This window comes from Lissotriton helveticus, chromosome 3_1, assembly GCF_964261635.1.
Source record: "Lissotriton helveticus chromosome 3_1, aLisHel1.1, whole genome shotgun sequence".
Taxonomy (NCBI): Eukaryota; Metazoa; Chordata; class Amphibia; order Caudata; family Salamandridae; genus Lissotriton; species Lissotriton helveticus.
The window spans coordinates 1,150,694,941-1,151,848,373 of NC_136061.1; the positions used below are offsets into that span (position 1 = coordinate 1,150,694,941).

Genomic DNA, 1,153,433 nt, shown 5'->3' on the forward strand with positions numbered 1-1,153,433 from the left:
GTTCGCAGACATAAATCCTTGAAATTTCTTTTTATGTTTTTTTATCATTTTTTGCAGCCAAATTTTGCAAAGGTCTTAATTTTGTCCTGAAACTCTGGAAAGTGTAAAGATGAAAGTTTAACTTCACCATTGCCCCTGTAAAGGTTTTTTTCTGCAAGTTTACATCATGTACACCTTTTTCTGTGTGCAATGGAAAATATTTGAAAACTATTTTCGCAGAAAATGTCACAAAAATCAGGATTTTCATGCAAATGTGCAAACTGTACAACTTTTCATAGTGGATACGTTTTCTACTGAACTTGATAATATTTACTAAAACTTTTGTTCTGGGTACTGGCGTCAATCCTGTTAAGCTGAAAACCCATTGTTGTAATAAAACACAGATTATTCAAGTTCACACATTTAATTACTTGGGAATTCTGTTCGAGGATAGGAATACCTGAGGTTATTTACTCTCTTGAAAAGATTGATGCTGGCACGTTCCTGTGGGATAGTTCTGAAATTTTGTGCCAGGGTAGGCAGGAACCCAATAAAGTCTCTTCTTCTCATTTATAATGCCAAATGTGTGTCTGCCACATGCTATGGTAGTGATATATGGGGGTATCGGGATTGTAGTGTCATTCAGATTGAAGAGGACAGGTTCGCTAGGCGTTTATTGGCTGTTCTGCAAAGTACCTCAACCTATGCTGTTCATGAGGAGCTAGGCCTTAAATACATCACAGATACTATTAAACGTAGACCATTGTTATGGTGGATCCTAATTTGGTACAAGAGTGAACCAACCCTAAATCGACTGATTGTCAGCGATTGTCTTTCTCTGGATAATTTCAGAGCGATCTCTTGGCTGAGCTACACTCAGGGCCGGACTGGAAACCGAAACCAAACCGGCCCTTGCAAACTGCTCGGTAGCCACTGGGTGGTGCGGCCGTTGAGCTGTTTGCTTGCACCGGTTTTGGATGATTTTGTTACAGGGAACCAATATTGCCTGCCACCGGTAACAAAAACAGTCTCCCAGGGGCCCAAAACCAGCCCCCACCCTGGCGGCTCACCGGGCAAACGCCTGGTGCCTGCTACAGCCAATCCAGACCTGGCTACATTAAGACCAAATTCATTGCATTGGGCCATCCAAGTTTTTTTTTCTCAATAGAATTGTTAAAACTGATTACACATGGGTCAGACAGAACTTCTTAACTCATACTATTGTTGTAGGGGAAGGAATTGAATTACAGAAACTTGCAGTCCTTGCCCATTGTCTGATTAAAACCATACCCTCAATTGGGCTGTACTTGACGTGGGTAAATAACGTTTATCATCTCCAGCTTTTAACAAGGTTCAGAATGAACCTTCTCTTGCCACTCATTATTTTTCCTAAGGGCTGGGCTGCCCAGGGTACCCTCGGCCCCTGCGAGTGTGACAAAACTTCAGCCCAGGTCGTTATTCACTTTGTTCTTTTTGCCCTTTTTATACTTTCCCCCCCAAAAATCATATTTTTTTGAAAGGTTTTAAAATGTAATCAAGTCAGGTCTGCTATGGTTTTTCTTTCTATGCTTAGGGACGTTCAAACCTGTGTGCATGTAGGGCATTTTTTAAGCAACATTGTCAAATTACAGGAGGCCTGACCTTAATTCGGCTAGGTCTTTTGGCCCCTAGGCCCTCCGTTTGGGTTGAATATTTGAGGTCTTTATCCGCCAATGACAACTGTTTGTAATTTAGACTGGAAAGATTTGTCTCCCAGGTAGATTAGCTGTGAGACAATACTTATCGGACTGTGGTCAGGCACTTTTTATACGCTTGTATACTTGTACTTTATAACTACTGCTGTAATGTATTGATTGCTATACTTGATTTTATGTATCTTTTATGGTTATATATTTTTTAACCAAATACAGAACTATTTTTTAAAAATGTTTTTTTATTGAATTATTTTGCATACAGTAATAAGGAGTAGAAGTATATTGCATACTGGCGCCGAAAGCACCATACAAGGAATCAACACAGTATTTTCACTAGTATCAGCACATGTCCCTGTACAACTGGGAAAAGGAAGGGGAAAAGAGAAAGGGTAAGCCACTCAGTAAGGATGAGCTTGTCTAACTATCTGAGAAGGTGCCTCTACCTCACACACTGGGTAGTATGTCAGCAGGTACAATCAGATTAACTTTATGAGGCTCCTAGGGAGTCAGAGTCACCAGGGAAGGGACTCCCGGCCAAGCAGTAGCCTCCTGGTCCAAAGTAGTGTCATTCCCTTCCATGGCTCTTGTGCACGCAGGTAGTGTACTAACGAAGACCAAATATCCTGGGCACCAGCTCCCACTAAGCCGTCAGCTGACAGCTGATCCTGGAAGTAAGTCGAATCACGTAGGCATCCAGTCTTGCGTGGCATCAGATGCAGACCCCAATGCATTGCCACCTGGCGCCTCGCCAGCAGCAGAAGCACGGTCATCAATTTGCGCACATCTGAGGGGACTTACTTCACGTATCCCAGTTAGTGGTCGAAGTGGGCGCGATCGGAAGGGCACGGCGTGCCCCTGCTTCTTTTATTAAAAAGATTCAGGGGCATATTATCAAGAAACAGCGTTAAAATTATTGCCACTTTAGTGGCAGAAAACTGACGCTAAAGCGGCGATAATGAGCTTCATAATATGCCTTTGTGAATTCCCATAGAAGCCCATGTTCTCGTGTGAAAATGGGCTTCTATGGGAATTCTCAAGGGCATATTATCAAGCCAATTATCGCCGCTTTAGCAGCATTTTTTTGCCACTGATGCGGCGATAATTTTAATGCCGTGCTTGATAATATGCCCCTCAGTTCCCCTACTTTTCAAAACTGTGTCCCAGGATGGCAGAAATAGCAAAGGCATCCAGATAAGGCTCGGCTTGCTTTCGTGGACGTTCGGGGGCGGGCGGAGAAGGAAAAGGACTTTGTCTCTTCCTTACTGCCCAGAGAAGACACGGACAATGTCCTTTTCTTTTCTGTGCTGGCAGCTGACCCCCTCTTCCAATTATTCCCTCTCTTTCTGTCTTGCTCCTCACTTACTGAAAACCGTGACTTGAAGAAACGGTTCACAACCTCTCTTTCCTTCTTTCATTTAGTTGCTTCCCTGTGAAATGGATCCAAAAAAGAAAAACACTCTTGCAGCAAATGCCCTGTTTCTGACATTTTTCTATTCCAAAGTGCAGCCTCGGGATGGAGAGAAATAAAAAGTTTTTAATTTGAAAAATAAATACATAACTAAATAAAGCAAGACAGAGTGGTTGCAAAGTGGCCAGATTGGTTTTATACACATCCAAACACATCAGCCTCACTTTACAGACTTTGCAGTGAAGCGCTACTTTTGTTTTTTCGTCTTTCTTTGAACAGCATTGTTGTCCCCAGGTGTGGAAGTGCACCATTCCTGGATGTATTGCAAACTTGGTTGATTGGTGGATCTGAAAACAAAATGTGTACCATGGCTCTGTGTTTATTGGATGTGGTCTTTTTAAACCATACTCCTTAACTTTTCAGGTAAAACCACTCGCTGATTTCTGAATAGTGAGTGAGAGATCTTTAAAGTAACCATGTTGTTTCTGCTTATATTTCACATGATTTACTTAATCTTGCATTCCCTATGAGTGTTTGCTTTTACTTTTTTTTTATTTTAGGCAGCATATTACTCTTATCAAGTGCATAATTTGAATTGAGCCACATCCAAGTGTTTATAGCAGGCACAATTAGGTTGTAGCTGAAGGCAGTGAGAGTTTCTCTCAGTGGGGCAGTATGGTGTTCAGTGGGGGAGAGGATGTGGCACTATGGCCAGAGCTGTCGAATTTGGAACTGGGGAACCGGGTTCAGCCTTCATGACCAGTCCACCAGACCACTCTACTGAGGGAGCATATTCCCTTGCTAGACCTTAGAAGGCCCCACTAGACCTTAGAAGGCCTGATGTCTTAGCACAAGCAGGTGTACCCTAGTGGTGCCAATTGTGGGTTAACCTGGAAGGCCGGTCCACCACAATCCATACTGAAGTTCACCTCCAGCCTCGCGGTCAGGCCTACGAAGCAGCACACCCTAGAGCAACAGTGATCCAGTCACTGTGATTCTGTCACTGAGGTCACATGAACCTTGAGCAGGTTAGGGCAGTGCGAACGGTGTGACCTCACTGGGTACCTATTTCGGGTTGGTGCGTAGTGTTTGCAAGTATATTATGGTTAACAAAAAACTTGCTGCCTCCTTCCGTGCCTCCAGCAATTTCCAGCAACAATAAAAATGTCATGATAACTTTGGTGATTAATGTCCTTCCTAGAGAGAGCTCAGAGTTTTGTCTAGCGGAAGGGTTGACTCCTGGAAAGGTAGCACAGAGGGTTAGTGTGCCTGCTGCAAAGAATATGTACCATGCAGATTGCAAAGTGCACATAATGTTAACTAGGTTAGTAGGTTACTGCTTTTGTCAGAGAGATCCTTTTGTTACTTGCAGTTTATAAGTTAAAATTGTAACATAGAACAGTGAGCTATTAAACTATACTGCCTACTAGTATGGTTGCCATGTGGCTTCTACACCTTGTAGTCCTTTGTCTTATGTAACATTTCCTATACAGTTGATTTAAACATGTATAAATGATTGTCTCTGTGTAGTGTGTGTGATGTAAAGTCCTCCGAGACCGTACACTGGTATGAGTGGCGCAGTAAATCAAATTAAATGCATCTGAGACAGAGTGTGGTTATGGAGAATTGAGGGGCACTGTTAAAGGGTGGTAGTGAGGGAGTCCGAGGAGTAGGTGATAATGGGTGTCACCAACAAACATTGTTGCACAGGGAGCCACCAGCACTAAAGCCGGCCCTGCCATCGAGGCCAGTTCGCCTCACCCATTGGTACTTCCACTGGCCTGGTTTCAGCAGTAGTAGCTGCAACTCACCAAGGATCGGCAATGCAGGATGTGAACGCACGCCAAACTATGTTTGCAAACTTCACAGTCTCTCTGCTTCATACACAAGCACTTTTAACATGTGCTATTTGCTCTGCAGCCACTGGAATTATGCAGAAATGGGGGACAAAATGATGCCGCAGGGTTGACTAAATTATGCAACAAAAAAAGGCTGCAGCGTAATGCAATATATTTTCTTATACTTTATTTAGACATTTTTACACATGTTAAGTCTCTGCAAAGATTCTGCCTCATTAGTATCAGTAAAACATACAAATACAGCAGTGAGAAAGGTGATCAGTCAACCTTTGCAAAGGGCCGTCACTTTGCAGCAACTCAAGTCACGTTTTGTAGTAACTTTTTATCCGTTTGAGCTACAAAAATGATTAGGTAAAACTGTAAGATTATGCAGTGGATTATGTATTATGTGGCAAATACGTCAGAGCCATAATTATATAGAAAACATTTGCAAACTAGGATATTTTGCCTTACATGTTTGAACTGGTCTTGTGGAAGAAGGGAGGAGAAGTGCTAATGAGAGTAACTGCATGGCTTGGAAACAAATGGCTTGTGATTCCACTTTTACGCGCATTTGGGACATTGTGTGATTGAAAATATATCCCACTTTGTGAATGTATTTAAATGCCAATAACTCCTATTAAAACTTAAATAATCAAGTGTATCCATTGGTTTAATTAAATAACACAATAAGCTGTAACTGGCCGGTGACATGCCAAACAAATACTAGAAATTGGGATGTTCGGCACATTCTGGCCACACCTCTGACTCCGCCCACTGATCCAATCCTTGGGTTATCCCCGCCCTCGGAGTCTGCGCCCACAGTTCCCCTACTTTTTTTCTCCCACTTCGACCACTGATCCCAGTAGTGTAACTCACCGTGAGCACTCTGTCACGCTTCCTGTAATTCTTACGCATGAAACACCTGAAGCCAAAAGCACTGGACTCTCGGACAAACAGACGGCAAGTGGAGAAAATTGGCTCGGGGAACGGCGCAGCACAAGCAGCACGGTTGAAAATCAACATGTTCAAAACATCATCTCTTGGGCACGGTACAATCTATGCAAATACTCAAAGTGCACCAGACCTGGCGGTAGTTGGGCGATCGGGCCCTAGGTTTTCTGCAGCAGTACTTCCTCGGTGAGGGGGGCTCCCAGGTCTGCCTCCCATGCACTACGAGTGATAGGGACGTGCACCAGAGCAGGCGCCTGCATCCCTGCGTATAGTTTAGTTACCAGCCTGCATGGGAATGGTGACGCAAGGAACACCTCAAGTACCTGAAAAATGGGAGAGGCTACCAGGAAGGAGATGTGAAGCACTTGAACAGCTGCTCAAAGTTGGTAATATGTATATGTGTCCAATAGTGTCACATCAGGGTGCTGTAGAGCCTTTTGTGGTGTGATAAAGGTATCCTCTGGGTAGAGTGCGCCCATGGACGACAACTGCAAGCAACTCAGTCTAGTGGAGGTGCTAGTGTCAAGTGTTATTGGGAGAGAAAGGTGGCCTGGAATCAGCACTGAGGGAGCAAAGAGGGAGTCTAACTATGCGCACCACCTAAGCTTGTTCCATGCCCATACTGTGCAAGCCACAATGTTTGCTTGTGCCCTCAGGTGCCTAAGGGCCAGGTACAACGCCATCTGCAGGGGGCATGGCGAGACATGATCGTGCACCAGGTGCTATATGTGCCATGAAATGCGTGGGAATAGCCAGCAATGTGCAAACTGTCCCTGAGCACTATGATAATATAGATCCATGCCAGGGGCTCCCAGTCCCCCCAGCTCAAAGGGGAGCATCAATATCTTCCACTTTATGCAAGGTTGTCTGCCCGTCCACACGAGCGTCACCATATGCGATCGGAGCAGTCTATGGAAATGAAGTGGCAGGGTCTGGTTTTGAAACTAATAAAGGACCTTGGGGAAGACACCATCTTAGCAATGTCAGTCACCCAGTCAGTGACACCGGGAGTCTCAACCAGCTCTCCATGCACTCTTCCAACCATGTCATTAGACATCCATAGTTGGCACTCCAGAGGTCATCAAGATTTCTGCTGAGCCAAATCCTTACCGGCTCCCTAGCTCAGCAGAGCAGAAACTCTGAGGTAAATTCCTCAGTAATGGCTGTCAGGAGGAACAGAGTTGACTTGGCCCAGTTGATAGAGATGCTCGATATCCCCTTGAGTCTGATCAATTCTCTTATTAGAGGGTCCAAGTTATCCCATGGGTGGCGAACAATTAGGGAGACATCATCAGTGTACATGGACACCAGGATTTGATGAGGTGCAAATGCCAAGCCCCAATGTGAGTGGTACTGTTGGTGACGCCACCGGGGACTCCACAGCGATAGCAAACAATATAGGGGACAGTGGACACCCTTGACAAGTATCCCTAGATACCAGGCAGGGGGAAGTGATCACTCCAAGTGGACAACAGGTTGGGGATACAGTAGGCGAATGAGTCTTATAAACTTGGGGCTCATACCAAGATGCAAAAACACCACAAACAGATAAGGCCAGTCTAGGGAATAAACACTTTGTGGCATCCAGAAATACCACCGCTGCGTGGAGAGCAGGATCAATGGTTTGTACAAGAACGCAAAAAAGTGCACAGATTATGTGCCGTTGTCCTTCCAGGTACAAAGCCCGACTGGTCAGCGCACATGATAATAGGTAGGAGCGGAAGCAGTCAGTTTTGCCTAGATTTTATTGTCCATGTTAAACATACCGTCCGTGCTGTCAAGTTGGCAAGACCTTTACAGGTCCAAGAGGTGGCTGTCTGTCATCAATAAGCTAAGTCTCACTGCTGCGTTTGGATTGGGATCCTGAGAGTTGCTAGAGCAATCAGCTCTGGGATCTAGAACCACATTAAAGTCTCCTCCCCATAAATTCACCCCAGGACCCAGCGTGCCTGTCAGTTTCCATATCTCTGAAAAGAAGCAGGTGTCATCTTCAATCGGTCCATAGACCGAGAGCAGCAGAAGAGGGTGCCCCAATAATGTGCCTGAATCAGCACTTATCCTTGCTGGTCGCAGAGGATGTGGTGAGTGCGCCATGGCAGGCCCTTGCAAATTAGAATGGCAACACCACAGAAATAGTTCGAGTAATGGACTACTTGGCACTCTCAAAACACAGAAATTGGTGCGACACCCTCAACTGCTGCGTGGAACAGTTTTCTTGGCACACCTATATCTAATGTCAGTCTCATCACCTACTGCTACCGAGGTAGGCTTACTCCTCACGTAGAAGAAGCATGTCACCTTGCGTGAGTTTACCTCATCAAATTCTTGGAATTGCCTTGTTTCACCTGGAGGGAGTGGTGAGACTGACATTAGATATAGGTGTGCCAAGAAAACTGTTCCATGCACCACTTGAGTGTGTCACGCCAATTTATCATGGTAGATGCAAAGCTTGGTGGGGAAAATGAGAGAGTATTTGTCATCTGTTTTCTGCATGGAGCATTTGACTGGCCGCCTGCACCACAACAGTGAGATCTAGGAAAATGGATATCTCCTTGCCCTGGTAGTGGAGAGCTCACCGATCTTTCGCAAGCTGCAGGACTGTGTTGTGATCTTTGTAATTTAACAGTCTGGCAAATATCAGTCAGGTCTGTGTGCCAGGAGGAGGTCTCAGTCCTAGCGACCGATGTGCTTGCTCAATGATAAACATAGGGGAAAGTGCTTTCTCAAACAGTGTGCCAAGCATCTTTCTAAGTAATCCTGGGTGACGCCCATTTCCATCATACTCCTAGGATACGCAGGTTATCCCTCCTCCAGATCTTCATTCTTATTACAGATGACCTCCAAGACATTTTCTATCTGGAGCAACTTCTCATTGGCTGATTGGTGTCTGTCCAAGACCTTAGAGGTGCGGCACTCAAGGTGATAGAGTCGATCATCATGCTTGTCAACCTTGTCTTTCAGACAATCAAATCTGTCTGCCAGTAGGTCAGTTTTGGTACTGATCACGGAGAGGCTGTGTTTAAGGTCTATGAACATAATGCAAATGTCTGGCTCCAGGGTAAAGAGCTGGCCATCTTCCTGGCTCGGTTGTGGGTCCTCAGAGGGCAAGTCCTCTGCTCTCATTTATCTGCATTGTTCGAATGAGAGTTTGGACTGCTTAGCATCGGGTTTATCCATGTTGTCCCAAGCAGAGTTCCTTGTGTTTCAGGGTGTAGCCAGAGTGCACACAATGGTCCAGTCTGAGGTTGATCCCCCAGTCCTCTTGGGTTTCGTCCTCACCTCCGGTGTGGAACCGATGGGGTGGAGAGGCACTTGTAGATCCGAATCACCAATCCTCAGCAGGGGGTAGAGTGTCATCCAGTTCAGCTGGCAGAGCTGCAAGTGGACCAGGCAGAGAGGGGCAGTCACAACAACATTCATTCAGGGGGGTCTAGCAGTAGCAGGGCCGGGCCCCGCCTCACCCCGGAGCGAAACCATGGGGGCACGAGCAGGCCCAATCACCCTCAGGTGCTCAGATCACAGTTGTTGTAGGGTGCCCCAAGACTGAGTACTCTCTGGGTGTTTAGTGAGGGGCCCTGGTGTCTAGAAACGAGTTTACCTATGAGAATCTTAAATCCAGTTTTTGTGTTCCTGGCAATCCTCTAAAGTGAATCCCACCCATGTGCTGGTAAATTGCTACACAGCCCAGCGACTTTGGGAAAGTATTACTGTATGTGCTACAATGGATTTAAATGAGAGTATTCGGCTAAATCTTTCCATGATCATTTTAAATGGCACATTCACATTTCCCCTTCCGACATCATGCTAGAGAAATAACTTGTAAAGTTCTTTATGGTAGCAATGTCCTTACACCTCTATAGCTGGAAGGCTTCTTCAACTGCATGGTCTGATGTTTGGTTGATGGAAAGGTCACCTCTCTTTATTTTGGAGAAACTCCACAAATATATTTCAGAATTAGGACTGTTTCTTAAGTCTAATTTACACACGGCAGGTCTCTGGAGGGGCACACTGGGCAACAAATCATGGACTTGAATAGGGTTTTGAAAAGTATCAATGGCTGAGTTTAATTAAAACTGTTTTGTTTTTCTAACTGAAAGGATTCAAAAGTTGGTATGTTTTATTTTTGGTTTGTTCTCCCACAGTGGCTCATATTCAGTAAATAAAATAAATACGGTCAGAAAGTGGGTTATTAATTTGGCAAGAGGAGATCCAACTCAATAAATACACCAAGTTTAGGTCTCACGTGTCAATGAATTCTGCTGAAAACCTGGAAGGTGTGGCACAGGCAGCAGGCAATTCCTCAGCTAAGTACATGATAAGGTCAAGCCATAACAACAATGTTTAATTAAACAAAACAATGTGATAACATTCCAAACAAATTTACAGTAATAGACACAAATTTAATAAGCCTCAACATAATTACAATTATGAAATAGGAATAGAATATATGAGTTTTAACAGTTTAACGCTAAAATCACTTAGGAAAAGTACAGCCCCAAACAGAAGTAACAGTTTAGATACTGTCCAAGGACCTAGGTTCAGTTCCAGGCTGACTGCAATCAGGTGAAGGTCAGATACAAAAGGCATGTTTACCGCTCACAGTTTTAATTTCTAACTCTTTTTTCTGGAAGTCAAAGTCCTCCAGTGGGATAAGGTCCAAGACTGAAACAGGCGAATGTTCCTTGAAGTCAGATCCATTCACTGAAGGTGTCGTTTTTTACTGCAATTCCTCCAAGCAGAACAAAGCAGAATTTCATGACCCCCTAATGTCACTTAGTTGCTTGGATTTATTTGCTGCCTCGCACAGATCCAACGTTTTACATTCAGATTTTGTTTTTTTTTTGATTTTCAAAATTCAAGTGGGCAAGGTATGAATATGTACCCAAGCAGGGCTTCTCTTCAAGGTTCTGCAAGTGGAAAAATGACCAAGTTGTACTTTTCATCAACTGCTGAGAAAGTTCTTTCTGGTCAATCCCCAGCCCACATGCCCTTAGGGCAGACTTCTTGGCATCATCTCTCTCTCTCTCTCTCTCTCTCTTTAAAGCCAAGGCTCCTGCAGGGTCCTTTTAACGTGAAGCCCACCAGTTTCCTTCCAAGTCGCCAGTGCCAAATATATTCAAGATGGCGCTCAGCGCTGATAGCTAAGAAGGGGGTATGGTGATAGGGTTATGAGAGAAGGCATACACGGAACGTTGGTAGTTTGAAGTTATGCAGTTCGTTTCATCTGCTATTTTTATACTAGAAAGAAGACAAGATGGCTGCTACTCTCTGCTCTTACATCAACTTGAAATGTACTTTTTTCATTTAAATGGATTTGAGATACCAAGGCTACAAGGGATGTAATTGAAGTGAAGCTACAGTGAATTAAACAGAAAATGTCTGGGAAGAGGTCCCCAGTGTATCTGTGGAGATAATATTGAGAGCCAGGAACACAGGTGAAGAGTCGAGAACAGGTAAAGGTTTTCTCTCATCAATAGGGAGGAACGCCAAGCAACTTCTCAAACCCTGGAAATGGCTTTTATACACTGCAGGATTTTATGCTTCCTGCAGCAGATCCTCACAAGCCGGGATACTCAAATCCTGTGGTAGATCCTTGAATCCTGCGGACCCTGCTACTTGGATGGGGAGTACAATCACAACTTTTATGGTGCCAAAATGGGGACCCAATTGACCATGTTGGTGAATAAAAGATAACAACTGAGCAGCACGCGTGACAGCCAAAATCTCAGGTAATATGACTGCTGTCATGCAGTGCTGACAACACCCTGAGGAGCAAGGCCCTGCCCGAGTGGTGAAAAGGGCGGCCAAAATAAGCCAGGTCCAGAGGTGAATGGGAGTGAGGATGAGTGGCTTCGACAAGTCATGAGATTGAGGTGCCATTCATACATAATCTGCGCACTAGCCAGTGTTTGGAGAATTTTTCCTATCCTATCCAGTCTTCTTTCTCACCCTATGCCTACCTCCTTTTTCAGCATTTCTTCGCTTTACTGTAAAAATTCCCAGAAGTTGAAAATCAATGTTAACTGAGCCATTCTTTCCCCAAGAGGGTCTATGTCAAGCTTTAAAAACTATTTAGATGAGGTTTCCTCATGACCATCAGGGTCCAAACTGGTTCTTTCTTCTGCTGGGGTTGGTGTCAAAGGGTCAATGAGGGCTGTAGGCATGAATAGGAGCAGCCTCACCTTTGCATCTTGAAGCAGTAGGCGGCCTTGACCCACTACTTTGATCTTCCTCCTATCTTGAAAATAAAGCAGTCTTCATTGTGCATTTAAATTTTAATTCCAAATGTAAAATTCTTGTTTGATGGGCTTTCGTACCACTGAAGCCTGGACTGCAATTGCATTTATTGTGAAGAGAGGGAGCATGGCTTAAATCCCGGCGATCTTTGGTGCTGTGTATTTAAAGTGTGAATGACAGACTGACCAGTCTCTGGACTCAACCAGCCTTACATGTGTACTTCAGGAGTTCTAATCCACTGTGTCTCGAGAGTTGGGTTTGGGGACAGCACATGCACATCTCCTTACTTCGCTGAGGCAGTTGGAGGCTTTGTCTTGCCAGTTCTGACACAGCTCCCATGCTATTTAATATAATAAACTTCGTACGAGCTGTGTCTGCATTGGCTCTTTGCACAAATCAGTGTCCCCAAGTTCGATCAATGTGGAGCCAGGAAGCATGGGAACAGGAAAATCACATTTATAGTTGTGGTTTTATTGTGAAGGACACAGCAATCCTCCACTTTCTCTATTGTCTACCAGGAATTTCTTCCTTAAACTACTGTGTGTGTGCCAGAAAGATACCTGCTGCTAGAAATGGTGTTTCTGATTTGCTAGGGTATGGCTAGGGTATGCACCTAAGCCAGACAGAACCCACCATTCTGGTCAGGGTAAGGGAGTTACACACCCAGGATAACCCCTGCTCACTTCCTAGGTAGCTTGGAATGAGCAGTCGGGATTATTCCAGAGGCAATGTGTAAAGTGTTTGTGCAACACACACACACACACACACACCAGTGACACAATAAATACACCACAAATGAGACTCCACACAGTATTATATAAAAAACAAGTTACACAGAATTCGGACAACTAACAATTTCCGCGGAATGTCCAGTAATACTACAGAAAGCCTGAGCTCCTTCTACAATCAAATGCTACTCGCCCAAGTGGAAAAGATTCTGTATTTGATATTTATTTTTGATATTTATTAAAATTTGTATAGCGCGGCTATCGCTCCGGAAGGAGCATCTTGGCGCTGAGCACACAGAGAACCAGCGTTAGAGAGCAGGATCAGATAGCTGCGAGGACCGATGAGTCAGATTGAGCGAAGATCCAGGTCTTCAGGAGTTTCCTAAAGAGGCTTTCTGAAGGGGCATGCCTAAGGTTGGGGGGAAGACAATTCCATGCCTTGGCAGCCAAAAAAGCAAAAGTTTTCCCACCTTTAGTTTTCAGTTTAATTTTGGGTACAGAAATTAAATTGGCTCCTGAAGACCTCAGACAACGCGTTGGAATATAGCGCGGAAAGCGCTTGATCAGGTAAGATGGGCCGGTGTGCCTGGTGGATTTGAACACAGTGACAAGGAGCTTAAAAAGAATTCTCTTATGGAGGGGCAGCCAGTGGAGAGTGTTAAGAGCTGCAGAGGCCGAGGACCTGCGGGGGAGCTTTAGAACTAGCCTGGCCGCTGCATGTTGCACACTTTGCAATTTCTTAAGGGAAGATTTCTTTATGCCTGCTAGGAGGCCATTGCAATAATCCAGCCGGGAGAGAATGAGGGCCACCGCAACTGATTTCCTGGCTGAGATGGGCAGAAAGTCAAAAAATTTCTTTAGCTGCCTAATCAGGCTAAAGCAGCGCCCAGCAGTAATGCGTACGTGCTCGTCGAAGCTAAGGGACGAGTCAAATTGGACTCCAAGATTGCGGGCTGAGGTGACCGCACACGGGGGTGCTTCGGAGTTCTGAGGCCACCAGTCTTTAGGGGAAAAGAGGATGTCTTTGCCTAGGGGTATTATTTCAGTTTTGGCACTGTTACATTTAAGATGGTTGAGGTTAAGCCAGGAAAAAACTTGGGAGAGGCAATTTTGAAATCCAAGGGCAGCGTCAGGGTTTCCTTTGTCAATGGTGACGACAAGCTGAGTGTCGTCAGCATAGGAAGTCACGAGGATCCCATGGGATTCAATCAACGTAAGAAGGGGAGCCATGTATATATTGAAGAGGAGAGGGCTCAGTATTGATCCCTGGGGCACACCTGAGGTGATGGGTCTTTCGCCAGAAAGAAAGGGGCCTAAGGAGACAGTTTGCGATCGATTGGAAAGGAATGAAATTATCCAGGCCAGAGCGGAGCCCGCGACACCGATCTCACGCATTCTGTTAATGAGAATGGCATGAGAGATGGTGTCGAAGGCCGCGGTTAAGTCGAGCAGGATGAGAGCAGCTTGTCTGCCCCCATCCTGCAAGAACTTAATGGTATCCGACAATTCGATGAGTGCAGTTTCTGTGGAGTGGCCCGGGCGAAAGCCGGATTGCTGTGGATGCAGAATGCGATTGTTTTCCACAAAAATTTTTAGTTCTTCGTGGACTAACTGCTCGGTGATTTTGCCGAGTACTGGGAGGAGGGAGATTGGGCGCATGTTGGATAAATCAGTTGGGGACTTGTTTAGTTTTTTCATAAGGGGCTTAACTGTAGCCTTCTTCCAATCAGCAGGGACAGTGCCGGAATTAAGAGATTCATTGATAATGGCATTGATTGATGGGGTGACAACCTCGATGAGGTGCTGTAAAATAATCGGGGGACAGGAATCTGTGGGGGCTCCTGATCTGCAGGTCATAATGGCTTTTTGTGTTTGTGCCAAGGAGACTGAGGTAAAGTTGTTCAAAGAGGGAGTGGTTGTGCCACAGTCTTGTATGAAAGTAGGTGGAGGGGGGAAATCCTGATGGATGTTCTTAATTTTATCAATGAAGAAATCTGCTATTTGGTCGCAGAGGATTTGGGATGGGGGAATTTCAAGTGCCAGTGCCTTTGGGTGGGTGAAGGACTTTACTATGTCAAAGATGGTTTGTTGCTTCTGTTTGGCTGCGTCTATGGCTGAAGTGAAGAATACTTTTTTTGCTATTTTTATGCAAGAAAGGTAATGTTTCCTCTGAAGGATGTATATAGATCTGGATGAGGGATCATAAGTCTTCCTCCACTCTCTTTCCAGGACCCTACACTTTAGGTGACAATCAGTGAGGGCCTGGGTGTACCAAGGGGCATTAGGCTTCCTTTTGCCTTGAGCTGGTTTTTGGGTGGTGGGGTTGAAGTTGGCGGAAACCACACCATCCATCCACAAATGAAAGTTTATAGAATCCTGTGATGCCTCTCCCTCGATGGGGGGGGGGGGGGGACAGGGGGCTGCGGGTTCAGCTTGATGCGCTCGGCTACTTTCTTCCAATTGGTGGGAAAGGGGGTAGGAAAGTGTTTAGCGCGCGATGACGAAGAGGGTTTGGTCAAAATGGAAAAGGGAATGAAACAGTGGTCTGTCCATATTTGCGGTAATGGGGAAGAGACATCTAGGAAAGCCAGGTTGGAGCAGATGCCGTCAAGTGTATGTCCGGCCTGGTGGGTAGGGAGGGGGACCAATTGGGAAAGGCCGAAGATCTCCAATGAATGTAAGAAGTTGGAGGTGAGAGGGTCTGTGCGGGATTCCAAGTGAAGGTTGAAATCCCCGAGAAGGGTGAAGGTGGGATAGTGGGTCATGAGTGATCCCAGAGTCTCGTCAAGGGAGTCCAAGAATGATGTGGCATTCCCCGGGGGACGATAGACAAGTCCTCCTGATAGGGAGGAGGAGGAGTTGATGTGGATCACAAAGCCAATGCTCTCACAATCCTTGAGGGGGGCTAGATCGAATGTGTGGCACCTGAAGAGTTTCTTAATAATGATAGCCAGCCCACCTCCTCGACCGTTGGGCCTGTCCCGCCTGAGGATGGTAAAATCAAGAGGGAGGGCAGTTGCCAGGTCAGGGTTAGAAGCATCGTGTAGCCAGGATTCAGTGATGAATAGGGCGTCAAGACCGTGAGACAGAATAAGGTCATGGATGTCTTGCCCATGGCAAGCTAAAGATCTGGCATTAATAAGACCGCAGTTGAGGGAGACCGACTTATGACGGGGAGGGGAAGGAGTGGAAGAAGTAGGGCGTGCGGGTGCCAGAGATGCCCATCCGCAAGAGCGACAGGTGAAAGGGCCCCGGGAGAGGTCTGTGGGGGAGTGAACTTTACAGGTCAGGCTTGCTATTTTCGGGCGCATGGAGAGCAGCGCGTTGGAGTCATACCTGGGAACAGGGAGGTTTAGGGCAGCGTGGCCCGCGCCCGGCGCGATCCTGGCGCGGACGGGCGCAGACGGGCTTGGCTTTGGCGCGGCTTCGGCGCGCAACCGGCGCGCCCGCTGCGCCAGCCCGCTGCGCCGTCAGGGGGGATGACACATGTTATAGGAAGGAGGGAGGGTGGGAGGCCGGCCCGACTTGAGCGCTGACCTCGCCTTCCTCACTCAAGATGGCGCCCACCGCCGAGTGATGTAAATTAAAAGCGGTTGGGCTGAAAGAAGAGGAAGTGAAGGTGTGTAGAGTGTCAGAGTGCCTGTCTACTCAATTCCCCTTATTATAACAGCCCCCATAGTAAAAATACGGCGGAATTATAAAACATTAAAAACGCTCCATATTTTTATAGAAAGGCTAAAAACAATGCGCCTGAGATCGTGATTTGTCCTAGCTCTTCAGCAGCTCGCAGCCCCAGTTCCCCTCACTAGGGAGAGCTTCTGTAAGGCAGGGAGCGCTGGGAAGGGCACATCTAAATACAGTGGGAGGGCGGGAGGCCGGCCCGACTTGAGCGCTGACCTCGCCTTCCTCACTCAAGATGGCGGCCACCGCCGAGTGATGTAAATTAAAAGCGGTTGGGCTGAAAGAAGAGGAAGTGAAGGTGTGTAGAGTGTCAGAGTGCCTGTCTACTCAATTCCCCTTATTATAACAGCCCCCATAGTAAAAATACGGCGGAATTATAAAACATTAAAAACGCTCCAAATTTTTATAGAAAGGCTAAAAACAATGCGTCTGAGATCGTGATTTGTCCTAGCTCTTCAGCAGCTCGCAGCCCCAGTTCCCCTCACTAGGGAGAGCTTCTGTAAGGCAGGGAGCGCTGGGAAGGGCACGTCTAAATACAGTGGGAGGGCGGGAGGCCGGCCCGACTTGAGCGCTGACCTCGCCTTCCTCACTCAAGATGGCGCCCACCGCCGAGTGATGTAAATTAAAAGCGGTTGGGCTGAAAGAAGAGGAAGTGAAGGTGTGTAGAGTGTCAGAGTGCCTGTCTACTCAATTCCCCTTATTATAACAGCCCCCATAGTAAAAATACGGCGGAATTATAAAACATTAAAAACGCTCCAAATTTTTATAGAAAGGCTAAAAACAATGCGCCTGAGATCGTGATTTGTCCTAGCTCTTCAGCAGCTCGCAGCCCCAGTTCCCCTCACTAGGGAGAGCTTCTGTAAGGAATTTGGTGTGCCACACACTCTGGCAATCCTCTCTCATCGCCGCCTGAGGACGTTTTACCCTATCTTGTCTCTTGCCAAAGCTAGTCTGGCACATGCATCCATCATAGTGCATTTAGCTGCAATCAAAAGATATAGAAGCTGTTCTGGTCGTTTGTCTTTGTGGTCTAACAGACTATTAGAAGAGTTCATGAAAGGACTTTTCAGGGTCTACCCTCCAGTAAGACCTCCTCCAGTGCTATGGCAATTGAATACTGTCCTGTCGCAGCTTATGAAAGCACCTTTTGAGCCAATTCACAAGCACGACTTGAAGTACCTCTCCTGGAAAGTGGCCTTCCTGTTGGCCATAACTTCTGCTAGTCACATTAGTGAAATTCAGGCTTTCACTACAATGGGTCTTACCTGCATTTCTTTCCAGATAAAGTGAGTCTTCTCTACCAATTCATCTTTTATTCCCAAGATACCATCTGCTTTTCATCTTAATGAACCAGTGGTTTTGCCTTCTTTCTTTTCAGCTCCATCTTTGCCAGCTGGGAGAGCACTCCATTTTCTGGACATTAAGCTCTGTTTAAAGTTCTACAAAGGACTAAGCCTTTCCGAAAATCTACTCAGTTACTAATTGCCTTCTCTGCCCCTAGGAAGGGTCAAGCTTTGACGTGGGCGTCTGTCGCTCGCTGGGTCTCATTGACTATCCTCTTTTGTCATGAAAAACTGGCTGCCCTCTGGTTTCCAAAGTTGCAGTACACTCAACACGCAAGGTAGCAGCTTCCTCTGCCCTATTCGCAGGAGTGTCCTTGCCTAATATCTGCAGGGCGGTGACATGGGCGAATGTCCATACCTGCACAGAGAATTACTGCCTGGATGCCTGGCAGAAGGTGGCTGTAGCAGTTGGTCAAGCTGCTCTGCGACGCCTATTCGCAGTAGCTATGATCCCCTGAGTATATTTTTCTCCTAAGTAAGTGTACTATGATTATGATAGGTAATAAATATATTTTCAAATGCCTTCTATTTACATTTTAGTATATGTATACATTGTTATGAGCTCATGTTATATGCTCTTTATGATTATCATTCGTGTTTTGGTTTCTGGGTCGCCTGATGGGATGGTTCCCTTTTTCCGCCGCCTCTGACACTTTGGTACTGCTTGCTAGTCTGATTCAAGCATGTGAATCTATAAATGATGCAATACTGGAGAAACAACAAGTTACTTACCTGTACACTGTGGTTCTTCAGTGATGATATCTTTTATAGATTCACCTGCGATCCTCCGTCTTCCCCTTTTCAGGTTCACCTTCCATAACTCTCTTATTGCCTTATGGTACTCGCGCTCGAAATCTGAGGTATGGTGGCCCTGCAGGGGAAGGAGACTCTATGGTCTACGCTCTGATTGGCTAGAGTTTGGATGTTTTATAACAATGGTAATAGGTTGCTAAAAGCTAGTGCATTCTCATGGGCCTTTGAATGTTGAAGTTTTAATACTGCTATTTTACTGTTACCATGGGACTCTCACACTGACGAAGGGGAAAATTCAAGCATGTGAACCTATAAAAAATACAATACTGGAGAAAAACACGTTTCTGTATTGCATATAAACATATACCACATAAACCAATAATCACTTTGCCAACTAGTGAATTGTCAAAATATCAAATTTAGTGCAATACGATAAAGTCTTATACGTAGCACACGTCATGAAAACACCCTCACTGCGCATACAAGCACATCTTGAAATATTATTCGTAAACCTGACAATGCAATTTCATGAAACGACACATATCATCACATCGAGGACTGAAATTCAGCAGATAGGTTAGGAAGAGAAACAGATAGATCATAAATGGTGTGCATAAAAGGCAATCCTGCATTAGTGTTCGTTATCTTGACAGTTCAAGCCATAACCACGACATACTTCCTCACATCAGGGCCCAAAAGTGCAAAACATATAGAATTATTCAAGCATCCCCAAGAACACATCAGTACAATGCATATCACCCTAACATTATAGAGGGCAGCTCTCCAAGGCTTCTACTAGACACTATGAGGTAATGTGACACTGACAACAACATGTAGGGCCAAAAGCATCTCGGCTCCTACTATCAGGAATATGGTAATTGTTTGATGGGACCTCCGTGATATAATTAAATCCCAAGCTCCCAGGTATGTCTCCAAACTTTGTTGGGGAGGAACGCACACCCATGGCCTACATCAGCAAGGAGATTGTGCTGGGTCCACATTCAGTCAACGCCAGCTGCATGCGGTACAACTGCTGAAAATACAAGGAAGCTCCTCTCTGCCCACAGCACCAGTCCCCAGTTCTCCTGGATGGGCAGGACCAATCGTTTGCATAATTACTAGCACTAGGCTGAGTGAAAATGTCCCACAGATCTTCTGTGACCCACCCAGGGCAAAGCCAGCCGCTCACGAGTGTCGCGCGAACCAAGCACTCTCCTCCGCCCGACCCTGGTGACTTCTTGGAATGGTGCTGTGGGAGGACGGCTCGGTCCCTGTGCCCCCGTACCTCTGGTAATGGATGCAGCCTGTGAGGAACACTGAGTCCAGCTCAATAATGAAGGCGAGGCTGAGGCATGAACGCCAGGCAGAGCCTCCAGCAGTGCTTGTAAAACCAGTGTACAGCTCCTCAGGCACTCTGCAACAGAGAGGCACTGCTCCTGGGGTGAAAAACGGCAGGGAAGGCTCACGCTGGTATTATAGATTCGAGAGGTGATAAAACAGCACTCTCCACGCGCCGCTTCTGCATGCAGTCAGATGGAGAGGTGAAGCGCTTACCACGTGTTGCCTGCAGAGTGTAGGATGGTTGGACTCGTGAGTCCCATGGCTGGGTGGTGGGCGGTGTCAGGGAAACCTCCTGAATCCTCAAGACAAAATGCCCATGAGAACAGGGGGGGAAGCAAGCCCACAAGCCCCCAGAGAGCACTGGGTGGGGGCACAAAGAGCAGGAAAGCAGGCAGGCAGGCCAGCACAATCAGGGCATATGCAAGGTGGCAGCCCCTCCTGCAGCCCAGCAATCAGCAGGACAGCACAACAAGGCAAATAGTCCGAATGACAGTACCTCCTGGCAGCACAGCAGTCCTCTGGTGCAGTATGTAAAGCCAGTAGCATCTGGATACAAGTTCCATGCAATGTCTAAAAACATGGGGCCAGATCCCCTGTATTTATACTCAAAACGTTTTTGATGTGGAAATAAATTCAAAAGAACTTTTAAAAGTGCACCCCCATTCAATCCCAGCATTGGCTTCAGACATCAGTAGGGGGTAATGAGCTCTTTGTATGAGGGCAGGGTCCAGCCTTTACAAATGTAAGCACGCCCCAGCTCCCTCTCTCCCAGCCCAGGAAGACCATTCAATATGTAGATGAATGCAGATGAAACCATGTTACACCCAACCCTTCCTGTGTGATGGCTGCCTGGAACGTATGCGCAAAGCCCAGCTGTCACTCTACCCTAGACGTGGATTGGAATCAGGCTGAAAATCACAAAGAGCCATAAACATAAGAATGCTCACTTTCTAAAAGTGTAATTTCTACAATAGTAATAAAAAAATCCACTTACACCAAAAAGCAGAATTAATCACCACTATTCCAAACATACCACATATGGCAATACTACTCCTTTCAGATAAGAAATTCTACTAAAAAATATATCAGGGCATTACCAATGCCAACCTATGAGAGGAATAGCCTCACATAAGTGAGAAACCAAATAGGCTGTTTGTCACTACCAGGACACAACATACAATGAAGGTACATTTCCTACCTTTTACCTACACAGCACCCTGCCCATACGGCTACCAAGGGCCTACCTTCAGGGTGACCTATGTGTAGTAAAAGTGGAGTTTCAGGCTTGGCAGGTAGCTTTAAATGCCAAGTCAATGGGCAGTAAACTGCACGCAGGCCCTGTAGTGGCGGAGGCCATAGGCAGGGTTGAAAGACTACTTCCGTGGGTGGCACAAGCAGCACTGCAGGCCCACTAGTAGCATTAAATTTACAAGCCCTGGGTACATGGGATACCACTGTACAAGGGACTTACAGGTAACCTAAATATGTCAAATAGGTGTAGACCAATCATACCAGAGCATGTGCACTTTAGTACTGAATAGTAGCAGTAAAGTGCCCAGAGTCCAAAAGCCAACAAAAACAGGGCAGAATACAAGAGGAAGGCAAAAAGCTTGGAGATAACCCTGCAAAAAGGGTGGGGTCAAACACCTGCTAAGAGGACCGTGAAGACAGCTGATCTGTGTGTGTTACTGAGCACTCGTGCAGGCTTTGGTTTGGTTGCCTCAGATTAATGCTACATTAAAGTGACACTACAGACAAGGAGGCTGCAACCAGAGTACTAAGGAAGCACAAAGTTGGTGTTTTAAATAGCTGACTCGGACTGCCCTAATTACAAAAAAACTGTGCGAAAAACAGACATGTTGAGAAATCACTTTTATATTAACATGTCAACATTTCTTTAAACAATTATTTCATAAACAGAAACATATTGTAGGCTGAAACTAAGCAATAATAATGAGCAACATCAAAAACAATATGTTTATAACTCACAGATTCAGAATGCCTTTATTTAGCTGAGGTATTTCATACCAAGGGTCAGAAAATAATATGCACACTGCTGAAGGAAACAAGATTCTTGTGGAACTCTGCAGCATAGTCAACAGAAAGTGCTAATTTCAGTGGTAAGGGCTTCCTTTTTACATTTCAGTCTGAGGCTGTGTGCATTTTAAATCATGAACATGTCTCAAATGTTTTCTAGTTATAGATGACATTAGTCTATGTGCTTAAGATTTAAAACGCACGGTTTCTTTTCAACATTATTACACCGGCTTTGAATGTATTAGAGATGGACAAGCTGTTCCCACTATACTTGTAATGGGTATTCAATGAATATGCAAGTGGACGGACACTACCCTAGGCATGTAGTAACAGCATGAATTATGATAAAAGTGTAAAGGTTATCCATCATTTACCTATTTAAGCTATTCAATATTGTTGTTCCCAAAACGTCAGTGTTATTTTGTTGGTTAATGGTGATGTAAAGAAAATCACCATAAATTTGCCTGCATAATGAATGTGGAGCCACTGACCTTCAGCCTGAAACCTCCTTGGATCCATTGGTGCCACTTAATTTGCTCCTTCGAATGTGACTTTTACGACCCTCCAAAAAGAGAGAGTTCCCCAGATGGACCAGAAAGGACTGGGTAATAAAAATAATCAACAAAAAAATATTTCCTTTCTGTGTTTCTCAATTGAGCTGTGATAAATCACACCAATATACACTCGACCATCGGAAATTACAGTAATACATTTACATATATCTCAAATATCTCAAACACGTAGGTTCATGTCCTTATCTTGATTTTATTTTAAAACTGATTTCAAATATAGATGAAAATCAATACACTCTACTAAATACAATTAAAAACATCTAAATACACAATAATCCATCCATTACAGAGGTTGTTGTATCAAAGATTTCAGTAAAATGGAACACTGTGAATATCTTCTTTTACACAAAGCAATAAGCAGTGTTCACTCTCAAACCATAATAAACAAATACAATAACCGTATTAAAAAGGTTGGTCCTTTTGTCAGCGCGTTTCGGTGTCTTTTCTTAATGTGCAAACACCTTCCTCAGGACAGAACAATTTAAAAACATCAAATCTTCAACATAAAAATAAATACATACAATTAGTCTCATGTACCCTACGTGTTTTACATTTTTATACTAAAACTGTATGATGCTGCCTTAATTTACATGTATCTATTCCGATGGTCATTAAAAATAATCACTTCTTATTGGCAAATCTGTGCTACGGAGACACCTTCATTCTGTCTCAACTCGCATTTTACTCTCATCTGTTGTCTACATCTCCCCTTATTCAACTATCTTTTGTGGTCCAGGTGTAGCCAAAAAGCTCTACTGTAGTGTAGTTCCTATTATCCCAATTGGCTCTGCGCATTGGAATAATACCTTCAATAGTATAGGCCTAGAACAGACGTTAACTAGGTCTTCTATTGTTGATATTAGACTTAAAGTTTTGGGTTTGCCAGCTAGCTCAGAGTTCACTAGAAACTTTCTCGAATAGGCAAGGAGGAGTTGAACCTCCCTGGATAGACAAGAAGGGATTTAGTTTCTGACAACCATAGAACATGACAACTTTGCTCTCCCCTAATCAAGAGTGTATCTCTAGAGTCGTGTGAAAACAAAAGGCAATTTATTTTACTCAGTCAGTACGTGCATTCTTAGTCTCACCAGATTGTAGCGAAAAGGAAGAGACGGGCGTGTTCAATAAAAGATGGTATTTATTGATCAGTCTCTTTTCTCATACAAGAGAAATGGATCGATATTATCGCAATACTTATGGTTAAGGAAAGTGCATACAATAAAAGCAGAAGTATAAAATAATACTGTAAAAACATTTATATGTTTTCTAAGCCATATGAAGGTTTAAAATGGATAAAATAGATACATACACATATACATTTGACTAATCGTACTCAACTGGTGTTTCTACCTACGCCTACCCCAGTGTACCTGACCTAAGCCTAATACGTGGGCGGGGATGGAAAGTAGCAGTTTAAGTTAAGTTTGTTTTGCCAAGTGACTGACTCAAGAATTCTCTGCAAGGGGTTATTCAGTTCTGTACCTGGAATCTAGGATGAATGAGGGATGGTATCTCTCGTCTCTGGTCTCGATATTCCAGGCTGCCTGCGAGGGCTACCCGGAAGCGCCGGAGCTGGATTTCTCGGCAGGAGAAAGCAGCGTGTGCTGTTCAGCGCGTCAGGAAGGCGGGGCTGCGCCAGCGGGGTCTGCTCTGCTCTGGGCTTCGGCAAGTCTGGCTGCTCCGATCTCGTCACCACCGCGTGTGTTTGCTTAAGGCAATATCGGTAATATTTATACCTTTAAGGTGCCGAGATTGACGTAAGGATGGACATAGATACGTCAATAAGGATGTCATACGAACTGGTTGTTAGCACATTCTTTTGCTGAAGTTCTCGGTGAAATCAAAACAATGGCCGCAGGGTTTTTCCCAGGTTGTCATAGGTTTGATTTGTTTTGAGAACTCCGTATGCCTTATCAGGGGCTGGAGGAATATCGCTTGTCTAATTAGATGGCAAGCGTTATGACCTAATCAGATAACACGTTCCTGTGCCGTGGTATGGCTTGATCAGATAACGGTTTCTGCATCATGGGGGTTTTCCGCATCAAAGGATGGCTGCTAGTTAACTTGTTAACCAGAACAGGGTTAGGAATAGGGGGATCGATACAGAACCTATAGGAATACATCACACCCACTCCACGCTAACTATGGCCATGTTTACCAATCTAGGCATAGTAAAACATACTGTAGAGTATCGTGTATACCTTACCACCCCAAAATACATAAAATGCATTTTGAAATTATCAAATATACGGAAAAAACAGTCACATGTATTATATGCACTCAAGCTGTAGAATAATGCTAAAGTAATCACGCATATGTATACATTATTGCTAATAGGTATATGAGAATTTACACATGAAATGGCTCTTAATACAGAAAAAAGGTTCAAGACCATTTCATCACAGAATAAAAATAATTATGAACATACCAGCGGGCAGCTAATGTCTATAAAGTATCTAAAAATAGAAATTTTAGTTCTCTAAGAATAGTTCTTACTTTAAGCAGAAGATAAGTGTCCCGAAAAAATCGTAAAAATATTTTGGGGCTGCTGAAAAAATTCGCTGTCCGTGAACTGGAGGGGAAATTTTTCATGTCATTTTGCTATTCTAGTTGAAGGCCAAATTCAGGGTGTTGGGAACGCCGTGTGCTAGCTTGCTCAAGAGTCTCTATTTCTGCTCTGGTGAGAACATCATATCATTTAGGCTGTCGAAAAAGCTGTCAACAGCTTCCTGGGAGAGTTCCACTAACTCGGAAAAAGGTGTAACCATGCATTCGTGCGCATGATTGTCTCCATTGACGTTTTGATTAGTATTGCTGACAGAAGGTCGTACCTGATCGATGCTGCTTTCATCCTGGACTTCACTACCCCTTAATCATAGTGGTGAAGTTTCCACGAATGCCGTCGTCAGGATTGGTAGCCGTTGAGGGCAGCACAAAGCATGAGCCTTTATTGGACTCAACAATGTTTCTGCATCCATTGGCGCATCCGATTGTAGCGTCAGACAGGTGTCCAACACGCATTCTTCTCCGCATAGCAAGCACCTTAATACAGGTAAAACACATCGATGCCACATTGGTCGAAATGAAAGAAACCAAGTCATGTTCAGGTCTCTAAGCCGGGATAGTCCCAGGATTTTTGATATCCGGTCCCGGTATCCAATGGCTCGGATTGTTTCTTCCCTTGTCGCAGGTGTTTTGTCTGTGACACGGTTTGCCATAACGAAATGGACTAAGAATAGGATTCCTGCAATTAGTCCCAAAATGAGGGGAAGTCCGCCAAAAATCGAATGGACGAAATCTGGAAAAATACCCAGTATGGCTTTGAATGGTGTTAATGCCATCGAAAATGCTGTCTTAAATACTTGTGAGACCCCACTGGTATCAGAAATATTTAAGATTTCATTCAGGATTTCTGCGAAATGTATGGGGGAATTAGTTGATAATAAGGAGTGTATCTCTGCAGTCGTCCTTGCGACTTGTAGATCATACGTTTCTTTTGATGACGTGAGCCTGGTCGGCGTCTGAAGGAGCACTGTTTTCATTCTGCTTAAAGTATCTACTCGAATAGAAGTAATTTTCAAGTTGGGCCATGCCCTCGCCTCCCTGTCTGGAAAGGAGCTGGGGAACAATAAGCGTCCACAGCACTTGACCTTCGCAGTCGTAGTTACGAGATAAGGAGTCCCGGGCATAAGACTACAACATCTGCGATCCACAATTAGAATGTAACTCCCATTATAGAGTCTTTGAAAGAATGGTTCTATCACTGTTGCAGGTGCGCCTAGCTGGTGACATGAAAGGTTATTTGAGTTCCCTTCACAGGCTCCATGCAAACTAATTCCATTACACAGAAGTGTACCGCTTAGTGACATTGCACAATTATTGCCACTAAGAAACACTTTCTGTCCTTTATTACTGACACATGCATGTGAATAGGGCAGGTTCCATGTACCCTTTTCCCTATTTTTCATACATGCCAGCCTGTATATATTTTTGGCAGTATTGAAACCTGAAGGTTGATATTGGAATATTAATTATCCCATGTATTATCCATTCACTGACAGGTCGTTCTGACATTGTCACTGGTAATCTCTCGAGTTTCTCAATGCTCAGGATTGTATAATCAGCACCCTTCTGTGCCATACTGATTTGTTTATCAGTAAGGTTAAAGATATTGAATAGTGACGTTGTGTTGATTAAACGCCAAGGCACATAGCCTGAACGCAGATTTTGTAACGTCCAGCCAAGCTGTACAATAGAACGCAATTGAGACTGACCGTGTTGTAACAACAGTAAGTCTTGCGATATTATGTTGATTGCTGAAGACACAATGCTGTCCAAAGAAAAAATTCTGGAGGACAGAGTCATTAACCCATTGTCCACTACAGAAAGTGATTTTTCCAAATTAATACGGTCAATTTCCCGTATACTTTCTGCTGTCTCAATTTGAGTTACCTTCCAGGCCTCGTTGTATGCTCGTTGTATGCTGCATATACAGAGGCTGCTATGAAACGTTTTTGACGCTGTTTGCGCGGTCCCATAATGAAATCACGCAAGTCAGCACCATCAGTAAGTAAGGTTAGGTGTTGCTTAATTTCTGTCAGTGTGGAAGTTTGTAGCCATTGAAGGCACAGTTTGCCCACACTGTAGGTGGTTATTATCACTGGGTGTTGTCTTTGGGAATATCTAGGGTCTGGCCTGGTCAATTTGAACACCTGTGTTTTGTTCAGGAATCTGTCTTGACAGTTATTAGTATCTGTGGGCCAGATCAACCACTGTTTCCAATCAGGATGTGTTCTGTTTTGGTTTAATACATAGTTTACGTCTATCTCTTCATCTGTAGAGCTATTGCTGTTCATTGTTGGCTTTGGAATAGACGGTTTATTTAAGTCTTTGATTTTGGCTAGGCCAAGACAGGTAGTCTGTTGAATAGTGTCATTTAAAAATATAATTTGTTCTGGGATCATGCAGGCTCTAAACAATGATTCTATACCTTGTACTTGCCATTCTTTTGTACCCCAAACACTTTTTACTTCAACATTTTTGTCCCAATAATCAAAACCAAAAGTATTCATTTGTTCAAAAAATTAGTCTGAATATATCAATGTTGTGTTCGTTAGCATGGTCTTTGTCCCTGTCTTATTTGACAATTTGAAATAAAATGTTTCAGCATTACTTGTGTTGAACCCTGAAAAGTATGAATATTTGTCATAAAAGGTTCTTGAGCTTCCTTTTGGAGGGGTTGCACAATGTTCCCATTGATTATAATTTAAAACATTTCTAGGTTGTGCCGATTTATGTAGAAAATGGTTACCATAATGGTTGTAACAGTACATACTATCATAATTTGTCGAACCCTGCAAATAATCATGTTTGGTAAATTTAGCAGACATCACTAAGTCAGATATCATATTATTTATACTTTCAAAGTCCCAATCATCAGCAAATGAGCTTGGTTTTACAAAGTCACTCAACGAGATCTTAATTTGGTGTGGATATTTCAGGATTTCAACCGGACCATAAATTTCGTAGTCAGTATTGTCCCATGCTACCCCACCCGGTATAGGATTGGCTGTGAAGTTGACTGAAGAAAGTTCTCTTTTCTCGACGTGTGAAGATGTGTGTGGCTTGAGGATCAAGTTGATTTTCTGACTTGCTGTGTCCATTTTAGCATATTTTTCCTCAATGAAGCGTCCCAAAGTTAGTACCATGATGAGCCAAAGTATGAGGATAAATGCACCAAAGCCCACCCAAAATTCAATCCATGGAGAAATCAGATAGGTTTCTTTCAGTTGTTTCAAAAGTTCTTTAGCTTTATCTTTGAAAGTTTTTGTTGATGGCTGTGTTTTTGATTCACTGAGGTCTTCAGAGGAATCATCGAAGTTTATGAAGTAGCCGGATGCAGTTCTGTCAATTGTTCCAATTGCTTCAGGATTACTGTTTCTTGCTATATTCGTTTGTTACTTCATTGTAGGTTGGTGTGTCTCTACTAAATGTTTTTATTTGGGTTTTCAGAGGTTTAAGTTCCATTGTATTGTTGCATAGTCCTTGTTGTTCTTCTGTAGGCGTTTCGAATGTGATTAGCCTCTTTGTTAGGACCTCTGTATTGGTAGCAAACCTTGGTGTTCTACTACTTATCGGGAGTCCACTTGGCCTACTATTTGTTATCGGCCACATGATTGTGGTTTTACCAGGTCGATGGATACAACTCGGTTCTCCTTTTTACCAGCAAGCGGCGGTAGTACAACTGATCTTGTCCCGTTGATAGACAAGACAGGAACTGCTTTTCTGTAAGAAGGCCCAAATTCCTTCTTTACCGCGATCTTTTCTCTGACTAGATCCCCCACTTTTGGAATCCAGACAGGTCTTGCTGGGACAGGTGGTGGTTCTTCAGTGGTTGTTGGCTGCTGTTTCAACTTTATGTTGCTCAGGTCTTTTCTTGTTTTGTTTAAGTCCTGCAAAATAGCCAAACGATCTTTGATTTCAAAGCTTTTTTACTTCACCACTGAAGTCTGACTGTCGAGATCTAAGACTAACATCCTAGTTCCAAACAATAATTCGTACGGACTGAATCCCTTCAGAGAATTTCTTGGCAGGTTATTTAGACTACGTTGGACACTTATTAGATGTTTGACCCACCCAGCTCCCGAACCTAATATCCTTTCCGTTATAGATTGCTTTCTGCCTTGGTTTTTTCTTTACACCATCCCGTATCCCTCAGGAAGGAAGTGAGAAGAATCCCGCTATGCTATGCTCATTTGGCCATGTTTCCCTACAAGCTCGAGGGCTCAAGTGAAAACATTGGTCAAACGTAGCATGCTCCTAGCGTATATGCCATTTAGACTCGCAAATCTTTGTATAACGGTCCAGACGTCAGCCGAGTGCTGGGGATCTACATTATAAGTGGAAACTAGCCTGTATATGTTAATTGGACGCTTTGTTTTTTACTGTTGATCTTTTCTGGAGTGAAACGCCACGGTAGTATACCGTTTCTCTCGCCACTGCGATCTCTGTTGCAGTCCGGGCATTTTTTTACAAAAATGTGATGCTGCAGGCTCATGCCTGGCCACCAGTACACTGATTGTAATTCTTCCAGAGAATCTTTTAGTTTGAGGTGTCTAAGACCCTCGCCCATATGTGCGTCTGCTATTAACAACGTTCTCCTGTCCATGTTTGGAATTACTCTATCCCCCACTCCAGGGATTCGAGCAAAAGGGACGGAGTTTGCATCGATTATGTATGTATAATTGAGTGGATAGTTGATCGGTAGCGCTGAGCAGTCGCCTTTTGATGACGTTTTCACCGCCAGCACTGTTTCACCGTCAATGTATTTTATTGTACGCTTTTTTCTAGCTACGGAAGCCGATTTAGTTGCTACCGCTGTGGCTGTCTCAGCCAATGAATTCCCTGCAACGTGAATGCCATCACGCTGATGACTCAGTGTATGTATCACGTGAGTCTTTGGTAGTTCTTTCTGTAACAGAACTATTTGTTCCCAGAGCATTTTTTGCTTTATTGTTGCACCTGTGTCATCTTTGTAACCGTTTTGAATCCATGTCTGCAAATCGTTGTTATATGATTTGACGCAGTAATATGAATCGGACACTATAAGTGTCGGGAATTCGCGATCCGCATTATCTAGCACCATTTTCAATGCTAGTATTTCAGTCTGTAGTTCTGAATTAGTTTCTACTGAGTGTGTTTTTGTTAACGGAGGTCTTAGTTTACCTCCGCGCCACACTTCTTTTGTAATCTCACATGTGGGGTTGTATGCTTGTTCTCCCCAAACGGAGGGTTGAGCATGTCCGTCTGTATAGATTACACAAGCATATTGTCGTAAGGGCAGAATGTCGATTGGCAGAGGGAATGTTCTTTCATATTCTAGATTTTTTAATTCCTTTAATTCTGGATCAAAATAGTAGTATACTTTGTCCGTTGTAATTGAATTCACCCATTGTATCCACTTTTGATTCAATGCTGTTGTTGGTAAATTACACGGGGTTGTTAATGCCTCAAAGGCTGATTCTGCTGTTCTGACTGTGATACGTCTACCGCCAGCTTTATCTTTTTCTCTAGCTATTGCGGTTTGAACTGCATGAACAATGTTTTCTTTAATGCTGAACTTCTTTTCAGCTTCTGTGTATAAGTGTGATTTGAATGCAATTGGTACCTTTTCTCCCTCATTAGAGGTCAGGTATGTGAATCCGCATCTTCCTGGGATGACTCGAATCACAAGATTGCGTGGGTTATCACGTGTTTCTAATTTTGTTTTAATTAACATGTCTGTTTGTAAGGATCTCAGAATTTCTGTGTGTATCTGAGTCCAATTGGTTCTTTTAAAATCTGGTTTTATTAGATCATAAAGGGGTTTGACCCTTTCTGCGTAATTTGCAATGTATGTTCTTCCGAAATTTAGGAAGCCTAGAATTGACTGTAGGTTTTTTAGTGTTCTAGGTGCTTGGAGTACGGCACATTTCTCTAGGAAATTGTCAGCCAGGCTTTTGCCTTCACTTGATAATTCATATCCTAAGAACAGGACTGTTAGATGGGCAATTCTAGATTTTTTAAAGTTGAATTTGTAACCTTCTGCTGCAAACCCAAGTATTATGGTGTTCACTCTCTTCAAGTGAGTATCCAAGTCATCATCTGTTAGGTATATGTCGTCTACATAAGATAATGCTTCGTCATCATATGTTTGTAGTAATTCTGTTACTCTCGCTGAGAATACTCCCGGGCTGTTCTTGTACCCCTGGGCTAACCGACAGAATTGTTTTTGAGTGCCATTTATTGAGAACGCGGATAAATATCTGCTCTCTGGTGCTATGTTTTGACAAAAGAATCCATTAGAGATGTTTTTGCGCACTATGTTATTCATTAGTGCAGCACTATGCGAGTTTTGTACTGCAAAAGTTTTGCAACATGAGTTAAGGTGTCTGTAATCCAAAACTAGACGATATGAATTGTCTGGTTTGGAGACCGGAAACAAAGGGTTGTTCATTTGTGAGGTGCAAGTTTCAATCACCCCCTGGTATTCTAGTTGATCTAGGATTTCTTTTACCTGTTTTTTAGCTTCTTGCTTAATTGGGTACTGTCTTTGTGCAGTAGGTTGTGATTTTAACTGGATTTTGTGAGGAGGAGAGTCCTCATCCCATCCTACATGATTTTTATATAAAGCAGGAGCTTGAGCTACTGCCCACTTTCTAGCAAGTGTGTATTTTTTATGAATTGGGATATGATTTGAGAAGGCAGGCATAATTATTTCTTCGCCATGAGGGCAGTCCCTGACAAACTCTGGTGGCCAGTCTTTTTCAGCTAGAAGGATGTCATAGCCCTTGGAGAGATTATCCCAAAATAGTCCCCTTATTTTTCTAGTCTTATCCCCTTCTATACGTAAAGTTATTTCATATATTTTGTGAGGTTTGCTAACTCTGGTGTCTGCAGTTTCCACTTGAAGATATTCATTCGTGTCCACTGTCTCCAGATGATTCATATGGACTTTGCGAGCTATGCTCACTTCTGCTGCGCTGTCTAGCATTGTCTGAGCCCATTCTCCATTTTTCAGTTGTGTCCTCAGTATTCTCGGCATTGTTAACTACTTTAATACTGGCTACCTTCTTTTTTGGAAATTGTAATTTCTTTTTTAGATGAGCAGGTTCCTTGTCTTTGGACTTGACGTGCTCTTCTCTTTGTTCTGATCGTCCTCTTCTTTCCGATTTCTGCGAGGAAGTCTGAAAAGATTGAGAGGGGCGTGTATCAAAATCTTGATATCTATCAGGCTTCTTTATATTATCCCTATTTCTAAGGTTATATCTTTTCCCAGAGGGATCACTTTGGGGTGACCGGTGTCTTTGGTTCGGAGATCTTTCTCTCCGCCGAGGTGACCTTCCTCTGGACTGGAATTTCTTTTCTTTAGGATTGGATTGTTTGTTTCCATCCCAGCTCTTTTTTTGTGATGTTAAATTATTATTAAAAAATACTTTTTCAGGACTTTCAATCAGTTGTGGTTTTACTGGTATTCCACCTAAACTATCTCTACCTAGTTCCTCATAGGATTTTTCTATAATTCTGGCAATTTCAGCTGGTTGTTCTGCTATATCTATTTCTTTTAACCTCTGGCGGATCGCCACGTTTGCTGCTTCTCCCTTTATGTTGGCTAATAATATAGCTGAGACCTGCTTGAAGTCTTTTAGTAATTTCATACCAAGAGTTAAAGCGGGTTCTGGACCGTATTCGTCTTGAATTTGTTTTAGCACATCTGGTATTACCGAAATGGATGGAACACCATGCGTTTTTGTGTAAATGGAAGCAAAGACTGTACCCCAAGTGTCACAGTCCTCCACGTGTGGTGCGATTCCCATTGGAAGACAGATAGTCAGAATCCTGTGTTTTTCTAACGGGGTGGTGTCTGGAAACACCGCCTCTATTTGGGTGATTTTTTGTGCTAACCAGAATGGTATTTGTTCCCGTTTAGCTGGTACTTTACCTAGGCAGGATTGTATGTTCTGTGGTGTAATTTTATTTGTGTTCCCCTGATGAGGGGTCAGCTGTGGAATTTTAATTGCTGGTTGGATTGTTGAAGTCCGCATTACATATTGGACTAATTGTCTATGTACTTTTATTAATTGTTTTAGTTGTACTAAAAGATCTGCTGCAGACATCCCGTCGATGTCTGGATGTGGTGTGTATCCGGCTAGGACCGGCCACGTTGCTCCTGGTCTACCTAAAGGACCGAGCCTGGTGATGTGATTATTGTGTTTTAGGGCGCCATTAAACAAGAGCAGGTGCTCTTGAAATTTAAGTGGTACTTCCACCTCCTCGTAAGGAGTGTACGCATCAGGAGGTTCCTCTGTTTTGTAATAGTGGAAGACCTTTGTTACAGCGTTAGCTGCTGGAAAGTTTATCCATGTGTAGAATACCTCTGTCTGCCGATATTCGTGTGCCTCTATTACGAATATGACTGTGCCACCTCTAGGTGTCAGTCCATTTTCTATAAGTTTTAAAGTTATAGATTTTCTTATGTTGACCGGGATGATTATTATACCCGGGTCTGCATCTTGTATAGCAGTATCAGCTGCTGCGAGTTCAGCTGCTATTCTAACTGCCTCTCTTTCTCCTTCACTGTCTGACATTGTACTGTCCAGAAGGTTATTTAGTTTGTTTGCAGATCAGGTTTCTTATGGAAACAAAGATTAGATGCACAATATTTTGGAACAGTGTATCCTTCAACGTTGACTAAACCAAGAACCATACATAGGAGTTTCCTCCTGCGAGGTCTGGCGGATATGACCTTTCACCCACTCCAGACGTCTTTGGAGTATTATGGGAAAAAAAGGGGTCTGAGTGAAAAAGCACGACTGAGTTACTCTAAATGTCTTGCGTTATTTTTATCGCCTATCCAAACGAGTTGGGCGCCATGTAGTGTAGTTCCTATTATCCCAATAGGCTCTGCGCATTGGAATAATACCTTCAATAGTATAGGCCTAGACCAGACGTTAACTAGGTCTTCTATTGTTGATATTAGACTTAAAGTTTTGGGTTTGCCAGCTAGCTCAGAGTTCACTAGAAACTTTCTCGAATAGGCAAGGAGGAGTTGAACCTCCCTGGATAGACAAGAAGGGATTTAGTTTCTGACAACCATAGAACATGACAACTTTGCTCTCCCCTAATCAAGAGTGTATCTCTAGAGTCGTGTGAAAACAAAAGGCAATTTATTTTACTCAGTCAGTACGTGCATTCTTAGTCTCACCAGATTGTAGAGAAAAGGAAGAGACGGGCGTGTTCAATAAAAGATGGTATTTATTGATCAGTCTCTTTTCTCATACAAGAGAAATGGATCGATATTATCGCAATACTTATGGTTAAGTAAAGTGCATACAATAAAAGCAGAAGTATAAAATAATACTGTAAAAACATTTATATGGTTTCTAAGCCATATGAAGGTTTAAAATGGATAAAATAGATACATACACATATACATTTGACTAATCGTACTCAACTGGTGTTTCTACCTACGCCTACCCCAGTGTACCTGACCTAAGCCTAATACGTGGGCGGGGATGGAAAGTAGCAGTTTAAGTTAAGTTTGTTTTGCCAAGTGACTGACTCAAGAATTCTCTGCAAGGGGTTATTCAGTTCTGTACCTGGAATCTAGGATGAATGAGGGATGGTATCTCTCGTCTCTGGTCTCGATATTCCAGGCTGCCTGCGAGGGCTACCCGGAAGCGCCGGAGCTGGATTTCTCGGCAGGAGAAAGCAGCGTGTGCTGTTCAGCGAGTCAGGAAGGCGGGGCTGCGCCAGCGGGGTCTGCTCTGCTCTGGGCTTCGGCAAGTCTGGCTGCTCCGATCTCGTCACCACCGCGTGTGTTTGCTTAAGGCAATATCGGTAATATTTATACCTTTAAGGTGCCGAGATTGACGTAAGGATGGACATAGATACGTCAATAAGGATGTCGTACGAACTGGTCGTTAGCACATTCTTTTGCTGAAGTTCTCGGTGAAATCAAAACAATGGCCGCAGGGTTTTTCCCAGGTTGTCATAGGTTTGATTTGTTTTGAGAACTCCGTATGCCTTGTCAGGGGCTGGAGGAATATCGCTTGTCTAATTAGATGGCAAGCGTTATGACCTAATCAGATAACACGTTCCTGTGCCGTGGTATGGCTTGATCAGATAACGGTTTCTGCATCATGGGGGTTTTCCGCATCATGGGATGGCTGCTAGTTAACTTGTTAACCAGAACAGGGTTAGGAATAGGGGGATCGATACAGAACCTATAGGAATACATCACACTACTAGCTTATATCTTTCCACATATTCCAAAGCTCTATTAGCTTTTGTATTTCCACATGTTTCCAGATACTTAAATCGATCTCGGTATGTATATACTCATCGCTTACCCTCCTAAATATAGAGGATGTGAATCTAAACTCTGGCACGATCCTTCAGGCTTCCACCGCCGTATAGACGCGGCAATCCCTTTCTGTAGAGGGACAACATTGTTAGTTCTCCTTTCTCACCTCTACTTTAATACTAATCATATTCCCTTAAATATACTTACATGTGGTGCCTGAATTCGGCTGCCCACTGTAAATGTTACTGATCGTCTCAATCCTTCTGATCATCTTCCTAGGAGTTCGTTTTATGATCCCCCCTTCCGTTAGTTCCTGTGATGTTAATAAACAGGGGCTCAATATATATTCACATCCCCAAATGATAAAATAATAGCCCTGCATATTATCATTAGAGCACTTACTCTGTGCGTAAGGGTAACGTTCAATTCTTTTTTCCAATTCGTTGGGTATGAATATTCATGGGGTTTTGATTAATTGACCCCAGTAGACCATCTGCTACCACTTCTTAAATATTTGTGGGGCAATAAGCACCCGTAGAAACGAAAGAACAGTCTAAGGGCGTATTTACATATAAAATGTATAGTCCTTTTATCTAAGAAACTAAATAACCTGATACTCAAATTTAGCTAAAGTATTAATGGTATTATTAAATTCCTCTCATTCATTGCCCGACTATACTTGTGTACTACTGCTCGTCAATAAACCAAAAGGTCGACAGCAAACTTCTGTTTCTTTTACCTTGCATCGTGGCTACTAGCGAGTACACGCTCTAAGCCCCCCGCCCTTCAGTACAGCAGAGTTGTTCCTATTTAAACTGCTAATACTACGGCCGCCCTTACCTTCGCGTGTACTTGCGTCTGCCTTCTCGGGGTCACTTCGATCTCCTGCAACATACGGAGACACGTAGCGTGTGTGGCGTATTTATACTCTAACACTACTAAACTAGAACAAATCCGCCCTACCCATATAGCAAAATGGCCCAAGGTGGGTCCAAGGATGTAAATACACAACATTGAGCTCACCAACAGACAGCGGGCAGGCCACAAGATAGATCCAACTCAAACTTAAAAATATACAAAATCTTTATTTTCTTTTTTAAAGTTTCTTAGCACACAATTTATCAGTGACAATTGATAAAGTAACCCATAGGTTCATAGATTCATTTGGATGACATATAGGTCCATCAATTCATTTTAGATAAAAACCCCATATCAACCTCCCGTCATACATACTCATACTATCATCCTAACACACACAAACATTCAATTCAACATAAGACTATTCATACACATTCCTCAACGCAATCCCCAGGGTGACATATAGGTAGGATCCTGCAGAGTCTTCTCAGCAAGATGCCGGAGAGTCCAGGTAGATCAGGCAGGACCCCCAAGAGTAACGCCAACGCGCGTTTCGGTGCTCGGCCCGATCTACGGCCGCACCTTCATCAGGGCTCTCACGCCGAGGGAGTGGGGAAAACACAACACATATGAGAAACACCCGTGGCCAATCTCTGTCCCGGGTCTATGCGTCAGCCTCAATAGAAGTCTTCTCAAAGCTCGTAGCCAAGGGCCAAATCATGAGAGGGCAATAGCAGGCACCCATCCGGTATGTTCGTGAAGGTTTTCCGATGTATAATTCTTTTTAGACGGGCATCTTTTTCCACTCAAATCCACAGCGGCTTCCTGCAAGGGACCACAACACAGTGCAAGCCTTTTCAGCAGAAAAAGTATTCACAAGGTTCCAGGTGCTCAGTCGGGGACGTCGGCTCAGAGTTCCGCGGGTAGATGCAGATCCTCAGCGTTCTGATGTCGAACTGTAGAGATAGGACTCCCCTCTCGTACCAAATCCTCAAGATAGCCGGTAGGTTCCAACAGTCTGTTTTTCGACGCACCTCTCTCAAAAGTCACCAGCCTCTAATTTCTCCAAGTCAAAAGAGGTAGTCTTAAGGCTGATCTTTGTTCTGTCAGATGTTCCTGTCCACTCCTGGCTCCCTAATCCTCGCTCAGTGGCCAGTTGTTTACAACACCCCAGCCTTTCTGGATCCAGAGACCAGGTAATTAGCTTCTGGGGTCATTAACTACAGCCAGGAAGGCCTATTCAGACACTGGTGGTGTGATAAGTTGCAAAACAGTTTCTAAGCCAGTTTTTTCTTAGGCAGCACAAAGTAAATTTTTATATATTTACTTTTCCACTAATGCTTTCAAAGATCGGAGTTCATTAATAAATTTAATTTTGAAAATATAGTGGAGAGTAATTCTGAATTATTTTTCTAACATTTTCCCAACGTGAGATGTGAAATTAAATCCTGTTCCTTGAGAATACAGAAGAACCCCACCGTGAAAACAGCATATAGGCGTTCAGTCTATAAGCGGACACACTTTTCAAATGCATAGTGTGCCACATTTGTATTGGTTAAGCAATCTGTACTATGGGGTTACACGTGACTCTTTAGGGTGACTTATTAATACATAAAAATAAATACCCTTTCCTACATGCCAACAGGACTTTTTCTCTGCATATGACTGCAGTGATTTCAAACAGCAGTCAATCCAGCGCACAGTGGTCATGTATTTTTGTGTTGTATGTGAGTGATTTAAACAGACACTGCGGCCCACAAAAAACATTTAATCTCCAGGTCATTGGTGAGTTTTCTGCACCATTTCCTAATGCCTTACAAGAAAGCTAAATAGCCAATTATGTGAATGCAATTTTGTCAATACATTTGTTGCACGAGAGCACACTCACTGCAACAATGGACAGCAGATTTGTCCATGTTTGGATGACCACAGCCAAAATGATGACTTTTGGTTCCATGTTTCATTACAGGTTAGGTACAGATGTGTCAATACTATAATCTATGAACAGAGCAAATGCTTCTGCTAGGGCCATCCATCTTGGAATCCTTTGCAGCACTTCATCTGAAATTTGGTGTCAGTGATATAATAAAACAGTCCTTCTGTAAACTTTGCTAAGCTGGTCCTATCAAAACCAGTTTCACAGTTTATATGTAATCCTGCATGAAAAGACAATTTGACTGATCAGATTTTTATGAACCATAATTCTTAAGTCGATTAATTGCACTATACAAAATGGTCAGATGTTTCAATTGAATCAGAAAATGTAAGATTTGTCATTGTGAATTTTCATTAAGAGTTCATTAGTGCTAAATTACAACTCTTTTTCTTTGCACTTTTTATCTCATGTGTGATGATCAATACTATAATGCATCTCCGGCAGACAACAAGTATTTCATACTCTTCTTCAGAACTTTCTCAAGGCTGCAAAAAGCAACTATTTAATATTTAAGCTTTCGACACAGAATGGTTATAACTACATGAACAGTATTGACACGTGTATAAATAGATCATACAAAAGTAATCTTGATCAACAAATGAAGAGAATAAACAATTGGGGAAGTGTTTGCTGCATAATGAATATTTCGATTAGTTTATCCTGCCTCCCAACTGAGAATCTTTGGCAATCAGCAGGATTTCCAAAACCTAGAGAGTTGGTGCTTCACCAACAGGTCAGGCCAGGTCAATAAATTTACATTCCAGTGTCACTTTTCTCGCTCTGGGCATGAAGCTGGTAAGTGTAGATTTGATGTACTGGCAACTTTGGTTAGTGTCAGGGTTACTGCTTTCCAGTAGTCTGCCAACTTGGGATATGCCCATACCATTATGAAAGAATGATGCATTTCCCTCATAAAATATGGTGTAGATGTAAGAAATATTAGGGTTAAAGTGGTGCACTTTTGCAGGGGTCAAATATTTCACGATAGTTAAATTGAATGTATTTGAACATAGCATTAGTTGAAACCAGATTTGGTTAGCTTGGGATCTTATCCTATTCTTTCTCTGGGAAATGTTTGCCCAGATTTTCATCCCATTTGGATTTGGCTCCCGCTTTATTAGTCATGATATGCACGCGAAACACATTTTATAATTGAGTGGCAGCTTTGTGTCCCAAGTCTAATGTATGGAGAAGCAGCAGTGCATTATCCACATGAGGTTTATCCCATTCTGCTCCCCAAGTCATCCGTATTGCATGCAGCCATTTCTTATAGGTTATTAATCGCTCATCTGGTAGGTCGCCATCCCTTCTAAAATCATAGAAAGTCCTGCATTTCCCTTATTCATACAGATCTCCCAGTTTGAAGATGCCCGCTTCAGTCCCTTGGTTTAGCTCAGATGTCCCATTGATCCTACCATCCATAGCTGTAGTTGGGGTGTTTAGGTAGCGTGATTTGTTCTACGTCCTGTGTACTGCTCCCAGTAGCATGGCAGAAAACCCACTAGCTTCACCAGTTTCTCGTATGTTGAGGCCTGGCCCATATTACCTTGGTAAGTGATATAGGGCACATCTGTTTAGAAATTAGTCTTGCCTCTGGTAACCTAGGCTCAGCCATCCACCTTGGCACCCACTGATGTTGTGCTAACAGGCAGTAATATGCCATTTCCGGTAAACCCAACCACCTTACAGCATCAGGAGAATGAGTTTACTCAAGGCCGCACTACTCTTTCCAGGGTGTCAGATTCTATCAATGAGTAGGCCTTTAAATGGGAACTGAGGAAGCAACAGGGGTATACTGACAACTCCTTGATAGTATGTAAGCCTTTAGAAACAACTGAGATATCATCTATTACCCAGATCTTATCAGCTCGCAAACACCCACATCCGCTCTGACAACCATGAATCATTTTTAAAAATGTATTTTATGTTAGTCATATCCTCTTACTTTATACTTAATTTAATGTATGTACTGGAATTTTATCTATGTGACCTACAGGTCCCAGTTCAAACCTTATGCTTACACTCAATTTTTCCATTCTTCACCACCACCCTCCCCCGCTTCTTCTCACCTTGTGCCTTTAACTATTTATGTTCACATAGAATTTTTGCTCAATTGCTTGCATGTGCATTAGCACAGTGACTAACTTTTACATATGGAGGTTTGGCCCTGTAATAATAGCACTTGCATTCCTATTGAAATTTACTATAGGGGAACAAATAGCATATCATATTTTATCTTACAGACATTAAAGTAAGTTGGATAGAGGACAGTGATATTAGAACACAGACAGAAGGACACTAAGGCATGGAACCAGATAACATTATTGGGACAGGATGACACTGAAGCTTACATTGGGGGATGCATGCCAATGAACATGCAATAGCACCTAGGGCCATAGAACCTTACCAAAGCACATGGTCCCCGTTTGTAGAAGGTATCTAAACCTGGATGTACACCTGGAGCATGTGTCACATGACAAAAACAAATTATGCTGACCCTGATGCAGGATCCGGAAACTTTTGCTGAGCAAAACCCCTTGCATGCACTATCAGGTGGCTCCATTCAGCTCTGCGTGACGTCGCCGGCAGCATTGGGTATGACGCCGCGGTTCCCATATCGGCGCCACCCAGACAAGCAGACTTCAATACTTTTCATTATTTCAACGCCAGAATTCCAGAGCCACGAAGTAACTGATGTAGTCGTGTGCAAAACTAGGGCCCTCAAAGGGAGAGTAACCCTAGCCCTACAATATTAGTCCGCAAAGCGGGTAGGCACAGGTGGGGCTGGAAGGAATCTGCAGCTAGATAAAGTCTCTACCAGAGAATGAGTTACCGAAGGTAAGTAACTTGGTAATCTGATAGACTTCTAGCTACAGATTACTTACCTTTGAATTAGATACCCAAGCCATACCACCCCGGCGGTGGGCTGCGGACCAATATCCTATACTAAGAATTCATGCAGGACCGAGCAGGCAAAATGCACACCCCTGCAGACCTGACCATCCAGGCAGTAGTGTTTTCCAAACGTCTGTAAAGATGCCCATGTTGCCACCTGACAGACTGAGACACCCCAAGCCTAGGCCATAGTCACAACCCTTCCTCTGGTGGAATCGACCCTTAACCCCTCAGGGGAGTACTTCTCTGCCAGGGCATAACAGATCTTGATGCAGAGAATTATCCAGTGAGAGATGGTCCTTTTCTGCACTGCCCTTCCTATCTTTGCCCCCTTTTACCCCACAAAGAGTTGGTCGTTCACCCGGAACTCTTCTGTGCGGTCAAGGTGGAAAGACAATGCTCTTCTTGGGTCCAGCCGGTGGAGACGCTCCTCTTCTTTAGAGGGATGCGGAGGAGCAAAGAAGGTGGGCAATGTGACGGATTGACCCAGATGGCCCAGATGGAATGGGAGCACAACTTTTGGCAAAAAGGAAGCCTGGATGCGAAGCACCACTTTGTCTGGAAAGGACATTAGATAAGGAGGCGAGCAAGATACAGCTGCAACTCACTCACCCTCCCGGCGTATGTAATCGCCACTAAGAAGGCTATTTTGATGGTCAACAGCCAAAGGGGACAAGTCTGTAAAGGCTCAAAAGGAGCCCACATCAGGTAGGTGAGTACCACATTAAGGTCCCATTGTGGCATAACAAAGGGTGTGGGTGGAAATAAATAAGCCAGCCATTTTAGAAATCTATGTACAGTAGGAGACCTGAAGAGAGAGGCCTGGTCTGGCAGCTGCAAAAAAGCAGACACAGCAGAAAGGTAACCCTTGATAGTTCCCAAAGCAGAGCCCTGTTGGGCAAGGGTTAGAATGAACAAAGGACAAAGAGAAGCAGAAAGACTGTCAATAGAACTTTCTGTGCAGTATAATATACATGTACGCCAATGACAGGCCTATACCATCTTAGTGGAGGGACACCTGGCCACCAGAATAACATTACAGACTTCAGAAGGAAGGTCAAAAGCAATCAACTGCTGCCGCTCCATCTCCAAGCATGGAGGCGCAGAGTTGATCGGTTTGGGTGGAGGACCCTCCCCTGCTACTGTGACAGACGATCCTCCTGAAGAAGCAGCCTGATCGGAGAATCGATACTCATTCTCAGAAGCTACCAGGCTCTCCTTGCTCAGTCTGGAGCCACAAGGATGACTTTGGCCCGGTTGCTCCTGATCTTCTTCAGAACACTGGGCAGGAGTGGTATGTGCGTAAAGGCGTACAGCAGGCCTGAGCTCCACTCACGACTTAAAGCATCGCCAAGAGATAGCCGCCTTGGAAACTCCAGCGCGCAGTACTGCCGACACTGCATGTTCTCTTCGAAGGGGAACAAATCTAACCAAGGTTCTCCCCACTGCTGAATGAGACCTTGCGCCACTTCCGACTTGAGATGCCATTCATGATCCGCTAGGTATCAACTGCTGAGTTTGTCTGCCCTGGCTTCAGAGAATCTGCCAGGAGTTTAACTACCAGGGTTACGCCCTGCTGTTCCAGCCATGTCCAGAGACGTATGGCCTCCCGGCAAAGGGTCCACAACCCCATCCCGCCCTGCTTGTTGCAGTACCACATGGCAGTGGTGTTGTGCGTGAACACTTGCGCTAGCTTCCCCTTGGCAGAGGGAAGAAATTATTTCAATGCCAATTGAATCACTCGGAGCTCCAACAGGTTTATGTGAAGCCCTGACTCCACTGGAAACCAGTGTACTCTGATCTCCACCTCTCCCAGATGGCCACCCCATCCCAGAAGTGACGCATCTGTCATGGCTGTGTACTCTGCTTGGGGAAGGGAGAGGTGTCTGCAATTGACCCAATCCTGGTTCGTCAACCACCACTGCAGATCTCTCGCAGTTCCTTCTGAGATCTGGACCATGTCGGTGAGATTCCCTCGATGCTGTGCCCATTGGAACTTCAGGTCCCACTGCGGGGCCGGCATACGCCACCTGGCATGCTTTAGCAACAGGATGCAGGAGGCCATGGGGCCCAACATCCTCAGAGTCAGTCTAACCAAAAACCAGGATAGAGGCTGAAACCTCTGAATCATAACCTGAATATCCCGGACTCGCTGCTTGGGAGGATAGGCCTGAAACTGCACTGTGTCCAGAACAGCTCTGATGAAAGAGAGCATCTGAGAGGAGTCAGGTGTGACTTGGACACGTTTATTGAGAACCCCAGCGAATGAAGGAGGTCTGCCATAGTCTGATGGTGAGAGATGACAGCCTGGGGCGAGAACGCCTTCAATAGCCAGTCATCGAGGTAGGGGAAGACTGACATCCCTAACCTGCGCAGATGATCTTGTACCACCCTCATCCCCTTGGTGAACACCAAGGGGGCACTGGTGAGGCCGAAGGGGAGCACTGTAAACTGAAAGCGCTCACAGCCTACCTTGAACCGCAAGTAATTCCAGTGGGCCGGTAGAATGGGGATGTGAAAATATGCATCCTGCAGGTTCAGCGCTACCATCAAGTCTTCTTGGTCTAGGGCAGACCAGACCTGAGCTAGAATGAGCCTTTTGAATTTCTCCTTCTTGAGGAAGATGGTCAGAAGATCTAAGCTGAGCTGCAACCCTTTGTTCTTCTTCAGAATCAGAAAGTAGCGGGAATACCAACCACTGTCTACTTCTGAAACCAGGACCCTTTCTATAGCTCCCTTGGCCAAGAAAGCTGTAACTTCCTTTTGGAGCAATTTCAAATGATCCTCCATCAGTCGTTCCTGATTTGGCAGAATGGAAGGAAGAAAAGAGGAAAGACAGAGAGTAGCCCTCCTGAATGATCTGCAAGACCCACTTGTCCAATGTTATGGATCACCAGTAGGGTAGATGATGACAAATTCTCCCGCCAACTGGGGTAGTGTGGTCTTGCAGACTCAGACTATGAGTGCTTGGAGGCTGTGGCTGCAGGGGGCAGGGTGGCCAACAACTTCTGGCCTCCATTCTTTGATCGGTATGCACCACGTCCACGTCCACGTCCCCGCACAGCTTGGGCAGTGTGTGCAGGATGGTGGCTGGGATAGGGCTGACACGGCTGGAAACCCCTTCCTCTGCCACAAAAGAGGCAAAAGGGAGACTGGCCCCAAGGAGTGGAGGAGAGGCCAATAAAGACAAGTTCCATCAAAGGGCATGTCCATCAGATTGGACTGGACATCGCCCGTGAAGCCAGTTGTCATATGCCAGGCATGGCACCTCAAGGCCACTCCCGTTGAAATCTATCTACCCAGAAAATCTGTCATATCTAGGCCACACCGTGTGGTGAATTTTGCTCCACCTTTCCCATCCTTAACTGCTTGGAAGAGCACAGCCCGGGCCTCCTCCAGGACCTGTGGCATCAATTGAGCAACTGTCTCCCAAAGGGAGTGGGAGAAACAGCCCAAGAAGTCTGCAGTATTCACTGACCGCAATGCCAGGATGGAGGAAGGTAACAACTTCTTCCCAAATGAAGCCAACCTCTTCGATTCCCTATCCGGAGGGGCGGAAGGGAACACACCCAGGGAAGTAGAGGCCTGCACCACCAAACTTTCAGGGGTGGGATGTTGGATGAGAACTTCAGAGCACATGGTGCTGGGCGATGGCGGCGTGCAATTGTCCTATTCATAGGAGCTCCTGTGCTAGGCTTGGACCATGTGCCTGGAAAGATGTCTGTAAGTGCCTCATTAAAGGGCAAAAGGGGTTCGGAAGTGGAAGACCCAGATTGAAGCACTTTGCTCAGGAGATTAGTTCTGACGTGCACTGAGTGCTGTTCCAGTCCAAGGATATTAGCTTCCCTCTTTAGGTATTGCTCTTTACCACCATGGCATAGGATGCCCCTTCCTCCATAGCCACTGTTGGAGGAGAGAGAATCCCAGTATCTGGGGAAGTGTCCAGTCCACTGGCTTCAGCAAGCTCCCCATACCAGTCTGCAGAGTCATCCTGGTGTTCCAGATGGTCCATAGACCCCTTCCATTCCTCTCCTGAGCCCAGCACATCCTCAAAGTGCTCAGTCGACAACATAGATCCCCAGGATTCAATAGGCACTGGAATTGGCATAGAGCAATGCCCTTCCGGCTCCTTGTCACTGGGGATGAAGATGAGGCTGGTGCTGCCGATGGGCACTGGTGGTGCCACAGGCACCAACTTCGGGTCTGACGCCGGAAGAGGTCGCATTCGCATTGGCACGACCAGCATCGACCCAGATCCGGGATCAAATCTATGAGGCTCCACAGGCGCCGTGGCTGGAGCCAACTATGTCGAACCCGATGGGGATCCTTCCGAGGGCTCACCAACGGGGTCGGCCTGCTCAAATACGCAGCGCATGGCCTTGTAAAATTATTTTATTTGAGATGGGGTTACTAAGGCTCCTGGAAAGGGATGGAGGTGCAAAATCGACTTAGGTTCCAGCTCCGGAGAACCATGCCTCAAGCGTCAGTGATCCTTACCTCTCTCGTCCATGGACAACAGCCAGGTGAAGATAAAGTCTGCTTGGACTTCTTTTTCTTCTTATGCCTCTTTCCCCAATTGTCCCGAGGACCTTGAGTGGGAAGAAGAGGACTTGAGGGAGTGGGCGATGAAACTCCTCAAGGCCCAGCAGTTGACACCATCGAGCGAGAGTCCACGGAGGTCCCAGTCCCAATCGAGGAAGAGGAGGTTGCAGGGCCTCTCCTGGAGCCGTAAGTCCTTTTTTTCCCACTCAAGGTCCTCGGGATACTCTGGGACTGAAAAAACTAAGGTCAAAGTGACTTTATGCTTCGGAATTATAATAATATTTTACTTTACATGTTTTTTAAAACGCAGCAATTCACAAACAAAAAAAAAGGTTAAAGGGATATTATATTTAGGTGAAAATTTCAGTTAAAACACACAGTTTTAAACAAACAAAACCACTGAAATTCACAAGTAACTAACTCAAGCCTTAAAGCAACCATAACTCACCCTCGTCATGCACTACTAATTACCTCCTATATTACATCCTCATGACATGTTCTTTGCCATTATTGATTAGATGACTGTACTATCTGAAATTACATCATTGATAAGACTGTGCATGGTGGGAGGCACAGGTTATAGTGATTTAGGGCTCGAGTTACATTTACTTGAGATAACTAGAACTTCAGTGGTTTTGTACATTTTAAACTGTATGTTTTAACAGGCTTTTTCAAATGAACACAAAAATATACCCAGGTCTAATAATTATAATATAAAGATTTGCTGACAATCAATGTTCTAACCCATAGAAAAATAGGAAAAGGCTTCCTTAAGGACGAGAACCCTCCCCCACCCTGAGGTGGCATGCTTCATCATCAGGTTCCTGTGTAGGAAACAACTCCTAGAAAAGGAGGAGCTCTTGGATGTTTTTGACCTACTCTGTGAGAGGCTGGCTTAGTATATGGTGCTCACTTATGTAAGTGTAGCACCCTGCACTAACCCAGAGAACGCTTATGGTGATTTTAGTGATCTTAGACAACCTTAGAAAGCTCTATAAGTGGTAGCTGTGGAGAGCAGCCTTCAGGCTTAGTCCACAAGGAGTGTAAAGCAGCTTTTTTCACCAGTTCTTAATCTTATGGTATAGGTTAAGTGAAAAAAAATCACACAGTGTAGTTATAAAAATAGGTATCTTATTACAATAACACATTGTATTATCTCCTACCCGGAAATACAGACACAATACACACAATACTTATGAAATAGGGCACGTAAGTAGCGCAAATATACAATGGTCTCCTGGGGGAGACTAAACTATATACCAAAATAGTGGAATGTGAACCATGACTGAAGACAAGAGTGGACCCACAAGAGGTAAAAGAGCCTGGGACCCAAGGAACCACCCAAGGTGAGTATCTAGGAACCCCATGGAGGTCGTGTGCAGAGTGGGAACACAACTGCATGCTCAATTTTAGTCAATGGGTAAGTCGCGGTTGCAGTTTTAAAGAAAAAGGACCTTCCCAGTGGACCCGAAAGACATGTCATGGAAGATGGAAGGTTGGAGAGTCACCCCACCCATGGATACCCCAGGAACCAGGATATCTCCACCAAGAAAGCCAGGTGCATGGGTGTCAAATGATGTCAGAAACCGCTAGACCACAATGGAGGACTTCAGGAAAGATGCTGCTGGAGAAGACCAGCAGCATGGGATACCTCTTGGTGACTACGCGCTTTACAAAAATAAATAATAATAATAATAATAATAATAAAGAAGAAGACGAAGGAGTCCGGTGGAACCCAAAGGTGGATTCAAGGTGAGAAGAACCTGCAAGCAGAGGGGACAGAGTCTATGCCACCCAGGAGTGACCAGGAGGAACTGGGTATGAATGCGATGCTGTGGAAGACCAGGAGCCATTTATGAGCTGTCCCATATTGGATGTCGAGAGCCAGGGGGTCAGTGTTTGGCAGGGGCATTAACAAGCCTTGGCAGTGGCAAACAACATGGTCGATGAAAAAGGTGCATCGTCAGGACCAGCAAGGTTCAATTGACTCACCATTAGCAGGTAAGTCAGAGCAAACCCTGAGCAAGGAACGAAGCCCACTGGAACCAAAGAAGACCTTCAAGAGGGCCCATGCTCCAGAGGCACAGAAGTCGCAAGAGGACCTTGAGCAGCTCACCAATGAAGAAGGCCCACAGTGCAGAGGAAGTAGTGAGGGCAAAGATCTTGGCTGCAGGAGTTGCTTGAGATTGGAGCTTCTTGGAGCCCAAAGATCTCTGGAGGAGAGAGTCTACAAGCCTTGGCAATGGCAAGTCAACGCGGTGCACAGGGGTTCGGTTCCAGCTGGTCGGATGAGGGATACTGCCCTTAAACTCAGTATGAAGACAGTGCAGGCCTCGAGGGAGTTGCAGAACCACCACTTGTGTTGCCAAACCTTTGGGAGTCCGTGGGAGCCCAGGATCAGCAGACCGGTCAGCTGCATTGCAATGCCTGCTGATGCAAGGGAGTGACCCCTTCACTCCAAGAGAGATTCCTTCAGGTGTCCAGGATGTCCACAGGCCCAGTGAAGAACCTGAATGGAGCACAGACACAGATATTGCAGAAGACCAGCAGGACGACGAGACCAGGACCAGCAAGAATCTTTTCCAGTGCAGTCTTGGTTCCCAAAGCGAAGTCTAGATTGTCGAAGTTGAAGTGGCATGTGATCTGAATCTTGTGCCACAACGAATCTCAGGACCCACCTTCAGGTAAGCTCTTAAGTACCCTTAGGAAAGGGTTGTGACGATTCAGGGGTCCCTCTCAGAGGAGGGGCTGGACAGTGGGGAGGATACTCCCATGTCCTTTGTCCAGTTTCGCACCAAAACGGGAGCTAATGGCTCCCTGAGCAGGTTTGAACTGGAGCATGCAAGTTTCCACCAAATATGCCCTTCAAGCAGTCTCAGTGGTGCTGACAAGCACCACTTCCCTGCCCAAATACACTAAACCCTGTCTGGGAGGTGGTCACACCTCCCCTTGACAGGATATCGTTTGCTCTGCCTTCCCCTGCTCGAGCTTGGCTCAGCAGCAGGAGGGCAGAAACATGTCTCTGGTCAGGAGCAGCCCAAGCTTGCTGTCCGGTTCTGGAAGACTGGTACTGGGAGCACGGAGGGCCTCCTGGAGGAGCTTTATAGTGCATGGAATCATACCTACCAAACCGTTTACGGTGTGAAGGCATGACTGTAACATGTTAGATACCAAACATGACCGGGTTCGTTACAGCCAGTTTAGAGCTGGTCATCTCATAATGACGCATGGCCACTCTATATGTCATAATGGCTGATGCACTTACAACCCGGGAGAATGGAATCCAAAGGTTACTGGGGTGCCCCGCTCATACAGGGGTACCCTCACACTTAGGACCCAGCAGCCTGCCTTCAGGATTGAAAGGCCTGCCTTAGGGGTGACTTATAGGTTTTAAGGGTAGTGACCACAGATATAGGGGAACCTATATCTTTCATAAGCGGTGCTAGCACCAGCTTACACAGGCTGCAATGGCAGGCCTGGAGTCACAATCTGAGTGTCTCTCATGGGTGGCATAATACATGCTTCAGCCCATGGGAGACCTCTATTGTACCTGTGTCCCTCAGTACCATATACTAGGGACTTACAAGGCTACCCCAGTAGCCAATCTAGAGTGTACCTATGTACTCACCATGTCCAATTTAGGGAAGAAGCACAGAGACTGAGGACCTGATTAGCAGGGTCCCAGTCAGACTAGTCAGAAAAACATAATGACACCAGCAAAAAGTGGGGGCGACCATGAAAGCAGATCCTACGCTCCTACATACCCCATGTGAGTAAAAGTAGTGGGCGAGCTGTGCAAAGTGTTTAGAGAGTGGTGAGGCAAAAACGCTTGCCTGGTCAGACCCCAACTTTTTTTCTTGTCTACTAGGGACAGGATTAAAAACAATAGAGTGAGGCAGGAAAAAAGATCATCTCTGACTATATCTTATGAGTCAACATGTTTCTGCTGTAAAATAACCTGCAACAAGGTGTAGGGGACATTCATCAGGACCTAAATCTGTGAAGTGTAACAGTGTATTAGAATAAAAAGAATAAAAACATTGGTTCAAACAGTGGTCACCGGAGGCTAAAGGGAACCCAGCTCATTGGTACCCGTAAGGAAAAGGGTAGTTCGTCAGAACATCGTCCTGAAAGCAAAATCCAAAGGTGTGCCAAAAGTGTACTTTGACAGTATACACTCGCTGGCAATGCATCCCACAAACACAGTGAGATTACCTTTATCCCGTGTGTATTTCGACCCTTGAATGGTGTCAAACCGTGTGGAACCAAAGTGTAAGTACACACACAATATAAAATCTTACACAATGTGATCAGTTCTTACTGCCTCCTCTCGAGGTTAACCCTGGCAAGTAACTCAGGGCTGTGGCTGAAGAACACATGTTAAACATACCTTTAATATAATCGAATACAAAATTATCTCAAAGAGATCCCTAAATTGTATGATATTGGTAAGTGAGCTATCTAGTTGTCACTCCTCAAATCTTGGAGTCGGTTTAATCCGCCAATCTATAAGTAAGGTCTTAAGTAAGTGTATCGCTCAGGTTGCCAATCATACAATTTTGGTGTCAGCTTTAGGCATCAATGTGTACGGAAGGTCCTAATCAAGCATATAGCTCCTTTTTTGTGATTCAATTATATTTCATGTATTTCTGGTCAGCTCAACAAAAGCATTGTAGGCCAAAAGTCCACATAAAGTGAAAACAGATCACCCATTTAGATCAGGGGCTATTCTTTGATCACACTCACTCTTCTAGAGAAATGTTAGGAAAACAGGCCAGATGGTTAGCAAGACAAAAACTTAATTGTAAAACGTCAACATCTCTATCACTCTCTAGCTATAGCCTGTGTGGCTACCGCTTGCCAGGTCTGAGGATGAGGACTTCCTGCACTCTCTCTCATTTAACGGATAACAAGATGGCACAAACGCATCAGTTGGACAAACCATTAGGTCTAACCCGAGGAAGACAAAAATTGTAGTTTATGAATTCGTGAGCTCAACAAAACGACAAGGTAGGCACAGCAGTCAAATGTCAGTCCGTAAAACAAGCAGAAGTCCATCTTGCTGTAGCGAAGCCTTGCAAAAGTACTCAAGGAGAAAACTTCAGGAGGTTCAACAGGCCTATCACAATACCACTTAACTGACACTTTCACCTATATACAACGTCCCTTTAACACTTTGGTTTTATCAGTGAAAAATCCAGGGTTGCTTTTACTCATTCCAGGTTGGCTTGGATGGTATTTTACCAATCCAAAAATGTAATACTGTGCCTGGAGTGGTGAAAGGCTTTGGACATTTTACCGCATGGCATGGAGAGTATTGCGCTCATCCTATTCTTAAAGACATTGCTGTAGAAATGGAAAAATATTTTGTCCCTTTCTAGCTCGGCGTGGATGGCACTGTGATAATCCTATGCTTAAAAACTTTGCTAGAAAAACAGTAATTTGAGATGAGCAGATAGAGTGTTGCTGGTGTTGTAGGGAGCTTTATTCAGGAGCTGCTCTCGAACCAAACTTGGGAACTACCCAGAATTCTCTGCTTCTTTTTTTCATAATTTATGTGGAACTCTAAGTCTGAAAGAGTAGCGTTTTGACTTATACTGGATGCTCCCTTGTGTCTAAACAAAGCTAAACCTCTCTGAAGAGCTATTATGATAGTGAAACACGTGTCAGGGTTTGCTTTTATTCATTCCAAGTTAGCTTGGATGGTATTTTATCAATCCAAAGCTGTAATACTGTGCCTGAAGTGGTAAAAGGCTTTTGTCATTTTACAAGGCCCTGCACGACCAGGGCCCAGCATACATCAACCACCATCTGAACTACCACCAAACCTCCAGAAATTTGTACACCTCCACCCTCGTCCTCAATCCCTGCATCTGACGCAGCTACAGCGGAGGACACTCCCTCTCTGATCTTGCTGCCAAGTCCTGGAACAACCTTCCCCTCCACCTTCCAATAGCACACTCTATCACAGAATTCAGATAGGGACTCAAGACCTGGCTCTTTGACGGATTGCAGCAGGATCCTAGCACCTGGATACTCTCACTGGCGCTTGGCCACACTCTACAAATTTTGATTGATTGATTTACAGCTTGGCCTGGATGGCACTGTGCTAACCATATGCTTAAATACTTGCTGTAGAAATGGAAAAAGTGATAATTACCGCAAAATAATAACTCTTCATATCGCAGTCTATCGCGGGAAAATAACACTGTGTTAACTAAGTATTCAAAACACGGAGGTACCATGCGACAGGTCCACGACAACGTGACAAATGTCAGCGATAAAATCAACGCGACACCGCAAAAATGCGAAACACGAACGCAAACAAAGTTGCAATGAGGCCAACCGCGAGACAAAAAGCAGCAAAAACCAGAGGCAGGCCTGCAAATCCCATGCGTCATGCGGGGAAAATGCACTAAAAAAGCAACAAAAACAACACACCAAAAACAATTCAGTGTGTAGCACCATGGATGCACCTGGACTGAGTGCAGAGGCGAACGTGAACCCCACAAGCCCCACAGACCACCAGCAAGGAACAACGGGGTCGGAGAATGCCAAGAAGAGGGAGAGGAAGATGGGGTGCAGTCCACAGGTAAACCAGATCAGCGTCACAGAGGTGACCGAACACTACCATCAACAGACCCACAATTAGACTAACATGAATGCAGTCGGAGTGTCAAGGAGGTCAGTGGAGGAGGCCAAGAGGCACTGGCATGATGTAAAAAGCAAAACCAAGCACAAACCCCCTGCCAACAGGAAGGCAGCAATGGCGACAGGAGGTGGGAGTCCATTGCCACAGGAGGAGCTGGAGGAAACGGAGGCCACAGTCATCAGTGTGGAGACGGTGCAAGTAGTTTGGAGTCTGGACACAGCTCGAGAGGACCTGACACAACATCAACAGGGTGAGTAACGACCAGGGACTGGGGGGCCAGGGGGAGATGGGCACAATGGCACACATGCACAATGATGTGTAGCACACTGCACACCCACAATGACCCTGGATCATGTCCCTGATCCCTGTGGCACACTGCAGCGCACCCACATAGCAATAACGGCACATTGACAATGTGGTACAATGTGCAACCCCGACACTGCAGAACAGAGGACACAACTGGCTCCGCTTATGCGCAGAAACAGGCCAACTACATCTAACAGAGCAGGAAACTGTGAGATGGAAATGTAGGCGTGCAACCTCACATCCCTCATGTAGTCCAAAAGTCCACTGTCCCGCATCAGAATGAAGCACCTCCCAAACAGTCACAATTTACAGTGTCACACAGTCTGCATATAAACAAGATCAATGCACCAACATACATGTCAACACAATGTCAACATGCATCTCCCCTTCACATCACAGAGGGACAAACAACACCCCCAGCAGAGCAGAGCAGACAACTCATCATTGATGCTGGAAAGGACCACCACACCTAAATCTAAATCTAAATACGGATTTGTAAAGAAGGAACTACTCACCCTTAGGGTCTCAAGGCGCTGGGGGCCGTCATGGAAATTAAGTGAGCTATTGCCCAGAGTCACATGGTGCTAGGCTCAGCTTCCGCCGGAGCCTGGGATCAAACCATGAACCCTGTGCTCCGAAGTCATCTGCCTTGGCCTCTGCACCACACCTCTCCTCACCTTCAACACCAACGCTCTACAATAGCTCATGGACATCCCAGGCAACCCACCACCAGGACCAGGGCAGCCAAGTGACATAGAGGAGAACCCAGCCCCTGCACAGACCACACAGCAGGAAGCACCCATCAGCACGGCTGGCTCCCAACACTTCCGAGCCACACATGGCATTCCAATGCCCAGTGTCAGAATGCCAAAAGGAGGTGGCCAAACAGGTGCAGGTGGGGTCTGAACCCATGGAAGATGGAGCAGATCACATACGTGGGTGTCTAATTCCCTTCAGGGACCACCTACACCCCACAAAGGAGACCCACACTGTGACAGAGACATTTGCATTTGCACATTTCCAGTACTGAACCACACCCAGAGGAACGAAATTATCATTCACACCCCCACACTTGACCTGCGTACTATGGCTCAGTCCACTCCTCTTATGCATTGAGTGGGTGGCAACAAAGCTACATGACCAAGGTGACATGTTTGCGTCCGCTGTACACAGCACAATGTAATGTTGTAGGGCCCGGGCCCTCATGCATACATCATCACCACACAGACACACACAGATAGTTTGTGGAACTGACTACGGGCACTTGCGCCCGGCCCCTTTATTGTCAGGGTCACATGTACAGTGACGCCTGTGCTGGATGTGTGTGTGGTGAGTGTAAGCCAGCCCTCACGGAGTGGTTGGTGCTGGCAACAACATGAACAGTGAACACCATTAAAATGGACACTGAAAACACCAGCATAACATAGACAACTGCGGAGCATCATGGAGGTAGCCAGAGCAAGTATAGACGTCACCCAATATGCAAACAGAAGTGTCCGTGAATTGCAGTGCACTGAGTTTGGGGCACTAGAGCTGAGCGCGCTCATGTGAAGAAATGGTCTAGGATTGTGTGCCTTCGGAATACACCTGATGCATCTGCAGTGGGGTGTGTTACACCTGCATCATCTTCCACATCATCTTACCAGGTCTCCCACACTGCCTTAGGTGACATTGCTGCGTAACCTCTCCACTGCACAAAACTCAATCAGTAACGATCCATGGGTTGTGGTGCACTGAGTTAGTAGCACCTGGAGTGCTGAGCAGGGTATCAGGCAGATGACGGCATCCACGACAGGTGTGAGCAACTTTGTTAATCTGCCAGTACGACTGTTTGGCGGTGGACCTGGCTGTGGTGGCGTGTGCCTCCTGCGGTGATGCGACGTCCGGGCCGGTCAGGGTTTCTATTTGATGTGTGAGCCCTGGTGGACCGCAGTTGAGGCCGGAGGCAGAGGACAGCGAATGGCCACATACACATGGTGTCGATGACCCCAAGGCCATCGTCTCAGAGGCCGGCCAATATTCTATCAGACAGGGTCCATGACTTGAGCTGCATAGAGTTAGTGGCCCTGGATGCACTGCGGCCGGCACAGGCACACCGCCAACGGACAGTGACTTGCGGTGCACTGAGGAAGGGCCACGCGGACTGAGCGGGTCCTCATCGATGTCCGAGGTGAATGTGGTGGAGGGTTGAGGGGGACAGTGGAAGATATTCTGCAGGGCATGGTGCAGGGGGCAGAAGCCATCCAGAAGTGGCAACTGGAGGAGTGGAATGCTACAGAATCGTTATTACCAGCACGTCTGTATCAGCTACATGAGGATGAAGTCAACCCCCAGTCCATAGACTTAGACACCACCAAAGTTCAACCAGAGCGTGTCCATGAATGTCTGGGAACAGACTTGGTGGCACCGTGGCTGAGAGGTGATGCAGTCTGCGAGGATGCTGATACAATGATATGAACTCGGCCATTGCTAAATCAAGACTCAGTCCCAAATGTGTGACCTACTTGACGGCAGTGTAGGCGGGAGGCAGCGGTAAGAAGTGGCCGACAGCAACGTGTCGTTGGCTCGCGATGCACAGAGTTAGTGACACAAGGGCAGTTGTCGGTAGTGTTCGATCACCTCCGTAACGATTATCCTTTTTTCTCCTTACTGAAATGCATCACCCTCTTACACCTCTCCTTGCGTGCAATGATATGTACTCTGCCATTGAAAAATGAAGACTCAGTTCCAAATGTGTGACCTACTCGAGTGCAGTGTGACCCGAGGGCAGTAGTCCACGTGGGCCCACAGACACGTGTGGTTGGAATGCTATACACAGACTTGGTGGCACCACATCTAAGGTAGTATAGTGATATAAACTCTGCCATAAATAATCTCCGCTGCCATAGTGTAATCAAGACTCAGTTCCAAATGTGTGACCTACTAGTCCGCTGTGTATGCCGGTGGAGTACGTCAACGAGAAGGGAGTACTGCGGGCCTGTGCCGTGTAGGCCGTGATGGTCTGAGGAGGCTGCCAGGGTCGCGGCTCTCCGGCTTGGAGCTTGCACCGGCACCTGGTGGGCCCTCTTCGACACACATCGGTGTCGGCAGGTGAGCATTGAGGCCTGGATGCGCAGGGGCAGGCAAGACTGGTTTGGTTCTAGCGGTCCGGGGTGCAGCAGGTGCACAGGATCGCAGGCAACACCGCTCACGGAGACGGCGTCGGCCTCATGGAGCGGTGAGAGGCGCCGCCCTGGCAGACACGTTGGGCATTCTGGAAGAGAACCACGCCCAGAGTTATGTGCTTTTTATTCACACCCTTATGCTGGCCGGGCGTAGCAGGGCCAGCCCACTCCGCTCACGCTTACGGGGGAGACGCAACAGGCTACATTTCCGCGATCTTCCCCACTGGCTGGGGTGACAAGGTTGCATCCACTGTCCACCACACTCCAAACACCAGCGGTGTATGTCGACATGGATATGTCTGTGATCTGCATACTGCAGTCTGCCATCACATCCACGCCACACTAGGCACTGTGTACATTCTCATTCATGGGTCACTTGCCTCCTTTGCACATGCCACCTCTTCACACAATCTGCTATTGTGTGGCTGAGGTGCCATGCTGTTGATGGCTTATGTACATGGCTGGCCCAGCTTCCCACAGTAAGTTGTGCTGTTGTGTCTGGTGGGTGGGCATGTTTGTTTGGCATGTTGTGTTGAGTTTGTAATGTGTGTATTCCCAGTGTTGTGAGTTGCAGGATTGTGGAGTTGAGGTGTGTGGTGTGTTTATTTAGTACTTGCCAACAAGCAGTGCATTTCTGTAGGCACCATCCTGTTAGCGCTGGTTGATGATGGACTGTCGGAAGATGTAGGAATCATGTACACTGCCTGGGTGGTTGGCATTCACGTTGGTGGGGATTTTCCAGTGGTCCACTATTGCCTGCACGTTGATGGGATTTGTGTGCTTTCTGTTGCGGTTATTGTGTGCAGTGTTGGCAGGGGGCACAAGTAGGACAGTGTGCAGTTAATTGCCCCCAATACGTGCGGGAAGCCAGCTATGGCGTAGGTGCCTTGCTTGGTCTCCAGCTGTTCCTGCGGAGTGTGGGGGTAGTCTAGATAGTGGGTTACCAAGCTGATGATGGCATCCAGGACAAGTTTGAGGGACTTTGATAGAGGTGGCCGTGAGACTCATCCGACTCTGGTGGTTGTTGGTTGGAGGGTGCCAGAGGCCAACAAGTGCAGCACGGCCAGACACCTTTGTCTGAAGTGGGATGTGGGTTGTCCGCTGTGTTGGTACCGTCAGCCTGGGGGCAATGGTGGTCAGGATGCGGAGGATGGTTGTCCTTTTGAGCCTGTAGTGGGCAATGACATTCTCTGGTGTTGGGTCTGTGAGGTTGGTGCGTTTCCTGATGGTTGCTGTCTTTGTCTGCGCTGCCTCAGTGTTGGTCCGGGAAGGGCAGTGGGGGTTCGGAGTGGGTGGGGGATTGGGGGTGGTGGCTGTGGGTGTTTTGGCCCTGTTGGGGCTCTCAGTTGCATGATCAGTGACTCCATGACATCTGTTGCCCTTAAGGTGTGGCTCTGGGCTGAGCGCCCTTTTCTGGTGCAGGTGGTCATCAGAGCAGGTGTTAATTTCCTGCTGCTAACAAGCCTTATCACCTGTTTTGGGTTCTCATCGCTGATCTGGCTGGTCATTGAGAATGTTGCGGAGTGGTGTTGTCACAGCTTTTGGCACAGAAACGCCTACTCTACATCTCATTAGCGATAGTTGTTGGGGTCATCTGTGGCAATGTTTTTCCCAGCTGCTATCGCAGGTAAACAGGTGATATAGGCTGTTATCACCAGCTTGTGAATGGGGAGATCGTTTTATCGTGACTTTGGCTGTGATAAAGTGCGGTTAACTTGGCGATAAGTCCTTGCGAACATGCCCCTTTGTCTCTTTCTAGCTCAAAGTGGATGGCACTGTGCTAAGCCTATGACTAAAATCTAGGCTAGAAAAACAGATATTTGAGGTGAGCAGATTCAGAGAATCGCTGGAGTTGTAAGGTGCTCTATACAGGAGCTACTCTTCACCTAAATATGGGAACTACTCAGAGTGCTCTGCTTTCACGCAATGCAGGACAGCAATCAAAGTTGCTGTGCTGCATGAAAGTGAGAGCAAACAAAAACCAAAACGAGCACCAATATTGCCAACCTAATCGCTACTTTGGTCTGTGTTGACCACTAACCTACTGAGTTCAAACAGTAAGTATTTGAACACATTTTTAGTCCTGAATAAATCAACTTTTTAATGTCATATTTTTTATCACAACATATTTAGAAAAATTTCACATAATTAGAAACACTGCTTAAATTCACTCCACAATTAATCACAAAAATAATTCCTACATTCAAAACAATCAACCATCCATGCACCCTAGACAACACTACATATCAGTTTATATCAGTTATAACAATACACTTATTTACAACCAAAGATTTTCCAACACAGCATCGGCGATATATTCAATTTTTTCAGCAGTTTTTGTTTAAAACACCACTCCTAATGCTGCAAAAACGGTCTACGCGTTTCGAACACCCTCGCCAGCCAGCCAAGCTTGAAAACTCCTGCGTCAGTCAAGCACTCGCGATCTCCATTGTAACCTGTTTGCTCTCTTCCGGGTTGGTTGCGGAAGGCGACATTAATTATTGGAGCGGCTTCTACGTATTCATATATTGTACACTCCACTGCCCACAAGGCAAACGCAGGGTGAACGCGACGATTAGCCCACATCAAAAAAGAGATCGAGCAACTTGAGCTTCGTGGTCCTGAAGAGAATGCCCTTGAGTAAAGGGTATTCGAAACGCGTAGACCGTTTTTGCAGCATTAGGAGTGGTGTTATTATCCCTGGTGTTTAGTGGACTTACTGTAGATTGTGGGGTATGTACCCCTTATCCACACCCCAGGGAAAGCAGAAAGACAGTTATGCCTGGGGGTGGGGTGGAAACATGGCATAAGATGAGGAGGGCTTCTTCCCCCCCCAAATAACATTTTCCTGGTGTCCAATGGGCTTTCTGCCTCGTTCCCCCATGGCACATTTGGGCAAACCCCAAAATTCACCCACAAATAGGCAGGAAGATAGTTTGGCCGGTTTGGAGGTGGGGATTAGCCCTAGGTCGAGATGGTCCACCCCACCCCACACCACCTTTATGTGCTTTATAAAAATCCGTTGGTGTCTAGTGGATTTTTCTGCCCGTTCACCTCTAAAAAAGAAAAGGGAATACCTCTGGTGCGAGCACCAGAAGGATTTCTAGTCTCTAGTGAAAGGAAGTGCTGGACATGTCATTAGCACTTGAGAGGCAGTGCTAAGGACATGCCCAGCACACCCTTTGTTTCAAGAGGCTATACACACTCAAAGCCACACATTACATTATTGTCCCAACACACACATGCACACACAACACAAATGTGGCTCATATCTGCCTCCATGACATCTCACAAAACAAGTAGAAAAGGACAGAACCCACAGTGTTGGTAGTGTGGAGGTAGTAACACTTATGACGATTGTCAGGTATGTATTTATTTTCCTTCAGCAAAATGGTAGGGGTATTAGAAATCAATCATGACATTTATTTTATATCTCAAGACCAAAGGAAATCTCAAGGCTCCTCAGTTGCAACTCATATTGATGCTGTAGTTGGTAAATACTAAAAGGCCAGGAACATTACACTAGTGCTATTTAATATTCTTTATTGGCAATAGTATTCAAAACATATAAATACCTTATACATCATTTAGGTTTGATCCAGAATACCAAATATATTGCAAGATGTTTTGTTTATTGCTGTGCATATACGCAGAATGTGTGCAGCCCTATAAATGAATAACTCTGGCTGCCTCAAAAAGAAAATTATGGTTCTGTGTCTGATTTACTGTTGCATTCCAAATATATTTTTATTTAAAATTACGTAATTATAAACTAGGATTATTAATTATGTGGGATGATATTGCTATTTTGAGATGTTTCACTCCAGTTGCATTGAATGTGGCTCACAATACAACACATCCGAAAGCAATATCATAGCCCTTTTGGATTTGACAATGTTGAGCCCAAGCCCATAAGCAGATGGTGTCTTCAATTGGCAGAAGGTTTCTCCCACATTCAGACACTTTCCCCTTGAATAAGGGTAATGTCTTCTTCAAACTGACAGCCATAAAAACAGTTAAGATTGTAGAAAAACTGAGAGATTTGATGCTCTATAAATTACACAGTGAGAGAAAAGAAGTAACATTGATTGATTAGAGGAAATGATTCAAATCAGTAGAAGTGGTTAATACCCACATGATTTTGAGACTAATTTAATTAAAGTAATAGGCCCAGACAAACAAGTTACTTACCTTTGGTAACACATTATCTGGTAGAGACTATCTAGCTGCAGATTCCTAACCTTTGAATTTCCCAGGTGTCTGGCTGGCTCTGGAAACTTTTTTTTTTTGTTGCAGAGTTTTATATAGCGTGAACTAGACCCGAACCGAATCAGGTATCAGAGCGCTTTACATAGCACCAGTTACGTTACATGAGGACACACTTTCATTTTTTTTTAGGCACGGGGAGATTAAGTGATTTGCCCAGAATCACAGGAGGTTTTTGGCGTCGTTACCGAGACTCGAACCCAGATCCCCAGGTCCGAGGTCGAGCGCCTTAGCCGTTAGGCCAACCCTTTTGATCGAGCAATAATACTTGTGCACGCTGTCGGGTGGCTTCATTCGGCTCTGTGTGATGTCATCGGCAGCGCCGGTTATGACGTTGCGGTCACCTAGATAGGTGCCGCCCAGGCGTGCGGATGTCAGTAGTTTTTGTTTTTTCCATGCCAGAAGTTCTGAGCACGAAGTAACTGACAAAAATGTGTGCAAAACTAGGGCCCTGAAAAGGGGAGTAACCCTAGTCCTAACAAAATCAGCCCACAAAGTGGCGAGGCATGGATGGGCTGATAAGGAAACTGCAGCTAGATAGAGTCTCTACCAGATAATGCATTACCGAAGGTAAGTAACTTGTTCATCTGATAGAGATTTCTAGAAGCAGATTCCTTACCTTTGAATTAGATGAACAAGCCATACCATCCCGGCAGTGGGTTGTGGACCAATACCTCATACTAGGAAGTCCTGCAGGACCGAATGAGCAAAATGCTCATCCCAGGGGACCTGACTGTCCAGGCAGTAGCGCTTGGCAAATGTGTGCAAGGATGCCCACGCTGGTGCCTGACAGATGTCCAGGACTGGGACACCCATAGCCAAGGCCGTAGTCACAGCCTTTTGCCTGGTGGAATGGGCCCTTAATCCCTCAGGGGGATGCTTCTTAGCAGGGCATTGCAGAACCTAATGCATAGAATGACCCAGCGAGAGATGCTCCTAATCAAAGAGTCAGTTGTCCACTTGGAACTCTTTTCTGTGATCTAAGTAGAACGACAACACCTTTTTGGGTCCAGGGAGTGAAGACGCTCCTTTTCCTTAAATGGATATGGAGGAGCAAAGAAGTTGGGCAGCGTGATAGACTGAGAGATGGAATGGGGTCACCATCTTCGGAAAGACTGAAGCACAGGTGCAAAGTACTACTTTGTCTGGAAAAGACATCATGTAGGGCGGTGTACAAGATAGCGCCCGCAACTCACTCACCCTTGGGGCAGATGTTATTGCTACTAAAAAGGCTGTCTTGATGGTAAGCAGCCAGAGGGGACAGTTGTGTAAAGGCTCGAAGGGAGCACACATAAGATAAGTGAAGACCACATTTTGGTCCCACTGTGGCCTAACAAAGTGCGCGGGTGGAAACAAGTGAGCTAGCCCCTTCAAAAACCTATTTATATACGAAGACCTAAAGAGAGGGGGTTTATCTGGCAGCCACAAAAAGCAGATAGAGCAGAAAGATAACCCTTGAGAGATCCCAAAGCAGGGCCTTTAGGGTTAGAATGAATAGAACAGTAGAAAGAGAAGCAGAAAGAGGGTCAATTGTGTACAGTATAATAAAAATGTCTGCCAGCGGCAGGCATATACAGTCTTAGAGGAGGGCCGCCTGGCTGCCAAAATAACGTTACATACTTCGGGATGAAGGTCAAAAGCCATCAACTGCCGCCACTCAATCTCCAAGCATGGAGGCGCAGAGTTGATGGGTTCGGGTGGAGGACCCTCCCCTGCTGCTGCAAAAGGAAGATCCTCCCAAAGGGGCAGCCTGATAGGAGAATGGATGCTAATTTTCAAAGCTCTGGATAGCAGACTCTCCTCGCCCGGAGCCACAAGAATGACTTAGGCCTAGTCGCTCCTGATCTTCTTGGGAACCAGGCCTGAGCTACACTCGCGATGAAAGCCGTTGCTGAGCAATAGCCGCCTTGGAAACTCCAGCACGCCGTATCGCTGACACTGCACGTTCTCTTCGGAGGCAAATAGATCTAACGAAGGATCTCCGCACCGTTGAAAGAGACCTTCTGCCACCTCTGACTGGAGATGCCATTCGTGATCCGCTAGGCATCAACAGCTGAGTTTGTCTGCCAGAGAACTTGCCAGGTGTTGAACCACCAAGGTTATGTCCTGCTGTTCTAGCCATGTCTAGAGATGCAGGCCTCTCAACAAAGGATCCAACACCCCACACCGCCCTGCTTGTTGCAGTACCACATAGGGGTGGTATTGTCTGTGAACACCTGCACTAACTTCCCCCTGACAGAGAGAAGTTATGCCTTCAATGACAACCGAATCGCTAGAAGCTCCAGCAAATTGCAAAGACCAGTGTCCCCTGATCTCCATATCTCCCAAATGGCTGCCCCATCTCAGAAGTGACATCTGTCATGACTGTGAGCTCTGATTGGGGAAGGGAGTCTGCGGTTGACCCAATCGCACTTCGTCACCCACCACTGTAAATCTCTGGCAGTTCCTTCTGAGATCTGGACCACATCATGAGATTTCCTTGATGCTGTGCCCACTGGAACTCCAGGTCCCACTGCAGAGCCCGCATACACCACCTGGCATGCTTTACCAACAGAAAGCAGGAGGCCATGAGGCCCAAAAGTCTCAGAGTCAGTCTCACCATAATCCAGGATAAAGGCTAAAACATCAGAATCATAACCTGAATATCCTGGACTTGCTGCTTAGGAGGATAGGCCCAAAACTGCACTGTGTACAGAACAGCCCCGATGAAACGGAGCATCTGAGAAGGAGTCAGGTGGGACTTCGGCACATTTATAGAGAACCTCGGCGAATGCAGGAGGTCCACCATAGTCTGAAGGTGGGAGACACCAGCCAGGGGTGAGGATGCCTTCAACAAACAATTGTAGAGGAAGGGAATGACTAACACCCCTAACCTGTGCAGATGAGCTTCAACCACCACCATCACCTTGGTGAACACACAAGGGGCATTGGGAAGGCTGAAAGGGAGCAAGGTAAACTGAAAGTGGTTGCGACCTATCTTCAACCGCAGGGCTCGCCTGTGGCCCGGCAGGATGGGGATTTGAAAATACACATTCTGCAGGTCCAACATTACCATCCAGTCTTCTTGGTCTAGGGCAGACAAAACCTGAGCTAGACTGAGCATTTTGAAATTCTCCTTCTTCAGGAAGAGATTGACAGTCTGAAGATCTAAAATGGGCCGCAACCCTTTGTTCTTTTTATATATCACAAATTAGTGGAAAGAACAGCCACTGCCTAATTCTGAATTCGGGACCCTGTCTATAGCTCCCTTGGCCAAGAGAGTTGTAACTTTCTCCTGGAGCAATTTTAAATGATCCTCCACCAGCCGTTCTTGGTTTGGCAGAATGTGAGGAGGAAAAGGAAAGGTAGAGAGTAGCCCTCTTGAATGAACTGCAAGACCCACTTATCCGATTTTATGGACCTCCAGTGGGGGAGATAATGGATTCTCCCACCAATTGGAGTGGTGTGGCCTTGCAGAGTCAGACTAGGAGTGCTTGGAGCCTGAGGCTGCCAAGGGCAGTGTGGCCGATGACTTCTGGCTTCCATCCTTGGTCAGAATGAACCGCATCCATGTCCTCGCACAACTTGGGAAGTCTGCACAGTGGCTGGGATAGGCCTGGGCTGGAACACCCTTCCGCTGCCGCGAAAGCTAGACTGGCCTCGAGGTGCTGAAGAGAGGCCCAAGGATCTGGCCGTAGCTCGAGAGTCCTTGAACCTCACTAGGGCAGAGTCTCCCTTCTCCACAAAAAGACGGTCGCCATCAAATGGCATGTCCATCAAATTTGCCTGGACATCGCCCGAGAAGCCAGATGTCCTTCGCCAGGTGTGGCATCTCAAGGCCACTTTCGAAGAAATAGCTCTGCCAAGTGAATCAATCATGTCAAGGTTACACCTTATGGCGATTTTTGCTGCAACTCTCCCACCCTTAGCTGTTTGAGAGAGCACAGCCCGGGCCTCCTCCAGGACTTGTGGTAGCACTTGCACAACCATCTCCCCAAGGGAGTGGAAGAAATGGCCCAATAAGCATGCTGTATTCATTGACCACAATGCCAGGCTGGAAAAAGAGAACATGTTCTTACCAAGTGAATTTCGCCTCTTGGATTCCCTATCCAGAGGGGTGAAAGGGAACGCACCGTGGAATTTAGAAACCTGCACCACCAAGCTTTCAGGTGGAGGGTGTTGGCTGATGAACTTTGGGTCGCTCGGAGCTGGGCGATGGTGATGTACAATTGTCCTATTCACAGGAGACGGACATTAGTTTGTGCCTCATTGAAGGGCAAAAGGGCTTCAGAGGTGGAAAACTCAGACTGAAGAACTTCGTTAGGGAGATTAGTCCTGACCTGCAGGAAGGCAACTCTATTCTGAGTACCTCGGCTGCCCTCTTCACCACCATGGCATAAGATGCCCCCTCCTCCATAGCCATAGTTGGTGGAGAGAGCATGCCAGTATCTGGAGAAGTGTCAGGTCCACTGGCCTCCCCAGGATCCTCATACCAGTCCATCTGCTCTGCAGAGACATTCCGAAGTCGACAAAACGTCGAGAAAAAGCTGCAAAAAGCAACAGAGGGGTAGCTCTTCACGGATCAGTGCTTAACTGGCGCGTAAGGAAAAGAACGAACGTACGCGCGCCTGGGTGGCGTCTATGTAGAAACTGCAACATCATTACCGATGCTAACGACACCGACAATGTCCTGCGCAGCTGAAAGAGCCACCCGACTGCACGCGCAAGGGGTACTGCTCAGCAAAAGTTTCCAGATCCAGCATGACGCCTTGGAAAGGAATTTGCAGCTAGAAGTCTCTATGAGATATTAACCTCTTTAATCAGATTTTTATCGTATACATTTAACTCTGTACTGGTGTATAAACTATATATTTATTAATATATAATCATCTTTTACTGGACATGTCTGTATTAATGTATTCTGTATTAAAGTATATGAAGCATCCGGCCCTCCCTGGGACTTAGTCAACACTTTATGTAAAAGATCAATTAAATAAGTTCAATGAATCAATTAGAATAGCCTCTGTCCGATGTTCTGGTATTTGGATGAGGTAAAGTCACTCTGAGAAATACCAATACTACACAGTGTGGTTTTACTGCTCCATTTCTGAGTTTTCCTTCTTAGAACGAAGGTAAACTGCAGAATCTGAGTCTGTGTGCATAATTACTAAAGAATTTCCCTCTTTCTATAAGTGTTCCAAGTGCACATTTTGCCAGGATTTTCCTGGTGAAATCTGGATGGGAACAATTCTTCGATGGGTGATCATTTGCACATCTTTTAATGTCAAACCAGGCGCAAACACCCATTTATATAAATGCTTATCAAATACTCTGAACACATACAAACTGCCAGACATTAGTTGCATTGCCAGATTCATTACCATCAACAAAAAATGTAAACATTAAAGTTTAATTCAATTTTATTGTCCACTTCATTGTGTCATTGTCCATCATGCAGTCTGCCAATATATCCACACATCTGAATGGACAGTATTTTAGAATCAAAATTTAGTAGATGTTCCCTAGGGTTTCTTCTAAGGTCCCCTGTTAGGAAGCCAATAGAGTAAGGCATCATTTGATGCAAGTGTAAATAATTTTTCCTATTTCCATCAAAACATTTCTTGCACAATGGAATTGTTGCATTTTCCTAAAAAATGATACTGTACAGATACATGGAACATAGAGAATATGCATCGGTGATACACATCACACACATTGCAAACAACATATACATAACACTACAAAAGGCCTCGTTCCCCTGTACTTCTCCAAGAACTAAATGTAATGTTGAGTGAGAAGCCGCATAAAAGAAAAATATAAGCATTTTTGGGATTGATATTTGTTCATACTTTTGATAAGAGGATGCATATGTCCCAGGACACAGTTCTTGATCATCAATAGAATAAACAATGCGGATGTCATGATACGTTAAAGTTACACTGCCAATGTAATCTAAATAAGGATGACATGCAAACATAGTGTGTGGGGGACCTATGTTCACAAAGTTCTCTTTGCAAAAGTTACAATCATGGTTTACAAAACACTCTCCATATGTTCTCATAACATTTATAACCACTCAGAACTTTAGCTTTTCATTTCCTGGTAAATGTTTATTCTGTATGAATATATCTTGATGTTAGCAATGATATTATTCCTTTCCTGCACTTACCATGATAACTGTGGTCAGTGTTGGTACATCTTATGATATTTTTGTCACATACACTCTAATGCATAAATCATAGAAGTCTTTAATGGTGCAGCATTTTAAACAACAGCCAACGCAGCACATATTTGTAGGAAAATAATGCATTTGAAAGCCACTCAATTATACAGTATTCCAATGCTATGGTTAAATAATATGGTGTATTATATAAGTAATTTCTGACATGGATATTTACACATCTGTTGGTCATGTGTATAAATTTGATTCTTGTAACAATGTTACTTCTGGAAAATTCCACACAGATTCCAATATATTTCTTTAATTCTATCCTTTTCTATGATGACAACTTCTTAGCAGTGAAAGTTAAACAGCCAACATGTGTTTTGCCTACCGGCTGCATGCCTGATGAAGGTTTGGAAAATAATACTTCCAAGGACAGGTGCTCTCTGCAGTAGTTTTGGCTTGCCGCCTGACCGTCATCAGGATTTGACTGACCGCTGCTGAGGTTTAATTCAAGCCAAGAAGGGGACTCCCTGCCTTTCCCCAGTTAACACTCTAAAGTGTAGTAGCAGATACACTTCAAAGTGATTAAGTTGCTTTAAGAAACAGAAGGAAATATATTTCAATGACAGTGGACTACAGGAACTAAAATCAGACTCTAAGAAGCCCCAGGCCAGCGCACTGGTAAAAGGGGCAACGTGCTGGCTCTCTAAATTTTCACTGCTAAGCTGTAGTTATCATGGAAAAAGCTGAAATTAAAAGAAAAAATATATATATGTTTTGCATTTGAAGCCAGTGTGGACATTGTATATGATGACAAGATTATTACAAGAATCACATTTGTACAAATGAATATACATTTGTAGTCCCAAATGTCCCTACCAACAGATTTATGTACTTGTAGGGCTACCCCACTGTGTGTAAATATTCAATTTCACCACTTTATTTCTGTTCTTCATTACAATAGGCATTTTCTGTTACACAGAGCTCTACAGAGCCTTTTGACACACATTGCAATAATTGTACATGCTTGCTCTGCCAATTGTCCCATGTGTACATGTATCTTTTTAGTGGCAGCCATTAAACGTTCAGATTTCAGAAGACAAGCAGGCATTGCGGACTGTTGCATAACGACCACTCCTACTCTCTACAAACTATGTGGCTTCAAACCGGACTCCAGAAGCAATACATTGTATAGCACAACACATATGCTAATACCTTTAAAAGCCTTCAGAGTGTAACTATTAATAGACCTGTCCTTTGACTACAAACCATTGCAGTTAGTTAGGTTGCTTTTTGTACAAAACAAGTAGTCGCCATGTGAAATGTTCATATAAAAGTCATTCAAATTCAGTGAATCATTGTTTAAACACTGTTTTTTGCCTCTATAAACTATAAAATAGTCTTTAAATTTCATTCGTATTGGTAGTTCGGTTGAAAGGCCTACTACTCGAATTGCCAGTACTTAATGTGGGTTCTCTATGCTACCGTGTTTCACCTTTCACAGATTTATGGTTTGTACTGTTTCACATCAACCACTTAATTTGAATCTTTTATGCTTCTGACACTTACATCAAATAACTTTATCAAATAAATATTTCACTAAGAAATGTTCCTCTTAACAACAGCAAGGAAATTATAATGTATTATGCATGTTACATCAAATTGATATCCGCTTTGAGGAATCTTAAATATCAAACGTGTCATGGAGTGTAACCATTCACATAGATTAGTAACACAAATCAGTGTGAATATGTACAAGCAGCAGAAATAATCTTTGAAATGGAAAACAATATTTAAAAATATACATCAGATCTGCAACTTCAAAAAAATGTACCCACAAAAATTATGGATTTAAGAAAATTAGGATGTATTTTTGTTACATAGCCTGATATTTGAGTAGTAACTAATTTGTACATTTCAAATTGTAAAGCCCAGCCATGTGGTCAAACTTTGAAAAGTTAACTTTAAAAATCTTTGTTGTAGGTTGTAACATGCTAGATGAACTGACTGGCTGATCAGCTTCTGGCACAGTCCTAAACTGAGATGTCAAAGTTAGCTTGCCAAAGACACAGGATGTTGTTCCATACCATGACACAGGGGATTACAATTTCCAATTCAATTGTTAGTTGGTGATATGAACATTGTTTAATAAGAGGGTAAATATTGGAAATTTATCTAAACGGGAAAATGACATACTATTTATAACAGTTGCAATAGCAGCTCAAGTGAACATCTGTGCAAGAATTGCTATACTCAGTGAGGTAATTTTTCAGACTGAATTTTGTCTAAAACATTCTTTTCTCCAATTTGGGCTTTTAGATTTTCATCTTCAATTTCTTGCTGATCCTGCAGTTTTTTTGAAATCTTGATTCAATTTATCAATTTAGCCCCACATATACAAACTATATCATTATTGTGTTTTTGTGGCTAGCTGTGCATCTGCACACAGGTGAACATCATAAAAACATGACAGTGTAAGATATACAAAATAAGTTAAATAATAGAAAATAGCAATTTCTGATAAATAACAATGCTCCTCATAAATAGTGCAAAATGAACATTTTAAATACAAGTCAAAAAGATTTGCAAAACATATTCCAGGTAGATTCTACACAAAGGTATAACTTAAATATTTTTATGATCATACAAGTCACATTCCAACACTATTATTGACCAAATTCAGAATAATCAGTAGCAGCAACAAAGTGAGAAGATATCGTTGTGCTGTCTTGGTTCACACCTCTTATAATAGACTTAATATTATGAGAAAGTAATTTAAAAATTCAAATCAAAAACACACTCAAGATGAAACATTACATGAACTGTCCACTACTGCAGTCATTAATAACATTCTGTGTGATTTTGTTTTTATTTTTTCACTGAGAGAACTTGTTCAGTTTGTACTACGGCGCGCTCCAAAAGAGAAAGAAGAGAAGTTGCATTGTTTGTGCATGTCCACACAATTATTCATGAGCAGATATGTTTTGTCTAATGTTTATATGATACAATAATGTTAATTTAGTTTTTCTGTGATATTTCTATTATGATAGTTTAAAGGTAAAAATAGTAATGCCGGTAAATTCCATCACACTAGTTGCCTGTTTTTCCTATGGGTTCCAATAAAGTATTACATATTAACAATTTGAAGAATTCCCAATTGAAAATGGGGGAATGCTGTTACTTCCATTTTTAATAATAGTCAGGTTACTGCCTTGTGTCTTAGGTGTTTAACCTGGAGAGTTGTGGGTAAATGGCAAATTTATCCACAACCAGTAAGAAAGAATACTCAGAAAAAAGTCAATCATTAGATCATAAATTCAATTTTTACTTACACGTTTACTTACACGTGTTCTCATGGAGTTTCAAAATCTGAATATATATTTACGGAGTTTTTTTTCTATCTGCTGATGACAAAATGCCAATCTGTAAGAAACGTCTGTAAAGTTAACTTAAGCAGATCTAAAATACTACTACTGTATTAAAAACAATTCTTTGGGGAATAGTTTAACTTGAAAGTTTAAAAGTTACAATTTAAAGTGTTTAGCAGCACACTCTCTCTCTGTTTGTCCTACAAATATAAAACAATATGTTAATTGTACAATAAATTAACTGTTGTGATGTCGCACCATTCCCATCCAAGGACAGCCCACAGTTGTTAAATATGACACTGGATGTTGGATTTAACAAGAATCAATTTGTTTTGATGTAAGATTGCCCAACGCAAGAAGTCTCCAATGTACTCAGTGCCAAGGATTCTCTGCAACAGATGAGGAGGATCTGGAATGCCCAATCTTCTACTGCTCAATAGGTGTCTATCGTGAATAAAGGATATAGTTTTCTGTAGAGGACCTGATATTTCTTCCACGGAGAGAGAGAGAGAGAAAACTATTGTAAACCAGTTTCACTGTTGATGTCTGTAGTAAGCACATGAGTATAGAATGTAGACGCCGTGGAGAAATTGCAACATGCGAAGTGAATGTCTCTCACCTATCAAAAGAAAAAAGGAAACGACAATAAGCACGCTAAATGATTTGCAAAAATCATACATTAACCATTTCCATCTAAAATGAAGCATGAAGCATATTTTCAGATGAAAACTTGTTTCTTTTTAAATCATTAATTAATTTTTTTGATTGTTTTGAAATGTCCAAAATGCCTATTTGCTGGTATGAAAATCGTCCTTCAAGATTAAAGACTGTCATATGTGTCTCTTGGGTATCCGTAGATCCAGATTGCTTTCCCTAAATGATGACAACGTGAAAAATGTACAAAAAGTCCCTAAATGTTTTTGGTGGTTTTTCCAACGTCTGATGCAAAAAACGTTATACAGGCTTTCCTCTATTCAAGCATAACAAATATGACAGCCAAGGGGTACTAAATAATTCAGTGCACATAACAGAAAGTATTGTAATTTGTTATCTAAATCAGAAACGTTATATTGCTTTTTTGTACCTAATAATCTGATGGAACCTCTTGAAATAATGGGACGTAATCAGCAGCCACACAAAATATTGTTTTACAATTTGTTTCTGGAAACAAGAACACATTTTACATGTTTAACTACTTAAATGAGTAAGAATTGGATTGTGTTTGATGGCAGTATGATCAAATGGATTTCAAAAGTAAACTAGAGCATCTTTAGCTAGTTGCAAAAACAGACAAGCACATTCCAGTCTCTTTGAACAGATGAGGTTGCATGCTTGACTGGCTTTCGGAAAGGTACCACTATCAGTTATAATTTGTTTGCCAATCAGAAATTGGCATGTCTTATTCAGTAAAAAATATTTCATCGCTCATATGGACTCATTAGGAGATGGCTGCAAACAGGCTCAGTATCTTCCTTTCCTACTCCTGAGTTAGCCATACTTGAGGTGTGAGAATCTAGGTGTATTATACGGTATGGCTATGCAACCTCACGCTGTAATAGACTCGCAAAAGCTGTCTTGGGTCCAGTCACACTCGTTAAAACCGTAAAAGTCAACCATTAGTAGCTATAGCTTGAAGCAACAAGACAAACAAAGGAACTACTGTAAAGAATGTAACAGTACCATAAGCCACACAGCACAAAAGACACCCACCACTAATTTATAAAAGTAGATTATATTTTAATTAATTGTTCAAGTCCAAGATGAGCAGAATTGACCAGAGGGTTCTGGAAACACAGATTTTATAAGAAAACTTAAATCTCAGTTTAAGTGCAAACAAGCATTGGTAAACCAAAAGTTTGTAAACTTTTAAAAAGTTTGTAAGAGTTGTGTTTAACTGCTCTGGCCCAGCTTGGGTGACCGAATTTGACAGGGAGAGGTTTTGTGGGGGGCACTAAATGGTATTTGGACAGTTACCTGGCCACCAAAGCATTTTCCAGTTCAGTCCCAAACTTTACAGCAAGACCACCATAGACTTCAACGGAGTTGTCCTTATGCTGCTGATGCAGGAGATAGAGGATGCTCAGGGTGCTGTGTGGTCAATGTGTGTGCCTTTGCGGTTATTCCTCGATTCATGGATCAGGTGGGGTGACTTTGGCCACAGAGGTTGGGGTTCTTCGAAGTTTTCTTTGACCCAGTAGAAGGCCAGCTGCTGCTGGGCTACTGGTCTCCGTCCACGGCGGTCCCAGTGATATCATTTGGTGGAAGCTGGTGCATCCAATCTGGACCAGAGAACACTCTCGGGTCAGGCAGGCTCAGATGCAACCTTTGGACATCGGTCTCTTGGGGTGCCCAGAAGCAGTCAGTGCAGATTCTCTAAAAGTGGCCACTGATTTGCTGAGATGGGCTACTTCAGCTTGATGGTCCTGGTGGTGGTTCCATGGGGTTCGTTGTCTGACCCTTTGAAACATTCCTTTGGTCTGGGAGCAACTTTTCCTCAAGCCAGCAGCCACAAGCACAGTCCTCTCTTTGCGAGCTGGTTAGTGCAATCCAGCAAACGGTGCAGCTTCTCTTTTTCCAGGTCCAGGGGTCTGCAGGGAGTACCTTCTTCTGTGCTTTCTCTAGTTCCAGTGTGAAATGAGGTTCAGGGTGAATAGGGATGACATATTTATGCCCATAGAGTGCCCCAAGTGGGTGAGGCAGTCACTAGCCAAATGGATACCAGATCCCCTCCCACTCTGTCATGACTTTCCAGCAATGTGTGACATCTAGCTATCCCAGAGTGCACTATTTTGCCCACTCTGAAGATCCCTTCTTTGAGTGTCAGGGGCTTGATAGCCCACCATGGAGGTGTGGATACCTGTGCACTACTTGCCCACAGGAAAACTGGTTTAGGCACTGGTCTCCCCTCTCTGTTCCCACCACCAGTCTGTCTACCTGAAAAAAGGGCATCTCCTCAAGAGCGTGATCACCATTTGCCCACCAAAAGGCAGCCTTGGCATTAAAACTCATCTTTTGGGAGAAAATACTGGGTGGCTTCCTGGTAAGGGGAGGTAACGCCTCACCCTGTAGCAGGCTGCTCCTGTCCCTAAGCCTGGGATGCATTCACACTATTACCTAGGAGGGCAGAAAGCTTTCTGGTGGCCAGTGACTGTATGAGGCCACTGGACAAACTAGGTCATAGGGAGGAAACTTTGTAATAGTTGCATGTGTATAATAGTGACAAATTTGATTTGGGAATCAAGTCGAGTTTAATGCCACAATTAATTTGATATCTTACAGTACCCATCTCAGTAGTTCCATTCAGCAGTTAGCTGGGCTGAGTAAATGTAAATGTAAATGTTTTTGAGCTTGTAAAGCGCACTGCTACTTGTCCATAGGTTTCCTGGCGCTGTATAACTCTGGGGAACCCGTCCTGGCTTTCCCTGTGGGATGGTCCCTTGCTGGGAGTCCCCAAGGTGGAGCCAGGCATCCCCGGAATTGGTGGGGCCGTTGTGGAGATTAGGCAAGCTAATGCCCAGAGTTGCCGAGTGGAACCTCTGATTAGAGTAAGCACCGAAGCGAGAATTATCGAGTCCACTGACCAAGGTCCACGACCCTGCCGCGTCGGGAATTGAACCCTGGTCCCGGGCCGACTTCTGCTCTCGGGCCTGCCGCCTCTAACCAGTGAGCCACACTACTCCACTAATCTATCCAACCAATAACTCTGTTAGCCAATGGGGCTACTAACTCTCCCACAGCAAAACAACAATTTGGAAGTGTTGCTGTCCGGACATTTATACAATATACATGTCCCACTTAATAATATACAGCTCCCTGCCTTGAGGCTCTATAGGCCTTCGTTAGGAGAGAATAACATATAGTGTTAAGGGAAGTTGAGGCTTTGTCAGTGGTTTGAATGGGAAAGTCGAACTATCAGTGTTGCCAGTGCCCATCCAGTCTGCAGTGGCAGGCTGGGAGACATTTTGTACTTTCTCACACACAGGGTGACATAATTAGTGAGGCTGACCTGGGTGGACACTCTGCCTTGCATGCCCTGGGTACCATATACTAGGTACTTATAAGTAAATCAGTCTCTGCCAATTAGGAGTAGCCAATTCGACGTACACTTTGTAATGAGTTAGAACACTGGCACTGAGGCCTGGTTAGCAAGCATCAGTGCACTCTCAGAGTTGAAAAACCAGCAGCATCACTCACAAAATGTGGGAGTGAATATGCAAAAAGAGACATTTCCTTACAAGAGGCGTCATTAATTTCAGGGAGGAGGAAGTAACTCTGATTATGAGATGCACCTGGAACTAAAGATCTAAAAGAGGAATAACCAAGGAGACATGGAACACTGCCATCTGATTACCATGAACAATCCCCATTTCTTCCCATAGATTCAGCAGCCAAAGTGTCATTGTGACACACACCTATGGCCTGATGCACACATTTTATACATTCACAAAAACTGGTTGCAAATCGCACACAGACTATTTGCAAATGTAAAGCAATTTTGTGAACTTACCTTTGTACTAATCGGTCAATCCACAAAATGATGCTTCGTAGTGGGTTGTATTTCGAACTTCCTCATTAACATGCATAAGGCAAATTCAGACCCAAAATAATTTGTTAAAGTAGCAGGCATGGTGGCCTGCTGGAGTAAGGAGACCACCATGTTCATGATTGCTTTTAAAATAAAGCAATTTGTTTTCGACCAATATGAGTGTTGTTCCAGGTTATCACCATGAGTAGTTTAATATTGCATTCTGTGAGATTTAATCACGCACAGAAGAAACATCTCTTGTATTATAGACTTTAACAAGATAAAGCGGTCCATCGGACCACAGCCTACTAATAAAAAAAAAAAAAAAGAGTTTAAAGTTGCAGGCAAAGGTCTCCTGTAGCTTGCTTTCTCCCTGTAACTTAAACAGGTTAGGTTTATGTCTCTTGGAGTCAAACACTGTACCCTCAATAAACTCAGAAACAGACGTCTGGCAGAACAAAGTAACCAGACAGTAGACATGCAAATATTGTTTTGACATAATTAGCTCGCCTCTTGAAATGCACCCAAGTGTTACAGATAAAACCCCTGCTGGCTTGGAAAGCAGGATTTGACACCATAACATCAAAAAGGATGCACACAGCCCCACCGTGCATATTCTGTCTAGTTTGGAGGGATTATGTCTGCCCATTGACGTTCCTGTCCTATTGTTTGCTCCTGGGGGGCATTTCACATCTATTAACACCTAATCTAATGCTAATTACTGCCTGGCAGAAGTGGGAGAAAAATGCAAATGGGACTCCAGAGGCATTAGGCAGGGAAAAGATAACATTCCAAAAATATATTTTCTTAAACTTTATCAAAAATCACACTTTACCATTGAATTGGATTTTAATAACTATTAAAATTAGGTATTTAATTATTTTCTAGCTCTTTCCGAACTGGAATTAACATTATTAAAAGCAATATTGTAATTCAGTGTTATACTTTGAAACAGCCAACCTTGCTAAAGCGAAAGATAGGTTTTGGGGATTTTACACTGCAGTGACATGTTTAACATTACATTCTTACATGTCCTACTTTTAAATACCATTCACCCTGCCTTATGGGTAATAAGGCCTGCGTAGGGGTCACTTATAAATATTTAATAGGAAGGTTTTGACCTGTCAAAAGGGTCTATTTTGATAGGTCAATTTTGAAGTTAAAAAACTGCCAGTTACAAATGGTATGCCTGCTTTCATGTTTGTACTGTAACTGCAGTGGGTGGCACAGTGGATATTACAGTCCCTTGTTGACATTTAGCTTAAAGGCCCTGTGTATCCTTTCTATACTATGAACTTATAGGTAAGTTAAATGTGCCGATTAGGTGTATGCAGATTTAACCATGTTGAAAGGGAGAGAACATACACTTTATCACTGGTTAGCAGGGATAAAGTGCACAGAGTTCTATAGCCAACACTAATATAGGGTCCAGCAAGAGGTGAAACATCCAGAGTGACCCTGCAGAAAGGACAAACTTCCTTCAACGGCAAATATGATATAGATGGGTGATCCCAGAGAGTCTTATTTAATGGAATGGTTTGGAAGCTGTGATCTCCACACATGCTGAGGGGAGAACTCAAATGCAAGGAAAATTACACTTCTGACACAGACACCACTCTGCACTGGCAAACCAGCCCCACCTCTAGTGGTGTTCGGTCCCACCTACACCAGACCCAGAGAAACAAGTTGAACATAAAGAAATGAGAATTTCCCCATGCCTGAAGTAAAAGCTTTGCCCATGAGGTCAAAGCGTTCAGAGTCAAAAAAGGGTGGGTGGGGTCCTGTATGAGGGACTGATATGGTAAAGTGTTGACCAAGAAAACCTCTTGTGGGATAGGTGGGGAGGCAAAAGTGGAGGCAGAGGGATTGGTAGAACGGTAACGAATATTGGAGCCCTGCCATACAACTCTTCTGTGGTAGATATTCAGTCTAGCTATAAAACTTGGCACTCACGGATTGGAGGGCAGGTGGGGATCAGCGAAAAAGGCAGTTCTGAATTAGGGTGAGGAGTCCAATGATACTCTCTGCTGGAGAAACTGCAGAACTATCCACAATGTACCTGAATAACGGTAGGGGCTCGGTCATGGTGAGCTTGGGGATGCTCAGATTCTCAACAGTTATGTAGATTCTTAGTTTAATGATTTTAGAGAATATCTGTTAGTGGAGCATCTAGGCAAACACCAATCAACATAAAAGAGATAAGATGGAATGCTGACCAGAAATATCTTGGTAGCAGAGGCATCAGGTGCAGTCACCTGGAATTAGCCTATCAAGTCTGCCAATTTGGACAGGAGCATTTGTTCACTTTTAGTTTTGTAGGGTAGCATCTGTATAGCTCTTACTGCCCCAAAGTAGGGCACTAAAATGCTTCCACAAATGGATAGTTACACGGTGTAGTGGAGGTTGTGGTTTTCGATCGGATCCTATTTGAGAGATTATGATGACCACTCAGTTGCAGTTATCGTGCTATGGAATGTCGCACTTGGAGATGTGATGAATGAGGGTATATGAGAGAAAGATGCGCAAATAATATGGATTGACCAGCTTTGCAACAGTGGCAGTGGGATACTGTGTGCTTGTACATCAAAAAGAATGAGTAAAAAGATTCCAAAAGGCCAAGAATTGTAATTGGTGACATAAGCAGTAGCCATGCATCATTTTATGGAGTGGAAGAGCAATCATGGCTGGTAACCAGAGCAGAAACTATACAAATGGAAAAGGCTCTGATTCCAAATCCTCCTGCTAGGCCAAACAAAGCCAACATTTTGACCTGAGTTTCACTCCCCATGTGTATCTTACGCTCCTAAAGGCAGACAGGCAGCAGTCAGGTAATCCCTATTCGGATTGTGGCTCAGACCTCAGCCAGACTGACACTCTGCACAAGCAAGAGTGGGAGACAAAGCACTTGGGAGGTTGCCAGCTTGACAAGGCAAAAGCAAATTGGGACTGCTTCATGTTCCCCAACTGTCCTTAAGATTTCAGGGTAAAAAATAGTGTGGTGAAAGGGAACTCATCCCACTTCAATTATTTTGTTTAGAACAGCAACATGCACTAATTTGGTAGTTCTTAATTTCTTCTGTCTTCGCCAGCTCATCTCTGACAAGTGAGCCTTGTGAAAAACAATGTTTATGTATATCTCCACAAGTTACCTTCCCTGTCCTCAATTAGCTCTGCTCTCACCTCTAGTCAGAGGCCTTTGCACTAAAGCAATAATAGCCAATAGGTGTCACTTCCTGTCCCTGACATATCCTGAATCTACCCCTCTGAATGCCAACTCGGGCCCGCACACCTCCTTAAAGAACTTGGAAAGGGATGAGACAAGGAAGGGACGGATCTCCAGATTTATCAATCTTGAGTTATGAACAGGTAATGGTAGATGAAGATACCAGAAACAATGGAAAAAAGGATCTAGAGAGATCCTGCAGGAGATAAAAGTGCATTTTTGGAGGACATCCCAAAATGCTTTCGAAGCATCCAACACAGAGAATCAGAGTAATTTCATAACACATTGGTATCTTACTCCAAAAGACTAAAGCAAAATATCTCAAATACCACAGACTTATTCTGATGGTGTTATGGTAGGGGTGCTACATGATCCTTTGTAGGTGGGAATGTGTCCTCATACAGACAAACTGGAAAGAGGTGCCTAGTTATGTAAACCGAGTATTGGGTACACCAACAGCAAGGAATCTTCGAGTGATACTATTATAGGAGAAGTTTATTATGGAGAAGTGTGGCTCAATGGTTAGAGCTATAATTTACAACAAGGGGTGGTGAGGGACAGAGTCTCTGAATTAAGCAGAATACTCTCACCCAGTCAAGAGATCAGGGCTAGATCCAACACCGTTTTTTAGCTCATTGCACCATCCCAGTTTCAGAACCTGGCTGTATGCAAATTAGTCTGTTCCTGTCCCAGTGCATGATGGGAACAGGGCAAACCAAACTACAAAAGCCAATTCTTACACTGGGAAGGAAACAAGCTTCCGGGGACCGGTTTCTGGCATTACAGCCGTCTTCGGCCCGGCTTGCTTGAATCCTGATGGTGCAATGAGCAAGGGACTCATGTCTGAGTATACCCTTCCACGCTTAGGGTGGACAAAATTATTTACAACAAGGGGTGGTGAGGGACAGAGTCTCTGAATTAAGCAGAATACTCTCACCCAGTCAAGAGATCAGGGCTAGATCCAACACCGTTTTTTAGCTCATTGCACCATCCCAGTTTCAGAACCTGGCTGTATGCAAATTAGTCTGTTCCTGTCCCAGTGCATGATGGGAACAGGGCAAACCAAACTACAAAAGCCAATTCTTACACTGGGAAGGAAACAAGCTTCCGGGGACCGGTTTCTGGCATTACAGCCGTCTTCGGCCCGGCTTGCTTGAATCCTGATGGTGCAATGAGCAAGGGACTCATGTCTGAGTATACCCTTCCACGCTTAGGGTGGACAAAATTATTTACAACAAGGGGTGGTGAGGGACAGAGTCTCTGAATTAAGCAGAATACTCTCACCCAGTCAAGAGATCAGGGCTAGATCCAACACCGTTTTTTAGCTCATTGCACCATCCCAGTTTCAGAACCTGGCTGTATGCAAATTAGTCTGTTCCTGTCCCAGTGCATGATGGGAACAGGGCAAACCAAACTACAAAAGCCAATTCTTACACTGGGAAGGAAACAAGCTTCCGGGGACCGGTTTCTGGCATTACAGCCGTCTTCGGCCCGGCTTGCTTGAATCCTGATGGTGCAATGAGCAAGGGACTCATGTCTGAGTATACCCTTCCACGCTTAGGGTGGACAAAATTATTTACAACAAGGGGTGGTGAGGGACAGAGTCTCTGAATTAAGCAGAATACTCTCACCCAGTCAAGAGATCAGGGCTAGATCCAACACCGTTTTTTAGCTCATTGCACCATCCCAGTTTCAGAACCTGGCTGTATGCAAATTAGTCTGTTCCTGTCCCAGTGCATGATGGGAACAGGGCAAACCAAACTACAAAAGCCAATTCTTACACTGGGAAGGAAACAAGCTTCCGGGGACCGGTTTCTGGCATTACAGCCGTCTTCGGCCCGGCTTGCTTGAATCCTGATGGTGCAATGAGCAAGGGACTCATGTCTGAGTATACCCTTCCACGCTTAGGGTGGACAAAATTATTTACAACAAGGGGTGGTGAGGGACGAGGCGAGGTCCCCGGAAGCTTGTTTCCTTCCCAGTGTAAGAATTGGCTTTTGTAGTTTGGTCTGCCCTGTTCCCATGATGCACTGGGCCAGGGACAGACTAATTTGCATACAGCCAGGTTCTGAAACTGGGATGGTGCAATGAGCTAAAAAACGGTGTTGGATCTAGCCCTGATCTCTTGACTGGGTGAGAGTATTCTGCTTAATTCAGAGACTCTGTCCATCACCACCCCTTGTTGTAAATAATTTTGTCCACCCTAAGCGTGGAAGGGTATACTCAGATGTGAGTCCCTTGCTCATTGCACCACTAGGATTCAAGCAAGCCGGGCCGAAGACGGCTGGAATGCCAGAAACCGGTCCCCGGAAGCTTGTTTCCTTCCCAGTGTAAGAATTGGCTTTTGTAGTTTGGTCTGCCCTGTTCCCATGATGCACTGGGCCAGGGACAGACTAATTTGCATACAGCCAGGTTCTGAAACTGGGATGGTGCAATGAGCTAAAAAACGGTGTTGGATCTAGCCCTGATCTCTTGACTGGGTGAGAGTATTCTGCTTAATTCAGAGACTCTGTCCATCACCACCCCTTGTTGTAAATAATTTTGTCCACCCTAAGCGTGGAAGGGTATACTCAGATGTGAGTCCCTTGCTCATTGCACCACTAGGATTCAAGCAAGCCGGGCCGAAGACGGCTGGAATGCCAGAAACCGGTCCCCGGAAGCTTGTTTCCTTCCCAGTGTAAGAATTGGCTTTTGTAGTTTGGTCTGCCCTGTTCCCATGATGCACTGGGCCAGGGACAGACTAATTTGCATACAGCCAGGTTCTGAAACTGGGATGGTGCAATGAGCTAAAAAACGGTGTTGGATCTAGCCCTGATCTCTTGACTGGGTGAGAGTATTCTGCTTAATTCAGAGACTCTGTCCATCACCACCCCTTGTTGTAAATAATTTTGTCCACCCTAAGCGTGGAAGGGTATACTCAGATGTGAGTCCCTTGCTCATTGCACCACTAGGATTCAAGCAAGCCGGGCCGAAGACGGCTGGAATGCCAGAAACCGGTCCCCGGAAGCTTGTTTCCTTCCCAGTGTAAGAATTGGCTTTTGTAGTTTGGTCTGCCCTGTTCCCATGATGCACTGGGCCAGGGACAGACTAATTTGCATACAGCCAGGTTCTGAAACTGGGATGGTGCAATGAGCTAAAAAACGGTGTTGGATCTAGCCCTGATCTCTTGACTGGGTGAGAGTATTCTGCTTAATTCAGAGACTCTGTCCATCACCACCCCTTGTTGTAAATAATCAATGGTTAGAGCGGCAGACCCTGATGCAGAGGTCTAGCCCGGGACCAGGGTTCAATTCCCCGCCTCGGCGGGTCTTGGGCTCAAAATTCCACGGACCTGATAATTCTCGCCTCGGTGCCTATTCCAATCATGGAGTCCCACTCTGCAACTCTGGGCAATAGCTTGCTTGATCTCCACAACGGCCCCCACAACGTGAAGGATGCCTGGCCTCCACCTTGGGGGTGCCCAGGAGTGGACACCTCACAGGGAAAGCCAGGATGGGTTCCACAGCGGTATTCGTACAAGTGCCTTGAGACCCTTGCGGGTGAGTAGTGCGCTATACAAGTATCAATTTTTTATATAACACAGTGGTGGCTTGCGCCTTGGGAATGAAAGTATAGAAACCCTGCTCTACCAACTGCTGGGAATAGCCAAGAAAGTAACTGCTGCACATTGGAAAAAAAGTATGCACCAGTGGTGTCACAGTGGATACACTGACTGTATACTTACAGCAAGCAAGCAAAATCTTTGCTAAACTCGGAGGCCGATCGATCAGCCACCTAACATCATTGGCCCATTTGACAGATTTCCCACTCGGACTAGGAGCATTTCAGCTCTTTAGTTTGAGGGAAGATTAGTTGGACTGAGTGAAGTCAACTCACATACATGTATGTCATTTTCATGTTTTTTTTGTCCTCTTGCTTTTATCGCAGATATCCAGCAATAGAATCGGGTGAAGCCAAGCCATTGCCATTATTGATTTTTCATGCTTTGCATGTCTTGTTTTTATATTTTACAGGAGTTCCTTGCATGAAGGATTACATCCACACCGAGTATCTAGTGTATTACACATCAGTGAGTGTGTGTGCATGGTGTGAATATGAGAATGGTTTGAGTAGGGATCAAGGTCCTGATGGAAGCAATGGGCCTCTTAGAGGGCAGTACAATCAGCTCAAACATGTTGACTAGACCACATTGACATGTCCCTCCAAAAAGCCTAAATAAATTAGGTTAAATGTTTATTGAAAAAAACTTTTACTTTCTGCTTTAGGGTCCCTCATCTCATGATCAAGGGGGATTTAACCAAACAAAACAAAGTGCTTCCTGTACCTGCAGAGAGCACATTCGTCTCCCTATAACAACTGACAGGTGAATTGGATCTTTTTGGGAATCCCATAACACACAGAAAAAACACCGACTTCCCTCACTTAAGTAATTGCTGGGGTATACCCTCTTGCTCAGATAGCTTTGTGTTTTTATGGTTGTCAGTGTTGGGAGGTTGCCATCTCGGGCAGTCCCAGGATCTCGTTCCTTCCTTCTTTTGATATGATTACCTGGATGCACCTGGTTCTCTGTGCTGGAGGGAGGGGTAAGTGAGCCTGTACTATCTGATGCTCATGCACGGAAGGAGGGCAGAGGAATTTGTGAATTGAGAATTTTTTGTGTGATGATCACCTTGAGAAAGTTAAGTGAGATGACAATGTACACCTAGAAAAAGTTTTCAGTCGTAATTGGTGACTATACTCAGTATTGTACCTGCTAATCTGCTTAGTAACTGAAACCTATCGAGATGTGCATTTTTTATTTAAAACAACAAAATGTTTTACACCAAATTTCCAATGGAAAACACTATAGTAAGTGCCAATCCAACTAATGCTCTAACTGACACATTTATGAAAAGGAGCAAGCAGTTTGATCCTTTATTATACAACAACCTTGTTACTAATCTGCCATTGCCTTGACTTAATATGGCCTTCCTGATTTGCACCCTATTGCGCTATGTTGCACAAGATTTTATGTATACTTGATGTACCTGCATTTATTTGTTGTAAAATTAACCTCACTGATTGTAAAGCGCTCTGATATCCGCAAGGATCTTGTTCGCGCTCTATAAAACGTTCTAAATAAATAAATAAAATATACTTTTTATGGTATGAAACAATTTGTTTTCTTTAAATTCCATGCAGAAGCCATAGCAAGCACATCTATCAAAGAGGAAGCTGATAGTAGGACACAGTGGGAGGCTATAGGAACAGAAGCCACTAGCAGGGAGCTGATGGAGGGCTTGCACCAGAAGAACAGCAGAGGCACCTTGCCATGTGGGTAGAGTTTGTGTACAGAAAGAAAATAGTGTCCACACAGGGAGAAGCAAACAAGACTGTCACAGACACTGGTGAAGCGATTTGGGAGGAGGTGTTCCAGTTCTCTTTTGGACATGAATGATGATTCACCACAAAGGCAGGGGTAATGGAAGTGGTTATATGAGCCATTTGAACTGCTGACAACATCAAGAGTGAACCTCTCATCGCAGCCTTCACCTCTCAACTAACTGCCTTTTGCAGCCAATAGGAAAAAGGCAAGGATATCAAACTACAGAGTGTAAACATGTCTCTTACATTGCTGCTTACTTTCTACTCATCCCATTGCTTTCGTAAACCAGAAGATCAAGGGTAGGGAAGAATGTTCAGTGACAGGAGCTCCAAAAGCCAGTGGTTGCTCCCGGTAACTCTACCTACTCTGAATTCCACACTGGTTTTCCTCCACAAATATCACAACATTTAGAATGAAACAGATGAACAGCAAGACACAAGCATTGGCAAATCCAATAAGGCTCACTATTATGAAGAAAAAAAAACATGCCATTCACATTTTTGTTACTTCAGAAGCAGCAATTTTCACATTCATGATGCAGACTTCAGTGTCTTAGAGAGTTATTAGCTTTCTGTACTAGGCTTCAATACCATACACTCTTGCTAGAGATCTCATAGCCCTAACTTGCTTGCTTATCTTATTTTTCACAAAACCTCTACCTCGTGGCAGGTATAAGATCAGAAGTGGGCGAAGGTTAGGTAAGGTAGGCATGAAAGGTTAGGTATGCAGGCCAGATGGGGTATGGTAGGTTAGGTATAGTTGATTACATATGGTAGGTAGGTATCGTAGGCTGGTAGGTGTGGTTGGTAGGAATGGTACATTGGGGACTGTAGGTAGGTAAGTTATGGGGGTAAGGTTTTGCAGCTATTGTTAGTACAGTAGTTACAGTAAGTTGGTATAGTAGGTTATAAAGTATAGTAGTTAAGTAAAAATATTATGTAAATTCACTATGTTAGTTAAGGGAGTCATGGTAAGTAGGTCAGGTATGGTAGACATGCAATTTATGGTCAGCTAGTTATGATAGGCAAGTTAAATTAGATTGAGTATGGTAGGTAAAGTAAGAATTGGTATGTATGGTAGGAAGGTGTAGATCAGGTCTGATATGTAGATAGGTTAGGCATGGTAGGTTAGCTATGGTATCTTATGCATGGTAGTGTGATGTGTCCGAGTTAGGCTTAGAGGGAAACACTGCCATTTTTACATATACATAGCTTTCTTCCTAAAGTTGCCTTCACACCCACACAATGACTTTTGACACATATTTGCAACCGTGACAGTGCGGATTAGTTTCTAGGAAACTATACTTGCTTACAAACCAACTTTGCAAGAACACTATCATGATACCTTAACACTTCATGTACAAGGTTAATACATACAGTATGCAAATGTGATTGTTTGTTTCATACATGTGGAAACAGAGTTATCTATAACACAAACAATGGCTGCCTGACCAAGATCTCGACCCAGGGCAAGGATGCCTTTGGTTATAAATAAACATCTGTTTCCGGGTGTTGGCAGAGGAGTGTTTTGCTGTCGTTGGTGAGTGCTCTACGCGCTGATGCTTCGGCCCAGCAGCTTGCCGATATCTGTACGAGGGGTGTCCAGCTCATGACCATGACAGGGACCTACACTCTTTTCCTTCAGGTAATAGAGGTTGGATCATCCAGTATGGGAATTCTTGGCAGAACACATGCGCACACCTTAGACACTTAGGTTAGGAGACACATAGTAGGAGTAAGCCAGATGTGTATATTGTTTTATATGGTTAATATATATATATATATATATATATATATATATATATATATATATATTCACTGAAAAAACCATAGGTTATAGACCATATATAGTTAGGAATTAGCATTTAAAAAACCTTATTTTACTCACACAAAACCATTGAAATTCCATATATAGTTAGTTGCACTAACTATATATCGCGCACCCGCAATCCACTGCTGATGATGTCACATATTACATCATTCATGACATGGTCAGTGACATCACTGATGACATCACTGATGACATCTCAAATGACATCACTGATGACATCACTGATAACAACATCCAGTGATTTTATGTTTCTGTAAAGTTTAAATATGTCTTACATATTGAAGAATGAGTGGATCTATAAGGGTCTGGACGAAGGATTTAGTAGGTGCATGACTGACTGTATGAGTGAGTGATTAAATGTGTCTCACTGAGTGCATGGGTTAGTGACTAAACTGTCTTAATTTGTGCATCATTATGTCTGTTGTTCTGTAAACTGCTGCATGTGTTGATCAGTAGCTATATGAGTAACTATATGGGTTATTGATTGATTGTCCAAGTATTTGTATGGGAGACTGAGTGTGTGTGTGGCTGGCTGGGAGGTGTGTGACTCTGTGCAGATCAATGTGTACTTATATCAATGATTGTATAACAAGGTAAGTATGTGTTAGTATATGTTTGAAAATGTAAGGTGCTCTATGTTTAACTGTATAGACAAGAAAATGGAAGTGTGATTGATTCTTTACAGGACTGACTAGGTGTGTGAGTAACTCCATGGATGAGTGGCAGAGTGTGAGTGTCTGTATAGGTGTATGAGTGCATATGATAGTGTTGTAAAGATGAGTGATTGTATGTATGAATGATTGTATGGGTGAATGAGTGAATGTGTGTGTAGACGTAGGAATCACTGAGTACATATGTAGTAACTAGTATTGGTGTGTCAATGGTTTCAAAAATTATACTCTGTATTTAACACTGGGTGAAACAGAGGTTATATTAAAATGTGAGGAGATGCATTGTATTGTCACATGAATGATATCATCAGTGATGTGGTCATTGATGTCAAATGAGATGTCATCAGTGATGTCATCAGTGATGTCATTTGAGATGTCATCAGTGATGTCATCAGTGATGTCACTGACCATGTCATGAATGATGTAATATGTGACATCATCAGCAGTGGATTGCGGGTGCGCGATATATAGTTAGTGCAACTAACTATATATGGAATTTCAATGGTTTTGTGTGAGTAAAATAAGGTTTTTTAAATGCTAATTCCTAACTATATATGGTCTATAACCTATGGTTTTTTCAGTGAATTTTCAAGGTTTTGTAAATGCTAATTCCTAACTATATATGGTCTATAACCTAAGGTTTTTTCAGTGAATTTCAATGGTTTTTTAATAGCAAATATCATAAGCTGTCGAATGTCAAGTACGTGGTAAGTGAAAACATTTTCGTGTTTATGCACACTGATCTGCTTTGAATGGTGCCCCTCCCCCCTCATTTCTATTAGGAGTACTCTCTCTTTGCACATAGTGAAGGGTAGTTAACGCAGGCCTTTGCCCCCGTTGTAATACGTCGTGCCTGCTTCTCTCTCCATTTGATTGATTGTTATCCAAGTATTTACTGTTTTAGAATTGGTTCTCTTTGGTTCATTCTCTATTTACAAACAAACACAGAGTCGCAATACTCTGTTTAGTCTTTGCAGATAACGAAAAATCGTGTAAAAAAAAAAAGAAAAGGAATCGAGCAAAATCAGTAGGCCACTAATGGGATCTCTTTTTGACCTCGCTAAAATAGAAACATTAGGAACAACCCCTCATGACAAATACAAAACTAGTGAAATGAACTGAACTCCACACAATGATGGCTGCAAAACAGCTCGGCTCCGCCACCCACCCCGCCCAAAATAACGATAAAGAGCGGCTGCCATGATTGGTTGCGGAATGGCCACGACGGAGCTACGAAATGGTACTGCTCTCATGCTAACCCCAGCTTCAGTCTGAAACATCCAGAAACACTGTAGACTACCAATTCGATCAGTTCCGGTAGCGCCCCAATGTAACCCGGTAGAGAAGAACTAGCCCTCCCCTCTTTGACTGATGGTTCTTGTTGCCTGTCCCTTCTGTTGTCATTTAACAGAACTATTTAGCCTGCTGAAAGGGGTTGTGTTCCGACCGCTGGTTGGTGGAGACATTTTGACTATATTCTGGACCTGCGTTGTCGCGTAATGCGTCATATGACGCGCCGCGTTAGCGCATCCGGAAGTCATCCGGGGCGCGCAGCGCGTAACGTAAGCATAACAAGTCATGTGACTTGTTAATAAAACTTTTCATTGGTTCATTTTACTTTTCTTATTCTAATGATGAAAGGCTTGGTCATATGACCTAAAAATTACGCTTTTTATTACTTCCGAACATTATTTTTTCTTAAATATATGTTATAATGTTCCAGGCTAATGTACTTTCCCGGAAAATTTACAACTGTCCTGCAAGTAAAATATATTATTTTTTCGAGAAAAAGAGCGTTTCTTCGTCCCATGACGGAGCCGTTGAGCAAAAGAGGGTCGACCTGCTGTCTTAGTCGCCGATACGCCTGAATATGAGATTCTTATCGATCACTTTATGTTGCAGGAATAGAAAACACAACAGCCCTTGACCATTTATCTTTACTGCGTTCCTTCGTATTATACCTTTTACCCTTCATGTAATTGATCTGCTTTATTTCACTTGCCTTTTAATGATTCTAAAACAGTGACTATTATTAAAAACTTTACCAATGTATATACTACTACCATGTTTTCTTTTAAAAACCTTTATTGTGAAAATTTCATTATACAAATACGAGCCTATAACCACGTGGGCCGGCCACGGAGCAAACTGTAATCGTATATGATGAGTAGACATTTACACTGTAGAGGAACGTAACGGGCGGGCCATTAGGTTGCAAGAACTAAGGTGTCTAACAGTTACGGAATCGGGGGACGTACATTTTATAATTAAAATACGACAGGGCCAGTTACAATAAAATTATCTAGATATACATTTGCGGGCAAGTACCATGGGTGACGTTAATTCGAACTTTCAATAGTACAGTAATCAATAACACATCAGAACTTAATATCAATAGGGATGTCGAAATATTCAATCAATTCTCGTCCCCGCCCGCCATGTGCTTCAAAACTGCATATGTATCTCGTGATTTCAAGGTTCTGCAACCAGTACACAACAAGGAGTTACGAGTCCCATTTATTCCGGCGCCATTTTGGGCGAGGACGGGCAGGTCCAGGATATAGTCAAAATGTCTACCAACCATCGACTATGATGATGTTCATATGCTGTATTTATTAGAGTAACACTCATCTGTCCACATGAAATTAAATTGCCACAATCTAAACATGTCATTTTAATCTTTCCAAAGTTCTTCTAAATATTTGGGACCGTTTCCCTTGCCTCTGATGCTGTCAGTGCCACTTCTTTGATGAATGTACTAGCAGGTCAGGGGTTCTCCTCCAAATCTCTCTTTTATGCAGCACTATAATTAATTGGTGCCACCTCTCCATATGACGATGCATGGTATAGTTACCATAACTATATTTTTTTTCGGTTCCTCTGGAGAGTTCATCGTGGCAGATGAAGCGTGTAACGTACCGGGCATTTACCTTTTTTTGCATGTACAGGAAAGGAAAAAAAAAATCGAGCGTCCGAGTTCTAAGGTGTCCCAGGGCCATTTTAGTGGACCAGGCCCAAATCCAAAGAACAGGCCGCCATTTTGAGAGTCCTGTTGCAGCCGCCTGTCGCTGTAGCATCAAGAGCAGCCGAAACTCAGCTGAATGGCAACTGAAACGGTAAAGGGGCGCCCCACTACAGCAGACGAGCCTCCACCTAGGAAGGCCCGTTCACGCCGCCTCCCCCCCCCCTTCGGGCACCCCACGCCGTTATTCGGAGCAGTATTGTAGGATGGCCACACCAGTGCGGCAACTTGCTAGACATCACCTCGGTGGTAACCGAATCTCAACGCCTTGTGGTGTCTTCTATTCAGAAAACATTGTTATGCTGCCTTCGACCTATTCGCCGCAAGTGCGCACGCAACTCAGCTGCATAGCTTGCTAGACACCACCTCGGTGCTAACCGAATCTCAGCTCCTTGTGGTCTCTTCTATTCCAAAAAAATTGTTGCGCTGCCTTTGGCCCCATTCGCACATCGGTCCGCTACTGACGCCATCTCACAGGCTAATGGGGCGCCCCACGCCGAGTTTCAGCATTGTAGGATGACCACACCAGTACAGCAACTTGCTAGACATCACCTCGGTGCCATCCGGATCTCGGCGCCCCACTGCAGATGAAGTGCCTCTCAACTATGAAACCACCACGGTGACATCCGGATCTTGGCGCGTTGTGCTGCCTTCGGCCTATTCGCACATCGGTCCGCTACTGACGCCATCTCACAGGCTCAGTGATGTCATTTGAGATGTCATCAGTGATGTCATCAGTGATGTCACTGACCATGTCATGAATGATGTAATATGTGACATCATCAGCAGTGGATTGCGGGTGCGCGATATATAGTTAGTGCAACTAACTATATATGGAATTTCAATGGTTTTGTGTGAGTAAAATAAGGTTTTTTAAATGCTAATTCCTAACTATATATGGTCTATAACCTATGGTTTTTTCAGTGAATTTTCAAGGTTTTGTAAATGCTAATTCCTAACTATATATGGTCTATAACCTATGGTTTTTTCAGTGAATTTCAATGGTTTTTTAATAGCAAATATCATAAGCTGTCGAATGTTAAGTACGTGGTAAGTGAAAACATTTTCGTGTTTATGCACACTGATCTGCTTTGAATGGTGCCCCCCCCCCTCATTTCTATTAGGAGTACTCTCTCTTTGCACATAGTGAAGGGTAGTTAACACAGGCCTTTGCCCCCGTTGTAATACGTCGTGCCTGCTTCTCTCTCCATTTGATTGATTGTTATCCAAGTATTTACTGTTTTAGAATTGGTTCTCTTTGGTTCATTCTCTATTTACAAACAAACACAGAGTCGCAATACTCTGTTTAGTCTTTGCAGATAACGAAAAATCGTGTAAAAAAAAAAGGAAAAGGAATCGAGCAAAATCAGTAGGCCACTAATGGGATCTCTTTTTGACCTCGCTAAAATAGAAACATTAGGAACAACCCCTCATGACAAATACAAAACTAGTGAAATGAACTGAACTCCACACAATGATGGCTGCAAAACAGCTCGGCTCCGCCACCCACCCCGCCCAAAATAACGATAAAGAGCGGCTGCCATGATTGGTTGCGGAATGGCCACGACGGAGCTACGAAATGGTACTGCTCTCATGCTAACCCCAGCTTCAGTCTGAAACATCCAGAAACACTGTAGACTACCAATTCGATCAGTTCCGGTAGCGCCCCAATGTAACCCGGTAGAGAAGAACTAGCCCTCCCCTCTTTGACTGATGGTTCTTGTTGCCTGTCCCTTCTGTTGTCATTTAACAGAACTATTTAGCCTGCTGAAAGGGGTTGTGTTCCGACCGCTGGTTGGTGGAGACATTTTGACTATATTCTGGACCTGCGTTGTCGCGTAATGCGTCATATGACGCGCCGCGTTAGCGCATCCGGAAGTCATCCGGGGCGCGCAGCGCGTAACGTAAGCATAACAAGTCATGTGACTTGTTAATAAAACTTTTCATTGGTTCATTTTACTTTTCTTATTCCAATGATGAAAGGCTTGGTCATATGACCTAAAAATTACGCTTTTTATTACTTCCGAACATTATTTTTTCTTAAATATATGTTATAATGTTCCAGGCTAATGTACTTTCCCGGAAAATTTACAACTGTCCTGCAAGTAAAATATATTATTTTTTCGAGAAAAAGAGCGTTTCTTCGTCCCATGACAGAGCCGTTGAGCAAAAGAGGGTCGACCTGCTGTCTTAGTCGCCGATACGCCTGAATATGAGATTCTTATCGATTACTTTATGTTGCAGGAATAGAAAACACAACAGCCCTTGACCATTTATCTTTACTGCGTTCCTTCGTATTATACCTTTTACCCTTCATGTAATTGATCTGCTTCATTTCACTTGCCTTTTAATGATTCTAAAACAGTGACTATTATTAAAAACTTTACCAATGTATATACTACTACCATGTTTTCTTTTAAAAACCTTTATTGTGAAAATTTCATTATACAAATACGAGCCTATAACCACGTGGGCCGGCCACGGAGCAAACTGTAATCGTATATGATGAGTAGACATTTACACTGTAGAGGAACGTAACGGGCGGGCCATTAGGTTGCAAGAACTAAGGTGTCTAACAGTTACGGAATCGGGGGACGTACATTTTATAATTAAAATACGACAGGGCCAGTTACAATAAAATTATCTAGATATACATTTGCGGGCAAGTACCATGGGTGACGTTAATTCGAACTTTCAATAGTACAGTAATCAATAACACATCAGAACTTAATATCAATAGGGATGTCGAAATATTCAATCAATTCTCATCCCCGCCCGCCATGTGCTTCAAAACTGCATACGTATCTCGTGATTTCAAGGTTCTGCAACCAGTACACAACAAGGAGTTACGAGTCCCATTTATTCCGGCGCCATTTTGGGCGAGGACGGGCAGGTCCAGGATATAGTCAAAATGTCTACCAACCATCGACTATGATGATGTTCATATGCTGTATTTATTAGAGTAACACTCATCTGTCCACATGAAATTAAATTGCCACAATCTAAACATGTCATTTTAATCTTTCCAAAGTTCTTCTAAATATTTGGGACCGTTTCCCTTGCCTCTGATGCTGTCAGTGCCACTTCTTTGATGAATGTACTAGCAGGTCAGGGGTTCTCCTCCAAATCTCTCTTTTATGCAGCACTATAATTAATTGGTGCCACCTCTCCATATGACGATGCATGGTATAGTTACCATAACTATATTTTTTTTCGGTTCCTCTGGAGAGTTCATCGTGGCAGATGAAGCGTGTAACGTACCGGGCATTTACCTTTTTTTGCATGTACAGGAAAGGAAAAAAAAATCGAGCGTCCGAGTTCTAAGGTGTCCCAGGGCCATTTTAGTGGACCAGGCCCAAATCCAAAGAACAGGCCGCCATTTTGAGAGTCCTGTTGCAGCCGCCTGTCGCTGTAGCATCAAGAGCAGCCGAAACTCAGCTGAATGGCAACTGAAACGGTAAAGGGGCGCCCCACTACAGCAGACGAGCCTCCACCTAGGAAGGCCCGTTCACGCCGCCTCCCCCCCCCCCTTCGGGCACCCCACGCCGTTATTCGGAGCAGTATTGTAGGATGGCCACACCAGTGCGGCAACTTGCTAGACATCACCTCGGTGGTAACCGAATCTCAACGCCTTGTGGTGTCTTCTATTCAGAAAACATTGTTATGCTGCCTTCGACCTATTCGCCGCAAGTGCGCACGCAACTCAGCTGCATAGCTTGCTAGACACCACCTCGGTGCTAACCGAATCTCAGCGCCTTGTGGTCTCTTCTATTCCCAAAAAATTGTTGCGCTGCCTTTGGCCCCATTCGCACATCGGTCCGCTACGGACGCCATCTCACAGGCTAATGGGGCGCCCCACGCCGAGTTTCAGCATTGTAGGATGACCACACCAGTACGGCAACTTGCTAGACATCACCTCGGTGCCATCCGGATCTCGGCGCCCCACTGCAGATGAAGTGCCTCTCAACTATGAAACCACCACGGTGACATCCGGATCTTGGCGCGTTGTGCTGCCTTCGGCCTATTCGCACATCGGTCCGCTACTGACGCCATCTCACAGGCTCAGTGATGTCATTTGAGATGTCATCAGTGATGTCATCAGTGATGTCACTGACCATGTCATGAATGATGTAATATGTGACATCATCAGCAGTGGATTGCGGGTGCGCGATATATAGTTAGTGCAACTAACTATATATGGAATTTCAATGGTTTTGTGTGAGTAAAATAAGGTTTTTTAAATGCTAATTCCTAACTATATATGGTCTATAACCTATGGTTTTTTCAGTGAATTTTCAAGGTTTTGTAAATGCTAATTCCTAACTATATATGGTCTATAACCTATGGTTTTTTCAGTGAATTTCAATGGTTTTTTAATAGCAAATATCATAAGCTGTCGAATGTCAAGTACGTGGTAAGTGAAAACATTTTCGTGTTTATGCACACTGATCTGCTTTGAATGGTGCCCCCCCCCCTCATTTCTATTAGGAGTACTCTCTCTTTGCACATAGTGAAGGGTAGTTAACGCAGGCCTTTGCCCCCGTTGTAATACGTCGTGCCTGCTTCTCTCTCCATTTGATTGATTGTTATCCAAGTATTTACTGTTTTAGAATTGGTTCTCTTTGGTTAATTCTCTATTTACAAACAAACACAGAGTCGCAATACTCTGTTTAGTCTTTGCAGATAACGAAAAATCGTGTAAAAAAAAAAAGAAAAGGAATCGAGCAAAATCAGTAGGCCACTAATGGGATCTCTTTTTGACCTCGCTAAAATAGAAACATTAGGAACAACCCCTCATGACAAATACAAAACTAGTGAAATGAACTGAACTCCACACAATGATGGCTGCAAAACAGCTCGGCTCCGCCACCCACCCCGCCCAAAATAACGATAAAGAGCGGCTGCCATGATTGGTTGCGGAATGGCCACGACGGAGCTACGAAATGGTACTGCTCTCATGGTAACCCCAGCTTCAGTCTGAAACATCCAGAAACACTGTAGACTACCAATTCGATCAGTTCCGGTAGCGCCCCAATGTAACCCGGTAGAGAAGAACTAGCCCTCCCCTCTTTGACTGATGGTTCTTGTTGCCTGTCCCTTCTGTTGTCATTTAACAGAACTATTTAGCCTGCTGAAAGGGGTTGTGTTCCGACCGCTGGTTGGTGGAGACATTTTGACTATATTCTGGACCTGCGTTGTCGCGTAATGCGTCATATGACGCGCCGCGTTAGCGCATCCGGAAGTCATCCGGGGCGCGCAGCGCGTAACGTAAGCATAACAAGTCATGTGACTTGTTAATAAAACTTTTCATTGGTTCATTTTACTTTTCTTATTCTAATGATGAAAGGCTTGGTCATATGACCTAAAAATTACGCTTTTTATTACTTCCGAACATTATTTTTTCTTAAATATATGTTATAATGTTCCAGGCTAATGTACTTTCCCGGAAAATTTACAACTGTCCTGCAAGTAAAATATATTATTTTTTCGAGAAAAAGAGCGTTTCTTCGTCCCATGACAGAGCCGTTGAGCAAGACTAATGGGGCGCCCCACGCCGAGTTTCAGCATTGTAGGATGACCACACCAGTGCACCTTACTAGACACCACCTCGGTGCCATCCGGATCTTGGCATCTCAGCGCCTTGTGGTGTCTTCTATTCAGAAAATATTCTTGCGCTACCTTTGCCCCATTCACACATCGGTCCGCTACTGACGCCATCTCACAGGCTAATAGGGCGCCGAGTTTCAGCATTGTAGGATGACCACACCAGTACAGCAACTTGCTAGACATCACCTCGGTGCCATCCGGATCTTGGCGCCCCACTGCAGATGAAGTGCCTCTCAACTATGAAACCACCACGGTGACATCCGGATCTTGGCGCCTTGTGCTGGTTCCGGCCTATTCACACATCGGTCCGCTACTGACGCCATCTCACAGGCTAATGGGGCGCCCCACGCCGAGTTTCAGCATTGTAGGATGACCACACCAGTACAGCAACTTGCTAGACATCACCTCAGTGCCATCCGGATCTTGGCATCTCAACGCCTAGTGGTATCTTCCATACAGAAAATATTGTTGCGCTGCCTTTGGCCCCATTCGCACATCGGTCCGCAACTGACACCATCTCACAGGCCAACAGGGCGCCCCACGCCGACTTTTACCATTGTAGGATGGCCACACCAGTACAGCAACTTGCTAGACATCACCTCGGTGCCATCCGGATCTTGGCATCTCAGCGCCTTGTGGTGTCAGTCAGAAAATATTGTTGCGCTGCCTTTGGCCCCATTCGCACATCAGTCCGCTACTGACACCATCTCACAGGCCAACAGGGCGCCCCACGCCGACTTTTACCATTGTAGGATGGCCACACCAGTGCCACAACTTGCTAGACACCACCTCGGTGCCATCCGGATCTTGGCGCGTTGTGCTGCCTTCGGCCTATTCGCACATCGGTCCGCTACTGACGCAAACTCACAGGCCAACGGGGCGCCCCACGCCGACTTTCAGCATTGTAGGATGGCCACACCAGTGCTGCAACTTGCTGGACACCACCTCGGTGCCATCCGGATCTTGGCGCGTTGTGTTGCCTTCGGCCTATTCGCACATCGGTCCGCTACTGACGCCGCCTCACGTGCCAACGTATTTTCTCCGCATTTTATACCCTATGCCGCATAACAGGTCATGTGACTTGTTTATAAAACTTTTCATTGGTTCATTTTACTTTTGGTTTCCTAATGATGGAAGGCTTGATCATATGACCTAAAAACAACACTTTTCATTGGATGAAAACTTTTTTTTTTCCCCAAACGATGAAAGCCCCACCTTGTTTCTGGATGTTTCAGACTGAAGCTGGCGTCAGCATGAGAGCACCACCATCTCGTAGCTCCGTCGTGGTCATTCCGTGAGCAATCATGGCAGCCGCTCCCCACCAGAAGCCTACAGGAGTCGGGGGCCCCCAAAACTTTTGATGAATCCTCAAGGCGGAGGGGACGCTTTCGAGAATGGGGTCCAAGACCTAGCAGACAAGCGTCCGATTTCCAAGGTGTCCCAGGGCCATTTAGGTGGACCAGGCCCAAAAAGGAAACAGCCTGCCGCCATTTTGAGAGTCCTGTGACAGCCGCCTATCGCTGCACCGCAAGAGTGGGCGCAACTCAGCTGAATTGCGGCTTTTGACACAGTGGACCAAAAACGGACGGAATGGCAACTGAAACGGTAAAGGGGCGCCCCACTACAACAGATGACACTCCACCTGGAGAGGCCCGTTCACGCCGCCTCCCCCGGGGCGCCCCACGCCGTTATTCGGAGCAGCATTGTAGGATACCAAAACCAGTGCGGCAACTTACTGGACATCACCTTGGTGCCATCGTTCTGCTGTCTTGGAACTATTCGCACAACAGTTTGCTACTGATGACCCACCCCCCGCGACGCCCCACGCCGGAAATCTGGACGTTGTGCTGCGTTGGGACTATTCGCACAGCCGACCGCTAAAATGTTTATATGTTATTACTGTTTTTGTTATCTTGTATATATTTATAAGTTATTAAAGTTTTATAATCTTACTACTTTGTCGGAGTGCTATATATTTTTAATGTGACACATAATTGTAAAAACTTTGATGTACAAAGAGTCATCCCTGGAATCTTCCGCTTCAGGCTCGGTCCCCTCCCCAATCACAATACAGGATGGTTTTCAGATAATAGGAACGCGTCTGCTGTGACGGATCTCATCGAGTGTGGGCCTTGATCTACTATAACTCCTTTGAAGAGGGGTGATTCTTTACAGCTGGGGCCATAAACTACATCTGCAGGGCTAGCTGATACCCTAGGACCGGCCTGGACAATCGGACACAGAGGAAAAGGAGTGTCAGAGGGTGCGGTAGTGAATAGGGCGAAAGGGAGGTGTCGGGCGGGCACAGGGTGTGATTCTCAGGGAAGAGCAGCGCAGATGGGGGGAGGTTTATTACCCATGCATAAGACAGAGAGCGGGGGTGACCACTGCCTGGGGGAGATGCTTGCGAGGGTGGGGAGCCATGCTAAGGATCGACAGCGTGCACAGAGTGGGTCTGGTCAAGGCATCTAAAATGGCTGCCGTGCACGACAAAAGTGTGGCATTTGAAAAAAGACAAGATGGCGCAGACAATGTTTTTCAACACTTCCTGATTTCCTTCGAATCGAACGTTAACAGACGTTGGGGCATATTACCAAAGTTAAGCGATATTTATCCCTAACGATGCTTAGCAACGATTTTTTTACCGCTAAGCATCGTCAGAAATTATCGCATATAAACCTTGCTATTATCAAGGTTTATCGCAAATACGATAAAAAACGACCGCAATGCATTAATATCGCTGAAAACTCAGCGATATTCATGCATTACCGAGCTAATGCTCTTAGCCATGTTATCCACCTCCCATTGGATAACATGGCTAAGAACTGCTCAGGGCAGGTGCTAGCTTTTGGAGATATTCGCGCTTATCGCGAATATTTCCAAAAGTTGATAATAGGAGATAGCGATGTTAGCGACTGTTTCCAGTCGCTAACATCTTGGCATGCCCACTTTGCATGTCATTAGTGATAAATATCACTCACATGCAAAGTGGGGCCCAAGATGGTCGCTATCTCCTACTAGCCGTCGCTAACTGGTGTTAGCAACAGCTAGGTAATACAGATATAATTTTATCTCCGCGAAGCGGAGCGCTGTTACAGATATATATCTTGTTTTCGAACGTTAATTTCTCAAAATCCACTGAAGCACATATATTGAGACCTAGCAAAGGCACATCGAGCTACCCGTCCATACAATTTTGCCAAGTTTCGTGCAAATCCATTCAGCCGTTCGATTATTATTATTATTTTTTTTTTTGCCCCGCGGGGCCCTTTTAAAACCTCCACATCAAACCTAAGAGGTCAAGGAGGATCTACTATGCCCCCTTATGGTCATTTGCCCCTTCGCTTTGGCCTCCTCTTGTCTCTCGATCCTACCGAGAGACAAGATGGCGGCCGCTACGGACTGTTTGCAATGTTTACAGACGCCGGAGAACCAATCAGCTTCGCAAACCTCCGTTACGCGAAGCGGAGCGCTGTTACAGATATATATCATTTTTTGAACGTTAATTTCTCAAAATCCACTGGAGCACATATATTGAGACCTAGCAAAGGCACATCGGGCTACCAGTCCCTAATATTTTACCAAGTTTCGTGCAAATCCATTCAGCCGTTCGATTATTATTATTATTATTTTTTTTTGCCCCGCGGGACCCTTTTAAAACCTCCACATCAAACCTAGGGGGTCAAGCGAGGATCTACTATGCCCCCTTATGGTCATTTGCCCCTTCGCTTTGGCCTCCTCTTGTCTCTCGATCCTACCGAGAGACAAGATGGCGGCCGCTACGGACTGTTTGGAATGTTCACAGACGCCGGAGAACCAATCAGCTTCGCTTCACAAAGCTCCGTACCGCGAAAAGTCCGCGAACCGGAGCGCTGCCCGGTCCGCTGTTACAGATATATATCTTTTTTTGAACGTTAATTTCTCAAAATCCACTGGAGCACATATATTGAGACCTAGCAAAGGCACATCGGGCTACCAGTCCCTACAATTTTGCCAAGTTTCGTGCAAATCCATTCAGCCGTTCGGGCTAAAAGTGAGGCCAACCGCCCTATGGAAAACTCAATGTTAAAAACACGTTTTGGGACCCCCCTTTTTTCTCGGCCCCCCCCTTGACGAACCCCCCCCAAATTTTCAAGGGCTGCTCAGAAACAAAATGTGCCATTTCCCTGAAAATTTCAGCCAATTCCGTCCACAAACGCCAAAGTTATTAGACATAGAATTTTCAAAAATCCCATAGAGAAAAAATCCTTACTATATATACCTACTGGCGACCGCCAGTAGGTAATATATATATATATATATATATATATATATATATATATATATATATATATATATATATATATATATATATATATATACTCTCCATGGGGTTGTCCAAGGACAACCCCATGGAGTGTAATATATATATATATATATATATATATATATATATATATATATATATATATATATATATATATATATATATATATATATATATATATATTTTTTTCAGCAAAATTGTGCGACTTTTCATTCTGTTCACTGTCCTAATACTTCTAATAACTTATTTGCTTCTGTCTATTGATCATTGCAGCACATATATTTTAAAAAAGAATCACGTTGGTTCAATAAATATTGAAAACTTCCCACTGTGCATTCCTTGTATATTTCCCTGAGAGAAGGAGAACACGAGTGACTGAGCAAAATGATTCTGAATCTGTTACCAGGATTCCTTGGGGATCAGGGTTGTCATGTTCAGTGGTTGCCAGAACAATTTGCTACCTGTCTAGGTACTTATGGTGGCACTGTGAGCTAGCTGGCCTATAGGACTACATATCCTGAGGGGATGCATGGAATCAGTCTGGCGCTTGCCAACGGTTAAGCAGTCCACAAACGCACAGATCCTACCATAGGGTGGAAACTACACAGCAGTAGGTAGATGTGATATGGCAGGAAGGTATCAGAGGAGGGTAAGTTAGGTATAGTAGATACATTTGAAAAGTATGAATGGTTAGGTACGGTAAGTTAGGTATGGTATGTGAAGTATGGTATTTCGTAGTAACTAATTTGAATTCTATTTATGTTTGAATTATTAAATCATTTTGTTGAATTGCTTATAAATCACAGCATGTTTAATGAAAAGCACAAATGTACTGTTTTTCACGCAGATCACATTTTTGCTTCAAGATGAGTTTATAGCCAAGTAGATATGTTTTCTTGATAATAATCATACTAATCTTAATCAAGACATAATAATCATGATTTAATCACGGGCACTTTATTGAATTAGTTTCATTAGCATAGTTAAACCATACCGTCAAAGAACACCGTTATGGAATCGAGGCAATAGATTGTTGTACGTGGTGAACACACACAGCAAAATGTTGTATAATAGACACTTTTGGCAAATGGCCAACATGTTTGTTGCTATTTAAAGAAGCCTGTTTGAACTAAAAATCTTTAAATCCAACAGGTTATAATGAGAGAAAGCTAAAATGAATGTGCACAGCAATTAGTGAATGGCTTTGTGACTTATGGCGTCCACATCCAAACACCAAGTAGTAATGGCATAAATCAGCAATTAAAATGTAATTGTACCAGCATTGTAAATTCAACAAAGAACACAGACTGGGTAAAGGTACACACCAATTAGCATCTGCAGTTTAATAACAAGCATTGGCAAAGCCAGTGGATTTAGTCCCTGAGACCAACATGCCTCTAGCCCCTGAGACCTACTGGCCCTACCATTGGCTTTAGCCACTCTAAACAGCATCCCTGCATCAGTGTGGCTAATAATCAGGAAAAAAAGCCTCCAAGGTCATGCTGAGTCATTTTTTAGGAACACACACCAAGTATGCGCGCATTCACAAATGGTAGAAGTGTTTGTTTTTTTCTTTTCTGTTTACTGATCTATGTTGGATCGGTTAAAAGAAATGACATAAAACACGAGCCAATGGGTGAATGAATGAAGGTGTAGCAAAATAACGTGCTTGAGGGATGCAACACGGAAGGTGTAATCACAGACAGTGAGGAAGCAACAAGAGGGTGGGAGGAAGCAACAAGAGGGTGGGAGGAAGCAACAAGAGGCTGGGAGGAAGCAACAAGAGGGTGGGAGGACGCAACAAGAGGGTGGGAGGAAGCAACAAGAGGGTGGGAGGAAGCAACAAGAGGGTGGGAGGAAGCAACAAGAGGCTGGGAGGAAGCAACAAGAGGCTGGGAGGAAGCAACAAAAACTGTGGATAAAAACAACACAGGTGTGTGTGAAGTGAAGCAACACAGAGAGTGTGGATAAGGGGAAGCAATCCAGAGGCCACAGGCAGCAGAGCAAATGAAATTGAGCAACATGGGGGGTGGAAGTGAACATGAAGAGAGCGCAATGTGGATTTAACGAACACCGGAGAGAGACTCAAATGGTGAAGCTGTAAAAAGTGAAAGCGTATGTAACAGCGGCTTAAAGGACAAAGCTGTGACACTTTCCTTTTTTGTAATGTTACGAAAAGGAATGTGAGAGATAAGAAGGCAAACATGCGCTCTCATGGATGGTTAAAGTTTATTAAAATAGGATAGTGTTAGTGGTAAGAAATGAAGTGTACACATAGAAATATGACATGGATGGGTGAATCTATATAAACCTGTTAACACACGGAGTGCGACTCAAGGGGAAACAGTGTTGAAGGTAGAACTTTAATAATGTAGTGAGAAAAAATGTTTGGGAAGGAGTGAGAAAATACAGAACGAGTAAAACGGACGCACTCTTTCAAGGAGTAAAATATATATTTTTTTAAAAGTTACCCAAAAGCAAACACTTGTAGAAGGATAAAAGGACAGATCAGAGAGATGGTAAACAGGCTGTGCTCTACGGGAGGAATAAAAACTAGATAAATGTGTAAAATCATTGAATAGAAAGCAAGAAAATAAGAGTGATAGAACAAACAGCCCATGGAAAGGAATGGGCGAAGCTGCTTTCCAAGTCATCTATAGACATGTCTCCTACAGGTCTTTTGCACTCAGACAGCAGGCTTCGATTTAAAAAGGACTACTTCGTGTAACCATTCTCTAAATGCCAAGGCCTAGATGTACAGCTCAAAGAAGCAAGGGCTACCAATAACAACCACATAAAAAAGAAGGAATACCTGAAGACAGTTGATCCAAAATGTACCTTCTCTATAAACGTTTTTAGACTTCTTTTTCATGTTTTTATGTTGATCCGACAGAAAAAAAACTGCAGGGTTACAGAAAGTCAAGAGGGGGAACATCTTGCGCAAATGAGCCGCCAAAAAAGTTACTTTGCTTGTTGAATGAGGTACACTATCTAGGCAGAAAAAGACAGCTTTACATTTAGTTCTATGTGGTTTGGGTAACCGCAGGAGAATTGTGTGCCATTTTTCCCCAACTATGCATGAAATGTCTGTTTTTACACATGGTTAACGAATACAAAAACGAAAACTTTTTCAGCAGACCCTGGCCATGCCTTATTGCATCATAAAATTGAGACAGCACAGGCATGTTAAATCAGAATTGAAAATTTGCCCTTTAGCAACATCAGTTACAGAGGTAAGTAACATGGCACTGAGAAAGATTAAAGTCCAACACCACCACTTGCATATAGATGCCTAAACAGAACAGGAGTAAATGGCCACCAATTCAGACAAAATTAAGGATGGCAAGAGGCTCATGTCTAATAATACAAAAAATGAATTTGTGTATAAAACAAAAATAACATTTAAAAACAATAAACTTAATGTGAACATTCATTTACCCATTAGTAGATAAAAAAAGTTCCATACTTGCCCCACACTGAAAGTAACGTTCGGGCCTATGCTTTATGATTACTAGTGGAAAGTGCAATTCAATCAGGTATCGGTCTGCCCCAATTAAAAAATAACGCAATAAATGTAGACAATTAATTAGAGCCACCTTAAAATACAAAATAGAAGAGAAACAAACTGAGAGGCAGAATTGAAATAAGGTGCAGGAGGTCTGTGTGACAGGGGGCGAAGGACATGAGGCATGGCAAGTACATGTAGGTAGTTTACTTCATCTCAGTAAAGGAAGATATATATATAATCGTGGAAAAAAGGGATTACATTTCAATAGAACTTGTACAGTAGGCAATATCTGTTGTATAGGCTAAGTCCTAATAATGCTTGCTTAACCTATTGCAACAACAAGTGGCCTGATTGAAAAAGATGTTTTGATTTAATATTGGAGTAATCCGGTCTGATTGATGAATTTCTTCATAAGGCAAAGCTAATATGAGTCCTGGTATTTAGTAGTAAACCAAGAGTACTACAGGAGTAGGCACATCTACTTACAGCATACGCCTTGAGAATCAGGCCTCAGATCTGAATTTTAGTCTTGTAGAAGGTCTAGACTTAATCTGATCTGCAAGTGTGCCTTGAAATTAGCCATCAATTTACCAAATCATTGTTTTGGAACCCCCAAACAAATTTGGTGTTTTTAATGCCATTGATAAATCAACTGCGAAATTTAGCAGATGTGATGACTTGCAAGATCCTGTTGCAAATATGCAAAGGTAACAACAAATCTATTGGAAAGAGTAGCATAATCAATTTTAAACACAGGTTGCACGCAAATACTGCCCAGGATGCCAAATGCTGCAAGAGCCTTAAAAGAGGTTTGAACAAACAGCACATAGGCATTACACCCAGTAATGGCATACCAAATCCAGGGCGATTTTATTGTAGTGTCCTGCTTGACACGTTCTAGTGTTCTATCTCTGTTGCACCCCACACTGCACATTCACCTATCACAGGTGCCACCGGTCGGGTGACCCTGTTAATAAAAGGGGCCGGGCGCACGTGCCCTGGGCCAGTTCCAGTATAGTACTACTATGTCTGCATGGTCCTTTACCCAGCATGTGGGCCTAAGGCTCAAGAAACCACAATGGCAATGAGGGAGTTCACCCCCACATGTAACATGGCAGCTGTTATTACTGGTCGCCGTGAGGGGAGTGCAGCCAGCTCCTAAACCCCCCCCCCCCCCCCGAGAGCGCATGAGTGACGGCTAAAGTGACGTCAGTGCATAAGGCAGAGGTGTCGCAGCTAGCACCACGCTGCCGACCCACCTGCATGTGGACTCCCGTTCAAGTAGTGCCGCATAGGAAGCGAGAAGTCAGTAAGAAGGTCAGTGTGAAGAGTGAGAAAGTGGGCACAGCAAACAAAAAGAAGTCCCACAACACACTATAAGACACGCATGCGAAGCCTGCAGTGTCATGAGAGCTACCTTGGCGTCCTATGGCATCCACACGACATAGCCCGTTACCCGCAAGAGAGGGTGGGGAGAGCAGATCGGCTCACGGGGCAGCCATCGGCAAGCACTATCCCCGACATACACTGACCACCGTGCTGGGAAGGCGGCCCTGATCGAATGCGTCTGAAGTAGTGACTTGCCTGTGGTGGATCGAGGCGATTGTGGCAAGAAGAGCACAAGATGCCGCCCCAGCATAGCGCAGCCCCGACACCTGTAGTGTGAGCCTGGTCTGCAGCTACAGTATCCAAGATACACAAGCCAGCATATCTGCAAACCCAGCGCTAGCATGATGCAATCACTGCCTCCAGCACCTGAATGTCTAGTGCTGGGGCAAGTCACATCATCAACGAGCCTGCAACCCAAAACAGAGAGTGGCTATATAGCACCACTGTGCCACTGTCTACCGCACCGCACAGAGGCATGGGAAGATTGCAGTGAGAGCAACGCAGGCTGGCCAAAGCTGCTGCGGCATGGGAGAGAGGCCGGCAGAGCCAGGAAAGCAGAACTTGTGCCATAGCTGCTGCGCTCTGCCCGTAGCATGGGGAGGAGCATGGATCAGCTCAAGGAAGCAGGGAATCTGCTATGACTCCGAGAAAAGTGCTTGCTCTGCACACGGCCCTGTCACAGTGAAGACAAATAAACTAATTATGAAGTCCCCCAGCCGCCCAGTGTGAATCACTAAATAGCCTGCAGTGCCCCCACGTACCTTTTGGAATCCCACAGAAGGGAGAGTGGCTTCCCTTCTCTGCATGAGGGAGCTGAAAGAGCCAGCAGTTTCAGGAAAGACTACCGGGGCCTGCCATAAACACAAATGCTGCACCAGTGGTACACCCCAACAAAGTAAGCACATGAGAGCCCTTGCCGGTTGTCACCCCGGGGAAGAGGCAGCCAGCTTGCAAAAGAATGTATGGATGACTTAAGCAGCCTGTTGCAGCTACAAGCATATCAAAGCAAAGCAGGCCCCCAGTAAAGCACATAAATGCTGCCAAGTGCCCAAGCAGCAAGGAAGTGCATGAAGCAGCACAATACTGCACATAGAATTGGACAAGTAATGAAAAGAGAGCAGGTGCCCACACCCACTGAACAGATCACTACGCAGCCCAACCACAAGGAGAGGAAAGAGTGGAAGTCACTGAGCACTGCTCAAGACACCCCAGTAACAGACTGGTCAAAAGAGTGCCACATGCCCCCATGGACTGCCTGTCGGGTTGACAGGGAGAGACTGCGAAATCCCCAGCAAAGAAACTGGTGTGGCAAGGACAGGCACCTCTGCTGTGAATGTCTTTCTGCCCTAACTCCCAGCACCTGGACAGAGAGAGGGAACTCAGTGCCAATGAAAGGTGCAACTCCCTGTGGCTGACCGATGCCCACGCAATCAAGAGTTTTGCTTCACAAGTCCAGATGAGTGGACGACACAGCAAGCCAGGGAAGTAGGCACGCCAAGCCCCGGAAGAGGGCACCCTGAAGAAGGTAAAAGAGCGCGAAGTGCACGACGCATTCACCCAGATGATTGTCAGCACAGGCAAATGCCCAGGAGAGAGAGATTTTCCCGAGAGGAGATGCAATGTTGAAGACAGCAGAGTGTCCTCTCTCACACTGCCTCAAGACGGAGTTGCCAGTGGCCCAACTCAGGCAAGAGGAGAGTCGCGCACCCCAAGTGGCAAGCCGCCACCGCAACATGTGCTCCGACAACAGGCGACACGTGGCCCGACACCACATTCGCACGCAAGCATGAAGCATGTCACACAAAGTGACTGACCCCACCGAGCATGCCTGCATGGAGGCATGAGCAGGTGCCATGACGGCACGCTCGAGTGAAGAGAATAAGAGCATCGCGGAAATCCCAGAGGAGGGGATGCTGCCTGTGAGAGGTCCTCAAGAGGACGAAGCAAGTCCTACTGACCGGACAGACCTGCAACAGGTCCACAGAAAAGGAAAGACCGTCCTAAGAACCGGACACGACCAGCGAAATGTCCATGTGGCACAAACATGAGACATGTGGCAGGCCGCCACATCCGAGTGATGAATCTGGTCGGAAGAAGGAAAAGAGCGTGCCATGACCCCACTCTGCAAAGGAGGAATGGAGTGTGGCACGAAGCCGCAGGGCAAACAACCACCACAGGTGCGCAGGAGATAAAGGAGAAGAGAGACAGGAGAGGAGAATACCACCACAAGACAAGAGCGCAACCAGAGACACCAGATAGCCACTAAACCGGACCGATGTCCCTGGAGACAGCCCAATGGGAGAACCAAATGTAAGCTGCAGCTAGGGCAAATCACATCTCTCTCCAACGCTTCCCAGTGCGACTGGCCAGTCAGCGGACCGACATCCTTGAAGACAGCCTAATGGGAGAACCAAATGTAAGCCGAAGCTAGCGCAAACTGTATCTCTCTCCAACGCTTCCCAGTGCGACCATCCAGTTCAGAACCTCGGCAGCCTAAGTCAGATGGCATCCCTTCTCCCAAACACATATGCCACAGGTGAAGAACAGCCTCAGCAAGGCGAAGATAGTTCCTCCAGTCCTCAATTCATGAGGTCACTGAAAGCAAGAGATCGCCGCCCGTTTGCCCAACTGAAGGAAATTACCATATTCATCATACAAAGTGCATCATCACCAATAACATCAAAGGAGTATCCTACCACCAGAGTGGATCCAACCACTCGAGCCAGCAGGAATTCAACGAGGCATCCCTGACGTAGTGGGACGTTTGTCACCCAGGAACATTCTGTGTGTCACCATGAACCGGAAGCCTGCCGAAGAAGAGTGTTCCAGACTATTGGACCATCCACCCTTGGGGTTACATGAGGCTTGGCCGTGGCCCTGTTGGGAGTTCCGCAGCGACCCCTCGGTGCGGCCTTCGAAAGGCCCGCACAGCACATGCGGTCACGTGGCAATCCAAGGGCAAGGGAATCAACAGAATTCCTGTGAGAGGGGAATCTGGATCAGGGAGATGCATCGGAGGCAGCTCTAGGACAGGCACAGGGAAGCACGGAGGTCACAGATGAAGACTGGTCACCCAAAGACCACCTGAGGAAGGTTTAGAACTTGAGCCCTGATGGCAAGAACACCCAGACTGAGACACCATTCTCTGCTGCTACATTAGCGGTTTGGCTGTGGTCCTGTTTGCAGTTCCTCAGCGACGCCTTCGCGCGGCCTCCACGAAGCCTGCACAGTCCACACAGTCCCACGGCAGCCCGGCAGGAAGGCCCTCCAGGAAACTCCTGTGAGAGGGGTGTCGAGGCAAGTCTGAAGTTGCTTGGCTGTCAGGAGCTGGAAAGATCATCAAGTACGTCACCTCCATGGAAAGGCCTCATTCACCAAGATCATCATCAATAGCAGTAGGTTTGTCATCCAATGGAACCTGAGCAACTGCAAAGATCTCCAAAGTGGACTCCACTACCGCTCTGGATGCACTACTATTAGAACTATGTAAATAGACTTTCACACCGCGAGACCTGGCCGGTCTGAACTACACCGCCAAGGTGGACTAAAGCATCCTGACCATGCGGTCTAAAGCTCCAGCACTGCCTGGCAGAGGGCCTGAAGAGACTCAGTTGGTACTGTGTATTGTTTATTTGTTTTCCTTATAGGTTGGACTTTTGTTTGTTCCTTGTTTCTTTTCATTAAAGTTTGGGAGAGATGTAGTGTCCTGCTGGACACATTCTAATGTGCTATCTCTGTTGCGCCCCACATTGCACACGACCCATCGCAGGCGTCACCGGTCAGGTGACCCTGTTAATAAAAGGGACCGGGCGCACATGCCATGGGCCAGTTCCAGTAAAGTACTACCGTGTCTGCATGGTCCTTTACCCAGCATGTGGGCCTAGTGCCCAAGACACCACATTGATAAGTCTTGGCCCTTGAGGAGCTGTTTTATTACACACCAGTTTGAATGTACTTTCTGTACTCCATTAGGATGTTAATTGTTTCTAACTGTGTTGTTATGGATTTCCTTGGTGGTTATCTAGAGATCAACCAGATAGCAGCAACCAGGGTGGCCGGGCTGGTTTTCCTCTTCTTACCTCTTTCAGTGATCTCCCCCCAGTCATAATTTTTATCTTCTCTAAAATGTATTCATGAATTACAAATGACTAATGCTAAATATTTCCAAAATCCAACCCTCCTTTTATCATAACCCAGCAAACGAAGGCAAAGCAGTCATTTGTACAAAAACAGTCGTATTGGGGGAAAAAGATGTGTGTTTTGGACACCAACATTTTTGTGCACTGACAAATTAACTAGATTATTGCTGCATGCAAATATTAGTTAAAGGAAAATGCACATCATCTGTCCTTTTCACACCCGGTAACCAATACTAGGGCCATTATCACAATAACTATTGGAGTGCTCTTTTGGTCGGCACCTTGAGAAGAAATATTTAAAAACTCTCGGTTTTGCAGAATTCACCTACAATTCTTCTTAGGTTAGACAGGCTGCCAGTACAGCTGTAGGTTGACTTTAAGCCACTGACAATTGTCCACAACACAGAATATGGTCAGGATCCTAAAACCACATTGAACCCCTTGGCCGCGGCGGTAATTCCGCCGCGGCGCTAGGGGGCAGGGGGGCCGCGCGGCGCCGCCATGCTCGTGACGGAACCACTCCGTCACGAGCCGCGGTGGCGCTGTGCTTGTGACGGAATGGTTCCGTCACGGCCCCGCCCGCTCAATAGAACGCGCCACGTAGGCGCGAAATCAGCGCCGCGGCGGCCGGGCCATGACGGAACCATTCCGTCACCAGCACAGCCCCACCGTGGCTCATGACGGAAGGGTTCCGTCACGAGCACGCAAGGGGTTAAATGCTACAAAGTAGTGTGCAGTGAGTAGTAACTTTCTGCTTACCATTCTATTATCTGAAAGAAATCTATCTGGTCATGAGCTATTCTCTCTTCCTGCTTGTAAAATATGTAACCTATCATTATCAAGGAAAAAACCCAACCTTTTGCAGTTTAGAAAGCTAGTGACAATTTTTGTGTTCGCATTCCTCAAGACTTCTATGAAAGTACCCGTAGGCAACTGGATGCGCAATTTAGGATTATTAAGTGTTGCTGCTGATGAAGATGATCAGACTCATATCACCTGAAGGTGAAGACAGGGTTTCCACATTGGCTGCAAAAGTGAAGAGAATTTAAGGAGCAGATGAAAGCTCAAATAGAGGCACTTATCATTCCCAATGTTTATACAAATGATAAGGTAATGCGATGTCGATGAACACAGAGCATTGCTATATGATTATGTATTTTTCTTTGCACTGGGTTCATTTACAGATTGCTGCTCTTGATTCGAATGTCTTACATCGCAAATGAGAAAAAGGAAAGAGGAGAAAAAGAACCTAAACACAAAAACGCTCTAGGATATGGCCTATGGCTCAATAATAAGCTCGGATCTAAATAAGGCAAGAGCTATTGTTCAGAACAATATTGATTAATGGCTCACTTTACTGCTAACAGAGCTCAGTGACGTGGACTGGACCTCATAAGTTTGAATCCCAACAGGATCTACTGTGCCTTTCACCCATATGAGTTTGACAAACTGAGAGCCATTAAAATGGGTGGTGTTTATAGCGTTTTGTCGTGGCAAGGCTGTAATAGCCAAATCCACACTCAAACTATTGCCTAACAGACAGCACGGCAGCAAGTGACAAACAAATCACCCAGGTCTCCAGGTCTCCCTCTCAGGAGACTCTGGAAAGATCAGCTGTTAAAAGGTTTTGTTTTACTCTCATTTCCAAAAATGATTGTGTCCCACTGTCCTAGTTTGAACTTGAAGTTTCAATCCTCATGTGTAGCCCATACTCCCACTGCTTCATATTCTCAGAACAGATAAGCCCCTAGTGATCCTGTGTAGTCACCTACCTTAAAAAACTGGAAATGGACCTCTACTTTATGTTAGTTTGGTTGTATGTATGCATGCATGTGTTGGTATTTGTATAGCGGGAACCTATCTCCAGAGCAACTGATGAACAGGAGTCTTAACACCCCGGAAGATAGAATTATTCAGGGATGGTCAAAGGTAGACTGTTGGGTCAAAGGTAGTATTTTATGAAGAAATGTGTCTTCAGCTTTTATCTGAAGCGTTACTGCTAATCTGATGTTGATAGGGTTGTTGCTCCAAATCCTGAGATCCTCATCATAGAAGGCTTGCCTTCTGTCTTTTACTTCTTGCAATGTTGGTGCCCAGTCTGGCAATATCCAGACTCCTGGTCTGGTGTTGTCTCCCAGGTGTGGCTAGTTTGTTTGCCAGGTAAGCTGTGGTTTTGTTGGTCAGGGCTTTACTAGTGATCCAGTTCTTCCTGAATATGATCCAGGCTGGAAGGGGAAACAGTTGGTCTTTTGGGTGGGAGTGACTTGAACTCCTTATATAAAGGAATAGTAACTTACAAGGAAGGATGCAATGTGTGCATATTGTGAGAGAAAGGGAGGATCCAGAGAGTCTCTTTTTGTTCTTTAGGTTCTCCCAGAAGAGCTCCAACAAATACGATGAAACAGTCTTTGTCTCTGGGTATCGCGTTAACTATTAAAAGTTGACAAACTTTTTTGCAAGTTGGTAATCGGTGGTAGGAGTGGCTATTCAATGCAACAACATAGAACCCTGACTCAATACAAAAACAGAGGGCGGTGCATTAGTGGTTGTAATTCAATGTATTACATCAAAGGACAGATCAAGTTACAGTGTGATAAGGTTAGTGGCAGTGCCAATCCTCCTGACAACATATGTGAGGACAGCAACAAATGGACCCAGAGCCAAGTTTTATCACTGTGGCTAAACAAAATGGGGAGGGGATCACCTAAGTGGCTGGCCAGTGTGGCACTTACCCCTGCAGTGTGTGGCACACTGGACATGCCATGTAGGGTCTGTTGTAGTGTTTAGCCCTATGCCTAGCATGTGCTTCTGAGGCATGCAGGTAAGACTCAAATACCAGCTGATGCCACATTGAGGGAAAAAGAGATGCGTTCCTGCCTGTTGGCTGTTTGTAATACATATGTGGTTTCAGTGGGTGAACTTGTACATAAACAGGACCAGACTGCTGTTCAGATACATTTCACCGTGCCTTTTCTCATGTTGCTGAATTAGTAAGCACTGTGGGGTTTGACCTCATCAGCCATTGCCAGTGACGGGTCATGCAGAATATTTGTAGGTGTGCCCGTAGTTTAAATAGGCAAGGTATTCTCAGGGAAAACGATGTAAATCAACAGACAAAGCCTCAAAGCCCAAAAGGTTCAGGCGTTTCTACTGATAGGAACTTAGGAAGAATATTCAGGGATATCAGTGGTTTAGACATCACTATATGTGAGCCGAGTGGAATCGTCCTCAGTGGGGGGGAAAAGCACTGCTTAGTCATTTACAGTTTTCACAGCAACGCAGTAGATATGGAAGCCTTGTTCCACTCCACACTTACTCGCTCCCCAGACTTCTCTTTTCTACAGCGCACAGCCTCCTCTCATGCAGGGAAGCATGGCTCTGTCAGATAGCCAGCACACAGCCTCCTCTCCTGCAGGGAAGCATGGCTCTGTCAGACGGCCCAGCACACAGCCTCCTCTCATGCAGGGAAGCATGGCTCTGTCAGGCGGCCCAGCGCACAACCTCCTCTCATGCAGGGAAGCATGGCTCTGTCAGGCGGCCCATCACAGAGCCTCCTCTCATGCAGGGAAGCATGCTCTGTCAGACGGCCCAGCACACAGCCTGCTCTCATGCAGGGAAGCATGGCTCTGTCAGACGGCCCAGCACACAGCCTGCTCTCATCCAGGGAAGCATGACTTTGTCAGACGGCCAGCACACAGCCTGCTCTCATGCAGGGAAGCATGGCTCTGTCAGACGGCCACCACACACCCTCCTCTCATGCAGGGAAGCATGGCTCTGTCGAACAAGTTACTTACCTTCGGTAACGCTTTTTCTGGTAGATACAATATCTGCCTGTGGATTCCTCACCTTGTGAATATCCCCTTGCGTCAGCAACATTCGGAAATTCTTTTCGTAGCCTCGCGCCGACGTGGATTCGGACATCATAGAGACACGACATCGCTCGCGACTCCGCTGACGTCACCGATGCCTATAATAGGCCCACGCCGGCGTGATGACATCAGTTCCGCCCTTTTTTCCGTGCCTTCGAGGCACACGGATGGACCAATGACAGTAGACATATACACAGTATACGCAGTACAAATGTCAAGGTAACACACACAGTGTGAAGCAAATACAATAAAACATTTGAAATAAACAACAACTCCATGACAATAAAATAAATACATTACAGAAACTCTGGTATAGAAGAGTGGACAACGGGGAGGCGGGTGGGTGAGTGAGGAATCCACAGGCAGATATTGTATCTACCAGAAAAAGCGTTACCGAAGGTAAGTAACTTGTTCTTCTGATAGATACATCTGCCGTGTGAATTCCTCACCTTGTGAATAGAGTCCCACAGCAGTCCCCACTCCCGGAGGAGGGCGTCCACTCTTCTAAACCAGAAAATCCTGGAGGACAGAGCGCGCAAAGTGGCCGTCCCTCCTCACTTCGGAATCCAAGCAGTAATGCTTCACGAAAACGTGGAGGGAAGACCAAGTTGCCGCCCTACAAATATCCTCAACAGGAACACCTCTAGCCAGTGCTGAGGTATACCCTCTGGTGGTTCCATACCGGCCAAAGAGTAGCAGATCTTTATACAAAGAACGATCCATCTTGATAAAGTTCTTTTAAGGACCGCTCTTCCTCTTTTGCAGCCAGCAAACCCAATGAAGAACTGGTCATCCAAACGATAGTCTTTAGATCTGTCCAAGTAAAAGGACACCGCCCTCTTGGGGCCCAGACGGTGCAACCTCTCCTCCTCCTTGGAAGGGTGTGGGGGAGGATAAAAGGTAGGGAGGGTAATGGATTGACCAAGGTGGAAAGGAGTAACCACCTTTGGAAGAAAAGCAGCCCTGGTCCTAAGAACCATTCGATCAGCATGAATGGTCAAGAATGGGGGCTTGGAACTAAGAGCTTGAAGCTCACTCACCCTCCTTGCAGAGGTTATTGCAACGAGGAAGACTGTCTTAAGAGTCAAAAGCCTCAAAGGACATTTGTGAAGAGGCTCAAAAGGAGCACCCATCAAAAAGGTCAAGACAAGATTTAAGTCCCACTGAGGCACAATAAAAGGAACAGGAGAGAACATAGTTGTGAGACCCTTTAAAAACCTTAAAACCACAGGAGATTTGAAAAGAGATGGCTGATCAGGCAAACAGAGAAATGCCGACAGCGCAGAAAGATAGCCCTTAACTGTGGCAACAGCAAGCCCTTGCTGTGCCAGAGAAAGGGCAAACTGGAGAACATCAGACAAATGGGCTCTCAAAGGGTCAATAGATTTTCCTCCACACCAAGTGACAAACTTTGACCATCTATAAGAATAGATGGACTTAGTGGAGTCACGCCTGGCTGACAAGCTGACATCGACCACGTCAGGCGGGAGAGAAAAGGATGTTGATGTACCACATCGCGGTCGTGTTGTCCGTCAGGACCTAGACCGAACGACCGCGAAGGGAAGGGAGGAAGGCCTTGAGCGCCAAACGTATCGCCCGCAATTCTAGAAGGTTGATGTGAAGCAACCTTTCCTCTGGAGACCAAAGACCCTTGACCTCCAGATCCCCCAGATGAGCACCCCACCCTAGAGTGGATGCATCTGTTATTACTGTGGCCACCGGAGGAGGCAACTGAAAAGGCTTCCCCTGAGACAGGTTGCCTTCCACGCCCCACCAAGACAGATCCGCCGCAGCTTCTCTGGAGATCCTCACTGACTCCCTGAGATCTCCGTTGTGTTGATACCACTGCGTGCGGAGGCGCCACTGGAGCGCCTTCATGTGCCAGCGTGCATGGTTGACCAACAGAATGCATGAAGCCATCAGACCGAGCAGGCGAAGGACCTTCAGGACTGGAACGACAGCTCCGTTGTAAAATAAAGGAATCATTTCCTGTATGTCGCGAACTCTTTTAGGAGGAGGGAATGCGCGACATACAGTTGTGTCCAGTACAGCACCTATGAACAGGTTGCGTTGGGAGGGCACCAGGTGAGACTTGGGTACATTTATCGAAAAACCCAACCTGTACAACAACTGGGTTGTCTTTCGCAGATGATGGAGCACTCTCGCTGACGACTGCTTTGATCAGCCAGTTGTCCAAATAAGGGAATACTGGAATCCCTGACCTTCTGAGATGCGCCGCCACCACTGCCATCACCTTGGTGAAGACTCGAGGCGCAGTAGTAAGTCCAAACGGAAGGACCACAAACTGATAGTGCTGCGATCCCACCGTAAAACGGAGATACTTCCTGTGCGACTTCAGGATTGGGATGTGAAAATACGCATCCTGCAAGTCGAGTGACATCATCCAGTCTTTTTCTAGCAGCGCTTGAAGAACCTGAGCAAGTGTGAGCATCTTGAATTTCTCCTGTTTCAGATAGAGATTCAAGATCCTGAGATCCAGGATTGGACGAAGTCTGCCATCCTTCTTGGGTATCAGGAAATACCGGGAGTAGCATCCCTGACCCTTTTCCTGCTCTGGAACCACCTCTATCGCACCCTTTCTTAAAAGAGTCTGCACTTCCTCCTGCAGAAGTAACAGATGTTCCTCGGTGCAAAAACCTTGGCAGGGCGGGTAATTGGGAGGGAATTCCCGAAAGGGAAGGGCATACCCATTTTCTACAAGATTGAGAACCCAAAGATCTGATGTAACCGATTCCCAATCTTGTAGAAAATGGGTAAGCCGACCCCCCACTGGACCCACATGATCCTGAATGGCGGATCTAGGACTGCTTTTCTGAGGCAGGGTGGTTGGAGGAAGTGGAGGAGGAAGAGGCCTGACGTCCACGAGGACGCGCTCTTTGCTTTCCCCTGTATGACCTGTACATGGAATTTTGTTGCTGCTGCTGTTGTTGCTGCTGCTGCTGACCTTGTCGGTAATTCCGAAATGAAGAGCGACCAAAACCCCTGAATCTCTTGTTGGTCGAACAGACCTAAAGATTTAGCAGTTGCTCTACTGTCTTTAAATCTCTCAAGGGCTGCATCAGCCTTCTTCCCAAAGAGGCCAGACCCATCAAAAGGAAGATCCAATAAAGTCGCCTGAACATCCGCTGAAAAGTCTGAGGATTTCAGCCAAGCTGATCTTCTAGTGGCGACAGCAGCGCCCATGATACGCGCCACAGAGTCTGCAGTGTCCAGACCACTTTGTATAACTTGGCGAGCCGCTGCCTGTGCATCTGAGATCACCTCCTCAAAATCCTTCCTGTTGGCATCAGGAACCTTAGGAGTTAAAACACGCAAATAATCCATAAGGGCATGCACATATCTCCCCATCAGACAAGTGGCATTAGTCGACTTCAATGCCATGCTTGCAGAGGAGAAGGTCTTTTTAGCAACCTGATCTTGTTTCTTTGCTTCCTTTTCACAAGGAACCTGGGGAAAGGCACTTACATTCTTTTTAGAGCAAGCTGCTTGAATGACTAGGCTCTCTGGTGAATGATGAGAAGTCAAAAAAGCAGGGTCTTCAGGTGCAACCCTGTACCTTCTTGCCACACTCTTGGAAACTGCAGGAGCTGACAGTGGTTTCTTCCACACTTCCAAAATGGGCTCTGTCAAGGCGTCATTAAATGGAAGCAATGGTTCTACTACATAACTAGGAGAATGTAAAACCTCAGTCAGAAGATTGGATTTAAATTCCACTGTAGGTAAAGTTAACTGAAGAAGATCTGCCGCCTTCCTCATAACCATATGGTAAGGTTGGACATCTTTAGAAGGTGTATCAGAGCCTGAAGGCAACTCCCACTCCGGGGAGAAATCCAGGCTACTAGCATCAGCCAGTTCATCAAAACTATCTTCATCCAATTCACCTTCTTCCATATCAGGATGAGATTCTATATACCTTCTTTCTTCTAAAAGGCGTTGAGCCTCCCTTCTGGACCTCTCCTTCACAAGCCTCGCAGCCGGATCCACCAACGGCTCCGACGGAGTCGGGATCGACGTCGGTATCGAATCCGAAGGTTTAGCCGGATGCTCTCGAGGTCGCTCTGGAGCGGGTGACGCCAGAACCAGCGTCGACGGCCTCGGTGGAGCCGGAAATTGCCAAGGCGGCGTCGGAGCTGGCTTATAAGGCATAAATGGAGCAGGAGGATAGGAGTGCGGGACTCCTAGATTGAAAGCCAGTGGACCCATGGGACCCGAAGGTGCGCCAGAGGGGTACCATGCCCTTGAAAAGACACCATACATAGCATTAAGAAACGCTGATGGATCTTGGCCTGGGGTTGGAAATGGTGGTTGGAAACCCTCAGGCTGGTCTTGTGGAGGATTCGGATTCGGCTCTTCGGTAGGCGCGGAATCCACATCCACTTGAACCACTTCCTCATCTCGGGCCGAGGACGGCGCCGGAGACGGATTCGAAGTGGGCGTCGGTGACTGAACACGCGACTCCGAAGGTGAGGCCTCACCTTCCGGTTCAGAGACATCCAGAGTAACCACCTTAGAACGTACCTTCTTCGGTGACCTCGACCTCGAGTCCGACTCCTTACCGGAACGACGTCGGGATTCATGTCTCCTCTTCTTATGTTTCTTCTTCGACTTCGAAGTATTATGATCCGAAGCGGACCTCGAAGATGACTCCTCTCGAGATCTAGACCTCGACTTCGAACTCGACCTTGCCTTTCGAGAACGAGACCTCGATGATTTTCCTTTACCAGCTTTCAATTTTGCCACCAGGAGTTTGGTCTCTCTTTCCCTCAGGGCTTTCGGGTTCATCTTTCGACAAGAGGAACAACCATCGACGTCGTGGTCGGAGCTTAAGCACCAGATGCAGTCATCATGCGGGTCGGTAATAGACATAATTTTCCCGCATACCCTGCAGGGCTTGAAGCCGGTCTTCTTTGTCGACATCGTCGAAGAGACAGGATACAAAGAAGCAAAAAATAGAAACAAAAAGGCAACTAAGTACACCAGTTGGCTACTGAGATTCCAGATAACCGTTAGCGTCGACGACGCGGAAAAAAGGGAACTGATGTCATCACGCCGACGTGGGCCTATTATAGGCGTCGGTGACGTCAGCGGAGTCGCGAGCGATGTTGTGTCTCTATGACGTCCGAATCCACATAGGCGCGAGGCTACGAAAAGAATTTCCGAATGTTGCTGACGCAAGGGGATATTCACAAGGTGAGGAATCCACACGGCAGATGTATCTATCAGAAAGACGGCCAGTACACAGCCTCCTCTCATGCAGGGAAGCATGGCTTTGTCAGACGGCCCAGCACACAGCCTCCTCTCATGCAGGGAAGCATGGCTCTGCTAGATGGCCCAGCACACAGCCTCCTCTCATGCATGGAAGCATGGCTCTGCTTGACGGCCCAGCACACAGCCTCCTCTCATGCATGGAAGCATGGCTCTGCTTGACGGCCCAGAACACAGCCAGCTCTCATGCAGGGAAGCATGGCTCTGTCACATGGCCCAGCACACAGCCTCCTCTCATGCAGGGAAGCATGGCTCTGTCAGATGGCAAGCACACAGCCTCCTCTCGTGCAGCGAAGCATGGCTCTGCTAGACGGCCCAGCGCACAGCCTCCTCTCATCCAGGGAAGCATGGCTCTGTCAGACTGCCCAGCACACAGCCTCCTCTCATGCAGGGAATCATGGTGCTGTCAGTGGCCCAAGCACAGCCTCCTCTCATGAAGGGAAGCATGGCTCTGTCAGACAGCCCAGCGCACAGCCTCCTCTCATGTAGTGAAGCATGGCTCTGTCAGACAGCCCAGCGCACAGCCTCCTCTCATGTAGTGAAGCATGGCTCTGTCAGACGGCCCAGCACACAGCCTGCTCTCATGCAGGGAAGCATGGCTCTGTCAGACGGCCCAGCACACAGCCCCCTCTCATGTAAGGAAGCATGGCTCTGTCAGACGGCCCAGCACATAGCCTCCTCTCATGTAGGGAAGCATGGCTCTGTCATACAGCCCAGCACACAGCCTCCTCCTATGCAGGGAAGCATGGCTCTGCTGCACGGCGCAGCGCACAGCCTCCTCTCATGCCGGGAAGCATGTCTCTGTCAGACGGCCCAGCACACAGCCTCCTCTCATGTAGGGAAGCATGGCTCTGTCAGACGGCCCAGCACACAGCCTCCTCTCATGTAGGGAAGCATGGCTCTGTCAGACGGCCCAGCACATAGCCTCCTCTCATGTAGGGAAGCATGGCTCTGTCAGACGGCCCAGCACACAGCCTCCTCTCATGCAGGGAAGCATGGCTCTGATGCACGGCGCAGCGCACAGCCTCCTCTCATGCCGGGAAGCATGGCTCTGTCAGATGGCCAGCACACAGCCTCCTCTCATGCAGGGAAGCATGGCTCTGTCAGATGGCCAGCACACAGCCTCCTCTCATGCAGGGAAGCATGGCTCTGTCAGATGGCCCAGCACACAGCCTCTTCTCATGCAGGAAAGCATGGCTCTGTCAGATGGCCCAGCACAGAGCCATGCTTCCCTACATGAGAGGAGGCTATGTCAGATGGCCCAGCACACAGCCTCCTCCCATGCAGGGAAGCATGGCTCTGCTGCACGGTGCAGCGCACAGCCTCCTCTCATGCAGGGAAGCATGGCTCTGTCAGATGGCCAGTACACATCCTGCTCTCATGCAGGGATGCATGGCTCTGCTGCACGGCGCAGCACACAGATGCCATCTTCTCTCACTTCTTCCGGGGTCCTTCAGTTGTGTCCCACACCGAATAGGTTAGGTCAGGGCTTCTCTGTTCTGACAAGATCCTCTTAAACCGCAGGGTGATTCCTGATTCCTTAACCATTAAGATGACAACAGCACACTAAGTATTGGATCGGGAAAGCAGTCCGATCTGCAGAAGCCCATGCAATCGTTAGACCATTTAATGGTCTGTTCCAAACAAGGTTCCAGCATGGGACAAAGAAAAAGGGGAGGGCGCAATATCTAGATCCTCAATAGCTCTAGTCATGGCTGCTTTGCCACACCGTTCCCTACGGCATTTAAATTCTTTTCTAAACTTCCTCGCTGATTGTGTAGTTATCTGTGCCCACAGGATGGTGCGCCTAATGACTGAGGCATAGTGCTTCATCTCCAGCACTACAGTGGCTGTGAGGAACCTGTGCTTTTCCGCTCGATTTCATTTAGTGCAGCTCTTCATCCAGAGTTTTTTTTGTTTTTTTAAAGAAATGGTTTCCCTGGAGAGTCCATAAAGTTGACATGCCACTTCCGCTACCCCTCGCATTTTGGTGAATTGACGTTCATGATCTGCCTCTGCAACTAACCTAAACTAAGTCTGGGAAGGGTATGCAGTGGGTTTTGAAGATGCGTTGAAATAGTAAGAGCAATGTATTAAGTAAAAGTTTTCAAACATGACCACGTACCACGTTAATTTAATTATTTAAACTCCAGTGCTGGCAAAGTCTCAGTGCTCACTGCCCACTCCCACGTCAATTACCACACACCAAGGAGCAGGACGGAAGGAAGTAAATTATAATGAAAACAATACTGCCATCTAATGGGCAAAGGGAGAACATCTTTCACATATTTTTTTACTTTAGGTGACCGTTCTTTGCACAACTGTACCAGATGTACTTATCAATGGGAACAGCGATTTCCAATTTTAGAATTTCTCCAAATCACAATGAGGAAATCGCTATTCCTAATGTATGAAACTTTTATATTTAAATTAGAGATTCTTAATGGTTCACAAATCGATCTCATGAATATTAATGAGGCAGCCCATTAGGAATGGTAGCAATCATAGGGATGGTGGCCTGCTGGGGTCCGTAGACCACATTGTCTATGATTGCTTTCAAATAAAGCAATTTTCTTTTTTTAAATGTAAGTGTTAAAGGTTTCAGTGTTTTTTTTTATCTTTTTTTTTTTTTAACAATCCTCATATTGCGAAAAATCTATGTATATGGAAAATTTGGTTTCTACCTCTGGAGCTTTTTTTTTTTTGTACCGTCACTGCCCATTTCTCACTTGCCAAGTGAGTTTCCTTTCCCTTGTTTTTCTCAGAGGAGACCCCTTGCCATTACATATCCACAAGTCTGTAAGCGAGGGAAGAGGGAGCTAGCCACCTTGACTACTCTTATGAGTATCATACTCATATTCCAGACTGTGTATTCGCTTAATCATAGGACAGAATGTTATATCCTTCTTATGGATTTAAGTGTTTTTCCATAATTTCCCAATAATTAAACCTTTTACTGCTATAACCCCTTCTGTCTAGTTTGTTTATTTTTATAACGGAGTTCATCCATTCCCCATGTGAGGGGGGTGTTGGTCCAATCCACTTAATGCATATTTCTCTTCTCGCTATTACCATTAAGACAAAAAGTAACTTAGTTTCCATTACCGTTAGCCCTATTTGATCTGTTATATTACCAATCCCAAAAAGAATAAGAATTTCACTTACTTTTAGATGTTTTCTGAATATCAAATTTAGCGTCTTACCAACTTCTTCCCAAAATGTTCTTATTGTTGGGCAACTCCAGAACATGTGAATGTCATCTGCCCTTTCTTCCCCGCACTTAGGGCATTTCTTAATTCCTGCGTTCTTAAATTTTGAGATTTTTTTCGGGGTCCAATAAGCTCTGTGCAGGGTATACAAGTGGTTTCTTTTCAGTCTCACAGATTTTAATGTTGACCAGCATTTTTCTACTGACTCTTCCCATAAGTTTTCTAATTCGTCCGTTTCCAAATCTTTCCCCCACGTTTGTTCTGCTATTTGGTAGCTTTCCTCTTCTTCTGTTAAAAATGTCCAGTACCATTTTGCTACCTCCTTTTTTATGGGTAAGGTTTTTGTCATTTCTTTTTCCAGGGTCTTGCTATCTTTATCCTGTGATGGTATTGTTCTTGCCCAACTATTTAATTGATAGTATTTAAATTTTGATATTGTTCCATTAGTGATTTTATTTATTTCTTCCCAAGAGATCAATGATGAGCCATTTAGTAATTGACCCCAGTAGTTGATGTTGTTTTGTCTTAAGGGAATTGCCATAACATCTTTCAGACAGTTCGGGGTTCCTGGGGAATTCCATATTGGTGCCAATGCACTGTAGTAGGGAATTTTTAGGGTCAATCTAATTTGTGTCCAGAGTTTTAGTGCTTCTTTAAGGACCTTTAATTTAATTTTTTTAAAGTATTTTTGATGTCCAAATTTGAAAAGATAATGATCCTCTGCTTCTGTAGTTATTTGCAAATATTCTGGATAGTGTTGGTGTATTCCCAGAAGGTTCCTTATGTTTTTAAATTGGAATGCTCTACAGTATTCCATTAGGTCCGGACTTGCAATTCCTCCTTTCTCTTTTTTTCTCCTTAGCTTCCTCCAAGATATTCTGGTTCCCTTAGATGCCCATATGAAACTTGATAATTCTCCCTGTAATTTTCTTAGTTCAACTTTTTTGAATTGCAATGGAATATTGTTATACAAAAAGGTAAATTTTGGGAGGATGTTCATTTTTATGATGTTTGACTTCCCTATGAAACTTAAGGGCAGGTTAGACCATACTTTAAGTAATTTCCTTACGTCTCGGGCTACTCTGTTTAGATTGTTTTGTGCTATTTTATCTATATTTTGATTTATCAAAATGCCCAAGTATCTTATCTCTTTTTTTATGTTAGGACTATGAAAATGGGTATTCCATGTCATTATTTCTGTTTTAGTATGGTTTACTAAATAACCTGAAACTTGACCAAAATTAGAAATGGTTTTTTCTATAGCTGGTTTGGATTTCTCATATTCCTCTGTAAATAGCATGAGATCATCTGCGTATAATGCTAATTTTTTCTCCCAACCATGATATTTAAAGGGGATTATATCTTTACAGTTTCTAAGTTTATTAGCTAGAGGTTCTATATACAAGTTAAAAAGTAAAGGAGAAAGGGGACACCCTTGTCTCGTACCTCTAGCAATTTTTATGTTGTTTGTGAGATTACCATTTACTAAGATTCTGGATCTAGGGTTTTTATATATTTCACCTATTGCATGAAGAAAGGGTTCCCCTAGATTATTTTTGGCCATTATACTATTTAGGAAAGCCCAATTCACTCTATCGAATGCTTTGGCAGCATCGACCGTTAGTATTGTAAGAGGAATGTTTTTTGATATAGCCAGATCTATGGTACTTATGAGTTCATGTGTCAGTTCATGTAATTGTCTTCCCTTTGTAAAGCCTTTCTGATCTGTGTGTATGAGGTGGGGTATGATCTTTCATAATCTTGTTGACATGATTTTAGTAAAAATTTTATAATCTGCATTGAGCAGAGATATCGGCCGGTATGATTCGCATTTTTTGGGGTCTTTTCCTGGCTTTAATATTATTGTTATTATTGCATCATTCCACGTATCTGGCAATGTTTCATTTTGTGTTAGTATTACATTTGTTAGTTCTGTTATTTGTGGGACTAGTGTGTCTATTAACGTCTGATATAATTCATTTGGCAGTGCATCAGGTCCTGCTGCTTTCCCTTTTTTCAGTGATTTTATTATATCTTTAACCTCATTAGGTGTGATTTCTTCATTCAGCTCCCTTTTCTCCTCCTCCGATAATTTCAATATGGGCAAATCTTTTAGGTTTTTTTCTATTTGGTCTTTAGATGGATTTATATCTTCAGTGTATAACTCTGAGAAGAAAGTCTCGAACTCTTTTCTGATTTCATCTTCTTCTGTAGTTTGTCTTGATTGATCTTGTTTACTTATGATGTTTATTTTGTTTCTTACAAAATCAGTCTTTAATTTCCATGCAAGCCATTTCCCGCATCCTTCTCCAAATTCGTGCTTAGCCAACTTGCTTGCTTCCCATTTAACTTTCATTCTTTCCTCAAGGATATCACTTAAACATTCTTTTTGTTTCTGTCTCTCTTTCTGCAGATTTTCCTTCCTTGTTGGATCCCTTTCTGTGTGTATTTGTGTATCCAAGATGTTTATACCTTTTTCGATATCCAGTAGTTCTTGTTTTAATTTCTTAGTTCTGTAAGCTCCCAAACTAAGTAGCTTACCCCTAATTACTGCCTTATACGTGTCCCAAGCTATTTGTTTAGATGTTCCTGTTTTATTATTCTCAAAAAAAAATTCTGTTTCTTCCTTAAGGGCTTGTACTATTTCTTGATCTAAAAACATGGCTCTTTCCACTGTGAATCTTTTCTGTGTGCGTATTATTTTAGTTTTTAGTGTTAATTGTATAGCTGAATGGTCTGATAGGTGGGCTGGAATGTGGGTTAGGTTTGTTACATTTGTTAGTAGATTCCTGTCTACTAGAAAAAAATCTATTCTAGACCTGTGTCCTAGCCTTTTGTTATGAAATGTAAACGGTTGGCCTTTATCCCCTTTTTCTTTCCATATGTCTATTAAATCTAGATCCCTCTTATATATGCTTATCCACTCCCTCATTTTCGGTAAATTAGGTGAGTTAAAAATTTTTCCTGGGGGAGACCTATCGTTTTTGGGATCTGGAATAAGATTAAAGTCCCCTCCTAGGATTACCGGGGTATTGGCTGTTAAAAGTTGTGTATACAAGTTCTGTAAGGGTTCTGGGTCATCGAGATTGGGGCCATAATATCCTACTATTGTATATGCCGTATTTCCTAGTTTTATTTTTGCTACTGCCCATCTTCCCTTCCTATCAACTTCTGAAGATTCTATACTTGCCTTTAAGGATTTTTTCAGAATGATTATTACCCCTTTAATGTTGCAACTTTGATTTGTACATATATAAGCATCTACCCATCCTCTATTTTTCATTGCCTGATCCCACTCTTCTTTCAATAAGTGTGTTTCCTGAAGTATGATAATTTCACTTTCAGATGTTTTGAGATATTCCAAGATTTTATTTCTTCTACTTTTGGTTCTCATACCATTAACATTCCAACATAATATTTTAATGGTTCTACTAGTGTCTCCCATTTTCTTTGGTCTTTTTTCTCCCGGTAAGTTTCGGTAGCATTCTGCTTTTGTTATTACATTTTTGTTTTTCCATTTTCTTTTCCAATATCGAGGATTTATTTTTTAATTTTTTTTCCCTATTTTGCTCCCCACCCTTTTTTTGATTTTTGTTTTTTGTACCTTTCTGTTTTAGTGATTTGTTCTTACCCTCCCCGGGGAAGCCTCCTTTTTCTTCTTTCTTAGGGGCTTTCATTACCCCCTTTCCGCTCCTCTTCTTGGACCTGGGAAATATATTCAGGAATCTAGCGTTTTAGGCGCTTATTTTTTATCTATTTACATTTGTTTTCATTTACAGTCTATTTGCGGACAATTTTCAAATCGTGGAATTTTCCATTTGAGCAGTGTCTTTCATTAGACAGATCAGATTTTTCGCCTCTTCAGGATCTCTGATGTTCCTCATTTTATTTCGCCACATAATTCTTAAAGAGGGAGGAAACTTCATTTGTACCGTGGCCCCTAAAGATTGTAGCTCTGGCATGAGCTTCCCTAGTTCCCATTGTCTGTCTTGAGACGCTTTGGACATATCTGATCTTATTCGAAAAGCCCACGAGTCTTTATTGAAAGTTCCCTTTTTCAGGGCTTCGCCCAAGATTCTCTCCTTTAACGTGTACGTCTTGAAATTTATAAGAATTTTTCTGGGGTTCTTTCTTTCTTTGGGCTTTCCATAAGGGTCTCTATGAACTCTTTGTATGTCTTCATCTAAAGATTCTGCTTCACACCACGGGAAATGTTCCACAAGTAGTTCCACAATAAATTTCTTAATATCACTACCCTCTTTATTTTCTGGAACATTCAAAATTCTTATGTTATTTTTTCTAGCCTGATTTTCAAGAGATTCCATTTTTTCGTTTATGGATTTCCCCTCCTGTCTCAGCGTGTAGATTTCCTTTCTGTTACATTCCACCCTACTGTTCAATTTAGACACTTCTCCTTCTATAGCTGTTACTCTCTCCCCTAGTGCGTTTAGTTTACAATCCAATTTTTCACATACTTCTTGAATTTTGTCTTGTTTCGCCTCGGATATGGCGAATTTGTCCCTCATTTCATTCCATATTTTCTCAAGAATATCATTGGTCTGACTCCTAGGACTTTTAGGACTCGTTGGTCCTTCCTTCTCGATTACTTGTTGCTCTACTACCTCATTGCTACTAAATAGAGTTTCTTCTAAATCTCCATTTTCTTGTGTTGTAACTGAAGTAGCCTTGGTTGTTGGTGCACCTCCTTCAGCCATTTCTTGCTGTTCGGTCTGAGGTCTGGTTGTATCAATTTTTTTGATTTCTACTCCAGCTTTAGTTACCCGGTTTAAGGGGAGATTTGAGTTCAGAATTTTGCTTTGTGGGTTGATGAGAGGCTCCTTTTGTGAGACGTGATTTTCTTCTTCTTCCTGTAATGAACTTTTTTCGAATTTATCCAGTGCTGGTACGGATAAATTTATATCCTCAGCCTCTTTTATTTTTTGTACCTGAACTTTAAAAAAAGTTCTTAAGGAGGGAGTAATTTTTATTTTTTGACTTGTATCAGCTTTATCTCCGGGTAGTTTTAAGAGCTTTTTTGTACGCTCTAGAGATGGTTTTTTTGTCTTCCTTCTTTTAACTTCCCTGGGGGTGATATTTTTAGGATATTGTTCTTGTTTAAGGAAGTTTCTGTTCCTAAGGCAATAGTTTGAAGCCACAGCCACTTCGCTTTTCTCCTCTTTATCCTTCAAAATGTCTGATTTCTTTGTATCATCCCTCTTTTGGGGAATTCGTGTTTTGGTTTCTATTTCCTTTTCATTACTCAGATCTTTCCCTCTAAGTTTACCCTCCTCCTCCTGTACCTTTTTATTCATGTGAGTCTTAAAGCTGAACACAGCTTTTTTTTGGTGTTTTATGGCTATGCTGATTTTTAATTTCACTTTTTCCTGCGTCTCTCTTGTCTCTCTTGTCTCTCCTGTCTCTCCTGTCTCCTCAGTCTCCTCAGTCTGACTTAGATTTTTAGTCTGACTGTTTATTTCATTTGCCCACACGTTTTTCCACACATTTTCTTGGGTCTCAATACCACATGAAACCACTCTCTGCACTCTCTGCTCCCCCTCGTTACAGCCGTTACCTGTACTGCTGCTGATGCTGTCTCTACCGCTGATACCCCGGAACAGGAAGCCCAGCCTTCCACACGCCCTCCTGTGCGCCGCTTTCGCCTTCACTGCTTCAGCCCAGACGCCGACAAGGCTCACGTTGTATTCCGGGACGTTTCTCTTTACCCCTGCCGAAGTCACAGCATTTCCAACGGGCTCCGCCACCAACTCTTCCCGAAACAGGTAACTGACCATTGAACCAATCTCGTGAAACAAAACGCTGAGGTTGCAAGCTAAAAACCACGAAATTAAGAGTCTCTGTCCGTGATATTGTTGGTTTTTTTTCTGCTTGTATTCCGTATTCCGTATTCCGTCTTCTTATGGCACTTCTCTCCGCATTCCTCCGTATTGGTTACTCCGCTTTTAGAAATATTTACTCAATTTCATGAGTCATATACGCCGCTCCAACTATGACGACGATTACGCCTTGTAATCTGTGTCCCAGGTCTTTTGTGAGGAGCGCTCCGACTGAGCGTCTCACTCAGCCGCCATCTTCCCCCTCCGATCAAGGTTTCAGTGTTAAAAAAAATGAACCATTTAACTTTTATTTTTTAAGAGTAAGCAGTGGTCTCTTGGATCACTGCCTACTCTTTAAAAAAATATATATATATATATATATATTTTTTTTTTTTACATTCTCATCTTTGCGATTGGTTTACCACCTCGGAGTTCATAACCAAAAGAACATATGCAGAACTCTGCACACAGTCTACGTTTTAGCTGTCAATGTGTGATTGGCAAGGTTGAGTGGATGGAAAATCGGGAGGATCTACTACAAAATGCCCCGCCAAATCTATGGTTCTCCCACCCATTTCAGTGGTGGGTGAACTATTGGGTTTTCATCAGCAGAGCCTCAGCCTGCACCAGCAGTGGAAATCATTGACCTGGCTGCCTGGACCCTGCTGGGCAACAAGGAAAAAGTGACTGTTCCTTCAATTTAAGATAGTGTAATGGCCACTGTTTATTCCTTCCCAGGAATGAATATATTTAAAGGTCTCCATTTGAGAGGTAAAAAACGACATGTGAATCAGGGACATTTGCTTCTGCTTTTCAGAAACAAACTGATGTTCTTTGGGGTTTGTAGCTGCAAATCAAAAGAGAATGCGAAACAGGCTGCTTCCACATGACAGCCTGCTCAGCTTCCAACAGCAATGAAAGTGCATCTGAGGTACCGGCGGACGCACTTTCTGTATAAACGGCCCCACAAGCCGAGTGGGGTGTGTGTGTGGGGAGGTGGGGGTGCTGTTCAGGGGAGCAGAGGTCAGAACCTCTGACTAACTGCTGGGCTAGCTTACTAATTGTCTGTGTAAATGACCCCTCCTTTGTCTGATTACAACAATGTTGGCTAAAACTAAAGTTGTCCTCTGATTTTTTTTGACCGGATTACATTATTTTGAAATTAATAACATGGTATTTACAGGGGTTGGGGAGTTGGAATAATATTGAGCTTTTCAACTGACAACATCAAAACGAACACAGTAGGAATCTTGTCATATATAAGTCGTGCAATTTCTTAAATATATCAATATTTCTGGAATCTGAACATGAATTCGAGTTTTGTGCCGTGTGGCATGTCATGACCCATTCTGTAGTCTGCTGTTTAGACAGAGTGAGAACAGTGCTGAGTAGCTGACGTCTGAGGAACAAAATGGGTCTTCCATATCATAAGATGACAGGTTGTGGGGTTTAATCCCTTCATCAGATCAGACTGCGCGGACTCTTCCTACCGCTAATGCATTATGATGGACTTGGCCACGTACAGAATTTGAAAGCACTTACTTCTGGTTTTATTTAAGGTTCTGGTAGTAGGTGGAGTGTGATGAACCTCCTCCTCCTCGAAGGGAATGGATTGTTGTTGGGGATGATGCTGGGTAATGTCCAGGGCGGATGGGCTTTGCTGTGGAGGGAAATCGAACACAAACGAGGGATTACAAAAAAGTTACCTGAAAACACTTACTCACTCCCAATTATCAACTCGTACTCGTTGAAACAAAAATGTGCACAATCAATACTGTTGAAAAATGTTACAATCCTGTCAAAGAACTCTGATGCTTTGAAAGTTGTCAAGGCAGATCTAATGCGCCTTGCCCCATGCTGTTTGAGGAAAGGGATCAGCCATTGCTTTCATGCCGGTTTGCTATGTGAACATACGAGCATGGTGACCCTCATTACAAGATTGCCAAATCAGGGGCAAATGAGTTTTGCAACTGATGCGGCATTACAAGTTCTCCAAAATACGTTTCCTGTACAGATTTGGCTCGGTCATACCTGAAGAAAACAGTCAAGAAAGAGGGAACATGTGAGTTAAGTGGGTGTTCAAATTCTATACCCCTCATTATCCCTTTTTCTGAATTTACAAAACTCTAATAGGGCTGTCATTTTGCAAAGACGGGAAAGTTGATTTAGGGCCATTCGTAAAATTAATTATGGATTAAAAGTGAATTACTGGGATTTTTTTCACATTGGGGTTCTGAGTGACATCATAGGTAACTCGCGCTTTGCTCTCGTTGTTTATTTAATGTCACTCAGAACCGCTTGGTGAAAAACATCCCGTATAATTCACGGTTACCCATCTATAATTCTAAACTTTGACATTGCTAGTCCTATTTGCCTTTGTTGATCCATCTAAAGAAGGTCATCGCACTTTCTTGTGGAGCCAAGCACAAGAATCACCTGAAAAAATCAACAAAAGTAAATCCATAAAAGAGTCAAATTTGCAATTTTTCCTTAACAGATGTCCACCGAATTGCGCAGGCCTTAAACTACGGCTGTGAAGCACAAATCAAATTTCAAGAAAGTGAAACCAACATCTCAAAGCCATCAGTTGGTTGTTAGGATGGTCATCGCCGTCAATTGGCTTTCATGAAGGTCATTCCAGCCCACAGAGCATATCCAATCCTATGAAAAAACCCTGGCTTTTGTGACAAAAAGTAGCCACAGGAGGATGGTCTTTGTTTCCTAAATAGTAAAGTATTCCCAGTCTAGAGAACAGAAGAGGGTTAAGTAGGCCATGGAGTATCCCCCTCCATCACAGCCAAGTTATGCCTCATAACTAGCTCTGCTGGTTAGCTGCAGTTGATTTAGTTGCTTTCTCCCTATTGAGGGCCATGCATTGGATTATGTAGCTCGAGGATATTTCTTATTTAGCCAGGCACTGACCATAGATTGCCATGAGAATAATGGCAAGTGCTTTACATTTCACTTAAGATGCAGAAGGCATCTATGCATCTCAAACTAAATGGGAAGATATGCTCCTTTTTGCATCCTGCTTATAACTAGAACCATGTATTCTGTTGATGTTGTGATTACAGGTACATGGGCTCAAAAATGTAGCATTACAGAAGTCTAACTTAGAACCTATATAATCGCCTTTGATGCCTCAAGTTTCTCTTATAAATTGTAATCTTCTCAGTAGTTCCAAAAGGCAGTTAATAAGCAATCTGGCTTGGTTCATCTGCTTTTTGAAAAACATGTTTTTCTTGACATGAGCCCCTGGGCTTTTACGTTGTTTACAATTGGTATACGAGAGTTTCAAATAAGCATGCTATCGAAGGTCCTTCATGTTATCGAGTATTTGGAGACCGGTCCTGTTTAGAACCAAGAACTGTGGTACCCTGCGAAAGGACCAATTAATACCTTCCTTCACTTGCCAAAAGCCAAAAACATCTAATATTGCCTAACTAAAATGAATTGAGAGGGCGTGGCACATTTGATGTACTTTGTTCTTTTGACATCATCCACATTTATAGCACCCAGCTGTAAGAACTCTCTTTGTCAACTACAGTTCCTATGTAAGAGGGTAGAAATTGTGGCTATGTGATTAGTCAGGCAAGGCTATGAATAGGCCAAGGCATCAGCAAGCAAATTTGAATCTCTAGTTCTAATTGAAGGCTACCAAGTGAGGTAAAATGGTGGCTAAAAAGTGGAAATTATTCCAAAGGGAATGGTGGTGTGGGTTGTACCACCAAGTTCCCCTAAATGTTTAGGTCAAGGCAAACAGAAACAGAAACATACAAGGATAACTGGACAGCAAGTTCATGCCGAATTTCAGTGCACAGCACTGAGCTCAGGTAAGTACATAAAAGGTTTTGTTTCATTATGTGGTTGTATGGGTAAGAACAATCAAATCTCAGACTCTAGCAGAAAACACTACAGAATTCTTCTCATCCTCATAATACCATTTCCTTAATGGGTAAAACAATTCTGCATGCCTCTGAGATCCTAACACACCCACAGTAATACGTAAGTGTGCACACTCATACAGTTTGCTGCACTTCTAAATGCACCTATTCACTCTTAACTGTCCATATCAGGCAAATATTTATCCCTTCACATTAATATTCACGATAAAGGTATTCCTCCTATTATCAAATCAGCTCACTGAATTATTCCATCTACTTTGAAAAACAGAAGTAAGTCTGTGCCTTTCAAAACACACAGGTCCTAGTAGTCCCATTCTACAGCCCAAAATGAGAACTACTCATTCACCCCACAACTAACATTAACTGTATCTATTACAAAATCATCACACTAAATTGAATTGCTATGAATGCCAGATCTGTCCAACAGCCTCCACTAAAAAGGCCAACCTTGTTAGAACATGTCTTGGGTGTGTTCCTCATCAGTGTAGCATGGTTTCCCACACTTTCTCTTCATCATTTAACAGTCTAGCTCCATAATGCTTCTCTATCTTAAACAATGACAGATTCCACAAAAATTTAAGAAATTAGCTAGTATACCCAGAGATAATAGAATGTGCACAACCTCTCTCATATCTTTCAAATTATTAATACAAAATCATCTACTTTCATAGTATCCATAGTCCACGAAACCATACTACTGCCTTCATGGAACAGAACTACAATGCCAATTAAATATCTCTTGCAACTCTAGCAAGTTCTAAGTCTTTTCTACACTAATATAATTCTGCACATTATCCAGCCTCATACAACTTGTCTCTTTTCTCAAATACATTAAAAGGTAGCAACCTCAACCTCATTAATTTCCCCAAGCTAACGCCTTCCACCCGGACACTCCAATAAACAGACTGGTCCGATCACTATTACACCATTTCACATCCCAATTCTAGAACTTTTCAATTAAGGTCATCTCCTACAACTAAAGCATTCCAGATAATACTAAAATATCACTCTATTCAATAACCATTACTGGAACAAAAACCTACAGCAAAAACTTGAACTGTTCTTTCCTTCAGTGAAGATTATAGAAATCACTACAATGAGAAAGCTACATAGAAACTAGTGTTTATCACTCATAAATCCATCAAGGAAAAACATTCCACTACTCATTACACAAATCTAAGGATAAACACAAGAATCAGAACGAAAACACAGAAACCTCGGAGGAAGTTTAAAACACCTGAAACTTTACAAGTTCTAAAATCTCAAAGAAACATTCAGAAAGATCTAGTTCTCCCCACCAAACTGGATTATTTAAAAAATCAAATCAACAAAACCTCAAACCATCCAAGAATTCTATTTGAAGCTATTTATACCTGCATCCATCCAACACAAAAGCAAATTATTCAAAGCTCTAATATGATTTGCACCAACATATCCTACTTCATCTCTAAGAAGAACTAAAACATGTATTTCAATCTACTCCCTTTGGGATACCAGAAAGGAAAAATCTAAACAGTAATTGTTGAAACTATTTAAAATCCAAGCAAATTGGTAGGCATGCCAACAATCCACCTAACACATTATATATGCTGACAATGCTTTCTCAGGTAAACTGATGAACATTTGCGGAGCAACTAGCCCTGCCCTCTTATTCTCATTATCAGCAATTCCTCCTTTGAAGAAGTTGTGTTTCTTTCAACTCTAACCCTAGAGACTTCTGAAACGTAAAGCCAGTCGCCAAGGCAGATTACTGACCATGTGTCTCAATTTACAAAACGAGATTGTGCTTGCTGAAGGAAATTTCCAAGTTGGGGAAATTTACTTTTCTCTCAGTCCCTAATCCAAACCATCAGACACATCTTTTAGGATTGTAATGGGTTTAGAAGGAAATGCAAGATAAGTATATATCTTTTTATTTCTCTCGTGCAATTATGAGGCGAACCACTAATAACGAAGCTAATAACATTGTCAAGGTAGCTCATTTAAAATGTCCAGACTGAAATCATTCCAATTCTATTACCTTGGCATCACAAACAAAGTTCTCTTACAGCTATGACCCTGTGTTACGAAATATTACAAAACCTTTCTTGAAATATTCTGGGTACATATTTTTGTCAATGTTTACAAGCAAAATGCATTTGAAATCTAGAGAATAAATCTATAAATAAGCATGGATGATCACACAATTTTTTTTCATATTAAATCTTCAATTAATACTTGTTTGTCGCACAAACAGCAAGGCGCACGTTGCACAAAAGAGCTTTAATGTGGATTGTACTAGGAGTTTAGGCTGCGTGATTTAGCTCAGAATAAAATTGGACACAACGTATCAGAATTTATTTGAAATAGTAATACATGTTCCCTCTAATCATTGTCCATTCTGGGCCGCATTCCATAAAGTGTCCCACAGACAGTTTTTTTTTATATGTTTGCTCTATTGTTTTCAAGAAGTTTTTGTAGTCCTTCGCCTTTTTCTATGGTATCAATCAATCACTGTTGACTTATGCTTTTAGGTTATTCCAGTCTAGGTATTAATTATGAAGTAAGACTATACATTTCAACAACTATGAAGTAATAGAATAGTTCACTTAATACTCTACTTAAATTGTTTACTACACAGCTTCATAGAGATCATTAAGAGTCATACAATCTCCTTACCAATCTGAGCTGTGTGCGCTCTCCGTGCCATGTTCTTGGCTCTGACAGCCTCTTTGATACGGTCCACTTCCTGCTGGTATCGTTTCCTGTCACGCATGGCATTTTCCTTGGCTTCCTTCAGTGCACTCTCCAGGGCCTTAACTCTCTCAGCCGTAGCCCTGAGACGCTTTTCCAATTTAGGAAGTTCACAGCGAAGATCTGCGTTGTCGCGGACCAACTATAGTGTTAAAATCACACCACAGGTTAGCCCACCAAAAATACATTATTTAAGTCTAATTTTTCAAAAAATTATATTTTAAACTCAGGGATGCGGTAAATAGTCCATCATATTTCACAATGTGGTGCATATAATTTTATTGGGAATAGTGGGCTCCTCTAAGCTTTGAAAATCATGGCTGAGATTCCATTTTGGCTTATAAATAACCTCTGTATCCCAAATCATTGAAAGAATCTACAAAACCATTGTTTATAGAAATGATTATTGGAAAAAAACTTTGATATTTAAAACTTTACACATATGAATTTCCTTTTTTTTTTAACTTGCCAAAGCGTTTCATGAGCGATAAGTAAAATCCCTAAATGACAACTGCATCGTATAAAGCCGAGTACAATGGAATAATGCTATATTGTTTCGTTTTTAAAAACTGTAACTGAGTTTAATTTAATTGAGACATATTTGTGCATTTCTCTATTAAGGCATCGTTAAGTGTAGACAAACGTAGACCTAATTCGAAAATATGTCATGATACACAACAATATGGATATCTAACAATAATAAAATAATAACATCATTTGTAAAGCGTTTGGTTACACCGCAACAGTGTGTCCCCGCGCCGGACCATAGATCAGACTAGAAAGAGAAAACAGTAGAAGAAAGATAAGGGGGCAGAAGACAGTGGACCTAGTTAAAATTGAACTTCATTGCTAAAAAGCCATGTCTTCAGTTTCTTCCTAAAGTCAGATTCAGAGAGGGAATCCCTAAGGACCCGGGAAAGGGAGTTCCATAATTTAGTTGCTATATAGGCAAAAGATTTTGCTCCCATTCTCGCCTTCCTGATCTTGGGTATAGTTGCCAGATTCGCGTCCGAGGTTCCGGATACGGACATAGGTTTGAACCTATGTCCCTTATTTAAAATGCCAACACATGGCACTCAGAGCGGTTTATGCTATAAAATACAGTACATAAACATATAGTCACACAAACAAGTTTACATTTATCATAATTTTTTATGCAATTATGATGACTACAACAAATTTAATAACTAAAATTCAGAATTCAACACCGAGTTCTTCCCAAGGATTGAGACACAAATTCGACGGAAATACGAATTACATTTTAGCAACTTCTTTTGAAGACATTGAATTGTGCTGTAAAATGTGCGAAAGACTAATTCACCTGCTTGAAATACTACTCAAAGACATTTTCAACTTCCTATAGAGATAATCTTTGAGACTGTTTACCACCCACCGCTCTACAACAAGTGAGTTCATTTCCAAGTATTTCATAAACTTTGAGCCCCCAACTCCTCTTAAAAATGTAACATTTCAGAAAAATTATTTTCAGACAGAAGTGTATATAAAATGTTTTACATCTTTGGGGAATGGCACATTCAGTTTGGGACCTATTTGGTTGGCCTAACCAGCCCAGAGTTAAAAAAATGCCACATAGCCAGGGCCTAAAATCATAGGAATTCAGGGGAATCAGTCACGGCAAATAAAGTGATTTTCCTATAGTGAGCGGTAGAAACCGTTTACACGGTATGAATGTCCATTTGTTTTTAAGGCATAATAGTGAGGATATCTGCAGGCAGGGGGAAACAAATGACTTGTTACAATATAGGGTAAATTAGTAAACGTGCGAATGCAAAATCCAACTCACCTGTTTGTGAACTTTTGTAAGTTGCTCCAGGTTGTTCTCAAGAAAGGAAATCTTCTGCTTCTGAGCAGCACTCCCCCCTCCTTCGTCATTGTCAAGCTCAACGCTCTGTAGAAATATCAAATTAGTTCAACATTTATTATGAGTTAAGCATTGATTTTTTCCGAACACGAACAGATTTCTATGGTTGCATATTCTGTGATATATTTTTCAAATCTATCCAAATTAAGCTCTGAAAATCTGTAGTAACGCAGAACAGATTTACTCATTATACATACACCAGCAAGTACACATTTTGTATTTTTCATAGACCAATTTGCAGGCTGCATCTTTGATAGTGATCTACGATTTCCTCAAATGAATGTCAATGGCCCCATGCACAACCCTGGATACAGATGTTTGCTGTCCACAGGATTGCTGTAGGCAACCACAGCACAACACATACAACTGAATCCTATTGTACACATAGAAAGCAGAAGTCACCTATATATTACAAATGGGACGTGGCTGGACATGATTTGTTACTTTCTTGTATTCCCTATTTTAGGTCTGGGTACCCCAGGGAAAGCAGGTGCTTAGATACCTACCAGAGGAGGCAACCTACAGCTCCCCCGCCAGATGGCAGTAGCACTACAAATGTATGTGCATTTGCAACCTAACTCGAGAAATACACCAAACACATCAGAAACATACAGATGTTCCCAGATAGTGCAAACCGAAGCAAACCAAGGTAGGATATAGATAGTGGAAGCTACACATATTCTAGAATTTGCAAATCAGTATAACATAAATCTTTGTGGAGGCTAGCCACATAGTTTAGGTGCACCTTATTCTGTAATTATTTTATTTAGCTTTCTACTCCAGCTACGTTCGCGTTCTCTCTCTAATTTCTCCCAAAATACTATTGTCGATCCTACATACGCACGTTTTCAGTTTGCAAAAACAAATTAATTGCATTACGTAAACATACATTGTTCTATTCAGTAGAACCAGAGTTCTGTGCACTGGGAAAACCTAGGAAGAGGAAATAGAAGATCTAAGACGTGCAACATGTTGTCAAAGGTTGTAGTTACAAGAAAGTGACCAGTAGTGGACTTCATATGCCCTGTGTACAGTGTATCAGTGGAAACTGCACAGGGCTCAATTTGTAAAAGAATAAGTGCCGGGCCCCAAAGCTTTTCTCAGAAATCCACTCCTCATGCTGCTGAATGTCGGGGTCACCAAATGAGAAAGCTGTCTTCTGAATTCCAACTCATTTTATTTATTTATTTATTTATTGAGTTTTCTATAGCACAAACAAGACCCCAGAGGGTATCAGAGCGCTTTACATTTAGGTTTGTTGCGTTACAAGATACATCAGTTACAAGAGCAAAGTAAGGTACAGTAAACAAAGACAATGTTGCGAGAATTTGCAGGATAGAGGGGAGGAAGGAGCCATCCCAGGGAGACGAGGAGGAACTGTGTCCAATGTCCGGCTGGGTAGGTGACGGTCGAGGGAGAAACCAGGGCCAATCTCCTCTATAGCTGTCTAGCAGCTCCACCGGGCATCAGCAATGTTGCACAGGTAAAGCGTTCAGGAAAAACAGTTTTGATTTGAATGATTTGAAAAGGTTTATATAGCACTGGCTTTGCCACTTTCTCCCACCATCCTGCAGTTCCTGTCTCTTTATCTCCCTCCTGCAGATTATTCTTAGTCTATCCTTAACCCTTTGTATTCCTGTCTCTCTATTCCTCCTTCATTCTTCCTTTTGTGTGTTTCTCTCTCTTGCTAAGTCAAGGTCTGATGATGAAAAAGGAGTCCCAGTCCCCAAAAATGAGTGTGGATAGGCCCTTCAAAGCTGCCTCAAATGAAGCACTGTTGAGCACCCCTTGATTGTGAATGTCCCCTCCCCCCTCCACCCCAAGTGGCAAAACCCCACTAAAATCTTTAATCGTGTACATTAAGTACTATCTACATAGACCACAGAGAATCTTGGAAGTTAAGACGAGGCTGGCAATAAAGTCAAAGATATATCGTACAGTAAGGCAAGATTTTATTGGCTTCCATGTTCTTTCTGGTTTCATTCACAGTTGCCTCAGGGTACCTTATATTTCATGCTCATATCCACGAACATAAAAAAATAAACTTGTTATGTTGATACTAGATTTGCTGGGATGGTTTGTGGAGAGGGAGCGGCTTTGATTTTCGTGTGTCCACAGGTAGAGATGGCAGTTGTTTCCAAGAGAGACCTGGTGTGGGTCCCCTATGACTCCGTGTCACAAGGGATGCAATGGTACAGCCCAGGGATTCAATTAATGGGTGATATATTGTGGAGATTGTGGTCCTGGTTCACTGCAGGTAAAGAAATTGGGTTCAATCACTGTGATAAAATAGTTTATAAAAAGAAGGCCCGGGAGAGGAGCGAATGGAGCATTGTGTCCTAATAATCTGGCAATCCTACCACTTATGAAAAATCTGCACTTTAGGACAGTGGGGAAACCCTTTCTTTATTTAGTGAATCATTCCAGGAAGCATCTGTCTCGCTTAAGCCAGCTTCCAACCAGACCCTCCAGCTTTTCGCGATTTTGCGTTTTGCAAAATGAACGTAAAATTGTCACGCATGATATCCGCGAATTTGCAGACATTCAGCAATAAACATAACCTTCCAGTATGTGTGCCCAGTGGCAAAGGTCAAGGGAGTGTGCTGTAAATCTGTCTGCCCATTTGAATATTGTATTTTTTTTTTAAAGTTGCTGTCTAAAAGTATTTTAACTCTTCAAACTCCATTTATTTAAACTCAAACTGACCTGCAGTAGTTGATATTTTTTTTATCTCAGAGTGATAAATGAATATTGTCCCTTTTTTACTGTAAAGAGGTTTCCTCCCTAACAGGTTACGATTTCTGACCCGTGCTGGATACAGATAGGAACCATGGGCCTGATTACAAGTAGGCCCTGACAGATGCGATAATTACCACAGCCAATAAAATCATTCTCTGATGTACTCAGAATTTATCTGATGGGTTAATCATCACCTATCCAAACTTTTTGGGGAATGGGGAATAACGTGGATTTTGGTGTAACCAAAGTAAAATCTGCATATTGCAATACATATTGGGCCCTTTCCCCTTGTTAAAATCTGGCTGCTTTGTCCTGATAATGTTTAAAAAAACAAATCCTGTCTTTGTCGCACCTCCAAATTACTGGGTGTGATAAACATTAAAGCACTTGTAATTGGATCACAGTTTAACAAATCATTTGTAGTCATGTCCTATGTGTCTTACGAAACAATGGGCATGTAAGATAATACTTCAGTGATGTTTTCCAATGGAGGTTTTCCAGTGGGCGAATATTTTGGGAGTGTCCCACAGGCATGTGTGATTGTCATGATATATTCGTATTTGTATTCCAAGAGCACAGAGTACGTGGTGCCAGGGTCCTTTCAAACGTCCATTTGTGTGGGCAATGGGCTTACGGCTTCCTGAAGATGAGGAGGGTAGGGCAGCCATGGAGGTTGTCTGCCAGGGTGGCTGCCCCTTTCTGCTAGGTTCAGGATTAAAGCTGTATCAAGATGGAGCAATTGGGCTACTGGAAGCAGGATGACTACTACACCCTTCGCAGCTTCTTATGGTGGTCATGAGTGACTTGTACTAAGTAGCTTCAGTAGGCTTAAGTTTGTGTCTTCAGCACAGAAGGCACACTGTTGGTTCATGGGCGATGCAGGCGGCACTCGGCTCCATCAGTTGGCAGATGCAAGTTTGAAGGGGTGGGGCATTGAGAACTTTCCAGCCCCTCCTGACCAAAAGCATCTTTCAGTAAACATTTGTGTAAAGTCCACTCAGTGGCGTAACGAAACTTGAGGGGGCCACCCTGCAAAGCCCAATGAGGGCCCCCGCCCCCCCAGCGGGCCGGCCCACCACCTACTACTTTTCCCCACCAATAAAAATAAGCAGTCACCTAAAGCCGTACTTTCAGCACTTATCTGTGCATACTTCGAACAACAAATAGAAATAGGATGTGCTTTAATTGTGTTCTAGGGCTGCCTGAATGATCCATGACTGATAATTAAAGAGAACAAAGACAGAAAAGTCACATTACAAATTAATACATATATTTTTATTTATAACCCTATTTAGTATCAAGACAAGGTCTTTCAGGGTCTTTAAAGAACACATGGCTGGCATTTTTCGATTGGCAACCCTACTTTATATTCCTTTTCATGAAATGCATTCTCCCACTACAGCAGTAAATGTATATTTCAACTGTAAGGAATAGGCAGAGTGGGGGCCCTCTGTTTCTTGGTCACAGCATGCCTAGGCTTTCGGGTGTCAACCTCAGGCCCATGGTTTGTGCTGCTTGCATTCTCTAGTTATGCCTTACTGGCCTACACTCTCCTATTCCCACCTACCTTGTTGAGGCTACCCTGGTTGAACAGATACTGTATCTTTCATGTTCTTCCACGGTATTACCCTGCATATGTCTCAGAAAGCAACATGTCTATCTCTCTTTATCTCTCTCCCCCCTCTCCCTCTCTCCCACCCCTCTCTCTCTCTCAGTCTCAACTCCCCTCTCTCCCCTCTCTCTTTCTGCTCCTCCTATCATGGTATCACCTTGCCTGTGTTACCCCATCTTACTCTGGATTGCTTGCTGGCCTGTATGTCTACATGTAGAGGCCCCCTGTTCTAACCACATTAAATACCGTCCTTACCAATGGATTGCGGAGTCTTACTGTCTCCCAAAGCGACTTCTTGTACTTTACTGCCTCCGGTTATAAAGGTACATATTGTCTCAGTGACTCCTGGTGTCATCCAGCGTGCCCTTAAGTATTCATAGTTTGGCAACTCACTGGGACAGAAAGTAAGCCTGGCACCAAAATAAAAGTGGCCCTCATAAGCAAATCAGACAGCTAAAAGAGCGGCCCATTTGCAAATAGGGGTAATTTTTATCTTATCAAGACATGCTATATATGTAGGCTGTGGGATTTTAGGTTTAAACCAATAATAACTGATAAAACCCCACTGAAAGAAAAATAGTGCTCACTGGTGAAAACATATAAACACTGAAAAAACACCTGGACAACCACAAACTAAATGCCATTCAAAGAAAGGTAAAAGAGAGTGAAAGTCATTTTTTTCTTCCTGAAGGGGTCAATACAATGTAACTTTGTTATACAAGTAGCAGTGAGAAAGACTTGCTAACATTATTCTGCTTGAGTTTTGTTCTTTAGGGATGCCACTAAAATATTGTTTCTTCTTCCATTTGCTTTTTCAGTTTTGTGGCCTTTGGTCTAAAGATGTAGGGTTTAGTTTCATGTTTTAGGTCTAGTTTAATTATTTTATAAACGCTAGAGAATCAGGAAATATCAAACTCGTATTTGATATTTTGGCTGTATTTGATTCTTTCACCGATAGGTAAAATGGCTGGTTTCATAAAAATCTTTCCTAATGTGTCATCACATTTACCCACAGAGAATGGGTAAAAACCCTTGTTAGACCCGACACCTTTTGGCGTGGTTCTTCCCCCATCTTTTGGCCTCTGACTCATGTGTTTTGATGCTGTGCTGGATTTTGTTTTTGCTGATTTAGATGCTTTGGACACTCTGCCCCTGCTGATCAATGTCAGAGTGTAAGTGCTCCCTCTGTAAATTGTCATATTAATTGAATATACCTGATTGGCATATTTGTATCACCATGGAGTCCCTAGTAAAGTGCACTGTGTGTGCCAGGGCTGGTGATGACAGATGCTACTAGTGGGCCTGCAGCGCAGATTGCGCCACCCACATGAGTAGCTTTAAAATGGTGACTCAGGCCTGCCAACGCAGGGCCTGTGTGCAGTCAGAGACTGCCTGTCCCCCTGGCCAGTGTCTCCACTGGCTGAGCCTAACCCTTCTGTCTGTGCACATCAGTCAACCCTATGGAAGGCTCAAGGCACCCCCCTGGGCAGGGTGCAGTGTATGGATAAGGTAGAGCATGTACTAGTGCAGGTCACATGCTCTGGTAGTGGGCTGCAGCCATTTTATGTGCTCACTGCTGTAAGGCTATCTTGCTCCATAGAGTAACATGGAGGAGGCTGGGCCCATGTGATACCAGCCTATCTTCCCATAGGAACAAGATGGGACATAAGTGAAAGATATCCCTGAACTCAGAATTTAATGACACATCTTTTAGTGAAGGGTGTTTTTAAATCCTGTAATGGAGAATAGCACTTTTAGAGAGTGGCTGTTCTCTTGTCCAAACCTTTCTGTGTGCCTGGGTTTGTGGAATGCCTGGGTGTGACAGGGGGGCTGCAGAGCCCCCGGAGGAGAGGGTCGGAGCCAGCCCGGGGATGAAAGGGCACATCTGCTGCCCGGGAGGTGGGAGGAAGAAAGGCCTGATAAGTGCTGGGCTGTGCCTGCCTGCCTCCCCCATGCTAGCTCCCTCCTGCCGGCCAACTGACACCTCTGGCCCTGAAGCTGACAGGAAGAAGAAAACCAGAGACACCTCAGTGCTCCGCAACCCCCAGAACTGGTTTAGACTGGACCCAGGGCCTCCTTGCACAAAGACTTCAAAGGACTTCAAAGACATTGAGGGGTATAAGGAAAGGACCCCTGACTACAGAAGATTAGATTCTGAAATTCTACAAGCAAGAAGGAACCTCGGCTGTAAGGAGGACGGCTGGAGAACTAAAGGAAGATTGCCTTGCTGTGTGCTCTAAGGGCTGACCTGTTCTGCTGTCTAATTGGAAGCTGAGGAGGAGAAAGGGACTTTGCTGTGTGCTGTGACCCTACCTACTTGAACCTGCCAAGACTCTGCTACGTGCTGTGTCTACAACTGAATCTCCAAGGGCCTGAGAAGAGCTGGCTCCCTGTCTGCAACCCAGGAACATAAAGGTTGCCCAAGGACCACAAGAATCTGCTGCGCCCTCCTGAAGCTGCTGTGTGGCGAAGAGATCGGGAACCCCTGTAGGTTGCCTGCTCAGCGCACGGGCTACCCTCTCATCGGCTTGAGGGCGCTGCGCTGACCCAGCCTGCTGCGTGGCCAAGATCGACGTGTGTGGTGCAGATCAGAGACTTGTGAACCTCTCCAGCGCAAGGAGCGCTGAACAACAATTGCTGGCCGTGTCACCGTCGCAGCCCGGGGTCAGTAACCCCCGTGGAAGGGCCCCGCATCTCTCCGGCGTTTGCGTGTGGGAGAATGAGCCCGCCGCGCTCTGATTGGGTGAGAGAGCCAAGCCCCCTCACCAGAGTCGCGACGGGATTGGTCCTTGCAGCGGAGCATCATCAGCGAGGCCGCGCTGCCATTGGTTGGCGGCCTCGCGCTCAGAGGGGCTCGTCTGAAGAGCCGCGACGGGATTGGCTGCCTCGACTGAAGCTGCCGAGGAGCCGAGAGATCACCGGGATCACCGCCGGGACCGGGGAAGACGGACCAGACCTCGCCGAGGGATCTTGCCGAGTGCTCCAGCCCCCGGCCTGCCGTCTCTGCTCCCCGCTGCTCTCTGACGGACCAAGAGCGGGCGGAGAGCGTCCTGAGACTGGCCGGGCTGGAGCGCTAGTGAGCGTTCACCCGCGAGGTGCGCCTGGGGGCCCAAAACAACACCGAGTACAGGGAAAGGAGTCCCCCTTCCCCCAGCATCCGGGTGAGACGCGCAGGAAGCGCTTAGAGTCCCTGACGCCAGGGGCTCGTTGTCGTGGCTTATTTTTAACGCTGGCATTGTTTACCCTGCTCGTTTGGAGAGCGCTTTGATTATGAATCAGTGGCCATATTTTTAACTACTGGTTAAAGAGACTAGAGACTATTTGCTTTTTATAGGAACTTCCTAATAAGTGCATCCATTAAGAATTAAGTGCAACATTTTTCTAATGAAGTGTTTATCGTGCAACTGCTTGATTTACCTTGCTGAAACTAGATAAAGTTATATTTTATATATACTTACCTGTGTGGTCTCAGTTTGAGGTGGATTGGGGATTATTGTTGTGTTAAGTGCAAATGTTATCCACATTGCCTCTGTTTAGCCTAGACTGCTCGCGCCATGCTACCTAGAGGGTGAGCAGGGGTTATCTCAGAGGGTTATTCCTTCACCCTGACTAGAAGCAAGGGTCCCTACTTGGTCTAAGGTACTTACCTCTGCCAACTAGAGACCCCGGGTTCTAACATTGGTGGCAGCGGTGGGATTTTGAACTAATAATTGCACTTGACCTGCAGTGATTTCTTGTACATCACTAGTCTAGTTTAGCAGAACAGGTTGCGCAAGATTTTTTTTTCTTTTTGGTGAAACCTTTTTAGTTGAAAAGGTTAGGAAGCATCATGTCTCGGAAAGCGCCAAGCGTGAATGGAGAGGTGGAAGTGGAATTTGAAATCCAGGAGTTGTTAACCTATAGCAAGGAGCAACTGAGAAAAGTCTGCAAACAGGTTGAATGCCCAGTAAGGGGCGGCGCAAACAAGGAAGAGCTACGGACAGCTCTGAGGGCCTGGTGGGAGGCCAAACATGGTGTTCCAGAAGTCACTACTGGAGAGGGAGGCACACAGGAGAATGCGTTTGTGTCCAGTGAATTGCCAGTGACGAGGCAAGCGCCTAGGCCCAGCAGCAACCACTCCGGTAGGGTTATTTCCGCAGAGGAAATAGAGGAGAATGAGAGAGCTAGGGCCCATGAGATTGAGCTTTTTAAGCTCAGAGCACAAGCAGAGGCGGAGGATAGAAGAACCGCTTTCGCTTTGGAGGAGAGGAAACTCCAATTGGCTCATGAGTTGAGCATGAAGGAATTGGCCCTCAAATTTAAAGAGGGGGTGTCCAGTTCTAATGGTGGCAGCGCACAACCAGTACAGGCGGGTAAAGTATACATACCAAAGGATCTGGTACAGAATTATCAGAGGGGTGAGGATATTTATGCGTGGTTCAGAGCGTATGAACTTGCCTTAAAGATGAATGAAGTGCCTGAGAAGAATTGGGGAGCAGGATTGTGGAAGCCTTTTGAGGCCTCTGGGAGGGATGTTTTGGCACCCCTGGAAGCAGAGGATGCTTTATCCTACTCCGCCATGAAGGAGGCTTTGTGCCTCAGGTATGGGCTCACTGCTGAACAGTACCGCCAGAAGTTTAGGAACTTCAAGAAGCTTGATTCAAGTACTTGGGTGGAGTGTGTGAGTATGTACACGCGTGCACTGGAAGGTTGGATGATGGGCAGCAAAGTTACTGATTATGTGGGGTTGTGTCACTTGATTAGTAGGGAGCACTTAAGTAGTTTATGTGTCCCAGAGCTGCGCCAGCATCTTTTGGATAGCAAGTTAACTGATCCCAGTGAGCTTGCTAAAGAGGCGGACCGGTGGACTAGCACCAGGGTCCACAAGGGGGTGGTAAGTACCCCAGCCAAAGGTGGACAGGGTCCCCAGCAGAAAAGTGGGGGGGACATGGGTAATCAAAAGGAGTCTTCTAAAGGGCCCCAAAGTAGTTCCCAGGAGAAGGTGTCTCAACCCCCCAAGCCTAAGAAGTCCTGGCCCCATAAGGGCCCGCAGGACAAAAAGACCCTTACTTGCTATTCATGTAGGGAGGTGGGGCACATTGCTCCAAGCTGTCCAAAGAAGAAATCAGCACCCACGGGTGCTCCAGCTCCAGCCCCGGCGTTCGCCAGTGTAGCTTTGGGAGGGGATTTGATTTCTAGTGGGGAGAAGGGGTTAGCATTGATGACCCTTGTCTCTCTAGGAGACCAAGAGATGGCCCAGGAAACCTTGCTGCCCCAAAACACTAAGAAATACGGGCAGAAGGTGACCATCAATGGACAGGAGGTGGAGGCTCTGAGAGACACAGGGGCCAGTGTGACATCTGTCAGGTGTCGGTGGGTGTCTGAAGAGCAAATTGTTCCCAAGGTACTCCGGCCAGTGGTGTCATCTGACAGTTCAGTGCGCTACTGCAAGTTGGCAAAGGTTCCATTTGAATGGGGAGGAGTCTCCAGTATTTTGGAAATTGTTGTAAGTGATGCCTTGCCTGTAGATTGTCTATTAGGTAATGACCTGGAGAGCTCCCCATGGAAAGAGGTGGAGCACCGGACTCACTTGGAGATGTTGGGTTTGCCTGCGTGGATCTGTGTGTCCACCCGTGCAATGACAGCCAGAGAGGGCGGTCTAGCAGAGCTGGAGCCTGGAACAATGGCCCAGGAACCTGCCAAGAGAAGAAGGGGTAGAGGGCGCGGGAAACCGCCCCCCACTGTTCCCACGGTCCAGGTGGAAGCAGACCCGGAAGGGGATGCCCTGGAACCTACAGGGGAGCAGGTGGCCGAACTAGGGGAATTGCCTGAGCTGTCCCAGTGGCAGCAAGAGGGTGGTCCCTCCAGGGAGGAATTCTGCCAGGCTCAGAAGGAGTGCCCTTCTCTCATTGGTGTGCGGCAGCAGGCTGCAGACCAGGCAGCAGGCCTGGGGTCCAAGGAGCATTTGATCTACTGGGAGGATGACTTACTTTATAGTGAGCCTAAGTTCGCTGAGCCCGGTGCAGCCCGTGTGCTGGTAGTACCGGAGCGCTTCAGGAACTTCCTACTGGGTCTGGCTCATGACGTGCCTCTCGCAGGATATCTGGGGCAAGACAAGACCTATCACAGGCTTGTCACCCATTTCTACTGGCCCCAGATGAAGACGCACGTCTCTGCCTTTTGTAAATCTTGCCAGACTTGTCAGGCCAGTGGCAAGAGCGGAGGGAAGCGTGTGGCCCCCCTCCAACCCTTTCCCGTGGTGAGCACCCCTTTTGAGCGGGTGGGCATTGACATCGTGGGGCCCCTGGATCCCAAGACAGCCCTAGGCAACAGGTTTATCCTGGTCTTGGTGGACCATGCCACTCGGTACCCGGAAGCCATCCCGCTCCGGACAGTCACTGCCCCAGTGGTGGGCCGTGCCCTGATGGGGATCTTTTCCCGTGTGGGATTTCCCCGGGAGGTCGTCTCAGACAGAGGGACAAACTTCATTTCTAGTTATATGAAGTCCCTGTGGAGTGAGTGTGGGGTGACATACAAATTCACCACTCCTTACCACCCTCAAGGAAATGGTTTGGTTGAGAGATTCAACCGCACATTGAAGGGCATGATTATGGGCCTGGAAGAGCCCATGAGGCGGAAATGGGATGTCTTGTTGCCATGCCTGTTGTTTGCCTACAGGGAGGTGCCTCAGAAATCCTTAGGGTTCAGTCCCTTTGAGTTGCTGTATGGCCACCCTGTCAGAGGGCCTCTTACTCTGGTGAAAGAGGGGTGGGAGAAATCCCGTGGGAAAACCCCTCAGGATGTGTTCAGCTATGTGCTGGCCATTCGCAACCAGACCAAGCGCTTCAGGAAGCTCGCTCAAGAGAACCTGGAGGCTAGCCAGGAGGAAATGAAGAGGTGGTATGACCAGAACACTTCTCTGGTTGAGTTCCAACCTGGGCAGAAAGTGTGGGTGATGGCGCCAGTGGAGCCTTGTGCGCTCCGTGACAAGTGGTCTGGGCCATATGAGGTGGTGGAGCGCAAGAGCGAGGTTACCTATTTGGTTAACCTGAAGACTCCCAGGCAGCCCCTGAGAGTGCTACATGTGAACCGCCTCAAGCCCCACTTTGAGAGGACTGAAGTGACTATGCTTATGGCTACAGATGCTGGAGGGGAGGAGGATAGTGATCCTCTCCCTGACCTCCTGGCAGTCAAGGAGCAAGATGGGTCAGTGGATGGTGTGGTCCTCTCCCCCACCCTGACTCCAGAGCAGCAGGAGGACTGTCGCCAAGTCTTGGGTCAGTTCGCCTCCCTGTTCTCCCTGACCCCAGGTGTCACCAAGTGGTGCGTCCACGACGTGGACACTGGAGACAGTCTGCCTGTGAAACAGAAACTCTACAGAGTGGCTGACAAGGTCAAAGCCAGCATCAAGGAAGAAGTTTCCAAGATGTTGACGCTAGGGGTTATTGAGCCCTCCAGCAGCCCCTGGGCTAGCCCAGTGGTCTTAGTGCCTAAGAAAGCTGCTACACCCAGTGGCACCCCGGAACTTCGGTTCTTCGTGGACTACCGTGGGCTCAATGCGGTCACCAAGACTGACGGGCACCCCATCCCCAGAGCTGATGAGCTGGTGGATCGGTTGGGAGCTGCCCAGTACCTGAGTACTTTTGATTTGACTTCAGGGTACTGGCAGATTGCCTTAACTGACGGGGCAAAAGAGAGGTCAGCATTTTCCACACCCGAGGGGCACTTCCAGTTCCGTGTCATGCCATTTGGGTTGAAAAATGCCCCCGCCACATTTCAGAGATTGGTCAACCAGGTACTGGCGGGGCTGGAGCAATTCAGCGCAGCCTACCTGGATGACATTGCTGTGTTCAGCTCCACTTGGGAGGAACACCTGCAACACCTCACTGAAGTGTTGAAGGCTATGCAGAAGGCAGGCCTCACTATCAAGGCCAGTAAATGCCAGATAGGGCAGGGATCGGTGGTGTACTTGGGACACCAGGTGGGGAGCGGCCAGGTGGCGCCCCTACAGGCAAAGATTGATACCATTCTGGCTTGGGAGCCCCCCAAGACCCAGACTGAGGTGAGAGCCTTTCTAGGTCTCACCGGGTATTACAGACGGTTTGTCAAAGGTTATGGCACCATTGTGGCCCCTTTGACAGAGCTGACATCTAGGAATCAGCCCAGAAAAGTGAATTGACTGAGGCCTGTCAAACTGCTTTTGACACCCTCAAAACTGCCATGTGCACAGCACCGGTGCTTAAGGCACCTGACTTTTCCAGTGAGTTCATTGTGCAAACTGACGCTTCAGAGCAAGGCGTGGGAGCAGTGCTCTCACAGATCAATGAGGAGGGAGGAGATCAACCAGTGGCTTTCATTAGCCGGAGGCTAATCCCCAGGGAACAGAAATGGAGTGCCATTGAAAGAGAAGCTTTCGCTATGGTCTGGGCTCTGAAGAAGCTGAGGCCCTACCTGTTTGGGACTCACTTCCGTGTTCAGACCGACCACAGACCCCTCAGATGGTTAATGCAGATGAGGTGTGAGAATCCAAAATTGTTGAGGTGGTCCATTTCCCTACAGGGGATGGACTTTACGGTGGAGCACCGCCCTGGTACAGAACACGCCAATGCTGACGGTCTGTCCAGATTCTTCCGCCTTAGTGATGAGGACTCCCAAGAGGTTGGGTAGTTCTCCCCACTTTCAGCTGGAGGGGACACGTGTTAGACCTGACACCTTTTGGCGTGGTTCTTCCCCCATCTTTTGGCCTCTGACTCATGTGTTTTGATGCTGTGCTGGATTTCGTTTTTGCCGATTTAGATGCTTTGGACACTCTGCCCCTGCTGATCAGTGTCAGAGTGTAAGTGCTCCCTCTGTAAATTGTCATATTAATTGAATATACCTGATTGGCATATTTGTATCACCATGGAGTCCCTAGTAAAGTGCACTGTGTGTGCCAGGGCTGGTGATGACAGATGCTACTAGTGGGCCTGCAGCGCAGATTGCGCCACCCACATGAGTAGCTTTAAAATGGTGACTCGGCAGTCAGAGACTGCCTGTCCCCCTGGCCAGTGTCTCCACTCGCTGGGCCTAACCCTTCCCTGTCTGTGCACATCATTCACCCCTATGGAAGGCTCAAGGCACCCCCCTGGGCAGGGTGCAGTGTATGGATAAGGTAGAGCATGTACTAGTGCAGGTCACATGCTCTGGTAGTGGGCTGCAGCCATTTTATGTGCTCACTGCTGTAAGGCTATCTTGCTCCATAGAGTAACATGGAGGAGGCTGGGCCCATGTGATACCAGCCTATCTTCCCATAGGAACAAGATGGGACATAAGTGAAAGATATCCCTGAACTCAAAATTTAATGACACATCTTTTAGTGAAGGGTGTTTTTAAATCCTGTAATGGAGAATAGCACTTTTAGAAAGTGGCTGTTCTCTTGTCCAAACCTTTCTGTGTGCCTGGGTTTGTGGAATGCCTGGGTGTGACAGGGGGGCTGCAGAGCCCCCGGAGGAGAGGGTCGGAGCCAGCCCGGGGATGAAAGGTCACATCTGCTGCCCGGGAGGTGGGAGGAAGACAGGCCTGATAAGTGCTGGGCTGTGCCTGCCTGCCTCCCCCATGCTAGCTCCCTCCTGCCGGCCAACTGACACCTCTGGCCCTGAAGCTGACAGGAAGAAGAAAACCAGAGACACCTCAGTGCTCCGCAACCCCCAGAACTGGTTTAGACTGGACCCAGGGCCTCCTTGCACAAAGACTTCAAAGGACTTTAAAGACATTGAGGGGTATAAGGAAAGGACCCCTGACTACAGAAGATTAGATTCTGAAATTCTACAAGCAAGAAGGAACCTCGGCTGTAAGGAGGACGGCTGGAGAACTAAAGGAAGATTGCCTTGCTGTGTGCTCTAAGGGCTGACCTGTTCTGCTGTCTAATTGGAAGCTGAGGAGGAGAAAGGGACTTTGCTGTGTGCTGTGACCCTACCTACTTGAACCTGCCAAGACTCTGCTACTTGCTGTGTCTACAACTGAATCTCCAAGGGCCTGAGAAGAGCTGGCTCCCTGTCTGCAACCCAGGAACATAAAGGTTGCCCAAGGACCACAGGAATCTGCTGCACCCTCCTGAAGCTGCTGTGTGGCGAAGAGATCGGGAACCCCTGTAGGTTGCCTGCTCAGCGCACGGGCTACCCTCTCATCGGCTTGAGGGCGCCGCGCTGACCCAGCCTGCTGCGTGGCCAAGATCGATGTGTGTGGTGCAGATCGGAGACTTGTGAACCTCTCCAGCGCAAGGAGCGCTGAACAACAATTGCTGGCCGTGTCACCGTCGCAGCCCGGGGTCAGTAACCCCCGTGGAAGGGCCCCGCATCTCTCCGGCGTTTGCGTGTGGGAGAACGAGCCCGCCACGCTCTGATTGGGTGAGAGAGCCAAGCCCCCTCACCAGAGTCGCGACGGGATTGGTCCTTGCAGCGGAGCGTCATCAGCGAGGCAGTGCTGCCATTGGTTGGCGGCGTCGCGCTCAGAGGGGCTCGTCTGAAGAGCCGCGATGGGATTGGCTGCCTCGACTGAAGCTGCCGAGGAGCCGAGAGATCACCGGGATCACCGCCGGGACCGGGGAAGACGGACCAGACCTCGCCGAGGGATCTTGCCGAGTGCTCCAGCCCCCGGCCTGCCGTCTCTGCTCCCCGCTGCTCTCTGACGGGCCAAGAGCGGACGGAGAGCGTCCTGAGACCGGCCGGGCTGGAGCGCTAGTGAGCGTTCACCCGCGAGGTGCGCCTGGGGGCCCAAAACAACACCGAGTACAGGGAAAGGAGTCCCCCTTCCCCCAGCATCCGGGTGAGACGCGCAGGAAGCGCTTAGAGTCCCTGACGCCAGGGGCTCGTTGTCGTGGCTTATTTTTAACGCTGGCATTGTTTACCCTGCTCGTTTGGAGAGCGCTTTGATTATGAATCAGTGGCCATATTTTTAACTACTGGTTAAAGAGACTAGAGACTATTTGCTTTTTATAAGAACTTCCTAATAAATGCATCCATTAAGAATTAAGTGCAACATTTTTCTAATGAAGTGTTTATCGTGCAACTGCTTGATTTACCTTGCTGAAACTCGATAAAGTTATATTTTATATATACTTACCTGTGTGGTCTCAGTTTGTGGTGGATTGGGGATTATTGTTGTGTTAAGTGCAAATGTTATCCACATTGCCTCTGTTTAGCCTAGACTGCTCGCGCCATGCTACCTAGAGGGTGAGAAGGGGTTATCTCAGAGGGTTATTCCTTCACCCTGACTAGAAGCAAGGGTCCCTACTTGGTCTAAGGTACTTACCTCTGCCAACTAGAGACCCCGGGTTCTAACAACCCTTAATACATCAGACCATAGTTTCTAGTGGGTCAGTATTGATAGTAGGTGAATTGCCAACACCTCAGGCTTTAAACATTCAATGAAAGGTATAGTGACAAGTATATATATATCACCAAGCATCTGGGATAGTTGTGAAAACATGACATCAGACTTTTAGAAAACATGGAACGCAGTGTCACTTGTAATGCTCTGCAAAAAAGGTTCTTTCCAAGTTCAACAAAGATTGGAGTGATATTGTTTGTATTTGCAGTGATTTAGCTACATATATAAAAAAGTTGTGTGATGACCTGTCAAAATTGATACCCGAGGCAAAGTGATTCCCTGTAGTAGATCTTTGCCACTTGTTAGATAGTATGCTGAAAGCATCTTTACAATCTTAAGAGTTAATGAGGGATGCGATTGACTTTTTAGTCCATTCTGGTGCACTGGTTTCTAATGCACAGGAACTAAAACGCAAATATTTATCATTTCGTGCTTTATGTGGCATCAAAGAAAGAGTCATCCAACTGTGTCCCTTAGCTGATGGTTCTCAGCCCAATGGGCTAAGAATGCTGAGAGGGCCTTTTCAAGGAAGTTTACATGGGAAGGAAAGAGCGAGCGCACATGACCCAAAGACTCACTAAAGAAGTATTGTATGGTGTACTACAATAAGAATAATTTGCAAAAATCTATTTGGACCTCATATACACCATTAAGTACAGTGTCTGTATACCATGTTCTTTCAGTGCAGAAAGAAAGAAAGCAATAATAAAAGCAAAAAGTTTCATAAACACCGGAAAAACACCTTTTCTGTTGTTTTTAGTGGCGCAAAAATGTGTAACCACTGATAACAACTGTTTTTTAAGATATTGAAAACACTGAAAAAAACCCCACCAGAATTTACCCAAAATAGAAACTGAAAACAGGAAAGCCTATATATATGTGATTTCAAGGTATGGTAAACTGCATGAATTTATGCTTGCTGTAGTGCAAAGTTTGTGGTAATATAATGGATATCAACAGTAAAACCCATCATACCAGATTCAACAGGCCGACAAACAGCCTACAAATAAGCCCACTCTCTGGGGTGTCACATCTACTCTTTTGGGAACAATACTAGCAGTGGGAGAGGCAGGAAAAAGAACGCTCTTAGCTAAAGGAATGTGCGACTGTGTTTATTTAAGGATACTTCAGGCAAGGTGTGTTGTATTATCCACAAATCACCAGTAAAACCCTGAGCACCAAACTATACAGGCTGAAATAAATCACTTGCCACATTGACCTGCAAAGCTACACCACAGGATTGTACTGCACAGGTGGCAGGCCGGCAATGAAAAAGGAATCTGTCACCCATATGCTCTATATATGTTTTATAACTTTGGTATGAGAGATGTCGACTCTGCTTTTAAGCTTGCTCAGGCACAGTTTATATAGCAGAGTAATAAGCAAGAAAACACTATGCACAAGATCCTACATGCCCACAAACAGCCAAAACAAATCATCCTACACTGTGAACTGTCACACATAGCCTTTGGGGACGGACATTATCGGCAGTGGGCAAGGCAAGAAAATAAGATAAGCTGCCTTCTCCCACTTCATACATGTTATAGGTATTTTCACTTTTCAGTAATCACGCCATGCATTTGAGCTTGCTTCAGGCTTTGCTCTAAGATCGGGGAAATCATCATTAAAACTCAGAACAAAAGACCCATTCGCCCTAAATATAGCCAAAATGAACCAGCCCACACACTGACCTCCACAGCTACCCTTCGGGACTATAATGTACAGGCAGTGGGTACCGCAATGAAAAGGAAGCTGCTGTCCACTGGCTCAATATAAGGGGCAAATAAACACACTGCATAGATGCAGCTATGTTTTCCACCACACAAGGCGCTGATAGGCCAGGTGGTATGCTTTAGGGAGAAGCCGAACACGACTTGTTTAAATCCAAGGGTGGGGGTCAGCGATCTCCGCCAGTAACTATAAAGTCAGTGCATTGGCCGGTCAGAAGTAAGTAAAGGCCAAAGTATCTTTGAGACAGTGTGTGTCCTGTAGTGTGTGTGGGGTCGTCAATGATCTGGGTCAACCCGAGATTGCTCATGCGGTCGAGGATGTGGGCGGTATTATTGTCTTTGGGGTTATTGTTGTGGAAGTTGAGGTCGCCAAGGAAGATGTAATCCTTGGAATCCCGGCCTAGGGATGCAATGAAGTCTGTGATGATGTTGCAGACATTAGAGTGCAGGTCCAGAGGTCGGTATGCCAGGGTGCGTCTGATGGTTTTCCTGTTGTCCGCGTGGAGCTTGAAGTTGAGATGTTCCATGGGGGTGGTGGCATTATTGGTGGTGATGGTGGTATTTAACACTGAAACATTGGAGGAACCCTGGTGGACAACTGCCATTCTCCATTAAAAAGATTGTTCTCCTCCCTTCCTTTCCACTCAGGGGCATAACACAGGGCCGATAACCGCTGTGGTGCAGGAAACTCAAACCCTCAAGGGCCTGCATCCCCTCAGGGAAGCCCCATTCAACCTAAACTATGATTATCTATGAGCTATAGGAGATTTAGGGGCCACTCTCACATTCTGAGGGGGTTATAGTTTTGCGTTAAACTACTGTTGCTGCTAGAATACCTATGAATTAGAATTATTTCATCAGCAGCAGCACCATGAAGCGGCCCGCTGCCTCTCGCCTACAAAGAGCACAGCTTGCAACACAATGAGACACAAGCAACCTCTTTAACCTTTCCACATTAAACAGACAAGCAGCTTCGAAAAAAACATGGATTAATGTGTCAGCCTAACATAATCCAGCAGCAAAACCAGAAATGTCCAGCCTTTCTAATTTCGAGCATTTTGGGTCTCACGCTTTCTGTTTAACCCGTTCCGTGCTGCCGTCAGCCATTGGCCGATGGCAGCACTACCTCCCCAGTCCTGCCGTCAGCCGAAGCGGCCCGCCCGTTTTACGGAAATGCCACACTTCCGCAAAATCGCGGCCGCCGTTAAGGCGTTAAAGACATGATTGATTTTGCACGGGAATGACATGGTTTTATTAGCGCTGACTGAAAAGAAAGATAAAGTAAAAAAAGCTAAGAAATCAATGTATACAATATAATTCCACAGGTATGCATTAGCAGGTTTGTACTTTTTTAAATATATTCCTGGAACAGGATAAAAAGGGTCTTTTTTTTTTTAGACTAAAAAGACATAGCTGCCCTCACTAAAATTATGAACACCCGAAGTGGACTTAGACATTTATCTGTCGCAGGTGCTTTCCTATTAGTGTCGTTTTCAGAAGAGCTATCTACCAATCGGAGCTCTCCGTTTCGTTTAATGGTGGCAGGTTCTGTGGAGATTACCATACCTTTTAGTGGGGCAAGTAATTGAAAGATTATCTAGTAGATTTGCTACTAGGGCCAAAGAGACCCTTTCTTAGATAGTTACAGTGAATTGGCTTGACATGCTGTATTATCTCAAGAAGCGAGAGTAAAGGTGGAAGGAGGTGGGGGGACTTGAGGGATGATATGATAAGTAGGATTGGGTGATGGAGATAATTTAGCTTCAGAGCTGAGCTACAGCTACACAGGGAGGTAATTACAAATTGAATGAAATTGGATTTTTTTTATTAAGGGTGTAATAGCTGCCAAAATGTGTGCGTAGTCTTGGGGAATTAGAAAATATCGGGCAACAGGGTTCAAGGCACACATGGTGATGAAAATAAAGTGTACACTGCAGGAGTCTACTTTTACGGCCAATTTAATCTAGTGTCCAAATAGCAAACATGAAAGAAGCTGGAACAGTCCCAGGCCTCATCGCTGGTTTTATTTTAATATCGTTCTGGGCGCGAACATGAGTTTCTGCCCATGCTGGTATTACTAGAAGTGCGGTAATGCCACAAACTTTGCGATTTCCACAGACACATTTCACCAGATGAAACCTGACAGAATGGGTCCATAAATGATATCTGAAATGTCAGAATCTCGGTCCAACATCCTCTGTTTCCTCATTCTTCAGTCGAAGACTCGTAATATTATGTTACATTTACATTACAGAATTACTGAACACCTGCAGTGTTGGAAATTTTTGCAGAATTACAGTAGCCCTGTTCCTGCATCACACGTGATAGTGTCTTTAGTGGCCAGTGAAAGAATGTGTTAATACTGTCCACACTACAGTCAGGAAACCAAGAAACATCTTGATGTACACATTTTTTGCACCATCTGCTCTGTTTACACTGATAGAAGCAAGAGTGAAAAAATACATCCTAACGCCTGCTACATCGTGTGGCCACATTACAGAACAAACTTTTTTTTAAAAAGTTTTTTTACAGGCAGGAATTTTTTTAAGAGATATTTGATTGCACAGACAATGGCGTAAATATATTGCTAAAGGGCGTAAATGTGATATAACATCAAACCATGGTGAGTTTTTTCTAGAAATGTACCTTTTCGTGGCAGCACAGCAGCAACGGTTGTACATAACAGTAGCAGGACATGGAAATTACAGCCAGCTGTAGGTGTCGAAAGCCACACATCAGCCACAGCCTTACCTGTGAAGTGGCAGCAATTCCAGTGGCCCGCCAGGTCCGCTTTTGTTTCATTTCCACAGTTGAATTCATAATCCCGCGCATGGCAAGAAGTGAAAGTCCCTGGTGGCCCGCCAGGCCCGGGCGTGTTCACCACCCCACCATTACCCACCAATTGGAGGCCACAGTAACAAAACAGCACCATTTAAATAATGAAGAGGCTGTGCGGCTGGCCGTGGCGTGCGCGGTGCACACCCTTTAATTTATGAATGGACTTCAATCATGAATTAAATGATGCGCTTGTGCGCACAGACTTGATGCTTGCTTGACTGAGTGAGGGGGACCCTGGAGCGCGGGGGCCCCCGAACTCCGGGGGCCTGAGTTACGTCCCTGGGCGCACTGACAGTGCACCTCCTGGCAGCTTCTTTGCCTCTGCGCCCGTGTCTAATTATATTGTGGACATAGAGGCAAAAAGATTCCCTCATTTACATGGAGCAACACCCCCATGCGGTAAACATCGTTTACAACGATGTTTTCACAACGCGGTACCTTTACACCGCGGCTGTGACAACGCAAGTCGTTACCACGACTTGCGCTGGAGGGCGCTCAAGGTCTAAAAATAGTTAATTTACTATCCTAACACCTTCCCTAGGGTCTACGGGGACTGGTGTTAGAATAGTAAATTAAACTATTTGAAATCCGCGCCCCCCCAACGCAAGTCGTGGTAACGACTTGCGTTGTCACGGCCGCGTTGTAAAGGTATGCGTTGTGACTGTACGTGTTGTACCGTCATATATCCCCCCCATGCAAATGAGGGAACACCCTCTGATGATAGTGCTGGCACTTTATGTATACCCCTTCTGTAACACCAAAGTACCCCAGAGAAATGCCAGGCGGGCGCAAATGCCTGTTGCACATCAGGGGCACTTCTGTTATATGGCCTCAGGGGTCATATTGTGCATAGCACTCTGGGGTGCATTTACGCCTACATCTTGCGCCTCGAGGCACCATGGCATTATAGAAGGGACTGCAGATGCTTTTGTGGCCCCTTTTGTAGTACAGATTGCTCCAAAGCTAAATGTGCACCAGCACGATCCTCAGGCGATGTGCTCTGAATTGCATGGGGGTGTGTGTGACCCCATTTACACAAGAGAATCCTTTGTGTCCATGCCATTCTATAGATGTGCATGCAGAGGCAGAGAGGCAGTCAGGAGATGCCCAAGTCAATGAACTCCGTGAGGTGTGGTTCCCTGGGGGGGCATGGGGATCCGAGGGCCCTCTAGCCATCACCCTGCAGTCACCCATACACCTTCAGGCACGAGATCTGTCCCCCTTTGAAAATAAGGGTGTGTTGCCAGCTTCAGTGAAACGTGGAGCAGACTATTGAAACAGCCAGTCTGCCTTTCACTAATGTGTTGTTTGCGGGTTCGCATATGCACTGGGGACAGAACATTTGCTGTAATTTATGGAGCATGATCCCGATCTGAACCTGGCACCCCCACTTATGGGCGTAAAGAGGTACAGAGTGGGCATTAAGCTATCGTTGTAATGCACCCCTTGAGCATATTTGTGGCAACTGAGAAACATGGGGTTCTGCAATATCATGCAGGGATATCTTAAGGAATTGAGGGTCCTGGCCAAAAATATTTTGGGGGCCCGCATTTGGAACTGCTTTAAGTTTTTTATCTAATTTCAGCTCTGACAGTGCACAGGAACACTCATGCCAATTCTAAATGTGTTTACATTTAATATTCAAGGATAGTGCAGTGTATTTTCAATATTGTAACACAGCAGCAGCTCGCTAATATTACTGCAATCTCTGTGACACCCTCCAATTTCTCATATGTGAGGTTCTGCTTTGATCTAAAAAAAAATATTTGATGGATGTTGCATGAAATATAAGCACATTTCTCTGCAGAATGTCTGCCATAGACTCTAACAGATCACCCATATTAAAAATAAAATCAAAGAAATTGTATTTAAAACAAGTCTGTTTAAGAACTATTCCAGGTCATCAGGGCTATACTCTGCAGAACAGAGCAGGCTCTATAAGGGGGCCACCCTGATAGGCTGGTGCCCTGGGCCAGAGGCCACCTTGCCTAAAAACGTCTCTGCAAGCATGCATCCCGCTTTTCTTGCCCTTTCTAGTGCTCGTTCGTTGTAATGTGGACTGCATAACTGCTGTCTCCAAACAGGGAACGGAGTTGAATGGGCCAACTTAGTTGCATAAGATAAATAAGCAGAAACTATGGCTAGTATATAATATTGAAAAAGCTTCAACTTAAAAGCCCTGGTGACAAGACAATAATGTTGCTGCTCCTGAGTTTCAAAAAGAGAAGCGATCGCAGCTAGACGCAACATATTCCTCAGATATTGGCACACTGACTCTGTGCAAAAGAATGCAGCTTTATGTCTTCCATTTTAAGGTAACAAACTCCTTGGAGCAGAACTCGAAGAGAGACATAGTAAGAATTTTAGTGAGAAGAAACACTCCTCTTTCAGAGAGACTCTACTACTTTATCGGGTCAAAATATATCTAAGTCTTCATTCAACGAGCTGGCAAAAAGTTACAGATCTCTGCAGCCAAGCTGCTTTCAATCCACAGCCTTACCTGTGAAGCCGCAGCAATTCCAGGGGCCCCCCAGGTCCGCTTTTATTTCATTTCAACTGTTATTCATCTTGGCCCACGGCGCGCGCAGCAAGAAGTGAAAGTCCCTGGTGGCCCCGCCCGGCCGGGGCCCGGGCATGCGCGTGTGCACCACCACTCCACCATTACCAACCAAATAGGCACGGCACCAATAAATAATGAAGATGCTGGCCGTGGCGTGTGCTGCATTTAATTTATGATTGAACTTCAATCATGAATTAAAGGATGCCCGTGGCGTGCGTGCACAGAGTCAGATTTGAAGCTTGCTGGGCTGAGTGAGGAGCCCCTGCCTGGATCGCGGGAGCCTGGGGCCCCCCCGTACTGCGGGGGCTGCGTGGGCCTGTGTTACGCCCCTGAGTCCACTAAATATTTGGTGAGAGGATCGGTTTAGCACCCAACATGACGGTGTATTTTCATGTGGTCTCCTCATTGTAGGCTGGAGGAAGGGAAGAACAATTGTTACTTACCTGTAAACAGGTGGTTCTCCAGTATTGGTGTCTTTCATAGATTCACATGCTTGAATATTCCCCGTCGTCGGAGTGGGAGTCCCACGGTAAATAAAATAGCAATAACATACTAATAATGTGTATATGTAACACATAACAGATGAAATACATATTAGAAAACAGACAGTAAATGCCTAGACATAATTCCTCATAGGAATACATGAACAGAGAAAAAACACTTGTAGCCTATTCCTGTTATTATGTTGGTTCAAACTGTAGCCAATCAGGTGCCAGCAGCCCTCCAGAACCTTCTCCTCAGAGCTCAGCACCTCAGATTTTCGTAGCACAAGAGTGACCACAGAGTCTATGAGGAGAAGAGAGCCTCTGAGGGGAGGAAAGGGTGGGTCGCATGTGAATCTATGAAAGACACCAATACTGGAGAACCACCTGTTTACAGGTAAGTAACAATTGTTCTTCTTCAGTATTAGGGTGTCTTTCATAGATTCACATGCTTGAATATGGAATAGAAAGCAGTAATATCTGAAGAAAACGTCCCATAATGGAGAAGGGAAGACAGAGGCTCACCTTATTGAAAAAGAGTGCAAAGCACAGCCTGTCCCACTACAGTGTCTGCTTCGTTGATGGCACCCAGGCAGTAGTGTTTCGTAAACGTGTGCATGCTTGACCATGTGGCTGCTGTGCAGATCTGATGCAGCGGCACACCCGCAAACAGGGCAGTAGAAGACGCCATCGCCCTGGTAAAATGGGCCCTCACTGAAAACTGTAGAGGCTTGCCTGCCTGTTGATGGCAGAAAACGATGGCCGAGGAAACCCAACGAGCAATTGTAGGTTCGGGAACTGGACGCCCGTTGTGGAAACATCCATAAGCTATGAAGATGGCAAAAGTCAGCAGCTGCAGAAATCCATCTAACTATGGTTTGTTTAAACACTGCTTGTCCTTGCCGTATCTTTCCATAGGCAATAAACAGTTGATCGGATTTGAGAATGACAGAGGTCCTTTGCAAATAGAATTTTAAAACATCTATAAGATGACTGGTTCATTCAGGTGAAAATCCGAAGGCACCTTAGGCATAAACCTTGGGTTTGTAGGTAGCACCACAGAATTGGACGTGAATTGTAAGAAAGGTGAATTGATGTTGAAAGCCTTAACATCACTGACTCTTCTAGATAAAGTTAATGCTAGCAAAAGAGAAACGTTCTATGTTAAGAATTTGAAATACACCCTTAAAATTGGCTCAAATGGGTGGCGCACGAGCTGCCCTAATACTACATTAAAATGCCATGATGGAGGCGGACGACGTACAGGAGGAAACATTCTGAATAGTCCCATAAAGATCTGTTGTATTCTTGAAGAATAAAGAGAGATGGACCCATCCTGACGTTACCTCGAAATGGCTGCCAGAAAGACCTTCAACGTTGCATGAGATAAGCCTGATCTTGCCAAGTGCAAGAAAAAATTTAATATATATCTGGTCCGGAGGTTGCATGAAATGGGTGAACCCCAGCAGATTAACACCAAATGCAGATTCTTTTTCATTACAGTCTGTATGTCTTTATTTTAGTAGGTGCTCTCGCGTAAGCCAGTACCTCCTTACAATCCGCCGAGATAGCCCGATGAGCTAATTCAAGGTGCTCAGACGCCAAGCTGCTAATTTTAGAGAAGCCGGATCCGGATGGCAAATTTGACCATTCTGAATGGAGAGGAGATTCGGTATTGGTCGAAACTGTATTGGATCGTACTCTGAGAGGAGAAGAAGTTTGGTGAACCAGTATTGGCGAGGCCACCTGGGGGCGAAGAGAATCAAGCGACACGGCTCTTTCTTCATCTTCCGGAGAACTCCCGGAACCAACGGTATCGGAGGAAAAGCATAAGCATATATTTGAGACCAGTTTATCGAGAACGCCTTCCCCTGCGAGTCCCTGTGGGGATGCCAGCTTGCAAAGAAACAGGCATTTGCTGTTCTGTCCAGACCGGGATGACCCCACTGCTGGAAGATTCGATCCGCCGTTAGCTGATGCAGTTCCTATTCGTGGTTGGACACAGTTGACCTGCCAAAGGGTGTCCGCCAGCACATTTGCAACTCACGGCACATGAACAGCCAAGAGATTGATCCTGTGTCGTATCGCCCAAGCCCAAATCTCTTGGGCTTCCTGAGATAAAAGAACCAACCTCGTTCTTCCCTGTTTGTTTAAGTAATGCATACTTGAAGTATTGTCTGTGCGAACCAATACTGTGGCCCCTTGAATGATTGCACAAAAGGATTTGAGGGCTAAGAAGATGGCACCTAGCTCTAGCAGATTGATGTGCCAAGCCTTTTGTTGAGGGTTCCATCTCCCACTGACCTTCAGCCCTTCAAGATATGCTCCCCAACCCTCAAGGGATGCGTCTGTGGTGATTGTGTAATTTTGCGCTTCTTGAAGGAAACGCACACCCCTTCTACAAATTTCTTTCTTGGACCCACCAAACACAACGGCCTCTTGCATTCGAGGAGTGATTTTAAAGAGATCTTCGATTGAACTGGAGACCTGCAACCACTGCTTGTCTAGCTCCTCTAGCCAATTTCTCATGTGCAATCTGTAGTTGGGAACCAACGGGATGCAGGTGGAGGCTGTGGCCAGGAATGACTGAGGATCTACTGAAACAGACTTTTTCGTACGTAGAAGAAACCACCAAGTGGGAGCTGCAGGCCCGTCGTTTGTGTGAGACAAACACCTTTGCTAGGTTTGTATTGACTGATGCTCCGAGAAACGTTCATATCGGAGCTAGTACTGGGACTTGTCATGATTTATTGAAAACCAGGTTTTAAAACAGTGACTGACAAGTCTGGGTGTGCTGGACTGCCTGTAAATAAGAGCGAGCCCTTATTATACAGTTGTCTCAGTAATGATAATTTGTATGCCTTGCAGACGTAGATAGGCTGCCACTAGCGCCAGGATCTACGTAAAGACACGTGAAGCGGACCTAAGTCCAAAAGGTAGGACTTTAATTGAAAATGTTTTGTACCTATTGTAAAGCGTAGCCACTTCCTGTGCTTAGGAAGGATTGGCACATGAAAATAGACATCCTGGAGGTTGAGAGTAGTTATAAAGTCGTTCTGGCATAAGAACTTTAGGACTTTCTCGAGGTACAACATTTCTAAAGTTTGCACAAAGATCTAAAATCATGTGCTACTTTCCTGATTTGATTGTTGATGAGGAACTGAGAGTAAACCCTAACGCTGTTGGAGATTCGGAACCACTCCGATGGTCCCTGTTTGTATCTATATAGACACTTGTGCAAACGACTCCCGTAGATGAGAAGGTGGAGGTCCCTTTGGAGGTGTAGAAAGAGGGAAATTTGACAAATTCTAGTGTGCCCTTGGGCATGACTTGTAAAAACCCCAACGGTCCTCTGTCACCTTTGACCAATTGGAATAAAAGGGAGATATTAGACCTCCGACGTTTTTGGAGGGAATAAAGGTGGGTTCAAGGTAGTCCATTGTTTCTTAGAAGAGTTGCCTCGGCTGTACGATGATTTTCTATGTAGGACCTGTTGGTACTTTGCCCATGTGACTGCGTTTGATTTGAGTAACGCAGTTGGTTCTGATTGTAGGAGCCAATACTGGATGGTACTCTCTTGAAAAAGGACGTGAATCTACGTCCTCGGCACCACGAAAAGGCTGCGATTCTATATCCAGAGGGTGCGGGCAGTATCTGTGTTCTTCAAGATGGTCTGCAGTGCCTCATCAACATGCTGGCCAGAAGGGATCCTCAATCAAAAGGCAAGGGAAGTATGGAAGTCTGAACCTCCTTGCGAAAGACGTAGCATTGAAGCAAAAATGTCTTTGCCAGACTGCTCCTATTGCGAGCTGTCGAAAACCTGTACACGCAATGTCCGCTGTACAGTGTATTATTTCTGATGCACTTCTCTCTCTCTTTACCCCTCCTGCAAGATCTTCAAAGCGTGAGGCTTGGAGGATTCTGGAATAAATTCTACTAGCGCCCACATGTCAAGAGCACATCTGGCGGCATACCTGCCCAACTGGCTTGCAAGGTAATCGCTGTGCCGCCTGAGTAATGACTAAGTCAGGGTAGGCTGAGAGACTAGAAAAAACAGGTGAATAGTGGGGAGGTTCACATTTCTTGTCGAGGCGTGGAAAAAAAAACGCCAGCACAGAGTTTGGCCTCTGCATGTGTTTAACACCTTCTTTCTAAATAAAGTCTATGATAGGGACTGAACGAACTTGTTTCTGCGGTGTCCCCAGGACAAGGGGAAAGGGGAAAACGATTCGCCGCTCTCTTCATAAGGAGGGGAAAAACCTCCAATATTCACAGAAGGTGAATGCAATAGAACTCCAGTTGTAAAAGACGTATTCCCGCCCTGGTACAGGCCGTGGCAGCCTTGCTGTCAGAAATACATAATTCTGATTTGAAGAAAAAACCTGCTCATACGGCTATGTGCTGTCCAAGAAGAATAATGGCGGAAGCAAAAAGCCTTCACGCCCTCACGTGGATGTAGCGGAAAGCTGCCGTCGACAAAATAAATAGTCTACAAAAGCACTGTGCATACAAGTGTGTGAAACCAACTGTCAATGGGCTCAACCGCTGATGAATCCAACAGTTGACAGGGTCATCCTTCATCGAAGTCAACTGGAGTCGAAGCTGAATGTTGACGAAGCTCCCCGTCTACGGAGCTCACTGTCTACGAGCTCACTGTCTACGGAGCTCACTGTCTACGGAGCTCACTGTCTACGGAGCTCACTGTCTACGGAGCTCACTGTCTACGGAGCTCACTGTCTACGGAGCTCACCGTCTACGGAGCTCACCGTCTACGGAGCTCACCGTCTACGGAGCTCACCGTCGACGAGCCCACCGTCGATGAGCCTACCGTCGACGAGGCCACCGTCAAAGAAATTTTCCATCGACGAAACTCCCAGTGGTCGACGAGCCTTAAGTCGACAAGAGGGCACTGTTCTCACTGTTGTCGACGAATGCCTGGAGGCATTTTCGTTGCAGAGCACCAGTGACGGCAGAGATTGTCGTCAGGGAGTACATCGTCCGTATCGTCGACAAGCTGGCACATGTTTACGTAGAAAAGTGCGCAGAGTGAGTCTAGACGCCTGAGAGTAAATCTCATGGGAGTAAATGTGGGAGGCACAGACTCAAAGAAGGCCAGAGACCCCTTAATTGTGATGTTACTTCAGCTGGTGAAGTAGAGGAGAGGCATCATTTAAAACCTTAATGTGCAGGACAGACAAAAAAATCCTCCCACCTCAGAAGGGGGTATAGTCTAAGCACAAGAACAACCACTTCTCCACCTACCATGTCAGAGACAGGCAGAGTGCTGGTTCATATACTCTTCATGAGGGTTCACAGGAAAAGGACTCAGCTTCCCAAAAGTGACGCAGGGTGTGAAGGTAGACTTCATGTAAGAAGACATTACAAAACTGTGATATTATGAAGAACAAATTGAAGAAAAATGAAGAAAAATGAAGAAAAATGAGCAGAGCTCAGGGAGACTCCCTTCACACGACGTGCGGTAGAAAATCTGAGGTGCTGAGCTCTGAGGAGAAGGTTCTGGAGGGCTGCTGGCGCCCGATTGGCTACAGTTTGGACCAACATAATAACAGGAATAGGCTACAAGTGTTTTTTCTCTGTTCATGTATTCCTATGAGGAATTATGTCTAGGCATTTACTGCCTGTTTTCTAATATGTATTTCATCTGTTATGTGTTACATATACATATTATTAGTATGTTATTGCTATTTTATTTACCGTGGGACTCCCACTCCGACGACAGGGAATATTCAAGCATGTGAATCTATGAAAGACACCCTAATACTGGAGAACTTAGGATTGGTGAATGCACTAACATTATATGGCAAACCTGGTTCTCTGGCGGTATTTGTACTTGGAAGTAAACAGCCAACACGAGGCGGCAGCCACCAGTTCACAAGGTCTCCGAGACACAAAGGTGTCAATAGTGCATACAGGGAGACAGGTGAGCAAAAGATACTCAGAACCAAACCATGCAAAAAGAGGGATTAGATGAATGAGTGTTTGGACCAACTTCTAGGATTTTTTCTTTCACCAATTTAGTGACCGTTGCCGTAGCCTACCGGCCTGGAACTCGTGAGAGTCCTGAATAAAGGGGACTCAACATAGATACATGCTAGAGTTACAGAAACAACGGCTGCACATGGAAGGCAAGTTCACTAACTGTTGTCCGGCAGTGCAGCGATGCGAGGAGTAGTTCTTCGGTTACATTGGAGGCCGCAACGATATGTGTTGCCTTGAGTTCAACATTGCAATGAAAGGAAGGAAGCAAGGAAGGAAGGAAGGAAGGAAGGAGACAGGCTCTTTCTCCAGAACCAGTTGGTTGTCAGGAGAACAAAGCAATGTCTATTGCAGTGATGGCAAAGTGATGGGAAAGGAGGTGCAGCAGTGTCTTAGAGATGGCTGAGATATGGGATTAGGGGTACCTGAAAGGACTGGTGGATTGTACGACTGAGCAGTGGTGGTTTTTGAGTGTTTGCAGGAGTAAGGAGTGACTGGTTAAGGGGGCGTGGAGTTGTGGAGTGAAACCGAGTTAAGTGGTTACTGGAATGACAGATGACTATGTAGAATGATTTAAGGGGTAAAAGGTGAGTGGCTGAAGGGGATAACTGGGCTAGTTGATTGAATAGACTAATTGGAGTGACTTTTTGAGTGCTAAATTAAGTATCTTGTTGAGGAGGGTGAATAGTGCACGTGGTAAACTGCGCTAACAGCAGAGAGTATACCGGTCTGTCATGGCTGGCAGTGCAGGTTAACTGAAGTAACAGAGGTAACACAAGATTCAGGGCGATTCTGGTTGAAATGGCTTCAGAAACAATTTGAGACAGGATATGGATTGATCTGTTGGATAACCTGATGCAACTGGTTGAAGAAGGTTAAGGGGTGGACTGCTCTAGCAGCAGTGTTGAGTCGAGTCCTGGATGTGGGTCCTTTACAAATACTTTCCGGTTCCTCTTCCCCCCCCCCAGGGCAGCTGAGGTGGTACTATCCTGCCAAAGTGGGTTTGTGTGCATAGACTTCAGGGATGTATTCATTAACCTCCACACCCAGTCGCTACATAGTCTGGGCTGAGGAGGCAAGAGCCACTAGCTATCCGATGGCAGAGTGCACATTGGGAGACCCTGGTCGCCTAAGCAGCATTCGATGGCAAACAGCAAAGAAGGTGGAACTCATACAATAAATTCGAATTACTGTTTGGTTCACTGGAGGAAAATACAGGGCTAGCGAGGAAAAAACGGACACCGCAAGAATGCACAACATTTTAGTGCCATGCAGCAGACTTTCATTCAAGAAAATCTGCTTCTAAAACGGACTGTCTTCTTGGGTAGAGAAAGGAAAAAGAGGGAGGTTGTAATATGGACCTCTGGGGAGGAATCAAGGGGAGCAGGATCCCCGAATGGTCTTTTTGGAAGGGGGTAGCCCACTGAGCTGTCTGAAAAAGAATACGATGAAAAAGAGTGTCCTTCTAATCGTTACATTTGCCCCAAAAATGCTACAATAATGCAGTTGCGTGTTCCAAAATTACCTAGAATTTGATGCAACATTTTCGAATCAATACTGCAATATCCTGGGGAGGGGGGAGGGGAGGATCTAACCATCATGGAAACCCATCCAGGGTCAGTGCTGCTTACATTTCTAGGTAAAACTACTCTGTTCTTTGAAAGGGCCGGCACCTGCAGCAAAGGATCTTTACCACATTTTTGACTGGATGGCTTGTATCCCTCCTCAGTGCCACATCCGAGGAACTACTTTGTCCCTTTCTTTCAGCACTCCATGGGAGTGCATGAGTTTCCTTGCTCTCCCTCTATGTGCTGCTGCGCCATGAATCATGAATCACACCAGGCTGCAGTAACATCACGAGTCATACGTGCACTTGCGTGATGACGCATTTGCACGTGTATATTATGGTGCTTCTGGGTTTTTAATTTTGCAAAGTGGTCTAGTATGGCCAATAAACATTTGCTTCCCTTTTAGCACCACTGGCCAGCATCAGCATAGAGAAAGTCAATAGGTCTGCATTGGCAAAGCGAAAACGTTAGACCTATCGGCTTTGCCAATGCTTCTACTCGTTTACCCTCTGGTATATTGCCTTAGGAGACCCTGGTAGAAACGCTTTTTTTTCAGGACAGAGATATTCAGTGTGCACAGAGAGCTAGTGCAATACCTGTTCAGATCAAGGGCCCTGTGGCATTTGGGTTGTCCTAGATTTTAACTGCAGCTTGGAGATGATCTATAGTCAAATGAGGGGTATAAAATATATGTAACATAAAATTATTAATTGGAATGGATGTTTTAGCCGTATGTGGTTTAAGTGGTTTTCTTATTATGCATCAAAATTGCATCTAAAATTGCATTTAATATTGCATTACGGTGCTTTTTGTGTGTATCCTGAGTTCTGCACAATAAGCTTGTTGCTGACTGTCGATGGCAGGCGGACATGTTTTCACGCAATGTTATGGACTGAGTGGTGGCGGTGGGTATAGGCGGCTTCTGCAGAACCAGGACCACTCCTTCGATCAGTACCCAGCACAGCGTTCGATAGTGTAGAGCACGAGATACTGTTGCCAAGGCTGGACCAATTGAAGCCTTGAGGGCTTGCTTTTCTGTGGACCGGCTAACTCCCCTTTGGTGGTGGACAGCATGTGGCAACGCCATATTGTTCATTTCGAAATATGCCTGACCCGAAGGATCCGCGTCGTCACCCTTCTTTTTCAACGTGTACGTCCTTCTCGTCCTCAAACTGATTGGAACATTGAACCTACAGTAACACACCATGCATAATGCATATCTTCCAATCAAGCATTGGCCATCGATCAAATATTGGTAGACCATCACCTTGTACTTGGCATAGAGTAATAGATGGTAGGCTGGTAGCAAACAAACATATACCCGGAAGTGTTTCTCAGTCACTTACACACTCGCTGCTGAGACATGGGGGAGAGAGCAACTTCTGAGCTTGAATACCCACAAGGCCCTGCGGAGCCTTTCATCTATCCGAGGACAGTACATTAAGTACCTCTTAATTGAGTGATAATAACACATTGTATTGACAGAGAGTAGACTTGGCGGAAGCGGTTTATGGATGCTTCATAAACACCAAGTTATTGTTATTACATGGTCATGCAATAACTGACATGTTGATAGTAGGAGCCCATGGTCTAATGTGCCTGCTTGAGATGAGGCCAGTAGATCCTCTTGCTGCGCGTCCTAGGTCAAGAAAGTAAAACTAAAGAAGAATCTGAGTAGCCGCAGTGATTCCAAACTCACCATCAATAACACGAATAAAGATATGCGGGGTAACTCCGGTTATGACACACATCAGAATTAAGAGTTTTGTGGAATAAGTGCATCCCAACGGTTTTTCACAGATACATTTGAGTAGGTCAAGCTTGCCAACATTTTCCAGAGGAAATGCCCAGTTAAAACTGGAACATGCTGATAAAATGTAGAAACCACCACAACCTGAATGTTATGTCCCTTTTTTTTTTTTTTTTTTAAAGAAAGACCGTTTTTAGGTGCCAATTATCCTTCCCATTCCAGCTGCTGTGGTGTCGGGTGTTCTCGGTACGCTTCAAGTTCAACAGTGAGTGTTTTTTCAAAATAAGTGCATTACCCAGAATGCCATCTCTAGACGACCACCATGATTTCCATAATCGAAATTCAAGTAATATATGCCACAAAGACCTTTTCACATCTCTAACACGCTCTGCTGCACAGGCAGACATTATTGAATGTCAATTGATTTTGTCTATTTGGACTATTAAATGACAAACACTTTTTTTTTAGACAAACTAAAAAAAAAATCATTTTTTCAAAAATAAGTTGGTTGCATTATGTTGCAGTGTGCACTCGGTGACAAGAAGCCCTAGCCCTGTGTAGATACGCTTGTCATAAGTTTTTTCCTGCCTCACATGTTCAGATTTATAAAGGTGAACCAGAATGTCTTCTGAAAATGTAAACAACAGGGATAGGCCCCAGAAAAGGAAAACATTTATATTATTCTACCATCTTGGTATGTAAATTCAGGATTATTGAAATGGTTGCACTAGAAATTAATTCAGAGTCAGTACGCCTATTTGAAACCGACAGAAGGTCTTCGGATGAGAGAAACAGTACATTGTTTTGGTGACCAAGTGCACAGTGCTGAAAGTGTTCAGCATCATATTCTGAACATAACATATTTTGAAGGAACTGGGAAAGTATTTAGGTGGGAGTATTTAAGCATTACTGAAAACTGAGCAGTGCTTTCATGGGTGGGAAAGGTGGTTTACAGTAAACCACTTTTCCTACCCATTAGGTCAATTCTATGAAGCTAAACAAATCGATATCTAAAAGCATGTGTATTAGTGGTCTTCCTTAGCTTCTCAGCATCGTCATTTGCCTGTAGATGGCAGCAGAGTACCATGTCAAGAAGCCGCGAAAATTATTCCAGGTTTTTTTTTGGGCTGGATTACATACACCTTTTATCCGAGGTAATGAGACCTTTGGTGCAGTTTGGTCTGGTGCTCACCCTGCTAGAAGTTGCATTTAACACGTCGTGCTTATTTTAATTGCGAACGAATGTACTCGGGTGACATGACGAGGAGCAGCGTAATTTTACGCTCTAGTTTATGTATGTACATTTACATGCACTTATATGTACCCTGTATGCTTAGAGTGTTGAACTTCACTAACGTGTGTGAACTGTTTGAATACAATCATAGGATGTAGTCATTTTAATCGCTAAGAGTTCCCCTATAGTTGATTTAGGTTGGTCAATAAGGAAATGTGACCATATTTACTGCATATTTAAGTTGCTAATGGGTAATATTGTAATGGGCAGACACTTGATTTTCGAGCTAACTTAGCTTGACATAAGGCCTTGGCTGAACATGTTTGCTTTAAACGTTGCCAGTGTGCTGTTTTTCTCTCCTCTGCAGGTATGTTCTCGAATTCCGTGTTAGCTGGAGAAAAGGCTTATTGCCGTGTATTACATTGATACTGAGGCCGGAGAAAAGGATGACTGTGAAAGGGGCCTTCTACACTCAGATGTGTACCTAATTGTGTGAAGACGGGAATTTAGGGTACATGCTGACTCCCCTCAGATTCGGGTATGGGGCTAGCGACCAGCTCTCTCACCCTGATAGGTTACTTACCCTGAGTGAAAATATTCATGCTGAACACTCAGTTTCTCCGACCCTCTACCAAAGATCGAAACCATGCTGACACCTTCTATGTTTCCTCTTTAGACAAACCCCGCTTATTTGCGCAGCTGAGAATAAAAGAGAAAGTTTCTTTATGGAACTCCTGGTTTGGATCATTTATTTCCTTTATATAGTGGCGGTGTCCATATTGTATATTATACTGAGACTTCGAATACTGGAGCATTTTAACGTTTGGCTGTACTGATATGTTTACTAAATCTTTGCTAAATTGCTTGGACACGTTACGTACCTAAATAAACCTTAAAGGTTGATAAACTGTTTCTCGGTCCTTATTGTGAAGCTGCATTGCTTTGACAGAACTGAAATCTATTTCCAATATTAGCTCCCCAAAACACTTAAAGTCTGCAATCAAAGGTCCATAAAGCCAGTGGGGGATATTATTGTGTAGGTATTCCCATCAGAAGTGTCCATTTCAAACTGATGCAAACAGTTGCAACGCAAACTATGGCAGCTTCATTCGTAGTAAAGAGAACATAAGAACAAATAACCCAAAAACAATTTTTGTCAGAAACAAACCATTTCATGTAATTCGCCCTTTTGGCTTTGGCAATCAAGACCCTCTTCACAGAATATTCTTTCCATCATCCACTGCACTGCTCGTATTAGACTGAATCCTACAGAGGTGGCAGACATGCAGGTCAGTTCACCATGTGATTTGACATATCAAGCTGCAGAGGAGCCGGGTTCACCAAATCATTGGCAGGGCCCAGGTCATATGTGCAGTCCCCATTAGGGAGCGATGGAAAATAGCCTGGAATAAAATAACTCACCGGAAGTCAAGGACAATGAAGAAACAACCTATGTATTCCTTTCTTTGTGTAGCACCATCCACAATATAGAGTGCATATTTCCATTTATAGTCCGCATACAGGAATCTAAGAGGGTTATGTACATTAGTTTAGTTTAGGCATTTATAGCGCGCGTAATTCACCGGCAGACGGTCTCAGAGCGCGAACAGATGTACCCAGATAAGAATGCAGTGTCAAGCAGAGCTCATGGGAGGTAATTTAGAATAACAATGTTTTGAGGCTTTTCCTGAAGGATCGGTAGTTATTATCAGCTCTGAGTGACAGTAGGAGGGAGTTCCATAGATCAGGAGCGAGTTTAGAAAAACTGCGATCTCCATTCCTCACTGTGCGAACTTTGGGGACACATAGAAGGTTTTTGTCAGCCGATCTGAGAGTTCTGGTCGGAAGATAGCTAGTTAGTTTTTTCTTCAAGTAGGCAGGTCCCTGGGCGTGAACTGACTTATGTACCAAGCAGCAGATCTTAAATTTTACCCTTTTCCTTACTGGCAACCAGTGGAGCTTCGTGAGGGTAGGGGCAGAAGGGGTGCGAGACGGCAAGTTAAGAGTCAGTCTGGCTGCTGTATTTTGCAGCACCTGCAACTTTGTCAGAGCTCCTTCGTTGATGTTCGCTAGCAATGCATTCCCATAGTCGAGGCGACTAATTATGAGGCCTTGGATAAGGGGTTTGCGACAATCTATGGGGAGCCACCTAAAAATCTTCCTGAGGCTTTTCATGATTCCAAAGCTCGTCTGGACTACCTTGTAGACGTGCGGTGACATAGATAGTGTATCATCTAATAGGATGCCGAGGTTCTTCACAGTTTCCTTGGGCATTGGACACTGCCCTAACTCGTTTGGCCACCAATCGGCTGACCAAGTCTTCTTTGCCGGATCTCAGTTTTAGCCGTATTCAACATGAGATAATTCTTAGCCATCCAGGTGTTTATGGCTATCATGCAGTTGCTAAATCTGGTTTGGACATCTAGCAAATTATGTCCCCACTTTATCAAGATTTGGGTGTCGTCGGCATAAGATACCGTGTCGAACCCAAAACTTCTAATAATATTTGCTAGAGGGGAGAGATAAACATTGAAAAGGGTGGGGCTAAGTATTGAGCCCTGGGGGACTCCCTTATCATTCTCCACCATGCCAGATAGGAAAGGGCCTATTTTGACTCTAGATCGTCTGTCCTTGAGATAGCTCTTGATCCAGCTAAGGGCAAGGCCCCCGACACCAATCTCTTCCAGCCTCTCTAAGAGTATGCTGTGGGAGATGGTGTCGAAGGCTGCCGACAAATCGAGCAGGATGAGAATCGCCGATTGCTTGGAATCAAGGGCTAGTCTGATGTTGTCCACTATCTCTACAAGAGCCGTCTCCGTGCTATGGGACGCTCTGAAGCCTGATTGAGATGTATCCAGGATGCCATTATCCTCTAGAAATTTGGTCATTTGAGCATTAATGGAAGCTTCCATGATCTTACTAAAGAGTGGAAGCAGGGCAATGGGGCGATAATTTATCGATTGGTTAGGGTCGGCATTAGTTTTTTTCAGGATAGGTTGGATCATAGCTTCCTTCCAAACGGAGGGGACAGTGGCTTGGCTAAGTGATACATTAAAGATGTTGGTTACGATTGGCACCAGTGCGGGGCCAAGTTTGGTCAGGATCTGAACGGAAGCAACGTCGTTAGGAGAGCCTGATTTAGCTTTGTTCAGCCTGATATTTACCTCTTCCTCTGTGATTGGATTAAATTTATTGAGCTTGTAGTCACAAGGAGAGTTCAGAGGATTGAAGGGTTCATTCGGGATTGCCCGCACCCTGTCAATGGGTTCATTGGGAAAGGTCCTATGAATGGCATCGATTTTATCTTTAAAATATGAGGCAAGTGTGTCTGCCCATTTCTGAGATTCGGGGGTAGATAGTTGGCATTGCAGGGGAGAAGTAAATCCTTTCACTATAGCGTATAGTTCCTTATGTGAATTACCTGCCTTCCTTATCTTTTCATTGAGATAAGTTTTTTTGGCCAGGGCAATGTTCTTCATATATCTTTTATGAAGGGATTTATAGAGGGTCTTGTTTTCGTTACTCTTAGTCTTCCTCCATCTGCATTCTGCTACCCTGGCTTCTTGTTTATTTTGCTTTAACTCATCTGTAAACCAGGGAGCTTTATTCGAGGGGCATTTTATTTGTCGTTTAGGCGCTATGATGTCCAGAGCGTTGACTATAGCTCCATCCAAGTCGGAAACAATTTGATCAATGGGGGATTCAAAACCCAAATCAGGTGGAGTAAATATTTCTGCAAACTCGGTTACATTGATGTTCTTCCACGGGCGGCAGGATTTTAGGTTCTTGTTGTGAGATGATACCCTTTCATGACTTTGTAATTCGAAATTAATAAGACTGTGGTCAGACCAAAGAATAGGCACTAGATCTATCAGTCTGGATTGTTGGGCGTTGGTGCACACTACATCCAGAGTATGTCCAGCTTTATGTGTTGGGCCGGTCTCTAACATCCTTAGATCCAAAGAGTGGAAACTATTTATTAGCTCCGCTGAATGAGGATCTTGGGTCAGCTCCAAGTGATAGTTAAAATCTCCCAATAATAGGAAGTTAGAGCTAGTCAAAACATGAGGGGCTATAAGCTCGACCAGCTTGGTAACAAAATTGGCTTTGGCGTCTGGTGGTCGATATACTAGAGCACCTTTCCAAGAGGTATTATTACCAATTTTGAGCAAGAAGATCAGAAACTCGCCTTCCGCTATCTGGTGTGAGTCAATAATACTAACTTTTAGCCCAGTTTTGTGAATAATCGCAAGCCCTCCACCCCTTTTTACTGTCCTGTCAAGATGGCATATTCTATAATCCTCGGGTAAGGCCAATGCGATGTCCGGTAGAGATGACTCCTGGAGCCAAGACTCGGTAATGAAAAATAGGTCAGGGGCCTGTTGATCAAGTAGGGCCCAAATTTGGAGGACGTGTTTAGGCAATGAACGTACGTTGCCGTATATGCAGGATAGTGCAGTATCTGTGATGGAGGTGCTCTGCTTCGGGTCATTTAGGCAAGGTAATGGTACGGTGTTAAATGATAGTAGCTCCGTCCTAGTATAACAGATTTGCTCCATAGCTAATGTAGATACTAAGGGGAGACTGGATTCCCTGAGTGGTGGAGTAAGGATTAGGCGTCTTGCGGCGCTTGTCCGGCGCGGACAGGCGCAGACAGGCAGGGCTATGACTTGGGCGCGACGCCCGCGCGTCGCTGCGCGAGACCGTTCTGCGCTCCCACTTTTAATCGTGGAAGGGCGGGACTGTGGGCTGGATGCCTAGAGCGCTGACCTCCGTGCAACCGGAAGTAGGACCCCGCCGGGACGGATCGGGCGTCCTGCTGAGATTAAATGCGGGTAAATACAAGTGCTACTGAATGCTGCCCCACTCTAAGTGCACACAAGTAAATATTTTTGGCAATGCTGACAATGAGCGCAAAACAGATTATTTAAAAGCGAAAATCAAGATAATAAGTTTAAAAATTTCTGCAAGCTGCAGAGCTGCCACGCGACTCGAGCAGTCTCTGGGGTGTTCTCTAATCAGCTCGTCCGCTCTGCGCTCCCACTTTTAATCGTGGAAGGGCGGGACTGTGGGCTGGATGCCTAGAACGCTGATCTCCGTGCAACCGGAAGTAGGACCCCGCCGGGACGGATCGGGCGTCCTACTGAGTACATGTTTTAATTGTGTTGGTGCCCTAAAGAATCCGGTTTGAACACTATAAAAAGTAAACTAGATATCATCCCGAATGGAAATGAACATTTACGTTATTTTACTAATGTATATCACATTCTTATTTTTCACGTGTTGAGGAGCTGACCTTATGATAGAGCCAAAATGACATTAAGAAAAGAGGTACACTTACTAGGCGCATTTCGAAATGGCAGTTTTTTGACAACTTAATGGTTGGCTTTTAAAGTTATAATGTGTGGGTGCTAAGGATAAGAGAATGAGAGATGGCTTTGAATTGAAGCTCTGTGCTTTCTGACACCCCACCTCAGCCCCCTCTAGAAATGCTGATCACACCCAGGGCCGGGCAGGCCTTTTTCTGCCTGGCATTTCCCCAGTGGTCTGGAGCCCTGATGGCCAAGTTTTGAAAGCCCAGGGCTGCTGCTGTGTCACTTTCTCCTGTGGAGAGTAATTGTAGCAGGCATGGAGATGCTTCAAGAGAGAAAGAAAAAGGGCTAGAGGAAGAGAGGAAGTTAGAGAGAAAGCTCAGAAGGGAGAAGAGAGAGAGAAGAGAAAAAATAAGTGGATTGAAAGAGAGTTTACATAAGAAGAATGAGGATACGGGCAGGGTTGAGCATTTTTTGTCAGGGCTGCTTTTGGTTCCCCGGTCCGGCCCTAATCCGCTTTCACACCTTGTGATTGTCTTTGTGAAAGCATATACCTGGGAGAAAATGAGCATCGCACACTTTCAGCCAGTAAACAATGTAAAAGGTCCTGGCCCAACCCTTAGGCTCTTATCTAAAATTATTGGGGGAGCTCAAGTGACTTGGTGCCTATGTCTAGCCGTTGGTTTGCATTTAACAGATCAGTGCTTTGTTGAGCCTTTCCTCTTTGTTTGCTTCAAATGAGCCAACTGGATTACCACACCCGATAAGTGTTAGAGAAAGCTCAAGCTTGTCTAAATGTGTTCACCACTCATGGTGCTCCATCCGCCTCCGATACCCCTATGACATGAGATCTGCCTGGTTCAAGATGTAAACTGATAAACATCAAAATTATTCTCCCAGTAGAGGGCCATTGAATGCGTATGTCCCTCCCAAGCCTGCGGTGCCACTCTGTGCTATTACAGGCCACTTCTTGCACTTTCCCTACACAAGCATAATTCTACAGGGAGCAGAAGGTAGTAACCATGCCCTGTTGAGGGAGGAAAAATTAACATTTTCCTGAGTACTCATAAGCTGTTCAAAGACTAAGATTCTTCAAAGCTGTTAAAGGGCACCTTTGTGATCTGGGCCTGAACTACATGTTGTCCTTCTAAAGTTAAGATACTTAAAGATAGACAAGCACACTTTTTCCAATCTCCTGAAACGGCATGGGCTTGACTAGTGGCTCCCGGAGCACAAAGAGCGGACCGTGAGACCCCGAGGTAGCTGACTGCAATGCACAGAGACCCTGTCTGCTTATCAATCTAGAGCTAATGTTGGAACGAGTTTTAGAACATTGGAATGTTGGTCCACTGAAGACAATTAAGACGCTAAGGGCTTATAATAGCTGGCATAAGCATTCTGCTCCAACATTCCAATATTTGTATTTCTATATCTCCCTTTTGAATTCAGAACATTCTAACCTCAGTGGGCGGAATGTTCTAATAGCCTTAACTCTATTCTGCCTCTGGATAACGAGTTGTTAAAGGCTCTCCCCTCTGCTATAGCCCTCACCTGTGCTGCATTTCAACAGTTTCCATCTATGCACATGCTGGGAAAATCTTCCTTTCGGCCAGTTACGCCATCTCCATCGAAACTGTACCTCCATTATTGACTGTCACACTGTAGTCACGATATTATTAAACAAATTAAAAATTAGGGGCTACCCTACACATACCGTTACTAGGGCAGTCAAGATAGCTACAAAAAAATCATCGAGGATCACTGTCAAAAACAAATCCGAAAACTTAAAAAGACATTCATCCACATGACAACATACAGCACAGAACTGAAGACAAGACCATTAATAGACATTGCAGGATACTGTCCTCTAATAACTTGAACTTACAAAAATCTATGTTCTCCGTCAAGAAAAGTACAAACTTAAGCATTTTCTGGTTCACGCTAGAAAAAGACCCATAAAACCAGTTGACAAGCCTGCTCTGTGGAACCTCCTGCCTATTGAAGGTCAGTATCTTGATGACAGATGTAGTGTCTCAAGGCTCACTTCAACCACCAAAACCATTGATCTCGGCATTAAATCCCCTTAATCACCGCACCAATTGTAATTCAGAAAATGTGATCTATTTAATACCGGCCCTTGTGGCCTCTACTACGCTGGAATGTCCTTAAGATAACTTAAGGTAAGCATGAGCGAACATAGAAGTAACATATGATGTAAAAGATCTTCCACCAGAATTACGACCCATTACTTAGAGGCCTATCACTCAGAAAATGATCGCAATTTGGTTATCATCCAAAAATTACCAGACAAAAATAAGATCAAACATACCCTGCTGAATAGGGTAAAACCTGACTTCAAATCACATATAGTCAGCATTTGCTCAATGCCCACAAATAACATTATTGGGTACTCATGTAGGGATCTGATTCTGTTTTCTCATTAATACCAATTCCCACCGTAGAACATGTGCCCTACTATATAGGCTCTGTCATTTGTTTCTATCTAATTCAATAATAGCATCATTTGTTGCTTTTTCGCTCTTCCGATAAAATGGAGAACCTATATATTCAAAACATTTGAAATACACATATAATTAGTTTCCCCTAGCGAGAATCCCAAAAACATCCTTGCTTTTCTATGGGCCATGTATAGAAGGATCATACATACATACACACGATCACGGATTCAGCAACAGGTCCCTTTGATTACTATCACCTAAAGTTTGGCTCTATAAATAATGAGTGTTTCAGAATAAGAATACATTATTAATAGAAAACTAAAGAGCCAAATTTACAATGGTTTTGCTTTACTGTTACAACTAGAATTGTGACCTGGGGTCTAGTTATTGTAAAAGCACTGAAGCCGTTCCATGTCAGTGACATCACACATTATACGTTTATGCCAGACCCGGAAGTAGGTGGCAGGACCGTATGTCTATGATTTAATTAGACATGAGCCCTGCGATTAAGTACCGGTAGCCGGATTGTAGATCACAGGCCAGTGGCATTCGTCAATGGATGATGTAAGTACTACCTCGTCTTGCAAAATTCAACCCATATTATAGGGTGATAAGTTGTGTTATTCTGCTAATTTTACTAATCATTCCTCCGAACTGACTACTATTTGAACTGGCCTGAATATTGCTTAAAGGATAGTGCTATCCATGTGGGACTGATTGTTCTCCAGACAGAATACACTGTGACCAGACCGCCTTTGATGACTTACGACCCCGCGCGTATCATGTAAATATATTGAGATATTCACATCACTGAGGTAGTGGACCTAAACATACGAGTCTTAGTCACACTTTGAAGAAAATGAATGCGGAAACAGTGAATCAATGAACAAACCTTTGAGATCAATCCATCTCTGGTGTAACTCCTATCTCACTGTTCACAGGTATACGATAAACAATTTTAAAAAATCATTTACTGAGGGAGTATGGTTCTCCACCTAGGTAATATTTACACCACAAGTGGATTTTTAAAGCACAATGGACCACAAAGATTGGTCAAATTAAGATACCACTGTTGCTTCATTTCTATCCAAATACTGTTCTCTTCTCTAGTCTCTGGTAGCATGCCTCTCTCCTTCAAACAAGACATTAGAATTTCCCTGTTAAAGAATGGAACTCACACATAATGTGACAAATTACCATCTCATTTTTTTCCTCCTCTTGTACTCTGAAATTATAGAATAAGCAGAAAGTGCTCTTTTGGGCGGAGCCTGGCGCCGCCCCTGGGATCACTTGAGGCCCCCAGTTTGAAGTCCCCTGCCTTAAAGGGACTTGACTGGGTGGTCGGTTCTTTTCGTACATTGGGACTGAAACACACTGAGGCTGCTCTGGCTACCCTCTAAGCTGTATATCTTGGTACCGGATTATCTCTCCAGAATGTGTATGTTCCATGAGCTAACAAACGGGATATTCTGCCATAAGACAACGCAGACGTAAATTAGTGATGATGCCAGCTCATCCAAAGGTGTAAATTCTAGGATATTCTGCCTCTACTCTGTTTTCTGGAACAGGATGACATAAATTTCAGAAAACCTACCTGCCTTAGTGGTGGACGTGAGTTACCTCTGTTCAATGTCTTCTGACCGGGGGTCATATTATCTAAAATGGCGCTGTGTCCTAATCTCTTCAGATGCACTCTCAATTGAGTGCCCTTTCCACTTCAATCCATCTATCCCTTTGAAAACAATACAGTAAAAGCATGATATCTCAAGAGGACAAACTTAACACACTTACCACAACTAATCCACATGGAAACATGAAAAATACCATTACTAATCTACTATCTCTCAACCTCTTCAGGTTACGGAGTTGGGTGCTACTCACCACAAAGCGCTTCTCATCAGGGGGCCTAAATACAATTTGCAAACACAATTACTTGTTCAGCAAAGAAGCAATAGTCCTTTATAAATTAGGGGTCTGTGTCGCTCAAACGGTGGTGAAAGTGATTTTGTAAGGTATGCTTCGGCACTTCCTCTACATCTAGGTCGAACAGTCTGATTTATGGAACAATAGATAACTTGCGAACACAGTGATTCATTCAATTAAACCTAAGAAATAAAGAAATCGCCCAGCTTCCTTTATTCAGAAGTAACGCTGGCTTGCTTTTCTGCTCATAAGGCACATCAATATTTCATTCCTGACCTAAGAGGTTTGCACTTAGTGCAAGTAAATGAGGAGAGAGCAAAGCATCAATAATCCACTCCCCCCCCCCCGCCTTTGATATGTTGACATGGAGGGGGAGGCGTCGTCCCAGAGCAGGGTTAGCTTTGAAGTCATACAGCTCCCGCTGGAGATGCTGAGAAGACACAGGTTCGAAAATAGACAGATCCCTTAATTATTTAGAACGTGGTTGCTTAGCATCTTCCCTTTAAAAATATATATATAATTTTCATGACGTTGCACTCATGCATTACAATGAGATACGGTACATGGGGAACGAGAATTTGCTGATCCTATAGAAAAAAAAGATTATTTCCACACGCTTTAATTAGAATTGTCTTCGACTTACCTTTTTGACGCGCGTGGTGAGGTCTTGAATAAAAAGCTTGCGCAGGTTGTGAAGGGTTTGAAGTTCTCTGGCCTGGAAACAGAGAGGATCATTTCAGAATAATTCAGACACGGCACTGTATTTCACAGAGATAGATCTTATTCCCAGCACTGTCCCGGCATGCATCGCGCCCTGTCGGGGTTACCGGGATGTTACAGTGAATTTTGTAGAGCAAGACTTTCAGCTCAGAGGAGGGAGGCGGAGACCTGACAGATGGTAGCTAAAGGCGAGGCTGCATCTGTTTCCATTGCTCGCAGTAACATTTTGAACCATCTTCGCAAAAAATCATGCTATTAGTGTGACATTCCTGAAAATGTTAAAGCGTGCTGTTACCGCTTCAGATGCTGAACTACGTCATACATGGCAACAACCCAGAACATCAATCACCATTAAGCACAGGCGGATAGCACATGGAAAGGCCAACGGTCCCAAAGCACCCCAGGATTTATCATGTGTGCCTTAGGCCCTCATTTGAAGTGGCCAGGATAATTCCGATCCTTGGGCAAACCCATATTTGAGCAGGGATCAGATTTATAGGTGATGCGAAATATAACAGACCCGGTTTGTAAAGGGTGTGATAACTTTTTCGTACCCTGGAAATAAAAATGTCGTCGGGTCAACCTTCCAGATTTTAAGAGGAAAAATGGCCAGCAATAAGCTGAAAAATTAAGATTGTGTTGGGCTAAAATGAAAATCCACGTTATTCCCCATTGTTTGGAAACATCTCATAATAGAATGTCATAAGTGTGATAAATATCGCACCAAACAACTCTAATGGTAATGCGGGGCCTTAGTCTTGGAACTGAATTCAATTACTTATGTCCTATTTCTTTCTCTAGACTTCTCTTTCATTTATCGTTTTTCTTAAACTCCCTATTTCTCGGTAAGTACATCATATTTCTCTCTGAGCTGTTATGATACCACGAAATTGCAATGCAGCAAATATTCACTTAATGTTAGGCTTTAATATCAATATGCTAGGCCATCGTTATTGGTCAAACCAGAAATCGTTTCAAAACCCATAATTCACGAGAATAATATCAAATGGGTCTCATCTTCCATAGTTCATAGGAGTTCGATCACTTCCATGAATCAGTGTTTTTCTCCAATAGAAGGGTTGCTCATCAGTCAATTAATCGTAATTTTTTAGGCATTGCAATGATTTTCAAAACCAAAAGGTCCGAGGTTATCAACCCCAATCAATCAGCAATATTGCCTTTGAAAATTTAAGGGCAATCATATGGCACACACAAGACTGTTTCCTAAACACAACAAAGCTAAGTTGGTAAACTCTTCACTCCGACAGACAATGTATGCACTTCCTTAAGAAAAGTTAACCCACTTAAAAGCTGACTTAAATGAATAAATATTCCTATTCTTTTACTGCAAAATATCCCACTATAGAATTCAGTTTACAGTATGCGCTTGCACTTTAAAAAACATATAATTTAATGCCATTCTAAGTCAAACTAATCAATTTCATATAGCAAGCTTTCGCAAACCTACTAGATCTGACTTTTAATACCCCGCCACAGCGCTATTGGCTTTATTATGCGGATTTGCTTTGGCGTATTTTATAGCCCAAAATGGGCAACATATTTTGAAGTTATGCATCAGTAATGTAGCGATGGTAAAGCGTGATAAAATATGCCACAAATATTCAACGCTGACAATGTGTGTGTGCACTGGATGCACAGGCGACCATCTTTGAATGTTTTTTGGTTCTACTTTAATAAAACTCATTCCAAGATGGCTTTGTGTGCATACACATAGAAGGGCAGCCTTCTAGACATGTTTATTTTTCCAGAGTAGAGCAAAATACATTCAAAGACGGCACCCATCAGTGCATCAGACAATGTTTTTGTCAAAAGAACAATAAAAAACATTTACAGGTGAGTAAGCACACACATTTGCAGCCTTCCCAGAAAGGTGTTTGAACATGCTTTTACATTAGCAAAGAATGCCAAACCCTATTTCAACATGGCAGCACTATCCAATCGAGATGCTGTGCGCTGCAAGAGGTGGGTATCAGTGTCTGTCAACCTAAGGCAACCATGCACTTTAAATTTATACTTCAAACATTCACAGGGAAATTGCTGGACCTGGCCATTTTTTGCAGGCTTATCCCCAAACTGTTTGCCTTCCTCCTATTTTTCTGACCTTCTTTTTGTTGCCTTAGGACTCTGGGCACTTTAAGACTGCTAATCAGTGCTAAAGTGCATGTGCCCTCTCCTTTAAACATGATATGATTGGTTAACATCTGTTTGGCATATTTAATTTACATGTAATTCCCTGGTACAGCAGTATTCCATATACCCAGGGCATGTAAATAAAATGCTACTGGTGCGCCTGCAGCACAGGTTGTGCCACCCACAGAAGTAGCCTTCAGACCGGTCTCAGGCCTGGTGCTGTTGTGCCTGTTTGCGCAGTTCACTTCCACCTTGACTTGGCATTTAACACTACTTGCCAAACCTTAAACTCCTCTTTTACTACATATGGGTCACCCCTAAGGTAGGCCTATTGGCAGGGAGCTGTGTAGGTAAAAGCTAGGACATGTGCCTTTATTGTGCGGCATGTCCTGGTAGTGACACACAGCCTTTTTTTTCTCACTACTGTGAGGCCTACTCTTTCCATAAGTTGATATTGGGAGTCCCCTTACATGTGTTTAAGTGGCAAATCCTGATCGGAAAGTAGTAGTGTTGCCATGTTTGGTATGTTTATAATGGTAGTGAAAAAGATTGCTTACTGGTGTGGGTGGATTTTTTATTACTATTTTAGAAATGCCATTTTTAGAAAGTAAGCATTTCTCTGTGCCGAAAAATCGATGTGCTTTGCAGCCTGACTACAATCCACATCTGGGCCTGGTTGACAGATACACTTTGTGCATACTTTCTAGACAACCACGACACAGGAAGAACTGGATGTGACAAGAGAAGCATCTGCCTCACTCTGCATATTGATAGTCTTCCTGGGCTGGGAGAGAGGGAGGCGGGGCACACCTACATTTGTATAGGCTGTGTCCTGCCCTTGCACAAAGGGCTCTTTTACCCCTACTGTATGTCCAGAGCCAGGGCTGGGATTGACAGGGAGTGTTGTGCACTTGTAAGATTCCTTTTGAAGTGCCTCCTCGATCAAAGAAATTTTAAGTAGAACTACAGGTACTCTGACCCCATGTTTTAGAGCACTTTTGGAACTGAGACTAACCCTCTATCAGAAGGACCACTGCGTTGCACAAAGGACTCAATTGGACTGCCCTTCTGTTGATGCCCTCCTGCCTGCAATCTGCTGGATGGCCTAAATGACTCACTGGATTGCTCTTATGCTTGTTGCCCTGCTGTCGGCTGCTCCCTGAATCTGTTCTGCAAGGACACTGTGGGCTACAAGGAAAGATCGTCCTTAAGACTGCAGGTCAGGTTGTGCTGGTCTGCCTGCCTAGTGCTGTCCCCCAACCCCTTACCAACAGAAATATTTTTACAGTTGCTCTTAACGGCAGGGGCATTTGAACCTCAAAAATAACTTTATTTACAACGCTAGGAACTTAAAAATATTCTTTGTGATAGAAGTGATGGCTTTTCAAGAGATGAGACAGCTATAACTATGCTGTACAGACACAGCTGAGAGAAAAGGACGCTAGCAACAGAAAATAAAACACTGAGTGAAAACAGGTACATACAACTGGAAATAGACAGACATTCTATAAGAACCTATATTCTCACCATGGTACTTCAGTGAATAAAACAACTTTAAACCTCTTCTCGGTGTTGGATAGGTCTCCAGAATTTTTGAGCACATTGATATTCTGACATATGTGGGCACACTTCCCAATTTCAAAAAGAGGCTTCGGGTCCAGGGCCTTGCCTTAGGTATCAACAACAAAGAACTACTGACTTCATCATTCTTACTTGAAATCTGTATTATTACGTACCACAGTTTCCTCCAGTCCTTTAAGATCTTCTCTGGCTTGCTCCCTTTTCTCATTAAGCACCCTACAATGAAAATATAGGGCATTCACTTACTTCAGAGCCATATTCACTGACAAAATATGTGTAGAATATTTTTTCACAAACTATTCATGTACGATAATTTTTTTAATGCAAATATCATCAAATATAAGAATGCGCACCTTTTTAAGGTGCGCCATGGCACCAGCAGGGACAATGCCCCTGTTACATAATAGGGACCAGAACTTGTGCTTGTGTTTATCATTTTTAAGTGGGGCTGCATTAAGAACATAGGTAACATGTTTAAGAAACATGCTCTTTAGAACGGGTTAGCTGGCTATGCTTAAACCATGCCTGACAAACAATTTTGAAATAAATACATATTGTGAAATATGGGGACCATTACATGGGAATCACCAACAAGCAGATATTCAAAAAGTAGCCAGCTAATGGAAGATTCTGCGCAACGCATGTGGAGTCTCCAAGAACCCTTCACTGCAGCGAGACCCAGTCAGTAGCGGCTCCTGGAGCGAGTGGTGCAGGGCGGTGGGGTGGGGGAGGGGCAGGTTGAGGGTAGTAAACTACTACACACAGCCGAACCGAGGTAAGTACATAAATAAATAAATAAAAGAAATTGCATTGCGCACTGCCTCGCCGGTTTGGCGTTGCAGCACGTGCAATGTAATTAATTTTATTTATTTACTTAAACCCACGAGCATGCACAAAATATACGTTTAAAAGCATTTTTTTTATTTATGTCAGCTGCCAACAAAGGTCATATTTCAGCTATTTGCACTCAATTTTTTATTACACTAATAACAAACAATGCAATATTTTTCACCATTAGTATAAAACAAAATTGACAGAAAAGACAGAAAAGAGTGGAGCGCAACCGACATCCATACGGGCTAGCTGCTCCTTTGTTCATGGCACTGATTTTGCCACCTCTGAAGCCAAGGGTCGCAAAGGAAAGGTCAGGGGTCACAAGAGGCAAGCGAAGGGTCTCAACAGCGACCCTTGGCGACCCTTATATGACGTCCATGCGATAATCAAAAGAGAAAATGTGGGGGGCGTGGCTTGGAGAGCCAGCATGGCGGACGTGCTCTAGACGAGCTCCTTCCGGCCCGCCGATTATCCGCCGATTATCCTGGTCCCCACAGCCATTTGGGGCTCGAAGTGTTGCTTGACCCTTGCTGTTTTCCGGCCCAGGGCTCCCTCCGGTGGTGTTTTTCAGTGCCCCGTATTTGTATCCTGGAGTCTGGTGACCCGGGTGTGGAGGGGCCTATCCGCGGATGGTGATGCTGGGGCCTGGAGTATTGCGGCTGCCCGGCCTGGTGAGAGGGCGGACCTGGCCTCGGGGCACCTTCCGGGGCGCAGACTATTTTGGCTGCGAGCGGAGAGGGGAAGCCTCGGCTCTGCCGCTGCTGACTGGCGATGATGGTGAGCAGAGCAGCTGCCCCATCGAGGAGCGGGCAGCCGGTGGAGTTTGGAGGCCCCACTGACGGCGGTGGCGACTGGGCCTGGAGAAGTGTGGCTGGCGGCCGAGGCGCAGCGGGCCCAGTGTGCGGAGGCCCCCGCTTCGCTTGCAGTGCGTGTTGGGACCCCCCGGCTCACTTGCTCCTGTCGGGAGTGGGCAGTGTGGGGGACAGGGCCAGCAGAGGCCCGGGAGCCGAGAGCTGCGGCACCTGTGCGCTTGGTGAGGCGGTGTTGCGGAGGGGCCTGCTCTGGACCTGCGGAATACTGTTTCCCGCATCACGGAGGCGGAGGGGAGAATCTCAGGAGTTAAGGACGACGTCGCTGCCCTGAAAAGGCAGGTGGCCAAGATGGAGGGGGTCCGGAAGGGGCTGGCCCTGCAGGTCGAGGATGCAGAAGGGCGCACACGGCGCAATAATCTGCACTTTGTTGGCTTTCCGGAGGGCTGCGAGAAGGGCGACATGGACTCTTCTTGACCCGCTGGTTGGAGAGCTGGCTTCCACCTGATGCTCTGTCCCGTTGCTTTGTAGTGGAGCGGGCTCACCAGGCTCTCATCCAGGAACCACCGGAGGGGTCCCGCCTGCAACCGGTCATTGCGAAGCTGCTGAACTACCATGACCGCGATGTCATCTTGAAGCAGGCTAGGCTTCGGGAACAGATCTTATTTGATAACACTTGCATTATGGTTTTCCCGGACTACACACGTCTAGTTCAGCAGCAGCGCCAGTCCTTCCAGGCAGCAAAGGCCCGTCTTCGTGAACTTAAGCTCCCCTATGCTCTCCTCTTCCCGGCCCGACTGAGAGTGTGTTCCAATCGCGCACACATTTCTTTGATACACCGGAGGAGGTGTTTCAGTGGACTAACAAAACCGTGCGGGTGCGGCCACATACATCGCCTGGACTGCATGCTGACTCCTCAGCTAGGGGAGCTCCATCTGGGAACGCTCGGGGATCCTGCCGAGAAGGGAACTGGCATTCCAGATCGCGGCAGCGCTCCGCCCCTGGTGGGGCAGTTGGTTCGAGACCCCCGGCATCCGAACATTGAGGAGTGACATTGGGCTTGGCTTGCTATATATGCTCTGTGCTGCTCTGCTTAGGCCCCTTCTGCTGACATGGTTTGTCTCTGATTTTGAGTTGCTGGCTGTGGGGAAAGGTTTCTGATGTGGGCCGCTTTCTTTCCCCCACTTTCTTAGGGTTTGGTGGTGGGAGGGGGTAGGTCTAGGAGGTATGGTTTGTTGGGAGGGAATCCATTGGCGTGGGGGACCTCGGGACCCGCGTTGGGGCTGGGGTACCCACCTATCCGCGACAGATACTTCAACAGTTTTGAGGTATGGGGGTGGGGGGCGGGGGTTGGGAGTTTCTGGTTGGGGGGGTGTCTGGTTGGGGATGGGGGGGTTGCACAGCTTGGGGGGGGCCCGGAATTTAAATTTTTGTTCTGTTCTGTCCTGTTCTGTCCTGCCCTGTTCTGTTCTGTTCACAGATGATGCCTTGTGTTGATACGCCCGGGGGGGCCCCGGGCACCCTGCGTGTCCTTAGCTGGAACGTTCGGGGTGTTTTGTATAAAATCAAGCGTGGGGCTGTGTTGCGGCAGGCGAAGCGTCTAGGGGCTGACATCCTTCTGCTCCAGGAAACACACCTGTTGGGCACTAAGGTATTGTGCCTGCAGAGATTTGGCTACCAACAGGTTTACCATGCTGGGTTTGCGCGGGGGTCCAGGGGCGTTGCTATCCTGGTTCATCGAAGGGTCCCTTACACCCACACAAAGCTCTGGCAGGACACGCAGGGGAGATATGTAGTGGTACAGGGGGTGGTGGGAGGGACTCCCATAGTCTTGGTTTGTGTATATGCCCCCTTGACAGAGCCTATGCAACGTTTTGCTGGACTTATCTCCCCACTGACCGATTCTACTACGTGTGGCAAGCCACATCTGACAAGCCTCTCGTTTGCGCTTCCACGCCTCCACACACCAGGCGATATCCACTCCCCTCAGTGTAGGTTTCAGGGCTTCCCATAGCGTAGTGCCCCCCTCAACAGAGCCCACGTTAGATGTAAAGTAGGCGGACAGCGCATAGGCATTGGTGGGTGCGAGGCTGAGGTGGGGGCCTTGGAGTGCAGTAGTAGACAGACGGGTGAGGCTTGTGATGTGAGTCAACTCCTGCTGGCGCAACAGTCTTATGCTGCGTTACTTATGGACGAGGCTCGTCAGGTGTGGCTTGCCACACGTAGTAGAATCTGTCAGTGGGGAGATAAGTCCAGCAAAACGTTGCATAGGCTCTGTCAAGGGGTCTTTTATGCGCAGCAGTTACCAGGGCTACTGGATGATGCAGGGGAACCATTGACGGACCCCAGTAGTCTGGCCGACAGCTTCGCGCGGTATTATGCAGCACTCTATGCCCCGCGGGAGTGTCTCCTGCCTGCTCAGATTGATAAGTACCTGGCAGATCTGCCTCCCAAGGCAGTGACGGATGACGTGCGCGACAAGTTAGATCTTCCCCTGTCAGCTGAGGAACTGGACACTGCACTGGGAGAGCTGAACTCAGGGAAGGCCCCTGGCCCAAATGGTTTCCCCAGTGAATTTTTTAAGAAATATAATACCCAACTGGCTCCTCACTATCGGGCGGCTTTGGAGGAGGCTAGGGATCAGGGTAGGCTTCCCCCAGACTGGAGGCACGCGGAGGTGGTGGTATTCCATAAGCCGGGATGGCCCCCAGAGCAGCAGTCCTCCTATCACCCCATCTCGCTTCACAATGTGGAGGCCAAAGTGCTGGCCAAGGCTCATGGCCAATAGTCTCCTTCCATATATATTGGACCTGGTGCATCCCGATCAGGCTAACTTTATGCCGCAAAGGGCGACCAGACACAAAATTAGACGGGCCCACGTGGCTATGGAGGCGATTAGGGTCACGGGGCAGCAGGCGGGGCTTCTCCTGGCTGATATTGACAGAGCGTTTGATTCCCTTAGTTGGATATACCGGTTTTCATTGCTCCCGCGGCTTAACTTGGGCCCTCGCTTCCTCTCTTATGTACGTCTCTTGTATACCGACCTGACAGCTTCGGTTCGGGTGGCAGGAGCGGCGTCCTCTACATTCCACATTCGACACGGCACCCGACAGGGGTGTCCGTTGTCACCCTACCTGTTTGTAGCAGTTGGAGGGCTCCAATATTTGGGGGTCTTCCTGTCGGATGCCCCGGCTGTGTCTTGGGAACGGAACTTGGTGCCAGTATGGGATCGGGTACGAGCAGACATTAAGACCTGGGCGCTTATGCCACTTACCATTTATGGAAGATCGGCCATCTTTAAGATGGTGGCGCTCCCGTGCCTGCTTTATCAACTCCAAAACCACCCCTTTCCGATTCCTCCGAGCTGGTTTTGTCAGGTCAATTCTCACTTGGGACAGTTCTTATTGGAGGGGGTGAGGTTCGGGTGGCGCTGCGCACGTGTTTCCTCTCCACTTACTGTGGAGGACTGGCCACGTCGGATGTTCTCTCCTACTATCAGGCCTCTCATTTATTGGTGTTGAATGAATGGTGGTACAGTGACCGTGTGGATCTGGCTTATGCCATGGAGTGCTTCTTGATGGGCTCCAATACGCTTCATACTATCCTTTACTCTGCGCCCCTGCGTAGTGCACTGCCCACAGTTACTCGGGCGGTATTTCTCATCTGGAAGCAGTCCCTGCGCCGCGTGGGGTGGTGGAATGTCCTGACAGCGGAGACGCCCTTATGGCACAATGGCCGCTTCCCAGCTCTGGTCTCCCTACAAGGTTTTGCGGGGTGGGACAGGGTGGGTATTTCGACCTTAGGGGATGTGATGCATGACACCACACTGAAATATTTCCAAGAACTCCGAGATGAATTTGATATGCCCAACTCCCAATTTTTTCGCTACCCTTAGTTTCGCCAGGCCCTATCCCCTAGTTTGGTGGGTCTGGAGACGTTGCCAGACTTCAATCCCCTGGAGGCGAAAGTATTTATGGGGGACCTGATAACAACAAAAAAATTCGCGCATATACCAAACACTGGTCATTCATAGTTCTCCTACACTTCAGAAACTCAGGGAACACTGGGAGGGAGACGTGGGGGAGTTGGAGGAGGAGGACTGAAGGGAGGCACTGGCTTCACCTAGGGGCGCTGCTATTTCGATGCGCCTCCGGTTGGTCCAGTTCAAATACCTGCATAGGGTCTATTATACAAGAGTTCGTCTGTTTCGGGCGGGCCTGATTGCCTCGCCGGTTTGTCTTCGCTGCCAGAGTGAGGAGGGGACATTCCTTCATACTGTATGGAGTTGCGGGATTGTAGCGCGTTTCTGGAGAGGGGTTTTGGTCTGTTTAGCGGAGGTATTGGGGTGGGAGTTCCCGAACATGCCACAGTTTGCCTTATTGCATGTCATGGATGGGGTGGGGGGCAACATATACAAGAACACTTGATGCTACTAGGCCTTACCACTGCTAAGAGAGACATAGCCAAAGGGTGGAAAGATCCCCGGGCCCCTAAGATGACGGTCTGGAAGAGGGGCCTAGATTTTTATATGGGCCTGGAGCGCCCGATCTTTATAGCTAGGGGTTGCTCTCGGAAACATTTTAAAATTTGGAAACGCTGGGCAGATTACAGGGGGGTGTGGTTGGAGCCTCCAGCGGAGCAGGATGATCTCCCTCAGGATGGGTGAGGGGGGCTGTGTAAGAGAGTCTGGAGTATGGTGGGGACGGGACGCATGGACTACATGTGTACGATTATATGTATGGTGTAATACATGTTCGGTGTGGTTTTCTTTTCCTAGCTATTTTTCCCTGGTCCTATTGAAAGCTGTGCGACTGCGGGGGTCAGGGGGAGAGGTGGCGGGGGGGAGGGGGGAGTTGGGGAGTTGGGGGGGTTGGGAGGGGGGAGTGGGTGGGGGTAAAGTTGGGTGGGTTGGGGGTGATTCATGTTTTCTTTATAGTGGTTTGTCTATACAGAGGAAAAGCCAAATGCTAATGATGTTGTGATGTTTATTGTGACAGGGGCCTTGTGCTGCATCTGCAACTATGACAATAAAAATTTTGTTTTCAACAAAAAAAAGAGAAAATCTGTTCGCACATAAACATTTATGACCAAATGTACCTTTTTTACACTTGCCAAGAACTTACGATGGGACTCGTAGAGGGAGTGAATCCGTTTATGGGTGAGGAGAGCCTCGTCACGAGTGCCAAGATCTTCCCAGCCACTACTCACACACAATGGGTGCGTAAGGGAGCGTTCCGAGGCATGGTTTGCCATGGATGTTTGGAAACGCACACAAACTAGGATGTTTTTGAGCATTTCCAGGCTTCAGTGCATCCTCTTTCCACCGTGGAAAGGGTAAACAATGTACTGCAGCCCATGGCTGGTGTAAACCACCTTCCAGCTTGCGGAGGGGAACGGATCACAGGAAGGTTGACAGTGCATGGTAAGAACTTTCTCCAAAGGGAAACATATTTTCCATGCAAAGAAAATAAAATAATGATGATAGTGCATCTGCACCAGGGGTCCTATTCCTTCTATGCGGATGTCCCTGTTATGAAGAAAGCTTCCCAGCGTAAGTAGGATCCTGCTGAGAATGCCTTGGCCTTCCCTCCCTTAAGTATGCCTGGAAACCTGCACCCGGTGCAGCTTTCCAGGTATACGTCTGGGAATGTTTGTGAACTCCAGAATGTCAGAAAATGACATTCATTCAGAGGCGGATCTAATCTTTTGACTTTCTTTTCACTGGATGTAGTTCTGGTCGTTTTAACTGGATTTTCGCTATGCTCAACCCAGTGGAAAGTAAGACCACATCTGTTTACCTCTACACGAGAAGTAGTGGTTAAAGATAGATTTGATGGTTTTGAAAGCACTACGAGTCTGTGTATCAACAACCTTTGCGCTTAAAAATTGTCCACTCATGAAAGTTCAGTCCTTTTTAGGTTTTGCTGGCAATGCGTACGAAGTACGCATGCGCTAGCAAAATCTAATGATATCTCTATGTGGGGTCGGGTATCTGCCCCCTCTTCCCATTGGCTAGCTCCATAAATGGAGGCTAGCCATTGGTAGAGGGCTCTGTCTGTCAATCCCAGACCAGATTCGGGGGCGTTCCCGAGAATTTTTCCCTTTTGGTGACGTCAGGGAACGCCCCCGAATCTGGTCCGGCATTGAGCCGGCACCCGCCTTCCTGCTCGTTTACATTGTTTACGTCGCAGCCTCGTCCTGAATAATAAGGATTACATTTTACGGCGTTCCATATAGCGAGGATACTTTTTTCATCCTTGTGTACAATTTAAAATTGAAGCAACGAACCGAGCATACAATTTTTAAACAAGAAAACAAATCATCGTTTAGCTGAATAACGTGCGTTTTTTCTTTTTGAAATATTATTTTTTTTTTTAACGTTAAAAGAGAACTGTGATAGCGATACAAAATTGTTGACAGTCTAGGGAAGAACGTATTTTCCTCTTACTGATAATGTCAACAATTATTTTACCGCGCGCCCTTCCAAGATGCCCGTTCTATTTTGTTACCGTCTTCAAGGGTTCGCGCCGTGTGTCCTCTTTTTGTTTCTTTGGTGTGAAATTCACCAATGACCAGGCGGGAAACCGGAGAGGGGCGTTACTGAGCTTCGAGAGAATTCGCCGAGGAATTCAATAGGGCTGAGCAACAACACAGGTGAGAAAACGCAGGAGGAGGGTCATTTGAAAAGGCGGCGGCCGATGTGGTGGGCGAGCTTGAGAGGTAAGAGACAGCGCTAGAAGGGCTGTCAAATGGCGTAGGAGGGGCAGGAAGGAAGGCGTAGGTATAGTGGATCTTGCTTCATGGAGGGAAGGGATACAAGGCAGAGAAGAAGAAAACGGGGTGATGCAGAAACAGGGATGTAAGCAAAGGGTGTGGTAGTGAAGGAAAGTGAGGGGAATTTAGGGGAGGACGTATTAATGTGGGGGTAGGGAAGTGGAAGGAAGTGAAGTGAAACAAGCGTGTAACAACAGGGTAACCATTTGACAGGCAAATACTTGGCCAAAGGTGTTCACCTTATTTTTCTAATTTGCATTTCGTGAACCCTAAATATCTGGACATCATTTGTAGTTATTACTGTATTAGGCAGAACCCCATGGAGTTCAATGTGCTATGTTTGTGTTAAGCACCTGATTTGTGTGTTTGAGGAGTAAAGGTGGTAAACTAACTTTCGTAAATATTTTGTACTAAGGTTTTGTTCGCTGCCAACATATAGCTTTCGATGCATTTAAATCCAGATGAAAAATTAAGCGACCCGGTGAGTGCCTTGTTTGGCAATATATTGAGATGCTTGTTTTACACGCTCCCCTGCAGACGCAGTTTCAGATCTTAGGCGCTTCTCCTCTCTCATCTGCGGTTCTCCCCTGCCAGGGACTGGCCCGTGATGGCTCCCTTCGTGTCGTGTTCTGTGCTGTGAATCCGATCAATCACTCATGGCGGGCACCAAGGCCAGTGAAGCACGCTTTCTCACTGCGCACAATCCCTGGATTCACCCCAGATTATTATCCCATTTACATGCAGAACGGGGTCCTTGAAACCCAAACAGATTATGGCGGCTGCTTTTGTGAGGAACAGCTGACTGCAGCATTGTACTCGCTGCGGTATCCCACTGTACATAACACGGCACCTTTCCTCTCACATACCCTGCTGTGCGTGTGTTGCTTTGTGTACAATTCTTGCTGTTTTGTGTCGTATTGTGCGAACGGGGCGCCATTGCCGTCTGACGGATGCACAGAATGATGGTAAACTACATCTTAAAATCGTACACATACAGAAACAGACCAGGTCGTGTCTTCCCCAGATGAAGGGGTGGCGCTTGCTTCATGTTTTTTGTCTATCAATGCTGTTTTATCCAAGAGCTGATGGCAGAGGGAACGTGCCAGCGCTGTTGTGGGGTTGTAGCAGGCATTGCCAGTCTGGTGAGTAGCTCCAGTGCCCAGATGTTGGCTTTCTGTTGCTTTTGTTCGCTCGGCATCACCAGACATTTGTCAGTGGCTTCATCTTGAGTGTGCCTTTAGAGTTGGTGTGAAGCCAGCTCCTGGCGTCATCTGCTTGGAATGAGTCCTGCCCCCTCACCTCTAGAAAAGGCGCCAAGCATTTTGAACTCCTGACTCTACCCCAAACCCCCTCCCAATCCCGTGCTATCTCGCTTTTTTTCTCATTCTCCCTCCCACTCTTTGTCCCCCGCATTCTCTCTCCTCTATCCTCGTCTCTCTCTGTTTATTATTCTCATTCCCTCTCTTTTTCTCTCTCCCCTTTCGCTCTCCGTCCTTCTCCCCTTCCTCTCTTTTTATTCTCGGCTCCCCTCTCTCTCCATTTCTCTCCATTTCTCACTATTTCTCTCTTTTCCTAGGTACTGCGAAGGTGAGCTGCTGAGTCTCAGCCGCGTCTTAAGGTCGAATTCTGCTGACTCGGTACACCTGTACACAGGCATCTTCCCACCAGGCTTTGTGAAAGGCAAAGCTGGTCCATGTGCTGTGTGCAGGGGTAGTGGAAGCAATTACTGCAAACATGGCCTCATGTGTACCTTCCGTGACCCTGGCATTCCTGCGGCTACTTAAAGCCTCCCTGGGGGTGGGAGATGGGGGGTACTTTCCAGGGGTTACATAGGTGAACACAGCATTCGCCTTTTAAGAAATGCAGCGCTGCCCTGTTGTGAATAGGGGGACAGATGGTCAAAGAGAGGTGCTTTACTTTAGCACCCAGTGGTTTAGGCGCACAGTGCTGAGCATGGGCAGAAGCTGCAGCGTGAATGGCTGAATGTAGTCAGTAGGGTTGTCATTAGTGCAATTTACCAGTGCTGGGGGGAAGGGGGCAGCACTGCCCCAGGAGACAGAGCGGTCGCGTAGCTAAAGTAGAAAGACTCAGACAGAGAACAGTCGGCATCCGAGGGCATGCCCATCCAGGGCAGAGACTGTGAAAGTAGCTCTGAGAGGTGGGCTCCAATGCTTTAGGCGCTAAATGACCTTGGGAAGCAGCAGCCCAGCCTGTGAATTCCCACCCAAGACTTGCGTTGTCTTAAGTGCTCGCGGCAGAGCTATGTGTAACCAGCCGGACACAGCCTCCGATCCGTTCAACATTCAGTGCACCAAGTCCTAAAATGGTGGCGTTTGGTTTCAGTCTCAGCCCCACCGGGGTGAACAGCGCTGCTGTCCCCTCCACTACCCCTGTGACCTCCATCCCTCGTGCATTTCACACGGTGCCGGGTAAGGCTACTTACCCCACTTACTGTTTGCACCTTTCGACCCAGGACCAGATGCGCTGAGACCTCCCCCACCACCTAGTCACTGAATGCTTTACTGTGTCTTAATGCCACTGCAGGTTTGCACCCATAATGAGGCCTAATTTGTTTGTGTGTGTTTTTTAAATACAAATCGAATGCTTTGTCATATCAATTTGTTTTGACTAATTTTTATCCCTACAGTCCATTATGGTTCCTTCTCATTCCTCAAAAATATGAGCTCAAATCATTTTCAGCCATTATTAGATTCATATTTTACATATAGTCCTTCTACTGAATCTGCATACGAACTCCCGTAGATCCAAGTGTATCAACATGTCGTGCTGCTATCGGACTCAACCCAAACAATAAATCATGTACATCAGTGTGCGTTAGGTCGGCTTCATAGCACCCACTGCGGCTCCTCCCAGAATTCTTTTCTATTGAAGAGTGTGTTCAGAAGAATACATTGGTTTATGTGCGTATCATGCATTCGCCGGAGCTTCTGCTGCATTACCTATGAAGGACTCCCAGCTCTGACACCTCCTCAAAAGGGCCCCCTCCCATAGCCCCAAAACCCGCCCTGGCCCATGGTTTATGGCATCTAGTAGGTTCGTGCCCTGGAGTCCTCTAAACCCAGCCTTGAATCAGCGACTCCCACTCCTCCTCTATTGTTTTCCCGTCCTCTTTCCTGCCTGCATCCCCTCCCTTCTCTTTCTCAGTACAGACCTGCTGCGTTTCAGCCCCCCCTCTTGATATTCTCTGTCAGGCACCCCTTTGTTCTTCATTTTAGAAAGTTCTGAGAAGTTAGAATGAATTAACATTTTACAAGACAAGGAGTGATGTCACACAACCTTTAACCTCAATGGCGAGGAATTGACATCATTTAAATGATAACATTTAAATGTCGAATTATTAGAATAACAAGGTAGTCAAGGCTGGCAGTTTGGGGAGCAGCATCCCGATGCATCAAAGCAGCTCTACCCGTTTAATGGAGGACTTCAGAGGGGCTCCCTTAGAGGTGCTGTTGCCCCCAGTAACTTCGGGGGTTCACCCTGCACACAGCAGAGCTCGTGCTCGAGTACTTATCAGCAAGAATGACATCTAGCCTTCTGCCACCAGTTCTACCTTCTATTAGCTGCTTTTCTGTGCTTGGCAGTGGTGTATGGATGGGGGTTCCTGTAACTTGATGAAAGCCTCAATAGCTTTGTGTGTTTAGAACTCTTGCTGAGTCCTTCTGCCCTGTCTGCCTCGTGATTTGTGCCATTCTGGCCTCCGTTACAATCATCCCCCCCCCCTCGTTTTTGTGTCCTTCTTCCCTCTGCCTGTTTTTTTTGGGCCAATCTGCCCTCAGTTATAATTGTTTCCCCTCGTTTTTGTGTCCTTCTGCCCTCTGTCTGCCTCGTGTTTTGTGCCGTTCCTCCACCTGAACTGAGCCCTTTAAAATAAGGCCATGCTCCAAAAAGTACCGCAGCCCCCTGCCCTGAACAATACAAAACTGCCCCCTACCTCCGTGAAGTACTCTGACTCTGCTCCCTACCCTCCCTTGGCGCCTAAAACTGTCCCCTGCCATGCACCCTACAAAGCCTCGACTTAGTAAACTGTCCCTTCTCTGTGTGCTTCGAGGCCGTAAAATGTAAGCCTAGGCACAAATGTCTCACTGGGAAAGGCCCGGCCTATTTGGCCAACAAATTCATCCCGTATGTTCCCACACGATCTCTCAGGTCTAGCGAACAGGCTCTGTTATGCGTACCTATGGCTAGGAAGGCAAGACAGGGGTCTAGAGCTTTATCTGTGGCAGGTCCAACATTGTGGAATGGCCTTCCCTTATCTATCAGACAGTGCAGGGAACGCCTTCCTTTTAGGAAAAAATTGAAAACCTTTCTCTTTCAGAAATAAAATTCCACTCCGAGGTTAGGACAATACACAGCTAGTGTCTCTTTTGTTCGCTGAAGGTGCTAAAAGGCGCGGAGATACTCCTTCGGGAGTCGATTCCTAGCGCGGTACAAATTTGTAAATAAATAAATAAATGGTTGCATTTGTGGGGTAAAGTTTTATTCAATGTGATTTTATGTAGCGCAAACTTTACCCGAAGGTGTCAGAGCGGTTTACATAAGAACCAGTTGCCAAACCTAAGGACTTTGATTTACATGCGTTAAGTAAAAGATACAAACAGGAAAACAATTGAAATGTACTAGATGTAGTCACACAAAGAAGAGACTGTTGATTCTCGTTTTATTTCTATATACATATGGAAGGGATATGAATAGATGTACTGCAAGAGTCACATAGGAATGTTAGAGTAGAAAGGTCTACTGCATATACTAGTGAATACAGTCATCTCTATATACAGAAAAAATGAGTTATATTTAGAGGGGTCGGAGTGGGACACAGTGAGTGGATGGATGTATGCATGATGTATGGGTGGATGCATGGATGGGTTGTTGGTTGGATGGGTTGGTGGATTGCATAAATTGAGGGATTGGCTGTATATATGCATCTATCCATCCACCCATCCACCAGTCCATGCATCTATCCATACACTCATCCATGCATGCACCCATACATGCATCCACCAACTCATCCATGCAAGCATTACAACAAGAGCCCGCAGCTCTCCTTCGTCTCTCCTCGCCCCCCCTTCCCTGAGCCCGCAGCTCTCCTTCGTCTCTCCTCGCCCCCCTTCCCTGTGCCCTGCCCTGCTATTGTAAATGACAATGCCATTTATTTATGTTAAAAAAAACATAAATAAAAAAAATGTCAAGAGCAATGCCAATAGCTCTAACTTTAACAAAGGCAAAACCATTGCATTGTAAATGCTGGTTATATCTTGCAGGGGTCTTTGACAAGGTCTGGCCAATAGTCACATCTTATACGATTCAGGAGGTTAAGATTGCTCTGCCACAAGGGGCTGCTTTTTATTCTGCTGCCAGACCATTTTGTGACAACACAACACATCATGCTCTCCGGAACAAGCAAAAGTATACCCAAGCTCAAAAGACTTAAAAGTACATTTACATGTATGTTTATACTTGATCTTCTGGTAAAGAAATGTTTGATGCACTGCTACCAAGTACCTAAGCCTAGCAATGCGGTTACTGAGTTAAAAGCGAGGATTTGGTGAGGATACAGATTTAAAAGTCTTAGCACATCCGCTTTCTTAAAGCTAAAACAGACACCATAAAGGTCAGGAAACTGATATTGCTTACCTTCAGCCAATATGCCCCCAGAATGGCTAAAGTGCAATGCTCTAAAACTTATCACCAAACACTCCACATGCATTGACAGCCATCGGCGCCCACAGAAATGTTTTCGGAGGGAGGGGCGTAAGAGATCAAGGACAAGTTTGGTAGCGGCATTTTGGATAATTTGAAGTCTGTGAAGAAGATGGGTTGGAATGCTAGCATACACTATATTGGCGTAGACCAATCTGCTTGTGATTAGGGCATGGGTGATGGTACAACTGGTATCCAATTAGAAGTATTTGAATATTTTATGCAACATACAAAGGATGTGGAAGCATGAGGAGGTCTTGGCATTGATCTGGGAGTTCAAGGTGAGGTGGGTGTACAGGATTGGCACAGGTGGTGATCCAGTTGTTGAAGCGGTTTGTGTTGTTGATGAGGTAGTTGGTGGGGTCTAAGTAGTTTAGTTGGAGGGCATTGAGCAATTCCATTTTTATAACTTTCTTCTAGTAGCAGCTTTGGGTGTTGCTAGACTCACTAGGGGTGGTTGATGGCCCTGTTATGTGGAAGTGGACGATGGAGTGGTCCGTTCATGCAAGTGGAGTGATATGGCGCTCCTTAATCTTGTCGCTAGAGAAGAAGATGGAGTCCAAGTGTGGCCGGTGATGTGGGTGGGGCCTTGAACAAGCTTGGTGAGGCCAATCTTCTGTAGACTTTCTAGCAAATCCTTGGGGTGATCGAGATAAAAGTTGAGATTGCCTATCAATATGAAGTCTTTGGTGCCCAAGGTGAGGGGTGCGGTGAGGTTGGTGAGGAGGTTGCTGAGGTGGGTGCGAGGTCCTGGGAGCCGGTAGGCGAGGGTGCCTTTGATAGTGGTTTCACTGTCTGTCTGAAGCTTGCAGAGCATGTGTTCCTAAAAAGTGGCATTTTGGTGAGAGTAAGAAGTACCCTTGATGAGGTCTCTGTGGATGATGGCAAGTCCTCCTCCTGGTTTATGGGGTTGGTCCTGGTGGAGGATTTTGTAGCCAGTAGGATGGCTGGGGCAATGTCCGGCACCAATATGGGCTTGAGCCCGGTTTCGAAGAGGAGTTTGGGTGCATTGGAGTTGATGAGGTCCCAAATCTCGCTGGCGTACTTGCCGAGTGATCGTGTTTTGAGGAGTATTGTTGTGCAGGGTGGGTGTGTGGTGCTGTGTGAGTGTGGGTCTTGAGTTCTGACTTGGTGAGAGGTGTGGCGTATCTGTGGGTGGTGGGGAAGTGTGTGGAGGACTGTGAAGTGGCAATGCAAGCAGGCAGAGGGTCCCACTGTGGAGTGAGGTGGTGAGGTGCAGCTCTGCAGCAGCATTTGTGATGGCGTCCAGCATTGAGCAGGTGGAGTTTGTAGGCAGAAAAGCTGCAAGAGGCATTTGGACCAGGGTTCTTGGAGCTGGGCGTGGTCCAGGCACAGACAGGCTTGCGTTTAGCTCGCTGGAGGCGAACCTGCTGTGCATCCGTGCTGTGGCCTCCATTAAGTAGAACCTTAGAGAGTGGGAAAAGCATGCGGTGAGCTCAGCAAGAGCGGGAAAGTCTGGTGAGGAGAGCAGGAAAGTCCAGCGGGAGCTGCAAGGTGGAAAACGCGATCTGTGGACAAGTAAGTGGGCTAACGGAAGAGACCAATATGCAAAATAGAGCAGTAAAAGGAGAAAAAAATGCAAAAAGGAGCAGTTAAACAGAGACAGGGGGCTGATAGAACAGAGGGCACAAACAAAGAAATAGTAGTTACCAACTTGGGGCAGAACGAGCAGTAAACAGGAAAAAACGACAGGAGAGCGACACCAACACATGTATGATGGGTAAACGAGGTCAAGGTCAAACTGAAACAGAAGAGATATTTCTGGGCATCTATTGAAGTATATTTAGGAAACAGGCAGATTTTAACACCTCTTCTGAAATTCAGATGTTCCTCTAGAGGTCTTATTTTGACTAGCAATGAGTTGCAGAGTTTTACGGCTTAGACTAAGAATGTGAAGGCTCCAATGGATTTATTTTGTAAGGTGGAATGAGTCTATAAGCACCCCAAGGTCCCTTACTTTATTTGACGTTACAGGCTCTGCGTCAAGCTCCTTGGGCAATATGATCTTAGATTGATGTTTGTGTCCCTTTCCACACACCATGATCTCAGTTTTTACCTTGTTGAGTTTTAGGTGTTTTTTCAGTATGCATGCATTTATTGCACGGAGTCACTCATTAAGACTTGGCATGTATAGATCTTCTGGATTGTCCGTTTTCAGATTTGTATGCCAACTACATAGAAGTAATAGATCCATTTAAAGGAGTTGATCAGATCCAGTAAATATTTTAAAGTAGAAGTTGAAAAGAAAAGGGTACATGATTGATCCCTGTGGAATGTCGCAATGCAGTGTCAATGGTGAATATGAGACGTGGTAAGAATAATAGGCTCGGGCGGAGCTTGCCTGGCCTCAAGATGGCCGCAATGTAATATTGCTCCAAGCGACATCGCTGCAATCCTTTAAATATCTATGTAATTCGCGGTTACAGAAGATGACAAACATACGAAGCGGACGATACTAAGCATAGGCTGTGTAGCGATACTGAAAGATCCTGGTCCGGTGCATGTACAGCGCCAATAGACTCTGCCTTGGTGGTTGCCGGTGGGGTGCCCCACCACACGGTGCTGATACCCGCAGTGCGGCCCCACTGCTGCACGCGAACAAAGGATGCGGGGAGTGGAGAGGGGTCTGTGACCTGGACACTCCTGGGCCTTGGTGGCACGCTGCATGAGCGGATCCCTATGGGCGTGCCGGGGCCTCCTGCGGGCCACGATCCCCGTGGATTCACCAGAGTGGAGGACGTCGGATGCAGGGCTATTTCAGCTGGGCTCGCAGACAGATGCCCTGAGGTGTAGCCTGCGCTTACAGAGGTTTGCACACTGGGCCTACTTGATCGCTACTGCTTGTGCTGGCTTGCGGGTCCTTTCCTCTGGGGGACCCTGGAGCGCTGCGGGGAGCCCAGCTGGGTCTCAGTACTGCAGCCATAGATTAACTTGGAGGAATTGGGCAGCAGGCAACTTATCTGGGGCTGAGCAGTGACTGAAGCCAGGTGGAGCAGAAGCAACTTGGCTATATTGGAGGGAACACTGTCCCGTGTTCTGGGGTCTAACAGTGGAATTGCCCAACATTTGGCTCCACTTATTAACAACGGTGCTTCTGGGTGTGGGGGCACCTTCGTTGGAGGCTTTTAGCTGGGGATGTCCGCAGAGGGGCAGCGTGTCGGAGTTTCTTGCCACACGTGCGCAACACTAAGGGACAATTGGGAAGCCAGATAAAACCCAATACAAATTTCAATTTGACCACCGAAAATCGACCAGACAGAGAAGATGGTGCTGATAAAGAGCCCAGGGAGCAGGGGGCCTCGGTGGTTGAGCCTGGAGTAGATTTGCACCATATACTAGAGGCATTGCAACAGAGGCTTTCCACGATTGACGGCAAAATAGACTCTCTATCTTATCGCATTGATCGCATGTCAGAGAGGCTGGACAAGCATGCCGAGAAAATTGATACGTTGGAGAGGAGAGTCTCAGAAACTGAAGATCAGAACGTTGAGACTTCAGGATCGCAAAAACGCATGGAAAAGCTACAGGCTAAAGCTGAGGACATGGAGGTGCGCTCACTGCGCAAAAACCTGTGAATTGTTGGTTTACCGGAATCCACCCCAACGGGCGATATGGAACTGTATGTGGAGAATCTTCTGGTCACATTCCTCGGTCATGAAGCCTTCTCCTCAATATTTGTAGTATAACAGGGTCATCCATGTTTGGCCCCCAAACCCTCCCCTCAACATCCCCCCCCCAACCCCGGGACACCTCTGCACCTTATAATAGCGTGCATGCTCAATTATCATGACAGGGATGCTGCATTGCGGAAGGCACGTGAACTTCGAACACTCAATTATGAGGCCTCCGTGCTATTTCTGTACCCAGATTTCATCCCACAGGTCCAGGAGGCATGTAAGCGATTTATTATCATCAAATGCTAGTTCAGAGAGCTCATCTTCAAATATTCTATGCTCTACCCTGCTCACCTAAAGGTTACACTAAATGGTAAGGTTCAAGTGTATACAGACCCCAACAACGCCCAATGAGTGTGTAAGGGATATAACAAAGCTAAGGACAACAACCAGACACTGGCTGGGACATCTGAGAACACTAACCCGGAGAGCTCTCTTGACCAAAATGACTAAAACATCTCCAGTTGTGGGTATGGCACTCAAATAGCAGTGACAATGTCAATAGGATACAACGTTGTTAGTAAAGGACAACCTTATCTTGAACAGACTGCATAGTAGGCAAATGATGTGCTCCAAGAAGTGGACAGTTAATGTTGCTTGGGGTCAAATGTTGCTTAGATGTTAAGGCGTGTGCTGAACGCCTGAGACACGCTGAAGGAACACACTGTTTCCTGACCTGGACCCCGTACTCGGAGGAAATATTACGAGCACCTTATGGATGGGGTGGATACTTGCTAAACGACTTTAAGGACTGGATGTCCTTTCCCTGTGATAATCATTTGGAGCAAGACGCTGTTTTGTTGGAGACTAAATCTAGGGTCTGAACAATACGCCCACGCTTACCTATTGAAAGGTTGCAGCAGATAATAATTTTTGCCCTGACGAAGTCTAGTGGTCTTAATGACCTAGACGAAACACGTGTTGGCGGCGGTTGTTTCTCTTCCTTATGTATGAAGAATGGACACTATAATTTGAATGAAAGAAAAAGTTTTCTTATGAAGAATAAAATGAAGAGCACCTAAATATTGGGACTTGATATTTGAAACTTACTTGAATTTTTGTAGCTCAGGATCTGGTGCACGTTTATAATGTTGCTTGGGGTCAAATGTTGCTTAGATGTTAAGGTGGGGGCAGGTGTGCTAGGAACACCTTTCATTACATAGGATGATGCTGGTGTTATGCTGTCGGGTAACCCAAAGAATACATTCAACTTTACACTACATGAATTTAACCATGGATAGATATGCTACCTAATAGAATAGTTGCAGCGATGTACGAGTTCACTATGGTTGGTTGGGCATCCCCCGCCCCCAAGTGTATTACACGTTGTTGATATGGGGAGGGGGAGGGGACTTAGCGATTTAGAAAAAGGGGGGTCAATGTCGCCTTGTCAAATGTTGGGGGACGCGACGTGGGTGGGGGGAGGGGAGGTCAAAAGAACATGCATTGAATAGTTGCAGCAGCACGGATTTTAACAAATGTTTTTGTTTAGTCAGACACAAGCATTATGACGGATATCTTAAGTTTTGAGTATGAGTGGGAGGCATGACCAAACTACCATGCAAGGGGACTGCATTATAAGCCTTTAAAGCTGGAACATCAGTGGGTTAAACAATCAGCGGAAAATCCATAAGGTGGTTTTATATTTGATTAGACACCACATAGACATGGCAGGAATCCCATTTGGTGCCTAATACAGGGTTGTTAACACAAAGGAGAATGAAGGGTGTCTGCGTAGCAGCTGGTTTCACCACGCATGCATGAGGGATCTTTTTTTTTTTTTTTTTTTGCAGGGTTTTATATAGCGCGAACTAGACCCGAACCGAATCAGGTATCAGAGCGCTTTACATAGCACCAGTTACGTTACATGAGGACAGACACACATTCATTTTAGGCACGGGGAGATTAAGTGATTTGCCCAGAATCACAGGAGGTTTTTGGCGTCATTACCGAGACTCGAACCCAGATCCCCAGGTCCGGGTCGAGCGCCCTAGCCGTTAGGCCAACTCCTCTCCCCAATCTTGATATGGGTTCGACAGGGGGCTAACATTAAAATACAAGCAGTCAAAAAAGACTCTGATGGGAGGTATGTTATAGTGCACTACTACAAGGGAAACCTGGATGTGCACATAGTGGGGTTGTATGGTACGAATTATGATATTCCCCAATTTTATCGATGTCTATACAGCAAGCTCGCTGCATATTCATGATTGTCCACTATGCGGGGGGCGACTTTTATGTGTACAATCCCCAATGCTCAACTGCTCTAAAGGCCCAATGCGCTCTACAATATGAGGTATTTAGGGTGGAAGTCTCAAAGGAAATACATCTGTTTTTCTCCACTAACCTTGGCAGCGTCTAAAAAATGACCACCATATGCGAAACTTTCAAAGTCAATATTAGGGGCATGGTCATATCGAAACATGCAGGGGTACTTCGCTCCACAAGAGGAAGGTTACAGACGCTCGAGGCCGATTTTTAAGAATTAGAGCGGCGGGCTGTTTCAGAACCCCCACCCAGGGCTCTGGCACAGATCAAGTCCAAGATAAACAAATACAATGAAGAGGCTCAAACCAAGAAGGTACACCTGGGGAAATATGCTACAGCAAGAGTATATGGTGAGGTAGAGAGGCCGAGTGCTACGCTTGCCACTCGGACTTGTCCGGTTGGGGGGGACCAGTGAGGTGTTGGAGCTGTGCGATGACAAAAGCGAGGTACTAAACGGTGCAGCACAAAAAGATAGCGCAAAGATTCCACTCTTATTACACAGAGCTTTCCACTTTGCTCCCATCTGATTCGGAGGAATCGGATGAGGAATACCTAGCATACATAGCCATGAAGTGGCTGTCAAACTCACAAAGAGAACATTTGTTGGCGCCTTTAGGTCCCACTGAGATTACTACAGCTCTGAAAAACATGTCCAATGACAAGGCCCCTGGATCCAATGAGCTAACGTTGGCTTTTTACAAAGCTTATCAAGATCAGCTACTTCCTCACTTGGTTAATTTATTTGAGGAGATGGCGACAGATGGCATAATGCCCCCCACCATGAGAGAGGCCACCTTGATCACTGTATTAAAGAAAGACAAACCCCCACAGTAATTTTTTTTATTTATTTTAGAAGTTTTATATAGCGCTGTCAAGACCCAGAGGTAACAGAGGGCTTTACAGTCGAGAATAGCATATAATCAACAAAAGCATGACATATGAGGGGTTTTTGAGAATCAACGAATGTCACAATGAGAGTTGCATATGTGTACTGCAGAACGTCTTTGGTTTCAAGGGTTCAATACACTGTACAGTCCTAGAATCGCATATAATCACCAAAGGCATGACATAAGAAAGGTATTGACAATCCACGAGTAATAGTAAGAGCTGCATAAATGTACTGCAGAGCTTCTTTGGTATCAAGGTTCAATGCGGGCATGAAGTTCTGGTGTTGCAGTCTGTTACATCTTATCCACAGCCAAGAGAACGGATGAGGAACAGGGATTTGAGTTGGGTTTTAAATTCCACAAAGGACGGAATGGTTCTGATGTGCGTGGGGATGGAGTTCCAAATTTTAGGGGCGTTTCCCGTGAAAGAGCAGTCCGCTGTTCTTTTCTTTCTGGTTTTAGGAATGATGAGCAGGAGGGAGTTAGAGCTTCTCAGATTCCTGGCTTGACCAGCTTTTTTGAGTTTTTTGGCCAGGTATTCAGGTTTGCCGGTATGGAGGGCTTTGTGGGTTAGGCAGGCCGTCCTGAAGTTGCTTCGCATTTCTACTGGTAGCCATTTCAGTTCTTTGAGTGCCGGGGAGATGTGATCAGATTTTTTGATGCCGGTGATCATTCTGGCTGCCGCATGTAATGTTCTTTTGATCGGTGCCAGGTGTGATTTAGGAATACCTGTTAGGATTGCATTCCCATAGTCCAGTCTTGACAGTACCAGGGATTGAGTGGCCAGTTTGAGATCCTTGTTTTGAATGTAGGGTTTGATTTTGTTCAGAAGTTTGAGGTTAAAGAATGCACTTTTGGCAGAGCTCTTAATGTGTTTCATCATGTTTAGTTTTAGGTCCAGGTTGACGCCAAGAGATTTAACAGAGTCTGCTAGGGTAAGATTCCCTTTGAGCGCATCGATTGCCTTTAGCCATTCAGTGATTTGGGGGTTGTCATCCTTGTTCGAGATGAGGAGTGTTTCGGTCGTATCTGGATTTAGTTTCAGATGGTTGTTTGTTAGCCATTCTTGAACATCTTTCAGGACATCGTTTAATCTTTGGATGTCAGTGAGAGAGGAGGTTTCCAGATAGATCTGAGTGTCATCCGCGTAGAGGTGGAAGCGGATGTTGGTTTTATTGAGTAGTTTGGCGAGCGGTTCCATATAGATGTTAAAAAGCTGTGGAGAGAGCACCGATCCTTGGGGGACGCCCTTGTTAACTTGCTGGGTTTCGGAGGTGAAGTTCTTGATTTTTATTAATTGGGTGCGGTTGTGTATAAAGGAAGAGAACCACTTGAGAACTACCTCGCCGAAGCCAGCTCTTTCTTGGAGAGCCTTGATGAGGAGTTTGTGGTCCACTGTGTCAAATGCTGCCGAGAGGTCAAGGAGAATGAGGAGGCAGCATTTGTCTGAGTCTAGAGAACCATGGATGTCATCTATGATGTTCAGCGTCGCGGTTTCTGTGCTGCAGCCTTTTCTAAAGCCAGACTGGCGGGGGTCTAGAAGGTTGATGCTGTCCAGGTGTTGTGTCAGCTGATGAAGAACGCAGCGTTCAAGTGTTTTTGAGAGCAAGGGGAGGTTAGATATAGGTCTGAAATTGTTCAGATCTGTCGGGTCTAGACCGGGTTTTTTCAGCAGGGGGGTGACTTGTCCCATTTTTAGGCAATCAGGGACCACTCCATTTTCTAAGGAGCTGTTTATGATTTTGCCCCAAATCGGTGCAAAAGCGTGTTTCAATTTCTTGATTAGTAGGGGTGGAATGGGATCTGAGATGTGGGCTGATGGTTTGGAGGACGCGATCAGCAAGATTATCTCAGTTTCAAGGACGGGACGAAAGCTAAGCCAGGGGGTGAGAGAAGCGCCATGAGAGAGGGCAGGGGGTACAGCCGAGCTGCTCTTCTTCGGGAGTGATTCATTGATGTCTAGTGATAGTTCGATTCTTGCTATCTTATCGTTGAAGAAGTGAGCAAAGTTATCACAGAGTTCTTTGGACGCCTGTACAGATGAGGACACTGGTTTGGAGGTTTGTTGTCTGATGATGCTGTAGAGTTCCTTCGGTCTGTTTTTGGCCTTGTCCAGTGCATCGCTGAAGAAGTTGGATTTCTTATTTTTGATGTGGTTGTTGTACTTCCTACGGGCTGATTTCAGTTGGTCACGAAGGATGGCAGTCGGGTTATTTCTCCATTTTCTTTCTTTGGCTCTTAGGATTCTCCTTTCTGTGTTGAGGTCATCATTGAACCATGTTCTAGAAGGAGTTGTTCTGCTTCTTTTGAGCTTTAGTGGAGCTAGCTTGTCGAGAATGGACCCTAGCTCGGAATTGTACCGATCCGTGAGATCTTTGGTGGAGAGGTGGGCTTTGTTGTCCGGGAGAAGTCAGCTTAACTGCGCTGCCAGGGTATCCAGGGGTACTTGGGAGATGTTTCTCATCCATTTTGGGGGGGTCGTGTGGAGGTTGGTAGGAGATAGTGGGGTGATTGATATGGAATAAGATCATGTGGTGGTCGGACCAGTCGACTGGAAGTATGTGGTTGATCGTGATAGAGTTCTTTTGCGAAATGATGGCATCCAATGTGGCTCCTTTGTAATGAGTTTCCTCACTGCAGTGTTGTTTAAGGTTGTTATCCTCGAGGAGGCTGGATAGCGATTGGATTAGAGGGTTGTGTGTCTCGTTCCAGCGTAGATTCAGGTCCCCAAGAATTAGGCTATTGGAGTCGCCGAGTGCACCTTGTGTTATCAGGTCGGATAGTTGTTCTCCAAAAGCGTTGTTTCTGCCTGGGGGGTGGTAGAGCAGGTGACATGATAACGAATCAATGTCTTTAGTCTTGATGATGGCGGATAGACATTCAAAGGAATCGTAGATGAACGAGGTGGTTTCCGAGATGGCCAAACTATCCTTGTGGATGATAGCTACCCCTCCTCCTCGCTGCTCTATCCTGTCTTTGGTGATGAGGGAGTAGCCAGGTGGTACGAGCATGTCTAGACAGGGAGGAGATAACTTATTCAACCAGGTCTCCGTGAGGAAAGCAATGTCAATATCATGAGTGAGGATAGCTGCCGCTAGTTCCGTTGCGTGTAGCGAGGCCGATCTGCAGTTGATTAGTAGCCAGTTAGTGAAAGGTATCTGATTTCTGGTAGTTCTATCTTTAGTCGCCCTTGGTATGGCGGTCAGGACAGGATGTCTCAATTGTTTGGAGCAGGGAAGGTCTTTTCGGTGTCCTGTGATCACTTGAATTTTGGATTTAGGAGAGTCTGAGGCGGGAGTGTTGTATGCAGCAGCTAGAAGGGCTGCTTCACAGTCAGACGTTGGTGCTTCAGTTCTGGAGGGCCATGAGGTCGGGAGTTTTGTATCTGATAGAGTATGGATCTTGGTCTTAGGGAAGGGTGCTCCGGTTTTTGGGGCCTTAGGTGCATATGATTCCGGGACCCAGTCAGGGGGACGTGCAGATGGGTACTAGTGGATTCCGAGAGCCCAGGGGGGCGGTTGGTGCTGACGGAGTGGGGAGAGTCGAATGGGGGTTTCAGGTGTTTACGGGCTATACCTAGGTTTGAGAGGATTTCCGTTAGGCCCCGGGAGATTACGTCTATCTGGCTTTCAAGAGCAGCGAGGCGCTGACACACGGAATTGAGGGAGGAATTGGGGGCATCTAGGGTGTTGTCGTTCAGGTTGGGGAGTTGAGGTCTCTTAATGGTGGAACAAGTCGGGTTATCCTTTTTTGGGAACGAGGGAGAGGACGGAGATAGAGGAGGGGAAGGGACAGTGAAAGGTTTTGAGTGTCTGAGAGCTGGGATGAGGCTCGTGGGGAGGGTGGTCCCTATCGGCATATCGCATCTGTGGGTTTGCTGGGGAGAGATCCCATAAGGAGGTGGGGTATCGTTATCCTTACGAAGGTGAGGGATATGGTAGGTGTGGGAAGTAGGATGGCTGGCATGGAGAATCGAGGGAGTGGGTAGAGTTTTCTGATGTGGTTGGTTGGCTGTGAGCGTGCATTGGAATGTGGCGGGGAGAGGAGGAACGTGAAGGGTCGTGTCTGTATCGCGGAAGGGAGGGACAAAGGCTTCTCTGTTGGTAATTGATGTGGGCGAGGTGCGGATAGGGGCGGGGTGCGGTAGGGATGGGAGAGCTGATCTTAATGTGGGAAATAGGGAGTCGAAGGCTTCAAGGTTCTTGTTGTTAGCCTGAATGAGGACCGTGCCGTTCGTGTAGATGGTCACGGATGTGTACCCTCTTCCAACTGAGCTAATAGGGAGAATAGAGGTTAGTTTGCAACTCCTACATGCCACTTTTATTGCGGAATACGGACACTAAATCATTAGCAAAGATTCTAGTGAATAGGCTCACCCCTCTACTCCCAATGGCAGATGCCCCTGAACAATCAGGGTTTGTGCCCACCCGCTCATTGGCAGTTGCCGGTATAGACCCGGAGCAAAGTGCTGCGGCAATCTTTTTTAATACCGAAAAGACTTTCAATTCTGTCGAGAGGTGCTTCCTGAGGGAATTGTTAAAATGGATAGGGGTGAGATTTTTATAAGGTTGGTGGATGTCCTATATGAGAAACCTGTGGCGTGCGTGCGTGTGAATGGACTCCTCTCTGATCCAATATCAAATACACACGGAACAAGACAGGGGTGCTCGCTTTCCCCACTGTTGTATGCGCTGACTGCGGAGCCCCTTGCGTGTGCTCTGCATGAATACCACGGGCATCGTGGGATACCCCTCCCAAAGTATAACTCATAATTAGAGCATATGCAGACGACACACTTTTATACATCAACGAGCTGGCGTGGAATTTAGCACCAATCTTGCAAGAGGTGGAACGATTTGGACAACACTCCGGCTTACGTATCAACTGGAGTAAATCCATCGCATTTCCCAATACCCCCAACACACTCCCAGTTGAGAGCACTTGCCCTATTGAATGGGCATTGGAACCAACTAGGTACCTGGGTGTACAGATAAACACTGACCCTGAAGTGGTGGTACGAGAAAACTATGGTAGGATGATACAGAAGTTATCGGAATCCGTTGAAAATTTGATTTTTTTCTGCCTTTATTATTATTGGGGCGAGTCTCGCTCATGAAAATGATAGTACTCCCACGGTTAGTGTTTCTATTTGCCAAAATACCTATTCTATTACCAAAATCATTTTTCCACACTCTGCGTTCACTTCTGATTCGACTTGCTTGAACCAGGAAACAAGCCCGGGTGCAGTGGGAAACATTGATTAGGCCCTATTCGGAGGGGGGACTGAACGTCCCAGACTTCGAGTTGTACTATTGTACCATACAACAGATGCATGTATATTATTGGCTACATGGAGCCCAAGACAGCCCACAATTGCACATTGAAAGGGTAGCAGCGGACCCCCTGACTCTGCCACAATACTTATTCGGGACACCGCGTAGGCACTATCACACCAAAGACCCAGTTGGGTGTACAAGGAGCCTACTAGGGAGTGCCATCAACATGCAGGGAATGTGTCTATTGTAGTCCCCCAAACTGCCACTGGAACTGTGTGGTTGGTTGCCAACGAGACAAGAGAGAGAATTTAGTTCAGTCATGCAGACTTTGGGTATTACTACTGTAGGCGATTCTTTTAATGAGGGAGAGGTCAAGCACTGGGATATGCTGCAGACAGACTTACTTACCACCCCCGTGATTGCAAAATTTCACTTTTCCGCGCCAGACATGCGCTGCAGGCAACCTTGGGGAAGGGAATGTTAGAACCCCAGGAATTTACTCCCTTAACATATTTAATATGGGCTCAATCCCCAAAGCATATGATCTCTATACTGTATAACTTGTCCAACGCACGCAACGGCCCCCTAAACACGAAAGCCTTGCAAGAATGGCATGTAGAAGTTAGACGCCACAGAAGAACCGTGGAAATATTGCTGCACAAGCACAAAGTCTATATAACAAAACGGCAGACACCGTCTGATACATTTTACATTTCTACAAAGGGTGTGTTACACCCCGGCATGCTTATATAAGTGCAGGCTGAGAGAAAATGATAGATGCATAAGATGCAGGGCAGTGGCAACAAACTGCACACATCTTGCTTGGGACTGCCCTGGTCTTCAGAGGTTTTGGGTGGCGGTACATGCTGCGCTGCAAGATATTGTGGGGGTGAGAATAAGGCTGACCCCTCTGGAGGCTCTCTTTGGCTATGTTAAGAAATTCCCCAAAAACTTGCGCAAACTTCTGGCTCTGGGTTTCCCGATTTAAAAGCTTAGGGCCGCTTTGCGATGGATGAGGGGACCAACACCGACAATAAAGGAATAGTGCGCTGATCTGTCCTATTGTAACACACAATCTGAAAAGTTTAATGCTCTTATGCCCATATGTTGTAAACCAAGAGATATCTGGGGCCCATTCAAGGCATACCTCACTCGCCAAGCCAAGATGGATAGTAAAAGTCAGGAGCTTAATTCGGACTTTATTTGCCATTTGGGGTCTCTGATTTGGTGAGAACAGCTGCTTAGCATATACAGAATAACCCCTGGTTATCGGAACACAATGTTTTAGAATAAATGTAAAGGGTAATGCAGAATGTTTGTAATTATGCTGTTTATGTTATGCTGCTACGCGACTCATCCAGCTGCCGCTACACTTAATGTAATGGTGAATGGGATTAATGTTTGTATGCAAAAAGAAGAGAATATTGGGCTCTGTAGATCTTTTAGAGCATTCTTGCATATGCCAGGATTTTGAAGTCTAAGTAGCAATGCCCAGTAGCTGACCATTTTGAAATGGGCTGATATGTCCATTGGCAGTAGCGCAGCCATGTAGTCATGTCCACATTAAGTTTGAGGTAATCCCATTTGGAGCTGATTCTGTGCCACTGGTTGGTCTGGACTCAGACTGTTGATCAAACATCCTGTTTTGTTTCTCAGTGAAGTTGGCGAGTTGGGTAAAGACTGCTCTTTCAATCAAATTACCCAGGAAAGGGGCATTAGATATTGGTCTGTAGTTTACTGGGCTGGATGAATCAAGGGATTTTTTTGTTTTGGAGAAATGGTTTGATGTTGGAGGTTTTTAATTCAGATTTGAACGAACTTCATTCCAAGGACCTGCTTAGTATGCTCATAGCTACCATCCTTGAACATGTTGTCAGAAGGATATGTTTATATTCTTGGGGATCAGCTAGCAAACCTAATGGCCTGCTTACCTTGCTATGGTTGCAGAATTATTTTTCACACAAAATGTTGAAGATGGTAAAAGATGGTTGAGCAGTTGTGCTTGTCTTTGTAATGCTCCTCTTGATTACAAGAGTTGTTAGTTACTTTGCCCTTAGATGTTCCTCTAGTTTTTCAATTTTTGAGAATTTTTTTGGGGAGTCTGTGCGTTGCATAAGGCTTGAGCCTTCAGATTGGAGAGTACCGCAGTTGTATCATTTTAAGTTGAGGAACTCTACCAGAATCTGGGTTTGAAGAGCAATCTGCTTCCATGTGGACTAATGGTGTATTTCCATTATTTTAACTGCCACTTAGTAAGCTCTTTTATGGAGGTGTACTACAATTTTCCTCTATTTGTGTAGTTGGATGCAGAGTTCTGTTTTCATTTTCTTGTCCATGTTCCAAGCGATTCTTTCCTTAAGGTTAGGTATGCTTAGCATCTTTAATTGCATCTGGTCAGTAAATAGTCAGTTGTAGATGGCTGGTACAGCCCATGTGAAAGGAGTCTAAGGACAACCAAAGACTGCATGTAGCACAACTTATTTAGGCTAGTTTAGCCTTTTACAAACTTGACTAATATCAACAAATGTATTCAACAAATAATGAAGAAACAATACAACCAATGAGTTTCAAAACTTGCACGCAGAGAGACACATTGGATAAAATCCTTGGGTACCATAATTCCTGGTGATCTCAATGACCATTACGAATTTTTATGTTTCCTGTAAAGTGTATTCATATATGTTCAGTGTTAGACTGTAAGGTATCTGCATCTTTTGTCTCTTTTTCATCTCCTTTTCTCTTTTTCGCCTCTTTTGAGCATTTATATAGCACTCTTTTCAGTTTTTGCTTTTATCGCACTTATAATCCCACTTTGCACTAAAACTTGACGTTTCTGCGAGAGTTTAACTCAGAGGTTTTCATTTTAATTTAGAGAGGTTACGGTTTCCTTTGAAATCTGATTGACTGTGTCCGCAGCTTACGCTTTTAAATTATGGATAGTGTTATCCTGCATTACTGAGGGATTTAGATACTGTTCTCTGTATGTTGGGTTTAGGTCAATAAAGTTTTTGCCTCCTGACAGAGTTTGCTCTTCATGAGCATTGTATACACCCCTCCGGCTGAGCCCGTTGTTTATGTTTATTTTTATTGTTCCGCGTCACTGAAATAGGTTCGTATTGGTGCCCTGGCACTCACGTGACTTTTTGGTTACGCCGCCACGGATCGGACTGTTTGGGTTATGAAGATTCAAATACCCGGTGAGTCTAGTCTTCCTGGATATTGCATGTACGATTACTCTCCAGTTATGTTTTTGGGTGTTTACTGGGTTTGTCTCTGCTTACTTTGCAGAGTCCTTCCACAACTTTTGCCTCGACTGCACGCGCTTCGCGGGTTACACCTTGTTTCTATCTGTATGCGAACTGCCATTCTTCCTCTTCTTTTTACAGACAGCACACGTTTAGCACAGGTAATTTTTTGGATAATTTACACTATGATTTTGTGATTTCAGAATGGTGAGAGTACGTTTTCTTTATATCTTCGATTCGCCACTGAGGCATACAGTAATACCCGGCTCCCTGCGGTAAGAGTACCCCCTCTCCTTCTCAGATAGCGCTTTTTTAAACATCAGGTTTTTGCGTTGTTTCACGTTGAGTCTCTGCCTTTTACAGAGTTGTGAGAGCGCGCTTCTTCTTAGATTCCTGACCCTGTTTTGGGGTAAGCAGCTACCATCTCATATTTCTTCGGTTCCCTACACACTTTTTGTTAGCATGAGGCAGTACACTTGGGATGACAAATAAAGGCACAGGCATTTTTCTTATCAGTACCTTCTTTAGGAGCTCTTTTGGTGGCGTTCATCTTTTATCTTTTATTAACTCATTTCATCTTTCATTAATTCATTTCATTGTCCTGTGTGTAGATTTCGAGCATTTTAACCCACACTGGGTACAATGATCAAGAGATGGTGTTGTGTTCTGATACCTACATTGCTCTGTGTTGTAGATCTGGACGAAGAACAGAGAAGAATTTACCATCTACAGTTTATTATTATTGTTTTCAAACATATCCCCTGAAGAAGGGTTCATGTTGAACCCGAAATGCATTGGGAATTGTTAGTTTTTAGTTACAAAATATACCTATAAGACATGTATTTGAAGAGATGGTAAAAGATACATGCATTTGATTTTCTGTGAATAACTGTTCAAATTGCACATTCAAAATTCAGTGTTTAATTTTTGTTTTAAAAAAAAATCTAGTTTTGAAACTCATTGGTTGGATTCTTCATTATTTGTTGAATACATTTGTTGATATTAGTCAAGTTTGTAAAAGGCTAAACTTGCCTAAATAAGTTGTGCTATATGCAGTCTTTGGTTGTCCTTAGACTCCTTTCACATTTGTCTTACCCTGAGGGACACAGGGCTTCACCCCTCATGACATGTAGGCACGCTAAAACTCTGTTATAACCTTTAGTTTCAGTGAAAGGTGACTCTAGTATAGTAGTATACATTTTACGGTGTGCAGACCCACCCCTCAATTATTCATGGTACAGCCCATGGTTACCAGTCAGTCACAGTTTTGGGCTGGTGTTATATCAGTGGCACCCTTATGATTAACCACACTGGAGCAAATATCCCTCTTTTGCAAAACTCCTTTGTGGAATAGACGCAGGGAAAATGGCGCAGGTAAACACCACTTTCCAGCACAGAAAAAGGATACTTACCCCTGCCAGGACAAGCACCCAAAACAGGTATAGTTATGCAGTCTGGGATGCACCTTTGAATTGTACACTGAAAAGTACTATTTCGAAATGTTGGGGAAAATGTGGAAAAAACTCTTGCATCACTATGAGTACCTTAAGGGAATGATCACTTGCAGGATTACTGTGTACAAAATATTGATAAATGCTCTGCCATTCCCACTATGGAAACTTTAAAAATGACTTCAACTATCATTATGTACTCGCATAGTTGCTAAAACAACGACTGTGACCTTATACATGATATAAACACTTGCACGTAGAGCACTTGCTCTGATGACCGACCCCCATATGGCCCATGAAACTTAAATTAGTATAATAGTTGAAGAGGGAATATTTGCACATACCGTGGCACAGTTATTGACAGCAGGGCAAACAACACTGCAGATACTCCAAACATCAAAAACTCACAGGAGTGCAGGCATTCATTTTGGAAAAAAAATGTGGCCGCGCCTTGCTACAAAATATCTACTCACTGTTCAAGATGAACCCAAGCAATATTGACCCCTCAGCACCATTGTGGGATGTTGCGAGCTCTCTCATTAGGGAAGCCAACCCACCATTCTGGAGTCTTCGTGACCATTTATACACTTTCCATAACCACACCACTGCAAGAGCAGTTTCAGCCAACTCCCAGCAAGCACAATCATCCTGTACTTAGGTCAAGCATACCAAGTTATCTCATCCTTCATTCCACAGATATACCCAGTTGTGATTTCAGCTGAGCTCCCCAGCAATGGATGCCCTGCAGAAACATTGCACCTGCAAAAACACACCATACAATCTTCTCACACAGCAAAAAGAAGACAGCCCTACAGATAAGTACAAAATACATTAAATAATGGCAAATGTAGGTGATCATTCATGAGAGATGAACATTGAGGCAGAATGCATGTTCCAAGTGACTGGGCCATCTGTTGCACTGCACTCTCTTGAAAGATAGTCAACCTACTTTGGGATGGGTACCTAAGCAGCAGGAGTTGTAAATAAAGATGGCGTTGAAGTGAAGCTTCCACACAGGGAAGCCCGACTGAATTCAGCATGTATTTGGGAACTGACAGCTGCTATCTTGTAGATGGCTGTGCTTAAGAAATGTCACTCTTGCAGTTTATCCTTAACTGGAAAAAGGGATCGGTTTGCAGAGCTAAAGTGCAAAGAGAAGGTAACAGAGTGATGGAACATTTTAACAGTAGCACTGCAAAATACTTCCAAGTCAGTCTCTGAGAGGGTGGGTTTAGCATGTTCCATAAGTGTATTCAATTGGTTGTCCTCAGACTTCTGCCAACATGGAAATAGCCAACAAGGGACGTAACACGTTATGAATTTAAATTAAGAAAACAAGCTGTGTGGATCATTTTAAGGACAAACGTTCTCAACAGTTTGGGCAGCTGGGGGTCCCCATAATGTTTTCTCTGTCCCAAATCCCGCTGTGATTTTTGCTGTTTATAATAGGATGCTTCCTTAAACTGGTGCTCATCATGTTCACCGCTTGGATAAGGCCCAAGATGGGATACCCAAGTCTCCAATATATTAATTCCAATGGGATAGCACTTTGTGGCCCTCTCGGACTGAAAATTGGTTAATGAGGCCTGTATTACCTGTTGCTCAGTGTAATTTGAAGTCCATAGGCTTGAGCCCAAGACGGGGTTCTTTCGGTGTATATTTTGTAAACAAATTTAATTTTTGTGAACATTTAGAACAGTCATGGCCAACACAACCCTTCACATACTTTAGTACAAGCAAAGCAAAACAAAGTGCTTCAGTATCATTACTGGTGCGCCTCGTATTGATGCCGCAAACATATCGATTCAAAAGTGTGGCCATAGGTTTGCACCTTAAATAACTTTGAAATCTATGGACCTATGTTAAGTCCCTTTTGAAAGTCCACAGTCTCAGAACCAAGACTGCAAATGATCGTTCATGAGCATGGGGGTTGGGGCAGCACCTGTTGGGGGCTGCGTTAACTTCATAAAGGCTGCGAACTATGGGCACCCACTTTGGACACTATGCACGCTATGTAGTTACATTGAAAAATACAGTCATTAGATTGCTTTATGATAACCAGTGTTTGACTATTCGGTCTGCTTTTCCTGTCTACATCCTTCAACAGTCTCATTGTTCGGTTGTGCTTATTACTTCATTGAGTATATATTTATGATTCCAATAGGAACTGCTGTTCTTTCTTAGAATATGAAAGCCATGTTCAGCAGGGCTTGGCCATACACATTCGATTGGGTGCATAGGCTGGTCATTGCCCAAGCCACGCTGCTAACCTTCGCCGCACACTGCCACAGGCGGCCCGCACTGGTTTGGATATAGGCCCTGGCTGTAGGCCAGGCCAGGCAGCAAGCTCCGCTCGTAATGCGGAGTGCCATGTGGAGCAGGGATTGGCCACCCACGGCATGTTGGGCAAAGGGCTGAGCCATAGTTGTCTGCATGCACGTTGTGGATGACAGAGTTAACAATAATAGTTAAGGTTGACACCTTATCCAATTTAAAAAAATGATTTTTGTAACCTTAATAATATTGTCCTCATTTGCGTAATTTGCAGAAAACTTGTAGAGAAAAAAATATGTGAAACATTTAAGACAGTGCACAATTTGGTTCTAATGTTATAAGTGGATTGAAAAACTATCTTTCACCTACCGACAAAATGAGATTTCCAATAGGAAATTGCGAAACTCCAAAACTGCTAAAAGCACAGTCACCAAATTTTATAGCACAGCAGCCTTTCCATCTTTTTGGTGCCAATCCTTTTGGTTGTTTTGAAGCTATTCGACAAAAGATAGGAGTTGAGCGTGCATCTCAAACAATGCATATTTTTCAAACAGTTCACTAAGATTTGAATGAATATGCACAGTAGATAGGATCTCATTGCCCATGCACAAGACTCAGTGCATGTGCACTCGACAAGTGGCTGCCTTGCAATGCTCCCAAATATTGGGAGGAAAACAGAAATTAATGGAAAAAAGAAAGCAACGTGACAGGAGAGCCAAAACCTCAGTATCTAAAAATAGTAGGGTAAGTCAACATGAATATTCCCCCCCCGCCCATCTGTTAGACAGGCTACAAAGATTTTTTTTTAAACAGAAAAGGGCCTTTTGTCTCTGGAGTACCCCTGGCCTAGTCATGAACAGGGGAGGTGATCACAGCACCCTCCCACCTTTACTAAGGGTCAGGGAGGAGAGTTGCTTCCAAATCCAGAAGTAAAGCACAGTGGGGTCCTATTTTGTAACTTCCCCGCTTCGGCAAAGGGCTAAGGGGGAAATGACACCAAGGCCCGTCTCCTGCCCATTCTGTCCCCCACCCCTCACATTGACCAAGTGCAAATGGGTGTATGCTGACCGCTCGCACCCTGCCAAATGATGAGGGGAGTAAAGAACATCTTCAACACCATGCTCAAGGACAAGGAGTAAATGGTCCCTCCCCAACTCATAAATGCAAGGAGGGGGGTTCAAAGACCAAATCTGTGGCATGGTACACCAAAGCACTCACTACTACCAACAGGAAAACCTGAAAACCTGAGAGAAACATGTCTAATTGTTGCCTCATTAAAGTGTACTGATTGATTTGGGGGATCGAGAAAAAAAGTTGTAGAGGCAAGTGTTATACATTTAGTTGACAACTAGGTTCGAAAAGAGTCTGCTCAGGTTTGAGTAAACATTTTCACTCGCACATTAGTTTAATGAGCATGGTTTTTCATTTCACAATATCTTTAAATGCTATATTAATTGTATGCTTTTATGTTGGATGTTATTGACTAAGCACTATGTTAGAATTATAAAAGGTATGACAAGGGCTCCAGTAGAAAACAAGACCTGTTTATTAACCATCCACTCTCCTCACTGGAGAGTGCACCAACATTCTATTGCGAGCTTCAGGGCAGGGGATACCAACTGGGATAGAGGGGAGCGGTGGACGGAAAGTACCATTGGGAAATTAAAGTTACAACACACTAGTTATGCAGCGCAATATCCTTTGTGCAACAACATCAACCGTTGCATGGCTAAACACTTATAAAGTCGCAAAGGCGAGACCTATTAGCTATGCCAATGCTTGTTTTCCTTAGATTTTGATTAGTAAAATCTGGGGATGTTACAGTATTTTGCAAAACAAAATCCTTAAGTACAACACAACACACTGAATCCCCTCTAGCTGTTTGCTGACCGACGAGGTAATGGGACAAACAAGGACTGTACTTTAGTTTCTTCCTCGGGGCTAGGTGTTTTTATTTGGATCAGATACCTGGAAAAACCTGTTTTTAAAGTCTGGGTTCTCTAAACTGTGATGCATTGTTGAACGTTTGAGCTATGTATTATAGTAATTTGAAGTCGAGTTTGAGAGAAAGAAAGGCTATCTTCCCATCAGAGGCACAGGCAGTTTCTCTAAGTTCTAGGATTATCGATCTCCATAAGATGGAAATAGTTGTTTTTTCTTCATCAATAGATGTGCATTTATGCAGGACCAAGAAATATGCTGTATGTAGGAAGGGTGTATCTTGATCCTTCCTTCAGTCAGTTCTTGGGCCTGAATTCTCCTCCACAGAATGCACGAAGGTTCTTGCAGTGATGACAGCCCACCTTCAGGTAATATGCTTAATTTTCTATTTGGATGACTGTCTGATCAAAGTGTGATCTCGAACTGACTCTCATGAGTGACTGTCTAGTTTACAACACTCTTATTTCGATCTGGTTTTTGTTGTTTAGTTGAAACTATTACTTCAGTTTCCTTCAGTTTATAGCAGTGATAAACCTATAATTTCCAACTCCAAGAGGTTTATATCCCTGAATTGAGCATTGCTGCATTTATTTATCCAATAATCATGTGACTTTAGTCTTTCTTTAGGCAACAATGAAAATTAAAGCAACATTTTTGGGAAGATCGTCTCAATTTCATGGTGTTAGAGCATTTAAACCTACACCGAGTGGGTCATGCTCATTCCGTCAGAAAAAATGCAGCATTGGTGCTGATACCCATCCCAATGGCAGACATATATAGAGCAGCAACATGGCTGCTCTGAATGCTTTTTGCAAGCATTGCACTGTAAGCTCATAATTTTTTAATAAATGAACTGCTTGCAACTTTTTTGCTTATAGCCTCTCAATGCAGATGCTGTCTTTATCCTCCAGGGCCTTTACTTATTATTTGGTGTGCTACTCCATTGTGTTTCTGAAGAAATTAAGTGAATGTAGAGGTTGGTAATGCAAGGGTAAGGAGTAGTGGCTAAAGAGATGCTCTCGCAAGAAGGCATCCAAAATTCTTTAAAGTGACAGTACTTTCTGCAGTACGTTTATCAAGCCTGTCTGCCAGCCAGACAATTCTACACTTATTCTGAAGATAGGGAGAAGAACAGCTAAGTGCACCGGAATCATCCTGAATGATTGGACTATTTCTTGAATAAATGTCTTTGTGTAAAAGTTACTAAAATACAGGCTGCTTTTCTTATGTGCCTGCCTGCAAAGAGCAGGGATCTTGGAGTAAGTTAGAACTAGAAACACATATCAAACTTTGGTATATGTGTTAATAAGGAAGACCTGGCATGGCTGGGGTCTGCAGGGCGAGACCCCTGACCCCTCAAAGTGGACACACCAGGGCAGGAAATGTGTTAAGAAGCAGAAACCAGTGGGACGAGGAGCCTCAAATTAGATCAATAATGCACTTTTTTATCGATTTACATTAGAGTAAAGATGAGTATAGGAAAGATGGGGGAGGGAGCGAGGGAAAGTGGATTCAGAGAAGTGAGAGGGGGCAATGGGACAGGAGAGGGGCAAGGGTAGAGGAGAGAATCCAGGGGAAGAGAGATGGGAATAAGGGGAGCGAGGAACGAGTGTGGGGGAGAAAGGGACACACACACACACACAGAGTGGAACCGAGGGAAGCAGAAAGACGGAGCGGCAGGAAAGACCCAGAAACAAAGAGTAGAAGGAGAGACACAAAGAAACAATCGGAAAACTGGAAAAGAGTGGGCAATAGAGAGCAAGAAACAGAAGGAAAGAAAAAGTGAAGAATGTTAGAGAGGACCACGAGGCAAGGGGGGGCATGGGTCTGGGTGGAGAGGGTTGTAGAGAGAGGCAGACAGAATTAAGAAATAGAGTGCCAGGCATATCCCGCCTAAAGCGCCTAGAAACGCCTGCAGGGGGTACATTAAGTACCAGCCCTGCTGCTCACACTCGATTATCAAGGCGCAATTGGTAGCATTCCCTCTGGTTCTGCCACTAAAATGGGAATAAGGAGTCCAACCTAAACACATTATTTCTGAGACGGGTCAACGGTTGTGTGCTAAATGTCACAATGTGGTATTTTATTGCAGATTACTTTGTGTGAGGCGCAGACTGAAGCACAACAGAGTGTGCCGAAAACAAACTTAACGGATTAGTTCTGTTTTTACGGACACAGATGCCGTACCAAGGACTACCTATAAAGATGTTTATCAGATTAACAGAGGTGCATGTTTAAAGTACACTCTGGCGTTTAGGAAAAGGCCAAAGGTTATACCACACAACTGAGTAATGTGCACCTGGAACCTTTGTTGTTAGAAGTTATGCTATTGGAGTAATTTGGGATGTGTAACAGAATATACATTTCTGATTTTTGTTGGGAAATCTATAAATAAAGGCTTAAAAATGAGGGGGCTGTGATGGGCCCCATCGGGGGGGGGGGGGGGTTACGCCCCATTAACAGCGGCTCGAGAGCTGCACTGAACATCGGCGCATAAGAGGAGGCATCAGGGCTTGGTCTGGAGTCTGCATGTACGTGAAGTCGAGGAAAGGAACGCCTATCAAACCCCACCATGGCACCGCCCCACATGCAAGCTGCCACCACAGGACTATAGCTGTGAGACACGAGGGGCTGCCCAGCCACAGCTGCACAGGCCCGGACTGGCCGTTGTGGGCACCGGGCAATTCCCCGGTCGGCCGCAAGGGTGGGGGCCGTTTTTGGCCCCCTGGGGGGCGTTTTTATGACAGGGCCGTTTTCGGCCCTGTAACAAATTCGGCAGAAAAGCGGCCCTGGTAAAGAGCTTGGTGGCATCCCCCCTCTCCCGCAGGGGGAGGAGGGGGGCCGGCCGAGCACTTTGCCAGGGACGGTTTTGGTTCCCAGTCCGGCCCTGCAGCTGCACCCCGGAAGCACACTTGAGGTCAGGGAAGGAATGCTGGGTTCAAAACGTGGTTCCTGGCAAAGATTGCTGGTTTTTAACAACAGGAGAATTTATTTAAGTGGCTTGTTCAGAATCACAAGATGGAGAGTCGGGCCAAGATTCAAACCAGAGTCCCCATTTCCAAACTTAGCAATTGAAGCCATTGGGCCACACCAAGATGCCTTTGTATTTAGCAAAGAAGGTGAAAATATGGATGCAGGGCTCTAAAGTGAATGATGAAATACTGTTATACCCCAATGAAACAAAAAAAAAAGCGCAGCCTTGATAACATGTTGCGATGGCTGTCCTGGAGGAACCGGCATTGGCTTTCCCAGGATCTCTATAAAAAACAAGCATTGGCCTCACGGAAATGAGATCGCACGTGCGCGCCTCAAGTTAAAAAAAGCTAGCGCTTTGGGCGCTGTAAGGGTGCCGCGAGGAAAGCCAAATGGCTGCTGCGTGCGTGCTCGCAAGCTTGAGGCCACACAGAAAGCATGTGGTCACATTTTAAAATGCCCACTCACCTCAAAATGGTGCAGTGAGAACTTACTTTGAATCAGCAACATAAGGAGCCTGATTTTTAGCTTTCTGATAATCACCTAGAAGACTATAAAGTCATTATCCTGTACCTGGTAGTAATTCTACTCTATGATGCACAGATAAAAAAGGGTTATCAGTGACATATCTCAGTTGGAGATTTGGGGAAAATGGGCCAGGAGGATTGTAAGTAGGCAATTAGATAAAGGATCCTCCTGTGTCTTCCCTAACATCAATGTGTTCTCTTCTCTTCTGTACTCTTTCATTCTTCTATTCTGAATATGAAGAGCAAGAAGTCTACCACTGCATTGTCTGTGAGGAGCAAAAATATACCTAATGCTCACTGCAAACTTGCAGGTAAATTCTAAAGGTTGCAAAAGAGGGAGAGCCTTTACATTCTATTGTTGCTGCGTAATGATGTCCATCACTGTTGATTCCTTTGTTTTATGGTATAATCATGCTGACCCTTCCTGGTGCTAATCTTATTTTCAAATCAGTTACTACATGGAGGTGTTTGTGGAAAAGAGAAGTGAATCTATCAATCCTGGCTGGTATAAGACTTTCTCGAAATGTGTCAATATCCAAACAGTGAAAATTAATTAGTATTTGACAAATTAACCTTCTGGCCCAGTGGAAAAAATATCCACATAAGAGAAAAAAGGTCAAAGAAGCCTTTCCACTACTCGAAAAGAAAAAAAACTATTCTTAGTGGTACCAGCATTAATGTGCAGGAACTATATTCTGAAGGATGTTGCAAAGTGGTGAAGTACTGCCCAGGGATCTCTATAAAGATTTGTGGGTGGTGTATGTTGATAAGCAATACAAATAGTTTATGTTTGTGTAAAGCATGCTAAAGATAACCAATTAGAATGTTTAGCAAATTATTTTTCAAAAAATTCCTAAGCAAAATACTTGAAAAAAAAACTTTCTAGTCATTCTGCCCACCTGAAATTTGTTTTGAAGTTGAACATAAACCAGTATGAATAAATATATAGCTGTTGTTCATTTCATTACATTTATTTGTGTACCACTATATGATTATCTTGACATCAAAAAAGATAATTAGTAGAGAACATCAGAATGCATCCTGCCAAAGCGCAGCAACAAGAAAAAGCACTACACGCTATTTGTGCAGTAAACCAGAAAAAGACATACATGAGTTTTTCCAGTTTCTTTTCCCGCTCTTGGTCCTCGAGACTTAATTTCTCATAGTCAGAGGCAAGTTTTTCATGCTGAAGTTGCAGCTTCTGGTTCAAGCTATAAGTAAAAAAAGAAAGAAAGTTAGTGAGCAGCTTTCTCGATAAAATTATATATTATGCATGGGAATAATGATCACCAGACCCAATTTTATTCTGTTGATGAATGGTTTAGACCAATTACGTTTTCCAGGATTAATAGGAAAAAAGCGATGCCCAAACTTGAGATTTTTCCTCTTTAAATTAGATTTTAAAATCCAGACAGTTTATTTGGACGAAGTCAGAGAATATAATCTAGGCTTTATTAATATGTTCAGAATTGATTAAAAAAAAAGAAAACAGTGTCAGTACAATAGAGAGTTGGACTAGACATAATCAATATGCGTTATAAACAGAGATAAACAGAATATACATTTGGCCGACCCAGCGAAATGGCAGAAGGACAATTTTAGCTTTCCTAGAAGAAATCCACTTGATCAGAACATAATGACATAAATTGCAAAAACAAAAGTACAGGGGCCAGTGAGTTTGCAACCACTTACTCGGATGTATGACGTTATAACGCATACTTTAACAACGCATACCTTTACAACGCTATTTTTACAACGCAGGAACCATTACAACGAATTAGGATTACAACGCATTTTTTTACAACGCAATACTTTTACAACGCAATACCTTTACAACGTAAGTATTGGTAAGTATATAATATTTTTTTAAATGTAATTAATTAAATTTAATATAATTTATTTTAATTTAATATTATTTTTATTTTATTTGTACCCTGTATCCTTGTATTGGTAATTATATAATATTTTTTTTTAAATGTAATTAATTAAAATTAATATAATTTATTTTAATTTAATATTATTTTTAATTTATTTTTACCCTGTATCCATGTACCCCAAAACCCAATCCTGACCCTGAACCCTAAAAATACCCCTTTACCCAAAAACCCAAACTTAGCCCTGAACCCTAAAAATACCCCTTTACCCAAAAACCCCAAACTGACCTTGAACCCTAAAAATACCCCTTTACCCAAAAACTCAAAACTGACCCTGAACCCTAGAAATACCCCTTTACCCAAAAACCCAAAACTGACCCTGAACCCTAAAAATACCCCTTTACACAAAAACCCAAAACTGACCCTGAACCCTAAAAATACCCCTTTACACAAAAACACAAAACTGACCCTGAACCCTAAAAATACCCCTTTACCCAAAAACCCAAAACTGACCCTGAACCCTAAAAATACCCCTTTACCCAAAAACCCAAAACTGACCCTGAACCCTAAAAATACCCCTTTACCCAAAAACCCAAAACTGACCCTGAACCCTAAAAATACCCCTTTACCCAAAAACCCAAAAATGACCCTGAACCCTAAAAATACCCCTTTACCCAAAAACCCAAAACTGACCCTGAACCCTAAAAATACCCCTTTACCCAAAAACCCAAACTTATAAAATTTTTACTATAATAATATACTTACCAATACTTACGTTGTAAAGGTATTGCGTTGTAAAAGTATGGCGTTGTAAAAAAATGCGTTGTAATGGTAGTTCGTTGTAATGGTTCCTGCGTTGTAAAAGTTGCGTTGTAAAAGTAGTCCGTTGTAAAAGTTTCGTTGTAATGGTAACATACCACTTACTCAGCATACACAAGGGGCTTTTAATATAGGTCAGACCTGGGGTCCCATTCATACGTGACAAGGTATAGTTGGATGCAGACGGTCAGTTTGTAGCAGTCATGAGCCAATCAAATGGAAGAGGCTGCAGATCATGAGCATACATGCTACTCATGCATCGCTGTAGCGTTTCTAGAAGAAATAGCATCCTTGTTACTACAAGATGACCCAATACAAACTTTGTGGGGTTGGGACTACAACAGTATGGTTGACAATATACTAGGCAGGCCAGACCCGCCTCTACAGAACACGGTTAACATGAGATAAGAACCTGTCACTCAATGGCGATGTCCCACCGGGGGTTGTACGGCTTTTGGCTTATCTGAATAGGACAGAATTTCAATTCTCTGACCAATCAATAATCTACCTGCAATGCTGCATGCATTTTATCCTCAACACCGACTGGACCAAGTTTCGGATGTGTACTACTAATGTAGCTCACTTTCAGATTACTGCCCATTGCTGGTTACAGGAGGCAGCATTATATGGCGCCGCCTTTTGGAGCATAGTGAGGGACTCGATTGATAATTACTTCAAAGAGTATGAATGAAGGGTGGTGATCTAGGAGCAGAATGAGAGGCATTTAGATGTAGCCAGGGAGTATGTGTTAGCATGAATATGGGCACTAGGATAACACTGTTGAGGGAGGTTAGGCAGATAGAAGATAATCTGCATGCCCTAGAAAAGGAGGCAGTCTCTGATCCTGGGATCACAAATAGACCGACAACTTCCTCAGACAAATACGGTGATGTGCTGCAGACTGTGGACTTTATGGAGTTCACTGCTCAGCAACATCGAGGCGGCAACAGGACTGGCAGGTTCCTGGTGAGCCTTCGTTCATTAGCTGCACCACGAGTGACTGAGATGGCACTGAGGGACGAGAATGCAGAGCTGAGCCACACACAGGCCATCAAAAATGATCTATTTGCTAAGTATTATGGCACACTTTACACAGCACCTCCCCATGTGAGTGAAACACTAGTCAACTTTCATGAATGACAGGCCCTTCCCAAAGTTCTCTGGAGTTCAAAGAATGGAGCTGGACGTCCCATTCACTCAGCAGCAAATCAGAAGGGCTATCAAGTTCAAGACTGATAATAAGACCCCAGACACAGACTGGTTTACGGTCAAATGTCATGGGGCATTTAAAGGGCTGTTGGCTGACAGACTCCCAGAAGATTATTATCCAGCCCGAATAGTAGGCAAGCCCCCACTGCCACTGCCCCCACCCAACAACACATGAAGTGATCATAGCAGTTGTGGCATAGCCTGATTCGGATAGACTGGACCAGACTTCATACAGACATCTTTTTATGTTGAATCTCTACTACAATACTAAGGAAAATGTTAGTGAGTATTTGGACATGAGGTTAAGTGCCTTTTACAGTGGGGTTCAACAAGGCACCCTAACACAGCTCCCTAAAAATATTTGCTATTTTTAATGGTACTAGGTATCTATTCCATTAATGGGAACCTGGTGTAATTTTACATTGGATAAGCCTTAAACCCCACTAGACTTATTGTTTATACAGATCGTGTCACATACAGATAGTGTCACATGTATTGTAACAAATAGGTAACAACAAGTGCTTCATAATTGAGAACTATTTGGGACACAATTGGAGTGTGTACAAATATTCACTTGTAATACCAAGCTCTTAAGTCACTAGGTGATAGACAAATCATTTAAGGTTAAAATGAACACCAGCACAGCCGATGTCAGGAAGGTCGTAGCAACCACCAATATAGCAATAGTGAAAGGATATTTCTCTTCAATTACAGAGTTGCAACCATTTTCTTCTCATCCACTATAAATATATAAATGGTTAGACTTCCCACACAGTTGTATCTGTTTGGGGCTTTGTATATTCACGTATTAGGCCTTGCCATGTGCATACTAATGTTAATGTTAAAAAATATTTATAAAGCGCGCGTACACCGGGTGGTTTCATGGCGCTGTAAAGGCTCTGTGTGCTATCGGTGAATACATTAATTGTAGGCTGGTGCAAATAGCCTTGTTTTCAGGGACTTCCTGAATTGCAGAAGGGCAGTGCAGGACCGTATTTCCACGGGGAGGGAGTTCCACAGTTTGGGGGCGAGGGTAACAAATCTGCGGCCTCCCTGACATACCCGCTTGTATGCAGGGGTGGTGATGAGTAAGAGGTGAGCAGAGCTTAGACTCTGTAAAGTCATGGGATTCTATTTTTGTGTATCTATATGTGATTAGAGTACAATGTTTTGAATACATATTCTAGTGCATAGACCCAGCTCCCAGTGACACCTACTGCACTATCTACAGAAAAGCGCTTTTCTATTTAAAATGGAATGGAGTAAAACTATGTTTGCAGGTAAAAATAAAATAAACTGGTCCACAATATGTGGGATTCTTGTACAAAAGTGCACATCAAAAAATGAAAAGAAATGACCGCAGAGAACGTTGTTATGTTTGAATGTCTTTTTAACTAGAAATAAAACACTTCATTATTTGCGGTATCTCATTTCAGAGGTATATATACTACTTTTTTAGTCCTATTTATTACAGTTGGGACTACTAGATTCACTAAGGAGGCTTTAATTAAGGTTGAGAGCCAAAGAAAGCAAGGAAGAGAATCTATAATCAACGTCTAAGCTGAAGTCGAATGGCGCTCAGCATCCTCCGTAGTCACAGCAGATAAAGAACTGCCACATCTAGAGCCAAAACCCTGACCATTGGCAGTGTATGGACTGGTGGGTTAAGGGAAGGGGGCATGAACTATAGAACTTTATCACTGCATTGAATTGGGCTTCTTTTCAGCTTTCTTGGTAAGTGTGACCTCCGCCCACTTACATGATGCTTTAATTCAGCCACAAAACCAGTGGGAAGTTGACACAACCGGTGTTAATACATTTTCTAGATTCTAAAAATCTATTGATTTTGATTATCATAAAAATGCCAATAATAGATTATTCTAAATTGAGTCATAGTCTCCTATAAAAGTTGCAGTGTTTTGGAGCAATGACTCTAAACCAGAATTTCAAATAAGGATTTATGGGCAAAGGATTCTGAAGAAACTGACCAATGTGGAGAAAAATTATTATATAAAGATAATTAAAAAATAATTAAAATTAAAGAAGCAAACTCAAGGCAAATTCTTTCTCCTACCTTCCTACGGAGCTGCTCATTTGTGAGCACTTTCTTTTATTCTAGTCTTGGTTCATGCTAGTTGTGTACTGGGGTGAGTGTTACTCTAGCTTACTTAATTGATTGCTTGTCTAGTAATAATGCAGAGCACTTTAATACTAAGACATATGTTATTACTATACTCCATTGTCCTTTAACGGATCCCTGCACTTCCAAGGTGGTCTAAGCTCAATCTTAAACCTGCAACCTATGGTGAGGGATGCAAACAATGACGTAACACGGAGCTATAACGAACCTATGGTCCAGAAAAACACAATTATAAAAAAAGTAAACATGGGTTAACTGGATAGCATTAAAAAGTCTTGTGTGAAGACAGGGGTAACTGGAGTCATAGTAATCTAACCGCTACAAAGAGTTCAGGGGTAGGAAAGTATAATATAATTTTTACCATGTCATATGCACTTAAAATAGTTTAAAAACTAATTTAAGTGCACTTATTGATTTGTGCAGTTGCTCAATGGATGAAGGTAGTGCAAGAGGATCAACAGTGGAAGTCTGACTTAGTACCAAAAGATTACCTATAAACATGTAATAAATTATGGATTGCATTACACTGCATTTTCAGTGGTCTGATAATCAGTCTTGGAAACCAGGTTTTTATAGAGGAATGTCAATGACCCATGTCTTTGCAACTGACATAAGAGGAGATGTAACCTACTCTTTGAGCTCATCGATGATTTTCTGCTTCTCCTCAATCTCGTCCCGCAGTCTGCAGAGCTGCTTCTGATGTGCTTCCCTGTGATTCTCCATCTGCTGCTCCAGGGTAATCTACATTGTGAAGACAAACATTTTACTTACAAAATTCATATGTCGTTGCCATACTAAATATGCCATAGCCAATAACCAATCAATCTTATATCTCTTTAAACAAACGATGCATGTATCCTGGGAAAAAGTGAGAAGAGATGTAAATATACTTTGATGCCCTAGACCATGGGTACTCACAAACTTTCTCTCAGGGGCCAAATTTACAGTGTGGTTTGTGGCCGAGGGCCGCACCGGTGGGGGCGGGGTCAGTGGGGGAGGGGTGGGGCTAGAGCAACAAAAAAAAAAACTGTGACCATGAGGTTGAACACAGGCCAATGCAACGGACGCCTTCGTCCACTGAGCCAACAGACCCTGCATACACACATCCCTCACTCCCTCTCTCTCCCTCCCTCCCTCTCTCTCTCCCTCTCTCGCTGTCTCCCCCGGTCTCACTCACTCTGTCCTCCTCTCTGTCTCTCTTTCTCTCTGTCTCCCTCTCTTTCTCTGTCTCCCTCTCTTTCTCTGTCTCCCTCTCTTTCTCTGTCTCCCTCTCTTTCTCTGTCTCCCTCTCTTTCTCTGTCTCCCTCTCTCTCTCTCTGTCTCTCTCTCTCTCTCTATCACTGTCTGTCTCTGCCTCAAACTGTTTCTGTCTGTCCCTGTCTCTATCTAGCTCTGTCTGCCCCAGTCTCTATCTGCCCCTGTCTCTACCTCTATCTGTCTCACCTCACCTGGCTCTCACTCCCTTCTGCCCTATGTCACCTCACCCCCTTAGTCCCTGCTGTCCTCTGTCACCCTCTGCCATCTCACCTGGCTCTCACTCCCTGCTGCCCTTCGTCACCTCCCCTCCCCCCTTAGTCCCTGCTGTCCTCTGTCACCCTTTGCCATCTCACCTGGCTCTCACTCCCTGCTGCCCTTCGTCACCTCCCCTCCTCTCCCCCTAAGTCCCTGCTGTCCTCTGTCACCCTTTGCCATCTCACCTGGCTCTCACTCCCTGCTGCCCTTCGTCACCTCCCCTCCTCTCCCCCTAAGTCCCTGCTGTCCTCTGTCACCCTTTGCCATCTCACCTGGCTCTCACTCCTTGCTGCCCTTTGTCACCCGCATCACAAATATCAGATTATTTTAGCATCTTTTTAGCAGTTAAAGTGACAATGCAGGGAATAGGATTTATTGTCTTTAATTCTGGCAGGCAGCAATTTGCATTCGGCACTCATACATATAGAAAGAAGCTGAGGAAAAAAGGGCAGAAAAGGCAGACCAATTTGAAGGAATGGAATAAAGGTTAGTAAGTTCACCATTCGGAACAAGCAATGCTATTTAAATTGTAGCAATATTATGTAAAATGTTGTCATGTCACAGACGCTATTTCTCAGATGTAAATATTTGAAAGATTAACCAGTCCCGGGGATACATTAAGCCACTGTAGGCAGCTGCCTGGCCGCTTGAAACTGCAAGTTGGCGCCAGAGTGCATGGCAAAGGGAGTACCCAAACGCAAAATCTTATTTTGCCCGTGCTTCGAAAAAATTCCTGCTGTGAAGTTGAGATTAATTAACTATGAAAGCCAGCAGTAAAAGTTCCTGCAAAGGCACCGAGCATAGTCACTGTTTCTTTATGCTAATGTCAATATGTTTAGCAAAAGGGGCACAAACCACCTCAACCCCCATCCCCCCTCAGTCCCTGCTGTCCTCCGTCACCTCACTCTGCGCGTCAGCCCGGTATGAGGCAGCTTCCCCTGCACGAACACAGCCGCACCCAGTACTTAACAGGTCATTAAAAGACCATTTACATGTTAATGAGGCTTTGTTCACCTCTTTAGTGCCCCTGCAGCTGCCCTCTGAATATCGCTCGAATCGCCTGGCCCGTCTCTCCGAGTCCGTGCTGTTGCAATCAGTGGTGTTTGCTGGCACTTTCAAAAATAAAAATAACACAGGTATGCTGTCTGTAAGGTCCGCGGGCCGCCAAGGAAGGCTTGCCGGGCCGCTGCCGGCCCGCGGGCCGTACTTTGAGTACCCGTGCCCTAGACACACATAGGTAGCGTTTATATATAGAACCTCAAAAGCAATAAAGCATGTTATAACAAATACTTATGTGTGATAATTGATCATAATTTAATTATGTGAAAAACGTGTGTATTGCTATAAGGGCAGTGAAAAAGATTAGGGCATTTAAATAAATATATGTTTTTTTCCCATGAAACTGATTTGAAAACCAGGGCCGGCTCTAGGGTGGTGCGATCGGTGCCCTCGCACCGGGCACGGATTTAGAGTGGGGGCGCCCTGTTTGCAAGTATATTTTCGTTTTAAAAGCATCTGCTGCCACATTCCTTCCCACCAACAATTTTTAGGCATCATTAAAAACGTCAAGATCATTCCAGTGATTAATGTTCCTGCTGGAGAGAGATCAGAGGTTTCTCTAGTGAAAGTTTTAACTCATCGTAAGGTGGTTCAGTGGGTTAATATGCCTGCTGCAAAGAATGTGTACAAAGTGCATATAATGTAAATAGGTCAGTGGGTTACTGCTGGTGTCTTAGGGATCCTTTAGTTACTTGCAATTTATAAGTTAAAATCCTAATATAGCATAGTGAGCTATTAACTGTCATCAAAGAGCTGCATACAAACTCCAAGATATATATGCCTTTTGCCATGTCTTTCATTATCCTAAATTTGCTAAAATAATTTATTTGGGTAGAAATCAATTCTTATTATTAAAGAGAACCCCAATGATGTTCTGTTTTAAATTCTGAATTTGTGCTTCTCCAGACCAACGACTCTTAAACTATACTGTCTACCAGTATAGATGACATGACACCTTGTCGTCCTCTGTCTTTTGTAAAATTTGCTCTACAATGATATACACACGTATGATAGCCTCTGTGCCAATGTGTGTGTGATTTAAAGTGCTCTGACACCCTGCACTGGTATGAGTGGCACTCTAAAACTAAATCAGTCTGAGAGAGAGTGGTTATAGAGACTTGAGGAGCACTGTTAAATAGTGGTAGTGAGGGAACCTGTGGTAGATGTGGTCATTGGGGGGCGCCAGCTAACATTGTCGCACAGGGAGCCACCAGTGCTAAAGCCGGCCCTGTGAAAAACCATTCTATCACGTTAGGTTTATGGATGCACATGCAATCAGTGTGGATTTCCTCTAATTTCTACGCCCCACAGTGAAAAATTATAATGCATTATTAAAAAGCCAAACTAATTTGAGGAGCAGCATACAGATGCTGTACTAAAAAACATCTGATTCTCCAACGTCACATATTAATGAGCCATATGCTGCAAGCATATTAATGAAAATTCTCACATTTGCAATTAAAAACTTCACATTTTAAATGGAGGATTTTTGTAATTTATATTTTAGCCGTAAAGAATTATGATGCCAAGCATTTTTATAAGGCTTTCTTTTATATATCCATGTACAGGTACTTGACAAAACCCAAACTTTGGCCTTTAGTATCGTAAAATTGTACTGAAGACTTCCATAATATTTGTAACCAGTAGGCCGAAGCTGTACAAGTTTCTTTATGCACAGAATAAGCATCTTGAGACCAGTACTGTAAGCTTCCCTTCTGCACAAGAGATACAGAATAATCAGCAGAGTAAATGCATCCTTGCATACACATGCAGCAGTAAAATACTACAGACAAGCGCGTTTCAAGCTTCTTATTTATAAAGTTTATATAGCGCGAACAAGATCCAGAGGGATATCAGAGCGCTTTACAATATGATGGAAGGATGGACAAAAATGCAATAGCCACATCAAGTAAGAAAAATAACAAAAAAAAAGTAATTGCAGATTACAGGACAATTGTACCCAGGAGAGTAACACAATCAGGAGGTGTAGGCGGGCGACAAGTGGAGGTCAACAGTATGCAGTAAAGAAGAGCTGTAACCAATGTTTGTACAATGAATAGTAGGAACAATTACAACAGGAAAGGGAAGCCTATCCCTCTTAGGGTAAGAATTTGTTCATTAGGAATCTTTTTATTCCAATTTGAACACTGTCATTGAAGAGATTCTGCATATTTCACGGGGAAGGGAATTCCATATCTTTGGGGCAGCGCTGGAAAAAGCTCTTTGACTAGTTCTCTTTTTATTAAAAATTCATGGTTTCAATAGGAAGGTAGAGGTGCTTCTTGAGGCTTTTACCCCACAGGATAGTTCAAGTTTATGAGCCAGGTACAAGGGAGTATTGAAGTGAAGGGCTTTGTGCGTCAGAACATCGTCACCTGAATTTGTGCTTCAAAGGGCAGCCATTTGAGAGATTTTAGTACTGGGGATATACGCTCGTTTCATTTGGTATCTGTAACCAGTCTCGCTGCAGCATTTAGGGAAGCACTTAGCCAGGGTGTAGTTAGGAAGGCCACAGAGGGTAGCACTGCCGTAGTCTAGCCTCGGCAAGAAGAGCGCTTGGACAACCTGCTTAAAATCATTTAGTGGAAGGAAAGGTTTGAAGTTTCTGAGTGATCCCATCAAGAGATTTGCTCCCTTACATACACAGCTGAAATGATTTTTCATTGTCAGGTGCTTGTCCAGGGTAATTCCAAGTGACTTGGCTCAGTCTACAATAAGCGAAGTGCAGTTGAAAGCAGTGAGCTGAGTGATCCATTGGTCTAGTTTGGGAATGTGGTTCGGAGGGGATATGAGAAGAAATTTCGTTTTGGAAGTATTGAGCAGGAGGTGGTTCTCAGTTAACCAGTTTTGAGTAGATGTTAGGGTGGTGTTGAGTGAGATGATGTTTTCCGGGGATGATATTTTCAGATAGAGTTGCATGTCATCTGCTTACATGGGAAAAAGAATGTTCATGGAGGCTAGTGAGTTTGACAGCGTTAGGTTTTTTAGTATAGGAGATACCCGAGCTGCGTTTAGGCACTCAGGGATTGTGCCTTGTGACATAGAAGCGTTAACGAACCTTGTCCAGGTGGGGATGAGTGCATTCTTGATTTGTTGGAAGATGGACGGGGGCAACGGGTCACTGAAGTGGTTATAGAGATTGATATTCTGCAGAATCTTGTACATTTCATTTTCACTAAATGGGGTAAAGGTGCCCCATGACGCATTGTTCTCGGTGTTCAGGATGGTCGAATTGTGCTTTTCAATTGGGTCAATGGGTGTGGCGGCACTGGAAGAAGGTAATAGAGCCTTCTTAGAGGCGAGGTCAGTGGAAATGAGTCTTGATTTCTCTGTGAAGAAAACGGCAAATTCTTCGATTGAAGGTGGGTTGTCATCAGGATCCGCGTGGTTAGGACTGATGACGGACTGCTGTTTGATCAACTCAAAAGGTTTCTTGGGGAGGTTAGCATCTTGATCTAATTGGTATCTGACATAATCACACTGTAGATTTGTTTATTGTAAGGGCTCCTGACCTCTCTAAGGAAATTTAGTTGGTCCGAGGAGGGGTTGGATCGCCAGGAACGTTCAGCTGCCCCTAAGGTTGCGGCGTTCCATGTTTAAGTTGTCGTTAAATCACGGTTTGGATATTTTTGTTGAAGCATTTTTTTGTTAGAGTGGAGCAATTTTATCCATGATGGTCGAATTGTAAGCGTCGGTGAGTGATTGCACCTCAACCAGGTCAGCTTGGGAGGAGAGGGCAGATTTAAAGTGGGCAGCTAGTTCATCAGAGTTTATTGATTTGAGTCTCTTTTCCATATATTTGATTTCAGTGGCTGAGCCTTCCTTAACAACACTTCCCTGTTAATATAAAAGAGGATGCTGTGGTGGTCGAACCAGTCACATGGAGTAATGGAATCAACAACACTTCCCTGTTAATATAAAAGAGGATGCTGTGGTGGTCGAACCAGTCACATGGAGTAATGGAATCAAGTGTGATAGTCTGCCCTTTAGAGATGACGAGGTCTAGAGTTTCTCCTTTAACGTGAGTTGGTTGGTCACAGTGCTGAGTCAGATCTTGATCATTTAAGAATGATTTAAGGCAAGATACAGGGAGTTATTGGGATTAGACCAGTGAAGGTTGAAATCACAAGGAAGATTTGGGACAACGCTGAGTCAACATTGCTAGTGATGATTTCCATTAGTCGCTTAATGAAGGGGAAGTTATCTCCCGGGGTGGGTGGTAAAAGGTGTGAAGTCTGCAAACCGGTAGGTTCTTACTTGAGATGCTGAGACAGAGGTATTCACAGGAGGAAGGCATGGAGGAATCTAAGTGAGAAATCGCGAGTGTGTTCCTGTGAATACAGGCTAGGCCACCACCCAACTTCAGAGTTCGGTCTAGCATAATTATGTGTGAGAGGTACTAGGAGGTCTAGGAAAGAAGTGGAGGCGGTATTTAGCCAAGTTTCAGTGAGATTGAAAATGTCTAGATCATTGTGTTGAATTAGGTTGAAGATATCGGAGAAGTGTTTACTGGCTGATCTGCAATTAAGTAATACACATTTAAGTAGTAGTGGATTAGGGGGAAAAGAGTCTGGGTGACGTTCACTCGGGTAAGGTTGTCAGTATTGCTGCCTCTAAGATTGAGAGGAGCTATTCTGTTTGGGTTGGAAAGGATGGGGTGTATTTGTCTCGGCGTGCTCATGTTAGATTTGGACCATGTAGGGCAAGAGTTGTGTTGGTCATAGAGATCAAAGGACGCTGGGTGGGACTCAGATCCTCTGTGGCTGGCAGAGGTGTTGGGTAGGGGAATAGATTTCGAGATGGAGGGGGTAAAAGGCTGACCCATGTGGTCACTATCCCTAGTGGATGCTTTGGGCCTATTTGCAGAGGTGTTGATCATTGGGAAAAGATCATTTGAGAGGGCTTTCAGGTCATGTAGCTCAGAAGTGAGAAGGTGCAACTGTAGATATTTGTCATCGAGGAGCGCAGCCAAATCGGAGTGTTGGGCAAGGGGTGGAGAGTGAGAGGGGGAAGTGAGGGGCGACAGAGGGCCTCTCTATATGCCTGTTGATGCCTGTGGGGAGAAACGTTGCTCAGACCCTAGTCTAGCCTGTGGCAAAGTCATAGGTATGGAGGAAGGAACACTGTCTGTTAATTGAGAAGACTGTGGGGCTTAAGGGATCCTCTCAGCTCGAGAGTCATCCTGACCATCGGTGAGGAGATTGAGCCCATAGAACAGCTCACCAGCTGAGAGGGTGATCTAGTGGGTTGACAAAAACTGATAGGAGACAAGACCGCTCTGGAATCCGCAAAAGGAGGTGAGTGGTTAGGGGAGAGTGGAGTATTCGCAACTGTTAAAGGGGGAGTACTGGTTAGATCTGGCTGAGACGTGGTGGATGGGTAATGGTCAGTGGAATTGTCGTAAACGGCTTTTCTGAGAGTAGTGAAAAAATTGGCCAGGTTAACTAGGTTGATATTAGAGGCTTGGATTAAGATGATACCAATATTGTAGAGGGTGATAGTGGTGGTGACTTTGACAGTGGACGAGGAAGACGTTGTAAGTTTAAGGCCATGTCAAGTTTTCTTAGAACCTGGTATTCGAAGCATGGAGTGGAGCAGAGTTCACCAGCAGGCCTGTTTTCTGGTATAGAAGATGAGGTCATTAACCAGAGTTCCTTTGTTGGTGCAGAAGCACAAGTACAACAACAGCAATGCAGGATCACTCACCCACACACATGCATAAAGAACTAGTACAACAAAGGCTGCAGCTGTGCAACCTTCCAATATACACATACACAAAGTAAGACAGACACAACTACACACATACACACAGATAAAGCAAAGACAATAGCAAGGTCAACTTTCAGATGCCCAGGGACAGAAATCTTATTTAGTAGTGAGGGATATAGAACCTTGGGTGCTTACCCACTTTACTTGTCTGACACATTTTCTTGTGACTAAACCTAGCCTTTTCAGATCTTATACTTGAGCGCATGAAGGGTAATGGCTAACTTTCACAATGGCCAACTGAGTAGTCCTCTACAACACATCAGAATATTATTTCATTTCAGAGATTCCTTTTAGCAATTACAACATTTACATTTTGCATTTTAGATCTACAACTCCTCCCACAAGTCAGTCAAAGCACAAAAAAGGATAAACAAAGGAATTATTTCGTACGATTGTACATAGAAGTACATTTTTATTAAATATATTGGTGTAGAAGGTGGATGGGATTTTGTTTCTAAACTATGGACAGGAGGAGTGAAGGAGAACAGTGGATCCGCCACCTTGACAGGTAGGGTGAGATACGGGACACAGGTAGGAGAAAATTGAGATAAACAATGCAGCAACATGAAGCTGAGAGATGGCACATGGATGGGGGCAAGAATGGGGTGGAGCTGAGAGAGGGGCAAAAGGAAAACAAAACTGCGAACCGATCACCAAAATGAGAAATGGAGAGGGATGAGTTGAACAGAAGGGTGGAGTGGTGTTTAATGGGGAACAAACATCCAGCAGGGGCCAAGAGGGCTTGCAAAATTTAGACTTAGCTTTCTGGTTAAGGCACTGCTCTCAAACAATCTGAATGAGGTTAGCAGGGGACATAATAAGGAGAGGTGTGTAGACAACTAAGCAACTTGATGGGGGAGAAGTGTGAAATAAAACAGACGGGGAACACACAACTTTGTAAATGGAAATTAGGATTAGAAGCAGATCTGGTTAAGGAGGAAGAAACCAGGGGGCAGAGTAGCATGCATGACAAACAAGTAGAGGGATCCAACATGGTAAGGGAGTGGTAAAAGGGGAGACAGTGACTGAACACCATGATGTTGGTGGCAGAAAAACACACAGTCGTCAAGAGGAAGGAGATACAGAAAAGGCACAGTGTGAATGGGGTTAACAGGAAAGATGTGTCAGTGTTTGCCTCCAGAGATTAGCCCTCTTTATACCCATGGATGTCATTTAGGGGTCGCTGCTGCAACCCCTGACTTCCCCCTTGCTGGGCCTGCCACAGCCTTTGTAACCCCTGGCCCCAAAGGTGGGAAAAACAGTGCCAGGAACACAGGTGGATTCTAGTCTTTACAATTGTTGGTTGTGGCTTCATTTTTGTTTTGTTTTCTGTCAATTTTCTATTACACTAATAGGGAATAATAATATAATATTCACACAAAAAAACTGAGTACAATTAGCTGGAATATGACCCCCCCCACACACAGACCCCCATGGTGATGGAGGCACTCAAGCATGCTTTTAAATGTATTTTGTGTGCGTGCTTGTGGGTGGCAGTGTGTTTATGTGAGACAGTGTGTGTTTGTGTGAATGTGGGTATATGTATAAGTGTGTGAGTGAAAGTAAAGGTCAAATGGTGTGTGATGTGACTTGTGATGTCGTTTCTGCTACCCGTGGCATTTTGGTGTAATAACGACCATGCTTCTAACACTACTGAAATCAAATGGGTGACTTGGAGAAATGCCAGAATGAGCAGCTGATGGGGGGCCTTAGAAGATGCAAATTACTGGGAGATGGGCAGGGGGGACTACAAGTACATGAGTGTCTGGTTGGAGTCACAAGAAGTAGCACAGTTGTTGGAGGGACTAAAAAGGGACTTATGTAGCAGGAACGGGAAGAAGTGATAGGGAAATAAGAAGCTGTGAAGGAAGGAAGACGCAGACAAAAATCTGGGAAATGTTCGCTTCAGAGTGCAGCAATGAACTGCCATGTAAATGTTTTATTTCAAGGAAATGAAATCAAGATCTGGAATAAAAAGGATTGATGTGATATGCCTTTGCAAACATGCACTACCACATTATGGCTTTAATCGAAGCTCTTGTTTATACAGCAAGGACATGTAATTCAATTTCCTATCACAGGCCACATTAGAAATAATGGTCACCTAGTGATGCATAATGAGACTGAAGAAAAAGTTTTAAAAAATCTCACTCAAAGCAATCAACAGATTAACACCCATAAATGGCTCCTGGGTTGTTTAAAACATTTAATTATTTACCCAGAAAGTAATTATTGCAGTAAGCAAACTCATAATGAGTATTGTTTGCATGTAATGAAAGAAAACGTACCTTTGACAACCTATTTCCTAATAATTCACAAAAATACAAGGCAACAGATACCTTCATTTCCTCAGCATCTTGGAGCCTGGTCAGATGTTCCTTCTCTTTATCCATGAATGAGACTTCATGCATCTTTTCTGTCAGAGTATAAATAAAAAAGAAAATGAGCAAGCATTCATGATATTAACTATAGACATATGTTGTTTATTAGGACACATTTCTAGTCAGCACCGACATGCACCACCCAACACAATCTTTGTACTTCTAACAGATAGGCTATCTTACTATTGTAATGCTCTCAGTAGTGTATCCTATGTAATTCCTTTAAATGTTGTTATCCATGCCGCTCACCCTTAAAGTTTTCTATCACATCCTTTATGTCTCCACTGCTAGCCCAAGTTGGCCCGAGAATGTTTCATGTTATGCCACTTTTATCCCATCATAATATGGATAAGACTACCTCAAACACTCTGGGCTGACCCAGACTCAAACATCATCAGATCAGCCTAATCTGTTCAGAATGACAAAAGCAAATCCTGCACTCTGAGCTTTGGACTGCCTTTACCTCAAAGGCCTCCCTCCACATAACAGACAGTAGCCACCAGTGTTGTCACCAGCCGCTCTGCAATCCAAGTTGCATCCCCATGGAACAAAAGCAATATTTGTTAAATCCCACAAGAGTCACGTTCAGCTTCTCCCTGTTTATCTATTGCTGGCTGCACCATGTCAAACTGAAAGCCTGGAGCATATATGTCATGCTATGCACCTTTGTATAGAGCTCTTATTTCCTATGACAGTATCCAGATGGATCACATGTGGGTAGGTGGCAGTCTCCCAAGGAGAATTTATTTAAAATGATAAGTCTTCATCTTCTTGAGGAACTGAAGTGATGAAGTGGCTCTGATGTGCTGTGGGAGGTCATTACATGCTTTGGGAGAGATGTAGGAAAAGGTTCAACCTCCTGATCTCTTTGTGTTTGCGGGGTACCTGTGCTAATGAGAATCTGCCAAAGCGGAGGTACGTGGATGGTTGGAAGATGTGTATGCGGCTATTGAGGTAGGTGGAGCCTATGTTCTGTAGTACTTTGCATGTGTGTGTGAGGAGTTTGAACTGAGTGTGTTTGTTTATGGGGAACCAGTGAAGTTACTTGAGGTGTAGATTGATGTGGGTGTGGCATGGTAGGTTGAGGATGAGTCTTGCTGCAGCATTTTAGATGGTTTGGAGCCTGTTCAGTAGCCGTTTCTTAATTCCTGCATAGAATGTGTTTCCATAGTCAAGTCTGCTGGTTATAATGACCTGTGTAACAGTTTTGCAGGTAATCTCTAGTAGTCACTTGAAGAGTTTTCGTAGCAACCTCAGGATGTGGAAAAAGGTGGTGGTCATTGCGTTTACCTGGGCCATCATGTTGAGTTTGTCAACGATGACGATTCCTTAGTTTATGGCGTGGGTGGTGGGAGTTGGTGTGGAATCAAGATCTGCATGGCCACCAGGTGGAACCTCAAGTAGAGGTCTTCGTTCGGAAAATCACAACTTTGGTATTGTCTCATTTGAGCTTGAGACAGTTGGATCTCATCCAGGTGGCTACTGTGGTCAGCAGGTGGCGAAGTTGATTTTTGTCATGGGAGTCTTGTCCTTCAGGGAGAGTATCAGTTGAGTGTCATCTGTGTAGGAAGAAAATGTTGATGCCATACGATCTGAAGATTTCAGCCACTGGGGTTATAGAGATGTTAAATTCGGGCTGAGAGATGATCCTTGGGGTACTCCACAGACAAGGTTTCTAGCTTGCAACAAGTAGGGAGGTAAGCTGACTTTTTGTGTTCTTCCCGTGAGGAAGGAGCAGATCCACTTGAAATCGGGTCCTTGAATGCCTGTCTTGTGTAGCTCTCTGATCAGGGTGAAGGAGGAGACTGTGTTGAAGGTCGCTGATAGGTTGAGCAAGATGAGAGACACTGTTTTTCCTTGGTAAAGGATCACCCTGGTCTTGTTGGTTGCTGTGATGAGGGCAGCCTCAGTGCTGTGATTGGGTCTGAAGCCTGATTGAGTGGTGTCCATGAGTTGGATATGTAAAGGTAGTGGGCGAGTTGCTTGTTTGTTTTGTTTTGTTTCTGAGCTTGTAAAGCGCACTGCTACCCGTCCATAGGTCTCCTGGCGCTGTATAACTCTGGGGAACCCGTCCTGGATTTCCCTGTGGGATGGTCCCTTGCTGGGAGTCCCCAAGGTGGAGCCAGGCATCCCCAGAATTGGTGGGGCCGTTGTGGAGATTAGGCAAGCTAATGCCCAGAGCTGCCGAGTGGAACCCCTGATTAGAGTAAGCACCGAAGCGAGAATTATCGAGTCCACTGACCAAGGTCCACGACCCTGCCGCGTCGGGAATTGAACCCTGGTCCCGGGCCGACTTCTGCTCTCAGGACTACCACCTCTAACCAGTGAGCCACACTACTCCACTTGTTGGTGGCTTTCTCCATGAACTTGAACGGGTAAGGTAATGGGGAGATAGGACAGTAGTTTGCTAGCTGAGTGGGGTCTGTTGAAGGTTTCTATAGAAGTGTATTGACAGCTGCACGTTTCTAGGCCTCTGGGAATGATGCAGTGATGATGGAGGTGTTCAGGATGCGACGGAGTACTTTACTGACCGCAGAGGCACGTATGTTGAAGATGTGGTAGGGGCAGTAGGCCCATCATGGCCCCAAAGTGGATGGCTCCCAATATGTTGGATGTCTCTCTGTGGTGACTGTTTTCCATGTAGTCAGGACACTTCCAAGGTTTTTTGTGGGTAGGCTGCAGGTAAGGCAGATGGAGCTGAGAAATTACGTTTGGTATAAATTTTGTTGCTCATGAATTCCAAATTTTGTTGCATAGGTTTTGGGAGGGTGTGTTGAAGTGGATCCTAAAGTGCGTGGGCTTCGTCCTGTGCTAAAGTTCTTCGATGCCCCCACCCGGCAACTCATGATCCAAGCGACCGTCATCTCCAGATTGGATTATGCTAGTTCTTTGTTGGCCGGTCTGAATGTAGCTGAGATAGGGCGCCTGCAGCGGATCCAGAATGCAGCAGCAAGAGCGGTGGTGGGCCTTCCAAGATTCTGCCCCACCTCTAGCACCATTCGAGCACTGCACTGGCTCCCGGTGGCGCAGCGGATTCAGTTTAAGGTACTCTGCGTCGCCCATAAGATCTTGAAGGGGTCCCCGGCAATGATCCTTACGACCCTCATGGCCAACTATATTCCGGCACGACCCTTAAGATCGTCAGATCTCGAATTGGCCGTGGTACCGCGCTTTAAGCGAAGCAGGGCCGGTGGGCGCTCATTTCGAGTGCGGGCCGCCGCTCTGTGGAACTCCTTACCCCCGGCAATTCGCGCTATGAGCGATTTGCTCTCTTTTCGTCGTGCCTTGAAAACATTTTTATTCCCTTAGTTAGTGTGTTCTGTGCTGTTTTATTTAGTTGTGTTGTGTAGCTGCCTTGTCGGGCGCCAAGACGCTCCTTAGCTGGAGCATTTGTGCGCCTAATAAAAACCACATAACATAACATAACATAACATAAAGTAATGTTCTGTTCTACGAGCAACACACAATTACACAACAAGTTAGATCCTAACACTGGAAAATGATCTCCTTTTTCCTAATCTGTGATTCACACACAAATAAACACGCTAACAACCTCCCCCACCTCAGGAGGGAGGAGAGTTCAAATGGTTTTGAAAATGGAATTTAATGAAGAACTCCAAAATGGGAGGACGTCTGCGGATCCAAAGAAAAGAAATCCTATGAAGAACTTAAAGAGGAGTATCCCTTAAAGGACACGCAGATGTTTAAATATATTCAATTGACACATGCCCTCAGTAGGCACAAAGAAGAGCTGCTGAAGTTAAAGGAGATATTACCCCTGGAAAATAGAGTACTGACAGTACCCCCTAAATTAAAGGCTATATCAAAGTTGTGTATATCAATATTGATGTACAATTCACCAGTTGAGCTAGGGCTATTGAAATGTGAATGAGACCTTGGCCCACTGAAGGACGAACACTGGGACGAGTCGAGATGGGCACCAAGAAAAGTAGTGATCATGGCAAATTTTCACCCGATATAGATTAAATTATTACACTACTTAGATCATAAAAGTGTGAGTCCACACAATTGCGTCAATACAGTCAGATACATGTCTGAGAGGATGTGGTTGAAGACAAAGTTTCTTCTTTACATAACGAAAATGCCCCAAAATGTCTAAATATTGGTGTTAAATGGGGGCCCAACGTACCGAAGCAATCGAGACACACATAGAATGGGACCCCAAAATTATGTTTCTGGGAGTAAGAGGCAAACAATCACCATCAACATATCAAAAGCTACTTTGTGACATGGGCTTGGTTGTAGCCAGATTAAACATAGCAAGCCTGTGTGGAGGGAGCAGGGTCCACAATGGTAGAGAATGGTTAAGTCATGAGGTCTGGGGCATGCCTCCTGAAAAGGACATTTACAAGAACACTGAGTGCTACAGGAAATTTCAGAAAATATGGGCATAATGGCGTAAGATACACATCTTGGAGTGAATGTATCAAGATAGCTACAGATGGAATGAAAACATGGGAAGAAAGTATGATAGAGGGTGGTTGTAGTCAATTGCGATCGAATAACAGAATAGAAATCTATGGGACTTACTGAGAATGCTCTCGAAGCAAAACACATTCTGGGCAGGTAAGATTGTATGGTTGTGATGGTACAACATCAAAGAAAATGGCTGGTCAACTGTGATTAACAGAACATTTATGCACAGTACACGTCTTAGTTGCATTTATTTTATTTATTTATTTATTTGTGGGTTTGTAACGCGCTTGAATAAACTCCAGAAGGAGTATCTCCGCGCTCCAGAGATAACAGTGGCAAAACCAAGGGGCAGTAATCCTGAACAAAGAATGATTTATGATTATATCTTGGCCTAGCTAGTTTAGGCCTGAAACCGGAAGGTTTTCAATTTTTTCCTAAAGGCAAAGTGGTCCGAGCACTGCCTTAGCAGGAGAGGAAGTTTATTCCACAATGTTGGACCCACCACTGACAGTGCTTTACCACCCTGTCTGGCCCTTCTAGTCATGGGCACCCTCAAAAGCAGCTGATTACTTGACCTAAGAGCACGTGTGGGAACATAGGGAACACATTTTTTTGCCAAATAAGAGGGTCCTAGGTCATGTAGTCCTTTATGTACTATGCAACATATCTTAAATTTCACTCTTTGGCGGACAGATAGCCAGTGAATTTTTTCTAGCAAAGGTTTAGACGGGGATCTGGGGGGAGCGTTGAGGACCAACCTGGCCGCAGTATTCTGTATCACTTGAAGTCGGTCCAGTACCTCTTCATTAGCAGATGCCAGGAGACCATTACAGTAATCGAGCCGACTGAGCACTAAGGCCTGGACCAGAGTCTTTCTAGTGGAGTCCGGTAGGAGTGGAAATACCTTACGGAGGAGTCCTATCATATGGAAGCAGGACCCCACTGTGTTATTTCCATGTTGTTTCAAGGTCAACTCCTGTTCGAGGCGAACCCCAAGGTTCTTGATTACTTGCTTTGGTTCGGGAACTGGCCCCAGATCTAATGGCCACCAATCAGGGGACCATAGAATCTTGGCCTCACCGAAAAGCATAACCTCAGTTTTACCAAAGTTACACTGAAGAAAGTTGGAAGACATCCACTGGGATACTGCTTTCATCCCTTCGGAGAAAGATCGCTTAACCTCCGAGGTCAGAGATTTAAATGGAAAAAGCAGCTGGGTGTCATCAGCATAAGACACTGGACAAAAACCAAAGGCTCTCATAATATTGGCCAGGGGGGCCACATAGATGCATGACAGTTGGACTTTGTGAATTCACTCTAGATATTCACACAAAGGGAGTGGAGGTGTGCCCTGCATACCCTGATGGCTCATCACCAAGCTCATAGGTCTTCCTGGGCAAGAGTAGTGAGAGGCGCTGACACTTGCACCTAAATAGGGCTGTGCCTGTCCCTGCACAAAGAAGTTTCCACTCCTTGTAGTATGGCCAGAGCCAGGGCAAGGAACGGTTTTGTGCAACTAGAAAGACCTTTCTTTGAATTCTCCCTACCTCAAAGGCCAAAATGAGACTTCCGACACCATATACTCGGAACACTTCTGGACTGAGGACATTCTGCCAGGAAAAAGAACTGTTGTGCTGCCAGGAGGGACTGCCGCTCTGCTGTTTGCTTTGCTGTGTTGGCCTGCTGCTCAGTCCTGGGAGGGAGCGGACTGGACTTGGCTCTCTACATCCTGCTTCCTAAAGTTTCTTGAGTTGAGCTTACCACCTGTTGGAAGTCTCACGGCCATCAAAGACTTCACCAGTAGCACCTGGGATTCGCTGTTGAGAGCCCTACTTTTCAAGTGTTGCCAAATCCAGTTCCTGGGTCCTTAGAGGTGAGCTTCAGTGCTACAAGAAGAAACTGACGTTGACCAACTTTGGAAATCGCGCTGTTCTGCAACTTTGATGTTGCACAGCTGCCTGCACAGATTCTGTCATCCCTCCTTGACAGAGCGACTTGCAATGCAGGCTCAGATGATGCAGCAGCACCCCTCATGGGCCACCACTGCTGGTGTCCTGAGCACCACACCACCGATGTCGGTGATACACCGCTCCAACACCACAGCTATGACCTAGTGGTTTTGACCTGCAATTTATCATCGGCGAGGTCCAGCACTAAGGAACAGAGGGTCATCTCGGCAACTGCCGCATCACCTCCCCTGCACCCCGCAATGTCCCCGGGTTTCAGCGACTTCACACCGCCACCAGGAACCGACTCTCACTTACTTCAGTGATGCCTCACTTCCTTCGTGCAACACACAGTCCTAGAGTGCTGATGACCTGCAAAGCAGTAAGGAACCGATGTTGTACTTGCCTCCCCAACACCTCAACTCCCCTGCGTCTTGCATCGTCTTTGCTTTTTCACACCTACAAGGTACTGTACCGAGGTCTGCTTGACTCCTGACGCTGGTCCTTGCTCCACCGAGGTCGGCTAACTTTGTGGTCACGAACAGATAGGCCCATTGGAACTATTGTTTTCTAAGAGCTATAACGTTATTGAATATTGAAAATTTCGTATTTTGACCTGTGTATGTTGGATGTTTGTCATTTTTGTCTTGTTTTACTCAGATGAATACTGGCTATTTTTCTAGTACTTTTGTGGTGTTACTGTGTGTGTATGCACACATCTTTACAGATGGCCTCTTTAGTTTAGCCTGACTGCTCTGTGCCAAGCTTCCAAGGGGGTGAGCACAGGTTATTCTTAGTGTGTAACTTACTTACCCCTGACTAGGATTGTTGTTCCTTCTTGGCCAGAGTGCATACTCTGCCAACTAGAAACTGCAATTTCTAACAATCACTATTGAACTTTGCACATTAAAAACATTACAAGATGAGTTCGAGCCCACCTTGCTGAGACAGCCGAACTCATAATATTAAACCGACTTAGACATTCTCCTTAATACTGGTCTCTTCCATCTACCCTCCATTATTATATATCCCACGGTCAGGTGGATGCACTCAATCTGTTTTCAAAACATCTTCTCTTCACTGGATCAAAGCGGATCCATCACTGAGCATTTCAATGACATTGTCTCCTCCATGTTGCTACACTATTCAACCAATACTTTCTAAGAAATTTCCATATCCAAAAATTAACAAAACCTCACTTACCTCAAAACAAGAAATGGGATCCTAACTTGAATCCCTGTAGACCCGCAATAAGGGCATTACCTTTACTTATTACCCCAGAAACCTCAGCAAACAAGACAAACCTATCAAGCTAGATAGGGCACACCATCACGTACCAACATTCCAGACAATTCTTTAAGACTGAACATAAAAGCCTAGGCAAAGCTAAAGAAAGTTACAAGAAGATATATGAAAGCCATTTATATTAAGCATCTCTCTGAAGACTTAAAGCCAAAGCAAGTGATAGTGACATTGTGCAATTTACCAAATATCTCACCAACTACTATACTATATATTAGGGCCAGCCTAAAGGACTGATGGCCCTCACACAAACACTACTAGAGACACATTTTGTTCTATGGTACACCAACCAACTTAACACTGCCAGTTGGAAAACCAGGAAACCAGGAATGACTGGGAGATAAAAATAAGCCCATTGAAACTCTACAGGCATTGAAAAAACCTAAAAAATACATTAACAAATAATCCTCAGCACCCGAGGATACTTTAAAAACAGATCAGTGACGCCTTGAATCACTTCAATGCTCTCTTCCAGAAATTATGATAACCAAACTAAAATAACTATTGAATATTCCATGCTCATCCCATAATGTAAAGAACATTGCTGGCATCGTTTCCAGGAAGGTACTATAAATACATAAGCAGCCACAGAGAAACAGAATCTGCCTCCTTTTAAAACATATCACAAAGATGCACCACAAAATGGGCATCCTTCAAAAACTAAACATCCAAAAACATAGCGCCACTAATCCTTAAAATCAATCAACTCCTGCTTACAAGAAGGAACATTCCATCTTATCTAACAACTGGGTAAATCACACCCATACTGAAAAAACTAAACTAGACCACAAGGACTTTCAAAATTAAACCTCCAATTCTTACTTCAAATCATAGCTCCTACTAATATCTTTCTTTGTTCAGATGATTCCATCCCAGTGAACCTGCTAAAATCTTGTACCAAACATAGTGGAGAAGTGTGGCTCAGGGGTTAGAGGCAGCAGACCCGGAAGCTGAGATCGGTCCTGGACCAGGGTTCAATTCCCCGCCTCGGCGGGTCTTGGGCTAAAAATTCCACGGACTCGATAATTCTCGCCCCGGTGCCTCCTCGACTCACGGGTTCACACTCTGCGACTCTGGGCAATAGCTTGCTTAATCTCCACAACGGCCCCTCGCGGCGGGATGCCTGACTTTCACCTTGTGGATACCCTGCTATCTCACAGGGGAATATCAGGACGGGTTCCCTAAGCAAGCGCCGGGAAACCCACTGCGGGTAGCTGTGCGCTATATAAGCTCAACTACATTTACATTTACAGTGCCACAAGTCCTCAAAATCCTCAGCTTCTCCCTATATGAGGGGACGCTACATATAATTTCTAACATCTGGGGAGATTACATCTCTACCAAATATCCTAAACTAGATCACATGGACTCCCACAATTGGAAATTAGGAGCCCATTTAGATGGCAGAGTGTTGTCCATCTAGGCGACTGGGTGGTGGAGGCCTCACCTGCAACACTGGGGCAGACCTCAAGCACTATCTTAAGTTGGTTGCTGCAACAACCATCTTTTTCTAATGAAAGGTGCTTTTGCAGACATTGTGGGAGAAATGTTATCAGAAATCATTGCCATAAGATGACCCTGTAGCCAATAGGATGCAGTCTCTGAATGACCACTGGCAGAGGCTCCACTGGCAAACAATTAGCTGTTCCTCAGCCTCTAAATAAGTCAGGGGAAAGCAAAATTATCAAAGCAGGAGACCCATCAGTGGTTCTGCCATCTCACCAAGATCTAAGTGACCCTTTTAGTCTCAAAATATTTGCTGTTAGAAAAATACAACTTCCTCCACACATCTCCACAAGTGAGCTAGTCAACTACATGCACTCTGTTTTCCACTTAAAATGCAGCAGGAATTATCACCATCCAAATGTTGGATGACAATCTAAAAACAATGCATTTAAGTGAGGGATATGTTCTAGTGCTGCTTGACCTGTTCACATCATTTAATATATGTGTTCACAAGACAAGTCTTAGCATCCTATTCTATGGAATTAGGATTGAGAGATGGATCACAGACAGATTAAAAATAAAAATAGACTTCTAAACATCATCTATCCTTCCTATTAATCCATCTTGATTCAGTCTTTACATGGAACACCTTGGTCAATTTCTTCAAGTAAAGCAGTTCACCATTAACCAATGTGCTGCAACACCCAACCTTACCTAGAAAATATCTTGCTCATCAAAAATAAGCCTGAAAATATTCCCGGAAAACCTTCTGATTTTAGTGAGCTCCCTGAAAGTGAACATGCTAAGAAAAAAACCCTCCTCCTCTTTTCTTTTAAAAAAAAAATGTTTTATTTCCATCACGGGGAACAACCCAAAAGAAGAATTCTTACATACAGTAAAAACAGAACCAATATAAAAACATATCCTCAGCAAGGTAATAATAAAGTAATAATAGGGTAATTAAAGAAACAATTTTTATGACATTATTAATCCCCACATTCTGTCCACTTTCCGCTTAGTCTGCAGACCCCTTCTAATCGCAAGAGAATGCTCCATGTTATATATTTCCTTAACAAGGCTCCACCACTCAATAACCGTTGGTGGATTTTGTTGAACCCAAACTCTAGCAATAGCCAACCTAGCACATGTAATTAAAATGTTCAACAAATCACATAACACACTGTTTCCCCCTGACACACCCACAAACACATCCATTGATGAAAATATAATAGGACTAACGAGCCTAGTAGACAACTTTAGTTACTCCATTCCAAAATTCAACAAGATGCGGACAAGAGAAGAACATGTGAATAATATCAGCCCCACTTAGATCGCATTTTGGGCATTTCGTACGATCACTGAAGTTATTATTTGTTGCCCATTTAAGAATCCTGTCCGGTGTGTAATACAGTTGACATATAGTTTTAAATAACTGCAGTTTAAGATTTGAAGATTGAAAAGAAAGATTGAGGCTATTTAAAGACGAGATGATCAGATCTGGTGGTACATTCATCGCCAACTTGCTACTCCATTTCTCTGCCACTTAGTAATATCGTTAGTGTTGTAACCAGAAAATATTTTGTACCCAATACTGATCAGTGCTTTATCTGCTTCTCTATAAATACAGTTCCAAACTTCAGAATCTGACAGAGTGGTAAGTTCTAACTTCCTCAAAAGATAGTCCCTGATCTGATAATATTTAAACCGAGCCCCCTCTGACAAATTATAACACACCTTCAATCCTCCTCTTTTCTGTACCACCACCGCCACCTTAGTCAAATAATGATCACAACCACTATCATGCAATCTGTAAAATTGCGGGATGTCATTACCGAAAGCTATGGTTCACTAAATGGTCAAATTAATGATGACTGCCTCCTCTCAACTACTTATACTGTCCCTCCAGCTGTCTTCAGAACAGTAATTAAGGCACCAGTCTTCTCACAACTATCAAGCCTACTTTAGTGCTCCTTAAATCAATCTGCATGAAGCAATCAGCCTTGTTGGATATATCGATGTATTCTGAGTGACCTTCAATAGCTATACATGGGAGCTAAAATCAACTTGAAATTGAAATAAATCAAACTCAAACTTCCCTGTCTTGACCTAACCAACCATCTGAAAAAACACCTCAAGAGGAGAATAGAGCCTCAATTCGAAACTAAAAACTCCAAAACTCTGAATCAGGCGTCTCCTGCAAAGGATAAAAATCTGGAATCACACACCTAAAGAACTCTCTCATCCCAAATCTACTAAATTTCCAAAAAGATTTTATAGCCCGCCTTTTCAGAATGTACTTAGTGGACTAACATTGGTTTCAAATTTCTCTCTCTTACATTACCTCAAGCTATTTTTCTATACATTGTTGTCTGTAACTGTCACTTGTGAGGTGCTGCCCATGTGGCTAAGTGAATGCTATATAAATATCCATAACAAATGATTTAATTAAAAGCAATATCAGTCCAAAGATATGCTTTTCTTAAAAGGCAGTCTTGCTAAATAACCTATTTTCCAAAGCTCCATGCCAATATCACAACTTTCTATATGGCTTATTTTTTCCAGTGTGTATCAAATCCTCAAATAGCATCTCCAGAAGAACATGTCTTATCATTCACCATCCATGGGCAATCGAAAGTGTTGAGTTTACACCCATATTACCAGATTAAAAATGCTTCTGTATGGTCATACCTGAAAATATGTAAATAATTTCCCCCCTGCCACCCTTCAACATCTCCACCATGAATACCTGTAAAAACAGATGCTTATTTCCCCAGTGATGTACACATCACTAACTGCAATAACCCGAACTAGCTTGTCGCCCAGGCACCTTTACATGGTTTCAACTTGCCTTTTTACTTACTAAATTGTTGCACTACCCGACTTGTTCTATATGGGGCATTTGGTGGTGATTTCAAACAGTTAAAGGGCGGCATGAATAAATAAAAAGAATATAATAAAGCCACATTCAAAGTATATGTCCTTGATTTCTGCTCTCTGAAGTAGATGTGAACATTAACTCTACCTTGATAGCCATCCTTATACTTTAGCGAGCTGCAGTCTTTACTTTATTTCAATGCCCCTGCATTATACTGTACAGCATTGTTCACAGAAACAGAGAATGATAAATACAGAATACCCATTGGTGTATGGAATAACGGTACAGAAGGTCATAGGGGAATTTGGTCCTTCACAAAACTGAGATGGCCTAATATCCTTAATCAGGCTGAGCTTGGTTTACTAATTCTCTATATCATCAAGTCACTAGCTCTATCTTTCTTCATGTTAAAATCATTCTACAGTGGACCATATTCTGAGTAATAACTTCAGGTAGCCCTGATTTTCTACCAACAATCTTTTATGGCAGTTTTTCAGATTGTAAGCTGAATTATCTATAGAACTTGCATTACGAGGGGGTTTCTAATACTGATTTGTTTGGAATCTAGACTCTTCGCCCACATCGTTATTATAAGGCATGTGAGACTACTACAAGTGTTATTACCACATGCGAGTCTAGGTAATCCCTCCATATTTAACCTGAAGGAATTTGTAACACGACAAATTGAACTACAATTACAGAATGCATGGGGGAAAGTGTACTGTAACACAGATATCCTAATGCTATTCTCCATTCAATAGGGGCGTATATGGTATAACTTGTGATGTCTGGTGTTTCACATACCCTAGTATCAGTAAATCCTGGTGTTCGATTACCGCACCACAATTGCTCTAAGACATAGAATGAAGGCCTATGTGTTTGAGTAAAAAAGTATTGATTGAAGGGGTTCAACAAAAAACACTATCAAAAAATACCACATAGCTGGGCACACTTTGTTGACAAGATACTTTGGAATGTATCAAGAGTAATATTAGAAAAAGAGGCTCATGGATAGCATACAGTTAAACAATCTTTACAAGCAATTGAAGGATCTGCATAGCAAAGAAAGATGAAACAGGCCCATGTGTAGGCATCCCATAACTGCAACACAACCACTTGGTGGGTACATTAAAGAAAACATTTTGAAAATAAGGACATTGAAAAGAAGGAATGCTGTTAAAGAAGACACACATGTTGCATGTGAATAATATGAATACCGTAGGTATTGCCAAACATAAACATAGCATTAAGTGCTAAATGAGGCCAATGGTATGATAACAGATAGAATCAATCAAGCATTTATATGGCGCACTACTCACCCAGAGGGTCTCAAGGCGCTGGGGGAGGGGGGTCCGCTACTGCTCGAACAGCCAGGTTTTGAGTTGCTTCCTGAAGGCGAGGTGGTCCTGGGTCAGGCGGAGGTGGGTCGGGAGGGAGTTCCATGTCTTGGCGGGAAGGTAGGAGAAGGACCGTCCCCCTGTGGTGGCTCTTCGAATGCGGGGGACGGCAGCGAGCGCGTGGCCGGTCGATCGGAGCAGGCGATTGGGAGCGTAGAAGTTGAGGCGACTGTTGAGGTAACCTGGGCCTTGGTTGTGTAGGGCTTTGTGTGCGTGGGTGAGGAGACGGAAGGTGATTCTCTTGTTGACCGGGAGCCAGTGCAGGTCTCTCAGGTGTCCGGATATGTGGCTGCGACGGGGGATGTCCAGGATGAGTCGTGCTGAGGCGTTCTGGATCCGCTGGAGTCTCTTCTGGAGTTTGGCGGTGGGTCCGGCGTAGAGGGAGTTGCCGTAGTCCAGGCGGCTGGTGACGAGGGCCTGGGTGACCGTCTTCCTGGTCTCGGTGGGGATCCACCGGAAGATCTTACGTAGCATGCGCAGGGTGTTGAAGCACGACGAGGAGACGGCGTTGACTTGTCTGGTCATGGAGAGGGAGGAGTCCAGGATGAATCCCAGGTTGCGTGCGTGGTCTGTTGGTTTGGGTGCGCTGCCCAGGGTGGGGGGCCACCAGGAGTCGTCCCAGCCGGAGGGTGAGGATCCCAGAAGAGAAAAGAATGCCGGCATCCTTCCATGCTTCTACCAGAGTGGACTTAGGGAGGGACCAGGATCAAGGCACCCTTCCTGCACTCAGCGTAAACAGGAGAATAGTGGTTGGACACTTCTCCCCCAGCATGCATGGGCACAGGGTAGGAGGAGCATCCTCACTGTATTTTGATTACTTTGACATTTTGATCCCCAGAGATCAGAGATTGTAAAATGGCAGCAGCGCTCATTTCCTCCTGGGGAGATTGAGGGCTCCTAAGTGCTAAAAGGCTCATGGGGAGGGACCTCCCAGCATGGGCCTTCCCAAAGCCTATAATTGCTTTTTATACTCGTTGTACTGGTACAGGGGGGTTAAAGAAGCTTTCAGAAGCAGAGTGTAACTCACTCTGTTCTCAGTCGGTCCCCCCAAGGGACCACACTTTTTTGCTGTTTTCTCAGCCCTTGTAAGACCTTTCTGGATGCTTTTTCTCCTGGTGGCCCATTTTAGTCACCAGTAAGAGTCTCTTCGGCTTCTTGGTCACCTCACATGGGCCTGGGGGCCAGAGTGTGCCCACCATTCTTACTTAGGTGGCCTTTCATTTTTCATTTTCAGGACTCCTGTAATGTCTACCACAACATAATCTCCATGTTGGAGCCAGTCAATTAGAATCCACCCATCCACTTAAAATGGCGATATCTAGACACAAACGGTCCAGATGTCTCTAACCAGTGTTAACCTTTTCATACGAACCTGAAGCAACTTTATAAACTCCTCCAAAATAGCTGAACATATTTAAACCAAGTCATAAAAAGTGCACTTTGTGAGTAGTAGCCTAACTTTTTGGCAAATTTGGAGCAATTTCGTTGAGCAGTTTTTTTCTGTTGCAGAGAGCAAAGCTTTGTATAGGAATTTAAATGTGGGTTTCTGAGACACCCCCGCCACCCCCCATGCAGCAGCATTTTTTGAATGCCACAAGAAATTCGCTTTGAATAACAAAGTCTAATTGAAAGAGTCATCGGTTGCCAGTATATTCCTTCATGATGAGAACAAATTGTCAGAATCTTGATTTAGATATGTATTTATAATTATAAATATATACATATATGCAAACATATAAATATAGATAAGCAAGTGTGCATGTAATTAAAAGAAAAATAACGTACCTGTGTAGTTAATCCCGCATTACAAGGTACCGGAAAATGATCTGTGTGGTACTTACCTGCAAGGTAAAGGCTGCATGATGAGAGTGCTGCATTCTAAAGTCTGCCGTGTAAAGGTGACATAATGCCGATTACGGCATTTCCCTAATGAAGGGATGAATTTGTTTCCAAAAATGTCTCTTCTGGTAGCCAATCCAGGAGTATCCAGCATCAACACCTACTTGTGTGCCAAAGCCACAGCAGATCCTCCACTTTGATCAATATCAGTCTGACCTTCAACAAGATCATCAGGCCTTTTTTTCAGTCATGCAGGTCTGGATGAATCTAAGTGACTGAAGCTCAATTCTGAAAAGACTAATGTACTTATTTTTGGCCCAAATAGCTTGTGTAGTCTTTCCTCTTGAATCTATATTAGGAGCCCAATAGAGGTCAACAGAACTACAGCGCAACTCAATCATATCCTCTTTGTTGCATCAAATAAGACTCTTCGAAAAGATTGTCTTGATTATTCCTCAGTATCCCCAAGTTGCAGTGGTGGCAGCCGAGATCCTTTCCAGGCTTGAACTAATGCCTACTATTCATGACTCCAAACAAGTACCATTCAAAAGCTCCAGGTCACAGAACTTGGTCTCTGGCTCAAGAAAGTTCACCCATGTTTCTAAGGCTCTCTGATTGCTCTACTGGCTCATTGTTTTGCAATAGATCCAGATTTTGTGTACCATCCCACAAGCCTTTAATGGGAGTGGCATGCCAGAATATCTTCCAGACTTCATAGTGGTATTCCATTTCAAAAACTTAATTTGGGCTCTCTCCATTTCTGGTGCGCTGGATCAGATGAGCCCCTTGTGGGGCCGGGCCTTCTCTGTCCTTGCTCCAAAGTTGTGGAATAATATCTCTTTACACATTTGTGTTTCTTCCATTATTCAATGGTGTTTTACAACATTTGCTAAATGTTTCTATGAAGGCCACCAATGCATGCATACACAGGCATGTTGTCTTAAAGGGGTTTCAAGTAATGTATGACAAAAAACATTAAAAACTGGCAGCACTTTTGTGTAGAGGCATTTGGCCATAGGCAATCACATTGGAAAGGTTTTAACCAAAAAACAGAAAAAACTATTCAAAGATGGCCACGAAGCTTGCAGATGTAGAGCATGCATGTAAGAAATGGGGTTGTTGGTTGAGTGGGGTGCTAACTTAGAGACAACTTGTAAAGAATGTATGCAGCCCACTATCAGTAATAAAGTGAAAACACAACACAGAAAAAATCCCACACCAATTTAGAAACATTGGGAACATTAAAAAAAATTATTTGAGACCAAAAATGCAAAAATCCAATCAGTAGAACCAGAGTTGTTATTTTTTTAAATTTAAGGTAAAAACTAGGGCCTAAAAGATCAAAGCACCAACCATGGACATCAAGTCATGTAAGACCGCGTCAAAGTAAACAAATATGGCCAAGCAGGAGTTGCATACAAAAAGTGGATTGGTCCCAGTCAGTGCTTACCTACGGACTTAGAAGAAATTCCAATAAAAATGTTTTGAGAAGGTAGACGTTCAGTAGGGCAAAGCTGGGGGGGGAGCTGTGTCCAAGGAGGAGACTTTGTCAGGGAGCTGCTTGAAGTCGTAGTGAAGGTTTTGAAGTTCAAGCTTGGTTTGTTTTTGGAAGTCGAAAATTTCCTTCAAGATGAGCCTGGAGGCTGTAGCCAATGAGTGCTGCACGAGGTCAGATTCCCCCTCTGCAAAAGACCACTGATCAGGATTTGCTGCTGCTTAGAACATAGCAGGAGCTGAAGCGAATTTAGGGATGAGCGAAGCACTTTTGGTGGATAGGGAAGCAGGTTGGTCTTGGTCTCCTCTCGATTCTAGAGCAGTTTTTAGCCAAAACATTTTTAAGTCCCAAGTTTGGATTTTGGCTATCTGCCTACCATAAACACCATCTGCAAGAGTCTAGGACTGGACAGGCACCACTTGGAGGGTTAGGACTCACTCCGGCTGGGTCTAGGTGTGATGAAATGATTGTTGGAGTTTTTTCTGTCACTAAGGCTCTAATTAGGAAGCCAGTCAACTAACCCTTGGAGTCACTCTAGAAGTCCTGAGTTGAAGCAGTGGAGAGTGGCTCAAGCAGCAGGGCAAGCCGCTGAGTGTTCAAGGCAGGCTTCAGGCAGCAGAGCAATCCTTCCAGGTGCGGCAACGTAGTCCTCTGAAGCAAACGGTAGGCCACAGAAGCAGGCAGTCCTCAGAGTCCTTAAGCAGGTTAGGAAAGTTAACTTAACAGTGGGTCTGAGGGTTCTATGTTTATATCTGGTACCTTATTTGAAGTAAGATAAGTTTCTAAAGACTTCCCTTTGGGGAGTTGCCTTCCTACCCTGTCCTGCCTTCAGGCTGGATGTATGAACACTGAAATGGTGATGAGTCCTTTGGATGAAGGCAGGGCACAGACTATTGATTTGGAAGTAGCTGTGCCCAGCTTTGCACCACCCCCAACCTGCCACTGATGGTCCATCCAGGCACATCTATTGCCTTACTTGTTGGGCTGTCTGTGAAGAATAAACAAAAGTCCAACTGCCAACTACACCCAGTCATGTGACACAGGAACAGGCTGCAGGCACCAAATAGTTGTGGCAAGAAAATGGTAACTTTCTAAAAGTGGCATTTTCAAAAATTGTAACTTAAAATCCATCTTTACCATTAAAGAGGATTTCGTATCACAACATTGCAGACACCAAACATGAAATCTTCACTTGTTTCCAATCAAACATTAGCACGTATTAAATGTAATAAGACAACCTAATGTTATCCAATGGGAGAGGTAGGCCTCACAGTAGTGATAAAGGAATTTGTGAGTTTTTCTCTACCAGGACATGTAAAAGGGTACAAGTCCAACCTTTTAATTACAATGCACCCTGCCCTTTGGGCTACCTATGACATACCTTAGGGGTGACATGTAATAAAAGAGGAGTTTAAGGCTTGACCAGGGTGTTACTATGCCATGTCGAATTGGCAATTTCAAAGTGCATTCAGGCTGCAATGGCAGACCCGGGACATGTTTGAAGGGGCTACATCGGTGAGTGGCACAACAAGTGCTACCGACCACTATTAGCATTTAATTTTTAGGCCCTAGATATAAGTATACCACTTTACCAGGCACTTATAGGTACATTAAATATGCCAATCAGGTAAGTCAATGTTATCATGTTTTAGGATGTGAGCACATGCACATTAGCAGTGGTTAGCAATGGTAAAGTGCACAGAGTCCTAAGGCCAACAAAACAAATTCAGCAAAAATAAGGAAGGGTTAAGGTGAACAGTTGGGGGGGTTGACCATGTGTAGAGGGCCTGGAGCAACAACGCATGCACACCTATGTGTGGCTGTTTTCAAAAAGCATTCCAGCAATAATAAATATTTCAATATGGGGCAAGACATACTTCATAAGTCATGCAGGCACGCTGGGCCCTCAACAAACATAACAGAAAAAGTAATATAAGATTGCATCAAGGGTCCTCCCACTAGCCCCGCCATTGAAGTGCACTATTTTCTTTGTGGATGACACAATTCTTCAACTGAATAACAAACCTCACACAGAAGGGAACCAGTGGCTGACCCATTGCCCCATGCTGTGTGTTATGGTGGGTGGAAGCAAAATAGTACTACAGATCAAAATATGAAGACAGCTGTCTAAAATGCGCTGTATGTATGCATGTGTGTGTATGATTTTTATTAGCCTTCTTTTTAAAATACAAGCCGTTCAGAAACAGATCTAACGAGTAAAAAATTCAAATTGGTGAAATTTAATGTGGTGTCATGCAAATATGTTTGCAAAGTGATATGCAATGTGATATGATACACAATCATTAATTCACTGTTTGTTACATACCTTGGGCATGGAGTTTAGCTAGTTCTTCATTAAGGGCATCTTGGGTCTCTTCTAGCTGTCTCCTTTTGTGGTCCATATTTTGCATGTAGTCTGTCAGAGACTTGATCTTCGCTTCATGCTGTAGGACAGTAATACATTTAGATTAATGGGAAAACTTGTCAAACATATTGCAATCAGATCAAGATACATGTATGTAATATGTAATATTATATTATCAGGTGATCTCTGAGAAGTTAAACATCAATTTGACACACTGGTGATCTCCAGAGTCATCTTATTGTGGCCATATACATTTCTGGGTTTAATTGAAGAATCTATACATGATAACCTTTAAAAAAACATGAACAATGCTATGCTAGCTGGATTTTAGAGTTTTTTGCTTTAAACCCAGTCACAAATGTATGTTTCTGCCACTATACATCTACGAAATGCAATGACCTGATTATCTCTTTTAAACCTCGTATGGGTTTGAGCTTTTGTTTTGTATAATCTTCTGTGCCCCTAGATGCATGTTTTTAACTTTAAACAATCAGCATCACTATGGCAATATTAAAATCTCTCCCATTCATATATGCCTCTGGGCATGTGACTAATATTAAAACAATGCCTTGAAAGGTGGTCGAATCATTTACAATCTAGTCCTTTTAATTAAAGACCATCGAGCTATTTGTAACTTAATTAATAGATGTTACAACCTTTGATCTCATTACTAAACTTTTAGGATAAATGTCAAATTTTACTGGATTATCATGACCCAAGGCAAGAGGGATTCGTCTCTGTTCACCATGTCTTGGAAACCCATTAATACTGGTCGTTGCATTTTTTACTAGAAGCCCGGATTCTGAGATTTTGATATATGTCACTAAGCTGATGTTGCATTTTCTAGTATTTTTAAATCTATTCTCATTTGATGAAAAAATATTAAGCTTACTTTAGTCCATCTGCCTAATGTAACATCAGCACCATTAGCAATATACAAAACCAACACACAGCACCACAAAAATATTGTCACCCTGCCCTGCGCTAATTAACAAAATTGGCTATCATTGCATATGGCAACACTTCAGCCACTGGCCCTGGCTAGAACTGTTTGATTAACAAGTTCCCTTTTCTTTGGGCCAGTCCTACTAAGGGCCACCAGAATGTATGCGCTGCACCACCCCATGCTTACTGCTTAGGCGAATAAAGTTCACATTTTGGTAATTTGGCAAAACAGTTACCGGATCTTTTATTCTGCTGATAGTTTACAACAATCCGCCTAGCTGTGCCACACACACAGTCTGAGCCCCAGAAAGAGCAAAGGACGATGTTGATTCTTCTGCGCCCCATCGAGGTCAAACAACCTTAACCAGATTTAGTGTCTATCAGCCACCACCTAGCAACCACTGCTGCCCTAGATTTTGTAGCAGCGGCAGCTCTATGAACAGAATGGTTCATAAAAAGCACACCTGCAGTACAAACCTGCTCAACATCGGGAAGCTGGTTCACTCTAATGCATCACATGAAAGGTTCTGGAAGAGTCTGAGTAAGGATCACACACTAGAGAACATTAAGATCACCAATCTGATTGAAACATTGAGGGGCGTGCTGGAACATTTACCATCAATGCCACTCGTCTTGCTGCTAGATCAGCGGGGCATCCTTCTGCTGATGTAATACATGGCTGTGATGAATAGCTGACCATGGGGAATCCAAGTCAACTTCTCCATGAAACTAGACCTCAAATTCTTCCAAAGGAGATTGTTTTGCCAGGGATCTTGGATAAAGCAAGCTTATCAATTCCTGTCCACTCTTTTATTACCACATTTAATACAGCAACGTGAAAGGGAAATTACTCTAGCTCATTTGCATTACATAGCTGGAAACACTGCTGTGTTGTTCCACTAGTCAGGCACAGAGGATTCTTAATCATCACTTTGAGGCAGGAACCCCATCAGCCGGTGTTCCTGCATGAAACAAGGCTGGCACAGTGATAAAGAAGCATAATTTGTCTCTAAATCTGTGACCAGAGTACCGTTACTGAAACTTTGAAGCTTCCGAGAAGAAAGGCTCATTGTTTACGGTCTGTGCTCTACATGCCCCAACAGTTCCGAAGACTCAGATGGTTTGCTATGCTCAGTGGTGCCTGTGAAGTAGTCAGAGTGAGGGGAGGGAGGGGGGAGGGTGGGGGTAAGGGGGGCTGGCAAATATGTGATCGGTGCATGCATGCATGCAAGGTGAGTGGTGAGCAGGGCCAGCTTTAGGGCAGTGCAACTGGTGCAGCCGCACTGGGCGCTGATCTGTGGAGGGGGGCACTGTGACCTCAGGGGGGCACTGTGCTGAGCAATATCTTATGATCGGAAAGATGAGTGGCACTTTTCCAGGTGGTAGTGAGAGAATCTGAGGAGGCGGTGATGGGACGCTGGGGGCGCCAAAAGCGATTGTTGCACCAGGCACCACCAATGCTAAAGCCGACCCTGGTGGTAAGCATAAATAAAAAGAAGTAACCACTTACCTTGCTTGCTGCACGATGTCCGACGTCCTCCTCACTCAGTCAGTGTTCTGCTCGGTTGCTAGCAAATCTCCCTAACCAATCCTGAGACTGCTCTCACCAGCATGAGAGCAGTGCCAGGACTGGAGGGAGTGGCCTCACTCAGCACTCCCAAGGGCACTGGAGGCTTGCTCTTGCTCTAACCCAGCTGTGTTAAGAAATCTAGGTTAGAGAAGTTTAAAATGGGCATGTCTGGCTGGCCGTCTCAAGATGGCTGACCAAAAAGGCAAGCACACTTTAAACTGAAGTGTACAGCTCACTGCTGCCACTCAGCAGCAGTGCAGCAGTGGCCTGCCCCGTCCGGACACTCGGTTCAGGATGGGTGGATTCAAGAATAAAAGGCAATAAATTACATTTATTACCGTTGTATTTTTTATCCTTGGGGTTTTCCTGGGGGGCACTTTTGACAGTGGGGCAACGCTCCTCCGCTCTCAGAGGAACCACCCCTAGGTACGCTTACAGTTCTCCATGCGCTTTCTCAGCTAATGAATGTCAATTGTCGGAGAAAATATCAACATAAGCATGGTCTAAAAAAAACGTGTTCTTATGTTAAATGTGGCATCAGAACTCAGTTGGAATAAGCTAACACAAGACACTTCTGATGGTGCAAGAAACCCGTAATCAGGTAATGAAATATCATGAAAATAGTTCTGTGCTCCATATATCATAATTGTTTCTATTAAGTACAGACAGATTATATTCCAAGGTGTGTATAGCTCAGTATCCCACACTCCGATGCTCTGTGTCTCTGAATGCTGAGAGCAGGGTGTGCAGACTGGGAAATGACAGCACAGTTCTGAGCTTTGAAAGCGTCCTCTGCTTTTCTACTACTTTGCCCTACCACATCCTAAACTTTACTTAAAATTCATTAACTGTCTACTTTGGAGTTCAGGGTTACATGCAGAGATGCCGCCCTCCCAGCATAAACAAGAAGCAAGTTAGTTGCAGCCATCCAATGGATACAGGGTGGCTAGGAGCCTCAAATTAAAGAAGTGCCACTAAGCAATGTTGCAGAGTTCCATTGACAAGCACGCCACAAAGGGTCATACTTAGAACTGGATGGTGAGTGATCAGCTTACATTGGAGCGATCACTTTCTCTCCCAATCCTCACCCCTTCAAAGGAAGGGAGGAAACTGCAGATGTGGTCAGACTTCAGAGTGTCAGCCTCTACTAGTAAGACTCTTGCATGGGGCACCACAAATCTCCCTTTAGTCTGCTTCCCCCTACCCTTATGGTGGTGGTGCTTGTAGTGATTGCCAAATCTTAGGGATGAGCACAGGCAAAACAAGCATAGTGATGAAGAAACTTCAGATGTTTGACAGACGTGGCCAAAACACAACATGATGTGCAGTCAGATGTCCGTTGATCTTCAGGACAACAGATGAAGTCTACACCAGTACTGCTGAGCTTCTACAGTAGATGAATGACCAGAGGAGTGAGAAAACAATATGTGCACCCTCATCCTGTTGGCTTCTTTATGAGGGGTTTACAAGTAACCGGGCACTCTGGAATAAAGCACTGCTGTCTGTGAGGCCAGGATGTATAAAGTGGAATCACTCCTCATAGAGGCTGAGAGAATGTTCAGTGTTGTCGAGGGAAAAGTGGAGATGATGGAAATGACAATGCAGCAATTTAAAACAAATATGCCAGACGCCTCCACATTCCAAACTTGTGCACTGATCTCGACTGTTCACTTTGAAGACCAGGTAGAGGGATCAGAACTTGCATAGATCCATGGGCAAACAGGACCTTGAATCGCCCCTGATGGATGATGACCTTGCTTAAGGTTATTGGTGTATCTTCCCTCCAAGAAGAGAAATTAGCTTGCCACCCACCAAAAAAGTGATATACTTCTAAATCCAGACTTGCGCCCAACGTCCATTACCAGGAAATAAGAATGCACAGGCTTCGCACAAGGGCTGGAAAAACCGGGGCACTGTTACCTGCTGCTCTTTGCAGCTCAGGTAAGTTTGGCAGTGTGAGAAGTTGGCCTGATATATGATGCTCACTAGTTCTAGTGATCACCTTGTATCAGTCCAAACAACCCTTATGGTGATTGGTTGTAAGTCAACCTTATAGACCAGCTATCCTAATGGTAGCATGGACAAAGCAGTCTTAGGCTAAACTCTTTTGGCATGTGAAGCCAGCTGTTTTACCACTGATAGGTTTCATTTACCGATGCCCCGCCCATTTACATTTGCATTTATGAGTTAGCAGGATGTGTCTAACCAATGTTATATTCATTTCTGCATTCTTGCTCATATTCTTATTCTAATATTCATTCTATGCGTGTTATACTATCATGTTTTCTTAGCTTAGCTTGTGTGCCACCATTTTGGAAGTGTTTCTTTCTGCGTGCGAGTCGCACTCGCTCACCCCTCCCGTAGGAATAGAGAAAAGAAATGCTAATGCAGTAATTTTCCTTTCTCAGCTAACTGTGACCGAAACTATAACAAATTCATTATCAGTGGTGTTCTCATATGCTGGAGACGCTGAGGCCCGGCTCCGCGGCCTTGGGCAGAGATAAGAAATGTTGCCATCGCAGGTGCAAATGCCTCGTGTGAGGCCATTGTTCGCTCTTCCAGGGGTCCAGTATTTTTCCACACTGGGCGTGTTTTACTCTACTGTATCCTGATATAATGTACTGCTGTGTTGGGACGAGTCAGTCCTCTCGGCACACTCTTATGGGTGAGGTCGGACTGGGCTCTCTCATATGGGAGTTTGTGGCCTAATAAAATTGCCTTGTTCATTCTTCTCCACTGTCCGGCTGACTTATTATTGGGTAACTATAGGTGAGTGAGGTAAGTCCCTCGGGTGGATTTGAGCCACGCTTATCAGATGGCGCCCGAAACGGGACTCCGCGATAAGGATCTTTCTCACCCGTAAGTGGGTAGCAGAAGACCGAGGACCCTCTGGTCGGCACGGTGGGTCTGGGTACCCACTTTGATGCCGAGCTTGTTTCTCGCAGCGCTGCCCCGCCCTGCTGATAGGGAGAGGTCCCGGTTCATGATTCTGCGCCGGAGTCCAGAAGGCGGAACTTTGGAGCTGACCGTGTTGGTCCTGGCAGCCGGTGGTGGAGAACGGTAGAAGTCGGTACTGCGCATAGAAGGTGAGTGGTCCGACTGTTGATTGAGGGTGCGGGGATGCTCCATGAGGCCGGTGGTTCTCTGAGACCGGTGTGTCTCTGGTGATTGGAGGAGCTGGTGTGCTCCTGGGGCCAGTGTGCTCCGGGGAACTCAGGGTGCGAGTGGCGCCCTGACAGACTTACTGGAGATTGGGTGGACGTTTGTTTGTCATCCGACCGGATGGTACTGCTGTCGAGGCGTGGCTTGCTGCGGATGAATTTTGGAACGTACCCGAACCCCTAGGGTGTGTGGTTCACTGGGTGCGGGTCCCGGTTCTCACGTGGTATAGTGCGCAGCGATCTGTAGTGCCACCCGGGAGGCGGATGTGTTCCTCAATTTCGGAACGGTGTGTATACTGTTCGGTCTGCGGAAGGGTCCAGGTTCCCCAGGACTTGGTCGACGGGCCTCGTCCCATTTTCGATAACACGTGTTTGGCAGGGATTGCGTTGGCGAAATAGGAAGTGCAACTGTGTGTGGGAGTGAATCTCTCGTTGTGGTGGTGTGACCCGGGGAAGCGAAAGTTTTGTGCTGGTGTGAGGTTGAGTGAGTTGCGATGCCGTGTTTTAGTAAACTACGGTGCCTTGGGTGCTGCTGTGGCCCTTCGGACACTAGATTGGCTGAGAGCCAACCTGCCCCAGTGGAGGGCTCCCCTAATTTTGAGATTTACGTTAAGCATGGACTGCCTCCGATTTTGTTTAACACTTTGTGGCACAGATATACGAAAGGAAATGTGGATTTGCAGTGGCCTTTGACCGGTTCTTTTGACGTGGCAAAATTAGATTATCTACAAGATCGATTGTTTGCTAGGCGCAGTCGCCAGAGTATGTTCGATTCTCTGAGGATGTGGCAGAAGGAAGTAAAGGAGCGACAGTTGAGGCAAGAGAAGGTAGCTCAAAAGAGGGCGGCACAGACAATGGCGCAGAAGGCGAGAGGGCACACTAAGAGAGAGAATGAGCAACGTATTGAGCGCGCAGACAGGCTTTTCAGGTTACAGGATAGTAAGAGCTATGTGGTTAGAGAGGAAGAACAAGATGAGATGGAGGATATTTTGAACTCTCGCCCCCCTCCCCCATATGCCCTGCAACCCTTGTACCCTGTGTTGGCTGGTTCTGCTTCCTCCGCGACTGTTTCGGTTCCGCAGACAGGTGCTTCTCCTTTATCTGCCCCCCCACCACCTCCTCCGTTTCCGCTCCAAAATTGTTGAGTGATGTTGAGCAAGCTTTGTCTTCTGTTACTTCTTCGTTGACGGCGCCCTTGGTCTCCCTCTTGCGGCGAGCTCACCTGCCCTCTCAGTGGCCCCCTCGGCGCTCCCTACTGTTTCTGCTAGCGCTACCCCTCAAGGTGGGTTGGTGACCCCGGTTCGGGGTGCGGGAAGTGGGCTGCTTAATCAGGTACGGACGTTGCTCACGCGTTCTACTGTCGGGTTGGATGAGAAGACGGTGGTGGCTAATCAGGCCTGCCAGTGGGCTAGGAATAATATTTATTCGATTGAAGATATTTGGTCCACGATGAAAGATTATGAACCACTGATGCAACAGCATGCTTTATGGCATATGTCGATGACATTGATAGCGTTGTGGGAACAGGGATATGGTGGGGAAGCACCGGCGATTCTTCATGACATTAGGAATAATGCCTACAGAGCTAATACTGGTATGAAGGATGTGTTACGCAGTTTGAGGTCCTTGTTGGAGTATCGAAATGAGCTGCAGTCGGCGGGAGAGCCTCGTTTCCCTGGGGTACATCCGATGCGGGAGGTACACCCTATTTTCCACCCTGAAATACCTGAGATGGTGGACCCGCACACTAATATTGTCACTCGAGTTTGCGTCGATGCTCATTTCCAAGAACAATGGGTGTATACGCCTTGGAAAAGGAGTGAGGTATTAGCGCTGAAGGCCCAGTTGCCTGACTTGAGAAAGAATCCGACTGCCTATTACAAAGAGCTGACAGAGGCAGCGTCCTCGACGGTCATGACCTTAGCCGACAGAGTTGTTTTTTGGACTGTTGGTTCCGGTGGATGTGTGGAGGCAGGTGAAGGGTACGGATCATGTAGAAGAACTGGGTGGCACCTGGGAGGAACTTAAGGATTGGGACAAGGAGCGAAAGCCAGGGGAGAAGCCGAAGGCTGAAATTCTAGCGTTACCGGGACGCATAATAAAATATATGCACTCCCTTATTCCTCCTAAGAAAGTGGATTGGGATAAGTTGACTGCATGCAGACAGAAGAAGGATGAGGCGGTTTCTGATTTTTTCACTCGCTTTGAAGAGACTTTCATGGATTTTAGTGGTCAAGATATTTCCCAAGATGGCGGCCTGCGCCTTTTCGTTAATAGATTCGTAACGAATTTATTACCAGAAATATCGGGTCGATTGCAGGCGTCGGAAAGTACGTGGACGACGTCCACCCCCTCTGGTATTCTGAGTATGGCTCAGTACTATGAACATAGGGAGAATGAGAATAAAGACAGACAAGAAAAGAAGGCGAAGGATTTGAAGACAAGAGTGTTACTGCAGCAAGTAGCGAAGGGTCGGGAACGGGGAGCCCCGCCCATGGCGGCTGGTCGAGGAGGAAATGGTTATGGGCAGGGAGAGAAGAGAGAGCGCCTGGGGCAAAATCAATGTGCTAAGTGCAAAAAGGAGGGGCACTGGTGGAGAGATTGCCCAGAACTCCAGACTACTGCCGGACAAGGCAGGGGACGTGGTCGGGGTGAATTTCACAGGAATGATGGACAGTCTGATGAAGGGAGGAGACCGGGTGGAAATTATTTTGACGGAGGTAGGGACCGACAGCACTTCCAGAGCCAGGGCGACAGTGGTAGGGACAGACAGTACTACAATGATGATTATGCTATGGACGATTTGACTGGTTTTTCTCATAACTAGGACAGCGTAGGACAGGGCATGGGACCGGTTTCTGTGGATATTGATCAACGAGGACCCTACGTGACAGCAGATTTGTTAGGGTCACCCCAGAAATTTTTAGTGGATACGGGCGCTACGAAGAGTTCGGTGGCCCGTTCTCAGGTCCTCAGGTCCCTCTGTCTGGCAAGAATAATATCTCCGTAGCGTTCTCAGGTACTCTGGTGATTAGCCCCATCTCTAAACCGCTCGCTCTTACGATTGGTCCTTTTACTATCGATTCCCCTTTCCTTCTAACATCACAGTGTGGCAAGAACTTGTTGGGTTTGGATTTGCTGAAAAGATTGAATGCTACCATTTACTGTTCCCCGGATGGTGTGTACCTCACGTTGGGTCCTACTGTTGCGCGTGCGCAGGAGTGTTTTTCGAAAGATGAGCCCCTCCCAGCTGAGTTTGCGGGGATTCCCGAGAGTTTGTGGGCTAGCAGCGATACTGATGTGGGTAAAATGGATATTGCCCCTGTGTCGATAAAGGTTAAGATGGGAGCACGATTGCCTCGGATACCTCAGTATAAGATATCTAGGGATGGAGAGAAGGCTTTGTTGCAAATAATACAAGACTTGATTCGTTCAGGAGTAGTGGAGGAGACGGACTCCAACAGTTGTAATAGTCCTATTCTCCCGATCCTTAAGAGACCCTCTGCAGATTCCAGTGATGGTGCACCTGATGTTTATCGCTTTGTGATTAATTTACGCCACATTAACAAGGTGGTGGAGCCCCAGTATCCGGTGGTCTCTGACATTACCACGATTTTGACAATGATTCCTCCCTCTGCTAAATATTTTTCTGTTCTGGATCTGAAGAATGCATTCTTCAGTATTCCCGTGCACCCGGATAGCCGTTACCTATTCGGATTCTCATTGGCTGGCCGAAGTTTTAGATTTTGTAGAATTCCCCAAGGTTATACGGAGAGTCCCAGCATTTATAGTCAAGCTTTGAAGGCGCAGTTGGATGATTTGGAACTCCCGCACGGTAATGTTTTATTGCAATATGTGGATGATCTCCTCATCGCATCAGACACTGAGGAAGGGTGTCGAGAGTCCACTGTTAAATTGTTACACCATTTGGCTTGCAAAGGACACAAGGTGTCTCTTCCTAAATTCCAATACTGCCGACAGGAGGTTACCTACTTAGGTCATCTCCTATCGAAGGAGGGGAGGAGGCTGACACCGGAGCGCATTAAGGCGATAACTAACATGGCTGTACCTAACACGCAGCGAGAGGTGCGCGCGTTTTTGGGCATAACTTCGTATTGTCGCCAGTGGATACCTAATTACGCCCTACTAACAAAACCCCTTCTGTATCTGACTACTAAAGAAGTGCGCGAACCCCTACCCTGGACTCCAGCATGTCAAGAAGCGTTTGAGTTACTAAAAACTGCTTTATGCTCTGCACCTGTTTTGGGAACACCTGATTACCAGAAGCCTTTTGTGCTCTATGTACACGAGGCGGAAGGTTGCGCGTTATCTGTCCTAACTCAATGTTTTGGTGGGAAACCGAGACCGTGTGCCTACTTTTCTGCAATGCTTGACAATGTGGCGAGAGCATTACCGAGTTGTTTGAGGGCTACAGCAGCTGCTGCAGTTTCAATTAGACAATCGGCAGGGCTCGTCCTGGGATCAGCTCTCACAGTAATGGTACCGCATGCTGTGGACATTTTATTGAACAGAACACAGACGCAGCATTTAACTAGTGCTCGTCTTACTGGTTATGAGATGACATTATTTGCACCCCATGTGACGATTAAACGATGTGCTACGCTGAACCCGGCCACATTGATACCTATCCTTTCAGATGAAAAAGACGATGGAATACATGACTGTTTGTTTAGAACAGAGGAGGAGACAAAGGGAAGGATAGATTTGACGGACAACCCCCTAGATGATCCTGATGGGGAACTGTATGTTGATGGTTCCTGTTTCAAACTTGCAGATGGTACCTCAACTGCAGCATATGCAGTCACGACTTTGAAAACTGTGGTAGAGACTTCTAGGATTCCATATCATTCAGCTTAGGCTGCAGAAATAATAGCATTGATGCGTGCGTGTGAGCTGAGTGAAGGATTGGATGTGAATATTTACACGGACAGTCAATATGCCTTTGGCGTGGCCCATAGCTATGGACGACTGTGGGCGGAACGGGGATTTTTGACATCACACGGACAGAAGATTCAGAATGGCCCATTGATATTACGACTATTGACAGCTTTGACACTTCCCAAAAGACTGGATGATTAAATGTAGTGCACACAAAGCGGTGGTAGATGACATAGGACGGGGAAATGCATTTGCAGACCAAACAGCTAAAGAAACGGCTCGGACAAAACTCCCACGAATGTTTGTGGCAGGACCAGCTAGGTGGGTACCGGATGTTAATATGTTCGCGAACACAGTACAGAGTGTGCGGAATATACAGGAGAAAGCAACTGACGATGAGTTGAGGACATGGAAGGATGGTGGGGGGAGGTTGGACTCGGATGAATGTTGGATGGATGTGTCAGACAAAAGACGATGGCTACTCCCAGATGCATATGTCCTCCCAGTGGTGACAATGGCCCATGGGCCAGCACACATTAGTGCAAAGGGAATTTGCAAATTGTTAGACCCAGTATGGAGCAATAAGAACATTTCCAAAGTGGCAACACATTTAGTGCAGCAATGCATGGTTTGTTTAAGACATAATCCTGGCAAAGGAACACCTGTCCCAGTGGGAAATTTTGTCCCTCCTTCTTTTCCCTTTGAAGTTATACGAATGGATTATATCGAGATGGAGAGGGTAAACAACTTGAAGTATGTTCTAGTGGTGGTATGCTCATTCAGTAGGTGGGTGGAGGCTTTCCCAACAAAAGATTGTACAGCCATCTCGACAGCAAAAATGCTGATTAAAGAATACTTTTCAAGATATGGCTTGCCCCAGGTGATCTGGAGTGACAATGGCACATCTTTTAATGCTGAACTGTTGAAACAGATCTGTAAAGGGTTACAAATATCTCAACATTCACACAGCCCAACATCCTTAGGCAGCGGGGTTGGTTGAACGATTCAATGGCACCTTAAAGCTAAAAATGGCCAAGATTCAGGGGAGTACAGGGCTGCGCTGGCCAGACGCACTGCCTCTCGCTTTGCTTTCCACCAGAGTGACAGTTAACTTCAAGACAGGCATTTCCCCCCACAAAGTCATATTAGGCAGGCCCGCCAATGTCTGGGGTGTCCCTAGACCTAAATGTTTTTCGGAAATTAAATATCCTTTGTTGATAGATTACCTGTATGCCTTGACTAAAGATCTCCGTTCTATTCATCAGCAGGTAGCAGACACCCTGAAGCCGCAGCCGGAGGGGCCTGGACACAGCATCACACCCGGCAACTGGGTGGTAATACGACAATACCAACGGAAGTCCTGCTTGAAGCCCAGGTGGTCGGAGCCAAGGCAAGTGCTCCTCACCACGCGCACCGCACTTCGAGTTGTGGGCCGGAAGGCGTGGACCCATGCTTCGCATGTCAAGAAAGTTCCACTCCCACTACCTTATGATGAATGGGTGAGAGGCGGCATTGCTGATCACGAGACGGAGGCAGTTCCTCGTTACGTCCCCTTTTCGGATGCCTTACTGAGGGGTGACGCGCAAAATGAGAGTCAAAGGAGGCCAGCTCTGAGTGCGAGTAGTGAGGCCTCCCCTGATCGTGGCGAGCAAACATAGGAAATTACGTCCTCTGCTGTTGATTCCCCTATTCTGTTCACAGATCCTGAAGTGCGAGGGAGCACTCGCTATAATCTGCGGCCCAGAAAAGAGAGAAAGGAAAGTGAGCACTGGAAGAAGGGCTGAGTTAGGGAATAGGTGTGGACGCTGCTGAACAGGTTAGCTCAATGGTAGGGATGGACTGCTGGTAAGAGCCCTGGTGCGCTTCGAGACATTGTTGCATGGAACACTAGGATCGCGCCTGGGCCCAGGCTTAGTGCTCCTGGGTTGCAACAGTTGTGTGACTCCGTCGAGGGATTAGGGATTGAACAATAAAAGTCTACCTGTGAGGCTTTCATGGACATAGGGAGAAGATCCCTTTCAAGGGTGAAGAACCCCTCTGGCCGGTTTTTGGAGTGTCTGGGACAATTTTTGTAGTACTGTTTTAGACTAGTTTTGGACTTTTAGCTAGGTGATATGTATCCTTTTGGCCGTCCTATTCCCGAGGAGGAGCAGCCTTTTGCAGCTCCCCGTAGACCAGAACCAGATTCACCATGGCGTGCTCTGCCCCAAAAGGGAAAAATAGTGGTTATTGTGATCTTCATCATTATATTCCTAATAATTCTTGGGATACTGTTTTTTCTGGATGAAACTTACCCTGTTCATAAGCTCGTTCCCACTCCTTCAACGTTGCCGGAGCATAATATGATTACAGTTGATTATGGTGAACAATGTATGAGAAAGGGCTATCGTGATAATGTTTTCATTAAAACTCTGCATCATGCTCATGCTGTGTATAATGTGACAGACTGTTGGGTCTGTGGATTGCTCCCTTCCGCAGCATACAAGAAGAATAGTTTGCTGGCACGTCCCTTGACACCTGTAAACAGTTGTGTGGGTTGGTACACTTTGATTGGTATGATGAAATTCTTTCAGCAGCCTGATTCTCTGACTCCTCGATTGTCTGGTACTGGGTCAACGTTGACAATGCGAGTACGCCCTATGCCTACTTCCTACCTTGGACGGTTGTTCACTGACGGACGTTTTGATCAGGCATTCTTAGAGACGTGCTCGAAGAAGGTAGAACGATTTATGACACCCAACGACACTGACAAAGTGAGGGAAAGTTTTCTGCAGTTGAACTCCTCCTTGGCCTATAGACATCCCCCTGCGACAAACAGTAGTGGTCGTTCTCTGGTGCCCCTGGCAGTTGTTGGGCCTTCCTCTTATTTCTGTATTTTGGGGAGAGGTCCCATTAAGGTTGGGGACAGTTCCTGCAATATGACTGCTTCAATTCGCCTGCCCCTTAGTCCTTCATTAGTTACTCCCCCGAATATTTATTTTGTCTGTGGGAGTAATGGATACCTGTGGTTGCCTGAGGGTTGGGGCGGGGTCTGTTACCTAGCCTACTTACTTCCTCCTGTCTATGTGGCACCTTCGGATTATCATAAAACTCATCGGAGGTTTGCCATCATGCCCGGTCAGCGTAAAAGGAGGGCACTCCAGGTTGAGGACGTTGATCAGACTGACACCTCTGGGCAGCAATTCACAGGTTTTTCCAAGGGTTTACTGCCATTCTGGGGTCCTATCTTTAACAGCAGAGCCATTAGGCATCTCTTGAGGGTAATGGAGAAGGTGGTGAATACGGAGGCTGATATTGCTGCCAATATGTCCCTTGAGATGCAGGCTATGAGATTATTTACGATCCAGAACAGGATGGTGCTTGACGTCATCCTCGCAGATAGGGGTGGAGCTTGTCGCGTCATCGGGACCTCTTGTTGTGTTTACATTCCAGACTCGGCACCGACTGTTAATTTAGCGGTACAGAAGCTCCATAGGTTGGCAGCTGATCTTCATCAGGATACAGGTACTTGGTCCTTAAAGACATGGTTGTGGAGTGTTTTCTCCTCCTGGGGTTGGAAGATTTTGATGGGGCTTGTTGGGATCTTTGGTGTTCTACTGACTTGTTGCCTCTGCGTCTACTGCCTCCCCCCTTGTTGTTCTATGTGTGCCAGCAATATCCGTGCTTCTAAACGACCCACACGACAATATCCTGTTTCTAATGATATAGAACTTCACGATATCCGTTGGTTAATGCTCATTGATGATGATATTTTCTAGTAAATTGCTTCCATGCCCCTAGCATTTGCTGTAAAGACCCTTCTTTTGGTTAATAAAGGCAGCACTTATGTTAGCCACAATCCTGCTAAAAGGAGGGTCTGATAGGTTTCATTTCCCGATGCCCCGCCCATTTACATTTACATTTGCATTTATGAGTTAGCAGGATGTGTCTAACCAATGGTATATTCATTTATGAATTCTTGCTCATATTCTTATTCTAATATTCATTCTATGCGTGTTATACTATCATGTTTTCTTAGCTTAGCTTGTGTGCCACCATTTTGGAAGTGTTTCTTTCTGCGTGCGAGTCGCACTCGCTCACCCCTCCCGTTGGAATAGAGAAAAGAAATGCTAATGCAGTAGTTTTCCTTTCTCAGCTAACTGTGACCGAAACTATAACAAATTCATTATCAGTGGTGTTCTCATATGCTGGAGACGCTGAGGCCCGGCTCCGCGGCCTTGGGCAGAGATAAGAAATGTTGCCATCGCAGGTGCAAATGCCTCTTGTGTGAGGCCATTGTTCGCTCTTCCAGTGGTCCAGTATTTTTCCACACTGGGCGTGTTTTACTCTACTGTATCCTGATATAATGTACTGCTGTGTTGGGATGAGTCAGTCCTCTCGGCGCACTCTTATGGGTGAGGTCGGACAGGGCCCTCTCATAAGGGAGTTTGTGGCCTAATAAAATTGCCTTATTCATTCTTCTCCACTGTCCGGCTGACTTATTATTAGGTAACTATAGGTGAGTGCGGTAAGTCACTCGGGTGGATTTGAGCCACGCTTATCACCACATATAACCCCTTGAATACCAGATGAAAGGACACCACACAGGTTGTTATAAAAATAAACAGTATATTTATTAATGACAAACACCTCTGAACTCTTTATGAGATCAGAGGGCTAAGCACATGACAATCTCTTAGGAAAAATACGATAAGTTGCACAAAATTACAATGGCAAACCATATACTAAGTAAATGGTATAAGGAAATTGATAGAAGGAATGGAGCTGTCCAGAGGCTGTAGGTTCGCTGGGACTACACTATCCTAACTTCAGGTAAGTAATAGGAGGCCCAAGGGACGTGTGTGCAGAGTGTGAACTCACACGCGAGATGCGTAACAACGTCTATGGACAGTACAGTTCAAGAAAAAGGTGAGTACGGACAATCCTGATTAGTTAGGACTAAAACGACAGTGAATCTGGACACTAGGAGAGTCAAGCTACCCTTGAGCACCGAAATGCTCTTGTTACCTCACCCACAGGCTGCGGGTGCATAGGTGCGAAGTCGTGTCGGGTTTCTGCGTTGAAGTCTATGGAGCCTGTAAGAAAAGATGCTGCAGGCGACCAGGAGGAAGATGTGTGGTGCGATCCACGGGTGGATCGAGGAAGAAGAGGGCCTGAAAGCAGAGGGGACAGTGTTCAAAATCACTAGCCAGTGACCGGTGTGGAACCAGGAAGGAACCAGATGCTGTTGTCGCGATCAGGTGAAGAGTCGACGCTTGTCTCTGCAGCCACGTGGACCAGGAGGTGTCTTCGACGACCAGGATGGAGGCACGAGCTGTCCCACGTAGGCTCTCGCTGTCGGCGGTGTCGGATCCGGATTTGGAGTCAACAGGCCTTGGCAAAGGCAACCCACGCGGTGAGTGGAAACGGCGTCTGGAGTAGACCAGGAGGGTCCGGGGTGCTCCTCTTTTGGAAGGAAGCGAGGGCCAGTCTGGAGCAACCAGACCAGCAGTGAAGATTTCAAGGTTCGTCGTCTAGGAGGTCACTAGCCAGCCGGCAAGTGACCAGACAACACATCGAGCAGCAATCAAGCAAAAGGGCCCCACGCAGATCTCGTGGATGCTGGAGGGCTGATCTTCGGTGCAGGAGCTGCTCGGGGCTAGGGCTTCTCAATCCCCAAAGGACTTGGTTGAGTTTACCTCGGGAGTCGTGCTGGAAGCGAAGTGCAGTTTCTTTCAAGATGGCCGGTCCCACGTGTCTCGTCACACCCACGGGTCTCAGCTGTGCTGCAGATGTGAGTTGAGGTCGGAGAGGTCTGGGAATACGGGTCTCGTCGGGCTCTGAAGTCTGGATCCTCGAGGGAAGACGACAAAGTGAAGCCGCTGGACGCTTGATGGTGCCTGCTGGTGCAGGGTGGACACTCCTTGCCCACAAGGGAGATTTCTTCAGTCTTCTGTAGAGCAGAACGTCGAAGTCCAGAGTTTCTTCTTGTAGAGTAGTTCAAGATTAATCTAATTTGGAATGGGACCAGCTCCAACCTTTATCCTGCTAAAGGGGGCTGTACTGGTGACTAGGTCCCTCCCCTGGGTGGGACCAGGAAGGGGGTGGTTACACCCCCTATCCTTTGTCCGGTTTCGCGCCAGAGCTGGGGCTGGAGTGCCCCAGCAACTGGTTTGAACCAGTGTATGCACAGGGCACCTTGTGTGCCCCAGGCATGTCTCATTCCTTTCAGGCCTCCCTACCTCAATACACAAAATCCTGTCTAGGGTGGTGCTAGCACCTCCCAAGGCAGGAAACCCTTTGTCCAGGCCTCCCTCGCTGGAAGGACTCCCAGCAGCAGGAGGTCAGACTTGTGTCTGTGGTGGCAGCATCCATTTTGTGATGCTGAGGCTTCGTTTAACTTTAACCGGGGTTCACAGTTACATACATGTCGTGTCCCTCTAGAAGGGTGGAATGCTACCCCCGTTGCCAGAATTGGCGAGGGGGTAGTATTCCAATTCGTATGACACCTTACTCGACATGTTTTGATAATGCTATACCAAAGTTAGCATTCAACCGCGAGGATTATAATGCACTTAAGAGTATATGGTATAGCGTTATCATGGAACAGCTATAAGGACTTGGTTCCGCAAGCTGCAGATAGGCTCAGCTCATGCCAGAGCACCATCTCACATAATTCCAAGCACTCTGCCTTCAGGATCGATAAGGCCTGCCATAGGAGTGACTGATAGGAGTATATGTGTCCATTTTGGGGTTAGATATAGGTAACTATATCTACAGCAAAGGGTGATTACACCATCTTGCCCCAGCTGTCTTACCAGCCAGTTGTGTCTGTTTAGATGGCCATCCAGGGGTGGCATAATAGATGCTTCAGCCCCTGGTAGGCCCTGGGTACACCTATGCCCTGGGTACCTAAGGTACACTGTACAGGGACTGATAAGGTGGTCCAGTACCAATTGGTAAATGCACCTAAAGTACATGGATGTCAATTTAGAGAGAGAACACCTAGGCTGTGGGTCTGATTAGCAGGCCCACAGACAGGAAAATTCGTAAACCAGTGAAGCAAAAAGCAAAAATCTGGGGTGACCATAGGATTGCAGACCCCACTCTCCTACATAACCCCCCCCCCCCAAACTTAGGGACATTAAACTAACCTTGACCAGGTGAGTCTTCCTGTTCTAAGTGGAAATACCTGGTGAGACCATCTGCATTGCCATGGTCAGTCCCTGGTCTGTGCTCCACTGTAAAGTCCATCCCCTGTAGGGAAATGGACCACCTAAGAAGTTTGGGGTTTTCACCCTTCATTTGATTTAGCCATAAGAGGGGCTTATGGTCGGTCTGAATCTTGAAGTGAGTTCCAAACAAGTTTGGCCTCAACTTCTTCAGGGCCCAAACCACAGCAACGGCCTCCCTCTCAATAGCTAACCAACGTTTCTCTCTAGGGGTCAGCCTTCTACTTATAAAAGCAATGGGCTGGTCATGACCATCAATATTCAGTTGAGATAGAACAGCTTCCACACCCAACTCAGATGCATCTGTTTGGACAATGAAGGGTTTGGAGTAGTCAGGACTCTTGAGAATAGGTGCAGTACACATGGCCTGCTTCAGGTCATCAAATGCCTTCTGACAGCTAACTGTCCACTGAACTTTCTTTGGCATTTTCTTGCTTGTCAAGTCATTAAGTGGTGTCACAATGGACCCATAATTTTTGACAAACTTCCTATAGTAACCAGACAGGCCCAAGAAAGCTCTGACCTGTGTCTGGGTGGTTGGAGGAGCCCAGTCCTTTATGGCCTGTATCTTGCTCTCCAAGGGTTGAACCTGGCCACCACCTACAAGGTGGCCCAGGTATACAACCTGACTCTGCCCTATCTGGCACTTGGTGGCCTTGATAGTGAGCCCCTCCTTCTGCAGGGCCTCCAAAACTTTCCTCAGGTGGATCAGGTGATCCTCCCAGGTAGAGCTGAAGACAGCAATATCATCTAGATATGCTGCACAAAAGTCATCCAACCCAGTGAGGACTTGGTTCACCAACCTTTGAAAAGTGGCAGGTACATTTTTCAAACCAAAGGGCATCACCACAAATTGGTAATGACCTCCTGGGGTAGAAAATGCTGTTTTGGCCTTGGCATCCTTGGCTAACCTGATCTGCCAATAACCAGCTGTTAGGTCAAATATACTCAAGAAGGTTGCAGAAGCCAACTTGTCTATGAGTTCATCTGCCCTAGGTATTGGATGGCATCTGTCTTAGTGACAGCATTGAAACCCCTGTGGTCTACACAAAAGCTCATCTCTCTCTTACCATCCTGGGTGTGAGGTTTTGGCAATAGAACTACAGGACTAGCCCAAGGGCTCTCTGAGGGTTCAATGACTCCCAATTCCAACATCTTTTGTACTTCTTTCTTTATGCAGTCCCTGACGTGGTCAGGTTGCCTGTAGATTTTACTCTTGACAGGCAGACTGTCACCAGTGTCCACCTCATGGGTGCACCAGTTTGTCTGACTGGGTGTCAGTGAGAACATTTGTCTAAAGGATTGAAGAACCTGTTTGCAATCCTCTTGTTGATGCTCAGAGAGGCTGTCAGAAAAGACTACACCATCAACTGACCCATCATCAGGGTTCTGAGTGAGCAGGTCTGGGAGAGGGTCACTCTCTTCCTCCTGTCCCTCATCTGTTGCCATGAGCAAGCCCATGTTCTCCCTGTCGACAAATGCCTTGAGCCTGTTTACATGAAGCACCCTGTGGGGGCTCCTGGGAGTTCCAAGGTCCACCAAGTAGGTGACCTCTCCCTTTTGCTCAATAATGGTATGGGGTCCAGACCATCTGTCTTGGAGAGCTGCTGGGGCCACTGGCTCCAACACCCACACCTTCTGCCCTGCATGATACACAGTTAGGACAGCCTTTTGGTCATGCCAAGCTTTTTGAAGTTCTTGGCTGGCCTCAAGGTTTTTGGATGCCTTCTCCATGTACTCTGCCATCCTGGAGCGGAGACCAAGTACATAGTCCACTATGTCAAGTTTAGGCTTTTTGAGAGGTAACTCCCATCCTTCCTTTACAAGACATAGGGGTCCTCTTATAGGATGCCCAAACAGAAGCTCAAAAGGGCTGTAGCCAACCCCCTTCTGTGGGACCTCTCTGTAAGCAAACAGGAGGCAGGGTAAAAGGATGTCCCATCTTCGCCTAAGCTTTTCAGGTAACCCTTTTATCATCCCTTTTAGGGTCTTGTTGAATCTCTCCACAAGCCCATTGCACTGTGGGTGATAGGGTGTGGTAAATTTGTAATTTACTCCACACTCCTTCCACATTTCAGTCAAGTATCCTGACATGAAGTTGGCACCTCTGTCAGAGACAACCTCCTTAGGAAACCCCACTCTGGAGAAAACTCCAAGCAGGGCCCTGGCCACAACAGGAGCTTTAGTGGTCCTAAGGGGAATAGCTTCTGGATACCTGGTGGCATGATCCACTACCACCAGTATAAATCTGTGCCCAGATGCTGTTGGGGGGTCCATTAGTCCAACAATGTCTATCCCCACTCTCTCAAAGGGCACCCCCACCACAGGTAGTAGTATAAGGGGGGGCCTTTGTTGTGCCACCTGATTTGCCACTGGCTTGACAGGTGACACATGAGCGACAAAACTCTTTGGTGTCTTCAGACATGTGAGGCCAGTGAAAGTGTGGGGCAAGCCTGTCCCATGTCTTGTTCTGGCCTAAGTGACCTGCAAGGGGAATTTCGTGGGCTAAGGTGAGAAGGAAACCTCTAAGAGACAAGGGGATGACCAGCCTCCTGGTAGCACCAGGCTTGGGGTCTCTTGCCTCAGAGTATAGGAGTCCTTCATCCCAGTACACCTTGTGGGCACCTGTAGCATTCCCTGCAGCCTCAGCAGCAGCCTGCTGTCTGAGGGGTTCAAGGGAGGAACAGTCTAACTGTGCCTGTCTCAAGTCTGCCCTGGAAGGTCCCCCTGTCCCAAGAAACTCAACCTGTTCAGGTTCAAGCTCTTCTAGGACAGTTCCTTCTGGGGTCTTTGGGTCAGCCTCCTGAGAGGGCTGATCCTCAACCTGAGGCAGGGGGGAAGGCTCTGCCTTAACCCTACTGCTCTTCCTCTTGGGTAGTGTCTGGTCCATTCTTCCAGGATCCAGCACTTGTTCAGCTGGGCATTTCTTGGCCTGTTACCTGGTCACATCAAGGACATGCGAGGAGAGACCTAACATTTCTACATGAGTCCTGTTCTCCACATCTGACCACAGTGAGGATTCCAAATCATTGCCCAAAAGACAATCCACTGGGAGGTCTGAACTAACTACAACCCTTTTGAGGCCAGTTACCCCTCCCCAGGAGAAATTAACAACTGCCATACTGTGATTGGTAGTGACATTGCTAGCATTGGTCACTAGGTAGTCTGAACCTAGCATGATCTGGTCAGGGTCCACAAATGTTGGTGTCACCATAGTGACACTGGCACATGTGTCCCTGTAGGCCTGAGCCATTTTTCCATTGATTAAAGGTGTTTGCCTATATTTGCCCAGAGTGCTAGGACTTACAGTAGGGGGCATATCTATGTCCCCAGTACAAACAAGAACAGCCTGAGTAGGTATTCTGACTAAGTCAGAACCCACCTCAGTTCCCAGGGTTAACCCTACTATAGCCTTGGGGGGTGCACTACCACTACTAACTGTACTAGGGGGTGGAGGTGTCTTAGGGACAGTAGTGGTAGGAGTTTGGCCTTTCTTGGTGCACTCACTAAACCAGTGAGTTTTACTTTTACAGTATTGGCACCATGGTTTCTTTGGACCATCATTCTTCTTCTTTTGGAAATTCTGGGACCCACCCTCCTTAGATTGTTGGGGCCCTGTTGAAGACTTCTCGTCATTTTGTGGATTCGGATTACTACCCTTTTGGTCTGCTTTCTTCTGGCCACCACCCTGGTTCTGGTTCTGCTGCTTAACCCTGGTTCTGACCCATATGTCTGCCTTCTTTCCCAATTCTTGGGGAGAGGTCAGATCTGAGTCAATCAGGTGCTGATGCAACAACTGGTTCTGACAATTATTTAAGATTTGTTCTCTCATAATTAGATTATACAATCATGTGTAGTCAGTAACTTTACTTCCCAGTAACCAGCCTTCCAAAGCCTTAGTGGCACAATCAACAAAGTCAGTCCAATCCTGAGCCTGAGTTTTCAGGGTCTCTCTGAACATCAACCTGTACTGTTCAGTGGTTAAGCCAAACCCATCAATCAGAGCAGTTTTCAGGACTTGGTGGTAATCATTAGCATCCTCATCTCTAACAGTGAGGAGCTTATCTCTACCTTTACCTTCAAAGGAGAGCCACAATATTGCTGCCCGCTGACTCTGGGGTACCTGCTGTACTTTGCAGGCCCTCTCCAGAGCAGTTACCCACTTGTGGATATCATCTCCTGTCTTATAGGAGGGCACTATTTTACTCAGGTGTCTATAGTCAAAACTCCTGTCTTTATCCCTAGGGATATTGCTGCCACCAGTGGGTGTTACCCCACTCAACTGTTGCTCTCTAGCAAAGGCAGGTTTCTCTTTGGCAAGGGCAAGTTCTTCCCTTTGGATCCTCAGATTAACTTCCTTCATCTTTGCCTCATGCTCTCTCCTCTGAGGGGAAGTCATCCTCCTCTGAGCAGATGCACGAGAGGCATGGGAGTGAACAGATCTGTAGGAGTCCCTAGAAGTAGATTTATCTCTCCTGACCCCAAAGTTAGGCCTGCTAGTGGATGGCACTGGGGCTCCCCCAGTTACTTCCCTATGTAGGACTAAGTTGGCCCTGGTAAGTCTGCTGACTAAAGGTTGGCCATTTTCTGCCTCATCCTCAGATACATCCCCTTCTTCCCTACTATCTACATTCTCTGTTTCAGGTAGGTTAGAGTCTGGATCACCTTCTAAGGGGGCATGCTCCCATCTGGATTAGAGGGGCCTGCATTAGCAGCCCTTCTGGCATCATATGTCTCTAAGAGACCTAACAGAAAGGGAGTGGTAGGGTTAGAACCCTGTTTCAGTTTCCTAGAGGTACACAATTGTCTCATCTCCTGGAAGCTGAGGGCTGCATATCTGGAAAGGACCTGTGGAGGGTCACCAACCACAAGGGGAGCCACTGAGGCCTCTCCTGTGGTAGACATGCTTTTCTAGTGAGGTGTAAGTGGTGCACTTACCTACACTATGGGTTTTCCTACTGATCCCTTGCTAAGAGTTGTAGTCAGGGTGTGCTAGGCCCTTTCTACTACAACAGCTGTTTCAGTAGATCTCAGAGTATTTCTAAGCTTGTTATATGTACCTATCGTACCTTATGTGATCTTTCAAATGATATTTCAAGATTATATTTGGTAAAAACAACAGCAAGCTCAAATCCCAACCGCTGCACATCAATGTGAGAAGTTGGCCTGATATATGATGCTCACTAGTTCTAGTGATCACCTTGTATCAGTCCAAACAACCCTTATGGTGATTGGTTGTAAGTCAACCTTATAGACCAGCTATCCTAATGGTAGCATGGACAATGCAGTCTTAGGCTAAACTCTTTTGGCATGTGAAGCCAGCTGTTTTACCACATATACCCCTTGAATGGACACCACACAGGTTGTTATAAAAATAAACAGTATATTTATTAATAACAAACACCTCTGAACTCTTTAGGAGATCAGAGGGCTAAGCACATGACAATCTCTTAGGAAAAATACGATAAGTTGCACAAAATTACAATGGTGCCCTAGGGGCACGGCAAACCATATACTAAGTAAATGGTATAAGGAAATCGATAGAAGGAATGGAGCTGTCCAGAGGCTGTAGGTTCGCTGGGACTACACTATCCTAACTTTAGGTAAGTAATAGGAGGCCCACGGGACGTGTGTGCAGAGTGTGAACTCACACGCTAGATGCGTAACAACATCTATGGACAGTACAGTTCAAGAAAAAGGTGAGTACGGACAATCCTGACTAGTTCGGACTAAACCGATTGTGAGTCTGGACACTAGGAGAGTCAAGCTACCCTTGAGCACCGAAATGCTCTTGTTACCTCACCCACGGGCTGCGGGTGCATAGGTGCGAAGTCGTGTCGGGTTTCTGCATTGAAGTCTATGGAGCCTGGAAGAAAAGATGTTGCAGGCGACCAGGAGGAAGATGTCCGGTGCGATCCACGGGTGGATAGAGGAAGAAGAGGACCTGAAAGCAGAGGGGACAAGTGTTGAAAGTCACTAGCCAGTGACCGGTGTGGAACCAGGAAGGAACCAGATGCTGTCATCGCGATCAGGTGAAGAGTGGACGCTTGTCTCTGCAGCCACGTGGACCAGGAGGTGTCTTCGACGACCAGGATGGAGGCACGAGCTGTTACCACGCAGGCTCTCGCTGTCGGCGGTGTCGGATCCGGATATGGAGTCAACAGGCCTTGGCAAAGGCAACCCACGCGGTGAGTGGAAACGGCGTCTGGAGTGGACCAGGAGGGTCCGGGGTGCTCCTCTTTTGGAAGGGAGCGAGGGCCAGTTTGGAGCAACCAGACCAGCAGTGAAGATTTCAAGGTTCGTCGTCTAGGAAGTCACTAGCCAGCCAGCAAGTGACCAGACAATGCGTCGAGCAGCAATCAAGCAAAAGGGCCCCACGCAGATCTCGTGGATGCTGGAGGGCTGATCGTCGGTGCAGGAGCTGCCCGGGGCTGGGGCTTCTCAATCCCCAAAGCACTTGGTCGATTTTACCTCGGGAGTCGTGCTGGAAGCGAAGTGCAGTTTCTTTCAAGATGGCCGGTCCCACGTGTCTTGTCGCACCCACGGGTCTCAGCTGTGCTGCAGATGTGAGTTGAGGTCGGAGAGGTCTGGGAATCCGGGTCTCGTCGGGCTCTGAAGTCTGGATCCTCGAGGGAAGATGACAAAGTGAAGCCACTGGACGCTTGATGGTGCCTGCTGGTGCAGGGTGGACACTCCTTGCCCACAAGGGAGATTTCTTCAGTCTTCTGTGGAGCAGAACGTCGAAGTCCAGCGTTTCTTCTTGTAGAGTAGTTCAAGATTAATCTAATTTGGAATGGGACCAGCTCCTACCTTTATCCTGCTAAAGGGGGCTGTACTGGTGACTAGGTCCCTCCCCTGGGTGGGACCAGGAAGGGGGGGTGGTTACACCCCCTATCCTTTGTCCGGTTTCGCGCCAGAGCTGGGGCTGGAGTGCCCCAGCAACTGGTTTGAACCGGTGTATGCACAGGGCACCTTGTGTGCCCCAGGCATGTCTCATTCCTTTCAGGCCTCCCTACCTCAATACACAAAATCCTGTCTGGGGTGGTGCTTGCACCTCCCAAGGCAGGAAACCCTTTGTCCAGGCCTCCCTCGCTGGAAGGACTCCCAGCAGCAGGAGGTCAGACTTGTGTCTGTGGTGGCAGCATCCATTTTGTGATGCTGAGGCTTCGTTTAACTTTAACCGGGGTTCACAGTTAAATACATGTTGTGTCCCTCTAGAAGGGTGGAATGCTACCTCCATCGCCAGAATTTGCGAGGGGGTAGTATTCCAATTCGTATGACACCTTACTCGACATGTTTTGATAATGCTATACCAAAGTTAGCATTCAACCGCGAGGATTATAATGCACTTAAGAGTATATGGTATAGTTTTATCATGGAACAGCTATAAGGACTTGGTTCCGCAAGCTGCAGACAGGTTCGGCTCATGCCAGAGCACCATCTCACATAATTCCAAGCACTCTGCCTTCAGGATCGATAAGGCCTGCCATAGGAGTGACTGATAGGAGTATATGTGTCCATGTTGGGGTTAGATATAGGTAACTATATCTACAGCAAAGGGTGATTACACCACCTTGCCCCAGCTGTCTTACCAGCCAGTTGTGTCTGTTTAGATGGCCAGCCAGGGGTGGCATAATACATGCTTCAGCCCCTGGTAGGCCCTGGGTACACCTATGCCCTGGGTACCTAAGGTACACTGTACAGTGACTGATAAGGTGGTCCAGTACCAATTGGTAAATGCACCTAAAGTACATGGATGTCAATTTAGAGAGAGAACAGCTAGGCTGTGGGTCTGATTAGCAGGCCCACAGCCAGGGAAATTCGTAAACCAGTGAAGCAAAAAGCAAAAATCTGGGGTGACCATAGGATTGCAGACCCCACTCTCCTACAGGCAGTCGTTGATAAAGTGTCCTTCTTGGCTCAGGTGGAGGTAGAAGCACCCCATGTGGAATGCCTTGAACATGAAGGAGAAGCGACCAAAGAATGATTGGCAGAATAAAGTCTAAACATTGTTCTGGAAATACCTTGCTTATTAATTCCTGGAGTAAATTTATTGTGCGTTGAACTCGAATTCTCCTTTAGATGGAGAATGTTGGGTTTACACTGAGTCCTGCATTTGCTTCCCTTTCCTCCTGCCTTGTCCCGTCCTTCTAGTCTAATTAGACCAGTTTGTGGTTATGAGAGAATGTAGCTCATACCACCTTATATTTCCTGCCCATCCTAGGTTGCAGTTCATCGCCTTTCCTCAGAAGTAGGAAGTGCCCCAGAGATGAGCCCACCTTTTAGTGATCCCCATAACCTGCCATCCCTCAGATTTCTTTACTCCCTCCCTATCCGAGGATGGCAGGTTATGGGGAGTAAAGAAATCTGAGGATTTGAACCAACACCCACACCCTTGAGCTCACAGCATTAAATTTCCCTCCTTTCTTTTAGAAGAACCAAATCTCTGACGTGATTCTGTGTTGGACACTGACTGTGCCTTCCTAGATAAGGGATATACCCATGCTGCAATTGGGATACTGCATCTTCACCACGCCACCACTTGTAACAATTCCTAGATGGATTTTTCTGTGGATTTTTCCGGGCATTATCTTGTAAACAAAGATTTTGTGGCTAATTCACAAAAGCATTTATGAGCATAGGAGTACTCTTTTACATAGTCATACACAGTGGCAAGGGTGGGTGAGTTTTGGGGGCGGCAGCCGGCGTTCCATCCCACTCAGCTCTTACTACCTGCGGCTGTCGCGGGGCGGTAAATGTAAGAAGGAATCGTCAGCACTCCCCCCGCATCTACATGGCATAAAGTGTAAAGAGGGCATTGTGATTCCTATTTCTACTAATGGTTTTGAATATTGCCATTTTATTTATATTTGAGATGTTTTCCCACCATAAAAGCTTGCAAGTGTACATAAAATAATATACAGGAGTACTACTTTATGTATTCCCAAATGTCTTGTGAATATGCCCTATTGATATCTAAAATGCTGTTGTTGGGCATTTTCCACTTACACAATGTGTCATAAATCGGGTTCAGTCAGAGACGGTTTGAGCCTTTCTGCTAATTGTACTGTAGCAGAAATAAAGAAAACGTTTGAAAAACACAAGAAAACTGTGGGAGAACCCCACATTACTTGAATAGAAGTGTTACAAGAAAGCAGAGACGGTAATCTACTTCAAGAGTCCTCAAGCATGACGTGTAAACGTGTGCGCCTGAGATAAACATACCTGGGAGATGAGGAGTTGGCACGCAGCGAGTTCCCGCTCACTGGCATGGATCTTTCTGTTCGAGTCTATCTGGGAACTTTCCAGCTGCTTGCTGCGGTTTGCTAGAGACTTAATTTCGGACTTCATCTTACTAATATAGAGACGAGCCATGGTGAACTCCTCCTCCAGGACACCGTTCACCTCTGCTAGCTGCAGAAGCAAAAAAACACAGAGGGATGATCTCTGCTGCATTAAAAATCCAGCCTGCACTACACGTCAAATCCATAAACACACAGCAAGGCAACAACATGGTTCTAAATCAGTAAAGTAAAATTTAAAAAAAACTAAGAACTTCCTCTGTATTTTAGGTTCAACTATCAGTCATGCCCATTTTGGGGGTTTATTAATTAGGGAATCAAACAACAACAATCCAGTAGTTTTTGTGCATTTCTTAGAGTTGGATTGTTCTCGTAATTATTAAAGTTAAAGAGAATTTAGTGATGATTTACACCAAGTATATGTTCACCACATTTGAATGGTTTCTAATCTAGATTAGTCCATGAAACACCTTTATATATAATTAAGTCACATTAGCCTCCTTGTCCCCAGTTATACAAGTAATTCGTAGAGGTTTACCGTTTTCACATCATTAGTTCCAATAATTCCACCAATCTCTCCAAGATCCTTCAGGAGTAGGTTTAGGATTTCTGTAGCTCTCCTCTTCTGGTGGGTACTCACTTCCTGCAGTTGGCCCAACTCTCTTTGAGTTGCAATCAGTGAAGTCTAAAACCAAAAGGAAAAAGGTAATTTATGCTATAGTATTCCCAAACACCTTGACATGCAAGCCTAATTAATATTTTGGAATACAGAAAAAGATCAAACGCACAAACTATTTCGAACTAAGTGTCCTGTCTAGGGGCATGTAATATTAAACTATGAAGTGCTCCACATTAGCCTTTCATGATTATAGTTTGTGGCTACCTACCGAAGCGCAATACTGTCTGCTTATCAACAGTGTAGCTACGTCGTTGTGGGCCCTGATCTAACCAAGCAAAATGGGCTCCACGGTATTGGCTTAGCAGTAGAAGAGAGACAAAATAAGGGTAGAGGAGACCCCATACACCCAGGAGCACCAGTGCCACTGCACCTGGTGGTTTAGGGATAAAGTGTTGCTTCCAACAGTCTAGTAAGATCACACAACTCTTCAATTCGGAATACTTCTGTTGTTGCAAGACAGTTACATGTGACTGTAGGCTTACAAGGTAACTGTTTTAATGCCACTGGTTGTATAATTTAAATTACAGATCCTTCTACATGCCTATCTGTTCTGTTTCTTTGAAGGGTATATTTTCTGGTTCTATACAATCGGTACCACACCCATTCAAAATAAAACATTCAATGCTGGATTACTGCACCTTGTAGCCTCAAATCTAACTTGGACATAAAACAATGAATGTAGCATTTGAATGATATCATCTGATTTTCTCCATTTCTGATATAGCCATCAAAAACAACTGAAGTTGGATTCTGTGTCACAAAAGTGGTGTCGGGACCCTCATCAGTGAGGCCAGACGTTACAAACCTCCTACTGTAGTAATTTGGTGTTGATGAGCACTTGCTTGTGCCAACAGGAGTCACAGCCATCATCACTAATAGAAGAGAAGAAATGGGATAGGATGGGCCATTAACAGAGCCTATCTCATACCAATGTGGTCCATTCCCTCAGTGCCTGAGCCGACCATCAGTTAAATTCCATAATCCAGGTCTTCTGATGAGACCTCTTATAGACTAGGCCCGCATTTTGCTAACTGAGGTCTAAGGGCCACACCACGAGATGTCCGGTTAACTGTAATTCCGGAGGAAACACCACTTTGCACAGGGATAGCAATTATAAGTGGTGTGATAGGTATCACATTCTGCAATTACTGGCAAACCTTCAAACCCGCTGGACCCTAAAGGGAGAAAAAAGAATGACAAAAATAGCAACATGTAGATTTTTTTCTGCGGTAAGCATAAAAATCCACATCATGCCCTATTATAAAGAGAAAACTTGGAATGGTGATAATTACTGAATACTCGTGTGATAATTATCGCACCACACACCAGGCCACTCGTACTGAGGGCCTGAGAGCCGTATGTGTGAATGGCACTATTGGTCTCTCCTAGAAGGCTCTATGAGGAAAAGGATTGCTGGATAGAAGAATTGGTTGCTCATCTAATTTTCCACCTCCCTTTGCAGAGAACAATAACTATATAATTCATCTCCACCTAGGCATCATTACCACCATGAAGGTATATTTTCCCCATGCCTTGGTGGGCAGCAGAAGTTGGCTGCTGCCCACCGACTGAGGTTCTCAGCTAAGCAAAAACCATTCAGTGATGTTTTTTGTCTTTAGGGTTATTTCTTAAAAGATCATTAATACCTGCAACCTTTGAGGTATAAATGTAATGCAGCTAGTACCCTAAAGGTAGACAAGCTTTATTGGGAATCCATACATTCTTTCTTGCTCTAAAAAAAACAAAGCAAACTCATTTTCTACGTGTTTGCTCCAAGAATTTCAAATTCTGTCTAGTGGGAAATGTTTTGGCCTATAACTGATAGACTTATTTTACAGAATTCCGGTCGGAATCTGTTGGGTGTATATTTGCCAATCTGAAGATTTTCACATTCAATCGTTTTGTACTTTTGCAGTAATTTGGAACACCCAGTCGTCCCGAATGTTTCATTAACATCTCAATTAACTTCAAAATTGAAAAAGGTCAACGGAGCAAATTAATTGAATTGATATGTATTTTGTGAAAATTTGTAATTAATTCATCTTTTCTAATATTGTAAAATCAATGTACTTAGTATTAAATATTGTATGATGCTTAAACGATGCCCTTCTCAGGAGATATTCGTGTACTATCAAAAAGAAACATAACGTTCAAGGCATGATTATGATGAACACACCCATCCATACTTAAAAACTTACATTTTCCAAACAGATTTACAAATTTCACTGGAAAAAATAAGACTTAACATTAATTACTAGAAAGCCTCGGTTTTATAATATAAATTAAGAGTGGTGACCATAAAAATAATATAATAAGAGCATATACACGGAAAAAGCTGCATTATATATTTCTGAATTATACCCAAGAAAGAACTGTTTAATATAGAACGTTTCTGAACACTTACACATATGCAGAAGACAAATCAATTATCATATCCCTCCGTGCAAACTCAATTGATGATGGAAAAAATATCAAGCTGTGTTATATATCGTCGTGTTTTCCCAGTGCCCATACGACTTAGTCACAATAAATTCAGTAACAACCTAATTTATTACTCTGACACATTGGCCCAGTAGCAAGTAGGAAATATGTTCAGAAACAGCTGTTCAGAAATGTCAGCAGAGACAGCCCCCGTTATTTGCTCTGCTTGTAAAGATTCGATACGAACATATTTTCTTCGCTTTAAATGTCATTCCTTGAATATTTTTTTTACACAACCACGCAACTGCATTTCGAATTTCACCACCTGCTCCCGTCCTATGCTAGTCTTCCTCGGTATGTACTGCTGCTGGAAGAAAATATAACAACCCCACGGTACTAGTCCGCTGAAATATCAAGCCAGAGTTTTTGGGACACCAAAATAACCAAAGCCAAATACGTAATTTCTGATAACAACACTCTCAATTCTATAATATAATTATTTGGGTATTTACCAGGTAATATCGCTGGTTTATTGTTTGTTTATTTTTACTTTATGGAGATGCTACCCAAATTGTTGCTCCTAACTCATAACTCAGGCCTTTGTATTGCGTTAGACAGGTCTACTGACATACTTAAAGTGACGCCCATTGATGGGGACACGGAAGAGCATGGTGCATCAGAGGGGTGGAATAGATGATGTATTAATGTTCGTTTATTTTAAGTTCAGTACTCCCCTCAATTACTTTTCTCACAAAAAGACGAAAAAATATAAGGGCAATAAGAAAGCCTCAAAGCTATGGATGTCGGTGTTTTTATTCCACTCAATGTTGGCTTGCCTGTGAACATCATAACAAGCAGCCAGTGACTATAAAAGTGGTAGGGAAATCTGAAAAACAATGTGGATACTTTTATCTGACTTTTTGTCTCAGTTTTTTTAAGGGAAAGGTCCACATATGGTGAGAATTTTACTTCAGAAATGTAATATGTTCTATTTCCCTTGTGAAGATATTGACCTACAATCAGTGGATTCTTAATAAGAGGGAAATGTGAAATTATGTGGTCAAGTTTTCTGCACTAGACTCCATTTGAGTCTAGCTTCATCAACATTAGCATCTCCTAATCTGATACCATCAAGACCACACATTCCTACTCCATCACTATCCTAAACCTTCTCGTCTTCATTCACTAAAACAAGCAGGCCCCTCCTTAGGTGACTACAGTTTTCTAGATGGGAATTTATCTTCTGGTAGGAAGAACCAACTTCAAGCCCTGGTCAAGAATTCCTAAATGCCCTTCTCTCAAACAACATCAACCTCATGTCCTCACTTGTCACATCTCAACTCTCATTTATCCTTGCAAAGAAATATGTTCTCGAAACACATTTCAGGCCCAGCATCAAAATGTTCTCCCCTAATGACACACAACACATTAACTCTTATGATCTTACATTTTCTGTATTTCCCAACCTTCTCATCAAGGCACAAGGGACAATGATCCACTAGTATTCTGCCACCCTGAAACCGTCAACCACATTGTCATACTTGAGGCTCACTAACAATAAACAGTTTTGCTGTGCACTTGATGTAAAATATCCTGAAGCTAACCAAAAAAGGCTGCCTTTGAACAACCTCAACCACATGCTAAAAACTCTTTAAAATCTTCTCATTTTCCACTTTCAACAGCACCCACTAAAATATTCGAATTATATTACATCATTTAAAGCTTTCTAAATCCAGCCTGCACTGACGCCTTTGTGACCCATCCTTTAGTCTGTTCAATAGCCCAATAACTTAATTGAAGGCAATCAAAATTACGATTTAAATGCAATTGACCAAACAAGACCCACACACAATCAAGTCATCTTCTCCATCACTCCCACATTCATGTTTAACCCTGTTGTACAACCCCAGGAAAATCCCTTCTTTGTGCTTAACTTCTCTATCAAGGCATGCCGTTATAATGCTACTATTAGAAACACTGACATTATTAACAATTTTCTCCTATCATGTGTATCTACAACAAATTCTCACTCCCTTCATGAACAAACACTGTTTGACCCCATAATGGTTGTAAAGGTTGGCTCCATGCTCTGCCTCTTCTAATCCCTTCCTACATCCTAAAAATGGTAGTAGTCCCTCTCTGACTGCATTGATGCAATTCCTGCTTCTGTCCCAAACATAAACACTGAAACCACTCTTGAAATAGACTGGGATGAATCTGGGATGCATCTGTGTGACTTGACCCACATTCTGCTGCTGTGCATCTGCTTCTGCCCTCTGCATAATTTCAGGCAGCATCTCACATCCCACCCACTCTAAAAGGCTACATTATATTGCAGAAAACTTTGGCCCCACAATGAATTCTTTTTTAGACCTTCCAAAGTGAAAGAACACCAAGAGAAAAACTATTCCTCTCCGAGTCTACTCCCACCTCATCTGGCAATAATCTAAGGTCCTTTTTATTCCTTAGCCTAATCAACATATGCATACTGTGATAAATTGGGTTGTTGGTTGAATGGGGGGGGGTGACCCCTGTTCAAACAACAGCTACAATCCTGTTGGGATGAACCAAGAAACTCACTAAATTAACCTGTGATTAACCCTCTGGTAGCTTGGCACAAAATGCAGTCTGGCTTAATTACAGGCAATGTGTTAAGTATTTATACAGCACACAAACAGTAATAAAGTGAAAACCCAACACAAATAAAATCCCACATCAATTTAGATTGACTAAATTATTTGATAACAAAACATCAAAAACACAATCAGCAGAAGAGGAATTATGATTTTTTAAGGATTTAGGGTAAAAAATAGCACCTACAAGATAAAAGCACCAACCACTGACATCTCGTTGCACAAAACTGGGTCAAAGTTGAAAAATGTGGGAGCGATGGAGCACAAGTTGGATACAAGAAGTGGATTGGGTCCAGTCGGCGTTTACCTCCAGACTAGGAAGACATTTTGAAGAATATGTTCTGAGAAGGTAAAGTTCAGCAGGGCCAGGCTGCAGGTGGTGTCTGAGAAAGAGGCGTTGTCATCGGGGAGACGCTGGATGAAATTGCGATGAAGATTTCTTCATTCAGACTTAGTCTCTTTTATGGAAGTCGAAAATCTCCAGTAGGATGAGGAAGGAGGCTGTAGCTGAGGAGAGTTCCAGAGGCTGGATTCCCCTTTTGTGAAGGGTCACTTAACAGGATTTACTGCTGCACAGAAGAACATAGCGGGAGATAGAGTGAAGTCAGGCTGACAAGCTATACACCTTGGGTGGAAAGACAAGCAGGTTGGTCCTGAGCTTCCCTCTGTTCCCAGAGCAATTTTTAGCCCCCCAAAAAATTAAGTCAAGTTTCTGCTTTTGGCTATCTTGGCACCTGTAACCTGTGGTACCACTACCATGGGTCCAGGACTGGAGGGGCACCACTGGGGCGGGGGAAGTGTTAGGACTCACTCAGGCTGGGTCCAGGTACGGGTTCAAGAAGGTTGGAGCCTTTTCTGTCCCTGATGCACTAATCAGGAGGCCAGAACTCTAGCCCTTAGAGTCACTCTGGTAGTCCTGGATTAAAGTACTGAAACAGGGTTCAGGCAGCAGGGAAGGCATCTGAGGGTCCAAGGCAAACTCCAGGCAGCAAAGCCATCCTTCCAGGTGGAGCAAAGCACTCTTGTGGAGTACACAGCAGGCAGTCCTCTGAGAGCCCTTCTGCAGGTCCACGAAGTGAATTAAAGAATGGGTCTGAGGGTCCTATTTTCATACCTCGTGCATTCTTTGAAGTAGGAGAAGTTACAAGAGAATTCCCTTTGAAGTTCTTGAAGTTTCCTGCTTCCCATGCCCTGGCTCTTGGCTGTCTGCATGAACAATGCAGGGGTGTCAAGCCCTTTGTATGAAGGCAGAGTACAGTCTTTCCAGTTGCAAGTGGGGCTCTGATCAGCTCCTCCCCCATCCTAGCAGTTGATGGCCCATCCATGCTCTCCTAGCTTCTCTATTGTGTGGCTGTCTTTGAGGGATAAACAAATTCCAACTGCCAACTACATCCAGTCATATGACCCAGGAACAGGCTGCAGTCACTAAATAGTTAGGGCAGGAAAATTCCAACTTTTGGGACACTTGTGCACTATCCGCACGTCATGTTTGTTATACTTATACAACGTTGATTCCCTTTTTACGCATAAGCATCACCATGCCTTTCACTAGTTTTCGAGTAGCATTTGCCACAATTTGTGCGACATGGCCGTTCGCACTAATATATTCGGATCTGTTTCTTACTAATCAGCAGCACTATACTCATCACTTTTCTTTGAGCAACTCTTCCCCTATTTTTCTTCCTTCAACTGCTGCAGTCTATGTCCATTAAGCACGTGTTTTATTGCAGCTATGTTTTACAGCTTCATAATGCATGTCCTGTACACAGAGACTGTTCGTTAAAATAACTTTTTTGAAAGATTTCGTAGATATTCACTGTTGTTGGTGAATTTATTGGAGATGTTTTTTTATCATAGATACCCCTGACGAAGGGAGACTGTGAATGCCCTAAATGCATTGGGACAAGCCACACAGCCAGTTCTTACATGTTTAATTTAACTCCTCTTCAAGTGGAATGTTTCTTTTCAAGACTATTGTTAGAAATTAAATCGACTTGAGCAAGACACATTCTACGAGCATCTTTGTCATCTGAGGGACAATTTGTTTAAAAATGTGATTGCCCATTTACAACTTACTTTAAATTATTGAATAGTGTTAATATTGCTTCCACCTTTTCAGGGGACCACCGTAGTGCATTCTGTTTCCAGAATGTATGTTCTAGTTATTGCTTTCAACTTTCTGAAAGTGCCATCTTCAAAATTGTAACATAAAATCTGGCTTTACCATTAAAGAGGATTTTTGTATTACATTTTCTCAGACACCAAACACAAAATGATTACCTGTTCCCAATCAAAATTTAGTAATTATTAAATGGAACAAGGCAACCTGATGTTATCCTATGGGAGAGATAGGCCTAACAGTAGTGAAAAACTAATTTAGGGGTTCTGCACTACCAGGACATGTACCAGGACATGGGGAACTTAAATGTACATGTCTATTCTTTTAAGCACAATGCCCCGTGCTCTATTTCTACCTAGGGCCTACCTTGGGGGTGACATCTATGCAATAAAAGGGGAGTTTAAGGCTTGGAAAGGGGGTTATATCGTAAAGTCGAATTGGCAGTTTAAAAGGGCATTCAGGCTAGAATGGTAAGCCTGGGACATGCTTGTAAGGGTCTACTTAAGTGGTGACACCATAAATGCTGTGGGTCCACTAGTGCAAAAAGAACAATTGATGGTCAGAATGCCGAACAATGTGAAACATTCAACCCCAGTACAGAGATCTGGGCCTAAATCCATAGTTTTTTTGCTCCACATGCCATTTCAGTTTAAACCCAGCTATATGCAAATCCGTCTTGAGACTGACCCTGCTCCCCATGACAGCCCAGCCCGAACTGCCAGGCCAGGTCCTCCCTGGACCAGAAACCAGCATCCTGGGGCCGATTATGGGGTTACACCCCTCATCAGCTAGGCTAGCTTGTCTCCAGTGTCATGAAGAGCATAGGATCCATAGGATGTTTGCTATGTTCGCTGTAAGTGGCTAAACTTGTTGTGTTTGCTATTCTCGCCGTAAGTGGTCAATGGTGAACCCAGACGTGGGTCCCTTTCTCTCTGTGCCACTAGATTCAAGCTAGCCTGGCTGATGAAGGATACCCCGAAACCAGTCTCAGGATGCCTGCTTGCAGTCCAGGGACGACCGGGGCCGGAAGTTCAGGCTAGGCAATTTCCCTGAGGGGCAGGGTCAAGACTGATTTGCATATGGCTGGGTCCAAACTGGGGTGGCATAGAGAACAAAAGGATGAATGAATTAAACCCAGACATCGCTCCGTCCATCATCTCATTGTGTTTGCTTTGTTCACCCTTGGCTGGCAGGTTATGCCCAGACGTGGGTCCCTTGCTCACTTTGCCACTGGATTCCGGCTAGCCTGGCTGATGACAGCTGATTAGCCAGAAACGGGTCCCAGGATGCTTGTTTCCAGTCCAGGGAAGACCTGGCTTGGCAGTTTGAGCTGGGCTGTTCCCATTAGGCACAGGGTCAAGACTGATTTGCTTATGGCTGGGTCTGAACTGGAATGGAGAAGTGAGCTAAAGAACGATGATGGATTCAACCCAGATCTGTGACTGGGGTGAGTTTCTGAAAAGTTTCAGTGCACCGGCCATCATCTCCTTTTGTTTGCCTTATGATCACTCATGCATAACAAATGTAGCATAATAATAAAATGATAATACAGTCATTGGAACCTGTATTTTTCTCCCCCCTTTTCCCCATGCAATGCAAGGTAGACAGACCATTTTTGGGTGTTAAAAATAATGGAATTCATTTATTTTTTAGCTTATGGTTTCAATAACAAGAAGGTGGATATTTGATATTTCTATCATCGAAAAAAGTTTAAAATAGTCCAACAAATGGAAAGATCAGTCCTCAGCACTTAATTTTTGTGAGTTAGCACAAAACAGTGGTACATTGTGTGCAGGCAGTTTTGACAACCTGATGTCTTGCAATTTTTGGTGAAATACATGCTGCATCCTATAAAGATGCCAGCATGGGTAATCCAATTGGTGGAGCCTAGTAGTTGCTTCAGATTTGCCAACGACTTCAAATGAGAATGGAATGAATATTGAAAAAAGGGAAAAGGATTATTATTATTATTATTATTAAATTAGTTTTGCAACGTGCGGAGCTACCCAAAAAGGGTTTCCCGGAGCCTAGCACACAAATTGCTAGAAAAGGAGCAGTCAAGAACCATTTGCTACTAAAAGAGCCAAGTTTTAAGATTTCTTCGAAAGCTGAAGTAGGACGGGTCATTTTTCAAGGACACCGGAAGAGAATTCCAGATTTTGGGGCCAAGACAAGAAAAGGAGCGGCCTCCCATTCTTGCAAGTTTAAATCTGGGAATCACAAAGTCTCCGTGGGCTGTAGAGCGCAGGGGACGAGAAGGAATGTAAGGATGGATGAGCTCTTGCAGATACACTAGTGCCACACCTTGTTTGATTTTAAAGATGTAATACAGGGTTTTAAATTTAATTCTTTGATCAATTTGAAGCCAGTGAAGGTCACGTAAATACGGCGAGATGGAAGCCTGTCTAGGAACTTGACAAAGAAGGCGTACTGCAGAGTTCTGAACTACCTGTAGTTTTCTCAGTACCATTTGGCAGCTACCGAGATGTAGAACATTGCTGTAATCGAGGCGAGAGGTGATGAGTGCCTGGACTACTGTGCGTTGGGTTGAGGCAGGAAGCATCCAAATGACCTTACGAAGCTACCTCAAGATCAGATGGCAGCAACACTCGCCACCTGGTGTCTCATAGAGAAACTATCATCAATAATGATGCCCAGGTTACGGACGTGGGTGACAGGTAGGGGAAAGGAACCCATTTCCTGAGGCCAATGGTGAGGGCCCCATAGGTCCTTGTGCTTGCCCAGGATAAGGACCTCAGTCTTATCCCCATTTAACTTCAAAAAGTTAAGGTGCATTCACTCTGTCACTTGCCGTAGGCCGCACTGAAGGCCAGATGTTGTAGCGTCTTTAGTAGTGGAAAGCGAAAATACAATCTGCGTATCATCCGCTTACGAATATAGGGAAAGACCCGCCTCTTCCACAATCTCTGCCAGAGGTCTAACATAAATGTTGAAGAGCAGGGGGCTTAAAATGGATCCCTGTGGGACTCCATGTGCTGATACGCAGATCTTGGATGATGCCTTAGCAGAAAAGACTTGAAAAGTGCGACCATCAAGGAATGAAGCAAACCAGGATAGGGCAGTGTCGTCCAGCCCAAGAGACCTAAGGGCATTAAGCAAGATGTTATGCGACACAGTGTCGAATGCGGCACTCAAATCTAATAGAATGAGTGCCGCAGTTTCCCCACGATCGAGATGCTGGCGAAGTTTCTCAGTAACCCCAAGCAGAGCGGTTTCAGTTGAAACGTTGGCTCTGAACCAGGATTGCGAATAATGAAGAAAGCCAACTTTGTCTATATGTTGTGTCAGTTGAGTATTGATATGTTTCTCCAAAATTTTTGAGAAAGCCGGAAGCAGAGATATAGGTCTAAAGTTAGATAGTTAATCAATTGAGAGAAGACCCCACACGTTCCAGGGAACAGGGTACTAAATGACAATGTAAAGTCAAAGAAAAATCCCTGGAGAAATCTATGTATAGGGATACCTAAATCCGAATAGGCAGTATAGATACCTCAATTTAATATTAAACAATCTGGTCACGGACTAGTTTGTGATGTTCACAATTTTTTTATTAAAATATGCATCATGGTTAAAATTTCAGTAGGAATACAGTTGTACTGAAAACATACAATAAAATAGCATACATTAAAAATAACGGAGTTTCAAAAAATTAAACAATTAAAAAACAATTGAATCTGTTCAAATTCAACTGAACACAATACATATAAGAGTACACAATTTCTAAATTATCGACATACTTTCATTGAAGAGAAAAGGATAGACAAAAAGACAGAAAAGACCCCTCTATAGGAAAAATAAGGAATGTAGTCACAGATAAAAAATGATTCAACAGCCTATCCAATAATATACTAGAAGCCCCGGTATTGCAGTGTGCAAAATATCCAGAATTCTAGAGGCTTGAATTCATAAGGAAGTACAAAAAGGCGTCGACGCGTTTCGGTGTATCAGCACATGAATATAGCTACACCTTCATCAGGACGGTATCGATAGGGGTCATCTGATTCAATTGGTGGAAATCAAAGCTTTATTTTGAACACTAGATAACAGACTTGGTGTTGGTCAATTTTCACACAACTCCAAGGGTACGATGTGGACCGTTTTATTTTCGGATAATTCCAATCGTTTTGTTAGGTGGTACAGGTTTATGTTCTTTATTTCATGTTTATATTTCCTTTAGACCTGGAATCCTTCGTTATGGGTTATATCCTCCCTTTATTTCGTGCGGTACCCCCTTTTATTTAAGGAGGGGTCACTTTCCCCGTGGTTCGCCTTATGTTTCAGCCTCGTCACAAGTCGCTTGATAACGATCAAATGGGCATACACATCTATCTTGTCAATTTCGATGCGGCGCTTTCCACGGGTACTTCCTCTCTCATTCTCTCGTATCATCTTACGAGAGAATGAGAGAGGAAGTACCCGTACCGAAATTGACAAGATAGATGTGTATGCCCATTTGATCGTTATCAAGCGACTTGTGACGAGACTGAAACATAAGGCGAACCACGGGGAAAGTGACCCCTCCTTAAATAAAAGGGGGTACCGCACGAAATAAAGGGAGGATATAACCCATAACGAAGGATTCCAGGTCTAAAGGAAATATAAACATGAAATAAAGAACATAAACCTGTACCACCTAACAAAACGATTGGAATTATCCGAAAATAAAACGGTCCACATCGTACCCTTGGAGTTGTGTGAAAATTGACCAACACCAAGTCTGTTATCTAGTGTTCAAAATAAAGCTTTGATTTCCACCAATTGAATCAGATGACCCCTATCGATACCGTCCTGATGAAGGTGTAGCTATATTCATGTGCTGATACACCGAAACGCGTCAACGCCTTTTTGTACTTCCTTATGAATTCAAGCCTCTAGAATTCTGGATATTTTGCACACTGCAATACCGGGGCTTCTAGTATATTATTGGATAGGCTGTTGAATAATTTTTTATCTGTAACTACATTCCTTATTTTTCCTATAGAGGGGTCTTTTCTGTCTTTTTGTCTATCCTTTTCTCTTCAATGAAAGTATGTCGATAATTTAGAAATTGTGTACTCTTATATGTATTGTGTTGTTCAGTTGAATTTGAACAGATTCAATTGTTTTTTAATTGTTGTTTAATTTTTTGAAACTCCGTTATTTTTAATGTATGCTATTTTATTGTATGTTTTCAGTACAACTGTATTCCTACTGAAATTTTAACCATGATGCATATTTTAATAAAAAAATTGTGAACATCACAAACTAGTCCGTGACCAGATTGTTTAATATTAAATTGAGGTATCTATACTGCCTATTCGGATTTAGGTATCCCTATACATACATTTCTCCAGGGATTTTTCTTTGACTTTACTAAAGTTAGATAGTACAGAAGGATCTGCTCCGGCCTTTTTCAACAAAGGGATGACCATGGCTCGCTTCCACTCGGGGGGTAGCAAGGCTTCCTGCATAGAGGCGTTAAGAAGATCGATAAGGACACCTTTAGATGTGGCAGAGAGCTGACAAAGGATGTTAATAGGCAAAGGATGAAGAGGAGACCCAGATTTAATACTTTTTAAACCATTTTGGAAAGACGCCTTTTCAAATGGGTGCCAGGAAGAAATCTTGGCTATCTGGTCACAATTACTGTGATATGTAGGGTGAAATGCAGAAGCCATACTACACAAGGAAGGGGAAGGAGCTGAGAGTGACTTGTAAATAAGTTCCACCTTCTGAATAAAGAAGTCAGCAATGTTTTTACATTGATTTTCATCAAGGACAGGAGGAGGATGGATGGTATAAGAGCCAGCTAACTTCTTCACTACCGAAAATAGAGCCTGAGGACGATTAGATGCCTTAGTTATTGTGTTAGCAACGTAAAAAAAATGCGTGCCTCTTTACACGCTGAATGATACCTTTTAAGAGCAGCTTTGTAAGCATCTTTACAAGTTAGAGTATGATCTCCTCCATCTTCTTTCTAGTGCTTTACATTTAGACGTAATAACTTTAAGATCATTTGTAAATAATGGGGCAGGGGGGTGATGAGTAAAGCTGCGTTTGGGTACAGGGGGAAGACAGATGTCAATGGCATTACTTAGCCAGTCCGAGAGAGCAGTATTTAATGAAAGCAAAGGTAAAGTGACATCAGCTATGCTAGTAGAGAGAATAGTATTAAAAGACTGCATATTCAACTTGCCCCAAGATCTGAGACTACCTGAGCTAGTAGGAGGGGCCACTACCCTAGATGTGGAAGGCTGCAGGTTGAATGAAATTATAAAATGGTCGGACCAGTCTAACTGAAGCGCAGGAGTACTACAGTCATAGCAAAGATTGGACAAAATTGGATCCAGAAGGTGCCCCGCCTTATGAGTAGGGCCCTATTTGCATAACCGTAAGCTTAGAGCCTCCAAATCAGATACAAAAATGCTGCAGATGTTATTCTGATTATCTTCTAGGATTAGGTATTTATCACAATGCTAAACATGAACATGAGGGATAGAGATAGAAAGATACAGCCAACTGTTCGGGAAAGCTATTTTTCACATTGCCAAATTTCTTGAACTCTAATGTTGCCTACTCAAAGGAACATGGAACACCAAGGCATAATGGACCCCTGGATTAACTTCTTGGCTATTTAGTGTAGGTGGTAAAAAAAGGTTCATGCTATCAGGCCACAGTCCACTGCTATCGCACATCATGTATGTAAGGGTAGGTCTAGCCTGCCCTACATTTATCAACACATGATCAATGCGGCACAGGGTTGTCCATTGAAGGCCGAGGAGAACTGAATCCTTACCAAAATGTAAAGATGTGAACATAAGATACATGTGCGTGCAATTAACCTAAATGTAATTCATCTTCACTGTATTTGACTATCTTGAATAACTGTCGAGGATCTGGCACTCTGGGAGATACTTTGGACACCCCGGACTTCTGGAATAATTTCTAGCACCAAAGCACAGCTAATACTTTGCATTGTATCACAAAACACCAGGTGAGATGGTGATTGCAATAGGATCAAACATACAAAACTGTGTAATGTAAAGAATACAAGTAAGAATGTGTTCTCCAAGTAAGATAAACTAAATGAGAGGTAGATGATCCTGTCCACAAATCCCAATCATCGATCAAATGCCAGCAGGTTCTATGTTTGGGAGGTTCCCGTAACCCGTTCTGATGCTTAACCATCCACAAAACTCTAGTAAATATTAATCATAGCTAATAACACAAATCTCGAAACAGATGTGCATTGGTATCAAAACAGGCAGGGAACCAGTTTGCTCCAAGTGGAAATTCCATGGTTATAGCAATAATAATGCACTCTCATTATAATCAAAATTAAGCACTACCAATAGATGAGAAACAATTAATGCTCTTACAGTTTTCTGCGTCAGCTCATCCACCAACAACTCGGAGGCCCTCGTCTTATCCTCCACTTGTTGAGATTTCTGGTCATAGTTGACTGCCAGCTCCTCCAGAGCCTGCAGCACCTCCTTCACCTCATCTTTGGCAGCATCGTTTTCAATCTGCAGGCGAGTCAGCTCCTCCTGTATCTTCTCGTAATCTCTTCTGGTGGAGGCCAAAAGCTGGAAACAGAAGGCAGGCATCAGAGTGAAGCTCTATTGATAGGCGCCTGGCTCAAAGGAGCGTATGCAAGACTTGTCAATAGCAGCACCAATTTACAGGCATTTCACTTACATATTTTGCCATTTTTTTCTGCTCTTTTATATCGCGCGAATTAGATCAAAAGGCATCAGAGCCCTTTACATTCGCACTGGACTATATTACACAAGGCCATATTTTTTATTTATAGGCACAGGGCGATTAGGTGATTTGCCCAGAATCACAGAATGTTCAGCCAGCACCCGGACTTGAACCTTGTTGCCCTGTTCCAGACGGGGCCAGACTGGTCGTAGCGGGCACCGGGCATTTCCCCAGTGGGGTGGAAGGGTGGAGGCTGGTTATGGACCAGTGGGGACCGTTTTTGTTACTGGGGGCCGGTTTCGCAAAACTGGCCCCCTGTAACAAAAGAGCAGTAATAGTGTTCCCGCCTGATGCTCCCCACCTCTCGAGGGCCGGTCGGATGTAATTTCTAGGGCTGGTTTGCAATCCCAGTCCGGCCCTGGTTCCAAATCGGCAGCTCCGGCCCTTATGCCACATCTACAGAATTTGACTAGAGAATTTGCTGAGCCGAGTACAATATAATCATCTTCTAACTCCAAATGCCAGAATGTGAGAAACACTTTAATGTGAGTAATAGCGCTCAGAGGCACCGCATTAAAACATCTGGTTGGATTATTGCTTTTAAAGTTTATCCTGCAAGAGTCTGTTATCAGACCCTGGCACATGCAGGCCGGAGCGAAGAACCCGAGAGTGAACGAACTCTTCGCGCTTGGTAGGAAATTGCTAGCAGCACCATGCCTTTTGCTGATAGCCATTTGACTGAAGCAGGGCATGGAAAACTGTTTGCCCTTGAAAGGCTGGATTCATGGACAACCATGGAAAGTACAGCAACATGCACGCTTGCTCCATAATCGCTTTTCACGCATTTTTTACCTCCTCTTGATCCACCATCTGTTGTTTTAATTTCTCCGCTAGCTGACTCTGCTGGTTGATCTCATCGTCCTACAAGAAAGAATATGTGTGTTTTATTTCTCCGTTATTTCAATGCGTTTTTTTTTATTGCAATGAAATGAGAGCACAGTTTCTTTGATTCAAATGGGGAAATAAAATAATGTTAATGTCGCACGGTGAAGACCTTTGCATATGTAGAGGGCCTTTGCACATATAAATGTGTACATTCATTGAGTACATTATGTAATCAGATTAGAGCATTCAGTTCACAGTCCAGTTATAGACATTCAAAAATGGCTGATTGCAACTCGGAGTAAGCCAATGAGAGTGGCCAAGCCCTGCTTCATAAAAGTGATACATCTGACTCTTAATAAAGCTGCATTTCCCCTCAAACTCGTGAAACAAAGACGGCTAAATAGTTCTAAATGCTTTTCATTCTCGATTGTGATAGAAGCAAGCCAGCATTTTGTGGGGATGTGTGATAGTGAACAGCCACTGGAAGCGAGGAGCAGGTTTTACATTTCTGTTGTACAATACTGGGTGATCCTCCAGCTGATGGAGCATGAACTGGTTGGCAAAGTTTCTGACACACTACATTATGTGAGCATCCTATGTAATGACCGTAAAGTTCAAGTTCGATCGGCCAAATGCCCTTCAGATATGGCTCATGCCATGTATGCTCATTATGCACTAGAGGTATGTGTGTATTGTGGTGATGTAGGTCTGGGCCTAGTCACGTGGGGACACCTATACAAATAACTGGACAGACACTCTGATCTCAGCTAGCCGGGAAGACCACGAGCGATCTTCGCCGGGGTTTATTATACCCTCGGGGCGTGCCCGCCCTGAGGGGTGGAGTGGATGCATGAGTGTGGATACATTGTAGGGTAGAGCCCGCCTGGCTCTCTACATGTATTTCCAGCTGACTGTCATTTTCAGGGTATCCTAAAATGTTATATCTAGTGTCCCCCACAGCGCCTGATTGTTCAGCCGACAGTTTAGAACCCGTATGGGTTTACATGTAAATGCTAGCCATCACCCCAGGCAACATAAAGGTATATTTTTGTATTTTATTAACGCTTTGGATCTGTCTGACCCGATGCTCCTTGTTTTCAGTAATAAAAGTGGGTAGCCGGCAAGCTTTTTGTTCCTCTTCTTGCAGGAGGGATGAGGTAGCGGGACTGAGTGATGTTAGCAAGGATGGACGATACCGGGTACGATTTTTTTTCTTTGGTGAGGGTGGATTATGCCAGGATTTCATTGGACAGGATACCAGATATTTTGTTTGGAGGGAGCCATTGGGAAGGCGTTAGGGCACATCCATGTGTAAATTGATTGACAATGAAGCAGCCTACAGAGAGGGGTAGAGGGAAGCAGAGGAAGCTGAGAGACAACTCGAGCCTTGTTTTCATCGCCTCTTGTTATGTTATGTTATTTCAAATGTATAAGGCACACAGCTACCCAAGGGTTTCCCGGCGCCTCCTGACAGGGACCAAAGAGAGAAAAAAGAAGAAAAAAAATCTATTGATTGAACAGCCAAGTTTTCAATGACTTACGAAAGTGGGCAAAGATGATCTCTTTCCTAAATGACAGATGGAGGGCATTCCACAAAGCGGGCCCAGGCAAGAAAAGGATCTGCCACCCATATGTGACAATCTGTGCCTAGGAACTGTAAATTTAACTTGAGTGGATGAGCGGAGGAAACGTGACGGGACATATTGGTGGACAATGGTGTTTAAGTATTCCGGGTACCTGCCAGTTTTAATCTCGAACATATAGGTTAAAGTTTTAAATTTGATGCGGTTCTCAACTTTAAGCCAATGCAGTCAACGTAGAGAGCTTGAGATAGAATCAGTTTTCGGAATGCGGTAAAGTAAGCGGGCTGCGGCATTTTGTCTTGGCTGATTAGTACCCTAGAAACACACACCCAAGGAAGATGGCAAGGCAGCCATGCTCTAAACGTGCAGGCACTAAAGGCCTGCCCGCAAATCAAATCAAATCTAATCAGTGACATTTGTATAGCGCACACATCACTTGGAAAGTCTCATGTCGCTTGCAGACGGTTCTGATAGAGATGGTAGCTTAATTATCAAATACTATATAAACAACAAAAATAGCATCACCATTGGACCAAATCCATGGTCTCAAATGGGAGGAAGGGAGATGGAGAAGTAACAAAAGAAGGGGTTTATCTTTTGTTAGAAGACCCCTCACTCACCAACCTGGTTGGTGACATGCTTCATCATCGGGGTCCCACCCGGATAGCCGAATGCCATCCGGGTGTGCTGCAACACCTGATTATAGTGGAGCAGGTTTTTTTGTGAATGTAGTGCAAAAAAAGGTGATGTTAAAAACTGTCCAAGTATAGCATCCAGGAAAAAATGTATTCTGAAGTTACTGGACAATGTTAAAAACAGTAATGAGATACTAATGTTGGCTTAAATGACCAACTGTATCTATGTGATTTGTGAAATACGGTCTACATATACTATTATTATTATTATTAAGGGAAGTTTGTAAAGCGCATGGTGACGCTGAAAGCGTATCCCCGCGCTGAGACTGAGAGACTCAGAAGCAGAAAAAGAGGAGTGGGCTCGGCTATCTTGAAAATAGGAATGTTTTTAGTTTCCTCCGAAAACTAGATTCGGAGGGTTCCAGGCGAAGATTAAGAGGTAGAGCATTCCAACTCTTCGCCACCAGGTAGCAATAGGATCTTCCTCCCATGCAGGCCCTTTTCACCCTAGGGACCTTTAATAGGCCTCCATGTGAGGAGCGCAGAGCGCGTGATGGTGCGTACCTGGTGACTAGGCTCTGGAGTGGTACTGGCGCCTTGCCAGCAAGGATACGATAACAAGTGCAGAGAGATTTAAATTCAACTCTGCTCCTTACTGGCAGCCAGTGAAGGGTCTGAAGGGCAGCTTTAGAGTCCGACCTTTTAGGGAGTTTTAGTATAAGACGGGCTGCCGCATTTTGTAGCACCTGAAGGCGATTTATTGCCTTACAGGTTGCTCCTAGATACAACAGGTTACCATAATCTAGACGGGATGTAACTAGGGCATGCACCAGCGTTCTACGGGCGGACGTAGGAAGGAGGACTAGGACCTTCCGTAGACTTTTTAAAACGCTGAAACAGACGCCCGCCACTCTGTCTATCTGGGGTCCAAAAGACAGGTTAGCATCGAGCCAAACCCCAAGATTTCTAACTTCCTGCCGGGGTATTGGGGCCTCACCTAGACATGGGGGCCACCACGCCGACGACCAGACAGATGGGTTCCCTCCCACCACGAGCACATCGGTCTTGTTGCCATTTAATTTAAGGCAATTAGTGGACATCCAAGTTGCAAGATCTTGCATGCAATCCCTGAAACTGTCCATAGCAAGGCCGGGTGCACGCGAAAGGGAGATTACCAGCTGCGTGTCGTCAGCGTAGGACACAATTTGCAGCCCGTGGCCCACAGCAATCGGAGCCACTGGGGAGACATAGAGATTGAAAAGGGTGGGGCTCAGGGACGATCCCTGGGGAACGCCCTTGCCCAATCCTATGTCTCTGGAATAGTGGTCACCTTGGCGGACCTGGAAACTTCTTCCCGTCAGGAAGGATTGGATCCATTGGAGTGCAGCTCCAGATATTCCTCCACTATTCAGACACTGTAGCAAGGTGGTGTGAGCTACAGTGTCGAATGCTGCACTCAGGTCCAATAGGACGAGGGCCATAGTATGACTCTCGTCCACCCCCTGACGTAGGGTCTCCACCGCCATCAGGAGCGCAGATTCCGTTGAATGGCGAGGACGGAAGCCAAATTGGGTATCGTGTAATAAGGCAGCCTTATCCACGAAATCCATTAATTGCAAATGGACCGTTTTTTCAGCCACTTTGGCCAGATAGGGTAAAAGGGAGATAGGCCGTAAGTTCTCTAATTTTTCAAAGCTAATAGTTGGTTTCTTCCTAAGTGGCAGGACCACTGCTTTTTTCCAGTCTTTAGGTACGGTCATGGTGCTGAAAGACACGTCTAGTAGATGCCTAATGTAAGGTTCCAATACCACTAGGCTATTCGCTAAGCGTTTTGGTGTGGTAGGGTCCCGTGGAGATCCCGATTTTACAGATCTGCAGATTTTTAGGAGATCTTCTGGAGGCGGGGTGACAAAGTTGGTCAACCTATGTCTGTCTCCCCATTCCCTTGGGATTTCCACAAAATCTGTCCCATTAATGGGTTGTGTTGTGGAAAAGTAAATTTTGCCATGTTATGTGTGCCTACGTGTTCCCCATCCTATGTTATATGTGCATGATCGATATGCCTGTATCCCCCTATGATCGATTAAAGACGCAATCATAGTTGTGTCCAACTCTAGTATGCCAGTTTCCAGTTCTCGTGAAAGCAACGAGTATTAGGCCTATGTTGCCACGTTTTACAGTGTGCACGTTAATTCATTGAATTGTCCCCGTTCCTAGGCCTCAAAAGGGCCCGGACATCAGATTCAAGCTCCAGTCTCCTGAACCCACTCCGAGGAGCGATGTAGCCCCCACCTGCATCCCTGACCCTTCACTTACTTCCTGCCGCACAGTGCCCGGCCCGGCCTGGCTCTGCCTGCCTGTCTGCCAAGAGTATGTTATGCTTCTAGTTATCAGTTCAGCCCTCCTTCTCTGCATTCCTAAGCTACTGAATCGCATCAATAGTTCCAGCTATGGTCTAGCCTTTCTGTCTCCATGTAAGAGAAATACTGTATTAATATTCATAGAATATTCCTCGCACACGCAATACATGTAGAATAATGCATGCACCAGTCTTAGTGTCAAGTAGCCTTTGCCCTGATAACTTTTGGATTCTATCAACATGTACTCCAAACACCAGATACCAGATATGATATAGGTACATGTCGTCCTGACACCGCAGACTTTAGTCTCCTCTTCTAGCGCAGAAGTCATAGCCCCAGTTCTTCCTGGTAACACGTCATTGCCCGTTTGCGCGCACCACTAGGTTAAAGGTCCCAGCTGCTCAGGTAGCCACCTCCATGTTTCCACCCCATTTATGACACTTCTGTGACGTCTTCATCACATGTCTATGTATACGCCCTGTACACGCCTTCTTGTTACACCCATTTTGTCCTTATCTTTCGCGACTGCTACGAGTTACGCCTACTGCTACGCCTACTGTATTGAATGTAATGTAATTGTTATAGTATATATACAATGTACTGTTAATGTGATGTACCCACTTCTTCCCCTGGCGTTCCTGCCATTTTCCCTGCCCCTGGCAGCTGCCATCCCTTCTATTTCTGTGCAGGCTATCCCGTTCCTGTCCCTTCCCTTATGCATGATTAAAGCCTGTTAGACTCAGATACCTCGAATCCTGTCTCTTATTTATTGAGCTATCTGTTTTATTCACTGTATTCAAAAATAGTACCGGTAATTAATTATTTATTTACCACATAATGGCGCCCGAACAGGGACTTGCCCTTTCCCCACGCGCCGGCGACGCCACGCAGGCCCCCTGACCCTCTGCAGCCGTGACGGAACCATACCGTGCACGTGCAGATATTTCTGCTTCAAGTATCCCTCAGGCCCACGGAGGAGACGGAGGTTGCGGTCCAGCATCCAGACGAGGCGGTGAGGAACGCGGCGAGTCCCGACCAAAGCCCAAGCCGAGAGTACAAGGTCCGAGGTATCCGGAGGCCCACCTGTAACTGAAGTCCGAAGTTCGTAGTCCGACGTCGTAGCAGTCCAGTCCAGTCCGAGGCCTTCCGTTCTTGCTGCCCGGTGAGTACCGTTGCTGGGGTAGTATCTAGACAGGGTCAATTAATTTGTCTCTGGTCCAGTGGGTTTGGGTACACAGATCCAGTCCGAAGTGTTCACCTAGGTGGATGCGGGTCCTGACGTGTCTCTTTATGGGGCCGGTATGTTTCGTACTGTTTTAGCAGTGCATCTAGTAATTCTAGTAAGTTTCGTTCTCGAGAAATTCATGTGTTTTGTTTTCAGTATTTCAGGTAATATTCTGTCCGAACTGTTATTTAATGTGTTTTCAATGTCGTGGTATGAGTGATTTGTTTTTCTATTCATTACTGTGTTTACCGTGTATTGTATTGTGTTCGGATTCAAGTCTAGAATGCCTCTGTTCTCCAAGTTACGTCAGTTAAAGACCCGGAAAGGGTTACTCGAGGAAGCAGTTCCTGTCCCGCCTAGGGACAGTCCCGGACATTTTATGTATCATAAGCATGGCTTAGGTGCCATATTATATCTAGACTTATGGGTGGACTATACCAAGGAGTTAGAAGAGAAATATAGATGGCCCATATCAGGTACATGGGATGCCGAGTGCATCATGCGAGTAGAAGAAGCGTTATGGAAAAAGAAAGCCAGACAGTCCCAGAAAGATGCCAACGAGTTATGGCGCAAAGAATCTCATAAAAGAACCGAAAAAGAAATCAGAAAAACAGAATTAAGTAGAGAATCCTCAGCAAGAGCCCAAGAAAGGGAATTAATCGAAGTAGGTGAACGAGTTAGAGCAGAACAGTCAGACAGACAGAGAAATGCCCTTATTAAGGGTATGTATCCTCTTCTTGCCGAGGGCTTGCCAAAAGCAACCCCGGAAGCACCCTGTAATTTTCCGCCGCCATTGGTCCCGACTAAACTACGTCATAAACCGACCGCAGCTGATATTTTTCTCTCGTCCTATTTGGACGATACAGTCCCCGAATATGCAAATCCTGTTCCGCCTGCTCCCGTTAATAATGTAATTCCTGTTCCTCCAGCCACTGGTCCCGTGGGTCCAGTTAATGTTACAGCACCTGTTACAGCACCCCTGGCCCAGTCCACAGTACATGTACCCGCTACATCAGTCACTCTCCCAGCACGTACAGTACACACCGACGATTCTAGTTTAGGAGCCGCGGGGGGAGATTCTCCTCGTACCCCGCCTCAACCCAGACGTCTGACGCTACATGAACTAGCGTTACAGCGTACGCCAAAAGTGAATACATACGTAGATATCAAGCGAGCACTTACCGAATGTCGTTATGATCCAGTTCCAGGCGATGGTACCATGGTCATATATTCATTACGTTTAAGACGGGTGACCGACTATTTGGACACCCTGCCCGATATGAGAGAACATCTAGACCGAATATATCGTTTTATCCGTACAGGAGTGAATCCAGAAAGTGTTCACGAAGCCATGGTTCAGAGAAAGGTCGAGACTCAGCTCATGCTTTTAAAGTTTTTAATTAACTGTTTAATACGAGAGCAAGATTGTCCAGAAAAAGATCAAGAAGAAATGAAAGTCCTGACCAGGTGGAGTGACAATATAGCCGAGGGAAAACACAAGACACAAAATTGTATAGAGAGTATGTACAAGAAAATTCGTAGGGAAATAATAAAGTTACACGAGAAACGAGAAGCAACACAAGCAACCGAGAAAGAGAATGACTCTTCTACTGAAGAGGTAGACAACGAGAATACCTCCAGAATAGCGTATGTAGGTAGAACTAGACTTTCCGACCGACACTCACGCCTAGATTACAAGAAAACTGTTCCTCCTCCAGTACCAGAACAGTGTTCTCTTGAGCAAGTATTCCAAGCTACCGATCACATTCTGAAATCAGGAATAGGTTATAGTGAGCTCAGTACAATGCATGAACAAGAACTAGCCCGATCAGCAGTCCGGTGGACTACTGATTCTACCACTTTTCCAGACGAAATAGTGGCACAAATGTTTCTGAAACTGCCCCCAGCCGAGCAACGACTGGTGGGTATGTATATGATCCAGCATCTCATTACCCTGTATGAGGAACAGCATTCTGATCCAGGTCCTCTACATGATGTATTGAACGAGTTACTCCAGTACAGATGGAAAGGTCTAGGTACCGATTTAATTAGTGTCATTCTAGAACAGCGCCACAAATACCGAACGTTTCTGAATCCACATTTTGTTCACGTCTCACCCCCAGAAAGTAAATCATTCTACATAGACAGACAGAATCCGTTACGAGAAGTACATCCAGTCAAGAAAGAGGGTGGTGGTCTAGAGCGAGTATTTGTTTACACCCCCATCACAAAGATGGAACTCTTAGAAATGAAGAAGTTAATTCCCTGTCACGATAAAGATCCAGCAGGGTTCCACCGTGAATTAAAGGACATGCTCCGTATGGGAGAATACACGTATCCTGATATCATTAAAATGTTAAAGGTCCTGTTGCCTGCGGGCATATATGAAAAACTCAAAGAAAAAGAATGGGAGGTGGGAGAGAAAAAGATAGACTGGACAGCTTTAGAAGCTGAAGATAATTCACGAGTACCAGGTACCGGTCTTGGGGATAAAGCTAAAGAATTGCCCGAGTTATTGATACAAGTTTTGCCAAGATTACTAGCCACGAAAAAGGAAGATTGGGATGCCATCTCAGCCTGCAAACAGAAACAAGACGAAGATACTAGTGATTTCTATTCTAGATTTGAAAAATGTTTTATTATTAATAGTGGTCTGAAAACAAGTAGTGAATCATACCCTCATCTTTTTGTTACTAAACTAGTCGAGAATTCAAGTCCACAAGTTAAAAATCGAGTCTTGAAAGTCGAAAGCACCTGGCAAGCTAATTCTCCGTCACAGATGCTACAAATGCTCCAGTATCACCAGAACAGAATCAGGGAAGAGCAGGAACACGAAAGGAGACGTATGAAAGACACAAAAATGAAAGTATTAGTTGCACAGTCTGTTCCACAAGACAGTCAGAAGAGGGGTCCGAATCAAGCCAGTCATCCTGCAGTTCCCGTTAAAGGGACCTGCAATTACTGTAAACAGCCAGGTCATTTTATAAACGAGTGTGCAGTTCTGAAACACAACATAGCTACTGGTAAAACTAAAGAAAGACCACGTCCGCCTAGACAAGAACAAGTTTCACAGACTTCCCAGCCACCACAGAATGCACAACAGACAGTTACAGTACCGCAGCCTATCGCTGCAACACAGCATGTTACACAACAGATGTACCAGTATGCACAGTCAGAGTATCCAGATTACCAGCCATATTCATGAAACAGCCTAGAGAGGGAGGTAGGCTTGCCTCTCATCGAGATACCTGTAGATCAAGAGGGTCCCTATGTACACAGTCAGGTATTGGGGAAAGACAGAAAGTTTCTGATTGATACAGGGGCAAGTAGGACTACCATCAGTCATGAAGAGGTTCCAGGGGCTCCACTCTCAGGCTCTAGAAATGTTTCCCTTGGATTTTCAGGAAAGCCTATTGTTAATGAAATATCGAAACCAGTTACTCTAGAAGTCGGTCCATTGTCCCGAACTACTGATTTGTTACTCACGAAATCTTGTCCAGAAAATTTGTTAGGCATTAAGACGTTGAAAGAATTAGGAGCAGTCATATGCTGCTCCCCAGAAGGGGGCCGCCTGTTCTTGCGAGATTTTAAAGGTCATTATGTATTACGTGATTTTGATCCAAGATTATTGAATATACCACAGCATTTATGGGCGCAAGGTCCAACTGATGTAGGTTGTATGCATATCACACCCCATCGTGTGACTCTAAAGCAAGGTGTTGTTTTACCCCGAATCCGACAGTACAAATTGCCGCCTGAGGCTGTAGCAGCCTTATCCAAAATTATTGACGAGCTTATTGCCCAAGGAGTAGTTGTAGAAACTGACTCCAATGTATGTAATTCTCCTATCATTCCAGTCCTGAAACGTACTGATCCAAATGCACCTCCAGTATATCGATTAGTGATTGACCTTCGAGAACTTAATAAATGTATCATACCCCAGTACCCAGTAGTCCCAGATATTTCTTCCCTCTTGACAGCCATTGATTCTGAAGCTACGTTCTTCTCAGTTATCGATCTCAAGAACGCATTTTTCAGTGTCCCCATTCATCCAGACAGCCAGTTCCTTTTCGGATTCTGTTTAAATGGAAGAAGCTATAAATTCACATGAGCACCTCAAGGTTTCACAGAAAGTCCTAGCATTTACAGTCAAGCACTTAAAAGACAACTAGACAATATTCACATGCCAACTGACACTGCCCTGCTCCAGTATGTCGATGATCTACTGATCACAGCCCGTTCTGAACGTGACTGCGAGCGAGCGTCACTTACAGTCCTGTATTTTCTGGCCGAGATGGGGCACAAGGTGTCCCCTTCCAAATTGCAATTCTGTGTCCAGCAAGTGGTCTACTTGGGACACTTACTGTCCAAGAGGGGTAGGCAGTTGACACCTGACCGTATCCAGTTAATAGCACGTCTTCCACAGCCCAAGACACAGAAGGAGGTACGAGCTTTTATCGGCCTCACTTCTTACTGCAGACAATGGATTCCTCAGTATGCATTTCTAGCCAAGCCACTGATACAGTTAACGACACAGGAGGCAGCCGTATCGACTGTCCTCCCTTGGACCCAGGAACATACACTTGTTTTTAATGAATTAAAGAAAGCCTTATGCCAAGCACCTGTTCTAGCAACACCGAACTACAGTAAGCCTTTTACACTTTTTGTCACTGAACGTGATGGTACTGCATTATCTGTTCTCACACAAGATCAAGCAGGACAATACAAGCCCTGCGCTTATTTTTCTAGCACATTAGATCCGGTGGCCCAGGCTCTGCCTGTGTGCCTCAAGTCAGTTGCAGCCACAGCTCTAGCTATCAGACAAAGTGATTCCATAGTGTTAGGACATTCCCTGACAGTACAAGTTCCACACTCCGTGGAAGTTCTTTTAAACCGAACACAGACTCAGCACTTGACAATTGCACGTTTAACAGGTTATGAACTGACACTGTTTCAGCCACACATAGAAATCAGACGCTGCAACATTTTAAATCCAGCTACACTGTTACCGTCAGTTACTTCAAATCCTGCCACACATGACTGTGTGGAAGTTGTTAACACCATGACAAAGCCAAGACAAGACTTGACAGACATTGCATTATCTGATCCCGACCTGACACTTTATGTGGATGGTTCATGTATGAGAACAAGTACAGGAGAACTAGTAGCCGCGTATGCAGTGACTACTGACACCGAAGTTATAGAAACACATCGTATTGACACCCTGTCTGCTCAAGCAGCAGAGCTAGTCGCTCTGACCCAAGCCTGCATACGTGCCAAGAACCTGAAAGTAAACATATACACAGATTCACGTTATGCATTCGGAGTCGTACACGACTTTGGAGTGCTCTGGCAGGGGAGAGGTTTCATGACTTCTCATGGAACCAAGATCCAGCATGGTCTCCTCATTCAAGCTCTGTTAGATGCAATACATTTACCGACAGCTATCGCTATCATGAAGTGCAAGGCACATACGAAAGTCACTGATATTATTTCCCAAGGTAACGATCTAGCAGATCGAACAGCCAAGCTCACAGCTCAGACTCCAGACATTCCAGTTAACACGACACAGACACTCACTCCAGATCAGACTACTTGTATGACAGTTAAGGACCCTACACAAGATGTCATAGATATACAGTTACATGCTACTCCCGATGAAATCAAGAAATGGTCCGAACAAGGAGGGGTCCAGACAGATCAAGGATGGTTGACGAAGGGAAAAGCCACATGGTTCCTCCCCGACTCTATGGTTCAAGTCATTATTAACACCGCACATAGTCCAGCACATCTAGGAGAAAAAGCTATGTTAGACAGTATTCAGAACCTCTGGTTCAACAAGCATTTACGAGCAGCAGCCAAGCAGAAAGTACGTACCTGTATGATATGTTGTCAGTTCAATCCAGGTAAAAGTGTCCCGGTGGAACAAGGTGGATTCCATCCTCCTGACCACCCTTTTGAAGTCCTCCAGATGGATTGTATTCAGATGGAGCGATGTCGAGGTTTCAAGTATGTCCTCGTAGTTGTATGCGCTTTGTCCAGGTGGACAGAAGCATATCCAGTTCCAGATTACACAGCTGCGACCACTGCCAGGCAGTTGGTTCGTGAGTATTTTCCCCGCTATGGATTACCTAGGGTCGTGTATTCAGATAACGGCCAGCCATTCTCATCCGAGCTCATGAAACAAGTTTCCCTTCTGTTAGGGTACCAGTGGAAGTTCCATTGTGTACGCCATCCTGAAGCAGCCGGTCTCGTAGAGAGACATAACCAGACTTTGAAAATCCGCATTGCTAAAGTGTGTGTAGAAAAAGGTGTAGATTGGTTAGTAGCTCTGCCAGTTCCTCTTTTTTATATGAGAATGGTTGCACATTCCAGATCAGGTCTGTCCGCGTACGAGGTCGTATTCAGCCGCCCTCCAAACATGTGGGGTACACCTATGCCCCGAAAGATTACAGACGTTTCCAGTAATATGCTGACAGATTACCTAGCTTCCTTGATGTCTGCCCTACACTCTTGTCGTTCACAGGTTGCCGCTGCATTTCCAGACAACACTGAGGTGAAACCGCATGAAGTCGTTCCGGGAGAATTCGTCCTGGTACGCAATTTTGATCGTTCAAGTCCGTTGGAGCCCCGTTGGAAGGAGCCCCAGCTGGTGTTATTAACAACAAGGACCGCCGTCAAGCTCGAGGGTCGTAAAGGCTGGGTGCATACCAGCCATATCAAGAAATTCCATGGATTGCGACAAAATACATTTATCAAAGACTGCCCTATTCTTAAGGACTGCCCAAAGACAGACTCTGAATTCAAAATTCCCCTGTTAGAGAAAACTCCGCAGCAGGAGTATAAAGCAAAACTCCGGTCTAGTAAAGTAAGTCAGCCAGTTTAATTGTCTAAGTCCCTCTCGGGTGAAACGGTTAGACAGGTTCCTGACATGTATGAGACAGACCCACACAGTGAGAGAGTTAGTCAAAACTCTAAAAGATGTATTATCGTTCTTTTCTTTTTATTATTCTTGAGTCTTATGATTACATGCATAAGTTATGCTTTACATTTATGTTTTCCAATTTCACATGTACATATGTTTTCTAATGTTACAGTAGAGCACACATTTAGTGATCTGCCTCCTCACGAGTTATCTTATCGTCTTGCTATGCGTAACAACACATTCATCCGAATGTTGCATTATTCACACCAGACCAGCAATGCCACTAATTGTTGGGTGTGTGGTCGACTCCCCCCTTTCCAGACACCGAAGGGAGTTCTGCCACTTTTTCCCTATCCGTTTTCACATAATGGTTCGTGTGGAGCATGGTCCACGTTAACGTCATCCTCCACTGATATGTCCCTTCTGAATTGAACATGTTTCCCAGACAAGCAAGGTCTTTCCCATAGAACAGGGTTAGATCTAGAAAATGAAGTATATGATTTAGGTAATTATTCCTCGAATTTCATGGTCTTGAATGTCCAGTCCGATACTACTCCAGATTTGCCTGCCATTTCAGTACTACCAGTCAAAGGCGACTTATGTGTCAGAAAGAATGGTTCCGCACATGTAGGACATAGTGATTGTACTACTGTGGTCGAGTATAGTGACAGTGGGAAATCTATTTTCAAAGCCTCACGTCATTCTTATTTTGTTTGTGGTCAGACCGCATATGTTCGTCTGCCCCTTGATTGGGATGGAACATGTTATATTGCCTTCCTACTGCCACCAGTTTTCCTAGCCCCATCTGATTATCATAGAAACACACATCTAGTACACGTTAGACATAGAAGGGAGACTGAGTCCCAAATTGTCGATCAAACTGAAACTGCTCTAGAACAATATCAAGACTTCAAATAAAGGTTTCTTTTTCTTTATAGGACCTGTCCAGAATAGTAAGTTAATACGTAGGTTAACCAGAACCCTTGAAGCGGTAGTGAATGAGACTACTTCCGCTCTAGGTAACTTAACCGAAGAGCAATCTGCTATGCGTTTTGTTGTGCTCCATAATCGTCTCGTTCTTGACGTCATACTGGCCGATAGAGGAGGAGCATGTAGAGTCATCGGATCTAGTTGCTGCATTTTCATTCCTAATAACGCGCCGTCTGTTTATTCAGCTATAACCAGACTTCATAAAATTGCCCATCAGTTACACCAGAATCCAGGCACCTGGACATGGTCCGGTTGGCTCTGGAGTATCATATCTGCCTGGGGATGGAAAGTATTGTCATTCCTAGGTATAGCAGTAATGATCATATTCAGTAGCTGCCTCTGTTTACTATGTGGCCCTGCGATTTGCGGCATGTGTGCTACCTCTTGTATTCCTAATCCTAAATTCCGTTCTAAGACAATTCGAGACGAGCAAATGATGCTATATGAACAGATAGATGGTATCATGAATATTGATGTTTCCTGATGGAAACGTAGGGCACAAGGAGGGAATGTGGAAAAGTAAATTTTGCCATGTTATGTGTGCCTACGTGTTCCCCATCCTATGTTATATGTGCATGATCGATATGCCTGTATCCCCCTATGATCGATTAAAGACGCAATCATAGTTGTGTCCAACTCTAGTATGCCAGTTTCCAGTTCTCGTGAAAGCAACGAGTATTAGGCCTATGTTGCCACGTTTTACAGTGTGCACGTTAATTCATTGAATTGTCCCCGTTCCTAGGCCTCAAAAGGGCCCGGACATCAGATTCAAGCTCCAGTCTCCTGAACCCACTCCGAGGAGCGATGTAGCCCCCACCTGCATCCCTGACCCTTCACTTACTTCCTGCCGCACAGTGCCCGGCCCGGCCTGGCTCTGCCTGCCTGTCTGCCAAGAGTATGTTATGCTTCTAGTTATCAGTTCAGCCCTCCTTCTCTGCATTCCTAAGCTACTGAATCGCATCAATAGTTCCAGCTATGGTCTAGCCTTTCTGTCTCCATGTAAGAGAAATACTGTATTAATATTCATAGAATATTCCTCGCACACGTAATACATGTAGAATAATGCATGCACCAGTCTTAGTGTCAAGTAGCCTTTGCCCTGATAACTTTTGGATTCTATCAACATGTACTCCAAACACCAGATACCAGATATGATATAGGTACATATCGTCCTGACACCGCAGACTTTAGTCTCCTCTTCTAGCGCAGAAGTCATAGCCCCAGTTCTTCCTGGTAACACGTCATTGCCCGTTTGCGCGCACCACTAGGTTAAAGGTCCCAGCTGCTCAGGTAGCCCCCTCCATGTTTCCACCCCATTTATGACACTTCTGTGACGTCTTCATCACATGTCTATGTATACGCCCTGTACACGCCTTCTTGTTACACCCATTTTGTCCTTATCTTTCGCGACTGCTACGAGTTACGCCTACTGCTACGCCTACTGTATTGAATGTAATGTAATTGTTATAGTATATATACAATGTACTGTTAATGTGATGTACCCACTTCTTCCCCTGGCGTTCCTGCCATTTTCCCTGCCCCTGGCAGCTGCCATCCCTTCTATTTCTGTGCAGGCTATCCCGTTCCTGTCCCTTCCCTTATGCATGATTAAAGCCTGTTAGACTCAGATACCTCGAATCCTGTCTCTTATTTATTGAGCTATCTGTTTTATTCACTGTATTCAAAAATAGTACCGGTAATTAATTATTTATTTACCACAGTGTAGGAAATGCCGAGTAGATTTTTGAAATCTTTTCGGCAAAAAAATCTGCGATCCTGTCACAGGACTCAGGTGAACAGTCATCAGGAACAATAGCTGGTTTTCCGCTTGAAAGAGTTTTATAGAGTGAAAACAACTCTTTCATTGAGTTACCAGCTTCACTGATTCTAGTCGTGTAATACGCAGCTTTAGACTTCCTAATTAAGGCATGGTAGAGCCGCCTCTCAGCCAAGTCTCTAGTATCTTTGGAAGGAGCCTTACGCCATTGTCTTTCGGCTCTCTTCAGTGCGGTTTTCATAGCACGTAATTCATCATTGAACCATGGGGCAGTTTTTTGAACGCGGCCACCGGATTTGGCTTTTAGAAGAGGAGCTGTACAGTCAAGCACCTCATTAATGCGTTTGCAGAGATAGGTGTTAGCTGTATCTACATCATCCCCCCCAGGGTTTCCTCCTTTAGTCAGCGCCTCGCAAAATTTAGACTGGGAGAAGGTAGCCCATTTCCGCCTAAGATGGTACAGTACTGTTGGCTGCACAGGTCTACCTCCAGGAATTCGTATAGTAAAAGGTACTATGTGGTGGTCCGACCAGGGGATGGGTATAGGGGTCGTAGCTTTTACTTCCCCCCAGTTAGCGAATATAGGGTCAAGCAAGTGTCCTAACTGATGGGTAGGACCACTTACGATTTGGCTCAGTTGGAGGGCTCCTAATGCTTGACAAAAATTATTGCTGACATTATCGAAAGGGTTGTTAAGGTGTAAATTAAGGTCTCCAAGTACCAGAAATTTATCTTTACAAAGCGCGGTCTCCATAATGCCTTCAACCAGACTCTCCTCAAACCTGGCTATGGGGCCTGGAGGTCTATATATTAACATGCCTTTCAGCGTGTAGTTGTTATTCACTTTAATAGTGAAGCTCCCTGCCTCACTGTCTGAGATGGGAGAGTAGTCCAGTTGGCATCGGAGACTTTCCTGGACTACAATTGCAATGCCCCCTCCTCTACCTATAGGTCTATCCAGTCTGTATATTGTATATCCCTCTGGAAGTGCCTCTAGGGCATCAGGCGTAGATCCTTCATCTAGCCATGTCTCAGTTAGGAACACAAGATCCCACTGTTTCTCAGTGGGATATACGGATGGCGTATAGGCATAATGGCCTCTTACTTCTGCAAAACTAATAGTTTTAAGCAGGACAGGCCATCCTCCTACCCCCGTGAAGCACTTGAAACTCTCTTCCTGAGTTTCTTCTTTTTCCTCACCTAATCAGGCTGTGAGGACACCTACTGCAAGTATACAGTTTGGTCTCTGGGACCGAGGGTTGGGTACACGTTAGTGTGTGTATACCGCCCAGGTCCCACGCACTTGGTCCTGACGAAAACCTGGTAGATCTCATCACAGGTTGAAACATGTAGACCGTATTTCACAAATCACATAGATACAGTTGGTCATTTAAGCCATTATTATCTCATTACGGTTTTTAACATTGTCCAGTAACTTCAGAATAAATTGTTTCCTGGAAGCTATACTTGGACAGTTTTTAACATCACCTTTTTTTGCAACACATTCACAAAAAAACCCGCTCCTCTGTAATCAGGTGTCGCAGCACACCCGGATGGCATTCGGCTATCCGGGTGGGACTCCGATGATGAAGCATGTCACCAACCAGGTTGGTGAGTGAGGGGTCTTCTAACAAAAGATAAACCCCTTCTTTTGTTACTTCTCCATCTCCCTTCCTCCCATTTGAGACCATGGATTTGGTCCAATGGTGATGCTCCTTTTGTTGTTTATATAGCCTTAGGTCCAGGGGACCAGGAGTATCTCCTTCCACCCTCGTGGATAATCCCTTACTCTCTCATTCTGTTATTACGTTAATTATCAAATAGCCATGACTTCAGCTTCTTACGAAAGCAAATGCACAAGATAAGGATCCAAATTAAATTTCAGGAGTTCGCATTTACTCAATATCTATTTCAGGCAGGAATTTTAATGTTTATTGTTCCTGGCATCTGCCAAGCTACATTGCTAGACAGTAGACATGAGTCAAACTCTAAGTAACAATGGATTGCGAATATGATTCCTTGTCATAATGCATTCAACTGTTCGAAATAAAAGGAAGAAGTGAGTGAAGGAAGTGATTCATCACATGCACAGACTAAGTAGTTCACTTGCAAATCAACAAATTCCTATAATTCTAGCTAGTATTTGTTCGAATTGTCAAACCTTATCATCCAGCTGTCTGTAGAAAAAGGCAATCTCCTCCTCGTACTTCTTCTTTTCGTCTGAGGAGACGGTGGTGACGGTAGGGGCGATGTTATCGATGAGCGGGGTGTTGTCGCAGGGCTCCAGGTTCTTCTGCTCCTTTGCACTGATCTGTTCACTCTCAGGCACAGCTTCTCCTGCAGAGACACACATTGAGAGAGGTGATGGAACATTGATCAGCATCAGGAGCAAGGACAACACGATTCCTCATTTCAATGGAATTTCGGCAGAGACTTTGCCATCAGAAACATAAATGACAAGTACTTGCAGTGAGTTCCAGGTGAAAACATGGAGGGTCAGTTTACATCACAGTGGGTGGCCTGACAACCCAACAGATCACTGGAGGGCCTTGCCTCTGGTCCCCCGGTAGAGAAGTGCCTGCCTTATCTAGGGATCCTTGTCTGCTGGTCTGTCATGTGTAATCAAAGTACATCTATCCATGCAGCTCTTACGCTTTCTCAACTATTGAATGCCAAGTGGTCCACCATGTTTAAGCGGCCCACTCAGCCATCTATTTTGATGAGCAGTAACAAACTTCTTAAATGGAAGCAAAAGGCAAATATCTCTGATACACAGGGAGTGCTTTTTCCCTACATGTCAGGAACATTTGAACATTTGCCTTACGAAGAACACAATGCCCCTGTGCAAAATAACAGTGATGGTTGACCCATCCAAACTTTGATCCAAAAATACAGTGGAAAAGAGATCACCAGGGCAAGGGTTTTCACCAGTTGAGGCACCCAAGAAAGAAAACCTCGCAGTTCCCTCCGCTCTAGGTGGGGCAGGGAAAAGCAAGTTTATGTTGGTGCGCCCCCTCCGCCAAAGTCTAAGTGACCCTCGTACTGTGAAAAGACATATAGGGTCTGAATTAGAGGAAAATGGTATCTTAGAATTCTCCGAAAAGCAGAGGGTGATGTTCATTCACCAACAGTATACGTGACATCACGAAATAATGAAAATGTTTTCCATCAAAAAAATAACATTTAACACAATGAACGAATCTAGCAATATTAAAAACAAACACAACTGTTTGATCTTATACCAGTATATTGTATTCACCACACAACACAAAGTTTACCTAATCTATGGACAGAGGACAATTACATTCTATGGGCGGAGTAGAAATTACTTCTAATTGTTCTTTTTCTGATTTAGCCCTGAAAATCTGTGATTATGGATATGAACTATGTAACGCACTACTACATAAAACTAATTCCAGGAGCTATTTTAATTGAGATGCTAGCATATTCTATAGTTATAGAATAACCCGGAAATTAGGGGTATTTCTCATTGTTTTTAGCGACTGTATAAAGCAAGCCTTTACCAATATTTAAACATATCAAGTGGAATAGTTGCAAAATAAAAATGAATTGGTGATGTGGAATAATTAGCGGATCCTTATTTTCGCATAGAGCACAGCAATATATTTGCCATTAAAGGATTTGATCCAAAGTAATAGGACTCTGACACATATCTGTGAATTATAGGCATGCATGGTACCTTTACATTTATTCCTTGGGGAGAATTTATGATTTTCTCCCTTGTTCCCTGTTGCAGTTTCTGCCTGCGTGGCACAAGCAATTGCAATTCAACAATCGCTGTAGTACTGTACCCTTACTGCATGACACTCCTCACCTTTTCTATTGACTCTGGTTCCCCTCTCCACGTGACCCTGGCTCACATTACGCCCCACACCAGCTTGACTCTGGCCCCCACTGCCTTTGGTCAACCTGGACTATGACTCTGCAGCTTGGTCTAGCAAAACTTGGACCATGTGGATCAGTGCCGGACTGGCCGTAGAGGGCACCGGGCGTTTCCCCGGTAGGCCGCCGCGGTGGGGGCCGGTTTTGGCCCCCTGGGGGGCCGATTTTGTTACAGGGACATTTTTGCAGCATAGCTGCAATATCGGCCGTGTAACAAAATCGGCTGAAACCAGCCCTAGCAAACAGCTCTGCCTTCCCCCCTAACCCCCCAGGGTGTATAGGGGGCTGGCCGAGCACTTTGCCAGGGCCGGTTTTGGTTCCCAGTCCGGCCCTGATGTGGATCCTAAAAATGTGCCCCAAACTAGGGATACATTTAAAGAACCTACATTTAAATAATCCTGGATGCGCTGGGAGCTTCCTCTCAGTGCATCTGCAACAATTTAGAGTGGTCGCCAGTTCACATGGTGGTCTTGCATAGAACTAGCTCCATCAAAAACAGTGGTGTGTCAGCAGCCTTAAATTAGATGGCTGGCTCTATGCTGCTTCTAGAAGCATAACTGTCAAGAGATAGGTCTGCTCCTGCTGGCAGAACCAATGGCAGGTATAGCAGTAGAAACAATGCCTTCCCTCACCCTCTAACTTGGAATGAGTAATTCAGAGTTGGGAGAATGAACAGCCGCCATTTTGTGGCAGGCATCAAATTACAGCCAGTGCCACTGTGGAGGTTCAGCGATCAATGACGGCAAAAGAAAAAATGTTGCATTTAGACATTTGTGCAAACACATCCTAGTGGTGGAAACAGGGTCACTCAACCTCCTTGAATTATGCAAAATCAATGTGCGTAATTCCAGTCTACATTGCAAAATGTTGAAAAAACATCTCTCATGAGGAGGTACATAAGCTCCACTGTCATATCCAGGGTGTAATTAGCATGGCAGAAAGGGGTGGCAAACTAGTTAAATTGTCCTGTCGTTTTTCAAGGCAAGTTGAGGATGGCGGCTTGCAAAGCTTGAGCATGAGATGTTGGGATAAGCACAGTGGCAAATAGTGTATTTGTACATCACAATTGGTCAAAACATTAAAGGGAACTTTACAAGGAGGAGTTGGGGGCTTTTCTTCAAAGGAAATCTGGAGAAGTGCAGTGGCTACATAGGGTGAATTTTGTGACCATTACTGCAAATGAGGGCAATCTAAATAAGCATAAGCAAATAAGTAAACATATCAAATTTTCACAGAATACATGCAGTCACCAGCACATCTGCCAACTCTCAGAGGCACTGCATGCATTAGTGAATGCACAGCTGGTAAACACCATTTAGACTCCTATTACACCTGGCAGTCCTTGGCATGGTTCTCCCATAATTTTTTGCCTTCAACTCTCATATTTTGCTGACTGCGTTTTTACTGACTTTGGAACTCTGCATACTTTACCACTGCTAACCAGTGGTAAATTGCATGTGCACTCTCCTTAAAATATGGTAGAATTGGTCTACAGCCAAATTGGTCTCTTTAATTCACTTGTAAGTCCCTAGTAAAGTGCCACTACATGTGCTCAGGGCCTGTAAATTAAAATGCCACTAGTAGGCCTGGAGGACTGATTGTGGCGTCCACTTAAATATCCCTTCAAACATGTCTCAGGCCTACCTCTGCAGGGCCTGTGTATACAGTTTAAACTGCCATTTCTACCTCACCAATTAAAACTTTTGCCAGGCCCAAACCTTCCTTTTTAATACATATAAGTCACCCCTACAGTAGGACTTGAACGGGCCAGAGCCAGGGTGCAGTGTATTTAAACAGGAGGACATGTAATTTTATGTTTTTCATGTCCTGGTAGTGAAAAATTCCTACATTTGTTTTTCACTGCTGCATGGCCTACCTCTCCCATAGCCTAATACTGGAGTTACCTTATTAAATTTAATTATCTGTAACTTCCAATCGGGAGCAGGTAGATCGATTAAGTTTGGTGTATAAAGAATTGTAATCAAAAGCCCTTTTTAATTGTAAAGTCCGATTGTTAATCACAATTCTGAAAATTCCACTTTTAGAAAGTTGCCATTTCTGTCTACTAACCATTTGGGGCCTGCAGCCTGATCCAGGATCACAGGAATAAGTGTAGCAGGCAGGTGGCCTGTGGATTGTAGGTGTTGGCAGGATATGCCATTCTGAATTAACGAGGGGAAGGAGCGGTTACCTACCACTTGCACATCACAAAGGTTCATCCTGAGAACTCTAACAAAGGTTTTGTCCCTGGTCTTTTTAAACCCAGACAAACTGGGACCAAAACAGGGAGGAAGGGGATGCCTAGGCCCTCGGGGGTGGACACCACTAGATGTTTCCTCCACTTCAAAGTGGGCACCACATATAAATATTGGACTCTTAGACCCAACTCTTCAGTACACTTAAGGGACTGTGGACTCTGCCCGGACGATGGACTTCTATGCTGCTGAAAGAACTGCCACTATTCTGGACTGCTGCCCTGCTGCCTGAGTGAGAAGGACTGAATCCGAACCTCTCATCCTAGGACCCCAGAAGGACTCCAAGAGCTAGTTGGCTGGCCTCCTGATCAGAAGCCTCAGTGCTATAGCAGGTTTCCAACAACCTTGAACCTAGCAACTGGACATTTGTGAGTCCTACCCTTTCAGTTGGTGCCACCCTGTCTTGGACCCTTGAAAGTGGGCCTGGAGTTGTTATGTCAGCCCATCTGCACTTTCCACAGAACCAACGCATCTCCTCTGCTGCACAGAACAACCCAGAGCAGAACCGACACCTCATCTCTGCTGCGTGGATTTCCCCAATGCAAGGACTCTGAATCACAACCCACAACCTTCCAGGCTCGTCGCTTCACAATACATCCTCAAAGCAGGCCTTGTCATTGTAAGTTCCTAGTCAACCACATCTTCGACAAAGACGACGCGTACTCCGCAAGCCCTTCAGCTTCCTTGGAACCAGCCAGTGTGCAACGCATCTGGAAGCAGGACTTTGCATGTGAAGCCCCTCATCGAAGGCATCCTTAATGACACAGGACTTTACATAGCAGCATCGCAGCTCATAGGAATCGCTGCTGCGCAACGTATCTTTGAAGTGGGACTTCACAATGCTCTGCAACTAGGATGTAAGTTACTCTTGTACAGCAGACCTAACTGCAGGGTTGGACTGGGAACCCAAAGCAGCCCTGGCAAATTGTCAGACCAGCCTTCATACAGTGCATAGTGAGTGCAGCAAGCAAGCCTGACCACTATAAGGGGGGGGGGGGGGCTTTGGAGGGGTTCTCCCCCCAAGAAAATCAGGGGGGGAAATGGTGCATCCTACAACACATTTGTCATTATATATTCAATTGTATTAGCTTTTAGGCATAGTAAATAATTACCTTACTGTGCACTAGGATATGACAATCTTTGTGGGGGCTCTTCAATGAATTCCCTCACTATCACCCTCCAACAGTGCCTCTCATCTCTGCATAGCCCCTCTCTCGCATGTATTACATTTGCTTTATAGCAACTCTCATATCAGTGTAAGGTGTTGGTGCACTTTACATCACACTCACATACAGAGACAATGAATCATACATGTGTAAATCAGTGTATAGAAAATGTTACCTGAGGCAAAGGGGACTACAAGGTGCAGGATTTATAAGTTATCCATACTGAAAGGCATTTTAAGAGTGTTTGGTTTGTAGATGCACAAACTCAGGATCCTGGACATAACAAAGTAGTTAGGGTTGACTGTAATATTAAGAGTTTATTTCTACCCAAACCAAACTTTTTCAGCAATATAAAGATAATGAAAGACTGGCGAAAAAAAGTTCTAACCTGTACCATGCAGTTTGCATGCAGCTCCTTGATGACAGTTCATAGCTCACTGTGCTAGATTATGATCCCACCTTATGAAATGTACAGTAACAAAATAATCTTTGTGACAAAAGCAGTAACCCACTGAGCTATGCACATAAAATACTTTTGTTTGATATGCATGAGACACGCTGTTTGCAGCAGGCATATTAACCCCTTCAATGCTGATGACAAAGCCAGCTCGTCATGGGCGTTACCTGCGCTACGCGGATGACGAGCTGGCTTTGTCATAAACAAGCCATTTTTTTTTCAGCGCACAGCGGGAAAACGCGGTAGCGCGGTAGGGGTTAACTGTCTGCTCTACCGTAAAGGAGTCAAAATCTGCCACTCAACAAATCTGCCATCTATCACAAGAGTTTATTGCAACTTTTTTATTGTTGCCCGAAAACTGCTAGATATACAAGAACTTTGCTGGACTTTTAAAATTGCTGTACAGCTGCAAAACCAGCCCCTCCTAACCAAACCAGGCACCAACCCTTCCAGCTCCCAGAGAAATGCCTGATGCTCGGTAAGTCCAGTCCAGCCTTGATTTACTGGGTTCCTGTAGCCGGCCCCTGCTCCATAAAGGTCAGCCTGAACATATGACTGTGTCCCGCTCTAGTTGGCGCTTTGTGCTTTTTGGTGCTATTTTTCCGTAACGCTTTAAAATTGCATATCTCAGTTTCTTCTGATAGGAGTTTTGTAATTTTGGTCTTTTTTTATTTATTATAAGTTACTCAATTTTTCTCAAATGTTCTTTATTACTGTCTTAAGTGCTGCAAAAATAATTTTGCATTGCTTCCAAGTTAAGCATGACCTCTCCATGTCAAGCTACCAGAGTGCTGAGCACAGGTTAATTTGGGGTTTGCTTATGCCTCGCCCTGACAAAGATTGTGGTCCCTGCCTGAGTAAGGTTTCACTCCCCCTTAACCAGTAACCCACTTTCTTACAACTCCTCTTTCAGGTGTGCTTGCACAAGGCACTCCAAACTCACATTCAGAGGCTTAACTCACCGAAATGGGGGACCTCTGGATGGCTTTGGTGAAATTGCTGGGGTACATATGCAGAGACAATAAAATCACAGATACATAGGCACAACCAGCACCTTTGAAGGCACAACATCAACCTGCTATGAATGGGGCAGAACATTCCTGCACAATAGGTGCTAGAGAAGGAGGTGCACAAGTATTTGCAGCAATTTCTGTAACATGGAACAGCCCCTGGGGAAAGAAAAGTAGTGCATTCAGTAGTGCACTTCTTCAAGGAAACAAAAGCCCCCTTGAATGGCTGTTCATGGTTTGCTTTTATCCCTTTCAGATACGTCATGGTAAACCACACATATGTACAATTGGGGAAACGTGTGTGTCAGCTAGCACGCCGGCCGAGAGTTTTCCGTCTTTCCGGCACTTAACTAAGAAGCGCAGGGGAAAGTAAATTGTTTACCTTAAGAGGCCGAAGTGGTTTCCTCTGCTCTATTGTTAGACTCTTCTTTGCAGCCTTATGGGTCTGGATGGACCTTCCTTCTCTCTGCTCTTCTCTGCCAGCAACGCTCAGGGCTCCATGGCTGCTGGCTGCCTCGCAGCTACACCAAGATCGGTGTGCCTCAGCCTGGATTGGTTTCTGGAGCACAGTGATCAGCATCAGCACAAGCTGGCAGCTGCCCTTTCCAATACGCCGCACAAGCGCAGTGGATCTCCACACTCTTAAGATACTACCTATAAGCCCTAAGTGAGCAACCTGGCTCAGGCCAAAGCCTTAAGACAAGATGCTACAAAGCTCCCTAGTACCACAACGAAGGTCCCTGGGAAGAAGACAGACCGGCTGGACTCAACAGGGCTTAAACTACTGGCTCTACAAGACCTAGAGGAAAAATAGGTATATATTAAGGAACAATCAGCTTGGTTCAAACCTGTTAGATAATAAGGGGATGGGAGCTAATGGCCTAAAGCAGAGCATGTTAATTACACCCCCCAATTGTAGCCTATACTTCTCAAGCATAAGAGCCGCCTGTCACTATACCTACCCCGGCTCAGGCACTAAATTAGGCTGGTAATCAAAAAGATGTCAGAGATACTAGAGATACATCGGGATGAGAGTCAGAATCACGCCTTCTCTTAGTTCCTAGTCTAATGTGCAGGTCATTGAAAAATAGCCTAATCTAAACAGATCTGACCCCATTACACCAACCAATACTCACTCACATGATGGACCAGCATAGCTGAGCTCAACCAACTCCAGGGAAAAAGTCAGGCCTTGCTCTCACAAATAGGTTCCAAGTTCTCTCCCAGGATTTTACAGGAGATAATATGGCTGAGGCAATACAACCATTAACTCAAGAAGAAGAGGACAACACACTAAGTGCTACTGATCAACTGGCTGTAGGGTCCTTCATACTTACACTCATGAGGATATGAAGACAACATTTTCAATATCAGAGAGTAATCAAGCTAAAATACAAGGCACCTGCGCGAAGCTTGAGGTTAAAATGACAGACCTTACGGACAGATTATGCACCATGGAAGCCTCTTCAGGGGTATTGCACGAGGAGGTTGAGATTAACAGTAAATAGATTCAGGTTTCAAAGATGGGGGAGGAACTGCTAGAAAAAAATTAATTCTTAGAAAATAACTCTAGAAGGAACAACTTAAGGATTTTTAATATTCCAGAGGGGGCTGAAGGTGGGCATTTAAAGGAATTTGTTGCAAGTCTAATTAAGAGTGCATCCCGTCGGTTAGCTCAATGGACCTTGACCAGGATACACAGAGGGTGCTTTGGGATACGTCAGGAGAAACCCCAATTGAGATGTACCTAGGAAGATCCTAATTAACTTCCGCACCTATTCTTTAAAGGAGCAGATTCTCTCAGAAGCTTTGAAAGCAAATAGCTTTAAAAAAGATGAATGGTCCTTTCGTATTAGGTCTGACATTGTTAAGGCAACCCAAAACCGGCAATGGGAGCTGGGGTAAAACACCCAGGAATTAAAAACACTAGGAGCCAATGCACAACTGAAATTCCGAGCTACAATAGGAGTAACGAGGAACAATAAGACATACAACATAAAAGAGCTACTTGCAGTTGAGAGTCTAATAAATTAGATAAAAATGCTACGCTAGGCAAACAATAGGTAAACTGGAGAGACAAAGCTCAATGGGTATGATGAAGTACCCTGTTTAGTTACAGGAAAGGTTGCCCAGGGAGAGTAGGGTGGGGACAAGTTTGGAGGGGTCACACACAACATATGTAAATAGTAGACTAGTTAATCACAGGGTGCAGGGCAGGAGGAGAACATTTTAAACTTATAGTCCTCACTTGCGACAATGGTTTTAAAAGTGCTGGAATATCATCATGACAGAGGTACTAGAGACATAATGATGGAATCAAACAAAATCCATAGCCTAAGGGTTTTAACATGGAACATAAATGGTCTGAGGGTACCCAGTAGGATAAGGAAAAGGTTAGAATTTCTGAAATTATCTGATAATGATATAATGTTGCAGGAAACACATTTGTATCAAGAGGAATGGGAGAAATTTTTAAAGGGACAAAAGTGGATTAAACAATTTGCCTGTACTAATCAAACATGTAATGTGAAAGGGGTGCTATTTTACTGGAAAATTTCACGGAGGACTCATGGGGAAGATGGCTGTTTGTCAATGTCACAGTACACTGCATGGGTTATTCATTTGTAGGCTACTATGGCACACATATAGACGATCCAACCCCACTCAGGGAACTCTACAATCAGTTAGCTGATACTGGAAACTACATAGTAACAGGTGGCGACTTTAATATATTGTTGGACCCAGTTCTTGATAAATCCACTTGTAGAGACCAACGCTTAATTCCTCAAAGATGAGGGAGAGTATCCACCACTCATTGAAGAACCTGGGCTAAATAGACTCCTTGCAACAGATGCAGGGTCTGAATAAGGGCTAAACTCATCATAACAAGAAATATGCAAACTGGAATATAAACTTAAGGGGGTAACTCACCAACCAGAGCATCTTTCAGACCACACTGCATTACAACTCGAGCTCTCTCTTGATAGTACCCCAACTCCACCTAGATGGACTCTTGATGGGTCACTACAAGGGGAGCAGGGGATTATAAATTATTAGAAACCAGACACTGTGGAATACTTTGAATTAAATAAGGACTCTGCCTCATACTTATTATATGGGACACCTTTAAAACTTTTATTTGGGGGACTGATTAGCTAGCGCGGGACACAGAAGGAAAATAAACAATAACAAAGTGAAGGGGTTAGAGCTGAAAATTGGAGAAATTAACAAGCAGCTGACCACCTGGAACAATTCTTGTAAAAAAGAAAATGTACAAAACTAGATTAAAGAGCCCAAGGGATCCTTAACAGAATATCTGGAAGCAGTGGTGTGGCAAAAAGTGGGATGCTAGTAAGTTAGCGCACTATGAATATGGCGAGGGTTGTGGGAAACTAGTAGCTTGGAAGACAAGGGTAGACAAGGCCAGAAATATAATCAAAGAAATAAAAATGAATGAAACCAAAGAACACAGTCTAGAAGATCCTGATATTGGGAGGGCCTTTGTTAACTTCTTTCAAAATGTATACACCAATGATTCAATAGCTACAGAAGAACAAATGGATAACGGGCTAAAGGAGGGCACTCTTCCTATATTAGATCAGGATAAGCAGCAGTATCTTAATCAAGAAATTAGTACAGTAGAGGTATACAAAATGGTCAGAAGTTTAAAAAAAGGGAAGACATCAGGCCTGACCTTATACCAAATTACCTATATAAGGTTTTGAAAGAGGAACTTACTCCCGTCTTGACCAGTCAAATAGAAGCAATCTATGTAGACGACCTCCCTATTCCACCACCATGGAAAGAAACTACAACAATAATAATTTTAAAGCCTAATAAAAACTCAAAAAGGTGTGAATCATATAGACCCATATCTTTCCTCAACCATGATTATAAGATTTACACCCAAATATTAGCTAAAAGACTAGATAAAATGATTGGAGGGCTTTTTCATGAGCATCAAAGAGGCTTTATGAAATAGACAGCTGCACAAACGGACTCATGATTTTGTGAGTGCGGCAGACATGGCTACAAAAACAAACTCTCCTTTGACCGTTATAACAGCCACCTAAGGCCTTTTATAGACTGAGTTGGCCATTTATTTGTGCAGTCATTAACCACCGTAGCTTAGGCGACAACTTCCTCAAGGCAATAAGAACCATCTACAAAACGCCCACTGTCAGGATATTAGTTAACGGGTCTCTCACACTACAATTCCAAATAGGAAGAGGCACTTGCCAAGGGTGCCTACAATCTCCCTTATTGTTCAACCTAAACATTGAACCACTCACTAGAAGGATCAGGAGTGAACAGAAGATCATACCTTTTCAATACTACGAGTGGGTTAAAAAGGAGGCCCTTCACGCAGATGACCTGATGACCTATACACAGGATTTTAAGGGCTCTTTTCCCACAATCTTAAATATTTTACATTATTTTGAAAGTGTCATGGGTTTATCTTGGAAACGAAGACAAAATGGAAATTATGACTTGGAATAGGACCATCGATAATCCATTAGAAACAAAAATGAAATCAGATATCTAGGGGTACAAGTGGTGAGAGACCTAGAGAATATGGCAAAACAAATTTTAAAAAACTTACGTTGGAAACCAGGAAACCTCTGCATCTATGGGCCTACCTTACACTTTCTATTTTAGGGAGAACAAACCAAATTAAATTGACTATTCTTTTAAAATGTACTTTAATTTTCAATGCATTACCCTTACATTTCAGGGCAGAGTGGGTTCAAAAACTACAAGGGGAACGGAGTATCTTCACCAGGGCTGACAAAAGTGTGAGAATTGCCTGGAAAACATTAGCCAAAAAGAAAAAAAACGGAGGCATAGCACTTCCAGACTTGAAGTTATGCTGCTGGGCTTTCCAACTGAAGAATGTTAGGCTAATATTGACAAGCGGCTTCCAATAGGTGTCCCCATGTTACCATGCATTGATAAAAGTTCTACTGGATGAAGGCAATTATTTCCTCTTCACATTTGACCACCCTAAATATTATTAAAATATTAGATTTAGAGTGATAAGTGCAGCAAACTATCGATCCAAGTCAGAAGGATCCTGGTAATCCCATACTACAGCAATATGGCTGAAATATGGAAGTCTCCCGGAACCCCACAGTGTCTACAAGATGTATTAGCCATCCCGCTTCTGGATGCGGGAATATTAAGATGGGGCCAGTTGCTTGAGGAGGGTACCTTGAGCTCATGTGATTCTCAAGTAAGGCTTAACACAATAGGCTCTACAGATTAAATTATTACCAAATAGTGAGTTGATCCAGGGAACCATCTAAATTGGGGGACAGAACAGAACGGGAGGAGGAACTACATAGTACCCGGACACAGAAAAAAGAGGCATCTCGTTGGTACTGGATTCTGGTACAAGCTGAAGATGGCCCCCCACAATGCCAGATGAGATTTTGAGAGCAAACCTGCCTTATCAGAAATAATACAGCTCTGGCAAATATCAGTGCCTACACTGTGGTCCTATGTTGGATCTGCACCTCTGAGGAGAACCCTTTTGTTTACCATGTACATGGCCAACTGGTCTCCTTAAAAGCTCTCGAAACTGGGAGGGCAAAAGACGAGGTTTTGTCTGAAATGCACCCTTGAGAATGCAGACAACGTCTATTTACTTCAGCATTGTCCAGGTATCCAACTCTTCTGGCAAGAAGTGGGTAAAATAGCAAAAGAAGCAATGAAACGAGAGCTATTGATAAGTAAGCCTGACTCAGATTATGATTGAGATTCTAGAAGGCGAAGGGCTAAAAAGAAAATTGGTGAAATCATAGTCCAACTTAGTCTTTATTCTAATAATTGCAGGCAGGGAAATCTGCATTAAATGGATATCCAACATTCTACCTACCTGCACAGATTAGGTTAATTTAGCAAAACGTACTGGTAGGATAGATTGTATAAACGGTTCCGTAAAGAGGGTCAAGAAGTGGGAACCTTCCTTTCTCCTTTGACAAGTTAGTACTTTAAATGGGAAGGGAGAAAACATCACAAGGCTGGATAACAAACGCTAGTAGTCCTAGGATTGAAGACAAACCTTGATATAGGAGGAGTGAGCAGTGGCTTCCGCAAACTTCCAATTAAAGGTTGAAGGAGGCTAGATTTAGGAGGTCATAACACTCATCGGTTTGGGCTATGTTTGGCTTTTTGGATGTACCACTTGTAGAGACCAACGGTTAATTCCTCAAAGATGAGGGAGAGTATCCACCACTCATTGAAGAACCTGGGCTAAATAGACTCCTTGCAACAGATGCAGGGTCTGAATAAGGGCTAAACTCATCATAACAAGAAATATGTAAACTGGAATATAAACTTAAGGGGGTAACTCACCAACCAGAGCATCTTTCAGACCACACTGCATTACAACTCGAGCTCTCTCTTGATAGTACCCCAACTCCACCTAGATGGACTCTTGATGGGTCACTACAAGGGGAGCAGGGGATTATAAATTATTAGAAACCAGACACTGTGGAATACTTTGAATTAAATAAGGACTTTGCCTCATACTTATTATATGGGACACCTTTAAAACTTTTATTTGGGGGACTGATTAGCTAGCGCGGGACACAGAAGGAAAATAAACAATAACAAAGTGAAGGGGTTAGAGCTGAAAATTGGAGAAATTAACAAGCAGCTGACCACCTGGAACAATTCTTGTAAAAAAGAAAATGTACAAAACTAGATTAAAGAGCCCAAGGGATCCTTAACAGAATATCTGGAAGCAGTGGTGTGGCAAAAAGTGGGATGCTAGTAAGTTAGCGCACTATGAATATGGCGAGGGTTGTGGGAAACTAGTAGCTTGGAAGACAAGGGTAGACAAGGCCAGAAATATAATCAAAGAAATAAAAATGAATGAAACCAAAGAACACAGTCTAGAAGATCCTGATATTGGGAGGGCCTTTGTTAACTTCTTTCAAAATGTATACACCAATGATTCAATAGCTACAGAAGAACAAATGGATAACGGGCTAAAGGAGGGCACTCTTCCTATATTAGATCAGGATAAGCAGCAGTATCTTAATCAAGAAATTAGTACAGTAGAGGTATACAAAATGGTCAGAAGTTTAAAAAAAGGGAAGACATCAGGCCTGACCTTATACCAAATTACCTATATAAGGTTTTGAAAGAGGAACTTATTCCCGTCTTGACCAGTCAAATAGAAGCAATCTATGTAGACGACCTCCCTATTCCACCACCATGGAAAGAAACTACAACAACAATAATTTTAAAGCCTAATAAAAACTCAAAAAGGTGTGAATCATATAGACCCATATCTTTCCTCAACCATGATTATAAGATTTACACCCAAATATTAGCTAAAAGACTAGATAAAATGATTGGAGGGCTTTTTCATGAGCATCAAAGAGGCTTTATGAAATAGACAGCTGCACAAACGGACTCATGATTTTGTGAGTGCGGCAGACATGGCTACAAAAACAAACTCTCCTTTGACCGTTATAACAGCCACCTAAGGCCTTTTATAGACTGAGTTGGCCATTTATTTGTGCAGTCATCAACCACCGTAGCTTAGGCGACAACTTCCTCAAGGCAATAAGAACCATCTACAAAACGCCCACTGTCAGGATATTAGTTAACGGGTCTCTCACACTACAATTCCAAATAGGAAGAGGCACTCGCCAAGGGTGCCTACAATCTCCCTTATTGTTCAACCTAAACATTGAACCACTCACTAGAAGGATCAGGAGTGAACAGAAGATCATACCTTTTCAATACTACGAGTGGGTTAAAAAGGAGGCCCTTCACGCAGATGACCTGATGACTTATACACAGGATTTTAAGGGCTCTTTTCCCACAATCTTAAATATTTTACATTATTTTGAAAGTGTCATGGGTTTATCTTGGAAACGAAGACAAAATGGAAATTATGACTTGGAATAGGACCATCGATAATCCATTAAAAACAAAAATGAAATCAGATATCTAGGGGTACAAGTGGTGAGAGACCTAGAGAATATGGCAAAACAAATTTTAAAAAACTTACGTTGGAAACCAGGAAACCTCTGCATCTATGGGCCTACCTTACACTTTCTATTTTAGGGAGAACAAACCAAATTAAATTGACTATCCTTTTAAAATGTACTTTAATTTTCAATGCATTACCCTTACATTCCAGGGCAGAGTGGGTTCAAAAACTACAAGGGGAACGGAGTATCTTCACCAGGGCTAACAAAAGTGTGAGAATTGCCTGGAAAACATTAGTCAAAAAGAAAAAAAACGGAGGCATAGCACTTCCAGACTTGAAGTTATGCTGCTGGGCTTTCCAACTGAAGAATGTTAGGCTAATATTGACAAGCGGCTTTCAATAGGTGTCCCCATGTTACCATGCATTAATAAAAGTTCTACTGGATGAAGGCAATTATTTCCTCTTCACATTTGACCACCCTAAATATTATTAAAATATTAGATTTAGAGTGATAAGTGCAGCAAACTATCGATCCAAGTCAGAAGGATCCTGGTAATCCCATACTACAGCAATATGGCTGAAATATGGAAGTCTCCCGGAACCCCACAGTGTCTACAAGATGTATTAGCCATCCCGCTTCTGGATGCGGGAATATTAAGATGGGGCCAGTTGCTTGAGGAGGGTACCTTGAGCTCATGTGATTCTCAAGTAAGGCTTAACACAATAGGCACTACAGATTAAAGTATTACCAAATAGTGAGTTGATCCAGGGAACCATCTAAATTGGGGGACAGAACAGAACGGGAGGAGGAACTACGTAGTACCCGGACACAGAAAAAAGAGGCATCTCGTTGGTACTGGATTCTGGTACAAGCTGAAGATGGCCCCCCACAATGCCAGATGAGATTTTGAGAGCAAACCTGCCTTATCAGAAATAATACAGCTCTGGCAAATATCAGTGCCTACACTGTGGTCCTATGTTGGATCTGCACCTCTGAGGAGAACCCTTTTGTTTACCATGTACATGGCCAACTGGTCTCCTTAAAAGCTCTCGAAACTGGGAGGGCAAAAGACGAGGTTTTGTCTGAAATGCACCCTTGAGAATGCAGACAACATCTATTTACTTCAGCATTGTCTAGGTATCCAACTCTTCTGGCAAGAAGTGGGTAAAATAGCAAAAGAAGCAATGAAACGAGAGCTATTGATAAGTAAGCCTGACTCAGATTATGATTGAGATTCTAGAAGGCGAAGGTCTAAAAAGAAAATTGGTGAAATCATAGTCCCACTTAGTCTTTATTCTAATAATTGCAGGCAGGGAAATCTGCATTAAATGGATATCCAACATTCTACCTACCTGCACAGATTAGGTTAATTTAGCAAAACGTACTGGTAGGATAGATTGTATAAACGTTTCCGTAAAGAGGGTCAAGAAGTGGGAACCTTCCTTTCTCCTTTGACAAGTTAGTACTTTAAATGGGAAGGGAGAAAACATCACAAGGCTGGATAACAAACGCTAGTAGTCCTAGGATTGAAGACAAACCTTGATATAGGAGGAGTGAGCAGTGGCTTCCGCAAACTTCCAATTAAAGGTTGAAGGAGGCTGGATTTAGGAGGTCATAACACTCATCGGTTTGGGCTATGTTTGGCTTTTTGGATGTACCTCCTGCCTATTGTCGCATGTGAGGAGTAAATAAAAAAAAAAGATATGTGCAGATAATTCCTATATCACCATAAAAATACAATTAAATGTATGGTATGGGGAAAGATTTTGATCCAAGCAAATGGCAAAATCATAGTCTTATTCATACAAATTCAGACACAAAAAGCACAATCCACCATTTAAAAAAAAATGTTTTAAGGCATTTTGTCACACAGCAGAAGTCTGCAGCATGAGGATTTTTTAGCCCTTGCTGAATGTGCATAATGACGTTAGTCATTGTTTTATCAGCTGGTTTTAGGTTTATCCGACAGTGACTTTAGCGCTGAGTGCAACTGCATAGGCAATAACTCAAGCACATCCAGCGATTCCAAAATTATGCAGTTAATGTAAATAGTGTTCCTCATTTGCCCTGTTGAAGCGACATAATTGAGTTTCGAAACACTTAATGGCATGAGTTCCTACTATAAAATCAAAGAAAATGTTAGAATATTTTGTTGTGATAATATTTGTATATAAACCAAGAATGGTGTACATACGCAAGTACCGCAATACAGTATTTTTTGGACTTCTATTTTGGTAAATTGAGGGACAGTAACATGGCCACACTGGAAATCTCTAACTCAATAACCCACCCCTCAATTTGTTTCCATATATACGCTCGCAGTTATTTGATTCTTATTGCTGGTAATGTAGATCTATCTGAAAAGAGCTTTACTTTGTTATCAAAATGTATATATAAAGTAAGTATCCTTTGTCTTCTAACATACAGCAAAACACTGCTGTGTGCCACACCCTAGGGACACTAAGACACCATACAGCTGCTTCTTCTTAAGGATAATAACCAGGACTGCTGCACATAAACAACCCATAATGGTGATGTGTCATCTCCACGTGCGCCGCAGAAGGCAGCACACACAGAAGTTGCAAACTACCACACACAATTTAATGATTTTTTTACGTGGAGAAAGAGACACCTTCCCGCACATAAACAACCATTCATGGTGCCATGCTCGTTCCACATGTGCTGCAGAATGGGGCCCACAGAAAAAGCAAAAGCGAGGAAAAATCAAAGTATTTCTCCTCCTTGCGCCATTCTAATGCCTACTCTTGCATACACCTTGTAGATCTGAGGCAGCATCAAAAAGCAATGGGTATTGCGGTGGAACACCCACAGCAATAGCCATTGCATGCCCCCTTCAAGCAGATACCTGCGTGAAAGAGTACCACATTTACAAAGCGGCACCAAGCCACAAAAAGTGGCTCAACGCCACCCCGCAAACATGGTGCAGGGCATTGCGCCACTGAAACATCAAAAAGTGACGTTCCAGGGGTGCAATCACCCTTTAATACGCCCCTCTGTTCTAAATAGGACTTAAGTCCTATCGACCCGAGTTTCTCCTATTTTAATTAATTCTTCAACCTACACAATAGGTATGACACAGTACATCCTCATTTATCTTCTTCATCACTCATACTCTGTATCATATTACACATAATAAGGCCTACAGATCTTTAAATACCAGTAATCAGAAAAAGCAGGAGCAATAACAAAAATCTTGAAGTTGGAATGGGATGCTAAAGACATCTAATACACCAAATGTAAGTACAAAAGAACAATCCAAATGCAACAAATGGCTCTTTTAGGAACTTAAAATGTAATCTACTTAGATAACTATCAAGACCCAATCATTGCAGACGGCCATAGAAATAGTAAGAGGCAGAACCTTCAAATATGGCATTGCTAATACCTTCTTATTTGTAAAAACCTTCATAGATTATTATCCAAAGGTCCTCATAATAGGCTGCCCAGCAATCTGTTTCACAGACATCTTCACTATATTATTAAACAATGCTACCTCAGGGTACAAAATAATTCGAAAAACATGGAGGGCAAATGACGAGGTAGAATCACCTTAATCCACACCAAATCATTCACAGCATATGCGCATCATGTCAGTCCTTTAGATGCCTGTTGATCCACTGCACAATAAAATCATCACTTCCATCATTTCCATAGTGGTATACCATGGCCCAGGCTACAACTAATCTTTGTCAGTGGCCCTCTTCTATGTCCTCTTATATCACCAGACATTTTTTCTGAAAAACATGCAAGGTCACTTCAATATTGGTATCAGTTGAGAAAACAAGAAGCCAATATAAAAGTTCACTAAAAGCACAAAAATATTCACCAAAACATCAGGCAAACATTTGACTTGTCATATCAACCACATTTAATTAGTCCTTAACCATTTTCCAACTGTGCAGTTTTAAGTAAATCTTCCTTGACCAGTCCAGCTCATACCACTGAGGAAAGTGAACCTCAAATTGCCTTCAAGTAAGCCTTAAATTCCAGTGTACAATGCTCACCAGGAAACAACGAAGGAACAGTTGTGAGATCCTGGAATCAAATATAGACATAACGATGGGTGTTGCATTGCGATGACGATACAGCATCAGAAGTGGTAAAACACTGCTGCTCTAACTTTTTCAATAATGAAGACACCAGTTAGCCCAAAACTGTGCCAGAAACCCTTATTAAATCTCAGATTTTAGTGATTACTGTATGTGATACAGTCCCTGGTGTGATGTTTAAAGAAGATGGTTCTCTGAACTTTTGTATAATTTTCAGAAGCACATTATGCCGCCCAACATCAAACACCAAGAAGAAACAATAAATACCCTCAGTTTGTCATAGGTCCTCAAGATCACTTAAGAACTTTCTCAATTACCTTGTTCACCCTTAGAGGGCAGAAAGCATGGAGAGCTAGTACAACCCTTTCAATTAGGAATGTGCTTTAACATTATTTTCCATTTACCCATTAGGAAATTAAATGGCAGAAAGATGAATAATTCCTTTCAATGTGAAGAAATTCATATTCAAGGTACATTTATCAAATTAAACCGACAATTGCTGACAAGCAATTAATTGGTGTACATCTACAGAAAATGTAGTAAGGGATAAACTCCTTGCATGTTTCCCAATTGTTGCTTCACACCCAAAGAGTCCCATGTGAGTTAGGAGAATAGCATAGCTGGGATGAAACCGTGCTACTGCTATTGGATACATACTGTTTAGATGAAACCTTCTGAGTTCTAAAGGACAGTCAGGCCCATGCCTCTGTACCTTTATGAAATTTCCTTGGAACTTGTAATGCTGTGATTTTGTGTGCAGGTGAAGGTATTTTATGCCACAAGGAGCTCCCAAAATAAACAAATATCTAATAAAATCCACTGATCCATTTCACTTCAGTTGAAATTGGCATTACTCACCATTCCTCCACCTGTTGAGCTCCATCTCCAGATGCTGGATAACATTTTTAAGACTCTTGTTCTTATCTTTCTCTTTTTCATATTTTTTCTTCCATTCTTCAGCGGTGAGCTCCAGGTTCACAGACACAGTATTCTTAATTGTCTTGGCCCTGTTTGATACGGAAAGAAAATATACATGTGATAAGTAATTTCAGGACTCCCTGCAGTAGGCATGAGAGGTTCATGTTTTACTATGGTTTAGTCAACTAGGCAGTCATAATTATTATCACAAATTGCCTACTCTACAATGTTCCACTGAGCTTCATGAACCAATTCTGGATCACACTGGCAAAGCTATTTAATTCTTATGTGTGTATTTAAACAAAATAATAAATAGCAAATCTTTGTTTTCCAATGCACCTGCAACTAGACTCACACTAAGGCAACCAGTGCTTGATGCTGGCTCCTGAAAAATTAATATGTCCCATAGTATTTAATTCTGAATTATACACAATGAGACATGGAAGCTCCAAATTACAAGATCAGGCTATTCAATATTGTATTTTTGCAAACTGGCAAATCCAGAAAAAATTGCTTCATCAAAGTAGTCAATATTTGCAAATCAGAATACGACACATCTGTCCTGGAAGAAATTACCAATTTAGCAATGCATTTTTAAAAACTGGCACAGAACATCTGGTTCACATGAAGCTTTCATTTATAGAATTACATTGGAGAATAAATCATAGACCATCTATACTGTTACTTGGGAATCTTAGGTTTCGACTACCTTGTGAAAGACTAGTCCCACAATTTTGGTCAAAAGCTTGAGCTCGTTTTTCTCACTGAAGTGACAGACCCGTAGAAGAACACACTTGTTGGACTGATTGTATCTCTCTACAGCTCCTTGATGTGATACACTGCTCCCACCTAAACAATAGGTCAAATTAGATCACATCCCCTTCAGCAAATTGAATTGTCAAAAATGAATAGTTGAATTAGGACCAACCATCAAATACCACAAATCTGAAAGCCTCGCTTAGCCCCTTCAATATGAATTTAAATAACACACTGAAACAATATTCTCTTTAAAAGAAAGATACAGAAAATTGCATTAGAATAATTGTTACTATGTCACTGCTTAGAACTTTTGCAGCCCTGATTGCATGATGTATCATGATATGGTAGAAGTTAAACCACCAGCAATGTTTGCTGAAACCACAAAAAGTGCAATTTGATTAATTTATTCGGTTCAAGACATGTAATCCATTGATTGAGCCTACATCTCTTGCAGAGATATTGATAGACCTGCATAATATTCAGCACCCTAACTGTTCAACCAAGCATCTTGTACCTCTGCCCAAACATCAACGTTGACTTGGTTTCACACTCATTGAAAACTGAAGGTGAGCAGCATATGATAATGGTGGTTCTGCAATTCCCGCCAAGCGAGTCCTGAAGGATTCTGGTCATCTTACTATCCCGGTATGGAACGTGGGTTTTCTACAAAATAAATATTTCAATACAAGTAAAATGTTATCACTTAGGGCAATTAGAAACAATTGCAATATACGAAATCTAAAACTACAGTTTACACAAAAAATTACTTTTTTTAAATTTGCATTAAAAAGTTTACATTACTTGAGTTACAAGTACCATCATAGTTCATAGAGAGTCAATTATTTCTCTTTGTGGAGAAGCTGCTTGTAATTCTTCACTTGCATGTTTTGCTATGTAGGTTTTTCACAGTGGCTCGTTTTATTACTTAATTGATTTATTGGTTCTCAGCTTCAAAGTATAAGGCGCTATACATCACTCAGGCCCTGAATAATGCATGTGGAATTACAATAAAGGTTACTTACGGTTCCCTCTGCCAGTGCAGAAATCACATTGCCCAAAGCAGACAAAGACTTATTGATGTTCTTTGCTTCATCGAGAACTGCTCCTTCTGCTCCTGTTTTGCTGACCTAACATGCACCACATTAAAGTAAAAAGATAGCCATGTCAGCATGCGCATTTCCAAGCAAACATACAATTTACATTAATCAGTCTCAGAAGTGGAACAAGCATGGCATGTAAATCAAGGAGTATGCAAATGTGAATTTTCAAATGGAGATCTGCATTCGCGTGGAGGACTGCAAGGGTCACCCAAAGAAGATAGCACTAAAATAAAGGGCACTATAACAAATTCACGGTATCAATCAGATTTCTGATTGAATGTTAAGCGCAAGAGACCATAGAGATGATCATAATCATTTACCAAACACCATGATTTCCAAGGGCTAGGACGCAAGGGGTGCTTGTGGGTCTCTGTAGAGGGCGGAAAGTCATGAACCCAGGGCAAAGAACAGCAAAGTGCACTAGTACAAAAGAAGAGATGCTCCTCTGTCACACTACTGCTGAGGGAAGCTTAAGGGGCCTCTCTGCAGTGGCATTGCAATAATACCATGGGACCTTTTGTAAGCAACCAAAATCGGGCCCTCACCAATTTGGTCTTAAAAGACTGTAGAATTTCCTACTCAGGGCCTGATTCTGATCCGGGTTGGAAAGCTTACCGACTAAATCGGTTTGGGAATGATTTCCGACCCACTCGGATCGTGAGAGTCCGACCAACGGAGTACGATGCATCCGGATGCTTCCAGATACAATTTGGTTGGACTCCCATTGATTTCAATGGGACCATATGTTCCTAACCGCATCATAAATGGGCCCTGGGTCGGGAAGACACGTTCCCGATCCGATTTGGAAGGAGCAAATGCCATTAGGAGGCCTTCCTAACCGCATCAGAATCAGGTCCTAGGTGGGAATGCTTTCCTAACCGGATCAGAATCAGGTCCTATATGTTCATTTTCGCACATTCCACACATTAAGGCTTACCACAATTGCACCAAAATAGTTCCCACACTACCAAATTTATTTTTTGTCTTTTTTGGAATTTATGTACTGTGCTGTAACAAATACGCCTTGTAATATTTCCTTTTGGCATGAGTTATCGATTTAGTGGGCAAGAGTGCTCTTTATCCCTAATAGTCAAGTTAGACATTTAAACCAACTATGTATTTTTGAATCAAAATGTTCTTATAACAGATCTGTTTCAGTGAACCACACATTAGGAGCTAAAGTAGAACATTGATATTTGCAGTTGCACAACCAATACTCAATACATTCACGGGATAGGACTCTTCCCATTTCCTTACTTTAAGGGGGGACGAGGATAGTATAAAAAATATTCCATATGTAAAAGAAAAAACTCAACATAATACAAGCAATTCTATCAAATTACCTTTTCACTTCCTGCTAAATCAACCAGGTAAAGTTTTCCGCACAGTTTCTTTTCTGTTTCCACGTTCTCCTGCTTTATGTTTATCAAAAATATGCTGTGACTTCTTGAGCTGTGTTCATTCATATCTACGATAAAACATTTTTTTTAGCATATTTGTAAATAAAGCACATTTGAAACTAATGGCACGTTATTCTAGATACTGTTCATAGTTTTCAACCAGAATTGATTTAGGCCTGAAGTCACAACGTTACATACATTTTACATTATGAAAAGAAAACTATTATTTTAATGAAGAGCTCTATTCGATTTACAAATACTGGTATTCTGGAACTAGAATTACTTTCTTGGACGTCATGTGAACAAAGCAGATATATGGTTTCATGGAGTTTACCATATACTTCCTTAAACCTAAGAGGGGGGGAACAGGGAGCTACTTTTGAGGCAAAACGGCAATATGAAGCACATTGGATCTGCCATTTATGCAGTTTGGAAATGGGCCATAACATTGATGAGGAACTCCATGATTTCTTGTGAAAAATATCCCTTGTCCATATTATGGAAAAAAGGTCTATCGCCCGGTTTTGTGGAAAGATATTCTGCAAATTAGTAAATATTGAGAATCCTGTTTTTGGAGCCCTGCAGGATCGTAGATGTGAACTGTTTTTTGCATAAAATATATTTGCAAAATATATCTTTGGAATTGTCATGATCTAGAACACTATGGCCTAGAACTGTGTAAAAGTAAACATGTGGACTGAACTCTCTTTAGAATCCATTATTGCATTTGTCTCTCATTTTGTTCTTTATTATTTTTTCATATTTTCTCTTTACTTTTCTCTTTCTGTCTGTTTCTTTCAAAACATTCAGTTTTTTGTTCCTATCAATAGTGCAATTAATTGTGACTCTCTTTGGCCGTGTATTGGTGCCTATGAGACTGTTCCTGGTATTGGGACTGCGCCGGTAACATAGCTCCATACATTCACGGGGCTTGGTGTTCCCATATACGTACGGCAATGCTCCTTGAATTAGGACTGGTGTGTTACCATGGCTCCTTGAGGACGTTGCCCCGTGGAGCTGGGTAGCCCAGTTGAATTAGCTAAGCTTTTGCATATACATAATTTTCATTTACCCTTTGGCATTTTCTTTTGAAAACAATCTATCTTCAGGTATATTATACTACACGAACTGTGACCTCCCATAAGTTTTATTAATTTTTCCTGTGAGGACAGTGGTAATGATATATTGGTTATATTGCATGTGATTCTTGTAAAATGATTTCCCCTTGTTATTACGATTGGGACAAGGGTCTGCGATCTGAACATTCTTGCCCCTCACCTAATGCCCCTCCTCCCATTTGGTAAATAGTGATTTGGTAGTGAGATAATGGCATTAAAAGGATGCTGATTTACAATGTTGCATTTTTTTCCCTGCGTACGTGCGCATTCAATAGAAACGAAAGCAATACACCGCCTCTCTCAGCCACGGTTGGCAGTAGGAGTTCTTGCAAGGCGGTGACGTGGGGAGGGGGAGGGGTAGGGTGGGGGGGTAGTAATGTATGGATTACGGAGTTTAACAGGTAAGTAAACATATAATTAAATAAAACGAATTTTGTGGCGCGCACTGCATCACCAAATGCGATGCAGTGCGTGCAACGAAATTCGTTTTATTTATTTATTGGACCCCGAGGAGTTTCAAGCAACTCATGATGTTTATGTTGTTGCTGTATGGGGATGTATTATCGATTCTGTGCTAGGTAACTATGTATTGTTTATGTACCTATAGTATTTGTGGGTTTATGTATTAAATACACCACATATGCACATTTAGGGGCTCATTAGGATGGCGGGTGAGGGACCGTCCGCAGGGGCCGCGGCGGTCCCTCCAGTGAAATTAGGATGTGACCGCCAGGGTGGCTGTCACATCCTCTATCTTTAACATTGCGGCGGTTGCAGCTTCAAGCTGCACCCGCCGCAATGTTAAAAATGCATGCACCGCATTTGCGTGCACAAAGCGGCAGGCACCGCGCGGTGCCTGCTGCTTTGTTCACGCATATGCAGGGGGGTACCATAGGTACCCCTCATGTGCACCCCCCACCCCCCCTTCACCCAGGGGGCCCACAACGGGCCCCCGAAGTGAAGGTCTGTATGCTTTTCCACGGCGGAAAAGCCGCAGCGGAAAAGCATACATTTTACACCATCCTAATATGGCTGGCGGTGTCTGATAGACACCGCCAGCCCATGTTAGAGCTTTTCCTCCGCGGTTGTAAGCCAACCGCGGTGGAAAAGCGGTGGACTGAAACCAGGACCCACCAGCCATCCTAATTTGGCGGTGGGTCTTTGGTGGGTCCGCAGAGGATTTTTCGCATCCGCCGGGCCGGTGGTGGCTTCCGCCGGCCCGGAGGATGCGGAAAATCCTCCATCCTAATGAGCCCCTTAGTTTCATGCACTGTATGCATTTACTGTATTACAGTCCGGAAAAAGTCCACTCAAGTTGATGAAACACATGGCTGTCTTTTGCTGTATCATATAATTTTTTGTTTTTAACAAGCAAAATAAAAAGAACTGGAACACGTTTGGAATCTCAATGGGACTTTTTTGTGTGAAATGACTGACTCTATCTTTCTTTGTCATCTATGTTTTTCGGGCTACAGTGATCATGCGCATTTCAAGTCACCAGGGAAAAATGGAGAACATATTCTATGGATCCTCTGATGTACATATATAACATACGTAGGGTCAGATGTAAAAAGCAATTTTATAGTTGCTAAATTCAAGTTTGAGCCTTTGCAATCACAAAAGGGCTCTTTTAAATGTACACAATACAAATTGCGATTGAGGATTCACACTGTTGGCGATTGTTGGTGGATTTGGTCTGCAATCCCCACATCGCATAGCACCAGGAGGTGACAGCGCTGTTTATCCGCCATAGCGCTGATATACCCGTCACAAGTCAGCTGATAGGAAAGTGTGTGGGCTGCACCCAGGCTAAGCCACAGCAAGGGCGGGCCCTTCTGTGCCTGTCCGTGGCTGGGCCCCATCTCTTGGCCCGGAGGCCTGCCATCCGGGACCAAAAAGGCAGTACCTGGACTTGACCACTCACCTAATCCGCTTGGCTACTTGTCTTGTTGAGCTCAGCCTCCTCCTATAACTACTTTTGTTCTTCATATACATCACCTGTGGTTCTAAAACACCTGGGAAGAACAATGGGTAAAAGCAAAACCCCAGAGGAGAAGGTTCTTGCCCCCACTAATCCCCTATACTGCACCACATTGGCCTCCTTCCTGACAAGAGCAGTCAATATAGTCTCCAAAGTGATCGAACTGGGTAAAAGGCAACTCTCACAGGACTTTTGGGTTGCCACTGGTTGTCATTTAGTTCTCTTGACAGGTCCACGTACAGGCCCTATAACCATAGGTGCCCCAAGTATCCCCCAAGTCTGTCCCCTGACATGGCTGCAGGTCAGGACGCTGCCCACCCGCTCATGCATCCATCTGTAATTCTGATGCCTCTCTTTCCAGTGACAGCAAACCCTGGCCTAAATGCAAGCTCACAGTTAGCCAGCTGACCTCACCTGTAAATACCTTTTTAGGTCAGAAGGCCTCTGTACAATCGCAGCCAACTAATATTGATTGTAGTAAAACTCCTCCCGTGGCTTCTCCAAGGCTTCTGGATAGTGAAAAGGTTGGCCCTATGACAAAAAGCATTAGAGTGGACTGTGTGGTCATCAAGTGCAGGAGCCCTGGCCTAGCTCAGTGGCTGGTTAAGAGTGGGGCGAGGGCCTGTACAATAAAAGATGGTATCAAGCTTGCCCCCCCCTGGGTTTTTTCTACAAACATTTACAACAGAGGCATTGGGTGAGCCATGGGCCCCTGCCCCTTAGGGCTGTGGTTGTTTATCCAATCCAGATGTTACAGACCGACACCCAGCATTGTTTAATAGCAACAGTGATCTTTCAACCACTGGGCTAGTAGAAAGATGGAGCGACGCTAGTCCCAAATCCCCCTCTAATAAGATGGTGCCTTTCTCTATTAGCTTCCTATGTTTTGGCACTGCCCCTTTGGGGTTTGTACCGCTGCCTGTAGTGGGAAAGGGCAGTTCCCTGTAGTCTAGGTAGGCCTGGGCCACATGACCTGGGTGACGCTTCTTTCTACCTGTTCTATTACACTAAGGTAGTTTCTTGGAAAATAGCTGGCTTGGCATCTAAGCTTTTGTGCCCCAACTGGGGATTGCTTAGAGAGTCATTTGATATCGGTCTGTTCCAAGAGACATTGTCACTAGTCCTGCAATATTGTGCAGGGTTTGTAAATTTTTCCTTGGCTGCTACCACCTCGGGGTAGGGAAGAGCCTGGGGGGTGGTATGAATCTGGGTTACGGCCACTCTATGTTGCATGACCAAGAAATTGATGTAGTCAGCTCAGATATTCAATGTTCTTCTCTTACCTTTCCATCCATCAATGTGTATTGTAGATTTTGGGGAAAAGGTGCAGAGCTACAAGCAATTGACCTGATTTGCAGGTAGATTCTTTTAAAGTAGTAGCGGATGATTTTAATTGTAAATTTGAGCCACTGTCCATCCTTCACGAGGACCCCATTAGTGATGAGGACCATGCTTGGGAAGTTCCTGATCTTACACTCCATCTTGTTAAGAGGAAGTCTGCTGTATCATTACAACTAAATGCGTTTATGCTTAGCAACTGCTTTCGGGTGTGTAATGGTAGAGCCACATCCAACAGGGATGGGAGACACACTTATAACCATCCACAGTGTTCCAGCCTTTTTATTATATCCTGCTGGATATTAGGTTATGACAAGCTCTAGTCTATATGGTTGTGATTCTTAGGCAACCGCAAAACTATGGGTTTAACACTGGAAGCCCTGGGTGACACTCTCGAGAAAACCCCCCAAAGCCCTTAGACAGAAGGTTGGGTTGCTACCAACAATCGGCGTAGGCTTAAGTGGAGTGGGGTGTCAGAATAAGAAGTAACACTGGGGAAAGTGTTTGCGGTTGTGTCTGCTGGTTTGGGTGCAGTGGTAGCTGAGAGTGTGACCCCCGACCATTTAGACTCCCTGTTGAGCTTGTGTACAATTCAAAATTCCATGTTCACCTCCCTTAGAAACTTATTTCTGAAAGAGTATAAGTGTATCCCAAAGAGAAACAAAGTTCTCCTGGTACACTAAATCCTGTAGATAAGCCAGACGGACCTGTCAGGATCCATCAAAGCTGGGTTTAGAGATGCTACTCAGGCAGCCAGGTCACTCTACAAAGCTACAATTCTCAATGTAAAAAGAGCCTGGGAATGTGCTAAATGGGACTCTATGTTGAGCGCCCTTAAATTCAAGGATCACTGCACCTTCTGGTGCAGTGTCCCCAATGGTGATGCCCGCATCCACGCCCCACAGGATAGGAACATTTCTGCTGCTGTGTGGATTGAGCATTTCTCCCAGTTATACTCCGATATAGTCCAGGAACTCCTTCAGGTTACGCCCACCGACCAGGAGACCCAGCTGGAGAGTAGTAGCTCCACTGGTGTAGCTGCTGCTGGGTACCCCATCGAATTATAGTCACAATGGGTCCTTCATAAATCTAGCACAGAGATCCCCAAAGCTCTTGATTCAATCATACCAAACAAGGCCCCGGGGTTGAACAAAGTGCCTGGTGATCTTTTTAAGTCATATAGTGACATATGGCACCCCTATTTTGTTTTGCTTTTTAACGTCATATTGATTGGCGCATCTATGCCGCAGACCTGGGCCGAGGCAGACATTATTACAATTTTTAAGTAGGACTATCTTCCAACTACAGGCCAATCAGTCTAATTGACAGCTCACAAAAGCTGCTCAGTCAGATCATTTTAACTAGGCTGAGCGAGTGGATGAACGATATGAGTATTCTGACTCCATTACCAGCTAGATTCAGGGATGGTATTGGAACAATTGATCAGGGGTTTCACCTGTGGTTGCTGTACTGGAAATATGTTACTTGGGGGAGGCAGACTTTATGTGATTGTTGTGGATCTCTAGTCCGCTTTCCACCTTGTTCCCAGAGAGTCCCTGTGGAAAGTGCAGGAGGAGAAGGGGCTTCCCGCTTATTTTTTAAAAGTTATAATCAGTTTGCACTATAACAACTATTCCCAGGTTAGATGCAGGCCTCAGGGCAATTTAACAGATCTAATTCCTGTAGATCAGGGAGTGAGGCAGAGGTGTTTTGGCCCCAACCTGCTTTCTCCTTTATATTAAGGATCTGGTATCTCAGCTCGAGCATGTCTTGCTGGGGTTAAGATACTAGCCCGACTATTTACAGTTGATACCGTTTTGCTATCCAAATCCCCTGAGGGGACCCAGAAGCTTCTGGACTGTTTTGGGTCCATCGGTAGGCATCAGGGGCTGGAGATTAACCTTGGCAAGACTAATTATATGTTTTTTAAGCCCTTTCCAACATTGTGTTCCAACCAAAAGAACAATGGCATAGCTCTGGAGAGAGTCAGGTGTTTGATTATCTGGGGGCTATGCTCAGAGAACGCTTTGACTGGTTATCTCATGCCCAGACACGAAGGCTCAAACTAGAGCAATACTGTGGGGGTATCCTGCATCCTAAAATGGCTCCTCATTTTGCCCAGTTAATCCTGCTCTTGAGATTTATAAATGTCAAGCTCTAGGGGCAACGTTTTATGGTGGAGAACTGTGGGGTTTGCTATACACTAGAGCCCTTGAGCTAATAGAAAAACTGTTTATGAGGAGCTTAAGTAATCTACTTCCTAGTATCCCACTGGTCTCGCTATGCTAAAACTGTTGCTCTACTGGTGGAGACTATAGGCAGTCCCTTAGCTTTTGCTTTCTACAGGGCCTTAGAAGATGTACTAGGGCCTGTAGGATCCCAGGGGATCCTCCAGGGATAGATTTAGCCTGAGGATCTCTGGTCTTCCCCAGAACACGTCATCTTCATTTCAAAGTTAGAATGTAAAGGTGCCTATTGGTGCTACATTGACCACCTAACTATACATTCTCTTCGGGCTGGATCTCTCACTGCCTCTTTTTTGGAGTTTAAGTGGAGTACCATCTGGAAGCATTTTTGAATAAGATTTTACCCCCCTTGCGAAGTCCTTATACATGAAATTTCGCATGGGGATCCTACCCATCCGTGTCTTTACCGCTTCATGGAACATGACATTCCTGACCACAATATGTTCTGCCCTTTTTGCCCCCAGGTGGTGGAAACAGCTGAGCATGTTGTACTTTTATGTCCAACATAGAAGGTATTAGAAGGAAGTGGATTTTAGCAGTCTGCTGTAACCAGGGTTTTAGGAATTATAGGACTGTGTATAGAATACTAAGAAGTGATACTAGACAATGTACCGTATTTTCTGTCTCTCGGTTTTCGATGCACATGTGGAGGCTTAGACAGGAATGGCTGCCTAGCTGATGGCTCGGGTTATGGTTCTATAATTTTTTTTTACATTTTAAACTGCAATTTTATCCTGTTATTGTTTTTATTTGTACAAATTGGATTTTTACAATAATCATTATTCATATTTATGTATTGTGTCCTAATATGCTCTTTTATGGCCATTGAGCCGAAGAAAGATTTTTCATGATGATGAAATTGCGATTCAGTAACACACTACAGAATTACAATTTCGGTTTCAGACAAAATACAGTATTGGTATTTGGAAGAGGCGTGTAAAGAGTGGCCCTTCTAAATACTGACTCCATAACTTAGTAATGTTTTGAGACCAAAATCCGGTCACAAAACAATTATATTTCACCACCAATTATAAATTGCTGATAACCATTCATAACCGAAAACTCCCATGGGACAGTGCTCCTAATAAATGTTTGTAATGTATTTATTTTCTTTTTTAAACACATTTCGTTTTATTTTAGGAAAAGGTGCTACCTTTTTATAAAAAAATCGTGCATTATTTAAAAGCAATCACAGACATGGCGGTCTCCTGACCAATCGTAGCGGGTCTAACTTTGCGACCTACCTCTTACACATTAATGAGGTACGTCTAATTGCTACCCACTACGAATTGGTATTTAGTTAACCAACCTTATTGATACATAGATTGGTTCACAAAATACCAATGCATTCGGTAGAAGTCTGTGTGCAAATTGTACCTACTTCTACCACATCGATTATAGAAAACCCCTAATAAGAAATTGCAAATTGAAAAACAAATTGTTGATGTTATTTACGATTTCTTACTAGAAGTCTCTGTACATCAGGCCCTTAATGCTTACACATAATTTGCTTGATTCACGGATATCTGAACAAAGAAATAGGCAAATAACCTTTTTATGAATTAAAAGAGCAGAGCTATTTTTTTTATAACTTAGTCAAAAAAAGCTGAATAAATATTTTTCCCTGAAACCTAGTTACTTTCACGTTTGAAAAGTGAAGAAACTGTATTTTCCCAGTTAATATACACAGAGCAAAAATTGTGTGAAATCATCTCGCTGCATGAATCACTGGTTTGAAATGTCATTCTGGAGAAAAATGTGAATATTACCCAGCCAAAAGAGACTTGTCCTGTTTTTACACTAGTGTAACAGTCCTCAAGCATACTAATCATATCCCTGCAAACCATTTGCTTTCACTGGGTCAACGCCCCAACTGCCATTCTAGGTCCGTGCTCACTTACAAATGACTCATCAGGGTTGCAATGTGGCTGTTCAATATTTCTGAGATATCTCTAGTGTGATCTATGACAGTACCAGCTAGTACTAAATAAAGGCCTACATCACCCCTTAAATAGAATGGCAACCACAAAATACATATCTTATTGGCTAACAATTCTACAGTTTTATCGAAGATGTTCTGGCTGTTCAGCTACATGCCCTCTTCCTCAGTGCATGTCTTAAAAAGGACAAGAGAGGGTAAAGAACAACCAGAAGTTTCCAATGGTAAATTACGAGCAACCATTTCCACCCGATCCCTAAGTAGATTTGTTTTGGAATCATGAGTTCAGCAGTAGTTACTTCATCCCCCACATTTTACCCTGGTGAATTTTGATAGATCAAGTCTGATGAAAATTACTGGGGTAAAATACCAGTATATGTGGATTGTGGTACCCAACGCTCTAAAATTCACGTTATGCTCCATTTTAACCAGCACAAATGGAAATAGGCGCTAACGATTTAGCTGTTTTAATTCCGATGCCGGGTGTATCAGATTTTAAAAAGGGTGTAATAATAAAATATTCAACTTGGCCATTCTTATGAAGGCCATAAAAAAAAACAGGTAGTCAACCACATAAGAGCAGTTCAGCATATTTAAACGACATGGCCTATTAAGAGCACCATAGTCAAACATTGAGGACCTCGTTCGTAAGAGTAGATAAAAAGGCGGTAACTATTTCACCTGCGTGCCCCAAATCAGTCTAGAAACACTCCAAAGACTTTATATACATTGCCTTACTTTTTTTTTAATAGAAAACAGCATTTTAAATTGGCTAAAGTTGGATTCCTGTTTTCAGCTATCGATGACAAAAATATTGTTATTGATGAAATATTTTCCCATCTAAGTGAGACACAAATGGTCTTTAAAGACAGGATCAGGTGCAAGTGCTAAAGAGTTTAACCGGACACTTTTTCTGGTCATCAGAGGCCATCTAGCAGCGATTTGTAGAACTAATGTGCAGTGACCAATTTCTTTTAGACTAGATCATGATCAACATACTAGATTCAGTCCATGGCCGATGGACACAGTAGCCTCCTTCTGCCACCGCCACTCAAAACCTAGAGACCGATTTCAAGACAGTGGTCGGTGCTGCCAAACCCACACCATGTTTCAATCACGTGGCAGCATTCACCATTTTATTACATGACTTGGATGGACTGACAAAATAGATGCAATTTACGAAAAAATTGAGGCATCCATTCCATCTACTCCATCCACCTCATTTATTTTATCTAGAAACAATAACCCCAATACTAATATATTGGGTCAAGTACAGGCATCTGACCCTGATTTGTTTCTTAATTTTCCAAAGATCACTTTGCTAGAGGTTGAGATATTGATTCATAATATCAAAAGTGGGAGCCCTTCTGATCGATTACCAGCAAGATCAATGGGAGAGGTGGGGAAAGTGCTTGGTCCGGATATTCAGAGCCTAGTGAACCTCTCGTTGGAAACAGGATGTGTTCCACGTGAGTGGAAAAAGGCACTAGTTAGACCGATCCGGAAAAACACCGCCATCCCTTGGACTAATCTGTCCAATCTTAGACCCATCTCCCTGCTACCATCTCTGGGTAAAATCATCGAAAAGCACACTAATAAGCATCTGTCCACCTTCCTGGAATCATCGGGAAGCCTGGATCCTTCACAGTCTGGCTTTAGGCCAAAATGTAGTACCGAAACTGCTTTGCTGTCGATAACGGACGATCTTCGCATGTACCAGGACAGAGGTGTTTCCGTTGTCCTGGTGCTGCTAGATTTATCGGCAGCGTTCGATACTATCTCTCATAAGATCTTGATTGAGCGCCTGACTGTGAAGGGACTGGGGGGAAAGGCACTGGACTGGATAAAGAGCTTTCTCTCCGACCGCACCCAAAGTGTCACCATGGGTGAATTTCGGTCGGATGAGGTTAAGATCACCAAAGGGGTGCCACAGGGCTCATGTTTGAGTCTAACTCTTTTTAACACCTATGTGGCACCCCTGGCAGATATAACTAGAGCCTTTGGTTTCTGTCCAGTGTCTTATGCTGATGATACTCAGCTGCTTTTTCCTTTCAAATTATTGACTCCGGAGGTTATACAATCTTTCTCCGAGGGGATGAAAGCAGTATCCCAGTGGATGTCTTCCAACTTTCTTCAATGTAATGTTGGTAAGACTGAGGTGATGCTTTTCGGTGAGGCCAAAATGTTATGGTCCCCTGATTGGTGGCCCTTAGATTTAGGACCAGTCCCGGAACCTAAACTAGTGATCAAGAACCTGGGAGTACGTATGGAGCCGGAGCTGACTATGAAACATCATGGAAGTAACACGGTGGGGTCCTGTTTTCACGTGATAGGGCTCCTCCGTAGGATATTTCCACTCCTTCCGGACTCCACTAGAAAGACTCTGGTTCAGGCTCTAGTGATCAGCCGACTTGATTACTGTAACGGTCTCCTGGTGTCCGCTAATGAAGAGGTACTGGACCGGCTGCAAGTGGTACAAAACACTGCAGCAAGGCTAGTCCTAAACGCCCCCCCCAGGTCTCCATCTAAACCTCTATTGCAGAAACTTCACTGGCTATCCATCCGTCAGAGAATACAATTCAAGACTTGCTGCATTGTACATAAGGGACTACATGATTTAGGCCCTGCCTATTTAGCCAAGAAATTTGTCCCTTACGTTCCCACCCGCTCCCTTAGGTCAAGCGAGTTGCTGCTGCTAAAGATACCTAGGGTCGGCAAGACTAGAATGGGTGGTAAAGCCCTGTCAGTGATTGGGCCCACTTTATGGAATAGCCTCCCTCTTCAACTGAGACAGTGTTCTGAGCATTTTGTTTTCAGAAAACTATTGAAAACTTTCTTGTTCCGGGACTAATCAGTTAGGTCAACATTAATTAATAATCTACGGCCTATTAGCTTGGTTCTGCACGAATATACTGTCCTGGTTTTTTGCTGTTGGGGTCTCTTAGCGCAGAGATACTCCCTTGGGAGTCTGTTCTAGCGCTTTACAAACACGCAAATAAATAAATAAATAAATAAATGTGGCAGAAGTTCAAGTCATGCAAGGTTTCCATCACCCCAGTGGCAGCTCCTCCGCTATGGGGGAGGAGCGTCACCTACATGGCAGACTCAAAACTTGAAAAATACAACATAATAGCATGGATTTAGTATCATTTTATTTTTCAAGTTCTAGTCTTGGGGTGGAGCTATAGTGGGGACAGTCATAGAAGGGAGTGGTGTGCACTGAGATGTTTCCAACCCAGCTTTGTTGCTGGGTTGGAGACAGCAAAGCACAGGCTACCAGCCTTTCTGGGAGTACACATTTATAGCACTCAGGCCAATCCTGATGCTGCTTTCAAACATGAGAGCAGCGTCAGGACTGGGCGTAGGAGAGCCTGGGATCTGTGCTGCAGCGATGAGTCAAACGTGGAGCAGAAGAGCTGCGGGCCTGCTTCAGGTACGTTTTTTTTCCCTTTGTTTTGTTTGTTTTCGTCCATCGTCCTGCACCGCCACTCCGCCCGCACAACTGCCAATACTGCATCAAGCTATGGCACCGGCACATACTGTGAATCCCAAATTTCACTTTCAATGGAATGCAAATAATCCCCTTGACAAAAGGGGAATCATAGTGTCAACAGTATGTGCATGTGCAATTTAAAAGGCAGTTCCCACTGCATGTATGTATGGTACATAAGGAGGTCCCCCGTGTTTACAATGCACGATTGCACTGCAGGCAAAGGAATGCCTGGGACTACCATTTTGTTAGGAGGTGCACGAGCAGCCCAGGGAAGGTGAACCAAAAAATAATTTTTAGACAGAACATCAGGTTTAGTAAAGGATTGTGAATGGTTTGTCCTAAAAAAACGTGGAAAATATTTGATTACGGTTAGTCCCAGTTGAAGAAACTTTATTTGAAGTAATCTTCATCAAATGGACTACACATGATGTAGATCTAATTGTCAAGTAAGGAAGATTTTCAACCTGTTGGGGGGTTTATTTCTATACCAAGTAATCCTGGTAGACATCCACCTGTTACATGATAGAATGAGAGCTTGCTCAACCTTAAGCTGAGGTCCTACTGATCACTGTAGAGCAGACCATTAACATTATGAAATCTTTCATATTGGGCTTCCCAGGTGACCCTTATCCTGCTCTTCTTCTACAAATAATAGCAGCTACTGCCAGATCTGTACAATCTGGTGATCGGATATTCGAGGAAGGTATCTGTCCCTCTGATTGAAAAGGGGAATCTTTTATTCAGTGGCAGCCCGTGCAGGAAAGCACAGGGGGGTGGGGGTGGGGGGTGGTGAAAGTGACAAATGACGGGATAGGGAATGTAAAATAAATAAATAAAACCCCTTACCTTGCACTTGCCGCATCGGTGATACAGTGAGAGCAAGGTAAGTGGTTTTATTCACTTACAACTGGTGTAGAATGCAGCAGCCCACCTACTACTCAAACTGTCTCACCATTCCTCTAGTTATGACAGTCTGCAACCTTTGCTCGGGCTGCCATTGCGTAAGTGTGCCTTGTTTGAAGGTCATTCAAACCGTTTTAAAAAAGCTCTTTATGACGAAGATCCTCCATTTGGTCAGCATATGTTTACAAGATATGCACTGCCTATCACATTGTACTTTTCTGTGGCTTTTCACCAACTTGTACTAAAGATTAGTAAGTCTATTAAATGTGGCAGGGCATTTTTATCTTTCAGGTGGTGAAAGTCTGGACGCTCCCCTATTGGTGATGAAGACAAAAATAAAATTACTTAAAATTCATGAAGCAATCCATGACTTGGCTTGTCAAGGTCTGAGCTGAGTTGTCAGATGGGTCTAACTACATACAGTAGTTTCATTGGCAGGACACTTTTTGGCTATGTGAACGCTATATAAATCCTACAAATAAAAAATGCATTTAAATGTGTCTTATTGCAGTTCTGTGAATATTCATTAAGAACCAGAAAACCAGAGCTGCACAAATACATTATATATGATTCCAATTATTTGGGCAACAGAGATGTAAGACCTAGAACTCTACAGATGTCGTAACAACATATGGCCTGTGTAATGCTAACTTACATGTATGGCCCATTATCACCATGCTTTAGCTCTCAAAACAAACGACCCATGAACGTAAGCAGCATGCAGAAATGGCCGTCCACAGCCTAAATAACAGAGAGATCCCAAGTTTCCCAGGCCATGCATCATAATTTCGGCTAGTTCTCAATTTTTCTTAGAAATCTGTGATTTGTAGTTATGATTTCATAATGGGATGAAAAAGGACTACAAATCCCAGAATGGGATAAAAAAGGAATACAAATCTAAGAATAGCAAGAAAACATCCTGGACTGCGTGAGCGCCTCACAAATGGACCTGTGAAGCACGAACTCTGGTTAACACCTACTAATAGCTACATCATCGGTGCTTAGCACCAGATGCCAGAATTAATTCACAGATGAACAATTGAGCTCTCTAAAAATGAGAAACGTAACAAACGTAGTTGGTTTTAGTTATGCAATTATTTTGGTTGACTTACTTGTTACAGCTACATGCCGGTTTGCTTTTCCTTCATCAATCACATCCATAACTTCCTCAGGACTAGAAACAAATCTCTCCGTGCAGCCCTGGCGAGTCATAAGCAAGCATATACAGTAGTTAGTAGATGCAAGAGAGGGCTGCAGCACGCACAGGGTCAGTTTGGTCACTTGGCGATTATAGACCTAAGTTTTACTTTGGGTCATTGGCATGCAGCGATTCAAGGGTTTCACCTCTCTGACTGGGATTAAATCTACTGGTAAAGATTAATCAAAAGACGTAGCATCTTTGAATGTAGGTCGTTAGGAATAAGGGGCACATTAGTCCCACACAGGCACCACATTTAATTAGTATTTGGTGTTAAGGCTAGAAAAAAGTCTTTATTAGGTGTAGGAACCTCCAGCTCCAATTGGAGCTCTTCTCTGTGGGCGGTTTGTTGTTTATGAGGGAACCTAAAGCATATCTATCATAGACACTGCATAGAGTGACAGGGAAGGTACTTGAGACCTACAGCAGTTTGAACATACACATTTAAATATGGTGTAGATACGTGAGGATGAAGGCTTCCATATAGTGGACAATAAAAAAACATTAGATAAAGCACACAAGCTAAAATACAAGCACAGTATAATACAACATCTATCCATGACCCCTTAGAAAGAGGCAGTGTGGGTAAATAGGGTGGTTTTAATCGGTGACTGCTCCCTCTTAGGAGGAAGTGTATTTTCATAACAGTGTAAGAGGGCAGAATCACGATTGCTTGGAACTCATCAGGGAGTGGATTTTAGTGGAGGTATGCCAGAAAATTAGAGGATTGGAATCAGATGTGCTGCTGGTTGGCTCAGAGGTGATTGATAGTTGTGCTTGATAGCGTGCAAGGTTTTTCTTTTTTCTGCAGACCCACGCAGCATGATGTCTGTCAAAGAGGTGGATATGTATCTGGGGAGGTTAAAGTGGGCTTGTGTTGCAAAGGCGTTTGCCATCTCCAGTGGTACAAGATCATATTGAGGTAGACCAACTAGAGCCTTTACAACACTTGATTTTGCTCAGCACTGACAGAACCACTTAGAAACTGGGAAGGGATAGTAAGAAAGGTATGGTGAGTGCGGTGTCAGTGATGTTAACGGAGGAAGTGAAGTCACTCTAATGTTTCACAAAATCTTTGTAATTTTAAAATGATGACAATGTACAGTAAGCCAAATGTTCACCATCATGGATGATGACCGTTTTTGTTTTTTTAAATGGTAGACATTTTCTAAAAATTGACCTCAAGAGCGTAAATTCCTTTGTGAGAACAGTGATAAAGTTATAGATTTTCCATTAAAATCGATGTTTAGCTTTGTATTGCGATACTGTGCTTACAAATGACCAGTGCAGAAAGGGGTAAACGGTGTTCTGACTTTCTGTTCCCTACAAAATGAACTGTTCCATTGAAAAGAGAACAGGGAAAGAGCGGGTATATTTCTGCCATAAGGATGATTCGCTTACTTAATGTTCTTCTCCTTCAAATTCGTCTAATGGGGAGTATTTAAGAGAAGAGAGCAGAACATGACTGATCTTAAAATGATTACTTGAAAAGGAAAAAACTTAAAAAAAAGAGGAATGTTCATAGTATTATCAATGTTTGTTTCTAAGATTATTTTTAACGTACAGCTTCTGTTTTTAAAGAGGATCTTGTGTCCTTAGAATGCTATGTTCCCAAACTGGGATTTTTATTTAACAAGGAAATACGTTTATGGAGTAACAGGGTTGGTTCACATCAAGTTAACAAAATTACTAAATTACATGGGTTTGCAATAGTCAAAGTCCAGGACTGGGCCATGGCTTCCGGCAGCATTAAGTCACCTGGTGACCCCGTTTTCTGGCAACCCCAACCGCAATCTTTAAACGGATTTGTACCTTTACATATGGAACTCGGTTCTTATCCTCATGAACTGCCAGGTTTGTCTTTGACACTGTAAGAAAGAGAGCACAAGAAAGATGAAAAAACCTCCACCAGGAAAAAGAGTGAGACACTTTAATTCTTTTTCACCTCAGAAAGTGATTTGTAAAATCAACAGGCAACTAAAGAAGTAATTAAATACTTGTAATACAATCTGCACTGGGGACTCAAAATACCTGGGTGTCTAAACGTTAAAACAATCAGATATTGTGAAAACGGACATTTAGGCATGAAATGGATGCTTGAAATTGGGACCTCCGGGAATAGGAAGTTAAGCAGCAAATACAAATTAAAGAAAAATAAGTACGTCCATACCACATAATAAAGTTAAACAACAACAGCATTGTAGTTATTACATAGTTGGACACATTACTCGAGTATGAGAATGGATGGAAATAATAAAATATGTTAAATCAAATTTTGAATATGCCAATTTGATCAATTTAACCTTAATCAATAGTTATGTTAACATAATACAAGAGGACAAAATTAGGAAACCCATTGGGGTGCGAATTCGAGTAGAGCTAATAGGGCAACAGCCCCGGTGCAAGACGTGCTAAAGGGAAATAAGTACATGGTACCAAATCAGTAGCAAGCTAGCAACAGAGGACATGAATGTGAGACAGGCTGTTACAAGATATGAGTCATCAGTGGAACAAAATCGGAAGTGCAAAAATAATTGTTCACTTACCACCCGCATAATTTTAACGGGTCAGCTACTTCTGTATCCCAAAAAGATGAGGGGTGAGTGAAATATGCATATCCACCGCTGGGTAGCTGCAGATTATGTGGCACAAATCCTTACCTGCAAAATTATGTTGCGTAAAACTAGAATAATATGGCTACTCACCATCTAATAAGTCCCTTATTTTGTCCATGTAGATCTCGAAATAGGAAACCTATTCCCAAAAACAAAAAGGAAAAAAAAGCATTATTGTGTGAAAACACCCATGTTCACAACAAACAGCTGCAACTGGAGTTATCACTGTGCTGTTACCGTGCATGGGTTGATCATATTTCTGTCACGTTCGATCATGTGCCTGGAAATGATATTTCCAGATTGACAATGTCTCCCTGCCACAAGAACAAGTGACGTTAGGTTGATTTTGTGGGTCTTAGCACTATAATTCAAAAAGTGGATGACCAAGTGGAGACAGTAAACTTGGAACCAAGGCACGCTTAGAAGCCTAGTTTTCCATGATCAAATCCAATACCACAAACCACTGTACCAAGTATAATTCTCGATATTGAGGACATGCCAATTGGCACAGATCTAATCAGTTTTCAATTTGCAAATCTCAAACGAGCAGCTGGGCACAGAAGCAGATGAATTGCCCGCTGACAATTTCGATTTCCATTGAAAGCGGGATCACTACAGATTCAGTTAAATTTTTACTACAGGAATGTCATGTCATTTGTCCTTTTTGGGGACTTTTTTCGCAGCACTGTTCTCAGCTAAGATTACCTTACTTGTGTTTACAGTAGTATATCCTTGATTTACAGAAAAAAAAATCTGGTATATGTAACAGCTTTACCTGACTCACAAGACTAACGCTTATCAAAAAAAAATCCTAACATACATACCTAGAGGAGCTTTTGGCCAAATGGCTTCGCCATTAATCTCTTAAAGGGCCATTCACATTTTGCTTCAACCCACCACAGCATTGGTCAGCCCACTTTACCATTGGCTGCCTTCACTTTGAGTAACTGCATTAAGCCTGTGCACATAGTTCACATCTGCCTAAAAATTCTTCCTGTGTCTTCAGTGAGAAATCTGGATTAAGATGTGTTTTTATTTTTTTATGTTAAATTTGAATATCAGCTATTTATTTTGAATGCACTGTGGGTGCTGGGTGCCCAGTTAGATGGTATTTATTTTCGGTTGTTTTTGTAAACCTAAAAAGTGTGTAGGTAATGTTACAGCTTCCTGTGATTTGAATCCCTGGTAGGGTGGTGATTTTTTTCCTCTCCTCTAATAATAACAATAATATTAAATGCATGGCCCAACTGTATTTCTTGTAATTTAAACATCACTGGTAAACTGGCCACAGCAGAGAATGTTTTTTCAAATGTACTTTTTAAGTCAAGCACGTGGCAGCCCTGTTTAGGTGGCCACATGTTTTTTTTCCTTTTCTGCTTCATATGTTGCACTGAAAGATATTTAAAAAACATTTATCACTGCACAGCTAACCAAGGCTAGGCCTATTGGCTTTTTTACAGTCTTGCCAAGAATAAAAAGAAGCAAACCCACCGCCTGCCAGCAACCTGATTAAATGGGTGGGAGGGCCTGGCCGGTCTGTGGAAGCCTTAAGAAATATATAGCAGATACTATCATAAACGAATTTTCAGTTAAAAGGTTCAATTTGAAACTTGCCAAAGCATCTGTGTACATTACAGAATATCCCTACATATTAATTTATACTTGAAGGTATTCAGTTTTAACATCTGGACAGCCCAAACATATTTTTTTTAATCTTTTGGTCTGGACTAAACTGGTATGGCCAGTGTTGGACCTGCGATGGGCAAGCCCAGCACAAAGGGGGTAGCTTGGCTCAAGTGACAAGGCAAGTGAAGGCTGTAGTGTTAAGCCGGCTCTGACCCAACAATAACTCCTTGTACATCCACACCAAAAAGAAGGACACCACACCACTGCTGTAGAAAAATACGATTCCTTTATATAAAAGTTATTTGTTGTAAATAGGGTTGACTGGGAAAGCACATATACATTTCTTTCTGTCATACAGTTCTGGTAGTAAATAGTATTAATAAATAGAATAACTTCAGGAATGAGTATCACAATAAATATCAGAATAAATACTGGTTCATTTAAATAAACAACCACATGTTTCTTCTGGTATCGCTGCCACCAATTAAATACTTTAGAATCATTACATCTGCAATACGCTTCAAATGGGAAAGATAACTCTTACAGTTTATGCTGTTTTCAATTACCAGGTATACGGCTTCTCTGAGCACAAAATAAGGTTTGGGACTCTTTAATAATCACTCAAGGCGTATGCGCGTATATCTAGAAGGCAAGGAAACACAGTAAATACATCATTTGCACTCGGCGGTCACCGGGATAGGATCTCTGCTTTGCCGGTGAAGTCTATGCGCGCCTACGGGCTTTAGCACCACTTGAGCACAGGCGGCACCAGTTCAAAGTCATTAGGCTGACGAACGGGCTGCCGGAGAGGTCACACAACCTTCGCGCACAGTCAAGTAAATGCCGGTTCACAGTTCCTTCACAACGCTGCATTCACTATGAGGAAACGGGCCCACCTCACATCGGCTGCAATCAAGATACGATTCAGTCGGGCACAGCACTCCTCTCGTTAGCGACGGGGCTCTCAGGGGCTCCACAGACCTCCCTCCGACTTCCGCATTCAGGGTGGTTCCCGCCCACAGCTACAGCTCCCGGGTCACTGGGGAGTGGCGAAGACGCTAGTCCCGCCCAACGAAGGCCGGCCTTTCCCCGCCCCGGCGCACCACCTCACCTTCAATCTGCGCAGGAAGCGCTCTACGCTGGTGGGGCTCGGAGACGTCCGAGCTCCCCTCTAGAGGCACCTGTCGCGAAGGGGGGCACAGCTGACGATCGCGGTCGCGGCAAACTTGCTCTCGCCTCGCGACTCAATAATTCGATCACAGTTCACCACCGGGGGGCGGGGAGGCACACGAATCTGGCCACAGTCTTTGGGGGCAATGAGGTACTCGCTGGGCAGGCGCTGTAGGCGCTAGGTCACTTCTCACGTAGCTGACTGGAACGCCAGTCAGACACAACGCCAGCAACCCTTTGCTGCTCTACTGCCTGCGCCACCAGCCACCTCAGGGGTCAACAGGGCAGGTGTCAATCTGGTGTCAAGTCTGGAATCTCTTAATCTCCTCTTCTCTAGTCTGAACTAAAATGGCCGCCAGGGACTGGGCCTTATATAGCCAGTGCCTTGGGGTACTGGCACGAGCCAGAAGATTCTAGAACCTTCTCTGGCTGTGACAATGACATGGCACTCTTGAGGGGTATTTAGGACACTCACAGCCACCGTACTGGGGTTCTAGAGCAACCATTTTGTGTACCTGAGGAAAATAAAGGAATTCTTGTCAGAAATGCGCGCCAAACAAAGGGCGCCAAAACCTCAAAAGGCCAGGGTTCATGAAGGCTCCAATGGGAGTCACTTCACATGAGGAAAAAGGGTGTCCACCATTTTAAGTTCATTTACACAGGTTGACAACCCCAGCTTGTAATGCCACAGGTTTGGGCCAGGCGCCTTGTAAATAGGTGCCACAAACCTTGTGAGCAACTGGGCGTCAAGGAACATCTAACCCCATGAAACAACACATAAAAAGTCCTGGTAGACAAATAAAAAGCGACAAATTTTGGGAGGTACAGGGGAACAAAAGAAATCATAGTGGTGAGGGGACTCTCAGAAGCAGACGGGTCTAACAGCCAGGTTTTGAAAAGTCCCTCAAAGTTCAATGTGTACATCAATGTGGTATATACCTGCATTTTTTCACATCTAAGGTGGGCATTTAGAGCAGAAACTAACAGAATCTAACAATAAGTCAGTTAATGTTTATGAATATCTGGTTTTCCTCTCCTTTCTGGACATCAAAAAGATCTGGAATCCCCAAAACACATTGTTTTAACTCTCACCAAATTAGAGCTTTGAGGATTAGAATTAAGTGGAGACAATCTTTGAACATGTCATATCCTATCCTGATCCTCATCAGAAGGAAGTAATAAAGCAAAGAAGAGATACAAGAGTACACCAAAATGCCAAAACATTTGTTCTGGTCCCAGCAGCGGGGAAACGGTTAGTAGTCTTAGAATCTGCAATATTGTTGCAAGGTAACCTCAGATTTAGTTGAAGTATAAAATATGAAATCCACGCATGCAAGATCCATACATTTTTTTTTAACCATAGAAAGAGGCATCAATTCATCATAAACCTCAAACACGAGAGGCCAAATTCTTCATAGTATTGCTCGACTAATAACATGAGGGTCATTTAGACCTTGGTGATGAAACTGGGTGCAAAATCTCTGTGGCCTTATTAACATTTGCAGTGGGAGAACTTCAAGGTGTTTTTGAGGAGTAAATCAGACATAGCGGGCCCAAGTGATTTTAGTGCCGGATTTTATTGCTTTTCCCATGCTTTATGTGCATTTTTAACACTAACTTGGAGCTGCCGTTACAACTGCACATGGAACCTCAAATTTAAGTCTGTGCTAGTGCACAAATAGGGACAAAAATAATTTGCACTCATGTTTTTATTAGTGCTTCTCTCTAGTGAGGTACTATTTAAATGTCACTGCCACATGAGACAGTCATACAGGTCAATTTTGCCATCACCACGACAATGGCAGCTCAGAACTTGGTTAAAAAAAGGGTTCCACCATTGCAGAATTGGCGTTTGGACCTTAGTAAACTCTTTTATATTGATTAGGTTATTTACATGCACCTGGGTTTACAGAGACTTTGGCCACCCTCAATGAGTTTACGCAAAAACAACAAAGTGATGGATGGAATGTCTGAATTAATCTCAGCCACTGGCAACCCCTCGACTGTCAACTGATAATACCTGATAATTGCACAGATGCTCAGAAGCTATGCTTCAGAGACAGTTAGGGCCCGATTGCGAGTTTGGCAGTGCAAGAGTGGACCGCCATGCCGGCGGTTCACTCCCTCACTGCCAAACCCATGGCCACACCACCCATCAGATTACGAGTTTCCTAATGTCCAGCAGGCTTTTTTGGCTGTCCCATGGCTGTGCCCCTGAAAATGGGTACTGCAATTGGAATGCCAAAAAAAGTCCTTGTGAGTCTGGTGGTCCTCAGACCACCGGACTCATAATTAGGCCCATAGTAATTAATTTGTGCTGATGTTTGCCTGTACACGCTCATCAGTTTAGAAATGCACTATGCACTAAAAAAACATTAACAGCAGTGAGTCCTTTGCCATTTTGCAGTACTAACAGGGACAGTGGTTTGTGCAAGCCACAAATGCATCCTTAGCAATACCTTGGGACCTGGCACTTATATTTTTTAGAAATGAAGTAAAAGTCACACTTAAATAGGTGGAGCATTAGGTACATGATTCAGCTTCTTACTCGGTTGAGGGTAAGTAAATCTGCTCGTATAAAATTAATTTATTTTGTGACAGGCTCAGTGCCATTGGGTCATGATTTAAGAAATATGCATTTCAATCAGTTCACCTTAAAGGAATGATGAATGAATGAATATAAAATGTATTAAGTGCACAGCTGACAAGGACAGGATGTCCTAGCGCTTAGATGGAACGTATGACAAAAAAAGTGTAGGGAAGGAAAAGTGGGAAAGTTTTCAGAGATTTCCAAAAGGAATTTTAATCCTGCTGGCCACACAGCATAAGGGGAAATCTATTCCAAGTCTTGACAGTTACAACTGAGAAGGCAGAGCTACTAGAACATGACCGTTTAAAACTTGGTACAAGGAGAAGATGAATGTTTTTGAATTGAAAGCTACAACCAAGATTGTGAAGGGTAAAAAAAATCCATATAGATACACTGGAGTATGGCTATAAACAGCTTCATGGCAGAGACACAGACTAAAAGGGCTTGTTTTGTGTGAACGGACAGCCAATGAAGTATTTTCAGAGGAGGTGAAATTCAAGTGCACCAGCTCAAGTCACATATACCGGTCTGCTGTGTTCTAGATGCCAGATATCAAATACCCTGGATATCAAATACCCTGTTAAGTTCAAATCCAGACAACAAATGAGTAGGGCCTCTATTACAGATTTTCGAGAGTTGGTTGGAGAAGAAGAACCTTAATAGAATATTGAGAACTAAAGGAAGCAAGTTATGGTTGCTGATAGAGGATGAGAAAGATAACTGATGGGCCATACATTTCCACAGTCTGCAAGTGGAAGAAGTGGTAGCTGGAAGGGGGCCTAACAGAGGCCCACCAGGACAGTATCTAAGATGAGGTTAGTAAAAAAAGGAAAATTTCTGTTTTATTGGTGCCACATCCCTGAAAATTGGGGCTAAACATCTTAGTTGGCCATCAGTCCCCTCAAAAACCATACGTAACTTAGACATGGACCTATATTTCAACATGGGCGTAATCAGTCAAGGTATTATTTCCACAAAAATATGCATCTTCCATTTAAAAATGCTTCAGCATATTCCTCCTCCTAGAGTAAGATTTTAGAGTGCCTATAGCCATTGCCTTGATTGAGCCCAAGATTAACTGCAGAATGTCTATATTTCTACCCAGCCAAAAAGAAAAAAAAACATTTCTCGGCGTAAGTTTTCGCGGAGCACTACCAGTCATTTGCTTTGTGGATTAAAAAAGGAGGACTCTCTTACCTTATGCTACAGGAGCCCCCGATGGCTGCCGGTTCACAGCAGTATTTTGCTTTAGGCCATGACCATAGTCCATAGGGCTATTTATTCCAAAGCCCATGAATTCATGGACAGTAAATTTCTCTATTATGGACCTTCCAGAAGTTTCCGATCGGAACAGCTTTTTTACTACAAATTCCAAAAGTTTTTCCATCAATTTATGGGGCAAGAGACGTTTCAGCAGCTGCCACCAAATCCTGGAAAGTGCTCCTGCTTCACCTTCTGATCGAATCCTCTTTGCTCTTTTTCAGAAACTGCCAGAAAACGTATGTATTCAATCAATACCTTAACTACTAGCAAAGCTTTCCTGGACTCCTGTGAGAGCCTTAGGTTTAATGGGAATTATAAAATCAACAGTGCAAGTGATCAAGCCAATAAACTGCGATGCACAAGTATCGGGATCGCAACCAAAAATAAGAGTGGTGAGTTATTGTTGAGAGTAGGGGGTGCCTTTAGAGTAAAGGTGAGCCCAAGGTTATACAAAAAGGAAGAAGTATTTCTGTTGTCCACCATTCAGCTGTAACTGATTCGGAGTCATGTACCGCTGGACATGGACGATGCATTTTTTGTAGCATTGCCGCTCTTACACTAGGGTTGCCATCCACAACAAACAGGATTCGTTTCTCACCTGCATACATCAAAGCAGTCAAACCACAAGCCTGAATGAGGTGGTCTAACGGGACCACATACAGACTAAACAACAGGGGAGCAAGCACTGACCGCGGAAGGACTCTACAAGTTCAAGGCCTTGTCTCTGATAAATAGGGCCTAGGTTCCACTTTAACTGTCTGCTCAGGCAGAAAACGTAGAAACCATTGAAGAGCTGAATTTTTTATATCGTAACTTTCAAAGCGATCTGTGAGCACCCGATGATTCACGATATTGAACATGGCGGATCGATCCAATAACGTCAGCGCTGCCAGTAAATCGCGACAACTTGACAGGTCACGAAGTACTGGAGAGATCACTTTTGGGGCTACATCATGCTCGGAAGCCAGCTTGCATATGGTGAGGAACGTCATGGTGATCAGTAAAGGATGCACGCTTGTTGAACTGAGCTCTTTCCAACACCTTGATAAGCTATGGAAACTGGCCTTCTGGTCTATAATCCTCAAGACCTTAAGGATTGAGATTTGGCTTTTTAACAATGGAAGAATGCCAAACGTTTCTGTTCCACTGGTACTGTACCTAACAGAGAGGAGTGAATGATAACCTTCACCTCTGAAATGGTCATTGGTTATGAAATCTGGCTGGTGCAATACGGCCACCAGAGTCCGAAGGTCTGTCATTCTTTATTAGCTCTTTATATTTGTCTACATTCAATTTAGTAAACTGGCATAGGTCTTCAGAGATTCTAACTGGCATATCTTTTGAATCAGAGATGTCATTATTTGCTGACATCGATTACTAGATGCTCTTTAATTTTAACTTTCATTTCAAATTTTTTTTTTAAAGCACCAAATTGATTGCATCTGGTCTCTGACCAATATACATGTTTGTTGGACTAGGGCTAAATTCAGTTCGTTAATGTCCCAAAACATTGTCTTGGCTGGGCTTGGTAGGAACATTATTATATATATTTTTTGCAATACAAGGCTGCTTTAGCCACATCCAATGGCCCTTAAGTACTCCTTACGGCATGAGAGCCATGCCAGTTTGGCATCCCCCAAATAGACCTCAGTAACTTGAGTTCCTCTGAAAAACAACTTTTAAATCTGTGCTTTTGTATACTTTTAGTGGGAGCCACCTCATCAACGCAGTTTGTGAGCCCCTCTTTATACAGGTAGAGAAAAATATCTGGAGTATTACCTTCATCTCTGGTTCTCAAAGATTCTCTCCACCAGTATTTAGTGTCAAGGGGATGCCAATTAAATACCAATTTCCCTGGGGAAGCATATGGTTTAAGAGAGAGATGGTATTTCAAAGCCCAGCCAAGTGGAATAACTCCGTGATCCATCCAACGTGCCTCGAAAACTGGCAGAATAATGCAGGAACTGTCATCACAGCATAAAATATCTAGCATGTGACCCATCCTATGAGTAGGAGAGCCCTTTGACACATCACAGCTCGAGCTCAGGAACTGCTAGCTCTGTTCAATTGCAGCGAATCAGTGTACACATCAATATGCACCTCCAGATACCCAGCAATGATATTTATTACATGGGGGAAGAGATAAGACTTAGGTGGACACTCGTTGATCTAATGCTGCAGAGTGAATGGGGGGTCTCTATCAAAGAATCAACTGCACAACCAATCCCATTGGGTCAGTCAACCTAATTAGTAGTACCTCCAGATCGGCATGAATCTCTTCCACTAATTTTACACTTTTTAGACAGGCATCGTAATACCTGCTAGCCCACCACCCCGTCTATCCAGCCTGTAGCCAGTGAATAGATGAAGCCTCGGAGGCACCAATTCATCTAAAATCACAATACTATCTGCCTTTAGCCAGGATTCAGTTACACACAATAGATTCCAATCATTACTCATTATCAAATCCGAAATATGATGACAATTGCCCACCTCTGAGCGGTTATTTGTAAGTGCATCGTGAAGGGCAGTATCTCCAGCCACTGATCGTGAACAGGCGCAGATGGACTTGCGTTTGGCATGCGACCAGCTCAGACACAGATGCGTCTGTTTAAATAGCTGCCTTTGGTTAAGTTCAGCTCCAAACAACTAGAGCGCCATCCAAAATGGTGCCCAGTATTGGCCTCAACCAGAAAGTCAGCTTAACTACAAAGATTTAGGAGCAGAGTTGGAGCTCACAGGCAAATGCCTCACTTTACCACTACTGCGTGGCTAGCAATGTAATAGAAAAATAAATCTGGTGAAAAAAACATAAATTTGAAAAAAGAATGGTTAAAAAATGGTGCTAGTAAACACCTTTTAGGTGGGAATCCAAATCCAAAAGCAAAGTCTCTCTCACATATTCACAGAATTGTTTCCCAAACTGTGGGTCAATTTCAAGTTGATTTTTGGTGGTTCATGACAGTCCAAGCAATCAATAAAAATGCCTTTAAATTCTGTATTTATCTTGTCACATTTGCTGCACTTCAATGACAGAGGTCAAATGTCAGACTATGCCTTCTGGCAAATTGCTGCTTATCTTTTTTTTTTAAACATGCAGATTGGGGTTTATAAACTTCTCTCACTTTGCAGTCAGAAAGAAAAGGTAAGTCAATTATGAGACAATCTTGCTGGGGCACAGAGAGTGTGAAAAGAAACGCTGTTAGTCAATTTTTGTAACATAAAACAAAATGTAAAAAATTGTAAATAAAGTGCACATATTCAGCAGTTCAGAAAGAAAAAATGAAGCACATTTTTTGCAATTCTGAATTGTGATGAAGGCAAAGATATTAACTGGGTCAAAACAAATGAAGAGACTTTTTCTTAATGATGCGCAAATGACGGTCACTGATACCCGATTTCCACACATTATCTGTGTGTGCAATATAGTTTTAGATAGTTTAATCAGTAAAACTGTATGTCTGTGCAAATGTGCTGTCTGCAAAGGACAGTGCACTACCACATGATGTTTTAGTTACAATGACAGTGCACTACCACATGATGTTTTATTTACATTAAAATATCACCTGCTTCATGTCAATTAAAGCTAGGTAGGTCACAAATGTTTCTCATGCTAAAAAGTGGGTGAGGTTCTAACAAGTTTAGGAAGCACTGCCTTAAATAGTCGCCCCTGGTCCCAAACAACTTGAGCGTCACCCAAAATGGCGCCCAACGTTTATCTCAACCAGGAAGCCATCTTAACTCCAAGTGATCCAATAGAAGAGCCGATACTTACTGGTAACCGCTTACTTAACACTGGGTGGTCAGAAATGCAACAAGTGAGAAATTACAAAAAATATCCAGTTATAAAACACATAGTGAAAAAAGTACTGTTAAAAGACAGCGACGGAGCAATATATACTGAGTGAGACTAAAAAAAAACAGGGACATTTTTTCTTTTTGAACTTGGCGATAACTTAATGTTGAATATTTTTCATCATTGTTAAATATGTATTCTAAAATGCCAATAAAAGGTATCCTAAACGAGGTATGTAGGCTTCTATTGGTTTCAAGTCGGTATATGGGAAGGGTTGACCCAACCCCATCTGTTATTGTGTCGTACAATGTGCTGAGACCTCTTCTTGATTGAGTAGTGCTTTATAAAAATAAAAAAATACAAAAATTGCGTTTTCCACAGGTTCCTGTAAATGTTCCTTTCTAAGTTCAGCAAATATATGGATGGGAGGGGGAGGGTTGACATAAATTGAAACAAAACAGTCCATGGTTGTGGATGAGACAATCGTGTACTAAAGAACAGAGCAGTATAATAGTTCAGAGGAGGTTCTAATAAAGATTCACTTTGCGGATTCTCAAAATGTCAGTAGTGGCCACAAGAGGGCACTAAAGACTCGGTAATAAATATCGTTAATCAGCTGTCATGTGCGCTTGCAAGACTGCAATATGATTGCTAAAAGACGACGAGTTGCAGTTGAAGATATATTGTAATGGGAGGATGTAGTTACAAAAGCTACATTCTGGATATATTTTGATAAATCTACAGTAAACGCGTTTTAGGCATCATGCAAAGCCATTTAATCGCCAGTAAGTGCGAAAATAAAACTATACCAATTATACTATCAGGTATATAACCTCTACACGTATGTTAGAGAATGGTCGAACAGCCGTCATGATGAAGGCTTTGTATATGAGAAGCTGGGCATCTGGGTGGGAGGAGGACAGGGTCTCGGAGTTGTTTCGCAGATAAAATTACTAGGAGATTGACAACTGTAATGTGTGACCACGTTGCGGTAGGGTGTAATCCGAGTCCCAATAAACACAGTCCCACTCCGATGTTTATTTCTGGGACTAGCGGTCTCGAACCCCTTCTTTTTATACCCCGAGGCCACACCCCGCCGTGGGGATGTTTGCGTGGTGACGGTGGAGGGCGGGGTGGGGGGAGGGGGGAGACATGGGTATCACGCCGGATGGCACATTACATCCCCTCCAAAATTAGTCCAATCCAGGGTCGGAGTGGGATTAAAAATCTGCCCGGGTACACATAAAAAAGTGGCCCACAATTGCAAATTGCCTTTCTGCAAACCATTGCTTCTGCAAAATTTTATTTAAAAAAAAGGGGGGGGGGGGGAGTGGATTAGTTTACACTGGTGAAACCCACCTGAAAATAAGTGAGGCCACTTCTGCTTAGGCCCCCTGCCCCCGCTCAGTATGCACACATTAATTGCCAGTCCAGTGAGAGAAAGGGAGTGACACCTCTGCTGTTGATAAAAGGGAGGTAATGGACGCCCATCTACGTCCAGAAAGGCCACTCGAGCACCCACTGGGCCGCTGGTAGTATCCGAACGATGCAGAAACCGCCCAAATTAGCGTTCTAACCATCATCTCCTTGTGTTTGCTTTGTTCGCCCTAAATTGGCAGGGTATGCCCAGACATGGTTCCCTTGCTCACTTTGTCACTGGATTCAAGCTAGCCTGGCTGATGAAGGATGTTATCCAGAAACTGGTCCCAGGTTGCTTGTTTACGGTTCAGGAAAGACCTGGCTTGGCAGTTGGGCTGGACTGTTCCCATGAGGCAGAAGGTCAAGACTGATTTGCATATAGCGGGGTCTGAACTGAGGTGGCGAAGTGAGCTAAAGAATGATGATGGATTTAACCCACATCTGTGACTGGGGGGAGAGTGTCTGAAAAGTTTCAGCGCTCTGTCCATCATCTCCTTGTGTTTGCTTCAAATCGGGCCCACAGGCTGCTCAATCAATTCAATCAATTCAAAAGCTTTTATTCGATTTGTACATACAAATCATACAAGCAGAAATACATGATTGAAATATTAAAAATCACCATATAATTATTCCAAAAAGGAAAAGAAGGCTAAAGTGCATCAAATTGGAAGTGATCCCGCCTCTATAGGCCAACATTATTATAAAATACAAACATTCTTACATTGATTAGCTGGGGATCAGTAGGAGTTACTCGCTAGACTTTTCATGGGGAACTGTACATTAAAAATTATTATAATCAATCAATACTGTGGTCAACTTCATGTTTAGTAATACCTTAATTACAGAAATTGATATAAAATTTAAAAGTGGAAGCATATCTATACAGACAGGAGCGTTAAACAGTAATATCATCATAAACAGATCCTGGCAGCTGTAAAGCATAAGTACAGACAGGTAAGTAAACAACATTATAATACAATACTTTTCCTGGCAGCTGTACATTTTAGAATAAAAGTAGCCAAAAAAAAACAAGTCTCCTCGTTCTCTAATGAAGATAAAAATATCAATGCTGTTTGTGTGGTGCAAATGTTATATTTGATAAAGATAGGTTTAAGGTATTTTAGCCTAAAGCACTGATAAAATTTGCAAAAAAGCAAAAAATGGCAACTACTCTGCCTAGAGGTGCTATCGCATGGACAGGGTATGTTTGAACTAGTCTTTGTATTTGGAAAAGCAACCAAGTGGTGTACTATGCCCAGTCTGACCCGTGTTAAAACGTACTGGTGAGAAGGGCGAGTCACAAATACAAGATAGGATTGTAGTCCGGGAGCTAGATTTAGGTCTTTATAAAATTTTATAGTAACAAGATTGCCAACGGCTTTGTCTCGTTCAGCCTTACGAAAATTAAGAAACGTTATCTTGATTTCTTTTTTGAAATGGAGACAACCTTTTCAGGCTCACGAAACACATCAATATTAAAAAGAAGTAGATACCAACGATGAATGTATCTTAACCATGATACACGTGAGGAGTGATCCAAGCCTATACAGTCAAGGATAATGTCCTTGGTGAATCGAGTCTCTGGCTTAGCCCAAATAGAACGCCACAATAAGAGTGGCCGAACTGCTGCTAAGTCAGAAATATACTCGATCCCAACTTCTTCGTGGATCAGCTGGATGGAGGCAGAAGGGGGAACACATAACATCCTCCTTAAGAACTTGTTTTCCTCCTTCTGCAAGGAAATACCCTCACAGTGACCCCATACCCCTGCCCCATACAGAGCAGAGGAAACACAGCATACATTATAAATGTTCATCATATCTAGAATACTTCGTGAGCCGAGTTTAGAGGCAGAACGAAATATGCTACTAGTGGACCGTAGCATTTTTGTTTTTACGGCCTCAAATTCCGCATTCCAAGACCCTCTATTATTATATGTTATTCCCAGATAACAAAAGGACTTAACAGAAGTTAGCTTTTCCTTATCAAGGAAGAAAGTGTGCTTTACCTGCTTGGCTGCCTGACCACATGACATTACATATGTCTTAGTTTTATTCACACGAAGCCGCCTAGCTTGAATGAACTGCATAAAATTATCAATTAGGCGCTGTAGGCCCAACTGTGTTCGCGATAAAAGAACAGCGTCATCCGCATAAAGTAACAGCGGAACAGGTTTACCATCAATCAAAGGGGCATCTGCTGGGATGTCAGTCAATGATCGGTCGACACCATTAATAAAAAGGGAAAATAAAAGCGGGGCTAAAACACAACCCTGACGTATGCCCCGTGACACTCTAAAGAACGGGGTACATTCGCCAAGGGTGCCATAGCGGACTTTACATGAGAGTTTTTCGTACAATCTAGCTAAAAAGTACACTATTTCCCTTGGTGCCCCGGCGTCAAGCAGAACCTCCCAGAGAATGTTATGGTTAACCAAATCAAAAGCGCTGCTCAGATCAGCAAAACATAAAAAGAGGTTGCCACTTTTGGCCACAGTATATTTACTGATTAAAAGGTCCAGATTTACGCATTGGTCCAGTGTACCCAGGCCTTTGCGAAAGCCATATTGGACTCTAGTTAGAATGTTAAAATCCGTTGCCCAGTCTTCTAGCCTCTTCAGCAAGATCCTACTCATCACCTTTACAGAGGCGTCCAGTAATGAAATAGGACGATAATTAGAAGCCTCTGCCTTGTCACCTTTCTTGTGTAAGGGAATGATAATCGATTGACCCCAAGTAGAAGGAAATTCACTTTCGGCCGCACAATTGAAAACCCTCACCAAAATGGGAGCCCATAACGCTGTTTCGTCTTTGTATAAATCCAGCGGAACCCCATCGGGGCCAGGGGCCTTTCCTCCTTTACTTAAAGAGATAGCTTCCTGACATTCTTCTAGTGTTATAGCCATCGGAAGGGGCAACCATGGGTTTATAACTGGTGGTGATAACTCAGAGGTTGACCTTTCTGGATTAAATATTTTAGAAAAATGGTTAACCCAATCGCTACATGCCACGTATGAGGTCAGTTCTGGGACATTTTCTTTATTGAGAAACGGGCTGTTAATTGTTTCCCAATAGAGTTTACTATTTTTGGTCTCAGCCGCCTCCCTCAACTTATCCCACGCCTCGGACTGCAGAACCCTTTTCCTTTTATTAATAGCTGTTTTATAACAGGCCCTGAGATATTGTATGTCCGTCTTAACACGTGGTTTAGTGCCTAGCGCATTCTTTAGGTCACGGAGGGCGACTATACATGTCTTATCAAACCACCCCTGTTTTGGACCACTATTGGCTGACGGGGTCTTAGTAAAAATACCATCAATACAGCTATTCATAGATACAAAATAATCTGTTAAGCAGCCAGAATCACTGTCATCATCCAAGCAATAACTAATTTGGTTCTTGCAAAGCATAACGACCTCCTTCTGCTTGGTTTTGGAGTTTAAACCAGTCCATTTAACCCTCAGGCCCTTTGGTCTAACAGGCACTATATCAGTTGTACATTTACCACCTGGAACTAATGAAGTACCATGCCCCAAGAGGGTGACACGTAGGCTATTGTGGTCACTGAGACTTTCTTCATTCACATACAAATCCGTGTAGGCTCCACTGCTGGACATCAAAATATGATCAATAAATGAACCTGCACCCCTGCCTGTAAATGTAGGGCATATAATTGCCTGATTATTAACATTGCAATTTAACAGGGTCAGATCTAGCATGACTAGCATATTATTTAAAGTGGAACCATAACTGCAGTGTTGAAAGTGGGGAGAGTCCTCCCTCCCCCCCTGATCTCCCCAATGGCTATTTAATGCTGCATCGAAACCACAGTTATTCCCATTGGACAAATGGCAGGGCTGCAAGTTAAAATCACCAGCCCAAACCACCTCAGCCTTTCTTTTCGAGATATCAAGAGCCTTATTGATTTCCCTTTCTAGAGGCAGTAAAATATCCCCCCTAGTAGCATCAAAAATATTATTATAGAAATTAACAATAACTAAATCAATGTTCTTCCTGCACTCCACCCTAATAACTTGGCTGTATGTCCCCACGGTTGTACTGTATTTAACCGTACATTCACACAGCTTGGTTGACATTAACAATAAAAGGCCCCCCTTAGCCCTACCCGAGCTAGATTTAGTTGCTCTAAGGCAGAAGGATACATACCCTTCGATGTTAATGGGGTCTGGACACCAAGTTTCCTGAAGTAGGATTAAATCAAAACCCTCACCCAAAAAACTGGTCCAAAAGGGTGTACCTAATTTGCCGGTAAGACCAGCGATGTTCCAAGAAATAAGAGAAATTCCTGCTGGTTTACCAGGATTACCACCAACAGATATCTCCGACTGATTTGCTGGTGGTAAAAAGGCAGGACCCTCTTCCCGAATGATGGTAACTGGACTCAGGCTCGGACTAGTAGTAGTTATACATATATCAGAGCTACCCTGATTACCTATGTACTGGGGAGGTATTGGTAGTGCCGATGTAGTGAATTCGTGAGGTACAGCAAGGGGTGTGGCAGAGGAAGAAGAAGAACGCTCCATATCAAGAAAGGGCTTAGGAATGTTTAGGTCCAGTGCATCTAGAGGGCTAAGTCAGTCTACCTCATCTAGCACGGCATATCTGTTTGGGTGGGCGAATTGTGAAGACATTGGGTTTTGGGAGTGGGGCGGGTCCTGCCACATTTGTTGCCACGGATGTTTGTCTAATTGCGGTGGCTGGAAAGATTGCTGCCATTGATAAGCAGGCTGGTGTAAAGGTGGCGGAAGATGAAAAGGGTGTTGCCAATGTACTTTAACTTGCTGCATAGGAAAAGGTGAGGCATTTAATAACTGCTGCTGTAAATTAACATAATGTGGAAAAGGAGGGGGCGGATAAGGTGGTTGCAGCCAAGGTTTAACGGCTTGCTGTGGAAAAAACCCCGGTCCACTGTTACTTTGAAAAGTGGGACAGGGGGGGTTAGGTCGTGCGGGTTTTGATAAAAAATGTGACAAAGGAAGTGGTTTAATTTGAGTCGCAGGACCACTATTGGGTGCATTACATACATAACTAGCTGCCCCTACATCCCTAAAATTGACAGTTATTACGTCCCCTACTATTGATTTCTTACTTCTGCCCACCCAATCCCCTCTCCGGACGGTAAGAATTTCGCCGTTCATGCTATTAGGTAGGGGTTTATGTAGATGGAGCCATTGAGCACATTTGTTTCTAAGCTCAGTAAACGTTTCTTTTACTCCCTCTTTCAATGGGGGAACTGCTGTCAACACAACAACAAAAGGAGAAACCTCTGGTGGTAGATTGATGGACCTGAAACGTGCCTGCTTCGGTTTAGGCCCTTCAGGTTTATTTATAGAAAGAGGTGCGGTGGTTAAATTGGGTTTCCCTGCTACTTCTTTAGCTTGAATAGATGTGGTGGCAATATTAGCAACAACAGAGTGTTGAATCGCCTGTACAGGGACATTCCCCTTTGGAATCGGTACAGTTATTGGTTGGACGGAGTTGTTCGCTGTTTGCGACTCAAGAGATACAGAGTTCCCAAGGGCTACGCTACCTTGGACCTTATTTAAAGCGTCTTTAGGGGACTGGATGCTCGTTAAGCATTCAGAGACTAAATCTGTAGTCCCTTGCAATTGAACATACCCTTGTCCTTGCTTTTTTTGTGGCCATTTGGAGTGTATTAACGAAGTAAGCCTGTCCACTTTAGAAATTAAAGGTTTGATTTGTGCTGCTAAAGTGGCTTCAAGATCTAGTTTTAAATCTGTAACCATATTTTGCACCCAGCACGGGATACCTGATATCATTTGTGGGGTAGGGGAAATCAAATTGTGATTCCTAACCGGTGCTTTTGCTTTACTTTTGCCCTTCGATGTAACCTTAGGAGGGTTAGGAGCCCTTCTCCGGGGAACAATGGGTACAGGGGCTGTTTCCACATCATTAAACCCACTCAGACTCGGCTCCTCTTTATCAGGCGACTGACATGATTCTAGATCTGGTGTACCCTCCAGGTCTTCGAAAGATGGATCCGAGTCTGATTGGGCAACCGATAAATCAACAGTATTCGGTACAGTCGGAACACTGTTGGTAGGCATAGTTATAGGTAAGGAGCAATTATTATTCAGAGTCTGCATAGCAGGGGATTTAACCTTTGCCAAAGGGCCCAAGGATGAGCGCCTAGCATTAGCAAGGTCCATAGAGACTCTTTTTTCCAATAATACAATACTTTGGTCAATTGTCTCGTGCACGCGTGAAATAAAAAGATCAATAGGTCCTGTCACCTGAGCTACCGCCGTAGCTTTTTTCGCGCAACTTCGAGTTCTGCTACGTATGGTCGACATTTTAGACGATTATGGTTATCAAGGGTGAAGACACAAGAGTTCTGGGCCAGGGCCGTCCTCTGCCGTCCTTGAACGGCCTTAAACGGCCCGCTCTTTGCCCGGTCTTCGCCCCGGTCGTCGCCCCGCGCGCGTCCCGCGTCGCGGTAGAACTGAAGCCAGTAATGAAGGCGAAGGTTGGGGGCGTGGCCGCCGGGGGAAGAGGCAGCAGCTGTGTGCCGCTGAGGCTGCTGGACCTCGCAGTCCCCCGGTAGGCTCCACGCACAGTCTGTAGATTAAATCCTCTACCTGGGAGCGCGTTACTCACCACGGACTGTGGATCCGCTCACACCAGGGAGGACGAGGCAAAAGGAACGATGAGCGGCACCCGCGGAGCGGGTGTCGCGAACAGTTGCAGGAGATGGCAGAAAACACACAGCACGAGTCTGGCTCCTCACAGAAAGCAGGTAAGCCCAGAAAGCGCCAGTTGACCAGGGAAACCAGGCGATGTTAAAGCGAAGGCTGGGGGCGTGGCCGCCGGGGGAAGAGGCAGCAGCTGTGTGCCGCTGAGGCTGCTGGACCTCGCAGTCCCCCGGTAGGCTCCACGCACAGTCTGTAGATTAAATCCTCTACCTGGGAGCGCGTTACTCACCACGGACTGTGGATCCGCTCACACCAGGGAGGACGAGGCAAAAGGAACGATGAGCGGCACCCGCGGAGCGGGTGTCGCGAACAGTTGCAGGAGATGGCAGAAAACACACAGCACGAGTCTGGCTCCTCACAGAAAGCAGGTAAGCCCAGAAAGCGCCAGTTGACCAGGGAAACCAGGCGATGTTAAAGCGAAGGCTGGGGGCGTGGCCGCCGGGGGAAGAGGCAGCAGCTGTGTGCCGCTGAGGCTGCTGGACCTCGCAGTCCCCCGGTAGGCTCGACGCACAGTCTGTAGATTAAATCATCTACCTGGGAGCGCGTTACTCACCACGGACTGTGGATCCGCTCACACCAGGGAGGACGAGGCAAAAGGAACGATGAGCGGCACCCGCGGAGCGGGTGTCGCGAACAGTTGCAGGAGATGGCAGAAAACACACAGCACGAGTCTGGCTCCTCACAGAAAGCAGGTAAGCCCAGGCTGCTCAAAAAAGCAACCCACAGCAGGAATTCGGATATCAGCCCCTCGGGCATTGCTCGAGTGCCCACGTTACCAATCCGAAGCTGGTCGAATCCTAGTGTCTCCGCTGACGGACAGAGTGATGCACACAAATTCTTTGACTCTGGCTGGGCTTTGGACTGGTGGTGGCTGACTGTTTGGGAGTCTTCTGTGTGGGTGCTTTAGTTGCTGGTCGCATCCCTAGACCATTGCTGGGACAGCTGCTGCTGATTGGTTTCTTACCATGGCCCCTTGGCATGGTGGCAGTCCACTCGTGTGAGTCTAGGGTCACAGCACTTCCTGTCTTCACGCACGCTTCTTCAGGTGGAATCCTAATCTTCTTGAACCAGGTAATAGACCAATCCTGGGTGCTGTCTCATCATAAAGGTGTGCCGTAACCATGGTTCCATTCACAGAGATGGTAGTATAAGAACTCTCCCTCACGACCCATTTATTTTAAGGATTCATATCACGAATTCCAACCGGGGCACTGACAAATACAAGAAAACCATTTGTTTTATTTACTTCCTCATTTCACTTTATTTCTTTATCTTTTTTTGTGTGATTATTTTGTTAATTTTCTCCTTTTACATTCACTTTTCTTTCTTTAAAAAGATTTTTATGATACATACAAACAAAGTTTTTTAAAATAATTAAACAGTATTGCAAAAAGATATATGTTGCTATGTAGTATACACACCTACTAGACTTTATGTACATCTGGGTAGAGACAACATGCCACTATCGACATACATACACACTGCACAAACACACTGTTCATACATCACACTCCTTCTGCACGAGTTAACACGCTTTAGTTGGTTATCTAATAACAGTTGGTTTCGCTACATTCAGTAGGAGAGTATTAGACTTGGTCAACGCGTTTCGGTGGGGTAAACGATGATTGAACCACCTTCTTCAGGACCCGTCCGAGTATTGCATAGAGACTCTACACCCAGGAATATTATTTAGTAATCCTCCTCAGTATCCTCACAATCATGGGATTTCTACAGCTTCTTTTCTTCTTCATACGCTCCTAGTTACTTCACCAATGTGTGCTTTATAGCTTTTGCAGGCATTTCACAGTTTTTGCAAAGGATGGACACAGGCTGCTTCTCTTTTGTTTAAGAATCTTTAGCTGCACATTATTTTTCCAAGTATGTCCTCCTTATGTGTAATATTCACTTTCTGCAATGGCCTTTTTCCTCGAGTCAGTCTTCTCTTTATCTCTTTTATTTCTTTTACAAGATACTTCTTGACGACTGCTCCTAGGTCATTTTTTCGTGTAGCGATCTTCCTAAAAAGAAAGTCCCGTAACAGCTGACACGTCCACACCGTCCTTCACAGAGATTCAAAGAGATGACCACACATTGGCCTTGTTCGTAGGGTGTGTGAAACTTCCACCCTGAGTGTCAGTCTCCTATCAGCACCTGGGGCTAGGCATTGGGTTCATGTGTTCCTCCTTCGGCTCGCATTGTTGGTAGTTTGCTTTCTCAGCCCTTACATGCCTGCCGGATTGCATTCAGGTGCTTTCTACCCTGGGCAAGCAGGAATTCCAGTCCCCTTCAACATCAGAGCCCAAGGTAGCACTGTGTTGTGCAGTGTGGGTGCTTTAATGAGCTCTGAGGAACCTATGTAAATCCCAGCATTTGTAAAGCGCACAGCTACATCCAGAGAGGTGTGCCGGCACTGGGGGCCATCGGGTAGATTAAGCAAGCTATTGCCCAGAGTCACATGGTGCTGGGCTAACCTGCCGCCAGAGCCGGGGATCGAACTATGGAGGCTGACTTCAAGGTCACACTCTTCCTATGCGGCTAATCATAGAGTCTTGTTCAAAGTATACATGAAGAGCTCCACGTTGCCTTTGGCTTGTGGCCACTGAGGTGTTATCCTCTGATACTTAATCTCGAAGTGTTGAAGGAATTCTTTGAATTCTGCTCCTTGGAAGGGTGGCCTATTGTCAGTCCTTATTTCCTCAGGGATGCAGAGGATGCTGTAGAGCTTCTTTAGTGTCGGAAGAATCTTGGAGAAAGCAATCAACTCCATCAACTCAACCAATGGATATTTGGAAAGTCACAGTGGTCTTCAGTGGTAGGAGCTTTAGTTCCACCTGTCAACTGGCATGCCAGTCATTGCTTTATTAGGTCATTGATAGCCTCTTTAAGTCCAGGGAACCACACCTTCTTTCACAGACGGGCTTTCAACTTTGCTGCCCGTATTCATTGAGTCAGTGACGCAGGCACCACCATGCGGTGCACACATAGCAGTATACGGTCTGGGGTGGCACTCAGTTCATTCCTGACCCTCCAGAGCTGAGACAGCCTGTTCCTGTCGGGACTGATCCACTGATTGGCGTTACCCAAGCATTATATTCCTTGTTCCCTTTTGGAGCACTTCATCTGTGGCTGTTGCTTGGCTGATTTGGTGGACTCTAAGTGCAATTCGTCATGCTCTCTTGACTCACTCTCAGGCATTCTTCTGTCTGGAAGTTGTTGTGTGCTGACAGGTTTCTGCTGGTTACAGGGTAGCATGAGAGGATGTCTGCTGGATTTCTTGATTCAGTTCTGTAGAGAACATTGAATTGGTACTGTTGCAGTTGTAAGGGCAGAAGCACAATCCAGGGAGGTGGGTGTGGCGCAATTCCAATAAACATGGAGGCTGGTGTTTGATTGTCAGTGATTTCCCTGAGTGGCTGTCCACATAGGTATAGGTTGAAATGTCTGTAGCCCTATTTGATCACCAGGGCTTCCCTCTCAGTTTGGGCATACTGGGCCTAAGTGCAGAAAAAGCTCGGCTGACAAATGGGATGGGGGCGACCACCCCGGCTACCTCTCCTAGGTTAGTACCACCCCTATCACTGGGCTGGCGCTCACTAGCCGCTCTCTTTTCTTGTTCAGGTCAAAATAAGCCATTGTAGATCCACCCAGCAGGGTTTTCTCAACATTCTAGAATGCCTCAGTCTCCTTGGGGGCCCAGGTCCATCGTGTGTCCCTCTTCATGAGTGCATGGAGCAGCTCAGGCTAGGGTTACTAGGCTGGGGATGACCCGGCCACAGTACGTGGCCAGCCTTAGGAAGCTGCATATTTCTGTGGAGTTCTTCAGGGCTGGGGCATGTTGGATCAAGTGTGACTTTCGGTGGTCCACCTGAATGCTGTCCTAGGTGAACAAGTATCCAAAGAATTTGATCTTTGTCTCGAAGATTGAACACTTTTTACAGTGGAGCGTGAGGCTGTGCTCGCTTAGTCACCTCAGGGTTGCTTGTAGCAGGCGGTGTTGCTCTCCTATGGTCGTCCAGTATATGAGGATATTGTCACTTATATTCATGATGCCTTGTAGGTCTGTTAGCATCTCATAGATCATGTTCTGAAATACTTTGGCTGCCTACGAGATCCCAAAACTCAGGCGTTTGTACCGCCTTTGCCTGAGGTGTGTCAAGAAGGTGGTTATGTACCGGCTGTCTTCATCTAGTTGCAGTTGATTGTAGCCTGCATTCAAGTTGCATTTGGAGAATCACTTGGCTCCGTTGAGGTCAGCGATTATATCGTCCATGGTGGGAGTGATGTGCCTTACCCTTTTAATTGCCTTGTTGGTGATGCGCATGTCAATGCACAGTCAGATTTTGCGTGGTTACCTGGGCTTCTCTGCTATTACCATCGGGGACACCCATGGGCTGGGGTCGGATACCTTCTCGACATCAAGTTACTCTAGTTTTTCCAGCTCTCGCGCAACCAGGGGTGGTAGGTGAAATGGCACCCTGCGGTGTCAAAGTTCCACCAGTTTCACCTCCTTGTCTATGTGTAGCTTTGCCAGTGGTCCCTTAAGGCACCCCAATCCTTGGAACAGATTCGGGAATTGGTCAATGTGGAATTTCACAGGCATTGCTCTGTCTCCGTTTTAAACTGACATTCATTACTCCTACCAGCGGGAGTAGTTCTTGGCCTCGCTACATGTTAGTGGTGGAGGGTGAAAGGGTCGGTTTTGGCTTGAGCTGTGTATATTGTTGGTAGCTCATGATGTTCACTGACTCACCCGTGTCAATAAGGGCCTTAACAGCTGTCACTGGAATGAGTATTTTGCATATTAGTTGTGGTATTTGTTTTTTCTTCATGTGTCCTGTAAAGTATATGAGGAATACACCCCTTCCTCAATTCAGAGCCATCTGTCTCCTGGTGGTCTGGTGCCCATACCTGATGGGACTTCATGCTTCTTGGTTCGGTGTCCTAGAGCATAAGGTGTCTAATCGCCTTCAAGGGTGTTGTTCTCCCTCTGGTCTTTGGCCCACTCCAGCAGAGCCTTGCGAAGGGGTGTGCTTTTCCATAATTGGAGTACATTTTGCCACGTGCATGGCCGTTGTCTAGTGTATGCTCTTTCCTCCAACAGTTTCCGCAACGGGCATCGGGAGGGCATTCTGGTGTTTCGTGCTGACTGACCGGACTGAGTGCCGCATTGGCCTGGTGTGAGCACCATTCCGATCTTGGCAGCACGTGCAGTTGAAGGGTCGTGGGAGCGGGCGAGGGTCAGGATGTTCTTGCAGCTGATACCTGGTTGACAAAGAATGAGGCCTTTCAGACACAAATCTGCAGCATTGGATAAGTTGTGCACGTACTTCTTTGGGTTGATCATCATCAGTGCATGTGCTAGCAAGTTCTCATAGGTGGGCATATAAGTTGTCAATTAATTTACCCTCATGCTTGTCATAACTTGAATCGTTCAAAGACTGGGTTGAGCTTAGGGTCAAACTTGGCATTGAGGGCCCTGATGGCTGCGTGAAAATGTTGATCCGCGCCCGTCCCTAGGAGGTGTTGAGAAAGTTGATATATATCTCCCCCTGTGCAGTGCAGCAGCATTGACCTCTAAATCGTTCCCTCGGTTTCCTGTGTCAGCCAGAAGTAGCCATGTAGGTGGCCTGTCCAAGTTTTCCACCTCAGTGCAGCCGTGGATGTGTGATTAAACTCACTGAAAGGTTGCAGCGCATTGACTGAGTTGTGTGGGTGAGCTGTATTTGCTGGGGGTACTGCGGACGCAGGTGCCTGTGCATCGCCTCATACTGCACTTGCGTCATCCACCATATTACGTAGTCAGTATCCCCGAGTGGTGCGGGACCTGCTTGGGCATGAGTGCAAGCTGCTTGCAACTGTGGGGTTCAAGGTGGAAGGTGCTGGCTGGCACCCCCACTGCACTGTGAGGGTGCGCGGTCTCTGCAGCTTTGTGCCATAAGGAAGTTGTACTCACTGCAGGCAGTTGTGAACTTTGCCCATAGTGTTGGTGAGGCCGGTGGAAGAACGAGGCGAGGGAGTCGCAGAGGTCTTGAGAGGGTGTGATGTCGTTGTTGCAGGCGCTGGGGTTGGAGAGCTCTCTGAGGATGCTGAAGAGTTCCTTGCTGTTGTGGGTGTTGTTGTCCAGTCATTCTTTGAAGGCTGTCTTCTTGGTGGTGCGGATCAGCTGGTGGTGTTTGCGGGTGGCGTTCTTGAGGGCTGTCATGTGTTCTGCTGTTTGGTCGTTGCGCCAGGCTTTTTCCAGGGTGCGGCAGGTTTTCTTGGAGTTTTTGAGGTCGATGGTAAACCACGAGGCTTTCCTGCTGCCGGGTCTGCTGAGAGGCTTCTTCAGTGGTGCGAGTTCGTCGGCGCAGTCGGTGAGCCACTGTGTGAGGTTGCGGGTTGCTTCGTCGGGGTCCGTCGTGTTGATGGGCGGGTTGTGGCTGAGGGTGATGGCGAGCTGGTCGGTGGTGATCTTGCTCCAGTTTCTGCGGGGGACCTGTTGCGGGTGGTGGTGGGTCGTGGTTCTCTTGAAGTTGAAGTGGACGCAGCTGTGGTCTGTCCAGTGTAGTCCGGTGGAGTGGCTGAAGGAGATGTGCTTGCTGGAGGAGAAGACGGGGTCCAGCGTGTGGCCGGCGTAGTGGGTGGGGGTGTTCACCAGTTGCTTGAGTCCGAGGTTGGCTAGGTTGTCCAGCAGGGCGGTGGTGTTGCAGTCATTGTTGTTCTCCAGGTGTAAGTTGAGGTCCCCTAAGAGGATGTAGTCTGTGGAGGTGAGGGCGTGCGGACTGACGAAGTCTGAGATGGCTTCGTTGAATTGTGTGCGTGGTCCCGGGGGTCTGTAGATGAGGGTGCCTCTGAGGGTGGTTTTGGGGTCGGTGTGTATCTGGAAGTGAAGGTGCGCGGCGGCGGTGAGGGTGCCGTCGGAGTTGGTCGTAATGCGGATGGTATTTCTGTGGATGATGGCGATGCCTCCTCCGGTTTGGTTGGCTCGGTCCCTCCGGGTGATCTTGTAGCCCTCCGGGATGGCTATGGCGATGTCGGGGGTTGAGGAGGCGTTCATCCAGGTTTCTGTGAGGAAGGCGACATCTGGTGATGTTGTGTCGAGGAGGTTCCAGAGTTCGACTGCGTGTCGGTGGACGGAGCGGGTGTTGAGCAGGATGCACTTGAGGTGGTTGTTGCTGGTGCTTGTCTTGGCTGGTGCGGTGCAGGTTCGGGAGCAGGTGAATTTGCAGGCTTGGCAGGTGAAGTGTCCGTGGGTGCGTTTCGGGGTGGCTCGGTAGCAGGCGGGGTTTCTGCCGGTGTGGAGTCCGTGGAGGGTGGTGGCGTCGTACGTCCTTTGGGTGGGCTGGCGTCGTCGGGGGCCAGGGGTCCTGGCGCTAGGCGCGGTCCAGGCGTGGACGATCGTAGACGGGCGTGTCTTTGGCACGCCTTTGGCGCGCAATCGGCGCGCCCGCTGCGCGTGACCGCTGCACGCTCGCGTCGACTCCGCCATAATGGCGAAGTGGGAGGGAGGAGCAGCTGGGAGGCGGGAGCGGGGTGGCGAATGGGAGAGGGGAGAGGGTACAGAAGAAAAAGGGGGCGGGCCGCGGGGGAGCAGCGGCAGGGAGCGGGGTGGAACAGCGGGAAAAAGGCGGCAGAAAGGCACGAATACAATAATCAGGGGCACAACAGTGAAAAGCAAAGCAAGTACTGGTACAAAAAGACAAGGGAAACCCAGGGAAAAAGGAACTCAACCGCAGGGGCAGCGGCGAACAGGCGGTGGCAGGGGCTGCCGCAGTCCTGCGGTGTTGCTCCATGTGCTTCGCAGCTCTGCGGGTAGGTGCAAGCAGCCGTCCACATTTGCTGTGGGAGACCGTTGGTAGCCGACTTGATGGTGCGTGGTGGAGCCCTTTGTCACCAGTGTAATGTGTGACTGTGGTGCAGTAGGGCCTAATCCACTGCACACAATAAACACAGTCCCACTCTGGGTGTCTGATTCTGAGAAGAACCCGATGGGTCTCAAACCTCTTTATTTATATACCTAGTGGCTGTGCCTGGCCATGGGGTTGCGTGCATGATTACGAAGGTTGGGAGTCATGGGGATCTGGCCAGATGGTTCATCATAACACCAGGTGTACATATATTCTGATATTAGTGCTCTGCACTCTCTTCATCAGTAAACTCGCTATATGTGTTGCTCCACTGGAGCAGTCCCCAAAAATTTCAGAATAAAATTACGCGGATCTGAAGAGGTTTGAATACTGAATTTGGTGCTTAGCCATTGTTAGTAAAACAAATGCTACGGTATGCATAAACACACCAAGCAACGCAAACAATTGCACTCATGAACGAATACACGGACCACCGATGCTAGATTGCCAGAGCCCATCCTGCCATCACAGGAGAGAAAACCATGACCAGAGAAAAAGTCTTCAGAGTGGGCAAATATTGCAGGTTTCCAGCTCAGCCATGCTCTACTCAACTGTGCACGGCCATCTTTTTCACACTTTTTCTTCATGCATGAATTTTCAGACTCCCACTCTGCACATTTTCATAAATGTATTACACCCGTTCCTTAATAGGATATAACCATTTGGTAGGGCACACAGTGAACCCACTTGTAACAGGAAAAAGCGTTATCAAGTCTCCTAAATGCCACGGGCTGAGAAATCTGACCGATGCTAAGGTCCGATGCACTCTGTGTTTCTAAAAAAAATATGTTAGGACACATGAGCCTGTGCTGTGTTTTTTATGTTTTCTTTCTCCAGAACATCTAACATACAATATGACCAATCCAGGTCTAAAAAGCTTCAGGTTTTCCACACCTGAGTAAAAATGTTTCCCTAGTTGCTGCTTAATTCCTGCCACATGTGGACAATTCCTTGTTGCACATTATTGTTTTTAATTTTGTGCAGCACTCCAAGGCCCTGTAGACCTGGGCTGCGCTTCATAAAAACATGTAAATAAAATAGGTAAATCATTTATATATGTGTTTTGGCAACAAAACATCCCCTGGTAGTGCTAAGTCGAGAGAGGAAAGTGTCAGTGGAATGTCCTTCAACAATCTGACCCAAGGGGGAAGGATGGATTCTTCAGTATATTTAACACTTTTTACTGAAGTCGAATGCTTTTCAAATACTTCTCAACTCTAACTCAGGGTCTTTTTCTATGACTAAAACACTAAAGACTTCTCCTTGCACCGGCACTATTCAGGGCAACTTCCTCCAGCTCCTATTGTTTTCAAGCACACTACTAAAAGCCCTTTATTCGTGGATCCAACAAACACTTCTGAAGGTGTTTGTTGAAGTCTTTTCAGGTTGAGCTGGGAAGTTCTGCAATTTCCTCTCAACTCTAAGAATCGGGGACATAACAGCTGCCAGGCACTGATTCTTAAATGTCCAGTTACTTTATTTCCTGCCGGCAAGTCTCACCAACTACTCCACATATGAAGCAGGATCATTTCCTCGTCCTGTGAATGGTAAGACTAGAATACCCTCTCCTGGAAGCAACCTCTATTGACCCTAGGGAAGGTAGAATGGATTTCATCTGGCAGTGAGGATTTGGACAAAGATATTCAAAATGAGCAGTGCACAACAAGGCATTATTAAACGTTAATACTAACCCCAATGTGTTAGATTTAATTGTCCAGGCCAGAGCAGCAGATATAAAATGGAGGAAAACGAGTCACCTTCTCACCTTCATCACATTACAGGTAAAGTGCATCCCTAGAAGTCTGTTGCTATTTAATCACCAATCACCATAACTACCCGGGCAAGTTTGCCCAAATAAATGCCCTTCATATTGGTTGGCATAAAGGATCTCAGAGAAGGTTGAAATATGAATAATAAAGATGCATCTATTTTGAAATCACAATGGAGAAAAAAAAATCATGCTACAGGAATAAGAGACAATTGGGATATAAAAAAAACAAGCTTTAGTTTTATATATGCTGTTCAACGACATCCGAGAAGTGGAGTACTTCCATCAAGGGAAAATGGAGTTGGTTGTGAAAGCATTGGTGGTCAGCAAGTGACTCCTTTTACAAAACTGGAAAAGTAAAATGAGATTGAATATATATGACTATTTATACGACTAGATGCAAAAAATGATACATTTTGCTGCAAAGGCCACTGAGGCAAAGATGAAAACATCTGAGAAAAATACCTGAAGATTTATTTGTTTTGTTACAAAATATATTACAATTTGTTATGTCATCTGTCTAACCCCCTATACCAATTCCGTACTGTTAGAAATGGGGGTCTCTAGTTGGCAGAGGTATGCACGGTGTCCAAGTAGGGACCCATCCTTCTGGTCAGGATAAGGGAGATGCACACCTAGATAACCCCTGCTCACCTCCTTGGTAGATTGGCACGAGCAGACCGTTTCATCTCCGAGGCAGTGTGTAAAGTATTTGTACATCACACACACAGTTACCCAGTGAAAACACTACAAATGGACACCTCATCAGTTTAGAAAAATAAAGCATCTTTATCTAAACTAAACAAGACCAAAACAACAAAAATCCCACAAACACAACTCACACTTTTTCAAGGTTTCAAGCAATTCTGCCCATAGAAATCTATGGATGCATGATTTTAACATAATTTACCGCAAATGCATCAAAATCCAAAAGGGCGAAACAGCTGCAGAGGAGGGAAACATTAGAAAACACAGCGATGCGTCAGTTCCTGAGTCCTTGGGGAGGCGATGTAACAGTTTTGCTGCAGGCAGAAGAAGTGATGCGTCAAATCCGGACTGTAGGGGGAAGTGAGGGGTCGATTTCAAGACTGTTCTGGTCTACAGGTGCTGCATCAAAAAAATTGCCACATAGGTGTGATGTGTGGAAATCTGGGATGCGCTAGAGGTCGACGCGGTGGCAGTAAAAAGGCACTGCGTTGATTTCTTCAGCCGCGGTCCTACAATGCGTAGTTTCTTTTAGTTGGACAGCCAGGCATGCATCGGAGTCAGTGCGGGGGTCTCAGATTCCGGAGACCGGCGGTTTGAACTCGGCATGGGGTGGTTCTTTGGGCCCTGACCGGTGCTGAATGAATGAATGAATGAATGAATGAATGAAAGGAATCTTTGATCGCGCAACTTAGCCCAAGGGCATCAAGGCCTAAGCTGGTCAAGAAATATGTAGTCACTGATGAAGTACTTTACAGGTACATTTCAGAAAAAAGCCAGGTTTTCAGTGCTTTGCGGAACAGAGCAATCGAAGGTTGCCCTAGGAGTTCGGGGGGAAGAGAATTCTATAACCTGGGTACAACCGTGGAAAATGCTCTGCCTTCTCATTTGGCTCTTACAAACCTAGGAACCTCAAGAAGATTTTTCCTAGAGGAACAAAGGGGTCGACTAGGAGAGTAGAGATGAATAAGTGACTTGAGACCCTCAGCACCCGTACCGTGGAGGGCCCCACGGGCAAGGCAAAGAATCTTAAAAGAAATCCTGCACTGAATGGGAAGCCAATTTAGGCTTCTCCGGGCTGCCGAGGCCGAGGCAAGTCTAGGGAGGTTTAGAACCATCTTTGCCGCCGCGTTCTGGACCATCTGGAGACGATGGATGAGGCTCTTGTTTATGCCCACATAAAGGGCATTACAGTAGTCCAGTCTTGAGGAGACTAGTGCCACAGTGGCCTGTTTCCGGGCATCAGGAGAAAGATATTGGGCAATCTTTCTAAGGACCCTGATGAAGCCACAGCAGGTGGAAACAGTCCTACTGACCTGGCGGGCAAAGGAGAGTGCAGTGTCCATCAGAACCCCTAGGTTCTTGGCAAACTGGCGGGGAGGAGGGCAGTCCCCGAGAGAGGCAGGCCACCAATCATTTGACCAGATATCCTGACTACCCCCAAAGATCAGCACCTCCGTTTTCTCCCCGTTTAGTTTCAAGAAGTTCTGTACCATCCACTGAGACACAGCCTCCATACAGTTCCTGAAGTTCAGGGCAGAGTCCTTCAAGGACTGCGTGAGGGAGACCATTATTTGGGTGTCGTCAGCGTACGACAGTACTTCCAGACCAAAAGATCTAACTACCCTGGCAAGTGGGGCCACATAGATGTTAAATAATGTAGGGCTCAATGAGGTGCCTTGGGAGACCCCAAAATGCACAGGTTTAGGGGCAGAAAGAAACTGGCCCAGCTTCACTCTCTGTTCCCTTTCATTAAGAAAGGAAGCCAGGAGGCTCAGTGCAGGACCTCCGACCCCTATATCCCTAAGGCGGGAGACCAGAATAGATGGAGGCAGGGTGTCAAAAGCCGCCGTCAGGTCTAGCAGGACCAAAAGAGTGGTATGGCCCTTATCGACCTGGGAGCGGATATTGTTGACAACTGCCGTGAGGGCGGTCTCAGTGCTATGAGATCTCCTAAAGCCATGCTGGGAGATATCCAGGAGGGCAGAGTCCCCAAGGAAAGAGCTAAGGTGCCGATTGAGATGAGATTCCAGCATCTTAGCAGGGTCAGGAAGAAGTGAAATGGGGCGGAAGTTTTTTAATACCCGTGGGTCTAATGTGGACTTCTTAAGAAGGGGTTTAACAACCGCCATCTTCCATGAAGAGGGGAACACTCCCTCCGAGATTGCACGATTCATGACATTCATGAGAGGGGGATAACCACATCCCGACAGGCCTTCAGGACTTTAAGCGGGCAAGGGTCTAAGGGGGAGCCCGATTTGGTGTTATCCAAGAGCTGAGTCATCAGCTCAGGAGTAAGATGGGGGAAGGACAGGAAACTCGGGGGGGTGTCCACCAGACAAGCTCCAATCTCTAGGGGGAGCAAAATTAGTAGGAGAGGCCGTACCAAGATTCAGGGATTCAAGAGAGCTATAGATATCCACGATCTTTGAGTGGAAAAAGACCGAGATATTGCCGCACAACTCCTGAGATTCCACTATCGAGTCCGCTACCTGGGGAGAGGATAGGGAGTCTATGATTTTAAAAAGATCTCTGGGGGAATTGAGGGAAGCAGTAATCTTAGAAAAATAGGCCCTCTTTTCCTCCACAATGGCTAGTTTGTAAACTGAGTTTATGTTGTTCCCTTTCTGAGGGATCCAACTGAGCCCTCCAGAGCCTCTCCTGTTTGCGACACCCTTATCTCAGCAGCCTAAGTCTGTCCGAGAACCAGGAGGCCGACGGACTCTTTCTCGCAGAGTAGTGCTGTTTAAAGGGGGTCACGATATCCAAAGCCCCTGAAATAGTGCTTGCGAGTTTAAGAGCAGCAGAGTTGGCGTCCTGCAATTCAGCAGGTATCAATTCATTCAAATAAGGAGAGAGAACCACGTTATTAATGGCTTTAAGGTTGCTTCTAAGTTCCCACTTCTTGGCATCAGGAAGAGAAGGGGGTACATCCTGAAATGACAGCTCTAACGGGACGGCCGAATGGTCGGATCAAGCTAAGGGGACCGGAGGGCCCACCTTCAGCCTGAAGTCATTGGAAAAGACTCTGTTGAGTGTATGCCCAGCCAGATGGGTGGGACCTACCACCGACTGAGTCAAACTACAGGAGTCCAGGGTATCCAGGAGGATCTGGGTATCTCTAGATCCCATATTTTCCAAATGGAAATTAAAACCACCCAGGAGAGTAATATTGGGCCTCTCAATAAATGGCTCTAGCAGCTTGATCAGATCCTAGCTAAAAGTAGATCTAGGGCCCGGCTGTCCGTAAAACAGGAGGCCAGAGAAAGAGACAGAGGGGGTAGAGTTGGTGGAAAAATACAAAGCCTGATATAAGTCAGAAGGAGTGGAAAGGAACTCGGTACGGCATATAAGGGAATCCTTATATAGAAATCCTATTCCTCCTCCTCGACGACCAATTCTGTCCATTCTGGCCAGGGCATACCCAGTGGGAATAGCATCTATCAAATCAGGTCCCGAGGCATCAGAAGCCCAGGTCTCTGTGATAAACACCCACGTAGGTTTCCTGTCTGAGACAAAGTCCCTGAAAGCGATGTTCTTTTTTATTAAGGACCTGGCATTGATAAGAAACCCCCTTTCAGTCGTTATGTTGGGGGCGGGCTTAGAGGCGCCAATACTCTGCTGAGGCTTCCGGGAATTTGCGTTTCCGGAACCACTGCTCAAACATCCACAACCGATCCTAACTGAGAAAGCCTCAGGGGCAATAGTATGATAGCAGGGCTTAGCCAAAGGCTTCAACGCAAGCAAGTGCTGTCCAGAGTAGCAGAAACCTACTTGCGAACCAGCAGTGGCCAGCCCAGCCTCCCAGGCCCCAGGCGCGATCTCAGCGCAGACGGGCGCAGACGGGCTGGACTTAGGCGAGACTTCGGAACGCGCGTCCGCTGAGCGCGGAAGAAGTCATGAGGACTAAATAGGGCGGCGACTGGAAGAGAGGCTAGCGCGTGACCCTGGGTCTCCAATCAGCGAGAGACCAACAATCTGTGCCGGCGCCCTCCACAACAAGCGGGAAAACCCGTGGTGGAATGGGGCGCTGGCGAAGAAATGACGAGTGCAGCAAGCCATGTTACAGGTAAGTGCAAAGTACAAGTAATTTTTAAAAATCAGTCAGATAAAAAAACAATCAGGTTAAAAAGAACAGAGTAAAGTGCAAAGTAAAGTGCCCTCAGCAGTACATTACAGCATCATAGACCGCTAAGCACAGGGCAGGTCATGAGGGCTAAATAGGGCGGCGCCTGGAGGAGAGGCTAGCGCGTGACCCTGGGTCTCCTCCAATCAGCGAGAGACCCACAATCTGTGCCGGCGCCCTCCACAACAAGCGGGAAAACCCGTGGTGGAACGGGGCGCTGGCGAATAAATGACGAGTGCAGCATGCCTTGTTACAGGTAAGTGCAAAGTACAAGTAATTTTTAAAAATCAGTCAGATAAAAAAACAATCAGGTTAAAAAGAACAGAGTAAAGTGCAAAGTAAAGTGCCCTCAGCAGTACATTACAGCATCATAGACCGCTAAGCACAGGGCAGGTCATGAGGGCTAAATAGGGCGGCGCCTGGAGGAGAGGCTAGCGCGTGACCCTGGGTCTCCTCCAATCAGCGAGAGACCCACAATCTGTGCCGGCGCCCTCCACAACAAGCGGGAAAACCCGTGGTGGAACGGGGCGCTGGCGAATAAATGACGAGGGCAGCATGCCTTGTTACAGGTAAGTGCAAAGTACAAGTAATTTTTAAAAATCAGTCAGATAAAAAAACAATCAGGTTAAAAAGAACAGAGTAAAGTGCAAAGTAAAGTGCCCTCAGCAGTACAGCAGTACATTACAGCATCATAGACCGCTAAGCACAGGGCAGGTCATGAGGACTAAATAGGGCGGCGCCTGGAGGAGAGGCTAGTGCGTGACCCTGGGTCTCCTCCAATCAGCGAGAGACCCACAATCTGTGCCGGCGCCCTCCAGAACAAGCGGGAAAACCCGTGGTGGAACGGGGCGCTGGCGAAGAAATGACGAGTGCAGCAAGCCTTGTTACAGGTAAGTGCAAAGTACAAGTAATTTTTAAAAATCAGTCAGATAAAACAATCAGGTTAAAAAGAACGGAGTAAAGTGCAAAGTAAAGTGCCCTCAGCAGTACATTACAGCATCATAGACCGCATCGTTTTCTTCAGCTGCACGAGGCTGTGCATCAGGATTTACTCCAGCATGGCAGTGATGCATTGGAAAATACAGCTGCAAGAAGAATGAAGCGTCAGTTTTGCAGGCTTCTTTAGTTCTTTGCAGCAGGATGAACCTCCAAGGGCCCAGAATTGGATTTAGCACCACAAGGCAGGTCAGAAATCCCAACAGCGGAGTTCAATGACGCTGCAGGTGAAGTCTTTTTGTCCCTGAGACTTCTGAACAGAAGGCAAGCTCTACTTCAAGCCCTTGGAGAATCTTCTCAAGCAGGATACCACAGCAAGGCAGAAGTCCTGTTCTTTCCACTGCCCACAGACGGAAGCAGCAACTGCAGGCAACCCAGCAAAGCAATACACAGCGAAGGGGCAGTACTCCTCTTGTCAGCTCTTCAGTTCTTCTTCTTGACAGGGTCCTCCTTTTAGTCCAGAAGTAATCTAAATTTCTGGGATTTTAGGTAGAATACTTATACCCCTTTTTCCCTTTGAAGTCTTTGTTCAGAAAGGCTCTCTTGCTTAGCAAAACCAGTTCTGTTCTCCCTGGTCCAGCCAAACTACAGGGGCAGAGACAGCATTGTGCAGGACCGCTACAGCCTGTTCAGGTGCTAGTGACAACTCCTACCTCCACTCTAGCCCAGGATGGCTTATCAGCATTTGCAGGGCACACCTCAGCTCCTTTTGTGTGAATGTCTGGAGTGCATACACAAACAAAACCCTGTCAATCTAAAACCAGACGTTGATTGCACAGACAGGCAGAGGCACAGAATAGGTACACAAGAAAATGCCCACTTTCCAAAAGTGGCATTTTCAAACACACAGTTTAAAACCAGCTTTACTACAGAGAGCTCAATCTCCAACTGTTTTCAATTAAAAGTTACACTTGTAAATTGTTACAAGGCACCTCCAATGGGAGAGCTAGTCCTTGCAATAGTGAAAAACGAAATTGGCAGTATTTCATGTCCTACCTTTCACATACACTGCACCCTACCCACAGGGGTACCTTGGGCCAACCTTAAAGGTGACTTACATGTAGAGAAAGGGAAGGTTAGGGCCTGGCAAGTGAGAGGTCGGCATGGCAGTTTTAAATTGCACTCAGACACTGCAAATGGCAAGCCTGAGACAAGTTTAAGGGCCACTCATGTGGGTGGCACAACCAGTGCTGCAGGCCAACTAGTAACATTTTATTTACAGGCCCTGTGCACACCATGTTCACTTTGCTAGGGACTAACCAATAAATCAAATGGATAACCAATCAGAATCAAAATTTACACAGAGCACATATGCACCTTAGCACTGATTAGCAGTGGTACAGGGCCCAGAGTCCTAAAACCAACAAAAACAGGGTCAATAAAATAGGAGGCAAAAGGTATGGACATAAACCTGCCAAAAGGGCCAGATCCAACAGGCTGTTTGTGAATGCCCTCTAGACAGTCAGTTGACACCTGAAGAGGGCTGTGCCTGTCCTTACACAAAGCTGTCCCCAACACCCTGTAGTGTGTCTGGAGCCACGTCAGGGAAAGGCAGGGTCATGTGGACTAAAAAGCCTTTCCTTTGAAGTTTGCCTACTTCAAAGGCAGAAACAGGTATAAGTACTGGAGCTGTGACACAATAACTTCAGAACACTTCTGGACTAAGAGGACATTCTACCAAGAATAAGAGCTGGAGAAGCTGTCAGGAGAGACTACCACTTTGATGTGTACTTTGCTGTGTTGGCCTTCTGCTTGCCGCTTCTCTCTTAGGCAGCAAAAGGACTGGACGTTCTGGCTTTCTACATCCTGCTTGCTAAGGTTCTCCAAGGGCTTGTGTGTGCTTGCCTCCTGCTAAGAAGTCTCAGGGCCATCAAAGACTTCATCCGCAGCTACTGAACGTCTCTGTTGGGAGCTCTGACCTGCCAAGGGGTGCCAACTCCAGTTCTGGGCCCTTGGAGGTGGCTCTTGCTGCAAAGAACCAAGTAAATCCATGCATCGACCTTCAGCGCCTGTTTTTCCTGATGCAGTAGGGCTGTGCAGTTGAAAAACAAAAATATTACTGCAGTGTGGACAAAGAATCGATGTAGCTCCTGCCGTGTGGCTTAAATTACTCTGCAGCCTGTGTCCTGAGCACCATGTCACCAACATCCATGGCACCCACTCTGACTATAACTCCGGCTTTGCTGTGCGGCTGAAGAAATTGATGCATCACCTGCTTAACCCCTTCCATGCTCATGACGAGCTCAGCTCGTCATGCAGTACACTGCTTGTGTGCTCATGACGAGCTGAGCTGGTCATGAACAGTGGGTTTTTGCAATCTTCAGCACACAGTGTAAATCTGCACAGCAGTAAAGGTGTTAATGGCTGGGAAATCGATGCAGTGCCTGTTCCGCCGCATCAACCCAGTGCATCTAGATTTTCAGCAAATCGGCCATGTGTGCCAAGCACTTCATCAACGTGGCCCTAAAGTAAGCAACTGAGGCGGTGTGCCCAGAGATTGACGTCTAACAGTGAGCAACTGATGCATCACTTCCCCTAACAGTAAGGAACCAACGCATCATCTCCCCTAGCTGCAGTAAGGAACCAACGTATTACCTCCCCTGGCAGTAAGGAACCGATGCATCACCTTCCTCTTCCGGTTCCTCACCTCCCGTCTGTCTGTTTTTGTCTTTGATTTTGACCTTTCCCAGGTACTTTCTGATTAAAGTGAAGCATCCATAGTTTCCTATGGACTAAACTAGTTTGAACCTTTTAAAAGTGATAGCTTTATTAGTGTATATTAGATTTTTGTTATTTTGGGCTTATTTCATTCAAATATATGTTTTTTCCATAAAACTTGTGTAGTGCCCTTTTGTAGTGTTTTCATTTTATTACTGTGTAGTGCCCTTTTGTAGTGTTTTCACTTATTACTGTGTGTATGTACAAATGCTTTATACATTACCTCTGTGATGGCTGTGTAATCCCCTTACACTGACTAGAATAAGGGTTCCTACTTGGACAGGGTGCAAGACAATGCTAACTAGGGACCCCCATTTCTAATACTCAGTAACAGGTAGATGGTGACCCACTCCAAGCATGCACGCCCAACAAACTTCCATTCTAGTGAAGACATAGAATGCTAAACATACATTACTTAAAAGGCTTACTTAAGGACAAAGCTGACCAATCCCAAGAGTATGGGAACCTCTGTTTTGCAGAGATATGCTGGTATACCATCTATTGTGTGGGGCACTAAAGAAATCAAGGTGTGTAGCTTTCTGCTGTCACATGAAGAACCATGCTGTGGTCAATTTTCTTGTGCTTCAAAACTGCTTATCCCAATCATTGAATTCAATGATAAAAAACAGGGATGGTTCATAACATAGAATACTTTTCAAAATCTACTCATAATGACTGTAAGAATTTAATTGGTTTAATGCATTTTCTCTTGTTTAATTAGTTTTTACCACAAGAGTTTTTTTACCCCTGCTTTGAGAAAATGGTTTCTTAAAAGTTCTTGAAAAAAATGTGTACTGCTAAAATGGTGTGGCTGTGTTCTCCCAGTGCAGTCCTAGCTGCTTGGTACTTTGGGACTGGCGTGATTGTCAGTGACTCAGCCAGGTATTGTAGAGCTATAAAATATTGTAAAATATTTATACCAAGCCAATTGTAATGTGCAGAGTACCAGGACTGCTGAATCTGGGTCAGATGGAGAACTGTGGAGCAGGATAAAGGTGCCCATAATTGTCTAGTAGTTTAGAGTTGCTCTGATCCCTGGCAGAAATGCTGCAGCGCTTGTGTCTCACGTATAAATATGAATGAATTATCAATTATGATGTTGAATACGGAGGCCTTAACTGTCATTGCATTTGTTCTTTATTGTCAGTTTGGCTTGGGTAGATAGATTGAATCATCAATTACTCTGGAGTTATCTTCTTAATTGTTGATACACATAGGATTTGGAATAGTGTGTGTCTGAGCTACTTCAAGAGTACTAGTGTGATACTGAGACACATGCTGAAATATTCCAAAAGTCTAACCGACTTTGCCCAAGACGCCCGCCAGACCATAGGTTCAAAGGGAACACACACAAGAGCTAGGATGGGTGGGAGGAGATTTCAGGTCATTTGTCAGTGAACAGTTCTTGCCATCACCTTGATCTCCTGAAGAAGAGCCCATTCCAGAGTATCTCCCTACCTCTGTGCTGCATCCGTTGAAAGACGCAAGAAGTGCTGGAAGGATTTTCTTTAGAGGACTAGGCTGAGCTAGTTCAAGACACTTGGACTTGTAGGGCAAGGCTGCGCTCTGTAGCCTCATGACTGCACTCAATCAATCTGAATGTTCACCAGCAAGGATTTATGGAAGGAATCGGCGTCACCAGTTATTCCCCCAGAAGAGCAACTGCATCATACCGAGTAAATCTAGGCGCTACGGTGTGGGAACATCTTAGGAGTTGGATTAAGACACCCTTGCAATGGCATGGTAGTTCGTCCATTATAAAAATGTATGCTTGGCTCATTGGGAATTCAGAACCAGACTGGAGGAAGAATGGGGAATAACTGCCTGCTTGTTGTACTGGAAGAACCCTTTGCTGCCTGCCAGAGATTCGCTGAAGCATCTCTTTTTACCTTCCTCTGAATATTGTTCCTGCAAGTGCTGTTTCTAATAACTAAAAAAAGAAATTATACTTCAAAAGTATTTCACACAGTTGCAAGAATTTCTAGTTTGGTTCCCTTCAAGGCAAATTATTTCCATATTCCAAGGTCCTATTTAGTCCTTGAACAACAAAATATGATACTTTAAGCACAAGTAGCTCTATGCATGTGTTTATAAGCGCATTTTTGTAACATTATGGAACATAATTAGAGCACAAGTACACACAGTGCGTACAATGTACTAAGCGAACAACTAATCATGTGAGTAAGCCAACAGAATGTTTTAGAATTGATTGGGCGCCAGTGTATAGGGCAGCGCAGGGCAGTAAATTGTCTTGACATTGAAAATAATTGAAATGCTCGGGGGCATGTGACTGGAATAGAACTTCCTCAGTGTGCAAGTTGGAATGGTGAAAAGTAAAAAAAATAATGAATTGCAGTCTTCAGAAAAAAGGTAATCAAGAAAAGACACTTCGCAGGCCAAAACAACATAATGTACAAGCGACGTTATTAGCATATTGAAAAGGGAATGACAACAAATTAAATTGTCCTGCACCACAAAGAATTAAAAAAAATACCAAAAACGATTGCTTTAACTGCAACAGAAGACAAATTAAAATTATGTCAAACAAGCCCAATCGTAGCGCGTGGGCGATGGAAACGCGATAACACATAAATACACAGAGAAATCCACATGCCCATGAACAAAATAAAAACGAGACTGGGGTATGCCAAGGAATGACAATATAAGTCTGCACTTTAAAACATGAAAAGACCCGCAGACATGTTAGGGGAGTTCAAATGTTTACCGAAAGGGCACTCAAACTACACAAAGTACAAGGACAGGACACAGGGAGATGTTTAGCTAGTTGGTCAAATCAGATTTGGACAAGGACTGAAGTGTTTAGAGTCATCAGATGTACGTTGAAACTTTACATAAGGTGCAGGAGCTGTACGATCAAACTTTGACCTCTGTGAACTACAGTAAAAACTTCCTTTCATATACTTGCAAAATCGCATAACATTTTAGTGTGGTCTGCCTTTTCGCAAGATGGTTATATTTAGTAGGTCCTTCGTTTTTTCATTCAATTTATTTCCGATACTGTGATTTTTGCTTCATCCGCCCATGTACTGTTTGGCTAAAATTGTACTTTTGGTTATTAGAAAAACATTTACAGTACCTTTAAAACGGGCAATGTATTCACCACCTAGCATGAATCGGCAGAGCTTTATTTGACCCATTTCTAACATCTGCAGTGCAACAGGAATTTTATGTTTTTTTAACTGATGATTAATGATACATATGTGATTGTACTTTTAAGATCATATTTTTATAATAAAAGATAGTTTACATTGATTTTTTTGACTCGTTCTCATTCCAATTTGTGACCATAAATCTGGATTTTTCAAACTTTTTGATAGGCCTGTTACAGTCATGTCATTCACCAACATGTCTTTAAGAGCTTGCAACCAGTACTTGAATGTCAATTACAACTGCTACTTGGATTATGCAATCGGTAGGCCAGAGTCTCTTTCCAACAGCACCTCTTTAAAAAAAACTATAAGCGCCAGATTAACCTTAAATCAATCAGAAAAGCATCTACACAAAACAACAGGAAGCACCAATGCTTTGTAAGGAGACAGATTTAATTTGATCAAAAACGAGGATAGCTAAATATAGATGAAATACCTAAAACATCTGTACAAATGATTGGCTTAAGTAGGATATGATTTTTTTTAACAATTCTAGTGTAAGAAACTTTACATTATTTCCTCACGAAGTATAGAGTATAAAGAGAGTGGACATGCATTATCTGTTAGTTTTTAATTAGATACCAAATTATGAGATGAACTATATAAGAATTGCTTAAATGGTCTAATTGAAACTGATTTGAACGCTAAATAAGGCAATGAGCATTACAACTATAAATTATCTATACAGTAATTAAATTATTTACATTACATACATTAAAAGTTGTTTGTCAATATGACCTCTACAAATGATAGGATTAGATTAAACTATAAGGCACTTCGTTGATATGGACTCTTTGCTATCAATATCCTACAAATCAATGTTGTTTTGTTTTACTATATTGAATTCGAAATCTGTACAGGATAAAGGATGTGACAATTTCTAGTATACATAATGAGCTGTAATATTACATTGTGATATACAGGATATTTTATTATTAAATTTGAAGGAATGAAATTTCAAAATGGACATTTTAAATTGAATTATCAAACTCTCATAGGTATGCAGTCAGTAGAGAGGCCCAGAAAACCTATGTTTTGCAATGTCCAGGGAGTCTTGGTGCATATTTGCAATCAGCTATCCAACGTGATCTGAGTTTACCATACTGAGAATCCCTGAAATAACAAAGCAGAGCCACAATCTCCTGTCAACTGCACCACTACAAAGAATAGCCAATCGAGTTTCCCATTCAGAACAAGTTTGTTCTTAAAAGAGAAATCTACTTTTTATGGCATTCAAAGAATTAATAAGTATGTCTTATATCTAGTTTACTAAATGGGAATTCGGCCTATTTGGCGTTCATGGGTAGTGATGCAATTTAAAAGCATGTTTTCACCTTTTAGATTTCCGGTAACTTCATTGGGTAGAACAGTTTTCTTACAAAACGTCTGTAATGACTATCCAAACAATGTACATAATATTATAACAAGAGTTCTGGGGTCCAATAGGCACCCTGGGATGCCCAGTCCGAGAGTGTTCTTGTGTGGATGTAGACAAGCAGGTTTGTCTCCACCACTCCGCTGTTATACCAGAGAGACCTCCTGTTACAGACATCTGTTCTGCAAACATGCCATCAGCCTGTTAGGCCATTATGGTCATACAGGCGGTAGGACCAATAGAATTAGCTGCTACTTGGTATGGGGCTATACTGTGGGGCTACAGATGCCCCTGAAGTACATAAAATTGAGAATGGCTTTTTGTGATAGCTGATGTGCCTGTGCACACCGATAGAAGCATTAAGACTAGAACTAGGTATATCTAGTGCTGCGCCGGCGGCTTAACCCAAACATATACTTTATTGGCAAAGAATATGGAACAATTCTACAGTCCAAATCTATTTAAAATTTAAAGAAAACTCGTCTGGGTACCCTATCACTTAGGACCTCAACAGAACTCAGTTGCCTGGACCAAAAATAAAAATAGGAATATTCCAAGTCTAATGACTAAATCCAGTTTTAATAACAATGAAAAAATGGTACAAACAAAATGTCTAAGAGAAGTTTTTTAAGATCGCCATTAAAGGGAAGCTGATGTATTCGCATCCTGAAATCAAATCCTCTAGGGCCTTTAAACCAGCTGGTACCTGATCTAAAGAGGAGCCAATATACAAGATGTATATAGGACGCCTTACCAGTTTGTACTTTTGTTAAAACCTGGTCCTCCTCTGAGGCTTGTTCAGAACACTGCAACTGTCAAACTGTCAAAGCACTTTATGTTGCTCTGTTCAAAATCGAAGATACTCCGGAAGCAGTTTCTCCGACCCCTCTTTTGGCCGTAAAACAAAAGAGCACGTAGAGCGGCTCTAGATTTGCGTATGAGGAGAGACTTACAAAATATATTCTTTCTGTTTGCAGTTTACATTTTGTCTGCGTGGAAATTAACAAGCGAGGCCTCCACTACTCATGCTGACCAAAATGATCAAATTACTTTTAAATGAAGTGTGCAATTGAATGAATTGTTTTTATAATAATGTCTTTTTCACTTTTGTTTGTCTTATTATCCAAACCAAAATACATTAATTAATTAATATCTACAATAGAAACGAACAGCTTAGAAGCTATTCTGTGAAGTACAACAGGTAGAAGATTTTTGTGACAGAATTAATGAGCAGATTTTGGGTCTAGCAACTTTTAACCACCCAGCAGAATCCCTCACCAACGAACACTCCTGCAAAAAAGACATTTCAATCCCTCAGCATACTTCCATAACTGAAACGCGTGGTTGCCCAGAGGCAGCACCTGAAAAGCAGGATTAAAGCACCTGGGCCACAAAGCACTAACCCCCATAAAATAAAAGTAAGATAGAGACAGTCACAGAGAGACTCCACACATATCTTCACTCACAAACATATTTAAACCAAAGGCAAGGCACAACTTCTCACTGCTCGTGGTTGACCTTGATATTATCCTTGTATACTGTCAAACAAGGGGGGGGGGGTAGATGATGCACTACACTGTCTGGAAACCTTTCCAAGTCAGGTGCAACCAATTATGCTGCTTATAATATGTTAAAACATCAGTTGGTACTACAGGCATAACAAATGTTTAAGGGCCCCCCTGTAATGTACACGGAGGGGCCCCTACTCCAGATTTATTACGGAGCGCTCAGGCCTACCTACTGAGCTGAGGGGCCCCCTGCAGCTTGCGGGCCCCCACCCCCACACCGCAGGGATGCGGGGGCCTGTGTTAAGTCCCTGGTTGGTACTAAATTTCCTTTATTCTGCATGTCTTGCGACCAGTGTGCAGGTCTGTCTAAATCTGACAGCATCTCATGCATGCTCTAAACGAGATCTTTACAGGGCCGGACTGGGAACAGCAACCAGCCCTGGCAGGTTGCTTCTCCACCGGCCCTGGGAACAGGAGGGGAGGGTGTTGTTAGCCGCTAAGCACTCCCACTTTTCTTACAGAGGGCTGATTTTGCAACATTGTTGCAAAACCGGCACCCTGTAAGAAAAGCGGCACCCTGCAGCCACAAAACCGGCCCGACCCCTCCGGCCCACCGGAGAAATGCACGGTGGGCACTACGGCCAGTCCGGCCCTGGGTCCTTTCTACAGACTTTATTCTCTAGAAACCGAGTTTTACAAAACTGACCCAATGACTCCCTCTCTTCAAAGTGTCGACAAATACAAACTGGCTTAAGTATTATTTTGCAAGAAGCAGATGCTTATAGAAGAATCAAGAAATATATTTCCACTATCATAAGCGCAATGTCTCATTCTTTTAACATGGCAGAAAATAGTCAAATTTTGCCCTAAAACATCAAAAGTTTCCCTAAAACATTAGGAAAATGTATCTTTCTGGGTCAACCCCACACATGGATTATCAAACCTGTATTAACATCACAGAGAATGGATTATGAGAATATACAGCACTTTTATTTCTACATATAGATATGTCAAAGTTTGACTCCATAAGCGCTTCAACGCCTCGTCAGGGGTAGTAAGCGCTATATAAATGCAATTACAATGCAATACAATACCGCGGGCCATATCCTACATTTGCTGATCATCATCGTCCGATCCCTTTCTTTGGTTTCTGTATTGGCTTGGGACGTGGAACTTTACTGATTCATGGACAAGGATGCCCTCATTAGAATTTTTGTCAAGTTCAATTAAATGTAGTGACTATTTTTTGCTTTTGGTGACTGTGGTGGTGCCAGGGGTGAAGACAGCTCTCTTAGTGGCAGGTTTTTAGAGCCTACAGTGTTCTTGGCTATGCCCCATGAGCCTTGCCTTTCATTGGGAATACAGCATGGGTGACTGGAAGCATATTGCAGCATAACCTCAGAACAACCTTCTGCATAAATTTGCAAAACATTCCTATTAAATATCAAAGACACATTGAGCCCAATATGTGCCATCAACTCATCAGGAAAACCTGCATCTCAAAGAAGTTATCTACAGTCGTCCATGATTATGTCCTGCCTACCATGACAGGCCGTGTTTACCTTGATGTGGAATTCTAGGTTTTCATCCATGGAATAGATGTGATCAAAGATGTCGTGTGCGATTCTTGGAATGATTCCCATTAGCTGGTGGTTATGCAGCTTCCCCTGAGGAGAGAGAGGGACAAATGGTCAATTTTTAAACAGGCAATTTATATTCCAATGCAAAGAAGACCCTGATAATAAACAGCCATACAGTGTTCTCTTGTCTTCAAATCAACCTACCATAAAAGCAAAAGCAAACAGAGTGAACGCATTACTAGTCATTGACATCTTCATTCAGACAGTTACTTTCAAAGCGAAGCTTCCAAGGGCGATGATTTAGGTTTGGACAATATGTAAAATGATATATTGCAGTTTTGCGAATGGAACCAGAGGTTCTGGTGTTTTGTTTAGTAACCCTGTTAAAGCTCGGTGGTCACATTTATTGTATTGTTTTGTAGCGGTTTTAAAAAAAAGTATTTATTTTGTATTCACATTTTTACTTCCCATTTTTCATTTTGTTTAGTAAGCCTGTTAACGCTGATCACGTTTGTTTTTATTGTTTTGTAGCGGTTTTGAATATTTTTATTAATTTATTATTCACCTTTTTATTTTACAATTGTATTCTTTTTTTACTGGTCTACTACTGTCATAGCTTATTACATTGTTGGGAAAAGTGATATGTTACATTTTATGACTGATCTGCCTTTGTAAAATTGCGGAGATCGACACATGTACTTGTCCTCAAATGTGCAACAATAGGTCTCAGCACCTAGTTTCTCGGCTCTAAATCTTAAAATTATTAAAAATGCTGCATTTACGACCATTTTCAAGGATGGGAATTTAAAAAAAAAAAACAGCATCAAAGTCTCCCAGCAACAGGGAAATGCTGGTTCATTGTCGTATTTTATTTTTATTTTGACAAATTAATGTCTTTTTTTAACCGAATATTATGGACCATTTACAATGACGAAAATAACGAAAGAGGTGCTGAACTATGAATGTTTCATTGTTGCCATGGTAACACTCTGGCAATTCGTAAAAAGAAAAGCATTTGTTCATATAAAAGTAAAATATGAATCTCTCACTAATGAAATTGTATTTAGTCTAATCAAACACTGCATCTAAACATGACCGTGTTCGGCTGCCATTTTGGAATGTGCCCCTTTTATCATTCCGTCGAACACCAGCGTCTACCTACATTTAATTTACATGGAATACACAGAAAAACCTCATACTCTAAGTTTTCCAAATGTACTTTTATTGCTTATTTAAAACATGCTCCACAAGTGCAGAATATATATGATACTAGATCGAGTATCTTATGCCTTAATTTCCTTACAAACTCCGGTAAGATTTTTGTGGTGTTCTGATGTCAGGAGTGCTTGAGATAACAACATATCACCATTAGACACCAGTAACAGGCTATTATAATCCAGCAGTGAGGCGAAATGCGATTGCCTCCCATTGATAAGCAGACTGGCAGGGGATCAGAGGAGCTCGGGACATCAGGTCATCTAACCAAGGCACTCCTATGTGCACTGGGCCAAGTGTGCATAAGGCTCCGTGCTCAGTCTGTGGCAATGGTTGCTGGTGACATCTGAAATTGGTGGACAGAAAGGCCTGCCCATTGTGTGGGTGAGTAAATCAAGTAAGACCGACCTTTAAACAAGAATTGGAAAATGTCAATAGGTCTGGCATTTGCCACCAGCCTCATCAATGCTGGTTTTGTCAAAATCTTTGCAAATATTATTGTAGGGGACGCTGCCAGGCATTCGTCAATTTAAAAAGATAAATTGCTAAAAACGTTCAAGGGAACTACTTTGTATGAGGATGTGCTCCTAGTGAAAGGGCAGAATGCTGTAACGGACAATGAAATTAGGCAATGGATAACAGGGCAAGGGATAAAGATGGCTGGCTGAAAGCCCCTTTAAGTTAGTATGAAATGCATATAATTTTTTTAAATCAAAAGAGCTTGGCTAACAGCAGGCCTAAACATGTAGACAATTGGTGCATTTTACAACATAATTTCATCATAAATTGGCTAGCAATGCCATTGTCTCAATACTTGGTATGCCATGCAAGCAATCCTGTTCAAGAGTTTGGGGATTTCACGCACAACAAAACCTGAGAGGAAAATGGTGGATTTTCCAGCACATTTTGCCCAAAAGTTGCTTTAAAAGGCCATCGGTTGCACATTCAATTAAAAATGTGGTGTATTATTTTTTCAATATGAGTGTAGCATCTTTCTTCATTTCTACCGCAACAAAAAATTCCATTCCATATTACTTAGATGACACTGATTGTACAGGCACAGATATTTAATCTACAGCTCAGCTCAAGACACCTTTTTATTCGGACAAAATGCATATTATGTGGTTTACATTTATAGGCTTATAGGCCTCAGAGAGCAACAGTGATAATGACATAAAACGGCTCATCAGTATAGTTAAATGTTTCTATGCAAGTAATAAAATAAGGGTCACAGCAGCAAGTACCCAGTGGCACAAAATAAATATATCAGCCGTATGTCCCACCCAGTCAAGATACACTATCACTCAAATATCAGCTCAAGTATATTTTAGAAATGTCACTATCACTCAAATATCAGCTCAAGTATATTTTAGAAATGTAATTATTTATGCCGGGGGTTGCAGGTAGTCAGTATTTTAACATTTTGGGAATCAGGAATTACTTTTCAGCATTTGACTTTGACCCAGAGGAAGAGAGAGAATAAGCCAGAAAGAAGTAGGAATAAAATATGGGGGAATAGTGACAAATTGAGAAGAATGGATAAAAAGGAACCCTCAAGAGTGAGATAGAGAATCTGGAAGTGAAGGGTGCAGTGTCGCAGCAAGGGGGGCGGAAGGGGGCGGTCCGCCATAGGCGGCACGAGTTTGGGGGGCAGCCCCACCCCCTTCCCTTTCTCTTATATGCGTTTGCAAATGCAGAGTTTAGCGGCAGCACCCCTCACCCCCACTCCGCTGTTCAGCGTGGCCCTGAGGGGCAAAGATACGCCAGTGGAAGGGTGTAGAAAGTAAGAAGTGGAAGATGGAAACAAACGTAGGCAGCCCTGGTATCAGTAAACCTGGCATTCGGCAGGGCAGCAGCCAAACTCTTAGGAACAGCTATGGTCCCCCGGCTCACAGGCCCACATTCCAGAGAGGTCCAGCATTAATTTCCTTAGCAACTCCATAATCCCAACAATGTCCAAAATATACCAAGAGTATAGAATTAATTATCCCACAACCCCTATTATGCCAGGAACGGACAATCGAATGCCAACGATGCCCACAGGGTGCAAAAGTGCCTACAATGAGGTGGGGATAACCATAATTCTAAGGCTGCCTTTGATAGATCAATAACGACCAGCGTTATGCTTGGAACACCTTCCACCAGGAGTCAGCACCATTATTCAAAGGATGCCAACAGTATACCAGTGACGAAAACCTTGTTGGTATGGGTGGCAACTATTATGTTACGAATGGTCACGATATGGCAACAATTACCCCATCAAGCCATGACTGAAAACTACAAAGCCATGGAATATCAGAACATGCACCGAGGATGGTCACAATTGTGACAGGGCGCTAGCGCCAGAAGTGAGCAGCATGACAGCAGAGATGACCCATGTAGGACAGGCAAGGCAGTGGATGCAATGGATGGCTTGAGATACTTGGGATAAACGTAGTCAAGGAGGACACAGTGTGGTAAAGGGACACTTTGACAGGTACTCCTCGCTAGGCAGGCCCATGAATACACACGACACAGACACACCTTTACACAAAAGTGCACGTCTGAACATTTCTTCCTCCATTCCTGCTTCGGGCCTGCTTTACTCTGCTTTCACTCACCAGGTGATTGGCTCCTAGACTTATGCTCTTGTTTCAGCAGTACTTGCAGCCTCATCTGGCATTCTGTTTAGACCCCCATGGCCCCACAGGCAGTGTGACCGGCAGCTCCTCGAGTTGCAGACCAAGCACTACTATTCACACTGACTATGCGAGCACATGTCCAGGCCACTAGAGAGCTGAGCTGCAGGCACAGGTACTTTGACTGTGGGGGTTTAGCCCTATCTTCTAACAAAGCTTTAGTGCAACCATCTTCCAAAAAGTGGAAACTACTTTTCTGCGTGCAGAAGGTATGCATTGCCACCTTTTACAGCACGCAGATGGCGCCCCTCAATAAGGGGTGGAAACTGTGGTTAGGCGTCACCCAAACGATCCGTTGACACTGGCTGCCAGTGATGTGTGGCCGCAGCAAAGGGAGCAGGTGTTTACAGATGTGCTGTCAAACAAGAAAAGAGTGTCCTATGGTACTAATAAGACCACACAAAGGAGCAACGGAGACTGGCCTCACTTAGGTCAGTTAAGAAAGCCCTCACTCACCACCTGGTAGTGACATGCTTCATCATTGGGCCCCACTAAAGAGGCCGAGTGCCTCTTTAGTGTGCTTCAACGCCAGATCTACATATATTTAAAAGTAAGTGTAGGAAAGTAGTCCACAATTAATTGTGTGGTTATTTCCAGAATTAATTATTTGTCAGTCAACATGTTTCTGCCTTCAAAACGGTGTTAATTACCAGGCATTCGTCAGGACTAAAAAGTGTACTAAACCCTGGCGGTATGAGCACACTAAGGCCCACCCTTACCTAGGGACGTGAATTGTGAAAAGAGTGAAAAAAGTGCAAAAAGGAAGAGAAATCTCTTCCGGATTGCTCCTGGTTTAGGAGGCTGCACCTGTGGAGAAGAAAGGACAAAGACATACATATAGACGGTTAGTAGTAGGTCTTATTCGCATAGGTGAGTTCATGGTGCTCCATTCAGTGTGGGTGGACAGTGGGCGGCGCTTTTAACAGTACATTTACCACCAGCCTCTGTCCCTGGGCAGATTAACACTCAACATTGGGAGGTGTCGTGAGCTACAAGTGAAATAGTGAAATATAGTAGCTGTGGGTTAAATAGGAAGCGCGTGTTCCTAGTCGGGATCAATGGACCAAAGGTCTGTGATCCATTCTCTAGAATAATAAAAGTTAAAATTTCTCACTTATATGGTGTGTTCAAGGTACACCATGGGTCACGGGAGGGGGGTGGTAGCGGAATTGGCACACCCTTAGTAAAGGAAAAAACATAATCAAGTCAGGGAAAAGTAAAACGCTACTTAGCTTAGCGGAGGCGCCACCAGTGTGAGATCCCCCAATCGCCAGATGATCACTTACGCCCTCGACGCCAGGCACCCTCTGTATTCCTCAGGCACCCTCAAACCGGACCCCGACGATCAAGAGCGGGGCCGGAGGAGCAGTTTAATAGTGATTCTACGAGTGGTGTGTCTCATTTCCGGGGGGCGAGCCGCATGATTCGTGGGCGGAGTGCCGGAATAGCGAGCCAGTAGGGAAGTGAGACGTGTCATGATGGCTGAGCTGACGAGCAGCCTGCGTCATAAGGAGGCCGGACCTGCGTGCGGAACCAAGTGATGCTATGGCAACGAGAGTCAGGTGGTATTGAAACGCTCGAAGACTAGAGCGCAACTGCATAATATCAGGAAGTAGATTCGAGGTTCAAAAGCGCGCTAGCTTTATTGGGCTAAATAGTGACAGCGCACTACACAGCCTGTACACACAATGATAAATGGCAATTACGACTGGCATGCCCAAGGGGTGGGTTGTTCCAAGGGGGGCAGACAGTTGATGAGGGAGGATCTTTGAGTAATCCTCGTTAAATGGTTGGGGGGAAGATGGATAGCACCCCACCAGGGCAGGTCATATAATCACGCGACATTAATCACGCATGATTACGATCAATATGCTTACAAACTATGGTTGTATGAGACGTATTATTGTGATCAAAGCCTGTAGTGGAGGGCATATATCGATGTGTAAGATTACAGTGTCCCCATCCAACTCAATATGTCGGGTTAGCCTAGAGGGGGTGGACACGGGCAATGGCAGAATGAACTATATACCACTAGCTAGAGAATAGCGAGTACCAATTGCGGTTGAAACGCAAATATTGTTAAGAGTTATTTTACTACAGAACTCCACGGAATTTCATCGTTCAAACCCGTGAGATTGGTCCTCAGTCTGTAAACCCACCTCTGTTCTTTTTCAAAGTCGGTTGGTTATGTTGCTACCAGTGTTTAGTTGTTCTATCACAGTCCACCGCATGTCATTGGTGGTGTTTACAGATGTGCTACAGAGGTTCTTCCACTGCTGTCACTACGTTTGGGCTTTTGCTGCTTCACACAAACTTTACTTCCGCAGAGTCAGCCACCAATAGAAAAGGTGTATGCATATGGCACCTACTTACGTAAAACAGAGAAGATGTCCTTCACCCTATCTCTGCCGGAATCAAGATGCCTCCGTCTCACTGAGAGTGGTTTTGGAATAAAAACGGGACATCCTGTCTAGTGCCGTCCCCTGCCCTGTGGTTACTTCAACTCCCATAACTGAGCACTGCCACTATCATTAAATAACCAATAAATAATTGCATGTAAAAGGAGATCTGCAATCCCAACGTCATAAATAAAATGAAAAGTTGAATTCAGTCTAACGGTCAGAGCTATCGACTTTGGAACTTGGAGAACCAGGTTTGAATCCAAGCGTTGGCTCAATATCCAGTGATCCTGGGCAAATCACTTAATTGCCCCGTTCTTAGAAAAGAAGAAAAAAAAGGTGTAAGGTAATAATGCTCATGAAAACCGCTCTAACGTCCTTGGGATCAGTTTGTGCTATATAAATCTGCAAAAAGAGAGAACCCAATAAGCTGACCGGGTTTCTCAGTGGCAGAGCGACTGTGTCTATCGATGATTAATGGATTAAATCGCTGGTTTGAATTCAGAAGGCTCAGGTGCCTGTCTTTCCTTCCAATCACTACCAGGAAGTGAGAACCTTTTACTAATGATATACGGAATAAAATACTCCCAATGGTATGTAAATATAAGACTGTAGGTCACCTCTGCGTGCCAGGATCTTATGATGGTACTAAGCTTACAAGTCCAGATCTGTATATGGTCTTAACGCATTGATGACTTGCATTAATCATAAATCACGTAGTGGAGGTATCCCATCATGGACGTTATTTAGTGGTCAACGCTGCGACCCCTGGCATTGTTTATGCGACTATCTTCAATAAGATGCACCACCTGTCATCAGAGGTGGCAACATCAGTGCCAAGAACACAGGAAAATCTGAATTTCTTATTTGCTGCCCGTCTTTCATTATTTTAATAGTGAATTATATTCTATGATTCACTTTTATTGGGATAAAAAATGGAGCACACTTAGCTGGAATGGGGACTTTGGTGGCAGCTGTGGTAAGTAAAAATGGTTTTGATGTAAGTTGTTTGCGTGCTCGTGGGTGAGAGTGAGTTTAAGCGAGAGAGAGCATGTGCATGTGTGAGCAAGTGTGTCTGTATGTGTAAATATGTATGTGTGAGTGAATGAGTGAGTCAGTGACAGGTAGAGAGTGGGATTGTGTGAGATCGTGGCCCAGATTTACTATTCATTGACCAAAGTCATGGATAACAAGCATTTGCAATGCAATAGGACTCGCATTTACACGAGACCTATTGCATTGCAAACGGGAGGGAGGGCGGGGGGGACTTAAGGACAACAGGAGTTTGGGGGGGAGAAGGCACAGAAAATGGGAGTGAGGGGAGGGGGAGAAGGCACGCACAACGGGAGTGTGGGCGGGGGAGAAGGGGGCGGGAATGCTCAGACAACGGGAGTGAGAGCGGGGGAGGGGGCTAGAAGGCAGTAGGAGAACCTCATTAAAGTAAATAGTGCACACAGTCTAAATAACGCGTAGCGTGTAACACTCGAAGTAAAGGGGCCAGTAGCCATGGGAGGATACAAACAGCGACATGGCCTAAATAAGGAGTGACTAACAAGCCTATAAACCATTCCCAAGGCAGCATTTACGAAGGACAAAGACACAAGCCATGAAAAATATAGGCGGGAAGTGGGCGGGGCTTCCCTAACGTAGTGAACTACCACTGATAATCCCCAGGTCAGCGCTTGCTCAGGGCTCGACCTAAACATGGGAGGGAGAATTTTCTTTTTTTCCATATCCACCAAGATGTGGTGCATTTTTCTCTGCCCCATGTACTGCTGCACTTCTGGTAGCCATGTTCCAACTCACACACCATGGTGGAAGGTTGTGTGCATTCTCTGAAGCATAGGTTTTTTTGTTGTTGTTTTTTGGTTTTTTTTACTGGAAGAGGCCGCTTCAATTACAAAAACTATGCTTCAAGGCTTTTCCCACTTTGTATGTGTGCTGTGCAAAAGGCAGCACATGGGCAAAGTTGGGAAAACAAGGAGAACTGAAAACACTTTTTCTCATTACACATGCCTCAAGGAGGCATAAGAATGTGGTGCAAATTACTGCCTCTCAATGTTTGTAGATAAGGATTTGCATTGAAACCCATGGTTGGTTCTATCGGAATGCCCATGGAACACCCCCTTCATACAATATTAAGCAAAGCATTGCTTAGTACCTTTGGGATACTATCCAACACAAATCCTGATTTTCGTTGGATGGTAAATCCCACCCGAACACTTTGCGTAATAAAAAATGACATACCCCAGTGCAAAGCGTTAATAAACCCGGGCCTGGGTGTCAGTAAGAAGGAGTGAGTAAGAAAGGGTCAAATTAAAAGTGAATGCAAGTGACTGGATGAGAATGAAGAAGAATGAGTGTAAGGGGTGCAGAAGAGTTTGAGAGAGAATGAATGAGTGTGAGTATAAATGTGAGGTGCTGCTTTTGAATTGTTCTTTGGCCGTGGCAACTGAAGGTAAATATTGTCTCATAGAGACACCCAAGGCAAAATACTAATGCTGTCATACTTGCAGCAATTCTTAACATGACAGACACCTATGACAACATCCTGGCCCAGGCAAACTGAGGGTATTTCTTGGCATAAAGGGCACCAATGGTAAATAATAGTTCTGTCATACTAGAGGTAAATCATGGCATATAGTGCACCTTTGGAAAACTAAAAATACTGGCATACTTGAGGAAATACTTGGCCAACAGTGGGAGAATGCTGGTACTAACACAAAGGACACAATGCTATGAATAAAAGTGAACATCCTGGCATACAAGAGTGTGGCAACCATGACAAAATGTTTTTCCTAATATATTGAGGTCATTTTTGACACAAGGGTCACCTAAGGTATATAGACAGCATAAATCGACAAATTCTGGTGTTGGCATTTTTTATGCAATTTGTGATACAATGGATGATTTCTGATAAAAATTGATTCATTTCTGATTTAATTGAATATAATGTCACATATGGAATATAGGGGCATCTGTGACAAAATGCGAGCCCCGGCACAATAGAGGCAATTTTTATCCTATGGCGCACCCATACCAGATTTTGGGAAAAAATGGGGACAACTACAGGGGAATGTCCGGTATCTATGACTTGGCACGTTTGAATATGTAATGAGTGCTTATGGCATTTTAGCAAATTCATGTGAAAATGCACAATTTCACCTCATTCGTTTAAAAAAGTTTACAGGGGAGAAACCCCCTAAAAGAGATCCATCTTACTTGCTTATACTACAATTCATGGCAAGTAATATGCCCTAGAACTATCAAAAATCAAGTCAACATCATAAATTAGGTGGTATCTAAAATAGACATTTGTCTGTGTTATGCTATTACTCTAATCATTAAATTATTATGGTCCTTCAGTGATGTCAATTTTTGTGATGTTAGGGTCATGTGACATGCCTTCCTGGCGAAAAAAAAGTCAAGGTTAAGGGTCATATGGTGTCACTTCCTGTGATCTCATTAAGGTCAAAGGATATGCATGTCACTGCCTCTGGCATTTTGGCAAATCAACGACCACATACCACATAAGTAATCTCACTGTGTGTGTGTCGAACTGAGCATGATGTGTCATTGAAATAAGATTTGGAACATTTTGGAAGGTCAGGTCACACTCGCATTAGTGTGCTCTATTCTAGTAAGACACATTTCAAGTTGATTATACCAACTTATAGAAGGGCACAGAACTCTTGAATTGCAAATTAGCATGCTTATGTTTGACATAAACCCCTCCACCACCCCCTCTCCCCCACCCCCCCCCGACACAGGACCAGAGACTAGAACCTAATGTGACACTACGGTTTATTGCATCATTACTTCTCTCTATTAAAAACGATCAGTACTATTACACTTTCTTTTATCTGCTTCTCACGTGGGTGGCTATTGTTTTCACCCCTGTGTGAAGCATTCTCAGCAGGGGCACAGACACACTGAGCGTGTAAACACTATTCCAAGCACACAAACATGCAGCGGGCCAGCATTGCTTTAAAAAAGTAGTGGCTAGTGTGCCCAAAACTAGCGTTGTAGCTATGAACAGTGCAGAAGGTGCAGTGGCACTGGAGCCCCAGGGCCTAAGGGGCCCTCTGCACCTCAAATACAACCCTTTTTTGTTTGTTTGTTTTTACCACCTAGCAACGCAGTGGGGGCCCAATGTTTCTTACTGGTATTATTAGGGCGCCTTGCATCCTTGCTACGCCACTGTAGAACCAAAAGAAATGAGACAGAGAGCCATAAACGGGCCGGAGAGAGTCCGAAGAGGAAAGACTAGGTGCAGACTGAGAAAAGAACTGCAAGCCGGATAAAGACTGTAGAGCACACAGACTGCAGAGGGGAAGTATAGGGTGGAGAGGCAGAAGGGGGAAGTAAGACAACACGGGAAACAAGCAATGGCAAAGCCAATAGGTCTGGTGTTGGCTGCCAGGCTTTTGGCTTTATCAATGCAGTTTTGTTTTGCCATTTATTTAAACTTTACTTTTGGGGGAGCTAGTGGGCCTCTGACAATATAAAAATGGTTAAAAGCAGACATATTTCTTTGGTCTCAAACAGCATACATTGGCATAGTAGTCATGGGCACTGTAGGGAACTGCTTTGTGTGCAGATGTGCTCTTGTGACAGAGCAGAATGCTGTCACTAACATGTAAGTTAGCCACTAGCTGAAGTGGGTTGATCGATTGCCCAATGCTGTAGTGGGTGGCGGACGGGCATCTTGGGTCTTTTAATTACCTCCTCCCTCCCGCCTCCCTGACTCCTCCCCAACCGCGTCGTAGCCTACAAAGGCTCCGCCCACTTTCCCTCTCGCGTAGGTCGAAGCCCTGTGGCAGAGGGCAGAGGCTGCGCGTTGAGCGCTCGAAAGTGACTTATTTCATTCTTTTTTAAACAGTCTGGTTTACCTCTCTGCTGACTACGAGCAGCTTGCTGGCATCACCGTCCCGCTGAGAGCGAGCGGCGGACGGGCATCTTGGGTCTTTTAACTACCTCCTCCCTCCCGCCTCCCTGACTCCTCCCCCACCGCGTCGTAGCCTACAAAGGCTCCGCCCACTTTCCCTCTCGCGTAGGTCGAAGCCCTGTGGCAGAGGGCAGAGGCTGCGCGTTGAGCGCTCGAAAGTGACTTATTTAATTCTTTTTTAAACAATCTGGTTTACCTCTCTGCTGACTACGAGCAGCTTGCTGGCATCACCGTCCCGCTGAGAGCGAGCGGCGGACGGGCATCTTGGGTCTTTTAATTACCTCCTCCCTCCCGCCTCCCTGACTCCTCCCCCACCGCGTCGTAGCCTACATAGACGTTCCCCATGCGTCAGCGCAGCGGACGAGCGCAGCGGGCGCGTCGGAGGCGCGCCGGAGTTGCGCCTGAGTTAAGCCCGTCTGCGCCCGTCCGCGACAGGTCGGGGCAGTGGGCACCTCCCTATGCCCCGGCGCTGTCATACTCATCCCTCGCCCTCATATCCCACTGGATCCCAGGCACCATCAGCACGCTCGTGCGCAATCGGTTGCAAAACCTAAGTCTCCTTCAGAGACCCCCGGCAATTCCACCTGCCGTCATGCCTTCCCCTGCTCTCCCCCCCCCTCCCGTCCCCCACACGCCGATCTTTAACACTACTGCGGCGCTTCTTAACACCCGATCAGCAGTCAGCCACCAGTATGAGCTATTTGACTACCTTGACACTCATAATCCGGATCTCTTGTTTTTAACAGAGACCTGGTTTAAGGCCGACTCCACACCTAACGTCTTAGCCGCACTCCCTCCCTCATATTCCATCACCCGAGCGGACCGACCGGAGGGCCGAAGAGGCGGTGGAGTGGCCTTGATAGCTCATACTGACTCCCACCTTCAGATCCTCCCTTTCACCCCCATTTCTGAAGTGGACTGCTTGATAATCCGCCTTTGCTCTTATTCGGCCCCCCTCACTGCTGTCCTGATTTATCGTCCCCCCCAACCCACCCCTACTTTTGTTTCTAGTCTCCAGGATATTCTCGCAACACTGGTCATTAACAATTCATCAGTTTTGGTGTTGGGCGACCTCAACTTCTGGCCCAATGATCCGGCCGAAAGCTCTTCATCCAAAGAATTTACCGATCTTATGACCTGCCTCAATTTTACTCCCCATGTTCATAGCCCTACCCACGTGCATGGCCACTCACTCGACCAGATTTGGACTCTGAATATTCCCACCACTCCCCTCACCATTTCCCCCTGCTCCTGGTCGGACCACTTTTTAATTTCCTTCTCCCTTGCTCTAGCTCCAGCGACCAAACCCCCCCTTCCCAAGAACACATGGGTTAGGAAATGGGGCAAGGCAGATATGCCATCTTTCTGCTCATCTTTACTCAATTCCTGCCCCGACCTTTCTGGCCTCGCCGCCCCGGTCCAAATGGCCACTATTGACAGCTGGCTGACCCAGGCAGGCGATGACTTTGCCCCTCTGAGGCGGATCACGGTTAAGCGAGCCCATGCTGCTAACCGTTGGTTCACCTCTGAGCTTAAGGAGAAGAAACTGGCCGCGCGCAGAGCAGAGCGTGCATGGAGAAGGGACTACTGTCCTGTCAAAAAACTCTCTTATCTCTCTGTTCTCAAAGCATACAAGCAAGGCATCCTCGACTCCAAGACCCTGTTTTATTCTAACAGGATACTGGCAGCAGAATCCCAAACTAAAGAGATTTTCGCTACGGTACACGAGCTTGCCTCATCTAATAGAGTCATGGCCTCGATCCCCCCTTCCCAATCGCTCTGCGACTCACTTAATGATTTTTTCATTAACAAGGTCGCAAAGATCAAGGCCAACATCCCCCTCCCCTCCCCTACCTTCACCAATCCCTCTCCTCCTGCCGTCACTTCCAAATTTACTTCCTTTCCCCCCCTCACCGAGGTCACGCTCCTTCCCCTGCTTCACAAGATAAAGTCAGGCTCCCCCCTAGACTTTGCCCCGGCTCATATTCTGAGAGAAATCTTCCTTAACTGCCCTACCCCCCCCCTCACTCTTCTGAACGAGTCACTCAGCAATGGTGTGGTCCCCACCGCTCACAAATTCGCGGCTGTTATTCCCATCCTTAAAAAGCCCGGTGTCGACCCTTCATCACCTTCTAACTACCGTCCCATCTCCCTTCTGCCCTACTTGGGCAAGGTTCTAGAAACCCATGTCACCAGCACCCTGAGCACCTACGTGGAAGCTAATCACTGCCTCTCCCCTCGGCAGGCGGGTTTTCGCCCCCTCCATTCTACGGAGAAGGTGGTGACCTCAGTGATGGACTGCCTACGCGAGGGCATTGACACCAACCTCCCGCAGGCCCTCATTCTTTTAGACCTGTCCGCCGCCTTTGACACGGTGGACCACTCCATCCTCCTTACCCGTGTCAGGGCGGCGGGCATAGAGGGCCTGGCCCTCGCCTGGCTTGAGTCCTTCCTGAGCGATAGGGCTCAGGCGGTCCATCTAGCTGGTTTCACTGCTGTCCCTCGTGGGGTTGTATGTGGAGTCCCCCAAGGTTCCTCACTTTCTCCCCTTTTGTTTAATTTATACATCTACCCCCTTATTTTTTTGTTACAGCAGCTGGAGGTCACGGTGTTTAACTACGCCGATGACCTCCAGCTTATCTTTAACCTTTCCCATGCCTCCTCCTCATCCCTGAACGTCCAATCCATCATGTTGTTCATTCAGGATTGGATGAACTGCAACCACCTCAAACTCAATCCGGACAAAACGGAACTAGTCCTAACTGGAGGTGTTTGCAGTCCCTGGTCCCCCTCATACTGGCCTCCTTCACTTGGTGTCCCTCCGATCCCGGTTCCCAAGGTCAAAACCCTTGGTATTCTTTTGAACTCCTCACTTTCTGTTCACTCCCAGGTCAACTCAGTTGTTTCTTCCAGCTTTTTTTCCATGAGAACCATTAGGAAGATCTCTCGCTTCTTCTCTCTGCCCGCTCTAAAGATCATAGTAATGGCTATGGTGCTCTCGCGCCTTGATTATGGCAACATCATCTACAACGGCGCCCCAGCCTATGCCATTCGCCGTCTGCAGCTAGTGCAGAATCAGGCTGCCCGCCTGATTCATGGCCTGCCTAAATTCCATCGTGTCACTCCTCTATTGCAGGCCTTGCACTGGCTGCCGGTGAAAGAGCGAGCCTTGTTTAAGCTTGGCTGTACCGCCTTTCAGGCCAGAATGGGCACCGCTCCGGAGTTCATCTGCTCCGCTATCATTCCCTATACGCCGGGCAGAGAGCTCCGCTCCTCTCATCAGGCCCTGTTAACCATCCCACGTTTTAGAAAGAAAAAGGCAGGCGGAACAAAATTCGCAGTTCTCGCTCCTGCGTTCTGGAACTCTCTCCCGGCGGGACTCCGCGGGACACCCTCCTACACTGAGTTCCGGAAAGGTCTAAAAACCCTGCTCTTTTCTCAAGCCTACAATGCTTAGTCTTCCCTCCGCTCCTGTTGGCCTTCCTACTGTTCAAAAGCGCCAAGAAACCGCGTGGTAAAAGTGCGCTATAGAAATATTTTTAAATTCAAAATTCAAATTCAAAACTAAAGGCCAATTACTGAAGAGGCCTGGCAAAAAGTCCTGGTAAGACATGCGAGGGAGAGTGGCTGCAGGGAAAGAAATTATGTGGGAGAATTGGACTGCAAATGGAAAAGGAATTAGACTCAGATACTGAAAAGGAAAGCGAGAGAGAAAATGGGGGAAAGAGAGGCTGCAAGATGAAGACAACTAAGAGAGCAACAGACCCTTCAGAAAAGAGAGATGGCTGAAGAGACAAGAACTGCATGGGAGATCAAAACAACAAACACCGCCACATTTAGGAATGTGTAAAGCGCATCCAAAAATGACTTCGCCCTTTGTCAACCATGCTTCCCATCTTCTCACACTGAAATAACCAAGTCCCAAAACAATTTAAAACAAATGGCATGCAAGCCTGGCTAGCAAAATAAATGTTCTTTGTGTATTTTTTTAACGTAATAACGCTCTGGTGCTAATGATCGCATCGGAGTGGAAGATGCAATTAAACATAAATAGAGCCACATAGTGTCTTTGAAGGACACCTTAGCCCTGCAAACCCTCTCCTTCAACATGCCCACAACTCCCCAAAAGCACAAGCATGGGGTTCAGGGGGCTGCCCCGTTGCTTCTCCTCTCCACTATTTAGGGTGACCAGTTTTTGTAAACCAAAAATAGGGCATTTCACAAACTTGGAGGTAGGACTTCAATTTTGCATTGACTTAGTGGTACAGAATAACCGCGCTCACAAACGTTGCGGTAGGCATTGCTGTGTTTTCTATGTTCTATGGGCCTTCTTTGAAAAGCGGGGGATGTGCTAAATTTACTGAAATTTGCAGTGGCAGATGGTGGTAAACTGGACTGCCCCAGAAAATCCAGGATGTCCAGTCCCCCTCAGCCCTGGCAAAGGGCAGTTACTAAAGTGTCCTGAGTCTAGGCAAGGGTCAGTTGCTAAACTGGAAAGACTGTACAAAGTGTCCTGAGGGAGGAAGCGTGGGGGGGTAGGAGTGAGTATTGTTGTGTGCACGTTTGTCAGCATTGACACAATTCTCATAAAACACCTGCACAGAGAAACCTATATCCTTCTGAGAATATAATAGCTTACATATGGACTCTTAGCCCCCATAACCTTTACTTTTGTGCCCTGTTGCAATTTTTTGGCAACCTTGGAGTTTCATTTGGTAAGGTTTACAGTCTGACCACTGCATAACCTAGTGCACTTTAGTATGAATCTCAGACGGATGTTTGATGGAGCAAAATTTCCAGGATCTCTCGAAGGAAGCAGATGTCCACCTTCATTTATATGTATTGACACTTTTGATAACTTTCGTTAACGTGTTCCAAGTTTGTGTTTGTTTGAAACGATACTTCTTGCCATGTGTTTCACTGCGACTTGCTAAAGCTGCCGTTTACAAATAACTTTTTTTTCTCTTTTTCTTTTTTTTAACTAGGATACCCGCAAACAAAGGATATATCCGAAAGGAGTAAATAGTGCAATTCACTCAACTGCTTTTCAAGTCTTTGGACCACCATTGATGCCACCAGAAAACCGCCTTCGCCAACCATTGCCCTTTCATTCTACTACACAAACCACTAGACCTGCTCGAAGAGTCTGGTGTTGCCCCTAAAACAGCCCAAAGGGAACTTTAATAAAAAGACAACATTTACACTAAGATTTCCCAAGCGTCCACAAATACACTGAGCTATTGCATTTAAGGATGCATAAAACCTTAATTAATTCTACCACAAAACCACAGCATGCAATAAACAATTCAATAAATAAAATCAGCACAAAAAAAACGTTCCTAATAATATGACAGAAAAGAGTTTGTCATGACAAGCGGGCATGACTTAATGTTATTGCTTGCGTTCCACCAACTACAGTTTTTAGAGTGTGATTTGTGAGTGAAATGCAATTTGGTGTCAGAAAATCTTGCAAGCTATTTTCCTGCTCGCAGGAAGAGTCCCCGAGGGCACCATTTACCGTGATTTAAAGCCACCTTCTGCGCACGTGCCGGTGAATCAGCAGCGAGAGAACGAACCTGAAAAACCAACTGGGGAAATCAGACATTAAATAGTAGCTTCTAACTAACAATAGATCTTAAGAGTTCGTTTCGTGAGATCTGCGACCTTCGATTAAAGGAAGTCGCTGCCCAGAGAAATTGGTAATTATCTTAAATCTAATGACTTGAAAAGTCGAATTATGGACACATCATTTCATTCGTTTTCATTGGAAAACGTGCTTCTTTTCTCATAGGAATGAAAATAATGGTTTTTTTTTTTACAAATGATCATCGACATATTAATAGCCCATTGGATAAACTGTAATATAGATTTTGTTTTTTTGTTTTAAATCAAAGCAGCACAAATCTCTTAGGATCAGAAACTAAGGATCGACCTAGAGAAAGGGAAAACAGACTACACTTAATGTTTCTTACTTGTTTCAGTTGTAGCCAGAGAGAGGACATGTCCTGCTGCTCTTGACATCACAACTAATTGCTATCAGGGAAAGGTGAAGATAATTGCTTGCATCTGTGCTCCACTTCCATTAGGGCAGAGAGGGGAATCGCTCTTTTGATTTCGCTCTACTTGAATAGCAGTGGAACCACCCCCTTTGACCCAGAGGCTACACCAGATTAGGTGAGCTGAGATGATACTGTAAGAAAGGAAAGTTAAAAAATAATAATAAACTTTCTAGTTTTGGTCCATTGCACAGGCAGCACCTGATCAAGCTGGGATGAAGGTGCGCAGTGGACCATTGGTAGAAACAGTGGTGCAGCAAGAAGGGGAGCGGCCCGCCCAGGGCGGCACGAGTTTTGGGGCCCCCGCGCTCTTACCTGCAGCCACGCGGGGCGGCAAACACATGATTAGTTCGCCAGCACCCCCTGCCCGCTCGTATGGCCACCGTGGCATAGGCTGGGACTGCCACGGGTGGCAAAAGGCCTAGCTACGCCACTGGGTAGAAACACCACACACCCTACTCCAAGGATACTTACAGCGGACCCTATAAGTTATTGGGCAGCCACATATATGTTTGTAAAACCTGAATTGCATTAACACCACACCAATGGACTCCTACATCAATATTTTCTGTGGCTACTAACTCCACGCTTACTGCTACATAGAGGGGAGTCTTGATCTTCCTTCGTTTACATGAGACACCAGAATTACAAACTCCACACTATATACCGATGCGTGCATGAACACACTTAACAAGACTTAGCTCACACAGAATAATAGATTCCAAAGATAGATTAAATTATCCTGCTGGTAACCTAAAGGATGCATACAAACAGGAGAGTCGTTTTCGGGCCTGATGTCAGAAGAGAAGTAAAGGTAGAAGTGCCAACATTATAAAATATATAATGTTAAAAAGAGAGCATTGCTACTGGTCTCTAACACAGAAGGATGTCCTCAGCTCCTCCTATTCACAGTTAGGCAAAGTATATGGCAGCAGCCATAGTCAAGAGGATCTGATCAGCAGTGAGACCCAATAGGCTGCAGTGCATGTTGTAGTCCAACATCAAAGAAGTATTCAGCATGAGATGTGTGGGATTGCAGGATAGTGGATATGTTGTGGAGTGGATGTTTTCCCTGATTCTGACTGTCGCAAGGACAACCTGGCATTGTCAAGGGTGAACCTGGAGATAACCCTCAGTAGCCAGGACCTCTGGGACTCTGCCTGTAGTGGAAAGCTAGCCTCCCAAGCCTCCTTGCCACTCAAAGTGACGTAGTCAAGGTAAGGTTCTAAGGTAAGGTTCAAAAGAGGTGGTGTGGAATTTGAGTCCACATACAGGATTGGTCTATTCTAGCTCATCTGATGGAATTCCAAATAATATTACTCATTATTTCAATTTCTACTCCAATCAGATGGGATTTTCATCTGAAATCGATATCACTGATGGAATTCTGCCTCATCATAGCAGCTTTCCACCTCTGGTGTTGCTAGCGAGGTTATTTAAGCATATTATATTTTGTGACCGACAGTTTATAATGTCAGGATTTTCTGATTTGATTAATCATGCATTTGTTTGATCCGATTCAGTGGACTCTGGCCACACCATTACTTTAACTGCCTGCTGGACATTAGTCTTCAGTTTTAATTGTTACTCAAATCAATATTTTTTATATTAGTGTCAGGATGGAAGGGTGGAAGCGTGATGGTGGAATTTCAGACTGTGACTTCAAATTAAATATATCTAATGATTGCTAGACTCATTGAGCTGCATTCACAAGGATTTTGCAAAAGATGCAATAAGGAAGCCTATTGAAGAGCAGAGGAGAGGGGTCTTTGTCTACATTGTATAGTTGAGCTTTCCTAAAACTATTCAGATTTTGAAAGTCAGTAGAAACAGTATCCTCTGGGCTTTCCACAAGAGGGTAACAACACGGAGACACGTAGAAGGGTAATGATCAGTACAGAATAAACAAGTAGATTCAATCGTTATTAATGCAAATACAGACTTAATTTAATGCAGCCTACTTACAAAATAATCAATCAAGTGGTCATATTTATAAAGCGCGGCTTGTCACCTGAGAAGGTATCCAGGCACTAGCCGAAGGTCTCAGTCAAAAAGCCAGGCCTTGAGCCTCTTCGTGAAGTTGGTCAGTGAGGGTGAGGTGCGGAGATGGAAGGATAGGGTTTTCCAGGCTTTAGTGGTGAGAAGGGAGAAAGAATGTCTGCCGTTGCAGCAGCAGCGAATGCATGGAATCTGTGCGATGGCAAGGTGTGCAGAGAGAGGTTCCTAGGGAGTCCGTGGAAGTGCTGATGGTGGTTCATGTAGGCATGTCCTTGGTCGTAGAGGGCTTTCTAAGCGTTTGTCAGGAGCTTGAAATGGTCTCTCTTCTGGGCCAGGAGCCAGTGGAGGTCTTTCAGGTGCTGGGTGATGAGGGTTCTCCTGGGCAGGTTGAGGATAAGGCTGGCAGCTGCATTCTCAATCATCTGTAATCTTTGCATGAGTTTGGTGGTGGTGCCTGAATAGAGAGCATTGCCGATTGTCCAGTCTGCTGGTGATGAGGGCCTGCATTACCTTCTTCCTGGTGTTGATGGGGAGCCACTTGAAGATTTTGCAGAGCATGCAGAGTGTATTGAAGCAAGCTGAGGAGATGGTATTGACCGGATGTTTCATGGAGAGTTCGCTGTCAAGAATGATGCTGAGGCTGCGGGTGTGCTCTTTTAGGTGGGTCCTAGTTCCGACGGCCATCAGGAGTCATTCCATAAGGCGGTGTGTTTGACGAAGGTGAGGACTTCCATCTTGTCTGTGTTAAAATGAGGTAGTTGTCCTTCATCCAGGCTGAGAATTTCTTAATACAGTTGTGGAAGTTTGTCTTTGTCAAGGTGGGGTCTTGCGTGGGTGATAAGACAAGCTGGATGTCGTCGGCATAGTAGATGATGTTGTTGTTGTGCGATTTGATGTCTGCGAGTGGTGTCATGTATATTTGAAGGTGGTTGGGCTGAGGGATGAGCCTTGGGGGGACACGGCAGATGTGCTTGGCTTCCAATGTGAAAGGAGGGAGTCAGACTCTGTGTGCGTCCTGTGAGAAAGGGTGCCATCCGTTTGAGCGCATTGTCTTTTATACCAATCTGGCATAGGTGATGGATGAGTGTCTGGTGGGAGACCATGTCGAAGGCTGTGGAGAGGTTAAGAAGGATCAGGCGACTGATCGCCTCTGTTGAGTAGGGTGCAGATGGCATCAGTTGCGGCTATAAGGGTTGTCTCAGTGCTGTGGGTGGTTCGGAATCCTGATTAGGAAGGGTCTAGTAGGTTATTACTCTCCAGGTGTTCGGTGAGATGAAGGTTGGTGGCATTCTCCAGAACTTTGGCGGGGAAGAGGAGAAGTGAGACAGGACTGTATTTCAGGAGTTAGATGGGGTCTGTTGAGGGGTCTGATCTCGGCAAGGTTCCAGGCATTAGGAAAGGTGTCAGTGGTTTTTGGGGTATTGAGGATGGTGGTGAGTTGGCGGCTGATCTCATCTCTTCCATCATTTTCAGTCATGGAGGGAGGGGTCGGTGGGTGTCCCTGAGTGGATGAAGTTCAAAAGGGCTGCTGTGTTCGGTGTGCTAAGCTGTTCTGAAGTGTTCAGCGGGTGGTTGGCAGTGTTGGTCGATCGGAGGCTAAGGGGGTCGGAGGTTTGAAGATCAAAGTTTTATAGAAATGGTTATCAACTTGTTGTGGAAGTTGTCGGTGAGTGCTTTGCAGAGTTTGTGAAGATGGGATGGGTTTTCTGTGGCTGACGGGCAGCTAAACTCTGAGGATGGTGAAGAGTTTCCCAGCTTGGTTGGCACTTTTATCGATACAGTGGGTCAGGGCTTTCTGTTTAGCAGCTTCGCTCTGTCAGTGGTAGTTGTTAAGGACTGATTTGAAGGTGGTTCTATAAGTGTTGGTACTACTAGTCACCATCTTCTTTCTAGTTGTGTGCATCTGCGTTTTGACATGCTAAATTCTGGAGTGCATCTGCTGGCCTGTTTGGAGGGTCTGTGCCTTTTGGCAGGTTTGGTAGAAGAGACTCGGTCGGCAGCGTTGGTGATCACATCGTTGAAGTTCTGTACTGCCTGGTACAAGTTGGTGGGGTCTCTGGGCTGTCTGGTGGTGAGGGTGCCAGTCTAGTGTTACTGTGTGACCTTGGACCAACTGCAGAAGAGAGCATGTGTCCGTTGGGGAGAGTTCAGGCAAGTCTGGCAATGGTGAAGTGTACAATGGAGTGGTCCGACCAGGTGAGTTCAGAAGCGTGGCTGTATCTGATTCGTTTACTAGACATGAAGATGGGGTCCACTGTGTGTCCTGCTTTGTGCATGGGGTCAGTGACTAGCTGTTTGAGGGCGATGTTGTCTAGTCTTTCCAGGAGGTTGGTGGAGTTGGTGACAGTGGCATCGTCTTGGTGGAGGTTGAGGTCTACTAGGAGGACACAGTGTTGGGAGTTGATGGCGAGCAGGGTTATGAATTCAGTGATGGAATCACTCAGTCTGGCTCATGATCCTGGAGGTCTGTACACCAGGGGGCCTTTGATGGTGGTGTTATTGTTGGTGTGGAGCTGGAAGTTCATGTCTTCCATGGTAGGTGTGCTCTCATCTGTGATGGTGCAGGTGATCCATTCCTTTGTATGATGGCGATGTCGCCTCTATGTCTGTTGGTGTGGGCACAGTGTTTCATCCTGTAGCCGATGAGTATTGCCGTGGTGAGGTTCAGGGCAGATGCTGTGTGAGTTAGGTCTCTGTAATGAAGGCTACGTCGGGATGAGGGTGGAGATGTTGTCCCAGATTTTGGTGGCGTGCTTGCAGGGTTTCCGGTGCTGGGCGCAGTCCAGGCACGGATGGGCAGAGACGGACTTCCCTTTGGCGCAATAGTGGGGCACCTGTTGCGCGTGGCTGTGCTGCAGCCTTCTTTAGGTAGGACCTGGGAGGGAGGAAGGGTTTTGGGGAGGAGGGAGAGTGGGAACGGACGTACTCAGTGAAGCCATACTGTGGTCTTCGTTAAGTGGGATGTGGGAGGGGCCATGGGGAGGTAGGTGAGCAGGAAGCAGGAAATGCGGGAACGGTGGGAAAACAGCGAGGATCCTGGAGCCTAAGGCCACAGGAACCTGGAAGCCTAGAGGGCTGGGGTAGAGTGGCGCTGCGGTGGCAGAGGTTGCAGTGGCTGTCTGCTGAGGCTTTGTTCAGGCAGGAGAGGCCTCGCAGCATTCAACTGTGACTTTCACCAGGCAGAGCTGGAAGGGACCTGCTCCAAATAATATTTGGGTGGCAGAAATCCCACTCTTCTATATGTTTCCTAAACTCTTTGGTGAACTGGAAAGATGTTGAACCGTAAGCATTTCCCCAAAACTATCAGTTTCTGCGCTATTGATGCAAAACAATACTCCATAGAGCGGAAGCAAACAACAAACATTTCTGTGGCATTTAAAAATACAAATTCAAATAATGATATCAGGGCTTGGTAACCCAGATAACGTTTAAAACAAAGGAAAATTATAATATTTTATTCTGATTGCAAATGGATTCAGAAATACACATATCCAACATGATTGGTTTCATTATTCAAAATCAGCAATCTCTAAAAGCTGCCGGCAACTGATGGTAAGGGTGGAGAAGTGAATATTTTAGATGACAGTGAATGTGACACATGCAAGCTCATCCAAGAGAACTGTGGCTTCACAAACATCAACTATTGTTCTAACTGAATGAAAATTCAATCCATTTTCCACGTTTTGTTGACGGAGTCATGCCATAAGAATTAAGAAAAAAGCAATCAGCAATCAAATACTTTGTTCTCTTTTAGGACCGGATAAAACTAAGTATTGAAAGGCAACAGGAAACAAGCTAGCATAAACCACTGAATAGCACCGCAAAAATCTTATTATTGGGTCTTCTATGCTCAAAATTAAGATGCCTTGAGAGTTTAGGGATGTTATGCTTGGGTACAGCCATGCTGTGGAGAATTCCGTCAATCCTGAAGTCCTATTAAATATAAGCATTCCACTCTAGGTGATAAAAAACTAAATCAGTGGTTGTTAACCTGTGGTCCTGGGACATCTGGTGGTTGGCAAAGCCTACTCAGGGGGGTCCATTTTTTTTTGTTTTTTTATTTTTTTAAATTTATTTATGTAGTTTGTAGAGCGCACAGCTACCCCCGGAGGGGTGTCCCGGCGCTAGAACCTGAGTCTCGAGGGGAGAAAAGAGGGGGGATATCAGCAGTGTGAGGATCAGAGTCCGGAAAATAGCCAAGTTTTAAGTCTGGCCCGAAAGATGGATTCAGAAGGGCAGAATCTGAGATCGATTGGTAGACCGTTCCACAGTTTGGCAGAGATAACACTGAACCCTCTGCCGCCCATTCTAGCGAGTCTAAAGCGGGGAGAGATCAGGAGGCGGAGGTTGTTGGATCTCAAGGATCTGATGGAGTGAGATATTGACACTCGCTTTTTAAGGTAATTGGGTCCAAGGTCGTTGATAGCTCGATAGGCAAGGGTGAGGATCTTGAACTGGATGCGGCTGGCAATGGGAAGCCAGTGAAGCTCTTTACGATAGGCGGTGACTGACTGACGGTAGGGGATGTTTCCAATCAGTCTGGCAGCCACGTTCTGGACAATTTGAAGCCGGTCGATCAGGTACTGAGGAGCACCAGCGTATAGGCTGTTGGCGTAGTCCAGGTGAGACGTAATGAGAGCCTGGGTTACTGTTCGGCGGGAGTCCAGGGGGAGATAGGGAAGTACCTTTTTGATCATGCGCAGCTTCAAGAAGCAGGCAGATGTAACTTTGTTAACTTGGGCTTTGCATGAGAGAGAGTCATCGAACTGGAATCCCAGGTTGCGGGCAGAGTGGACGGGGGAGGGAGCGGGATCAAGTGCCGTGGGCCACCACCGTGAGGGGGGGATGGGATTTTTCTGGTTAAAAAACAGCACCTCTGTCTTATCCGCATTAAGTCTTAGATGGTTGTTGGTCATCCAGACACTGATGCTGTCAAGACACTGGCGGAAGTTGGCGAACGTGGAGTCCGAGTGGTCTCTGAAGGAAAACATCAGCTGAGTGTCATCAGCATAAGAGACCACTCTGACTCGGCAGGACTCCACAACAGCGGCCAGTGGGGCGAGATAGACGTTGAAAAATAGAGGGCTGAGGGCAGAGCCCTGTGGCACACCACATAACAAGGGTTTATCCTCAGATTTGAACGGCCTCGGCAAGACCCTCTGACTTCTTCCAGTAAGGAAGGACTCGATCCAGCTGATGGCAGTGCCGCCAATGCCTGTCTGTCTGAGTCGGTCAAGGAGGATGGGGTGGGAGACCGTATCAAAAGCGGCGGACAGGTCGAGGAGGACAAGCATGGCCTCCTCGCCCTTATCCACACACTCACGGATAGTCTCCGACACCTCCATGACTGCTTAGAAAACAGTTATTGCTCTTGAAGCCATGATGATGTCCGTTGCCGGACGAAACGCGTTGGCTGTATTGTGTTCTGTATACTTTATGCTTTTGGATTAATTTGGAACCTTTGATTTTGATGAAACGCTGTCGCCATCATTTGATGAACTTGACTTCAATAAAGAACTTTGGGAATCAACAATTTTGAACCTGCGAACATTTTTTAATAACACGACGCTCCTTCAGCTGTAATAGTGCCTAGAAAAGTAAATAATATTAACAGATAGTAAAGTAAGAAGCCAAACGTAAAACTGAAAGTTAAAAAAGTTCTGAGAAGGTGAAGAATTTTAAAATCGGAGGCTAGAAATTAAGTTAGTATTCTCAGATTGATTGGTGGGAGCAGTGTAAGTGCATCAAACAAAATATAGTATGGATGACGAGTACACTCAATTGAATTTAGAAAATATCCAACCTTCCGATTAAACTTTGTTAATTTTTAATTTTTTTACATTGGTTTGTGAATTAAATAAAATATTTAATAATTTGTGGATTTGTTTGATAAATGCTTATTTCTGTGCTTTTTGTGTATTGTTCAAATGATTGAAAATGCATAAGCTGGGGTCCCTGGATTACAATAATGATCCAGTGTGGATCCCCGGGTTCCAGTAATGATTAAGTTGGGGGTTCGCAAAAAGTAAAAAAATTAAAAACCACTGAACTAAATAATTCCGACGGTCCCGGCACCATTTCACAAGCAAGAGCTTTCAGGAAGTCTTTGATAAGATTGGACTACTTCAACTCATCTCCAGACTGGGTCCACTGTGATATCTCAACATCAATGTCTTTGGAATTGTGTGTCCAGTTCGTCCAACATTTTTCACCAGGCACCCATAAAACATTGACTTTAGTTAGTGTTTATGTTTACGAAATTTATATAGCGCAACAAATACCCTAGGGTGTCTCGGCGCATTAAGTGCTTGTACCTTAAAACTTATTGGTAGTCCCTAAAATTATTTCACAATTTTTGTTTCAATGTGTTCATTGAATTTAACATGGGTGTCATAAATTGGTTTTGGAATGTTACTGTGTTTTTTTATTTTTTTATTTTAACGCGTGGTACTGTTTGTATGTACAGCTCTCTTCTCTGAAGGAACAACTTCTGCTTGTGCCCTACATACCAAGGGGTGTGTCTGATTTTCTCAGTGAACTCTCTTTTGACCTAGAAAGCTCTTATTAAGGTGGTGGCATACACCGCTCCCAGACTAATAAGCGAAAATCTCTTAGGGCAACTCAGGTTCTTAATATTACCATGGTTGTTCATTTCCAGCAATGTCAGTGATGACTGCATGTTCCAACATATCGGTCATTGTCATACATCATGCACATCACCAAGCAAACAGCATTTGGCTGCTCTAGAATTAGTCTCCTGTACACTTTCACCGGTCTGTTTTACCTCGCAACCTGGTTAAAAAGACAGTAACCTCTGCAACTACATGTTAAGCGTTGACGTGAACTGGATAACACAGGCTGTAAACATGAGCACTGTCATGAGATGGTCGGAATAGCCATGTAATAGTGAAATTTTATAGAGTTCACCTCACAACATGAATTGTAAGCACTATAATTAAAAGGTATCACTACTACCCAACTCAGCTTAAGAACCTCAGGATAAACTAATTAACTGCTGAAAAGGCCCCGTCTGGATTGGGAAACACAGACCCTTGTGAAACGTCACTCCTGTCAAAAGCATTAAAAGGCCATATAAACAGTAAACTGTGTGCTACACATGAAAATGGTGACCTTGCTTCCGGTTACTTACGGATTCCTGCTGCAGATGTTTTAATGGGGCTTTGGGGGGGGGGGGTGGCCGACCATCGGGAGGCCTGCCGCCCCCGGGGGTTTTTGGGGCCTGGAAGGGGAGTGGGGGGGAGAGAGCATGACAGCAGCGCTGGGGGTTTTGGGCTACTTGGGCTGGTGTCAGGCGTTTCTATGCTCCCCTTGGGCTGGGGTTGGGCTGGTTGGGCTGGTTGGACTGGGGGGGATTTATAACCGGCCATTTTGTGTCACTGACCACCATTTCGGTGGCAGTGACACAGCAGCCGGCAGAGGGTACAGCTCTCAGAGGTTTCACAACGATCTTTGAAACAAGACAAATGCACACCAATCTTTGCAAAGCCACATTATCCATCTGAGCTATCTAGACTGTGTAGGACACCTGGCAGTCTTTGGTTATAGATCAACACACCTTTCTGTGCACAAGTCGCAGAACTGGAGTTTCTTGTGGGTACCTTTCAGTACAGGAGTTATCCCCACTTCCTGTACTGCAAGAAGTCTGGAGTTCCTGATCGGTGCCACCCGCACCTAGGGGCGTGGCGCCCTTAGTGGCATCTCGGGCGGGAGCTGCCAGGTTTTCTGCAAGGAAGGAAGCTAGGTAAAGTGGGTGGAAACCATGGGCACAACGTCATCAAAGGGCGCAGGGTCGACCTCCCCTCCACGGCGGAGATAAAAGCGACGGGAGACGCAGGTGAATCCTCTTTGTCCTCTCCAGGTAACTTCGGAGGCAGCAGACCAGTAACAAGCTACCCACCCACCCATCCCTAGAAATAAGGACTAGACTGGTGGGGTCCCAGTTAAGCAAAGGGTCTGGACCTCCTTTTTTGGCATGGACTGGCTGACCCTGGACAGGGCGAGCAGTCATTGTGAGGCACTGTGCTAGCGGGAGGGGGGACTGACCTGCTGTTGGTCTTGTACTCTCCTGCTCTACCCAGGATGCCGGTGTGTATGTTAAGAAAACTTTGGAGGGGGTATACCTCGGTCCGGTGGGGCCAAGGCGTAAGCAGTGCCCTGGTGGTAGTGCCCCTCTCTGGGAGGAGGACTTAGACTCAAAGTTACAACTGGAAACAGTGCAAGTTGGGGCCTGCTGACGCAGCGAGCACAGAGGCCATGACTAGGATGTAAGGCCATGATTAGAATATAAATAATATCATTTGAATAATGTATTCTTTGGAATGGAAATAATCTAACTACTTTGATAACAAGCGTGTTGTGTGTCAACCTAGGCCTTAGAGAAATGGCCACGTACCTTAATCAAGGATGAATAAAGGATTACTCTGCTTTAAGATTTAATAAAGAACTATGCAGTGATCAACAATAATCTGCTTCATGTCTTTCTATGTTGCATATGAGTTTGGGAGGAGCGATAAAGATGTTTGGTCCTCTAGGTGGAGGGGCGACTTGCATGCTTTATGCACACTATGCAGGATCTCAGAGTGCCGGGATATATTTTGTTACTTCTTTTGCGTGAACGCAACTTGTGCACCCTCTCCCACCCACCCCCCGGCATTGGATCTCAAAATTATAATAAACAAGCTTTGGCAGGAGTGCTGTTTTCATTGGTTAGCACATTAAAACAGATCTATTACCCTTGGCAACGCTCATTACTTTATGTAATCAGTTACCTTGGCGTTGATTTACCTACAATGCTGGCAATGATTGCCTGTGAAGAGTGGCACCATATGCCCTATGGTGTAGTCGGGTCAATATTATGTTTCTGAAAGTGACTCAGGTGCATCGAAACACTTTAAAGACTCTGTATAGCAGACCTTTGCATTTTGTAGTCTGTAAATCATTCTTCTCGCATTACAAAGAATAATATACAACTTGTGGTGTTTTTCTGCTTCGAAAGTGTAAATTTCAGTGTTTTAAAAACTAAATTAGGAGAAAAAAAAAACAAGAATGGGGAGCAGATCTGCTAGAAACAAATTATTTTGGCACATTATCAAATATCACGGTAATAATATCTCATACACAGTCAATAAATGAAGTCATGCTCCATGTTAAATAAACTATAAATAGCGAAACTGAAATATCTTGCAAATGCGCTGTAAAGTAATTTAATGTTCATTAATAACTAAACGTGTTTTGTTCTTCAGAGTTCATCAGAAGTAGAAAAGGACTGAAGCATGCCTGCGGAGCTGCTTAGCTGAAGTCAAGTGGATATAAATATGCCATGAAAAGTCGTTTTTTGGTTCCAGTAGGATTTTAGCACTTGGCCTTTCTTGCCCTCTATTCAAAATCATTGATTTCGAATTTCAACCACTGCTGCTTCTGCAAATGACTTGTACTCGAAAGGGATACCTACAAAGGTGGTGAAGTCATGAAGGAGGACAGTTATTACACCGCCTACGACCTGTGCCATTAATAAAGAGCAGCAGATGTCTTATTCTTCACAAAAAGAAGCACCAATATGGCTGCTTACCTGTAGGAACAGTTTTGCAGCTGAAGAATTTTCTGGATTTGCATACTGTACACTACTGTGCTATCTAGTGTTGGGGTCGTACTTACTTCTTTGTAGCCTCTTTTCTCTCATTTTTCTTTTCTTTGGAGTCATTGACCATTTGGTGGTAGGTTTTCTCCCTTATGACTAGGGCCACTGGAATTATGCAGCAGGGGAGGGCCAACTTATGCAGCAGGTTTACTAAATTATGCAGCAAGAAAAGGCAAATTATCCGGCATAATGCACCCCATTTTGTAACAGTATTTCATTATTTTGTCATTTTTGCACGTGCGAACATTGTCAGGGCATTGGTTGAACCTCGATGGTACCAGTTTAACAACTAAATAAAGCTAATACAACAGACAGGTAACCACTCACGCTTTGCATAGGGCTTTCCACTGTGCGGCAACACCTATTGTGTTTTTAGTAACTTTTGAACCATTTAAAATAGAAACATTGTTTTGTTAAATCTCCAGTTTATGCAGCAAATGATGGATTATGTGGTAAATGCGTCAATTCCATAATTATAGGAACAAGCATTTGCAATGCAATAGGTCTTGCATTTACGGGCGTTTGAGCTATTGACATTACAAATAACAATGCCTTTTATTTTTGTTTTTAAAACATCAATAAAAGTATTGTCATCTACAATGCCAATCGCTTAAACTTGCATAAATGCCAGACCCATTGCATTGGAAATGCTGGTTTGTACTACTTCCCAGGGTTGGCATACAAACAAGCGCATCCTAGAAGGACCTGAAACGCACATTCGTTGCTCTGAATAAAGACCATTTCCATAATCCAGCTTTGCCCCGACTAAAATAGTCGCATCGATCCCGCCTGACTTTGAAGGAGAGAAGAATTACTTTTCAAAGCTGTAGTTGACAGAAAAACAACAGCATGACAGAATCTGAAGGGTCAAAATCAACTCCAGAAAATTGGAACTTCTTGTTACTCAGTCCCCTAAGGCTAGAGGGCTATTTTCTCATGATCGCAAACTTTGTTAAAGTCTCAAAATTATTAAAAATAGAGGTTGGAACCCTGTGGAATATTATTAACTGTCCAGTAACCTAAGGTGATGGAGCAGATTTCATCTGCAGTCATGCATTGTTTTATTTTTTGTGCTTCAGACAGGGTGCATTTAAATTGCCACGCACATTTTGGTGCAGGTTAAAAACATGGCACATGAAAAACATGAAAGTGAGGCCTATTCACTTCAGTCTGAAAATGCTTTTGCTGAATTAACATGTGGTTTACAGTGTAGAGAAAGTGGCCTTTTTAGCTTTGAAGATTAATAGAATGTGTTTCTCTCTTCCCAGCTCATCCCTTGCCAATCTAAATTTAATATTCCTGTCTTAATAGACTTTGACTTGTTGCATATTTTGATAAACATTTTCAGTTAATAACACCTCTTTTTATAATGTGTGTGAATTAATAATGCACTTGGGAAACATAATGGACTGATTTACATGAAATTAATATTATCTTTGTGTTTGTTTTATTTTTGGGGCCTACACAAAACATGGCTGCCTGTGAATCCATCAAGGCTATGACTTGCAATTTAAGGAGAAGGGAGCATGCGCAGACTGTGGCAGCTTTCCTCATGACAAAAAGTCAAGGACAACCTGAACTGTAAATTTTTGTAACTGTGCCAATGTACCAGTTAGTTAAAAGTATCCGTTCTGACTACGCTGTGGAAGGAAGGATGAATTAGAATGAAACATTTTTCCTAGTAAATGTTGCAAATGTTTATAAATGTAGTTATTCATGTATGCTTCCTTTGTTAAAAACTGGTGAAGTCAGGATTTTAGAATGAGTCAGGGTATTGTGAACTCATGCCTTTATGACTGACCAATCACGTAAGGTTCTCCTGAAAAATGCAACATCTTTGTGTACTCTGCCAATAATTTGGGTATAAATACTGTCCTCTCTGGATGGGGGCTGTCTACTTTTTCTCAGCTCAGCTGGCTTCTATGAGTTAGGTACGAGAAACGTCTCGGGAGATTGCTGAAGGGCAGGTTTGCGTCCGAGGAGATTCAGGGGGAGGTTTCTTGCTTCCACGTCATATCTTGGCACATCAGGCCGCATTCCTTTGAGGTCTTGTGAAGGGCGGGCTGTCTCCCTCCTTTTGCTCTTTAGACACAGAGATGCACATGAACAGCAACAGATAGAAAGGCTCTTTAGATTAGATGCTAAACTTTAAGTTTATGTTTTGACTAATTAATTAGGTCTAAAAGATTTATTTGTTTTATGCATTTATTTCTCTTAATGGGAGATTTTTTGCAAACTATTTAATTATTGATTAGCTTTGCAAGACTATTTTTCTTAGAAACTCTTTAAGACTTTTGCGCCACATTTTCATAACCACATGTAATGCTTATATGCAGACTGTAATGTGTTCTGTATTATTGATATTTTTCCTGTTTTCCAAATTCTGTAACCTGATTGATATTTTACTAATGAATAAAGGGTCAGAGAAAAACTTAACTTTTGACTAGAAAATAAAACCCTTTAAAATACTCAACAACTCTCTTTATTGGCTTGAATAATAAAATTGCATTTTTGACTGTTCAGGTTTATTTAAATCTCCTGAAGGTAATACATGGTGTGAAGGGCCCAACACCTTTTGAGCGGTAAATTAGAGGTAGCATGAGGGTTTTGCATTTAGAAACTACCAGAAGAAATTACCGCTCTCCATCAGTTTTTGGTAAGCAGAGGATGGTCATTATTGATTAGTTTGGTGATTAATGATTATTGATTTCACCATCAACTACTCAACTAATGGATCATTGACCTTAAGAGGGAAATAAAATAATTGCCCAAGTTAGATAAATGTCCAAGTCCTGATTCCTGACTCCAATGCTCAGAACCTGAACACTGGCAAAGCAGTACTGAAAGGTGATGCAAGAAGTGGTGTGAGTATCAATAGGGTTGTGAAATGTTGTTAATATGCTAGCATGTATTTTTGAAGTGTTGAAAATAGTGAGGATTTTTTTACTGTTGGTGACATTTTGCTCATTTTGAATTGATGGTGTTATTGATTATATTGGTAATTTCATAGGACATATTTTTTTGGTTATTGATTACATGTTTTAACTCTTCATGTTAAGTTAGTGTCTTGTTCTATGTTGTCTGGAACACGCAGGTATGCACACCTGTGGAATCCCGGGAAGGAATAGCGGGTGGTAAATGGAAGCCACACTGCACTGAGGTTACTCGTCTGTTGGAATAACACTGAGAAGCTAGGTAGGGCTGGCAGTGTTAAATTAGGGACTATTTTGTGTGTGAATGATTGATAGCAAAGAGTTCGCTGGTGAAACTTTGGTCTGATATCACCTAGAAAGGGTCACACTAAAGGAGTAGCAGGTTCTTCTGAGCTTGATTGACAGCAAAAGGGTTCGCTGGTGAAACTTTGGACTAAGATATATCCTGAAGGATAAGTCCAAAGGAGTAGCAGGTTCTTCTGAGCTTGAGTGAAAGGTAAGCGGAAGGGATTTACCTGTAGTGTATGAAGAGTAAACGGAAAGTCTTACTTTGTGAAGGGTAAGCGGAATGTGTTACTCGCAGTGAATATAAATCTATCCTTTATTTAGCACAACAGACAGAGTAGCGAATGTATTTATGTTGTTACTAACAGAGTTATTGATTAAGAGAAATATTGCAGTAAGATTTTGTGGAGGGTCAGTGGTAGGAGTAAAACTGACTAAAATTGAGACTGACAGCTTTGGAGAAAAGAAATTGCATTGAACTATTGCAAAAATGAAAATGTTTGAAGGTTTAAAGAAGCTGTTAGGAGGTAAAGTGAAAAATGTGTTTTTTATTGGTGATGCTCCTGAAGGAACACCTGTGCATTTTATGTCTACCAATTTGGGACAAAATACATGTATGTGGGTTCACCAATGGTGCAAGATTACTGAAAAGGAGGGTGCTTTGAGGTTTCCAAAAGATGGTACTTTTGAATTGCAAATTATTGACAAATTAAGGGAAGTGTTATGTGAAATAAAGACACAATCTAAAGCTGCACAATTTGAGGCCTTAAGCATGTGGGAAAAGACAGCAAGAGAGAAAGCATGTGAGGATAAAAAGGTAAAGCACCAGATACAGGAGAAGGGAATTAATGCTGATGAAGAGCTTCAAATAAATAATAATTCAGGGGATGAAATAATGGATGAATTGTTAACTGAGTGTCCACCACTTTATGTGGTTCCCATGAAAAAGACTGAAAATAATGAACCAGTAAATACTACAGGGGCTACTGCTTCTGTTGAACAGAGAGAAATACAGACTGAGAGAACTGTGCAGACATTTTATATTGACCCACTACCTGTTGATTCAGTACTGTCAGTGATACCTCCAGGTGTTACTGCTTCAAATGTGCCATATTCAGTCCAAGAATTACAAACTGCAGATGCACAGATAATGCCTAGAACAATTATGACAGTCCCAATTAATATGATCACTACTGAAAAGGCTGAAAGAGCTGCAGAAAGAGTGATTTTGCCAGGGTTTATTTCAGAAACTCAGAATACACAGATTATTGAACAGAAAGTACACCAAGCACTGAAAGGTGAGGGAAAAATGGTATTTACAACATCTGCAGCCCAGGATAAAATGAATGTAATTGAAAATGGGATTTTTCAAACCTGCTTTGAGGAAGCAGCAGTGATTAAAAAGATAGAGAGCATGGGAGAACATATTAACCCAGACCATGAAAAAGAGAAACAGCTTAGTGTTTTACATTCAACATTTGAACATGAAGAAATTAACAGTCCTTGCTGTTTAAATAATGAAAATGTGAACCAGTGTCAGGAAAAAGAATTAATTTCCCTGAGTAAGGTAACAGCTGCATGTGCATTAACTACACATAATGGACTGACAGATTTGGCACAAAAATATGAAACTGATGTTTCAGGAAGTTTTCCATTTCAGAAAAGTTTCAGGGTACACATGGATGATGAAGCAAATGAGAAAATGTGTTCTTCAGGAATGCATTTGCACATTTCAGAAATAAAATATGGTTTTAAATGCAATGAGCTTGGGAAATTAGGAGACAAGTGGGCAAGAAAACATGAGAAGAGAAAGAAACCACCAGATCTAGCAAGGAAAATGGATAAGGAAAAGAAGCCACCAGATTTAGTTGAGAAAAATAATAAGCAGAATGAGGGAGAAGCTTTTGCTTACTCATTGAGAGAAAAGGTGGGAGAAATGTATGTTCATATGCCACAGAATAAAAGTGAACTTGCAGCATTTCTGAACACATTCCCACAATTGAGAGACAAGATTGTGCTGTGTTACCCACAAGTTGATGGATTTGATGAAATATTGAAAGAGTTGTGCATTAATTTGGAAATGTTCTTTTATATTGCCATGCTGACTAAATTGAGGTTTGAATCTAAAGTTGTGCAAATGCCAGGTGAGGAGACAGTGAAAAGGGTTTGCATGAATGCACCATCATTTTTTGTTGTTATGGAGGAAAATATAGCAGTGATTTATTTCCTAAAGGGCAGAGTGCCAGCAAAGGATGTTGATTGGGTACAGATTAAAATAACACAAGATGGAAGTAAAGGTGTTTTGGTTAGTGCAAATTCAGGTATGGATGTTGTACTGCTGGAAAATGTGTCATTTTGCCATCTTTTTTTTTTAACAGATTTGAGCATTGGATGAAGGAAAATAAATTTGAACATGATGCACAAAAACATGGAGAATTGCAGATGCAAAATATGCCAGTTAAGCAAATGCAAATGTCAGTTCAGAAACAGGTACCTATGGCAGGAATTTTTCAAGCACAGATGGTCCCACAAAATATGGAAAATGCCAAAATTAATTTAAATAAGGTGTCCAGAGCAAATGTGAATTATTTCCAGAGACAAAAACAGAACCCAGTTCAACAGGATGCTCTGTTTGCAAATGAGAGTTTTAACCCTCACAATTCTGAATCTACCAATTCCATTGTGAAGGCAGTGGAAAGTCCAGATTTAGTAGTAGGAGTTTTAAACAGAGAAATTACAAACCCAGAATTAGAAAAATGTGCACCAAAATTAGGCCCATTTGAGGAACATTGCAAAACTGTTGTCTGTGACTCAGGCCTAGCAGAAAAACAATTATTTTGCAAATTAAGCAGCACAGATTACTGTATACCAGATAATGCTATTTTTCAGATTCCTGATGAGGATGTACATTTTAAAATGGCTCAACAAGAGACAGCTGTAGCATTATTTTCAGAAAAGACAGTTGAAACATTACCTTCTGCTTTGGAAAAAATAATAAACACTGAAATAAGAGAGTTCACAGAGAAGGATGCCAGATTAATAAAATGTGCAGAACATGTCTTATTAAAATTTGAACCAGATGACATGTATTCAGGAATACCATCAGATGCAGGAATTTTACCAATAAAAGGATTTTTGATGGAATTGATTAGAAGTTTGTGTAACTTTCTGATCATAGGTTCACAGAAAATAAATGAAAAGAACAGAATAGTGCAGGAGATTAAAAGCATATTTTTTCCATGTTGTCCTGTGGTACCGAATCCAGCCAATATATTTTTTCACATTCCATGTGCTGAAGAATGGCTTATTTTTATTGATGTTTGCAAAGCTCATGTCACAGTGCCATTGCATGAGAATAGTCAGGAGTACTGTCAAAAAGAAGATGAATGTCTGGGACACAAAATTGGAAAGGGAGGTAGAAAGGTGTCACCAGAGAAGGTGGAAATAATTTCCAAGATGAATCCACCTGAAATCCAGAAAGAAGTCAGGACATTTTTGGGAATGGTTAGCTGCTGTAGAGAGTGGTTACTAAACATTTCCCTAGTGGCTAAGCCTTTACTGAGGCTGACACACTCAGGTGTGTCTGATCCGCTTCCATTGGACAACAACTGCACAAAAGCATTCCTAGAGTTGAAAGAGAAAAAATGGCGCGCCCCAGCACTAGGAATGAAAGTATATTTGAAAGAAAATACACTAATTTGCAGTGAGAGGGAGGGCTGCGCTCTCATTGCTTATTCAAAAAGATGAATGTTTTCAAGGGTCTGTGATGTATTGCCCAATGACCCTTGACCCTAACTTCACAGAAATGTCAGCAAATGAATTGGATTATGATGAAACTGAATATGAGTGTCTAAATATCATGAAAATATGCATAAAGCCAAATTCAGACTTGAAGGATGAACATCTGAGTCAGCCCAACAATGTCCATTTTGTAGATGGCCCAAGTTTGAAAGGTGACACATTAAAAGCAGCACATGCTGTGCTCCTTATACATGATGTTGTCAAAGCTTCATGGCTTTTAGTTATTACCCCAGCCCAAAATTCGAAATTGTTTGCCCTTACCATAACATGCAGTATATCTGCTCAATTGGGAGTCACTGTTGTCATGGAAGAGAGAAATGCTAATTCAGTTGCACAAAATTGTGCTCTGTTAGCATGTACATTCTATGGAATCTTCACAGATGAATTAAAAGAGGCTCAAGAAAATGTTTTTGAAGCAGCACAACAGGGTTGTATCAGAACTGTTTTTGAGAGAAATGACAACTGCATAGTGGCAAATGTGTTATTGCAAAGACTGATGCCCAGGTATAGATTGCCAGTTTCTCTGAAATCAGATCATAATGTGGTCTCAAAGATAATAAGTGCAGAACAACAGATTGGACAAGGAATGGATTGTAGCTATCTGCCTGAAGTGTCAAGCATAATAAAGCAACACAATGGCAGCACTGAGTTACCTTTTGTAAAAGACTGTTTTTCAGTATCACCAAAGTGGCTTGAAAATGCATATGCAAATGCACCTGTGGAAAACACTGAGGAGAACACTAGCCATTGCTGTGTAGGTCTGGTTGATGTACAGTGTGCAGTTTCTCACCAGATTGCAGCTGCTACACAAGATCTGCATAATGGATGGTGCAACGGCTTTGATCTGAGAGATGCTGTGGTGAAACATCTGAATCTGATCAAAGTGAAAATAAGAGTGAAAGGCCTTGGTTGAAAAAGGTGCAAAGGATTGATGGTGCTCTGTCAGAGTTTCTCAGCACCTAGGTAGTCCAATTTGCATGGAAAGTATAAGCCATACTAATGACAAGCTGATGACAAATGAGCAAAGAAATGCTGAAACTGTCCTGGTGAATTCTCCTTTTTTATTATTTTAGTTACTTATTTTAAAGAAGACTGTTCCAAGAAGCTACTTACAGAACTCTGCACTAAAACATTTGAGCTTGGCTATTTATGATCTGATTACAGACCAAACTTGTGTTTGCCTTAGAAATAGAAGTAACATTGTTATATGCTCAGCTTTTGCAATAAAAAAAAATATATATATATATACTCAAAAAAAAAAAAAAAAATACTGTCACTTGTGAAATTAAATGTGTGATGAATTATAAATCATTTTATTATGATTTGAATAATCAGGAGGGTGGATTGATGGAGCAGATTTCATCTGCAGTCATGCATTGTTTTATTTTTTGTGCTTCAGACAGGGTGCATTTAAATTGCCACGCACATTTTGGTGCAGGTTAAAAACATGGCACATGAAAAACATGAAAGTGAGGCCTATTCACTTCAGTCTGAAAATGCTTTTGCTGAATTAACATGTGGTTTACAGTGTAGAGAAAGTGGCCTTTTTAGCTTTGAAGATTAATAGAATGTGTTTCTCTCTTCCCAGCTCATCCCTTGCCAATCTAAATTTAATATTCCTGTCTTAATAGACTTTGACTTGTTGCATATTTTGATAAGCATTTTCAGTTAATAACACCTCTTTTTATAATGTGTGTGAATTAACAATGCACTTGGGAAACATAATGGACTGATTTACATGAAATTAATATTATCTTTGTGTTTGTTTTATTTTTGGGGCCTACACAAAACATGGCTGCCTGTGAATCCATCAAGGCTATGACTTGCAATTTAATGAGAAGGGAGCATGCGCAGACTGTGGCAGCTTTCCTCATGACAAAAAGTCAAGGACAACCTGAACTGTAAATTTTTGTAACTGTGCCAATGTACCAGTTAGTTAAAAGTATCCGTTCTGACTACGCTGTGGAAGGAAGGATGAATTAGAATGAAACATTTTTCCTAGTAAATGTTGCAAATGTTTATAAATGTAGTTATTCATGTATGCTTCCTTTGTTAAAAACTGGTGAAGTCAGGATTTTAGAATGAGTCAGGGTATTGTGAACTCATGCCTTTATGACTGACCAATCACGTAAGGTTCTCCTGAAAAATGCAACATCTTTGTGTACTCTGCCAATAATTAGGGTATAAATACTGTCCTCTCTGGATGGGGGCTGTCTACTTTTTCTCAGCTCAGCTGGCTTCTATGGGTTAGGTACGAGAAACGTCTCGGGAGATTGCTGAAGGGCAGGTTTGCGTCCGAGGAGATTCAGGGGGAGGTTTCTTGCTTCCACGTCATATCTTGGCACATCAGGCCGCATTCCTTTGAGGTCTTGTGAAGGGCGGGCTGTCTCCCTCCTTTTTCTCTTTAGACACAGAGATGCACATGAACAGCAACAGATAGAAAGGCTCTTTAGATTAGATGCTAAACTTTAAGTTTATGTTTTGACTAATTAATTAGGTCTAAAAGATTTATTTGTTTTATGCATTTATTTCTCTTAATGGGAGATTTTTTGCAAACTATTTAATTATTGATTAGCTTTGCAAGACTATTTTTCTTAGAAACTCTTTAAGACTTTTGCGCCACATTTTCATAACCACATGTAATGCTTATATGCAGACTGTAATGTGTTCTGTATTATTGATATTTTTCCTGTTTTCCAAATTCTGTAACCAGATTGATATTTTACTAATGAATAAAGGGTCAGAGAAAAACTTAACTTTTGACTAGAAAATAAAACCCTTTAAAATACTCAACAACTCTCTTTATTGGCTTGAATAATAAAATTGCATTTTTGACTGTTCAGGTTTATTTAAATCTCCTGAAGGTAATACATGGTGTGAAGGGCCCAACACCTTTTGAGCTGTAAATTAGAGGTAGCATGAGGGTTTTGCATTTAGAAACTACCAGAAGAAATTACCGCTCTCCATCAAAGGTAACCCGTCGTTGTGGGCACAGGCTAAAAACTACGACAAGTAAAAGAGCCATATCACAAAAGATCACTAAGGACGATAACTGTGCTTTTAAGGAGCAGCATGCGCTTCGTAGCCTGAAGTGATGCAGGTGTTGTCATGTGGTACACCCCTCTGTCACTGGAGCAGCAGGTGTATGAAGTAAGACACTATGCTCTACATGGCTGCGCCCAAGAACTGCGAACACTAGAATCGATGCGTCCGCCACTCTTCCAGCTTCGCCTCATTCCACACAGCATTCACTCCTCAACCAACTTGTTGCTTACTGCTCCCGGACTCAACTAATCTCTTCAACGTTATTTAAAGACACCGCAGTTATCTCATTGCGATCTTCAGGCCGCAAGATTAAAGTGCCCGCAACATGATGAAAGTGTCATATCAAAGCCAAAGAACAATCAGCAAGTTTGTAAAAGGGAGAGGCCGGTCAATGAATTATGTTTTTAAGCAGTCATGTCAACATATGAGACTACGGTCATTACGATGGGAAAACAGATGTAACATCTAACTGAAGATATGCCTGCTTGGTATGCGGTTTCATAAACTAATGAAATATATAGAAATCCTTGTGTGAACCCTGGAGTGGAAGGCCATTTAGATGAAATGACTATCCGTAACAAAATCAGTATAAATCTGCATTGATTTAAGTTGCTTCATTGAAGCAAGACAGACCCTTTGTCGGGTTTCATACTATCACTTCTGCTGCTCAAAACCATCTAGCATAGCAGGGGCTGCTTATCATTAACAGTCAATGACTGTGAGTCAACTTTTTCTCACCCGGCACCAGCACCCCTCTAAATTGGATATTTACTACCTCTCACCTCAACTTTACTGTCTACTGGTGCTAATTACATTGTTTAATTTCCCACAAAATGTTTGTTTATCCCAGTCCTGGGACAAATCTCCTGGCAGAAAAACACAGAGTCTGCCTGGATCCCCCTGCCCTCCCTGCCCACCCCCTGTGGCCCCATGCACCTCTCAGCTCTGTGCCTGCTTCAGGGCTGTACTGAAGAACTTTCTTATCTGCTTGTTAAAATAAACAAGCAGATAAGAAAAGTCTTCACGGCAGCTGCAAACCAGGCCATGATGTCTGGAGGGGCTGTCCGAAAAACGAACAGGGTGGCACCCAAAAACCCTCCTTTCCATTGGGAAGCCCGCGTTTACCATAAAGGCTGACAATACCCAATGGAAAGGAGGGGTGGGGATTAGAGTCCCTTTTACAAATCTTGTATTTACAAGATCTCTCACAGAAGCGGAGCAGGGCTCTGCCCTGCCACGTCCACGAGACCTAAAAATGATGTGGCTGCAAAATTGCATAATTCCAGTGGCCCTGCTTATGAAATCAGATGTACACCCCAGAGGCCCATGTACTTGTTCACTATTTTCAGATTATTTTTACCCTCTTTGGCAAATTAAAATGTTCCTTGGCCTTTCAATTGGTCTCCCCTACTTCTTTGAGTCACCTCAGTTCAAGAGAGGTCGGAAGGTTGCATGTAAATAAAAAAAATCTTCAAGCATAAAAATTACTTCAAGTAAGTAACAATTTCGATTTTCAGTGAGAATCTTTTCTGGATTAACATGCTATACATAGATTTCTTAGCAGCATGTTCTCTCAGTGGTAGCTGGGTTCAGAAGAGTGTGCATTTGCAAACAGGTGTTTTTGTATTTTCTGCCCAACCTGATCTCTCTGTTAGCTTGTACATCCACACAATATTGTTTTGTGAAGGTACAGGTGGAGGACCATGTGGCCATGGTACAGATGTAATTGATGGAGACATTCACAAGAAATGCTAGTGCTGATTGCTTTGTCCTTGTGAAGTGTGCCTTTGTTTTTCCCCCCAACACTACTTCTGCTGCCTTGTCCCATGCTTGGATTGTCTGAACTATACATCCTGCAATGGTCCCTTTTGGAATGGACGAGCCTGTAACGGCTGAGGCAAAGGAAGTAAAGAATTGACTTACCTTTCTGATTTCTTTTGTTTCCTCTAAGTGATATATGACTGCCCTCCTGAAATTTAATGTGTGGAGTGCCCTTCCTGCCTGTTACTTTGGCTGCTTGAAAAACACTAGTAATTGAATAGCTTAGTTAACATGGAAGTGTAAAATTACCTATGGGAAAAACTGTGGGCTCGTCCTAATCATCAATTTGTCATTATGTATTTGAAAGTAATGCTATTGCATCGTTTTGCAGTTCGTTCACTTTACACAATGATGTAATGGCGATCAAAAAGGTGGTTTTTAGGGTTCAGTGCTTTCTTTTACAGAGGCTCAAAAGGTGGCTTCATCAGTTATTCCAACACCGAAGGTGTGGTGCAATTCAAGAGAGAGGATGTGGTGGGTGAAATTGGGGTGAAGAAAAAAACTGGTTGCTCGCAGTCCTCCTAAAACACAGAACTCCTCCTCTTACTGACATCTAACGTGCTGTGCTGTGCTGTGTGCGCGCGCTGTGTAGCTCATGTCTGCCCACCTGGCTGTGAATCACCACCTTTCTTGGATTGGGCCGTTTGGCTGATGCATGGGCCGTAACGACACAAGATTGAATGCCACGGTCTGTCCTCTCAGCAGTTCCGGATGATAAAAACAGAATGCTGCTATTACCTCATCTCCTGTGCCTGCGGTGATACGTTGTGCGCAGTGATAGTGCATGGCCCTGCATCTTGGCTGGTGTCTGAAAACTGGGACATTTCTTCTTTCTTCACACAGGAGGTGGCGGATGTGGAAGCCCAGTGAGGGTTTGGGTTGCATGGTGCGGGGGCAGCCACTGCTGATTGGGAGGGTTCTGAAGACCCCCGAAGTGGTGGGAACTCCTACAGGCACCCATTGAAAGATTAGCACTTCTTGGCAGTAAAACAGCGGAAAAGGGGTGGTGGAGGCAGAGCTGAAGCACACAACAGCGGAGGGCAAGAGGAGGTAAGTGGAATTACTGTTGAAATAGCAGTTCTTTGCTATTCTACTCAGTATAAGATGGTTTTAAGATGCCTCCACCAAAAGAAAAAAGCGTTAAACTTCTGGGAGCAGTAAAAGGCAGAAAAAAAGGTGTTATGAGAACTGATACACAGACTACAAGAGACCTGGTAGACTCTGTGTATCAATGCCATGAGGAGGTAATCCAAGCGGGAGCAGATAGTACCCATGTAGTTGATAAAGCGCACTCCTCAACAAATTCACCGACTGTTTCAATAAAGGATGTTGTGGGCAAACATTTTAAACCCTTTGCGTGACAGGATTCTGGAAATGTGGGACACGTGGCTTCCCGAGCGGGTGGCCCGCAGGAGTTATTAAAAGACCGAGTGGAAGAAACTCTGGACTGTTTGGAAATTCAGATGTGGTTCACACCCGGCTTTCCACCTCTCCCCTTCTGTACCGTCTCTCGGAGATGAGCTTTGCGTGCTCTGGTGAAGGGACTGGAGCAGAAGAGAGTATAGAAGGGATCTTATTAAGCAACGAAGGATCTAAGGACAGCCAAATGAGGAGAGTGCTGCCTGGTGTATCTGACACGACTGGCTTAGTACTCTAGGGTGTGGATCAAGGGACCTTGGCTACGTCCACAGCAAACATTCACTCCCTAGTGACAAGCCCTTCTCCAATGCTGGACGTCCTCCTTTTTAATGCAAAAACATTGCATGGACTATTTGAAGTTTCTCTTGCTGCAAATGAGTCATTGAGAGCAGAGGCTGGTACTAAAGGAGATACTCTTAGAATTAAAAGTTATTAGTTCTTGTATGCCCTAGCTTGTGAGGTCAATAGATTCTCAAACAGTGGGCAGTGAGGTGCCTCCTTCTGCACCTTCCTCAAAGTTTCCTGTTTTTTGATGTCAGAATCACTGTCCTTTACATCGTATTCCTCTACTTTCAACAATTGTGTCTTCTAGGGAATCTCCTCAATGCTGGATAACCTGAGGCTCCTGAGCAAGGGCTGCTTTTGCTGCTACTGCATCATTGTGTAGGGTGCCCACCTTTATTTTTCTCTTGCATCCAGAGTTTTGGGATGAAACTCTGTGCAAGCTTTGCAGCCTTTAGCACTTTGGTCTTTTGATATACAGAGGTAATAGAACTTGTGTGTGTCCTTCCACGCAAACCTTTGGTGGCATTTTGAGCAGAATCTAAAAGGGAGTGTTCTTCATCTCCCTCAACTGTATTGAGTTCCTGACTGTACAGTCTTCGACCACGTGGTGTAGCTTCTCCTATTGTAATTCTGTTGCGGAATTAGTTTTTTGTCTGTGTTATTCAAAGTCCTCGATGTCCCTTGTTGAATCAATGGATATGTCCCGGGATTTGTCAGTTTTGCTCGATGAACTGTCAGTGGATCTTCTCGGTCCTTCCAGAGATTTTCTCCCTGCTTCCAGACCCGATAGCAGAAAAAAGAATCTGAAGATAGCGACCATGTACCTGCACTTCCAGCACATACATCTGACAATCTGATGTCATTAGGTGAAGGACATACCAACAACTGGTTAACAAAGGGGAACAAATGCATGGAAAAAAGGAAGAAAGGGGCTACAATGAAACCATTCAAGACCAAACCACTTGATTGCAGAATAATGCACAGCATGTGAATTCAGAAAACAAATACCGCTGCAAAACCGCTCACATGTATACTTCTCACCAGCACAAAAATTATACAGATGGATGTTTAAATGGGTATTCAAAGCAAACAAAAGGGGTGGGATGGGAAGCCATATATGAGAAAAGAATGGTAAAAGCTACAGTTGGTGAAAAAGAGATACAATGACATACAAACATTAAATTGTGGCATCACTGCAATCCTCCTGGAGCAACGCTGGCCCAGACTGCCTTTTGCAAAATATTTTTTTTTCGAATGGATGGTAATGATGGGCCATGATATTATGATTCCTGCCAGGCTGCTCAAAATAATTATGGCACAACAAAACATGCGATTGGCTAATAATCGTTACTTCACACATTTACTGCAGCAGTGGCCTCCATTACAAGTTGCTCGTAGTGGTATCCCTGGGGGAAGATACAGCTTGGAGGAAATCAGAGTAGCCCAGTGTTTGGAGTCCCGAAGCACATAATAGGCTTTAATTGGTATGAATCTGCACCTAGAAAATCTGTACCTGGGAGTGAGAAAGGAGGTGCCGCAGAGGCGATGCCTGACCTTCAAATGTCCCCTAAAGTACTACGGGGAGCAGATGAAACTCTCCAGAGAGGTCACAAGCACTAAGAATCTGGTAAATATCTGAGCTAAGCTCATTTGAATCAGGGAAAATCTACACAAAGAGGCCCGGTATCCTGAGGTTTGTTCCCCTTTTCAGAGAGTTTAACCCCTGATTTCCATTAATTCCCAGGGAGACACCAGCAGTATAGTTAATTTCGGCCCAGTATCTCCCAAATGAATTAACGGGGCACTGTTAACGGAGGTTAGTGTATAGGTAAGGGTGCCTATTATTCCTAACTAGAACACTCGCAGAACTCAATCCAGCTTCAACTACAATGGGCCAAACATCAGGTAATGTGCCAGTCCAAGAAAACGAATAGCAACTCCTTCTAAAAAACAAGCATTTGCAATGCAATAGGTCTCGCATTAATTAAGTTTGAGCTATTGGCATTGCTGTTTTTTAAAGGATGTAATATTCAGTTTATTGGGTGCGTCTCTTCAGGGTCTGTTTCTTGAGAGTGACCCCCATGACTGTCACTTCTGCGGGTTACAGCGGCGGCGGACCCAGGTGCGGGGTCACTTTATAAACGGCCTCCGCTGGGGGGTCCCCGACACAGTTCTGCCGGTCTGGGAGGGGCTGTGTCTCTGCCCCGCTCCCCCCAGAGGGGCAGAGCGGTGAGGTCCTCAAAGGGAGAGCATCAGGGGGCATTTACCAGGAGGTTGTGTGTCCTTTGCAGGGATGCATGTGTGTGCGTGTTTGTCAGTGTGATGTCTGTGTGTCTGTACATGAGTCAATGTGATTGCGTATGCATGCCTGTGGCCCTGCGTGGTTGTCTATTTGTGTACGTGTGTTTGCCTCATAAAAATTATAGGGATACATGCGTCTGCCCTTAATATAGGTAAGTGACTATATGGTTATAGGTGCCAGTGTGTTCTTCACTGTATAACTAAACACAACTTATATTTGATTATTAGTGACCGTGTTTTTAAGAACCTGCACATGGGTGCGTGCACGTTGGTTGCATGTTTAGACACGGATCTGCGCCAAGGTACTTATGTGTTTTCATTCAGTGTGCAGTGTGTGATATGTGTGTGTGTGATGGGTCTGCAGGTGTACAAAGACCGTCTGGTGAGTCTACGTGGACATGTTGGAAGTGCGTGAGCGCGCTCTGGTGCGTGCCTTTGTCACGCCTGGCTACGTGTGTCTGTACCTGGTGTGTGTGCGTGTTTAGATCCGACGAGGTGTGCGCCAAATGTTGTTGTGCATGTGTTTGTTTGTCTTTGTGATATATATGTGCACCTGTTGTAGCTCTGTGAACTTAAGCAGTTGTCAATGTTTGTGGTGTGTTTCTATGAGGGATGTCTGCATGCGTGGGTGATTCGGCATGGTTTGTGACAGTATGTATTTGTCCGTGTGTATGCGTGTGTGTCTTTGTGGTGTAACTGCGTGCACCTGTGTTGTGCATGGCACTTTAATTTGTTGTTAATAGATGGGGTGTATTTGAGTGCGGTGTGTGTCCGTGTCTGTGCTTGGGTGTTGCTCAATCGTATCCGTGTGTCTGTCAATGTTTGGTGCGTGTGTGTTTCTGTGTGGTATGGGGTGTTGTCTGTGTGCCTGGTACCAGGCAGGTTCTGAACTGAAACTACTGTCTCCAAAACGTCTATGAATCGCCCACCCAGTCAGTGCCACCGACACAGAGTGAAGTACACCCTCCTGAGGACAGCTCGGGGCCACCAAACTCCACTTAACCCAACTGCCTGCTCACAGATTCCCACAGCCCAAGGAGAGGGGGGTGGGGGGGCGCTATGGGTGAAAATAAATCGCCAGGTCGTTGACCCTGTCCTCCCATCAAAATAGGCCCGCTCCAGGAAAGAGTGAGAGCGTTCTGTCCAGCGCTTTGAAGAAAGTGCTGCTAACTATTTTCAGAGGCGCTCCTGAAATAGATCGGTCCGCCCAAGCACACAAATTGCCAAGATGGGGTGGTCTCCCGTGGAGGTTACATGGGCAGTACCCGGTGCATTGACCCACCGAGCATCAACCAAGAGCTGTTGTGCCTGGCAAGGAGTGAAGGCGTTAAATGGGGTGCTTGGCAGGGCATCGGTGAAACGGAGAGTGGCCTCGACCGGGTCTGGTAGGAGACAGCGCCGCTCCAAGACAGCCTCCCGCTCAGATGGCCTTGAATATTGAATGCCCAGCCATGGAGGGGGCTGGTTTACTGCAAGTTCACCTCTTAACCCTGCGGATTCAGATTCCGGTGCCGCCGGGGTCAGGTCTGCCGAACAGGATACTTCTGAGACGCTCCTGTCCTCCCGTTCCCTGACGCCCGGCCTGTGTCACAAAGCCGCTTACTCTAGACGCTGTCTACGAAGGTTCCGGCTAAAAGCAGCACTTTGAACCGCTGTTGTATCCACCCGTGAGAACTGTGACCCTGCGTGCGCGTAGACAGGGAGGGAGGGGGAGAGAGGGAGCGAGCTGAGCCCTACGCAAGTGAACATCTGCTGTTCACGCGCGCGTCCACATTGCCAGTCCGTCTCTTGCCCGTGCCCATCTCTTGTCTCGCATGAGAGGCAACTCCGTAACAATACTTCTCGCTGGCAACAGCGGCGCTTCGTGCTGCGTTTGCCAGACGAGCCCTAATGACATTCTACAGCTCAGAAACAGTTCAAGGAGACTCTCGGCATCTTCTGGCTAACAAAAGCAAGCAACTCAAACGAGATGCTTAATCTGGAACACATAATAGGTTCAAATTATCCTAGCTGGTCCCCTCTAGGTCTAAAGCGACCCACAACATTAGAATAAAAGATACACTAACTCACACAAATGAGTGACTGTAGAGAGGGACCAACATACTGCTTCACTTGCTGCTTTGTAGGGCACTTTCATAGACTTATCTTTCCTATGTTTTGCTCATTTTACCGCCTTGAAAAACAAAGATTTTCTAATTGAGGGCGGGTTTAGCGGAGGGGATGATTTTCAGCTAAGCCACAGTTAGTGTCTCATTTGCCTTGTGGGTAGTGGGGCGAGAGGGCATCTGTGCACCTGTACCAGCAAAGAACAGGCTGCAGCAAAGACAAATGATCACAGTAATATTTTCTCATCCTCATGAGAGCATGGCAGAAGTGGTATATGATGATGTACCAAACGGCACTTCCTGTATTGTTTTATTTCATGGAGACGAGGTGCAGCAAGGTTCATTCACTGCCAGGCCACTCACGAGACAACGTATGTAAACACAAAAGGGGTCAAGACATTCTGTATTGATATAGCCTATCGGCATATCCCTGCCAGAGCATACACATCAAAAGAAAATACCACAAGCTAAGGATATACATGAAAATAAAAAAATTTAATAAACTAATATTTTGACAGAGAGAGAGTGCGTGTGAGTGAAAGAGAGAGAGAGCGTGTGTGTGAGAGAGAGAGAGAGCGTGTGTGTGAGGGAGAGAGAGAGCGTGTGAGAGAGAGAGAGAACGTGTGTACAAACCAGGAATTCTGCTTTCGCCTCAGAACAGCAGATGCTTTCCCACAGTATTACTTACTCTGCCACCCACATGCAGAATTATAGTATTTAGAATAGATAATTTACTTAAATGACATTTTGAAGACACTACAAGTCAAGCCACTCTAATAAGCAAATTCAGAATTCAAAACAACATTATGATGAAAAATCCCATTGTGTCATTTGTAAATAACACCACACAATTTTGAAAGTGTTGAATGTGTTCCACGTGGATATAATAAATGAGTAGATCCCCTTTAAGGTGAATCTTGCTTTATGTCTTCCGGGGCTGGGTTACAGTAGTTCTCTACTATACAACAAGGTCGAGTGGTTGACCCAATCTAATGAGATTGAAATATCGTTGTTTTTTGTTGAAGGGATTTGCATCTCATTATGCAATATGATCATGTGGGATATTGGTATGCGGTCACTATTTTTGTTCTGTCTATGCACTTTATTATATTTGTAAGGAATCGTAGCAATGAATATTACTTAACTCTAGTCTGTATATGCACTTTTCTATATTCTAAAGGAACCTTAGTCATGAATTTTCGTTTTTTAACTATGCTCAAAATTTTCTTTTTCAGAATTATTTACTTTGATTAGAGATAATTGTTATTTCTGGTCCATACTATTTATGAATAATTTCACCCCTGATGTCTAATGCATATTAATCATGGTTCATGATTAAAAGGTTTTTGTCTTTTTTTTTTAATTTATGTGGTTTTGGTACAAATTCTGACTATGAACTTTGTTATATTTGTAAGGAACCATAGCAATGAATATTACTCAACTCTGGTCTGTATGTGTACTGTATTCTTAGGAAACCTTAATATTGAATTTTCTCTTTTTAGATTTCCTTTTTAAATTTTCTTTTTCTAAGGTATTTATTTTTACTTTTGGTCCATACTATGTAAGAATAAATATTCTCCTTTTTCGTGATTTATCATCCACATTAATTATGGCTGTTGATTGAAACGTTTTTGTCTTGTTCATTTGAAACTAAGTGTTTTTTAGTATAAATTCTGCCCAATAAAAAAATTTTAAAAATATTTTCAGCTCATATGAAAACATGTATTGCCATATTCATTAAAACAGAAATAAGACCTATGCAGTGATGAAATGAGATAGTTGTGACAATTAGATTCGCCCTTGCAGATAAAAGGTCTTATGCCTGAACTAGGCTTAATATATAGGGGACTATCCGGTTTAATGAACTGATGAAAATAGAATGATGCATTCTTTGAAACTTTTATCACTTGGCTGAAACCAGATCTGCTCTGCCTTTGTTTCAGTACTGCTATATTTATATTTTACTGACCTTCAATTGTTAGTTCTATTTCTGCAGACTCACCATATTTATTTATTTCTGCAGACTCACCATACTTATATATGTTGTATATGTAATGGCAATGTATTGTTTCAAATTACCACGAAGTGCCTTGTTTCCATGGTACCTACTTAGGTATCCAATAATAATGTATTACTTTGTAACAGTGTAAGAGTGTCTTATATAGCCATGAAAAGGATATTGAGGTGAACTAGAAGGACTTTAGCAATTCATATACTCCCTTCTCGAGCAATGGCCATTCAAATCTTCCGGTGCAAATTTTTGCACACTTTCATCATAAATTTGCTAATTCTAGGACAGAAAATTCACTCATAAAAACTTGTAACAACCGCTAGAAAATGACTTAATTTGTAACTATATAACTATATATATATATATATATATATATATATATATATATATATATATATATATACTAAAAAAACAAGTCTTTAGGTAATGAGGTTATATAAGATGTCATGAGTGATGTAAAATGTGGGGTAATTAGCAGTGCTTGGCGAGGGTGCAAGTTTTAGTTACCTTAGGGCACGAGTGACAGTTACCAGAGTTAATTATAACTGGTGAATTTAAGTGCTTTCTTAAGTTTAAAACGTTATGTTGTCACAGAAATGCTCACTTAACTATAACGTTACTTTAACCTTTGTCTTTTGGTGAATTTCACGTTTTGTTTCGTTTTTTTTAAACGGAAAGTATTATTTTGTTACCATACATAAAGTCAAAACCCCGCCACCCATGACCTTTGTCTGTGAGCAACGGGGGTGTTGGCCTCAGGACCAAGCCCTGTGGCAAACCCACCCAGAGGCAGCCAACCCCATGCTGCACATGGGCTTTGGCCGTGAGCATAAGGGAGTTGGCCATAGGGTCTGCCCTGCGAACACGCTCTACATCTCATCCCCCTATGCACAGCGGAGGGTTGGCCTGTGGCCAAGCACTGAGACCATCCCGCCCGCAAGCATCCAACCCCACGCTGCTCAAGTCCTTTTGGATTAGCCAGGGTGCCTGGTTTGAGGCCCCAGCCCCCTTGTACGAAGCCTTCCACTGGCTGTGAGCAGACATGCCTTCCCAGTCCAGAAAGGTATATTTACTCCTGCCTGGTGAGAGATTTAAAAATTCTCCCACGAGATGGGAGCACAGATGCTTGAGGGCAAGGAAACTACTCTGTTACAGGATGGGCTCCTCCAGACAGAGTACTTGAGCCGGTCCCAGGGGAGATAAGGTCGCCAGGGCCTTTTCAAGCTCAGAAAGTTGGGTGCACAGCACCCTCCCATTTTAAGTAAATTTACAGCAACCTGGTCCCCCTCCCCTTTTTTGAGCAATACAGCCTGAGGTATGGGGTACCCTGGGGCTATGAGGGCTCAGGGAGGAGAGGCACAGAGCACCCCTCCCTTTTTTAATGAATACATCTTCGATGGATGGGGTCCCTGGGGCTTTTTTAGGCTTGGGGAGGGAAGCCTTTGGCCCTTCCACATTTTAATTACACTACAGGCCCGGTGAATGGAGTCCCTATGACTGTTACAGACTCGGGAAGGCAGGCTGCATAGCCCCTAACTCTTTTTTTTGTTGTACATTTCGGTCTTGGGGGATGGGGTCCTCAGGCCTAATACGGCTCTGGGGAGTGGCCACATGTCCCCCCTCCTTTCATTTTTACCTGGAGGATGGAATCCACGGGCCTCACCAAGGCTTGAGGAGGGGGGTCATGGGCACTCCTCCCCCCAAAATAGAATTTGCACAGTCCCTGGCCCACCACTGGGTGGGGATCAATGTGGGGGGGGGGGGTGCACTTTAATATATTTTGCAGATGATTCACTGACTTTCATGGGAATTTACAGTAACATTTTACATAAGTATCCCTCTGAGACCCCACCACTAGGACTCGAGGTCAGGGTATCCCCACCCTGTCACCTTGTTTTTAGGACTCAGGACTGAGGGCAGAGTACTAGATGGCAGCCACCACTTTGGTGTTGATATGATGGCAGTCAATCAGATCTCTCCAAGACATACGTCAAGTCCACAGTTCCTCGGCAGCATGAAATGCACACAGTTTTTGAGCGTTCATTGTTAAACCACTGCTGAACAGATTTATACCAAAGAGCACTCTTTCTGGACCAAGGTGTCTGCCAAATTTGGTGTAGATCCATTCCGCCGCTTGGCCTGTAGCTGTGCCTAAAGTTCCCATTGAACAATGAATGGGGAACCATGTTTTGAGACCCCCTTTTTTTCTCAGCCCCACTTGACAGATCGCCCCAAAACCTTCCATGTGCAAACTAGTGAAAAAGTAGCACTTAAAAAAAAAGTTTTGTGGCTATTCATCTAACAGCACCAAAGTTATTAGCAACACAAAAAAGGCATATCCTATGGAAACATGATCCCAACTAGAGCTTCTTACTGGCGGCTGCCAAACTTTTATCCCTAAACATTATATTAAAACTAATTAAATCATACCTGTACAAGACCTATCCTAATTGTTAAAAGTAATAAGGTATCTGCATTCCGTGACGTTAGTATTGGTTTTGCGAGATCTCTCCTAATTTTGATGGGGCCGGTAACAGACCAGTTCCATTGTAAATATGAGATTGTAAATATGAGATGTGCAGGTAAGTGCAGATCTGTTTGCTTTCAAATCTTTATTTCGGTTAAAAACAAGCCATAAAAGATGTACACATATATTTTAAATACATTTTAAATAACTAAGACTGAAAGAACCAATTCTATGCCCCCTTTTTATCACAGTTCATTATTAGGATCTGTTTTGTTTCAACCAGAAATTTCAGCGGGTGAAGGCAGCCAAAAATGTCCATGCAAATCTCTGGGAAATGAGGAATTACAAAGTGAACTGAACAAAGAATTTCTGATTCTCACAGTATTTCTCATTTTGAAAGGACACTCAGTTCTGGGTGCTCAGAATGAGGCCCATGCAGCTTTAATGGATGTTAGAAATAACAATAATGCCAAGAGGGTAAACACAAATTGCGCCACATGCTAAGGTGTCAAAAGCCCAATGTTTAAACATTAGAGCCATTTGGAAAAAAGATAATTAGGAACTAATATTTAAACAAAGGACAAAAACGGACTAGTGACAGCAAGAACTATGAGTGAACAAGATGCATGGTACAAAATTATGGATTTTATTTTATTCAATTTTCGTTATAATAAAAAACATTGTTGTTTAATTACAAATGGTTATTGTGTGTAAACATTAGAGCCACTCTGATGGAAAACACTTCATTTCACGATGGTGAATGGACAGGGAGGGGATTTTGCAGCCGAATAAATGTCTGCTGCACAGCCTTACTCCAACACACAGCTCTCTGTCCCCTGGAGATACTGCTGAGGGAGGAAAGGAATGAGAAAGAAAAAGCAGTGTGACAGGCCACCTACTAATCAGAGCACAGAGATTAATTTGTGCCGGTGACTGTGGGTTGTGAACACCTGCACTTATTTTAAGGACAAGAAATTATTTTTCACATTCAGAAATTCACCCAGAGCAAGGCAGAGAAAGGTAAAAAAAAACATTAAATGAGAGGGCATCTCACGCCAGTGAAATAGTAATTCAATTTGATTAAGTTGCTACACGAGGGTTGACAGGTGGCGTTTAAAGGGACTTTTTTTTATCCAAGCACACCACTCCTGCAAAAGATGGGTAGTTTGGCTTAACGTTTAGAACGTGCCCAGTGATGGAGCAATAACTTGCAAGGGACACATGGGAGAGACTGGGGTCATACAGCGAAGGGAAAATGCCATTCTGAGAACAGATCCGCACAGAGAAGTTTTAAGGCATAGGCAAAGTGGGTAATTGCTCAGGGCCCTTCTTTTTAACGAGCCCCTGATAGTGATCATCCTCCCACTCTGTCTATCAGAAACTCTCTCGGCCTATCTCTGCTTCTCACTTTCATAACCAACTGTACGTTATTCGGAATTTTTGATGCGCCAGGAAAAACTTCCAGCTGTTTTTGTATGAAAGTTATAGTATCATTCAATACTGTTTGGCATTAATTAGGCTTGAATTAGTAGAAAATTGGTAATAAGATTCATATTTCATCCCTAACTAGGGGCATCAAAATATGTCTTGCCCAGGGCCCTGAAAATTCTATGGATGACACTGGGTCTGCCACCGCTGAGCTTTGAAGTACTAATTCTGAAACACCGATAGAATCTAGGGGCGATCTGGACTCTTTACCTTTCAAATTTCCCATCTGCTGTCAGATCATGCAATCGTGCAAACCATTTTGGAGATACCATTCCGAACGACCCAGAATGAAGGTTTAAGTGTAAAAATAAGAATGGTCTATTGAGAGGCAAATGCAATAGTGGCCTCTGAGGCTGACAGAGCCTGGCTTTGTATACACCTCCTGAGATCCCTACAACTGCAGCGTAGCTTGAGCTCCGTTCAGTTGGTGCTAAATCTACAATCTACATATATTTACAATTTTAGACAGAAACTGCCTCTCCCCGTTTCAGCATTCCATATCTACACATTGAGGACCAATGGGTTCAGTCTGATGTCCTTTTTCAGTTTTCAGAGTCATAGTAACCCAACGATGGCCCAATGACTCATTAAGGTAAGCGGTATGTGACTATGCAATAATGAAATATAAGAAGGTAAGAAAGTTCTTATCTGAAAGATAATGTAGTCTAGCCAATCGCATGAGGTTCCCTGTCACACCCATTCTGAACCTGCTTCTAGTTGGGGTCAGTCTGAAGATGGTAGCAAAGATCAATCACTCTTCCTGGGAGAAAGGAACCTCACAAAGTGTCTGTGCATCAAAGCAAACTTGTAGGCACCATTGATTGGTCAATCTCAGCTAAGGTTCTGTAGATTTAGTAGGAGTTCAGAGAACAATGCTGGGCACTCTTGTACCAGAGGGAGTGTGACCTAGTCCGTCATGATCTGCATGAATCATCAAAGATTTGGGGGAAATCCCAAAGATGATACATCAAAATTAATGCACAAGAATGTATGAAAACCTCGAGTACTGCTAAACAAGCAAATAAAGATATTCATTTCTCAAGTTTGTTAGAAGTAAGAAACTGTCCTAGGAACTGCCAAAAACTTCACAAAGCAAGGATCACAGATGTCAATTAGCTTGTTGATAACACACCCTGCCTGTACGATGCTTGGAGAAAGACTTGGGTTTAGGACTTGCTTTTGTAACTAGATAAAACAACCAATCTATTCCCCTTCTTAACAGCTGCTCAAAAGGAATGACACGATTATTGTATAATGTATAGCCCAATAACATGTTCAGCAGGGTGCAGGCTGACGTTGCTTCCACTGCGTTAATATTTTTGCATCATTATTGCATATTACATAGGGTTGAGCAAAAATTGGGTTAATGGTTGTCCAATAAAATTGATATTTCGTACATTGTTTACTCTAATTACGCAATTTGGCAAATCATTAGTGTCAATCATGAAGCTGCAGCTACGTAAGGCTAGCTTTGTGGGTACATGCAATGACACATTTACATATGAGAAACAATGTTCCATTGATATCCGAGTGCGAATAAGTGCACTATTTGGACTGCAATTCGAGGCATATTGAATATCTCAAAACAGCGCTTCTACCTATGTTTAAAGAAAGGCATTAGCACTGCTCACAGGTTGAGCATTGCATTTTCACTTCAACACCAAAGGAGGGAAAATAAAGTGCGATTTAACATTCTGGGGACTCTTACTACAAGCTAAATTGGGAAGAAGTTAATCTCTCGACAATGAATATGAAGTTATGATACGTATATGTCTAACTAAACAACAAAAGGCGAGAAGAAAATACGGAATGAGCAAAATATAAATGTAGACTTAATTAACATGCACGTGTGCAAGCAAGTAACTTTAAAACATTTGAAAACAAGCATTTACAATGCAATGGTTTTGCCTTTGTTAAAGTTAGAGCTATTGGCATTGCTCTTGACATTATTTTTATTTATGTGTTTTTTTAAAACATAAATGAATGGCATTGTCATTTACAATGCAACTAGCTTTATCTCTCGCAAATGACACACACAAACACCCACAGAGAGCCCCCCACACACACACAGAGCCCCCCCACACACACACACAGAGCCCCCCACACACACACCCACACAGAGCCCCCCACACACACAGCCACACAAAGCCCCCCCACACACACACCCACACGGAGCCCTCCACACACACCCACACAGAGCCCCCCCACACACTGCGACCCCCCCCACACACTGCAAGCCCTACACACTGCGACCCCCATTTCAATAGATGTGTGATGCTTACCTGGTACTAAATTGGTCCATGCATGGCTGAAAGGTTGAAATGGTGTAGGAGGCAAGGGGACAAATGTGAGCATGGAGAGAAAGGAGTATAAGTTTGAGATTAGTGACTGGGTGAAAATAAAATCAGGAAGGACACAGGGTGGTCTTTCCAAATTAGATGGTCTATTTCAGGTAGAAAATGTCAGTAGGTTCTTTGTGTTCTTGAGGGGGGGGTAGGTCCAACCGGCACCATAATCGGACGTTTATTGTTTATACCCATTCACAACAGGTAACTAGGCAGGATGGTCGTCTCAGAGCCCAATCAGCAGTGAAGCAACAAGGTCCCTAAACCTCCGTAGAAGCATGTGAAACACTGAGGGGCCCTCCTCACCACACACAGGGCTGAATCTGCACTCTGAATCTGCACTCTGCACTCTGAATCTGCACTCTGCACTCTGAATCTGCACTCTGCACTCTGAATCTGCACTCTGCACTCTGAATCTGCACTCTGCACTCTGAATCTTGAATCTGCACTCTGAATCTGCACTCTGCACTCTGAATCTGCACTCTGCACTCTGAATCTGCACTCTGCACTCTGAATCTGCACTCTGCACTCTGAATCTGCACTCTGCACTCTGAATCTTGAATCTGCACTCTGAATCTGCACTCTGCACTCTGAATCTGCACTTTGCACTCTGAATCTGCACTCTGCACTCTGAATCTGCACTCTGCACTCTGAATCTGCACTCTGAATCTTGAATCTGCACTCTGAATCTGCACTCTGCACTCTGAACTCTGAATCTGCACTCTGAATCTCCACTCTGCACTCTGAATCTGCACTCTGAATCTCCACTCTGCACTCTGAATCTGCACTCTGAATCTCCACTCTGCACTCTGAATCTGCACTCTGCATCTGCACTCTGCATCTGCACTCTGCCTCTGCACTCTGCCTCTGCACTCTGCCTCTGCACTCTGCATCTGCACTCTGCATCTGCACTCTGCATCTGCACTCTGCATCTGCACTCTGCACTCTGAATCTGCACTCTACACTCTGAATCTGCACTCTACACTCTGAATCTGCACTCTACACTCTGAATCTGCACTCTGAATCTGCACTCTGAATTCTGAATCTGCACTCTGCACTCTGAATCTGCACTCTACACTCTGAATCTGCACTCTACACTCTGAATCTGCACTCTACACTCTGAATCTGCACTCTACACTCTGAATCTGCACTCTACACTCTGAATCTGCACTCTACACTCTGAATCTGCACTCTACACTCTGAATCTGCACTCTACACTCTGAATCTGCACTCTGAATCTGCACTCTGAATTCTGAATCTGCACTCTGCACTCTGAATCTGCACTCTGCACTCTGAATCTGCACTCTGCACTCTGAATCTGCACTCTGCACTCTGAATCTGCACTCTGCACTCTGAATCTGCACTCTGCACTCTGAATCTGCACTCTGAATCTTGAATCTGCACTCTGAATCTTGAATCTGCACTCTGAATCTGCACTCTGCACTCTGAATCTGCACTTTGCACTCTGAATCTGCACTTTGCACTCTGAATCTGCACTCTGCACTCTGAATCTGCACTCTGCACTCTGAATCTTGAATCTGCACTCTGCACTCTGAATCTGCACTCTGCACTCTGAATCTTGAATCTGCACTCTGCACTCTGAACCTGCACTCTGAATCTTGAATCTGCACTCTGCACTCTGAATCTGCACTCTGAATCTGCACTCTACATCTGCACTCTACACTCTACATCTGCACTCTACACTCTGAATCTGCACTCTACACTCTACATCTGCACTCTACACTCTGAATCTGCACTCTACACTCTGAATCTGCACTCTACACTCTCAATCTGCACTCTCAATCTGCACTCTACACTCTCAATCTGCACTCTCAATCTGCACTCTCAATCTGCACTCTCAATCTGCACTCTCAATCTGCACTCTGCACTCTGCACTCTGCACTCTGCACTCTGCACTCTCAATCTGCACTCTCAATCTGCACTCTCAATCTGCACTCTCAATCTGCACTCTCAATCTGCACTCTGCACTCTCAATCTGCACTATCAGTCTGCACTATCAGTCTGCACTATCAGTCTGCACTATCAGTCTGCACTATCAGTCTGCACTATCAGTCTGCACTATCAGTCTGCACTCGCACTCTGCACTCGCACTCTGCACTCTGCACTCGCACTCTGCACTCTGAATCTGCACTCTGACTCTGAATCTGCACTCTGACTCTGAATCTGCACTCTGACTCTGAATCTGCACGCCTTAAAATCCACTCTCGGTTCCTTTGTTTGCCTGATGTTCGTTACGAAATTTTATTAAAAGGTGAGCAGGAAGTTTCAAAGTGCGACAGCATAAACATTTTTTTTTAACTATCAGCTTACGATTCCTACCTTATTTGGAAGTTTATCTACTTGAAATATTCCCTTTGTTCTGTAGTAAGCAGACCTTTTTATTCCTCGTGTTAATACGCATGCAATGTTTGTCAATGCCCAGCGGGTCAGGCAGTGTTCAGTAGCACAATATTGCTGCCTCGTGGCCTTTCGCTGCCGCGGGAAGTGCACAATTAGGCGATGCTGTGATCCCGGGTGCACTTTTCTGGTCGGAAAGTGGAAAGTTAGTGGTTTCACAGTGGGGGTCGGTGCCCTATAATAGGTAACACATGGGAAGCTCTAAATAAATAACTTCATCTAATGAGGCTGTCATTAAATAAAAAAAAGTAGCATGCTCGCCGCTGGGACATTTATCACCGCACAAATTAGTCTGTTTTCGCCTCATTAAAATAAAGAGAAACCAGCGTGAATTCGGTATACTTTACTCCCATGAAATAAAACACATCCAGCAAAGGACCTAACTCTAAAACGGATATTCACATATATGTACATCATTTCAGTCCTTTTTAATGTCCACAACGCTAAAACGTATAAAATAAACAAGCTTATAGTAACAATGAAAATGCTGCATCGGAAGGCGGGTGCCGGCTCAATGCCGGGACAGATTCGGGGGCGTTCCCGGCTTTTGGCTGACGTCGCGTGACGTCGGCAAAAGCCAAAGAATCTCGGGAACGCCCCCAAATCTGGTCCGGCATTGACGGACAGGCCCCTCGTCCAATGGCTAGCCTCCATTTATGGAGCTAGCCAATCGGAGGAGGGGGCGTATCCCGACCCACACACACAACTCAAGAGGCTTTTTTGGCACATGCGCAAAGCGCATGGCCAGTCAAAACCTAAAAAATTTGGGGGGTGATTTCATGTAGCGCAAACAAGGCCCGAGGGTTTTAGAGCTCTTTACATGAAAGCCGTATTACATTAAATAAGGGCAGACTATCATCTTTTTTCCAATCAGAATCGGGAGTTGCCTAGAAACATAGAATGGTGAGCGGATGATCAGCCTCGAACCTGGAGCCCCAGTTCTAAAGGAGGTACCTCTGACCATAAGGACACATTAGCTAAATAACAAAGAAGGCATATATCTGCATTAGGCCTGTAGTTGCCATTTTGCATGGAAAGGTCAGTGATTATAGTACAGAAACCTTGCACTGGTGCAAAAATTGCAAAATTGCTTGCGCCATAATAGCTGTCTCTGTAAGGTAATGGAATAAATACATTACAAAAAAATTAAACATAGCCTTGCGATTTTTTTAAGGGTTATGCTACGAAAATAATTATTTTTAAAATCTCTATGATGCAGGTATTTTTGATTTGCTTTCAATAAAAGTGTGGTATGTTCGTTCAGCAATAGTTCCAGAACCTATTCTCATTTTGCCCTTGTGTAAATATTCGTCACAACTGTAAACTCCATTATTCCACTAACTCTCACTCACTCCTCTCCTGATGCTCACCTTGAGGTCCATGTATCTCCTTATCGCACGCTCCCCTCATATGTCTCACTTCACTCCTGTCAATTAGGCCATAATCTATGTATATCCTGATGAAGGCAACAAATGAGGAGCCAAAACATTGTGTGTTGTGTACAAATTTAAAAATTGTTGAAAAAGTGACAAGAAAGGAGAGAGGGCTGCTGGATGAAATTCACATTACTTGGTGCTTTTGTTTCCCTTTACCAGGTCTTACTTAGTAGATATGTGTGAATGAGAAGGGATGCCAGGAATAGTATTTTACTTTTAAAAATATTTGAATAGATATGCTATGTACTAAATGTTATTTGATAGAAAAAGATGATGACATTGTAAATAGTCGGAAATGGTCTTAAATGTGTATGGCTTTTATTTGCATATAGAGCAATAACGATGAGATGAGATCAGTTATTCTCTTCCTTTTAATAATAGAGGGTATGATAGATATATATGTAGCTGAAATTGTAGGGATGAAATTAGCTGAGAAGTAATGACGAAAGCGTTATCAATATTGAAATTAGATTTGAAGAAGAGAGACTAGATACTCTCTAAATTGAAATCCCTACCCAATTTTAATTTAAAAAAGGCACAGACTCTTACCATCGGCAAAAAGATAGGACAGATGAACTCTGCTCATGGCATCAGGAATGCAAGAGAGATGCTCATTGTGAGTGCTGTGTGGAAGAGACAGATCTTAGCATGGACAAAAACTAAGTGATAGACCCTCACCAATGGCTCAGTTTATTGCCTTCATCACTTCCCTTTACAAGTGGAGTGAAAACTCGGTCACTTGGAAGCAGCATCTCCCGTGGAGAGGTCTTGCTGTCATACCCTAAGGTCAGGGCGGGAGCACACACCACATGATGTGCCCGCTGGGGCCCAGTCCATTGTCATGCTATATAAGACAATGGGCCGCGATAGTCTATGCTGTGTTGGGAAGTGGCTACTGCACCTTCTGCAGTTCAGAGCATCACAGCAGGACAGAAAACTGAGGGAAAAAAACGCCACATATTGGGCCTCAGACACTGGGCCTCGGGCACCGGCCGAATGCCCACCTTCCCAAACCAACCCTGAGAGAAGGAGCAAAACAGTGGAAAATGGTTTTGTGTTGGTATTCGTGCCATTACAAAGGTTCTGTAATATTGGCCCAAGGGTGTTTCCTGGCCAATGTGCACAAGAAGTACTGTGCAGGTTTTCAGTGTAACCGTGCTGGCCTATGTGCGTACACTAATTTGGTAATATGTAGTGTGCAAGTTCGCCCAGTATGGCAATAAGGAGCAGTGGATGCAGAAACTTGATTCTGACCCCCATGTTTGCAGTTTATATTATGTTGTGCTTATTTGCATAGCGCGCTAATCACACGTGAGGGTATCCAGGCACTTTTCAGGTGGATGGTCGGCTGTCTCCCTCGAGGGTTTATTCAAAGAGCCAGGTCTTCAGCTTCTTTTCAAAAGAAGATGGAAGGTGCACTCGTAGCCAAGTCAGAAACGTAAGCAGTCATTCCAAAAGTACTTCTTTTTATTAAGTCAATTCTTAAAAACCGGCACATAGCCTCTTGTAGAACTCAAAACTAGAAGCGACAAGGAGGCTCCGATATAATGTGGGAGGTCGTTCTATGCTTTGGGGGAGATGTAAGACAAGGTGCGGCCTCTAGCTTTGGTTGTGTGGATGCGGTGCATGTGAGCTTGTGAGAGTCTGGCTGAGACTAGGAGGTAGAAGGAAATGTATGCAGCTGTTGAGATAGGCTGGACCAGTGCACGGACTCCTAGAATGACGACGTTGGCGTATGTACACGATGCGCTGTAGACTGCGTGATTTACTGCAAAAGAGGTAGACTGCTCCATACTGTACTGTTTGTGATTCAACTAGTAGTACTTGAAGGTTGTAGTGACATTGAGATGATTAAACTTAGGCCTGTACAGTATGCCCACTGCTTGGCACCCTAGTGTGACCCGTTCATACAGCTGAGCTGTGGCAGAAGTTAGCAGGAATGTAAGCTTTATCAATCAATAACTTAAAGCAACAACCTGTAGCTCACTTAAGAACAGTCTCTTAAAGGGCAGAGAGGTCTTGGGTAGAGATGGGCACGTTTGCCTGGGGCGACAGGGCCACGTCTGGCTCAGCAGAGGTTTGTTTTTTTGTCACAATGAGAGCTTAAATGCTCAACCTTCTCGAGGTTGTCTACCTGTCAATTCATAACAAAAATTCGTATCACTTCCTGTGTCCCAGATCAACTTAGATCAAATGTTGTTTCGCTCCTCAACCATGATAACAAAGACTCCATCCTATGATCAAAAGGGGACATGGAAAGGATCCTTTTTAGGGAAAAAAGCACCGTCCTTTTAGGTTGTCTTCATCGTGGGGCCAAAGTATCTTAAATATTATCAGAAGAGGCCAAGAGGGAATTGCAGGTAATGTGGTGTACTCTAGAAGCTTTTCATCCAAACTGGAGTTCAACTTGAAGTGGAACCCTAATTTTCTACACGGAACCAGCCAAGCCATCAGATGCGTGGGAAGAGAGGGGACCATATGTGGAGGATGTGTGCAAAAGGTTCCCTTAACAATCCTCTAATAGTGTTCTATGTGCTTTTTGCTAAAACGTTTCACTTCGGTGAAGTGTGACGGAAACTAGGTGCCTTAGTGAAAACCAACATCACTACCCTCGCTCCTATACAGCAGGAGTGTTGTTGCTTTGGAAGTTAAATGGATCAGAACAGCTAGAATGGGTTGACAGTGTGGGTGTGGTCAGATGGTCAATATAGGAAGCACAAACGATAGTAATAGTTACTAATGACGTATTCCTGCTGGTCTTCGGCCATTTGGTTTTGTAGCCCTTTGGGTTAGGGAGTCTGAACTCGCATGTCCGTGGCATATAAAATATCCTGATATGTTTCTGACTTCTAGCCTGCTGATACCCTGGGTGACAGACTAACTGCTATTCTAGCACGAGCTCCGATATCGTATTTCCGGTCTCTTCCGTTATTGATTTACATTAGCACTTCAGTTTTTACATTTAAAAAATGTGACATTAACCCACGTGGCCTTCACTGCTACAGGGGCGGCTGAAATAAAATAAAAACATCACGGGGTAAATATGGTGTCCATTAATAGCAGTCATTGTATGAGAAACAATGTCGATATTATGAATTTTACAAAGAGTCTAGTATTCACAGTTTTCTTAAGGCTCGAGCTGGAACATTGTGCTTTTGAAGAAACTTGACAAATATTGGTAGAGCTAAGAGTTTAAGCTTTAGCACACTCTTGAACATAGCAAGCCAACACTGTATATATATATATATATTAATGCATATATACACACAAATATATATATAAATATACACACACACATATATATATATATATACACACAAATATATATATAAATATACACACACACATATATATATATATATATATACACACAAATATATATATATATAAATATACACATATATATATATATATATAGGTGCCTAGTACATGCTCGAGTGCTTTTGCATTTTATGAAAGGATATAAAAACCCATATTTCATACTGAACTATGAAATACGGATTGTATCATCATAATGACAGTGCTAAACCACTCTGCGAAGCTTTAACATTGTCAGGGCCACCAAGTATGCAGCATGGGTATCTAAATTATTCAGTTAGGTTATCTAAAGAATGTTGGAAAACAGGCAAATTATGGGGCACATTCTCTAGCAGTATTATCTTCATTCATTTAGCCTAGAAACATTTCTGTGAAATATGCAAATTATGCAGCAAATATTGTGGCAGAGAAAGATTTTGTAATATGTTCTCATAATACGGTCCAATATTGGCACTGGGAGGTTCTGGTGACATCACAAAGCACAAGGTCAACTGCTCAGTGTTTTGTAAACATCACTGGAACACAAGAGGGCAATATTGGACTATGTACAACATGTTACCCATTTTTATTTTTGATATCACATGTTTCATGTGTCGTTTTGGGGTTATCAGTAAAATGGAGTCTGATGTGTGGGTCCCAAAACACAATTACCCCATGCAATTCCCATAAGATTTTTGAAAAGGCCGTCTAGCAAAATGGCTAAATGGAATTTCACCATATTTGGCAGGAAGCCTGATATTGGTTCAGAAAGCATGCTTTTATGATTTATTGAAAATCGGTGTAATAGTTTTTGCGAAATTAAGGTTAGAAAATATATATATTATATGAACGGTTGGGTTTGTGAGAGTTTCGCTGAGAGTCCATCATTACGTGAATTAAAAAATGGAGCCTCTGATTAGTGGAGAGGGCTTTTGCAGTCGGCCATCTTGCACTGACTGGCTGAGCGCAACCTGAATAGAAATGTTGCAGTTACCATTTCAGGACACTGCCACCCCCCCGTCCCAAAATAAACAAGCATTGGCATAGACAATAGGTCTCGCCTTTGGGACCTTATAAGTGTTTAGCCATGCAACAGTTAATGTTGTTGCACTAAGTATATTGTGCTGGATAACTAAACACAGAGGAAAACATTATGCTCTATATTAAAAAGAAACCCACGAAAGTCATGATAAATGAATACAAAGGAAAATATGTTATTAAACTGGAAGCAGCAACTGCGCTCAGAGCAGAAATGCTGCAACCACGTGAATTTCTGAGCAATAAATATAGGGAGTGGCGGCAGTTTTTGGAATCAAAAATAGAAAGCATATTTTATTGTAATGTCTGTGGATTTGCGAATTTAGATTTCACTTTTTTTTCGCTGACTTGTGTGTATTTTTATGAGTTTTGTGAATGTCTCTCGCTGTAAATTTATCTGTATGAGGCCAGGTAATCTCCCTAAGGCAGTGAATGAAGCCTCAGGTGGGAAGATTCCAGGTCAGTGACTAGACCCCCCCACCACCTTTACCATTGTTAAGGACATTCCTTGCTCTCACCAGGGCAGAGAGAGGAGCCCCGGGCGACAACATTCCTAAACTCACACCAGGGTAGTAATCGCCACATATATGATCACTCCTGCAGCTCTCACCAGGAAAGTGTATGAAGACAGAGGTAAAAAAAGCAATTCCAGGGAAAAAGAGTGAAGAAACTCCACCTACAGTTGCAGCAATGCAATCACTGCTGTACGCGAGCTGCCACAACCAGTTTTTTTTATAACATTAACAACTAGTAAATTGTAAGACGCTTTTGTGTTCATGCATTTGTTAGTCCAAATTCTATTTCCAATTCATGGAGAGGGGTGTGGCCTAATGGCTAAAGCTGCTGACTTTCAAACTGCGTAATCAGGCTTGAATCCCGGCTCTGGCTCAGTAGCCTTTGATTCTGGGCCAATCTTAATCACCCGGTGCCCTAAAAAAAATGAATCTGGGCTCATATAAAGCACTCTACTGCCCCTGGGCCAAACTCACGCTACAAAATAAATACCATCTGAACTCACGCTACAAAATAAATACCATCTGACAGGAAGACTAACCACGTACACAATACAACAGCCAGAGCGGATCACTAATTGTTCATTAAGGGTAGCGCCCTCAGAAGGCAACAAGTGGAGGCACTTCGGAAAAAAATAAGGCGTTGCTCTATATGATTAGGGTCTTCCTCTTTAAGGGCTTGTGTTGTGCATCTTTGTTTCCGAAAAAGGAAACATTTTGTGTCAGGAAAAAAATGTGCAAAGCTATTGATTTGTTGCACAACGTGTAACACACTATTTCCGTCCACTGGGCTCCTCCCCTAGGGCAGGCTAAGCCTCTTACATTCATCGGTTGGTGCAAACAGGAAATTTCCACAGAACAGCATTCCGACAAATAATACAACATTTCAAAAGTGGGGAGCCCCGTGGCCCCAGCCCCGGTGCCAAGACCACACGCCCCTCAGCCTCGAAAACGGGAAGCGCTGGGAGGAAGTTGTTTTGCTGAGTGAGCTCGGGCCCTGTCCTCGCTCGGGTGCTTCTGGTGACTAGGTTTGGTGCCGCTACCAGACGGCAGTTTCTCCTTTTATGGAGTATTTGAGAGAAAGCACAAAGCCCATTGAGCAAAAGCAGGGGACCTGCCTGGGCTAGCTTCAGAGGACGGAGTCATGTACTCCGGGGCTGACAGAGAAAGGCATGCTCTACAGAGAGGAGGAGGGGGAGGGATGAAGGGGCGGAGAAAAAGGAGAGAGTGGGGAGGAAGATGAGGGAGGAAGGAAGAGAACAAATCATGATAAAAGAAGGAGAAAAGACAAAGGCGAGAAATAGTGGGTGGGGGAGTGACGGATGAAGGAAGGAGATAAAGTGAATATAGTGGCAAGAATGGAAGAAGAACAAGGGGCAATAAAGGGAAAAGAGCGACTAGCCAATGAAAACAGGAAAGGGTGACAAACAGAAAAGAATGCCAAGAGGACGAAAAGGTGGGGCGAAGAGAGCGAGAAACTAGAGGGACGCTGGAGGTATGGCAGGGAAGGAGGGAAAAGAGTGGATGAATCAGCGATACAGGTAAAAGCGTGTGGCGGGTGCCGGCACTATTGGTGACGTTGCATGATGCTGGTGACGCGAGTTGTGCACGCGCGACGGGAAAAGGTGCTGTGCACGTCGTGCGCTTGTGCGCGCTCTAGCAAGCTACTGGCCGGCAAGGTAGCGCTTTTTGAAGCAGCTACTAAATGTCTCGCAAGAGCAGCACATGCGCTGACTCTAGCGAGACCTAAAAAACATTGGTGGTGTTACACATGTCATTCTTGATGTGGTTTTTCCCCTAACTTTTTATCCTCAACCCTCCCGTTTGCAGAAGTTATTTTTTTTGGCTTTAGAACGCGGCACATTTTACCACTGAAGTGCTTGTGCTCTCTCCTTAAATGTTGCTGAAGTGGCTTATACCAAATTGGCATATTTAATTTATTGTAAGTCTCCAGTAAAGTGGCACTAACTGTGCCCAGGGCCTGTAAATCAATTACTTCTAGTGGCCCTTCAACACTGATAGTGCCCCCCCCCCACTTAAGTTGCACTTTAAACATGTCTCAAGCTAATGCCATTGCAGCCGGTGTGTGCAGTTTTAAACTGACATTTCAACCTGGCAAAATAAACCTTTTGCCAGGTCCAAACCTTCCTTTTTTATACACACGTCACCCCTAGGGGAGGCCCTGGACAGGCCAGAGGGCACGGTCCAATGTATTTCAAAAGTAGGATGTGTACTTTTAAGTTTTACACGCACTGGTAGTGAAAAACGATTACATTTGTTTTTCACTACTACAAGGTTTACCTCTCCCATGGGATCACATGGAAGTTACCTTTTTACATTGAATAATCTGTAACAAATAACCAGTTCATGTTTGGCATCTTTGGAATTCTAAAGAAAAATCCTAACTTGTGGTGAAGTTGGATTTTAAATCTTCCTGCCTTAGCAATTTAGTGCCAGCAGCCTGTCTCTGGGTTACATGATTGGGTGTAGTTGACAGTAGGGCTTTGCATATTTTTCCTATACAGCCACAAATAATAATGATCTTAGGTGTGCCTTGATGGGCCATCACTGACTGGGTGGGAGGGAGGAGCTGGGCACATCCCCACTTACACTTGAATAGGCTGTGTCCGGCCTACACACAGAGGACTACATACTGCCTGTAGTTAGTCTGGAGTCACAACAAGGAAGGCAAGCCACCTGTGCACTTCAAAGGCATGCCTCTGAAGCTTCTTCCACTTCAAAGGCACAACTTGGTGTACATAACAAACCTCAGACACCAACTCTTCAGTACACTTCTGGACTTGCGGATACTCTGCCAGAAGAAGGACTGCTGTGCTGCTGGAAGGACGGACACTCGGTTGGACTGCTGCTCTGAAGGAACTGCTGCGCCCTGCAGTGCTAACCTACTGCCGTCTTGCCTGGGCGAGAAGGACTGGACCTGCATCTGTTGAAACCAGGACCCCAGAGTGACTCCAAGGGCTGGTTGGCTGGCCTCCTGACTTAAGTCTCAGGGATAGAAGGCTACTATAACCTCAAACTCAGCACCTAGGCCTGGACCCTTGGAATTGGCCTAAGGTGTTCTGCCAACCTCTGTGGATCCAGCAGAGCCAACGCATCTCCTAATCTGCTCTGCACAACCCCAGGCAAAGCTAACGAATCACCGCCGAGTGGGTCTCCTCCGTCACAAAGACACATTGCACCACAGCCCAACACCTCATCTGAACCGCCACTGCGTGACACATCCTCAACACTGGAATTTGCAACGCAAGCCCTGTTGACAGTATCCTCAACAATGGCGACATGGGTCCTCGTAGTGCAGCCTCTTCTCATCTTAGTACCAATGCATCGCTTTTGCTACGCAATGCATCTTCAACGGGGACCCTCGCAATGCTCCGCAAACCAGGATTTAAGGGACTTTGTTCAGCGGGCCTAACTGTGCTCCGGTAGCCAGCCTGCTCTCCATCACAGTTGACCAGAACCCATCTCTATGCCCAGGTCCGGAATGACCACATGTCCACAGTTGGCGCTTTGTGCCTTTTCCCTCTATTTTCATTGAAATCTTTAAACTTGCATATTTATGGTTCTCGTGATGGGATTTGTGTTGTTTTGGTCTCATTTTATTTATTAAACATTACCCTATTTTTCTAAACTAGTATGGGATCATTTTTCTGTGGTGTTCTCACTTTATTACTATTTGAAGAGTCGCACAAATACTTTCCACATTGCCTCTAAAGAAAAGGATGACTGCTCTGTGCCAAGCTACCAGAGGGTTGAACGTAGGTTGATTGAGGGTTGGCTTGTGCCTAAGTCGGATAAGGATTGTAATTGCTGCTTGACCAGAGCTCACTCCCCAGTCAACCAACAACCTCATTTCTGACAGTGGGGTTTTTGCAAACCCTCAGGTGTCATGAGGGAGCCAGCAAAGCCCTAGGGTTTTTGTGGAGTGGCCCTGTAGCCAACCCCACACCATGCACAGCCAAAGGCCGTGCACAGCGGAAGGGCTGGCTTCCTATTTGGGTGAGATACAGGGCCTGGCTGCAGTCAACTGACCCGATGCTGAGCACAATCAAAGGCAGTGTACAGCGCAGGGCCTACAGCCAACCCCATGCTGCACACAACCAAAGGCCATGTGCATTATTGGGTTGGCCTGTGGTATTGTAATAAAATATTACTTTACATGAAACACAACCCAAGAAAATCACGGATTTCTTTTTTTTTAAGTGGCGTTTTATTAAGAAATTGTAACTATGTCTTACTTTGCATAACAAAAAACACCTCTGAAATTAACTGAAAAAACCAAAGATTAAAGGGTTGTTATATTTATGTGAAAATGTCAGTTAAAACTTATCATTTTAAACTAACGGATCCACTGAAACTCCCCAGTTATAGTTATTTGTAGTAACTATCACTCTTGCCTTAAATTTGATCTTACTCGTAGCCTTGCCATACACCCCACATATTACATCACTCATGACATGTCATATGATATCATTAATAACATGACTAACATTTGAAATTACATCACTGATGACAAGACTGTGCTTCAGGGTGGTGCCAGTTATAGTTACTTTAGGGCACGAGTTATAGTTACTTGAAGTAACTATAACTGGTGAATTTCAGTGGTTTGTTTGTTTAAAAAGGTATGTTTCAATTGACATTTTCATCTAACTATAACAACCCTTCAACCTTTGTTTTTTTTCTGTGAATTTCAGAGGGGTTTTATCTATCCATGTATATATATATATATATATATATATATATATATATATATATATATATATATATATATATACACACACACACATATATATACACATATATATATATATATATATATATATCACTCCAACCGGTTGTAGTGCATCGAAACATCCAAAGCACTTTCGCCAGTGCGCAGACACGGAATAATGTTCCAAAGCCAGTCCTCAGATAATTTTCGTTTTTATTATTAAATCATAAAGTGCAGGGGTACGTAGCAGGGAATGACGAACAGACGCGTTTCGGGCGTGGCCGCCCTTGCTCACTGTTAGCGGTAAGATGGACTCACTTTCATTTAAATAATGCAGAGTTGATTTGGAAAAAGCGCGCCCAAATGCACATAGTAAACATTATGGAAGGACTATTTGCAATTCTAATGTGTAGAAATGAGATCAAAATGTGGCGGCCATCTTTGCTTAGTCAAAACATACTTGCGAATGAACAGATATTGTATGTAAATATCCATGAAAGTAACCACTGTCTTTGACAATAACATACAGAAAGTTAATTATAATGAAAAGTGGACATTATTCAAACGTTCACCTTACAAATACATTGATTGGCCCTTATCTGTACAAATACAAAAAGGTCGAAGATATAGTGTGCCTAATTTCTAAAAGACACAAATAAGTGGAAATTTCATGACAAAACAAAGGTTTTCAAAACCAAAATATCTATTCTATTCATTCTTCGTCATGATCAAACAAAGGTTTTCGAGGCCAAATTATCTATTCAATTCATTCTTCATCATGAATGAGCACAAATGCTCAAATGTCCTTAACACTGTTTCTATAGTTTTTCCAAAAATTCCAACTAATTGATCTCAGAAATAGTTGTCCATCAGATTAAAAATAAGCAAATGACAAATCATTAATGGTGAAGGAGTGACAAAGTGTCAGCGATCAGTCTCGTTTTGACAATTTATATAATGTGCGGTTAAATCCAAATAAACAAAAAATGTGACAGGATAAAATAACTTGCAACCTAAGAAATCAATCTTTATGGCTGGTTTCGTGATATTGAAGAATTCATTATCTAGGGTGTTAAGTCACAACCTATTTGCTTACTAGCTTCAAAGAGGGGTACATAATCTAATCACATTACTTATTAAATGTTACTGCATCAGGGGTTGGTAACCTGATACCACATATCACAGATGATGGTATTTGGCACATTTACAGAAAATTACTTAAGTCTTCTCCCATATTAAGACCTCCAGGGGTTTTGCTGTTGAGTCTAATGATGTACATTGACTCAAGTTGCCTCAGTATTTTTTCATAGTCTCCACCTTTTTTGGATGTTTTAACAGCATCTATTACAAAGTAATTGAGTTGAGACAGGTTCCTATTGTGAAATTGGTCAAAATGTCGTGCTACTGGGTAGCTCTGATCACAATTAACAATGGCCCTGAGATGCTGGAGAATGCGTTGATACACAGGCAATTTGGTGCTTCCAATGTATCTTAAATTGCATGTGCAGGTCAAAACATACACTGCTAGCTCTGTTCTGCAAGTGTAGTGGGCTTTGATTGTAATAGGTTCGGGGTCAAAGGGAGTTAGGTAAGACCTGGTGTTAATGCCAAAATGGCATGCCCGACATGAAATGCAACGATAGAAACCCTTACGGGGTGACAACCAGTCATCATTTTTGACTATTTCTGGAGAACTGGAAACCAGTTCATTGCGCATGCTAAATGCCCTTCTATATGTGACTGTGGGTTTGTTGGGTAAGATGTCCATGAGTACGGGATCAGTAAGAATCACAGGCCACTGTTTTCTCACCAAACTCGAAATCTGGCGAGCTTGTCGGCTGTAGCTAGTGATTAGTCTGATGTCATTGCTATTTTTTGTTAGGTTTGTTGTTTTCGTGTCCATATGGGATGCTTCCAACAACAAGTTTCGATCAAGTTTGTTGGCTTTTTTCATAGCTTTGTTCAAGGCGTTTGTTTTATAGCCCCTTGCCTCCAACCGTGTTTTGGCTTCATTCTGGTGCTGATCTCGAAGTTCCACCGTACTGCATGTTCTGTGTATCCTTAGGAATTCCCCATAGGGGATTGCCCTAACAGTGTGTTGTGGGTGGAAACTTTGTGCATGTAGGGTAGTGTTTCCTGCAGTGCTCTTTCTAAAAAGGCTTGTGGTGAGAGTATTATCCACTATCTCAACCAATACATCCAGAAAACTGATTCTATTCCTACTGATTTCAGCAGTGAACTTTAGATTGGAATTATTCTTATTGACGCTTTCCACAAACAGCTTCGCATCCTCCAGACTACCTCTCCAAATAATAAAAATGTCGTCAATATACCTCATATATTTCACAATGTTGTTGTTCCAAATAGCCGAGTGCTCAACCCTGAGGACATGTTCCTCCCACCAGCCCACGTGGAGCCCCGCGTAGCTGGGGGAGAAACATGCCCCCATGGCTACACCCCTCAACTGTTTGTAGACCTTATTGTCAAAAAGGAAAACATTGTTATTAAGACAACGTTCTACCATAGCAATGAGCATAGCATTGTGTTTGTACAGTTCAACAGGTCTCTTGTCCAAATAAAATTTAATGGCTCTTAGGCCGTCTGAATGCGAAATACTAGTATAGAGACTAGCAATGTCCATTGTCATTATCAAGTATTCAGCAGACCAATTACATTGGTTGATGTTCCTAAGGAATTCCGTTGAGTCTTTGATGTAGGCAGGGAGCTCCGCTAGTGACAAAATCTTGCAAGTAGTGATCGATGTATTTTGAGGTATTTTCAAATAAACTATTTATGGCAGAGACTATTGGTCTCCCTGGGATCGGGGAAACTCCCTTATGCACTTTTGGGATGAAATAGATATTGGGTAACACTGGGTGATCTTTGTGTAAAAACTTTGTTTCATCCCTGGATAGGAGACCCTCCTTTTTCCACCCATAAAGTTCTTTCTAATAAGCCTGTTGGATGGATCTGGCAGTTTTGAAATCAATTTGGGCATAACATTCTGTATCATTGAGATGTTTGTATGCCTCTTCCATGTATTGTTTCTTATCCCAAAGCACTATGTTGCCACCCTTATCGGATTGTTTTACAATTACTGCTTGGTTGGTTTTGAGTTTTCTCATTAGTTCATTGTATGGTCTCATCTTGATATTGGTTGAGCCCTTGCTGTTTTTTAGTTTGTATGTTCAATGTTTTTAAACCATCAGTTATGAGTTCCGCATACACGTCTATAGCGTCTTTGGGCATTATTGGGATGAAGGTTGATGGCAATTTAAATGAACTTTCTACAGTTTGACCCAAATCAACGTCTGCATCATTGGCAACTTCCTGAGTACTGTTAAAGGATGTTTCTTCATTTGTGCGTAATGCATGCATGGTTTTCATTAAGGGGATATCTTTTGCTTGCAAGCCACTTCTCTTTGTGACAGAGACCGTATTTGTAGATTTTTTCAGTGTCCCAGATCCTTCCTTGATCGCATAATATTTACGCAATTTGATTTTTCTGATGAATTTAAATACATCCACTCTGGTGTTGCCATAATTAAAATTGCTTTCTGGACAGTAGGAGAGTCCCAAAGTCAAAAGTTGTCTTTCTGCCTGATCGAGTTCGACATCTGTAAGATTGATGATGGTGTTGTCATTTGTTATTTGTTGCTTTTCCAATTCCTTTTTCTCTGCGGTCGTCCTCTTCCTCTTTGCGCACTTCCTGCGTTGTCTTCGTCTTGAGTTCCTAAGTTGCTTGTTTGAACGTTTCTGGAGCGTAGCGTGCCCTTCCGTTGCATCCTCATAAATTCCAACTCTTCTCTTAGGGTTAGTTGACCCAAATCCCCTTCCTTTGTACCTGGGGTTCCACTATCAGAATCCTCACTGGTTGGCACCAGGCTCTCATTGGATGTTGTAGCGATGGAGTCGCCTAAATCTACTGATGTGGATTGTGCTTGTGGTGGAACTTGTGCCTGCTTGAATACATTTTTACCGGATGCACGTTGTCTACGTAAATGATCATATTTCCGTGCAAACGTATATATTTGACCCAGTTTGTAATCTTGCTCATCTCGGGCAAATTTGTACACTTTCCTCGTCTTGATTGTCCCTTCGTGTTTACTCAAACGTTTTTTGATATCTTTACGTGTTTGTTCAATCAGCGCTGCATCTTTTGCAAATTGTTCCTTTGCAAGTTCTTCATTGATGCGTGTGATTTCCACGAGATCTTTGTCACGATCTATTTTAGCATATTTTATCAAAAGACATAGCAGTCTCATAGAAGCTTCCAAATTGCTCTCTGCCCACTCTTTGAGAAGCATAGGATTCGGGTTTTCGAAACTAGGAACTAACATGATCCTTAAGCCTCGGGGCACCCTGCCTACTTCATGATATTTTTCTAATGAACGGATCTCCCACCACTTGGTTAACTCGCTCCTCATGTGTTTTTCCAGCTCCTTTAACAGTCTCTTAACATCATTGCCTGTTTCTGTTGCAATGTTCTTATTTTTACTTATGTCCCCACTTTGTGTAACTTTCGGCAAATTCAGAAACAGCTGATCGAACGCCTCCTCCCGTTCCCGCTCTTCCGACATTCTCCTTTTGCCCCAGTTCGTTATGCACACTTGTTATCAAAAGTTTAAGGGAATGACACGTTAAAATGTGTCTCTCCTTACCGCTGGCTTGCAGGACACTTCTCCAACCTGGTGAGGAAATCACGGCGTCTTTTCCCGACACATCCGGGTTCCTTACTGGAATCCTCCGTCCTCCAACGGATTTTCCCGCAGAAACTCACTCGTAGTAAACCTCTCTCCCAGGGGGCTGACGTTACTTGCTCGTGCCGAACAAAGATTCCTTGTGGTCCGTTTCTCAAGTCAGCCAACTTCACGGAAAAGGGTCTGCGCAAACAGGAACCGACCACGTCCTGTATCTATATCACCCCAACCGGTTGTAGTGTATATTATATATATATATATATATATATATATATATATATATATATATATATATATATATATATATATATATATATATATATATATATATATATATATATATACACACACACACATGGATAGATAAAACCCCTCTGAAATTCACAGAATAAAAACAAAGGTTAAAGGGTAATTCAGTGCTCATTGAGCATGGACTCCGCCAAGGATACTTACCAATTAGGTGCATGATGGGGGCTGTAGTCTTCATTTACATGACGACAGCTGCAAGTAATCCGGAGGAGCCACCTGACTTCCCGCCCAGGGGGAGGACCTTAGCAGTACAAAAAGGTGGTGAAAGTGCAATCCTTGTCGTGTGATGGGCGTCTGATGAAGGCATACTTTGACGCCGAAATGCATTATGCCCTGCACTCTCCAAATTACAGAACCTTCCGAAAAGTCCCTGCTGTGTCCTCTGATCTCTTCCGTATGGGGTGGTCTGCATTGGAATTAAGCAGCGTCTGAGGAAGGCTTGTTAGCCGAAATGCATCATGCTGTGTGTGTGTATGCACATCATATCACTATTGCAATCATGCCATACGAGAGTGCACCGTACCCCTACTCTCCGGGCATGTGTGTGCATCGTATTACTATTGTAATCATACCATCCGCGAGCACACCGTACCCCTTCTCTCCGGGCGTGTGTGCGCTTCGTATCACTATTGTAATCATGCAATACACGAGCGCACCGTACCCCTACTCTCCGGGCGTGTGTGCGCATTGTATCACTATTGGAATTGTGCCATACGCGAGTGCACCGTACCCCTACTCTCCGGGAATGTGTGCGCATCGTATCACTATTGTAATCGTGCCATATGCGAGCGCACCGTACCCCTACTCTCCGGGCGTGTGTGCGCATCATCTCACTATTGTAATCGTGCCATACGTGAGCACACCGCACCCCTACTCTCTGGGCGTGTGTGCGGATTATCTCACTATTGTAAACATGCCATACGCGAGCGCACCGTACCCCTACTCTCCTGGCGTGTGTGTGCATCGTATCACTATTGTAATCTTGCCATACGCGAGCGCACCGTACCCCTACTCTCCGGGCGTGTGTGTGCATCATATCACTATTGTAATATTGCCATACGCGAGCGCACCATACCCCTACTCTCCGGGCGTGTATGCGCATCGTTTCACTATTATAATCATGCCATACGCGAGCACACCATACCCCTATCTTCCGGGCGTGTGTGCGCATCGTCTCACTATTGTAATCATACCATACGCGAGCGCACCGTACCCCTACTCTCCGGGCATGTGTGCGCATCGTCTCACTATTGTAATCGTACCATACGCGAGCGCACCGTACCCCTTCTCTCCAGGCGTGTGTGCCCATTGTATCACTATTGTAATCGTGCCAGACGCGAGCGCACCGTACCCCTACTCTCCGGGCATGTGTGCACATCGTCTCACTATTGTAATCGTGCCATACGCGGGCGCACCATACCCTTACTCTCCGGGCATGTGTGTGTATCGTATTACTATTGTAATCGTACCATACGCGAGCCCATCGTACCCCTTCTCTCCGGGCGTGTGTGCGCATCGTATCACTATTGTAATCATTCCATACGCGAGCGCACCGTACCATAGCTGGAACCAAAACCGGGCCGTGAAGCGGGAGGGGAATCACCCCACCTCCATGTGAAGTCACAGGCTGTCATTGACAGCGGCCGCTTGCTTGGTCCGGTTCTGAGGCGGTCCTGGAGCATTCAATACCTTGAAAACTGTTGCCACGATGCCAGCGAAGTTCCAGGACGACTTGTATGGACTGGGCCTTGTATCGCGCTCCTGACAGACGCGAAGTATATGCCACAACGATCACCCTCTTCAAAGTAATCCAAGGCCTTAACGGGGTACTTGTTGGAGGCTTTTAATGCACAGAATGACACAGCATGATGCATTTCGGCTAACAAGCCTTCCTCAGACGCTGCTCAATTCTTGGGTACCTCCTCCTCCCTCCTTTGTAGATTGCTGAGGCCCTCCCACACGTGGGAGATCAGGTGATTCAGTTGCCGGGAAACACCTGTAGTATAATGTACAACTACAGTTCCCAAAATGTATCGGATAAAATCCGCTGGCAACCGAATTCAATGTTCTTAAACTGTGAACTGCCAAGCAAAGGAGGGGCCATGTAGTGGCTGGTGGCCCCCTATTGAAGTGTTACAAAGCCCCCTCGAGTCCCCAACGTCCAAAGCCCCATAGCTGGAACCAAAACCGGGACCTGAAGCGGGAGGGGAATCACCCCGCCTCCATGTGAAGTCACAGGCTGTCATTGACAGCGGCCGCTTGCTTGGTCCGGTTCTGAGGCGGTCCTGGAGCATTCAATACCTTGAAAACTGTTGCCACGATACCAGCGAAGTTCCAGGACGACTTGTATGGACTGGGCCTTGTATCGCGCTCCTGACAGACGCGAAGTATATGCCACAATGATCACCCTCTTAAAAGTAATCCAAGGCCACAACGGGGTACTTGTTGGAGGCTTTTAATGCACAGAATGACACAGCATGATGCATTTCGGCTAACAAGCCTTCCTCAGACGCTGCTCAATTCTTGGGTACCTCCTCCTCCCTCCTTTGTAGATTGCTGAGGCCCTCCCGCACTTCAGAATGTTTTATCTATCCATGTGTATATATATATATATATATATACATATATATATATACATATATATATATACATATATATATATACACATATATATACACATATATACATATATATATATACATACATATACATATATACATATATATATATACATACATATACATATATACATACATATACATATATACATACATATATACACATATATACATACATACATACACACATATATATACACATATACACACATATATATACACATATACATATATATATATATATATATATACATATACATATACATATATATACATACATACATACATATACATACATATATACATATATATACATACATATATACATATATATACATACATATATACATATATATACATACATATATACATATATATACATACATATATACATATATATACATACATATATACATATATATACATACATATACATACATACATATATACATATATACATACATACATATATACATATATACATACATACATATATACCTATATACACACACATATACACATATATATACATATACACATATACATATATACATATATATATATGTATATATATATATTTTCAGCAATAGTGACTTTGTAATTATAGTTTGGTCAAAGATTCCACTAAACAGGAGATTTTTGTTTTAGTAATACCTTTGGCGCCATCTGGCGATTCTGCGTAATTTTTCCGAAACAATAAGTAAGTATTGTGTAGGTTCAGCGTGCAAGTGACACTTCGTTCACTTCTGCCCAGAGTAGGAGAAATCAAGATGAGGGAAGATAAAAAAAAAATCACCTTTTCCTGGTTTAGTAAGTTTTTAAGCCATTCATACAAGAACAATCTGTCGCTGACAGAACTAGTAAAGTTAATTTATGCAGACATCAGATTGAAACGAGAGATGTCTCAAGCCCTGTGGTGATTTATTTGAGGGCTTTTCACAAGACAGTTTCTGCATTGCTTGACAACACAATGCACTATGGATTCCAGAATTTAAAGAAAAAATCACTTTATTTGCCTCACTTGCAGGCTTCTATTCTCCTTTTCCATCCTTTTTTTTTCTTCTATTTTTTTTTCTTTCCAGGAAAAAATAGATAAATACATAGTTACATATTATCGATGTACATCATACCAGTGGTTTCATATTCAGGCATTGGACCAAAAAAAAAACCCTAAGGGAAAGCAAAAGACACAGAGAAAAAGAACTAGACCTGCGGAGCGGGAAACCTAACCAATAAAAGCATATATTATTGGTAGACAAAGACAAACATACTAATTACTGATTAGCCAACTCCTTCCCTATGCTTCCATCAATAAACCCCATATCTTGTCTACCCCTTGCCCTCCCCCTCCGCCCTTTACATGTATACAGCGCAATCTCTAAATTAAATATATGATACAATCTAGCATACCATGCTTGATATGTTGGTGGATCTACATCCTTCCAGCTAGTAGCAATCAAAATATGATATACGGCTGTCACCATAAAGCATAAATAACCTTGAGAAATCTCTTACTGTGATCTGTGCTTTGAGATTTGCACTTAAAAAGTTTCCTTTGAGAGCTCTAGTGTCCTACAAATATCTATGTCCGGGTTGTCCAATTTAACAGCCCATGCACTTTCTGCTTTACAGATGTCATCCGGAGTAGCCTCCAACAATAATGTGTACAGATACTTGACCCAACACTGCTTTTTCGTTAAAAGTAAAGTTCTAACAACGGGATTCGAGCCAGGTTAGTGAATTATGAAACTAGCTTATTTATCAATTCCCTCGCTTGTTTATATTTAAAGAAAGTGCTCGTATTTAGCCCATATCGTATCTGAAGTTCCTCAAACGAAACAACCCCGTTCTGATCGGCAATATCTACAATCTGTTTGATTCCTGCCTTTTCCCAAATTTTGCTTGTATTATCATAAAATGGAGCCAGGAAGGCTGAAGAGCGCCATAAGAATGTATACCTATGAATTCTAGATATATCCATATTTTTACTAATCTTTCGCCATATATTCCCGGCAGCTCTTATAATCTTAAACCGTGTTTTCTTATAGTAGCTACCTTCCAGCTGCCTTAACACTAATCCTGGAGCGAGTTTACCAACTGCTAGCGTATAGATAGGTGGCTGAGTCTCCTTGTTCACCTCCACTACCCCAACCGAATCCCAGCTTTGAGGCCTAAAAAGAATGGTCATGTGTTGCAGCGTTACCGTCCAGAAATAATATCAAAAATTAAGGAGTGCAACCCCCCCCCCCCGGTGTTGAGGTAACGTCATAAATTTTAGTGAGCTCTTAATTTTCTTGTAGCCCCATATAAATTGGGAAAACATGCCCTCTACCTTTTTTAATATTGATTTATCTGGTTCCACAGGTATGCAGCGACATAAATAGAAAACCTTTGGAAACATCGTCATTTTAATGACATTTGCTCTACCAATAATGGATAGATGTAAATTATCCAGTCTCTTGAGGTGCCGAATGTATTTCCAAAGTCGAGCCAACCTCCGGGGTTATGGCTATTCCTAAATATGTGGCGGCATCTGTCATACGTGGATCCTGGAATTGCGTGCTTCTAGTACAAACGATTAATGTCTTGTCAGTGTTAAGACTATAACCTGATTGCCAAATTCTGCCGCGAGCCTTTCAATCTTATCTATCGCACTTTGCGGGTCTGGTGTAACAACTGCGATGTCGTCTGCATATGCTAGGACTTTTGTGCTATAGCCCAAGGACACTATTGGTCTTATTGCCTGATCCCCCAACATAGATCTGATCAATGGGTCTATGTAAAGGGCAAATAATATAGGGGAGCATGAGCACCCCTGTCTCATCCCCGCGTGATCTTAATTCTGCCTGACTCTTCCCCCATTAGTTGGATTTTAGCGTGTGCCTCAACATACATTGCCTGAATAGCTGTTATGATTCTTACACCAAATCCCTTAGATCTTAAATTTTGCCACAGGTATGCCCACTCTACTTGAGTGAATGTTTCTTGCGCATCCAGCAATATCAGAGACATCTGTGTCCAGGTGGCGGCAGCTATATCATATAAGGAGATAACCCTTCTAACGTGTTCCGTTGTGCTTCTGCCAGGGATGAAGCCATGCTGCCATGGGCTCACTAAAGTCCCAATTACCTCAGACATTCTCAGAGCTAATATCTTAGAGTACAACTTCTTGTCTGTATTAATTAAGGAAATTGGTCTGTATGCAGCAGGAACTTCCGGCTCCTTTCCTTTCTTCAGAAATATCACAACATTAGTTTCCTGCCAAGAACCTGGCGGGATCCCCTTATATTGTACCGACAAAAACAGATCCAACAATATCGGGGTTAGTTCTGTCCGTAGAGCTTTATAAATCTTCATTGGGATCCCGTCAGGCCCTGATACCTTACCTGGAGCCATCGTCCCAAACCCCTCAAGCACCTCATTCATAGTGATATCTACTTCTAGCTCTGCAAGGAGAGGAGTCTCGTTCTCCCCTGTCACCTCCGTTCCGTCCGATATGGAGACCCTGGAGCGATTTAGTTCCTGATAGCAGTAAGTACTTTTAATATTCCTGATAGCTCTGTAGCTATTGTTCCATCCTTCCCTCTCAATTTTAAAATATTATTTGCCACCGCCCTTTGTTTCATTCGCAATGCCAGATGTTTCCCCACATTCTCTCCACATAATTATCCCTTGTTGCCGTATGAAATCTTTCAGCCACTTTTTTATTGTAGATTCCATTAATTTTGGCCGTAACCTCGATTACTTTTAGCTCTAGACTAGTTTGTCAATCGAACAGCCTCTGTATAATAGCAGCCATATGCTGTCTCTCGCTCACATTCAGTTCTTCTGTCAATACCCGTATTGCGTCCCTTTGTTGTTTCTGATGGAACAGCCCAAAGCTTGTTTTTTCGCCCCTAAGCCCTGCCTTGTATGTGTCCCACAATGTTTCTCTGGATGCACTATATCTATTCATATAAAAAACTGTTTAGTCCAGACCCTAATATGCTCTAAAAATCCTTCTACAGCTAATAGTTTTTTATCGAACGTCCATTTCGTACGGCTCTTCGTATGTGTCAGGACTTCTATGCTCATAACCAGTGGATTATGATATGAGAGGACCTTAGGGAGTCTTTTGATCTGTGCCCCCTCTACAAGCGAGGCTGAAGCCAAAAAGTAGTCAAGTCTGACATATTTCCTATGTGGGCATGAGAAATAAGTGAAGCCTGGGTCCCCCATTTTTTTTACATGCCTACATATCTTCCAAGCAATGACTTTCAATAAGAGCATTAAGGGCTTTATAAACCTGAGGTTTCCTCCCTCTATACCCTCCCCTACCCCACCCCACTCCCCTGTATCTACATGTATGTTCAGATCCCCAAATATAATTAGAGTCGTCAGCCAGGATGCTAATTCTGTCTCCAGTGTAATCCACAATTCTGCATCGTCAATATTAGAGCCATATACTGTACAAAGAGTGCATTGATTAGGTATCAGAGCGATGTCCCACCTACCCCATTTATCTGCCTTCACTCGATTAATTGGTAAAAGATGCGAGGAGACATGTATAGCCACGCCTCTAGTGTTGGTGGTTTGAGATGAACAAACAACTTGAGAGCACCCCGGTATAAAATATTAACCCCTCTTTTCTGCCAGGGAATATGTGTCTCCTGCTGACATATAATGTTAGCCCTAAATGCTCAGAGGATTTCCCCAGCTATGTTTCTTTTCCCCCTATCATTCAATCCACCAACATTAATTGTAGATATTGTCAGTCTATCCATACTTGCTACTTCCTTGTTTCCTATATTGCTCTTTCGACATCTCTCTAGCTCTCCATTTAGTATATCTGCGGCCACTGGTATATCTTATCTTCTGTCCAACTACCTTATTTTCCTGGATTTACTGATTTTTACCCCCCCACCTCCTCTCACCCATGCTCCCCACCATCCCCACTCCCCCTTTACCCTCTTCCCTGCCCACCCATCCCCCCTCCCTGTTGAATATGGCAACAGACCTCGCTAGGTCTGTAAGTGATGTATGGTGGCCCCAACCCTTCCCTCGTGATGGCGTACCGATATATATATTAGTTTCACCGAAATATCATACCTAGACCCTTATGAGCACCCCACCTGACAGAGATAGCTGTACTTGATCCTAATCTCTAAAAGTGTGAAAAAAGTATTACAAAGAGAAAAAAATAACATCATTAAACCACACTTTAGACAGTTTCTAAGCAGTTCTGCTTGAAGGCGACAAAGGACCAAAAAATCCACCTATGATTCACCCCCCTTTGTTAAAATATTCCTTGGCCTTAATTTCAGATACAAAAAAACGGGTTTGATCTTTCCAGATGACTTTCAGCAGAGCCGGATTAAGTAGAAATGCCTGTGCCCCCTTCTCCTGAAATTGGGTGATCATTTGCCTCAGCCGCCATCTTCGCTTCACTGTAACGTGGCAGAAGTCTGGCATGGTAAAGAAAGGGAATCCATCCGTTTCCCTCTGCGCCTCAGGTCTTGCCTTTTCAAACACATTCTGTCTCAGTAAAAAATTCCCAAAATACACTAGAAGAGCTCTGAGTTTTGCATCTGGGCAAACTGGCTGTCGAATATTTAAGGGAACCCGGTGTGCTCTTTGTATTTCTTGGGCCCAGTTCCATCCTACCAGCTCTGGAAAGGATTTTTCCATAAGCTGGACCATAAAAGTGCGTGCATCGGAGCCTTCCTTCCCCTCCGGAATTCCCAGGAAGCGCAGGTTATTCCTTCTTTGTCGATTTTCACCTTCCTCAAGCTTCCACTGTACGTCTGTGAGTTGCTCCTCATGTGCCGTAGCTTGACCCCTTGACCCAGCGATATCCTCCTCTAGTGCAGCTGTCTCAAGCTCTGCCATCCGGTCGCTTATATCACTGCAGGTTTTAGAAATGTTTCGAATTGCACCCTGAAGTTTCTGGTTAGCGTTCTGGGAGCGTTTGCTTTCCACACGAGCTTCTTCTCTGTGTGCCATGACACACTGCAGTATGGATTCTAGAGTGGGGGAAAGTGCTGGTGAGGCTGCTGGCCCTCATTTAAATTAGACTGATTCCGACCCCCCACCAGTTGATCGCCTGTAGAGTAGTCCCACCTAAGATCATTTTGTTTGGTGTTGCACATTCTCCCAGAGCAAAGGCGTATTTTCTTATTAGGTGTATTCCTATCCCTACCACTCCCTTCTGCATCCCAGCCCAGGATACTGTCTTCCTCGCTGGATTATGAGTTGGTCCCATGCCCTGAGCCCAGTCCAGACCAAGTAGCATCTGAGAGTGAGTAGAAGTCATTTGCTTCTGAATCCACATCCTTTTTCTCTGCCAACCTGCAGGATCCTGCGCGCCTTGAAGGACCCTTAGCATACGTTTTCTTTCCCCCTCAAATGTAATTGTTTCCCCGAGCTCTCCGCCTCCTGCTGTATCAACCGGTCATTCAATAATTCCACTTGTGTAGAACCCCGGGTGAGTCCAGCCTCATCTACATCCACATATTCAATATTAGACAAAATCGTACCTAGTGCCAGTAATGTAATCGTCTCGGATTCCTGATGCTCCGGTATTTCCACCTGGCCCAGCGGAGATTTACCATCTACATTTGATACCATCAGCCCCTTAGAACCAGCTTCTTTATCTGGGCTCGTACTGCCAGTCTGCTCCTTAGATTCGCCATGAGCTGAACTGCTCCCTGTGCCCCGGAACATATCCATTATTGTAGTGGGCCGGGGTGGCTGGGGCTGAGCGCCGGCACCCCACCCCTTCCCTTCCTGAGCATTCTCTGGCTTTCCTCGCTGCCATCGACTCTGCGCCACCCTGGCAGGCGCTGAATCCGGATCTGTTACACTCTGCTGCAGCCTGGGGGATTCCACCGGAGCAGACTGTCCCGGTCCTCCCTTTCCCTTTGGGCTGGTCTTGGGAACCATAACATGCGTAGTCCGACAAGTTCCACAGCTTCCACTTGCGCTGTGGATCCGGGCGAGTTCCTGCTCCAGACCGCAGCAGCTAGCAATCAGCTGCTCTGCGATCTTCACCAGTACCAGAGCCCCACGCCGAATCTCCGGTAAACACAGCTCCTTAATTGGTGTTTCTTGTTAGATAGATAGATAGATAGATAGATAGATAGATAGATAGATAGATAGATAGATAGATAGATAGATAGATAGATAGATAGATAGATAGATAGATAGATAGATAGATTTTTTTTTTGCTTAACAGTTTTAGATAGCGCGATCTCGACCCGAAGATATCAGGTATCAGAACGTTTTATATGAGCACCCGTTTCGTTACAGATGGACACGTTCATTTTTGTTAGGCGCAGGGAGATTAAGTGATTTGCCCCGAATCACAGGATGTTAAGCCTCTCAGCCTCGAGGTCGACCGCTCTAGCCGTAAGGCTACATCCTCTCCGCAATATTATTATATTAATCTTGTGGTTCTTTCTGGCTGTGCCTAGCATAACACAACACATCCATGCCCAGTTTAAATGCACCGCAATGCTCAATCGTTCCATTAACTGCATTTTAAAAGATTCAAAATCACTGTCGAATAAAACCCCCAAAACTGCTCCATTTTATGAACGAGTTGAAGGGGTCGCGACTCTTGAAGAACACTGCATCACAATGCAGTGACAGCTCACAAACCACCTACCTTTTTATCACTCCTTGATTTTGTGTTTTACTTTAACCCTGTACTGGAATCCGTTGCCTTTTGCCTACGACCGCACAATAAAAATGCAGCATGCATAAATACATACATACAAAAATAAAATGCATTCTCAGATGACAAAAAAATCCTTTAACTTTGAACTTTAAAATATTGAAACATTATAACAGTTTATTTATAAAGAGCATAGGATTCCAGCGACCCCCTTTATCCTAACCCCTTTTTCAGTTGATTGGTCTACAATGGCTTACCTCCATCGTGTGTGTTTTGCCTGAAGAGGTCTGTCCATAGGCGAAAATGGTTCCATTGTAGCCTTCGAGAACATCTACAAAAGAGAAAGAGCACACAACATCAAGGGCATGTTAACTCACCGCGGTCGCTACATTAAAATAATGAAACTAACACTTCTGTAAATATAATCTAAATATATAATTTGCAGACAATAAATGTTGCTGCCCGTGTATGGAGAAGAGAGACTCCATTGACAGGGCAGCGTCTTAGGAGTGAATTACCATAATTAGTTTAGGTTAGATACTAGACAAATTAGTAGACATAAGTCTTTATTGGCAGCTCTGGTGCCACACTGCTGTCCGCTCGCTGTCCACCTCGAAACTGTTTTCCCCCTAGTTACAAGTGGAACATGGAAGCTTGTGACGTAATCGTTTGACATCACAATCTTTAGCACCAACGCTACAGTGCGGCCTCAAACCCACACGTCAAAAGACAAAGGGAGATCACGAAAGGCCTTGCTGGCACGTCACATCCAGAGTGAGGGTTAAATAAGGTATTTATGTCCCAGCTCTCAGGGGGCTGCTTCCTTCTTTGGTGGCCTCGTCAGTGCTGGATTCACCGAGTGCCCTTGGCGACTACAATATCGTCTGTATTTACAAAGGGAAAACTAACAGGTAACCGTTCATATTTATGCCACTGTGGTGCAAGATTTATTGCAGGCACCTTGTGTATGCTATGGCATTCTAAAGTATGTTCTATGGCACTGCTGCCACACAAGGTGCTTCTCGGTGGCATTTTCTCAACGATTAGCATTTTAGGATATTACCCAATAAATACTTTAACATACATGTCTTTCAGCAAGGAGCAAATGCAGGAGACTGGCATATCTCATATGCATTCCATGCAAAAAGCAATACTTTTTTAGGCACTAGCAAAGTCAATTGGGCAGGCTTTATGTGACACAGCACAGCACATGCATGCCTGCACCACATATAAACGTATTTCGCCTGCATATCCATTAAAGCCAGACCTATAGGTTTCAGCAATGGTTGTTCTATTAGATTACCAACTGGCAGATGCTGCTGTTTGGTCGGAATAGGTTCTGATGTTAAAGAGTTGCATCCATTTATTTATTTACTTACTTGAGCTTTATATAGCGCTGGCTAGACCCGGAGGTACCAGAGCGTTTTACACGAGAAGGGTTATATAGGTTACAAGTTACACATTGTTACAAAAGGTACATCAATTAAAAGTTACATACATTGGTTAATGGCATATAGAAGGGTAAGGGGGTAATGTAAAAGGGCAACGGGGAGGGAGATTAAACGGAAGAAAGCAGGCAGAGGGAGAGAGAGGAAAGGAGAGAGAGGAAAGGAATAGGGGAGGCAAGGAAAGAATCAAGGAGAGAAGAGGTGGGGGAGGGGGTAGGAGACGAGGAAGTAACTGTGTCTGATGTCCGGCTGGGTGGGAAACGGTTCCCAGTGGTAAAGGGATCATTCCCAATATTACATTATGTGTGATTGCCTTGTTGTGGTGGACTCTCTCAGCGGGGCGCTGAGACTCCAGAGCATAGATGCTGGATCCCTCCCCAGCAAGGGGAGAGGAGTGCTTTGGTCACAGGCACACTTAGAAGAATGAAGGAGGGAAGAGGAGGGGTAGAAAACCCAGCGTGAACACAGGGTCCAACTTCCGGCAGGGTAGGAGACGGTTTCCAGTGGTAAGGGTATCCATCCCAGTCCTCCACTATATGCGACTCCCTTGTCACTGTGGAGTCTCTCAGAATGGTCTTCGAGTCTCCAGGGCAAAAAATGCTGGATCCATCTCCAACAAGGGGAGTAGGAGTGCTTTGGCTTATGGGGCCATTTTAGGGAGTCAGGCTGGTAGGGTTACATAGGTTACAAGTTACACATTGTTACAGAAGGCACATCAATTACAAGTTACATCTGTTGGTTCTTGGCCTGTAGAAGGGTAATGGGGTAATGTAAAAGGGCGACGGGTAGGGAGATTAAGTGGAGCATAGGCACAAGGATAAACAGAGCATGCAGGGGGATAGAGATTCAGGGGAGAGAGGAAAGGAATAGGGGAGGCAAGCAAAGAATGAAGGAGGGAAGAGTTGGGGGAGGGGGTAGGAGACGAGGAAGTAACTGTGTCTGAAGTCCTGCTGGGTGAGAGACAGCTAGACCCAGAGGTATCAGAGAGCTTTACGAGAGGATTGTTGCTTTGCAAGTAACATCAGTTACAAGAGCATAGTAAGATACAGTAAACAAAAACAATGTTGAAATCACAATCAAATGTGGGAGATGGTGAGATGAGAAAAGCTGTCAAAATTGAAACAAGGTGTGAGAGGGGGTCCACAAAAGGGGGTAGCATCCAGGAGATTGCGGTCTAGACGGCAGTCATAAACTGAGGGGCTTTTGGTCGAAGTTCATCCTCGGTCGGCCATCTTGAGGACGTCCATTAATGAGTAACATTGTGGGGTAAACTTTCCCAACATGCTTGACAATCCATGATAACACTGACCCTGCTTCAGTCCTAGTAGACACATCCGTGTCCAAATAGAGAAAATAGAAAGTGCTCCCCTTTTATTCACTTTTCCATTCGATAATAGCATTACAGGCCGTTTGATTGATCTACAACGGTATTCAGTGATTTTCCTGTATGTCGAGAGAACTTATTTTGTCTGCTCGAGATGCATACACCAGGAAGCAGTCACTGTACATAGTGAGAGTTTGCTCAAGGGAGCCTAATGCTGAATTATTGTTTTAATTGTGCTGAGTTTTTCTGTGATATGACCAACTAGCTCAGTTGTAAGATGCTTTTAACATGCACAAAGAGTTAAACGTTCACAACTGACATCTGCTGTGACCAAAGATTCATGAGCTCCAACCCTTGTAATTGAAATTAGTCCTCTGTCCTTCTGCGAAACTAAGTACCACTACCTTGGTTTATCTACTTTAAAACTGTTATTTGTGATATTCAGGGTCGGACTGGAGCAGGAAATAGGCCTGGGCACCAAATTAAGGTGCACCCATTAGCGATAAGGATAACAAAAAAAAAAGTTAATCTGTAATAAGGAAAGATTTGGCTCTGCATCGAATTGCTTGGCATCCCTAAATTGGCTACCTATGCGGAAAAAGAGCAAGTTTCAAACTCTTATGCCATGCATTAAAGACCCTGTATAATACTAGTCCGGAGATCCTGTAGGGTTTTGAGAGCCTGGAATTTACCCCTGACCAGAACCAAACGTGTACAGAAACTCAGGACAGGTGGCGGATTGTTTTCTTATTTGCCTGCAGCCCAGTGGAACTCTTTACCCCTGGACATCCACCTCACCGACAACTATCTCCGGTTCAGGAAGAAACTAAAAACATGGCCCTTCCCTGCATAATATTCTTCGGCTCTAGCTCAGTAGGATTCTTTCTGGGGACAGTATAGACATTTTCTCAGTGGCATGACATCTCCAAGGGGATAATTGTTGAGCTTTACAAATATAGTATTACAAAAAATAAATAGAGTGCACTATTCTGCCAACTCTCAAAATGTTCAAAAGCATCCTTTGATGTTAGGAGCTTGGTGGCCCACCCTAGAGGCGTGGTTAGCTGCGGGCTACACGCCCAAATGAAAACTGGTTTGGCCACTGGTTTCCCCTCTCTGTTCCCACCGCCAACCTGTCTAAAAAAACAAAGGGCAGCCCTACATGAGTGTGATCGCTATTTGCCCACCAAAGGTGGATTCACTTTTGAAGCTCGCCCTTTAGCCCAACACCCTGTTTGGCTTCCTTCGGGGGGTAACACCTCCCTTCGAAGTAGGCTACTATTGTTCTTGAGACTGGGAGTCATTCATATGGTTCCCCAGGAGGACAGATGGCTGTCTTTTGGCCAGCAACTGTGTGAGGGCAATGGAGAAAATGAGCAACCTTTCCTTTAAAAGTGACATTAAATTCGACTTGGGCATCACGTTAGCTTTAATTGCAAGATACATTTGATGCCTTGAAGTGCCCATTTCAGTAGTCCAATTCAGAAGTTATCCAGAATGAAATGTCAGCCAGAAACTCTGTGTCAGCCAATAGGGCTACTAAGTTTTCCACAGCAAAAATGACAATTTGGAAGTTTTGCTGTTAGGACAGATTGAAAGTGTATATCCTACTTAATAATATACAGCTCCCTGCCTGAGAGGTTTTACAGGCCTTCCTAAGATAGTCATATATTAAGGGAAGTGGGGTGCTTTGCCATTGGTTTAAATGACAAATTGAAACTAGCAGTTTGAAACTGCTCTTCAAGACTGCAGCGGAAGGCTGGCAGCCATTTTGTACTTTGTCACACACAGGGTGATACAATCAGTGCTGCAGCCCTGGGCAGACTCTCAAACTTACGTTGCCCTGGGTACCCTTGGTGTCATGCACTACGGACATATAAGTCAGCTTATGCCAATTGGGGTAGCAAATTTAACAAACACTTTGTAAAGGCTTAGAACACTGCCACTAAGGTCTGGTTAGAAGGCATTGGTGCACTCTCAGAGTCGAAAAACCAGCTGCATCAGTCTAAAGCTTTGGGGGTGCGCACGCAGAAAAAGGCATCCTTTTCCTTGCTTCAGTCCTCCTATTTACCTCTTACCTATCCTGCCTGCCTCGGTCTTCAACTCCTTGAAAGTTTTCTTCACTTTCATTTTTAAACTATGTTTCATGACCAGGATTTAATCGGAGGTACATCATTACATTTTCTTTGAGGGCGTGGCTTGGATGCCGGAGGGACTGGCAACGTGAGCCCGGAGCTCCGCGCCCGATCCCCGTAAATATCCTGAAATCGGAGGAGTGCTCCCACGATAAAAACACTGCCGACGCTCTAATCCCTGTCGGAGGGGCGGCGGCGCCCTGGGAGCCATCGGGAGAGCCTCTCCGCCAGCTAGCGAGATCGTAAGAGGAGCTGACCGGCCTGGAGACGGGGCGACTCAAGATGGCGGTGGAGGTCGTGACCGGAGATTGCGAGCGCTGACGAACCGACCAGCGGAGGCCCAACAAGAGACCAGGGCCGGGGAGCGAAACGGCGCCACATAAGGCATCCCTGGGTCTGCGCTGAGTGTGGCGAACAACTACTGCAGCAGCGAGGCTCGCAATGACTGCAGGCTGGCAGGCACGGCATCACACAAAATGGCGGCTGCAGCGCGAATTGCCCATTGAGAGAATCACCAAAGCCCGCCGCTGCTGAAACGATTTGCGGGAACCCTCCCACAACTGTGACTTGCCTGGCTATCACCTGGCCACACGAGCGCTGACCTGCCGTCCCTGTCCGCTGGACGAGCCCTCGAGCCCGAGAATCGGAGCGTTGTGCGCCGACGGAGGAGGAGGTAACCATCGGAGGAGCGGAGGGCTGACCAGGTGGAGGGGAGCGGGCGCGCCTGCGGCAGCGGGGAGCTGCTGGGCGAACGAGGGGCACTGGCGCTCGAACCACGAGACAACGTGCGGACCGCGCCGAACTGAGGGAAGCGCCTCGGTCCCCGAGAGCAAGCTACCTGGTCGGGGGGCTGCGGGCGGCTGCACGCGGGGATCGCCTGACGCTCCTCGCTCTGGGAGAAGCTGCCGTGGTTTGGAGCCAGCTGGGTGCAGCAACAGAAGCGGCCAGGCACTACGTGCTGCACGGGCCACGATAGAAGGGCCTCTGAGCTGACAGTAGGCCGGAGGGGGGGACGCCACGCAACTTTGAACGAGTGGGGGCTGGGACCCATGCTGAAAAGTGGTTGCGCGATGTAGCGGACTTGGGACCTGCGGCGCCTGGGAAGCTGGGACACTCCCCTGGTGGGTTCGACTGACCGAGAGGAGCGGAGGGGTGCAGTGGGAAGTATGCAGGGCCCTGCTGTGCTGGAATGTGATTGATATCTGGTTGACTATTGAGGCGCAGGAGGCCGAGCTGAGAAACTCAGTGCACTACTGGGGGGAGCCCCGAGTCCCTGGCCCCTGGGAGAAGTGCGGTATGTGAAACAGGAGCGGGGGCGGCTGCGAACGGGGGGCCTACCGAACCATTGAGGCTACCTGACTCAGATGTGTCGACTTGCTGAGTGAGCCGCGGCCGCGTTGCAGCCCCGGATTGGAGGACCACCGGCTAGGGGGGGACACTGAGCACCCCCCTTTTTTCGAGGGGTTGCCTGTGGCCCACTGGGGCTGGGGGACGGCACGAGTGGCTGGCGTGGAGGCACGATGGGGAAGCCCAAGGGAAGACAGGAGGGAGCCACCAGCTCCGAGCCACCGGAGAGCGCTGTGCCGGGCCCTGCTGACTTGCAGCAACTCCAGGACCGCATTCTGGAGGCAATAGCAGCAATGAAGGATGCACTGCAGCAGGACATTGCGCAGGTGGTGACGGGGCTGGGGATCCTTCGTGCGGACCATGCTAAACTGAAAGACAGAGTCAAAGACACGGAGGCTGCCTTGCAGGAACTAGTCCCGGCTCATAAATCGGCGGAGTTGAAGCTGGCGGACGCACTGAACAGGATACAAGCGCTTGAAAGACGGGCAGAGGACGCTGAAAATCATAGCAGGCGCAACAACGAAGGCCTGGTGGGCCTGCCGGAAAAGAAGGAGGGGGGAGATATGGTTGGATATTTGGACGATTGGTTACGATCAGTAGTTGCTCCTGAGGGGCTATCTCCCTTCTTCACTCTGGAGCGGGCACACCGGGTCCCGGCCAGACCTACCAAGCCGGGCCTACCCCCCCGTCCAGTGGTGATCAAGTTGCTGCACTATAGAGACAGGGACCTGCTGCTCCAGAGGGCCAGGGATGCAGGCCCATTTCAGGTGGACAATTGTAATGTGACACTGTTCCCTGATTACACTATGGAGACCCAGAAACTGCGTGCTTCTTTTTTGTCCATCAAACGAGAACTAAGAGCTGAAGGTATCCGATACTCCCTCCTTTTCCCGGCCAAGCTCAGAGTGGTAGTGGATAATAAAACGCACTTTTTCCCCACGCCGGCCGACGCCTGGACGTGGTGGGAAACGTACAAGGCGGGAACGGACGGAGTGAAATCCAGAGAGGAGGAGGAGCGACATCGACCGCCGGAGCGCAGGTCGAAGAGGCTCCGGGGGCGCAGACGAGGATCTCGAGTACCCGCAGGGTCTCAGGCTGACGAAGAGAGGAGGGCTGCATTGCAAGCAGTGGTGGATCTGGCGGGAAATGATGCAGCCCGCTCAAATCACGGCACTGGAGCCATCGCCACGGGATCCGAAACAGATCTATCTGATGTTAACAGCGCTAAGGGACCGATAGTCACACCGCAAACATCGGAGGAGATTGTGGGACTCTGATACGGACGCTGGTCGAGGGAGCAACTGGTGGTAACTGGGGGGGCCTTTTCCCTAACGACGTATAATGTGTAGCAAACCAGAAGGGGATTACAGCATGCAATTATGAGGGGATTACGGGGCGGGGGATGGGACTGTAGTGACCGCCTTCAGGCCCAAGCTACACCCTATCAGCCCTTAAGGCTACGGTGGTGTCAACTGCGGTTTAGGGAAGCTTTGACTTGTTTGTTTTTGAAGTTTGGATGGGAACTGATGCCTCGAAATTGGGACCTGTTCTGGGAGGGAGGGAGAGGAGAGCGGTTGGGGGTGCTTTCTGAGGGAGTTGGATCGGGGTGGGAACTGTGAAAAAACGGAGCGAACCCTCCTGAAGTTTTGTTGGGTAGAAACCGCCGCCTGCGCTAGGGCCCGAAAATGGACTGCACTGTTCTGGCCAAAGTGGGGATATGGCTAGCTCGGGAACATTGAGATGTATAACCTGGAACGTGAGGGGGCTGCACACTATGGCGCGAAGGCATAGGGTTCACGCTTATCTAGTCCGGAAGGGAGTCCACATTGCGTTCCTACAGGAAACACACCTGACGAAGCAGGAGGGAGTGGCGCTGCAACGTAGATGGAGAGGGCAGGTGTTTAATACCACGTACTCCGCATACGCAAGGGGCGTATTGATTTGGGTCAGAGCAGGCACTCCGTTTCAAGTGATCAGGCACGTTATAGACCCTGAAGGTCGGTACGTGGCTGTGGAGGGCAAACTTAGAGGTCGAGACATAGTCTTATGTAGCGTATATGCACCCAACACTGATCAATTATCTTATTTAACGAGACTCTCAGGAGCGCTTGAGACATATGCGGGCCCTATTATGCTGGGAGGGGACTTCAACTCGGTGATGGATGTTAATTTGGACAGATCTCATCCACCGCTCAGAGATTCCCCAGTGCATCGACTGGTAAAGGGCAGGCTCAAATGGCAGGAGAGGTGGGAATTGCTAGACGCTTGGCGAGCACAACACCCGACTGAGCGGGACTACTCATATTTTTCTAGTTTACATGACCTCCATGTCCGACTCGACACGATTGTGTGCTCCCCACTGGTGCTACCGGCTGTTGCGCGCACCGAGTACCTTACCCGCACGCTCTCCGACCATAACCCCATGCTCTTGACGCTGGACTGGATGACTGAGATATCGCGGGTCCCTACCTGCAACTGCGCCCAGACGCGCTAGACGACCCGCTACTCAGAGCGGCGCTCGAGGAGGGGATCACGCATTACTTTGCTGAGAATGAGGGCACTACCGCGTCCAGAGCGATGGATTGGAATGCCTTCAAGGTAGTAATCCGAGGCCAATGCATAGGAAAATTCGCAGGGATACGCAGGACCCTGTTGGACGACCTTGATAAGGCGGAGAAACAGCTGCGCGAGGCAGAAGTGGCACGGCCGGGTCACCCGGAGCTCCAAGAGGCGGTTGGTGCAGCCAGGGAAGCAGTTGCAGGCGAGGTGGAGCGCCTCCGCAGCTTCGATCACAAGGCCTACCTGCTGCGAGCGCATGCGGAAGGAGACAAGGCTGGGACCCTCCTAGCATGGCTAGCTAACCCTGATAAGCGTAGCCCCCGATCCTAACGCTGGAAGGGGAGGGAGGTAATACACTCAACACCCAGAGGGAGATATTGAACAGCTTCCACGGTTACTATGAAACTCTTTATAGAAGCAATCTGGAGGGCCGGGACTGTGAAATTGACACCTTTCTTGAGGGGCTCCAACTTCCGCAGTTGGATCAAGAGCAGGCCGATGCCTTGGGCAGGGATGTCGATGTAGGGGAAATCAGGAGTGAGGTGAAAAAAATGGCCCGTAATAAAACCCCGGGCCTAGACAGCCTGCCCATAGAATTTTACAGTAAATATCTGGACCTGCTCGCTCCACGCCTCCAAACAGTGTATCTGTCTTTAAGCAATTAAAATCGCAAGTGATATTGTTTACCTGGGGCGTGGGCAGACGTAGAATTGCGCTAGCTACACTTACGCGCTCCAAGGATGAGGGGGGACTAGCGGTCCCTGATTGTGAGCTTTATTATTTGGCCGCACAATTACAGTGCTTCACACAAGAGGTAGCGAGGGTGTTTCGAGGCCCGGACCAGGAGAGAGATGCGGGCACTCCGCGCCATGTCCTGGCTTACATCACGATGCAGCAAAAGCACTCCCTCAGGGACTTATCCCCGGAGGAACAAACGTTCAGGCTCTGCTGGAACCGCTCACAGCGTTGAGCGGGCGTGGGCCATCCGTATGCGCCTGAAATACCGCTGGGGATGGTGACTGCACTCCCCCACGGTGGAGACTGGTCGAGGCTGCAGGTCTGGGAAGAAGCAGGGATACAGATGATTGGCGACCTGTACGAAGACGGTGTGTTGCTACCGTATCAGGCATTACAAGATCGTTACGACCTGCCGAGGGGGCGATATCTGTTGCATGCTGCAGTGACCAGAGCCATGCAGGCACATTGGAAGAAGGGGCTAGCGGAACCCACAACATCCATGGCCTGCCAGTATGCCATGATGGCAGCAGGTACCTATAAAGCCGTCACATGCCTCTATTCTAGGATGCGCCGGGAGACCCTACAGCCGCTGTCGGCACTGAAAGCCAAATGGGAATTGGACCTTGATAGGGAAATTCCCAACACAACTTGGTCGCAGATAGTGCGGCGAGCGCGTAAAAGCACTAGGAACGCACGCTTCCAGCTCATACACTTTTATGTCCTCCATAGAGCTTATCTGACACCTGGTAAAATTGGGAAATATTTTGGAGTGGCTGACGTGGCATGCCCCAGATGTACTGTGGAAGTGTGGCTCACTGGTTAGAGAAGGCAGACCTGGAAGCAGAGGTCAGCCCAGGACCAGGGTTCAATTCCCGGCTCGGCGGGGTCTTGAGTCCTAAAATGTCCATGGACTCGACAATTCTCGCTCCGGTGCCTACTCGATTCACGGGTTCACACTCTGCGACTCTGGGCAATAGCTTGCTTAATCTCCACAACGGCCCCTCGCGGCGGGATGCCTGGCTTTCACCTTGCGGATACCCTGCCGGGGTTATCTCACAGGGGAATACCAGGACGGGTTCCCTAAGCAAGCGCTTAGAAACCGCTTGGTGATTTGCGCTATATAAATTCCTGTACATTTACATTTACATTTACTGCGGAACGGGTGGAATTGGGCCACATGCTATGGGACTGCTCATATCTGCGGGAACACTGGCAGGAGATTGGCGAGACACTCAATGACTTAACAGACAGAGGCTTAGAGTATGATAAGGCTGTTCGCATACTGCACTGGTTCCCTCATACGCCAAAAAATAAGATCACCATTAAATTTATAGATATGGGACTCCTCTTGGCCAAGCGAGAAATAACGAGAAACTGGAAAGCTAGGACGGGCCCCATATACAGGCGATGGGTGACTGAATTCCTGAAATGGGCAGCATGTGAGAGCACGCTCAGGTACCAACAAGCTTGCCGGACAGCGGATGACAAAGCGCTAGAGGCGGCAGCCGCATGGGAAGCCCTCGTGCAGGCCCTACGCGACAGCGCAACACCGGACAGAGAGAGTACTCCCAACGACGACGCTACGGCCCCTGATGACACGCAGGATACAAATACCACTTAAGACACTTATCGATTCCTGACTACACTCACGAAGGCAGGCTAACAGCGGGCTCAGGCGTAGGGGGCGCGACCCATGGGGCGGCAGGAGAGGAGGGGGGGAGTTATCAGTTATATAGATGTGGGGAGGGGGGGATTGCGCAGGGAGAAAAATAAAAGCGGACTAGGAACTCCCATGTGAAACGACTACAACTATCACTGAGTCACTGCGATTTGAGAAACAATGCACGACGCCGCCCGACCTCTGGGTTGTGGGCTTACAGGCTGTATTAAACGGGTAACGATGGTTGTGGGGAGTTGACGATAAGGAGACAGTGAATAACTGCTTGAACCCTGTATTCCATAAGTCTGCAATAAAAACGGTTTTAAAAAAAAAATCATTACATTTTCTTTTACAGGCACATATTTATGTTTTATTGTAAACTAATATTTTATTTAACTGGTTTAAGGGTTTCCCCCACTATTTTTGACTAAACAGCATTTGTTTTCATTAGTTCTTTACCGAGTCTTCCATTATTTGGTTTCTCAGAAATAGGGTTCTATTATTTTGCTTTTCTCTAAACTTAATTACTGAAGTACCAAAGACCAATCTTTAGTTTTATCTTTTTGAGTTTGCAATGATTCTGGAGTGTCCACATTAAGAGGCCCTTCAAGCAGTTGTGAAACATGCCCTGCATGTTAAAAGAATGATGACTATGGTGAAGATGAAACACTAATTGATCTTTGTCAGCATAATAGAAGAAATTAAATTAAGGTAATCTTATAAATTTGACCGTCAGACTCACAGAAATGTGAAGAGCTTGAGACTGAAGGATGACCAACATGGAAAGCAAGGTGTCACCCAGCCTAATGTACACTGAAAAGAATAGAGGGCTAAGGATTTGGCGTGATCTGTAAGAAAGGATTTGGAGTGCTCTACTATTATTGAGATTTCAATATCCACCTGTTCCTACTCAACTCTACAGCAGAGACCACCAAAATATTGCCAAGATATTTAGATGTGGAGTTAAGAAAAATACTCCTATACTTCCCAATGTATGCTTATCTTGACAGTCAGTTGGGAGTCGATATTGGGGAACTAATGTATATGGAGATAACTATTCTCAACTTCAATCTTGTGAGACACAGCATCTCGCTGCTTAACGGGAATTAGTGACACTCGCATCCTCAATCAGCGCCATTTTGGTCAGCGCTCTAGTGGTTGGCCGCTTAGCATACGCCTCCCTATTTAGGAAGGGCGATGCAAGCGTGCACTAACCTAGAACACCATAGACATTTGCATAACTCGCTACTTACCGCTCGCTCGATTCTGCTGGAAAGCATTTTAAAAAACTGTTAATATTTTGTTTGCTGCTGATACGTGAGGCTGGGAATAGTGGGGATGATGACATTGTTTTTTACTGCTGATAGTAGCTTTTAATCCTTTCAAAACAAACAATTACATCACTTACCCGCAATTTAAGAACTACCCTGCATCTCGCTGCTTAGCAGGAATTAGTGACACTCGCATCCCCATTCAGCGCCATTTTGGTCAACGCTCTAGTGGTTGGCCGCTTAGCATAGCCTCCTTATTTAGGAAGGGTGATGCAAGCGTGCAGCAGGCACGCCGATGGCGTGCCAGAGGCAAGCCCGTCTGCGCCTATCCACACTCCAGTCGCGCTCAGCGCCAGCCATGCTGTCTGCTCCAGTCAAGGACATGGCAGAATAGGCTATTCCAGGGAACAACTGCTCTACATCAGTGAGTGGGATGTTAGGGGGAAACAAATAGCCTTGACCAATAACAGTAATATATTAAATTGTGGCCTGATTAATAGCAGGTCCCTGATGAAGCACCACCAGGATGTGTCCAATATGTTAGAGTGCATGGACCTAGATGTTCTATTCCTAACAGAGACCTGGACTAGCACCGACTCCTCTGTAGAGTTGGGTTTTGCTTGTCCAGGAGGGTATAACATTTTCCATAAGCCAAGGTCTTTCGGAAGAGGAGGGGGGTGTCTGGGTGATTTTTAAAGAAAAATGGGACTTTACATTACTACATGTCGATGACGTCAAAGGGATTGAATTATTGGGTTTTTCATTGCAAGAGGTAAAATGGAGGCTACTACGAGGAGTAGTCTGTTATAGACCCCCGGTTCTAGATACCCAATATCAAGTACTGTTCGACACCATCGCCGCTCTGACCCTAACACACTCAAAAATGGTTATACTAGGGGACTTTAATCTCTGGGATAACGGGAATCTAGGACCCCATCTGAGAGATCTGAGGCAAACCTGCGAAAGCCTTAGCCTACACCAACTGGTACATCAGCCAACCCATCAAGGAGGGCATGTCCTAGACCTCTTGTTTGCTAATCAGAATGAGACAAAGGTGACTGATGTACTACCCCAAACTTGGACCGACCATTTCCCAATCCATTTCATGATAACACTGCCTAGATTAGTGAATAATATAAATTGGTTGGTGACCTATCGTAAGAGAAGAGAATGGACCAAGTTAGTAAAAAACAGACTACGCCGACATTCCCAGATCAGAATCTCTTTGCCCCTAATGATTCAGTAGGAAATAAATGGTACCCTGGACCTGCTTGTCCCCGTAAAAAGACTGAAGAACAGGAAGAAACCCTCAGCCCCTTGGTATAGTGAGGAGTTGAAATCAATGCGGAAAAAATGCAAACAGGCTGAGAGGAAATGGAGAAGGTCATACATGGAGTAAGACAGGAAAGAGCTGAAACTATTGCAGGCTCTGTGTAATGAGACTATTTTGTAGGTCCAAAGCAGATGGTAAATCCATCCTGCAAGCGCCCAACAGCACTAAAGCACTTTTTAATATTATAAAGGACCTCTCTAATCCAGTCTGTATGGGCAATAAGGTGGTTGCAATGCAAAAACTTTGTGATGAGATTGCTACCCACTTTAACGAAAAGATCACCAAAATTGTTGGAGGTCTTAACCCAAGTAACATTAGCACCCAGGATAAACTACCTCAGACACCAGTCGAAGAACCACAGGTAGGAACATCTCTAGAGTGTTTTCAACCTCTTACAGAGGAAATCTTTAATAGCATTGCTCGAAGTGTATCCTTGGGCTCTCCTCTGGACCCTCTTGCACATGGGATTTGGAAGGAGTTTAGGCAAGAACTATTCCCCTGGCTGCGGCAGATCTGCTGCCAGTCACTGGAAGAAGGAATGGTTCCAGAGGTGTGGAAGCAGGCAGTGGTGACCCCGTTGCTTAAGAAATCATCCCTGGACCCAACAAATCCAATGAATTTTAGACCAATGTCTCTCTTGCCATACCCAGTAAAAATCCTGGAGAAGGCAGTTAGCAAATCTCTGTCCCTATATCTAGAGGGAAATCACCTACTAGAAAAGGACCAGTTTGGGTTCCGACCAGGCCACGGAACTGAAACAGCCCTAGTGACTGTATTGGACAATCTACGAATGTGAGGCGACAATGGTAATCCATCTGTACTAGTGTTACTAGACATGTCGGCCGCATTCGATACGGTGAGTCATACAATACTGGTGGAAAGACTGGAGAATATAGGTGTGAAAGGACGGGCACTGAAGTGGCTGTAATCATATCTGACGGGTAGACAACAGGCTGTGACCATGACACCGTTCACATCCACTAAGTCCCCGGTGTGCCACAGGGCTTTGCAATAAGCCCCATTCTTTTTAACATATACTTGCGCCCTTTGAGCCCTATTATCAAGTCTTTTGGAATTGACCTGGTTAACTACGTGGACGACACCCAACTGGGGTTCTCCCTGGAAGGGAATCAAGCAGTAAACGTGGACACATTCCAGGAATGTATGCACCAGACCTCAAATTGGCTTAGGAGAAACTCCCTACAATTTAATGGAGGGAAACAGAGGTTGTATATTGCTCCACTGCTAATATGTCTCAGCATCTGCCGTTGGAGTTCAGACTTACCCCTAAGGACAAACCCTTGGTCCCAGCTAAAACTGTGCATAACCTAGGGGTTTTGGTAGATGACAACCTCCAAATGGAGTCACAGGCCAAAAAAACGGTTAGTGTCTGTTTCTCCTTGCTAAGAGCGCTGCAAAAGATTCTCCCACTACAGCCTAGCACCACTAGACCCCTTGTAGTGAGGAGTATAATTCTGAGTAGACTGGACTACTGCAACTCTCTGTACCTGGGAGCACCACAATCTGTTCTACAGGGGTTGCAGAGAGTCCAGTCTGTAGCAGCAAAGGTGGTGTTAAATAGGCAGCGCAGATCCTCAACGGCACTGGCGCTAAAGGATCTTCATGGTTTCCCATCAAGGAGATAACTCATTTTAAGTCTCTCTGCATTGTATTTAGAGCAGCACATGGTCTGGGTCAAGTGCCTTTGCAGGAGAAACTTACCTGGTATAATCCTGGGAGAAATCTCCGCTCTTCCAGTGCAAACCTGGTAACGACCACCAGATTTAAGAAGTCCAGGATGGGAGGCAGAGCATTTGGTATAGCAGCATCACGCCTTTGGAATGATTTGCCCCAGAGTATTAGACAATCTAATTCCCTTTTTCTTTTCAGAAAAAGCTTGAAAATATATAATGCAGCGAGATACAGTGTTAAACATTGAAGAAAGCTCTAGGGGGGGGAACATCGCTGCCGGCCCTTCAGCATGAGTTTCTAAAATAGCTGAAAGATGGGTATAGACAACAGATTCTGCCGTTTTGAATGTAAAGGGAAGTCGCAAAATAGTGCCACACTTGGTGAACACTAGAGGATCTGCATTTGTCTTTTTGAGAAGTCGTGCAACACTTTTTTCTGTATGCAGGCATTACAGTAAAAGTGACAGAAGAATTGCAAAGTGACATTAGAGAGGTATTTAGAGCATGAGTAGCTGTTTTCAGCAACTGTTTAGGTTAGGGTTCCAGTGGAGAACAAGAAAAGTTATTCAATTTATTTCATCATGCTGTAGAGGAAACTGGGACAGGGTCAAAGTAGATGACCAAAATGGTAACTGGACAGAGTCGAATCTGTTGGAGGAATTGGTGTAGTTTGTACAAATGTTTTTAGAGTGGAAACAAAAATATTAAGGGCCTGATTTAGATCTTAGCCGACAGGTTACTCCGTCACAACAGTGAAAGATATCATGTCTGCCGAAATATAAATCCCATTATATCCTGTGGGATTTATATTTTGGCAGATGGGATATTCGTCACCATTGTGACAAAGTAACACATCCACTGGGATCTAAACCAGGCCCTAAGATCTTCGAACTGTTAGAGAGACCAGCAAGCATAAGAGCTCACAGAATCTGGTTAAGAAAGTTCATTTACTAACCTGAATGCTTCTTTAGTAGGAATAGGAGCAGAAAGATTACAATTATAGAAAAAGCTTGGTGAGCTTTAAGAATGGTGGATCTATAATTCTGTGCTTTCAAATCAAAACAGTATGTTTTCATTCAACAATGTTCTGAAAGTTTAAACTTTACCACAATTCACTGCAGATCTAAACTGCATGTACACATAAGGACATACAGTGAATGGAGACATGTGATATTCAGCCTTAATTCCAGTAAGATTCTTGTAGCCAATTATTTCTCTTATGACCTTGTCACATACTTTGTCGCAGCATGATTAATACCCCATATTGCAATAAGGGTATCATTCATTTACAATTTCTATAAAGCTGCGATTGGCTTCTTACAATAACTTTGTGGCTGCAAGGACACACAGGAACCAAGGGAATAAAGATAAGCACTATAATATAGATTTTAGATGCGCTGGTAGAACTCAGCCAGGTCCAATAATTCTTCATAGCAATTCCTGACACACTGAGTCATTATAAGGGGAATGGATTGCTTGTCTGGTTTGACAAACGTGTGATTCATGTTTTTTCACCAAGGTACCTAGGTAAAAGAACAAATGGTGAATTGGAGTTTCCAGTGATGTTTGATTACCCTCACAAGCCCAATCCTTAGGCCATTTTTCACCAATTACATGACCAAAGTTTTTATGGCCAATTAAAGCTTCTGTGTCTTTGTACATCATACTCAGGTTCTAGGCGAGTCTTTTTCCCCAGATAAGATTTCCAGCCTTCGTGACCCTGTCTCAGGGTATGACTCTATGCAAGATTGTCCTTCCAAATCGGATTAAGGTACTCTAACATCTTTCTTTCTTAGAAAGAGTCACTATATATTAGACTTGACAGAGATAAGAAGGGGATCCAGACTCTTAAAGAAAGATGGAATGGGAAGCAGACATTCCACATTCCTAATACAGATGACTAACCTTATATTCTAGGGCTAGACGATGTTTCAGAAATTCAACAGGTAGAGATGGACCATCTTGGTACACAAAGTAATCTAGAAGAAATGTAAATTCTACTTGACCCAGGCCATCTCATTGCAAATTATAGCTGGTTGTGTATACCATGATACCATCATAAATCTTGAGAAATCATATTTCTCAAAAGAGTGAGGACATATATGAGGGCTACTTACTGAATCCTGTACTAAATTAACCCAAGGTACTACATAAAGTGCCAAACTAAGTGTCCTTTAAATATACCTTTTCCATAACACGGTTAGATCTGGCATCCTTGGCATGGTTTCAGCTCTCTTTTTGCCTCTATCACCCGTATTTTTGATGTTATGCTGAACTTCGTTTTTGCTGGTTTATGTACTTTGGGCACTTCAAAACTGCTGATCAGTGCTAAAGTGCAAGTGCTCCCTATCCAAATTGGGATTCTGATGAGTTATCCATGGTTGGCCTATTTGATTCACTTGTAAGTCCCTAGTAAAGTGCACTATGTGTGCCAAGGGCCTATAAATCAAATGAAACTGGTGGTCTTGCAGCACTGGTTGTGACGCCCAAATGAGTAACCTTGAAAACGTGTCTCAGGCCTGCTACTGCAGTGTCTGAGTGCAGTCTTAAACTGCCATGTCGACCTGGCTAGTGCACCCACTTGCCAGGCCCTAACCTTCCCCTTTACTACACGTAAGACACCTCTAAGTTAGGTCCAAGGTAAACCCATGGGCAGGGTGAAGTGTATGTGAAAGGTAGGACATGTGATGGAGCAAGGTTTTGTAAGAAAGAGACTTGCTTGGATGCAATCCGCTCAATTAACATGTAATACTGTAACCAACATGTTCGTATATACTAATATTGCATTACACTCTTTATACAGAATCTAGGGGAAGCTTGCCTATGTGTATTACTAATAAGTAATCAGGGTGACTTAAAATGGCTGCAGAGAACGCGGGAATTCTCTGTGCATGCGTCTACTGCATCTTTGTAGTATGACGTCTTTGCTTTTGGTGGGAAAACTTTGCAGCTGCACAATAGCTATTAAAATGGCCGCTTGAAACTCGCATGTTAATGCACATGCTATGCTTAAACTAAACCTCTCACATTTTATTAAATTGCTAAAGCGAAAGATTAAATAAAATGAATGGGATTAGAGTAGAAATAAGTGGCATACAGTGCATTAATTTATTTCTGTATTTTAACAAGCTTGTGAAAGTAAATTAAGGGGCGGGAATATTGAACAATGAATTAAAGAAAAAGCATTACATTAGTATGGTGTGATGATCTCTTCCCATCTCCTTGCCCAATCAGAAGTAGGGGTTGTTACGATATTCAAACATTGGGGGGTGGTACAAACACATAGAAGAGTATAACTAAGGTGGGCTTAGTCAGCTAGATGTCACAGACTGTCTCTGATGTCACAGACCCATCACTGATGCAGACGACGGCAGATGCCACAGAGGTCAGAGACACTGTCTGAGCACTCTGACAGAAGACTCCAGAGAGAGAAAAAGACGGAGATACTGCCAAAGAAGAATTAGATCATCTAGAAGGGGAACACGGAAGAACAATCGAGGAGGTACATTCAAGGAAGGAGAAGAATCGAAGAGAGTAGTGCCAGAGACGGGGTGCGACGCTGGCGTCGCATCTAAAAGAGGTCACCTATCCTGTCCTGAACCGGTCCTGATCATTGGGCTCCTGTCTGACCCAGGCGTCCCTATCCAACTCCGTGGCCAGGGGTTGGTCCTCACACCATTCTAGGAAAATATAGTTCTGGGTAGTATGTTCTAGTACTGCTCTCTGTTTGCACCCTCTCAGGTACTGTCATCATGAAGATTTAATCAAGACATTTTATCCTATTCTTGATTAGTTTCCTAAAGAAATCGGTGTATGACATGTATTGGTATTTGACTCACAAAATTATTGATTAGATAAAACCTTTAAAACACTCTTGAGTCTGTGGTCATTTGAAGAAAAAAGGGTTAATGGCATTTCTACCTATTCTACTAGCAACCAGATCCATAGACCAGAAGAAATTAAGGGTTTGGGAAGAATTGGTAAAGGTAAAATCATCCCGCAGGAATATCAAAATTGATCGCTGCAGTTATTACCGGCTTATGTGTGAATGTTTGTGGGCCCAGGTAAGTATGGTAGTTTATGAGTAAACCAAGCTGGTAAAACATTATTATTATTATTATTAAGTGCTATTTGTAAAGCGCACTGACGCCGAAGCTTCCTGGCGCTGCTTGACAGAGTGAAAGAGAAACAAAAATTACAGAACCTAGCATAAGGATGGGAAAAGATGGGTCTTTAAGAGTTTCCTGAAGGAGAGGAGAAAGAGGGAGGATTTAATGGATAAGGGAAGGGAGTTCCAGAGAGTGGGGGCTAAGTGAGAGAAACGGCGACCGCCAAATTTCTTAGTTTTGTTTTTTGGGGTGATTAGTAGGTCATTACGGGCGGAACGAAGATTGCGTGTGGGGAGATAGGGTCGGATGAGGGAGTTGAGAAACCCTGGGCTGGGGCAATGAAGACATTTGAAAGTGAGGCAAGCCACCTTGAAGGCAGCCCTTTGATTCATAGGGAGCCAATGAAGGCTGTGAAGCAAAGGTTTAGCAGATTGCCAACGAGGTAGTCCGTGGATCAGGCGAGCTGCCTGATTTTGGACGACCTGGAGGCGGTTTAGCAGATAAAGTGGAAGACCATGATAGATAGAATTAGAAAAATCAAGACGGGAGAGTACCAGTGAAGTAACAGATTGGGTGAGTGCCGCAGGGGGAAGAAGGTGACGAACTTTACGAATCCTCCAAAGCTGGAGCATGCATGATGAATTTACTGCTCCAACTTGGGCTTTGAGGGTAAGTTCAGCGTCAATAATTACGCCTAGACTTTTTATTGTTTTAGCTGGGGTGGGGGGGAACCAAGCTCCAGCGGCCAGAACTGAGGGCCCCAATGGATGTACTGATGTGTTTTACATGTCCTGATAGTGAAATATTGCAAGTTTCATTTTTCACTATTTGCAAGGACTAGCTCTCCCATAATCTATCATTGGAGCCGCCTTGTAATAGGTTACAAGTGTAACTTTCAATTGGGAACAGCTAGCGATTTAGAGTTTGGGCTCTCTGAGCACAGAATTTAAAAACACATCTTTTAGTGAAGGCAGTTTTTAAATTGTGTGTTTGAAAATAACAGAGCATTTTCTTGTTTAAGCATCTGTGCCTCTACCTGCCTGTGGAATCAACGTCTGGTTTAGACTGATAGGGGCCTGTTTGTGCATTCACTCTAGACAGTCATACAAAGGGAGCTGAGGTGTAACTTGCACATCCTGATGGCCCTTCACCAGGCTGATGGGTCTTCCTGAGCTAGAGTGGTGGGAGGAGTTGTCACCGACACCTGAATAGGGGTATGCCCGGCCTCTAGCAATGCTGTCTCTACCCACTTGGAGTGTGTCTGGAGCCAACACCAGGCAAGTCAAGCACTTGTGCACAACAAAAGACACTCCTTTGAAGTATGCCTACTTCAAAGGGCAAAAGGGGAGAAGTATTGGACATAAAACCCCAGACTTTGAAAATACTTCTGTATCAAGAGAAGGCACTGCTAAGAAGAAGAAGAGCTGAAGAGCTGTGAGGAGGAGTACTGCCCCTTTGCTGTACTGCTTTGCTGGGTTGGCCTGCAGTTGCTTCCTCAGTCTTGGAGAGGAAAAGGACTGGACTTTGCGGAATATCTTGCTTGAGATGTTTCTCTATGGGCTTGTGTGTACTTACCCCCTATTAAGAAGTCTCAGGGTCATCAAAGACTCCACCTGCAGCATCTATGAACTCCACTGTAGGGAGTTTTGACCTGCCAAGCAGTGCCAATTCCAGTTCTGAGCCCTTTGTGGTGGTTCCTTCTGCTAAAAGAATTAAAAATCGCCGCTTTGCCTTTCCAGCGCCTGTTTTTCCCCACACAGACTCACCGTGCAGGAGAAAACTCCACGCACCACTGCTGTGCAACTGAAATAAATTGACACAGCACCTGTTTGTCTCTGCCAAATCGACCTACAGTGTATCTGGTTTTCCACGCATCACACCTGTGGGAGCTTTCCACCGTTTCACCCGCAGACCAGAACCATCTTGGATTTCGACGCCTCTCCTGTGTGCAGCAGAACTGACGCATCGCTTCCCCAGTGTCTCTGGACCCGACCCATCGCTGGGTTTTCCGATACTTCCCTCCCCTGCGGCTGTTTTTCCTTGTGGATTCTGTTGCATTTAAGATACTTTGTGTAAAAATACCGCATCCATAGAGTTCTATGGACAGAATTGCTCAAAACCTTTAAAAAGTGATATCTTAAGTTCTGTATGTTTGATTTAGTCGTGTTGGTCTTGTTTAGTTTAGATAAAGATTATTTATTTTTCTAAACTGGTGTGATGTCTATTTGTAGTGTGTGCACTGTGTTATTGTGTATTTTAAGTACAAATGCTTTACACATTGCCTCTGAGATAGGCCTGATGGCTCGTGCCCAGCTACCAAGGGGGTGAGCAGGGGTTATCTTGGGTGTGTAACTCTCTTACCCTGACTAGGAAAGGGTGCATACCACTGCCAACTAGACACACACATTTCTAACAGTCACACATAAGCTTAAGCGAATACCTAGATAATTAAGTTCAGATACATTATAAATTCTATGAAACTCTTTATAGTGCCCCACCTCCTAGAAGTTGGAGCCATCCATCAGCTGGTGCAGGCTAGTCAAAGTACTGTTGTGTGTTGGCACACAGCTAAAGCTTCACTGGCTCCATCTTACCTTTACGCGCAATACATAATCTTCGAGTTGTGGAAAATCCGTACAAGAATTAAAGAAAAGAAACAACATCCAAACTGGTCTTTTGTTGCAGATCAGGTTTGCAGGTGTTTAAAGTCTTCCAGCACGTGGGGTGTACTAATTAAATTGTTTATTGTGATCTTATTCTGTTTCTTTCAAATTTACTCAATGTCTTCCTACCCTCTTACGTTTTGTCTAGGTGGGTGTAGAATAGGAGGGTTCTTATTTTGCACAACCTGTTTTTACTAAATGGTTAGACATGAAGACTTGCTGTGGTGTACAGGTATGCTATAGCAAATTATTTTCATCCTGCTATTTTAGGATGTGGGACAATCATGTTAGGTACCCACTAGAATGGGGTTATTGCTCTTCTCTCTATCCAAAATTACATCATTGGTTCACTAGACATGATCCTCGGTCTTGCGGACATCAATCATTTTGTTGGGACGTTTGTGAAGGGCTGGAATTGGTCAAGTCGCTCTATTTGGCTAGTTATGACCCTGCTTATTGATTAGTTTGATGGTCTGATATGCGGCAAACCAAGTAGTTTAAAATTAATTTGCTGGAACACTTAGGTACGTATCTTTTACGCAAAATGTGGATAATGAGTTGGCTGTCCACCTCCCTAGTTGTTATCATTTTAGATCGTGCCTTACTTTGTCTTGTGGTTTGGCATGCAATTGTTCATTTTTTATTTTATTTTGCATTTATACAGCGCGCTGTTACCCGAAGGTGTCCTGGCGCTAGATGAATACTCCTAGAGGGTCAGGCCAGAATCAGGTTAATGTGTAAACAGCCAAGTTTTATTGCCTCTCCTAAAGGTCATCAGATCGGTCATGTTCCTTAAGGCAAAGGGCAAGGCATTCCAGACCTTCGTTGCCCCCCAGAGCGAAACTCCTGCCTCCCCACCGTGCCTTCTTTATAGTTCGAGTTGTAGTTTAAAGTATTCCCACCACTACCTTTTTCAATAGTCACTACCAAAACTAAACCTAGACAGTACTAAATCTGAGACATTTACGGACTATGCATTCTAAGCAAGTTCCTTTTCACAAGTAAGGATAAACAAAAATGATGGGAGACATACGAGGTATCCCTCCAGCATCTATGAGTAATAGCACTGATGCTAGTGGTAGGAAAGCACAGAGTTGCTATATGCTGAGGACAAGGTCCCACACAGAAATTTCAGAATGCCTCCAAGATGTAGCATATTTGAAACGTCCTCGGAGCCTATGTCATCCCAGTCCAGACCTAAAGATATATGGGCCCCGGTGTGACAATATTTTGCACGAGACATGGGAGAAACAGACAAGACAACTGTATAGTAGTTTGTTGCAAATGGAAGATCTCTAGAAGAACCAATCGAGAGAGCAACTGAAAGTGCTACATAGTCATGCTGAAGGAACGTGCATAAGCATAACAGTATTCATCTATAAGGAAACTACGCACGGGAGATGAGCAAACAATTATATACCTGAACTTGTAATTAAAGGTTGTGCTACAGCCTGGTTTCTCTTTATGTTACAGTAATGAATAACAACAGAATGCGGTAAGATTTATCGCACTCTCAATAAATAAACTTTAAAAATAGGTTGGATATAAATGTGCCAGGTTTAATTGTACAGGTCTTTAAATTGTTAATTGTTGCTTTTCATCACTTGACTGTTTGATTATTATAGAACCATATCAGAAAAAACCTGTTTGATCCTTTAGCTCATAAGTTTCAGACAGTTGCCATTTGTTGGAAATGTGCCCTTCCATAAGGCACACCCCAGATTTCTGCCTTCTGTTGCTGAACCCGGTTTTGTGTTAGCCATAGAACTGTGTGCAATTTACCTCTGTAAAGTGCGTGTACTCTTCTCTCCGAACATATTAAAATTTCGATACACCAAATTGGTACAATTAAATCACTTCTAATTTCCTAATAGATGTACTAGACGTAACAGAGGCCATAGAAATGGAACACTACTATTGGGCTGCAACACTAACTGTGCCATCCACCAAAGTAGTACTGTAAACAATTTCTCTAGGCCAGACACTGCAGCCTGGGTGTGCAGTTTTAAATGGTCATTTCAACTCTGCAAAATAAAGTGTTTGCCAGGCCTAAACCTTCCTTTTTAATACTCATAAATCACCCTTAAGGTACGCCTTAAAAGCCCATAGGAAAGGATGTGTAGTTAAAAAATAGAACATATATATTTAATGTTTTACATGTCCTGGCAGTGAAAACCCTCAAAAGTTGTTTACGGAGACAAGGCTGGCTCTCCCACAGGTTAAAGCTGGTTTACATTATTGCATTTAATAAGCGCTAAATTCAGTTTAGAAGTAGACAGAAAAATGTGTCAATTACTAATTTCAATAGTCATTTATAATCCAAGTTAATGGTAAAGTTGGATGTTATATTTACCCCTGGGAGGAGTTTGCGGAGTTGCACTACACGAAGTGCAAAACAAACTCTGCCGCACTACGCGGAGCTCCGCTAGTGGTGGAGTAAGGTAGAAAAATGCTGTTCGCAGTGATTGCATAGTGCCGGATGCTTGTCCGCACTGTACAATCAATGCAAACAGCACCATGCACAGTGCAAGCTTACCTTTTCTGCCGCTTGACTAGATTTTTACTCAAGAGGCAGCTTTCTCAACGCGAACGGGCAGTTTCTCAACAATGAATGGTCACGAGCATACGTGACCACTCGCAATGAGAAATCTGACCTACCCCGCGTTGAGAAATCTCAGCGGGAGGTTATTTTCCTCACTCGCACTCGCCAACTTGACGATGATGTACGCGAGCGGGGAAAAACTCCTCTCTGCTGCGCAAAGCAGAGTTTTTTGGAACTCCGTGAGCTCCTCGGAGTGCGGGAAACTCTGCAAACTCGAGCGGAGCGGAGTTCACCGTCAAGGGTTAGCTATATTACTATCTTGAAAATGAAACTTTTAGAAAGTTGTCATTTTTCTACCTAAAACCAAAAGGCTTTCCTGCCATTATCCAGCAGTCACCTGACCCCGATGGCTCCCTTGTGGCGAGATGTGTATTGCTCCCATACAGTGGACAGAGGGCCATGGGAGTGGGGTGGGGGAATACTCCTTTGTTTGGATGGCTTGGGGACATGGGGGCCCTGTGCCCAGCACCCATTCCTGAGCTTCAAAGGATGCCTACCTTGTCACTGACAGATGAGGCACACACCTACGTCTGCCACCCTTTTGTCTTTCTAGTCAGGAAGGAAAAACCCAGTGGGGAAGAGCAACTGACCAGACCTGGTACTGGGCATAAAAGAGAACCACATAGACCTTTCCTCAAAACACCCCTGGACCTGTGAAGGATCAGAAGGACTGTCCTGCTGTCTGAAGAACCTGAAGGATGACTGGCCAATACGATATAAGACTTGATGGTTAAGTTGGGAATAAGCCAGTTTAAGCACTTTGTTGCAGCGTGTAACCGGGGAGATTGAGTATCAATGGGATGTTCAAAACAGTGGGTTATGGGAGTTGTAGGCATAAGGCTAGAGGTTGCTCACGCAAGGGGTTGTTCTGAGGGGGAGGGGTGATGGTTTCAGAGTTGAAAAAAAGAGTAGTGGATAGTTCGAGGGTTACCGTTTTATGCTAAAGAAGGACCGTTCTGAGAAGGAGAACATGTAGACAAACTTTTAAAGTATGGAAGATCACTGATGACATTTGTGTACTGGAACGAGTAATTCTGAAGCGACGTTTGGCATAAGCTATGGGGAATAGTCACATAAGGGGCTACCAAAGGATGATGTGGTAAAATATAGGAGGGTATCATATTTAGGGTGAAGCCTTTTTTTGGGCACTCTGTGTGTAGCGTGGAATGACGCAATTAGAGGGATCAACGTTGATGAGGGGGTCGTTTTTCAAAAACGAAGTATAGACTTTGTGATACATGTAGATGTGAACACATAATCTAAGAAAAAAAGACTGAAATGCATTGGGAATAATACCTACTACAGAGGAGGATTGATGTATAGTTCTTGCTTCAGACAAAGGCCCGGTTGGGCATATCAGCTGCATTAGAATCAATAATACATGGTGTCTCTCATGTGACTTGACTAAATGAAAGGAGTCTACAAAAAACCTTTGGGTATACAAGGAATAAAACGTATTGAACATGGACAAATCTATTATGCTGATTCAGGAATAATGCTGTGCGTCCGGTATTGGAGTGTTACTTCGCTCCAGCGCTGCTTGAAAATGGTGGACATGGCAGCTGCTCACTGAAAGGGGCCAGGTGGCCCTGTTCCTGGAGCCGGGGCCTGAGAGGGGATCCAGCAGCCCTGTCAGCGGGTGGCAGCCCCTGCCTCGGCAGCTACAGAGGGATGGGCTAAGGTCTGGCAGATGGCCCCTCAGTGGGCAAAGGCAGGTCCCAAAGAACGCCCTGTTCTTTCTGGCCAAATTTCTTGCTCCTCTGAAAATGTTGTAGCCCTTAATGCAGACGGGATACTGCTGTACTTAACAGACCCAAAAAAACTCTGTCCCCAGGGTGCTGGAAATTCTTGAGGAATTTGGCTCCTTCTCAGTGCTCAGAAACAATTGGCCTATGTCAAATGCATTCCCACTGTCAGAGAGGGAAAGGGATTGGCTCTACCCACCAGTGTGGCAGCCTAGCGGTTTCAAGTATCCTGATATTTTCATCAGAAAAGACTGAAACCTATTTTTCATGGAAATACTCGAAAACTTCTTTGATTCCTACAAAATAGAGGTGGAACGATTGAAGAAACTGCCACTTTCTCTCATGGGTAAAGCTGCCCTTTACAAAATTAGCTCTCTGCCAGATGTCTTCTAGTTCTTCAGTATACCCCATTTAAGGTCCCTGAAGGGTTCTTCTAGGCTGTTGCAGATGTTACGTGAGGCCTGTTGTGGGAGGGTGGGTGATCAAGGATTGGCTTGACGTCCCTCACCAGAAAACCCTCAGAAGGCTTAATAGCCCTCCCTGACTTACCCCTCTACTGCTGGACAGCTCAGCTCCAGGTGATCAATGAGTGGGCCTTCTCCTATCAACAGGAGTCCTCTGTGTTAGCCGACAGACGGTCAATAGATCCAGAGGCCGGTGGCTCCCTCTGTGCTGGTGCAGCAACTGGAATGCAGGGGTAAACCCCTAATACACCCAACTCTGCACCACACACCCCACTACACATGGACAAATCTATTATGCTGATTCAGGAATAATGGTGTGCGTCCGGTATTGGAGTGTTACTTCGCTCCAGCGCTGCTTGAAAATGGTGGACATGGCAGCTGCTCACTGAAAAGGGCCAGGTGGCCCTGTTCCTGGAGCCGGGGCCTGAGAGGGGATCCAGCAGCCCTGTCAGCGGGTGGCAGCCCCTGCCTCGGCAGCTACAGAGGGATGGGCTAAGGTCTGGCAGATGGCCCCTCAGTGGGCAAAGGCAGGTCCCAAAGAACGCCCTGTTCTTTCTAGCCAAATTGCTTGCTCCTCTGAAAATGTTGTAGCCCTTAATGCAGACGGGATACTGCTGTACTTAACAGACCCAAAAAACTCTGTCCCCAGGGTGCTGGAAATTCTTGAGGAATTTGGCTCCTTCTCAGTGCTCAGAAACAATTGGCCTATGTCAAATGCATTCCCACTGTCAGAGAGGGAAAGGGATTGGCTCTACCCATCAGTGTGGCAGCCTAGCGGTTTCAAATATCCTGATATTTTCATCAGAAAAGACTGAAACCTATTTTTCATGGAAATACTCAAAAAATTCTTTGATTCCTACAAAATAGAGGTGGAACGATTGAAGAAACTGCCACTTTCTCTCATGGGTAAAGCTGCCCTTTACAAAATTAGCTCTCTGCCAGATGTCTTCTAGTTCTTCAGTATACCCCATTTAAGGTCCCTGAAGGGTTCTTCTAGGCTGTTGCAGATGTTACGTGAGGCCTGTTGTGGGAGGGTGGGTGATCAAGGATTGGTTTGACGTCCCTCACCAGAAAACCCTCAGAAGGCTTAATAGCCCTCCCTGACTTACCCCTCTACTGCTGGACAGCTCAGCTCCAGGTGATCAATGAGTGGGCCTTCTCCTATCAACAGGAGTCCTCTGTGTTAGCCGACAGACGGTCAATAGATCCAGAGGCCAGTGGCCCTCACAGCGGTGGTGGTCATGATAGGACGGTCATGATATGGCATATAGCAAACAAGGCTCTGGATTGGAAGTGCAAACTGGCATGAGAAACCCCACTCCGGGCCTCCAAGACACTGAAGGGACTATGAAACAGAGGGCCAGGGACAATTTGACTTGCTGGGAATCTTCAAGGACGGGGATATCTGGCGAGGAAACAAGATAAAACCGTTTGCTAAACTGCAGGAGCTGCATGGCAGCCTGTACTTATGTTACCAGCTAAATATCTCCTATAGCCCCACCTGGAGGTCCTACAGGCAGTCCCAGATGAGTCCCCCCTAGAATATAGGGTCTTGGAAATACCCCTGACCAACCATGCCGTGTCCCGAATATATTCCAATCAGTCAATCAAATAACAGTGGATTTATATAGTGCAATTAATTAGCAGAGAGGGTATCCAGGCGCTTGAGGGTCATAATGGTTCAGGTGACTCAATCGAACAGCCAGGTCTCAAGTGCTTTCTGGAAATCCAGTAGAGAGGTGGAGGTCCATAGCTTAAGAGGTAGGTTGTTCCAAGTTTTCTCTGCAAAGTAGGAGAAGGAGTATCCTCCACTGTTGTTTTGGTGGATGCAAGGAGAGTGGGTGAGTTAAAAGAAGGAATAGCGTAGTTGTTTGATAAGATGACGGAAGTTCAGGTAGTGGTTGATGTAGGCTGGTGCTTGGCTGTGCAATGCTTTGTAGGCATGGATCATCAACTTGAATTGGCATCTGGTCTATTAGGGGAACCAGTGGAGTTTCTAAGGCGGGGTGATGTGGGTCAGTCTGGGTAGGTCGAGGAGAAGTCTGGTGGCAGAGTTCAGTGTGGTCGTGAGTTTTTGTGGAAGGTGTGTGTGGTGATCAGGCACGCAACGCCCAATGGGCTGAAAAGGCTTCAGCCCCCCCCCATTGTGTGGGTCAGCCCGGGCTGGGACAGCTTCCTGGGAACACACACAGCAGCACACAAGTACTTCACAGGTCTTTAAAAGACCATTTACTTGCTAACGAGGCTTTGTTGTTTTTCAACCCTTCTTAGAGCCCCTGCATCTTCACTCTGGCTATTGCTGGAAGAATTAGCCACCCCCCTGCAATTTTTAGTAGCCCCGCCCTCCCCCAAAATGTGGCTCTAGTTGAGCCTCTTGTGGTGATCCCAGTGTAGAGTGCACTGCCATAGTCTAATCGACTGGTGAAGATGGCCTGACTGATTGTACATCTGGTGCTCAGGGGGAGCCATTTGAAGGCTTTTCATTAACTGATTGATTTAGGACTTCATGGCCAGTTTGATGCCCAGGATTAGGCCAAGGTTTCTGGCGTAATCATTGGTTTGGGTGATGGTCCTAGTCCCATGGGCCAACAGGAGTCATTCCAAGGGGTGGTGTTGTTACCAAAGATCAGCACTTCTGTTTTGTTCGTGTTGAGCATAAGGCAGTTGTCCTTCATCCAGTTGGTGATGCGCTTGATGCACCTGTGGAAGTTGGTTCTTGTGTTGGTGGGATCGTCTGAGAGCGAGAGGATGAGCGCAGTGTCATCTGCGTATGATATAATGTTTAGTCCATGGGATCGGACTATGTCAGTCAAAGAGGTCATGTAAGTATTGAAAATTGTGGGGCTGAGGGAGGATCCTTGAGGGACACCGCAGAGGATTTCCTTGGGTTCTGAAGTGAATAGAGTTAGGCAAACAAACTGCGTTCTTCCGGTGAGGAAGGAGGTGATTTACTTGAGGGTGCTACCTTGGACACCGGTGATGCAGACGTCTGATCAAGGTGTGATGAGATACGGTGTTGAAGGCTGCAGAGCGGTCAAGGCGGATCAGAGCCACTGTTTCTCCCCAGCCGAGAAGGGCTCTGATGTCATCAATGGCCACGATCAATGCAGTCTCTATGCTGTGGTTGATATTAAATCTGGATAAGGAGGTATCCAGGAGAAGATTCTTCTCCAGATAATTCATGAGTTGTCAGTTGATGGCTTTTTCCAGTACTTTGGCGGGGAAAGGGAGATGGGGCATAAGTTCTTGAGTTTGCTCGGGTCGGCAGATGGTTTCTTGAGGAGTGGTTTGACTTCAGTATGTTTCCAGTCTTCGGGAAAGGTGCCCATATTGAGTGAGGAGTTGAAAGAGTGGTGAGCTTGCTACTGATCCTGTGGCTTTCAAGGTTGAAAATGTGGTGCAGGCAGCGGTCCATGGGGACTCCTGAGTGAACAGAGTTTAGGATTTGGTGGTGTCCTGGGGGTGAGCTGGTCCTATGCGGTCAGTACGTGGTCTGTGTTGGTTTCGGTGAGTTCATGAAGGTGAAGAAAGTTTGTGGGCTTGGGTTCAAGGTTCTTATAGATTGTGGTAATCTTGTGGAAACAGTGTGCGTGTCTACAGATAATTCTTGGGAGGAGGGTGATGCGGTTTTCTGTGGCTGAGGGGTTGGCAAGCTCTCCAGTGAAATTGAAGAGCTCTTTTCTGTGGCTGGAGCTGGACTCCAGGCGGTCGGCTAAGACTTTCCTCCTTGTCTCTCTTGCTCGTGGTATAGGTTGAGGGAGGTCTTGAAGGTGGTTCTGTCTGAGGAGTCCTTGCTTGTGGGCCATCTTCATTCCAGTTGATTGCAATTGCATTTTGCTGTTCTCAACTCCTTGGTATACCATCTTGCTTGCTTTGTCATGGGAACGATGATGTCGGCTCAGTTGGTGATCCAAGAGTTGAAGATTTTGACAGCTTGGTCCAGGTTTGATGCAGAGTTAGGGAATGATGTGTTGAGAGCATTCACTGATGGACTCTCTGATACTTTGCTCCAACACCGATGGGGGGATGTGGATGGCTCAGTGGTGGTGGTATGGGGCTTGAGATGTTAAAGTGTATGATTTAGTGGTTGGTCCAGGTGAGTTTGGTGCCGTGGCTGTACTAGACCCTTTTGCTGGAGGTGAAGATGGGGTCAAGCATGTGTCCCGCAATGTGGGTGGGGTTGATGACGATTTGGGTGAGTCTGATGGTATTCATGCTGTTGAGAAGGCTGGTGGTGTTAAGGTGGACAATTCAAATCTTCAAGAAAGATGTATTCTTTGGAATCAAAGGCGGGAGGGGCGATGAAGTCAGGGATAATGGTGCAGAAGCTCGGGGCATTGTCCTGGTGGTCTGCAGGTGAGGATGCCTTTGATGGTGGTTTTTCATCTGTTTAAAGTTTGAAGTTGAGTTGTTCCATGGTCTGGATGGTGTCGTCTGTCTTGGTGGTGCAGTAGATGTTTTCTTTACAGATTATGGTGATCCCTCCTCTGGGTTTGTTACGTCTCCTACATAAAAGCCTCCCCCTGTGGACATCCTCAGGGAAAAATGGGAGGAAGATTTAGGCAGACTTGAGTATGACAGTTGGGGGGGGCAGCTTGACGATACTCCTGGGAGATAGCCATAAGTGCCGGGTTCCACTTAATTAGCTGAAACTACTCCATAGGGCCTACTTCACGATGATGAGATTGTTCTTCATGGGGAGAGCCAACACAGACCTCTGACAGGTTGCAGACAGAAAGGCACACTGGTACACACCATTTGGGGTTGTACCAAGATACAGACATACTGTGGGAAAATAAGTCACTGGTTGTCAGTGGTCCTGGAATTCACGCTGGAGAATGCTCTACAGTTATTAACCCTAGACATTTTGGAAGAACAAACTTTGGACCTATAGTTCCTGCTTTTTGTAACACCACCCTGATGGTGGCCAGACGTGACATGATTAGACTATGGGGGTAAGTAGTGTTCCAGACTCTGCGTGTCTGGGAGACCTATTTGGACTAGTGCATGCGGTCAGAAAAACTAGTGTACCAGGCACAAGGTTGCCTAAAGGAGTTCGAGAAACATGGGGTCCGTGCCAGAATGCAGAGGAAGCGGCCCCTAGGGTGAAGCTTAGGCAAGTGCCCTGGGTTGGCGCATGTAACGGAGATATACCACAGATTCGGGCTTTTATGTTTACTCGAATCAAAACCTTGCCCACTATGGAGTAGGGTGGTGTCTTTGTTGGTGGACTTTAATGTAGCCTTCTCGGTATAGCTCACACTATTGTTCATGGACTGGTGGCTGCTTTTCCACACATTTGAATTAGAAATCAATAGAGAGATTTTAAAAAACTTTGTAAAAGCTGGAACTTAAAAACTTTTTGGCAACTTTCTGCCAGGAGAACCAAGGGAGATCGGGATTGCTGTAAAAGCTGCAGCCATCGACGTCAAATGGCCGGTCAGCCTCAGCTTTCTGATTTGCCCCGCAGAAGGAGCTCTGACTTCCAGAAAAGTTTGTGAGTCCAAACGTAGAGAGTTTCATTGGGACCAATGCCGAGTCCCATCCCATCGACACCGAGGCCTTTGCCCACTACAACCCAGTCATGTATTTGGCCTACACTGAGCATTTCTACCTTCCTCGATGACTGCACTAGGATCCCGTTCTTCAGCAATCTGCCCACACCAAGCCCTGATCCTGCTTACAGCTTCCCCCATCAACAACTCATTGAGAACCACTTTATCTCCATAAAAATAATTTCTAATCCTGAAGGTAAACTTTCCACTGAGATGAACCTGGTCCCTGCATCTAACCTGCGCTCCTTTTCAGAAGGCCTACATTTTCGACTTTGAGCTGGTCTAACGTGATCAATAACCACAGTTGGCTTGAATGCTTTTTAGAGCTAATTTTAATTCAGACTTTTAAAATTCAGCTATTAGTGGATTTTTGTCATTTTGGCATCATTTTATTTTAAAAATATTCTCTATTTTTCTCAATTAGTTTGGAACTTTCGTGTGTTGAGTTTTCACTTTATGACTGTTTGAGTGCTGCATAAATACTTTACACATTGCCCCTAAGTTAAGCCTGACTGCTTTGTGCCAAGCTACCAGACGGTTAAGCGTAGGTTTATTTAATGACTTTAGTAGTTCACCGTGATGAGGATTAGGACTATTATTTGAGGTGGCATTTCAATACTGTTAGATTTCACGTTTTGTCTTAAAGCACATGCATCACAAGTCATAATTTCTTTCCATCTAAAATATTTTTTCACGAGGACATGACAATTAAGTGGAAACTGGGGGAAGTGACTGCTCACCAACCTTCCTATGAAGAACACCAAGGGAATTATCCGTAGGTAAGCTCCTACACACATACATGAATTAACTGGTGAGAGTATTGCTTATGGGGTCTAACACATCTTACTCTTGGGTCTTGAAAGATGCAGAGATGGAGTGGAGCAATGTGGTCTGTGAGTCCAACAGTGTCAGTAGTGATTCTGCGGAGTAAGGCACGAGATTGCTCTGGGGCTGAAACGAACATTAGCCATGGATTGGGGATGGAAGAGCCACTGACATGAAGTGTGTCCAATGCCCAATGACAGTTTGATGTGTTCATCCTGTCCCTTAGTTCCAACGACTGACAGGCTGAGCACAAAGGCCAGAAGAGGGATATAATATCCCCTGTGTTGGACTTGGCCCTTTCTGCAGGGTCATCCCCAGACTTTTTACCTTTCTCATCCTATTTTTGTTGAATTTGTTTTTGTTGCGACTGATTACCAGTGCAAAAGTGCTTGCGCTCTCTCCTTAAAACATGGTGGAACTGGCTCATATCCAATTGGCATATTTACTTGTAAATCCACAGTAAAGTGGCAATACATGTGCCCAGGGCTTGTAAATTCAATGCTACTAGTGGGCCTGCTGCACTGATTGTGCCACCCAATTAAATAGCACTTTAAAAAAGTCACAGGCGTGCCATTGCAGCCTGCGTGTGTTAAACTGCAATTTTGACCTGGCAAAATAAACCTTTTCACTGAAAGGAGTATGGAAAAAACCCCATACCCAGGTTGAAGCGCACAGCTCAAGCCCCTAAGGTCTCAACTATATTGTTAATATACAGTATATTCAATTTAACGCAAAAAGTATGACCAGAATCAAGTGAGTCTTCATGTATTGTCAATTGTATTCATCAACATTCATGATTCACACAAAAACTGGATGATGAAATGCAAAATTAACAATTTATATCAACATGGTACAATTTATCCAAATTGAGTGATTCACACGTTTGTAGTGACCCAATGCATTTCGGTAAACACCCTTCTTCTGGGGGAATTATGTGGTGAAAATGAAATTAAATCTTCAGTAACCTCCTGCCAGAACAACAGAAAAAAACAAACTGAATATCTTAATTGATGGTCCACATGTCGTTATATACAAGTAAAATATCACCGTTCGCAGGCATATCAAACTAGCCTAACACGGATGCATTTGTGAAGGAAGAGGTGTAAGTGCCAAAGTACACTGCGTGAAGTACCGCAAGTACTACCAAGCTAAAATGTTTGTGCCAAAGTATCTGAAATCACATAATCGTGAATGTTGATAATACATGAAGATCCACTTGAATCTTGTCATACTTTTTGCGTTAAATTGAATATACTGTACATTAACAATTTTTTTGAAACCTTAGGGGCTTGAGCTGTGCACTTCTACCTGGGTACGGGGTTTTCTTCATACTCCTTTCAGTGATTTATTCTAAGGGACAGTGGCAGATCCCACACGAAGCTGCACATTGATTTATTTCTTACTTTGCATTACATTGAGCAACATTCAAATAAGGTGTGCAGGTTAAACCTTTACATTGAAAATAAACCTTTTTCAGGCCCAAACCTTCCTTTTTAATACATATAGGTCACACCTAAGGTGCCCAGGACAAGCCCGAGGGCATGGTATTTAAAAAGTTGGACATGTACTTTTAGGTTTTACATGTCCTGGTAGTGAAAAACCCTTAATTTCATTTTTCACTACTGAAATGCCTACCTCTTGCATTTGAGAACTTTGGAGTTACCTTATTAGATTTAATAAGCTGTCATTTTCAAATGGGAACAGTGATCAGTTCATGTTTAGTGTCTTTGGAATTGTAATTTAAAATTCTAACTTATGGTGATTTTAAATTAAAATGTTGAAAGTGCCACTTCAAGAAAGTTGGCATTTTCCTGCTGTAGCCATTTGGTGCCTCCAGCCTGTCCCTGGGTCACATGATTGGGTATGGTTGACAGTTTGGCTTTGTGTATTCCTCCTAGAGAGCCACACACAATAGAGAGCCTAGGTGGGCCTGAATTGGCCATCACTGCAGGATGGGAGGGAGGAGCTGGACACAGCCCCACTTAGGGCTGAATATAATGTGTGCTGCCTTCACACAAAGGGCTGCATACCTCTCCCCCTCATAGTTAGTCTGGAGCCAGGGCAAAGAAGGAAGGTCGCCCGTGCACTTCAAAGGCATCTCTTCAGTACACTTCTCGAGCTGTGGATACTCTGCCAGGATGAAGGACTGCTGTGCTGTTAAAAGGACTGCCACTCTGCTCTGAAAGACTGCTGCTCTGGAGGATTGCTGCCCTGCTGTCCTGACTGCTACCCTTTTGCCTGGCTGAGAAGGACTGGACCTACACCTCTGAATCCATGCCCCCAGAGTGACTCCACAAGCAATTTGGCTGGCCTCTTGATTAGTAGCCTCAGGGACACAGCAGGCTTCCAACAACCTTGAACCCAGCACCTGGACTCGGCCATCTGTGAGTGCTGCCCTTCTAAGTTGTACCACTCCAGTCTTGGACGGTAGGAAGTGGGACTGAAGATTCTCAGCCAAGCCCAGCTGTGGTCTCCATTGGAACCAAGGTGAAGCAGCGCAAAGCCCCGCAAAGCCTCGTCGAACAGCAGTCCGCTACATCGGAATCCACACAGTGATGCAAATCCTCACGACACAGCGGACAGCTCCATCAGAACCGGCACAAAGTGACAAAGCGCCTCCAAGCTCTGCCACTTAGCTCACCGGAACCAACTCAAAGCCCTGCAAAGTCTCGCTGCACAGCTTTATTGGAACTGACAGTGGACAACGTGAAAAATCGCAAAATACTGTGTTCAGTGGACCTAAGTGGGTTCCTGCAGCCTGCCCGCACTCCATCGTGGTCGGCCTGAACATGTGATTTTGTGTCGGTCCGGCGCAACCAGCTAATCACAGTTGGTGCTTTGTGCTTTTTGGTGCTATTTTTAATCAAACCTTTGAAATTGCATATGCCTAATTGTACTCATTGGATTTTTACTGTATTTATCTTATTTATTAAAAATTGTTCTATTTTTCAAAATTGGTGTGGGATCCTTTTTGTTTGGTGTTTTTTAAAAACTTTATTACTGTTTGAAGTGAGCACAAATAATGTACACGTTGCCTCCAAGTTATCTACCCGAGGGTTAAGCACCGGTTAACTTAGGGTTGGCTTGGGTCACACCACAGTCAACCAACAACCCAATTTCACACCCTGCAATAAGGTAAAGTAAGGAACATGAAGTACCCAAACAGAGTTTGCTGAGATAGAACACCGTGATGCGGGCCTGGATTCTTCCTGTTTGTTCTTAGACCTGGGTAACGCACAGACAAACCGAGTGGCCATCTTATAAGCGGTCCTCACAGATCAGTTAATATAGGAAAAGATTGGTAAACTGAGAGACTATTGAGAATGAGTGGAGAAATGACAAGTGGAGAAAGTAACTATAGGCCTTTCAGAAATCCCCAAATGCAAGTACGCTGGGAGCTGAGGAACAACATTACTCTCTAAAAGAAAAATAGAAGCAGATCCACTGTAATGAACAGCCTACTTCCCTCCCAATGTTGTTACTATTAATAGGGACATGTACAACAGCTATACAATGATATTTCCTGGGTCCACCACCAGTGAATCCCATGGCACACCAAGAACCTGAGATGGCAACAATAAAAAGTCCCAATTTTGGCCAACTCAGAAACCCAAGGACATCAGCATCAGAGTGACTTAAAAGCTAGTCCACTAAACCTGGAAGGTAAGCTTAGACTTCAGTATACTGACTGAACTCCTCTCCTTTCCTCCCTCCCTCAAAGAAACAAGAGAAATCTATGAAATACACCAACTACAATCATTGTCTGCTGGGAAAACTGCAGCTTCCCTCAAGACCAGTGCTGCGAGGAAAGAGAAAAGACAACACCTACTGGTCCTGAATTGCATTTTAAAATTGGAGCAATCAGTCTATGACTCACTGAAGAACTCTGGCCTGGATAACTCTGAGGTCAGCGTGCTTTAGGAAGAGATGAAAATCTCTCTCCAATTACCGGACAGCAGCAGTCATTACAAGATGGGTGGACAAGAGAGTCAGCAGGAAGAGTAAAGGCCCCTGACCCACAGAAGACACTAATAAGACTGAAATCACAAAGACAATGTAAAAATAGAGATAGCATTCTTTAAGGGGGGCACCAAAAGACAAATGCCCAGCAGAAGACCAGGAGCATTAGAAAGAAGAAAAGATGAGAAGGGGTCTAATAAAGGCTTTGTGGATTAAAAGGTTGGCGTTCGCCCCCCTTAAAATCATACGCAAGGGGAGCATTTAAATAAACTAAAAGGGATGTGCAGTTTACCCACCTGGCAAAAAAAAATAAACAGTATTAATAAATGATACCGGACAAACTTCATGGGAATTGTTTCCCATCTTCAAGATGGGTGAAGGAGCTGGAAAATAAATCTACAAAACTGAGGACCTTGAACTTTTGCCCAGAAGAGAGAATGGATAAATTACATTTCTGACAAAAGATTCCAATTAAGTGATATTGATGGCTCTGAATTGCCCTGCCCTGCAGTTATGAGCAGAGCCGCAGTGGGAGGGTGATTAAAAGTAATTATCGCCCTGCAGCATATCCCAGCAACGCTATTATCCCCCTCCTCCCGAATGGTGAATTCAACTCACCATGGGCAAGGGACAAACTGCCCGTCTCATCGGTTCTAGCAGCGGCTGTCTCATCAGAAGCTGCTTTCTGCCACTTAGTGCCAGCCCTTTCCCTTCCTTCTAAAAGGGGGGGGGGCTAATCCAAAATGCTGCATACCTTTATTAAAATGAACATTGGGGTTTGTTTATTGTTTCTATGGTGTAGTGTATGGACTTACATTTTACTTTTGCCAGGTCGGTTTCTCAACTGAGGCATGCTGCAGCAGCTGGGGAAGCAGTTGAAGGCAGGCCCGGACTGGCCGTTGTGGGCACCGGGCAATCCCCCGGTCGACCGCAAGGGTGGGGGCCGGTTTTGGGCCCTGGGGGCCGTTTTTGTTGCAGAGCCGTTTTTGCAGCATAGCTGCAAAATCGGCCCTGTAACAAAATCGCCTGAAAAGCGGCCCTGGCAAAGCACTCCCCCCCGCTCCCGCCCAGGGGGCGGGGGGGCCGGCCGAGCACTTTGCCAGGGCCGGTTTTGGTTCCCAGTCCGGCCCTGAAGGAGTGGCTAGTGATGGTGCTGCCCTGTGGGACATGGCAGGCCCGAGAAGAAGGGAGCTTGCAGCAACAGAACATTCTTGCTGCAAGACTTGAGCTGTAGTTACGGCCCTCAAAGGGAACATTCTGATTGGCTGTCAGCTTCCGAAGTTCATCCAATATAATTGGAATTATATGGGCATCAAATAACTAGTTCATACTCTTCATATAACGGAACCCGGACACAATTTATTTAGTTAATGCGATTTTATATAGCGCGAACATTACCCGAAGGTGTCAGAGCGCTTTACAAAAGAACCAGATGCGTTACAGAAGGACTTTGGATTACATGAGTTATACAAGAGCTAATAAACAGGAGGAAAAAAATTGCAAATGTACAAGTGGAGCGAAAGGACGGAAAAATTGCAAATGTACAAGTTGTAAAGTCAGTCAAGGAAGAGATACAAACAGTTATACTCTAAAATCACATAGGAATGGTCGTAAGTACAAAGGTCTACTACATATACTAGTGTTTAGAGTTATATATACAAGTGGAGTGAAAGGAGGGACAAATTGCAAATGTACACGTTGTAAAGTCACTCAAGGAAGAGATAAAAACAAATAAACTAAAACCACATAGGAATGGTAGTAAGTACAAAGGTCTACAACATATACTAGTGGTTAGAGATAAATATATATACAAATTGCAAATTCACTCAGGATTACATTTTAACAGTGATTAGGCTTGGACAATTATATATTACATATTTACAGAGCAGGAAATTCTTGCCATCGTTCAGCCAGGTGTTCAGGTGGTGTTGCACTCAAGGGTGGTGGTCTTGGGTCTGGAGGGATCCCCGAGTTGGAGATGTCCATAGGGGTAGAAGGCCAGATGGTGGTGGGGAAAGAAGCATGCTGGATTCCCCGGCTGATCTTGAGGTCATGCTGGGCTTCATCTTGTGGAAAGAAGAGGGCGCTCAAGGGCAGGCGGAACTGTGCCACAAAGTCAGGTCTCCCGCTATGCTCAAGCACCCACAGTGAGGCACCGGCCACCTTGGTAGCTCCTATCTAGCACAGCCAGATGCTGGGTGTTAACTTTGCCCCATTTTCCTTCCCAGTGCAAGACACAGCTTGTGCGGAACCCCAGGATCACCCCAGCTGGCCAGTTCTCAGTTCTCAGCTGCCATGTTCCTGGGGGAAGATCCCTGCGATTGAACTCAGTCCTGAGTGCGTAGAGGTGAGGCCACCATGTTAGGGTCAGGCACCGTCAGGCGAGGGTCCGTTATGCCGCCAATTCTACAATTTAACCGTTTGAAACGACACCAGCTATGGTCCCTCTATGCTGCTCGCTCTCTAAATCACCGCCCTGTGGTTCCACCTCACCCGCTGTGAGTGATGCCGAGGAGACCTCCCCGTGGCGGCTCCCGCATTGTTCGCGGCGCTCCTTGCCCAACTTCCTGAAGTTGACTTGCCTCCAGCGCTGCTTCTCGCCGGTCAGTCCTCGCTTCCTCAGGGGTTCCCAGTGATGCCAGCCCAACCTGAGTAACTCGCTATTGCGAGGGAGCACTCAGTGAGCCCATCGCGGCATTCACGGCAGCCGGCATTTTGTATTATACCGCGGTCGCGGACTTCTCACTACGCCGCAGCCAGGAAAGGGATCAGCTTCTCAATATGCCATCTCCTTTACCTTCCCCAATACCTCCGATTCATTCTCAGCGCCTTGGTGGTAAGTTTAGTGGCGTCTGCTAGCTATTGTGCGCTCGGGATACAGGAGTGGACCGGGAGCTGGGCTGACATTGTTTCCATCCGAGTGCTATAGCATGGCAACCAAGTGCATTCTGGGGGTGGTAGTGTTGGTATGCTTCCAATTAGGTAATTAGAATTATAGCAAAGATTTTTGGGTCAAATGACCAGAACCCGTGATGTCATGGGGTGAGTTAGTCACCCTAGTTGAACAAGACAGGGTGCATTAGGAGGATACAATGAAATAAGACATGCTAATCAAGCTGCATGGTTTCTGGGTGAAAACACATACACTGCATCAGCTACTAAGCCCACGATAAAACTGTTTCAATACCTAGCAACCATAAACAATCATGTAAAATAGAATAAGAGATAAAAAACAAAGCTGAATGAAGAGAACTTGCAGAAAACCTGCTGCCTTAAACATCACTGAAACTATCAGAGTCGAGAATGATTCACTATCCACGAGACACCGCTCACAGCAGGGGCGTAAGTTACGCCGCGTAAAACAGGCCCCTGCAGCCCCCGTGGTGCGGGGGGCCCTCACCCTCCAGGGGGCCCAGTCAGCACCACACTTCTGCTGGGGAGCTCTAGCTTGAGTCCGGAGGGGGCCCCTTCAGTTACCCTGCAGGGGGGGTCCCCTCAAGTTTCGTTAGGCCACTGGCTCACAGAGATGGCTGTAAACAAGGTTGGCAGGAATACATTTTCAGTTTTCAAGCCTGGTCTCAAGTTACACCCTCCCTAATTTTTTTGCCTTTTACAATTACATTTTTTGCCTTCATCATGAAAATATGTATGCATTTCTTTTTAGGTACTGTCAAAACCCAGATGAACCCGCATTCATCCAAAACTTTGATTGAGCCCAGAATAGTGAAGTTGGGTTCACCTAGAACTACCCCCATCCTTAAGACAACCATCCATTCCTATATGGCAAGTGTCATTTCCTGCAGGCAGTGGTATGCTTTGTCAGCAGGGTTAACTGATTTGATCAAGTGAACTTCTCCAAGTTAAAATACATCCCTTTCTCAGAACACTGACAACAAATGACGTTCTTCACAGACGTCACCAGTCAATAACAGATCAGTGTAGAAGGATGGTAACAGCCAACAGTTTAAACCATTTGGTTTGAAAAGCATTTGATTGTAATTTTTTGGCTTTAAAAAAACTTTTGTTACGAAACAATGTGTTTCTAAAAGAAAAAAAAATGAATTGTGACCCAAACAATAACTTCCCTTCACAAAGGTTTGGCATTAGCATCCAAATTGCTAGCAGTAGAGGTAAAGTAGGAATTATACTTTACAAAATAATGGCCAAAGCCGAAACTGTGGCCAGGTTGCAGTAATCAAAAATAAAGGAAAAGCAAATTATTATTTTTTTCCATTTTTAGTTACCAAAATTTTTTATGTTAAACATAAAAAACAAAGTTACATACTAAATGCATTTTTGAACTAAAGATTTCAAATTTGTATACTATATTTGAGGTGGAGTCCTGTGGCTATGCCTTTAAATGTATACATCATTCTCCAGAGTTGGTAGATTGATAAATTCCCTGGTCTAAGGATCCCTGGTCTAAGGATCCATGGTACACCACCTGATGTTGGAAAAGAAAATAGTTGTAGCAGTTCCCCCAAGACAGGGGTGAAGTGTACCTACTTCTATTATTTTACTGGTGCAAAAGTTGTCCTGCTTATAAAAAGCACAACTTGGATCGGTCCATCAGAGACAATTCCTACCTTATTACACTAGTTCCCTCATTTTATTAAACCATGGAAGAAACAGTGGTAAAGCAGCGCTCAATTAATTTAGCAGAGACTGACATTTTAGATCCTCTTTAGCCTGGCTTCCATCCAGGAAGAGGTGCAGAAACTGCTTTGTCTTTTGCCGATGTGCTTTGGACTGGGAAGCAACCTTTACAATGCAGTCATTACATCGCACTACCTTTACATAGCAGTCATTAGATCGCAACATCCTTTACATAGCATGTCATTACAACGCAACCATTCCATTGCAAGTCACTTCAACGTATGTCATTACAATGCATGTCACTACAACGCAGGCATTACATCGCAAGTCATTACAACGCATAGCATTACAACGCATAGTACCCTTATACTATCCAACACTTACCCTACTGTTGCACTCACTGGAGTTAGAATAGTAATTATTACCCCTATACTATCCAACACTTACCTTAAATTCAATCTAATGGTATGACCTGTGATGGTATGCGTTGTAAAGGTACAATGCGATGTAATGGAATGCGTTGTAAATGTAGTTTTCTGAAAACGTAATGTAATGGCATGCTATGTAAAAGAATGCGTTGTAAAGGATGTTGCGATGTAAAAACTGCTTTGTAAAGGCATTGTAAATGTATGCGTTGTAATGTCATACATTCCTATGGACTATCTAGAATGAAGAGGAAGGACATGGCAGGTGTAGTACTGTTGGATTTATCAGACACAATTCATGTGTTAATCCCCTCATGCTCCTAGACATATGCATAATGGGATGAAAGAAGTGTGACTTACACTTTTTGTTAAAGGCCAATCTCAGTTTCCTACTCTCCCTCCCTAATATTCCAACATGTTCAGATTGAAGTGTGGGGTCCAACAGGACAATCCATGTCCCCCATGCTGTTTAATACTTATGTTACAGCTCTGGCACAACTCCTCCGGTCTTTCGGATGCCAATCTCCAATTGTGCACCTGAACCATCCTGACCTAGTATCATGAACACTGTGATAGTTCTCATTTAATTACTCAGTTTTCCTTCATTTCTTGCCGTTAGCTTTCGTTTGTCACTAATAGAAAGTGTGTAGCTCCTACAGCACATGCAAAAAAATGCTGATAACATCATTGCTGTGTAGGCGGAAATATTATTTGTTTATAATAATGGATAAGGCTATTAGAAGATCACTCCTTACACTGTAAGCTTGTTGTTTACAAAGATGGAGGCTTAACGTCAACATGTGGATAGAGCAGACATATTCTGAGACAATTTAGTTTAGTCTTGCAGAAGTCCTAGTGTCTCCAAACTAGGTTTTAGTTTGAGAACAGGAGATAAAACCAGTGGTCAAATAGTATGTAGCCCCCAGGATTCGACCATTGATTAGGAGAGGTCTTTGTGCTAGAATTATCACCCAGAGGTCACACCAGATGTTGACCCAGCCACTCTCAGTAAGAGAGAGTTGATTTCAGAAGCTGTGCAGAAGGTGTCCTTCACTGACAGCACATATCTTGTTTCCTTAGCGGAACTCCGATAAAGAATAGCTGAAGGCAGCTATTAAAAGGTAGGATATACAATTCCTCCTAAGAAATTTGCAAGGCAAGATTTACTATTTAATCCTTTAGATAAGATTTAGCACAGAGCTTAGAAATAGCTTTAGGCTTCAGAATCTCGCTAAAATGTTAGAAGCAGTAGAATTGTTTTTCATTGACCTTTGTATTCCCAATTGTGTTCTTTTTTGGATTCTGTATAGTTAGTGTTCATATTTTATGCATTAGCCTGAGGGCTTTAAAAGAAACATTTTCAACTACATGTCCCCGTTTCATACTGCTATTTGTGAGTGGGCCACGTGTCTCTGAACTCATCGAAAGGGACTTATAGCGACTATAAAAAACACAGCCTGTGCAGAATTGCTCAGCAAGCTTGTGTTAGAGCTGCTGTCAATCTGGTTTTCAAATTCAATGTTGGTGCAATGAACTCCGCTATTGCAAAAGTGGGTTACAAATCCATCCCCGGCAGCTTGTGGGACATACCAGATGTGGTACTACTAGGCTCAGTGTCTTACCTGAGCAACTGTCTAATCATCTAACAATGGATCAGTAGAAACTTTCTCAAGTTAAATACTGACAAAGCAGAGCTCTGGTTCGCTGGTACTTCTAAGCGTTCTTTGTAATATCATTCTGGCCCCGTATTCCTGGGACCCCCTCTGCTGTTTTTGCCCAAGAAGAACTTTCCGGGATTTCTCGTGGAAATAAATGATTTTGCTTCCTTCTGTTTTTACATCTTGGATGAGTTGCACCGGGTCCTTCTCTACTCTCCAATGGGCCATCACCACACAGATGGTGTCCTCTCGCAATATTAACAATGGTCTGTATGTGGACCTTCCAAATGCTGCACTCAACATACTAAAGAGGAAGAAATATTTTGCAATTTGCAAAGTCGCACGTCTAAATACATTCGACCATGTCAGAGCAGCATGCACATAATTCCACTGGCTGCTAGTGAAGCTGAGAATCAACTTCAAAGTTCTCTGCCTGCTACATAAAATCTGTTATGGGATGGATTGCTTCAGTCTGTGAGATTGCTTCTCCATCTCCAGACTAGTCCATTCACTGTGGATGAAATTATCCCTACAAAAGAGACACACTTTAGATTAAATGCTTCTTCTCAGTGGTAAGGGTAGGTAATAGGGGGAGGGTATGAATGCTTTTTTAAATTTAGGTTTAATTGTATTATCAAGTAAAATTTGAAACAGTGGGCAATCACGTGATATCCTTGCCTTTTAACCTTGGTTCCATGTGCAGTGCAAAATTGCTTACCAGTAATCTTCAAACTCATGTGAGGCACTGCCACAGTTCCTTTAACACAGCAGAGGCCCCAACAGCAGATTTTGCCTTTGCAATCTCGGGCCACTCGAGCCGAGACTGAAACTTAGCTTCAGAAATGGCAAATCGAACCAATTGCTCAAGATATCGGAGGAAGATTTTAAAACACTGCTGGTTTCTGCAAATTTAATGAACAAACTTGTCCAAATTTCTAACACTTCGACGGTGCTAGAGATCATAGTGAACTGCCCTACATACAACCAGAATATATTCTGCGCATCCACTATAGAAGGCAATTGGATCTATGAAGGAAACACCAAAATATAAAATGTTGGTTAACTTAGCGAAGGTGCTAAAATATTTTGCGTCAACAGCCATGCAAAATCATGTTGCAGCATAGGCACTCTTCCCCCAAAAAACACAGCTATTTTCAGAGACTCTTAGCGCACAGAAAAATGCCCAATGTTTTGTTTGTGTGGTCTGATGTCTTCTTTCTTATAGTGCCTGCTCCATTATACATTTATATTGACCAATACTGTGTTACAGGGCTAATTCCCACATGAAAGGGGCGACTGTAAAAATATAAACACATTAAAATCATCACCAAAGACCAAGGAGAACCAGAATGTTTTTTTAAAAAAGAGGCACATAATTCATCACAAGAGGTGCCCAGTTTCAAAGCCTCTTTTTTGCAGAGCGCACCACCTTATGTATTACACAAACTATTTTACTCTGGGGCTTAGCAAACACAATTATAATAAGAGCATACCTGAATTTTCTTGCCGTATAATTTAGTCAACCCTGCTGATAATTTGGCCCACGAGTGCCACATAATTCCAGGGTACTCAATGAAGGTTTAATCGATAACATTAAGTGGCCCAAAATGTCAATATTCAATTGGATCTAGGGCTCAGGATGCATCATCACTTATCTGAGGCCTAAAACTGCTTCATTACTTGTGTACAAAGGAGTGTATTCATTTTAGCCAGATTTGCATTTAAGTGCGTAGTACAGTATTTTCAGTCTGAACTCTGAAAATACATTTGAGTGGTTTGTCTTTTGCTGAGCAGGCACTTCTCATAATGCCCTTCTTCAGAGTAATCGAGAGACGGTCTAAATGGAACTCTTCCTAAATATCTCCGATTTATCTCCTTTCCTTACTCTTTTCTTAGGCAGCCTTAATTCAAACTGCTCCCGATTTGTGGTAGACCGCCCTCAGTTGTGGATGACCAGTGCTTAGAGGGTGTTCAGTCCATTGAGTGATCATTACAAAGTGTTTAAATTCAATATTTGATCAGTGCAAGAAGAATGCTCACCGCAGGGCTCATCAGATGGTTTTCTGCCACCGAGGCCCAGATAACCAGTGCTTTGGTCAATTCTGATGTGTGCTAACTCTTGTTGCCATACGTATTTGAATTATAAGCACAGCAGTTGTTACCACTGGCCCTACCCATGTTTTTCCACATGTACATTTCAGCAGTTAAATCTACCATAATCAAGTAGGGGGAAAGTAAGGGTGTGATAGAATACCTAAACAAGTCCAGGACACTCATAATTGGGCCCCATAGAGAGAGAATTACTTGGATGCAGCTTGTATCAACCATCTTATTGGACGTGGCAGAAACATCAACAGAACTAGCAGTGGCCGGTTTAGAAGGACGAAGGGGCAGAGTCCACACCTTTTGGACAGACACTCTTTATTTTCAGGTCTGACAGCCAGGAGCTAGCCATGCGCAGGCTCATAGCTGCCTGAGCGGAACTGTTCTGGGCTGAGGATGTCACAGCTCCTGTGGGCGTGACCTCCTCACCTCCTACTCGAGCCCCTGACGAGGGGGAGCACCAGCGATAGCCTCGTTCCTGGGCGCTTCAGTTTTAAGCCTTGAAGTGCCCTGGGCAGAGTGTCTATCACCGACACCTCTCAGAGAGTGGGGTCAGCAGTCTCTCTGACCCCATCCTATTCTGTAACGAGGTAAGAGCGGCTGCCTCTCCTCATTGGCGGACCTTAGATTCTAACCCTCCTGGCACCTCCGAGGCTTTCCTCCCCGAGAGCTGCAGCAGGTAAGTGTTGTGTTTTGATTGACTTATTGGTGCATGCATGTATGTGTATTCATGAGTGAGAGTTGTGGATGGATGTGTGGGCACGTGTCTGCATGTGAATGAATAGGTGAAGTGGGCACGTGTGTGTGGGGGGGCCTCCTGCCCCCCTCTAAGATGTACTTACCGGTCCCCACTGAGCAGCACTAAAGAGAGTTCATCTGAAATAATGACAATTTAAATAACGTTCTCTACAGGAAAGCTGCTACTGTGTTTTTTGTTGTTCTAATGGAATATGTGACCAGGACAGCGACTCATTAGCACAACCTCCCCGCACATGTTTCAAAACACCAGCGCACAAACACAACAAAAGGTCGAGCAGCATTAGGAGGCGGGTTTCGTTACTGCCAGGCACAGCGTTGATTGATTCTTAAACTAAGCACACGCCGTATATTTAGAAAGCAAATTGACTGCACAAACCATTCTGCTAGGAATTAACCGAGCGCTGTAGGAATGATGGCTTGTAACCATGGCGCTCGATTCCCCCGGGATGGCGGGGCCTGTCAGAGCGCAGGAAACCTGCAGGCCGCTCCCTTTGTGGCCTTGAAAAGTGGTCATCTCATTACCGAACGACAAAGCCCAGGAGCTCGGAGCCAGGGGCGCGCGGGAGTTACAGACTGCATGGTAATTACATGCCTGTTAATGACGTTTCTGTGGGCGACGCACGAGGACAGCCCTAACTGCATGTTTATGTATACCGTTTCTTCAAACCCATAGGTACTAAACATAAAACGTTACAGAATGCTCAATCGGATTCTTTTTGAACCAATACCTTTCGGGGATGACGTCACAAAGTGGGTGGTGGTAGCATTAATGAACAACCGATTGCTTCATATCGACCTTGAGGTATTTTTCATTCAGTTTAATATATTCATAAATTATTAAATAGCTTCTATTAGTTATTATCTGGGCACATGTTCACTCCTCCCTGTCAAGGGCCTGGAATTTTGTAATATGAATTCTACAAGTACCAGGATGAACTATGACCCGCATCAAATTGATGAAAGACGTGCAGAAATCTCCCCCAAGAGCACTTTTTCTGGCTCCTCGTTTTCTTCCTAATTGTTCGGGTCAAACTGCACCTGAGCAAATGTAAGTTGCGCAGACACCAGCACCCACTCTTGCACTTTGTTACACACTAATTATTCCAGTTTGGGGTCGTTTTTGAAATGCATAAATACAACTTTGGTACTTACAAAAAGGGAAAAGAACCAGCTTACCTTTAACAATTTGCTTGGCGCACGCATTATAAACTTGCTCCTGGGCTGTGTTGGGTGGTAACACTCTGTCAAAGACATATGGCTTGCTTTGCTAAAAATAAAAAAATTAAAATAATTAGGCTTTAGAGAATGATGCACAAAGGATTCAATTATAAATATGACATATGCCATGCAGTAATTAAGGTCATGCGATTTTATTCACCACTCTGAGTACACATTTAATAGGGGAGACTCACATTTCGAAATAATGTACTGTCATTTCTGTAATTTATTTATTTGTTACCGGCACAGGCTGACTTCAGAAGGGCTTATAAAAGAACATCACATCACTAGCAACCTCTAACAAATACATATAAGCCACTCGTGACGTCATAGAATTTTAATACAAATTTCAGCCTGTTCATTACTGATTTAGCGCACATTTTGCTCTTTCACTTAGAACGTGAAACCCAGCTCCTTCACTCCCCATCCCCCATATTATCGCCAAGTACTAGCATGATGATGAACTGGATTGGCTGCCCAAGGGAGATTGCTCAGAAGGTGCAGGATGTGTCCACTGGAGAAAGTCACTGCAGAGGCCGTTCAGAGGGAGCAGCAGGCGCACAGAGCGTGGAAAACGTACAGGTAAGATGGTTGACAATATACAAAACCTCTTCGAAACCAAGGGCAGGATTTACTAAGCCTTTGCACTGCCCTTGCTTCATGCAAGGTGACGCACAACTTAAGCGAGATTTATTAGGCCAAGCAAAGCCACCTTGACTGGCTCTGCATGGCTTAGTAAATCCAGAGTAACTCAAGATAGCACAAATGGCTGCCTTGCGTTACATCAGTGCTTAATTTGAGCCGGTGGTTTCCAATGCTCGGCACCGGCACTTAATTAGCAACACCGGTGCCTATGACAACCTGCCACAAGGTGGCGCTGTCTGACTAATTTAGAAATGACCACACCAACAGTTAATTATTAATTCAACATTCAATAAAAATTACTATTACCTGCCACCCAAGCCATTATTATAGTTTTGGGGGCCTGAAATAGTCTGAATTGTCACACTTGTAGGAGTGTGATGGTTAGTAGTTGTGTTGTACTATCATTATCAGCGCTGGAAGGGGCAGTGGGTGGCAATCTGCAGTGGCGTCCTGTCGAGAGCCATAGCACATATTGTTTTTTAAAAATTAAGCACTGGTTACACAGCGTCGGAAGACATTCCATGGGAGGAGCCTGGGAGTTCCGATGCATCCACCCATGTCTTTTTGACATAATCCCAGATTTACTAAGGTCAGTAAACCTGGGATTGCGTCAAAATGGTACGCCTTTCCAAGTGAGGCGTAAAGAGGAGAAATGGCTTTATTTCTCCTCATTATTTCCTCTTTGGGTCCTTTTTGTGCAGGAAGGTGCCCCTACATGCACAAAAAACATCCTGCCTGTAATGCAGACACCCTTGCACCATGGGTGCCTGCATTGATGCTAAGCAGCACTTTGCACCCCAGCGTAGGGAGAGAGCAGAAATGTGTAATATCTTAGTAGATATGCGCATTCCTGATCTCTTTGTCACGCAGCGCAGCAAGTTGTCTTGCTGCATTGTGTTGCGTGACAATTTGATAATCTAGACCAACTCTATTCTCAGAGCAGGCAGTGCTGGAACTTGAAAATAACCAAGGTGAGAAATGGCAGCTAATTGCAAATTCTGGGTTCTCCAAACCCCATCAGGCATATGGAGATTTAAAAGATGTGTTTGTCTCCCTAGAGCTCTTTCCAAATCCTCAAACTGAGGATACAAAATGAGTCTCTGCCCATGCTACAACTTGAGTTTCCTTTTGAACACTGTGCGCTTGTAGGTGTGTGATGGGTAGTAGTTGTGTTATTACTATCATTAGCAGCGCTGGCTGGGGCAATGCTGTAGTGCCCTCCTGACGAGAGCCCTAGCACTTATTTTTTTTACAAATTAAGCACTGGTTACACTGTGTGGGAAGACATTCCATGAGTGGAGCATGGGCGTTCCCATGCATCTACTCATGTATTTGTGACAACTTGATGTTTCATTTTGAACACTGTGCACTGGGTGGTATACTTGGAGGATCAGTGTAGGGCACTGTATTGGTTAGTTGCTCTCACCCTTATATTACAGGGAATAAAATACCTCAAACTGCACATCAAACGGAGAGTTGTGTGGCCATATAAAGGCACTTCGCCTATGACCCCTTGCTGTTCTCTGTTCACAGAACTCCTCAGTGACATTAGCTAGCCTTATGATGTATGTTTGTGGGTAATTTATCCTACATACATTCTTCACCTGTTTTTCAACGATATTTGGAGCACACCAATTATCACAATCCAATTAGAAAATATCCAGCAAAAGAACACAACAATAATCTATTGGGCTCTTGATGACCTTGGGTGTAGAGGAGACACTGGCGCTCATAGTAATCTCACTTGTTATATTCTCCTGAATACAGTTGCTTCAGGTGCTTCCAAACCATATAAGAGAAGAGAACACCCCACTTCCCACATACAATCCTGGGATTGAATATTTCAACAATGTTTGGAGCACACCAATTATCACAATCCAATTAGGAAATATCCAGCAAAAGAACACAACAATAATCCATTGAGCTCTCAATAATCTTTTTTTTTCTTTTTATTTCATCAACTCCAATCCCTTAAACTAACGCGTTTCGCCGTGGTTAGGATAACCAACTGGCTTCCCAGGGCTCCAGAGTTCTAGTCTAGAGTTCCTCAAAGAAGGTGTATTATCACCCGCGAGTCTAGAATAAGTCAGAACATCCTGTAGAAAAATGGATTTATATCCGTTGCCTGTACTCAGGTGCGGAGGATCATATATTCAAGAAATTTGGCATGTGCAGAGTGGAATTGTGAACAGGCGGCGGTGTGGAGATATACTTTGGGATACCGAGAGTTGTAGATAGCGGGTAATTTGGATTTAATAAAACACCTGGCAGAATATATACGGTTGGGTCATACAACATAGCTGCACCACGCCATAGAGATAAGATTGTAAGTATAAAAAAAGGACATGCCCTGGTGTGTGTGGCATGTCCTAATAGTGAATTACAGCCATTTTTTTCACTATTGCAAGGCTACCTGTTCTCAATAGGCAGAATGGGCAGTTAGATTATTACATTTTATAATCCTAACTGACTCAGGGAACATGGTAGAAATTAGAGTTTAGTATGCCTGAACTCAGAATGATAAAATGCATCTTACAGTGAAGTTGGTTTTAACATTCTGTGTTTGAAAATACCACTTTTAGAAAGTAGGTATTTTCTTGTCTAACTATCCAGGCCTGCCTCTGCTAGGTTGTGTATTCCTTGTCTGGAGTTTGAGTGACATGGCTGGGGGATTCCAGGAGACAGGGTGAGTCCGCCCAGTGGTGAATAGAGAGATCTGCATCTAGATGGGAGGGAGGAGTTGCACCTGGGACCTGAATAGGACTGTGCCTGCCCCCCACAATGTTGGCTCCACCTCCTGTGGTGCGGCTGATGTCTCTGCCCTGCACTGTGAAAGAAGTGAAGGAATGATGTCAACAAAGTGCTCCAGGGCTGTGCTTTCCCTCCACAGTGCTGGCTCCACCTCCTGTGTGTCCGATGTTTCTGCCCTGCACTGTGAAAGGAAAGAAGGAGTCTTGTAAACAGAGTGCTCCAGAACTGGTTTGGGCTGGGAAAAGGCCCCTCTGCCCTCAGAGGACAAAGGATTTGGGGTATAAGTATTGGGACCCTGATCCCAAGAAATTAGATCACTTTTGGACTACAAGAAGAAACCTTTGCTGACGAGAGGAACCTGAAGAAACTGAGGAGAGACGATCCCTAAGCTGAAGTGCTGCTTGGGGGATTGACCTGTAGTTGTTGCCTGACTGCCAAAGAAAGGAGAAATAACTTTGTGTGCTTTATTTTCAACTTGTGAAGGATCTCCAAAGGCTTGGAACAGAGCTTGCCTCCTGCTGAAGTCTCCTGGTCAACAGATTTCAAATCCCAGCTCCCCAGAGTTCTTTGGAAGTGCCTGCTACTGTTTTGAGGCCTTCTGAGGGACTGAGTGGGACCAGCCAGAAGGGCTGCGTCACCAGTGCATGACCATGGTGACAGCACTTCTGTCCTGGGTGATCTTCGCGCACTGTCTCATGGACAGGGCTCGGGAGATCTGCGCCAGGCACTCTGTCACACGACACATGAGTTATGTGTCACTCTCGGGGGGAGAATATGTGCTCCCAAGGAAGTCCTGGGTTGCCTGGCAAGTGTTCAACCACAGGGTTTGGTCCCTGGGTTGGGAAGCAAGGTTCAGGTGTTGTCTGACCAGGAGAAAGGGGCAACTGTAATCAGTGTCCTGACCGAGGTAGCTTTTAGGGGTACCACCCGTGTTGGGAGGGTGCAGTGCTCTGGAAGGGGGTGCAGAGGGAGGGAGTCCTCACCTCTGACCCCAGTTCAACTGGAGGGTTTAGACCCTAGGTTGGAGGACCAGGTTCAAGGTGTCCCACCTGACCTGGAAGCCCAGTTGCAGGATAGAACCCCTGAACTGGTGGGCGAATTGTGCAGCACACCTGCCCCAGGTGCTCTGACAATTCTGGAAGGGGGTATTGCTACAGGTGGGAAGGTACAGAGCCCCAAGGAGGAGGACCGGGTATGGGAGAGCCCACCCCAGTCTCTGGTCCAGCCGCCGGGTAAGGCCTAAAGATGGTGGATCAGTGCCAGGATATCATACCTGACCTGACAGGAGGGAGAGTGAACAAAGGGTGCCAAGCACCTGGGGCTACTGCCCCCCCTCTCTCGGACGCCACAGAGGTTTGAGAGCCCTGAGAGGCACTGGGAGAATTTTCCAGTACCCTGATGGATTACATCTCACTTAAAACGATTTCAGTCTCGAACTTCCTCCTCCTAGGGGATTTTAACCTACACTTTCTGGATCCCGCGGACAATGCCGCATCCAACCTACTGGCTGACCTGAACACTGCCGATTTCCACCTCCAAAATACTAAAGCCACCCACGAGAAAGGCCATCTCCTGGATCCTATTCTCACCAACATTAAGAACATAAAGACCCTGGACCCAACCCCTTTGCCTTGGACAGACCATATGCTGATCCCTATGCACTGGTCAATCAATCCCACCACTGTCACTAAACAGAAAACGAGGATACGCACCAGACGATGGTATAAGCTAGTACCAGAGGAATGGGAATCCATGCTGCGGGAAACCATGAGTCCCCTGCCCACGGACCCCAACTCCGCTGACAGAGAATTTAACGACTGGCTAGTTCTTCCCCTAGACAGTCTCGTTCCCCTTAACAGTACCCTAAGACACGTCAAACGGACCACTCCCGCTCCCTGGTACACACCCGCTCTCAACACCCTCAAGAAAGAGTGCAAAAAGTCCGAACGTTCTTGGAGGAGAAACAAATCGACACCGGAGAAAAGTGCGTACCAGTCATCCATGAAAGCATACAAACGAGCCCTCCGCGACGCAAAAAGTGCCTTTTATGAGGAAAAAATAAAGGGTTCCTCTTGCTCAGCTAAGGAGACATTCTCCATCCTTAAAGAGCTCCTCCATGTCCCTGACCCCCCTCAAACACCCATGGACCCCAAAGCAGCGGAGGAAAAATGCGTAAAGCTGGCCGTCTTCTTTGACGAAAAAATCAAAAGAATCATCACCTCCCTTCCTGTCACTAAACCTGACATCATAATAAAATCCAAGGAGCCATTGCCGACACCCAATAAGCCACATCTAGCGGCTCTCGGCCCAGTCACAGAAGAGGAAGTGATGGCCGCACTCATTTCAATCAAGAGCGGAGCCCCCAGTGACCCAGTGCCTGTACGGTTCGTCAAAACCATCTCTCAGGCCATAGTTCCTCAATTGACAGCCCTTATTAACACCTCACTGGCACTGGGAGAAGTCCCCTCGAACTGGAAAGAGGCTATCGTCAAAGGACTCCTTAAAAAACCATCGCTAGATCCTGCCGACCTATCCAATTATAGACCCATCTCACTCCTCCCTTGGATAGGCAAGGTGGCAGAAAAATTAGCAAATAAAAAATTATCACACTTTCTGGAGTCAAACCATCTCCTCAATGACTCCCAGACGGGCTTCAGACCAGGTCAGGGCACGGACACCGCCCTCCTGGCAGCAGTAGAAAAGACCAGGGAAATTATCGATACAGGAGGATCAGTGGCAGTGGTCCTCCTGGACCTGAGTGCGGCCTTCGACACGGTCAGTCACCAGGTCCTGACTCACCGTCTCGATAATATCGGGGTGAAAGACAGGGCACTAAAATGGCTCTCATCCTTTCTCTCCCGACGCTCCTTCCAAGTATGGGAAGGTGAAAGCCGCTCCCCCTCCATTCCCCTCCAGTGTGGCGTGCCTCAGGGCTCATCCCTGAGCCCCACGCTGTTTAACGTGTATATGGCCCCACTGGAGGAACTAGTGTCACCTTTTGGAGTATCTATAGTCAGCTACGCCGACGACACTCAGTTGGTGGTAACGCTCTCCCACCCCAGGCTAGAGCCCTCCAATCTCCACGACTGTCTAGCCAGTGTACATCAGTGGATGAGCAACTCTGCCTTGAAACTAAACGGCTCCAAGACAGAGATCCTGCTCCTAGGGCATAACACCACGAGCCTCCCCCCGAACATCTGGCCCGCCTGCATGGGTGAACCCCCCACCCCCAAGACTGAGGTCAAGAGTCTCGGAGTATGGCTAGAGACTGATCTCTCCTTTAGGACTGAGGTTCCGTAAAAATTATTATGATGTTCTGGGCATTGCCGAATATGGACGAGTTTGGTATCTACGAACCGCAAATGATGAGTTCGGCAAGTGTGCGAATTTTCGCTACACTACCTGCCAGGGTTCGCCTAATATTACGTGTTCTTCATCTGAACCCTCGGGTTCCATTTTAGATACGGCATCCATCTTGTTTCTTGCCCTCACGTAGTCAGCGAGCAGGTAACTGTTCGCCCCTTGACCCTCTAGTTCCCAAGCCTTGCGGAAGACGCATATTCCTTTCATGCGTCTTTATGGCCGGAGGAATGACACAGCAAAGGCAGATGGCTCAGCTTGAGGGTAATCTGGCCGTGCCGGCCTATTGTGACAGCCGTGCAGGCGATGGGATCCAACTCTTTGATCCTACGATCATGCTTCCTATATTACCCCCACACTCTTTTCTCTACACGTGTCTGACTTCCTTGCAGCTGCTCTTGTCTCTTCTTCTTTGTCATTTACAAACTCTAATGGGTGTGCCTAATGGTGGGAAGATGTACTTTTACAGTTGGGAACCGGCATGGCTATTGTAATTATGTTCCGGGATTCTGAACACATGAAAGCGACCCTTTTGAAGTCTACTGTGGGAACTGAATTGTAATCTTTTGTCCACATGTTATGCAATGGCAACATTCTGTATAAAAGAGAGCGACCTACAATACAATTTGAAGCAGACTCGCAGAACCTACATGTTCATGTACTTCTTATGACTCCTGTTTCCCTGCAGTAATAAAAGCTGATCTTTGACGCCGAAGGAAGTGTCCCGTGTCTCTGTAGTTTGTGCGCCGAAACAGGTATCCCATGAAGGTTATAGGTGTTGTTCCCTGGCACCGCTGGTACTGTTAAAAGTCCAGTCCTTCAGTTGGCGCCCAACGTGGGGCGACTTCAGCGGTACCGGTCCAAAGCCTGATGATCGTGAGGAACTTCGTGTGAAATCTCCGAGGGAAGGTGCACCCCGCTTCATCGATCCTGTTGTCGAAATAAGTGGCCCGAAGTTTTTCCCTGCGAAGATTCCCGCCTCCTGACGGCTGCGACGGACCGATGCCCTGACTGTCGACCTGTCTTCGACGCCCGGCGCAGACCTTATGTACAAGCGAGACGATAGACGGGCCTTCCTGGTGACGCCATTGAAGTTCTGAGTTAAGTATTTTGTGGGTCGCTCCCAGTCCTTAGTGGTTGTTCTAGCTTCTTGAAAGCTTTGTTGTTAGCCTTTAAGGCTTTGTTGTAATAGCTCACCGAGCTTTGTAATAGCCTCCTCAGGCTTTGTGGTTAGCTCTCCGAGCTTTGTGATAGCCTTAAGGCTTTGTTGTATTGCATGGTTCCATTGCATTTGTGGTTCTTAGTATTGGTCCTTAGTATTATTTGACAGTTGCAATTGCCAAAAACCGAGGGTTTTGACTTACACGAGGTTTTTTTTTTTTTGGTTTTTTTTTACTTCGGTAATCCTTGAAGTTTGATACTAGGTTAGTGTGCACGATGCCTAGCCATAGTGGTTTGTTTCGTATTTTCAAATGTTGCGCAATGGATTCCCGGTTGGAGGACTCGTGTCCGATACCTCCAGTTGGAACTCCGATACATGATCTTTATAGTCGACATGGGGTGGGTCCTATAATCTATAATGATTACTGGGTCCGCTATACAAAGAAAGACAGTGACCTTAGATGGCCACCACATGGAACTTTTGAACTTTCGATTTTAGATAATCTTGAGGCTAAATTATTTTTAAAGAAAGCTAGGCCAGCTATGTTTGATTCCTTTCGGATATGGCGTAAAGAGGCCAAGCAGAAAGAAATCAAACAACTTAAAAAGGATCAGAAGCAAGGGTTCGTTCCTATAATGCAAGCTATACGAGAATGTAAACAGGACAAAGAAGAAAAGGAAATGGAAATCTCTACTAGATTGCATCATATGAAAATAGATAAATGTTACCCAGCTTTACCGAATAATTTAGAAAAGAAAGAAGAAGATTTGAAGGAGGATTCCTTGTTATCATATTTAATGAAATCACCACCTCCTTACGTACAGGGTGCTACTGCTCCTGTAGCTCCTCCTGTAGTACCTCCTGTTGCTCCCCTTGTTGCTCCAGCGGCTGCGGGTCAGCCCGCTGTTAACCCTACGTTTGTTCCACCACCTGTCCTTGTTCCTACTGCTCCTGTACCTGTACCTTCACAGACTGTTGTTTCTGCTACTCCGACTACCTTGTCCGTTCCTACTATGCCTTCCTTCACCTCCAGTGTTGTTGCCCCTGTTTTTCTTTCTCCTTCTGTTCGTAAGCGTGTTCCTAACTCTGTTGCTACCCTTTATTCACCTCTTTCTGGTCCATTATTTTCGTCTGATTCATCTGAAACTCCTCAGAGACTGAGTCAGATCCCTAGTGGTAGGGAGAAAGAGACGTTAATAACCATGGCACATAGGTGGATGAAACATCCTGCTAATTACACTCCACGTGTAGTCTTTGATACATTTTCTCAGTTTAATGAGCCTACGCAGAGATTCGTGTTTGAGGAGATGTGTAACTTTTTGAGGGAAGAATGGTATAATGATGATGTAGATAATGTACCATCCGACATAATTGAACTTCAGAGTCACTTTTCGAACGGTATGATTATAGGAGACGATGTACGACGTGCCGTGGAACGCTTATTAGCGTTTAGATCCACAGCACATTCTCGGGTATCAGTAGATGATACCACCGAGAATTGGAAAGCGGTTCCTGGTCAATATCCCATGAGAGAGGTTCCGCCACTGTGAGTGCCTGGTGATCCTAATGCAAACCCTGTGGTTCTACCACATTTTCGAAGGGTATGGATACATCTTACATGGAAACGATCGGAAGTTTTGCAAGTGAAGCAATCCTTACCTGATCCGCGTAAAAACCCGGCTGGTTATTATAAAGAGTTATCACAACTGGTGGAAGCTTCTATTATGAACCTTGCCGATATCGACATGTTGTTTGGCAATGTTGTACCGCAACCAGTTTGGGCTAAAATTCGTCAAGCCAATCACGCAGTTGAATTCGGCGGTGATTGGGCTGCACTGCTAGCGGCTGATGCATTACAAGTTGGTGGGGCTAAGCCCGACCAGCTAATCTTAGACTTGCCGCAGAAAATCATTACGCTCATGAAAACTATCATGCCAGCGATGAAGGTGAACTGGGATAAGTTATCAGCTTGTAAGCAAAAGAAAGACGAGAGTGTCTCGGATTTCTTTACAAGGTTTGAGGAAGCGTTTGTCGACCACAGCGGCCAGGACATGGGCGCTGAGGGAGGACAGCGGTTATTCGTTGACAAGTTCGTATCGAATTTGCTGCCTGAGCTATGCAACAAATTAAAGAATTCAGAGAGTGCGTGGGCAGTTTCAACCCCTGCGCAAATACTAGCAACAGCCCAATATTATGAGAATAGGGAGAAGGAAGAAAGTGATCGTGTAGAGAAGAAAACGAAGGAGCTCAAGACGAAGGTTTTGTTACAGCAAGCATACCCTCCACGATCAAACCAAACTGATTCACAACAGCAGTATCGACCACGAGCACAGCCCAATAGGACACAGCCACAGCCGCGTTCTGACAATTTTGATTATAGATTTTCCCTTGGGTATAATCAGTGCGCATATTGTAAGAAAGAGGGACACCTAAAATATGATTGTCTTGCCTTACGGGATCGCCTAAATGGTGTGTCAGCACGAGGAAATCGTGGTAGTGGTCCCCAACAGGCATCACGAGGTAGAGGTCGTGGTTCATCCCACAATCAGAGTGATCGTTATCAAAATCAATCAGATGCAAATAATTGTTTTGACCAGCGAAATGCAGGGTCAGTCCGATCTGCACAGTATAATGTGGACGATTATTACGTAGAGCATGAGACTGTTGTAAATGACCATTACTAGGACAGCCAACGACAAAGAGAGGGAGTAGTGTCAGTTCCGGTCGATCAGAGTGGGCCTTACGTTGCAGTGGCTACATCGGGTGTAGTTGAGCCTTTTCTGTTAGACACTGGTGCGACGAAAAGTTCCATCATGCATTCGAAACTCCCTGGCGCACCTTTGTCTGGCTTAACGAACGTTTCCGTTGGATTCTCTGGCGCTCCTGTTAGCAACCCAGTCTCTAGTCCTTTGCCTCTTATGATTGGTCCTCGTGAGCTAACGGCTCCACTGATTCTATCTACAGGTTGTGGTGAAAATCTTTTGGGCCTGGATTTGTTGAAACGATTATATGCAACATTGTATTGTTCCCCCGAAGGAGTGGAGCTTACATTGGGACAGAGAGTGATCTCTCCAATGTATTTATCAGTCGACAAATTCCCACCGGAATTGAGTTCCCTCCCTGCGTCCTTATGGGCCACAGGTCCTAATGATGTAGGCTTGTTAGACATTCCACCCTATGTGATTCAATTGAAACCAAATGCGCGATTACCACGTTTACCTCAATATCGTATTTCTCTTGAGGGCGAACGAGCGCTGTTAGCAATCGTTCATGATCTCATTGGAATGGGTGTTGTTGAAGAAACTCGTGGAAATGTGTGTAATAGCCCTGTATTACCAATTTTGAAACGAACTGACCCAACTAAAGCTCCTGTGTATCGTTTCGTAATAGACTTAAGAGAAGTAAACAAAATAGTGGTTCCACAATTTCCTGTAGTTCCCGACATTACGGCTTTACTAACAATGATTCCGGCATCTGCCTCCTGGTTCACAGTGATCGATCTAAAGAATGCTTTCTTTAGCATCCCAATTGCAGAGGAAAGCAGAGACCTATTCGGATTCTCATTAGGTGGTCGCAGTTTTAGGTTAAAACGCGCTCCACAGGGCTACTGTGAGAGTCCGTCAATCTACAGCCAAGCACTTAAAGGTCAACTTGATGCCTTTGTATTACCTAAAGGTGCAGCTTTGATTCAATACGTTGATGATCTTTTAGTGGCAGCTGATACAGAAGCTCTTTGCAAAACGGCTACAGTATCATTGTTACACTATTTACATAACTTACACCACAAGGTATCGCCTTCAAAGCTACAGTATTGTTGTCAAGAAGTTACCTATCTAGGTCACTTATTGTCAAGAGAAGGGAGAAGGTTGACCCCAGAGAGAATTGCAGCGATTTCCCGGATGACTGTGCCAAAAACCCAGAGAGATGTTCGTGCCTTTTTAGGTATTACGTCCTATTGCAGACAATGGATTCCAAATTTTTCATTGTTGGCGAAACCATTGATAGCCCTTACGTGCAAGGATGTTTCATCCCCATTGCCTTGGACTGAAGAGTGTCAGAAAAGTTTTTCTGAATTACGTGATGCGTTGTGTTCGGCTCCTGTGTTGGGCACTCCTGACTACAGTAAGCCGTTTACACTATACGTTCACGAGAGGGACGGTTGCGCGTTGAGTGTTCTGACACAACCTTTTGGTGGTAAGCAACGCCCATGTGCCTATTTTTCTTCGACTTTAGACCCAGTAGCAAGAGCCTTGCCAAGTTGTTTAAGGGCAACAGCGGCAGCTGCGGCGTCCATTCGACAGTCCGCAGGTTTAGTCATGAATAATATGCTCACGGTAATGGTTCCGCATGCAGTTGACACTCTATTGAATCGAACGAAAACTCAACATCTGACGAGCGCAAGATTGTCTGGATATGAGTTGACGTTGCTGGCCAGTCACATACGGATAAAACGATGTAATGTGTTGAATCCAGCAACATTGCTGCCGATCGACACAGAATCAAGTGGTGAAGCAGTACATGACTGCTATCTCAGAACTGAAGAGGAAACTAAGGGTCGTATTGACCTAAAAGATACTCCATTGACAGATCCCGATGGTACTTTGTATGTGGATGGTTCTTGTTTCAAGTTGCCGAACGGTGATGTGACGACTGCGTATGCTGTAGTTACATTGAGAACGATTGTGGAAAGCGAAAGACTAAGTCAGAATTCGGCTCAGGCTGCCGAGTTAATCGCTTTGACGAGAGCGTGTGTATTGTCTAAAGATAAGCGGGTGAATGTGTTTACAGATAGCCAGTACGCGTTTGGTGTGTCACATAGTTTTGGACGAATGTGGAGAGAGAGAGGATTCCTTACGTCGCATGGCACGAAGATTCAACATGGTCAGCTTGTAAATGATCTTTTAGATGCACTCACATTGCCTAAACAAGTGGCCATAGTCAAATGTAGCGCACATCAGAAAGTAACAGATGATGTGGGTCGTGGAAATGCGTTTGCAGATGAAACGGCTAAAGAAACGGCTAGAGATTTAACGAACAGAATGTATGTTACGAGCTCAGTGAGATGGCCAACAGAGACTGGTATGTGTGAAGACACATTTGAAAGTGTGAAAGGAATACAGAATAAAGCCACTGAGACGGAAAGAACTAAATGGAGAGAGAGCACGGGAAGATTGGATGAGAATGGATGTTGGGTTGATTTATCAGAGAAGCAGAGATGGATGTTACCGGATGCGTATGTGCTCGCTGTTGTTACAATGGCTCATGGTATGGCACACATCAACACTAAAGGCATATGCAAGTTGTTGTCTCATGTATGGAAGAATGATGGGATTACTAAGTGCGCCGAGAGAGTGGTTAAGAATTGTATGGTGTGTTTGATGCACAATCCTGGTAAGGGCACCCCCACTCCACCTGGCCATTTTGCCCCTCCTACGTACCCCTTCGAAGTTATCCAGTTGGACTTTATCCACATGGACCGATGTAACAACTTGAAGTATGTGTTGGTTGTGGTGTGTGCATTCTCTAGGTGGATTGAGGCCTACCCCCTTAAGGATAATACGGCTTTATCCACGGCAAAAATTTTGCTCAAAGAATATTTTCCCCGCTACGGAATGCCTCGGGTCGTATGGTCGGACAACGGAAGTGAGTTTGTTGGGAGTGTGATGAAGAGTGTGTGTCGCGGTTTAGGGATTGTACAAAAATTTCATAGTGCAAATCATCCACAATCAGCAGGATTGGTGGAAGGATATAATGGCACTTTAAAACTGAAATTGGCTAAAATTCAGGCAACAACTGGTTTATCATGGCCCGACGCTTTGCCTCTGGCTCTCCTGTCGACCAGTGCAACTGTACACTCTCGAGTAGGGCTCAGCCCATATGAGATTGTCTTCGGTCGTCCTGCTAATGTATGGGGAGTCCCAAGACCAAAGGAATTTGACAGAATTGAATACCCTATGTTGATTGATTATCTCTATGATCTGACTGCTAAATTGAGTTTGATTCATCAACAGGTCTTTGAGTCTTTGCCGTCACAAACAGAGGGTCCTGGTCATCGACTTCAACCAGGGGACTGGGTCCTTGTTAAAAACTACGGACGAAAACGAAACCTAGAACCAAGATTTGTGGGTCCGTTTCAAGTACAGCTGGCCACGAGGACGGCAGTTCGATTACACGGACGCCGGAACTGGGTACATGCTACCCACACGAAAAGAGTCCCGCTTCCTCTGCCGTCGGACACCTGGATGAGAAGAGGTCTTTCTTCATCTGAGACCGACACTCCACCACATTTTGTTCCATTCAGCGAAGCACGGCTTGTATCTGACACCGTTGCTGATTCCTCTCAAACAATTTCCTCCACATCAACCTTGGAAAATTTGACTGTTGAACAATTGCCTGAACAATTGAACACTCCTTTGCCGTCCAATCCATTGTTTGAAGATCAGACTCGCCCTGGAAGTAGCCGATATTTTCTTCGTCCACGAACAAGCCATAAATAAAAAGATTTTTTTTGTTTCTAGGTTCTACATTGCTCTGAAAACAGTGGACATTATATATTGTGTATCTTTTTCTTTTTCGTACAGCCAAGAACATTATTTAGCTAGAACCTACCATCCAGGTTGACCGTAAGGCCGTGCGGGTACTTCCTTCTGTTTAGCAGCTATCGACACAAGGTTGGTTTCTATTATCGATTTCTGGGAACTCCTGGAAATTGATAACCGCTACTCAGAACGAAGTGCGTCAAGAACGTCGCGGACGGTCGTTAGGGGATGGAATCATCATTGTCTAAGCTGTCGGAAAGAGAAGAAATGTTGGCGCAAAGATCTACATTGCAGAAAAAATGTCATACAAAATGGTTTTTCTCACAAATAATCATACTGTTTCTCACCATATCTATGCTATTGGTAGGAGGAATATATTATGGGTCTCAGTTCTTATTGTCTTCTGCTACACCTACTCTTCCATCTCATGATCAATATTTCGTTTCTACTGTTTCTCCACATTCCTTTTATCCTCTGCCTCAACACGAACAAATCAGACGTGCGGAATTCAGAAACAACTCTTTTATACAACTCCTGCATCAGCATCAGTTAGTGGTAAACACTACCAACTGTTGGGTGTGTGGGTTAATGCCACATACTATGGATAAAGGTATTCCGTACCTAGTTCTGCCTTATAGTGCACAAGGGTCAGCTCGAGCATTACAAACTATGTTCCGTAGCGCACTAGATTCCTACCCCCATCGAGAACCACGCTCAGCAAACTCTGGTCCTGGCCCGTACCACAAGACTCTGGCGAGAGCTATTGCAGACTTAGATAGAGATATTTTTGACGCATCGCTCATCCCAGAGGAAGAGGTGCGAGCATATAAGGAACTAAGTGAGGCTGAGTACAGCTTATCAGTAGGTGAGAGGCAGCTTAAAAGCTCGCCACCGATATGGATTGTACCTCACCTTGGTAATTTCTGCTTGAAAGGTCTTGGTCGAAATCCGAGAGCTCAGTTTGGGGAGAGTGCTTGTACCGAGACATATGTCTTACCGACACTCTCCTCCCCTGTTTTCCTGCCTGCCAAGGGTACTTACTTTGTATGTTATGATCGAGCCTATACGTGGTTACCTCATGACTTCTCGGGTACTTTCTATATTGCGAATCTTTTGCCTCCCACTTTCACTGTGGCCTCTGATTATCACAGAAATAGAATTGTAAGAGGCGTGATTAGCAAAGAAGATACTTCCGGACAAGAAGCTGGAGACTTCTTTAAAGGTTTCCTACCGTTCTGGGGACCGATGGTTAATAGCAGGAACCTGAGGCAGTTAACTCGTGTAGTAGAATCAACTGCCAACATAACTGCAAATGCCCTTGGTAATTTGACAACCGAGCTCCAAGCGGATAGATTGATGACGTTGCAGAACCGAATGGTTCTAGATATCATTCTAGCAGATAGAGGTGGGGTTTGTACAGTCATCCATTCGAGCTGCTGCATATTCATACCTGATAACGCTCCAACGGTTTATCAAGCCATCTCTAAGTTGCACAAAATTTCGGAGTCCATACACGTGGACGAAGGAAATTGGACGATTCTGGGATGGTTTTGGGGTCTGATATCGACTTGGGGTTGGAAGATTCTGATGATCATAGGAATTGTTGTGACATTTCTATTCTCGTGTTGTCTTTGTGTGCAATGTGGTCCTGCCTTATGTGGCCTTTGTGCTACGACGTGTATAAGACAGCCCATTGTCACCAAAGAGGCATTGAAGGATCGAATAATGTATCAACAACATCTGAGTGATCTGATGAGTATCGAAATCGATTATGATTCCGACTAGTGCTTGCCTACATGAGGGCAAAAGGACCGTCTGAGGTTCCGTAAAAATTATTATGATGTTCTGGGCATTGCCGAATATGGACGAGTTTGGTATCTACGAACCGCAAATGATGAGTTTGGCAAGTGTGCGAATTTTCGCTACACTACCTGCCAGGGTTCGCCTAATATTACGTGTTCCTCATCTGAACCCTCGGGTTCCATTTTAGATACGGCATCCATCTTGTTTCTTGCCCTCACGTAGTCAGCGAGCAGGTAACTGTTCGCCCCTTGACCCTCTAGTTCCCAAGCCTTGCGGAAGACGCATATTCCTTTCATGCGTCTTTATGGCCGGAGGAATGACACAGCAAAGGCAGATGGCTCAGCTTGAGGGTAATCTGGCCGTGCCGGCCTATTGTGACAGCCGTGCAGGCGATGGGATCCAACTCTTTGATCCTACGATCATGCTTCCTATATTACCCCCACACTCTTTTCTCTACACGTGTCTGACTTCCTTGCAGCTGCTCTTGTCTCTTCTTCTTTGTCATTTACAAACTCTAATGGGTGTGCCTAATGGTGGGAAGATGTACTTTTACAGTTGGGAACCGGCATGGCTATTGTAATTATGTTCCGGGATTCTGAACACATGAAAGCGACCCTTTTGAAGTCTACTGTGGGAACTGAATTGTAATCTTTTGTCCACATGTTATGCAATGGCAACATTCTGTATAAAAGAGAGCGACCTACAATACAATTTGAAGCAGACTCGCAGAACCTACATGTTCATGTACTTCTTATGACTCCTGTTTCCCTGCAGTAATAAAAGCTGATCTTTGACGCCGAAGGAAGTGTCCCGTGTCTCTGTAGTTTGTGCGCCGAAACAGGTATCCCATGAAGGTTATAGGTGTTGTTCCCTGGCACCGCTGGTACTGTTAAAAGTCCAGTCCTTCAGGACTCAGGCAAGAAAGACGGCCGGCATCTGCTACGGACTACTGAGATCATGCAGGAAGGTACTCCCCCTACTACCTTTCCAATCACGCCTCCTGCTGATCCAGGGCCTAATTTTATCGAGGCTGGATTACTGTAACGCCATATACCTAGGATCCCCAGAGGCCTCGCTCCAAACTCTTCAAAAAGCCCAAAATGCCGCAGCCCGACTCCTCACAAACACCCCGGCAAGAACATCTGCCAAGCCCGCCCTGAGGACACTGCATTGGCTCCCTATTAGGGAAAGAGTAACCTTCAAGGCCCTATGTCTGGCCCACAAGGTACTGCACAATGCTGGCCCTCCTATCCTTCGGAACTGGATCACTCCTTACCGACCCACAAGAGCGCTCCGCTCCGAACATGGGAACTTCATCACGGTCCCCAAGGTGAGGAAGGCCCGGTTCGGTGGCCGCCGCTTCTCGGTCAATACGGGAAAAAAATGGAACACACTGCCCCTGAGCCTCAGAACAGAACCAAACCTTCTAAGGTTTAGGAAGGCCCTCAAAACCCTACTCTTTCCCTGAGCCATCCTTCCCACTCCCGACTATCTTCCACTGGTGGTAATAGGTTCAGCGCTGGGATACCCCTGGGGGTGACTACGCGCTTTAGAAATCTATAAATTTAGAATTTAGAATAAGGCCTGGGTCTCATCAAGGACTACTGTCAGTGGCCACTGTGGCTTACTGTCTGTCTGTTGGGACACACCTGTGAGCAAGTTAAGGTTAGATGCTGCACAGGGTGTGTCCACAGGTAAGAAGAAGGGTCCCCCATGGATTAGCTTGGTGGTTTCTGAGAGTAGGGACAGAGGAATTGTAATGCGTTCAGATTTGCCTACCCTGCGTTTTGGCTAGAAGGGGGTTGTGTTGGACTTGGTCCTTTTATCAGGGTCATCCCTGAACTTTTTGCCTTCCTCCGGTATTTTGTCGGACCGGATCTTGTTGGTTTTATGACTCTGGACACTTTACCACTGCTGATCAGTGCTAAAGTGCATATGCTCTCCCTATTGTAAATTGATGTATGGATTAGTGATTCCATGATTGGCTTGTTTGGTGTACTTGTCAGACCTTAGTACAGTGCACTGAGTGTGCCCAGGGCTTGTAAATCCAAATGCTGCTGGTGGGCTTGCTGCACTGGTTGTGCCACCCACAGAAGCAGCCTTGTAAAATGTGTCTAAGGCCTGCCATTGCAGAGCCTGTGTGCAGTCTGATACTATCATGCTGACTGGGCAAGTGCACCCACTTGGCAGTCTCTAAACCTTCCCTTTTCTTCATGTCAGACACCCCTATGGTAGGCCCAATGGCAGGGTGCATTGTAAGTATAAGGTAGGACATGCCCTAGTGTGTGTGGCATGTCCTAATAGTGAATTGCAGCCATTTTCGTTTTTCACTATTGCAAGGCGACCTGTTCTCCATAGGCCAGAATGGGCAGTTAGATTATTACATTTTATAATCCTAACTGACTCAGGGCACATGGTAGAAATTCGAGTTTAGTATGCCTGAACTCAGATTGATAAAATACCATTTGACGAATCTTCACAAAATGTTCCCAAACAGGGTCAAGGTGGGTTTTGTGGTACATTTAAAGTTCCTTGGTCATCCGGCAGCAGGGGCCCAGAAAAATAGGGGATGTCAAAAAAGTCAATTTCCCATGTTAATTCCCATGGGAGTTTTGAACAGGAGTACAGACTTTTTGGTAGCAGATCAAAATTGTTTGAGTAGTTTTAAAGTTATAGGGCCTAATTCAGAAAAGTAAACATACACTTTTGGGTAATGGTTTGCTATTCGCAAAGGTATTTTACAAGTAGTATCTTTACGACTGTGGAGTCTGCGCACATAAAACTATAGAAAAGTCCTATTTTTTTTGTGCAGAGACTCCTCAGTCAAAGATACTAGTGGGAAAATGCCTTTGTGAATAGCAAACCATGATAAACTTAGTAAAAAGCTTAATTGACCTTTGTGAATCAGGCTCATAAGGCACAAAAACTAAGTGATATTTAGGGCCCTGGTATACCAGGGTAATTTTGTGGTACACTGCGGTACATGCAGATGAGAAAACTTTGAAAATTGGATAATGACTGCCCTTACAATAGTAAAAGGTAGCCATATTGTTTAGACCACACTTTAGCAGTGTTCCGGCTTTTAAGAGTAAATATAATGTCCTACTGTTTTATAAGTGTATATTTTTAAAATGTTTGCGGAGTACTGTGGTACTATCATATTCTTTAGAACAAACTTAGTCTGCGTTTTAATGGTACATATAGTGTAGTACAGGTTTTTTTTTTTTTAGTACACTGTGCGACACTATATTTCCCCTTAAAACCCAGAATGCAGACTAAGGGGCCTATTTCGATATCTTTTCCGACCAACATCGACAGTTTCAATTCCGGCCGCCTAATTTCAATGTAGGCGGTTGGAATTAAAACCAGCCAGTCACTCAGACTGGATTCCGACGTGCTCACGAAGCCCGCCGGCCAATCGGAGACCGGCCCATAATCACAATGGACGGCGTTTCCGCCATTGGCATTGCGATGCTCGGTTTCCAACAGGCTGTCCATGCTGGGCTTTCTGACATGGAAAACCTGTTGGAAAGAGAGTTTTGGGGGCCCTAGCAGCACCCCTTCTCCTTGCCGCCTCCGGTTGGGGGCCAAGGGGGCACATATGGTGCCCCCCTGTTGATCCCTGCACCATGTGCCAGACACCCTGAGGTGCCTGCCATGAGGTGCAGAGATGAACACACAATCTCCCATTTCCCTATGGGAGCTTGTGCTACATCCGGTTTACAGCCGCAGCACAAGCTGCCATAGGAAAATGGACGTATGCGACCGGACCATGTGTGGTGGTCAGGACCGCCAACCGGAGGTCGGTCGGTCTCAATTCCGTGATGATTTGCCTCCGAACAACATCATAATCGGCCACTATGTGTAAAATAATAAATACAAATGTAAAAATAAATAGAAACCACTGCACTACACTATATTTCTCCTTAAATATAATGTTGTTGTGTTTTTTGTAATATTTGACATATTTGATTTTTACATTTGTTTGAATTAGCCCTGTACTTTCTAAGTAGTACTGCGGTACTCTGTAAACGTTTTTGTTAAAATTAAATAGTGAAACAATTTAAACTACACTGTAGAATACTATATGTGTGAAATGTAGTGTAGTACCCTGTATTTTTAATTATCACAAATTTTAATTTCAATAAGTACTACGGCCTTTCCTAGATAATACCACAAGCTCAGTTACCTTTTTTTTTAAATATACAGAAAAATCCAAATCATTTACCCTACCTATTACCACTTAAATAAAGTAGTACTAGGTTGGGGAAAAAATAAAAGCTACTATTTACCAATATCTAAGGCCCTAACCCATAACACAGCCAAAGTGTTTTGAAAACAACATGGCTGCCTTTTCCTTTTGTAAAGGCAGCCATTAGGCAATCATACTGTTTTGTAATTCACGGTGTACCTTAGCCCAATTTATACCTACGTTTTAGTGCCTTATAAGTACAACACTACTGAATGAATCTTCATGAAATAACAAAAGGGATCCTTTCCTACTATAAATTATATTCCAGCCAAATTTTATGAAAATCAAATCAGCCATTTTTCCGGTATATTTGTCTAAATAGTCTATAGAAAATGCATTGGGTGAAAAACTTTTTTGGGGACCCCATTTTTGTTTTTTGGACCCCCCTTAACAAATCAACATGAATCTTTGTATTGTCTGCCAATGTAGAAAGAGCAGTAGGTCTGCAAAGTTTTGTGGTGATTCGTTAAACGGGGGGCAAAGTTATTACCTATCAAACATCATAGTGATATGTATGGGGCAGAGGGGCAGTCACCACTATAGTTAGGACCGAGTTATCATAAAAAATGTATTTATTAATAACTTTGATGCCGTTTGATGAATCTTCAAGAAGCTTAAAAAAAATTTGCTAAAAAAAGAAGTTACTTCACCTGAGCTTTTTCTAGAAAGTTTTGGGGTGATCTGTCAAGTGGGAGCTGAGAAAAAATGGGGGTCCCAAATCACATTTTCCACATTCCTTTTTCTATAGAAAAAGTGAACAGCGATACAGTGAAAATGGCTCAAAGAATTAAATCAAATTTGGCAAAAAGCAAGATCTTGGTCCAGAAAGCATGCTTGCTGTGATTTGGTGTAAATCCATTCAAATGTCTTTGAGAAATTAAACTTCAAAAACCTTTGTATATCTGAACCATTGGGCTAAAATTAAATTTTTTATCCTCCTGATGGGCTGAGTGGGCTTTTTTGTTTTAGAGTGAGCGCTCCGATTCTCTGGCTGCAACATGAAAAGACATGCTTAGTCCCCCATCTTGGAAAGCTTTTAAATAAATATTCTAAGGGGGTAGGGTACTTCTACTCTACCATTCTAGCCAGAGGGACCCCCCAGGCCTAAATGTTAAAATAAAATGTTGTTTTGCCACAATACCATGGTATCATCGCAAAAAAAGCAAATGGCAGCAACTTTGTTTATTTAAAAAATTATCCCCCTAGGTCAGCCAGGGCTGGAGAGGGCAATCTGCAAGCTCTTTTTTAAATGAATAAGCGGGCTTGAGCATGAGACACCGCCCGGAGAAGAGGTTTGCACTGGGGAGCTCATCCCCTGGGGTCATTTTCATAAAAGAGGCGGGGGCATAGAGCCACCCTCCACAGGCCATTTTCAGGCAGAGGGAACCCCACCCACCGGGACAGATCTATTAAAAAAAGGGGGAGACAGCAACACTCCCAGAGCCTCATCGATGCCCCAGGGGAACCCCATTACCCAGGCTGGACCTTGGATTGTGGTTTCCCCGCCAGGTGGAAGCACAAAAAGTGGGAAACAAAAAATTGCTCCAGCTTGGCAGAACGACAACTAAAGCAGTTACCGCCAGTATGGGTGCAGGATGGGATAGCAGGCAGGGCTGCTGGGGCATAGGTGCTCCCGCCACAGCCCCAAGTTTTAAAAACGCCGTGGGGTGCCCCGGGTGGGCACCTAGGCACCCCAGTTAAAAGAAGAGTTGCAGTATCCTGCGCTATCAGGAAGCTGGCAGGGCTTCAGGGGCCCTATAGCTCCTCCCACACCTCAACATAAGAAATGCAGTGGTGGGCACAGGGGTTCCGCAGTTTTAAAAATAAAAAAAGGATTTTAAAACTGAGGCTTCAGGCTCCTGTGTACCCTTTTGGGCTGCTTGCATGGCGCCGGCAGGACTGTGGGGGCCCAGAGGATCCCCCTATGGCCCACAACAAAAACTAAACATGTGGGTGTTCCGGGTAGGCACCAGGACACCCAAAAAATAAATAAGATAAATAAGTGGCAGAAGCCGCTACTTAATTGTTGACTGCTCCAAATAAGGAGTGCCCCATAATGCCTTGTGAGGACTTCCTATGTATATTTTTAAGATCCTGGTATTGACACGAGAAGAGGTAGGGCCACCACCTATCATTTTTTATGTTGTGGGGGACTGCAGGAAGTGCAGCAGCCCCCCAGCAACATAAAAAAATATAATACATTTCCTGGGTCATTAAATCCATAACCAGAGGAGAGCTTACGATATTTTTTTTAAGCACTCCTAGTTGGAACTGTATGCTCTTCAGCTTGAGTGCAGAGGCCCCTTGTGATGGGTTCTATGGCAGCACTCTATGGCCTTGAAAAAGTTAAAAGAAAGACTCAAAGACATGTTGTTCTTTTGTTTTTTAAATAAAGCGGTATTTAAATAAGATTATGACAATCCCGTGTATTAAACATTGCAATGTGTGACTTTATATAATGTGCATTGGATTGTAATTATTGGTGACTTTTTGACAAAGAAAATAGGCCTATTTTATATATGTTAATATACTGATTCCTTCATTAAGCCAATAGGTCCACTTTTTATATTTGTGTTCTGATCCTTTGGCAATGTCAGTAAGTCAGCCTTACTTAAAATGACTCCCTTTATATTGTAACATCACACAGTGAGGCATGCATGCTCACGGGGATTGGGCATCTGGCCCCCTGCCAACCCCTCGCTGGTTGGCATAACTTATGTCAATAAAATATTACTTTACTTTTTTTAAAAACACAAATTAACTGAAAAAATGGGCATTATAGTTAGATGAAAATGTCAGTTAAAAACATACTATTTTAAATTAACAAAGCCACTGAAATTCACCAGTTGTAGACATCTCAAGTAGCTATAACTCATGCCCTACAATATCTATAACTAGCACATCCCCCATGCACTGCTAATTACATCCCATTTTACATCACTCATGACAAGTTCTAGGACATCATTGAGAACATCACTGCAACATCTGAAATGACATCATTGATGACAACAGTGAGAAGGGTACCCTAAAAATTGTATGTGAATTTACAGAAAAATGTCAACGACAATTGGCCCAGGGAGGTCTCTTTGGGTACACCTCCCCCTTATATGTGTTTTTTACACATTGTTTTAGTACAAGGAACATCTTTGTTGATGTGGTGGAAGCCAATCAGATGTCATCTCTAAATCGGTCAGCTCTGCGGATCCTCCGTGGCATCAAATATCTATATTTTCTAACCCTAATTTCTCAAAAACTACTGAATTCAATTAACAAAATCACAAAAAACAAGCATGCTTTCTGGATCAAGGTCTAGCTTTCTGAAAAATGTGGTGTAATTCCCTTCAGCAGTTTTTGCAGTGTCGCTGTCCAATTTTCCTATGGAAAAATGAATGAGGCAAGCATTTATTGGGACTCCCCATCATTTTCTCAGCCCCTGCTTGACAGAACATCCAAACACTTTCCAGGAAAGAACTGAGGTAAGACTTTTTTTTGGAAAGTTATGTTAAGATTCATCAAACGGCATCAAAATTATAGGCAAACTAAAAAATTGTTTTCCTCTGGAAACAGGAACCACACTGCAACTTTCCAAGTCTATGGTGTCATTTAGCAAACAATTGCAGATTACCTTCCCATTATTCTTTAAATCATTTATTAATACACTTTGGGAACTGCTGTATAATCATTGAAATTTTATAGATGAAACACACATCTGAGGTAAGTATTCTCTTACAGCAGCAGCACTCAATTTGTACTGGTGGTGGGCACCAACACTCTTTTTTGGAGAACTTAATCTATTTTTCATCATCTGACTTTGACAAAAGACAGAAAAGCAGAAAATGGAGAAAGAGGGAATAAGAGAAAGATAGGAAAACAGCATAAAGGGAACAAGCCGGGATAAAAAATAATCTGCAAGTGAGATAGAGAGACGGGAGGTCCAATGAAGTGGAAGAAAGAGGCACGAGTTGAAATCAAGACTAGCTAGTACTCGTATTCAACAACAGCACTCAAGTAATAACGAACTTAGTGAGCACTGGTCCCTCTAAAAAGGAGGTCTCAAAATGGTACAGTCTCCTGCTTGAGGAATCTGACGGTGAATTCACGCTACCAGTCCATCTATGGGGAACCTTAATTATGGGTCAAGATCCACTAAAACTTTGGTCAACCTCTTTTGACCTCCTAAAGAACTTAGTAAAACCCTCTTGGCTTCGTAGGAATCATTTATACACCCTACATAGAGCTTACTACTCTCCCCAGAGTTTATCTAAATTTGCTTTAGGCAACCCAGTCGCATGTCCAAGGTGTGGATTCCAGGCAGCACCAGATACTCATATGTTTCTTGAATGCCCTTGTGTCGCTACATTTTGGGAAGCAATAGGGAAGACCCTTACAACATCATTGGGCTTCCCAGTTATCATCGATCTATCCTTAGTAATTTTTGGCATCCTGACAGGCGCACAAGGAGCAGCAAGAAGTCTTGCCTTCTACACTATTCTCTTGGCAAGGAGGGAGATTTGCAGAAGGTGGAAGGACCCCCTACCCCCCTCACATGGGGACTGGTTGGCATCTATCATACAGACGGCCAGAATGGATCTAGCTAGACTGGGAAATAAAAACAAAAGAGCCTTTTGGCACATTCTGGTTTGGGCACAGTAAAGATCCGTTTTTTTTTTTTTTTCCTGGGTCCAATGATTACACTACTATGGTGCCCATGCTTCAGCCTTCGATCCAGCAGATAACCGGTCAAGCCCGGAACAGGACAAGCTGAGGGTTTCCCCAGTGGCAGCCAAAAATTAGACTGAGCCACTAACAGCTGTGGGATGTCGGCCCCCCCCCCCTCTCCATATGATCCCATCCAGTATAATACTGAGACAGCGGTTCTTTGGCCTGTTCCTAGATGGCTTTCTTCTACCATGGTGGATATGAGGACAAAAAAAAACCCCAAAAAAAACAGCACTCCGCTACAACAGCAGTGGGGCTTTCTTGGGAAAAAATGTGGGCCCACGCAGATTCCTTAATCTTACAGGTGAAGCACTGTGCTGGTGAGAAACACTAGCAAAATTATTCTTCCAGCAGGCCTTCGTTATAGCATCATTTGGGCTGTTGTGAGCTCCCAGCTATATTATACTGATGCTCTTTATTTCTTCTGGTCAGTACCACCCAAAAACCTCATTTAGTGCAAAATACAGCCGCCTGTTAATTAGTCAAACTCACCCACTGGACCCAGAAATCTGGGCATCATCAGGAACGACACTGGCTCCTGGTGAAGAACAGGGTCTCTGAGATCCTTTGCATCCATTTAAATCTTAGTACAGCAAAGGACCATCATTCATCAGGGTTATGTTCTCACAGTATTTCTATAAACGTATTTTAGTCTGGGCTTAATTGGAAATATTAGTGGTTCCAAAGACCAAAAGGACAAGCTTAGGAGGGCATGCTTTTTCTTATCTGGTTGAGGCGGCCTAAAATTTGCTTCCTTTGGAGAGTACAGCCACTGATTATTTCTCATTACTTAGGGGGGAAAACTGAAGACCTGTGTTTTTAAGCTGCACTAGTATCGTTTTGGTTGTGTTAGCTACTTGTTATATTACCATTTTCAGTGCCTGGGCATCTTTGGGTAACTGCACTTTATAAATACTTAAATACAATAAATAAATACATATGGTTAATTAATTAATTTAATCAACTGTACCGGTTCTCATCTGTAGTCTACTTGATGCACGAGGCTTGGGCCAAACAGCAAACAGAGATATTTTAGATTCATTTATTCCACTGAAAATGTGATTTTTGGACAGGTGTGCTACCATCAATTTTACGTTCAGTTTTAATCACTCAATCCCGCGTAAAATGGGTGAAAGCAGGCTTGAAGCCGTTTGACCCGTAGGTGTCAACATTTACTTTCACTAGAAAAATAATGCAATTCATTTCCAAAGTAGGATGTGTTTGTGTGTACAACATCCCAGGGACTCGTGCTTGCATAACCACTAGAGATCGGGAGAATGACAAGGGAGTTTTGGTCGTGCCAACGCCTATTAAGCTAGACTAGATACAAAGCATAACTCGATAATGATTACTAATTGAAACACCTCGTGACATGCAGCGATTGAAATTTTAGTGGCAGTTGCCACCCGTGTGCGGAAGGGCTTGGCACAAGTCGGAGTCTGGTAAATTGCACTCCAATGCCCATTCTCTGACCGTGAAGGTACAGGTGAAAAGTATCACTTTTGCCAGAATGTGCTGCAGGTGGTACACTACTGGAACTTCTAGAATCAGGATTTGGATTCTCAACATCTGTCATGGTACGAATATGGAACAAAGGCACCGGAAACTGAGTTTCACAAGAGGCACTGTGCTGAACTACTGGAAATTGCCGAGCGGCGGAGATGCTTATTCCAGACCCCTAGATGGTACAATCCAGAGGATCCAAGAGGAGCGCGGCTCTTCGACTCTTTGGCACTCACTGATAAAACTATTTTTAATTTTGGTGTATTCCTTTTTTCAAATGTAAAAGGAAATACGAATGTACAAAATATACCTGTCCAGAGAAATGCTACTCTCTGAAAGTTCACATGAAGGTGTGAGGTCATAAGGACATGTACTTTAGTGGCCCTCCTGTATGGGTGTACCTCCCTGAATACGGAACAGATCTGTGTCCATATGATCTAGCCATCCTTTCCCGAATATTGGTTCGATCAGGTGAAGACTAGTTTTCTTAGACCTCCCTCTGCTTAGCTGAATACCTATGAAAAGATTTCTCATCAGAAGATCACAGAAGATTAACAGAATGTAATATGTGTGTCTGGGGTCAGATACCTCCCAGGGAAATGTTCCAAGCCCAGACACTTCTGGAAAGACATAAGGTGAAGTGCTGTATGTGAATCCCACTACAATACTTACTCCGAAGACCATTAAAATGTTATGGTATGGGAGGAGAGAGACAATCTCTTTATCTATCGATGTTAGAAAACTCCAGACCGTCTTGAAAAAGGCAAATGTCATGTGATCCACCATTCCCACACATCTCCAGATTAAAGCAGCACCCCACAAGAAAGGGTGAACCCCTTGCATAGTACAGGAATACGCCAAAACTATGACCATGTAGAGATCACATTGACTTCACACAGTCACAGTTTTGTTTTGCTACTCTCTGTTACAATAGGCCAACCCACACCGTGAGGTATATCTTTTTCTGTTCATCATGAAAAGTGTGGAAATGCTGGGTGGTGGGATTTTTGATGTTTCCTAAAATTCTGATAATTTCTGGGAGAAATGTTACATGTTTTTGACCCAAAGAAAATGTGGTGGCATCCACGAAAGCCATAACTATTTGGATATCTCCTGAGATCATGTTTTCACAATTATAGGGGGTTGGTAGATCTTCCCAAGTGAAAAAAGGAGAGTGCACACCTAGCTTTAAAGTTGAAACCAATGTTAAAAACATTTAGATATATATTTAACTGTCCGAGTGTGTTTTTTGTGTGCTACACAGTGTTTGTGGGCTGCCAATCCCACGTATACGTTAATCCTAAGGTATCAAGCGAACTCTCACTTGAGTAACTGTGTGCACTACTGTATGCAATTTTCACAAAAAAGTTCACAACATATACATTTTTATATGGAACTACTCCTTGTTAGTTCTCGTTTGGACAAACCAAATTTAACACAAGATTGTTGTCAAATGAAATGTTGTTTGTTATTGCACAATTCACATTCCAAACTTAAAATTAAAACAACCTTTGTGTACATCATCCAGTAATACGATAAACATTTTTTTCAATAAACTGACATTATGTCTAGACAGTTTGTACAAAACGCAAAACATTGCATTCCAAGGTGGCCCGATGCATTTCAGGACACCACGTCCCTTCTTCAGGGGCCACTAAAATAAAGAAAAAACACAAAGATATGCGTATGTTCACCTTATATACAGAAAAAATGTTGCGTGCATTCTTGTTCCAATTATATATGGCTACCAAGTATTTAGACAACACAAGGTTGTGTTTTTGAACCTTTAGGGGTTTACATTGATCACTTTCTTCAACTGATTGTACGTAATTGGCATACATACATACATAAGAGACACCACCGACCTCTTATGCAAACTCAATCAATTCGATGTATCCAGCACTTCAGATTTTCTTCTATGCACAATAGACTTGACATCATTGTACCCCTCCATCCCGTTACAGGAGGGATTGGAGGCTGTTGAATGGGCCCTTCTCAATCAACCAGAAATTAAAGCACACAAGGTGTTTTTAATGGAATGGTTACAATTCTGCCTCAAGCATAGCTATTTTCATTACAAGGAGGAATTTTTTCTGCAAATAAGTAGCACTTCTATGGGTTTTGGGGAGGCGCCTATATACGCCAAAATCTACATGGCTGCATTTGAGGACAGACATATTCTGAACAACCCAGAATGGAGTAGACACTTGAAAATCTATTGTTGTTACATAGATGACATTTTTCTAGTTTGGTCTGACACGGAGGAATCACTCCGCAAACAGATTGAGATTCTTAACACCGGTAACAATCGCATTCAATTTACCTTCAACATTAGCACCACCAGTGTATCATTTCTGGATGTACTCATGGAGAAAACGGAAGAGGGAATTGCTACTAGCATGTTCATTAAACCCACAGACCGCAATAACACGCTGCAGTTCTAAAGCTTTCACTCACCTAAACTCATTCAAAACCTACCGTACTCTCACATGATCAGATCCAAGAGAATATCATCCACTACAGAATCTTTCCAAACAGACCTCAAAAGGATCAAGACCAGGTTATTACAACGGGGCTATCCCGGAACCATCATTCAACACGCAGAGGGTAGAATTACTGGAGTTGATCTGAACAATCTTCTTACCACCAAACCTAAAATGCCATCAAATTGCACTGTTTTTGTATCTAAATTTTCAACCAAGTCTAAAAATATCAAAAACATTATTCTCAAAAGATGGGAATTACTTTCACAGGAACCAGATTTTGGATCTTCATTTGTGCAACCACCTCTGTTTGAGATTTTGACTCCTGGTATATGCAAAGTACTATTGAACAAAAAACAGTCCGCCATCGAAACTAACCACACAGGCATGAAGAAGTGCTACAACTGTGCACACTGCAATAACGTCATGCAACAAACATCCATCAATCATCCCAGGACAGGAACTAAAATTCAATTCAACCATTCCTCTGACTGCAACACCAATAACGTAATATATTGCATCAAATGTCCATGTGGCCTGCTATACGAGGCAAAAAGGAAAGAAAAATTAAAATCAGAATCGGCGAACACAAAAGTATGATCAGAAACAAAAATACCAACTCGAATTTGGTTGCTCACTGGCTTGAAATGGGTCACAACATTTCTCAGGTTCGCTTTACAGTTATAGAAAAGGTACCCATCAAAGAAGGAATGGATATCAGTAAAAAAGTCTCTCAAAGAGAAGTATTTTGGACCCGCAAATTACAGACAATGATGCCAGATGGCCTGAATGACAAAATTGATTTCAGTTGTTTTCTGTAAACAACAGACATCTGTTTCCTTCCATATGGAACCCCATCAACATATTCCCTCTAGTCCACTTTAACGTTTTTTTTGTTAATAAATAACACACATTTTTTTCACACACACATTCCCTTATATTATTGGATCCCCCATAGTTCACTTCACACATGCAAAATGTTTGAAGCAGAGTTAGTTTTGCCTTCCAGGTTAGACATATTATGCAATGTATGTGTTTTTGTAATCATATTGTATGGATCATTATGTTCACATAAACATTGATTATGTCTCTTAACAAACTTTATTGTTTTAACTTTCTCACCTCTTTGCACTTGCTTCTATGGTTGGTGGTACTTTTGCGTCTCTCTTTGCAATTGTGCATGTATATGTTTGCTCATACACACTTTGTTTCATACTTTTGTGAAGACTGCAATTTACATGGCGGCCATCTTTTGATGACCTTATTAGCCCCTTTATTTGCAATTTTATCCGTTTGTTCTATCTTTGTTAGTTGCATCACATGGCGCCTTTCGCGCCTCTTGTTTGCCTCTTTACATTTTATTCATCAGTATATTGAGCGCTCGCCTTTATGGCCCGCATTCGTGCAGTTCTTTCATTTACATTACGCTATGGCGGTTACCTATGATTGTGTACCGCAGACCTTTCTCACTTACGCTCAAGCGCACCATGCGACTATGTTTGACACGCCTATTTCATGGCGTAGCGGCGCATCCGTCTTCGTAAATCGGGAAAACATTTTCGCTCTCCAGCTGTCTCCGGTAAGATTTTTGGTACGTCTTTTGGCTTACTAACTGTGCCCGGTTTACTTGTTTCCCAGCGAGTGACACGGTTTACATTTTCGTTTTTCAGACTATCGTTGAACGTTTGGGAACTTTATTAGTCCCAATCAGGTATGTGGTTTAACACTTTGTTTCTTTGTGGCACCAGCCCAGCTATTAGATCGGTATTCTTTATTGTTTCGCTTTTTACTCTTTCCAGAATAAGAGACCTTTAACTTCATTCAGGTAACTTCATCCATCAGTTTTCACTTCATCTTCAGGCACTTTGTTGCTCATCACTGTGCACTCACTTTTATTTTTGCATTCTACAGTCTACTTGTACCTGCGCATTTCTCGCCATTTATACACTTGCCGTTCCTCATCATAGGAAATTTGTGTATTGTTACTTCGGTTTTCTTTGGGGTTGAGCACAGCTTTTCAGTTTTTTTCACTTACCCACTGTCCTCTAAAGGTGATGCTAACTTAATTGACTAAATGAGGGGTTATGTTATATTGAAACTTTGTGTTGTCTAAATACTTGGTAGCCATATATACTTGGAACAAGAATGCACGCAACATTTTTTCTGTATATAAGGTGAACATACACATAGCTTTGTGTTTTTTCTTTATTTTAGTGGCCCCTGAAGAAGGGACGTGGTGTCCCGAAATGCATCGGGCCACCTTGGAATGCAATGTTTTGCGTTTTGCACAAACTGTCTAGACATAATGTCAGTTTATTGAAAAAAATGTTTATCGTATTACTGGATGATGTACACAAAGGTTGTTTTAATTTTGAATTTTGAATTTGAATTGTGCAATAACAAACAACATTTCATTTGACAACAATCTTGTGTTGAATTTGTTTTGTCCAAACGAGAACTAACAAGTAGTAGTTCCATATAAAAATGTATATGTTGTGAACTTTTTTGTGAAAATTGCATACAGTAGTGCACACAGTTGCTCAAGTGAGAGTTCGCGTGATACCTTAAGATCTTCCCAAGTACCTGCAACCATGGGCCCAAATACAGCTGACTCTCACATTCCAAAAATCAGCCTAATTCCAAGTTTCTTTCTTAAGCTTATCATTGTTTCATGTTTTAGAAATGTCCTGTTATGGACAGTAGCCTCACTCGCTCTTGTGGTACAGATTGTAACTGGGAGAATTGTGGTAATACAGAATGATAGGACATTTGCCATTATCTACTGAATTTCTCTATATTTTGATCTTCCTATTGTAAGACGGTGTCCACAAAAACACTTTTTGTAAAACAATACTCAGAGTTACTTGGAATTATGTGCATTCAAATATTTGAAACAGCCTTTGTCACCGGACACGTCCTGTCCAGAGTGGCCTGATTTAATAAACTGATGTTGATTTTCTTTCACCTCAAAGTGCTGTTTATTTCACTGAAGTGGAAAGACTGTTGTGGTATATATGTATGTATATATATGGGTGTGTGTGTGTGTCTAAGTGTATTTGCGTGATTGTGTGTGTATATATATATCAAAAGAGTGTTCCTGTTCTGGTTCAGGTGGAAAAAGGCACAGAGCACAAGGAAACAACAAAGCCCAATAGGTTTGTTAGGAAAGCCCTCACTCACCGACCTGGTCGGTGACTTGCTTCATCATCGGGCCCCACCGGGTGTGACCGAATGTCACCCCGGTGTGCTTCGACGCCAGAGTTACTGCGGAGCTGGTTTTCGTGATGGGAGGGCTATGTGGAAAATTACGTGAATAGTGTCAAGTGGTGAGATTAAAATTGCCTTGTATGTGTCAAAAATTTAATTTTAATCAAAGACCATCAAGGGCAAGGTTAAAAAATGTGTAGGTGAGTAGAGCCAACTAATTGGATGGTCTTACTCCCTCTAGCATTAAGTGAATATGTGAATGGTCGACATGGACATGTTTCAGCCGGTGTGGTATCATTAACCTGGCATTCGTCAGGACCTATGGTGTTAAACCTCGGCGGTATGGGCACTCTAAGGCCCACCCTACCAGAGGGCTTGAAAGTTAAAAGATCTGTGAAGTGCACAAAAACACAGAGGCGGGCTTCACCACCCGAAGGTAGGACGCACACACCTCCAGCCTCTAAAATTTAGAGACTAAAAATAAAAAGGCACCTGTGAAGGTAAGAAAACACAGACAACACAAGACAAAAGAAACATAATTAGAATATTTTGTCAATTGATTTAGCCAGATTCAGTCTATTTCTAGTGCTCATAGTGCCAGGGTGCACCACTCATGCAGAATAGCAGAGGTGCGTGGCTCTGCCGTTGGCTGAGGCTACACGATAAGTCATATTGTTAATATGGTGGCACTGTCAAAGTAGATTGCCAATTTTGCAAAATCTAACTGTGTAAGTGCACAGGGGAGGGTATTGATACGTGAAATGAGGGCGAAATGGCAGTGAAAATAAACACGCAACATTCTGTCACTCATCGATCAATGGGCCAAATGGCCAGTGGCCAGTCAGCAATGAAGCAGTCAAGAAGTGGCGAGAAAGAGGGAGGGTCTCACTTCACCAGGGATGAAAATCCACCCCATAGACCGCGGGAGGGAGGGGACGGCGCATTTGGCACATCCTGCAAAGCAAAACAGAGGGAAGAAAAAGGGACACCAAAGCCTGGTCAAGCAGCAGTTAACACTACTTAGCTCTGAATGGTTTCTCAGCCGGACTCGTACTCACGCCCACGGCGTCCGTCTCCTGCAGATAAGCCTACACGCCCTCAGGACCGGGTCTCGTCGATCCGGTTGGGAAGGGTGAAGGCGGTTATATGCGTTGCCGGTGAGGAAAAAGGCGCGACACCACTTCCGGGAGTTTCAGCCTTCCTACCACGCATGCGTTGAGGATGTACTCCAGGGCTAGACTGCTAGCCTGGTCCGGGCAGGGTACTCACTTCCGGGAATTACGCGCGGATTGAGGCGCATGCGCAGACATGATTTCCTTCGGAATTCGGGATAGTGACACTACTCGTAATGCGCATGCGCAGACGAGGTGAGACTTGAACACGGATGGAAACACAAGAGCGCAATTTGGTGTGCGCGTGAGGGGTATAGTCAGAGTCAGTGAAAAGTATAACTGGCTCATGAGTTCAGGATGGGTGTTATCAAGACCAGTGGAGTGGTAAAAACTGATCTAGGAAAGTTAAGAAAGTTAAAGTAACACCGTAGCAGACAAAGGGAGTTGGTGGGAACAGATACAGATCTTGGGATAACAGATATTCATTTCAGTCATTTATTTGAGAACAGAACCCCAAGGAATGTCATCATTAAGGCCATTAGTATGGGTGCCAAGGCGATACACCCAACGCTGTTCCTTTTCAAACAGTCTCTCAGATATATTGGGGCCCCCAACGATTTGTTCAATCACAGTCCATTTCAGGTCGTTGGTGGTGTGATTGGTCTGGAGGAAATGGTCACTCATTCTTGTCGTGGCTTTTTTGCACCTGATATTACTTCTGTGCTCACATATCCGTAGCCTTATTTTACGGGTTGTCATACCCACGTAACGGAGTGAGCATGGGCAGGCCTTAATGATGACATTCCTTGGGGTTCTGTTCTCAAATAAATGACTGAAATGAATATCTGTTATCCCAAGATCTGTATCTGTTCCCACCAACTCCCTTTGTCTGCTACGGTGTTACTTTAACTTTCTTAACTTTCCTAGATCAGTTTTTACCACTCCACTGGTCTTGATAACACCCATCCTGAACTCATGAGCCAGTTATACTTTTCACTGACTCTGACTATACCCCTCACGCGCACACCAAATTGCGCTCTTGTGTTTCCATCCGTGTTCAAGTCTCACCTCGTCTGCGCATGCGCATTACGAGTAGTGTCACTATCCCGAATTCCGAAGGAAATCATGTCTGCGCATGCGCCTCAATCCGCGCGTAATTCCCGGAAGTGAGTACCCTGCCCGGACCAGGCTAGCAGTCTAGCCCTGGAGTACATCCTCAACGCATGCGTGGTAGGAAGGCTGAAACTCCCGGAAGTGGTGTCGCGCCTTTTTCCTCACCGGCAACGCATATAACCGCCTTCACCCTTCCCAACCGGATCGACGAGACCCGGTCCTGAGGGCGTGTAGGCTTATCTGCAGGAGACGGACGCCGTGGGCGTGAGTACGAGTCCGGCTGAGAAACCATTCAGAGCTAAGTAGTGTTAACTGCTGCTTGACCAGGCTTTGGTGTCCCTTTTTCTTCCCTCTGTTTTGCTTTGCAGGATGTGCCAAATGCGCCGTCCCCTCCCTCCCGCGGTCTATGGGGTGGATTTTCATCCCTGGTGAAGTGAGACCCTCCCTCTTTCTCGCCACTTCTTGACTGCTTCATTGCTGACTGGCCACTGGCCATTTGGCCCATTGATCGATGAGTGACAGAATGTTGCGTGTTTATTTTCACTGCCATTTCGCCCTCATTTCACGTATCAATACCCTCCCCTGTGCACTTACACAGTTAGATTTTGCAAAATTGGCAATCTACTTTGACAGTGCCACCATATTAACAATATGACTTATCGTGTAGCCTCAGCCAACGGCAGAGCCACGCACCTCTGCTATTCTGCATGAGTGGTGCACCCTGGCACTATGAGCACTAGAAATAGACTGAATCTGGCTAAATCAATTGACAAAATATTCTAATTATGTTTCTTTTGTCTTGTGTTGTCTGTGTTTTCTTACCTTCACAGGTGCCTTTTTATTTTTAGTCTCTAAATTTTAGAGGCTGGAGGTGTGTGCGTCCTACCTTCGGGTGGTGAAGCCCGCCTCTGTGTTTTTGTGCACTTCACAGATCTTTTAACTTTCAAGCCCTCTGGTAGGGTGGGCCTTAGAGTGCCCATACCGCCGAGGTTTAACACCATAGGTCCTGACGAATGCCAGGTTAATGATACCACACCGGCTGAAACATGTCCATGTCGACCATTCACATATTCACTTAATGCTAGAGGGAGTAAGACCATCCAATTAGTTGGCTCTACTCACCTACACATTTTTTAACCTTGCCCTTGATGGTCTTTGATTAAAATTAAATTTTTGACACATACAAGGCAATTTTAATCTCACCACTTGACACTATTCACGTAATTTTCCACATAGCCCTCCCATCACGAAAACCAGCTCCGCAGTAACTCTGGCGTCGAAGCACACCGGGGTGACATTCGGTCACACCCGGTGGGGCCCGATGATGAAGCAAGTCACCGACCAGGTCGGTGAGTGAGGGCTTTCCTAACAAACCTATTGGGCTTTGTTGTTTCCTTGTGCTCTGTGCCTTTTTCCACCTGAACCAGAACAGGAACACTCTTTTGTTGTTGTTACATATTATAATTTGGGGACTAAGAGTGTTCACGACTCTCCCTCTCTCTCTTATTGTTTGTAAATAAAAAAAATGTATATATATATCAACAAAAACACACTTTCATGCAAACAAAGGCTCACTCACTTGTAAGAGAGTTTGATTCTTTAATTCAATTGTACTCCGTACACAATTTTCTTGCATGATATACCAAGAAGGGTATCTAAAAAGAAGCCATAGGTACAATGAGCTATGGCCATTTTTTCAGTGGATTTGACACAGCCATATTCCTAGATCAAGTTACTTTCTCACTCCATAAACCTGAGCTAAGCCAGGGATGCAAGAAGGTTGAGAGCAGGGCCGGACTGAGAACCAAAACCGGCCCTGGCAAAGTGCTCGGCCGCCCCCCTGGGGGTGCGACCGAGCTCTTTGGTGGGGCCGGTGTTCGGCCGATTTTGTTACAGGGCCGCTTTTGGAGCTATGCTGCAAAAACGGCCCCGTAACTAAAAAGGCCCCCCAGGGCCCAAAACCAACCCCCACCCTTGCGGCGCACCGGGGGATTGCCCGGTGCCTGCAACGGCCAGTCCCGGGCCTGGTTGAGAGGTGTACACTGTCCTCTGTAGATAGGAATTACTTTATACACTGTAAGTGAAAGGAGTGGTGTACGCTATACTGTAGGATTTCTTTTCAGGTGCTCAACTTAGTTTTATGTAAGATCTGTGTTTGTGGTCTTCGTTGAAGTTGTATTGTTCTCACAGTTTTGTGAAGATGGTCTTTCACCATTATCACCTGCCTTCTACATCACTACTTAAGGTACATATATTATCTTTGATTAAAGCCTTATTGTAAATGAAGATATCTGCTTACCTTGGTGAGATAAAGGACTTAGCTGAATTTAAAGTATACTCTTATAGAATGGAATCAGTTTATAAATGTGTACAATTTGTTTACTTGACAACCCAGGTGATTACCTTTTTCCTAGTGCATGCTGTTTTTCAGGGGGTTGTAGGCTCCCAAATTAATTGGATCTCTTATGCAATTTGTGTGAACTATGTTTAATAACAATGGTGATTCTAGTATTTAATGTTCCTTGAGGCATTTACCTAGGCTTTAGCATTAGGGAGACAATAGCTTTTGATTCGCAATAGTATCAATGTTGATCGTTTATTATTTTATTTTCCAAAAACGGGATTAGATTGAAAATTCATTGATGTTTTATTAGCGGTCAGAGCATGCCACTGCATGATGTCCATGTAGTAATAATGTATTTCTCTTTTTCTTTGGTAAACACATATAATAATCCAAGGTTTCTTTTTTCACAAATTTTGTATGGATGCTGCTGTAATCATTAATAGATTGGTAACCAACCCTCTGGTGGGTATTGCATTCATTTTTACCCCGATTGGTTACATTGTAACCCTATAGTGGGTTTATCCATCACCCATTCTTATTTTTCACCAATCTTTAATAGTTACAATTTGTATCAATTCAGTTAATTTAAAGTGATCAACAACGACCGTAATCCCATTTTACATGTGACCTGCTTCAATTCTGTTAGTCAATTGTAATTTGTTTTTTTAATAGCTTTCATATTCCACATCTCTAAAAAATAGATGCACAAAAACTCTTCATCCTGATTTAACCATTTTAGACCAGTATCTAATTTTTAGAATATTTCCATATATTGATCACTTTTTATCACCCTAGTAAAAGCTGTTAGTTCATACTTACGAAACATATCTGACCTAATTGTCCTTTTGTAAAATAGCCCTTAGGGCGATACTTAGAATCTAATTGCGATTAAGGAATATAGGATGGGGTTCAGACTCCATAGGCACCAGGACTTCTGATTCACCACAACAGTGACTTCCAATCGTCACTCTGCACTTTTCAAGAAGGGAACGCACAGCACTTCATATAACTAACTAAATAAGTAAATGGTTGGCATATGTCAGAGATAGTTGGTGTCAGTGTCACTTTGATAGTAGTTTCACATTTCACCAGTTGAACCCTTAATTTAATTCTTACCAATTGTTTGAAAATGGGCATGTGCATTAGCATTAGAAAATTTGCATTGATCTCAACTTCTCTCTGACTTTCCCAGAGCGTGTAATGACTATGCTTCAGGCATTTGTAGCTGGTCAAGGATTTGATACAATTTAAGATCAGCCTAAGAGCAAATCTTACTATTGGTCAGAATGATTAAATTTGTTTAGAAGGATTCATTCTTTGTAATTGGAAAACTAGTGGTAATCCACGAAGGCACACACCTGTGAAAAGTTATGTGTTGCTTTCAAAACACTTCCATAATCCGGGTTTATGCATTTACCAGTGGTGGTAGTTTTACCGCTAGCAGTTGTCCAGCAACAATATGGCGCAGTGTTTTTATCAAGTGTTATATTACAGTAGTAATCCGCTAAAGTGTTTTCTTTATTTTATTTTTTAAAAACCGGCGTTATCCTACGACCATGGTTAAAAGAGCACTCTTTCTGGAAAATGTATACATGTGTGGTTACTTTTTTTGTGCATCTCCACAGTCAAGTTATTATATTATTATTTTGTTAGGATTATTAGTCTGTAAATTATGACGTTTCTATTCTGCACAGGAGAATGTTATTGTTTGTTGAAAGTATAGCATTTTTTACCTGCACTTTTTGTTAATAGTTTATCGATATGAGTGAGTAGAGAAGTGTTCTCACGGATTTATTGCAATGAGGTCTGTGCTTCGCCTCCACCAGGCTTTTAACGAGCAGAAGGCCTGTTTATTTACCCCAACCTTTTTTCTGATTTACTTCGTGGAAATATAAGTAAAATGCCCTTTTTAATGTACCTAAACCACTCTTCAATCAACAGCCATTATAGAGCTAGACATAAAATTACAGGCCAACGAGCGACAGAGAACGTGATAAAAACCTAGCCTTCATGGTCCTAGCACACTATTACATCAGGCCGCCAGAAAAAATGGGATTTCCCGAAAATCTTGGATTGGGGACATGGATCTCGAAGCTAAGAAATCATCATATTTAGACACTGTTAAAAAAAATTATAACACTATGATAACATTTTAAACTAGGTCAAACATTTTTACATATTTTTTCTTTTGATAGCAGTATTCTCAAAAGCTGCAACACTAGGTTTAAGGAAATAAGATGCAAAGCTAACAATTACTCAAGGATGCATACCATTAGAATTTCCAGTTTTATTCTAAGAAAATGGATTGCAGCGTTTTAGATACTAGACTCAGCAGCTGTCCAGAGAGAAAGTCAAGGGTCCTGGGGCTCCCCAAAATTCTTTCATTGTTAATTGTGGTGAAAATAAATGGCTGCAGACCCAGCGGGAGTTCTCATGGGCTAATAAGCATTACAAAGTAGACTTTCTTTGTCAAGACTGGGTTAAAAAGAAAGTAAAAAGCATATCTTCAAAGTCCGTGTGTTTGAACATCCAAAAGCTGCTTATCCAATTTCTCAGGCGTCCAAATACCAGTGTGTTGCCTTTTTTCGAAAGCTGCCTTTTCCTCTCTGGCAGAACCCATGAATATTCTATGAGGGTGGCCGCGGACTCCCAGAGGTGGCCAGGCGCCGATGGAAGAAACCCTCTGCCAGCAGGTTTCTCGTCTTCACTGATGTTCACAGCGCATTGCTCTGCTGTTCTTTCAAGGTACCGCATAAATGTTTTTTAATAGACGCAGAACGCTCCCGCGGCTGAAGAATATATTATCCTCCATTTTACCTCTGCAGTTTGTGGCTTCACGAGTGCCGATAGGGCGAAGAATAAAGTGCATTTATTAAGGTCAAAGGACATCCAAAGACGCACTGGATTGGCAAGAAAATCGACCCTTTCACGCTCAGACAAAACCTCAGTCTTGGAATTGCAGATGTTTTTGATTCCGTCGAAAAACGACTGAAGCGGAGATTTCCTCCCATTAAGGCCCTGATCTGGGGAGGGCAGCTAAAGGGTGACATATTTATTGCACCTAGTAAGACACCTCGGGATGTGGTATTTTCTGTGTGCAGTATATACCTCCTAATCAGAGTTTCCCTTTAGAAAATTAGGAATTTTCCGCACAACTCCCTGAATACCAACTGTGTCACTTTTTCACTCATACTTTCCACTGTTAAATTGTGACTGACCTGACCTGCTGAAATCTGTCAGGGGAAGGCAAGGTGAAATGTTTACATCCGCTCTCTCTGATCTGAAAGTCTTGATCGCATTAGAAAATAGATTGCTTAAGTAACATGTCATATTTTTGCATTTATTGTGTTTTTGTTATTGTTTTAACATCAGCAGATAGCCAGGGATGCAAGGAGTTATCAAAGGTGATAGGATGAAATAATGTGGCTTTGTTCAGATTGTTGATATGTAGAAACCTTTGCATGACATAATCCTTTGCATGTGAATTTGCAATGACAGCAAATAGTGTCCCTGGAAAGGATCCAGTTAAATGTTAGGAAGGTGGGATTACTAGAGTTCAAATGGAGGACTCGTGATTGGATGCCTTCAGTAAATGGCTATTTTTTTTACATTCAGTGTTAAACACTAAATGCAAAAATACAGCAACTGTGGCTTGCGTTTAATGGATTGCCTAAAAACTCAGAAAACCCAAGGATGGCGACCAGTAAAGGTGAGAAAAGGTAGTCTGGATTGTTGTCAAGTACCACTTCTTTCTTACAGCCATAACCTTGCTATTGTCCACAGAAAAGGAAGGTGCACTCCAAAAAAAGTCAGTTGAGCGGAAAGTTTTTCTCTTTATTCGTGTTCATTCTTTTTGTAAAAACGGCACAGCCGACGCATTTCGTTCCCCTAGTGCCACAGGAACTTCGTCAGGGCTTACACAGAAAGCACTTCGGCATTAATAATCTGTGACAGAAATATGAAAGTCCTCACTAGATCGCGTCGCCAAGGTTAGGTCGTCCCAGGCATTCACGTTCTCACAACTAGTCACAAGAATCAGCACAAATGAAGTTTCTGAAAACACTATCCTTATTCGAAGGTCAAGTGATCAAATCCATCTATTAAAGGGGTCCTCCTATTTCTCCGATCCAAAGTTAGGTCAAACACAAGTAAAAAATATATAAGCCGAAAGGCACACTATTCTCGAAGACACGGATAGTGGTCTGAGTTCACATTCAAACTCTTATTTAGCACCGTATTCAAATAAGGGTAACAGAGTTCATGGGTAAAATACCCCGAATGCTAGGAAACATTATCTCTATATCAGAAAAAGGTTGCCGAAATGTCTCAATAGTCAGTAGAGACGCCCCTCCCGATATTCGGCGTTATAAGTACGGTCAGTGACACTGCATCACTGTTGCCTGAAATAGGGCACAGTTCCAAAAGCGGGGACGGGGGGTACGGTGCTAAATAAGAGTTTGAATGTGAACTCAGACCGCTATCCGTTACTTTGAGAATAGTGTGCCTTTCTGCTTATATATTTTTTACGGGTGTTTGCTCTAACTTTGGTTCGGAGAAATAGGAGGATCTCTTTAACAGGAGGATTTTATCACTTGACCTTCGAATAAGGATACTGTTTTCAGAAACTTCATTTGTGCTGATTCTCGTGACTAGTTGTGAGAACGTGAATGCCTGGTACGACCTAACCTTGGCTACGCGATCTAGTGAGGACTTTCGTATTTCTGTCACAGATTATTAATACCTAGGTGCTTTCAGTGTAAGCCCTGACGGAGTTCCTGTGGCACTAGGGGAACGAAACGCGTTGGCTGTGCCGTTTTTACGAAAAGAATGAACAGGAATAAAGAGAAGAACTTTCAAAAAAACTTTCCGCTCATCTGACTTTTTTTTTGGAGTGCACCTTCCTTTTCTATGGATATTTTGTACTTTACACATCTCTTGGCAGCGGGTGTTGGGAGTAGTTGCACCAACGTATAATTGAAACTGACGGAATTGATGTGCTTGACCTTGGTCTGCTGCTGTGTCTTTCGTACATAACCTTGCTATTGTTGTACAGTGTAGTATTTAGGACCGCAGATAATCAGATACTGGTGACAAAACCGGCCTAGGTGCAGCCAGAGTTTCATGGAACGGTGAAGGAATGAAGAATGGATGATGGTTTCCCATTTGTTCACATTTACCATGTACATTATGAATATCTATTCAGTTTTGCTGGATTGTAAATTGTAAAGGTATCAATTTTGATTTCGCTGTTTAGCATGTGATCTTTAATTTTGTTGCTGGAGTTTCTAGATTAGACAGAGTGCGGATATGTTACACAGTGGCAAGCTGGGTCAACTTGAGTTCAGTGGCAACCCAATGTGAGAGATACAGACGTTTTCTTGCAGGATCTACCATGAAGTTGTAGCCAAAGTGAAGGATTAGCCATAATTAAATTAGCTGTGGCTAATCGTTTAGTGGATTTTACACAACCTTATTCTTAGATCAAATTACTTTCTGACTCCAAGTATGAGTTAAATAGCTAAGTCCAGGAATTCCAAAAGATTGGCAGGTGGGAATTTCTCATTGTAGGCTGAAATTACCCTTGGAATAATAAGAGTGGTGTACCCTATACTCTAGAATTTCTTTCTTAGTTTTAGGTGCTGAACTCAGTTTTATTTGAGGTCTCAATCAATCAGAGAATTGTAAGCCCGCTACTCACCCGTGAGGGTCTCAAGTGGCAGGTCTGGCCTTGTGTTGTTGGGTGAAGTAGTATTGTTCTCACAGTTTGGTGAAAAAGGTATTTCACCATTATAACCTGCCTTCTACTTCACTGGTTAAGGTACATATTTCTTGCTTTATTAAAGCATTTTTTTACAAATGAAGACATCTGCTTGGTGAGATAAAGGGATGTGGATATATTTAAAGGATGCTCTTGTAGAATGGAATCAGTTCATACATATTTCCTGAAGCAATTCGAAAAGTGCCCACGGCTATTTTTTTGTTCAAACAAAAATGACGTTCATGCATTTAGGAAGTTGTAAAGAAACATCCATGACAACAGTACTACGTTTAATTGAAATTGCTTCTGTAAATAAAGCATACCATTTTCCAGTTCACTACATTCCTTTAAATAAAATTCACTCCCTTCTTCCATGTCACTTAATCTAGTCACTGACAGGTATCCCTGCCAACTACCATAGCACAGCAGCACAATAAATGCTGCCACTCTCCTCTCAGGAACACACAAACCCACAGATGAGTTCTCACAAGTGGGATTCTACATCACTGTCTGAGGCTTACAGATAATGAGAGACAATATTAACTCCTCATGTTCATTAACAATAGGTTGCCTTTAAATGCAGGCAGATACATTTCCTACCAAAATTCTAAATGTAAACCATCCCTATTTTTAAGACATTCAATGACTTACCAACAATTATAATCATTGCTTTAATTATATCTATTCAAAACTAAACCATACCTCTTAAACACAAAAGAAATATTAAATTATATACACATTTAGGTTATATACACAGATGCGAACACACACCCGGCTAGATGTAGATATCAAACTTTCTATTTAGGAGGGGATAGAAAGGATATAAGTATTTATATATCAGTTTCTGCATTTAATACTTTAGCTAAACCCACTTTGGACCAGTTTAAAGTTAAATAAATTAGAACATTTTCCCCAATACGAGTCAAGAAGTGTTAGATTTGAAAAATGGAAAGTAGGCTAATTGAGATAGGAACCTCACCAAACTATTCCCTTACAGTTTCTTTGGTCGTGAAAGTCATTTAGAGCTCTGCAAAATATATCAATTTCTTTACTCCACTCCCAAATATTTCTGGGAATCACTGCCTCAGTGTTCAAGTGTGTATGTCACTGCATAACAAATCTGCAGCATAGGATGATCACCCTATCGTGTTCAGAAGGATACTAGTTTAAGTGGTCTTGTTTAGTGATGAAGAACAGGCAAGTTACAGGATACACACCTATAGCAAGAACCTCCATCACCAGGACAAGACACCCTGAAACCATGCACCTGCAGAAATGATCCTAATAGCTCTGTACTCCTGACTTTCTCCAAAACTCCCGAAAAATGTGTATTTTATCCTACTTCTGAGTTTTCCTTATGTCTCTAAAGTCCCAATCACAGTGCTTAATTTAAGATAGTAGGTGCAGGTAGGGCCCACTGGCACTCATTTATATGAACCAGCACTACATTTTACATCAACAAACATTGTATCAGGGAGTAAAGAAAATACCAAAAGGAGAAAAGAAGGAGGAAGAGAAAGAAGGAAACACAGTGAAAAGGAGAAAAGGCAGGGATTAAAAAACACCTGCAAGACTGAGGTAAAATGGCATGGGGTGTCTGCTGATGTATTAAAGAGGCATGAGGTGACATCAAAACTATGCAGTTCTGGTAGTTGACACCCTAACCTTTGATAGCTCCATGTGTATGGTTCCAAACAAAACTTCGAGTCCCAGCACTTACATTTTTTCAGATTGAACATGGCACAATCACAGCTAACCTTAATCACAAAAGTTCCTACATATTTTATCAATATGTTAAGTTAGATGTTAAATACATTAGATAACAGAAGTAATGAAGTATGCACTAAGAAAGTGAGTTAGTTGACTTCACATCACACGTCAACCTAAACAAAGTGCAGCTTCTATCCTATGCGTTCTTGCAGAAATGCTGGGGGGAAGGAGACAATCCTGCAAATGAACATCACAAGAAGAAACCAAGTAAGGATGGTATTTTGGCATGCAGACAATACTAAAAGGCGGTTGTATGTGCGGGCCCTAAGGGCAAGGATTCTGCAAAATGAGGACTAAAAGAGTAGGGAAGATCTCTCATCACCAAATGCACCCAGATCTTTATTGGTGCGAACGAGCCAGACGTAGGATTGTAAAATTTCTTAATAAACAATCAAACGCATCGTATGAATCAGATTACATGGTGGAGATCTAAACTGACATTTGAGTATGGTAGCCATGATCCGACAGGGATTATGGTGCAAGTCTAAACTCACATTTGTAATCCGTGACCAATATCGGAAAGTGACCATGGTGCAAGTCCAAATCGCAATATGTGTACAGTGGTCATGATCTGATAGTGATCAAGGTCTGCACCAACAGTGCATCCATTGGAGATGGTAGAGTGTGGCTTTCTTTAAATCTGGTGCCCATCCAGCATGGAGAAATCTAAATGTTCTTCAGGCTAATAATTTGGACCTTGATAATCCCCGATTAGGGAACTCTGGACATGCAAAAAGAGGTTCACCAGAGGATATGCGTGGGGTTAGGAAGAAATGCAATGCAATGATATTTTGCATTCATTTATAGAGTGCTAGACCTGTAGTGCAGTAGGGCAACCAAAGCTTGTATAGGATGAGGTTTCTGAACATTGATGCGATGGCAGGTTGTTGAGCAAAATCTCACACTCAAACAATGGCACTGAGTTCGAAAAAAAATGCTGGTATTTATTTCTTGAGAAGTCACTGAAAAAACTCCACATGAAGTCTGCCTACTACTCTCTGCAAACCCCTTTTCATCACCCTGATGAAGATAGGATTTCCTTCTACAAACCAGTTTTCCATCCTTGGCATGATGACATGGCTCTCTGTTCAGCTTCAGTTTCTATTACAATGTTCAAGAAGCAATTTAAAGCAGATCTACTCCAGCTGGTTTATGCAAAGACACACAGTGGTGCCACTGCTCAGGTGCCACAGTTCTCATTTGTAGCACGGGGAATGATTTGCAGCGGCAGCTCTAAAGTATTTAAATTGCATAGATTATTTTTGTGCCAATGTAAATTACTCTTTATTGCAGACACCGACGGCATATATGTTGGTCTCCCTTCTATTTGCCACTATAATGAGTTGTGCTTAAAAATTAAAAATAAATGAGATGTAAACTTTTATTTGCTGGCAGTTAAAGACTAATTTCAAGATTATTAGAGCAAGGGTTTTGCAAAAGACTGGGCATAGCTTATTTATTTTGCTAAAGACTGTTGGGAACTCACTTATCCAGGATCACTATGGGCTCCTCAAATCCTTCCAAGAGTCTAGGGCAATGTTTGCCTGGGAAGGTGAAATGAATTAGTGGCATGACTGCACATTTTAACTGATGGCGTAGAGATGGGGGTTGTGGGGGGGGGGGGCGGAAGGGTTTAGTTATTGTAATCTATACTACTACTATAAAGAGAGAGCTGAAACCTCTGAGGCGGGTAAACTCAAGAAGTACAGCACCAAGCACAACACCCAATGCAGCATTGTAAAAGGGAGATGCAGCAGATGGACATAGGCTATACAGCTGGCCACCATATACATTACAAAGGTCAAACAACCTTAGGAGTAAAGTAGTCCCTTGTGGGCGTTGGTGTGGGCGTGTCAATGTACACTTGGGCCTTGGCGTGTCAAACTACACTACATTATTCCTTTGTGGGCGTGCAGCCTTGAGAGAGGGGCGTGGCACGACAGCGTTGCCAGTGGGGCGTGCCACAAAGAAAAAAAAAAATGGCTGCGTACTTCAGTAGCACGCCTTTCAGAAACAATGTGCGCGCCCATTCATGATCCACCTTCGCATCTCACACGTCCGTCTACAAAAACCAAGCTGCGCCGCATTCACTCACATTGCTATTCAGGCGCCATTAATCACATATAGTGCGGCGCAACCTTTGTGGGCGTCAGCGTTGTCAGAGGGGGCTGCACTAAAATTAACAAAAAAAAGGGGCGCGGCTTTCGCCACCAATGTGCGCACACATTCACGCTCCGCCTTGGCGTTCTGATCACTTCTCACATGGCCGTATCAAAACACCAACGGGCGCCGCATTGACGGACCTTGCCATACTGCGTACAAAATTAAACTAACAAAACAAAACTTTGCTCCTTTAGGAACGTAAGATTTCTCAGAAGTGGCTGCAGGGAAAAATAAAAAGGGGCGCACAAGCACGCCATTCACTCACCGCGACATTCACGCTCCAACGGCTCCAGCGGACACTGAAGGCAGGCAGCGTACCACACGATCTAAGCCACTTCACATTTAAAATTTAGTCCGGGGCTCAGGCGGGGCCTCAAACCAGCCCTCGCAAACACGGGATCTCGCCGGGCACTGTCAGCGTACACACATTAACGTTTACTATTACAAACATTACACACATAACATTTCATACCCGGACAACGTCGGGACGGGCTAGTACAGTAATATGATAGATATCACTGCTTACTGTGGATAAGATTAGGTAAGAATCAGCTACTGTTACTCAATGTATGTTAAAATCCCAATACAAACTTATGGAAACTTAAGTAACTAACACTATGCAGTTAAACCTTACCCGTTGAGACATTATCATTCTAATTGCTACCAAAATGCATTCCAGACTGGATGGGGTACAGCTAACACAGGACCGCTTAACTTCTGAGGACTTAGAAAGCTGGAGTCTGTTTGATTTGGGAACTGAAGAAGCAGGAAATCCCTCTTTGGCCAAGCTGGTAAGACAACGCCTCCTGGAGGAATCCAGCATTTTCTATAATGCCTCTGCATTGTTTACAGGGGCATTTTGTGGCTCAGCTCCTAGTTATCTGTATGCTATAGTCTTTCTTTGAATGCATGATTGATTATGGAGCTCAGGTGACATTAAATTTCTACCTGGTGCCCACGTTAAGCTGTTCATTATAGTGGGGTCGAGGGTAGCAGAGTGCCACCTTGGATCAAATGAGTGCTGGTTTAGAATGACACCCCTGTCCCATTGTGCTAAGAAAGCAACATAAATTAAAATATTACTATAAGAAAACAGCGAAGAAGCCCAAGTGCAGGGATAACTCTTTGGACTGCATCTCCACCCAAAGACCAGGCTGTCTTCATATCCTTCGCTTGGGACATGCTAGTGAGATCTAGGCTGGACCAGGGACTTCGGATTCCTTCCACAAACAGAACAGGCAAGGCTTAGAGGTTCTGAAGACCCTTCTCACAGTCCTGAGAAAGAACTATGCACCCAATACTGTTTCTTTCCAGATCCGCAAAGACTGGACCACAACTATCTGTAGGACAGGTCACCGGATGGGCTACAGTACTAGGAAAGGCCAAGGACTTCATAGAGGACCCAAAAACTGCTAGACTTCAACTAGCACTGTGCATGGGCAGGGAAGGGGGTGGCTGCTTGTCCTGGGTTATCATCTGCTGTCATGTGTTCTGGTTACCTCAAACAATTCTTCCAGAACTCAGAAGGATGACCCCACCCGGGAGCCAGGCAGCCTCTTTATCTCAATGTAACTTTCTGGAAATAAGGAGAAGCAGGTGCTGTTCTCCCACTGGAGGGTATAGCCTGCATTTCTCTAGCACAAACTCATTGTTATACATGAAGAGAAGAATGTATATTAAGGGCCCTGCTGCCAAGTGTTCGCTCTCTTCTCCTGCGAGCACACCTGGAATAAAGACGCAATGAGTGTTGCTGCAATATCTGCAAAGTTCAGCTGGGCCCACCCAATGCAGTGACCAGGTTCACCCGAGCAGTATCCATAGTTAGTGAAACCTATCCGGCATTTACCTGTGCCCGGTCAGTGTCGGGAAAGTGGAAACCACTGAATCTCCAATGCCTCATGTGTCATCCATGCTGGTTGACCTTACAGAGTCTCACCAGAGCCCCTGTGCTATGATATACTAGACAACCAAAACGGTTTTGTTTTTGCCCCTTGCCACAAAGGAGCTCCCAAATGGAATCCTAAAACCATAAGGTTTGGCCTAGTCGAACTCGGCATCTACCCAAGTGAGAATATCCACGGGTATTGTGTCTTCTCCATAGAGACATTACACGTTTGTTCCTCAGTCCCTAAGGCTCTAAAACAGAGCTAACATTCCTGTAGTAGCACAGTTCAAACACATATATTCCTCTCAAATGTAGACCATTTATGCCCTTGTTCAGTCCCAGAAACTGCTGAAAGGAGCCCACTCTTTTGTACATTACCTCCCACTTTTCAGAACATTTGTCCACCTCCAAGGCATGCACATATCAACTGCAACGTCTCTGCCCCTATTGCTCACCCAGAGTGTGTGAACTTTGCTGTTCTGGGGAGCCGGTGGTTCCTTATACTGCTTGCAGCCCACGGTGGACTCAAAACCACTAGGGTCTCACAATGCATAACCAGTCTCAGATCTACCTCATATTTTAGGAACACTATACTTTTTTAGATGTGCCCTGTCATCATTCATATGCCTGAATACGCAGAAAGAGTGCACTTGTGAGGCGACCACATTTATTGCGCTCCTCAGTGGACTTGCATATAGTTCATTGCTTAGCTGCACTAACCCCTGCCTCCACATCGGAGGAGACAATACATTCAATTTGTTCCATTAACGCTACATGCTGTGTTCCACTTGTTTTCACCACAGGTACAATGACATAATTTGCTTTCTTTACAGTGGAATTCGGAAGAGGGACACATTCTCCTAAGACACAAGAGAGGGGATCACAGCATACACTCAATGCATGGAAGCAATGTTCTTTCTCAAGATTTGGGATTCCCATAAGTCACTGGCCACACGTTACTCCTTGACTATGTAGTGACTGAGATTGCATTTTGCCTAGGAGTACCAAGAAAACCTGAAAACTACCATTTTATATTGCTGGTGCCCACATTAAATATCCAATGTGAGGCTAATTGATTTGTTTCAGTGTTTCAAACACACAAAAATATTCTTTTGTATGGTTAAAATGTCAAATTGTTGTAAATATCGACCACTGGGACAGCTCTTACCCTATGGGAATTTTGACACCCGCCTTGGGGTTATCCAGAGGACCACTGCCTTCTGCTCCCTATGTGTTCTCAAATGGTACAGTTTAAAAAAGCTGTATATATATATATATATATATATATATATATATATATATATATATATATTTTACACACACATATATATACATATACATTACCTACTGGCAGTCGTTATAGTTAGGACCATGTTTCCATAGGAAAATTGTTTTTTGACTTACCTATAGCTTTTTGTCCATGGAAAGTTTCAGGGTGATCCGTTAAGCGTGGGCCAAGAAAAGGTGGGGGAGGGTAAAAAAATTTGCATTTCTCATGTTAATTCCTGTAGGAATTTAAGACTTGACTACAGCCAGAACCGCTGAATGGAATTCCACCAAACTTGGCAGAAAGTTAACTGTTGGTGTAGAAAGTGACCTTTTTGTGAATTGGTGTAAATCTGTTCAGTAGTTGCGGAATTATAAAAAAAAAAAAATCACATTTGTATATATAGGGACGCATATCCTCGGAGGATCCAACAGTCCCCGGGCTGAAATTTGATTGGCTGGCAACACTTCAACCACAAAGTGTTGGAAACCATCTTGGGACGCAGCTTCTGCCGAGTCCCACAAGAAACGTTGAAAAAAATAGAGAGGAGGGCAGAGTAGGTACACCCTGACTTTCTATGATTCTTGGGGGTGGCAGGGTTCCAGATGGAACCCGCCCGGGTAAAAAAATTATGTAATATGTGAGGTCGTAAGAAGTGCATTGCAGGGGCTTGGTTTACAGTTAGCTCAGTTAATATAACTGCTGAATTTCACTGGTTTTGTACAAGTGAAATCTGAGCCCAAATATAACATCTCTGTAACCTTTGTTTTTTTTTTGTGATTTTTAAAGTTTTTTAAAATTCTATTTCCTAACTATAAAATCCATCTAAACTTTGTCTGTTTAAGTGAATATATATATATATATATATATATATATATATATATATATATATATATATGAATGAAGAAATAAATCAACAATTATTTACAGAACACAAACACAAAGGCCCTGATGTACTGTTCCTATGTGCAAACCAGGGATGCACAGTTTTCACATCATCGGGTTCGTGAAGGGGAAATCAATGTATAATGCAACCTTATATTATATATATATATATATATATATATATATATATATATATATTTATCCAACCATTCTCCCATCAGGGAAACACGTAAACGACAGGCCAGGAGTTGCTGTGCTCGAAAATTTATTTGGCAGCAAAAACAAACAACGCGTTTCACCTCACGGCTTGTTCACGTTCAATTTTCGAGCACAGCAACTCCTGGCGTGTCGTTTACGTGTTTCCCTGATGGGAGAATGGTTGGATAATTATATTGGGCTTCCGGGACCCTGAAAACGACCCACTCGCGAGCAGGTACTGGCTTTCACCGGGAATCCGTGTTGTGATAAATATTATATATATATATATATATATATATATATATATATATATATATATATATATATATATATATATATATATATATATATATATATATATATATTTGTGTAGGTACAATTTGCAGTGAGACTTATTAGCACATAGGTTGCATTACAAATTGCATTCCCGTTCACAAACCAGTCGTGTGAAAACTGTGCATCCCTGGTTTGAACATGGGGACAGTACATCAGGGCGCTTGTGCTTGTGTTCTGTAAAATAATTATGTTGTTTATTTCTTCATATACTTTGACGTAAGAGCAGTTCTATAGAACAACTTTTAGTCCCTTTTCAAATCCGCATTACACTGTGTCCTTGTGCTGGCATAGGCTTTTTAGTTCTTATCCATGTATTTTATCCATAATTCAATGGCCTTTGGAGAGAGAAGAACATTTCTTTGTGTCAACCCTTTCAATTCATTTCTATTACTGCTTGCAACAAAATACAAACTCTGAACAAACTGTTCTAGTAAATCCTCATGTAGAAGTAGAATTCCTTACTCCAATACAGTCATCTTTTGCTTATTCGGTGAGAACTATCATGTAATGCAATGTCAGGATTTGAATATGCAGAATAAATCAGCATTTTTGGAGTACAAAATTGTCTCTGATGGCTATTTACGTATATGTTGATTAAGGGCCTTATTACGAGTTTGGCGGTCCCATGTACCGCCAAATTGGTGGTACCGGTCCGAGCGTGGTGAGCTCGGTGGTCCGACCACCGTATCACAAGTTGGACAAATCTGCTTTTTTAAAGACTGCCGCTGGACCGCCAAGACTGCCAGCAGACACCCGACCTCCAAGTTCACGATCACTGAAAGGCAGCTGCCATAAGGCAGTACAGAGAAGCTACACCGCTGTACATATTACGAGTTGCCTGTTCGTTGAGCAGACTACGGAGGTCCAACCGCCTGCTTCAAGGTGGTGGTAATGAAGGATTTGGGGTATGTACTCACCACTTTCTTCTTCTTACAGGCAGATTCCAATGTGAATCCATTTCTCCAAGTACCACCTTCCCAGCAGGACCTTTACCACCAAGGATTATGACCCTGTGTGCGGCGACCTAAAGGAAAGTCCTTTTCTTACCATATATCCACTGCCAGGCCTGCCCTCATATATGCCGAACCCTGGTAATAGGTATATTGTATTGTCACACATGTCATGCATATGTGTGGATCCGACACATATGCAGTTGAAATGTGCACACAGGCATCAATATATTTGGAAATCATACTCACCAGTGCTGCAAGACACATACCTCGACACCGCCGGCCCCGTGGTCGACTCATAATACGCGGTCTTTGGACCTTCAGTGCTGTGGGCTTCCGGCAGACGCAGTCCTACGGTGGTCGGACCACCAAACTTGTAATAAGGCCCTTGGTCTCATTTTAGCTCCTTCATTATGTGGATAGGTTTAGAACTGACTTGGGGGTGAGGACGATGTTAGGTTCCTGCTTTCGCCTTAAGTGATGTTGTTTCCGTCTTTCTCTTCCTCTTTCTTTCCCCTCTTTGTGTTTTCCCTCTTCCCTCTCTTGCTCTCAGTCAATGTCTGATGAGGTAAAATAATTGCTGCTGGGTACCATCAGTTCCAATTAAGAACTGAAATGGCTGCTAGCTCATTCTCAAATAATTTATGTTGTTCATTTACTGGTAAACATATAACGTGTATTAGATCATAAGTAGAAGTATTCTGTGTGCTAGATCTCCAAGGGGATAGGGAAGACTCAAATTTCTATGAGGAGGGGAAAAGAATAGCTGTCATTCAAGATGCAACAAATGGACTTAGAAGGTTTCTATGAATAAATCCATCTGTAAGTGACTTATTTTTAAAGACTGCCTCATATGTAGGCCACAATATCCAAACCAGTCCACGCCGTATTTAAAGGAAGCTTTCCTCCTGAACTGCTGGACAATGTCAAGACTACAAGAACCAAGGCTTCCCTTGGGACATTTCTAGGACCCTAAAAATGGAGCAGCATCTATATCCAAAAATCTCCCTACTCCTGCTATTCAGGAAGAAACAACAGAAATGTTTCTTCTAGCAACACCTCAGCCATGTGTAATCCTCCAGAAGATGAACCATGGCTGTTAATATCTCTATGTCTGCCTGCATACGCTCCCTTCTGCCCTCGTCTCCTCCACTTTATCTTATTCCTGTACAGTGATCCATTACTTTGTTGCTAGGGCCATACTATTTATTCAATGCATACATACTATATACTGAATATCTTGAGGTCCAGGTAGGAACTTTGTGGAACCCCATATTTCAATAAGTAGAGTGTCGGTATTTTGAGAAATCCAGCTTTGGCTATATGTTTTCAAGGAATGAGGTGATCAATTTGAGGACAGTGTCACAGGCAGTCCAGAGGTGGAGGAGTTCCAAGGGCTAGGGGTCTTGTTTGCCCATAATTTGCAGTGTCTCTTGGTGAATGCTTGAATAGTTGCGTTTTTATTACTGCATCAAGGCCACAAGATGCATTGGTAGACCTGCAGAACGTTGGGTAGCTTCATGTGATTCAGAGCTGCGGTGATACTGTTTTTTCTAGATTATTGCCTGGGAAGGAGAGGTGATAATGTACAAATCGTCTGCAAGGATTCCAAGGTTCAAGCAGGACTTTTACAGGATAAACATATTGCATATGTCTGGTTGTCAAAAGTGTAAATATAGGGAATAGATAATACTATGAGAGACTTCATTTGATGGATGAGGGAGGTTTTTCACTGTGATGGAATATGACTTTCTGACATTAATGATACATCATAGAATATGACATTAAAGTATGCCAGATACATAATCTTTGGCATACAGCAAGCAAGATTCCCACAAGGGGGGGCGCATTCCTAGGTGGAATTTGAGGGTGTATGGCGGTGTGTTGTGTAATTTAGAGGTTGAGGATTTTACCTATAGTTTCACTTTTGAGGATGGTGAAGTTGGTAATCTTGGTTTCTTTCTATGTTTGGGCTGATGGGACAGGTTTGCACAGTATTTGTCTGCTTTGAATAGTGATTTGCTGTCATTTTATGACTCTATTATGGATTTTAGTTTAATATTCTGATTTGGTTTGATGGTACACATGTGGGCAGCTAGTCAGCTGGAAAAGAAAATCATTGGCTGTATTGCACAGAAAAGGTTCAGCTTTTTGGCTCCATGTAAACATCACTCTCTGCCCTAGGAAAAATAGGATCTCTTTCTTGGACTTTAGCACGGTCACTATTTGCCCCGCTTACCTAATCTTTACTAACACTGTGTGTTCACAGTATACTCTGATATATATATATATATATATATATATATATATATATATATATATATTACCTACTGGCGATAGCCAGTAGGTATATATAGTTAGGACCTAGCTACCATAGGAAATCCGCAACATTCTATTGGGAATAACTTTGGCGCCGGTTGAGGAATTTGCGTGTAATTTTCCAAAATGTTGGCCAGCTCCGCTGCGCTCCTTCCCTGAAAGTTTCGGGGAGATTCGTGAAGTGGTGGCTGAGAAAAAAGGGGGTCCCAAAACGTGTTTTCCCCATGTTAATTTCCATAGGACGTTCTGACAAGGCTACAGCCCGAACCGCTGAACGGAATTACACCAAACTTGGCAAAATTGTAGGGACTGGTACGCAGAAGTGCCTTTGCTATATTTGGTGAAAATTGCTCCAGTGGTTTTTATGAAAATTAACTTCAAAAACACATATCTGGGCGGAGCCTAATCCACACAGCTCATCAAGAGATCTGATTGGCTGTCAGCACTTCATCCAAGAAGTGTTGGCAGCCATCTTGGGACCAATATACATGATAGCACCTCATTAAAAAGCATTATAGTTAAGCGAGGGTTTTAGGACTTTAGTTACATTATAAATCATTTGTTGATGGTACCATACTCATTTTAGGAATTGTGGTGTGTTCTAAGGTGATTTTACCATGTGAAAAAGCCTTCTGCTGAGATATCATGAATCATGTTTGAAAGAAAACTATTATCTCATGCTTTTCCCACAGTGGTTTGGAAGGGGATCTATAAGCTAAACTGAAAGCATATTTTCTGTAAATTCACATTATCTTTCTCAGTCATGTGAGAATGAAGTCTGACATTCTCAGTAAAACATGTACATCCAACAAAGACAGAGACTGTCAGTTGATTCCTTGGTGTTCTACTGCAGCCTCCTAGAGTGTTCTAAAGAACAACTAGAGCGCTAACAGTCCTACTTATTACAAAAGGTATGGCACACCTGAAGCCATCTTGATTGGAATAAAGTGGTAAGTCTGAAAACATTTAATTTAAAAAGGAACAAAATGAGGGGTATATTTTGCCATAGAAAGTATGATTAGTGCTCCAGAAAGAAAAATTAGGGCACATTTTGAGTGACTTCCCAAATCCTCTTCTATTTCATTAAAACATTCTGACATGCAGTCTCCCAAGATGGCCACCAGAGACAAAAGAGCCCAAATGTAGCCCAGATGTAGACCAAGTATAGCCCAATGACAGAATGTCCCAGAGTGTTCTAAAGAACAACTAGAGCGCTAACAGTCTTACTTATGACAGAAGTATGGCACACCAGAAGCCATCTTGATTCAAATGAAGTGGTAAGTCTGAAAACATTTAATTTAAAAAGGAACAAAATGAGGGGGTTCATTTTGCCATAGAAAGTATGATTAGCAGCAGACTTCCCTGGTGAGCAGTAGCTTTACTACATTGATCTAATGAGCAATTAGAGTGCTAACATTCAGAATTTATGGCAAATGTGTGACACATCTGAATGCCTTCTTGATGGAACCAAAGTAAATAAGCATTGAAAATGCAATAGATCTCGCCCTCGTTTAAGTTAATGGCATTCTGTTTGTAATGAGGTGGCTTTTTAGCTTTGCTTTTATTAGTGTTTTTAAAACTTTCATGTAAATAACATGCATATGTATGCATATATGTATATGTATGCATGCATTTATATTTGTATTTATATAGATATGCAGGTTATATATGTTTATATATGTATATATATATATATATATATATATATATATATATATATATACACACACACACATATATATATGCATATATATGCATATGCATTTATGTATGTGTATATGTGTGCGTGTAGAGAGAGGTAGAGAGGTAGAGGTGTAGAGCTAGAGAGGTAGAGGTAGAGAGGTAGAGACTAGTAGAGAAAGAAGTAGAGAGAGGTAGAGAGGTAGAGAGAAGAGAGTGAGTAATAGAGTAGAGAGTGAGTAGTGGAGAGTAGTAGAGAGCAGTAGAGAGAGTAGCAGAGAGTGAGTAGTAGAGAGTAGTAGAGTGAATAGTAGAGTGAGTAGTAGAGTGAGTAGTAGATAGTGAGTAGTAGAGAGTGAGTAGTAGAGAGTGAGTAGTAGAGAGTAAGTAGTAGAGAGTAAGTAGTAGAGTGAGTAGTAGAGAGTGAGTAGTAGAGAGTAGTAAAGAGTGAGTAGTAGAGAGTAGTAGAGAGTGAGTAGCAGAGAGAGAGAAATGTAGAGAGTAGTAGAGAGTGAGTAGTAGAGTGAGTAGTAGAGAGAGAGTAGTAGAGAGAGTAGTAGAGAGTGAGTAGTAGAGAGTAGTAGAGAGTGAGTAGTAGAGAGTGAGTAGTAGAGAGTGAGTAGTAGAGAGATTAGTAGAGAGAGAGTAGTAGAGAGAGAGTAGTAGAGAGTGAGTAGTAGAGAGTGAGTAGTAGAGAGTAGTAGATAGTGAGTAGTAAAGAGTGAGTAGTAGAGAGAGAGAGTAGTAGAGAGTGAGTAGTAGAGAGTAGTAGATAGTGAGTAGTAAAGAGTGAGTAGTAGAGAGAGAGAGTAGTAGAGAGTGAGTAGTAGAGAGTGAGTAGTAGTGAGTGAGTAGTAGAGAGTGAGTAGTAGAGAGTAGTAGATAGTGAGTAGTAAAGAGTGAGTAGTAGAGAGAGAGTAGTAGAGAGTGAGTAGTAGAGAGTGAGTAGTAGAGAGTGAGTAGTAGAGAGTGAGTAGTAGAGAGGGAGTAGTAGAGAGTGAGTAGTAGAGAGTAGTAGATAGTGAGTAGTAAAGAGTGAGTAGTAGAGAGAGAAGTAGAGAGTGAGTAGTAGAGAGTGAGTAGTAGTGAGTGAGTAGTAGAGAGTAGTAGAGAGTGAGTAGTAGAGAGTAGTAGATAGTGAGTAGTAGGGAGTGAGTAGTATTGAGAGAGTAGTAGAGAGTAGTAGAGTAGTAGAGAATGAGTAGTAGTGAGTGAGTATTAGAGAGTAGTGGAGTAGTAGAGAGTAAGTAGTAGAGAGTAGTGGAGAATATTCCAACGTTTGGCACAGCACCACTTGCACAATAAGTCCAATCAAATCATATCACTTAGAGTCCTTATTGAAGCGCGGAATCTTGGTGTATATTCAAATGCTTTTATTTTCCTTAAGTTTATGTACCACAGCCAGCTGACGCGTTTCGTTCTGTACAATAGAACTTCTTCAGGGCGTTCTTATTTCCTTCAAGTTATGTCGGTAACCTGTTGTCATATAACTAGATATTTCTTCCATATGTTAGACGAGACGTAAGTACATTCTTATTCAAAGTGACTAGGTATCAATTTTACCCACACAATTCGGGCAGACTTGAGTAATTTATAGCATCCTCAAAGTCAGTCTTTCAAAAATGCCAAAGTATAGGACATGATAATCCAAATCCAAATGTTTCTCAAGGAAAGTCATTTTCAATCGTTCAGAATTTCGGCGTTTGGGCAGATATGACCCTGGGACCCTCAGTATGCAAGGGGAATTAGTCCCCCCTCTGCAAACGCGCCAGTGGCCTGCGTTGCAGAGAGGTGTAAAAAGAGGCATAGCCTCATTACACCTCTGTGCAATGCAGCCCCCTGGCGCATACTGGAGGTTCCAGGTGGGCTAGTTGGCCCCCAGGGACCCCCAGTATGCAAGGGGAATTAGTTCCCCCTCTTCAAACATGCATGGGGGCTGCGTTGCAGGGAGGTGTAAAAAAGGGTGTGGCCTCACTACACCTCTCTGCAATGCAGCCCCCTGGCACATACTGGAGGCTCCTGGTGGGCTAGTTGGCCCCCAGGGACCCCCAGTATGCAAGGGGAATTAGTTCCCCCTCTGCAATCGCGCCAGGGGGCTGCGTTGCAGAGAGGTGTAACAAGGGGCATAGCCTCATTACACCTCTGCAATGCAGCCCCCTGGCGCATACTGGAGGTTCAAGGTGGGTTAGTTGGCCCCCTGGGGCCCCCAGTATGCAAGGGGAATTAGTTCCCCCTCTTCAAACATGCACGGGGGCTGCGTTGCAGAGAGGTGTAAAAAGGGGCGTGGCTTCATTACACCTCTCTGCAATGCAGTCCCCTGGCGCATACTGGAGATTGCTGGTGGGCTTTCAGGTCTTATATAGTTAGGAATTAGCATTAAAAAAAACTTTGAAATTCACTGAAAAAAACATAGGTTTCAGGCCTTATATAGTTAGGAATTAGCATTTAAAAAACCTTGCAAATTCACTGAAAAAAACATAGTTTTCAGGCCTTATATAGTTAGGAATTAGCATTTAAAAAACCTTTGAAATTCACTGAAAAAAACATAGGTTTCAGGCCTTATATAGTTAGGAATTAGCATTTAAAAAACCTTTAAAATACACTCAAAAAACTATAAGTTTTAGGGGTGTTATAGTTAGCTGGACATTTCACTCATACAAAACCATTGAAATTGCTCCTATATAGTTAGTTGTACTAACTATATTTCGCGCACCCGCAATCCACTGCTGATGATGTCACATATTACATCATTCATGACATGGTCAGTGACATCACTGATGACATCTCAAATGACATCACTGATGACATCATCCACGTGACAATCACAAACACCTTTTCATACACTAGTAAAATCTTTCATCACTCTTTGTAAAATACAGAGTATCATATTTGAATCCATTGTTACAGCAATTCAAGTATTTAAAAACCCACTCAGTGATTCATAGATGTATACACACATCTAATCACTTCCCTGTAGATTCACTCATACATGCTGTCAATGAACAATAGAACACTATCAAAAATACTTATACACCTAAATCGACATTACACACCAGCACACATCCTATTCACATATGAAGTCCTCCTACTCACTTATGCAAACAATGGATCATACTTACATATTTACTTAGCTACACACTTATACAAACACAACTTCATCTATTCATTTAGATAGTAAGTCATACTTAGTGAATTATAAAATTATTATTACAAGTATAAAGTTATCCATACAGTCACTCACACAATCATGGAGTCTTATGTATACTTATTAATATACAACAACTGACACATACACTGCCTTTTATTTTTCTAGTTTGTTGGACATGTACCATTGAGAAATATATTTGCTCATCACCACACCCATAAAGATATTCACTCACCCAAACAACTGTTAGAACATGTAGTTTTAACTTCATATATCTAGTGAATCAACTATTCACACATCTTTGGGCAGTCACACCCCCCCCCCCCCCCCCCCCACCGAACCACACACACATTCACTCTCCCATACAAATACTCAGTTAACTAATCAATAACTAATACAGACTTTCACATAGCTAGTAACCAACTGGAGAACCAGTTTACACAACTACTGACAAAGTGATACAGATATTCAAACAGTTTAGTCACTATCCACTATATTTAGTGAGACACTATAAATTGGTCAAGTAAACAGTCAATTACACTGCTACTAAATGCTCCATCCAAATATTTATTTTTATATATCCACTCATTCTTCAATGCAAATTGCTATATATATATATATATAATGCATATTTAAATAATGAAGCAAACCACATTCACTGGATGATGTCAGTGATGTCATCAGTGATGTCATTTGAGATGTCATCAGTGATGTCACTGACCATGTCATGAATGATGTAATATGTGACATCATCAGCAGTGGATTGCGGGTGCGCGAAATATAGTTAGTACAACTAACTATATAGGAGCAATTTCAATGGTTTTGTATGAGTGAAATGTCCAGCTAACTATAACACCCCTAAAACTTATAGTTTTTTGAGTGAATTTTAAAGGTTTTTTTAAATGCTAATTCCTAACTATATAAGGCCTGAAACCTATGGTTTTGTCAGTGAATATATATATATATATATATATATATATATATATATATATATATATATATATATATATATATATATATATATATATATATATATATATACACACACACACATATACATATATATATATATATATATACATACATAGACATATACACACACACATATATATATACACTCTTAATTGTTATTGCTGTATGCTGCATAAATAATTTTGATTTGATATCAATCAGAGGTGACATCCTTTTTCACTAAATAGAATGCTTTTCGCAAAACACTGTCTAGGTATTGAACTAGAATTTTAGATCTTTCTTTACAGCAGGGGCGTAACACAGGCCCCCACATCCCCCGCGGTGCGTGGGGGCCTCCCAGCTGCAGGGGGCCCCCTGAGCACAGTACTCAGGTCTGAACGCTCTGGATAAAATCCGGAGTGGGGGCCCCTCCGTGTACATTGCAGGGGGGCCCCTTAAACGTTTGTTACGCCACTGCTTTACAGTGATACCTCGTTGGGCCTGGCTATCAGTTTCTAACTATTATTTGCAAGCAGAGCACCATATCTTTTCTAGCTTCATGATTTTGTGTTGGGTTGCATTTAGATCCTGGGACTACCACTGGCTTGTTAAGAGGTCAGTAGACGGTCTGAGCATAGAGTTCAGTGTTTCAAGGAGGGTAAAATAACCACCAGAGTCAAAAAGGGTAAAAATAGATAGGTTATCTTGAAAGGATTTCCTGAAGAAGTTCTCTTACAATACATGCACTAGTAGTGGAATTGGGTTGTCCATAGTAGCTTGATGGCATCAGATCGAATGGTGTTGAAAAGTGATCTGTTTCATTAAGATCGGGCTGTGGGTATACGAGAGATAAAATGCAGAACGACATGAATTTGCTGTTATTGCCAGAGAAGTGGGTGTGGGCATGTCTGGGCAATTACATAATGATATGGCAATGCAGTTCAGGCTAGACTGCTCATTTTGGCAAGTTTCAGGACTTATATAAATCATATTATCAACATAGGTGCTGGAAGTAGGAGAGCTGGGGCGCTAGGCACCCCAAAATTACCATATTGTAGTCAGAAGGTGAATGAGCAACAAAAATACCTTTAAATATTGCCTTTATCTTGTCACATTTATTGTGTATTTAAAGACAGTGGTCAAATGTCAGCCTGTGTCTTCTGACAAATTGCTACTTATTCTTTTAATATGGAGATATGTGCTTGTTTCTCTTTCTCTGGTGCAAAGTTAGAGGGCTTTGTAAAGCGAACTAAATGACAATTTTGTTCGGTGCAAAGAGTGGAAAAAGAAAGGCTGGAGGGTGTCTGTTTTGTTCTACCAAAAAACAGCATTTCAATATCTGTTAATGAACTGTACAAAGGTTTCAAACTATATCAGCAGTTAAGTTAGCACAAATGAAGCAACCTTTTTTTCTAATTCTGAAGGGCGACGGAAAAAGATTTAAATAGGATCAGAACCAACTAAGACACTTTCCTTGGTGATGTGCAAATGACTTTTTTGTCTGAATCTCATTTTCCCACGTTGTTTGTTTGCTATACAGTTTTATTAGAAAAACTGCAGGTCAGTGTGAATTTTCTGGCCATTTCAATTGAAAATATGCTGTCTTTAAACGACAGTACGCTACCACATTATGCCTTGGTAATATATTTCTAACACTGTGCTCCAAAATGCACCACTGGCTACATACCACACTCTTACCAGTCACCTGCTGAATGGATGGGACTCATTTGATATACTTGTTCTTTGTGTGACACTTGGATTTTTCACAGATCCTATGACTTCGGTGATGTAACACTGATGGCAGCACCACCACTCAGAGAATTGTTCTAGCATTGTGCTACTGCTATAAAGCCTTGACAAATAGTGGCCCTCCGTAAATACAGCCTTTTATTCAAGCCAACACTGCTCTGAGGACTCTTAGATCCTTGTGGGCTAGGAGGGTCTGCATACTGAAAGTGATAAGAGAGCGCCTTAGATTCAAAACTTTGGGAATTTGTTTCCTCTCTCTGTCCGACAGGCACCTTCAGAACTCCTTTTTAGAAAAAGATTGAAAACTTGGTTGTTCAGATAGAATTGATCTGTTCATGTCTGCGAGTGTGTAGCACATAGGATCTTGGACCGCAGCACTGAGGACACTTCGTTCCAAAGTAGCAATGCGCTTTACAAGCTGCAGTATTATTAGCACTACTGATAAGCAATGGTTTTCAATTCATCATATACCTTTTGCCAGAGGAGTGCAATTTCAAAAACACAACTGCTGGAGGCCTGTATTTAGAAAGGACACCTGTCGGAGGCCAAAGATTTACAAAGGTGGTTGTGTTTTTTCACACATGATCCGGGTATTCTAAACGATTTTTGTCCCAGACAACGCCGTAAACAGTTGCTCCACATCAAAAAATATTTTTCCAGGCTAGAGAAAAGTTTGGCACAAAGCTCATTCATCAACGCAAATATGATTTTCAGACTTATGCACTTTAAGTGTTGAGCACAAACCATAAGGCAAAGTCTCCTGGATTGACGCCTACAAATTTCTAGTGAGAATTCTATTGTTCCGGATTTATAGTACATTTACAGTAAAAGAATAATCTCTTATTATTTTTTACAACAAATTGAATGGTCTGTCATCAAGACCTAAAATATGACAATAGTTGGACAGCATTAACTTTGCTGTGGAACAGAGAAGCCGCTCACTGCAGCGCCTTGTGGTGCCAAGCAAAGACCAGACTTCTCTAAAGCTGCTAACTCTCAGATAACCCACATCTAGCTCAAAACATATGCCAGTCTTCAAATATGTTTTTCGCTCATTTACAAAAGAATGAATGTTCCACTTCACATTTGCACAGTTTCAAAAGCAAGGGTGTTTTATTTCCATTTGCTGCAATTCTATTATGGGATGTTAAGACACTCTTACACATATTTTGCTGCAAGCATAAACAGCAGCATCCGTTCAATAGGTCATTGTGACACTTTGTATCCTCCTAGACTGATACAAAATAGATCATTGTGTTCAATTCTTATTAGGTCTGGCCAATTGCCAACTTTAGCTGCATTGTGTGCTTCAGGTTTAAAAAGCAAATCTCAGTAAAAATGCAAATATGTATACATACATTTAGGGGCTTTCAGTCAGCCCTATTCATCCATTTGTCTGTTCAAGTGGCATTCACATTGTGCTTCCACCTAACACAGCATACAACATGGAGAAACGGGTCAGCCCACTAGGCTGCCTTGCACAGGCATTTTGCCTGATCACATGTGTATTTCCAGCAGAAAAGGGGTGGACGTCAGTGCCTGGGCTGCTGGCTATCCCATTATTTTTTATGAACTTTTGCCAATTTTTTCATATTCATGGAAAAAAAGAAAATAACATTGTACATTTGCGGGTGCCAGGCCTATATATGGCTTTGCCATTGCTTGTTTATCTTAATCTTGAGTAAATAGAAAAAGCCAAAACACTGAATTACAGTGTCCCTCTGTACTATTGTAGGTAGTAGTTTCAAGAAGGGATAAAATCCACTGATTCCACTCATTCGTAGACCCATGGATTGGCCAAGTGCTAAAATTGCCCAAGGGGGAAATCTGTTACCATTCCTTGCTATTTTATCGTGGAGTGATTTTGCCATACGATTAGTGTCTTTAATTCAGCATATTTTCCTACATTCCAACACATTTCACTGAGCACATTTTGCCAGCTTTAAATGTGCATGAGCAAATTAGGTGTGCAAAATTACCGCACAACTCAGAATATCAGGATGAGGTGTTTGCACCTAATCCCAGTTTTCTAATTGCACTCAAAATGAAAGTCTGGGAAGGGTAAATAAACAACTGGCACATTGTAAGTCACCTCTATCTGCAGGTGTTTACCCTCTAAGCAGAACAGAACTGATGTTGGCCTGCCCCACCATTGAGATGGGGCTTAAAGGTAATACCGCAGGTTGTGGCCAATCCTTGCTGAAATGTAATCCAGATTTTATAAGGATAGGTGGAGGTTTTTTTAGGAGCCTGTTTCTACAATTTTTAACTGTTCATGTTTGGAAAATGGTTCCACCCTTATATGAATCAGGTAAAGATGTGTAAGAGTAATTTAAACTTTCTACTTGTAGACATCTGACCTAATGAACACGTGGTTATGCTTCTTCTGAACAATAGCTATGAATTCTCAAGTAACTCAAAAGGTGTTTTTGACAGGAAAATATTTAGAATAAAATAAGAAGTGACAACGAGCTGTGTGCATACATACTTTACCATAGATTTTCTATAGTAATAAAGATTTTGATTCACTTAGAACCCTTTGGATCACCATGTGTGAATTAGGAGAAAAATGATGATTTGTATTTGTGCTATAACCCAGACAACCACAGTATCACTGCTTCCAACTCCACATCTATAGTAGAATTTACAGAATGGATTCAGAATACAACAGCAAGGACTTCTTTTGTGTAGCACACCATGCCAAAGTGAAATTAGCAGCATTAGATACTTGGATTAGCCAGCAAGAGAACAAGCATAAAGTTCACAACAATACAACTTCATGCTAACTGCAAAATGCTAAGCAGCATGGGTTTTGATATGCAGACTTCAAACATTTCTTTAATGTCCTCTCGTCCCAACACTGAAGAGAGCACACAGAGTCTCTTGTATCTCTACAATGCATTCTTCAAAGGTATTTGTCATTCAATTAACATTTGGATACTTGGATGAAGTAAGAAGATAGTGCAGTCATGCGAATCAAACTACATGCAGATGGATAACTACATCAGAAAAAAACTGTCTCCATCATCAGTTCAGGCTCACCTCCACTCTTGAAAGATGGAAGACCACAGTAGAAGAGAGTAGTCTTATCCTGTACCTTCATGCAGTTCAAAACACTGACATGCATATCAACTTAAATGTTCCTCGAATCCTTAATGTGAACCTCTGGATCTGATCGAACCCAAATTTCAAGGGCTATGAAACCAGAATAAAATATCCAAGAATATCCCAGAGAAGCACAGAATGTGCAAGAAATAGTTTAGCAGTGACACAAACTGATTACAGAAAGGCGTGTACCGTTAGCCACTAGATGCAAATGCTGGATTGATGGGGGCCCTCAGAATTCAATAGCCTGTCTGATCTTTGTTGTCCACATTTCTTATAACTCTTCTCTGGTTCCTTATCTTAGCTTTATATTCGTTTAAACGCATGGCTTAGACTTTAAATAATAATAAAATATATTGTTTTTTATGCTCTTTGCTACTCATATTATTACTTCTGTCACGTGTTTCAATTAAGAATCTATCTTAGTCAATCTAATGTCTTACTTTGTTTGTAATCATTTCTCTTGCTTCATCTTTCCTTTATTCGGTGAACATTTTTCAAATTCTGAAACAAAGGGGTGACATCAATGGAGACCCAGCAGCCTCTAGTGTATGTAGTAACTCTAGTGTTAGTTGATGCTATTGTAGTAAGTGGGTTGTAGTCACCCCTCTCCTCAGAAAACACTTCTGATTTATTGTTGAATGCACCAACTCCAAAACCCAAAAAAGCAACATCAATACCGTGTAACCAACAGCACACGGAATTGGATATTTTGGAACTGTAAGCAGCCACCATCAAAGGATGCAAATGTATTAGTGATAATGTGAATTTAAACCAGCAGTACTGCTCACACAATTACAACCAATAGCAAGACCACCACCTCTTCCATGACCACTAGAGTGCCTTTGGCAGATAGTGACATTAGTACCCTTTATGTAAATCTATGACAGCTGTGAAGTATCAACATTATTTGGCCAAGTCCTTATTCTGCACACACATGAAATCATACCTAGAATAATAAAGTGTAATTTTCCTACTGATCATTATAAGCGAACATGGTTTTATTCAGGACGAGGTCCCTGTTTTTAAAATAATTAGGAAAAGCAGAGATCCCACGGTCAGTTGATGATCATGAACCCTATAGGGGTCGAGTGGTACAACTGATCTGTTTGTGATATTAAAATTGCTTTATTAATGTATGGGATTCATTTTATTTGCCTATATTTTACTCTTTATACATAGTACACATGTAAGGTGTTACTAATTTGTTGTTGACTGAAACTCTCTTTATTTTGCAGTTGTGATAACAGAGTTGTGGCTAGACTGTGTATCCACGATACCCCAAAGAGTGAAGGGAGTTGTGGAGACCAACATTCCAAGGCAAAACCAAGCACCTAAGGCCATTCATTGTAGCGAACAACTGTAATCGCCCCTTTGATATTTCTAGGTGTTCAGAGGGAAAAGCCTGGGAGAAGGAACCAATTAAGATCTCTGCTAAGCCAGCTGTAGGTGGTAATAGGAAAAACAACAAACAGCTCAAGGGAACCAACAAGGGAACAGACTGTGCCCTCCATAACAGCTTTTCTACAGTAATTATCAGCTCTGGACCAATGATAATCGAAGCAATAGATACTGACCCAAGCAGTGCTGCCATGTCTACTGCAGATTGTAAAGACCCAGATGGAAGGTGAAGTCCAATAGCACCAGGAGGAGTAGGATGGCAATAAAGCCAGTAACAAGCTAGGTTTCTGACAGGTTTAACCTCTTCGGGGCTGATGACGAGCTGGGCTCGTCATGGAGCAGGGCGCTCGCACGCTGATGACGAGCCCAGCTCGTCATGAGCCCCACCCTCGGGGGAAGCGCCAGCGCTCCCCCCCGAGTCTGCCCGATTTTCTTCTTTTCTGCGGGGATGACAGGGGAAGACCTTCCCCTGCCTCCCCCCGCCCTCCCCGCCCGCGTCATCAATGACAACAAGGGGTGGTGATGGACAGAGTCTCTGAATTAAGCAGAGTACTCTCACCCAGTCAAGAGATCAGGGCTAGATCCAACACCGTTTTTTAGCTCATTGCACCATCCCAGTTTCAGAACCTGGCTGTATGCAAATTAGTCTGTCCCTGGCCCAGTGCATCATGGGAACAGGGCAGACCAGACTACAAAAGCCAATTCTTACACTGGGAAGGAAACAAGCTTCCGGGGACCGGTTTCTGGCATTTCAGCCGTCTTCGGCCCGGCTTGCCTGAATCCTGATGGTGCAATGAGCAAGGGACTCACATCTGAGTATACCCTTCCACGCTTAGGGTGGACAAAATTATTTACAACAAGGGGTGGTGATGGACAGAGTCTCTGAATTAAGCAGAGTACTCTCACCCAGTCAAGAGATCAGGGCTAGATCCAACACCGTTTTCATGTCATCAATGACGTCAGCGCGCGAGGCGCGCTGACGTCACTGGAGGTTCCTTTTGTTTACCGACGCGCAGGGAAGCCATTTGCTTCCTGCGCGTCGGATTACATAAAGGTTCGTTTTGCGGCTGGGGCAGGGGGGAATTTTTTGAAACTTACATCGAGGGAAAGGAAAGGCTTTTCCTTTCCCTCGATGCAACTTTAGAGCATTCCTGCTGCACGATCGTGCAGCTGGAATGCTAGGGATTTAAAAAAAAAAATAATCCACTTTCGTTGTTCGGGGAGCGGCCCCTTGGGGAAGGGTCGCTCCCCTTTTTGGGGGAACATTAATTTGGATGTCTTTGTGTGCCTCCTATGTTGAGAAATGGTCGTTTGTTATAAATAAAAATGCTGATGGGGGACATTTTGAATGTATAATTATTGTGCTAATATTTATCAAGGATGCAAGTGCCTCTGTCCTTCATTTCTATTACTTTGTGTTTATCTGAAGTGGCTAAAAAACACACCTGTCCTGCCTAGGAAAAGCTCACTAGTGTTTTTGGGCTGATGAATGTTTTTTTTTATTTGTGCTGCAATTTGAACACATGCTTTGTCTCCAGTGACCATGTGTGTGTTACTATGCCATCGCAGCGATGTGCGAAGGGGTCCCTTGAGTGAGCTGTCCATCATAGTGGGAAGCTCACAAATGTTTTTGGGCTGATTATTGTTTTCCTGAATTTGTGCTGCAACTCAAGCGCCATCTTTGTCTCCAGTGACCATGTGTGCGTTACTATGCAATCGCACAGATGTGCGCAGGGGTCCCTTGTGTGAGCTGTCCATCATAGTGGAAAGGTCACAAATGTTTTTGGGCTGATGAATGTTTTCCTGAATTTGTGCTGCAACTCGATCACCTGCTTTGTCTCTAGTGACCTTTGTGTGTGTTATTATGCCATTGCACCGATGTGCGCAGGGGTCCCTTGAGTGAGCTGTCCATCATAGTGGGAAGCTCACAAATGTTTTTGGGCTGATGATTGTTTTCCTGAATTTGTGCTGCAACTCGAGCGCCATCTTTGTCTCCAGTGTCCATGTGTGCGTTACTATGCAATTGCACAGATGTGCGCAGGGGTCCCTTGTGTGAGCTGTCCATCATAGTGGGAAGGTCACAAATGTTTTTGGGCTGATGAATGTTTTCCTGAATTTGTGCTGCAACTCGAGCGCTTGCTTTGTCTCCAGTGACCGTGTGTGTTACTATGCCATCGCACCGATGTGTGCACAGGTCCCTTGAGTGAGCTGTCCATCATAGTGGGAAGCTCACAAATGTTTTTGGGCTGATGATTGTTTTCCTGAATTTGTGCTGCAACTCGAGCGCCATCTTTGTCTCCAGTGACCATGTGTGCGTTACTATGCAATCGCACAGATGTGCGCAGGGGTTACTTGTGTGAGCTGTCCATCATAGTGGAAAGGTCACAAATGTTTTTGGGCTGATGAATGTTTTCCTGAATTTGTGCTGCAACTCGATCACCTGCTTTGTCTCTAGTGACCTTTGTGTGTGCTATTATGCCATTGCACCGATGTGCGCAGGGGTCCCTTGAGTGAGCTGTCCAACATAGTGGGAAGCTCACAAATGTTTTTGGGCTGATGATTGTTTTCCTGAATTTGTGCTGCAACTCGAGCGCCATCTTTGTCACCAGTGTCCATGTGTGCGTTACTATGCAATTGCACAGATGTGCGCAGGGGTCCCTTGTGTGAGCTGTCCATCATAGTGGGAAGGTCACAAATGTTTTTGGGCTGATGAATGTTTTCCTGAATTTGTGCTGCAACTCGAGCGCTTGCTTTGTCTCCAGTGACCGTGTGTGTTACTATGCCATCGCACCGATGTGTGCACAGGTCCCTTGAGTGAGCTGTCCATCATAGTGGGTAAATTTAGGAAAGAGGGTGCACTCCGCTAGTTGGTGGGCGTGGCCAAACGGGGGTCTTCTGTGTGAGTTCACATGCCTCTTATGTGTATAAATGGTCAGAGACTGATGAGAGCAGCAGATGGGGAGAAAGAAGCTCCTGGTCATAGGAATTGTTTTTGGATTGCGCTTGTGAAAATCAAGGATGCAAGTGCCTCTGTCCAGCATCACAGTTAACCACAGTAATTATGCTGCCCCCCTCCCCATGAGAATCCCTGATGACGTCAGCGCGCACAGCACGCGCCAACATCTTCAGGGATTCCCAGGCGGTCGGGAAGGCATTTGCTTCCTGCGCCTTGAGGTGTTAGGTTGGTTTTGAGATATTTGGGGGGGTTTGGGGCTGCAAAGAGGCATCAGGGGAGAGGCAAGTGAATTTCCTCTCTCCTGATGTCTCTTTGCAGGGCATTTCTGCCTCACGGTCGCGCACAGCATTGCGATTGTGCGGTGGAAATGCCCCCACTAGCACCAGGGATTTTATTTTAGATTGTAGGAAGTGACCCCTTGGGCAAGGGTCGCTTCCAGGTGGGTCGGATTTTAAAATTAGATTTTCTGGCCCCCCGGTGGGCAAATCAACCCGTACTTTTGTCCGTTTTGCCCTTTTTGATGGCCCATCTGTGTGGATGTGATTTTGGGGGTAAATTTGTGTGTTGTTTATTCATTTGTTATGTTGTTTGTGAAATGTAGTATTAATTTTTTTTTTCTTCTTTGTTTTTGATCCAGGCTTTTGCTGTTTGTATTGGTGTAGGTTGTGGTTCAGTTAATGCTGGTTTTGCAGCTTGTGTAGTTGCATGTGCTTGGTAAGTAAATGTTTTTGTACTACTTTTCCTAGATGAATGTGTTTTTATGAAAAGTGAAGTTATTGGTGTTTGTGTGGCTTTGTGTTTCTTGATTGTTAACTTTTTTTTTGTATTGCTGCTTGATGTGTACTTTGTCTAATCTATACTGTTTTGTTCTTTCCAGTGGGATTTCCTTTCTTTTTGCTGTGTTTCAGCAGAGTAGGTGCTGGTGAGTGTTCTTATATTTGGTTAGATTGGAATTGTTTTTGAGTGTATTGATTTTTGTGTGAAGACTCTACCTTGTTTACTTCTTACTTTGCACAGTGTAGGTTGTTGTTCACTTGTGTGTGTAGTCTTCTTGCTTTGTAAGGATAATGGCTGCTCGCAGGATGACTGCTAAGCAGGTTGTTAGTTTGCTTTTTGAGTCTTCCTCTGACCATGGTCCAGACACTGACTCCGATTCGGAGCATGAGGTAGGTGCAGAAGTTTCAGGCAGTGAGTTTTCTCTTAGCATGGTATTATCGGATGATGATTCTTCTTCTAGTGCTGATGAAGTGCCTGTGGTAGAGAGGGACATTGATGTGCCGGTAGAGAGGCAAGAGCCATGTGAGCGGCAGCCTAGGTCCTCAAGGTTTCCCTTTTTTTCTCGTCGGGAAGAGGCAAGTGTGGTAAAGGCTGCGCCCAAAAGGTTTCACATTGCTGTGGTGCACCAAGGTTTATCTGGTGCTGCTAGTCTTCCTGTTGTAGAGCAGCATGAGGCATCTGGTGCTGCTAGTCTTTCTGTTGTTGTTGAGCAGCAAGTGGCATCTGGGGATGCGAGTTCTTCTGTTGATGTTGAGATGCAAGAGGCAGCTGGGGATGTGAGTTCTCCTGTTGGTGTAGAGATGCAAAATGTATCTGGGGATGCTAGTATTCCTGTTGGTGTAGTGATGCAAGAGGCATCTGGGGATGCTAGTGTTCCCGTTTATGTAGTGCAGCAAGACGCATCTGGACTGCAGGCTAGGGTGGCTTTTTCTCCCAATGTTAGTGATGACGTCTGGGTTGCCCCTGGCATGGTGCAGCCGGAATGGCCAGACTTCACTGGTGTTCCAGGGTGTAGAGTGAATACTGACAATTTTTTGCCAATTCAATTTTTTCAGTTGTTTTTTGACAATGAGTTTTTGCAAGAGATTGTGGAGCAAACTAATTTGTATGCAGAGCAGTATTTGAGGGACCACAGTGCCAGCCTTAAGCCCCCATTCTAGAGCTACCCATTGGTCTCCCACATCTGTTGAAGAGATGAAGAAGTTTTTGGGATTAACTTTTTTGGTGGGCTTGCTAAGGAAGCCATCAATGTCTTCTTATTGGTCCACTAGTCCCTTGATGGCAACATCTATATTTCCAGCAGTTATGACTCGTGATCGATATATGCTTCTTCTTCGCATGATGCATTGTGTTGATAATGATTTAGCGTTGCCACGCGATCACCCTGATTGTGACCGTCTTTTTAAGATTCGGCCTGTCCTTGATCACTTTGTTGATTGTTTTCCTGAGATCTTTGCACCTGGAAAAGAAATAGCTGTGGACGAGTCTTTGGTATTGTTCAAGGGCCGCTTGGTTTTTAGGCAATACATTCCTAGTAAGAGGGCACGCTATGGAATCAAACTGTATATGCTGTGTGACAGTGATACTGGATATGTTTATAATTTCAGGGTGTACACCGGTAAGGATTCCAGCATTAACACTTCTGCTTGTCCGTCCACTTTTGGAGTGACTGAGAAAATTGTGTGGGAACTAGGTAGACGATTATTTAACAAAGGCCACCATTTATATGTAGATAACTTCTACACTAGTGTGCGTTTGTTCAAGGAGTTGGCCAAAGTGGGCACTGTTGCTTGTGGCACGATGCGCAGTGACCGGAAAGGTTTCCCAATAGAACTTGTTTGCAAAAGGCTTGTGCGGGGACAGTCTACTGCATTGCGATGTGGGAAGCTTCTAGCTGTGAAGTTTTCAGACAGGAGAGATGTGTACATGCGGACTACTATCCATGACGAAAGCACTGAAGCTCTGCCTGTTCGGGGTGAGACTGCTGAAGTGCGTAAACCTGTGTGCATTTTACAGTACAATAAGTACATGGGTGGTGTTGACAGAGTAGATCAGAGGTTGGAACCTTATGCTGCTCTTCGAAAGGCTTACGTTTGGTACAAGAAGTTGGCTATCCATCTTTTCCACTTGGCATCCTTTAATGCTTTTGTTGTTTTCCAGAAATCTTGTCCTGAGTCAAAGATGCCTTTTGTGAAGTTTCAGGAGACTATAATAGGCAGCCTTGTACTAGTGGAACAGGCAAGTGTGCCAAGATTTGGATTGGTGGAGGAAGTGGCTAGACTGAAAGATCGCCACTTTCCAGAATACATTCCTCCCACAACTGCAAAAGACAATCCCACTAAAAGATGTAGAGTCTGTTGGCGAAGAGAAGTGCGGAGGGAGTCTCGTATGCACTGTCCTGACTGTCCTTCAAATCCTGGATTGTGTGTGCCAGCTTGTTTTAAATCGTACCACACACAAAAGAAGTTTTGGGAGTTTCATTGAGCTTGTAAGTGTACTGTCTGGTCTGTATTCTGTAATATTTTTTAGTCTGCTTTAAGGTTTGCATTAGTGCAAAGCATTTAGTTTTTGAATTTGTGTTAGCAGATTTGTAGGTTTCTACATTTGATTTGTGGTATTTCTTTAAAAAATTCTAATTTCGATGGTGGTGTGTGCAGGATTGTGCTTGGATTGTTGGTGTGAGTGGACTGGCGCTTGGCTGGTGGTGTGCGTGGTCTGGTGCTTGGCTGGCATAGTGCATGGATTGGAGTTGTGCTGGGGGGGGTGAGTGGATTTTTGCTTGGCTGGCGGAGTGCATGGTTAGGTGCTTGGCTGGTGGTGTGATTGGATGGCGCTTGGCTGGTGGTGTGCGTGGTCTGGTGCTTGGCTGGCATAGTGCATGGATTGGAGTTGTGCTGGGGGGTGCGTGGATTTTTGCTTGGCTGGCGGAGTGCATGGTTAGGTGCTTGGCTGGCGGTGTGAGTGGAGTGGTGCTTGGCTGGCGGTGTGTGTGGAGTGGTGCTTGGCTGGTGGTGTGTGTGGAGTGGTGCTTGGCTGGTGTTGTGTTTGTGGAGTGGCGCTTGGCTGGTGGTGTGCGTGGAGTAATGCTTGGCTGGCGGTGTGTGTGGAGTGGTGCTTGGCTGGTGTGGTGTTTGTGGAGTGGCGCTTGGCTGGTGGTGTGCGTGGAGTGATGCTTGGCTGGTGGTGTGTGTGTGGAGTGGTACTTGGCTGTCGGTGTGCGCTGAGTGGTGTTTGGCTGGCAGTGTGCATGGTCTGGTGCTTGGATGGTGGTGTGGGTGGACTGGCGCTCGGCAGGCGGTGTGTGAGTAGTTACTTTCTGTTGGTCACTACACACACTGATAGTTGAGTGACACTCCACACAGTCCATCATTTTGTGTAGTTGCAGTGTCAGAAATGTGGGTGTGTGAAAGTGATGGGCCCTTGAATGGCGCTGTTTGCTGGTGTGAGTGTTGAAATGTGATGGGTCCGCGGCTGGCGGTGTGAATGTTTTGTATGTGTCACGCGTACAAAAGGTGTATGAATGGCCTGTAAAGAGGTTGGTGCCTTGACGTGGCTTTACAGCTCACGAGCTGTGAGTCAGTGGTTCAGTTTATCATACTTTCAATTATACGCAGTGTATTTCATTTTTGATGAAATTACTTGCGTATCCAATTGTATGTACTGAATCATCACTCACCCTCGTGCCAAATCCAACCAGTATGTGTGTGTGCTTGCGGATTAGATGGGTGTGCAGTAATAGTTTTTTTTTTTCTCTTTCTGCATTAGGGTGTACCTTGTCCCTTATTGTGATTGTTGTAATGTGTTGCTTTTCCATTCGGATGCTGTCAATGGTCTGGTTTGTATCAGGTATGAAAGGTGCGTGAATGGCCTGTAAAACGGTTGGTGCATTGTCGTGGCTTTACAGCTCACGAGTTGCGAGTCACTGGTTCGGTTTTTATGCATTTATTTATTGACAGACCATTTCATTTTTTTGAAATATCTTGTTAATAACATTTTATGTACTGAACCATCACTCGCCCTCGTGCCAAATCCAACCTGTATGTGTGTGTCTTTGAGGAATAGATAGCCGTGCTTGAATGTTTGACTTTTGAGTAACTCTGTTAAGGTGTGGTAACCTTTTACTCGGGAGAACAAGGGGAACGCAGGGTGGTAGGACATTTTTGCCGGCACGGCGATCCCACGCTAAAAAGTTTGGAAAAGTGCTATTTTTACCTAATTTAAAGGTTTGCAAGGAGTTCTTGGTAGGAAAACATTGGGGAACCACGCATGCCATACATCCCTGAACTCTTCCGGGTGTCTAGTTTTCAGAACTGTTTGGGTTTGCTACTTTCCAAAGAATACCACCCAGCCCCGAGCCAAAAACTCAGGTGCCCCCCCCCCCCCCAAATCAAAGTTATATTGCTTCAGGGTATTTTAAATTCTCCACCGTACGATTTGGACCTTTTCCTGTTGCAGCCACTATGGCTACCCACGCAAGTGAGGTACCGTTTTTATCGGGAGACCTTGGGGAACGCTGGGTGGGAGGTAATTTGTGTGAGCCCAGTGATGCCACGCTTTCCCAGACTACAACGTGTGAAATAATTGATTTTATTCTGCTAAAAATGAGGTTTGCAAGGGATTCTGGGTAAAGGAACGTTGGAGGATCCACGCAAGCCATACCTCCTTGGAAGCCCCCGGGTGTCTACTTTTCAGAAATGTGTGGGTTTGGTAGGTTTCCCTAGATGGCTGTCTCGCACGGGGCCAGAAACCCAGGTAACCCCTCTTGCAAAAGCTGGTGAATTTAACAATGGTGAAAATGTTAAGTTCACCAGCTTTTGCAAGAGGGGTTACCTGGGTTTTTGGCCCCGTGCGAGACAGCCATCTAGGGAAACCTACCAAACCCACACATTTCTGAAAAGTAGACACCCGGGGGCTTCCAAGGAGGTATGGCTTGCGTGGATCCTCCAACGTTCCTTTACCCAGAATCCCTTGCAAACCTCATTTTTTGCTTGGAATAAATCAGTTTTTTCACACGTTTTAGTGTGGGAAAGCGTGGCATCACTGGGCTCACACAAATTACCTCCCACCCAGCGTTTCCCAAGGTCTCCCGATAAAAATGGTACCTCACTTGCATGGGTAGGCATAGTGGCTGCTTTAGGAAAAGGCCCAATTCATACTGTGGAGACCAAAACATTACCTTTAGCCAAATAATCTTATTTTTTGAGGGGGTCACCTGAGCTTTTGGCCCGGGGCTTGGCGGGCATCTTTGGAAACTACCAAACCCAAACAGTTCTGAAAACTAGACACCCGGGGGAGTCCAGGGAGGTATGGCATGCGAGGGTCCCCCAATGTTTTCCTACCAAGAAACCCCTGCAAACCTGAAATTTTGGTCAAAAAACCCACTTTTCCGTACTTTTTTGGGTGGGATCTCGCTGCCGGAACAAATGTCCTACCACCCAGCGTTTCCCTTGTTCTCCCGAGTAAAATGATACCTCACTTGTGTGGGTGGGCCAAAGGCATGTGACTCAGGCTGGGGGGCTTAATTTGTAAAACTTAAATATGACTAAAAACTACTTTTTTCAAAATTCATTTTTGGCGTGTTCTGCTTTGGGGCACCCACACAAGTGAGGTATCCTTTTACTCGGGAGAACAAGGGGAACGCAGGATGGTAGGACATTTTTGCCTGCACGGCGATCCCACGGCAAAAAGTTTGGAAAAGTGCTATTTTTACCTAATTTTAAGGTTTGCAAGGAGTTCTTGGTAAGAAAACATTGGGGGACCCACGCATGCCATACCTCCCTGGACTCCCCCGGGTGTCTAGTTTTCAGAACTGTTTGGGTTTGCTACTTTGCAAAGAATACCACCGAGCCCCGGGGCCACAAACTCAGATGCCCCCCCCCAAAATCAAGGTAGTTTTGCAATAAGGTAATGTAAATTCACCACCGTACGATTTGAACCGTTTCCTGTTGCAGCCACTATGTCTATCCACGCAAGTGAGGTACCATTTTTTTCAGGAGACCTGGGGGCACGCTGGGTGGGTAGAATTTTGTTGATCCACGCAGATTCCAGAACTTTCCACCACAGAAATGTGAGGAAAATGTGTTTTTTTTGTCCAATTTTTAGGTTTGCAAGGGATTCTGGGTAACAAACCCTGGGGGTAGGCAGACGAGTCACCCCATCCTGAATTGCCCTGGGTGTCTAGTTTTCAGAAATGTATAGGTTTGCTAGGTTTCCCTAGGTGCTGGCAGAGCTACGGCACAAAAACAAAAGGTAGTCTTTTTGTCCAAAACGTGCTAAATTTCACTGGGAAATTGAGGTGCGACCATGCTACGTTTTGCGCTGTTTCATGTCGCAGCCACTATGCCTACCCACGCAAGTGAGGTACCATTTTTTTCGGGAGACCTGGGGGCACGCGTGGTGGGTGGAAATTTGTTGATCCACGCAGATTCCAGAACTTTCCACCACAGAAATGTGAGGAAAATGTGTTTTTTTTGTCAAATTTTTATGTTTGCAAGGGATTCTGGGTAACAAACCCTGGGGGTAGGCAGACGAGTCACCCCATCCTCAATTGCCCTGGGTGTCTAGTTTTCAAAAATGTATAGGTTTGCTAGGTTTCCCTAGGTGCTGGCAGAGCTACGGCGCAAAAACAAAAGGTAGTCTTTTTGTCCGAAACGTGCTAAATTTCACTGGGAAATTGAGGTGCGACCATGCTGCGTTTTGCGCTGTTTCATGTCGCAGCCACTATGCCTACCCCCGCAAGTGAGGTACCATTTGTTTCGGGAGACCTGGGGGCACGCTGGGTGGGTGGAAATTTGTTGATCCACGCAGATTCCAGAACTTTCCACCACAGAAATGTGAGGAAAATGTGTTTTTTTTGTCAAATTTTTATGTTTGCAAGGGATTCTGGGTAACAAAACCTGGGGGTAGGCAGACGAGTCACCCTATCCTGAATTGCCCTGGGTGTCTAGTTTTCAAAAATGTATAGGTTTGCTAGGTTTCCCTAGGTGCTGGCTGAGCTACGGCTCAAAAACAAAAGGTAGTCTCTTTGTCCACAGAGCTTAAGATTTCACTGGGAAATTGAGGTGCGACCACGTTGCATTTTTTGCCGTTTCCTGTCGTAGGCACAAGGCCGACCCACACAAGTGAGGTAGCATTCTTTTCAGGAGACCTGGGGGCACGCTGGGTGGGTGGAAATTTGTTGATCCACGCAGATTCCAGAGCTTTCCACCACAGAAATGTGAGGAAAACGTGTTTTTTTGTCAAAATCTTAGCTTTGCAAGGGATTCTGGGTAACAAAACCTGGTGGTAGGCAGTCGAGTCATCCCATCCTGAATTCCCCTGGGTGTCTACTTTTAAAAAATTTATAGGTTTGCTAGGTTTCCCTAGGTGCCGGCAGAGCTAGGGTGCAAAAACTACAGGTAGGCACTTTGCCAAAAAAGGGTCAATTTGTAACTGCAAAATTTAGGTGTGACCACGTTGGATTTTGCGCCGTTTCCTGTCGCAGGCAGAAGGCCGACCCACACAAGTGAGGTACCGTTTTTATCGGGACACTTGGGGTAATTCATATTTGTAAATCAACTGTTATTACCAATTGAGCTTTCATGCATTTCTCCCTTTGAATGAAAGACATTGTGTAAAAAAAAAATCTTTATGAAAAATGACCAATAATTCTCATGCTAGTATGAGTATTCCCAACTTTGAAAATGTGCAATTATATACTGTTTCTGAACTCTATAATTTGTACCCAATTCATAAATACATAGGTGTCTTTCATACAGATTATTCCATGTATACATTTTCCAAGACAAAGTGCACTATACCCAGTAAATGAAAAAATACCATTGCAAGTTGCTGCTCAGTTTTTGGATCTGGGTTCGTCGGGTTCTTGGTGAAACTACAAGTCCTATATATCCCCACAACCAGGAAGGTCTAACGGATGTAACGGTATATTGCTTTCCAAGAGCTGTCAAAATTAGAAAAAGTTATAGGTGAAAACGTTGAGACAAAAGGCTGTTTTTTTCAACAAATTTTCAAATATTCCAATATCTAACTGTTAGTTTCTATAACGAAACCTTCATGGATTTAGACAAATGACCCCTTTCTGAATTCAAAAGTTTGTCTACTTTTCGAAAATGTAAAGCTTTCCAGGATCCATTATTGCTTTCAAACTCATTTCTACCATTAACTGGAAGGAGGTGGAAAGCTCTAAAAATAGCAAAAATAGGCTATGTCCCAGTAAAATGCCAAAACTGAGTGAAACATTTCGGTTCTCTGACAAAAGACTGTCATTCCCTGAAAGCTGAGGAAATGGAGATTTCAGCCCCACAAACCCTTTTGTGATACCATTTTCAGGGAAAAACCCAGAGGCTTTCATTTGCAGCCCGTTTTTCCCATTTTTCTGAAAAAAACAAAAAAATCACTATATTTTGGGTAATTTCTGTGACCCCTCCAAGGGAATCCACAAACCCTGGGCGCCTTTAGAATTCACATGATGTTGGAAGAAAAGGACGCAAATTTGGCGCGGATACCTTATGTGGTCAAAAAGTTACAAGGGCCTAAGTGCGCACTACTCCAAAACGCCAAAAAAAGCCTTAGCACAGGAGGGGAAAAGGCCTAGCAGCGAAGGGGTTAAAGGATCCAAGGACTCAGAAAACTCTGCTGAAGCAGATAATCCAGGTGGTTCAGAAAAGGACAGAGAGAACATGGGCAATAAGTACATCATTAAGAAGCAAAAACAAGGCATCAACTAACAGATGTGGTGATCCAAAGAAGGAACCATTCAGCTGCAGAGTCTTCATCAAGTTACCGTTATAGCACAAGGGATATTAGTAAAGACACAGGCTGGTGATAAACAATGGGCTTCAACAGCATAAGCACATTTCGCAGCACCTAAACCTGAAGCTCCTGCCTTGAACTTCCATTCGGACGTGCCATAGGAGGATGAAAAACAAATGCTTAAAACGACGGAGACAAGATTCCAGAAAGAAGTCAACAACAAGTAAATGTTAGAGCAGCGGTGGGAACTGTAGTGACGGTCCAGGTGCACTGGAAACAACTGTATCCTGAACGTGTGGACCACTTCAACTTGCCCAGTGGTAGACAAGTGGCCAATTCCCAGCCTATGTACATGGGCAGTGTCATTACCAGATCAGGATGTGGAATACTCCTTAATCCATTTGCAGTTTAAAAAAAATTAAACAAAAAAATAGTGTAACAATGCAGAGAAACAAATATGAGTTGGTGGTTACCGCGGAGTGCCACAGCACCTATTTTTGGGCACTGACGCTTATTTTTCCGATTCAGACATTTATCAATAGCAAAAGAATGAAACACATATGAAGCGAGAAAACAGACAAGGACAGGAAAACTGTCAAAATGGGAGAAAGCAAGAACCTGCAAGAGTGAGATAAAGGGGTGGGGGTGTCTGGCAGTGGATTAAAGAGGTCAGAGATGAACTTTGGCACTCGATGCACTGACATTTAAGTGCACTGGCTGCAAGCTTCTGAGTTGAATTTGGGGCACCGGTATTTATTTATTTTCAAATAAGCACAGGCTACAAAAAAAAGTAGTACACACAAAAAGGAGGGCAAAGTCAGAATACACGCATGTGTTGGCTTGTGATAAGAAATATAGTTAGGCAGATGTTGAGGAATAGGTTTAGGTTATATAGAAGGGTGGGTTAGCTTTAGAGTTAGTGTTTTGAGGAATTACGTAATGTATGATGTCTGCATTAGTGTTTAGGTAGGGATGAGTATTAGAGAAAACAATGGGATAAAAGTTATGTATAGAATAAAGTTTAGGTTAACTTTAGGACTGAGGGTTGGGATAAAATAAGAAAAATGAACGTGTAAGGAACAAAATTATGTGGCTAGTTTTCGACTTAGGTTAGTGCTAGGATTTAGAGATTGGGTTACGGATAGGCAAGCATTAGAGTAATGGAAGGAGTAAGAGAAGGTGTAATAGCAGAAGAGAGTGAAGGGAAAGGATGCATGGGAGACTTTACGGGGGTCTCCGGCACCGTAAATGGCAGAAACTAGGGTTATGGGTGAATTAACAAGTATTTGTTAGTTAACATATGTCTAAATACAATTCATAAGTTTCCTTTCGTGAAATTAATCGTTTTTAGATGTAAACATTTTAGAAAAAATGCCCTGTTGTCATGAGTGAGCCAAGAGACAATTATAGGTTACTGTACACTGTATCAATGGTTTACAATGTTAGCATGTATACAGAGCACATTTACAGTGTATTAAACCATATACAAGTGAGTTTTCTGTATCAAAATCACTCGGGGTGAATAACTCACCAGGTGATACTTACAATGCATTCCTTTACCGCAAAAGTTATTACCACGCCTACTCCTTTACAACATAAATTTAGGTATATATCAGTTACTTGAAACTCATTATATATATATTTTCCTTATCGACCCCTAAACACAGCCACACCTAAACATAATCTTATCACCCAAAAACCTTATCCATTCCAAAACCCTAAAAATGCTCTTACCTTCCAATAACCTTACCGACCTTCACCCCCAAAAACACCCTTACATCCAATACCATTACCTACCACAAACCCTAAAAATATCCTTGCCACCCAATACCCTTATCCACCCCTAAACCCTAAACACACCCTTATCACCCAATACCCTTACCCACATCCTAAACCCTAAAAATACCATTACCACCATATTCTCTTACCCACCCCACCCCTAAACCCTTACAACGCCCTTAACCTAAAATGCAGGTCATATGCAGGGTGAAGACCTGTGTAGTAAAGACATTGAGTGATAGGATGTGTCGTAAAGGTATTGCGTGGTAAATGATGCATTGTAAATGCTGTTTCCTGTGAAAAATGAGGCACAAAAGGCAACCTTTTGAGGGCAACAGATCTGCCTATTGTCTGAGATCAAGTGATGTCAGAGTTCCATGGTTGGCAGTCGAACCGGAGGGGCCAAGCCAAATTACCCTCAATGCCCGGCCCCTGATGGGAGAGACTGCTTACAGTTTATAGTCCACTGGCTCATAATTGACTTTGACATAACAAATCTTTGATCTACGTCTAATACAGTGAGTGTTCCTGTGCCTGGCTACTTCATGTCAAGTGGTTTTTCCTCAACTACAAAGTTTGGCCAAGGAAGCAGTGGCTGCTCCTCCGCTAAGGGAGAGGAGCGTCACCCCACTGCTTTGAAGCAGTGAAAGTAAGGCCAAATAAAATGATACCGTTGTTTTATTACCATCATTTTTTTCCTGCTGCTGCAGCTTTGCATGACAGGGCGGGCGGCTCTGCTCACCGAGCAGGGCAGGGGATGAGTTGTAGCAACCTACTAAGTGCGCAACAACTGTTTGGCCAGCCCACTTGGGCCGACCAAACATTCATGCACACTTCTAATTTTCTCCAGGCAGGCTGCATTACTGCCAGCGTGGAGAACATGCCCAGGCCCCCAGTCCCTGGCTGAGCGCTGAACGACGGTGCTTAGACCAATCACAACACTGCACTGCAGCATTGTGATTGGTCCTGAGAGCCTGGCTGCCTGCTTCCTGTTCCATTCCTGAGGAGAGATGACAGAGACGCAGCTGTAAGGTACGTTTTTTTCATCTTTTTAATAATCCCCTTACTCCCCTTCACCTCCTCCCCGCCACCCATGATCCAGGACAGCCACTACTGCTAGTAAAAAAGTTTCAGATTTGATCCCATGTGTTCAGGTCACAGAGTCTAGAGTTACAGGAGGTATCCACCCCTCTTGACAGGAAAAACTAGTTTGCTTGGTTGTTTTTTTATTTGTAAACAACAGTGGTCCCTTACATGAAAAAATACACAATTTAATAAATATAGACACAGTCGTTCCTATATTGGTGTGACATGTCCAGCCGGACAGAGGTCTAGTATTTACTTCTTGGGAATAACAACGATTTCATCGGCAATTTACAAGGTGGGGCACAAACCTGTACCCTTACTTAACATTCAGGAGACGTACAGTAGGTAGACGTTAAACACAAAGGGCTTTTTAGGCAAAAGCTTACGTTACTGTTATTATCACAGTTTCAATGGTGGAACAGAGAGCATACACCTTTACATAACAAATGACACACGATTCATAAACGTATAAGGTGCGCAATAATGTCGACGGCGCTTCGATCCCACTACATAATTTTGGGAATCATCATCCGGACATGTATTAAATGCCTAATGGATACAAGCCTCAATTGCCGTTGAGGTCCTGGGTGGAGTAAGGCTCTCGAACAGGTATCATGCAAAAAGTGACTCGAGGGACGGAGAACCAGAATCGGCTTCCTTTGTGAGGAGTCGAGTAAATTAAAAACGATTGATTCAAAGAGGGCAAAATTGCCGGGAGAGACGTCCAGTGTCGTCCAGTCACGATGGAGATGGAGCATTACATTCGTACACAGTCAAATTGGCCATTAAGTTTGACCATGATTTCCACCTCCATGGGAATTAAGCCCTTCCATACAAAAAACGAAACACATTCACTTAGCTTAACCTCAGCACCCACATTGAGTGACTTACATTTCCCAAGACTCTGTGTAAGGTATTCTGCATTTGTTGGAGCACTACACTTTTTTTGATCAAACTGTCACACATACCCAGTGAAGAGCGATAGCCATGAAGTTTGTAATTTGCCCATTAATTCAAGGGCTTGCCCAGTTTCCTCAAAACGTGTTCATAGTCAAACATTTATGGTACTGTTGTGCTGAAGAAAGATGTATATGAAACAGCGGTTGTTAACTTGTGGGCCGAAGACCCCTGGGGGTCCACAACACTTTCTCAGGGGGTCCTCGACTGCTTAAAAAATGTAGTAATATTAACAGATTAATAAAGCCTATATAAATAAAGAGGCAAAATATTAGAATGTTATAATGCTCTGTAAATGTGAAGGAAATTGAAAGCTAAACATTACGGTGGTATGTTCAGCTTGAATCCTGTTAGCAGTGCAAGAGCATCAAACTGAATATAATATGGATGATGCGCGGCCTCAGTTTACTCAGTTTAATTTAGAAAAGCTATAACGGGGGGCGTGGCTTGGACGCCGCGGCACGATGGCGGACCCGGCGTGAGCTCCGCAAGTCGGCGGGGCTCTCCTGTAGATTCCTGCCGTTTCTACATCGCGTTTGTCACTATAAAGGACGGATACCGCAACCGGAACATGCGGTGAGCCGATTGGCAGCATTTCCATCGTCTGTACATCGCTGGAGCGATAGTTCCCGTCTTTGACGCACTCTCCTCAGAACGGGTGCGGGCGGCCACCATTTTAGGCTGCCTCGTCCTGTGGTAAGCCTTTTTGCCGCCTGCACAACTTCGCTGGAAATAATAATGCTGTACACCACATGGCTCCATATGTCCTTCTAGCAATGTTATTTTCTTAGCGCTCACTATTCTTTTTTTTTTTGCCCTTGCTTTCCTGAACAGTGCATTTTACCGTTTCTCCTCTGGCGTTTCCTTGATTTTCGCGCCCTTTTCTCTCAACGCCTCCTGTTTTTACCTGCAGTCTTTCCAGACTCTTTTTCCTCTATTTTGATGCCTCCTGCTCCCTTCTGCATTGTCTACCGCTGACCATGCTCATTGCAACTTCCTTCTGCTGTGCCACTTAAATTGAAGGATTTTCTTCTCAGCTGTTGGATTCTGTTGGGGAATTTTCGTCACTTTGCCTTCTGATGCCAACTCTTTGACTGAGAATGTGTGCGGCCGCTTTTCTTTTAAGCCGCTGAGCACATGTTTTCCTTTTTTTGCACAGTGCAACCCTATTGAGTATTGCTCCACGTTGGGTTCTTTTGTGTTGCTACACCTTCTTCTCTACTTTTGGTGTATTTCCCCCACCATTTACAATGGCTAATGATTCTCACGCAGTTCGCTCCTCTGTTACTGGTACCAAGCCAAAGATACTGAAGAATGATCCTCCTTCCCCTATCCACGCTTCTCGTAACCCAGTCTTGGACTCAATCCTGGATGAAGTCCGTGGTCTTCAACCCTTTATGTCTTCAACCAACGAGAAATTGAGGCAAATGGAGGAGAGATGGATAACTATGGAAGGCAAGGTGCTGGATCTCGAACAACGAGTCAGTAATATTCAAGATGTCTCTACTAAAATACCGATGCTTGAGCAGGAAATTCACAAGCTGAAACTGCACGCGGAGGACCTTGAAAATAGAAATCATAGAAATAACCTACGCCTTTATGGCCTGGCGGAAAATGTTGAGGGGACTAATATGGTTGTGTTTCTACAAAAATTTCTGCCCAAGCTCTTAGGTCTTTCGCCCTCCTCTCCTCCTCTAAACATTCAAAGAGCACACCGATTGGGTCGACCCGCTACTAATTCTACTAGACCTCGAGGCATCATCATGCTATTCCTGGAATTCACCGAACTCATGTCTGTCCTGAAAGCTGCTAAGCTTAAACGCCATCTTATTTGGTCGGGCATACCATCTATATCTCGCAGGATGTTTCCAATGCAACGAATGCTCGCCGTAAGGAGTTCTTGAAGATACGTCCTCAAATGAGACATCTTCATCTTCAGTATGGCATCCTACATACTTGCCTCTGCAAGGTTACTCATGATGGGCGCTCACGTACTTTTGATGATCCTGTAAAACTGAAGTTATTCTTACAAAGTTTTCCTTCCACCGGAATGGATACAAGTGTTTAAGTGTTTTCTCTCTCTTTCACTTTTATTCCCTCTTTTCTTAGACATCTTCCTAGTATTTCCCTAAACATTCCTTCTTTTCAATCTCTTGGTTTGCTGTCTTTTCTCTTATATAACTTTTTATCCTGGCTTTTTCTTACTTGAGTTACTCTTTCCTTCTTTCTGTGTCTGTTATATTTCTCTCTCTCTCTTTTTCTATGCCAGTGGTCTGCCTTGCCGTTCGTCACCATGCTTCATCTCCATTGTATTTTCGTTTTTCTACAGATCTGGCTCTGTTGCCTTGATCTGTTTCCTCCCCTATCCTTTCCCACTTGCTTTATCCTCTTCTCTTCTCTTTCTCTCTCTGCTTCTCCCTTCATTCTCTCTTCTTGGTCATTCTGTTTTTCTATTTCTCCTTTATTAATGTTGATGCTTTTGTCGGAGTTCACATGTTCTACTTATGTAGTTTCTTATGCTGATTTGCCCTTTCGTAACATTTTAGTTTGTTGCGTTTTACTTTGTAGTCTCCTTCCTGAAGTGTCTTCCCTTCATATGTCTTCCATCCATCCAATCCTCCATTATGTGTAATCTTGTCTCGTGGAACGTCCGTGGTCTTGGAAACCCTGTCAAACGTCAAAAGGTATTGTCCCATTTATCTAAACTTCAATCTCAAATTGCGTTCCTTCAAGAGACTCACTGTTTTGATGTGGAGTCGTTAAAGTTAAAACGACATTGGGTGGGTCAAGTTGTTTTTTCCCCTGCTTCTAATAAGAAAGGTGGTGTCGCTATATTATTCCACAAAGCTTTGTCTGTTCAAATTATTTCTACTGCACATGATGATGATGGATGATGGGTAATGGCTAAGATTGTTGTCCAGAACAAGACGTTAGTTCTATTAAATATTTATGGCCATGTTCGCCCAGATCCCAAATTTTGGTCGGATATTAAAATTCTCCTATCTTCTATAGATTGCCCTAATATTGTTGTGGCCTGGGGACTTTAACCAATGGTTGGATCCTTACTCCGATAGACTATCCAAATGTAAATTCCAACCTGACAAAACTCACAAATCCTTTCAATCGGCCATTGCCTCTCGTCCATTTTATGATGTATGGAAAACGTGTAACCCTGATTCTTTTGAATATACTTTTTTTTCTAACATGCATCATACCAGGTCTAGAATTGACTACATTTTAGTTAGTAAATCCTTGCTCCCCTCTATTCAGAAATCGGAAATTGGTGCCATTTTTATATCAGATCATGCACCTGTTTATGCTACCCTTGATTTTACACTTACCTCCTCCAAATTTAGCCGTTGGAAATGTAATACCTTCCTTTTATCTGACCCCCTTTTTATTAAAAATTTCACCACCTTCATTACTGAATTTTTTGCTTTTAATGATCCCTCGGATACATCTATTCCTAACACATGGGATGCTTTTAAGGCTGCTTTGCGTGCCTTTGTCATATCTTTTGTCTCAAAGAAGAAAAAAGTTGCTAAAGCCAAATATGAGGTTCAATTGCAAACTATTAAACAACTAGAACACACTTATTTTACTTCTAAAGCTCCTACTGCCCTTCATGTCCTAATTACTGCAAAAACGGAACTTAATGAATTGGCGACTGTTGAAGCTTGTAACATTTTGCTTAAAATCAAATCTAAAGGGGCGTGGCTAGCAGCCAACGATGGCGGCAGCATAGAGGAGTAGCTCCGCGGTCTAGGCGGCCTCTCCAGCAATCCTGTACACCACATGCTGCATATTTTGCCCCAGGAGGTGAAACCCTGAGCCCGGAACCGAGCGGTGCCGAAGGGTGCAAGTGCTGTGGCTGTCCGACGATCGAAAGCCGACATCCACCCAGGCGACGGAGAGGCCTCCGCAATGTGGCGCAGCCGGGGACTGCCTTCACTCTCCGACCTGCCAGGAAGCGTGACTGCCCCGGGGGAACCCGCACCGGAAGTGCCCGCTGCCTACCCACTCGGCGGACGGGCGCCGGCTCACGGGGTGAGTGCGGGCTGAACCGGGCTCGGACACGGCCAGTAACACTAGGACAGAGCCGGGTAGGTGCTGCCTCGCTCCCCCGTGCACTGAGACCACCCGGTGGACAGCCGCCCAAGCTTGACTCGCGGCGGCGTGCCGCCATTTTGTGGGGAACCGGCGCTGTACTGCCGAGCCCGGCCGGAATCCGGACCTCACCCGCCGCACCACAGGCGGCGGTCAACCCGCTCTCCGCCTCACCGACCATATATACTTTCTGAGCGGCAGGGAGCGTTTGCCATATTCACCGGAGGCTTGGTCAGGCGACCCACGCCATCACCTGTACAGCGTTTTGGCCGCTGTGTGAGACATTGCCCGATCACGTACTACCCGGGACTGTGGAACCTTCCCTACTGATTGGCCTGGGGTTAGGACGACCCCATAGGACAGCGGGGGACTACTCTTACAACGTCCGACACTGCAGGACACGGAGCCCCACACGGTACGGACACGTCCTTCACACACCTCCGCGACACCTGCTGAGCGGTACCGGCGCCTGGGGGGGCCCCAAGAAACCGGCTCTCGCCCCCTTGTCTGCGGGGGAGAAACAAAGTGACAGCAACTACCAGAGGCGCGGGAACTAGGTCCCATCCGTCGTTCTCCTCTCCGCACTCCCGGCTGGGCATCGTGAAGCGGTGCAACGGTCCCCCCACCAGAGGAATCCCAGGCCAGCTACTGCACCCCCGGCCTGCCACGAACTTAGCCTACAACACCGGCGGACAAAATACGCCGCAGAAGGGGCAGACGCGGTCCCCCGTTGCTGGCTTGCCCGGGGGCCGCGGATACTAGCGACATGACGGGGAGAGGCCTGAAGAGTGGGCCTACACAAACTCGAATAGACCGATATGCCTGCGACAGGCCTGCAGTGTCCCCGACTGCCGGGAAGGAGACGGCCGGTAGGTCCGTGGAGGTGCAGGGGACTAAAAAAGCGACTCTGGATGACGTGATGCAGGCCCTGGCGCATTTACAAACGACAGTGGGCACGATCTCCACGGACATTACGCTGATCAGAGCTGATTTCCACAAGATGACGGAAAAGGTCAACGCCATGGAAGTAGTGACGAAATCCTTGGTGGAAGACGTCTCCGAACTCCAACTGGCGGTCGAAAAGCTGGTAACGGACAATAAGGTGCTGCGTGAGAAGCTCGACGACCAAGAAGGGCGCTCCAGGCGGAACAACATCCGCATACTCGGCGTGCGGGAGACGGAGGGGGTGAGAGCCATGGATTTGTACGTGGAGGGCCTAATCACCAATGAACTGCGACCCAAGGGGCTATCCACCTTCTTCTCGGTGGAGAGAGCGCACCGTGTGCCGGGAGGCCAACCGAAACCTGGAGCGGCTCCGAGACCCATTGTAGCCCGGCTGTTCAATTTCAGGGACAGAGACGTCACTCTACAGGCGGCCCGAATGTCCCCTCCGATAAAAATCCAGAACTCTACAGTGGCGTTCTTCCCTGACTACACGGCGGAGGTGGCCCGCAGACGCCGGACGTTCTTCGAGGTCAAGAAAGAACTCCGGGCGAAAGAGATCCCATACTCCATGCTCTTCTCCGCAAGACTACGAGTGGTCGCTGAAAACAAGACCTGGTTCTTTGACAACCCAGAATCCGCAAGGGACTGGCTGGACGGTTGGAGGACGAACGCTCGCCCTCGACGGCCACATCGGCAGCAGAAGGATCGTACGACCGGCAGCCTCCCGGCTTCCCAGACTTCGAGAGGTGATGGACTGAGCGAGGGATCACCCCACAGCGAGGCTGCAGATGAAGACCACACCGATGAACAATGATCTCCGGCCTAGCAAAGTTTTTGGACTTACTGTGCAGAGCACCTGAGGCGCGCTATTGGACACTGGGCGAGGGGCCTCCGGGGAGAAGATTGAGAGGCCGCTGGCCTCGGAGACTCCTTCACCCCAACGCGCAAGTACACTGGTTGGGTTTGGGGTAATGCACTCTGCTAAGTTGGGGAGGCGGGCAGGTTCAAGTCCGAACAGCAGGGAAGCAGGGAGGGGGGTAGTTGGGAGAGGGGGGGTGTTTAATTATGTAACTGGTTTGGTTCTTCAGGTTTTTGGCTTGGCTCAACACTATATGTCACACCACGACATGAACAATGCACGACACGACATGACCCGATGGGGTACTCACACTGATGCCCTTGTTGCTGCCCTGTGGGTGCCTCCTCGGATGGGGCGGGGTAACACCCCCTCGGAACGGTGGGCTCACCTTCGGGGGAGTGCCCCACGCAGGAAGCGACACGACATACACCCGAAGGTACTAGAGGGACGAAAACACACCCCACTGCCATGGCCGGACTAGATGATCCCGTTCCGACGGCCCCACAACACATTATGTCGTGGAACGTCAGAGGATTAGGCGATAAGATCAAACGAGGCCTGGTTCTTCAGGGAATTAGGAGGGCGGGTCCTGCTCTGGTCCTGTTGCAGGAGACACACATGATGGGCACTAATACACGGGCCATGGATAGACGGGGCTACCACATGGTTACACATGCGGAATTCACTCCGGGGTCACGTGGCACGGGCATACTAATGCACAAATCCTTGCGGTACATCATCACTTCCACCAAAATCGATGATCAGGGCCGCTTCGCAGCGGTGTCCGGCCAATGGGAGGGCAGAGCTTTGTCCGTGGTATCGGTTTACATCCCCCCAGCACTACACGCTGTGGCACTGCCCGACCTTGGTAAGTTCCTCTTAGAACTCCCGGAAGGGGATCTGATTATATGGGGGGATTTCAACGCGGTACTTCACGACACACGTACTAGATTCCCCGGGCGCTCACACTCACCTGGCACCAACAAACTTAGCGGGTTTCTGGAGGCACAGGGCCTAGTGGATGTCTGGCGCACACTACACCCGGAACAATTACAATATACGTACTACTCTGCAACACACAACAGTCTATCCAGAATCGATCACTTCCTCACGTTGGGGACCGGTTGTCTCACCATCGAGGACACACAAATAAAGCCACGGGGTGTCTCCGATCACTCGCCTATTACCCTGACACTGTCCAGCCGTACAGCCACCCGCAGAAGGTTATACCCGATCTATCCAGGCTACCTCAAGGTCCCGGCTATTCGTAAAGACCTACAGAACACTACCAAACACTACTTTGCAGAAAATCAAGCTTCGGTGAGTTCGCCCTCAATACTCTGGGAAGCTTACAAGGCAGTTTTTAGGGGGCAGGCGATAGCAGCGATCTCACACTACAAGAAACGGCAGGGAGAGGTGACGTCTGAGTTGGAACTACGGCTCGACGAAGCCAACACAGCCCATATGGCGGATCCCTCCTGTGCTAACCTCCACTCCCTACAGTTACGTCAACGACTTCTCACGGACCATATGCGACGCCTGACTAAGGCGGACATTGCGGCCACCAAACACAGGGTATACGATATCGGGGACAAGGCCAGTAAACTCCTAGCTTGGCTGGATAAAAAACAGGGAGGCAGCAGGAACATACTACAACTTAAGGATACACTCGGGAGGGTACACACTCGACCAGAGGACATAGTAGATATATTGGCCGATCACTTCAGTGCGGTGTACACACCGACGGTGATTGTCACGGAAGATGAAGCCCGAGATGCCCTGAGCCGCGTGGCAATGCCCAAATTGACTGACGATGCAATGAGGGAATTAGATTCCGATATAACTGCGGATGAAATTCAATTGGCAATTGGCGCTATCCATCCGGGCAGGGCTCTGGGCCCCAACGGGGTACCCATCGAGTGGTTCAAAACAATGTCTGAGTCTCTGGGTCCGCCCCTCTTACGGATGTACGTGGACAGTAGGGAGAGCGGCACGTTACCACCAGACCAGCGGATGGCGACTATTGTAGCCATACCGAAACCGGGTAAACCACTTAACGAATGCACATCCTATAGACCTATCTCACTGTTGAACCCCGAAGCTAAAATTCTGGCGAAACTGCTGGCGAACAGACTCATGCCCCACTTAGGTCAGTTGATCCATCCGGATCAATCTGGATTCATACCACGCAGAAGTACGGCCCTGAACCTTCGTAGGGTGCAGGGAGTCATGGCAAGAATCCCGCTTCTGACGGAACCGGCAGCCATCCGGTCACTAGACGCCAAGATGGCGTTCGATATGGTGGAGTGGAACTACCTCTTCGCGGTCCTCTCCTCTATGGGATTCGGTCCGAACTTTATTGCCTGGATCCGGCTACTATACAAGGATCCGATTGCACGTGTAGTGGCAAATGGCCACATATCACGAGAAATTCAACTGGGGCGGGGAACCCGACAGGGATGCCCTCTCTCACCCATCCTGTTCGCGTTAGTCTTAGAACCTCTACTGTACGGACTACGCCACTGCTGAAGGGCATTACGTGGGATCCGAGCTGGGAGGACAGAGTGTCATTGTATGCTGATGACATGTTAATCTATCTTACTGACCTGAATAGCAGCATCCCTAACCTCCTAGCCATCTGCACCTCCCATGGCCAAGTGTTAGGCTACACTATCAATTGGTCAAAATCAATCATCTATACTCTCAGGGGTCCTCTCCCGACGCTACCAGACGCATGCACGCTAGAAGTAGCGGTCACGTCCTTCAAATACCTGGGAATACACATCACCCGGGATGCGGTAGAATTCTCTGTTCGCAATCTACAGCCTCCTCTCCTCCGATTGCGAAATGATGTACAACACTGGCAGACGCTCCCACTGACGCTATTGGGCAGAGCAGCTTTGTTCAAAATGATGGCATTACCACGCTTTCTATACGTCCTCGAAAACGCCCCAACACTTATCCCCCCCAGCTACTTTCAAAAGGTGACAGCACTGATGTCGGGTTTACTGTGGGGGAATCGGCCGGCGAGAATTGCACACGTGAAACTTAATAGGAGCTGGTACGACGGTGGAATTGCACTGCCTAATGTGCAGTTGTACTACTGGGCGGCACAACTCAAAGTTCTCAATAAATGGATACACGCACCACAGGACGACCCAGCCTTTAAGGCGGACCGGGCCCAACTGGGTACTAACAGCATGTTGGCGCCTCTATACCACAAGGGCATGGCAACGAAACTGATAGGGCCCACCAAGCACACGGTACAACTATGGTATAAGGCACAATCGAAACTCCACTGGGCGGGGGTAATTACAAAACTGACACCATTGTGGGACACTAAAGCATTGGGCCATCTGAGGCGTACTAAGGGATTCGATCAGTGGGATGCCATTGGAATTTCGACTGTGGGAGACATGTGGTCCAGGGAGGGGGTGGTCCCGTTCACTTCCCTCCAGCAACAATATGAATTAAGGGACACGGAACGATTCAGGTACATACAAATCAGACATGCCCTCCTAGCGGCGATCCCGCCGGGCACCACACCTCCGGAGTCCTCCCCGCTGGAAGACCGCCTGCTCACGGACTGTGTGCTGGAGGGTGCGACTTCCCTAACGTACCGAAAACTGCTTAATAACATACCGGAGCCACTAGGTAAACTTAAGGACAAATGGATGGAAGACCTTGGGGATTTCGATGACTCCGAATGGAATGCAGCTCTGTCATCCCCGCGTGAAGCCGGTATCTCGGCTAGGTTCCGCCTCATACAACTGAAGGTCCTCCATAGAATTTACTACACTTGAGTGGCATTGCACAAATTGCAGAGGGCGGATGACCCGCTCTGTCTGCGAGGCTGTGGTGGGGAGGGCACACTCTTGCATACACTCTGGAGCTGCACATACATATTGAGCTATTGGCAGCGAGTGCTCCGTACCATCGCACAAACACTGAATTCCAATATACCTCAAGATCCCAGGGTGTGTCTGTTGAATGTCTGGGGTCCTACCGATCTAACACACTATGGTAAACTGTGGGTTACGATAGGCTGCATGGTGGCCAAACGCGACATCGCACAAAAGTGGGGCGCGGCTGAGCTCCCCACACTGGCGCAGTGGCTCAGGAACATGGACACGCTCATGATAACGGAGAGGGCAGTATATAAGATGAGAGATAATCCTCGTAAGTGGAATGGAGTTTGGCTCCAATGGAACTCCTACAGAGGGGACATTTGTGATCCGTTGCCAGAGAATGATGGTGAGAGCTCTGATGATGACTCTGATACTGACTAATTACGGGGGAGTGAATCAAGCTACATGCGGGGGCCCCGCACAGGATGCATTGTGGTACGGGCGGCTGTAGGGGGGTAGACACACTAGAGGGTGGCGAGGTGTGATGCACACGGAGTTGACGTTTGCCAGCAGCCACTTACCTCGGTACTCCATGATTATAGATGTGTTGATCGATGTTGAGCCATATATTTAGTTCGTAGTTTTGTTATTTCAAAAAGTACAAAATGCAAGCGAAAGTTATGTATGATACACAATGGTTTCGGAATGTCCTTAATGCCCCGTATACTGAACGCAACAAATGGACAGAACGGTTTGAAGCTTCTGAATGTTTTCCTCATTGTACTAATTGACAAATCTGACCTTCCCATTTGGAGGCATTTGAATGTAACATAACCGAACAATGCTAATAAAGTCTTGCTTTTAAAAAAAAAATAATAATAAATAAAAAATCAAATCTAAATACCACGGGGGGCAAAACAAGGCTGGCAAAATGTTGGCTAATTATTTGAAAATCAAATCTGAACCTAAGACCATTGGGCCCATTCTTAATGAATCCACCGACAAATTAGTGTCTTCTGATGAGGATATTGCGGATGTCTTCCATGACTATTATAGGTCCCTTTATACAGATGACGCTTCCCCTCTACCCAGAACCTTGATTCCTTTTTTTCAGGTCTTCCTTCCCCTCCCACCCTACCTGATGAATTTGCTGCGTTAGAGAAACACATTACCCTTCAAGAAGTCATCACTGCAATCCATGCTTTGAAAAGATCTAAAGCTCCTGGTCCTGATGGCCTGCCTGTCGAATTTTATTCTACTTTTTCCTCGATTTTTGCCCCTAAACTTTTGCAACTCTTCAATTCATTTATTGCCGAAGCCAAAGCTTCAGGGTCCTTCATGGACGCGTTAATCTTTATTATCCCCAAACCTGATAAGGACAACTCTCATTGTAAAAATTTCCATCCCATTTCCCTAATCAACTATGATTGCAAAATTTTTGCTAAGATTCTTGCTTCCCGCCTTGACCACATTATTCCCCTTTTGATTAAAACGGATCAGGTTGGCTTTGTAAAGGGTGGGCTAGCATTGGATAATGCACGGATATGTTTGCTAACATTATTTCCCTTAGTAAGAAATTTAAAGACCCCCTTGCTGCTCTTTCTCTGGATGCAGAAAAAAGCATTTGATCGAATTAATTGGCAATTTATGTTTCAGACCCTCCAATGGTTTGGTTTTGGACCCTCTTTTATTTCCTATGTTAAATTATTATATTCCTGCCCCCGTGCTAGTATTTTTGTCAATAGTCAGTTTTCCAAATACTTTTCTTTATCCCGTGGTACAAGGCAGGGTTGCCCCCTTTCTCCCTTATTATTTATCCTATGCCTTGAACCTTTCCTGGAACGCATCCGCAATAATCACCTGATTACTGGCTTTAAGTATTCCTCTGTTGATATAAAAATGTCTGCGTATGCGGATGCTATCTTAGTTTACATGTCCAATCCTATTGATTCGTTGCCATATTTTATGAATGAAGTCCAACTCTACTCCTCTATCTCTGGCTATAAACTAAATTTATCTAAAACTGAAGTTCTACCCTTAAACTCTATTTGCTCCCAATTTATGTTCAGTGATACAGAATTTACCTGGTGCCCCTCTAAAATTAAATATTTGGGCATTTGGTTTTCCTCAACCCTACCTGATATTCTTAAATTTACTTTTAATAATTTGATTCACAAATTACAAGCCCTTCTCCTCCTGTGGTCCCCACTTTTTCTTTCCTGGTGGGGTAGGCTGGACACTATTAAAATGATGATTACTCCCCATGTGTTGTATACAGTTTCTATGCTTCCCTTCAAAATTCCCAATGTGTATTTTTCCCGAATAAACTATTTGTACAAAATTCCTTTGGAATAATAAACACCCCCGCATTGCTTTGCTTAAACTTACTCGTCCTAAAACTGAAGGTGGTGTTCGATTCCCTCATTTTAAAGCTTACCATTCAGCTTTTCTGCTTAAACAATCATTGTTGTTAGCTTATGACTTTCTAAACATACCTGTCCCCAAATGGGTTATTTTTGAACGTTCACTTTTGAAGGATTTCCCTTTCAAACATGTTGCTTTTAGTCCAACTGTTCCTTTTTATCCCACTACCCCATTTTGAAATATTCACAAACTCTCATCTCCAATACCTTCTCTAAAGATGTAAACCCCTTGCATTGTTTTTTATCTTCCATTATTTGGTATAATAAATTTCTCAAATATAAGGGTAAATCTTTTTACTACAAATATTGGAAGGAGAAGGATGTATCTTTTGTTTACCAATTCCTCCATAACTTCACTATTATTCCCTTCCAAGATTTGCAACTCCGTTACCACATACCTGACGCTCTTTTTAGTGAATACACTATTATTGCTACAGCTATCCAATCCTACTTAGCTACTTTTACACTTCCAACTGACTTTCCCTCCATAACTCCTTCGACCCCTTTATATCCTTTATTCTCTACCCACAGACCTAAGGCTGCTCTTGTTTATACCATATTGTTATCTAATGCTCAAATTCGTTCCAAATCTAATACTGAAGTTACTTGGGAAAATGATTTATCTGTTTCTTTTTCTATTACTATGTGGGAAAAACTTTGGTCTAAGTTATTTAAAGTTTCTGCAGCTGCACGTATAACTCAATCTTAATATTTTGTCTATCATAGAGCGATTGTTACTTCTGTTAGCATTTGCACATTTTCTCCTAATTCCTCTCCCCTATGTTGGTCTTGTTCTAATGCTACAGGAACATTCATTCATTTATTATATGAATGTGCTGCTGTTTCTTCCTTTTGGAATTCAGTTTGGAAGGTTTGTATGTCAATTTTTAAGTTTAATACTGCTATATCATTTATACATGTTTTTCTAGGATCCTTATCGTCTGATATTGATATAGCCTCATCTGAATCTAGACTGTTTAACCTTTTTATCGCTCTAGCTTTTAAGGTCATTCTATCGTCATGGAAAGATAATTCCAAATTATCATTATCCATGTGGTGGAACTTTATTCGTGATGAACATAGGATTGCTACTGTCTCCTCTTCCTCCATTCCTCAAAAAATAAAATCCGATCTTTTATGGCTCCCCTTTACTTCCTATCTTTCCTCTACTATTCTAACTACATGAGTCTTATCTGCTTTCTTTCTCTTCTCTTCTCTTCTCTCCTCTTCCTTTTTCTCCTTCTTTCTTTCCTTGCTTTCTTCCTTTCTCTCCCTCTCTTTTCTCCTGCACTACCCCCTGCCTATCCTTTTTGATATATTTAATTGTATACTATTATGCCTGATTGTACTTCCCTATCCATGTTTATATTGTTTTAATTTCATGGCATGTACTCTGTTTTAATTGCAAAATCTTCAATAAAACTTTATTAAACAAAAAAAAAAAAAGAAAAGCTATAACTGTTTTTTACATTTATGAATTAAATAATATATTTCATCATTTGTGCATTTGCTTAATGAATGCTTGTGTCTATTTTTTTGGGTATTGTTTTGCGATTTAAATCATCGAAATTGTTTTGGTCTGGATCTTTGACTTTTCGTAATCACACAGTGGGGGGTGGGGGATTCCAGTAATTAATGAGTGTGGGTCCTCAGATTCCAGGTATTGATCAAGTGGGGCTCCACAGAGCTCAAAAGGTTAAGGACCACTGGCTTGGAATCTTCCAGTAGGCAAACTGCACTCGTCATCACCTCCTCTATTTATCCCATGCTCCGTTCGTTGCTTAGGGTGGCACGTATCCATGATTTATAGGGTCCCACGGACTGTTGCTGCATTACAACATACAATGAGATAATGCGTTCAACTTATGATGTTGCTGCATGTTTTATTAGATAAGAATGCTACATCATGAACACTCATTGGAAATGTATCCATTTTTATACCATCCAAGATCATTTTTTGAGTATAGACCCTCAATCCCCATGGTTGAAAATAAGGGGAAAATGTGTTGCTTTCCAATGGGAGTTTTGGCATCTCGGTGTGTTTTGATGCATTTAAAAATCTCATGGATTTTTTTGTTTGATGATTAGGTGCAACCTGACCAGAATTTTGCTTCACACGTTTAATAATTTCTATTTGTGCGTCAAGTGCTGGTTTGATTTTGGTTTCATTTTGTCAATTACTAGTTATAGTAGAAGGGCACAGAGCTATCATTAGTGCAGCAAGTGCACTGGCATAAGGGCACAGGGATTTGAGGTTCGCTACCCAGAAGGTGCAGTGGCTTCAGGGCCTAGGAGTGTGGGGGAACCATTACACGCCAATTATAGTGGTCTTTTACTACCCAACCAGAGCACAGGGTGGCCCATTCTCCGTGAAGTCATTAGGATCTGTGGCACCCATGCTACGCTCACGTGTGTAGCTATCAAGAATCCAGAAGGTACAAAGTCTTCAGGGTCCAGGAATGTGGGGGTACCAGTACACACCAATTATGGTTGTCTTTCACTACCCAATCAGAGTGGAGAATTGTCCATTTTCCTTGCTATCATTAGGACCCGTGACACCTTTGCTATACCACTGACTTTGAGGCTTGACACCACTAGAAGTGATATCTACGTATCCCAGTGCCATATTCCTATCCAGTAAAGGGGTAGAGGAAGCTTCTGTTGTCCCTTACGGACTGCAGGGTTGTACATAACTCTGATTGGTTGCGCCTTGTTTTGACACGTTTTTCCAACAAGAGAGCTCTTATTTTACTGTACACAAGAATGCAGTATTGTAGCAGAAGTGAGGATGTTGTCGAGCTTCTTTTTCCTTGTCGGTTGGTGGCATTTAAGTGTGCCATTCAGTTAACAGCAACCTGCAAGGTCTCATCGCGAGCTAATCTTCAAGCCATAGACTGAATTGTTATACACCACACCAGTTAATAATTAAAATGCTTTACCCACACAATGCAGCATTTACTCGAAAATCTCCTCCAAAGCTCACCATTTCATTAACGTAAATACAATGAGATGGGACTAAAATTTGAAAGCATCTACGCCACACTACCGAGGCTTTATTGGTGCCATGCCCCCTTGTCCTTATGTTTCAGTAAAAACCGCGCTCAGGGGCCCATTACTGTAGGACAATGACTGATCTCCTTCATTGGACACCATGTCTGCAAAACAAACTAAAGCTCTGCTTACATAAAACACAAGTGGCCTAAATCTGAGGATTTATTTCTGTCCCTTGATTCAGTTTTCAAGTGCTTTTTTGTTGTAGGTATAAATGGACTGAAGTGACCAGAATATCGAGCGACAAAATATCAAAGAGGTAAGTGCATAGAGGGAGGTATGGATTTACTATTCTTAACTCTGCATCTGCTTACCTGGAAAAAAAAAAAATATATATATATATCACCAAACTATGTATATATGGAGGCATAACTTTTTATATTTTGTTCAGCAATAGTCTGGTCATAAGATTGACATCCGTCAATTCCCAAGTCACACTATATAAATCTAAATGGCAGCAACTACAATATCTGTTTCATGTAATTCATAGTGTGGTATAAAAGCTAATGAGTGGAATAGGTCCCCGGCCGCAGGGGAAGGCTTGGTAGTTTTCTGGAACCCCTTTACTGCCCATGAAAAGGAACAGTAAGGGGTACTCTGACTTTGCACCACTTCCTAGAAGGCACACAGCGCACCTAAGAAGTTGTACATGTTTGTCCATGCACCCACGTCGTTATTAGTATTCCAGAAGGGGTCGTGCATGCTTTTACTCAACATTTAGGAATCTAGGGGTGCAAATACCAGATGTAAACCAATACTGCACGCTCCGAGCGCTTCCATAAAACAGCCCTGGGATATGATAGGAAGCAGATTCAAAACATGTAACAAGGTTTACATATTGGAGGCACGGGGAGATCATTTGAATTGGCCATAATTAGACACACATTTGCGATGGTACTAATAGGAATTTTGTTAATTAAATGCTTTGCATAGAAATTTACATTAATCTGCAACACGCCAATGTATTTACTGTGTGCTGGTCACATTAAAGTTGACCATAGTTAATATAGGCTTCAATTAAAAATGGCTCATGCCAAATTGACATGTTTTCTGCTTGCCGTGTAGTTTTTTTGCTCTTTCTCGTTACAGATGCCAAGCTGCAGCAGCCAATGTTAATTGAATACATCACGTTTTCACTTGAATGTTTTTCTTTGACAGTGAAATAATGAGCAACTGTGAATGTGAACATCCTACCAAATTCTGTCATCTCACTGTAGATATCCAGTTGGAGGTCAAGCAGAAGAGGCAGCATTAAGTGTTAGTTGTGGAAAAGAACTGCAGTTATTTTATCAGAATATGCTCTCTCCTGATTGGTCCCCTTCATGGGAATGGTGTGGAGTTGTAACATTTTCAACAGGAAGATTTGACCCTATGATTTATTGAGTTTGTTAGGAGATGCTTTCCTTGCTCCCTTGAGATCATGCATTTTCTTTTTGTACAAAAGAGTTCGACTCCTAGGTAAATCCCCTTTCTACTTACTTGACTGAATCTTTATTTGATTCTGTCTTTGGAGGCTTGCCATGCTGACAACTTCTGCCTGACTTCTCCCCAACTTTCCTAGTTTAGCTGGGAAGGGAATTTTCCTCAATGGAAAACTGAGCCTGCTTTGAATTACTTTATGACAATATTAAAATAGCTTGTCTTTGCATTTATGAGTTTGAATGGCTTTGAATTACATTGACCAATGCATCCATGTATTGATTAGCGATTTAAACTATTTTGAAAGATTTGGGTTAATAATTTTGCTAATCCGCTAATAAAGCTTCATGGTTTATTGGCTAAATTTAACACTCGTAGCTCATGGGATTTGCAGTTCCTCTAAAAGAGAAGTAGAGTAGTGAGTGGGAGGCTGGAGGCATTCTCAAATGATAGTGTCTGGGGACAGTGTGTCCTTGTTTTGGTGCCCTCACACACCCCAAAAGATATTATGCTTCATCATTGTGCAATGCTCCTAGTTGGTCCGGCACTGCAATGCCCTACGGGTCCCCCATTGGGTCAGTTTATCAGAGATCTTTTAAGTGATCAAGCAATAAGGATGTGTGCGGGTCTGAGTGGCAGTGGTGTCCTAGTGTGAAGTTAAAATATGGCTGGAGGAGTGGCTAGTAAATTTAATAGGGAATAGCTCCTCTGTCATCAGTAAAAAACCCTGAGGTTGTGCTGCTAGAGGGTGACAATGGCCCTCGGTAGCTAGACAAGTGTCATACCCATAATGGGCATGTTGAAGGTCAACATGTTTCGCACAGAGTTTGGTCTCAGGAGGAGATACCTTGCGCTTCTTCAGGACCAATGTAAAAGTGCAGGGAGTGCTAGTGTAGTATAGTGCCCTCTTAGTTAGACTTAGTGCCACTAGTTAAAAAAAAGAATAATCTGGAACGACTAAAGAGACAAAACAAAAGAAATAAATATAATAGCATACACAACCCTTTCAGGGGGTTATAGTTAGAAAGAGGAGGCCCCCCCATTGGTCGACCATGTGCTAGTGGTATAACAAACTACTTTAATTGTCCTGCAAGTTATTCAGGTGGTGAGCTATCACTATATAGTTTAATGGTGACGCTCAGGTGGACACACAAACATGTATACATGGAATATTCTAAGTTAAACCCATTATGTGATGTTGATATACTGACATAAACAGACAGACACATAATGCATCACGTTCGGCCAAAGATCAGGGTCAAGGACCAGACGCACTGGTTTACTAGCTAGTGAGTAAATGGGTTGGTATTGTGGTAGAGTAACGCAGTGTTGCAAGAGTAAAACATATAGCTATTCAAGGTAAACCATTGATGGCAAGACCTATGTGAATGTGCTCAAATTGGGTTGTTGACGTCAACTTACTTATATAAAGGGGGAATAGTGTCCCATGAGGTACAGCTGAGGAAATCCTCAAAATCTGTGCAAGAAGTCATAGTGTTAGGTACTGCAATGCATACATAGTGTACCAATTCTACCAGCACCAACAACCCCTTCCTTTTTGGGACAGAGGCAGGGGCAGAGGAAGAAGAAGAAACAAGCAAAAACAGGTCCAATGTATGGACCCCAGGAACCAACGCCAAACGAGAAGCCAGACAACAAAGAAAAACTAGTTGTCAACCTATCACGGAGACAACAAAAGAACAATGAAGTAGCAGTTCTACAGAGGGGACTCAGTTTGGTCCCCACTCCAAAAGAAGATTGCTTCAAGCTTACTGGTGAATTACATACTTTTTCCAGAAAACTTAGACTTCGTTCATTCTTCAATAACCAACACAACACTAGTACAGGTGACTCAGGTCTCAGGAATCAATCTAGATTCACACCCACTACGGCTGTTACCCCGAGAAAAATCTTAACCTTTGAGAAGGCTGTCCTCCACGAGATTCTACCAAGGACCCCTTTCGACAATCTATCAGCGAGAGAAAGGAAGGCCATCACAGACCTCAACAACGACCCCCATATCGTCATGAAACCAGCTGACAGTGGCGTGAAATTGTCATCCTCAATAGTGATGAATATGACATTGAATGCCAGAAACAACTAGCTAACACCAAATATTATGAAAAACTGGACACAGACCCTACAGAAACCTTGACCAAACGAATAAGAATCATGGTCAACTAAGCATTTACCAACAGATGGATCTCGAGAAACGAAGCAGATTTCCTGGAAAAAAACACACCTACCACTCCGTACTTCTACGTTTTGCCCAAGATCCACAAAAACATTCTACCACCACCCGGCAGACCCATCATGTCTGGCATCAATTCCCTACTGGAACCCGTCAGCCAGTACTGCGAATATTTCTTACAACCACTGGTCCAGAAGACCCCATCATTTCTGAAGGACACTAAGGAAACCCTTCGCCTTATTGACTGTCTCCCTAACCCACAGGAAATCACCCTACTTGTCACGTTGGATGTAGAAGCATTACACACCAACATCCCATAGGAAGCTACCATCATGGTCATTAAGAAAACCCTTAGAACATCCATAACCACAGCACCTATACCTGTCGACTTAATCATGGAATGCACTGAGTTAGCCCTCAAGAACAATTTTTTCAAATACAAAAACCAACTCTACCACAGATCCATGGAACATACATTGGCAGCACTTTTGCGCCAAGCCTGGCATGTCTATATATGGCCCATTTTGAATCATCCCATAAACGGAGAGAGACCAACCCATACTTAAATGAGATCAAACAATGGAAGCACTATATCGACAACATCCTGGGTTCCTCCCCTTTAATAATCATCAACACGAAGCACTCAGGGAGAACATTCCTTAAGGACAATTCCTAAGACTGAGAAGGAACTGCAGCAACATCTGCGACTACGAGACACAAGCAGCAACCCTTAGCCAAAACCTCCAGAAAAAGAACTACCCGAGACAAGTCATCAGAAATACAAAGAAGAGAGCACACAAAATTCACTGTGATGCCCTGTTAGAAACCAACACTAAAACACAAGATGACATCATGACCTGTGTAACCACATTCACCCCACCTCAAACAAAGTGAAAAACATTGTTCTCAAACACTGGCCCATTATAAACACAGGGGGACCTACACTTGGAACGCCCTAGATTTGCATTCAAGTGGACACAGAATTTAAGAGATTTGTTAGTCCATACCAGACCTCAAATGAGACAATCCGTGAACCAGACTAACCATTTACTCACTGGCTAGTATATCAGCTAGTCTGGTCCTTGACCCTGATCTTTGGCCGAACGTGATGCATTATGTGTCTGTCTCTTTATGTCAGTATATCAACATCACGTCATGGTTTTAACTGAGAATATTACATGTATACATGTTTGTCCACCTGAGCATCACCATTACACTATATATTGATAGCTCACCACTTGAATAACTTGCTGGACAATTACAGTAGTTGGTTAATACCACTAGCACACGGTCGACCAACGGGGGACCTCCTCTTTTTAACTATACCCTCCTGCAAGGGTTGTATATGCTATTATATTTATTTATTTTGTTTGTCTCTTTCGGTGTTTTTAGATTCTTCTTCTTCAACTAGTGGACTACGTGTAACTGAGAGACCACTATACTACACTGGCACTCACTGCACATTTACATTGGTCCTGAAGAAGCGCAAGGGATCTCCTTCTGAGACCATGCACTGCGCGAAAAATGTTGACCTTCTACATGCCCATTATGGGTATGACACTTGTCTAGGTATCGCGGGCCATTGCCACCCTCAAGCAGCACAACCTTGGTTCCTTTTTTTACCGATATCAGAGGGGCTATTCCCTATTACATTTATACGCCACCCCTCCAGCTTCCTTTTAACTTCACACTAGGACATCACTGCCACTCAGACCCGCACACACCCTTACGGCTTTATCACTTAAAAGATCTCCGATCAAGAGACCCTTCAGGGGACCTGTAGGGCATTGCAGCGCCGGTCCAATGAGGAGCATTGTCCAATGATGAAGCATGACATATTTTGGGGTGTGTGAGGGCACCAAGACAAGGACAAACTGTCCCCAGACAAATAATTTGAGAATTACTCCAGCCTCCCACTCTCTACTGCTCTCTTAGAGGAACTGTGACTCCCAAAAGCTACAATTCTATTTTTCAGGAGCACGAGTCACTGGAGCTAGATCCAGCTCCTTGTCCCTCCACCCCAATTTTTTGTAAATCTAACAATCTCCATCATTTTTGGGGGGCCAAATGTGCTTCTCATCATTGAAATATATTGACAGGCTGTGTCAAGACTGAGTTCGAAACTGAAGGTCCATCCTCGAGTGTAGCTTGTACTTGAGTTTGCACCAGAAGTTTGCACGGTGCTGCAAGAGTACCAAAGCCAGGATCCAACCCGTAGTGGCAGTGTTAAGCATTATCAACTCAGTCACACTACGTCAGCTCAAAGTGGATGGTGTTTTAATTCCAGATTTTCAAAACGGAGATCTTTTAGTTTAATTGCAAGTTGTAATTCACCATTGTTAACATGGCACTTTATCATTCTTTGGTTTGCTCTAAAATGCCAATGTCAGTGTTATACCAATGACTACTGAACAACTACAAAAGGAAAGGAAACCATATGTAAATCCGATGTAAGAGACTTATCATGTGCATTGTATTATTTATACATGTTGATGATGTAAACATTTATTTATATAGAGCTATTATAAGGCATCCCAGAAGCATCTTCACAGGATGCTAGTAAAAAAACTATGGCTCTTGGTCACTATTTTTCCGGTGTGAAGAATGAACATTTCCTAACATAGTCATCTCGGCTAAAACTCTTGGCACAGTTGTCAAACGGATTGCAAAATGTGGAATTACAAAACAGGCATATAATACAGTTTATGAAAGATTTCTAGACGTGCACACCGAGAAAAAGAACGGTTTCTATGGAAATGCACACACAGGGAATTATGTCACCATGCATGCCCATGATTATATATCCCGTTTATGCTGCAGGCAGGGCGAATCCCTATAAATAGCGCATTCACGATCTGCTTTCTAGCGCTATGTACCTTTTCGCAGAACAGAACATTCAACAGTATAAAGTATTTTAGGGAAAGATGCACAGGTGGGCAAGCAGAAGATTATTAGGGAGTGCGAACACAGAACAAAGCAAATTACATGGCATGTTTCTAAGCTCTATAATGCAGACCGAGCCCTATGCATAGTTTGTTAAATCATCATGTACAAATGTGCTAAAGACTTTAAAATTCAAAAAGTATATTTCTTTAATGGGACCTTTTTTCACTTCTGAGCACTAGAACCCATTTCTGCATTCAATGACAATCATTAGAGGTTTCAGGGGCAGATTTACTAACATTATGTGCCAGGATATCCTCACAAAAGTGAGGCAAACTTTTGTAAAATGTTTATATGAAATTTACTTTACAGCATTCCAAAGCTGCCTCAAAGTAACACAAAGCAGCGGTTTGCGCTGCTTTTTGTTACTTTGCATCAAGGGGGCAATGCAAGCGCAGTGAAATGATGTTCCAGGGTTCCATCGTTTTTTATGCAAAGCACTATCTACTAACAGTAGTAGTTAGTGTTGCATCAAATAAATAACACCTCTTTGAGGGCAGGTGCTAAAAAGGGGAAATATTTTTATTTCTCAAAACTTTTCATACTTTGCACGTGTTGCACTGAACAGCTTACATCTAAAGTAGGAAACGTTTTGAAGTTGATCTAGTCATAGTATTTTGTACTGGAATGGTACCTTTCAGTACAAACCTTATGCAAAACAGGACACAAACACCTTTGCACGATTGTGCCAAAGTGTGTGTGGTGCTAGACAGCCTGATTGTGCACCAGTGTTACAAAAAGAACAGGAAAGCTGCATATCTTAATAGATATGACCAGTCCTGCTCTCTCTCTCTCAATGCTGAATAATCAACAAACAAGTGTCAATACTGATAACCATTCAATCTACCATCCACCTCCGATGATCACACACTCCAATTGTTATGATCATTTGAATTTATTCAAATGGGATTTTTCAGTTTTCAAAAACAATTTTTGTAAAGAAGTTCAATACTCATCAATTTATACAAATGTAATCAAAATTAATACCCTTACAATACACATAGGCAAACAACTTACAATATATACAAACTCTCTTTCAAAGCAGCACGGCAACTTTGGTTGCTGTGCTGTGCTTAGTAAATCTATCCGATCATTTCTAAACATATGCCTAGCAATGTTCATTGCCTTCGATGACAATGCTATTAATAAACTAATAAACAAGTGCGTTATCATGTGAATGCTGCTAATGTTTTAATAAATAACACATGAAGCAACATTTAAGGTTTTTGTAGATTACATATCCTAAAGTGTTTTTTTAAGATTGTTACAAATGTGATGATAAAAGAATGCACAGTGAAATGGGGTAGCACCATTTTGACATGCAGGTAAACGGATGCCAGGTATCCTGGTTTCACGTTGCACAATTTAGGCGCTAGATGAAGGGACAGAGGACTTGGAAAATGACATTAGGGTTTGGGGCAACAGAAACCAAAGGAAGACTTGGCTAGTTCTAAGAATCCATCTTTTGGAGTAAGAGCTCAGTATCTGACTCTGACCTTCAGTGGCTCTCCCAAATGTAAGTTTAGGCATGTCTAAAAGGCTGACATTTTGATGCAGGATCAGCTGATAATGTATTTTCTCCTCCTAGTTTAAATTATACCCAAAAACCCACTTACCAGCCTTTAATGACATGTCAAGTTACTGAGAGTGTCTAGGAATACATCATCCAGCATTCACACAGCTCACACTCATCACCCTACACTGGATTACACTTACCCATTACAGAGGCTCACCCTCAGCTCACATGGACACACTGGTCAGGCAGCTCTTACATGGGCACACCACTCACCTTGCACACTTTCCACTCCCCACTTACACCACTAACCATGCACTCACACCACAGTCACCCAGCACCTACACATGCACACCTCTCACACAGTCTACCTTAAATTACCCAACACTCATGAACATCCACATATGTCTACCAATGAACTCACAGAATATCTGCTCTTCCAGTAGTACTAGATGCCTATTCTGTTTCAGATGCAACTAAGTTGGTTTCACAGAGTGTACGGACGCTGTGAGGTGGTACAGGAAGGGAGTTTGGGCTGAGACGGAGGGCTGGTGTGGGAGGCAAGATGAGCCTCAGACTGTGGGGATGAGCTGGCAGGGAGTGGGTGTGTGGTAAAGTAGCGGAAAACAGGTGAAGGCAGGACGCTGGAGGAGGGGCGGGGAACAAGCACAAAAGGTTACGGGTGAAGCACTACATTCGAGGCTGTGGACTGGAATGAGAAATGAGTGGGGGCTTCAGCCTATGGATGCGGTAGTGTGGGCACAGGCTACAGATGTACTTGTTGACCCTGCACCCAATCCCTGTTGGCCTTCATAATGGCTGCGGTGAAGGAATCGATTGGGTGGGATCACCTGTGGCCAGACCTGATTTTTCTGCACCTGAAGCTACAATGCAGAACAGCATATGTGCCCCACTGGACTACATAACGGTAGTGCACTGCAGGGGTTGCTACTGGAAAGGAGAGTGAGCGGAGGCTCTTGGGGAGGGTGCGGGAGAGGGGAACTAGTTGTGTAGGAGCCAGTGCTGTGCAGTTGGGGAGAGTAACTGAGGCTGTGGTTTGGTGCAAGAGGAGGGATTGACAGGAGGCTTTTGAGACATGGGACCATAGACTATGACTGCAGCAACCATTACCTTTGGGGGAGGATCTGAAAGTGTGGGAGTGTTTTCTGCACATCAAAAATGCAAGTGGGGATGAAAAGCATAAACAGGCTCATACACCACTATGTCATCACGCTGGACCCAGCAGCCATTTTAGATGAGGGAAAAACCTTTGCTGGCAAGCTCTATTTATCACTTCCTCTACCAATCATACTGCTGCTAGCTCACGGAGCAATAGTCTTAGCCAACACAATCACATCGTGATTCTGGGGTCGTCTTCTTGCACATTGCCAGGTGATTATATTTTAATGGGGCAGCCATGTTAAGTAAGGGAACACCCCTCAGGAGCTAACAGAATTGCAACAAGCAGTCTTTCTTGGCAGCAGCACACAATTTCTACCCAATCAAGTGCTGTATTCAAGCTAAAAAAAAAGCTTGGGCAGAACCAATACACACTCTAGGTTGTGCCCCATAAGCTCTTTTTTCTGTTGATCTTGCAAGCTCTGGCAATAGTTGAGTTGTCATACCAGACCGAAAAGGTAACAATCAAAAGTATTGAAACGCAACCAAGAAGGAGCTCTTTGAAGCACTATATAGGTACATTAACTCTTCAAGAATGACAAATGGAATTATGTCATGTGTTTCAGAGTAATGGTGACTATCCAGAATCAGTGAAGTGGTTTTTAGAACATTGTTTTTTCAAAATCACCTTGTTTTCACATCTTTGCTTTAATTCATTTAGGGCAAAGGATCTTGCATCATTCATATCTGTTCCCATCGAAAACTTAGAATTAAGTGAAATATATATTACTTTCTATTAGAGGAGATATCAAACTCTGTTCTGGCATCAGTGAGCCAAGCCTGGGCTACTGGGCTTCAGTCTTGGGGGTGTGGGATGTTTGTACAGGAATCCATTCTACTGTGGCTGTGCCAGCTTGGACAAGTGCATCCACTTCAGCACTTGAGCCTCAGTGGTAGTGATGGTGAGCAGTCACAGGCTTATCAGGTAGGTGGAATGGTGTTAACAAACTCAGAGCTCCGCCAGCCAGTGGCAAAATATCTGTTTGCCCAACACAATGCTTTGATTGGATAAGAACTGTACTTCAATATACACACATAAAATGGAGTACCAGCATAGGTAATGGTGGCAGGTACAATAATATCCAATGGCACTTGGGCTACTGCACCTTGGGATAGCGGTCACCCTTTCCCATTTTGCGGGGTGTCCCTCCTCTTGTGAGTCGAGTCAGGCCTCCGTTAGGTTATATAAAGTTTTGTACAGCATGAATCAAGACTCAGGCATAGATACCCCAGTTCAATAATGCTTGCAATCAGTTCATTGCAGTCTCGTTGATACAGTCTCACCTCAAAGTAGGTCTCCAAGTTCTTTCGACAGCACGAGTCTCCAGTTTCTCCCACCTCTGGGATGAGATGTGGTAGTTGCAGAAGCAACACTATCTCTGTAGTATGCAGCAGGATGGGCAGCCTGAAGTCCTTCATCAAATGCAGATTCTGGCATTGGAGCTGCTACAGAATGCATTGGACCCACTCCTGGGTCACTTGGTGTTGAGCAGCAGACTTGAACACAGCGGCCTGCTGGCAGCCACAAATAAATAAAGCCATGGTAACTGGCAGAGGTCTTGACTTCGATGGCAACAACCATCATGGGAACATATTTTCACTTTGATGACGCTGTCAACAGTGATTGTTATTATTGCACTAAGTTTAACTGCTGATCCGGGATTACCACTTCACACCATAACTTTGAAGAGACTGAGCCAATTATTTTCGTCTTGCCAGTAAACTGTCTGCAGTCTTCCTTCTCCTGTTTGACCCTCAGCACCAGTGTCTTGCTGTTTTTGACCTTCCCCGATAGTCACACCTCCTGGGAAGCTGGCTGTAAGACACCAGCTCTGGGTGCACAGCAGTCCTCAGAGTACACTATAGAGCTCTCCCTTCCTTAGTAAAAAAAAAAAAAGGACTTGGGGGCTGATTTAGATCTTGGCAGATGGGTAACCCCATCACAACGGTGATGGACATCCTGTCCACCAAAATATAAATCTAATTCTATCCTATGGGATTTATATTTCGGTGGACTTGAGATCCGGCACAATTGTGACAGAGAAAACTTGCCCACCAAGATCTAATTCAGGACCTTAGAGCTGGGACAATAAGGAGGTCAGTGGCTCTCACTTTTATACTTTCAAATCAGGCAGGTGATTTTAATTATTGGTCTGCAATCTCAAAATGGGGCTTGGGTAGTTCTTCTTTCAAGTGTCCATTTTAGGCTGTTCTCAAGACACAGCCTTTGTCTAGAGTGATGTTCATCATAGCAGGGTACTCTCCAGCCTTAAATACCCACAACAGAGGCACAAAGAGGCATGAACTTTCTACAACTGACCTATGAACAGCCACACTGAACAATGGCCAGGAACAAATGCAAAATGCTGGCCTCACTTAAAAGATCCTTTCCATTCCACCCTTCACTCCTACCATCTCCCAAATGGCAGTGCTACAGAAAGACCAATCAAAAGACACAAATGATGGATGGGATGCGGAAGAAATCAAACATTCACACCCAGTCAAGAGATATGGGTTAAATCCATTGTTCTTTTGCTCACAAAACCACCCCAGTTTAGATCCAGCCATATACAAATCAGTCTTGACCCTGCTCCTCATTGGAGCAGTCCAACCCGAACTGCCAAACCAGGTCATCCCTGCACCAGAAACAAGCATATTGGGACCGGTTTCAGGCTATCACCCCTCATCAGTGGCACAGTGAGCCCAGGACCCACGTCTGGGCATACCCGGTGCAGTTGGGGTAAGAAAGTAAAAGACACACAAATGATGGACAGAATGCTGGATAAATCAAACATTCACCCCCAGAGAACATGCTTGGTGGGCCTCTCCAGGTCACAGAACAGGGCCAGCACCTCAGTCACGTCAAGGGAAAGCATGGGCCTCCGAGCATACACTAGATTAATGTGAGGTTCGTGCCAACATCAAAAACTGGGATACCAGCTACTCACTGTCTGGCACTCCGGACTAGGCAATGTGACTGTACACCTTAGAAGGGACATTTCCACTCTGACAGTATGTTCAGACAATATTAAGTTTTTCGACATTAATATAGCTTCTCTTAAGGTCTTTTCACTCTGTACATGTTTAGTTAATACCTGTAAATCTTACGGTTTGTGGATAAAGTTAATGAACCACAAGACCCGATGTCCACCTTGCTTCGGGCAGACTTGCGCTGTCCTGGAGAGGAGCGCTGAAGTCTGAAGAGCGGACAGTGGCTAGGAGCCCATAACATGGGATAGGAAATGTGAATAAGAAGAGCAGTTGAGGGACCTGTAGACCTGGTGAGGAGCCACTCTAGAAGAGTTAAGAGAAAAAAGGGCCAGTCAAGCATAACACCTGAAGTGGTGGTACCTTAGGACATATGGGTTTCTTAGGAACAGTAAAAGGCCTCCTCACCGTTGACCCTTGCTTTTTGCAAGGCACATCTGAATGACTTCCCACTCACCAGTGTCAATCTCCCTCCTTGCCTTTCCACTGCTCAACCACAATTCCAGCAGCACAGCTCAGTTCACCACATAACAAAAAAGAAACAACTACAGTTAATTACCTTTAGCCTCTTGGCCACAAAAGACCTCACCAATGCTGCAAACTCTGGTTCGTAGGCCAGCAGAATCAACAGCAGACCTTGGTCCTCTTGAATAGCTCTGTAGCCAATCGAGCTGAACTGTTAACAACACCAAGTATATTCCCAAAGAAAATCTAACTGCCTTACAGAAAACCCTCCATTAATGAAACAGGCTTTGAACCAAGAGATCCTTCTAACTTCTGGCCAATAACATATTGTTTTAGTTAAAAAGATAGGAAGATTGAAAGATGTGCTTTAAGACCAACATCCACATTGGAGTACAATCATGCATGCATTGTTAACTCTACCTTCATGTCGAAACCACTCATCATCCTAAACTTCTACAGAGATTTGACAAAATCAAAGTGCAGGGAGCGCACTGGAGCAGATTGAATGTTTTCTATTAGGAGATCATCTCACTTTATCCTTTCAATTCACAACTAATTCACCTAACAGTTCTACCACCTCTTTAACATTTTTCTTGTCTCTCCATCTGACCTAATCTACAATCTGAACTGTTTCTGTTATTCATATAAACCACAAATAAAATGTATGTAAAACCAACTGACTTTGACTCTTACTTAACCATTGCCTCAAATGGTCAAATAAAAGTTGACCTCTAACCACTGCAAAAAAAAAACACGCACAAACTGAAATATTAATTTAATGCAAATGGATCAAGCAGCATCCATCAAGAATATAGCCTCTTCAATCAGGAGCACCATCAAACAACTGAGCCCAAGTGAGGAATCTAGGGATAATAAAGGACTCCAATCTTTATCCAATTGTGGTTGCCCAATATGTTTCAACTCCATAGTTTTAAACGTCTTCCCTTCCACTTGGCTAAAACTAAAAGATATCTCAGCCCCTTTACTTGAAGTGCTTAACTCGCACCACTTGCTGAATATGTTAGCCGCCCCCCTTTCCCCCCCGAAGATCAGGTCTAGGTGTGCCCCTGATTACAATGTTCAGTATTGGGGTAGGGAGTAGGGGCAGAAGTGGGCTATTTCCCTTGCATGTTTGATCACTTTGAGAAATAGGAACCGTACATTGCTTACTCTACTGCCGTCTCATATAATATATCCTTGAAACCATGTTGTGGGTGCAGCAATTACCTGCAGTTGCGGGTGGTTTGTAAGACCTGGGGGTGGGGGGGGTTCATTTGTATACATTATATACTGGAAATGATGAGATGCGTGTAAAAGTATAAAACAGTTTTTTTATTGTGTATATGTAATTATTTTAGGGGTTTATAATTTAGGCTTTTGAATTTACCTCAAAAGTGCACTTTACTTCTCACATTTGCATTCATAGCTCTCTGACCGAGAGCAGGGGTGGCTGTTTGAGGGGGGCAATTAAAGAAATACTTTAAGTCAAACAAGAAATCCCTCTCTTTCCCATCAACTTCCTCTATTATTGTGGGGCAGGCCGTGCATTCTAGGGCAGTATAGGTGAGGGCTGGAAAAGCCTTCAACTTTGCATACCCCGATGAAGATGTTCTCCACAAAACCAAAACACCCTGCTCCTTGGCACACACCTAAGAACTCAACCATAGGTAACAATCCAGCTGCCCCCAAGAAGCAAAATAAATTATGACTGATGATTTGAAAGAACTGAAAATGTTGACTCTCTCTACAAGCAGAAAGATCACTGAATCCAAACTCACTACACAAATATTATTGATGCCTGCAACAGAAACAAAGTACTCTTCATCGTCATTAACGCTGTTTCCATTCTATGCCAGATCTACCAATCACCAGCACTTTCAACGAGCTGGTACTCTCAGGTGCAGAGTAGTATCACTTCTGATTTTTTCACTTGCGAGTACGAGAACTGCTCCAAGACTAGAGGAGAGTACTGGTACTCATTGAGTCCAGTCTAGGGATTCGGTACCAATGGTCATGTACTCCTGTGAGCATTTACAGCAGTGTAGAAATGCCATGCAACCTCACCTCTCACTCCAGTGATGATGAGCCTCAGCATGAGCATGATATCATCTCACCACTGAGAGCACTGGATTGTGGGAAGGAAGGGGTATACCATTCAATGGAGCTGTCCCCATTGGCTTTCCCTTCCTTCCTTGAAAAGGCAGCATCCATGTCTCCAGGCTCCAGCTTTACTCTCCTCCAGCCAACCAGGAGGACTAAGAACCAATGTTTCAGCTATGGGACCCTGAAGGAGCCTTTTAACTTCAGCTAGGACATAGAACCAGTCAGGAGTACCCAGCACCAGATTCTTACCTGTATGATAGTGTGACCCTACAGGGGGCATTACGCTCTAACCAGAACTAGATTCCTTTAGAGCTAGGTCTGCCAATGCTAGCTAGGACCTGGGCAGTACCGGATTGTGCCACCGACGCTAACCTTCAGTCACCCAAAGCCAACCAGGGCCAAGGAGTTACCAAGCCTGAGGATTCTTCAAGAGCCATCTGCCTATAGATCCTCAGTTAAATCCCAAGAGGGTGAAGATATTAATGTGTGACATTAGAGCACAGAGCTGATAGCTCCAGGAAGAGCAGTCAATGGTGCACTGGAGGGTGGTCAGAATTACCAGCGATTCATTTGTGCCAGTGCTTTCAGGTGGTCCGCATCCACATTCCTTTTTTAAAGGGACCAGCATTTATTTGTCATCATCAGATTTTTACCCGAGAGTGAGAAACTTAGAAAACAGAAAAGGAGGAGGAAGCAAAAGATAGTAAAAACAGTGGCAAAGGAGAAAGCAGGGAAGTAAAAGGAGGTTGCTTTGCAAGACATGAGAGGGCAGAACACTGCTAGAGATCAGGGTTCAGAGCTGCATAAGTCCACAATCCAGTTCTGAGTGCGGGTAGGAGATCAAATGGCAAGTCAAGATGCAGCAATGAAGCCTGTTTGCTGGGCAGAGTACAAAATGCTGTGCGCTGTGGAAGGGCCAATATGCATATTGGTGTCTTTTTTGGAAGCCAAAGCATAGTCCCTGAAGTGGCTAAAAGAATAAATGGCAGGAAACAAGTTGAAAGAGCAGGAGGACATATTCCTTCTGCATACATGTATAGAGGGGAAGTTATAATAGGGAACCAGAGCAGTATAGAAAATACAATCGGGTGCTTACCATGACCTTATAGGTGTCATTCACTCAGGACTAGAGCATCTTATCCTGCCCGTCTCTCAATCCAGATCCCCGCATTCCAATCCTTCACCCTAACTACTATGTCTCACAAAGGGTGTGAGTGTCTCATCTTGCTATCCTTTTCAACAGTCATACTTGTTCTTACTTAAGCAGTCCCTTTATGCCTTTCTGGGTGTCTCGTTGCTCTCCTCTAGTCTTGCTCTCTTCATTACTAAGATAGCCATGGGTCTCTACCACTGACAGGCACCTTACCTTTCCCTTCATCATCCACCATCAGCTTCTGCATAATCGCATCCATCACCTCATACCGGAGAGCTCCTCTGTGAACATTCCCCTTGCACCAAGCATTTTTCACCTTCATAACTAAGCTATCCCATTAACCCACCCGGTCATCTGTGAATCCTATATTATGCCTTACCTAGTGCGTCAACTTCATACCTTTGCCTAGAGCTTTTATTTTCCATTTTCATGTCAAAGATTGCAATGGTTGAGCTAAATGAGTGTGCTATACTTCTTTTAATAACAGGCTATTCATAGACTTGGATTTCGTTCAGTAAATCTCTATTATTTACATAAAACTATTTCTAAGCAACACGTGTTATACATGCTCAGCAATTAGTCCACATTCCAGTCACTCCATTTTTATCCTGATGTAAAATTGTGGTTTGTAATCATTGGTGAAGACACCTTTCTATGCTCCTTCAACCACTATAACCTTGAAGTGTCTTTTTCTTGGTTCCTCCACATTCCTTTAAGGGACAATGTCTTGCCACAGTCATTCTTGTGTGCTCTCTACCCCCTTGGCTACTGATTGCTGATTGCCAGTTGTAGTTTGTCCTCATAGATGTCTCCATATGGGGTCCTGTCCTGTGCTTGAACACCAAAACATGCTAGCATGATTGTTGACTATTTTGTGAGCAGCAGAGTGCATAGATGTATTGCAGTGTGACAACTATATATAGATTCAAATTGATGTAACTATGTAACCTGTAACTCGTTGATTCAACTGATATAACTATGTATCCTGTAACTCGCTGATCCTCATGTAAAGCGCTCTGATACCTCCGGGTCTAGCCAGCGCTATATAAAACTTTTCAAATAAAATAAATAAAAGGGTTCTTTGACAGGGTGGTGTGTTTTCGGTTGTTGAATGAGATCTAAATGGTCTTGGCTGAGCTCACTGGTTCTTAACCTGTGGTCCGTGACACCTACTCAGGGGGTCGACCACCGTTTAGAAAATTAAATAATATTAGCAAATGAATATAGTACATATACAAAAAAGAAATGTTTTAAAATGCTCAGAGTTTGAAATTGGAAGCTAAACTTCAAGTTGGTATTCTTATCTTGATTTGTGGGAGTATCAAACGGTACCCGATATGGATTGATGGCATCAATTGAAGTAGCACTGGTATGCACTGACAAAAATAAAACATGCATTCGGGGCAAAAAAAGACAATGCGACATGATTAAGTCTAGTTTATCGCTTTGACTTTTAGTAATAAAACTATAATTTTGAAAAGCTCCAGCCATCCCATTAAAATTTGGATTTGTTCATATTTTTTGTTTGCGAATTGAATAAAATATTTAATGAGTTGTGTATTTGTTTGATGTACACTCGCTACTGCATTTTTGTGTGTTTTTAGGTTTCGACCTGGCCGTAGCACCTGCGAAGCAGGTGCTCCGCCCAGGGCGAAATCTTATGATCCTACACTATGGGGCTTCGTCCCGCCTCTGTCTTCCATTGGCTAGCTCCATAAATGGAGGCTAGCCATTGGAAGAGATTGGCTGTCAATCACGCTTTCCCCGTGAAAACGCGATTCGGGGGCGTTTGTGTCTTTTTTTAAGTCCCGCCCTCTCCTCTTCCCATTGGCTGGAATTTTACCTTCCAGCCAATGGGAAGGGGAGAGCGCGAAAAACACGCCCCCGAATCTGCCGGCCGGGACACCCCCGTGACGTCATTCCCCGGGCCGCGCTGTGATTGGCTGCCGGCCCGGGACCGGACTTGTTTATATCGCCATTGATCACAGACTTGGAAAAGGAGCCATTCGCATCAGTTATTTACAAACGCTAGTACACCCGTGATTAGCAGGCAAGTGTACCAAATGCCGAAAACGCTCTCTACAGCATTAACAAAAATATGTTATTTGAAACCAAAATTTTGTATACCTTCCGGGATTATGCCTCTAAGAAATGTCACAAATTATATGCGCGCGCTAGTTGTTACGTGACGTTCTGTAGTTTAAAGCCTTCCTATTAGTTCATTCTATTTTGGAACTGATGTCCTTCGTTTAGGTCTACACACAGCTGGCTCTTTCCAAACACTCACACGAGTGCACCGGGTGAATGGGGCGGCCGACTTTGGAAAAGGGCTTTCAGTCTTCCGCAAGAGGAGGAGTTTGGCTCTTGTTTAATAATTTTGTTTTTATCCCGTTCCCGACCCCCCCCTCCCGCTTTCCGTGTGCCCGTTCCCGCACCACTTGTAAATGCTCCCGCCCCCCCTCGCGCTAAAGTTTTACTCTTGCATTAACTCAGTTCTACTCTAGGCTGAGAAGCCCTCGTGCGCAACGTCCCCGTAGCCATGACAACTCAGTCACTCTATTGGTTGTGAGCAACGGCGCAGAAAGTGGTTTGCGGCGTCCAACAGGAAGTAAATTTAGTGTTTGCCACTTGCCAGCACTGTAGCCGGTGCACGGGAACTGTCACCTCCTCTCTCGTACCACCCTCCGCAGGACAGGAGAGTGCCCCGACATCGGTGTGAATAATTAGACTTGAAAGCGCATTTTAAAAACATAACCAGGAAACTCTGCTTCCTGTGGCTGTTTCACCAGATGTTTATGAGGCGTCGTCTTGCAGGTGCGTGTAAAGAGGCACGGCAACACATTAGTTGGCCTCCCAAAGTCACTGTACCTGTGTAAAATTAAAGTGTGAACTGGGGTAGCTGTCGGGACCTCTTAAGTGCTCCGTGCTCACAATTAAGGACTCGCCTTTGCAGAGAAACAAAGTGCGACCCGACAGCAGTTTAGATTGGGAGATGCCGTTCAACAATTAGGGTTCTCACTATCTCTGCTCATTCGTCAGTACAAAGGGAACTGCGGCAGGACTGTCCATTGTCAATATAACATTTTGATTTGGTTCTGAAACATTGGGCAAACTGCGAAGAATGGCTTAGACGAGATGGCCCGCATTTTATCAAAATATGGCAACAACGTTATACTGTAGTTTAAAAACTCACATTTAAAAATCTCTGCTGCTTCAATCGCCTCTTTAGTCTCTAGCCTTGCTCAAAAACAAGCTCAAGACCAACCCCTCTGGCCGTGAGATGCCACAATCTAAGATAACTTCATGTAACGAATGTTGATCTGTTATATGGCTGCAATGTGAATGTGCTGAGGCGTCATTGCAAATCTCCCACTGCTTCTATGTTTCTGCGATCCACTACACTCACTACAACCTCACGTCCTGGTTCTTGCTGTGTTACACCATCCTCATTAAAAGAACTACTTTGACATACCAATAAACAAGCATTGGCAAAGCCAATAGGTTTCGCCTATGCAAGATTTATTGGCTTTGTCAAAAAAAATTGCATGTTGCACAGCGGTGCGAGCTGCTGTGCTACATAGCTTAAAGTAAAACAAAAGGAAAACGGTATGACGTGGCCAGACTTTGTCACAGTGCTTTTTATTTTTTTACTTTAAGCTAGGCACATGCAAATAAATTACAATTGTAATCTTCCCTATACTTAATATGCAGTTTATATTCTTGAACAAATGCCCATTGCAGTTACCAGCGTGTCAAAGTGTAGCTATCTGGAACACAACATGGAGAGGCTATGGCTTTTACGGTCAGAGCTACTGACTTTGGGGCTATTGTCTGCAGCACTCCCTTTCACCAGTGTACATCATTGCAGCCCCTTTCACACTTGTTTGTTGCCTGTACAATCCCTTGTACACCTGATGTTACACAAAGAGCTTCTCCCACCCAAACCTACCCATTATCTACACACTCCCTCTCAGACTTCTTGCTGTGTACAACCCTTTTCACACTCCTTTTTTATCTGCACAATCCCTCTCTCTCTCACTCCTACATCATCATCTCTCTCCCCAGTATGTCACCTTTGAAGTCCTTTTTACACCTGTTGGTTGCCTATGCGGTCGGTTCATCTCTAACAACAGTGTATAACTTGCACAGGGGGGCTCGCAGTGTGTGGAGGGCTCTGTGTGGGTGTGTGGAGGGCTCTGTGTGGGTGTGTGGGGGGCTCTGTGTGGGTGGCTCTGTGTGGGTGTGTGGAGGGCTCTGTGTGGGTGTGTGGAGGGCTCTGTGTGGGTGTGTGGGTGTGTGGGGGCGCTCTGTGTGGGTGTGTGGGGCGCTCTGTGTGGGTGTGTGGAGGGGCTCTGTGTGGGTGTGTGGAGGGGCTCTGTGGGGGTGTGTGGAGGGGCTCTGTGTGGGTGTGTGGAGGGGCTCTGTGGGGGTGTGTGGAGGGGCTCTGTGGGGGTGTGTGGAGGGGCTCTGTGGGGGTGTGTAGAGGGGCTCTGTGGGGGTGTGTGGAGGGGCTCTGTGGGGGTGTGTGGAGGGGCTCTGTGGGGGTGTGTGGAGGGGCTCTGTGGGGGTGTGTGGAGGGGCTCTGTGGGGGTGTGTGGAGGGGCTCTGTGGGGGTGTGTGGAGGGGCTCTGTGTGGGTGTGTGGGGGGGGCTCTGTGTGGGTGTGTGGGGGGGGCTCTGTGTGGGTGTTGGGGGGGGCTCTGTGTGGGTGTGTGGGGGGGGCTCTGTGTGGGTGTGTGGGGGGCTCTGTGTGGGTGTGTGGAGGGCTCTGTCTGGGTGTGTGGGGGGGTCGCAGTGTGTGTGAGGGCTCTGTGTGGGTGTGTGTGGGGGGCTCTGTGTGGGTGTATGTGTGGGGGGGCCCTGTGTGTGTGGGGGTGGCTCTGTGTGGAGGGGCTCTCTGTGGGTGTGGGTGTGTGTGGCATTTGCGAGAGATTAAGCTATTGGCATTGTAAATGACAATGCCATTTATTTATCGGTTTTCAAAGCGAACACATAAATAAAAAAATTGTCATTTACAATGCCAATAGCTCTAACTTTTCCAAAGGCGAAACCCTTGCATTGTAAATGCTTGTTTTTTTTAGGTTCAAACTGTACAAATTGTTTAGGCGGGGTCCTCAGTTTCCAGTAGTGATTCAGCGAGGGACCACAGAAGTCAAAAGTTTAAGAACCTCTGGCTTAGCTGAACAAACACACTGTAAGGTGATGCAGCACCTGACATTACCCAAGACTTAACCCGATTGTATTAGTGTGCCATGCCCTACATCACCCTACAGTGACTGACTTTCATGTGCAATATGTGCACAGGTAGTCTGAAAATTTAAAAAGAGAAGAGTAAATGCATCATTTTGCATATTGAACAACAAGAATACTCCACAGGTTGCATACATAGCTGCCATGCACACCAAGAAAACCTTGAGCATATTAAATATTCACCTGGTAGCCCTACCCCAAACACACAGCTCAATTTGGTGAGTACCTTCACTTACTTTTGTTAATTAAAAGCATTGCCAATAACCCATTCAACAGTCAAATACATTGCCTTGAATAGGTTAGTCATAAAAATACATTGACAGCGTTAAGCAAATTGCCACTACATCCACTACCAATCCCACCAAGAACAATGCCCAGATGCTACAGCTTCAAGAATCTCTTAGGTTCTCACAGACATTCTCACAGCTGCCAAGAAAACCATCTAGGAAGATGACATTCTGTACTCAGTTATCCTTCAATCTCTCACCAGAGAAGCACTTGCTCCACCTCTGTCTAGATGCTGTAAACTGTTCTCTCAAAAACGATATCTTCTGAACTGTCTCAAAACAGGATGAATGCTCCTAGTGTGAAGGAACTCCAGTCTTGAGCCCAACAGCTGAGTCAACTATCATCCATTCCTCCTCGACTGCTCATCAGAAAGGTAGTAGGAAAAAAGCGGTTGACGTCCAGTCACAAAACCAGATCCACTGTGTACATGAGCAGAAATCTGGCTTCAGCCCACGCTGAAAAACGTTATCATTCAGTGTGTAAAGGGTGCCGGCCTGTAGTGAAGACAAGTCATTTGATTGTGTTAATCTCATTTAATAGCGACTGCATAGCCCAAAAGCCTTCTCCATACTGAGTGCATCATTCCTGCAATTGCAGCATTCCATATTAAAAATTCCATTATAGAAACATTCCTAAGGCTATACCATGAAATATAGCTCAGGCTGCACTACAAGGCACCATTGCAAGCAAAGAATACACCTGAACCGCTCAACAGACTTTGACACTGCATACTACCAAAACCCCATCAGAATCCACTAAATATGCATGGGATTCACAGACACCACCAGTCTTACATATCCAATGAGCATAACAATCGAACCAAGCGTATACCGGCCATTACCTGAGAGAAGTGCTTAATTTCAGACTTGGTTGCAGGAGAAGCCTACCAGCACTAATTTTTGGGGGACCGTCAATTCTTTTTCCTCATACCACATTGACCACGAGCAAGAGAAGGAAAAGCACACACGGACAGGTAGTGCATTACAGTGGACGTAGAGCCAGGAGGTCAATTCAAGACTGCGCAGCGTTGGTAGTCAGTGCACTGACATTTTAAAGTACCGGCCACAGGTATCTGAGCAGAGCTTTGGCAACCAGCACTCATTCTATTACAAACTGAGCACTGCCTGAAAGCATACACAAGCATTGAGATTGACTAATGCCTCTCCATCATCCATCCAAGCATGGATATCAACTGCCTACCTTAAGCTGAACCTAACCAAGAAGGATTAATATTTATTACCAAGAGAATAACACAAATGGAGAACTAGGTTTTTGTCTTTCAGCTTGAAACTTGAAGAATTCACACAACTCACCACTAAAAATATCGCTTGGATTTAGCATTGAAATCAAACTCCTTCTCTTCAAAAACATCCGTCACTAAGAAAACAAAGGTAACTTGGTGCAAACTGTGACTCATGTGAAGAGTAAAGTCATATCTCCTTGCAAAGGGTTTCAGTCCCTCTATCCAAGCAGTGACTAACAATACTCCACAAAACATAACAACGCCAGCATCTCACATTTCTCCTTCAGTGGCATATTGCTTTCTGTATCTGAATAGCTAGACTTTTTAATACAATTAAGCTGCAATCTCAGACCACGCATCGTACGAGAAATGTGAACCGTTGCGAATGGTGCATTTACCAAGTCTTTAGAATCTACCGATCAGGAATCCAGGCAGGAGGCAGGATGAGGAGGTGGGAGTAAATCCTCCTGCAGTTTTCCAAATGCTTGCTCCCATTCCATTTTTCTTACTCGGGACGGTGGACAAAGAAATTAAAACTGAAAAATTAGGAATCTCTTTCTACAGTGGCCCAAACTGAAGTCCCACCAATTTTCATTCGTAGGTACAAACAGATATGGTCAAGGAAGTAGGTGATGACGACAAAGACTCAGTCTGCATGAACCCTAAACAGTCCCTAGAAAAACACTCCAACCCAAAGCTGTATGTGCTTCTTCATACCGCAAAAGCCAGCGCTTTATACACGAATAAAAGGACAATCTATGCAAACAATGTACTAAGGATATGTATGAAAATTCTTTCCATTAATGCGGATTCTCCTATGACCTCAGATAACCCGTAAGGATTCTGAGGGCCCGCCACCAGAGGCATAGGGTGTCCATCACACTGAAGGGGAAGTGGTGTACTACACTGAAGCACAGACTGTGCAGATAAAATCAGTAAAACAAATCCCACCGAACCATGGGGGGAACGTCTGCTTCTGAGGCAAAGATCGGGAGCCATGTGCAGAATTCACTAATTCACGACCTCGAAGCTGGGGAACCTGGTTCGTGTCCCGGCAACGACGCTCAACATCCTGTGATTCTGGGCAAATCACTTAATCTCCCTGTGCCTAACAATAATGAATGTGTTCTTCTGTAACAAAATTGGTGCTCATGTAAAGCGCTCTGATACCTGATGTTTCGCGTCTAGTTCGCGCTATATAAAACTCTAAAAAAAAAAAACCCTCTTGTACCAAAAGAGCACATTGTTCCATCCTTGCTATCCACTGAGCCCTCGTGTAATCTTAATAATTTTCACACGTAACAGCTTCAGTGAATATGTGTGCTGGGGACAGTGGGAGTTAGTCAGATACTCTGGATATGATGCCGCCATCACCTCATCCTTGTTATACATGTCCCAAAACAGTCCCTTAGAGAACGGCTGCTTTCCCTAGATCAGGAGGCCGTAGAAGAAACAATGGGAAAGGCTAGAGGTGGATGGCTGTGGTACAACGCCTCAAAGGCGTCTCTTTCCATCCATTCTTTCTCGGAGAGCATGAGCAACATGTTCTCTGTGGCAGTCAATGTTTTGCTGGCCAGCAGGAACATCGGTATCTCCTTCAAAGACAGGCCTTGTGTTTCCTTAAGCCTCCCTAGAGGGCCACCATCTTTGTGGCCTCCAGAATTGTCACCAGCTAAGCAGTCACGTTACAAGCAACCGGTCACTGTGAAATCCTCTGCTTGAGGGATAATGATTAGAAAGGCTTCTAATCAAGGGCTTACCTGACTAGCCCATATGGTCTTGTTAAAAAGTGTGGGGGGAAAACGTGTTTGCATGTGATGCCTCATCAGAAGCGTTGTGTGTTGGTTCAAACACGCATTGATGCTTTGAACCTTATGTATTCAATGCCCTACTTTGCATGTTCGCCTATGGTTCTCCTGTTGTGAGCTCCACAAACCTTATCCCCCTTTATTCACTTAAGTTGTGGATGCATCTGCAACAAATCCTATGTCTTGCTTCAGAAATATCTTAGGAACAGCCTGAATCAATACACAGCCAATGCAACTGGGATGCGTCACATGGTTGCAACCTGCGTGGGCCTCTCAGTTGTTTGGCTGGATCCTATGAAGCAATGCATCAAGCTAAAAGGTTTTAGCAGTGATGGAATAGCAATTGGAATGGTGAAAGCACCATCATGGACCACTGCTCATCAGCTGTGTAATGGTAATGCTTTTGTTGTCATTTTCAGATCTGTGCATCTAATGAAGTAATCTGGTGCAGTACAACTAACGAGTGTGTGGATTCTGGTTGGCTACCTAGGCAAAAAAGCAGTTGCAAAGGATTCTCCAGATCACAAAAAATAGTATTATTTTGCATCTCTGAGTGAGGGATGACTGCCACTGCTCCATGTATTTGCACTTTATTGCTTCTTTATATAGTGCTCAAATTTCAGAGCGCAATTTCCACGGCGTGCCGGTTGTCCCAAACTGACATCAGGCTGTTATCTGCATTACGTTGAATCGGAGCCGGTCCCTCATTCCATTTTATGCACTTGTGGCTTTCTGGCATGGTCCCCTACCATTTTGCATCTCTCAGAGGGTAGTGCACATTACAAGCACTGCGAGGAAGAGTCATTAAACGCTTCAGTCCTCCCAAATATCCAGCAGTACCATTTTATAAGCTGCACTGAAGGGTCTGACGCCACACTGTCAGGCAGCAGAAATTACCCCGACAGCAAAATAAGTCCTTAAAGTGCCGATACTGATAAATTATCTTGATTTGCTGCTAAAAATGACCAAGACAAATGTGTGCTCTGTAAAGAGAACATTCATGTGACATCATGTTTTCACAAAAGCAGCTTGAAAACTGACGCAAATTGAGGACTCCTTTTTGTCAAAAATGCCACAAGCAATGTGCACAGTTAAAAGTGTTGTTGCAGGATACCTCCTTACCTACAGTAGCGCTAAAGTGACCAGATTAATTGGCTGGTTGGAGAGAAAAGTGCAAAAAGCAACATTCTTCAGCATAACAAATGAACACCATATCCAATATACCCAAATAAAAGTCTGCAAGAACTCGAGCCATATGTGAAGAGGTTAAAAAAAATACCTCTTCTACTGTCCTCCTCCCCCGCCCCAAATATGTGGCCAAAACGACCTATACCTGCTCTAAATAGTCGTCTTAAATAAATACCTTTTATTGACTCTACCATTCAGACGTGCCACAAACTGATCAGGGGGGGGGAGGCTTAGAATGGAATGGATAAGGAGACAAACAGTAAGCAGAAAGGACAGTGAGAAGATGGACAAACTCTGTGCCTTCCCAAAAGGGCCTGATAGCAGGTGGGCAGTGCTGTACTGATAATTGATAATTATGCACTTATATAGCGCATGACTACCCGGAGGCATCTCGGCGCTTGTACGAATACCGCCGAGGAACCCTTCCTGGCCTTTCCCTGTGAGGAGCCCAGGTGCCCCTGTCCTGGGCACCCCCAAGGTGAAGTCAGGCATCCTCAGCATTGTTGGGGCCGTTGTAGAGATTAAGCAAGCTATTGCCCAGAGGTGCAGAGTGGGGCTCGTGATCAGAATAGGCACAGAGGCGAGAATGAAAAGGGGGGGCTCTTGGCCCCCCCGCCCGCATGGCGGCGCGGCGACCGCTCCCCTCTCCAGGTGCCCTCCCTGACCCGGATGTCATCATAGGACTTCCGGGTCCGGGGGCGGGCCGCAGGAGGGGCCGGGTGGGGGGCGTAGCCGCCCCCCTACCGTGCCCCTTAGGAATATAGAGGCGGGGAGCGCCCAGGAGACCCTCTTTGTTCCTGGACGCTCCCACGCAACTGGTTGTGCCCCGCGCCCGGGGGCCTCTTGTTTTTAAATTTTCTCGTTTTGTTTTTGCAGGTTTTCACGAGGAGGGTCTAGCACCGGGAGCTGGTTCCAGGGCTGCCGAGCGACACGCGCGTCGCGGAATAGGAGGCATCGCGCTGGAAGAGCGGTCACAGGGTGACTGAGCGGCTTGGGAACGGGTCGAACGGGTCGATTCAAAAGAGGTATTTTGCGGGGGGGGAACGCCGCATCGGGGGCCTGTGGCCAGCCGGCAGGTGGGTGTTAGGAGAGACCGGCGCTTCCGTTTTCCGAGTATTTGCCGAGTGGCTCACATAGAGGGGTCCCTTGTTCCGCGCCTCCCGGTACAAGAAGAAAGCGAGTAGCAATTATTTTAGCGCACTGGTAGGTAGGCTTCTCCGTTTATCCTGCTCTCCAAGCGCCTCCCGCCAGCAAGAGTGTAAACACGTGGTTCTGTTGAAGAGGAATCAACGCGAGTGAGAGGGGAGGCGAAGCAGGGTTGGCCAGGGTAGCTCCTGGATGGGAGACCTGCACCAGTAACTGCTGGAATTAGGTGCTGTGAATTGCTACAGGAAATTAAGGCATTAACTGTTGTTTAATTATTAAGTGAAGGAGAAATGATCTGTGGGGGGGTGAGCAAGAGATTAAGGATTGTGTGAGCTGCCAATAGACAGAACTATTTACCTGCACCAGTGTTTGATCCAATTTGGTGCCACTCCCCCCCCCCCCATTTATTAAAACTGTTTTATCCTACTGTATAGAATAAAGGTTGGCCCAGAGATTAATAATTTGTTCTATTACAGGCAATTTTATGCGGTAGATTGCCATCTCGTGCAAAGCAGGCTCAGAGCGAGCAGGGGACGTGGTCACGGTACCGGCTGTCGAGGTGCGCAGGATTCGATCGGTAAGAGGGGAACGGGGGGCTAGTATTTCATAGCTCCTGGTAGTCGCCGGGTGGGTCTACATTAGGTTTACTCACCCCTTACATAGACGGATAAGCCGGTGGTGTTGCGGTTGCCGTTGCATGGTGCTGAAAGCCCCCTGGAGACCCTCCATCTGGTGAAGGTACAGAATACAAGTACGCCTGATTGCGACACTAGGAGTGTAGCAGTTGTCATCATGCCAGGATCAAGGGGTGGTAAAGGAGGGTCTAAGATGGAGGTGATGATGCGAGCCATGATGCGGGAAATGGGCGAAATGAACAAACGGTTGGGGAAGATTGATGAATTAGAGGCACAGATTAATGAGAGGTTTGATGATTCCCCTGGCCCATCGGGTAGGCCGGTTCGTCGGAAGGCACCCCCCTTGCCAAGGGGGGATTTTGTCCCCTCACCAAAGAGGTCTAAGGCCAAGAAAACTAGGTACGCTGCTCCTACCCCTGAGCCAGTAGTCCCGGTGCCTGTTGCACCTACGCCTGTGATCCCAGCGCCCGTGGCACCGGCTCCTGCCATCCCGCCGGCGCTCCCGCCTGTGGGGCCTGCCCCTCCGCCCGTGGCTCCAATCCCAGTGATGGTCGTGGCACCAATCCCAGTTACGCCCGCACCCTTGCCCATTGCTCCTATGCCCCCGACCGTGCCCCCAGGGATGCCGGCGGGCCCGGCAGGTACTGATGCACTGCCTTCTGAATTGGTATCTCGGATAGCAGATTTGCTGCCGTGGTTAAAAAAGGGGGGTATGTCCTTTGATTCATCTGATCATGTGGCTGAAGCTCAAAAACTGGTAGAAAAGATTAAGGCTTCAACGGCGGTTGCCAGCATGGGACCAGCATCTTCTTCCCTTACAGGTTCGGGTCCTGCTCAGGCGAACGGGGAGGGTGCCCTACCGGCTCAAGTGCCTGTGAATGGTAAGGAAGTGTCCCTGCCGCTGTTGGGGGACGGCTTAGCGCCAACGAGAAGTGAAAATTTGGGACAACATGTGTCCAAGGAAGTGAAGGAGATGATTTGGGCAGGGAAATAGGTTTACATTTTCTCTTTACTGCTAGACAATAGGGAGATGGAACAGGCAAAGGTATTGAAGGAGTGGATGCATCCAAGCGAATGGAGGGCACAATGCTCCAGGTTTAGAGTAGAGGAGACATTGAAGAACTGGATCAGGGCCTTCGCTGTCCTTTCAGCCATCACGGCAGAACGCCCCCCAAATGTGAGGCCGAAATGGCTTGCTACCTGAGTAGGATTGTGGGGTGGAGTGATCAATACACTGGTGATGCGTGGAAGGAGTATGATGTGAACTTCAGGAAGGCCAAAGAATTTGACGCATCCCTAGCATGGGACAAGGTCGACTCCTTGTCTTGGCATAAGCAGTTTTCGGGTGACTCAGTCCCTTCGCAGGCCATCAGTACAGTGAGGGTGTTTTCCGCGAAGCCTCATCAGCCCTTTCGGACAACCCAGGGGAGTGAGGTCCCGGGGAAGAGTAAGGGGGCGGGGTCAGAAAGGAGAGGGGTATGCTGGGATTTTAATAGGCGCACATGCACAAGACCCCAGAGCACCTGTAGATTCAGGCATGCATGTTCAATTTGTGGACACCCATCACACCCCGAGACAACCTGCAGGTCCAAGCCAGGCAACCATGGGCATAGGGGAAGGGGGAAGCCGGAGTAACTTTCACGAGCAGGGCCCCCCCCCCACACCAATAGATGTGTTAGCATTGATCCCATGGTTAAATAGATACCCCGATCACACAGCGGCCACCCTACTTCAGGAGGGGTTTTCGCGAGGTTTTAGGATTCCGGCAGTGGGTTACACAGGTAGCAGTACTTGCAGGAACCAATTATCAGTGAAACAAAATCCAACGGTAGTGTCCGCTAAGATTACCAAGGAACTGTCCTTAGGCAGGATAGCGGGCCCCTTCCAGGAGGCACCGGTCCCTAATTTTGTGTGTTCACCACTTGGAGTAGTACCCAAAAAAGAGAAAGGTGAATTTAGATTGATCCACAACTTGTCTGCGCCGAGAGGGTCATCCTTGAATGATGCGATTGATGAAGGAATTTGTAGTGTGAAATATGCCTCTTTTGATCAGGCGGTTGACTTGTTGCGTGCACTGGGCCCGGGGGCATTGATGGCTAAATCTGACATAGAATCCGCTTTTCGCCTCCTCCCAGTGCACCCGAGTGACCATCATCTTTTAGGCTTCACCTTTGAGGGCAAGTTTTACATGGACAAATGTATGCCCATGGGCTGTTCCATATCATGTGCCTATTTCGAGACATTTAGTTCATTCCTAGAATGGGTTATGAGACAGGCAACGGGCCACCAGCAAGTTATGCATTACTTGGATGATTTCTTGTTCCTAGGAGCGGCGGACTCTCAGGAGTGTGCGTGGGCATTGCAGGAATTTTGCGTGCTCATGCGGGCTTTTGGGGTTCCGCTGGCGCCGGGGAAGACGGTGGGCCCGGTTACTTGCTTGGAATTTCTGGGCATTGAAATTGATTCGGTTCAAGGATGTTTCAGGTTGCCCGAGGACAAAGTGTCTAGGTTCAGAGCGGCTCTGCGGCAATGTCTAAGAAAGAACAAGGTTTCCTTGCAGCAGCTGCAGGAAGTGGTGGGGCAACTGAATTTTGCATTACGGGTCATCCCAATGGCACGCCCATTCTCACGCTCTATTGCCCATGCTATGAAAGGACTGCGGGAGAAGCACCACCGCACTAGGCTGTCAGCTGAGGTTCGCCAGGATATGCAGATATGGATGGCATTTCTGAAGGACTTTAATGGCAGGGTAGTGTGGGCGGGTCCTCCCTCGTCATCAGCAGAATTGGGTTTGTGGACGGACACTGCTGGTAGTGTTGGTTTTGGTGCCATCTTAGGGACCAAATGGGTAGCCCAACAGTGGCCAGAGGAATGGAAAAGATGGGGCTTGACTGCCAACATTGGCTTCCTGGAACTTTTTCCAATATGGGTGGCATTGAAGGTCTGGCCAGAACATCTATGTAACCAATCAGTGGTGATCTGGTCGGATAACATGACAGTGGTCGAATGCATAAACCAGCAAGGGGCACGCTGTCCGTTCATCTTGCGCCTGATTAAAGAGATTGTGTTGCTGTGCTTAAAATTGAATGTACTCTTCAAGGCCAAACATGTCCCAGGCGTCCTTAACAATGCAGCTGACTCCCTTTCTCGCTTCAAAATGCAGGTTTTCAGGGAACACCTTCCAGCAGCACAATTCCCGACAGTACTCTGGCAGATTGGTGCCCCAGATTACAGGACCTCGTGGTTGCTAGCCTAGCACCCAAGACCAAGACATCTTATGAAGGGGCGTTTTTGTCTTACCGCTCGTTCTTAGGGCAGGAGTGGGAGGTCAGGTGGGCGCAGGAGGACAGTTTTGCAGAATATTTGGAATGGATGCACAGGGAAGGGAGATCTGTGGCAGCCGCAGGCAGACATAGGGCGGCTGTTTCCTTCTTTGCACAGGCTAAGGGCATGCGAGATCCCACCAATAATTTTGTGGTGCGCAAGGCCATGAGGGGATGGCGCCGGTTACAGAGCCATACTGCAGATACAAGGAAGCCCATAGGCTTGGCGCGGCTGACAGCCTTATTAGTGGCATTGCACGAGGTGTGTAGTTCAGAATGGGAGATACATCTGTTCAAAGCTGCTTTTGCCTTGGCTTTTTATGGGGCTCTAAGAATTGGCGAACTGGTAGCAGGGTCAAAAGGGGATAAGTTGGGCGGGCTACAGCTAAATAGTGTTAGGATCAGGGAAGACACCATGTGGGTGACAATTCAGAGGTCAAAAACTGATCAGGAGTCTCGGGGTTGCACCATAGTGCTCCACCGGGCCGAGACCAACCCCTGTTGCCCGGTTTCCCATGTGGAGGTGTTCCACAAGCAACGGGAGGGCACGGCGGGTGGGGCACTATTGTGTCATGCCAATGGGACACCATTGACTAGATACCAGTTCAGGCGGGTCCTTGAATTGACTGTTAGACAGGCAGGGTTGGATCCTAAGGAATTTGGCACGCACTCATTCAGGATAGGGGCGGCAACTGAGGCTGCCCTAGGGGGTCTCTCGGCAGAGAGTGTGAAGAAGATTGGGAGATGGTCATCTGACTGTTATAAACGATATGTACGGATTGACATGTTATGACAGGATGATTCTCACGCTGGTTATGTTTTCTGGTTCTTGCAGTTTCTCAAACCTGTGACGCAGGGGAGGAACTCGCTGGCGGGAACAAAAGAGCTACACCGACACAGCACAAGCAGCAAGCTGGACGCAGAGAACTGAAGATATGGATTGTAGGTCATTCTTATGTAAGGCGGGTGCAAAATGTTTTTCTTACAACAGACCGTAAGAGAAAAGCGGCATCGAAGGGGTTGGACATTTCATTCTTTGGGAGAGGGGGTCTGTGCCTTGGACAGTTCAGGAGCTTCTTTCAGGGACTCTTAGCTCAGCAGCCCGACCCCCCCGTCAGTGGTGATACTTCACCTGGGGGAGAATGACCTGGCCAAACTGGGGCGGCGAATACTCATTGAAGAGATCATTTCCACTGCGGGGTGGGTGTCTAGGACTTGCCCAGGTTGCACAGTAGTATGGTCGCAACTTATCCCTCGGTGGCAGTGGCGGGGGGGACTCAGTCAGGGCGTTGAATCACTCGGTAAAGAGGATCAACACACAGTTGGACAAATTATTCCGAGCCCCCCTGTTGCAGACGATCCCACATGGGTGTATCTGGGGTGAACATTACTACTTGGGTGATGGGGTTCACTTGACTGAGGAAGGGAACGTCCTGTGGTCTGATAATGTCTGGGCCTGGTTAGAGGGTTTTGCTAAAGGGAGAACTTGCTAGGGTAGGTCAGGACACAGGGGGAGTCCAGATCGTCGGTTAACAATGCTGGCCTGTGGCGGTAAGGTCATGACCGGTGAGCAGCTAATTTTAAGGTCTGAGGGGGCGGGCATCATCCCATAAAGGAGGTTCCCGCCCAGGGGGAGGGGCCATTGGCACCTCCTAGAACTTCAGGGGCAGGGTAACTGGTGCTTCAAAGGGTCGCGGGTTGGAGTAGTCACGCTTTCCTTTGGCTGGTAGCCACCCCGCGCGCGCATACTCATGACGTCACCGGATGGCGCAGAGTAAGGGCCCTCCTTTAGTGGGTAAATGGAGTTCACGGCGTGGACCGGGTAATTTAACGGGCTTGGCTACGCATGCGCACATCGCAAGGTAAGGCGCAGCTTGTAGGACCTGACACCGGTTAGCGACCTTGCCATATGGCCAGAAATGTATTATACAAAATCTAGATGAGGATGTTAGATTCGGTTAGGAAACAAAATGTATTAGAGTCTCTGTTAAGGTTAGGCTTTCACATTTGTTGACACCATTGTATCTAATGTCTTGATGATTTTGTATAAAACGTTTATCATGCAATTAAAATTTTTATGATCTTATATCTTAATAAATACGGCCGGGGGTTTCGTGACCCCTGCCTTCCAAAAGTTAACGATGTTTCATGAGCCTGTGTCCTGGGTTGGCGTGGTGAGTTTGAGGGAGGGGGGCGGCAGCCAGTCAGCGACCATGTGAAAAGGGGGGGCTCTTGGCCCCCCCGCCCGCATGGCGGCGCGGCGACCGCTCCCCTCTCCAAGTGCCCTCCCTGACCCGGATGTCATCATAGGACTTCCGGGTCCGGGGGGCGGGCCGCAGGAGGGGCCGGGTGGGGGGCGTAGCCGCCCCCCCACCGTGCCCCTTAGGAATATAGAGGCGGGGAGCGCCCAGGAGACCCTCTTTGTTCCTGGACACTCCCACGCAACTGGTCGTGCCCCGCGCCCGGGGGCCTCTTGTTTTCCCTCCCACCATCCCTGGAACAAAAAATGACTGTGCGATGATAAAGTTGGTCTAGTTGTAAATTTGTAGATTATGTCCTGAGAAATGTTGAAATATATTGGATTGTCCGATTGTGTTTAGGCCAATTTTTTCCCTTTGATAGGTACGTGTTGAATTATGTCTTGCTGTTACAATGATATTTAGGCCCTTTCTTCCTTTGGTAGATATGTGGATGCGTTATGTGTTTAGTAGAGAGTAGTTGTCCATTAGAATTTTTTCCATAGGTCGTCGTATTTATTAGGTATGGGGCATGCGGTAAGGTCATGACCGGTGAGCAGCTAACTTTAAGGTCTGAGGGGGCGGGCATCATCCCATAAAGGAGGTTCCCGCCCAGGGGGAGGGGCCATTGGCACCTCCTAGAACTTCAGGGGCAGGGTAACTGGTGCTTCAAAGGGTCGCGGGTTGGAGTAGTCACGCTTTCCTTTGGCTGGTAGCCACCCCGCGCGCGCATACTCATGACGTCACCGGATGGCGCAGAGTAAGGGCCCTCCTTTAGTGGGTAAATGGAGTTCACGGCGTGGACCGGGTAATTTAACGGGCTTGGCTACGCATGCGCACATCGCAAGGTAAGGCGCAGCTTGTAGGACCTGACACCGGTTAGCGACCTTGCCATATGGCCAGAAATGTATTATACAAAATCTAGATGAGGATGTTAGATTCGGTTAGGAAACAAAATGTATTAGAGTCTCTGTTAAGGTTAGGCTTTCACATTTGTTGACACCATTGTATCTAATGTCTTGATGATTTTGTATAAAACGTTTATCATGCAATTAAAATTTTTATGATCTTATATCTTAATAAATACGGCCGGGGGTTTCGTGACCCCTGCCTTCCAAAAGTTAACGATGTTTCATGAGCCTGTGTCCTGGGTTGGCGTGGTGAGTTCGAGGGAGGGGGGCGGCAGCCAGTCGGCGACCATGTTATCAGGTCCGAGGAAATTGAGCCCGCGACCCGCCGAGGCGGGAAATGAACCCTGGTCCCGGCCAGACTACTGCATCAGGGTCTGCCGCTCTAAACATTGAGCCACACTTCTCTACTGTGCTTTGACATGTTCCAGGCTAAGCTGCTTGACATGCAAACAAATATTAACTTCAGTATCCAGTGCCACATCAACTAGGTCGTCCATGTTTTCTAGAAATAAAACCATCTTACAGAGATTCTCAACATGGTCGAAGAAAAAGGTTAATTTGTGTGGCTGTTTTGAATTGCACACTTCTGCGACTTTAGAAGGTTGTGGAAACACTGCACCCTCCACAGGTGGCAGCTCTAACCCACTTGCTGGACAGTTGTACAAAGGGAAACTATCACAGTCAGAGAGAAGGGCATGAAATACAAACTAAAACCCTATGCAAAGGTAGGCAGAGAGACTATGATGAGTATTCCTTTACTATGATCAACTGTGATCTCTTTGCGCTTTCCCTTCCTCCCCAATATGTTATCGAGATAATGCCAGGATCCCTACTCCAAGATGGTTACTGCACAATGATGCTCTCTCCAACCCCACAGAATGAAGTCGCAGTACGCTAAGGCATACTAGAAGTGGGCAACATACAACTCCTCATTAAAAAAGGTGCCCAAGTAAATGTGCTCTCCGGGAAGGCACTTGTCAGCACTTAAAGCAAATGCTGGCATGAAGACACAAGGGCAGATGCAAAACATTATTAGAATGTGACATGTCGAGATGAAAGTTCACTCTTTGTGCCCCAGTCTTTGCAACATAAGAAAATGATGATAGTTGTTGGACTGAAGCACTCACTTCCCTGCACTTGGATAAACCCTTATGCCTCGATGGTGAATTCTGTCAGTTTTGGATTGTTATATAAATTGGCATACTAATCAGAGAGCAAGATGAACACACCAGGAGGTGTTGGCCCGTATAGATGTGTAGAAGGGAGAAAATATGTAATAGGTCCTGTGAGGTATTTACTACGTCCATTTTTTGTGCAGGTTCTTGCTTGATGTTTTTGCCACCACCTCCTATCCCAAGTAGGTATTCATTGCCCGTTTTGATCTTGCCCCTTTACTCTTTGAGAATGCATGTCTTTATTTTGTAAGTGTAGGACAAGTCACAGCACTTTTATTCGATTGTGTGTGCAATTCCATAATATCCCCAAGAGAGCAGTGTCATCCTCCAAGAATCTAAAGTCTAATGGTAAGCTTGGAAAACAGGTCTATGAAAAGCTATTGCTGAAAGCAGATGCTTTTGTGGCTCTCTGGCCTGCACTCAAATCAAATCTAGCCTATTAGACTTGTGTTTCTTCAAAGCCATGGCCAACAACAAAATGTCCAAGCTCAAGGGCCCGCAGAAATGTTGCATTTAGGAAGGGGTGTGATGTAGGCCCCAGCAAAGCAGGGGGGGGGGCAACCCTTTAGGATCCCCCAAAACCTGCTGGGGGGGGGGGGCATTCAACTCAAGACTACGGAATATCTGTAAGATATGAAAGACTCAGCGGCCCCTCTTCCCATTCTGCAACGGGCCCCATCATTTTGCGCTACAATTTACTTTAGGGAATTAATTGGTAGTCTTAGGGGATAAGACCTGGAAGTGGCTACATATTGTGTCAAATAAACTTGTGATTGAAGCTATGTATTGATAGCAGATTGACACTGGAGTGCAAAATCAATGCACATGTCATTGTTCGTAGGACTACCTGTTTTCTGGACAGGCTAGTCCTGACCTGGTTAGGCATTCGTAATAAGGGCAGTTTACTTGAACTTTGCCAAGAAACAAGGCATAGGTCAGTTACTAAAATGAAATTAGGAGGCCTGCTATTTTCATCCTCTCTACTCCACTCTACCTTCTCAGCATAAGGAGGAGAAACAGGGGATGTGTTCCCTCGGTTACTATTACATGTGGGTTCCGTGTTCTAAGATCTGCCATACAGCAATGCAATCTAGCGTAAAATGTTCACAGATCACATCAGGATAATAATTAACATTCTGCTATTGACCAAGATAGCATTGAACACGTCAATAAAGATTGTTCTATTGGAGCTCTAGGATGAGGGTTAAAGTTACTCCTGATTGGTCGGTAAGATGTTACTTGCAGTTTCATGGAACGTTAAGGGGCTAGGACTTTCCAGCAAGAGATTACAGACATTATAGAAGGTAGGACTTCAAAATTGTAATTCATTGGCTCCTCATACCCGAAAGGACAAACACCTGAGTGGAAAAGCAACCAAACTGACATAGCAAATAGGTAAGAGTTCCTCTTCTATTCAGCAAAGGCAGGCTACATGGACCGACATACTCTTTCATAAATCAATGTCATCACGAAGAGGACTTTGCGTAATGAAAAATAGATGGCTGTGGGGTGTTCACTTAAGATGCTTTCACCGACTACTGAGCATATATTCCAAAACACTGTGGTCATGGTAGTACAACATATATTCAACCATCCAACTGAATTCATATTTCTAGGAAGAACTTGTAGCTCCAACTCACAGCTGTACGCTCCTACCAAGGACTGTACCAGTTTTGGAGATAACTTTCCCCCACTCAACAACTGCAAGAGCCCCCCGGATTCACACTGTTTTAAGCCTAAAATACCTAAACCAAGTTAGCAATTTATTTCATTTTTTTTTTAAACTTGGTGTATTATTGCTTTACTCTGCCTAACGTTTTAGCATTCTTCCGGGGTAGATATTACTTTTTACCCAGAAAAATTCTGAAATGTGCTAAACCGATTCTGGCACCCTTGACACCTCATGAATGGTTCAAGCTCTTTGTTCAGGCAAGCTATGAATCGAGCCAGAGTTACCCTAGGAACTGATGGGTCTGTCTGTGAATACATGTGCTGAGATACAGTTCAAGATCCACTATAGTAAATTACGCCTTTACTCGCTAGCTCTCGACACACAAAGTGAAGTCCTTGCAAGCAGGACAGAATATTGTGCCCGCTTCCAATTTGCTCTGGAGGTTGAATGTATATGTTGAAAAGAGGAAGAAAATTGAATCTTTCTCTATGCCACATGCAGCAGCGGTGTGTGTGTGTAAATGTCAGACCATCCCAGTCCAGATAGCTGTCCTTACTCAGGACCAGTGCGTTCTGTTACATAAGGTATATCATATCCTGACTCAGGGTCGGTGATTTTTCCTGCTCAGAAATACTGAGTGTCTTCTTCCTAGCCATCATCAAGACATGTACAGAAAATAGCTATGCTTTTGCTGTCAAGACATCCCTTCTTGAGTCCTTCGCCTTTTTATATCTCTTACCCGTGTTTGCGATGCCCTGGCACTGACGTAGCTTTGGCGTTGTGTAAATTACCAATTGAGCCAGCGTTCTCTGATGGCATTATACAGAACCGCGACTCCGAACTTCACATTCTCGCAGCAGGTACTACTCATGCTATGTATGACCGATCCACGTCCAAACCCCCTTTCCTGTTTTCTTTGTGAAACCAGTATGAAGTGTTCACCCAAAAGACTCATCATTTACCGATTAGCTGCTGTGGGGTCCACGTTTCCGTGCCTTTTCAGTCCCTGGAGTCACCTTAACCTAGGGAATAGAGTGTCTGTGTCAATCTGCCTTCCTGCTTAAAGACCACAGTTTTGGCGAAGAGATTCCTTAATGTAACAATAAGAGCTTGTACAAAGGATCTGTTTTCTGGTGGGGGTTGTTGCACAAGGCTTTGCTGTTGAGAACAGAATGTGAACCCAGATCGGTGTTCCCAAACAATCAGCAGAGAGTTAGAAACCACCTCATTTGAGGAGTATGCAGGGTACTAAACAAATGTTTTTGGTTGCATCAAAGTGGTCATAATTTGGAGAATGGGCTGTACCTGTTAGTATTTGTCAATTGCAAAGTCCCTCTGCTCACAAATCAAATGGACACCCCCTGATTCAGCTCATGTGGAAACAAATGGACTTCTTATAATAGACTATGAATTACACGGGCTGGCAGAGCTACATAGGATTCATCGCTCGCGTCCATGGCGATTCACCTCACTGTAGGATCTGCAGCAGTGGTGATGGGTGAAGGCAAAATGGTCGAACAGTGCCCAATGCCACCTACAGTGTTGAAAGATTGCAACAAAGGTGCATTGTACAGGATCCGAATCTTCACTATCAGTACAAAATAAAGACTTACAAAAAATATATTACAAATATAAATCCAAACAAACAGCCATGGATTAGCTTACTTATAGCATGATAGCACTTTTCTGAACCCTGGCACTGCACTCAATGGGAAACGATCGCTTCCACCAATAATGGTGTAAAAAAGTAAATCTTGCCTAAAACAGTGGCAGAAGCCCCAAAATATTTGGTCTGTCAGTTTCGGTTACCATTATTGTACAAGAAAGTAAGCCTCAACACAAGTTGTGTGGAATTTCAAGAGAACATAACTCTACACTTACTGAAACCAGGTATCGGATGCGGCTTCAAATAAAGGGCACAGTATCAATCTCCATTTTACTACAAAAAACACACAGTCAGCGAACTGCGGGTAATTAACAACAAAACAAGCACTGACAAATACCGTGATCAGGTAACAACCACAAACATTCTCGAAAAAACTGACCTCCTACAAACAACAGAGAAACAGGAAAGCCCAGTATCATAGTGAGACTGGGACGACTGGGACGACCGGGACTCTGCTCAGAGGGTACCACTGTGCGTGGGCACTCACACTAAAAAGAAAGATTAATTTCGACTCCCAATCAGAAGTTCAATTCAATACGTGCATAGCTCCCACCTGGCCCCTGTCATGTTTGATAGATAGACTTCTTCCACTATAAACAATAGGTCTTCGTGTCCTGCGGCTGGCAGCTCTACACTCATACTGGAAAAGAGAAACAAGACCCAAAGTGATGTAGGTTAAAGTGCTAGAACCGGCTGGAGGTGTCACACAACGCAAACCAGACCATGGGGGAGCTATGTGCGTGTGGAACTTCTCATGGGTGCTCATGGCAAATAACTACAAGGTAGCCATCCTTTGCCTTAGGTTATTATAAGCACCATATGGTAGTGGTCTCATTTTGACACCGGGGCAGAGAACCATCACTTTGTCTACCCGCCACTGCCAGTAACCAACTTATGGACAACGGTATAGTCAGGCAATCAGCTTGGTTACTGGGTTGTATGTGCCAGCCATGCTTGTGTGACGGAGGTGTTCAATATGTCAGTACGTAATAAGGCATCGGAAATAGGCAAGGGCTGCGTATTGAGCTGAATCAAAGGTATGTCATGGGTGTTCCCTTAGTCCAGAAAACGTCTCTCTAGGCCCTGCTGCCACTTCTGGGAATCTGATTGCCACTCCTGTATTATTATTATTTATTATTATTATTTAAAATGTTATATAGCGCGCAGTTACCCTCTGGCATCCCAGCGCTTAATATAATGTATAATGGTAGCAATACTATTTAAAGATGGCCATCCCAGGCATATTGATGCACATCCCTGTCATCTGACGGCTATCGTAAAATATGGCTAACACCTCATATATTAAGTGGCCACCTCTGTGTGTAGTGTTAGTCCTGAATCCACCTCAGGCCTCTTTCATCCACTGGCAGATGGTGGCTGCCCCTGTTTACCTCACTTGTGTAGGTTCCTGATTTCTCCCTTGGTGAGTTTTTTCCATCTTACTCCTTCTTTCCCATTTTGTGTTTTTCCTGCTCTTGCTTTCCGGAAATGTCTGATGAGGAAAAATAAGTGCTGGTCCCCAAAAATGAGCGGTACAAAAGGGGGTGGTGATGGACGGAGCATCTGAATCAATCAAACACTCACACCCAGTCAAAAGATCTGGGTTTAATCCATCACCGTTCTTTAGCCCACTCTGCCACCCCAGTTCAGACATGGCCATATGCAAATCAGTCTGACCCTGTGCCTCATGGGAACAGTTCAGCCCGAACTGCCAAGCCATGTCTTCCCTGGACCGGAAACAAGCTTCCGAGGACCGGTTTCTGGCATGCCAGCCGTCTTCAGCCCGGCTTGCTTGAATCCAGTGGCAAAGTGAGCAAGGGACTCATGTCTGAGCATACCCTGCCACACTTATGGCGGCCAAAAGCGGTACAAAAGGGGGTGGTGATGGACGGAGCATCTGAATCAATCAAACACTCACACCCAGTCAAAGGATCTGGGTTTAATCCATCACCGTTCTTTAGCCCACTCTGCCACCCCAGTTCAGACATGGCCATATGCAAATCAGTCTGACCCTGTGCCTCATGGGAACAGTTCAGCCCGAACTGCCAAGCCATGTCTTCCCTGGACCGGAAACAAGCTTCCGAGGACCGGTTTCTGGCATACCGCCAGGTTCTGAAACTGGGATGGTGCAATGAGCTAAAAAACGGTGTTGGATCTAGCCCTGATCTCTTGACTGGGTGAGAGTACTCTGCTTAATTCAGAGACTCTGTCCATCACCACCCCTTGTTGTAAATAATTTTGTCCACCCTAAGCGTGGAAGTGTATACTCAGATGTGAGTCCCTTGCTCATTGCACCATCAGGATTCAAGCAAGCCGGGCCGAAGACGGCTGAAATGCCAGAAACCGGTCCCCGGAAGCTTGTTTCCTTCCCAGTGTAAGAATTGGCTTTTGTAGTCTGGTCTGCCCTGTTCCCATGATGCACTGGGCCAGGGACAGACTAATTTGCATACAGCCAGGGTCTGAAACTGGGATGGTGCAATGAGCTAAAAAACGGTGTTGGATCTAGCCCTGATCTCTTGACTGGGTGAGAGTACTCTGCTTAATTCAGAGACTCTGTCCATCACCACCCCTTGCCCCAAAAAATGAGAGCCTCCCTCTGCAACCACCAGCTCAAATGTATACTCCAAAAATACATTAAAAGCGGATATTGAGGTGCTGAATCATGCAGCGTTTCATCCATTTATTGCTGATGTTACTTTCTTGATGCCAGTGAGCACTTGCTGTTATTCTCCGACTTGGGTGGAGACCTTTCAGCATCTACAATAACATTGTTTTAAGGCATGACAGTAGTGTGAGGTCTGAGCCTGTAAGACTGGCTTCACCTAAGATATATCTGTTGTCTGAAGCTTCAATATCTCTGTAACCTGAGCAGTAACTCGGTTTTTGAGCCTGCGAGATCCTATATAGAGTTGTTACCTACAGCCTGAAATGTGGAGGGCTTTGCAACTTTTGGTATTTCCACATCCACATTTCAGTTTAGATTTTCGGTTGCTCTTCCCAAGCGGCTTGTGAAAACTATGGCTTTTGAGTCAATGTATTTAAAAAATGTATTTAAAACCCTTTTTTCTCAAACTATTCCTGGGAGAAAAACAGAAAAGCCTGCGCTGGGTGTCTATCTTATACTCACTCTGTGCAATTTGGGGCAGCTATTACGTCCCAGCACTTTGAAAGTACCCCAGGTGCCACGGGATACATGTTCAGCCTCCCCTGTAGGTCTGTGCTTTTGATAGTACAAGTAAAACCACAGGTCCCAGAATTCAAAGTGCTATTAGCTCAACAACAGGAATAACAGAAGATGCTAGCATGGAGGTAAGTGACTAAGGGTCTGATTTAGATCTTGGCGGGATTGGTCCCACCACCGCTTTTCAACGGTCTTCCAGCACACCTGTACGGCAGTCCAACCGTCCGATTTAGATGTCTGGCAATAGGCGAGAAGACCGCTGCGCTCCCGCCGACACCACCGGTTCGGAGCTCCCCACCCACATGGCGGCATGGGCTGCTGCTGGAGCCTAGCCACAATTCCTGCCATTCATATTTGAATGTGGCCTGTTTCGAAAGGGAATGCTGTCAGGAATTCCTCTTACTTCAGGATGGCGAAATGGGATGATTACTCATCTGTTTTCGGGGTTCCAGCAGTGATATCATCCTCTATGCCGTTGGGCCAGGTCATCCCTGCTGCACCATGACCGTGGCGGACCGACACACAATTTCAATGGAATCAAATGTAGGTGTTCGTGGTGTGTGTGGTAATAATTGTATGATTATCTCGAGTAAATTGACCTTATAGTAAGGATAGATTCCTTTTATTCCGTAGCCATCAGTTTCAATATCCGATATGCTTAAGGAATAAGAAAAAGATCCACTATGCGGTATAACCCTTGCAAGATGGCGCTCGGTTGCAGCCCTGGGGGTTACGTGTTGACGTACGATGTGTCAGATACACATATGCATCATAGGGCAGGTGGCGGTCAAAAGGAAAGTTCCAAGCCGGCAATAGTTTCTAAGACGCTGGATCGAAGGACCGCATAGAAATACGAGGTCTATGAATAGTAGAGCTGTGGCCTGCTAATGGTATGGAACATGAGCAAGATGGTATATAAAATTGTGACACTGTAGACTGGCACGTTTTTGTGTATTTAGCAATTTGTTTCTGTATCTCATAGTGACAGGGACAGGAGAAAAATCATAGACTCATGAGGAATGGGAAGTTTGTTCAACTCCCTGCACAGATCACTGAGGATCTTAAAAGCTAGAAGGAATTTAGTATGGTCATAGTATTTAAGTCAAATTCCTTACGAAATATGTTTTCCTTAAAGAAAATCCCTTTTAAATAATCTCTATATGGAGTCTACCCACTAACAATTGACGACTGGATGATCTACGGTGGTGCATAATCAGCCTACCAGGTGATGTTAGGGGAAATTAAACGTACCTCTGTAACTGTGACAGGTATGTCGATTAGTACTAATGGGACTGAAAATTTAAGGGAACTGACCTATATTTTTGTCTGTCCTTAGTTGGTGGTCTCCACATTAAAATAGATATATATATATTGTTTTAGACATTGACATCATATGAACGTATCAGAACATAATTTACAGTTTCATATTTCTTCTTAAATAGGAATGTTATATAGCATATACAAAAGGAGAAGATGCATGTTTAATGTCCTGAAGAAGGTGGTTTTATCAATTTCACCCACCGAAACGCGTTGACGCTCTGTTTTTGGTTCAATTTGTGTAATATAGAATCACATTTTGACTGAAAATTCATACTCTTGCTGTGTGTGCTCTATGAATTCTTTTAAATTATCATCCTGATGACAAATGTGTTTTGTCTTTTAGAGTCTTTTCCTGGTTTTATATGATTTTGTGTATAGATTTTATGAATTTCTAATGTGTATCATGTATTTTATTGAATGTTTTTATTAAAACTTTAGATTTTTATTAAATTGAACATGTGTCCCTACGGTGAACAGCGTTAACTTCGGATGCGATACTTCGCAAGCCATTACAACGAGGTTGTTATAACGACCGCGTAGTTAGTTCGCATACGTTTACTACGCAAGTCAGAACAACAACTTGCATTAGGGGGAGAAGGTGTTGGATTTAAAATCCAACACCTTCCCTACTGTCCGCACAGATTGGAGTTGGAATAGTAAATTATACTATTCCAACATCCAGCGCCCCCTAATGCAATTCGTTGTTCCGAATTGCGTAGTAAAGGTATGCGAACTAACAACGCAGTCGTACTAACGACCGTGTTGTAATGGCATGCGTACTAAATGCATGCTAAGTAACCAGTGCTATTCGTCCCTACAGCCGGTGTAGTTGTGCAACCTTGGATGAGATATATGTGTATGTGAGTGGCCGTACAGTTGGTTTTGAAAAGTGGTTCCAAAGGAAATTATGTATTTGACTTTTAAGTCATACTTGGTGCCCTGTCCCTTTGGTTTGTTGGGCCCCTCTCTCTGTATTTAAGGTGGTGTGTGTGGGTGTACAATGAATGGTGTGTGTATGTTGTGTCTGTGAAATGCAGACTATGAGAAATATAGTCACTACACGTTACTTACAATCATTTATGGACTCATAAACAACATATATAAATTACCTTTACATAAAAAGACTCCCTACATGTCTGTGTACCCCCATATCCTCACTCCGTCAGGGGCCCGCCACTAGCAGACTGCTAGCCCATCAGGAATAGCACAATTGGCTTGGCACAAGACCACCAGCTCGATGACAGCGGAGTACTGGGAGCCAGGCGAAAGATCGCCATGGGGCGGTCCCCTGTATACAGTTGCAACATCTAAACACGACAGGAGGACCGCTGTTGGCCCAGTGAGTTCTTGGGTCTACCACCCCTGCGGGGGACTGGCGGTCGAACTGGTAAGATCTAAATCAGGCCCTAAGGCTTTCAAAACAGAACTAACCTTTTTCTCTTTATATTTTATTGATTAATACCCTTATAAAATGTGAGCCTTGGTTCAAAGAAGCGCACCAGCCCCGTGCACGTAACAGACGAAGACAAACTAGGCAGGTGCCAGCGTGTGACCTTATGCATGGGAGAGGCAGACTGAGCATGCTCAGTGACCATGATGACATCACCTCAATCAACGCTGAAGAGGCTGCACCAGCAGAGAACCAGCCAGAAAATGACAATCAGCGCTGATTACATCCAGCCGCGCAGGTACTGCAAGCACACAGATCAGTGGAACCGACGCAAACACGAAGGACCCCGCGGCACGTGCGACTGCCCTCAGTTCACAGGCGCTGCGCGTTTCCAAGAGCTCACATGGCATTCGTGGACCCGCCGCCGTGAACGCTTAATAAATAAAGAAACACAAATCAAACCCCTCCCAGACTAAAAACAACCAAAGCGGCACGTGCCGGGGCAATCCTTTCCACAGCCTTACCTTGAAGCGCGTTTAACGCTTCGGCATTCATGGCAATCATGCAGATGTGCTGGGGTGCTGGCACAGCTGTTCTCATCACCGCTGCCCGTCAACCACGGAATAATGCAGTAGCTGCCAGCATTCCCCAGCTCGGCTCAGAGAAGGCGGGTTCCCCGCACTCCCCCTGCTGCCCACGCCCTCTGGTACCCATCCATCCCGGCTTGGGAGATTCATTTAGTGTCGTGAGCGCTGTATGAACTGGTGCCTGTTTCATGTGTTTTTTCTGACACCCGCACGAGCGCCCGAGGTGAGAAACAGCCCTCCCCTGTAATCACACAGAACAATGGAGGCTAATGCGCCCGGCCACACGTTCTACCACACAGGGAGCTGTCAACGAAGAACCTTGTGCTGAAATAAAAAAACATAGCTGCAGGCATTCCGAATAAAAGCACATGCGACCTAAAAAAAAAGTAGAATATGTGTTCTGTGGTGCTCGATAAAAAAATAATAGAACTTACCCCAATTACTACGGTGTCGTCACCTTTAAATTTTGGAATGAATTTATCCCCACGAAGGATCTCGGATTCGTTCAGAGGCCTGAACCTGCACATGACTTTTATACTGCATTCGGCTGGGTCTGCCATCGCGGCTCCGTCCGCTGATAGACGCTGTCTCCAAACTGCCAAGCACCGGCTAGCGCATCAACCTCCCCTTCCCCGCGCAGGAAGAGCCGAGCCCTCGCCTCAGCAGCAGCAGGTCATCTCGGACTCGGCGGGATGCAGCACAGCATTGCAGGTGCCTCGCTCTGCAGAGCCCCGCATCCGCAGATCGCAGGCGGTGATAGCACCTTCGGCAGATGTGCGGCGCTGCGGGGTGTTTACCGATGAGGGTATGATGGAGACGAGCATCTAGTGCACCTGCGTTAGCATTATCCTTCCGCCCTGTTCAGCTCCTGTGCCCTCCTGCGAGCTCTGCCATCCTGCATCAGCCTCCTTCTTCCAGCGCTGTTCCCCAGGGCTTTGTGACTTCACTGCATTACATCAGCCCCTCCCAAACCTCTTGCTGAGCCGTGGGAGAATGAAGGGCGCTGCTGGGAGATGTAGTTCGGAGACGTGCGCGGCTACCTTTCTGAGCAAGAAGAGGGAAAACATATTCATTTTGAAAGGCAGGTCCAATACGAAAGCTGGCCTTTAATGAGGACACGTTTGTTGGATAGTCGTTTGCGTTTTCAGCATTAAAATCTATGAGCTCTGATGTCAGGAAATATTGCAAACTAAGTTGGAAAAAAGCGTTATTTTTGCATGGGCCAATTGGTAAAAAATGTTAACTTCAACGATCTGAAATCCTACTTATGAAGTATTAAATAAATAGTCATCGCTTTTGAAAAGGTTGCACCTCACTTTGTTATGCAAGAAGGCATTACTTAAACCCCTAACCAAACACGATGTTTTGAAGACTTGTGTTGAAGATAGTAAGACTTCTAAGCTCCGATGCAACTTTGCCCTCCTTCCAGCCACGGTGGCCTTGTAATGTTCACCGTGGAGCATCGTAGAACCTGTGCATTCATCTTCACCTTTGACCAGGCCACAACATGCTCCGATAAACAAGGGGTTTCAGGGGCGGCTCTCTCGGAGAGCATGGCTAAAAAGGGTGTATAGTGCCTATATGGGAAGTGTTGGGTGTGGTACTTGAGGATCAGGGGTAGATACAGTCTAGGCATGCATGAGTGCCAACCATCTTCTTTAGCTGTGGTCAGCATCATATAGGGCCAGATTTACGAAGCCATTTAACAATTCTTAACCGGCCAAATCGCAATTTCGGGCGGTTAAGAAATTCTATATGGCCTTTTCATGTGTACAAAGGCCAAAATCCGGTCGCAATTTGTGATTTCTACCCAGTAGAAATCGCAAATTGCAACCGCGTTTTAGGAATCACAAATAGGGATTGCCTATTTGCGATTCCTAAAGCACATGTCCATCGCAGTTCTTAAATGCAAATTGGGTATTTAGAAATTGCTATTACCATCGACTCAAAATCGAAGGTATCCATGTGCAAAATAAAAAAATGCATGGGACATGAAGCGCACCTATGCCTCCAGGGCATATGTGCGCTTACATGTGCATTATGAATTTCAGGGTGCCTCCAGGGGAGCCTTAAGGCCAGAAGCACCCTTAGGTTTGGATTTCCTAAATAATGATTTCCTATTAAGAAACTATTTCCTATTTGGCCCACAGGTGGGAAAGCGATATCATTTCCTATTTGCAATTTCCTAATAGCGATTCCTACTCTCTAGGAATCGCTATTAGGAAATTGCAAATTTTGCACATATCATTTTGCATTTTCTAAATAGTGATTCCTAAGGAATCGCTGTTTAGGAAATGCAAAATAAGAATTTTGTACATCTGGCCGATAGTTCTGTGTATGGGGCGATCCAGGCTTTTACAGCCCTCCAAATCCAATGTGGTTGCCTATTATTCTTCTAGGGATGAAATTCCAGAGCTTGGTGTTCTGGAAAGACAGAGAGCTCCCATCACAGGTGGCTCTTTGAAGGAAGGAAGGGTCAAGAGTGGGCCTAACCTCAATGATAGCAATCTAGCCTTCAGTAGGCAGGGAGTATATGTGAAAGCAGGAGTGGTCCAGTAATCTGGATGGAACAACGTATGATGCACATTGCTTTGAAGGTGATGCCTCAAGCTCCGACAGGCGGTTTAGAGATTTTAGGACTGGTGAGATGTGATTTTAACGTCAGTAAAGGATTTGTCTGGCAGCTGTATCATCAGTTCTTTGTAGCCTACCATGCAGATAGAGAAATGCTCTGAGGTACAATCCAGTGGCAAAACCAGGCCAAGAAGTCACAACGGCACTTTTAGCAACAAGAATCTGATAGGCACTCTGGTAAATCAATATGTTTAACCCAGCCATTGCAAGAAGTAGAACATTTCCATGATAACTTGATTTATTTGCACTAAAAGCAGAGTTTGGCTGCAATAATCACTTCCACATCTGGTGTTGAGGGTATTGTAAGCTATGTGTTGTAAAGTGATGGAGGAATGACTAAATTATAATGAAACTGCAGCTGTCTATATGTTTGGCACCTCAATTTCAATGTCCACAATATTTTAAAGTCCTGGGCACATAGCCTCCGAGACCTGCCGCAGTTGGGTCCCACTGGAGATCCAGAAACGTCAAATAGAGAAAGTATGGAGGCAGCACCAGGGATGGAGTCACAAGGTTTACTCCTAATTTCGGACTCTGGTGGACTGCTATACGTTGCGGCACTAAGCGCTTCTGACTATTGCGTCTGGGGTGGATTCTGACTCTATTCGCAGAGTGGTGACACAGACAGTGGAACATTTCTTCCATGTGATTCTCTACAATTACTCTCTGTTCAGATATTTTTGCATATACTTGCAGTATTAATCAACATGTGTATCCCGGCGAGTGTGACAGTCTAACTGCAATTCCAAATTTGTCTATTGGGAACTTTTGGCTTACACTACCATGTGGGACTCCTGTTGATATTTGTGAGGGGTTTGCCGGATGTGACTGTAGCTATTGGAAATGCCATACTGATACCTTAGAGGGACATACACCTGCCCTGGCCGGGATTTGATTGTTACTTACAACATCTGGGCTGAACTCTGCCTGGACTTTAAAAGTGGGACCTGTCTGGTACAGAAGTCTCTTGCCCTGACGAAGTTCCCATTAAAGGAACGAAACGCGTTGGCTGTTGTCCTGTTGTTTTAATTCTATGAAGAATAAAGAATTTTGAATAGAACACACTGGCTGTTGTGACTCCATCCCTGGTGTTGCCTCCATACTTTCTCTATTTGATGGAAGAATGATACATGGTCCAGTTCATGCATGCAAGTATCAGACATGTTTAGTTGGAGATGGTTAGCATTTAGTGGTCAACCACTGGATAACCTTGGAAGATGCCACCGGAGTTGAGGTCTGATTGGTTTTGAAGCTTTAGAGTGCTTTCTATATTTTATAATAAAAGTTCACTCACCCTTACTGTTAGAAGGTGGTTCTGACACTAGGGGACGCCCGGATTTTTCACTTTTTGAGCACCTAAGTGTTGAGCTTTTACTGTGGGGGAGCCTCATAATCTGAGACTCACCCACAGTGAACTCCTAATGAAGGAGACTGCATGGAGATTTAACTGGTGCCCACTTGGCTTGACTAGGCCGCTGCGCAGCAGCTGGAGTATGGACACCGTGCTGGTTACATGCAGACATGGGTATACATGCGTGTGCACACGTGTAGGGGCTGCGTGGGGGAGAATCCTAGCATGCGCAGTCCAGGAGCAGGTACAAATTGAATGGTGTGGCAGGACTTATGCAGAATTGGGTGGTGATATGGAATGGGCTTTATACACTGGAAGGAAACATGCCAGGGAAAGTCAGTGTGTTTTACTGCGTCTTTCACTTCATTATTCCCTTATGGGGAGGTGGAGCCCATGGCTAGAGTAACTTCCACAAAGCCTACAGATTCCAGACATGCACTAATGTCCAGTGTAGCAAATGTGAAAATGAGTATTCTGCAGAGTCCAAAGTCATATTTGTACTGCTTTTGGGTTCGTCCAGAAATGTCATATTTCTCTGGCCCTGGCAGGTTAGATTAATGACTTTTCTTCCCAGAGTGAAGATCTTCCCTCCAAGCAGAAAAGATAGGTGGAGCTACAAGCCAATCCATCAACTGCTGTCGCTGGGTGCCAGGCACCAAGCTTAACCACAGTGAGGGCAGTGAGGGGAGAAGGAGTTGAGTTTCAGAGGCCATGTGGCCAGAGACACTGGACGACGCCATTTTGAACAAATCCAGAGGACAAGAAGGAGGGGGCAGGGGAGTGATGTCTCGCTGTTTGATAGGACACACAGAGACTTCCTGCCAGCCCTCTACTCAACTTTTAAAAAGTACTTGCACAGTAAGAGAAGCTCTCTCTGGGGTGTGGTCTGTTGAGGCGAAAGGTGCTGGAGCCTGATGCAATGGGCAGTTGGAAGGAAGACACCCCTGACTGCCCCCCAGGCCCCTAACAGTGCCAGACAGGATCGGTGCGCAGAAGAAGAGGCCTCTGCGCAGGGAGAAGAGAGGCGCAGGGAGCCAGTGAAGACCGCTCCCTGCAGAATGCACCCTCTTGGAGACCTGGAGGATGAAGGAGAGTGCTCCCAGTGGCTGGGGAGCGCCACCAGGAGCAAGATGACACGAAAATGGGGCAGATCGGACCCCCAGGGGTTGAGATATGGCCCCCAGAAGGTAGGCGACCTTTGACCCCTATGAAGACTGACGACGAAGCGCGTAGGGCTCCGCCGAAGGTCTCAGAGATGCCCCAGGCAGGCCCGGACTGGCCGTTGCGGGCACTGGGCAATCCCCCGGTGCGCCGCAAGGGTGGGGGCTGGTTTTGGGCCCAGGGGGCCGTTTTTGTTACAGGGCCGATTTTGCAGCAAAATCGGCCGAAAACCGGCCCGACAAAGAGCTGGGTCGCACCCCCAGGGGGCCGGCCGAGCACTTTGCCAGGGCTGGTTTTGGTTCTCAGTCCGGCCCTGGCCCCCGGGGTGGGACAGGTGCCGGGGGCTGCCCCGAAAGAAGTAAAGCCGGGGTGCGCCGTCGCGCACCCCGTGAACCTGCCACCGCGGGGTGCCAGGAGCCCACCCTGGCCCCCGCTGAAACCTGCGCCGTGGAGCACCGTCGCGCTCCCCGTGAAGAGGTGCGGGAGGAGGGGCCCGGGAGCCCAACTCCGGGTCCCGTGTGAGGAGGCGGGGGCGGGAGGCGCCGTCGCGCCCCCGCGAAGAAGATGGGAGGCGGGGCCCGGGACCCCATCTCCGGGCCCCGAAGTACCAGGATGGGGGGGATCGCCGTCGCGCCCCTCCCCCCCCAAAGATGTCTGAGGCCCGGGACACCATCCCCGGGCCACAGCGAAGAAGAAGAGGCCACAGCACTCCCCCGAGGTCCGTTTTTGAGGCCTGCGGGAGTCTTCGCGTCTGCCCGCCGGAGTGGGCAGACCAGAAGTGATCGGCCGGCTCCCGCGGCAGCACGGAAGAGTGCTGGCCGCGTGGGGAGCCAGCGGGGGCAGCTGGGGGTGGGCTCTCCAGGCTGCCCTCCAACCAAGGAGAACAGCGGGGGTCCCGGGTGGTACCAGAGCCCCCCCAGGGAAGACCTGCAGTGGTGTGAGGGGCCCGGGTGGGTCCAGGTTCCAGAAAAGAGTAGGAGCGGCTGGGGGTGGGCTCCCCGAGCTATCTGTGCTCACCTGGGGGTCCGGGTGGGACCGGGACCCCCACCGAGGCCCCAGAAAGCGGTGAAGCGCCAGCGCGGCTCTCCCCGGAGCAGCAGGAGAGCCGCTCATCTAATATGCGGCAACACCCATAATGCCTTGCACGCCAGGACCGACCTGCAAGGGCAACACAGCGTTTTCATGGCTTGTCGTGGCCCCAGAAGAACGGGGTCACCACCCTACATGTATAAAGATGCTGGAGAACTGCTGGAGAAGCGCAGTCTCCCCACAGCACGAAGAGCAAAGTCCCACCCCAAGTGTCTTGGGGATTCAAAGGAATCAACCCCTCCAGGGCTCAACTTGCAGTTAACACCTTCTGGGCTGGAACTTTTGTTCTTCAGCTGAGGGTGTTTTGATAATTGCATTAAGGAGTGAAGGGCTGAGGTGGGGAGGTCTGCAGAAGGGTATCACCTGGAGGTGAAGAGGTTTAATTGCCCTGAAATACAGTTATTAATGGTTATTTCTTTTAGAGGGACTGATGTTCAATGTGAAGTATTGGTGTAAGGTGATGTCATAAGCTAAGTGGCTAGACACTCTTGCTAAGGTGTCTGGCAGTATTTACAACTTAATCCTGTAATCATCTGTGATGCCTTTAGGGGCTGTAATTGCAATGCATTTTTAATGATATCCAAATGTGCTGAGTACTGTCATTCTAAAGTGTGCGTAAACATGTATTCTTGCTGCTGCGCTTAGGTGAAGACCCCAGACTATTAGCCCTCAAGATGTAGATGTGCATACTGTATGGTCAGTAGGAGATGCTCAGTCAGGGTCATGTGTCACCAAGGCAGGTGTAGCCTGTTTAATGCTTGTTGAGGTAATGGGGGGGGGGTCGCCACTGGGATGGTGCCAGTTCGCAGGGCCCTCGCTCCAGGTTAAGACCAATTCACTGCATTAGGGGCAAGATGATGTGCATACATGGGAGTGGTGGTACTAGACCCCACCCCCCCCTGCGGGAGGGGTCGGACCGATACAGCCACTAACATTAGCTCACACTCACCCATACAGCCACCTATACATGCACTCACTCACTTATGCAACCAGTCAGGCCCCCTTTAACTCAGTCACACAGCCACTAGTACTATCAGTCACTCACTCATACAGTTACTCACATACATGCACACCCATTCACCCATTCATCCAATATCACACTCACTCACTCACCCAGAGAGCCACTCACACACCCACTCACTCACCCATAGTCCAACTCATCCAACCTCTCAGTCATTCAGAGACCCACTGACACACCCATTCATTCATCCTTAGAGCTAGTTATCAATCAATCAATCAATCAATCAATCAGAGTACTTGTAAAGCGTGCTACTTACCCGTGAGGGTCTTAAGGCGCCGAGGGGAGGGGGGTGCTGCTACTGCTTGAAGAGCCAGGTCTTGAGGAGTCTTCTGAAGGCGAGTAGGTCTTGGGTCTGCCGTAGGTGGGTAGGAAGGGTGTTCCAGGTCTTGGCGGCGAGGTAGGAGAAGAATCTGCCACAGGAGGTTGTTCGTTGGATGCGGGGGACAGCGGCGAGGGCGAGGCTGGCGGAGCGGAGCTGGCGGGTGGGGGTGTAGAAGCTGAGTCTGCTGTTCAGGTAGGCTGGTCTGGCGTTGTGGAGTGCTTTGTGTGCATGGGTGAGGAGCTTAAGGGTGATCCTCTTGTCAATGAGGAGCCAGTGTAGGGCTCTCGGGGGGGGGGGTGATGTTGCTGCGGCGGGGGATGTTGACGATCAGTCGGGCGGAGGCGTTTTGGATGCGTTGTAGTCGTCGTAGGTGTTTGGCTTGGATTCCTGCGTAGAGTGCGTTGCCGTAGTCCAGTCTGCTGCTGACGAGGGCCTGTGTCACCATTCTTCTTGTTTCGGTCAGGATCCACTTGTAGATCCTGCAGAGCATGCGGAGGGTGTTGTAGCAGGAGGAGGAGACGGCGTTGACCTGTTTAGACATGGAGAGGGAGGAGTCGAGGATGAATCCTAGGTTGTGTGCATGGTCGGTGGGTGTTGGTGTTGTTCCCAGTGTGGTCGGCCACCAGGAGTCGTCCCAGGCTGAGGGGGTGGGTCCGAGGATGAGTACCTCCGTCTTGTCTGAGTTTAGCTTCAGACGGCTGTTCCTCATCCAGTCGTCGACGGCCTTCATTCCCTCGTGGAGGTTGGTTTTGGCGGTGTGCGGGTCCTTGGTGAGGGAGAGGACGAGCTGGGTCTCGGCGTGGGAGATGATGTTGAGGTCATGTTGGCGGGCCACTTGTGCGAGGGGGGCCATGTAGATGTTGAACAGCGTCCGGCTGAGGGATGAGCCCTGGGGGACGCCGCAGATGATGTTGGTGGCTTCGGATCGGAAGGGCGGGCGGCGGACGCTCTGGGTTCTGCCGGAGAGGAAGGACGTAGTCCAGTCAAGGGCCTTCTCTTGGATTCCGGCTTCTAGGAGGCGTGTCTTTAGGGTGCGATGACAGACCATGTTGAAGGCGGCTGACAGGTCCAGGAGGATGAGGGCTGATGTTTCGCCGTTGTCAAGTTGGTGCCTGATGTCGTCTGTGGCGGCGAGGAGGGTTGTCTCAGCGCTGTGGTTTCGTCTGAACCCGGACTGGGACGGGTCCAAGATGATGTTGTCTTTCAGGTGGCGGGCCAGTTGCATGTTGACGATTTTCTCGATGAACTTCGCCGGGAACGGGAGCAGGGAGATGGGCCGGAAGTTCTTGAGGTCCTTGGGGTCCACCTTGGACTTCTTGAGGAGGGTGTTGATTTCGGCGTGCTTCCAGCTTTCCGGGAATGTCTCTGTTTTGAAGGAGATGTTGATGACCTTCCGTAGTTGGGGTGCGATGGCTGTGCCTGCTTTGTTGAATATGTGGTGTGGGCACGGGTCTGATGGAGATCCTGAGTGGATGGAGTTCCTTACCTTGCGTGTCTCGTTTTCGTTGACATTGGACCAGGAGGTTAGGCGGTTGGTGCTGGTGGTGTTCACAGGGGAGGTGAGGTCTGGCATAGTCGGGGCGGTCGTGGTGTACACACACTCACTCACCCATACAGGCACAGTCACATGCACTCACTCACCTATACAGCACTAATACACCCACTAACTCACCCATACAGTCCCTTATAAGCTGCAGTCCATGCAGGTAAGAGTGGTGGGGCTGGGAGGGGGGGATTTTGACAGATGAGGACAAGGGAAAACTAATTATTTATTTCATTTTCCCTTGTGGTCGTCTGTTGAATCCCCCCAAACCCAGCCCTACCGCCTCACTGCTCTGACCTGCACGGGCCGCTCCTGTCACTGAGACACCCATTCACTCACAAATGCAGTCACTCGCACAGTCACTCACTCACTTATACAGATTTTTATACATCCACATAATCACCAATACAGCCACTTAGGCACCCACTCATTCACCCATGCAACCTCTGAACAGAGCCACTCACTCACCCAGTCAATGACTCACAAAACCACAGTAGCACTTAAATACCCATTCAAGCACCCATAGAAGCACTCACACATCCACTCACTCACATATGAAGCCTCTGAACACAGCCACTTACTTATGCATAGAAGCACTCACATATTAGTTTAATTTCTCACACAACCACTTACCACTTACATACCCATTCACACATAAATACAAGCACTAGACATCCGCTCACTCACCCAGGCAGCTATTCACATTGACACCCACTCTCCAATACAGGTACTCACACCCCAATTCACATAATGAAACACCCACTTAAAACACCCACTCACTTACCCATACACCCACTTGTACACCCAGTCATTCACTCATACAGCCATTCACACACCGAGTCACTCACCCATACAAGCCCTTACACACCCTCTCACTCACACATGCAGCCACTTACACAGTCAGTCACTCACCCACAGAGGCAGTCATGCATTCATTTATTCACTCACTCACTGATACATCTTCTCACACAACCTCTCACTCACTCATACAAAAATTCACACACTTATATTGCCACTTACACACTTGCTATCTTTCTGATACAGCTACTCATACACCCACTTGTTTACTCCTAAACCACTCATACACTCACTTACTGCTAAAATACAGTAACTTACACATTACTATAGGCATGCATTCACCAAGTTACTCACTGATAGAGCCAGTCACTCTCCTATAGAGACACTTACACACCCAATCAGTCACCCATGCAGCCACTAACACACTCAGTCACACATGTATACAACCACTCCTCTTTATATACTCACAGACATAGAGTTTATGTTTTTTTCAAACATGAATGGCGGTTCTGATAAGAACCATTTTCTTTGTTTTGTTTTTTTGTAAATGTGTTTTGTATTTTGTTTGTATTTTTCTTCAAACAAAATAGCATGGGGGGGAGAACAAAAGTCTAACCACAAACAGAAGACTTTCCACATGCTGGAGTAAAGTAAGAAAAAAAAAAGCAAGTGTGTTCCTTGCTGACTCCAGAATAACTTCAATAGACTGCTCACCAGCTGTGATAGTAGTACTACAGTCTAGACAATATGTGCTAACACGCCTTGATTTGGAATACATTTCTGGGCATCATCTCTCCACTTCTGTTGGCACACTCTCTCCAGGAGCAGGTGGTGTAGGTCTTGAGGTAGATGGTCCCTCTCCATCTTTGTTTTTACCCTCTTCAGACCCATACTGTGGTATGTTTTAAGATGGTATAGCATGTTTGTTGTTCAGAATAAATACGTTTTTAGCACTGCCTCTTGAAAGGGGCTTATCACAGGGGCTGCATTTGATGAATTTTGCCACTCTCTTCGATTCCCCCGATAGAGTGATAAAGAAATCCCACTTAATACTAAGGAGCCGATTATGATGTGGTCGGAAAAGGCTCCGACCATGCGGTCGGAGCCTTTCCGACCGCATGGATATATGCCAGTCGGATTCTTTTCCAACCGCTTCTGTACGATGGAGGCGGTCAGAAAGGAATCCAAATGGCCATTCTGGCTGGCTTCCGACGAGCTCAGAGAGCCAGTCAGCCAGTCAGAATGCGGTCAGTAATCCCAAGGGCAGCACTTTCCGCCCTAGGGATTACAAGGGTATTCTCAGACGTGAGTCCCTTGCTCACTTTGCCACTGGATTCAAGCAAGCCTGGCTGAAGACGGCTGAAATGCCAGAAACCGGTCCTAGGAAGCTTGTTTCAGGTCCCGGAAAGGCATGGCTTGGCAGTTCAGGCTGGACTGTTCCCATGAGGCACAGGGTCAGACTGATTTACATAAACTGGGGTGGCAGAACTGGGGTGGCAGAGTGGGCTAAAGAATGGTGATGGATTAAACCCAGATCTGTTGACTGGGTGTGAGTGTTTGATTGGTTCAGATGCTCCGTCCATCACCACCCCCTTTTGTACCGCTAGGGATTACAATGGCGGGTTTTGGCAGCCTTTCTGTGCCGGCCTTTACGATACAGAAAGGCTGTTGGAACTCGACTTTGGAGGCTCCCAGCAAGGCCCCCTTAGGTGCATGGCCTCTGGTTGGAGGCCTCTGGGGCACCTATGGCGCCCCCCCTGTTGATCCCTGTATCTCCTATTTTACAATGGGAGCATGCATTCCAACCAGTTTAGGGCAGCATGCATTCCGACCGGTTTAAGGCCGGAATACATCCTCCCATTGTAAAGTATAGGAATGCACCTAACAATGTTCGGTCGCATCCTAATGAGTCGGTTGGGACCGACAACCGGGTGTAGTGGGTCCCTTGACTGAGATGATGTCGGGCGGAGGAAACTCTGCCCAACATCGTAATTAGCCCATTAGTTTTGTTGCAGGTAGTCCTTCGTCTTTAGAGTCTTCTTGATGCACCTCTGCCTCCTTGTCCTCTGCTTGCTGTGGTACCTGGTCTTGCTCATTTCCACCTGTTGCCATTTTGTTTTGAGGAAATCACAAAAAAAATGTCCAGAGGAAAGGCCTGTAATTACAATACAGAACTCCTCTAAGAAGCAAGTAAAACCCACTGGAACCTCCAAGAAATAAGAAACAGATGGGAACTTCGAACTTCCCATATAGTTGATGGTAAGTGGATCCTCGAATTATATCTCTTTGCTTCCAGGTCATATGATCTTCGCGATTACCAACATCATTGTGAAGAACGGCATTGTCATGATGATGCGAAATACAATTTAAAAGTGCTGTACATTGATATTAATAAAAGAAATACAAGTTCAAATACTACATTAGTAAACAGCTGTTCTCAATCAATAATTACAAAAGGTGTAAATGTGTGTTTTATACTTTGTTAAAAAAAAGCGATCTTCATGACTTTTCGCAAAACCGTAATATACACATTGCGATAATTCGCGACAATGTTGTGGTGAATTTGTGAGGATGTTGTGACAACTTCACGACGAAAAATACAATTTGAAAATAATGCATACTTATTAACCTATTGAAGCAAATGGCAAAAAGAGACACAGTCCATTACACAGCAGTAATCTACAAAAAGTAAGCATTTACACAATGAGAATGAACTTAATTTAGCAGTGGAAAGTAATCCACTTCAATAGACATCTATTTCCAAAAGTGTGCTCTTGTCAAAAAAAATAACGGTCCATTATAACACTGTTACTAATTTCAGATCAATTATTCATGAACGTAAAGAACTTAAAAATATAAACATAGCAGAAGCCTGAGGTGGAACTCCACTTCAGTGTAATGAAAATGATCCTAAGTTCTTGGGTTTGATGAATGCAAACCAAATATGTTTCCTCTACTATTCTGCATTGGAAAATAATCTGTAAACTTTAATAGAAGTGATTGCATTGTTAATCTATTGGTGTGATGTGCTTTTGTAAGGTCAGAGTGCATAGTTCTCCATTTTAAATATACTAAGTATGCAAATGTCCAAAAACCATTCTACCACTCGAACGCATGCACTGCACACCCACCCACAGACCCATAGTAGTACGCAAGCATCCACTTACACGTGCACATGCACAGGCACTGACACAACCACTCACGGACACACACACCTACTCACACCCACTCATAGATCTATAGCAGCCTTCAGAGTCCCAGTCATAGACCCACAAAGACACTCACACACCCACTCACACACCCAGTGAAATACCTATGCAGGCAAACCCAGACCCACTCAGACACTGACACACCATGCAGTTCAAGTCCAGCTCTCCCTGAGAGCGTAGGCCTTCCTGATATGTCAGTCGCCCAGCAAGTGCAGGTGTTCCTCTGTCCCGCAGGACTAGCACAAAGGTTTCCTGTCCACTAGGAGCCTAACCTGCCTTTCATCCCATCACCATTTCCCATTCTCCCACACCCCACTCCCGCCTCCCATTTTCCTGCTCTTTTTTCCTGCTCTCCTGCGCCCCTCCCAGGACCTACTTATTAGAGGCCGCAGGGCAGCTGTCCGCAGTAGTCACGCTGCCGGAGCACCGCAGGCGTGCCAAAGGCTAGCCCATCTGCGCCAGTCCACACCTGGATCATGCCCAGCACCAGGAACCCTGGTTCTCTCGACGCCCACAGGTACTCTGCCACCTATCTTCGTACCCCAGACCCTGGTTACAACAACAACTGCTGCCTTGCATCTCCCCGCTTCACAAAACGACCGTTCACCTGTATCCACTGCTGCTTCACCTCCACTCCAACACCGATCTCCGCTGCAGGATCTTGCACAAAGCCGTCTGCACCGACCAAGATCCCACTGGACCAACTCAGATGCCTCTTACTCAATCCCAGATCACTCTACAAACATACCACCGAAATCTGGGACACCATCTCCACCATCATCCCCAACGTAGCCTTCATCACACAGACGGGGCTCACCCCAGCATTGACCCCAGACATCACCACGGCAACACCAATCCGCTACAAGATCAAACACCATAGCAGCACTAACAGACACAGAGGCAGCATAGCCATCATACACAAGGAGTCAATCACCTGCATCATCACTGTAGACCGAACCATGCCAATCATGGAACACATGAACTTCCAGCTCCGCACCAACGTCAACACCTCCATCAAAGGCACCCTCGCATACAGACCACCAGGACCATGGACCATACTGGGCAATGTGCTGAATTCATCACTTCGCTAGGCATCAAATCCGAACACTACGCCTTCCTGGAGACCTCAAACTCGACCTAGACAACTCCCCCAACATCAACTCAACCGACCTCCTGGAGAGACTGGATAACATCGGCCTCAAGCAACTAGTCATGGACCCCACCCACAAAGCAGGACACATGCTGAAACCCATTTTCCCATCCTGAAGAGAATTCCATACAACCACACCTCGGAACTCGCCTGGTTAGACCAATTCAACGTTTATTCCACCTTAGCCGGACATGCCCGCACCATCCCCAAACAGCACATCGCCCCCTTCCGCAGCTGGTCCAAGGTCACTCAGCAACAATGGATGGGCGCCCTCAGCACCACACAGCCCATAGACACCACCAACGTGGACTACGTAGTACACAACTTCAATGATTGGATCACCAGTGATACCAGCCAAGTCACTCCCTTCAAACCAGCCAAAACACATAGACCCGTCAAACAAGCCAACTAGTATACCCCAGAACTCCACACATCAAAACGTAAGTGGAACTGCTTCTGAAATTTTATAACCATACCATACCTGATTCCCGGTAACTTCTCAGCCCCGGTCCAACGCGGCTTGTGCCGTTTGTTGTTTGTTCGGAGGGCCCCCTGGAGTGGGAATCTTGGTTCCTGGGTGGTTAGTGCTCTAGCTTTCTTACGCTCACACACTATTTAGGGGAAGCATATGCGCCTCGCGCGCAACGGGCGCGCCGTTGGCGCGCCAAAGTCAAGCCCGTCTGCGCCCATCCGTGCCTAGCTCGGGCCGAGGGCCAGTACCCCTGCATCCCAAAGCCCAAAACACATCATCTACTCTAGGGAAGACCTACTAGGTTGGAAACCTAGGTCAGCATCTCCCTGTTGCCCCAGGATTAACCCTTTGACGAAGCCAAGTAAGTGCCCAAACTGCAACTCACATTTTTCCTTTGATCTTATTAAACAGCCGTTACCTTCTACCAATCACAAACAGCCAGAGCCTATAATAGAGATCCGGGCCATGTTACTTAACACTCGATCATTAATTAGACATAACACCTCTCTTGGGGAGAGGAGTTGGCCTAACGGCTAGGGCGCTCGTGTGATTCTAGGCAAATCACTTAATCTCCCCGTGCCTAAAATGAATGCGTGTCCTCATGTAACGTAACTGGTGCTATGTAAAGCGCTCTGATACCTGATTCAGTTCGGGTCTAGTTCGCGCTATATAAAACTCTGCAAAAAAAAAAAAACACGGAAATGTCGGAGATGATAGACAGTCTCAAGCTAGACCTAGTATTTGTTACGAAAACCTGGGCTAATGAATCCTCTGACCCGGACTTATTACAAGCTTCCCCCCCCACCCGACTTTCAAATCACTAGAGCAGACAGAACCAATAAACGAGGGGGTGGACTTGCGATTATCGCTAAAAACGAAATTTCAGTTAAGGTATCCCCGCTGGGCACCTCACAGGACTGCGAACTGCTCGCAGTCCAGATCCTACTCAACTACAATGACTCCTTGAATGGCCTTCTAATTTATCGCCCACCTAAAGCTCAGCGACCCCTGCTCGACATACTTACCCCATTCTTGGAAGCCAGCATAAACTACTCAAACTATACTATTCCAGGTGATTTTAATTACCACCTAGAGAATATCTCAGACGCTACTAACGCCTAACTTCTCAAGGTAATGGCAGGTCTGAGCTTGGAGCAATTGATCAAAAAGAGCACCCACGATGCCGGACACACCCTGGACGGTATTTTCACTTCCAACCCCAAGATTAACATACACAAGATACTCCCGGTAGTATGGTCAGACCATAAACCTATCATATTTACAATCAAAGCTACTTCCCCATAAAAAGCAGGGTCCGAACCGCCCGCGCTTCATTCCTATCGTAACTGGGCGAAAATCGACCTTGACCACTTTCACACACTACTTCAGGAGAATGAACCTAACTTGGGACTAGATACCAACCTGGCGGTCCAGAACCTAACTGAATGGACTATTCAGGCAGCCAACACAGCTGCTCCTCTCCTAACTTCCTCTACTAGAAGGAAAAAAACGTCTGATCCTTGGTTCTCAGACATATTAAGGACGCAAAAACAGCTATGTAGAAGGACAGGAAAACAATGGAGATCAAATTATAATATGGCCATTTACAAAAAGATAATTAAGGAGGAAAAATGCAGATACTATGCAGCCAAAATTGCAGCAACTAATAACTCAAGCAAACAGCTCTTCAAGACTGTTAAAAATTGGCCAAACTCCCTGAGAAAGCCATTACAGGCGACAACCCAGACTTTTGTATTACTCTGGGCCTAGCCTTTGCCCACAAGGTGCAAGCAGTCTACGATACCTTCTTAAATACCCCGAATGAGCCTCCTCCAGAAAAAATAGCCTCCGTCCAAAATCTTCCTAGCTTTTTCTTTTCCCAACCCAGCAGGGAACAAATTATACAAACTATCAAGGAAACAAAATCAGGGGCCCCCTCAGATCCATGTCCCCCTAAAATATTCCACCTCTGTCCAGAAGAGCTCAGCGCTCAACTAAAAGATCTGTTCTTTGGAATCATACACCAGGGGAAGTTCCCCGTGGCTTGGAAAACAGCTTCTGTGCTTCCCTTGCTAAAAAAACCCCATCTGAACCCCGACGATCCCAATAGTTATCGGCCCATCTCCAGAATTCCTTTTTTCTTCAAGGTTCTGGAGAAAATACTCAATATCCAGCTTTCCACCTTCATCACCTCAAACAATCTACTAGACCACTCTCAGAATGGGTTAAGAGAAGGCCACGGGACTGAATCTGCCTTAATCACTGCAAGTGAAGAGCTTAGGAAATCTCTTGACGGAGGCGGGAAGGCCACCTTGATATTATTAGACTTATCGGCGGCCTTCGATACCGTCAACCATAATATACTAATTGCGAGACTGACAGAGCTGGGTGTCCACATCTCGGCTATCAACGCTACTGTCATCCTATCTCTCTGAAAGATCTTTCAGAGTAGAAGTAGACGGAACAAGCTCACAAACCTTCAATCTTCATTGTGGAGTACCACAAGGCTCTTCCTTGAGCCCCACGCTCTTTAATGTTTACGTGGCCCCTCTGGTCGCATTGATCAGACAGTTTGGGTTCTCAGTAATCAGCTATGCAGATGACACACAAATTGTAGTGTCAATCACCAACAACGAAGACGAGGTGGCAGAACGCTTCAACATCTGTATGTCCCACATCAACAACTGGATGCAATCCAATTGACTAAAATTAAATGGCAGCAAAACAGAAGTCCTACTGCTGGGTACCAATCCCCTAGGTTGGTCTCCGGAATGGTGGCCCACTGAGTTGGGCGAATGCCCCTACCAGTTTCCAAGGTCAAAAATCTAGGGGTGATTTTCGACTGTCGCCTAACCTTCGATAGCCCGATGAACTGCCTTACGGCAAGGTTCTGGGCTATATTAAAACTGATCAGAAAGATTTGGTCCTTTATCTCCCCAGATGCCCTGAAAACCATGGTAACTGTCCTTGCAATCTCCAGACTGGATTATGGTAATGCTCTTTACCTAGGGATTCAAACTCAACATCTGAGTAAGCTCCAACGCCTGCAGAATGCAGCAGCTAGACTGATCCTGAACATTCCCAGGCACGGATCAGTGTCCCAGCGGCTAGCAGCTCTTCACCGGCTGCCGGTCCGGAAAAGAATCGTATTTAAGGCACTCTGTATTACGTTTAAGGCACTCCAAGGAAGAGGTCCCTCCTACCTGACCTCTAGAATAAAGTATTATGTCCCGTCCAGGAACCTCAGATCAGCACAACTGAAGCTGCTTCAAGTACCTAGGTTTAAGCAGGTACTTTGGGGAGGAAGGAGTTTTCTGCTAAACTCTGGAATCTCCTACCTTTTTCAATCAAAAACAGCCCGAATCTTACCTCATTCAGAAAATCACTACAAAACCTGGCTATTCCGAGCAGATCTTTAACTCGCCCGCACCCATCCCGACATGAACTTTTAGTCCTCAGCACCAAGACGCCTCCGGGCATTCGTTGCGCAACTGAAGCTGCTCCAAGTACCTAGGTTTAAGCAGGTACGTTGGGGAGGAAGGAGTTTTCTGCTAAACTCTGGAATCTCCTACCTTTTTCAATCAAAAACAGCCCGAATCTTACCTCATTCAGAAAATCACTAAAAACCTGGCTATTCCGAGCAGATCTTTAACTCGCCCGCACCCATCCCGACATGAACTTTTAGTCCTCAGCACCAAGACGCCTCCGGGCATTCGTTGCGCTTTATAAATTTAAAAATCAAATCAATCAAATCAAATCAAACAGCTCTCACCAGCAAGAAGCACACCGACAGAGCAACCTTCATATTAACCCTCAATGACTACCATCGACAGATCAAAGCTGCAAAAAAAGAGGCCCAGACCCACCAGTGCCAACAAAAACAAGGAACTCTTTACCATCGTCAGAATTAATCTGCCCGTCAGCCACTGAAAACTCAAGCCCCCCTCACAAGAACCCTGTGACACCCTCAGCGACCATTTCCACAACAAGATAGCAACCATCTATAAGAACTTCAATCCCCAGCCCTCCAACCTCCGCATCCTCCGATCGACCACTACTTCAGAACATCCGCTCAACATATGGAAGCGGCTCAGTGCACCAAACACAACGACCCTTATGAACTCCAGACACTTTAGAGCACCAACCGACCTCTGCCCCCAGCTGCCAGCATACCACCATTGCCAATGCCTTTCTTACCACAGCCACATATCCAGATAACCTAGAAACATGTCAAGATCAGATCCCCTCCTGAAAAAACCCTCGGCACACCCCAACAAACTTTAGAACTACCCTCTGATCTCACTACTCCCATTCCCTTCCAAAGCACTGGGGAAGGCCATCAACCTACATCTCACCTAACACTTGGAAATAAACAACGTGATGGACCCCTTCCATTCAGGATTCAGAACCAATCACAGCACAGAGACAGCTCCGTTGCTGCAACAGATGACATCCGCACCCTGCTCGACAGAGGAGAATCAGTCGCCCTGATCCTGCTTGACCTCTCCTCCACCTCCGACACAGTCTCTCACCACACACTCATCAATTGCCTACACCTGATTGGTATACCAGACAACTTGCTCAGATGGATAGCATCCTTTCTCACAGGAAGCACTTAGGAAGTCCACCTCCCTCCCTTTCACATCGCAAGCCAAGCACATTTGCTGCATTCCCTAAGGCTTATCCTTCAGCTCAACACTCTTCAACATCTACATGACTCAACTCACAGATATCGTCAGATCGCACAACATTAATACCATCTCCTAAGTCGATGGCACAGCTATTGCTCTCTGCCAACCCCTCTGCAACGAAGACCAACTTCCATACCTACATGAAGGACATTTCAGCATCGATGAAGGAAAACTGCCTAAAACTTAACACATACAAGACAGAACTTCTTAACTGGCAAACACACCATCCTCTGGAATAACTCCTGGTGGCCGTTGGAATTCAAACCTACCTCCATGCCAAAAGGTCACGCCGCAACCTCAGCATCATCCTAGACAGTGAACTCTCCAAGAAACATCAGGTCAACGCTGTCTACTCAGTCTACTTCCACACACTCCACATACTCTCTGCAAGATTTTCAAGTGGCTTCCCATAAGCACCAGAAAGCACCAAACATTTAACAAGCACCAGACATTTAACGCGCGCTGATCACGAGCGCAGCGTTTGCTAGATTTAAGCTCTTGAGGCACAGCCGGGAGCAGGGACAGTCAGCTTAAAATCTTAAATATCTGCACAGAAATACTTTGTTTGATTTTAATTCGCCGTTTCTGCACCCTCCTCGCTACTCAGCAGAGTGCTTGCTGACGTAGGCAAGGATTCCTAACCTGCCACGACGGGATTGGCCGTCGCTAGGACACGCCCACCAGCTTAGCCACGCCCCCTTGGACCCCTCCCCCCCTTATGCTACAAAGCATGTGCCTCCCCCGGAAGCGCAGCGGACGAGCGCGGCGGGCGCGACGAATGCGCGCCGAAGGCGCGCTTAAGGCAAGCCCGCCTGCGCCCGTCCGCGCACGAACGGGCCTAGGGCCAGAATCCACGCCGGCCTCAGACACCAAGAGGGTGAGTTACGCATGTCGTGCCCTACTTAGCCTCAGACCAACTAAAAACATACAGTGTAACTACGTACACGACTCAGATGGGCCATTTACCAACTGTACTCTCTGCCTTCCAGCCCACTTACAACTCACCCAGGTACATACTCCACACTCGGGCCTGAGGCTAGCAGTATTGAACTGTAGGTCGCTCCCCATGCACGCCTTGCTTATCAACCACCTACTCGGGGACCATGAGCTGAATGTCCTGTTCCTCACGGAAACTTGGCTCTCGACACACTCAGACTCGGACGTGGTCTTGGCCCTGGCTCCGGGTTTCCTCATACAGTCCCTCGTCCTCGTCCCTCCGGCAGAGGGGGAGGACTGGCCATTCTGCATAGAGATCACTTCTCATGCAGAATCAGCGATGCCCACATCACGGATTCAGAGAGCTGCCTTTTTACCATTCAGCTGGCCCCGACCACCTCACTGGCAGGCCTCCTGGTGTATCGCCCCCCCGGACATTTTGGTCCCTTTGCCAGCGCCCTACTAGAATCTATAGCAACCCTTGCCCACTCCACACCCAATTTCACTGTGCTAGGGGACCTCAATATTCATTTTGATGATCCCTCAGACACAGGGGCTGCTGACCTGATTCTAGATTTGGCCGCCTATGATCTTCAACTGGTTAACTACAATGTGTGTAGAGGATGCACAGCAGGTGATTCGATGAGAGGATAGTTCTGGGAAGGGTGCACTCCTTGGTGTCGTTTCCGTCTCAAAACGCCCAATTAGTTACTGAAAAGTCGTGTCCGCATGGAACATGCAAGTACATCCCAGGGAGGCACTCCGGGGTGGCTCAAAACAAATGATTCCACTATTTGTTTGAAAGTATTTATTTGTTCTTTTCAATGATATTGAGATTCATATCAAAGTGTTTTTAGAATACTGATGAACATATCGTTTCACGCATATAGCTCCGATGCATTTCGGGCTAAAGACGCCCTTTTTCAAGGAGCGCTGAAAGAAGAAGAGATTAGCGCGGATTAGGAATGTAAAAAACGGGACACGCGATTTAAATAAAATGAAATAAATAAAAAAGTCACCGGTGTGGGGGTTTGTGGAGTTACAGTGCCTAGGGGGTAAAAGTCGTTAATAGCAGGAGTATATGAGTCGCTTTAAATAAGGTGAACGGTCAAAATAAAACTCTCATGCGCTTCGTGTTGAAATAACCAAGTGACTGTGAAGAGATTAAAGGTATACCCGTCTATATCGAGTGGTTCAAGTACAACATGTAATAGGCTAAAAACCGGATCAAAACATGCTTCCGAGGACAAGTGGCTGAAGTCTAAGATTAATCAAACATGCAGGCTAGCGGGGTTAGTTACTTACTGTTATGCGGAGAAAAGCATGCTTCTCGCTGTCAGCGTGCTCGGTGAGTTAGGGTCGGCAAGTGAAAGCGGGTTAAGTGAAGCGGAAGATGTAATCAACATAAAGAAAGGGTTAAGACGCGAGTGGTGGCGGCCATCTTGGAGTGGGGAACGTGAAAAGTGGGATGATAAGTACAAAGTGTAAGCGAACAATGCATGAAAAAACGACAATATATGACAGATATATTTACAAGTAACAACTGTACTCTGCCCGGTCATTAAGACCGTTAGGTTTCAGGCTTTGTAATCTATAAATCCATTTTAATTCTCTTTGTAGAAGGAATTTACGAATGTCAATGCCCTCTTTCTTGGACAGTGTCTCTAGTACGATGAACTGTAGTTGGGCGATGGTATGGCGGAATTCATTGAAATGTACAGCTAGATTTGACTTCTCATTTTTTGTGCAAATGTTTGACTTATGTTCAGTTATGCGTGTTTTCACTTTCCTTTCTGTTTTGCCAACATATAGTTGACCACATGGACATTTTATGGCATAAATCAGGTTCATTGAGTCGCAGGTGGCGTTGACATGAAGTTTGATGGGGTGACCTTTCATTGGATGTTGTATAATGTTGCCTTTAATGATACAGTTACAATTGCTGCAATTTTTGCATGGGATGGTTCCTTTGTATTCAACATGGTTTTCCGGTGTTTTTGACAAAATTTCTTTCAAGTTCTTACTGCGTGAATATGCAAATAACGGTAAATCTTGAAAACATCCCCTGAAATCAGGTTCCATTTGGAGAATAGGCCAAAACTTAAGGATGATTTTTTTGAAAGTGTGACTGGTGGTGGAGTATTTGGATACAAGGACCATACGTTTAGTGGTGTCAGTTAATTGTTTTTTTTGCAAGCTGTCTTGTCTATTGATGGCTGCAACACGTGTTAGGGCATCATTCAGAATTGAAGGAGGGTAACCCCTTTCGGTGAATCGGTTTTGCATTTCTGTCATTCTGGTTGTGCAAGTAGATTCTTCTGAAACTATACGTTTGATACGTAGCATTTGAGAAAAAGGAAGGTGTTTTTTTAATGATTGTTGATGAAAGCTCGAATAGTGCAAGGTGTTGTTGCGGTCAGTGCTTTTACGGTATAAGTCTGTGATGATTTTTTTGTTGATGATTTTTATGTTGACATCCAAAAATGCCAGCGCCCTACTAGAATCTATAGCAACCCTTGCCCACTCCACACCCAATTTCACTGTGATAGGGGACCTCAATATTCATTTTGATGATCCCTCAGACACAGGGGCTGCTGACCTGATTCTAGATTTGGCCGCCTATGATCTTCAACTGGTTAACACTGGAGCCACTCACATCAAGGGCCACTTGTTAGACCCAGTTTTCACAAATATCCACTCCCTCCAGGTAAACCCCTCCTGCCCCCTCCCCTGGACGGACCACTTTTTAGTTCCTCTTTTTTTGCCAGGAGAATTCAAGAAGCCACGTAAGCCCACCACTTATACTCGGGACAGGACATGGTCCAGACTCTCTACAGAAGACTGGGCCAGAGCCCTGGAATCAACAACCCCCGCTCCCTCAGGGGACCCTGTCGTAGCTGATAGTAATTTCAGGAAGTGGATTTCCAACACACTCGATTCTATACTTCCCATAAAAACCCGCGAAGACAAAAGCGGAAAGACAGGGTCAGCTCCCTGGTTTAGCCCGGAACTTAGAACCCTCCGCAAGGAATGCAAAAAAGCGGAGCGATTGTGGAGGAAGGATTGGCTACACTCTAGTAAGGATTCCTACCGGAGGACGGTACGAGCATATAAATCTGCTCTGAAACTCACTAAAACCTCCTATTACGATGACAGGATTAAAAACTCCACTAACTCCGCAAGAGAATCCTATCTTATTGCCAAAGAACTTTTAAAAATACCACAACCCCCTTTATTAACCAGGATCCCACCGGACAGGAGCAATGAACTCGCAAAATTCTTTATCTCCAAAGTCTCCCACATCCTTGCCTCACTTCCTCAGCTACCCGGCCAGCTGATGCTTGCCCAGGAGGCGCCCCCCGCCCTCAGCTAACCACTTTTAGGGCGGTCTCTTCGGACGAGGTTGGAAAGACTCTGGCCAAAATGAAAAGTGGCTCTCCTTGTGATCCCGCTCCCATGAGGTTTCTAAAAGAAGTCGCCCATGTGATAGTGCCCCCCATCATGGAGCTAATCAATACCTCGTTGTCCCAAGGCTCCGTCCCTCCCAGCTGGAAGGGGGCGGTAGTCAAAGCCCTTCTTAAAAAACCTCATCTGGACCCCACTGATTTGGCCAACTATAGACCGATCTCGCTCCTTTCGGGCATCAGCAAAATTGCTGAAAAACTGGTCAACGTCCAGCTCTCCCAGTTCCTGGAATCCAATAACTTGCTGCGTCGCTCCCAAACTGGGTTTCGTCCTGGCCAAGGCACGGATACCGCCCTCCTCGCCGTCATCGAGGAGGCAAGGTGCATTTTGGATTCAGGGGGGTCAGTGGCAGTGATCCTCCTGGACCTTAGTGCAGCCTTTGACACGGTGAATCACCGTGTCCTGCTTCACCGGTTGGCCCTGGCGGGACTTGGGGGCACAGCACTGGCATGGTTAGAGTCCTTCCTATCGGGCCGCTCGTTCCAGGTCTGGGATGGCAACTCCCGCTCTGATTCTATGCCTTTGACTAGTGGGGTACCCCAGGGTTCCTCACTTAGTCCGACCTTTTTTAATGCCTATATGGCCCCTCTTGAGGGCGTAGTGGCCCCCTTTAGTATCAAGATTGTGAGCTACGTGGACGACACGCAACTGGTCGTCTCGCTCTCACATCTTGACCAATGCCCAGACAATCTCTTACACTGCCTCCAGGAAATCCATCACTGGATGTGCGAGTCCTCGCTCAAACTCAACGGGTCCAAAACTGAAGTCATGCTGATGGGCAAGAAATGGTCAGCAATTCCATCATCAGTTTGGCCCGATATTATGGGTGAGGTGCCCGCCCCCAGGAAGGAAATCAAGAGTCTAGGGGTTTGGCTCGAACCTGATTTGTCTATGAAAACTCAGGCAACTAAAACAGCGGGAACTTGCTTCGGACTGATGCGTTCAGTTCGTAAGATCCTGCCGATGCTCCCTCCCCATTCCAGGAAACTCCTGATGCAAGGACTTATCCTTGCCCGATTAGACTACAGCAACTCCGTCTACTTAGGAGCCCCCGAATCCACCCTGGGCAAGCTACAACGAACTCAAAATGCGGCTGCCCGGATGCTAATGAATCTCCCCTCTAGAGCCTCAGCCAGACCAGCGCTCAAGGCTCTCCACTGGTTGCCAGTACGAGAAAGGATAGAGTTCAAGGCAATGTGCATCGCTCACAAACTCCTCAATGGACAAGGTCCTTCCATTCTGAGAGACATGGTCACTCCTTACAAAGCCTCGAGATCCCTGCGCTCGGACAATGAACGACTAGCTAACGTCCCCAAGTTCAGGAGGGTACGCACCGGAGGCCGCCGTTTCTCAGTAAAAGCATCCTCCTGCTGGAACTCGCTCCCCCGTTGCCTACGGTTGGAGCCTGTATACTTACGCTTCCGCAAACAAATTAAAACTCTGCTGTTTCCCAAATAAGCTTTTTTTTTCCTTTCCCTTCCGGCTAACTCAAGTCCTTACAGCGCGGGGATGCCTCCGGGTCACCAGGCGCTCTATAAATCGTTAAATAAATAATAAAAAATAAATAAAGACAGTAACGTATGCCCTCATCACCAGGTGACTGGACATCGGCACCGCACTCTATGCAGGCACCACCACCGAATTCATGCAAAGACCCCAGACAATCCAGAACACAGCCGCTAGACTAATCCTCAACCTGCCCAAGACAACTCACTTCACCCAGCACCTGAAAGACCTCCACTGCTTCCTGGTCCAGAAGAGATGCCATTTCAAGCTACTTGCCTACAAAGCCCTCCATGACCAATGACCTGCCTACTTGAACCACCGGCTATACTTCCAGTGTCCCGGCAGGAACTTATGCTCCACACACCTCACCCTTGTGCAGATCTCTTGCATATGCCGCTGCTGCACGAGAGGACACTCTTCCCATCTCACCGCCAAAGCCTGGAACACCTTCCTCCTCCACACCTCAACCTCGCTGACTGACGTCAGGAACGGACTCAAGACCTGGCTCCTCAAATGAGACATGCAGCAAGCCCAGCATACCCTTGCAGGTGATAAGCCATTCTCTATAACTACTACTCGATTGATTGACACCGGCTCACACATCCATTGATGCACTCGTGCACTCAGTCACACTTTCACTGAGACACTCTTTCACTCACTCACACTCATTTTCAAAGGTTACAGGTTACAGTTAGGAAATATATATATATTTTTTTAAGTTAGAAATTTTCTGAAAAAAGAAAGGTTACATGGATGTTTTAATTAAGCTCACTTTTCACTCGTACAAAACCATTGAAATTTAGGAGTTATTGTTACATGAGCTAACTATAACTTACACCCCACACTGCTTATAACCTCACATATTACATCACTCATGACATGTTCTGTGACATCACTGATGACATCTCAAATGAGATCCATCCACAGAACCACTCACACACCCACTCACACCCCTAGATAACCTCTCATACACCCACTCCAACTCCTACACAACCACTCACATACCCATTCACAAACCCATACAAATACTCATGCATAGAGCCACTCACAAACTTTTTTATTTATTATATTTATAAAGCGCACCCAACCATTCACTCGTACAGCCACTCATACAACCAGTCACTCACCCTTACAGATAATCACACATCTACTCACTTACTCATATAGACACTAACGTGTACTCATTCACCAAAATATTCACTAAGACAACTACATACTCTCCCATAGAGCCTTTCTCAAACTCACTTACTCACCCATACAGCCAGTCATACACCCACTCACTCACCCATACAGCCACTCACACACCTACCCACTTACTCACCATATACCCACTTACACACTCATTCACGTACCCGTACAGCCACTAATGTACTCTCACATTCACCCATAGAGACACTCATGCACCTACTCACCCACACAACCACTTACATATCTATTCAGACACTCATACAACCACACACACACCCACTCACTCTAACACTCACTCACTAAGTCATTCATTCTCTAATACAGGCACTCATACCCACTCAAACAGTGTATCACTAATCTATGCAGCCACTCACACACCCACTCCCTCACCCATACAGCCACTCACACAGCCACTAAGTCGTCCACACAACTACTCTCACACCTATGCAGCTACTCACACAGCAACTGACTCATCTATACAGCCACTCACATACTCGCTCGCTCTCCATTACAACCACTCAATCCCCCATATAGCTACTCACACACCCACTAACACATCCATACAGCCACTCACACACTCATAAAACCACTCAGACATCCACTTACACACTGATTCAGACAGTCACACAGCAACTCAGATGAGATATGTTAGAGATAGTATGACTAATTACTAGTACAGAAAGAATAGTAATACTATATATCTTTAAGACTCAGAAGCGTTTATGAAATACTTCCACTTACAGAATGAAGTGGGATGATGTCATCACTGATGTCATTGACCATATCATGAGTGATGTAATATGTGAGGTCATAAGCAGTGCATTGTGGTGAAGTAAGTTATAGTTAGCTCAGGCAACTGCTGGATTTCACTGGTGAAATGTGAGCCTAGTTATAATGTCCCTGTAATATTTGATTTTTGGAGTAAAAAAAAATATATATATATGTGTGTGTATGTATAAGTGTGTGTGTATATATATATATATATATATATATATGAAAGCTCCTGTCCCCTAAAGAAACAAGCTGCACTCGTGGGGTTACATCCAAGTTACTTTATTCTGCAAGGACGCGTTTCGGCGTTTGCCTTCTTCTAGCTCGCTCAAACGAGCAGCATAACGACAGTGTTTTCCCAAGAGTCTTTTTAAATGCTAGATGGATTCCCATGCACCCGTCTGAAAGAGTGCAGCACGCCCGAAGGTGGACACTGGAGCAGAAATATATATATATATATATATATATATATATATATATATATATATATATATATATATATATATATATATATTCACTGAAAAAAACGTAGGTTTTACACACGTTATAGTTAGGAATTCGCATTTAAAAAACCTTTTAAATTCACCGAAAAAAACGTAGGTTGGACACATGTTATAGTTAGCTGGACATTTCACTCATATAAAACCATTGAAATTCCCCCGTTATAGTTAGTTCAGCTAACTATAACTCGCGCGCCCGCAATGCACTGCTGATGACGTCACATATTACATCACTCATGACATGGTCAGTGACATCACTCATGACATCACTGATGACATCACTGATGCAATCATCCAGTGAATGGGTGTTTTTCTGAAAATTAAATATGTTTTATATATGTATATCTGAAGGTTGATGGAAGAAGAAATGGGTATATAAGTGTATAAATGGCTGCTTTTTTGGTGAAAAATAGATTGTATAACTGACTGATTAAGTGTATCTTAATGAATACATGGGTTAGTGAGTAATGTTTAAATATATACATTTCTGTATCAGTCTCTCACTTTCTGTATAAGTGGCTGCATGTGTTGGTGAGTAGCTATATGAGTGATACATGAGTGTCTATATAGGTTATTGTTTGTTTGATTATCAGTAGGAGTGTCTGAGTGTTTGAGTGTCTGTATGCTTCGTTGGGAGGTCTTACGTAGTGCATAGATGCATGAATGAGTGACTTACTGCTTGTATGTGTTGAAGCCAGCATAAGTGCAGGACTGTATGGGTGGATGAGTGTGTGTGGTGAGTAGCTATATAGGTAATTTTTTTTTTCTGTATGGATGGATGAGTGTATATATGGGTGTGTTAGTGAATGAATGACTGTTTTAATAGTGTATTTGTGAGTAAGTACATATATTTTTTTAACTAATACATATGAGTATGTGTGAGTAACTTTATGGATGAGTGTCGGTGTGTAACAGGATGATCAGGATGTATCAGTGTATGAGTACATATGATGAGTGAGTACATGTATGAGTGACTGTATATGTCTGTTGATGAATGAGTGGATGAGTGTATAGATCTTGGAATTACTAAATAGGTGTGTTGTAAGTGGCATTGGTATGTCTATTGTATTGAAAATGTTATTTTCTATTTTTGAATGTGTGTAATAAAAGTTATATTAGGGTGAGAGAAGATCTGCCACTCTTCCACAAGGATGATGTCATCAGTGATGTCATCAGTGATGTCATTTGAGATGTCATCAGTGATGTCATGAGTGATGTCACTGACCAAGTCATGAGTGATGTAATATGTGACGTCACCAGCAGTGCATTCCGGGCGCGCGAGTTATAGTTAGCTGAACTAACTATAAAGGGGGAATTTCAATGGTTTTATATGAGTGAAATGTCCAGCTAACTATAACATGTGTCCAACCTACGGTTTTTTCAGTGAATTTAAAAGGTTTTTTAAATGCTAATTCCTAACTATAACGTGTGTAAAACCTACGTTTTTTTCAGTGAATTTCAAAGGTTTTTTAGATGCTGATTCCTAACTATAACGTGGCTGTAACCTATGGTTTTTTTCAGTGAATTTCAATGGTTTTGTAAATGAAAATTTTTTAATGTAATAATTGTTATATTTTTTATACTGATTTAGTATATTATTATACATTTTTTATTTTTAGATATATTATTTTTTAAATTACATTACATATTTTTAATATAAATTGATAAAAAAAAATTGTACACCTCTCTGCAACGCAGCCCCCTGACGCGTTTGCAGAGGGGGAACTAATTCCCCTTGCATAATGGGGGTCCCTGGGGGCCAACTAGCCCACCAGGAACCTCCAGTATTCCTCAGGGGGCTGCATTGCAGAGAGGTGTAATGAGAGGTGTAATGAGTCCACACCCTTTTTTACACCTCTCTGCAGCGCAGCCCACAGGCGCGTTTGCAGAGGCGGAACTAATTCCCCTTGCATACTGGGGGTCCCTGAGAGGCAACTAGCCCACCAGGAGCCTCCAGTAAGCGCCAGGGGGCTGCGTTGCTTTGCCCCGGAGGACGGCGGTCCCCGGGGCAGTGTGGGGGGGGGGATTGGGCACCCCCCACACTTCTTTATCACTATGCCCCCACAATTTGGTCCCCCTGGGGGGTAATTTTTAAATAAACATACCGGGTTTTTAAAAAAAACATTTTTAGCCTTGGGGGTCCTTGTGGGACCCCATGAGCACGCCTAGGGGGTCAGGGTGCTTTTACCCTGCCCCCTTTTTGTGTTCTACATGTTTGGTTTTCTGCTTTCTTGTGCCTCGGTCTACCGAGCACAAGATGGCTGCCAACACTTCCTGGTTTGAAGTGTTGAAAGCCAATGAGCATGCAGCTTGTGCTCGAGAAGTTTTAGAACTCAAAAAGGGGGCAGGGTAGAAGCACCCTGACCCCCTAGGCCTGCTCAGGGGCTCCCACAAGGACCCCCAAGGCAAAAAATGATTTCATAAATTATGGGGTGCGCGCCCCGTGCGCGCACCCCGCGATTTTTTTTTTTTTGATTTTTTTTTTCGCCTTGGGGGTTTCTGTGGGACCCCCTGAGCAGGCCTAGGGGGTCAGGCTGCTTCTACCCTGCCCCCTTTTTAAGTTCTACACTGTTTTTTCTGCTTTCTTGTGCCTCAGTCTACTGAGGCACAAGATGGCTGCCATCCATTTCTGTTTTGGAGTGTTGACAAACAGTTGGCAGCCAATCAGCATGAAGCTCGTGCACGGCAAGGTACGCGCACGGTGCGCGCCTATAGATATATTATTGATTTCAACTTTAATTTTCTCAGGCACTACTGGAGGGATTTACACTATTTAACCAAAAGCGTGATCTGCGTACCAGACTCTACCATTTTGCCAAGTTTGGTGTAATTCCGTTCAGCGGTTCGGGCTGTAGCCGTGTCTAAAGGTCCTATGGAAATTAACTTTTTTCTCGGCCCCCGCTTGAAGAATCTACCCGAGACTTTCAGGGAAGGAGCGGAGCGGAGCTGGCCAAACTTTTGGAAAATTACACACAAATTCCTCAACCGGCGCCAGAGTTATTCCCAATAGAATGTTGCGGATTTCCGATGGAAACTAGGTCCTAACTATAACTACCTACTGGCGATCGCCAGTAGGTAATATATATATATATATATATATATATATATATTTATATATATATATATTCACTGAAAAAACCATAGGTTATAGACCATATATAGTTAGGAATTAGCATTTAGAAAACCTTATTTTACTCACACAAAACCATTGAAATTCCATATATAGTTAGTTGCACTAACTATATATCGCGCACCCGCAATCCACTGCTGATGATGTCACATATTACATCATTCATGACATGGTCAGTGACATCACTGATGACATCACTGATGACATCTCAAATGACATCACTGATGACATCACTGATGACATCTCAAATGACATCACTGATGACATCATGACACACCAATACCAGTTACTACATACGCACTCACTGATTCCTACGTCTATACACACATTCACTCATTCACCCATACAATCACTCATACATACAGTCACTCATTATTACAACACTATCATATGCACTCATACACCTATGCAGACAGTCACACACTGCCACTCATCCATGGAGTTACTCACACACCAAGTCAGTCCTGTAAAGAATCAATCACACTTCCATTTCTTCATCTATACAGTTAAACACAGAACACCATACTTCAGTGACATCACTGATGACATCACTAATGACATCTGAAATGACATCACTGATGACATCTCAAATGACATCACTGATGACATCATGACACACCAATACCAGTTACTACATACGCACTCACTGATTCGTACGTCTACACACACATTCACTCATTCACCCATACAATTACTCATACATACAGTCAGTTATTATTAGAACACTATCATATGCACTCATACACCTAGTCAGTCCTGTGAAGAATCAATCACACTTCGATTTCCTCATCTATAGTTAAACACAGAACACCATACTTTTCACACATATACTAACACATACTTACTCTCTTATACAATCACTGATACAAGTACACATTGATATGCACAGAGTCACACACCTCCCAGCCAGCCACACACACACTCAGTCTTCCATACATCCACTCATTCTTCAATATGTAAAACGTATTTAAACTTTACAAAAACACACAGACACTAGATGATGTCATCAGTGATGTCATTTGAGATGTCATCAGTGATGTCATCAGTGATGTCACTGACCATGTCATGAATGATGTAATATGTGACATCATCAGCAGTGGATTGCGGGTGCGCGATATATAGTTAGTGCAACTAACTATATATGGAATTTCAATTGTTTTGTGTGAGTAAAATAAGGTTTTCTAAATGCTAATTCCTAACTATATATGGTCTATAACCTATGTTTTTTTCAGTGAATTTTCAAGGTTTTGTAAATGCTAATTCCTAACTATATATGGTCTATAACCTATGGTATTTTCTGTGAATTTCATTGGTTTTTTAACAGCTAATATCTGTAGCTGTAAAATGTATTCTTCTTTAAATCCAAAAATATATTTTATATGTTTATGAATAATTTTTTTTTTAAATATTTTTTTTTCTTCGTTCCCGCTTCGCGAATCGGAAAGCTTCCCGTTAGCTGACCTTGATGCCGCGAAATAGACCGCGAGCCGGTAAACGTTTCTTTACCGCAAGTGCCGCGTTAGAAAACAACATCGTGACGCCTCCCGTCCGCATGACGTTTCACGTTGTCGCGTGATACGTCATATGACGTACAACGTTAGCGAACTGGTACGCGAAGCGAGTCGCAAAGCGCAGGTTTCTGGAAGCAAACCGGGAGGCCCTGCAAAGCGCTTAACGTAAACACAGCAAGTCATGTGACTTGGTAATAACACTTTTCATTGGTTCATTTCACTTTTGGTTTCCTAATGATGTAAGACTAGGTCATATAATCTAAAATGAACACTTTTGATTGGTTGAGAACTCTTGTTTTTCCCAAATGATGAAAATCCCTCCTTCTTTCCTCACTCTGACTTTCATCATTGTGAGAGAAAGACCCTTTGTGATCACTGAGCAATGGCTTCTTTAGTAGCTTCAGCTGGTGCTTCCCCACCACCTCCACCACATCCAAGGAAGAGTGGACCACCTGCTCAAGTTATAATTCAACAAGGAGAGGAAGAAGAGGAACAGGAGGACGAGCACGAAGAGAGGCAGTTTTTGCCTGAGCAGCCCAGGACGTCTCACCGGAAAGAAAACTTCATTTGGCAATTTTTTAAAATTCCCAAAGGTCAGAAAAAAGTAAATGCAAGATACGTAACTTGCCTTATATGTCAAGATAGACTGTCCAGAGGGACCGACAAAAAATACAGTTTCGGAAACTACACAATGCATCGCCATATGACTAGGTGGCATCCTAACAACTACAGTGCTGCACAGTTTCGGAACGACCTAGATAATCTCCCTATTATGGCCAGAAGATCTGTTGTACCGGAAGTAACGGGACCAGAGGGCAGGGAGATGGTGCCAAATATACAAATGAGATTTGGTGATGTAAAACACATCTGCGTATTTTGCGATGGATTCATTTCCTACGGAGAAAAAAGCATCACTCTGATCAACAGAGCTATTGACTATCATATGCAAGTTTGTACGAAACGCCCAAAATAATAAATACTTCTTTTTTTTGTTTTGTTGCTCCTGTTGAGCCCTTTACAATGAATCGTTTTCATTGCCCCCTCCAAGAAAAACCCCAAAAAATATAAAACTGTTCAGAAAAATTCAAAAAAAGTAAAAAAAAATTCTGAAAAATAAAAAAAAAAGTTCTTTTCAGAACTACCTCCCCGTTATTAAAAAATTGGTACAATATTTGGAACTGTGCCAACCTCTATTTCTCTTAGTTCGCTTCCCAGTTCGCTCCCCTGTACGCGAACCGGAAGCGAACCAAAAACAGTAAGTATAAGGGAAGGAAACAGACACTTATGTTAAAAGAAAGACAGCTATAGGGGAGTAAACTAGAGATACTATTACCCGTAATCCACTGCTGATGATGTCACATATTACATCATTCATGACATGCTCAGTGACATCATCAGCAGAGGATTGCGGGTTTTTTGGCAACGTGCCTTATCCACGGTTTAATAACGCTGCCTTTTGCTTTATATAAGTTTTCAAATTGTATGAAATATATACCAATAGGTCGTTATGAACCTTTAGGTAGTGCTTTTCTTCATGAGGTCTGGTCGCTTCCATACACATACAGATGTTTCAAAGATGATCAAGAAGTTTATCTGAATGGAGAGGAATGCACTGAGACGCCAGATCATTCACTAATGTGTAGGCACATACAGTTACACGGTTCATGCAACAAACACCGACCAAATATGGCTTGCGTGTTGCAAGGCACGCCAGTTCCTGCTATCATCACCACGTTCAAGTTGTTGGAAAATGGTAGTTATTTGATGCTCAATAATGAAGATTGTTCTGAGTTAATTAAAAGTATTCCTTTTATCGTAACAGTAAGTGAACGGGTTATTTGCTGCAGAAATGTTCTATTTCCTCCCACACATGAACATAGGGAGTTTTCAATCTGGCCACAAATACCAACCTTGGGACAGATTTCAACGGCATGGCAAGAATAAGAGCTCTTTTGTCTCAGAGAGAGGTGGCCTTGAGTTCGGCCCGTGAAACTTTCGTGCTTCACATAGCGAACACCCGTACAGAGGTGCACACACTTTTCAATTCAGATTTGCCTTTCAAATTCAGCAAGATGGTTCCGACTATCTTTAACGCATCCTCCGCAAAGTCCCTGGCGCACTTTTTTAAAGTTGTTACCAGTGGTCTCGTGACTTCATTTGAGAAAATCTTTGGACTCATCCCTGCTTCCTTTCATTCTATTTTCTCCACTCTGGTTCGTGGATTGGCATTTTTACTTGCATTACCAGCGGACGCTCTTGTGCTTTTTTACATTTTTAAATATGGATGTCCCTCCTATGCAACCTCCCACCCTGCAGCTGCTGACACTGTTCCGCAATCGCATGCTAGAATATTATGGCACAATGCCGTTGGCGATATTAAGCACGGCATATGGATTATCTTTTCGATTCTCCTACTTCACCTGTGTCCAGCCTGTATTTCACTGCCTGACCTGTGATTTCGATTGGGCCATTGATTTGTGTCTCTGCGGACCGGTTTCTCCTGACGTCGACTTTAATCAGCTGATGACTCCTATCATTACTCACGAGTTGGTTTGTCCTGGCGAAAGGATTATGGCTGTGGCATTGATGCATGGACTACTTGGTCCCTGGAATTTACTGGCGGCAGCACAGTCTTTCTTGGAACAGAGCTTTCTTGAAAACCCACCGAGCTGTCCTCTGATGGTGATAGAGGATCCGGTGCTGGGAGAGCACGTATGTTCTTTTCCGCTTTTAAATTGGATGGCTGAACTGTTTTCGGATGAAGACGGTGACTTCCTATTGGAGGCTGTTGCAGCTTATTTTGCATACACAGTTATGTCATAGACCTTTTTCATGTTTGATATGCTGAGTACTAGCATTTCATTGACAATTCATTGACTTATTTGTCAAGTTTTTATTATTTACCTTGCCTATTGGCTTAAGACTCGATAAAGTACTTGGCTGTTTTATTTTTCTTTAGCATTAAATTTTCCTAGTTTTTAATGCTTTACCTTGCGGACCGTCCACATATAAACTTGCAATCTGCTCTCATGAGATGGCACTTCTATTATCTTATTCAGTTCGTTTCCGGATCATGGGGAGGTGTCATCTAGGTCCTGGATATCTTTACACCGTGTTAAGTTAGCATGGGCTCATTACCGGTTTAAACGCCATTTTTCCTTTTTTGCAACTTCTGCACACGACACTTAGTTGTTGCTTTAGCTTTCCACCTAGTAGTTCATCGTGGTTTACATGAGAATAATATGTTATTGCTCTACTATCTGCTTTGCTTGTTAAACTATATCTGTACAGCGAGTGCTAAAGTTTCAAGAACAACACGATACAGAATTGTTATGAGGTCTGATCTCCACGACTTCATACTCATAACATAAGTGCAACTTCTGCCAATTCTGGGCATGAGGCGGGTTTTATATTGCTTTGCCGAACACACATACACAACAGTTGATGCGGCTCACATGAAGAGAGAGCTGGTGTATGCTGATGTGATTCCTTCAAATCTAAGACACTAAAGTATGGGCACGCCCTAAACCAACACAAAGAGACCTTCTTAGCAAATAATATAATATGTGTATTAGGGAGGGTGAGATATAAGCAGCCGGGGGCCGTGGAGGGAGTTACGGTGAGGCAGGGAGGCGGGGAGGGGGAGAAGCAGGGTGGAGCCCTCTCTACCTTGCCCCTCCCCCTCCCCGCCTCCCTGCCCCACCGTAACTCCCTCCACGGCCCGCGGCTGCTTATAAGTGTTGCTAACTCTTATTCATTTACAGCATGTTAACATACTATCACCATTCGCTTTTTATGTACTAGTAACTATGCTGGTAATTTTGCTACTGATAATATGTGTACTTGTTTTATCTAAGATACTACGCCTGTGAAGACGGCATTAGTAAATAAACATTTCAAATACACATGTGTTCTTCTTAACTCCATGTTCTGGTTTCTAAGAAATATATAACGACCGACTGTTCATGAGTTCCACGTATCCTGAGGTACTATAAGTTCATATTCTGGATTGTCTAAACATTGAGAGTTTGTTATATCCAATGTGACACTGTACCTAGCTTGCTAAGGAGTTTTTGATTACTAACGTGAGTTTTGGGACACCCTAATTCGCCGAGGTTCCAATCCTCTGTCCACAGTTCTGTGTGAGAACAGAAACCCTGCGACAGGGGCACCCCCGACCCTTGCTGGAGCTTCATCACACTTGCGATACAACTCCAGCAATGCGCCACCTTTACGGCACAGATACATCACGCATCTGTGCTGTTTTTGCCCCATGATGCGCCGCATTGTAAATGCAGCACACCATAGGTGACGGAACAGCGGCACAGAATGACTAACACATCCCTGGTGATGCGCCAGTCATCATAAATGTATCCCTATGCTTCTTATCTTGTTAGAGATGAACCGCCATATGTATCATCAAAGTTTTTTGCATTTCCTAAATAGCGAACTTTAAGGAATAAATAGCGATTCTTTACCATTCCTAGTTTGCGATGAGCTATTTGCTAATTACAAATTACCCATTCATTTCCTTCATTTCCATAGGGCGGTTGGACTCACTTTTAGCTCGAACGGCTGAATGGATTTGCACGAAACTTGGCAAAATTGTAGGGACTGGTAGCCCGATGTGCCTTTGCTATGTCTCAAGATATATGCTCCAGTGGTTTTTACGAAAATTAACTTTGAAAAATATATATTGGGCTACATTGGCCTATATATATGTTGGAGCCCAAATGTAGCCCAATGTAGCCCAATGTAGCCCAAAGATGGCCGCCAGACACACAAAAAAACAAATGTAGCCCAAATATCAGCCAGATGTAGCCCAACTATAGCCCAGTGACAGAATGACCAATCAGCTTCGCAAACCTCCGTTACGCGAAGCGGAGCGCTGTTACAGATATATATCTTTTTTTGAACGTTAATTTCTTAAAATCCACTGGAGCACATATATTGAGACCTAGCAAAGGCACATCGGGCTACCAGTCCCTAATATTTTGCCAAGTTTCGTGCAAATCCATTCAGCCGTTCGATTATTATTATTATTTTTTTTTTTTTGCCCCGCGGGGCCCTTTTAAAACCTCCACATCAAACCTAGGGGGTCAGCGAGGATCTACTATGCCCCCTTATAGTTATTTCCCCCTTTGTTTTGACCTCCTCTTGTCTCTCGATCCTACCGAGAGACAAGATGGCGGCCGCTACGGACTGTTTGGAATGTTGACAGACGCCGGAGAACCAATCAGCTTCGCTTCACAAAGCTCCGTTGCGCGACAAGTACGCGTCCTGGGCCGCTGCCCAGTCCGCTGTTACAGATATATATCTTTTTTTAAACGTTAATTTCTCAAAATCCACTGGAGCACATATATTGAGACCTACAAAAGGCACATCGGGCTACCAGTCCCTACAATTTTGCCAAGTTTCGTGCAAATCCATTCAGCCGTTCGGGCTAAAAGTGAGGCCAACCGCCCTATGGAAATTAACATGGGAAAAACGCGTTTTGGGACCCCCCTTTTTTCTCGGCCCCCCCTTGACGAACCCCCCCAAAATTTTCAGGGGCTGCTCAGAAACAAAATGTGCCATTTTCCTGAAAATTTCAGCCAATTCCGTCCACAAACGCCAAAGTTATTAGACATAGAATTTTCAAAAATCCCATAGAGAAAAAATCCTAACTATATATACCTACTGGCGACCGCCAGTAGGTAATATATATATATATATATATATATATATATATATATATATATATATATATATATATATATATATATATATATATATATATATATATATATATATATATATATATATATATATCAACACGAAAGTTTGCCCACTTGATTGAAGCCACACAGCCACAGGTTGGTTCTAGCCATTTATTCGGGATGAAAAGCTGCAGCCTGCAAGCCAAACCAGAGTCCTCCAAATTTGAACGCCCAACGCGTTTCGTGCTACCTGAGCACTTGATCACGGGCAAATGTTTGTAGGCAGTCCACAGAGTCGATTACTCCCACCTGTTTTTCAAGTGAAACTCGCCGCAGTGGGCGTGGCAGCAGGCACTGCCTGCTGGTCCTTGTAGTGGTAGGCTTTGTTCCTCTAGTGAGTCGCTCATGGGGTGCACTGTAAAAACAAAATAAAACCCCAGTGGGTTGAGAACAAGTGTCCTGGACTTGCAAAGTTGCAAAATAACACCAGCATCCCAGCTCCTGTGGCTCTCCAATTGCTAGCGTGTTAAACACCAGCGAAGATCCGCAGCGCGGCGGGGCTTCATTCGCGACCGGGCTGGCCGCCTTAATTTCAACACGAAAGTTTGCCCACTTGAATGAAGCCACACAGCCACAGGTTGGTTCTAGCCATTTATTCGGGATGAAAAGCTGCAGCCTGCAAGCCAAACCAGAGTCCTCCAAATTTGAACGCCCAACGCGTTTCGTGCTACCTGAGCACTTGATCACGGGCAAATGTTTGTAGGCAGTCCACAGAGTCGATTACTCCCACCTGTTTTTCAAGTGAAACTCGCCGCAGTGGGCGTGGCAGCAGGCACTGCCTGCTGGTCCTTGTAGTGGTAGGCTTTGTTCCTCTAGTGAGTCGCTCATGGGGTGCACTGTAAAAACAAAATAAAACCCCAGTGGGTTGAGAACAAGTGTCCTGGACTTGCAAAGTTGCAAAATAACACCAGCATCCCAGCTCCTGTGGCTCTCCAATTGCTAGCGTGTTAAACACCAGCGAAGATCCGCAGCGCGGCGGGGCTTCATTCGCGACCGGGCTGGCCGCCTTAATTTCAACACGAAAGTTTGCCCACTTGAATGAAGCCACACAGCCACAGGTTGGTTCTAGCCATTTATTCGGGATGAAAAGCTGCAGCCTGCAAGCCAAACCAGAGTCCTCCAAATTTGAACGCCCAACGCGTTTCGTGCTACCTGAGCACTTGATCACGGGCAAATGTTTGTAGGCAGTCCACAGAGTCGATTACTCCCACCTGTTTTTCAAGTGAAACTCGCCGCAGTGGGCGTGGCAGCAGGCACTGCCTGCTGGTCCTTGTAGTGGTAGGCTTTGTTCCTCTAGTGAGTCGCTCATGGGGTGCACTGTAAAAACAAAATAAAACCCCAGTGGGTTGAGAACAAGTGTCCTGGACTTGCAAAGTTGCAAAATAACACCAGCATCCCAGCTCCTGTGGCTCTCCAATTGCTAGCGTGTTAAACACCAGCGAAGATCCGCAGCGCGGCGGGGCTTCATTCGCGACCGGGCTGGCCGCCTTAATTTCAACACGAAAGTTTGCCCACTTGAATGAAGCCACACAGCCACAGGTTGGTTCTAGCCATTTATTCGGGATGAAAAGCTGCAGCCTGCAAGCCAAACCAGAGTCCTCCAAATTTGAACGCCCAACGCGTTTCGTGCTACCTGAGCACTTGATCACGGGCAAATGTTTGTAGGCAGTCCACAGAGTCGATTACTCCCACCTGTTTTTCAAGTGAAACTCGCCGCAGTGGGCGTGGCAGCAGGCACTGCCTGCTGGTCCTTGTAGTGGTAGGCTTTGTTCCTCTAGTGAGTCGCTCATGGGGTGCACTGTAAAAACAAAATAAAACCCCAGTGGGTTGAGAACAAGTGTCCTGGACTTGCAAAGTTGCAAAATAACACCAGCATCCCAGCTCCTGTGGCTCTCCAATTGCTAGCGTGTTAAACACCAGCGAAGATCCGCAGCGCGGCGGGGCTTCATTCGCGACCGGGCTGGCCGCCTTAATTTCAACACGAAAGTTTGCCCACTTGAATGAAGCCACACAGCCACAGGTTGGTTCTAGCCATTTATTCGGGATGAAAAGCTGCAGCCTGCAAGCCAAACCAGAGTCCTCCAAATTTGAACGCCCAACGCGTTTCGTGCTACCTGAGCACTTGATCACGGGCAAATGTTTGTAGGCAGTCCACAGAGTCGATTACTCCCACCTGTTTTTCAAGTGAAACTCGCCGCAGTGGGCGTGGCAGCAGGCACTGCCTGCTGGTCCTTGTAGTGGTAGGCTTTGTTCCTCTAGTGAGTCGCTCATGGGGTGCACTGTAAAAACAAAATAAAACCCCAGTGGGTTGAGAACAAGTGGGCAAACTTTCGTGTTGAAATTAAGGCGGCCAGCCCGGTCGCGAATGAAGCCCCGCCGCGCTGCGGATCTTCGCTGGTGTTTAACACGCTAGCAATTGGAGAGCCACAGGAGCTGGGATGCTGGTGTTATTTTGCAACTTTGCAAGTCCAGGACACTTGTTCTCAACCCACTGGGGTTTTATTTTGTTTTTACAGTGCACCCCATGAGCGACTCACTAGAGGAACAAAGCCTACCACTACAAGGACCAGCAGGCAGTGCCTGCTGCCACGCCCACTGCGGCGAGTTTCACTTGAAAAACAGGTGGGAGTAATCGACTCTGTGGACTGCCTACAAACATTTGCCCGTGATCAAGTGCTCAGGTAGCACGAAACGCGTTGGGCGTTCAAATTTGGAGGACTCTGGTTTGGCTTGCAGGCTGCAGCTTTTCATCCCGAATAAATGGCTAGAACCAACCTGTGGCTGTGTGGCTTCATTCAAGTGGGCAAACTTTCGTGTTGATATATATATATATATATATATAAATATATAAATATATATATATATATATATATATACACACACATGTATATATTGGAGTCTCCCAGACACGTTTTAGGATATTCCAACCTGCACAAAACTCTGCTGCTTGCCTGTTTTTGAAACTCCCCAGAGAGGCCTCGATGGGGTCTGCCCAGCGCAAATTGCATTGGCTTCTGGTGGAGAAGCGGGTATCTTTTAAGTCCCTTTGTTATTTTTATGGCTCATTTAACAAAGTTGGAGCTATCTATCTTCACCCTTTAGTAAACCTTACCTTCCAGCTAGGTGCTTGAGATCCACAGGATCCTTGTTGGCAGAGATTCCGGACTTCAGGAGAGTTTGAATTGCAGGCAGCTTCTTTAGGGTTCTTGCCTATAAGCTCTGGAACTCCCCATTTGGATCTACGATAGTCCAAGGCAGAGCTCTCCTTTCACAAAAATCAGAAAATATGTTTTTAGGTCTTTTCTGTTTCCTTCGTATGCCCTTGTTCACTTGGTAGTTTGACCTTGGTTAGCACAGGGGCACTTCTATTGGAAGTAGCCATGCGCTTTATTAATTGCTTATTATTATTAAATAAATATATATATATATATATATGTATATATATATATATATATATTCACTGAAAAAACCATAGGTTTCAGGCCTTATATAGTTAGGAATTAGCATTTAAAAAAACCTTTGAAATTCACTGAAAAAACCATAGGTTTCAGGAGTTATATAGTTAGGAATTAGTTTTTAAAAAACCTTTGAAATTCACTAAAAAAACTATAAGTTTTAGTGGTGTTATAGTTAGCTGGACATTTTACTCATACAAAACCAATGAAATTGCTCCTATATAGTTAGTTGTACTAACTATATTTTGCGCACCCGCAATCCACTGCTGATGATGTCACATATTAGATCATTCATGACATGGTCAGTGACATCACTGATGACATCTCAAATGACATCACTGATGACATCACTGATGACATCATCCAGTGAATGTGGTTTGCTTCGTTATTTAAATATGCATTATATATATAGCAATTTACATTGAAGAATGAGTGGATATATATAAATAAATATTTGGATGGAGGATTTAGTAGCAGTGTAATTGACTGTTTACTTGACCAATTTATAATGTCTCACTAAATATAGTGGATAGTGACTAAACTGTGTGAATATCTGTATCACTTTGTCAGTTGTTGTGTAAACTGATTCTACAGTTGGTTACTAGCTATGTGAAAGTCTATATTAGTTATTGATTAGTTAACTGAGTATTTGTATGGGAGTGTGAAAGTGTGTGTGGTTCGGTGGGGGGTGTGTGACTGTCCAAAGATGTGTGAATAGTTGATTCAGTAGATATATGAAGTTAACATGTTCTAACAGTTTGGGTGAGGGAATCTCTTTATGGGTGTAGTGATGAGCAAATATATTTCTCAAAGGTACAGGTCCAACAAACTAGAAAAATAAAAGGCAGTGTATGTGTCAGTTGTGGTATATAAATAAGTATACATAAGACACAATGATTGTGTGAGTGACTGTATGGATAACTGTATACTTGTAATAATGATTTTATAATTCACTAAGTATGACTTACTATCTAAATGAATAGAAGAAGTGGTGTTTGTATAAGTGTTTTGCTAAGTAAATATGTAAGTATGATCCATTGTTTGCATAAGTGAGTAGGATGACTTCATATGTGAATAGGATGCGTGCTGTTGTTTAATGTCGATATAGATGTATAAGTATTTTTGATAGTGTTCTATTGTTCATTGACAGCATGTATGAGTGAATCCATAGGTAAGTGATTAGATGTGTGTTTACATCTATGAATCACTGAGTGGATTTTTAGATACTTGTATTGCTGTGACAATGGATTTAAATATGATACTCTGTATTTTACAAACAGTGATGAAAAATTGTAATAGTGTATGAAAAGGTGTATGTGATTGTCACGTGGATGATGTCATCAGTGATGTCATCAGTGATGTCATTTGAGATGTCATCAGTGATGTCACTGACCATGTCATGAATGATCTAATATGTGACATCATCAGCAGTGGATTGCGGGTGCGCGAAATATAGTTAGTACAACTAACTATATAGGAGCAATTTCATTGGTTTTGTATGAGTAAAATGTCCAGCTAACTATAACACCACTAAAACTTATAGTTTTTTCAGTGAATTTCAAAGGTTTTTTAAAAACGAATTCCTAACTATATAACTCCTGAAATCTATGTTTTTTTCAGTGAATTTCAAAGGTTTTTTTAAATGCTAATTCCTAACTATATAAGATCTGAAACCTATGGTTTTTTCAGTGAATTTCAAAGGTTTTTTAAATGCTGATTCCTAACTATATAAGGCCTGAAACCTATGGTTTTTTCAGTGAATTTCAAAGGTTTTTTAAATGCTAATTCCTAACTATATAAGGCCTGAAACCTATGGTTTTTTCAGTGAATTTCAAAGGTTTTTTAAATGCTAATTCCTAACTATATAAGGCCTGAAACCTATGGTTTCTTCAGTGTTGTTTTTTTTTTTAAATTGATTGGTTAACTGGCTTATTAAGTGTATCTTAGTGAATACACATATTAGCGAGTAATCTTTAAATATTTAAAGATATGCATGAGTGATGTAATATGTGACGTCATCAGCAGTGCATTGCAGACGTGCAAGTTATAGTGAGTCCAACTAACTATAACGTGGGAATTTCAATGGTTTTATGCGAGTAAAATTTCCAGCTAACTATAACTGGTGTGAAACCTATGTTTTTTTCAGTGAATTTCAAAGGTTTTTTTAAATGCTAATTCCTAACTATAACTGGTGTGTAACCCATGTTTTTTTCAGTGAATATATATATATATATATATATATATAAAATTTCTATGGCAAAATGAAACCCCTCATTTTGTTCATTTTCAAATTAAATGTAATAAGTGTTACCACTTTATTATAATCAAGATGACTTCAGGTGTGCCATACTTTTGTCATAAGTAAGACTGTTAGCGTTCTAGTTGTTCTTTAGAACACTCTGGGACATTCTGTCATTGGGCTACAGTTGGGCTACATCTGGCTGATATTTGGGCTACATTTGGGCTCTTTTGTCTCTGGTGGCCATCTTGGGAGACTGCATATCAGAATTTTTTTAATGAAATATAAGAGGATTTGAGAAGTCACTCAAAATGTGCCCTAATTTTTCTTTCTTCAGCACTAATCATAATTTCTATGGCAAAATGAACCCCCTCATTTTGTTCCTTCGCAAATTAAATGTTTTAAGTGTTAACACTTTATTCCAATCAAGATGACTTCAGGTGTGCCATACTTTTGTCATAAGTAAGACTGTTAGCGCTCTAGTTGTTCTTTAGAACACTCTGGGGCATTCTGTCATTGGGCTATAGTTGGGCTACATCTGGCTGATATTTGGGCTACAGTTTTTTTTTGTCTCTGGTGGCCATCTTTGGGCTACATTGGGCTACATTGGGCTACATTTGGGCTCTAACATATATATAGCCCAATGTAGCCCAATATATATTTTTTCAAAGTTAATTTTCGTAAAAACCACTGGAGCACATATCTTGAGACATAGCAAAGGCACATCGGGCTACCAGTCCCTACAATTTTGCCAAGTTTGGTGGAAAACCATTCAGCCGTTCGGGCTAAAAGTGAGTCCAACCGCCCTATGGAAATTAACATGGGGAAAACACGTTTTGGGACCCCCCTTTTATCTCGGCCCCCGCTTGACGAATCCCCCCAAACTTTCAGGGAAGGAGCGGAGCACCGCGAGGCAAAGTTAATGAAAATTTCAGGAAGATTCCTCAACCGGCGCCAACGTTATTCCCAATAGAATATTGCGATTTCCCTATGGAAAACAATCCTAACTATATATACCTACTGGCTATCGCCAGTAGGTAATATATATATCAAAAAACCAACTGATAACCCATATAGACACTCGTCTACCTACTCACCAACCCATGCAGCCACTCATACACAAAGTGAGACATTGATACAGATATTTACATATGTAAACATTACTCGCAAATGCATGTAATACATGCATTTGCGAGTAATGTTTACATATGTAAATATCTGTATCAATGTCTCACTTTGTGTATAAGTGGCTGCATGGGTTGGTGAGTAGGTAGACGAGTGTCTATATGGGTTATTAGTTGGTTTTTTGAGTATCAGAATGAATGTCTGTATGGTTTGATGGCGGATATTACTTAGGGCACAGATGCATGAATGACTGACTCACTGATAATAATAATAATAATCTTTATTTAGATATAAAACAATATCTTTAAAAGTTTCCCAAATCACATTGTGTACAGTTTTGTGAGAAAAAATAGTTTAAAAGAGAAACCAATGCAAACGTAAAGAGCATAAAAAAAAAATTTAAAAAAAAATTTAAACTGTATTGTTAAACATGGCCTGGGGTGTCTCAAGCATCTCCCATCGTATTCAATTATAAAAACAAACCATAAAGGATACATGCTGCAGAGTTTCAATTAGTGTTACGACTAAGCATGGGCGGATCTAGCGGATCTCGCCTACGCGAATTTGCGGATTTACGGATTCGCAATCCGCAAAATCCACGAACTCTCGCGGATTAGCGGATTTTTCTGTTTTTTTTGTTGGCGAGCGTTCGCGAGGATTTGTGGACCATTTCGCAATTGCGAACTTACTTTTCGGCTCGCAACGGCCGCGACTATGTTGTTTCTACGTCTGGTTTATCATCACAGGTTCGCAGCACCCTCTGTTTCACCACTGCCACCCTCTGGTACACCCATGCCACCCTCTGGTACATCCTGACTGCCAACCATTAGGTTTGTTTATCACTGTAGATTATGGGGGTGAAAAAAAGCAAGCACACCGCCCTGCTTCAACTGCCATGAATTAATTTGGGGTTGATTAATGTGTCACTTATTTTTAAACTTCCAGTCTGGCTGGCACCTGCTTCCTTCCTTATCTGTAATTTGCTTTCTGTTGCAGTGAAAGCAAGCACACCTGCCCTTCTTCAACTGCCATTAATTAATTAGGGGGGGATTAATGTGTCAGTAATTTTGAAACTTCCAGTCTGGCTGGCACCTGCTTCCTTCCTTATCTGTAATTTGCTTTCTGTTGCAGTGCAATTTTTTTTCACAGGACCTTTATGGTCTACTTGTAGCTATTCTATGAGCCTGCTGTTTGGGTCATAGCAGGGTCATGGAATAGTTGCAAATAGGCAACTGAACTCTGGAGGGGCCCCTCAGGAAGCACTAGAGTGAATGGTTACTAGTGTTAAGTTTGAACTTTTGCACCTGCTGATTGCTTTCAGTTTAGCAAAAATCGTTTTTCTGCAATTTCGCGTCATTTGCGGGGCGCGAATCCGTGCGAGATCGATTTCGGAAGCCGCGAATGCGAGCGAATACACTTTTTTTTTTTGCGGCGTGTGTGTTCGCGTGATTTTTTTCGTGTTCGCAAGGCGCTTGTAGCTATACGTTTGCGAAGTTACCCTAGCGGTCGTACACGGGCGCAGCCATCTTGTTTGCGTGACGTAATTCCGTTTCCGGCCGCTATGTGTAATCTCACAAAGTGTGCTGCTCGCTAGTACAATTTCGCACGTGCTCGCGAGGAAAATCTCGCGCGAACTTACCCACGCGGTCGTGAATGGGCGCGGCCATCTTGTTTCTCATTCATTGCTATGGTTCTGGGCATGCTTTCTGTATCCTCTCTGAATCTCTGCCATCCTTTGCTTTTTTTTAAGTTTATTTGATCTATTTTACTTATTATATATCCCTCTATTTTTCTAGCTCTATATTTTTGTGTTTTCTGCTACTTTTTGTTAATTTTAAACTACTGTTTTAAACTCTTTTATTTTCTTCTTCCCTATTCTATTTCTTCTTTATTATTTAACTCATTTCTGCCCAGACCATGGTAAAGGGAGCCGGGAAGCACCCTGAGAAGGGGAAGGGTCCCGCACCCCGTGCCCGGCTCCCGTGCGGGCGTGTGAGGGGGGAGCAAGTGATGCCACGGGAGATCTTTAGCGCGGAGGAGGTGGCCGCACTCATCTTCCACGTCCAGCGCCGCCTCCCCAAGACGATCCTGGGAGGCGGCAAGATCGCAACCGGCTATGGCATCCGGGAGCGCCGGAAGCGGTGGGAGAAGGTGTGCCGGGCCATGTTGAAGCTCTCTGGGGTCCGGCGCACCTATAACCAGGCCACCCACCGCTGGACGGATGTCATGGACCGGGAACGGGACTTGCTGGACGCGCTCGGCGTAGAGGTCCCCGGGCTTGGTGAGTAGTAGTAGCCATTTCTAGCTATTTCATCACTAATCTGTTTTATCCGGCTCTGTTATTTGCAAATCTTTGTTCTTTACCAAGAGCAATAATGCTGCCGATTACATTAGGTAAATTATATTTCAAAATCGTCTATGCATTTCAGGTGCACTGCTCTCCTTCTCAGTAGCCTTGCTTGCTACTATGCCTATTTGTTTTGTATTTTGTGTTCATTTCATTGGCCTGAGAAATTATGTATGAGTGTAGTGTAAAGAACTGCGTAATGAGACACTAAGGGTCATATTTTCAATTACCGGCGCATCCCTGCAAAGTAGCAGGGATGCGGCAGTAATTGTGCGCCATGCCACCACCACCCATTGGCCCAAAACGTCACAGAAGCCTTACGCATCTGTGGTGTAAAGGCGGCGCATTGCTGGAGTTGCGTGCCAACGATGGCGCAGCTCCAGCAATGCTCTGGGGTGCCCTATCTCCCCAATGCTGCATCAAGCCGTACGTCGGCTTCAAGCAGGCGCAGGGTTTGAGTCACGCATCATTGTCCTAAAAGTGACTGATTGACATCTTGTAGATTTCCCTCAGCTACTTTTAGGATTCGTTCCTGCGCAGGAACGCCCTCCCTTGCGCCGGAACGCCCCCTGATGGTGCAGGGCTTTACAACGTGATGCATCTCCCATATGCGTTTTTTTTTAATATATACGTCGCACCATGGCGACTCTTTTGTTCTGCCGCTGCGTCACAAAAGTCACGCAACAATGGAGGAAAATGAGCCGCAAGGGACTTCTAAATCAGCCCCAACAGACTGAAGTCCAGTCCTTCCTTTAGACACATGGCTATAAGAAGAAATAGTGGTGGTGGTCGGTGGATTGATAGTTTGAGTATTCACTGATCTGCAAGCAGGGTGGACTTTGTCTGTCACTTTGCGTGCTGCGGACTTCTGCCTGCCAGGCCTAGGCAAACCTTTTTAGTAGTCTGTTTATTGAGTTACATAGGAACTTTGAAAGTCAACGGTCCGCAAATCAGGCAATACGAATAACGTAGTATACCATATGAGATAGGTCAATATATCCCGTGGAATAGTTGTCTATCTATTTGCTATTTCTCCAAAATATTTTGTTATAGTTCTTTTGAAATGTTTGATTTGGTTGACAAATCTCATCCATGTTTTCTGGTCTTTCTTTCTTTCATGTTGTACATCAGCTCCCCCCAAGGGCAAGAGGACACAGGAGGAGGGTGCTGTTCAGGAGGATGCAGGCCAGGATCGGGCAGGCGAGGGCTCCTTTGCTGGCCCCAGTAAGTTTTAATTTTAATAAAGAGTACCTATTTTTTCCTAGCGTTCCTCATTCGATTTTTTCTAAATCGTCTTTGATCTTCTTGTAGACTGGATCTAAATTCTTATCCTGCCTCGACTATGACTCCCTGTGGTATTACTAGATTATTCTTATTAGTCTGTTTGTGTAGCTAACTAAGATTGCACATTTGGCAATTCCATTGGACTCCCATTCTAGTCAGCAATAGCTCTATGCACTGAGTGCAGTCCTCTGGGATTGTCCATAATGTCTTTTCAAGTCTTCTAAATGTTTATGCTTTGACAATTGCCAACAATAAAAAGGTGAATGACCACCAAGAAAGAATAAGATTCTACTTTACTTTTGTTTTGGATAGGGGGACAATCCATTCTACTACTGTTGCAGGGACAAATCTGCACAAACCGAACTATGAACAACAAATAGTGAATTGTTTATCAATTATAATAGGCGCAGGTAGACTTTCTTTCCACATACCTCAGTGATATCAGACTTTGAAGAACCCCCAATCTCCTTACTGACTAGATAGTGTGGCAGAGTCATTTAGCTCCCTAAGACACCGATGATTGATCCCCAATGATCATTAGATTATCCTACGCAGGGCAAGAGTACGGAGTCACAGTCAAGAAGTGTCAGAGGCACTCATGCTTGCAAAAATTCCAAAACCTTTAGCTCATCCACTCTAGTCTGGAGGACCAAAAACCACAGAGTCTATTTAAGTTTAAAAGCTTTATTAAAACTAAACACATTTATTAAAATCAACTTTGTCATAAAAGTAAACGTTTAACTGAAAATGGAAAAGTGCTTAGTGCTAACGATTAATTGGACACATTTCTTGTGGTCGAGCTGAGCTCTCACCTGGTTTGAACTTGAGCTTGACCCTGATCGTGTTCTTAGAAGTCAAGCTTCTGTTAGGAGAAAAAGTGTTGTGTGTTAAAAATAAAAAGCAAGCATTCATCAGTTGTGCCAAAAAGTGCAGCAAGACAACAGCCTTCCCTGGAAAAAGGGACATTTTTACTGTAGAGTATACAGTTACAAATTATTACATTGTATTTCGTTTTTTTTAACTTTCTTTATTCCTCCTAGACCAAATATTATACAGTAGTGAGTGGTGTATTCTAACATTCTAAAAATGTACTTTGTAGGTGGAACATCTGGTGGCGGGGCCAGTGCGGAGGTGGTGGATGAGGAGGACAACTCTTCTGGGGAGGAGGCGGTACGAGTGGCGGACGACACCAATGTGCCTGTGAGGGTTGACACGGTGGTGGCGGGCACAGGTAAGCTATATATTCGAAACGCGAAAGAAGGGTGTAAGTAAGTGTGGAAGGACAAGAAATTTTATGATGGCTGGCAAAGAAGAATGATATGTGTTTGCTTGGCCCCCGAGGTGGCTGGGAAGGAAAGAATATGGTATGGTGCATGGCTGGGTCAATGATGAAGCAAGGATGTGTGGAAGGACAACAGCCTGGGTGGGTGAAACATAAACTGTATGTGTGCATATACTTTGAATGGATGGATGCCTGGAGCATGGTATTATCTGACTCTTAGATAGCACATGTGTATCTAGAGAGAGTAGATGGTCACTGGATGGACTAAGTGTTACCTTGAAGAGCATGTAACACCGCACCCGCACGTCCGTTCCAGTGTAGGGAAGGCAAGGAAAAGAAATTGTAAATTTGTCCAATACTACCATGAATAGTAGCAATAGTTTGTATTGCAACTGCAAGCACAGCATATATCCGGTTATTACGGTGGACACTCCGTACCTCTCTTAATAACTTTAGTTTAGTAGTAGTACGTCATTCATGTGTGGGTGTATCACTGTTCACTCAATAATAAGCAAAGCACCTAAAGTCATCCCATATGTCATCAAATACATCCCATGTGAAGTGATAGATAATCTAATTATTTAGCTTCTTCATTTTCCTTTTCTAGTACTTATTTGCACTGTAGGGTGAAAGGTAAATTAATTAAGCAGTAGCCCTTGTAACAGAGTATTCTCAGTGCCACCCGTAATAGAAAAGTAATAGCTTCACCACCTGCATGTACTGGACCGGTACAGTAACGCAAGTCTGTCTCACTCATCATGGTGTGCGTCTGTTTTTCTCGGGTGCAAGTTCACTGCGCTGGCATTCTGCCGGCTTGCATAAGATAACGTACCAATTTTCCGAAACAAGAGAGAAGAAGAAGAATAAGACTGGTGTACTGTCATAGTCGACTGTAATGGAAGTCCATAGTGGTCGTAGAATTTGTTCATTAAACTACCACTAATGTTAGAGCAAGGATGCAGAAGTGGGAGGTTAGATAGATACTGTCCTCAATAGTTATGTACTGTGCTTTCAATTTGCTACTTGTACTGTGACACAACTTTTGGCTCAATCACTTTGTGTTATTAATGTTAAGGAGCATTGGTTACAGACTATGTCTTTCTTTCTTCATATAGTTGCTCCTTCCAAATCGACATCACGGAGGGAGCAGGCTCGAATGGCCCGGCAACGGAGGCTGGATGCCACTGTCGCGGAATATCGGCGGCTGGTGGCCCTGGAGGAGTCGGAGGACACGCAGTCGACCGGTGCAACCACAACATCCTCGACTGGGACAGCTGCATCCTCCTCCGTGACCCCACGGGCTGCCAGCCAGCGCAGTGCTCCAGCGGTACGGAGCCGGGCTAACAAAGCCAACCGCCACCGCCAAGCAGCAAAAAGACCAGCTGCCCCCCACAGGAGCTGCAAGGCACGCCAGCGCCGCCTAGGAGTGAGAATGTCCTACCTGGAGCAGGAGGTCCATAGGTACAAGAACTTGGTGGAGGGCCTCCGCTTCGAGCATGCCACCCTCCGCAAGGAGTATGATGCCCTGGCCGCAAAATTCACCAGCACCCTCCAGTAGTGGAGTGTCCCTTGCCCTTTTTTTAGAGACTTTTGGGGGGGTGGGATTTGGGAGTTGGGTGCTTTTTGGGACTTTTCAAAGACAATCGTTGGGGTTAGGGAGGGTCTTGAGGGAGATTATTTTGTTAGGGCTACATAAATATACTTTTTTAAACTTTATCTGACCATACCTGTTTTTTACTGCTTTTCAGTCTGGTGGGTGGGGGTGTAACAGTAAGTTTGTTTTCCTGAAGAGTCCTAGGACTTTAGTAGTACTACCGTCAATCTCTCGTCTAGTCCTAATACTCCATTATACTACCTCCCACCAAACGCTTATCTTACCTGTAATTTGTGTTAGAAATTAGGGCTAGGCCCAGGGCTGGCTCCATGTGAAATGGGGAATAAGGTTGGCGGATGAAATTTCCTCATTGCGGTGGTACTAGTGGTGTGACACAGTGGCAGTTGCATGCCTATGGAAAAAAAGAAAACGAAACCTGGTTTGTCCTTACTGTAGCATTACAACGGTTACGGTACGCTCGAGAATATAGCAGGTGACAGTACACTAGAACAGTGCCACGATGTAGCCTAACAAATGGTAAAGTATTGCAAGTATAACTAGTACTTGCGTTGAATTTATTTGACATTGGCTCCTACTACTACAAGAAATAGTACTAAAGCTGAGTAAGTCTAGAATATATCCTCGTATTCCTTCACCAGCTATGACCTTATCCTCCCCAGCAAGTGTGTGGAATTATTGATGTCATTTAGTCAGACATCAAGCAAAACCACACAGCCCGGGGGAAGAGGGTTAGGGTTTGGAAAATGGATGGGAATGGGGGTTTCTTTTTGGGTAGGTTTTGTTGAGAGAAGAAAAAAAAAGCACAGCATGGACAAACAATAATTGAAGATAAAGAAATCTTTGGGTACAAACTAAAGCTAACCAAATGCAGTCACACTCATAGAAGAAAACAATGGATACTGTATCTGTATTCTGTATGTTGTTGGAGTTGTCCTGTTGAATTTGGTAAGTAAGTTGCATGCAGCAAACAATTCCTCTTATTAGCGGCACTCCTCCATTCCAGCTGACGCTTCGTCCATCAATGTTGGTGACCACTGACAGAAGACACCCTGTCCACTGCCTGCCTGGCGGATGTTGACTGAAACCCGGCCTGTAATTATTGAACGGAAAACAGGAAGTGCTATTACAATACCACTGATAAATAAATATAAGGTATGTACGCTGTGTGGTGCAAAAAGTCACACTTTGATTTCCCTAATAGACAGTACAATATTTTTGAAATTGCGTACTCTGTCAGAGTCACCTTTTTAAGGATAAATAAGTATGGCCAAAATATTATAGCGGATCTTTCCCCTCAAGGTAGGTGTACTGTAAACTGTGTTTTAGAACAAAATTTGACCTTCCCAGCAATGCTCCCACCAAGACCCTTACTAAAACCAGTCGCAAATGTAGAAGACCCCCAATCAGATCTCAAAAAACGAGGCCTAGCAGAAAAATGGTGACAAAACGTACTTTAAAAGTAAAAGTAGGCCCAAATACACCCTTACCCACCGTGGATTGTATTCAAACCACTTGCAAGCAAGCAAAAGTATCCATAGCCAGCATCGCTCCAAGAGTGCTCTAAAACCCCAGAACTGAGTTGCAATAGAACACCCCGAAACACATGCAATCCTGCTGCTAGGGCTAACCCTAACGAACCCTAAGTTACAAAAAGTGCCAAAAGGTTTTGCCTTATGGATTTTGTCCAAAACACTTCTATCCGTTATTAGACCCTGTTTTCCACCACGGATTTCCTGAAAAGGAAATGCAATCAAGATTAGACTGTCGCAGCAGTGCTTCGACAGAGACCCCGCAACCCACCCACAAACACCAGGAAGCCCCCCAAAACGCTACATTGAGCAAGATGTCAGAAGAAATAGCAAAAAAAAGGCTTTTCCTTATGGATTTTGTCCAAACCACTTCTATCCGGTATTAGACCTTCACAGGAATGCCCCAAGAGACCCGCCAACCCACCCGCAAAAAAGCACGCGACAACACCCCCAAACAGCCAAAAAGCAAAATCTCATACTTACAATATCTCTCGGCCTTCGGTCCAAACACGCTGTGCAGCTAGGTCATCATCATCATAACTCCTGTTTTCCACCACGGATTTCCTGAAAAGCAAATGCAATCAAGATTAGACTGTCGCAGCAGTGCTTCGACAGAGACCCCGCAACCCACCCACAAACACCAGGAAGCCCCCCAAAACGCTACATTGAGCAAGATGTCAGAAGAAATAGCAAAAAAAAGGCTTTTCCTTATGGATTTTGTCCAAACCACTTCTATCCGGTATTAGACCTTCACAGGAATGCCCCAAGAGACCCGCCAACCCACCCGCAAAAAAGCACGCGACAACACCCCCAAACAGCCAAAAAGCTAAATCTCATACTTACAATATCTCTCGGCCTTCGGTCCAAACGCGCTGTGCAGCTAGGTCATCATCATCATAACTCCTGTTTTCCACCACGGATTTCCTGAAAAGGAAATGCAATCAAGATTAGACTGTCGCAGCAGTGCTCCCAGACCCCAAAACTCACCCACAAACACCCGGAACCCCGCCAAAGAGCACCTCAAAGGCAAGCAAGTCAGCAAAAACGGCAAGACATTTCAGCCTCATATTTGGTCCTAAACACTTTTATCCGTTATTAGAGCTTCACAGCAATGGGCCCAGAGCCGTCAACTCACCCGCAAAGAAGTAGAACACCCCCACAAGTGCTGAGTCTTTCTTCATTGGGCGTAATCCAGCCCTCTGCTTTGAGGGGAATAGGAGGAGGAGGATAGAGGAGCATGTTCTTCTGAACTTGTGAACCTGAGGAATGTAGACTGCGGCACCTTCAAATCAATAAGCAAACAAGTGAAGACAGTTCTGCTGATGGGCTTGTTTTTGGGATTAGGTGATTAAAGTTTGAATTAAATTAACTGTGGAAAACAAAGAAAGTCAGACACACAGGAATAAAAGTGAATAAGGATGAAAAAGAAAGTTATTGATTCATTGTCTCATTTTCAGGGCTCGGTGTCAGGGAATAAGAAGAAGATTTCGTCATCATACTCTGCGAATTCAGGCAGGATGAGGTCAGTGTCACCGAACAGAGAACAAATCCCCTCATCTACGTTGCCTTCCTCCTCGTCTTCATGCGGCGTGCTTTCTCGTACTTTGTAATCTGGTGGTATGAGGTGCTGATTCATCTTGATCATTGTCAGCCGCTCCACATTTTTGGCCGAGAGGCGGCTCCGTTTGGGAGTTACAATGCCACCAGCAGCACTGAAAACACGTTCAGAAGACACACTTGCGAGTGGGCAAGACAAATAGTTTATAGCCAGGTTGGAGAGCTGTGGCCACAATTGTTTTTTCCCATGCCAATACTGCAATGGCTCATCATTAAGAAAGACCTCTGTTGAGTCATTCAGATAGTCCTGCACCATCGACTCAAGGTCCTCAACGGTTCCTCCACTTTGCTTACTTTTTGCTGTGCCTGTGACATTTTTTCGAGAACCATACCCAAGCAAAGTTAGCCAATCCTCTACAGCAGCCAGTGTTACTGTTGTGTGTGGTGCAGATGATCCGGTTGCCGGTGTCTTTAACGGCTGAGAGGTCACTTGTGCCACAGCCACAGGTGCAGAAGTGGATTCTTTTGACTGGGGATGGCCTGCTGATGCTGATGCTGATGTACTGCCTTCTCCTTCAATATCCTGCTGTTCTTTTTCAAACCTCTTGGCTGACCAGGCTAGCCAACGTTTGTACTTTTTAACATCTTCATCAGCAAAAGGAAAGAATGCTTGGCCTGCCAGCGCCTTTTTGTTGCGTGGATCCAGAATAGTAGCACAAATGTAATGCTGTTCTGAGTTGATCTTTTTAAGACGTTCATCACCACGTAGGCGGTCTAATAATTTCTCCGACAAAATAAAAGGGTCTTTTTTTTTTTCATCTTTTTCTAACTCAGAAGACACCGCCTTCAGTTGGTGCTCCAGCATGCACAACAATGGGATAGCTTGTCCCAAATTACAGTCCTCCTGGCTGACTGCACGCGTGAAGAACTCAAAAGGACGAAGCATGTCTGTCAGGCTTTTAACTATGTCCCATTGCGCCGCACCCATCCGCAGGTCCTTCTGAGCTGTACCCTCTGTTAAGAAATAGTGATCGAGTACCGTATACTGCTCATACAGACGCTCAAGCATGTAGAAGGTTGAGTTCCAACGTGTTGCCACCTCCTGGATGAGTGCTTTCACTGGCATTCGACGTTCAAGTAGCAGCCTCCTCAGATGCTTCCGGGCCTTAAAAGAATGGCTGAAATGGTTGCACATTTTGCGGCAGGTGGCAATTACCTCGAACGCTGTACTGTCTCTATCACTCAAGAATTTTTGAACTACCAGGTTGATACAGTGCGCCAAACACGGCACTCTGAAATATGCACCCATCGCCATGGCCTTAACTACATTGGCGCCATTATCCGTGGAAACATAACCAATCTGGCGTTTTTTTGGGGACAGCCAGTGAAAGACCTTTTTGTTAAACTCGTCCAAAATGTTTTCTGCTGTGTGACTTTTCTCCAAGCCAAACATGGCTAGTGTTGCATGTTTCCGAGCAGCTTTAAAAACTTGGTCCGGGTCAACACCTGCGTTTAGCTTTGCTTTAACACCTGAAAAAGAGACCCAGTGTGCAGTGATGCACATGTAATCAGCGCCTGCGCCACTGGTCCACATGTCTGTTGTCAGATGTATAGTGTGAACAGCACTCTTCTGCAAAGCTGCCCCAATCGCCTCCAGCACATCTTCATGTAGTGCTGGAACCGCAACTCTGGCAAAATAGAACCGGCTAGGAACCTTCCATTTAGGGCAGAGCGTTGCCACTAATTCTAGAAAACCTACCGCTTCTACAAAAGAAAAAGGGAGAAGGTCCACAGCTAGCATTTTAGCCAGCTTAGTGTTATACAGACGCGTCAGTGGGTGGTTGCGTTCATATGGCGCGTCTGAAGAAAACATGGTTCTAATGTTGCCCTGGACCAAGCATTTACGGGATGATAATGACTTAGTTGACGCAATTATGCTCGCTGGTGAACTTTTGCGCGTTGGTGTCTCACTCGCTCCAACACTCTTAGTGTGCCTCTCATGGGGTGTGCTGCTGACAGGGGTACTGGGTGTAAGTGAAGTGTTTGACACGTCTTCTTCCTCCTCGTCATCATCAGATGAAACATCAACGTTTTCTTGACTTCCAATTCGGGCTTCCTTGATCGCCTTTAGGTGCGCAAACCATTGGACAGTGTGCTGTCTCTTAAGATGACCTCTCTGGCCTCCGGTACCATAGTTGGTACCTGACTTACCACGACTAACTGCAACCTTACAAAGGGTACAAATGGCGAACTTTTCCCTTTTTGGGCAAACAGTAAAGAAGTCCCAAACTGGTGACTTGAAGTGTCTGTGGGGCCTGGAGGAGGCGGCGATACTGGTGGTGGTGGTCATGCTGCTAATGCCAGATGAAGTGGAGGATCTGGATTGCCCAACTTTTGTACGTTGTGCACTTTCACCGCCACTAATTAAGGTCGAGGTGGATGGAGGTCCCTTCTTGCCAGAAAGAAATATGGAAGCGGTACGAGTTGGTGTACTACTTAACTCCAATGATTGTGGTGGTGTTTCCACTGCCTCCTCGTCGACAACATCATCATCATCACGCTCAGCAGCTTTTCGGGCTAGGGTCAAAATGTCTGTTTGCTGCATGCCCGCTGGGGCTGCAGTTACCTTTATGATGACTGGGTCGTCGTTGTCAGAGTCTTCATCAGCAGCAGTATCCGCCACTTCTTGCTGAGCCTCATCATCACACTCCATAACTCTGAGACTTTGGACGAGCTTCCTTTTACGCTTAACTACCTTTGTCAGATCATGGTGTGCCTCACTCTCAGACGGCAGTGGTGCTGGTTCCCAATTTTGATCCGTATCATCAGAAGGAGGTGTGCTTGAAGAAGATGTAGACAGCACCCTTGATCTCTTCCTTGCTAGGGGTGTGGAAGACAATGAATGATCATCAGGAGGAGTGTCTTCCTCAAATGATACCCCGCCTTGATTGTCGATTTCCTGATGTGCCCCTACTTCGGGAGGAACAACTATTGTGGGCACTTGTGACCCTCCATGCACCTCTGCTTGCGCATCTCCTTGCGCTGCCTCTCCTTCCACATGTACTTGGGCTTGTACTTGCACATGTGATAGTGTTTGCGGCTGTGGTTGTTCAACACTCATCAGATGAGCTACAACAACCTGTGTTGATTGAGGGACATTGCTGCTGCTTTCTTGCGATGAGCCAACATCACTGGTCGATGGTGATTGAACAACTATACTGGCTGCCTCTGCAGCACTCAAGGGCTTGGACTTAAGTTGGCGTGGTGGTGGTGGTGGCACTGAGCCCAATGGAGCGGGGGTGCTGCTCCCAGCTTGGTCCCCAGCAGATCCCGCTGCTGCTGCAGGCATACTTTTTTTTTTACTCCCAAAAAAAGGGGCGGCCGGCACACCAGTCTCCTTGGTAACTTGCTACTTCTGCTCCTTATTGGCACCTTTCTTGCTAGAGGAGCTACGGGTAACTTTTTTTGGGGCCATCTTCTTCAGAGCAGGTCAGAACAGCAGGCAGCAGTTGCACGAGTTGCAGAGTTGTCTGTGTCCAGACGTGACGTCGCGTGACGTTATGCTGCACACACACACCGCTGCAGGACTTCTTCCTGGCACTGGTGGTTCTCTTGAGTCTTGTGCACCTAAAAGCAATGGAAGACAGAGGAACATCAGTTCAGTTATACACCCCAAAAAATCGACAAAACACAGAAAAATCAGCACAATCCCATGCCATCCATGATGTTTACATTGAAGACACCCCACAGAAAGACTAGGGCCATGCAAGTATGCAACACTCACTACCCCTGTGCATAATGGATGAAAAGTAGGCAAAATAAGTGCAGGCCTCAGACACTGCCTCTCTTCAAAATGGCCCCTTACACCCCAAGCCAGTCCACATCAACAGTACACCCCAAAAAAACAGAAAAACAGCCAAAAATAACCACAATCCAATGCCATCCAGGATGTTTACATTAAAGAGAGTGAGACCCCACAGGCACACTCAGTCCATGCATCACTACCCCTTGGCAAAAGGCCACACCAGCAGCCCCAAAAAAACGACAAAAAACACAAAAAACAGCACAATCCCAGCCCATCCATGGCCTCAATGGTGTTTAACTTCAAGAGGACACCCCACAGAAAGACTAGGCCCATGCAACACTCACCACCCCTGGTCAAAGGGCCCCACCAGCAGCCCCAAAAAACGACAAAAATGACAAAATTCAGCACAATCCCAGCCCATCCATGGCCTCAATGGTGTTTAAATTCAAGAAGACACCCCACAGAAAGACTAGGCCCATGCAACACTCACTACCCCTGGGCATAATGGATGAAAAGTAGGCAAAATAAGTGCAGGCCTCAGACACTGCCTCTCTTCAAAATGGCCCCTTACACCCCAAGCCAGTCCACATCAACAGTACACCCCAAAAAAACAGAAAAACAGCTAACAATCACCACAATCCAATGCCATCCAGGATGTTTACATTAAAGAGAGTGAGACCACACTACAGCAGTCCATGCACCACTACCCCTAGGCAAAAGGCCACACCAGCAGCCCCAAAAAAATGACAAAAACAACAAAAAACAGCACAATCCCAGCCCATCCATGGCCTCAATTGTGTTTAAATTCAAGAGGACACCCCACAGAAAGACTAGGCCCATGCAACACTCACCACCCCTGGGCAAAGGGCCCCACCAGCAGCCCCAAAAAAACGACCAAAAACTATAAAATCAGCACAATCCCAGCCCATCCATGGCCTCAATGGTGTTTAAATTCAAGAAGACACCCCTCAGAAACACTAGGCCCATGCAACACTCACCCCTGGGCATAATGGATGAAAAATAGGCAAAATAAGTGCAGGCCTCAGACACTGCCTCTTTTCAAAATGGCCCCTTGCACCCCAAGCACATGTTGCCTGTACCAGCCAGCACTCAAGATGGCCACCACCACCACCCACATGGCCAGTCCACATCAACAGTACACCCCCAAAAAACAGAAAAACAGCCAGAAATCACCACAATCCAATGCCATCCATGATGTTTACATTAAAGAGAGTGAGACCACACCACAGGCACACTCAGTCAATGCACCACCACCCCTGGGCAAAAGGCCACACCAGCAGCCCCCAAAAACCGACAAAAAACAATAAAATAAGCACAATCCCAGCCCATCCATGGCCTCAATGATGTTTAAATTCAAGAAGACACCCCACAGAAAGACTAGGCCCATGCAACACTCACCACCCCTGGGCAAAGGGCCCCACCAGCAGCCCCAAAAAAACGACAAAAACAACAAAAATCAGCACAATCCCAGCCCATCCATGGCCTCAATGGTGTTTAAATTCAACAAAACAGTTGTATCATGCACCCATAACCAACCCTGGTCCTACTGGATACTGTGGCTACCCACAATATAATTTATTTAATGTTCTGAAAAAAGTTCAAAAATTGTAGTTGCAGCAACTGTAATGCCCCAAACAAACTTACTTGTGAAAGTTGATTTCTAATCCAAAAGTGATCCAAAGAAAGTCAAAAAGGCCTCAAATCCAAATATCCAGCAGCACCCACAAAAAGTAATCCTTCCAGCTCCAGATCCAAATGAAAGTGACCAGGAGATGGACAAAGCACTGGGAGGAGACTGCTGGACAGGAACAGGAAGTTGGAGACTGTGGGGCACTTCCTTCCCTCCCCCCCAAAAATGGACTCCTTGCAAAAAAAGGCCATGCAAATGTCAACCTGAGGAGTGATTCTGATAAAAATCATCATTTTCTGAAGGTTTATCCTGTTTGCTGGGGGATTTCTTGTGCAGAATTGCAAAATCTCTATTTCGCGAGTGCGAGATTGTTCCTTTCCGCCGCAACTACGTGTTCGCAATTGCGAACTCTCGCGAGGTGTGCTGTGCAAGGTGGCAAGCCGCGATTACGTATTCGCGGGCGCCAAACTCCCGCGGGATCACGCAGCAAGATCCAAAATGGCGCGGCACTCGCAAAATATGATCGAGAAAAACAACTCAGCAAACGCTTAATGACGGAAAGTGAACGCCGTGCACCACGCCGCGCGCCGCAACCAAGCAAAAAATCCGCCGCGAGCGGATTCACGGATTTTCGACAAATTTGCGAGAGTTCGCGGATTGCGAATTTGCCGAAAATCCGAAAAATCCGCGAGCGGAGCGGATTTTACGCCCATGCTTAGTTACGACCCTCCAGGTCGTTGGGGATTCTGTTACAGTACATTGTTTACTCTAAAAAGTCAGTGGCAAGGCCATGGCTGTTTTCTTTGTATTAAGGCAGCGATACGCTTGTTGAATAAATTTAGCAAGTTTTATGTTTAAAACAGTGTTGTCCATGGACAAAGCAGCGGTGATGGCATGCCTACAGGTCCGAACCCCCAACCTGATCCATTCTGGCCTAAGCATGCGCCTTCGTTGAGAGTTAAAGGTGGGGCAGATGCAAACCACGTGCAAAATTGATTTTGTCGCTGACCCACATCCTCTACAGGTTGTGTCCTCCTCCGTACGTCGCCAGGTGGGTAGATTTTGAAGAAAACGCCAGTCCCCCATTCTTAGGGCAATGAAACTGCGCTTTAGATGGAGTGAAAAAGTGGTGGAAAAATACGTTGCTACAGATACTTGTTTGTAGGAGTTAACGACTGCCCAAGAATGGCTGCGTTTCGTGAGGAGGGCTTTGTCAATTGCGAGGGATATCGATCGCACACATTTTTTAATTGCATTTTTAAAGGCAGATTGGCTAGGATTGAGGGCCCAGAGGTCAGCGGCTGACATCACTGTTTGTATGTGTTTTGAAGACAGCACGTGTGCAGGGCTGTACGGGTGGATGAATGTGTGTATGGGTGTGCTAGTGAGTGAATGACTGCCTCAATAGTGTCTTTATGAGTAAGTATATATGTTTTAAACTAGTATATGTGAGTATTGATGTATATAAGTAAGGATATATGACAGTGACAGATTGAAAAAGTGCCTGTATAAATAAGTATGTGTTTCTATAACTGATTGTTTAAGAGAGTAAGTATGTGTACGTTTCTGTAAAAGTAAGTGTAGTGGTGTGTGTATAGCTGTATATGCAAACAAATGGATGTTTGATAGTTTATTTGCATGTGTGAGTTTGTGTGTGAGTAACTGTATGGATGAGTGTCGGTGTGTAACAGGATGTATAGGTGTATGAGTACATATGATGAGTAAGTACATGTTTAAGTGACTATATAGAACTGTTGGTGGATGAGTGGATGTGTATGTAGATGTTGGAATTACTGAATAGGTTGTTGTAACTGGTATTGCTATCTCCATTTTTTTGAAAATGTTAGTATCTATTTTTGAATGTGTGTATCAAAGGTTATATTAGGGTGAGAGGAGCTCTGCCACTCTTTCACAAGGATGATGCCATCAGTGATGTCATCAGTGATGTCATTTGAGATGTCATCAGTGATGTCATCAGTGATGTCACTGACCATGTGATGAGTGATGTAATATGTGACCTCATCAGCACTGCATTGCGGGCGCCCGAGTTATATTTAGCTGAACTAACTATAACGGGGGAATTTCAATGGTTTTGTATGAGAGAAATGTCCAGCTAACTATAACATGGTGAAACCTATGGTTTTTTCAGTGAATTTCTAAGGTTTTTTAAATGCTAATTCCTATCTATAACGTGGCTGAAACTTATGGTTTTTTAGTGAATTTCTAAGGTTTTTTAAATGCTAATTCCTAACTATAACGTGCCTCAAACCTATGGTTTTTTCAGTGAATATAGATATGCACTGGAAAACTAAACACCCACTTCCTTTACAAAGAAATGGAAAGTTTGCATCTCTTCAACCTCTCTTATTTTTCACCTTAGTCATCTTCCACTCAATCAACACAACAACCACAAATACACACAGCTACTTGCTACCATTCTTGCCTGAGCTTATCAATTATTCTTCTTTAATTCAAATTCAAAGTTCAGGCCCTTTATTCAGCCTTCTTGGTAACTACTACCCGTGAATAGCAGTGGGTAATTTGCACACTTCCGTCCTGTCTTGCGTCTTTTCTACCACACACTGCGGCAGGTTTACAAGCCCCTTGCGCCACTTTTGCATAATTTTTCCCACGACCTTGTAAATCTGCCCAACTGTGTGTACTTTATGCACTAGCTTTCTTCCTTAGATGTGGTACTAGTTTCTTTTGCTCCCACTGCGGAATCCAACACCCTATCTGGGTAATGACCTGGAAATCCAAAGATCCACTTCACTGAGAATGCAGTGGGTAGTTTGCGTCTCTCCAACCTTTCTTATTTTTCCCGTTTTTCATCTTCCACTCAATCTACACATCATCCACACATACACACAGCTAATTGCTGCATTCCTTAGCTGTGATTATCAACTATTCTTCTATTTTATATTCATATTCAAAGTGCAAGCCCTTTATCAAGCCTTTTTGTTGTAACTACTGTTCCAGGAATTCTGCTCATACACAGAACTGTGCATAACAACTTAGGACCTCAGTGAATTACGGTGTACCAAAACCCACATTCCGACACAAACCCCCTACCAGACTAGCAATCAGTGACTCATTGGTTCTTCGCCCTAGAGTAAAAACACCAATGACTAGTCAACCCAGAACATGCGACTTAGATTACACGAAGTAAAGTGGATAACAAGAACACTCTTTCAATACAGTCCAAAACAAGATGTAAATAAAGACATGTGCAACTTTGAAATGTTTATTTCTAACGCCATAATCTCATGCACAGTACCTTAGAAAATACAACCAAACATATTATCCGAAACAAGGTTGTCAGCATTGTTACTATTCTATGAAATACAAACGGAAAAAGCATCCTATAATGCTAAAGGTAAACAAATTTAAAATATACCTACATTTCACCCTCCCTACCTAGCAGATTAGTTTATAACCACAGAAAGTCTCATAGGATTACATGGGCAGACCCATACCTCTGGTACTCAGCAGTAGTGGATCACATTAAGTGCTCCACAAACTGTCAAGATACGAATGTTCTTCAACTGTGTGTAACTTTGCCTCCACAATGCATTATGAAACGCGCAAGTATCAGAGGTGGCCACAGCTGCATATGTATTATGGCTCGAACGTGCGAGGATCATTCTGAATAACAGACACAGTATTCAAGATAACCTTGATGTTCCATGCTCTCACTATACACACAAAACTAGCGAGGCAGTTTACAAATCTAGCATACCAAATTATTCTCATATAAAGCAAAATACTCAGCCTTCTCTAAACAATATCACAAGTACGTGTCGTGTGCAAAGCAGAGCAGGAAAGCAAAAATAGCGTGTAAGCTTCTAATAAACCCATGCTAACTTAACAGGGTGTGAGTGCAAGGCTCAGCCCCACGGCACCCTTTCATGATCAAAGCACGTGATATATACGTGGGCGAATTAGGAACGCAGAGTCCAAGCCTAAAAAGCAGAGTCAAGTTCACAGTTCCAAAAAAAAGTTATTCGCTCTTTGATAGAAAGCAGTAACTAAGTAATAAAGAATACGTAGAAAAATCAAAGCGTCTTAATCCAACAGCATGTAAGCACAGTATGTAGCAACAGCCTCCAACAGGAAGTCATTGTTCTCATCTGAAAACATTTCAGCCATCCAATTCAATAGTGGGAATGAACATACATGTTCCTCAACGACCGGAGACACTATCACCATCGGAGAAAAACTCGGGTCATCTTCAATGTAACTGCGTGCCAAGAACTCAAGCGCCACTGCAAAACATTCCAACGTCCCATTATTCCATGTGTCGCTGCTAAGGCCATAATCCCGCCGCCAGAACAGAGCACGTCATGAACCACTAAGGGGCTCATCAGCTGGTCATAATCCGCGTTGGGAGACACCGTACTGCAGAGACACAAATCCAGGGCCCAGTCGAAATCACAGCTCAGGCAATGGAACACAGGTTGAACGCATGTGAAAAAGGAAAATCGAAACAATAATCCATAAACTGCAATCAATGTAGCCAAAGGCAGCGCTCCGTAATAACTAATCATTCGGTTGCGAAGCAGCAACAGCCGGGTCATATTATTGTCTGCTGCAGGATGTGAATCCATATTTATGTAAACAAATCAATAAAAGCACACCGGCTACTAATGCGAGTATTAAGCGCAATCCACCAAAGATGCTGGAAAAAAATCTAATGAAAAAATCCCAATAAGACACCAAATATACTTTCTACAGAAGTCACAAGGCCACTGCTTCTAACTTAAAAAAATTAAGGTAACCTCGTAGTCAAGGACACATTAAAGATACTCTAAATTAACTCCCCAAAATTCAAGAGCACGTCTATATTTAATAAATTATGCACTTCTGTGCGGGTGTTTGCTACATGAGGGACAAATGTTTCTGTACCAGATATAAGAGCGACCTCTTTTTGAGACAATGGCGCTCTTATACGACTCATTTGGTTGACTCTGCTTTCAAGGTCGAAATCGACAGCCAGATGGAAACATCCAGCTTCCCATGCAGAGGAGTTAACACAACTTTTATTTAATCAAACCACACGCTCAGTTACCGTAATCATGTAAGGGATGCCTGCTAACATTGCACAACAATCTCCATTATTTCAAAGTAAATAACTCCAGTTTCCAGTAAACTGAATGTTGTTATGATAGCAGGTGTCGGACTACCTTTCAAAACTCAGTCCAAACTAGGCGCATCTTGTATACAAGAGCCATGCAATTGTGTGTGTCTACAAATTAAGGAGTGAACTGGTACTATTGTGCAATCCTTGCCATTCACATATACTTCTTTTCCCTCCCTCAGACACCTATATGTAAATGGTAATAACCAAGCTTCATGCAGATAAGCGCTCCCTAAACATCCATATCATAGTTTAGTATTTCATGCAAACCTCAAACTTAACCAGGTTAAAAAATAACATTATGATACTGTGGATAAGCCACACACCTGAATTGGATCTCCAATGAGTGACCACTTCTAACCATTCTTATAGCGCGCCCTGTGCTCTGATTTGACAGTGACAGAGTGATCGCACCATAGTTTGTACTGCTAATCATTCTTAGCATATGCTACGAATACCCTTTGACGTTACACGTCGCATCAAAGCTTCCGTGTGACCTCATGTACGGCGCCCCTTACAAAAAAGACGTGAATGTTTTTAATTGTTTAAAAACATATATTCATGTATTTAATGAAGATACTAACAGAAGACTTAATCTAGGTTAATTATGGAATATTTGTTTTAAGTTTTAAAAATCCTATATTACTTCTATATTGTATGAGTGCAGCTGCGTGCCTCTCCACCTGGTACCCTAGACTCCACCACGCCCAGACCCGGTTCATAAGCACGCGTGATCCTCACCACAAAACCATTAGCTCGCATATCGCTTTTCCACACATGCTTTTACAACTAGTATGCATTTACCACACATGATAAATGCATAATCTTAATAATGTTTTTTTGTTGACCAACACGTGTTGTAATGCCTGTGCCTTACGTCCTTCAAATTAGTTTCTAGGTATACGTGTGACCAAGTCTGATAAGATCGGAGGCCAAGGACAAACACCATGGTATCTGTGGCACGAAATCTCATCGATCACAGAGAAAATATGCGCAGGGTAAAATGGAAGTAACAGGTATAATAAAAATAACGGAGGAAAAATACTAAAATGACGGTTGGACGGAGTATGTAATCAACGCTTGGCGCCTCGACACTACATTTCAAATAAATATACATACAATATGTTTATTAATATATTACAAAAGTATAGCACCGAATGACACACATGACCCGGGAAAAGAAAGCGGCAAATTTAATACCTAAAATCAGGAGAGGTTTGCTTGGCGAACTTGAAGAAAAAGAAAAAAAAGTTCACTTGCAAACAAGGCTGCGCATGCGTAGAGAGTACAACTGATGCAGGAAAAAAAAAAAAAACTGAATGTTTTACATACTGTCATAGAAATATAGCTCTAAAAATTGCCCCCGTAAATTGCCCCCCCGGGACCTAATGAACAAAACAGACTTCTAGTTTTTTTTCACCTTTTCCACCGCGCACAAGTACTGCACGAGTACCCCGCCATTTTTTTATTTTTTTTAAAATAAAAATTTAGCCTAAAGATCCAAGTACCACCCCACTGACCAAGACTATAGGGCCAGAATGTTTCTACCCAGCCCCTTTCCTTATTTCTCAACTTTGTTTTACTGTTTTCTTGTGACTCGGCTCTCGCGACAAACAAGATGTCTGCCAACATTTCCTGTTTTGGAGTATTAACAACCAATTAGCATGCAGCTCTTGCTCATAATTGTACGTATTTCCATACCCGTACGCCGCAATTTTCCTTTAAAAAAATAAAAATATAAAATAGAGCCTAAACATCCATGTATGACCCCCTGAGCAAGCCTAGGGGGTCAGAATGTTTCTAGCCTACCCCCTTCCCTTATTTCTCAACTTTGTTTTACTGTTTTCTTGTGACTCGGTTTTAGCGAGGCACAAGATGGCCGCCAACACTTCCTGGTTTTGTGTTGACAGACAGTTCACAGCCAATCAGCATGCAGCTCGCGCTCGTAATTGAACAGATTTCCGTACCCGTGCTGAACTCCGTCTCTAGATATCGCTATGATTTTACTTGCAATTTTCTCAGAAACTACTGAACGGATTTACACCATTTAACAAAAAGCAGAATCTGCGAACAGAACTCTACCTCTCTGCCAAATTTCATGTAATTCCGTTCCCTATGGTCCCTATGGAAAATTGCATGGGGAAAACACATTTTGGGACCCCCTTTTTTCTCGGCCCCCACTTGACGAATCACCCTCAAACTTTCAGGGAAGGAGCGGAACCAAGCAGGCCATTGTCTTGGAGAAATTCACGAAGATTCGTCCACCACCGCCAAAGTTATTCCAAATAGAATGTTGTGGATTTCCTATGGAAACTAGGTTCTAACTATAACTACCTACTGGCGACTGCCAGTAGGTAATATATAGAAACCTGTTAGATTATTTTATACATCTTTCACTTAATGTTTAATCTTTCTTTTATTGTCGTTTTTTTAACTCAGCAATGTTGCTACCTTGATGCCATTATCAGGGCCAAAAGTAATATAATGTCACCTCCTGTGTTGTCAACAGCGGATGAAATTTTAAATGGTGTCACCTCCACTGCCGTCATTTTGGGGAATCGATGCCAAGGATTAAGGAACTTTATCTGTGATCGGTGTAAAACCAGGGTTCAGAGCCTTTAACAACGCTTACAGCACTCAGCAACGGCCGATACGTCTACATTTTACATGTGGAAAGAGACAACAGCCCCAGATTTACATTGAAAGTGTGGTGAGTCCCTTATAGGGCCCACTGTAGTTATCCCTTAAGTTGCCTACCTACAAATCTGAACATCAGGGATGATGGTCCAAAACTACCCAGACCTACCTTCGCGTTTCGACACAATAAAAATCTGCGGAACCATCTGGTAAGGGCCAAGCCCAACACAGAAGACAATTTCTTACAGAAATCCATTGTTGGCCCTAATCCCATTAAGGGTAACCACAGATGTGCCACATGCCAGGCATGTGATAACGCCATTACATCTGACAGCATTATGCTTGGAGGTAAGACCAAAGCATATGATCAATTGCAGGACATCAAATTTGATCTACTGTATTCTCTGCCCATGTAATCAATATTATGTGGGGGAAATGGGTAGAGAGCTGAGAATATGCATTGGGGAACATAAATCCAATATTCGTACAACGAGAACCACTGCCCAGCTAGTCCAACATTCGCTTGAGAGGGGACATAACGAGAGAGATCTCAAATGGACTATTCTTGAAAAAATCACAACCACCAGAACACTAGATGAGTGCAAACAAGGCAAGATGCAAGAGGTTTTTAGTTTTTTTTTCTTGACTCTGAATGACGAGGACTGAATGAAGTTATGCCTTGGGAACAAGCTATTTCATATTCAGGCTGATTTTATCAATCTGACCCGCGTACCAATAACTTGACCCCTACCCTGGTCTCTTTACCTTTGCTAGCTGGGGTCCATGTTTGTCTTGCCACCCTTTCTGCGTTGGCCCTCTTGGAGATTCTAGACTCCCTATGAAACACCCCCTTTTTAAAATTAATTTTTGGGCCTTGTTCCCTACACGGTTCTTATTGCTTTTCTGACCTATGGGCAGGGCGGGTCTTCAGTGGTTGCTCGATGTTCTTCATCTCTTCTTTACTTGCGGCTGGTCATCCGCTATATCTGTTTGCCTGTTCTTTTAATTTTTTGTTTTTCGGACTGGTCATGCCGGAATGTCCCCATTTCTTATTTTTTGTTTTGGCTCCCGCTTTGAAGCTTCCTGCATCAGCGTTCTAGTTGTTCTAGCTCTCTAGTCACTCCTTCGCGAGGCGGGTCCTCTGACTCCCCCTATTGGATACGTACTTCCAGCTTCCTATTTATACATTTTTGTGTCTGCCAGAACACTGCTTACGCGAATCCTTTCCGACTCACTGCCGACTCCTATAAGATTTATCCTTTCTTAAAGAGCTGCCTTATCTCTCCTGAGCATCCCGCCACCAAGTTTATTCTACAAGCAGCGTTCGAGGGAGGTTACCTCGAAGGCCATGCCACGCACTGTTGGAGGCTCCGCCCGAGCCGCCTTCGTCCTTTCGTCTCAGCCATTCTCCCGGAGAGGTGAGAACACCATTATCCTCATACATGATTGCTAAGAGGGACACACCTTTTTTATCTTTATGTATTTTTTCTCTCTGTGTTGAACTAATGCCTTGACCTTGTGTTGCTTATCGCACCCGTTTTTTCTTAATTGCTTTGAAAGTCACTGGGTTTTTGCATCCATCTGTTTTAGTAGATCGAATACTGGATGTACCTTATTGGGAGTCTTATAGTATGTTTCTCCTGGTGTTTCCCCTTTTCTCTCATTTTCTGTATTGTTTTCTTGTTATCCGTTTCTATGCGGAAGGGGTCTCTGGTTCTTGTAAGACCTGTTATCAGCTGAGTATATCTTGACTAGAGGAAAACCTTGCTATTGAGGACGTCCCATCTGCCAGTTCTCCTCACTCCTTTCATGTTATCGTTTCGTTCCCCAGTTTATATCTTACAACTATGATACTAATGTCCACTTTTATTTGTATTTTTCTAAGGCTCTGTCTGAACGACCTCTAGGATTCCTTTCTATCCTTCCTCAAGGGATCCTACATTTTTGTGACCCTGCATTTCGCAGCTCAGCTTCTTATCCATACACCGGTCTCCGGCTGAGACTTTTCTTGTTTCTTTTGAGGTAATATTCTAGATTAACTCCACGTACCCTATATTCTTAACCCTGACTTCACGATTGGAGTCAGAACAGTAGTGTGAGTTATCTGCCTGTAGCGTTTGCACTATAGTTCGGTTTAATCTTGATTTGTCTACATCTTTTTTTATTAGCCCTGCCTTTGTTAGACGTATTTTCAGCTACCTATATCTGTACACCATAGCTGACCGATTTATCCCCATCTGAGAGCTGTCATATGTAAGTTTTTTCAATTCAGCACTCGCTATCTGGTCTCATGCCTGTTTCCTCTTTCTTCTATTGTGCTATCCACCCACCTTTAGCCAATGTTGAACAGTTTCTTTGGTACCGTTGACCATCTATTCTTAGCAGACCGTGCTCTGCTCACTTATCCTCTACACTCAGAGCTGTTCTTTCGTTCTGATTCACGCACACTGGTGATTTACTATCTTTGCACTTTCAAGCTTGGGTGCTTTTTCCCTCGGAGATATTTATCATCTTTTTATTCTTTCCATCTACTTTGGTTGGGTTTTCCTCTGGGGAAAACTTTAGATATTTTACTATTTTGTTGTAGCTTACAGCGTCAGTATATTTTTTGTTGTCTTTTTGCCTTTTAGAGCGGACCCTTGGACCCCATCGAGTTTCAGTGACTATTCAGCTCTGGTGCTCCTTGTCCACCGTTTGTGTCAAACATTCTTTGTTGGACTGCATCCGTTTTGTGCCCTGAAGGTGACAGCTAGTGATCTAGCCTTTCACCGAAACACGCGTCGGTCTTGAGCTTGACGGAAACTACATAGTGTTATAAATAAAACAACTCTTTAAAACTTGTCTCTCAAATTTAATAGCTATCACTATATGCATATGATCCATGCAGCTATATAGAGATTTTTGGTTTACTAGCTATTCTTCAACTCTCCCCTATGGTACACTGAGTTACCTGATCCCTGACCTGGGTTCTAGCCAAATAATTTCAACACCCTTTGGTGTCTCCCTCAAACAAACAAAAATATTTTTCCAAAATTCTGTTTTCCGTCGCTCTTGTTCAGCGACTTTTTTAATTGTATGGTTGCGATAGTGAGTTAGTAGCTTGAATGGACTTTTGGTGTGCCTGATGGTTTAGATTGTGCTTGGATGAAAGTTATTTTAAAGTTCCTGTGGTTTATTTTTTCCAACTGGAGAAGATATGTTTATTCATTGTAACTATATATTTGTGTACACTTTTTGATCATTGCTTTGCTTTGAATATGTATAAATGTCTTTAGGTACTGTTCATTTGTACTTTATATTCAAAAGAAAAAGAGTCCTATCTTTTTGACATTGGACCCTACATATAAAAAAGATTTCTTGGCCCTAATAAAGTATTGTATTCTGTCCATTGTTTACCCACTCTTGTCTGTATGCACTAAAATGTTTCATTGACCATGTTACATGTTGTGTTATTTTGTTTTCACCAGCTGAGAGACCCATCCCAGACTATTTAGAGACGCTGTGAGCTCACATTTATTACAGGCAGGTGACATTGGGCTCCTTCCTTTTCGGAAGGTTGTTGCTGTTTAGGCCTATCTACACATGTAATAGGCTGCTTTTGCCTTGCACACGTTAAGAAGTAACATCCTCGTTTTTGTGCCACACTGTTATTTTCTAAATAAGCTGCACGTGTGTTTTTTATTTAGTGTTTCTGCTGGGATTCTGTCTGCACATCTCATGCAAGGCCAAACAACATTGTGCCCTGTTTTTCTCTGTTGTCGGACACTAACACCTAGAAATAATTGAGAAATCCAGCTGCGTTTTTTTGAATAGGACAAGTCTTATTATATAAGCAGAGACTTGCCATTCTAAAAACAGAGATGAATCAGGCTTGAAGAGAAAAGGCACCAAGACAAAAGAGCTGCACACCTGAAATGTAGACCAACAGATTATGACCGTCAGGTATGGGGCCCAGCACTTAACCCTGAGATCTTTAGTATAACACTGGGCTTTTAGGGTACGGGTAGGCTTATGCTGATTTATCATTTGCCATGACAGGGCTTTTCTTTGGGGAAAGTTTATTAATTGTGCTAATCACATTACTGACTTGTATATGTCTCCAAATTGCAGCACAGTTTATTCTAACCCCGGGGGGAGCGGAGTTGCTCTAAGTGGAGCTCCACAGAGTTGGGCAAAAACTCCACTCCGCACCTCCAGCCCCCCTCAAATAAATATTTATAAAGGAAAAATAAAAATAAAATAAAACTTACCTTTATCGGGGCATCTCCCGGCTGCCCTCCTCCTCACCGTGGTCCTGCAGAATCCCCTATGTCAGAAGTAAGTCGTGTAGGACTGCGTGCGCATGCCCAGTCCTACAATGACATACGTCTGAGGTAGGGGATTCTGAAAGACCGCGGTGAGGAGGAGGGCAGCCCTGAGACGCAGCGATAATGGTAAGTTACTTTTATTTACCTTTATTTTTATTTAAAAAAATATTTTGGGAGGGGGTGGAGGCGGGTGGGCCCGTGGCTAAACTCTGCCCCGCTGCGGAGTCGGACGTTTTGCATGAACTTCGCGTTCTACGCCGAACTCAGAGTATGCAAAAATCCACAATCTCCGCCAGCGGAACGGAGTTCCTGCCCAGGGTTAGTTTATTCATGATAGAGCACTTTAGTTTCAACAAATATTGTAAGCTTACTTCATGTCTCTTTCCTATTATTGTGGACACGTGTGAGTGAGAAAACGAAAAGTGATGATCCGTTACCACAACTCCTGGGAGCACCTTTGAGTCGCTGTCTTGTGGAGCACTGCGAAAGCCGACACTGACCTGACCAGAGGAGCGCAGCAGTCCAAGCAGCGCCGCACTAGGAGCCAACTACCGCGTACACCAGGCACGCCACCGCCGCTCCGGGACTACAGATCCCGGGAGCCTTTGCGGCGGAGGCGCGTTCCCTGACGCGTCACCAACGCGCCAGGAGGGGCTGATAAGAACAGGAAGCCCTCGGTGGAGCGGGGGGAGCACCTTTGAGTCGCTGTCTTGCGGAGCACTGCGAAAGCCGACACTGACCTGACCAGAGGAGCGCAGCAGTCCAAGCAGCGCCGCACTAGGAGCCAACTACCGCGTACACCAGGCACGCCACCGCCGCTCCGGGACTACAGATCCCGGGAGCCTTTGCGGCGGAGGCGCGTTCCCTGACGCGTCACCAACGCGCCAGGAGGGGCTGATAAGAACAGGAAGCCCTCGGTGGAGCGGGGGGAGCACCTTTGAGTCGCTGTCTTGCGGAGCACTGCGAAAGCCGACACTGACATGACCAGAGGAGCGCAGCAGTCCAAGCAGCGCTGCACTAGGAGCCAACTATCGCGTACACCAGGCACGCCACCGCCGCTCCGGGACTACAGATCCCGGGAGCCTTTGCGGCGGAGGCGCGTTCCCTGACGCGTCACCAACGCGCCAGGAGGGGCTGATAAGAACAGGAAGCCCTCGGTGGAGCGGGGGGAGCACCTTTGAGTCGCTGTCTTGCGGAGCACTGCGAAAGCCGACACTGACCTGACCAGAGGAGCGCAGCAGTCCAAGCAGCGCCGCACTAGGAGCCAACTACCGCGTACACCAGGCACGCCACCGCCGCTCCAGGACTACAGATCCCGGGAGCCTTTGCGGCGGAGGCGCGTTCCCTGACGCGTCACCAACGCGCCAGGAGGGGCTGATAAGAACAGGAAGCCCTCGGTGGAGCGGGGGGAGCACCTTTGAGTCGCTGTCTTGCGGAGCACTGCGAAAGCCGACACTGACCTGACCAGAGGAGCGCAGCAGTCCAAGCAGCGCCACACTAGGAGCCAACTACCGCGTACACCAGGCACGCCACCGCCGCTCCGGGACTACAGATCCCGGGAGCCTTTGCGGCGGAGGCGCGTTCCCTGACGCGTCACCAACGCGCCAGGAGGGGCTGATAAGAACAGGAAGCCCTCGGTGGAGCGGGGGGAGCACCTTTGAGTCGCTGTCTTGCGGAGCACTGCGAAAGCCGACACTGACCTGACCAGAGGAGCGCAGCAGTCCAAGCAGCGCCGCACTAGGAGCCAACTACCGCGTACACCAGGCACGCCACCGCCGCTCCGGGACTACAGATCCCGGGAGCCTTTGCGGCGGAGGCGCGTTCCCTGACGCGTCACCAACGCGCCAGGAGGGGCTGATAAGAACAGGAAGCCCTCGGTGGAGCGGGGGGAGCACCTTTGAGTCGCTGTCTTGCGGAGCACTGCGAAAGCCGACACTGACCTGACCAGAGGAGCGCAGCAGTCCAAGCAGCGCCGCACTAGGAGCCAACTACCGCGTACACCAGGCACGCCACCGCCGCTCCGGGACTACAGATCCCGGGAGCCTTTGCGGCGGAGGCGCGTTCCCTGACGCGTCACCAACGCGCCAGGAGGGGCTGATAAGAACAGGAAGCCCTCAGCTACGCGGGACGAGAGCGGGACGCCCGGGGCGAAGCCCGGGCAAAGGGCGGGCCCTCTGAGGCCCTCCGAGGCACGGAAAGGCCAGGCAAGGCTATCCCCCTGACATCTTTCGTGTGGACACTAAGGTACTGTTTCCGGCCTGACACTTGGTACATAACATATCATATATGACATTTACTTTGTATCAAATTTTAGCTGTTTACAATATATATTATATCGTGCCATGGTCAGTCTTCGACTTGGTCTAAGTCTAGCTCCGATTGATTGACCCTTTTAGAGTAATATACCAGAGTATGGGGAAAAAACTGGTACCTGCCCCTGTTGAGACCTTGAATACACTGGACTCTTATCTCGTTCAAGTGGTCAGCAGTATCAACAATAAACGAAGGCAATCCTTGGGCCTAAGCCAATCACCTGTGTTGCCTGCAGAAAGTCCATCCACAAGCGCTGTAAGCGCTGCCATGTCTGATTCTTTGATAGAAAATCCTCCGCTTAACCTTGCTGATTCTAACTCTTTAGCCAACCACAGCGAGGTCACTGATGACCCTGATCCTGTTATGGATAGAATAGATCTCATAGATTTATCTGACAATGCCATTACTGATTCAAACAGTCAGATAGCTGCCACGGACGAAGATCTACAACCCCCGCCGCCAAAAACACGTGCTGTTAGAGCATGCAGAAAACCACCAGTAAAACGAGGGGGGAAACAATTAGGCAGGAAGAAGCCTGCCACCCCTCCTCATAGACGGGCGGGTAAATATGTAGATTCCGAGGTAGATATTGAGTCTAAACGCATTACTGACAATGACCTTTTTAACAGGATTCAAGACATTATTAAACCTCTGATCGGGAAAGTGGACAAACTAACTGTTGAAGTTAGGAAGTTGGGTGGGGTTCATAGTAACCTGACCAAGGAGGTAGAGAATCTATCTTCCCTCGTCACGGATTTAATATCCACGGATGAGGAGGTTCCCCCTACCGATAGTAATTTACAGCCCACTCAACAAGGGCTGTTGCCCTTACCTTCACCATCATTACTAACTGTCCCGGATCAGAACGCTGTAACTGGGGACCCTAACACCATTCCCACTGACGTAACAGTGATAAGACACCAAGAGGACGCTTCAGTCCAATTCATTGCGGAAGCCTCACCGGTAGTCTTGGTGTTGGCTAATGTCCCAGTTCTGCCAATAGATAAAATAGAGTCCAATCAGGGTCTCAAAGATAAAGCCTTACATTGGCTTTCAAATAATATGTATATGGCCCAAGAAGGGTTTGATAAATTGGCAGGAGATATAGTTTTGACTAGGAGGGTACCTTGGATTGGCAGTAAGCCGAAAAAGTTCAATGGCGACTGCGTCATTTTAAATCTTGCTAATGCCGAGGTCCTCCCAGATATTTTGAGCAACGTTTTCCCACCTCAACGCCGCAGCGGTTCTATAGTCCCACTAACTCTCAAATTTTTTTATGACGAGTCTCAGTTTGCTACCTTACCCAATACTAGTAGGCATAACAAGCTTAGTAATATCAGCAGTTGGGGAGGGGCTATGGGATCGCGATACGCAAATGACCGGTCTCAACCTATCGCACAGCGAGAGTTAGGAAGATCCATCTACCCGTACGAGCAAAATATCCAGTCTGTCCACCCGTATGAGATAAGAACAAACGGGTGGGGGCCTGGCGCAATGGGGCTTGACCATAGTGTGCGGTGTATAAGGCCAATACGTTGGCAGAGAACGGATCCTTCTTTGATCCGCCCAAACACCCCACATTCTCTGTGGAATCCAGCTCAATATGGACAGGTTCAGTTAGCTACTCCATCTGCATGGGGCTTCACTACAGGTAACAGGTTTGGCCCTCTATCCGACCTAAACACCTGTGATTGACTTGAACCAGGAGCTGACCGAAAAAACGTGGGGCTGAACAATCTAAATACTAGTAGTGGCGGTTTCATCGCTGATGATCTTTCTAGTCTTCTCACGCTTAACGTAGCCATTGAGTCTCAACCTCCTACAATTCTTGACCAGCAATCAATCTTATCTGGGACTGAGGTTGGTGCTAACTTGGGTCCCATTGGAGAGGTCACACAGAGCCGCTGTCAAGCGAAAATTAGCGAGGCTCCACTACTGCAAGAAATAGCGGAAGGAGATTCAGAGGGTGGTAATGAGCTAAGGACTATCAAGGATTCATGTAAGATTATAAGTTGGAACGTGGCAGGTTTAAACGCTAAACGCCAGGATCTTGTTTGGCGGAGCTATATTTCAAAGCACCACATCATCGCCCTGCAAGAAACTTGGGACACAGCCAGTAACATCTGGTGGGACGGGTATACCAGTTTCACAAGACCTGCTGCCCCTAGTAGAATGGGCAGGGCCAAAGGCGGTTTGGCGCTTTTATTCGCCTTGGACCTAAAAGGAAGCTATAGGCAGATTATCTCTGAATCTGATAATATATTAATTGTCGAAAGGGTCATTAATAAAACTAGTAGGACCTTATATGTTAATTTCTATAACTCTGGGAACAGTGTCTATGACGGCTGTAACATTGCTAGTTTGGACAGCATTTTAAACACAGTCTTACAGAATATCGCATTTGCTTCTGAGTCTATTTTATTAGGTGATTTTAACATTCATTTATGCAAATTAGCCTGTAAGGGAAGAGGAGTCAGCGAAGATGATGATGCCGCCCCAGTAGTGCCTCATTTCGAACATTCAGTGGAGGGCCAGGAGCTCGAAGATCTACTTGCAAACTATAATCTATACGAACCCGATCACGGTTTGAGATTGCCAACTTTTACTGGCGGTCACCATGGAACTGTGATAGATTACATCTTTGTCTCTCTGGGTATTTTAACTCGGACCTCCGCCTATCGTACGGTAGCAACTCACTTCAGTGACCATAATCCAGTACTACTCGAAGTGGCTTGGAGGGCTCATATGGGTGCATCACCATCAATCATAAAACCAGCCCATCCCCTGAGGACTACCGATCAAGATAGAAGAGTGAAGTGGGCGAATGTGATCCCGGAAAATTTTTACAAAAAATGCTTCCCTAAGATCAAAGACCAGGTTGAGCTTTGTCAGAACCCGGACACTCAAGGGAATCTCATGGTAGTAGCCTACGAGGAAATATGTGTCCAGGTCTCTAACGAACTTTTAGCTAAACCCTTCCAGGGAGTCCAGGGTCACAAGCGATGGTTCGATTCTGTATGTTCGAAGGCCCATAGAGATTTGATGGTGGCTCTAAAAATCGTTCCGAGAGTAACAGATGACATCGTGAGGCTAAGGAAAATTTACAAGATAGCCGTAAGGAACCGCAAAGAAGCCATTAAACGTGAAACATGGGATAATCTCCTTTCGGCGGCGGTGCTGAAGGACAGTAGGAGATTCTGGGAGATCATTAAGCAGCCCCTATTCTCGGAGGATAGTAACGTACCCATGGATTGTGTGATCACTGAGGAAAAATGGCTGTCTTTCTTTAAAAATGTATATGGGGGTGATGTAGTTGATGAGGGCATTAATATGGGTCAACTGCCTAGTGGGGTTGCACATCCTATCGTATTTAATCCCCAAGAAGTGGAAAAGGCACTCGCGGAAACCACCAAACATAAGGCACCTGGCCCAGATGGAGTCCCGGCTGACTTCTTTATGTATTCGCCTAAAATGTGGTCGAGGGTGTTGTCCAACGTGTTTAATGCAGTTAATGGCAATTCAGCTCCCGCATCTTGGGCTATATCCACTATCGTCCCCATTTATAAAAATAAAGGCCAGCGGGACAACCCAGCATTCTATAGGCCTATATCCCTTTTAGACTCAACTATAAAAGTTCTGGGCAGAGTCCTTTTATTTAGACTGAGGGAGAATGTTGAGGGTTGTGGAGGGCTGTGCGAGTTGCAATATGGCTTTAGAGAGAGAAAAGGTACCATCGAGCAATGTATTAATTTGCATTTACTCATCTCTAAGTACACGGTGGCCAAGGAGGGTTCAGTGTATCTCGCATTTATGGACCTCTCCTCGGCCTTCGACCTCGTTAATAGGTCCAAACTATGGTTGACCCTGTTGGATTTGGGCATTGATGAAGCCCTGGTCATGTTTATGGCCAGTCTGCACCAGGAGCTTTTTGCAGCCGTTCGATTGTCAAACAACGGCAGGTGTACCCCTTTATTTAGATCCTTAAAAGGGGTACGGCAAGGTTGCATTTTGGCCCCCACGCTTTTCACCATCTATATTAATGGCCTGGGGGCGCACCTGCGAGGCCAGGGCACGGACGTTCCACGCGCAGGAGATGCCCAAATTCCGGCACTCCTGTACGCGGATGACGCCGTGTTGATTGCCCGCACTGGTGTTGGACTCCAGGTTCTCCTGAATGCTTTTGGTTCCTTTATGGAAAATTTGGACCTTAAGGTCAATGTGTCCAAATCCCACACGATGGTTATGGGCCGCGAGTGTACTAAGAGAAGACACAAATCATTCTTTTGCTGTGGGGTCCCTGTTTCCGAGGTAACCACATTCCCCTATTTGGGTGTTTTGTTCGATCAAAAAGGTACCTGGGGACCGCAGATAAGTGCAAAGAGGCTGGCGGTAACCAGATCTGCTTCTGCACTTTTGGGTTTCGCTGGTAAGCTGGGAGCCCGGCCTATGGAAGCGATGTTAAAGATCTATAAGTGTAAACCTGTGGCCATCGCTTCATATGGATCCCCTCTGTGGGGGTACGCAAATCTTGATCCCATTCAGAGAGCAGAAAACAGATTCATAAGATCTCTTCTCTCTGTGCCCCAGTCAACCCCAACTTATTCCATCCATAAGGAGGTGGGTTTGCCATATCTGTCGGACTCACTTAGTGTAGCGCCCTTGATCCTGTGGTTGAAATTGTGGTTAAACGACGATCTCCCACTGAATCATAAAGTTTTGAGGGATGTCCAATCATTGGATAAATATAGTAAAATCCCATGGCTGGCCTACTTAACTAAATCATTTCAAGAACTGGGCCGCCCGGAACTTTTCCTTTGCCCAGAAAAAATTAGGGTCCAGGATATAGCCTACATAAAAAAGGTATTCAAAGAAAGGAAGGAAGCATGCCGTGAGGCAGTCGAACTGCAGAAATCTGCAGTCAGGGCTCACTATTTATTGGTTAGCGTACCCTATTTGGCACCTTATCTCCGCTTTGTAACAATCCCTTACCACAGGTTTTTATTAACCAAATTCAGGTTTAACCTTTTACATTTTTATCTTGGTTCTTTTAAGGGCTGGCAGAAGCCAGAATTAGCCGCCCCCTGCAGTTGTGACCATTTTTCTGTGCAGGATACAATGCACTTTGTCATGTTTTGTAGTCTGTATCATGAGCAGAGGAAAAAACACTTGCTCCCCATTCTGAAAGAAGCAGGGTTCACACAGGTGCGCCCTGCGCTGCTCTACTTACAGCTCATGACAAATCCCCGCACAACGTTTAGTCTTGCAAACTTCTTAGTGGCCGCTGCGAGGGCGAAAGCTGTTGGCCAAATTTCGTCTTAAAAATCGTTTCTTGTAATGAGTCAATATGTATTTTTTTTTTTTTTTTTTTTTAAGATATAAATGTATTATCTTAAATCTTGTAAATAGTATTTATAATGAACATCTAGTATGATGCTTTTTAGATATTAGGAAGATCAAGTATGCTTTCTATGTTATGTTTTATTGTTTTCTTTGTTTTGTTTCTTTGTATGACTTGGAATAAGTCGAATAAAGATATTCTGACTGACTGAGTGTAGTGTGTTGTGGGGTGCTAATTTTTCTATACTTCTGGAAGGTTAGGAGGGCAGGTAAAACACTATCTGTTTGGGCCCACAGTTACTGATGTGGTATGGCGACTAAGTCCCTACATGCTGACATCTTTTTATCCCAAGCACGTCCATGGTGATCAGGATTAATCCTTCAGAGTGTTTAAGAAGCATCTAATTCTGTTGGTTTTTCATGCTTGAAAGTTTAAAAGGACTAAACCCATTTTTGTGTTGCACTTTGTTTTCCATACTGCTTTATTATTGCTGCACTACATCCTGTTGTGATTGCTGTACATTGCAGACTTGCTGTCCATGCACAAGTAATGCAACATGGACTTACTAATGCGGGTGGTGTTTTTTTCTTTGTAGTGGAAACGGATGTTGCTTATCGCTTGGAAGTCTTTTACTCTTGGGTAAATAATCTGGCTGCGAATGGTAATACAAATATATTCCATACATACACTACACCTCAACCACCAGCACAGCAGGCCTTTTAATTGTGCACAGTTTATTAATTGTGCTGATCACATTATTGACTTCCATATGTCTCCTAATTGTAGCAGTTTCTTCACGATAGTGTATGTTAGTTTCAATAAATATTGTACGTTTACTTTGTGTGTCTTTCCTTTTATTGTGGAAAGGTGTGAGTTAGAGAACAAAAGGAGATGACCTGTTACTGTGACTCCTGAGAGGGTTCAGAGTGATGTGTTCTGGGGTGCTAATTTATTTGTCTCTCTGGAAGGATAGGAGGGCAAGTAAAGAACTATGAGTTAGTTTGAATTTGAGCCCATAGTTACTGATGTGGTATGGCGACTAAGGGGGCCTATTACAATGGTGGTAGGCTGCCACCATCAGGCCATCGGTGGCTCATGGTGGCCCCCTAACCATCCCTGCCCCATGTGGCAGGTACCACATGGTGCCTGCCACATAGTGCAGGAATGTTTGAAATGTGATGTTTTTGTATTGCTGTGTGTGCTGCAGCCCGCAGCACACATTGCAATATAACATATACACACATTGCAACCTCCATGAAGGCGGCCAAATCCCAATGCGGCCAGCGGGACATCCGACTCCAAGTCAGGCGGTCCTGATCCTGCCTCGGTGTCGGGCGGACGTAAGTCCGTCCAACATCACAATCAGAGCCATAGTCCGTACATGCTGACGTCCTGCGATCCCAGGCATAGTTCTGTTTCTAAGCAAAATCCCTGCAACAAAAGCAAATAAACAAAAACACTGTTTTGAGCTTCAGCCTTTAACATTCAAATCAATCAGAAATATTCAATTATCACAAGTAAGACTCTGTGATTCAATAACAAAAACAACACATTTTTAAATGGAAGGTGGGCAAGCTGCATGGGAGTGCACAACAGAATCTTAGTTAAAATCTCCCGATCATTTCTCACAGTGTTGCACGATAGGCAGCACATAAGGACGACGCCATAGAAATATGATTACACTTGTTAAATGAAAACAGAGCTGTCAAACAATTTGAGAAGGTAGAAACAGTTATTGCCTGAAGTATGCTTATACTTCTCAGCATTCATCCAATCCCCTGCAAAGGCTTACTGGAATGTAGTAATTACAGTCCACTGATTAACACAAACAATAGTTGACTTAGTAGCTGAATATGAAAATGATAAATGTAAAATTCAATGCTCAAATGACACGGTTTTGAAATGTGCTGCGTTGCAATAGGCAGTGTAGGCGATAGAGAAGCTAAGAAGAAAGATTCTTTAACTAAAAGCAAACCTAATATTGGTAAAATGTGCACAACGGGAATTAGAAGCTTGACCTTAAAATGACACACTTAGAAATTTTTGTCATAACTGCAGAATGTTCCGGTTCAATAAATGTATTACTTTATAAGCAATATTTCATTCATAAATGTCAAGAAATTTCTATGTTCTCATGTTTTCATATACATTCTTAAATACGATAGTTGTGCTTTATAGACAGTAATTCTTGATCGTATTAATTTGAAAAAAATACCGAAAAGTGATTTTGTCTTTTAGTTAGTATTGTTCATTGTTTTCGCAGTATTGTTCTTTGTTTTCGCAGTGGAACAAAATGTGATGTAGAAGGCTGACGTGCTCAAACGCTTATGGGAACTAAGGCTTATCTTTCCATCATCTAACTACACAAGAATGTTTGTAGCTAACTTTGTGATAATTCAAGCTGCATGTATTTTCACGGGAACGGAGGAGCTGAACCTGCTCAATGACAGGTTTTGCTACCCATGGCGGTCGGGGTGGTTTTACGACCGCCATCCTAATGGACCCCTAAGTCATTGAACCTTTTGGTGACAATACATTGTGACAAAATGCTAAGTGCATTTTTAAGTCGTGGTACAGCTCACTGTTAAACACCTGTTGTGGACAATACCAATACTTTCAGTGGGCTTTGGGTCAGCCAATTGCTTACCTTAATCAAGGTCACCAGAAATAGTGCCCCCAGCATACCTGGCCAATAAATGATCTACCTCAGTCATATTAGGAATTAAAGCCAGTGGAAGTTTCTTTGTAAATGATTCTGGCTGTTTTATCTGTGTTCTAGCGCATGTTCTATGCTCAGTTACTATGCAGCTAGTTTTGCATTATACAAATACCCATCCATACATACATACATATATGCATACATACCCGCATACATACATACAAACATACATAGGTACATGGAGGTTGTAAATCCAAAAGAGAAATTTTTGAATAATTAATGTCATGGATTGCATTATGGCTGTAAGACACACACACAAAAACCTTTCTGATCCCTAAACACTTGTGAAGGTTACCTAAAGTTCACTTGGTGAACTCAAGTGAAGGAATGTATGGCATACAGTCTGCAAGAGCACAGTCTTAATCCGCATCTGACTACCACACCCCCTGAACAGGAGTATGTGCAACAGCAATGGGGGCTGCAGGGGAAGAGACTCTCACTGCTTATCCCCCTGGGGTCTTCGGACAGGTGGTGAGCTCCACAGACCAAGAGGTCCCCTGAATTGGTCAATTTGTGGGCAGGTGGGCTTTTGGTGTCAGTTGACACTGATGAGGTCTTTTAATCTCACCTGCTGATGACTGTGGTACTGGTAGTGCATTTTTGGAATTGTGCCATTCCACGAATGGTGACCTTGAATTACTTTTGGCCTGAGCATCAAGCCGATTACCAGTGAAAATGTTTGAAGTGATGCGTGTAGCAAACCAAACACGCACTTGAATATATTTACATTCACATGAATACTATACACAAAATCTGTTTTTTCACTGGTCTTCAATTGTTTTGTATTTTGATAGCATTTGAAGAAGCACTCTCATCCCCGGTTTCCTGTGTCTCTCGCAGTGGCATAAAGTAAAATGATGGAGCCACTCATCAGAATATGAAGTGGGCCCCCTGAGTTTTCCATATCTCACAAATATCCATTAAACGTGGGAGGAGTATGGCCTCTTTGAATGGTTTGGTGGTCCCTAAAGGGTTGGGCCCCCCCTTCCCCACATGGGCTGCATGGGCTTGTGTATGCTCTATTCTCTCACACATCTCTAGAGACCCAAACACAGCAGTGAAAATGGCAGATGATATTTTGTTATCCAATCAGCCTTGCTCTGCCTCTTTTGGGGCTCTGCGGATATGAGAGAAGCAGTGGAATGTTGCTGTCATTCAAGCACCCATAGTCACAGCTTTTCCCGTCAGCATCAATTGTGTGCAGACCTTCAGCTGGTAGACAACTGTAGTTCATATATCTTGGGAGCAAAAGGGTACCCCAAAATTGAGACACACCAAAATGTACCTCATTCAGATTTCCCACATTTCACTGGACCAGTGGTGTTAAACCTCAGTTTAATGAGGCAATGTGTCTCTGCATTAGGGCACCCCCCAGAACATCAAAAATCTGAAATACAATTTATTAGATAATGAGATTAAGTGGACACACTCAATAACTGAGTTCTAGATTTGTAACAGTTAATGGGTTTTATTAAAGAATTCAAAAATAACCGTTACGCTGTAAATGCCATTAAGGCACTCAGAAACAGATTCATATAGAGAATGTAAAAATCTAAGATTATTCTAAGTCCCAAATAGGCAGGAAAATAGGAAAGGACTGGACAGCATCCCTAGTGGAATAAAAAAGTCTTCTGGCGCACCCTGAAAATCAAGGGTTTTTGATACATTCTTTTCAGGGTCTGGCTGGGACAAAAAATAGGGACGGGCACCAAAATAAAAGTGGCCACATTGGTGAAGTATATAGCAAACAAATGGTAATATCAGGGAAATCAATGACAAATATCAGCCACCTGGCGATAAAACCGGCCCACGACTGCTAAAGAACCGCTCCTCACACTGATCTGTCAGACCAGCTTATTGGCCACTGCCTGATTGCCCTATAGGCCAGTCTAACCCTGGTTAGTTTTGCATTTGAAATTGTAAAAAAACAGTACTACTTTGGTGTGAGCAAAAATATAATTTCATCAGCAAATCTGAGCACATGAAATATAAATTTCACATTGCCTTAATACCTAAGCACTAATCCACTACATAAATAATTATTCAGCACCCTCTATGCTAATGTCATCCAGAGATGCTGGAACATAACTAGATACAATAACGATAATTCATTATGTGAATGAATAGAAATAACCATGTGAATGTTGAAAATCTTAGTGAAACAGGGGAAGGTTCACCAAGAGAAAAATACAATAAAACTGGAAATAAACCATTACATTTCAGCTTAATTGGGTGCTTCAGAGTTTCCAAGGAAAGAAGGTGGGTAAGGGAGGAAATGAGCAAGATAAGTAACAGGGATGACTTCTATCTTGGACAAGATGGTATTTGCTCTAAAATGTTGCCTATTTAGTACACCATAAAACACATTTCTACATGTCATAGAAAACCTGTTTCAAAAGCAATTACACCATATCAGTATATAAATGTAAAATCAAGTGTAAAAATGCAGTGTGCTCATTGTTAATCGTGCACAAACATATAAACCCCTAATTTCTTGACAAATCCCGTTTCTGATTATTATATTCATTAAAAATGCAATTAATAAAAATGTCTCAAGTCAAAATTATAAAACAGCCTTCATCACTTTCTGTTTTTTCTAGTTAACTCTTCCCTCACCTTCAGATGGTTATATAAACAATTTTTTGCAAAGAACAATTGATGAACGGAATGCTGAACAATGTCAAATATTCAACCCAATACAGAGATCTGGCCCTAAATCCATCTTTTTTTGCTCAAAGAGGCATTCCAGTTGGACAGACCATATGCAAATCAGTCTTGACCCTGCTCCCCATGGGAAAAGTCGAACCTAAACTGCCAGGCCTGGTCCTCCCTTGACCAGAACTAGCATTCTGGGACCGGTTTCGGGGTATCACCTCCCATCAGTTAGACTACCTTCACTCCAGTGCCTGGTGTGCACGGGACCTACATCTGGGCATACCTATCCCACTTAGGGTGGCAAATGCAAAAAGAGCAATTGATGGACCGAATGCAGAACAATGTCATACATTCACCACCCCCCCTCCCCAGTACAGAGATCTGAGCCTAAATTCATCTTTGTTTGCTCACCATGACACTCTTCTTGTGGAGAAGTGTGGCTCACTGGTTAGAGGAGGCAGACCTGGAAGCAGAGGTCAGTCCGGGACCAGGGTTCAATTCCCGGCTCGGCGGGTTCTTGAGTCCTAAAATGTCCAAGGACTCGACAATTCTCGCTCCGGTTCACGGGTTCACACTCTGCGACTCTGGGCAATAGCTTGCTTAATCTCCACAACGGCCCCTCGCGGCGGGATGCCTGGCTTTCACCTTGCGGATACCCTGCCGGGTTATCTCACAGGGGAATACCAGGACGGGTTCCCTAAGCAAGCGCTTAGAAACCGCTTGGTGATTTGCGCTATATAAATTCCTGTACATTTACTCCAGTTTGGGCCTAGCCATATGCATATCACATTTGACCCTGCTCCCCATAGGAACAGTCCAGCCTGAACTGCCTGACCAGGTCCTCACAGGACCTGAAAGAAGCATACTGGGACTGTGTCACCTTTGAGGGTGCAAGAAGGAAGGAGCCAATACTTGGGGCGACAGTTCTACTGTTTATTTATCGTTTAAACATAGGGTTGCAGGTTTACAAAATCAGGCAAAGTCCAGGATCCTAGGGCTTCAGGTGTAGTATCCCCTGGGTGGATGTAGCCGGACTCCAGCGTATGTAAGAAAAAAAAGAGAACAACGGGCTTTAGTAGACTGTCCTATTGTCTAAGACTTTGTAGGTATAGGGTGTGTGCACCGCCTGGGTTTATTCAATGATTTAAACTGTGCTCATGGGAATCACTCCCCTCCTGGAGTGTCTGGATAAATGCTCACCGGTTGCACACCTATAGAACCATAGGTGCATCTCCCATGGCACCAGTGTGTTTGCTGAATCAGCTACAGTTTTAATTCAAAAAATTCAAATCAGCCTTTATGTTGTTTGATAGTAGAATTATATTTCACATTGTTGTAGGTTATCACAATGTTTTTTCATTCATCGTTTGTAGCGATTTAATCCAATGCATTTCGGTGAAACAGTTCACCTTCGTCAGGGATTTTCTACAAACAAAATAAACAGTATACATTGTAACTTTCTTTAAATCAACAGTTGTTCCGTTTACATATTATTATAACATTAGTTACTCTTGCTCGCCTAATAGTGTGTGCTTACTCTCGAAGTTTGTCTCCCGCTCGAGTTAGTGCTAATGTGCGTTCGGTTACCGTGATACTAAAACGCTGAATTTTAACTATCCGTTAAACGGTGGTTAGGTAAAGCATGGACTTTCAAACTATGCTGTTACGCAGTTAAAAGAATCTCTACCATTCTAATTGTGCTTCCTCTCGCCCTCGCTCACCTTGTGCTACTGCGATAGTTTCCTTCCGCTCCTGCCTGCGGGTGGGTCTATTACAAAATGAGCTCTCTAACTCTGAGTGATAACGCTGACGCTGCGTGGGTTGCGCATGCGCAGTATGGGAGTTAATCGGGTTTTTTTTCTTTTTTAACTGTTATGTGTGGTGAACATAAAGTTTTCAACTCATATAACTGGATCTGTTCAATGTTGTGCGTGATACGCTTAAAGGTCATGGGTCGAAATTAATCAACGCGCTCCTGAACCTCACATGGTTTCGAGTTGTTATGTTATTGGTTCATGCTGAGGTATGCGGTGTGTTATGTACATGCTGGATTATAAATAACATAAAAATTCTGTTCGATCATTTAAACCATTCGGCTTAAGACTGTTCAAATAATAAATCCAGTGATTTTCACGTTTCAACAGATTCTTTTTGTTCAGAGTTCCTTCTTTTTTTGGTACTATTTCCAAAACACAAGCTCTTAATTGATTCAGATTGTGTCGTTTTTCTTCAAAATGGATGGCTATTGTGGATTTCGTGGAATGGGTTCTTATATTGCTCTTGTGTTCTGTCAATCTAACTTTTAGTTTTCTTTCCGTGTGTCCCACATACACACTTCCACATGGGCATTTTAAAAGATAAACCACATTCGTGGTATCGCAAGTTGCATTCACCCTCAATGGTATTTTGTTTCCTTTCATAGGGTGACTGATGTTCGACCCCTTAATGATGTTGTGACAATTGGCACAATTTAAGCACGGTACCGTTCCTCTGTATATCTGATGGGGTATGGTTTGTTTGGGTTTTTTTAACAGATCACTTAAGTTTTTGCCTCTTGAGTGAGCAAACAAAGGTTCCTGGTCAAATATACCATTGAAATCGCTTTCCATTTTAACTATTTGCCAATTCCTGTAGATGATTCTTTTGAATTGGGAACTCACATTTGAGTATTTACTGACACATGTTATTCTCTGTGATTTGGTGCTGGGTTTGTAAGTTAGTAATTCAGATCTTGTTTTCATTTGGGCTCTGGCCTGTGATTTACGGACCATATCTTCTGGATAACCTCTGTTTACAAATCTGTGTGCCATGTTTTGTAATTGTTCCTGGCATACGTGATCCTCCGAGACCACTCGTCTGACCCTAAGAAATTGACTGTAAGGGAGGTGTGCCTTCAATGTTGGAGGATGGTGGCTGGAGTAATGTAATAAGTTGTTCTTGTCGGTGGGTTTCCGATACAGGTTCGTCATGATGATGCCATTTTTCAATGTGATTTCCACGTCGAGGTATTGGATGGTAGTGTCGTTAATGTTCCATGTGAATTTAATTCTTTCATTTTTTTCATCCAATCTTTTTAGTTGTTGTTCCAAAGATTCTTGGGTTCCTTTCCATATGATGAACATGTCATCTATGAATCTCATGTAAGCTAGCAGATGAGTTGCCCATTCCTGATCATTGTAAATATGTTCCTCCTCAAATGCTCCCATAAACAAATTTGCGTACGCCGGTGCGGCGCAATTTCCCATAGCAGTTCCATTGAGTTGAATGTACCAGTGTTTCTCGTAGGTAAAGTAGCTATTCATGAGAGTGAATTCCATGAGTTTCAGCACAAAAAGTTGTAGGTCTTGTGTATATGTGCTTTGTAGTAATGCTTTCTCTATAGCATCAAGGCCTTCTCTGTGGGGTATGGCCGTGTATAATGTTTTTACATCAATGGTGGCCATGATGCAATCTGGTTCAATTTTGACGGCTTGTAATTTTATCAAAAAGTCTGTAGTGTCTTTTATATAAGAGAGGTTTTTGATGACTAAAGGTTGCAAATATCTATCTATAAACTTCCCCACTGGTTCGTGGATGCTCATCTTGCTGGAAACTATAGGTCGGCACGGAGGTTTCTTCGAATCTTTATGTACCTTGGGGACCAAGTATATAGTGGGACTCTTTGGATTTGCTTGCATCAGATATTGTTTTGTTTTTTCGTTGATCGTTCCCTCTTCGGTGGCTTGATTCAATATGGCCTGTAACATTTTTCGTATTTCCATGGTAGGATCATAATTTATTTCCATTATTATGATCCTACCATGGAAATACGAAAAATGTTACAGGCCATATTGAATCAAGCCACCGAAGAGGGAACGATCAACGAAAAAACAAAACAATATCTGATGCAAGCAAATCCAAAGAGTCCCACTATATACTTGGTCCCCAAGGTACATAAAGATTCGAAGCAACCTCCGTGCCGACCTATAGTTTCCACCAAGATGAGCATCCACGAACCAGTGGGGAAGTTTATAGATAGATATTTGCAACCTTTAGTCATCAAAAACCTCTCTTATATAAAAGACACTACAGACTTTTTGATAAAATTACAAGCCGTCAAAATTGAACCAGATTGCATCATGGCCACCATTGATGTAAAAACATTATACACGGCCATACCCCACAGAGAAGGCCTTGATGCTATAGAGAAAGCATTACTACAAAGCACATATACACAAGACCTACAACTTTTTGTGCTGAAACTCATGGAATTCACTCTCATGAATAGCTACTTTACCTACGAGAAACACTGGTACATTCAACTCAATGGAACTGCTATGGGAAATTGCGCCGCACCGGCGTACGCAAATTTGTTTATGGGAGCATTTGAGGAGGAACATATTTACAATGATCAGGAATGGGCAACTCATCTGCTAGCTTACATGAGATTCATAGATGACATGTTCATCATATGGAAAGGAACCCAAGAATCTTTGGAACAACAACTAAAAAGATTGGATGAAAAAAATGAAAGAATTAAATTCACATGGAACATTAACGACACTACCATCCAATACCTCGACGTGGAAATCACATTGAAAAATGGCATCATCATGACGAACCTGTATCGGAAACCCACCGACAAGAACAACTTATTACATTACTCCAGCCACCATCCTCCAACATTGAAGGCACACCTCCCTTACAGTCAATTTCTTAGGGTCAGACGAGTGGTCTCGGAGGATCACGTATGCCAGGAACAATTACAAAACATGGCACACAGATTTGTAAACAGAGGTTATCCAGAAGATATGGTCCGTAAATCACAGGCCAGAGCCCAAATGAAAACAAGATCTGAATTACTAACTTACAAACCCAGCACCAAATCACAGAGAATAACATGTGTCAGTAAATACTCAAATGTGAGTTCCCAATTCAAAAGAATCATCTACAGGAATTGGCAAATAGTTAAAATGGAAAGCGATTTCAATGGTATATTTGACCAGGAACCTTTGTTTGCTCACTCAAGAGGCAAAAACTTAAGTGATCTGTTAAAAAAACCCTAACAAACCATACCCCATCAGATATACAGAGGAACGGTACCGTGCTTAAATTGTGCCAATTGTCACAACATCATTAAGGGGTCGAACATCAGTCACCCTATGAAAGGAAACAAAATACCATTGAGGGTGAATGCAACTTGCGATACCACGAATGTGGTTTATCTTTTAAAATGCCCATGTGGAAGTGTGTATGTGGGACACACGGAAAGAAAACTAAAAGTTAGATTGACAGAACACAAGAGCAATATAAGAACCCATTCCACGAAATCCACAATAGCCATCCATTTTGAAGAAAAACGACACAATCTGAATCAATTAAGAGGTTGTGTTTTGGAAATAGTACCAAAAAAAGAATGAACTCTGAACAAAAAGAATCTGTTGAAACGTGAAAATCACTGGATTTATTATTTGAACAGTCTTAAGCCGAATGGTTTAAATGATCGAACAGAATTTTTATGTTATTTATAATCCAGCATGTACATAACACACCGCATACCTCAGCATGAACCAATAACATAACAACTCGAAACCATGTGAGGTTCAGGAGCGCGTTGATTAATTTCGACCCATGACCTTTAAGCGTATCACGCACAACATTGAACAGATCCAGTTATATGAGTTGAAAACTTTATGTTCACCACACATAACAGTTAAAAAAGAAAAAAAACCCGATTAACTCCCATACTGCGCATGCGCAACCCACGCAGCGTCAGCGTTATCACTCAGAGTTAGAGAGCTCATTTTGTAATAGACCCACCCGCAGGCAGGAGCGGAAGGAAACTATCGCAGTAGCACAAGGTGAGCGAGGGCGAGAGGAAGCACAATTAGAATGGTAGAGATTTTTTTAACTGCGTAACAGCATAGTTTGAAAGTCCATGCTTTACCTAACCACCGTTTAACGGATAGTTAAAATTCAGCGTTTTAGTATCACGGTAACCGAACGCACATTAGCACTAACTCGAGCGGGAGACAAACTTCGAGAGTAAGCACACACTATTAGGCGAGCAAGAGTAACTAATGTTATAATAATATGTAAACGGAACAACTGTTGATTTAAAGAAAGTTACAATGTATACTGTTTATTTTGTTTGTAGAAAATCCCTGACGAAGGTGAACTGTTTCACCGAAATGCATTGGATTAAATCGCTACAAACGATGAATGAAAAAACATTGTGATAACCTACAACAATGTGAAATATAATTCTACTATCAAACAACATAAAGGCTGATTTGAATTTTTTGAATTAAAACTGTAGCTGATTCAGCAAACACACTGGTGCCATGGGAGATGCACCTATGGTTCTATAGGTGTGCAACCGGTGAGCTATTGTCTAAGACTACAGTCAGGGTAGGGAGTGAGGGAACAGGTAACCACCACCGCTCAAACAAGGACCTTAAATAGAGCGACCCGTGAGTGTGTGCACAGGAAGACTTCAGTGCCCAAACAGCGCCTCGCTGCCTACCCGGTCCCTCCCCTCTTAAACTGAAATAGTGCACGCAAACGCCCACGCACCTGGAGAAGTCACGCGTCCTCCTTCGCGTGGCTGGGCGGAACACGGAACCGTTGGCCTCCTGGCTTCCTTGCTTCCGCTACGCCTTCCGTCAGTCTCCCGTCTCCGGTGTCACTCAGCAGGGGCACCTCCGCGTCTTCTTCGGGTCCGGGCAAACACGGTCCTTCTGTGTCCTGGTCGGCTTGTTTCTCCTCGTCGGCTTGTTTCTCCTGGCGTAGCACGTCGGATTCCCACGACGTGATTCTCCGCAGCTCACAAGCGCTGGCGTCTTCCGGATCCACCTCCTTAAGCCGCGAGGCCGGCTCTGATAGGCCAACAAAGTCAGGTGGTCCGGGGAACTGCAAGGCCAGGCTGTTCTTAAAGGGCCCGTAGCTGCCGGTCTGTGGGGAAGACGAAGAGTCGGTTAGCTCAGCCTGTGCCGAGCAGGGGACCCCCTGACAGACTGGTTTCAGGGAATCACCCACCCCCTCTCCCCCATCAGCCAGGTTAGCTTCACTACAGTGCAATATGAGCACATGGCTCACATCTGGGGATACTAGTCCCACTTAGGGCAACAAACCCATCATTTTTTGCTCACCACGCCTTTCCGGTTTGGATCTAGACATATTAAAATCAGTCCTGACCCTATTATGAATCTCACTTCCTAAACTTTCCCTACATGTTAGTGTATTATATGATGCACTGTGCTGAATTCAACCTTTGTGGAGTCATATCTCACCAGAGAAAGAAGACACACAGCAGGCCTACTACGATAATTAATATAATTGCTACGGCAATTAAACTACTAATTTTGCAGCATCTGCTGTATGCCATTTTCTATTGGGACCAAAAAAACTAAAAGGTTATTGTGAAACTCAAAAATAATTTTTAACAGATATTTTCTTTAAAGCAGTAATAAACGTTCCTTCTTTTCTTATATCTTTTAAAACAATAATCAAAAATTAAAAGAAAACCAATAAAATAATCTTTTTTTCTGGTTTCAGTTCATTTATTTAATGCTCTCAAATGTGTCTTCTAAATTTCCCTAAAAAAATTCTCATAGTTCAGCAGTTGTTCTTTTACAATCTACGAGACTTTCAAGGTGGTTCTTCTTCATCAAAATAACTTTCAGATTGCCTTTCAAAGGTGCATTGGAACGGATTTATTGGGATATAGATGTCTGTTTCTGTTGCTTCTTCTTTTCAGATGTTGATGCTAGATACACCCATCCAGGGTTCACTGAATCTAGTTCAATTATTTCAGTATCTTCGTGAATACGTTTTGATCTCTTTTTTTGCCAATACTTTCTTTTGCTGGTTCTTATCATTGTCTTATTTACTTCATCCCATTCTTCTTTATTAGTAACTACTGCTGAATTTTCTCCACTCACTGATGAATTTGAAGTTCGATCAGTATCACAATTTAATCAATCAATCAATCACTGAGGTTTGTAAAGCTCTCGGCGGCTTCAAAAAAGCATCCCGACACTCAAAGCAGATACTGAGTACAGGACTGGTCATTCAAATTTAGTTTCGAAGTGCCAATGTTTTAAATCTTTTCTGAAGAGGTGCTCAGATTCGCCATGCAGAGTTTGGTAGGTTGGGAGTTCCAGAGTTTCGCAGTCAATACCACTAAGAGTCTACCTCCTAGTCAGACTTTGGAGATCCTGGGGATGCGCATGAGTCAGAGATGGTTAGATCTCAGCGATCTCTCCTGCTGATACAGGCTGAGTCTGATGCTCAGGTAACGAGGACCTTATCTGCCAAGGCTGTGAATGCCAAGGTCAGAGCATTAAACCTTTTCTTTTTTGATGCAGAAAGCCAGTGAAGCAGTCTCAGATGCGGCGAGATAGGATGGTGGAAAGGGACACGTCAAATCAGCCTAGCCGCTGCATTCTGTATGATCTGAAGCCTATGGATCAGATAGGCGGGTAGACCCATAAACAAACTGTTTGTGCAATCCAAGCAAGATGGCACAAGAGCATGGATTACTATTTTTTTAGACTCATCCGGAAGTAGAGGTATCAGCTTCCTGACTGATCGGAGCTTCAGGAAGCAGATCGACAAGAGTTGCCTAATCTTGTAGGCGAAAGAAAGATCAGAGTAAAACAGTATCCCCAGGTTTCTGGCCAATGAAAATGGGACCGGGGGTAGGTTCAGTTTAGCCAGCCAGCAGAGGCTAACAGGGGGAGGGACCTTCTGGTCGATTTTATCTATATTTAGTTTAAGAAAGTTAGAATCCATCCATTGCCAATGCATTTCAGACTATCTTTGAATTTAAGACAGGCCGCTACTGAATGCTCTCAGAACGAGAACAGAAGTTGTGTATCGTCTGCACAGGAAACTACCTTCACTCCCCAGAATTCAACAAGAGTGGCCAAGGCAGCTAGGTAGAGATTAAAGAGAAGCAGGCTAAGTGCAGAACCCTGGGGTACCCCACAGACAAGGGGTTTGGAAGAGGAGGAAAAAGGGTGAAGAAGAACCCGCTGGGAACGCTCTTTCAAAAAAGATCTGAACCTTGATAGAGATGTGACCTGAATGCAAAGCAGACTTAGCCTTTTCAACATGGGGGGTGTGCCACCATGTCGAATGCTGAGAGGTCTAACAAAATCACCATAGCGGAGGAGCCATTTTCTACAGTTTCTCTGATAAACTCCAACACTTCCAGTAAGGCAGTCACTGTGCTGTATCCTGCACGAAATCCTGACTGAGTGTCATGTAGCAGACCATTTGCCTCGATGAAGAATGATAGTTGGTGATTTACCCACTTCTAGAACATGGGTACTACCCACAAACATTTTCCCTGGGGTTGCAAAGTTTGGTCTTTGGTGTGACCGGGGGCCGGACTGATGCCAGTGGGGGATGGGGGTAGTAAAGTGGGTGTAGGGGAAGCGAAGTATTTATATCTACTGTCTGAACTCAATTGCACAATGTGCAACCAGAAAACCTGGGCTAAATCCCAGCTTCTCGACTTGACCAAATTGTGTGCCCTTGGGCAATTGCTTTATTTCAATTTCCCTCTTTTTTCTTCATTATCTGTCAGTCCTGATAGCCTCACACGTAGATCTGCTGGTACCTCGGAGTTGGTTTGATGCAAACAAGGGGTCCACCTCTTGATCGTCTCAATTCTGAATGCTCTTATAGCACTGAATCTTGATTTGATCAAGCGTGGAAAGGAAAGGATGGGGACAGCGGGGAGGGAGACCTGTGAAAGAAAACATAGATTAGAACCAGCTAGACATAAATCATATATATATCTATAATGCTATGCCATACCTTAATCAGTACCTGTAAAAGAAAAGAACAATGCTGCGTCTTCCAAGCAACTATAGAAAGGTAGTGACTCTTTTCCTGAGTCCAAATGAGCCAAGCACCGTGTAGAAAGTCTAATAAAACAAAGAGGGAAATAAGTACTAGACAAGGCTGTTCTGAAATTATTAAACTGTACAGACATGGTCTAAAATACTCACTCATTTATATGCTTGAATCTGCTTCACAGTGGTTTTCCTTTAGATTCATATGCCCCTCCCCCGTTACTACAAGACAATGAGAAAAAGAAGGAATCAATATTTTCTTGGTCCACTACCGGAATCTCCACAGTATATTATGCAGAATACATCATTGAGCCAGAACTTTCAAAATAGTGTGAGATGAAGTGAATAAGGTATCAAGCAAATGCCAGCTAGAACAGTTTGCTGCCGGGAAACAACCTTTACTACGTGGTCAAAACACCGCAATACATTCACAACGCAGCTTTTACAACGCAAGTCGTTACCACGACTTGCACTGGAGGGCGCTCTAGACTAAGGAATAGTGTGATTTACTATTCCAACACCTTCCCTACTGTACATAGGCTGGAGTTGGAATAGTAAATCATACTATTCCTCAGTCCAGCACCCTACAGCGCAAGTCGTGGTAACGACTTGCGTTGTAAAAGCTGCGTTGTGATGCACTGCGATCATTTTGATCGCGTGGTAACGTCATACATCCTTTGCTGCCGCCTTTCATCAAGACCCCAATGCAAATACTGTAACCAAAAACTCCTTGCCGTTTCGCAACACAGCTTTGTCACCTTGCGACCCAATAAACCAAACAATTGCAGTTTCTAAACATGGCTTCAGTGTATGTTAATTGCCCCCGAACAGAACTCCTCGCACGCCGTTACTGTCACGGTCGGGAGGCATAAATGAGCCACAACAGTAATGCCTCAAACCATTTCAAATCATGGTTTGTAATTGCAAGAATAATCAAGTGCAGGAGCTTGGGCCGTTGCCATCACGGCTGCATGAGCTGCACTACTGCGCAAAAACAGAAATCCTCGCACATGTCAAGTACTAGTAATATTATTTCAGCTGTAAAAGAATTACCCCAAAAAACAAGTTTAATCAGAATGGTAACCCAACACTGGTGCCAGAGCACCCTTACCACACCGCTACGGACCAAGGAAACAGTCTTTGCCAGCCTGCCGGAAGAATAACCGGCATCAATCCTCTGCCCCAGCTTCCCTAAATTCCTGCCCCCCTGCCGGAAATACCTCATCACATGTGACGGAAGTTAGCACCGCCGGGAGTAGTCCAGGAAAACGAGAAAGGCTGGTTCAGTCATCGATCCCTGACAATGTTCACCGGAGTCGCCATGTAACATTATCACACATAAAACCATCACTGTAAAAAACTACTGCTGAATGCACTGCTATAATTTGATTTACTAAGGTGAAATGGTTCTACAGGTCAACGACATACACTTTTTGAAATTTTAAAAAGACTATCGTATTTTTACAGGTTTGCTGTCTTTAAAAATTAAGCTGTTCCTAAAGTTAAGAGCCTAGTTACATCTTTTTGTTTAACTGCAAATAACCTTTAAATAAGTGCTTGTTGTATATTTTAAAAAAATGATAATGTTAGTGCTGAATGGAGTAAACAGCAGCCCATTGCTGCTGTAGCTTAGGGGCCTGCACGTAAAGGTCAGGAGGGCTGCATGCGGCCAGGGGCCGTACTTTGAGTATCACTGTTCTATAGGATCTTAGCAGTGGTAGGCAATAAGGAGATTGGCCTAAGGTTGATGGGTACACTCAGGTCCACATTGACTTTTTTTAGAAGGGTTAGCATGAGTGCCTATTTCCATATGGAGGGGAAAATACCAGATATTAACGAGGCATTCCAGATCATATTGAGATATGGACTGATTGACTGTGCAGCCAGACTAAGAATATGAGGGTGCATTGGTGCTCCAGGGAAACCAATTTGCATTTTAACAGTTTCTCCAGAGAGCCCTCAACCGAAATAGTATAGAATTAGTAGAAAACAGGTGAGTGACTAGAGGGCAGTGCAACCATGTCAATAGTGCCAATAGATCCCAGGAATGTGGAGTATAGTTTTTGGATCTTTTTGTTAAACAAGTTGGATAGCCTAGTGCAGAGATTGTGTGAAGGAACATTTTTACTTGTAATGCATCATGGAGGTGAAGGTCTTGACAATTTAAAAATCTTCTCTAGATGAGTTGGAGGCAGATGCAATCTGTGCTGCAAAGTGCTCTCTCAGGGTGTTTCGGGTAAGCGTATGAAAGTTTCTGAGAGCTGCCTTGTACGCCTGTTTAGCCTCTGCATCATAGGATTTTCTCCAGCTATGCTCCAGCTCTTTGCAGGGGCTTTTCTCTGCTCTAACAGCCGGAGAAAACCAAGGTGCTGACGGCGTGGCACTTTTTCTGAATACAATTTCAGAGGGGGCAAATGGATCTATTGCTGAGAAGATCCATTTATTTGACATGATTGTATCACTATCTGGATTGCCTGTACATGTGGGAAGGATGGATTGGAATGAAGGCACAAAGGAATCCTGGTTGATGTTCTGTCAAGTTTTCTGCATTTCAGCAGCACACTTGGCTTTAAGCTGGTTACATGAACCATGGAAGGAAAATGGAACAAGATGATCGATCCATAGCATGCAGGTAAGGGGGCTGGTCTGGATGTAGGAAATGTTGGTGAAGATAAGGTCCAGTGTATGACCTGCCTTCACTGTGAACAGATTTCTTATTTGGGTATTCTTATGCCTCCAATTTTCAATTGAGCTTCTCCCTATTTGGATCATGGGCCACTTATTGCTGCCACTCATGTCTTTTTTTACTTTAACATTGTAATAGTTCTTCACTCTGATCTTCACTTTGAAACTGGACTCTAATGTCTTTAGCAGTTTCACAATTTTTACTTTTCCCACCCCCTTTGGATCCACACTGTGAACTTCAGCTTGCCTCTGTGAATCAGTAATTATTTTCATGTGTGTACTGTGGATCTACTGTGGTATTCCAGCATACTTCACAGCAGTGTTTGTTACCAGTATTACTTGATAAGTGCCATGCCACTTCTCCTCCGGACAGTTCTTCCTTATGTCTTATAAAAATCACCCAATCTTCAGGGCTTAGTGCATGGCACTAGTCTTCTTTTATTGGTTGTGCTGCCCAGTTCACCTGATGAGAGACAGATTTTACCGTTACAGCCAGACCTTTGCTGTAGCCTAAAACAATGCCATAAGTAATTGAAGCAAGGGTAGTTGAAGGAATGTATGCCAATGTCATTGCTCTACCCATTAATATTTCATACTCTTTTTATCAGGGATACTTTGGATGCTCATCAGAAAAGAGGAAGAACAGCTTCCAACTTCAAACTTGTGGAAACACATACATTAGCTATGATGTTCTTTATGGTTCCATTTATTATTTCACATATTCCAGAAGATTGAGGATGATAATTAGAATGGAACCGCTGGTCAATTTGGAGAGCAGTACAAATCAATTTTAAAATCTCAATTTTAAACTGTGAGCCACAATCTGTCTCAATAGAAGTTGGCAGTCCAAATCTTGGTATCAACTCCCTCAACAAAATGTTGGCAACGGTCAGGCAGTCTTATCTCCAGATAGGTAAAGCCTAAACCCATTTAGAAAACAAACAGACTATCATAAGAATGTATTTAAGGTCATTTAAACTGGCATTTTCACAAAATCGGTTTAGAGTAAATGGGTCCTCGGTTTTGCCTATATGACTCCTCGAGATTGTTGTCCCAAGACCCTAATTATTCTTATGGAATATTAAACAATGGCTACACAAATTTTCTGCAACATTTCTATAATTTGTATATTCCCAATACCTTTTAAAAGTCCTTATCATGAAGTGTCTCTCTGAGTGTGACTTGCTATGCAACTTGGGGGCAATTGGATGTAACACTGTGTCAAGCAATACATTTTTGTGTTCAGGAGTAACAAACAAATCTTGATAATTTCTTTTATAACTTTCCATTTTCTTTTCCCATCTTCTGTGGCTTCCTCCTGGAGATCTCTCGATTCACTCCAAAAATGTTGGACTTGGTATAATAGAAACATTTAGCACCTTCTTTGTTTATCTCAGAGTTTTCTCTTAAATGATATTGATTTGTTCCATGAACCACTGTCTTATTCTCCAATGTCCAATATCTAGTCACTCAGCATGCTTATTTCCAAGGGTGACCATGTTTTTTCCAGCCTTATAGGCAGCACTATTGACTACAGCAATCTGTTTTGGCTGTTGTCTTGTGTTCAACAAATCACGTATGTAGAGACTATTCCTGATGGGAGCTATTTTCTAAACAAACGGCCATTAAAGATGGCCATGCATAACAAAATGTTACTGTAACTTGTAAACTTTTGTCTTAGGAATAACATCTTTCTTTTCCAGGATACATTGTTTAGACAGTTGTCTGGTACGGCGATGGGCTCCTGCTTCGCCCCCAGCTACGCGAATCTTTGCAAAAGTTAAGAAGGCTTGAATCACGATATATAGTGGATCGTGAAACAAAAACACCGGGGGGACTCAATACTGGGGAAGAGATGGCTTCACATCTCGGATGAAATATGATGTATGCCAATCTGTATGATAATCTGGAACTTCATCTCCTTTGCAAGGTCAATTTATGCCTTAGATCTGGTTAATTGTTGTCTTATGATGTGTTTAAATTTGAGAGCTCCTTTTAGGAAGAAATGAAAACTATAAGGATCAACTAGATATGTAATTGTTGTGAATAATCGGAGAGAATATATATTTTTGACAATTCCAGTAATAATTTTTCTTATTGGCAGGATTGAGGGGTGTGTGTCTGGAGAACATGTCTCTTGGAATGTTACCCTTTATATATGAGGGAAAGCAGCCATTTGGCTGCAATTGCCGATCCACGGCAAGATTGTCTTTAGAAGTACGTATAATAAAGAATAGCAGGTTTTTACCAGTAAATGACAGTGTCGCTCAATAATTTAAATGAGTGATACACAGTCCTCGTGTATTTGGTGCATAAAAAGAGACATGGACCGGACGCATACCAACAATCTTAGTTAAATAAACAGAAATTGTGAGACTATGTGTGCAGGGTACAGTGGTCTCTCCTTGGAGAGACACCTATGCCGATACACGGCAATATCCAAGTGTAACTGTATCTGTTTAGATACAGAAAATGAATGCTTAATTATGCATAACAACACACTCAAAGATGGCGCCTATGATTGTGCAGAGTGTAGTCCCTTGTTTACTGACATCACACTGTTTGAATGTTTTAAAATGGCGCAGCGCATAGCGTTCTCTATGACACTGAGGAAGGGACGCTTCCCGAAACGCGTTTGTCTTAAATAAAGTTTGTTGGAAATTGCCGAAAACCCGTGAGTGCTGCTGTTTTTCTTCTACCGAAGGATTTGTGAAGTAAGCTGTGGAGCAATTATCTTTGACGCGGGACACCAACGCGTGGCAGCACCCGCCAGCAGAGTGACTCGCGATTTTGGTGAACTTTGGAGCAATGATATATATGTATATATATATATATGTATATATATATGAATGCCATTCAGAAATCCAAGAAACTTAACCTAATGTCTGTCATCATTTCGTATTCAGGCATTGCCTCAGTAGGAAATTTCTGAGCCTCAGTAGAGGGTGCGATAGATTCTTTAGGCTTTTTCAACACAGCACCCAATATTTCAGTTAAAAAAAATTCTAAAATCACACAAAATGAACGAGCAAACAATGATCAATCCCACCACAGCTATGCAAATGTCAACCAATCACAGCGTGGCTCTGTCAGCAACTAACCAAAGACAGCGTAGGTTTGTGATGACAACTCACCAATCCCAGTGTAGCTTCCTGGCTGACTAACCTATCACAGTGCAACTTCTCCCTGAATGAGGAAAACAATTGCAAAGCCTTTCACTCAATGAACTTAAGCTAACTAAAGAAAATAAACCTTATCAGCTTAACCTAAAGATAAAGGAAGTCTGCAAGTTAAAATCAGACAATTATCGCAAATAAAAGAAAACAAGAGCAGTACCTTTTTGGCACCTGTTAAACCCATTTTACACTAGGCAGACGTCCATCCAGTGACAATCTACTCTGGCTAATGTACTTACTCCTGTGAATTTAGGAGCAAAATACACCAATCCAGATTAGACATACAAACTCCTCAAATGAAAGCTTGTTAATTCATAAAACCCTGTCTGTGTGTATGTGATACCTTGCAAAACACAGTACTTTATGCAGACAAATAAACAACAATATCTCAAGATCTTGAATTCTGAATAATCACATAATCAAACCAACCAATAATAAAACCAAACCATTTTTTTTCATATCCTTTTTATTATTAAAATACAAATAATACGAATAATACAAATAATACAAATAATACAAATACAAATAATACACAAAAGTACCAAATAAGAAATACAACAGCAAATATACAGTAAGATCAGTTACTGATTTACAATAAGGTGTAGAAGCAAATAAAGGCGTATGGATGGCATAAAGCAGAATGAGAGACAAAAAATAATGTGTAGTTATACATATATGAGATTGAAGGTAGAAGATATTATGTTTAACATACAATAATGCTTAAAAGGCGCGTGCAATGGTTCTATATGGGCACTAGGGAACAAAACCTTTAAAAAACCATACCTTTTCAAAACAGAAATCCCAAATAAGAATAGGACATCAGAACAATGATCAAACCACCAATTTAGCCCAAAATCAACATTGCATAGCCAATCAACTCCCATATAGCATAACAATACATCTCTCAGCATCAAGCTAGAAATAACACACTTTAGACACACCAATAACACTTTCAACCAATGCCCTATTCATGCTTATAACCTCAGGGGCAGATTTACAAGCCCCTTAAAACACTTTTGCGCTGCGTTTCGTGTCACTTTTGTGTCGCAGGGGCAGGGTAAACAATGCGGCCAGTTTACATCTAGGAGATGCGTCACATTGTAAAGCCTTACTTCACATTATACCTGCTTCAGGTATAATGTATGCAGGGTGGGCGTCCCCATGCAGGAAACCTCGTAAAAGTGACGCTGTGAAATCTACAAGATTTCACGGAGCCACTTTTAGGACGCCACTGCGTCAAAATAGTATGCCTGCTTGAAGCAGTTGTAAGGAGTGACACAGTGCAATAAGTACAGGCCTCAACATGCATTGCTGGAGTTGCATCTGGCTTGCGACACGACTCCAGCAATGCGTGACTTTTGGGCCAACAGATGCATCACAGTTTCTGACGCATCTGTCAATCCTTGCGCCATGGTGTATTGTAAATATGGCGCATCCATGGTGGCGCAAGGGTATAGCAGGTTGGTGCAGGAAAACTGACGCATTTCTACAGATGCATCAGTTTCTTGTAAATCTGCCCCTCAGTTGTTCAGGTTTCTCTGCAATATCCTCCAGGATAATCCACACAGGAAAATCCACTATCTAGAAGGAGTGGACAAAAGGGAATTCTCTACACCAAGAAGGAGGTGCTCTTTAATGTGTGACCTTTCTCTGCTACCAAAACTGTGGGAGCAAAAGGGTATCCCAAAATTAGGACACACCAAAATTTACCTCAATCAGATTTCCCACATTTTCACTGGATAATATATGGCGTTACACCACAATTTCATAAGGCACCCTCACAGATCAGCAGAAATGCAATTTACTAGATAATAAGATTGATAAAATAGACCCACTCAATAACTGAGTACTAGATTCATGAGTAGTTAAAGGGTTTTATTACAGAATTCAAAAATAACCAATACAGAGTCAATGCCATGAAGGCACTCAAATGCAGAGTTATACAATGAATGTAAAGATCAGCAATTATTCAAAGTTCCAAATAGGCAGCAATATTGGAAATGAATTGGACAGCATCCATAGTGGAAAAAGAAAGTCTTCTGGATCAACCCCAAATTCAAGGTCTTTTAAACATTATTTTTGCGTATAAATTACAAAAACCCCAGCGTGATTTCATCAGCAAAACAGGGCACATGAAAAATAAATTTTATAATGCTTTCACACCCAAGCACTAACCCACTACATGAATAATTATTCAGCTCCTTGTATGTTAATGTTGTCCAGACATGCTGGAACAGAACAAGGTACATTAGCAATAACACATTATGCGAATGAGTACAACACAGTGAATCAGCAGAAAAAACCCTGTGTAAGTTGCAAATCGTAGCGGAACAGGTGAAGATTCACCAAGAGCAAAATACAATAAAACTGGAACTAAACCATTACATTTCAGCCTCACTGTGTGCTGCACAGTTTGTGAACGCAAGAATGTGTGCGGTAGGGGGAGGAGGGCAGAATGAGTTACAGAGATGACTTACATCGTGCTCTGACGGGGGCCATACCTCAACCCTGAGCGACACTGCTGTCCAGACCAGAAGGGCGTGCAATTTTCATCCAGTTTAAACCAGGTACATCTGTACTGGAGCCTTGGGGGATAGGTTTGTGCCTCCCGCAGTTATCACCCTCACAACTTCTGTCCTGAGGCGTTTGTTTCCTTGTACCATCGAGAGCTGTACTCTGGGCAGCTTCCATTAGGCTGAGTCTCCTTACTGCAGCAGAATGAATGAATGAATGCCGCTCGTTTCAGAGGTCTAACAGTAAACCCAGCACTTTGTGACTTGTCCGCTACAGGAGTAGCTCTCGCTCGCTTCAACCCGCTGTGCCCACGGAGGAAGGAGACCAACACCGGCGAGGCCGCAGAGGAGGCGAGAGGCGCGGCCCCGGGACTGCGAGGTACAGCGTTAATTCCACCAGCTGTTGCCTCTTCCCGTGTGGGCCGCGCCCCCTCCCAGTGCCCGCCCCCAGCAAGGCGCATATAACCTCTCGCGGCCCCCGCTTCGCGGGTGCCGCTCATTTCAGAGGTCTAACAGTAAACCCAGCACTTTGTGACTTGTCCGCTACAGGAGTAGCTCTCACCGCTTCAACCCGCTGTGCCCACGGAGGAAGGAGACCAACACCGGCGAGGCCGCAGAGGAGGCGAGAGGCGCGGTCCCGGGACTGCGAGGTACAGCGTTAATTCCACCAGCTGTTGCCTCTTCCCGTGTGGGCCGCGCCCCCTCCCAGTGCCCCACCCCCTCTCACCTCCTACAGTCTTAAGCAGGGACGCCATCGCGCATCGCGGGACGCGCGCGGGGCGCAGCCCGGGGCTAAGCCCGGGCAAAGGGCGGGCCCTCTACGGCCCTCCAAGGCCGCTTAAGGCCGGGCTGGGCCACCCCCTTTACGTCGGTATCAGATTCACACACTCTACCGACGTACGATCACGATCATGGCTAAATCGGGTATTGATGCCCAAATAAATGTAGAAGGTGCCTCTATTCTGGGACCTTTGGACAAATTCTTCTTCAAAGCAACCGCCGAAATAGATAGAGATCTAGCCCTGGTAGAGCGTCATATCGCACGGCGACAATCCATAGAGCAACTTAAAAATTCCATACAATATCCAGGTCTCACACTTACCCCTGAGCCTCATCCACTAAACTCGACCGTGGAAAATACTGATGATGACCCATTAAACACGGATAATGTTCCTTTACTGTTTCAATCCTATTTTTCCCCGAAAAATGGCGTACCTGTTCTATCCCCATTACATCCAGCTATTAACACAATTACTGCATCTACGGATCTTATTGATCTTGTCACTCCAAATCTGCCAAAGATCGCGGAGTTTGTTGCACCTGATATAATAGAAGTCCCTTCTTCTTTGGGGACCCAAAAGTTAACTATGTTTCAACCTCCACCTCTTGTAATAAGGTTAGATAAATCTTCACATGCCATAAATCAACCTAAAAAGAAACAGGCCATTATTCGATCACCTCCTAAAAAACGCCGAAAAAGAGCCCCAGTAAAACCGAATTGTAAAACCCAAAAACCTGCTAAGGACCTACTTACCAAGGAGCTGTTACAAATAGTAGAAGGAACATCCACCTTACCTCGGGAAACATTTACCTCTTGTGTCCCTCCTTCAATCAAAGATTTTGTGGACGCAATGGAACACCTTATTAAGGCCCTATTAATTCCAATACTCGAGAGAGTGAAGAGAATAGGTAGTCAGGTGGATACCCTTTTAGGAACCTTCACTCCAAATCAAGCAGGTAAAAGGGCCCAAGATGTTGTGTCAAATTTAAAGAATGGAGACAAAACCGATAACATAATAAAAACTACTATGGCCACAATAGATCCTACAACTTCTATAGGTGGAGAGAAAACGTCTAATAAAGAAAAAATGACCCCGGCCCAAAAAACTACGAAGGACATGAGATCTGTAATTCAAAAAACAAGCCAACAAACAGATTCAACAAAGAAGAGGGCAGCAAATCAAAATCTAATTCCCCCCACGAAAGCGCCTCATAATACCCAGGAGCAAACGGCACAAATAAACTCCCTTATAGCTTCTGCAAAAATGGGCAACACACTATCTACTTCAGATAAGACTAAGACTGCCTCCCCACACAAAAAACGGCCACGCGAAAGGCACGTCGATCTACCCCCCGCTGCATTACAGAATGTTATTGTATTAACGGGGGTCCTACCATTATCTGCTACGGGAGGTCATGAAAATCACCAAAGCCTAAAAAACAAGGTGATTTTTTGGCTTAGAGAAAACAGACCTTTACCTCCGCACATAAATGGCGATATAATAATGGTAAGAAGAACAAATTGGGTCGGAATTCGCCCTAAAGACATAGAGGGTGATGTAGTAATTGTTACCTTCAAAGATCCAAGAGTCACTACACATATCACAGATTGGTTCTCTGGTTTTAACAGGGGACCAATATCACCAAAACCACTGGCGTACTTTTATCCTGAAGCTTTAATGCCCCCAAAGCCACATCAAACCAAAACTTATTTTGACAAATTCTCATTGGAACAGTTCAGAAGATCAACCCACGTTAAATATCCCCCAATGTATGGAGTAAGGGATCAGACATTTCATCCTTACAATGACTATATGCGATTGCCGACACCACAACATAACCTTGTGGGATATGCTGAAGCTCCTCCATTCATACCTCCGTCCTGGAACTTTGCCTGTCACAATTATTATGAGCCACTCTATGGTCTTGATGATGTAGAATGACTCTCTGAAAGCAAAGAAGAAAACCAAGGTAGTAGGAAATCTGTGAGTACAATTGTCGATATCTCAGCCAGCCAAGACTATCCGGTGGACGGGCCTGTTAAAAACCCTTTAGTTAACAGGGCAAGAAAAAGAGAAAAAATCATTGATTGGGGTAAAACCAAAAGAGTGCCACGATTAGCCCCAAAACCTATTGAAAATATTCATGCTATCCAAAAGGGAGATAGGAATAAAACATCCAAATTGCAGATCCTCTCATGGAACCTGGCAGGACTTGCCTCAAAAATTACATTACCAGATTGGTTAGACGTGGTTAATCATTATTCTATCCTGTGTTTCCAGGAAACCTGGGTGATTTCCCCTATTCACCTACAGGGTTTTCAGACATTTCACTCACCGGCGTCTGCGAGTAATCAGGGTAGACATAAAGGGGGACTGTGTACGTATATTAGTGTTGCAGTTGGCCATAGGATCAGAAAAACGTTACTTAAGGAATCATTTCAAATAATTGTAATGGACATCGGCCCATCCCTCCTATTGTTAATTGTTAACTTTTACAATAATATGACCTCAGAACAGCTGGAGAAAGCCGTGGACAATTTACAACAAGCCCTGTTAACATTCAAAGAAATCTCTGGGGGAGAGTGTGCAATAGTGTTTATGGGCGATTTTAATTGTCACATCTGCCCAAACACAATGAAAGATGCCTGTGATCCTTATGAGAGAAATGAGTTGGATTCTGAAGATTCTACCTTCAGTCATTTCCAACACTCAAAATCAGGGGATCTGCTAAACAATTTTTTGACCTCGCTCAACTTATATTTCGCAAATGAGCTACTTTATACCCCAAGATCTTTCAAACCAACCTTTCATGGTAGAGGAATGAACTCTCTCATAGACTTTATACTATGTTCAAAAAACCATGCCCCGTTAATACTTTGCTGGGACACTCTCGACCATCCTCATAGTGATCATTACCCTTTGTCTTTAACTGTCGAATTACCTTCTCCAACCACTACTCAAAATAGCCGAAAGGTAAATTATGAACAACCAATTAAAATGGGGGCTATAAATGGATACTCTGTCAAGTGGAATAAAATCAATCCAAATAACCTCTTGAAAAATCTAGTTAATAAGAGGAGAGAGGAGGTATATATCTGTCTGTCTAATAATGATAACCCCAAGGCTATTTGCAAAGCCTTTATTAAAATACAGGCTACATTAAAAGAATTATTGACGCGACAGTTTAAATCAGGTCCTATAGCCTATAAAGGGTGGTTTGACAGAAAATGTTCCATGGCTCTTAAGTCTTTAAAGAATTTGTTGCGCGCCACACCTAAATCACTCATAGAAATACGCCTGGCCAGAATCCAATACCGTTTAGCCATTAAAAATAGAAAAAAGGTACTCAAGGCGGAAGCATGGCATAACTTGGTGACAACATCTGAAAATCGGGACATGTCAGCTTTTTGGAAACTTATTAACACCCCTCTGCCGTGGGTAATAATGCCCGAGAGGAGTTTGGACATGGCAATTAATGGCGAGATGTGGGCGACCCATTTTAAAAAACTATATAGTAAACCCTCATCCTTAAAAAATCCTACAATAGATCTTATTTCTCAATCAATTTTAAGTCCATCCTGGGAGAGTCATTGCAAAATTGTATTTTCGTATGAGGAGGTAGAACTGGCTATTAGGGAAAGTCCTTCTGGGAAGGCACCAGGGCCGGATGCCATCCCAGCAGATGTGTATAAGGCAGAAATAGAATTTTGGGCCCCCCTTCTGACCTCTGTTTTGAACTCTGTAAATACCTTCGATCTTCTTCCATCATGGGCCGAGGCAATAGTAATACCTATTTACAAAAAAGGAGATAGGCACTCTCCATCGTGCTATAGACCCATATCCCTGCTCGATACCCTAATGAAGATCGCTGGGCGCATCATCTTGAAACGAATAACCAAATGGACAGAAGCTGAGAATATACTATCGAACTTACAATATGGTTTCCGGTCAGGCAGAGGAACAATAGAACAGACCCTCAACTTACACCTGATCATGTCTAAATATGTCGATATCAAGAAGCGAAGCCTGTACATAACGTACATAGATCTAACCTCGGCATTCGATTGCGTCCTTCATGATCAACTATGGGATATTCTAAAACAACTGGGGATAGATCCATCAATCCTCCTTTTCATCAAGGCCCTGTATAGAGATGCCGGAGCCAGAGTTAGATTTGGCCCGAAGGGAGAGTGCTCGCCGTGCTTTGGCATTAGTAGAGGGGTCAGGCAGGGGTGCATCTTAGCTCCCCTGCTTTTCTCGCTTTATATAAATGCCATAGGCGAACATCTTAAAAACATCGAATGTGACTTCCCAAAAGTAGGAGGCCAGTCTATCCCAATTCTGCTATATGCAGATGATGCGGCAATTCTCTCTCAGACAAGAGTGGGCTTACAAAAAGCTGTTACCGCATTTTCTGCCTTCATGAATGATAGGGGCCTGAAAGTGAACATAGGAAAAACTCATACAATGCTATGTGACAAAAAGTATAAAAAAATCCCATGCCCTGTTTTCATCGAGGGCCAAAGACTGGAGACTGTGGAGGCTTTCACATACTTGGGCATTTGCCTACATAAAAAAGTTTCGTGGCAACCGGCTGTTGAGAAGAGGAAACTCGCGTTTATTCGAGCCATTGGCGGGGTTCGAGATTTTGCGGGAAAAATAGGGGGCAGGCCGGTAAAACAACTAATAACTATATATCAAGCAAAATGCGTCTCAACTGCCACTTATGGGGCTGGCCTTTGGGGAATTGACAAAAACATTTCATTGATACAAACAGTGGAAAATCAATTTGTAAGGTACCTTTTGGCCACCACAAAAGCAACCTCTGTGTATATGATGCACATTGAATTGGACCTCCCGTACATATCAGACATAATAAAAACTGAGCCTCTTCTTCTCTGGCACAAAATCTGGACCACCCCCGAGACTGCTCTGAATAGAGAAGTGATACTAGACATTTTAAAACTGGAGGGGGCCAAACATGCGAACCAATCTAAATGGTTGGCTTATGTCGAGAACTTTTTTGAGGAAATTGGGCGTCCGGAGTGGTTCTCAGATCCTTTCTTACTGGAAAATATCCCAAGGAAATTCCTAAGAAAGACCATAATGGCCCACCTGGAAACAATCAGATGGAATAAGCAAAAACAATATAAAAACATTCAGGCATATCAAAGGGTGACATCCCATAAGGGTCTACAATTATATCTTTCTACGGATTTCTCATGTTATTCGAGGATGTTACTTACCAGATTTAGACTGGGTTCCTTCTTCCGACTTGTAACATTCCCTACATGTAACGATTGGACTCGGATTCTTTGTCCCTGCCCATGTGACGATACGTCATTACAATCCAATATCCATACCATTCTATTTTGTAGATATTACATGACACTGAGGAAAGCCCTACTGAAACCCCTACTCAAGAGTTGGGGTCTCAGGTCCTGCAAAATTGCTTTTGAGCGTCTACAAGAACTTGAAGATAGAGATGTGATATCCACAATGGAACAGTTTTTAAAACTATTGATTAAGTTTAGGAGATCTTTAGAATGGTCTGTGTGATATTGACGCTGTTTTTTAATATATTGCCTTTTGTCCTCTCTTACTTCTGAATTTAAACTCTTAACTGTGTAATTGATGATTTTAAACCGAAATTTTATGTCTATTTTTATAACAGTTATAACTATGTATGCTTATATGATATTTCTTTTTGAATATCGAATAAAGCTTATTTTGAACTTTGAATGAATGAATGAATGAATGAATGAATGAAGGAAAAGGTTTCTATAGGGCGTATCTACCCTGAGGCCTCGTAGCGCTTATGATCTGGCAGAAGAGAGCACAGCAAGTTAGTGAGTAGGGTGACCAACCGTCCGTAAATTTCACGGACAGTCTGTAATTTTGGCCGTCTGTCCGTTGTCCGTGAAGGAATCTTTAACGGACGCCATTTGTCCGTCATTTTAACAGGGCACCGGTTGCCCCTCCCTAAAGCCGGCACAGCTTCCACCCACCTCCCTTCTTCACTCCGATGCTGCACCAGACCTTCTCTGATACTCAGCAGCATTGGAGAGGCACAGCGGGATGGCAACCCTCACACCTCCAGCTCTTGATGACCTGTTAAGAGGTGCTTCGAAGGTGACCGAGAGGGAGGGGCTGCAGGTTCAGGAGCAGCGACATCTATTCACATGCAGAATGCATCATGTCTCTGCTATTTAGAGGGGGGCTCACACATTCCATTTCTACCCAGGGCCCCAAACATCCGAGACTCGGCCAGATTACACCGAGGCAGCACGTGGTTCTCTTCACAGAGCGTAATTACTGTCACTAAATTGTAAGCAAACCTCGGTTCTTCAAACATGCAGTCTATAATGTAAGAAAATAAAGAAATGGCACAATCGCACCCACACTGATTAACAAAGTATGGAGGAAAATCAGTTCTTTTAGAGTATTTCCTGTAAGTACTGTACATCACAGTGGGGGATGGCATTTTGGACAGAGAGCCTGTCTTCTCGTTGTCTTGTGCAGGAGGGGGCGAGGAGCCCGAGATGATACTAGAATACTGCATGCCCACCTCTGTGCCCGCCCTGGTGGATCCTGTTCCCTTCCTGCCCTCCCCTCAGTGATGGCTCCTGTCCCCCCATGTGGTGGCTCCAGTCCACCCCCCCCCCCGCCTGTGATGCCTCCTGTCCCCCCAAGTTGTAGCTCCAGTCCACCCCCACCTGTGATGGCTCTTGTCCCCCCCTGTGGTAGATCCTGCCTCTGCCCTGGGTGGCTTCTGTCCCAGTCCTGGAATGGCTCCTGCAGCGAGGGTGAAGTTCTTAATGGGTCTCTTCTCAAAAGGGCTCAGCTCAAAATTCATATGGAAAGGTGGGCGAGTAAGTAAGTGAAGGGATGGCTGGATGATGGATGAATTAGTGAAAGGGTGAATGGATGAATGAAAGATTGAATAAATGGATAATGAGAGAGGATGGATGGATTGATGAGTGAGGGGACGGCTGGAGAGAAAATGTAAATAGCTGGATGTATGGGTGGAAGGGATGAGGGGAAGGATGATGGATGAGGAGAAGGATGGATGGATGGATGGATGGAGGGGAAGGATGGATGGATGAGGAGAAGGATGGATGGATGAGGGGAAGTATAAATGGATGGGATGGATGGATGGGTGAGGGGAAGGATGGATGATGGGAAGGATGGAGGAGGGGAAGGATGGATGGATGAGGGGAAGGATGGATGGATGATGAGGGGATGGATGGATGGATGGATGATGAGGGGGTGGGTGAAAGGATGGATGATGAGGGGAAGGGTGGATGGATTATTAGGGGAAGGGTGGATGGATGGATGATGAGGGTGTGGGTGAAAGGATGGATGGATGATGAGGGAATGGATGGATGATGAGGGGAAGGATGGATGGATGACGAGTGGGTGGGTAGAAGGATGGATGGATGGATGATGAGGGAAAAGGATGGATGGATGATGAGAGAAAAGGATGGATGGATGATGAGGGGAAGGATGGATGGATGATGAGGGGAAGGATGGATGGATGGATGGATGGATGATGGGTGGGTGGATGATTGGATGGAGAGTCGGTGGGTGAAAGGATGGATGGATGATGAGTGGGTGGGTGAAAGGATGGATGGATGAGTGGGTGGGTGGATTGTGGGTGGGTGAAAGGATGGATCAGTGGATTGGATGGTGGGTGGGGGAAAGGATGGATGGGTGGGTGGGTGGATGGTGGGTGGGTGGATGGTTGGGTGGATGATGGGTGGGTAGGTGGATGAGTGAAATGATGGATGGATTGCTGGATTGATAAGTGCAAGGGTGAATGAATGGACGTATGAGTGAAAGGGTGGATGTAAGGATGGATGAGCAAGTGAAAGGGAGGGTAGATGGACAAAAGGATGAATAGATGTGTGGAGTAGTGAAATGATAGATGGATGAGTGATAGGGTAGATGGATGGATGGGTGGATGGATGGATGGATGGAAGGATGGCTAAGGGAAAGGGTCGATGGATAGAGAAAGGGAGGATGGATGGATGACTAAAATAGTGGATGGGTGGAAGGATTAGTAAGTGAAAGGATGGCTGGATTGGTGAAAGGGTAAATGGCTGAATGGATGAGTGAATGGATGGATGGGATGAAGAGTGGGTGGATAAGTGTACAGATGGATAGGGTGGATGGATGGATGGATAATGGAGGATGAGTGAAAGGATGGATGAGGGGATGGATGAAGGGATGGATGAGTGAAATGATAGATGGAAGGATACATGATGGATAGGTTTGCAAATGGTTGATTATGTTTGGAAATGGCTGGGCTTACTTATATACTATTGCGCGACCTCTGATGTGTCTGTAAAACGTATCTATTGTCCTGAAGTTTTGTCCTGAATTTTGGCCTCCTGTCCTGAATTTGTGTCCTGAATTTTGACCCTTGGTCCTGAATTTTTACACTCACCGTCCTGAATTTGCACCAATGCCAGTTGGTCACCCTATTAGTGAGTGGCACTAAAGAGCTGGGTTTTTAGCAGTTTACGGTAGATTTGAAGATTGGATTCTCTACAGAGAGTGAGGGGAAGAGAATTCCAGAGGTTGGGGGCATTCAAAGAGAAGGAGCGTCCGCCCCATCTGGATCTTTGAATCCACCTTGTAGAGGCAAGGAAGGCATCGCTGGAGCAAAGACTCCTGGAGGGAAGGTAGGGGGACACCAGAGGGTAGAGAATGGTCTGTCTCCCTTACCGTAATGCTGCGGGATCCCTGTTCTACCCCTCATTTTGGGGCTTTACAGTGACATATCTGACGTGTCATCTAACGTTGTCTCAAGCCTAGGCACTTCTCTTGTTCGTCTCCCTGTTATTGCGCCCTGAAGAAGGTAAGACCCACCATCGGAGTCACACACCGAAACACGCTTCGGCGCTGGAGTTTCTTTGTTCCTCCTGTCTCACCCCTGATTCTTGATTTACGAGATTAACAACATTGTATTAAATAAATTGCATTCATTTGTAAGTAATGAAATATATATTGTGTTGACACCATTTGTTTCACCATTCCACATTTTGTGTTTAACCAAGTGCTGTTTACTGTGTCAGAGGGGTCATCACAAGAGGTGATTTCGCGGCATGAGTTTGCATTGGGTCTGACTGTGTGAGTGTTGTATAGTGTGTTTGTTGCGCCTGGGTATTTTGTTGTTAATTTGTTTTATGTTATATTTATCGACTGAATATTATTATGATTGTTTGATTTGATATAATAAATTTGAGGTAATCTACCCCAAAAAACTGATTGTTGTTTTCCCTAGCCTGTTTAAAAATTCTTTGCACACCCGTGTGTTCCTAAATGGGGGATTATGTGACCTTTGTGGTTCTGTATTTCAGTGACGACTAGCAACCTTAGAATATTAGCTAGGCAGTGGGGTTTCTTTTTCTTGCGAGTATTACGATGACTTACATCATGGACAAGATAGCGTTTGCACTACAATGTGGCCTATTTAATATACACCATATAGACACATTTCTACATGTCATAGAAAACACTCATTTCAAAAGCAAATTCTGCTACATCCATATGTACATGTAAAACCAAGCGTGAAAATAAATTTTTCTCATTTTTAACAATGCAAAAAATATATACCCATAAAAATCTCTCACATCTGCAGGGGCTTTCACAAAGCTTCTGTCTGCTGCTGTCAGCTCCACATTCCTACATTGAGACCAGAGGGCAAACATTGAGGTGGGGAGGGTAAAAAAGAGAAGGTCAATCGGAGGAGGGTGACAGGAAAGCAAATATTTATTTTGTTTTTGGGCAGACGATAATGCTGGTGGGAGGTCTGCATTCTTTTAAAATGTATTTTGGTGGTGGAGGGGAGTGTCCTACCAAGGGTGTTGTGAGAGGGTGACATGATACCAGGTATGATGCTTGTATTTGGGGCAGGGGAGGGAAGGGTGTCGAGTAGCCAGGTATTTTATTTTTATACCTGGGTGTCAGAGAGACGAAAGGATGTGGGTGGCAGGACATCCGTGTATGTAATATATCGGTGAAGTACAGTGGAGGGAGGCTGAAAGCAGGGGTGTAGCTTCCATTGATGCAGCAAGTGCAGTGGCACCAGAGCCCAGAGGCCTGGTAGGCCCCCTAACCCTAATTATTACTAGTGTCTTTTCTAATTGAAACAGCAGCCAGGGGCTGAATTTCCTTCCTTGCAGTAGGGGCCCTTGATACACTGGTTTCACCGCTGGCTGAGGAGGCGAAGCAACGCATTGCATAGGTCCACAAAGACCTCTGCCTCTATACAGCTGATATGAGCAGAAGAGGGTTTGGGGGAGCACAGGTGTAGACAACAAAAACCTGCCAGTGGGTAGCTATCAATAACATCTAATTTTCTCCTTGGGGTTTCAAGTGACCTCATAGATAACTCGAGTGTCTCTCTCGTTGCCTAAGGAAAATGTCAAACAAATTTAGAAATATGGATCTGGTATTCAAACGTTTCAAGCTAAGAACATGAAATTCCATATAAATCAACTAGAAAACGGCATTCAGTCACAGTCAGGTCCACTTGAATCACGCGCTAATTATTGGCTAAATTATGCAAAATTCTTGACTAAAAAATGCAGCAAGACAAACCATGGTATGTGGTGGAAAAGGCAAAATATGCTGCATACTTTGTGACATTTGTATCCAGCTAATAGGACACCTTAACATGCAATTATACAAGAGGGGTTTCAATGATCTTAAAGGTATAGAGGTTTCTTCGAAAAGGAAACTATACTCATTTAGATCCTGTTAAAAAAAATTGCATACCCTTCAGTCACGCATGGAATCACAAGAATGCCATTTTATTAACATTGCTATATCTCCATGAGTATAATAGGGATTGTACAGGTAACAGGTGCACTGTCCCTGTTTACGCCAAAGTGCATCTTTAAACAGGTGTGCCGGGTGCAAACAGGGACAGTGCATCCTAATACAAATAATGCGCTATTCAGAGGGAAGCGCATTATTGAAATATGGAGAGGCTGTTTGAATCAGTTCCTCCGTCTTTCTCTCTGTATACGTCACCCGCCTGAAATTTAAAGAAGAGAGAGAGATCCCCCTACAGGCAGGTGTATTAAATTCAATTCAATTATCTTTATTCGGATATAAAATATCCATAAAGGTACAGACCAAAATAAATACCAGCACAAATATACATGAAAAAATCATTAACTAGTTAAAACAATAAACAAGTGACTTAAAACAATAAATACACAGGGACATATATATTGTGCAAAACAGGGGGGGGGGGTGCCCCTGAAGACAGTCCATGCGATCTTTGTCCACCTGTGCTATCTGTGTAACAGAAGAGGGTGCACAAGCTTCTGCACCTTCTTCTGTAATACTACAGTGCTCTGATGTACAGAAACCTGATGAAAATACCTGTGCACCCTTAGGGAACTTACAGCTCCAGATCGGTATTTGTACATTTCGGATAAAAACGTACATGCACCTATATTTTAGTCTAATAGGTCTAACTCACTCATTGAGCGCATGCCAATTCGGTTATAAAGCTTGTTTTCTGTTTGGATTTACCCTCTCTTGACACGAAAAAGCCTCTAGAATTACTTATTCCAATTAAAAGTCAGTCCTGTAGAATAATATAGCATATTTTGAACTTGCATGCTTTTGATTGGCTCTAGAGAAGGACCTGATGCAAGGGCTGCCATCTCACCTGTCTAAATGTATATCTTTAAACATTATCTCCTGGAAACATTGTTTACACTCATTTGTGACTCTGTGGATATTTGTGTTCTCAAAGAGACACGGGCCACTACCTTTGTATTCATACATGGGCACCAAACGTTTAACATGAAGGCACATAAGAGCCTAGGGTTCACTTATGGTGAGGATATACACATCTAAACGTATCTCTGTAAGAACGGAGAATATTATTTGGGGCGGGTCACCACATGAAATAATGACACTCTTTATCAGGGTGAACCCACAAAAGTCACAAAATCAACTTGAGCTCAACCTCCTGGTAGCTATAGCACAGAACAGACAAGTGTAACTTAGGGCAATGTGTAATGTATTCATGAACTCACAAATCATTAAAAAAAAGTCTAAACACCAAGCAATAGACATCCCAAACCAAAATAGAGTAAATTTTAATCAACAAAATGTCACCAAATCAACAAAAATCCAATAAAGTGAACCAGATATATGATTTTTCAAAGTTGTGAGTACAAATTGTGCCAAATTGCATTAAGAACCAATAAGAGACTAGAGAAATGGTAGACCAGGATCTAGGTGCAACTTGAGGCCAATCAGGATGAAGCCCCGGTCAGATACACCAGATGGACTGGTCTCGTAAAAGTCTGAAAGTCAAAAAGTTGAAAAAAGTTTCTAAGTGCAACTGCAGAAACGAGCTTTGCTCCCACAGTGGAATCGAAGGTCAGATACCCAATGCAGGTGGGTCCTGCTGGAGCTCTGGAGTTTTGGAGATTTCTCCTTAAAAATGTTCTAAGTCCCAATGCAGAATGGGACTTTGTGATTTTTTCAGAGGTGCAGATGTCTCTTATTGATGCATCTGAAATGTAATCCAAAGGTAAGGAGCTCCCAGTTGGATACTTTTCCCTGAGGGTCCTGTTAAAACTCTGGAACCCTTGAGAAAACGTTTCCAAAAGTTTCCAAACTTTCCTCTTGTGCCCAAGCAGCCACAGGATTACTCTTCTATAAGGCGCCCAGGTCCTCAGGGAATGGCACTTTGAAACTCTCAGGGTGTCAGACAGAGGCCAATAGCAAAATTCAGTCCAAGTCCAATTGCCCCCCAGTGAGCTTGGCACTTTATGGGAAAGGGCTCTTTCAGCTTGTTGTGTCCCTGTTGCCACACAGGAAGCCAGCTAGCTTACCCCTGGAATCCACTTCTTTGTCCTAGTTATCAGAGTGAGCAGATCCTGTCCTGCAAGGTTCCTCTTACGCCACAGACAGTAGGCCCAGACCTCTTCTGATTTCCTCTTTTAAGTCCCAGTCCACCACTGGAGTACACTTCTGAAGCTCCTTTAATACCTCAGGGAGGCATTTAGAGACTCGGGGTGCCAGGCAGAGGCCAGCACCAGGGTCCAGTAGCCTTTAGTCAGCTCAGTACTTCTACAAAAAGGCCTCTTTGCAGCTCACTGTCTCTCTGGAGCCACACAGGAGGTCAGCCAACTGACCCTTAGAGTCTAATTCTTTGTCCTAGGTAAAAGAGTGAGCAGATCTAGTCCTTCAGAACTCTTCCTAGCAAGTCCAGTCCTCATCTGACTGTCCAGTAAGTTTCCTGAAGAGGGTAACCATGGGGTGCCACCTTTAAGGTTGGCAAGCTCTAGTGGGTGGAGGTGACTCTTGGCTCATTCCTAACCAGTGGAGTAAACATTTCCAATGGCATCTCTAGCCACTTTTTCAGCACCACCTGTATCCCCTACAGCAAATAATCCTCACTCTCAAATTTCAAGCTGAAGAAACCCTTTCTCCATTGTGTTGTGCAGAGCTTAGCGGTGTGGCCAGGGAAACGAGCCGTCTCCTACCCTGAGTCCACTCTAAGCCAGTTCTAGGGGTAGCTTACCTCCCACAGGATTTGGATTCATTCTGACTTGGGCAACAAAGACTGCTTCCTCCTCATCTCCCCTGAAATTTACTTGTGAAAGGGAAGATTCCCTTACTAGTTAATGAAGTTCCTGGGTCCATCCCAACTGGAGTTCCTGCAGCAGGAAATAAAAAGACTTCCCCACACCTAGCCACTTTCACATCTCATTCTGGCCATAGACAGGCTGGGCTGGTGTTGGTGAGCTAATGCAAATTAGCCTCCAGCAGCTTCAGGCAGAGTAGAGGTGATTGTATACAGTTGTATTTCAAATATGTTTTATAAAAATCCATCTTCACCATTAGGTTGGATTTTTATTAAATATAAAAATAAGAGCCTTGAGCTGGTACCGGTCAAAGGTTATAGATTAAAGTGTATGTTCTATACTTTGACTTTCCTGTGTGCCAGTTACAGCTTGACCAGTGACAATATCTTCTAGGGAATAGCCACTGGGGCAACATACCATTTCTAATTTCACATATTTTCCACTCTTAAATATTACGTACCCTGCATTATGGTCATCAACGTGTGCTTAGGGGTGACTTATTTAATATTTAAAATCAGGTTGTGAAAAGGGTGGTTTTGACAGGCCTGAGCAGCAGGGTCCACGCTGCTGCTGTCAGGCTAAACAGGATAAACCCAAAAGGAAATGCTTTACTGCTAATGTAGTGGATGGCACAATAGATCATGCAGTCCACAGGAGGCATTTCACTTTTCATGCTGCGGATGTATTTCTGCACCATACTGTTTAGCCTTATAAGAAAGTTAATTGCACCAGTCAGGTTTCCAATTACAACATAATTCAATGAGGAGCACAGGCAGTTTACTTCTTGTTAGCAGAGGTAAAGTCCACAGAGTTCTAAAGGCAGCAAAAATAGGGCCCAGAAAAAGGTGATAAATGTGATAAATGTGGGATGGCCATGCAGCAAAGATAGATTTTGTACAATCAGTTTAACCGCATCCGTGCGTCTCATTTTCCCGCGGTGCGCTAAAGATTTAAAAACCCCGTGGTTCATGACGAGCTCAGCTCGTCATCAGCGTACGAGAGGTGTACCTCATGACGAGCTGAGCTCGTCATCAGCGTCGAAGGGGTTAAATGAGGAGTTCAGTAACTACTTTCACTGTATAAAACAAAGGGGAGCCCTGGAATAGAAACTCAAGGATTTCCAAATGTGTTGAAAACCTAATAGCCACAGATAAATGTAAACAAAGCCAAAATGTAGGGTATCTGTACTTCAAGACCCATATAGGGAAGTAGACTACCATATGCATATATTTCTATAGGAAGGTGTGGTGTGAGATGTTGCCCAGGTTAGCATTTTAGAGCCACAAGATCAGCACAAGCATACCAGATTAGACTCTTCACACTGTGGCCTTATTATGAGTGGCCACCTAACATTTATGGGGCCAGTAACTCCAGTTACCGCCACCATTTTAATTATGAAACTCGCAGGAACACTGTGGGTATGTTTACTTTCATCCCGAGATATCAACTGCTCAATGCAGCCAAGAATCCCAATGGGAGAGTTCAGGCCAAAATTAAGAATTCTGGGTGAATTAATTGGATCCAGAATCACAGATTACTCTTTCTTAGTGAAACCTCAAGGTTCCTCTCGGGAACGGAATTTTTTTCCCCATCCATGTTGTTATCGGTACAGGCATGAACACAGGGGTTAGAATATGTCACTGAAGAGAGCCTTACAACACTCCTTTCCTCCTGACTGTATGCAAGTGGTTCAGTGAGCTACATTAAGTACAGCCTGATTGTTGTTGTTCATGGGCATTTGTAGGTGATATAAGGATAAAGCAAGAGACAGAAAGCAAACATGAATAACGTTATACTTCCATACCCTCGTACTGTAGACAGAATCTTATCATTGGCCATTTCTGTTGCAATTGTTAGCATTTCACATAAACAAAAGACAGTCATACTGTTGCTAGGAATTAGGAATTAGGAAAGCTGAGCTGACACACCACTAAAATTTAGACTGTATAAAATGTATATAAAAAGGTAGTCAAAAAAAAGAAACATGAATGGGAAACAGATTATTGGGAAAACATAGAAAAGACAAGCAGTTTTCATGATCATCACACATTTTGACGTATTGCCTTCAACTGCAAAAAAATCACAAACATCTTTCCAGAGGTACACGTACTGGAAGATTAATGGTACCCCGCCTAGTCAAGTCTACGTTTCCCCGTGGGGACACCATTTTGCTGGAATCCTATCAGAAACAAGATAGGCCACTCAAAGATTCTATAAGAAATGGTGATGGATGCTCCAACCCTCTGCTTACCCTGGAGGAAGTATTTCATGGTACACAGTCACAGATATGTGGAAAAGCACCAGGACAAAGGCAGATAACTGGGTATTCTGGTATGTCATTGCCTGAAGCCCAAGTTACTAATTCTCACGCCCTGGAGAGGGATGAATGTCCCTCAAAGAGGATGGAGTACATGTCACAGTATATGAGCCTAATGAGACTGAGCACTATGACAACCATGAGCAAATACATTTTAGAGTCAACTTCTTGCTGTAATGTACCCGCAACACTGTTCTCAGTTTGGCATGAATATACTCTGTGGCGAAGATGATGTAGAGCCAGGCATGAACAGCGCCGGGACACTCAACTGAGTAGCTGAGCGCTTTATAAAACCCATTTAACATAAGATAACATGAATATGCTAGGTGATATTGTGCAACAAACAGCAGGCCAGTACCAACTTGCATTCTACTTCAGGGTCACACAGTAGCCCATCCCTGAGTGATTCAGACACCTGAAGTGTGACTATAGGAGACTGAAGGTAGGCCCTATGATGCTTTGTGCTTGTATGTGAGCTCTTTTGGACTTCTATTGAGGTACAGTGGCGGGTTGATGGAGAAGAAGCGTGAGAGCCAGAGAAAGAACATATGGAGACTCATCTGTATATTGGAGCTAAACTCCTGTGAGGATAACTCAGTGCGATCAATCATGGAGTACTCTATTACACAGATAGCTAACTGTGGCAGGCTGTAAAAGGACAGAATAAGGTGTCTGAAGTTTGCATTGCACCAAAATAGTGTGCATCAGGTGGACATGCACAATGCATAGTGATCTGTGCTACTCTGTAATCAGCCGTTTGTCTCTGTAGTCACCATCATCCAGTTGAGTTTTAACTGCTGACTGATTAAACTCAAGCAGCCATGTTGCACCAGGACGATTATCATGCACATGTGTAAAGGATTCCCTGACATTGTAGATGGTTTGCAAATTGATAAAGTAGCAGCTAGTTCTATTGCGAGAAAGGGGTATGATTCACAAAGATAAATTTGGCCCAGAATGGAAGTTTACAACCAAAATACGTTTTCTACACCTGCCAGGAACCCACAAAGGGATTCCTAACAGATATAAATGATTTTACAATTGCAGATTTCTTTGCCACTAGTGCAGAGAACCCCATACCTGTAAATATCACCTAAAAGATGAGAAATGTACGTTTCAAAGCATATTTTACGTTAGAAGTTCGGGACAGTCCACAAACCATACACATGTTTCAGCATTCCCAAACTTCTCTCCATCCATTTGAACCATGGAAATTGTTGCAGATTTACTCCAGCAAAGGGCCAGAATAACTCCCTTCCAGGAGGGAAAGGAGAACTGATCAATTCCACATGTGGTGTGGGCATGAAGGAGGGTCTTTATCCATGGGCACAAATGATTTTCCTGGCAGAGACTAGAAGGAAAGATTTGTGTTTGTACATGGTGCTCCATTTCCCCTCTGCAGACTCGTCCACTATGGAGAACTTCATGAAGGGGGTACAGAAGCTCTTGGAAATAGTCAGATAACATTAATTGTGGTATTATTATTATTATTATTATTATTATTATTATTATTATTATTATTATTATTATTATTATTATTATTATTATTATTATATTATATACATTGGATTCTGCAATCCTTGTATACAAATTTCTTTATATTATATGTTTTCTGACCCACCCAATCACCTATTGTAATACAAGTTGATGTCAGAACTCAACTGTAATAACTGTAATTACAGTTGAGTTCTGAAGTCACAATGTCTGCTGCCAAGCCAACAGCTGAGGGGAATGGTCACGGAGCATAATTATTTTTTTTCTAGCTGATTAGGGACAAGCAGAAAGAAGATATTTATGGCAACATGTTTATTTTTTGACTTCTTAGGTAATAATTAGACATGACAGCCCTTAGGGGGTCTTCCCACAAACGAATTACCTACTCTTCTCCTGTTTGCTGAAATTAGTTTTTGTTGTCTTATAGGACTCTGGGGAATAGTAACAAGCCCCTATCGCCACCGCAACGTCACTTTTCTCGACATTGTGATGGTGATAGGGGCTTCTATATTCATTCACAAGGTGGCATTAAGCCACTTAACGTGGCTTAAAGCTGCCTTGTGAATAAGGCACCCTTTCCCGCTATATTTAGCATCAAAGGGGTGGGCAATGGGTGTTGTGGTGGGCATTCCACCGTGGTGTAAATATGGGGCAGCATCAAAATTAAGACCAGGGATAACCTGCTCTTACCAAGGCGCAATGAGGAGAAACGTTTAATTCCTCCTTGTTTTTGCTGTTTCCATGTGTGCTAAGTTGTGTAGCACACATAGAAACAGCAAAACAACATTGATTGTTCATATGCAGGTAGGTGTCCCTGCCTGCACATAAACAATCATTGAAAAAAATGCTGTTTTACAACTTCTATGTGTTCTGCATTAAACAGCACACATGAAGTTTCAAAACTCAATTTCAGATTGTTTATGTGCACCTTCCTGCACATAAACAATCATTCCCTTCAATGCAGGCATCCTTGCACTTTTGTGCAAGGATGCCTGCGTTGGCGCTAGGCAGCTAAATTAGCGCCAGCACAGGGAGAAACGCAATGTAACACCATATTCTTGTAAATATGGTGCAGCTCTGCATTTCAGAGTGGCGAAATGTGGCGTTAAGCCTAGGAGACTAACGCCATGCTCCACCACTTCCTTCTAAATATGGCCCTTTGTGCACTTTGCCACTGCTAACCAGTGCTAAAGTGGTGGTGCTCACTCCTTAACACATGGTAAGATGGTCTACACCTGATTTGCACATTTAATTTACTTATACAACCTCAGTAAAGTGGTACAACTTGTTACCAGGGCCTGTAAATTAAATGTAACTATCAAGAATGCAGCAGGTATTGTGCACTCAATTAAAGTAGCCTATAAAACATGGCTCAGGACTGCCACTGCAGCCTGTGCAGAGTTCTAAACTTGCATTCAACCTTGCAACATAAACCTTTTGCCAGGCGTAAACCTTCCTTTTGAATACATTTAAGTCACCCTTACAGTAGTGCCTAAACAGCCCACAGAGGAGAGTGCAGTGTACTTAAAAAGCTGGACATGTACTTTTAAGTCTTAAATGTCCTGTCCGTGAAATACTCCCAAATTTCTTTTTCAGTACTATGATGTCTACCTCTCTCATAGGATAACATTGGTTGCCTTATTACATTCAATACGTGATAGCTTTTGAGTGGGAGCAGGTAGTGTAGGAGTGTGATATTTATACTCAAAAGAATTGTAATGTAAAACCCTCTTTAATGGTAATGTCCGATTTTAAGTCATGAGTCTGAAAAATGCCACTTTGAGAAAGTTGGCATTTTCTTGTCCTAACTATTTGGTGCCTGGAGCCTGTATCTTGGGTCACACGGCTAAGTGTATTTAGCAGATTGCCTTTGTGTATTCCTCCTAGACAGTGAGATAAAGGGGGACTAGGTGTTGGCAGGATGTGCCATGCTGCCAGGACTGGCGAGGAAGTTGTTCCCTGCCCCAATTACATTTCAAAAGAGCTGCCTACAGCACACTCACAAAGAACTTCACACTAGCCTTTTGTCACCCCAGACCCTTTGGGAGCCTTGGCAGGAAGAAAAGAAATTCCAGAATCTGTGGGAGAAAACTCTAGAAGTTTCTCCCACTTCAAAGCTGCACCTGGCATAAAGATTTCAGCCTCAGACCAACGCTTCAGTACACTCCGGAACCTGTGGACACTACAGAAGGACTGCCCTGCTGCCAGAACACTGCCCTGCTGCCTGAGGCCTGCCATGCTCTCTGAGAAGGAAGACTCCTGTTCTGAGCTATAGAGACACAACACGCTTCAGAAGCTTTCCTGCAACTACCAAGCTGATCTGCTACAAATGGATCTGCCTGGACCTTCATCAGGACCTGCCTGAAACCTGCTAACTTTTGCTAGAGTGAGTCCCTGATCCCCAAGAGCTGCCTTCCCTGGTCCTGGACCCTTGGCTGGCATAAAGGTGCACTCCTCTGAAGAAAAGGAGAAACCCTGAAGTTTTGGGATCTTCACAACCACAAATAGGCCTGTTTACGTCGAGATAGGCTGCCTGTACTGTAACAACCCTCAACACGAAGCTCCAGCGAACCCGACTCTTCATGCTACAGGGACCTTCAGTAATGACCGGCAATGCGACTTTGATCTACAGTGAAGACAGCCTGCAGTGACCACCAGTGTGAAGCTCCGGCAACAGCCCTGCACAAAGCCTGACAAGATCTTCATGCTACAGCGACGACCATCTGCGACTCCCGGATTGCTCTTCACACTACAATAAGAACGATCCGAGACACCCTCCTCATGGTCTCATCCACTGCAAACTGGCCTTTTCCCGCTGGACTTTAGAAAAGGTAACTTTTTCAGCTGGACTAACCTGGTTCTTGTATCCAGCCTCTACTCTATGCAGTCAGCCTGTACCTGTGACTTTCCCCTGGTATAGTACAACCAGATGACAGGGAGTGGCACTTTGTGCTTTTAGGTGCTATACTTACCTGAAGTTTTTTAATTGCCTAGCTCTGGTTGTAATGATTAGATTTTTTTCATTTTGACCCTCAAATTATCATTAACTCTATTATTCTAAATAGGTGTGGGATTTTACTTGGATTATCTTTTCACTTTATCTCTGTTTGTGTGCTGGTAGATACTTTACACATTGACCCTAAGTTAAACCTGACTGCTTTTGTACTAAGCTACCAGAGGGTTAAGCACAGGGTAATTTAGCAACTTTTGTGGTTGACCCTGACAGGGATTGTGGTTGTTGCCTGAGGAGCTTCTTCACCCCCTCAATCCAAAACCAAATTTCCTACAGTAATTATAAAAAAAGATAGAATCTTTCTGCATGTTTCTGCACATTCCGAGCTGCTGTGCCTTATTTTTTTTTTAAACTGGCTGGTATTAAACTGACTGTAATATCTTTTTACAACAAAAACATAACAGCTTTTTTGATGTGTATAATTTAGCAGTAAAGATTCTAGTGTTATTCTTCATGTTTGCAAAGATACTCTCTCTTTCATATGAAAGAGCTACGCACCAAGGATTTAAGTGGTTTGTGAGACTGTATAGTCGGTGTGACTATATGTACTACGAAATAATGTACTCCCTGCCATACACAATAAGGATATTGCATGTCATCTCGGGAACTTGGCTTCAGATTCGTTCCTCTATATAGTCATGCAACTCCTCAGTGACTTGCAATATCCTTACAATGTACAGCAGGGAGTATTTTATCCAAAATATTCCTTTATCAAGTGCATATTAACCAATAGGATATGTAGGCACTAATCAACTAGACTAAAGACATTAACAGCTCAACAGAAACGATGAGCCTGTAAAGCACACCAAAAAGATCAAGTGAGCAGAAATGTTTTGAATATGGAGGGGAATATCATTCCAGAGCGGAGGGCCAAGAGTGTACAAAGTACGACTCCCAGATTAGGAGTGTCTATATCGTGGACGAATGAATAGCATTTGTGAGGGCAGGTGTCTGGTAGGGAGGTAATGAGAGAAGAGAGAGGAAAGTAAATATTTTCCTGCTTTTAAGGCAGGGTGTCTTTAAGAGAAGTTGTTGCTTCACAGGAAGCCATTGTAATGTCCTCTTGGCCGGACTAATTAAATACATTTTTGGGGGCTTACAAACCAACCAAACAGCAATATTTTGTACACTATATAGATTTCTGAGCAGAAAATTGGGTAAGCCCAGGTAAAGAATATTACAGTAATCAATATTTGAAAGAAAGTAATCAAAGACAACTTGAACATTGAGACTCTGAGGTAGAACAGAGAGAATAGTTCTGGCCAATTTTAAGTAAAATAAGCTATTAGAAGAAACAGAAAAATTCTGAAGCTGGAAAGAAAGATTAGAGTCCAGTTTCACTCCTACTGATTTACCCTTGACTGCTGTTGAGGGCACAATTCCCACAGAAACAACTTGTATCAATCTCTGATTATTAATACTAATTAAGAGGAATTTCTACTTTGTTATCAATCAACATAAGAAATATCATACGGCATGCAGTCATTTGTATCCCAGAATAGTGAACTGACTGATCCAAATGTCATAATGTACAATCAACTGAGTGTCATAAGCATAAATCATAGCTTTACAGCTAAAAGATCTTATCGGTGTAGCTGAAGAATAAACATAGATGTTCAACAAAATAAGCAACATAGAAGATCCCTGAGGAATTTCACTTCTAAGGGGTTGATAACGATGTCGTTCGGAAAGGCTCCGAATGGCATTTGGTTTGTCCAAATCCGATTCGGAACTTGCCTTTAGGACGGACTTGGACACTCTTCCGAATGACTGATTAGGATGTTTGGAATTCGTTCAGACTCTCAGACTCAGTTCTTAATGGCATTCGGAGTAACCGAGTCAGTTGGAGCCGAATCGTAGGGGTCTATGGACCGCGCTTCCGACCGAGCGTTTAGGATGTCGGATTCGGACAGCCTTTCTGATCCAGTCATTTCAACATGGATCGGCTTTCGGAATCTGAGTTTGGGGGCCCGTAGCAGGCCCTCCTTCATCCGGGGTCTCCGAATGAGGCCTGTGTGCATACCCATCGGTCTCCCCTTTCTATGCATGCTCAGTGTGGCAGGCACCATGGAGTGCCCACCACAGGGTACACAATTTTCCACAAGCACCCTTTTTTCAATAGGAGCCTGTGTAGTCAGTCGGAATACGGGCTCCCATTAAAGTCAATGGAAGTCCGACTGAACGGTGTTCGGAACCATCGTAATCGGTCGGTCGGACTCCCCAACCTGAGTCAGTCAGAAAGCATTCTGAAACCGATTTGGTCGGAATGCTTTCCGAATTACATCCTAATTGACCCCTAACTGGAAAACATGAGGAATGAAAAGGAGGCAGTAGACCAGTTTGAGTAAAACCTCTCAAGAAGGAAAATAAACAATCAAAGGTTATTCCTCCAATTCTGACCTCTGCATGGTGAATTAAAAGCATTCCATGATCAACTGTGCCAAACACTTCAAAGAGGTCGAGAAATATAATTGCAGCAGAATTGCCTTCATCTACAATAGTATGTATGTGGCCTGGTATCGCAAGATAACCAGGACTCTAGCACGCACTACGTGAAGAACAAATATTCCAATAGAACGTTTGATAATAACACTTTTATCACTAATTCATCATTGAATTCATCGTGAAGTATATCATACATTTATGCAATCATGTTGAACATCAAAAAAGTCAAAACAATATTTCATGTATACTTTTTACACATTTTACACAGAAAGATATATACTGAAAACCCAATGCATTTCGGGGTTAAACCCCTTCGTCAGGGGTCTGTTGGAAAGAAAAAGGAGAAAGAAAAGGAAACTCTATTACTAAGGATGCCTTAGAGGTTATGTGTTTGATAATATACAAAAATGCGAATTCCTTACCGAGATTGTAGTTACATTCGATAAAACTATATCAAATGAAATGTGTAGTGGTATACGGTCACTCTAAAAAATCAGTAAAAAATGAAATGTCTCTTAGTTCGTTATTCATATTTATCGTACAGTGGATTTCAAAAACTCAAATGCAATTTACCTTCATCCTAAATGGAGGCAGTCTGCGAAAAACAAAAATGGGGAAGTGCAAATTAAAAAACAGTCAACCTATCTCACGGTTCTACGTGATATATTTAAAGAAAAACGACCTGAACGCTCACCTGCAGGTCTTGCTTGCAGCCACTATTATAGGGAATCTATAAAAGTGAATAAGTTGTGTAGGTTTTATTAGCATGTCCAAAAGGAGACACTATAAGACTAACGACCAGTATTTAAATGATATTTACCTGCGAGCCTCAACGTGAGTGCAAACGGTCTCGCTTGTTGAAATACGTCGTGTGAAACTAGAGAAACGGAAAAACCAATTCATGCCGCGTTTAGTAAGTGAAGTGCGCGATGTCGAGTGCCATATCCTTATTATTCAAGGGCGTTATAATAATTGTCCTTACCGAGTTTAGTTTTTTGTCAACACCGAATAGTGGCGTTCCTGCCCGACATGAAGTGTCGATTTCGACAGCTGTTACACGAAGTCCCTTTTTAGTGTATACTAATCGATGCCGGTAATAAACGTAGGACTAGTGTGCCTGAATAGTTGGCCGCCATTACTGAATGGAGAGTGAGTCTCGCACACATTGTTGAGAACACAGTGAAGTCTACAAATATAGCTGATGTGGCGAAATTTAAGTTTTCAAAATCGCTTTCTTGTGTCTCATGTCCATTCTTATTCCAAGAAAAAAATAAACACATAGATAGAAGAAAAAAAGCAAAACGACAAGAGGGAATATAATGCATATCATGGCTAGCGATGCAGATTAATTTTACAATGGTGTGTAAAAAATACTTATTAATAAATCAATTAATATAAACATAAAAGAGTTGCATGTACATCTGCCTATATACAATCTTCAATTGACTATATTGAACTAAGGGGCGTGTGTCACTGAATGTGCTGTGAAAGTGCCACTGTGTTTTGGAAGCCCTCGATGACCAGGTAACCTGTCTTTGAAATATTAATTAAATTCTTACAGAAAGCAGACCATTTCCAATTTGTCATTAAGCCCATTTGGGGCCAGTGTCTGCAATTTACGGATCCAGAAGGTTTCCCTGTGGAGAAGGATTTTGCCATTGTCCAATCCTAAGCGTTGAGGAACCAATTCAATTATCTGAAATCGTACTTGAGCTATTGTATGCCCCATTTCAATCCAATGTTTCGCAAGTGGAGATGTGAGATTCTTGTTGCGAATCCGGCTTTTATGTTCAGAAAGTCGTATTTTTAGTTTGCGATCAGTTTTGCCAATATTCAATAGTCCACAGGGACATTTGATTGAATACACAACATGTTCGGCATTGCAATTTGCGGAGTGTCTCAGGTGAATTCTTTCTCCTGTTCGTGGATGGGATAACATATCTCCTGTTATAACGTTGTTACAATTTTTACAGTTGTAGCATCTCGTGGTTCCTTTATGGATTTCTACATGCTGACTTGTATCATCTGGTTTATTGAGAAGTTCCCTCAGATTTCGTGCTCTCTTATGGGCGAATAGAGGCGTGTGAATGAATACTACTCCAAAATCTTTTTCCACTTGTAGAATCTCCCATCTTTTTTGTATGATCCTTTTTATGTCTCTTGATGCTGTAGAGTACTTCGATACAAACACCATTCTTTTGTTCACAGTCTTTTCTTTTTTCTGAAGTAGTTCAGTTCTAGGTATTGCCTTTATCTTCTCCATTTGAGCTACTAATAGTTTCTCAGGTTATCCCCTGTCCAAATAGCGTTGTTTTTGGTGTTCGAGACTTTTCCTGCATTGTGTATCATCAGATGATATCCTCTTAATCCTCATAAACTGAGAAACTCGAAGATTGTTTATCAAATTGATTGGATGAAAACTTCCATATTGTAATGCCGTATTTTTGTCAGTTGGTTTTTTGTACAATTTGGTGTGAATTGCATTTCCAGTTGTTTCAATCAATACATCCAGGAATGGGATAGATGTAATACTGAATTGACTTGTGAATTGTATCCTGGGGTTAACAAGATTCAAACTTTCAATTTTTTTTTTAGTTCTGCAGCTGAGTTCCTCCATATGATGAAGATGTCATCAATGTAACGTTTGTAGTATATGATGCCTGCTTGCCAAGTGCAGTCCTCAAGAATGTAATCAGATTCAAACTTAGCCATGAATATATTTGCATATATACATGACCCGGGAAAACCCATGGCTGTTCCGCTGAGTTGGGAATAATATTCATGCTGCCATGAAAATTAACTGTTGTTTAAACAGAATTCCAAGAGTTGCATAATCAAATACTTTGTTTCCATAGGTTTGTCTGCGGTCAACAGGGCCCATTCCATGGCTTCCATTCCTAGTTTGTGAGGAATTGACGTGTATAGCGATATGACGTCAATCGTACATTGTATCAAATCCGTACATCCTTCAAGATTTACTGTTGAGAGACTCCTCAAAAAATGTGATGTGTCTTCCAGATATGTTGGCCAGTTGTGGATGAATGCTTGCATATGTGTATCTATAAAGATACCTATGTTTTCAAAAATTGACGAACAACCTGACACGATGGGTCTGATTGGAGGGTTATGTAGTTGTTTATGCACTTTGGGCAAAAAGTAGATTTTAGGTCTTCTTGGGTATATTTGTTGAAGGTATCTCCTGGTAGTGTGGTTTATCCAGTTTAATTCCTCAGCTTTATCCAGAATTTGGTTGAGATTTCTTTAAATATATCACGTAGATACGTGAGATAGGTTGACTGTTTTTTAATTTGCACTTCCCCATTTTTGTTTTTCGCAGACTGCTTCCATTTAGGATGAAGGTAAATTGCATTTGAGTTTTTGAAATCCACTGTACGATAAATATGAATAACGAACTAAGAGACATTTCATTTTTTACGGATTTTTTAGATTGACCGTATACCACTACACATTTCATTTGATATAGTTTTATCGAATGTAACTACAATCTCGGTAAGGAATTCGCATTTTTGTATATTATCAAACACATAACCTCTAAGGCATCCTTAGTAATAGAGTTTCCTTTTCTTTTTCCTTTTTCTTTCCAAAAGACCCCTGACAAAGGGGTTTAACCCCGAAATGCATTGGGTTTTCAGTATATATCTTTCTGTGTAAAATGTGTAAAAAGTATACATGAAATAATGTTTTGACTTTTTTGATGTTCAACATGATTGCATAAATGTATGACATACTTCACAATGAATTCAATGATGAATTAGTGATAAAAGTGTTATTATCAAACGTTCTATTGGAATATTTGTTCTTCACCTAGTGCGTGCTAGAGTCCTGGTTATCTTGCGATACCAGGCCACATACATTTGTACACACAGTCAGCAGGCACTGATCTAGCACTGCACACTTACCAAACAAACGTTCAAGTCGCATTTTAAACTGAGTGCAATACCCTTATCTATTCATTGTTTTCATCTACAATAGACCTAACCTCTTCCAGCATTAGGACAAGTGTAGTTTCTGTGTCCCTTCCAGGATGAAAGCCAAGCTGCCAAAGATCCAGCTATCATATTTTAAAAATAGAACATTTGAATAGCTACAGTCCATTCTGTGAGCTTCCCCAAAGACGGGAATAGTGTAATTGGTTTACACTTTGCACTAACTCTTTATCTTGCTTCTCTGTTTTAAATAGGAAGGTGATTGCTCTTCTCTTCAATTCTAATGTAATTTCACAAGCGGAAACAGGTTATTTATGCTATTAAGTATCAAAGCAAGAGTCTTAATACAGGATTGAAGAAGGAAAATAGGTAAATGTCATCCATGTTGCCTGATTTGATCATTTTTGAAGGGATGCAACATCTTCTGAATCGGTGTGAGAACAATTGCACCAATTTCATGTAGGGGGTAATAGCTTTTCTTTAGAGAGGGTCTCTGGGGTTATGAGGATGTAAATGATTGGTTTCATTTTTTGAATCACACAAACAGAACCAAGATACACCAGAATAATGAGCCCCAATCCGGGTGAAAGCGATGTTGGATTGTTTGTGTTCCATGTTTCCTTTTGGAGCAGGGTCAAGACTGACTTACACTGGTACCGGTCCATACTGAGGAGGCATGGTGGGCAAAAGAGGATTCGGTTGGATGGTACCCCGAGGTCTGACAGTAGTTAGACTAATTGCAAATATTCCTCCAATCAACTTTTGTGTGTTTCACAAAAAAAGAGATCATCAGGTTTTCCCAGAATTTTTGCGGAACATTTGTGAATCCCAACCAGTAGTAAATCTGCACTCATACACAGACATATATTTGTGGGTACAGACTTGAAACTTTTTATGTAAATTGGACCCATGGTGTGTTGCGGGCCAGGGTGGCTCCAATGGACCATGTGCAGTTGACAGTACTCCTGTAGTACTACCTCTACTTCACATAGTCATAAATGAGTTTGTAAATTAACTCCTTAGTTTTTAAGGCCTTGCAATACATGTTGCCGGTACAGGTATTGGCTGGACAGTGAGATGCCAGATGTCAGAATGACGGTCTTCGACCTAGAAGTCAGAAAATGCAGAGCAGGGGGTACCTTGACATGGGCTGGGATGACATGACAGCAGGCTGCCAGTGATGTTAGCTCCAGTTTCAATTACCCTAACCAGTCCAGATCACATTTGAGAGGATGCTACCAAGAAAGGAGAGCATACCAAAATAAAATGTTGATTTTAGAACTCCCTCCGAATAAGTGGTGTAATAATAGGCCCTGCAGCCCCCGTGGTGCGGGGAGACCCGACCTCCAGGGGGCCCCCTGTGGCATTGTGCACGGGCAGCGGCCCGCTGGCCTGAGAGCTCCTGACTGGGTCTGAAATGTGGAAGCCCCTCCATGTACATTGCAGGGAGGCCCAAAAGTTTGTACACCACTGCCCTGAAGGCAGAAGCTGATTCAACTGCGCTGTATGTTTCGACACCTACCAACATCATCTTGCCTGCAATAATATAGCTAGGTGCGAATTGTACAATGTGAGCACAACTATCCCAAACAAAGAGAGTACCAGGATGTAACCTTAGGTGCATAACTGATGAATTATCCAGATCATGATAGCGTACTGCATGCAGCCAGAGAGCTGGGAGGTGCATGAAAACAACTTAATCCATTTCTACTTAGATTTCAGGCTGGCTACGCAATGTATAAGGAGATAATTTAGTATTGTGGAAGCTGCACTAAGCGCTGGGCATGCTACACCGATAGCTGATAGCTAATGAAAATTATGTTGGATGATAAAACAACGTCCTTATGGATATAGACAGGCAGACGCTATTGCAAGGCATTCCCAGGAAAGTACACACTAGCAAGCAATGCGATCCACAGTGACACTGCACTACTCGCGTAAAGGCACTGATAGAAAACTTTGGGGCATATTTACAAGGGCAATGTGCCACAGGAATGTCACTTTTAACGACGCTCCTGTGGCACAGTGCCCTGCTCCATATTTACAAAGCCGCTTTATAAATAAGGTACCCTTACATGCAGGTATCAGTGTTAAAGGGGTGTGAAATGGGTGTTGCTGTGGGCATTCGATTACTTTTTGATGCTGTCCCAGATTTACAAGGATGTGTAAATCTGAGGCAGAGCCAATACCTAACACCATGCAAGTGCAGTCGTTAGAATAGTGATACAAGTAGAAATTCTTTTATTTCTCCTAGTTTTTGCTTTTTCTATGTGTGCTGCATTTTGCTGCACAGAAAGAAAGAGCAAAACACCATGAATAGTGGCGATTAGCTACAGAAGTAACAAATTGAATCACCAATATTGATTGTTTATGTGCATGAAGGGACACCTTCCTGCACATAAACAATAATTCCCTGCAACGGAGGCAGCCTTGCACGATGGTGCAAGGGTACCTGCGCTAGCGCTAAGAAGCTAATTTTAGCACTAGTGCTAGGGAAAACACAGGGGTGTGCTGTATTGTTGTACATATGGCACATCACTGCGTTTTGGAAATTTGGCACATCTACATGCTCTGACATTTCATTGCAAATATGCCCCTTTGATACCTGAGGGACTGACTCCACAATGTCCAAACAGCTAGAGACGAAACCTGTACCGATGGTGCACCCCTGAACGAATTAAACTGCATCTAAAAGACGTATGTGTGCACACACTATATGATGAAGTAGAAAGTTTAAAGTGATTAGAACTGGCTTGAACATGTGACAAAGGAGATGTGCTTTGAAAGCACATCAGAAGGGTGCGTTATTTTGTATTACCACAGTGATTGGCTGAAAATCGGGATTTTCTAAGTAATCATGATGTGAAGTCCTAATTTTATGAAAGACACAGCGGTGAATATTATATGAAGCCTCTGGTCTTGACATCAAATCTGGATTTTCCCAGTAATTATTATGTAAATTCCTAATTTTACTAAAGACATGGAGGCAAATATTATGAAGCTTCTGGTCTTGACATAAAATATTATAATTTACGAAAACAGTGTGTCTAAACATCAACTATATACCCCCAGTGAAGCAAACCACAGGCTCATTCTCTTTGAAACCCACAGTAACGAAATGTTTTCACTGGAGCAACTAGTTCCTAAGTGCAGTTCAACCAAGAATTTGAAATTTCACTCCTCTTTTAATACCCCTAAGATAGTGTAGGATCCTGCTAGAGCAGAGCATGATGGTATTGGACATGAGAATCGAGTCTGGGGTGAGTGAGCAGAGCCTCTGTATTCTGAGTGCCCGAATAGCCGCATGTAGTTGGAAAAAGAGCGACTTGCAGACTAGAGTGTAACATACAAGACAGGGCAAGTCTCAAAACCCAACGATGAGTGGCAGGGGGCTACACAACATTGAAAGAATGCTGCAATCATGTATACTGAGTTAAGCTAACCTTTACAGTGATAACTGGATATGGTGTGACAGGAATATGTATTAGTCAACTGATGGTTCTGCTGACTGTCCAGCCATCAGATGTAAGCATGCAGAAAGGTCTTGCACCATGATTATGTATTAAGTAGCTTTGAAGATGCCAAGCTTATTTTGAGACCCAGGTTCAATGAAGCTCAAACAAATTCAGCTCATATAGTTATGTGCCCCAAATTAATATATGCAACAAAATACTTGCAAAAGTAATAGTTGCTCCATACATTAGAAGCGGTTTTACTCTTGGCAGTTCAACAAGCTGCAGCTTACATAGATTGTGTTTTCTTTGTGGTGTGTCAATGACTGAACAATCAGCTGTAGTCTTGCTCAATGTTGACAATAGCTACAGACATGTTTGCTCCGGGGCAATATGGATGGAACTTGCACCATTTGGGCTTTTGGGAGGTATTTTGACACAATATCAAGTTTTTATTATTGGGATACAGAAATATTGGAAAATAATATTGTGATAGAAAAATATTGTAATGCAGAAATTTCATTGTCAAGAAGATCCTTTCTTTATTTAAGTAATATCATTGTTAAAAATATCCTTGTTTTTAATATAGTTTTCAATAATATAGGGGCTGATTACGATGTTGGCTGTTCCATGGACAGGCTGTCCTTCGGTCTGACCGCCGCATTACGATGCAGGCGTTCAGACCATTGACAGGTGGGACAGACCGCCACCTCCAACAGGACCTACTAATCCTGGTGGGGCACCAGTTGAGTTCACAATCCCAAATGGATGCGGTGTCGAGGCAGGCACCGGCCTCGGGATTACAATGCCCCTTTCTGACAGACTTTTCAATGTGGTCTGACCACCATGAAAAGGCTGTCGGAAACAGACTTTAGGGGCCCCAAACAAGGCCTCCGTCCCTGTGGGCCACTGCAGAGAGGCCCTGGGGGCATATGTAGTGCCCCCCACACACATCCATGTACCGTGTACAAGGCACCACATAGTACTTGGAACAAGGTGTATGGATGTGCACAAAATGCACTTCAGGACTGTAGCTTGTGTTGCATTCCTTTCCCTGGGCCGCAGCACAAGCTGCAGTGTTAAAGTGCACTTTTCAACTGCCAGAAACGCCTGTCCTATCGTAATTGGGTGTTCGGACTGCCGCCTGCTTATTGGGCGGTCTCCTAACCGCCCAGATAGCAGGCAGCAGTCTGGCTGCTCGCTATCAAGATAAGGCCCATAGTTGCTAAAAATATTGTTTTAGAGCATATATTAATTTTATGTGTTATTATTGCTTGTACAATTGTAATTCATGATGTCCTAGTGGGTTGATTGGTTGTCAGGGGATAGGGTGGGAAGTTAATTAAGTAATAATTAAGTTTAAATTCATAGTTTTTAAGTAAGTATGTGAGTGATATCAATGTTGTACATTATGTCATATTGTCTTATTTCAGTTTTGTTTTAGGTGCGGGTTGCTAGGTTTGTAGTGGTATAGGGTGGGAAGTTAATTAAGTAATAATTAAATACAAATGAGTTAATAATTTCTAATAATATTCTAATTGATTGCCTGCTGGGTTTGTAGGGGCTTTGGGTGGGAAGGTTATTAAGTAATAATTAATTTAGAATTAATTATTAATTGATCATCAATTATTAGATTGATTATCAAATATGTCAATTGTGTTATACTTACATGTTTTTATTATTATGTTTTAGGTGTGGGCTGCTGCTAGGTTTGCAGGGTTATTGGGTGGGAAATTAATTAAGTAATAATTAAATAAAAATTCATTATTATTTGATAATTAATTATTAAATTGCTTATTAATTATGTAAATTTGGTAACTGTTTTTTATTTTTAATATATACATATATATATAATGCAAATTAATATTGCTTGTATTAAAAGTATTTTTTTGGGTATAAATTATTAGGGTAATTCAAATATGTATTGTGTTTGAAGTGCAGTAGTTTCCTGCTGTTGCACAGACTGGAGTGGGAATAGTAATCTCATCCCTTCCGAAGTCTAACACTTTCCGTACTGTAGCACAGTCTGGAGTGCGAATAGTAAATCTTAGCCCTCCGAAGTCCAACGCTTTCCCTACTGTTGTACAGATTGGAGTGGGAATCATAAATGTAACCCCTCTGAAGTTCAACGCTTTCCCTACTATTACATAGACTGGAGTGAGTTTAATACATATCCCCCCTCCTAAATCCAATGCTTTCCCTACTGTTGAACAGACTGAAGTGGGAGGAGTACATTGTATACCTTTGAACTCCAATGTTTTGCCTACTGTGGCACATACTGTAGTGAGAATAGTGAATTTGGCTCCTCCGAAGTGCAACACTTTCCCTACTGTAGCACAGACTGGAGTGGAAATAGTAAATCTTACCCCTCCAAAGTCCAACTCTTTCCCTACTGTTGCACAAACTGGAGTTGGAATAGTACATTTTATCCCTTCAAAGTCCAACACTTTTTCTACTGTTGCACAGACTGGAGTGCGAATAGTCATTTTAACCTCTCCAGAGTCCAGCACTTTCCCTCTGGTGCAAAGACTGGAGTGGAAATAGTAAATCTCACCTCTCCAAAGATCAACTCTTTCCTTACTGTTGTATAGACTGAAGTGAGAAAAGTAAATGTAATCCCTTCAAAGTCCAACGCTTTCCCTGCTCTTCATAGTATTTTTTGTAATTTTTTTGGGGGTTGTCTTAAATTTGTACTATTTAATTTACTGTGTAAATTAATTAATATATTTTTGTTATCAAATTATTTATATTTTTATTGTTTTTATTGTATATGTATTATTCATATATATATTTAAATATATATAATATTTTTTTATTTTCACAGTAATACTTGTTAAATAATAAAACATCTAAAATAATGTAAAATAAATATTTCCATTAATTATGTTACATTCTATATATGTATATACATATTTATATAAACACAAACACATATCTATGTGTGTGTATATATATGTATGTGTTTATATAATTATATATGTATACACAGTATTAAATATCAGTTGAATTTATTTAACTTACGTTTTATTATATTTGTAATTTAAAATATTTAACAATTACTTCTTTAAAATCTATTTATATAACCCCCCAAAAATATTTTTGTGTATTTTTGGACGATATTAGTGTTATTGATATTTTGTTCTGATATTTTTTAACTTCCCATTATAAGAATAGAGACACAATACTTTGGTAAACGATATTTTTGACACAATATTTGTGTCAAACGATATTGTTTACCTCAATATTGTGTCAGTGATCCCTTCGGGGAAAATCTATGGAATATAATCATTTTACTTAATACAATTCCAACAACTCCAACAATCATGACACATCAGAATGTGACGTCTACACCTCCCACCCGTTTGCTGGTATTATTAGGATAAAGTATGTGGTCGTAGATCTGTAACATCCTTCTATGCCAACGTGTTCTGATGCACATTAATAACTCCTAAAAATAAACCGACACTAGTATTATACATTGTCAAACAGTATCGTGAAGTCTCTAGATTGTTGCTAAATTGAAGTAAGTTTGATGACCTTCCATAGAGAGTGCACCTGACTCAGACATGGAGGCTAATCTCCCACCGTTACAAATACCAAGGTATTAACAAGGACAGACATAACACACACAATACTCATTGTTCTGCACCACTTTCAAATATGCAACCAGTGATAAAAACTACTTACGAACAAGTCTACCCTCACGCAAGTCTAGTCTCCTGTTCATGAATTCCCACTGCAAACAGACCTCACAGTTCTCTGGGCTTCTGACATGACAGGGCTCATTTCACATCAAAATTTTGATGCACTCTTCATTACAGACTCATAGTTCACACCCACTTCCTAGATGTCTTCATACCAACAGACTACATCTTTCACCCACACGACATGCATCATCTACATAATTTCGTGACACTGCACCAAATGTGAACCAACAACACCAATGGACTGCTATCATTTATGTGTCCAATCTTTCAAACCAGGACAGCCACTTTAATCTAATCTAATCTCCTGCTGCATCGGAAAGCCCACAGACAAAACAAACACTACACAGAAGAAATTTCCAATCTTATCACCAACTCAGTCATCCAGCACTCACACACCACCCTCCTCGAACATGTCAACCTCCATCACAAGGCTGAAATGCACCCTCTTCAACATTGCAGATATTCTATACATGAAAGAGCTCATGACCAAACCAACCAATATCAATTGCCACACCCTCAGCCTCATCCTCACCACCTCACCAACCATCCACTGCAAACCATTCCTACCGCTAGACTGGTTTGACCACCATGCCTTCCCCTTTACCTAACATCATGCCAAACCAACACACCAAGGCTATCCAAAGCATGACCAACAAACTGGCCACTCTTTCAAGAACTACCCCAGTGACATCCTACACCATTAACTCTGATCCCTCATTAACACAATGCCCATGATGTCAACTCTTTACTCAAAAACTACTCAAGAATCTCGCAGACATCCACAGTTCACTGAAAATATAAAACCGCAACCCAGAACTATCTTGACTGGCATTCCCCAAGACTTCACTGAAAGCAAGTTCACTACATGCAAGCATGAAAAGAAATTAAAGAAAATCTACTCAGAGAGCCTCTTTCTTCTAAAATCTGTCCTTTTTATATGAAGGAACCATCCAAAGCTAAATAAAATACCAGCACCATCAATAAAAAAAAATCAAACAGAATCAGAAAAATGTGATTGAATCAAACATTGCATCAACCACTCGCAACACTCCAATAAAGGCAAGACAGTGCAAAGAACGCCTTCTTCAGTAAAAAAGATACAGAAAACTCAACTTGACATCAATAGCAGTAAACCTACATCCACTCTACCTCTTGTACCTAAAGTTGCATCCTTCACTGGTCATCCATCAATCTTCTCTTCCTCGCAGACTTTACTGACATCCTCAAAAGCTTCAATCCCGCCTACAACAAACACAAGACCATGCATTTATCTTTCATGGACACCCACTCTGTTCTGTGTGGCTACGGACACTACGTACGCGCTCTTGCAAGGGAACCTCTCACCTCTCACTTCTCACGCAGCACTTCCGACCGCCGTCTTCTGTCTTCGACGCCGTCATCGGGGGCCGCACCTGAGACCTGCGCCAGGGAGTGCTTTAACTCGCGAAGTTCAGCGAGACTGAGGAGCCGGCATTCTTTTTCGTAGCCGCCAGCAAAAACTGCCAGTAACGCGGAAGGACGCGCCGTGGACTGCGAGCCCGGTAACTGGCGGTGCTGGAGGCGCTAGCCGCGAGTCTTGAGCGGCAGTTTGTTTCCAGTAAATATGTGCCCGGGGATGGAGCTGGCAATAACAGAAAACAGACGCCGGAAGGAGTGAATTCTGAGAATTGCATTTCAACACACATAGGAGGCACTGAATAAAAGAATCAAGGAAGTGAAGGGGTAATTGGCGGGCACTGAACACCCCGTGGAAGCTTAACCTAGCAGCAAGTCCCAGGTGGTGAAGTGCAGTGTGCCAGAGTATTTGGACTGAAGGCAGATTGAGGAAGGAAAGCAAGCTGTAATTGAGAAGTGGTGGAGGCAAGAGTGCGGGCCCACAGAACACAGGTAAGTGGAAAGATATTTCTCTTCTTTCCAATAATAATAACAAAGGAAAATATAAAGTGAACAGGGAGCCTGGAGTTGTAGTGCACCTGAAGAGTGGTGGCAACTTAAAGATAGTGAAGGAAAAGTTCATCATAAAATCACGTACTCCGGAAGGAAGGAGCCAAGAGAAGCAGAAGTAATGGCCCTCAGGAAAACTAAACCCCGGAAAGCCCTGAAAAACCTCAATAAATTAGGAAATAAAAGCCATGGGATGGAGGATACGACTGAATTACCTAAGGGTTCAAACAATATGAATGGGGATATGGTGACACCCTCCGGAAGTAAAACACCAGTGAGGAGGTCTACCCCATCCCTGGGCGCAAGCCCACAGAAAACGCCGACAACTTCCAAGACCGTAGGCGCAAAAGGTGGTTCAGCAGTTTCAAAATCCATTTAAAGACTTTATTGGCATACATTTCAAACCGAAGGAGATGGCAGATAAGGAGATGAGTGTGATAGAGACACTGAAAGTCATAGAAGACGTTGCAGCTATAAGCGTGGAGTCTTTGAACCGGACTAATTTTGACATTGCCGAGATTCCGATAGAACCACGCTTGTCTTCCTCGCCAGGGTTATTCCAGTCGCTATTTACTCAGGACAAGGAAGTAGAGGTGGTGGAGGAAGAAAGAGAAAAACAGAGTAAATCCCTGTGGGAGGAAGACTCTGCCCAGAGGGTATTCAGTCAGAATGGGAAAGCAAGTTTGGAAATCCCCTATTCCGCCCAAATTGATTTATCAGGCCTACCGCCTCATAGTCTGGAGGTGACAGGTTCCTCCAGTTTATCGATGCTTGAGGTCATGCTGATGCTGCAGAAAACCTTGCAGGGCATTTTAGAGGTTTCTGTTTTAAATATTGAGATTTTAAAAACACAAAGTAACCAGTTTAGGAATATAATTGGGGAACTGACACAGAATAAAAGTCTAATTCCCCTACCAAGTAAGATCAGTAGAAATACAGGAGGAAATTAAGGCAGATAGGGGGATAGATGTGGTAAGAGTGAGCTGTCCTAAGGAGGACAAACCATCAGTGTATATATCCCGTTGCCCCATGATTATAAAGAGATACAGGGAAAGGAGGAGTTTAAAACAAAATACTCGGTGGCGAAGCAGGCGGAAAAAGGCCACATCCAAACACCAACCCATAAAGCAACAGGAGAAAGGGAAGGGGGTAACTTTAGATCAAAGGCCACGTGATAAGGTAGTAAGGCCAGAAACAAAAAAGCTAACCTTTGCAGATATAAGAGTGAGTACCTGTAGACCTGAGGGGCATCCAAGGAGGGAATCAGGAAAAAGTATGACAAAGAGCAACAAGGGTACCAGGAGGAAATACCCCGGAGAAAAGGAGGATGTAGTACTAGAATGGGGGTTGGAGTCGTCTGGAGTTGCAGGGCCTAGCAACCCAATTCTTGGGATGAGGCGCAGGAACAAAGGCAGAGAACAAGTATCTTACCAAGGAAGGGAAGAAACGCCAGAGGAAAGATCGCCAGATATGCAGTCAGTTAAGCCCTTAGATACCTGGCTATTTGTAGAACCAATAGGACAGAGAAAGGGGGGGGAAAGAGTTAAGAAATTAAACCCCCTAAATCGGTCCCAGCTCCTCTCTTCATTCGCAAAATGTCCCAGCATAAGACACGTTAGTACAGAAGATCTAAAAGTGGGGTTCCTGATGAACACCAAAGGGGAAGAAATAACAAACGGTCTTACTCCACTCAGCAATAATAAAAGTTGCAATGGAAAAGGCAGAAGCGGAGATGCAAAGGGAAGGAATTAGGATAATAAAAAGAGAGGATGTGCTGATGGATAAACAAGGGAAACCATTCCTTAGGAACCACGCGGGGTTGGGAGAACGGCAAATAAAAATGATCAGTTCGGGAAGGGGTATGAAGGAAGCCCTCAAAAATCACTATAACTCCTAAAACCCCATGGTGGGAAGATGCAGATGTTCTGGCCGGGAATAGATACAGAGAATTGGCTTAAATGGATGGTGAAGAAGACGGGTATCTGAGTAATGTTGATTAGGAACTAGGGTTGTCGCGCAGCCTAACCATTCTGACTTGGAATGTCAATGGATATAAAAGAATATTGGGTCACGAAAGTTTAAAGATACTCTTAAGAAGACCGATATCTTCTGCTTACAGGAGAACTAGCTGGGCGATGAAACCCCTGTCATGGAAGGATTTACGCACCATGTAAAACACGCAAGAAAGAATATATTAGGTAGGCCATCAGGTGGTCAGATGACACTGGTTTCAACAAGGATTGTGAGAGATATAGAACCCCTTGAACGTAAGTGTAACTGGGCATTAGATAGTAGGGTGTTGACATTAAATAATAACGTAGGTGGGGAAGGCCTATGCATTATAAATGTGTACATACAGAAAGGTAGAATAAATTAGTATAAAACGGATTTGGAACGATTAAAAAAGGACTTGGAGGGTTTACAAGATATTTACCCTAGAGATGTGTTACTGCTATTGGGCGATTTTAATCATAGACTAAACCCCCAAAAAACTGACTCTTGGCAGAGGGAGCTGCTAAGAGTATATAATATTGAGTTTGCTAAATTCCCTAGGTGTGACAGCTCAACCCAAGATGTGGAGCTTGGTAAGCTGTTGGGGGTCATGGGCCTGGTCTGTGCTAATGGAAGAAAAGAATCGGATCGGCCCGCTAAGCGCACTTTCAAAATAGGGCAGCAAAAGTGCCCTATAGACTATGCATTTATCCAGGCATGGAGCTTACATCTAATCAAACACTTTGAAATAGGTAGGGCAGAGGGCAGTGACCACTACCCACTGCTCATTCAATTCAATTCAATATTTATTATGATTTAGAATTCTGAAGAATTCCACATAGAATACATGATTAAAACACAATTCCATTTACCCAAAAATTCAAATAAAATTACAAATTCGATTGTATGCTAAAAACATTCAATTAAAAGAGAACAATTTTTCTGTTCACTAAGCTATGCTCTACGGTGGTCAACTTAATTTCAATGCAGATGGTCTTTCAACATATACAGGCTTCTTTCAATTGCAGCACGCTATGGTTTATCGGGAAAATCTGATTAAGTGAGGTACACAGAAGAATTAATATACGGTTGTAACCGAAAATATATATCAAACAACTCACAACAATTAAAAAGATACACATGTTTGGTTGTAAGCATAAAAACCTAAGCTTAAAGGGCTCTGTGCGTCTTCTTTTGGAGAAATTATCCCAATTAATACTAGCAGCAAAAAGTTTTTATAAAGTGCTCAATAAAGTGCTGATGCTCTAAGCATCCTCTACGGAACACTCTTTACCAATGAATAACTAGCAGCAAAAGTATCTCATAAGGTGCACATAAGAACTTAAAAAGACGACTAACACGTCTGAAAAAAGTGCAAGTGCTCTGTGCAACTTTTTTGGAGATTATTTCCCAACCTCCCCTAGCAGCAGGGTAAATGGTCTAACATAGAAGTACTATAAACACTCAAATCACCGTAACATTTTACGATCTTAATAAATATTTAAACATTCTTTGAAAAAGCGAAAAAATTTAAAACACATCAGTTCGAATGGGGGGGGGACAGAAGGCAGTTACGGGTCTGTTCTGCTGTGGAAATATTATACTTTAGAAAACCAATCCTTAAATATCTATGTCGTATTGAATGGAGTGCAGGGCACACAAACAAAACATGATTCAGATCTTGTATACCACAATTACATAGCTGACAATATCTTTCATTTTTGGGAATACCCTCCCAGGAACCTGTTACAATTCTTAGAGGTAATAAATTCAATCTTAATAACAGAATCACCCTACGTACTCTGTGTTTCAGGTTCCATAGGACATAAGGTTGGAGATTTTTAACAACGGTGCTCCCAGCAATACAATCCATACTTCTATTCAATGAGCACAGTTTCAAATCTCTTTCACGAGAAACCACAAATATTGTTTTCTTAATTATCTTCTTTAAGGCTGTTTTACATAAAACCGCTTCCCCGTCCATATCTAAACCAAACATGCTTAATGCTTTTAAATAATTTCTAAAAATAGCACTTTTCCCCAACATGTTTACAAATATTTCCCTGTGCAACGCTGCCCTTAGTAAATTGTCGGAACCGTTTATCAGAGCATTACACCACCTTAAGCAGGCAGCCAATGATAGCACATATGTAGAAAGAAGACCAAATTCGAGTCTAAGGGCTGCGATCGGCGCTGCACAGTTCAGATTACATATTTGGCGCCAGATCTTTCCTTCCACTTTCTCAAATTTGGCCCTCTCATGCGCATCGATTGTTTCGCTAGCATGATTCAAAGTCGGTGGGATCTTTATTTTATAAACTGAAATAATGTGTGAGAAATGTCTTTTCCCACATTGCATGTACAGGCGATTAATTGCAGAGGCTTGTGAAATCGCTTTACCTTTGCAATGATCCATGTGTTTGTTGGCTGAACACCTGTTAGTAAATATTTTTCCTAAATATGGATAAAAGGTTACTACTTCCAGTTTTTCCTTTCCCAGAAACCAATTCAAATTTTTTCTAACCTTACAACCTTGATAACTAAAAATCATAACTTTACTCTTTAAAATATTTATTTAAAAAAAATACTCTTCTGTATACCTAACTAGCTCTGTCAATCGTCTTTGCAAACCAATTGGTGTTAAGTCCATTATTATTGCATCATCGGCATATAACAGACAACTCAGTTTTAGGTTACCTACTTGAGGAGGGTCCCCTTTACTCTGTCCTACACTACTCGGCAGATCATTGATGTAAATAGAAAAGAGTAAAGGGGCCAGAAGGCACCCCTGCTTCAGCCCGTTATGTGTGCTTATTTTCTTTGAGAGGCTTTGTGTTCCCCCCAATAAAACTTTTGTCCAAGTCGAAGAATGGAGAGCAATTATTAATCTTAGGAGGTTCCCTGGAATCCCCATTGTAACCAATTTGCTCCACAGTCCCCCGATCTACCCTATCGAACGCTGTGGAGAAAGTTATAAAGGCTGAGTACAATGGGACCCCCCGACCCACGGGATATTTTTCAATTAAGGTTTGCAGAACAGAGATGTTATCCAGTGTGCCACTATTCTTACGGAATCCTGTTTGTTCCAAAGGTATATATTTAGTTCCGAATGCCCACTCTTGCAAGTGGCCAAGGATACTCTTCGCAAACAGTTTCCCCATTGCATCTAAAAGGGAAATTTGTCTAAAACTGGCCGGGGAATTTTTTGGGCCCTTCTTATATAACGGGACTAATATACTTTCCTTCCAAAATTGTGGGATGTCCCCATCATTATAACAGTGGACAAACAACGGATGTAAAAATGTAGCCCAATCCTCGCGGTCCTGTTTTATTATAGCTACAGGAACATCATCTGGCCCCATTGCACTAGAGTATCTTGCCCCTTTAATGTATCCTTCAATCTCCAAACATGTCGGTGCTCCTACATCACCCCCGTTAAAAAAGCATTAGCGACCGCTTCAAACTGATCAGATAGTTGATTTGGAGCATAAAGTTGGGAAATATAAATAAACCATTCGGTTTCAGAGAATAAAATGGGTTCTGATTTTTCTCTCCCATCACAAAACTTTGCTATCAATGCCCAGTACTTTCTAGTATCCCCAGATAAAGCCACTTCTCGTAAATTAACCCATTTTTCGTCTTCAACTGTCCTCCGATCTGATGCTATTTTCCTTTTCCGAACCTGTTTTAGCCTATATATCTCTCTCTGCCTTTGTAATCTGGGCTCTCTAAATTGGTCTCTAATTAAACCATTAATCTCCTTATTCAATTTTTTAATTTCCCATGATGTTATTACTATAGGAGGGACTCTCACACCTTGCTTATTTCTTCCCAATCTTCTAATTGCTGCCAAAACCCTCTCATACCTCAGAACCGGGATCTCCGGACTTGGGCTAAAAGCAATATTCTTAAAAACCCTCTTAACCCCTTCGGTGCTCATGACGGAACGGTTCCGCCATGAGCGTCGGTTGGCCTGTGCTCATGACGGAACCGTTCCGTCATGAGTCCATAGGTTCTTTAGAACCTTCAGCACCGCAGGGGAATTCGCGCAGCACTGAAGGGGTGAAAGTTTGGAAGCGCCTTATATGACCAACAAGTACGGCCATTATTTCGAGAATAAGTGACATTTTCATTCCTCTGATTCCAGAGTTCGGGCTTCACAATCTTTATAACCATATTTACCTCTAAGAATGTTATGGTCACTCAACTTTGTAGGGAGTACCTTAAACTGTGTGCACACACTAAACAATTGAAAGGAAACTGCCATATAATCAATTAAAGAGTGGCCATATGTCCCATTAAAAGTATAAGCTGCGGGAGAGTCCTCCGGGAATCTACAGTTTAAAAGTACAAGGTCAAGATTCCTAAGATTTTGCAGAAGGGATAGGCCGCGTTTATCAGATTTTAATTGGGCCGGGAATACAGACTCTGGGATAGCCCAAACCTCCTCCAGGTCCGAATTAGAGAAAGACAGGACTGCACTATTACTTAGCTTAGCATGAAAGTCCCCTACCATCATTATACGTGTACATTCTTCAGTATTACCTAAACTTTGCACAAAAGTGCGGATGGAGTCGACCAATGGATTAGACGCCCTCCCCGGGGGAATATACACATTTACCAGCAACAGAAACATCGCATGCCCCAAGTTATCTTTTCCTATTTTCAGCTTTGCACAAATACAGCAATTTGAGGGATGTTTATATATCACAGGGTAAAATTCACAGAGTCCCGAATTTAAAAGATGCCCTTGGAGAACATCCCTACCAGGTATTAGGTGTCTATTCCACAAATTTAATTACTGAGCACAACCACCCCACATCACAACAGATAATATACATACAACTGTTCATAGTTTAGACAACATCCCTTCCTCATTTTAGAAATAAAAATAACAATATTAAAGAAATATATATATAATATTCATATGACAGCAGAACACGAAGCACAAATATTAGAAGAAATACATGTATTTATTACACAATTATACAAAAAAAGGTTCATTCAGTTTTAAAATACATCACATTATCCATCAGAAGAATATTAAAAATGTTAAGAACATTTTTAATATTCTTCTGATGGATAATGTGATGTATTTTAAAACTGAATGAACCTTTTTTTGTATAATTGTGTAATAAATACATGTATTTCTTCTAATATTTGTGCTTCGTGTTCTGCTGTCATATGAATATTATATATATATTTCTTTAATATTGTTATTTTTATTTCTAAAATGAGGAAGGGATGTTGTCTAAACTATGAACAGTTGTATGTATATTATCTGTTGTGATGTGGGGTGGTTGTGCTCAGTAATTAAATTTGTGGAATAGACACCTAATACCTGGTAGGGATGTTCTCCAAGGGCATCTTTTAAATTCGGACTCTGTGAATTTTCTCCTGATATTCCCCTGGTCCCTAATTGTACTACAGGGGGCCTCCTAAACTTTTTTGATATATATCACAGGGTCCCACTGCTCATAGAATTACAGGTAAATAGGGCCCCGCAGAGACACAAAAGCGCTACCAGTAGAGGTTGAATACCCTAAGCGTCTCACAACCAGGATTAGTGAAGAATATATAAAAAACTTGAGTGCACTCCAGTTAACAGTGGGGTTAGAAAATCTACCACCAGGAGAGGATATATCCTGGTATTAGGATATGATAAGGCAACTGGTAGAATGCCTCAGAATAAAAATGAAACGGGGTAATCACGGACCACAAAGTAAAGCTACGGTATATCCTAATAATAAACCATGGTTTGACGATGATTGAAGGAAAGTAAAGGCCGCGATTAGACGGCATGAAAGAGGCCTAAGAGGTAGTTGCACTGATGTATTATCACTTGAACTTCAGAAATGAAGGATAAAATATAAAGCAACTATCAGAGATAAAAAGAGATCCTATAAAGATAAATGCTGGATGAATTTACTGGAGGCAATTGAAGATAAAAATGTCAAAGGCTTCTGGAAAATAATAATAATAATAATAATACCGAATCTTATAGAGCGCGAGCGGTTACCTCCGATGGAAGTGTCCCAGCGCTAAGTGTGCAGCAGAAGCCAGAGTGATAGGAGATTACATTTTCTGCGTAAAAAGCCAAGTCTTCAGCAATCTCCTGAAGCTGGTTTCAGAAGGTGCCAGCTGTATTCCAGGTGGCAGAGTGTTCCAAAGAAGTGCAGTGTTTGCAGAGAAGGTCCTCCCACCCAAACGCGCTCTTCGAACTCGTGGAACGAGTAGTTGAACCAGGCGGTTAGAGCGGAGGAATCTCGTCTGAGTATATCTAGGCAAGCAATTTTTTAGATAATTCGGACAGGTTCCATATAAGGCTCTATAAGCCAGGGTGAGAGCCTTGAATTTTATCCGGCTAGCCACTGGCAGCCAGTGTAGCATGCGTAAGTGTGGGGAGATGTGATATTTAAAAGGAATGTGCTTTATCAGTCTTACAGCCGCATTTTGAGCGGTTTGTAGTCGTTGTATCAAGTATTTCGGGAGGCCCAGATAAAGGCCGTTGGCATAATCTAGCCTAGTAGTAACCATGGCATGGATAACCGTTTTTCGGCATCCCTCTGGGAGCAGTAGGAGAAATTTCCGCAAGTTCCTTAATTTGCTTAGGCATCCTCCAACGACCTGCTGGATGTGGGGGGAGAAGGTTAGGCTATCATCCCACATAACCCCCAGGTTTTTAGCCTTTGTGCTGGGGAGAGGCGCTGGACCCATCTCGGCAGGCCACCAGAGCTCTGCAGGGGGGCGAGAGCCTTTCCCGAAAAAGATTACCTCCGTTGTACCCGCATTCAGTTTTAGTTTATTTGTGTTCATCCAGCTCGCCACATCACGAAGGCACCCCTTGAAATTGGCAAAGGCTGCCTCCCATAACTCAGAGTACGCATAAGAAATTGCAGTGACTCCCCAATTGGCATTCAACGTAAACAGCGGGGCCAGATAGATATTAAAAAGCAGCGGGCTGAGTGCCGACCCCTGTGGAAGCCCGCAGTTCAAACTCCTAGGTCTAGAGGAAAAAGCGCCCAGTGCCACCTTCTTAGATCTATTGGACAAATACGAGTGAAGCCACCCAAGCGCCTGATCCCGGAGGCCGATCCCCGCCAGTCGCTGTAATAGCCTGCCGTGGTTGACAGTATCAAAGGCGGCCGACAGATCCAGGAGCACCAGCATAGCCGATGCCCCTGATTTACATCTACTTATTTCCTGTATGGCCGCATCAAGCGAAACTGGCTGGAATTGACATAAAGCCACAAGGGGAACACTAGCCTCCACTGAGTCAGACTTTACAGCATGTCCAGACGGGGTAAAAGTGTCAAACACTTGATTTTATTGTCAAAGTATTCTGAGGTACTATCACATAATATTTCCGTTGGGGTAACCTCCAACTCAATGCATCTCGGTTTAAAAAAAGACTGCACTATTTCAAATACTTCTTTGCTAGAGTGATCTGCTTGTTGAATAGAAGTGGCAATGAAAAATTTCCTGGCCTTTTTATTGATTTATGAAATTCACGGATTGCGGCTCTGTAATGCACCCTCGCCTGGTCGCAATAGTTCACCCTCCATAGCCGCTCTAGCCTCTTGCAGGCTGACTTTTCAGCCCTTAACTCCATTGAGAACCAGGGAGCTGAGGGAAATCCCCTCCGTGACATTGTCCGTTTTGCTGGCGCAATAGACGTCACCATATCGCCTATCCATTGACTAATGGCCTCAGCATCCCTATTAGTGTTGGAAGTAAGTGCCGGGGGATTCCGAGCCAGGGCAGGGCCCATCGTTTCAGGGAGCAGTTTTTTCCATTGTCTCTGCAGGAAAGAGCGCCTCCCAGTCTCTGGCCCTCCACCCGGTATCCGAACCATAAAAGGGATAAGCGCATGATCCGACCAAAGCACCGGTTGCGGTGTTTCAACTGACAAATCCCTGATGTTTGAAAATATCAGGTCAAGCGTATGACCTGCTTTGTGCGTGGGGCCTGTGCTGGGCATTGTCAGGTTAGCGGCGCTTAGTGTGGAAATAAGCTGCTCCGCCATCGGACAGTCCATTTTCTCAGCATGTACATTAAAATCCCCCACAGCTATGAAATGTGAATGGAGGAGGGAGCTTTGGACTATAGTGTCTATAAGATCGACTGAACTGGCCTCTGTGCAGTCCGGGGGGCGGTAGATAACCAGCCCAGCCAATGACTGACGAGGATTGATTTGAAGACAAAAATGCAATCCTTCCACCCCTGCAATCGCAGTTGGCATGGAGGATGTGAGCGTGTACCGCTCTCTAAAAATGTGGGCCCCTTCTGCGCTCAGCCCGATTGGAGACGCTCATTTTAAAGCCAAGTGGCACCGCTAGGGCAATGGCGGCCATAGTGTGGTCGTTCAGCCAAGTTTCCGTCAGAAACATCGCGTCCCACTCCCGGTCCTCTAGCAGTACCCAGATGTCGTCCGCATGCTTTACCAAAGATTTGCAGTTTAAAAGACCAGCTTTAAGGCTGCAGCTAAGAATGTCTGCCTGATCTTGGGGCTTATGAGGCCTGGAAGAAATTCCCCTGCTTAGAGATTTCCCACAGTCTGAGCATACCTGTGGGAGGTAGTCGTTAGCTGAATCCGGTATGTATGCTTTGCACGGCTGACCCGGCTTCAGCGCCAGTAGCTCCTTTCTAGACCAGATAATCCTGCCTGCACCTAACCCCGGGCTGGCAGCATGACAGGCCCTGGCCGCGATCCGGTCGCGGACGGGCGCAGACAGGCTTGCCTTTGGCGCGCCATTGGCGCGCCCGCTGCGCACGTCCACTGCGCGGCCGTGGACACATATCCCCTTATGGGAGGGACCCAGGAAGTGAGGCAGCGAGGGGGAGGAGTCGCGTCCCTCCGTTCAAGCGGCACAGACAGCCGTGACGGAACGGGGACCGACCGGGTAGGTGCAAAGGGGAAAAGTGCAAATAACAATGTGCAAAGTTCTGCCAGCTAATTCACCCACACATTTTAAAAATCAGATTTTGCTTAAAAGAGTTCACAGATGTTATAAAAATGTTTTAAAAGAATGATGGTTCTTAAATCAACCACACTGTCACCTAAGTACAACCAGAAAACGCCTCTCGCCACCAGCGCCTAACTCACGCTGCTCACACCAGCGAGGCTGTTCGATCTGGCGCCTTTGTAGGCTGCGAGGGAGAGGAGTCGCGTCCCTCCGTTCAAGCGGCACAGACAGCCGTGACGGAACGGGAACCAACCGGGTGGGTGCAGAGGGGAAAAGTGCAAATAACAATGTGCAAAGTTCTGCCAGCTAATTCACCCACACATTTAAAAAATCAGATTTTGCTTAAAAGAGTTCACAGATGTTATAAAAATGTTTAAAAAGAATGGTGGTTCTTAAATCAACCACACTGTCGCCTAAGTACAACCAGAAAACGCCTCTCGCCACCAGCGCCTAACTCACGCTGCTCACACCAGCGAGGCTGTTCGATCTGGCGCCTTTGTAGGCTGCGAGGGGAAGGAGTCGCGTACCTCCGTTCAAGCGGCACAGACAGCCGTGACGGAACGGGGACCGACCGGGTAGGTGCAGAGGGGAAAAGTGCAAATAACAATGTGGAAAGTTCTGCCAGCTAATTCACCCACACATTTTAAAAATCAGATTTTGCTTAAAAGAGTTCACAGATGTTATAAAAATGTTTAAAAAGAATGGTGGTTCTTAAATCAACCACACTGTCGCCTAAGTACAACCAGAAAACACCTCTCGCCACCAGCGCCTAACTCGCGCTGCTCACACCAGCGAGGCTGTTCGATCTGGCGCCTTTGTAGGCTGCGAGGGGGAGGAGTCGCGTCCCTCCGTTCAAGCGGCACAGACAGCCGTGACGGAACGGGAACCGACCGGGTAGGTGCAGAGGGGAAAAGTGCAAATAACAATGTGCAAAGTTCTGCCAGCTAATTCACCCACACATTTTAAAAATCAGATTTTGCTTAAAAGAGTTCACAGATGTTATAAAAATGTTTAAAAAGAATGGTGGTTCTTAAATCAACCACACTGTCGCCTAAGTACAACCAGAAAACGCCTCTCGCCACCAGCGCCTAACTCGCGCTGCTCACACCAGCGAGGCTGTTCGATCTGGCGCCTTTGTAGGCTGCGAGGGGGAGGAGTCGCGTTCCTCCGTTCAAGCGGCACAGACAGCCGTGTCGGAACGGGGACCGACCGGGTAGGTGCAGAGGGGAAAAGTGCAAATAACAATGTGGAAAGTTCTGCCAGCTAATTCACCCACACATTTTAAAAATCAGATTTTGTTTAAAAGAGTTCACAGATGTAATAAAAATGTTTAAAAAGAATGGGGGTTCTTAAATCAACCACACTGTCGCCTAAGTACAACCAGAAAACGCCTCTCGCCACCAGCGCCTAACTCGCGCTGCTCACACCTACGAGGCTGTTTGATCTGGCGCCTTTGTAGGCTGCGAGGGGGAGGAGTCGCGTCCCTCCGTTCAAGCGGCACAGACAGCCGTGACGGAACGGGGACCGACCGGGTAGGTGCAGAGGGGAAAAGTGCAAATAACAATGTGCAAAGTTCTGCCAGCTAATTCACCCGCACATTTTAAAAATCAGATTTTGCTTAAAAGAGTTCACAGATGTTATAAAAATGTTTAAAAAGAATGGTGGTTGTTAAATCAACCACACTGTCGCCTAAGTACAACCAGAAAACACCTCTCGCCACCAGCGCCTAACTCGCGCTGCTCACACCAGCGAGGCTGTTCGATCTGGCGCCTTTGTAGGCTGCGAGGGGGAGGAGTCGCGTCCCTCCGTTCAAGCGGCACAGACAGCCGTGACGGAATGGGAACCGACCGGGTAGGTGCAGAGGGGAAAAGTGCAAATAACAATGTGCAAAGTTCTGCCAGCTAATTCACCCACACATTTTAAAAATCAGATTTTGCTTAAAAGAGTTCACAGATGTTATAAAAATGTTTAAAAAGAATGGTGGTTCTTAAATCAACCACACTGTCGCCTAAGTACAACCAGAAAACGCCTCTCGCCACCAGCGCCTAACTCGCGCTGCTCACACCAGCGAGGCTGTTCGATCTGGCGCCTTTGTAGGCTGCGAGGGGGAGGAGTCGCGTTCCTCCGTTCAAGCGGCACAGACAGCCGTGACGGAACGGGGACCGACCGGGTAGGTGCAGAGGGGAAAAGTGCAAATAACAATGTGCAAAGTTCTGCCAGCTAATTCACCCACACATTTTAAAAATCAGATTTTGCTTAAAAGAGTTCACAGATGTTATAAAAATTTTTTAAAAGAATGGTGGTTCTTAAATCAACCACACTGCCTAAGTACAACCAGAAAACGCCTCTCGCCACCAGCGCTTAACTCGCGCTGCTCGTGATACAAGAATGCACGGGGAAAGCTGTAGGGACCCTGCAGTGCTCCGTTCTGGAAGATAAGTGGGTAGTTTATCTCAAAGAAATCTATGGCAAATGGCCAAGGAGGGGGGAAATATTATGAAATAACTGGCCAGGTGTCAAGGAAGATGTGAAACTGTATTTCTCCCCAGGTCATATTAGGAGCATAATAGCTGGGCTACATTTAACACGAGCTGCAGGCCCAGATAATTTACCAGCAGTTGTTATACCTAAAGCGGCGGGTGCCCACCCCGCTTATTTAATATTTACATAGTGGGTGCCCCCCCACATGGCTGCTTTATGTTTATTTTAAATGACGAGAGCCTACCACATATTGTCGCCACAGTGGAGACGCTGCCAAAGGGAATCACCCGGCTGCTGCCAAATGCGACCCGGAAGTCAGGCAGGACGAGCCTGACTGAGGGCGGGTCTGCCGCGCAGGGTCAGAAGTGAGAAAAAGGCCTGCCCGTCTGAGCGGGGCTCCGTGAGCTGTTGGGAGCCTCAGTGCTGGAGGATTGAGAGGCAGGCCGGTGGGAGCCCACCCCACCTACCTAGTGGCCGTGGGATGTGACCGGGCAGAGAGAGCAGACCACTCCTCCCCAACGTGGGACGAGAGCCGCGGCCGGTCCCAGATCGTCAGCGGGGCTCCCGTGAGCTGACAGAGAGCCCCGCGTGCAATGAGAAGAGAGCCTGCCCCGCAGCCCGGTGAGTGGAGATGGCTGGGGGGGAGACGCAGTTGAGTACAGTGTCGGTGCCCATTGCATGAGCGGCCCCGCCTGATAGAGGGCCACTACAACGTGGGGCATGTTCTATTTCCAGAGCCCTTGTGGCTCCAAAGTTGGGGCACATTTGTCTAAAGCGCCCTAGTGGGGCCCGAGGGCACAGAGGTGCCAGGGCCCCGTCCCCTTTGTTTATCCCAGCTGTGCTGCTCCAGCACGGGCAGCTGCAGCGAGATGGGTATTTTGGTTGCAGAGTCCCTGAGGGGGACAGAAGAGGCACAGTGGTGCCAGGCCTACAATTCTTCACAGCTGCACGGCAATTAGCGTCAGCTGCTACGTTTAGGCCACAGTTCTTTGGGACATCTTTGAGAGAGATAGGAGTGAGATGCACTCCTTTGCCTGAGCGCAATGGCGCACTTTGGATTCCGCTGTCTTGGCAGCAGCCCTGACATTTGGGACATAGGGCATGTGAGCCCCTTTGAGAAGGCCTGTTGGTTAGGGGGACTGTTAGGTTTGTAGGGCGCCAGGCCCTAATGTGATTTATGTGGTGCTAGGAAATATGATTCTTATACTATGATTTATGCACCCTGTTTTATGCCTCTAACTATGGTTTTATGATTATGAGGTTTTGCATACTGTGTTTATGTTTGAGTTATTCTCTACTGTGAGTTATGCCCCTAATGTGAGTTATGCTTAGGAGATTATGGTCTTTTATGTTTAGGCTTATGAGGTTGGCACAGAATGTATTTCACGCCTAAATGTGATACTGTGCATAATATGGTTTATGTTACAGGATGATGCTGAGTACAGTGTTTGCCTGTAATTACTGGTTGTGTTCTATGTTTATTATATGTCTACATTTACTATCTTTACTAAGTGATGGTTCTGACAGTGGTCCAAGTGGCCCTGTTATGTGTATACAATCCCCTGTAAATATTGCCCAGTACCAGTTGGCACAGTGTATATTGTGTGATTACTATTCTAATGTGTTTTATGATAATACAAAGGCTATTTTTGATATAACCTTGTGTGGAGTTCCTTTTGTGGTGTGCCTAGTATGTTGTTGCTGTGTGCGTACGTGTGCAAACGCTTTACACATTGCCTCCGGGATAAGCCTGACTGCTCGTGCCAAGCTACCAAGGGAGTGAGCAGGGGTTATCTCTTTTTCATGTAACTCCCTTGCCCTGACTAGATAGTAGTTTCTGCCTGGCTTTGGCGCAAGCCTTAGCCAACCAGAGATCCCATCGACTCACCTAGAGCAACATCAAAATTCATTCACAGGCTGCCAATGCACAGCTCTGTCTGTAGGTATTTGAATGTGTTCACACCTCTCACCATTATTCGAATCAAAGATTGCTGCAACCTTATCCAAATCTTGATCACCTAACCAAAGTTCAACCACACCAAGTTCAATTCCCTCCACTTCACAAATGACAGCAAAATTCTAGCACAATCTATGGTCACCCATATGAACCTGGACCACTTCACTCCCCAGTTGGCAACTAGCCCTATACCCCTATTTCAAGAGACATGTCTCTCAAAGAAAATCGGGACAGCATGGGACCAGCATGCTCTCCTGAAACATTTGAAGCAAGGGTGTTGTCAAGCTGGCAGATGAGCAGGATGTGATTTTTATCTCTCCACCCCAGCCTGCCTTACAGCAGACCTCAATCACTGGGTTTGTCATCCAGCCCAGGGTTCTGCAGTAAATCAACAAATGTGAGGAATGGGAGAAGTGTTACAGAAATAGCAGACACACTCAGAAGGAATTTAGGATGCTAAGGAGAAACAGGAATGCTCCCAAATGAGTATCTGCTTCAAGATGTTGGCCATGGAGTGGAGAGAACAGCAAAGGTGAGACTCAAGTCCCACTCCGAACAGAGAGCACTCAGGGGACCGGAATGACCTTGCTGATGATGTTCTAAGAACGAGACCAGGGAGTGGCTCTCCCTGAAGAGACTCACCAAAGTGCTGAAAGAAGAGAGGGCGGGTGCACCAGACCACTCCAGCAGGAAAGGTGCAGAGGGGATCAGTATCACAAGCACAGTATAGCAGGAGAGGAGGGTTTATCCCCGCGCTATTGATGTATATAGAGAAAACAGCTACACCACCCTTCGAAGTTCCAGGTTTGAATATGCTCCACAGCTGGTAAGAAGGGCAGAACCCTGAACATGACTCAGTTATGGACTAAAGCAACCCACCATTCGAGTAGAAGTGCAGTCGGTAGCTAGGGGGCTTTGGAGTGGAGGGTGCTTGACAAAACACTGATGCATAGAGCCTTGAACTGCACCCTTCGTCGAACAGGCAGACAATGTAGTTGCCTTACACCATTAGACGTCGGGTGGTGTTTAGGAAGATCCAGCAGCACTCCTGCAGCGGCATTCTGCAATGACTGGAGTTTGGAGAGCTGTCTTTCTCCAATCCCAGCATACAGTGCATTACAATAGTCGACACGCGATAAGACCAAGGCTCCTTCTACTGTCTTCCTTAATGCAAAAGTTATGAAAGGCAGTATTTTTCGGAGGACCTTAATCGTAAAAAAACAGGCCGAGGTAACCTGATTGACTTGAGAAGTAAGTGTTAAATCGTTGTCAGCGAGAAAGCCTAGGTGCTTAGCCTTTTGTACCGGAACGGGACAGATGCCAGCTTCTGGGGGCCACCATAGGTGATTCCAGATTGAGGAGTTTTGGCCAAATTCTACCACCTCCGTTTTCTCTGTGTAAAGCTTTAGAAAATTAGTATTCATCCAGCTCATAACACTTGTGAGGCAATTTTGGAATCGTTCGGCTGTGACTCCGACACTCTGTGTAAGTGACACCACTAACTGTGTGTCATCAGCGTATGACACCAGTTTAAGACCTTGGTCTTTTATCAATTTTGCCAGTGGGGTTACATACAAGTTAAACAATGTGGGGGATAACGCTGATCCTTGAGGGACTCCACATGGGAGGAAGAACTCTCGAGACTGAGTTCCGTCCTAATAGATTTATTGTACTCTGGAGGGACCTAAGCAGGGTTAGAGCAGTATCCTTAATACCCACGACTTTAAGCCTTTGTAGTAGGATCACATGATTTGCGGTGTCAAAAGCTGCAGTTAAATCAAGCAGAATTAGGACAGCTCTGCCACCTTCATCCATGGCCCTACGAATTTCTTCAGTTGCCATTATTAGAGCAGATTCCGTAGAATGTCGTGATCTAAAACCGTGCTGAGAGGGGTCCAGGATATTATTAAGATCCACAAATGCCATTTGCTCCTGATTTATTGCTTTCTCTAATATTTTAGACGGCAGAGGGAGGCAGGATATAGGGCGATAGTGCTTAGTATCCTGAGGGTACAGTGAGTCTTTCTTCACAATAGGTCTTAGGCAGGCCTTTTTCCATCTCTGAGGAGTCAGGAAAGCACTTATCTCTTCAGGGGCCAGATGGAGTATGTACTGAGGGCATGGGTCAAGGGGTGAACCTGACTTAGTTTGAATTAGCAGGTTAGTAACCTGTTTTACATGAAGGAAAGAAAATTGGGACAAACAATTCAGAATAGGAGAGGTCTCAATTGGTTCCCTGTTATCTTTTCTCGTATTTACCGGCAGGTTCTGGAGTTCATTATAGACTGCTTGGACCTTTTGCTGAAAAACAGAGCCAGTTTGTCAACAATGTTTTGATCTGGGACAAACGTTGTGTCGCGTGGACATTTAGTTAAAATTGATACTGTTTTAAATAATTCTTTAGGGGAATTAGTGGCCTCTTGAATATTTTTAGTAAAGTGCGTCGTCTTGGCCTGTTTGATTACCATTTTATACTCCTCCAAGGTTCTATTATATTCCTTCCTATGCTCTGTACTATAGTCGGATCTCCAGATCCGCTCCTGGCCCGCTTTTAATTTTAATTAACCTAATCTCTGCTGAGTACCATGGTGAGGTGGCTAGTCTTCTCCTCGGTTGCTTACTTTCCTCGAGGGCCAATTTATTTACCGCCTGACTGAGCCATAAATCAAAATTATTAGCCCCGCCATTGCTATCCTTGATGGGGGGGAACTGTTTGACAAGATTGTGATAGATCTTCTCTCTGTATGCGTTTCCAAGGGCGAGCTTTAGCTAACAGAGGGCGATCCCTTCAGCCATTAATAGGTAAGTTAATTTTTACTTTAAAATGTATTGCCGCATGATCAGACCAAGGAACTGTATGTCTCCTACTTCAATATGGTCATTGCTGGTAAAAATACAGTCCAGCGTGTGCGCACCTTGATGGGTGGGCTTAGATACGATATGGTTCATCCCATAAACCGCCATATTGTCAATTAGGCTGGAAGAATCTGAGTTCTTATTTTCCTCTAAATGGAAGTTTAAATCACCTAAGACTGTAAAGGTGGTAGTGTCAAAGCAAGATTCCAGGAAGGTTTGTAATGATCTGATGAAAGGGGCTCTCGTCCCTGGCTGCCTGTATATCAGTAAACCAGGTAGGAGCTCATGATTGTTAAGTTTTACACTAAAAGACATGGCTTCTGCCTCCAGTGTGGATTCCAATCTATAATTCACCTTGAAATGAGAGTGATATATCAGTGTCATACCCCCTCCTACTGCTCCTTCCCTTTCTACTTGTGCCACTAAATATCCAGCTGGGACTGCAATGTTTCAGTCTGGTTCAGAGGAAGGAGATGCCCACGTTTCAGTGAGGAATACCAGACCTGGACTAGCAGCTGATATTAACTGTTCCAGTTCATATTTATGCTTTGACATAGATCTGGTATTTAGCAAAATACTGTTTATTACATTGGATGTTTTACGCAGAGTACTGTAGACTGGCTTTCAAATAGTTTTGCTCTCTGTGTGGTTATTGGCTATATTTGCCAAATTGGTCAAAAGGTTGGAATTATTTTTATCCTGATAACAATCTATCACTTTAGCCGGCACACATGTGGTTTCTAGTCCACAAAATGAGCAACAATTAGGGCCAGTATTAAGGTAGTCTAGCAATATTATAGGTCTAGGTGTGGTCTTTGTATATTGCTCCCAGACAGTGAGACAAAGGGGGACTAGGGGTTGGCAGGATAGGCCAGCTCTGGCTTGATGAGGGGAGAGCTGTTGCCTGCCACACATGCACATCACAAAGGCTCTGACTGAGCACAATCACATAGGGCTTGAGCCCAGTCTTTAGTACCCCAGAAAATCTGGGTTCAGGACAGGGAGGCAGAAAATGCCAAATACCTCTGTGGGTGGGAACCTCCAGAACATTCTCCTACTTCATAGCTTGCACTAAGTATAACGATTGGACCCTCATACCCAATTCTTCAGGAGACCTCTGGAGCTGATGAAGACTCAGCAGGACTGCTGTGCAGTCCTGCTGCCCTGCTGCCCATATGAAAAGGACTGTTCCTGCATCTTGAACCCAGGACCACCAGGGTGACTCCAAGGGCTGGTTGGCTGGCCTCCTGATCAGAGTCTCAGGAACAGAAAAGTAAAGCCTCCAACTACCTTGAAGCCATCACCTGGATTATACCTGCTGTGAGGCTTACCCCCCCGCCCTAGTGGTGCCACCCCAGTCCTGAACCCTTGGAAGTGGGCCTGAAGGTGCCCTACCAGCCCAGCTGTGATCCAAGCAGAACTGATGTGCTGTGATGCATTGCAGCTCTGCATTAGAACCACTGCTGGGCAATGCCTCCCCAATGCAGAACCCTGCAGATCTTTGGAACCGCTGATGCATGATGCCTCCTCGACGCATTACCTTGTATCGCCCACCACAACTGCTGCTGTGCATCACATTCTTGACGCAGGATCCCACAAGGCTCTGCAAACCGGATTTGAAGTACTTTGTTTGGTGGGCCTCACTTGCCCCCTGTATCCATCCCACTCTCAATCGCAGTCGGCCTGAACCTGTGTCTTTGTCTCAACCCGATTCACCCCCTTTTCTGAATCGTTTTTGGCCACTATAGGTGTGGCAGGGTATACTCAGACATGAGTCCCTTGCTCACTGCTCCATCAGGATTCAAGCAAGCCGGGCCGACGAGGCTGAAATGCCAGAAACCGGTCCCCGGTAGCTTGTCTCCTTTCTGGTGAAGAATTGGCTTGGTAGTTTGGTCTGACCTGTTCCCATGATGCACTGGGCCAGGGACAGACTAATTTGCATATAGCCAGGTTCTGAGCTGGGATGGGGCAGTGAGCTAAATAACGGCGATGGATCAAGCCCTGATCTTTGGACTGGGTAAGAGTGGTCTGCTTAATTCAGACACTCTGTTCATCACCACCCCCTTTTCTGAATCGTTTTTGGCCACTGTAGGTGTGGCAGGGTATACTCAGACATGAGTCCCTTGCTCACTGCTCCATCAGGATTCACGCAAGCCGGGCCGACGAGGCTGAAATGCCAGAAACCGGTCCCCGGTAGCTTGTCTCCTTTCTGGTGAAGAATTGGCTTGGTAGTTTGGTCTGCCCTGTTCCCATGATGCACTGGGCCAGGGACAGACTAATTTGCATATAGCCAGGTTCTGAGCTGGGATGGGGCAGTGAGCTAAATAACGGTGATGGATCAAGCCCTGATCTTTGGACTGGGTAAGAGTGGTCTGCTTAATTCAGACACTCTGTTCATCACCTCCCCCTTTTCTGAATCGTTTTTGGCCACTATAGGTGTGGCAGGGTATACTCAGACATGAGTCCCTTGCTCACTGCTCCATCAGGATTCAAGCAAGCCGGGCCGACGAGGCTGAAATGCCAGAAACCGGTCCCCGGTAGCTTGTCTCCTTTCTGGTGAAGAATTGGCTTGGTAGTTTGGTCTGCCCTGTTCCCATGATGCACTGGGCCAGGGACAGACTAATTTGCATATAGCCAGGTTCTGAGCTGGGATGGGGCAGTGAGCTAAATAACGGTGATGGATCAAGCCCTGATCTTTGGACTGGGTAAGAGTGGTCTGCTTAATTCAGACACTGTTCATCACCACCCCCTTTTCTGAATCGTTTTTGGCCACTATAGGTGTGGCAGGGTATACTTAGACATGAGTCCCTTGCTCACTGCTCCATCAGGATTCAAGCAAGCCGGGCCGACGAGGCTGAAATGCCAGAAACCGGTCCCCGGTAGCTTGTCTCCTTTCTGGTGAAGAATTGGCTTGGTAGTTTGGTCTGACCTGTTCCCATGATGCACTGGGCCAGGGACAGACTAATTTGCATATAGCCAGGTTCTGAGCTGGGATGGGGCAGTGAGCTAAATAACGGTGATGGATCAAGCCCTGATCTTTGGACTGGGTAAGAGTGGTCTGCTTAATTCAGACACTCTGTTCATCACCACCCCCTTTTCTGAATCGTTTTTGGCCACTATAGGTGTGGCAGGGTATACTCAGACATGAGTCCCTTGCTCACTGCTCCATCAGGATTCACGCAAGCCGGGCCGACGAGGCTGAAATGCCAGAAACCGGTCCCCGGTAGCTTGTCTCCTTTCTGGTAAAGAATTGGCTTGGTAGTTTGGTCTGCCCTGTTCCCATGATGCACTGGGCCAGGGACAGACTAATTTGCATATAGCCAGGTTCTGAGCTGGGATGGGGCAGTGAGCTAAATAACGGTGATGGATCAAGCCCTGATCTTTGGACTGGGTAAGAGTGGTCTGCTTAATTCAGACACTCTGTTCATCACCACCCCCTTTTCTGAATAGTTTGTCTCAACCCAGCACGACAAGATAATCACAATTGGCACATCATGTTTTAGGCACTATTTTCATTTAAACCTTTAAAATTGTATATCTATGATTCTACTGATTGGATTTTTGTAGTTTTGGTGTCAGGAAATTTATAAAAATGACCTCTATTTTTCTAAATTGGTATGGGATTTTTCTTGGGTCGTGTTTTTATTGTATTACTATTTGAAGTGCTGCATACATTCTTTACACATTGCCTCTAAGCTAAGTCTGACTGATTTGTGCCAAGCTACCAGAGGATTAATCACAGGTTTATTTGAATATGCTTGGGATTTCACCCTGACAGGAATTGTGGTTGCTGCTTGAGTAGGGTTTCATCCCACTCAACTAGTAATCCAATTTTCCACAATCGCTTTGTTCCATGGTTGTCTTTTTCTTTTACTTTGTTGGTCTAGTTTATCATTTGACGGCTTCCCTTCAATACTCTTTTCCATAAGTTATAGTTTTGGTGAAGAATACGTGCATCAGTGCTAACACATACACATGCACATGCTCATATTCATTTAGGTGCTGATTCAGATAGCGGAGTAAGGGTATTTACCCTGCCAGGGCGACATACTAAGAAAGGTCCATCACCCTGACTGATGTGTTTGTCGAACCAATGTTGAGGATTCTTTTTCTTCGAGAATGGGTTTCACCATGTTGATTAAACCAACCTGGCGAAAAAGTCTTTCTTAATGAAAAATTGCTTTCTTAAGACTGTATTTTGCTTCTTTTAAAGGAGGCGTCCCACCCTTAACCCTGTTCCTTTTTCCCCTATTTTTAAAGATCATCTGCCTGCCATCCCACTTGTGATACTCCCCTTCCCACTTTCTCTTTTTTCTAAACTTTTCGCCCTCTCCCATTCTACTCCTTTCTTACAAATCCCTTCCTATCCCTTCTACTTTAGTCCCTTTTTGAAACCTCTTACCCCCTTCCTGCTTTACTCCCATTTTTTAACAAACTCCTTATTCTACCTTGCACTTTACACCGTTTTAACAAACTGGGGGGCAGATTTACAATGTGCCAATTTTGCATCACTTTTCCCATGTTAAAAAGACCAAAAGTGTCACAAGGGCCTTGTAAATAAGCCCCTGTATTGCTTCACCTCCATCTTTAGTCCGATTTATAAAAGAAACTATCTCAACATCCTGCTTTACTCCCGCTTTCCCCTTTTCCCCGTCCCACTTTGTTGCCTTATGTTACCTCTTACTATCTTCCATTCCCCATTCACGCCTCTCTGTATCCTATATGCCACTGTCCTTTTCCCTTCTTACCTCTTTGTCATGCTGTTCTTTAAAATGAACTTTTACATTATCCACAAAAACTTTGCATTAGCATTGGGAAGGTAGTTCATTATTTTAACTTCTGTCTAAAATGAAGCTTCATCTACCTGTGCCTTGTAGTTCAACTTTCTTCATTTTAGAAATTCGTCAAAAAGATGGAATACCGTGGTGACATCTGGCTAGTGTAAGCACCTTGTACTTCTCCAGTCAGAGATCGGGTTTTTTCAACATTGCATGTCAAGATTTTTCTTAGCATGCTGTACCAACGTTTCTGCCATATTGAAAAAAAATGGGCAACTCTACTGTCAATCTATTCAACCTGTGTGTTTTTGTACTTATTTAGCGCAAAAATACCTTAAACATCACTTTTGCATTTCTCATACTGTTATGTTCCACTCTAGTTACCAGAGCAGGCTTCGGTGCAGCAATTTTCGGTTTGAAATATATTATCAAGTGTGCTAGAAATGTTTTGTTTTGTTTTTTCGTTTTAGGAATATTTTCCTGGCAGGTCCTGACCTCAACGGATTAGCATGGGGGCGAACTCAAGTCTTCTACTGTACAAAAATTACCTGGGCTAAGGGCACGCTGATGGGGTACTTGGAAAACCTCCATCAAATAAATACATTCATAAACTAAAATTGACGTTCCTGTTTTTAAGACAGCGTCTGGGAGAAAAGATTAGACAATATACTTCCAGGGGAATATTTATCATACTTTCACACGGCGCACCACAGCAAGCCGCCTTGCTGCGCTGCGTTGCAAGGCAAGGGCAAGATTGTACTATATTTTACATCATACGGCACGTTGTTGTCCCTTCTTTGTGCACTTTTGACTGCCTTGTTTCATGCAGTCACCCTTGCACTGCGGGTACACAAAAGGGGCACCTTCTTGCACAAAAACAATCCTCAGAGGCAATTTCCTCTTTCTATGTGTGCTGCAGAATGTAAAAAGAGGAAAAAACGAGGAGAAATTAAGATATTGTTCTTCGTTACGCCGCCCCTCCCCCCCCCAAGGAGGCACAGCATTTTGACGCATGCACAGGTCTACCACTAATGCTAAACCTGGCAATGCGCCTAAATCCACGGGTGGAAGTATGGGAACAACCAAGCTCGACCCATAGAACGCCTCCACGGGGCAGAGTAACGTAGGGCAGCGATTTGCATTGCGTTACTTCAGATTTATCAAGCATGCAGGGCCATGCAAGGTAGCTTTGAGTGGCTTGATGAATGTGAATTTAGTGTTGCCCTTACGCCACTGTACGTGGCGCAAGGGCAATGCAACCCTATGATAAATAGGCCCCCTATTTATTTATTTTCAAAACGGAAAAGGTCTTCGAGGATATTTTAAAACATATAGGGCCATATGTATCAAGATACCCATTTGCGATTCTCAAATAGCAATTTTTAAGAAATCGCACTTTGAGAATCGCAAATGGGTATGTATGTACAAAATCGCATTTTTTTTGCTATTCCTTAGAATTCCTTAATTGCGATCAGCAAATTGCGAATCGCAATTAAGGAATACTTTCCCATTCATTTCTATGGGCCTGGAGGCCCATAGGAATGAATGGGAAGTTATTCTCAATTTGCGATCCGCAATTTGCTAATCGCAAATTGAGAATAATTTCAAGGGTGCAGGGGTGTCCAAAGGACACCCTGTTGCATTCCTGAAATATGCATGGGTGCACATGTGGCGCACATAAATGCCCTAAGGGCACGTATGTGCGTCACATGGCACTTTGAAAAATGCAAAAATTTGCATTTTTCAAGGAATTCGCAACTTACCACCAACTAGAAGTTAGTGGTAATTTGCGATTCCTTAAGGGCATTTTGCACATTTTTTTTGCTACATACATTGCATTTAAGGAATCGCAAAATTTGCGATTCCTTAAATGCAATTGCAAAATAAGGAATCGAAATTTAGCGATTCCTTATTTTGCACCAGTTTTGCTTCATACATTCCATTTAGCAAATTCGCATTCGCAAAGGCCGAAATTCTGCGAATTTCGGCCTTTGCTATTGCGAATTTGCATGATACATATGGCCCATAGTTTTTGTTCCATGTGCCACTTCTCAACCTTTAAATCATGTTTCTCAGCTACAAAATGTTAAGGAATTGAATGAAGCTGAATGTTCCACTGATTATTTAAAAATATTGGCTACCACACTCATCATTTTTTACTTCCCTTTATTTCAATGTAATTCCGAAAAGTGTGTATAATGCAATGCCTCATATTCTGTGGCATGAACTTTATCTCATGATATTTTTTTTTACTTCCTTAAACTGAATTCTCTTGAATTTTGTAGAAAACCCCATGCCTGTCTCAGATGTTCCTGCAGACGGGTTACTACTATTCCTTCACAGTGGGTGCCTTAAACACATTGGAAATTTGAGTCTCAAGTAAAATTGTATCGCTGAGATAATTTGCTGAGGGTTCCTCAGAGGTTTAGGAAGTAATTACACCGCTGCTCGAAAGAACTTTTTCCTCAGGCTTCTCACCAGACTGTGGTTATCCCTCCAGAGAGCCCTCCATGAAATGACTGGCGGCTGAAGCAGCTGCGGCGCGAGCCGGCTACTGCGCACCTGTTGCCACTGCGCTTCCTTACCTTGGATAATTTACTTAAATGAGCACATAAAACACATTTATGCCTGCCTGGCTGTCAAAATTCAGCTTGCAAGCTGACATCCACTTCATAACACATCCCAGCTCCCCAAAATTTGAATGCTGACAAAAAAAATAAGAAGAAAGGTGTATTTTCGAATAATGTATTTGTAGGAAACGATCCGACTTGCATAAGTGAAAGAGGAGGGTGGTACTTCTGGTGGTGCATTGCCAAGTTAGGCAGTCAGATAGCAGACATATTTGTTACTGTTTTTTGAGCAGTGACCTTGCCTAAAAAGTGTTGAATGCTTCATAGCTTATTGTACCAGTCTCAGCCGGCATAGCTCAAGGGTGGTTGGGGCGGGTGCTCTCGAGTGGAGTGAGGGGGACGGGGGGAGTGGTCACGAGGGAAGGTGGGGTCACGCGGGGACAGGTGGTTAAATAATAAAAAGAAAACATTAAAACGTACCTTTCCCGAGACCACCGGCGTAACGAAAACTGAGGAGGCCTCCCTGCACGGTACTTAGGGGGGCACACTCCAGCCTCAATCAGGAGCTCTGCGGCCAGAGTGCAGTGCCGAGGGGGCCCCTTGGAGCTAGGGGCCCGCTCGCACCGCGTGGGCTGCGGGGGCCTGTGTTACGCCCCTGCCCGGGACCCCCGTCTTTACTGCCCGGTCTGCTCCTGCTTTCCTGTCTCTGGCAGGAACAGAAAGCAGACAGCCTCCCTCCCCTCCCCTAAGCCAATCACAATGCTGTAATGGCAGCGTTGTGATTGGGCGGGACGGTGTCCAGCCAGGTGCCTATGGGGAGGCAATTTTTTCCCTGTAGGCTGCTGCCTACATGGAGAAAAGACAGAGTGAGCATGACTGGTTTGGTCGGTCCCAGAGGGCCGACCAAACAGTCAGCGCCCTCAGCAGTGGGCAAGCCACTCCTCCCCTGCCCTAGTGCAGACCTGCCCACCTGCCCTTCCCCAAACAAACCCTTCTGCTTCCTCGCAGTGCAAGAAACAAAAACATAAAATGGTCGTTTTATCATTTTATGTTTCTACTTCTCGCACTGCGAGAAAGCAGTGGGGCGACGCTCCTCTGCCTCTGTATTGTACATTAACACTGGCAGACCCAGGTAAATGGCATTTCAGTAGTCTTGGTGGAGCAAATCGTGGGTGCCAACTACCTGTGCATGTTGGTCAAGAGGAAGAATTGGGAGAATTTTCATCAGCATGAGCAAAATGAAGACTTATGAGGACCAGACCTTTTGGATCTGGTATTCAACAGCGATTTTGACTTTGAATCAAATACCAGGGTTGATTTACTAAGATTTTCCGCAGTGTTTGCATCACAAAAGTGACACAGTAGGCACAAAATCTTTTTCCGATTGACTTTCCAGCGCTAAACTTGTTTAGCACTGGAAATAACGTGAAAGTAACAAAAAGCATTACTTTGCACCAAGGGGGCGTACCATGAGTGGAGCATGGGTGGTCCCATGCGACCACCCAAGGTTTCTGATGCTACACTCTATTTACTAAATAACGTAGACTGTGTTTAGCATCAGAAAACGGTGCCCTTTGGAAGTAGGCACAAGGAAGGAGAAATGCTTTCATTTCTCCTTCCTTTTCTTGCTTTGTACGTGTGCTGCACTTTACAGCACACATACAAAGCGGGAAATAGGCTAAAGTTAGTCGAAGAATGGTATTTTGCACTGGAAGGCTACACTTCCAGTACAAAACCTATGCTAGACTCAGGGAGAAACCCTTGCACCATGGAGCAAAGGTGTCTCTGTGGTGCAAGGCAGCTGATTTCAGCATCGCTAGGGAAAGGGGAGAAGAGTGCCCTATTTTAGTAAATGTGTCACTCTCCTGCTCTCTCCTTCTCACACATTTGCGGCTGCTGCTGCACTGCGCTACATGACCAAATGGTAAATCTGCCCCTAAGTTTTGGGGTGTAATCTGCTGCAGAACTATTTCAATCTATCATTCAACATATCATACAGTCTGTCATAAAAGCGTTCAACTACAGAAATGACATATTCATTTTCAGAGCTTGACAAAAAAACATGATAAAGCTCTTACACAGGTATATCGTTTGTTTGCAGAAGCAGGTTTGACTTTAAATGCAGACAAGTGTGAGTTCCATAAGAAAAAGCTAACATTATTTGGCCATATCTTTTCTCATGGGGGTATGACACCAGATTCTACTAAAGTGCAAGTGCTGTCAAATGCTGATCCCCACAAGATATTTCTATGGTGTGTTCATTTATTGGCATGGCCAGTTACTGTATCAGATACCTAGAAGACTTTGCCACTGTAAGTGTTCCATTGGGGGACTTGACAAAAAAGAATACTCCATTTCATTGGTTACATACATTTGAGAAAAGCTTTTAAAGAATTTAAGAAGCCATTGAGATTGCTACAGAAATGGCGTACTACAGTCGTAAACTTCATACAGCAGTTGTTGTTGACGCTAGGTGAAGAGACCAAGGTTGCGTTTGTGGCGGTCTAAGGGGTGGGGAGAAAAGAATGAATTTGGTTTTCATTGGATTTAGATGTAGCTGCTTGTGTGCCAGCCAGCTCTATGTTTTCCTCAGGGTGTCTTCTAGTCTCCTGATATCTTCTCAGTTGAGAATCTGATGTAGAGCTGGGTATCATCAGCATACATGTGGTAGTGGTTCCATGTATAGATTGAAGAGTGTTGGTGAAATTATGGATCATTGCAGAACTCCCCTGTCAATATCTTCTACCTCAAATAGGGTGGTGCCGATTTTGACTCTTTGTTGTTGGTTCAGCAAGAAGGAAGTGATCCAGTTGAGGACAGCTCCTGATACGCCTATTCTGAGTTCAAGAGTTTCTCTGAGTCGGTTGTAGTCAACCATGTCAAACACTGCTGATACATCTGGAAGTATTCGTAGGAAGGTTTGATTTTGGTCTAGTGATGTTTGTATATCATCTCGGATGTTTAGAATGGTGACCTCAGTGTTGTGTCCAGGCCTGTAGCCAGATTGGTGTTTGTCTATTAGGTCAAAATTCTTAATGTGTTCATATAGCTGATCATGGGAGCAATATTCTACCAATTTTGCCAGGAAAGGCAAACTGGAAACTGGCCTGAAGTTGCTTAAATCTTTCTGGTCAGAGACCACTTTTTTTAGTCGAGGAGATACTTTTCCTATCTTCAGGTACTCTGGTAGGAATCCTTGCTGGAGAGATGAGTTCACAATTTTCGTCCATAATGGAGTGACTGATTGGTGGATCTCTTTCAATAGGTGGCAAGAATAGGATTGTCAAAATGTGTGGTGGGTTTCATAGACTGGAAGATTTTCTGTATTTCTCCCTCAGACATAGATCTGAAACTGTTACGGAAGACTGTTTTTTTCTAGGGATAGCTGGTGAGTGTTGGTCAGTATTCTTGCTGTATGCTGTGTATGTGGGATTGGTGGGTTCGAAAGGTTCGGTACTAAATTGGGTTGGAATAGAGTTGCTAATGGTTTCTATTTTTTCTTTAAAGAAAGTGGAGAAGGCGTTGCAGATGTCAATTGAGTTTTTTGCAGTTGTGGGTGCTGCAAGATTTCCAGATTGTTGTTTTATTATATCAAATATTTTTCTGGGCCTGTTCTGCCCTTTGTCTAGTTGAGATTTCATTGCTGTTGATTTGGCGGTCAAGATAGCCTTTTTGTAAGAGATTCTCAGCCAGAGGCATCAACAGATGGAATTGCGATTTCTAAATAGCGATTTTTAAGGAATCCCTATTTAGGAATCGCAAAAGCCTATGCATGTAGGAATCGCTATCAAAATAGCGATTCCTACACTTTCCTTAATTGCGACTCGCAAATTGCAAATCGCAATTAAGGAATACCTCCCCATTCATTCCTATGGGCCTAGAGGCCCATAGGAATGAATGGGAAGACATTCTCAATTTGCGATTAGCAATTAGCGAATCGCAAATTGAGAATGCAATTTCAAGGGTGCAGGGGTGTCCAAAGGACACCCTGTTGCACCCCTGAAATCTGCATAGGGGTACATCTTGCACACACATGCCCTAAGGGCATGTGTGTGTGTAAAATGAAACTTTGAAAAATGCACTTTAGTGCATTTCTCAATGTTTTTGCAAATTACCATGAAGTTAAACTTCATGGTAATTTGCTACTCCTATTTGCGAAATCGCTATTTTTTTTTGTTTGATGCATTTCATTTAAGGAATCTCAATTTGGGATTCCTTAAATGCAATCGCAATTTAAGGAATCTCAATTTAGAGATTCCTTAATTGCGATTTTTGCATTTGGGATGATGCATCCCACATGCAAAAATACCGGTCCCAAAGGGGCACCATTTGCGACCGGTTTTTAGGTTGATGCATCTGGCTGTCTGTGCCTTCTCAACTGTTTGAGAAGGGTAGTGTTTTGGTCCTTCCTCCACAGTCGCTCTAGATGTCTTAACTGTCTTCTTTCATTGTTTATGTTTTGGTTGAACCATGGCTCTGTAAGTTTTATCTTTTCCCTTTTTAGACGTTATGGAGCTGCCTTCTGAGCTATGTCTGTCATGCTGCTGCAGTAGAGATGAGTCAGTTCCTGAACTAATGTTTGGTCCGACCGGGGTTCCAAGGAGGCTTGGAATAGGCCCCCGAGTTCTGTTCTGTTCTGTTTACTCGGCTGTTGTCCCTCATCCAACTTTTTTCCCTTCTCATTTGACCCATGAATTTAGGTATTTGAGCGGATATTTGGAAATTATTTGATGGTGGTCTGATCAGTTTGTAGGAATGATGTCTACCATGTTAACTGATCCCAGATTAGCGATGATAAGATCAATAGTGGCACAGTTTTGTGAGTTGGTCCATTGCCTTCTTGAATCAAGTTGAGGTCCCAGAATAGGTTATTTAGTGCAGCCACTCTGGGGTCTTTGTCGCTGTTCCAATGCAGGTTGAAATCTCCCAATAATATTATATTAGAGAGTGAGCTAGCATTGATAGTGATCATTTCCATAAGTTGTTCCAGGAAAACTGTGTAGTTTCCCAGACAATGGTATAAAAAGAGTGTTTTCGCAATTCGTTTTATTTGCAGCTTGATTTCAGCTCCCAATAGTTCAAACAATGATGTATCTTCTACAGAGAGTGGGCTTAGAGTACGGGAGTTTCTGTAAATTATAGCGAGGCCTCCCCTTGCTTCAAAGCACCGTCAAGACGTAAAATGGCAATATCTGGGAGAATAAGAAGATCTAGTATTGGGGGTGCAGTTGGAAGAAGTGGCAAGGGAGATTTTCTGTGTGTCCTGGTAGTATAATATCAGAGTGTTTATATCTTCTTCCGAGAGGTGATTGATTATTCTTTTTGGCCTGTGAAGCTTGTTGTCTCGGGGAGTTGTGAGTCTGCTCTAATAGATAGGTTTTACTGCTAGAAGGGGATTCATTGCATTTGTTGGTGTGTGTGCATCTTCTCTAGTAGAAGTAGAAGTGTGATGATTTTCTTCTTGACCCAGTCTATGTCTTCTCTGAGTAGTTGTCAGTTGTCGATTTGGTTTGCAGGGAGATTGTGAGTTGGGCCTTGACAAATTATCTTCCAGTTTTTGCAAGATTACGGGATATGTTTGTGATTTTGTTTCTATTTCCTTCTTTTTGTCAGGGGCATGTTTCGTGGGCAATGACACACCTCCTGTTGTCGAGCTCTTCAAGCTGAGAGGGATTTCTGTAGAAGGGTCTGGTTTGGGTGTCCCTGGGGCTGCATGGGCAGTGGGGCCACGATTGTCATTAAGTGTGGTTCATACTGTGGAGGTGGTCGGTTTGAGGGAATGGTTATGAGACCACGTCTCAGATGGGTAGCTAGTAGGTATTGCTGGGGCTTCTGCTTGCCTTTTTAGTTCACTTAAAAGAAAGTCAAATGCTTGCAAGTCATTGTCTGCTGCTTGGATAAGGAAGTTGTTGTTTTTATACATTGAGAAGGTAGCTTTTGCTTTAAGTGTGGGGGAGAGTGATATTATGAGTTTGAGACCATATGGGATGTTCTGTGTGGTGATGACTCCCTTAAGGAAGTAGAACTCGTTCCTCTATTTTGCTGTAGATTTCGTATGGAATATCAGATCAGTTTTGAAAGTTCCTTTTGAGAAGCAAATATAGAAATCAGATATGAGAGTTTCCGGGTTGCTCTTTAGAATGTTGTGCTTTAATATTTTTCCTCCATAATTGGATAGGTCAGGTGGGTAGTTATTTTAAGTGAGTTAATTCCTGAGGGGGACAGTGTGTGAGCATCTGTATTGAAATGGCCCGACATAATGCTTTGTTAGTGAAGCCAGTGTTGGATCACCTCAGTTAAAAAGCGTACCAGATCAATTACAGTTAAGGGTAGAGGTTTTGACTTTTCCTCACTCTGTAATAATAAGGGTCTTTGAAACCAGCAGAGTGGTTATCCGTGTTTCTCTATAGCATATGGCTGCCTCAGATGAAGTATTCCAAGCTACAGGTCAGCCAATCCAAGGAAAAATAAAGACGTTATGCTCCAAAGGCATGACAAAACGTACAAAGCCAAAGGTGCTCTATTCAATAAGAGGCAAGCAGATAATGGTAATAATGAAGGCATCCAATTTTTCACCCAATATGTTTACTTGGATGTGAGAACTACATTCTTTCTATGCTTTAGTTGCAGTGACAAGCTGAAAATTACCCTTTCAAGACGGCCGCACCGCAGACGTGTGATAGTCCTCTTTCTATCACCATTATTCTTTCAGATTTTGATGCAGGGGGAAGCCAAAAGGCACCATTCAAAGATGGCAGCCCCCATTGGATAGTTCAGATCTCTTTCTGCTCCTGTTATTTCAGACTTTGGCCATTTTGATGGAAAAGGGAGGAGTGATGGTGTGCTGGCCAGAGGAAAAGAAACCCTCAAAATGGCCATAGATTCTGTCACCTTTCTCTAGTGTTGGGCGGGGTCATCCCTTCATCCTCAAACTGGGGCCAAGGAGCCTCAGTTGATGTTGCCACTCTCCCTCCTGTTCAGCTGTATACATCAGATACTTATGTACATCGGTATATCTCTGCAAGAAGACCGGCCACAGAGCACCACCCAGGAGCCACGGTGCCCCAAAGTACCTCCAGAAATACTCTGCTGCACACCCTGCTCTGAATGCAGAACGTTTTTTGCATTTCCACAGTCGAGAGCCTCAGGGGCAGTCTCTCACTTCAGCCAAACAACGGGTTGCTCATCTAGAAATCTTTCTCCAGCTCTGAGACCTCCCATGAGTAGCCCACCCTTCAGGGGTCGAGGATGCAGGCACACTGCTCCCTGACATCACTGTGGGCTCTTCCTGCCATCTTTCAGGGGTTGAGGGGTATGGGCACATGGCTCATCCTGCGTCACTGCGGGTTATTCTTGCCACCTTTCAGGATCTGAGGGGTGTGGGCACACGGCTCCCCACGTCACTGTGGGCTCATCCTGCCACCTTACATAGGTCATGGGGTGCAGTCACATGGCTCCCCCACATCACTGTGGGCTCTCCCTGCCACCTATCATGGTCAAGGATTGCTAGCACATGGCTCCCCCGCATCACTGCAGACTCTTCCTGCCACCTTCAGAATTCTTTGTGCACTGGGCAGCATGCAGAACATGTGCAGTGCTCTGGAATCGGGCAGACCTGAGTGTTAAGGACTCCTGAGGTGATCTTAATCTGTGTATCTGCGGGTGAGGGTTCTCATCTGGTAAACGTTCCGAGGGTGATCATGTCCATGCTGCATTACTGCTGCTCTCCAAGTTACCCCAGCCATCCTTGGAGTACTTGGACATATGTTAAATGAAATCATGACCCCCTCCACTGAGTGTTCATCTTGTTGTGAGGCTGTCTGTCCTCAGACACTCCTCCAGTTGTCGCCTCTGTCATATGATTTAGGGAGAGGCTGGGAGGTTCTACTCTGAATCCTTATTGGTGTCTGTGGTGGTTTGCTCTAAAAAATTGGCCACATAGTGTTTCTTCACGTGGTTGATGGACACCTGTCTGTTTCTTCCTTGAACCATACAAAGGAGGCAGAATGACAGTACATTTGCTTTTTAGCCCAAGGACTGTAACATATGGTCTATAAGCTTGTTCAAAAGCTTGCTGATCATGTATCTTTTCATGAGCTAGATGCCCTGCATTAGAAATCCACCTGTCAGCATTGATTACAACCTGACCTTTGCTGGTGGCAGCTTCAGAATGGTTCACATTAGACAGCTTGACTCTGATCGCTTAGATACTCTGTAAGATAATTAAACGTTTTTCCAGGTCAAGCTTCTTTTCATGTACTCGTCTAGGCAAGTTATTTAATGCTATCTGGACTCTACAGATTATAAGCGGGGTTGGCAAGAGTCTCTTAACAGTAGGTGATTTGAACTATATATATATAGGCAGAGAGGGTACTTCATCACAACAGTCATGGAGTTCCTTCTCTCCCAATATAGTGGTCCACCTGCCAAACTTTATTGCAGACGGACCTTAAGTTTGGCCACGGCAGACACTACTATGTCTCCGCTGTGGCAAAGCTTCTCCAAAGGCCCTTACTCTGTCAGGCCATCAGAGAAATGGCTATATGTCCATCCACCCAATCAGGATGGGTGGGCACATAGCCATATTTTACTGTCCGTCACTGCCATGCAAAACCTTGCAGCTATTGACAGTAAAAAGCGAATAACTGTCCCTCCACCCTGAAAGATGACTCCCACAGTGAGGGAAGCATTACTTTCTTTATTTTCAAAAAGAAAATCCCATTAGGAGATTTTCTTTTTGAAAATAGTAAAGGAAAAATTATTAGTTGAGAGCTGTGTCATGCTGACGCAGCCTTCCACCAAACAGTGATATGCATTGACAAGAACTGTTGTGATGGCAGTTTCTGCCAATCCATTATAAATGACCACCTGCTTAGCAGTAATTCATAAATATGATGAGCGGCCCCTCTGCCATGGGGATAGAGTAACTTACTTCATCCTCATAGTGGTACGGTGGGCCGTCCGCCAATATTTAAACCAAAAGTGGTTTTGTTGGGTGGCAGAATGCATTGCTTTAAGGAAAGGCAATATTAGCTCATAACACAATAGAAAAATTAGGTTCAATTAAATTCAATTAAACCTCTCTGAAAACAAACGAAGTTCAAAGCTTTTATGTAGCAAAAAGTCACAATTACAATACACCGGAATTACTTCATTCCGTTTTAGTTTCAATAAATGCTAAAACAAGTGAGGAGTGACTGTTGGTGAACAAAGTGAATAGTACAATACGATTCAGTGACACTTATATACAAATGTATACAGTATTGTACAAGGGGGAAAGGGGGAGGAAAGGTTTTTTGGTTTGGCGGTCAGAGTTCTGAGTTAATGCTCCAAGGAAACAGATGGTTACTGTGCCCGTTCCTGGAGGTTACTTGACCAAAGTTGTGCGTCGACGTTTCGACCCTGATGCGCCCCGATTGGTGGTCACGGCGGGTCTTTATCAAGACAATGGTGGGGAGGGGGGGGTACCTGGAAGGAAAGGAAACGAGTTTCAGAGAGGTGTGGAGCTTGGCTTATCCAAACTGATTAGTGTGAGTACGGTATACTCACAAGGGGGTCTGGACTTGCAGGAGGAAAATATCACACCCTGGAGGAAAGCCGGAAAGGTCAATCTAAGGAGAAGGTAAGTGTGATGAATACCTAGCCAGTATTAATGATAATAAGCAATTCATGCAAAATGGGAGCATGCGGATGACTTAATCGTTTCTATGTGGGATAAATCATGCAAGGCCCACATTCAGCTAGTGAAGCCAAAAAATTAGTTATGGACATTGAGGGCGGTGCTGAGTTAAATCGATCAGTGAGATAAGTGCCTAGTAATGTGGGGTAGGCACCATCGAACCCAAAGTGATATCAATGCTGCAGTCAGAAACGGCAAACAAATGTTAGGCGCCCGTTTGTGGTGAAGTGAATACGGGTTGAAAACGACGTGTAACTGTCCGGCGCTCGTTGTTGGTGAAACAAGCACTCGCAATAAAATTGCGGTTAGACTGTGCGTATATCACAGAGTACTGTGTGCCTAAATGCGATCAATGCTCGTGATATTTACAAATTCTCTAGTGCCTACGCGGGAACAATCATGGTGCGCTAATTGCTCGTGATGTTTACAGATTACATTGTGCCTAAGCAGGATAGAGAACACTCATGGTGCGCTCTAGGACATCGGAGAACAAGCTTACCCAGAATCAAAGAAAATGCGTGCTTCACTGCAAGAGCCGAGCGCCGTCTGACATATCATGCAGGAACTCGATCAGGGGTAGCACGGAGCTCGAGGACGTTATGCACGTTGGTCGCATAGCAACGCCGTAGCGTCGAGTGGGTGCGTCATGACAACGGCGGTGTGCTCGGGCGTCATAGGCTAGGAATCGCGAGCCCATGGGTTGCTAGGCAACGCGAATGCATCTGTATGACCCGCAAGGGAACGTGTCCATTGACAGGCTGTGCGCGAAGAGTTGGTTAGGTCAAGACAAGGCTTATCAGACTGTATGGTAAAGGTGTACCAAGTTACAATGTGCTAAAACGATTTGGATCATGAACATTAGCTAGATCTCGAGTGTGGAGTCTATACACAGGGCAACGATAATTCCTGAGGGGAGAGAACCAAAACGTGAATAACTATACAATCATATGGGACTTAGCTTATTCGTACAGACAAAAGTTCATATTAAGTCCAATGTGCAATTCACGAACATAATACAGCGTGCAATTCATGAACAACATTCGGAAAAGAAGGGAAAGAAAATACAGGGTTAGTACATTCTCTCTCATGATCATCATTGGGGGGAAAAAACTAAATTTTTTCATCATTGGGGGAAAGGAAAAGTACATTATCTCACGGTCATAATAGGCCCATTTGTTTAGAGATCTCTTCATGTTCGTTTAATCCCTGACTCACAGAGTTCAAAGTGTGGATCCATTTGCACTCCTTTCTATTGAGTGCAGAGGTTATGGAGCCTCCCCGCGGATTTGCATTGATTTTTTCCAATATGCACCAGCGCATACTGTCCGGATCATGGTTCTGGCTGACAAAATGATCCACCATAGGGGCTCGCTGGACCTTACATCGGATTCTACTCATATGTTTCAATATACGAGCCTTAACCCTCTGTGTTGTTTGGCCCACATAGGGTTTTTCACATGGACATAAAATGATGTATATGACATTAGAGGTGTTGCAGTTTGTCAAGGAAGGCAATGTGTATGTTTTGTTATTATGGGAGAAGTAGGGTCCATCAATGCACAAGGGGCATGCTTTGCATGTGCTGCATTTAAAGTGTCCTTTCACAGGAGGCAGGCCCAGATGATCCCTGAGGGTGACTGGTTTCGGAGGTTCTAGGAATGCTTTTACCACATTGTCCTTTATGTTACGCCCTCTCTTGAAAGCAAACAATGGACTTTCGTTCATGTTGAGCTCTGAAGCCACCAAGTTCCAGTATTTCTTTATCGTTTCTTCATGATTTTGCTCCTAGAATGGAAAGTGGTGACACAGACCACTTTGGGGATGCCGCTTTCTTTTCTTTTGGAACGAGTAGCTCCTCTCTAGGACAGTACCAGGCTCTCTTTTTGGCACGTTTGAGTAACCCCAGTGGGTAACCTCGTTCACGTAGGCGATTGGTGAGTGTCTCACACTCCTTGAAAAAATCTGTTTTTTTGGTGCAGTTACGTCTCATCCGTAAATATTGGCCGAAGGGCAGGTTGTCACGTAGATTACGCGGGTGATGAGAGTCATATTTCAAGAGGGTGTTTCTCTCCGTTGGCTTTCTGTAGGGGTCACAGAGTATTAGTCCGTCTTCAACTTTAAACAGGAGATCCAGGAAGGCAATGCTCTTTTTATCATAGCTTATAGTGAACTGAATATCGTTACACCTTGAGTTCAGCCAGAGGAAGAAGTCTTTTAAATCCGCTTCTGTGCCTGTCCAAATCATAATCACATCATCAATATATCTTTTCCATATTGATATTGAATTGATGTACGGATTTTCTTCTGTGTATAGATGTTGTTCCTCATATTGGTCCATGTATAGATTTGCTAGGCTCGGGGCATAAGTCGCACCCATAGCCACTCCTTTGCTTTGCAGATAGAATTGTTGTTGAAAAACGAAATAGTTGCGTTTCATCGCAATCTCCAAGAGGTTGGTAAGGAAATCGGTCGGTATCCAATGTGGCGCCGGACGTTTATCCAGTATACCCTGTATGACATTGATTGCCGCGTCTTGGGGTATAGATGTGTACAAAGAGGCAACATCCAGTGTCACCATGAATTGAGTAGCTTCATCATATGGTTGACCTTCCAGTAGTTGGATGATGTGCATTGAGTCCCTCACATAAGATTTAGTTTCCGATACCAGTGGTTGGAGAAAATGGTCAACAAATTGGTTCACAGGTTCCAATATGGATCCACAGCCGGATATAATTGGTCTTCCTGGTGGGTTATCTAACCCCTTGTGCACCTTTGGCGAGGTGTAGATTGTAGGGATGCGGGGTCCCTTTTTGATTAGAAAGTCTCTTTCAGGGTGACTCAAGAAGCCTTTGTTGACACCAGTCTCAATCAATGTTCTAATGCTTGATGTTGGATCTCTCGCGGTTGGTTGGTAGCTTTCTCTTACATCAAGTTGACGTTTGATTTCAGCTACATAGTCTTCAGTGTTTTGTAATACCACTACTCCGCCCTTGTCAGCTGCCTTGACAATGATAGAGGTGTTGCTGCCGAGGTTTTTCAAAGCAAGATTCTCCTCCTTTGTGATGTTGTGTTTGATGTAATATCTTTCTTCTAGGCTCATCATCACCTCGTGCATGACTATTTGTTCAAACGCCAATATCCGTTGGCTCATACAGTAGGAGCCAGGGGTGAAAGTAGAAGGCGGTTTAAATGGAGTGGCTGCTGTTTTTGGGGTATAATCATTTTTGCCAAAGTAGTATTTCAGCCTTATTTTGCGGAAGAATTTTTGCAATTCCAGTTTTGTTGTGAAAGCATCAGGTCTGCTGGTAGGAACAAATGAAAGTCCTTTGCTTAGAACACTTCTTTCTGCAGCCGAAATGCGGTGGTTGGATAGATTGATGATGGGATCTGTAGGGAAAGGAGTTGCCGGTGTACTAACCCTGTATTTTCTTTCCCTTCTTTTCCGAATGTTGTTCATGAATTGCACGCTGTATTATGTTCGTGAATTGCACATTGGACTTAATATGAACTTTTGTCTGTACGAATAAGCTAAGTCCCATATGATTGTAACGTTATTCACGTTTTGGTTCTCTCCCCTCAGGAATTATCGTTGCCCTGTGCATAGACTCCACACTCGAGATCTAGCTAATGTTCATGATCCAAATCATTTTAGCACATTGTAACTTGGTACACCTTTACCATACAGTCTGATAAGCCTTGTCTTGACCTAACCAACTCTTCGCGCACAGCCTGTCAATGGACACGTTCCCTTGCGCGTCATACAGATGCATTCGCGTTGCCTAGCAAACCATGGGCTCCCGATTCCTAGCCTATGACGCCCGAGCACACCGCCGTTGTCATGACGCACCCACTCAACGCTACGGCGTTGCTATGCGACCAACGTGCATAACGTCCTCGAGCTCCGCGCTACCCCTGATCGAGTTCCTGCATGATATGTCAGACGGGGCTCGGCTCTTGCAGTGAAGGCATGCATTTTCTTTGATTCGGGGTAAGCTTGTTCTCCGATGTCCTAGAGCGCACCATGAGTGTTCTCTATCCTGCTTAGGCACGATGTAATCTGTAAACATCACGAGCAATTAGCGCACCATGATTGTTCCCGCGTAGGCACTAGAGAATTTGTAAATATCACGAGCATTGATCGCGTTTAGGCACACAGTACTCTGTGATATACGCACAGTCTAACCGCAATTTTATTGCGAGTGCTTGTTTCACCAACAACGAGCGCCGGACAGTTACACGCCGCTTTCAACCCGTATTCACTTCACCACAAATGGGCGCCTAACATTTGTTTGCCGTTTTTGACTGCAGCATTGATATCACTTTGGGTTCGATGGTGCCTACCCCACATTACTAGGCACTTATCTCACTGATCGATTTAACTCAGCACCGCCCTCAATGTCCATAATTAATTTTTTGGCTTCACTAGCTGAATGTGGGCCTTGCATGATTTATCCCACATAGAACCGATTAAGTCATCCGCATGCTCCCATTGTGTATGAATTGCTTATTATCATTAATACTGGCTAGGTATTCATCACTTTTACCTTCTCCTTAGATTGACCTTCCGGCTTTCCTCCAGGGTGTGATATTTTCCTCCTGCAAGTCCAGACCCCCTTGTGAGTATATGGTACTCACACTAATCAGTTTGGATAAGCCAAGCTCCACACCTCTCTGAAACTCGTTTCCTTTCCTTCCAGGTTCCCCCCCCCCCACCATTGTCTTGATAAAGACCCGCCGTGACCACCAATCGGGGCGCATCAGGGTCGAAACGTCGACGCACAACTTTGGTCAAGTAAACTCCAGGAACGGGCACAGTAACCATCTGTTTCCTTGGAGCATTAACTCAGAACTCTGACCGCCAAACCAAAAAACCTTTCCTCCCCCTTTCCCCCTTGTACAATACTGTATACATTTGTATATAAGTGTCACGGAATCGTATTGCACTATTCACTTTGTTCACCAACAGTCACTCCTCACTTGTTTTAGCATTTATTGAAACTAAAACGGAATGAAGTAATTCCGGTGTATTGTAATTGTGACTTTTTACTATATAAAAGCTTTGAACTTCGTTTGTTTTCAGAGAGGTTTAATTGAATTTAATTGAACCTAATTTTTCTATTGTGTTATGACCTAATATTGCCTTTCCTTAAAGCAATGCATTCTGCCACCCAACAGAACCACTTTTGTCTTTAAGCATACTTACCCAGGTTCTGAGGGACACAGGGTTACCCCTTTTTTGTTAAACAATATTTAAACCAGGCCAATAGTCTCTAGTCGGTTTATACAAGCTAGACCACCAGTAGTATTGCTATGATTACATTAACCCCTGCATGGCAGATGCCAATCCCTCATGTGCTTCCCAAGTTTCTGGTTAAATCTAATCTAGACAGCTTGGTAGGAATTATCCTATCTCCCTCTCCTGGTAGAGTGACTACAGGAGTGTTGTCTGAATTAAGGGTGTAGGACTATTTAAGAGGAAAACCTGTGGGGGGCTTTCTATCTTGTGTGGTTTTATGTATTGCAATTAAAAAATATCTGTGTCTATCTTTGATTGAGTTCTGGTTAAGATTGCTACTCTTACAGTCTCAACTGCAGTTTTGGCAGCTAAGTCAACTGCACAGTTCCCTCACATAGACCAATGGAAGCTTATCTTGCAACCTTTGCCTAGGTCTTTTTATTCTTAATATGCTTTCCCTTTGAATACTTTAATTCATTGAAGTGCCAGTGTTGCAAGTCAACATTGTACTCTTGCACACAGAAAGATGAATTGGACACTATGAGTGTGGGAACTGATGGATTAGCCTTCTGTAATGCAAGCACCAGAGCATGGTTGAGCAGAGCCATCCATATACAATACACTCTGAAAAGACTCAATGGGCAATGCAGTTGGAGTTGAAGGAACATGTTGTTTATATTGGAGAAAATATTGGAGAAAAGCCTATGAATGAAGAGTGGGATCACACTGAAACAGTACGTCTACTGCACTCAAAGAAAAGGCACATTCAACCCACATCGGGCGTGTGGTGTGAGTATTAGAAATGCTTGCTTTGGTGGCTGCCTCTACTGTTGGTGTGGGAGAAACTGCAATAATGAGTTTACCCTCTGCCAAAATAGCCATTTGCACAGCTGCAAGGACTTTTTCAATAGAAGCAAAACATGTTTCAGCCGGAGAATATAAGGGAGACTTGTATGCAACAGGACCAGTTTGTCCCTCATTGTATGTTGTGTAGGAATAACCTGATTGGCTTGGTATGACTCGGAGAAGTAGGTTGGTATTACTGTCCCTAGTTTGTAAATATTTTGTCTCCAGCATATCTACTTGCAGAGCACGCAAGATCTCAGTGTGTTTGTTCGTCCACTGTTTTGCTGAAAACATGGGAGAAGTCAAGTCATACAAGGGTGTAATTAGCTCAACTTAGTGAAGCAAGTAGGTACATCCAAACTTAATGACTTTCAGCAAGGATTACAACTTTTTCATTGTGTTCGAAGGGGGCAAGGTAACACATTTCTGAAGTAGATCAGAGGCAAAACCCTTGCCCTTATTGGATAACTTGAATTCGAGGAAGTTCACTGTAAGGTAGGCAGTCTTTGTTTTTTTTAAGTTAAACCTGTAACCATGTGATGTTAATAGTGTTACAATTTGGTTCACCCTACCATGCGTGCTGGTGTAAATAAAGGCAAATATGTTTCCCCAGGGGTTACATTCCTCTTCAGGTTGTACTGTCCCAAGGGAAGACACATAGTCAGCATTCTATGTTTGTCTTGGGGTGTTGTTTATGGATAGATTGCTTCCAACTGGTCTGGCAAACAATCCAAAAGGCAATTTATTCAGGCTTTGTAGGGGCTTTTCCCATGATAGCAGTTATAGTGTGTGGACCAATGGATTGCACCTGTCCCTGAACTACTAGTCCCACCATGAGAGCAGGTCTGGAGATTATGGTACGCAGTACAACCTGCACAAATCTCCGGTATAAGGCGACTGTTTAAATCAAGGTCCCTACAACATCAGCAAGAACTAATATGTCAAGACACATAACAGGTGTGTAGCCAGCTAGTATAGCTGCCTCATTGCTCGGGGATCCCAAACGGACATTTCTGTGTGTATGTGGCAACTGACCAGTAAACAAGTTCTTGTGTTTCTGGTAAGTGAAAGGGAATTCCAGATCTTGGTAAACCCTGTAATGTGTAAATGGTGATTACTCCTTTATAGGACTGAAACTGCCAGTAGGTGGCATATATAGCCTTAAAATACATCCATGAGTAAAATGTCATAAAGATGTATACTGTGTGAGCAGCTATTACAAAAGTAACTGCCACCCCGCCACCCCACATTAGGGATAACTCAAAGCTTGAGATGCTGTGTAATTGCTTCCCAGTAATTGACTCCTATCACAAATATTTTGCCTTTTATAAATTGATTCAAATGGGATCGATTCAAAGAATTAGAAATCTCAAGGAATGAGGACTAACCGTTTAAAATTAAAGCTTGACAAACCTGTGGCACTAGATGCTCCCTTATTCCCTATAGGAGGTAACCATGTTCACTAAGGACATCACCGTAATGACATAATAATGGTTCACATGTGTGTATATCAAGAAGAAACTACTCAAGGATTCCAAAAACATCCCGGCCCAGTGCTGAGCGCCAATATTGTAGGAACTGAATCTCTGACTCAGATCTACAAGGTTTATTTTCACACACATGCATGAAACGAGTGAACTTCGTTCAATGCACCAAGACCTGAATTTGAAAGGCAGATTTTTGTAACCCCGGAGAACCCAACCCAATACATAGTTAAAGTGGCGTCAATGATTTTGGGTTACTAACAGTCCATAAACAGGAATCCAGGGACATCATGGTAATCAGAAATACACCTATTTCATTCTTCTCAATGTCATACACACAAACTGCAAAAAGAAAGAGACACTTTAACTAAACATCATTTATTTCAACTGGCTAGCCCTGTCGCTTAGCACATCTAAAACAACCACACAGAAAATAATTAAAATTCCACAAATGCATGGTGTGAACAATGAGAATAGAGTGAACATTTCTACTACGGTTAGAATGTAATCTAGAAACATAACATCCTAAAAAATACTTATATATGCTACTGTAGGAGAGCATGAAGTAGTGTAACTTGTATCTGGAGTTTGTTAGGGAGAATCAGCACACTGCATGTCTGTCTATAGCAAATGTCTGTGTTGCAAAGTCATCCTTTGCCCTGGGCACCCTCCTGTTTTGCTGACTGGTACTGGTGGTAACTGATGATGACTGACCCTAGGCTCTGCCTAACCAGACCCAGTGCCAGGGCTATGCTGAAAACACACTTAGAATACAGTGAAAACACCTTCATCCACTAGGGTACACTATGGGTTAGGGCACACCTATGATTGGCATGACCTCCCCTATAAGGCCCTAGTACATAATAGGGCAGGGGGATTGAAAGTACCTTTAAGTCCCTAGTATATAATAGGACATGGCTGTTTAGAGGCCAGCAGCCTTTCTGCACTAGCATGCATGCACTGCTCAAGCCTGAGATCAGTTTAAAAGCAGCCCTGTGTTACAGGGCAGTTTTAAAATGCAAATTGTGCCAAAACTCGACTTCGGTGTTTGGAGGAACTTGAAAATTAATAAGCTACAATGTTTTGGCATATTAGGTGCACCCAGATTCTCACCTAGGGGTAGAAGGGGTGTGGTGTCAAGTACTTTTAAGGAGGATCCTTTACATATTCAGAATCCCTAAAGTTTCCCCTAAGTCTTTCAGGGGCGGGGGGGAGTCCTTGCAGATATAACCAGCCCTGTAACACTCGGGGTGCCCGCTGCCTCAGCCACGGACGGTTCCGTTGATTATTTTTCACTTCTGCTGTTCCATGCACTTGCACTTTAGTTGCTGTTACACTGCTTGATCTGCACTACTGTGCGATGCTCGCATTTTAGCTTTGAAAGTCTGTTTTTAATATTAGCTGTTTTATTAATCTCTTAATTGTACTTACTGAACTTACTCCCGCCACTCTCCGGTCCAGAGCTGCGCATTACGGCCATTTGATTTGTGTGGAGAGACCAGGCGAGAAGGAGCTTACAGCCGCATCGACGGCCGCTACATTGGGGCGGTTGATGGTCTAGCACTTGAAATCAGGCTGTGTCTGCCCCCTACTTAATCGACTCTGATGCACAGCGGACACACGCAGCAGGCGCGCTGCCTGTTTCAGGTAAGCCCGCTTTCATTATGTACACGTACTCCCGAGAGACTTTGATGGCCTTGTCCACCCCCAGTCTGCACTGTGCAGGTCCTATTCTTAATTGTGTAAAAACGCTCACACCCCTGGAAATGCCATATATGCAACCTAGAGCTCTCCAACATCAAAAGCACATTCATAGGGATCTCCCATAAGGCCCAGTCCAGGCTCCAGTGTGCGCTCATTAATGCACATTCGCTTATCAAACACAAGTTTGAATTTGCTAATTTTGCTAAAGAGCAGAAGCTTGACATACTGTTCGTTGTAGAAACCTGGGCAGATGAAACTTCAGGGCCTGACCTGGTGGTAGCTACTCCACCTGGTTTTGCCATCTTTAGGAAGGACCGCAGAGGGAAACAAGCATTTGCAATGCAATAGGTCTCGCATTAGGAAAGTTTGAGCTATTGGTATTGTAAATGACAGATTTTTTATTTATGTTTTGTTTTTGAAAATAGCGAAATTAATAGCTTTGTCATTTACAATGCCAATAGTTATAACTTTCGCAAATGTGACACCTATAGCATTTGTAATGCAATATGTGTTGTATTTACGTGACTTGATATTACAAATAACAATGGCTTTTACATTTTTTTAATAACTAATACTTAAATAAAAGGTATTGTAATTTATAATGGCAATAGCTTAAACTTTTGTAAATAAATTTTGTGAAGATTATGTTCAGTGTATTTTATTGTGATGAAAATCCAAGAACAGAAGTGAAATATTAACATCTTTTTGTTACATTTGTAATAAAGCTTGAAACATTGAGAGAACATATTTGAACCAGTTGTTGTTGAATGGTTGCACAGATTGATGCTGTGGTGGTGCTGAGTAATGTTGTGATGGCAAACGGGTGATGCTGTGGCATTCAGTGATGCTGTGGTAGCACATAGTGATGTTGTGGTACCCCTGAGTGATGCTATGGTGGTGCTGAGTGATGCTGTATGCTATGCTATGTTTTGTTTTGCTATCCTGTGTTTTGTTTTGTTATGCTATGCTATGTTGTGCTAACCTATGCTTTGATTTGTTATGCTATGCTGTATTTTGTTATGCTATGCTATGCTATGTTTTGTTATGCTATGCTATGTTTTGCTATGCTATGCTTTGTTATGCTACGCTATGTTTTGCTATGATATGCTATGTTTTGTTGTGTTTTATTATGCTATGCTTTGTTTTGCTATGCTATGTTTTGTTATGCTATGCTATGCTATGTTTTGTTGTGTTTGGTATGCTATGCTATGTTTTGCTATGGTATTATATGTTTTGTTAAGCTATGCTATGTTTTGTTGTGTTGTGCTATGTTTTGTTATGCTATGTGTTGTTGTGTTTTGTTTCACTATGTTTTGTTATGTTATGCTATGTTTTGTTATGCTATGCTATGTTTTGTTTTGCTATTGTGGGAGGGCAGGTTTGATAAATAGGCGTGAAGGCTGAAGTAAGGGTTTAACAAAAAGTGGTTTATTGATAATATGAGGGGTTGCAGGTTGATGGGATGAGTGTCCTTGGCGGTCTTCTTCTTCTTCTGACGACTCCTGTGAGCTGTAGAGGGTTGGTGTGTGCAGAGGTGTTGTCTTGCTTTCTGGTTCCTCTGGACCGGGGTGGTTCCCCCAGAGGCTCATAGGAGGATAAAAAAAAATAAGGGAACCGTAAGAATGAGGTTCTGATATTATGGGGGTTGCTCTCCCTTCACCACACCTTTGTGCTCTATTTATTCCTTTTGTGCCCCGTATGGGAAAAGATTATGAGCAAAGCCAAGGAAAACGACTTTAGGATGAGATGGGCATGGGGGTCTTTATAGGAATGCTTAAGTGCCTAGGATATAGGGGAAAAGAAAGGTGCACAATCCTAAAGCAGAGGTCAATCACTCACAGTGTTCCTAATCATGGGTTGGCGTGTATCTCCACAACAAGAAGGGTCACACTAGCATTCAGTATCCTCCTGTTCACGCTTTTTCCCCCCCTTTGTACTTCCTCCCGCTTCTTCCCTCCCCTTCTCAGAAACCCCGAGCCGTTAGTACTCACCGGCTCCGCCGTAACTCTCCTGAGTTACGCCCGCTCCCCAGCATCCTCCGGATACCACCAGTCCTCGTACCAGCTTTCCTCGCCTTCTTCTGGGTTCCTTGGTGTTCTGGCGTCCGATAAGTCGGGTCCCGCGTTTTCCTCCTCGGGACCCGCGTCTTCTCTGCTTCTCTCGGGTCCCGTGTCTTCTCTGCTTCTCTCGGGTCCTGCGTCTTCTCTGCTTCTCTCGGGTCCCGCGTCTTCTTGCTTGTCCACTCCACTTCGACGTCTTCCTCCTTCCTCTGCCCCAAGGCTTTCCGCCTCTCCTTTTTGAACCTGCCTGTCTTTCATTGGTTCATGGCTTCCTCTTCCGGTTTGCGGGGGCGGTGCTTCCGGGTTATGCCTGTTGACGCATCCCTGTGGAAACAGATTAGAGGAGTATGGATGATGTAGTTCAGTATGTCGTCGAGGAGTCAGCACCTGCGATTGTGGGTCCCCCTTTGGTGCTAGTCCGGTAAGTGTCTCTCCCCTCAACGGATCCTCCTCACAGCTATCCTATGCTTTGTTTTGTTATGCTATGCTATGTTTAGTTTTGCTATCCTATGCTTTGTTTTGTTATGCTATGCTATGTCTTGTTGTGTTTTGCTATGCAATGCTGTGTTATGCTATGCTATGTTTTGTTATGCTATGCTATGTTTTGTTGTTTTTATTGTGCTATGCTTTGTTTTGCTATGCTATGTTTTGTTATGCTATGTTTTGTTATGCTATGCTATGCTTTGTTATGCTATCCTATGTTTTGTTATACTATGCTATGTTTTGTTTTTCTATCCTTTATGTTATGCTATGCTTTGTTTTGTTATGCTATGCTTTGTTATGCTATGCTGGTGAGGGTGTGTGAGGGTGAGTGAGGGTGAGTGAGAGTGTGTGAGGGTGAGAGTGTGTGAGGGTGAGGGTGTGTGAGGGTGAGGGTGTGTGAGGGTGAGAGGGTTGTGAGGGTTAGGGGGTGTGAGGGTGAGGGTTTGAGGATGAGTGAGGGGGTGTGAGGGTGAGGGTGAAGGGGTGTGAGGGTGAGGGCATGAGGGTGAGGGTATGTGAGGGTGTGTGAGGGTGTGAGGGGGTGTGAGGGGGTGTGAGGGTGAGGGGGTGTGAGGTGAGTGAGGGTGAGGGTGTGTTAGGGTGAGAGGGGTGAGGGTGAGGGGGAGTAAGGGTGAGGGGGTGTGAGGGTGAGGGGGTGTGAGGATGAGGGTGTGTGAGGGTGAGGGGGTGGGTGAGGGGGTGTGAGGGGGTGGGGTTGTGACGGTGTGTGAGGGTGAGGGGGTGTGGGTGAGGGGGTGTGAGGGTGTGTGAGGGTGGGAGGGTGAGAGGGTGTGAGGGTGAGAGGGTGTGAGGGTGAGGGGGTGTGAGGGTGAGGGGGTGTGAGGGTGAGGGGATGTGAGGGTGAGGGGGTGTATGAGGGTGAGGGGGTGAGTGAAGGTGAGAGGGTGTGAGGGTAAGGGTGTGTGTGTGAGGGTGAGGGTGTGAGAGGCTGTGAGGGTGAGGGGGTGTGAGGGTGAGGGGTGTGAGTGTGAGGGGGTGTGAGGGTGAGGGTGAGGGGGGTGTGAGGGTGAGGGTGTGAGGGTGAGGGTGTTAGAAATGGGATTTCCAGTTGGCTGAGGCTTGTGCCAAAGCCAGGCAGAAACCACCACTCTAGTCAGGGCAAGGGAGTTACACGCCAAAGATAACCCCTGCTTACCCTCTAGGCAACGTGACACGAGCAGTAAGGCTGATCCCCGGGGCAATGTAAGTTAAGTATTTGCGCACACACCCACCATCAACAACATCCCAGGCCCCCCACAAAAGGAAAACCACACAAGGTATATGTAAAAATAGCCTTTGTATTACAAAACACATTAGATAAAAACACATACTTTACAATGTGCCAACAGGCACGGGCGGAATTTACAGGGGATATATGTACAGGACAGGGCCACATGGACCACTGTCAGGAATAGGCACTTTTAGTACTAGAGTACTTGTTAGAATTAGCACTTAGAACATAGAATATAAAATCACTGTTGCACAAAATAGAAAATAGAGCACACAACCAGTAATCACTGGCAAAAGGTAAGTACCACCTACGCAACCCTAACCACCTTAGGAAAATATCACGCAGGGAACCATGAACGCACTAGTATAACTATACTAGGAAAACAACCACCTAAGCATAAACATACATTTAGGGGTATAGGTCAGACACATGATGCATGAACACACATTCAGCGGTGTAGGAAGCAACTTTGCACATGATGCATAAAAACACATTCAGAGGTACCAGAACACATGGTGCGCAAAACATACAACACAGTACATTTCCTAGCACCCTAAGAAGCACAGAACTCACAACAAAGTCCAGGTTGCGCCCAAAAACCTAAACGTAGCAGCTGCCCACTACTTGCTGGGTAGCTGAGGACAGGGACAGAACAGGGCCTAAACGCTGCAGCTGGCACTAAGTGCTGCGCAGCTGGGGAAGGCCAAGGTAGGGATGAAGGAGTGCGGCTCACTCCTTAGTCCAAAGAACACATGTCCCTAGGAAGGAAAAACCTAAACGGTGCAGCTGCCCACTACTTGCTGGGCAGCTGGGAAGCAAATTGCGCCAGGGGCTCTCACTAGCCCCTCAGGAACCAAAACTGCGCACACTGGGAGACTTCTAGGCTCTAGGAATACATCTGCCACCTGATGGAGCCCTCCAGGCTCTAGGAATACAAATGGCGCACAGGGGAGCAAAACTGCGCCCAACTGGGAGCCTTCTAGGCTCTAGGAACCATGCTGCTGCACAAATCACGTGGGAGCCTCGCAGGCTCTGCACAAAAACAATGCCCCACGGTGGAGCCCTCTAGGCTCTTAAAACAACTGTGTTCCTTGGAGCACTCTGGCTCCTAAAACAATCATGCCAGCTCTGACGGAGCCCGCAGGCTCAGAATGAACACGCAGCACCTGTGGGAACGGCACAACCCAACCGTGCCCCACCGGAGTGCCACTCACCAGCTCTGGGGGGCGCAGGCAGCATTCCTCTCTCGGCTGGTGCAGCGGGCAGGGCTCTCGCTCGTCCTCGGGCGGCGGTAGCGCTTGGCGGGGCTCTCTCTCCTCATGGGAGCCCTGCCTTCCAAATGCACCCGCTTCGCCCGGTCTTCACCCGGTCCCCCAGCTCGGGACCGGGACTTCATGTGGAGCCTTCGTGGCTCCGGGGCAGCCGTCCCCTCCTTCGGCCGGGGGCCGGCCAATCAGAGCACGGCGGCGGGCGGGACTTCCTTCAGCAACCCGGAAGTCCCGCCTACAGTCAGGCGCGATGACGCCTGACTTCCGGTTTTGCCCCCGGCTGCGGCGATGATTTCTCGGTGCAATAGCGAGGGGTGGGCACCCTCGAGGCGAAAAATAAAAGTAGAAACGGGGTGGGCACCCGTTAAGGATCCTTTAACTGGCAAATAAGCGAGGTGGGCACTCGCGCCAAAAATCAACCAAGGGGGGATTCCCAAGCCGGGGAATCCCTCGGGCAAAAGGGGCAGTATCGGGCAGCCATGAGGGGCCAACTACCTAAATAACAGGGCAAGTTAGAATCAAGCGCTTCCCAGGCGCTAGTGCTAGCACAAAGGTCCCTAAGGATAAAGGAGAGATCCTGGGGCAAGGAAAAGGAGCACGCGGCTCCCAGCAAGCAAGTCCCCCAGTCATCCAGACAAGGCAGAGGGGTCCCCCAGAAGTCCTCCAAGATCCAGGCCATCCAGGGGCTGGGCAGGGCCCAGGGAGGCAAGCCTTTCCCTGGGCCCCTGCAGCAACCCCCCCTGGTAGATTCTAGTCAGGAAACAAGAACATTTTACAAGATGTCAGAGCCTCTTTTTATACATAAAAATCCCTTTGTCTAAAGGTGCAGGGTGGGGGCAAAACCAGGCGCAGCTGGTTTGGGTGCACTCTTGATGGGCTCAGCCCCACTCACTATTCACTGGCCAGGCTAGGGTCATTAGACGCACCACAGGGGGCGGAGCCAGCATTGTGTGGGGAAAGCCCAGCCCTATTCAGGTCCCAGGTGTACTCCTCCTTCACATCACTCATGCTAATCTCAACACTCACCATCGGGGCAGACCCATCATGAATCATGGAGCCAGGCTCACCAGCCAGCTCCAGCCAATTACAAGCCAGACACAAATTACACAAACATGCCACCTTCTAGAAGTGGCACTTCCACACTAGACACAACACGCCGCATACATCATTGCGTAGCATTTAATCACACGAGTCTGCACATACCAAACTCGCACCGGCACTCCCCACGTATCAGGAACTAACATGGACACATACATTCCCCATGCATTCCAATGGGAGGGGAGGCAAATCTCATACACGCACTCAGGGAGCGCACACACTTTACACTGCGCCACAGTGTCAAAGTGCGCAAAGACCAGAAATCATTATAATCATTTAATAATACCAGGCAAAAAGTTCAGGGGTGAACCTGCCCGAAGGGCCAAGTCCAACAGAGGGGGTGTGAGGGTGAGGGTGGGTGAGGGTGGGTGAGAGCGTGGGTGAGGGTGAGAGGGTGTATGAGGGTGAGAGTGTGTGAGAGGGTGTGTGAGGGTGAGAGGGTGGGTGAGGGAGTGTGTGAGGGGGTGAGAGGGTGAAGGGGTGTGAGGGTGAGGGGGTGTGAGGGTGAGGGTGTGAGGGTGAGGGTGATGGGGTGTGAGGGTGACGGGGGTGATGGTGAGGGTGTGTGAGGGTGTGAGGGTGAGGGTGTGTGAGGGTGAGTGGGTGTGAGGATGAGGGTGTGTGTGAGGGGGTGTGTAAGGGTGAGGGGGTTTGAGGGTGAGGGGGTGTGAGGGTGACGGTGAGGGTAAGGGGGTGTGAGGGTGAGAGGGTGTGTGAGGGTGAGAGGGTGTGTGAGGGTGAGTGAGGGTGAGGGTGTGTGAGGGTGAGGGGGTGTGAGGGAGAGGGGGTGTGAGAGTGAGGGGGTGTGAGAGTGAGGGGGTGTGAGTGTGAGGGGGTGTGTGAGGGTGAGGAGGTGTGTGAGGGTGAGGGGGTGTGGAGGATGAGGGTGAGGGTGAGGGGGTGAGCGGGTGTGAGGGTGAGGTAGTGTGTGAGGGTGAGGAAGTGTGTGAGGGTGAGAGTGTGATGGTGTTTGAGGGTGAGGGGGTGTGAGGGGGTGTGAGGGTAAGGGGGTGGGAGGGAGTGTGAGAGTGAGGGGCTGTGAGAGCGAGGGGGTGTGAGGGTGAGGGGGTGTGTGAGGGTGAGGGGGTGTGTGAGGGTCACAGGGTGAGGGGGTGTGAAGGTGAGGGTGTGGGGTTGTGAGAGGGTGAGGGGGTGTGAGGGTGAGGGTGTGTGAGAGGGTGATGGTGTGTGAGGGGGTGAGGGGGTGTGAGGGTGAGAGGGTAGGTGAGGGGGTATGTGAGGGTGAGGGGGTGTGAAGGTGAGGAGGGTGAAGGGGTGAGGGGGTGAGGGTGAAGGGGTGTGAGGGTGAAGGGGTGTGAGGGGGTGGGGTTGTGAGGGTGAGGGGGTGTGAGGGGGTGTGAGGGTGACGGGGGTGAGGGTGAGGGGGGGTGAGGGTGAAGGTGTGACAGTGAGGGGGTGTGAGGGTGAGGGGGTGTGAGGGTGAGGGGGTGTGAGGGTGAGAGGGTGTGTGAGGGGGTGTGTAAGGGTGAGGGGTGAGGGGTGAGGGGGTGTGATGGTGAGGGGGTGTGATGGTGAGGGGGTGTGAGGGGGAGGGGGTGCGTGAGGGTGAGGGGGGTGTGAGGATGAGGGGGTGAGGGTGTGTGGTGGTGTGAGGGGGTGAGGGTGAGTGGGGGTGAGGGGGAGGGGGTGTGAAGGTGAGGGAATGTGTGAGGGTGAAGGTGTGAGGGCGAGGGGGTGTGAGGGTGATGGTGAATGAGAGTGTGTGTGAGGGTGAGGGTGAGAGGGTGTGTGAGGGTGAGAGGGTGTGAGAGGGGGTGTGAGGGTGACAAAGTGTGTGAGAGTGAGAAGATGGGTGAGGGTGGGTGAGGGGGTGTGTGAGGGTGAGTGTGTGAGGTTGAGGGGGTGTGAGGGTGGGGTTGTGAGGGTGAGGGGATGGGGTTGTGAGGGGGTGTGAGGGGGTAAGGGTGATGGGGTGAGGGTGAGGGTGTGAGGGTGAGGGGGTGTGAGGTTGAGGGGGTGTGAGGGTGTGTGAGGGTGTGAGGGTGAGGGGGTGTGAGGGTGTGTGAGGGTGAGAGGGTGTGTGAGGAGGTGTGTGAGGGTGAGGGGGTGAGGGGTTGAGGGGGTTTGAGGGTGAAGGGGTGTGTGAGGGGTGTGTGAGGGTGACAGGGTGAGGGGGTGTGAAGGTGAGGGTGTGAGGTTGTGAGAGGGTGTGAGGGTGAGGAAGTGTGTGAGGGTGAGAGTGTGATGGTGTTTGAGGGTGAGGGGGTGTGAGGGTAAGGGGGTGTGAGGGGGTGTGAGGGGGTGTGAGAGCGAGGGGTTGTGAGGGGGTATGTGAGGGTGAGGGGGTGTGTGAGGGTGACAGGGTGAGGGGGGGTGAAGGTGAAGGTGTGGGGTTGTGAGAGGGTGAGGGGGTGTGAGGGTGAGGTGGTGTGTGAGGGTGATGGTGTGTGAGGGGGTGTGAGGGTGTGTGAGGGTGAGAGGGTAGGTGAGGGGGTATGTGAGGGTGAGGGGGTGTGAAGGTGAGGGGGTGTGAGGGTGAGGGGGTGAGGGTGAAGGGGTGTGAGGGTGAAGGGGTGTGAGGGGGTGGGGTTGTGAGGGTAAGGGGGTGTGAGGGTGAGGGGGTGAGAGGGTGACGGGGGTGAGGGTGATGGGGTGAGGGTGAGGGTGAAGGTGTGACGGTGAGGGGGTGTGAGGGTGATGGGGAGTGAGGGTGAGGGGGTGTGAGGGTGAGAGGGGGTGTGAGGGGGTGTGTAAGGGTGAGGGGTGAGGGGGTGTGATGGCGAGGGGGTGTGAGGGTGAGGGGGTGTGTGAGGGTGAGGGGATGTGAGGGTAAGGGGGTGTGGCGGTGTGAGGCAGTGAGGGTGAGTGGGGGTGAGGGGGTGTGAAGGTGAGGGAATGTGTGAGGGTGAAGGTGTGAGGGCGAGGGGGTGTGAGGGTGAGGGTGAATGAGAGTGTGTGTGAGGGTGAGGGTGAGAGGGTGTGTGAGGGTGAGAGGGTGTGAGAGGGGGTGTGAGGGTGACAAAGTGTGTGAGAGTGAGAGGATGGGTGCCGGTGGGTGAGGGGGTGTGTGAGGGTGAGGGGGTGTGAGGGTGAGTGTGTGAGGTTGAGGAGGTGTGAGGGTGGGGTTGTGAGGGTGAGGGGGTGGGGGTGGGGTTGTGAGGGTGAGGGGGTGTGAGGGGGTAAGGGTGATGGGGTGAGGGTGTGTGAGTGTGAGGGTGAGGGGGGTGAGGGTGTGAGGGTGAGGGGGTGTGAGGGTGTGAGGGTGTGTGAGGGTGTGAGGGTGAGGGGGCGTGAGGGGGTGTGAGGGTGTGTGAGAGGGTGTGTGAGGAGGTGTGTGAGGGTGAGGGGTTGAGGGGGTTTGAGGGTGAAGGGGTGTTAGGGTGAGGGTGTGAGGGTGGGGGGGTGAGAGTGAGGGGGTGTGAGGGTGAAGGGCTGTGAGGATGAGGGGGGGTGTGTTGGTGAAAGTGTGCGGGTGAGGGGGTGTGAGGGTGAGGGTGGGTGAGAGCGTGTGTGAGGGTGTGAGAGGGTGTGTGAGGGTGAGAGGTGGGTGAGGGGGTTGTGAGGGTGAGGGGGTTTGAGGGTGAGGGGTGTCATGACGAGGGGGTGTGTGAGTGTGACGGTGTGAGGGTGAGGGGGTGTGAGGGTGAGGGGGTGGGGTTGTGAGGGTGAGGGGGTGTGAGGGTGAGAGGGGGAGAGGGTGTGAGGGGGAGTGTGGGTGTGTGAGGGTGAGGGTGTGTGAGGGTGAGAGGGTGTGTGAGGGTGAGTGGGTGAAGGTGTGAGGGTGAGGGGGTGTGAGGGTGAGGGGGTGTGAGTGTGAGGGGGTGTGAGGGTGAGAGGGTGTGTGAGGGTGAGAGGGTGTGTGAGGGTGAGAGGGTGTGTGAGGGTGAGAGGGTGTGTGAGGGTGTGTGAGGGTGAGGCGGTGTGAGGGTGAGGGGGTGAGAGAGTGAGGGTGTGTGTGAGGGTGAGTGGGTGTGTAAGGGTGAGGGGGTGTGTGAGGGTGAGGGGGTGTGGGGGTGAGGGTGAGGGGGTGTGGGTGTGTGAGGGTGAGGAGGTGTGAGGTGAGGGGGTGTGAGTGTGAGAGGGTGTGAGGATGAGGGGGTGTGAGGTGAGGGTGTGTGTGTGAGGGAGAGGGGTGGTGTGACAGTGAGGGGGTGAGGGGGTGTGGGGTGTGAGGGGGTGAGGGGTGAGGGGGAGGGGGTGTGGGGGTGTGAGGGTGAGGGGGTGTAAGGGTGATGTGGTGTGTGAGGGTGAGGGTGTGAGGGGTGTGAGGGTAAGGGGGTGTGAGGGTGAGGGGGTGTGAGGGTGAGGGGGTGTGAGGGTGAGGGGGTGTGAGAGTGAGGGTGTGTGAGGGCGAGGGGGTGTGGGGGTATGAGGGGTTGAGGGTGAGGGGTGTTAGGGTAAGGGGGGTGAGGGTGAGAGTAGGTGAGAGGGTGGGTGAGGGGGTGGGTGAGGGGGTGTGTGAGGGTGAGGGGGTGTGAGGGTGAGTGTGAGGGGGTGAGGGTGAGAGGGTGTGAGGGTGAGAGGGCGTGTGAGGGTGAGAGGGTATGTGAGGGTGAGAGGGTATGTGTGAGGGTGAGAGGGTGGGTGAGGGTGAGGGTGTGTGAGGGTGAGGGGGTGTGAGGATGAGGGTGTGTGAGGGTGAGGGGGTGTGTGAGGGTGTGAGGGTGAGGGGGTGAGGGGCTGTGAGGGTGAGGGGATGTGAGGGTGAGGGGGTGTGAGGGTGAGGGGGTATGTGAGAGTGAGGGTATGAGTGTGAGGCGGTGTGAGGGTGAGGGGTTTGAGGGTGAGGGTGTGTGTGAGGGTGAGGGTGTGAGGGTAAGGGGGTGTGAGGGTGAGGGGTGTGAGGGTGAGGGTGTGTGTGAGGGTGAGGGGGTGTGAGGGTGAGGGGTTGTGAGGGTGAGGGTGGGTGAGGGTGGGTGAGAGCGTGTGTTAAAACATGTGGTCCAGTTGTGGTTGATGCGGAGATTCGTTTCTTGTTAAAACCTGTTTTGATGGTGATCGCCCAGTTGGAGACCGTGGGTGCCTTTCTGCTGAGCTCTGAGGGCATCGGAAGAGAGCGGCTCCTTCCCACTGTGATTAAACAAACATATGCCCCTTTTTTGTTGACGTACTTTGGATGGAAGCCCTGGAGCGATGGTGCTTGAGGCCGCCGTGAGGACGAAGCTCGGGAACGGGCAGGAGGCTGAAGCTTTTCACAATAAAACATGGCCACTAGATGGCAGTGAGTATCCACCACAACAAACAAGCATGCAGTCAGCTTGATACAAAGAAGCCTCTCGGAGCAGTGAAAAACAAGCTCTCGGGATTGCGTGGGCGGGGCGAGAGAGTAGAGCGGATTCCTTTGAAGTCTGACGGGGGTGTGGGGGAGCAGATCCTTTGAAGTCTGATGCCGAGGCTCACAAGCTGATAACAAATGGTGTGTGACGTGATGTGCACGCGCCTTGCTCACATGAACTGTATCGAATCCGCTGTTTGGGGAGACTTTTCCGAAGCCTCACTATAATCTCGCCTACCATCCCTATGAGATGGAATAGATGAGACCTAAAAAGGAGGGGGGATAGGGTGAGTGGGTGTGTACGGGTGAGGGGGTGTGTGAGGGTGAGGGGGTGTGGGGGTGAGGGTGAGGGGGTGTGGGTGTGTGAGGGTGAGGAGGTGTGAGGTGAGGGGGTGTGAGTGTGAGAGGGTGTGAGGATGAGGGGGTGTGAGGTGAGGGTGTGTGTGAGTGTTAGAAAAGCGACCCCAGGGGAGGCAGAAGATGTCTGACTGACCACCCCTAGGTCCACCTCTCCGTCGAGAAGTAGCCGAGCATTTACTGAGAGGCCTCCTGAATGAGGGTCCTCTCCTAGGATCGTACAGCAGAGTAATCACAACACTACAGATGGACACCACACAAGAGGTCAAGTTCTTAAGCTTTTATAGCTAGTAAAAGGTTGCGGGTTTTTGGTAGTATGTACAAGCAGATCGAGGGATCTGTAAAGTCTCGTAAAGGGGGGTAAGGTAGCGGGACAGTCTTACTCTGGGCGGAGGACGGGGTACCCTACGCACAGCTCTCAATCCTCGAGCCGGGGGGTTCCGAGAGGTCGAGCCGCGGCAGCGCCAGCAGGCTAACAGATCGTTCAGCAAGGTAGGCCGCGGCAGCGCCAGCAGGCTCTCGGAAGGTTCAGCAAGGTAGGCCGCGGCAGCGCCAGCAGGCTCTCGGATGTTTCAGCAAGGTAGGCCGCGGCAGCGCCAGCAGGCTCTCGGATGTTTCAGCAAGGTAGGCCGCGGCAGCGCCAGCAGGCTCTCAGATGTTTCAGCAAGGTAGGCCGCGGCAGCGCCAGCAGGCTCTCAGATGTTTCAGCAAGGTAGGCTGCGGCAGCGCCAGCAGGCTCTCAGAAGGTCGTCGGGTTACGGATGAGTTCGTCTGGTGTCGGCCGTGACAGCGTCAGCAGGGCTTCCAGTCCAGGATACAACTGGCGTCCTACTCCGGGGCGGGCCCAGATATAGGACGGAGGTCCTTTGATGTCTGGACCCTCGCGCCTGGGGGCCAGAGGGGCCGAGATGATGGTGTCCAGCCACCCAGCAGGGGGGTGGAGCCAGCGCCCAGGGAGGCCGGAGGGCGATCGATACCAGGTGTCCGGGGACGGCTGGAGGGCCATAGAAACTCCTCTCCCTCCGGGATCTGTCGAGTGGCCACTCGACCACCTGGGTGGATCTTGGTGCCTCGATGTCTGGGCTTCGCTGGGGCTGAGGCTGGGGCCGAGGCCACGCGGTCGTGACGTGGTGAGCCCAAGATGGAGTCGGGCCTGGTCTCGTGCTTAGGTCGTGAGGGGCCTACGCTGGGGCCAGGCCGATGATGGGGGTCCGGGATGGTAGCCGGATCGGTGGTGTTGGGGCGTGCAGGGTCGGGCAGAATGGGCCGCCCGAGGTCCGGAGGAGGGCTGATGTCGTCCTGGGCCCGCCATGCGGGAGGGGTAGGACCACGCCATGAGGCCGGGTCCAACACGCGTCCCCCCCAGCTGAAGGCAGGGGAGAGTCACCCATCTTCTTGGGGATTCTCCTCGCCGAGGCGGAAGAATCTGGACAGGCCGTCGGCATTGGCGTGGTCGTTGCCGGGGCGATGCTCCACAGTGAAATCCATCCCCTGTAGAGAGATGGACCAGCGCAGCAGTTTCGGGTTTTCTCCCCGCATCTGCATCAACCAACGCAGGGGCTGGTGGTCGGTCTGGACTCGGAAGTGGGTGCCGAAGAGGTAGGGCCAGAGCTTCTTGAGTGCCCACACCACGGCAAAGGCTTCCCTCTCGATGGTGCTCCACCGCTGTTCTCTTGCCAGGAGGCGTCGGCTGATGAAGGCCACAGGCCGGTCGATTCCTTCGGGGTTAACTTGGGACAGGACCGCCCCGATGCCGTGCTCCGAGGCGTCGGTTTGGACTACAAACTCTCTGCTGTAGTCGGGGGCCTGGAGCACAGGGGCGGTGCACATGGCCGTCTTTAAAGTCTCAAAGGCTGTCTGGCACGCGGGGGTCCAGTGCACCTTCTGTGGTAGTTTCGTTGAGGTCAGTTCTGTGAGGGGCCCCACAATGTTCCCGTAGTCTTTTATAAATCACCGATAGTATCCGGTGAGCCCCAGGAAGGCTCGGACGGCGGTCTGGGTGACCGGGGGCTCCCAGGCCCGGATGGCGTCTACCTTTGGTTGGAGGGGAGCTACTTGACCGCTCCCTACTTGGTGTCCTAGATAGGTCACGGATCCTTGGCCTATCTGGCATTTGCTGGCCTTGATGGTTAGTCCAGCCCGCCGGAGGGCCATTAGGACTTCCCAGAGGTGGGACAGGTGCTCATCCCAGTGAAGGCTGTACACCGCAATGTCATCGAGATAGGCGGCGCTGTATTCTTGTAGTCCGGCCAGCACCTGATTTACTAGCCTCTGGAAGGTGGCCGGCGCATTTTTCATGCCGAAGGGCATCACTTTGAAGTGATAGTGGCCATCTGGCGTCGAGAAGGCCGATCGTTCTTGTGCACCAGGGGTAAGGCCGATCTGCCAATACCCCGCCGTGAGATCGAAGGTGCTGAGGTACCTGGCGGCCCCGAGGCGATCGATCAGTTCATCCGCCCTGGGGATGGGATGTGCGTCGGTCCTGGTGACGGCATTCAGTCCCCGGTAGTCAACACAGAACCGGAGCTCGGGCGCTGCTCCGGGGGAAGCAGCTTTCGGGACCAGGACAACGGGACTGGCCCAGGGACTGTTGGAGGGTTCGACTACCCCCAGGGCCAACATCTTGGCCACCTCGGATTGGATGCAGGCCCGAACCCGGTCAGGCACTCGAAAAGCTCGTTGTTTCACAGGGGGGCTGTCTCCGGTGTCCACATCGTGGACACACCACCGGGTGACCCCCGGCGTGAGGGAAAACAGATCCGCAAACTGCCCCAGCAGCTTCCGACAGTCTTGTTGCTGCTCTGGGGTCAGGGTAGAGGAGAGCCAGACCCCTTCGAAGGAGCCGTCTTTCTCGGTGGTGCTGAGGAGATCTGGTAGTGGCTCGGAGTCGTCTTCAGCTCCGTCATCGGTCGCCAGCAGCAGGCTCAGTTCGGTGCGTGCAAAGTGCGGCTTGAGCCGGTTAGCGTGTAGAACCCGGAGGGGGTTCCTGGGGGACTCCATGTCTACCAGGTAGGTGACGGGGCTCTTGCGCTCCACCACCTTGAAGGGCCCGTCCATTTGTCCTGGAGGGCACACGGTTCAACCGGGGACATGACCCAGACTTGCTGGCCCGGCTCGAACTCGATGGACGAGGCGTTCTGGTCATACCAGCGTTTCATCTCCTCCTGACTGGCCTCCAGGTTGGCCTCGGCAAGTTCCCTGAACTTCCGAGTCTGATTGCGGAGTGTCAGGAGGTACCGGTAGACATCCGGTGGGGCATCTCGAACTGCTGTCTCCCAGCCTTCCTTGACCAGGCTAAGGGGGCCTCGAACCGGGTGTCCGTACAAGAGTTCGAACGGGCTGAACCCCAGGGATTTCTGGGGTACCTCTCGGTAGGCGAACAGGAGGCAGGGCAGCAGGACATCCCATTTGCGCCGGAGGGGCTCTTCTAGGCCCTTGATCATTCCCTTCAGTGTCCTGTTAAAGCGTTCCACTAGTCCATTTCCCTGGGGATGATACAGGGTGGTGAACTTATATGCGACCCCGCACTGTTGCCATAGGGACCGCATATGCTTCGAGATGAAGTTGGACCCCCGATCACTCACGACTTCTCGGGGGAAGCCAACTCGGGAGAAGATGCTCATGAGGGCTCGGCCCACCACGGGGGCCGTGATTGTTCGGAGAGGGATGGCCTCAGGATAGCGGGTGGCATGGTCCACCAGGACAAGGATGAAACGGTGCCCCTGCGAGGTGCAAGGGTCCAGGGGTCCTACGATGTCTATTCCCACTCGCTCGAAGGGGGTGGTTACCACAGGGAACGGCTGGAGCGGGGCTTTGACTTTCCCCCCGCTCTTCCCGCTGGCCTGACAGGTCGGGCAGGTCCTGCAGTGGTTCTGTACATCAGTGCGCATTTTTGGCCAGTAGAAATGGGTCACCAGGCGGCTGTAAGTTTTGTCCTGCCCCAGGTGCCCGGCGAGGGGCACATCATGTGCTAAGTTCAGGAGGAAGTCTCTGAACCGGAGGGGTACAACCAGCACCCGGCCGGCCCCTAGCTCGGCAATCTTCTGCTCACTGTAAAGGAGGTCGTTGTCCCAGTAGACCCAGTGGGACCCCGCGGGGCCTCCAGCGGCTTGCGTAGCGGCTTGCTGTCGCATCCCCTCGAGGGAGGGGCAGGTTTTCTGTTCCTGCCGGAACTGTTCACAGGTGGGGCCACCTTCTTGGCGCCATTGAGCGAGTTCCGGGAGGCGGTCGATCTCGGTGAGATCTTCTTGGTCGGGCCCTTGGGGGCCGGGCCCGGTGTCGGCGTCCTCGGGGACGACGGGCGGCGGAGGTGCGGGCCATTCTGGCTCCTCTGTTGGAGCTTCCCCCGCTGGGGCGGAGGCTCGGGCGGACATGGAGCGGGTGGTCGCACAGACCCACTCGGGAAGGCCTAGCATCCCCAGGTGCTCTCTTCGTTCGACGCCAGCCCATGGGGAACTTTCCAGGTCGTTCCCAAGGAGGCAGTCCACGGGGGCATCGTCGCGGACAGTCACTTTCAGCACGCCCGACACTCCCCCCCACTCGAAGGGGATGCGGGCCATCTGACACATAGTTTCGGAGTTATCTGCGGATCGGACTGGGCACAGGACGTTAGGAAGGATCTGTTCCGGGGTCACCAGATGGCAGCGGACCGCTGTCACGCTGGCCCCAGTGTCACGGAGGGCTTCGGTCCGGCGACCATTGATGGTGACCCACTGGCGGTACTTCTGGGTGTTGCCGGGGATAGGCCCTCGGGGGATCATGTCGTGAGTACCCAGGCAGGCTAAGGTCATGGCGGCGGGCTCCCACTCGGCCTGTTCGGGGTCGTCGTCCTCTTCCTCCCTTCTTTCTTCACCTAGGGCAGCTGCCGTGATCTGGCGGGCTGGGGGCCCGGTGGTGCCGGGTCGCTGGTTCATCGGGCAGAGGGGGTCATTCGCATAATGACCCTGTCGCTGGCATCTGTGGCACGTAACGTTCGGGCAGGGCCCCGGCCTGGCTGGGGGGCCCCCTCTCCGGGCCAGGGATGGCGACGTGGAGGTAGGGGATGACCCCTGGGGGGTGTCTCGACCCCGGCTCTGGCCTACTCCGCCACCTCGTGGTCGGTGGTTCCCCGGGGACCCCCGGCCGTAATCTCCCATCATGTTCCGGGGGACTCGGGTGCTGGCCCATCGGTCTGCCTCGACAGCGAGTTTTCGTGGCTCAGTCAATTTGCTGTCGAGGAGGTGCTGCCGGAGTTCGACGAAACAGTTATTGGACAGGTGTTCCCATAGAATGAGGTCGACCAACTGCTGGTAGGTGGTGACCTGGCAGCCCCGAGTCCACCCCTCGAAGGCTCTACTGTAATAGTTCACGTATTCTACCCACGTGGTACCGGGGATTTTTTTGCAGTCTCGGAATCGCTGCCGGTACATCTCGGGGGTGAGTCCGTAGCGAGTGAGGAGGGCAGGCTTCATGTGCTCGTACGAGGTCCTCTCGGCATCAGGGAGCTCCAGCAGGGCGTCTCTCCCTTCGTTGATAAACTTCCCCCACAGGCCGGCACCCCAGTCCCTGAGGGGTATTCGATGGGCGGCCATGGCGACCTCGTAAGCTTTGAACCACTGCTGGATGTCGTCGTTCTTATAGTACTCTTTGACGACATCCTTGGGTATGTGCACCTTCGTGTCCACCGGGGGAGGTGAGGTCTTACTCCCGGAGGTGGTAGTCTCGCCTGCCTTGGCTTTAAATTCTAGTTCTTTGAGGACGCGCTCGTGCTCGAGCATGAGTTTCTTCTCCTCGAGGTCTCTTTGACTCCGCTTTTCTTCCAGGTCTCCTTCTAGCCGTAGCTGCTCGAGGGCTAGCTTCCTTTCTGCCAGTTGGATCTCTCCTTCTTGTTTGAGTCAAGCAAGCTCCAACTCGTGGAGCCGGTTCCTCTCTCGTTCTCGGGCGTCTTCGTGGGAGAGGCCCGGGTTTGGGTTTGCGGGTCTCTCTCCCGCTGGGTTCAGCTGAGCCTCCGGGCCTCCGTTCGGGCTCGGGTTATCTTCACTCGGGGGTGGCGCCTCCCCGGCGTCCACCCAGGCCTGCAGGGCCGATTTGAGATCTTCTTTGGTGCTTAAGCCAGTGGTAGCGATGCCTAGATCTTTGCAGAATTGCTTCAGCTCCTTGTGACTGTAGTCTTCCATTTTCTCCTTCTGGAATTCTGTGCTCATGGTCGCAGTGGGTTTTTCTGGGTAGCGAGTGAATCACTCTCTGTACGATCTGCGTGGGCTCGGATCCCAGCGCTTGCCACCAATGTTAGAAAGGCGACCCCGGGGGAGGCAGAAGATGTCTGACTGACCACCCCTAGGTCCACCTCTCCGTCGAGAAGTAGCCGAGCGTTTACTGAGAGGCCTCCTGAATGAGGGTCCTCTCCTAGGATCGTACAGCAGAGTAATCACAACACTACAGATGGACACCACACAAGCGGTCAAGTTCTTAAGCTTTTATAGCTAGTAAAAGGTTGCGGGTTTTTGGTAGTATGTACAAGCAGATCGAGGGATCTGTAAAGTCTCGTAAAGGGGGGTAAGGTAGCGGGACAGTCTTACTCTGGGCGGAGGACGGGGTACCCTACGCACAGCTCTCAATCCTCGAGCCGGGGGGTTCCGAGAGGTCGAGCCGCGGCAGCGCCAGCAGGCTAACAGATCGTTCAGCAAGGTAGGCCGCGGCAGCGCCAGCAGGCTGTCGGAAGGTTCAGCAAGGTAGGCCGCGGCAGCGCCAGCAGGCTCTCGGATGTTTCAGCAAGGTAGGCCGCAGCAGCGCCAGCAGGCTCTCGGATGTTTCAGCAAGGTAGGCCGCGGCAGCGCCAGCAGGCTCTCAGATGTTTCAGCAAGGTAGGCCGCGGCAGCGCCAGCAGGCTCTCAGATGTTTCAGCAAGGTAGGCCGCGGCAGCGCCAGCAGGCTCTCAGAAGGTCGTCGGGTTACGGATGAGTTCGTCTGGTGTAGGCCGTGACAGCGTCAGCAGGGCTTCCAGTCCAGGATACAACTGGCGTCCTACTCCGGGGCGGGCCCAGATATAGGACGGAGGTCCTTTGATGTCCGGACCCTCGCGCCTGGGGGCCAGAGGGGCCGAGATGATGGTGTCCAGACACCCAGCAGGGGGGTGGAGCCAGCGCCCAGGGAGGCCGGAGGGCGATCGATACCAGGTGTCCGGGGACGGCTGGAGGGCCATCGAAACTCCTCTCCCTCCGGGATCTGTCGAGTGGCCACTCGACCACCTGGGTGGATCTTGGTGCCTCGATGTCTGGGCTTCGCTGGGGCCGAGGCTGGGGCCGAGGCCACGCGGTCGTGACGTGGTGGGCCCAAGATGGAGTCGGGCCTGGTCTCGTGCTTAGGTCGTGAGGGGCCTACGCTGGGGCCAGGCCGATGATGGGGGTCCGGGATGGTAGCCGGATCGGTGGTGTTGGGGCGTGCAGGGTCGGGCAGAATGGGCCGCCCGAGGTCCGGAGGAGGGCTGATGTCGTCCTGGGCCCGCCATGCGGGAGGGGTAGGACCACGCCATGAGGCCAGGTCCAACAGTGAGGGAGAGGGGTGGTGTGACAGTGAGGGGGTGAGGGGGTGTGGGGTGTGAGGGGGTGAGGGGATGAGGGGGAGGGGGTGTGGGGGTGTGAGGGTGTGAGGGTGAGGGGGTATAAGGGTGATGTGGTGTGTGAGGGTGAGGGTGTGAGGGGTGTGAGGGTAAGGGGGTGTGAGGGTGAGGGGGGTGTGAGGGTGAGGGGGTGTGAGGGTGAGGGGGTGTGAGAGTGAGGGTGTGTGAGGGCAAGGGGGTGTGGGGGTATGAGGGGTTGAGGGTGAGGGGTGAGGGTGAGGGGTGAGGGGTGTTAGAGTGAGGGGGGTGAGGGTGAGAGTAGGTGAGAGGGTGGGTGAGGGGGTGTGTGAGGGTGAGGGGGTGTGAGGGTGAGTGTGAGGGTGAGAGGGTGTGAGGGTGAGAGGGCGTGTGAGGGTGAGAGGGTATGTGAGGGTGAGAGGGTATGTGTGAGGGTGAGAGGGTGAGTGAGGGTGAGGGTGTGTGAGGGTGAGGGGTGTGAGGATGAGGGTGTGTGAGGGTGAGGGGGTGTGTGAGGGTGTGAGGGTGAGGGGGTGAGGGGCTGTGAGGATGAGGGGATGTGAGGGTGAGGGGGTGTGAGGGTGAGGGGGTATGTGAGAGTGAGGGTATGAGTGTGAGGCGGTGTGAGGGTGAGGGGTTTGAGGGTGAGGGTGTGTGTGAGGGTGAGGGTGTGAGGGTAAGGGGGTGTGAGGGTGAGGGGTGTGAGGGTGAGGGTGTGTGTGAGGGTGAGGGGGTGTGAGGGTGAGGGGTTGTGAGGGTGAGGGTGGGTGAGAGGGTGTGTTAAAACATGTGGTCCAGTTGTGGTTGATGCGGAGATTCGTTTCTTGTTAAAACCTGTTTTGATGGTGATCGCCCAGTTGGAGACCGTGGGTGCCTTTCTGCTCAGCTCTGAGGGCATCGGAAGAGAGCGGCTCCTTCCCACTGTGATTAAACAAACATATGCCCCTTTTTTTGTTGACGTACTTTGGATGGAAGCCCTGGAGCGATGGTGCTTGAGGCCGCCGCGAGGACGAAGCTCGGGAACGGGCAGGAGGCTGAAGCTTTTCACAATAAAACATGGCCACTAGATGGCAGTGAGTATCCACCACATTAAACAAGCATGCAGTCAGGTTGATACAAAGAAGCCTCTCGGAGCAGTGAAAAACAAGCTCTCGGGATTGCGTGGGCGGGGCGAGAGAGCGGAGCGGATTCCTTTGAAGTCTGACGGGGGTGTGGGGGAGCAGATCTTTTGAAGTCTGATGCCGAGGCTCACAAGCTGATAACAAATGGTGTGTGACGTGATGTGCACGCGCCTTGCTCACATGAACTGTATCGAATCCGCTGTTTGGGGAGACTTTTCCGAAGCCTCGCTATAATCTCGCCTACCATCCCTATGGGATGGAATAGACGAGACCTAAAAAGGAGGGGGGATAGCAGTTGTTTATGGAAACCACTTAAAAGCCACCTTCACTGATATTCCCACAGGAGCATCATGTGAGGCACTCGCTTTCCAAATAGCTATTAATCATACTCATTCTTTTAACGTGATTCTGATATGATGCCCTCCCTGGACCCAGGGCCAACTTTCTACAATCCTTGGGGCAATTACTTGAACATAAAATTAGCTTCCAGGATGACACCATACTCGGTGACTTAAATTTCTATTTAGATAATGCACAGGACAATGACTTGATGGCCCTGAGGGACCTACTTACTAGCGTTGGTCTGACACAGCTGACCGAAGTCCTACTCACAGAGCCGGTCACCTACTGGATGCATTATTTTCTGATTGTCCACTCTTGAAATTTAAAGGCACCTTGCAACTACTTTGGTCTGACTACACAGCGGTCTTGCCTTCTTCTTCTGTAGGTAACAAGCAGGTGCCTATAAAAAGCCACAGTCGCTTTCTCTGGCATCGTTTCGATCACACTGAGTTTTTTACAGAACTTAGCTGTAATAGACCACTTCTATCCCTTGACCCGGAGAGAGCAACCCTAGAATACTATGACTGGATTGGGTCAGCAGTACATGCAACCATCCCCCAAAAACCGGGAAAAATCACGAGGACAGCCCCCACGAACCCTGGTTTTTGGAAGAGCTTAGACTGCTCAAAAGGCAGTGCTACAGGCAAGAAAGGCGCTGGAGACTCAAGTATGAGCCCAAGGAAAAAGAGCGCTATAGGGAAATACTCACCCTGTATAAAGGTACGATCCACATTGCAAAAATCAAGTATTTTTCAGAGACAATTGGCAAAGCCAAGAATAATTCCAAAGAACTGTTTGCCACAGTTAAAAAACAGCCAAGTGCAGGTCCACAAAGAGAATATCCCGGATCAAGCCTTTTACGATACTTTGGCTTCCACCTTTTGCAGAAAGGTTTGCGACATCTATGACAAATTTACGCTGAATCCTACCCATGTGGCAAGTAGTTTGGATCTCCCTGTGCTGAAGCACTCCAGCGGCCCGGATTCTGCGCATTTCTCAGAGTTCCCACCAATAACATACGAGCAGGTGGTCAAACTTCTTTCTGCTGCCAAATCTGGCCCACCGTTGGACTCGTGCCCCCCAAGATCATACTCTCTGCAATGAAACCGATAGCCTGCCATCTCACAGAGCTATTCAATCTTGTTCTCCAATCTGGTACTTTCCTCAAATTATGGAAAAAGGGATGTATGACGTTACAACGCAGGCTATTACAACGCCTGCCTTTACAACGCGGTTTTTACATCGCATACCATTACAACGCATAGCGCTTTTGGGTGCTGGATAGTGAATAGTTTAATTTACTATTCCTACTCCAGTCCCCGTGGACACTAGGGAAGGTGTTGGATAGTAAATTAAACGTATTCCCTATCCTAGAGCGCCCCCCAGCGCAATGCGTTGTAATGGTTTGCGTTGTAATGACCGCGTTGTAATGGTAGTGCATTGTAAAAGTTTCGTTGTAAGTGATGTTTACCATGGAAAAAGACCTCCATTTTACCACTACTAAAAAAAACAATCTGGATAAAGCAGACCCAGGTAACTAGTGCCCGATAGCTCGCCTGCCACTGCCAGCAAAAGCTCTTGAAAAATATATGAATCAAAAACTCACCACGTACATTGATAACAACGACATTCTGGATCCATCCCAATATGGTTTTTGAGGCGGTCAAAACACAGAGCTTGCATTGATCACGGCTGCTGAAGAAATTAGGTGCTCGGTAGATAAGGGAGGCATGATGGCACTGATCCTTTTGCATCTGTCGGCAGCATTCGACACCGTGGACCATGGCCTCCTACTACGTCGCCTCCAAGAAATAGGCATTTGCGGCACCGCCCTATAATTGTTTAACTCCTTCCTTTCTAACCGAGAACAATCTGTGGAGATGGATGGCCTGAGCTCTCAGAGGTTTAATCTTCCGTGTGGGGTCCCATAGGGCTCATACCTCAGCCCGACTCTCTTTTATCTGTATGTGGTTCCCCTAGCTAGGCTTATCAAACCCTTTGGATATGCCATGGTGTCATACGTCGATGACACCCAGATTATAACATCCATCTCAGAGGACCCCCGCAACATTATTCATAACCTACACGTCTGTATGGGACATGTGAGTAAATGGTTGTCAGAGAACTGTCTCAAACTGAACTCCAATAAGACGGAGGTTCTTCTTTTTGGCAGAGATGTCTCCCACTGGTCCTTGGACTTGTGGCCTATCGTACTTGGCCCTTTCCCCATTCCAGTCCCCAAGGCCAGGAATCTGGGAGTCATCTTTGACACCACTCTTTCATTCCCCCATCATGTGAATGCAATCACATTAGCTATCTGTTACACCTTAAAGAGTCTGAGGAAAATATTCTTCTTTATACCACCTGACCTACAGAAAACAGTGGTCTCGGCATTAGTTCTGTCAAGGCTGAACTACTGCAACGCCTTCTGATCAGAATTAATAAAGCCCTCCTTGTCAAAATGCAGGTCTTGCAGAATTCAGTCGCCAGCTTGCTATTTAAACTACCAAAATATGCTTCTGCAAAGGCGGCCCTTAACTCTCTGCACTGTCTCACGGTGGAAAAGAGGATCAAGTTCAAGGCTCTCTGCATCGCCTTTAGGCTCTGGAAGTCCGACTTCCAGAGTTTGACCGGAAGGAAGCTGAAACACCAGCCAACAAACCCTCACCGAAGCCAGGCTGGTGAAGAGCAGTGAGGGACACCTGAAGAAAAACTCCATAAAATTTTCTAAGTCCAAATGTAGGAAAGGTGACTGGAACCAATCGAAAGAGTCAAGCCACCCACCTTCAACTGCGCACCCGCCTGGATCTCTGGTCCATCCCGCTGGAAAGCTCCAGAGGTATTACTTATATAAGTTTGACCAGTAGCTCGTCGCAAGGCAAGCCGGCTAAGCCGCACCGAATCCAAACTGACTGAGAGCTTCGAGGGACCCCGGGAAGAAAAGCTCCAGAAAAGTTTTTGATTCAGAAGGCAAAATGCAGCACACACAGAAAATGGAAAAACTAGGAGAAATAAAGCTACTTCTCCTCATTGCGCCTCCCTTATGCCTTCCCTGGGAAGGCGTAGGTTGTGTGCGCTGCCTCAGAGTTACGATTCCGCTTAAATCTGGGGCAGTGTTGGGCTGCCTGGTAAATATGGAGTAATTATCCTTGGAATCGGACGGTGACATACAGGAGAAGGGAACACTTATTCCTATATTCGCAAAACACAATGATGGGATTACGAGGCCCCATTAATACTACAAGATGCTGTGGATACTTTGTTGATCACAGATATGCTAAGTACAAAGACCGGCAATTTTAGAAATTACCCATAAACTGACACATGGAAGAACAAAGATTAAAACAACCTCTTTTGAGCCCTGAAGAAGTCCCAAGAAAGGGATGAAACGCGTTGGCAAAGCAATCGTGTTGTCACTGCAAAGAGTATTGTTTTTTAAATAAAAAGGACTGCGTGTCTACAATCAAAATAACCACGTTCTACATTTTTCATTGGGAAGCTACCTGTTCTATTACAGCTCTGGTCTTATGAACATTTTACTACACTGTTATTATACATTATACATTTTATTTGTGCTTCTCTGGTGCAGGGTCAACTTTGTGGCTGTGTTAGGGGGGTATTCTATACCGCCTATATATGTGGGTCACACCCCAGACTTGTCTGCACCGAGGTATTTGAGGAACATTATAGGCCTAAACACATAAGAACTGAATGGTGATGGAATGTATGCTCTGACCCTTTCCTTTGTTCATATAAATATGGAGTAGGCCCTGATCCGCTGGAGCATCGCAAAAAGGGACGCTCCGGTCCTAGCCTCATTTTAAATGCAGCACAGAATTTGTATAGTACTCCAAACAGAAGTCTGTCAATCTTTCCATCATGAAGGCTTTCCATAGACAGGCGTGCCACTATGACACTGTTGGAGCTTCGTTTCTCTTCCAAGCTACGGCCAGCGCCAGCTGCACCCAGGCACAGCCACATTATGGCTCTATCACCTTTAGATTGGCATTTCAAGAGCATAATCATGTAGACCCAGTAGAAAATAGCCTGGGGTATCTGGAATTGGGTATCCCAGAATGTTTTTGATTTTTGCTAGGATCTCGGCCCAAAAAGGTCCGATCGTCTGGTAGTCCCACCATATATGACGGAAGTCATCAAGCAACCCACACCCTCTCCAGCAGAATTTTGAAGTGTTTGGGAAGATTTTTTTCATCTTAGTGGGATACAGGTATCAATTGAAAAGTGTTGGAAATGGACCTTTTTGCAGGGTTATCCCCAAACGTTTTGCTTCTTCCTCCTTTATTTGTCCTGACCTGTGGTTGTTGGCAATATGATTCTGGGCACTTTACCACTGCTCATCAGTGCTAAAGTGCATATGCTCTCTGTATAAATTGTAATTGTGATTGGGTGTCCATGATTGGCTGGTTTGGTTTACCTGTCAGACCCTAGTAAAGTGCTCCAGGAGTGCCCAGGACTGGTAATCCAAAGGCTGCTAGTGGGCTTGCAGCACTGGTTGTGCCACCCAAAGAAGCAGCCTGTAAAAGTGTGTCTCATTGCAGAGCCTGTGTGCAGTCTGGTACTGTCATGCTGACTGGGCAAGTGCACCCACTTGCCAGTCCCTAAACCTTCCCTTTTCTTCTTGTCAGACATCCCTATGGTAAACCCAAGGGCAGGGTGCATTGTAGGTATAAGGTAGGACATGCCCTGGTGTGTGTGGCATGTCCTAATAGTGAATTACAGCCATTTTTGTTTTTCACTATTGCAAGGCTACCTGTTCTTGATAGGCCAGAATGGGCAGTTAGATTATTACATGTTATAATCCTAACTGACTCAGGGAACATGGTAGGAGTTCGAATTTAGTATGCCTGAACTTAGAATGATAAAATACATCTTTCAGTGAAGTTGGTTTTAACATTCTGTGTTTGAAAATACCACTTTTAGAAAGTAGGTATTTTCTTGTCTAACTATCCAGGCCTGCCTCTGCTAGGTTGTGTATTCCTTGTCTGGAGTTTGAGTGTCAGGGCTGGGGGATTCCAGGAGACAGAATGAGTCAGCCCAGTGGTGAATAGAGAGATCTGCATCGAGATGGGAGGGGGGAGTTGCACCTGGGACCTGAATAGTACAGTGCCTGCCCCCCACAGTGCTGGCTCCACCCCCTGTGGTGGGTCTGATGTCTCTGCCCTGCACTGTGAAAGGAGAGAAGGATTCATGTCAGCAAAGTGCTCCAGGGCTGTGCTTTCCCTGCACAATGCTGGCTCCACCTCATGTGGGGTATCTGATGTTTCTGCACTGCACTGTGAAAGAATAGAAGGAGTCATGTAAACAGAGTGCTCCAGAACTGTTTGGACTGGGCAAAGGCCCCTCTGTCCTCAGAGGACAAAGGATTTTGGGGTATAAATATTGGGACCCTGATCCCAAGAAATTAGATCATCCTGGAATCAAGAAGGAACCTCTGCCAAGGAGAAAGCTGGAAGACTGAAGAGGAAGGACTGTCCTGTTGTGTGCTTGTGGACTGACCTGCAGTTGCTTTGCTGCCAAGGAGAGGGGAAGGACTTTGCTGTGTGCTGTGTCCCCTTGCTTGAAGAGATCTCATAGGGCCTGAGGAGAGCTGGCCTCCTGTTAAGAAGTCCCAGGAACAAAAGGACTTCACCCCCAGCTTCCCCCCTGAACTATGCTGAGTGAGTTCTGCCCTTCCTAGAGTGCTTGGACCAATTGTGGGGCCTCTGGAAGTTGTTGCCTGCTGTTTGGGAAGCTGGACTAGGATAAAAGAAGAAGATCTGCAATTTTCACGCATCGCTTGCTTGCGGAGCGCATCCCCGACAGTTCGCGGAAATTCCCGCCGCCGCGAAGATCGAGATCGTCGCAGCACCTGTTGCCGCTGCAAGAACTGATTCAGAAAAGGGGGTGGTGATGAACTGAGGCATTGTTCGGTTGCGGAACGCAATGCCCTGGTGTGGGAAGTTTCCTGTTGCTGCGAGTACCGTCGCAGAGCCTGTCATCGCTGGGTGAGATCGCTGCCACGCTTGCTTGCGGACCGCATCATGTCGCTGCGAGTATCGTCGCAGAGCAATCGCATCGAGGGGCAGCAAGAGGAGACGATCGACGCTGCGCATCGCCGCCACACCTGAGATCGTCGCCGTCCCGAAGATCGTCACATTGTGCCTTTGCGAGACGCTTCCTACGGAACCTGCGCACCGGAATCCATACAAGGTATCGCCTCCCTCCCCATACAGACCAGATTCGTCGCAACACGCCCGCTGCGTCCAGTGGGGCTGTCGCATTGTCTCCCCAGGGTCTCATGAGTGACGCATCGCTTGTTTTCCAATGCTACATCTTCCATTTGGAACTTTTGTTGCATCTAAAGGTACTTTTGGCTAAACGTGACGCAACTGTGGATTATTTTGACGCAAACCCTAGAACTCTTTTAAAATCATATTCTTGAACTGTGTATGTTGGATTTTTGTCGTTTTGGTCTTGTGTAGTTTAGATTAAATAACTTTATTTTTCCAAACTGATGTGGAGTCCATTTGTGGTGTTTTCACTGTGTTACTGTGAGTGTTGGTACAAATACTTTACACATTGCCTTTGAAAAGCCTGTCTGCTCGTGCCAAGCTACCAAGGGGGTGAGCAGGGGTTATCTAAAGAGTGTATCCCCCTTACCCTGACTAGAAGCAAGGGTCCCTATTTAGACATTGGTACCTACCTCTGCCAACTAGAGACCCCCAGATCTAACAAAAAGTACTTTGTAACATGCCTCTCTCACACCTATAGAGTGGTTGCACTTCAGAATGTCTCTCGAGAGTTTGTGCCGCGTTGCTTCAGGAATTGCTTCCTGGATAATACGCACCCAAAAAGTGATGTGGCACGGCTGTGGGGTAAGAAGTGTGGTGAGTAGTAAGGAGTACAGAAAGGAAACACTTTCCGTCGAGGATCTCACCCTTCTGACACATTGCTCTTCCCCAATTTTTAGAGTCATATTTATGTTTTGGCCGCTGTTGGGAAAGCCATTTTCCCATGTTCTAAGTTCCTTATTGCTGCTTCTTGGGTTCCCTAGGCCTTCCTAGATCTCCTGAGCTTCTGGGGCTGGAATCTCCGGTAGAGTCAAGGCCTCCGTGGATTCTGTAATGTGATGCGTTTTCTTGTGGAGATCAAAGGCTAACCCGAATGGGTATGTCCAGCGGTATTTGATGTGTTCTTTGTCTCAATTTGTCTGCCACTGGATGACATTTTACTGCCAGGCTAACATTGCAGGGGCTGTAGCTTGAAAAAGAGAGCAGGTTTTACCTTCAAATGTGATCATTTCTGTCTATCGGACTGCTTGTAGGATGGCCTCCTTTACCTTAAAGGAATGCAGCTTTGCCAAGATATCACAAGGGTACGTCCTCTCACTGGATGTCTGTGGGCCTACTCAATGGACTCTGTCTATCTTGACCTTTAGTGATGCACTACCAAGCAATTCCGAGAATAAGCCAATTACAAAGGCTTCTAAGTCTGAACCTTCCTCTCCTTCTTCTAGCTCTTGGATCCAAATGTTTTTGCCTTGCGGTTTATTTTTGAGATCTTCACACTTCAAAGGGAAGCCTGAAGCTGCAAATGGAGGAATTAGGTTAATTCTTCCATCTGGCCAGTGCGTAGTTCCAAGTCTAGAGCTTTAGCGTTGAGATCCACGACTAGGGTACCCACAGAATCTACATTTGGGTAAAGGGAGGTAAGCCTTGATAACTTCTAGTGTGGAGGCTAGGTCTGCTTTAAGCTCCTCTCGGAGTTCCCTTTTACAGTCTCTTAGGGAAGGAAGTAGATCCTCTTTGGTGAGAGACATGGTGTCGCACATAGTTGTCACTGGCGAGGTGTCCCTCATCTCTGCTGGTCTAAAATAACTAGACACTCTCTTGCGCTGTTGCTTCTTTGGAGGCATAAAGACATCAGAGCTAACCGGTAGATACTGCCCAGTGGTGAGGGTGTGAACTACACCCAAACTAGCAGGATACAGTGAGAGTCCTTCACATAGGCGCAGAAATGTTGCAACGGTGGGTCTATCCGATGGTGCTTGTGTATGCACGTTTTAATTTTAAGTAGTCACATAGAGTGGGGGTGATGCTGCTTGCCTAGATGTGTATCTGTGGTGCTTCAGTGGAGAGCCACTAACCTCTCCCTGCCGTCTGTAGGAGTTTGTTCTCCCATTTAATTATCCATCTCCAGCCATATCTGCCATGGAGGGGGGATGTTGTATGGAGTGGCAGCGTATGAGATGTGGTCCCTAACAACCCTTGCCCTCCAGCGTGGATTAACTGCCACCACTGGGTCTGTGCTCTGTAGGCCCCGAAGGAGCGAGGGTGTAAGTAGAGTCTCTAATGGGCTTTAACCTTGTTGTATGAAGCTGCTGATGAGTTCTGTGCAGAGACTTCTCTAGGCAGCAGATATGTCAGCGGAACCCCCAACTATGGTGTTACATTTTCGATTCTGAGTTTGTGCTTTTCCAGACCAAGCACTCTTAAACTATCCTGCCTACCGGTATGGATCACATCGCTCCTACACCTTGTAGTCCTCTGGCTTATGTAACATTTCCTTTACGCTGATTTACACACGTATGATTGATTGTTTCTGTGCAATGTGTGTATGATGCAAAGTGCTCTGACATCCTCAACTGGTATGAGTGTCGCTATATAACGAAATTAATGCACATAAAAGACAGTGGTTATGGAGGCTTGAGGGGCACTGTTACAAGGTGGTGGTGAGGTAATCCGTGGTGGAGGTGGGTCACCACCTCCACCATGGATAGGGGGCCAGGAACAAAGATTGTTTCACTGAGTGCCACCAGCGGTAACACTGTCCCTGGTCCTGCTCTATCACTTTCCTCGAAATACAAATCACTAGGATTCTACATAGACTCTAGATGAACACCTTTCAATGAAATGGCAAATTAATGTAGTTTCCTTCGCTTGTTTCCTTCAATCAAAGATGATTAGGAAAATTTCGAACCTTTGTGTGCCCATTTAGTTTCAGCATTTGTTCTGTCTAGAGTGGACTTTTGCTATCTACTTTATTTATGGCTGCCACAATCCTTGCTAATACCTTTACAGACATTTCGAAATTTGCATTTATATTGATATGTGGACTGAGAAGACACAATTGTGTTCCGCAATGACACGTTGGCGTCCAGTCAAGCAAGAGTTGGCTTTCAAAGCCCTGTGCATAATTTCTTTATGGCACTAAAAAGTCTCCATTAGCGTTCTGATTTCAGCACTATCAATCATTCAGACATCTTCGCTCCAATTCACATCTAGGGCCACATGCATCAATGTTCCCGTTTGCGAATTCTTAATTGCGAAAATTAAAGAATCGCAATTAAGAATTCGCAAACGGCTATGCATTAAAAAATCGCAATTTTTTTTGCGATCCCTTAATTTTCCTTAATTGCGATTCACAATTTGCGAATCGCAATTAAGGAATCCCTTTCCATTGATTCCTATGGGCCTAGAGGCCCATAGGAATGAATGTGAAGGCATTCTCATTTTGCGATTTGCAATTAAGGAATCGCAAAATGAGATTGCAATTTCAAGGGTGCAGGGGGGGGTCCAAAGGACCCCCCCTGCACCCCCGAAATGTACCTTAAAGTACTTTTTTATCACACACATGCCCCAAGGGCATGTGTTTGTTTAAAATGAAACTTTCAAAAATGCACTTTTGTGCATTTTTGAAAGTTTTCGAAAATTACCATGAAGGTTAACTTCATTGTAATTTACCACTTCCTATTTGCGATTTCGCAATGAAAAAAAAAATCATGCATTGCATTTAAGAAATCGCAAAGTTGCGATTTCTTAAATGCAATCGCAATTTAAGAAATCGCAAATAAATTGCGATTTCTTAAATTGCGAAAAGACCAAAAAGCTTAATGCATCCCAAAAAAGGGATTTGCATTCGCAAACCGCCGAATTTTGCGAATGCAAAAACCCTTGATGCATGTGCCCCTTTGTGCTCTCAGTGTGACACATATAGAAGTCGAGGACAGGCGGCAGGGTGTTGTCAAATCTTGAACCATTACCCTCGAATAAATTGTCATTGGGGGTCGAATCTATTAGTTCATAATGAGCTAGGAAATCATAAAAAATATATCTATTTTGATAACTAGTAAATATCATCTCTTGCCCCTTTTTGTATCCTTTCAGATTCAGCTTTTGTCTTTTAGCACCAGGAAGCTCACAGGGTGAACTTGTGCCCTAAAAGTTTAATGTCATTCCATTCTATTCAATACTTTAAACCTAAGACCTAAGAGGCTGCACTCTGGAGGTATATTTAAAGCGGGTAGGAGAGAGTCTTACTCCTGTTTGAATCCCGCCGTGCACATAGCGCTTCACGCTAGAAGCTTGCTGCTACCTGTAATTTTTAAATAGCCCTGTTTTGTCGCTTGTTTTATTTAATTTCCTCGTTTTCCCCTGATTTTAATATTGTAGTTTAGAATTGTTTAAAGTAGGCAGAGCCCCCTACCTGTGTTCTTAGACACGGTTCGCATCCTTGCACTTTAAAACGCCGACGCATTCACTGCCATTTGGGCGGCTCGGTCCCCGCGCTTTGTTTACCTGGGGCGTCATCTTGGGTGGGGCGAACAAACACTCCTCAGCTATTCGCTGGACCCAACCACGTGGATTCGCTAGAGCCCTTTATATCTATCTGGGTATGACGCGCAGCGTGTACGCGCATCGTGGACGCCGTAGCCACGCCGGAGTCACGCCAGAGTCCAGCCCGTCTGCGCCCGTCCGCGCTGAGGACGCGCTGGACGGCTGGACTCTGGATCCAAACGTACCCATTGTTTCCTCACTTAGCTACTCTCATCAGGATATGCTACGTTTGAAACCGCGAAGATTAGAGTGTTCGCATTCTCATGAGCCTGATGCGTTTCACTCTCCCTTACGATGCGGTTGTCAACATTTGGGTAGGTTTTCAACCCCTGCCTCCAGTCATCTATCGTCTGGCCTCCCTGATAAGATTAGCACTAAGACAGCAGGAGTAGAAGGCATTTTGATTAATGCCCGCTCCCTTGTCAAAAATAAAATTATGTTCAGGGAGATGGTCCTTGACAGACTGCCTGCTTTAGTCTTTATTACAGAAACTTGGGCGAAGGACTCATCTGGCCCTGACCTTATTGAAGCGGTCCCTGAAGGGTACTGCTTGGTCAGATTGGACAGACAGGAACGAATGGGAGGGGGGATAGCGATCCTCCATAGAGATTATATGCAATGTCATACTGTGCCCATACCCGACTTTCCGGATTGTTTCCAAGCTTTCTATTTTACAATAAAGGAAGCACAATGCCCCTTTTTCAATGGAATTTTACTATATCGACCTCCTGGTCCGAGGACTGACTTCATACACAACTTTTTACAGTCCCTGGAACCATACTTTGGTCGAGAAAACTTCTCCATCCTAGGTGATTTTAATTATCATTTAGAACGTCATGACTCATCCGACACCTCTAGTCTCACTGAGGCTCTGGGGTCCTGCGGACTCACGCAGCGAGTCAGCGGAGTTACACATCGTGCAGGTCATACTCTTGATGGAATTTTCTCCAACGACCATCGCCTAACCACCTTGGATCCTGTACATCTGTCATGGTCTGATCATCTTGCAGTTCCATTCCTTCTAGAACACCATAGGGTGGAGGGAAGTGTAAAAGTGAACCATATAATGGAAACTGCCAGAAATTTCAGGAACATCAGTAGTGACTACTTCGTGCCCTGGGCTGCTAGTCTATCTATCACTGACCTGGATACAGTACAGACTGCGGTTGGTCATTTTGAACAGGTCACTACGGAGGCCCTGAATGAATTGGCTCCAGTACAGACTCGCCGCCGAGCAAGAAAGAGACCATCCGCCCCTTGGTTCTCAGACTCCCTCAGACTCCTCAGGCAAGAAGTGAGGAGGAAGGAGAGGCTTTGGCACTCCAGCTGGGACTTTAAAAATAAGGAAGCCCACAAAGCTCTGGTCAGGAAATACAAAGCTGAGATTACTCAGGCCAAACAAGATCATTTTTTGGCCCTAACATCTTCGCTCTCCTCACCGAAGGAGCTCTTTAAAATTGTAGATTCTTTAGCTATGCTACAAACTCCTGATTCTGTTGTCCCATCGCAAGATCTATGTGATCGGATCGCCTCCTTTTTTCACACAAAAATCCAGGACATCCACACGGCTCTTGAGGAACAAAGAGCTTGTATCAGTGCACCTTTTGCTCGGGTTGAGATGACTACGATCTACCCTAGCACCCCTCCATCGAGCATTTTGGACTGTTTTCCCCCGCTGGCTTTGCAAGACCTAGAGATCTTGCTTAATAAGACCAAATCTGGCTCCCCCCTGGACATCTGCCCACTGAAAATCATCAAACAGTGCAGGGTGACCCTTCTACCTCCTCTGCTAGAAATTATGAACCTAGCTATGAGAGACGGTATCTTCCCCCTGGAGTGGAAGAGCGCAGTTGTCAAACCTCTGTTAAAGAAGGCATCCCTTGACCCGGAGGTCCTAAAAAACTTCCGTCCAATCTTGCTGCTTCCAGCCCCTGCGAAGATGCTTGAGGTACATCTTAACAAGCATCTTGCTGCCTTTGTCGAAGGGTCGGGCTGTCTGGATTTCTCCCAGCATGGATTCAGGAGGGAGCATAGCACCGAGTCAGCCCTCACCACCGTGCTTGATAAGATCCGCACGACAGTGGATGGGGGCCAGACCACCCTCCTGGTCCTGCTGGACTTAACTGCGGCCTTTGATACCCTCTCTCCCTCAGTACTTACATCTCGGCTGAGGGAAGTCGGGGTGAGGGAAGCAGCTCTGGACCTTCTGACCTCCTTCCTTGATGGCAGGGAACAAAGAGTCAAGTTGGGGAAGTTCCTATCTCCATCCCGACCTGTGCGATGTGGGGTCCCACAGGGGTCGGCTCTTAGTCCGACCCTATTTAACATTTATGTGACCCCTCTAGCCAGACTAATAAGATCTTTCGGGATGGAGGTAGTCTCTTACGCGGATGACACCCAAATCCTCGTCTCTCTCTCCCATTCAGATGTACACACCGCCTCCAAATTTAGATCTTGTATGGAGGCGATCGGTCAGTGGATGATTATGAATTCACTTAAGCTGAATGGGGAGAAGACTGAGGTGATGGTGTTTGGAGGGAAAGAGAACATCTGGTCTGCCAGCTGGTGGCCTGACTCGTTAGGAGTGTGTCCTTCTCCCACAACATCGGCTAAGAATCTAGGGGTGATGATAGACCCGGCCCTGGATATGGGCAACCAGGTGAGTAGAACCATCTCCACCTGTTGGGGTCTAATTCACACCCTACGAAGGATTAGGAAATACCTCTCCTTGCAGTCCAGAAAGCAAATAGCGGTCGCACTCATTGGCTCACGCCTGGACTACTGCAATGCGCTGTATGCGGGGCTTAATAGGAGCCTCCTGCAGCGCTTGCAGGTAGTTCAGAATGCCACAGCCAGATTTGCTCTGGATGCTCCTAGACGCTCTTTGGCCACATTGGCCAGGAAAGCGTTGCATTGGTTACCGGTGGAACATCGAGTTCGGTTTAAGGTCTTATGCATAACCTATAGAGCCATCGCAAAGGGAACTGATACGGGAGTTGGGTCCATCATCTCCCACTATATCCCTGGAAGGAACTTGCGTTCCTCCGGGAAATTGCTCCTCACAGTCCCCCGGATTCGAAGATCCAAGTGGGGTGGCAGGGCCTTCTCCACCCTGGCCCCCAAATGGTGGAATGATCTTCCGTTGGATCTTAGATCCTTACCTTCCCTTCAGAAATTTCGAAGGGCTTTAAAAACCTGCCTCTTCCTGCAAGCCTATGTGTAAGGATGTATATTTCAATTTTGATGTGTTTGTTAGGCGCCTTGATACCTGCGGGTTATTGTTTTGCGCATTATAAATTTTTAATCATCATCATCATCATCATAAAAGCCCTCGTCATCCCAAGCTAATTTCAGCCTTGTTCGATGATCTCTCTTTTCTGTCAAAAGTCTGAGTCACTAATCTTTAACTATGGTTCACAACCAGCATTAATGTATTCCAGGATGCAAAGATAAAATACATGAAACCTGAAAAATATAAATGAAAATATATCCTACACAACAATCGGTCATCGTCATAAGAGTTTGATATTTAAGTGTTTATGCATGATTTTTCATTACAGACATTTTATAACTTTTTGACATGTTTAAACCCTACTTTACCAATATCCGCAATTCTGAACGTGGTAAAAGTCTGACAATTAGATAGTTATGTGTAGGAAATTGAGTTACTGATTGAAGGGACTGAACCCCTTCTCAGGCAGCAGCCACAGTTCTTGTCAGGGTAAAACAAAAGCAAATCCCAAATTAACCTGTGCTTAACCCTCTGCTAGTTTGGCACAGAAAAGTCAGACTCTGCTTCGAGGCAATGTGTAAAGTCGTTATGAAGCACTTCAATCAGTAATAAAGTGAAAATACAACACAAGAAAAATCCCACAGCCATTAAGAAACATTTAGAAAAATGTAAGAAATTATTTTTAGAACAAAAGGACAAAAATTCAATCAGTAGAACCCGAGATATACAAATTTAAAGACTTCAGGTAAGTATAGCACCTTAAAGCAAAAATCCTCACTTGTGGGTATCTGGTCATGTGAGACCAGGTGAAAGTCACAAGTTCAGGCCAACTGTGGTGGAGCGCAAGACAGATACAGGGATCAGATTAGTCCAGCTGAAAGAGTTACCTTCAAAAGCCCAGTGCAAAGAGTTCTGTTTGAAGGGGGCCACAAGAAGCAGGAAGAGCTTTGCGGATGGTCATTGCTGTGACACAAAGAACAGGCCAGGCATTGCAAACGGTTGTCACTGTAGGTGAAGAGCTTGTCGGGTATTACAAACAGTCGTTGCTGGAAATTTGCGATGGCGGTCCCCGTGGGCTGTTGATGCTGAAGCGTCAAGTGCACCTCTTGCATTGCCGGGCGTCACTGGCAGTTGCTGTGGCATGAACAATCGGGTTCACCAGAGCATCACATTGATGGATAATGCAGGCAGCAACATCTTGGTGGAAACAGGCCTGTTCACAGTAATAAAAAGCCCCAAACCTCAGGATTTCTTCTTTTCTTGGAGAGAGCGTTAAACTGATGCCACACCAACGTTCAGGATATGAGGGGCACACCTTTGGGATCAGAAACTCACTCCAACAGTGATCAGCAGGGCTCAGGCATTTCCAGTTGCAGGTCTAGGCGGCAGATCACCTGGGCAGATGTATGGAGATCACTAGAGCTTGGTATGTCTCTGTAGCTCAGAACAGGAGATGAGTCAGCTGATCCTTGGAGTCACTTCCTTCTTAGCAAGTAGGGCAACAGGGTAGCAGTCTTTCTGGCAGGGAAGCAAACTGTCTTATGTAGTATACGCAGGTCCAGTGATGTTCTGAAGAGTTGGGTATGATGGTCAAATATTTATACTTGGTGCAGCTTTGAAGTAGGAGAAGGTTCTGGGGTTTCCACCCCCAGAGGTGTTTGGAATTTCCTTTCTCCCCGCCCTGGCCTCAGCGTGTCTGAGGAAACAAAACACTAGTGTCAAATCAATAGTGAGTGTGCTCAGGCAGATCTTTGTCGGTACAGAAACTGGCAGCACAGGTTAGGACCTCCTCCGAGTGGGCGCGAGTCTCTGAAACCACGTTGATTAAACGTGCCCATTCGATGCTGTTAACCGATGGGGCCATTCTTTCATAACAGTTAGATTGGCTACCGCACCTACCGATACCATAGGCCGCTGGTGCCAACAGACTGGTAATATCTAGGTCATAGCACCACATTGCCAGCTATTCAGTGTAGAGTAAAATTTGATAATTTATTGGGCCTGAAGAATTGCCGCCTGATCCTCTTTTTGGGACATATTAGGCAAGAGACATGTTGACCACATAAAGCTCAGAGCAACTGCCTATAACATCACTGTAGGCAGTCACCACCATTCTCTTTTAATCAGGGTGGGAGACAAGATTATTAAATTAGGGGTCCTGATCCTCCCTTTCCCTGTGTTAACTCGCTTGGTCCTTTTTAGTAACCACTGCACAACACTATACTTCTATACTTTAGGGCCCCTCACACACACTCACCATACGGCAAGGATAAAAAGATCTCCGCCAAAGAGCCCCCACTGAGGGTGCCCGTAGGGTATTGCCCCGCCGACCCGACGAGTAGCATGCCCAATGATGAAGCATGACACCTAGTGGGCTGGGTGTGTGAGGGCACTATATCCGAAAGGAGGAATTCCCCATCCCCCTTCTGTATAAACCACTCTGATGCACTTTAACTTAGTCACTTTTAACCTCTTTAGGAACTGCATACTCCTTCCTTTGTTATTAGTATTAGGGCACGTATGCTGGATCTGTAAAAAGCCCTTGTTGTTAACACAAGTATGGTAGGTGACAGCTCCAAACAGCCAGCTACAATGAATCCCAGGATACAGGCTGCAGGAACCAAATGGTTGGGACAAGAAAATGCATACTTTCTAATAATGGCATTTTCAGAAATATGACTTAAAATCCGCCCTTACTATTAAGGAGCTTGACCTTTCTACTTACTCCTGATTGAAAGTTATTACTTATTAAATGTAATAAGGTGATGCAATGTTATTCCATGACGAGGAAGGCCTTGCAGTAGTATAAAATGAATTTAAGAGGTTTTCATTACAAGGACATGTAAAAGCTAAAAGTACATGTCCAACTTTTTAAATGCACTGCACCCTGCACTATGAGCTTTTTAAGGCCTACACTAGGGATGACTTATATGTAATAAATGTGAAGTTTAAATCTGCACACATAGGCTGCAATGGCAGGCCTGAGACATGTTTGAAGGTTTACATAAGTGGAATGCAAAATAAGTGTTGCATGCAAACAAGTACCTTTTAATGTATAGGCCTTGGGTGCATGTGGTACCTCTTTACTTGGGACTTACAAGTAAATTGAATATACAATTGGGTGTAATCCAATGTTGCCATGTTTTAGGGAGCAAGCACTAGGTAGCAGTGTTAAAGTTCACAGAGTCCTAAGGCCAACAAAAACAATATCAGCAAAAATGGCGGAGCGAGGCAAAAGTTTTGGGGAAGACCACCCGAAGGCTGCCAGTTCTAACATAAACGAATATGTTGAAATTACATGATCAAATTACTATTATTATATATTGTGAATTTTAGCTATCTTTTAAAAAAGCTAAGTACGGGTGAATATGAAACAGGACAAAAGGGAAGGCCCGGTGGAACTCAAGTTGAGAAAGTTAAAGTAAATTTTCTCAGGATGGTTTAGCTGAGGTAGAGTTTAGTAATATTATTCCTAGGTTAAAACCAATCTTTAAATAGATTGAGCACCCCGTGTGAATGCTACATAGATGTCAGGGCTAAAACATATTTTGTGGCATTCCAATTTATTTTAAAGACAGGCCACTATGTGAAAGTGGTAATACTTCAGATAAATATTGGACTCTTGGACAGCAACAGACCCAGTACGAGTGTGTCTCTGTCTCTGTGCATGTAGATGTTTTTGTGTCTGCATGTTTAACAGGCTAGGGCGGTCGATCTCAAATCTGGGGAACAGGGGTTCCAGTCTCGGCAATGACGTTCAACATACTGTGAATCTGGACAAATCACTTAAGGCCATATGTACAACCCTATTTTGCATTCGCAAATGGGTTTGCGACCCATTTGCGCCTGCAAAACCTAATAGGGCCATGTACAATCCCCATTTAGCAAGTCACAATTTTTTTCTGACTCGCTAAATAGGAATTGTGAGTTGCTTTTAGGAAGGGGCGTTCCAAGGGCATCCCTTCCTAATAGCGAGTCAGAGGCCTATGTAAGAATTGTTTTTCAAGAGGGTGGTAGAGCACTCACAAATGGGAAGGGGTCCCCAGGGGACCCCTTTCCCTTTGCGAAAGCAGGGGAAAATATTTCTCAGGGGAGGCAGTGGTCCCAGGGACCACTACCTGCCCTTAAAAAATGAAGAGAAAACGTTTCATTTTTCTTTTTTTAAATGCATCCCGTTTTCCTTTAGGGAAAACGGGCTGCATTTTTTTAAAAATCTGCTTTATTTAAAAGCAGTCCCAGACATGGAGGTCTGCTGAGCCCAGAAGCCCACCATACCTGAGAGGACCAGCAATTACTAATGGGGTCGCAAATTGTGAGTGCCTCATTATTATGCATGAGGCATGCAATTTGCTACCCCATTAGGAATCGCTAACAGTGTCTCAGACACTGTTGTGCCTCCCAATTTGCGAGTCGCAAATGCGACGCAATTTGTGACTCGCAAATTGTGGGTCGTACATCTGGCCCTCAATCTCCCCATGCCTAACAAAAATTAATGTGTCCTTATGTAACGTAACTGGTGCTCATGTAAAGCACTCTGATACCTCATATCTTTGGGTCAAGTTTCGCTGTATAAAACTCTGGGAAGAGAAAATGAGTGTTCACATGCAACACCCATGGATTCTGACAAATTCCCAGATTTACAGGGTTTTGTAAACTTGAAAATGTGTCAGATTCTAATGCCTCTCCAGGGGAGGTATTAAAGTGGCACAACAAGGAGAAATACCTTTATTTCTCTTCTTTTTTTCACATAGAAGTTAGAAAACGCCATCAATTATTGTTTTTGTGCAGGAAGGTGTCACTTCCAGCACAAAAACAATCATCCCTGCAATGCAGGCACCCTTTCACCATGATAGTCAATTGGGCGCAAGCACAGAGGAAAGTGCAGGGATGCGTTGTATTGTTGTATCCATGCACTTTCCGAATGACTCAGCTCTGTGCACCAACAGGGCTTGCAGCGCCATGCTGCGTCATTTTCTTATAAATATGCCTCTTAGTTTGAAATAATTGTTCCCAGCAAGACTGAACACTAATGACTGAATGAATTCATTTCTATAATTCAGATGATCCAGAAACGCTTTAATTCACGATGACATCAATTATCATCAAGCACCATCTGGCTCGTCTGACCCAGGTTCTTCCTGCCACGTCATCTGCTATTGCTCTCATATGATGAACTGCCAGTAGGTGGCAGAGTAGTTACTAAAGTGATACATGTCTAGAAGTCTATATTCTTGCACCAATGCGCAATATTTAGCGCAGGTGCGGAAATTGTATTGCCCATCATTCTTCCTTCAAAGTTGGATGAATTATTCGAGTCAATAGGTCCCTAGCACAGACTTATATGAATGGAAGCACAGCAGCACAATAAAGGAATATCTATCAATAATCATACACCCGATAACGACATGCCAATTCTTTAATATATGACAATATTTCTTATAAATATAAAATTATCATAAATAATATTAGTTAGGAGAGTGTAGCATAAGTAGCTGACACAACAAAAAATGTGTAATGCCCTGCGACACGTACGCGTACAAAATACTTGATGAATGTGCTATAAGAGCCCCACTTATGGTCTATCAGGAACTTTATGGGTGTACATTGGGACCATTCATCCATAAAAACTTTAAGGAAATAGAAAACATGCTCTAACGTTGCCTGCTTCACCTCCTTGCTTCAATCCCAATGGAGGCTCTTAGGTCACAGGCTGATGCGTCATTGGTAGTTGGTCAGGCACCCCTGCGACCTTTTTTACTTTTCCGAGTTTCTGAGGCTGAATTAAAATGCTTCAAGCTTTATAATACTCCTGCGAGATGTGAAACTCCCCTGCATTAAATATCGGAGGTGTGTGAAGATGGGTGACTCCCAACTTGGGCAAATTTGTTTTCAAATTCGCAAATTTATGCAACGTTTTCATTAAAAACAATGCAGCTTTCCAGGCCCGTCGCTGCAGCAGAAAATATTCCCCGTTCCCACCGTTGGATACGATTTTGACCACCATCCTCCGCCCCCCCCCCCCCCCCATTCAGGCTGCACTGTGCCCTGACTTCTGTTTAGAGTACTGCCATTTGACCTTTGCTGCCCCACACAGCAAAATCTTGACGTCATCACCATCCTAAGACATGATGTGTGCCAGGTGGGGAACAAGGAACACTGGGGCGCAGGAGGAGCCATGGGGGGCAGGAAGCAGGCCGCATATGATCTCATACACCATAGGGTTTTTGTGCCACAGCCATCTCTTTCTTTTGTGGCAGCCCAAAATCCATATCCGCCCTGGTCCATAAAATTACCCCCTAGCACCCGAAAACCCATACCCAACCTGAACCCTAAAATTACCCTTGACCCCCAAAACTGATACCCGCCCTGAACCCTAAAATTATGTTCCTGGCACCCCAAAACCTATACCCACCCTGAACCCTAAAATGACCCCCTAGCACCCCAAAACCCATACCCACCCTGAACCCTAAAATTACCCCTGTCCCCCAACACTCATACCCGCCCTGAACCCTAAAATTACCCCTCTGGCATCCATAACCACCCTGACCCCTAAAAATGTCCCCCTGGCACCCCAAAATCCATACCCACCCTGAACCCTAAAATTACACCCCTGGCACCCCAAACCACAACACCCATACCCACCCTGACCCCTAAAATTGCCCCCTGGCTCCCCAAAACACATACCCACCCTGAACCCTAATATCCCCCCTTGCACCCCAAAACCCATACCCACCCTCAACCCTAAAATTACCCGCTGGTACCCCAAAACCCATACCCACCCTGAACCTTAAAATTATCCCCTTGGCACCCCAAACCCTAACCCAGCCTGAACCTTAGAATTACTCCCTAACACCCTAAAACCCACACCCACCCTCAACCCTGTAGTTACCCCCTGGCGCCCCAAAAGCTGAACACTACATTCTGATTGTGTATTGCGCCGTCTCCCTGCTCAGGAGGATCTGCTTGTCCAGATCTGCTTGCCCTTCTCTGGAGATGTTCTGCCTGGCCTTTCCCTCTTCCGGACCCACCGAGCCTGCCTCCGTGTACACTGCCTGGACCTACTCTGTCTGGCCTGGTTATTTCTCCTTTGGACCCGTTGTCTTCACTGGCGGAGTTAGGACACAGGTCTCACTTCTCTGAAGCCACTCTCCCTCACCAAGACCCCCCACTCCCCCTCCACAAGCTCTCTCATCTTCCTTCCTCCCTACTTCTCTGTCTCTTTCCCCACTGCTTCTCTTTCTCTTTCTCTCCCCCCTCTTCGTTCACTCTTACCTCCCACTGTATCCGTCTCCCCGACCCCACCAAGTCTTCCACTGTCCCCCCTCCTCCTCATATCGGTGATAGGGAGCCCGGGCCCTCTCTGAAAATACAAGCTGGAGGTGACGTTAAGTGTGAAAGTACCAAGGTGTGAACCGGGAGAAGAGGCAGGGGAGGGGGTGGGCGGCAGGTAGAGGGTCAAAGGGGGCACTGGTTCTCAGAGAGGTGAGAAGAGGCGGGGAGCAGCCTGAGGACAAAAACAACACCAGAGCAAGAGGCAGACGCTCCGCGGGGAGCCTTGTGTTGTAAAATGAAGAAACGCACACTTCTTAGCACAACAAAGCAGCCGAAAGGCGCCTTTTACTAGAGCCAAGAACTTGACCCATCGCGAACAAACAGCAGTCACCGGAGAAACCAGCGATGTCATGAAAACAACAAAGGACAGAGACAGACGACTGCCGCCGAAACCTGGAAGTACAACTTACACCTTTAACATAAGGCAATTCCTGATGCAAGCACCACCCGCCAGAACACGATAAATATATAAATCTCCCATCAATGCACACCTGAGAGTGAAGAAAAAGATGAGCAGCAAACTAAGGCAGTGACTGACAGACACTAAGCATGGGCATCCGCAGGGGGGCAAGGAGGGGCGCTTCAGGGGGGCAGGCGCCCTTCCTTGCACCCCCCCCCCCCTGGGCACGCCCATGCTGCCAGCTCCCCCTCCCTCACCTGCACAGCCAGCGTTGCCGTAGGCCACAAATGACATCCTGATGCAGGATGTGACCAAACAGGAAATCCTGTAGTAAAAAAATCTCTGACCTGCAGCGAGAAATACTTGCAAGAGGCCAATTGCACTACACTTTACCGCAGTGAAAGCTCAGTAAAGTAGAAAAAACAAATGCTGATTACATGCACAGAGCGTTCACCCAAATATCCAGCAATTGACAAGCACTGGGCTGTATGTTTTTAAGGGCCCATACCTCCTACGAGCCAAGTGCGTGGAGGCATGGCATGAAAGCATGCCAGGGGGCCGAGGCCATAAACTGAATAAAGAATCAGGAACAAAAGGGCAGGCATTAAAATGACACATGCACTTCCCCCCATATCAGAGTGGGCATAAAAGATAGGGTCAATACTAAGGGTGGAAAAATGCAGGCAAACTTATAGCGTCCAGGGAGAGAAGTGGAGAGGCCTACAATTAGTACCCGCAAAACGCCCCCAATAGCACAACATAGGAGGAGGCCTTGAAATGGGCTAATCACTAGAGAAAAAGGGTCAAATATAGATGGCATCACAGGATAGGTACAAAATAGCACCAGGTTCTTCGCCCCCTTCGCCCTGGAGGTTTAGGATGGTATGGGTTTTGGGCTGAGAAGGGAATTTTTAGGGTTTGGGGTGGGTATGAGATTTTGTCTGGCAAGTGTGTTTGCCATGACTTTAAACCCAGCAACCAAGTGACTGGATACCCTCACGGGTGATAAGCAGCGCTCTACAAATACTGACTGATTGATCATTTTCCGGTTTTACAATTACCTGGTCCAAGAAGGAAGTTATACCTTTCACCAGAGTCACCACAGTAGGCTTGCTGCCGGGGTTCCCTTTCAAGTTGGTTCCATGTAAGTGCATGGGAATCCTTGCAAGTGATGAAATTTGTCGTATGATACAAGACTGCCTATGTATTCCGATTGGTAGTCTGATCTCAATAGGTAGTCTGATCTCACTCGATAGGTAGTCTGATCTCGATAGGCAGTCTTGTTGTGTTCGATTTTAAATTCCGTATGAATTTCCCGGTTCATGCCCTTATATAGGTACAATTCACATTGCCCTTATATAAGCATAGAAATCCAGTCCTTATTTAGGCATAGCCCGTGCTACCCAAATACTGGCATGGCTACTCACATCCGTTCATCTACGTTACAACGACTTCTTGGAAAACCAGACTCTTAAGCCGTTAGGGACTTCCCCTTGCTTGGATATTGATTTCTCCAAGAACTCATTTATTATGCATGAACATCTATTCCTTAGGGGTTCATTCATGACGTTCATATGCCTGACTCTTACGTCAATACTGGCATTTCTAAACACCATCAAGGTATAAATATACCTTCACTTGCTATGGCAAAGCACGGTGTGGTTTGGTGCAGTTCGACTACCCACTTGCACGATGCAGCTCGCTACAGCAAGTGCCGAAGGAAGCCAACTCTCCAGCTGACGCATTGACTCGAAGCTGTCATCCTCCAACCGAGAATCCATCTCCAGTGTTTCTGACTCCCCTTGCGGGGTGTTAGGAAATCGAGTCCCGGGAAAGAGATACCATCCTCTCTCATTCTAAGGTATGGAGCTGGTTAGAACCTAGAGAAACCCTTGGCAATTCTTGGCAAAACTAAACCTATGCTAAACCAGCACCTACTGGGCTAATTGGGCGCAAGCGCAGAGGAAAGTGCAGGGATGCGTTGTATTGTTGTATCCCTGCACTTTCCGAATGACTCAGCTTGGTGCACCAACAGGGCTTGTAGGGCCATGCTGTGTCATTTTCTTATAAATATGCCTCTTAGTTTGAAATAATTGTTCCCAGCAAGGCTTAACACTAATGACTGAATGAATTCATTTCTATAATTCAGATGGTCCAGACACGCTTTAATTCACGATAACATCAATTTAGATCATCAAGCACCATCTGGCTCGTCTGACCCAGGTTCTTCCTGCCACGTCATCTGCTATTGCTCTCATATGATGAACTGCCAGTAGGTGGCAGAGTAGTTACTAAAGTGATACATGTCTAGAAGTCTTTATTCTTGCACCAATGCGCAATATTTAGCGCAGGTGCGGAAATTGTCTTGCCCATCATTCTTCCTTCAAAGTTGGATCAATTATTCGAGTCAAGAGGTCACTAGCACAGACTTATATGAATGGAAGCACAGCAGTCCAATAAAGGAATATCTATCAATAATCATACACCCGATAACGACATGCCTATTTTTTAATATATGACAATATTTATTATAAATATAAAATTATCATAAAAAATATTAATTAGGACAGTGTAGCATAAGTAGCTGACAGCACAAAAAATGTGCAATGCCCTGCGACACGTACGCGTACAAAATACTTGATGAATGTGCTATAACAGCCCCACTTATGGTCTATCAGGAACTTTATGGGGCGTTCATTGGGACCATTCATCCATGAAAACTTTAAGGAAATAGAAAACATGCTCTAACGTTGCCTGCTTCACCTCCTTGCTTCAATCCCAATGGAGGCTCTTAGGTCACAAGCTGATGCGTCATTGGTAGTTGGTCAGTCACCCCTGCGACCTTTTTTACTTTTCCGAGTTTCTGAGGCTGAATTCGAATGCTTCAAACTTTATAATACTCCTGCGAGATGTGAAACTCCCCTGCATTAAATATCGGAGGTGTGTGAAGATGGGTGACTCAACTTGGGCAAATTTGTTTTAAAATTCGCTAGTTTATGCAACGTTTTCATTAAAAACAATGCAGCTTTCCAGGCCCTTCGCTGCAGCAGAAAATATTCCCCGTTTCCCACGGTTAGATACGATTTTGACCACCATCCCCCCCCCCCCATTCAGGCTGCACTGTGCCCTGACTTCTGTTTAGAGTACTGCCATTTGACCTATGCTGCCCCACACCGCCAGCCATGGCCGTCCGCAGACATTTTTCTGGGGGGGGGGCAAAATCTTAACGTCATCACCATCCTAAGACATGATGTGTGCCAGGTGGGGCACAAGAAACACTGGGGCGCAGGAGGAGCCATGGGGGCAGGAAGCAGGCCACATATGATCTCATACACCATAGGGTTGTTGTGCCACAGCCATCTCTTTCTTTTGTGGCAGCCCAAAATCCATATCCGCCCTGGTCCCTAAAATTACCCCCTAGCACCCCAAAACCCATACCCAACCTGAACCCTAAAATGATCTTTGACCCCCAGAACTGATACCCGCCCTGAACCCTAAAATTATATTCCTGGCACCCCAAAACCCATACCCACCCTGAACCCTAAAATTACCCACTAGCACCCCAAAACCCATACCCACCCTGAACCCTAAAATTACCCCTGTTCCCCAATACTCATACCCGCCCTGAACCCTAAAATTACCCCCCTGGCATTCATAACCCATACCCACCCTGACACCTAAAAATGTCCCCCTGGCACCCCAAAACCCATACCCACCCTGAACCCTAAAATTACCCCCCTGGGACCCCAAAACCCAACACCCATTCCCACCCTGACCCCTAAAATTGCCCCCCTGGCTCCCCAAAACACATACCCACCCTGAACCCTAATATCCCCCCTTGCACCCCAAAACCCATACCCACCCTCAACCCTAAAATTACCCCCCTGGTACCCCAAAACCCATACCCACCCTGAACATTAAAATGATCCCCTTGGCACCCCAAACCCTAACCCAGCCTGAACCTTAGAATTACTCCCTAACACCCTAAACCCACTACTTGCCCTGGTCCAGTTCTGCTCGCCCTTCTCTGGAGATGTTCTGCCTGCCCTGTCCCTCTTCCGGACCCACCGAGCCTGCCTCCGTGTACACTGCCTGGACCTACTCTGTCTGGCCTGGTTATTTCTCCTTTGGAGCCGTTGTCTTTACTGGCGGAGTTAGGACACAGGTCTCACTTCTCTGAAGCCACTCTCCCTCACAAAGACCCCCCACTTCTCGGTCTCTTTCCCCACTGCTTCTCTTTCTCTTTCTCTCCCCCCTCTTCGTTCACTCTTACCTCCCACCGTATCCGTCTCCCTGACCCCACCAAGTCTTCCTCTGTCCCCCCTCCTCCTCATATCGGTGATAGGGAGCCCGGGCCCTAACTGAAAATGCGAGCTGGAGGTGACGTTAAGTGTGAAAGTACCAAGGTGTGAACCGGGAGAAGAGGCTGGGGAGGGGGTGGGCGGCAGGTAGAGGGTCAAAGGGGGCACTGGCTCTCAGAGAGGTGAGAAGGGGCGGGGAGCAGCCTGAGGACAAAAACAACACCAGAGCAAGAGGCAGATGCTCCGCGGGGAGCCTTGTGTTGTAAAAGGAAGAAACGCACACTTCTTAGCACAACAAAGCAGCCGAAGGGTGCCTTTCACTAGAGCCAAGAACCTGACCCATCGCGAACAAACAGCAGCCACCGGAGAAACCAGCGATGTCATGAAAACAACAAAGGACAGAGACAGACGACTGCCGCCGAAACCTGTACAACTTACAACTTTAACATAAGGCAATTCCTGATGCAAGCACCACACGCCAGAACACTATAAATATATACATCTCTCATCAATGCACACCTGAGAGTGAATAAAAAGATGAGCAGCAAACTAAGGCAGTGACTGACAGACACTAAGCATGGGCGTCCGCAGGGGGGCAAGGAGGGGCGCTTCAGGGGGGCAGGCGCCCTTCCTTGCACCCCCCCTGGGCACGCCCATGCTGCCAGCTGCCCCTTCCTCACCTGCAAAGCCAGCGTTGCCGTAGGCCACAAATGACATCCTGATGCAGGATGTCACCAAACAGGAAATCCTGTAGTAAAAAAATCTCTGACCTGCAGCGAGAAATACTTGCAAGAGGCCAATTGCACTACACTTTACCGCAGTGAAAGCTCAGTAAAGTAGAAAAAACAAATGCTGATTACATGCACAGAGCGTTCCCCCAAGTATCCAGCAATTGACAAGCACTGGGCTGTATGTTTTTAAGGGCCCATACCTCCTATGAGCCAAGTGCGTGGAGGCATGGCATGAAAGCATGCCAGGGGGCCGAAGCCATAAACTGAATAAAGAATAAGGAACAAAAGGGCAGGCATTAAAATGACGCATGCACTTCCCCCCATACCAGAGTGGGCATAAAAGATAGGGTCAATACTAGGGGGTCCATTAGGATGACGGGCGGACTTTGCCCGCCCGTCATCCTAACGTAAATCGGGACCGCCCGCCATAAGGGCGGGGGTCCCGGGGGTGCCATTAGGATGTGCCCGCCACAGTGGCGGGCACATCCTGTATTTTCAGCATTGTGGCCGGCGGTGCTCCCTGCACCGCCCGCCCCAATGCTGAAAATGCACTTGCACATTGTCATATGCAAAGCGGCAGGCACCGCGTGGTGCCTGCCGCTTTGCATATGACAATGAAGGGGGGTACCACAGGTACCCCCCATGTGCACCCCCCACCTGTACTTCACTCTGGGGGCCCGCAGGGGGCCCCCAGAGTGAAGACCGCATGCCTTTCCGCGGCGGCAGCGCTGCCGCGGAAAGGCACTGCACACCTTACATCATAATATGTCTGGCGATGTCTATTAGACACCGCCACCATATTATTCCTTTTCCACCCCGGCCGCAAGGGACCGGGGCGGAAAAGTGGCGGGCGGTGTTTCCCTCCGTTGCGGTCCCCCCCGCCATTGTAATGTGGCGGGGGGAAAGGGTGGCGGGCGGGCATTTATGTCGGGCGGATCGCCACCGCCACCATGGCGGTGGCGATCCGCCCGACATTGTAATGGACCCCTAAGGGTGGAAAAATGCAGGCAAAATATAGCGTTCAGGGAGAGAAGTGGAGAGGCCTACAATTAGTACCCGCAAAACGCCCCCAATAGCACAACATAGGAGGAGGCCTTGAAATGGGCTAATCACTAGATAAAAAGGGTCAAATATAGATGGCAACACAGGATAGGTACAAAATAGCACCAGGTACTTCTTCCCCTTCGCCCTGGAGGTTTAGGATGGTATGGGTTTTGGGCTGAGAAGGGAATTTTTAGGGTTTGGGGTGGGTATGAGATTTTGTCTGGCAAGTGTGTTTGCCATGACTTTAAACCCACCAACCAAGTGACTGGATACCCTCACGGGTGATAAGCAGCGCTCTACAAATACTGACTGATAGATCATTTTCCGGTTACACAACTAACTGCTCCAAGAATGAAGTTATACCTTTCACCAGAGTCACCACAGTAGGCTTGCTGCCGGGATTCCCTTTCAAGTTGGTTCCATGTAAGTGCATGGGCATCCTTGTAAGTGATGAAATTTGTCGTATGATACAAAACTGCCAATGTATTCCGATTGGTAGTCTGATCTCAATAGGTAGTCTGATCTCACTCGATAGGTATTCTGATCTCGATAGGTAGTTTGATCTCACTTGATAGGTAGTCTTGTTGTGTTCGATTTTAGATTCCGTATGAATTTCCCGGTTCATGCCCTAATATAGGTACAATTCACGTTGCCTTTATATATATGGGCATAGAAATCCAGTCCTTATTTAGGCATCGCCCATGCTACCCAAATACAGGCATGGCTACTTACATCCGTTCATCTACGTTACAACGACTTCTTAAAAAACCAGACTCTTAAGCCGTTAGGGACTTCCCCTTGCTTGGATATTGATTTCTCCAAGAACTCATTTATTATGCATGAACATCTATTCCTTAGGGGTTCATTCATGACAATCATATGCCCATATATTTTCTTACGTTAATACTGGCATTTCTAAACACCATCAAAGTATAAATATACCTTCACTTGCTATGGCAAAGCACGGTGTGGTTCAGTGCAGTTCGACTACCTACTTGCACGATGCAGCTCGCTACAGCAAGTGCCAAAGGAAGCCAACTCCCCAGCTGACGCACTGACTCGAAGCTGTCATCCTCCAGCCGAGAATCCAGCTCCAGTGTTTCTGACTCCCCTTGCGGGGTGTTAGGAAATTGAGACCCGGGAAAGAGATACCATCCTCTCTCATTCTAAGGTATGGAGCTGGTTAGAACCTAGAGAAACCTTTGGCAATTCTTGGCAAAACTAAACCTATGCTAAACCAGCACCTACTTCTTCCCTCGTACTAGACCTAGGTTAGGTGCACTGGGGTAGGCGTATTTTAGAAGCACCAGTTGAGTATTTTAGCCTGTGTTATTTATGCATGTATTTTTATATACGTCTTAGCAACAGACAATGCTATTTCAGTATTATTTTATATTACTGTTTGCGCTGTACGCATTATACTTCGCATTCTGTCTAACGATTGTAGCAGTTCATATCTCTTGCATGAGAAAGAAGACTGTCCAATAAACCCTTTTTATTGAAACGCATGTCTCTCTATTTCTGTGCAACTCTGTAGAAACGAAGCATGCATTATTGACTGAGTGAAATTGTTATATTTTGTTTCCACGACTCTGAATATATTATTCCGACTGTAAGGGAAACAAAGTTGTCATGTTTATACGGTTGTCAGAGACTAATCCCTTCTTGTTTATTCGAGAAAGTTTCTAGTGGCCTCTGAGTTAGCTGGCACACGCAATTAAGTTTAATGTACTCGATAGAGACATACTGACCTCAGTTCTATGTCAAATCTATAGTGTCTATTATTCCAATGCGCAGAGCCTATTAGGAATATAGGAACTACACTACAGTCTGATCTTACTCGAAAGGTAGTCTGACCTCACTCGATATGTAGTCTGATCTCGATAGGTAATCTGATCTCACTCGATAGGTAGTCCGATCTCGATAGGTAGTCTGATCTCACTCGATAGGTAGTCCAATCTCGATAGGTAGTCCAATCTCGATAGGTAGTCTAGTCTCAACCGATAGGTAGTCTGATCTCACTCAAAAGGTAGTCTGATCTCACTTGATAGGTAGTCTGATCTCGATAGGTAGTCTGATCTCACTCGATAGGTATTCTGATCTCGATGGGTAGTCTGATCTCACTCGATAGGTAGTCTGATTTCACTCGATAGGTAGTCCAATCTCGATAGGTAGTCTGATCTCTCTCGATAGGTATTCTGATCTCGATAGGTAGTTTGATCTCACTTGATAGGTAGTCTGATCTCGATAGGTATTCTGATCTCACTCAATAGGGAGTCTGATCTTGATTAGATTTTGTTGACTAGAAGCATCTCCAGCTTTCTTAACCCCTACCGCGCTACCGCGTTTTCCCGCTGTGCGCGGGAATTTAAAAAATGGCTTGATCGTGACAAAGCCAGCTTGTCATCCGCGCAGCGCAGGTAACTTTGATGACGAGCTGGCTTTGTCATCAGCGCCGAAGGGGTTAATGAGGCAGGGTACAGCTAATTAAATTGGTTGTTGAGCCCAGATTTATTTACGTGTTTGGCATGCTACTAAAGAAGATATCTCTGATTAATATAGAAAGTGTTCTTATTATCAAGAACATTTTTCACTAAAACCTAACACAATGCACTTTGGAGAACTGTGTTTACCTGTGTTTGGCCAAACTAGAACCACATTAGGTCTGACTCCACCTTCAATCTCCATGCAGCCATGATATGTGTGTATTCAATTCTCTTCTTATCGCACGTATCAAAATGTACACAGGTGAAATGCTCTGCCTTGGCATGCTGTTCTTGAATAACTCCAGATGAAGCTTTCCTTTCAAATGTAACTGTTCCAGTGGTCTTTCCTGCCTGTCCCTTTGTATGCCAATTCCGTCATAAGCTTTTCTTTGTTTCATCTGTATATGTTCATACTGTCACCTTTGGTCAAAAAGGCATTAAATGTTATTTTATTTTATTCAATATTGCTTCACATTTTTTTATTGTGGTAGGTTGATCCCTGCAACATTTAGTTCATTTTATGCTGACTGCATGACATTTTGCTGCGTAGTTTATTATAAAAGGAAGTCCAATTTGGGTCTGAGCGATAAGTTGCTTACCAACTCTGTATGGAGCAGACCCATGTCAGACTGTCTCTTGCTTCAGACTTAATATATTTTCTCTGTGACTGGAATTTATGTCTGACCAATATTTTACCTTCTGTATTAGACTTTCAGGGTCTCATTTATGAGGTTTTGCCTTAGGGCAGCGCAGCAGGCCTTCCTGCTGCGCTTCCCTACGGCAAAAGAAAAGGGCAGGATTGGGCCGTATCTATAAGATACAGGGCATTCCTATCCTTTTCCCCTGCACCGGCGCAAAATGGGCTGCCGTGCGCCAACGCAGGCACCTTTGCATCATGGTGCAAGGGTGCCTGCGCTGCAAGGATGATTATTTTTGTGAAGGAAGGGAAACCTTTCTGTACAAAAATAATCCCAAGACGCTTTTTCCTCTTTCTATGTGTGCTGCAGAATGCAGCACACATAAAAAAACGAGGAGGAATAAAGATATTTCTTCTCGTTGCGCCTCCCTTACACCTCCCCTGGAGAGGCATAAGCTTTTGGCACTGCCTCAGATTCACGATTTCTCGTAAATCTGGGGCAGTGTCAAAAGGCCATGGATACCCATTGCACTCCCATTTAACGCAGAAACAAAGTGACTTAGTGCTGTCTGATAAATATCACGCAGGCTTCTGCACCACGGAACGTCACAAAAAGTGACCTTTCCGGAAGCACGAGTCTCATAAATTAGGCCCTCATTTTTTTAATAAGCCTTCATGTTTTTTTACTTTTACTGGCTTCAAGAAGGTTATTTAATTGACCGTGCTGATTTATTTGCTATCTATCTAATCTCTTTAAGATTGCCTCCTTTGTTCTTGAGGACAACGCTGTCTTCGATATTGCATAGACACTCGATCTAAAATTACCTGATAAGATAGCATCAACACTACCAGTTACTATTCCACATAAACTGCTACGATCCATTGATGTTGAAATCAAAACGTTTGTTTGGGATTGCAACAGCCAGTGACTAAATTGTATGCAGATATCACTTCTGAGGGTCTACGTATAAAGTAATAATGAACAATACTATATTGCCCACAGCTCTCGAAGTTTTTAAATGTATTTCATTATTAACATTTTAGCATGAGGCTCTGGGCCCTATTACAAGTACTGCAGTCCTAGGACTGCCATACTCGTGGTGGCGGTCCAACCACCGCCACCACTTTGGGTCCGCCTGCCGTATTTGGAGTGTGGTGGTCGGACCGCCACAGGACCCCTGCCTCTGCCGGGATCCAGGATCCCCATCAGGGCCGGACTGGGAACCGAAACCGCCCGTGGCAAACTGCTCGGCTGGCCCCTTTGGGGAGGGGGGGGGAGAGGGGTGCAGCCGAGCTGTTTGCTAAGGGCGGTGTCAGACGATTTTGTTACAGGGGGCCAATATTGCTGGCCCCGGTAACAAAAACGTCCTTATAGGGGCCAAAAACCAGCCGCAACCATAGCAGCCCACCAGGGAAATACCTGGTGCCCGCTACGGCCAGTCCAGCCCTAATCCCATGGCAGTGGCACAGTGGAATAGGGCACTAGTATGCTGGCTGTGCCTCTGCAGCACCACCAAGCATATTCTGTGTTGCATTTCCACCACCTATTTCATGACAGTAAGCCAGCCATAAAAAGGGCGGCAGAGATGCAAGTAAAGGGGCCACCAGCTGCTTCTGGGCCTGGGGATGCACGCGGAGTGCACTTGGTGTTTGGCCCCCTTGGAATTGCGCCCTTGTTCCTGCATGGTGTGGCATGCACGACATGGTACATGCCACACCGTGCAGGAACGTTCTGCAGGTGCTGTCAGAGCGGCGGCTGTTGTGAGCCTAACACAGGTGCCGCCGTGAGACAGCCGCAGCACCGCCTGCCTGCCCTGGATTCACCAAATACGATGGGCCACAGGGTTGGCGATCCTCCTGCAAGCGCAGCTGTGGCGGCACTGCAAGAGGACTGTCAAACTCGTAATCAGGCCCTATGTCTTTAATTATCGTTACTCCAATACACTTTGATGTATTACATTCACATGTACATATCAGAATACGTACTAGCAAAACAATTGTGCGTAACCCCCTGGTAATACCATGTGAATGTTACTTAGTTACATCATGTTTCCAATAAGGTCAAACATTAAAGGAATAAAATGAAACACCCAAGACAAGAAATATTGATAAGCAGCAATTCTTGTATCTTACAGGTACCTATGTGCATATAAAAATATCATTCGGCTAGGAGAAAGGGGATTATCATATTTATATGGGGATCCCATTACCAGATATATCTATAAGTTTATATACAATCCAGGGTCTTCTTGCCACTTCCGTTGTGCAGCCACCCACTATTTCCCACTCTGGGCATATTTACAAAAACTGATGCATCGGCATTAATACGTCTTATTTCTTGCACCTACTGCCAATGTTCTCACAATGCCATGGATGAGCATGTATTTACAATACAGTGCTCTATGGCGCAAGGGTTCACGGATGAGTCAGATTTTCTGACGCACCTTTCGGCGCTAAAGTGAGGCATTGCTGGAGTTGGTCGCAAGGATGACGCAGCTCCAGCAATGCGCCAGAACACAAAGGAGGTGAGTCCCATATTGAAAGCCCTGTGGCAATCCTTACATTTGGTTTGATAAGGCATGGCGATTTTGGCGCAGTTGTAGAGTGACCGAGTAAAAAGTTTTAAATTTCAATGCGTCAGTTCTACCTGGCTTTTAACGTGGGAACCCCTACCCTGTATACATTATACCTGGCACATGTATGATGTGATGCAGGCCTCTACAAACTGCCGCTTTGGCTCAATGCATCAGTTTGTACATTTGTAGCAGTGTGGTGCCGCTGCGTAAAAGAAAATGCCACAGCGGCGGTGCTAGCTCCTTGTAAATATCCCCAAAGCTTTATGATATTAGCTTAACCTGTTTTCTAACATTCCCAATTTAGCTTCTAGTCGTTCAATACATTTGTCACATTTCTTGTAGGATCCTACAGCCATCACTTCAGTGTGAGCGCCCGCTCTAACAGCTATTTCTGCCTGTGAACATTTTAACAAGTCGCTATGCCAGTCCTTAAGGACAGGACAGCTGAGACTTTCTAGCTCATAGCTATGCATCTTTTCACCAGAAACATGGTTAAGCTCACAAAACAATAGGTGTGCCCTTTCTGTTTTTTGTGTGGAAGGTTTCACATCGAGTAGGCACTGTAAGGGGTCCTGAGAGAGAAGAGTATTTGGTAAATTCCACCGGAAATCTGAGCACATCCTCCCAGAATAGCATTATGACTGGACATTGCCACACCATGTGATAAAAAGCTGCCACTAGTCCACCACTTCTGATGCATGCGGTAGAAGCACCCAAGTACATTTGTCCTATACATTTCGGGGTGAGATACATTTGATGAGTGTAATTAACCTGCATGTATCATAATCTAGCATCGGTGGGGATGTTTTTAACATAATCCAGGAATTTACCCCCATCTGGCAGTCGATAACTACTGTCCCAGTCTGTTTTTTCACCATTCCTTGAGTACCCAAAGGTTTATGTCTGCCTGCTGCAACATTATCCTATAGAAGGGTGCAGAGACAGAATATTGAATCAAAAATATCGAGTTGCACAAATATCGAGTTGCAAATATCGTGGGTCAGAAATATCGACAACAAAGATATCGTGGTCAAGAATATCGACTTAACACCTTGACTGCGGTGCAAATTCCGCCGCGGTGCTGAACATTCCAATCACGGGCGTGGCTCAGACGGCCCCTGGCCGTCGTGTGCACACACCCACCATGACTCATGGTGGCTGGGGGCCGTCATGAGCACGGAAGGGGTTAAGGTAAGTAATATTGGTTTTAAAAATATCAAAGTGTTTAATATCGTTTGCAAAAATATAGTTGTTAAAAATATTGTTTGTTTATTAATGGTATGTGTTTTAGCATATGTTTTATATGTATGTGTTGTATGTTTTTTGTATACGAATTGTTTGTATTTTTGTTATATGTGGTACACTTTTAGTAGTTATTATTATTATTTTTTATTTTGCGTTTTTAGTTCTGTAGCGGGTTGTGGTTTATAGGGGAATAGGTTGGCAAGTCATTTAATTATATTAAATATATTGATTAATTTTTAATTTATTAAAGTTTGTTTAATTGAGATGTGATAGTGTTAAATGTGTAAAGTAATTTATTATGAATTATTTAATAATTGGTCGTTGATTAGGGGAGAGGTGTGGCGTTGTGGCGACTGACGCTGTAATCTGGGGCTCACGGTTCGATCCCCGGAGCCGGCGGCAGATTAGCCCAGCACCATGTGACTTTGGGCAATAGCTTGCTTAATCTTCCCGACGGCCGCCAGCGCCCAGAGACCATTACGGTTGATTGTTCGCACTTTACAAATGTGGATTATTATTGTTATTATTATTATTATTATTATTATTATTAATTTTAATGAATTAATTATGGTAATTGTGTAATTAATTTTAGGTGTGAGTTGTGGTGTTTATAGGTGTTAAAGGTGGGAAGTAATTTATGTTTAATTGATGAATTAATCATTCAATGTTAACTAATTTTGATTAATTAATTGGTAATTAACGATGGTAATTGTGTAATTAATTTTAGGTGTATGTTTTGGTGTTTATAGGTGCTAAAGGGTGGGAAGTAGTTTGTATTTAATTATTTAATATATAGTTGTTAATTAATGTTAATTATTCATATTTTGGGTAATTGTTTATTTTTTGTCTGTGGTTTTTACTTTTAAAGGGATAAAGTATGCGTATTAAATACATTTTAATTACTTTATTATGCGTTGTTAATAGTAATAGTTCTTAATTTATAAATATGTTTTAATTGTCTTTTATTATTTTAGGGTTTAATTTAAGTATGGGTTGTGGATATCATAGTGTTAAAGTGTGTGTAGTCAATTCAAGTTTATGATTTCTTTTTATTAATAATAGTTTTCATATTGATTATTAATTATTTTACTTTTGGGGGGAATTTTTTTTTAAAATGTTGAAGTGTTTTGTTATTGGTGTGGTGCTATAGGGTAGGAAACACATTAGATACATTTATATATTAATTACTGTTTTTGTAAATATTTTCTAGTTTTAAATATGTTTATTTTCTAAATGTATTTATTTTATATTACATATTATTTGTAGGTTTGTTATATGTCATTAGTATTATAATATTTGTTCTTATTATATATTTGATATATTTGATTTTTCATTTCAATTTTTTTTAATGATTTTTTATAATTTTTAATGTTTTTTATTTTTTGTTTTAACTGTTTCAGTGTGAATAGTAATTTTGGTCTCTTCACTATCCAACACTTTCCCTATGTTGCACTCACTGGAGTGGAAATAGTTATTTTTACCTCTCCGCTATCCAGCACTTTCCCGACATATGCGTTCACTGGACATTGAATAGTAATTTTTACCCCTTCGCCAATCAACACTTTCTCTATTGTTGTACTCACTGGAGTGGGAATAGTAATTTGTACCCTTCCGCTATCCAACACTTTCCCTTCTGTTGCACTCACTGGAGTTGGAATAGTAAATTTAATTATTCCACTATCCAAATTTAATTATTCCGCTATCCAACACTTTCTCTACTTTTGCACAGATTGTACTGGGAAATGTAAGTTTAAATATTTTTAAATAGTTTAATGTTTTTATTTATTATATTTAAAATTATTGATATGTATATATATATATAAATATTATTTTTATATAATTTTAACATTTTAAAATAAATTAAAGATAATAGCTTATTAATTATTTTAAAGTAAATATATATATATGTAAAATTATTACGTTTGTGTGTTTATCTTCTTTAAATTAGGTTTATTTGTTATATTTTGTGAAAATGTATATTAAATTTAATTAATTTTGTTAGAATTAATATTTAACATATCTATATATATATATATTTAAATTGATATTTTTTACATCTATATTTTTTACATCTATATTTTTTACATCAATATTTTTGTACTTACCTGTTTAGGTATGGGAGCAGATATTTTTGTAGTCTTTTTTGTTAGATATATTTTGAACATCGATATTTATTTCATCGATATTCTATCAGTGAACCACGAGGGCAAGGTAAATTGTTTTATTTCTTTGTTTACTTACTTTACTTGTGGCCGTCATGTGTCTGACTCCACTACCCACCACCCTGCCACCTCACCGCCCCACAGCGCTCCCACTGCGAGCTGCCACTGCAAAAACCCATACCTGCCCTAAACTCTTAAAATACCGTTGCCATCCAGAAGCCCATGCCAAACCTAAACTCTAAAAATACCCTTGTCATCCAGAAGCCCAAACCCACCCTTAACCCTAAAAATACCCTTGTCAGTCAAAAACTCATACCCACATTAAACCCTAAAAAGACTATTACAACCCAAAAACCGATATTCACCCTAAATCTTAAAATTTCCTTGCAGCCAAAAACCCATACCTACCCTAAACCCTTGAAATACCTTTGCCACCAAAAAACCAAAAGCAAACCGAAACCCTGAAAAAATACCCTTGCCACCCAGAAGCCCAAACCCACCCAAACCCTAAAAAATCCCTTGCTAGCCAAAAACTCACACCCACCCTAAACCCTAAAAATTATCTTCCCAGCCAAGAACTCATACCCACCCTAGTCCTTAAAAAACCCATTGTCAGCCAAAAACCCATAAACACCCTAAACCCTAAAAATTCCCTTCCCAGACACAAAACATTACCCATCCTAAACCCTAAAATACCCTTGCCAGCCAAAATCCCAAACCCTCCCTAAATCCTAAAAATTATCTTGCCATCCAAATCCCCACAATCACCCTAAAACCCAAAAATACACTTGCCAACCAAAAACCCACACCCACCCTAAACCCTAAAAATACCCTTGCCACCCAAAAAACAATGCCCAACGTCGCTTTCTTTGTACTTTGTACTTTTAAAATTGTATATACATTCTTTGTGTCTAGTTTAATTTACCTAGTTTTTCACATTTTTAACTGCTAACTGAAGTAACAGGGCTTCTACCTTTTGTATTATATCGTCCCCGGCCCGCCGCAGCGGTGTGTTGTGTTTGAGCGGAGGGACATGGTACGCGGTACAGTCAGCTACTCTTCCGGTCTCTGGGAGGTTAGCAGGTCAGCTGTCACCCATTTCTTCTGCCCACTCCCACCAGCTTAAAAACAGGCATGCAGTCTGTGCGTGCTGCTGCCGAGAAGCACAGGAAAGGCAGACGTCGCTTTCTTTGTACTTCGTACTTTTAAATTTGTATATACATTCTTTGTGTCTAGTTTAATTTACAGAGTTTTTCCCATTTTTTACTGCTAACTGAAGTAACAGTGCTTCTACCTTTTGTATTGTACTGTCCTCGGTCTGCTGCGGCGTGTGCCGTTTGAGCGGAGGGACGTGGTACGCGGTACAGTCAGCTACTCTTCCAGTGTCTGGGAGGTTAGCAGTTCAGCTGTCACCCATTTCTTTTTTCCACTCCCAGCAGCTTAAAAACAGGCGTGCAGACTTAACGCGTGCCAAAGGCAAAGGCAAGCCCGTCTGCGCCCATCCAAGCCGGACCCTCGCCTGCTGCCAGCCATGCTGCCCGTTTCATTTCATAGCCTACTCTTTCCATCTGCCTACTCTTGGCAAGCACCACAATAATGGACACCATCAGATATATTAGTAAGCAACTTCATTCTCTGAATAACTGTTCTTTCCATGAACTTAACACCAACCTCCTTACAATAACGTACCCCCATCCTAATAAATCAATCAAAGCCAGTTTTAAATGATGATAAGTTTAACCCTTCACATATAATAGGGCTATATTGTAATGCTCGGACTATCTCTAAACATGCCCTAGACATATGGACTTTGCTGGACTTCGAGAAGCCAGATATCTTTTTCATAACTGAGACTTGGTTCCAAGAGTCATCAAAAAATTGATATTTCCTTAGCTTTTCCACCAGACTATCAACTGAGTAGAGTTGATAGGAAGGATAAGAGAGATGGAGGGTAGAAATCTGTATATTTAAAATAAACCTATCTAAGGAATCCTGGAAAGGGGACTTGCTATATCACCCCCCAGGCAGCAGGACCCAATTTAGCAGTCGCCTTATGGACATAATTGCTCCCCACGTACTAACAAGCAATAACTTTCTTCTGTTGGGTGACTTTAACTATCATATTGATCTTCCCACTGACCCGCATATAAACAATCTTATTTCTAGTCTTAGTACCTTAGGGCTCACCCAAATAGTAAATGGTCCTACCCATATAGCTGGTCATACGCTAATAGTGTGGCTCACTGGTTAGAGGAGGCAGACCTGGAAGCAGAGGTCAGCCCGGGACCAGGGTTCAATTCCCGGCTTGGCTGGGTCTTGAGTCCTAAAATGTCCATGGACTCGACAATTCTTGCTCTGGTGCCTACTCGATTCACGGGTTCACACTCTGCGACTCTGGGCAATAGCTTGCTTAATCTCCACAACGGCCCCTCGCGGCGGGATGCCTGGCTTTCACCTTGCGGATACCCTGCCGGGGTTATCTCACAGGGGAATAGCAGGATGGGTTCCCTAAGCAAGCGCTTAGAAACCGCTTGGTGATTTGCGCTATATATAAATTCCTGTTCATACGCTAGACCTCTTATTAACAAATTCACAGAACATAACGGCTGACTCACCCATACCTGCCCTGTGGACTGACCATTACCTGCTTAAATTCAATATCTCAGTCCCATCCTTATGCCATACAAATCTTATAGCAGAACAAATATGGCTTAGACCGTGGAAAAATATTGACCTGCCATCTTTTTCTGCACAATTTGTCACTCCCCTGATGTCTAACATTAACACTCCTAATGATATAGCCATTTCTTTGGATGATGCAATCTGTCAGGCATTGGACAAAATTGCTCCTAAGAATAGAGTAAGAGGTTTACACAAATCATCTCCCTGGTTTACTCCAGCCTTAAAAATTGGTAAACTAATATCCAGAAAGGCTGAGCGCAAATGGAGACATTCAAAAAGCCCTACTGACCGTAATGATTACAAACTCTTACGTAGACAGTACTTAGCCCATATTAAATTGGCAAAACAATTATACCTAGGCGAAAGAATAAATAAAACCTCTAACTCTCAAAAAGAGTTATTCAAGATTCTTAATGAATGTACGCATCCTGCCTCTATGTAGCCCTCATTGGTTGCTTCTCAGGAGTGGGTCGATTCTCTATCCACTTTTTTTGTAGAGAAAATTGACAGAATATATAGTCAATTCCCGCATGACCCTGTCTGACTGTATACTCAGAGAACAGAAGTCAATTGCTCTATGGCGGCTTCTACCCTAAAAAAATTCTCAGAATCTTCTCCAGTAGAAATTTCTTTGGCACTTAAAAAGGTAAAATCAGGCTCCCCCTCTGATATAGTGTCTTCCCAGGTTCTACTAAAAATTAGCGCAGCTATCATTCCATGTCTAACGAGGCTCTTTAACTTCTCAATACTACACTCTCAGGTTCCCACAAGGTGGAAGGAGGCCATAGTTAGACCTATCCTAAAGAAACCTAAATCTGACCCTGAACAATTGAACAACTATCGACCTATATCTCTTCTCCCCCTGTTTGGTAAAATCCAAGAGTCCCTGAAAAATGGTCAACTAATTAAACACCTTGAGAAAAACAAAGTGCTGGATCCTTCTCAGTCAGGGTTCCGAGCATTTCATAGTACTGACACAGCTCTAATTGAAGTGGTGGATAGCATTTGACTTCCTTGAACAATCGGAGGTCGGGCATCTTAGTCCTGTTAGATTTGTCGGCCGCCTTCAACACCATCTCCCATTCCATTCTTCTGAATTGTTTGAGAGAAGCCGGTGTCGATGGCTCCGCATTAGCCTGGTTTAGGAGTTATCTGAGTGATCGCACCTCTCGAGTACCAATTGGTGCCTTCACCTCCAAGAGCCAACCCATAAATAAAGGCGTTCCACTGGGATCCATCCTGAGCCCAATGCTCTTTAATTTATATGTATCTCCCTTGGCCAAAATCACCAAGGACCATGGTTTCGACACATTGTCGTATGCCGATGATACACAGTTATTAATTACTCTTGGCCCAGACGTCGGAAGTACCAAATGCAGATTTGGAAAATGTTTGCTGGACATAAACAACTTGATGTTAGCTAACAACCTCCAGCTAAACACTAATAAAACAGAAATTGTTCTCTTTGGTAAAGCGCAGACGCTGTGGACAAACGACTAGTGTCCTTCCACCTTAGGTACCTGTCCCATCGCGAAAGAATCAGCCTGTGATCTTGGTATATTGATTGACAATCAACTCTCTATGTGGGATCATGTCAACCATATAACACGTACTTGCTACGGGTTAATGCACGCCCTTCGAAAAATCTTTAAATGGGTTCCTTTGGCATCCCGATTGCCACTGGTCCAGGGTCTGATTGTTAGCCGCCTGGATTATGGGAATGCCTTGATTGCTTCCATAAACATTGATCTCCTTAATAAGCTCCAGGCTCTGCAAAATACAGCAGCCAGACTAGTTTTAAATCTTCCAGCCCGCTCTCCCTCTGATCCTAATCTGAGGTCGCTTCATTGGCTACCTGTTAAGAAGCGAATAGACTTCAAAATCTGCTGTCTGGTCCATAAAACACTAAATGGACAGGGCCCCCAGTATCTGGCAACAAAACTACAGAAGCACAAGCCTTTCAGGACACTTCAATTTACAAGCAAACACTTATTCATAGTTCCGAAGGTCCGAACAGCTAGACATGGTAGTAAATCTTTTTCAAAATTGGCCCCACCATCTGGAACTCTTTGCCTATACATCTACAAACTGCGACTGAACATACAAAGTTTCAAAAATCTCTCAAGACCTGGCTATTCTAAATCTCTTTTGTTCCTAGCCATCGTTTCTGTCTATGCCTGAGTCTCGGCAAATCGCTATGAGACCTTCGGGTGATGTATGTGCTCTACATGAAACAGTACATAGACAAAGACACAAATTCTAAAATTCCCTTGCAGCCAAAAACCCATACCTACCCTAAACTCTTAAAGTACCTTTGCCGCCCACAAGCCCTTACCAAACCTAAACCCTAAAAACACCCTTGCCACCCAGAACCCCAAACCCACCCTAAACCCTAAAAATACCATTCCCAGCCAAAAACTCATACCCACCCTAGTCCTTAAAGATACCATTGTCAGCCAAAAACCCATAGCCACCCTAAACCCTAAAAATTCCCTTCCCAGCCACAAACCCACACCCACCCTAAACCCTAAAAATACCCTTGACACTCAAAAACCCATACCCACCCTAAACACTAGAATTCCCATTGCAGCCAAAAACACATACCTACCCTAATCCATCAAAATGTCCTTGTCACCTAGAAGTTCATGTGTGAATGTGAGAATGGCTATATTGGTGAATATGTGCTTGTGTCAATGACTGTATAGGTGACTGAGTATGTGTTAGTATCTGATTGAGTAAGTGAGTGAGACTGTGGATTGTATGGGTGAGTAAGTGGCTGTGTGATTGATTGTATGGGTGAGTGAGTAGGTGTGTGAGTAGCTCTATGGGTGACTGACTCAGTGTGTGAGTGACTGGATGGGTGTACGAGTGGATATGTCAGTGGTTGTATTAGTGAGTGAGTGTGTATATGAATGGGTGTATAGGGGAGTGAGTGGATTTGTGTGTTGAGCTATAAATCAGTGAATGGCTGTGTAAGTAATGGTATGGGTGGATGATTGGGTTTGAACATGGTAGTGTGGAAGTTGGAGTGGTTGTATTAAAGGTTATATGGGGTGTGAGTCGGTTTGCCAGAGATTCTGTGGATGATTTCATCTGTGATGTCTTCAGTGGCATCATTTGAGATGTCACAAGTGATGTCACTGACTATGTCATGAGTGATGTAATAAGTGAGGCCACAAGCAGTGCATTGCTGGGGCGGGAGTGATAGTTACCTCAGCAAGCGAGTTGATGATTTATTTTTATTTATCTATATTTTTAGGAAGGGGACTGCCTGGCCCCCATTCCCTGGACTGTTTTGAGCCCCAGAGACCCCATCCCCCATGTCCTGCCTCTTTAAAAAATATCTATATAAAAAGAGGGAGGGGGCGGCACAGCCTCCCTCTCTCGGATCGATTTCCTTGGGGGCCAACTACCACATCTGTTACCCACAGTAAGTCCCACAAAGTGGCCACGTCCCCCTTTGTCCACAACTCTGCAAATGCGCTTCCTGGCACACTACTGGTTGGAGGATGAAGTCCACTTTTCTCCTGAGGGACTTTGGGGGCCAAGAAGCCCTCCTGGTACCTCTTGTAAGTCCTACGCAGCAGAATTCCTGAGTGCTGGTCGGAGGCCCAGCCCCCTTTCTCCACCCCTTCGCCAAATGCGACTACTAGTTAAAGAAGCATTTGCAATGCAATAGATCTCGCATTTGCAAAAGTTAGAGCTATTGGCTTTGTAAATGTAAACTTTTTTTACGAATGTTTTTTGGAGTGGAGTGGATGTATGTTGTATGTAGTGGAATTATGTGGTATGTTGTGCAGTAACATTATGTGGATAGAAAGTATGGGGCATTTCATGTATAGGAATTATGTAGAGTGGGATTATGTGTTATGGAAAGTCATTAATGTGGTGTGGTAGTCTGTGTTGTGGAGTGGTAACCTCATGTTTAGTCTTCCTCATTTCCATTGAACCTACACTATAAACTCAATGAGACACAAAAAAGAAGCAACCACTGAGTAGACTTGCGGGACCTAGTCAGAGGTATGAGCAGGGCCACTGGAATTATGTGACTGTTTGGCTGCACTGATTTTCGCATAATTATACATTTTCTGCATTTGCCACATAATCCATCATCTGCCGCATAATCTGAAGATTTGAACAAAATAAACCTTGCTTCTAGCTCAAACAGCTCGAACATTATCAAAAATGCAGCAACACGTGTTAATGTGTGGTGGAAGGCCCGTTGCAAAGCTGGAATGGTCACCTGTTACTTATTGCTAAATGTGGGTGTTAATTTGGTACTAATGGTGCGCAAACTACTCTTGCTTCTTTCTGCGCCTCTCTTAACTTTTTCTGGATTTCTCTTGCATCTTTCTGCACCTGTATTCCCCTTTCTGCACTTGTCTTGCCTCTTTCTGCACTTCTCTTGCTTAATGCACCTTTCTTCCTCTTTCTGCACTTCTCTTGCTGCTTTCTGCACCTCACTCTCTTCTGTCTGCAACTCACTTGCTTCTTTCTGCACCCCTCTTGCCTCTTTCTGCACCTCACTCTGTTCTTTCTGCACCTCTCTTGCTTCTTACCACCTGCTTATCATCAATGGAGATTATCACCTGGGTATCATCATAGTTAAAAATGGTTGGCGAAGGGAGAGAAATTTGGATGGTGCTTTAAAATGTTATGCACAAGTTGCAACTGAACTATCTCCTTTAGCTGTTAGAGAGAACGTTTCAAAATTGCCTATGGGGGTCATTTAGGTATCTTTAGTACCTGTAAGATCGGCAGGCAGCATTACTGGTTGCATACCCTGGATACCCACAGTGCCAAATCTATTGATATTTGCCCAATTGCTTATTATCTTATAAACAATGGGAGACATCTGAGAGTCCATTACATCCTGTCTCACTCCCATTTGAGGCCAGGCAAAAATTGGCTGTATGTTTTGCAGGATTTTTCTAAAAACTATCCTTGAACATGAAATATTTGAAGGATATTTGGTGGTTTGGATAGATTATTTTTCCAAATTGATAAAAAAAAGAAATTGTGGAATCTCCACATACAGAGTTTGTTACGAATCGTCTCACCGATGTCTTTTCATTAGAGGGACCATCAAAGGAAATAGTTAAGGATGATGGTCTACATTTTACATGAATGCATTTGTAAAGAACCAATGGCCAGATGTACAAAGCAAATTTTCATTCGCTAATGGCCCGATTTACTGAATTGGGCCATTTGTGAACAGAAAAATGCTTTTTTACATGTGCCAAGCCTCAAGCCCTATTTGCAATTTGGTAACCTATTACCGAGTCGCAAATAGGGCTGTGATTCGGCATTGGAAAAGGGTGTGTTTATGGCGTCTCTTCCTAGTACCGACTCACAGTGGTATGTGCAAATGTTTTGCGATTGAAATGCGGTCGCCAACCATTCACATTTTACCACTAACTCTGAGTTGGTGGCAACCCATTCACAAATGGGAAGGGGTCCAAAGGGACCCCTTAGCCTTTGTGAGTGTTGGTAACAAAACATTTTGAGAGAAGACAGTAGACCCATGGACTACTGCCTATTCTTCCATAGACCTTACTGCAACCATTTCTGTATTAATCACCAAGAAACCTCCAGCCGTATCTGTAGAAAGACGATCAACGATTTTTGACAATTTGTAAATTTTACATCAATTTAGGATGACTCCTACTGAGGGTATCAATGCACTAAATATATCACCTACACGTTTCGAAAAACTAGCTTATTCTTCTCTGTGTTAGTCCATTAGATATTTCATTGATTCTGTCTACATGGTAAATTTTTGGAAATACTATTCCAAAGTAACAGCTACCATACCACCTTGCGGGTTACCTATAATAGGCATTATTTTATTTCTGCACACATAATAAACTCCTGGAAATACAGAATCAGTTCCCCCTTTTAGTCAACATTCCCCTGAAATTAGGAAGTTGTGTTCACATTCACTGGAACCAATGAAAATGTTATTATAATCTGTCCTTAACATATGGAGGCAGAATGTTCCCCTTTTCACAAAGTCTAGGAACATCGCAGCACGAGCCTCGCCCTCTGCATAAATTCCCTCTTTCTCAACCCATGGAGGTACATAGGATTTCTGTTCAGCAGCCTTCTTTATGAAATCCTGTCTCCCTTCTTCTACTAAATTCAAAAACTCCTTTTCTTCTTCATGTAATATATGTTAGGTTATCTCTATGTGCCTGTGCTATATTTATTGAACTCATTGTTAAGAAAAATTCACCCATAAACTGTGCATCCTTACTACTAAGTACTGGGTTCATATTCTTTCGAATAGGTAGTTCTTAAAACACTACATCTGAATTTGAATAAAAATACTGAAGCTTCCCGGTTACATAAAATAAACATGATAGAATGTAACATGACACACCATATGTTAAAGGTATATGGTGATAGGTTTCCCCTTCTGATACAGATGATGGTAATTTCATACAGACATAACAATCACTAATCTCCATCGTATTAACATACTGAAATAACAATTTGGTAAACACATTTAAGGAGAAATCATTGTTGATTCATTATGATGATAGTTTATCTCATCTTCAACCCCCTTTTCTATTTTAGTTCCCTTTATTCTATCTACGTTCTCAATTGTAGTTGCATTATTCTTGTTACTTGTTTCCATTAACAAAGGTACTCCTACTGTTATAAATAACGACACTAATACTACTAGTAACATTCTACATAAGCAACATCTTAAACGCTTTCGTTTTATACTTCGTTTCGGTTGTTCAGTGACTTCAACTTCTGCCATTTTCAGTCTGAGAAAATGTATTTTCTCTTTTTCTTTCTTTATTCAAAATTCAGTCTTTTATTTCTGAGGTGGTCTTAATCTGTTATCATCAATTTGTGCAACATGAACTTTCTCTGATTCTTCTCGTAAATCTAGATTTTCAAATCCTTCTAGAATTACATAGGTCCACTCAGGGGCCTTGTATTTACTGTTCAGAATCCTCAATCCTGGACTTCTTCAAGTGAATTTTGCTATTGGCTGTTTGGATCTAGTTTGACTTGAAACTTCCTTTACTTGATCTGGTTGCTTCTCTGACTTCCTTAATTAATATCTTAATCTGTTCACTACACCTGGCCAATTATCACTTTTTCTAACACTTTTGACCTGAACTGCACTTTCGCCTTCCTTATCGTTTTCTAAAGTTCTTTTATTTTCACTTTGTCTCAGCACAATCTGTTCTTAGTCTTCTTCCCTTTCTAATTGTCTTTGTTATGTATTTTTTGTATTATTTTCTTCTTCTTCCTGTACCTGTTTGGGTAGTATTGATGTTTGTCCTAATACTGCCTTAACCTGTTCTTCTAGATCTATCTGGTCCTGTTCAGGTCTTATTTCAATTTGCTCTTCTTCTGCCTAAACTTGTTCTTCTTCTTCTATCTTACCCTGCCCAGGTTTCTCAATAGCTTTGTTTACTTCTGCCAGAGTGTTTCCTTCTTTCCCTGTATTTTCCTCTCTACCGGCCAGCCTTTCTAATTTATTTGTTCTTCTTGTTTTTTTTGTGGTTTTTTTTAGATTCACATCCTTTTTTTTTTTATTAAGCCAGTAGATTTTTACAAAAATAAAGACAGAATAAAGCAAAACTCAAAAACCAAGTAATACAAACATAGGATATATTCAACCCGACAGAAAAAAGAAAAGGATAACGACCAAGACAAAAGAGGCAAATAATAAAAGATTAAAAGGGGACTACATGCAAAATATACATACACCACTATATATCATCGTATATCAATATACTCCTAGATATACTATTTGTAGACCTCTTATATGTCAGTCTGTTTAGCACTTTCTGGGGGAACATGTCCACATACACATTATTTACATGATATTTATATCCCTATACCTACTTTTCTGCCTGATAATATGGTATACTTGCCTTGGGGTAATAAATAGTGATTACACTTTAGAGACGAAGAAATAAGATCTATCCCTGCCGTGCAGCATTAACTAATTTCTTATTCCACCTGTGACAGATAATCTGTTAGAGCCCCCCAGATCTTATCACCCAGTTTACGTTTCTGCGGTCTCTTAATGGCATATAAGCTAGTCTCCAGTTTACAAATAGAAAAGAGTCTGCCCCTCCACATCTCAAATGTAGGAGGCTCCTTCTGGCGCCAGACTGAAGCTGTACATAATCTGGCTACTACAGCCGCAATATATACTAAATATCTATATGCATACATTCCTTGTGTGGGTGTTTCTTCCTCTATAACCCCCAACAGCATAACTAATGGGGTTATTTCCACCCGCACCCCTGTCACCTCTGTTAAGAACATTTGCATTCTATCTGTCGGTGTTTTCAAATTTGAACAGGTAGCAAACATATGGACTATATCTGCCTGTTCTCCCCCACATCAAGTGCATTTGTCCTCATTTACAGCACCCCCCCCCCCCCACCGTGCTATTTAAGCTAGTGTATAGTATAGGTTGAACATGGTTTTATATTGTTGTGTTCTCAAATTTGAAGATATTAAACGTTTTACAGCTAAGTGGATGGACTCTCGAAGAATATTTCCTTCCGCCGGTACTCTTGTATTCCATTTCATATTCTGTACCTCCACTTCATCGTTTTGTAGATCAATAAGTGCTTGATATATGATACCAATTTTCTCCCAAGCCATCACAGCTTCTAAAAGCTTGCTTTTTTCAGCTAAACATACATAGATAATCCCGAATCTGCAAATATTGAAAAAAATCTGATTTGTGTGGACCATATTTACTCATCAAAGAAGCATAGGATTTAACACCATTATTGTCTACCAACAAGCCCAAAGTTGTAATACCTTTGCTTCTCCACTTCTTCATGACACTGTCTGTAAAAATAGGAGGAAGTAGTGCTGCTGCATCAGTGGGTGTGTAGTAATTTATTTTACCCATATTTAGCTGTCTCTTAATTTGGCGCCAGACCTTATGAGCAGCTTGTATCATCTTGAAGCTGGTCTTCTTATAATAGCTTGGCTCTGGAATTTTAAAGAAGGTTCTTTCTGCCCTTGCACCTAATAGTAATATGTGAGGTACCTCAGTTGGGTTTTCGCCATTAGTTCCCACCAGTAGTATTCCTATGTGCTGTAGTAAACAAGCCCAATAATAAAACTGAAAGTTTGGTACTGCCCAGCCCCCTCTATCCCGTGGCAGAGTCATAAATTTCAGTGCACGCCGAGGCTTCCCCTGTGCCCATAGAAAACTATTGCAGATCGATTGTAATCTCTGCATTTGCTTTTTGGTAATTTCCAGTGTTACTGCCCTGAAAAAATAGAGGACCTTTGGGAGTACATTCATTTTCAGGACATTGCATCTTCCCAGCAATGTCAGATGTCAGCTTTCCATCCTATCCAAATCTTTTTTAATTTTACTAAGTAGTGGTTCCCAATTAGTTTTATCCTTCTTATCTAGGCAAGCATTCAAACGTATTCCCAATTATAGAACCTCCTCCAAGACTCTTGGATCCTTAAACTGTGTTTGTTCTGTACATATTACTTGTGTCTTGGCTAAATTCAATTTGTATCCCGCACTCCTCCCGAATGATGCTGCCAGCTGTTCCGTTTGCTCCAGCGTGCATGCAGGATCCGGTGATACTATTGCGATATCATCTGCGTAAGCTAATATATCAACCTGCTTCAATCTAGGGCCTAATAGTTTTTCATGTAATCTATGCTCTAACAGATTTAGGAGTGGGTTGATATATATTGCAAATAGCAAGGGGGAACATGGGCAGCCTTGCCGGGTACCTCTTGATATCATTAGTGATTTTGATTCCAACCCCAATGTACATATTCTTGCCGTTGGGGCTATATACATTGCCCTGATTGCCTGGACAAACCCTGCCCCTACCCCATGCCCCCTAAGTGTAGACCTTAAAATTCCCATGAGACACGGTCAAACGCCTTTTCAACGTCTAATAATATCACCCCACATGGCATCTTACGTGTGTTGGCAATATCTAGCAGTGTTGTTACTCTGCCTATATGGTTGACCGTGCCACTACCTGGAATGAACCCGTGCTGGTGAACCGAGACTAGGGCCTTAATAACCTGCGATAAGCGTGTCACTAAAATCTTGGCATACATTTTACAATCGCAGTTTATTAATGAAATTGGTCTAAATGACCCTGGGAGAGTGGGGGGTTTTCTTTTTTTTTTAAACTACAATGCTTGCCTCATTCCAAGATAACCGAGCAGCCCCATTCTGTGCCTCTCGACAAACCGCTAGCATATCCTCCTGGATTTCAGACAGCAATAGTTTATATATCTCTAATGGGAGTCTGTCGGGCCCTGCAGCTTTTCCCATAGCTAATGCACCTACAGCATCTATCAATTCCTGCATTGATGTTGGTTCCTCTAATGCATGCTTATCTTCTTCCTTCAGGATTATCCTATAGGGGTCCTTATATGGTTCTACCTCACCAACTATACTCTGTTCATCCTCAGAATAGAGCTTTTCATAAAATATTCTAAACACCTCTAAAATACCCTCAGGTGTTTCTATTGTGTTCCCTGCTGAATCCTCCATTGCCACTATGGTGTTCTTCACCTCCTTACATCTAATCTTCTTCGCAAGGTACCTGCCTGTTGTTTCCCCGAACTCGTAACAATCTTTCATGAAAAGATGGTATTTTTGGGCAATATCTTTAGCCCATTCCCCATTAACCTTAGATTGGCCCCAAACCACCTCTGTTTGGGCCTGTGAAATGACGGCTTTGTCCCGTATTACCTCCATTAATCTACGTTCTAAATTGCGTAGCTCCTCATAGAATTGCATTTGTTGTTGTCTAAGTTGTTTTTGTATAAGGAAAAGCCAAGTATCTCCCCCTAAGTCCTGCTTCATAGCATCCCAGACCATCCCCAATCCTGTAGAGCCTCGATTTATGTCTAGAAATTCTACCACCCATTTACGAATGTGTACAACAAACTCCTCATTTAATAAAAAATGTTGTCAAAAGAAAATGTACTTCTAGGGCGTATTAAACCGGATACCACTAGTTTCAATGTAACTGGATTGTGATCCGATGTTATACGAGGATAGATCACCATTTGTGCGTCCTTTAAAAATGTTTTAGCCTGGAAAAAATCTAATCTAGTAAGCTTTTGGTGAGGACATGAATAGTGTGTGTTTCCTGGTTCAGGGTGATTTAATGTAGGCCATACATCAGTTAAACCATGTTCAAAGAGAAGTTGCTGTAGGGCTCTATAAACTTTAGGTTTTTTCCAACATACTTTTCACCACCGGCCCCTTTAATGACATCTTCTAATTGTATATTAAAATCACCAGTCAAAATCAGTGGAGTTGCCCAGTTAGCTAATTCCATATTGAGATACGTAATAACTTCCTCCTCGTCATCGTTAGAGCCATATACAGAACATATTGAACAATTCTTCTTTACCACCTTACATTCCACCATGGTCCATCGCCCATATTTATCTGTAGATGTTTTAGTTACTTTTAAAAGACCTCTTTTTGATAATCTAGCGACCCCTCGGGTGGTGGTCGCTTGTGTAGTGCACACCAACATCTCCAATCTCAACTCTCTCAAATAGCTATGTTCGTTCCAAGGAACATGTGTTTCTTGTATGCAAACTATATCGGGTGACATATTCTTTATTTCATGAGCTTTGTCATTTTCCCCTATCGTTAAGTCCCGCACATGAAATGTACAAACTGTTAGCCCTGCCATTACTTTGTTTTAAATCAATATACCATCTTCCTAACCTTCTTAAATGCCTCTTTCTCTTTTCTTCTCTTTCCATCCTTCTTTCATGTCCACCCGAATGTCTACTGACTTTTCCCCCCCCCAATTTTACCCCCAAAACCAACACCCCTCTGGCATTGTCCCCCCTCCCCAAGTCAAGCACACTCCCCCATCCCCTATCCTGCCTTCTCTGCCAGTAGAAGGCCTCCCCCCCTCCCCCAAAAAAGGGTGAATAGACCCCACGGTCTACAGTGATGGAGAGCCTCGGTGCAACCCCTGCCCCCCCACCCCCGTGTCCCTTTATTACCTTCTACTTTGGTTCATTCTTATGAAAAATCAATGAACAATACATTAAAAGTTACATTTAGACATACATATCGACCTATTCCATACTTGATGCAATTGATGACATTAAAGGCCAACACCATTGCCTTTTTAATTATGGTATTTGCATATAGTTATCAGTACATTGTACATATTCTTGCCCTAATGCTTAATCTCTTGCAAATACTCTTTTGCTTTAACTTCAGAGGAAAAAAATCTTGTTTTATCTTTATAATTAACTTTTAGTTTAGCTGGCGCTAAAAGGAACGCCCGTGCCCCCTTCTCTTGAAAGGGCGCAATTAACTGTCTAAATTGCCAACGTTTTCCACAGTAGTGGGAGAAAAATCAGGGCGAACAAACAATTCTTTCCCTGCTGCTTTCCTTTGCCTCTCTGGCCTAGCTAAATCAAATAGTCAAGTCAAGTCAAGTCAAATTTGCTTTATTCATGATAAACACATAAAAGCATATACATACATAAAAATCCGTTAAAAAACTTGATTTGTGTTTCTTAAAAATAGAACTATAGACATTTAAAAATACATGAGTTAAAAATGTGAAAATATAAAAAAAGCTTAAGAATGCAGATGTTTTTGTAGCACGTTATTTACAATGGTCTGCTTATAAGTTTTTGTCTAATGGACCATGACCACCCCAGGTATTTAGCAGTGGCTATTAATATAGGCAATGATGAATTAGTGCGAATAATTCTTAAAGCTACCGCACTACTTTTCGTACCTAAATTTTTACACATAGGAGTTAGCCAAATACGTCTGGGTTCCACGTATGATTTACATACAAATAAAAAATGTTTGATAGTTTCATTGTGCACTACACAAGATGGACAAATTTTAGTTGATAGGCCGCCCCACCTGCCAGTCAGGGATCCCAATGGGATGGCACCTGCTCTAATCTGGAAGAGCAGCCTCCTGTCCCTTGGGTTAGTAATAACGTCCCAATACAGTTCAAAATTGGGGAGGGACTTTGCTTCCAAGAATCTTCCCGCCATAGACTCTGGGTTGGTTTCATTCCAGATACGTGCTGCCACCCTGTCCCAGTAGATCTTTTTAAGGACTTGTTTTGTTGGAAAAGAGGCACTCTCTGGACTTTCCCATAATGGATCTAGACCAAGAGCGCCCAACATGTTTCTGAGTTCTTTTAACCAACCTATCTCATGAAAAACATCAGCTCTGATAACATCCTTAAACCCCTCAGCGTAATGTAAAAGTTCAGGTGTTGTCCAGAGTCTGCGCCCGTACAATACTGGAGGCAACCTTGCTAGGTCGACTACCGACTTCCTACCCAGATCAAACTTAAGTGGTACCAAAGGAGACCCTTTAGGAAGGCCAGTAATGAGTCTGAAGAACTTGTTTTCCGCAGTCTGTAATGGTTGCAGGTTCTCATAACACCATAGCTCTGCACCATAAAGGGCTGATCCGAGTGCTTTAGCCTCATACACCTGTAAAGCTGGTTTAACCGGTTTTGTTAGGGATTTTCTATGTTCAGAGCCCAATGCACCGGCTATTTGCTTATGTCTCACGGTTGTAATGTCAATGTGCTTGGTCCATCTTAGATCATTAGATACATGGATTCCCAAATATGTAAAAGCGTTTACCACCTCCAGATGTCGACCATTCATAGCAATTCGGGGACTGTGGTTACGACGAGAGTTAAAAACCATCAATTTAGTTTTGGCCACATTTATCTCCAAGCCATGGTCCTTGCAGAATTGATCAAAAATAGATAACGCGTGCTGCAAACCACTTGGTGTTTTAGATAAAATCAAAGTGTCATCTGCAAACATTAAAATTGGTATTTTGGATCCAGCCAACGAAGGAGCGTCCACATTAGCAGCCAGCATCCGGGCAACAACACCATTATTATATAGCGTGAACAATGTAGGAGCCATTGAGCAGCCCTGACGAACACCTCGCTCAACAGGGAATTCTGGGGTGACCATTCCATATCCTCCCCACTGGATCTTCGCAAAGTTTGCCTCATGGAGCCTCATTAACACTGTCAAAAGATCAACAGGGAGGCCCAGGCTCTTCAACACCTGCGTCAGCTTAGCCCTTGGGACCATGTCAAAGGCAGCCCGCAAGTCAACAAAAGCTGCATACAAGCTGCCCTTGCCCAGCACCACAGTTTTCCACTAGAGCAAAGTGAAGCGGAAGACCTGATCCATCGTGCTGACCAGTTTTCGAAAGCCAGCCTGGAATTGTGACATAGCGTTATTTTCCTCAGCCCACTCCAAAAGTCTATTTACAACCACCCTACCAATCACCTTTTGTATGGTGTCAATTAGGCTTATGGGCCTATAGTTTTCTGGCAGAGATCTATCACCTTTTTTGAAGACAGGGATAATAACTGCCCCTTTCCATGACACCGGAATATTGGCACCTTGGGCGACTGCATTAAGGAGGAGAAGAATATATTTGCTCCAGCGTTCTTTATCACTAATGAAAAGGTCCGCTGGAACACCGTCCAATCCCGGGGCTCTACCACTCGCCACAGTACTCAGGGCCATCATGACTTCTCTTTTGCTAAATAGGTTGTCTTCACAATTGGAAGGGCCAAGGTCAACCAAAGAAGTGTTAGGCAGGGGGGCTGCATACTGGGGTTTAAAATATTCTACCCAGTCCTCTTGGGATACATTGTTATTGGGTGTCTCCGCTACACCCCCTTTACCCCACTTTATAATGCTCCAGAATAACCTAGAGTCTTTTTTGTCACTTGCCTCCCTTAGCTCTTGCCAATGAAGCTCATCCCACAATTTTTTAGCCTCAACTGTGCTTTTTTTATAATCTAGGCGAGCACGCCGGATAGCGGCCAAATCCCTTCCTTTGATCGCTGCTCCTAGAGCCAATCTAGAGGCCCTACACTCAGAATTATACCACCTAGCCTGTTTTAGTTTGCTCTCATTACTTCTCTTTTGGGGTTTTTGAAAGTAAACCTTAATGTTGGAAAAAAGATTTTCATGAATTGTAGTCGCTAGGTCACTGCCTGGGTCTATTAGATTTAATTGCTCTAGGGATATTACTGCTTCATCGACCTGGGCATTAATAATGTCAATAGTCTGCTGGCTAGTTTTGACACTTGTCCATTTTAGTCGACGCATGTCATTAGTTGGGACAACCAAGGGGACTTCATCTACTGTATCTAACATTATAGCACTGGTTGAGGACCACCACTTATGCTCGACACACAGTGGCTTATGATCACTTTCTATTCTGGATCTAACCTTCATGTCAATCACTGACCCCCAAAGATTTAAGCTGCATAAGACATAATCTATTCTGCTCCTATGCCTTCCATTGTCGAACGTGTAGGCCCCTGCCTTATCGCTTAGGGTCCTCCCATTCATTGCCCTCAGACTGTTTTCGTAGCAAATGGCATTTAAAGCAATGATATCCTCCGTCCAACGAGTGATTGGCTTCAGATTTAGTTTTGGAATGCCCCATTGCCTATCCTCTTCATCTCCCGAAAAATCGTGTTGGATATCCAGTGGCTCGAAGATCCTGTTTAAATCGCCCGCTATCACAACACGATTTTCCAGGGAATGGGTCTCAAGAAGGGAGCCCAAGGCCGCACAAACCTCTGACCTCCCTTTCTTGTTACCTCTGGCATAGACGTTGTATATATCGAGCATGCCCGCAGGGCCTAGATTTATTCTGATAAGTTGTATATCTCTACTTCTGGTGTCAACTACTTTGATGCCCAGCTTTAAACGCTGCAGCACCCAAATAGTAAGGCCACCCATTGGTCGACCCTTAGCGCCCTTAAGTGCTGGAATGTAGTAGTTCAGGTATCCCTCAGAAAAAGCGGGTTCGCAGAGCCAGGTCTCCTGGAAGATACACAGATCAAAGGTATTTATAAAATCTTTCCAGTCTTGGGATTCCTGCTTAGTTCCTAGCCCCGCTAAGTTCCAAGAGACTAATTTGCCTGTATCTACCCCAAAGGCCTCAGTGATGTCGCTAATAATGGGTAAAGTAGATGTTTCAGACACCCCAATATCCTCTTTGCACATAGTTGTATTATGCGAATCAACAGATAGAATCGATCCTCCATTTGTCCCAGATTTTAACTTAATTTTTCGACAATGGCTAACACCCATTAATGGGACACCCACTGGCGAGGGAAGCCCCATACTTCCCTCTTTATTCATAGTCTGCCCATTAATTTCTATCCCTACAACCTTATTTATTGGACGTCAATCATTATTGTCCAATCCAGAGCAGTTGCTTTCACGCGCTCGTCCCATGGGCCTTGGGGTTTGCGGCTGTAGCTGGGGGCAAGATTTCCTTAGCTGGATCAAGGATGGTGCGGGGGCGCTAGTTCTAAATTCCAGGGCAAAAAGATTTTCAGCCAGTGATGCATGTTTCAAGGTTAGTTCGATAGAATCATATTTATGATATGGGCTGAAAGGTCATCTTTGGGGAAAACTGACCTGGGAGCTCTCTCCTGAGTCCTGGTCCGCCGCAGCACCAGCGCTGCTTTACCGCCGACGCCCATACCGGGCCTCCTTGCCGCAGGAGACCAGGGACTACATCCCCCAGCACCCCTTGCGCGGAGGAAGGCGCGCACGTCCTGTCCCGCCCCCGGAGGTGCTCAGAAATACAGCGTGAGCCCCGGGGGAGCGGGGGGGACCTTTCAGCTTTGGGGAAAACTGACCTGGGAGCTCTCTCCTGAGTCCTGGTCCGCCGCAGCACCAGCGCTGCTTTACCGCCGACGCCCATACCGGGCCTCCTTGCCGCAGGAGACCAGGGACTACATCCCCCAGCACCCATTGCGCGGAGGAAGGCGCGCATGTCCTGTCCCGCCCCCGGAGGTGCTCAGAAATACAGCATGAGCCCCGGGGGAGCGGGGGGACCTTTCAGGTTTGGGGAAAACTGACCTGGGAGCTCTCTCCTGAGTCCTGGTCCGCCGCAGCACCAGCGCTGCTTTACCGCCGACGCCCATACCGGACCTCCTTGCCGCAGGAGACCAGGGACTACATCCCCCAGCACCCCTTGCACGGAGGAAGGCGCGCACGTCCTGTCCCGCCCCCGGAGGTGCTCAGAAATACAGCGTGAGCCCCGGGGGAGCGGGGGGACCTTTCAGCTTTGGGGAAAACTGACCTGGGAGCTCTCTCCTGAGTCCTGGTCCGCCGCAGCACCAGCGCTGCTTTACTGCCGACGCCCATACCGGGCCTCCTTGCCGCAGGAGACCAGGGACTACATCCCCCAGCACCCCTTGCGCGGAGGAAGGCGCGCACGTCCTGTCCCGCCCCCGGAGGTGCTCAGAAATACAGCGTGAGCCCCGGGGGAGCGGGGGGACCTTTCAGCTTTGGGGAAAACTGACCTGGGAGCTCTCTCCTGAGTCCTGGTCCGCCGCAGCACCAGCGCTGCTTTACCGCCGACGCCCATACCAGGCCTCCTTGCCGCAGGAGACCAGGGACTACATCCCCCAGCACCCCTTGCGCGGAGGAAGGCGCGCACGTCCTGTCCCGCCCCCGGAGGTGCTCAGAAATACAGCGTGAGCCCCCGCGTCGCGGGCACGCGCGCGGGTCAGCGCCCGGGGCTAAGCCCGGGCAAAGGGCGGGCCCTCTGTGGCCCTCAGAGGCCAGAGGAGACCGGACCGGGCCTGTCCTCTTGGTTTTGTCTGTTTGTAAGGTAAATGCTGACATTGATTTTATGCGCATCAACATTTGCTAACTCTAAAAACCCTCGCTACGGACCCTACTTCGAGACTTTACCTTCATGTCATGTAAGATGGCTTCTAAGAGCTGTGGCGCACAGAGGAGCGAGGTCACGGGGCCCATGGATTGCTATCTAGAAAGGGTAATTTTACCTATCACTCATGAACTAGATAGTTTAGAACAACGCTTGCCCAGAGATAGCGTGCTCTGTAACCACCCCGTCACACAGACAGCCGAGGTAGCATATGGATCAGCCTTGCTGAAAGAACTGAATGATCTCTGTAAGACCCAGTATGTAGCAGCAGATTATGTAACCGAGCAACTCCATGTTTTGGTCAGTCCCTTAGTAACTCCTAATGCCCCGCCCACTACGCCCTTATTGATAGATGTTAACACACCTGATGCCCTTTCTCCATCTCCACTTGTAAAACTTAACACCAATCATATAGGGCCCCTTAACATCCCACCCGCCAAAAGGAAGCGTTATGGAACAACATGCATGGGGAGTGAAACCAAACAAGGAAAATTGTGTCCAAGTTCCGTAGCAACTACTATACTTACCCCGATACCAGCTAAGATACACAAAACTCTGGAATCTCATGCTCCTACCTCCCAGGCCAGTTTACTGGACGTCATAGAATGGTTGGTTACTTCTATCATATCCCCACTGATAGTAAGAATAAACAGTTTAGGAGAAAAGCTCTGTGAAATTGAGACGTCAATTAATGCCAGCACGTCACTAATAAAGAACATGGCAGAACTCAGCCAGCAACCTGTTCGAGCTGCCACTGTGGTGCACGAATCACCTACTCAAAGCAATAACTGTGGGAATAAATCAATAGTTGCACACAGGACAGAACGAAAAAATCTAAATGTAGTTAGCCACTCCACTACACCCCAGAGGTCCAACCCCAAAGTAAGGTCGACCCTAGGCCCAACACCTCATAATGGGATAGCTGATAACCAAGGCATCACCCCTGGCAAAAGCAACCACATAAATCTACCCCCAATAGCCGCCCCTTTTGTATGTGTCCTCTCGGGTGTTCCACCACTTAAGAAAGGAATATCGGAAACACAGCACGACTTAAGAAATAAAGTCGTTTTTTGGCTAACGAAAAACAGACCCCTGCCACCTCATATTGACGGCTCGATAGTAAGTGTCAGAAGGGTGGGTTGGTTGGGATCGCTTCCTAAGGATACCAAAGGGGATCTTGTCTTGGTAAGATTTAGAAATGAACGTGTTGTCCCTTATTTACAATCCTGGCAGCCCCAATTGGGAGATGGGCCAATATCTACATGGCAATTACATGACTTTTATCCCAGGGCGTTTTTCCTCACCCCGTTAAGATCAATAGCAGAGAGCAACCATCACTTGGTCAGAAATGTATATGTACAAAATGGTTATAAAATGCTGACTTCAAATCAATTCTAGATTTTGCCCCGATTCTGGCGTGGATTAGCTTACATTGATTCACACAGTGGAAGCCCTTAGCTGACTCTTGTGAACTTAACACGCTCTAAATATTAAGCTCTGTAAAATGTTGATTTCTTTTAATCGTGTAAATAACTATTTTAGTGAAATGTAATTATTATGACTTCTGAATAATTTGTATGCTTTTATGATTTATATGTTTTAAATCGAATAAAGCTTAATTGATTTGATTTGATTTGATATGGGCTGCTAATTCTTTTAGCCACTAAGATATCTTCCCTTATTACTGAGCGACATCCTCTAACATACCGCAACCAATGAATGGCTTTGTTAATTAAGGAGTCCGGTAGCTCAGCTCTACTGTTGGTCAATTTGGGGACGTTAGTCATATATATTTTATTACCAGAGTGGCTTTTTTGAATTGCTCTAACCCCTATACCCTCCTGTCTACTAGCACTAGCACCCACATTTTTATCCTGCTCTGTTACATCAGCATGACTGGAGGATGGTCCATCTTTCATAGTTGTCTTTCTAATATGACAAGCCTTGTTAGGGTCGACTATGTATGGTACAAATAGGTTATTACGGTTGTCCATGACTGGAGATCGCTGGACCTTAGTTTTTAGTGGATATGGGCCTTGCTGACTAGTTAAAGCATTTGGTTTTGTTTTTCTCTCTCCTAAGTGCTGAGCCCTAACTAGTGTTGTTAGGTTTTGAACTAGGGACTTTAATTAATCTATTTCGTCACGAAGAAGTATTATAAGATTTATTAAGTTAGTAACTTCTTCAGTGACCACTACACCCCCAGTACTGCTGTTAATTAACCTAGTAGCTAGCATATCTATCTGCTCTCCAACAGGAACAGATCCTGTATCTGATAGCGTCTGGGGGTCAGAGGGCCCACTATGAATATCAGCCAGGATCGTAAACCTATTATGGCAGGGTATCTGGGGGACAGTAATGGTTAATGAGCCCTCGCCCATATTACTAACAGCTAGATCCTGATCATTTTCGCTCGGGGCCTTACTCTGGATAATTAGACAATCCCCATTGTCTGCCTGGTTATTAACGTTTAATTTTCTCTTTGCACGGAACATAGCTGGTATAGTGGGTAAGTCATTAGTAGCATCTACTACGCTTATTGCGTCCTCACCCTTTTCACTTACAATGTCCCCATTACCCTGGCCGTGATCATTTTCTAGAATCTCTCTACAATCATCGACAAGGTCATTGATTCGATCCATAACACTTGCTACTGGGTGGCTAGAATACTTTCTCGTTTGTTTTCCCTTCCGCTGTTTAGGGGGTTTACCATCTCCTCCCCCCACCTCCATGGATGTACGTTTCCCCATCTGTCTAGTATGCGTGCTGCTATCCTTAGCACAATACAGGTCTTTGTGTTACACTCAATCTGTACAGATTCGCTCGGGCCTGCCCTCACCTTGCTTAATCTTTATTTGCCTTCTTTGCACAAGGGCCCCAAATGTCAGATGTTAATGATGTGGCCCAGCCCTGCCTTTTCCTGCCGATGACGGCCGTAGACGGCCCGCCCTTTGTCCGGGCTTCGTCCGGCTTGTCCCGCGCTGCGTCCCGCGCTGCGTCCCGCGCTGCGTGAGGCGGAGGTTGACAGATAACGCCGGTATGGAAGGGGGCGGACCTCTACGCGATCTTGCAATGCACGGACTCCTGGGCAATGGAGTCCGTGCAGCGTGCTCCGTGTCCCCCACAAAGTCCGGTCAGCGGTGTTTTGCCCCTCCAGGGGCGGTAGACTGCTCAGGTGTCCAGGCAGGCTATGCTGTGAAGCGGGATCCGCGCCAGCGGGTTCCGCGAGCCGTTTTGTGGAGCTGGTATGGAAGGGGGCGGACCTCTGCGCGATCTTGCAATGCACGGACTCCTGGGCAATGGAGTCCGTGCAGCGTGCTCCATGTCCCCCACAAAGTCCGGTCAGCGGTGTTTTGCCCCTCCAGGGGCGGTAGACTGCTCAGGTGTCCAGGCAGGCTATGCTGCGAAGCGGGACCCGCGCCAGCGGGTTCCGCGAGCCGTTTTATGGAGCTGGTATGGAAGGGGGCGGACCTCTGCGCGATCTTGCAATGCACGGACTCCTGGGCAATGGATCCGTGCAGCGTGCTCCGTGTCCCCCACAAAGTCCGGTCAGCGGTGCTTTGCCACTCCAGGGGCGGTAGACTGCTCAGGTGTCCATGCAGGCTATGCTGCGAAATATATATCGGAAAGCTAAATCAAATAGTGCTTGCCTTGCCAAATAATTATAGAGACATATTAATATAGCCCTGGGTCTTGCATTAGCCTGGTTGTGTTTTACTTGAAATGGGAATCTATGGAGGATGGGTTGAGAGGGGATGGTCCAGATTGGGGATGTAATGGACTCGTGCAGTTTTCAGATTTGGCAAATAAATATGGTTTAGATAGGTGGGACTTTTTCAAATACATGCAAGTGAGGAGCTTTTTATGCACTAAGCGGGGAGGACCGGCGGGGTTTGGCAACATTTTAATACTAGAGAAAATAAGGCTAGGGGGGACTGTACTATCCGTAGTTTCTACGCAACCCTTGCAGAAGGGAAACTTGAAGATAGAGATAAATATAGTAGTAAGTGGGCAGAGAAACTGGATGGTGAAGTAAGCTGGTTTCAGGAGTCTCTGGACTTGGGGGGTCCAATTCTCTGCTCAGCTCCCCTACAATCACAGCATTATAAAACCTTATATTCATTGTATTTTACACCAGCCAGGATAGCAAAGTGGGGCGGCACCACGGGTATCTCTTGTCCGCGTTGCAATTCTTTAGAAGCAGATATGATACATATATTTGCTACCTGCCCTCAACTACATACTCTAATCAGAGATATAGAGAAGTTCCTGGATGTATCTTTAGATATACAAACGACGCTTAACCCTACGCGAATATTACTAGGGATAGGCCCAGAGGTCAATACCCCACAGAGAGAATTTATGTTTATTGCTATGGCAGTGTATAGATTAAGTATAGCTAGGGCTTGGTTGGATAAAAATCCCCCGGTATTGCAAGTATGGTTGGCTAATCTTCTGGCAGTATATAACTTGGAAAAAACCATCTATGCACGGAAAGGCAGGACAGGGAGGCAGCTGGGTCTAAGAATATGGGAGCCCATTAATAGATGGAAGGAGGGTCTGGAGCTACCCTGAGGGTATGGAATAATGCTTGAACTAGCTTATGTGATATTTTTTCATTATATGGTGTTGTTCATTTTCTTTTTTCATGGTTTTTCTTCTTTCTTTTTTTGTTTAAAAAACAAAAAATGAAATGGGAATCTATGGGCCCGTTGAATCTCAGTCTCCCAAGACCACCGAGATAGCTCTGGAAAAGCTTCATTAAAAAGTTTAACAACGTAGCTACAGGGATCTACCCCCTCAACTCCTTCAGGCACACCAAGAATTCTTAAATTGTTCCGTCTCAGACTATTTTCCATGGCCTCGATCTTCCCGGATCGATCGTCTCTATGTGCTGTTAATGCCTCGGTAGTGGTCCTCTGGGCCACCATCTCGTCCTCTAAAGTAGATATACGAGTCTCTGCCTTCGTTATTCTTTCTCCGATTTCTGAGCACGTTTTTGTCATCCAACGTACAGAGTTATGCAGTTTTCTACAGGCACCTTGCGTTTTCAAGCTTTCTGCCCGGCTTTCTTCCCTATGGGCCATCATTGTCTTGTATATAAGAGTTAGAGAAATACTTTCTGGCTGTTCCACATCCTTACCCACAGAGTGCTGACCTGGGTCTATTTGGCCGCTACTTTGGCTTGACATATGTGGTGTTATTTTCTTACGTATAGTCCCAGTAGCATATACTCTACCCGCTCCTCTCGGGTATCTTCTTCCAAGCATATGCTAATAGTCTCACTCCAGCGTCTATTTGACAGGTTAAGGAGATCTTCCGACACCTGCAGAGAATCATCCCCCGAGGAGCTCGAGTGATCTGATAATGAATAGAAGGGGCCCTCAGCATCTGGGTCTTGTGTATTGGCAACTAGGAACGTCTCAGAGACTAACCCGCCTTTATACCCGCCTCTCGGCTCCTGGGGCAACCCATCCTTTACTGCTGTCACCACTCCATTTTCAGGAGGATCCATATTCCCCGGGTCTCCCATCACTGCCGACTCTCCAATATAATGAGTACTCATTGCATCATCAGAGAGACCCACAGATCCATCCCTTACTGTTGTTATTACTCCTTCATCCATTATACCAGTCTCAACAGCTGTCCCATCTAGCATTGCGCCCCCGCTCACCTCAGCAGGGCTCTGAATTTGGACACCTCCACGTTTCGCCGTCAAAAATATCGCCGGGGTAACTTTCTTCTGTGTTTCAGCATTGCCTGATAGGCTTTCTTTTGCAGCCGATCCACCTCGTTGTTTATTTGGGTAATTTTGGTCAGTTTCCTTTCCCTTACTTTGTGCCGGTGTATTCCCTTCCATTGTAGTGGGAGCTCGCGTTTTGCCTGCCCTGGTGTTCTTAGGCGGCATCCCCTCGTGTATTCTAGTCGGTATGAGCTTCCACGGCACTAAAAAACACCGGTAAATCACCCCAGGTGCCTCGGGACCGGTACCGTAACAATCGCGGAAAGCCGGCTGCCACAGGACGCCGCAAGGTAAGAAGCACCCACAGCATTTACAAGTGTCAGGAGGTCTCGCTCTTCTCTCCTGCAGCCTGGCTACAATCGCCTTTCTCCAAAAATATCGGCCTGTCTTTATGTCCAATTTCACTGCAGGGATCGCTTACAAGATAGGACACAGGCGGCAGGCATCAAGAGCTCACTCGGCCGAGTGACCAGCCGCCATCTTGCCCCGAAAAAAAAAGATTCACCTGTTCTTCTTGTTTTGATAACAGCTTCAGGTATTTCAATCACTGGTATCCACTCTTTCTGACTTGTACTTGGCTGTTCGTCATATAGTTGTCTTTCAGAATCTATCACTCTAGATTCTTCGACTTCACAACTTTCGATTTCTGATGTCGCAGCTTGCTCAGTCAGGGGTTGCTCTTGTTCAGATGGGCTTGGAACTCTTCTGGTATGGCTTGCATGTTCCAATTGGGTAAACCTGCACACTTCACTGCTGTGGTAGTGACTAGTATGACTTGACGTGGTTTATCCCACCTGGGTGCTAGGCACGATTTTCTTGTGTGTTTCTTCACTAACACCCAGTCTCCAGGATTCAAATCATGCGCCTGGTCTGGCTGCCTTGCAACTGTGTCTTCTCCAACAAAATGAGAGATGGAACACACCATTTCAGCCAATCCTTTGCAATAGTCCAATAACAGATCATCAGTTAAGCTGTTCAACTATTCTAGAGGCCTCTGGTCGATAAGCACAGTGCAGTTTTTGTCTAATGTCAAATGCAGCACAGATTAATCGAATTATCTCATTATTAAGATAACGTCCTCTATCTGATTCCAAAGTAACTGGAAAACCGAAATGAGGTATCAACACCCTCAACTATAATTAGGCTTTCCTGTTTTCAGTTTCTATTTTTGGTAAATTCTGGTGGGGGTTTTTCAGTGTTTTCAATACCTTAAAAAACAGTTGTTATCAGTGGTTACACATTTTCACGCCACTAAAAACAACAGAAAAAGTGTTTTTCCGGTGTTTATGGAATGTTTCGCTTTTATTATTGCTTACTTTCTGCACTTATAGAACATGATATATAGACAATGTACGTATAGTGTATATGAGGTCCAAATAGAGTTTTGCAAATTAAACTATTGTAATACACCATACAATACTCCTTCAGTGAGTCTTTGGTCATGTGTCTTTGGTCATGTGAGCTCGCCCTTTCCTTCCCATGTAAACTTCTGTGAAAAGATCCTCTCAACATTGGCACTTGAGACGAGCAACTCCAAAACAGCCAGGTCACAGTTTGTTAACTCTGGCACTGACATAGCTTTCCCTGCCAATACTGGTTGCTGTGCCAAAGTCAATAAAGGTGTCGCCCAGCCTACTCTCAAGGAGAGGTTTCACATCTACACCAATTATGCTGAACACTTGGCAGAAAAGGCTTTTTTCAAGCTCTAGTTTTTTTATTATGTCCACTACAGAAGTTATGTTTTCCAGTAAAAATCTAATAATGCAGTAGAGTGCACTTTTTTCACATCACTATGTTTATGCGACCAAAGACCCTCACATTTCTTGCCTTTGGCACCATCACTCAGCAAACATTCTGTAAACGGTTGCCACATGGATAATATAGCATTCATAGCCCCTTGGAGTGAGAACCATCAGCTAAAGGACACAGTTGAGATGGCTCTTTCTTTGATGCCACACAAAGCACAAAATTATAAATCTTTGCGATTTAGTTCCTGTGCATAAGGAAACAGTGCACCAGAATGGACTGAAAAAGTCAATAGCATCCCTCATTAACTCTGAAGATTGCAAAGATGCTTTCAGCATACCATTTAACAAGTGGCAAGGATCTCCTACAGGGAATCACTTCAGCTCAGGTATCAATTTTGACAGGTCATCACACAACTTTTTCATATATGTAGCTGAATCACTGCAAATACAAACAATATCACTCCAATCTTTGTTGAACTTGGAAAGAACATTTTTTTGCAGAGCATTCCAAGTGACACTGCGTTCCATGTTTTCCAAAAGTCTGTTGTCACGTTTTCATCAATATCCTTGATGCTTAATGATTGCACTCTTTATACATAGACTTGTCACTATACCTTGCATTAATGTTTAAATCCTGAGGTGTTAGCAATTCACCTACTGTCAATACTGACCCACTAGAAACTGTGGGTTGATGTCTTAAGGGTTTTTACCCATTCTCGGTGGGTAAATGTGATTACACATATCAGGAAAGCTTATTATGAAACAAGCCATCTTACCTAACAGTGAAAGAATCAAAGGCAGCCAAAATATCAAAAATGATTTTGATATTTCCTGATTCTCTACAGTTTATAAAATAATAAAACGAGACCTAAAACATGCTTCTAAACCCTGCATCTTTAGACCAAAGACCACAAAACTGAAAAAAGCAAAAGGAAGAAGAAACAATATTTTAGTGGCATCCCTAAACAACATAACTCAAGAAGAATAATGTTAGCCCAGGCTTTGTTACTGCTAGCTTGTATAACAACGTTTCATTGTATTGGCCCCGTCAGGAAGAAAAATAAATGACTCTTTCACTCTCTTTTTCCTTTTTTTGAATGGCATTTAGTTTGTGGTTGTGCAGGTGTTTTTTCAGTGTTTATATGTTTTCACTGGTGAGGGTTATTTCTCTTTCAGTGGGGTTTTATCAGTTATTATAGGTTTAAACCTAAAACCCCACAGCCTAACTATAATTTAGCAACTGTGAGACTGTCATTTCTTCTTGTGGGGTATGCCTCCACCCATCTCGAGAACAGACACACTGTGGCAAGTACATACTTCAATCCATTGCACAGAGGCAACTCGATGAAGTCTAACTGCAACCAGGTGAATGGCCATTTTGCTTTTCCAATTTTTCCCCAACTGACCACTGTCTTCCTGCCTGGATTTTGCTGCTGACAGATCAAACATCCTTGACAAAGGCTCTCCGCGACTACCCTAACTTTGGATTGTACCAACTCTGTCTGAATAGTCTGATCAGTAAATCCCTGCCAATATGTGTTGTCCCATGGTATACTCTTGCCATTTGAGAGAGTGAGCAATCTGGCATGACTGGTCTGCCATCTAAGTACACCCACACTTCATCTTCTGTCCTTTTTGTAAAACCAGACTTTATCCAGGTTTCCTTTTCCTTTTCCTCAACTTCTTCCTGCAACTGTCTAACCTCATCCCATGTTTCTGGAACTGAGAAAAACATATGCTGGCAGCTGGTTTCACCTGTTTCCACTTTTCTGTTAATTGCCATTGTATTTTTTGCACAGTATTGAGCAATTTGGTCTGTGTACCTATTACCTGCCATCACATAGTCTTTTCCTGACTGATGTGCAGCGCATTTAACAACCGCTATTTCTTTTGGCAATTGTAATGCTTCCAACAAATCCTTTACATTTTTACTATTTCTGATAGGAGATCCTGAAGAAGTCAGAAATCCCCTCTGCATCCAGAGCTGGTCAAAGTCATGTACAACCCTGAAACCATATTGACTATCCGTAAATATGGTTATTTCCCAATTTTTCCCAATTTTGCATGCCTTTGTTAAGGCCACCAATTCGGCTACTTGTGCAGACTTGACTCCCGGTAAACAGGATGCTTCAATGACTCCTGATATTTTACATACAGCATATGCAGCACTTAGCCCTCCTTCTTCCGTTCTCAGACATGACCCGTCCACAAACAATTCATGATCAGATTCCTTCAAGGGAGTTTCCTTTATATCTGGTCGGGGCTTAGTACATAATTCAGTCACATCCAAACAGTCATTCATGATCAATCTCATCTTTCACTTCCTCACACCATGGATCTGGCAATACTGTGGCAGGATTCATTATTGTACATCTTATTACTGTCACATTTTCTGCTCTCAAAATCACTCTTTCATTCTTAGTCATCCGACTAAGAGTGAGGTGTTGTGTTTGCGTTCTTGTCAAAAGAATCTCAAATGAGTGTGGAACATATACCTTTATAGGATGTCCCATCACAATTGACTCACTTTGCTCCAGACTCACACAGGTAGCAGCTACTGCTTTTTTTTTTTTAAACAGTGTTTATTGATAGATCACACAGAAATCGCAGAGCTCTGTACCCCAGCGGTATCTGCCAGACATAGCTATATATATAGAACAATGCAATCCATCTTGACTTTTACATTTGGAACAATGAAAACAATATAATCATTGCTAGTAACGATCCTCCCTCCCTCCCCCCCCAACTACCCCCAACTCCCTTCCCACCCAAATCCCTCCCCCCCAGCATGGCTCCTGACAATTCCGACCATCCACGTACACACATCCATCGGCACGACGTGCTCACTCATCCAGTTCCGGGTCTCGTTCTGGCGGAGGCTCTACCCATAAACCTATGAAGTCGGCCCATCGCTTCCAGATTTTATAATGTTTACAAGGGCAGCCTCGGGCCAGAAATATAGGGTTCTCCATCCTCCTACAAAAATCTAGTCCCCTCTTCCACGCTACAAGTGACGGGGCCCTCGGGTCCTTCCATGCCCTCGCAATGTCCCTTTTGGCAACCGTGAGTCCTAGTAACAATAAATGTCTCTTATAGAGGTAGCCCCCCATTCCATCTAACACATGCAATAGTCCCAGTCGTGGTGTACGCGGGAGCACCCAGCCAAGCACCTCATCCAATCCATTCCATACTCCACTCCAGAACCTGTCTAAACATCCACAACTCCACACCGTATGGAAGAAAGTGCCCTCCTCACATCCACACCTAGTACATTCTGGGGACGCAATGAGGTCCGCCCGCCACAGCCGCCGCCGAGTAAAATATACCCTATGCAGGTATTTGGATTAACTTAAGGCGGACCGAAATGGCCGCGCCCCTGGGACCTGCCAGTGCCTCATTCCAATCCTCCTCCTCCAAAGCCCCAACGTCTGCCTCCCAGGTCTATTTTAATTTCTGCAGATCGGAGGAACAGTGTATGACTAGGGATTGGTATATGCATGATATTTTTTTATTCTCGATATCCCCCATGAAAACCCGGGCCTCCAACGGGCTAAATTCAGGGAGAGAGGTCAATCCCTCTAGGTAAGGGGCCAGAGCATGTCGAAATTGTAGATAGCGGAAGAATTGAGTGTGGGGCATATCATATTCCATTCTCAGATCCTGAAACGACTTGAGCATCATCCCCGTCATGACATCTCCCAATTTAGAAATTCCAATGTCGTTCCACCCCGCAAATCCCGGAAGGACTGCCAGATCGGGCTAACGACCATTACGCTAAAGCGGAGTTTCTTCAGTCAGAGTCTGCCACTATCCCATCCGCCGCAGCGCTCGCCTCCAAACCTCAAAGACCACCTGCGTCACCGGCGGTAGTGGCCAATAGGGATCCAACCTAAATCCCTCCGTGATTTGATTTCGATAGGACCACGACTACTTATTAAAAATTGCCCTGAAGAAGTTATTTTGTAAAGAACGAAACACGTTGGCTGATGTCTGACGGCATGCCTTATTACAAAGAACAAAAGAATTCTAAAGGACTTCATTATTCATGTTTGGACTCCTTTCTCCTGGTGCACCTTCTATTTTTCGTAAAGTTCCTTGTCTGGATTCCCAGTGGAGTCCAACTGTGGCAGACTTCGGAAGTGTAATGCACAGGACATTTACATTGACTAAACTGGGATTGAGGTGCTGAACGTAGGGTCAGCTGCAGTGTTTGGAGTTTGTTACTACGTAGATGCAGTTGACGCATGCCCACAACAGTTCCCCGTTTAAAGCGGTATTAGTCCGTCTTCAATGTTATCTGCGTTAGTACACATATAAGCACGCTTCGCTTACCTGCGTGTTTATGTGGTGCGTATTAGTTATTCACAAAACTTTTGTTAATAACTTAGTTAGTGAGTTAACGAGTGGATTGCATCCGAGCAAGTCTCTTATCCACGAATCCTTGCTCCATCAGTAATTGCAAAGCCAAACCTATGTACATCTAGCCAAAGCGATTAAGCATTTACAAGTAGCTCTGTGCTCACCTTCTTTGATGGTTTAGTGGAAAGGGCCACCTGATCTCACAAGGAAGGTGTTCAAACAGCTAGAGCAAATGGGCAACAGTTAATCAATTCTTAAAAATACAAGTATGGTCACACTATTGAACACAACACTGATGGTGCTGCACTTTTCAAACTATTGAGAAGATTTTGTGTGCCCTATTGGATTTGTGGTGAGTATGACAAGGAGGATGATGATGATTCAAATGAGTTAGGGCCATATAATCAAGAAAGGGCGATACATTATCGCCGCTTTCATCGGCAGGAAACTGCCGCTAAAGCGGCAATAATGGGCTTGATAATATGCCCTTGTGAATTCCCATACAAGCCCAGGTTCTGGTGTTAACCTGGGCTTCTATGGGAATTCACAAGGGCATATTATCAAGCCCATTATCGCCGCTTTAGCGGCAGTTTCCTGCCGATGAAAGCGGCAATAATGTATCGCCCTTTCTTGATAATATGGCCCTAAGTTCGTAGGCAAGTTCAACAAAAACAAGTTGTTGACAAAGAAAGTTTTGATAAGATAATTGTATTCAAAGAGACTTGTCTATCAGGTGGAGATTAGCTATTAGTCTGACACAGACTCTGCAGGTAGGAGCGGTGGACAGGACGGGACGGCAAGGTAGGGGGTGAGTCAACATACGACGACAAGGGAAACTAAAAGAAAAAAAAGAAAAACATGAATCATGAAAGAAGTGTAAAAATTCTCAGCTCCTGCCCAGATTGAATAGTGTCAAAAGGTGCTGTGTTACTTTTTGATACGGGCTGGTGGAGCAAGAGGAGTTTAGTAAAGCTGACTCCACAACAATATATTAAGTGAAAGTTTGAGTTGAATGAGGAAATGTTTGATTGGTCTAGTGATGTAGTAGATTCTAATCTAAACAAGATCAATGTTACTGGTCTTGTTGGCAATGGTAACAAGGATCTTGAAGATAGGCAAAGCACTATGTCGAACATTGTAGATTTGTACAGTCTGTTGGAGGGTGGAACGTTGTTTACGACGCAACTTTTAGCACGCAGTGCTATTACAACGCGGTTTTTAAATCGCATTCTATTACAACGCATGACTCTGGGGGGTGCTCAAGGATAGGGAATACTTTTAATTTACTATCCAACACCTTCCCTAGTGTCAACGGGGACTGGTGTTGGAATAGTAAATTAAAATATTCACTATCCAACACCCCTTTCTGTTATGCATTGTAAAAGAATGTGTTATAAAAACTGCGTTGTTACAGCATGCATGCTAAAAGCATGCGTTGTAACAACGTACATCCGTTGGAGGACGTTGATCCGTATTCCTCCAATGTGCTTGACAATGTTCCATTTGAAGTGATGCCCTCACTTGAATGTTCTACTTCCCAATTGGATCACCACAAGGAGAATTCACACCCTGAGGGTCTTTTTACTGAGTCTAGGAAGTTCATTGATGTCTTAAATGTGTTGATTCACAGTGATGAAGCATTCCAATTGTGTATTGTTTTTTTTTTGGTTTGTAGAGGGAATATGGTTTACTATTGAGGTAAGTTAATGTTGTCATCACAACTTGTTTTCATTTGTATCGGTAATTATTCTGATTTGCATTTAAGTATTTACTGTACATTACCTATCTGTTTATTTATGTGCCTGGTTCCACATTTGGAGTTGTTACAAGCAAACTGTCTTATAATGGCAAGAAACACCCTTTAAGCAGTTGATGTTGCTGTGTCTGTTGGAGAGGTCTGTTCTTGTCCTGTGTTCATGTTACTGAAGATTAAACCTCATAACAACCAAGCTTTTTAACAGTAGCCCTCAATTATGAAGGATAACCCTGCTTCACGACAACCTGGATGAGGAGGCCTTACTTTTGGGACTTATTGGCCTTGCCGATGCCTTTTTGGCAGGGCTGTAAAACATAAGTAAGAAGCAAAAAACGTGTTGCTGATGCTGTGCATGCAACAGTGACAAAAAATCCAGCAAGTCATGATGCAGCATGGTCATAGCATATAGGTGTCATGATGATACTAATGGTGCATCATTCAATAGGCCTGATCATGCGTGATGATGTATGCGCACACATTCATGACCATGCATTTGTACTCTTACTGTTGCCGTGGGAGTCATTTTCTTTATTATTTTGTTTACCAATCCAAGATGGCAGACCCCACTTCGGTCAGTAAATACCCCAAAAATAATTTGTATCTGCAAGAAAGTGCCGTTCTGAAAGTGAAGGAGCCTGACAGTAAATAGGAGCTGCTAATCATGCAAAACATATTATTTTTTAATTACTGCAAGGGTTGGGCGAGCAATGAAGAAGCGAGTGGGAGGGAAACCGCAGAGAGTGAGTGAGGTGAGCAACTGGCATGAAGAGACGGGGTGGAAAGTAGTAAAGATATAAAAATATAAAGAGGGACAAGGGGGCAAAGAGATGGATGGGATATGAGAAAGAACATGGAGCATGAGGGGTGGGGGTGGGTAGAATAAACAGTAGCATACCAGGGAGAGACCAAGTGGGGCAGGAGAGTGTAGAGGAAGCTACAAACGATTAGGAAGCATAGGTGCTCTCTATGCACATGAACAAAGAGTGTCCCAGAACCATTATTTACTCATAGAGCTAGCTTGATATTGTTATTGAACTTACTTACTAACTTGGAAGTGCTATCCAAAGTATTAATTTTGAGAATATCCTCTGTGGTTCATCCTCCAGCCAATGGGGGTCTATCAACAGGTCCAGTAGCCTACACAAAAGCAGGCTACATTAGGTTTGCACCCACTATCATCCCATATAAAAATCATTTTTTTCATGATTGACATTATATCGGCAATAGTGACTATGCATGGATAAACCCACGGCTGCTGCATATTTTGTAATATTGAGTTTAATGTGGGTTTTGATAGGTTACATTTTGCTACTCTGCTGTCAGCATCTAAGTCAAAGGGGGTCTCATTGTTGGGATACGGCGATGAGGTTTGGGTTGTTGCTCTTCGAGGAATACCAGAACATATGAAGGGAAGACATTGAGGCTACACCAGATGGTAGAAATCAAACCCATTTGCAGCCTTTTGTTTGAGTGTAGGGTTGCGTAGGGTTGCCCAGGGTTACATAAAAGAGTGCTCGCCTGCTGATCAAACTTTGGCGATTGATTACTTTTTCAAGTAAGGATTCATCCCTAGGGTGTGTCACTCCGGAATCTGAGCCAAAGCATCTGGTGTCATCTTTATATACTGGAAGTGTTAACTCAAAAGTTTTTTTCCTGGGTCACTATTGAAAAAAAAGTTACAACTGATTTTAAAAGGCAAATATACCTCACATGTTTGGAGGCTGATCTGTTACATTTAAATGATAGAAGAAACTGCTCCATCTATGTTAGGCACTCCAAAGATGGCGGACACCAAAGAAATCTGTTCCACTCTGTTGACCATCTTTATCATAGTAGAGTTATGAGATTTTTGGTTGTTATATTTACATCTCTTGCAGTTCGAGGGACTTGGCAGAACATCCTTTATATGCTTCAAACTGTCAATTTTGCTTAACGTATGTGAAACCATGGGTTCATATGCTTTTTGTCTCCCCATTTAAGTTCACACTTCGACTCTATTTAATACCCCTGTTTTAGGTCTTGCCTAGATAGAACATGCAGTCTCGTCGAGGCCTTTTGTTTTCTTTTTGTTTCACAATTTTTTATTGAGAGAAAATATGTTATACATGAAAACTATAAATGCATACAAAATATCATAATATCATAGAATAACATGAATTCATATAAAGTAGTAATAAAAAGGGAATGACTCAATATTAAAGGGAAAGACAATTATAAAGGGGGAATAAGTTTAGTCCATGGACGAAAAAAAAATGAATGACATAAATTTAAGATTAAAAGAGGAAGGGGAATGTGATAGAGAATTCCTAGATAGATAAACAAAAATTAAAGAATATCTATATGCATATAAATATATATAGATAAACGGGAAAGGGTATAAGGAGGGGAAAAAATAATAGATTTCTTGTCCGGATAGAGTAAGAATATAGAAAAATTAGAAAAGAGGAAAGCAAAGCTATAGGGTTTAAGGGGTATGGGAAAAGTGGAAGGAGGAGGGATCACGGAGAAAAGGAACCCATACCTGCTGGAAAACTTCCTTTTGATCTTGTAATTTATATATAATACGAGAGGACTTTTGTTTTCTATTAGTGAACTTAGAACGTGCTGATTGCCTACCATTTGTGGGTTTCATTCTCACTCTTATTTGGTTGCTTGTTATTGGTCAGTTGCTCTAGGCTTGCTTCCCCTTTGTGTGTTTGTCCCTCCCCTGGAGCATGGATGTATTACTTGTGTCCTTCAGTGCTCATTTTTATAAGTGCTACTTTCTCTGTATTTAAGAACTCTACCAGAGTGTGTCTTTTTCAGCTGGTTCCCTCATGTACTTGTCCCTCTTTTATTTTCCACCCTCATTGCTAGAACTCTCCCATCCTCATGTTGCCATTGCTTGCACCCTCACTCCCATTGCTCTTGCTTCCTTTTCACCCCTTCTCTCTCCCGTTGCAGTTGCATTCCACCCACTACCCCACCCTCCATTGTCGTTGCTTACCCCACTGTCTCAGTTGTGCTGCATAGCCACTGGCTGAGTCTTCCACAATTGCAAAGTTGTAGGGTCACTGAACTTGTGAGGACTCTGCTCCCTGAGTAAGCTTCTTGTCCAGCTATCACAAAGGGTGTTGATTGGTGGTTGATCTCATGAACCCTGTGGATTGGTGTCTCCCTGTTCTTTCTTGCTTGATTATGTGCTGGGGGTATTAGTACCCGATAGTGTATAACAGTGGCGTCTCCTCCGCTAAGGCAGAGGAGCGTTCCCCACTGCTCCGCAGCAGGAAACATAAAATGACAACTTGCGTTATTATCATTTTACGTTTACTTCTGCAGCAGCAGCTTTCTGGGTGGGGTCGGGCTGCTCCATGGGGAAGAGGAGTAAGGGAGGAGTGGTTTGCCCACTCCTAAGTGCACATGGCTGTTCGGGCAGCCCTCTTGGGCTGCCCAAAACATTCATGCGCACTTCCAATATTCTTCCTACAGGCTGCATTACAGCCTGCATGGAGAACATGCCCAGGCCCCCATTCCCTGGCTGAGCACCGATCCATGGCACTCAGACCAATCACAATGCTGCATTGCAGCGTTTTGTTTGGCTATCGAGAGCTGGGAGCCGGGTGCTTCCTGCTGCTTCCTGTTTCCTGCTGCAGGACTGGAGCAGGAAGAAGAGAATCGAGGAGTGGCAGCGGCCAGCCGGCTGTCACAGGTAAGTGTTTTTTTTCAAGTTTTGCGCCCCACCCCACCACCCGAGTCCAGCCGCTACTGGTGGGTAAGTGGCACACCACGATTTCGGCTTTCCAATGGTTAATTTCGAGTGCTGTCTCTGTAGTTTCACTCATGAAAGCTGGTCGAGAGGTCACTTATCACTAACACCACCTTGTGCGAATGTGACACAAAATCTCCACACGCATTGCTCCACAGATAGTTTCTCTTGGAAGAACTTAAAAAGTTTGCACCAGAGCCAGCAGAATGCTGGCCATGCAAGGGAAAGGGCTCTTACTCCTCGTTGCATAACGGATCGCAAGGTCAGAACAAGGCAATTGTCAGGGGCATGAGGTGGGACGACGGACGAGCAGAGATGATAGAGATGGAGAAGAAAGTGAAGTCATGATAACTACAGGGATTGCCATTCCAGCGAAGGAGCGATGCAGGAGAGAGTAGAAACAGATGGTTGAGCGAGGCCCTATACAAATGTAATTACTATACAAGATAGAGTTTAAAGAAAAAGAAGGAAATTACAGTGAGTTTCAAGTGGAAGTATTTAACTATTGATGTATTTATTGTTGTCATTTTCTGAAGCGTGAACATGTTCCAGGGGCATCAGAGGGCTTTACAGGATTACAGCCACCACCTTTGCCCCTCCCTCAGTTGTCGCGTTCCTCCACTCACCCACCATAACAAAGAATATCGATACAAAACAGTCACTGCTGGCTGCGTCACATCACTTTTTTTCTCCCACCAGCAGTGCTGCACATCCTCCCTCCCTCACAACGCCTTTTTAAAATCTTTCAGTCATGCGCCTGCCCTCTTTCCCATTGTCGTTCCTTACCCCCACCCCAAACCCCTCCCACTGTTGTTGCTTATCCCTCCCACCTCTCCCTTCTTTGTTATAGTTTGTCCCCACTCACCTGCCATAAAAAAGTGCAATTATGCAGGCATTGCTGGCTGTGTCATAGTGTTTTTTCTCCAAACCTTCTGTGTTTCATGCCTTTCCTCTGTGATGGCTCCGTCCCGGCCTTCCTGCCAGCAATAAAAAAGAAAGTGGTCTGACGTGACCAGCATTAGCCGTCTCATAGCACTTTTCTTTTTTACTTTCAGCCATGCTGTAAAACATGGCTTAAACACTGGCAAAGCCAGTACCCCATGTAGGTGCTGCCTATCGGCTTTGCCAGTGCTTGTTTAGGTCTGGAATTAGCCAAGACTTTTTGAATCTGGTAAAATTATATGTATAGTGTAATTACGTATAAGGGGCTTTTAGCCAGCCCTCTTCATCCATTAGTCAGATGTGTAATTCACATTTTTCTGCCTCCCCCGAGAGCACACAGCGTGGTGCAGTGGGGCATTGGCTAACTTCACTGTGAGATACAGCATTTTGATCTTTGCCAAGGAGTACATCTGCACACAAAGTAGTAACCTTTAGTCCCAGGTACTACTATAGCAATGTATGTTAAACAAAAAAAATATATTTTTGCTCTGAACCTATGTTTTATTTTATATTGGCGAGTGCACAACAGCTCCTCCAACAATAAAGACGTATTGGGTTTGCCATACTTGTCTGAAAAGTGCAGTTACCAATTGTGAACAAGCACTTCAATTTTTAATTTATGCACCATTTAAAAATATTTGTTATTGTGGGCCCGATTCACAACGGTAAACTGAGATGAAAGTCTAACTTTACCACATTCGGTATTCACAAAGGTATTTACAAGTAGTAAAGTTAGACTTTTGTCTCCGTTTTGGTCTCAGTTTAACTTAAGACCAAAACGTAGGCTTATTTGAGACAAAAGTCTAAATTTACTACTTGTAAATACCTTTGTGAATACCGAAAGTCGTAGAGAGAGACTTTCGTCTCAGTTTACATTTGTGAATCGGGCCCTGTGTTTCTGTTTTAAATTGTTTCACTGCTGTGCACAACTACACCTATTTTTTGATACATTTTTGCTTTTATCAATTGTACTGTAAAGTTTTCACATTCTGATTGTTTTAACATTATTTTAAATGCGTTTTGTTTCTTGTATTAAAAGCTTTCTGGTTTTCACATAAAAACACTGACATCTAAATATTACAGAAAAGAAATAGCCCTTGCAACCATGGCAACAGAGGCAAACTAATTGATATACGACCCCCTGTGCAACATGATGCATGGTTGACTCGGTTTGTTAATAGGCAAATTGCAGGAGAGAAATGGTTATTGCAGGGAGTGCTCTGGTGTGCATTCCATCATTGCTGGTGTAAATAAAGTCCGGTTCGTTCACCTCCAGATCGCAAGGTGTAGTTGCGGGGTATGCCGGGAGACAGCCCAGAAACCTGGCTATTTATTGCTATTGTTCATTGTGGCTGGCATCACTGAACATTATACATGATGCCTTTGCGATAGAGCAACTTTCATTCTCTGAATAGAACGTGGAAAGGGAAACAACCCACTCGTAAACCGTTTCACGTCACATGGAAATGGACGTGGCAAGGAAAGCAATCTGTGAATTAATAGATTAAAAACTGTGCTTTTCCTAATGTCTATGGAGGAAGCAAACACCACAATGGTTCCTCGCCCATCTGCAGCAGTCAAAACCCTAGAGGTGACCTTGAATCACTCTCTCATACCTTCCACAGGTGACCTTGAATCAGTTTCTTACTCCTTCCACAGGTGACCTTGAATCAGACTCTCATACCTTCCACAGATGACCTCGAATCAAACTCTCACTCCTTCCACAGGTGTCCTTGACTCAGACTCTCACTCCTTCTACAAGTGACCTTGAATCAGACTCTCACTCCTCTCACAGGTGACCTTGAATCAGACGCTCACTCCTTCCACAGGTGACCTTGAATCAGACTCACTCCATCCCCAGGTGACCTTGAATCAAACTCTCTCTCCTTCCACATGTGACTTTGAATCAGACTCACCCCTTCCCCAGGTGACCTTGAATCAAATTCTCACTCCTTCCACAGGTGACCTTGAATCAAACACTCACTCCTTCCATAGGTGACCTTGAATCAGACTCTCACTCCTTCCACAGGTAGCCTTGAATCAAACTCTCACTCCCTCCACAGTTGGCCTTGAATCAAACTCCCACAACTTCCACAGGTGACCTTGAATCAGAGCCTTATACCTTCCACAGGTAACCTTGAATCAGACTATCAGACCTTCTACAGGTGACCTTGAATCAAACTATCACTCCTTCTACAACTGACTTTGAATCAGACTCTCACTCCTTCCACAGGTAGCCTTGAATCAAACACTCACTCCTTCCACAGGTAGCCTTGAATCAAACACTCACTCCTTCCACAGTTGGCCTTGAATCAAACTCCCACACCTTCCACAGGTGACCTTGAATCAGACTCTTATACCTTCTACTGGTGACCTTGAATCACACTCTCATACCTTCCACAGGTGAGCGTGAATCAGACTCTCATACCTTCCACAGGTGACATTGAATCAAACTCTCACTCCTTCTACAACTGACTTTGAATCAGACTCTCACTCCTTCCACAGGTAGTCTTGAATCAAACACTCACTCCTTCCACAGTTGGGCTTGAATCAGACTCTTATACCTTCCACAGGTGACCATGAATCAGACTCTCATACCTTCCACAGGTTGCCTTGAATAAAACTCTCACTCATTCTACAACTGACTTTGAATCAGACTCTCACACCTTCCACAGGTGACCTTGAATCAGACTCTCATACCTTCCACAGGTGACCTTGAATCAGACTCTCACTGCTTTCACAGGTGACCTTGACTCAAACTCTCACTCCTTCCACAGGTAGCCTTGAATCAAACTCTCACTCCTTCCACATTGGGCCTTGAATCAAACTCCTGCACCTTCTACAGGTGACCTTGAATCAGACTCTCACTCCTTTCACAGGTGACTTAGAATCAGACGCACTCCTTTCCCAGGTGACCTTGAATCAAATTCTCACTCCTTCCAAAGGTGACCTTGAAACTAACTCTCACTCCTTCCACAGGTGACCTTGAATCAAACTCTTACTCCTTCCACAGGTGGCCTTGAATCAAACTCTCACTCATTCCACAGGTGAGCTTGAATCGGACTCACTCCTTTTACAGGTGACCTTGATCCAAACTCCCATTCCTTCCACAGGTGGCCATGAATCAAACTCTCACTCCTTCCACAGGTGGTCTTGAATCAGACTCACTCCTTCCCCAGGTGACCTTAAATCAAACTCTCACTCCTTCTACAGGTGACCTTGAATCAAATTCTCACACTTTCCACAGGTGACCTTGAATCAGACTCTCATACCTTCCACAGGTGACCTTGATGGTTAATGCTAACTTTGGTTTGGCTTTATCAAAATATGTTGTGTAAGGTGAATACTACCACCCCGCCCGCCAAATCTGGCGGCAGGAGTAGCATTCCACCCTTCTAGAGGGATAAGACATGTATGTTACTGCTTTACCCGGTTAAAGTTAAAGAGAGCCTCAGCATCACAAAATGGATGCTGCTGCCACAGACACGAGTCTGACCTCCTGCAGCTGGGGAAAACTCCAGCAAGGGAGGCCTGGACAATAGGTTTCCTGTCGAGGGAGGTGCTAGCACCTCCCAAGACAGCCTGTAGTGTATTGGGGCAGGGTGGGTTGAATAGAAAGATGCTTTTCCAGATACTGTCTAGGGCACACAAGGTGCTCCATGCATAGCCCGGTTCAAACCAGTTGCTGGGGCACTCCAGCCCCGCTCTGGCACGAAACTGGACAAAGGAAAAGGGATGTAACCACCCCCTTCCCAGGTCCACCCCTAGGAGGGACCATGTAGGTAATCCAGCCCATTTTCTTAGTATAAAGGTATGTGCTGTGTCCCCAGTACTTTAGATTATCCTGGAACGAAACTCTGAAATGAAACTCTTGGACCTTCGACGTTCTATTTCGACTAGGAGACTGAAGACATCTCCCTTGTGGTCAAGGAGTGACCACCCTGTGCAAACAGGCACCACCAGTAACTTGCTGGTCTGCTTTGTTGATGCTCCTGACGGATCCCGAAGACTCAGCGACTCAAGAACCAGAATCTCAGACGTCGCTGACTCTGACCCACACCCACAGCAAAGCTGAGACCCATGGCGGACACGAGAGATGTGGGACAGGACACCCTGGACATCCTGTATTTTGATACCAGTGCAACTACTGAGGCACACTTGCAGCTGTGCATTGGGATACAAGAAGCCCCAGATTCAAGCGCCATTTGTACTGAAGCTCAGCCCTCCACACTCCACAAGTGCTTTGTGGGGCCCCCTCTTGCATTTCAGCTCAATGCATCTTCCCGGTTCCTAGCCCACTGGCTAGTGAGCCCGCTGAAGACAAACCTTTAAACCCAAACTTCATTCCTGGTTGCTCCAGGTTTGCTCCAGCTTCCCTGCAAAGGAGAAGCTCCCCAGACCTTGCTGGTCTGACTCGAACCCAATCTTCACTTCCTGCGTGGATTGTGTTTGCCAAGGCTTGTTGGCTCCAATCCGGATACCAATACCGTAGTCAACTAGATCCTTTGTGGGACATCTCGAATCCAGTTCCTGGTTGTCGTCGACCCCTCCTGGTCCTCGTGGCTGCAAAGACAAGCTTCACCTCTTCACCTGAGACCATCGTGACATTGCCTGGTTCCTTCCTGGTTCCTTCCTGGTCACTGGCTAGTGACCCAGACTCTGTCCCCTCTGCTTTCAGGTTCTTCAGTTCTTCGATCCACCCTTGGATCCAACCGGACACTCTTCCTTTGGCTGCCTGCAGCACTTCTTTTGCAGATCTCCATTGAAAGCATCGGCGAAACCCGACACGAAAAGACACCTATGCACCCGGCTACCCTGGGTGAGGTAACTCGAGTACTCCAGTTCTCCCATGGGTATTGACTCTCCAAGTGTCCTAGTTTAAAGGGGTTTTGTCGTAGTCCATCCGGAAGTGCCCTAAAACAGTAACTTTGTAACTTCTTTGTTCTCATTACAAGTCAATGGTAACTCGCGACTGTGTTCCTACACTGCACGCGTCTCCCTTGGGTCTCCTACTTCCTAACCTTTGTTTGTTTAGTGTAGCCCCAGCGATTCCCTAGGCCCTAGACCTATTCACTATTCCTGAAGCGGTTCTTATACTACTTACTTAGTATATGGTTTGTGAGGCCCCTGGGGCACAACTGTATTTGTGCAACTTATCGTATGCTAATTGAGTAACTTGTTAAGTACTTCGATCTCTGACCTCATAAAGAGTGCAGAGGGGTTTTGTTAGAAATAAATACATATATATTTGATATATACCTTGTGTGGTGTCCTTTCATTTGGTATTCAAGGGATTATAATTGGTAAAACAGCTTGCTTTACATGCTCTCTGAAGTCTTAGCCTATGACTGCTGGTCCATGCTACCACTAGGATAGCTTGTCTATAAGGTTGACTTTACAACCACCATCAATAAGGGTCGTTTAGACTGGTGCAAGGTGCCCACTAGAATAGTGGACATCATATGCCAGGCTAACTTCTCACATTGGTGTGCAGCGGATGGGATAAGAGCTTGCTGTTGTTTTACCATATAATCTTAAGATATCATTTGAAAGATCACATTAAGGTACCTGTAGGTACACATAAATCAAGTTCTTATAATACTTTATGTTCTACTGAACTTAGCAGTTGTAGAGGAAAGGGCTTAGCACACCCTGACTACAGCTCCTAGAGAGGTTGTAGTGGGAAACCATTTAGTGTAGGTAGGTGCACCGCACCTCACTAGAAAATGTCCTTAGAAGCAGGCCCTAGTGGACCTCTTCAAGAAGACACCCGGAGGGTGCCCTCTAAGTATGACTCATCCACTTTTAATGAACTTAGAAGCCTGTGTGCAGTCAGAAGATTGAGACAAGGACAGAGTCCAACCTTTAACCACCTGGTAGACATCTTAGTGGCTCATGACGTAGAAAATGCATCAGACACAGATAACCAAGGTAGTAGAGAGGGGGGCCATTCATCCACAGAAGAGAATGCTGGGGAGGATCCAGCACTATCTGATGAGGAGGTGGATGATGACCAGGATGAGGTTAATGAACCTATCCTGGGCAACACAGGACTATCTGGAGGTGAAGAGGGCCTTGGTGGGCCCCCTCCTAACCTTCCAAGTAGGCCTACCAGGAGACACAGAAGGCACAGGTCACTGTCCAGTGGCTCTGAGCATTCTGATGACTCAGTAGGGTCTGATGCCTCTGCTCTAAGGAGGCTGACTCCCCTTGAGAGGAGAGAGCACAAATCTAGGATGAAGGAAGTAAATCTTAGGATTAAGAGGCAAGAAATTGCCCTTGCAAAAGAGACCCTGGCTCTCGAAAGAGAGAAAAAAGTTAAGTGGGTTAGAACCCACTGGTGGCAGCAATATTCCTAGAGATAGGGAAAGACCTATGACCATAAAAACCTAAATAAGATTGTCCCTCCCTACAAGAGTGGGGATGACATCCACAAGTGGATAACTGCTTTGGAGAGGGCCTGCAAAGTACAGCAGGTACCCCAGAGTCAGTGGGCAGCAAGCTTATGGCTCTCATTTCCAGATAAAAGAAGAGACAAGCTCCTCACAGTTAGTGATAAGGATGCTAACAACTACACTGTCCTGAAGAGTGGTCTGATAGATGGGGTTGGCTTAACCACTGAACAGTACAGGTTGCTGTTCAGAGACACTCAGAAGACACAGACTCAGGACTGGACTGACTTTGTAGATTGTGCTACTAAGGCTCGGGAGGGCTGGTTGCTGGGCAGTAAAGTTAATGACTAAACAGGATTGTATAATTTGATCATGAGAGAACAAACAACTGTCAGAACCAGTTATTGCATCAACACCTGATTGACTGATCTGACCTATCCCCAAGAATTGGGAAAGAAGGCAGACAAGTGGGTCAGAACCAGGGTGAAGAAAATGTACAGAACCAAGGGGGTGATCAGAAGAAGCAAGACCAAAAGGGTGGGGAGAAAGCAAAAGACCAGAAGTCTTCGCCAGGTCCCCAAAAAGCTTCTAATGGTGGGGGTCCACAGATATCTAAAAAGAAAGAAGGTCCAAAGAATCCATGGTGGCACTTTTGTAAGGTTAATACTCACTGGACCAGTGATTGCACCTAGAAGGAGGCAGCTCCAGCCACCATTTCCCCTAAGGCAACTGTTCCACCTAGTACAGCTTTTAGTGGTGGTTCTCAACAGAAGGGTGTAGTAGGGTTGACCCTGGGTACTGAGGTGCATTCTGGCCCAGTCAGAATACCAACTCAAGCTGTTCTTGTCTGCGATGTGGACATGGGCATGTCCTCTACTGTGAGCCCCAGTAACTTGGGCAAGTACAGACAGACTCCTTTAATTATTAACAAAGTGTTTCAGGCCTACAGGGACACATGTGCCAGTGTCACCATGGTGACCCCCAACTTTGTGGACCCTGGACAGTTCATACTAGGTGAAAATTACCTAGTGACCAATGCAAGCAATGTCACTACTACCCATAGAATGGTAATTGTTAATTTCTCCTGGGGAGGGGTAACTGGCCTCAAAAGAGTTGTTGCTAGTTCAGACCTCCCTGTAGAATGTTTGCTTGGCAATGACCTAGAATCTTCAGTCTGGTCTGAAGTGGAGTATAGGACTCATGCAGAGATGTTAGGTTTATCAGCACATGTCCTTGCTGTGACCAGGTCACAGGCCAAAACGTGCCACACTGAACAGGCCCTGGATCCTGCAAATATGGACCAGATGCCTACCAGGAGGAGAAGCAGTAGGGTTAAGGCAGTGCCTTCCCCCTTGTCTCAGGATGAGGATCAGATGAGAATCAAACTTTCACTCCTTACACAGGTGACTTTGAATCAGACTCACCCCTTCCCTAGGTGACCTTGAATCAAACTCTCACTCCTTCCACAGGTGACCTTGAATCAAAATCTCACTCCTTCCACAGGTGACCTTGAATGAAGCTCTCAATCCTTCCATATGTGACCTTGAATCAGACTCTTACTCCTTCCACAGTTAGCCTTGAATCAAACTCTCACTCCCTCCATAGTTGGCCTTGAATCAAACTCCCAAACCTTCCACAGGTGACCTTGAATCAGATTTTTATACCTTCCCCGGGTGACCTTGAATCAGACTCTCATACCTTCTACAGGTGACCTTGAATCAATCTCTCACTCCTTCTACAACTGACTTTGAATCAGACTCTCACTCCTTCCACAGGTAGCCTTGAATCAAACACTCACTCCTTCCACAGTTGGCCTTGAATCAAACTCCCACACCTTCCACATGTGACCTTAAATCAGACTCTTATACCTTCTACACGTGACCTTGAATCCCACTCTCATAGCGTGACTCAGACTCAAATACCTTCCACAGGTGACCTTGAATCAGACTCTCATACCTTCCACAGGTGACCTTGAAACAGACTCTCACTCCTTTCACAGGTGACCTTGACTCAAACTCTCACTCCTTCCACAGGTAGCCTTGAATCAAACTCTCACTCCTTCCATATTGGGCCTTGAATCAAACTCCTGCACCTTCCACAGGTGACCTTGAATCAGACGCACTCCTTTCCCAGGTGACCGTGAATCAAATTCTCACTCCTTTCAAAGGTGGCCTTGAAACTAACTCTCACTCCTTCCACTGGTGACCTTGAATCAAACTCTTACTCCTTCCACAGGTGGCCTTGAATCAAACTCTCACTCATTCCACAGGTGAGCTTGAATCAGACTCACTCCTTCCACAGGTGACCTTGATCCAAACTCTCATTCCTTCAACAGGTGGCCATGAATCAAACTCTCACTTCTTCCACAGGTGGTCTTGAATCAGACTCACTCCTTCCCCAGGTGACCTTGAATCAAACTCTCACACCTTCCACATATGACCTTGAATCAAACTCTCACTCCTTCCACAGGTGACCTTGAATCAAATTCTCACACTTTCCACAGGTGACCTTGAATGAAGCTCTCAGTCCTTCCATAGGTGACCTTGAATCATACTCTCACTCCTTCCACAGGTGGCCTTGAATCAAACTCTCACTCCCTCCATAGTTGGCCTTGAATCAAACTCCTACACCTTCCACAGGTGACCTTGAATCAGATTCTTATACCTTCCCCAGGTGACCTTGAATCAGACTTTCATACCTTCTACAGGTGACCTTGAATCAAACTCTCACTCCTTCTACAACTGACTTTGAATCAGACTCTCACTCCTTCCACAGGTAGCCTTGAATCAAACACTCACTCCTTCCATAGTTGGCCTTGAATCAAACTCCCACACCTTCCACATGTGACCTTGAATCAGACTCTTATACCTTCTACACATGACCTTGAATCACACTCTCATAGCACGAATCAGACTCTAATACCTTCCACTGGTGACCTTGAATCAAACTCTCACTCCTTCTACAACTGACTTTGAATCAGACTCTCACTCCTTCCACAGGTAGCCTTGAATAAAACACTCACTCCTTCCACAGTTGGCCTTGAATCAGACTCTTATACCTTCCACAGGTGACCTTGAATCAGACTCTCATACCTTCCACAGGTGACCTTGAAACAGACTCTCACTCCTTTCACAGGTGACCTTTACTCAAACTCTCACTCCTTCCACAGGTAGCCTTGAATCAAACTCTCACTCCTTCCACAGGTGAGCTTGAATCAGACTCACTCCTTCCACGGGTGACCTTGATCCAAACCCTCATTCCTTCCACAGGTGGCCATGAATCAAACTCTCACTCCTTCCACAGGTGGTCTTGAATCAGACTCACTCCTTCCCCAGGTGACCTTGAATCAAACTCTCACACCTTCCACATATGACCTTGAGTCAAACCAAACTCTCACTCCTTCTACAGGTGACCTTGAATCAAACTCTCACACTTTCCACAGGTGACCTTGAATCAAACTCTCATACCTTCCACAGATGACCTTGATGGTTAATGCTAACTTTGGTTTGGCTTTAACAACATACGTCGTGTAAGGTGTCAAACACTTTGGAATACTACCCCCCCCGCCAATTCTGGCGGCGGGGGTAGCATTCCACCCTTCTAGAGGGAAAAGACATGTATGTTACTGCTTTACCCGGTTAAAGTTAAACAGAGCCTCAGCATCACAAAATGGATGCTGCTGCCACAGACATGAGTCTGACCTCCTGCAGCTGGGGGAAACTCCAGCAAGGGAGGCCTGGACAATAGGATTCCTGTCGAGGGAGGTGCTAGCACCTCCCCAGACAGCCTGCAGTGTGCTGGACAGGGTGGGTTGAATAGAAAGATGCTTTTCCAGATACTGTCTAGGGCACACAAGGTGCTCCATGCATAGCCCGGTTCAAACCAGTTGCTGGGTCACTCCAGCCCCGCTCTGGCACGAAACTGGACAAAGGGAAAGGGGTGTAACCACCCCCTTCACAGGTCCACCCCTAGGAGGGACCAAGTAGGTAATCCAGCACATTTTCTTAGTATAAAGGTAGGTGCTGTGTCACCAGTACTTTAGATTATCCTGGAACGAAAATCTGAAATGAAACTCTTGGACCTTCAACGTTCTATTTCGACTAGAAGACTGAAGACATCTCCCTTGTGGTCAAGGAGTGACCACCCTGTGCAAACAGGCACCACCAATAACTTGCTGGTCTGCTTTGACTCGAATCCAGCTCCTGGTTGTCGTCGACACCACCTGGTACTCGTGGCTGCAGAGACAAGCTTCACCTCTTTACCTCAGATCATCGCGACATCGCCTGGTTCCTTCCTGGTCACTGGCTACTGACACAGACTCTGTCTCCTCTGCTTTCAAGTTCTTCGATCCACCCTTGGATCCACCCGGACACTCTTCCTTTGGCCGCCTGCAGCACTTCTTTTGCAGATCTCCATTGAAAGCATCGACGAAACCCAACAAGAAAAGACACCTATGCACCCGGCTTCCCTGGGTGAGGTAACTCGAGTACTCCGGTGCTCCCGTGGGTATTGACTCTCCAAGTGTCCTAGTTTAAAGGGGTTTTGTCGTAGTCCATCCGGAAGTGCCCTAAAACAGTACATTTGTAACTTCTTCATTCTCCATTATAAGTCAACGGTAACTTGCGACTGTGTTCCTACACTGCACGCGTCTCCCTTGGGTCTCCTACTTCTTAACCTTTGGTTGTATAGTGTAGCCCCAGTGATTCCCTAGGCCCTAGGCCTATTCACTATTCCTGAAGTGGTTCTTATACTACTTACTTAGTATATGGTTTGTGAGGCCCCTAGGGCAAAACTGTATTTGTGCAACTTATCGTATGCTTATTGAGTAACTTGTGATGTACTTCGATCTCTGAACTCATAAAGGTGCAGAGGGGTTGTGTTAGAAATAAATACATATATATTTGATATATACCTTGTGTGGTGTCCTTTCATTTGGTATTCAAGGAATTATAATTGTTAAAACAGCTTGCTTTACATGCTCTCTGAAGTCTTAGCCTATGACTGCTGGTCCATGCTACCACTAGGATAGCTTGACTATAAGGTTGACTTTACAACCAAAAACTGTAAAGAAACATAGATAGGTAAACTGTGATCCCTGACAGGATACCCATCAGTCACCACTCGGAACCGCCCTTCATCATTTGGGATTCCTGTTAACCATATAATGGGTCCACTACCGGTTAAGATGGAAGGTCAGATGTTATAACCTCTTGTAACCTAGTAGTCACCAGGATGGTTTCACAAACTACCCATCAGTAAAAATAAGAAAGAGGGTGACTGATTTGCAGTGCTAGTGAGAAAGTGTGCTTGGTGAAAAATAAAATTGGGTGAGGGAGCAGGAATGAAGATAATTTTATTCTGTTTAATGCTCACTCCACCAATATTAAAAGAGCAGCAAAGGTAGATTTAACAAATATCTACCTAGATGTAAAAATGGTCAACATGTTTCAGCAAATTAAGGGGACTAAGGAGCCCATTGCTTTCATCAGGACCAGGATATTAAATAATGCTACTGCAAAAGTGTTGTGAAGGATTAAAAAGTGACTACATATTAAACAAGCTGCAACATGAAAAAGATCACCTGAGTTCCTAGGTGTAGTCTTTACTCGCAGATGTTTTTGTATGTCACTGCCAGGAAGAAAACAGACACAGACAAACACCAGTAAAATAACCACAAAACCACAGACATAGTAACGTGTAATTAATCCACATTTTAACTGTAACCCAATTGTTTGGTATCACAAAACATTGGTTCTATAATTTATCAGCATGAAGATACTTAGATGTGATGCTTGCATGTAGCATAATGTACTTCGTCTTACCATTGTAGTCGAAGCAGAGGGCTCCACCCCGCCTGGCAACGACTCAGGAAACGAGGGAAGGAGTAGTTTCTGTCCTGTAACTCCAGTTCTGTAGTAGGGGTATCTCTGTTATAGTCATAATCTAGTGAATAGTCCCGCCCATGTGCGTAGACCCCGGAGCAATCAAAAATAATCTCTTACAGTGTCAAAAAATGCAGAAATGCATAGACACTTAAGAGAGAATTTAAAGACAGATAATGCAGCCTAAAAAGGCTACACTGTCCAGTACTTCAACTAGAAATTCCACCATAAAATCCACAAAACAGCAAAAGCCTGTACAGATTTCCATTGCTTTAACAGCAAACTCCCTCAGGAATGATAGAGAGAAGAACCTGGACAGACAAGCCCCATAGGCTGCCATTATGTGGCTTAAATAGGATACTGTGCCTTTAAGGAACCTTCCAGAACCTTCTCCCAGTATCCCAGAATGCATAGCAGGTCCAACTTACTTTCAGTTCTTTTTGAAGGCGTAACACGCCAGACATGTAGCATTCCTTAAAGGAATATGTCTCTCTCCACCGGGGAGGAGGGAGGGCGCTTATGACTATAACAGAGATACCCCTACTACAGAACTGGAGTTACAGGACAGAAACTACTCCTTCTGTAGTAGGGGATCTCTGTGTATAGTCATAATCTAGTGGATAGAATGGCAAGCCCATCCCCACACCAAAGCGGCGGTGGAGAAAAGAGAATCAACACCACTATTTTGCGAACAGATTTCGCAGTGAAGCCTGTCCAACCTGAGCATCTGCCCTAGCATCAGTGTCCAGGCAGTAATGCTTAGCAAAGGTATGAACCGACTTCCAAGTGGCCGCCTTGCAGATTTCTGCAATCGGAACATTACGGAGCAATGCTGTCGTGGCAGCCTTGCCCCTGGTGGAATGAGCCTTAGGCTTACCTCCTAAGGTCTTATTAGCTTTTTGGTAACACAGCTGTATGCAGGACACAATCCACCTAGAGATAGACTGCTTAGAGGTCGCAAGACCCGTCCTGACTGATCCATTATTGATGAACAATTGGTCTGAACTACGAATATCACTGGTTTTATCCAGATAAAATGTCAGCACCCTCCTAACATCCAGGGAATGCAAAGACCTTTCCACTGGAGATGAAGGATTCTGAAAGAACGTAGCTAAAGTTATAGTCTGGTTGATATGAAAATCAGAAACAACCTTGGGAAGAAACTTAGGGTGAGTACGCATAACAACCTTAGCAGCATGAAATACAGTATAAGGTTCTTGGCAACACAACGCCTGAATTTCACTCACCCTGCGGGCCGATGTAATGGCCACGAGGAACGCTGCCTTCCAGGACAGGTGCTGCAACGAAGCCTTATGAATAGGTTCAAAAGGCTCCTTCATCAACCTGGACAGCACCACATTCAAGTCCCATGAAGGCGAAGGAAGCCTGACAGGAGGGAATACTTTCTTCAAGCCTTCTAGAAAATCCTTGATCACAGGGATCTGGAAGAAGGAAGTCTGTGAAGGGCATTTCCTGTAGGCAGTCAAAGCAGCCAGATGAACCTTAATGGAATGGACATTAAGGCCAGACTGCGCCAGATGTAGCAGATATGGAAGGATGACATCTTCCTTGCATGTCGTAGGGTCATAGTTCTTAGACTTGCACCAGATGCAAAACCTCTTCCACTTGTAAGCATAAGAAGTCCTAGTGGAAGGTCGCTTAGCCTCCTTCAGTATGTCCATACAATCCTCTGGGAGATTCAAATGGCCATATTGCACTATTTCAGGAGCCATGCCGCCAAACTCAAAGACGAGAGGTTGGGGTGCACCATCCGCCCCCGAACTTCGTGAGAAGGTCCGGCCTGTACGGCAGCTTCATGTGAGGAAGGAGAGACCGGTGAAGCAGGTCCGTGAACCACCACTGTCTGGGCCATTCCGGGGCAATCAGAATCATCTTCGCCCTGGATTGGGAGAGCTTGATGAGAACCGCTGGAATCAGGGGAATGGGTGGAAAAGCGTACAGAAAGCTGTTCGACCAGTTGATCCATAACGCGTTCCCCAGCGTCCCCGGCTGGTAGTACCTTGAGGCGAAGTCTCGGCATTTGCTGTTTTCGGCGGTGGCGAACAGATCTACGTCTGGAGTTCCCCACCTTGCGAAGACTTCTCCTAGTACTTCGTCGTTTATGACCCATTCGTGGTTTTCCTGAATCAGTCTGCTCAGCTCGTCTGCCTGAACATTCTGCACACCTGGCAGATGAGTGGCCGTTATCGAGAGTCCTCGAGCCAGAAGCCAATCCCATATCGCCTGCGCCTCCTGAGACAGAGTGCGTGATCTCGAGCCCCCCTGCTTGTTGAAGTAATACATCGTGGTCGTATCGTCCGTCTGTACAAGCAGAGAGTTGGTCCGGAAGGACGGTTGAAAGGCCTTCAGCGCCAAGTGAACAGCCCTGAGTTCCAGGAAATTGATGTGGTACGTGAATTCCGACGGGGACCACTTCCCTTGAATCTGCAGGTCTCCGGAGTGCGCTCCCCAACCCAGGAGAGAAGCATCCGTCACGATAGTCTGAGTGGGAATGTCCTTGTGGAAGGGAACCCCTCTGAGGAGATTCTCCGCTGAACACCACCACTTCAGAGACTGAAGAGCATGTAGAGACAGTCGTATCTTGTCGTCCCAAGATCCTCGCCTCTGGTCCCACTGATCTTCCAAGCACTCCTGCAGCGGTCTCATGTGCAGCCGCGCATGCGGTGTCAGGAAGATGCAAGAGGCCATCGATCCCAGCAGAGAAGACACCGTCCTCACTGTCGTGGATGGAGTGGACATGAGAGCCTGAGCCTTCCGAAGGAGTGAGAAACGTCGCTCTTCCGAAGGAGACACGCTTGCTGACAGCGTATCGATGGAGGCTCCCAAGTACTGGATGCACTGGACCAGAGTCGGGACAGACTTGGACATGTTGATGTGCAACCCCAGCTTGTTCAAGAGAACGCACGTCTTCTGGAAGTGTGCTTGAGCTTCCGAGAAGGAGGAGGCCTTGATCAACCAATCGTCCAGGTACGGGTAGACAAACACCTTGTTCTTCCTCAGGTGTGCCGCTACCACTGCCATGCACTTCGAGAACGTCCGGGGCGCAGACTTCAGCCCGAACGGAAGTACCGTGTATTGATAGTGATTGGTGCCGACTTGAAATCGCAGGAACTTCCTGTGTTTGTGTGCAATGGGCACATGGAAGTACGCATCCTGTAGGTCTATGGCGCAAAGCCAGTCTCCCCGCTGCAGCTGAGGATAAATCTGATGCAACGACAGCATGCAAAACTTTTCTCTGCGAATCCATTTGTTTGCCTGTCGCAAGTCCAGAATGGGCCTGAACTCGTTCTTGTCCTTCTTGCGGACCAGAAAGAACCGGGAGTACAGACCTCTTCCTCTTTGAGACAGAGGTACGTCTTCTATCGCCCTTTTCCTTAGAAGGATGTCGGCCTCCGCCTGGAGCTCGCGCAGTTGATACTGCGAGCTGACCGGAGGAATCGATGGAGGAGGGCTGATGAACCGAAGACTGTATCCATTGCAAACAATATTCAGCACCCACTTGTCCTGAGTAATTTTTCTCCACTCTGCCAGAAAAAATTGAACGCTTCCCCCCACCGGAGCGGGTAACGGACGAAGGGGAAGTAACCGCTCAGGGTCGAGGCCCAGCCGGGCCCTTGTTCGTGGTAGAGGACTGCTGTCCACCTCTACCCCTCTGACGTTTCTGGAAGGGTCTTCTGTATTGCTGCTGTTGTTGCTGCTGCTGTTGTTGCCCAGAAGACTGTCCCCTTCCTCTACCCTGCGACCCGAACCGTCGTTGGAACTGGCGGTAGGGTTTCTTTTCTTTGGGCTTCTCCAAGCCTACAGCCGTCAGGGTTTCAGCCTCGGCCTTCATCCTGGCCATTTCGTCATCTGCGTGTTTCCCGAAGAGGGTGTCGCCGGAAAACGGCAGATTTGCCACTCGCTGTTGCGCTTCAGGCTTGAGCGACGTCAGCCGGAGCCAAGCATGGCGTCTCTGATTGATACCGTGGCAGTATCCATGCGCGGCCAGCAGGGAGATATCCGCCGCAGCGCTGATGGCCTGGTTCGAAACCAGCATCCCTTCCTGGACGATCTCCATGAAGTCCTCTTTCCTGTCGCGCGGGACAAGGTCCGCAAACTGTTCCATGGAATCCCACAGTGCACGGTCGTATCGTCCCAACAACGCCGAGTCACTGGAGGCCTTCATCGTCGTGGAAGACGTCCCACACGCCTTCCGTCCAGCTGAGTCAATCCAGCGGCTCTCCTTATCCGGAGGCACAGTGGAGGACGGGGAGGTAGCATGTAGTTTCCGAGCCGCCGTCACAATCACCGAATCAGGCACTGGGTCCTTCCGCAAGAAGGCCGGGTCCGACTCTGAAGCCCTGTACTTCTTGACGAGCCTGGAGGGAGCAGCTTTCACCACCGCCGGCGTAAGGAATCGCTGTTCAGCAGGCTCAACCAGTCCTGGCACCAAGGGCAGTAGGGGGCGAGACAGGTGCTTTGTGTGCAAAGTCTCGAAGATCACAGAAGTTGTGGGCGTAGGGGCCGTCACCTTGATCCCCAACTTCGCAGCCCCTCTCAGGAGAACCTCCTGGAACGTGCCAATGTCATCTATCGGAGACACCCTCGTCTCCGGTGAATCCGACAATGTAGGCGAATATGAACGGGTCCCAGAGGCCGAACGGGACCTGGACCTATGCCTCCTATGGCGATGTCTGGATCTCGAGGAGGAACCGTGTCCACTCCTAGATCTATCTCTCCTCCCGGAGCGTGACCTCGATCTCCTGGGTCTGGGACGCTCCGTCGGCTTCCCCTGGCCGGACGTCTTGGGTTGAGGAGGAACCTTCGACTTAGGAGTCTTCTTCGGAGGTGTCGGAAGTCTGGGCATCGACACCGATCTCGGTGGAACCGGAGGAGGAGCACCCGGTACCGGGGCCTGCGGTCCTGACGGAAGAGCAGGTAGAGGAGGTAATGGAGGAGGAGTCGAAGCCCTCGGAGGAGGACCTCCAGGCAAAGGAGTAGTAGGAGGCGGCTTAACAGTCTTCCTCGGGGTATACACCTCTGAGTACGCCGTTCCCTGCGAGCCACCATCCTGACCTGACTGAGGGGAGCCACCCACAGTCCTCGGCCTGTCCTTACGACCCCCTGACGTCGACGACCGGTGTTCCGACGTCGACCGTGGTTCCTTCGACGTCGAGCGGCCCTTCGGCGTCGACCGTTCCACACGCTTCGGCGTCGACCGGCTTCTATGCCTCGACGTCGACCCCGACCAGATGGACGATCCACGAAACCTCGACGACGGGCGTTGACTCATCGACGGCGACCTCGACCGCCTCGACGACGACCTCTTCGATCGCCTCGACGTCGACCTCTTCGATCGTCTCGACGTCGACCTCTTCGATCGCCTCGACGTCGACTTCTTCAGCGCCGGAGACCTCTTCCGCCTCGACGGCGACCTCGCCTTCCTCGACGGCGGCCTCGACGACGAGGATCCCCTCGACGACGACGATGACCTCGCCCTCGACGGCGAACGGCAGTGTCGCCTCGACGGCGAGCGCCGACGCCGGGTCCTCCGATGTCGTCCACTCGACGGCGACGACGAAGAAATCGACACCGGGTTCGACAGCGGCCTGTGTAAGTCCCTCGACGTCGACAGGCGACGTTTTCTCAACCCAGAGCCCTGGGGAGACCGGGAACTGGCCGTGGACCTTCCTCTCGACGTCGTGGTCAGCGCAACCGACCCAGACGGAGACCTTGGACGTTTGCTGGACTTCCTGCCCCTGGGGAGCCCCCCAGAGGCCTCAGCATGGGCAGTAGAAGCCCCTCCAGACCCACCTCGAGCCTTCAGTCTTCTTTCTTCAAGCCCCTGAAGTCTGATCTTCCTCCTGTCCTTCAGGGTCCTGCCAGAGAAGCCTCTACAGATCACACACTCCTCTGGGATGTGGGAAGAGGGAAGGCAGAGGATACACACCTCATGAGGGTCTGACTTGGCCTTCTTCCTGGAGTACTCCGGGCATTTGTCAAATAATGCAGGCATTATGGACAACAAAAGAGTGCAGAAAACCAAGAAGAAAGTCACCAAAGTACTTTAAAAGTACACAAAATCGAATTTAGTGAAAAAACACCAACAAAACCCTTGAAAAGGGAGAGCTCAATGCTCCAGGGTCCTGCTTGCAGGAGCCGGAAAAAAGAACTGAAAGTAAGTTGGACCTGCTATGCATTCTGGGATACTGGGAGAAGGTTCTGGAAGATTCTCTTAAAGGCACAGTATCCTGTTCTGAGCCGCATAATGGCAGCCTATGGGGCTTGTCTGTCCAGGTTCTTCTCTCTATCATTCCTGAGGGAGTTTGCTGTTAAAGCAAGGGAAATCTGTACAGGCTTTTTGCTGTTTTGTGGATTTTATGGTGGAATTTCTAGTTGAAGTACTGGACAGTGTAGCCTTTTAGGCTGCATTATCTGTCTTTAAATTCTCTCTTAAGTGTCTATGCTTTTCTGCATTTTTTGACACTGTAAGAGATTATTTTTGATTGCTCCGGGGTCCACGCACATGGGCGGGACTATTCACTAGATTATGACTATACACAGAGATCCCCTACTACAGAACTCGAATAAATCTCACCTCTCCGTCGGTACCTCTTCGCCGCCTTCCGAGCCGGTTGGGGAGGTACCAGAACAGATTAGAGACCTCCATTAAGAGCTAATCGCTGATTGGTTCTCATTCGATCATGTGGTTAGATCGTGCAATAGCAACTATCATGACAACCGAGCCCTTAGTCGAACGGAGCAGTTCGGTGATTGGACTATTGCCGGTCATGTGAGCGGACTGAACGCTGTAAATCAGATGTTTATTGGCTAATCAAAAAGTAAACAGTTGCCTGGAAACAATGTGTATCCCAGCTTTTAGATGTCACGCAGATAGTTTTGCCATGTTATCGGTTGCTTAGAGACACAGCCTATCTCAAAGGAATGCAAATGTGTTCTAATCAGCTATACACAGGTAGCGTATGCCTAGTCTTTAAGCGTGTGAAATATACATCTTCACTTCCCTAGAGAGGTCGCAATTCATTATTCTGGGAAGATAAAGGTTGCTTTCTTTTATTTATTAGAGACATTTTTCAAAACATGGGCAGATACCTGATAGGCTCCCTCTGATTTGCGTATGCCTCTTCTATTAACAAATATGTCTAGAAAGAGTGGCCACACATCAAACAAGATCTCTCTTAGCCTAATAGATAGGAGGAATGTTACAGTAGACATAGTTACAAAACAGACCAAGGTATGTCATCATTCAATCCGCCTTTGTTGGTTCCCAACTTGAAAACCCATTTTTGTTCTCTACGTACAAGGAAGTTAGTATAATCTGTGACGTGTGGAGGGATGTAGGGTTGCTCGAGAACAGTCCAAACAAACGCAGTTGGTGCATGCTGTTTTTCCAGAAAATGGTTGGTGAGTTTGGTTGCCTGTCTCTTGCAGCGAATCGTGCTTTTATGCTCGGAAATACGGATTTTTTTTCTCCGAGTCGTCATCCCAACATATTTCAAGCCGCATGGGCAGGTTATGAGATAAATTAACTTATCGCTGTTACAGTTGGTGAATTTAACTTGTTTCCATGGTCTATTTGTACCTATGTCAATTTCAGTTGACTTATTGGTTTGGGGGCAGGCTTGGCACGATCCACAAGGGTGGTGTCCTACTACAGGTGGAAGATCCCAATTTGTGCCAAGAGCCCTTGGCATTTTGGTATGAGGTCTAGTGTGGACAATACGGTCCTTTATATTGGGACCTCTCTTAAAAGAGAAGAGTGGTGCTTCAATGGTTTTTTGTCCAGAGTTCAGAATGGACCAATGTTTTTTTATTATTTTCTGGATATTATTAGACAGGGTCCCAAAATTACTAACGCAAGTCAATCTGTTTGATATAGCTTTAGGCACTGAAGGTTCCAAAAGGGCTAGTCTGTTGTTATTTTAGGCTCTCTTCATTGATTTCCGTACCAGTTTAGGCGGATATTTCCTACAATGAAGCTGTTGTTGTAGGGCTTTTGAATGTGTTTCATAGCCTGCTTTAGTTGAGCAGTTTCTCTGTACCCTAAGGAACTGCCCGTAGGGAAGATTTTCCCTAAGGGATTTTGGGTGATGGCTATTGAAACAGAGTAGGGAATTTTTCGCCATTGGTTTTCTATAAAGCTCTGTTTGGAGGCCTTCTGGAGTGGAGAAACTCCTCAGATCCAGGAAGGCAATGTCTGTTTTGCTGGCCTCAACAGTAAAGCGAAGAAAGTTGTTCCTGCTGTTTAATCAGTTCTGAAATGCCACAAGATCTTCATGTGTCCCTCCCCATATCACTAGTATATCATCGATATACCTTTTCCATGTTTTTTTCAAGGTGATATAGGGGTTGTTGTTCGTGAGGACATGTTCTTGCTCAAAGTGGTGTACGTATAAGTTTGCCAAGCTAGGGGCAAAAACGCTCCCCATGCTGGTACCTGACGTTTGCAAATAAACTGTGTCCTCAAACTTAAAAAAGTTTTTCTTCATGGCTAAGGTGGCACAAGCCATGATGAAACTGACAGGTGTGATGCTGTCCAGGTCACGAGCCATCAAGAGAGAGGAGATGACTTCTAACGTCTCATCTTGAGGTATTGATGTATAAAGTGACTCTACGTCAAATGAGACAAGGTAGTCATTCTCCGCATCAAATTCAATGTCAGGGAGGAGACGTAGCACATCTGTTGTATCTTTGAGATATGTGGGCATTTCTTGCACCATAGGGCGCAAGAAATGATCAACGAAGGTGTAAAGTGGTTCCAAAATGGAGCCAATGCCCGAAATTATCGGGCGGCCTGGTGGTGGCCTTTGTTCTTTGTGCACCTTCGGGAGACAGTAGAAGTAGGGCTTTACTGGATGTTCTGTACATAGGAAGGTAGCTTCTTGCCGAGTAACCCAACCCTCTGACAGGGCTTCATCTACCATCTCGTGGATTGCTTTTCGCATGTCAGCTGTTAGATCCTGGACAAGGGGGCAATATGCGTGTGTATTGTTAAGTTGACGTAAGCATTCAGTGCGATAATCACTCGTGTCCATCAGGACAATCACACCCCCTTTGTCCGCCGGTTTGATTGTAAGTTCCGTGTTCGAAGCCAGGGATTTCAAAGCATCTTGTCAGCTTTTATAAAAATTACAGAAAGTTTCTTTTTCTGTTGAAAATAAAGTTTTGATATCCTTCTCTATGGCCTGTTCAAACGCAAGTACTTGCACAAGAACCATGTGGGATCCAGGGTTGAATGACGATTTCTTCTTTAGACCAGTATTCACATCTTCCAGGTCTGGTTCTTTCTGATCAGATTTCGAGAAGAAGAACTGTAGGCGAACCTTACGAAAAAACTTGGCCATTTCTATGTTGGTTTCAAAGTGATCATTTCTGACAGTGGGCACAAAGCCTAAACCTCTATTAAGAACTTTGTCTTCCATTGGAGTGATGGTATGTGAACTCAAATTGATGATGAGCCCGCCTCCGTGTTCGCTTGTGCTGGCCCCGTTGTTTTGTTCTTTGTCGTTGTGCTCCTCAAGTTCCTCGTTGAGGTGGACGGAGGACTGAAATGGACCTGAGGTTGTGAACCTCTTCTCCGTCCTCGAGATCTGCCACGGCCAAACCCTAAAAAAGGCAGCTGGCCTCCAAAATTGCCTGCAAAATGAGGTGGTGGGTAAGGGGCCATCTGTTGTGGAAAAGGCCCCATCTGTTGTGGAAACATAGGGTTTCCAAATTGCCAAGGGACGGGTTGCCACCAAGACTGGTTTTGATTCTGATTTCCTCTCCAGTTCCTTTGATATCATTTGCCTCGGGCTCTTTGTTGAAAATTGCCTTGGTTAGAAGAGTCTGAGTCACTAGAGTTGTCTTCAGAAGTTGTTGACCCATATGTTGACCCAATTCTATGGCCCTTGGTATTAAAATCAGGAGGTACGTATGAATCGCTTGTATAGGGGTACACCTTCTCAAAACTGAATTTCTCAAGATCCTTCTTGAATTTCTCCATCTTTGTAAACAGAGTAAAGTCTTTAAAATCTTGATTACTTTTGTTCGTTTCGTCTAGACCCTGTTTAAAGAGTTTACTTGTTAAGGTTGTCTTAATTTGAGATTCGAGGACCTGTATTTCAATGAGAATAGTGTCCGCTATTCGTTGTGATGTCTGTATAATTAAAACTAACCAGTCTCTGGTACACCTCCAGGCAATGAGGGACCAGTTTTTTAGGAATTCCTTATCTTTTAGAAATAATCTTGGGGCATTAGTCACAATTAGACCAGAGGGAGCACAGTTTTTCCTTAAATATTGGGCCATTATGGCTCCATGTAGAGTGGTACGAGTTTGTGATTTTTTTAAACCCAAAACTTTCCCCCAATCGTCTGTGCTATTACTGATGACTACAGGTATAGAATCCAAAACGTTTGGATGGTCATTAAGAACCCGCTGTACATCGTCTTCATCAAATGCTAATCCATGATTCTCTGCCATGGTATCAATATCCCAGTAGTACGTAGATGGGCTCTATATCAACAGACACGGTAGAGAGCGTTAGAATCCTACCTTGCGTAAGACTAAACAAATTTAATTTGCTCTGGTATCAAGAAGGCCCGCAGCTCTGCAGCTGCTCTAGAACAGAAAGAACAATAAGGTGAGGAAGGGCCTAAGGGAGTTTAAAGACCATGCAGAGACACATTAAAAAGGAAGCAAAAACAAGGATATGTCGTCGCCTCCTAGTCAGTTAAAAATAGTACACATCGCTAGTACCCTGAGGATAATCTGATACGAAGTTCTAATATCAGAGAATATGTGAAAAAACACATCATCAATTAGACCCAGAGTTCTTTTGCACAAATGACTGTTTTTGAGCAAGGGTCTTGACTGATGTTGTCAGGTTGTATACCGAATATCACAGAGACTCTATAGCTGATGAGTGTTTGCCTCTGTATTGACAAAGTATTCAATACTCTTTGGTCCTAATGTGGCCCGATTTCGTAGGCCCCACGCAGAATATGCAGGCTATAGTAACAGACCGCAAAGTATCTTTGCCGTTTGCACAGAACAAGCCATAAACGTAACACAAGGACAGGATTATACCGCCAAAATGAAATCGGTCTTTCAAGATGTTAACAAGACTGAAACTGAGCCGGTCGTAGGTTTTACACTCTTCTAAAAAGAGAGTTTCATGGCGGTAGCAGATAACTCGAATAAATCTCACCTCTCCGTCGGTACCTCTTCGCCGCCTTCCAAGCCGGTTAGGGAGGTACCAGAACGGATTAGAGACCTCCATTAAGAGCTAATCGCTGATTGGTTCTCATTCGATCATGTGGTTAGATCGTGCAATAGCAACTATCATGACAACCGAGCCCTTAGTCGAACGGAGCAGTTCGGTGATTGGACTATTGCCGGTCATGTGAGCGGACTGAACGTTGTAAATCAGATGATTATTGGCTAATCAAAAAGTAAACAGTTGCCTGGAAACTATGTGTATCCCAGCTTTTAGATGTCACGCAGATAGTTTTGCCATGTTATCGGTTGCTTAGAGACACAGCCTATCTCAAAGGAATGCAAATGTGTTCTAATCAGCTATACACAGGTAGCGTATGCCTAGTGTTTAAGCGTGTGAAATATACATCTTCACTTCCCTAGATAGGTCGCAATTTATTATTCTGGGAAGATAAAGGTTGCTTTCTTTTATTTATTAGAGAAATTTTTCAAAACATGGGCAGATACCTGATAGGCTCCCTCTGATTTGTGTATGCCTCCTCTATTAACAAATATGTCTAGAAAGAGTGGCCACACATCAAACAAGATCTCTCTTAGCCTAATAGATAGGAGGAATGTTACAGTAGACATAGTTACAAAACAGACCAAGGTATGTCATCATTCAATCCGCCTTTGTTGGTTCCCAACTTGAAAACCCATTTTTGTTCTCTACGTACAAGAAAGTTAGTATAATCTGTGACGTGTGGAGGGATGTAGGGTTGCTCGAGAACAGTCCAAACAAACGCAGTTGGTGCATGCTGTTTTTCCAGAAAATGGTTGGTGAGTTTGGTTGCCTGTCTCTTGCAGCGAATCGTGCTTTTATGCTCGGAAATACGGATTTTTTTTTCCGAGTCGTCATCCCAACATATTTCAAGCCGCATGGGCAGGTTATGAGATAAATTAACTTATCGCTGTTACAGTTGGTGAATTTAACTTGTTTCCATGGTCTATTTGTACCTATGTCAATTTCAGTTCACTTATTGGTTTGGGGGAAGGCTTGGCACGATCCACAACGGTGGTGTCCTACTACAGGTGGAAGATCCCAAATTGTGCCAAGAGCCCTAGGCATTTTGGTATGAGGTCTAGTGTGGACAATACGGTCCTTTATATTGGGACCTCTCTTAAAAGAGAAGAGTGGTGCTTCAATGGTTTTTTGTCCAGAGTTCAGAATGGACCAATGTTTTTTTATTATTTTCTGGATATTATTAGACAGGGTCCCAAAAGTACTAACGCAAGTCAATCTTTTTGATATAGCTTTAGGCACTGAAGGTTCCAAAAGGGCTAGTCTGTTGTTATTTTTGGCCCTCTTCAATGATTTCCGTACCAGTTTAGGCGGATATTTCCTACAATGAAGCTGTTGTTGTAGGGCTTTTGAATGTGTTTCATAGCCTGCTTTAGTTGAGCAGTTTCTCTGTACCCTAAGGAACTGCCCGTAGGGAAGATTTTCCCTAAGGGATTTTGGGTGATGGCTATCGAAACAGAGTAGGGAATTTTTCGCCATTGGTTTTCTATAAAGCTCTGATTGGAGGCCTTCTGGAGTGGAGAAAGTCCTCAGATCCAGGAAGGCAATGTCTGTTTTGCTGGCCTCAACAGTAAAGCGAAGAAAGTTGTTCCTGCTGTTTAACCAGTTCTGAAATGCCACAAGATCTTCATGTGTCCCTCCCCATATCACTAGTATATCATCGATATACCTTTTCCATGTTTTTATCAAGGTGATATAGGGGTTGTTGTTCGTGAGGACATGTTCTTGCTCAAAGTGGTGTACGTATAAGTTTGCCAAGCTAGGGGCAAAAACGCTCCCCCTGCACTGCAAATCAGTCACCCTCTTTCTTATTTTTACTGATGGGTAGTTTGTGACACTCTAAACCATCCTGGTCACTACTAGGTTACCAGAGGTTATAACATCTGACCTTCCATCTTAACCGGTAGTGGACCCATTATATGGTTAACAGGAATCCCAAATGATGAAGGGCGGTTCCGAGTGGTGACTGATGGGTATCCTGTCAGGGATCACAGTTTACCTATCTATGTTTCTTTACAGTTTTTGGATGAGTTGACACAGACTTCTTTAGTTTAATGTACCACACATAGACTTTGGATAGAGACCCTTTGACACTTTTGTATTTCATATGTTCAGTTAGGGAATGTGTCTCTGCATGGTCTTTAAACTCCCTTAGGCCCTTCCTCACCTTATTGTTCTTTCTGACTTTACAACCACCATCAATAAGGGTCGTTTAGACTGGTGCAATGTGCCCACTAGAATAGTGGACATCATATGCCAGGCTAACTTCTCACATTGGTGTGTAGCGGAAGGGAGAAGAGCTTGCTGTTGTTTTACCATATAATCTTAAGATACCATTTGAAAGATCATATTAAGGTACCTGCAGGTACACATAAATCAAGTTCTTATAATACTTTAAGTTCTACTGAACTTAGCAGTTGTAGAGGAAAGGGCTTAGCACACCCTGACTACAGCTCCTAGAGAGGTTCTAGTAGGAAACCATTTAGTGTAGGTAGGTGCACACACCGCACCTCACTAGAAAATGTCCTTGGAAGCAGGCCCAAGTGAACCTCTTCAAGAAGACACCCAGAGGGTGCCCTCTAAGTATGACTCATCCACTTTTAATGAACTTAGAAGCCTGTGTGCAGTCAGAAGAATGAGACAAAGACATAGTCCAACCTTTAACCACCTGGTATACCTCTTAGTGGCTCATGACATAAAAAATGCATCAGACACAGATAACCAAGGTAGTAGAGAGGGGGGCCGTCCATCCACAGAAGAGAATGCTGGGGAGGATGCAGCATTATCTGATGAGGAGGTGGATGATGACCAGGATGAGGTTAATGAACCTATCCTGGGCAACACAGGACTATCTGGAGGTGGAGAGGGCCTTGGTGGGCCCCCTCCTAACCTTCCAAGTAGGCCCACCAGGAGAAACAGAAGGCATAGGTCACTGTCCAGTGGCTCTGAGCATTCTGATAAATCAGTAGGGTCTGATGCCTCTGCTCTTAGGAGGAGGACTCCCCTTGAGAGGAGAGAGCACACAGCTAGGATGAAGGAAGTAAATCTTAGGATCAAGAGGCAAGAAATTGACCTTGTAAAAGAGACCCTCCCTCTTGAAAGAGAGAAAACGTTAAGTGGGTTAGAACCAACTGGTGGCAGCAATATTCCTAGAGATAGGGAAAGACCTATGACCATAAAAACCTAAATAAGAAAGTCCCTCCCTACAAGAGTGGGGATGACATCCACAAGTGGATAACTGCTTTGGAGAGGGCCTGCAAAGTACAGCAGGTACCCCAGAGTCAGTGGGCAGCAAACTTATGGCTCTAATTTCCAGATAAAAGAAGAGACAAGCTCCTCACAGTTAGTGATGAGGATGCTAACAACTACACTGTCCTGAAGAGTGCTCTGATAGACGGGTTTGGCTTAACCACTGAACAGTATAAGTTGCTGTTCAGAGACACTCAGAAGACACAAACTCAGGACTGGACTGACTTAGTAGATTGTGTTATTAAGGCTCTGGAGGGCTGGTTGCTGGGCAGTAAAGTTAATGACTATACAGGATTGTATAATTTGATCATGAGAGAACAAACAACTGTCAGAACCAGTTATTGCATCAACACCTGATTGACTGATCTGACCTATAACCAAGAATTGGGAAAGAAGGCAGACAAGTGGGTCAGAACCAGGGTGAAGCAGAAGGTACAGAACCAAGGGGGTGATCCGAAGAAGCAAGACCAAAAGTGTGGGGAGAAAGCAAAAGACCAGAAGTCTTTCTAATGGTGGGGGTCCACAGATATCTAAAAAGAAAGAAGGTCCAAAGAATCCATGGTGCCACTTTTGTAAGGTTAATACTCACTGGACCAGTGATTGCACCAAGAAGTAGGCAGCTCTAGCCACCATTGCCCCTAAGGCAACTGTTCCCCCTAGTACAGCTTATAGTGGTGGTTCTCAACAGAAGGGTGTAGTAGGGTTGACCCTGGGAACTGAGGTGGATTCTGGCCTAGTCAGAATACCAACTCAAGCTGTTCTTGTCTGTGATGTGGACATGGCTATGTCCTGTACTGTGAGCCCCAGTAACTTGGGCAAGTACAGACAGACTCCTTTAATTATTAACAAAGTGTTTCAGGCCTACAGGGACACATGTGCCAGTGTCACCATGGTGACACACAACTTTGTGGACCCTGGACAGTTCATACTAGGTGAAAATTACCTAGTGACCAATGCAAGCAATGTCACTACCACCCATAGAATGGTAATTGTTAATTTCTCCTGGGGAGGGGTAACTGGCCTCAAAAGAGTTGTTGCTAGTTCAGACCTCCCTGTAGAATGTTTGCTTGGCAATGACCTAGAATCTTCATTCTGGTCTGAAGTGGAGTATAGGACTCATGAAGAGATGTTAGGTTTATCAGCACATGTCCTTGCTGTGACCAGGTCACATGCCAAAAAGTGCCACACTGAACAGACCTGGATCCTGCAAATATGGATCAGATGCCTACCAGGAGGAGAAGCAGTAGGGTTAAGGCAGTGCCTTCCCCCTTGTCTCAGGATGAGGATCAGATGAGAATCAAACACTCACTCCTTCCACAGGTGACTTTGAATCAGACTCACCCCTTCCCCAGGTGACCTTGAATCAAACTCTCACTCCTTCCACAGGTGACCTTGAATCAAAGTCTCACTCCTTCCACAGGTGACCTTGAATGAAGCTCTCACTCCTTCCATAGGTGACCTTGAATCACACTCTCACTCCTTCCACAGGTAGCCTTGAATCAAACTCTCGCTCCCTCCATAGTTGGCCTTGAATCAAACTCCCACACCTTCCACAGGTGACCTTGAATCAGATTCTTATACCTTCCCCAGGTGGCCTTGAATCAGACTCTCATACCTTCTACAGGTGACCTTGAATCAAACTCTCACTCCTTCTACAACTGGCTTTGAATCAGACTCTCACTCCTTCCACAGGTAGCCTGGAATCAAACACTCACTCCTTCCACAGTTGGCCTTGAATCAAACTCCCACACCTTCCACAGGTGACCTTGAATCAGACTCCTATACCTTCTACACGTGACCTTGAATCACACTCTCATAGCGTGAATCAGACTCTAATACCTTCCACAGGTGACCTTGAATCAAACTCACACTCCTTCTACAACTGACTTTGAATAAGACTCTCACTCCTTCCACAGGTAGCCTTGAATCAAACACTCACTCCTTCCACAGTTGGCATTGAATCAGACTCGTATACCTTCCACAGGTGACCTTGAATCAGACTCTCATACCTTCCACAGGAGACCTTGAATAAAACTCTCACTCATTCTACAACTGACTTTGAATCAGACTCTCACACCTTCCACAGGTGACCTTGAATCAGACTCTCATACCTTCCACAGATGACCTTGAAACATACTCTCACTCCTTTCACAGGTGACCTTGACTCAAACTCTCACTCCTTCCACAGGTAGCCTTGATTCAAACTCTCACTCCTTCCACATTGGGCCTTGAATCAAACTCCTGCACCTTCCACAGGTGACCTTGAATCAGACTCTCACTCCTTTCACAGGTGACCTTGAATCAGACGCACTCCTTTCCCAGGTGACCTTGAATCAAATTCTCACTCCTTCCAAAGGTGACCTTGAAACTAACTCTCACTCCTTCCACAGGTGACCTTGAATCAAACTCTTACTCCTTCCACAGGTGGCCTTGAATCAAACTCTCACTCATTCCACAGGTGGTCTTGAATCAGACTCACTCCTTCCCCAGGTGACCTTGAATCAAACTCTCACACCTTCCACATATGACCTTGAATCAAACTCTCACTCCTTCTACAGGTGACCTTGAATCAAATTCTCACACTTTCCACAGGTGACCTTGAATCATACTCTCATACCTTCCACATGTGACCTTGATGGTTAATGCTAACTTTGGTTTGGCTTTATCAAAATATGTCGTGTAAGGTGTCAAACACTTTGGAATACTACCCACCCCCCGCCAATTCTGGCGGCGGGGGTAGCATTCCACCCTTCTAGAGGGAAAAGACATGTATGTTACTGCTATACCCGGTTAAAGTTAAACAGAGCCTCAGCATCACAAAATGGATGCTGCTGCCACAGACACAAGTCTGACCTCCTGCAGCTGGGGGAAACTCCAGCAAAGGAGGCCTGGACAATAGGTTTCCTGTCGAAGGAGGTGCTAGCACCTCCCCAGACAGCCTGTAGTGTTTTGGGGCAGGGTGGGTTGAATAGATAGATGCTTTTCCAGATACTGTCTAGGGCACACAAGGTGCTCCATGCATAGCCCGGTTCAAACCAGTTGCTGGGGCACTCCAGCCCCGCTCTGGCCCGAAACTGGACAAAGGGAAAGGGGTGTAACCACCCCCTTCCCATGTCTACCCCTAGGAGGGACCAAGTAGGTAATCCAGCCCATTTTCTTAGTATAAAGGTAGGTGCTGTGTCCCCAGTACTTTAGATTATCCTGGAACGAAACTCTGAAATGAAACTCTTGGACCTTCGACGTTCTATTTCGACTAGAAGACTGAAGACATCTCCCTTGTGGTCAAGGAGTGACCACCCTGTGCAAACAGGCACCACCAGTAACTTGCTGGTCTGCTTTGTTGACTCTCCTGACGGATCCCGAAGACTCAGAGATTCAGGAACTAAAATCTCAGACTTCTCTGACTCTGACCCACACCCACAGCAAAGCTGAGATCCGTGGCGGACACGAGAGATGTGGGACTGGACACCCAGGACATCCTGCATTTTACTAACAGTGCAACTACCAAGGTACCCTTGCAGTTGTGCATTGGGGTACGAGAAGCCTCAGACCCGACCGCCATTTGTTCAGAAGCTCAGCCCTCCATACTCCACAAGTGCCATGTGGGGCCCGCTCTTGCATTTCAGCTCAACGCATCTTCCCGGTTCCTAGCCCACTGGCTAGTGAGCCCCCTGAAGACAAATCTTTAAAACCAAACTGCTTTCCTGGTTGCTCCAGGATTGCTCCAGCTTCTCTGCAAAGGAGAAGCTCCCCAGACCTTGGTGGTCTAACTCGAAGCCAATCCTCACTTCCTGTGTGGATTGCGTTTGCCAAGGCTTGTTGGGTCCAATCCGGATACCAACACTGCAGTCAACTAGATCCTTTCTGGAACAACTCGAATCCAGCTCCTGGTTGTCGTCGACACCTCCTGGTCCTCGTGGCTGCAGAGACAAGCTTCACCTCTTTACCTGAGATCATCGCGACATCGCCTGGTTCCTTCCTGGACACTGGCTAGTGACCCAGACTCTGTCCCCTCTGCTTTCAGGTTCTTCAGTTCTTCGATCCACCCTTGGATCCACCCGGACACTCTTCCTTTGGCCGCCTGCAGCACTTCTTTTGCAGATCTCCATTGAAAGCATCGACGAAACCCGACCGGAAAAGACACCTATGCACCCGGCTTCCCTGGGTGAGGTAACTCGAGTACTCCGGTGCTCCCGTGGGTATTGACTCTCCAAGTGTCCTAGTTTAAAGGGGTTTTGTCGTAGTCCATCCGGAAGTGCCCTAAAACAGTAAATTTGTAACTTCTTCGTTCTCCATTATAAGTCAATGGTAACTTGCGACTGTGTTCACACACTGCACGCGTCTCCCTTGGGTCTCCTACTTCCTAACCTTTGGTTGTTTAGTGTAGCCCCAGCGATTCCCTAGGCCCTAGGCCTATTCACTGTTCCTGAAGTGGTTCTTATACTACTTACTTAGTATATGGTTTGTGAGGCCCCTAGGGCAAAACTGTATTTGTGCAACTTATCGTATGCTAATTGAGTAACTTGTGATGTACTTCGATCTCTGAACTCATAAAGGTGCAGAAGGGTTGTGTTAGAAATAAATACATATATATTTGATATATACCTTGTGTGGTGTCCTTTCATTTGGTATTCAAGGAATTATAATTGTTAAAACAGCTTGCTTTACATGCTCTCTGAAGTCTTAGCCTATGACTGCTGGTCCATGCTACCACTAGGATAGGTTGTCTATAAGGTTGACTTTACAACCACCATCAATAAGGGTCGTTTAGACTGGTGCAAGGTGCCCACTAGAATAGTGGGAATCATATGCCAGGCTAACTTCTCACATTGGTGTGTAGCGGAAGGGAGAAGAGCTTGCTGTTGTTTTACCATATAATCTTAAGATATCATTTGAAAGATCACATTAAGGTACCTGCAGGTACTCATAAATCAAGTTCTTATAATACTTTAAGTACTACTGAACTTAGCAGTTGTAGAGGAAAGGGCTTAGAACACCCTGACTACAGCTCCTAGAGAGGATCTAGTAGGAAACCATTTAGTGTAGGTAGGTGCACACACCGCACCTCACTAGAAAATGTCCTTGGAAGCAGGCCCAAGTGAACCTCTTCAAGAAGACACCCAGAGGGTGCCCTCTAAGTATGACTCATCCACTTTTAATGAACTTAGAAGCCCGTGTGCAGTCAGAAGAATGAGACAAAGACATAGTCCAACCTTTAACCACCTGGTAGACCTCTTAGTGGCTCATGACATAGAAAATACATCAGACACAGAAAACCAAGGTAGTAGAGAGCCGTCTATCCACAGAAGAGAATGCTGGGGAGGATCCAGCATTATCTGATGAGGAGGTGGATGACGACCAGGATGAGGTTAATGAACCTATCCTGGGCAACACAGGACTATCTGGAGGTGGAGAGGGCCTTGGTGGGCCCCCTCCTAACCTTCCAAGTAGGCCCACCAGGAGACACAGAAGGCATAGGTCACTGTCGAGTGGCTCTGAGCATTCTGATGAATCAGTAGGGTCTGATGCCTCTGCTCTAAGGAGGATGACTCCCCTTGAGAGGAGAGAGCACAAAGCTAGGATGAAGGAAGTAAATCTTAGGATCAAGAGGAAAGAAATTGCCCTTGCAAAAGAGACCCTCCCTCTTGAAAGAGAGAAAAAGTTAAGTGGGTTAGAACCAACTGGTGGCAGCAATATTCCTAGAGATAGGGAAAGACTTATGACCATAAAAACCTAAATAAGAAAGTCCCTCCCTACAAGAGTGGGGATGACATCCACAAGTGGATAACTGCTTTGGAGAGGGCCTGCAAAGTACAGCAGGTACCCCAGAGTCAGTGGGCAGCAATCTTATGGCTCTAATTTCCAGATAAAAGAAGAGACAAGCTCCTCACAGTGAGTGATGAGGATGCTAACAACTACACTGTCCTGCAGAGTGCTCCGATAGATGGGTTTGGCTTAACCACTGAACAGTATAGGTTGCTGTTCAGAGACACTCAGAAGACACAGACTCAGGACTGGACTGACTTTGTAGATTGTGTTACTAAGGCTCTGGAGCGCTGGTTGCTGGGCAGTAAAGTTAATGACTATACAGGATTGTATAATTTGATCATGAGAGAACAAACCACTGTCAGAACCAGTTATTGCATCAACACCTGATTGACTGATCTGACCTATCCCCAAGAATTGGGAAAGAAGGCAGACAAGTGGGTCAGAACCAGGGTGAAGAAAAGGTACAGAACCAAGGGGGTGATCAGAAGAAGCAAGACCAAAAGGGTGGGGAGAAAGCAAAAGACCAGAAGTCTTCGCCAGGGCCCCAAAAAGCTTCTAATGGTGGGGGTTCACAGATATATAAAAAGAAAGAAGGTCCAAAGAATCCATGGTGCCACTTTTGTAAGGTTAATACTCACTGGACCAGTGATTGCACCAAGAAGGAGGCCTCTCCAGCCACCATTACCCCTAAGGCAACTGTTCCCCCTAGTACAGCTTATAGTGGTGGTTCTCAACAGAAGGGTGTAGTAGGGTTGACCCCGGGAACTGAGGTGGATTCTGGCCTAGTCAGAATACCAACTCAAGCTGTTCTTGTCTGTGATGTGGACATGGCTATGTCCTCTACTGTGAGTCCCAGTAACTTGGGCAAGTACAGACATACTCCTTTAATTATTAACAAAGTGTTTCAGGCCTACAGGGACACATGTGCCAGTGTCACCATGGTGACGCCCAACTTTGTGGACCCTGGACAGTTCATACTAGGTGACAATTACCTAGTGACCAATGCAAGCAATGTCACTACCACCCATAGAATGGTAATTGTTAATTTCACCTGGGGAGGGGTAACTGGCCTCAAAAGAGTTTTTGCTAGTTCAGACCTCCCTGTAGAATGTTTGCTTGGCAATGACCTAAAATCTTCAGTCTGGTCTGAAGTGGAGTATAGGACTCATGCAGAGATGTTAGGTATATCAGCACATTTCCTTGCTGTGACCAGGTCACATGCCAAAAAGTGCCACACTGAACAGGCCCTTGATCCTGCAAATATGGACCAGATTCCTACCAGGAGGAGAAGCAGTAGGGTTAAGGAAGTGCCTTCCCCCTTGTCTCAGGATGAGGATCAGATGAGAATCAAGCACTCACTCCTTCCACAGGTGACTTTGAATCTGACTCACCCCTTCCCCAGGTGACCTTGAATCAAACTCTCACTCCTTCCGCAGGTGACCTTGAATCAAATTCTCACTCCTTCCACAGGTGAACTTGAATGAAGCTCTCACTCCTTCCATAGATGACCTTGAATCAGACTCTCACTCCTTCCACAGGTAGCCTTGAATCAAACTCTCACTCCCTCCATATTTGGCCTTGAATCACACTCCCACACCTTCCACAGGTGACCTTGAATCAGATTCTTATACCTTCCCCAAGTGACCTTGAATCAGACTCTCATACCTTCTACAGGTGACCTTGAATCAAACTCTCACTCCTTCTACAACTGACTTTGAATCAGACTCTCACTCCTTCCACAGGTAGCCTTGAATCAAACACTCACTCCTTCCACAGTTGGCCTTGAATCAAACTCCCACACCATCCAAATGTGACCTTGAATCAGACTCTTATACCTTCTACACGTGACCTTGAATCACACTCTCATAGCGTGAATCAGACTCTAATACCTTCCACAGGTGACCTTGAATCAGACTCTCATACCTTTCACAGGTGACCTTGAAAAAGACTCTCACTCCTTTCACAGGTACCTTGCATCAACCTCTCACTCCTTCCACAGGTAGCCTTGAATCAAACTCTCACTCCTTCCACATTGGGCCTTGAATCAAACTCCTGCACCTTCCACAGGTGACCTTGAATCAGACTCTCACTCCTTTCACAGGTGACCTTGGATCAGACGCACTCCTTTCCCAGGTGACCTTGAATCAAATTCTCACTCCTTCCACAGGTAGCCTTGAATCAAACTCGCACTCCTTCCACATTGGGCCTTGAAACAAACTCCTGCACCTTCCACAGGTGACCTTGAATCAGACTCTCACTCCTTTCACAGGTGACCTTGAAACAGACTCTCACTCCTTTCACAGGTACCTTGACTCAAACTCTCACTCCTTCCACGGGTAGCCTTGAATCAAACTCTCACTCCTTCCACATTGGGCTTGAATCAAACTCTCACTCCTTCCACATTAGGCCTTGAATCAAACTCCTGCACCTTCCACAGGTGACCTTGAATCAGACTCTCACTCCTTTCACAGGTGACCTTGAATCAGACACACTCCTTTCCCAGGTGACCTTGAATCAAATTCTCACTCCTTCCAAAGGTGACCTTGAAACAAACTCTCACTCCCTCCACAGGTGACCTTGAATCAAACTCTTACTATTTCCACAGGTGGCCTTGAATCAGACTCTCACTCATTCCACAGGTGAGCTTGAATCAGACTCACTCCTTCCACAGGTGACCTTGATCCAAACTCCCATTCCTTCCACAGGTGGCCATAAATCAAACTCTCACTCCTTCCACAGGTGGTCTTGAATCAGACTCACTCCTTCCCCAGGTGACCTTGAATCAAACTCTCACACCTTCCACATATGACCTTGAATCAAACTCTCACTCCTTCTACAGGTGACCTTGAATCAAATTCTCACACTTTCCACAGGTGACCTTGAATCAGACTCTCATACCTTCCACAGGTGACCTTGATGGTTAATGCTAACTTTGGTTTGGCTTTATCAAAATATGTTGTGTAAGATGTCAAACACTTTGGAATACTACCCCCCCCGCCAATTCTGGCGGCGGGGGTAGCATTCCACCCTTCTAGAGGGAAAATACATGTATGTTACTGCTTTACCCGGTTAAAGTTAAACAGAGCCTCAGCATCACAAAATGGATGCTGCTGCCACAGACACGAGTTGGACCTCCTGCAGCTGGGGGAAACTCCAGCAAGGGAGGCCTGGACAATAGGTTTCGTGTCAAGGGAGGTGCTAGCACCTCCCCAGACAGCCTGTAGTGTATTGGGGCAGGGTGGGTTGAATGGAAAGATGCTTTTCCAGACACTGCCTGGGGCACACAAGGTGCTCCATGCATAGCCCGGTTCAAACCAGTTGCTGGGGCACTCCAGCCCCGCTCTGGCGTGAAACTGGAAAAAGGGAAAAGGGTGTAACCACCCCCTTCCCAGGTCCACCCATAGGGGGGACCTAGTAGGTAATCCAGCCCATTTTCTTAGTATAAAGATAGGTGCTGTGTCCCCAGGACTTTAGATTATCCTGGAACTAAACTCTGAAATGAAACTCTTGGACCTTCGATGTTCTATTTCGACTAGAAGACTGAAGGCATCTCCCTTGTGGTCAAGGAGTGACCACCCTGTGCAAACAGGCACCACCAGTAACTTGCCGGTCTGCTTTGTCGATGGATCCTGAAGACTCAGCAACTCAAGAACTGGACTCTTAGACTTCGCTGACTGCGACCCCCTCCCACAGCAAAGCTGAGACCCATGGCGGACATGAGAGACGTGGGACCGGACACCTTGGACATCCTGCATTTTGCTAACAGTGCAACTACCGAGGCACCCTTGCAATTGTGCATTAGGGTACAAGAAGTCTCAAACCCGAGCGCCATTTGCTCCGAAGCTCAGCCCTCCACACACCACGAGTGCCGCGTGGGGCCCGCTCTTGCATTTCAGCTCAAAGCGTCTTCCCAGTTGCAAGACTGCTGGCTAGTGAGCCCCCTGAAGACAAACCTTTGAAACCAAACTGCTTTCCTGGTTGCTCCAGGCTTGCTCCAGCTTCTCTGCAATGGAGAAGCTCCCCAGACCTTGCTGGTCCGACTCGAAGCCAATCTTCACTTCCTGCGTGGATTGCGTTTGCCAAGGATTGTTGGGTCCAATACGGATACCGACACCGCATTCAACTAGATCCTTTGTGAGACAGCTCGAATCCAGCTCTGGTTGTCGTCGACACTTCCTGGTCCTCGTGGCTGCAGAGACAAGCTTCACCTCTTCACCTGAGATCATCACGACATCACCTGGTTCCTTCCTGGTTCCTTCCTGGTCACTGGCTAGTGACCCAGACTCTGTCCCCTCTGCTTTCAGGTTCTTCAGTTCTTTGATCCACCCTTGGATCCACCCGGACACTCTTCCTTTGGCCGCCTGCAGCACTTCTTTTGCAGATCCCCATTGAAAGCATCGACGAAACCCGACACGAAAATACACCTATGCACCCGGCTTCCCTGGGTGAGGTAACTCGAGTATTCTGGTGCTCCCGTGGGTATTGACTCTCCAAGTGTCCTAGTTTAAAGGGGTTTTGTCGAAGTCCATCCGGAAGTGCCCTAAAACAGTAACTTTGTAACTTCTTTGTTCTCCATTATAAGTCAATGGTAACTCGTGACTATGTTCCCACACTGCATGCGTCTCTCCATGGGTCTCCTACTTCCTAACCTTTGGTTGTTTAGTGTAGCCCCAGCGATTCCCTGGGCCGTAGGCCTATTCACTATTCCTGAAGTGGTTCTTATAAAACGTACTTAGTATATGGTTTGTGAGGCCCCTAGGGGAAAACTGTATTTGTGCAACTTATCGTATGCTAATTGAGTAACTTGTGATGTACGTCGATCTCTGACCTCATGAAGAGTGCAGAGGGGTTGTGTTGTGAAATAAATACATATATATTTGATATATACCTTGTGTGGTGTCTTTTCATTTGGTATTCAAGGGATTATAATTGGTAAAACAGCTTGCTTTACATGCTCTCGGAAGTCTTAGCCTATGACTGCTGGTCCATGCTACCACTAGGATAGCTTGTCTATAAGGTTGACTTTATAACCACCATCAATAATGGTTGTTTAGACTGGTGCATGGTGCCCACTAGAATAGTGGACATCATATGCCAGGCTAACTTCTCACACCTTCCACAGGTGACCTTGAATCAGACTCTCATACCTTCCACAGGTGACCTTGAATCAGACTCTCACTACTTCCACAGGTGACCTTGAATCAGACTCTCACTCCTTCCACAGTTGGCCTTGAATCAAACTCCCACACCTTCCACAGGTGACCTTAAATCAGACTCTCACTCCTTCCACAGGTGACCTTGAATCAGACTCCCATACCTTCTACAGTTGGCCTTGAATCAAACTCCCACACCTTCCACAGGTGACCTTGAATCAAACTCTCACACCTTCCACAGGTGACCTTGAATCAGACTCTTATACCTTCCACAGGTGACCTTGAATCAGACTCTCATACTTTCCACAGATGACCTGGAATCAAACTCTCCCTCCTTCTACAGGTGACCTTGAATCAAACTCTCACACCTTCCACAGGTGACCTTAAATCAGACTCTCATACCTTCCACAGGTGACCTTGAATCATACGCTTACACCTTCCACAGGTGACCTTGAATCAGACTCCCATACCTTCCACAGGTGACCTTGAATCAGACTCTCATACCTTCCACAGATGACCTTGAATCAAACTCTCACACCTTCCACAGCTGACCTTGAATCAGACTCTCATACCTTCCACAGGTGACCTTGAATCAGACTCTCATACCTTTCACAGATGACCTTGAATCAAACTCTCACACCTTCCACAGTTGACCTTGAATCAGACTCTTATACCTTCCACAGGTGACCTTGAATCAGACTCTCATACCTTCCACAGATGACCTTGAATCAAACTCTCACTCCTTCTACAGGTGACCTTGAATCAAACTCTCACACCTTCCACAGTTGACCTTGAATCAGACTCTCATACCTTCCACAGGTGACCTTGAATCAGACTCTCACCACTTCCACAGGTGACCTTGAATCAGACTCTCACTCCTTCCTCAGGTGACCTTGAATCAAACTCTCACTCCTTCCACAGTTGGCCTTGAATCAAACTCCCACACCTTCCACAGGTGACCTTGAATCAGACTCTCATTCCTTCCACAGGTGACCTTGAATCAGACTCTCACTCCTTCCACATGTGACCTTAAATTAAACTCCAACTCCTTCCACAGTTGGCCTTGAATCAAACTCCCACACCATCCAGAGGTGACCTTGAATCAAACTCACACTCCTTCCACAGGTGACATTGAATCAGGCCCACTCCTTCCCCAGGTGACCTTGAATCAAAATCTCACTCCTTCCACAAGGGACCTTGAAACTCTCACTCCTTCCACAGGTGACCTTGAATCAGACTCACCCCCTTCCACAGGTGATCTTGAATCAAACTCTTACTCCTTTCACAGGTGGCCTTGAACCAAACTTTCACTCCTTTCACATGTAGCCTTGAATCAAACTCCCACCCCTTCCACAGTTGGCCTTGAGTCAAACTCCCACACCTTCCACAGGTGACCTTAAATCAGACCCTCACTCCTCCCACAGGTGACCTTGAATCAGACTCTCACTCCTTCTACAGGTGTCCTTGAATAAACTCTCACTCCTTCCACAGGTGGCCTTGAATCAAACTCTCGCTCCTTCCACAGGTGACATCGACTCAGGCCCACTCCTTCCCCAGGTGACCTTGAATCAAACTCTCACTCCTTCCAAAGGTGACCTTGAATCAATCTCTCACTCCTTCTACAGTTGACCCTGAATCAGACTCACTCCTTCCCCAGGTGACCTTGAATCAAACTCTCACTCCGTCCACAGGTGACCTTGAATCAGACTCACTTCTTCCCCAGGTGACCTTGAATCAAACTCCCACGGCTTCCACAGGTGACCTTGAAGTAGACTCTCACTCCTTCCACAGGTGACCTTGAATCAGACTCTCACTCCTTCCACAGGTGGCCTTGAATCAAACCCTCACTCCTTTCATAGTTGGCCTTGAATCAAACTCCCACACCTTCCACAGGTGACCTAGAATAAGACTCTCACTTCTACCACAGGTGACCTTGAATCAGGCCCACACCTTCCCCAGGTGACCTTGAATCAAACTCTCACTCCTTCCACAGGTGACCTTGAATCAAACACTCACTCCTTCCAAAGGTGACCTTGAATCAGACTCACTCCTTCTCACCTTGAATCAAACTCTCACTCCGTCCACAGGTGACCTTGAATCAGACTCACTTCTTCCCCGGGTGACCTTGAATCAAACTCTCACTCCGTCCACAGGTGACCTTGAATCAGACTCACTTCTTCCCCAGGTGACCTTGAATCAAACTCCCACACCTTCCACAGGTGACCTTGAATCAGACTCTCACTCCTTCCACAGGTGACCTTGAATCAGACTCTCACTCCTTCCACAGTTGGCCTTGAATCAAACTCTCACTCTGTCCACAGGTGACCTTGAATCAGACTCTCACTCCTTCCACAGTTGGCCTTGAATCAAACTCTCACTCCTTCCACGGGTGATCTTGAAACTCTCACTCCTTCCACAGGTGACTTTGATTAAGACTCACCCCTTCCTCAGGTGACCTTGAATCAAACTCTTACTCCTTCCACAGGGACCTTGAATCAAACTCTCACTCATCCCACAGGAGACCTTGAATCAAACTCTTACTCCTTCCACAGGTGGCCTTGAATCAAACTCCCACTCCTTCCACAGGTGACCTTGAATCAGACTCACTCCTTCCATAGGTGACCTTGATTCAAACTCTCATTCCTTCCACAGGTGGCCATGAAACAAACTCTCACTCCTTCCACAGGTCGTCTTGAATCAAACAGTACACTTTACAACAGTGACTGCAGTGGCAAAGAGTTACATGAGCTCACTGAAAAGAGAAGTTATAGGCATTAAGACGGTTTTAAGTCACTGTCTATGGGTCCACCATATTGACCTACAATAATATTACAACCATCAAATTACCAACTACAATATTTCGAGATAAGCATATATTTTCTATTAACTCCACCTATAGATAGTTTAGGAGGGATGTCATACCTGCCAACTTTGAAATTCGCTTTCCCATGCAAAGAAGAAGTGTGTCCATTAAGGGGCAGGGGTCTGTTGTGAGGGCGGGGCTTTAAGCCCATCACCACAATGCTATCAATCAAGGGGGTGGGGGGCAGGCCGGGCATGTCCAAGGAGAAGAAGCAGGGCTTAGAGCCCAGCAGACGACACCGCCATACACCCCAAAACAAATGACAGGCTTCTAAGGTTGCTTTCTACATCCCAGGGAGGGTTTAAAACCCCTGATGGACACTGGCTGCGCAGAGCCCATCCATAAATTATGCAGGGGTTTCCAGCTCACTGTGAGCACACTGTGTCATATCCGGAAGACCGTGTGAAGAGAATTGATATTGTGTGACACATGGTAGCGCAGTGTGAGTTGGTACGTCTGGTATCTATAAGTGGCGTTAAGAACAGCAATTATAAGTATGTTGCATTGTAGTGATCGCACGATGTCGTGGATGCAATATTGTTGTAATACCAAATATCAGCATGCGATATAGTACCCCCATCTTATGAGGACAGAGTGAAGTACACCACAATTCAATTCATTTTTCTGGTTGCCAATGTATGCAACAGTAAGCCATTGAGAGGCAATTCTGGACACTACGGGGGAGATTTACAAAAAAGTCACGCAACGCAGTGCAGACCCCCGCGAGGCTGCACTGCGTTGTGTGACAGGGAGGGAGCAGGAGAGCGCCATATCTTCAGAGATATGATCTCTCCTCCCCTTTTCCTTGCACCAGTGCTGATTCCAGCTGCTGTGCGCCATGCACACACCTTAGCACCGTATTGGTACGTTGTGTGCATGAGTGTAGCATAGGTTTGGTACAGGAAGGGTACCCTTCTTTTACAAAAATACTATGCTAAGGACGATGCAAAGCTTTTCCCACTTTGCATGCGTGCTGCGCAGTGCTGCAAGCATGCAAAGTCAGAAAAGCAAGAAGAAATGAAAGCATATCTCCTGTTAGCGCCTCCTTTGAAGGGGTGTTAACTTTTGGCGCAAAACCATGTATACAAATCTTTGTAAATATGGTTTTGCATCAAAAGGCATGGGTGGTTGCATGGGAACACCCATGTACCACCCATGTAACGCCCCCTTGGCACAAAGAAAAGTAAAGCAGTGTTTTACGCTGCTTTGCGCTACATAGAGGGTGCTTTCCAGTGCAAAACAAGTTTTGTGCTGGAAAGAAAATAGCAACAACAAAAAATTGCACTGGTTAGCATCACTTTGTGCAAAAGGTTTGAAAATCTCCCCCTACATTGCCAGACATGTTTTTGATGAATTTGTGGCTCAATGTTATGTTATGTTGATTTGTGTAGCGCACTAATCACCCGAGAGGGTGTATGAATGCTTTGTATACACCTGCTATTGATGCAAATATGCTTTTCTAATCTTAAGTTATAAACTATGCTTTGATGTGCCTGCTTTTCCGAATTTTCATGATAATCGTCTGCCTACCTCTCACTGGTGTTGTTGTAGCAAATACCCAATAAGCTGATGTTCCAGTTGAAAGAAGCTCACAATATTCGCAATATAAAATCAGCGGCAAACAAGAGAACCTACTGTGGCAAAACCAGTGTATCACAAGGTCCAGAACCCTGCAAAAATCATCTCAAACAACAGGACATTTACAGGTATTTGAAGGATTCTTCCTCCAGGCCTTCCAACCCACAGAACACATCCAGGACCAGCGTCTAAGAGAGCTCTGAAAGAACCCGACTGACTGTTGTACAATTATATGAGTATCTCAATAATGGAAAGTAATTGCCTTTCATTATTGCCCCCTCTCCTCTTATTTTTGGACCAGAAATATTGACGTAATTTGGCTATCTTTCAGCTGAAGCCAGGGCACTTACCCAGAGATTACCCCAAGGGGCTAAAACATTTGTTTTGCTCCCTTCGTGGCTTTACAAACATGTGTTTTATTTTAATTTAACTGTCTTGCAGACCTCCTAGTCGTTAGCATTTGTGCGTTATAGTCTTTCGACAAGTTTGGAGAAAGGGGTGCCAAAGATACCCTGGTCACCAAAGTCTTTGGCACAGCTGCCAAGTTTCCCAGGTCCATGTGTGATGCGCTGCTCCAGTCCAGGTCTTTCCATTGAATTCAGGGACTTGCAGTAAGTTTATTCCGTTATAACATAGGACTACAAGTCCCAGAAATCAAAGGTCAACAACTGGACTGGAGAAGCACATCATGCATGGATTGAATGCCAGGCGCGGGTGGGTCAGGTAAGAGAGGTGAGGCGGTGGGGCAGGGGCCGGGAGGCCGGGAGGGGAGTGGAAGTCGACAGACAAAATAGGGAATTTAAAATAAATAAATAAATAAATAAATAAAACCAGTTACCTTGCGAGTGCAAAGTATTTCTTTTTTTATTTTCCCTATTCTGTTGTCAGTCGACTTCCCGCCTCCCCATCTCGGCCCACCGCTCTTACTTACACCGGCCACTACTGTTGAGTGCTCTTCTATTGGCTAAAAGTAACATCTGTGCTTTACAGGGCTTGTTGGGATCGAATTTCGATACCATGCATTATTGGCCTAATATATCCAATGTAACCTCGTAATTATATAATCATGTAGTTAGAATACACTATGATTTCTTAAGTGACCGTTGATTCACTTTTGACTCGCTTGTTCCTATTGATATAACCAGAACCATTTTGTTTCGTTTCCCTATGTACTCGTGCTGTTTCCCTGAAATCACGTGATCACGTTTGCTGCTCGAAACTATGACGGCAGTCAGGCCGCTCACTATAGTTGTTAGCCGGTAGTTCAAGGAAACTCAAGGTCACATCTGCTTTTCTTGTGGGATGCGCACATTCTAGTAGAGCCCGTTCCTGTACTCCCCGGGCTACAGATAGACAGGGAGGCACCATGCTGACCTGCCCCCGGAATAGCTTAGGCCTAGGCTGCTAGCAATCAATTGTGCCTTATATGGGTATTCCTCTTGGCATACAGACAAGTTGTATCTTTCCTTGTAGGGTGTCATCTTGAACACATGAAACGTATATATGCTTTGTGTTTCGAACATGTAATCAGTCTCCTCTGCGCACCTCCGAGGGTCGTGTAGACTGAGGCTCCCCTGCCAGGGCTTGCATTTGATTGAATAAACGATTGAACTTTCTCCATTGCCGACTGAGTTATTATTATTGATAAATATATATGGGCTAGTGGTAAGTATGGCCCAATAGAATAATTTTGAATCCTTCAGTTGGCGACTCCGCGGGGACTCCGCAATAGAGTCGTCCCCTCCTGTAAACAGGGGTGACGGGACAGGGAGGAGTTCTGGCCGAGTGGGTGGACGGAAAGAGGATCCTGATTTGAGACACCCGTTTGCGGTATGAAAACAAGTTGTTCCACTCTCGAGCCCAGTATCCCTCCCAACTTCTGAAGACCCTACGCCGGAGTCCTACGGGCTTAACCCGTGAGAAGAACAGACTGTGTCGGTCTGTCTAGGTGTCGGCAGTGGAGAATTCGCAATCGACCTGAGTGCACCAGGTGAGTGATATTTGAAATTGAATTGGATAAGAATCACTTAGAGGAAGTGTTTCTTTTTGGATAACAGTTAACTGTTTTTGTTTGAAGGTGGCTGGTGAAGCCGGACCACGAGGGAATCTGGGGATCTATCGTTGCGGCGAAGGGGCTGCACGAGTAGAAGCCCCACGGACTTGTTTGGTGAATAATTGAGATTACATCTGATGCCTTAGCAGAGTACGGCGTTGCTCGCTCGGCCGAATTCTCTCCGGGAAAGCCCTGGGAGCAACTGGGTAAGCAAGGGTTCTGGAGACGTGTCTAGATGCCCGGCCCAACCAGAACAAGACCATGGGATGGCCTGTGAGAGAGTTTGTGGTTCGCCTATCAGATGCTCTCAGAACAGTCTGACGACTGTTCCCTTTGGTGAAATTTTGTTGGTCTGGAATTCATTTGAATCGATTCCCCGAACAGGAGTCGACGGGCTCTGTTCGTATTTGAAGACGTATTATCTGAGAGGTGTTTTTGCCTTGCACTGTTTTACAGCACTTTCATATGACCCTTGAATAAAAGGTGTATGAGTGGATGATGTAAAGGACGCGTCCAAGTATGCGTGTGTTTTGAGATTTTTGTGACTAAAAAGCAACGTGAAAGTATTATCATAATGTCGTGTTTTAGCAAAATGTGTTTTGGGTGTTGTTGTCGGAGGGGTACACGGCTCGAAGAAAGACAGCCTGCCCCTCCCGAGGGCAGCCCCAGTTTTGATATGTATACCAAACATGGTTTACAGCCAATTCTGTTTAATACTCTTTGGAATAAATACACCAAGGATAATTCGGATTTACAATGGCCTCTCAAGGGGTCTTTTGATGAGAAAAAGATCAATTATATACAAAATAAATTATTTATGAAGAAAAGTCGTCAGTCGATGTTTGATTCTTTGAACTTATGGTTAAAAGAAGCAAAAAGACGACGAATTAGGGAAGAGAAGCTGGGGAAGATGAAGTCGGGTCAGACGGTCACACACAAAGCAGTAGCGTATGATAAGGAAAAGGTGGAAAGGAATATTGAACGGATGGATAGGCAGTTTCGGTTGGAAACCGAAAAAAGCTATGTGGCTAGACCAGAGACAGGAGATGAATTAGAAGAATTGCTGGAAACCCGACCACCTCCCCCTTATGCCCCGCAAGGCTTGTACCCAGCTGTGCCAGTGGTACGAGTTGATCAGGCGGGTGCCGTTTCGGCCGCCCGACCACCGTCGGGAATGGTCGCCACGGCCCCCGTTGGTAGATCGGGATCCGATATTCCGGTTTCCCCTCCTTCTCTTCGACCAACTACCTCACCCTTAATATCCCTTCAGCCGGACGCGGATGTCCCTTCTCCTTTGCACCCTGTATTTCTTTCCCCTCCGACTCAGACCACTTTAGATCTACGAAATATAGTTGGTCCGGGTGCTACGCCCAAGCGACCGATGTCTGACTTGAGTGATCAACGAGCTTTCACTCGGTCGCTGTTGGGACAGGAGGAAAGGAGAGCTATTATAATTCAGGCATCCCAGTGGATGCGGAATCCTATTTATACTTTGGAAGATATTTGGAGTACTATGAAGGATTTTGAACCCGTTGCACAACAACTGGCTCTAGAGAGCATGGCGATCCGATTGATCTCACTATGGGAACAGTGTTTTGAGGAAGGATTACCTCCTCAGATACTGCGTGACATCAGGGATCATGCTCATAAATTCCATCTCCAAATCGAGGAAGTGTATCAAAATGTAAACACCCTTTTGCATTATAGGGAAAGGATGCACCGAAAGAATGCTGAATGGGGGGCGCAGCACCCCATGAGAGAGGTGCATCCTCTTTTCTTTCCGGAACTACCTGAAATAAAGGATAATGCTGGCAATGTTACTAGAGCACGAGAAGACGCCAGATTTCAGGAACAATGGGTTTACACCCCTTGGAAACTAAGTGAGGTCCTTATGTTAAAAGCCCAACTCCCTGACCCCCGTAAAAATCCTACAGCCTATTATAAAGAATTGACGGAAGCCGCCAATTCGGCCACTATGACTGTAGCTGATATCGAGCTATTTTTTGGTCTCCTGATTCCGGTGGATATTTGGAGACAGATACATGATACGGACCATATTCCCGAGTTGGGAGGAACTTGGAATCAATTAAAGGATTGGGATAAGGAACGAAAGCCGGGCGATAAACCCCGGGATGAAATATTAGCAGTACCAGAAAAAATTGTTACATATATGCAGACTCTTCTCCCTCCAAGGAAGGTAGATTGGGATAAACTGACAGAATGTAAACAGAAAAAGGACTAAAGTGTGTCCGATTTCTTTACCAGGTTTGAGAAGGTGTTCATAGATTTTAGTGGTCAGGACCTCTCTACGGAGGGTGGAATTCGATTATTTGTAAATAGATTTGTCACAAACTTGCTTCTTGAGGTTATGACTCGTCTTCAATCAGCTGAAAGCACGTGGACTACGGCTGCACCCTCTGTTATTCTTAGCATGGCCCAATATTATGAACATCGAGAAAATGAGAGTAAGGAGAAATCAGAGAAAAAGACTAAGGATTTAAAAACTAGGGTACTACTGCAGCAAGTCAGTAGAGGAAATAATTCAGGACGAGGAGTGCGAGGCTCCTTTCAGAGAGGTCAAACGGCAGGAAGAGGTAGGGGAGGTCCACCGAATAATGGAATAAATCAATGTTCCTTTTGCAGGGAGGAAGGCCATTGGAGAGTAGATTGCCCTCTGTTATTGACAAGGAATGGACCTAGTAGAGGACGAGGAAGAGGCCGAGGGAACATATATCAGAATAGCATGAGAAGAGAGGAATTACAACGTGAGGGTTCTCGGAAAAATTATTTTGATGACCCTCAGAACAGACAATACTATAATGAGACTTACCAGGATGATAGGTATGATGAACGGGATTATGCATGAAACAGCCATGGAGAGAGCAGGGGCCATATTACAGTACCAGTTGACCAGGAGGGACCTTATGTACAAGGAGAACTGTTGGGTACATCGGGAAAGTTTTCAGTGGATACTGGGGCGATGAGTAGTTCAGTCGCTCGTACACTGGTCCCAGGGGCAGCTCTGTCTGGGCAAAATAATGTATCAGTAGGATTCTCTGGAATACCGGTAGTGAGCCCCGTTTCAAAACCTCTGCCTTTTACGATAGGTCCTATCTCCATGCACACCCCCTTCCTTCTGACTTCTAATTGTGGTGAAAACCTCTTAGGGTTGGATATTTTAAAAAGATTACATGCTCGCATTTATTGTTCCCCGGATGGTGTTTTCCTGACAATGCAGAAACCATCTGTGACAGAGGCCCAATACTTTGCTAAAAATGAGACCCTGCCCCCTGAAATCTCCACCATTCCTCGGACATTGTGGGCAACAGGGGACACCGATGTAGGTCTGTTAAGAATATCTCCTGTGTCAATAACCCTGAAACCAAATGCACAGATGCCACGCATTCCCCAGTATAAGATTTCACCAGAAGGTGAACAGGCCTTGTTGCAACTAATTCTTGACCTAGTTGACAAGGGGGTGGTGGAAGAAACAGCTGCTAATGTTTGTAATAGTCCCATTTTGCCAATGCTGAAAAGGACCCCAATTGATGGTGCCCCTGATTATAGGACTGCATAGCGCTTTGTGATTGACCTTCGAGCGGTCAATAAGATAGTAGTCCCTCAATACCCAGTGGTGCCGGATATTACAACAATTCTTACAATGATTCCCCCTACGGCCCAATATTTTTCTGTAATAGATTTAAAAAACGCCTTCTTTAGCATTCCAATTCACCCTGATAGCAGACATATCTTCGGATTCTCATTAGGAGGCCTAAGCTTCAGATTTACGCGTGCACCCCAAGGCTACACAGAAAGTCCCAGCATTTATAGCCAGGCTTTAAAGGCAGTCCTGGATGAATTAATTTTGCCTGCGGGTAACACAATTATCCAATATGTGGATGATATTTTGGTGGCCTCCGATACAGAGGAAGATTGCAAAGAGGCAACAGTGAAATTGTTACATCATTTGGCTGATAAAGGAAATAAAGTCTCCCTCTCTAACTTTCAATATTGTCGACAGGAAGTAACCTATGTTGGCCACTTACTGTCGAAAGCGGGGAGACGACTAACACCAGAACGAATATCTGTAATTACTAATATGTCTGTACCTCGTACTCAACGTGATGTTCGTGCTTTTCTTGGCATAACCTCTTACTGTCGCCAATGGATTCCTAACTATTCACTTCTCTCTAAACCCTTGTTGTATTTGACTACCAAAGATGTGCATGAACCCCTACCCTGGACGGATGAATGTCAAGAAGCCTTTGACTCTTTGAAATCTGCTTTGTGTTCTGCACCTGTTTTGGGTACCCCGAACTACCGGAAGCCTTTTTCACTTTATGTGCACGAGGTGGACGGTTGTTCTCTTTCAGTATTAACACAGGATTTTGGCGGAAAGCAGAGACCCTGTGCTTTCTTTTCATCAGTGTTAGACATGGTTGCCCAAGCCCTTCCCAGTTGTCTGAGGGCCACTGTGGCGGTAGCGGTGGCCATCCGGCATTCAGAGGGTATAGTTTTGAATACAGAACTCACAGTCTTGGTACCGCATGCAGTGGATATTCTGTTAAATAGAACTAAGACTCAGCACCTTACGAGTGCTCGTTTAACAGGATACAAATTAACATTGTTTACACCACACATTACAATCAAAAGATGTGCTACATTAAATCCAGCAACATTATTGCCCCTCCCTTCCGATGCTAAAACAAATGATACCCATGGCTGTATATTCAGAACTGAAGAAGAAACAAAGGACCGCGTAGATCTTACCGACACCCCTTTACCAGAACCCCAAGGAGAGTTGTATGTGGATGGTTCTTGTTTTAAATTACCAGATGGTACGGCCACAGCTGCGTATGCCATTACGACCTTAAAAACGGTGGTGGAAACCGCTAGGATTTCACATCACTCAGCCCAGGCAGCTGAACTAATAGCCTTGTTACGAGCCTGTGAGATAAGTAAAGGCTTAAGAGTAAATATTTATACAGACAGCCAGTACGCCTTTGGCGTCGCCCATAGTTTTGGGAGGCTGTGGAGGGAAAGGGGTTTCTTTACCACGCATGGTCAGAAAATTCAACACGGTCCTTTAATTGATCGTTTATTGCACGCCTTGACATTACCAGATAAAGTTGCCATTATCAAATGCAGTGCTCATCAGAAAATCATTGATTCTACGGGAAAGGGAAATGCTTATGCTGACTCAGTAGCTAAAGAAACAGCGCAGACTAAGATGACTCCCATGTTCCCTAGTGCTTCAGCCCGGTGGGTGGCGGAAACATCTGTGTTTGATAATACCATTGAGAGCGTAAAAGAATTACAGAAGGAAGCTACCATAGATGAGGCACAGAGATGGGAACAGGAAGTGGGACAATTGGACAAGAATGAATGTTGGATAGATCGAACTGAGAAACAGCGTTGGTTACTCCCTAATGCATTGGTATATGCTGTAGTGACCATGGCTAATGGTCCAGCACACATAGGAGCAAAAGGTATTTGTGCGATGTTGGACCCAGTTTGGAATAACCCAAATATTCCCAAAACCGCAGTACATGTGGTTAAATATTGCCCAGTATGCTTGCGTTATAATTCGGGGGGCAGAGAGGCGGTCCTGAGTGGAAATTTTGCACCGCCATCTCTGCACTCTGAAGTTCTTCAGATTGATTACATACAGATGGAGAGAGTGAATAATTTGAAATATGTACTAGTGGTGGTTTGTGCGTTCAGTAAATGGGTTGAAGCCTACCCCACTAAGAAAGCCACTGCAGTTGCCACTGCTAAAGCGTTGATTAAAGAATATTTCCCCCGATTTTGTTTGCCCCGGATTATCTGGTCTGACAATGGCTCACACTTTAATGCCTCCCTGGTTCAGGGTTTTTGTGATGGTCTACAAATTAGGCAAAAATTTCATGCAGCCAGACATCCTCAGTCAGCTGGTCTGGTCGAAAAATACAATGGCATATTGAAATCGAAAATGGCCAAGATCTGTGCTAGTACATGATTGAAGTGGCCCGATGCCCTCCCTTTAGCCCTGCTGTCTCTGAGAACCACACCACACACAAGAACGGGGTTGTCACCCTATGAAGTGGTCTTTGGTCGACCGGCCAATGTGTGGGGAGTCCCTAGGCCCAGATCCTTTAGAGATATTGATTATCCTTTGATGACAGACTACTTGTATGCTTTGACTAAAGATCTGCGTTCTATTCATCAACAGGTATCCGAGACATTGCGGCCGCTACCAGAGGGTCCAGGACATCGATTGCAACCAGGCCAGTGGGTCGTGGTGAGGAACTATCAATGGAAATCAAGTTTGGAGCCGAAATGGTCTGAGCCCTACCAGATCATACTTTCTACGAGGTCGGCTGTGAAGGTGCATGGACGTAAACATTGGTTCCATGCGAGCCATTTGAAGCGCTTTCCGCTCCCTTTGCCCTTTGATTTGCAAAACCGTGAAGGAATTCCTAGCCAGGAAGGAGAGTCGCTGCAGAGCTTTGTACCTTTTTCTGAAGCCCGAGAGGAGGGGCAGCCAAGTGAAGCGCTGCCCACAGGTGACAAGGCGGCGGCTCAAACAGCAGAGGCCATTATCTCTGGTATATCACAGGGGTCAAATGCATCTGATGCCCCTGCAACTGAGTTGTTTTCTGACCAGGAGCAACCTGGTCACTGTAACTACGACCTGCGGCCCCGAAAACAGCGCGGTACCCCAGTTTTTCGTGGAAGAAAATAGGGAAAGACTTTATTTGAAAAATATCGGATAGATACACTGGGGTACTGAGCGAGACACTGGACTGAACTCGTTGAGAGCTTGGAACACTGTGTTAAGCAGCTCTGTTCAGAAAGAAAAGACTGAGTTGGGGGCTGCGGTTGTTCTCCCAGACGAAGGAAGTTATTTGCTTTTTCGCTTGATGGATGATGAGAGTCTGCCTGTGAGGCTCTAGAACTGACACAGGGAGAAGATCCCCTCTGGTGGCGTGCGTGCTTTGTGGATACAAAGATAGTTTTTGGACTTATAGAGAGGGACCGAGTTAGATTTGGACTTATAGAGAGTATGTTTCCTTTTGCTCGATTTGCAATGGAGGATGAAAGGCCACTAGCCCCTCGGCGATATGTGGATAATATGCATTTATTTTCCGGATGGTCCACCAGAGTGAAGGTGGCATTCGTTGCTTTCATTGTTATCATTACAATAATTATGATGTGTGTATTCGTATATTTAGAGTTTCAGCACCCAGTACAGAAGCTGTTAGGAACTACTGTTGCCCCGGAAGAGCATCTCTTCTATTCTTTGTCCCCTCACAAGGCCAGACACAGAGAAACTTATATGAAAAATGCTTTTATTGAAATGTTGCACCAGACACACAGCACCACGAATAAGACGAACTGTTGGGTATGTGGGTTACTTCCTTCAGTCATGCACCAGCATGAACTGTTTATCTCCTTACCGATGTCTTATTGATCTAGTTGTGAAGCCTGGTTCCAATTGTTATCTTTGATGTATTCACATTATGTAGCTGAACCGAAAATTTATACTGAAAAAGATTATGAAGCCATTTTGAAATACATACAAAAACATCAAGGATTTGATGCAGCAGGAAACGGGGGAGAGGGTTCTTTAGACCCCAATGCTTGCATTAACGTGTATACAGATTATAAGAATGTTACACGGCTAATGGATGAAATGCAGGATTTTGAACTCTTTAATGATACTATGTATTTCCAGCATTTTAAAGAAAGAAATGTTACGAATGACAAAGCCTTGCCGATCCCCATCATTAATACTACCTCTCCCTTCTGCATACAGGGACGGGGTCATGTTAAGGTAGGAAAGAGCAGATGCAATTACACCTACACTTTACAGATATATAGTACCCCACCTATGATTACTCCACCAGATGTATATTTAGTCTGTGGTGAGAATGCATACACATGGCTTCTCCGGGGATGGGCAGGAAGTTGCTATCTCTCATTTCTCTACCCTCCTGTGTATATTGCTCCGCCCGACTATCACCAAACTCATCAGTTAGTTCAGAAAGAGACAGTGGTTAGCAGAAATGTTAGGAGCTATGACACTGACAGTACAGACCATACAGATACCTCCTTACAGCAATTCGAAGACTTTGCTAAGGGTCTTACCCCCTTCTGGGGACCCATATTCAATAGCCGCAGTATACGACGCCTGTCCCGAATAGTTGAGAACGTGGTCCAGACCACTACTGGGACCTTAACTAATATCACTGTAGAGCTTGCAGCTACGAGGCTTGTTTCGCTCCAGAACCGGATGGTTCTTGACGTCATCCTCGCAGATAGGGGAGGAGCCTGTCGTGTGATCGGCAGCTCTTGCTGCGTGTTTATTCCAGATTCGGCCCCTACCATTCATCTTGCTATACAGAAACTACATCGATTAGCCAGCGAAGCACATGTGGATAATGGTACCTGGTCCCTTAGTAGTTGGTTTTGGGGCCTTTTAGCTACCTGGGGTTGGAAGATATTCATAGTGCTGGCCGGAGCTTTTGGAGTGATATTTACGTGTTGCCTGTGTCTCCAGTGTGGCCCGGCTTGCTGTTCATTTTGCGCAACCAGGATAACATCTGCTTTGAACTTTTCTCGACAAGTTAAGGTTGAGAAGCAGATGATCCAAAAGGAGGTGTCGGATCTCATGCAGATCGATGAGGGGGTTTTTGTGGAATGACTTTCTATTGGCTATAGTAGGCCAAAAGGGCCGTCTGTTGGGATCGAATTTCGATACCATGCATTATTGGCCTAATATATCCAATGTAACCTCGTAATTATATAATCATGTAGTTAGAATACACTATGATTTCTTAAGTGACCGTTGATTCACTTTTGACTCGCTTGTTCCTATTGATATAACCAGAACCATTTTGTTTCGTTTCCCTATGTACTCGTGCTGTTTCCCTGAAATCACGTGATCACGTTTGCTGCTCGAAACTATGACGGCAGTCAGGCCGCTTACTATAGTTGTTAGCCGGTATTTCAAGGAAACTCAAGGTCACATCTGCTTTTCTTGTGGGATGCGCACATTCTAGTAGAGCCCATTCCTGTACTCCCCGGGCTACAGATAGACAGGGAGGCACCTTGCTGACCTGCCCCCAGAATAGCTTAGGCCTAGGCTGCTAGCAATCAATTGTGCCTTATATGGGTATTCCTCTTGGCATACAGACAAGTTGTATCTTTCCTTGTAGGGTGTCATCTTGAACACATGAAACATATATATGCTTTGTGTTTCGAACATGTAATCAGTCTCCTCTGCGCACCTCTGAAGGTCGTGTAGACTGAGGCTCCCCTGCCAGGGCTTGCATTTGATTGAATAAACGATTGAACTTTCTCCATTGCCGACTGAGTTATTATTATTGATAAATATATATGGGCTAGTGGTAAGTATGGCCCGATAGAATAATTTTGAATCCTTCAGGCTTAGAAGCGGCAGAAGTGAGGTATGAATCAGGATCTAAAAACAAGTTATTAGTATTGAAAATTATCACTCTTTTGTCACTTACAGCAGACCTATCCCTCTCTCCTCACAGGCAACAGAGCTCTCCATCACTTGCCAGAGCAGAGCTTTCTGTAAATTGTGACCCAGAGGAAAGCAATCCGTTGCTCAGTTCATTGCTCCCAGTTATGAGTAGACCCAAAAACAACCTCTCATTCCTGTGAAACAGCTAAGAAAACTCTCACTTGGCACAGATGCCAGGGTTCCCTCTCATTCAGCACCGGAAAATATGACCTCTAAAGTAAGGTCTCCAGTGGTGGTATTGTTTATAGGTTTACATACTGGTTGGATATTGGCAAATGTATAGCTAGAAATCTCTTGTAAAACGTTTTTAAACAAAGACCAAATTAGAGTTTATTCTACATTCAGCTTGGCTTATTTTTTGTCCAGACACTCCTGATCCTGCACTGATGGTCATGTTCTGACAAAGTAAAAGACCTTATCAAGATAACTCCCCAAAGTGCCTGGAGACCTAAGCAAAATGCATATGCTATTTAAAGTATTTGTTCCCAATTATTTAACCAAACCTACGGATTAACTTTCTGTTTATACTTTTGTCATAAATCAAACCACCTCAAAGAAGACAGTGGAGTGCTCGTGCCAAGCATTTGTGGACAATATTTATGGTGAACGCTCTGTCCGTTGATTGATTTTCACACTCCAGTTGACCTTGTTGTATTACACTTCAGCTATGCCATTTCTAATACCTGATCTGTAGTTTATCACAAAACCATAGGTCGAAAAGAACAGGGTCCACCTGAGTTTCCAGGGAGTAAGAGCTCTAATCGATTTCAAGAACAACACATTATTTGTAATCAATATATACTTCTATATGGTATTTCCCCCCCTAACAAATAATGTCTCTATTATTCAAAAGATGTTTTAATGCCCGAAAGTTCCTTACCAGTATAATTTAACTCTGCTAGTGAAAGTTTCTTAGAAAAGTAAGTTACTTGGTGAAGTGTGTTGACATGTGCTATTTTGAAAAGTACCAAGCAGTAGACACAGAAGAGGATCACTGACATAATATCGAGGGACATACTATCGACTATCAAAAATATCGGCGACAAAATATCGACAGACAGAATATCGACTTTGTATCTACAAACAGGTAAGTACAAAAATATCGAGTAAAAAATATCGTTTACAAAAATATAGTTTATAAAAATATCGACTTTATTAAAAACAATGTTAAATTAAATTAATATTAAAAATGAATTACTAAAATATACTTAAAAATACTTAAATGACCTTATAATAATTAAATAATTAATGAAAGTTATAAAAAAAATGTACAATCATTTTTGTTAAAACATATATATATTGTAACTTAATATAATTAAATAATATCCAATATTATTACCGTAAGATAGCGGAAGTGTAAAAATTACTATTCCTACTCCAGAGAGTGCAACAGTAGGGAAAGCTTTGGATAGCGTAGGGGTAAAAATTACTATTCCCACTCCAGTGGGTGCAACAGTAGGGAAAGCGTTGGATAGCGTAGGGGTAAAAATTACTATTCCAACTCCAAAGAGTGCAACAGTAGGGAAAGCGTTGGATAGCGTAGGGGTAAAAATTACTATTCCCACTCCAAAGAGTGCAACAGTAGGGAAAGCGTTGGATAGCGTAGGGGTAAAAATTACTATTCCCACTCCAGTGGGTGCAACAGTAGGGAAAGCGTTGGATAGCGTAGGGGTAAAAATTACTATTCCCACTCCAAAGAGTGCAACAGTAGGGAAAGCGTTGGATAGCGTAGGGGTAAAAATTACTATTCCCACTCCAAAGAGTGCAACAGTAGGGAAAGCGTTGGATAGCGTAGGGGTGAAAATTACTATTCCCACTCCAAAGAGTGCAACAGTAGGGAAAGCGTTGGATAGCGTAGAGGTTAAAATTACTATTCCCATTCCAGTGGGTGCAACAGTAGGGAAAGCGTTGGATAGCGTAGGGGTAAAAATTACTATTCCCACTCCAAAGAGTGCAACAGTAGGGAAAGAGTTGGATAGCGTAGGGGTAAAAATTACTATTCCCACTCCAAAGAGTGCAACAGTAGGGAAAGCGTTGGATAGAGTAGGGGTTAAAATTACTATTCCCCCTCCAGTGAGTGCAACAGTAGGGAAAGCGTTGGATAGCGTAGGGGTAAAAATTACTATTCCCACTCCAGTGGGTGCAACAGTAGTGAAAGCGTTGGATAGCGTAGGGGTAAAAATTACTATTCCCACTCCAGTGAGTGCAACAGTAGGGAAAGCGTTTGATAGCGTAGCGGTAAAAATTAATTACTATTCCCACTCCAGTGGGTGCAACAGTAGAGAAAGCGTTGGATAGCGTAGTGGTAAAAATTACTATTCCCACTCCAGTGAATGCAACAGTAGGGAAAGCGCTGGATAGCGGAGGGGTAAAATTACTATTCCCACTCCAGTGAGAGCAACAGTAGGGAAAGCGCTTGATAGCGTAGGGGTAAAATTACTATTCCCACTCCAGTGAGTGCAACAGTAGGGAAAGCGCTGGATAGTGTAGGGGTAAAATTACTATTCCCACTCCAGTGAGTGCAACAGTAGGGAAAGCGCTGGATAGTGTAGGGGTAAAATTACTATTCCCACTCCAGTGAGTGCAACAGTCAAGAAAGCACTGGATAGCGTAGAGGTAAAAATTACTATTCCCACTCCAGAGAGTGCAACAGTAGGGAAAGCGTTGGATAGCGGAGGGGTAAAATTACTATTCCCACTCCAGAGAGGGCAACAGTAGTTTTTTTAAATTAAATTAATTAAGTAAATTTTTGGGGGATAAAACTCAGAGATGCACACTATATTCTGATGTCCTGATGGCAGGCATCCTTGTGTTTCACAGTACCCCTCACAATACACTGGTGCCTGTTTATAAATAGGATGAACAATGTACTCCTGTTGATTTTGAGATAGAAGCAGCCCTAAGCAGGTGCATTGATAGAGGAACTGTTATCTTGTTCTTCTGAGGTAACTCCAAAACAAAAAGAAGTCTGGGACATATTTAAAAGAACTGACGCAACGGCGTGCGCCTGCCTCAAATGCCCTAACGATGCCATGGGTGCGCTGTATTACAAAACAGTGCTCCATGGTGCAAGGATTCACGGATACATCAGAAATTCTGACGCTTCCTTTAGCGCGAAAGTAACGCATTGCTGGAGTTAATTGTAAGACTGATGCAACTCCAGCAATGCACCTGACCACAGAGGCGAGACCCATGTTAAAAGCCCTGCGTAAATCCTTATGCCTTGTTTGAGAAGGCGTAGCGATTTTGATGCAGTCAAGTTGAAGAGTGACGCAGTGAAAAGTTGTAAATTTCACTCCATCAATTCTACGTCCCTTTTAACATCGGAACGCCTACCCTGCATACATTATACCTGGCACAGGTATAATGTGACTTAGACCTCTACAAACTCATGCATTGAGCCCAATGTTTCAGTTTTTAAATATGGAGCAGTGTGGAACACTCATTGCACTGGTGAAGCATCAAATAGATAAAAATTACTCTGCGGTGGTGCTAGCTCCTTGTACATATATGTGACCTCTGTGTTTTTTTACCATCCCGACCCTGCACCATTTTTGATCAACATAAGGACGGGTAAGTCAGTATTCTGCAGACAGGCACAACCACTACCTTGAATGCTTCAGGTTTGCATTTTTTCTTTGGTCTCTGCATACACAACAATCACATGTGCGTGCTGAGAGCTGCTGTAGCAAAGTACTATGAAGTGCTGTGACCCAGAGCAGGGGGCTGTGGGCTGGAGGGAAACACCAAGCATGCAAAGTACTGACAGTGTGTTCACATGTTTGAGGATATTTTCTGTTTTCCTCTTTTGTTTTGCACACACAGGTGGGGATTTCTTTTATTACCCCAGTTTTTTTTCTCTTTGCATATGATGTAGCGGAAACCCCATTTTATTTGTAGGGGTGCATTTTAGTCACACGTGTAGAGTGTACCCGCATATATTGCTTTGTCGTATTAACGTGAAGTGTGAGAATTTCGAAATGCAATAACATAAAACGTGATGTGTTTAGGCCATTGAGTAGTAACATGGAGAATTAACATAGAAAGTGAATGTGAATAGCAGCAAACATCAACATACAAGAGTTCATGAGTACCTGACCATCATTCTTTTGTGCAATGTGTTTATTGATTGTTTTCTACATGTAAGTAAATGTTTTAACCGAATATGCCTTAATATCCTATGCAATTTCGTAAAGCTCACATACCATTTTCTTATGTTAGCCAACTTTTGTAGGCCTGAAACGCATTTTCCCTGGAAGCTCTCGATTTAGACTTAACCGTTTTATTTGTTCTTACTCACATTTTGTTTTGCAGGTAAAAGAATCGCTCTTGTTAGCTAGAATAAAGGGGCATATTATCAAGACTGGGCGATAAAATTATCACAGCTTTATCGGCAGGAAACTGCAGCTAAAGTGGTGATAATGGGCTTGAGAATATGCCCTAAAGAATTCCCATAGAAGCCCAAGTTAGATGTCTAACCTGGGTTTCTATGGGAATTCACAAGGGCATATTATCATGCCCATTATCGCCACTTTAGCGGCAGTTTCCTGCCGATAAAGCGGCGATAATTTTATCGACCAGTCTTGATAATATGGCCCAATATCTTTGTTTTATTAGTCAAGCTAGGAGAGAAAAAGTTACATTGTACGGTCTGAATCGATGCAGGAAAGCAATTGTGTTTCACACAGGAGAAGGCCTGGGAATCTAGGTCCGCTTGTTGCAAATCAATAACAGTGTTGTACCATGGAAAACTACCTTCAGGATGGTAACCAGAGCGGGTGGCTTCACCTGAAAAGGATCTTGGGAAAGTTCTTTTCAATATTGTGTTGTTGGTAGTCGGTAAAGCGCCCACTTCTCCTACTGCCTTCAGAGAGAGAGCATCTTAGAACGAGCTCTGTCTCAATTGCTTTATGCTATCTGACCCATCAATAGTGGAGAGACTTCTTAGGAAGACTCCACATGCTGACACCTTTTAATTCTTGTCCCAGTAGATGCTTAAGTAGGGATGTCATTTTAGCATTAGTATAGGGTTTGATTAATGCTTTATATTCATCAACCCTTGATGCAGGGAAACTTGGACTCATGCTTTCTGATCCTCTGTATCTTGCTTCTTGAATTAATTGTTTTGTTTATGTTGCACCATTCAAACTGGATGCGCAGATATGACATTATGCTGATTCTGATGTATTTCTACTCTCTCGTTTTGAGGTGTCTTAATGTCCAGTTATTTCTGGCTTTGCAATAAATTAACTAATCTTACGTAGTTGTCTGTGGTTACTATGTATCCAGAAATATTCCTGCTGAATTGATTGGCATTAATAATGACTTTTTCCCCTCTACACGTGCATGCTGCTATAAAGAACCATCAAATTGTGATTCTATAACAGGTCCAGAACTAATGGGCCCAGCCCTTTCACATATTACCCTCTGGCAATAACGCTAAAGGCTAATTCTAGGATGCAGGGCTTTCAATACAAAAAGACGGAGTATATTCCTATTAATCTCTGTAGATCCATTTTTTTTTAGTCCAGTATATTTAGAAATGCTTAAAGAATTTCAAGAGGTACTGGATATAGGGAATGCAAATAAAACACTTTGATGTAATCAAGGCCAGCTTTAGTGCTAGTGGTGCCTGGTGTGACAATCTTTTTTGGCGCCCACGCCCCATGACCACCTCCTTCTCGGAGTCCCTCACTATCACCCGGGGAAGTGCACCTCGTCTCGCCATAGCCCCTCTCTCACATACATTTCACATGTTTTAAAACACTGGTAAAGGCTAGTTTTTCTTATCCACTTACCTATCCACCTAAAATACAGATCTGTGCAGCAGGTATATTCAACCTCTGTGCTAATTTATGATGAGTGAAAACTGTCACTAGACAAAACTCTGATCTCTCTCTAGTAGGAACATTAATAACAAGATTTATCTTGACATTTTGTTTGCTGCCTGGAAGCTGGACGCACAAGGAACTCTGCAGGAGGTGCTTTGAAATCATAAGTTATTGCTCAACGCAGCGCCCCGCTGAGGTCGGTGCTCTCGCTCCAGGTCACTGCCCAGTGTGGCTGCACCGTTCGCACCGCCCCAAAGCCGACCCTGGATGGCATGAAGAAAAAGGAGTGGACCCGGGAATGGATAGTAGTATCAAAGTTTAGGTGCCTGTGGATAACTAGAATTGAAAGTTAGGAAGATCTTTGAACAAAAAGTTCAAAACAAAACATCTTAAGGTGACACAGGTTGGGCCTATCTTTCCTTGGTAGACTTAGAGAAATAAAGATCCTCCTATCAGGATGTACTAACCTACACTAACTTTATGCCTGGATCCCAAAGGGAGAGATGCACTCCACCATCTCTCACTGCCTTCACCAATGATCACATACATAAGAAAATAAGAGCCAGTGGTAGAAACAAGGAAAGGGAATGAGAGAAGTGAAGAAACAGAGATACTGGAATCCACCACTCTTTTTTGTCACTTCTGCTGGTCCACGATGTCTTCAAGATCCACTGGGTACTTAAAGGCATAGAGGTATGTTTATAAACTAATACTGAAGGTACTGAACTCAAATGTAATAGTGAATGGATATACCTTAACAATATCTCCGTGTGCCCGGCTCTCTGTACTTTGACGTGGAACTTATAATTCCAGAAACGAAATATACAAAAATGAGCACCTTAAATATGTGTTTACTTACACTTTTTTTTTTACAAACAAAATAACTACCTAAGTATTATCACTAAGAACTCTCTGGGGAAATAGTTATAGTTTCTACTTGACTCATGTTGCACTGCAATGTAATATTAAGCTGTTCCATGTTTTAGCAATCCACAAAATCACACTAGAACTCTAATACCTTATGCATTGACATTTCTACATAGCAGGATAAACATAGGCTTGGCATAAGAATGCTTCCTGTTCCAAAACAGATAACCCTTAAGTGAATTGCAACAATCACAGCCATAGAAGAGTACATATAAAATGTTCAAATAGTTAAAAGTTTATTTCCAACAAACACATCTTTCAGAAATACCAATGGACATCAAAACAATACAAATGAAGCAACTAGTATTTGCAAAGGAAATCTCAGATCCACGTAGCAACCACTGGCTGCAGCAAGATTCTATCACAATTGTCTAGTAAAACACAGTGGGGGCACAAACGGACGTTATATCCAAGGTATCCAAAATGGTAGCTGCATCTTCAGTGAGTGAAAGTTCATAGCCGGATGGGAAATATAGGGGCATATTTACAGGGGGATAGCACCACCACCTATTCTTTCTCACTTTTAGCGGTGTCCTGGTAGCGATATCCCCTTCCCCTTATTTACAAAGTGGAGTTAAGACACTTAACGTGGCTTAACGCTGCAATGTAAATAAGGCCCATTTCCCTCTTCAATTAGTGTGTAAGGGTCGTGCAATGGATGTTGTACTGGGCGTTCCACCAACACCCATTGCTTTTTGACGTTGACCCATATTTACAAGGCTAGGGCAGCGCCAAAAACTAAAACCAGGAAATGCCTGGTTTTAGACTGGCGATACGAGGAGAAATGATTTATTTCTCCTCATATTTTGCTTTTTCCATGTGTGCTGCATTCTGCCGGACACATAGAAAGAGCAAATCGCCTTTCAAGAATGCTTATTTGCAGGAAGGTGTCCCTTCCTGCACATAAACAAACGCCCCTGAACGCAGGCATGCAGGCACCCTTGCAGCATGGCACGAGGGTGCCTGTGCTGGCACTAATCAACAATATTTGTATCAGCGCCAGGGGAAACACAGGGGTGCACCGTATTCTTGTAAATATGGCACATCTCTGCATTTTAAAAAATGTCGGGCGCGAAGTTACCAATTTTGGCAGAATACCTTGCTCCGACCTTTTGCTGTAAATATCCCCCACAGTTTGTGGTGAGGGCATTGCCGCATAGAGTGTTCTCTGCTCATGTGACTCTTCAGTTTAGACAGTGCTGATATTCTGCAAGGGCCACCAGCTTTTCTTTCTCTGAGAAAGGCCCAACACAAGTAGGTTTGGATTATCAGCCCCCTGGGCATGCCAAATTCCAAGCGGTAAGCAATTGCTCTAGCTCTGTTTTTTTACAATGCCTCTCCCCACTTCAGTGGTGATCCTAGATTGTCATGATTTCTTGCATAACATGTTTGCAGCAAATGTGCAGCATGAAATTTAGACGCAGGTTCTATGATCACTCCTAGACCAAACCCCTTACATTGCTTGCATATAAAATCCTATGCACCTTATATTCACTTTTTGTATTCACCAGAACTGGCATAGGATGTGAGGGAGAGACGGATGGTAACAGAATAGGGTTTTTATAAAGATACATTAAACTCTCCATGGATTTTCATAGACTGAGGCAATGTCATTCATACACTAACTGGATTCACAATCTGCTCCACCACACATGGACTCACAAATTTAGGGTGCAATACAAGACCACACTGGAATTTTAAAATACGTTGAGACCCTTGCAATTAGAACATGTGGAACACCATGCAGTCCAATACTATGTTGTGCAAAACTCTGTGCTAAATCTTTGGGCAAACCCATACAGTGATATGAAACATCACCACATGAACCACTTGAATTACTGCACAAACTTGACTTTTGAGCAACTGTACAATAAACTCAATTGCTACTGTTGGGCAGGGCCCAGGCATAACAGGCAAAAGCCTCAATACCCTGATGGGGTACTAAGTGAACTCTTTATTTGGGCAGAGACTGAACATGCTTGTGCATAACTCTCATGATCACCATTAAAAGGTATCTCCTTACTGCTGCTAAAGTTCTAAGATGTCCAGCCACCTTTGAATCATGAAGGAAATTCATAGCCTGTTATCTTAAAAGGTCTAATGGAAAGGCATAGGTTTTCCTTGATACAAAAGTCCATCTTTTTCATGTATTTTCTCATATTCATTTAAATAAGCCTGTGAATAGACTTACTGGGCGTACTTTTGGTAGAGATTTATCTGCATTAATTCAGGGAATGGAGTGATTATTTCAGAGAATGCTGTGTCAACTGGTTATCCGCCTGCAATTGATCTTGTAGTGATAGAGCATTAGCTTTGTTATTTTTGAAACCTGGCTGTAGTTCATCACACAATCACAATACAAAGAGAATCAGGTCCTTCTGAGTTGCCAGGGGATAAGTGTTCTGGCTAATTTCAAGAACTACAAGTTTCTGTATTCAGTGTATACATCTATAGTGTGATTGCCCCCCAACACATAATGTCTCAATTTTACAAAAGATCTCTCAGTGGCCAAACGTTCCTTGTCAGTATAGTTTAACTCAGCTAGTAAAAGTTTCTTAGAAAGGTTAGCTACTAGGTGAATCTGAGATAAAACACCCCTCATAGCATGATAGAAAGAATTAATCTCAGGACATTCTTCATTTTGATATTGCAATCTTGGACACTAGAAAAAGATTCTTTAGAAAAAGCTAGATATGTTGCTTTTTGACCAATCAAGGCTACTTCTGTTCAATATAACGGTGATGAATCTAATGATTTAAAAAATAATGATAAATAACCCTCTTATTAAAACTGGCGCATTCCCAAACACTATGAAGCCTTGACAGACAGTGTGGACCACTGAACAAATGCTGATAGTTTCTTTTCAACCATATTAATGCCCTGGGGCATATTGTCTGAACAATACATTTATCCATCTTGGTGAAAAGATGGTGATCTCTCACTCACTGTAACACTGCCTTAATGTGTGATATATCAATCAATCAATCAATCAGGATTTGTAAAGCACAGCAAATCACCTGTGAGGGTCTCAAGGCGGTGGAGTTGCTAACTGCTCCGAGGTGATCTGATACATTCGAACAGCCAGGCCTTGAGTTCTTTTCTGAATTGTTGGAGCGATGTGGCGGACCTGAGGTGCAAGGAAAGGTCATTCCAGGCTTTGGCCACCAGGTGTCAAAAGGAGCATCCTCTTCTGTTGCTTCAGCGGATCCGTAGGGTGGCTGCACACAAGCCACACCGTAGCTGTCTTGTTAGTTGGGGGAAGGTCATGCATTTGTTGATATATGCTGGTTCTGCAGGGCTTTATGTGCATGGGCCAGCACCTAAGGTCGGAAACTAAATATTTATTGTCAACACCAAGGATAAAGAGAGCACAAAATGGTGGCCGCCTTTTTCCCATAATGTGGCAGAAATCTGGAACAGTCTGCCTTTGCAGATCCGTGCCCAACCTAACTACCTCATCTTCCGGAGACAGATCAAAACACTACTTTTCCCTAAATGATCGGCTCACAGCTCAGTGTGTAAGCAGGCAATAGCGCAGGGATGCCTATGGGTAACCAGGCGCTTTAGAAATCTTGTTTTCATTTCATTTCATTCATTCATTTCTTGAACTGGCATCTCTTCTGGATTGGGAGTCAGTGTAGCTACTTAAGTTGGGGAGTGGTGTGGGTTCATCCAGGGAGGTTGAGGATGAGTCTGGAGTTTTGTATTGTCTGTAGTCTCTTCAGGAAGTGTGCGGTGATTCCTACATAAGTGTGTGTTCCCATAGTTCAGCCTGCTGGTGATGAGGGCCTGCGTGGCGGTCCTTCTGGTGTTGGCTGATACCCACCTGAAGATTCTGTGGAGCATGCGTAAGGTGTGGAAGCAGGTGGAAGAGACTGTGTTTATCTGAATTTTTAATAGATATCTCGCTAGCTAAGCTTATGCTGAGGTTGCGGGTGTGGTCTGTGAGGGCAGGGGCTGGGCCAAGTTCGACAGGCCATCGTGCATTGTTCCATGGATCTGTTGTTCCCAAAGATATTGACTTCCTTTTTGTCCATGTTTCCCTTGAGGCAGTGGTCCTTCATCAACTTGACAATGTTAATCACATATCTATGGAAGCTGGTTCTGGTGGTGGAGGGGTCTTCTAACAGTGAGAAGATGAGCTGGGTGTCATCGGTGTAGGAGAGGATGTTGAGCTCATGCGAACTAACAGTGGTGGCCAGGGCGGTCAAGTAAGCATTGAAGAGGGTGGGGCTGAGTGACGATCCTTGGGTTAGTCGGGTGAGGTATGAGATGATCCATTTGAATGGGTCTAAAGAGTCAGACTAGCTTGAAGCATCATCTAAATAGACAATACGGAACACATTCAAAAATCTTTAGACATGGCTTCGCGCGCATCCGAGATGGCCGCGTGAGCACAGGGCTCCCGAGACTCTCGCCACCTCCCGCATCTTTCCTGAATTATATCCTGATTACGAAGACGGGTTATTGAAGATGCAACCAAGCTGATATAATAACTGTTTTAAAAAATCGGTTTGGACCATGGGAACCGCAACTACGACACTTTGAACTTTTGTGGCCTGCCCCACGGAGTCACCCGGGGCTCAAGTTGTTATGGTGCCCAGGCGGTAGTTGAACAACAACGGCCTGCGGGGCTCTGATCACAGCCTTGGAGTTCACTTTCGGTTTCGTTTTTGGGTCTTTGGCCTCATCCTATCTTGAGACTGATCTGTTGGACTGAGGTGCAGCCGGAACCCGTGAATTCATCGTGTGCCAACGGCTGCGTGTTTATGGTCGCTTCGATATTACAGCTGAAATTCGCTTTTGGAGATTCCGGTGGGTGAATCGTGTTGAGCCATTTTTACCAGATCTCGTAGGCCCCTCTGGGGCACATTGCCCAATATGGCGGGCAGACCCGATAGCGAAAAACGAAAAGCTAAGACCATTCACCGGGGGGAACTATTTAATCGAATGTTATGGAATGTTATACCCACCCCAAGGAGTCCCCCGGTGGCGCGAGTAAGGCTCTGGAAGAGGCAAGTGGGGGCCCTACCGCGTTGGCCGAGTTGACTCTATAGGATGTAATGGGCGCCATTGCTGGTATGAAGACTTCCATTGGCCAGCAATATGAGGCTCTTGCCCTTAAGCTTGACACTGTGGCAATCGATGTCAATTTGATCAGAGTGGACTTATCAAAGACAAACGAGAAGGTCAAATCCTTAGATTTGAAGACCTTCAGCCTCACGACTGATGTGTCCGACCTCCAGACAGAGGTTCGTAATTTACGAACCTCCAATGATCTCTTTGCTCATCGGCTGGAGGATTATGAGAGTCGGGCCCGACGCAACAATGTACGTATTATAGGGGTCCCTGAAAAATTGGAAGAACCCGCTGCAGATCTCCTAGTGGAGGACCTCATCCTAAAACACCTCGCCCCCAAAGGCCTGAGTAAATTCTTTGCGGGGGAACGTGCGCACAGAGTGCCGGGTGGGAAGCTGAAGCAGGGTGCACCTCCGCGGCCGATCATCACCAGAATTTTCAACTTCAGAGATAGAGATGCTAACCTGCAGGCATCGGGGGTGAGCAGCCCCATGAAGTTCGAGAATACTTCAGTGAGCTTCTACCCGGACTTCACCCAGTTCGTTCAGAAGCAACGGATGGGGTTTCAGGGGGTGAAGCGACGACTGAGGGACATGGATATGAAATACGCGATGCTTTTTCCAACACGGCTCCGTGTTCAATATGAGGATCGGATGTTTTTCTTTGACCGCCCTGAGAGAGTGAGTGACTGGCTTGACACATTGCCTACGCGACGTGATCGCACGGAATATTCTGGTGGAGCTGAAGGTGGCCCGTCGGAACAGGAATGAGAAGTGATTTCTGATTACCGAACTTTGTGCTTAATATGCAGCTTTGGTTTGCTGACTTTTATATTTGCGTGACTCATGGTGGGATACCCAGGGGTGGCGGGGGGAGTGGGACTCTTTCCTCCTCCGGGTTTCTTTTTGTAGATTAGTTTAATGGTAGAGCGACAGGCACACTGCAAGTTGGGGTGGCTTTTGAGTCTAATGCGGGGTGCAGGGTGGGGGGTGTTGTAACGTGCTTCTGTTGGGGGGTAGGGGGGAGTTTGGATGTGTTTCAATTTTTCTCAAGGCAACGTATTGTTTTACTTCTTGATCTGGGTGATGTGTTCGTTATGGGGTGGGTTCTGCGTCCACTTCTGGGATGGGGGGTTGAAAATTCTGTGTTGGAATGTTAACGGGTTGGGGGACAGGATAAAACGTGGGGTAGTGTTGCAACTATGGAGACGCCTCTCCACTGATGTAGTGCTATTGCAAGAGACACACTTGATCGGAAACACTTGCTACGCTATGAATCGGCGAGGATATCGCCTTGCTGTACATGCTGGGTTTACTACTGGTTCTAGGGGTGTGGGTATTCTAGTTAAGACCTCTCTTCCCCTAGAGGTAGACGACATAATCCCAGACGACAGGGGGCGTTATGCTGCTCTCACTGGTAGGTGGGAGGGGAAGACTATCTCACTGCTTTCTGTATATGTACTACCTGGACTGCAGACCACAACCTTTGCTGATTTGGGGCGGGTAGTTCTGGGGCTCCCAGAGGGCATCCTGGTTATGGGTGGATATTTCAATTCGGCTGTCTCCGGTAGGGAAGATCGGTATCCCCCCAGGGACCTCACGAAATCACAGTCTTGGCTGAGTGGCTTCCTGGAGACACTGGGACTGGTGGACTGTTGGCGGTTGATGCATCCGGGACAGGCACAATACACCTTCCACTTGGGTGCCCACGGCAGTCTCTCCAGACTAGATTATGTCTTGATGCCTCGGGACAGGCCTCGTTACTTAGGAAAGTTAGACATCTGGCTCGAGGTATTTCAGATCACTCCCCACTGTGACTCCTGATGGACGCGAGGATGGGTGCTGAGGGACGGGTGGCCCCGATTAACCCCTGGTATCTCCGTAACCCCAAAACCCAGGCTGAGTTGATCAAGTCCCTGGATCTGTACTTCGCTGAGAATGAGGGGTCGGTGTCCTCTTCTGTTTTATTGTGGGAGGCATTTAAGACAGTTGTCCGTGGACAGGCACTATCGTTAATTGCTGGTGTCAAGAAAAACAAAAATGAGGCGGTGGTCCGCCTCGAGACCGAAATAGCTGAGCTGGAAGGGGATTTGGAGTTGGGTGTTACTCGTGACAAGGTCCATGTCCTCAGTCTCAAACAACTTGATTATAGAGCGTTGGTAACAGACGCTGCTAGAGCTGTGGGTAGAGAGCAGCAGGGACGGCTGTATGATGTGGGGGACAAGGCTGGGAAACTGATTGCGTGGTTAGATAGAAAGGAGCGTGCAAGTCGTGTGGTTCCCGTGATTGAGAGAACTGATGGAGTGCGAGTGACTGACCCTGTTGAGATTGTCGAGTGTTTTGCTGAACATTTTCGAGATGTGTATTCCCCAGTTTCCGATAGACCTATGGAAGACTCTCGTCTGCTGTTGCGAGACATTGCGTTGCCTTGTCTGTCGGATTCAGATAGGGATTTGATGGTCGCAGCACTTTCCATAGACGAGGTGGCACTCGCTATTCGTTCTGTCCGTTCGGGGAAAGCTATGGACCCTAATGGTCTTCCCATTGAGCTTTACAAGCTGTGTCCTGACAAAATGGTGCCATATCTTCGTGCTATGTTCCTAGAATCGTGAGACCTTGGCTCCCTTCCCCGTGATCAGCGTCTTGCGACCATTGTGGTGATTCACAAGGAAGGGAAACCGCGGGACTGTTGTGCGTCCTATAGGCCTATTTCGCTTCTGAATGCAGAACCCAAGATCCTCGCAAAGTTGCTGGAAAATCACTTGAAAAGGTAATCAGTGACTTGATTCATCCGGATCAATCCGGTTTCATTCCACATCGCAATACAGCACTGAACTTGAGGCGTTTGCATGGCCTTCTCGCGAGAGCGGCATCACTGCGTGAACCGGCCATCTTGGCTTCCTTGGACGCTACGATGGCTTTTGATACAGTGGAATGGCCGTACCTGTGGGCGGCTCTTGCGAAGTTCGGTTTTGGTCCTGGTTTCATCGGCTGGGTGAAACTCTTGTATGAGGAACCATTGGCGCAGATTGTGGTGAATGGTCGGGTTTCTAGGTCCTTTGTTCTTGGTAGGGGTACGCGACAGGGATGTCCGTTATCTCCGCTTCTTTTTGCCCTGGCCTTGGAACCTCTAGCTGCTTGGCTGCGATGGGAGCCATCGTTGAGGGGTATTCGGTGGACCCCGGAATTTGAAGATCGCATATCGCTCTATGCAGACGACATTTTGTTGTACCTCACGTCGCCTCGACGGTCGTTGATTGTATTATTTGATGTGTTAAACTCGTTCGGAAGGAATTCTGGCCTTGTGATTAATTGGACCAAGTCCTGCGTGTATGTGCTCTCGGGTGACACTCCTCCTTTACCGCGCGGGTGTCCCATCCAGGTGACCCAGATGGGATTTAAGTATTTGGGGGTCTTTATAACATTAGACCCCGGGCTTCGTTACGATCGTAATCTGCTTCCTCCGTTCCAATGGCTAAAATCTGACGTTGTGGGCTGGCGCAGGTTGCCGCAATCCCCCCTTGGACGTGCTGCACTTTTTAAAATGATGTCCCTGCCGTGGTTTTTATACGCGCTGCAAAACACGTTTGACGTAATTCCGGCGAGTTCTTTTCGGGAGGTGGAGAGTTTGCAGAGGCGGTTGTTATGGGATGGGCGTTCACGTATAGCCCTCGCCAAGCTGACGCTTCCCTGGTATGATGGCGGTATCGCACTGCCAGATATCAGGCGATATTATTGAGCCTCTCAGCTGGGAGCGATCAATCATGGAATGTATGGTCCAGCGTTAAATCCTGCGTTCGAGATGGATAAGTGGTTGCTACCGGGCGGGGATTATAATAGAGCGCTTTACTCCAAGTCTGCTGAGGGGAAATTTTCGGGACCTACTAAGATAGCGGTGCGAGTGTGGCACTGTGCGAATGCGGCAATGGGATGGAGTGATCGACTGACCCGGGCGACTCCGCTCTATGCGTCTGAAAGATTGGGTAGCCTGTGGAAGACGAAAGGATTTGAGAAGTGGGATATGATTGGTATTAGCAGGGTGAGTGATCTCTGGGTCAAGGGCAAGATTAAGACTTTTGAGGCGTTGAAGGTAGAATATAGGCTGAGTGACAGGGAATTCTTACGGTATGCGCAGATTCGCCACGCGTTGAGTTCGGTTTTTCCAGAAGGTGTTGACATCCCGGAATCATCCCCACTTGAAGACCGAGTGCTTGATGGATATCTGCCCGACAGCACTATTTCTTTGATATATAAGAAATTGATCAACGATCGAGCTGACCTTTTGGCGCATCTCAGGGAGGTCTGGACCAGTGACGGTTTAGAGTTGGATGACGAGGACTCGCAATCGGCGATCTCCTCACCTAAGGAGGTCGCGGTTCCGGCCCGTCTCCGACTCGTCCAGCTTAAGATTCTGCATCAGATTTATGTGACTGGCCCTCGTCTGGTTCGTATGGGTTATTCTGTGGACGGGTTGTGTAAGCGTGGTTGCGGTTTACTTGGTACTTTCCTCCATAAAATTTGGGAGTGTCCGGAAGTGGTTGTGTTTTGGAATCGAGTGCATGCTGTGATGGAGGAGGTCACGGGTATCGCTCTGTCGCCTGAAGCTAGACGTTGTCTGTTGAATGTATGGGAGCCGAATGACTATGATGTGGTGCAGAGGCAGTGGGCGACCCTTGGGAATATGGTAACCAAGAGAGACATTACGCAGTTGTGGGGTTCCCAGAGGTCGCCCACGGTCTCGGCATGGAAGGAGAACATGGACTAGTGTATGTTTAGAGAGAAGACGGTGTATGTGGCGCGGGGCAGACCTCAGAAGTGGGGTAAAATTTGGGGTCCCTGGAACTCCTACCGTGGAGATATATGCACACCCCCCCTTGCAGATAATCCGGATGTTCCTCTCTCCCCCTGACCCAACATTCCTAGTGATGATTAGCTTCTATGATTTTTGACTCTGGTCTCTCCCCTGCCCCCCCCTGCATTGATGGCTCTTTGTAGATATACTGTAATGCACTTTCCTTCCTCTTTGAACACATATCCAGCTGTACTGCTTTTATTGCCTTGTCTGTTTGTTTTTATTATTAATAAAAAGAGTTAAAAAAAAAATGTCGGGCAGAGAAACGCAAAACAACTTGACAAAGGCCGCTTTTGGCTGAAACGCGCTGTTGTATGTAGCTGAATAAAAGTACCTGAGTCATGAAAAAAATAAAAGCTTTAGACATGAAAGTAAACAATGTGTACCCGAGTAAATCAGAGGACTATATGAAGCCTACTCATCATCTTTAGAGGGTGCCTTGAAGGTTTCGAACATTGGATCCCATCCATGTAAAAAAAAAAAAACTTTAGTTCTGCTCGTTTCTCTCTATGTAAGTGCTTATTCTCCAAGTAAAATGAGTGTTTAGCTATTTCATTTTGGAGAGGGAAGGAGTAGTTTCTGTCCTGTAACTCCAGTTCTGTAGTAGGGGTATCTCTGTTATAGTCATAATCTAGTGAATAGTCCCGCCCATGTGCCTGGACCCCGGAGCAATCAAAAATAATCTCTTACAGTGTCAAAAAATGCAGAAATGCATAGACACTTAAGAGAGAATTTAAAGACAGATAATGCAGCCTAAAAGGCTACACTGTCCAGTACTTCAACTAGAAATTCCACCATAAAATCCACAAAACAGCAAAAGCCTGTACAAATTTCCATTGCTTTAACAGCAAACTCCCTCAGGAATGATAGAGAGAAGAACCTGGACAGACAAGCCCCATAGGCTGCCATTATGTGGCTCAGAACAGGATACTGTGCCCTTAAGAGAATCTTCCAGAACCTTCTCCCAGTATCCCAGAATGCATAGCAGGTCCAACTTACTTTCAGTTCTTTTTGAAGGCGTAACACGCCAGACCTGTAGCATTCCTTAAAGGAATATGTCTCTCTCCACCGGGGAGGAGGGAGGGCCCTTATGACTATAACAGAGATACCCCTACTACAGAACTGGAGTTACAGGACAGAAACTACTCCTTCTGTAGTAGGGGATCTCTGTGTATAGTCATAATCTAGTGAATAGAATGGCAAGCCCATCCCCACACCAAAGCGGCGGTGGAGAAAAGAGAATCAACACCACTATTTTGCGAACAGATTCCGCAGAGAAGCCTGTCCAACCTGAGCATCTGCCCTAGCATCAGTGTCCAGGCAGTAATGCTTAGCAAAGGTATGAACCGACTTCCAAGTGGCCGCCTTGCAGATTTCTGCAATCGGAACATTACGGAGCAATGCTGTCGTGGCAGCCTTGCCCCTGGTGGAATGAGCCTTAGGCTTACCTCCTAAGGTCTTATTAGCTTTTTGGTAACACAGCTGTATGCAGGACACAATCCACCTAGAGATAGACTGCTTAGAGGTCGCAAGACCCGTCCTGACTGATCCATTATTGATGAACAATTGGTCTGACCTACGAATATCACTGGTTTTATCCAGATAAAATTTCAGCACCCTCCTAACATCCAGGGAATGCAAAGACCTTTCCGCTGGAGATGAAGGATTCTGAAAGAACGTAGGTAAAGTTATAGTCTGGTTGATATGAAAATCAGAAACAACCTTGGGAAGAAACTTAGGGTGAGTACGCATAACAACCTTAGCAGCATGAAATACAGTATAAGGTTCTTGGCAACACAACGCCTGAATTTCACTCACCCTGCGGGCCGATGTAATGGCCACGAGGAACGCCGCCTTCCAGGACAGGTGCTGCAACGAAGCCTTATGAATAGGTTCAAAAGGCTCCTTCATCAACCTGGACAGCACCACATTCAAGTCCCATGAAGGCGAAGGAAGCCTGACAGGAGGGAATACTTTCTTCAAGCCTTCTAGAAAATCCTTGATCACAGGGATCTGGAAGAAGGAAGTCTGTGAAGGGCATTTCCTGTAGGCAGTCAAAGCAGCCAGATGAACCTTAATGGAATGGACATTAAGGCCAGACTGCGCCAGATGTAGCAGATATGGAAGGATGACATCTTCCTTGCATGTCGTAGGGTCATAGTTCTTAGACGTGCACCAGATGCAAAACCTCTTCCACTTGTAAGCATAAGAAGTCCTAGTGGAAGGTCACTTAGCCTCCTTCAGTATGTCCATACAATCCTCTGGGAGATTCAAATGGCCATATTGCACTATTTCAGGAGCCATGCCGCCAAACTCAAAGACGAGAGGTTGGGGTGCACCATCCGCCCCCCGAACTTCGTGAGAAGGTCCGGCCTGCACGGCAGCTTCATGTGAGGAAGGAGAGACCGGTGAAGCAGGTCCGTGAACCACCACTGTCTGGGCCATCCCGGGGCAATCAGAATCATCTTCGCCCTGGATTGGGAGAGCTTGATGAGAACCGCTGGAATCAGGGGAATGGGTGGAAAAGCGTACAGAAAGCTGTTCGACCAGTTGATCCATAACGCGTTCCCCAGCGTCCCCGGCTGGTAGTACCTGGAGGCGAAGTCTCGGCATTTGCTGTTTTCGGCGGTGGCGAACAGATCTACGTCTGGAGTTCCCCACCTTGCGAAGACTTCTCCTAGTACTTCGTCGTGTATGACCCATTCGTGGTTTTCCTGAATCAGTCTGCTCAGCTCGTCTGCCTGAACATTCTGCACACCTGGCAGATGAGTGGCCGTTATCGAGAGTCCTCGAGCCAGAAGCCAATGCCAGATCGCCTGCGCCTCCTGAGACAGAGTGTGTGATCTCGAGCCCCCCTGCTTGTTGAGGTAATACATCGTGGTCGTATTGTCCGTCTGTACAAGCAGAGAGTTGGTCCGGAAGGACGGTTGAAAGGCCTTCAGCCCCAAGTGAACAGCCCTGAGTTCCAGGAAGATGAAGTGGTACGTGGACTCCGACGGGGACCACGTCCCTTGAATCTGCAGGTCTCCAGAGTGCGCTCCCCATCCCAGGAGAGAAGCATCCGTCACGATAGTCTGAGTAGGAACGTCCTTGTGGAAGGGAACCCCTCTGAGGAGATTCTCCGCTGAACACCACCACTTCAGAGACTGAAGAGCATGTAGAGACAGTCGTATCCTGTCGTCCCAAGAGCCTCTCCTCGGGTCCCACTGATCTTCCAAGCACTCCTGCAGCGGTCTCATGTGCAGCCGCGCATGTGGTGTCAGGAAGATGCAAGAGGCCATCGATCCCAGCAGAGAAGACACCGTCCTCACTGTCGTGGATGGAGTGGACATGAGAGCCTGAGCCTTCCGAAGGAGTGATAAACGTCGCTCTTCCGAAGGAGACACGCTTGCCGACAGCGTATCGATGGAGGCTCCCAAGTACTGGATGCACTGGACCGGAGTCGGGACAGACTTGGACATGTTGATGTGCAACCCCAGCTTGTTCAAGAGAACGCATGTCTTCTGGAAGTGTGCTTGAGCTTCCGAGAAGGAGGAGGTCTTGATCAACCAATCGTCCAGGTATGGGTAGACAAACACCTTGTTCTTCCTCAGGTGTGCCGCTACCACTGCCATGCACTTCGAGAACGTCCGGGGCGCAGACTTTAGCCCGAACGGAAGTACCGTGTACTGATAGTGATTGGTGCCGACTTGAAATCGCAGGAACTTCCTGTGTTTGTGTGCAATGGGCACATGGAAGTACGCATCCTGTAGGTCTATGGCGCAAAGCCAGTCTCCCCGTTGCAGCTGAGGATAAATCTGATGCAACGACAGCATGCAAAACTTTTCTCTGCGAATCCATTTGTTTGCCTGTCGCAAGTCCAGAATGGGCCTGAACTCGTTCTTGTCCTTCTTGCGGACATGAAAGAACCGGGAGTAGAGACCTCTTCCTCTTTGAGACAGAGGTACATCTTCTATCGCCCTTTTCCTTAAAAGGATGTCGGCCTCCGCCTGGAGCTCGCGCAGTTGATACTGCGAGCTGACCGGAGGAATCGATGGAGGAGGGCTGATGAACCGAAGACTGTATCCATTGCAAACAATATTCAGCACCCACTTGTCCTGAGTAATTTTTCTCCACTCTGCCAGAAAAAATTGAACGCTTCCCCCCACCGGAGCGGGTAACGGACGAAGGGGAAGTAACCGCTCAGGGCCGAGACCCAGCCGGGCCCTTGTTCGCGGTAGAGGACTGCTGTCCACCTCTACCCCTCTGACGTTTCTGGAAGGGTCTTCTGTATTGCTGCTGTTGTTGCTGTTGCCCAGAAGACTGTCCCCTTCCTCTACCCTGCGACCCGAACCGTCGTTGGAACTGGCGGTAGGGTTTCTTGTCTTTGGGCTTCTCCAAGCCCACGGCCGTCAGGGTTTCAGCCTCGGCCTTCATCCTGGCCTTTTCGTCATCTGCATGTTTCCCGAAGAGGGTGTCGCCGGAAAACGGCAGATTTGCCACTCGCTGTTGCGCTTCAGGCTTGAGCGACGTCAGCCGGAGCCAAGCATGGCGTCTCTGATTGATACCGTGGCAGTATCCATGTGCGGCCAACAGGGAGATATCCGCCGCGCTTGGTTCGAAACCAGCATCCCTTCCTGGACGATCTCCATGAAGTCCTCTTTCCTGTCCCGCGGGACAAGGTCCGCAAACTGTTCCATGGAATCCCACAGCGCACGGTCGTACCGCCCCAGCAACGCCGAGTCGCTGGAGGCCTTCATCGTCGTGGAAGACGTCCCACACGCCTTCCTTCCAGCTGAGTCAATCCAGCGGCTCTCCTTATCCGGAGGCACAGTGGAGGACGGGGAGGTAGCATGTAGTTTCCTAGCCGCCGTCACAATCACCGAATCAGGCACTGGGTCCATCCGTAAGAAGGCCGGGTCCGACTCTGGCGCCCTGTACGTCTTGACAAGCCTGGAGGGAGCGGCTTTCACCGCCGCCAGCGTAAGGAAGAGCTGTTCAGCAGGCTCAACCAGTTCTGGCACCAAAGGCAGTAGGGGGCGAGACAGGTGCCTCTTGTGCAAAGTCTCGAAGACAACAGAAGTCGTCGGCGTAGGGGCCGTCACCTTGATCCCCAACTTCGCCGCCCCCCTCAGGAGAACCTCCTGGAACGTGCCAATGTCATCTATCGGAGACACCCTTGTCTCCGGTGAATCCGACAATGTAGGTGAATATGAACGGGTCCTAGAGGTCGAACGGGACCTGGACCTATGCCTCCTATGGCGATGTCTGGATCTAGTGGAGGATCCGTGTCTACTCCTAGATCTGTCTCTCTTCCCTGAGCGCGACCTCGATCTCCTGGGTCTGGGACGCTCTTCCGGCTTCCCCGGGACGGAAGTCTTGGGCTTAGGAGGAACCTTCGACTTAGGAGTCTTCTTCGGAGGAGTCGGAAGTCTGGGCATTGACACCGATCTCGGTGGAACCGGAGGAGGAGCACCAGGCACAGGGGCCTGTGGTCCTGACGGAAGAGCAGGTAGAGGAGGCAATGGAGATGGGGTTGGAGCCCTCGGAGGAGGACCTCTAGGCAAAGGAGGAGGACGAGGAGGAGGTGTAATAGTCTTCTTAGGGGTATACACCTCTGAGTACACCGTTCCCGGCGACCCACCATCCTTTCCTGACTGAGGGGAGCCCCCCACAGTCCTCGGCCTGTCCTTACGACCCCCCGACGTCGAAGACCGGTGTCCAGACGTCAAACGTGGTCCCCTCGACGTCGAGCGGTCCTTCGGCGTCGACCGTTTCACACGCCTCAGCGTCGACCGGCTTCTATGCCTCGACGTCGATCCCGACCAGATGGACGATCCTCTATACCTCGACGGCGAGCGCTTACGCCTCGACGGCGACCTCGACCGCCTCGACGGCGACCTCGTCGATCGCCTCGACGTCGACCTCGATCGCCTCGACGTCGACTTCTTCTGCGCCGGAGACCTCTTCAGCCTCGACGGCGACCTTGTCCGCTTCGACGACGGCCTCGACGACGAGGATCCCCTCGACGATGACGATGTCCTCGCCCTTGACGGCGAACGGCGGTGTCGCCTCGACGGCGAGCGCCGACGCCGGGTCCTTCGATGCCGTCCACTCGACGACGAAGAAATCGACACTGGGTTCGACGGCGGCCTGTGTAAGTCCCTCGACGTCGACGGGCGACGTTTTCTCGACCCAGAGCCCTGGGGAGACCGGGAACTGGCCGTGGACCTTCCTCTCGACGTCGTGGTCAGTGCAACCGACCCAGACGGAGACAGTGGACGTTTGCTGGACTTCCTGCCCCTGGGGAGCCCCCCAGAGGCCTCAGCATGGGCAGCAGAAGCCCCTCCAGACCCACCTTGAGCCTTCAGTCTTCTCTCTTCAAGGCCCCGAAGTCTGATCTTCCTCCTGTCCTTCAGGGTCCTGCCAGAAAAGCCTTTACAGATCTCACACTCCTCTGGGATGTGGGAAGAGGGAAGGCAGAGGATACACACCTCATGGGGATCTGACTTGGCCTTCTTCCTGGAGCACTCCGGGCATTTGTCAAATAATGCAGGCATTATGGACAACAAAAGGGTGCAGAAAACCAAGAAGAAAGTCACCAGAGTACTTTAAAAGTACACAAAATCGAATTTAGTGAAAAAAACACCAACAAAACCCTTGAAAAGGGAGAACTCAATGCTCCAGGGTCCTGCTTGCAGGAGCCGGAAAAAAGAACTGAAAGTAAGTTGGACCTGCTATGCATTCTGGGATACTGGGAGAAGGTTCTGGAGGATTCTCTTAAAGGCACAGTATACTGTTCTGAGCCACATAATGGCAGCCTATGGGGCTTGTCTGTCCAGGTTCTTCTCTCTATCATTCCTGAGGGAGTTTGCTGTTAAAGCAATGGAAATCTGTACAGGCTTTTGCTGTTTTGTGGATTTTATGGTGGAATTTCTAGTTGAAGTACTGGACAGTGTAGCCTTTTAGGCTGCATTATCTGTCTTTAAATTCTCTCTTAAGTGTCTATGCATTTCTGCATTTTTTGACACTGTAAGAGATTATTTTTGATTGCTCCGGGGTCCACGCACATGGGCGGGACTATTCACTAGATTATGACTATACACAGAGATCCCCTACTACAGAATTACTGTTCTTCCAGATCATTGTGACATTCTCTTTTTTTACCAAGGGGGAAAGCAAGGCCTACAAGTCTCTCTGCTGATATGTCTAACGAAGTACACAGAAAAAGGCCCAATGTACAAACCTCAAGAGTATCAAGTTACCTGCATCACATTTGGGTTAACACTGCAGTAACCCCAGCCCAATAGGATATTAGTGCACTGCAAGCTCATGTCATGTGAGCAAAGTCAGCCTCTTCAGCACAGCAATGAGGACAGTGTGAGGGTGCTGCAGATGAGGTTTAATCGGCTAGAAAATAATGATTTATTTTGGCTTGCTTTAGTTAGAATAACTAGGCCCCACCAGGCCGCATTGACAATTATTCATGTAATGCTGCAGAAAAGTGCATGTTTATGTTAGGTGTGTACGAGTGTTCCACATGCATGTATATGTCTTTTTTCAGAAAATCAATAAAAATTGACATTCAACCCTTGTTTGTCCAAATACAATGTTAGAATATTTTCTATGCTCTCTGAAGGGAAGGATGTTTCAAGGTTATTTATCTGAGTTCCACAGTAGTTTAACAATCTATTGTATTCCTGTGTTTCATAATGAATAATTTCTTCTCCTTAATTAAATATGTACAGCCTTAACCAGTTAGATGACTTAGGAAGTTGTAGTTACTAGGGCTTTTGTACCATCTAATAGATTGATTAGGGGTCATGAATGAAACATTTTTATTCCAACTAAGTTACATACTGTCATGCTATGAAGTGTGCATGCCTTCTGTCCATAAAACATTATAAACGATGTGTTATTTTGGAGGAAAGCCATTGACATTTTGGGCTTTGCTTTAGAGATGGCTTTCCTCCAAATACGACAGTGTATTTGCAGTTCTATTTAGATACTTAGGCCTTTGTTAATTCTTTAGATTAGTTAACTAACTACCCTTTGCTTTCTGTAATGTTACTATTTCTAATAAACCATGAGACTGATAACTTGGGAATTGTTTTGTGTGCTGGTTGTATTTATAGCCTTCATCTGAGTTTATGTGAGGCTCAGAAAGTCCTGTTCCCTCTTAATGAGCCTCTAAATTTCTTAACCCCTTGCGTGCTGCAGATGGCCCCCATCCGCCCGACGTCACGGTGGGCGTGTGTGGAAAATTCACACAGTGCGGAAAGGGTGAATTAGAGCATAAACAGTTTCGGTGGCCCATACAGGGAACAGGCCAATTAATATTATTTAGGCTAATTATTTAAAATGTTGGTTAAGGAGTTGAAAAATATTGGAGAGTTTTGGAGTATTGCCAGAATACTTGTAAACATTCTCAACAAGTTAGTAGGGTCTTATACGGTGTGTTTTGTGATGTATTATGTTTTGGCGATTGAATCCATGTTGTGCTTTTGGTATTGTGCCTTGAGCGGTATGTGGTGTATTATGGTCTGTTGATGATGGTGCTCATTAAATATTGTTGGTGTTCTATTTGTCTTGACCTTGTATATTTTGTGTAAAGATTAGGGGATTTTGGAGAACTTAAGGTAGATAAACCTTTCTGTGTTTTGTTTAAAGGTGGTGCACCAGGTTTAAATATATATTGAAGGTATGGATCCTATTAGTCTAGATTATCAGTGAGCACTCATTTAGAGTGAAACCGTGGTGATTTAGTCTGTGCACGAGTGTACATTTCATTCAGTCCAAGTTAGGTTCTTGCTGATCAAAGCCTAGCTGAGTGAGTGTGATGGTGTAGTGCCTTGAATCACTACCTCCCTTTAGTGGTGAGTTTGACTTTCTTCCCATGTTCCAGTACACAGGTACAGATTTATTCTTTCGGTTTTATTGGATTACGGTATGCGAGAGATTGTTTAAAATTGTGAAGTGTGGTTCAATGGGTGGCAATTTGGCAAAATCTAATAACTCACTGACAGAAGGGCAAGCTCCACCTCTGTTTGGAAGTGCTGCATATGAAATGCTTTTGAATCACAGCATGCATCCCTGTGGGTGCCTTAAAGAATGGCACAAAGTTACGGCAAAAGAAAAAACGCTGCAATTTCCTGAAAATGGGATACTTGAAGTCAGAAAACTTGATTAAGGCTTGTTTTGTTTCAGATGAAACAATGAGCGAGACCTGCACAGTTTGAAGCAATAAATTAATAGGATTTTGTAGCTGATAAGAAGACACTTAAAAATATGTTGAATGGTCAGATTGGATAGGCTGGTCATAGTTGGATGTATACAGAACTACATTTGTTGCAAAAGGTGTGGTGTGAGGAAGTGTTAGAAACTGTGAGTACATTTCCCATAATTTCTAGTGATTCAAATCAAAACAAATGAAAAGAGAATAAGGAAAAAAAAATTAAGATGAAAGAAACAGCGGGCAGGTTTACAAGCCCAGTGCGCCACTTTTGCGCCGCCGTTGCGTCACTTTTGTGACTCAGCGGCAGCCTAAACCATTCGCCACGTTGCGCCCTATTTACAACGTGACGCATCTAGGGAGATGCGTCACGTTGTAAAGCCCTAGGCCACATGAAACCTGCATCAGGTTTCATGTGGGCGTTCAGGCGCAGGGGCGGGGGGCGTTCTGTCACAGGAATGACTTTGAAAAGTGCCTGAGTGAAATCTACAAGATTTCACTCAGGCACTTTTCCGACACCGCTGCGTCAAAGCCTTGCGCCTGTGTAAGGCATGACGCAGAATGTTAGAGATTGCCTGGGTTGGAACAGTGCTGGAGTTGCGTTGTGCCCGCGACACAACTCCAGCACTGCGCCAACCTTACGCCGGCAGATGTGACACACATCTGTTTATCCTTGCGCCATGATGCGCCGCATTGTAAATGCAGTGCATCTGTTGTGGCGCAAGGGTAAACTTGCGTCACGCATCTTTCCTGGCGCATCCCTGCTGATTTGCAGGGATGCGCCAGGAAATGTAAATCTGCCCCAGTGATTCTGAAAAAGAACATCAGTTTTTTTTAATGAACAATGGTTTTTCGTTTGTATTAATTAACAGCAACAAAGATAACACAAGAATTGCTTCCCAGTCAAAACACACCTCCTCACCCACCCCTCATCATCAACAATCAAAAGAGTCTGGAGCGCCGGTTGGCACATCTTCCGGTGTAGACGTCAAACCATAATATTCCCACCATTTACCCTACATTTTGTGGAATTTCTGAGGGCAACTGGAAGAACACCAATTTTATGGATCATTTATTGTGACAAGACCACCTCCTGACAATGAGGTTCACAAACAGATTCAAGAACCTGAGTTATGTGATTCGAGTAAAAGGGAAGATGATTCAGATGCTGGTGAATTGTCAAAAAGTGAGACATGGGTTCTGAAAATTAATGTTTCAAAACATAGCGTAGATTTAAAATAATTTGTAGACTCAGATATTTATTACTGTAAATTTCAAAAAACAAATTTTGATGAATTGATGTTTTTTAATTTGGAAGCAGGTAAGTGAGATTGCCTTGCATATGAACACCTTGAAAGAATGGCAGGAGAAATGGGTTTGTGAGCTAAAAACTAAATTTGAGAACCTTATAAAATGCGAATGGCAGAATCTGCTTTACAAAAGGAAAGTACCTTACAATTAAAATCACATTTCAGAGAAATGATATATTTAATTAGAAAATGGAAGAATATAAAACACAAATAATGATAGCCAGACTGAAAAGTCACGTTAATGCTAAATGAATAAAGTCATGAGTGGTTCTAAATGTGAAGTTGTTGAAAGAGAGTTCTCATTGAAAGAAGTGCCAGGAGGGGGCAGACAGGATCTTTGAACTTTTACAACCGGTTTTCCAAAACTTAAAGCGGAACCTGAAAAACGGTTCACTGAAGTGGATAGGATTGTGACTAATCTCATAAGTGCTTTGGGAAGATTTGGGTGCATTATTTTCAATTATGTTAATTTTTTATGTTATGTTAATTTGTATTTATATAGCGCACGGCTACTCCGACAGAGTGTCCCGGCGCTTTCCACAAACAACTCAGTGCGTAATAACATAACACGAAACAATACAGAAAAGAAAAAACCCCCAAAAAACAACTAAGCATTAAAAAGCCATATTGTGCCTAAGGTTTTATGGAATATGGCAAAGTGGCCAGAGGAAGAACCCTGTAGAGATGGTCCTAGTTACAAGCCTTCACCAATTATCATGCAAAAATATTCTCAAGTAATTGAGTATTTGAAAGGAAATATTCCAGCAAATCAGATTAATTGGTAAAAATATTTTGGGATCTACACAAAATTCAGAACAGTAAGTTCGTGCATATTATGAGTGATTATTGCATATTTTACAGGCAACACAGATGAATAAATGGGCCATCAAAAGGAAGAGCGTCAGGATTTGTTTCAGCTTTTGCATTGAGTTTGCGTCAGTAGTTGAGTTCACAGATTCAGCAGTGTGATGTGCTGGCCAGCAAAGTTGTTGGTCGAAATACTTGTTTATGCGAAATATTGGAATGATTATTGTGAGTTGAAAAATAAGACAACTAAAGAGAAGTTGATGATGGTGCAGACTCGGCTCTTTCAGAAAGGCGGTCAAGGAGTTTTTCAAGTTCCTGGTATGCAATTTCAAGTTCCTCCAGGAGGTGGAGAAAATGGTTCTCGAGGTAGTAGTAGAGGTTTTAATAACAACCCTAATAACGTTTAATTGTGTTCTTCCTTAAGGGATGTGTGCATTAGAATCTAGATGGCGCAGAGCAATTCACACCAGTCACATTCACAGCAATAAAAGACTGCCAACCACTTAAACTATGTAATAGTGCAGAAGATTTCCTACGATGCGAGACAACACTAGCGTTAGAAATGGGATTTCAAAAAGGGCCAAGTCCAGCAACTACCATATCTGAAATGGGTTAGATAGAGGACAGTAAATGCTGAACTTCCTCTTCGAGTATCCATCAAGGATAAGCAACGAAAATTCTCGCTTCATCTGCAAAACACCAACAAACTCTACTAACCAGACTTCTCACACTTCCTTTGGCCTAGGGATGGTTGAACAGCACACAGGAGAATATCCAATTTCAAACATCAGACTTATCAAAAGAAAGTAAAGCACCCAGAGGACAAGGAACTGGTGAATGCTGTGCCACACAAAAATTACACAACTATTTAGTTTTTGTGAATCACTCTATACTGCTGACAGGCTTCTAAAAAGTGATCCATGGCATTCAGCCAAACTGGAGCTCCAATGGACCTCTGGTTCATTTTCAAGGCCAGATGGTTTCACTGTCAGTCCTTTGAAAAATTCGCTTTTGTGTACTAGTTTTAGGTTGGTGAAGGATTGATATGTAGATTAAAAATTCACCAGATTTATATAGCACTACCGATCGCCCCTGAGATTATCCAGCCACTGTCCATGGGCACGGAGAGATGAAGTGATTTGCCCAGAATCACAGGATGTTGAGCCACCACTGAGGCATGAACCTGGATTCCCAGCTCCCGCTTCTGCAGCCCTGGCCGTTGCGCCACATCCTCTGCATATTTGTCTGCAATGTTTCTGTTAATGTGCTGCCTATGCCCATTTTTCCTCTGTTTTTAGCAATACTTGATATCCACAATGTAGTCAATAAATAAACATAAAAATAAAAAATATGATGAAGAGAATGCTTGCAAGTCTCACCATTGTTAGTTTTTAAGGCCTGCATTCCTGTCTATATTTTTCCTCAAAATGCCACTCCAGAAAGGAAATAACCATAAACAAATAAGGCTGCTAGACCAAACACACTCTAAACGAAAACAAATAACAATCCAAGGATGCTTTCAGCCTTTTTGGGCCTCATCACTGAGGAGCAGCTTAGATTCTGAAAGTGATAGTGAGCTCAGGACACATGTCTGGACATACCCACCACAATTAGGGGCCTATGTACAAGGGCATTGCGCCATCGGCGCGTCACTTTTTAGGACGCTCCAGTGGCGCAATGCCCTGCACCATATGTACAAAGTGGCGCTAAGCCATTTTGCGTGGCTTAATGCCAGTTTGTAAATATCATACCCTTTCACGCCGGTATCGGCGTGAAAGGTGCGTGCATTGGGTGTTGCTGTTGGCGTTCCACCTAAACACCCATTGCTTTTTGATGCTGCCCCAGGCTTACAAGGATGTGTAAATCTGAGGCGGTGCCAAATCCTAACACCACTGAATAGCAGAAGTTAGCTTGGCGAAACAATGTGAAATATCTTTATTTCGCCTCATTATTGCGCTTTCTATGTGTGCTGCATTCTGCACCACACTTTGAAGAAGCAAATTGCCTTAAAAAATTGTTTATGTGCAGGAAGGTGTCCTTCCCTGCACATAAACAATTATCCCCACAACAAAGACACCCTTACACCATGGTGCAAGGGTGCCTGCTTTGCAGGGATGACACCCTACAATGCAGTGACCCTTGCACCATGGCGCAAGGGTGTCTGTGTTAACACAAAGCAGTTTTTTTTAGCGCCAGCACAAGGAAAAATACAGGGGTGCGGCCTATTATTTTAATTATGGCGCATCCCTGCATTATATAAATGGTGCGGCACAGCTAAATGGCTTGCAGCACCCCGCTGCACAATTTCTTTGTAAATATACCCCTGTAAGTGTTACAGCTAAACATAAAAAGGTAATGGGTGGAGTGCTTGCATAAATCTACACCACTGTTAAAGCAAGGGGAAAGCCTCAAGCGTCAGAAAACTAATTATGATATTAGTTCAGTGATTGAGCGAACTGCTAAAGTACCAATCCTTTCTGTTGAGTACTCCATATCACAAAAGAAGATGGTGATCAAATACATCTTTCAAGAGATCAAGGAAATCGGTGAGAAATCCCCCGTTGTTTTGCTTACAATTATTCATCTTGGTTCAACCCGTTTCAGCGAGACACACTCATCAACAGCATTCAACAAAGTCTCACACTCACCAACAGCATTCAGCAAAGCCTCACACTCAACAACAGCATTCAACAAAGCCTCACACTCACCAACAGCCTTCAACAAAGCCTCACACTCAACAACAGCATTCAACAAAGTCTCACACTCACCAACAGCATTCAACAAAGCCTCACACTCAACAACAGCATTCAACAAAGTCTCACACTCACCAACAGCATTCAACAAAGCCTCACACTCAACAACAGCATTCAACAAAGTCTCACACTCACCAACAACATTCAGCAAAGCCTCACACTCAACAACAGCATTCAACAAAGTCTCACACTCACCAACAACATTCAGCAAAGCCTCACACTCAACAACAACATTCAACAAAGCCTCACACTCAACAACAGCATTCAACAAAGCCTCACTAGCTGGAAAAAAGCATCATTTGCGGATGGCTGACGTGGTCAATTGGCTTTGATGAACAGCCGCCTTTTCACATCTCCTGGCATGATGACCTTTGGCATTTGATTAACATCAGCCCAGTGTGAATTATAACTTTCAAAAACAGTTTGAAGTTCTTCTTTGAGTTTGTGATGATTGCCATGTTTTTTTGGGAGCTGACAAAGTGATATACAGGTGATCAGATAGGGAACAAGGGACATGAATAGTGACACAACCACCATTTCTGGGGTCAGGGTATTTTTGCAGGGGTTGGAGGTATCAGATTCAACATGGGAAAGTTCATTAGAGTCCTCACTATGATCACTGAGATCAGAGGGCCACGGCCTGCACCTGCCAGAACTGGAAAGCTCAGACCATCTAATATGTCCTTCTCTTTTTCTTCTACCATTTGGGGAACATCATTAGTTGATGGGGTGAGTAAGTATGCAGGAGGTTGTGCAGTAGGCGTACAGCCTCATACTCCCCCTCCAATGGCTGACTTTATAACTCATTTTCTTGTGGGTGTCTTTAAGCCCTGTACCTGAGATTCTGTTGGTGTTTCATGTCTTCCTCGCACCAGTTTGGCAACACCACCCACTATTCAGGATTAGTTTTAATTTCAGGTTCTATCAGTCATTTATTATAATTATTCAGGCACTCAACATCAAATGTGCCTTATTCCGGCAAGGACTTTTACTATCATTATTGTGCTCTATTCAATTCTATATTTAACTGCATGTACTCTTGTCATACTGGTGGTACAAAAAACTGGCAGGAGTCCCGTTACTTCTGGCCATATTCAATTTATATTCTTCAGGCTTCAGAACTGATAATAATCCATAGAGAACCTTCTCCATGGAGGACCTTCTGCCCCCTGCTGTATTTTCCACTCCTAAATGTCAGTGAAGGTGCTTTTACTCATTGTGCACTGTCCAGAATGTCTACCTTCTTGAACAGTTACTCAATATGACAGGGCTGATAGCTTACCTTCCCAAGAACCCCAACAAACAAATCATGTGCAGCCAGTGTCTGGGTAACTGCCAGTATGATTTCACCCCTACTGCAGCTATGGAACCCGTATCTCAAGTTCAGCTAAGAGCTACCATTATCAAGAGATGCTTGATTTGCTGCTCCGTTCCCCCTCGCACACCATGACAGAAACTCTTTAAATACAGTTAACCATTCATGATCTAAACCTCTCGTATTCCCTCGAGATGTGTTTCAAGACACTGAGAAGCCTATAATCCTCTCTAGTGCTATACCTACTCCTGGGGCCATCTCTTCTTCTTCTAACATCAGTGCATTCCAAATGCAAACAGTGGTAGCTAGCAATATTAAAGTATGGGGGGCCGTGATGGCACAAAACTCACCATACATGTTGCTCCCTTGATGCAGCACTACTCCCCTGGCACCCACAAGCAGGAATGGAAGGACTTCCTTCCTGCCAAGTGGAACACCAATCCAATCAATCCTGTACCTGCTCTCATACTGTTTTTAGCATGACAGCAGCTCCAGAATTGGTGGGAGCAGGCTAACTCAGCACTCATTCTGAAGTTTGGGGGCCTGTGCAAGCAATCTCCCAGCTGTTTCACAGCCACGGGATTGCTGGGTCTACAATGCGCATGCCGGGATGGCCATCTTAAAACAGCCGACAAATCTGAAAAGCCCACTGGAAAGGGTAGCTGTCATCCTGCAAGCGCATGATTCTACCCCGCCCCTTGCCCTCACTCTCATGTAAGCCAGTGGAAATAGAATGGTACGGCAATAAAATGGCATTGCCATGCCACTTTATTTATTGGTGTGTGTGCCTGCTGCGCTCACAGCAGGTAAGGCGACGCTCCTCCACTCTTGAGAAGGAGCCGCCCCTGAATGCAAGGTGGTGCATTATCAAAATGGGTACTTCCTGTGGGCATGGTTAGCTTGAGCAAGAAAATGAGTTTCACTAATACAAGTTTTCAGAAACTTAGCCATCACTTTTTCCCATAAGCCGATGTGCTGTTAGAATCAGGCAGAAGTACAGTATCATTTCAACAATTATGTTTATCAATTTAGGAGGGTGGTTTAGGCACACATATCTATGAATCTTAATATCTGACCTCACAGCTCCAATTGGTGGTAGAATATCTATACTCAGAGGAAGAATAGAAGGAGTAGTTTCTGTCCTGTAACTCCAGTTCTGTAGTAGGGGTATCCCTGTTATAGTCATAATCTAGTGAATAGTCCCGCCCATGTGCGCGGACCCCGGAGCAATCAAAATTAATCTCTTAAATTGTCCAAACATGCAGAACTGCACAGACACTTAAGAGAGAATTTAAAGACAGATAATGCAGCCTATATCCACAGGCTACACTGTCCAGTACTTCGACTAGAAATTCCACCAAAAGTCCACAAACAGCACAGCCTGTCCAGGGTTTTCTTACAGAGAAAACCTTGCCTGTAACAGCAAAACCCTCTGGAATGATAGAGAGGAAGAAGTGGACAGACAAGCCCCATAGGCTGCCATTATGTGGCTCAAAACAGGATACTGTGCCTTTAAGAGAACTTTCCAGAAGCCTCACTGTATCCCAGAATGCACTGCAGGTCCCTTCCACCTTCAGTTCTTTTTGAAGGCGTAACACGCCAGACCTGTAGTATTTCTTACATGAATATCTCTCTCCACCGGGGAGGAGGGCCGGCGCTTATGACTATAACAGAGATACCCCTACTACAGAACTGAAGTTACAGGACAGAAACTACTCCTTCTGTAGTAGGGGATCTCTGTGTATAGTCATAGAATGGCAAGCCCATCCCCACACCAAAGCGGCGGTGGAGAAAAGAGAAATAACACCACTACTGTGCGAACAGATTTCGCAGCGAAGCCTGCCCAACCCGAGCATCTGCCCTGGCAACAGTGTCCAGACAGTATTGCTTAACAAAGGTATGGACCGACTTCCAAGTGGCTGCCCCGCAGAACACAAGCGGAACACTACGGAGCAAAGCAGTCGTGGCAGCTTTGCCCCTGGTGGAATGAGCCTTAGGTTTACCCCCTAAGGTCTTATCAGCCTTTTGGTAACACAATTGTATACAGGACACACTCCACCTCGAGATGGACTGTTTAGAGGTAGCAAGACCGGTCCTGACCGATCCATAATTGATAAACAATTATTCTGACCTACGAATATCCTTGGTTTTATTCAGATAAAATTTCAACACCCTCCTAACATCCAGGGAACGCAGAGACCGTTCCGCTGGAGATGAAGGATCCTGAAAACTCGTAGGCAAAGTTATAGTCTGGTTAACCTGGAAGTCAGATATAACCTTCGGAAGAACTATAAGGTTCCTGGCCACACAACGCCTCAATTTCCCTCACCCTGCGGGCCGATGTAATGGCCACGAGGAACGCCGCCTTCCAGGACAGGTGCTGCAATGAAGCCTTATGAATAGGTTCAAAAAGCCCCTTCATCCATCAGGACAGCACCACGTTCAATTCCCATGAAGGCGAAGGAAGCCGGACAGCAGGGAACACTGTCCTCGAGCCTTCCAAAAAACACTTTGATCACAGGGACCTGAAAGAAGGAAGTCTGTGAAGGCCATGTCCTGTAGGCCGTCAGCGCAGCAAGATGAACCTCAATGCAATGGACATTAAGGCCAAATTGCGCCAGGTGTAGAAGATACGGAAGGATGACATCTTCCTTCTACGTCCGTAAGTCATAGTCCTTGAACTTGCACCAGATGCAAAAACCTCTTCCACTTGTAAGCATAAGAAGTCCTAGTGGAAGGTCGCCTAGCCTCCTTCAGTATGTCCATACAAACTTCTGGTAGAACCAAATGGACATAACGCACTACTCAGGAGCCATGCCGCCAAACTCAAAGACGAGAGGTTGGGGTGCAACATCTGCCCCCCCGAACTTCGTGAGAAGATCCGGCCTGCACGGCAGCCGTATGTGAGGAAGGAGAGACCGGTGAAGCAGGTCCGTAAACCACCACTGCCTGGGCCATTCCAGGGCAATCAGGATCATCCGCGCCCTGGACTGGGACAGTTTGATGAGTACCGCCGGAATCAGGGGAATGGGCGGAAAAGCGTACAGAAAGCTGTTCGACCAGTTAATCCATAACGCATACCCCAGCGCCCCCTGCTGGTAGTACCAGGAGGCGAAGTCTCAGCATTTGCTGCTTTCGGCGGTGGAGAACAGATCTACGTCTGGAGTCCCCCACCATGCGAAGACTTCTCCTAGTACTTCGTCGTTTATGACCCATTAGTGGTCTTCCTGAATCAGTCTGCTCAGTGCGACTGTCCGAACCTTCTGCACACCTAGCAGATGGGTAACCATGATCGTCAGTCCTCCGGCTAGAAGCCAGCGCCAGATCGCCTGCGCCTCCTGCGACAGAGTGCGCAATCTCGAACCCCCCTACTTGGTGAGGCAATACATCGTGGGCGTATTGTCCGTCTGTACAAGCAGAGAGTTGGTCTGGAAGGACGTACGAAACGCCTTCAGTGCCAAGTGAAGAGTTCTGAGTTCCAGGAAATTGATGTGATACGTGGACTCCAATGGGGACCATGTTCCTTGTATCCGTAAGTCTCCGGAATGTGCCCCCCAGCCGTGGCGAGGCGCATCCGTCACGATAGTGTGTGCGGGAATGTCCTTGTGAAAGGGAACCCCTCTGAGGAGATTCTCCGCCGAACACCACCACTTCAGAGACTGAAGCGCATGCAGAGACAGTCGTATCCTGTCGTCCCAAGATCCAGTCCTCTGGTCCCACTGATCCTCCAAGCACTCCGCAAAGGTCTCATGTGCAGCCGTGCGTGTGGCGTGAGGAAGATACCAGAGGCCATCAACCCCAGTAGAGAAGACACCGTCCCCACTGTTGTAGATGGAGCGGTCATAAGAGCCTAAGCCTTCCGAAGGAGTAATAATCGTCTCTCCTCCGAAGGAGACACGCTTGCTGACAGCGTATCGATGGAGGCTCCCAAGTACTGTATGCACTGGACCGAAATCGGGACAGCCTTGGACATGTTGATGTGCAACCCCAGCTTGTTCAAAAGAACGCACGTCTTCTGGAAGCGTGCTAGAGCTTCCGAGAAAGAGGAGGCCTTGATCAACCAATCGTCCAGGTCCGGGTAGACAAACACCTCGTGTATCCTCAGGTGTGCAGCTACCACCGTCATGCACTTCGAGAATGTTCTGGGCGCAGAGGGCAGCCCGACTGGCAGTACTGTGTACTGATAATGATGGGCGCCGACTCGGAATCGCCGGAAGTACGCATCCTGTAGACCTATGACAGAGCCAATCTCCCTGTTGCAGCTGAGGAGAAAACCTGATGCAACGATAGCATGCGAAATTCCTCTCTCTGCGAATCCACTTGTTTGCTTGTTGCAAATCCAGAATGAACCTGAACTCTTTCTTGTCCTTCTTGCGAACCAGAGAGAACCGGGAGTACAGACCTCTTCCCCTTGAGACAGAGGCACGTCTCCTATCGCCCTTTTCCTGAACAGGATATCGGCCTCCTCCTGTAGCTCGTGCAGCTGAAACTGCGAGCTGACCGGAGGAATAGCTGGAGAAGGGCTGATGAACCGAAGACTGACTTAGACACGGCCGGCCTTTGTTCGCCGAGGAGCATCAAGCTCTCCCGCGTATGCGCACAATATACTTGTGAAGTATTAAAGGCGGCCCGGGACCACAGACAAACCCTGGGAGGAAAAACGCTGCTAGAAAGGGAAGGAGGCCTCAAGCCGGTCTCCACGCCCCAAACCTACAGCCTCCCAAAAGTCTCGAGTCAGACTTATGCGGGCCACTCACTACCCCCATGGCAGCCCAAGGGTTGCCCAAAGAACGGGAGAGTAGAAGCACCCTGCTGAGCCGCAGGCTGCAGAGACGTCCGACGAAAACAAGTATGGCAACGTAGGACAAACCCACAAAACTTGGGGGTCGGCAGGAGAGAAAACTCCGCTCCGACACCGATGCTTAGAACTGAAACCATCAGGTCTCTTGTAAGGCTTCTCTTCTGTCTCATGGCAGGGGAACCATAAATCGGTGAAGAAAACACCCCCACACAGGGATCCTACCACAACCGCCCAGCAACAGCGGGCCACAGCATGACGTCTACGTGCCGCCACCCCTGCGACCAAGTCAGAAGTACATTCGAAGACAGAACCTCCTGGCAGGCGGTAGCGGACCAAAGCTAAGTACCGCCAACCAGTTAAGAGTCGGAGAGGGACTCCCTGTACTCGAGGAAGACCCATCCCCGGCATCAAGGCACGGGGATTCGCAGACTGAGGGGCCAAAGGCCCCTGCCTAGCCGATGAGTAGGCATGCGAATACTCAAAACTAAGCAAAAAAGGAGCAACGTCCCTCGCTTACACGTGGTGAGTAGCCACAGACTCCCCATCAGAAGGGTTCCTCGACGCCGATCAACTGCTCGGCGTCGTGAGTGGACGGTGCCGGGAACACAAAGTCCCCTCCTACGAAGAGGGGCTCAACACGGAGCGAGGCCTGGAACAAGACCCAGGCCGCAAGCACCGGTAAGTGGTCCGCGGCTGTAACCCATGACGTCGACTTCACTACGACGTCACCATCACTAAGACAGTGACTGTCTCTACGATAACCAACACTCCGACGTCAAAATGTCACCACGGTGTCAAACACCGAGACGCCGAGACATCCATAACCGTGACGTCTGGACCCAACGGAAGATAGCGGAGTCCAAGCGACCAACGCCCCAAAAGGAGCATCACTGTCCCATGACGTCGAGCATCACCGCTCCATGACGCCGAGCATCACCGCTCCATGACGCCGAGCATCACCGCTCCATGAAGCCGAGCATCACCGCTCCATGACGTCGAGCATCACCGCTCCATGACGTCGAGCATCACCGCTCCATGACGTCGAGCATGACCGCTCCATGACGTCGAGCATCACCGCTCCATGACGTCGAGCATCACCGCTCCATGACGTCGAGCATCACCGCTCCATGACGTCGAGCATACCTGCTCCATGACGTCGAGCATACCTGCCCCATGACGTCGAGCATATCTGCTCCATGACGTCGAGCATCACTGCTCCATGACGTCGAGCATCACTGCTCCATGACGTCGAGCATCACTGCTCCATGACGTCGAGCATCACTGCTCCATGACGTTGAACATCACTGCTCCATGACGTCGAGCATCACTGCTCCATGACGTCGAGCATCACTGCTCCATGACGTCGAGCATCACAGCCCCATCGACGTCGAGGCACCCCATCGACGTCGAGGCACCCCATCGACGTCGAGGCACTCCATCGACGTCGAGGCACTCCATCGACGTCGAGGCACTCCATCGACGTCGAGGCACTCCATCGACGCCGAGGCATCTCCATGACGCTCCACGTCCTCGAAGCCGACCGGAACCGCGTCATAGCTCAGACGTGCCTTTACCGGGGAGAACCCCAGAGGTTACAGCATGGGACTCGGTAGAGGACCCACCCTCTCCTTACCCAGAGGCTGAAGATGCCTTCAAACTCCTCTGTTCTAAACCTGGGAGCCAAAGCGTCCCAGAAAAGAAGTCACAGAGAAGACAGGTGTCAAAAGACACAGGCAAACACAGAATACAAACCTGTGAGCTTCAGCTTTGGCCTTTAGTACAGCTGCAGACAAAGCACTTGTCAGACTAGAAGTAGTATAAGACAAGAATACTGCAGAAATTCTGCCAAAAAAACACAGCAGAATGTAGATAAAGGCCATTGACTTTGAGTGAAGCTGTAAAAATCCAAATTTATCACAAAAATAATATAGAAAAAGCTCAAAAAGGAAGAGCTAATGCTCCAGGGTCCTGCTAGCAGGAGCCGGAAAGAAGAACTGAAGGTGGAAGGGACCTGCAGTGCATTCTGGGATACTGTGAGGCTTCTGGAAAGTTCTCTTAAAGGCACAGTATCCTGTTTTGAGCCACATAATGGCAGCCTATGGGGCTTGTCTGTCCACTTCTTCCTCTCTATCATTCCAGAGGGTTTTGCTGTTACAGGCAAGGTTTTCTCTGTAAGAAAACCCTGGACAGGCTGTGCTGTTTGTGGACTTTTGGTGGAATTTCTAGTCGAAGTATTGGACAGTGTAGCCTGTGGATATAGGCTGCGTTATCTGTCTTTAAATTCTCTCTTAAGTGTCTGTGCAGTTCTGCATGTTTGGACAACTTAAGAGATTATTTTTTATTGCTCCGGGGTCCGCGCACATGGGCGGGACTATTCACTAGATTATGACTATACACAGAGATCCCCTACTACAGAACCTAGATTTAGCTGCAACACAATAAACACAAAAATGATCTCTGAAATCCTATTGGCTGAGCAGAACTAGACTTTTCCTATTCTATTTTACTAGGTGTGGTCAAATATTGCTGGGATAGAATGTAAAAATGTCTGGGGGGGCGTGGCTAGCGTCCGAGGAGGATGGCTGCGGGCGCCTGATGCTCCCGGGACGGCGAGAGGGATTTCGGTCTCAACTGGTGGCAAATCTGCTACACAACATCTCAAACTGTCAGCTTTGTCGTCGGAAATGCAGCGGAGCTGAATAATATCCTTTTCAACTTCCGCAAATGAAGATAAAAGAAGGTATTTTGCATCTTACGCCCTGAGCGCTTCTCACACAAACTCTGCCACCATTTTGTCTGCTCCGCTCGATCTTCACATTTCTGTCTTCGCATCTCATTTAATTCAAGCATTTTCACCGGCATTGTTGTTAGAATGATTGACATGCCCTTGAATTGCCGCGGATAGAACTAAGAGATGCTGTGAAGTTCTTTTTCTCCTCATAATGTTTGTATTTTTTTTCTTTTTTAAAAGAGGGGTGAAGTACTCTCTGCACTGAACTGTCTGCCATTTTGTGCTCTACATTTCATGAAAAAACAACAAGTGATGGACTGAATGTGGATCAATGTCACACACTCCCCCAGTCAAAAGATCTGGGCCCAAATCCATCGTTTTTTTGCACTCCACACCACCCTGGGTTAGACAATGGCGATATGCAAATCAGCTCTGACCCTGTTGCCCCATGGGAACAGTCCACATTTCATGAAGGCTTTCCTACAAATGCCTCTCTCAAGAATTACTGTATTTTACTGAAAGCTTCAATTTACTTATTTTTTGGAAAATATCCTGCAATGCTGCATTATATTTTTCTGTTTTAACACTCTCAAAGTTCTTCCTCTTATGTCTGAGTGCTATTTTGTTTTCATCCTGATTATATCTCTTCTGTTTTAATTGTGGTCATTGCTAACCATATTGGATATGCTATTTTACTGGCCTTCCTTTAACTTCACTTATGGATGGAGATGTCAGAAGGCGTCGCTTGTGGTATGTTGCTTTGAACACTGCATATATATTTTTTCTCCTATCTGCACCACATGCGAGGTTATAGTTATTTATAATTTCACAAACTTGGAGGCTGTTTGTCCCTGTTTCTATAACCTGCTTTAGCTGAATGGGCAAAATACTCAAAGTTGCTTCAATTTCATCGTCTCAGGTATACAATTTTTCAACCCGCTCTAAACTCGTTTAGCCTGTGCTAACATGGATGACCCGTTAAGCACTTCACCTAAGAGAGTCACAGCTACCAATATTCCAACTTCCTCGGGCACAAACACGACATCAAGTAAATGTTTAAAGAAAGATCCTCCTTCTCCTCCCAAACAAACGTCTTCGGTCTCTTTAGACTTATTACTTGAGGAAATTAGAGCTCTTTGTCCATTTGTTGAGGAGACAAATTCTCAAATTCAAACTCTAACGGAAAGATGGTCAAGCTTGGAGGATAGAGTCACTACAGTAGAACAGTCATTCGAATCCTTGACTTCTGCCAGTAGCAAGACTGATGCTCTTCATTCTCAAGTGTTGTCTCTTCAAAAGCAAGTCGAAAACTTGGAAAATAGAAATAGACGCAATAATCTCCGTATTTATGGATTATTAGAGAACTTGGAGGGCTCTGATCCTATCAACTTTTTCAAGTCATTCTTACCCAAAGTACTTAACTTGCCTCAAGATACCCAGCTAAACATCCAACGAGCTCATCGTTTGGGTCCTGCTCCTGCATCGTCTTCTACCAGTATGAGGCAACCAAGAGGAGTTATCTTGTATTTCCTAGAGTATACTGACTTACTTAAAGTTTTATCAGCAGCTAGAGTAGCTAACCGTGTTTCTTGGGCAGGGACTTCTTTGTTCTTCTCTCAGGATTATTCAAAACCACTGCTGACCGACAAAAATACTTTTTAGCACTGAGACCTCAACTTCGAGCTATTGGAACTCACTATGGCCTTTTTCACCCATTCCTCTTCAAAGTAACTTTCAATAACAAGACTACCACATATGAAGATCCCCTAAAATTGAAAAGCTTTGTCAACTTCTGCCACGCGGATTCCATGGTTACATCTGCATCTTCCTCATTGACTAACAAATAGTTGTCGCTGTTTTGGTCAGACTGCATTTCTATTTGAATGCTGAGTTTCTCCATAATTACTGCTGATGTCTCTATCTGTTCATGTTGGATTGTAGCAATGAATCCCATCTTATGGTTTGTGTTATTATGTTCATGTTGTTCTTGTTCTGACTGATCACTTATTTTCTTATTGAACCTTTTCATAATTGCTGTTGAGGTTCTATATGTTTTTGTTTGATTGTAGTCAATGTTAGTATTTGCTGGTTTATGTTGACTTGTTTACTATCTTCTTTTTCTTCTTACCGGTTCCGTTCCTTAGATATATTTCCCCATATGTTGTATCGCCCGTCATTTCTCGTCCCTTCCCGTTCCCGCTTGGAGTCTGGAGTTGTCACTCTTCCATGTGGCCCCATCTCCCCCCACCTTATATGTGTCTTGGATTATTTGTAAGTATGTTCTTTGTGTTTTCTCTATTGTATTGCTTTCTTTTTCAACTTTCTTCTTTCTCTTTTTCCCTCTTCTCTTTCCCTCCATCCCACTAGTTCTTTCCTATACTGTTTTGTTATTTCTTCATATTTTTGTCCATTGACCTCTTCAATTTACTCACTCCTTTTGTTTCCTCTTTTCTTTTTCTCTCTCTTTATTTTATTAAGTTTCAAATTTTAAACCTTATTATTGGCATCTTATTTGTATGTGAATGGTTTATGTATTATGGTTGGTTCATCTTAATCTTCGTTTTTTCCCTGTTTTATGGCTTTAGAAATCATGACTTGGAATGTTAAAGTTTTTAATTCCCCTATTAAACGGGTGTTATCTTATTTATCTAAAGTGGATGCTAAAATTGTTTTGCTGCAAGAAACTCATCTTACTGAGTCTGAATCTCTAAAGCTCAAAAATAATTGGGTTGGTGAACTCTTTTTTCCCCCTAGGAATGGCAAACGAAATGGTGTTATTACTTTAATTCACAAATCTTTGCAGACTTCCCTTGTTGCACAAGAAATAGATGATGAGGGTAGAAGGTTGTTTACTAGGTTAGACATTGATGACATTTTGCTCTTTCTCTTTAATGTTTACGCCCCTACTTCTGGTGATGTCCCATTTTGGTCCCTTCTACAACAACTGATTTGCCACAATTTTTCTAGCAATGTTATACTAGCTGGTGACTGTAATCAAGTCTTCGATCCTTTTTTAGATCTGAAGTCCACAGTACCCTCCGTCCCTTCCAAAGCACACAAAACTTTCACACAAGTTATTAAACACTCACATTTAATTGTCGCTTGGAGACTATGCAATCCGTCTTTGCAAGAATTTACTTTTATTCCACACCTCATCAGACCCAATCAAGAATTGATTATGTTTTTGTATCACATAATATCTCTCAATCACTAATTTCTCCTGATATAGGTCCCATCCTTATCTCCGACCATGCTCCTGTCTCCATCTTGTTAGACTTATTGCCTCATTAATCACATCCCAGGAGATGGAGATTTAATAATACTTTGCTTTTGGACCCTCATTTTAATTCTTCCTTTATTTCTTTCTTTAATGGATATTTACTCTTTAATAATGATGACACTCTGCCTTTTCATATAATTTGGGATGCTTTCAGGGCCTCTGCTCGGGACTTTAGTATTCAATACACTTCTAATGAACGGAAAACTGCCCGGGCCATAAATAATGCACTCCTCTCGATGATAAATAAATTGGAACATACTTATTATACTTCCAAATCGAAGGAATGCTTAACTGATCTCATTAATGCCAAAATCCAATATAATAAAGATACAACTGACGATGCCTCTTTGGTTTTTTTAAACACTGGTGCTAAATTCTATGGAGGACACAATAAATCTGGTAAATTATTAGCTAATTATTTGAAGACTAAACAAAATAAATTGCATATTGAATCCATAATATCGAACACAAACACTTCTAAGTACAAAGACGCTGATATTTTACAAGAATTTGTTCAATTTTACGAGCAACTTTATACCCCTGAAATGTACCCATCGGAGGATGATATTTCCCTATATCTCTCTTCAATTCACAAACTCTGAATCCTTCTTCATATGTTGACCTTTTAGAAACAGATTTGACTCCGACTGATCTACTCACTGCTCTTAAATCACTTAAAAAAGAGAAGACCCCCGGTCCAGACGGTTTTACTATTGAATTTTTCTTACACTTTGCCCAAATAATCATCCCTAAGCTTCATTCTTTAATTTCTTCTTTTCTTTCTTCTAGTAATTCCTCTCAGACCTTTCTAGAAGCCTTAATTTGTCTTATTCCCAAAGTGGCGAAGGAGCTACATTATTGCAAAAATTATAGACCCATCTCCCTAGTCAACATAGATTACAAAATCTTCTCGAAATCATTAGCTTTCAGATTGGAATCTTTTTACCCCAACTCTTGGGTAAAGAACAATCAGGTTTTGTTAAAGGTCGATCTATTAATGACAACACCGCTTGTTTTTTTACAACATTTCTAAGTCGCCAAATCTTACAGAACCCCTCGCTGCCATAGCCCTGGATGCAGAGAAACCTTTTGATAGGGTTTACTGGCCTTTTATTTTTCAGACGTTAAAATGGTTCCGTTTGGCCCAAAAATCATCTCCTTGATATCTTTACTGTATTCCAACCCAAAGGCAATCATTTTTGCTAATGGTCTCACATCACTTCTTATTTTACTTTACATAGAGGAGTGAGACAAGGCTGTCCTTTATCTCTTTTCCTTTTTTAATTTAGCTCTTGAACCTTTCCTGTCTAAAATACGACAGAATCAATCTATCACGGGCTATTCCTCAAAATTTCTACAGGTCAAATTAGCTGCGTATGCTGATGATGTTCTTTTATTTATCTCTCAGCCCCATACTACCATGACAGCCTTTTTGAATGAAGTTAAATCATACTCCTTAGTTTCAGGCTACAAGTTAAATAATGACAAATGTGAAATTTTACCCCTTTCCAAATACACTTTTAAAGAAGATTTCTCCTTGTCTAATTTTACTTGGAGCCCCCTTCATATAAAATACCTTGGTATATGGTTTACATCTTCCCTCAAATCATCAATTCCACTCAATTTTAACAAATGTATTGAGAAACTTACTTCCCTCACGACCAAATGGCACCCTCTGCATCTCTCGTGGGGGTGTTATCTCGATACTATTAAAATGATGTTGACACCTATTATTCTTTATCTAATTTCTAATGTACCAATGACTATCCCCACAAAGTGGTTTCATAAAGTCAATTCTATTCTTATTTCTTTTTTGTGGCTGAATAAAAAGCCCAGAATGTCCTTATTAAAGTTTTTGCGTCTGAAATCTGAAGGGGGTGTCAGATTCCCTGATTTTCCTAAGTACCACAGGGCATTCTTATTGAAACATTTATCCAAATGGTTGTTGATTCCATCCCCTGATCTTCCTCTCTGGGTCGATTTGGAGAGCTCCTTCATTTCCCCCTTTTCTTTTCAAGAATATCTTTCTTTTACAAGGAAACTGCGAAACTTACATACACCTATTATTAAATATTCATGTACCAGTTTGAATAAACTTCTACATGTTGAGCCACACGATTTTAAAAATTTTTTAAACTACTCCATATGGCATAACAAAATCATTTGCATCAAAGGGAAACCAGTTTACTGGAAATCCTGGAGAGATAAGGGCATCTTGTGGGTACATCAGCTATTTGAGAATAATTATTTTCTCACTTTTTCAAAAGCATGTTCCTTGTATCGCCTACCATTATCATTCTTACACAAATTTCTAGCCTTACGGTCCGCCATACTAGATTCCTATACACACTTTCACTCCTTGCCTCTTGTTCCTACACCATTAGATCGCGCCTGGCTAAATATCATTTCCAGATCATCGAAGGCCTCCATACTCTACTCATGTTTATTATCCCAGCTTTTACAGAGATCCAAAACTAAGGTTGGACTTTCCTGGGAGACTGACTTAGGCATACAATGGCCAATATTTATTTGGAATAAGATTTGGATGAAAATTAGGAAGTCTTCCAGGGCAGCAAATACTACAAAAACTTTAGTTTTGTTTTTATAATAGATTGTTAATAACACCAGTTTCCTTACACAAAATGCATTCTGACATTCCTGACACTTGTTGGTCTTGTTCACTCCGACAAGCTGATCTTCAACATTTACTTTTTTCATGCCCACAAGTTTTGCGGTTTGGGAAAGCAGTCTTGTCCCAAATCAATATCATTTTTAAAACTGACATCTCCCTGACATTTGCTAATATCATTCTGGGTAGCCTTGCTAATTGCTGGAATAAACCGAAGTTACAAACGCAGATCATTGATCTGTTAATTGCCACTGCTTTTCAACAGATAACAAAAAAATGAAAGGATTCTTCCAAACTTTCGTATCTGGCTTAGTGGTACTCTGTTTGTCATAACCATAGACTTGTCACAACTTTTGTTTTTCCCATGTCCATGAAGCACAAACGATTACTTTTATGGTCCCCTATTACGAGGTTTTTAGATAACAGCACTAAAAGCTCCTTTGCTCCAGTACCATCTACTCAGGAAGTTACTCAACCACCTTGATGTATTCAGATGTAACCTCAATTTACTCCCATGTAACCTTGTTTTACTTTTTATGCTTATTCATTTTTTTTTTTTACATTTTTTTTTTATTGAAGACCTTTATTTTACAGCGAACGCATACAAATATGGGCCTACAACCACGAGGGCCGGCCGCTAGGTAGTTTTCAACAAGGCAAATCAATTTTGACACGAGTCGGCAGCTCGGCAGTCGGGGGCACAGTCAATTCGGTTGAAACTGAGCTCCAGGCCCAAATATAGGAAGTTAAGGCTCCATTTTATAACCTGAAAATGTAGGGATCAGGTGCCACACAATAACACAGAATCACGGAAAAGGCGGGCGAAAATAAAACATCCACAATTAGAGCATTCGCAATTGAAACAAGTGCGCCAAAGCATACGATGCAGCAAGCATGAAATCACAGTTAGCAGCAGTTAAGCGCCCGCCCTTGAAACTAATTATTCTGTAGGAGGGCACAAATAGAGAAGGACCAATGATAAACACAAAAGTGGACCCACTATACTGACCCGAAAAAGAAGGAACAATGAAAAGGCAAAAAAGAAAAACGAAAGAAAGAAAAAGGGCCATAGAAACAAAGAAGGACGAAATGAAAAGTCCCCACCGCCACCCCCCCACCCTGCACCCCTGCAAATGACTACGGCCCGCCCCCCCTAGCAGTGTGCCTATCGCCCCAAAAATGAACCCGAAATATAGAAGAAAAGAAAAGACATAAAAGAATAACTAAATCTAAGAAAGTGGTGTATGGAGGAGGGCCTTCTTACAGGCTCCCAGCCCCTCTCCCCCCTGCTAACTCTTGGCCCCCCCTAAATTCCAGATACAATAGTAATTACACCAGTGTACTAAAAACGGGGGGTCGATACGCGCCTATCGTACCTCCCGGCGCTAACAACCAAAGTGAACCCCACACCGTTACAACCCAGCCCGCAGTCCCGAAAATAGAAAGACGTCTCAGCCTTGACCCGCACGATCAGGCATACGTGAACACTGCACCCGCACAGTCGCCATCTTGAAAGAGTCAAGGAGCCGGAGATATACGAGGAAACGCAAGCATGAGTAATCCCAAGACAATAGGACTGGTTCAGTCTCTAGGTCCCATCAACGCTAAGAACACTAGACATCGCTGTAAGTCCAATTGTACTAAGTCCAAAAATGAGGAATGGGGTACTCCGAGCCACCCCCGAGTCCTAACAGAAGCCGTCGATCTCATTACGGAGCACGGTTTTCCTCCCATCAACCTCAACTTCGCACACACTGACAAATCTAGGACCTCCAGTTCATGGTCGGCAACAGAAATATCGTCTAGAGACCCGTGCATCCCTCGTGACACAGAGTCAGCAACCTCAAGTAGACCGGGCTCAACGGACTCCGCTACGTTATCAGTGCAACTAGGTGGAGGAACGACCGCCTTCATAGACCCCATTCCGAAAGCAGCGGTGTCCAGTTTTCTTTCCAGGGTTCGAAAGTTACGGCTCAAGGAGAAGTGGAGTCCACAAATCGCCTCCATTATATCTCCGAGCGTAAGTACAACACTGAACCGCTCCAAACAGTTCCCAACGCACACTCGAGTGCGATCCGGTGGCAGCGATCGGGTACAGGGGACGCACCGCCCCGGGTCCTCAGCGTAACTGTGGTCGGATGCCTCTGAGGAGCGAGTCCGAGTCCCACAAGGGTCTACGGCAGGCGTCATGTCCCGCTCCCCGCTCAGGGTCGATCCCCGGGGCCCTCAGGGACAGACCCCCTCAGGTGTGCAGATCGAGGGCCCGTAGGTCAATCCGTCAGCGTGGCAGGATAAGCCCGGGCTTCGGTCCGGAGACACACGCAACCATAAGATCGTATGGTGAGCGGGTCACAGCCAGTCACGTTCCGAACTCCGGCCAGATAGCACTCCTCCGACACTTGCAGTGTAGCTATATCAGTCCAGTACGATGCCGTCAGCACAAGACGGGACCAAACTGTTCCACCGTTCCGATGGGCCGACTCCACCCCGGTATAACGGCCGATGTTATTCAACTGATGGCCGGGTGTATTCCAACTCAGGGACCCGGCTCAAACGCCGACGCAGGCCATAAACTTCGAGACGACGTTTCTCAGCACTCAGGGTTCGGAAAACCACCGGGGTTACACGACACTGCACCGTAGCAAGTCATTCACACGGGGCATCGCATCGGCTCAGGATATCAGGCAGGATGTCGTAGCAGGGTGAGGAGGCTTACGGAGCCGGGAGCCTACGCAGCCATCTTGGTCGCCGGCTTGGCCCCTCCTCGCTTATTCATTTTTGTTTATTATTCTCGTTGTCCTTTGCCATAGATCTTTTTATCTTATGTATTTATTTGCCTTGATGCCACTGTTAGTATGTTGAATATTGTTTCCTTTTGATGTTATATTACTTGTTATTTGATGATACATTGTATTGTATTCCAAATAAAAATATTTTTGAAACTTAAAAAGAATGTAAAAATGTCTACTCTGAAAACAGGCTATGTACCTGCACTTTCCCGGGAATGTCTAAACTTTATTGAAGGTGAAAGAGGACTATGGAATAACAGTATGGTATTTTTCGCTATGCATTGTTGAACCTGAGTGGCTAGATTGACGTAGGGGGTTCAAGACAACTGACCCAGAAACTAATGAAGTTTTATGTGCATCGACCTTAGGAGATTCTAGAAAACTGGCAACTTCTTCGTACCATTCACTTTGAGGCACTATTAAATCAGATTTGAAGGGGAAAAAATAGAAATGGGACAGGGGTCTAGGAGATGAATTTCTAGAACAAGAATGGTCAATGGCATTAGAAAGCATTGCCAATGGGTCTGAAAACGTAAAATTCAACATTATGAAGTTTAATTATACACACCACACTTATCTAACTGTGAAATAACTGCACAGCATGTATTCTTGAGTCTCCCAAAATTTTACTAGATGGGGCTGGTGAACCGTCCTGTTTTCAAATAGTGTGGGAATGTGTCTCATTTCAGTGCTTTTGGGTTTAGACTTCTAAACAGGTAGCCATCCTGACAGCTAGACAGAGTGAATGCATACACAAAATTTACCTTTTTGAGATTGATTCCCTTTTACAAAACTGAGAAATCCAACTGCAAATGTATTGACCTGGCAATGTTGTTTGCTGAGGGATTAATTGCATTGAACTGAAGTTTCCAATGGGCACCTTTGGCAGCTGTATGGAATTCTGACTTTCTTAAATGGACATCAGTGGAAGATGAAGGAATTAAGCAACAGTACCAGGGGACTGATAGACAAATAACGATCATGAACTGGGGCACTATGCTGAATGTGGAAATGAGTCATGATTTTAGTCAAAAAGACCGCCATAGTTCTCAAAACCAGTTTGTCTGGAAAACGGCAGTAGACAGCGGATGCACAGTCAGTTCCTGACACTTGCTCATGTGACAAATCAAGAAGATAGTCTTTAAATTCAAGAGACGCAACAAGCAGCTATGCTTTGGCTTGAAGGACGTGCATATGAGAAACATTAAGACTAAATTAAGGTTCTACTGGGGCATCACAAACTGTTTAGGAAGGCACGTCTGTCAAGATTTTTATTAACGTCATCACAAAATGCGATATAAACAAGGATGGCTGGTCCGGCAAACGCTGAAAGGTATAAAGGGCAACAAATAACCTTTAATATTGACCAATGCAAGGTCTTGGAGGGCCAAAGACAAAATAAACAAAAGAATCCAACATCTTGGATTGTAAAGGGTCAATATTTTGATTACTGCAGCAAGCTACAAACGTTTCCCTTCGCCTGGCATAAATGAACCTTGTGGAAGGGTGTCTTGTGGTGAGGATGACATCTACCACTTCTGGCAGCAGATCAAACGTATTCAAATGACGCCACTTCATTTCCAAGCATAAGTGGTGAGGATTGTGTAGATTCAGCTGGAGGACCCTTGTGAGACAGAAGGTCCTCCCGAAGTGGCAGCATGATCGTAGGACAGGTGCTGGTGCCCAGATGTTCCTGGTACCACACTTTGCCTGCCCAATGTGGAGCCATTAGAATGACTTGGGATTGATTGCTCATAATCTTTTTTAGAGCTCAGTAAATGCAGAGGCGGGAAAGCGTACAGGAGTCCCGAGTACCATTCAGCTGGAACACATCACATAGCGAATGTTCTCGCAGAAACGCTATTGCCCATACTTTGTAACACTGCGCATTCTCAACAGTTGCAAAACATTTAGCCAGGGTCCTCATAACTGCTGAAGAGGGTGCGTCCCACTTCGGAATGTAGTCGTTTATGGTCTGCCAGATGTTGTCTGCTAAGATTGTCCTCTCTGACATTTAAGGACCCTGGCAGGTGATTTGCAATCAGGAAGATGCCTTGACACTCCAACTGACTTCAGAGGTGCAGAGTCTCTTGCCACAGGGCCCAGGACCCCTTTTCTGCCCTGTTTGCTGCAATACCACATGGCAGTGCATAAGAATCTGTCCCAGCTGCCTTTTGAGGGACAGTAGGAAGGCCTTCACGGCTAAGGGAAATGCTTGTAATTTTAGCAAGTTGATATGAGTTGGGCTTCAATCGGAGGCCAGAGTCTTACGATTACCACCTCTGCAGTGGACAACTCCAACCCAGCAGTGATGCATCCACCAGCTCTGGGTGGGGAAGGGACAGGGGCCTGCCGCTAGTGCAATTGCAGTTGAGTAGCCACTACTGCATATTGGGTGCAATCTCCTTTGCAATTTGAATGGTATCCGCTAACTTTCCTTGGTGCTGGGCTCACTGGAACTTTAGATTCCATTGCAGAGCACGCACATGCCACCTGGCATAGATGACGAGGAGGAGGCAAGAGGCTAAAAGGCCAACAGGTCATGAAGCCTCACAACTGAAATCCTTAAAAACTAGGACCAAGGCTAAAATATCAGGATCAGAGCCAGAATGTCCTTCACTCATTAAAATGGAGGGAAGATCCTGGACTATCCACCAGGACAACTCAGATGGAAGGAAGCCTCTAGAACTTCCATAAATACCTGAAGGGTATTGGTGTGGCTGAAGGGTGTCATGGCAAACTGAAAATGATCCTAGCCTACCTTGAACCGAAAGTAACGTTTGTGGGGCTGCAGGATGAGTATATGAAAATACAAGTTCTTTAGATCCAAGAACACCATCCTGTCGCTCGGGTGCAACGAGTAGCAACCCTCTCCTATTTCTATGTCCAGAACTCAACAGCTCATTTGGAAAGGAAATCTGACACCCTTTGCAACAGAATGGACAGATGTTCATCTGAAATGTGGAATCAGCTCCACAACGGTAGAACCAAATGGAGACCGACTGACATGTTGGCACTCTTGCATCTTCTCTTTTGCTAAAGAGTAATGGGATGATCTGGAGTGCTGCTTCGCTTTCTTGTGCTTGAGTTTGGAATACGATTTTGTACCTACACTTTTTTCCCCTTATGTTTTATAAGAACAAAGAATATTTCGAATAAAAACAAGTCTAAAGAATGCATTCCACCTACTCCTTCACTGCCTCCCATTTGGGATTTTCACTTGGTGTTGACATTTGTTAGAAGGATTTCTTTGAGTACATGGCTTCCTGTTTTCTTAGGCTGCTGAAAAACATTTGTTTTTTTACTAGTGGCAGTTACTTCAACCAGAATAGGTGAATTGTAGGCATAGTTTTTCAAGCAACCTTATATTCTGTTTCTGAGTAGTAATGAGGGTAATTATGACCCATAGTCTCCTGCTGCCCTTCATCCTTTCTTCTCTTCCCTTGAAGGTGGGGACGTTTCCACAATTCGACCTTAATAGGACTTTCTGCTCGCATTTGGAGCGGTTCGCAGAGTAGAGAACAGTAATGTACCTTAGAAAGGGAAAGTCATACGAAAATCAACTATTTCCAAGTGGATAACAAAAGTACAACACTATAAAATCAAACATGGTTCACAAATACATGAAGCAACATTGCTGTTCAAAGCCTTTTAATTTTCAACTTCTAAATCGACACAAAAGAAGGCATAGAGCTTCACACAGAGGGAGGAAAACCTGCAGGCCTCTGAGGTAGCCAAGGAGCTCTAACAAATCCCAAGCAGGAGCCACAGTGGTAGCTGCTCCATCCACCCAGTTTGGCAGACTTCTGAAGGATCTACTACCTAAAAGCCAACTGCTGCTTCTATTCCATAGGCCCTATGAGGTAGGATGGAGGGTGGTGGTTCATGAATTACAGGAACCAACCAATGACGGAGAATAGATGATCTAGACAAATACCTTTCTACTTGCAGTCTTGGGGCCTTTCATTAAAATCTAGGCGCACTGAATAGAATGGCTGACATCACTTTCTGGAGAAGAGTCATAAGGAATGGAAGCAATAGAGAATAGATCAGACTGGGCCTCAACACTAGTGCTCTGGCATTTCTTCCCTTACCCAGAGACTAATGCCAAGCCTAGCAGTAATTCCGTGGGGAAGGGTAATTACGAGCTGATTACAAGTGGTACACTTTTGATCCTGTTAAAACTGAGGAATTATTGGAGACATCTGTAATGACAATTTCCAGGTTCTTTCTCATTTTGGCTGGGTCTGAACTGGGGTGGTGAAGTGAGCTAAAGAAAGATGATGGATTCAACCCAGATCTGTGACTGGGGGTGAGTGTCTGAAAAGTTTCAGCGCTCCGTCTATCATCTCTTTGTGCTTGCTTTCTTTCTAATTTTCTGCCAGTATTACACCAGGATATTCCACATGCTTTTAGCAGATGTAATTCTTGGGGTGACAGACATGATCCGCCAAGTTAACAACGGATCTTATTCCAATGGGACCAGTAGCGCCCGTTCTTGGCATTATAAGTTCACTCGCAATGATGGTCTTTGTCAGCAAAATCAAAAATATGGATTAACAAAATCTGTTTAGCAGTTTGGGAGGCAGCTTTGAAGTTAAGGATTACAAACAGGCCTCTAATATTCAAACTGAAAACTTCTGTTTGTTTTTCTACTATTAATAAATTCAGACAACCGCTTGCAAAATGCAACAGAATCAAGCTGCAACAAACTGTTTGTTAATCCAAAAGCCATGCATGGAGACAACCAGGTAGGCCAATCAGCAATCACTGTTTCTGCTAATGGCCGGATTGTAGGCATCTAACATATCAACTAGAACATGTAGGGTCGGTGAGGTTCAAACAACTGTTAAAAAGCATCTCATACTGTAAATGAGAGAATTAAAAATGGCACTGTTGCAAAAATATAAACCGAGGAGCTGGTAGATAGCAATGAGAAAATATCGTGAGATATTTCAAAGCTCTAATAAGTCAAAGGGAAAAGGAGGACACATTCATAACTCTGATTTGTCACGGAAGGCAAGCCATCTAGGAATCTGAAGACCTCAGGCCCAATTGGCATAAATTGTACTCATCTAAATCTCCATGGTCAAGTCATGTTTGAAAAGTCGCTGACAAAGAGAATAGAGACTGAGACAAATAAACTAGACTCTGCTTCAGATGATCACAGACTTAATAAATAATAATAATAAAAATCAGGTGTTCCTTCTTTTGAAACCATGTGTTCCAATTTAGCCTTGCTCTTAGAAGACTGATTTACTGCAGAAAAACATTAACTGTCATTGAATTGAACAGTATAAAGACTCGGCAGATAACATGCAAACCTACACAAACGGTTTTATTCTATAATAGGGGGTGCTTCGGTTTTAGGAACACATAGAGTGGCATGGAGTGGAGTAAAGTGGCATGGAGTGGAGTAAAATGGCATGGCGTGGAGTGGAGTGCCGTAGAGTGGCATGGCATAGAGTGGAGTAGAGTGTCATACAGTACAGTGGAGTTGAGTGTCATGGAATAGAAATGAGTGTCATGGAGTGCTGTAGAGAGGGGTGGTGTAAAGTTGAATGTTGTAGAGTGGAATGGGGTACAGTGGAGTGTCAGAGAGTAGTGTAGAATGGAGTAAAGTGTCTGAGGGGAGTGAAGTGGATTAAAGTGGAGTACAGTGTTGTTGAGTGGAGTGTCATGGAGCGGAGTCTCATAGCATGGAGTCGAGTAGAGTGAAGTAAAATGGCATGGAGTGACATTTAGAGAATTGAGTAGAGTGAAGTAGAGTGTTGTAGAGTGGAGTATGCATGGTGTAGTAGTACACTGCCATTGCAGATAACACATTTTCAATCGAAATCACTTACATTTGCACATACAGTTTTACTAATAAAACTATACAGCAATCACAAACGTTAATGTGAGGAATTCGCATCACCTAATGCAGAGATTTGTTTTGATTGGATTAAAATATTTGCTTCCACCACACTTCAGAATTACAAAAAAAGTGTTTAGTTTGGGCTTTCTTAATTCTGATATATTCTGAAATATTTGCACAGTTCATTTACGACATATACATTTTGTGTGTTAGAAAAAGTTGTATCGAACAAGATTCTCACTTAAATCCTCTCACTTCGAAGTCAGACAAGGAAAAATAAACACCAGCCTCCCTCGGAAGACATAGCTTGACATTTGACCTCTGTTTTTGAATGCACAGCAAATGTGACAAGATAAGAGCAAAATTAATAGGCCTGTCTACAGAATGCGAGCACTCATGGAAGAAAACAGAGAACAGGCTATGCTCCACAGGATGGACTAACTCAAGTTGGACAGCCTAAAACAAATAAAGCCAGCAAACAGAAAACTAACAAATATGAGTTACAAACCACAAAGCCATTTGTAAGCATTGGGAGGAATGCATTCTCATCAAAGCTTTCAGAATATCCTCAAGTCTTTTCTGAACCAGAACGCTGGTAAGCTTGGACCTAAAAAGGGTATTGCCACTTTGACCAGTTGTTAAGGGAATGCTGAAAGATGGAACTCTGAACCTGGTCCTAGCTTCATAAAGGTGTACAGCAGGGGGTGACTTTACCTGACTGCATAATAAAGTCTAGTATAATTAAGACGTAGAACAGCTAATTTTAAGATAGGTAAGGTTTAGACTAATTGATTAGACAAATGTGATGAAATAAGCTTGGGGTGTATATATAGCATTCAGTAGTTTGTTTTCTGAGTTGCTAACAATTATGGTGATAATTTTTACATTCATTTATATATAGAAGAACAGTCCATAATGAAGATTACATTATATACCAATATTTTTGTGTTTACTGATTTCGGGGTTTTACAATTTCTCCTCCAGATGAGATTCTCTAACAGATTAGTATTGGCACCAACACCTTTACCCACCACACCATAACGACTCAGAAGGAGGGATGAGACAACTGCCAGTTTTCCTTTTCTCCAAAAAGCCTGCAATTAACTTTGGGGCTTTGAAAATCTACCGGTATGCCACCAATAATTTTAGAGAATGTGACACAACCACTATATAGAAGGCAGGTCAGGGACAGAATAATCTGGGATCCCATGTTTACTGAGATTCCAACATGTTTATGCTATGCCTCTTTGACAATACTGATGGGACATACCAAACCAGATGTATATGTTCACGATTTAGAGTGCAATTTATTAACAAAAGTGTACACACATGATGGCCACTCTCTGGTGAAGACCAAGTAGCTTTCACACTATAGGATTGAGATTATGGAAAAGCCCAGAAAGCGAAGGGGCGCTATAAATCTAGAAGAACTTTGGCTGATTCCCACCATTGGAACAACCAAATGGTGACAAGTTTTTATTCTGAATTTATATAGGGCTGCTTGACACTATACAGACCTCTAGAGGAGCAGAGACCGTATCTGTGTCTTAGTCTCGATTGCTAATGATAAACGTGGGTGCAGCTAAATCTCAATACTATCTTTTCGATAAAGTTCTTCGTAGGGGTTATATTGCCACTTATGTCTCTTCGCAGTCTGCTATAACATTTTCAATAAATGGAGTACAAAATCGCAATTGAGAAACACTTCTAGGATTCAATGGCCTTCATTCAGAGTCAGTGCTGTCCATCCTGTTATTTACTCATGCATTTAGATGCATTTTGTTGACATAATAGCGCAGCTCTGAATTTTTTTTAGCATTGGAGCCTTTTCAATGATAACACACTTCACGATACATTCCATGGCCTCCCCTCCCCTCCAAAAAGGCCATGGTCAATTCCTAAAAAATGGCGCTGCGCTAATAACAAGGCTTTTTTTTTTTAGAGCAGTAAGATGATACCTCTGGATGACTTGGCATGTCCAAGTAAACATGGTCCTTACCAATGTACACACTTATCAACTTGTGTTTTGATGAAATGTCAAGAACATCAGAACCTTCATAAACTTACGCCGATTAGTACTTCGGAACTTCTTCCTTTATAGGACCCCATGATTACGACCCATCTCAAAGCTATACTTCTCCATGCTATTCACTCAGATGATGCAGCCCTCTCCAGCATGGAGGTCATAATTGGTACTTGAACCTATGATCTCCTGGTGCAGTGATGCTCTACGTACAAGACAATACATAGAGCACCTCCAGAATAAGTCTCTGGCATAGCTGTGATTCGGACTGTGTGTCTGCCATTCAGAGGCAACTTAAGGCTAAGGCCATGTGGTGGAATGGACCTGTACTGGTTTTGCTGACTTGTCGCATCACCACACACATCTACTTCATGGACTTTCTTACTCTGACAATCTAGGCTTGTATGAGGGTTTTAATATTTCGGGGCCCTCCTGCGCTACACCACAGTCTTGTTTGTCAGCTGGTCCTAAAATGGGGTTTAGCCTCTGATCACCCCCTAACCCCTCACACAAAGAGAATCTTAGCAATGCCTGTTTAGATTTCTCCCTCCTTATCATTTCGTCCGTGGAAACATTGTGTCTTTTACCCGAAAACAACACTAAGTGAGTACAGTGGCAGGGAGATACTGTTGAAATTTCCAGCTTGTCGACCTCTGGCCATATTGCGGTCACAAAACCGAATTATATCTTGTTCCAGAGCGAAAGGCATCGAATGGTTGTAGAAAGAACACACTTGTTCCAGGGGTAATGTATTTGGGAAAAAATCTGTTGAACGAAAGAGCCCCAGGTTACGGGATTTAATTCACAAAAAGCAGAAACATAGACGGAGGATCCCGCTGCCACTGTGATGAACGTAGGGGCGTAGGAGCCTAAAAGAGAATGAACAGCTTCTTCTTTACTTCGTGTTTTAGCTCTTTCCACCCGTTAAAGGGAGAAGCTAAGCAACTGTTTTGTAGCAGCAGTCCTACTCAATGATTTTATTAACCAATTTCGGTTTTAATTAAATAAAAGACGTTGCCGTTCTATGTGCACTGTTTATATTTAGATATTCATTTGCTCTTTGCTGCAAATTCTCAAGAGTACCACACACATTCAGTGTTTAAGACTTTTTTTTTAAGTTTGAGTTTATTGAAAGATAAATAAGCAAATACAGAAAATGAAGAAACAATCAAAAGTTACAATCATATGGAACATATGTATATGAAAGCAAGATAAAATATCAGCAAACACTGGGCAAATTCAGTCAATAAAGAGAAAACAATATAAGCAGAATAATCGAATTAATAGTAAATAAGCAGTCAATAGAAGCATTAAAAGGCATTGGGAGGGATCATGGTGGTTTCTGAACCTCAACATTTTCAACTTGGGAAGAAGCTGTCGAGGAAGCAACCAAGGACAGATAAGGAGTAGTTTCTGTCCTGTAACTCCAGTTCTGTAGTAGGGGTATCTCTGTTATAGTCATAATCTAGTGAATAGTCCCGCCCATGTGCGTGGACCCCGGAGCAATAAAAAATAATCTCTTATAGTGTCAAAAAATGCAGAAAAGCATAGACACTTAGGAGAGAATTTAAAGACAGATAGTGCAGCCTAAAAAGGCTACACTGTCCAGTACTTCAACTAGAAATTCCACCATAAAATCCACAAAACAGCAAAAGCCTGTACAGATTTCCCTTGCTTTACCAGCAAAATCCCTCAGGAATGATAGAGAGAAGAACCTGGACAGACAAGCCCCATAGGCTGCCATTATGTGGCTCAAAACAGGATACGGTGCCTTTAAGAGAATCTTCCAGAACCTTCTCCCAGTATCCCAGAATGCATAGCAGGTCCAACTTAGTTTCAGTTCTTTTTGAAGGCGTAACACGCCAGACCTGTAGCATTCCATAAAGGAAAATGTCTCTCTCCACCGGGGAGGAGGGAGGGCGCTTATGACTATAACAGAGATACCCCTACTACAGAACTGGAGTTACAGGACAGAAACTACTCATTCTGTAGTAGGGGATCTCTGTGTATAGTCATAATCTAGTGAATAGAATGGCAAGCCCATCCCCACACCAAAGCGGCGGTGGAGAAAACAGAATTAACGCCACTACTGTGCGAACAGATTTCGCAGCGAAGCCTGCCCAACCTGAGCGTCTGCCCTGGCATCAGTGTCCAGGCAGTAATGCTTAGCAAAGGTATGAACCGACTTCCAAGTGGCCGCCTTGCAGATTTCTGCAATCGGAACATTACGGAGCAATGCTGTCGTGGCAGCCTTGCCCCTGGTGGAATGAGCCTTAGGCTTACCTCCTAAGGTCTTATTAGCTTTTTGGTAACACAGCTGTATGCAGGACACAATCTACCTAGAGATAGACTGCTTAGAGGTCGCAAGACCCGTCCTGACTGATCCATAATTGATAAACAATTGGTCTGACCTACGAATATCACTGGTTTTATCCAGATAAAATTTCAGCACCCTCCTAACATCCAGGGAATGCAAAGACCTTTCCGCTGGAGATGAAGGATTCTGAAAGAACGTAGGTAAAGATATAGTCTGATTGATATGAAAATCAGAAACAACCTTGGGAAGAAACTTAGGGTGAGTACGCATAACAACCTTAGCAGCATGAAATACAGTATAAGGTTCTTGGCAACACAACGCCTGAATTTCACTCACCCTGCGGGCCGATGTAATGGCCACGAGGAACGCCGCCTTCCAGGACAGGTGCTGCAACGAAGCCTTATGAATAGGTTCAAAAGGCTCCTTCATCAATCTGGACAGCACCACATTCAAGTCCCATGAAGGCGAAGGAAGCCGGACAGGAGGGAACACTTTCTTCAAGCCTTCCAAAAAATCTTTGATCACAGGCATCTGAAAGAAGGAAGTCTGTGAAGGGCATTTCCTGTAGGCAGTCAAAGCAGCCAGATGAACCTTAATGGAATGGACATTAAGGCCAGACTGCGCCAAATGTAGCAGATATGGAAGGATGACATCTTCCTTGCATGTCGTAGGGTCATAGTTCTGAGACTTGCACCAGATGCAAAACCTCTTCCACTTGTAAGCATAAGAAGTCCGAGTGGAAGGTCGCTTAGCCTCCTTCAGTATGTCCATACAATCCGCTGGGAGATTCAAATGGCCATATTGCACTATTTCAGGAGCCATGCCGCCAAACTCAAAGACGAGAGGTTGGGGTGCACCATCCGCCCCCCGAACTTCGTGAGAAGGCACGGCAGCTTCATGTGAGGAAGGAGAGACCGGTGAAGCAGGTCCGTGAACCACCACTGTCTGGGCCATTCCGGGGCAATCAGAATCATCTTCGCCCTGGATTGGGAGAGCTTGATGAGAACCGCTGGAATCAGGGGAATGGGTGGAAAAGCGTACAGAAAGCTGTTCGACCAGTTGATCCATAACGCGTTCCCCAGCGTCCCCGGCTGGTAGTACCTGGAGGCGAAGTCTCGGCATTTGCTGTTTTCGGCGGTGGCGAACAGATCTATGTCTGGAGTGCCCTGCGACCCGAACCGCCGTTGGAACTGGCGGTAGGGTTTCTTTTCTTTTGGCTTCTCCAAGCCCACAGCCGTCAGGGTTTCAATCTCGGCCTTCATCCTGGCCATTTCGTCATCTGCGTGTTTCCCGAAGAGGGTGTCGCCGGAAAACGGCAGATTAGCCACTCGTTGCTGCGCTTCAGGCTTGAGGGACGTCAGCCGGAGCCAAGCATGGCGTCTCTGATTGATACCGTGGCAGTATCCATGCGCGGCCAGCAAGGAGATATCCGCCGCGGCACTGATGGCCTGGTTCGAAACCAGCATCCCTTCCTGGACGATCTCCATGAAGTCCTCTTTCCTGTCCCGCGGGACAAGGTCCGCAAACTGTTCCATGGAGTCCCACAGTGCACGGTCGTACCGTCCCAACAACGCCGAGTCACTGGAGGCCTTCATTGTCGTGGAAGACGTGCCACACGCCTTCCGTCCAGCCGAGTCAATCTGTAGTGTAGCTCCTATTTTCCCAATAGGCTCTGCGCATTGGAATAGTACCTACAGCAGTAAAGGCCTAGGCCAGACGTTAACTAGGTCTACTACTGTCGATACTAGACTTAATTTTTGGGTTTGCCAGCTAAGCTCAGAGTTCGCTAGAAACTTTCTCGAATGTTCAAGGAAGGATTAACTCCCCTGATTAGACAAGAAGGGATTTAGTTTCTGACAACCATAGAACATGACAACTTTGCTCTCCCCTAATCAAGAGTCAATCTCGAGAGTCGTGTGAGCACAAGGCAATTATTTTACTCAGTCAGTACGTGCATTCTTAGTCTCATCAGAATGTAGAGAAAAGGAAGAGACGGGCGTGTTCAATAAAAGATGTTATTTATTGATCAGTCTCTTTTCTCGTACAAGAGAAATGGATCGATATTATTGCAATACTTATAGTTAAGTAAAGTGCATACATTAAAAGCAATAGTATAAAATAATACTGTAAAAACATTGATATGGTTTCTGAGCCATATGATGTTTTAAAATGATTAAAATATATTTACATACACATATACATTTGACTAAACGTACTCAACTGGTGTTTCTAAATACGCCTACCCCGTGTACCTGACCTAAGTCTAATGCGTGGGCGGGAATAGAAAGTTACAGTTTAAGTTAAGTTTGTTTTTGCCAAGTGAATAACTAAAGAATTCTCTAGGAGGGGTTATTCAGTTCTGTACCTGGAATTTAGGATGAATGAGGAATGGTATCTCTTTCTCTGCTCTCGATATTCCAGGCTGCCTGCGAGGGCTACCCGGAAGCGCCGGTGCTGGGTCTCTCGGCTTGAGATAGCAGCGCGTCTCTCAGCGCGTCAGGAAGGCGGGGCTGCTGCCTGCGGGGTCTGCTTCTGCTCTCGGCTTCGGCAAGTATGGCTGCTCCGTCTTGTCACCACGCGTGTGTTTTGCATAGGGCAAGGTCGGCAATATTTATACCTTAAAGGTGCCGGGATTGACGTAAGGATGGACATAGGTACGTCAATAAAGATGTCATACGACTTGCTCGTTAGCACATTCTTTACTAAAGTTCTCTGTGAAATCAAAACAATGGCCGCACGGATTATCCAGGTTGTCATAGGTTTGATTTGTTATGAGAACGTCGTATGCCTTATCAGGGGCTGGAGGAATGTCGCTTGTCTAATTAGATCTCAAGCGTTATGACCTAATCAGATAACACGTTCCTGTGCCGTAGTGTGACTGCGTCAGATAACGGTATCTGCATCATGGGGGATTTCTTGCCTCATGGGCTGACTGTTAGTTAACTAGCTAGGTAGTTTAACCAGAATAGGGTCAGGAATAGGGGGATCGATTCAGAACCTATAGAAATACACGACACCCACTCCACGCTAACTATGGTCATATCTACTAATCTATGCATAGTATAACATAGTACAACATACTATAGAGTATAGTGTATACCTTACCACCCCAAAATACATAAATGCATTTTGAAATTTTCAAATATACTGAAAAATTGCAGTCATATATATTGTATGCACTCAAGCTATGAATTAAATGCAAAAGTAAACACGCATCGTTATGCATTATTGCTTGTTGGTATATGAGAAATACACATGAAATGGCTCTTAATATGGCTATACAGAAAAAAAGTCGAAACCATTTCATCACATAAAATATATTGTGAACATACCAGCGGGCAGCTAAAGTCTATATAAAGTCTATAAAGTATCTAAAAAAATAGAAATCTTAGTTCTTTAGGAATAGTTTCTTACTTTAAGCAGAAGATCAGTGTCCCGGGGCAAAAATATATAGAAAAATATTTTAAGGGCTTGCTGAAAAAAGTTGCTGTCCGTGAACTGGATTGTAATTGTTCATGTGACTTTATTTTTTAAAAGTTGAAGGCCGAATTCAGGGAACGCCGTGTGCGAGTTTACTCAAAAGTCTCTATTTCTGTTCCGGAGAGAACATCATATCATTCAGGCTTTCGAAAAAACTGTCAACAGCTTCATGGGAAAGTTCCACTAAGTCGGAAATAGGGGTAACCATGCATTCATGTGGAGAAGTGTGGCTCACTGGTTAGAGGCGGCAGACCCGTAAGCAGAGAACGGCCCGGGACCAGGGTTCGATTCCCGACGCGGCAGGGTCGTGGACCAGGGTCAGCGGACTAGATAATTCTCGCCTCGGTGCCTACTCTAGTCAGAAACCACACTCGGCAACTCTGGGCATCAGCTTGCCTCATCTTCACAACGGCCCCCCCAGACCGCCGGGGATGCTTGGTCGCACCTTAGAGATACCCATCAGGGACCATCTCTCAGGGTGAGCCAGGACGGGTTCCCCAGCGGTCGAAGCGTGGAGATACTCCTCTGGGAGTCGATTCCTAGCGCTATATAAACCCGCAATTAAATTAAATTAAATGATTGTCTGCATTGACATTCTGTTTTTCATTGCTGACAGAAGGTCGTACCTGTTCGATGCTGCTTTCATCTTGAACTTCACTACCCTTCAATCGCAGTGGTGAAGATTCCAGGAATGCCGTCATCAGAATTGGCAGCCTTTGAGGGCAGCACAAAGCGTGAACCTTGGTAGGAACCAGCAGTGTATCTGCATCCACCGGCGCATCCGATTGTAGCGTCAGACAGGTGTCAAACACGCATTCTTCTCCGCATAGCAGACACCTTAGTACAGGTAAAACACACCTTTGCCACATTGGTCGAAATGATAGAAACCAAGTCATGTTTAGGTCTCTAAGCCGGGAGAGTCCCAGGATTTTTGATATCCGGTCCCGGTATCCAATGGCTAGGATCGTATCTTCCATTGTCGTGAGAGTTTGTTCTGTGACATGGGTTGCCATAACGAAAAATAAGGACTAGGAATAGGATTCCTGCAACTAGTCCCAGGATCAAGGGAAGTCCGCCAAAAATCGAATGGACGAAATCTGGAAAAATACCCAGTATGGCTTTGAATGGTGTTAATGCCATCGAAAATACTGTCTTAAATACCTTTGAGACCCCAGTGGTATCAGAAATATTTAAGATTTCGCTCAGGATTTCCGCGAAATGTACGGGGGAATTAGTTGATAATAATGTATGTATCTCTGCAGTCGTCCTTGCGACTTGTAGATCATACGTTTCTTTAGATGACGTGAGCCTTGTAGGCGTCTGAAGAAGCACTGTTTTCATTCTGCTTAAAGTGTCTATTCGAATAGAAGTAATTTTCAAACCGGGCCATGCCCTTGCCTCCCTGTCTGGAAAGGAGCTGGGGAACAAAGAACGTCCACAGCACTTGACCTTCGCCGTCGTAGTGACGAGATAAGGAGTCCCGGGCATAAGACTACAACATCTGCGGTCTACAATAAGAATGTAACTCCCATTATAGAGTCTTTGAAAGAATGGTTCTATTTCAGTTGCAGGTGCGCCTTGCTGGTGACATGAAAGGTTGTATGAATTCCCTTCACAGGCTCCGTGCAAACTAATACCGTTACACAGAAGTGTGCCGCTTAGTGACATAGCACAATTGTTGCCACTAAGAAACACTTTCTGTCCTTTGTTACTGACACATGCATGTGAATAGGGCAGGTTCCAAGTTGTTTTAAGGTACCCCTTTCCCAATTTCTCGTACATGCCAGCCTGTATATATTTTTGGCAGTATTGAAACCTGAAGGTTGAGATTGGAATATTTATGATTCCATGGATTATCCATTCACTGACAGGTCGTTCTGACATTGTCAACGGTAATCTTTCTAGTTTTTCAATGCTCAAGATTGTATAATCAGCACCCTTCTGCGCCATACCGATTTGTCTATCAGTAAGGTTAAAGATTTGGAATAGTGACGTTGTGTTGATTAAACGCCAAGGCACATAGCCAGAACGCAGATTTTGTAACGTCCAGCCAAGCTGTACAATAGAACGCAATTGTGACTGACCATGTTGTAATAACAGTAAGTCTTGCGATAATATATCGATTGCTGAAGACACAATGCTGTCCAATGAAAAAATTCTGGAGGACAGAGTCATTAACCCATTGTCCACTACAGAAAGTGATTTTTTCAAATTAATACGATCAATTTCACGTATTCTCTCTGCTGTTTCAATTTGAGTAACCTTCCAGGCCTCATTGTATGCTGCATATACAGAGGCTGCTATGAAACGCTTTTGACGCTGTTTGCGTGGTCCCATTATGAAATCACGCAAGTCAGCACCATCAGTAAGTAAAGTTAGGTGTTGCTTAATTTCAGGCAGTGTGGAAGACTGTAGCCATTGAAGGCATAATTTGCCCACACTGTAGGTTGTTATTATCCCTGGGTGATGTCTTTGGGGATATCTAGGGTCTGGCCTGGTCATTTTGAAACCCTGTGTTTTATTCAGGAATCTATCTTGACAGTTATTTGTATCTGTGGGCCAGATCAACCATTGTTTCCAATCAGGATGTGTTCTGTTTTGGTTAAGTATATGGTTTATGTCTATTTCTTCATCTGTATCAGAGTTATTGCTAAACATTGTTGGCTTTGGAATAGACGGGTTATTTAAATCTTTGATTTTGGCTAAGCCAAGACAGGTGGTTTGTTGAACAGTTTCATTCAAAAATATCATTTGTTCTGGGATCATGCAGGCTCTAAACAAAGCTTCTATACCCTGTACTTGCCATTCTTTTGTACCCCAAACACTCTTCAAATCAACATTTTTGTCCCAATAATCGAATCCAAAAGTATTCATTTTTTCAAAGAATGAATCAGAATAAATCAATTTTGTGTTGGTTATCATGGTTTTGGTCCCTGTCTTGTTTGACAATTTATAATAAAATGTTTCAGCATTACTAGTGTTAAAACCTTGAAAGTATGAATATTTGTCATAAACGGTTCTAGAGCTCCCTTTTGGAGGTGTAGCACAATGTTCCCATTGATTATAATTTAAAACATTTCTAGGTTGTGCAGATTTATGCAAGAAATGGTTACCATAGTGGTTATAGCAATACATACTATCATAATTTGTAGAACCTTGCAAATAATCATGTTTTGTAAATTTAGCAGACATTACTAAGTCAGACATCATATTGTTTATACTTTCAAAGTCCCAATCATCAGCAAATGAGTTTGGTTTTGCAAAGTCACTCAAAGAGATCTTAATTTGGTGTGGATATTTCAGGATCTCGACCGGACCATAAATTTCATAGTCAGTGTTGTCCCAGGCTACCCCACCAGGTATTGGAATTGCTGTGAAGTTGGCTGAAGAAAGTTCTGAAGAAAGTTCTCTTTTCTCGACGTGTGAAGATGTGTGTGGTTTGAGGACCAAGTTGATGTTCTGACTTGCTGTGTCCATTTTAGCATATTTTCCCTCAATGAAGCGTCCCAAAGTAAATACCATGATGAGCCAAAGTATGAGGATAAATGCACCAAAACCCACCCAAAATTCAATCCATGGAGAAATCAGATATGTTTCTTTTAGTTGTTTCAAAAGTTCCTTCGCTTTTTCTTTAAAGGATTTTGATGATGGCTGTGTCTTTTGTTCGCTGAAACCTTCAGAGGAATCATCGAAGTTGATGAAGTAACCGGATGCAGTTCTGTCAATTGTTCCAATTGGTTCAGGATTTTTGTTTCTTGCATTTTCACTTGGTACTACAGTATAGATTGGTGTGTCTCTGCTAAATGTCTTTATTTGGGTTTTCAGAGGTCTAAGTTCTATTGCATTGTTGCATAGTCCTTGTTGTTCTTCTGTAGGCGTTTCGAATGTGATGAGCCTCTTTGTTAGGACCTCTGTACTGGTAGCAAACCTTGGTGTTCTGCTACTTATTGGGAGTCCACTTGGCCTACTGTTTGTTATCGGCCACATGTTGTGGTTTTACCAGGTCGATGGATACAACTCGGTTCTCCTTTTTTCCAGCAAGTGGCGGTAGTACAACTGATCTTGTCCCGTTGACAGACAAGACAGGAACTGCTTTTCTGTAAGAAGGCCCAAATTCCTTCTTTACCGCGATCTTCTCCCTGACTAGATCCCCGACTTTTGGAATCCAGACAGGTCTTGCTGGGACAGGTGGTGATTCTTCAGTGGTTGTTGGCTGTTGTTTCAACTGTATGTTGCTCAGGTCTTTTCTTGTTTTGTTTAAGTCCTGCAAAATAGCCAAACAGTCTTTGACATCAAAGCTTTTTTCTATTACCACTGAAGTCTGACTATCAAGGTCAGAGATCAACATCCTAGTTCCGAATAATAATTCGTACGGACTGAATCCCTTCAGAGAATTTCTTGGCAAGTTATTTAGACTACGTTGGACACTTATTAGATGTTTGACCCACCCAGCTCCCGAACCTAATACCTTTGCCGTTATAGATTGCTTTATGTCACGGTTTTTTCTTTCAACAATTCCGTTCCCCTCAGGGTGAAATGGACAAGAGTACCGCAATTGCACGCCCATGCTGACCATGGCCTCCTTATAAGCCCGAGAGCTAAAAGCAGGACCATTGTCCGAATGCAGCATGCCAATTGCGTATGTGCCGATAAAGACCCGCAAATCTTTTATAACAGTTCTGGCGTCAGCCGTTCGCTGGGGCCACATCCATATGAATCTCGTGCATGAGTCCACTGCGACCAAGATATATTTATAGTTACCATCCCTTTGTAAGGGACCGCAGTGGTCTAGATAAACACAGGCTAATGGTTTATCTGAGATTAGAAGGGGCGTCTGTGCTGGACGTCTCACAGTTGATACTTTCATTTTTTGACATATTTCACATGCTAGAACATAGTTCCTTGTTTGTCTTCTCATTTGTGGCCACCAGTATCTCTGTTTTAATAATGATACTGTGGCTGAGACGCCAGCATGGGTAGAAGCAAGCCCTTCGTGTGCCGCTATTATTAGTCCTAACCTATGTTCCATGTTTGGAATTGCCCTATCCCCCACTCCAGGGATTTGAGCAAAAGGAACATTGTTTGCATCAGTTATGTATGAGTATTTTACTGGAAAACCTTTAGGGAGTGGTTCTATCGAATCCTTTTCTGAAGCGCTGACAGCTTGTAATATTTCACTGTCTATTTTTGTTTTTGACCGGGTGACGGCAGCTACGGAAGCCGTTTGCACAGCTGCCTTCGCGGCCTCATCAGCCAATGAATTCCCTGCAACGTGAACGCCATCACGTTGATGACTCAGTGTATGTATCACGTGAGTCTTTGGTAGTTCTTTTTGTAAAAGAGCTACTTGTTCCCAGAGCATTTTGTGCTTGATTGTGCCACCTTTCGCATCCTTAAACCCATTTTGAAGCCAGATCTGCAAGTATTCATTGTAAGATTGAACGCAATAATACGAATCGCACACTATGAGTGTGGGGAATTCTCGATCCGTATTTTCAAGCGCCATCTTGAATGCTAGTAGTTCAGCTCGCTGAGCTGTACAATCTCCTAGAGATTGTGTTTTAGTTAGGGTTGGTTTAAATTTCCCTTCGTGCCAACGACCTTTAACAATCGCGCACGCAGCACTGTAAGCTTGTTTACCCCCTACTGCGGGTTGTGCTGATCCGTCTGTATATATTATACAGCCGTATTGGTCTAGAGGCAGAATTTCGGTTGGCAGAGGACATTCGAATTCATATTGTAGAAATTCTTGTGTTTTTAAGTAAGGATCAAATTCGTACACCACGTCTGTTGCAGCAAGAGAGTTAGCCCATTGTATCCATCTCGGATGGAGTGCTTTCGCATTTGGAATGCTTGCCTTTGTTACCGCCTCTAAGGCTGGTATCGGTGTCACGATTATTATTCGTTTACCTTGTGCCAGGGCTCGTTCTTTTGCTATAGCTGTCTGTGTTGCTGTAAGAATTTTTTCCGTTGGGCTAAATTTCATTTCAGCCTTAGTGTACAAGTGTGATTTGAATGCAATTGGTACCTTTTCTCCCTCATTAGAGGTCAGGTATGTGAATCCGCATCTCCCTGGGATGACTCGGATCACAAGGTTGCGTGTATTATCACGTGTTTCTAATTTTGTCTTAATTAGCATGTCTGTTTGTAAGAATCTCAAAATTTCTGTGTGTGTTTGAGTCCAACTGGATCTTTTAAAGTCTGGTTTAATTAGATCATAAAGGGGTTTGACCCTTTCTGCGTAATTTGCAATATAAGTTCTTCCGAAATTTAGGAAGCCTAGAATTGACTGTAGGTTTTTTAGTGTTTTAGGAGCTTGGATTACGGCACATTTCTCTAGGAAATTGTCTGCCAGGCTTTTGCCTTCACTTGATAACTCATATCCTAAGAATAGGACCGTCAGATGGGCAATTCTGGACTTTTTGAAGTTGAATTTGTAACCCTCTGCAGCGAAACCAAGTATTATGGTGTTCACTCTTTTCAAGTGAGTCTCCAAGTCATCATCTGTTAAGTAAATGTCATCGACATAAGATAATGCTTCATCATCATATTGTTGTAGTAATTCTGTTACTCTCGCTGAGAATACCCCCGGGCTATTCTTGTACCCCTGGGCTAACCGACAGAATTGTTTTTGAGTGCCATTTACTGAGAAAGCTGTTAAATATCTGCTCTCTGGTGCTATGTTTTGACAAAAGAATCCGTTGGAGATGTCCAAGGTAGTTTTGTATTTTTTGCGCACTATGTTATTCATTAGTGCAGCACTGTGTGAATTTTGCACTGCAAAAGTTTTGCAACATGTGTTTAGGTGTCGGTAATCCAAAACTAGACGGTATGAATTGTCTGGTTTGGAGACCGGAAACAAAGGATTGTTCATTTGTGAGGTGCAAGTTTCAATCACCCCCTGGTATTCTAGCTGATCTAGTATTTCATTTACTTGTTTTTTAGCTTCTTGCTTAACTGGGTACTGCCTTTGTGCAGTAGGTTGTGATTTTAACTGGATTTTGTGAGGAGGAGAATCCTCATCCCATCCTACATGATTTTTGTATAAAGCAGGTGCTAAGGCCACTGCCCACTTTCTAGCAAGTGTGTATTTTTTATGAATCGGTATTTGATTCGAGAAGGCAGGCATAATTACTTCTTCGCCATGAGGGCACTCCCTGACAAACTCTGGTGGCCAGTCTTTTTCAGCTAGAAGGATGTCATAGCCTTTGGAGAGGTTATCCCAAAATAGTCCCCTAATTTTCCTAGTCTTATCTCCCTCTATACGTAATGTTATCTCGTATATTTTGTGGGGCTTGCTAACTCTGGTATCTGCAGTTTCCACTTGAAGGTATTCATTCGTGTCCACTGTCTCCAGATGATTCATAAGGACTTTGCGAGCTATGCTCACCTCTGCTGCGCTGTCTAGCATTGTCTGAGCCCACTCTCCGTTTTTCAGTTGTGTCCTCAGTATTCTCGGCATTGTTAACTACCTTGATACTGGCTACCTTCTTTTTTGGAAATTGTGATTTCTTTTTCAGTTGAGCAGGTTCCTTGTCTTTGGACTTGGCGTGCTCTTCTGATCGTCCTCTTCTTTCCGATTTCTGCGAGGAATTCTGAAAAGATTGAGAGGGACGTGTATCAATGTCTTGATATCTATCAGGTTTTTTAATATTATCCCTATTTCTAAGGTTATATCTATTCCCAGAGGGTTCACTCTGGGGTGACCTTTGTCTCGGGTTTGGAGATTTCTCTCTTCGCCTAGGAGACCTTCCTCTGGACTGGAATTTCTTTTCTTTAGGATTGGATTGTTTGTTCCCATCCCAGTTCTTTTTTGGTGAATTATTATTATTATTAAAAAACATTTTTTCTGGACTTGTAGTCAGTTGCGGTTTTACTGGTATTCCACCTAGACTATCTCTGCCTAGTTCTTCATAGGATTTTTCTATGATTCTGGCAATTTCAGCTGGTTGGTCTGCTATATCTGTCTCTTTTAACCTCTGGCGGATCGCCACGTTTGCTGCTTCACCCTTTATGTTGGCTAGTAATATAGCCGAGACCTGCTTGAAGTCTTTCAGTAATTTCATACCAAGAGTTAAAGCAGGTTCTGGACCGTATTCATCTTGAATTTGTTTTAGCACATCTGGTATTACCGAAATGGATGGAACACCGTGCGTTTTTGTGTAGATGGAAGCAAAGACTGTACCCCAAGTGTCACAGTCCTCAATGTGTGGTGCGATTCCCATTGGGAGACATATAGTCAGAATCCTGTGTTTTTCTAATGGGGTGGTGTCAGGAAACACCGCCTCTATTTGGGTAATTTTCTGTGCCAACCAGAATGGTATTTGTTCCCGTTTTGCTGGGACTTTACCTAGGCAGGATTGGATGTTCTGTGGTGTAATTTTATTTGTGTTCCCCTGGTGAGGGGTCAGCTGTGGAAGTTTAATCGCTGGCTGAATTGTTGAAGTCCGCATTACATACTGAACTAATTGTCTGTGAATTTTTAGTAGTTGTTTTAGCTGTATTAACAGCTCTGCTGCAGGCATTCTTTCGATGTCTGGATGTGGTGTGTATCCGGCTAGGACCGGCCACGTTGCTCCTGGTCTTCCTAAAGGACCGAGCCTTGTAATGTGATTGTTATGTATTAGGGCGCCATCAAATAAGAGCAAATGCTCTTGGAATTTGAGTGGTACTTCCACCTCCTCAAAAGGAGTGTACTCATTAGGAGGTTCCTCTACTTTGTAATAGTGGAAGTACTTTGTTACAGTATTAGCTGCTGGAAAATGTATCCATGTATAGTATACCTCTGTCTGCCGATATTCGTGTGCCTCGATTACGAATATGACTGTGCCACCTCTAGGTGTCAGTCCATTTTCTATAAGTTTTAAGGTTATAGATCTCCTTTTGGCGACCTGGATGAGTATTATATCCGGGTCTGCTGTTTGCATGGTAGCATCAGCATCTGCTATTTCAGTAGCTAATCTAGTAACCTCTCGTTCTTCATCGCTGTCCATTTTGCTGACAGGATGGTATTATGTTTATTTGCAGATCAGGTTTCTTTATGGAAACAGAGATTAGATGCACAATATTTTGGAACTGTTTTATCCTTCAACGTTGACTAGACCAAGAACCATACATAGGAGTTCCCTCCTGCGAGGTTTTGGAGGATATAATAACCTTTCACCCACTCCAGACGTCTTTGGAGTATTTGGGAAAAGGGGTCTGAGTGAGAAAGCACGACTGAGTTACTCTAAATGTCTTACGTTAGTTTTATCGCCCTTTCCAAACGCGTTGGGCGCCATGTAGTGTAGCTCCTATTTTCCCAATAGGCTCTGCGCATTGGAATAGTACCTACAGCAGTAAAGGCCTAGGCCAGACGTTAACTAGGTCTACTACTGTCGATACTAGACTTAATTTTTGGGTTTGCCAGCTAAGCTCAGAGTTCGCTAGAAACTTTCTCGAATGTTCAAGGAAGGATTAACTCCCCTGATTAGACAAGAAGGGATTTAGTTTCTGACAACCATAGAACATGACAACTTTGCTCTCCCCTAATCAAGAGTCAATCTCGAGAGTCGTGTGAGCACAAGGCAATTATTTTACTCAGTCAGTACGTGCATTCTTAGTCTCATCAGAATGTAGAGAAAAGGAAGAGACGGGCGTGTTCAATAAAAGATGTTATTTATTGATCAGTCTCTTTTCTCGTACAAGAGAAATGGATCGATATTATTGCAATACTTATAGTTAAGTAAAGTGCATACATTAAAAGCAATAGTATAAAATAATACTGTAAAAACATTGATATGGTTTCTGAGCCATATGATGTTTTAAAATGATTAAAATATATTTACATACACATATACATTTGACTAAACGTACTCAACTGGTGTTTCTAAATACGCCTACCCCGTGTACCTGACCTAAGTCTAATGCGTGGGCGGGAATAGAAAGTTACAGTTTAAGTTAAGTTTGTTTTTGCCAAGTGAATAACTAAAGAATTCTCTAGGAGGGGTTATTCAGTTCTGTACCTGGAATTTAGGATGAATGAGGAATGGTATCTCTTTCTCTGCTCTCGATATTCCAGGCTGCCTGCGAGGGCTACCCGGAAGCGCCGGTGCTGGGTCTCTCGGCTTGAGATAGCAGCGCGTCTCTCAGCGCGTCAGGAAGGCGGGGCTGCTGCCTGCGGGGTCTGCTTCTGCTCTCGGCTGCGGCAAGTATGGCTGCTCCGTCTTGTCACCACGCGTGTGTTTTGCATAGGGCAAGGTCGGCAATATTTATACCTTAAAGGTGCCGGGATTGACGTAAGGATGGACATAGGTACGTCAATAAAGATGTCATACGACTTGCTCGTTAGCACATTCTTTACTAAAGTTCTCTGTGAAATCAAAACAATGGCCGCACGGATTATCCAGGTTGTCATAGGTTTGATTTGTTATGAGAACGTCGTATGCCTTATCAGGGGCTGGAGGAATGTCGCTTGTCTAATTAGATCTCAAGCGTTATGACCTAATCAGATAACACGTTCCTGTGCCGTAGTGTGACTGCGTCAGATAACGGTATCTGCATCATGGGGGATTTCTTGCCTCATGGGCTGACTGTTAGTTAACTAGCTAGGTAGTTTAACCAGAATAGGGTCAGGAATAGGGGGATCGATTCAGAACCTATAGAAATACACGCCAAATCCAGCGGCTCTCCTTATCCGGAGGCACAGTGGAGGACGGGGAGGTAGCATGTAGTTTCCGAGCCGCCGTCACAATCACTGAATCAGGCACTGGGTCCTTCCGCAAGAAGGCAGGGTCCGACTCAGGAGCCCTGTACTTCTTGACAAGCCTGGAGGGAGCCGCTTTCACCACCGCCGGCGTAAGAAATAGCTGTTCCGCCGGCTCGACCAGTCCTGACACCAAAGGCAGTAGGGGGCGAGACAGGTGCTTCGTGTGCAAAGTCTCGAAGATCACAGAAGTGGTGGGCATAGGGGCCGTCACCTTGATCCCCAACTTTGCTGCCCCTCTCAGGAGAACCTCCTGGAACGTGCCAATGTCATCTATCGGAGACACTCTCGTCTCCGGTGAATCCGACAATGTAGGCGAATACGAACGGGTCCCAGAGGCCGAGCGGGACCTGGACCGATGCCTCCTATGGCGATGTCTGGATCTTGAGGAGGATCCGCATCCACTCCTAGATCTGTCCCTTCTCCTCGAGCGTGACCTCGATCTTCTGGGCCTGGGACGCTCCGCCGGCTTCCCCGGTTCGGACGTCTTGGGCTTAGGAGGAACCTTCGACTTAGGAGTCTTCTTCGGAGGTGTCGGAAGTCTGGGCATCGACACCGATCTCGGTGGAACCGGAGGAGGAGCACCCGGCACCGGGTCCTGCGGCCCTGACGGACGAGCAGGTAGAGGAGGCAATGGAGGAGGGGTCGGAACCCTCGGAGGAGGCCCTCTAGGCAAAGGAGGGGGAGGAGGCTGTATAACAGTCTTCCTTGGGGTATACACCTCTGAATAAGCCGTTCCCGGCGAGCCACCATCCTGGTCTGACTGAGGGGAGCCCCCCACAGTCCTCGGCCTGTCCTTACGACCCCCTGACGCTGAAGACCGGTGTTCAGACGTCAACCGTGGTTCCTTCGACGTCGAGCGGCCCTTCGGCGTCGAACGCTTTGCACTCCTTGGCGTCGACCGGCCTCTATGCCTCGACGTCGACCCCGACCAGATGGACGAACCTCTAAACCTCGACGACGGGCACTGGTGCCTCGACGGCGACCTCGACGACGACCTCTTCAATCGCCTCGATGCCGACCTCTTCGATCGCCTCGACGTCGACTTCTTCAGCGCCGGAGACTTCACACGCCTCGACGGAGACCTCGCCGACCTCTTCGGCGGCCTCGACGACGAGGATCCCCTCGACGACGATGATGATGTCCTCGCCCTCGACGGCGAACGGCGGTGTCGCCTCGACGGCGAGCGCCGACGCCGGGCCCTCCGATGCCGTCCACTCGACGTCGACGGCGACGACGAGGAAACCGACACCGGGTTCGACGGCGGCCTGTATAAGTCCCTCGACGTCGACGGGCGATGTTTTCTCAACCCAGAGCCCTGGGGAGTCCGGGAACTGGCTGTGGACCTTCCTCTCGACGTCGTGGCAATAGCAACCGACCCAGACGGAGATCTTGGACGTTTGCTGGACTTCCTGCCCCTGGGGAGCCCCCCAGAGGCCTCAGCATGGGCAGTAGAAGCCCCTCCAGACCCACCTTGAGCCTTCAGTCTTCTTTCTTCAAGTCCCTGAAGCCTGATCTTCAGGGTCCTGCCAGAGAAGCCTCTACAGATCACACACTCCTCTGGGATGTGGGAAGAGGGAAGGCAGAGGATACACACCTCATGGGGGTCTGACTTGGCCTTCTTCCTGGAGCACTCCGGGCATTTGTCAAATAATGCAGGCATTATTGACAACAAAAGAGTGCAGAAAACCAAGAAGAAAGTCACCAAAGTACTTTAAAAGTACCCAAAATCGAATTTAGTGAAAAAACACCAACAAAACCCTTAAAAAGGGAGAGCTCAATGCTCCAGGGTCCTGCTTGCAGGAGCCGGAAAAAAGAACTGAAACTAAGTTGGACCTGCTATGCATTCTGGGATACTGGGAGAAGGTTCTGGAAGATTCTCTTAAAGGCACAGTATCCTGTTTTGAGCCACATAATGGCAGCCTATGGGGCTTGTCTGTCCAGGTTCTTCTCTCTATCATTCCTGAGGGATTTTGCTGGTAAAGCAAGGGAAATCTGTACCGGCTTTTGCTGTTTTGTGGATTTTATGGTGGAATTTCTAGTTGAAGTACTGGACAGTGTAGCCTTTTTAGGCTGCATTATCTGTCTTTAAATTCTCTCTTAAGTGTCTATGCTTTTCTGCATTTTTTGACACTATAAGAGATTATTTTTGATTGCTCCGGGGTCCACGCACATGGGCGGGACTATTCACTAGATTATGACTATACACAGAGATCCCCTACTACAGAAGTGGTTAGAGGGAGCCATAGAAGATCTCGTTGGATTGCTAGGGAAATGGGAGTGACAAAATTAGTGTCAAGTCTGTGGTGGAAAAAACCGCATTCCACCAAGCACGACAGGTGACGTCAGTAGCTTGTTTCCAATTGGAGGTGATGAGATGAAAAGCAATAGCTATCAAGGGGTCTAATAAAGTGTTAGGTCGCGTGATTTGGGGGTAAATAGAAGACAGGGAGCATAGAAAAATATTGATAATGGAGAAGGGAGATTGAAATTTAAAAATCTTTTGGAGTTGAGTCCATACCAGTCTCCAAAACCGGGAAATGGGTGGGCATTCAAACAACATATGTTTTAAATCAGCAGAAGGGCATGAGCAGGATCAACAAGTAGGAGGAGTGTCTGATGAAAAGGTCGATAAAGCAAGTGGGGTAAATAAAGTACGATTATAAATGAAAAATAGGGTTTGAGTGGTGTTAGCAGCTCTAGAGGTTTTGTGTATTTTCGACCAAATCGTATCCCAGAAGGGAATGGACCAATCTTGCAAAAGATCCTTTTCCCAAGCCAACTCTACTTTGTGTTTAACTCTATCTACTACAAACTGAAAGGAGTTATAGAGAAAAGAGGCAGATGGAGAGTTATCTAGCGCAGTAGAAATGGGAAGAAGTGGATTGGGAATGTCATTAGTATTAGGAAGCGAGTGAAGGTACTGTGTGAGAACAGGACAAAGTGAAGTATATTGGGAACGAGAAGAGGAGGGTAATGAAAACCTTGATTGTAGATCAGTGAAAGAAAGGGGTTGATTAGAAAAAATGAGTTGGGAAATCCATTTCAGACCGTGAGAATGCCAAGACTTCCAGAAAATGGAACGATTCCGAATCTTAAGATGTTTATTGTGCCAAATGGGTTGTAAATGAGTAGAATGAGTAGATGGGTAAGAGGAGGATAAATAAGGAGAAAGAAGTTAACGAGAATGGGAAATGATGGGATTACGAAGGGAGGTCATATTTGATGTAAAGGATAGAATTTCACGAAAATCTAAAGGAGAAAGAAAGGAAGGAAGATTCTAACTTAAGCCAGAGGGGAGGGTAAAAAGGTAGGTCAGATGAAAGCCATCGAGTAGCCTGTTTCAAGGAGAAAGCTCTGTGATCATTCTTAAAGTCACGGAATTTAAGTCTTCCATTAGATTTATCTCTTTTCAAGGTAGCGAGAGCAATACGAGAGTGTTTACCTTTCCATAAAAATTTAGGTAGAATGGAGTCGATTGTCTTAAAATAATGAGAATGAATGTGAATAGAGATCATAGAAATAGTGTATAATATGATTGGCGCTAACATCATTTTAATAGACGCCCCCACCAGGAGAGAAATAGAGGATTCCAACGAGTAATGACAGCAGTTAGTTTTTTAGAAATATGTTCAAAATTAATTTTAAGATTATCAGATAGGAGAGGGGCAAACCAAATTCCTAAGTATTCAATTTTTGATGGTTGCCAAGAGAAACCAGAGTGTTCGAAAAGATGTTTTTGACAAAGGGAATTCAAGGGTAAAATTTCACATTTATCGACATTAAGACGGTAACCAGAAACCTTGAAAAAGGAGGAGACCTGTTGTAAAAAGAAAGGAAGAGAAGCTTGTGGGTCAGAACAATACAAAAGAATGACATCGGCTTTAAGCGAGAGTTTAACTTGCTGAGAGCCGAACTGAAACCCAGAAATGTTAATATCATATCTAATTATAGTGAGAAAGGGTTCTAAAGCTAAAACAAACAATAAAGGGGACAATGGACACCCTTGTCTAGCACCTCTTTGTAATGGAAAATAATCCAAGACCATACCATTTGCAAAGATCGAAGCCTGAGGACTTGAATAAAGTAAAGAAATACATTTGGGGGGAAAGCCTGCCCACTTAAGGGCTTGAAACATAAACTGCCAACCTATCCTATCGAATGCCTTCTCAGCATCTAGGGAGATGGCAGCCAAAGGATGATACAGTGAAGGAGCCTTACTTAAAATATTAAAAAATACACGTGAGTTATCTGAGGAAAGGCGACCTTTAACAAAGCCTGACTGCTCTGGGCCAATTAAGTCAGGTAGAAGAAGATCCATTCTAAAGGCCAAGATTTTAGTAAAAATGTTATAATCTGTGTTTACTAATGAAATAGGACGATAGTTCTTGCATAAAGTATGATCTTTATCATCCTTAAGAATCAAACAAATCAAAGCCTCTTGAAAAGTCCCGCGAGAAGAACCTCAATCAGAAAAGGACTGAAATAGCATGAGCAATTTGGGAAGGAGAAGAGAAGCAAAGTTACTATAGAATTCAATGGTAAAGCCGTCAGGGCAGGGGCCTTACCATGTCTCAATAACGAGACAGCACGTGAGATTTCTGTAAGAGAGATATCAGAATCTAGGGAGTGAAAGTCCACGTGGGCAGAAGGAGGTGAGGGAACATTTTGGAAATAGGAGAGAAGATCAGTCGAACCAGTACTAGTTTCAGGAGTATATAGAGTTTTATAGAAAGAAACAAATTTGTTTAAAATATCTTTATCCTTAAATAAGGATAAACCAGTAGGGCCTTGAATAGACTCAATTTTCGTTCTTTCTTTCCGTAGTTTAAGATAGTGCGCTAATAACTGCCCCATTATATTTTGACCGCCATAATAACGAGAATTACACTTCAGTAAAGAATTCGAAGCAGCGGTCGTGGTAAATTTATTAAAAGTAAATTTAGCGTCAATGAGATCTTTAAGGGAGGATTCAGTATTAGATTGATAGTAGATATATTCAAGTTTTTTAATTTTATCCAAAAGTTGAGCCGATTTGGTTTGTAATTGTTCTTCTTTTGAGATACAAAATTAATAATAAAACGTCTAGCAGCCGCTTTAAAGGAATCCCACACCATCACAAAAGGGGAGTCAGGGATTTGATTGAGTTCAAAATATTCTGTAGCAAATGTATTAAATTTAGTACAAAAAGAAGGGTCAAGGAGAAGAGAATTATTAAATCTCCATCGTCCCAGATGGGGGAAAAGGGAATAAGGTCAATATCTACGAAAACAGGAGCGTGAACTGAAATTAAAATGGATCCAATGTCCGAATGAAGGGTAAGTTGGGTTAGGGATTTACTGAGAAAAATGTAATCAATGCGGGATTGTGAGTGATGGGAGGGGGAATAAAACTATATTCTCTAAGGTCAGGGTTACATAGCCTCCAAATATCAACTAGAGCATTGTTGTGAATAGTAGCAGTAAATTGAGAATGCATTTTGGAGTGGAGAACTTAACTTTAGAATTTCTGTCTAAAATAGGATCTAAAATTTGGTTGCCATCACCTCCAAAAATAACATAATCATCAGGAATTGTAACCAATGTTTCCGATATGGCAGGCCACAACAATTTATCAATGCCAGTAGGTGCGTAAACATTAAAAATAACCACAGGAATCTTATCTATAATTAGCTTAACAAGCACCCATCGACCCTCAACATCACATTCTTGGGAAACAATAGAAACATTTAACTTTTTGTGACATAATAACACAACTCCATTTTTCTTACCTATAGCAGGTGAATGAAAAACATTACCCCCCCAGCAACGTTTAAGTTTAAAAGCTTCAGTTTCTGAGAGGTGGAACTCTTGAAGAAGGGCCACATCCGCCTTAAGCCTAGCTAAATGGGATAGAACCCGTTGCCTTCTAATAGGGTTATTCAACCCTTTAACGTTCCATGTAACAACTCGGAATTTGAATGAATAAAATATATATAAGGAAAAACCACTAGATAAAGAAAGAGAAAAGTATTGAGAACAATTAGGGGCGAAAAAGGTAAGAGCATAGACAAACAGAAAAGAAAAATTATAAAGTTGTGCATAGCCGAAGGAAGAAAGAGAGAGAAAAAAGAGAGAGAGTAAAGAAGAAAGAAAGAGGATGAGAAACAGTAGACAGTAGAGAACAAAAAGAGACAATGAAGAACATACTTACAGATACAAAATGAAGAGCGGGGGTGACGACGCCATCAGTTCCTTGCTGTCGAAGAAATTCCTGCAAAGCGAGAGGATCTTCAAAAGTCGTGGTCTTATCTTTGTAGGTAACCTTGAAGAGGCAAGGATGAAGTAAGCCAAACCTGGCGTTGAGAGCACGCAGCTGTGGGAGCATATCCAAAAACTGCTTGCGACGGTCTGCTGTTACTTTAGCCACATCTTGGGAAAGAAATAGGCCATGACCTTCCCAAACAATCTGCTTTTTAGACTTGGCTGCAGATAAAACCTGGAGAAGGTCATTATATTGTAAAAACAACATGATGACACCTCGGGGTTTGGTAGAAATTTGTGGGCCCAGTCTATCTGCTCGTTGAATATTGAAGATAGAAGAAGCAGGAAGGTCCAGGATTTTTGGCAAAAAAGATTGAAGAACTCAGTTGGGTTTGACCCTACTGTATGTTCAGGAAGTCCATAAATTCGAAGATTATTTCTGCGATTTCGATTTTCTAAATCATCCGCTTGCCTCTTGAGGAGGAAAATGTCCTTTTCCAGAGACTTAATCCGAGAGCATGAAGTTTGAAGAGACTCTGTTGATTGTTCCACAGGAAGAACACGAGACTCTAAAGAGGACCATTTGTCGTGCAAAAATTGTAAAGTTTTTGTGGTTTCAGTCATAAATGGCTTCAGCGCACAAATTTCCTCAAGAATAAGATTCATGGAAGCCGAATTTGAGGAAGTACCTGGAGAAGGAGGATCCTTTTTGAGCCGTTTTGTCGATGCAGACTGCTGGAGTTTACTCGAAGGCTGCACTTTTGGAGTTGCTCCAGATGTCAAGTCAGGCTTCTGTGACGCACTGTCTTCCATGTCTGGGGGAGTTGAGTCAGAGTCTGAGCAGGTACGAGTTTGAACAGAGGCGGAGAGCTTAAGGTTGCGCAATTTCCCCATAGAGAATGAGGAAAGATAATGTGAAAGCAACCGTTCTTCCAAAACTCTCAGAGTTCAAGAAAAAAAAAATCAACTACAAGTAGATGTAAAAAAGAAAAAAAAAATCAACAAGTAGTTGTAAAATAGGAATGTAGCCACAGGAGCAACAAAAGTGCATCAAAAACCCGTAATATGTCATTCATGAGATGTGAGAGCTCTGTCGTCCTCCAGAGACAAAATGGCGGTGCTTAAAACCATGAAGAGAGAGGAAAACCAAGATGGCGGATTGAAGACGCCGCCCGGTGTAGCTCGTAATGCCGCTCCCACCACCTCACTGACCACGGATGGACGGGGAAACTTAGCGATTACCTGATCGATTGAGAGAGAAACGGGCTATTTTTATTAAGGATACAGCCGATATACAGCCGATATAGCCGAGGAATTTGCTGAAATTTGGATGCAGCTCCCGTTTGCAACCGGCGGCGGCAGAGGTAGCCGCGGGCTGAAGGCGGGGTCTGTATACCCGCGCTGGGCTTGCTGACTCGGCTCGGCTACTCAGACCCGGGAAAAACAGCTGAACGCAGATGCGGCTCGGATGCAGTTCCGCTGCGGTAGCGATGATTGTGGGCTGAGACCGGCGGAGACTGGCTAAATGCGGGGGGGCCACTGAACTCCGCGAACTCTGCTAACCTGGTGTGGGGCGTGTGAGGGCGAGGCGTGCAATTAGAAACCTCTGCCTAACTCCCTAAAAACGGGATACAGCCGAGGGCACAGCGGAAAATTCACTTTACTGACGGTGGAGACGGGTTATTACACTTGGAAAATTGTTTTTTGTGACTCTGGGATGCAGCTGAGGTCATAGCTGAAATTGGAATTGGAATTGAATGCGGCTCCTGCGTGCAAGCGGTGGTAGCGGGAACCGCGAGACTGGTTACCCGCGTTGGGCTCGCTGGACCCTGCTAACCAGGCTTGGCTCATCAGACCCGGGAATCGGTGTACTAACCAGCGTGAGATTCGCAACCAGTGCTCGTTGCTGCACTGATCGAGAGGTAAAAGGTTCCCTAGCCACGAGAAACTCTGCCTGCTCAGAGAGTCTAATCATTACTATGGCTCCGTAGAAACACTAGGACCACGAAAGCGGTCTCGAACCCCAAAGTTAATACAGCTGATAAAGGGAAAACCCCATCCAAGCCTCAAGGGAAAGATGGAGCTACCGCTGGACTGCAGGACTTGGCTGTCACCGGGAAACAAGACAAAGCAGCTATATTGACTGGTAAGCAATTGCAATCGCCTGCAGCGACTATTGCTAGTAAAAATAATGACACTGAAGGTAAAGGGACCAATATAGACTTAACCAAAACGGTCATAGAAAAACGTACTAATATCAAGGTCAATATGCAAACAAACAAGGAGAACAATATGGCCATGGTGTCCGATACACGGAGTGCCATAAGAACTGATATTAGCGATGCTAAGACTGATGAGACCGATGTGGGGACCACAGGTTTGGTTGTTATACCTTCTGATACAGATATGACAGCTGTTCGAAGGGATAAGGAGAAGGATAATGATACAGTAAGAGGAAATGATAGAGACCAAGTTAAGCAACTAGTACAATCTTTAGATCTAGCAGGCACTGAGCCAACTAGCAGCCCACACACTGCCAAAGAAAAGGGGTTAAGAAGGGACTCAGTTACCTTACCCACTCAGTTGACATGTGATACTTTGACATGCGATACTCTGGTGGATACCTCGCTGGAGGAGGCAACAGACACAATTAATTTGGTCTTAATTAATGGGAAACAGGTAGAATCCAATGATGAATATGAGGAACTAAATGATGAGGAGGGGGACAATGAGGGTAGTTTCCCGCAGGACAAATGGAAAATAGTGGCACGGAAAAAAGGAAGAGGGAAAGCTAAAAGTAAACTAAAAAACAAGAAGATCACTAATCCCTCTACTCTTTCCTCTGCCATAACTCATGCCAATACTAGAGGCAAACCAATGTTTGACGACAGTCCACTACGCAAGTGGATACAAGCTAAGGGGGGAGTAAAATCAATGGTCTTACGTCTTTCTGGAAACAGCTCATCAACTTCATTACAAGAGAATCAAGAGAATCTGGAGGTGAATAATGCAACTCTAGCTACACCCCCAAGTCTATCAAATCAGAATTTGGGAGCACAGAGCCTTCAACAACAAAAGTCTAAGGCAAGAGAAGAGACTAATGAAGGGGCTTCCAGTCTAAATGATCTTATGGGTCCGGTAGAAAAAGAAACAGACTATGACACGCTAGATACTAACGATTTACATCGAGAGGCGCCACCTTTTGACACTTCACTGGGGACCCCTTCTCTTGCACTAATCTTGAATATGCTCACCGAACAGAGACAAGAAGCTCAACAACACTTTATGCAATTGAAGGAGGACAATACTAAAATCCAATCGTACTTATATGAAGTTAATAGCAATATGAATATGATAACGCAAGATGTGGAAGAGCTACAGCATCGAGTAGCACATATAGAAGAGTCATCGGTTAAACATGAGCAGAAAAGCTCCAGTCATGGGGAGGAGATCCGGGCTCTACAACTCAAGATTGAAGACATGGAGAAAAGACAGAGAAGGCAAAATCTTAGGCTCTTTGGGGTCCCTGAAGAGGCAGATCTCAGAGCGTATATAGTCAAATTATTTCAACGTGCATTTCCGGATCTCGCAGACTGGGATTGGGACTCTCAGCTTCAAAGAGTCCACAGGTTACCATTAGCTAATAGAAACAGAAACAATAAGTTCCCTCGCCCATTTTTGATTTATTTTGGAAACTTTTTACTCAGACAAGCAGTATCTTTAAAAGCCAAACCTAATACTCCTATAGCTACAGAAGATGTTACCTTTTTTGTTCGGTCTGATCAATGCAAAACCACCATGGAGAGACGTTGGAACTTGCGTCAATTAATAGATTCATTTAAAGCCGTGGGTGCCCAGGTTTTCCTCCAAGAACCTGCATGTTTAAAAGTTATTAAAGCCGGGCATACATACTATCTCAATCAGGTCAAGGAGGCAGAAATGGTCTTAGGAAAATTTACTAATGTATAAGCTACTAGGTATATAGTTTTAGAATGGCCAATTCTATCTGATTGCTATCTGGAAGGACATGACCAATTTGATTTAATTAGTATAAATTGCTGAGCACTAATGTGGGGAATGATACACTTAAGAAGGTAGGTGGGAAGTAGGTAGGCGGCTACACCTTCAAGAGGCTGTCCTATCAGCGACAGTAGGTATTAAGGGGGGGTGTTTTCCTATGTTACGGGGGGAGAATTGGGTAGCGAGGGTGGGAGGGAGGGGAGGGAGAAAATTAAAAATGGCATGGCAAGTCAAAATGAAGTTAACATTTTTTTTAGCAATGAAGGAAACTTGGAGAGTGATAAGAAAGGGAGAGAGATTTTTGATTGGTCTTACATAAAATGACGTACTGCAGTTGTCTTGCTTGGAAACGTATCGGGCCTGAACAATAAACCCAAGAGAAATCTAGTTTTTCAAGAACTGAAAATGTATGATGCACAGCTGGTCATGTTAACAGAAACGCATATTTGTTTATAAAGATAATTTTTTTTTCAAACAGCTGGGATATGATTTGGTGGTTTGCACTACTTTAAATTCGCCTATAAGAGGGGTTGCAATTTTAAAGAAAAGACATTGGCAAGGGGAAGTTATCAAAACTGCAGCAGATAAGGCTGGACGATGGGCAATAATGCAAATTCGGCTAGAAAATAGTTTGCATGTTTTTTGTGCCTTATATGGTTCTAACAAAGATGAACCACAGCTATTTGATTGGTTGAACATGGAATTATTATCATGGGAAGGAGAGCTCATATTAATGGGGGATTTTAATTGTGTATTAAACTATTCTCAAGATGCAACAAAAAAAGGGACAGGGATACGTATGCGTAAAACTAGAGCAGCTATACTGGAGTTAGCAAAAATACACAACATAAAAGATATATGGCGCAGTCTCTACCCAGGCATACCTGGTTATACTTATTATTCATTTCCCCATAAACTCTGCTCTAGGATAGATTTGGCTTGGGCCTCAGACGAGTTAATAAGTCAGGGATCTATGCAGGTTATGCCAAAAATTTCTACTGACCACAATCCTATAATGTTTACATTTGGTATAACTTCAAGGGCAAAAGAGAGGCGCCCTTTTACTTTTCCAAGATACTTGTTATCAGATGAGGCCTTTGTGACTCTTCTTAAAAAACATATTAAGGAGTTTATTGTACATAACATGGACACGGCTAGTGTTCTTACAGTCTGGGATGCCTGCAAGGCCTCTATCAGAGGACTAGCACAACAATATGTCCTCAAACAAAATGCAATAAAGAAAAAAGAAGCAAAATTAATGACAAATAACATCTTACATATAGAGAAACAACTAGCTGACTGCCTAAGAGAGGGGGCTAGGAATAGGCCCGATATATTACTTCTGGAAAATAAACTACTGGTTCTACGCTCAGACATCAAAAGTTCTCTTAGGGAAAAACATAGCTGCAAGATACTTAAATATAAAATCTCGCAATATGAATGCGGGGATCGAGTAGGAAAGCTCCTGGCGTATAAAGTGGCCGAAGATCGGGCATCAACATTGATTAAGTCCATAAAAGGCCCCAACGATATTCTGCATGCACAACCCATACATATTATGGAGCAATTTGCCTCTTATTACGAGGAATTATACACTCCAGAGACCAAGGTCAGCTTAACTCAGATTCAATCCTACTTAAATGATAAACTCCCCATAAAACAATATGTGGATCAGCTCACCCTAGACAACTTGGAAGAGGAATACACAATTGAAGAACTACGTTCAGCAGTATTTTCTCTCCCACCCAATAAAGCGGCAGGGGAGGATACGCTTCCTATTGAATTGTACAAAATTTGCGCCGAAGAATTACTCCCCCTTTTGTGCCTAGTTGTGAATACAATAGGCACAACAGGTAAGGCTCTGGAATCCTGGAGAACTGCAAAAATTATGTTTTTTTTAAAAAAAAAGAAACCTCCGACGCAATGCGGGTCATACAGGCCAATTTCCTTAATAAATACTGATGCTAAGGCTTACTCTAAGCTGGTATCATTACGACTGGCACCCCTTATGCCTCACCTAGTCAACAAACAACATGGCTTTGTGGCTGGTAGGGACACCACAGCGCATGTCAATATGGCAATTACGGCATTTGACATAGCTGCTACTAATCGCACCCCACTCGGTATGATACTTCTGGACGCAGAAAAAGCGTTTGACCGGGTGGGGTGGGATGGGATTTTTTATGGGAAGTGCTAACTCAGTTTGGCTTTAAAGATCGCTTCCTTCGAGGCATACAGGCTATTTATAGGGAACCCAATGCTAAAATTAGTTAGGCGGGGCTATTATCACCAACTTTTCCAATATCAAGGGGGACTCGGCAGGGGTGCCCACTTTCACCCCTGCTGTTTGCTCTCTCCATGGAACCTTTTATTAATGCCCTGCAGAATCAAGAAAAGATAAAACCACTAGATCATGAACATAAAATACTCAAAATTACTGCATATGCAGACGATTTAGCTATATACACTACAAATGTAATAGAAGCATTAACTGGAATTGCAGAAGAAGGGAAAAAATGTGGGGCTATCACAGGCTACAAATTAAACTTTGACAAAACTCAAACTTTAATGAACTATCAAATCAACCAACCAGTGATTGGGTTATGTAATTCAGCAGTGTACTTAGGGGTGAAAATTTCTTCTAAAACTAGTGAAATCAACAAATTAAATTATGACCCTCTACTTAAACACACTTCAACGGCTTTGAAAAAATGGCACAAGATTCCATTGAATATCTTGGGCCGAATTAATTTGATTAAAATTAATATTTTGCCCAAATTTTTATACCTTTTTCGTTCCATTCCCCTTCGAGTTAACAGTATATTTTTTAGGAAACTGGAGGGAATTTGCAGCAGTTTTGTTTGGAGCTACAAAATCCCCAGGAGATCTATGACGATACTAAAACTATCCCTAGAATAAGGCGGATTGGAATTTCCGGATTTTAAGTCTTACTTTTATGCATCCTTTCTAGGACGGCTTAGGAGCTTACTAAATAAAAACGAAACCCATTTCTTTTTTTATCAATTTATGTTAGGCACTAATTCATCTCAATTTCTAGCAAGAGTACAAGACCCTAATTTTTTCAAACGAGTCAAATTTAAGATAGCAAGGGACTCGGTAGCGATTTTTAACCAGATCATGAAATTTTGTGATATTTCCTTTTTTCATACAGATTTACCATTATGGGACAATCCAGGATTACCAGGTATCTTTAATGACAAAGTTGGGAGGGATTGGGCCATCTATGGGATTAAGACACTGGGAGACCTTTATGGCTCTGATGGTTTTCTTCAATTCTTGACTTTACAATTGCTTTATAAGTTACCAGGGGAAATGCTACTTAAATATATGCAAGTTAGGGATTACTTAATACGAAAAATGAAGCTGAATAAAATCACAAGCTCGGATATGTGGGGTTTCTTGTATAGTACAAAAAATAAATCTTTAATTAGCTCTGGATACAAACTCTTAAGCCAACATAACGTGGATGATTGCCTGAGATTGTCACAAAAATGGACTATAGAATTGGTAATAAATGTGACACCACAGAACATATCTAGTGCTTTTGTTAATATTAACAAAATAGTTCACTCTTTGAGCTTAAAGCTTCAACTATATAGGACGGTCAGCCAACTCTATCATACTCCGCTGAAAATTTCTAAATGGTCACAAAATAGCGATCGCACTAAATGCCCTAAATGCAATCTGGTGGCTGCAGATCTCATTCATATGATTTATTCGTGCCCTATGTTGGCTACGTTCTGGCAAGAAATAGAAAATACCCTACTCCAAAAGCAACTGATTTGCTTCCCACTTACTGCACCTATGGTCCTACTTGCCTTAAAGACAAGAAGTGATAATAATACTGGCTGGCTAAATATAGCACTATCTTGTGCTAGACTGGTGGTAGCTAGAGCATTGATTTCACCGAATCCACCTTACAGGGCAGAATGGTTAACCTTAATTCATGAAATATACTCTATGGAAAAGACTCTTGCTAAGAATAGTAGCCGAAAGGCAGTAGAAAAAATGGAAAGGATATGGGCTAATTTTGTATAAGTCCTATATGTTACAAGATGAACTGTTAGGGATCTTTGAACTTTGAAGATTGAATGTTTTTCGTCTACTTTCATTTCTTATATTTAGTTTTTCTGTCAGGCTGACGTGGTATTATGTGTCAGAATATAGTGTGTTAATTAGTATATTTGATCTCCCCTGAAATCACTCTGAAATTTGTTTTTATTATAATGTTTTCTGTATTGACTTGCTTGCCAAAATTAAAAATTAAAAAAAAAATTTAAAAAACCATGAAGAGAGGGAAGGTTTAAGAAAAATGATTCAAAAATGACAGGCGACATCAATAGTATGGGCTCACATGTAGAGTAAGGAGAAATTGGCCATATTTCAGCCATAAAATCAATTTTGAGGCATTTTACTCGCAAAAATCGGCACTAGTGCGAGTGAGTAAAAAACAAAATGGCGGGCGTAACAAAAATGGGCCGAATCGCGGTAAAATTTAGGGCGTGGAAGTAATGTGGGAGGTTATAGAGCAATAAATATAGCTCACCTCATATTCCCACTAGTATTTCCAGCGCCTTAGAGATCCAAACACTGATGAAACCGGGTGTTGCAGCCGATTTCGGAGTTCCGACGGCGGAGCCTCGCCGTCAAGCCGCCATCTTGTGCGGCGCTCAAGCCACGCCCCCAGTGTTTAAGACTGTTAGTTGAAAATCAGCAACGGAGAACGGTTGGGTGGAAAGGAGCTTCACAACCCACTAATGCTGGCTGGGACATACTGTTGGGCTTGAAGTAGGCCAATTCAACGCTGAATAGCATGTGCGCCAATCAGAAGATAATGAGTGTAGTGTAAACCACCCCAATGAAGGTAGTTGATGTGGGCTTTGGCAGTTACATCAAGGTGACTGAGGGGTGGACGAAGCCTTGGCTGCCACTACATCACGCAGCAGCTGTCGCTGTTTAGCGCATATATATTACCTTTTTTCAAGTGTACCTCCACCTCCTAGCAGAGACGTTTTAAGACAAGGACCAAGTGGGCTCTGGCCCAGGGCCCCAGTCAGGGGGGGGGAGGGTGGTAAGGGGGGGTAGTAAGGGGGGAGGGGGGTAGTGTGCCCGGATAGAGACAGCTCTGTCCTGCAGTCTTACTCTGATGCCCCTGAATAATCCTTCGACAGATGGACTTAAATACCGTTTTCCTTTCATTTATTTTTAATGTGAGAGATGTGTGAGTCTATTACAGAAAATTAGCAGAGAAATGTGTTTATATTTTATGCAACATCCATAAAAACTTTCTTTTAGATCCAAAACAAGCCCTCACATTTGAGAAATGGTATGTAGTTGAAGATATTATTTGTAGAAATATTAGTGAGCGGCTGCTGTGTCACAATATTGAAAACGGGTCACTATCCCTGAATATTCGATGAAAACACATTTAGAATTTGGACCAGTGTGCCTGTGCAGTGTAAGCGACTTGGACAAAGGAGGTAAAAAAAAACAACTGAAAATGGATCATAATTTCCCATGTTCAAAAGTTTTTATTGGTTGTTTTCAAATAAATACAAAATAAAAAGTAATGCAGACATTGAAAACAGAAAAGTGAAAAACATATGGTTGAAACATATAAGCTTGAAGTAATTACTTTAAGGATAATAATTGAATGGGCGATAATAGACATTAGGCAATCGAGAAAATAACATAAAAAAAGACATATCAACGATCATACGTGTTGCATAAGTAGTATCAGTGCCTTGGCCCACAGATGATAACAGCCGCTGTCAAAGGCAAGAAAAATAACCAGAGGAATGTTATGGAGAGCTCAAGCAAAGCCAAGTTGAACGGCATCATGAGTGTAGGACAGGAAGTTCATGGTGGCTTGTGAGCGCTAAAGTAGTTGTCAAGAGTGTCCCATATTCGTCTGTGAGGAGGACGCCACGGCAAGTTATGGAGTGATATATTGTCAGGTCCTCTTAGGTTAGTGACCCAATTTAACCAGCAGGTAAAGGAGGCTTTGCGGGTGTCCTTCCGATTATTGAGGACCACCTTTACTGCAGCCGTGAGGAGTAGTTCTAATAGGGCCCTATCATTGTCTGTAAGGGACCCGGCTTTGAGGAAGCTGAATACCAGGGTGGATATCTCTCTGGAGGGGGAGTATGAGAAAATGTTAGAGAGAAAAGTGAAGACTTTATCCCAAAAGGGTACCACGCACACACAGTGGAGCAGGAGGTGTTCTAGATCACCGTCACTATCCTTACAGTTCCAGCAGATTGCATCATCTCTAATGTTCTGAGCGTAAAGACGCGCTGGAGTCCAGAAAGCTCTATTGAGCAGCCAAAACCTCGTCTGGGAGAGTGTAGGGCAGATTTTGTGTCCCATGGTTAACTCCCAGGTTTTGGACCAATCCACGTCTGATATTGGGAAGGAGGTGTGTGATTCCCAGAACTGTGTGAGCTGTTTATTGAGATTAGAATGTTGCAGGCGTAATAGTTTATAAATCCAGGATACCTGGTGACCGAGTCTGTTTAATTTAGAGAGGTAATTTGGGAGGGAGGGAGGGCTTGTAGAGAGTTCTGCTTTAGTAATCGCCAACTTAATTTTCAAAAATTATAAAATTCAAGCGGATCAAGGCTGTATCTGGAATGGATTTTCCTGAAGGAGAGAGGGTAAGAGTCTTTAAACAATTGGTGTGGGAAGTAACTACCTTTTTCTAACCCATAAGTCATTGTGTAGTGTCAGTCAGTCAGTCAAATTAACTTTATTCGATTTGTTAAAATCATACAAAGTACGTAAAAACAATATTATTTACAATTTAAGAAGGAATTAAACAATATCATTTATGAGCAAGTTAATTTAGACGAAAATCAGTACGTTAAAATATTAAAAAAAAAAAAAAAAACACATTATGTACATCAGGTTTCCAAATTCATGCCCCTTCTGGCTCTGGTTGCTGCCACAAGAAAATTGGCCATGGCGAAAGTGATACAGATGTTACCCAGTGATTTTAAATATAACATGGCTGGTCTCACCTGGGAGAAGCCCGCTTCTCTTAAGACTGGTAGCAGGTATTTTTTCCTTTGGTCGGAAAAGAAATCGCAAAACATAACAAAATGTAAACTGTCCTGAACAGAAAAATTGTCACAAGTGCAAGGGGGAGCTAACTCAGGTTTCATCCAGGTATTAAAATGGCCCAAATAAAAATGAATAGTGTTAAATCTGAATTTTGTTAACAAAAATCTATGAAACGGATTAGTGACAAAACATAAATAGGGTTCTATTGCAAGTGACTGAAGTGACAAATAATGCATTCGAACAGATGGTTTTGACAATTCGACTTCTTCTCGCAACATGTATGCCCTAGACATAAACTGTTTTTTTATAAGACTCACATCCTGCTTTGTGATACACAAAGGGGAGGTGAATAAATCTAGACGACCTAGTTCATTAAAAGATTTGTGCAAATACGCATCCATGGTATCTTGTGACTATACTCTAAACTCATCACATCCCTCATGATCGTGTGATTTAGCAGTAGTTCAGGATTTAACCAGGTCTTAAGCCAGTATATTAATGGGGCCAGTCTCAGTTTGTCCTGGATGTGATCCAAACCAAGTTCTGTATGGATGGAGAAAACCGGGGAGGATTGGGGGAGGGACAGGACTGAGCGTAAAAAACTATTTTCGGCTACCTGAATTTCTTCTAGTCGTGCGTAACCCCATAAGGAGGCACCATACAAGGCCACGGGAAGGGATTTGCTGTTATAAACCTTGATGATGGCCTTCATGGGTCTATGTCCCAGCCTTTTAGCGAAACTTAAGATGGCCCTAGATGTTCTTGTAACCGCTAAGCTTTTTGCACGTATCTGTGGGCCCCAGGTACCCCTGCAATCAAAGAGCACTCCCAGGTATGGAAACACGGGAACTCCCGACACAATCTCCCCTTTGCAAAAGAAGGTTTTAGTTCCTCTCTTGCCACTTTTCCCTTGTGTCCCTACAACCATGGTGTGCGATTTGGAGGCATTAACCTTCAGGTCCAGCCGGTCCATAAAAGTCCCAAAAGCATCCAACAATTTTTGGAGACATACCCCTGTGCGTGCTATGAGTACAGCATCGTCCGCGTATAGGAGAGCAGGGATCTTAGCTTCTCCTACACGCGGTACGTCACATGCTGCCTCAAGTAAATGCTTGCCTAGGTCATTTATATAGATAGTAAACAACAGGGGGGCCAATATGCATCCCTGCCTAACGCCCCGTAGGGATCTAAAACTTGACGTGCATCTTCCCTCTTTGGTTACTCTTACAGCAGCGAATAAATCCTGGTGCATAGAAGCTATAAAAGCCACCAAATCGGCGTCAATTCCCATATTAGTTAGGATTTCCCAAAGTTTCGATCTGTTGACCAAGTCGAAGGCCGAGGAGAGGTCCATAAATGCTAAATACAAGGTCCCCTCCTTGGCCACCGTATACTTGGAAATCAGAAGGTGCAGGTTTGAGCACTGTTCTAGCGTGCCCCTTTTTTCCCTAAAGCCATACTGTATATCGGCTAGGCCACCACAATCCTCCAGGCTATCTCTTAATCTCACTAAAAGGACTCTGCCCAGAATCTTAATAGCAGAATCCAGGAGAGAAATGGGCCGGTAACACCCTGGGTCATCCCTTCTACCCTTTTTAAATATTGGCACGATGGTGGACGTAGCCCATGTATTTGGGGGGGGCGAGGTGTTTGCGGCTGTGAACACATTAGCCAGGATACCAGCCCAGAATTTGGGGGAATGTAAATAAAAATCAGCTGGTACCCCATCTGGGCCGGGGGCTTTATTCTTTGTTGTGGCACAGATTGCTTTTTCCACTTCCCCACTGTTAAATTGTATAGGTGTGGCCACAAAGCCTGCACGGTTTTGTGGCAGCGAACAGGCACCAGACTCACCATATACAGAGCTGAAGTGGGCCAGCCACTTCTCATCGGGTATTACACAATCGGTATCTAGATTTGGAGATTCTGAAAAATAAGGGTGATTTACTACAGCCCAGAATTGCCTGCTGTCTCTCAAGATGTTAATGTCGTTTAGTTGGTCCCATGCCTCCTGCTTGATGCTATCCCTTCTAGACTTTGTGGCGGCCCTGTACTCTTTTCTCAATACTGAGACCAAAACCCTGTCCCTAGGTTGTGCTTTAAGGGCCATTTTTAAGGCTCTAAGGGCCCTGGTGCAAGCAGAATCGAACCATTTATGCGGCTTTTGTTCACCCCTACCCCTTGATACCGTAAGGTTCTCAGCCACTACATGGCATATTGATTGAAAGGCGGACATGGTGTCATTACCTGGCACGGTCGGGTCTTGGCAGATTTTGATGTGCTCTTCAATCTGTTGACCGATATTAGTGTAAAACTCATCTGCCACCACATTCCCCCATTTCAAACGCCTGCCTTGGTCTGTTGTGCGAAGGGTGAAGCACTGTTTAGAATGCCCTGGCATTGGTCCCAAAGCACCCCCCCAGCGAATGGACAGGGAAACAGGATTATGGTCGCTAAAAGGCGAAAACACGGTACAATAGTTAATAATACATTTAAAAATGGCAGAGGTCACGAAAATATAGTCAATAACAGAACCCATGGGGGAGCCCTTGAACGTTGATGCTCTAGGAACCCCCTCTCCTGCTGTGAATTCAAGGAGGTTAAATTTGGCCAGAAAATCCTCCAGATCCTCTCCACGCCTAGTATGTTCGAAGTGTGGACCCTCCTGTTCCCAAGCCTCCGTAACTCCTAGGGCGGAGCAACCCAGGTTACAGGGGTGAATATTAAAATCACCCATTAACACCAATTCATGGCTGGAGGGGGAATTTTGGGTAAAAGCGGTTAAAAATGCATCCAGTTGGGTGATATTATTGCCCCCAAATTCCTTATTGACAGAGTTGTAGAAATTGATGAACACAATGCTTTTTGATGGGCAAATTTGCCTTTCCACAATTAGACAATTTGGGGAATCATAATCAATTTTTTTCAGCGTGCCAGCAAGGTCTAAAGAAAAAAAGGTCGAGAGGCCTCCCCTCGCTCTACCTGCGGCACTGGGGCGGGCCGCGACTGAAAAGCCTGCAAAGCCGTCCAACCATTGATTGGAAGACAGGTCCCAAGTTTCTTGTAGGGCGATGACGTCGTGACTTGCGACGAAGGTGACCCACTCGTTGTCGCTCCTTTTTGTACTAATTCCGGCGATGTTCCAGCTAATAATTTTACAACCTGTTTCTTCCTTAGGGGTAGGTATCATAGGAGAACAGGGGTGTATAGTGGGCTTATGTGACGCCCTGTCACCATTGGCATGGTTAGTGGTAATTGCATTGTGTAGTGGTTTCCCCTTATAAAGTAAGATGTGGTTATGCCAGAGCGATTCCTCTATACTTGTGTCTAATAGTTTGTCGATTTTCAGCAGAGCGATTTTTGTGTTCTGGAAGATGGACTTTGAGCAAGTGACCGTCTTAAGGCTCGCGGTCAAAACGGCCGCTGGGGCGAGGTTTCTAAAAAGGGTTTTTTCTATGTCTAGCCAAACAGGGGTGTAGTCGACGGGAGGGGTCAACCAGTAAGACTCTTGTTTGGCGAGGAAAGCTGATTGGTACAGCTTGAAATCCGCTAAGTTGACCCCTCCTAGAGACTTATCCAGGCGGAGCTTCGTTATGCTACTCCTTGCATTTTCCCCTTTAGAGAAATTTAGTAAGTAAGGCATCCAATTTGAGGTGGAAATCCGGCGATAGAGTGAGGGGCAGCATCGTGATAAGATCGTTCACCAAAGAAGAGATCATCATCTTGATGGCCTCAACTCTCCCCCACCATGTTATGAAGCGAGGAGACCAACCGTCTAGTTGTGATTTAATTTTTTCTAGGGTGATGTTCTCATTGCACTGGAGTGTCTCAAGTAGGGTGCTGCCAAATTCAATCCCGAGGTACTTAATAAAGCCGGTCTGCCATGAAAGGCCAGATTTACCCAGCCTGTCTCTGGTGCCGTAAATGTTCAGGGGCTTAACTTCTGACTTATCCCGGTTCAGTTTGTATCCAGAGTGAGCAGAGTATCTCTCTATGGTGGTCATGAGAGCCTCTATGGAAGTATCTGGGTGTTATGGAAGTATCTGGGTGTTTTGTAACCACCAGGATGTCATCCGCATATGCGGCAAGTTTCACCCGTGTATCACCGAAGTCCACACCCGTAATATCGTCATTCCGCTTTATATCTGTGATGAGGGGTTCAAGGGCCAGGAGAAACAATGCTGGCTAGAGAGGGCAGCCCTGTCTGGTGCCCTTTTCTAAGCGAAATGGGTCCAACAGGGTGCCGTTTATGGCAATCCGGGCGGACGGAGAGGAATAAAGGGCCATTACCATGTCAATATAAGTCTTCCCCAGGTTGAAGGATAGCATATATTGTTGCAAGAAGGCCCAAGACACCCTGTCAAATGCTTTTTCCGCATCCAGGGTGATGGCAACAGAGGGGGTGGCTGTTATTTTGGCTTTCTCCAGGACATGGCGCAGTAGTCTGGTCTTATCATTGGACATGCGGTATTTAAGAAACCCCACTTGAGAGTTGCTAATCAGTTTTGGGAGGATTGCATTGAGTCTGTTGGCTAAGATTTTTGCATATATTTTGCAATCCAGATTGAAGAGCGAGATTGGATGGTATTTTTTTGTTAAAAGGGGGTCTTTACCTTCTTTCGGGATGACAATTATAGTGGCTTCACCCATTGACTTAGAGACGCAACCTTCTAGAGCAAAAGAGTTGACTAATTTTAGTAGGGTGGGGCTGAGAGATTTATCAAATGCTTTGTAGAAAGTGGCCAAAAAGCCATCTGGGCCTGGGACTTTATTACTTTTGAGGGATTTAATGGAGGAAGAGAGGTCTTTGTCGTTGAATGGGGACCCTAATTTAGAGCCATCATCCTCTGAAACTCTAGGGATGTTTAGTGAGTGTGGGTAATTAGAGCACGCCTCCGGTTCATATGTCATCTTGTTTTTGTAAAGGTCTTCGTAGAAGGCCTGGAAAGTGTCTAAAATGTTATTTTGTTTGGTATGGATGTTATTGGTGGGGTCTTTAATCGATGCTATAGTGAATTGCTTCTGCCTATGTTTGAGGTACGACGCAAGTAGTTTCCCAGCCCTATTCCCCTCACACAATTTGAGTGCTTTGAATTTATTTATCCACACTCCGGCACATTTGCTCACTATTGTGTTAACAATCCTTTTTAACAAGTTGGTCCAGAACAGAATTGTTGTCCAAATTAGCTGAGTGGGAAATTTCTAGTGATTTGATATCTTTCTCACGAGCGTAAAGTTCTAAGTTGAATTTTTTGTTGGTCTGTGCTCTAATACCTATAATGATGCCCCTAATCGTGGCTTTGAGTGCATCCCATACGACGGAGGCGTTTGTATCTGGAAGATCATTCAGTGCAATGTATTCTCGAATAGAGTTCTCTATTTGCCGTTTGTTCTCTGGGTCTGAAAGTAAGTCTTCATTAAAGCGCCAGCGCTTCGGGGGTAGGATAGAATGTGAACCTGCGAGTTTAGTGCTGATGCAGGAATGGTCAGAAACTAGTTTGGGTGCTATGTCCGTTTCTTCTATAAGATATGTGAAAGAGCTAGAGATTAGAATGTAGTCAATTCTAGAGTAAGAGTTATGCGTTGCTGAGTAAAATGTGTAATCTCTCCCATCAGGGTGTTGTAGGCACCAGGAATCTCTTAGGTTAAATTTGGAGCAGATACGTTTGAGTGTCTCATGGGAGCTGGAAGATTGATATGTGCATTTGGATTGATGATGTAATAGGGGTCTAACGGGAGATTGAAGTCACCGCCTACTATCTTGAGTTCATCTTGAGGAATATCCTCAATGGAGGTTGAGACAGATTCCCAAAAGTCAGGGTCGTCAGCGTTAGGCCCATATATGTTTACCGCGTGAATGGGGTCCTCATCTCTCATTAGGTGTGTAACTATTAATCTTCCATCCGTGTCTTGAGTATATGAGGTGATGGAAATGTTTGATTTTTTTTAAATTAGGGTGATCACCCCTCTCTTCTTATGGACGGCGGGGAGCATAGGGTATGCGAGGTCCAGTGATGTTTTATGAACCCAATATCCTATTCTGAAAGTTTTGTCTCCTGAAGTAGGATGATGTCCACTTGGACTTTGCTAAGTATTCAAGGACTTTTCTACGTTTTACTGGCTGATTAAGGCCTTTGACGTTTAGAGAAACGATATTGAGGTTTTCTGCCAGGGTTTTAGTTTGAGCCATCTAAAGGGTAATGATCGCTAGAAAAGTGATCGGCATTGTGACAAGTGCGGCTGGGGAAGAGGTGATTCCAAACGTATATCACAGCAATGGTATCTGCAGTATGGCATGGGTCCAACTAAATGTGGGGCCTTCCTCATGATGGAAAACGTGTGGTGTTTGGTTTTGAGTCTGCGTGTTGAATGTGGCATGTGTGATACTACTTTTGAGCTTTGATCAGCAAATAACCAAAAATGAGATAAGAACAAAAAGGAAACAGCCAAAGTTACATTTACCTCAAACCCCGTTCCCCCTTCCCTCTGCTCCCCTCTGCTCCCTTGCTCCCACCATCCCACCCACCCCTCCCAACCCACCCCCTTCTCCCCGAAAAACTCGAAGTCATGAGCTGCGACTACAGTACCGTCTAAAGGCATCACAGAGAGACTTAATAGAACAGTGTCTCATCAGGAGAAACGTATGTAGGGAACTACACCACCCCATACATGTGGTGACTTATAATGGAGCACAAGTGACTTATAAGCATATGAATCACTATGACCACATAAAATCGACTTCGAATGTATTTGAATGTAATGAACCATAGTAACTATTTAAAACTACAGAGCCCCGATTATTCCAGCGATCTGCCCCATGTAGGGGCTCATTATGGCATGTAGCCAACTTGACTGTGGGGCAACTTCTTGTAAACAAGAAATAACATGTTAAGCATTTTGGCAAGATGAGAACAATAATACAGAAATACCAGTGGAACACAAGGACCCAGCAGTTCAGGGGACAGTAGCGTCCTGGATATCAGTTTTCCGCTTGTTGGATGAGCCGCTAGTCAAGTCCATGCCCTGTGGAGGAGAGTCTTGGGAATTTGAAAAGATATGTGATCTGCCATTTTCGATTATCTTAAACTTCGACGGGCCTGCAAAGGAGAATTGAATGTCCTTCGCCTTCAGCTTATCTCTTAGATGAAGGAATCCTTTCCTCGTCTCGACAGTCTGTTTGGAGTAATCTTGAGTAAAAATTATGCGGTGACCTTCCCAGCTGAAGTGATGATTTTTTCCTGGTGTATTGCAAGATGGCCTCAGCGTGTTGATAGCGGAGTGGCTTACAGATCAAGAGTTGAGGACCTTTCCTCCATTGAACGTTGGTATTCTGTGTGGCCTGTCAAGTTCCAGGCCGTGTTGGAATTTGATCCCCGTGACCCTCCGTATCCAAGCTTCCAGGAAGGCCACGCAAGATCCTGCATCTTTTTCTGATTCCTCTGGAACGTCAAAAATACGTACATTTCCTCTTCTATTACGATCCTCTAATTCAGCATTTTGTCTCGTGAGATCATTTGTGGCACTCTGGAGGTGCTTTATGATTTTGGAGGATTGGGAGGTCCTGTCTTCTACGTTGCTTATGCGTTGTTCCGCCTCACAGATGCTCTTGTTCATAGTTCAGGGACTGCAGTACCCAAAGGCAGGGACAAGAATAAAGAACAGAGCCCAGCCCTGAGCAGCAACCCCTTGGAGACAAAGAACATATGTAAAAATGTCATGATAACATTTAGCAGGACTACAACCCCAACCAAAACAATGAAGGGGACCAGTCCGGGACAAACCAGGAATGGCAAAACTCCAAGACAGCCCCATCACAGAGTATGACAACCCTCACAACCCTCACAAGGAACAAAGGGCAGAGGCACAGCCAAAATACCCCAACCTAGAGAATAGCAGAGGGCCCAGAACCCCAGTAATAAAGGGGGGAGGGGGGCGGGGTAGAAGGTAGGCCCCAACCTGGAGCAACAAGAGCATAAGGGCACCGAAGTACCTATAAACCTATCCTCCAATATGCCAAAAGGGGTGAAAAGGGAACAAATAAACAGGACAAACATCCTGTCAGAAAGAGGGAAAGAATCTACTCATAGAAGACACAGCTGCCCACAGGGAGGCGAGTGCAGAAGACCAAGCCAAAAGTCCTCGCAGAACGGGGAGGAAAGGCGGGCCGTGAAGGAATCTGCGGCTAGAATCGTCTCTACCACATACATTGTTACCGAAGGTAAGTAACTAGTACATCTGATAGGGACTACTAGCCGCAGATTCCTTAACGTAGAATAGATACCCTAGCCATACCCAGAGGAGAGGAGGGTCTGCATGAGGACTCCACCCGCCTGGACATAACAGAGTCCCACGGGGGACGGTTCAAGCAGACAGGGCGAAGAGCTCCGTCCCCCCCAGGCAAGGGGAACCCCTACACTTAGAGGACCACCGACCCCAGAGGGGATGCGAGAAGACAAGAAAAGAGGTAGCCCGTCCTCACTTAGCAGAGGAAAAGAGGGCAAGGCGAAGGGAGGCCAAAGCACCCCATGCCCATACAAGGCAACAAAACCTCCATCCAAGGCAAAGACAATAAGAGGAGCACCGAGGGTGAAGAACAACCTAGAGACTCCAAGGAGAAGAGGAAGAGCAAAGGCAAGCCCCCCCACCCTGAACACACCCTGTGAAGAGGGCAGCCTAGCCTATCACAGCCAGAACGACGCCGCCAGCAATAAGCAGGCAGAAACAGACAGGAAAGCCCGAGGTCACCCAGGAAGAACCATCCAACGCTCCACAGAGACAGAATGCGCCCGAAAAAGGGGGCAAGAACCCAAGTACCATCTCATCCCCAGGGAGAAGAGGTAGAACTGAACGCAGGGCCCGCGGGAAGAAGCGGACAAGGCAAGGATGACTGTCCCACTAAAGCTCCAAAAAGGCACAATGGTGCAGAAAGACAGTAGGTCGGCACGGGCAAGCACAGCCAGACGCCGAGAGCACCACGGAAGGATGCACTCAGGGCAAGCCAGACGTCAGCCGAAGACAGAGAGCAAGTAGGCGAAGAAGGGTCCACACACACAGCCCAAAAAGAAGTGGAACTAGACAGAGCCAAGACACCAGGCCGCAGACAGCAGGCCAGACCAGGCAAACAGCGCATTGACCCCAGAGAAGGCCCCCCCACCCCGGGAGCAACTCAAGCCATCAGCAAGAGGATTGCATCCGCAACATACCGTAACGCCATGGAGGGCAGAGGCCCGAAGGAGACCAAAGCTCCCCAACGCAGGACAGAGCTATAGAACAGCTACCACTGCCCCACATTGGGCATTTTACGTCCCAAGACATGGGAACCTCTTAGGAAAAACGTCCGTAGCAGAGTACAACAGAAATATCCGCAGAAAATCCCACAGAAGGCTTGTCAAGCAGCCAAAAAGAAAAAACAGAAGGCCTAGTCTCAGGGCCAGCATGGTGTAGAAACCCAAAGCAAAAACACACAGTCAAGAAGGGCCGGCCAGCAGCCAACAGAACCACAGTCCCAACAAGGAGGACTCGAACGCACAGGAAGCACACAGACCACACAACTGGGGCGACCCGCCCCAATGGAAGAACACCTCCCAAAAACCATATCAACTCATAGGTCACTGAGGAGGAGGCGGAGGAGGCGGAGGCCGAAGCCCCGCCAAGAACCTCTGAATGGCCGAGTCCGCAGGGGCGTGGAACAGAAGAGCACCATCGAAAGGAAGGCCCACCAGCCGTTCCCAAACGTTCTCCGGGAACACACTGTCCCAAAGCCAGGCGTGGCGACGAAGTGCAACCGGAGAAGCCATGGCACGACCAAGCACCTCTGAGATGTCCAGAGCGGAGCGAAGAATAAACGCCGCCAGCTCCCGGCCATCCAACACATGGTGCCTCAAATCAACACAGGAACCCTCCTGAGAAGCGGCAGACATAAAGGACTCTGCCGAGTCTCAAAAGCAAGAAGTGGCCCTAGCCAAAACACACAGCGTGTTAAGGGCCCGCAGAGCCGCACTGGTTGAGGCAAATGTATTGCGCACCCAGGAGTCCAGCCAGCAGGACTCCCGTGACGGTGGAGACAACAGCGGCAGCAGAGAGGGAAAGGCATTCTGCAAAAGAGGGCCTCTGGTAGAGGGGTGGAGGGAAAGACACACCAGATCCTGCGGTGCCGGATGGTGGCGCTGCAGAAGGTGTTAGGGCACCGTGTCCCCCGTAGCGGGATGGCCCCAAGCCCCCAAAAGAGACTAATGGAGCGAACCTTCGAAGGGAAGCAGCAGCTCCCTACCACCAGAGCATTGAGGGAGAACCTCCAGAAGATGATCGCAGGGAAATGGGCAGCTGGATCACCCATGTACAAAATTCCCACAGCCGTTCATCAGTAGGCAAAGGCTGCAAGCTAAGGCGGCCGTCCCCCAAGCCCACCGGAGGAAGGAAGGCCAGGTCCGGAAAGGAGGAAAAGGGACCGAGGAGTTGGGGACCTGCGGCGCCTCCGGTGAAGGCCGCAGCGACTGTGAGGAGCAATCCTTAGACAACGACGGGGAAAAAGCCATGACGCGTCGGCCCGTCTCCGGCGGGATGATACCAGCAAACGTCGAACCTCTGGAGAGGAGGCGTCCAAGGACGAGTCAACGGCCCGACATCGGCGTGGCACCGTAGAGTCCGCTATCTGAGGCAGGACATCGTCGTCCGATGCCAGGGGAGACGCTGGAACGACCTCCGCCACAGCGCTCGGCGCAGGAGACCGGGGCTGAGCCAGAGTCGGGGCGGTGAGAACATGGCACCGGAAATGCGTCGACCCGACCTCTGACGAGGCAGCTGCCTGCGTGGAGGGGTGATAGGGACCCGAGGAAGGATGAGGGGTCCCCCGCCAACCTCAGCCCGTGACTGGACGAGAAGGGCGCCAAAGCGGCATCACCTCGGACGAGGCCACCACCTGTCCCGAGAACGAGTGGGTCTCTGGGGTGCAACCCAAGTCCCGGTGACCTCCAGCAACACCACAGGGACTCCCACAGGAGTTTGCGGTGAAGCAGAGGTGCCGTGGGCCAAAGGAGGGACCCCCGAAGGGCAGCACCCCAACGGCACCGCATCCTCCGAGCCTGGATCCGAACCAGCCGCAGCTGCAGGCAACGCCGCGGAGAGCCCCGCACACTGCAAGCGATCTGCTGATGTCCCAGGTGGGGAAGAAGGAGGAGGAGAGGCCAGCGAGGCCTGCAAATCCGCCGCATATGTCTCCATCTGGGCTCTAGTCGCCCCACACCGGGAAAAGGCAGATAGGGGGATGACACACTGGGCCGCTCCACCCGCGGAGAGCCTGCGCCCCAATGAGGCCGAGAAACAGCCCTCAGGGACAAACTGAGACACTTACCGACAGGTGAGCGACGCTCTTGCGACTTTGGAGAGGGACGATGTCTAAGACTGAGACGACTGTTTCAAAAACCCTCCGCAGGTGCCGTGCGTGGTGACGACACCAACCTAAACATGCGAACTTAGAGAAGTTTCATCCGGTGCTCCCGCCGGGACTTCAGTTTCATCGGCTGGCACGCCTCACAATCAGTGGAGTCATGGTGTTCCCCCAAACACCACATGCAGATGAGGTGAGGATCCGTCGCAGACATCTGGCGAGCACAAGATGAGCATGTCTTAAAGCCTGAAGGCATTCACACACTGCTCCCTCACACAACGCAATAAGCAAAAGGGAAAGGCCTGAACAGGCCCGGAGCACGATCCGGATCCGCGTTGCACGCGGAAAAGGAAAAAACTGACATAGGCATGCCGGGGTGGGACTTATGTGACCTCGCTGACGTCACGTTCGCGGACAACACCTGGGCGGTGTCACGTGATGACGTCCCCCCAGCGCGCAGGGATGCTGTGGGAAAAAGTTTTCCCGGTCCAGTCCCACGCCTGGGGATAATTCTACGCTAAGGAATCTGTGGCTAGTAGTCTCCATCAGATATAGCAGTATTTATTACACACCCTAAACAATGTACACCACATAATCCATAGTAATAGTCTCTCAAGACCAGCGCACTCCCCCTGGTCAGGGCAGTGCTCTCCCCTTGGGCCCTTTCTCTCTCCCTCTCCTCCATGCGGGTCCTTTCGCTCTCACTCTCCTCCTCCATGCTATACTCTGCATCCCTGGCAGATTTTAGGTAATGAACCAAGGTGCTGCCTGCACTAGTGATGCACATCAAAGTCTAGCTTTGGCCCTGACCGTTTTGAACTCTCCTGATCGTAAACCAACAACGTCTAACAAGTCTTATACAGGTCTGCATCCCTGCTTACACTTTACCCCCACTGTGACCTTTAGAAAAGTCCTATGGTGCTTTTCTCCCCTGCAATCCATAACGAACAGCTCACACCAGACCCTACCCAGAGTAGGTGGAGTGGTCCGAATGTGGAAGGGGTCATCAATGGTGACTACTTCTAAGTGCAACTATTCCTTCTTATTCACAGTAAGTCAGTATTCTGCGGTAAATTGGTGAAGCAGCGGCACTTCTGCAGGTGGGTTCTGGACTTGCTCCGAGCCCCTCTGCTGGTCAGGGGGACTCCTCTGACACAATGGCGGCATCAATGGTCCTAGTGGCCCCCTGCTGGCATACTGGTGTGTCAGATATGGGTGACAGTCCCAACAGTGTCAGTGGCCTGGTGGCACAGACACGGGCAACAGCCGCAATAGTGGGAGATAGCCTACAACTTCAATGCAGCAAGACCTGGATTGCTGACTTCTGAAGAGAGCGAAGGTCTCTCTTGCAACACTGGTCCAAACTGGACCGGGAAACTCACACTCTGCTCACCAAGATCCATTTGCCAGGCTCTCCCCTAATCCACACAAAACACACTGCTTTTAGTAGGCATGCAGACGCCTGGTCCTCTGGGCACAGGGTAAGTGTTTCTTGGCTCAGGGTGATGGTCCCTCAATCAGATAGGAGTCTGGCAGACCTTGGCTTGGTTTCCGCAGCAAGTTGTGGCGATCTTTCTCCTGACGAGACAGTGCTGTTCAAAAAAGAAATGTGGCTCATGCTCCCACCTTTATGGTCCAAATCCAGACATTAGTGTTTTGAGTCTAGCATCTGAATTTTATGTTAAGGATGTCAGTTTCATTCAAGGGCTCTCTCTTCTGCACTGTCCCCTTGTCAAAGGGACAATCTGACACAGCAGGATTAGCTCCAGTTTGGAGTCATGTGAAACACAGGCCAAGGGAGCAACAGGGGATCACATCTGGCGGTCAGCCATACTGAAATATGCCCCATTGAGGTTCAAAGGCCTTCCTCTCTATCAACATTCCCTGTTCCAATCTTCTTAGGCCCACCATCTCACATACAATGAACCCAGACCCAACTGACCAGTAACTCTTCCTCGAATCGAAGAGCTCTTTGATGTGCATAGAGAATACTCTGCTCCATTCCTTTCAATATGTGCGTCCCACCCTAGCCCCAGGAATGTCATCAATACATATGTCCCGTCTGAGGAATGCAGTCCTTGCCTCTACAGGCTCTTGGCTACCAAAACAAAAGGGAACACACATGCATGCAAGCCAGTACACACAAAAAACAAGTTACATCCCTGTGGTTCTCCAGTATTGATATCTTCCATAGATTCACATGCTTGTATCTTCCCCATCGGCATGGTGGGAGTCTCGCGGTAGTTAGAAAAGAAGTTCCATAGCAGTACATAGAAACCACCAAAAGGAAAGAAAAACTTTTACATTCGTCAGCATCTTTATGTCGGCCCAAACTTCGACCAATCAGAGACAAACCCATGACCTCAACTCCCCAGTCAGAGTCGTCAGACCTCAGATTTCGCGCACAAGTGTGCTAAGGTAAAGAAGTAACATGAGATCAGAAGGGGCAAGCCTAGACGAGGAGGCGGGAGGGCCGCATGAGAATCTATGAAAGATATCAATACTGAAGAACCACAGTGTACATGTAAGTAACTTGTTTTTTCTCCAGTATTGAATCTTTCATAGATTCACATGCTTGTAACAGAGTAGTTAGCAGTGTACTTCCATTAGTTTGCAACTAGGCAAAGACCTTCATATGCAATAAAAGAGACATATTGAAACATACCAATACATATGAATCATGGAATCCAAGTAAATAGTTAAATAGCAAATAAATCTGTGAAAACCAAATACACAAGACAAATGTAAGTGATGGATATGAAAGACTACCTTAAGCAAACAGATGTCTCATGGCAGCTTGACCCACTGCATTGTCCACTTTCCATGTCAAGTCTAGGCAGTAATGCTTAGTGAATTTATGCACGTTGGACCATGTTGCCGCTCTACAAATGTCTGGAAGCAATACACCGGCAAACAAGGCTGTAGAGGCTGCCATCTTCCTCGTGGAGTGCGCAGACACTTTTGCAGATAGAGGTTTGGCCATTCTTTGCGGAGGTAAAGGACACAAATAACTGATCCGATTTACTGAAAGTCCTTGTTCTATGAATGTAGAACTTGATGCATCGCTTTACATCCAAAGAGTGCAATGCTCTTTCCACGGCAGTTGAAGGATTCCCAAAGTACATGGTAAGAACGTCCGAGTTAGTTACCTTCTGTAACGATGTATCTGGTAGAGATGTTCTCTAGCCGCAGATTCCCGAACTTAGAATATCCCCAGGCGTCAGACTGCATCCGGAATTTTTTGGGCAGGAGCACCTCTGCACACCGGGGGACGGCGCCACACGACCCCGCCCTGATGTCATCCATGTATGTGACATCAGCGAGGTCATATAAGCCCCTCCCAGCGCGCTGACATCCGTTTTCTTCTGAGAAACCTTTCCAGGGCACAACGCGTAGCCACCAACAAAAAACTGTGAAAGTATGAGAACAGTGTGCGAAGGATGAAAAATATGTGAAATAAAGGAGGATGGTGCAAGACACCATTGTAAAAGACAGAATCAGACACTGTCTACAAATATGTGAAAAAGCTGTGAGAAAGAACCCCGCAAAGCGAAGCGAAGACACTTCCCCAAGTACAACAAGGGAAGAATATCTCAACAGACATAAATAGACTGTTATTACCATTTAGAACTGTGCCGTCAAGCAAGAACAGAGCACAGAAAGACCAACAGTCCACTGCAGGAAGGTATGAAAAGACTGGCACTTCCCCTATAGTAAAGGAGGTCTGAAACAGAGCTCAACAGATCCCCAAAGAAGATGACTATAGAGGAGACAAGAGCCCTGAGACAATAGAGAAGGCGGGAGGGAGGGAAGGCAGCAGTAGAAGAAAGAAGAAAAAGATTAATCTCCTGATGAAGGTGAATCAAAAGGCACCATTTTATAGGAAAGAAGACCCTTGGAGGGAGTTAGCCGCATAGGACAATTCTCAAAGGGGCGCAACAATGTGAGCACCTGTGAGAGAAAAACCAATGGCAACTGAAAGAGGCAAGTGGAGAAACCCACTTGGCAAGGTCCTCGCAGAACGGGGAGGATGGGTGGGCGTTAGGGAATCTGCGGCTAGACAAAGTCTCTACCAGATTCATTGTTACCGAAGGTAAGTAAACCGTACATCTGATAGAGACATCTAGCCGCAGATTCCTTAACTTGGAATAGATACCACAGCTATACCCCAGAGGGGAAGTCAGTCTAAGACAGAACAACAGAAAGTGCCCAAGCACTGAGCAGGCAACAGAGTGACAGACAATGGGGAAAGCTGTGACGGGACAGCCCAACAGCAACCCAATTAGCTCGGAAGAGCAAAAGATAACGGGAGGCAAGGCATCCCAAAAAATGCCAGAATGGTGCTACACCATACCCATATAAGTATAAGATGTAGAAACGGCACCAGCTATATACCAGAACAAAAGAGAGAGTTCCGAACGGAGGAGATGGAAGAACCACTCTCAGCTTAGAGGCGCACTATGTGGACACCAACCAAAGGTTGAGGAAAACATGAAGAGCTACAACTAGAGCCTACCAGGCTAGCCTGCGGAACGAAGGCCGGAGAGGCTACAGCCAGGAACCAAAGGGCAAGAGGTAGAAACTGAGCAATGTCTTAGAAGTACAGGCGGGAACAAGAAACAAGCCAAGTGCACACCCAGTCACCAAAGGGGGCGGACAGGGGCGAACAGTAGTAATATGAAGCACGCTGATGCGGGCCACCACTGAAACATGCACATAGCAGACAGCCACAGAGACAACAAGGTGGTGTAGCTAAAATACGCATAGCACTGCCCAACAGGCAGCTTGAAGACTAAGGTGACGGCTAACTCACGAAGGAGTAGTTTCTGTCCTGTAACTCCAGTTCTGTAGTAGGGGTATCTCTGTTATAGTCATAATCTAGTAAATAGTCCCGCCCATGTGCGTGGACCCCGGAGCAATCAAAATAATCTCTTAAGGTGTCGAAAAATGCAGAAATGACACTTAAGAGAGAAATAAAGACAGATAATGCTGCCTATATCCACAGGCTACACTGTCCAGTACTTCAACTAGAAATTCCACCAAAAATCCACAAACAGCAAAGCCTGTCCAGATTTCCCTTGCTTTTAACAGCAAAATCCCTCTGGAATGATAGAGAGAAGGACATGGACAGACAAGCCCCATAGGTTGCCATTATGTGGCTCAAAACAAGATACTGTGCCTTTAAGAGAACTTTCCAGAACTTCACAGCATCCCAGAATGCACTGCAGGTCCCTTTTACGTTCAGTTCTTTTTGAAGGCGTAACACGCCAGACCTGTAGCATTCCTTACATGAATATCTCTCTCCACCGGGGAGGCGGGCGGGCGCTTATGACTATAACAGAGATACCCCTACTACAGAACTGGAGTTACAGGACAGAAACTACTCCTTCTGTAGTAGGAGATCTCTGTGTATAGTCATAATCTAGTGAATAGAATGGCAAGCCCATCCCCACACCAAAGCGGCGGTGGAGAAAAGAGAAATAACACCACTACTGTGCGAACAGATTTCACAGTCAAGCCTGCCCAACCTGAGCGTCTGCCCTGGCATCAGTGTCCAGGCAGTAATGCTTAGCAAAGGTATGGACCGACTTCCAAGTGGCCGCCTTGCAGATTTCTGCAATTGGAACATTAGGGAGCAAAGCAGTCGTGGCAGCTTTGCCCCTGGTGGAATGAGCCTTAGATTTACCCCCTAAGGTCTTAACAGCTTTTTGGTAACACAACTGTATAGAGGACACAATCCACCTAGAAATGGACTGTTTAGAGGTAGCAAGACCCGTCCTGACTGATCCATAATTGATAAACAATTGGTCTGACCTACGAATATCCTTGGTTTTATCCAGATAAAATTTCAACACCCTCCTGACATCCAGGGAATGCAGAGACCTTTCCGCTGGAGAGGAAGGATTCTGAAAAAACGTAGGTAAAGTTATGGTCTGGTTAACATGAAAGTCAGATATAACTTTAGGAAGAAATTTAGGGTGACAACCTTAGCAGCATGAAATACAGTATAAGGTTCTTGGCAACACAACGCCTGAATTTCACTCACCCTGCGGGCCGATGTAATGGCCACGAGGAACGCCGCCTTCCAGGACAGGTGCTGCAACAAAGCCTTATGAATAGGTTCAAAAGGCTCCTTCATCAATCTGGACAGCACCACATTCAATTCCCATGAAGGCGAAGGAAGCCGGACAGGAGGGAACACTTTCTTCAAGCCTTCCAAAAAATCTTTGATCACAGGGATCTGAAAGAAGGAAGTCTGTGAAGGGCATTTCCTGTAGGCAGTCAATGCAGCCAGAAGAACCTTAATGGAATGGACATTAAGGCCAGACTGCGCCAGATGTAGAAGATATGGAAGGATGACATCTTCCTTACATGTCGTCGGGTCATAGTTCTTGGACTTGCACCAGATGCAAAACCTCTTCCACATGTAAGCATAAGAAGTCCTAGTGGAAGGTCGCTTAGTCTCCTTTAGTATGTCCATGCAATATTCCGGGAGATTCAGATGGCCATATTGCACTATCTCAGGAGCCATGCCGCCAAACTCAAAGACGAGAGGTTGGGGTGCAACATCTGCCCCCCGAACTTCGTGAGAAGGTCCGGCCTGCACGGCAGCCGCATGTGAGGAAGGAGAGACCGGTGAAGCAGGTCCGTGAACCGCCACTGTCTGGGCCATTCCGGGGCAATCAGTATCATCCTCGCCCTGGACTGGGACAGCTTGATGAGAACCGTCGGAATCAGGGGAATGGGTGGAAAAGCATACAGAAAGCTGTTCGACCAGTTGATCCATAACGCATTCCCCAGAGTCCCCGGCTGGTAGTACCTGGAGGTGAAGTCTCGGCATTTGCTGTTTTCGGGAGTGGCGAACAGATCTACGTCTGGAGTCCCCCACCTTTCGAAGACTTCTCCTAGTACTTCGTCGTTTATGACCCATTTGTGGTTTTCCTGAATCCGTCTGCTCAGTGCGTCCGCCTGAACATTCTGCACACCTGGTAGATGGGTAGCCGTTATCGTCAGTCCTCTGGCCAGAAGCCAGTGCCAGATCGCCTGCGCCTCCTGCGACAGGGTGCGCGATCTCGAGCCCCCCTGCTTGTTGAGGTAATACATCGTGGTCGTATTGTCCATTTGCACAAGCAGAGAGTTGGTCTGGAAGGACGGAAGAAAGGCCTTCAGCGCCAAGTGAACAGCTCTGAGTTCCAGGAAATTGATGTGGTACGTGGACTCCGTCTGGGACCACGTCCCCTGAATCTGTAAGTCTCCGGAGTGCGCCCCCCAGCCGTGGAGAGACGCATCCGTCACGATAGTCTGCTTGGGAATGTCCTTGTGGAAGGGAACCCCTCTCAGGAGATTCTCCGCCGAACACCACCACTTCAGAGACTGAAGAGCATGCAGAGACAGTCGTACCTTGTCGTCCCAAGATCCTTTCCTCTGATCCCACTGATCCTCCAAGCACTCCTGCAATGGTCTCATGTGCAGCCGTGTGTGTGGCGTAAGGAAGATACAAGAGGCCATTGATCCCAGTAGATAAGACACCGTCCTCACTGTCATAGATGGAGTGGTCATAAGAGCCTGAGCCTTCTGAAGGAGTGATAATCGTCGCTCCTCCGAAGGAGACACGCTTGTTGACAGCGTATTGATGGAGGCTCCCAAGTACTGTATGCACTGGACCGGAGTTGGGACAGACTTTGAAAATGTTGATGTGCAACCCCAGCTTGTTCAAGAGAACGCACGTCTTCTGGAAGTGCGCTCGAGCTTCCGAGAAGGGGGAGGCCTTGATCAACCAATCGTCCAGGTACGGGTAGACAAACACCCTGTTCTTCCTTAGGTGTGCGGCTACCACTGCCATGCACTTCGAGAATGTTCTGGGCGCAGACTTCAGTCCGAATGGCAGTACTGTGTACTGATAATGATTGGTGCCGACTTGAAATCACAGGAACTTCCTGTGTTTGTGTGCAATGGGCACATGGAAGTACGCATCCTGCAGGTCTATGGCACACAGCCAGTCTCCCCATTGCAGCTGAGGATAAATCTGATGCAACGACAGCATGCAAAACTTTTCTCTGCAAATCCACTTGTTTGCTTGTTGCAAATCCAGAATGGGCCTGAACTCGTTCTTGTCCTTTTTGCGGACCAGGAAGAACCGGGAGTACAGACCTCTTCCTCTTTGAGACAGAGGTACGTCTTCTATCGCCCTTTTCCTTAGCAGGATATCGGCCTCCGCCTGGAGCTCGCGCAGCTGAAACTGCGAGCTGACCCGAGGAATTGATGGAGGCGGGCTGGTGAACCGAAGACTGTATCCATTGCAAACAATATTCAGCACCCACTTGTCCTGAGTAATTTTTCTCCACTCTGCCAGAAAAAATTGAACGCTTCTCAGCACCGGAGTGGGTAACGGATGACGGGGAAGTAATCGCTCAGGGCCTAGACCCGGCTGGGCTTTTAGTCGCTGCTGCCGACTGTTGGCCGCCTCTGCCTTTCTGGCGCTTCTGGAACGGCCTTCGGAACTGTTGCTGTTGTTGCTGCTGCTGTCCCGAAGGTTGGCCACGCCCTATGCCCTGTCCACCAAACCGTCTCTGGAACGGGCGGTAAGATTTCTTGGTATCCTTGGGCTTTTCCAGACCCACAGCCGTGAGCATTTCGGCCTCCGCCTTCATGCGGGCCATTTCATCATCCGCATGTTTCCCAAACAGGGTTTCGCCAGAGAATGGTAAATTGGCAACCCTTTGTTGTGCGTCAGGCTTTAGCGACGTGAGGCGGAGCCAGGCGTGTCTTCGCTGGTTAACTCCATGGCAGTAACCATGCGCCGCCAGGAGGGAAGAATCGGCTGCAGCACTGATGACCTGATTCGCCACCAACATCCCCTCATTCAACACCTCTTGGAAATCCTCTCTCTTGTCACGAGGCAGGTGTTCTACAAACTGCTGGAGGGATTCCCAGAGGGCTCGGTCATACCGCCCTAACAAGGCCGTGGTGATGGAGCAGATTTCATCGGCAGTCAGGCATTGTTTTATTTTTTGTGCTACAGACAGACTGCATTTAAATTGCCACGCACATTTTGGTGCAAGTTAAAAACATGGCACATGAAAAACATGAAAGTGAGGCCTATTCAGTCTGAAATGCTTGTGCTGAATTAACATGTGTTTTTACAGTGTAGAGAAAAGTGGCCTTTTTAGCTTTGAAGATTAATAGAATGTGTTTTTCTCTTCCCAGCCCATCTCATGCAATCTAAAATTCACTATTTCTGTCTTAAGAGACTTTGACTTGTTGCATATTTTGATAAACCTTTTCAGTTAATAACACCTCTTTTTATAATGTGTGTGAATTAATAATGCACCAAACACTACACAGGGGACTAAATGCTTTTTGCATGAAAAGCTATCTAAAACACTAATGCATGTTGCTGTGTGCACTATATTAATTGTGTGTGCTTTTAAAATTTACACTAAAGCATGAAGATGCTATTTTGCACATTGCACATATTTGCATGTTGTACACAAATTAAAAAAAGCAGCTTTATACTAATAACTTGGCTAGGTAAACATTTATAAGGGGTATTAGTATGGAGTTGGGAAACATAATGGGCTGATTTACATGAAATTAATATTATCTTTGTGTTTGTTTTATTTTTGGGGCCTACACAAAACATGGCTGCCTGTGAATCCATCAAGGCTATGGCTTGCAATTTAATGAGAAGGGAGCATGCGCAGACTGTGGCAACTTTCCTCATGACAAGAAGTGAAGGACATCTTGAACTGTAGATTCTTGTGACTGTGCCAATGTACCAGTTAGTTAAAAGTATCCATCTGATTGCGCTGAGAAGGGAAGGAAGAGAATTAGAATGAAACATTTTTCTTAGTAAATGTTGCAAATGTTTATAAATGTAGTTATTCATGTATGCTTCTTTTGTTAAAACTGGTAAAGTCAGGATTTTAGAATGAGTCAGGGTAGTGAGAATTCATGCCATCATGACTGACCAATCAAACCAGTTTTCCTGAAAGATGCTACATCTTTGTGTAGTCTGCCAATAATTAGAGTATAAAATAATGTCCTCTCTGGATGGGGGCTGGCTTTTCTCAGCTCAGCTGGCTTCTATGGGTTAGGTACGAGAAACGTCCCGGGAGATTGCTGAAGGGGAGGTGCGTCCGAGGAGATTCAGGGGGAGGTTTCTTGCTTCCACGTCATATTTTGGCACTGCAGGCCACATTCCTTTGAGGTCTGGTGAAGGGCGGGCTGTCTCCCTCCTTTTTGCTCTTTAGACACAGAGATGTAATGAGCAGCAACAGATAGAAAGGCTCTTTAGATTTAGATGCTAAACTTTAAGTTTATGCTTTGACTAATTAATTAGGTCTGAAAAGATTTATTTGACTTATGCATTTATTTCTCTTAATGGGAGATTTTTGCCAACTATTTAATTATTGATTAGCCTTACAAGACTATTTTTCTTAGAAACTCTTTAATAATTTTGACTGGTATTTTGCGCCACATTTTCATAACTACATGTAATGCTTATATGCAGACTGTAATGTGTTCTGTATTATTGATATTTTTCCTGTTTTCCAAATTCTGTAACCTGATTGATATTTTATTAATGAATAAAGGGTCAGAGAAAAATTAACTTTTGACTAGAAAATAAAACCCTTTAAAATACTCAACAACTCTCTTTATTGGCTTGAATAATAAATTGCATTTTTGACTGTTCAGGTTTATTTAAGTCTCCTGAAGGTAATACATGGTGTGAAGGGCCCAACACCTTTTGAGCGGTAAATTAGAGGTAGCATGAGGGTTTTGCATTGAGAAACTACCAGAAGACATTACCGCCACATCAGTTTTTGGTAAGCAGAGGATGGTCATTATTGATTAGTTTGGTGATTAGTGATTATTGATTTCACCATCAACTACTCAACTAATGGATCATTCACCTTAAGAGGGAAGTAAAATAATTGACCAAGTTAGATAAATGTCCAAGTCCTGATTCCTGACTCCAATGCTCAGAATCTGAAGACTGGCAAAGCAGTACTGGAAGGTGATGCAAGAAGTGGTGTGAGTATCAATAGGGTTGTGAAATGTTGTTAATATGCTAGCATGTATTTTTGAAGTGTTGAAAATATTAAGTTTTTTTACTGTTGGTGACATTTTGCTCATTTTGAATTGATGGTGTTATTGTTTATATTGGTAATTTCATAGGACATAATTTTTGGTTATTGATTACATGTTTTAACTCTTCATGTTGTTAAGTTAGTGTCTTGTTCTTTGTTGTCTGGAACACGCAGGTATGCACACCTGTGGAATCCCGGGAAGGAATAGCGGGTGGTAAATGGAAGCCACACTGCACTGAGGTTACTCGTCTGTTGGAATAACACTGAGAAGCTAGGTAGGGCTAGCAGTGTTAAATTAGGGACTATTTTCTGTGTGAGTGATTAATAGCAAAGAGTTTGCTGGTGAAACTTTGGTCTGATATCACCTAGAAAGGGTCACACCGAAGGAGTAGCAGGTTCTTCTGAGCTTGATTGACAGCAAAAGGGTTCGCTGGTGAAACTTTGGCCTAAGATATATCCTGAAGGATAAGTCCAAAGGAGTAGCAGGTTCTTCTGAGCTTGAGTGACAGCAAAAGGGTTCGCTGGTGAAACTTTGGCCTAAGATATATCCTGAAGGATAAGTCCAAAGGAGTAGCAGGTTCTTCTGAGCTTGAGTGAAAGGTAAGCGGAAGGGATTTACCTGTAGTGTTTGAAGAGTAAACGGAGAGTCTTACTTTGTGAAGGGTAAGCGGAATGTGTTACTCGCAGTGAATATAAATCTATCCTTTATTTAGCACAACAGACAGAGTAGTGAATGTATTTATGTTGTTACTAACAGAGTTATTGATTAAGAGAAATATTGCAGTAAGATTTTGTGGAGGGTCAGTGGTAGGAGTAAAACTGACTAAATTTGAGACTGACAGCTTTGGAAAAAAGAAATTGCATTGAACTATTGCAAAAATGAAAATGTTTGAAGGTTTAAAGAAGCTGTTAGGAGGTAAAGTGAAAAATGTGTTTTGTATTGGTGATGGAAGAAGGAACACCTGTGCATTCTATGTCTACTAATTTGGGACAAAACACATGTATGTGGGTTCACCAATGGTGCAAGATTACTGAAAAAGAAGGTGCTTTGAGGTTTCCAAAAGATGGTACTTTTGAATTGCAAATTATGACAAATTAAGGGAAGTGTTATGTGAAATAAAGACACCATCTAAAGCTGCACAATTTGAGGCCTTAAGCCTGTGGGAAAAGACAGCAAGAGAGAAAGCAAGTGAGGATAAAAAGGTAAAGCACCAAATGCAGGAGAAGGGAATTAATGATGATAAAGAGCTTCAAATAAATAATGATTCAGAGGATGAAATAATGGATGCATTGATAACTGAGTGTCCACCACTTTATGTGGTTCCCATGAAAAATACTGAAAATAGTGTACCAGCAAATACTACAGTGGCTACTTCTTCTGTTGAACAGAGAAAAACACAGATTGAGAAAACTGTGCAGACATTTTATATTGACCCACTACCTGTTGATTCAGTACTGTCAGTGATACCTCCAGGTGTTACTGCTTCAAATGTGCCTGATTCAGTCCAAGAATTACATACTACAAATGCACAGATAATGCCTAGAAAAATTATGACTGTCCCAATTATTATGGTCCCTACTGAAAAAGTTCAAAGAGCTGCAGAATCAGTGATTTTGCAAGGGTTTATTTCACAAACTCAGAATTCACAGATTAGTGAACAGAAATTACCCCAAGCACTGAAAGGTGAGGGAAAAATGGTATTTACAACTTCTGCAGCCCAGAATAAAATACATGTAATTGAAAATGGGATTTTTCAAACCTGCTTTGAGGAAGCAGCAGTGACTAAAAATATAGAGAACATGGGAGAACATATTAACACAGGCCCTGAAAAAGAGAAACAGCTTAGTGTTTTAAATTCAGCATTTGAACATGGGGAAAATAACAGTCCTCGCTGTTTAAATAATGAAAATGTGAACCAGTGTCAGGAAAAAGAATTAATTTCCCTGAGTAAGGAAATAGCTGCATGTGCATTAACTACACATAATGGACTGACAAATTTGGTTCAAAAATATGAAACTGATGTTTCAGGAAGTTTTCCATTTCAGAAAGGTTTTAGGGTACACACAGATGATGAAGCAAATGAGAAAATGTGTTCTTCAGGAATGCATTTGCACATTGCAGAAATAAAATATGGTTTTAAATGCAATGAGATTGAGAAATTAGGAGACAAGTGGGCAAGAAAACATGAGAAGAAAAAGAAACCACCAGACCTAGCAAGGAAAATGGATAAGGAAAAGAAGCCAAAAAAAGGACGAAAATTCCTTTCTGAGTGTTTAAGTTCTAGGTTAACACTTGAGTCTATTTTAGTTTTTGCACACAACAGTTACCCCCACAATAGTGTTACTAACAACAACTAACAATAGATATATCAAAATATATTATTTTATTTTGATCTCTTTAAAAGGCAGAAACTTTCATATAGTTGCATTCACAACACATTAAAATCCAAACAACAAAATTTTTTATCATTTTAAATCATAAAACACTTTGTTGAAAAAAGACATTTTATACAAACACATTCAAATTATAAAACCATAATTTTCAAAGTACACAAAATCAATTAATTGTTACAGTTCTTTTAAAAAAGCTTTTTGACGCGTTTCGGTGATTTGTCCTTTGGAACACCTTCTTCAGGACTATTTTAAAAACATCTTCTTATCTAAAATAGATATACAACAGTTGTTAGTTTTCAGACTATCAGGGGGATCTACACTTATAACTGCTGCGAAAGCCCTTACATTTCTTACATTGAATTGTGGTTCATTTATGCATTTGCCACATCAGGTCCAGGAGTTGTGATGGTTTTTTAGTTCCTCCTTCTCCCTATTATTACATCAGGGAATCTATACATAAAGGAAACATGTTTTTAGAGATCATGCGTAGTTATATAGACTGCACATGCTTTTCCTATGTATTTAATGTGGATATCCAATTGCCCACCTACTTTTATTTAATCAGGAAGCCGTTTGACACATTGGCCTTGAACAATCCAGTTTCTAGCAGACTTTGCTTCGTCTAGTGATTCTCCCTTGGCGTGGGTCTAAGCACTTCGTAGATCAATTTGAGTGCAGGCAAACACCTCTTTTTTAATTTTGAGGCGATCCCCTCCGCCTAAACAAATGACATATATCTTATTACAATCATCCCGTTTTTTTATATGTGTTTTAAAAACGGGTTGTAATCAGGTTAAGCATTTTATGTCTTTTTTTACAAGATTATGTACAAATACTTCGCCATGTGTTTTATAATTAAAGCGAAGTTTAGTTCTATGCATTGTTGGACCAACTTGCATCCCAATTTTACATCTATTTTCATGCTTATCACAAGCAATTGTTATTTTCATTAGAGCAAATTTAAGGATGCGGTAACCTTCCAAATAGGGGATTCTTTTCTTTTTAAAACCGCATATCTATCTATAGACTAATCCCCATGCCATTAAACTCGCTCTACGTGGGGACCTCTGTCTCACAGGAGTGGGACTAAGTACAGTTCTACCTCCCTTCGCCAAAGGTCCCCCTTACCTTCAAATCGCAGTACGGCCGTGTGGTCTCTCTCGCTTTCCCGTGTCCTTTATGATCTTGTGTATTTCTACGGGCTTATATACACACGCTGTCCCAAATTTGATTCAATTATTTAAAACACCTGGGTCTCCTTGATTAATCGAGCACCCTGCTTGGCCGCCATAATGGTAGTTTTGTGATTGCAAATACAATGTCCACAATCGATGACGGACTATTGTTTCAGTGGCCCTTTTCTACCTATCCCGATGTATTCGGTAGCCAATTGCCGTATTTTTTTACAAAGACCCTATCGTTATATTCACTTTTTACCTATAGGAAAAAAGTGATAAAGACCGTTTTAAGTAGAAAGGTAGTAAACGATGTTTTCAATCTATTCTATTGCGTGATACTGGCGACCATTTTTGTAGTTTCTTTAAAAACATTGCCCATGTTGTGACATTATTTAACTTCATATCGTGTTTAAATATATGCGTTTTCTTATTTAAATCTAGAAAAGCGTTCATTCTGATCGCACAGGTTATTTATACTGGCGTTTCCAGATTAATGTGAAATATTCTCAGTACAATTTTTTGGGCGTGATATTGACGGCCATTATACTAGTTTTTTAGCAAGTTGCCCCAATTTTTACATCATTTCATTTTGCCATCGTATTAAGACATATGCGTTCTTCTTCGAAATGCTTATGTTCCGATTGATCTAGTTATTTACATTAACGTTTACAGTTTTGTTATTCTTGGAAAAGAAGCCACCAGATATAATTGAGAAAAATAATAAGCAGAATGAGGGAGAAGCTTTTGCTTACTCATTGAGAGAAATGGTGGGAGAAGTGCATGTTCATATGCCACAGAATAAAAGTGAACTTGCAGCATTTCTGATAACAATCCCATAATTGAGAGACACATTTATGCTGTGGTACCCACAAGTTGATGGATTTGATGAAATATTGAAAGAGTTGTGCATTAATTTGGAAATGTTCTTTTATATTGCCATGCTGACTAAATTGTGGTTTGAATCTAAAGTTGTTGTTCAGGGCCAGGTGAGGAGACAGTGAAAAGGGTTTGCATGAATGCACCATCATTTTCTGTTGTTATGGAGGAAAATATAGCAGTGATTTATTTCCTAAAGGGCAGAGTGCTAGCAAAGGATGTGGATTGGGTACAGATTAAAAGAGCACAGGATGGAAGTAAAGGTGTTTTGGTTTGTGCAAATGTATTTATGGATGTTGTACTGCTGGAAAACGTGTCCATTTGCCATCTTTATAACAGATTTGAGCATTGGAAGAAGAAAACAAAATTTAAACATGATGCACAAAAACATGGAGAAATGCAGGTGCAAATTATGGCAGCTAAGCAAATGCAAATGTCAGTTCAGAAACAGGTACCTATGGCAGGAATTTTTCAAGCACAGATGGTCCCACAAAATATGGAAAATGCTAAAGTTAATTTAAATAGGGTGTCCAGAGCAAATGTGAATTATTTCCAGAGACAAAAACAGAACCCAGTCCAACAGGTTACTATGTTTGCAAATGAGTTTTAACACTCACAATTCTGAATCTACCAAGTGCATTGTGAAGGCAGTGGAAAGTCCAGATTTAGTTGCAGGAGTTTTAAAGAAAGAAATTACAAACCCAGTTTTAGAAAAATGTGCACCAAAATTAGGCCCATTTGAGGAAGATTGCAAAACTGGTGTCTGTGATTCAGGCCTAGCAAGAAAACAATTGTTTTGCAAATTAAGCACCACAGATTACTGTACATCAGATAATGTTCATTTTCAGATTCCTGATGAGGATGTACATTTTAAAATGGCTCAACAAGAGACAGCTGTAGCATTATTTTCAGAAAAGAGAGTTGAAAAATTACCTTCTGCTTTGGAAACAATAATAAACACAGAAATAAGAGAGTTCACAGAGAAGGATGCCAGATTAATAAAATGCACAGAACATGTCTTATTAAAATTTGAACCAGATGACATGTATTCAGGAACACAATCAGTTGCAGGAATTTTACCAGTAAAATAATTTTTGATAGAATTGATTAGAAGTTTGTGTAACTTTCTGATCATAGGTTCACAGAAAATAAATGAAAAGAACAGAATAGTGCAGGAGATTAAAAGCATATTTTTTCCTTGTTGTCCTGTGGTACCGAATCCAGCCAATATATTTTTTCACATTCCATGTGGTGAAGAATGGCTTATTTTTATTGATTTTTGCCAAGTTCATGTCACAGTGCCATTGGATGAGAATAGTCAGGAGTACTGTCAAAAAGAAGATGAATACCTGGGACACAAAATTGGAAAGGGAGGTAGAAAGGTGTCACCAGAGAAGGTGGAAATAATTTCCAAGATGAATCCACCTCAAACTCAGAAAGAAGTCAGGACATTTTTGGGAATGGTTAGCTGCTGTAGAGAGTGGTTACTACACCTTTCCCTAGTAGTGGCTAAGCCTTTACTGAGGCTGACACACTCAGGTGTGTCTGATCCGCTTCCATTGGACAACAATTGCACAAAAGCATTCCTAGAGTTGAAAGAGAAAGAATGTCGCGCCCCAGCACTAGGAATGAAAGTTTATTTGCAAGAAAATACACCAATTTGCAGTGAGAGGGAGGGCTGCGCTCTTTCATTGCCTATTGAAAAAGATGACTGTATTCAAAGGTCTGTGATGTATTGCCCAATGACCTTTGACCCAAACGTCAGAGAAATGTCAGCAAATGAATTGGATTATGATGAAACTGAATATGAGTGTCTAAATATCATGAAAATATGCATAACGCCAAATTCAGACTTTAAGGATGAATGTCTGAGTCAGCCCAACAATGTCCATTTTGTAGATGGCCCATGTTTGAAAGGTGACACATTAAAAGCAGCACATGCTGTGCTCCTTATACATTATGTTGTCAAAGCTTCATGGCTTTTAGTAATTCATCATCATCATTTTAACTTTACTTCGGTTTGTTAATGAACCATAAAAGTACATCGAAACTAGAAAAAATACATTTACAACTCAACCAATACATAGTTACATCTCAATTTGAATATTTGCAATAAATCAGTTAGCGTGCGGTTTATGATGTGACAATAAAAGCACTAAGACAATAAAATACAGGAGCTAAAAAATTTTAGGACACGATAAAAAACGAGTTATTACTGAGACAGAGCAGTCTACCCACAATAAGTGGGTTACTACAAACGAATCAGTCTTCGTCTAGTTAACCACATCGAAAACAAAAATTTAGAAATAGCAGTAACTATCAATGCATTGGTATCAGTTTTTAAAATTCTAAAATAATCTATGTAGTTCCTAACTCCTAGATTCACACATAGCTGTATGATCCATTTTTTCCTGCTAGCAGAATAAGCAGGACAAAACAAGATCACATGGATTAAAGATTCATTTGGATCATTGCAACCTGGACAAGGACGAGCTAAACCCAATTTCCATTTGTCAGAATAGGAATGAAGAGGTAGTGTACCATATCTGAACTGTAAAAACAATTTTTTTGCTAAGACAGGTTCTATAGCATCTAATTCTTTCTCAAAACTATAGACATTCTTGAAGTCCAAAAAACTGTCAGTGAGACTAGAAGGCCTGGCTGATCGAAGAACCTCTTCTAAGTTGTAATATTTTATAGACTCAGCCAGGGTTCTCTTTGAGATGGATTTGCATGTGTCCTCCGGATTGGACCAGAGATTCTCCATGCCAATCTTAGACGCCTGCCCCCTTATAAAAGATAACCACTTTATCCTCCCTACACCCGGGCGAGCCATCACAATCTTTAATTCTTCTCTGTAGCACTCGAGCTCCGGGACACTCCACAATCTACGCCAGTAGAGAAGCGGGCGTGAGGCGATTACTTCTGCAATAGGCCTCAGATTTATATCCAGCCTTAGTGGAACTAGAGGGGTGTTAGTTGGTAAGGAGAGCAACTGTCTAATAAATTTATTCTCTGTGATACTAATCTCATTCGCTGAACAATGGCCCCAGAGTTCCGCCCCATATAGGGTGGAAGATCTGGTTTGTACCTTGTATATTTCCAGCGGTACACTGACTAGCTTATGGACACAGGATTTCTGTACTTTAAGAATACCCCCCATAGACTGAGAAAGGGTTAAATTAGCCTTAGTCATTTGGGTTTCCCAACTCATTCTGTCGTTTAAGGTCAGGCCTAGATAAGTAAAGTTATTTACCCTTTCCAGGGCTCGTCCATCCATTGTTGGACAGGGGCAATTAGTTGCAGTGCCATTGAACACCATGTACTTTGTTTTGTCTATGTTAATTACCAGATTCCTGTCCCTACAGAATTTGGTAAATTGATCTAACACCCGCTGCATCCCCATAGATGTTTTTGAGAGCAGCAGGGTGTCATCCGCAAACATGAGTGCAGGAAATTTACCACCAGCTAGGTTAGGAGCGTCACTATTTTGTACACTAGTTAAGTCATCAACGAGGCCATTTAAAAAAAGGGAAAATAGCGTAGGGGCCAATACGCATCCCTGCCTAACTCCCTTCTCAATGGGAAAATCTCTTGTTAGCTGGCCGTGTTTGCCATAACGAACCTTTGCATAGGTTCCTTCGTGGAGTCTTTTAAATTGGAGACATAAATAGGGTGGAATCCCCATTGTTGTTAGTATGCTCCAAAGTTGGTTTCTGTCCACCATGTCAAATGCGGATTTTAGGTCCACAAATGTCAGGTAGAGACTCCCCCCTTCCATCACCACATGCTTCCAGTAAAGGACCTGGAGCCGTAATAATTGGTCAATGGTCGATGTTTTAGCACGGAACCCTGCTTGCAAGTGGGAGAGGATATTGTTCTCGCTAATCCAATCTTGCAAGCGTTGCAAAAGCAGTTTGGCATAGATTTTTTGAGTAACGTCAATTAGACTGATTGGTCTATAATTTGACGGGGCCAGCGGAGATCCCTTTTTATAAATCGGAATGATTTCGGCCCCCAGCCAAGTGCTTGGGGGCTCTTGGCCGTCAAGAATGGCGTTAAATATGACGGTCAAGTAAGGGACCCAGATCTTCGGCTCATCTCTGAAAAGATCACCGGGGATCTTGTCCAGCCCAGGGGCCTTATTACATTTTAACGCTTGGACTGCAAATGTAACTTCCGACATAGTAAAGGGGGGGGGGAGGGGCATTCTAGGCCCGGTCTCAAAGGCGTTTTGAATAACGCGTTATAGGGGGAAGCAGTACTAGAGTAAAGATCACCAAAGTATGCACACCAAGCTTCCTCGGCAATGTTGGGATCGATCTTTACCTTCCCTTCTGGCTTCCCAGTGTGGACCAAATTCCAAAAGGTTCGGGCATCTTTCGCTATTAGTGCTTGTTTGATGGCCTTCCATTTCTCTGTTTCCCATTCAGATTTTGCATGAGAAAGGAGGTTCTTATAAACGTTTCTTGCAGCCATAATGTTAGCTCTATGGCCTGATTTGATGACAGAAATTAAAGTGGTCTTCGCCTTCCTACAGGACTGGTTGTACCAGGGATTTGTGGCACATGCCTGTCGGTTAGTGTGTTTTGCCGGTTTAGAAAAGCTAACCGCTAGGGTCAGCATTAATTCTTTGTGTATAGTTAAACATTTAACATCATTATCAGGATTGCAAGCATCATCATGCAATATATTTAGCCGCTCAAGCTGGGGAATGACACTTTTATACAGTGATGCCAGGTTGTCTGGCGACGACTTGATTGTAGACCATCGAATTTTTTTACCACCCTGTGTGATCCTAATGGCACTGGAGACCAAGTCGAGCTCTTGATACTCCCCGTCGTGGTTTGGCACATCCAGTTCTGCTACCAAGGGGTTATGGTCACTTTCCACGCGATCGAATACGTGGAAACATCGAATCAGGTGCCATAAGGACATACTGACCAACAGATAATCTATTGTTGACGAGTGGCCCATTCCATTGTAAGTACTCCTTCCTGGGCTGTCCCCCGGGAAGCGGCCATTGCAGGCTCTAAGTGAGAATGTGTATGTCAATGAAGTGAGCTGCATGGCCATGGGAGTCCAGTTTTTGACTTGGTAAACATTTGGGGGTGGAATCCGGCAAGCGTCATCCTCGTCTGTTGTTAACTGTGAGACACCCCCGAGTGGTTCATAATGGCAGTTAAGGTCCCCCCCTATTATCACCATGGTATCAGTTGAGAAGCTGTTTAACAGGGCAGTTAAGGACTCTAGTGTGTGAGAAACCATACCACCCAAAACCGGACGTAGGTAGATATTAATAATCGCTATTTTGGGTGTGTTTCTGCGGGTTAGGAGAATACACAAAATATCGCAAGAGTTGGTGTTGATTCTTTTAACCGAAAACCCAAGATGGACACCCACCCATATGGTCAGTCCACCAGATGGTCTGCCCCTAGAACCTTTAGTTGCAGGCTCGGCATAGGTTACAAAACCCAATCTATGCTGAATAGTCCTGGCCCATGTCTCTTGGAATATACAGATACCATGGTTATCCACATAGTCACACCACTCCATGTTATCTAGCTTTACAACCAAACCCGCCACATTCCATGATAGCAACAATAAATTTTTATTATTGGAACACTGTTGATCAGCTGGCTTGTTTGGGAGTATAACAGTTTCCACATTAGGATCACCCACATCGGGACTCGTCTGTTCCTTCGGGATCTCATGGTTAGATACAATACAATTGTCATCATCTATGCTAGAGGGGGAACTACCACGTTGGGGGGATGTAAGTAAGTAGCTTGTCCCACTCTGAGTATCCTCCTCTACTAAAGTAATTACCCCAGCCCAAAATTTGAAATTGATTGCCCTTACCATAACATGCAGTATATCTGCTCAAATGAGAGTCACTGTTGTCATGGGAGAGAGAAATGCTAATTCAGTTGCACAAATTTGTGTTCTGTTAGCATATACATTCAATGGAATCTTCACAGTTGAATTAAAAGAGGCTCAAGAAAATGTTTTTGAAGCAGCACAACAGGGTTGTATCAGAACTGTTTTTGAGAAAAATGACAATTGCAAAGTGGCAAATGTGTTATTGCAAAGACTGATGCCCAGGTATAGATTGCCAGTTTCTCTGAAATCAGATCATAATGTGGTCTCAAAGATAATGAGTGCAGAACAACAGATTGGACAAGGAATGGATTGTAGCTATCTGCCTGAAGTGTCAAGCATAATAAAGCAACACAATGGCAGCACAGAGTTACCTTTTGCAAAGGACTGTTTCAGCAACACTAAAGTGGCTTAAAAATGCATATGCAAATGCACTTGTGGAAAACACTGAGAACACTAGCCATTGCTGTGTATGTCTGGTTGATGTACAGTGTGCAGTTTCTCACCAGATAGCAGCTGCTACACAAGATCTGCATAATGGATGGTGCAACGGCTTTGATCTGAGAGATGCTGTGGTAAAACATCTGAATCTGATCAAAGTGAAAATAAGAGTGAAAGGCCTTGGTTGAAAAAGTGCAAAGGATTGATGGTGCTCTGTCAGAGTTTCTCAGCACCTAAGTAGTCTAATTTGCATGGAAAAAGTACAGAATGCCACACTGTATGAGCCATTCTGATGGCAAACTGATGACAAAGAGCAAAGAAATGCTGAAACTGTCCTGTTGAATTCTTTTTTATTATTTTAGTTACTTATTTTAAAGAAGACTAACTGTTCCAAGAAGCTACTTACAGATCTCTGCACTAAAATAATTTGAGCTTGGCTATATATGATCTGATTACAGACCAAACGTGTGTTTGCCTTAGAAATAGAAGTAACATTGTTATATGCTCAGCTTTTGCAATTTAAAAAAAATAAAATAAAATATGTCACTTGTGAAATGAAATATGTGTGATGAATTATAAATCATTTTATTATGATTTGAATCATCAGAAGGGTGGATTGATGGAGCAGATTTCATCTGCAGTCAGGCATTGTTTTATTTTTTGTGCTACAGACAGACTGCATTTAAATTGCCACGCACATTTTGGTGCAAGTTAAAAACATGGCACATGAAAAACATGAAAGTGAGGCCTATTCAGTCTGAAATGCTTGTGCTGAATTAACATGTGTTTTTACAGTGTAGAGAAAAGTGGCCTTTTTAGATTTGAAGATTAATAGAATGTGTTTTTCTCTTCCCAGCCCATCCCATGCAATCTAAAATTCTCTATTTCTGTCTTAAGAGACTTTGACTTGTTGCATATTTTGATAAACCTTTTCAGTTAATAACACCTCTTTTTATAATGTGTGTGAATTAATAATGCACCAAACACTACACAGGGGACTACATGCTTTTTGCATGAAAAGCTATCTAAAACACTAATGCATGTTGCTGTGTGCTCTATATTAATTGTGTGTGCTTTTAAAATTTACACTAAAGCATGAAGATGCTATTTTGCACATTGCACATTTTTGCATGTTGTACACAAATTAGAAAAAGCAGCTTTATACTAATAACTTGGCTAGGTAAACATTTATAAGGGGTATAAGTATGGAGTTGGGAAACATAATGGGCTGATTTACATGAAATTAATATTATCTTTGTGTTTGTTTTATTTTTGGGGCCTACACAAAACATGGCTGCCTGTGAATCCATCAAGGCTATGGCTTGCAATTTAATGAGAAGGGAGCATGCACAGACTGTGGCAGCTTTCCTCATGACAAGAAGTGAAGGACATCTTGAACTGTAGATTCTTGTGACTGTGCCAATGTACCAGTTAGTTAAAAGTGTCCATCTGATTGCGCTGAGAAGGGAAGGAAGAGAATTAGAATGAAACATTTTTCCTAGTAAATGTTGCAAATGTTTATAAATGTAGTTATTCATGTATGCTTCTTTTGTTAAAACTGGTAAAGTCAGGATTTTAGAATGAATCAGGGTAGTGAGAATTCATGCCATCATGACTGACCAATCAAACCGGTTTTCCTGAAAGATGCTACATCTTTGTGTAGTCTGCCAATAATTAGAGTATAAAATAATGTCCTCCCTGGATGGGGGCTGGCTTTTCTCAGCTCAGCTGGCTTCTATGGGTTAGGTACGAGAAACGTCCCGGGAGATTGCTGAAGGGGAGGTGCGTCCGAGGAGATTCAGGGGGAGGTTTCTTGCTTCCACGTCATATTTTGGCACTGCAGGCCACATTCCTTTGAGGTCTGGTGAAGGGCGGGCTGTCTCCCTCCTTTTTGCTCTTTAGACACAGAGATGTAATGAGCAGCAACAGATAGAAAGGCTCTTTAGATTTAGATGCTAAACTTTAAGTTTATGTTTTGACTAATTAATTAGGTCTGAAAAGATTTATTTGACTTATGCATTTATTTCTCTTAATGGGAGATTTTTGCCAACTATTTAATTATTGATTAGCCTTACAAGACTATTTTTCTTGGAAACTCTTTAATAATTTTGACTGGTATTTTGCGCCACATTTTCATACCTACATGTAATGCTTATATGCAGACTGTAATGTGTTCTGTATTATTGATATTTTTCCTGTTTTCCAAATTCTGTAACCTGATTGATATTTTACTAATGAATAAAGGGTCAGAGAAAAATTAACTTTTGACTAGAAAATAAAACCCTTTAAAATACTCAACAACTCTCTTTATTGGCTTGAATAATAAATTGCATTTTTGACTGTTCAGGTTTATTTAAGTCTCCTGAAGGTAATACATGGTGTGAAGGGCCCAACACCTTTTGAGCGGTAAATTAGAGGTAGCATGAGGGTTTTGCATTGAGAAACTACCAGAAGAAATTACCGCCCCATCAGTGGCACTCGCCGCTTTCATGGAAGTCGCCGATGTTCCACACACCTTCCTCCCCGCCGACTCCAGCCATCTAGATTCCTTATCTGGTGGGACTGTGGAGGACGGAGTGGTGGCATGCTTCTTCCGAGCCGCCGTCACTATCACCGAGTCTGGCGGAGGGTCCACCCTCAGAAAAGCCGGATCCAAGTCTGGAGCCCGGTATTTCTTCTGGAGTCTCGAGGGGGCCACCTTAGTCACCGCCGGGGTGAGAAACAGGTCCATGGCCGGATCCTCCAGGCCCGGTACCAGTGGTAGTAATGGCCGAGACATATGTTTCTGGTGTAGCGTCTCGAAGATCACCGATGTTTTGGGCGTGGGCACTGTCAATGAGATGCCCAACTTCGCCGCACCCCTCAACAGGACATCATGGAAGGACACCAGATCGTCAACCGGTGACACCCTCGTCTCCGGCGACCCCGACAACGTCGGTGAATAGTCTCTGGTCTCTGAAGACCCCGTATGTGAACGGGACCGGTGCCTCCTGTGGCGAACGCGTGGATGACCTGTTGTGACTCCGCGATCGTTCCCTCCTCCTGAAATGAGATCGCGACCTCCCAGCACGTGGACGATCCGCAGGTCTCCGCGGGGGGGTCTTCCGTGGCCTGTCCTGGGGGTTTGGCTTAGGCATCCCCTTAGGCGGTGTAGGGAGGGGAGGCAGCGACACCGACCTCGGCGGAACTACAGGAGGCGCCTCCGGTCGAGGTATAGACCGAGGAGGCGGAGGTGGTGGTGGCCGTGATGGCGACAGCGGAGGAAGAGGAGCATTGCTGGGAGGAGCCTCCTTAGGTAGTGGTGGAGGAGGCGGGGGGGTCTTCGGCCGAGGCGGTGTATAAACCACCGAGTACACCGAGCCCAGTGACTTCTTCGGGGGAGGGGACTGCGAACCAGCCCCTCCAGTTGGTGATCGCGTCTCCGGCGTCCTCCTCCAGATCCAGCGTGACTTCCGGCGCCAGAACTCCTTCTGCGCCGCTTGGGAGAGTTGGAAAGCCCCCGAGACGCTGATCTCTTTCTTCTCGGCGTCGAGCGTCGCCTCCGCGACTCCGGCGTCGAACGCCGCCTCCGCGACGTCGAGCGCTGCTTCCTAGACGCCGAACGCCACCTCCGTGACGTCGAACATGCAGTCCTCGACGACGAGCGTCGACCCCTCGCCGCCGACCGCTTCCTCGAGGTCCTCGACGTCGAGGATCCCCTCGACGCCGACCGTCGGTATCGCCTCGACGGCGAGCGCCGACGCCTGTCACTCTTTCTTCGACGTCGATGTCTCGACGCTGACGTCGACGATGACGCCGAAGAGTCCATCGGTGGTGATCTCGACAGCGGCCTACCCAGGCCCTTCGACGTCCATCCTTCACGCCGTCTCGACCCGGAGCCCTGGGGAGATGGGGAACACACCGTCGTCATCCCTCTCGACGTCGTCGTCGATGCGATCGACGTCAACTGAGACCGGGACTGGTTGCTGGGCTTCCTGCCTCTGGGGAGCCCCCCAGAGGCCTCAGCAGGGGCAGAGGGAGCCTTCCCAGACTGCCCAGACCCACCTACAGCCTGCTGTCATCTCTACTCTAGGCCTTGAATCCTGATTTTCAGCCTTTCCCTCAGGGTCCTTGCTGAAAACTTCTGGCAGATGCCACATTCTTCAGGAGCATGTGCAGCAGGGAGACAGAGGATGCAGACGTCGTGTGGATCCGACATGGACTTCTTCCTTCCACATTCTGGGCACTTGTCGAAGAGAGCAGGCATTTTAGAGCCCTAAAAAGCCTGAACAAATACACAGAAGTGAAGAAAAACACCAAGCACACAAAATGAAACACTTTTCAACACCAAAAGTGCACAAAATTTAAATAAACCCTTGAAAAAGGGAGAGCTCAATGCTCCAGGATCCTGCTTGCAGGAGCCGGAAAAAAGAACTGAAAGTAAAAGGGACCTGCAGTGCATTCTTGGGTTACTGTGAAGTTCTGGAAAGTTCTCTTAAAGGAACAGCATCCTGTTTTGAGCCACATAATGGCAGCCTATGGGGCTTGTCTGTCCATTAAGCATGGGCGGATTTTACGAATTGGCAAACCGCGAACTTGCGTATTTACGGATTCGCAATCCGCAAAATCCGCGAACTCTCGCGAATTTTTTTTTTTTTTTATGTTCGCAAGGATTTCTGCCAGTTCGCGAGGGTTCTGTACCAGTTCGCAATTGCGAACTTACTTGTCGGCTCGCAACGGCCGCGACTATGTTGTTTCTACATCTGGTTCATCATCACAGGTTCACAGCACCCTCTGTTTCACCACTGCCACACTCTGGTACACCCATGCCACCCTCTGGTACATCACTGCCACCCTCTGGTTGGTTTATCACTGTAGATTATGGGGGTAAAAAAAAGCAAGCACACCTGCCCTGCTTCAACTGACATGAATTAATTTGGGGTTGATTAATGTGTCACTGAATTTAAACTTCCAGTCTGGCTGGCACCTGCTTCCTTATCTGTAATTTGCTGAACTCTGAAGGGGCCCCTCAGGAAGCACTACAGGGAATGGTTACTAATGATAAGATTGAACTTTTGCACCTGCTGAGTGCTTTCAGTTTTGTCTGTAATTGCTTTCTGTTGCAGTGTAATTTTTTTAACAGGACCTTTGTTGTATACTTGTAGCTATTCTCTGAGCCTGCTGTGAGGGTCAGAGCAGGGTCATAGAATAGTTGCAAGTAGGCAAATGAACTCTGAAGCGGCCCCTCAGGAAGCACTACAGGGAATGGTTACTAATGATAAGATTGAACTTTTGCACCTGCTGAGTGCTTTCAGTATTGCAAAAATCCAAATATCCAGCAGCATCCACAAAAGTAATCCTTCCAGGTCAAGATCCAAATCAAAGTGACCAGCACATGAAGAAAGCACTGTGAGGTGCCTGGTGGACAGGAACAGGAAGTTGGAGACTGTGGGGCACTTCCTTCCTCCCACCCCCACCCCCCAAAATGGACTCCTTGCAAATAAAAAGTGCAGGCAAATGTCAACCTGAGGAGTTATTCTGATAAAAATCATAATTTCAAGGTTTATGCTGCCTGCTGGTGGATTTCTTGTGCGAAATTGCAAATTTTGCAATCTCGCAATTGCGAGATTGTCGCTGCCCGCCGCATCTACGTGTTCGCAAGTATTTACTCCCGCGAAATTGTATAGTATTCTAGTTGGCAAGCAAAAAATCCGCTTCGCACGGATTTTACGAATTTTCGGCAAGTTCGCTAGAGTTCGCGGATTGCGAATTTACCGAAAATCCGCAAAATCCGCGAGCGGAACGGATTTTACGCCCATGCTTACTGTCCATGTCCTCCTGACTATCATTCCAGAGGTATTTTGCTGTTAAAAGCAAGGGAAATCTGGACAGGCTTTGCTGTTTGTGGATTTTTGGTGGAATTTCTAGTTGAAGTACTGGACAGTGTAGCCTGTGGGTATAGGCTGCATTATCTGTCTTTAATTCTCTCTTAAGTGTCTGTGCATTTCTGCATTTTTCGACACCTTAAGAGATTATTTTGATTGCTCCGTGGTCCACGCACATGGGCGGGGCTATTCACTAGATTATGACTATACACAGAGATCCCCTACTACAGAAATACAGATATGCAGGGTGACTTCAGAAGAGCTGTTCCACAGGCACAGCCGATATAGTATAGGGTAATACCTAATGAAAGAAGCAAATCCGAAGGAAGTGGCAGCAGAGGCACCAGAGTACCAACAGGCGTATAAATATAGGAAAGGATCTTAGAATTCTAGACCACATCCTCCGACTGGGAGTAAAAATAAACCCTCGTCCAGAAGAGAGCTATCGTTCAGTATCTGAACACCAAGAAGGAAGCAGTGTAAGCTGGGGATGCCAACTGAGAAGTGCAGGTTTAAGGGGGGAGGGCGAAAGCCCACAAGGAGACGCTGAACAGCTGATTCAGCAAGAGCATCAAACAATAAAACCCCATCAAAGGGTAGATCAACAAGTCGCTCCCGAATATTCTCCGGGAAGACGCTATCCCACAACCAAGCATGGAGCCGCAAGGCAACCGAACCAGCCATAGCCTAGCCTAAGGAATCAGCAGTATCCAAGGCCGAGCGGATCGTAAATTCAGCAGGTCACTACCATCCCAGAAAAGATGAAGGTCAACAAGAGCGCCTTCAGAGGTGGCGGAAAGCAGAGACTCTGCAGAGTCCCACAGGGCAGAGGTAGCCCGAGCGAGGACACACACTGTATTTAGTGACAATAGGGCAGCACTAGTGGAGGCAAAGATGTTCCGACCCCACGACTCAGGTCATCTGGACTCCCGGGAGGGAGGAAGCATTAACTGAGGCAAGGAAGGGAATCAGCTTGCAAAACAAGCCCTTGCACGTCAGGATGGACAAATAAGCAAACTGGATCATGTTGAGCAGGATGGTGTCGGAGCAAGACAGAACGAGCCACCGGATCACCGGAAGCTGGCCGAACCGAGGTGCCGAAAAGGGCATCATTAAGAGAATCTTCAAAGGGCAGAAGCGGCTCCACATTCCCTGACCCTTGGTGAAGGACATCAAGCAGAGGGTCCACAGATAAGGGGACTGAAGGGGCTGCATGCTCAGAACACAAGTAGCCAAGGTTTCTACTCTTAGAAAAGCCACACCAGCCTTGGTAGCCCTCCGAGGAGGGGACAGCAGTTCATCTGTAAGTAAGGGCTGTAAACTAAGCCTTCCAAGACACTGAGGGTGCAACCAATGCCCAATAGAAGGGAGCCCCATGGACGAATGGGGGTTCTGATGGGGCTCTTGAGGAGGCGGGGATCCTGCTGGGTCCACAAATTCTAAGGGGGGCACAGGTAAGGCTATATACGGCGGCGTCGGACATGAGGGCGACGCCAAACTCTCTCCAGAAGCTTCCAGAGAAGAGTCAATTCGATGCGGCGCCAAAACGACTTTGGTCGGCCCCGATAGTGCCTTGCCCAGCGCCGACTCAGCTCGATCCGGCGCCGTTTTGACGTCCACCACGACAAGCTCCGCTTCCGAAGAAGGAGATGGCGCCGGAGCCAACTCAGCCTCAAGTACAACAGGCACAGACTCTGAAGTAAGAAGCGGAGTCGGAGCCGGGGAGGCGAGTTTATGGCACCGGAACGACGTCGACCCCGGCTCCGGACATGCGGCCGCCTGTCAGAAAGGCAGAGGTGTGCAGCTTCAAGCACCAGCAACCACCTGCGACGCCACAGGGAGCCCCATGGGACTATACGGTGGTGTAAGGGTGCTATGGGTCGTAGAGGGGGACCCAGCCAGGCCGCACCCTGACACACCATATCTCCGTCATCCCTGGAGGGCAAGGGCTTATGTGGCGCCTGGGGCGAACCCACTGGCGAGTCCTTAGGGGACCCTGTAAGTAGCAGAGGCCCAGAGGACGCCCCAGGGACAGGAGAGCACCCAAGGGAGGCCTGCAGAGCCACGGCATAGGCCTCCATCTGGGTTCGAGTCGTCCATGCGCCCGGATAGGGGAGGGGCAATTGCCCAGGGCGCACGTCCGGAGGGTTCCGGGAACCAGTGCCCCGACAACAGATGAAAATGAGGTTGAGGACCTCGGAACCCAGAGGGGCCTGCCAGCGATGAGGAGGCCAGAGGACGAGATGACTCCAACCGGGACAGGTGAGCTGAAAGAAGCTTTATCCCGCGCTCTCGCCGGGACTTCGGCTTGAGGTGTTCGCAGGCGTCGAAGTCCGTCAAGTCGTGGTGTTCGTTCAAACACCATATACAGATAAGATGTGGGTCTGTCGCGGACATTTTCCACAAACAGGAAGTACAAGTTTTAAAGCCCGAAGGCACAGCACACTGTTCCAGACGCGAAAAGTCAAAAGAGGCATGAAAACAGGCCAGAGGAACCGCTTACTCCGGATCCGCAGTGCACGCGGAAAAGAAGGAAACTGACATCACAGTGCCGGGAGGGACTTATATGACCTCGCTGACGTCACGTACATGGATGACGTCACGGCGGGGTCGTGTGGCGCCGTACCCTGGCGCGCAGAAGTGCTGCTTCAAAGAAAATTCCTGATCCAGTCTGACGCCTGGGGATATTCTAAGTTAAGGAATCTGCGGCTAAATGTCTCTATCAGATAACTGGTTCATTCAAGTGAAATGAAGTTGGAACTTTAGGAATGAATTGAGAATTTGTTCTCAATAAAAGCTTGTCTTGTCTGAATTGAAGGAAAGGTGCATGTGCTCGAAAGGCAATTTCATCAATTGAGCTAGCACTGTGTTTAATTCCCATGGGACTGCAGGGTGCTTTAAGGGTGGGAATACCCTGAAGAGGCCTTTCATAAACTCCTTATCAATTCTTGTTGACCGCAAAGAGAATTCTCCTGTGTGAGAAGTTGGGCTGATATATAATGTTCACTATTCTAGTGAGCACTTTGTATCAGTCCAAACAACACTTATTGATGATTGGTTGTAAGTCAACCTTATAGACCAGCTATCCTAGTAGCATGGATACGAGCAGTTAAGGCTAAGACTCTAGAGGGCGTGTTAAGCCAGCTGTTTTAGCATCACATTACCCCTTGAACACCAAGTGAAAGGACACCACACAAGTTGTTATGAAAATAAACAGTGTATTTATTTATAACAAGACTACCCTGGCTCTTTATGAGACAGGGAGCTGAGCACACAACAAAACTCTTATAAAAATACTTCAAGTCGCACAATTTACACAAATGCCCGAGGGGCACGAAAAACCATATACTATGAAAGTGGAATGCGAATTACTAGCAGGTAAGTAACGATTCTCAGAGGCTTTGGGATCGCTAGGGCTGGACTACTGAACCTTTAGATTACTAGCAGGAGGCCTAGGGAACTCGGGTGCAGAGTGTGCAATCTCACGCGGGATGCGGGACAAAGTCTATGGAAACTAGAATTCACAAAGTTAGTGTTCTCGGGCGAACCCGACTAGGTAGGTCAAAAACGAAAGTGGATCTGGACCCTTGGATAGTGAGGCTATGCTGAGGCACCGAAATGCCGAAGTTACCTAGCCCAGGGGCTGCAGCTGCATAGGTCTGAAAAGACGTCGGGATTCTCCGTTGACGAACCAGGAGCCTGAAGGAAAGGAGTTGCTGGCAGGCGACCAGTGAAGATTGTTCGGGTGATCCAAGCCTGGATCGAAGATAGATGACACCTGAAAGCAGAGGGGACCAAGTTCGTGACTACTAGCCAGTAGTCAGGTGGCACCAGGAGGGCACCGGATGGTAGTCACCTCGACTAGGTGAGTGGGCAACGCTGGGCTCTGTAGTCTCACGAACCAGGAGGCGTTGTCGGCGACCAGGATGGAGGTACGAGCTGTCCCACGATGGATGATGCTCTCGACGTCGCTGGACCCAGGATTGGGGCAACAAGTCTTGGCAAATTCAAGCCCACGCGGTGGACCTAAAATGGCGTCTGGAGTGGACCAGGAGGGTCCAGGGTGCTCCTCTCTTGGAAGGGAGCAAGGGCCAGTCTGGAGCAACCAGACCAGCAACAGTGATGTCGTCGGGCGTCGTTAAGAAGGCCACAAGCCAGCGGGCTAGTAGCCAAACAACGCGGTGAGCAGCAAAAAGCAGAAGGGCCCCACGCAGATCGTGGAGATGCTGGGAGGCTGAACTTCGGTGCTGGGGCTGCTCAGGGTCGGGGCTTCTCGGACCCCAAAGCACTCACCAGAGGATCCCTCGGCGGTCGTGCTGGAAAGAAGTCGTGCAGTCTTGAAGATGGCCGGTCCCTCGAGGTCTCGTCGCACCCACGGTTCTCAGCTTGGCTGTAGAGGTGGGTAGAGGTCAGAGGTGCCAGGGAAGCCGGTTCTCGTCGAGCTGGGCAGTCAGATTCCGGAGGAAGGACTTGCAGCAGACCGCAGTGTTCTTAAGATGGTGCCTGCGGATGCAGGGTGACTACTCCTTAGTCACAAGGGAGAATCTTGAAGAAGAAATCTTGATGTCCTTTCGTAGAAAGTCGTGTCTTGATTCCAAAGATGATCTGATTTGGAAGGGGGCCAGTTCCTACCTTTATCCTGCAAAAAGGGGCTGGCACGCGACTAAGTCCTGCCCTATGGGTGGGACTAGGAGGGGGGTGGTTACACCCCTCTCCTTTGGCGGGCTTTCCCCAGGCCAGGGGCTGGAGTGCCCCTGGAACTGGTTTCAGCCGGCCTATGCACAGTGAGCACCGGGGTGCCACTTGCAGTCACCTTCCTCTAAAGCCCTGCCTACCTAGAATACACAAAACCCTGTCTGGGACGGTGCTGGCACCGCCCCTGGCAGGAAACCCTTTGTCCTTGCCTCCTGCTCTGGGAGAACTCCCAGCAGCAGGAGGGCAGACTTGTGTCTCGGTGGCAGCATCCATTTTGTGGAGCTAAGGCTATGTCTGACTTTAACCGGGGTTACAGGTTACATACATGTCGTGTCCCTCTAGAATGGTGGAATGCTAATTCCCATCCTGCTGTTTCCTGCGGTGTTCGTGACTGTGCTTTGGCGCTGGAGGTCAGAGGAAGCTCTGCTTGACCCCTTGGAAGCGCTCTGCTAATCAACTTGGAAGCGCTTTGCTAGGCGCTACTTTTCGCCGGACCCGCTCCGCGGGTCCCGCTTCACAGCTGCAGTCTGTCACCACTTCTTCTGGGCTGAAGGCTTTCAGGGCTGTGAGCGTGTGCACTGCTGGACTCAGTCTCCCAAGAGTCCCAGCAGTGTGAATCACCAATTACACCCGGTGACGCTCTCCCTGTAGGCCACGCCCCCAGCTGTGAGGAGAAAAGGCTCCGGATCTGCCTAATCTGCGGATTCCCATCCTGCTGTTTCCTACGGTGTTCGTGACTGTGCTTTGGCGCTGGAGGTCAGAGGAAGCTCTGCTTGACCCCTTGGAAGCGCTCTGCTAATCAACTTGGAAGCGCTTTGCTAGGCGCTACTTTTCGCCGGACCCGCTCCGCGGGTCCCGCTTCACAGCTGCAGTCTGTCACCACTTCTTCTGGGCTGAAGGCTTTCAGGGCTGCGAGCGTGTGCACTGCTGGACTCAGTCTCCCAAGAGTCCCAGCAGTGTGAATCACCAATTACACCCGGTGACGCTCTCCCTGTAGGCCACGCCCTCGAGACCATCGTGACGTATTAATAGAGTGTCTGCACACCGCAGCGCGGTAGCGCGCGGGTAGCGCCCGGGAGAAGCCCGGGCAAAGGGCGGGCCGTCTAAGGCCGTCCAAGGTCGAACAAGGACGGGGCGGGCCACCCTATTTACATTTTCAATTTTTTAACTTGTATTTCTCCGCTATTCGGCCATATCTGCTCCTTTTCTTTACTAGTATTTTGCATAAGCAGAGTCTAGTCATAAAGTGGAAATTTACTGGTTAAGATATCCCGATTACTGACCATTCATTCCATTTATAATCCTGGTCTCACTCAAATACGACACCTAATAGTATTCTATTAACTACTTAACGGATTTTCTTTATGGCATACAAAAAACTAAGATCTCGTACTATCTTCATGAAGAGAATGGGTACTGAGGAAGCAGTAAGAAAAAGTTCCGTAAAAGCTATTAAACAAGGTCAGTTAATCGGCACTTCCGCTATCAGTAAATATTTTATGGCCCTATCACCAAAAAATCGCTCCAGCTTATCAGCCCATGATATGTCTAAATCATCGAAAAAAACAGCAACTAAAGAGGCTTCTGAATTGCCATCTATGGAAATACTGACCACCTCCATCTTGAATGATTTTGCCCCTCACTCTACAGATCCAAAACTATGTTTGGAACAGGCGTCTCAAATTTCAGCCTTTGACTCCTCTTCTAATCCCATTACACCAATAAAACAAATGATTAACTTCTCGGATATCGCGGATCCCTGTACAAATAGTATACAACCAATGGAAGTCACACCTGAGATACAAATAGAACCAGATAACCTTCAAAATAACTCACATGATCAGTTATTTGATTTCAAAAGTGATCTGAATACATCACTAGAGACATTTCTACCGAATAACACGATCTCTTCTAATACAGTGACACCTATTTCTAAGGCTCTCTATACTCTACAGGAAATACTTGAATCTGTCCTCTCATTCTTAGGCAATATCTTAGATAACTCGGATCAAACCTTGGATGTGCAAATTGGAATACTGAAATTTTTAGTCGATGAAAAGATCAGTCTGAATTAACAACCAGTTTACAACCCCAAGAGGAAAGAAAGGATCAGACTAAACCTCTCCCAATGACAAAAATTTCGTCTCCTAAATGTTCAAAGAAACGGGATAATAGTACTCAAACATTTGATCACCAACTGAAACAGCAAAATACTATTATGAACAAGAAAGACTCCAAGAAGGCCCGAATATACTCCTTAAAAAAATTGTTTAGAGAGGAGTCCTCCTCGACAACCAAAGAATATCCGATATTCACAAACACAAAGAATAACAAAGTGACAAAGGAATTGGATGGCGGAGAGGATATAAAAAATATTTCCGAAACATTATTAGCTGTAGCCGGTGATCAAAATCCCCTCCAAATTAAAAGTGACAATGGAGCAAAACGAAAAATTAGGAAAAGGAAACCACTAAGACGAATTAATAAAAAGAGGTCTAGAAGAGTCAGGTTCAAAACTGAAAACGTCAGCCAAAAAAATGAGGATGGTCTAGTTGATGAAGTGGTCATTAATCAATCTTCGACCGAGGAACGAAAAGAGAGAATAAATAAATCGCCTATAAAACAATTGAATCCTAAAGCTACTGAATATTTACCTTCTAGAACAAAAAAAAGTACTGACGTATTAAATGAAGACAGTGGGACTAGCAAGATGTTAACTTTTGGAGGGGAACAACCTATGACTAAATATCTACAGTTTGAAGAACTTTTCCCAACTGACGATCTACCATTAAATCGTGAAAGGATAATCAACCTTCTGCAGCAAATCTATATGCTACAATCCATCACTAGCAAAGAAATAGATTTAGTAACATTTCCTATAAAAGAAAACCAAAAAATCGCGGAAGTAGCTTTTTGGTCATCTGTTATTCCTGTTATCATCATGAGGGAAAAAGAAATATTACATAAGCATGGATATGATGTCATGGAGATATCTTCACCAACATATTGTAAGAATAAAGTGTCTGGTCCCCAAAATATGGATACAAGTACTACAGTAAACAAGTGGTCTGCAAATAACCATGTTGAATTGGAAAGTATCAACAACAGGAAGGATATCTTGAAAATCCAAGTAAATAATGGTCAAAGGAATGTTTGGAGCCAATCTCAAGAGAGAAAAGAGTTCAGAAAAACAACTGAATCCTGGGCATGGGTATCTGAGGCCTTAAATAGCAATAAACAAGCTCATCGACCGCAATGCAATGTTTAACAGCAATCTAAAGATCATCTCCTGGAATATAGCCGGAAAAACCACCGATAAGTTGGACATTGTATTAAAAGATAACCCGGACATTGTAGCCTTACAGGAAACATGGGCGACAAAGGTATTCAAGCAGAAGGGTTACTATGTCTACAACATTCCGGCTATAGCAGTGAGTAAAGGTCATGCAAAGGGTGGTTTAGCTATTCTCTTAAGTGAGGAACATCAATGGACTCAAGAAATAGTTGACTCTAAATCTGACAACTACCAATGCATCAAGATTATGTTAAAAACCAACATCTCTGACCACAATAAGGCCCTGCTGCTTTTCAATATGTACATTCCTCCAGGTACCTCTCAGGATGTCATTCTTATGGAGACTTTGGATTCAATGTCTAAAATAATTGATGAGAGAGGAAATATTCCTTTTTTAATTATGGGTGATGTGAATGGGAAAATTTCCAACGCTGAAATTGGTCAATGGGCAAAAACCTATGAGGATGAAACGTTGGATTTTCCTATTCCAATATTCCCAAAAGGAAAACCCTCTGATAAAAGAGGGAAAATGTTATTGGCATCACTTCCAAACATAAATGGGTCAATTTTGAATGGATATGTAGAGGGTGATAGACCGGCTTCCTTTACAAGGCGTGGAAACGGATCCCCCTCAACTATCGACTATATAATAAGCAATATAGAGTTAGTGGACACATTTCACTATTTGAAAATTATCTTTACAGATCTCAGTGATCATGCAATGTTATGCTTAAATACTGGTTGGTCGCTCAAATCATCTTTACTAAATCCAAATATGTATTTTGATGGGAATATTGAAATCAATAATAAGCAAAGGCGTATTTTTTGGAATGAAGGAACGGTAGACCACGTAAATGAAATGATCATGCAAAATAAAATTTTAACCAATTTACATTCGGAAGATCAAATAACAAACTTTGAATGTATTATGACATATCTTAAAAAATTTCTTATTGATCGGGAAAATTCGCGTAGAAATATAATTTATACAACCTCCAATGACAATGTAATTAGGAGGAAAATAAATAAACTTATACGAGGGCAATTTTTAAATTATACACTTGAGGTCCAACAAGAGATAAACAAATTAAAAAACCAACTCAGAAGAGAGAAGAATAGAAAGAAAAGACGGCTACACGACAAAAATTGGGTGGACATGCACGAAGCGGCAAAGTTATATAACCAAAGAAAATATTGGTCATTGATAGGTAAAATTACTGGAGCTAAAAAGAAATTATATGCTATACCGGTACCACCCCAGGATTGGGAAACCTATCTAACTGACCTATACAAAGCAAACCCAACAGGAAATGACAACAATGCAGTTGATTTTATCTCAGAAAGTAACTTAACTCTACTAGAGAAATGCACAGTTTCTTCTATTGAAATCCATATCAGAAAAGCCAGGAACACCTCTGCTTCAGGCCCGGATCTGATTCCAATTAAAGTTTTACAGTCTAATCCAAGGGAATGGAGTCAAATGTTAACGCCGCTCTTTAATTTTATTTTTAGTACTAGGAGAATACCAAAATCATGGCAGGGAAGTACTATAATACCCATATTCAAAAAAGGGAACCAAAATGTGGCAAGTAATTACCGCCAAATCGCATTAATGGACTCTACAGGTAAAATCTTCGCTGCTGAGGTACTGGATAGATTAAAAGACTGGTGTTTTTCAAAGGGTATAATTCCAATGTATCAAGCAGGCTTTCGACGGAATCACTCAGTATTAGACAACATCTCTATTCTCCAGACTATACTTGACAAATACATTGGGCGGAAATCACAACCAGTGTATGCGGCATTTATAGACTATTCCACTGCGTTTGATCGCGTGGATAGACAACTATTATGGAAAAAATTGCGATTACTGGGGATATCCGAAAGTCTGTTGCAAATTATAATCCAACTACACACGAATACCTGGTCCCAGGTCCAAATGGGAGGTGAAAGAGGTCTGACGAAACCAATTAATACTTCGAATGGACTTAAGCAAGGATGTCTTCTTGCACCAATTTTATTTTCACTATATCTGAGCGACCTTCCATTTTGCTTACCACAGTGCTCTAGTTTGCCACCTAAGGTTGCTAATCAGAGCATACATGCGCTGTTGTATGCAGATGATATAGTTATGTTAGACCTCACTCCGTTTGGCCTCCAAAAACTACTGGACTCTTTAAATGTTTATTCGAAGGAACATTTCTTAATCCCGAATTTGACAAAAACAAAAGTAGTAGCGTTCTCTGGCAGAAAAAAAAGTGCTAAATATAGATGGAAACTTAATGGAACAAAAATCGAGGAAGTAGATGAATATACTTACCTCGGCAGGATTTTCACGAAGAAATTGCAAAATTTTAAACAAATTAGCAACCTAAAGAGAAAATCTGAGATACACGCTGGGGCATTATCTAGAATGTATACCGCCACCGGAAACAGGCACTTTTCTTCATTGCTTAAAGTGTACAAAGTAAAAATACCTTCGGTTTTGTCTTATGCAACGGAACATTTATCAATGAAACAATGGTCTTTCATGGACAAGACTGAAGGAAAGATTTTGAAAAGAACACTTAAAGTCTCAGCATCGACTCCGGTACAGGCCCTGAGACTGGAATTTGCATTAACAAGCTCATATGCCACAGCGGTGGCAAATGTCATTCGATGGGCCTTTAACATCTTGCATGCAAAGGAAGGGACATTGAGATTCTTGTTAAAGACTGAGATATTTAAAACTGATTCTCGTCAATTTATTTTTGCCAAGAATATGTCTGATGCATTTGAACTAGCAAATATTACTGAAGATATCCTGTTATCCTGGACAAAATCTCAGTTAAAATTGTTTTTGAAATGTTTTACACCGAGGCTAAGTTACGACCTTGATTTTATGCATTGTAGTAAGTTATCCACATACAAAATTTACATAGAGTCGCTGGAATATAAGCAAAAAAGACCGTATCTAGGTTTTAGTCTAACCCATGGTGCAAGAAGATCCATCACTATGTTGCGCTTAGGCATTTTACCTATATCTGTCTACACATCTAAATGGTCATTAGGCGACTCCCCTATCTGTAGTCTTTGCCTAGGTGGTGAACAAGATATTGAGCATATCATATTTGTATGCCCACACGCAACTGTTGTTAGAGCGCGTAAAAAATATCTTGAACCTCTCTATCAGAAATGCGATATTACTACAGTAAAAGGCTTAGTACAATTATGTAAATATCCGACTAATGAATGGGTTTGCTATAATTTTTACAAATTCTTAAAATCTTTTTTAGTATTATATTAATGAACATGCTTAATTTTGTAAACTGTTGTTTTTAAATTTGTGGTCCTCAGTGGGGTACCAAAACAAATAAAAACTTTTTGACTTTGACTTTGACTTTTTGACTTTGACTTTGTGGAATGCTAACCCCGTCGCCAGAATTGGCGAGGGGTTAGTATTCCAATTCGTATGACACCTTACTCGACATGTTTTGATAAAGCGATACCAGAGTTGGCATATAACCGCGAGGATTATAATGCACTTAAGAGTATATGGTATGCGATATCATGGAAACGGCTAAGGGATGGATCCCGAAAGCCGCAGACAGGCTCAGCTCATGCCAGAGCACTATCTCACACGATTCCAAGCACTCTGCCTTCAGTATTGTTAAGGCCTGCCATAGGAGTGACTGATAGGGGATCTGTGTGTCCATTTTTAGGGTTAGATATAGGTATACTATATCTAAAGCAAAGGGTGATTACACCACCTTGCCCCAGCTGTCAAGCAGCCAGTTGTGTCTGTTTGGTTAGTCAGTCCAGGGGTGGCATAATACATGCTGCAGCCCCTGGAAGACTTCTGGGTGCACCTCAGCCCTGGGTACAGGGACTTAGAGAGGGCCCAGTGCCAATTCAGTACCTGGGTACAATTTGGAATAGAGAGAACAGCTAGGCTGTGGGTCTGATTAGCAGGCCCACAGCCAGGGAAAGTCGTAAACCAGTGAAGCAAAAAGCAAAAATCTGGGTGATCATAGGATTGCAGACCCTACTCTCCTACATCCTGGTTTCCTGCAAAACCAGGAAATTGCAGCCAAGTGTACTTTGATTGAGGTGTGAGACAATTTTGATTTAGCTAAGTGAAGTAAGGCAAAACTTGTTACGGAGTTGAGAGCAAAGGATGAAAGTCTTTCTCCTCGCACCAATGGAAGAATCTCTTCAATTTTGCAGCATATGACCTATTAGTGGAAGCAGCTCTGGCCCGTTGGAGGATGGACCTGCAATCCGGAGTGGTTTAAATCTGTGAATTCATAGTCATCCGGTTCCAAGCTGACAAACTTAGAGACTTTGAGGATGAACAATTTGACTATTGTTTATTGAGAGTAGGTTTTGCAGTGGAGGAAAGAGAATGTGGGAAGATATTGAGCACAGGAGAAGCTCCGTGCACCAAAACTGCCTTGGCCATGCCGGAGCTATGAGAATGAGATGACATGGTTCTTTCTTCATCTTTTTCAACACTCTTGGAATGAGGGCAAACGGCGGGAATAGGCGAAAGTCCCCGTCCACTGTATCTGCAGAGCGTTTCCCCCAGAGTTCCTCACTTCCTGTTCCTTTCTGTCAAGAATAGATCCAGTTTTGGAGTGCCCCACAATTTGAAGACTCGTCTCAGCTGGTCCACATTTAAGTCCCATTCATGACATTGGTAATTGGT

General features: G+C 44.7%; 1 protein-coding gene across 1 annotated transcript; it reads right to left on the reverse strand.

Annotated features, from left to right (window-relative positions):
* Positions 1-65,409: 65,409 nt before the first annotated feature.
* KIF5C (kinesin family member 5C) lies at positions 65,410-678,162 on the reverse strand. Its single transcript, XM_078681761.1, has 26 exons — positions 677,319-678,162; positions 533,773-533,863; positions 485,884-485,957; positions 401,640-401,744; positions 357,319-357,367; positions 356,426-356,481; positions 354,528-354,615; positions 340,341-340,465; positions 338,920-339,024; positions 338,412-338,560; positions 337,079-337,227; positions 317,569-317,744; positions 299,880-299,948; positions 298,703-298,909; positions 284,010-284,156; positions 283,395-283,583; positions 256,345-256,462; positions 237,240-237,316; positions 227,192-227,301; positions 221,628-221,729; positions 182,002-182,062; positions 178,038-178,109; positions 133,767-133,871; positions 131,888-132,104; positions 126,867-126,984; positions 65,410-70,160 (listed from the first exon to the last, which is right to left on the reverse strand). The coding sequence occupies exons 1-25, from the start codon at positions 677,442-677,444 to the stop codon at positions 126,875-126,877; spliced, it is 2,877 nt and encodes a 958-aa protein (XP_078537887.1). The 5' UTR covers positions 677,445-678,162; the 3' UTR covers positions 65,410-70,160; positions 126,867-126,874.
* Between the last annotated feature and the right edge of the window lie 475,271 nt (positions 678,163-1,153,433).

What these genes read in the sequence shown, in the direction of transcription:
- KIF5C (XM_078681761.1), bottom strand. Translation starts at nt 677,444, where the DNA reads ATGGCAGACCCAGCCGAATGCAGTATAAAAGTCATGTGCAGGTTCAGG. An exon ending in GCAAAACACACACGATGGAG is followed by an intron (nt 401,745 to 485,883) that starts GTAAGCCATTGT and finishes CTCTCTCCTCAG; the next exon opens with GGGAAGCTGCATAACCACCA. An exon ending in CTGCACTGGCAGAGGGAACC is followed by an intron (nt 338,561 to 338,919) that starts GTAAGTAACCTT and finishes TTTATTTTGTAG; the next exon opens with AAAACCCACGTTCCATACCG.